The 1,153,433-nt window shown below is 44.3% G+C and overlaps 9 protein-coding genes, 5 long non-coding RNA genes and 2 pseudogenes across 63 annotated transcripts; 9 read left to right on the forward strand and 7 right to left on the reverse strand.

Moving 5' to 3' along the window:
• Nucleotides 1–221,570: 221,570 nt before the first annotated feature.
• On the reverse strand, nt 221,571–235,964 carry Tex36 (testis expressed 36). Of its 2 annotated transcripts, XR_015636586.1 has the most exons (5): nt 235,810–235,964; nt 229,173–229,304; nt 228,359–228,439; nt 226,839–226,938; nt 221,571–222,055 (listed from the first exon to the last, which is right to left on the reverse strand). XR_015636586.1 is itself a non-coding variant. In NM_001024288.1 (4 exon segments), coding segments are annotated over 4 exon segments (648 nt in total). In that variant the 5' UTR covers nt 235,861–235,927; the 3' UTR covers nt 221,571–221,671.
• Nucleotides 235,965–236,046: 82 nt separating this feature from the next.
• LOC120099946 (uncharacterized) lies at nt 236,047–236,498 on the forward strand. Its single transcript, XR_015652635.1, has 2 exons — nt 236,047–236,147; nt 236,248–236,498. It is a non-coding gene; the product is annotated as an uncharacterized LOC120099946 (long non-coding RNA).
• A 6,295-nt stretch (nt 236,499–242,793) lies between these two features.
• On the forward strand, nt 242,794–256,160 carry LOC103690347 (uncharacterized). Its single transcript, XR_015652637.1, has 2 exons — nt 242,794–242,877; nt 255,585–256,160. It is a non-coding gene; the product is annotated as an uncharacterized LOC103690347 (long non-coding RNA).
• On the reverse strand, nt 247,127–252,211 carry LOC102552907 (uncharacterized). The gene is made up of 3 exons (XR_015652636.1): nt 252,064–252,211; nt 251,838–251,981; nt 247,127–249,443 (listed from the first exon to the last, which is right to left on the reverse strand). It is a non-coding gene; the product is annotated as an uncharacterized LOC102552907 (long non-coding RNA).
• Nucleotides 256,161–272,313: 16,153 nt separating the features above from the next.
• Edrf1 (erythroid differentiation regulatory factor 1) lies at nt 272,314–309,972 on the forward strand. Of its 7 annotated transcripts, NM_001439682.1 has the most exon segments (26): nt 272,314–272,389; nt 272,543–273,211; nt 274,126–274,334; nt 275,698–275,764; nt 276,340–276,465; nt 278,627–278,751; nt 278,981–279,137; nt 281,618–281,719; nt 281,967–282,088; nt 282,736–282,847; nt 287,149–287,296; nt 287,372–287,480; nt 287,913–288,024; nt 288,676–288,942; nt 290,764–290,835; nt 291,133–291,283; nt 293,720–293,908; nt 294,236–294,436; nt 295,703–295,921; nt 297,408–297,631; nt 298,911–299,069; nt 299,218–299,367; nt 300,447–300,600; nt 303,147–303,262; nt 304,755–304,906; nt 308,301–309,972. In NM_001439682.1, coding segments are annotated over 25 exon segments (3,729 nt in total). In that variant the 5' UTR covers nt 272,314–272,389; nt 272,543–273,100; the 3' UTR covers nt 308,476–309,972.
• Nucleotides 309,973–311,413: 1,441 nt separating this feature from the next.
• On the reverse strand, nt 311,414–317,045 carry Mmp21 (matrix metallopeptidase 21). Its single transcript, NM_001106308.1, is given in 7 exon segments — nt 311,414–311,845; nt 312,027–312,199; nt 312,813–313,070; nt 313,882–314,023; nt 314,298–314,437; nt 315,426–315,957; nt 316,869–317,045. Coding segments are annotated over 7 exon segments (1,707 nt in total). The 5' UTR covers nt 317,031–317,045; the 3' UTR covers nt 311,414–311,545.
• A 4,997-nt stretch (nt 317,046–322,042) lies between these two features.
• Uros (uroporphyrinogen III synthase) lies at nt 322,043–344,319 on the reverse strand. Of its 2 annotated transcripts, none has more exons than XM_087561072.1 (10): nt 344,170–344,319; nt 337,276–337,365; nt 336,977–337,060; nt 335,910–336,006; nt 334,615–334,689; nt 333,121–333,195; nt 327,760–327,840; nt 327,185–327,270; nt 326,173–326,271; nt 322,043–323,675 (listed from the first exon to the last, which is right to left on the reverse strand). In XM_087561072.1, exons 2-10 carry the CDS (start codon nt 337,336–337,338, stop codon nt 323,538–323,540), a joined length of 798 nt encoding a protein of 265 aa, XP_087417198.1. In that variant the 5' UTR covers nt 337,339–337,365; nt 344,170–344,319; the 3' UTR covers nt 322,043–323,537.
• Nucleotides 343,750–356,148, forward strand: Bccip (BRCA2 and CDKN1A interacting protein). Its single transcript, NM_001108505.2, is given in 7 exon segments — nt 343,750–343,936; nt 349,148–349,222; nt 349,841–349,921; nt 352,088–352,177; nt 352,841–353,028; nt 354,007–354,181; nt 355,714–356,148. Coding segments are annotated over 7 exon segments (948 nt in total). The 5' UTR covers nt 343,750–343,768; the 3' UTR covers nt 355,885–356,148.
• Nucleotides 355,703–415,486, reverse strand: Dhx32 (DEAH-box helicase 32 (putative)). 6 transcript variants are annotated; one of them, NM_001130039.1, is given in 12 exon segments: nt 355,703–356,410; nt 357,148–357,329; nt 358,069–358,256; nt 359,496–359,645; nt 360,284–360,475; nt 369,340–369,498; nt 369,583–369,682; nt 371,346–371,591; nt 376,295–376,667; nt 382,443–382,636; nt 391,037–391,532; nt 408,583–408,788. In NM_001130039.1, coding segments are annotated over 11 exon segments (2,256 nt in total). In that variant the 5' UTR covers nt 391,340–391,532; nt 408,583–408,788; the 3' UTR covers nt 355,703–356,241.
• Nucleotides 408,856–527,295, forward strand: Fank1 (fibronectin type III and ankyrin repeat domains 1). Of its 2 annotated transcripts, none has more exons than XM_087561098.1 (11): nt 408,856–408,946; nt 488,628–488,805; nt 499,761–499,885; nt 506,002–506,083; nt 507,075–507,149; nt 507,785–507,850; nt 516,708–516,873; nt 525,665–525,808; nt 526,023–526,100; nt 526,176–526,240; nt 526,349–527,295. In XM_087561098.1, the coding sequence occupies exons 1-10, from the start codon at nt 408,934–408,936 to the stop codon at nt 526,212–526,214; spliced, it is 966 nt and encodes a 321-aa protein (XP_087417224.1). In that variant the 5' UTR covers nt 408,856–408,933; the 3' UTR covers nt 526,215–526,240; nt 526,349–527,295.
• Nucleotides 453,216–453,694, forward strand: LOC147996989 (peptidyl-prolyl cis-trans isomerase A pseudogene; annotated as a pseudogene).
• Nucleotides 527,296–528,774: 1,479 nt separating the features above from the next.
• Nucleotides 528,775–867,712, reverse strand: Adam12 (ADAM metallopeptidase domain 12). Of its 7 annotated transcripts, none has more exons than XM_087588431.1 (26): nt 867,599–867,712; nt 864,764–864,820; nt 864,465–864,587; nt 863,952–864,130; nt 802,513–802,610; nt 769,541–769,614; nt 657,404–657,482; nt 640,839–640,915; nt 625,696–625,882; nt 619,726–619,791; nt 612,185–612,256; nt 605,465–605,634; nt 602,662–602,746; nt 598,891–599,039; nt 577,975–578,152; nt 572,325–572,414; nt 570,545–570,740; nt 561,653–561,761; nt 561,347–561,545; nt 558,362–558,439; nt 554,894–555,002; nt 551,865–552,000; nt 551,132–551,240; nt 549,643–549,816; nt 535,563–535,693; nt 528,775–533,530 (listed from the first exon to the last, which is right to left on the reverse strand). In XM_087588431.1, exons 4-26 carry the CDS (start codon nt 863,977–863,979, stop codon nt 533,476–533,478), a joined length of 2,649 nt encoding a protein of 882 aa, XP_087444557.1. In that variant the 5' UTR covers nt 863,980–864,130; nt 864,465–864,587; nt 864,764–864,820; nt 867,599–867,712; the 3' UTR covers nt 528,775–533,475.
• LOC147996990 (uncharacterized) lies at nt 648,504–691,238 on the forward strand. Its single transcript, XR_015652639.1, has 8 exons — nt 648,504–648,562; nt 650,526–650,712; nt 663,920–664,049; nt 667,446–667,564; nt 667,886–667,999; nt 671,096–671,249; nt 687,327–687,465; nt 690,525–691,238. It is a non-coding gene; the product is annotated as an uncharacterized LOC147996990 (long non-coding RNA).
• Nmur1-ps1 (neuromedin U receptor 1, pseudogene 1) lies at nt 836,158–837,246 on the forward strand (annotated as a pseudogene).
• On the forward strand, nt 860,946–863,835 carry LOC134483951 (uncharacterized). The gene is made up of 2 exons (XR_015652638.1): nt 860,946–862,274; nt 863,461–863,835. It is a non-coding gene; the product is annotated as an uncharacterized LOC134483951 (long non-coding RNA).
• Nucleotides 867,713–907,023: 39,311 nt separating the features above from the next.
• On the reverse strand, nt 907,024–1,139,434 carry C1h10orf90 (similar to human chromosome 10 open reading frame 90). 30 transcript variants are annotated; one of them, XM_087658530.1, is made up of 11 exons: nt 1,138,339–1,138,993; nt 1,042,776–1,042,836; nt 1,029,812–1,029,922; nt 992,105–992,196; nt 982,850–983,966; nt 941,987–942,271; nt 938,977–939,155; nt 936,182–936,359; nt 911,406–911,469; nt 907,913–908,012; nt 907,024–907,826 (listed from the first exon to the last, which is right to left on the reverse strand). In XM_087658530.1, the coding sequence occupies exons 4-11, from the start codon at nt 992,183–992,185 to the stop codon at nt 907,788–907,790; spliced, it is 2,043 nt and encodes a 680-aa protein (XP_087514656.1). In that variant the 5' UTR covers nt 992,186–992,196; nt 1,029,812–1,029,922; nt 1,042,776–1,042,836; nt 1,138,339–1,138,993; the 3' UTR covers nt 907,024–907,787.
• Nucleotides 1,139,435–1,153,433: the final 13,999 nt, after the last annotated feature.

A 1,153,433-nucleotide genomic window follows, 5' to 3' on the forward strand; every position in this document is an offset into this window, starting at 1 on the left:
AGGGAAAGGGACGGCCTCTGCAAGGAGAGGTGACCCTGTGCCCTCAGGAAGGTGGTTTGCCTGACAGCATCATATAGACAAGCTTCCTTCTGAGAGCTTTTGTTCAGAATCTAAGGATGAACACTTCAGTCTGGGAGATCTGAACCCCGAGAATGGGGTCTGAACAGCATCCAGCAGATGGTAGATTTCTCAGAAACCCCACTTCAGTCAAGAACTGTGTGGCAGTACCAACCTGCCCAGAGCTCTGGAAAACTGAAATTGGGGTACACTGGCCTTGCCACCTGCTTCATGAAGCTTCATGAAGTCTCTGCTTTGGTGTCTGACTCCAGTCTGCATTGCAGAAGCAAAGCCTCTTCCACATCCACGCCTCTCACCATTGCATCTGACCTTGAATCAGCTGGAAAATGGCTCTGGTCTGCTCCCTTGCTTAGAGCATCTATGGTGAAGTTGAATTACAGTAAGGAGGAGCTGGCCACCAGTCTTGTGCTGAAGTCTTCCTACCACAGCAGACCCCCATGTGTCGGCGACAGGCAGCTGCCTCCCTGAGAGGCCAGTGAGGCTGTGAACGAATGCTTCCTGGGTCTCCACACAGCTCAAGGCCACCTACCAGGCTCTGCGTTAGAGACTGTAATGGTGGATAAGTGAAGCAGCAACGATTACAGTGTGTTATGGAGACTATCAGCCTTCTCAGCTGCACTGGTGACAACACAGGACACCCAGGGTGCTGAGTTGGCCTACTAATGAAAACAACTAGTAAGAATTTTGAAATATGTCATCAGGATGCTCTGAGCCTAAGGAGAGAATGGATGAAAACTAAACACATTACTTTTCTGTGACTGTGACCAAATATCTGACAAGAGGCGACCAAGGGAAATAAAAGCTTATTTGGCTCAGAGTTGGAGGGTCCAGTCCATTATTGTGGGGAAGGCTGGCAGCTGGAGTTCAAGGCAGCTCCTTGCATTGCATATGCAATCAGGGAGTAGAGGGTGAACAGGAAATAGGGCCCAGACTATCAAATGTGTCCCCAGTGTCCCACTTCCTACAGTGAGGTTCTGTCTCCTAAAGGTTCCACAGCCTTTGCAGACAGCAGCACAAACTGGGGACCAAGGGCTCAAACACATGAGCCTGGCAGGCGTATCTTATATTCTAACCATAACACCCCGATTTGGAGACAATGCTGCCACCTTTGCTTGTTTTGAACCTCCTAGAAGTTCATTTTTATAAATTCTTCAAGAAGGATCTGGATGTCAGTTTCCTCCCTTTCCCCTTTGGAACCATACTGACTTTATCTAGAACCCAGTGCTAGCTAAGCACAGTTTCCTTGCCTGAACCCTTAGGCCGGCCTCATTGGAGACTGTAGCAGCTCAGAGGTTTGTCCAATACTGGGTCCTACTCAACATTGGCCTTGTGGCCTCAAGGAACCCAGGCTTTCTTCCAATGATACCAATGCCTGTGACAGCCTGTACCAATGGCATCCGATGGTCAGCCACAGGAGAGAGTCTGGGCACGCTTTTCTGTGCTGGCCTGCCTGAAATAAAACTTGTGTCTTCCCAACAGTCATGACAGTGGCACTGCCCTTTCCCTGTGGAGACTGTACACTGGGGAAGGTTAACAACAAAATGTTCTCTCACTCAGCACGGAGTCCTGCCACCACTGGACAGGTGGCCGTGGGCTGCTCAAAAGCTGCTGAGGTGATTTTAGGAGGCCCAGAGGTTGGCACTAGCCACCACAGGTTTATGGAGAGGCAGGAATGTTCACGTGGAGTCCCCTGTGGTTTTTAGTTCCCAGAAGCTTTCTCCTACCACCTGAGGCCCAGAACCTTCTGCAGACATCGGCATTGAGTGAGCACCAATCCCACTGTTTTGCGTTCGTTAAGTTTGTTTGTGTAGCTATTTCCTCCTATTTGCAATAGTGACGCTTATTTTCTATTTGTGAATGACATGGAACTTTAAAACCAGTGCATTATTTTATAAAATGTAATCAATCACTGGAAAAATATTAATTAAGTAAAAGGCCAGAGGTATAGAAAACTCACCAAGGTTTGCAAAATACCGACTAAGATTGGTGGTGCAGACCTGAACTTGATTCCCAGTTCTGCCATTTCCTAATCACAGAGCCTATGCAGGCCACTTAATTATTGCTAATTACATGAGCTAAGAGGCGTGGGAGTCCTCCTTGAACTGTAAGATAATAGTCAGTGATTGCTTATTGTTAATGCTGCTGAGTGTGGCATTAAAATGCACGTCTCTATCATGCTGGTTACCGCTCTCCTTGTTACTATGACCACGATGAGTGGGCAAGGGGTGTGCAGAGAGCCCGGTGCCTGACAGAGAGGAGTCACCCTGGGAAGGAGGCTGGGTGGAGACCCAGCATTCAGATCGGGCAGGGAGAGGAGATGACAGGATTTCCCAGGCAAGAGCTTCAGGAAGCTTCAAAGGGGATTGTCGGTCTCTCAGCTGGCTAGGAGCACACGTTCAGGGACTCTGAGTGGAAGCCTTACAGATGTGAGCAGAGTCTTGGAAACACGTGGATAGTGTCACAGAGCCAAGTCTGAGGCCATTTCAGGACTGGATGTCCTTCTCTTCAGTGCCGGGATCATCATGTGCTATAGAAGGTGCATTCTAGGGAGGAGGGGAACTGCATATCTCAAGTTCATGCCTCTCCCCGCAGGCAGTACTCATCCGAAGTTCAGCTTTGCAAGTGCAGGGGACAAAGACCTTATGGCCACCCAGGGCAAGACTGTGGACTGCCCAGGTCCTGAATCCTGTGGCCTGGCACACAGCTCTGCAGTTGGATGCTGTCCTTCCCTTTAACCATGAGCTGTGCCAGAGCTCACTTCTTGCAGGTGTCCTCACATTTGGATCCACCCACCACCACCAGGCTGTTTCTGCAGAACTCGACCAATGACAAAAGGGGTCAGATGTATTCACAGTGGCCGTAGGCTGGGGATGGAGTGGGGATCCCAAGCTTGGCCCCATCTACCTTATCAAGTGGCCCCTGTGGTATCTTAGATGAGAAGCAACATGTTCCAGTCACCTTTAACTTGAAAGTTTGAACATCAGCCCCTGGCAGTATTTATACCACAGGTTGCTGCTAGAGTTTAAGGGTCAGAGTCTGGACTCTAGAAGCCTTAATGAGCGAACCAGGCTCAGCTCCCTGTCCCCAGGGTACCAGTTAAAGACAGGAAGAGTGGAAACAGAAAAGGAGATTTGTCCAGTGTGGTCATACTGAGAAGGGGACCAAATACAGAGGTTCAGAGATGCCCAATCCATCTACCCAGTCCTTATGCAGAGATGTCAAATCCATTCTTCCAGCCCTGGCATAAGGTTGGGATTTGAACCAAGGGCAAGAGGCATGCAAGGTGTGGACTGTCCACCTCGGACTAGCCATTGTCTCTGCTCCGGTCTCTCCTGCAAGGCAGTCTGACACGTTGTCAGAACTGTGTGAAATCTCTTCCTGGGAGATGAGCTTCCGTCTGGCTGGCACCAGGGCCCTAGCTTTTCCTTTCGCTTCCCCAGCATGGCTTCCTTGGAAAATTCCAATTACTTGGAGTCCTTTGTCTCAATAGTCTGATCAACAAAGGGAGGGGGCACAAATGTCATCTGAGGATGTAATAATGTGAAGAACAGAAGTAAAATGACCCTGTCTCCCAGGGTCAGAGCTCCAAGCCCACTCTGGAAATTTGTTCTTTTTGAACATTTTCTGTGTACAGGCGTAGTGGCAGGTACTAAAGGAAAGCTGAATAGAATTGAGATCCTGCCCCTTGAATGGTTTCTCTTTTAACATGGGGGACAAATGTGGAAGTAAAGAACATGAGAATGTATGTATGTATGTATGTATGTATGTATGTATGTATGTATGTATGTATGCATGTACATATGTAGGTGTGTTGTATGCATTTCTGCATGCATGCATGTCTGTGTGTGTGTTCATGCATCTATGTGTGTGGCAAAGGTGTGCAATACAGACAGGCAGGTAGCCGGAAAGGGCCCACTGAGGAGGAAGTGGGAGCTCGTGGATAGAGGGAGCAAAGACTTCCCAGACTGGGATGCCCTCCTGGGCTTTCCTCTTTTCCTCTTAAGTTTCTAGGCACAGATTTTCATAGTGGTGATGGAGATGCTGATGGTAGTGATGGCAGGTATCCAAGAGACTCCAAGGCGCAATGGTTGACAGAGTAGACATGGCAGGTGGGAGGTGAGGAGCTCAGAAGAAGAGAATGTCACAGGCAGAAGGTCGGGTAAGTTCAAAGGTCCAGAGGTCAGAAGGAGGTCCCTGGGATCCCAAAGGGAGATCCTACTGTGTGTAAGAAATGGCTACATACCTTGCCTCTTGGGTTGCAAACTCAAAGAGCAGCTCTTTGAGTTCTAAGAAATACATTTGGCTGGGATAATAAAGCCTGACCACAGCAAATGCTGGTGAGGGTTTCAAGGACCTGACTAAATTCTTGTATGCTCCTAGTGAGGATATGAAATGATACTCACTTCCAAAAACATTTTGGTACTTTCTTAAGATGTTAAACCCAGGGTCACCATATGACTGAGCCACCCTACTCTAGTATTTACCCTAAACAGATGAAAACATACCCTTACACAAAGGATCTATGCAACAGCTCTTAAAGGGTACATTTCCACCTGACTTACTTTCTCCTTTGTTCTACAGACTCTGAGATGAGTGGCCTCCTCTGTCATATGCCCTTCCCACCATGACATTCTATCTCACTATAGCCTCTAAAGCAACTGGGCCAACCGTGGGCTGACAAAACCTTGAGCAACAATAAACATGCATGCATTTTAAAGTACATTATTAATAGCTTTAGGCACGTAAACTCATTGGTTAACTTCTTCCAACGTTCTTTTCTGCCCCTTCATAGTACTTTCCCATCTCTGGACTGATCTACTTTCTGTAAATTTGGACAAGGGGAGATTCCATAGAACCATATATAGACAGACTCACCCAGTATGCTATTGGTCCTTTTCTGTCTTTCCCACAGTATGGTTATTCTGAGACTCATCTATGTTGCACCTATCATAGTGTTGAACAGTTGCCTCGTGTGAACATGTCATATCTCCTCCATAAATCACCTGATAGAGGGACATTTGTGGCTTTCTTCCTCCCTGGCCCCAGATTTTGGTTGTTACGAATGGAGTTGCTACTAGCATTTGTGTACGGCCTTTGTGTGAGCATATGTTTTCGTGTGTTTTGGGTAAATACCGGGGTGGAATGGCTAAGTCATATGGTAGGCCTATGTTTAACTTTTTAAGAAGCTGCCAAAATGTTTTCGAAAGGGAGTATCATTTTATATCCCAACTGACAGCATATGAGGGTGTATTTCAGGTCCCTGAAATCCTCACGGGTATTTGGTGTGGTCAGCCCTTTTTTATTGTAGCTGCTCTAGAGGATGTGGGGTGACACTGCATAGCGAGCCTTTATTTGCATCTCTCTCGTGTTGTCACAAGGCTAAGTACCTTTTTTAGTCCAGGACTTTCTTGGTAGAGTGTCTACTTAAATGTCTCTCTTTTTTTAGTTTGGGTCATGTGTATCCATTGCCTTGTTATAGAAGTTCCATGTGTATTCTAGATCCTGTCTTGCCTTAGATAAATTGACACAGTTTTTCCCCTTCCCTGCTTTTGGAGGGTTTCCTATGCTTCATATGGAAATTGAATTGTTCCAGTATCTTGTGTTGACAAGATTATCTTTCCCTCATTAGGCTGCCTTGGATCTCTTTACTAAAGAACAACAACAACAAATAAAACAACAACAACAGCAACAAAAACCCCTCCCCCCTCCAAAATACCCTAACCAAAACACTATCTATGTATCAGTTGTGTTCTGGCCTCTGATTTGTCCTGTTGGTCAGGTCACGCTGTCCTGGTGACTGGGGCTTTTTAAGTCTTGTAATCAGCTCCTGTGTGTCTTCCAAGCTCGTCTCTTAAGGTTGCTCTGACTCGCTTTGGCACCTTGTACTCCTATGGAGAGCTCAGAATCGAATTCCCAGCTCCTGCCTGCTTCCTGTGGGATGATGGCTCCAATCTCTTTGTTACTCACTCCAACAGGATGGTGAGCTAGTAAATGGTAGGTAGACTCATTCCTGTGTCTCTGTCCTCCTCTCTCTTCCTGCATGTTCTGCTTTCCCCGAAAGTCCCAGAGAAGTGTTTTTTTTTTTAAGATTTATTTATTATATATGAGTACACTGTCACTGTCTTCAGACACACCAGAAGAGGCCATCAGATCACATTATAGATGGTTGTGAGCCACCACGTGGTTGCTGGGAATTGAACTCAGGACCTCTGGAGGAGCAGTCAGTGCTCTTAACCCCTGAGCCATCTCTCCAATCCCTCAGGGAAGTGGCTGTGGTCCCTTTGAGCGAGTACCATATCAGATATTTACATTATTATTCACAACAGTAGCAAAATTGCAGTTATGAAGTAGCAACACAAATAATTTTAGGGTCACCACAACATGAGGAACTTTATTAAAGGGTCCCAGCGTTAGGAAGGTTGAGGACCACTGTCCTGGAGGAATACTTCTGACAATTAGCATTATTTTTGGTCTGGTCACAGCCTTTGGTGAGTAAGCCTTCATGGTTGAGCACCCCGCACTGATACCCTGGGACCAGGACTCATGGCTGTCATGGAGTCTGTGGAGTAATGACTTTAGTGGACTAGGTGAGCACTCTGCACGCTGGGAGTGACTTGGACCTCAGTCAGCAGGAACCAAGTAATATCTACTTTGTAAATAAGACCCGCATCGCACCTTTCTGTCTGCTGTGTATCCTCTGGTCACCACCCCAGGCTGTGAAGCAACGTGGTTCTTGTTCTTTTATTTTTCCCTCTGAAATGTCAGGGGCAGGCTCTGTATGACTAGATATGAGAAAGCCTTGCCAAACACACAGCCAGTGCGCAGACGCGGAGCTGACCCCGCGAACTACATCAGACTCCTCCGGTCAGGACCCGGATGAGAGGTTCGAGGTGTGGAGAGGATGTGATGGAGCACCACTGAAGAGCTGAGGGCCAGGCCATGTAGCATTCTGTGTCCTCGGCGCCTGATGCTATCGCTCATCCTGGAGTTGCCGGGATGACGGGCTAAGGAGTAAGTAAAAGCTGCTGTGCCCCATCCTTCCCACTTTGGTTTACCGCCAGCGTTACCCAGTCCCTCAGGTCTCTAACATCAACTTAGAGCCTTGGTTTGCCTTCCTGTCCCAAATCAACCTCAAACAACTCCAGTACTCACAATAAAGACCCCGATTCTCTGAAGTGGGTTCACTAATTTCACAAACCGGATGTGTCTTTCAGAGAGGCATCCTTCCTCCGTGCTAACCTTCAGTTCTCCATAGGAGAGCAGGGCCGTTGGGAGGAGTGGGAATAATCCCATGACCCTTGAGCAGAAGGTGCTGGAGGCTAGCCTGTGAGAAGAGCAGGGGACCCACCCTTTGCCACAGGGAAGGTGTCAAGGAGGGGCACCTTTTAAGTTGGGCCTGAAGCTCAAAGTCTGAAATCTTAGAAAAAAATTTATTTGATTAAATTAATTAAATTTATTTGATTTATTTTGTATGCATGTGTGGACATGCGTATGCACAGGCAGGCCTGCCATTGTGGGTGTGTGCAGGGCAGAAGACAAGCTTATTCTCTCCTCCCACCCAACATGGCAAATGCCCTTCCCTACTGGGCCTCTGACCTGCCAGAAGCCCCGAGTCTTTATCAGCTTGTGACAGCAGATACCAATAATAGTATACAGCCCTTCATAAAAGCTAGGCACGCGCACGGCGATGCATGGCAACTTCGTACTCAGTGCAGCCCAGGGTGCACACCTTACGTGTACTTTATATGTGTGTGTATTGTACAAGTGCAGTGTGTGTTCAGATCGCACCCACTTCACAGGTAAGAAGGCTGAGACTCAGGGAACAGCAAGGTCGCTGGCCAGCCATAAGCTTGAGCTAGTAAGTTGAAGAGCACAGCTACAAACCCAGGCAGTCTCATCTCATGACACCAGCAGATCAAAAACATCGAACGCGCTCCCGTTAAACACTGAATGGGAATATTTCACGACCTTCAGAATGGGCTCTGCTTTAATTTTTCTAAGAATCTTTCAATATTTAAGTTCAAGTGCACTGCAAGGGCATAGCTGGAATGTCCCTTCCACCCTCAAGAGAGTGTGCCGTGATGATTTTGAAGGCCCTGCCCTGCACATCCCCACCCCAGCCCCTGCGGCCTGTGCTGAGCACTGGCTGGCCACAGTGCTCTTTGCCCCTTCCTGCATTCAGGAAGCTAAATAAGACTTTACTGGGGACAATAGCACCCGTCAGTTATCTGTGCTTTAGTGTAAACAATAAAATTCTTATTATGTCCTCAGCATCCACAAAGCCGTTGCCATGGAAACTGTTTTCATGTCTGTATCTTTAATGAATAGGTAATGAAAGAAATGCTGCAGTTACAACTTCATTACTGGTTTAAGAAAAAGAAAACTGCGCGCGCGCGCACACACACACACACACACACACGGCTATAAATTTGAATTCTAGTCCTTGTCACGTTTTGGAGCAGGGAGAACATTGCACAGAGGTATGCTTGGGCTGCCATTTCGGACTGAATGAGTCAGAGGGAAGCACAAAGCACATTGCCGAGATTCTGCCCACCATGACAATGACTGAGGTGTCATCCTTTGGTCTCCCTGTGGTTTAATTACATCTGTCCAAAACAATTCCCTATACGGAAAAAGTATCACCCACGTTAGGGAGCGGAGAGGGGAGATTTCCACAGCATAGCTCACCTCAGGCATTCTGCGTTGGTTGATCTGTGCCATACATGAGAGTCTGCCCACAATGGCTGCCTTCTGCAAGACTTCCCCCTCACAACCAGGGTGACAGATAGGGATTAGGATTGCTTTAGAAGGATTGCTTTCATGCTCGTAAAAGCCTGCCTGATCATGGCATCTAATCACCATGAGAAATCAATTCTATGTCAATAGAAGTCCCCTAAAAATGACTGTTACAAGAATCATTTACACGGAGCTTTGACATCTCCCTCCTGACAGGCTGCTTAAAATATGCTCAGAGCTCCGAAGCTTTACCAGGCCTAGAACTCAGGAAAGGAAGAAAAGGTCAGGATACTCACCACCTGCAAAGTCACAGCCCTACCTTCTGGAACATTTCTTGCAGATAAAAGGCCACTGTTGGAGGTCACCCCTGCCCCCTAACTCCATGCCATTGAAGGCAGAGTTAAACAGGAAGTAAAGACTCCCATCTGTAGTTTGATCCTTAGAGAGCACAATTTAACTTCTTTATGCGGTGACATGTTTGTGGAGGTCAGTGGTTCTCTTCTTCCACACTGTTGGTGTGGGGTCTCCCCCTCTCTACTTCCCACCTGGCCACCATAGGGTGCTGGGGTTATAGACAGAACTATAACATTTGGTTTTATTGTATTATGGCATCCTGGGATGGAACTCTGACCATCCGGCTTGTAAAGCAAGGGCGTTTACTGGCAGAGTCATTTTGCTGACACCTAGAATTTAAAGCCACATCAGCATCCTGTCAGTCCTAGAGTCTACCCACTGTTGTCCAGGCCAAATTCCCCCGTGTTAGGAGCTAACCAGATGCTCCCACGCCAGGCCCTGTCATCTAGGGTTTATCAAGACCCCACAAACAGTGGTACCCCCCATCAGTTCTGGGGGTTGTATGCTCAGGAAATCCACAGGAAAAAGGGACATTGGAGAAAGTATGTAGATTACTTTCAAGTGCTCTTGAGGGGAAAATATCTATTTGTCTATAAAATGTATTATCTATTCATTAAAGCTCTTTCGCTAAAGAGCTTAGGAAGGAGGGTTTTTACTTTCCCCTTCAGCTATGAGTTCTTGTGGATCACTGAGCTACATTTCCTTAATGAAATTTCTAGAAGACAGGTACTGTTCTGTCACAGAGAATAACCCTGACCTTTGACGCTAACTTCAGACGGTGTCCTGGGAAATTCCTTTCTCCAGGCTTGGCCTCCTTCTGTGTTTATTGAGTCAGGTAAGAGGATGGAGGAACTTCCCGTGCTGATGTTTTATGACTTCTCAGCTTTTCTCCAAAGTCTAGCCTGGGCCTCAAGTATGTGAGGCCAGAGCCGACTTCCTGAGAGTCAGCTGTCCTAAGGTCATGCCTCAGTTATAGAAGCAGGGAGTCTGAAATCGAGTGTGAGCAGGCCTGAGTTGTGGTGAGGGCTGCACACTGTTGGCTTCTTGCTCATTTTATCTCTCTCATAGGGTCACATTGAGAGGGAACTGAGTAGTCATCAGGAAAGAGGTTTGTACATCAAAAGCGCTGTACCATACAGGGCACATTATGATGACAGCGATCACACACATCAGTGGGGCTAGCGTGATGGGTGGATCTTCAGAGAAGGCTATAGAAACTTCCCTGTGCATGTCACATTGTCCTTTGATGACTCAGAGTCTCATTGGCCAGTAAACAGTTCTGGCTACCCGGTCACCTAGTGTTTACTATTCTGTCAAGCCTGGGAAGTTGATGTATTGGTTTTCCTGGGTTCAGGAACAAAGCCTAACTATGTAGGTAACATGTGGGTGCATCCGACCCTAATGTTTTATGTGTATTTTTTTTTCGTGTATCCCAGTGTGTTCTATAGCACATGCATGGAGGTCAGAGAACCACTTGGGCAAATCAGTTCTCTTCTTCCACGTGAGCTTAGGGACTTCAGCTTATGTGGTCGGGCTTGGTGGCAAGAGCCTTGACCCCTGGAGTCCTCCCCCACCCCAGCCCATGACCAACCTTCTGACTTTGAGAAACAATGTTACCAATATACAACGTTCACACTTGACTGAGTCACCAAAAAAAATTGGAAAACTATTCATATTGTTTTAAGTGAGTCAGGATTTTGTTGCTGGCTGCAGTTCATCCATGGCTATCCTCAGCTATGTGTAGCTTGAGGGCTACAGGCTAGACATTCTTGAAAGCGACAGGCTTCACTATTTCATAGACCCGGAGACTACATGTACAGAGTCAGGGAGTCCATGGCCTCCTTTGGAGGAACTGCAGAGACTCTGTTCTTTGCCTTGCCAGTTTCTTTGCTTCTCTTCACCCAGCCATCTCTGGTAGTCCCTGGACTGCATGCGGACACACTATGCTCATCTATACCTCTCTTCTGCTGTGGCAGTCTTCTCTGTGCATTCAGTGTGACCTTGCCTGAAGCTGATTGCATCTGTGAGGAAAGCTATGCAATCTACTCTGTGCAGAGGACTCTATTCCCTCTACTATGTGCTCCACTGTAATAATTTACTTAACAGCACCCATCAACCTATGGTGCAAATATTTTTATTAATTTCAACTTCTAAACAGAAAGCCCAAGGCTCAGGGAGGCAAACCCATGCCGAAACTCGAACAGATGAGGCCATGCTGAAACCACGGCTTCCCAGACCCCAAGCTCTTCTTCATTTCCACAGACTTCTCAAGCTGGATTCAAGCATGTGTTCCTGGGATTCCTCTCAGTCTCACTAATAATTCTTTTATTTGGACAATGCTCTCATAGAGACTACTGTGAGGTCATCAGAGAAACTTTCCATGTATCCAAATGCTGCTTGTGATCCTGGTGCCTGTTATTGAATTGTGGCTAGGACCGTGCTGGGACTGGGACAGATTGCAAACCAAGAGTAGAGACAGTATATAAACATGTGTCTCTCCAAGAAGGCTGAGCCTGTCCTGGCAGGCAGACACCCGGGATCCTGCGAGCTGAAGTGAGAGGAGAGGTTTCTGCAGAGCAGGGTGGACCTGGGTTGTCAGTTGTGCAGGCATAGATGTCCTGGGCACAGCAGCCTTAGAAGTCTTATCTCAAGATGCTGCTTAGTTCAAGCATGGCATCTCTGTCACATTAAATCTGTGCTTGTAATTGGACTTTTTTTTATAGGTTTTATGGTTTTGTTTGTATTTAATCTTTAATTTTGCTTTGGTTTTTATAGATTGCATAAGAGCAACAAACAGAAGGAGGTTGCACCTAATTTATAGCTTGCCCATATCTGAGTATAATGAAAGGAATTAGCTCAGCATGTCAGGAATATGTTAGACAGGGAACAAAAACTTACCCTCCACCCTCTTGCCTCTGGACTCTACCCTTGCCAGATACCTGTAGAAGAGGGAAGTGTCTGATGTCTTCTAGTTTTGAGTGAGGCAAGGGACTCCACACTGGGTTTCACAGATAGTGAAAGCAAGAAGCCCATCACGGTTCCAGGACTCAAAGCTACAAGTTATAGAGAAACACTTCAAACTGGTGTGGAACTTAAATCACTCATTGGCACACAAAATAAGACACAGTCTGGGGGAGACTAATTAGCTTGGTTCAGATCTGGGATCCAGATACATGACCAGGACCTGGACTGTCTCTTCTCACTCTTCCCTGTACCTCATGAACAGTGATTCTGAGGCCAACTCTTGACTCAGGGCAAACAATAGCTACCAGCAGGTCACCAGATGTTGAACTTTTCCAGCAGGTGTTGAACTTTTTCCTTCATGTCCAGTAGAGATTTGGCAGCCTGGAGGAAGCCCATTAGCTCCAGCTGGACTTGAACCGACCTCTGGAGCATCCTTGGACTCAGAGCAAGAGGCAAGCTGAACTTGCTGGCTTGGTGTGTCAGGTATTTTACCCAGATCCAGAGACTGCAGAAGAGGCTACCAGGAGAACATGGTCAGGAGGTAGTGAAGGTGGCAAGCCCCCACAGAAGGAAAGTGAGCAGGGTGACTTAGACACAGTAAAGATATGCTGGGTGAAAAAATGCTTTCTGTGGCTGTGATAAATACCATAACCAAAAGCCACTTGGGAAGGAGGGGGCTTGCCATTCCTTACACTGTTATGTCATGGGCTATCATCCAGGACAGGAGCTCCAACAGAGCAGGAACCTGGAGGCAGGAACTGCAGCAGAGACCATGAGGATTGTTGCTTAGTGGTTTGCTTACATTCAGCCATCTTTTCCATAGTATCCAGGCCCACATGTCCCAAGGTGGCACCACCCATAGTGGGGTGGGCTCTTCCACATCAATCATTGTCTACAGGCCAATACGACGAGGTCTTTGCTCTATTGAGGGTCCTTCTTTCTAGATGACCATGCGTCAAGCTGACAGAGAAACATAGGCAGCACAGGAGACAAACTGTGGCTGAGTGGCCAGCTCTTACCTTTCTTGCCAAGTGACCTCTATCAAGTTGTCTAGCATTCCCACACTAGGGACCATGGCAATAGGATCTATATCAGAAGGTGGGTTTCTTTCTTGGTAGAAATTAAATGAAACAATACAGCAGCAGTCATTACCTCCTATCTGGGCAGATAGGACCCCAATATCAGCTCTGATTCACAGTAATTTCTAGCATGGATCCTCAAACAGAAACAATGATGAGGAGAACAAAGTCTGGGTTTGGGACTGCCCCCAAGCTTGATAAGGTCAAGAACTTGGATTTGTTTAAAATAAACACCTTGAAGTTACAAACTCTTAGTGATGGAGTTTGTGGAGAAATTATCACCTCCTGGATGTCTGGGATCAACATGTGACTACCTGTAGTCATTAATTTTTATTTTAATTTGGCACAACCGAGGGTCACCTGAGAGAAGGGTGTCTCAGTTGAAAGATTGCCTAGATCAGGTTGGCCTGTGGGCATGTCTGTGGGGGAACTATGTAGATTGTTGATTGTTAAGGCAGGGTTTAGCACACTTTGGGTGGTGCATCTCCTAGGCAAGTGGTTCTAGGTTGTGTGAGAAAGCTGGCTAAGCATTAGCCAGAGGGATCCAGTCAATAAACCACCATTCATTCATGCTTTCTGCTTGAGTTCCTGCCTTGATGTCTTTCATTGATGGGTTGTGACCTGTAAGCCAAAGAAATACTTTCTTCCCCCAAGTTGCTTTTGGTCAGAGTGTTTTAATCGCAGCAACAGAGAAGCAGACTGGAATAGCATCTGTATGACTGTGTGTGTACATACATGCATATGGATGTGAAACACATGTGAAACTGGGGGTTTTATGTGTTTGTCTGCCTGTGGGGTAGATAGACATGTATGTGACAGTGATGGTGGGTATGTGTGTACAGTGTGTGTGCATGTGTGTATGTGCATGTGTGTGTGTGTGTTGTAAGAGTGCTGTATGTGACACAGATGGTATGCATGTGTTGTAAGACTGTTGTGTGTTCCTATAGCCACAGGCTTTTCCACCCATGCCCTAGTTCCATAATAAAATTCAGAGGCTTAATATCACTACCAAATGCCTAGGCTATTGGCTCATTCCCCAACTAGCTCTTACTTATATAGCCTGTTTATTCTATTCTGCGTACACCCCACTGCTATTCCTCAGTTTCACATGTCTGACTTCATCAGAGTCCAGGGCGAATCTCCCTGAGTCTGACTAACTCCTAGAGTTTCTGTCTCTCTACCAGGACTCCCACCTTCTATTTTCTGCCTTTTTCTAATAGATCATCAGTTTTTCATTGACAGGTGCTTCCACACAGAAAACAAGAGATTCTCTCGATAGTTCCCAGATGAAGTTCATGGACGTTATGCAGCAAAATGGGGATAAGAGGCTATGGGGACCTATGGGAACAAGAACCTGTGACTTATAGACCCTGCTACCACCTATGACATGACTCAAGGCTCTGAGGTCTTGTTTGTTTCTTTGCAGAGGGTAGTGCTTTTACTGTTGACTGAATTCAAGAAGCAGGAAGACCCAAGTGTGTAATCTCCAGGGGCACTGGGAGAGAGAGTGATGTTCCTCAGACTGTGGAAACACAGGCACCAGCTCTATCTACTGATGAGGAAATAAAGCAAAGAGGGAGACTTACAGAGAGGCGCGCGCGCGCGCACACACACACACACACACACACACACACACACACACAAAACAAGAAGCAAGGTGATTAAGAACAAAGACCGGTTTGATAAAGTTTTCCATGGCCTTAAATGAGTTACCTAACCCCCACAGAATGGGCAAGACCCAAGTTGGAGAGACCCTGTGACACTGTTCTTTTTTCTCCTGGATTACTGGCCAGGCAAGCACACTTCTTTAGCAGGCAGATGGTGTGAGGAAAGGTGCTGGCCACTGTGGTCCTTATGCGTGTTGCCACTGATTGATGGCTTACACTGTAGACTGGGAAGATAACAGCCAGACCTGCAGCTTCTTCAGTTAATTCCTTTCAGCTCCCCCTCAGATTCTCAGACCTCTCGAGCAACCCCCTTACCAGATTCAGATGCAGTCAACAAACATATATTGTCTACCCACCTCTATAGTTACACAGTCAGCTCTCTGTGGTACATTTTATATCCCCTGCGGTTCATAGTGGTTCTTGCTATTGTCATTTTTCAAAAGAATAACAGAATGTTAGGGTATTTTCAATATTCTGACCAATATGCCTTCCAGAGAGCATACATAAGAAAGCTGGAGGGGACTATATCCATGTCTCATGAAATCATCTTCAGGCCAAAGAGAACTGCTAGGAACCAAGGTGGACAGTATGTAATGATGACAGTGGTGTCATGGCAGGAAGATGTGAGTCATAAATGCAGATCGGTCCAGTGACAGAGCTGCTAGATACAGGAAGCAAGACAAGCAGAACTAAAGTGGGAACAGAGGAATCTTCCAACAGAGTTGGAAGCTTCTCGTCTGGCCTTTGGATTCAAAGCTTGATCAGTACAGTTAAACAATTAGGCTTGGCTGACATTTATTCTATGCAGGAAGAGTGAGCACACATTCATGCCAAGGACACAATGACCATTCAAGATATTGGGAATGTAAAAGGTAGCAAAGAGATCTGACTATGTAACTGTGGAAGGGGATAGACAATCTATGCTTGTTTACTGCATCTGTGTCTGGTGATGTGGTTGCTTGAGAGGTTTGAGAAGCTGAGGGGACCATGCAGGTAAGGGCATAGAACAAGCTGTAAAGCATTCGGGAAGGATGAAACAATCCTTAATGTGTTCCCCGACCATGACAAAATTAAACTGTCACTCACTTACAGGGTGATCTCTGGGATGGCTCCAGGCATTTGGAAATTAAACAAGTCTTTTTTTTAAAATTTAATTGACATCTTTACATCTTTATCGCACATATTTGTTGTACAGGGTGCCATGTTGCATCTGGACACTTTCATACGAGTGTGCATTATACATTGAGCCCCTTCTCCGTGTGTTCCCAGGTTTCTCCTCCTGCCTCCTCCTGCTCCCATCAGCCCTGTCCATTCCTTTACACATCTTTGCTGCTACTGCCATGTTCTATAAACACGCGTGATTTTATCTATCTGTATGAAATCTAGGAATCCCTTATGGGAGAAAGCAAATCATATCTGCTTTTCCAAGCCTGGTTTAATTTGTTTAATATGATGAGCTCGCATCCATCTTCCTGCAAACGATGTAGCTTCTTGAAGGCTTACAAATGCCATTGTGCAAACATTCACGTCTTCTTTGTCCGTTCTGTTGCTAGATGAATATGTATAATTAACCCATAGATTAAGGAAGAAATTTTAAGAGACGTTAGAAAATACTTCGAAGTAAACAAAAACAAAACTATAACTTGTTAAAATTTGTGTTGTGCAGCTAAAGCACTGGCAAGAGACTGAGTGAAGGACTCCAGAAGCCTCCTGTGAGAAAAGAGGCAGGTCCAGGGCAGGAGAGAGGGCTCAGTGGGTCAAGGGCTTGTGTGCAAATGTGAGGGTCTGAGCTAGATCCTCCAGAACCCACATAAAGCCAGACATGGTAGTGCCCATCTGTAATGCCCACTCTCCCATCAACAGTGTGAGGCAGAGAGAGGATCCCTGTGAGTTCTCAGGTCAGACTGCCTGGCACATGGCGAATGAGATAGACGCTGTCTTCGACAAGGTGACAGAGGACAACACTCAGGTTGTTCTCTGACCTCCACACATGAGCCGTGTCAGCGTGTATGTTTGCATTCATGCATGAACATAAAGACAAAACCCCTTTATAACATTTTATAGACTCAAATCGGTATAAAGAAATACACACGTTCTAGAAATCCAAGGTTGTTTTAGTGTTTGAATATTAATCATTGAAATTTACATTAACAATAAACCCAAGTAACCGTCTCCATAGGAGTAGGAGAAAAGTACTGAACGAAATTAAACATGAGCTTTGGAACACTTCCAGAAACTAGAAGATGAACCAATTTCCTGAATGTTTATGTGAAGCCCTTGGTGCTGAGACAGCAACAGCAACTCTTTCTGATGAGTAGATCAAGGACGTCCACTGTCACCTCATCCTGGGGTCAGTAGATCGAGGTTGTCCACTGTCACCTCTGTCCTCATTATCTCCAAAATCCTAAAACTTTCGAAGAGCCCAAGGAAAGGCTTACAAACTGGGAAGAAAGACATGAAATCGATCATTTTTATTCTCAGAAGATATGGTTGCAAACACAGCAAATCCTGAAGGTTCTAGAAACTAGTGAGTAACTGTAGCAATATCTTCTCCAAGCAGGTCAGTATTCAAGAGCCGATGATAGTTTTATGTACTGGTAACAGAGGATTAGAAATTGGAATGCTTAAATACTACTTACTAGGACTGTGGAGATGGCTCAGCCTGTACAGTGTTTGCCCTGAAATCACAAGGGCCCTGGTTCGATCCTCAAAAACTATATTATCATCATCAACAACAACAACAACAACAACAACGCCGGGCAGGAGAAATGCACTTGTGAGCCACGTGTTGAGTGAGAAGGAGAGACAGGCACCTACCCCAGCCTAGTGGATGAGCTCCAGGCCAGTGAAAGGCTGGGTCATGAAGGAGTGACAGCTGAAGATGTCCCTTGGCCTCCAAAAGAGGTAACCCAAAACTAACCTTCAGAATGAGTTTATCAACACAGCCTCATGACCATGGGGGTGGTGGTTGGGCCTTGAAGTGGGAGGTCAGAGGCAGCAGTATGGAGATTGAAAGGGAGGGGAGACTTCCCTTTAAAACCCAGAGAGGAGTTTCATTAAGAGACAGCTTAAAGCGTAAGATAGTCACCACAGCCCATGTCTCTGTGTGTGTTTTGTTTTTTATTTTTTTGGGTGGGTGGGGGGTCGAAAAGAGAGGGGGAAGGTAGGATGAGCAAGAACGAGGGGGAGGGGAATGAGAGGGAGAGAGAGAGAACCAGTCTGGCCAGATCTCTAAGCCAGTTTAGGGGCTGGCATCAGCATGGTTTGTTGGGAGTGGAAGAACATTTGTTTATAGGTAGTAGCGGCTGGAGCCCAGAGGTCTGAGATAGAGAGTCCCAGGTAGAAACCCCATGGGCTAACATTTCTGGCTTTATGCGCATGTGCATGCGCATGCTCACTCACACCCCCCCCCCCCCCCCCGCTATATAGACTATGAAAGTAAAAGGCTACTTTAGGGCCACTCTGCCTTTCTCCTGAAAACATCTGCACTCTCTGTATGTTGCATGGCCTGCTGCAGCAGCTAGATCAGGATGAAGCCACATATATTATGAAGACTCTCTCATCCCTCTCTCTCCCACTCCTCTTTCCCACTCTGGTCTTCATTGCTGTTGTCCAGGGCAAGAGGGAGAAGATCGTACAGAATTGAGTACCCCACTTGCTTTCTGGCCAGGCTGCCCAACACACTTTTTCTTCTGACATACCGTGGCCACTCATCCAGGGCGAACCCATACAAGTTGCTGGGCGTCCTGTAGCCCTCGCTTTCCTGTCCTTGGCATTCTGCCTTTCCTTGAGTTCTGCTCCGCGTGGAGCTTCCAGATGCCACTTTCTTCTCTGCCAGAGATACCACCTCCCATGGCTCACCGAGTCTCCCCTTCTCGTGTGAACTAGGACCAATCACTTGGGTCATGTGACCTTGTGACAGTCTGGCATTGTGGCAATAGGTAACGTTCAGATTCCTAACACTCCCTTTGCTACCCACTTCCGTCGCCTCCCCCATTCATCCATGCTCTGTAAATGGAACTTGCAATACCACCGAGGACAACCATCATATCACACCCCATCTTTGCTCCCTGACATAAACACTTACCGTATCTGTCCATTTCCTTCTTCAGAGGCTTCCAATGCCTCTGGTTGGGAGGACACTGTGGGAAAATACAATGTCTACCAGGGCTCCAGGAACTGAACGTTCCAGGAAGTGGGAAATGGATCGAGCTTGAGTTTCTGCTTCTCATTCCCCTGCAGTGCCTGACCTCTCTGAGCCTCAATCTCCCCATCTGGTTATTGGGTGTCACAATATTAATGAGAGACAGTGAAGGAGCGTAACCTCTACTTTTGTTTCCCAATCAGAAATATGCTGACTCCCTTGTCCTTTGGGAAGCATCCCTGGAGAGCATTCTGTGACCGAGTTCTACTTACTGGCTGATGAAGGTATTGCTTAGACAATGTATTTTAAAAATTAATGTAGCAAGATAATAATACCTGGTATTGATATAGTCTTTGGTCTGTTATCTTAATTATGCTTTATGAAGCTACTATAAAAGTGTTAAGTAAGATTACTGCAAATTAATTAATATTTATTATACTCCTGGAAGCTAAGTAGTACCTTCATAAATCAGGTAGAGGGAACCAAAGACAATTCTCCCGGATTCTGTAGGAGCTGGTGCTGCTAACATGCAGCAAACATTAACCCTCAGCTGCCAGCCAGGGCCAGCAGAGCCATCAGGGACCATCCTGGGAGAGGTCCGGCAGGAGCTAAAAGGACTCACCCAGGACCTGGAGCCCCATGGAATGACGTGCAGCCGCTGAGTGTCTGTGAGGGAACAGCGGCTGCTTCCCCTCTGACTGCCTTGGCTTTCGCTGAGTCCCATTGCTGGCTTCCTGACCTGAACTTTGTCCGTAGTCCACACTCATTCTTTCTTGAGGAGTGAGAGAAGGAGTGGATGGGATGGGAGGAGATGGGGTGACGGGCTGGACCAGACACAGGCTTAGCTCTTGTGCATTTGGTTGCTATGCACTGAGCCATGTCTGCTCCTGCTTTGTTCCGTGGTGGCACTGTATTTTGATGTCTACATACACTGTGATTGACATGATCAAAAATAAACATGCTTTCGCATAGCCCCCTGTTGCTCCCCACCACTGACTTCCTCTTGTCTCACAAGCGATTGATGTTTGGTTCTCTGAGGAGCCTAGCCAAGTTCAACCAGTGCAGGAAAAGAGGAGTTGGCTATTTGTCTAGAAGCCTATTATAGGCTCGGAATAGGCTGTGTGTGTGTGTGTGTGTGTGTGTGTGTGTGTGTGTGTGTGTGTGTGTGTATAAGCCATATGTAAATATTTACATAGTACCATATGTACAAGCCATATTTCTAGAATGTATTTAGATGTTGGGATTTAACTACAATGTGGTGGTGGTGGTGGGGAATCTGACATTGAGTGAAACCTGGTTGGAGTCATGTTAGCAAACAGCTTATGCGCCACCTGCCTCAGTTTCCTCTTTTTAAAGGTAGTGCCACCTCTCCCTGCAACCCCACACCTAATTGTGTTCCCAGGCACACATATAGTAAACACATAGTAACACATAGAGCTTTGCACATAGTGACACTCTGCCTCAATCTGGTTCCTGCTTCTGGATTTCTGCAAGTGTAGATTTTCAGATTCTCACGAAGGATTATGGGTTAGGTACCATGCAAATAGAAAATTTGGAAGAATATAAAATTCATATTTTTGAGGTCACCCCATCGTTCCCATTTGGATGGCTATTGTTGAAAGAATTCAGAGTTAGGCCAAGTGTCAGCAGGGCTGAGGGGAAGCTAAAGTAGGGTGCATTGCTGGTAGAGGCCAAATGGGGCAGCTACGGTGGAAGACAATATGGAAGGTCCTCACAAAAGTAAAATACGAAGTTACTATATAACCAAGCAATAAACATATTTGGAATGTATTCCAAATGCTCTGTAAAACTATAGCATTAAAGAGACATCTACATAAATTCCATGACATAGCCAGTCAATATCCACCAATAGAATTACTGTTCAGGAAAACACACACTCTCTCTCTCTCTCTCTCTCTCTCTCTCTCTCTCTCTCTGTGTGTGTGTGTGTGTGCTTTCATGTGTGTGTATTTGCAAATGTGTGCCTGTGTATGCATGTGCATGTAGGGTGCATGTGTGTAGTCACATGTGAATGTGTGTTTGACCTGAGCGTGAATGCAACCTCAGTTCCTTCCCCTACCTTGGTTGGCCATGATGTTCCTCACTTCTACCTTTCTCCAGTTCATTTTCATTTTTTGGCGGGGGGTGGGGGAGGCTGGTGTTCACACCAATGCTGATCCTTCACACAGTCCTCCCCAATGACACATTTGGACACTTTAGAATACATTCCAAGTGCTTCTTTTCAATGATGTTATCACATGAAAGACATGTGACTCCGGGGAGCCTTGGGGAAGAGGAGGCAGAAGGAGTATAAAAGCTGGGAGGTGGGTTGGGGATTTAGCTCATTGGTAGAGCGCTTGCCTAGCAAGCGCAAGGCCCTGGGTTCGATCCCCAGCTCCAAAAAAAAAAAAAAAAAAAAAACAACAAGAGCTGGGAGGTGGGCTGGAGAGAGAGGCCCTCTGGATCAACTGGGCAAGGCTCCTCTGAACTCAGAAACAGAAGCAAGTACAGGGCCTGCATGGGTCTGCACAAGGTCCTCTGCATAAATATATATTTATACATAATATCTTATATATATTAGGTCTTAGCTTATTATTTGTACAGGACTCCTGAGCATGAGTGTGAGTGGGTCTCTGACTCTTGTGCTTGCTCTGGGGACTCTTTTTCTCTTGTTGGGTTGCCCTGTCCAATTTAATACGGTCATTTTTTGCTTCATCTTACTGAATTTTATGTTGCCATGTTTGATTGTTGTCTCTTAGAAGCCTGTTCTTTCCTTTTAAATTATTAATGCCATTTATCATATTCAGATGCCCTGGTAAAACTACAGCGTTAAAGAGACATCTACATAAATTCCATGACATAGCCAGTCAATATCCATAAATAGAATTACTGTTCATATAAATGGCGTATGTTAGGAAATATAAACTTATATCAAAAAATAAGATTTATGTGTGATCGGAGCTTAAAGTTCTTAATCGTTTTGTTGCACATAAAGTGTAAAAAGGGATTTATACTGTGACAAAATTGTGCTTTGATCATTTGAAATAGTTTGGTAGTGTGACAAAAAAATAGCTTGTTCTTTTCTAACGAAAGAGAGGGAGTGGGTCTGGAGGGAAGGGGAGGTCAGGAAGAAGTAGAAGGAGCAGAGGGAGGGGAAATGATAGTCAGGACATATTGTATTAGAAAGGAACGTCTTCAATAAAAGAAAAAAAAGAGAAAATGACAAAATTAAAAATAAAGAAAAACATGTGACTCCCAAGTAAACCCTGGTGAGTGTGAATGTAGGGTCTGCTGCTATCCAGTCGGGAAGGCTGCCCTGTGTAGCAGTTCACAGCGTGGCCTTGGGTTTGGACACGATGCCTAACTCTTGCAGGACTATCGTGTTAACATGGGAAGGGAGCTCACCTCTCTCAGCCTACCTTCTGGTCTGAACATGTGGGATCTTTCTCATCTCCAGCTCCCTGGGGGACGTGATTAGCTGATACACAGGAAGTGCTCAGCACCAGGCCCAGATTAAGGATGGCTGGAGCCTGGCACTGTGCCAGTATCTGTCTTACCCATCCTACTCATTGCCTCATCCCCAGCCCTGCGCTGAGGCTGGTAGAGGCAGGTGAGCAGGGAGGCGGGCTGACAAATGACGACCTGGGAGACCCCCTGCCAATCCCTGGGCCCTCTGGCTAAGCTCTGGTCTCTGGGATTTACTGGCTCCAGCCCCCTACCCTTCCCATCGCCACCCTATCCAGATCTTCTGCAGTTTCCTGTGGAGAAAGCATGCCATGTCTTGACCACGCCCCATGCCTGTCCAGGCTCACCCAGTGGCCTCAGTCTTGCCTCACCCTTTCTGTGCTCAGAGACCTCAGTCCAGGAAAAGGAGTCTATGATGTCTGGGTTCTCTGGCATTTTTAGACTCCCACACCAGCCTCTCTAATGGAAATCCTAGGCACTGCTGTGATCTGATTTAATAGCATTGGGGCTCCTAGTCTCAGAGAGAAGCTATTCCCATTTCAAAGCACATCTCAGACATTACTGTCCTGACACACACCTTGTAGGTATAGGCGCCCAGCAGCTGAGTTTGCATCCAATCTACCATTTTCTAGCTGTGCAGCCACTGACAAATTGCTGAACTTCTCTGTGCTGCATCTGTACAACATGACTATTAAAAGTGTCTCCGTCTCGGTGTTACCTTGATAATGGTATATCTGGGACAAGCCTACTGCGGTCAACAGGTCCCCAGACCTGATCACAACTGACGCCATAATGGAAGTGTCATCCGGGCACTGAAGTCCAGAACATAGGCAGCAATGCATGGCAACCTGAGAAGAAAGACCTAATCCATCAAAGCCGTAGCTCTGGGAAGGTCTCTGAGTGTACTAATCTTGCTTTTTTTTGGCTTCTGTAGTTCTGCTTCTGGCTAACTGTTCTTGTTAACCGAAATATGTCAACCTAGGATTTTTTTTTTTTTTTTTTTGTGTTTAAAAGCTAACCCTGAAAAGGGCTCAGGGCAATACTGGGATCCGGAACACCAGTGTGGTCACTGACAGAGAAAACCTTTCTATTGGCTTAAACTGCAGTCTGAGTGGCCTTCTCTGGTGGATTCCCCACACAATAATTCTCTTTTGTTTCCAGTGAATATTTTTCATTATAATCCTGTAACCGTTAGCCAGTTTTCCCATGTTTGCATATGTGTATGCATGTGGTGCATGTGGATGTATGTGTGTTTGTGTGTAGGTTCACATGCATGCACATGTGCATGTGGAGGGCAGAGGTTGACCTTGTCTTGAAGTTCCTGTGAAGATTTTATGTTTTTGATACAGGGTCTCTCACTGGCCTGGAGCTCAACAGCTGAGATCCCTGGGCTGCTGGACTGGAGAGGCTTAGGGATCTGTCTGCCTCCCTCTCTGTAGTGCTGGGACTTTAAGCCTGTACTACCATGTCCAGCGCTCGCTCTCTCTCTCTCTCTCTCTCTCTCTCTCTCTCTCTCTCTCTCTCTGTCTGTCTGTCTGTCTCTCTCTTCCTCCCTCCATCCCTCCCTCTCTCCCTTCTTTTCTTCCTTTGTTTATCTATCTATCTGTCTGTCTGTCTGTCTGTCTGTCTATCTATCTATCATCTATCTATTCATCTACACATTCATCTAATTATCTAAATATCTATATATCTTTATTTATTTGTGTGTGTGTATTTTGGGGATCAAATTCCAGTACTCATGCTTTTTTTTTTCCTTTTTTTTCGGAGCTGGGGACCGAACCCAGGCCCTTGCGCTTGCTAGGCAAGCGCCTTACCACTGAGCTTCAGTACTCATGCTTATAAAGCAAGCATTTTAGTTTCTGAGCTGTCTCCCCAGCATCGTCTGCATTTTCTCCTTGTTTTGTTTTGTTTTTGTTTTTGTTTTTCCCACCCAAGCCTCCTGGAAGTCACAGAGAAATCATTCAGTCCAACTCACTTCCTGCTCCCACCGCCTCTCCTGGCCTCATAGGTGCTGGAGCTGTTGGCCAAGTGAGCAGAGATGTTTCTCGGGCTCCCGTGAGACGGGAGGCAGTGTCATTGACTGTAGCTTTAGCTTTTGTGCTTCCGGCAGTGGCCATCTTCAGTCATGCAGCAAGCAGTGCTTGGATGTTTACTGTGAGCCTGGCCCAAGAAGTCAACATTCCGGGGGAATCTATGAAAGGCTTCCCCGCGCCTCTCCTCCACTCTGCCAACCATCCAAACCCAGCTCCGTAAAGAGTTTTTAGAGGGGAGAAGTCAGGGTGATGGTCCCATCGCCCCCTGTGCTCTCACTCTCCTACGTGTGAGAAGCACAGAGCTCAGGCCCCAGCAGGCTGTCTCCTGTTGGGCATTCTCCTGCATTTTCCAGCCTTGGGTATCAGGTTTGACTGCAGAGACCCCTCTCAAACTTGAAGTGAGCAGACTCCCGAGTCTTGGGAGGAGAGGTGGGTGGCGCATGGGTGGATTCTCCCTTCCAGTCCACGCAGAGATTTTCCACACTCCTTGGTTTCTGGAATTGGTGCAGCCACACTCTCCTTCACCTCTGGGTCTTTGTAGATTGTTTTCGTTTACTCTTGTTCCCCCCAGAGCCCGGGACAGTAGCAGAAACACAAATAAATTAATAACTTATTCATCCTTAATTTAGAGGTGGCCAATCAGAGCCCCCCCCCACACACACACTGCTTCCTCAGAATGGGATTTTATGCAAAATTCTACGAAACTCCAAATGGTTATTTGTAAAAACGTAGGGAGCCGTGTCATGAGAGCCACAGAGGGATATGGTTTTTATATTTTGGAAAAACCGAGGTGTATACAGAACGACTCCCTGTGGGAAAATTCCTAGACTACCAGTATTAAGCCAAGGTATATACCAAACATCGCCTCCCCAGTGAGCAGTAAAGTAAGATATGAGGGGGTGGCATTGGACCCCCATGCTTTTCAGGACTCTGGGAGAGGGGAAGAATCTCTCCCAAGCAGGTGAGACAGCAAACGCATTTGCAGCAATTCTGCCGCAACAAATTCATTTTCGGTTGTGAGATGGTGCACTGCAGACAGGGCCTCATCGGATCTATCATTAGGGTGCTAATGAGGAAACATCACACACCTATCACCTGAAAGCCGCAATCGAAAGCCTCACCGTACCTCAGGAAGGAGCTGGAAATGGAGTAATCAGCGTCAACAAAATCTATTGTTCCCAGAGTACAAAATTGAGGGATTATTTCTACTCAGAACCAAAAGGAAACCTGTTTACATTTGTCAGCAAAATGATCACATTTTATACCATTAACATTTGGCAAGACCGAGGATCATCCATTAGCTAATCTGCAGATGCCCTGACCACAGATTCAGGGAAAACAAAGAACTTGCCAGATCCGGGCTGCCTGGTCTGCATGGAGCCCAGGATGGGAGCTGACGCTGCTCCTGGGTTTCTGGCCAGGTGCCATGGGCAACAGGGAGTGGACGACCCAGAAGCTAGTGGGTGCTGGGAAAGATGTCACTGGAGTCATGTAATGTCGTGATGACCGCTAGCATGGTCAGATGTGTTTGGAGTAGCCAAATGGGCTACTTAGTGGATTTCTGTCCCAAGGATGGTGGCCCAGTGCTAGTGTATTTGGTTGAATGTTCTTTCTCAGTCCCTCTTTTCTTCTCTTTTGCCCATTCTCTTTTTCCTCCCTCTTCTTTTTCCCTATGAATTTTTTTGAGACAAATTCGAACAACATAGCCCGCAATGGCCTTGAATTGTCATTCCTTGTGCCTCAGCCATTTGGGATGGCAGATGAACAGGCACACCTGGATAAGAGTCTTTTCTTAAATCCCACCTACCCCAGGATAATGGCTGCATGAGAACCCAGGTCATTCTTGACCACAGCTTTCCCTGAGGATATAGATACTTTTCCCTGAGCTTTTTCATGTCAGTCTTTGGCAGGAGTTAACTTGCTCTAATCCTCAGGCTTCCTCCCTGCCTCAAAACAAGTTTCTCTTCAGAGCTACAGTTCACAGGAAGCAAGCCTCATCCTTGAAGCACACAGTCCTTGTGATGCTAAGAAACAAAACCTGGTTGTGAGGAGGCTGACCAAGTCAGGATTCAGTGTACAGAGGACAACTCTGCTGACTTTGGGGACAGCCAGCAGGTCCATGAATAGTTGCTGTACTAAGCACCATCAACCAGCCTTCTACTGTGTCTTCTCAAGTTGCTAGTTTTGTAAGTACGAATCTGCGGATTCATTCTGAAACATACCCATAGGATGTATTAAGTGACAAGTACCATCCAGAATCCTTCGTGACATGTAACAGGAGCACAGGTGCATTTATTGAAGGAACGAATGAGGAAATTCTGACCTCCCAAGAACCAACACACTGTCAAGCTGTCTTGGTCCTCAAGCTGTCCCACATCACAGAAACAGGACAACAGCAGATGCAAGCAGGTCCTTGGAGCAGAACTGCCTCAGATACTTGTTACATGCATAAAGATGGATTTGTGATGGTGGGGATTGAAAAACATCAATGTAAACTCCACTAAGTCAGCAAACAGGCCATCTCATGTGGGATGGGAGTAGCTTTCTATTGTTAGAGTTGAGCTAAACTCTAGCCAAAAATTTTTCAACCCGGAGGTCTACACAGATGTCCCTGGCCAGTGTGACCCTTAGTCATGCTGAATCACCAGGTAAATCTGCGGTCCAGACAACACACTGCCACTCTGCACCCTCTTTGTTTGCATGCATGTTACCTGTGGGTCAGAGTGTATGTGGGGGGGATGGATGTGTCCTCTTTTGGAAGCTAGACAGTGAAAGCTTCGAGAAGCTCCGTGACCTTCTCGTGTGTTGTTCTTTCTGCTTAGACCATCCCCACACCACTCTATCCTCATGCTCTGTAAGTGGGACCTCCACTCCACAACCTGTCTCTCATCTTGGAAGTCAACTTTTCAAAGAGGCAGCTACAGGTCACTCCACCCAAACTTGTCACAGGATTCACATCCTTCTCAGAGCTTAATCAGCATTCGTGGTCACGTCTTTATCTTTGTGTATCGTTCAGTACCTGTCCATCCCAGCAGCTCTCCACCACAGAGGAGAAGAGTCTCCATTTCCTGACATAACACAGTTCATTGTCCTCAGCCCTGGCCATGCTGCATATGAAGTCTTGTTTGGAAGTCCCAACCTAGCCTCTGTTGGCTCCAAGTCTCCTTTGATAGCTAGTCCCAAGTTGGATGGGGGAAATGAGGGACAGGGGACACCATATAGGGTTTGCTCTTTTGTGCTGGCTTTTACTGCTGGAGTTTCCCCAGCGGTAACTTATTTTCTACTCTTTCCCTGGCAGGTTATATGCCTTTTCCTTTGCCTTTCCCTTTTCTTTTTCCTTTCCTGCACTTTAAGAAGGTGTCACCATGGCAGCTGGAGGGATGGCTCAGCAGTTAGGAGCACTTGCTACTCTTGTAGAAGACTGGAGTTTGATTCCCAGCCCCCTTACCAGGCAGCTCACGATCACCTGTGACTCCGGCTTCAGGGGACCTGACATCCTCTTCCGGCCTCCTGGGGCATCCGAAAGCACATGCATGCGCCTGTAAACATGCAGACATACACGTACTCATAAAAAAGGAAAGTCTAAAACCAAGAAGGGTGACCATATCCCCTCATAGCTCAGAACCTAAGTTCTTCTGGGCCTGGTTCCGAGGGCCAACAGAGTGTGTCATAGTCATTAACAGCCATGTTCTTTGTCGAGGTTGTGGCTGCTATAGTCATGTCTCTGTCACTTCCCTGTCTCTTCCCCAGTGCTTGCTTATGTGTCTTATGTTAAGATTCTTCCTGTTAAAACAGTACCATTCTCTTTCCTGACTGAGCCCCTACAGATGTAACCACCGTGCTTAACGTCTTAACATCTCACGGTTAATGGTTACTGGCTGCATAGTGTGCATTAAACTGTTTCAAGTGTTTTCCATGAATCCGTCCGATTCTCCCAAGACTCTGAGGTAGGTACAACTATCACCCTCAAGTTACAAAAGGGGTTGGGAAAGATGGAGAAAGATCAGGAAAATTTGCCAAGACTGCTGTTAAACAGCAGGACTGTGACATTTCTGAATGGATTCGTGGACTATCTGGTTGAGGGACTAGAGCACACCAGTGTGTGACAGTCCATTTCCCTGGCCCACAGACTTTTGTTTGGTTAAATCTGGAGTCTCAATACTTTTTGTCTCTATGGTTGTGGGGTGTGTGTGGTGTGTGTGCAGATGGGCATGTGAATGAAGGCCAGAGGTCAATGTCAGGTATCTTCCTCAATCCTCCTCCTCCTTATATTTTAAGACAAGGTCTCTTACTGAACCTGGATCCACTGACTCAGCTAGACTGGCTGTCCAACAAGAGTCAGAAATCCTCTTATCTTTAATGTTGGGGTCACAGGTGCACATCACCTTCCCAGACTTCCACTTGGGTCCTGGAGATCCTCAATCTGGGGTCCTCATGTTTGCACAGCACACACTTAATGACTGGATCATCTCCCCAGTCCTTGAAGCCTGAATAGTTAGTTCTAAGTGCTACTCTTTATGAAGGGAACAAGAAAATCCCTGTCCCTAAATGTCAGTGTGGTCCCTGCTTTCACTCTAGGTGTCTCTACAGGGCAGGGGAGGAGTCCCTTAGATCGGCAGGGGAGGCAGTCGAGTGACATGACACTGATGTGTTCCCACTGGGCCAGTTCCTTACACATCACTGTGCTGTGCAAGACCCAGAAGGGCCACTGGGAAAGGCACCATTTTTCTGGGGCTATAATTTGGAGAAACGGGGCTTCAAAGTACCGGTGAGCATTCTGCTTTTCAGCAGAGCTCCGATTTTGGAGTAACAGTTATTACGAGTTACGCCGCGCTCTTTGTCTGGGGTACTCTGGGACAGAAGCAGTTTTCCTCTACTCTGCAAGATAATTACTTCAATTCCCCTCATTCACATGGATGTTTAATTTTATAACATTGCTACTGGGCCCAGAAAAAAAAGTCCCTCTAGAGCCCGTTATTAACATCCTGAAAATGGAAAGTGTAATCTCAGAACAAATAGCTAAAATAATATTTTGCCAGGGTTTTATTTTTCTGCATCAAGAAAGAGGAAGCTAGGCGATCGGTCATTGTCTGTCTCTCATTCCTTTTAAGGTTTGGTATGTTCAAGTAAAATGCTCCAGGAATAAGGCAGACAAACCACAGCCTTGAAGCTCAGTGACCATGCCCCTGACAATGTTAGCTATCTGTGGAGTGAGGCCTGCCTCCAAAGCCTAGTCAGTGACCATGCCCTTGGCGATGTTAGCTATCTACACGCCGAGGCCTGCCTCCAAAGCCTAGTCAGTGACCATGCCCTTGGCGATGTTAGCTATCTACATGCCGAGGCCTGCCTCCAAAGCCTAGCTTGCACCTTGGTGCACTTAGTGAATCCTGTGTGCTCGTGTGGTTCCTGGATGGCGTGCAGCCATCTTACCTTGCATATGTGGGCTCAGACTTCGGTATCTCCGTGACCTGTCAAGCGAAGCACTCTCTCCAGATGCTATACCCTTATTCAAAGCTAGGGTGGGCATTACATCATACTCTTCCACTTGCTGGAGCTTCTGGTCAGTCAATAGTTTAGGACCCATTTTCTCCGTTTTGGTGCTGAGAGGCCTTATCAACATTATCCCAGGACCTAGGTCAGCCTGCTTCTCATCACCTTGGAAGTAGAAAAGGGGACAGTGGCTGTCGCCTTTCCTCAGTTCCTGTGCTTCTGCATCGATCGGGTCAGTGCATTGTAAGGCATGGCACTGATGGGTGAATTTGTGCTGGGGCTTCCTGCGTCCCTATGTCACCCTGAGAGTGAACGTCTGGTGAGTGTTCCCACAGCTATAGTGACTCAGAGCACTTCAAGGACACACTTATCACATCACTGATCAGACTCAATCCTGCCTGGGAGGTTGTTTTCCAGTGACCAGTTACAACAATACCATTTTATGCCATGCAGTTGTTTCATAAGTCATCATAAGAAAGTGGTTTATAAGATATGAGTATTGTTTATTTGTACAGGAAGATCTAGCTTTGATGAATTAAAATTATAAGACAAAAATGCAATTTAAAGTAAACGGGTTAGAATGATGGCTAGGCAGATAAGAGTGCTGACTGTGCAAATATAAAGACCTGAGTTCAAATCCCACTCAGGCATGGCTGCTCATGCAGTATAATCCTGGGCACTGTGGCAGGGTGGGCTCAGCCATGAGGCTCCCTGGACAGGAGTTTCTGTTTCAAGGGAATACAGCAAGAGAATGATAGGGCAACTGACATTCTCCTCTATCTCCCATGCATGTACTTGTACATACGTGTGCCCATGCACACACCCTGTTAGGGTCCTATTGCTGTGAACAGACACCATGACCAATGTAAGTTTTAGAAAGGGTAACATTTAATTGGGGCTGGCTTACAGGTTCAGAGTCCATTATTAGCAAGGTGGGAGCATGGTAGCATCCAGTCAGGCATGGTGCAGGAGGAGCTGAGTTCTACATCTTTACCTGAAGGAACAGTCTGAGCATCCCCAGGCAGCTAGAAGGAGGGTCTCCAAGCCCACCCCCACGGTGACAGACTTCCTCCAACAAGGCCATACCTTCTAATAGTGCTGCTTCTTGGGCCAAGCATATGCAAACCATCACACACCCCCAACACACACTTGGCAAGAAAGAAATAATAACAACTTCAAATAAATTCACTAGCTTTTTGTGAATGTGTTCAACCCTGCAACGGTTACATTTAAGAGGGGAAGGCTGTGATCACATCTCAGTGGTAGTGGCTTGCTTAGCCAGTGTGAGGCCCCAAATTCAGTCCCTTGTGCCCCAGTACTGGTTGAGTACAACTTGAGAGTTGATGCTGACACTTACGGCATCTGGGGTCCATTTCTAGAAACCCTGGGTGGATTACTAGACCCATCCCGGGAGGTGAGGGAACCTTCCAAGGCTACAGGGAACTGGATGTTGAGGTAGCTCACGGACACAGAGATCTAGAGGAAGAGGCAGATGGAGCACGCCCCTGGGACAAGCGGCGAGTACCCACGCCCGTCATAATTACACGTGTGGTATAATGTACCCATTTGTCGGATGCCAGAGTTAGTACTGTGAGCTCCTTGCCCCCCACACCTCCTCCCTGCCTCCCCCTCTCCATCCCAAGCCTCCCCTGCAGGCACTTCAGGCTTTATTTCACATCCTCGCTGCGCTCCGCTCAGGCTCAGGTACTTAGACTCTCCCATTACCATCACTCTAGCTCTTTACTGCTTTTTTATTTGCTCTATCATTCCACAGTCCAGTTGGTCTTTGTGGCCAGGTAGACTATAAAATACCTTGATTACAAGTATAAGAGTCGGTGGCGGCGGGCTCAATCGGTAATGAGTGCAGTCTTCTGTGAGCAGCGTGTCCCGAGCTCTGAGAACCAAGGCACATTCCAGTCCTCTCTGTGAAGCACCTCTCCTCGCTCTTCTAGTTCCCTGCATAGGGAACAGCTCCCTTCGTGCTCACGATTCTTCTTTTAAATAATCAAACCCTTCCTACCCTTGCTTCTTAATTACCTCTTTTCTCTAAAGGTATTTTAATCTATTGCTATGCATTTAATATTATTTCTGTCTACATTAACTCTCATAAATATGAAATATGGATGGTCTCTGTGGAATACGTTCATTAACATGTCACCTTTTGCAATGTCTTCAGGGCACACCTTTCCAGGCTTGGTTCCCCTAGTGGGGAGGGATGTCGGCTCAATATAGTCCATGAGGTCAGCCTGTCTGTGGGTCACGCATTGTAACCTTGACCTCTCCGGGCCCTAGTTTTTCATTTTCTCTGTGGTATGGATGAGTGGCAGCTCCTTCCTCCTTCCTTGGGGTTCTTCTGAGGATGGCATGAGATGGCCATGTGAGTACCTGGCTCTAGTGGCTTTTATCATGTAGTGTGTGCCTCCCTCCCCCTTCTCTGAGCACGCTGTCTCTGGATTACAGCTCTGACCTTGCCTCATCCACTCAGCTTCTCCTCATCTCAGGAAAGAATGGTTCAACTGCCCCTTGCCACTTCCTGCTCTAAGAGCTAGCCCATGAATGTGAAATGGTTTGTCCTGAGCTGGTAGCCCCTCCTGTGGAAGTGAGTGTTGTTCCAAAAGTCTCCAGTTCTGCTTTTCTGTTTGACATAACAAGCCTTATTAGCTTAGGGTTTTACTGCTGTGGAAAGACACCATGACCACAGCAACTTTTATAAGGAAAACATTGGGGCTGGCTTACAATTAAGATGTTTAGCCCATTGTCATAATGGCATACACAGGCAGACATGGTGTTGAGATTTTACATCCAAATCAGCAGGTAACAGGAAGAGAGTGAGATTCTTGATCTGGCTTGAGCATCTGAGACCTCAAGCACCCCACCACCACCTCCCCCCATACACTTCCTCCAACAAGGCCACACCTACTCCAACGAGGCCACACCTCCTCATAGTCTCACCCTACTGACCAACGAGGGACATTTTAATTCAAACCACCACAGCCTAGAGCTGCATAAGCTAGCTTAGCTAGCCCACAAGCTTCCAGGAATCCAGCTGCCTCCACCTCTTGTCTTGTCATCACTAGCATGGTAGGTGCTTATTCTTACTTGGCTTAACACAGGTTCTGCGGATGTGAACTCAGGTCTGTACATCTCCCCGCCCCAATTTTGCCTTTAAGTTTATTTTCCAAAAACATATACATGGCTTCCATAAACACTTGCCAAATTCTGGAATGCACCAGCGCCAGAGTCAAGATTGATATTATAGCTTTTTTCTCTTTAAAACACACATATAACTTATAAATTGTGTGGCAGGCAAACCCAGAAGCATTCAATAAGCATTCTCAACTCTAATTCCTGAACCATGGGTGAATTTGGACACATTTTACAGATAAAGAAACTGAGGCTCACAGAGGCTCAGGCAGCTAGAAATTAAGTGTCGGCTGGCATGCAGTCGCAAGCTTGTCACCTCCTGCTGTCACAATCCTATCTTCTGAAAGCAGACTACATCTCTGGCCTCACTTGGTTCCTTGGGACCAGGGCATCCTGGCCTATCATTTCCCATAGCCACCTGCAGTCCTTGTGCCCAAGTTGAAGTCCGGATGTGCCAGTGGAAAGAAGCAGAATATCAATTACGTGAATGGGAGGATGAAGAATGTATCTTCTGGAACCATCTCCTTTGTGAGCTCCCGTCATGCTGATCACCAGCTCTCTAATGGCAGTGGCCCTTCTATAGCACATCAATCTTATTTTGCATAAAATTTGGGAATCATTTTTATCTGAGTGTATTCAATTTAAAGTACTAAAGTTGAGGTCCTTCGCTCTTCCACAGTATTTTTCTTTAAGACATCTTACCACTTTTTGAATAGAAGGAACTTGAGATGATGATGGATAGGTAACTCAGAGGTAGGACTTGAAGTCTGTCTAATATCCCTGAATTTATAATATACCTGCCCATTTCTAAATATTATTTGAGGTGACTCAGGAACAAATACACACACACACACACACACACACACACACACACACACACACACATGCACACTTGCCTGGGGAATGGCACCACCCACAGTGGACTAGGCCCTCCTACGTAACCCTCTTCCCAGGTGTGTCTAGGTTTGTTCCAAATTGCAAGAACTAAGCAGGATAGTATGACGAATTGTACTTCTCTAATTCAGAATAAATCATTCCTTCCCTGTATTTCTTCTTTTAGGGATTATTATAGAGATGAGAAAAGTAACTAATGAGGTGTTTAGATGTTCGCAGATACAGGTACCTCTGGGTTAGGGTGAATACAATGTCCAGTACATAACTCTATATAGGTTTGCTACCTAGGAGCCACAGGTTACGTCATGCTGCTAGGTGTGTAGTGGACTGTACTGCCTTGGCCTGTGTAAGTTTGCTCAATTGGTGTTCACGCCAAAGTGAAATCACCTGATAATATGTCTGTAAGAACATCCACCCCGCCCCATTACTAAGGGACACATGAACTATGTCATCAAATCCTCATAGCTGTTAGGACCTTGGTTCAAGATAGGATAATGACTCAATGCCCGTGAGAATGTACCAGATACCCCATCCTCTGCCAGCTCTGAGAAACACTGTCCTCAGGATTAGGTTACACGGCTGCACAAAACTCCACTTCCCATCTCCTTGCCTCGAAGCCCACCTCAGGAAGCTTCTTCCAGACCTGGCCTCTGGTCCAATTGCTCCCTCCCTCTTTCTGTTCATCGAGGTTAATCTACCCTGTCAGAACCTTTGCCTTCTTCCCACCCCTCTGTTCTGGCCATCTTCCCTCTTGTCACACTCCATGACCTATTTATTTGGTCCAAGAAATAGGGCCTCCTTTGGTGACAGGACACCTCTGAATAGCAAGGATCACCCACCTGTTGACTTTCATTAACCCAAACAGACCCGACTACCAACTTCCAACCATTCCTCCTTTTCCCAAGGCCACCAGCTCTTGCCATCACTTCTGAGAGTGACATGTTCCTTGTAATGACACACTGAGTATGTTTGACTGACTGAGTGACAGGAAGGTTGATGAATAACTGGTAGAAGCCAGGGGCAAGCCAGACAGCTGAAGGTCACAATCTCTAAGAGGCAGACATTGCTGAAGTGTGACCTCTTTCCTCCTTGGCAACTTGTGTACAAAAAGGCTGGGCTTTGAATATGCTACATAACCCAAGCTGCTTTCCAACCTGGATCCCATGAGGAAGGGGCATCCTGAAGATGTCTAGACACCCAGTGCCGTGCTCCTATAGCCACCTGAGCTTCTGTATGAGGGTACTGGCAATGTCCTTTTGCCCTGATGCCATGACCAAGGACATATCCTTCTAGCCAGTCCTTGACAGATGACCACCAAGCTTTGAGCAGAACCGAGCTTGACTTTCCATAGGCTCTCACTGCCCTGGGAGGCAAGAGGGGAATATTCCATGAGCTTCACACTTGGCTTCCTTAAAATGCCTGTTCAACAGACTGTTTGGATGGCAACATCACAAATCCATTTTGTGAAAAGCCAGTGATATTTGCACCCAAGAATTCAATAATGGGACATAAAATTCAGGGAAAGAGATAATCAAATTGTCTATCCAGAGTGGAGTTAAAATTGTCATAAACATTGATCCTTCATTGCAGGGGACAGGAATAATAAACAGTTACTGAAATTGCATAGCTGTGGAGATTTCATTCTCTAATTGTCAAGAAGCATTAAGTGTCAACCATTTATTTTGCAGCAGAGGAAGCAGGAACAGGCTTTGGTGCATTCCTTCACTGGAGGTTGTCCCTAATTGTCATGCATAGTTTGCAGCAAGGTTACTGGGAAAAATTGTTTGCATTTATTAATCAAAAGGAGTCAAAGACACACAAAGATATCATCAAGGCTCTCTTGTGCTTGGGGGAGGCTGACAGGGAACATTTCTGATGAAGTGTTTGCAGAGGGCTCACAATCTGCTCATAGCCCTTTTTCTTTGCAGGTGCAAAACCTTTCTATCGGAAACATCAAAGAAACAATTGAAAATTAAGCAGAGTAAACATCGAGATGCAGGTTTCAATCTTCCATTTTTTGAAGACAATGGGAGAGGTATAATTAATTTCCAGGCAATATTTGTGTTCTTTCAAAATTCATTTGTGCACATTAGCATCTCATTAGCTGTGTAGTAAGCACGCCTGCTCCTTTCCCCCTCTTTTTGGCACCTTTTGTTTTTGAAAAATTAGAAAGTTGAACTACTGCTAAGACGTCTTTTGCTCCAAAGCATCCAAGCATGGATAATTATCCTACGCTGCTTGTTTGATCAGTTGAATAAGTCAGAACTGCTTGGCTAAAGATGGGAAGTGGGAGAGAGGTTAAGGGGAAAAGAAGCGCTGTGTTATAATACTGAGGTTTTCAGAAGTACAATGGTCTGGATGAGAGCCGTCCCCCATGTCTCAGACATGTGAACTCCTGGTCGCTGTTTGGGAGGCTTAGGAGGTGTGACCTTGTCGGAGGAACTGTGTCTCTAGGGGTCTTTGAGGTTTAAAAGCTTGGGCCATCTTGAATTTGGTCTCCCATTTTGAATTTGTTCTCCTGGCTTCTTGCTTGTGGTTCGAGATGTGAGGTCTTGGCTTCAGCTCCAGCTGCCACATTTTCACCCTGTCGTGATGGACTTAACTTGCTGGAACTCTAAGCCCAAATAAACTCTTTCTCCTACAAATCGCCTTGGTCCTGGTATGCTATCACAGCAATAGAATCTGACGGATACAAGAAGCAAAATGGCTTTCCGACCTCTCTGCTACTGAGCAGTGTATTTTAATATTCTCATGGCAGGCCATCTTTAATATGCTGTTTTTCTCCACCCTTATTTCCTTTTTGTGTTGAGATTCCTTATTTTATTTTTATTTTATATGGTGCCTGAATGTGTGTATGTGTGCAGCACGTACATGTCTAGTGTCTGTGGAGGTCAAAAAGAGGACATCGGAACCCCTGGAACATGAGTTGTAGATGGATATGAGCCACCATGTGAGTCTTCTGCAAGAACAACCAATGCTCTTAACCACTGAGCCATGTCTATGGCCCCTCATTTAGTAGTAAGTGTTGTGTGTACACGCATATGTATGTGGGGGCACTTACCTGCATGTGAACGGAAGCCAGGGACTGACACGAAGATGTCTTCCTTAGATGCTTCTCCATCTTAGGTTTTGAGACAGGATCTCTTACTAGACCTAAAGCTTGCCTTCCTGGCTAACCTGGATGGCCAGGAGAGTATGTCTGTAGGATCCTCTCATCTGCGTCCTCAACCCCATTCCAGCACTGGTGTTATAGGCAGATGCAACAGGACCAGCTATTTCCTACTCTCCCATCACTACCTTCCTGGAGCAATGTATCCCCTGGATCCATGAACCAAAATAAAATCTCCATCTCTTAAATTGCATTGGATAGACATTTTGTCACAGCAACAAGACAAGTAACGAAGACACCTGTCATCACTTCTGACCACAGAGGACATTAACACAGATCACAGAAAGCTGGTTCTACCAAACTACAGAAAAACCTACAGAAGAGGAATTGTCTCTTCCTGCAGGACTCTCTTTGGGTGCGTGTGAGCTCTAAGTCACCCATGTGGCTTTTTGTTTTATTTTGTTTTGTTTTTGGGTAAGTCATTGTGTCCTGTGCTGGCCTAAGGGTGCTCAGATCCTAGGCTACTGACACGTTGGAATAGCTTAGACCGTCACTTGGACGTGCACCACCAGCTCCTCTTAAGCAAGTGACAGTTAAGGGAGATGCTGAAGGGATGTTTGTGCTGTCTTGGCAGCTGGGTTTGATGCCAGGGACCAGGCGGAAAGCACAACTTTGCAGCTGGAGAAGCTGGATCTCTACAATGCTCACAGCTGGGAGAGCAGCTACAGCCCAGGAAGCTTCCTAGACAACAGGATGTGTGTGCTTAGGAAAGGAGGAAGCCTTGGGAAGATTGGTTTATTTGCTAGGTCAATAATTTCAATGCCTCTTTTCAAAAATTCCTTCAGAGAGGAGAGTAGTCATTCCCCTCAGATGTGGAGTTAAAGGACATTTACTGAGAACCGCTGTTTTGCTTCAGAGAGCTTGAGGCCACATGCTGACCAAGGACAACCTCTCTTCTACGCAGAGCACAGGGAAGTGAACTGCAGTGGAAACTCAAAGCAGGCAGTGCCCTGATTCCCTTTGCCTGCTGAGACTGGAAAACTAGTCCATTCTGAAGGGATTGAATATTGCCTATTTGACTAAAGAACACAGTATTCTTTTCTTCTCCTTTTATGATTTACCATGGCTGGCTCTGTGACCAAAGGTGAAGATACTAATGCAGACAGTCATTTTACAGGAAATATTTAGTGAGTGGCTATGCAACAAGTCCTGAGCTCGGGTCTAAATGCAAAGATGAAAATACACAGCGCTTCATCTCGGGAGCCTCAGGAAAGAGGCAGATGCAGTCGGCAGGGAACATAGCTCCTTTATAAGCAGTCTAGACGTCTCCAGGAATGTGAGTGTACTCCCAGCTCAAAGGTGATTTGTGCCAATGTCTCCATCCCAGGGCACAGGGATGCACAGGCTGGACCATTTTGTCTTCACGGGGCACTGACACTCAGCATAGGACACGAGCATGAAGCTAACGAGGTCTGTCCTTAATGAGTGTGGCTAGTGCCACAACGCAAGGGATGAATGGGTCTTGCTGAATTCAAAACTGGGCCTCCAGTTTAGAATAATGCCTACTGTGTAGAGCACATTCAAAATCTAGTTACTTCAGAACAGGTCAGCTCAACGGGAGCCTAAATAGGTACACCAACCATAACCGGGAGAAACGGATGTTCGAAGACTGATATCAAAGAAAGAAATGGCCCTCAGAAATGCTGCAGTTCATCTTTGAGTTAAAGCTTTGAGCTAGCTGAGATTATCCCCTGACAAATCCACAAGTCAAAAGTACATCTCATGGCCTAACCTGCCTACCCTAGTCAATATTCTTTGACTATGAAGTGACTCCATGATCAAGGTAACTCTTAAAAGGAAAATATTAATCGGGGCTTGCTAACAGTTTTAAAGGGTTAGTCCTCGATCATTATGGTTAAAAGCAGACAGGCGTGGTAGTGGAGAATTAGCTGAGAGCTTTACATCCTTCTCTACATACAGAGAGAGAGAGAGAGAGAGAGAGAGAGAGAGAGAGAGAGAGAGAGAGAGAGAGAGGGTTTGCATATGTTTGGCCCAGGGAGTGGCACTATTAGAAAGTGTGGACTTGTTAGAGGAAGTGTGTCACTGTGGGGTGGGCTTGGAGACCCTCCTCCTAGCTCCTTCTAGGATGCTGAGTCTGTTCCTGGCTTCTTTCCGGCAAAGACGTAGAACTCAGCTCCTCCTGCACCATGCCTGCCTGGATGCTGCCCTGCTCCCACATTGATGATAATGGACTGAACCTCTGAACCTGTAAGCCAGCCCCAATTCAATGTTGTCCTTTGGTCACGGTGTCTGTTCACAGCAATAAGACCCTAACTAAGACAGAGAGAAACTGGTCTGAGTCTGATGTGGGCTTTTCCCAATGACACAGCTCCTCCAACAAGGCCACACCTCCTAATCCCTCTCAAACAGTTTTACTAATGGGGGAATCAAACACTCAAATGTATGAGCCTATGGGGCCGTTCTCATCCCATTACACTCACCAAGCATTCTAGTCCCACAACACAGTGCCTCAAGGCTATTGCTTACTTCAGCTCTCAATTGAGGGCCTGTGAGCTACATTGTTGCTACCTGCCACCCAGTGTGGAGAGCAACTAACTCCTCTGGAACATTGGCAGGCAGGAAAGATCAGAATCCAAAATTCAAAACATGACGTGTTATAATACAGAAATGTATATGCTACTGTAAGGTTGAGAAGAACATGTCAATTTCCTCATTGCTTGGGGATGTAGATACTGTTAGCCCGTTTTACAAGGAAGAAATCGAACTCCTACGCAGGCTACACAGGAAGAGGAGACAGTCATTAGCCAAACTGCACTGGTTGGTGACAGATCAATTCTAGTCTTGCCTTAGGACATTGTACCCAGTTATAAGGTCAAAAATTATTTTGTGAAGGTAGTTTGTTTGCTTGTTTTTTTGTTTGTTTTTGTTTTTGTTTTTGTTTTTGGATGGTGTTAACATTAAATGTGTCTTCTGAGTTAAGCAGACGACCATTCATCCTGTGGGAGGGCCACACATAATCAACAGACAGCCTTAAGTGGACAAGATTGATTGTTGCAGAATGCATTTATGCACTGAATATTCAAATACTGATTTCTATACCCAGAGATCTGGTTGCAGTCTGGATTCGGTCTTGTCATTGTTGTGAAGCATCTTCTGACTCAGTATTTTGTAAAACATTGTGCTCTATTACCTTCTGATTGGCTAAAAATGAAGGGATGATAGCTATGCAGGAGAGGAAAAGGTGGGATGTCGGGGCCCAGGGAGAGAGCAGGTCTCAGGTGAGAACCAGGAGTGTCACCATCACTGGTACATGAATGGAAATTGAGGTGCCAGGAGAGACTAAGATGTCAGGGAACAGGCACACGGCTGGCAGTAGGCCAGGCCAGCATGGCTGCCTTAGAATAGCGCTGAATCTGTCCAGCTATACTGCCTGAAGCTTTTTAATAAAACGAAGGTCTTGCTCATTATTCAGAGTAAGGGCGGGCATAGAGTGCTTACTTTTACAATGCTTGTTTTTGGGCAAGAAAGAATTCTACCAGCAGGCTGGCCGGGGCTGGAAACATAACTCTCCCCATGATTCCCTCATCAGATGTTTGTGTTTGCCAAGCTCCTGTCTGTCTCCCTACTCTACTTCTTGTGGTACCTGTATCTAGAGCCTCAGAGTGGAAATAGAATCCATGGTCACCAGAGATGCAGGACCTACGGTGGGATTGGCAAGTGGGTTAAAATGAAATCTTACCCAAGCTTTGGATGCTTAAAATTTGAAGTTCCAGGCTGGAGAGATGGCTCAGTGGTTAAGAACGCTGACTGCTCTTGCAGAGGTCCTGAGTTCAATTCCTAGCAACCACATGGTGGCTCACAACCGTCTGTCATGAGATCTGGTGACAGCTACAGTGTGCTCACATACATAAAATAAATAAGTAAATCCTTTTAAAACAATGTTTCAAATTCCAAGCTGATGACTGTGACAGGAAAGTGCCCCCCAGCTTTCCCAGTCTAGACCCGGGAAGCCATGGCCTATAGGCCTGCACCTTCTCACCAGGCCTGATCCTGAGGTGGCCAGAAAAGGGCTCTCATGGCACACAGCTGTCTGGAGGGTGTCCTCCAATTAGCAGCTTCAGCCCATCATGCACTATCAGGTCCAAAGAAGAACGCTTTTAAGTTGCAGTGTTTCTAATAAGAGAGATGAAAAAACAAGGATCTTTTTATTAAATGTTTGCATCATTAATAAACACAAGATAATCATGGCTTCTTATTGAACTAACTTTGCCATTTGGGTTCATGCACACTTCGCAGACACCCTCTTTTCTTGATGTGAAAAGACTTAATTACAAAATCACAATAGTGATTCTCGTCCGCGAGAAAATGAAGCTGGTGAAATTGCTTTTCTTCCCCCCCACCAATTCTTGTTGCTACAGAGAAACACAATAGAATATGACAGTTCTCTGAGACTATCCAATTGTTTTTGGAGGAAGTTTGGGAGATTACATGCAATTATCCAACAGCACATTTTCCCATGACCGTCCACGTTCAGGGATTGATTTTAAAACAAAAAGAAAGCCAAACCACAGAAGAAATGCAACTGTGAAAACGAGTCTCTGTGTTACCTCTGTCTGTGTTAAATGGCAGCCCAAGTCAGTCGTGCGTCTAGGTCAGAAATCTCCTGACTAAAGTGTGCAGCAGGAAGCAGACATCTCAACCCCTAGGTCGCTCTGTAGAGGTGCTGTCTATAAGACATGACACCTGCTTGCACCTCCTTTCTATGTCTGAACTAGTCCTTGTGCTTTTTTCCAGCATGGCCAGACAAGGGGAAGTATTAGGAGAGTGACATCTGGTGACTTAGAAGTAGGCAGCCCTGGAGGATGATGCCACCATCCTGGTCCCCAGGCTGCAGCAGTTACACATCTCACCGACAGGAACCAAGACCCAGCAATGCTACCAAAGGCCTCCCAGGCAATGCTCTATTTGATGGTGGAAACAGCAGTCTGGGGGACAGCACTCAATAGACTTCAGTGGGAGACGGGACCAGAGGTTGCATGATGTGGTAGTGAACCCTACTGTCCATGCTAAGCCTGTCAGAAGCAGGGAAGTCTCCAGCTCTGGCTGTCTGTCCTGTAGTCCTGGCCTTCAGCTCTTGTCTCCATTGGCTCATTGTAGTATCCTGTCCTAGAAGCCGTTGTGCTTGAATCGAAGTCTGCATGTCTGAAGCCTCTCAGCTCCTGCCCTCCCTTCTTGGCTATGCTAGGGCTCAGGGTCTTCCCTTCCCTACTTCCCAGGATTCCATCTCTGCACGGAAGTTTGGACGTCCACCCATTTGTCCTGACAGCTCCTTTTCAGCTGCTTCCGTAACATCTGCATCTCGTTAGAATCTTCCTCTGGCAGTCAAGGCCAGATCCTTTGGAATGATCACTGCTGGGATGCCTTCTGATTTGTGTCTATTCTGCCCCACCTTCCTGGCTGGACAACGCAAGCCCCAGAATCTGTGCCAATACCTGCTGGATTCTTTAAGTGGCCCCTCATTGCCACCAGCAATGACTGAATTCCTTTGACTTGGCTCTCACGTCATCCTAAGAATCAAGACAGCCTCCAGCTACTCTGGTATGCTACCCCATCTCAGATGAGTGTCCCTAGAGAGGTATTTTGAGAAAGAATTTTATCTGATCACTACAGGCAATGATCAAAGAAAACTAATTCCACTGTGTTTGTTACGACAACATCAGTAAAAGAAGTCAGGGACAGAGTCTCTGGAGGAGCATAAAGTATGCAATAAAAGGCGATGTATAATTAATGAACATCATGTCTCCACATAGTGTTCTCAGACCCAAAGAGAGTGGGTAGAGGCTGGGTGAGGAGGAAACAGAGAGAGAGGCCGAATGGTTTTTCCAAAGGAGACGATCATAGAAAAGAGAAAGGAACCCAGCATTGTGAATCGTGGCTGTGATGCAGTTGTCAGTTGACAACTCTATATCCAGTCTCCACTGGTCTGTCAGAGACAACCGCCTGGTGCGTCTGTGCTGTGGTTCACAACTCCAGAAATCTTAGCACCATCAAAGTCACATGGACGGGAAGCCTGTTGGACAGGAAGCCTGTTGGCTTGCATGCGGATAGCGTCGTGGTCTAGTCACACTGTTCTGTGTCCACGACAGTTCTGAAGCCACTTAATTCATGTATCTCTTTGAAAGGATTAGGTTACTGGTCAGGGGTGTGAATGGCATAGTAACACACACTGGCATGGCCTCGTCCCTCCTAAACAGTTACTCTAGTGATGGGGTTACAGCCGTGTTTCATTCTGACTCAAACACAGACCGAGTTTCCCATTCGGGTTGCTCACTATTTGCCATTTGTGACTGGAAAGCTTTATCTTTTTTTTTTAAGTCAGAAGAGGGTGTCAGATTCCCTGGAGTTGGAGCTGCAAGTGGCTGTGAGCTATCCACTGTGAGGACTAGGGACAGAAGCCAGGTCCCCTGCAAGAGCAGCAAATGCTCTCAACCACTGACACATCTCTACAGTTCCGGGAAGATCTGTTTGTTGGTTTTTTTTTAAGAGTTTATTTTTAAAAAATAAAATGTATCCTCAAAGTGAAATAAGCTGAATATATTTATCAGTTTCTCTCTTTCTCCCTCTCCCTTCCCTCCCCCTCCCCATCCATCCCTCTCCCCGTCTCCCTGCCCCTCTACCCCTTCCACCCCTCTTTCTCTCTCATGCTTTTGTTTTTTTCTTTTTTTGTTGTTGCTCTTTTGTGTTTTTCTTTCTTGCCTGGGTCTCAGGTAGTCTAGTCTAGCTTTAAGCTTACTGCTTAATGGAGGATGACCTTGAACTTCTGGTCCTCGGCTTCTGATTCCTGAGTGCTGCACTGATGAGCAGGTATTACCACACCCACTGTATAGAGGGCTGGGGATCAAAAAAAAAAAAAAAAGCACTGCTTCCTGCACACTAGGCAGGGACTCTACCCACTGAACCACATGCCCAGCCCCAGAATGGTTTATCTAAGTTATAAAAGAAGTAGGATTTCCTGAAGGAGCTGAGACTGAGCTGTCTCACTGGACTAGAAGAAGCCACAGCAAACACCAACTTCTGGTCACCCTCATGAAAGAAAGTTTTAGAAAACACACACGGTGAACTGCAGTCTGTGTTTGAGCTCTCTTTCATCGTTCTGTTTTGAAGCCCGTTCTAGGCAGACTAGAGCTAATGGAACCAGTTTCTTTTTGTTTCCCACATCCTCATTATTTCAACAATCCCCAGCCTGGGCTCATGAGCCACATTTGTGTCTGTTTATGTGGCTCTAACTTGTGTCCTTGGGAATTGGGGTTTTTATTTGTTCTCTTTTTCTCCACCAGAGTGAAAAATTTCTCAAGGGTAAGAAGCTATTTCTTCTCAGCCTAATAATCAAATGTACCTCTTAAGTGACTGATCATATCCAGGGCTGAGCCAGGAAAAGAGCTTCTAAAGCTCTATTGTGGGTCTCCTCCATGTCTTGGAGCTTACTCTCTGAGAGGTTCGTCTCCCGCGCTGTCTGTTACACCTCTGGAGTGTGTAAAGTGCTTCCTGTTATCTCACAGAATCCCACAGAAGCCCTGCAAGGCCGATCTGATCATCATGCCCTCTTTATAGTTGGGAAACAGAGCAGAGAGATGGAGAGGAGACTTAAGTGCTTTGCCAAGGTGACTTGAGTACAACATGCAGCCTTTGGGTAAGACTGGGCCTCTGCAGCAACCCTGGCTGCCCACCCTGGGGCTGCAGAAAGTTAATCATGGGCCAGGGAGTTGCTCATGCTACCTTTCCCCATGGAACTATTACGGATTCTCGCAGACAAGCAGTCATGGTCTTTTGTTGGGCATCCATTGTTGAGCCCATCAGTCTCCAGTGGTTAGTTCTAAACTCATGGCCACCTGTGTTAAACTCAGTAGGTCACAAAACCAAACAGTAAAGACACAAAAGTAGGTGTGGTGGTTTGAGTGAGATTATCCCCCATAGGCTCAGGTGTTTGAACGCTTGGTCCCCAGTTGGTGGCGCTGTGTACAGAGGTTTAGATGGTGGATCCCTGCTGGAAGAAGTACATCACTGAGTGTGGGCTTTGAGAGTTTACGGCCTTCTTCCACTTCCAGTTTCCTCTGTCTGCCTCGAGATTGTGGCTGCAAATGTGATCTCTCAGCTTATTATTTTGGCCATCTGCTGCCATGCCTCTTCCATAAGTTATTTTTGGCCACTTTTTTTTTTTAATCATTAAAAACAAAACCCTGCTAATACAGTAAGAAAGTGACTTGTAGGGAGGAGGAGGAGGGATCAATAAGGGTTGGGGAGGAGAGAAGAGAAGGCAAGAGATAAGAGTAATTGGAATGTGTTATAAATATGTATGAAATAGTCATAGAATCATTACAAAACTTCACATGCGTACATGTGTTTTGTGCCCCACAGAGCCTGCTGCAGACCACCCTGTATGCACAGGGGACCTTTGTGATTGAAGCACACCCAGAATCCTTGTGCAGGTGTCCCCTCTTCCTGCACACAACACTCCCATTCCACTTTTAACACGTGAGGCAGTAATGGAGTTGTTCTTCCCTTTGTTCCAAGACCCTTGACATAGGAAGGAAACATTATGTAAAGACAACTCTAGTATTGAGAAGAAAAAATAAATGTGGCTGTTTCCTGGATAAGAGAAAGCAGATGGGATGGGGTTAATGGGGCAATAGTATTAGGGAGTCCTGATAGTGGTAAACACTGCTGAGACACCTACAGGTCTTCTTGACATCAACAGAAGTGAGGCCATTAGATGCTGGGATGACATAATTTTATAAGCCCAATCTAATGCTTCAATATAAAAGTTTTAAACCAGAACAGAGAATAAACACTCTTCAAATATCCAAAAGCAGTCTCAAGAACTGAACAGGCCTCAAGCCAAACATAAGAATGTCAAGAAATTTTAAGGGGGAAGCATTTTAGTGCACATCTTTAATGCCTGTGCAACATTGAACATAGAAACTAATAATAACAGAGGTCAAGGTTTAGGATGTGGCTCAGTGGAGAGCCCTGGGTTCGATCCATAGTACAGCATAAACTGGCCATAGTCTATGTGACTGTAGACTCCAGCTTTTGGAGAGGAAGATAGAAGAATCAGAAGTTTGAAATCGTCCTTAGCTACATAGTACGTCTTAGTAGAGAGGGGACAGATGGGGAAAGGGGTCTTTGGAAGTAGGTGTGGTTATGGCTTGAATCATCTTCCAGAGTTTGTGTGTCTTAAATTCAATGCAGGACAGTGATGCTGGGAGGTGGGGCCTGTGAACGGTGTCTGTGTAGTAAAAGTTCCTCCCCTACAAATAGGTCAAGGGTTACTATTCCAGGAAAGGGTACATTGTCTTCTAGAGTCTATTTGTTAGCTTGGCTTCTCTTGCTATTCTTGGCAGTGCCCTTTGATCTTATTCTTTAGCAGCCTCTGGAGCCATAAGAAATGCATTTTTTTCTTTATAAATTACCCAGTCTGTGGTATTCTAGTACAGCAGCACAAAGCAGGCTAAGATAAGGTCAGGATGCCTCTGTGTTATCGAGTCTATCTATGGTTACATTTAGAAGGGAGGCATTCCATGGTTAGGAATACAAACAAAGACAGAAACTAAGATCCTTCCTGCCTGGTGTCCTGTCTTGCTTTGCCTGAGCAAACTTTCTATGACCTTAAAAAGACACATCTCAAAGCTAAGTGATTTGTGGTGAAAAAGACAAGATAGCATTTGACCCTATCCATTAAGGTCATAATCCTATCTTGTAAGGAATTCCAATACCGTGCCTGGCCCAGTTCCAAAAGATGAATGGCCATCTTCCATACCTATGCTCTGTAGTTGATGTAACTTTTCAATGTTGACTGTTCAGTTTTGTTCCTTCAGCTGTGATTACTATTTCTAATTTTCAAGTATTGAAACCAAAGCCTGATTTATCCAAGGTTACAGCTGGATGGTTCTGGGTTCTACCTCTCCTGGTGGGGTGCCTGGATGCCTCTAGGAAGAAAAGGTGAAGTCCAGAATGGGGGTCTACAGTCTGTAATTCCCTTTGGAATGTCAGATGCTGTTGCTACCAGGCTGGAAGGGCTAAGTGGAGTCCAGTATGAGCAGGATCCCAGTCTGGTTGGGAGCGAGTGTGTGTCAGAGGGAGGCCTTCTTCAAGAATCTCAGTGCTATGGATGTTTTAGGTGATGGTCTTCCCCGATGATTTCCAATGAACCAGCTCTTTGAGATGATCTTAGCTTGCTTGTATTTCTTTATTGGGGGTGAGTTTGAATGCATACACTTTATTTAGGGTGAACCAAGGATCCTATAATTTTGGAGAAGAGCACGAGAATATCCTTGAAGGGAAGGTCATTAGCTGAAGATGAAGGCTACTGAGATGCCTCATTACCATGGAGAGGCATTCTAGGCTCTAGGTATATGACTAACTGACTGCTTGTGACCTCTTGGTTGGTAGTCATGGTTACTTGCCCCAAGGCAGGCATGGAAACTAGGAGGGAATTAGCTCTACTCCTGATGGTCAGGAGGTTTGAGATTTTCAGGGTTTGAGCATGCTCTACCTCACCAGTCCTATGCTGACTCAGGTGGTACAGTCCATGTGCCCTACAGTTAAAGTTTGCTTTCCCATGTTCAAAAGGACATGGAATAGAAAAGTCTACGAAAACAAGTGAACAAGCCCACACCTCTTAAGAGAGGCTCTACACTGGCTAGGTGGCTTCATATTTTATAGCCATGACCTTATAACTTCTTCATGGGAAATTCCTAAGGGTACTTGCAATCTCCATAAATCTTCTGTACCAAAGAAGAGAAGCCATCTGGAAATTTGCTCAAAGTCAAGTGGCCAACAAGTCGAGCTGCCACCATCTGAACCCAGGTCAGAGGTCACTGTCATTTTCCACTGTTCCTCACCTGCCCTCCAAGTGTCAACTTACCAAGGAACATGGGCAGATAGAAATGTCACTGTACTTTGTCGGCCCCTGGAGGTGTCCTCGAGAAGAACTCTGCCTTTGAAATTTGAAAGAGATATTTATGAGATTAACTAAGCTAGGGAACTATTTAAGAAAGAAAAACGCTATTGACTGCTTAGCGGCTTGCTGTGTAAATCACCCTGGGACACAGGTTGTCTATGGCTCTAAAGAACAGAAGCCAGGCAACTAATGACAGGACACAGTAGCAGGCAGCAGGAGAGACCACAGTACAGATGCTGAGAAAATGCATCATGGGCTCAGTAGGTGCGACCTCCACGATTCCACTTTTTATAAACAGCACAATTGGTTAGAGCTTAGAGAAAAATCTAGGAGAGTCTTAGATTCTAACAGCTAACCACAATCATGTTATAGAAGCATACGCCACCTGGATTAACTTGCAGTGGACCTTAGTCCACAGGATATCAATGTATTGACTTTACAAATAGGTTTGGTGACAGAGGCAGTCCTTAGGTACCCTTCCTACAGCCAAATGAATATCCTCAATTGTTGACCATGACGCTTGCTCCTGCTTTTGTTACAGATTTTAAAGCTATAAATTTAAAATCTATGCACTTCTTTGTGTTTCAGGTTTATTGAAATTGAGCTCAGTCTCCACCCACACAGGAATGTAGTCCTGTAAATATGAATTCCAGACCCTCAGTTTGAGAAAGGAGTAAAAATACTGAGACTTTGTGTTCGGATGTATAGTAGGACAGTCACTGAGCTTCCTTATTTCCTTCGCTCATTTACAACTTCAAGGAAGGGGCACAGTAGCTGACAGGTGCTTTAGGGTTACTGTTTGGGGTCCAAGGGGAGATGCAGGCAGCAGGACATAGTGGAACTCGTTCCTTAAAAGCACTGCCTAAGGGATGGGGGAGTTTATTTGGTAAAGCATCTGTCATTATGCAAGCATTTGGTTTCATTGTAAAAGGCCACATATGGTGTGAGCATGTAACCCGGCACCGGGGAGATGGAGACAGGAAGGTCCCTGGAATCACTAGCCAGACAGTGGGGTATAATCAGAGAGCTCTGGGAAATTGAGGAGAGACCTTGTCCTACCTAACAAGGTGGATGTGCTCTAGAAAACAGCATCTAAGGCTGATCCCGGCTTCACATGTACGTACACACACGTGTACATGTACTTACACAACCACACTTAGGTAAAGTTGGCATATAATAAGCCATGCACGTTTGCAGTGTGTGATTTGGCAAACTTGGTTATACATACACACCCATGGATTCACCATTTAATATACTGAGTGGCCCTGTCACCAAGCTTCCTCTTGAGATTTCACAATATCCCTCTCCTGCCCTCTGGACCTCCTGAGGTTCGGGCTTTTCTTATCATTGTAGATTAGTAATCATTTGTGGAATTTCATACAATCAGGATAACATATGCAGTGTTTTGTCCATCTTTGTGTGTGTGTGTGTGTGTGTGTGTGTGTGTGTGTGTGTGTGTGTGCGTGTGTGCATGAGCATGCATGCCTATACTTGTTTGAGTGTAGGTGGGTACAAGTCTGCATGCAAACATGTGCACCGATATATGTGTATGTGTGTAGGCTGGCACTGGTTCGGCAATTGCTTTCTACTTTATTGACAAAGTGTCTCTTGCTGAATCCAGAACTCTCAGATTGGGCTGAGGTGGGAAGATCCTGCCTATATCCCTGGTGTGCTGTGACAACCCGAAGGCCACCATGTACTCCTCCTCCCATCTCTTCATTTTCCATGGAGATAGCTTCCAGCTCCTCTTACCCGCTTTGTACTAAATAGATATTTCCTGGCATTCTGCCGTCCTCCTTTCCTTGTGCCATTATCATATAGATTTCATCTGCGTGTTATAGATCCTACCATACAGCCTCATAACCACGTGGAGTCCTTCAGTTCTGCTCCGGCATCTCTCCAGCCCATGCTCATCCACCATGATATCAGTCATCACACCATAAGCTCAATAATATAGTCTTACTATTGTTTGTGCAATTCTCTTTTAAATCAATTAACAGAAGAAAACGAGAACAGATCTATTTATATTCTCTTGTAATTGCATTCTTTCATAATTACCTACCTAATTACCTGAACTAGTGCTTCGTATCTCTCCATATGGACTTGGGTTAGAGTCTCCTTATTTGCAACCTGAAGAACTTCTTGTAGCATTTCTTGGATGCAGATTCTTCTGCACTCTGCCCCAAGTAATGCATTGTACCAGTGCTATTGCTCCCTGGTAGACATGCACACTGCAGGGCTGGGCTGAAGAGCCTGAGGAGAGAGCTGCTGGAGTCCTCAAGTACCCAGGATCCCACTGAATTACCCAGATAAAGCAAAACCAGAAAAGCTGCCAACCGTTTTGCTGTTGTTGTTGTTGTTGTTGTTGTTGTTGTTGTTGTTGTTGTGCTTGCTCATTTTCCAGTGTTCTGACATGGTTGGTTTTTTTTTTTTTTTATTAACTTGAGTATTTCTTTTATACATTTCGAGTGTTATTCCCTTTCCCGGTTTCCGGGCAAACATCCCCCTCCCCCCTCCCCTTCCTTATGGGTGTTCCCCTCCCAACCCTCCCCCCATTGCCGCCCTCCCCCCCATAGTCTAGTTCACTGGGGGTTCAGTCTTAGCAGGACCCAGGGCTTCCCCTTCCACTGGTGCTCTTACTAGGATATTCATTGCTACCTATGAGGTCAGAGTCCAGGGTCAGTCCATGCATAGTCTTTAGGTAGTGGCTTAGTCCCTGGAAGCTCTGGTTGCTTGACATTGTTGTACTTTGGGGGTCTCGAGCCCCTTCAAGCTCTTCCAGTTCTTTCTCTGATTCCTTCAACGGGGGTCCTATTCTCAGTTCAGTGGTTTGCTGCTGGCATTCGCCTCTGTATTTGCTGTATTCTGGCTGTGTCTCTCAGGAGCGATCTACATCTGGCTCCTGTCGGTCTGCACTTCTTTGCTTCATCCATCTTGTCTAATTGGGTGGCTGTATATGTATGGGCCACATGTGGGGCAGGCTCTGAATGGGTGTTCCTTCAGTCTCTGTTTTAATCTTTGCCTCTCCCTTCCCTGCCAAGGGTATTCTTTTTCCTCATTTAAAGAAGGAGTGAAGCATTCACATTTTGATCATCCGTCTTGAGTTTCGTTTGTTCTAGGGATCTAGGGTAATTCAAGCATTTGGGCTAATAGCCACTTATCAATGAGTGCATACCATGTATGTCTTTCTGTGATTGGGTTAGCTCACTCAGGATGATATTTTCCAGTTCCAACCATTGCCTACGAATTTCATAAACTTGTTGTTTTTGATAGCTGAGTAATATTCCATTGTGTAGATATACCACATTTTCTGTATCCATTCCTCTGTTGAAGGGCATCTGGGTTCTTTCCAGTTTCTGGCTATTATAAATAAGGCTGCAATGAACATAGTGGAGCACGTGTCTCTTTTATATGTTGAGGCATCTTTTGGGTATATGCCCAAGAGAGGTATAGCTGGATCCTCAGGCAGTTCAATGTCCAATTTTCTGAGGAACTTCCAGACTGATTTCCAGAATGGTTTTACCAGTCTGCAATCCCACCAACAATGGAGGAGTGTTCCTCTTTCTCCACATCCTCGCCAGCATCTGCTGTCACCTGAGTTTTTGATCTTAGCCATTCTCACTGGTGTGAGGTGAAATCTCAGGGTTGTTTTGATTTGCATTTCCCTTATGACTAAAGATGTTGAACATTTCTTTAGGTGTTTCTCAGCCATTCGGCATTCCTCAGCTGTGAATTCTTTGTTTAGCTCTGAACCCCATTTTTTAATAGGGTTATTTGTTTCCCTGCGGTCTAACTTCTTGAGTTCTTTGTATATTTTGGATATAAGGCCTCTATCTGTTGTAGGATTGGTAAAGATCTTTCCCCAATCTGTTGGTTGCCGTTTTGTCCTAACCACAGTGTCCTTTGCCTTACAGGAGCTTTGCAGTTTTATGAGATCCCATTTGTCGATTCTTGATCTTAGAGCGTAAGCCATTGGTGTTTTGTTCAGGAAATTTTTTCCAGTGCCCATGTGTTCCAGATGCCTCCCTAGTTTTTCTTCTATTAGTTTGAGTGTGTCTGGTTTGATGTGGAGGTCCTTGATCCACTTGGACTTAAGCTTTGTACAGGGTGATAAGCATGGATCGATCTGCATTCTTCTACATGTTGACCTCCAGTTGAACCAGCACCATTTGCTGAAAATGCTATCTTTTTTCCATTTGATGGTTTTGGCTCCTTTGTCAAAAATCAAGTGACCATAGGTGTGTGGGTTCATTTCTGGGTCTTCAATTCTAATCCATTGGTCTATCTGTCTGTCTCTGTACCAATACCATGCAGTTTTTATCACTATTGCTCTGTAATACTGCTTGAGTTCAGGGATAGTGATTCCCCCTGAAGTCCTTTTATTGTTGAGGATAGCTTTAGCTATCCTGGGTTTTTTGTTATTCCAGATGAATTTGCAAATTGTTCTGTCTAACTCTTTGAAGAATTGGATTGGTATTTTGATGGGGATTGCATTGAATCTGTAGATTGCTTTTGGTAAAATGGCCATTTTTACTATATTAATCCTGCCAATCCATGAGCATGGGAGATCTTTCCATCTTCTGAGGTCTTCTTCAATTTCTTTCCTCAGTGTCTTGAAGTTCTTATTGTATAGATCTTTTACTTGCTTGGTTAAAGTCACACCGAGGTACTTTATATTATTTGGGTCTATTATGAAGGGTGTCGTTTCCCTAATTTCTTTCTCGGCTTGTTTCTCTTTTGTATAGAGGAAGGCAACTGATTTATTTGAGTTAATTTTATACCCAGCCACTTTGCTGAAGTTGTTTGTCAGCTTTAGTAGTTCTCTGGTGGAACTTTTGGGATCACTTAAATATACTATCATATCATCTGCAAATAGTGATATTTTGACCTCTTCTTTTCCGATCTGTATTCCCTTGATCTCCTTTTGTTGTCTGATTGCTCTGGCTAGAACTTCAAGAACTATATTGAATAAGTAGGGAGAGAGTGGGCAGCCTTGTCTAGTCCCTGATTTTAGTGGGATTGCTTCAAGTTTCTCTCCATTTAGTTTAATGTTAGCAACTGGTTTGCTGTATATGGCTTTTACTATGTTTAGGTATGGGCCTTGAATTCCTATTCTTTCCAGGACTTTTATCATGAAGGGGTGTTGAATTTTGTCAAATGCTTTCTCAGCATCTAATGAAATGATCATGTGGTTCTGTTCTTTCAGTTTGTTTATATAATGGATCACGTTGATGGTTTTCCGTATATTAAACCATCCCTGCATGCCTGGGATGAAGCCTACTTGATCATGGTGGATGATTGTTTTGATGTGCTCTTGAATTCGGTTTGCCAGAGTTTTGTTGAGTATTTTTGCGTCGATATTCATAAGGGAAATTGGTCTGAAGTTCTCTTTCTTTGTTGTGTCTTTGTGTGGTTTAGGTATAAGAGTAATTGTGGCTTCGTAGAAGGTATTCGGTAGTGCTCCATGTGTTTCAATTTTGTGGAATAGTTTGGATAATATTGGTATGAGGTCTTCTATGAAGGTTTGATAGAATTCTGCACTAAACCTGTCTGGACCTGGGCTCTTTTTGGTTGGGAGACCTTTAATGACTGCTTCTATTTCCTTAGGAGTTATGGGGTTGTTTAACTGGTTTATCTGTTCCTGATTTAACTTCGATACCTGGTATCTGTCTAGGAAATTGTCCATTTCCTGAAGATTTTCAAGTTTTGTTGAATATAGGTTTTTATAGTAAGATCTGATGATTTTTTGAATTTCCTCTGAATCTGTAGTTATGTCTCCCTTTTCATTTCTGATTTTGTTAATTTGGACGCACTCTCTGTGTCCTCTCGTTAGTCTGGCTAAGGGTTTATCTATCTTGTTGATTTTCTCAAAGAACCAACTTTTGGTTCTGTTGATTCTTTCTATGGTCCTTTTTGTTTCTACTTGGTTGATTTCAGCTCTGAGTTTGATTATTTCCTGCCTTCTACTCCTCCTGGGTGTATTTGCTTCTTTTTGTTCTAGAGCTTTTAGGTGTGCTGTCAAGCTGCTGACATATGCTCTTTCCTGTTTCTTTCTGCAGGCACTCAGCGCTATGAGTTTTCCTCTTAGCACAGCTTTCATTGTGTCCCATAAGTTTGGGTATGTTGTACCTTCATTTTCATTAAATTCTAAAAAGTTTTTAATTTCTTTCTTTATTTCTTCCTTGACCAGGTTATCATTGAGTAGAGCATTGTTCAATTTCCACGTATATGTGGGCATTCTTCCCTTATTGTTATTGAAGACCAGTTTTAGGCCGTGGTGGTCTGATAGCACGCATGGGATTATTTCTATCTTTCTGTACCTGTTGAGGCCCGTTTTTTGACCAATTATATGGTCAATTTTGGAGAAAGTACCATGAGGAGCTGAGAAGAAGGTATACTCTTTTGCTTTAGGATAGAATGTTCTATAAATATCCGTTAAGTCCATTTGGCTCATGACTTCTCTTAGTCTGTCGACATCACTGTTTAATTTCTGTTTCCATGATCTGTCCATTGATGAGAGTGGGGTGTTGAAATCTCCCACTATTATTGTGTGAGGTGCAATGTGTGTTTTGAGCTTTAGTAAGGTTTCTTTTACGTATGTAGGTGCCCTTGTATTTGGGGCATAGATATTTAGGATTGAGAGTTCATCTTGGTGGATTTTTCCTTTGATGAATATGAAGTGTCCTTCCTTATCTTTTTTGATGACTTTTAGTTGAAAATTGATTTTATTTGATATTAGAATGGCTACTCCAGCTTGCTTCTTCTGACCATTTGCTTGGAAAGTTGTTTTCAAGCCTTTCACTCTGAGGTAGTGTCTGTCTTTGTGTCTGAGGTGTGTTTCCTGTAGGCAGCAGAATGCAGGGTCCTCGTTGCGTATCCAGTTTGTTAATCTATGTCTTTTTATTGGGGAGTTGAGGCCATTGATGCTGAGAGATGTTAAGGAATAGTGATTATTGCTTCCCGTTATATTCATATTTGGAAGTGAGGTTATGTTTGTGTGCTTTCACTCTCTTTGTTTTGTTGCCAAGACGATTAGTTTCTTGCTTCTTCTAGGGTATAGCTTGCCTCCTTATGTTGGGCTTTACCATTTATTATCCTTTGTAGTGCTGGATTTGTAGAAAGATATTGTGTAAATTTGGTTTTGTCATGGAATATCTTGGTTTCTCCATCTATGTTAATTGAGAGTTTTGCAGGATACAGTAACCTGGGCTGGCATTTGTGTTCCCTTAGGGTCTGTATGACATCAGTCCAGGATCTTCTGGCCTTCATAGTTTCTGGCGAGAAGTCTGGTGTGATTCTGATAGGTCTGCCTTTATATGTTACTTGACCTTTTTCCCTTACTGCTTTTAATATTCTTTCTTTATTTTGTTCATTTGGTGTTTTAACTATTATGTGACGGGAGGATTTTCTTTTCTTGTCCAATCTATTTGGAGTTCTGTAGGCTTCTTGTATGTTTATGGGCATCTCTTTCTTTAGGCTAGGGAAGTTTTCTTCTATGATTTTGTTGAAGATATTTACTGGTCCTTTGAGCTGGGAGTCTTCACTCTCTTCTATACCTATTATCCTTAGGTTTGATCTTTTCACTGAGTCCTGAATTTCCTGTATGTTTTGGACCAGTAGCTTTTTCCGTTTTACATTATCTTTGACCATTGTGTCGATGATTTCTATGGAATCTTCTGCTCTTGAGATTCTCTCTTCTATCTCTTGTATTCTGTTGGTGATGCTTTATCTACAGCTCCTTGTCTCTTCCTTTGGTTTTCTATATCCAGGGTTGTTTCCATGTGTTCTTTCTTGATTGCTTCTATTTCCATTTTTAATTCCTTCAACTGTTTGATTGTGTTTTCCTGGAATTCTTTCATGGATTTTTGCGATTCTTTCATGGATTTTTGCAATTCCTCTCTGTAGGCTTCTACTTGTTTATTAATGTTTTCCTGTGTTTCCCTAAGGGAGTTCTTCATGTCTTTCTTGAAGTCCTCCAGCATCATGATCAAATATGATTTTGAAACTAGATCTTGCTTTTCTGGTGTGTTTGGATATTCCATGTTTGTTTTGGTGGGAGAATTGGGCTCCGATGATGCCACGTAGTCTTGGTTTCTCTTGCTTGGGTTCCTGTGCTTGCCTCTCGCCATCAGATTATCTCTAGTGTTACTTTGTTCTGCTATTTCTGACAGTGGCTAGACTGTCCTATAAGCCTGTGTGTCAGGAGTGCTGTAGACCTGTTTTCCTCTCTTTCAGTCAGTTATGGGGACAGAGTGTTCTGCTTTCGGGCGTGTAGTTTTTCCTCTCTACAGGTCTTCAGCTGTTCCTGTGGGCCTGTGTCTTGAATTCACCAGGCAGCTTTCTTGCAGCAGAAAAGTTGGTCTTACCTGTGGTCCCAAGGCTCAAGTTCGCTTGCGGGGTGCTGCCCACGGGCTCTTTGCGGCAGCAGCAACCAGGAAGACCTGTGCCGCCCCTTCCGGGAGCTTATGCAGCCTCAGGAGTGCCCACCTGACCAGGCGGTGAGGTCTCTTTCCCACGGGGTCTGGGAGCAGAGAGCTGCTGCGGGCCGGGATCCGCGGGTGTGGGACTTCCGGTAAACACAGGACGTGCCCGGTCCTAGAGGAATTCTGCCTCTGTGTGTCCCGATTTCACCAGGCAGCCTTCTTGCAACAGAAAATTTGGTCTTACCTGTGGTCCCGAGGCTCAAGTTTGCTCTCGGGGTGCTGCCCACGGGCTCTCTGCGGCGGCAGCAACCAGGAAGACCTGTGCCGCCCCTTCCGGGAGCTTCAGTGCACCAGGGTTCCAGATGGCCTTTGGTGTTTTCCTCTGGCGTCCGAGATGTATTTACAGAGAGCAGTCTCTTCTGGTTTCCCAGGCTTGTCTGCCACTCTGAAGGTTTAGCTCTCCCTCCCACGGGATTTGGGTGCAGAGAACTGTTTATCCGGTCTGTTTCCTTCAGGTTCCGGCGGTGTCTCAGGCAGGGGTCCTGCCGCTCCTGGGCCATCCCCCACGGGAGCCCCGAGGCCTTATACAGTTTCCTCTTGGGCCAGGGATGTGGGCAGGGGTGGGCAGTGTTGGTGGTCTCTTCTGCTCTGCAGCCTCAGGAGTGCCCACCTGACCAGGCGGTCGGGTCTCTCTCCCACGGTGTCTGGGAGCAGAGAGCTGCTGCAGGCCGGGATCCTTGGGTCTGACATGGTTGTTTTTAACTGTTCTGTCTAGGTCTGTGCTGTTGTTTTAGAGAGAGGATTTACAGAAAAGCCATAAGTACTATCTTACTGGGGCTTTGTTTTGTTTGATAAGTTAAGCCTGCAGTCATGCTCCTCATATTTTTCCTCTTTACAATTTTTAAAAAAATTTGACACATATATGTATTGCAGTGGTTCTGTCAACTTGATATGATCTAGATTAACCTGGGAGGTAGGCATCTGGTCATGCTTATGAGGCATTATGATAACTAAGTAAACTGAGATGGAAAGATTCATCCACTGTGGGTGGCACTATTCCCTAGGCTTGGAATTTGGACTGTTTAAAAGGAACAAATGAGAGAGCTCGTGCTGGTCTGCTTCTTGATCATGGATGCAATGTGACCATTGCCTCAAGCTCCTGTTGGTGACTTCCCTGCCACCATGGACTGTGGGCCAGACCAAACTCTTTCCCCCTTAAGTTGTGTCTGTCAATGTATTCTAACACACCAACAGGAAAGGGGAGTAAGGTGTAAATATCATGTGAAGAGAATACTCTTCTTCACACCTCTCTTGTTTCTGTGTCTTTCCTCCTCTACTTTCCTCAGTCCTCATGGTTAAGTTTACTTTTGCTTTCATATCACTCAGATCTTATCTTATGCAGCTGTATAAAACCCGGGAACTGCAAAGAAGAGAAAATATATTATATTTGCCGGAGGCATTTTGGAGACAGGGTCTCATGTAGTCTAGGCTGGGCTCAGAATCAAAACATAGACAGAGATGACCTTGAACTTCTAACTCCTAGTCCTTAATGCTATCTTTAAAGAGGAAGTCTTGGTCAACTCAGGTGTCATTCTTCAGGACTCCGACATCTTGTTTCCTGGAAAAAGCTTTCTCACTAGTCTAGAGCTCAGCTGGCCAGTGAGCCCCAGTGGAGGGAGACCTAAGTTTCATGAAGAATCATGAGAACAGACAGTGAGAATTGCAGTAGAAGAGGCTCAAAGGAAGGCTACACAGAATTTCCATGTGGAATTTAGGTCTAGTAGGAGAGTAACAGTGGCAATGAAGGGAAAGGCTAAGGAAGGTTAAGGAAGCTAAGGTGTCAGCCTGGAATAGGGTATTCTGTGAGCCAGGTAGGTTAATGAGGAAGAAGGCAGCTTAGGGTGAAACTTCAGAAGAACCCAGTGGACAGGCTGGAGGGTGGGACTGTGACTTTCTGGATATTTGCAGGAAATCGGAGTTTCGAGAAGATTACCCCAGTCTCTATGGATGTAGGTAAATCATGGCGGGAATGAGATGGGTGAAGCTGTCCAGCAGCGGCTATATAAATGGTCACACCAGGAAAGTGGCAATGTTTCTGGGGCCCTTAGCATCACAGCCCAGGTCCTGACATCCCCAACAAGTTAGGTTTGGCTACCTGTCCTCTGTAAGCCAATAAAATGGCCAGGTACTGGCGGAAAGCTGAGAAAAACGTATTCATGTGTCTACACTGGGATGACAAAAGGGGAGGTCCAAAGACCTCTCCCCCATCTCCATCTTCCAGTCTGCATAAGATGCTTAAGTTTAAATAGAAGGCAAGATGTTTGCATAACCTATCAGTGCTGGTCAAGGTACAGTCCCACTCACCATTAGCCCACCATTGTCTTGGCTCCCAGTCTCTCCTGCAAGGAATTGCTGACAAGTCAGAACTGTGTGAAAACTCTTCTTTGGCCAGTACCAGGGCCTCAGCTTTCTCTCTTCTCTTGGCATGAGAGTCCTGGGGAAATTCTGATTTCTTGAGGACCGCTGTTTCTGTGTGACAGCGGAGAGCGGTGCATAAGTGTCTTCAAAATGTCCTTATCTTGGCCATGATTGTTTCAGGAGCACCAGCCAGAGGAAGCAGCAGCAGCAGCAACAGCAGCAGCAGCAGCAGCATGTAGATGCTGAGAGGGATGCTGAAGCATCATCCCTATCATTAATAACTTAATACTTTAATTGTGTTGCCATGGTACAAGTTGTAAATATTGAAACTTGGGCAGTGTAGACTAAGATGGAGATCAGGCCTTCTCACAAAGAAAGATCTAGCTTGAAAAACATCAGACTGTTGATTCAAAACTACTTTCTTATTGTGCCTTTCCACAGTCCCCTGACGGAGGACAATGATGCCAGCCAGCCCTTGGGAAACAACAGACTTGATTCCAAGCAAACAGCTCAAAACCTGTGTCTTTGAACGACCAGCAACACTCCATGTATCCTGCCAAATAGGCATCGGGCTCTAAAAACCGTCATTCTCTAAAAGTCACTTTCATTTTCCCACCAGGCTAAGGATCTATGAAAAGGGAGAGGCCAGCTTCTTCAGAGATCATGGTGAGAAAAACTATGCAGGAGGGACAAACGCAGAGGAGCTAAGGGAGGTGACAGCTCAATAGATGTGACAAACAATTGTGCATTTCAAATGGCCAATCACAAGCTGAACAACCTGAAAACACCAGAGGTCCATTATGCTGGAAATAATGGTCTCTGGACAAGGGATACTTAATGGCTTGCAAATTTAGATACAAAGTAAATATTCGTCTACATTCAACTGGTAACTTTTGAGTTCTGGTTGTTTTAAACGGCAGGGAGAGCATTACCTGGAACAGTGGGGGCACTTTCAGAGAGAAAGAAGGAACAAATAATTCATCTTCCATTTTAATTTCACTACAATTGCGAAGAGAGTGGCAAGCTACAAATGTGAATGATACACGGAGGGTATCGTTTTTTACATTCCAGAGTATCTCCCTGTTTGGGAGGAATTGTTCTCTTACTGGAACTGCTCACAAAGCAACCTATTATATGGTGAGAGGGACCCTCCAGGCACCATTGAAATTAATATGAAAGGAACAATCCAGAATGCCAAGCACAGTGCATAAAACGCAGGTAGGTGGTGGAAGACAGATAAGCAGCCCGGGAGGGTTAACTCGCAGAATCGGAAGCTGCAGAAAGACGTGTTATGTAATTTACATTACAGCCAGTCACGATTTCAGAACCGGTAATGAAAAGCTCATAGAGTTAAAGATTGGATCCATAAAAGCCACAAAAAGCCATGCAACGCAAGAGGACCAAACGATGGGTAAACAAAACAGACAAAGGAAAAGGAGCAGAGAGCAGGAGGAGGAGGCTGGACCTGCTTTCACAGTCATCAGATCTCGCAACCCCACCTGCACGCTGCCTGTCGCAATGTGTCTCAAGGTGTGTTAGTCTAAAAGCAGGGTTTGGCAACCTTTGCGAACCTGGTATTTGGGGCCGGATTGTTCTTTGTTGCAGGTGACAGGAGTGGGGGTTGTTGGTACATTGTGGGATGCTTAAGGGCACCCCAGGCCTGAACCTACTGAATACCAATAGTACCCACAATCGTAACAACTAAAACTGCCTCTGTTGCTACCAAGCATTCCTATGGAAGGCAATCTGTCCCCTTTGCTTAAAGGGAAGCAATGACAGAAATGACTCCAGGGAGCTGGAGCTGTAATTATATGCATACCCTTTCTAAAGATTTTTAATTTTTTCTTGTGTGTGTGTGTGTGTGTGTGTGTGTGTGTGTGTTTTGTGTGAGGGTGTCTTATATGTGGATATGCCTGAGGAAGCCAGAGGAAGATGGCAAATCCTCTGTGGCTGAAGTTACGGGGAGCTATGAACTGCCATGTGGATGCTGGGAACTAATCACCAAGCCACTTCTCCATCCCTCATTTAAGAAGGACTAATTAATATAATGTTAACTTTGGCCAAAAAAAAATCCAAATTAATCTAGAGCAGTGCTGCAACCATTTAATACAGTTCCTCATGTTCTGGTGACCCCAATCATAGCATTGTTTTTGTTCTTACTTTGTAGTTGCAATTTTGCTACTGTAATGAATGGTAATGTAAATATCTGATATGTAAGATATTTGATATGCGACCTCAGGTTAAGAACTGCTGCCCGAGAGGGTAAAATAATAGTACATTAATATACATAACACATTGTAAGTATGTATATGTATATGTATATGTATATGTATATGTATATGTATATGTATATGTATATGTATATGTGTATGACATATACATATATGACATATATGTGTATGACATATACATATACATATACATATACATATACATATACATATACATATACATATACATATACATATACATATACATATACATATACATATGTATTCTAGAAAGCTCTCTGATGATTTTGGCTCCCAGTCTAAAACAACCAGGTAGGGTTTGGTCTCCTGTCCACTCATATATCAAGCAATGTTTTGTCACACACGAAAACCATACGCTAGGGCAATGACAACAATAGCTTAATTGCATGCTTCCCTTGGTGTCGTACAAAAAGAAAAGTGAGGTTTAAATCACAATGAAAGGGAAGAAGACAGGCAAATGAGAAGCAGGTAGATAAGACTAATGCCCTGGGGTCATTCGGGTGGTCATTTGGATGCCACAGGCATAAAGATTCTCTCAGAGTAGGCTACTCTCCAAGACTGCACACTAGCTGCATGGCCATCGCTGGGAATTGGACTCCTTTGCTAAGCAGAAATAGGATGAGAGCATTAATTCCATGAGGGCAGGAATGGTAGCTCAGTGATAAGCATCTTTGGATCTGGAACACCTGGCCTGGTGTCTGCTCTGCAGTAGTCAGTCAGCTAATGTTCCTTGAATGAATGAATGAATGAATGAATGAGGACAGAAATACTCACATTCAAGCCCATGGGCTACAGTGACAATGTCTTAACAAAGCTTCTCGTTATCTCTAGGCTGCAGGCATCTCCATGATTGGCCTGTAGTCAGTAGTCAGTGGTCAATGAATGTGGAACCCTGCATGGGACGATTCTGGCTGTGTTATTCAGGCAACAAAAGCCATCTAGTTCCTGCCCAGGCAAGCATACTGCATGAGTCCTTTGTCCAGACTGCAGAGCATGGTGTAAGGATCCTGTTTGCCTGCTCACAAGTGTCTCTGTTCTTCAGAACACTCCTCCACCAAGACCCAGATGAAGACATATTGTGGGGAAAGACGTCTACACATGTTTTACAGAGGATAACACCACTCAGTGCTCAGTGAATGAAGGCACATGCAGGTTTGGGTCTTCAACCCTGTCCCGTTCATAGGAAATTTCTGAAATAGCCACTCTTGTGTAGAATGTGACTTTGCTGCCATGCTGCAGTTTGGGCAAAGGCTATGCAAATGTAATCATATGAACCATTGAAGAGTTTGTTCTAGTCTTCAATGGCATTATCTGTCATTTTGAGACTTTTAACATCTCATTTCAAATGAAAAATCAAGTGTGGGTCAAAAAAGAAGAGTGGCTGGAGGAATGGGGAGACTGTAGTCCTGGGAGGAAACAAACTCTCTCAAAGATGAGGGCCCACGAGTGGCATGCTCCGTTACACATTAGGCTGGTGAAATGACAGTGCCCAGAAGCTACTGAGAATGGTAATGACAGGCAATAAAATACCCCTTTAAAAACTCCAGCAAAAGATCAAGGCAGTAGATTGTAGCAATGCTATAAAAACCAACCACTAGCAGATTAGCAGAGGCAGGGTGAGAAAACCCAACTGAAAATTACTCAATCATACCAAATGCTGCAGGGAACCGAGGCCAAGAAAGCAATTGAAACCAAACAGAAGCAAGGTGTGTTTGTGCCGTTCAGTGGTTCAAATGCCTTGCAGAGATGATTCAGGGTTTCCAGTCCCAATTTAAGTAGGGTTGTGGGGCAGGGTGGTGAATGAAACCTTTACTAGGAGAAAAAGTAACCCAGGATCTTTCTGTTCCCATCCCACCACCCCAAGTAGTCTTACCAGGAGAACCCAGGTCTCTCGTGAGGATTTCAAGATGCCCTCATAAAACACAACATACACTGTGCAAAATTGTTAAGCTTGATTCAACAACATATGTGACAGACCTCTTAAATTAATTGCATTCAATGTTTTCAGTTGTAGAAGATTTCTGACTCATACAGGCAGTAATTACCTTTAATGGTGTTCTTGGGTCTTTGATGATAAATTAGGCAACAGGGATAATTTGATAGCTAAGTTTGCAGTTAGTCACGGGTACCCTCAATGACCTATGTAAGTTACTTTTTTTTTTTTGCAAGGTCTAAAAATTACACAGGTTAATTGCATTAACGATTCCATACTGTTAGAACAGAGATATAGTTCTAAAAATAAACTAGCTTGGCTTTCTTTTAATAATTGCTTGTCTCTCCATGAAGTAGTGGCATTACACATGCTAGTTCTTTGGCTGTGAACGGGGAAGGCTCAGACTTTCACTGAGCTCACAGTGTGACCCACCACACCATCTTCTCAGTGGCCCTGTGTAGTGATACACCCTCGCATCCCACAATGGAGGGGAGGCAAGGCAGAGGTGATGTGGCTTCTCCAAAGAAGGGGAGACTTTATCTCATCAGTGACATGAGATACCTGTTGATGTGCTCTGGCTCAGTCAGCAGTTGGGAATGGCTGAGGGGATTCGAGCCAACCGATCCAAACAGGTCTCCCCTCATTACTAAGGAATTTGCCCAACCTTGGGGTTCTAGTGGAGCTGACTTCAGAGTCTAGAAAGGAATACCTGGCTCTGATCAGCCTCTCACAGCACGAAATGATACTGTTAAACCAAGAATCTCTTTCCTGGGTTTTGAAGACCCAGAAAGAGATATCGTGTTACTTAACGTGAGGTGAACGTGCCTGAGAAAGGAATGAGTGGACAGTGGTGGAGCTCGGGGGAGACACTGCCTCCTGAGCATTCCAACCAACCCCAAGTCAGCAATTGTTTTCATCAATTAAATTCTCCACAACATGAATTCTGTTAGTTTTTGTGGGGAAAAATGGCCCATGCTACCAGACAAAAGAACGAGTTAGGTTGAGTGAGCCCAGACCCTGTAAATTCAGGATTGAGAACAGTAGAGATGGGGTCACCCCCTGCCTGCCTCTATATGCTGTGGAACACACAATCACAGCACCCCGCTGAGAGGACCATGACAATTAGTCATTTAGCATGAAAATCTGGGAGTTCTCCATGCTAATGAGGTATCTAGATAGGCCGAGGGTTCAGCCACTGAGCTTCCCTTCCTGGGCACTCCTTCCTGCAAAAGGTATTCAATCCTTGGTTCACCATGAGTTAGACTTATGCATCCACATCCACCATCAGATAAAGCAGATTGAACAAGCAAGCACCATGTCTTCATCAAGGATTATTGCAGGGGAAACCTTCTCTCTTCCAGCCCTTTCATACTCTCAGCGCTCATTGGAAACCAAACTGAGTTTCCCCCCCATCCCAGGTTTATGGCTCATAGATACCCTGAGGGGAATTGTAGACCAGAAAGCCCAGTTCCTATCTCCCAGCTGTATGCCAGCCATACCTGGGTACACAGGAGACTAGGAACCATAACAATCGTCCCAGGCTCTGCTGCTTCCGACCTGGAAAAACACAGACTAAGGATTACCATTACGGACTGTACCTCTGTTCTGCCTCCCCTGAGCAGCTGATCTGAGGCGCTCCAGGCACACCAGTGGCAAGGCAGACAGTCAGTCCTGCAAGTTTTTCCAATATCCCTGTCTTGTTCCATGATCCCATCTAAGATAACCAAGCCATATTGGTTTATTCTTGAGGGCTTTTTTTGACTTTCCAGATGGTAGCAATTTCTCATATTTTCCCTTTTTGTGTTGGTCTTGACAGTTCTGAGGAGTTCTGGTCAGGTATTTTGTACAACATCTTTCAGGCTTGTCTTGCCTAACCCTTTTCTTACAGTTAGATTGAAAATATAGGTTTGTGGGAGGAAGACTAATGTCTTAGTTAGGGTTTTACTGCTGTGGACAGACACCATAACCAAAGCAACTCTTATAAGGACAACATTTAATTGGGGATAGCTTATAAGTTCAGAGGTTCAGTCCATTATCATCAAGACCAGAGCATGGTAGTGCCCAGGCAGGCATGACGCAAGGGGATCAGAGAGCTCAAGATCTTGTTCCGAAGGCAAGCAGGAGGAGACTGGCTTTCAGACAGCTAGGACGAGGGTCTTAAAGTCCATGCCCACAGTGACATACTTCCTCTAACAAGGCCACACCTACTACTACAAGGCCACACCTCCTAATAGTGCCACTCCCTGGGCCAAGCATATTCAAACCACCACAACTGGGTAGTAAGTGACCTTATCTCATTTTGTATCAAAGACACACAGTCAATCATTGTCATGGAATGCCCTCCTCTCTGTGACCCCCAGGGAGACACTATATGATCTTGGTGATGAAGGAAGGTGTGAACCTTGGAGAACTCTGAGGTAGCTTGGCAGGAGGATGCCAGAAAGAACCCAAGATGAAACACAGGCTTTAGGTGGGTTATTTGGAGTGGGTCTAGAGAAGCAGAGGTTTCCATGGCGATGTAAGCTGTTAGGAAGCAGGACAATTCTATGATTGGGTATCTCAATAAATCTCATCTGCAGGGGTGAGAGACTAGTACAAATCTCACTAAAACTAAAAGCATTCATGATAAAAAAAAAATGTGCACCTAAACAGCAAACCACTGTTATTGATCTATTTCCCATGACCACAACAAACTGCCAGAGCCCCACGAGGTACTTCTTGGGGTAAGAGGTTTGCTTAGCTCAACCTCTGAAGAACACAGTGCAGGCTCTGGTGAGTGCTCACCGGCCATGTTACCTATGGTGAGTGTATCATGGCAAGAGTGTTAGTGGGAAAGGGAGCAATCATGTGGGGTGCCAGAAAGCCACAAGTAGGGAAAGGCCTGGGCTTTCAAAACAGGAACTTTCAAAGAAGTTTGTTGTATAACTGACATCCCCAAAAGAACTTGATCCCTCTTATCAGTGGTTCCACCAATGGCTTCGTCATCTCCTCCTAGACAGACAGACAGACAGACAGACAGACAGACACACACACACACACACACACACACACACACACACACACACACACACATTATTAGTGTGATTTTTTCCCTCTTGTTTGCTGTCAGAACCCAGCCCAACAACCTACATGGAGAACCACTGTCTGAGCATGCTGAAATGCAAGAAAGTCTTCGGCCACCTGGCTATTTCACTTCTGTACAATATGAACTTACATTTGGAACTGAATGTTTTCTTCTTGTGTTTCTGCCTCCCGAAGAATAAATACAGCAAATCTCCAGCCACAGGCACACCAGTCCTTATTTCTCCCAATCTACCTACTTATAGATGCCTACAGCCCTCAGAACTTTACCCACAGGGAGGGGGAGAAGCTGTCCCTGGTGAAGAAGTAACCGTCATTCATGGCTGGTGAGAGGGGAACTGTAGCCATCCCAGCAGGAATGAAGATCTAAAGTCACCTGTGCCTCTCTTCCCCTGGGCTGTCAGACTATTGAAACAATGGCCCCAGGAATTGGAGTTTCCCCAGCAATCTCAGTGTCGGTCAGAGAGGAACTTGTCTCTGGAGAAGAGATGCCACTGAGTCCTGACCATTGTTAGACTACTTGGGAGGAGGTGATGACCCCAGGGGAAGGATGGATCAGTCATGGTGGGACCATGCCTGGACCAGGATTGCTCGGATGTACTTCTCAGTCTCTACTTAGACCCCAACCTTATGTCAGAACCGTACCTCAGACTGAGGAGTAGGCATCATCACTAAAGCTCTTTTTAGTGAGCTGCACTGCATGTCCTTGTGGTATTCACTCTGACTCTTTTTTAAGTACTTCTCAGGTGAACTGTATGAGTCAGACTTGGAAGAACCCCAGCCAGGTCTGGAATGTGGTCAGCGGCAGAGTCCTTGGGGAGCCCCATGGTATCTAGCACTCTGGCCTCTTCCCTAGGTGACTTGCTCCAGCACAAGCATGGAGAAGAATTTCAGGATGAGTCAGTGTGAAGAAGAGTTAAAGTTTATTAAGATAGAGAGTGGGGGGACCGCTCAAGGAAGGTCAGGCTTACCCGTTACTGCATAGACATGGACATGATTTGTATGGCTCTCTGCTAACATCGCTAAGGGTTATTAAGGGACTTTTCCTTTCTTTTCTTCATTTTGACAAGACAGAGTATAGGCTTTCAGGTGCCTTGGATAGGATTAAATCTGATCAAAACCAGGAGCCACAGGGCTGCACAGGGGCACGGGAATTCTCTATAAATGGGGTTTCTGGATTCCTACAGAATATCAGGCTTCTAGCTGGGAAGGGTTTGTCATTCGTGTTGGGATTCTTGATGCTGTGCTTGATGAGGCTTTAACTAGACGCCTGGGCATTCTCTCCTCTCTCTCTCTCTCTCTCTCTCTCTCTCTCTCTCTCTCTCTCTCTCTGTGTGTGTGTGTGTGTGTGTGTGTGTGTGTGTGTACGCGCACGCACAGGGAGACCTCTCTTTCTCTTCCATAGCCCTATAATTTCCATTTTTCTATCCTGCCTCAGTGGGACTCCAGGAACCTCTTCTTCCCCTGGCTTTCATAAAAGGGAAGCTGGGATGAGACACACACACCACGCACACACAAATAGCTATTACCTTCTCAACCAGGATTGGCTCCGTGTCTGGCTCTCTGGTTCAGTTGGGCCGTACTCCCTCTGTCATTTCTCCTCTTGGGCTTGAGCTTCAGGACACAAGAAGAGCTTCAGAAGGCTACCCTGGATGTCTTCGTTAGGGTTACTATTGCTGTGGGTGGCTTCACAATGGCACATGTGTTTGGAGACTTCCTGAGCAAGGCTTTATGTCCTAGCTCAACCAGTGATGTCTGTAGCCATGTGGTCCATAGCCTAGGATGGGGACACTGGTAGAATAAAGCACCCAAAATTCCCTCTTCAACCATTAGGTGACAAAGGACAATGACTTCCTTTATCAGCCCAAAGTGGATCAGCTGTTAGGAAAATGCAGCAGGGACTCAGAGTCTGAACTGTAAATGACAACCTTATCTTCGAATCCCTTGGATATTCCCGTAAGAACAGACTCAGAAAGATGTCTTATCTGTGCTAATAAACCAAATTCTACGGTTTTCCAGGCACTGTCTTCTGTATTGATCAAGAATCTACTGGAGCATTGGTTCGTGTGTCACCTTGGACCCAAGTGTGCATCTAGAGTATATAGAGTATATAGTATATAGCTATCTTTCTTGTTCTGACAAAAGTAGCTCAAAGAAGGAGGGTTCATTTTGGCTCACGGTTTGAGGGTACAGATCATCATGGAGGATGGGGGAGGTGGCAGGAGCCAGAAGCAGCTGGTCACATTGCATCCACAGTCAGGAAGCAGAGATCGATGAATGTTGCTGCTTGCCTTGCTTTCTCCCTTTGATTCAGTCCCTTACCTCAACACAGGGCATGGTGCCACTCACATTCAAGATAGGTCTTCCCACCACAGTTAAGCCCAGTGTAGAAACTCCGTCATAGACAAGCCTTGAGAGATTCAGCTCTAGCTAGCTGATTCTAGATCCTGTCAAGCTGACAATAGTTACCATCACAGGGAGCCTCAGGGCCCACCTTGCTCTCGAGGAGAACTAAGCTTAAAAGCCAAGTACTCCTCTGTGTATTCCCTTGAATGACTCACTCTCTCACACAACAGGAGCAGCTCACTGATAGATGGAGGGTGGACTTTCTGGCCCTGCTGGTGATTTGAAGAAAATGGGATGCCCTTTAAAAAAAAGGGGGGGGAAAAAGGCAGGAGCTTTTGTTCTGCACCAGTAAGATAGAGTTCTTTCATTCGGCAGTCAGCTTCTATAGCACAAGCATTCTCCTGTGTGGAAAATCAATAAAGACAATAAATGAGAGGCAATCCCATTGAGGGCTGCTTACTAAGTGATTAAATGTTTCAAAGCCCAAAGACTCACATGCTTCGGGGAGACAGATCGGAACGAACATATGTAAACGGAATTAATGCTCAAATAATTTTCTAGTTACTTAGCACAAATATGCGATTATTAGTACCACCAAAATTTATGTTTCAATATTTATCCCCATTTTTCTCAGGATGAAACCTTTAATCTACTTTTCTGACACAGTTTGAAAACAGACGTGAGAGTCTTTTTGAAACCGTCTTAAGCTTTTGTGGAGAGGCTTTGTGGATATTTGGTTTTGGGTAAGACGGGATGATCTCTGGGGTCCCCATCTGATAAGAGAGGCATGCGGTTTTACAAATTCAGAATTTGCTAGGAAATAGGATGGCTACATTTCCGGATTTGCTGCAAGGGCACTGAAACATAAACAGGATTTTCAGGGTGTTTACCAGAAAGGTCCTTTGAGTTATACGAGGCTCTTAGAGGAGGGTGCTGAGCATGTAAACAAAATATACTCGCCCAGATAGGGCACCCATGGTGAAAAAGGAACGATTGCACCAAATCTAGTTTGGGGTATTTATGAGGTTATTGGGGGTCATTTGCAAGAGCATAGGAGTGGGGTTCGGAGGAGCGTGGGGGTGATCCTCAAACAGCTGCAGCATTGAAAAGTCTCATGCCAGCATGCACCATGAGGATGTTTCCACAGCTGCATAGATATGTTTTCCTTTCAGTTATCCTACTTCTCATATCATATGTACTCTAGCACCTTTAGGCACCATATGAAGCTGGGGTAGAATTTCACATAAGGAGGAGGTGCAGAATTCTCAGCTGAGTCTGATGGCCTCCCCACCCTCTTCTATGAGGGAATGTCGACATCCCTTAAGGTTCTCTGGTGGGTAACCAAAGCTTATCTGATTAAGATGGTTATGCCACAATAATGGGACATGGTTAGAAGGACATGGTCGTTTCTCTGAGTACCCACCTTGGTCAGCTTTGCATCTAGCCAAATGGTGCTCACTTTTTGCTCCTTGAGGGAGCGTGAGGCCATCTTCTGGGTCAGTCTACATCCTGTCTCACTGCCTCCTGCAGGTTTTGTGTCCAGTGTACCACTCACTCTCAGTCACATTGCCATGGCCTGAAAACACTGAAAACAATGGTGTTTTGGACACTTCCCAAGATCTTTTCAACCTTGCATTGCTGTGTGACTTTTCTTGAAACAATGCCTACTTGCTCCAGATAGAGCATCATCAAAGAAAGGGTTCTATAAAAGTCCAGCTTGATGAACAAATGAGTATATTGGAGATAATTAGGGGAATGTGGGTTAAAAAGTTACCAGGACCAGGAAAGGCTTTTTGTATCAGCAAAACTTCTGTCCGACATGTGCCATAATTCATGAAAGGTGCATAATCGGAGCACTCTACATGACTGACAGGTAGCCTGGCAGGTCAGGGAGTCTCCTCCTCAGCCCTTACTGCCTTTATGACGTTGGAGGAGGGGTGTAAATCTTGTAATTTTCCGTGACTTCCTGAGACTTCTGAGTTACTTACTTTTAGAGTCCCACAGAGCCTCCTTCCAGGATGGAAATACTTTGTTTGGAGGATATTCCCTACAGTTACAGCATCTAGACAGGATGGAAATGTACAAGGCCAACTGCTTCACTGTCCTCACCTGTCACACTCCCCAGGAAAGGACAACACACATATTCAACAAGTTAGTGAATACAGAGAAATTGCTGGGCTTCTTTGACTGAGAAAGGAGACTTGGATTTGAATTCCAGCCATTTACTCTAGCTGGTCGAAAGTTGTTTGCCTTGAGCAAGGACATTTCTGGACTCCACCATTTATTTTTGTGGCTGTCATCATGATTTAGTTCTCTACTTGGTTCATTCTGAGCTTGGATTTGGCCCAAGAATGAAAATCAATGAAATAAACTTCTCACCTGAACAGACTTGGATGGTATAATTGATTCTTGAAGGGTTTAAATAGAGGACAGGCCTTTCATCCCATATCATGTGACTGACTATTGGGTGAATTTAACCTAAAATCTATTTGTTTTCTTTATCATAAGACTAAAAATGAGGATTTCTTTCCTAGGAGGGACTAGGAAAAGAGAGACCCTAAGTGTGGAAGGATGCTATGGGGTATAAGCAATAGCATTAGGAGCATCTCTGTCCCCAGATCCCATGCAGAAGATGCCTTCTGGTCCATTAGGTCTACACTTTGTAGCAGCATCATTATAGTCTCAAGGAAATTAACCAATCAAAATTCCCGCAAAGCTTAAGAGCAATAGCAGGACAACAAAACACAAATGATATGAGCAGGGATATGCAGAATTAAGGGGGAAAATGGAAGACAAAATAAACCCTATGGTTTGGATTGGAAGAATGTATCACCAATCTATTATAAACAAGAAGCACTGGCTTTGCAAAAACACAGATCACCAATGTCCTGAATGGAGAGAGAAGGAAAGTACAATCAACAAGAATACCCGTGAAAGCATCAAGTCTCCATCCAACTTAGAGAAATTGAGATCATGAAGCAGTTTGAATGAGAATGGACCCATAGGACTCTCTGTTTAACTGCTTGGTTCCCAGTTGAGAAGGATTGGGGGTGTGGCCTATTTGGAGAAAGTGCATCAGAGGTGGGGCAGGCGTTGAGGTTTCAAAAGCTCCTGCAATCCCCAGTGCACTCTTTGCCTCCTGCTTAGAGTTGAGAGCTCAGCTGTTGCTGCTGCCATATCTGTGATCTGCTATCATGGACGCTAACACTCTGGGGCCAGTAGCTCAAGTAAATGCTTTTTTTTCTTCCATAAGTTGCATTGGCCATGATGTTTTATAATAGGAAAGTAACTAATATGGATTGACACCAGGAAGTCATGTTGTAACAAGGGTGTTAATAGGCTTCCAAGCTCATTGCCTGACAAGGATGGACAAAGAATCAAATAACCTGGAAAGACAGAAGACCAAGCTGTAAGGAAAAAGAAAGTAACAGCTTTATCCATTTGTCCTGGGAATGGCCTGCAGACTAGGGATCTGCTAAAATGATTGCTTGAATAGTTTTAGGGCCCTTGGGTTCTTCCCTTTCCCATATTGGTCCTGTTTAGATACCCAAACTTGTGTCTTTCCACTTTTCTTCACCAAATGTCTTCCTGGGACAGGAAGACACTATCTCAGGGAACCCACTTTAACTTTATTTGTCTGTCTATGCTTCTGTAACTCTCCTTCAATATCTTAGGGAAATCTACTGAACCTTAGAAATACAGAAGGGGTTGGAGAGATGGCTCAGTGGTCAAAATCATTGTCTGTTTTTTAAAATAAGCAAAGTTTGATTTTCAGCACCCACATCAAGCCACTCACCACTGCCCATAACTCCAACAGGGGACTTGATGCCCTCTTCTGGCCTCATTGGGGATAGACATACACACACAAGCAGACACACTTGAAACCTTAAAAATTTAAAAAGGAACACTTCATGGTTGGAGGACAGGACAAGTGTCTGAGAAAGGTTAAGCTAGGAATTCAGCTGAGAGACATTTGATATCAACAAACCTTCATAAACTAGAAAGGGCATAATTGATATAAGGCTTCTTACATGGTCGCTTATATGTAATGACAGCACAAAAACAATCACAAATGTGCAAGGACTGAAGAGACGCATTGCCCTCAGATGTGGGACAGAAAAGGCTGCTTAAGTAGGGAAACCACTGAAAGAATCAGAGGTGAAATTTAATCTAAACAAGTAAAGCTACACTACTGGTAATTACATTATTAAAGGTAGAGTGTGAACGTCTTAGTCAGGGTTTCTATTCCTGCACAAACATCATGACCAAGAAGCAAGTCGAGGAAGAAAGGGTTTATTCCCCTTACACTTCCACATTGCTGTTCATCACCAAAGGAAATCAGGACTGGAACTCAAGCAGGTCAGGAAGCAGGAGCTGATGCAGAGGCCATGGAGGGATGTTACTTATTGGCTTGCTTCCTTGGCTTTCTTATAGAACCCAAGACCCCCAACCCAGGGATGGCACCACCCACAATGGGTTGGATCCCCCACTCCTAGATCACTAGTTGAGAAAATGCCTTACAGCTGGGTCTCATAGAGGCATCTGCTCAACTGAGGTTTCTTTCTCTGTGATAACTTCAGCTTGTGTCAAGTTGACACACAAAACCAGCCAATACAGTGAGTGGATGTGAAAAATCTAGAAAATTCTCATGACAAAGTTAAGAAAGCCAAAATAATATAACTTGTGGGCTGGAGAGATGGCGCAGCTGTGAGGAGCACTTGCTGCTTCTGCAGAGGAACTGACTGTATTTGGTTCCCAGCACCCACACCAGGGAGGGCCCAGCCACAGTGCCACAAAGCTGCTCATGTAGCCTCAGTCCTACACAAAGAGCGACAGCCACCAAGAACAGCCGAGAGTGGGAGGAATAGCCTTCCCTAGGGAAGAGCAAGCCAGTCGGTTGACTAATACTGTCTTAGTTGGGGTTTCATTGCTGTGAAGGTACAACATGACCAAGGTAACTCTCATAAAGGAAAACATTTAGTTGAGCGTGACTCACAGTTTCAGAGGTTCAGTCTAGTATCATTGTGGTCCAGATAGACATGGTACTGGAGGAGCTCAGATTTCTACATTTTGATCCAAAGGCAGCCAGGAAGAGACTCTTCCATAGGCACTGGGAAGGGGGAAGAGGATCTGAATCACACTGACCAAACTTGATGTATGTATGTGTATATATATATATATATATATATATATATATATATATATATATATATTCAAAGCCTCACCTCCACAGGCTTTGTTGGACCTCCAACTTCCTCCAACAAGGCTACACCTCCTCCAATAAGGCCACACCTCCTAATCATGTCACTTTCCTTGGGCCAAGAATATTCAAACCACCACAAATTCCCAAACAGTCAGCCCTGAAAATATATGTACACATAACATTTTACAGACTGAACAGGGTGTATTTATGTATTTAGAAATATATAAATACACCCTGCTTAATCTTGACCTCTCTATGGATACCAATCTCCCCCCTGTCTCTCTGTCTCTCTGTCTCTCTCTGTCTCTGTCTCTGTCTCTCTCTCTATATATATATATATATTCATATATATATATATATATATATGTAAAGAGGCCAAGAACTTGAAAGAAAAAGGGAGGATTTGCAGGATGCTTTATACGGAAGAAAATGAGGGAAATGATACAATTGCATTGTAATCTCAAAATAAAAAAATAAAGATGTAATAATAGTCTGGGATAGAAAAAATATACCTGTTAGATTAGAATATGTAACATTAATTAGAACAAATAGGTATAATGGAAATAAAAGCAATATAAGTGTCCTCGGGTAGCTCTTGTTTTGACTGGCAAGCGGGGTGATTCAGTCCAGTATTTAATGTTGCAAAGATGGCCATTAGTTGGAACTGAAACACACTAGACACTTTCCATCTACCTCTGGGTAAAAATCAGGAAGCGGAACACACAAAAGATATATTGAAGGGGAAAAGAAACAAGAAAAGACCAAGGAAGGAAAAAACTAAACCAAAAATATAAAACAAGATTATAAATTTGAAATGAAACGTTGCTGTTGTAAACATAAATACAGAGGCCACAAAAGTTAAGTTCAATTTGTTTTTAAGAAGAACTTACATAAGGGATTAGAAGCTAGATCCGGCTACATGCCTTGAGGCACAGACTTAGAAATTAGGACAAAGATATTGTCAATCTCTGTAATAGAAATTCCAAAGGGAGTTATATTATTGATGAATGAGCAAGGAGATTTAAAAAAAATCTGAGGAATGGATGTTCTGATAGATCCTAAATGAATCTGGGTAGACAAAAATAAAAAAAAAGCGGGTCTCTCATACAACACTTAGAAGGTTCTCTATATTGCTTTGAAATAGCAATTGTTGGCTCTGAGCATCCATCACAAGGGTGGGGTCTGGGTAAATGTCCTCACAGGTGGATTTTGTGCACAGAGTATCAGCGGCTTCATATAATGCTGGGGTCCTCAGATGGTCCTTATTATAGTCCCTGCCATCATGCTGTCTGTTCCCCCCAGGCTTCCTGAAGCCATTTGACTTTAGGGTTAGACACTTTCCCAACACATCAGGCAGCAGATGGAACGAAAGCCGTGATTGTGATATCAGTATTTGACAAACAAATTCTAGGAGACCATTGAACTTTTTAAAAAGCCACAGAGAAATGATACACCTCATGTCTTTTATTTGCTAAAGAATTTAACATTAAAATAAAGTAAAACTTTCAGGGAAAAGGATAAACCTTTAAAAACCCAAAATAATAAAGGGAGACAACTCACTTTTCTTAGGCGCTAATGACTTCCGTAAACTAAGGATACAGAAGGAAGTAGACAAAAACGACAAAAAGCCTGCTGGGTCTGCTAATTTGTTTTCAAGTGTCCATTGTAAAAAGTGAGTAACAGATACAACATGGTGAAGTCGGGCATTAAAAGTTAGTTTTCTTCTAACTACCACAATGCAATAAAGCTAAAGCAGCAGCAAAGGAAGGTAAACTCAACTTCATCTTCAGCTGTGGTACATGATCACACACCCCCTGTCTCTCCTGATGGCAGAGGTGTGTGTGAGTGTGTGTGTGTGTGCATGTGAGTGTGTGTGTGTGCGTGCATGTGTGTGTGTGGTGTATGTATGTGTGTGGTGTGTATGCATGTATGTGTGTGTAAGTATGTGTGTGTGAGAATGTGTGTGTGTGCATGTGTGTGTGGTGTGTAATGTGTATGTGTGTATGTGTGTGCATGTGTGTGAGTGTGTGTATGTATGTGTATGAGTGTGTGTGTGCATGTGAGTGTGTGTATGTGTGTGTGGTATGTATGTGTGTGTATGGTGTGTATGTGTGTGTGTGTGCATGTGTGTGAGTGTGTGTGTATGTGTGTGTGGTATGTATGTGTGTGTATGGTGTGTATGTGTGTGTGTGCATGTGTGTGAGTGTGTGTGTATGCGTGTGTGAGTGTGTGCGTGTGTGTGTGTGCATGTGTGTGAGTGTGTGTGTATGTGTGTGTGGTATGTATGTGTGTGTATGGTGTGTATGTGTGTGTGTGCATGTGTGTGAGTGTGTGTGTATGCGTGTGTGAGTGTGTGCGTGTGTGCATGTGTATGAGTGTGTGTATGTGTGTATATGTGGGTGTGTGCATGTATGTATGTGTTTGTGTGTGTGTGTGTGTGTGCCTTGTGCATGTGTGTGTGTGTGTGTGTGTGTGTGTGTTGAGGAGAGAGGTATCAAACCCACAAACGCACAGTAATAAGAATAAAAATATCAAAAGCAACCCAGACTGTATCCTGAAGTTCTCAGAGAGAAATGTTGTCTTTAAGTCTCTCACTATTAGTCATTAAAGAATTCAAATAGGCAGGAAGTAACTAACACAAATAACAACAAATAACCACAAACAGAAGAAGTAAGGAGCGAGTCAATAATGATAAACAGCAATGAATGGAGTAGCAAACAAAGCATGGCAGAATCAAATTGAGGGCTGTGTTTTAAAGAGGAAATAAAGAAACCCACAGTCAGTTCTTGTTAGATTGATCAAGAAATGTGTGAAATATAAAATTAGAAATAAAAATAGAAAAATAACCAAAAGGAGTTAAGAAAATTCAAAATGTTTTGCACAACCCAAGCTAGAACAAGGATGAAAAGCAACTGCCCTCCTTCCCAGTTTCCCTTGTCAAGGAGACAACTGTATGGGGATGGCAAGGGGGGTTGCATCCCTGATAAAAGGATAGTCAGGTGTATGAGTATGGTTTTCTCATAACCATGAGGGAAAAACAAGAGAGTCACAGACAGAGATTTTTAAGCCATGCATAGAATGAATACATATTAACTTTCTTGATACTGAAATAAGTCAACTTTGTGTGTGACTCTGTACCACCTTTATTCTAGGCTATTCTCAATAAAACTTATTTCTCACTGGAGAACTTTATTTTCATGATAAATCAATTCATTACCCTCATTTTAAAAAGGTAAAGCAAGGAAGTCCCTAAGGGCAGATCCAAGTGCTTACTAAACTGCTAGCCAAAGCAACATGACAAGAAAAACAAATATAAAAGTTAAAGGTAAGAGAAGTCAAATTATCATGACTGAAACCGTATTTGTCCTATTTGGCTTTTTGATGCAGAGATAAGCATCATGATCAAAAACAACTTGGGGAGAAAGGGTTTATTTCATTTGACAGTTTTCAGCCATCATCAAGGGAAGCCCAGGCAAGAACTCAAGGAAGAAGCTGGAAGTCGGGAACTGAAGAAGCTCCTTAATTGAGTTTCTTTCCTCTAGATGTATCTAGGTTTGTGTCAAGTTGACACAGATTAACTATGACAGTAAATGAATGAACTGAAAAATGCTACTAAAAGTTTACAGTGATAATGTGACTGGCTACAAAGGTGTGTTCAACACATAGAACACAGTACTCAAAATGAATTTACTCTAAGCATAATAATTAATTAGAAAGTCATTAGAAAGAAAAATTTTCACTCATAATGGCCATAAATTGTAAATAACTTAGAACACATTTGTGAAAATGAGACTTAAGTGTACAGCGAGTTTCCTGGTCTTCAAGGGTGATGAGAAATAGCATGTGAGCTCTTGCTACAAATCAAATCATGAAAGCAGTGCAGTGCCACGCCCACCTCGTCCAGCAAGGAAGATGCAACACTGTTGGATTCTTCTCAACAGCCTTTATTGCAGGACCACCTCATTGTTGATACGGGGACCCCGAGCAACAAAGGCACTAGCCTTATATACAAAACAGGCTATGGCTGTATATTTGTCCTCTAGGGATTGGTGGAGCATGAAATACCTCATTAGCATGAATATCACCCCGGCCTTGTAGATGCTGGAGGTATGCCAACACATGCGCTGTAAGGTTGTTTACCACAAACGACCACCGGATGTCAGCGCCATCTTTTTTTCTATATGTGCCGCTCCCTACAGTGCAGTCTTTACAGAAACAAAAGGCAGTGAAAGCATGGAGCTAAGCCACAATTAGACCAGAAAGAAAAATCCTGATGGTACGACGGTATTTGAGTTTTCTAGAGAAGTGATCTAGTAAACTAAATAGGATGGTTATAAATGTTTATTAGTATATATTGCAATGCAAAAACTGTTATAAAAAGCAATATTAACAAAAAATTGTGACATACAAATAAAGACACAGATATTTAAATAATATAGTGTATAATTATGGTATATATCAAGATGGGGAAGTATATGTTCAGTATACAGAAAATAGTAGTTCTGTTTAAAACCATGCAATATTTCAAAGCATATGTTCATGTATTGTGCCACAAAGAATTCCCAGTTTGCAAAGACAAAAACCATGGCTATCACCTTCTCTGATTATAGTTACATTAAGTTAGAAATTAATATTTTGTATGCTTTAAAACTCTGTTCTAGCCCAGCATCCTAGTGTGTGCCTTTAATCCCAGTACTCTGGAGGCAGAGGCAGGCAGATCTCTATGAGTTCAAGGATAACCTGGTCTTCAAAAAAAGTACCAGGACAGCCAGGGTTAAACAGAGAAACCCTGTCTCGAAAAAGAAACAATAACAACAAAACAAACAAACAAACAAATGAACAAACAAAAAATCCCAAAACTCTGTTCTAGATAATAAAGCTTAAAAAGAAAACAAAAAGTAAATTATAGAACTTTTAGAAATTGACACAAACTGAAGTACAGTTCATCAAAGTTCATGACATGAAACCAAAATAATATTGAGAGAGAACACTTCCTATCTCGTTTATTTACACAAAACAATGACTATTAAAATTGAACAGTTGTGGTGGTTTGAATGGCATATGCCCCATAGCATGGGCATTTGAATACTCTCTTCCCGCCCCAGCCCCAACTTTGTGGCTGTTTGGGGAGGCTTCTGGGATGAAGAAGGGCTGATAAACTTCTCTGTGGGAGTTAAGAGCACTTAAGGAGACATGACTACTAAATGCAATATGGGATTCTTGGTGGGATCTGGGGCAGAAACGGGGGGGCATTTGGTAGAAGTTGAAGGAATCTGAGCTGTGGTCTTTAGCGAATAACATTTCAGCACCAGTTGGCACCATATATAAGACGTTAATACTGGTAACGGTGGACACAGGGTATGTGGGGCCTCTTACATTTTTCAAATATAAAACATAACAAAACATAGTCTTTGAAAGAAATATATGCAGATTGGTGGCGGTGGGATTTAATCACGTAAGCCCAACTCCGTGGCCCACACTGCAAACAAATAAAGAAGCTTCCGAGAAAGCAGATATTACCACCATCCTCTCCAGTACTGGAATATGATAAACCCAACAGTCAAGACCTCCCCTGCCACTCTTCTTCCTCCCCCAGAAGCCTTGGTGCCTTGATAAACAAGTTTTAACAAAAGAACTCAGGACTCTTATGACATTTAGGTTTTTCCAGGGAATAAAAAGAGAAAAAGTTCAAGTGTTTTCAAACCTTTCTATGGATACGGTGTAATCCTGACAGGAAAAGGATAGAAAAAGGCACACACACAAACGTCATTTGTGAATATCCATGCAGAACCTGACGTATAGAGAAAGTCATGCCAGTGGTGTTGCAGTAAATCTTAAAAAAAGACAGAGAACCTTTTAACCCATGCTAGCGCCAGCACCCATGGGGTCCCATGGCAATGAGGGTTATTTTTATCTCAATGGCTCCATGCTGCCCCCAAGTACTCTCAGATCCAGACGACCCTCGAGCTGCCACGCTGGTCCCTAGAATTAGTTCCGGCACCCGTGGGGTCATATGGAACTAGCCACAATTTATCTCCAGTTAGTATCTCTCCCGGTGGCTCTCTTCTAGCCTCGAACTCTCTGGTTCCAGCTACCCAGTAAAATCAAGACTCAACAAACTGCAACCCAACAATCAGATGTATATGTTAAATTCTCAATCCACAATACCGCCACACAGTAAACTCACAACCAATTGGTAAGGATATTAAACCGCCCACCTAGATAAGATAAATGACCTATAGAAATCCCTAAGAATGTTTACGTCTGCCTCCATGTTGCCTTTCCCTTTCTTCTGCTTCTCTCTGGACTTGTAAAAGCTTTGCCCCCACCTTTTTTTTCCTGTCCAATCATGGCCTTGACCTAACTTGTGCCAGCCCTCAACTGCATATAGACATCAACCTACATAGTGGCACTGGGGCAGCAGGGGACAGCATGGTTCAACTGGGACTGCTGGGGTTAGCAGCCTCTTCCCTTGTAGTGTGAAACTGGCTTAGCATTTAGCAGTTTGCCTGGTGTGCTCTGGTTGACTGTCCGCCCATCACTGGGATAGCCCATTTACTTTACATATTTGTGCATGGTTCTGTTTTTAGCTGATAAACATATCTGTTGAGGATTGGAAGGGAACACTTCAAATTACATGGCAGGAGCTATGGCCATGAAGAGTAAATAGAATTTTCGTGTTTTGCTCCGTTATCTTGTTATTTAATTTTATAGTTAAAATATAAGAGGCATATTCATTAAAGCCAAATTTAAAAAATAAAACAATGGAAAGATGTTTGACTGGGGTTATATCTCTGCGGTATAATGTTTGGCTAACATGCACAGGCAAGACCATAGGGGCTAATCCCAGTACAGTTACTATCACGAGAGAGGTGAAGGGGAAATGTTTGTTGTGATGCTAAGAAGAGATAAAAAAGTGACAGCAGTATGTGTTGGTGGAGAACCAGGAGCTGTGGAACAGAGCTCGTTTTAATGAGATGGATCAGAAAGAACCACCTCTCCCTGGAGCATTGAGTCAGGATCCAAGTGTTACTAAGGCACCATTAAAGATCATTAAAATTAATAATAAGCCCTCATTACAAGCACCCCCTTTAAACATTTACTTTCTTATCAACAAGCAGTTAGGAGCTCAGGTAACCTGGTTCTTAGCTACCAAGCTGCTATCCCAGCTTCTCCGAGTGAAGAATGATAAGTCAACAACCAGCTGAACTCCCTCGTGCCAGCACCGACTGTTTTGAACACTGCACAGCCTCCTCAGGGAAGTTTATACTGAAACCATGGATATCTCGAGGAAGCCACACTGGAACTGCAGCTGCTTTCTGCTGAAGCACAACTCTAGTTCCAAAGGGCACTGCCTCAGCTACTCCCGTTGCAGCAGCTCATGCTGGCCTTTTTTGCCATGATAAACTCTAGGAGACCCTGCAGCCATTCCCACACAGGTCAGAAGGGCCAGTGTGCTGGTTAGCTTTTTGCCAACTGATGTAAACTGGAATCATCTGGAAAGAGGGTGCAGCAGGTGAGAAACTGACTCCATGAGATTGGCTGTAGGGGAAGCATTTTTCCTTGACTGTTACTTGATGGAGGAAGGGCCAGCTCACTGTGGGCGGTGCCACCCCTGGGCAGGTGGGCCTGGACTGTGTAAGTAGCTGAACGAGAACTTGGGAGTAAAGCAATAAGCAACACTTCCTCATGGCCTCTGCTTCAGTTCCTGCCTCAGGTCCCTTCCTTGACTTTGTTCATCAATGACCTCTAAACTGTAAGATGTGGTAAACCTTTCCCTCTCCCCGTTGCTTTTGGTCACGGTGTTTATCACAGTAACAGAGGAGCAAATTAGAATGGGAGCATTTCTCTTGGTTGTTCAAAGGTTTATGGTGGTTCAAACACACTCCTTCATTTGCTCATTGGAGTATGAAGAATGGTATCTCTTGTTTGCACACAGGACTGTGCAGGGGCACTTGCAAACACAGTTCTTTAGCTGAATGAGGAACTGACATGATTGTTGCAGACACCCTTGCCACACCCTCTTTTTTATCGATACAAACAGGCTTTTGACATGCTTTGTAAACCAACCCAGAGACACCCAACCCCTCCTGTGCTGACCCCTGATGCTGCAACATGACATCTACTCAAAGTTTGCCTGAAGAGGACTTTTCTTGCCTATTTTCAATATTTATCAGTAGTCAAGCAGGCCAAGCTGGTAACACAAAGGAAGGATGACAGACCCCAGCAGTAAGAGAGGGATAAAAATGAGAGGGTAGCTGAAGAGTTCAACCAGAGTGGCTGCAGCAGAGACAACAGAGGACAGATGCAACACAGACAATGGGTAGGGGTGGGGACTGGGGGCTGTGAGGAGCTGAAGGTGAGAAACTGTGCTCCCTGGAATAGTTCTGAGGAATGACGAAAGGCCCAAAGGTTTCAGGTGCTCTAGGCCAGTCAGCTATGACATGGGTCTCTGTCCACAGCTCAGCACATGGGCCCATGGCTCAGCACCCTGACACTTGAAGTCTGAACAAGCATTGTCAGTCTAGAGGCGCTGCCTATAGCTGCTTGCCGCTATCTGATGCCACTGCGTGGTATTGCCAGAAGCCAAGGATTACAACAGCTCCCAAGGGCTGGGGTGGTTAAAGCCCAGAGCAATAATCCTCCAACTTGAGTGCCCATAGCCGTAAGTCAGTGGCTTTTAAAGCCTGAAAAATAGGTCCTTAGGTCTCAGGGTGTGGTCATTAGTTTTACTTGCCAGCCTGACACAATTTAGAATTACCCAGAGAGTCTCATATTGGGTTGGCCTGTGGGGGACTACCTTAATTAAGTTATTGATATGAAAAGATCAGGCCAGCACCATTCCCCAGGCAGGAGATCTGGAATTAGGCAAGAGTGAAAAAAATCCCGCTGGGCACCAGAAAGTGCAAGAACACGTGTGCATTCATTGCTACCGCTCTTGGTGGTGGATGTGCTGGGACTGCCTGCTTGAAACTCCTGCCACAGTGACTTTCCTACGATGCCAAGCAGAACCTGAAGCTGAACAGATAAAACCTTTTGTCCCCTGTCTGCTTTCTCTCAAGGTATCTTATCGCCGAAACAGACATGAAAGTAGAACGTATGGTTTGAGCTGGAATGTGCTGGGTCCAGCCTCTAAGGCTTTGACACCCAGAAAGCTCAGGATTGCCGACAGTGGAAGAGCTTCTTCTCTTCCACCCATGGTTCCTATCCAAGAGTAGACCAAGAATCTCAGTGTTCTAGTAAGGATTGTCCTGACTCAGGACTGGGGAGAAATGCAAAGCAATTTCAGAACACCATGTAGAAATAGACCTAAGTGTATGTTGACATTGAACAGGCAATGAAAGTGGCATTTCCAGTTGATGGAAAAGTGATGGGTAACTCAGATGGCTAGCCATTTGGAAAATACAAAGTTAGTGCTCTGCTGATCTGTTTGCATGGAAATGGTAAATGTTTCAAAGGCTGGGGCATAAAAGTCTAAAACCATGAGAGCACCAGGAAAGGATTTGAGTGACATATAATCTTGGCACGTGGAAGGTGTCTTTGGTGTCTCTAGAAGGACAGGATAGGTAGAAATTATACAGAACTGGATTGTCGGGCTCCCTGACGACTTAACAATTTTGCAGAATATAAAAATGAAAAAGATAACAGATACATTGGGTGGAGAATTCTCACTGCACACAAGAGACAAAAAGTTCATGCCTCTACAACCCATAAGAAAAAGTGGAAATTCCCAAGATAAAGTTAAAAAAGAAATGATGGGGAGAGAAAGGCAAGGCCTTTACGGAGAACCATTCGGCAATTCACTCACACATCCGTGAGACACACACTCGGCCTTCGATGTCACATTCCTCAGAACGTGTGCTCCAGAGATACAAAAGCTCGAGTGTTGGCTATAATAAGAAAACTCTGGGGAAAAATCCAAAAATGCATATTAATAGACTATTTAATATGTTGTGGGTACATCCATACATGCAACAGAATATTATATGACTTAAAAATTAAACGGTAAGACTATGGATACTGATAAGGGGGTGGTCTAATAATTAAGTGAAAAGTTGTGCATGGGTTTATAAATTTGTTAAAATATGTATGTTGATAAAGATGCATGAAAAGATCTTGAAAGAATAGATGCTAAGCTGTTAAAAGAAAGCAAAATCTCTCTCTTTCTCTCTATGTATGTGTGTGTGTGAGTCTGTATTGTGTGAGTCTGTATGTGTGTGTATCTGTGTGTGTCTGTGTGTGTGTGTCTGTGTGTGTGTCTCTCTGTGTGTGTGTGTCTCTGTATGTGTGTGTGTCTCTGTGTGTGTGTGTGTGTGTGTGTGCACAACTCTCATTCATCAGGTGCCATCTACCTTGCTTTTGAGATGGATTCTTTTCATTGGCCCAGAATTTTTATAGGCTTGACTAGTTGACCATTGAACCGCAGGAATCTGCCTGCCTCCATTTCCCCAGGCTAGTATTACAGGGTGTGCCACCAGGCCTGGCTCTTTTCTAGGTGCCTTGTGGGTGACCAATTCATGTCCCATGCTTGTAAGGCCACCACTCCCATCATCTGAGCCATCCCCCAGGCCTCTGAGCTAATTCTTACATTTCTCCACAGCAGGATGTTGTATGGTTTGTGGTAAGCCATTAAGAAAAAAAAAGAATAATTAAAATTCAGAAGTGAATTGAAAATCCTTAAGCTCTTCCCCTCAACTCCTTATTCTGTATGACCAGAAAAATCCAAGTTTCTACACCAAGAACAGAAGAGGGCAGAGGGATCACTGACTGGATTCTGCCAACCAAGGTCACAGGAACACTCGGTGTTTAGCCGAGTGTCAATTCATTCTGAGGGAACTTTCAAATGCAGGATTAGGAGAAAAGCTCCAGGGTGGGAAAACCATCACAATCGGTTCCCTTTGTCCTCTCTCCGTGGGCTGATGGCAGCCTTAGCCAGGAACGAGTAGTGAATAAATAGTTTTGGACAGGAAGCGGCCACTGGGGTAGGAAATATGGCAGAGACAGTGTAGGGAAAAAACACTCCACTGTGGAGAGAGCCCTGTGGCCGTGGCACCATAGGGGTCACTGTGATGGGGGGAAAAGTGCACAGTTTGGTACTGGGAAATTTGGAGTTTGTTATCTCTCTAGTGCTTTGAGTTGAAAAACCAGATAATGGCTTTGAGTCTTATTTTCATTTGAAGGTGAGCTGAATGCTGTCCATGTCCCAGGGATTGTGTCAAAGGTTAGAGTTAAATACGGGTAAGGAATAGCTCAGTTGCAGACAGCAGGCTTGAGCACATTGTCGTTCTGCCACTTGAGTGTGCTATCTAACAGCAGGCAGTTGTGGGTCTGGAACTGTGCTCCTGAAGACAAAACAAAACAAAACAACAAAAAACTGAACCCCCCAAAACAACCCCCCCCCAAAAAATCCAGGCTTGTGGTTATCGGGTATAATGCAGGATGCCCAGGTAAATTTGAGTTTCAAAATAACGGTAACTAATTGATTTCACTAGAAGCACATCCTGGGCAGAGTGAGCGCACGCTAGTGCTGGTTTGTTGTTTGTTTTCCTCTTTTCACTATTTCACTATTGTTCACTCTACATTTCAATTTGATAAGCCCAGGCTTGAGTCTCCCCTGGTTGTTAGGACTCCTAGAACCCAGGAGCTGGGCCACTGGCCTTTGCTGTGTGACTTGGCAAAGGTCTCCAAGGCCCCGCATGAAGCATACTCTTTCCCTCCCATGCTGGTGACACACTAACTCTAGGTGTGATTCAGACTTCCAGAATGCCACTTAGTATCACCCCGCCCCCTCCCATCCTCTGAGTACTTTTTTCTGCTCCTGACTCACCAGGCAACAGAAAGAAAATTTTAGACTTATTTGAGGTATTAAAAAAAGAACAAACATAATTTAAGCCTGCCTTCCTCCCTTCCCTTCTCCCTTCCTCTCTTCCCTCTACTTCCTTCTTCCCTTCCTTTCTTCCTTCCTTCCTCCTTCCCTCCCTCCTCCTTCCTTCCTTCCCCCCCCCTCTTTCTCTCTGGGTGTGATAGGGTATTTATGTATATCGTGGTCTGTGTTTCCAGGTGTGTGTACACATGTGCTGTGTGCCTTTGGAGGCCAGAAGGCCACACTGGGCATCCTTCTCAATGGCTCTCCATCACATTTTCTTTGAGACAAGGTCTCTCACTGTTTGCCTTGCTTCCTCTTGCTGTGGTAAACTCCATGACCAAAAATAGCATGGGGAAGAAAGCGTTTATTTCAGCTGACAGCTTACAGTCCATCATGAAGGGAAGTCGGGGCAGGAACTTAAGCAGAAATCTTGGAAGCAGGCACTGAAACAGTGGCCATGGCTTGTATCGGTGGCTGCTACTGGCTTGCTCTCCATGTCTAGCTGAGCTTGACTTACGCTTGTCTTGTTTTCCCTTCTTAAATGCACGTGGATAGTCTGCTTGCACACAGGTTGTGTGCTATTCCTATACTACACCTGAGGAGGCCAGAAGAAGGCACCTGATCCCCTGGGGCTGGAGTTACAGGTGATTAGGAGACGTTATGTGGGTGCTGGGAATCAAACCCCAGTCCTCTGGAAGAGCAGCCAGTGTTCTTGACTGCTGAGCCCTCTCTGGCCTCATCAGCTTGCTTCCTTGTACACTCCAGGACCGCCTGCCCAGTGTGGTATTGCACACAGTGGGCTGGGCACTTGCATATCAAGAAAATGCCCCCACATGTCAATCCAATGGAAGCCATCTCTTTAAATGAGGTTTTCTCTTTCCAGATGACTCTAGTTTGTGTCAAGTTGATAAACAAAACAAAACATCCCCAAGTCAAATCAAACCACCACTACCACCACCACCACCACCACCACCACCTCCACCACCACCAGATCACTCACTGACCCTGAGCCCTCCATGGCTAGACAGAAAGCCTGTCTCTGCTTCTGCAGTGCTGGAGTTATAGACGTTTAGATGAGCCTGGCCTTTTACTGCGGAGCTGAACTGTAGAGCCGGGACTTTGCCAATGGAACCGTCGTTCCAGCTAATACCCACTTTAAAGAGGGAAATGAACTCAAATTCAGCTGAGCTTTTTCCTGCTGGGTTTTGAAAAGGAGGCTCTTTCCTAAACACTGGTTGCACCCTGTCATTTTTCCCACTTAACTCCTTCTTGCTCAACGTTTTAGTGGGCTTTGGTGGCCTGGGTGAAAAGAACACTGATTTGGTGTTTGCTAAAACAGGACAACGTCTGAAGAAGAAATGGTCCGCCCCAGACTGAAGCTATAGATGGCAGCTGTAGCACGTATCAGCAGTGGTGTCCTTTCTTTGAGAGAAAATCCAAATATTTTTATGGCATTCTTTGATAAAATTATACACTTGGATTGCAAAGACAGAATGTGAGTAGAAACCGCTTCGCATGTTGAACTGCAGCCACGGTTATCCCAGGGAGAGGATCAATTCCAGTTAAACAAAGAAATCAGCAGCAGAAAACACTTTGAAAAAGAAAGAGAGAAGAAAGGAAGCCAGAGTCTCTTTGAAAGAAAAGTGGAATTTTCAGTCTACCATATTCATTAAAGTTTGAAGCCACATCCCTTTAACGAGCAGCCCAAGGGTAGGGAAAATCGCCTTGAACAACTAAATTCCAGGGAGCGTTGGCACGGTCCCCACAACATGATGTGGGATGGCAATTGTATGGAGTTTCTCCCAGTGAATAGGAAGTGATCAAAGATAACACTGCCTGGGAAAGAATTAAAATAGTGTAACATTGCGTCGGAGCTCGAGCCAACGTCAATCATCACATGGGCGGATGCACAAGAGCCTTCAAAGCGAAGTATAGCTGCGCTGTGCTGTTCATGCTATAATGACTGGCTTCAGTGGGGCTCACATAAAAACGCAGAAGCCTGTGCCCACTCATCTGGCCAGAACCATGGAGCGCAAGCACAGCTCTTTAAATAGATCTCAGAGCCACAGCCTTCATTTACATCGTTTATTAAACACTGGACTACAGGAAGTGGATTAATTCATAAAACACCACACGACTCTGATCTAACAATGGAAATGCTGTCTGTGAGGAGACCAGTGACATTAGGGCACAATTGGGAAAAAATACAAAGCAAAAAGGACTTCCATAATTGCACGATCACCTTTCCCTCTGTGAAAGGACAGGGGGGAGAAAGGAGTACAGGAATTGAATTCTTCATTGTACAGAAAGGAGTTCCTGGCATATAATGCGAGGCAGAGCCATTTACTGGAAAAAGTGTTGGTTTATTTACATGCTAAACAGCACCACTTTCCAGCTCCCACCGGCAAGTAAGAGCTTAGCAAGGGGGAGAAAGGAAGAGGCCCCCTGTTTCAGGCAGAAATCCAACCAGGAGCCACCACCATTCTAAGCATCTTGACTGAATTGTGACAAAACAGAACACTCAGATTTTCTGCACATCTCCAGAGAGATCATCCCCACCCCCCAATAAGAATCATATCAGGAATAAATCAACTTTGCATCCAGAAGGAGACATTCGATATGGAGAAGCCATGGCTACAGCAGGACATCTCTGGAGCACAACTTTTCAACACACAGGGGAAGTAACATCTCACGCCCAGCAGAGGACTCGTGGACAAGGCCAGAGGCAGGACCCTGTGCACTTAAGAAAGAAAAGTGGAACAAAGGTGGATGAACCCAGCCAACAGTTGCTATGCAGTAAACAAGAGATCTGAATAAAGACATCAAAGGAGCCAAGGCATAGAAGGCTCCTACAATGGCAGCTGTTCCCAGCCAGTGCAAGAATGAAATGAGCAGACCTTGCTTGCAATGGTCACTGGTTCTGATGTAGTTGTCCACCTTAATCAAAGCACAGCCTTTTGCTTCCCTAGAAAGTTCTCTTTTACCTTTCTGCTTCAGAACTGCTGAGACTTGTGTAAGTCTGACAAGATAACAGGAGGGGGCTGCCAGGGAGCAAGAGATATCCAAGTATTATTTTAAGATAACCAGGTATTAACTCTCCCAGGCCATTGAAACTCTGGCCAGCTATTTCTAAACTGTATATGTTTATTTTATCCTAGAAATAATTTTAAGAGTAATTTTCTAAAACACACACACACACACACACAGAGAGAGAGAGAGAGAGAGAGAGAGAGAGAGAGAGAGAGAGAGAGATTTTGTTGTTGTTTCTTTAAAACAAAACAGAACGGCATCCATGGAGACAGCTCAGTGGGTAAGAATGTTTCCTGTGTGAGCCTGAGAACCTGAATTTAAGTCTCCACTGATGTGTTTATAAAAAGATAAAGACGGGGGCATATGTTCTATGGAGGTGTGGTGAGATATGGGGAAGGGGATGCATTTGTGGGCCCATGCTGAAGCATCCCCCCCCACCCTGACCAGCCACACAATTGTATAGTATAGAATAGAGTTTATTCAGGGCAAGGGAGATAGTAGTAGAGGGGGAGAGAGAGAGAGAGAGAGAGAGAGAGAGAGAGAGAGAGAGAGAGAGAGAGGAGTAGAGAAATAGAGGCCAGCCATGAGCACATGGAGAGAGGTGGGGGAAGGGAATGGGGAGAGAGTGAGGTCAGGAAGGCAAGAGCAAGAGAAAACAAAAGAACAAGAGAGAGAGGAGGGGCTACAAGTCCTTTTTATAGTGAGTCAGGTCTACCTGGCTGTTGCCAGGTAACTGTGGTGTGGAGTTTAGACAGAATGCTAACACCCAGCCCCCACAAACAAGCAGGTATAGCCCTGTGTGTCTGTGACCCTAGCAACTGGGGGCCAGACAGGGGTCGATTCTGGGAGCGCACTGGGCAATGAGATGAGCAAAGATAGTGATAGCTGTCTTAAGGCAACAGAAGAGGACACCAAATGTCCTTTGGCTTTTGAATGTGGCACACTATAAGACACACCACCACCACCACCACCACCACCACCACCACCACCACCAAAAACTAAATATGTGTGATTGGATGGCAGGCATGCCTATAGTCACAGCACAGAAGCCTGAGATAGAAGGATCATGATTCCAATGCTAGCCTGAACAATATACCATATAGGAGGTCAGCCTGGGCTACATCCCAAGACCCTGACTCAAAGATGAAGACTGGATAAAGAGAGAATTCACATAAGAACCGTCATGGATGTTGCTGGGGCTGCAGTTCGGGAGCAAAGCACTTGTTCAACATGGGCAAGCCCCTAGATTCAGCCCCCTCCACTGAGAAGACCAGACAGACATCAGCAATAGGACGGGGCGATGGCTGTATGCAGTAAAACTGCTTGCTGGCAAGCTTAAGGACCTGTGTTTGCTTCCTAGCACCCGTGGAAGAAAGTTGGCTGTGCCAGCCAGTCTAGCTTGATGGGGTGACCAGGACAAAGAGAGGTCCTGCCTCAAAAAACAGGGAGAATGCTAAGTAGAGATAGTACCCAAAGTTGCCCTCTTGCTGCCACCTGCAGGTGCACACACATGTGCATGAGTACATGTGCAAACATACAAGTCTGGGCTTGTGGAATATCTGTATCTTTTGCTCTCTTCACTTGATACTCCTGTGCTGATTTACCACCCTTCCGTTATTAGGAAGTCTGTTTCTATGGCCCTCAACAGCCACTGAGAATGAGTCCCCAGTATCCTGGCATGCAGGTACCCCAGGATGCCTAGGAATAAAGAGGCTGCAGATGCTTTCTATCTAATATGGGAGGCCTTTAATAGCTGTGAACAGCTAAGGGCCTAGGGCAGTCTCTCTCTGGAGGCAACCAGTGTGTTTGTTTAAGGGATGCAGGACTTTGGAACGAAGGTCTCTGGAGTTGGTAGAAATGATCTCAGGAAGGTTGAAGGGCTGGATCAGCCAGACCATCTGAGCAGACACTAAGGATGTCAGTGTTATAGCAGGATTCTGAGTCTGCTTTGCGTCCACTCAGCAGGACATCTCTACTGCTTTGAGATGCTGTTTTGGGCACCATAGTAAGCTTGGGAGGGTGTACTGGCTGGTTTTGTGTGTCAACTTGACACAAGCTGGAGTTACCACAGAAAAGGAGCCTCGGTTGTGGAAATGCCTTCATGAGACCCAGCTCTAAGACATTTTCTCAATTAGTGGTCAAGGTGGAAGGACCCAGCCTATAGTGGGTGGTGCCATCCCCAGGCCAGGGGTCTTAGGTTCTGTAAGAAAGAAAGCAGAGCAAGCCAAAGGAAGCAAGCTGGTAAGTAACATCCTTCCATGGCCTCTGCATCAGCTCCTGCTTCCTGACCTGCTTGAGTTCCAGTCCTGACTTCCTTTGGTGATAAACAGCAGTGTGGAAGTGTAAGCTGAATAAACCCTTTCCTCCCCAACTTGCTTCTTGGTCATGATGTTTGTGCAGGAGTAGAAGATAGAGGGTGAGGATAAACTGCTTTCCAACGTCCATCTGTGTTGTGATCCCCTGCCCCATTCCTTCCCCATCCCTCTTTTCTTCCTTCCTCTCTCCCCCTCTCTTCCTTCTCTCTCTCCCCTTCCTTCCTTCCCTCTCCCCCTCACTCCCCTTCTCTTTACCTCTCCTCTCCTCCCTTCCTCCCTTCTCCTCACTCTCATCTCTCCTCACCCCATGCTGTCTCGCCTAGTAAATGCAAGACAAGATCTCTGGGGGTCTGTGCTCTGTGATGAACAACATGGGAGTCATTCACATCTACCCCAGGTCAGAGCACGGCTACTTTGGAGTGGGTAGGACACAACCCATGCTTGGTTGTGGTTAATATCAGAGGTGTCCCCTGTGAGGTGTGAAATGATTCACAACCCCAAGGCAATCAGAGACCATGTCCATAGCTGCAGCTTGTTGGAGGGGTCCTTAGTGGGAGTCAAAGTAGAGAAGTCTGTTGTGTGCTGTCTTTCTGGATGTTTCCATGGAGGTCATATGGCCTAGGAAATATGTGTAATTGATGCTGTGACAGTGACATCTCAAAGGCTAGATGCCTGACAGGCAGGTGTTGGGAGAGGCCACAGGCTAGGGGAAGGTGTTTTGCAAGTTGGCCTATTCGTGAAGGTGTCTGTGTAGGATCTTACGTTTAGCTTCCTGCACACAGTGAAGGAACTGTGATCAGAACCCAGATCAACCCAGTGGAGGTATCGTATGTTCCCGAATTCAGTGGGTCTCCCCTTTCACAGGATTCATCCCTGGCCTGTTGTGTTTTGTTCTGGCTGGAATGTTTGTATTGATGAGGTCACCAGGTACCATCAGAGGGGTAGAAAGATACCTGGAAAAAAATAAACAGAAACTGGATTTGTTCCTACTAGTGAGTTTGTAAGACCTGTCCCTGACTGCACACAGATCTCAGACTTGATGATGTTCTAAAAAGTGTAAAAGAGAAAAGAAACACTTGAGAGAAGAATGACCCCATCATCCTGGATATAGAATTCATCTCTGAAACATTAAAGACCTAATTATTCCAATATTCTGAGCGCTGACGGACTATGAAAATAAAGTAATGGGTTATTGTATCGCTTCTAAAGGAGAACGTTTTATACCACCAGTTTGCCTATGGTAAGATCAAATTCTTTTTTCTCATTTTATACTTATAAAAGGCATCCCCATAAAGATAAACCTCATAGGATGGCCTGTCGAAGCTCAGGCTCCAAGAAGCCTTATCTGTGGGTCGTAGCTGACAAATGGTCCCCTGCTGGTGTTATTTCAGTCTGCATACAGACTTGTTATGGTCTTTATTAAGTAACAAGTGAGTTCAAAGTGGACAAGTGAGGCAGAGAAGGTGGTTGTTTGTGCTAGAATGTCTAGGACCTTTATTGTAATACGCTGAGGATGTCCAATGATTCATTACTTAATTATGCTAATTAATTGTGTTCGTGCCTGCATTCGGGTGTGTGTGTGTGTGTGTGTGTGTGTGTGTGCATGCGCACGTGCGTTCGTAGGCCAGAAGTTAATAGCCAATGTTTTCCTCAGTCACTCGCCACCTTATTTTTTGAGACTGTGGCACTGAACTTGGTGACACTTTTGAGACACCGTCCTTACTGAGCCTGGTGCTGACTGATTTGGCTAGACAAGCTGGTGATGAACTCCAGGGATCTCCTGTGTCCACGCCCCAACACAGCAAGTGCTGTGCTTGTAGACGTGTAAGCACACGTGCATGCCCCCCATCTATCTGTGCAGAGGGATGTGAACTCAGGCGCTCCTGCTTGCACAGAAGTGGCTTATCAATAGAGCCACCTGAAGAGCCCCAATATTTTTCATAACACAGATTACAGAAGAGGGGTTGGAGAGATGGCTCAGTGGTTACGAGCACTGCTGCTCTTGCAGGGGGCCTGAGTTTGACTCCCAGCTCACAACTGCCTGTAACTCTAGCTCCAGGGGATCCCTCACTCTCTCCTGGCCTCACGGGGAACCAGCATGCACATCAGACTGAGACACGTAGACTTTCTAAAAATTCTTTAAAAATTATAAGATGCTAAAATTTGGCAAAAGTTCCTCAACTGGTAGCTAATTTGCAGAAGAGCTTAAGAGGAGTGGTGTGATCTAGTCACAAGAAAATGGAACGTTACTGTTAATTTCTCATTGAAAAGCCACCGATGTCACATCAGAGGCTTCAGCCACAGGTGATGAGTGAAGGTCTGGACCATCCACGACTTCAAAATGGAGGGACCAAGATAACAAATGTCACCTTTTCATCTCCATTGTTCAACCAAAATAAACTTGGGTTTAATTTTGAAGGCAGGCGAATGTTCAGGCCCTTAATTCTGTGATTGTATTCTGAGTAATTGCCTTTATTTTCAATGCCTATTGTGTCTTTACTGCACTTCTTGTCACAATTTAATCCCTCTTTAAACTTAATTTAATGCCCAATTTAATCTCAATATGACAGCTAATAATTAAGAGAGCCCATGTTGTGTGGCTTAATGTTTGGTTGTGTTGGTCATGTGTATGTGTCATGTACGATACTGTTTCATACCATACAATTTAACGAGCAGCATCCCCTGTTATATTTATTTCTGAAGAAGAAAAATCAGCCCATAGCCATCATCTTTTCACAGTCAAAACACAGGTTTCCATGGAGTGTTGTGAACAGTTAAAGATAGGGAATGTGACAGCCACGTTTTAGTATCTAGTCCCTTTTAGTATTTATCTGCCCCATGTACAAAGGTTCACATCTATAGATTACAGGTCCCTCATCCTGTCTCTACCCCTCAACCCTGCACTTCAGTGCTGGGCTTATAGACACCCATGCCTGAGTTGAACATAGGTTCTGGGGCATGGAACTCAGGTTCTTACACCTGTGCAGATTCAGCCACCTCCCCCAGTCTTCCATGTTTTAGTAAATTTTTATTCCTGGAGGCAGCCTTTCTTGGCCACTCACTATGGCCCCTGCATGCCATGATGCACATGTGGAGGTCAGAGGTCAACTTGCAGGAGTCGGCTCTCTCTCTCCACCTTGTTGAAGAAGGGCTTCTCTTCTCTTTGCTACTCCAGACTAGCTGGGACTTAAGGCTTCTGGGCTTGTCTCCTGTTTCCACCAACCAACTTGTCTTTGGGGTGGTGGTATTACAGACACAAGCCAGCACATCCAGGCTGCGGGTAGGTGAGAAGAGTTTGAAGGCTATGCCCGCCCAGCATGCCACCTCTTTCCCTGAGGCAGCCCCGGGGTTCCCTCAAGTTGCCATCTTACTGTACTTGTTTTGTATGGTATCTCATTTAAATATTTATTGAGGACAAGGTCTGCCTGAGTGGAAGCAAGGGAGGGTGGGAATCTAGCCTTTGCAACAGCATCAAGGGAGAGCGGGAATCTGGTCTTTGCAACAGCATCAAGGGAGGGTGAGAATCTGGTCTTTCCAACAGCATCAAGGGAGGGTGGGAATCTAGCCTTTGCAACAGCATCAAGGGAGGGTGGGAATCTGGTCTTTCCAACAGTATACACAGCTAAAGAAAGCTCCCTTCATAGGTATTTGACTATCACACGAGTCAGGAAACACTCCAACTGGAGAAGGATAAAGAAAGGATTCCCACTGGTTTTAGACACAGAGATAGACAGCCACACCCTCCTATGCTCACCGTCTTTGCCACACCCCTTCCTAGCTTGCAGCCCCATACTGGAAATGACGGACTTTCTCCTGATTAACTTCAGATTCATGTCTTTCTGCACAGACATGTGACCATGAACCTATTTTTAGGTCTATATGTGAGGCTGGAATTTTAGTATCACCACACCCCAATGTTGCAGCCTCTTTTCCTTTACCAGGCTTTAGGCTCACCATTTCTTAGAATCTTCTTCTCTGTTATTTTTTTTTCTACTTAAAGTCAAATAAAACAAAATAAAATCAAAGTAGAACCACTAAAAAAGAAAACAATTATTCAGTATTACCCCCTAGAATCTGCTTTATGAAAATATTTTTAAAGCTATTAGTCATGTTGAAGTTCTAGTTTTCATTAATATATGTACTTTGTGCAAAATCAGCACCCTCTGCATTCCCAGTCTGGCTGTTATACACACAAATTAATGAATATACTTAAATGAATTTGATTAATATGCAGCAGCTTAAGACCTATTTTGTATTATTAGCTGAGAAATTTTTCCCCTTGAATGCTGCTAAATCAGAATGCTGCAAAATTGACTTGGGAAGGCACACAAATAACTATATATACACACACATATACACAATAAGCACACGCATATATACACATACATACATGCACACATACACACACATATATACACACATACACACATATATATCTATATACATACACAAACACATATGCACACATACATACACATACACATATACTCATATATACATACATATACACACATACGCATGCACACACACATATATGCACACATACAGGATCACATACATACACATCCATACACACATACACAAACTTCACACACATGCACACATACATGCATGTACACAATATACATCCATACACACATATACATGCACACACATACACATGCACACATACATACACAATACACATGCACACACATATGCATACACACAAATACACACACACATATACACATACATCTGCACACATACATACACCTGCACACACACACACACACACACACACACACACTGTGGTCAGAACAAATAATGTAAAGCTAAAATTTTTCATAATTACCATAATTTTCTCATTAAGAATATAGCAAACTGTCATGTCCACAAGACAGCCCCATACGTACATGAAGTTTTCCATCCTCTGCCTTCCTCAAAGACACACATGTAACAGCAGTGCCAGGAAGCATGCACAGTGGAAACCCCACTTCTGCACTTTTTTAGTGAATTTTGCAAAGTCCAAACAGCTTGAGTGTTGTATAAATTTATAGTTGTGCTTGCGCATTCGTGACCATGGCTTTCAGCAGGTTTTATCTGAGAGCTTTTACTTGGGACTGTAGAGAGCAAAGCCTCAAAACTAAAGGAAAATAAAATTGAAGTGCCTTTACAATTGAGTGATTTATACATTAAAGTATTTATTTTAAAACAAGATTAAAAACAGTGCGCTCCCAGAAGCACTCTCTCCCGATTGAAGCACTCAGATGGAAAATTTCATCCATTTCAAACTGATTTTTTGCCTGAACAGTTCGCACATATTTTCCTAAAACCTAGTCATATCAAGTGATTTATTTTGCTTTTACAACACTGTGCAAGAAGGCAGGATGACTCGAATGTTGAGGGGATAGAAGGTACTAGACCAATTAGGTGCTTGACTGTATTTTGAATTTTTATGCTTGCCCATGCTTACCCTCTAACCCTCTCCTCAGCAAGGTTTGCACTAGATGAGGATTTGTATATATTTATGTCATAAGAGTATTTGGCATAATTTGAAATGTAAGATGAATTTGATTTTGCTTAAAAATGTGTGTGTGTTTGTGTGTGTGTGTGTGTGTGTGTGTGTGTTTGACACATATGCACAGGCATGTTTGGATTTAAGTGTGTGTACGTTGTGCATGGATGTGTGGAGGGCAGTGGTTAACTCCAGGTGTCTTCCCAGTTGCTATTCATGTCATTTTTTTGAGACACGGTCTTCCACTGAGTTTGGAACTTGTCCATCTGGGCTCGGCTGGCTATCCAGGAAGCTCAGGGATCCTCCTGTCTCAGCTTCTCCAGAACTGGGATCACACACACACACACACACACACACACACACACACACACACACACACACACACGTTGCCATTCCTGGCTTTTTCTATGAATGCTAGAGATCTAGACTCATTACTCTTGCTCTTGTTATGTTTTTTTAATTTTATTCGAGTGTGAGTGTGTGTGTGTGTGTGTGTGTGTGTGTGTGTGTGTGTGTGTGTGTGTGTGTATGTGATGCATAGGTGCCAGAGAAGGTGTACAAGCCCATGGTGCCAGTGTGGAGGTCAGAGGACAAATTTTGGGAGTTGATTCTCTTCTTCTACCTTTCTTTTGAGGTGAGGTGTCTGCCACACTGTAAATTATAAGCTTACTGACCCACAAGCTTACTGGCAAGTCTCTGTCTCCTCCCATGTCTCTGTGGGGGTGTTAGAACCACAGATTCTCATCGCTGTATCCACAGATGTGCACAATCACATCTGGTTTTTCGTGTAGGTTTCCAAGATTGGACTGAGGTCATCGGGCTTGTAAATCAAAGGCTTTTTACCCACTGAGCCATCTTGGCAATCCCTATCAGAATGTGAGGAAATCCATCTCCCCCACGTTTCCAACAATAATCCAATACTGTGTGTAAAGACCACATACGTTTTGAATGTTCTTTTGGAGGACCTCGGCATCGTCTTGCCGCAATGTCACGCCACTGGTGTCACCGCACTGCTATTTAGGGCTTAGAGACCGTGGTGCTGTGCATCTGCTTGACATGGATCGATGCATCCTCAGCACAGCAGAGAGAGAAAAGAATCTTACAGTCTATCTGGACCATGGAGCTGCCAAATAGAGGGCAGGAGATGAGCAGGGAAGATGGAGGATAAGAAGGACAGAAATGCATGCTGGGAAACCTGGGTCCTAAGCTGACTGTGGCATACCAAAGGGCCAAGTGAGTGGTGAGTTCTGACCTGTCTGCTGTTTGCTTCACATTCCAAGGCATTCCACTTTCTCTGATAAATAATGCCTTTCTGGCAGGGGCTTCCCTGCTTGAAATGTCTATGGGAAAGTTTCATTGTCTTGCAATTTGGAAGGGAAATTTCCAGAAACTCATCTTGAATCTTGCTATTTCAGAAGGCTGGCTCAGTTCCGAGGCCTTTTCTGAAGTCCATCTAGTTCATAAATTGGCAAGGCATGACAGCAGGATGATTGCTGGGGTCAGGCGCAGGGAGGGACAGAACACCAGGTGTTACATTAACAAAGGTGGCACCAGTCCCTGGTTTAGTCATGTACTTTAAGAGTGTGGAAAATAGCTGTTCACAGTTAACACCAGAAGTGCTCATTAAACTGACTTTCTGTTGGGAATGAGGCCTCTGAAATGTCACAGGCTATCAAGTAGCTCAAATCCTATCAGGATTATGATACCCACTGAGTTGCAAGTTATAAGAAATGATACTTGAAATGAAGGCTTCGTGGGCAAATTAAAATAGTAATAATTTCAGCTAATGGAATGATATCTTTTTTTAAATCCCTTAATATCATTTGGCCAAAATTACATATTTGGAAAAAAATGAGCTACTCAAGAAGACTCCTTAATTGTACATAATGAGCCTGAAGGCATACTACAGATGCAATTCTGAGGCCTGGACACAGAGGAAGCCAGCTCTGATGATAACACTGTGTATTGGAAATACATTGTAGTCACAAACAGTCATAATGCGGAATGACTTCCCAGAAAGAGGAGATTGGAGAATGATGCGGCTTCCACGCTAAGCTCTGTAATATGGGCTGCTCTCAGGAGATGGCTGTTTCTCTGTGCGCAGACCTCTCGTGAAGCCCCTCAAACTATCCCAGTCTAATGGGGACATCTAATAGCTCATCACTTTGTAAACAATAAAGCTTATTTTCCTGAAACTCAGTTGAGTCAGTGGCTTTCTTTGTTTAGTTTAGGACAAGATACTATTGCTACAGTTGGTTCATGTTAGCTTACAGTCACCCACAGGCCAACAAAGGCTTTATAGGGCTTACAATGAAGAGAGAATTACTCTAACCACACTAGAATCCCTGGGTAAAACGACTAACATGGGACTGGAGTGTCGCTCTATGGTAGTGTGTGTGTGTGTGTGTGTGTGTGTGTGTGTGTGTGTGTGTGTGTGTGTGTGTGAACTGCTGGACACTCTATCCAGGGCCCCAATAAACTGTTGTTTATTTTTAACTTTTCCTGGTTGAACTACAGCATGCTGTCTGTTAGTCTGTCTTTCAACGCTTTTGCATTTGTTGTAGTTCAAGGATCATGGGATTCTGCATAGAGCCTCGTGGAGATGCACATGTGATCATGACAAATGACTAAAAGTCAGAACACCGACCTGGCCGGTCTGATTTATGGTCCAACGGGTAAAGGTGAAACTAGGTTTCTGTTGAATGCTCAAGCATGATCACTCAAGTCAATTGGTGAAGGCTCATGAAAAAGTAGGTGTTGTTCTTGATGTTGTTGTTGATCACAGGGATAAATTCTTGGAACCATTATGGGGCCCAGAGGAGCACAGCACTACTATGCTGATGGCCATTACACCCTGGGTACTCCCCAAACGCTATGCTTTCTTTTCCTGCCTTTGTGGCACAGGAGGTAAATACCACGTCCTCTACCAGGTGGATTTGATCATCCTGGTATGGACCTATTGTGAGGTCCGGCCTCACGAAGGTGTCCTTGACCCTCAACAAAGCTGGCTCCCTCTTGGTCTTTCCACTTTGCCATGTTCTAGGCCAGTTGCTTCATGAATAGGTGAACAGTGGACTCCTTGATGTTTGTAACTTCCTTCTGGGGTTATCTCATCCTTTCTGCAGGCTTCTTGGCAGCTGAGTCTGTCTCGCCCATCCGCCCTTCCTATTTAGCTGCAGTGGTTTTTTTTTCCTTACACCATCTGCAAAAACCTTGGGATCAGCTTCAAGGTTGCTTCTTCAGTTGCATCTAAGCCACATAGGAGCACAGCTGTGGGCTCCAGCTGGCCACAAACCAAGGTTGTCACTAGCTTGGATGTAATTCTTCCAAGGCAGCAACCAGAGGTGGGAGAACAAAACACCAGAAGACAGTTGCTCCTCCAGCCTGGATGACAAGTAGTATTTCCAGACAATGTCCAGACAAGTTCCAGACTCGTCTTTGCAGAGCACAGAGAACAGCCGCCATGTCCAACTCCAGGGAAGGCCTTACAAGCAAGCCTTAATACAGAGACAGGCAGGTATGGGAAGAAGGAGGCTCTGCTTGCCTTTATTCCTCCAGAGTTCCTGGATGACAACTGGTGCTGACTAGGCAGGATGGGCATAGATAATGTGGAGCAACACCATGATCATGGCAACTCATACAGAATAAACTTATTTGGAGCTGACGTACGGTTCAGAGGTTAGTCCGTTATCGTGGCAGGAAGCACAGTGGCATGCAGGCAGACATAGTGCTAGATAGATAGCTAGGGGTTCTACATCTGGATTGGCAAGCAGTAGGAAGAGAATGCTACACTGGGCCTGGCTTCAGCATCTGGGATCTCAAAGCCCGCCCCCCACTGACGCACTTCCTCCAACAGGACTGCACCTATTCCAACAAGGCCACACCTCCTAATAGTGCCACTCCCTGTGAGCATATGGGGGCCATTTTCTTTCAAACCACCACAGCAGGCATGTTCAATAGAGAGGAGGGATGATGCCCACAGGGTGCTCTTTCTTAGAGCCAGTGTACTGTGGAGACCAGTGCAAGGACTTTGACCGAGCAGAACATAGGTAGAGGTGACATTCATTTTATGACAATAGCAGTCTGCCTTCCCATGCCTCATTGTACTCTGAAGATAAGGTCCCAGTTGTCATTCCTACTGCCTTCACAGGAGCAAGAGCCTAAGGAAGACTGTCCTAGCCTTTTGTTTCCCAGGTGACCCCAGCGCAACCTTCCATTTTCACAGAGATGGGACAGAACAGGTCCTGGGCAAGACCTTGAAGATGTAGGATTTTATTTGACATTATGAGTTAGGGCTCCTCATCCATCCATGTCTCCTCTTCAGAGATGATTTACAACTACAAAATACTCTTTGGATTTCCTGGTTTTGTTGGGAGGATGCAGATCAAAAAAGAGGGACGCACAAATTCCATAGCCATATTTGGGGATGTCTAGAGAGCAGCAAGTGTCGCTCTGGATGCTGTGCTGGAGTCTGGGGATGAAAACTGAACATATTAACTTTTTCTTCACGAAGACCATTGTGGGTGGTCCTAGCTCTCAAAGTTACAGAATTATTGTTGTCATTGTTGTTGTTGTTGTTGTTATCTTATGCTTTGTCTGAGGATTCCCTCACACCCTTCTCTTACTGAGAAGAAAAACAGTAACGTTTTGGGGAGCAAGTGGCAGTGAATGCTAAGCAACAGGTCAGGACTGAGGAGACTGGGAAAAGCCCCCACTCTCTTCAACCAGTTTCTCCTAAATTTCGCAGGTGACATCACGCTAGAAGCATGTGAGTCTTCCTGTTTTTAGAAAATGCTGTAATGGGGCTGGGAGCACTTCTTCTCAGTGTATGTATCAACAAGATAATGATTTGAGATCTTGGGAGGAACACTTCATTATAAATGAAAGGCAATTTCCAGGCTGTAGGGAGAAGTCCTCCCAAGCCTCGCCGCCTCTGATTCATCATGTAATTTATTGTTATTTATTTGGATTCCCTCCACTGAGTGGTGAGCAAACGAGGTGATTTTTAATTCTCTTTTTCAATAAGCCAAGACTGGAAGAGATAAGTTCCTATGCACTCTAACCAACATGGTCCCCCTACAGTGTCCTTTAATTTGGAAGAAGATGAAGAATTATTGAAGAAGGGCCACCAAAAAAATTTTAATGCAAAAAATGACCCATTTGTTTCTGCCAGTGGTGTAAGATTTTCTCACGGTTATGTCCTCAAAACATGAATCTGTGATAGTTTAGGAGCTGAATACATAATTTAGTACTGCCCAAGGCAGCCTTAGCAAAGCAGATGTTTGTGAAAGATGCATGTTCTTTTTGGAGGGTTACACCGCCCTAATTCTGTCTGTTGCACCGGGCCTCTCTCTCCATGCTCACCCCACCCCACCCTTCTACAATGATGAACACCATGATGGACCTCTTAAAGGAACACCACCTGTTCCTTGTGCACAAAGCATGAAGTCTTCAGGGGGTCACCGGTTCCTGACAACATGAGGATCTTCTTTAACAGTGGTTCCCACCCTGTGGGTTGTGACCCCTTTGGGGGTCAAACAGTTGTTTCACAGGGACCACCTAAGGCCATCAGAAAACACAGAGATTTACTTTAGGATTCATAGTAGTAGCATAATTAAAGTTATTAAGTGACAATCAAAATAATGTTCTGGTTGGGGGTCACCACAACTGAAGGAATTGTATTAAGGAGATGCAGTATTAGGGAAGTTGAGAAACCATTGCTCTACAATGTCCCAGAACAGGATTAGATGCCTCTGTGCTGTATGACATGGTTCCCACAAGAAAGCCAGGTGAGGCTGGTGCTTTTGGAGTGATGATCGGGAGCTCAGGTATTTAAGTGGTCTGCTCAGGCTTCCTCTGAACATGCCTCACAGGGTTCTGCAGAAGATCTAAAGGCAGGGGTGGTTGAGCCTCAGAATTGAATCCGGCCTGAGCTACAGACTGTCACAGAAAACTGTCATCATTTATTCTGAAGCCAGTGTCTTCATGTTGAGCCTGGCCCTGTGAACCACTAGCCAGCTCACAGAACAGCCTAGTCTCTGCAGCACATGACTGTCTGATATTTGAAAATGTGTGTGAGTTTAATTTCCTGCCATCCTTTCTCTGTTTCGGTCATAATCAGCTTCGATTATTTTACCTTGATGCTTCTGGTGTTTTCTGTCACCCCTGTACTTTTGGCACAGGTTATCACCCTTGGCCTGAACTTACCCTCTCCCTTCCATCTCCTTTTATGCCTCGTTCATTCATCTAAGTCTTCAGTTGTCAACTTGGGTGTCCCTTCTATCTGGAGGTCTTCCTTGTACTCTGGGCTAGCCCACGCTGCCTTGTAGCTTTGCCCTCTCACAGTAGCTGTGTCTCAGGGTCTCATTGCTTGTTTGTCCTGCACTGTGCTCTAAGCTCCGGGGAGGGAGTCTTTGAGTTGGGATTGCTTACTGTGACATTCCAATGCCCTCCATAGTGCATGCACATGCTGTGTGCTCTATAAACATTTGCCAGATTACAAAGGAAAGACTGATATGGTGATTCATACCGGTACTGCCCAATGATAACATCCCATCTACACTTATTGGGAAATGGTCATACTGTGTATCTGGACCCATGGTTTTAAGTGACCAGTAATTAACAAAAGTATTTGGAATTCAACAAAATGCCCGTCTTTCCCAAATCTTAATAAAATCTAGCATGAAGAGCTATTGACATTTCCTTTTGTGACAGCCAGGAACCATAGGATGAGAAGGGACATTTTCCACAGGGACAAATAACACAGGAGCCCTTTTATGTTAGACCTGGGAAAGCTTGTTCTCCTGTTCTGCAAGTCAGTGTTTCCATTTCCTGCAAAGATTATGTCTCTAAGTCATAGGCTCAGTTAAAGCTTCACATTTTGATCCTTTCTTTTCTTTCAAAAGGAAAGAAAGCACACACACCCACTATACACATGCCCACAGTATGTACATGGCCTATTCATATAGAGCCCTGATAAAACTGAATTTTAAAACAAAACAAAACAAAACACATCCAATGCTGTCATTTTGCCTTAATCATTTCCTATGTTCCTCCTCACAAATTTTATTTTTTATGAATTTATTCAGTGTGACTGTGCATGGTGGGGCTGCGCAGGTGTCATGGACTTGCAGAGGTCAGAGGACATCTTTGTGGAGTCAGCACTGCTCTCATGCCTTCAGCTGGCCTTTAAGAATCAAACTCAGGTCATCAGCCTTGCGTGGTGAGAGCTTCACCCACCCAGCCGTCTTGCCACCAGCAGCGCTCTGCTCCACCCACTACACCACCGACTGACCTTCTTTTTATACACTTTAAAATAGAGTTTCTGGAGTATTGTTTAAAGAACAAGATGCCAGAAACCTTGTAAATGAGTTATCCTGGCAACTGGAGATACAGTTGTCTGTAACAAATGCACAGTGAAGGGCTATGGTGAGAGCTCTGACTACAACAAACGGATCTCAGTGGGAAGGACCATGTCAAACCAAAGGCAGGTAGACAGGGAGTATGTTTGTTTGGTTGTCATAAGGTATCCATACTTTAGAAGTGACTTATGAGCACGGGCAGGGTTGTATAGCAGCAGTGATAGCTGTGGCAAGTGATCTTCTACTCTCTGGACTTAAGCACCCAGAAGAGGCAAAGCTTTTACAGGAGGAAGACAAATGAGCCTCCGAAGAAGTTGACTCTCTAGAAGCAAGGAGGTTTATGACAGGGATGCTGGTAGACTGGATGATGTCTACACTGTGGGTGGGTAAAGGGGTGCTGGTATGTGCCCAGAGGCCAGGGAGCACTGATTAGCATGTTGGCAGCTCTAATGCAGAGAGTAAGGGGCCAGAGGAGGACATGTGGGGGCCAGGAAAGCTAAGGTGTTTGGAAATTCCCCTATCTGAACCACACTTGTGCGTCAGTATCAATGAAGTCAATTTCTCTGGACTCACTGGATGTCTTTGTCAAGCATCCCACTCCTCTTGGGGTTTATACACCATTTGAGATCTGTAGTATATCGTCCATATATTACATTTTGTCAGGTTTTGTGTGTGTGTGTGTGTGTGTGTGTGTGTGTGTGTGTGTGTGTTAATGTGTATAAGAAAAACAAGAAATCTGCCCAAAACAGAAACAACAAAACAAAACAAGCAAACCTGTTTTAAGTTAGAAGAGCTTCCCTGTTTGTCATCTCAGGGCTGGGGCACCATTTTCTTTCCCTCTCTGTCCCCTCTGTCCCCAGTGACACAGAACAGAGGGGGAATTCATACCAAAGTTTTTGCTTAAGAGCTGTGCGTACAGCTGCCACGAGACAACTTCTGCTTCCTGTCCAAGCAGCTAAGAAACTGTCTGAAAGGCCATATTAAGAACACTAAGATATTTTTTATTCTCTAGCATTTCTTGGGGGGGGGGGGGGAATCGGAGCTTACAATATCCGCCATGTTTGTGTCTTGCCCATTGCTTTCCAACCTGCCTGAGGCTTTCTTGTATGTACAGAAATGCCGGTTTCTGTCATAATGAAGGACTGTTATTTAATCACCTAGCACAGCTGAGGAAATTGTTTTAAAGTAAAAACACAAAATGTCTTGTTTCAACCACAAACTTCCCACAAGAACAGAAACCTTACTTCCTAAGTGGAACCAGGCCCTACTCCATTCTTTACCCAGCAGAAAAACATTACATGGCTTTTAGCTTTAATGGCCTTTTAGGCTTGTCGCCAAAGAAGTTCCAGAAAGATTCTGCTGGTCCTGATTTGCCCTCCCGGCCCAGTTCTTTTGAAAGCTGGGAGGGGAAGGGCTGGAGAGCCTCCAAGGCAAGCTCTATGAAATGAAGCTGGAGGCCAGAACCCACTCCACAACTGAGAGGCGAGGAAAAGGAGCCCCACCGTCACAATGAATCAGACCTAGCAGGCCTCAGATGACAGACACAGTTTAACTGATGGGGTGACTTGTGTACACGTGTAGCTGACATCGCAGGGTTCCATAGTAGGGCTGAGGGAATGACTGCCTGCCTGTGTGTGGAGAAGACATCCCGGGCTCTCTGCCCTTAAGCTGGTTTGTCTGTTTCTGTCCTCAATAAACACACGTGACCTTTTTATCTCTTAAAGATCTGAGCTTCAGGGCTAGGGATGCATCTTAGTTATTAGAATGCTTGCCTAGCATGCATGAAGTCCTGGGTTGGATCCTTAGCACCACATAGATTGGGCATGATGGCACACACCTGAGATCTCAGGACACTGGAGGTGGAGGCAGGAGGACCAAGAAGTTTTAAGGCTATCCTTGACTGTATAGCAAGTTTAAGGACAGCCTGGGCTACATGAAACCATGTCTCAAAAACAAACAAAAGAAACCTGAGATGTCTTCTCTCCCTCTCTCTCACACACACACTCTCTCTCTCTCTCTCCCTTCCTTCCTTTCTTCCTTTCTTTCTTTCAAGATCAATGTATCTATCATGTATACAATGTTCTCCTTGCATGTTTGCCTGATGGGCACCAGACCTCATCATAGATGATTAGAAGCCCCCATGTGGTGGCTGGGAATTGAACTCGGGACCTCTGGAAGGGTAGCCGGTGCTGTAAACCTCTGAGCCATCTCCCCAGCCCCAGGATGTTTTCTTACATCTCATCTCCAAGGCTGACTTTGTATCTAAAGCATGTCTTCAACTCTCCCTAGGAGCCTCCAAGCTATAGAGACTTTAGAAGAATCTAAGAATACATAAGCCAAGAGACCCATGGATATCCCAGAATGGCATCCACCATACTTGCTGGATGTTTCTTTCTCACTAGCCCTGGAGGCTCTGATGCCAACCTGAGCTGATGATACTTTTGTAACCACCCACCTGCTGCGATCACCTTACCCTGAGCTCCTAAGCTCTCTCACCCCTCCCCCTATTTAACGCCTACTCATTCATTCATTCATTCATTCATTCATTCATTCATTCATTCAGTGCCTGCTTCAAAGAGCTAGGAATTGCCCAGAAAGATCTAAGGCTAGGGCACATGGCCAGGAACAGTGCGGCTCTTTGTCTGAAGTCTAGGAAGGCTCCAGAAAGAGCCTCCTAGGAGGGGAGCAGAGCTACCATGGTAGTGAACAAAAAACGATCAGCAGGAGGCATGGGCTCGCATTAAGATTGGCAGAAGCTGGGCGTGTGTGCTCTGATTCGAATTGCCTTCGCTTGAAGCTTGAATTCTCTCCACTTCCTTCAGTCAGGTGGGTCCCCGAGGAAAAGGAAGAATGTCTTGTTGATGCTGGTGGCTGCGCCTCAGGCATTGCTTCCCCGCTGGCATACAGGTTAAATAAGCTTTTGAAACCGACAGAAATAAATAAAAACAATTGCTTTAGGGATGCGGGTTTCAGAGATTTGTTTATAAAGTACTTAAAGGGAAGAGTGCTCCCTAGTACCAGTGAGTATTTTGTTAGGATTTTTAACTGTGTCTAAATGCTCTGGGGTGCTCGTCTTGGAGTTACTAGAAGGTTCTAGTCTGATGGGAGTGTCTCAGCTCCAACCAGCTCTGCTCTCCTCAAGAGACCTGTTACTGTGATTGTTATCAAAGAAAAGATGGCAGTGAGAACCTGAAAACCCACAAGCTCCAGGACAAGCTCATGCCTCAGGTCCCCATCTGAGCAAATCTGAAACCTGCAGCCAGAAGATGCTCAGTTATTCATGTCCCCAGAGCAGTTCTTCTGGCCACATCGGTATTGCTCGGATGAAACAGAAAGGGAGCTGAGAAAAGACATCCTTCCAGAAACACCATGGAGCCAAAACCCCCAGCAGCTCGGGTCTTTTATATATAAGACAAGCCTATAAATCATCTTTACTGTACACATAAAATAACAATTAGTATAAGGTATTAAATGTTTATAAGCACAGACAATGCTTTTAACAATGTCCAATACAAGGGAGGATTTCGCCACCCAAAAGATCTCCCGATTGCTGTTCCTGGGGCCACGGCATTCACTCAGTGTCACCTCCAGGCATCCATGACAAACATCGATGGCAACTCTGTTGCACTGGAAACACTGGTTCTGTAGCCTGGGGAACGCTCCCACAGCGACTTCTCTGTCCCCTCCTCTCTCAGAAGTACATGAAAGACGGTGGGGAGCACCCGGAGAGTGTGCTCCCTCCCATCCCATGTGGGAGCTGTGCCAGCAAGTTCTACTGTAAGCTGGACTTGAGAAAAGTTGGAAGAGGCAGAGTTGGAAGACGATGGAAGCAAGGCAAAGAGAAAGGCAGCGGTCGCAGAGGCCTTCTCTTGGGCTACAGTAGCAGCTGGATCTCCACAGTCCTGTCGACGGCCTGGAAGGTTTCATCCAGGTGTCTTCCTTGAGTCATGACAGCGAGCTTTCTCACTGTTCTACAGCTTCTAAGACAAGAAAGGCCACCTGTGCTAAATCTTACTAAGCCAGGGGTTGTGTTGCCACCATTTTGGAGTGTTGATGACTTTTTCATGGAGGTCCCATATCAGCTATCCTATATATGAGATATTCAAGTTGAGATTCACAGCAGTAGACTCATAACGGTAGCAAAATTACAGTTATGGAATAGCAACACAAATAATTTTATGGTTGGGGGTCACCACGAAATGGAATTGTATTAAAGGGTTGCAGTGTTAGGAAGGTTGAGAACCACTGCACTAAGCCGTATGGGTCAGAAAGAGGTTGGCAGAAATCACTTTCCTAGGCCTGCTGGGAGTGCAGGAAGTGGAGGGAGGTGGTGCTGCAGTGGCCCTGAGTAGGGGGCTAGACCCCAGTTGAGGGGGATGACTACACTCAGGAAAGTAGCTGCCCTGTGCTGGATGCTACAGCAGAGAGAAAGACATCTTCTCTATGGGTGGATAAGGGTGGGCGGAGGTGGCTAAGGAAGCCAGCTTAATCCTACCTGAGTGAGGAGAGCATCCCCATGGGGCTATGACTAAATAGATACTTCGTGTTGTAGATACTGGAAGCCCAAGGAGAGAGCCACAGCTCCAGAAAACCACAGAGCTCAAGCCTTGTGGGTGTTAGTATGAGCAGGTGATTACATGTATGTATTATTATTATAATTTAATACATATATGTATATAAAACTATCACTTGCCTGCTCTCTATCTCCCTCTGTCTCCTCCCTCTTTCTCCCCGTGTGTGTGTGTGTGTGTGTGTGTGTGTGTGTGTGTGTAATGTGTTGTACGTGCATTTTCTAATACTGCTCAGCAAGAGGAACTGGAGGCCCTGTGTGATGGCTAGTTTTATGTCAACATGACACAACCTAAAGTCATTTGAGAGGAGGGAACCTCAATTAAGAAATGCCTCCATAAGATCAAGCTGTCGGGCCCTTTTAAATTAGTGATCAATGAGGGAATGCTCAGCCCATTGTGGATGGCACTATCCCTGGGCCGGTGGTTCTGGATCTTATAAGAAAGCAGGTTGAGCAAGCTATGGGAAGCAAGCCAGTAAGTAGAACTCCTCCATGGCCTCTGCATCAGCTCCTGCCCCTAGGATCCTGTATTGCTTGAGTTCCTGTCCTGACTTCTTTTGATGATGAACTGTGATGTGGAAGAGTAAGCCACATAAACCCTTTCTTCCCCAAGTCACTTCTAATCATGGTGTTTCATAGCAGCTATAGAAACCGTAACTAAGACACCCTGTGTGTATTGGTGTGAACACATCAGATATATATATATATATATATATATATATATATATATTACATATATTGATAAATAAATCTTACTATTACTTGGCATGAATACATGAGGACATGAATTCCCCTGTTCCGCCCATCAGGAGTACTTAGAAGTAGGGAGACCTCACAAACACCCAGCTGTGTCTCTTATTGAATATTCCTCTTTGCTAAAAGAAAGCATGGTTGATTCAGTGCCTGATCATAGAGAAAACCAGTTGGATGTGCAAATACTATTTGGGCTTCGAAGTATGAAAATGTCTAAAGGAGATAGAGAGATGGCTCAGAGGGTATGAGCCCTTGCTGCTCTTCCGGAGGATAGGAGTTCAGTACGGAACATCCATCTCAGGTGGCCCACAATCACCTGTAATTTCACCTCCAAGTGATCCCAAGCCTCTGGCCTATGGAGGAGGCATTTGCCTTAATGTTCACATGCCACCCCTAACAACACACACACACACACACACACACACACACACACACACACACACACACCTTAAAATAAAACTAATTTTAAAAAAGAAAAAGAAGAGGAAATGCCCTAAGAATGAATGCAACAGGCCCAAGAAACAGAAACCAAATTGACTCTTAGTGACTAAATCCAGTACAAGTACAAATTAAATCCTCACTACAATGGGTTATAACTCAGAGTAGACAGGAAACTAAGAGTCCAAGCCACATAAGGACACAAAATGTGATGGTGAGTGGGGTGCTGTGTAGTCTCAAAGCACCTTAAAACACTTACATACAGGTTATAAATAGAAATAGCTACAGTTGTAGAGCAGTCGGATTGAGACCGTGGGCCCCCTGAAGAGTAGAAGGGCACAGTGTCAGCTTTGTGGTTCACAGATGTGACAATGTATTGTAAATCTTCTCACCAGGGAATATTAACCCAAATAACTAGCCTGTGATCCTTACAGTGCCAAGGTCGCAGTAGTCAGGGAAAGACTGCAGATTAGAGAGAAATGAGAGCTACCACTTGTGCCTCTGAACCTGGCTCTTTGCTGTGAAGGACAGTGCTGGGATGGTTAAAAACGTGGGTGCAGTCTGCTGGTCAATGGGGGTATATCAAAGTTAACTTCCCAGTTGTGCCGCTAGGAATGCACCTTAACTTCGAACGCACAGTTCTTTCTGAAGATTCCTAGGAAGATGTCTTCATGTCAAACCCTTGTAGTTTTGTTTCTCTCTCTCTCTCTCTCTCTCTCTCTCTCTCTCTCTCTCTCTCTCTCTCTCTCTCTCTCCCTTCCCCTTTCTCTCCCCCCTCTCTCCCTCTCTTTCCCTCTCTTTCCCCATCCCTCCTCCCACTCTCTCCCTCTCTCTCCCTCTCCCTCCCCCCCTCTCATTTAAATAGTTGACCAATTACTTCTTTCTTTAGTGTACATTGATTTTTGAGATGAAATCAACTGTGGTCTATTCTGAATTCTACACAGCAATGGGAAGATGGACTTTGGAAACATTGGCAATATTTCACCATTCAAACCATTTCTGCCCATGTGCATTACTACACAATCTTCTTTGTTAATCATATTTTTCTCCCTTTTTATCGGGGTTTGCACATTACAGAAATATCTCATCTCCCTGAAGACAGTTCTTCAGTAGATGTAGCAATGTGGTTTTCAGTTACACAATGATACCGATTGTTTCACTGTAACATTATAACACTGTAGCATTATGAATGAAATATCACCTTGACTTAATAAACTTCTGCTGTAAGTCCTCATGAAACATATATGAAACATGTATGAATGGAAAGCATCAGGCTTCATACACAAAGGAAATAAAAACTTGGCAGGTTGCCAACTGGCGATGGCATAGGCCTTTAGTCCCAGCACTAGGGAGGCAGAGGCTGGTTCCTTTCTGAGTTCAAGGCCAGCCTGCCCTACATAGTGAGTTCCAGAATAGCCAGGGCCACACAGAGAAGCCCTGTCTTGAAAAACAAAACAAAACAGACCCCCTCTCCAAATCAACAACAAAACACTTGGCAGGCAAATTGGCTACTCATTTGTTTTGCTATTCATGCAAACCATTATTTCTGGGCGCTGGAGAGATGGATAATCACTTGCTGCATTTGCAGAAGGCCTAGGTCAGGTTCCCAGCACCCACATAGCCACTCACAACCACCTATGACTGCAAATCCAGAGGATCTGATGCTCTCTTCTGGCCGCTGCGGGCACAGCACACATGCAGTGCCTATATATACTGTGCAGGCGAACACTCACACACGTTAAAGAAAACTGTAGCATCACCCTGTCATTCTACAAAGGAGAAAGAGGCTTGTGCCCAAGTCTTCAGTGAGGTGCCAGTGCTGGCAACTGTGTCTGTGCTGGGTTTGTGTTGTTTCTCAGAACATTGCATTCTCCTCTTTCAGGTCGACCGACTTAATAGCTCTTAGTGCCGATTATTTCAGGGTTTTGTACCTGACAGGATCATACAAATGACACATTTCTGCCTCTTGCTTTGGAAACTCAACAAAGCCTTGTGCGTTTGCCTCCAAAACAGCTGAGTCACTAATGCGGAGTTTTTAGCCCATCCCAGGGGATGTTTAAATTCCTTGTTTATATATTTTGCTAAACCATGCATGTCTAAACTTCTCTTGTGAATGTATTCAGATTCCGCTTTCATTTCGTGTGAATTATCTATGTAGCTTTACTTTCTGCATGCGGTTGCTTGGCTTGCATGTACAGCTGTACGCCACATACATGCAGTGCCCACAGAGCCCAGGAGACAGCATCTGATTTCCCCCAGAGCAGGAGTTTGTGAGCCACCGTGTGGTGCTGAGACTAAAATCCCCATCCTTTGGAAGAGCAGCCAGCGCTGTTAACCACCGAGCGACCTATCCACCCTCTGCGTTTATCTCTGTAGTTTGGGTTTCTAGGAGCAACTGTGATCTGCAACTCCACATACACAGACTCCATGACGGGTATTTCAGTAAACGTTGATATTTTCATGTTGAAAATATTGAAGTCAAAAGTGTGCCAGACCTGGATGCATGCACTCTTTCTTACACAGATTCTATGTTGTATTAGGTATGGCAAGTTCTAGAAATGATTTGAAGTATACAGAAGGGTGCCTGCCAGTCACCTGAAAACACTGGGTTCCCTTAGCTTAGTCATCTGAAGAGTTTGATATGTGCTGCGCGTCCTGGAGCCAATCCCTGCAGGTAATGGAGGAGGCACTCTACATTTAAGAGTTTGCCATCCTGGTAGCATGTAAAGCTATAGGAATTTATTACGTACCCATAGCCTTTTATGCCCATCCTTAACAGTACTCAAGATGTAGTATATCTTAAGCTTTTTTTTTCTAGACTTCTGCCTATAAAGGAATTCACTTGCTCAGTCAACAAGAACTCAGTGAACTCCTACAGGCCAGGTAACATGGTTGACACTGGGGATGCAAAGAAAAAAAGTAACTACGTCAATCACATTCCTTTGTTCTCAGAGCCCCATGCTGACAGACAGACAGACACACTAAACACGGGGCTGACACACATGAACTCAGAGGAGGCCTGACAAAAAGTCAGCAAGAACAGATATGAGCAGGGAACTGCAGGTAGGGTGCTCGGTCGAGACTCCCCAGAGACTCCTCAGAGACAAACAAGGGTAGAACTGGGTTGAGGGGAGAGAAGTCTCTGCAGCTGGAGCACATTTGGCAGGTCATGATCCCAGAGGGCGGTGACCATCGTGGACCACAGTATCTTTGGCAAGCCACCTACCCAGACACTATTCCTGTAATTCCTGGGCTGGTCTTGCTGAGTGCAGGACACTGGGGCCAGGACACTGTCCCTGTCTGTGACAGCAGCCGGCTGAGGACACATGGGACCAGGATGAAAGCTTCCAACTGCTCCTGTCTCCCTCCAATGCCTCTGAACAAAGAACTGGCACCCAACCCTATGTCTTTTACGCATTAAAAATATTGGTTTCCAAATTTACCTTTCGTCTGCTGAGGCCAAATTTGTCTTCTGAACGTTTTAAAAAGACCCATCTTGTCTCAACCCTACTATTATTTTTCTGATCTATCACTTCCAGGCATCAAGCCAAGGCTGCAAAGGCCTCCTTGGGCCCTGGATGGTCAGCACAGACACAGGCTTTGTGAAGAGTCTGGATCTTACTTTTTCATTCAAGCTTTTGGTCCATCTAGGCTATATTTTCAGTGCACCAAAAGATCGGGTATTTTCTTTCCGACAGCTGCTGCGCTAACAAGGTTTATTTAAAAACCCACCTCTCCCACTGGATGAGTCTTCGCTGTGCATTGTTTTCATTTGCTGGCATCTGCTTTATGTTCTCTGTTCAGTCCTGCTGGTTCATTTGATGGCCAGGACTGGGTTGCTGGGTTCTTTTCCTTATCTCCTGCTCTTCTCCATAGCTTTCTGACTCTCGCATAGAAGCTTGAATATCATTCCATTAAGCTGAAAAACAACAAACAAACCATCACTGAGATTTTCATCACAATTAGATTAACAGATAGGAAGATGGATCAGCAGGTAAAGATGCCTGCTGCCAAGCCTGATGACCTGAATTAGATCCCTGGGGCACACATGCATGGTGCTAGAAGGAGAGAACTGACTCCTGTAAGTTGTCCTTTAATCTCCAGGTGTACTGTCTCACACACACACACACACACACAGACACACACACACAGACATAAACACACATATACACACATACACTCACATACACACACATACACACACTCACACATACACACACACTCACACTCACACATACACATACACTCACATATGCACACATACACACACTCACACATACACACAGATATACACACATACACACACTCACACATACACACTCACACACACAAACACACACACAGACATAAACACACATATACACACATACACTCACATATACACACATACACACACTCACACATACACACAGATATACACACATACACACACTCACACATACACAGACATAAACACACATATACACTCACATATACACACATACACACATAAACACACACACATAGACATAAACACACATATACACATATACACTCACATATACACACACACAGACATAAACACACATATACACACATACACTCACATATACACACATACACACACTCACACATACACACAGATATACACACATACACACACTCACACATACACACTCACACATACACACACTCACACACACATACACTCACACATGCACACATACACATACACACACACTCACATTCACACATACACACACTCAAACACTCACTCACATATACACACACACATACACACTCACACAAACATACATACACTCACACACACACTCACACATGCACTCTCACACACACACATTCACACACACACACACACACACACACACACACACACCACACCAAATGTAAAAAACAAATCCTACGTTTATTTTATCTTTTAAAATATTTTAAAGATTTTTTACATTGTGTGTACTTTATGTAGTGGACTCTTAATCACTGAGCCATCTCTCCATTATTTTATATTTCACTTTGAAGGATTGACATTTTATGATATTAAGTTCTAATCCAAGAAGACTACTGGCTAGGATCTGGTTTGATACTCTGCGTGTTTGGTTTTCCTCCTTATATCCCTCGTTCTTGGATCTTTTATTACAGTGAATGAGGTATAGGCTCTTGTCTCCTGTAACGTGTGGAATACCCCAATGGACTTAGATGCTTTAAAGTGTTTGTGAGAAGAAGTATCTACAAAGGTGTGAGCTGAATAAGCAGGGACGGCAGCCTAAGAGCAGCCAAGCTGGCTCACAAACGCTGGGGAACTGGTTTCTGGATCTGAAGCTGAGGCTACAGGAGAGGACCGCAGGGGAGGCTGAGTCTGTGGAGGACCTGGAAGCCTTGTGTTCAGCCACCTTAGGTATTATCGTGTCTATTTCAGTAACCTTTTAAAAGGGTCAGATTCCGTTGGGTTTCTAGGCATACAGCTGTAGCGTTTTTAAATGCAGATCATCCTGTCTCTTCCCATGTTTACAACAGTGACTTCACTTTCCTGGTACAGCGCTCTCCTGTAGTTGCTATAACAAAGGGTCCAGATAAATCGGCTAAAACAGCAGAAACTTATCAACCTACAGTTCTGGGGTTTGAAATCCAAGACCAAGGCATCAGCTGTTCGCAGCTGTGTCTTACTCAACCCTGAAGGTTAGATAAACACATCCAACATTAATAAATTTGTTTTCCCTGATAGAAGTGAATGTCCTAACTCCAAGTACCTGTGGATGTCACCTTATATGGAAATAGGTTCGTTGCAGAAGATTCTATTTGGCATCTTCTGAGGCTGGGAGGCATCTGTCCCAGAGCCTCCTTTACCTTGGGGTTTAGCCAGTAATCTTTAGTGTTTCTTGGCCTATAGAGGCAGCACTCCATCCTCAGCCTTCTTATTCATATCCCCCCTCCCTCCCTCCTTCCTTCTCTCTCTATCCTCCTCTCTCTCCCTTTTCCCCTCCCTCCCTCCCACCCTCCCTCTCCTGTGCATGTACAGGCCACAAAACATGTGTGATCAGAGAACAACTTTCAGGAGCCGTTTCTCTCCTTTCACAGTTTGTCTGGGGCTCAAATCCACATTGGCAGACTTGCCCAGCAAGCTCTTTCACCAGCTAAGTTACCCTACTAGCCCTCTGCTGAAACTTTTAAGGAATCTTCATACTGTTGTCTACAATGGCCTTCTCCATTTGTGTTCCCACCATCTGTGTACTGTGTTCCCTTTTCTCCACCCCCTCAATATCTCTGCCACTTACTACTAGCCATCTTGAAAGGCATGAGGCAACATCTCACTGTGACTTTGACAGCATCCCCGTGATGAGAAGCAATGCCACGCTGAACAAGACTTTTTATTTTGTTTATTGTCTATTTGCTGTACAGAACCTTTTCCAGTTAGACATGCTATTGCTTGACTATTATTATTATTATTTATTATTATTATTATCATCATTATTATTTAAAATATGCATGCATGTGAAAATCAGAGGACAACTTTGAAGTTGTCCATTTTTTTTCTTCTACTACAGAGGACCTGGGGATTTAGGTCCCAGGTCCTACCACAGGTCACAAGGCACCTTTACCCACTGAGCAAAAAATATTTATTTTTGTTTTTGTTGTCTGTGTGTTTGCTTTTGGTGTTATAGCAACGGCAACAATAACTGCTGAGCCCCATGTCCAAGAATGTTTTACCTACATTTCTAATAGTAATTCTTTGTTTTCAGGGTTGCACATAAACCTGCAATCTATTTTGTTTATTTTTGTGTGTGGCATAATAGTGTAGTTTAGTTCTTGGATTCACACTTTTACCAACACCATGCACTGGAGACCACTGTAAGAGAACGATGTCCTGAGTGAATGTGTACTACTGACATGGCCGTGGTCCTGTAAAGGATCTCAGTGCCTCAGACCCTGGTGAGTGGGTGAGGCTCACAGGGAGAGCAAAGCCTTCCCTGGGTTCAAATGCTGACAGCCAAAAATGTCCGCCATGGCTTTCTTCCCCGCCTCCGTGTTTACAGCCTGAAGACTGATCCTCTGTGGGGCCCCCTCCCACTGAGATTAACTGAATTTGTCTCCTTATTGCTGAACTGTGTATAAAAACTCTGCCCCCTTGGTGAGCTGTATATAAGAAACCCAGTGAGCTTCGGGGTGCTTCCACTTCTCCATCAGAGAGCCCGGACCACTCAAACCCAGCCGTGTCCATGTGCCTACTCTCTCTTCAGCATCTGTACTTTCTTCATCCTTCAGGAGTCCAGAACCAACCCATGCACAGACGCAGTAGACCATCTTTTCTCAAAGCCTGTGCTTGCAGTCTGCCTAAGATGGCTGACTGGACAGGCGTGCACAGGCTCATCTCTAGCTTTCTATTCTGTACCGCAGATATTCACGGTGAAAGGATCTTCTGTTGCCTTGGTGTTGCCTTCACTTTCCTAGTTGACCCAATGATTAGTGATGATTAGTTTGTGAGATTAACACTGTCATGCCAAGGTCTAAGTATGCTTCTATTCCCCCTTTTCACCGTTAGTATTTCCAGTGTTTCTGCCTTGCTTTTTCCCCCCATTTCTTGCAGGCAGCATGGAGGTCAGTTTGATGCTCAACCTGGTCTGATTCTGTCTCTTCTTATGGTTGCATGGCAACTCTGATTATATCGTAACTGGTATTCTTGATCCTGGTCCTTCTGTGCTTGTGTTTATTTCAAATCTTACTTACTTTTATTTATGTGTATAGGTGCGTGTCTGCTTGTATTATGTGTGCCACAAGCTTGCAGTGCCTCTGGAGGCCAGAGGAAGGCCCTGGATTTATTGGAGCTGTCAAGTGGGTATTTGGAACTCAATCTGGATCCTCTGCAAGAGCAGCAAGTGCTCTTAACTACCTTGCCATCTCTCCTGCACTTCTTATTCCTTTTTTAGTTGAAGCATCACGGGCTTCATTTTTCCATAGCTAACATAGAACTTCAACTAAATATCTCTATCCTATAAAGATCGTTGGGTTTTCCCCAGGACTCTTAATAGGGGGCATGTTTACAAATTGCTGTTTGGAATGAAGATACCAAGACATCTCTCACTGAAATGAACTGTTTCTGCTCTCATCTAGTAAGGAGAAACCACTTTTAAGGTGTTTTGGGTTACCTCCTAACTTTGATTTTGGTAAAGTTGAGAGTGTAAACAACACAAATGAAAAGGGAAATTGTTTTGGAAACGTGGTAGAAACTGCCCCAGGGTAGCTCAAGGAGATGGCGGCTTTACAACATCATTTTTCTACTCTGAACCACTGTCCATCTCTGCCCTCTGAGAGCTTCTCCATGTTAAAGTCGCACTTCTTCAATCAGTTCTAAGTCTCATACCTGTACATGTAGCTGCTGCTTTAAGTGGGTCCCCTGCTGCCATGATACGTTCTGGTTGTCATGGTTATAAAGGAAAACAGCTTTGCTGTATAGCCATCACAGATCATATAAATAATAACGTTGGTCATAATGACTCTCCCACAGCTTCCCTTGGGATTTCTACATAGACAATCACATACTGTGTTAGCCATGATAATGACCAACATTACAGCTTTAATTTTACAATGATTAGACCTGCAGCACGGTGCTGATCAACTATATGTAGAGGATTCCTGTCTTATTCAGGCCAAATATTTTTAGTGTAATTCTATTAACTAATAACTTGTTGCATTTGATTTTATATATACGTGTGTGTGTGTGTGTGTGTGTGTGTGTGCATAATTTTGATAAAGCTTTCTTTTGTATCTTTTTTTCTGCTAGTTATTTTCTTTGGTTAGGACATCTTGACATCTCCTGACAGGATTATGTGAGGATATCTAACTTTAATATGTTATGATAAACATCTACAGAGTTCCCAAATGCTGATGGTCTTCTCCTATTTCCCTCTCTTACATCCTTTTGATTGGCTGATATTTTTATTTTGCTTTCGTTTGTTTGTTTGTTTGTTTGTTTGTTTGTTTAATATTGAGAATGCTCTGTGGCTTCCCTATCCTTAACGCCATCTGTCTGGTTTTGAGACAAGAGACACACTCATCATTTCAAATGTGCATGGAAGACGCTCTAGTTTGTGCAAAACAAATATGAAATACATTTTGGTTGCACTGAAAAGTGTCAGATACACTAATAAATCCTTCTTGCAAAGAAGGCTTTGTGGTCCAGCAGGTCTAGGAAACACAGCTCTCTGTTGGAAAGTCACAATATCCCACTTAGGAAGGCTCTGAGAACTCCTGCAGGGTAGAATCTCATTGCTTCTATTCAGCCTTTCCCAAACCATCTCCGGCACTGGGCACCATCTTTGAAAGAAAGACAATATTTTCTTAAGCACACCATGGGTTGTCTTTAAAGAAATATCAGCCTTCTCAATGCTGTTCTGAGCACAGAAACAGCTCTTGCAAATTATTTATCATGGCAAAGATGAAGAAACAATAGGACAAGTCTCTGTAAATTACAGCTGAATGGAACTTTCGGCAGTCAGTCTGATGTGTGCAAAGATTCTCTTAACGGCATGAAACGCATTATTAGTATTACCTGGGAAGACAAGATAAAAAAAATGTACTACACAATCACAGCTACATCCAAACTAACCCAATGATGGAAAACAGAAAATAAGAATAGGAATCAATTTACCAAAATATCAAATAGTTATCTTGGGTAGTGCTTTGAAATTTATTTCTCCTTCTTATACTTTATAAGCAAGTCTGATTTTTCATATTTGGAGAGAAATGGCAGTATCGCCCAAAGCGAGCATGGAGGTGGGGGTCCGGCAGATGGAGCACTGTCAGGCGGAGGTAGAAGCGTCGGCCCCTGGTTACTTTCTTTTTCTAACGTCTGGAGCTGGCGATGCCCCTAGTGTGGCTTTGAGTGTGCACAGCCTCCATCACAGCACAACACTCGCTTCCACCCTTGCTCAGCAGACTGCTACACTCACTGTCTAGCCCGTTCCCTTCCTAACTCATCCCTCTACTTTCTCTCCTTTGGCCAGGGGCTCCTACAGAGATGGAAGCCATGACTGATGAACCGCCATGTCCTTCTGGGGATCATCACAGGCTTCATGCATGACTCATGCCAACAGGTATTGTTGGCTCGTGTTTTAAAATAGCCTAAGAAGTGCCATTCTTTTTAGGTGTCTGTCTAGAGCACCCTCCCCTGCTCAATACCAAATACAGAGTTTGTGGCCACATCTGACAGCCCCAGGAAGAATAAGCCTTAAGAGACCATTAGTGGCATCTCCAACTCTTGACCTATTTATCAATGCAATTACATAAGAGATTTAGAATTCCTAATCTTTTCTAACGTGAGGAACACTTTGTGACACAATTTCTAAAGACTGAAGGAGCTAAATCTTACTGCATAGGTTGAATCTATACCAAAACAGTGGGAGAGGGTTACTGGTGGGGGAGCATCTCCTGTCTTCAGCGTCCATGGTGTAATTCAGAACTCACTTGGAAACTACTCCACACTGGATTATTTGTGTTTTCTCTGTCAAGCAAGAAAAAGCTGAGTTGTCCTAAGATTCCGACAGAGTTTTGAGAAGTAGCAAGTTGACAGTGAGGAAAAAGTGAATCATAACCATTGTGACACCCTACGCTTTGGCTGCCCGTCAGCTCTGGGCTATGTGTGTGTCTCCATACTTTATTCTCGTAGCCCCACCCCCAGCCCAGATGATTTCTGCTGAAACAGATGATCGAGGTTAACTCCACACATGCAAACCTACAAGCCCCAAGTCTACGGAAGACCAGGAATTTGGGGACAGAGCCAACTTCCTCCAAAGCTGAACCATTTATATCAGCTGCACGGAAAAACTAGAAATTACTGTGTGGAATACATAGTACTCATCCAGAATGACGGCAAAAGGACAGCTCCCGTTGGCTGATCATCATCACACGCATCATTGTTTTACCACCTTGTTAAAGCTCAGGACATTACATAAAGGCAAAAGGTGGGAACTGTCGTGACCTTCAATCGGCTGCAGCACGAAGCTGCACCAGGCGCAGCTGCAGCAGGTCAGGGTTTGTAACCCACAGTGTCTAGCTCCATCCTCGGGAGAACGGTGGCAGTCTGTGGCCTCCTTTGGTCTGCTTGTCATCTCTTTTAGTCTGGTGCCCTCTCTGCTTTCCTCAGTATGAAGAGGACCTGACATTACGTGGGTGTCCTGCACCAGTAAAGCTACCCAGGTGTCTTGCAGTTAAATATATTCTCAAGCATCATTCCAAGACATCAGGGGCAAAAGTCTGGCTATCGACTCAGTATTTCTTCTGTTTTCCCATCCCCTTGTGCTTTGGATTGGCCTTTTGGTTTAATTAAGCATCTCTATCCTGTTGGATGGATGCTATTTCCTGCCATTCTTCCTGAATCCAACAAAGGATTCAGAAATGAAAATTAGTGAATTCTGTCAGGCACAGTGGGTTATGCCTGGAGCCAGAGCATCTGGAAGGTAGAGGTAGGAGGATCAGGTTAAAAGTCATCCTTGGCATGTAGTGAGTTTGAGGCCAGCCTGGACCTACTGAGAACCTGTTTCATAAAATAAAAAGAATGAAATGTCAAAGAAAAGAAGCAATCTCTGTGATATGTCTTTGCAATTGAGGCCACTGCCACCCTAGAAGCCAACAGTGCCTCTGATGAAGTACGACTATCCTAAGAAGATTCCAGCCCAAGAAGTGACACTCAGACTCACATTCTCCAAGAGCTTCTACTCCTGTCGTATTTATTAGTTGGCTCCAAATTACTTCAGTCAATAAAATTACCATTGTTGGTTCTCACCTTTCAGAAAATTTGTATGAGTTAAACACTTTGGCAATATTTATTTATTCTGCCATCTGTCTCACTAGCTACACATTCTCAACAGCCTGGCCCAGAAAGCTCCCCCAAAATCACCTGAGCATCATAAAATTAGTCCATGGCTGTCAGAGTAGCGCATGGAGAACACAGCTGCTGTCCTGCTGCCTGATTTAATGAGGTTTTGAAAGCATGGGGATGAGGATACTGTCCCTTGGTTACCATGGAAACAAAGGTGCTTAGAGCAGGTGTCAGCAGCATCAAAACCAAGAGGAATCAGCTGATGGCTCGTCATCTGGGGAGGCGTGGACCACGCCCTGGTGGCTACAGTACTGGATATTTGCTGCTCCTCAGGAACAGACCAAACTCTTTCCAGAATTTATTTTGAACATATTGTGTTGCCATATAAACTTTGTCAGCCTAGAGGATTTACATTTGACGATTTCAAAATTAGAAGTTTGAAGCACTTCTGTTCTTTCAAAACCCAATTAATTGGCGATCTGTTGTTTTGTATAAAAGGAAAGAAACAATATACCATCAACCCTGTACCACCTCCCTCCAATCTGGGGGAATGACTTACTCTTCTTCAACTTGCAACAAAGTATCTCACAGAGGATTTGAGAGTGGAAGTATTTATTTTTGGCTCCAAGTTTCAAAGCTGTTTCAATCTATCACGGGAAGTGGGGGAAGGGTGGGGGTACAGGAAGCTCAAAACACAAGCCGGAACCAGAAGGGGCTAGAACTTTGAAAGATCTGCCCCAATGCTTGCTCCCCATAGCCAGCCCTACCTCCTAATGTCTCCACACCCTCTCTTCACAGAGCCACCTACTGGTGTCCAAGTATTCAGACACACAAGCCTGTGATAGACATTTCACCATCAGATCATAACACTGGATATATTTGATTTTATTCAAACTTCTCAAGCAGAAAAGTTTAATATGCAGAATAGGGGACCCAGTGCTTCTGGCAAAATCTACCTTTTATAATGTCAAAGGCTTTTTATACAAAGCCAGCGTTTCTCCTAAATTATGTTATCTACATGATACAACACAATTTGTAAATGTTAGTCTAGTCGCGGCTTTGCGTGAGGTCTCAGATTCCACATCCTTTGGAAAGAATAAAGAAATCTTTAATATAAAAGTAAAGCTCTCCCCAGCCCAGCCCATCTTCCTGGAATTGCTTTCAGGTGAAATAGTGAGAGTGGAAGAAAGAACTGAACTGAAAACTTACCAAAGAATGGAAGCGAAGACTCGTCTTCAGAACTTCCAGTTTGAAGCTGAGTGGATGGCCTAGTGGATAAAACATAGATTCCTGGAACCCAGATGTGGTTATAGGCATGTGTAATCCACTCTCAAACAGAGAGACTAAAGACAGAAACAAAGTCATTCCCAGAAGCCCAAGAGCCAGCTAGTCTGCTGTAAAGAAACTGCAGAAAATGAGGTTGAAGGCAGGAAGCAATACCCAAGCAATACCCAATACTTTGACCTTTACATATATGTACACGTGTGTGCGTGCGTGCACATACAAACACACACACACACACGCACGCACGTGGCTGCACACCTACTTTATACACATATCATACACGAACAATTTAAAAAATCCAGATTAGCCCAAAACAAATAAACAAACACAAAATAAAACAAAAACCAAACAAATAAAGAAACAACCCTACCTGTTCGTTAGATGAGCCTGGAACTCTGGATCATCTCTGATTCCAGGGAGGGACAGGGAGAAGGCATTAGCCAATTAACTCGGAGGAAACAAGGCCACACATATGCTATTCATGTAGAAAAGGAGCAAAGTGTTCAGTTCTGCTTTTTGGCTGAACTGACACATACCCTTTGTTCTCTAAGAATGTGATGATTTAGGCCAAAAAAAAAAAAATCTGCTTTCTGAATAAGTCAGATAATTGCCTTACCTCCATTCTTAGTTGGAGTGGAAGAGGTTTGACTTCAAAAGGCAGGTGGTCAAATTAGAGACACGCTCCAACTTTATTTTAAGCTCTTTATTTGAAAAAGATATTTACTGCCTAATTAAACATCTGATGCAGTTTGGAAACAAGACAGAAGTGCAGGCACGCTGAACGTGTTTAGACATTAAGTGATGGGTAGAAAGATCTTTTTGAAATATGTGAAGGGCACATTTGATACACTCAGCTTTACCCAGAAGAGTCACCCAGTCACGTGCTCTTGTCGAGCAGACATTATAGTTTTCCTGTTTGAGGAGACAGAGCTTTGATCCCAGCCCGCAGGAGTTGTGTGCACAAAGTGATGCTTGTTACGCAGCTCTGTCGCTGTGTCAGCCTGTGTCAAGGCAGTCAGTACTCATGTCCTGCACTGTAAACAGACAGCAGGGGTCTGACGGCTGAAGCTCCATCAGGCATTATGTAGGAAGCGCTGTTGGTGCCAGCACATGTAATATCATGGACAGCCTGAGTCGGGGCATAATAAGGGATTATGTGAAAATACTAAAAGCAACAGTGCTGTCATTAGACTGACCTCCTATAATAGAACCCGAGCTGAGCTCTCCTATTCCGCTGTGTTTGCTGATTCACTTTGTAAACGTTCCCTCGTGTCTCGGGTAGTGCTTGTAACATAGAACAGCTTTCAATGCCCATGTGGATTGAGCATCCCAACCGTCTGCCAAAGTCTGTAACTTAAAGTGAGTTGTCTGCAGTCTTATCCTGAGGGGCCACAGCGCCAGCTCTGCTGTTTGGGGTAGTATGTGCACTGGAGGCTGCAGGGCAGAGCATAGTCAGAGGGCAGACACTGGGTTTAGGGGATCTGTCAAAGAAAGAGGTGACAGGGCTGTAAAGGAGTCAGAAGTTGTTGATTACTGGGCTTGGGGGCAAGGAAGAGGAAGCACTCGTGACCAAGACTATTTCGGGAAACCTTAGAAACATGCAGGCATTTCTGGAAGGGACCCCAGAGTCCTGCTAGCCTTTAAGGCTTGGTTCTTATGATTGTCCACACCGGGGGAACTTCCCTGAAACGGATTGGATGCTCAAGCCTTGCTAATCAGGCTCCGTCCTTCTGCCGCAGGAGGGGGTTCTTGAGTGCCTCCTGAATGCTGCCTACAGAGCCTTCAGCTGCAGGGTAGGCAGCAAAGACTTGTGGGAAGTAACAAATTCTGCCCTAGCCATGAGTAACTGTGGACAGTGGCCAAAGAGTTCAAACTGCTGTAGTTCTCTGTGATAATGATGTCTGGCCTTCCATGTGCCTGTCAACTCAACAGATAGAGATGGACAGCTGCTTTGCAAGTGTGGCTGTGAGTGCTGTGCATGCTCTGATGGTGAGTCCCTTAGGTGGGTCTAAGTGGGCCTGAGTACTCACTGGCCTGTTCCAACTTGGAGCTGGCAAGGCCTTCTGCCCTATGCATTTCAGTGGTACATTTAAAAAATTTATTATTATTATTATTATTATTATTATTATTATTATTATGCCTTGGAGTTCTGTAGTTGTCTCTGTCTCATCCTCCCAATTCTGCCTACTTGCTGGGAGGAAGCAGCAGCAGACAGTATGTAAATGAGCATATTGTAACACAGCTTGTAAATAACAATGTCACTTTATAAAGCAGCCTGTGGTTTTCTTAGTCATCATTGAGAGGATCCTGGCATCCTTGGGTTTTTTGTTTGTTCCTTTGGAGATTTTTGTGGTCATTTGATTTTCAGATAGGTTTTTCAATATGTAGTCCATGCTGGCCTTAAAGTCATGGCAATCCTCCTGTTTCAGCCTACCGAATGGCAGGGTCACAACCGTGAGCCACATTTTCCCTAACCTCGTGTGAGGGATGAAACCCAGGCCTCATTCATACCAGGCAAATGCCCTATCATGGACCACAGAGCTGATACCTGACCATCTGTGACCACCCAGTCTTTCTTTAGTCACCATGAACACTCTCACAAGGGAGGGCCAAAGACCTCCCTCCCAAAGTGGTTAGATTCCTCAGGGAAACATAATAGCACCACCCACCCCCTTCTCATCCTGCTTCCTGCTACTGTGGGAGCTGCCTGGCCTCAGGTCAAACTGTGCATCCACTCCTCTTTGTGCTCAGACAAAGAGGCCTTTTTTGGCCTGCTAGAGTTCCCTCCTGGTTTAGGCTCTCGGAAGCAAAGTATATACGAAGCTGGGGTGCAGTAGTCACTATCGGGTATGCAGGGAAGCATAAGAAAGGAGGGGGTGGTAAAGAAAGACTTCTCATCTCTACGCATGCCCCATAGCCACACTGACCCGGTCAAACTGAAGTCACTCCGGAACTATAGCTTCAGGAAAGGATGTGGCCGTCATTTTCCTCTACAGCCAGCCATAAAGATTCCTCTGGGAGGGGTGTCCTTCAGACACTGGGGCTGACAAATAGCCTTGGTCACCAGAGAGTGGTGGCTGGGGCTCTGAGGCACCTGAACAAACACTTTGGAGTAACCCTTATCTGCTATTGGCTTGTCCACTGAGGCCTCACACCCATCTGTCTAAGCTTCATCCATAGAATTTACTGCTCTGCTCCAGACAGCCATTCATCCTGACAGAGCTACGTCACTGTCTTTCTTATTCCCTTCATTTTCTAAAATAAAATTAAATTAAAATTAAAAAATAAATTTTATTTCATGTATTTATTGCTGGGGGTGGGGGTGGGGAGTGGGTGTATGCCTGTACCTCACCCAGGTTAGCCTTGAATTCAAGACCCTCCTGCTTCAGCCTCCCCAAGTACTCACTGTTTTTTTTGTCTAAAATATATTAAACATTATGCTTTCATCAGCTCTTTGACTTTACTTGCTGGAGATCCCCTCGTGTACAAAATTAGTGGGGCTTTTACATTCTTCTTCTGTTAACTTTCTAGTACCTGGCTTCTGGGATCTGCACTGAGGAGTCAGTCTCTCTCTCTCTCTCTCTCTCTCTCTCTCTCTCTCTCTCCACTCATGGAGACACAAAGACAGAGAAGAAACAAGGCAGGGAAGACAAAAAAGTCAATGGAGATTGCACACTACCAGGGACCCCTGAAGATCTTCATGTCTAGGACTGACCAGGAGTAGTTAAGACCCCTGGGCGTGTAACCACCAAGCCTGGTCCCTTGATTACACATGGTCCTAGTGTGCCACATCCCTGAAGCTCCTTAGCTGCCTGCTAGAAAGCGAAGCACAGCCTGAAGAGGCTAGAGTAGGCAGAGAGATGGCTTGTAGGGTGGAAACAGAGGCCAAAATAAAATCTCCTAGGAAAGAGGAACTAGTGAGGAAGTGCCTCCATTATATTGACTGGTGGCATGTCCATGGGGGCGTTTTCTTATTTACTAATTGATGCAGAGGAGCTCCGACCACTATGGACAAGGCCATGCTTAGGCAAGTGGCCCTGGGACTATAAGAAAGGTATCTTAGTTAGCCCTAGGGAACAAACCAGGAAATAGCACTCCTCCCTGGTTTGTGCTTGAGTTCCTGCCCTGACTTCCTTCAATGTAGACTGTGATGTGGAAGTGTAAGCCAAATAAACCATTTCCATCCCAAATTGCTTTGGTCATGGTATTGATTACAGTAACAGAAAGTAAATAGGACCCCCACACACACACACACAGGCTCCCAGCTCCAACCACAGAGAAAACTGAACACCCTGGGGAAGGAAGAAATTTGACCAACCCCACAAACAGCCTGGAGATGTCTCCCCTCCTCATTTCTCCAGTGCCAAGGAAACCTGCACCAGACTGTGTGTGGAGACTGCGAATGGAGCTCTGGAAGCCATCTCCAGGGACACTTTCCCTTATTCAATAGCAAGCCTAGGTCCCAGGGCCTAGTGTGACCCCAATCACCGAGAAAGAAACCGAGATATCAAAGGGCTAAGTCACTGGCTCAGGACCACACTCGTAGTATATGGCAGACAGAATGGAACCAGTCTAGCTACTGGGCCAGGATACAGCCCTGGACCTTCTAGCTCAGGCTTGCCCCCTTCCACACTGCTCTGGATCTTGTCCCTGTCCACATTTCCGTCTCCTCTCACTCAATCAGAACACAGAGACCCACATTTCCCCTCACCTCACAGCATGATTTCCACTGGGCCGTTTCCTTCTAAATTGCGCTACGCCATTCTTTTAAACAGATGCTTATGCAAAAGAGATGCACGAATAAACAAGTATGCACGGTCTGACAAGGAAAAATTCCCCACCAGTGTACTGCCTGCCTCTCTCAGAGAACCTACAAGACCTCAGGTGGTCACATCCCACTCTGTCTAAGGTCCTGAGATCTGGGTTGGGATCTCGTGCCCACCACTGCACAACTCCGAACGAATTGTTTCATGGTGTCTGATGACTCTTGGGCACATCATGGTTGGAGGATTACTGCCCCACATATACCAGGTAAGTGATCTTCTTACGAGCTGTCAGTCTTCAAATTAGACCTAGGGCTTGTGCCTTTGCAAACGTTCACACATACAAAGAAAAGAGTAAGTGTTATCTTTGGCATGAGAGAGCGCTTAGGTTTTCACCTGTCTTGGCTTGCTGCTTGATAATTCCCCCTTTTCATTCAGGCTGCTGTTGAAGTCGCCAAACAGAACAATAGCAGGAGCCTCGGAGGCGGAAGCCACAGATGCGTGCTCTGATGAGCTTCTGCTGACATCTTGGAGAGCGATGATCTGCTTCCTCCACTCCTACTTTTTGGAACAAGGAAACCTTATTTAGCAGGCAGCGCTGCTTCTCAGAGAAATGTGGATGAGCGCATGCTTTCCCCCCTTCTGTGAAAATGCTCAGTTTTTCACATTCCGGGTAATTAATAACTCCAGTACTTTCTGTTTATGTGCCAGTGTGGCATTTACACAGCCCTGCGTGTTCTTTAGCACATTTGACTTGAACAACACGACAGAAGTGGGCAGGATATCCAATGCATCACTCCTTCCACTGATACCTCATGGGGGCCCAGTGCCAGGCTGGGTGCCATGGGAACAGAGAAGAGAGTTTGGCAAGGATGCTGCTACTCTGAGGTCCCTCCTGGGCTTCCAGGGGAGATAAACCCCATGGAACAAGCTACAAAGCACCAAGTGATGTGACATGAGCTTACACTGTCCTTGAAGCGAAGAACCACGGTTATCAACTTATATCCTCGGTGCCAAGTAGAAGACCTGACAGGATTCCCAGGAACTAAATATCAGACAGCAAGGTCAGACAAATGCGTTGGACATTGAGAAACGAGTTAGAGATTGGAGGGTGCCATCTAGATTATTGCAGAATCCCTTGAAGGTGGACACACTGAACTCGATCCCATGAGCCAGTAGGACTTCATATGGTCTCTTTGGAAGGCTCGACGGGTCAAATGTAAATTCTTGGTGTTCTTGGAGAGTTGAGTGACATCTGAGCATGTCAATCTGTACAGACGACAGCTTGACAAAAGGCTTTCTCTACCGCAAAGACTCAGCCTCATTCCACGTTAACTCCAAGGCTGGGTCTCACTTGTTTTTACCTTGCCTGTTTTGTACTATAGTTTGGGTGCTGAATGCCCCCCCCTAAAGTCACCTGTTGAAGACTTGTCCCCCAGGATGGTACATTTGAGAGGTGGTGCTTCCCAGGCATCTTTGAGGGAATGCCATTGAAGGTGACTGCAATATCAGGCTTATCTTCTTTCTCGCTTTTCATTTGTTGACCTGATAGGTGGCCCCAGCAATGGCTGACTCGGTCTGGGACAGAACTTCCAAAACAGTGAGCTAAAGTTAAACATTTACTCTTTGTAAGGTAATTGTCAAAGGTATTAAGTTACAGTGAGAGAAATAACATACATTTCATTAAAATAAAGCAATACAGTCTTATTATAAATAATTTGGAGGCTGATGAGACAAATCAGTGGGAGAAAGCACTTGCCAGGTAAGCCTAACAGCTTGGGTCTCATCCCTGGAACCCAAGATGGACAGAGAAACAATTCACAAAAGTTGTTCTCTGACCTCTTTATACATGCTATCACAGATGCATGTTGTATATACACACACACACACACACACACACACACACACACACACACACACACAATACAACAAACTTAGATAAGTCAAAATGTGGCAAGTAGAAAAAGTGAAGGCTTATGGGAAAATCAACTTTAACTCCATTATCTACTGGCAGCCGTGATTGCTAGTTTGGACACATTTGCATATCTGTATATTTTTAATATCAACAAACATTAATACACCATTTGGAGTTCTTTTCCACTGTCATTAAAACATTCACAGAGGGAATAACTCTTTTTTTAGTGTGGCACAATGATGGAGTTTCTCGCTTAGTCTACAGGAAGCCCTGGGTTCTACTCGCAGTATTAAAAAGAGAAAAGAGACCAAACAAGATCTTTTTTAAAAGTTTAAAATGATACTGCTGGATTGTGCTATAGCTCCAATTTCCATCACGTTTGACATTCGGATTGTTCTAATCTTAGGTGAACCTAATTAAAGCTCAAAGGAGGATCTGAGAACGTTGACTGTGTGCTGGGTTGGGTTGGGATAGATTCCTGTGAAGGAAAGTCAGTGAACATGGCATCAAAAGTCTTAGATTTGCATGAACAAGTTGCCTTCCAGGCTGTCTTCTCCAGGTTAGAGACACGAGAACCTTTTCGTTTCATCCATTGCAGAACACATTATCCCTAAACAAGGGACTGGAAGTGAGCCGTCCTGCTGTCCCTCAGAGTTTTGTGAGCCATGGCTTAGCTGGCCCGTTTTTCCGCCCTGAGAAGGTAGAGCAGAGTTTGGTGGTAGTGTTAAGACAGCAACTAATGAGCGAGCCCACGTTTATGTCCCATATGCTCAGCACAGAGTCACCTGGGAAGCTAAACCCCCACGAACACTCTGGCTTCCTTGAGTGCTTTTGGGAGTTTGTCCCTGGGTCTCTGCCCCAGGATGGTCAGACTTCTCACAAAGCAGTTCATGGTAATGAGTGAGCCACGGGTTGCAGAGGCAGGAAGTAGAAGCTCCCAGTCTCACCAGGGCAAGTATAACTTCCCCCCAGACTCTGTAGACACAGAGCCTACCCAAGTTCAAGGGGAGGGGGTGAGACTTTTTCTTGATGGAAGAAGTGTCAAAAAGTGTGTGGCCACCTTTTACTTACCACATTGGTATTGGATATTATAAAACTCATTTGAAGCTGGGATATGGTGAGTCCGTACACTAATTCGAGACTTAAACTTACCCATTAGCTTTTGCTCATTTGAATAACGTGCCCCCACACACCCTGAGTCCTCCTGTTCTTTGGGTGTCATCCAAATCTGCTGCCACTGAGAGACGCTGGATAGACCATTCAAATTTGGAGCCCCTCTTCCTCTTCAGAGTCCAGGACATGGCCATTCTATAAGCCTGTGAGGGCTTGTCAGATGTTCCCATGAGGGACAGAATCTAAAGTGCTAATTTAACACCAGACCTGAGCCATAACCCTCAGCACATGCTTTTCTTCATCCTGTTTGTCCAAATCCTCCCTATAAGCTCTAAGAGGGCATAGTAAGGAGAAGCTGGGCTCTAGGTTGCCAGGGTCCTGAGGTAACTTCAACCAAGCAAAAAGCCAGGCCTGTCCTGTCTCTATTCAATGTCAGTTTAAAGCCACGAGTCCCTGGCACCTCTGCTCAAGGGCAAGAAGATGCTGCATGTGAGTGGGCAGCATGCCGAGCTATGTGGGAATGAGAACAAGCAGCCAGGGCCTCATGTGTGTCCTGCCGTGTTTGTTAAACAAACCGTTCCCAGCTGGGGAGCATGGAAACAGCTGTCAATCCTGCTCTTACAAGCCTGTGGTAACAGGAGACCTGCAGTCATTCATCCATCTCTGAGAGGCATTGCCTTTCTGACCTTCTGTTTTTTAAAGGCACACCACCATCAACACCACCACCAACACCGCCACCAATGCAGAGAAACAGAAGGTGCTGACATTATCTAGTGCCCATTTCTGATATGGAAATAAATGTTATTCTACAAAATGGGAGCTGCACACGGTCACTAGAAGAGTAAGTTCCGGTGTGGAGAACTGACTTCCTCCCCTTGTCTGAAAGGAACACTGCCCTGTCGTCATCAACACCAGTGACTCTTTCTCTCTTTGAGTGGAGGGGGGCTATGTCCATCCACCCACGTGTTCCCTTCCTGAATCCAGCCTCTCCCTGGCTGGTAGCTTCTTTGAGTGACACCTTGGATTACAGGAAGATGAAGCCACAGTCTCATCAGTCCTGAGAAGGCAGCCCAGCATGTTCCAGTAGACAATGGACTGGGAGGAATGACAGGCACATATCAGATGTGACAGAGAGGCAGAGAGCAGGTGACAGGAACTCAGAAGGCCAGGACCTCTTCAGTATCCCTGAACAATGTAATCTAGGTTTTGAAAGTATTCACTTCTGTGCTTGCCAATGGTGATAAAGTGTGTGCCTTGTTTACCTCAAGTAAACCACCTATCCATCTGTTCATCTGTCTGTCTGTGTACACACACACACACACACACACACACACACACACACACACACACACACACACATACACACACCAGAGAGGATGTTGAGTCTTCTCTTCCATCGCTTTCGACATTATTCTCTCGAAACAGTGTTTCTCCCTGACTCCAGAGTCTGTCAGCTTTTTGGTAGGTTAGCAGCCATAAGAGCCAGCAATCTTCCTGTGTCTGTCCAATGCCCCAAGTCCCGGCGCTACAGGCATATGCACCCACACCCCATTTTTATATATGTTCTAGGAGGTCCAAATTCTGGTCCCCTTGCTTATACATGCATCTTCCTCATCAACTATCTCCCCAGCCCCTGAGACTTTTAAATCCCTTCTTTTTGTATTGAGGTACTCAGGAATTTTTCAAGGACCCTAGTAACTAGGAATCAATTCTGTAAACTCATAAAGCTTAGACACCGGTTTAAATCCACAGCCCAAATCATTTTTTATGTCTCTCTGCAAAGACTAAAGCTGGACGGAGGCTTTCTGCCCTCTAGGCTGCTGCAAAGGCAGGTGCAGAGCCCAGGTGACTTGCAGGTGCACATGGGCTGGTGCCAGGTGCTGGGTAGCATCAAGGCCTTCCAAGCTGTTGCCTTTGGCTGGGTTATGCTTCCTGCCTCCCTATATTTTGTGTCGTTGAGTGTAGTTGCATAAGCATGGGCTTAGGAAGCTCCTTCATTGAACTTGATGGTCCACGAGCCAGGCATGAGGAGCTCTTTTTTATGGGCACTAATGGAGAAGCATCATACTGTTTGCATGCCTCACAAACTGGGCCTTCTGGTCACCCCCAGAACTTAATGTTCCCCATGAACAGGAGACCATGGCCAACACTTCTTCATCTAGCCCACTGCACTCCTGGACTCTGTGATGGGTGCTTACTCTTCATTGGGCTCTAGAGCCTTGGTTAAAGCATCTTCGACCCCAGGTTTGAAGGACTGTAGCATGCCTGAGCGGGTATGTGTCCTGAGGTGATGCAGCTCTTCTGTCAGTCTTTAAGGCTCTCCATAGCCAGAGCTGCCTACATAAGACATCTACCCTGTGAATGGTCTTGCAAGTTCTTCCTAAGTTGTGCAGAAGTATCAAGCCTGATAGTCTACATGTGGTGCTCTCAGAGTCATGAAGGCATCTCCCTCTTACTAACGCAGATCCCAGATAAGACACCTGCTTCCCATTAACACAGCTAGTTTCACAAATCCTTGTCTTAAGTCAGGTCCTGCCCAGTCTAGCGATTCTGGCACAGGTAACTTATGAATGACTTATAATGGAGCCCCAGGGGAATCAGAGACAGAGAAAGGGAGGGACCCCCAAGCAGAGTAAAATCCCAGTTGCATCCTCCTCTTCCCCAGTGGGGGTGGTCATGAGATGGCACATGGACCATGAATACCTCTTTAGCAATGAGACTAGCAGGGGGATCCCTCCTCCTGTGTCTCATCACAGTTCTGAGCCTTGAGAAATGTAGTCTCTCAGCTCTTTGGGCCCCAAGATTTAGAGTCCTCAGACATGCATCTGCAGGACCACAGTGCAGGAGTAGGCAGGAGACTTGGGACCAAGAAGCAGGGTGTCTAGGAGACTCTTCTGCTGTGTAAGGGGACAGGGAGGCAATGAGAGCTGGGAACCAGGGTTGAGTTGTACTTAGAGGCTCTGTGTCCTTTCTTCTCTCTCCCTTCTCCTTTCACTTCATTCGTTCCTTTCTCTGTCTGTCTGTCTGTCTGTCTGTCTGCCTGCCTGCCTGCCTGCCCGCCCATCTGTCCTTTTATGTATCTTAGGCTAGCCTGGAACTTTTGATTCTCCTGCCTCGGCCCTGTGAGTGATGGAATTGTGCTGCCATGCCATTCTCTAACAAATGCTGGCTGTTGCTCTCAGCGAGGGCCTGGCTCCTGCTTTCCCCTGTAGCACCGAGAGTGTAAGTCAGTACAAGGACCACAGCCACACTGAAACAAAGGGGCTCCACTGCCCAGTGCTAAGAGAACCTCTGCTGGTGGGTGGTGTCCATCAGCCCTTCTTTAAGTAAACATCATCTCACCCAAAAAAGGAAGGGACATTCAGTCACCTTTTCACCTCCCTGGGAAGACAGACAAGATCTTAAGAAGCAAGCTCAGGCAGCTGGGAAGTTAACTGAGAGGATGAGTCAGATCTCTGTGGCCAGAGCATGCATCCCTGCTTTGCAATGTGCTGATTTCTAGGGATGATTATGTTTTAGGAAAGCATTTAGCACTATGCTCATGGATTGTGGTCAAAATATCTAGAAAGGACATGTTGTTACCTTCTTGTTTCCTACTGCCTTCAACATACAGAAATAAACATTTTTCTCCAGGAAGGGAAAAAGGTGAGAGGAAAAAGGAGGCCACTGACAAATGAGACCACTGACTAATTTCCTAAGTGTTTACAACAAACGCAGTCTCGGCCGGAAACTTTGGAAGGCCGAAGGGGACTCTGACGTGGTGCATGGGTTGTGGGGGCACACATAAAAGACTTCTTAAACTCAAAAGGAAGAAAGGATAGCTGGGGAGGGGGAAAGACCGGGAATGCATATAAAGATATTATTCCCACAACTGTAGACTGCAGGGCTCAAGCCAGTCCTCCCACACAGGGAAGAACAAAGCTCTCGTTTTTTTAGCCACTGAAGACCATGAGAAGGGGGTGTTGGCAGAACTTCTTCATACTAAAGTGCAATTAAGTTATAAGGAGCTTTCAAAGAAGTTTCCACAGCACAGAACCTTCCTCCCCCATGAACAGGCCTCTGAGCGCTGTATGGAGTTAGAAGACAGAAAAACACGCATGCGCATCTCTTTACTGCATTCACTCACTCATACACTCACCCGTTCATTCACACATTCATTCGTTCATTCATCCATCCGTCCATCCATCAATTATTTATTGAATCACCCCCCACAGGTCAGGCGAAATGGTCTTATGGATCCTGAAGAAGTTAAAAAAAATCTCTGTGTGTTTGCTTTTCATTGCCGAAGCAAAATACCTGAGGCTATAAAACAGGAGAAAAAGTTATGGGGATCATGGTTTCAGCGCATGGTCGGCCGGCTCCGTTACGTTCATACCTGTGGTCAAGCAGAAATAGACAGTAGAAGACAGGGGTGGGGAAATCTGTTCACACTGGAGAAGGGGAGAAAGGCAGAGGGAAGACGAGAAGGAGGAGGAGGGGGAAGAAGAGGAGAGAGAGGGGGAAGGAGGGAGGGAGGGAGAGGAGGGGAGGGAGGGAGGGAGCTAGGATGAAGCTCTTCTTCGTTTTGTATACCGACTTCCTACAATCTTCAAGGGTCCATGCATATTTCTTGTCTCTACCACTCTACCGCCATCCCAACACATTCCTTGGTTAGGTCAGATCCAACCAAAGACTAGGACCTGGAATTAGGATTCCTTAGACAGTAGCCACCAATTTGACAAGAATTTTTTTTTAACATGCAACAGAAACACTGACTCTTGGGTCTCTTATTTTTTCTTCCCAGATGTGATCTACTGAACCTGGTCACATCTGTGTAGGCACTGAAGTCCTTTGAAGTATCAATTGCCTTCGTTATTCCAGAACAAAGATGAGATGGGCACACTTCTTACTTTGCCCAACTCCGAGCCAATAGGTTATGCAGCCTCCTGCCCACAGGGTCATCTGCAAAAGACTTAAGTGTGAGTAGGCCACCAGAGCCCTGACGGATGCCGTGTTCAGACGAGGCAAGCGTCCATCTTCTACTAGCTGTGCCTAGAAGTTCCCCTGCCTCACAGCGCTGGCTCTCCAAGGCTGCAGCTAGCTTTGTAAAAACCCTGTGGGTGCATGGGAACGCGTACTTCACAGCGGAGTCACCATGCAGTTTCTCCGAGAGGAAGAAAGAAAGCATCTTGTGGTGCTCTGTCAAGACTGCGGAGCCCAGGCACACAAGGAGATGCTGTTCCCGCTTCCTCACAAGCACAGGGAGGAAGTGCCATGCCTCGAGGAAGCATTGAAATGGTTGCTGCAGCAACCTGAGAGCTGGACAGGGCAAGTCCCATGGCCTAGCCCTCAGCCCATGAGTGAGAACAGCACTCTAGAAGGCAAGAGTGTGACTCCATGCTACTCTCTCTTTAGTTCCCGATGCTAAGTTAGGGGTGTGGGCTGGTCTCGGACGCACTCTCTTTTGTTGATCTCAGTTAGGAAACTATGTTCAAGGTCACCTAGTAGGTTTCTTGAAAGTTCACATTCCTGTCTGGTAGTTGGCTGGCTACCAGCTGAATGACCAGGATAACTGGCCACACATTTCTTACCTCCCAGTAGACTGGCTTGAGTCCCTTTACATGTGGGTGGCTTGGTTAGCAGGACAGGCAGTTGCCATGTGTAAGTACTTTCTCAAGCCCTCACTTGTGGGTTTACTAATGTCCCAGTGCTCAAAGGGAGGCCCGAGGTCAGCCTGGCAGGGACCTATCACAGTGAGTAGATAGAAGAGGTCAAATAAATTATGGTTGTTATTGTAATCTGCCACAAGCACCTCGCCCAAGGCACACAGTCAATGCATAGCAGATCCTCTGTGGTCCTTGGGGCTGACAGGCCTATGGCAAACACTGCCTCACATGCCCCTAATGTGTTCCAGACACACCAATCACTCCCTGCATGGCCTTGGAAACCGCCTGGTCCTCATCAGACCCTCAAGTTCCTCTGATCCCCGGAGCCTCCTGTCTCAGCAGCTAGATAGAAATAAATGTGCAAATGTATTTGTACAACCTTTAGGGAAACAATGTAAATGTCTCAGAAGCAAAATTGACTTTCAGGAAAAAAAAAAAAACCCGTGCATGTGCAATCCCTGGATGATCCCATGCCAGCATTTCTGTCTGGTGAAGTCACAGCTGGTAGTTCCCTGCCCTCCCAGCACAGCCTAGCAGCAATTTGCAGGGTGTCACTTGACTTGGGCTCCTAAAAAGCACCAAGGAGCCCCTTGGGGTGCCCAAATCTCAGCAAATGAGCTTTTGTCACGTCTACACAGTAGGATCAGCTCACCAGTCTTGCATCACATACCTGGAAAAGGGCAAAAATCTATTTTCCAAATCAGAGAGAGGGCGGAGAATGGGGAAAATGTGTTCTTTGTTATTGCAATTAGTCACGCTCTGGAATATCCTGGGGAAAGTCTGCTCTCCAGTTATTATTGACACACTGAAGTGGAGGAGGTTACAAAGAAACCTGTGGGCTCCGTTAATTAACCTTTTTGTTATTTTTATTTCCTTATGCATTTTCCTGACAGACCCAAAGATCACAAAGATAATGCCCTGGTAGAGCTGTGGGCATCCCTACGTCGACAAAGCCCAAGTCCTCTGCTTTCCAGACACAGGAGGATGGTGGATAGCCAACCTTTGGGGAAACAGTGTAAATGTGAATTATACAGAGGAGGGGGAGGGAGGTTATATGCCTCAGGGTCCTGTTGCTTATTAAGATGATCATTCCTCTATGTTCTACTAGCTTTAAAAACTGTTTGGATCCTTCTCCAGAAGGTCTTCCTAGATGGATTTCTCCCTCTGTATTAATGCATAGCCTTTCGAGCACCTCTAGTAAATCTAAGGTATTCTGCCCAGATCTCCACTGTAAGCATTTTCTAATTACGTGTGTGTGTGTGTGTATGTGTGTGTGTGTGTGTGTGTGTGTGTGTGTGTGTGTGTGTGTGTCTTCTTACACTATGTGACTTCTGAGGATCAAACTCAGGTTGTCAGGCTTGGTGACAGGTGCTAGTACCACTAAACCACCTGCCAATCACCCCTTCATCCCCTCCTTAGAACCAAAGCAATCATCATTTATACCGAGCCACTCACAGCTTCTGCGCTCATTGATAATTGCCACCAGCCACAGGGACTAAACATTCCCAAGGTTATGTGATCTTTTCCCCTCCCCCAGGAGCAGCTGGCAGCCAGTGATTGGCCAAGTTCATGACATCTCCCTCAACGTGGGGACAGTGTAAAAGGGCGGGCGCTGTGGGGATCAGACACCTCCACTATACCCCTCGGCTACATCCTTACTTCCATGAGGCTCTGCCTTCCATGAGGGACCCGCAGGAAGTTTTATTCTCATCTAAATGTCACTCACTACCTGGTCCTCTGGGGGGTGGGGGGTAATGGTGGTTGTGTGACCTGGAATACCTCTTCCCATCTTCCAGAGTTTTATGTATGAAACTGGGTGCTCTGAGGATGGTTTACTGTGTATAGTTTCTAAAGTCTAGAGGGATATAAAAGGAGCAACTCATCACTTAAAATTACCCGCAGTTTTCTGTTTGGTACAGGAAGAAGTCAACCACGTTCCCAGGGACAGACTACACATCTGTCTGGGTGTGGGGAAGGCATTTAAATATCACTGTTGTCCTGAAAGTAGAGTTCCCAGGCCTACATGGGATAGAGAAAGCGAGGCCACACTTTCCTTGAGCACAGTTTGTTGATCTTCAAGGATGTCTTCACTAGGTGTGATGGCTACTTTTGGCTGTCAACTTGACTACATCTGGAAATAACTAAAACCCTAAAGAGGAGGGCATGCCTGTGAGGGATTTTTTACCTAATTTGAAGTAGGAAGATCTATTTCTAATTTGGCTCTTCAGGCAGAAGACACATACTTTTGATGCAGACTTTTAGAGCTAGGAAGACCCACCTCTAATCTGGGCCACACCTTCTGCTGGAAACCTGAAAGACATGAAAAATAGAAGCTTCTTGCCTGCTTGGTCTCACCTTGCTAGTAAGTCCATTCCTTTACTGACATTAAAGTCTACATCTTCAAGATTCTAGTGTATACTGCAGACCAGCTAAGATGCCCAGCCTTGTGTGTGTGTGTGTGTGTGTGTGTGTGTGTGTGTGTGTGTGTATTGAGTGAGAGAGAGAGAGAGGGAGAGAGAGAGAGAGAGGGAGGGAGAGAGAGAGAGGAGAGAGAGAGAGAGAGAGAGAGAGAGAGAGAGAGAGAGAGAGAGAGAGAGAGACATGAGAACCTTAACTAGTACACTAGGTAAGGCGTTCCATATTAGACAAGACTACAAGGATGCTGTCAGGAGTCAAGTGTGTGTAATTCCGCTACCATGTCAAGGTCACTGTTGAGTGATGACTTATGTCCATTTGGGAGAGATTATGCTAGAGTGAGGGGCTCCCAAGAGCAGGGTCAATCTGGAGTTAGAGGAATATGATGAGAGCTGTCGCTCACTCCCTTGATGAGGTAGCTGGCCCTTTCAGAATGAGAACCCTAAGTAGAAAGCTGAGAAGAAGGACCCCAGGGAATTACATGGCCAATAGGCTCTACATGGTGGTTTCAGATGTAATTTATACAGTTACCTCATCCATACTGTGTCCCTGATGTCACCTCCATGCTGTGGGTCCATCACCATAGACTGGTCTCCACTATTCTTTGTAGGACTAAGGGGTGCTGAGTTCAGTTAGGATATATGAGGAGAAATCCAGCCATCTGAGGACCAGAGTGATGTAGGGCACTGACTCTGAAGTGATCTTGGACTCCAACACTGTGTTCAAGGGGAGGTCTCAGAGAATGTGGATTTGTTGACTGTTACAGGGCTAATTACTATGAATTTCCTCAATGTGGGGACAGTGCAGAAGGGCGCTGTGGGGATCAGACACCTCCACCATACCCCTTTGCTAAATCCTTATTTCTTTGAGGCTTCACCTTCCATGAGGGAGCCCCAGGAAGTTTTGTTCTCATCTAAATGTCACTCACTACCTGGTCTTCTGTGACCCTAACTCATTGCTTGACTGGCATTCACGTTGCCTGGGGCAATGTCACATCATGAAACCTGAGTATGAGGGTGAGAGAGAGAGAGAGAGAGAGAGAGAGAGAGAGAGAGAGAGAGAGAGATCTACTAGTGTTTCTAAGTGAATGTTCCCAAGGATCCAGATCTCCAAATCCATGCCTATGACCAGGCCCACCTGTTTACCCCTCACTACTAGGGAGTGACAGACACCTTCAACAGAACTTATGGCCATACTGAGTGGGTTTCCATGGGCCAAAGACACATTTCTGAGCAGCAATGCCCAGCAATGCCCAGCTCATGTGCACTGTGGTAAACAGAACACTAAGAGGCCCCTCCCTCACTAGCAGAATCTCTTCCTCTTGGATATGAACTGTCACTCCGGTAGTCCTGCCTTGCCCTGTGCATTTACAGCTGTGATTACAGTTACTGATCCGCTGCCCTTAAGACAAGATGTGATCCAGTGAGTGCCACAATCAGCCAAGTTTCCCCCAGCTGGTTGTAGAAAGAGAGACAGAGGTTCTAAGGCATGAACAGGATTCAGCGTGCTGCTGTTGGTTTAGGAGAGGGGAGAACTTGACACCAAGTCTGGAAAGGATCCTTTAGTGACCGAGAGCATGGGCTCAAAGGTGCATGGACTCCAGTCCTCCAACTGCAAGGGACCTACCTAGTTAATGCCAGAGACCTGAGTGAACTTGCAAGTAGGCTCCTCCTTGGGGTCTGTGGAGAAGAGCTGTGCCAACTGGCACCTTGATTGCAATCCTTAGACTCTCAGGATTACCCAGCTAAGCACAAGGGGCCTTTGGCCTAAGGAGCTGTCAAATAAGAAGTGGGAGCTATTTAAAGTCTCTAAACTTGAGGAAATCTGTTGCCCAGTAGTAGATGGATTTAATCTTTGAAAGCTCTATGCAGTGTGGAACACATAGGTTGATTCTACTTTTTACTTCCTATTGACTGTGTACATCCTCCGGGTAATGTTTTTTCAGCATCTAGGAGTTGGTTATTATCCTTGCAGAACTGTTCCAGATATTGGAGTCTGAGGACTTGGATTTGAAGACTCCATTCAGAATAGCTGCTCTTGGGGGAAATGCTTAAGTCACCTGCTCTTCAGTCATCTGCTGTATGAAGATCAAATCATGCTTCTACCCATTTTATGGGGTGTGTGTGTGTGTGTGTGTGTGTGTGTGTGTGTATCTGTGTGTGTATCTCTGTGTGTGTCTATCTGTGTGTGCATGTATATATGTGTATGTGTGTGTTTGTGTGTCTGTGTATAAGTGTCTGTGTATTTGTCACACACACACAAACACACACATATGTGCATGTTCATTTGAAGTGTCAGGTGTCTTTCTCAATCTCTCTCTATCCTATATTTTGAAACAGAGTCACTGAACCTGGAGATAGCTGGTTGCTACATTGGCTGACAAATGAGTCCAGGGATCCTCTTGTCTCTGCCTTTCCAGTCCTGGGATTGCAGGGCTACAATACTGCATCCTGCTTTTTATCATGGATTCTGAGGGACCGAACTCTGGTCCTCATGGCCAATGAGCATCTTACCAGCTGAACCATCTCCCCAGCCCTTACCACTGATTTTAGCTTATCCTTTGCGGCAAGGACACGTGTAGACTGATCGTGAACTCATGATTATCATCTAAGAGAAGATGAATATGGTTTCTTTATTCTCCTGCCTGGTGTTACAGGCTTGTGCCACCAAGCCCAGTTCACCACCATTCTAAAACTCTTATCAAATGCAGTTGTGAAACAGGGCACAAAACTGGGCTTGTTTTTTATACCGCTTGCCTGGCACAAGCCACAGGTGTCATCCTCCAAGAACAGTCATCGAGGACCACTTCCCACAAGCATGTCAAGGGCAGTCATCTGCGTGGAGGGTAAGGTCCTCTCTTTGGGTCTATGTTAAACTTTCATGGGAAGCCATCCACACGCTACACTAAGCTTCTGGGTAACAGAGTGCCTCCATGTACCATTGGAGCAGTTGTGATTCCGTGGAAGCTCAGCAGAGGCTCCAGGCTCTACTATTGTCTAGGAAGGAGCCTTCTCCAGAGAGCCTTTACCACCCAAAGACCTTTTGTGAGAAGAGGCTGTCAAAGCAGAAGCTGTGTTGTCATTCACTTTCTCCCTCAGATCCCCCCCACCCCCAACGTTGTCACATAGGACAAGCTCCTAATTAGCACTGAGGAGGGCTGTAAATTAAGAGAGAATCCATCATGCTCCACGGGAGGAAGCCACGAAGCCAGCTGAAGGCCCGGCTCAGGATGTAATTGCCTCCCTATATCAGTTTGTCCATATCTAGGTGCCAGTGTCCAGAACAATAATTCATGGGTGCCCCTTTGCAGGTTCCATGTTCTCTAATAGATGGCTGAAGTTTTCCAGCAAGCATTTGATTTTAAATGACAGTTATTTCTATTAATGGGTGGGCTCTGTCAGTTTCTTGACCCCGGGCGGGGAAGATGTCTCTCTGTTCAAATGGCAGTCGTCACTTCTGTGAAGTGGTGCATGCAAAGGAGGCAGCCAGCGCAGGGATCCTCGAGCAGGGCTGTCACTCAAGTTGACATCTCCATGTCGGAGCATTTTCTCCAAGTTTTCTCTATGTGACCTGCAAGTTAAAGATCAGAGGCTCCCTTAATCCAAGCCATCCACGTGTCAGTCATCCTTACCATGAAATGAAGGTTACAAGTAACCCAGAGCTACTATTTATACTTCCTGCCTGGCCCATCTTTCACCTGTCAATCTTTCTTTCTCCTTCTGGGTACAGGAAGGCCCTGCCCCAGGTAGATAGGGGTTTAGCCACTCCCACTGCTCACCTTTAGTGATGTTTTATGAAATAGCTATGTCCCCTGGCCTCCGGGCTTTTGCTACTGATGAAAGAAAAGGTTTTGTTTTCTTTCCCATTGTTTTCCTCTTTCCCTCCCTTACTTTCTTTTTTCTTTCCTTCCTTCCTGCTTTCTCTTCTTCCTTCCATCAACCCCTTCCCCTTTGTCCTTTCCTTATCCCCATCTCCTTTCTTCTCACATCTCCTCTTCCTCCACTCACATGGTCCTTGTCCTCGTCCTCATCCTCGTCCTTGTCCTCGTCCTCGTCCTCCTCTTCCTCCTCTTCCTCCTCCTCTCTCCTTTTTCTTCCCCTTCCTTTTCTTTCACCCCTCCTTCTTCACTCCTTACCCTTCCCTGATATCTCCCCATGAGGATTCAGAGGTGGCCATCTCTGCCCAGGACCTTCCTGTGGCCGCTTGGTAAACAATCCTTAAGCAGCTGCCAGCCTGAGCCCTAAGCAACCCCGCACCCTCTCCCACCCTAGCAGAGCTGCTTGCTTCAGAGGGATTCGTGTCTCTGACTGGGCCTTGCATTTTTCACTAGGACCAGCATCCCTTTTTCTACCAGGCACCTGTGTTTCCTTTCACTATCCCCCTGAGCATCTTTCTCAGCTCATGCCGTAAACATTCCATCCCATGTATGTATCCTGTTTACCTGATCAATATTCACAAGTGCTTGTGTGTTCCAGGCTCTAGAGAGGCCCTGTGACTAATGAGGCAGTCACATACCGGCTAGAAAGAGGTGAGAGGTCCACTAGGAAAAAGACACAGTAAATATCTAGCAACACTTATTTACCCCTGGTTGTGATGCGTATCACAGAGGAAGGGACTACGGCAATCAACACACACTTTTGTGTGCCCCATTTCTCAAGAGGCACCTCCCAGTAACAGCGATCGTTAAAGGCCACTCCTGGAGAGGGATGCTCTTGTTTTCAGCCCCTTCCCACCTGGGCACAGGTCCCCTACCCCAGGGTCTTCAGACTTCTTTTTAGATGTGCTATTTGCAGGGAGGCGGTGCAGAAGACTTAACGGTGTGGTGCAGGACCAGGGAGTTGGGGTCTGTTTGCAGCCTCATCTCAAGTGTTTTGTTCAGTCTCGAGCGTGTTCTCAAGTGTTTGGCTCTAAATGAGGTGTGAGTGCATTTTCTAGCCTCCTCTCCACGTGGGCACTGTGGTCCACCTGCACTCGATCGTCAGCTGTGACAGTCGGTTTTAAGAAAGGTTTGAGCACGCAGCTCAGAGGGACCTGCTCAGGACCAGAGCAGAATGATGAAAATCAAACCACAGATGTAGTAGCCTTTATCCATGCCACCAGACTCAGTTTACCAGTTTTGTCAAGCTAATTTCTTATGGGCAAAATGGGGGCAATGTTCAAAAGATATCATCCGGAGCTTTGCACATACAAATGTTGACCATTTCCCACAGATCATGATGGTTTGAAATTTCCTCATTGAGAATGTGACACCTACCACAGGCCCAGAGGAAACAGTGGTGAGTCTCTGCATCCGTGGAGCTGGAAAGATTCTCTGAGACAGGGCAAAGAGAGGAGAAAGTGAGCCTCCTCACTGACCAGTTGTCATGGAGAAAAGAGATGCTTGAGGGTAAACTGAGGCAGTCAGGCTGAGCCAGAGAGAGTGGTGTGGTGTCTTCCAATGAGGCTCTGGAAAGCTAAGACTCCGGTCAAAGTCATGAAGTTCCTTACCAGAATTTTTTTTTCTGGCCACTTCATAGAGTTAACACAAATGTGGGAGTTAGCTGAGGCCGTCATGGTGACCTGGGTGACTAGGTGTGGTGAGGGAATGACATATTTAATATGAAAGACTTGCTGCAAGAAAATAGGAGCTCTTTAAGAGCGAAAACTACTGTTAACTTTTCAACTATAACTGCTAGTGAAAGTCAGATAATTAAATGGGGAAGCCATGCACAAATGTCACATGCAGAGGTGATCAAAGGCGACTGCAGTCTCTGATAAAGATCAAGAGAGACAACTTGGATTTTTATAGCATTTTCTAACAAATGGCTAAAGTGGGGAGAAAAAAAAGAAAGAAAGAAAAACACAGTGGGTAATTTGATTTCTCAATATGCCTGCAGACTGCCCCAAGATGTTGCAGAGATCAGAGTCTAGCCGTGGCAACAAAATGCCACCCGGAATGGAATGTTCTTTGTTTTCATTATTATTTCAGGAGGGGTAATTTGTATTTCAGTCCATGTATCAAATCTGGAGGTCTATGTGCTAGTGTCAAGGGAGGTCGGTCAGCGCTGAGGCATACAGAGCTTGGGTCCCACAGGCTGGTCAAACAGCATCTCAGACTCTCCTATGGCAGAAGCAGCCCTGCTCACACAGATGTAGTACTGTGCAGCACCTTGTCTCACTACTGTCCCTGGTACTTTCCCAGAAACTTCCTATTTGAATTCCATCTGTGCGTGCAATCTATGTGCACACACGTGTGTGAGCTATTACTGTGCATAGCATATTGGTAGGCTGTTGTGCGTTGTTTAAGCTCTCAAAGTACCCTCCAAACACCCTTGTCTTGGGTCAGGCTGGCCCTTGGCTCTGCCACAAGGAGACAGGAAGAACAAGAAGCTATGGGTAGCTATGTCCTGTCACCTAGAGCAACCAGAAAGGTGAAACATTTCTAAAAAATATTCCTATTGCTCATCCCTGAGAAATGGAGAGCTGCAAGTTCATCCTTGGAGCGAAAGCTTTATTGGGAGCCCCAGAGGACAGCTTCAGCTTCCCCGGTTGCTTTCTGCCCTGGGTTCTAATTCCCCCATTTGATGCCCTAACCTCCGTTTGCTCTCTGACCGCAGCCATCTGCTGAGGCTGCACCCCCTTGTTTTGGTGTTTGTGTTGGCCACTTGCTATTTGCTCTTTACTTTCGCTTGTTAAATACTCAGTACCCTCCTTCAACAGGATAGCTGTCATAGATCATTCCCCAGCCCACACAGAACAACCAGATACATACCAACTACATACAAAAAATGAGATACTCGTCTCGATCTACACAAATGCCATAGACATTTGGCGGTCATAGATAAATAAGGCATCTCCGTGAGCATCTTCATTTTCCTTCTGGAATTTGGCACAAGGTAATCAGTGACACAAAGGATAAGATGTTTTTTCCTATTTCCTCATATTCCATCACCATTGTATTATTTACAGTTGCTTTTGTATAATTTACCAATTCATCTAGGTAGCCACCAAGAGGCATAATAATATACTTACTGTTTTACACAAACAATTATCCTTCAAAGGGAAGTTAGTAAACGGATTACGAATGAATCCAAGAATGTTTTGGCAGATATCCGTGGGGAGCTGCACCGGGATCAAATCCATGGTAACCAAGCAAGGTATTCTGGCTGGGGAATTGATGGCGTGTTTGAAAAGCTTAATAAACACTGAAATTGTTTATATTGTTTATCCCAGAAAGGCGGGTAGAGAAGTTTAATCAGATACCAAGCGGCTGGAAATTAAATGAAATAGATCAGCAATATAGTTCCTGTAATCAGGATATTTATTCCCAGCAGTGCATAGCTACAACAGAGAAGAATGCATAATCTCTAGTAAGATGTCCACCTCTTGCTGCTGTTGCCTGGACTCCTGTTGAGTGTGATCAGAGCTGGCTCCCCTCTGACTGCAGTCCTGGACGGGGCACCTGAGTGAGCTGAGATTCCCACTAAGTTCACCTTCCCCAAGTTCTTCTATGGGGCGTCTGTTCTCTGTTGTAAAAATGCTCCTTTTACTAAATGTCGCTCAGTCCTAAATGCCCCTTCTTTTTCTTTTTAAGTTTTGTTTGTTTGTTTGTTTGTTTGTTTGCTTGATGTATATGAGTACACCATAGCTGTCTTCAGACCCACCAGACGAGGGCATCGGATCCCATTACAGATGGTTGTGAGCCACCATGTGGTTGCTGGGATTTGAACTCAGGACCTCTGGAAGAGCTGTCAATGCTCTTAACCACTGAGCCATCTCTCCAGCCCCATATGTGGGTCGTGGAGACATCAGGCTCTGCAACAAGCACTTTTACCTTCTGGGCCATCTTGTGAGTCCCTACTCTTAGTTCTTAAGAGACATCACCACTGATTTCCACAGCAGCTGCCTCAGTTTACAATGGTTAGCATGTATTCTAAGTTCTTCAAGTTGTTGCCAGCACTTGCTGCTTTGCTCAGTGGGTGCGCTTGCCTTTTTTCCCCTGATACTCAGCAGTGGTGCATCTTAGCATGTGTGTCAGTTCTATATCATCTTTAAGAAATGATCTATTAAATAGTGACTGATGAGTGCTCAGACTTAAATAGGACAGCCATAGCAACCCTGTCCCCAGTGCCCAGTGAGTATCTCAGAAGAGGGAACAAAAAGAGTATAAGGAGGAGTTCAGTGGGATGCTATCTCCTGGACATGGCATGGCCATCCAACTCTTGGACTCTTAGCTTCTGTCTCTCTCTTTCTCTGCTTCCTTCCTGCTGTGAGCTGAGTGGCTCTGGTCCTTGATGCTTCTTGCTTCTGTGATGTCCTCCCTCAGCTCAGGCCTATAGCAATGGAACCTGCCAGCCATGGACTGAAACATCTGTGAACACGAACCAGGATCATTTTTGCTACACGTGTGTGCATTGTTTCTCTCGGGCATTTGCCGAAGCGGCAAGCCCAGGCCTGAGGAGCTTCCACGACTTTAGGAGAAAAGAAAGATTCTAGGATATGCTTTTTAAAAGCAATTTATTATGATAGATTTCACATGCCGTACAAGTCATCCATTTAAATAAGTCCAGTACATTACAATGTTAATTCTCTTAGTGTAGTGGGATGTGGGTAGCGTTAGACTTACCTTTTAACCCAGAGTAAAGTGCTGCCTGCTTGATTTTTTTCTTTAATGAGAGGTGCCCATCTGCCTACAGCTCTGCACAGTGTTCTGAAGATAGCCTTCTCTGCTGGTTGAATGTTAGGTAAGTTGTGTCAGAGCCCTGCACTCTGGACCTGCCATACACACCATCACAGCTAGAGGGAGCAAATGAGCACTGCGCGTCTACAGACCTGCCGGCTGCCTTCCTGGTGGTTGGGTTGCTGCTGCCAGCCAGGTGGATGGCCAGGTGCTCTTCTGGAGTTTCCTTTAAGAAGCTAATGGGGTCTCCAAATGTGCCCCTCCTTCACACGTTAACTACCAGTTATGTGGCATTACAGATTGTCAGTTAAGTATCTGTGTTGTGTTAATCGATTCATTCCTGTGGTTCAAACGTCAGTAGAAAACCTTGTCTCCCTTCCTACTCCATCCAAGAGCTGCTCATCCTTCTCAGCAGGAAACCAAGGTTAGTAACTTCCTTTTTGTTATTTCTTTAAGTGATGTCTTCTTTCTTGACTGACTCTCTCTCTCTCTCTCTCTCTCTCTCTCTGTGTGTGTGTGTGTGTGTGTGTGTGTGTGTGTGTGGCCAGAAGAGGGTACCAGATCCACCTGAGATGGAGGAGCAGGAGATTTTGAGCCACCTGACCTTGGTGCTGAGAACCAAACTCCAATTATCTGCAAGAACACAAGTGCTCTCAAGCACTGAACCATTTCTCTTGTTGTCACCTGCTTTCCTCCAAGACATAACAAAGCACTTACGATTCAATATGGATGTCCGTCTGCCTCCTGCTGCTGTGATCACAATGGTAGTGCATTCTTCTGCATTGTTCTGTGTCATGTTCTTCACTTAACAGTACATTGGGAGAGCTTTGTGATGGGGGTTTGATCAGCATAAATTACATGAAATCAAGCTCTGATGGGAGTAGTTTTTGCAGAGCTCTTAGCTCTTACTTGATGACTGGTGTATGAGTCATTTACAATCAGAGTCTGCAGAGTGTGCCGAAGTTCACAGCCTGAGTCACCAGGATCATTTAGGTGGGAATAGACCCTGTTTCCACCTGAACTATCCAGGCAATTATGCTTAGAGTAGATCTAAAAATACCTGGCCCTTCCCCATTTCCCATCAGGGATACACTTTGAATCCTGATTCCAACTTATTTTCAAAACCAGCATAGCTGTGTCATGGCTCCAATCGATTTATCCACATTTCAAATGCAAGATAGTGACTGAGGGGGAAGAAAAGAGAGAAATATAAATGGCTCGATGGGGGCCATTTTGTATTCTAGAACGAGACAGAACATTCTGATGAGCATCTGAAACATGGAACCCACTCAGAAATGCAAGATGGGGACAACCCAGTGTCAGTGGATCAGCTTCTCTATGGAAATTAGCGTTGTTTATCGAAGGTCAAAGAACTGTCCTTCAGAGGGTCACAGGTGGTTCAGGAAATGCAACTGGACTTGGAAAAATCACCTTGACAACGTAGCCGAGCCCGCCATAAGCAGATCGTGATTAACACCTGAACAGTGCACAGGATACATGGTAAAGATAGATAGGCTCTGTTCTGTTCTGGAGTGTGTGTGTGTGTGTGTGTGTGTGTGTGTGTGTGTGTGTGTGTGTGTGCAGATGAGCATGCGTGTGGAACCAAAGGTCAGCATTGTATGGTTTCCTCCCTGCTCTTTATTTTTGGAGGCCGAATCTCTCATTGAACCACCCAGCCAGTGGAGCTCATCTAGACTAGCTGGCCTGCCAAAACCTCTTGTCTCCACTTCCCAACCCTGGGATTATAGGTGTGCACTGATACAGTTGACTATTTTTTTTTATTAACTTGAGTATTTCTTATATACATTTCGAGTGTTATTCCCTTTCCTGGTTTCCGGGCAAACATCCCCCTAATCCCTCCTCCTCCCCTTCTTAATTGGTGTTCCCCTCCCCATCCTCCCCCCATTGCCGCCCTCCCCCCAACATCTAGTTCACTGGGGGTTCAGTCTTAGCAGGACCCAGAGCTTCCCCTTCCACTGGTGCTCTTACTAGGATATTCATTGCTACCTATGAGGTCAGAGTCCAGGGTCAGTCCATGTATAGTCTTTAGGTAGTGGCTTAGTCCCTGGAAGCTCTGGTTGGTTGGCATTGTTGTACATATGGGGTCTCGAGCCCCTTCAAGCTCTTCCACAGTTGACTATTTTTATGTGGGACCTGGGGATCTGAATTCAGTTCCTTGTGCTTATTGGGGAAACACTTCACAACTAAGTCAAATCCAGCAGCTGTTTTGTTTTCTTGTAAGACAACACCTATCGCACTCCAGGTTTTTCCTGCCTTTCGGCTCTTTAACTGGCAGAGAAAGCGAACCAATCAAGGCCCCTAGGCTGTATCACTTTCATCCGAGATGGACGGAAGTCTGTTTCTTTCTTCCGTCTTTCTGTGTATTTCTTCCATCATTCGCCTGGCAACCTCAAGAATCCACAGAATTTTAATATCTTCCCCAGATGTCCCACAATTGTGCCAACTCGGTATTTGAAAACCACCCTGTTTCATTTCCTAATCCCATTAAACAGATTTACGACTGCACATTTCCTCAAGAGCAAAACTTGCAGGGGACTTAGCCAGGGAGAGAGTGAGTTGAATCGCCGGAAAGTCTCTGGTGCAACACAACTCTTGAAGCTTAACGAACGGAGAGAGACTGCTTGGGTTTCCGTGTGGGCTTGGAGATGACTTCATTTGTGCAGCCACCTGCCTTAAAGCCCTGCCACGGCTTAAGCCCAGAGAACACTGGGGCTTTTGAGTGCATTGTTAGGGAGAAGGGTAACGTGGCAGGAGGCTGTTATTAATAACTAGTTGCCTTCCAAGCTAGAGAGTTAATCACTGCCATTAAGTAGTGATCGCACCAGGTGAGATGAGAACATTCCTGAAAGTTTGGAAGTCAAAAGGCTAATGGGCTGGCACAAAGGACGCTTGACAACAGCGCTGCCTTTCATTCCAGGTGTTTGTCTCCTTGCTTATGAGGGTTTTTCCCCCTAAATGGAAAGCCAAACAAAATAACTAGATACTCAGAGGCTGGCCCTTTTCTAGCTTTTATCTGTCCATCACGTCTGATTTATTTTTTTTCAATAAGTCTGTATAATTTTTGTAATTAGGAAAAGCAACTGACACTTTCTTGAAAACAAAAGAAAACAGTTTGTGTTTTCATTCTTGACTCTTGCTGAGCACTGACGTCTCTGGCGAGCGATGGGAGCTGGGGGTTCAAGGATGTTTATCCTTAAACAGTAGCAGATTCTTGCTTTCAATTTCTGACTTTAGGAAACCAGAAGACCTGTTCCAACTAAGATAGTGGAATCAGGGGGCTGGGGATTTAGCTCAGTGGTAGAGCGCTTGCCTAGGAAGCGCAAGGCCCTGGGTTCGGTCCCCAGCTCCGGAAAAAAAGAACCCCCCCCAAAAAAAGATAGTGGAATTAGAGAGAACAGAGGCTGAGGGACAAACAAACTGTCCTCCTCTCTGTCCATGCTCACTCTGCATTTGTCTTTCTCAGCGATGGGCTTCTCAGAAGCCATTGCCTCTGCTCTGCTGGAAACCAGTTGTGACTTTGAAGAGTCAGAGGAGTGATGCTAGGGTGAGAGTGGGGTGCTTCCTGGAGGGGTAAATTCTGGGAACCTTGCTCTAAGGCCTGGCCACACAACGTGGCTCTTTTAATCACCTGGAGAGCTTGACAAACCATGGATTTCTGGCTGCACCCACTAGAGTTTCTAATGTCACTATTTTGGAAACCAGTCAGGTGCTTCTGTTGTGCCACAGATCTAGAACTTTTTTTGGATCCTCCCCGTTTCCACCCCCCTGCATTGGCCAAAGCAACGCTTAAGCTGTGAGGACCCCCCTCTCGGCACCCCCTGGTGGGATCCAGCCCATCTCCTGTGAGATTTCACTTTCTGCCCTCCCTCATGCCAAGCAGTCTCTGACTTGAGGTGGTTGAGAGTGAGCCACCAAGGCTGTGAAATTTCAGCTGCAGACGTCTGTGTTCCTAAAATTCTGTATCCTCATTAAAAGCAGAATCCCAAAGGAATTTAGCTGTCATAAATCACCTCCCCATAAGGAACTAGAACATTCTCCTCTCTGGTAGGTCAGTCAGTGTCACACCTAAGCAAACATCCTCACAAAACTATTAGCTCTCTCACCCTAAGGGCACCTTTCTTCTTCTTCTTCTTCTTCTTCTTCTTCTTCTTCTTCTTCTTCTTCTTCTTCTTCTTCTTCTTCTTCTTCTTCTTCTTCTTCTTCTTCTTCTTCTTCTTCTTCTTCTTCCTCTTCTCCTCCTCCTCCCCCTTCCTCCCCCTTCTTTCCTCCTCCTCCTCTTACTCCTCCTCCTCCTCCACTTCCTCCCCCCTACTTCTCTCCTCCTTCTTCTTCAGCTTCCCCCTCCTACCTCTTTTTAAGAAAAAAGTATTAGGGACTGGAGAGATGGCTCAGTAGTTAAGAGCACTGGCTTTTCTGTTCCCAGCACCCATATGGCAGCTCATAACCATCTATAATTCTAGTTACAGGGGAATCCTAGGGGTCCTACACCCTCTTCTGGGCTCTGAGGGTACCAGGCACACACATGATACACAGACATGCATGCAGGCAAAACACCAATACATATAAAATAAAAATAAATCTTAAAAAACACATTAGTTTTTCACATGTGTCGTTGATCCCTCTGAAGTTATTTGTTGTGCCACACCCACTAACTCCCCACCTCATATTAAGGCGGCATATAAGCCCCAATTCTTGCCGCCTTTTTGGCAATACTTATGCTTCTGTATGTGGTGAAATCTGTGTCTCTCTGGCTAACTCGTCTTTCCTCTGATCAATTTGCAAACTCCAAATGCTGAACCCAAAACCATACTGGGAAGGTTTTCTTTCCAGGTACCAGGTATGACCACAGCCTGCTGGTGCACACAGGATATTATGTGAGGTCCCCAATGCTGCCTAGAACAGACTTACTGTGTCCTGGATCCTCAAAAATCATGCCCTACAGTGCAGTTGAAGCCTTGTCACAAATCTGAGTAGCAGGACTTTCTCCCTCTTCTCTGGGAATCTTTCATATCCTTCAAGAAGGTTGCCCTGTGCGCGTGGTTGATTCTCTTTCCCCCTGGAAGTGTTTCAGTGTGCCCAGTCGATAGCCCCAGCACTTTGCTCCAAATGTTTTGTCTGAATAATGAGCCAGTAGATTAAAACCCAAGTCTCTACCAAATTTAAAAGTATTGTGGGGCTGGTATTTACAGGGGCCCCTGGCTAGGAGAGCTCTGTCCTGGGTCCTGAATTTCCCAGCGTACTGCACAGCTTCACATCACAGGGAGAATGTTTTGGAAAGCACGCCAGTACTCTATCACTGGGGACCTGACAGGTAGTACGGCATCATGACACCTGCAACCCTAAATGTCCCCTCAGGGGATACACAGCTCAGGCCCAAGAGAACTCCCCTCGGAATCTCTTGCTCTGTCCCTCCAAACAAAAAGGAAGTGAGCCAAGGAAGACTAGAGAGCTGCCCTGCACAGGTAAGAAACAGGCAGGCAGCTGTGTGCAGACGTGCTTAGGTAAGATAAATGACTAATTGGTTACATGCAAATCTGTGCTTCTGCATTCGACAAACTGAACTCTTGCATCACTAAGTATCCTTCTTTGTAGCTCTAAAATCCCACTTCCTTCTGTGTCTCCATGGCCTAGATTGTGACTTGGAGAAACCAAAGAATCACAACAGTATTTGTCATGGCTGCATCTTGTATGTGAACATCCTACAACAGCTGAACAGTTCACGCTGCTCTCAGATTTGTACATACGTGGATCTAGATACAGGGCAAGTGAAGCCTGTGTCTGCTGTTATATTAGTCATGGTTCTCATTGTTGAAACAAAATATCTGACAAGAAGCTGCTAAGGGAAGGAAGCACCCCACTTTCACTCCGACGGAACTCCTCGGTCTCTTCAAAGTCACAGCGGGTTTCCAGGGGAGCACAGGTAGTGGCTTCTGAGAAACCCGATGCTTATGGTTTGAGGGCTACGGTCCATCGTGGTGAGGCTGCCAATCACATTCCATCACAGAATGGAGCAGAAAGTGAACAGGAAGTGTGCTGAGCTAGACCGTCCAGCCGGGTCCGTGAGACGGCTCAGTAGGTAAAGCACGCGGTGCTGAGATTGACAACTTCAGTTCCACCCTTGGACATGTATGGTGGAAGGAGGGAATCGACTCACACAGGTTGCCCTTTGGCCTTCACACACATTAAGTAATTAACAAATAATTATAATTTACAACCCTAAGGCACACCCCAGTGGCCTACCCCTCCTCTAGCAAGATTCTGCCTCTTACAAATTGTAGCACTTGGGGATCAAGGGGTCAAACGCGTGAGCTCATGTGGGACACATCACACTCAAGTCACAGCAGTGATGCATGGTCATCAAATGGTGGAAATGATAGTTTTTTTTCCCTCAAACTATTTAATAAAATTTAGCTAAAATTTTAAAATTAAATGAAGATTTCATCTTGAAAGTGTACTTAATTTTACTTTAATTTTAATTTTAACTTAGTGTTTTAGAGTTAATTTGGGGGCTGGATATGTAGCTTAGTGGCACAGCGTGCATGAGGTCCTGGGTTCAACACCCATCACATTAAAGCAAACAAAAAGCAACTCAACTTTAAAACATTGAAAGTCATGTGATTCAGGGACTTAATGCCATACTTACTTTAACTTTTTAAAAATGTAAGCTTGTTTCCTTTAAATACAACTGCATCCCATTTTTAATCTTTAAACCATTCCTTACCCAGAGAAAATATATGTCAAAATTATGGTAGAAATTAGTTTTAGGTGAAGCACAGAGTAAAGGAAATGGGTTGAAAAGAAGAAGAACCCCTTAAATAAGTGGGGTTTTTTGGAATTTTTAGAGCCAGAAACAACAGTCCTACGGAAGACAAGGTCCACAGGGAACATGCAAGTAAGACAGTAGAGACTCTCCATTTACCAAGGTTTTAATTACTGATCAAAATGAAGAACATTATTCTCATGAAATCTGTAACATGAAGGGGTCAGCTGAAGCCCTCACAGTACTCATGATGCGAAGATTTAATTAGTGATCAAAGCAAAGAGCTTGAGAAAGATGAGCGTTCCTAACAAGTGTGCGATTCAGCAGACACTGGGACCGGGCTAGGGCCTTAGAAGAGGAGAAGAGAGCTTTGATGAATTCATCAATTGCAATGGGAAAGGTGAGATCCCAGGAACTCTGCTCAACTCGGATGAGGCCCCAAATGGCTCTGGGCACACCCTGTAGACAGACTGAGGTTCTGTCCCTCACAGTCTGATTCAAATGAGCAAAGACAATCTCTCAACAGATACCTTGCAGGAAACTTACTCTTTCTCTTTATACTGTCAGTCTGCTAATGGAGAAAAGAACGGAAGAAGCCGGTATTTTCATTTGGAACATCCTAGGCATAGTTCATAGTCTGACTTGTTAGAACATGTAGTCCCAACTTGACACAGGGTGAGGCAGGCAAGCATAAAGGATACTTTTTGGATAAGAAAAAAAAAAGCAAAGAGGGAACATCTTAATTAAGCATACAGTAGATTTGACCTTAGAACCTCTCTTGGCAGACAACAAGAAAGGAAGCTAAGTTCAAATGATTAGAACAATTAAAATTCAGCAGGAGTTAAACAAATCAGCAGAAGACCCCATAAAAAGATGAATGGGTAAAACATGTAATTAATTTTTAATTTGAACTATCATGTTCACAGTTCTTTGATTTCTGTTCTTAGTCATGGAGTAATATTATCAAAAGCTCCCAAAGAGGGGAAAATGATATAAACGTGGGTGCTTGACTTCTAAAAAAGACTTGTCATTTTTAAGTGTGTGTGTGTGTGTGTCTGTGTGTCTGTGTGTCTGTGTGTCTGTCTCCCTGTCTGTCTGTCTGCGTAGGTGTCAAAGAGTCCAGAAGAGGGCATTTCATCCCCTGTGGCCAGTCTGACAGGTTGTTTTGGGTGTTGGGAACCCAGCTTGTATCTTCTGAGGAGCAGGGGACTTATTTTTAATCACTGGCCCATCTTTCTAGCCACTGTATTCTAACTTTTTTAAACATTCAAAAGTTGTTTTTAAATGTTAAAAAGAAGGGTGGACTGGGAAGGGAGCAAAGACTAGAATATAAAAAAATAAAAATAATTTTTTTTAAAAAAAAGAAAGAAATGAGCAAGTTGGAGGGGTCAAGGAAAACACAAAACAGACCCAAAGAGTCAACTAACCTGGGCCCGTGAGGGCTCACAGAGCCTGAGCCACCTACCAGGAAGCAGGCAGGAGCTGGACCTAGATGCTCTACACAGTTATAGCAAATGTGCAGCTTGGTCTTCACGTGGGTCCCCTAACAAGTGGAACAGAGGCTGGAGGCTGTCTCGGTCTCTGTTTCGTGCCATAGGATCCCCTTCCTCCTACCTGGACTGTCTGCCTGGGCCCCAGTGGGAGAGGGTGTGCCTAATCTTACTAGGACTAGATGCCCCAGGGTGGGGCTCGTCTTCTCTGAGAAGAAGGAGAAGGAGCAGTAGTGGAAGGGATTTGTAAGGATGGGACTGAGAAAAGCGAAGGGAGAGGGCTGTGATGGAGATGTAAAGTAAATAAAAAAGTAAAAATAAAGACATTTTAGGCCTTGGTGTACTAGGATGCTAATATAAAACTATAAGCAAAGTAAAATGGAGCATCTATAAACTCTAAAAACTGTTAAAAAGAAAGTCTTTAAAAGACTTATGTGGAATGTAGAGCATTCCAATAGTGGTAAAAAAAAATTAGACAAGGAAACAAAAAGAGCTAGTAAGCACAGAAAAGGCTGTCATAAAAAAAAATGGCTCCCAAGTTAGTCTCAATAGGGAATATTTTCTGTACAGCCTTGAAATCTTTAAAGTAAACATAAGAAATACAGATTTATGGCATAAGTTCACCATTTTTAAATTATGTATGTCTGTTTTATTATTCATTAATCTATCATGGAGCCACCAGTGAAATGCTCAGAAATAATTAAATTTGGTCATCTCTGAAATGTTTCCAATTTCCTCTTCTGTAAAAACTGTTGTCAAATGTATTTTAACATATTTTTATTTTTGAAACAGAGTCTTATTATGTAGCTCTAGCTTCCTGGAACTCATAAAGATGCACCAGTCTCTATGCCTTCCCAGTGCTTGGATCAAAAGCATGCATCACCGTACCTAGACTGCACATCCATTTAATATAGGTTTTTAATAGGTTTTTTTTTTTAGACAAGGTCGTGACTAGCCAAGCTGGCCTGGAACTAATCCTCGTGCTGCCCCTTCCCTAGTGCTGGAATCAGAGGCATAAGCCACCACCCCTTTTACATGTTTGGTTTTCTAACACGTTGTTTAAACATTTAAAAATTTGTTCCTAAGAAGGCACCACTCTTGAGATAGAAGAACTGGACATGGTATGTAGTAAGTTCTTGGTTTGATAAATATTGAGAAGCTGGATATGCAGTACAAAGGCCTCTTTCTTCATCTTGTCTAGGACCCTCTAAATCTTAGGAGACGTCCTTCATGGGCCCGGTGACAGACACTGAATCACTGAATACTGCAGTAAGTATGGAGGGCCTTGTGCTTGCCCATGAGCACCAGGAAAGCCTGGAATATTAATCATAGTATTGTCCCTTCAGAGGGAGGGATACATAACTTGCATCAGAAGGTCAGTAGCGGATGTGGTGAATAGCCCGGCGACCTCAGCGCTGTCTGTGTGGTAGGAGGCCACACTTGACCTTCCCAGACACTTACTCTTCCTTATCTCAATCAATTTACAGAATCCATCTTTCTGGAAGGGGTCACATGTACTTTAAAAAGAGTTTTGATGTACTCGTGCCCGATCTTTATTTAGCTTTCTTTGTTCCTCGAGGGTACTTAAGCAAGTTTTATTGTGCACATGGGATTGAGTTAATTATCATCAGGAAAGTTTTCACCAAATTGTGTTGTGCTTAAATATGCCTGAAATAAACTACTTGTTGTCAGACTCCCAAAGTTTGAACCAACACCAGCTACTTAGTTGTGCTGAACCAAGCTGCTCTCTTGCCTCCCACTGATGGTTATTCTGCTGGCTGTGGTGGTCACATCACCATAAGTGGTGCCTAATATGGGGCTATTTATCATTCATTGTGATGAAGTTTTCACTAAAAAGATCATTGGCTCTTACTACCTAAAGACTATACATGGACTGACCCTGGACTCTGACCTCATAGGTAGCATTGAATATCCTAGTAAGAGCACCAGTGGAAGGGGAAGCCCTTGGTCCTGCTAAGACTGAACCCCCAGTGAACTAGATTGTTGCGGGGAGGGCGGCAAGGGGGGGAGGATGGGGAGGGGAGCACCTATAAAGAAGGGGAAGGGAAAGGGGGATGTTTGGCCAGAAACCGGGAAAGGGAATAACACTCGAAATGTATATAAGAAATACTCAAGTTAATAAAAAAAAAAGGGAAAAAAAAAAGATCATTGGCTCTTGATTACTTAAAGTAGGAGCAGAGAACGTAAGATGTTTCTTATCATCAGGATGCAAAGGAATTAAGAAAAAGCAGTCTTTTAAGTCAAATATAGTAGTGTAATATCCTTGAGGAATCATAGTGTGGATCCCTGGTTGGAGGGTACCCATAGTCATAATAATATTTGTGTCCCCGAGATCATTTAACGGTTGACATGTATCTTTGCCCTTTTATGAACTGCAGAAATAGGGGCGTTCCAAGGACTAACTGAAGGTTTATATGCACTTCATGCAAAGCTAGGCCTTTTTAGTTTTTCCCCATGAAGCAGCCATTGATGCTAAGTCATCAGAGACCTATTATAGTTTTAAAGCCTGTGTAGATGGTCCTTAATCAATGACTTTAATTGGGAGGGGATTCTATTTTATATCTTGTATCATAACTATCAGGTAATATTGTTCCTGTGAAGCCAAGTATTTTCTCTCTTCTCACTTCTCTTGCTTTCAGCTCAGCTGCCAAGAAGCAGAAGAAATAGGGAGGGGCAGAGGACACACACTTCCCAACAGAACCCGGGTGCTGGAAGCGCTGTGCTTCAGTCATGATGTCATAGCTGGGATGAGCACTGCTTTCTCTGTAGGGAGGATTCCCCTGCCTGCAGAAGTGGATGGGACTGAGGACCATGGCAAACAGGAGGGAAGATGGAGACAACGGTGGGCAAGCAGCTCTTCTGCTTTTCCATTCTGTGTCACGTGTAGCAGACAGGATTGTCCCTAAACCCAGATCTACCCATGGTTCTCTCTGTTCAAGAACCTTCCACTTGGCCCCATCTCTCGGTGGTAAACACTGTACTGGCACCGGGTTGCAGGCCCTTAAATTTGGGATCCTGATCCCTCTGCAGCTTCTCACCACTTTCCTCACAAATGTTCAGAGGTTACCCTCCTTGTTTCGTGTACCCAGGGCTTTGAACACAGTTCCCTCTATCAAGAAGGTCATTCCTGTTGCCCCTGCACACCACTCCCTCCCTTCCTTTTCTCCATTTCTCTGACATTATCTCCTCTTGGTGCTCTCAGAGCACCAACTCAACACTGAACTCCTTCTCTGCTACTTGTAGCTTCTGGTATTTGTCCCCTGCCCCCTGAAGTTCCTGGAGGTGGAAGCAACCTGTTCAGTGCAACATTGCCAATGTCCCAGACATGGTACCAGCTTGTGCCATGTACTTGGAATATGTTTGTGAATGGATGCATAGAAGCATGGATGGATGCATGGCTGGATGAATGATGGCGGAATGAATGCATATACACACAGATAGGTGGATGAACAGATCAATGGTTGGCATCTTACTTTTCTACTGCTGTGATAAGACACCATGAACAAGGCGACTTATAAAAGAAAGCATTTAATTGGGTTTAGCATTCCAGAGGGTTAGAGTTCGTGATGACAGAGTGAAGGCATGGTGGCAGGGACAGCTGAGAACTCACATCTCAAACTGCAAGCAGAAGTCAGGGAGCACATGGTGAATGTCACAAATCACAAAGCTTTAACAAGGTCAGACTCCCAAATCCTTCTCAAACAATTCCACCAACTATGAGCTTATGGGGCCGTTTTCATTCAAACCACCACAGATGGGCAGGATGGTGCTTCTGTTTTCTTGCCTTAATTCACCAATTCCTGTTAGATCAGAGCCTACCCTTCATTCCAGTTTCAGCCTGAACCCATCTCTCAAGCCACAAACCAAGAACAGTCCTATGTCTCCGATAACTCAATAGGTAGTTATACATCACTCAGTACAGCTGACTTCTTATATCTTTGTCCTACCCCAATCCTGGGCCAATGTCTTAGCTCCTAAGTCCCTCAAGATTTCTGTTTCTTCAACTCCTCTATCCAGCCCAAGGTAGAGTCAAAATAGCACAAAGTTAGGAGACACTAGTGAGGTGCAATGAAGAAACACATGTGTGGTCACAGCATTTTATTCTGTAGACAATTTTACCATGTTCATGTGGTCTTTTGTAATTGCATTTCACTGAATTTCATGCTTGTCAGGTGCTGTCACCCTTTGGAATTTCTGATCAAGTGGCACATGTTTAGATATTCAAAGAACTCCAGTAGATGCTTCTGCAGGATAGAATGAGTGGTCCAATCTGACTCCTGGGATCTGTCTTTAATCATAGAATGAAACAAGGTAAACACATCCTACTCCCTTGAGAGAGAAACAGAAGGAATAGACTACTAGATAAACCAGTCTCCCTGTCCATGCAACCACCCTAAAACACTTGCCCCCTTGAAGGCAGATGGAATAAAAACATTTTCCCCCGGATAGCTTGAACTGACTCAGCAGGGAAACTATGAACACAGAGGTCCTCTTTATTTTCTTGCTGAATTTTCCATTCCCAATAGTCAAACAATGCACTGAGTGGAACGTTCCAGAGATCATGAGTTTTAAATTGCTTAGGATTCTGAGTAATGTGATGACTCCTTGTGCCGTCTGGCTCAGTCCTGCCTGGGATGTGACTCATCCGTTATCTGGACAATCCACTCTGCATATGTTACCTGCCTGTGAGTCACTTGGTGACTCTCTTGGCTATTAGACTGACTGTCACAGCATCACCAAGGGTGATGAAGTAACCCTTGTTCTGTTCAACCTGCCCCCAATGCCCAAGAGCAGTTGAGTGGCATTTTGGATCTGTCATAGAGCGAGGCCATGAGGCACTTCCTTTTAGTGAAATGTCCAAAGTGCAATATTTAACAGGGGGTCAAAGAGATGGCTCAGTGGTTAAGAATCTTGCTGTTCTTGCTGAGGACCCAAGTTTGGTTCTCAGCATCCACATCAGATGGCTAACAACCATCTGTAACTCCAGATCTCGGGGAGATCTGATACTCTCTATTGGCCTCTACGGACACTGCATGAGTACTTACATGCAGGCAAAATAGTCTTACATATAAAAAATAAAAACAACTATTTTTAAAAAGATATTTAATAAGGAGAGAGAGCTCATGCTAATCCCACTTTGTTATAGTGTGTTGTATTATTGCTCTGTGCCTAATTTACTAATTATACCCTATCATGGGCCTATGCATAGGGTCAACCATGATATATGTTAGATGTATATGTGTATGTGTGTGTATTACACGTGATATCTATTAGGTTCTGATGGAAACATGTATATTATATATAACATATTTAATAATATATGTATACACAGATACATATAGTATATATATATGTATATATATGTGTGTGTGTGTGTGTGTGTGTGTGTGTGTGTGTGTGTGTGTGTGTGTGTGATATACGTTAGGTTCTATGATGGTTGACCTTGACTGTCACTTGACAATATTTAGACTTGCTGAAGAGCTATCTATAATGACATTTCCAAAGAAATTTAACTGGACTGGGAAGACCCATCCCAGGTATGAGTGGAACTGGTACCTATGCTGGGGTCCTGGACTGAGTAGAAAGACCATAGAAATCTAAGCACCAGCACTCATCTCTCTGCTCCATGACCATGGACATAGTGTGACCAGATCCCTCACACTCCTGTCACCATGCCTTCCTGACCATCATGGACTATATCCCTCAAATGGTGAGCCTAAAACGAACCCCTCCTGCCTCAAATGCATGGGAAAGGTTTGGTGTGATTGTGCCGTGTCCTGTGCTCACCTCTGAACTGGGGCTAGTGACTGTGATGTCATTATGGTCTCACTTTGGCCATATTGGTATCCAACCCTGTCAGTAAACGTAGGGGAACAGTAAGAAGTAGGCAGCAGCAGAAGTCCAGGCCAAAGCAGGGCAGGAGGCTCCTAGACAGCCTGTTCTATCTGCTGTATGCTCTCTCTGCCACTGTATCCTTCCTCATCACGGTCCCCAAAGCAAGAGGATAGACAGCTACTAAGACTTCTGAGACAGGCTCCAGATAGCCCCTTTTCCTTTTATATTATTTCTCTCCAGTCTCTGCAGTGGAAGCTTGACTAGCTCAACTTGTAAGTTTTCACAGATATATAGACCCCCGTTGAAGGTCTGGATCTGGTTAGTTTTTATTTGCAAATTTCTTATGGTGATTTGAATGAAAAACAGGCTCTAGACAGTGGCACTATCAGGAGCTATGGCTCTGTTGAAGTAGGTGTGGCCTTGTTGGAGGAAATGTTCTACAAAGGATAATGGGCTTTGGGGTCTCAGAAGCTCAAGCCAGACCTAGCAGGTCACTGTTTCTTCCTGCTGCCTGCAGATCCAGATATAGAACTCGCAGCTACCTCTTGGGCACCATGTCTGTCTTCATGACACCAGGCTTCCCACCATGCTAACAATGGTGAAACCTCTGAAATGTAAGCCAGACTTGTGTTATTTCCTTAGACTGTGTTATTGTTTTTCAAATTTGTATTGATTCTTTGTGAATTTTATATCACGCATCCCACTCATCTCCCCATTTCTTTGTATCTAACCATCACCCTTGCAACATCTCCCTGAAAATAAAATAAAAAAATAAAAATAAAAAACATCAACAGCCATCTTATCACAGGAACTGTAGTGTGTCACAGTGTGTCCCACAGTATATACCCTTTGTCCACACATCTTTACTTACAAATGTTCATTGCATTGAGTCATTGGTCTGGTTTGAAGCCTCTGGATTCTGCAACACTATCAATCCTGGATCCTCACCAGGATTCCTCTTAGATATCCTATTGTTGCCCTGTGTCGTGGAGATCCTGTAGCTTTGACTCTGTAGGACCAGCCTCTTTGTGCACTCAAGCAATTCAAAAATGAGGTAGATGTTGGGGTGGGCAACTCAAAGCACTGGATCTGGGCCCAGATGGTAGCTCCACTAGTCTGCTCTCCCACACCCACACGACCAGGATGTGTTCTCCATCACTGCCCTGCTAGCTTATCTGGCAAGGGGCAATGCCAGTTCTCCTGCTCTCAAGCCCTTGAGGTTGGCTCCCCTGGGGCCAGCTCAGCTCAACTGTGCTTCCTGGGAGAGGTTCGGGGCCTGCTCTCCTGAGTGCTGCTGCCAGTGAGTGGTGAGGATAGCTGTCCCAGGATGCCCAGGATAGGGTTGGGGCCAGCTTTTCTAAGTGCTGAAGCTGATGAGGGGTGGGACCAGTTCTGTACAGCTCTCGAACATCGACATGGCCTCAGGTGGCAGCCCAGATTAGTGATGTCTGCATGACCTTTGGTGCTAACAGACCCCAGCTGCTGCAGGACCACTGACCCAGACATGGCCTTTGGGAGCAGCAGGGGCCAGGACCTCATCATGGCCTCAGATGGCATTGGTGGTTATACACCTCAGGCTACCACCCTCATGTCTCCAGTTCTGCATCTCTGCATTGCACTCATTCTTCTGCTTCTCTTTCTCTACCGTCTCTCCCTGAACTGTGCGTCTATCTTGGTGGTACCCAGGACATCTGGAGGGTAATGCACAGAGTCAAACCCCCTGGCTCAGAGCAGCTTAATTGAAATTCACATTCAACTCAAATTCTGGTCTGGCTCAGTGCGACTACCACAGATGATGAAGACAAATCCCTGGTCACACAAGGAAAGTGAGTGAGTAGCTTGTTCTGACACAGAAATAACATGTCAGCTAGAATTAAACGGTCTCCGGCTAACAGAACTAAATCCTCTGCTGTTCTCAGACTTGGGTTTACTTTTTTCCCAAGGTGGTAGGGACAGGACTAGAACATTCTCAGTAGCACAGGAGGGATTAGAACATTCTCAGAGGCACAGAAAGCCATTTCCACTTGTAGCCATCTTTGGCTCTAGGTTTCCTCAACTTCCTGTGGATCCATTTTCCCAAATCAAGGCAGACTCTAGTCTGCCACCCACTTCTTATTCCTCACCCTGTCCCACCAGGCTGCAGGCACTGCCAGCACTACCTTTAGAAATTCTTTGGTTAACAACTCCTACAAACCATGCTCTTTGTTCTCCACTGTGTCCCCAGTCATTATCTCCACGAGATTAGAGCAGCCTTTCAAAACCAGAGTGCCATGTGCTAGGTCCTCTCATCTAGACCTTCAACATCTTCCTGCCAGACAGAAACCACCATCTCTATGTTCCACCTTGGTCTACCACCCTACAATGAAGTCTCCATCTTTTAAAGTTCTTTTGGACACTGTCTCACTCCATAATCCAAGTTGACATCGAATTCACTAGCTTGCCTAAACTGGCCTCAAACTCACAACTTTCTTGCCTCAGGTTCCTGAGTGCTAGTGGTTACAGGCATGAACCACCATATCTGGACAGAATCCATTTCTCACTTCCTTCCGCCTCTAGCTCCCCATATGTTGTACCTTCCTACTCATGCCTCCTGCCTGCCTCCTGAACACCCCATACAGGTTTCTGCTTTTCAGTCTTGGCCAGCTGTTCATGCTTTTGTCTGATCCTTTCCCAAGTCATCACACAGAAGTATGGAAAATATTTTTCCTTATAAGATTTTATTTTTAGTTATGTGTATTTGTGTGTTTCTGTGTGTTTGTGTGTCCTAGCCAGAGCAATCAGATAACAAAAGGAGATCATAGGGATACAGACTGGAAAGGAAGAAGTCAAAATATCACTATTTGCAGACGATATGATTGTATACTTAAGTGATCCCAAAAGTTCCACCAGAGAACTACTAAACCTGATAAACAACTTCAGCAAAGTGGCTGGGTATAAAATTAACTCAAATAAATCAGTAGCCTTCCTCTACACAAAAGAGAAACAAGCTGAGAAAGAAATTAGGGAAATGACACCCTTCATAATAGTCCCAAGTAATATAAAGTACCTCGGTGTGACTTTAACCAAGCAAGTAAAAGATCTGTACAATAAGAACTTCAAGCCTCTGAAGAAAGAAATTGAAGAAGACCTCAGAAGATGGAAAGATCTCCCATGCTCATGGACTGGCAGGATTAATATAGTAAAAATGGCCATTTTACCAAAAGCAATCTACAGATTCAATGCAATCCCTGTCAAAATTCCAATCCAATTCTTTAGAGAGTTAGACAGAACAATTTGCAAATTCATCTGAAATAACAAAAAACCCAGGATAGCTAAAGCTATCCTCAACAATAAAAGGACTTCTGGGGGAATCACTATCCCTGAACTCAAGCAGTATTACAGAGTAATAGTGATAAAAACTGTATGGTATTGGTACAGAGACAGGCAGCTAGACCAGTGGAATAGAATTGAAGACCCAAAAATGAACTCACACACCTATAGTCACTTGATTTTTGACAAAGGAGCCAGAACCATCCAGTGGAAAAAAAGATAGCATTTTCAGCAAATGGTGCTAGTTCAACTGGAGGTCAGCATGTAGAAGAATGCAGATCGATCCATGCTTATCACCCTGTAAAAAGCTTAAGTCCAAGTGGATCAAAGACTTCCACATCAAACCAGATACACTCACACTAACAGAAGAAAAATTGGGGAAGAATCTCGAACACATGAGCACTGGAGAAATTTTCCTGAACAAAACACCAATGGCTTATGCTCTAAAATCAAGTATCGACAAATGGGATCTCATAAAACTACAAAGCTTCTGTAAGGCAAAGGACACTGTTGTTAGGACAAAACGGCAACCAACAGATTGGGAAAAGATCTTTACCAATCCTACAACAGATAGAGGCCTTATATCCAAAATATACAAAGAACTCAAGAAGTTAGACCGCAGGGAAACAAATAACCCTATTTAAAAATGAGGTTCAGAGCTAAACAAAGAATTCACAGCTGAGGAATGTCGAATGGCTGAGAAACACCTAAAGAAATGTTCAACATCTTTAGTCATCAGGGAAATGCAAATCAAAACAACCCTGAGATTTCACCTCACACCAGTGAGAATAGCTAAGATCAAAAGCTCTGGCAACAGCAGATGCTGGAGAGGATGTGGAGAAAGAGGAACACTCCTCCATTGTTGGTGGGATTGCAGATGGGTACAACCATTCTGGAAATCAGTCTGGAGATTCCTCAGAAAATTGGACATTGAACTACCTGAGGACCCAGCTATACCTCTCTTGGGCATATACCCAAAAGATGCTCCAACATATAACAAAGACACATGCTCCACTATGTTCATTGCAGCCTTATTTATAATAGCCAGAAGCTAGAAAGAACCCAGATGCCCTTCAACAGAGGAATGGATACAGAAAATGTGGTACATCTACACAATGGAATACTACTCAGCTATTAAAAACAATGACTTTATGAAATCCATAGGCAAATGGATGGAACTGGAAAATATCATCCTGAGTGAGGTAACCCAATCACAGAAAAACACACATGGTATGCACTCATTGATAAATGGATATCAGCCCAATTGCTCAAATTACCCTAGATGCATAGAACACATGAAACTCAAGAAGGATGACCAAAATGTGAATGCTTCACTCCTTCTTTAAAAGGGGAACAAGAATACCCTTAGGAGGGGATAGGGAGGCAAAGTTTAGAACAGAGGCTGAAGGAATGTCCATTTAGAGCCTGCCCCACATGTGGTCCATACATATACAGCCACGAAACTGGATGAAGCAAAGAAGTGCAGGCCGACAGGAACCGGATCTAGATCTCTCCTGAGAGACACAGCCAGAATACAGCAAATACATAGGGGAATGCCAGCAGCAAACCTCTGAACTGAGAATGGGACCCCCATTGAAAGAATCAGAGAAAGAACTGGAAGAGCTGAAGGGGCTTGAGACCCCATATGAAGAACAATGCCAAGCAACCAGAGCTTCCAGGGACTAAGCCATTACCCAAAGACTATACATGGACTGACCTTGGGCTCCAACTGCATAGTTAGCAATGAGTAGCCTAGCAAGGGCACCAGTGGAAGGGGAAGACCTTGGTCCTGCCAAGGCTGGACCCACAGTGGATGGGATTCTTGGGGTGAGGGCGGTAGTGGGGGGAGGGTGGGGAAGGGAACACCCATATAGAAGGGGAGGGGGAAGGGTTAGGGTGATGTTGGCCTGGAAACTGGGAAAGGGAATAACATTTGAAATGTAAATAAGAAGTACCCAATTTAATAAAGATGGGGGGGAAAGACTGCTGGAAGGAAAGGGGGGGGATTTGATTTCAGAGCCTAGAGTTTCTGAAGGCGATGCACGCAAGATGCTACAGCTCTGACAGCAAGGGTCAGCGTCACTGAAGCCTACTAGCAAGTGGCTGGGCAGGGGCCAGAAAGGACTCCATTTCCGCCTCTGCTAATCAACTCCCTGACCTGGCATGAACAGTTGGTTCATCCATGACCTATCCTAACCCTGTCCAGAGAACTCCAGACAGGTTTGGATTGCATTTCCCAGAGAAAGACCACTGACCAGAAAGGGTGGATTATAACCAAGGGACGAGGCAGAGTGTCCCAGGGGCATCTATGGAGCTGCCTGGACTGTGCTGTGTCTGCTCCAAGACAGACTCCCATGCTCCAAGTCTGAATCTCTCCCCTGTCTTCCCTTTTTCCCTTTCCCAGCCTCCTTCAGGCTCTTCTAGCAAACCAGCCGCAACCCCAACAGAGTGCTTAGGTTCCCAGGGGAGACTCGAAGCAGAAGGGAGGCAGGTGATGGAGAAAGTCTCATGAAGCGGCAAGGGGAGAAGATTGAGCTCCTGGCTTCTGGACAAATCATCACATTTGCACTAGTGATAAAGGAAACAAGTGTCCTGGGATTCCACAATTCCACCATCCCTGACTGGGTGGTAGGATGGGCACCGCCTCCCAGGGGCTCAATACTGCTAGATTAGCAAGATGACGGCTAACATGACCCGGCGTTGTTCTTGAGAAATAATTAGCTCCCGAAGTGGACCTGAGCTCCATGGAATGCAAGCCCATCTCTTTTTATGACATTTAAATTTGGAAGCTTAATTATCCACTGAGAAATTGTTGCTTTGGCACTTTCAGTCCATTTGGCTATATATTGACGTTATTAAAATGCTGTCCTGGTCTCTATGCAAATGGCCCTTTAAAAAATAATTTATCTCCTAGCAACCCGAAGTGAAGTCAGCACTGAAGAATGACATTGTAAGGAACCTTCAGATTTCTAATCCCACTAATTCCTAGGGCTGGTTCGTTGCTCATCAGAATGACCAAACGGCTCTGTTCTTACAGGTGCGTGCCGCTGGCTCACTCACTGAACAGAATCGGGTTTTGATGTGCAATGCTCTACACTCACATATGTGGGTGCACACGCATGTGAAGGCCCAAAATTGATGTCAGGTGTCTTGCTCCATCATTGTCCACTTGATTTATTGGACTGGTCTCCTGCTGAACTTGAGCATGCTGATTTCTGCCAGTTGAGCTAGCCAGCTTGCCCTGGGCATCCCACGGCTGTGCCACTTGTGCTGGAACTGCAGGTGCCCCCACATTTGTCTGCTTGGGGAGTGGCTCTAGAGATATGAAGTCCCGTCTTCCTATTTGTGTGGCTGTTGCTTTATTTACGGAACCATCTTCTCTGCTCTAAACTGACCTTTTAAGAAGCTCACGAAATAATCAAATTCACTCAGGTCTGGAGAGACAGTTGGTGCCTTTGACCTCCAGTTTGGACCTGCAAGCATGCATTCCGGCAGAACAAAAGAATCAAACTTTTGTGGATGTACTTTGCTTTCATCCATGGGCTCCTTACTTTGTTCTCTTTTCACTGGGTATTCATTATGTGCTAAAACATCTACCACTCAAAATATCATACGTATTCATTCACCTGTCTTCTTCATTCTCTAGATTGAAGAGCCTTTAGAGGCAAAGCTTGTCACTCATCAGCACTCTTAGTATGAACATACCTGTCTCAGGAAAGAAAACATTGGTCCACATTTTGTGTGATAAAGATATGAGAAAATATGGCCAGATTTCATGGGGGGAGGTCAAACGTAGTTATTCCAAGAAATTATCAGAGCCGTTCTCCTGTATGGCCAAGTCCACCTAAGCTCTCTAACTGCTTGAGGAATAGAGTCACCTGAAATACCCTCCTATTCTGAAGCTCCTGAATACCACCCAGCTGATGATACCATTGAGACCATGGGAGCTATCTTTTCTGTACTTAACAGGGTTACAAATCTTAGAATCTTGCATCTGAGTAAGGGATTCTTGCCAGAATCTAAGGGAGTAGATAGCAAAACTAATTTTGGTTGAGAGGTCACAAGGAATCCTATAAGAAATATCACTCTTCCACTATCGATAGGAGAAAACAGCAGCCTACAGAGTAGAAAAAGATTTTCATCAACCCAACATCTAATGGAGGGATAATTTACAAAATATATAAAGTACTTAAACTAGACATCAACAAACCAAATAATGCAATTAAAATGGGGTACAGATCCAAACACAATTTGCAGCAGAAGAATCTCAAATAGATGAGAAATACTTAAAGAAATGTTCAATATCCTTGGCCCCCAGGGAAGTGCAAAGCGAAATCAACCTGAGATTCTATAAAAAAAAAAAAAAAAAAAAAAGAATCAAACTTGAAGTTCTCTGTGTGCCTTTGAAATGCATGCCCACCCCCTTGTTGTGTAGGGAAGGTCATCTTCTCTTCTTCAGACCTTAGGCTGAGGGACTGGCAGAGACTGTAGCTCCCAGAATTGTAATTCCCAGTAACAGATGATGTAAGCCAAACAAGTGGTTAATCCCACATTAGGAAGAAGCAAGCCTGAGTTGGGGATGGGTGGCTTTCAGCTACGAATGACAGTCTGAGCTGTAGCCCTAGGAACTACACAATAGGAGAGTACCAACTCTCCAGGGTTGTCCTAGACCTCCCACACCTTCCATAGATAGAATATATATATATATATATATATGATTAAATGGATTATATATATATGATAAATGGATAGATGATAGATAGATAGATAGATAGATAGATAGATAGATAGATAGAATTTTAAAAAGAAAGCGAGTCTCCAATGTACTTAACTTTTCAAAGAAAAGAAAGTAAGGTAGCTAAATACACTAAGAGCTACAGATCCTGTTCTTAGGGATGACATAACTATGGAAGGAGCTCCGGGTGAGAGACAGGGATTGTCATTTTGGGCTTGCAGGGACCACAGAGAAGCAGCTGGCAGGACACAGGTAAAACAGGATTCTAGGAAAAAGAGCTAAGGAGCCTTCTTGGGTTTGGAGGAGCTCAACGGAAAGGTAGACTATTCAAGTAAAATGACACAGAGAGAAAGAGACTTCTATAGAGCTGGAAGTTTATTGTAAGACTAGGCTTATAGATAGATATTTTGTATGTAATTAAGAAAAGAAAAAATTACTTTGCTGAGCAAGCAGATTTTTACCTCAGTTTATGCCTCTCGTGTCTTTATTAGTATAAATATTACATAACTTAAACAGTTACACACAACAGTTAAGACCTGAGTTGCAGGGCTGGTGGTGTCCCATAGGGTACTATTCCATCCCACCTCTGCCATAGGCCATTTAGTGTTAGGCAGGAGGGGCCGTACATCTCTGCTTACCGTTCAGAAGCCCAGTTGTTGGCAGGTGCTCAAACATTCCCCTCCTGGCTGCTTCCAGTGTATCACAGCTTCCAGTGTTCCAGAGATCCAGATCTGGGGAAACTCCCTGCTTGGCCCTGAATAATATGTCACTCTGCCTTGTTGGTCCTAGTGGAAGCTCAGGCATATAAAGGCCTCATCCTGGTACTCCCTCATTAACTATTTGAATCCCAACAACATTTTAGGAGATACATTCAGACCTTCCAAAGAGTTAGCTTATTTTTGTATTAAAAACCATCTGTCAATTTTTAAAGTCCAAATATAATAGAATATGGTACCTGGCAAAAAATAACCAATGCAAATGTTCAAGTCATTGTTACTGCTTCACAGACGTAAATACTTAAGAAGGTTCTTTGCAGAGTTCAAAGTCATTCTTTGAAGCCCCATAGGCTGACCTCTTCTCGTCTAAGTGTGCCTGTGTTCCTAGACAAAGGTCCAATGGAGTCTGGGATCTGCCCAAGCCTGTGACTCATTGTGAGCAATAGATGTGGCAGAAATGACCACACGTGAACTGAGACCTCAAGAGGTCCCATAGCTACTATTCCAGTCTTCCTGGACTATTATATCACATAGCAAAACCCAAGTGGGACCTGGGACAGAAAGGACACCACGAGAGGCATCAACAGATACTCAGGATGGCCTTCCAGCCCCTCCAGAACAGCAGATTGGACACAAAGCTACTTCAGCAGGACCCATGAACAATTCAGGCAAGACCAGTAGGATTTCTCACTGAGCCAGCCCAGGTAGCTGAACTGTCATGAACAACAAGAACAAGGTATTTTTAATCCTCTTGGTTTCAGTATGTTTTGTATGAGATGCTGATATAAATAAGTTTTTCTGAAATGGAATAATTCTAAGCCAAAACTATGATCAGTATAAAAAAAAACCCCAAAACCAACCAAACAAAAAAACAACAAAAGAAACCCAAAAACAGAAAACAAAAAAACAAAAAGCAACTGTCAACTGCAATCATGTCTCTGCAGTTAGCTAGCATCAATCTGCTGACGGTTTACCTGCAAAGACTTCCACCCATGTGCATACACAAGTGCTCAGTTACAGAACTGCTCAAAAAGTTGCTCTCCTTCACAAACTAAATGTTTCTCTCCAGTTCTGTTCCCACAAGTCATTTTAATGAGCTGGATTTCTCCCCTCCTGTGGATTAGAGAGAAAAGGTTCCCGCATAGGACTGGCCTAAACTGTGCTGCACTGAGAAAGGACATGACATGGCATGAGGTGGGAGCCAGGGAGGAGGTCACTAGAGCTGGAGTGGGGAGGGTTTGCATCTGTGTTCCTTCCCTGAGGCCTGGCACTGAGGCTGCACACAGATGATTATCTTCTCTGGCGGAAATTGGCTTCATTTATGATTGTTTGTGAGGATTAAAACCTAAGTTAGCAAAGCTAAAACACTTATAACAGCACTGCCTGAAGCCCTCAGTAGATGCAAATAGCAGCCATAGATTCAAATGATCATTGCTGCCTCTCTACTTCTGATTAGAAAAAGGGTAAAGACTGCAGCTTGAACTACTGCAATAGTTATCGACATCCTCCATCCATCCCTCCATCCCCTCATTCCTCTGTCCCCCCATCTCTCCATCCCTCCATCCCTCCATCCTTTGAGATACACCCTCAGCACTCTTTTTAATCTTTAATTTTGAGATAGGTTCTCCTTATGTTTCCTAGGCTGGCTTTAAACTCATTCTGTAGTCCAAGCAGGCCTTGAACTTGTAACTAGCCCATCTCAGCCTCCCAAGTAGCTAGGATTGCAGACTTAGGCTACCAGGACCAGACTTATCATAAGACAGCCCAGTTCTCAAGCTACTCCTTGCCACTTAGTTCTATCTTTAATAACAAGGAAGCAGCAAGGCCCAGAAGGGAAGGTACCTCAGGCGACATGGATATGTTTTAAAGATCTCCTGTCGAGGGTGGTCAGTAATTGCTTAGACCCCTCACACTTCATGTGTGCATGCTGAGAAACCCCACCCACCAAGAGATACTCAGGTGTCTGCCCTGGTTAAGGTAATCAATCAATGGCAGGCTGGATGCCTTTGCTATCTGAGTACATGCACTGGAGAACCCCACTGAAGTTCTGTCTGGTTCTTCAGATGGTCCGATTTACTTAAGTCCATAGGAAACCCATGTTCCTATAGCAGAGCAAATCTTAGCCTTAACCTTGACCATGCACCTATGATTCACATGTATGGTTGCCACATTAAAGGGAAATACCTCTCAGATTCAGAGCATCAGGTAGCAAGCACATTCCTGCAGATCTTGTTTGCTCAGCTCATGCCAACTTAGCTGTCCTCAAACCAGCAACCGCTTGTTGTCATGAGAATCATTAAAGCCTAACAGAGAGGACAGATTTTTGCATTCACAAGTCAGCAAGATTTCCGAGATTCCGTTCCTGAGCAGGGCCAGGGCTCATCAACATTCTCACAAACTGACAGTTATAATTAAGTCCTAAGGAATGCGTGTCCCACACAATAGAGCTGTGAATTAGTGTTCCACAGTGAACCTGCTATTGTTTCTTTTGTTTACAAACATGTACACTGAGAGATGTGGATGATCTCCGAGCTAAGTAAACAGTGGTCCTCCAGCCTGCCCGAACACTGGTTGGTTTTTCTGGCTCCTGAACAAATGCTGAATTTTTGGAAGCTTGTGACTTGAGCATCCTAATCCCTAATGGGGAAAATTTTTTTGGTGGAGAGCTAGCAGAAGAGAAGCAACGATAGAGGTGACAGATAGTCTGTCCACATGAAGTCAGGTAGGCATCAGGCTGTCCCTAGATACCTCCATAGTCTTTAGAGGTGCTGATATCTTGATAATGATTTCCCTCTAAGTACAAATTCACAAGCACCATGCTTCTTTCCCTAAATGGATAAATATAGCTATTTAAATGGTGTGTTTTTGGTGTTTCTCCTGTGGAAATTTGGGAAGAAGATGAAGCATTGGCTGCCTAATCTTGTGGTCATGTGACACAGAAACACAGGGCTTTCCTCTCAAGCCAATCCTCTAATACAATTGCCTCTCATACCACCTACTTGAAGATGTCATCTGACCCCACAAGTTGAGGCTCAGTAGCCCCGAACTGTGCTTTATGGTAGCTATAAATTGGGAGTTCCACATCCCATCCTTTTGGGTATAATGCAGTGGTTACAGCAGGATTTTGGGAGAACTTTGGCTTAGCTTTACCCATTCATGACAAAGGCTGTTACTGGGGGTGTACATGTGCAGCTATACGGAAGAGAGGCACAGAGTGAGGCATGGGACGGGGCTGTAGAGCTTCCCTGTCTTCTAAGTACAGGTTCCTTCAGGGACATCCCAGCAGTCCAGGAGCTCTCACACGCATGTCCTTCTCAGGGTTTATTGGAAACTCTTTTAGGTCTACCTGATAGATAACATCATTGGCTGATCATTCAACTTTCCATCATCCCTGTCTCCCCAGGATAAAGAATGAGGCTGAAAGTGCCAGCCCTTAGCTTCTTCAGTTGCTGTGATAAAATACTTTGAGAAAAGCAATTCAGGGAAGAAAAGGTTTATTTTGGCTCATGGTTAAGGGTACAGTTCATTATGACGGCTGGAGCTTGAAGCAGCTGGCCACATCAAAACCACATATCAAGAAGCAGCTAAAGATAAACGCAGGCTGCTGCTCAGCTCACTTTCTCCACTTATACAGTCAAGGATCCCAGCCTAGGGAATGGTGCTCACAGTGGGCGGGTCCTGACACCTTACCACAATCAAGATAATGCCCCACAGACATTCCCAAAGGGCCATCTCCCGGGCAATTCTGGATTGTGTCCAACACTGCCACAGAGAGAGAGCAAGCCAGAATTATTTGGGAAAAAAATTGTAATTGGCAAACAACAGTAAAAGAAGCAGGGGAAAGGAAATTACAAAATTAGTAAGAAATAAACAGAATGAAAGAATAGGGAGATGCCACAAACTAACACCGTAAAAAAGTAAAGAAACATAAATACCTGACAAGGTTGACTGAAGGAGAGATAAAAGGAGAAAAAGAAAAGTCAGCCGCAGCACAAACTGTTATGTTTAAAACAGGATATACAATCCTAGAAACAACTGGGATTTTAAAAATCAAAAGAATGCATTGATGTAAAAACTGTTCAACAAAGCACAATGCTTAAAAGCATGTTAAATTGATAGTTTGTTGAAATATAAAGTACAAAGAATGGATTGGAAAGTCAAAACAGACCCCATACATCCGTGGATCAGAAAGAATGTTCCCAGGAAAGGAATCAGGCTCCACTACCTTGACAGGTGAGTTTTACCAGACCTTTGAATCACAAATAAATCACCCTTCTCCTAAGTAAACCCTTCTCCCTCCAAAATAAATAAAGAGGGAAAGTTCCAGGACTTGTGCAAATGTGGAATCAAAACCAAACAAAAACATTCTGGAAAATGAAGATGGCTGGCCAGTCTTCTGCACCAGTCTCCCAGCCGTTGTCTCCTCTTTTGTGTATCTCTGCCTTGCTTCCACAGAGACCTACTTGGGCTGTAGGATTATGTCACTGCCCTGGTGACAGTTCCCTGTCTGCTCCCCAAGTCCCTGCATGCTTTTTTTTTGCTCTCTCCTGTGCTGCTTCCTGTACAGCCCCCTTGCTGCGTACAGCACAGAGTGACCCTACCTCAGGGCCTCTGCCATGGCTATCATAGCTTATGCAATGCTTCCCTTCAGTTCCTCAGGTGTTGCTACTCCCCATTTCCATTCCCAAATTACTTTTCCACATAGTGAATAACATTGGCTGTAAATATTTATTGTGCACATATTGTCTTTGCATCTAGGATACAAACTTCATAAGTCGCTGACTTTATCTTGTCTCCTGATGAACTCCAAGGTCTTAGAAAAATACCTGACTCATTGTTGCTTCAAACTATTTGCTTAAAAAAAAGAGGAAATCTCACTTATAAAGGTAAATATCAAGATCTTGATTAAAACATTAGTGATCCAGATCCAATAATTACTTAAAAATACTAATAACAACAGCGTCATGAATGGGTAACATTTATCCCAGGAGTGCAAGGTAGGTTCAACACCAAACCAAACACAGCAACAAAACAGAGCACCTCATATTAATGGGCTTGTACAGGTTGAATAAAGCAGTCTCCCAACCCAGAAACCTGTGAAAACCTGATGCACAAAATGAACTTGACAGTTGTGATTAATGATGTTGACATGCAAGTGTGACCCTGGACCAATCAGGTGGGCTCAAGTTTCTCACAAAGATCCTTTTGAAAGAAGATTAGTATCAGAGAAGGAGACACAAGATCATATGCAGGGATGAGTTTGGAGGGGATGGGGAAAAAAGGAGAGGAGAGGAAGACTGAGCTTTGAGGATACTGAACTGCTGACTTTGAAGATGGTGAGGGTGACTATGAGCTGAGGAGTAAATGCTGGCAACTGTAGAAGCTGGAAAAGTCATGAAGATGGGATCTCCCACAACCTCCCAACGGGGCACAGCAGAACTGACTCTTGATTTTAAAACTTGTGACCTCCCATAACACTGGGAAATTAAGAGTTCCTAAGTCAGTGCTGATTGGCTAGAAGAGCAATGGGAAGCTGACAGGGTCAATAATGGTGTACTTTTGTGGAGGTCACAGCCTAGGTGGGACCTGCCCTTCTGTGACTGGGCAAACCTGCGCAATCCCGTATGTTATCAACACTAGAGGCACCAAAATGACAAAGGCTCGCTGGGCACTTTGAGAGTGATGTCACCCTATGCCAGTGACACCGAAGCCAGTGTTCTTTCTGTCTTTGTCCCTATCTGCTTTCGTTTTGCACATAGCTTAGTAGCCAATTCACAGTTCTCTCTAGGAAAGCACAGGTCATGGGAAGATTTGTCCTTAGGACTTGTGACAAGCCCACCTCTCCCCAAGCCAACAGAGGTCAGAACTGGTCAACTGTCACTGAACTGGCCTAACTTTTGTGTTGGGAAAATCAATTAAAAAAAAAAAACATGTTCAGGGAACTGGGGGTAGCCACCAGAAAGTCCCAGATGCCAGGAAAGCCAGAGGCTCCCAGGACCCATTGGGGATGAGATTAGCTGAAATGCCCAATAAAGGGGAGAGAGAACCTGTAGAGACCATATCCAGGGTTAGGCAAGGCCCCTGGTTAGGGGATGGAGCCACCCATTCGTCTCCAAATTTTTAACCCAGAGTTGCTCCTGACTAAAGGAAATGCAGGGAAAAAGTGTGGAGCAGAGACTGAAGAAAAGGCCATGCAGAGACTACCCCCCCCCTGGGCATGTACATCCCTATACAGATACCAAACCCAGACACTATTGCTGATGCCAAGATGTGCTTGCTGACAGGAGACTGATAGAGCTGCCTCCTGAGAGGCTCTTCTAGAGTCAGACAAATACAGAGGCAGATACTCACAGCCAACCAATGGATTGAGTCTGGGGACCCCAATGAAGGACTTAGGGAAAGGACTGAAGGAGCTGAAGGGGTTTGCAATCCCATAAGAACAACAACAATATCAGTCAACCAGACCCCCAGAGCTGGGACTAAACCACCAACCAAAGAGTACACATGGAGGGACCCATGGCACCAGCTGCATATGTAGCAGAGGATGGCCTTATCTGGCATCGATGGGAGGAGAGGCCCTTGGTCTAGTGAAGGCTTGATGCCACAGTATAGGAGAATGCCAGGGTGGTGAGGTGGGGGTGGGTAGGTGGGGGGAACACCTTCATAGTAGCAGGGGGGAGGGGAATGTGATAGGGGGTTTGCAGAGGGGAAACCAGGAAAGAGGATAACATTTGAAATGTAAATAAATAAAATATCCAGTAATTTAGAAAAAAAAGCATGACTATGCTCCTTGGCACTTCTTTTAACTCCATATTTTGCTGATCAGTAGATTTTGCTTAGAGATTCTTAGCAAACCCAATAGATGCATTATAGGAAATCAAATCCAGCCAGGAAGAGTAGCTGGGCACTGTTTCATTTTTAGGCATGCTCAGAATTGTATGAAAAAAAAACACACACACTTTACTTGGACTATTTTGGATCTTTGCTAGGAAATAATCCAACACCAAGCTGTCTTGGAAATTCTATCATCTCTGGAGTGCAACAATGCTTTCTTTGGTCCTGTGAATAAACCATCAACAAAACAGCTAAACGTGAAAGTAACCACAACCAATGTATTTTTCCAAAATGGAAAGATTCCCCCGTGGACCTTTCTTACCCATGTCCCCTCCCCTCTTCTTCTCCTTCTTAAAGAATCACTCACTAGAAGGTTAGAAGGGGTCATCCTCCTGAACTTTTCTTGTGAAAAATAATAAGGAAAATGTTGTCATGTTATAAAATATCGCCACATTAAAGATTTGGTGAATGGAAAAAAATACCACCCACAGTCCCAGCAAACAGAAACAGTGATTGGGAGACACCCACATCATGGCCCTTGAAAAGGTATCTTGATCTCTGTCTTCATGGGTAACCATGGAGATTCATCCCCATGTCCTTCAGGACGAGCTGAGGACAGCAGATGTGGACACCATACCTCCCTGGAGGAGCAGCATCCGGTTTCATATGAGCTCATTAGTCTGTTTCTGCCCCATTGTGCCCTCTCTGTTGGACATGTCCCTGTGTCCAACAACCTGATAAAAACTTTGTTGGTGAGTTTGTCCTCAGAGCATTTTGTTGTGCTTGTACAGATGCCCTTTGTGGTCCCACATTTTGGGACGGGCATTGACTGGAAGTCTTAGACATGTGAACCCCTCTGGTAGACTGTCCATTACTTCAGCTATTCGAACTATTAAAATTAAGGAAAAGGAGCCAGACCGGGGAGCACACAGAAACAATCTCAGCATTTAAGAGGTGGAGGCAGGAAGATCAGGAGTTCAAGGATACTCTTGGCTACAAAACAAATCTGAGATGAGCCTGCACTCCATGATATCCTGTCTCAATAGAAACAAAAATCAATAAGGAAAAGGAAAGAGTTCCCTTTTGAGCTCATAATCCATACTTGTAGTAGGTTTTTACAGCAGCCAAGTCCCTTCCCAGGGATACCAAGCAGTTCCCTGGGGTCCCAGCACAGTCCTCTCCATCACGGTCTTTGAGCTACAGACCTCAGCATGGTAACCCTCCCATGTTTAAGCTAACCGTGTGATGTTTCATTGGTTTATTAAGTGTGCACAAAGCCCATGTATATGAAGAAGGACAAAGACCTGATTGTCAATGTGAGCTGCTGAATCCACGGCCTGTTGCTATCCGGGTCTTCCCTAGAACTGCATCAACAGACGCCTGGCTCAGTGGCCTCTGCAAGCAGGAGCAGTTGCTAAGGAACACCATATATTCATGGAGTCCAAAAGCAATTACGCTTCAGCTTTCCTGTTTGGCCAGATGAGCTGGCATATGTGATTTTTATGGTTTGGATACGAGTTACCCTGAAAAGCCTTGTGTACTGTGAAGCCTTGGTCTTCATCTGGTGATGGGAGGTGACTCACCAGGATTCTGACCCAATCAATGAGCAAACTCATTTATGGATTCAGCTGATGATGTTTATTGGGAAGAGAGGGGATGGGGACAGGTCCCTAGAGACATGCCTGTGAAGGTATATTCACGTTCTCTCAGTCTCTCTCTCTATCCCACCCATTCCTGTCAGGGGCATATGTTCTCTCATCATAACCTAGGAATATGAGTCAGGACCACGGCTGAAACCTTTGAAACGGAGAACCACAGCAAGTCCTCCCTCGGGTTGTTTTTCTCAGGAACACTATCACAGAAATAAACAGCTGTCTGAGCAGCGCCGATTCTTGAGCTCTGTGGATGAGACAGAAGACTGGGAGACACAGAACCTCCTCGTGGTGTCTAAACACGATGCTATCTGCTAACTCCCACGTCCTGCTGTTTTGGGTTTTAGCATTCTGTCAATACCCACAGCTAAAGCAACTCTATGTGTTCTTCGTGTAAAGAAATTCTAGTTAGTGGTAGGTGATGAGGACAGGAGGGACATCCTGGGACTTGCCGGGGATGCATGACCAGAAGTGCTGCTGATATTAGGTTTTCACCTCAAAGATCCCCTCTCTCCCAATCTCTAAGCAGTATGGACCAAAAAATGGCTAGCTAAGGAAAATGATCTCCTATTTGTCTGAGGGGCAGGCACTGAAGAACAATGCAGATCTCTGTGTTTGTCCTTGTGGAGGATATTAGCTAGACATTAGCTGTAATGTGAATCATCCGGCTGAAATATTACCTGCATATGTTGGCACTCGCCAACTTGCCAGGTTGGTTTGGGGAGTGCTGGGAGAAGATGGTGATCACTGGAAAGTGAGCCACAACCCTGGGGTATTTGGAGCATGGCACGGACATAAGGCCTTCAGGGAAGAGGGGTGGGAGGCTGTCTGAAAACTCAGATCTGCTGGTGTGTGGGAGAGCAATGCTCTGGACATTCAAAGGCTGAGCAAGCCTGGATGTGATGTTTTCTTGGGGGAAGAGCAGCAGCTGACCTAAGGGAATCCGAGGTCTGTCCTTGTCCTTGCCCTTGTCCTTCTGCAGGAGACTTGAGGCATACATCCTAGAGCCATGTCACCAGTGGACAGTGACCAGACTCCTGCAAGACCAGGGCAGTGTTGAGGGCAGGAAGGTATTCACTGAGGCTGCTCCTCCATGCCTCTCACTGTGGCTCAGTTTGCTTACTCATCAAAGAGGAGGGTACGGGGGTTCCGAGTGGAGAGGTCAACACTGACATGGTGACAATTTCACTCTGGGGAATGGGGGCTAGCCCAGCACATGTCTCCTGCCTGGTATCTCTAGAAAGGGCTTGTGTCTTCATTGTGATATTTCAAGTGCCAATCATTTGTTCTAGGCAGGGCCCCAAAAGGTAGGAATGACTCCCATGTGGCCGAAAGAGAACAAAAGGAAACGGAGACCATATTTCGTGAGCAGTTTCTACCTCGGGTAAAGGCCCTGCCCTTCCACCACCCCGCCTCCGTCCAAGCTGGAGAAGACAGGTTTGTTGTTTAAAGATGAAGTCTCCCTGTGATACAGGCTGGCCTCAAACTCTGGCCTCTAGTGATTCCCTCCAGCTCAAACCTTGGCATAGCTGGGACTACAGGCACCAGGGTCACTACACCTGGCTCCAGGAAGGATCCCCATCTTTTTCTAGCACCCCCTCCCTCCTCACTTTCTTTTTTTTCATGTTATATCATTTATTCATATTTAAAAATATATTGCAGTCAACACAGAAATTTGTCTACAATCACAAAATCTTGGTATAACAAGAATGCAAAGAATGGAGATCTGATAAAACACTGGCTGTTACATAATGATTTTCTAGCATCATATGCTCAAAACTAATGTTTAGAAATACAAATATTATGTAGTAATCTCTTGACTGTGGATCTTATTGCAGAGGTACATTTTATAATAATAGTATTAATATATTTACTAGTTAATTTTAAGTGGAAATCCCTGTGGAATCATGACAAAGATATTTTCTTCTTGCAAAGGACTCTTATCAGTGCCTCTTTCATGTCTCTGTTCCTCAGGCTGTAGATGAAGGGGTTCAGCTCACTTTCATGCCTTCAGGAGCTGGGGAAACCACAATCAATTCCTCGTCCCCAGGATATACAACCTCATGATATACCCCAAACCAGGGCATCATGTGACTGAATGGTGTTTGAATCACTCATTCCACAAACACCTGTGAGTGCCAACTCTGTCCTGCTGCTATCACTAGGTGGGAAAGGGAAGAAAGGATGAGGAGAGGAGGAGGGAAAGGCCGAAGTGAGGCTTGGAGCAGGCTCAGCTGTTCCTCCAGGTCCTGAAGCTCTTGGTTATGTCAACTTGTTATAAAGAATGCTATCTCCCATGGGAAAAAGTAGCACTTTCATACTGTGGCAGTTTGACATAGAATGGCCCCCATACATTCATTTTTTTTAAATGCATAGATTCTATTCTAGAATGGTGAGCCCCAGTGAAATGCTTTCTTTTGTAAGTTGCCTTGGTCATACTGCTTCGCTGCAGCAATAGAAGAGTAACTAAGACAGAAGTTGGTTTGGGGGTTGAGGCTATTGCTATGATGAGTCTGACCCATGCTAGCCTTGGAAGGCCTTTGGAAGACTCTGGGACTTTGGACTAGGAAAATAGTTGAATGCTGTCAGCAGGGGTTAATGGCCCATCCTAGTAGGAGCTTGGAAGATGGTAGCGTTGGGGGCAGTGTGGACTATGGAGGCCCAGAGGTTTCAGAGAAACAACATTAGCAACTGAGCTAGTGATCATTCTTAGGTTTTTTGCAAACATTGTGGCTAATTTGTCTTCAACCAAGCAGGAGAGGATACTAGGGCTGCCAGGACTCTCAACCAAAAGGTAGAGTTGTGTCTCCACCCCACCCCGTCGCTCCCTGTTCCTTGGGTAGGTTCAGGAAAGCTGCAAGTGAATTGGAGGAGATGCAAGTGAGGTCTTTCTTACTGTGTACATGAATATTTACTTGATTGCATTAACACACAATAAAATCTCTAAATATCAAAAACAAGAAGTCAAAGAAATGAGTCATTGGGCAATAGAGAATGGGTCTAACCTTGACCTGCCTTTGCTTCAGTCCAGGTCTCTTCCAGATCCTTAAAAAGTATCTGCTGATGTCTGGTAAGACCAAGGTCCATGTGGGAGAATTGGTAAGTGGTGGAGAAAGCCAAGTGTTATAAATGCTGTGCTCTGTAAAACTCAACATGTTATGATATGGGGGAGGTGGAGGCTAGTAGTGTTCCAGTGAAACCAAATGCTAGAGTTTAATGAATATTGATAAAGCAGCAAGGTGGGTAATGTTGAGGAAGGTATGGCTTACAGTTGGATGTGAGATGGCCAAGCTGAATGGGCAAAGGGAAGAACATGGCTCTGGGAAGAAACATAAAACTCATCTGCTCAGGTTCTGATGGCTCTCGTGATGCCATCCCAATTGCCCAGGATCATACAAAAGGTGTTGTTTCCCTTTCCCCTGGTAAACTTTTCAACTTTGTCAGTAGTTTGCTTTTATGCTATCTTAGGGTTTCTACTGTTGTGATAAAACACCATGACCAAAAGAAACTTGGGGAAGGAAGGGTTTATTTCACCTTACAAATCATAGATCATACTCCTATCTCCGGGAGAAGTCAGGGCAGGAACTCAAGAGGGACCTGGAGGCAGGTGCAGAGACCATGGAGGCACACTGCTTACTGGATTGCTCCTTATGGCTTGTTTAGTCTGCTGCTTTATAGCACCAAAGATTAATGGTGGGATCATCCACAGTGAGCTGAGTCCTCCCACATCCACCATCGTTCAAGAAAATGTCACACAGGTTTTCCCACAGTTCGGCCTAGTGGGGACATTCTCAATTGAAGTTTCCTCTTCCCAAATGACTCTAGCTTGTGTCAAGCTGACAAAAAACAAACCAGCCAATATACTTACTTGTGAATGTAGTTAACACATACACAAACAAATTAGAATGGTTTCTAAGAAAACTTTCTAATAGTCTAGGGAAGGAGACCAGTATACCACCCTTGGGGTGGGTCAGGAGAGAGGAAATAGAAATAGCCTCTCAGCTCGGCCTGCCCCTCTCCAGGGTATTCTTGTTTTCTACTTTTTTGCTTTTTCATCTGCTAAAATAGGCCTTGACTGCTTGCTTAGTCTACTTGTGTCCTGGTGTGGTCATGAGGTCATATGGAGAGTGTAGGAGGATGCATTTCCACAACAGAAACACAGTCAGAGTCAGATTCTAGCTCTGCTGGACAAGGCAGTGTGTCTACTCCCTACTTCAAGTTCCCCCCTTAAGCATGAGATTGTTTAATTTTTCTTCCTGGGTTGGCTATAGAGTCTATAAGGTTAAGACCAGGTCTTATCTGGTTATTCTCGATTCAGCAAATGTTATAAGCTTCAATACTTTCTTTTAAATATACAAAGGAAAATAATTTATATGACTAAATGAAGGAATGAATGAATGAAATTCTCTGGGTCTGATTTGTCTATTTTTATTTTATAATGACAGAGTTTCTACCTACCTTTTTCCTAATTTATTTTAAAAAAAAGTCTGTGGATTTAAAAAAATAACATCTTGGCTGTCTGAGTTAGAATTTTACTGTTTTGAACAGGCACCATGACCATGGCAAGTCTTATAAGGACAACATTTAATTGGGGCTGGCTTACAGGTTCAGAGGTTCAGTCTGTTAGCATCAAGGCAGGAGCATGGCAGCATCCAGGCAGGCATGGTGCTGGAGGAGCTGAGAGTTCTACATCTTCATCTGAGACCGCTAGTGGAAGACTGACTTTCAGGCAGCTAGGATGAGGGAGAGTTTTAAGCCCATGCCCACCATACCACACCTACTTCAACAAGGCCACACTTCCTAATAGTGCCACTCCCTGGGCCAAGCATATACAAACCATCACATTGGCCAAGGAGATGGCTCAGTGGGCCAAAGCGTTTGCCACCAAGCCTAATGGCCGGAGTTTGATTCCTAGGACTTGTACGGTAGAAAGATAGAATTGACTCCTGACTTCTGTGATCTACACACACACACACACACACACACACACTGTACTACATTTGGAGTGTGTGAGTGTGTGTGTGTGTGTGTGTGTGTGTGTGTGTGTGTGTGTGTGTGTGTGTTTTCCCTTTATTCATCTACAAAGCCCTTACCACCTCCTGTTTTTGCATTGGGGCGTTTGCTAGGCTTGTGAACACTGCTAACTGGAAACAGCCTCAGATTATAACAGCACACTGAAATCAATTTATAGAATCCCATAGTTAAGAAAGGCAGAGACAGAATATCTTAACCAAGCAGCATGGTAGAATTTTTTCCCCTACAATGAACTATATTCAGAAATAACATGTCAATAGATTCTTAGGTTTTCAAACATCCCTACAAAAGCCTAAAGTCTGGACCACTTCCTTCCACCTGTCTGTCCAAACAAGTAATTATACTTTGTGTATTAAAGTCCTGTATCTTTGACCTATCCAGTGGTGGGGGGAGGCAGTTTAACCTTTAAACCGAGTCATGTATACCATTTTCCTCCTAGAAAGATGAATTTATGTTATCCTGTCAAATCAGTAGCAACCTGACCTTTAAAAACATCAGTGTTTCTGGGGGAAATATTATGGCTGGGATGCCTACCACGGTAAACAGTATTAGCTGCTCCTACCCAGCGCTGTGCTGTAGCTTATCAAAATGGGCGGTTGGAAGTCAGCGGGGACCAAGCGCTTCTGACACACTCTACAGGGTATGAAGAACAATGTAAAAGCACCGGAGTTGGCAGCTAGATTCCTCTATTACTGTTCCTAAGATAACAGCTAAGGTGAGTCATTTCCCACCCCCTCCTACTCCAAATTATTTCAAATTCTGAAGGGACCCTATTTATTTCATTGGTAGCTAGCAATTTACTTAGCTGAGGATCATTATATTTATGTGTCTGTGAAATCCTCACAATAATTACACATCGGAGTGCTCTCAGATGTGCTATGTATGTTCTCATTAGTCCTATGTTTGCAAGGATATTATCACTTTTTTTTTTGTAGCAACCTTCACGATGCACGGGTAAAATGCCTTACTAGATGTGAACTTTGGTCCTCATGGTTCCCTTCCATAGCAAATTTATGAAACAGCAGGACAGCCCGATTCGCATGCAAATGCTTATGGAACGCTGTGAAGTTGTCTTAATTTCTCTTCTCTCTCCATCACTTCAGTGCCTCGGCCCTGGAAGATATTGTATTGGACAGCAGGGAGAACAAACCTAGCTGAGATCTGAAATTACTAGAGGAGCTTACCAAAAAGTTCCATAATGGGAAATATTTATAAGGCAGGGTGCTTCCTTCTGAGCGATAAAGTCGTGCAAAGAGGAGCGGGAGGCAGTCTGTCATTTCCAGTGTTCTCAGGCAAGTGTCCCTGGTTGAGTTTCGGGTAATTCCAAGGCTGGTTGGTTTATCTGAAAGGTCTATTTTGTGGTTTTGAAGTCAGAGATTATGAAAGGGAACAGCCTGGTGGTTTTGCTCATTTCTGCCTTCCCATGTTTATTGCAGAAGAGCTCGCTATTATAGACACGGTGATTCTCGGAACAACTCTAACCTTGATAGCAAATAAAAAAAAAAAAAGGATTCTCTTAATCTCTTTCCCGAGCAATTCTTCTGAGATAACAGGATTATTTGTGTGTAGAAAAACATAGCAGAACGTTCAAGCCCAGCACCTGGAGGTTTGTAGTGCTCTGACGTATGTTAGATCTCTTCATGGTATAGGTCATTGACTATCCCATAGCACTCACTCAAATGGTAAGCCCCTCCCTTCCCCAGGAATGTGGATGGTACCTGTTCATATACACCTTCACCTCCTCAACACCCAATACAGTGCCTGGCACAGAGTAGGTGCTCTCAAGTCCTTACTGAATGCGGGTAATAGTTGATGCTATGTGTCAGCTTGGCAATCTGCGGTTACCAAGGAGAAGGGCCTCTGGGCACACCTGTGGTGATTACATAAGTGAAGTAGAAAGATTCACCCACTGTGGGAGGGGTCATTCTCCACTGAGATACAGAACTGAATAGAAACGTGAGCTGATCATGAGAACTCACATGTTAGTTCAGTTCTTTCTTCTGTTGACTGGATCTGATGTCAACAACTGCTTCAAGTTCCCGCCACCTTGATTTCCTCACATCATAGACTGTAACCTGGAGCTGTGAGACAAAACTTTCTCCCTAAAGTTGCTTTGCTCAGGGTATTTTATCACAGTAAGAGGAAAGGTACTGAATGACAATATGCCGCTGAGGGTGCCCTCTGAGCCAGCTGTCCCATCCATAACCCTAACTCATATTTGACATTCCTAATGCTAAGTCATATGTGTTTTCCATATTAGATTTAAATCAGAGGGAGAAGCCAAATTTCTTGACCATTTGGATATGATCACACTCCTTTATTCATGAAATAACATTTTATTCAGCATCTGCCATGGGCAGGGAACTGTGCCAGGCCCTGGAGCAGCCATGAAGAACAGGCATATGGATCAGGGTCCTTGAAGATCTCACAGTCTAATAGGAAAGGAGAAGAACCTTCTTTTATTGCAAACCCCTAGGAGATCACATAAAGAGATTTGAGGATAGAAAAATAGACTAGAAACACATTCACATTGATTGAAGGGAGAGGGGTGTGCACTTTCCCGTTCCTACTGATGTATGATCCACTGTCCAAAGCTTGCTCCCTTAAGAGGAGTTCTTATGGGTTTGTCGGTCTCTCTCTCCCCATGGTGACGTGTTGTGCTTAGGATACAAAGCCCACCCTGTAAAGGCTTAGATACTGTCTGATGTGCTTTTAGGAAGTCACTGGATCATGAGGGCTCTGACTTCATCAATAGAGGATAAATTCATGGATAGAGTCATAATTTAATGACATTATGAAGTGTGGAAACTAGAAAGTGAGGCCTGGTTGGAAGAAACAGGTCATGATGTAGGCAAGGAAGACACTGAACTGAAGGACTTAAGTCAATTGTTTTTCTTTCTCTTTCTCCCTCTCTCCCTCTTTCCCTCCTACTCTACCCTAGTGCATGTTCCATTCCTGATACTCAGACTCACGAGCAACGAAGTCAAATGACCAGACCATGTGCAGTGGTTTGAATAGAAATGGTCCCCACAGACTCATGTGCTTGAGTGCTTAACTCATGGGGAGTGGCACTATTAGGAGGGTTGGCCTTGTTTGAAGAAGTCTGCCACTGTTGGGGGTGGGCTTTGGGGTCTCCTATGTTGAAGCTATACTCAGTGTGACCAACAGTCCCCTCTGCTGCTTGCAGGTTGATAATAGAACTCTCGGCTCCTTTGCTAGCACTATGTCTGCCTGTATGCCACCATGTTTCCTGCCGTGAGAGTAATGAAATAAACCTCTGAAACTGTAAGTCATCCCCAAATTAAATGTTTTCCTTTATATGGATTGCCATGGTTATGTTGTCTCTTCACAACAATAAAGCCCTAAGACACTAGATTGAAACTTTGATAACCCTGAGCCAAACCCTTTTCTTCCTTCTTCCAAAACGCCTGTGCTGGGCATTCTGTCAGCAGTGCAGAGTAACCAATACCTGGTGCCTTCACTGAGGCTCTGCACTTGTTAAAACGCATCAAATCGCACATCAAATGGCATACTATTTATGCTGAAGGGAAAACAACATTGTAAAATAACCAAGCATACAGGGTGAAGACAAGAGCTGCTTGTGCCCATAGATGGGACTTAAGCTGGGACAAGCCAGCTAGAAGTGACCATACGATTGAGGGTTTGAGTCTCATTCTTGGGTGCTGGGGACTGGTGAAGAAAGGTGGGTTGGACCACCTCCGTCTCAACCTCTGTCTTCTGCAAACAGTGCCCCCTCTGCTGTGGATGCTGGGCACGCACTAAGGTAAGGCTCACACAGCCCTGCCCTGTTAGCTTTGCTCAGTGGGAGTGTAGAATATAAACAGTAAACACTTCTAACGAGTAAATGAATGGTATGTTAGAGGCAGTGCATGCTTAGAATAGAGATTTTTAAGAAGGAGGAGAGGGGGTTGGGGACATTCTCCGTGAAGCCATTGGCTGGCTGTGATGGTCTTGATAATCTGTTTTGCCAGTCTGGTGATGGAAATGGCTTTAATTGCATTTCCCTGATTGCTACTGAGCTGAGTGTCTCAGAAGATGTGTGGCCAAGATTGCTATCTGGTTCCCAACTGCTTTCCCTTTTCTCCAGTACAGCTTGATTGCACCTCTCAGCCTCTCTGCAGTTAGTTGTGTGGCCTGAGGGTTCCAACCAATGGATATTAATGGGAGTTCTACATACTTTCTTGGTCTAGCCTGTGGAAACCAACCCAGGACCATCCTCTTTCCCTTTTTCAACTACAAAGTTTCTTAATACAGCTTAACAATGTTTCGCGAGCCCCCAGCCAGGACCCCAAAGATGTGAAGTGCAGAATCTTATACTCCCCCTCAACAGCCGCCCTATTTATTTAAGCCATGAACTCGCTATTGGGTCTGTAACAGGACCTTATCTGTGCTGTGCTACTGCTGGGACCAATGACTTGACCAAAAGAAGCTTAAGGACATTAGACAAGAAGAGTTCCATCCTTTGGCAGAGGAGCCTTTCCCCCCCATAATACAATGCCCTCTAGTCTACAATTCCCTGTAGAACCATTGTTCCCTTCTGGAGCCTGGTGATCCCTGACTTCATATTTATCTGCTTCTGGTCTTCCAAATCCCTACCAGAAGTGGCTGTGAAGTTCTGCACTCCTAGAGCTACCTCACAAGCAGCCTCAGACTCTTCTACATGCCTCCCACACCGCAGTTCCCAAGTCCAGCAAACCACATAGCCACACACCTACTTCTCTCCGTGACTTTCCTTGTTGCTGCGGCAGAGTCACTGACAAAAGCCAATTTAAGTCTGGAAGGTTTTCTTTTCCCTCGCAGTTTGGAGAAATGCAGTCCATCGTAGTGGGAAGGCATGGTGACAGAAGTGGCTTGGTTCTGCCACTGACCACTAAGTCAAGAATAGGGACTTCTGGCATTCTTCTGAACCTGCCCTTCCCCCCGCTTTATTCAGTCTGGAACTTCAGCTCATCAAGTCTTCCTGCCCCGGCCCCATTCAGAGTCATCTTTCCCTCATAGTTAAACCTCTCTGGAAATGCCCACCTAGAAATGTATCTTCTAGGTGATTCTAAGCCAACCTAGTTAGCAATGGAGATTGGCGATCCCATCCTCCTAAGCGATGTAATGCGTTTTTCTTCTCTAAGGGCCCTTCACTGGGCTTAGTCTAAGGTGTTGATGCTTTTCTATTTACCCGTAAGACTCCTTCATATCCTTCTTACTAAAGACGTGGCCCATGGAGCAGCAGCATCGATTCACATATCCATCTGTGAATCCCATATGCACTGAGGTGGAGGCTGCACTGCCGCAAACGTCCCGAGACAATTCTTTTTTCCTAAGTTCCTTGAATTCACTCATTGTGCTACTTTCCAGGTATTTGAAATACTAATTTCATATTCGTACATAGATATAATACGTTCGAATCCAATCCACCCCCTTCCCTCCCCTCCAATTCCTGGACAGTATTTGTCAGCTGGGACTACATGCACAAAATGTACCATTATTTAAAAAAAAAAAGACAAAAACCAAAAAAACTCCAGGCTTAGTACAGTCTTCTTTGTCACTGAAGACATTGTTCTGTCTGAGGTCACGTGGCCATCATGCCGCTTTTCCTTCTAGAACATTTAGTTTTTCTCTTCGCCTGTTGCTCTTGCACCCGGAATCCAACTGTCAGGGATGAACTATGACGCTCTATTTTATTCTCTTACATGGATAATCGATAATCCTGACCTTCCCATTGGCTTCTCCACCCATCCTCCTTCGAGATGTAATGTGAGCCCAGTCCTGGCAAGTCTATCAAGTTTCCACACACAACTGGTTTATATCTCTGGCCACTTGATTTGACTTTTCCACCTGTGTAAACTCCGTTGACTATAGCTTGGGACCATCCTCCCACATCGTTAAGTGTCCCCAATGATGTAAATTTTAATGTCTGCCTATCTCTCCCTCTCATTTCATTCTGTTAGACAGTTACAATGTCCTCAGTTTTACTCCATTGTGAGAGACGCTGAAGTGAATATCCCTCACCCACTCTCTGCACATTGGTTTCCCAAAGGTAGATTCTTTGAGTGAAATTACTAAGTAAGAGTACTTGTGAGGCATTTGATGGACACTGTCAAATTGCCTTCTAGGGAGGTTACACTGATTTATATTCCCACCTAAATTCTGCACTAAATCTCTGCTGATTGCATCAGCAAAAAGAAATAAAGAAATAAAGGCACCCGATTGTTGTAATTCATGTGTCCTGATTACCACTGAAGGCATTTTTCCCTGCTTATTGGCCTTTTGTATTGACTTCCTTGGGCATGCGTATGAGACTTCCCTGTCTTAAATCCATTTTTTTTTTAGAGGGAGGAGATATTTATTGATGGACAAAGCTCTCTGTATGTGAAATTTGCAACTCTTGCTTTTGTTTGTTGCAGGATTTTTTTTTCTGGTTTTGTTTGCTTGCCTTTGCAGTCTGCCTTCTGCTTCTGCTGGTAGCAAAATCCAGATGCTTTCAGTGGCAATAGGGTCGCATCCAGCAGGGCTTTCTTTTAAAGAAATTTTATTACATTTTCATTTGTATTTACTGTTCTTGTATGTGCCCGTGTCATGCATGACACAGCGTGTGTGCAGGTCAAACCACAACTACACGGTGAGGTGATTCTCTCCTTCTGCCCTGTGGATCCTTGGTATAGAAGTCAGTTACCAGGCCTGGTGACAAGTAACTTCACTTGCTGAGCCATCTTGCTACTCCCTGGAATGCTTTCTTTAGTATCATGGCTTTTTGTTGTTGTTGTTGTTTTTTATTAATTTTTTTATTAACTTAAGTATTTCTTATTTACATTTCGAGTGTTATTCCCTTTGCCGGTTTCTGGGCCAACATCCCCCTAACCCCTCCTCCTCCCCTTCTTTATAGGTGTTCCCCTCCCCATCCTCCCCCCATTCCCACCCTCCCCCCAACAATCACATTCACTGGGGGTTCAGTCTTAGCAGGACCAAGGGCTTCCCCTTCCACTGGTGATCTTACTAGGATAGTCATTGCTACCTATGAGGTCAGAGTCCAGGGTCAGTCCATGTATAGTCTTTAGGTAGTGGCTTAGTCCCTGGAAGCTCTGGTTGCTTGGCATTGTTGTTCATATGGGGTCTCGAACCCCTTCAAGCTCTTCCAGTTCTTTCTCTGATTCCTTCAACGGGGGTCCTATTCTCAGTTCAGTGGTTTGCTGCTGGCATTCGCCTATGTATTTGCTGTATTCTGGCTGTGTCTCTCAGGAGCGATCTACATCCGGCTCCTGTCGGCCTGCACTTCTTTGCTTCACCCATCTTGTCTAATTGGATGGTGGTATATGTATGGGCCACATGTGGGGCAGGCTCTGAATGGGTGTTCCTTCAGTCTCTGTTTTAATCTTTGCCTCCCTATTCCCTGCCAAGGGTATTCTTGTTCCCCCTTTAAAGAAGGAGTGAAGCATTCACATTTTGATCATCCCCGTCTTGAGTTTCATGTGTTCTATGCATCTAGGGTAATTCAAGCATTTGGGCTAATGTCCACTTATCAATGAGTGCATACCATGTGTGTTTTTCTGTGATTGGGTTACCTCACTCAGGGTGATATTTTCCAGTTCCAACCATTTGCCTATGAATTTCATAAAGGCATTGTTTTTAATAGCTGAGTAATATTCCATTGTGTAGATGTACCACATTTTCTGTATCCATTCCTCTGTTGAAGGGCATCTGGGTTCTTTCCAGCTTCTGGCTATTATAAATAAGGCTGCTATGAACATAGTGGAGCACGTGTCTTTTTTATATGTTGGGGCATCTTTTGGGTATATGCCCAAGAGAGGTATAGCTGGGTCCTCAGGCAGTTCAATGTCCAATTTTCTGAGGAACCTCCAGACTGATTTCCAGAATGGTTATACCAGTCTGCAACCCCACCAACAATGGAGGAGTGTTCCTCTTTCTCCACATCCTCGCCAGCATCTGCTGTCACCTGAGTTTTTGATCTTAGCCATTCTCACTGGTGTGAGGTGAAATCTCAGGGTTGTTTTGATTTGCATTTCCCTTATGACTAAAGATGTTGAACATTTCTTTAGGTGTTTCTCAGCCATTCGGCATTCCTCAGCTGTGAATTCTTTGTTTAGCTCTGAACCCCACTTTTTTAATAGGGTTATTAGTCTTCCTGCGGTGTAACTTCTTGAGTTCTTTGTATATTTTGGATATAAGGCCTCTATCTGTTGTAGGATTGGTAAAGATCTTTTCCCAATCTTTTGGTTGCCGTTTTGTCCTAATCACAGTGTCCTTTGCCTTACAGAAGCTTTGCAGTTTTATGAGATCCCATTTGTCGATTCTTGATCTTAGAGCATAGGCCATTGGTGTTTTGTTCAGGAAATTTTTTCCAGTGCCCATGTGTTCGAGATGCTGCCCTAGTTTTTCTTCTATTAGTTTGAGTGTATCTGGTTTGATGTGGAGGTCCTTGATCCACTTGGACTTAAGCTTTGTACAGGGTGTATCATGTTTTTTTAAAAAGGAAAGAAAGAAAGAAAGAAAGAAAGAAAGAAAGAAAGAAAGGAAGGAAGGAAGAAAGAAAGGAAGAAAGAAAGATAGATGCCCTATTCTCACACACAGCTATTCCTCTATGCTTTTCTTTCTGTTCCTTTAGACCTTGTTTTTTTACTTTAATTCATTTCTTAATTTCACTCAGCTCTTAGATGGTACATTGTACCTCTCCCAACCTCGCCTGACTGGATCCCCTGTGACTCCCACAGAGCATCAGTTACATCTCTCGCTAGCACTTTACGCAGTGGACACGTCTTCCAGATACGCACGTCTGTCATAAAGAATCGTGTCCTGCTCCATCATGAAGCCCCATGGAGGTTGATGCTTTGCCTCTTCTCACTCCTATACTCCAGCATGCATCAGAGTGCAAGGCACCTCCCTCTTCTCACTCCTATACTCCAGGGTGCACCAGAGTGCAAGGCACCTGCCTCTGCACCTGTGCTCCCACGCAGAACACCTGAGGACTTCTGTTCCCACCAGCCCTTGCTATAGCTGTTTAGCTCGGCTAGGACACACATAGACAGAAGTGTATATACTCAGACACGTGAGAGCTAACATACAGTGTGCATACAGACACAAACATACACAGACATATGCTTGAGTAAACACAGGCATATATCGGTAAGCATATACGCGTGTATGTACAGATATAAGTATGTACACATATGTGTATAATCTTTTATGGTTGTACAGTGGCAGCCCAGCCACTCCTTGGTGAGTCTGCCTCCAGGCAGGGTTCTGCTGGTCACTGGCCACCCTGTCTTCCCACCTACAGTAGGTTTGGGGGCAATCTTCCTGGGCTTAGCAGCCACCAAGCATAGTACTTGAAAGAAATTGAATTTCTTGTACTTCTACTAATATAACTTGATGTTTTTTTATTTGTTTATGGTATTAGCTAAAACTGTCAGAACATGTGGGCCTTTTATGATCAGGAGAGAAAGAAAAAGGAAGAAAGAAAGAAAGAAAGAAAGAAAGAAAGAAAGAAAGAAAGAAAGAAAGGAAGGAAGGAAGTAAGTTGCATAAACCTTAAGTAAAAGATAGCAGCATTCTGCCTAAATTGTAAGTTTTTGCAACTAAAACTTGAAAGGCTGCCTGAATAATCTCCTAACATTCTTTCAAGGTTGCTTTTCCTCAGGGAACTCCTAGCAGACTGCAACAGCCCCTGGTCTAGCTAGCTCTGGCCTCACAGTGCACCAAGGCAATGAATCTAATGCTGGGGTCAGAAGCAAAGGTCACAGCCCTACAGGAAGAGACTGAGTGGGATAGCAATAGTTGCTGTGTATATGTCAGCTGCTAGCTATCAGGTAAGCCAGGACCAGTCCCAGCTCTGCCCCTGAACTGGGACCCTGACTTGAACTAGTTACTGTCCGTCTATGGTCTCATTGCTGCACTTTTCAATGGAGCTAACTGCTTAGCTCTACAACCCAGGAATCCAGATGGCTACCACAGTGACCCTTCAGGCAGTGTGTGTGTCCTGCCTTCCAGCCCGTGTTCCTCAGGCTGGAGAGAATGCAAATCAAGTGATGATTGCAATAAATTCTCACTTGTCTCTTCTGCATGAGAGCGCTAAGGGGATCACTTTGGAGGAGGTCCTGCTTTGGCCGAGTTGAATGGCATAGATCACAGAAAGAGAATAAGCCATAAAATACGATGAGCCCATCGCAGAGCAGAAGCCCCAAGACACGCAGTGCCAAAGGAGAGCAAAAGCTCCAAAGATGTGAGAGCAGCACTTGGGAAGCTGAGGCAGGAGATTCGCCAGGAGTGTGAGGCAAATCTAGGTCATATGGTGAGCTCCAGTTCCAGGCATGTTTGAGCTAGCAGTATGAGACTCTATCTCAAGAAGAGGAAGAGGAGGGGGAAGAAGGAGGAGAGTTGCGCCAACTATGGATGTCTGACAGAGGCTGAACAAGGGTTCAAAGTGTATGAGCACCGCTTCCTAGACATCTGCCATCCATCCTCATCCTAACACTGCATACTACCTCTGATATTCCCTAACATCAGAGTGGGCCACCGCCATGCCATCTGCTTCCAGAACTGACTTTAAGTTTAGAAGGTTTATTTGCAAGTGCGTGTGGGGGTGCATGGACGCATGCATGCGATTTCAGGTGCCCAGGGCCTAGAGAGGCCAGAGGTGTCAGATCCTGTGCCCACCCCTGCCACTCCTCCCCTCACCCTGCAATCTGGAGTAAAGGCAGTTGTGAGCCACCTAGTTGGTGCTGGGAACTGAACGTAGGTCCTCTACGAGAACAGTATGCGCTCCTAACTGCTGAGCTAGCTCCCTAGCCCTGTGGACTTTAATTTTAAGTCATCAGATGGAGACGTAATATTTCACTTTTTTGAAATCAAGGGTTGGGTATTTAGCTCAGTAAGGTTTTCTAATTACAAAAACAGCAAATGCTCATTTTTGAACATTAGAAGCTGCGGCATGGCTAAGAGAGCCCACAATAAGCACCTCACTGTGCAGAAGCCACAGGTCACTTTTGGTAGACTCTTCTCTGTGATTTCTATGTCATTTCTACAAACCCGATATTACCAAATGCATATATTATTCAATACCCTTCTGATTTCCACCTTGTCCCCAAGCATCCATTAGCTGCAGGCTCTAAGCTGTTGTAAATAACTCCACATGCAATATACGTCTTGGGCCCTAATTCTTTGACTCGGTATATTGTCTGTCCCCCAGGGAGTTCTTCATTTGTTCAGAAAATAGAAATTCTTAGAGGGCAACTAGTATAGGTTGTCACATTACCTTACAGAAATGTACTTACTGGTGCTGGCAAGATGGCTCATTTGGTAAAGAGCTTGCCTTGCAAGCATGAAGACACAAGTTCAAATCACAGACCTCATGGAAAAAAGTTCAAGTGTGGTACGGACAAACTTGTAATCCCTATGACTGAGAAGTAGAGACAAGCAGATTCCTGGGATCACTGGCCAACCAGCCTTGCTCACCTGGCTAGTTCCAGGCCCTGTCTCAACAAATAAGCAAACAAAATGAAAAACAAAAGCAAAACAACTGGTCAGCTACATGCCAGAGCAGGCTCCATGAGTGCAATTGGATAACCAAACTGGACGCGATTGAAAACTAAAAGCAGACTCCAAGTTGGTGGGTATGGACGTGATGGCAGATATGGAAAGAGTTAGGGGCGAAGTATGACAAAAGTTCATTGTGTGACCCGGTGGTAACGACTCACACCTTTACTTCCAGCACTTGGGGGCAGAGTCAGGCAGATTTCTGTCGCTTCACGGTCTACAGGGTGAGTTCCAGGACAGCCAGGGCCACACAGAGAAACCCTGTCACAAACAAACAAAAATTCATTGTATGACGTTTTCATAGATTTAAAAAAAGTCTTATTTTAAAAAGCAAAACCAAGACCAAAACCAAAGCAATACCCAAACTAGTAGATAGAAAGAAATACTCAAGATCAGGGCAGGAATTTAAAAAAATAAAAAGAAGTATGACACCTGAGGAATTGCATCCAAGGCTGACGGCACCTTGCATGAACACACACTTGCACATGCATACTCCTATGAACCTACACATATATGCATGTATACACACATGACCATGTACATATAGAAAGAAATGAGCCAATTCTGTCTGAAGTTAATCCAACTCAACCAATCCTCCCCAGCAGTGGGCATTTAAATTGTGACACTAAACTCTTGACTGACCCTGTGGTGGGCAGAAGGCCCCCTTGCTTCCATGGGCTCTCCTTGGACTACCAATGAAGCTGAGCATCTCTTCCTTGGGCTACCACCATTTGTAATCTGTCTTCTGTGGATTTCCTGTTCACTCTTTCTTCCCTTCTTCCATTGACTGCTCCCTGGTTGTCTCTGACATCAGGGAAGGTGTGTTGAGCTTCCGTTTGTTTGACACTGAGCGTGGAGGATGAGCATCAGGCAGAGATAGAGGGGGAACTCACAGCACCCTGGGTCCATGACTGCAAGAAGGCAAGTAGGCACTATTTCTTTCAGGTGTGAAAAAGTTTTTCTCGGACCATTTTGTATATGCGTAGTGCTGAAGACAGAGCTGGCCTTGTGCGTGCCAGGCAGATGCTACTGCTAAGCACAGTTCCCAGCTGAACAATCTCTCAAGGTCCACGTCAACAGTGCATCCACATCGCTGTAACCTGTACTCACAACTGTTTCATCCTGCAAGACGGAACTTCTGTCCCCATGGCAACAAAGCTCTCTATGTCACCCTCCTTACATGCTGCTGACCAGCCTTCTGCTGCCCATCCCTGTGGACTTGGCTGCTCCAGGAACCTGGTACATGTGGAGTCACACAGAGACCTTTTATCTGTGTACTTTACTTCACTTAACATGGTGTCCTCATGGTGTCCCATGTTAGAAGTGTCAGAACGCCCTTCCTTGTTAAGGCCGAGCAATAATCCTTTATGGCACAGAACACAGGTTACTTACCTGTCCACTTGTCAAAACTTCATAACGTTTTCTTACCTTTTGGTGATGGACGAAGTCACCATGCCAATGGCCTCGTGAGCATCGTCTGGGTATATATCTGAAAACCTCTCTTGGAATAAGCAGACTTGTGGAATCTCAGGGCAGTTGGGAGAAGCACCATGCCCTTTTCCCTGGCAGGTGTACCAGTTTCCATTCCCACAAACTGTGCACAAGGAGGTCATTGATGATGCTTTAGGAGGTAAAGGTGCTTGCTGGCAAGCCTCACAACCTGAGTTCAATTCTCAAAACCTACATGTTGGAAGAAGAGAACTGATGCCAAGAAGGTGTCCTCTGACCTCCACATATGCACCATATGTGCTCACACATGCACATACATGAACCCACACCCTCACACACCGGCACACCTACACACCAATGAACACAAAAAGATAGACTCGTGCACTAGCCCATCACGCAACCAGTCAACGAAGCTTCAATATGAACTCATCAATTTGATTGGGTCTCTAATCCACTCAGTCCTATGCATATGTTGAGAGACTGAGGTGTAGGCCCCTGCAGGATCTGATAAACAAGGCTGAAGTAAGTCTGGAAAGAAAAGCACTTTCTGTCCCTTCCAGTACTCGAAACCTTGCTCTGAATGTTGTATCAGCAAATATGTACCCAGGGATTTAGCAACACATTAAAGAAGAATTGGGTGTAAATTGTTTGGAATGGCTGTCTAGGCAGTATGAATCTACAATCAACTCTGTGCTTTGGGTCTGGAGGTCTGGGGATGGATTTGCTGGGATCATCTTGTTCTGAATGCAGAGTAGATGCACACATAAGAATCTACAGGATTAACACATGTGTGAAGTCAGAAGTTTTCTTTTTTGTTTTCTTTTGTATTTTGGGAGATTCTCATGTGGACCAGGCTACCAGTCTGCCTTGAACTCACAATGTAGCTAAGGCTAATCTTGAATTCCTGATCTTCCTGCCTCAGCCTCTTATGTGCTGGGATCAGAGATGTGTAACACCATGTCTGGCTCTGACACCATGTCTGATATCTTTCTTTTCTTACTGACAATTCCTTTTTTTAATTCACTTTACATTCTGATCTCTATCCCCTCTCACAGCTCTCCAAACAGTCCCTCCTACCATCCCTCTTCTCCTCAGAAAGAGTGGAGGCCCTCCACCTCAATACTGCCTCCCCCCCCCCATGCTGGCACATCAAACCTCTGTGGGACTAAGCAACTCTTCTCCCACTGAGGCTAGACAGCCGAGTTTGGGGAACAGACAGGCAGCAGCATTAGGGACAGCCCTGCTCTAGCTGTTTGAGATCCACATAAAGACTGAGTTGCACATCTGTTACATATGTGGGGAGGGGCCAGGTCCAGCCCATGAATGCTCTTTGGTTGGTGGTTTAGTCTCTGAAAGCCCCCAAGGGTCCAGGTTAATTGACACTGTTGGTATTCCTGTGGAGTTCCTATCCCCATCAGGGCCCTCAGTCCTTCCCCCAACTCTTCCATAAGAGTCCCCAAGCTTTATCCAGTGTTTGGCTATGGGTCTCTGCATCTGTCTGAATCAGTTGCTGGGTGAAGCCTCTCAAGAGGACAGACAGGTTAGGCTCCTGTCTGCAAGCATATCAAACTATCACTAATAGTGTCAGGAATTGGTGCTTGCCCATGGGATGAATCTCCAGTTGGACCAGTTATTGCTTGACCATTCCCTCAGTCTTTGCTCCATCCCTCATCCTTGCATTTCTTGTAGGCAGCATAAATTTGGTATCAAAAGTTTTCTGGGTGGGTTGGTGTCCCTATGGCTCCTGCCCAGCTACAGGCAGGAGATGGCCTCTTAAGGTTCCATATCCCCAATGCTGCGACTCTCAGCTAAACTACCCCCATTGATTCTTGAAAGCCTCCCCTATCTTAGGTCTCTGGCATGTCCTCAAGATATCCCCACCCTTCTATCCCTGCCAACTCTAGATTTCCATTCATTCTCATGGTCATCTGACCATCTACACTGTCTCTCCCCACACCTGATCCTGAGAGCCCCGCCTCATTCCTCTCCACATTCCCTCTCCCACCCAGTTCCCTCCCTCCATCTGTCTCCTATGACTCTTTTATTCCCACGTCTAAGTGAGATTCAAGCATCCTCGCTTGTTTAGCTTCTTTGGGTCTGTGGAGTATATCGTGGGTATCTTGTACTTTATGGCTAATAAGCGAATACATACCACGTTTGTTCTTTTGGGTCTAAGTTACTTCACTCAGGACAATATTCTTAAGTACTACCCATTTGCCTGCAAAAGTCATGATATCTTTGTTTCTAATAGCTGAATAGTATTCCAATGTGTAGATATATATTTTGTTTATCCATTCTTCAGTTGAGGGATACCTAGATTGTTTCCAGTTTCTGGCTATCACAAATAAAGCTGCTATAGACATAGTTAAGCAAGTGTCCCAGTGGTATAGTGGGGCATCTTTTGGGTATATGCCCAGGAGTGGTATACCTAGGCCTTGAGGTAGAACTATTCCAGATTCTCTGAAAAACCACCAAATTGATTTCCAAAGTGGCTGTAAAAGTTTGCACTCCCACCAGCAATAGAGGAGTGTTCCTCTTGCTCCACATCTCTGACAGAATGTGCTGTCACTTGAGTCTCTGATATTAGCCATTCTAATGGGTATAAGTGGAATCTCAGACTCACTTTGATTTGCATTTCCCTGATGACTAAGGACTTTGAACATTTCCTTAAGTGTTTCTTGACCATTTAAGATTCCTCTGTTGAAAATTCTTTGTTTCCCTCTGTAGCCCATTTTTTCCCATTGGGTTATTTGGGTTGTTATGTTTAACCTCCTGAGTTTTTTTTATAAATTTTGAATATCAGCCTTCTGTCAGATTTAGGGTTGGTGAAGATCCTTTCCCAATCTATAGGCAGGCATTTTGGCTGACAACAACTCTTACATCACTGCTTTTGGAATTTTCTCCAGTTCTTGTAGAGTCTCAGCAAACTATGCATGCCTAACTCCCTTCCCTTAACTGTACAATGTTAAGAACTCAAAGAGGCAAGTTCATCTCAGTGTTTATGGAAGCAAAACAGTGAATTGTTGAATATCCTGATCTTCTCCAAAGACCTCCCTGCAGTTCACTAATCATCCAATGGAAGCAAAGGCCAAGGATGTCTCTGTGAGCATGAGCAGAGCAAGTGGGACTCCATACTGGGTGAACTTGGCAAGCTGTTTAGGGTCTGAAATGGATAGATTTGGTTCTGAATACTTTCCTGTAAGAGATGGGTGGTGTAAGAGATGGGGTTGGCCACTACTACTCAGGCTGGGTAATAGACAGAGAAATTCATCTAGTCCTAGGGCCTCTCCCTGTTTCCCTTGCACCTTGTTCATGCAGGCTGAGCATGAGAAATGACTGTTCCCCAAATATTCATTAGGATAGAGTTCTGCAGTTGTTTTTTTAAAGGACATCAGGCAAACATTTTAGATGGTAATATCTTAGAATGTAGTAAGGGTCCCAGCTCTTCCACAGAGGCCATGTTGATCTTGGCCTCCCTTGTAGGATGCCAACTCAGCATCTACTAAGCTCTTCTGATGTGGGCCATCTGGGAGCATCCAAATCTCCTAGCAAATGGGACCCATTCAGTCCTGTTTCTAAACTCAGAGTTGCCATGGTACTAATACCAAGTAAACGCTCGGTAAAACTCAGGTAAGAGCAAAAGGACTTGAAAATAGTTTTGATATGTCAAGCTACTTGGCCCTTTACTCTAATGAGGTCAGAGGATGCTGAAGAGTTTGAGTGGAGGATAGAGTTGTCCACATTTATAGCAAAAATTTGAGTTCAGGTTTCTGTGATGTCTTCACTCAACTTAGTTTAGCACTCAGATACCCATTTCTACTTGCAGGTTGGAAGAACCGTACAGTCAAATTCTTGTGGCATTTTCTCTTTTAAAAATAAAAGTGGGGGCTTTGGCACAATTATAATCCCAGCTTTAGGTGGTGGGGATGAAGGGGATCTGAAGGCCATGGTCATTCTCAGCTACATAGCAAACTTGAGATCAGCCCAGGATATATAAGAAAGAGTGAGGCGGTGTCAAACTGGAAGGTTTAATAGAGCAGTTACTACAAAATGTTAAACTAGGACTGCTCGGTGATTAAGAGCACTGGCCATTCTTCAAGAGGACTCAGGTTCAATTACCAGCACCTACATGGCAGCTCACAACTGTCTGTAATGTTAGTTCTAGGCGATGAGATTCTCTCTTCTGGCCTCTGCAGGTAACAGGCTAGCAAGTGGTACACAGACTACAGGTGAAAATAAATTAAATTGAAAACATAAAAACTAAATTTAACAGCTCTGTTGAGGTATAATTTTCATAATGTACACATATATACATTATAAACATATCATATGCATACAACTTAATGTCACCCCATACTCAGTGCCATCCTAGAGGTACAGGGCTATTGGAGATTCCAGCACTTGACCCAAATACAGAATCATGTTGGCCACAGAGAACCTCTATGCATAACCCAGGCTTGTTTTCCCAACTACAGACATCTCCAGTGTGTGCTGTGCATGGCCTAGGCTTCTCAACTAGTTCCCTGCGGTCATGCTACGCCAGACACCGCTGTGTGCCTCCCCATCCTTTTCTGGAAGGAAGCACCACCCAGTGAAGTCTCTGACACACCCTCAAGGTCTGCATTACAGAGACACTTCATCCAGGTCGCTGCCCTTTCCAGCCAAGGATGATCAGTGTCAAGTATGAAGGCTAGGTTACATTGGTCCAACCTCGGGGCTAACTCTGAAAGGCCATTAGAGCCCAGAGCTTCTCTGGGTTAGCTAGGCCATCTCTGACCAACATCACATACTTCTTCACTACCCTCCTATCCCCACCCTTCACACAGGCTGGTCTCATAGCTTACCTGGCAACATTCTGCAACCTGGGCCTCCACCTCAGGCTGCCTCTGGGACATGAATCACAGTTGACTCTCTTCAGCTCTATAGTCTTCCGAGAGCCCTCTAGATCCAAATGAGGCACCCACCGGGTATAAACAGAGCAGCCATGACTTCCTGCTCTTTTCACAGGCACTGTGCTTACAAAGCTCTTCTTTCTGTCCTCACAGTCTTATCTGCTCACTTTTTACCCTAATGACATGGTGGAGTGTCAGCTCTATGCAAGAGTAAAGAGATAAGAAAGAAAACATCTTTCCCTTCCTATGCAAACCTGCAGCCCAGTGTAGCAGGCCAATGATGTCCACCCTCTTAAGTCTCCATGCAGAGGCCACAGAAGCCATGAAGTGGAGCAGAACATGTGGCAGTCAAGGAGGGAGGCAGCTATGTAGAATATGGAACTAGCAAGTGGAGAGCAATCAGCACAGTACGGCGGCCAAGCCATACAATCATACTCTATCAAGCATCGCTCTGCACACAGGGCAAGCCCCAGGAGATTCCATTGTTCTAAACCTGGTGGCAAGGGTAGGAAAAGCCCAGTGGACTCTGTTTCCCTCTAGGACCCCTCCCTTCTTCTGCCATCACTACCTGGGACCAGGCAGTTGAGCTGGGCAGACAGGCAGGGGTTGGAAGGAAGGAAGGAGGGCTGGAGAGTGGGGCTGGGGGTGCAGAATATAAAAGGCTTAAGGATGGGGTCAGATGCACGTCTTCAGAACATGTCTGGCTAGAAGAACAATGGACATCGGATGTGTTTTGAGATGTGACAAAGATGAAAATAGATCTTGGCTATTTATCAAATTAATCACCCTATAATCTCAAGACAAATGGGATTCCTAGGGCAATATTCAGCTGGTAATTTAATACCCAAGTTTTTCTGATCAATAAACCATTGGCCTGTTAGAATATTTAAGTCATGCTTAAAGTCATTCAGGAGGAAAAAAAACCTATTAACTTAAGTTCTTTGAAAGCATGCCTTTAATTTAAAATGTCATTTTCTATTTAAGCATTGCATTTTGCCTTACTCTAAAACAACCCTGATCTTAATTTTATTAAGAAAGATTAAAATGAATATTTGGTGTCAGAAATAACATAACGTATTGTCTTTTATTCAGCAAAAATTTGAGTGTTATGTGCTACCATGCTATGGAAGGAGAGAAGACAATATTCCCATTGTGTTCGCAAGACGTGATCCAGGTCTGTCTGAAGCTCTGGAGATAGGGTAAAACAGAGCCCTCGGGTCTGTGGGAGTGATCTTAGGGCCCTTTGAGTGCTCAGACGAGATAAGCAGCCTCCAGAACAGTGGTTCTCAGCCTCCCTAAATGCTTTTATACACTTCCTCATGTTGCGGTGCCTCAACCATAAAATTATTTTTGTTGCTACTAGATAATTGTAATTATGATTGAATTGGAATGCAAATATCTGTTTTCTAATAGTCTTAGGTGACCCCCGTGAAAGGGTCTTTAGACCCCCAAAGGGGTCAAGACTCACGGGTAGAGAAACAATGCCACAAGAAACTCTTTAAAGATTATTCAAAAGAAAATTAAAAGTCCTGTCCAGGGAAGAAATCTTGACCAGGAAAGATGGCCTGGTCAGCATCGAGATAGATAGCTTTACAATCAGGACTTGAATTTGACCCCCAGAACCTATATTTAAGATATCCTATCAGACCACCACAGATTAAAGCTGGATTTCAACAACAACAGAAAAGTAGAAAGCCTACAAACTCATGGAAACTGAACAACCCCCTACTGGATGACTACTGGGTCAAGGCAGAAATAAAGAAAGTAAAGACTTTCTAGAATTCAATGAAAATGAATACACAGCATACCCAAACTTAGGGGACATGACGACAGCAGTGCTAAGAGGAAAGTCATAGCACTTAGTGCCTTCAATAAGAAATTGGAGAGATCTTATTCTAGCAACTTAACAGCACACCTGAAAGCTCTAGAACGAAAGGAAGCAACACACCCAAGAGGAGTAGGTGGCAGGAAATAATCAAAGTGAGGGCTGAAATTAATAAAATAGAAACAAAGAGAGCAATGCAAAGAATGAATGAAACAAAAAGTTTGTTCTTTGAGAAAATCAACAAGATAGACAATCCGTATCCAAACTAACAAAAAGACATGGAGGGAATATCCAAATTAACAAAATCAGAAGATAGAAAGATCTTTCATGCTCATGATTTGGTAGGCTTAACGTACTAAAAACCCAAGATAGCTAACAACGATCTTTTTTAAGATTTATTACACACACACACACACACACACACACACACACACACACACACACACACACAGGGTAGCTCTCTTCAGACACACCAGAAGAGGGCATTGGATCCCATTACAGATGGTTGTTAGCCACCATGTGGTTACTGGGAATTGAACTCAGGATCTGGAAGAGCGGTCAGTGTGTAGCTGTCTCCCCGGCCCCAGCTAAAAACAATCTTATATAATATAAAAACTTTTAGATGTATCATCATCTCTGATTTCAAGCTGTAGTACAAAGTAACAGTAATAAAATACCACATGGTAATGGCATAAACACAGACAGGTTGATCAATGGAATCAAGTCAAAGACCCTGAAATAAATGCACACACCTATGGACTCTTGATTTTTGACAAAGAAGCCAAAATTATACAATGCAAAAAAAAAAAAGCATCTTCAACAAATGGTGCTGCTCTAACTGGATGTCTGCATGTAGAAGAATGCAAATAGATCCATATTTATCACCCTGCATAAAACTCAAGTCCAACTGGATCAAAGACCTCAACATAAAACCAGATACACCGAACCTGATAGAAGAGAAAGAGGGGAATAGCCTTAAATGAATTTCCACAGAGGACAACTTCCTGAACAGAACACTAGTAGCAAAGACATTAATTAAACTCCATTAATAAGTGGGACCTCATGAAACTGAAAAGCTTCTGTAAGGCAAAGGACATTGGTAATAGGACAAAACGGCAGCTCATGGAGTGAGAAAACATTTTCCCCAAGAAGACTAATATCTAAAATATATATTTAAAAAACTCGAGAAACTAGACACCAACAATCCAAATAAACCAATTTTAAAAGGAGTATAGATCTAAACCAAGAATCCTCAATGGAGGGATCTGTAATGGCCAAGAAGCACTTAAAGGAATGTTCAACATCCTTAGCGATCAAGGAAACACAAATCCAAATGACTCTGAGATCCCATCTTACCCCTGTCAGAATAGCTAAAGTCAAAACCACAAGTGACAGCTCACGCTGGAGAGGATGTGGAGCAAGGGAACACTCCTTCACTGCTGGTGGGAGTGTGAATTGGTACAGCCATTTTGGGAATCAGTATGGCAATTTCTCAGAAACTGAGAATTGATCTACCTCAGGACCCAGCTATACCAATCCTGGGCATATACCCAAAGGACTCTCCATCCTACCACAAGGACATTTGCTCAACTGTGTTCATAGCAGCTTTATTCATAATAGCCCAAAAACTAGAGACAATCTAGATATCTCTCATTGGTACATTTACACAGTAGAGTAATTACTCAGTTATTAAAAAAATAACATCGTGAAATTTGTAGTCAAATGGATGGAAGTAGAAAAAAAATCATCCTGAGTCAGGTAGCCCAGACCTAGAAAGACAAACATGATATGTACTCACTTATGGGTGGATATTAGCTGCAAAGATAATAATGGATGGATATCCACAGATCCAGAGAGGCTGAGTAACTAAGACCCAGAGAGGCTTGGGGTGGGAAGCAAGGAGCTCCCTGGGAAGGGGAAATAGCATAGATTTCACCTGTGGACTGAGGATGAGTGGGGTTGGGAACAGGAAGGATCATGTAGCAGGGGAGGGAAGGAGAAAATACTGGATTTGGGGGTTATCTCAGGAGGGTGAGGTAGAAACAGTGCAATGGAAACCATGGAGTCTATGATGGTGACCCAAGCAAAGACTTCTAGTAATGGGGGTCATGGAGCCTGAACTGGTCCTCTTCTATAACCAGGCAAGTCCTCAAGTGAAGGGACTGGGACACCAACCTGGCCACAAAACCTTCAACCTACAGACTATCCCACCTGTGGGCCTCTAGCCTGGTCATCATCGGAGACTCTATGCAGCAACTGAAGGGAAGAGATGCAGAGTTCCACAGACAAACATTAGGCGGAGCTCTGGGAGTCCTGTGGAGGAGGAGAAGGAAGGATCAGAGGAACCAGAAGAGTTAGGGACACCACAAGAACATCGCCTACTGAATCAATTCACCAGGATTCATGGGTCCTCACAGAAACTGGGAGCCTGTAGAGTTCTGATTGAGGTCCTCTGCATATATGCTATGGCCGAGCAGCTTGGTGTTTTTGTGGGATTCCTAAGAGTGGGAGTAGGGCTGTCTTTGACTCTTTCGCCTACTTGCGGGACCCCGTTCATCTTATGGGGTTGCCTTGCCCGGCCTTGATGTGATAGCATGTGCCTGGTCTTGTTGTATCTTGTTATACAGTCTTTAGTTGATGTCCATTGGAGACCTGCTCTTTTCTGAGGAGGGGTGTATCTCGGGGAAAGGGGAGGTGGGAAGGACTAGGAGGAGGGGAGGGAGGGGAAACTATAGTTGGGATGTAATATATGAAAGAAGAATTTAAAAAATGTTCCATGTGTCATTATGTGTCACACACGATGGCACACGCTTTTAATCCCAAGGCTGGTGGTTGAGTCAGATGAATCCCTAGGGCTTGCTCTCCAACTAGTCCAAAGTCCTTGATAGACTCCTGACCAATGACGGATCTCGTCTAAAAAAATCAGGTGGGGCTGGAGCTCAAATGATTAAGTAGTGTCCCCCTCCCATAAAAAAAAATCCTGTAGTATGTTGAGCTGGTAAGATGGCACAGAGATTCTATGTTCCTGCCACCAGGCCTGACGGTTTGAGTCAGGTCCCCGTGACCCACATGGAGAAAGAAGCGAGCCGACTCCTTTTGTTTGTCCTCCGACCCCATATACTCATGCTGTGGCGTGCATGGATGTGTTTGACTGTGTACATGCACACACATCACTCATTATATAAATAATGTAATAAAAAAGAAATAGGAAGAAATAGACAGTTTGTATGAAGAGCAATACCCACGCTAACCTCTGGCGTCCACTGCATCCACACACAGAAGAGACTGTCCAGGCTAACCCAAATGACTTTCTTGTCATAATTTACTGCCTGCCGAATTTAGTGCGTGTACACTCCTGGGTTAAATGTTATTCAAGTTATCGGTGCCTTAAAAAAGGTAATAATAAAATGTGTCTGAAACCACGCAACGATAAGAAACATTTGCCGTGTTGATAGGAAACAAAGCTGCAAGCGCTCTGTTTTACGAGCAAGAACGGGGGAACTGCCGGAATAAAAACATCTGAGGTTGTGCGCTGGTCTTGGGAGGAAGCAAGGCTTGTGAAAATTCCATTTGAAGTCACTGCGTAAGAGGCCTGCTCCGTGCAAGCAGCACAACCAGGAGTGTCTTGTCAGAAATGATTGCCGACCCGGCACCTCAGACACGGAAGCGTGGTTAATATCCCACTACATCTTACCTGTTACTGCGGCACCGGTATGGGCTGGTGGGCACTTAGGCAAATCTCCAGAGAAAACGGAAAGTGACTGCTTTGCTAGCAGCTTCCTTCTGGAGTCCTTCGGCCTGTGGACCTCGATGTCAACCCAGGAAGTGGGGTTGGAAGGCACCAGGCACTTTGTGTTTCTTCCTAGTGAAAATGTTTCAGGCAAAATAGATTGCACCTACCGGGCGCGATAAGGAACTGTGTAAGTACGCTATGAGGAATCTTCCAGAAAGTGTTAGAGAGGCTGTGCATTTGGAGTCAGCTGCTGAAGGAGACGTAGCATTTATCAACCATTGTTGCCTTCAATATCATTTTTACAAAACAGGAAGCTAGGCAAAAGGCAGCAATAGATATTCCTACTGTGTCTGCTGTGCCTTGTCCCAGGCGGACATTGCCCGGGAGATCCGAGCTCAGGCATGGTCATAGCCTTGGGAAAGGATGGACCAGTTTCTGATCGACAGTTTTACACCAGCTATGGGTTTTTGTGCTTTACCTTCATGATTTCGTTCTCTTGGAGAAAAATAAAATAAAATAAAATGTGATATCCATTTCATAGATGAGAAAGGCAGGCTTCAGAGAAAATAGGAAAGGGCCCAAAGTCACGTGATACATACCTAGCCTATTGTTTGCAGAGCTGTGACAAAATACATGACAAAGGCAACTTTGGGAGAGAGAATTTATTTTGACTCACAACTGAGGATGCTGTCCATCATGGTGGGGGAGGGCATGGTGGGAGGAGCCTGAGGTAGCGGCCACATTTCCTTCACAGTAAGGAAGTAGAGAGGTGAACACTGGCTCTCAGCTGCTCACGTTTTTGGTTTGTTTTTTTTTTTTTTTTCATTCAGTCTGGAACCCCAGCCCAAGGGATGGTGCTGTCCAAGTTAGGGTGGATCTTTCTACCTCAATCACCCTAAATCTAGAAACTCCCTCACTGACATGCCCAGAAGAGATTTAACTCCCAGGTGTTTCTAGATCGTAATAAGCGGACAACATTAGCCATCACACGGAAAACCTTAGCCACTAAAGTACAGCGTGGCTCTGGAGCTCCAAACTGGCCCAGAGAAAACTGCAGACTGTTTGAGCCAGACCTTGAGGTCCTTTGCTGTCTGTGTCGTAGCTGTACTAACCCTGACCCGCCTGCCTGAGTCAGTACAGATGTGTGGTCTGCAGGAAGTGCGCACTCTTCACTCTTACAGAACCTCATCCCGGCCCCACCCACTTCCAGGGTCCCACCCCCACTCAGCCTTCTTTCCCCAACCCCCACCTCTCCACCAGGGCGAGGCTCTCTGAGGTCTCTAAGAAACATGTTGAGAAAACAATTTGTAGTCAGAAAACCTAAAGTTCTGAGAAGCCTGAACGCTCATCTTCAGAGAACTGGAAGCAACGACTTGGAATTACCCAACAAATTAAGTTCATTTTAATATCAGAATGCAATTGGGAGAGAGGGTCTAGGGTGAAAGAAAAATAAGTGTAATTGCTTCTTTTCTCAGACTCACATATTGCTTTGTTCATTACGAAATAACGAAGCATTATTTGATCCCATTATTCTGTAAATGAGATTGAGGAAATCGTACATCTGCATTCTCACGGCAACGCAGAGTTGGGAAATGTTTATCCCACCAACATTTAAAAATAGCAGCTCCATCTTTCGCAGTAATGAAATTGTAGGTGTTTTCATTGCAAAAAATATATTTTATAACACACACAAATACAGCAGAGTTAAATTCAATGCTGGGGGAATGCTCTTGTGGTGGCTTTCCTCCAGGCTTGAGTTTTCTGCAATGGGTCAGACAAAACCTGTCTGTGAGCAGTGACAAATAGGACACAAAATCCACTGGTGAGTCGGGTCTGGTTTTTGTGTGTGTGTGTGTGTGTGTGTGTGTGTGTGTGTGTGTGTGTGTGTGTGTGAAAGCGGTTACATTTCCGAACCTTTCAGCATGTACACCTGCCCTCTTGTGGCACGTATCTGTATATTCACTGTTTTTAAGAATAAGACAAGGGTTATCCTAAGCAAAATTCCAAGTGCATCGCCACACTCCACCCACAGACGCTTGTCCCCAAACGGTCAACTTTTATTATATATTTTCTCTGCTGGGTGTGACGTCCCTCGCCCGAGGTGCTCATGTTTGGCAAAACTCCTGTACTAACCTGCCACTGTTCACTTCCCTCTGTACTCGGGCCTAAACTTAATGCTACCAAACCACCATTCTCTGAGTGAGAAAGTCAAGCAGAAAAAGGTTTACACGGGGCCCCAGGTAGAAGACTCAGAGCCAGGGCTTTGATCCATCTGAAGGCTGTTCATTCAGGCCACTCACTGAATGCCTTCATAAACTCAGACTAGGTCAGAATGGGTTTGTTTGGTTTCCATGGAGGCTAGGAAAGTGTGTGACTGTTCTGTCTCTCAACCATTTTCTTTCTAGAGAACATTATATACGCATTGGTTGTCGATTTTTCTACTTGATCTCTGCAGATGGACAATTCCTTAAATGTTATCTGAAAGGAGTGAATAGAGTGTGTGTGTGTCTGTGTGTGTGTGTGTCTGTCTGTCTGTCTGTCTCAGTATGAAGTCCAATAGTCAACCTCTGATCTCATTCTTGAAACTCCTGTTACCATTTTTAACAGGGTCTTACTGAATCTGGAGCTCCCTAGTTCATCTAGGCTGGACAGTCAGGGAGCCACAGAACCTAGCATTCTAGAGGCGTTGGGATCTTCATGCTTGTAAGCACTTTACTGACCTACTGACCGAGCCAACCCAGGGATACTTTTTCATTAAGGGCAGAAACTTTGGGCATCAGAAAGAGTCCATCATTCTGCAGAGGAGAGCCAAGGAATCCCAGGTACTTCATTGAAGACCTAGGGTTTTAATGCATTTGATTCACCCTGGAAGCCCAGAGTGAGGCTTTTGTTCTGAGTAGTAGTGTGTGTTCAAACCAGTGACTAGTTGCTTCATCAGTTGAATTTTTTTTTTAAAGTTTGAAATCATTGTAAAAATCAAAAATGTGGAAACAGGCCAGAAGGTCTCCTCCTGTCCTTCAGATCTGGCACCTCAGATCTGGGATGGTTGCACATTTGTCTTCCCCCACCGACAGGCGTTTAGCTGTACACAGTGTGCCTTGTAGCCTGCTCCTTTTCACTTAACGTTATCTTATACTTATCAGATCATGAGCGATTTGATCTGAGCGGCCAGTTGTGCACCGTTTTGAAAGATGACCATGGTGAGAAAGCTTCGAGAGTCATTTCTAAACCCAGCAGACTGAGGGACCAGGAAATTAAAATTTGTACTTACTGGTCTTTGACTTTCTCATAGATGGACACAGTCCTACCTTGTTTGAATGCACTATAAAAGCAAACTCGAAGGAACAAAGAAATGCCAGGAAGTAATTAGGAATCAGGTGAGGGCAGGGCAGACATTTATAAGGGGGTGGTGTTACTTGACCAGTGTGTGTGCATGTGTGTGTGTGTGTGTGTGTGTGTGTGTGTGTGTGTGTACTCTTGGAGTATGTAAATTGTCCTGCCTGTTTTTCATTTGGTATTGTCCAGAGGTTTAAAAACAAGCAACTGATCTTTTCATGGTCATTTAAGGGAAAGGATAAAGGAAGTTTAGTTTGCCACTAAGTGATTTTAAAATAAAAAACACAAAACAAAATGAGGCTGATTACCTTATGTAGCACTCGTGTGCTTGCAGCTTCTAATGTAAAGTAAGACTTGATAGAGAGGCAGGCAAAGCCTATTTCCAGCTTTGCAAGGTCTGTGGCATGAGCCACTGAAGGGACTCTGACCTTGTGACATCACAGACAGAATGTGTTCTGGCCATTTCTACAGCAAACCCACTGGGGTGGTTGTTCTTACTTGGAGGTCCTGAGGCAGTAGTGTGTGAGCTCTGGACACTGTGCCCTGTAAAATGCATTCCTTTGTATGCTCGGTTTAGAGCAAATGTGTTCTCTCCTCTACCTGTGATCACAGCTATTAAATAAATAACCGATGGGACTCTATCATCGTCAGAGGAACACAGCCCAAGTGAAAAGCTGTCATCTGTGCTGACACGTCTTAACTTACTGCTGTGGCTTTCGCTAGCAAAATGATAGGTGCTGTTTGCTGAGCTAGAAAACACCCATTTTGTTAAAAAAAAAAAAAAAAAACCAATACAACAACAAAAACCTGAAGGTTACAAATGCCCAGGTCTTCAGGTTCAGGTTTAGTGGTCAGCTATTCTGAAAATCCTCACCTATGCACTCATTAGTGCAGTGAGTTGTTGCTGGGGAGAAAGAGAAAAGGGAGAGAGAGAGAGAGAGAGAGAGAGAGAGAGAGAGAGAGAGAGAGAGCGATAAGCGCCATGGCAAGCTGAACACAAAATGTTTGGTAGGACCCTACCTTTCACACACTTGCAGTCTTGGAGGAAAACAAACCCTATACACACATCTAATGTCACCCATGTCATGGTCAGGACTGTGAGGAGTTCTGAGGAAGAACCCACATTATCTGTAAATGGAATGACCCAGCCATTTTCTCTAAGCAAGGCAGAAAGAGACCCACAGTCACAGCAGACCCAGACCCACCATCCACATAATTGACACTCCTCGCTTCCCTACAAACTAGCAGAAAATAGTGTTGGCACATTGGAACATCAGGGCTTGACATGTGGAAAATTTAACAGCAAAAAGTCTTGACAAGTGTACACCATCCCATTGTTCCTTCTATCAAGGAGTCCTGGAGAGATCAGCCAAGGCCTCATTGATATCTGTGTGTGCATACAAGCACATGTACGTTCACGTGGGGCGTGCACATGCATGAGTGGATGAGAGGACAATGTCAAGTGCTGTTATTCAAATGCTGTCCACTTTGTTTTGAGGCAGACTCTCTCTCTCATTGGCCTGGAGCTTGCTGGTTGTGCTAGCCTGGATAGCCAGCAATCCCTTGGGACTCACTTGCCTCCTCCTCGTCCTCAGGCAAGGATTCCAAGTGTGGACCACACCTGGCTTTTATGTAGGTTCTGAGCATCCAGTTCAGGTCCTTTGGCTTGCACAGCAAACATTTTACCAACTGAGCCATGCCCCAGCCTCTTGATTATCGTTAGTTTTTATCTTGTTCTGCTGGGGATTAAGCCTCCTGCACATTAGGCACGTGCTCTGTCAATGAGCTGCATCTCTAACCCATTCCTGTGTGTAGAACCTAAACCCTGTATCTAGTGCTCTGAAAAATACTTCTCATCTAACCCTTAATGCTAACAGGAAAGCCCTAGAAGTAAACAAGCCTTGGGAGCTGGCTCGTGATCACAAAGGTACTGTGTGAATGACTGGGGATCAAAGCTTCACTCCTCAACCAGTGAGCTAAAATCAGCCTTCATCACAGTCCCAGTCACACACATTCTAGAATGCTCTTTCAGTCATATCTGTGACAGTGCAAGTGTTGGGACTGGTGTCTGCAGTGCAGCAGAAGGGGGAGTGCAGAGTCCTCAGGCCTGAGGACCTGGTCCTATCACAGTGTCCCTGCGTCTCCTGGACAAGCCTGATGCTTCCTTTCATCCTGTTCTCTGGGCACCCAGGTCAACACCCACATCGTGTACACATCGTTTCCAGACTAAGAGATTCTACGCGCAGCCTAAACTCCTGGGATTCTTCAGGCGATTATTGACTATAATGTACAGATTCTCTAATGGAATGGCCAAGCAATATTCAATTTCCGTGTCTACGTTGAATTTCCAAACTAATTCAGGCATAAGACTTTTCTAAACTCTGCACTGGGATTCTGTAAGTGCACACATTGTGACCAATCGTATCTGCCCCTCTCTGTTCATCTCCTCCCTCCAGGCACATCCCTCTCACCTACTCCTAACATCTACAAAGGCTCTGGTTTTCTGGTGTGTTAAGAATACTTAGCATGAGGTCCTCCCTCGTAACTTTTGAGTGTGAGAAGTGCAGCATCATTGGCTGCAGGCACCGTGTTCCATAGAACGTCTCTGGAACCTATTCTTCTCGACCCAAATGTCTGACCTGTGGATGACTAACTCCCTGCTCTCTCCCTCCCTAGCACACAGTAACCATTAGGCTTGCCTTTGACTTTATGAATTTGACTATTTTAAGTATGTGGAAGCATCTAAGTCTACCTTCCTGAGTTATTTAGCACATGTTTTTAGAGTCTCTCCCTCCTCACCCCCAGGATTCTGTGTCACCATAGTTCCTCCTTCTCTGAGGCTGTACAGCGTACACTGTGGATCTCTCCATGGATCACCACATCTGCCTATTCAGCCGCTGTTTAGGCAGCCTCTGCTTCTCCAATTTCTACTGCTGTCACAAGCATGAGAGGGCAGTTTGGTTTTTTTTTTGGTTTTTGGTTTTTGGTTGGTTTTGGTTTTGGGGTTTTGTTTTGTTTGTTTTTGGGTTTGTTTTTTGTCTTGTTTTGGTGTTGTTTGTTTGTTTGTTTGTTTGTTTTGGTTTGGGTTTTTTTTTGATATTCTGATTTCAGTTCTTTTGAATCTTGTTTTCCTTCCAGCCTGGCTGGCCCTGGGGTCACCTGGGGAACTTTCTATTAAAAAACTGAGGCATCCCCACCTCCAGAATACCCCTAGTGAACTAGGGACCCAGGCACTAATGAATGCTAGCTAGGGTCCTCAGGACACTTGTAGAAAAGTCAGCTTCAGAGGTCTTAGCCCCTCAACCCCCATACACTTGGGACTGGAGAGCTGGCTCAGTGGTTAAGAGCACTTGCTGCTTTGCCAGAGGACTTAAGTTTGTTCCCCCTCTCCTACATGGGGCAGCTCACGACTGCTTATAGCTCCACCTCCAAGGGGTCTGAGGTCCTCTCCAGGCCTCCTGGGTCACCCACATGCAGACTTTCCCTTACGTTATAAGTTAAAATAAACCCCAAAGGAAACAACCTCTCCCCCAGCCTCGGCTCACTCATATTTCCATCTCCGTTGTCCTTCTGGGAAGTTTCTGTCGTTTTCTCCATCCCCTTTATCAACCTGCCAATCCTGTAAGGTCCCAGAGTACCTCAAATCCTTTACAAATCTAGACCCACTGCCGCTGGGCCTCCTCCAGCCTTGCCAGGGTTCCGCCTGGTGCTGAAGACCCACCCTATGTCCCTTTCCTCTCTTAACATCTTCTCATCCTGTGACACACACACCCCATGCTAACATGGTTTGAATGGGAACAGCTGGTCACACAGCAGCCTCAGTAAGAAGCACAGTGATGAGTACTGACATTCGATTCTCTTTCTCCTTCCTCTTCAGGCTGAACCACACAGCTATGAGATGGTGCCACCCACATCCAGGGTGGTCTGGAAACACAACATACCCCAAGATGTGTCTCTGGTAACTCTAAACCATCAAGGAGACAACAAAGATTAACCACCAGAGCTGCCACACCCAGCTGCATGCAAGACATGCTCTCAGCCTCCTTCAGGTGCATTGAACTGAACTCACCTGAAGCCCTCACTTGAAGCCCCCACCTGAAGCCCTCACCTGAAGCCCCCACCTGAAGTCCTCACCTGAAGCCCCCACCTGCTGCCCCCACCTGAAGTCCTCACCTGAAGCCCCCACCTGCTGCCCCCACCTGCTGCCTCCACCTGCTGTCCCTACCTGCTGTCCCCACCTGCTGCCCCCACTCGCTGCCCCCACCTGGCCCCTCCCCAGTTTTCCAGCAGTTTGTTCCTCTCAAGCAGGGGCCACAGCTACCTTGGATTGCCCAAGACAGAAAGCTTTGTGTTCCCCGCTGCAAGGTGGGGAAACCGTAGACCTCATTCTGTCTGCTAAATAATTCCATTATCCCTCTCTATTACACTATTAATTCTTCATTTTATCTATCATTAGGCTTTCAGTAAATAAATAAATGAAGCCAACACAACTGCTTATATCCATAAGTAATCAAAATGTATTTAGTGCCTTAGTAAGTAGCTTGTTTTTCTAATTTTCCCTTAATTAGCAGAGAAAGAATTAAAATCAATTCCTTATCCAGCAGATAAAAAATTAAACTCAGCTTTCTCCCTCATACATATCCAAATTTGAACGTACACAAGAAACACAAATTCATAATCATCCTGTAATATAATATGTATCCAATATTAAACGCATTGCTATGACATTTGTCTTCTCTCCCTGATCACAGCTTAATAAAATTATAATTATGACCTTTCAAAGCGTCCTCGCCTGATCCTCACTGATGTAGCATCCTTACCTTCAAATCTTGGCTCTTTCTAGGGGCAGCTACATCTCCCTGGCAGGTCATCTGGTCTGGATGAGGTCTGTTGTTGCTTACTCTTGTAGTGCAGAAGCCAGAGCAGTGCTAAACTCAAGTTAAGGCTCAAAATCCAGTCACCAGCCCCATCCTTAACCAGGAAGTTACTTGCAGTTGACACTTGCTGGGAAAGGGAAAATCAGTTTTCTCCAATGGAGTGTCCCTGGATATATCAACCATACTACAGAGTAGGAAGGCCTCATGCCCCAGGCCAACACAAAAGCACTCGGTGTGGGGGTGGGATATTTAGTTTGGGCATTTGTGTTGTCTTACTGACTTATTTTTTTAATTTGTCTGTTTTGATTTTCTTTTTTGTTGTTTTTGATGTTTTTTTCCTGTTTTGCTTTGAGAGAGAGAGCATGAAGTCAGGTAGGGAGATGGGATGGATCTGGAGGAGTTAGGAGAGGGGAAATGTGACCAAAATATATTCTGTGAGAGAAAAATGTTTAAATAAAAATAATTTTAACTAGTCACCAAATGCTTAAACACATTAGCATTTATACATGTGGTGTGGCTCTATGGTGGTTCTCAGAGAGGATGGGCCTTCAAAGGGGGCTTAGTACATGGTGGGGTTTTGAGTGGGAAATAGTAATGCTAAGTTAGAAACTAAGCTTTAAATCCGCTCACATTCGACTGCAAACAGCATCCGCTTTGATCTAGACTGTTTTAATTGGTCAAAGATATTCAACTCTTGATTGATGTGCTCCAGGAAAGCCAAATTCTTCCTTAAAAGACTGAGAAATTTCTGGGTATTTGGTGCTGTAAACTGTCTTGTTTGGGGGTTTGTTTGTTTGCTTTAAGACAGAGTGGGTCTCATGAAGCCCAGGCTGGCCTAGGACTTGCTATGATTCCAAGGATGACACTGATTTCCTAACCTCCGAGCACTATGATCACCAGCATGTGCCACCACGGCCAGTTAGTCCTTAGCGGAACAAGAACATGTCTCCTGTGGGGAGCTTCTCGCTACTCTTTTAGAACCTCATCAATATTTGCTAGAGGAGGATTGGGTACTCCGCTTCCAGCTGATGAGTGTCATGGGATCTCAGAAAAAGGTTCTAGCCATCGGAAGACTCTGTAATACTACATAACGGTGGTTTCTTTTCTAGCCAAAGGAATCGCTGCATTCTCCCCTAGAGAAAGCCGTTTCTGCCATAGGCGTCATCTAGGATCCTGCACGTGGCTGGGCTCCACGTGGGTGGTGAGCGGAGTTGCCCTTCCCCTTTGGGAGGAGGATTGTCCCTGGCGGATGCTGCTGGTGCTGTGAGCTCAGTGCCTGGGGAGGCAGAGGGCTGGCACTTATTTGAGCTTGAAGAGTAGACAGGACAAGGGCAGGATCCACACTTTTCTGCCTGTACTACCTGGCTCCAGAACTTGTGGATCTGTTTGACTTTGATTAGGAGACAGAATAATGAGGTAATTCCCGTTCCTCTGCAGAAATTACACGCTACGGTTAATTCAAGCGCTCTCACACAGCCTCGATGAAGGCTATGAGTCAGCTCTCTTCGTTACGTTTATTTGGTGAGTCAGGCTCTGGCAGGGGCCTGATTTGTTGTTTAATATTTTGGGGGGATTATTTTGGTATGCTGGAAACATGTTTGCTGAAATATGGGGTGTTAAACAAGATGTTTTCATTTGTTTTGATGGGTTCTCGAGAAGGCACTACTCCGCATTTCACACTTACCCAGCACTTTCCGTCCTCAACCAGCACTAGGATGAGCGCGGCGACTACCCTGTGTGTTTGTGAAGTGTGGGTCTGTCTCAACCAAAGGCAGCAGCTGGAAGGACCTCCAAGCCTCAGATCTCATGGCAGAGCCAAAGGGGTCTTCCCAAACCTTTAGCTCCCACTGTCATTTCCAACCAAAGATGATGGGCAGCCTCCAAGGACCCAAAGGAGTAAATTGATTATTCTCGCTTGTTATATGATGTTCTTAGGGTGTTACCATAACAGCATGGATCTTTCCCTGAACTCAGCAGAACATATGGGGAGACTATTTTTAGCCTAGCATTCCTCCCCCACACCCATCTTTCTCTCTAGAAGTCCTCAATATGGACCCATTATGTAGGGGGAGGAGGGTTGCACTGGGTAAATGTCTACTCCTTCTGACCTTCATGGCAGCAGTGACGTGTCTTACACTCTGAGAGCTGTGATAGGGGTTAACCTACATATGAGGATTGCTTCTAGAACACTGTCATATCAGCCTTAGTAAGAGACACAGAGCAAGGCCACACACTGAAGGATACCTTTGGCCAAAGGAAGCCACAAGATGCTCTAAATAAGAAATCACTAAGCAGGGGCTGGGGTGGCTTTGAGCACAAACATGAGGACCTGAGTTAAATCCCCAAAACCTACATTTAAAAAAAAAAAGCTGGGCATGGCAGGGTTCTTCTGTAACAGCAGTACTGTGTGAGTCAGGCAAGGACAATGGATCCACAGAGCTCATTGGCCAATCAGCCTAGCCAAAATAATGAGCTCTTTCTTCCATGCAGAACTCTGCCTTAAAACACAAGGTGGAAAGCCTGAGAGGAAAACATCTGAAGTGAACCTCCGGCCTTTCTTGGTTCTAGTCTCTACATGTATGCTCACACCTGTACACATACCTATCTGAACCTGTACATATAGCACACAGAGACACATTCGTGCTCACATGTGTGCATGCAATATGCCCATGTGCACGTACATATATCCATCAAAGCATGCCCATATACCACGCATAGAAACATGTGTATGAAAAAGGAAGCCACGAAAAAATTATGTTTACAATTGTAATCCTAAACGTCAGAATGAACCGCCGAGGACTGTAGGTCTCTGTTCAAATGTGGAAAGCATTTATGAGTGGATTCCATATAGAAATCCACCACTCTGTCCATTATCTGTGCTGCCCAAGGATCTCCAGACCCTGTTTTTGCAGATATGAGACTCAATGGCGATGCATACGCCTGCTACATGCACAGGAAGTAATGGGAGCTTCCCGGTATTGTTCTGGAACAAGGACCAGGCAGTATCTCTTCAGAAAGGGATGCTGAGCCATCGGTTGCCTTTTTAGTGCCTAAGTGATTTCTAGCGCGGCACAAATCTAAGGCTGATTCACTGAGGAGGAAGAAATCTATAAACACATGCATGTAATTGACTAGTAAGTCGGGGCTTCTGTAACTGACTGCTTGTTTATCCCTCCACTCAGAATGACCTTCTGAGACCAAGAGCCAACTACAGCAACTCAGTAGCATGGTGACAATTTGTGGGAGATTTTTATTTGTATAAAGTGGATTGTGTTTAGAATCTTCAGTTCTGCCTTCCCTTAAAGTCCAGTTATCCTCTAGTTCTTGGCTCACTGCATCAGGAATTGTGGGTAATCGGATGGTGTCATTTGCTTTACATAGGAGAGAATTAAGTGAAGAAAGAGTAGCTTTCAGGAGTGTTTCCACAGAGGACAAACATACCCCACAGTCATTAAATACCATACAATTGCGGATTTGGTTCCGAACACTTTTAGTAATGTGCATGTATGTGTGTGTGCACACATGTATGATTGTGTGTACTGGGCATGAACTTGGAGTTAAGTGTAGTGCAATTCTAAGATTTTCAGGCATTCAGGAACTGTATCTGCATTGAATGTCCCAAGAAACAGAACTAGACATCAAAGGAAGCTCCGGTGACATCACCCATGTTCCAGGCAATGAGCTGCAACAAAACCAGACACCCACCCACCCCCCCGAAACTGAGAACTAGGGAGTGTGCTTGCAAGGTACCCTCAGCAAAGAAACAGGAAGGATACTGTCACATTACCTGTTTATGATGCATAAATTGGGGTCTGCTAGTCCCTTTTGTTTCTTTGAACCCATTTGTAAGATTCTGCTTTGTGAACATGAAATGCTCTTAGCCCGCATTTCCTACAGTGTGGGAGGCAGTGAGTAGGTGGCCACCCTAGTGTAGCATCCAATTACACTGACCTATGCATTAAGAAAGTTCCTTCATTTTCTCTTCTATTTCAAGCCTGTTGACTTCAAGGAGAATGTCTCTCAGATCTGATGATGACGTATTTAACAGATTATCACCGCATCGAAAGTGCCTGGTTTTTCTAAAGCAGACAGAGCCCAGGTCAGGTCCACTGAAAATGTGTAAACCTGAGCATTCATGTAGTGAATTTGGGGAGAGTAGGACCAAGGGCATTTGATGACGTTTTTTATAGAGGTCCTCTGCCATGTCTGGTCCCCATCATTCTCTCTGCTAAGTGCTGAATTGGATCAAAGTCATTGGTGAAGTGAATGAACTATATGGGTACTTGGACTGGTGGTCAGAGTAGAATCCCAGGACGTATTAGTAAATAAGCTAGGAGCTCTTTGTCCCTGTGTGTTTGGTAGCTACACCCAGAGCCACCTGTCCTGTCTCTTACAATTGTCCCCACAACCCTGTCTCTGTGCTCGTATAATAGGTGTGAGAACATGCACACCGCTCACAAGGACCCTGACCAGCCAGGAACATAAACAAGGGTCAAAATGTGTTTTTGCTGCACCTGAGAAAGCACCGTGAGGGGAGGGGACTAGCAAAACATTAGTCATTAGCCTTAGTATCAGGCAGAATTAAACATTGCACCCATAAATAAAAGCCAGAGAGAGAGTATGTCTTGGTAATGGAGAGTGATCAAGGAAGACCCCTGGCATCAACTTCTGGTGCTACATGATTCCCATGCAACTGCCACACATACAACACATGCACACACAAATAGAGTACATTGTAAATACTAGTAAGAAATGACGTTAAATTATATGTGTATTTTATAGGAGAGCAACAAGAAACAAGAGTGGATAGTGCCTACTATGGTATTGTTAAGAGAGAGAGAAAGAATGTGTGAGAAAATCTATACATAGATCTGGGGGTGGGCACACAAAGTCAGTATAAGGCCAGCTCTCCTGGTGGAAGGACTACAGCCCATGGTGGGAGACTATAGTCCCTTATAGGGGAGGACTACAGCCAGAGTCTAAGGAACAGTGTTGTTGTGGCCACTATTCTTATTTTCTTAGAAAAACATCTCAGCATACATGTACTCAAAAATGCTTTAGAGAAAAATAAACTAGGACTATCAGAGATTATGCACAATTAAATAAATATAAAATCTAACTACATAAAAGCTACAATAAAAGTTGTGATTCTGGGTGCAACCAGTATAAACTTAGAAATAAAATTAAAGTATTACCAATGTTACTGTTAAAAGTAGACTGTCTAAGTTAGGGTTTTACTACTGTAAATGGACACCATGTCCAACACAACTCTAATAAAGGACAACATTTAATTGGGGCTGGCTTACAGGTTCAGAGGTTAAGTCCATTATCATTAAGGTGGGAGCATGGCAGCATCCAGGCAGACATAGAACTGGAAGAGCTGAGAGTTCCACCTCTTGTTCTGAAGGCAGCTAGGAAAAGACTGGCTTCCAGGCAGCTAGGACCAGGGTATTAAAGACCATGCCCACAGTGACACACCTACTCCAACAAGGCCACACCTCCTAATAGTGCCATTCCCTGGGCCAAGCATATACAAACCAACACATACATAGATCTACACAAAGCAGTGTGTAGAAATGATCCCAAGTTACAACTTTCCCAAATGATTCAATTGTTCTTGTAGAAAAATGAAAGGGGAAACAAGTGAAAAATTACTAGGCCTTAATTTTTATTTTTTTAAACTACTTTATTAAAAATACAGCTGGGGGAGTAAATATAAGATTTGTATGTGAAAATCACTAACTTTTTCCTAGCCATATCTAATTTAAAAAGTTCAACTTTTTAAAAAAGTAAAAAGAACAGTCAAAACCAAAACCTAGAAATATAGCGTGTTGTCTCTTGTATGTAGATGCTATGGAGACATAGGGGAATTTTAGGGAGATAGGATAGATTACAGGCAGTGTGAAGGGGACGTGGGGTATAATGGAGCAGAAAAGATTAGGTTGGGTGGGGGAATGGAAAGACAGGATGCAGGAGGGAGCACAGAGAAAGATAACTAAAGACCTTTGAAAATGGCATGTAGAAACCTGTTACTGTAAATCCTTAAAACTCACACACACACTCATGCACACACATGCACACATGCACACATGAAGTTTAAATGAAACCACCCTACAGCAGGGAGCAACCCTTCTCCTAGATAAGATAGGGCTGGAAATAGAGCAGAATCAAGGTGACTTTTTGCCACCTCTGCATTGCTTGGAATTTCAAAATCAAAATTTTATCATATATGAAGTACAAAACTTTTAAACACCCCCAAAAGTTAACATGACAATCTTAGCAGTTTATTTACATATGCAAATAGCTTCACATACCTTCTGAAGAATTTGAATATTTTCAACCTTTAAAAGTCACAAAAGCATTTCAGCAATTAGGGGGTGGTGTTGGATCAGAGACTTCATGAACGCCTGCTGGGATGACATCATGAGCCTCATCAAGAGCCTCTGGAAGGCTTGGGGTACCTGTGCGAGGGTGTGGAGAGACCACCTTTGTGTCAACAGCAAACTCTCCATTTGGCTGGTTCCCCAGAAACTTTGGACAGCTTTGGGTGGAAGCAATCCATCTCTCATCGTAACATCTTGGAAAACGCCGGAAAGATGAGACCACCACAGCTTTCTTATGTACATAGGATGTTTGGTTATTTGAAAAACCATCAAGATTGGATGGGATGTAGTCACAGGCCCAGAGATTGAAATTTCTAGAAATGTGTTGCTTTTGATCTGGGGTGCACTTCCTTCGCCCCAAGCCCTGGGGAAGAGAAACAAGATTAGGAGAAAGAGTTCACACAGTCCTGAGGATTTCAGTGAAACCAGCTAATGACGTGCATGTGTTTAAATGTATAGATAACATAACCATTATAAAAGCCAACTTGTTGAATTTCAAAAGTCAAAGGCATCCTGGCAGTGCCCTGTCACTATTCTCAGCTTCCTTTCCACCAAGGGGACTGGACTTAGTAGGGCAAGGAAGGTAAAACCAGAGGAAGTCCAGCCGGATATAACCTGTTAAGCACCCTCAATTCCTAGGGTTGCAGCACTCCTAGCTGCCTCTGAAGAACTAGCAGGTTGAATTCTTTTCCAACCCTGTGGTGTCTCCCAAAAGAAGCAGGGCCTCTGGTCTCTGTCCACAGGCTTGCTCGTTAACAGTCAGCAACCCACAGGTGAGCCTGAGAATCAGCCCATAATCAGAACTGAACATTTGGTTCATCACAATGGGCTGAAAACTAAGAAAGAAAGGGAATGTTGGCACAAAGGACTGAAAAGAGACAGACACCAGATTACACAGGCTCTATACCAATTCAGTGAGGCTGCCTGCTCACAAGGGCCCACCGACGAGGGGGCAACAGGGCCCTTGAGTAGGATGCTAGAAATCAGAATGAAAGATGGTCTACAAATGGCCACACCTGGCATGTCCCCCTACTTCAAGTCTGACTACCTGGAAAAGGTTGTATGTGCGTGTGTGTGTGTGTGTGTGTGTGTGTGTGTGTGTGTGTGTGTGTGCCAAAAGTACTCTAATCATACTTAAACTGAACATGTATAGACTTTCATTATCGGTATTCCCAATGTTAAAAACAAATCGCGCAACATTTACACTATATGGTAAGTAGACTAGAGGATTTGTATGGATAGTGTGCAAATGCTATGCCATTGTCTATAAGAGACAAGCATCTGCTGATTTTGGTATCAACAGGGGGACCCAGAACCAGTCCTTATAGATATTCAGGAATGACTGCTTTCACATATTGTAAAAGTAGGTAGAGCGCAGGGAAATCTCCAGATGCAGGGTAATGGCTCTTGATGTACAGTCTAGCCTGTGAGGCTAGGGCAGAAAATGAAGGGGAAGGGAGGCTCTGGAGGGACAATGAGACGACATTGGTCACGTTACATCTTTTTGAGAGGTTACCTGAAGATGCTCCAGCAAAACAAAATAAAAGTAAAAATTATATAGACAATATAGGGAAGAGCTGCAAGGAAAGTGGCCGGGAACAGAAGTCAAAATCTATGCTGAACATGGAAACTTAAGAGGAAGGAACAAGGGGCTGGGGGGTGGGGGGGGGGAATGGAGCAGGGAGAGAGGAAAAGGGAGAGTGGAGGGAAGTTGCAGGATTTTAAGCAGACCAGAGAAATCAACAGCAGAGCTGCAGATGGAAGTCCCCTTTAGGGCTCATCCAGAGACTGGGAAGGTGCCAGCCAGGGTTACCACCCTATGAGCCCCAGGAAGGAAGGAACGGAGGAAAGGCACTCAGGAAGGGGCCCCTTTGTCCCAGGGGAAGTCTGCAGGGTTTGTTTGTTTGGGGGTTTTGTGCGGGGGGGGGGGGGGTTGTTCTTTTTTTTTTTTCCTTATCCAGAGAGAAGTGTCTTCTTAGCACACATTTTAAACATTTGTATTGGAAGTTAACTATTAGTCAAAAAAAGTCAGTAAAAGTCAGAAATGCAAATAGAATAAGAAACCAATAGAGCGATATGGGAAGAAAGAGCAGAGAGAGAGAGAGAGAGAGAGAGAGAGAGAGAGAGAGAGAGAGAGAGAGAGAACATGGCAACATGGCAGGTACGAAGTAAAAAGTGAGTGGCTGGCGTAGAGCCGAAACTATCATAATAATGTGAATGGTTCAGAGTCCTATGTGGAGAAACAGTGACTCTTGGGTATTGTTTTTTGTTTTAATTGGGCTGCACCCTGCTTATAATGGAAGATAAACCCAAAGCAAAATGACTAAAGTTCATGAAGATACAAATAAGAGATCTATATCACTCCCCCTCCCACCAAGATTCAGGGACAGTTGAGGCAGAGAAAGTAGAAAGATTGTTAGAGCCAGAGGTCACGGACAACCAGAGGAAACTGTTCAGAACCGGACAGGACTATTACACTTAGAAACTCACAGCTGCTGTGGCTGCCTGTATAAGACCTGGACAAGACCAAGCCAGGTAACAGCTGAGCATGGAGTACAGAGGAACTCAGTAGCCCAGCCCTTTGCTGAGGAGTTATAGAGAGTTGATGACTTCTGAGAGGGGGAGAGTCTGTTTTCTTGGTGGGTATGGCCCATGGTAGGTGAAAAACTCCAGTGGGTGCTCCCACAGGTATGAGTAGTATACAAACCTTGGTGGGTTATAAAAAAAAAAGTGATGTTGGGAAGCAGAGGAAAGGTAGAAGGTGGAACTAGGAGGAGTTAGGAGAAAGAACGGGGTGAGTAGAATCAAAATACATTGTATGCATTTATGAAATGCTCAAAGAAATAATAAAAATATATTTTTAATTCAGGAAGATAAAAGAATGACACTTCCGTAGTGCAGCATGTTGCATGGCTAAAAGCAGCACAGAGGTTGAGGGACACTCCCAGTGGAAAGTGACAAAGCCATCAAGATAAAAATAACGCAATCAGGAATCTTTATGATACTAAACGATTTAAGGCAAAACCCAAAAAGTGTTGACATTTAAGAGTAACTCTCAGAAGCAGAAATTGACAGACCAAGACAAAGAGTAAGAAATATTTTACAACATAATTAGCAGTCCTCAGTCAATAATTTTGCAATTAAATGAGGGACTATATGATCTTTTAATCACTAATGAGATACTTCAAGATTAATCACATGCAAAAATAATCTCTATCACTCAAAAAGTCAAAATCACAGAGTGCCCTCTATAAAATTAATGGGACATCAAAATCAGACGAGAGCAACAAATTCATAACCTAACAAATTATGACCACATCAGAAATTCAAGGAATCTTCCAAAGAGCTCTCAGTTAAAAGGGAAATTAAAAATTAAATAAAGACTATTTGGAGGCAAATACTAATGAGACCCTAATTAGGTCTGATTAATACTGATTTTAATGATGTGTTTGCCTAAAATGTTACTTGTTCTTTTATTTGCTCATTCTGACTTACAATATTTTCCTAATAGTCACCTTCAAATATAAATGTTTGAGAAGTGTATTAACAAGGTTATACACTGGATATAAAAAGGAACCTCTACAGATTTCCCCAAAAATAAATTAACACCTTCAGAGAACTTACTCTGCTCAACTAATGGAAACAATATTAGAATTATTAATTAGGTCTGAACAATAATATCTCCCTGATAGCCAAAACAGCTCAAGAATATTTGTAGCTTTAATAATCTTATTAACGAAAATTACAAGTATTTGAATTCAACAGTCAACTGAAGCAAATTTAAAGAATAGACAAATAAGGGTACTTTGATATTATACCATTAAGTTTGAAATGGATAGATAAATTTTAGGCAAACGCATCATTAAACTCAGTGCAATAAGAAGCAGAAGTTTGGAAATTGAATAGACAGACTAATAATAGTCAAGATAAATTCAAAAGGCTTGATCTAAAAAAAAAATCTATCAAGCTTAAGTCATTTCATGGACAAAGTTATTTAGCCAGGGCCTCCTGGCTTGGGTCCCATGGGCAAGTTCTATCAAACTGTCATCAACCGAAAATCCAGATTAAGGTTATGTAAGCTATTCTAGAATACAGAGAAACATGGGAGACCTTCAGAACCTTGCTGGAGGTTCTTCTCACCTGCTGAGATGCTTGTGCTCAAGTCTGCTTGTGTCATTAACAAGATACACATTTGGGTGAGTCTACCCGATAGCCCCTGATAAGCAGTTAATCTACAGTGGTAGAGGTGGAAATAAGGATGGAAATTTTATTTGTAAGTTTATATGAATCTGTGTTGACTTTTTAAAAATGTTTACTTATTTACTTGTGTGTTTGTGTGTGTGTGTGTGTGTGTGTGTGTGTGTGTGTGTGTGTGTGTGTGTGTAGGTTCGAGGACCACTTGTGGAAGCTTGTTCCCTTTTCCCACTATGTCATTCCCACAGATCAAACTCAGGTCTCCAAGCTCAGCAACAAGCCCCCAGAGTCATCTCACTGTTTGGCTTCTGATGGGAGTATGTTTGCTACTGTAGCAACCTAGGAAACACATCACCCGGGCTAGGTAGCTGGCTCGGCAGTTAAAGAGTACTTGTTGCTCTTGCAGGGGACCTAGATTTGGTTCCCAGATCCCACATGAAGGCTCACAGTCATTTCTAACTCCAATTCCAGAGTACCCAACTCCTCCTGACCTCCATGAGTACCAAGCATTTGTCTCGAATGATGAGGTGCACAGACATACATGCAGGCAAAACATTCATACACGCAGTAAAATAAAAATAAGCATTGTATTATTTATACAAAAAAACTATTAAGCCATCCTCTTGGAGAGGGCAGGATGAATGTTTTGGGTTTCTATTCAATACTCTGCCAAAGGACAGAAGGTTTTTAGGTTAAGTTACTCAGTTTTACTTGGAACACGGTTGTATGGAGGGAAAGGTTTCTCTGGGCTCATCTCTAAACCAAGGATAAGAGTAATTAGCCCATAGGAGGGCTATGGGGCTCAAACAAGGTCACACAAAGCACTGGAGCATAGTCATGGTTTAATAAAGAGACGATGTTGCTAACAGCACCTTTGTCGTGTGGATCTTCAGGCTCGATAAGTGTTCTCGAAGCTCGCCTGACATACATTCTTCTGCCTGAGGTACACTAACCTGTAACGTCCAGTATAGAAGCCCCAGACCGCTAGTTACAGAGCACTTAAATGTGAGCAGTTTAAATTGAGATCAGTAGCAGATTTTTAAAAGACTTAATCTGAAAAGGAAAACGTAAAATAGCTGATTAATAATTTCTACGGAGCCGGTGAGATTCCTCCACGGGTAAATAAAGGCTCTTCTGACTGACCCTGGAGATCTAAGTTCCATCCCCAGGGCCTACATGGTGGAAGGAGAGAATCACTGCCTGCAAGTTGTCTTCTGACCTTCGCCCGTGCCCACACACGCACTTACATTACACATGTGTGTGTGCATATACACACACTTACACACATACACATACACAAACACACACACACAAAGTAAATGTAAAAATTAAATTGTTTTACAGCTTAAGAGTGGTTCAAACATGATCGTATATGAATTGCTCTATTATATTATTATATGTGGAATTGATAATCTGGAGGAACTATTATGTTAAATAAAATATGCAAATGCCTAGGGACTTATGAACAAATAAACCAATGGAAACTGAAAATATTCTAAGTTGAAAGTGTACCAGGAGTGGCCTTTGTGGGTTTAAACAGAGCACATGAAGATGAGGGCAGGGGGAAGTGGTCGCAGGGATAGGAGAGGAATCAGAGAGAAGGGATTGGGTTAAGTTTGATCAAAACACATTACATACATGTATGAAATTCTCAAGCAATTAAAAAAATGCAATTGAATTTTTTTAAAGAAAAAAAGATGTTTCTGGTCCGCCTGACCTTGCTTGACCACATACTACACTATAGAGCACTAAATTTGTCTAATGGCGTCTTGTATGACTAGCTGGAAGGTGTGACCCAACACCAATGACAGAGCCTCACAAGAAACAAAGACAGAAAATACTTTATACCTGGCAACAGCCCAAGAGGAGGGCGAAATTCTAAGTGTGAAGTTTTACTGAGTGTCACTTTCATAGCACCATAAAGTTGAAACTTTTTAAGTAGACCATCTGTTTTATTAATTTTACCTGGTTTTTAAATGTTACTGTCGCTACTGAAAGTTTGAAAATCGTGGTTGTGGCTTGTGTTTTATTTCTACATCCAATGCTATATTAAACTGTTAACAAGTTCTGTCAAAAACGTAAGTTCTCCAGTGTCAGGGAACTCGCCAATCCTAGAGCGACAAGTCCAGAAATCTCACCAGAGACAGTTTGGGAGGGGACACTTTTGTAACCATGGCCTGTGTGTGTGAAGGCAGAAGCCTGGTGCCAGCTTGAAAAACTCTATCCAACTCTGAGAGCTTCAAGAGGTGGCTTTTGTTTTGTGACTGTTCCTGAGTCTTGTGGAAGATGCCCGGTTGTTTCGACATTGCTCCAGTCTTGAGGAACACATGTGTCTCCATAATCTGTGCCCCATAGAAATCAAGAGAATGGTCCCCATGCTAGCCATATGGATGCTGCACCTCCCACATGCTAGGCAAGTGCTCTACCACTGAGCTTTACCTGAAGCCTTACTAGTTTGTAAAGAAGTACTCACAGAGTCAAAGTAGTATCCGGAGTTCTCAAAACAGTGGCGGTTGTCATGCACAGAGAAAGGGAAGTTTTTGTTTGCTGCTTGCTGGAGAATGAGGAGAGACATGAAAAGCACATGTCAGAACTGTGAAATGTCCTCAGAACTGGGGCACAGCGATAGGGAAGGGAGAGGCACTGGACAAAGGAAACTCTCAGTGTGGCGAATGAAGTCTATCAGCAGCACAGGAGTGAACAGCACAGGATATAGATGCGGGCATGGGCAGGGCTTCCAAACTATCCTATTACCAAACCTCTGAAATTGGAAAAAAAAAACAAAACATCTCTTTCAAAATGTCTTTGGAGGCAAGGATGCAAAAGTGCATATAGGCACAGAACAAAATGCTGGCAAGGACCTTTGACAGCATGGGGGCCAACCTCATCTGACTAATAAGGATGGCAGAAACCAAATCCTGGAAACCTGGCCTGATCCTAAAAATCTTAAGGCTGGGTTTCCAGAGGCCTGAAGCCTGAGTCAAGGCTTGCAGTGAGTGTGGTTGATATTGATATTAAAACCATCTGCCTCCTCCTTCACACCACAGAGGCTGGGGAGTTGCCCAGGAGCTGATGAGGGAGGCAGACCGTGGCTGTTAATGACTGAAGGTTACTGTGGAGAATCCCAGATCATTGTCTGGACAAGGAAGCAGCTGTAGTTGTAGAGGACGTGGGTCTATGACTGTGATCCTGGGTATAGCAGATAGACAGATGGGTTAGTCTTGTCAAAATGGCACCTCCTCAGAGAGCCCTGTAAATCCTATATCTGGGCCCCATACTCATCTTACCTTCTCTCGGATCTTGTAGATTGGTGGCAGCCTCTTCTCCACCTGCTCAGACAAGTATGGACAGTGGATTTCCTTCAGGGAAGTACTTGTGATGGATTCCGGTATTTTCTCGATCACACCAATGTGAGTGAACTGAAAACACAACATTTGTCTTGATTAAACCAGATACACCTGAATCTGGGTGCCAAATACGGGCTTCCTCTGTACACTAAAACAGTTTGGGCACTTTGTGCATGCTCAGGGAATGGTGGAACCCCACGTAACTTTGACGTATTCCTTCCAAATAAACATTGCAAGCCATAGGGGCCTCTTCCTATTCAAGGTCTTAGGGAGCCTGGACATATTTCCACATTCTTGCAAAGAGTTGACTGAACTGTGTGGTCTGAGGTCTTCCTCTGGCTGAGGAGCTCTGGTATGGGAGCCTAGCATCCAGCCCATATCCTAAGGATTGAGTCTACTCTCAGCCCTAGCAGTTGCCAAGCATGCTAGACTAACTGGCCAACAGGTTTTCAGGGATCTTCCCATCTCGGCTTCTGTCTTGCCACCACTGGGATTGCAGTGGTGTGTCACCATTCCCAGCTTTGTATGTGGGTTCTGGGGACCAAAGTCATGTCCTTACACTCTCAAGGCAAGTGTTTTACCAACTAAACCATCTCCTCACCCATGTCTTCCCTTTTGAAGTATAAAGACATTGGTTGACTCTGTAATCATCTCTCCATTCTCCCAAGTTAAGATACAACTGGACATTCAGGTGGCTTTTGATTGGCATCTATGCAAGAGTATGCTAAGCAGTTGGGTTGGGAGGGTGTATTATAAATTCCTATGCACTTTGTTGGTGTGATCTCCAGCCTGTGAAGAAGTTAAAGGACTCGACAGAGTGGGCAGAAGAATGAAACACAATGAAGTGTTGTTGAGAACAGGGTCATAAGGGTCTGTTTTATGTTTAGAAATCATGGTGCTGACCATGGCATGTTATCTGGTATGAATCAACTAAGATAGGACTGACACCAGACCTCAGAGGACTGTGAGTCAGCACAAAATAACCCTGAGAGGGATCAGGTATGTGATCGGTCATAAAACTCTGCCTGGCAGAGTGTCATTTTTAGGCGGGTTCTGTGTAAATGGGCCTTTATGTCAAAGGCCTGAGTCTTTGCCTTTTCCAAGCTGCCTGTGTATTTTTGTTTGTAAGCGCATGTGCCACTTGGCTGCATGTGGTCCGTAGGTACTAATGTGAGCCTGGGTGCCAGGAGCTCCCTACCTAGTATATGAAGTATGTCCTAATCAATTTACACCTTCCTGAATTCGCTTTGACCTTCCCAGGGGATGATGACCCTCCTCCTTTCCTGTATTAGAGTTCGAGACTCACCAATGTATAACCCAGCACCTCGGATGTGAAAAAGTAACCTGTGCACACCAAACAATATGAACTTACAAGAGCACAGTATGATAAAACAACTGCCACCAGATATGTCTTAGTGGCTACCCATGGGCTGAGAAGAAGGATGAAGCCAATGATAGCCAAACCACCAGGCAAACCCACCAGCCTTCGCGTGTGCAGATCCTTGTAAGGAGCTGCCCATAGGACTCAGTGAGTCTGTTCCTCATGAGACTCGTTATATATATATATATATATATATATATATATATATATATATATATATATATCTGATGTAAAAAAATAAATTAAAGAAAAATGTAGGGAAACAGCCAACTCTAGTGGCTCAAGCCTATAACCCACTACACAGGAGGCTGAGACAGGAAGATTGCAAGTTCAAGGCCTTCCTGGGCAACTCAGTAAGAGTCTGGGTCAAAATAAAGTTTTATTTTAAAAAGCGGGGGATAGACCTAGATGGTAGAGAGCTTTGCCTTGCATGGGTTCAGTTCTCAGTACCGCAAAACAAGTAGAGGGGATAACATTCTCCCAAAATCTTTACCCTACCCCTCACCCTTTAGCTCGTGAAGACTAGCATAACATCCTGATATGGATATACCACTCTATATATAGGTAGTTTGTACACATTGTATCACACAGATAATAAAAGAATTAAGATGTATTTGTAATTCTAGAAATGACATGTGGCCACGTACTATGATCGACGTCACTTCTGAACACTGAATACCTTTTTATTTACCACAAATTTTTCTTGCCCTCTTCCTCCCTCCTTGTTGCCTGCCCTACCACCCCAGATCACAACACTGAGTGAGCCCTCATGTGTTATATATAAAGGGAACTGATACTGCTTTACAGGAAATGGGCCTCACAGTCTGTGGTCTATGGAACCCACGGTCCACCAAGTAAGGATAGAATGACTGGCCAGTAAGCCTCGGGAATCTGCCTGTCTCCACCTCCCCAGTGCTTGGCTGCAAATAGGCACTACCAACCCATTTGCTTATGTGGGACGAGGGAAACAAACATGGACCCTCATTCTTCCGAGGCAAACACTTTGCTGACTGAGTTATCGCCTGAGGCCCTAAACAATCTTAATTGTTTACTTATCGTTACAGTGTGCATATGTAAAGTGCATGACTATGGAGGTCAGAGAACAACTTTGTGAAGTTGGCGGTCTTCTTCAACCTTGACAGGAGTCCAGGGATTGAACTGGAGTTGTCAGCCTGCATGGTAACTGCCTTCTCCTGCCGGTCCCTGAACAATCACTTTTAAAGTTGAATACAAAGAAGCGCAGTTGGGCTCCAAGGACTCTCTGTTCTCCCACCCAGCTAAGCTGCAACCCTCTTGGAAAAGCCTGGAGACCCGGCTGTTGGGGCGGCTGCTCTGATAGGAAGGACGGCTCGCATCAGCTCACAACTGACTAGAGTTCATTCGTATGCTGCAAGTCTGTGGACTAAATCGCTGTTTAAAAAAAATATGGTTCTAGCATTTTAATTTCACTCTTTTAAAATATATATTTAATGGCTATAGCATGGTGGCTGTGAAGTAAACCCTTCTGTTAGATAGTGCAACCGTGAAGTACAGCTTTTTAACTAGTTGGTGGGGAGATTTTCGCTGCCTTCCATCACTCGTCGGCTGAAATATTAAATAGGAAAGTGAAAGTAAGTAGGAGGGAAAGCCCTTTTCTGCCCAGCATCAGCCAGATTACAACCAGCGAGGTCAACTGCAAAATGACTGTCACCTCTAATGGGACAATTACTGTCCTCGCAGATGGGCTGGAGCTGACTCACAGCCAACCGTTTCTTTAATTTTCTCAACTCATCTAAAAGTTCCTTCCAGAAACTTAGGGATCAGCAGTATCCCTTTTACGATCTTAGGTGCCGACAGCAGAGGGGACTTTTGCCAGAGGCTCGAGTTTAGCTAAGGGTGTGGGTGAGCAGTGTCTCTCCTCCTCACTCCTGAGTGCCAGGCTGCCCTGCTGGGCCGATGGCTGGAGGGTGACATGATGTATCTACCCACCATCTGTGGGTTCTCGCTTTATCTGTTATAACAGAACCCGACTTCACCTGCAATGTCAAAGTAGTTCATAAAAAAAAAAGCAAACTCCCTAAGCTATAGTGGCTAGGTGAACTCACAAACCTACAAGGCCCCTGGGAAAAATATTGTTTTCTTCATGAAGGGGGCAGCCCGAGAAGACAGATACCTTCTGTGTTGTTTATTGTCCTTTGGCCTTCTTGTTTCCCTGCCTGGAGTATAAGTAGATTCTTTACAACGTGGAAAAGACTAACCCTGCAATGAAAATGGCTGAACAGAAGGCTGGAAAGAACCCAAGGTGCAGAGGCCCACCCCTAACCTGCCTGCTTCCAAACTTTAAGGAAAAACGTAAATCTGTGTCCGCCCCACATCCCACCATGCTGGTGACCAAAGCCTAAACTCAGGGCCTCGAACATGCAAGGTAAATATCGTACTAACAAGCTATCTCTCCAGCCCTGGAGCCAGCTTTTTAGTCAGTCAAACATCCATCCTAACTGATATTTAGATGACAGACACATAAAGGTATTTAATCTGGGAAACAGTTTTCTCACCATGAGCCATTACAAGAATGTGGCTGAGACAGGCAGAGGCAGGCAAATCTCTATGAGTTCAAAGCAGCCTGGGCTATAGAGTGAGTTTCAAGCCAGCCAGGGTTACATACAAAACCCTTTCTCAAAAATAAAATAAAATACAATAAAATTAAAATGTGGCTGACCCTGTTTCCAATTTGGCTTTGGCCCCAAGGGAACTCAGATTTTAATATGTTTCCCAGTCTTAGCATATTATTGTAACATATATTTATACTCAAACATACACTATTTTGCTTTATTAGACTTTTCTGTTTTATTGTACATTCCCTACATATTACCTTTGATCTTAATATAATAAGATAAAGGTGTGTGTGTGTGTGTTTGTGTGTGTGTGTGTATGTGTGTGGTGTGTATATGTGTCTGTATGAATGTGTGTATGTGTGTGTGCATGTGTGTGTATTGTGTATATGTGTGTATGTGTGTATATGTGTATATGTGTGTGTATGTGTGTATGCGTGTGTGGTATGTGTGTATCTGTGTATATGTGTGTATGTGTGTATGTGTGTATATGTGTGTATGTGTGTATGTGTGTATGTGTGTATATGTGTGTATGTGTGTATATGTGTGTGTATGTGTGTGTATGTGTGAGTGTGTGTGTGTGTGTGTGTGTGTGTGTGTGTGTGTGTGCGCGCGCACGCACGTGCACCTGTGTGTGTTTGAGGTACACATATACTATAGTTAGGAAGGGTTGACTGGACAGTCTGCTTACCTTTGTCCTTCTGAACGAATTATCTTGTTAGTCTCACAGCAGTTCTCTAATTTTGGTATATTTCATTTTACATTTTAAAAAGTCAAGATTAGACAAAGCTCGTTTGCCTTAGTCTGAGGTGATACTGAAGAGATCGAAATCAGTTTTGTAAATTCTGAAGACCCAAATTTCCCAACATCTCTTCCTCTTCTCTTTTTTCTTTTAAACAAATGAACCAAGAGTTCAGTATGGAGGCTAGAGCTATGACTAAATAAAGATCTTGGCTTTTGCCTTGCAAGCTTAAGAACCAGATTCCCAAAACCCATATAAAAGCCAGACTGGAGTGTCAGCCCGCCTGCCATCCCAGCACTCAAGAGGCAGAGATGGAGTCCTCAGAGCAAGATGACTGTTTAGACTAACCCAATCAGCCAGCTCTGGGCTCACGAGAGAGACATTACCTCAGTATATAAGGTAAAGAGTTATTGAGGTGGATGCTTGACATCATCCTCGGGTTCCCCCACAAACACACATGCACAGCACCTATCCACACACATAAACATGTTCATATACTACTCACATACACATGCAAAACACCCACAAATCCCCCCCATGTCATTGCCTTAAAGTTTTGAACACAAGTCTTTTCTCAGAGTCTGCCTCTCATTTTGAGAATAGAAGGCAACACAGGGGTGGGGGGCAGTTCCCCTTTGGTGAACAAGTTGTAGAAACTGGACATGGAAATCTGACAGGACATGAAATATGCATATTAAAGAACAGGTGAAAAATCCCTGGGCCAAGAGACAAATGTTTCTAGAAGACATTAGAATTTTTGACTGGTCTGTCTGTGATATCAACAAATAGGGGTCTTGCCAGGAGGAAAACTTGAGCCCAGGAGTCTGAAAGATGATCGAAAACAGACTGTTAGGCTAAAAGGCAAATGACTCCTGGGCTCTGTCCATTTCCTAGTCTGGTGACGGGATTTGTTGGGGATTTAAGAATACTTCAACAGGGCTGGAGAGATGGCTCAGCGGTTAAGAGCACCCAATTCTCTTTCAGAGGTCCTGAGTTCAATTCCCAGCAACCAGATGGTGGCTCACAACCATCTGTAATGGAATCTGATGCCCTCTTCTTCTGGTGTGTCCGGAATCCGATGCCCTCTTCTGTGTGACTGAGACAGCAACAGGGTACTTACATTAAAACAAACAAATAAATCTTTAAAAATAAGACTACTTCCTCAAATACTGAGTATGCCTCCTGCACTGGATCCTAGTCCAGGTACTGGTGGGCCACCACTTCAGAAAAATGACAAAGGCCCCATGGAACTTATGATCTAGGAAGCAGAGACAGCTCGCCATGTAGTGCGGGATGTAGTGTTAGAAGTCAGGTGCGCAGAAGTGGGCAAAGCAGAGCAGTTGCTACCCAGTGAGCGTCCTCAAGGGCCCACCCTGCGCTGAGCATTTCCTCCTTTCCCCCTTATTCCTCTTTCCTTCCCCCTTTCTTCCTTCCACCTTCTTCATTTTCCTCTGCCTTCCCTCTTCCCCTCTCTTCTTCCTTCATTCTTCATTGCCGCATTTCCACTCCCTTCTGTACCCCACACCTCCCTTCTTTTTCTCTGTCTTCCTCTTTCTTTTTTAGTTTTATTTTCTGAGTCTGTGTCTTGTTAAGTAGCCCAGATGTCCTAGAGCTTTAAATCCTCCTGCCTCAGCCTCCCAAGTACTTAGATTACAGGCTTGAACTGCCTCCCTCAAATTCACATACATTCATTCAATCCTCGAAAGAACTCTGAGCTTCCCTCTTGACAGATGATGAGAATAAGGCCAAGGGACTTTCAAAGGTCTTGCTACCAGAGGCAGCAGAAGGGAATCAGCTCAGATCTGTGCCCCCGACAAGAGCCACATCTTATAAGGAAGCTTCCAGGAACGCATTCTCCCTTACCCATCTTCCGTCCTTGTTCAAAGACGGGTTGAAACGCCTCCCTTTGGCCATTCTCTCCAAGGAACTGTATGTACTTAGCTGTCTGTGGTCTCACGAGCTTGTGACATCTATAGAGCTCCCCCAACCTCTGTCCCTGATCTTCTCAGTTGTTGCCCAGGCAGGGATGTGGAGAAAGCCCCCAACTGCCATGGAATGGAAGCTCATGTCACAATGGGCAGAGCCTTCTAAGCCCCAAGAGAAGGTGTTGCCACTTGTTCCTTCCATCAGGCTCCCCAAGCATGTGCAGAATTCTAACTGCCAGATTCTAACTGAAGAAATCCCCAAACCCAGCCTGAGAGGTGAGCACAAGAAGATGCTGGAAACAGGCAAACATTTTGCACCCTCCTGGATCCGGCATGTGCACTAATGTCCTCACGGCAACCATCTGTCTCGATCTAGTTTTCAGAAAACTAACCTGAGTCCTGCTCTGGAGCTGGCCTTATTCACATCAACAATGCTGCTGTACCAGGACCAAAGCAGCCTCTTTCTCCTTCCATGTGTCCTCTGTGTCCCAGCTCAGAACTAATCTCCTACGCCTGGGCTCACTCACCTGCCTGACGCAGCATGGACACCACAAGGAGAAAACATTTGGGCATCCCTGTGTATCAGATTCTATTCTAAACTAAACTCCTTTCCTTGTTTTCCCTTTATTTATTCTCCACTGGGTCACATCTTCAATAATAAGGTATCAGAGGGCAAAGCAACATTGTGGGTCCCCTCTAAAAGTCCTCAGCACTGCCACAGGCTGCCTGCCACTCTGAGGCTGCAAAGGCTGCTTCTGAAATCTGGACTCTGTCCCTGGGTCAAAACACAGACCTGCCTCTCTCCTGCTGAGCCATGTGCTTTCTGTGTGTCTCCTTTGTTGGATGCCACCCAGCCAATTCTCTTGGCTGTTCCACATGAACATGAGAGTGGACAGCCACAGGAGGACTCCTTTGCATTGAGAAATTGTGTCTTCATCTCCCACCTCCTCAAACTATCTCCTCTCTGATCTTAACGAGGGTTGCCATGTCAATGACAAGAGACCTTACCCTCTTGCCAGCACTGATAGTCTCTCAACATGAGTTTCTGGGTGTGACCTCTGAGGTACCACAGTCTTGTTGCAGCGGGGACACAGGAAGGTATCATCTGAGGCTGAGTACAGTGTGGCAGCTGTGTTGAAGTCTGGTCCTGGGATACTGGACTTCCCACCTGCTTGTCACCAGTTGATCAGTCCCAGCAGGCAGCTGTCATCTCCTGGTCTCTGTACGCAGTGTCTGACTCCAGCAGCACAGTACAGGATGAAAAGAAGGGGGTGGCAATGTGTTACACTGGCCCAATCCCAGCCCATGCCTGCCATGGTCTCAGTGGTCTAAGAAATGTCCCTGGCAGCCACCATTATAACACTTCCTCTCATGGCCCAGAACTGAAATATGTATAAAAGGCTCCAACAGGCCCACGCATAGCAAACACAGTGCCAACAGGTTTTGCCCTTCTTTCTCCCTTGCTGAACAGGTTACATTCCTAAGGCTAGCCCAAAGTCTATCTCCTTATTTGGCCAATGAGTCATTCCTGAGACAAAACAAGGGCCAGCCATCAAAATTCATTGTTTGGCTACAATGACTAACTTGTCCAATTAAGTCTTATCAGCTGACCCTAATACAGACTTTTTCTCCTTAAAAACCCATCCTACAAAAAACACTTGCTGCTACTGCTTGCTGTCTGTATGCCTTTGCCTGATCCACAGGCAGTGCCCTGACCTGCTTGCCCCTCTGGGGTACTAAATCTCCTTGAGCTGGTAATTGGTGTCAGGGTGTATTCCGTACCAACTCTGAGGGGCTCTCCAATGTGACCACACCTCTCTGTACAAGGGACAAGTCAGGCTTGGTGGTGTTGTAATGTTGTTTAGTTCAAAGTTCTATCAGAACAGAAGGGAAAGAACCAAGTCCCAGGTCAACCAGCTCTGCCACCCTGATCTTGAATTTGGACTTTCCCGAATCCTAACTGGGAGGGTGAGGGGTGCTGTCATTCTTTATAGTACAGGTGTGGCAGAAAAGGAAGATGCTTGCCACCTCTTCCTGAGCACTGTGGTCATGGGCCCAGGAAATGCTTGATAACTCAAAAGCACATGGGAAAGTTAAGAACAGACACAGTGCACACACTTCAGTGTTTGCTTAGTGTTTCCATGTTAGCCATTAAATGACTTCCACGTCATCCCTATGAGCTGTGCTGATGATTTTCTATTTATGCATGCCTAGCCCCCTACCAATTCATTCTCCATCCCACCCCACTGTGCACCCTGGGGTCCGATGTGTAAAAACTGTATAGCCTAGTCTCCAAATGTTTGTCTCTGGCTTAATTCATCCAGAAGGGAAACCCCGATGGAGGTGGGAAAGGCAGGAGGCATTAGGTGCAAGGAGGGGTGTGATGCTGTGATCTATGACACCCAGCCCTCTGGAAGAATAGCAACCTGACTTGTGGTGGGGTTTGCTAATGTCTGTGCTGTGAAAGCCTCTGTTGTGGTGGGTTTCAATCTACTAATATCACTGAACGCAAGATAAAGAAGAGTTGTATATGAGTCTCTAATAGACCTCTGAGTCAAAGCTGTTTCCAGGTTCCTTCCCTAGAAAGCCATGAATTGGAAGCAGCTAAGCAGTTCTACCAGCATCCACAGCTCTATCCCCACAGCCACCGCTCTCCCTGTAATGACTTCCTTTGGCTTCCAGGTGCATCAGGCCTCCTGCCACTGCTGCTCTGGGATCCGTATGCTTTCTTGTCTTCCTTCTAAGAGCTGCTGGGCCACAGCTCTTAGAAGAGACTTCAGTAAGTTGTATGTCTGCTCTCTCCCTTTCTCTCTCCTCTTTGTCTCTTTCTGGGTACACATGTGTGTGTGTGTGTGTGTGTGTGTGTGTGTGTGTGTGTGTGTGTGTGTATTCACATACAGAGGTTAGAGCTATCATTTGATCCCCTGTTTTTTGAGACAAGGTCTCTCAGAAACCTGAAGCTCACTGGTTTGGGTTGGACTACCGGCCAGAAAGTCTCTAGGCTTTGCCAGCCTCCCCTTCCCTGGTGCTGGAGTCACAAATAGATGCACAGCACACTACCTGACTTTTCCATGAGTGCTCTGCATCTGAACTCAGGTCCTTGTGCTTGCTCAAGGAGCTCACTGAGCTCTCGCCATCTCACTGCCCCCTCTGTCTTCCAGTGCACCATCATCATCAGTCTCCTTGGTGGGACATTAAAAGGAACCGAGACAAGTGTTAGTAACTACCTCCATTGGCAGGAAGGGAAGTGGCACCAGAGAGAAAGAAAGTGGCTCAGCGTGGTTGCACAGCCGATATGTAATAGAACCAATCACACTGAACCCAGATGTGCCGAAGCCACTTTCTATGGAAGCATCAAGCAGGAGAATTCAGTTGCAGTCCTCCACTTGCTAGACAGAAAGATTGTGATTCTGCAAACACATGTCTTTATAAACTGGTCAGTGTTGGTGCACACCTGCCATCCCAGCACTTGGGAGCCAGAGGCAGGCAGATCTCTATGAGTTCAAGGCCAGCCTGGTCTACAGAGCTAGTTCCAGGACAGCTAGGCCTACACAGAAAAACCCTGTCTCGAAAAACAAAACAAACAAGCAAACAAACAAAAGTATGTCTTTACTAAAGAAAAAAATGTATTCTTGTACAGATCTTACTGCAAAACCACTGTGGGCTCGTTCTGCTGTGCTCACCAACATCAGCTCTCATTAAACAGCAAACATGGTTTCGGCAACATATCCAAGGACCGCTGTCCCCTAACCACCGAGAAATCCACATTATTTTCATTGAACTGTCTTCAACATTTATAGCAAATGGTCTCACCCTGTGTGGTTTCTCACATGATAGCTTCGGTGGGCTCTGCTATTCAGAAAGTCTCCATCCAAAGCAGCCAAGAGTCTGTAGAAAGCCCGTGTGCTTATCTCTGCCATGGGTTTCTCCCTCTGGAGACTATTCCCTGTTTTAGAGGAGGGTTCGATCTTCTCCCTCCACCTCTGAAGTCTGGAATCACAAACATGTGCTACCATGCTCATCACTGTACACATTTTAAGAGCTTTCCAGAAAAGGTTTTGCTGGGGCCTATTGTGTGCCAAATGTGTGGTTATAGATGCTGTCGATGCCATCTTAGTTCCCATGAAGCTGGCTAACTGATGGAGAGACAGACCTTACCACATAGGTAGCTGGTCTCATAGTTATAACCATGAGACATACAGTCCCTGAAACGATCTGGCAGAGAAGCCTAGATGGATCTGGAAGGTGATAGGGTAATGAAGACTGACTTCTGTGAACTCAGGGAAGAGGGAGAAAACAGCCCTGGTAGATGGACAGCCTGATGGATGGAAGTCTGATGTCCAGAGGAATTCTCTCACCAAAGAACAGAACTCTTTTTTTGATAAGGGTAGCTTGAACACTTTGGAGAAGGCCATGAATGGGATGAAGAAGAGACTGACTGGGAGGACAAAGAGGCTGGTCATTCAGGTAGTTCTGAGAGCTACAAACAGGCACCTAGTCCTCTAAGACCCCAACCACCTGACCAAGATCAATGGGAGGCAGACATGTGAGACTAGGAGAGATGATTCAGTCTAAGTGCTTGTCTTACAAGGAGGAAACCAGAAATCAATTTCCAGAACCCACATTTTCAGAAGCTGTGAACTTTGGCATGGTTATGATCCCACCTCCTGGGAGATAGAAAAAAAAAAAAACAGATACCTGACTCTCCACACCCAGTGAAGAAACTTCAAGCTAGAGAGAGACCCCGACTCAAAATCCAGGAAGTAATGCCTAAAGAGTGGCACCCAAGGTTGTCCTCCAGCCTCCACACGCATGAACACACACATGCTTGAATACCTCCCACATACATGTGTGCATCCCCCACCCCCACACACGCACATGAACATTAGTGCATACAGAAAAGAATAGGCAACGGGAACAAAACAAGCTTCTAGCTTCCTGAGGGAAGGTATGTTTGTGTCTTTATGTGCAAGCATTTGTGTGTATGCACATGTTGGGGCGTGCATGTATGTATGTATATTGGTGTGCGCATGCGTGTGTCGGTACACATATGCGAGGGGAATAGAGGTCTACTTCTGGTGTCTTCTATCACTGTCCTTATTTTCTGAGACAGGATCTCTTGTTGAATCTGGAGCTTGCTATTTCAACTAGACTGCCTGGCCAGGAGTAAGTACCAAGTAGAATCCTGCATTCACCCCTTTCTCCCGCACTGAGGCTACTACCTGCATGGGCCATCACTCCCAACTTCTATGTGAATGCTGGGAATCTGAACTCAGGTCCTCATGCTTGTACAACACTTTACCCATGGAGCCATCCTCAAGCCTCAAACACATTTTCCCCCCAGGGAGAGAAAGAGCCCTTCCCTTAAGATGCCCAGGTCCCCACTTTGCCTTCCCTTAAGATGCCCAGGTCCCCACTTTGTTTCCATCTCCTCCTCTGATTCTCTGGCTCAGTGTTAGGTGGGATGAAAGAAAGCATCATTTTCCAGCTCACTTCACCTCTAGAAAGATGCTCGCTTGTTGTGCTGGTTGGTTAGTTTTTCGGTTGGTTGGCTTTGTTTAGATAAGGCATCGTGTATCCTAGGCTGACCTCAAACTCTCTCTATAGTTGAGGATGACTTTGAACTTCTAATCCTCCTGTCTCTTCCTTCCAAGTTCGAGGATTACAGGCATGTGCCTCTACAACAGCTGCTTTTGTCTCCACAGAACAAATGGATAGTTCTCCAAAAAAACCCAGGATAAATGACAGCGGTAATAACACGTGTGACTCAAAACGGAGCTCTAAGATGGGAAACAGCAGCCCTAGGATTTTGAAACAAATCAGCAAAATAAATATCTATTTTCAGCTAAAGGGAAAATAAACAGTGGCTTGGAACATGGCAAGAAGTTCATTCCCACCCCACAGAGGCACAGAGGGGGAAGCCCGGGAGGCAGGGTCTCTAAACAGAAGACTTTTAAAAAACCACCTGATCCTCTTCTTTCGTACTATAAAACATAATGGAGATTTCATCAAGTTGGCAGGAAATCGCGAGCTAATAAAAGAGCCTTGTTACAGAGATAATAAGACAAAGTCATAAAAGACAGACTTGGGCTGAATTCTGGCTCTCAGCCTCGCTCTGCAGCTCCGCAGGGACACGGGGTTCATCAACTGAGTTAATCGTGTGGATGACCACAAATTTGTCCTTTCTTGCCTTTGCTCTTTCTTCACATTCCAAGATATTTTTGCCCAAAGCATGAGCCTCAGATGGCAGACAGGAAGTAGATATGATGCTAGGACGTGTTGTGCCGGCTTCTGTACTTGAGCCACCTGCTGTCCTCCGGACACAAGGAAGAAGACCCAGACAGGGCACCCCATGCTGGGTCCCAATATGCCCTGTCAGCAAACTATCAGCTGTGGGGTTTGCCCTCCTTCCTTCTGGTGTTTTTGAGTGGGCTGTAGGCCTCCTACATCTATTGTGGAGATTGAACCAGCGACATTGAAATTACCCAGAGTTCATCAGAAATGCAGGTTCTCAGGCACTCTCTAGACTTCAATCAGAACCTGTGTCAAAAAAGGTCCCAGGGCTCAAATGATAATAATAATAAAATAATAATAATAATAATAATAATAATAATAATAATAATAATAATCTTCCTGGGTACCCAATGGGGATGTCAGAAAGCCAGTAGCACGCTTCCCCAAAGGGTCCCACAATGCATGCTGCTTCGTTGCACAATTACACAAGCATGCTGCAGTATGGCTGTGTTAATGTTTAATTTAGATTGCTGCCCCATTGATTCCACTGCGGCTCAAGCAAATGAGAGTTAGCCAGATTCATGGTTTTACCACAGCACGGTCCAGTCGTTCTGAGTGTACAAGAATGACCGCATCAGGGATGTGCGCCTAATTAAGCACTTAGTCGATAACCCACTCCCTCTGGGCTGAGGCATTTGCCTCATCCACTGAAGGAACGAGATCAAGCTGGGCAGTGAGCGTGGGTAATCCATGCAAGAAGAACTCCTTTAAGGTGAGGCTGGGTTGATTGGCATTCGGTATTTACAGCAGTGAGAACATGTGGTCCCTCCTCAGATGACTCCAATGTTCCTTTGTAAACGCAAGGTGAGGGCAGAGCCAAATGTACTGGAGATGTGGGGGGTGGGGAACTCGGCAGGGTGAGCATCTTTGCGCCCACCCCCAGCAGCTGGGATACTAGGGATCAGGCTCTGTCTTCGGTATGCACGGGACTCACTGCAGTATGGTTTTTAGGAAGTAATTTAATGTGTCTGTTTTTGGTGAGATAAGATCTCTCTGTTTTATCTCTACGCACAAGACACCTTATTGACTGCGCTGTCTTACGGGGTGGCCCATAATAGCATTGTTAGGGGGAATGTCAGTGAAGGCACTGGAGGGTGGAGAAACAAGAAATCAAATTTCTCACATGACAAAAGCTTGAATCTCTTCTGGGCTTTTGCTTCCACCGAATATGGTGAACGTTCTTTTCAGGCTGATTTCATCAGCCACCAAAATGCGTCTGTTCAGCCAAGCTAACCAGTAGCTATGCGTTTTAACAAATTCCCTACCCATCCCTCTCCTGAGAAGTCTGGACACTGCATACCGCCCCCACTCCCCAACGCTGTACCAGCCTCTTCCCAGAAAAATCATTTTTGTGTGGCAACCCCTGCGCCTAAGACTTTGTGTGGCATTTTTTTTTCATTCAGCCATCTGCTTGTGTAGAGACATCCACGAGTCTTCTTCCTTGGCTGGCATAATTAAGAGATTTCTCTCCTCTCCAGTGTGGTGTTACATTTACAACAATTTACATTCAAGTTACTTTATTCGCTCGCTCTCTTTCCTTTCTCTCTCTCTCTCTCTCTCTCTCTCTCTCTCTCTCTCTCTCTCTCTCTCTCCTTGCCCTTGCCCTCAAGGAATTGTGGGAATTCAAGTTAATAGGCTTTTAATGGTTCTGTGATAACTGTGATTATAAACTGTGAATCCGATCAGGGGAGCGTCCAAGTTCAGCAGGATCTCAGGCAAAGACACCACTGCTGCTTTTGATTCTCAGTGGAGATTAGTTTTGTGTTCAGACACCACTATGCTTAGGAGAAGAGGGGGTGGCGGTGGGGGGAGGCAGGAGAGGGAAAAAAATTAAAGGCGCCTCATTTGCTTTGCGATTGCTTTGATAACAATTTTAAAGCCTTTACACATTCTCTTTTTGATATGTTAGTGGTATTTAGAAACACATCCTGTTGCTAAAAATTAAATTTCAAAAGTCTACATGATTGTATATCCCGCTTCCTTTTGGAGGAGAAGATGCTGGGTTTATTTAAAACACATGCGGCATGTTGGACACACACTGCCTTCAACCTTTCGCTGCCAAATATTTAGAAATAAAATTTTACTGTGTTCTCTGAACATATAATTACCGCTTTGAGGCTAGTTAATGAAAATATACATTTCTTTGAAACATGTTGGTCCTACTAAATGAGTCTGTCCTTGCGGTCCGTGGATGAATCGATTGTGAGCCTCCTTGAAAAAAAAGAGGCGTTGATCATTGCTGCCAGATGCCTCAAGGAAGCCTGCCAAGCTGGGGCTAGAAACACAGCCTTAAGATAGTACCCACGTCATCACACCACCAACCAATTAGGGCCTCGGAGCAAATTAGCTCTCGTTCTCATTGGCCAGAGCAGCTGTGACTTTTGCCTGGACAACCCAGGGAATGTTCCAGCGAGTATCTCCTTTGGCCAGTTATTGCTGATATCTGGAAAGGCCACAAATAGTCAGCTCTCTGTTTAAAAAATAAAATAAAATAAAAATGTCTTGCTAAAGCACTTCAGCTCACTTTCCAGGAAAATCCCTATGGCCTAGAGATCAGGCTGCTGTGAGGGGAAATAATCCTCCTGTTTGGACTAGCTCCAAATGGCAAAGTCTCTAGAGAGATGGGCTTGCTCTCAGAAAGGGGTGTTCTGACCTGTAGCCTCTCCCTAGGGGACTCGGGATGAAAGCTGAGTCATGAGACAAAGATGCATGGCACCAACAGTGTCAGTCATCAGGGGCTCGGGGTGGGGGACAAGGGGGCTGGGGACACCCAAGGATGACCTCTGGCCTCCACATGAATGCACACACACATATGCATGTGCAACATCATCTGCACGCGCACACACACACACACACACATACACACACACACACACACACACACACACAATATACATACAAAAGAGGTGGGAACCAAATTCACCTCAGTGTTCATAGGGGTGCCTAGGACTGGAGAGACGGTTCAATGGATAATAGTGCTTGCTTGGGGTCATATGCATATGAACTTGAGTTTGAATCCCTAGCACCCACATACACAAAAATATGCTGGTCATACATGTCTGAAAGCCCAGCTTTGGAGGGGTTGTATATAGGTAGATCCCTGGGGCTAGCCTGGTTGAAAACATGAGCTTCTGGTTCAATGAGAGACCCTGTCTGAAAGAAACAAGGAAGAGAGGGATATAGGTAGATGTAAGATGTGGGAACCTGTGAGTACACACACTCACACATACACAAACACACACACACACACACACACACACACACACAAAATATTTGGACAAGCGGTGGAAAGGGCCAACTCCTAGAAGACAGGCTCATTTGTAATGAGCAACGAACACTACGCCCGGGAGCCTCATCTCTCAAGGTTGGTGCTTGGCATGTATGTATCTCAGAGCCACTCAGTGTTTAGTGGTGCTGCCAGCCCTGGTACCAGAACTAAGAATTAAGGACAACTGTTGACATCAAAGAGTGATGTGTTAGCAACAGTCTTCCAAAGCTGTAAGAACACCCGTAGTGAATGGTCCAGCAGTTCTGCCTGCACAAATGTACCCTAAGAAAACAGTCATGCGCTTGCACAGACTTTCCCCTACACTCATTATAGTATTTGCTATGGGGTGGGGATGGGCATAAGTTAAATGCAACGGAAAGCAGGGAAGTCAGTCCTGAAGGGTATGGAAGAATGGTACAGAAAAATGTACTTCAAGAGAAAGGTAGATACTTACATGAAGTGGTCTTTTTAAAACAACTATATGCACAGGCTAACAGAAATTACATAAACATTTTATAATTGTTCCTTTTTCCTGCATTGAGTTTTTTTCAAATTTCTATAATTAATATATATTGTCATTTGTGGTCGGAAGCAAAATTTAAGTTTTTTTTTTAAAAGAAAGCACAGCAAAGCCTGTAAGGTATAACTAATGCCTGCAGTCACTTAAGAGCCAGGCAAGAAAGGGACCAAGCTATAATGGGTGTCAGATCAGTGGTAGGGCTATCGCTGATGATATGTGAAGTGTTAAAGAGCCTCTGATCTCAAGAGCTCACAGCCTGAGGGGTGGGTCCACATTTTCATGGAACTATTGTCATTCACTCTTGTGGTCTGCACAGCAGTTCTCCCATCAGCCCCTAATTAAGCTTTGCACTATGGAAAGTGAAATTGCATAAAATGTCCTGTCTGCGGGGGCTTGATACTTGGCCCAGCACCTAACTTGGAAGAGGGAAGCCTTGGATTCTAACAGTGGAGAATAACAGAGCTGGGTTCCAGGAAAAATCCTGATAAGATCTCTAACCAGGAAGCCCAGACCTGCCAGATTCTTTTCATGTGTTCCCCTGAACACAACTGTGAAACTCCAAATTTTCATTTTCAGGCACCAGACCCCTAAAAAGGCAGATGGTGCCAACTCAAGATATGTATGTATACATCTCCCCTCCTGAGCTCTGAAAAGCCCAGAGATCTTTACTCTTTGAGTGTCCAGGAGTGATTGTTATGTAAATAGGCCACCTGGATGATTCCTCCTTAAAGGGGAGGTGCCAGGGACCAGATCTGAATTTAAGAAGGGAATTGTAGAGCTGGAGAGATGAGTGCTCTTCCAGAGGTCCTGAGTTCAAATCCCAGCAACCACATGGTGGCTCACAACCATCTGTAATGGGATCTGATGCCTTCTTCCGGTATGCTTGAAGACAGCTAGCTACAGTGTACTCATATGCATTAAATAAATAAATAAATGAATGAATGAAGGTAATCGTGGGAGTTAGAAGCAGAGGGCTTCAAAGCTGTAGAGAGGCCAAGGCTACAGAGACCACACCTGAGATCATCTTCCTCGTCCTTCCGGCAATAATCCCCACTGTCATTCTGCATTGTCGGGGTGGAGGTACCTGTACTCCCACTCCAACCCATCAGAGCATCATATTGTTCTGGGAAGAATGCAGGGTCTAGAACGAGCACATGAATCAAACCTGGATTTGAGCAGAGTGAGAACCCCTGTCCTCACCGACAGATTTTAATCAGAATTCACAGACTGGTGCTTCTGTTGCCTTCCCACCTTCGAGCCAATGAAGTTTCCTCGTCAAAAGAGAGTGAGGATTCAAAGGGGACTGGGAAAGAAAGGTGAGGCCTCGCTGACGATAAGTAGAGGGAGTCCTGGGGGTACAGGGGCCCCCTCCAGCGTCACAAAGCCCTAATAGGGGCCTGACTGAAGCCATCTAAGCTTAGGGACACTTGTTTCTCCTCCAATGTGACTTCCCCACCATTGTGTCTGTCCACCATTGCTGAGCACAGATCAGCTCTCAGCCTCTCCAGGGCTGGGTGGTGGATCTCAGTCCACAGGGACGATGTGTCCAGAAACCTGAGCTCCTGTGGGAGTGAGCAAGAGGCTTGGGGTTCCAGCTCCTTGGCCCCATTGAGACCTTCTACATATCTGAGTCTAACCCTAGCCTGCATACTCTGACTTGAACTTGATTCAATATACCTGGGGCCTCCGTGACATCTCCTCTTTCCCATTATTTGGGTTTTTCTTCCAGCTGGCACAGATAGGCTCAAATCTCCTCCCCCTGCTCGTCTGGAGACATTTCCCTGGTGTTCACAGCCTATGCTCATTCTTTTACTGTCAGGCCCCACTGAACCCTTTGGCGTGTGAGACCCATGTGCAGTGACAGGTTCTTCAGTTCAGGGTTCCAGTAACAAGCCAAAGATTAAGCTTTGCTGAGCCAGAGTGAAGAGTGAAGTGACATTCACACATCTTTGTGAGCCCTTTGTAATCGGCCCTATACAAGGTCATCCTGGAAAGCCAAGGACAATCCAAATACCTCCCGGCTCTCCTCAGTGATAGACAGAAGCAATGGTGCAAATAATGAAGCCAAATGGTGAGAAATCCAAAAGCCATTTGTATTTGGCCTTAAGAGAAGTTTCTGTGCTTGTTCTGAGCATGGGCGAACCTCCCTGGAAGATCAGTGCGCATACACTGGGAGAGGGCTGAGCAAAGCCCCAGATGCAGGCTGACCTCTGGGAGACATCTCTCAGTCAGCAGCAAGGGCAGCAGATGAAGAGGGCAGTTTTGAAGTTGTAATGGCAATATGGCAGGGTCTAGATTGGATTGAGATGGGAAGACCAACCCTCAAAGTGGGTGGCACCATTCCCTAGGTCCAGGTCCTAGTCTGAATCAAAAGGAGAAAGCACACTAAGTACTAGTGTTCACCTGTTTCCTCACTGTGGACACAATGTGACTAGCTGCCTTCTTCGCCTTCTGTCATTCCTTCCCTGGTGATGAAATCAGTCCTCAAACTATTCCTCAAAGCAATTCCCCCCTTTTGTTGGCTATTTTGTTGCAGCAATTAGAAAAGTAACCAATACATGGGTGGTTCTCCACCACCAGCACCACCTTTCCCTAGTCTTTCTCATCCTCCTTGCTCCTGGTTATAAGACTGAACCCTGCAAATACTGGGGCCCAGGATCCTCTGCCTTTTGGTTTCTAAATAGACTTGAAACCTGGGAGAGAAGAGGCAAAGTGAGAGAAAGGCTAGGATATTTTTTTCTCTACTTCCTGTTTGCTACGATACCATCTTTCTAGCTGTCTCTGTTTTCCTTTACTTCTTCCCTGGTTCTGGTTTTCACTCCGCTCTTGGGCCACTATTCCCTCCCTGTCCTTTAGTCCCAAGAATGGTGACAGAGCCTTACCATGCCCACGGTCTCCTAACCTGCCCATAGCTGTCCGAGTCATCGCTCCGTGAGAACATTTTCATGAAGCCATTTGGTCAAACTCTGTATTCTCCGTCTGCAGCTCCACAGAGTAGGTCTGCAACGGGGGCTGGAGATGTGGGAGTGATGGACAGGTACCTAGGGGCACTGCTCACAGAACAGCCCCTCACTAGCCACCTCTTACCAAAGCAATAGCCTACCTTTGTTGAGGGACCAGCCTGCCTGAATAGCCATACAGGGGCAGTGAAGTTCACCCACCTTGCTCTCAAGCCAGTATTGACCTTGCTGACCAACTCAGTGCCTCCGTGTGGTCATCCTGGATGACACAACTCTGCAGACAACTTCAGTAGGAAACAGTTTCCAGTTTGCAAAGGAGAAACACATTCAAGGGCCTCCTCTTCCATGCTGTTCCCTCAAGACTGGAACTGGGAATTTATCAGCTGCTCCTTTGGTTGATCAGTAGCTCAGCTGTTTTTTGACCCTTAGCCTAGTTTCCGGAATCATGATTCAGGTTCTTCTTGCTCTGTCTGACTCCTACGGGGTCACAGTCTTAGCTGTGCTTTCAGCACGGTCTGATTTTATTCTCTCTGTTGATGGACAAATAAGGTCATTTTTAATTTTTTTTTTTTTTTTTTTTTTTTGGAGCTGAGGACCGAACCCAGGGCCTTGCGCTTGCTAGGCAAGCGCTCTACCACTGAGCTAAATCCCCAACCCCATGTTTTGTTTTTAATACAAGGTCTCACGTATGTATCCCAGGCTGGCCTTCAGTTTACTAGGTTGCTGAGGGTGACCCTGAACTCCTGCTACCACCTCCTAAATACTAGGATTACAGGCATGTGTCAACTAGCTAAACCTGTCATTTCTGGTAGTTCTTAAACCTAGTTATTGTCTAGAATTTTCTATTCCTTTCTTACCATCATCTCTCCAGTTCCACATAACAAAGACATAAGTCAATCTCATGCAACCTGCCTCCCCAACTCCCCAAGTCCTGCCATATCTTGGAAGTCACCTGTTAGTCAGCTCAATGACTAACATGCATCCCTGGGTCCACACTGCCTCCCATTCAAGTCACTATTCACCCCGTGGTCTCTGCTGATGCTTCCATATCTCTTCAGTGGCCTCAGTGACACTGAGTAGTAGACACAGTCCTTAATGTAGAGCATGGCCCATGTCACCTCACACCATCAACCCTTGTACTCTTTGCTTCTTCCCCTCACCATGCTGTCTGCCACCACACAGCTGCTGCACAGTTCTCTGCTGGTCCCCAAAGCCCGCAGCACTCCCAAAGCTCCACTCCCAGTCATCCCTCAGATACCACAGATCAATTCTACTCCTCTGGACTAGGTCAGGTCCCCAGGTAAGTAGAGAAACTAGAACCTCCCTGTAGGACACCCATCATAGTTTGTAAGGAGACACGCACCCTCACCCCCAACCCCAGACAGTGATTTCTGTAAAGCAAGGACCATCCTTGGATTGGTGGCTACCATCACATCTCAGTGGCATGGTGTGTGGCAGCTTCTCAGTAGTTCTGAGTGAGTAATGCATTGTCCGTTGATAAAATGCCAGTGAGGCCCTTTAGTCAGCTACTCTGGAAGCTGGGGGAAAAGACCACAGGTCTAGCTTGGGTAACACAGTGAGTTCAAGTGACTTAGCAAGACCTTGTCTTGGGGTTAGAAAAGAAGAGAAATGGAGCCAGGTCCCTGACACAGTGGTAGAAGATCTGCCTAACTTGTGCAAGGTCCTGGGTCCCATCACCAGCATGAGTAAAACAGATACCTCAGAGAAAACTCATGTAAGCTAGCCATGCTATTTTCTCCTCACTCCTTAAGAAAGTTCTCCAAAATGGGAGTTCTCAAAGGTGTAGCCCAGTGGTTCTCAACCTCCCTAATGCTTTGACCCTTTAATACACTTCTCATGTTGTGGTGTCCCCCAACCGTAAAATTGTTCTCATTGCTACTTCATAACTGTTGTTTTGCTACTGTTATGAGTCATAATATACATATCTAATATGCAGGATATCTGATATGCGACCCCTATGAAGGGTTGAGACTCACAGGTTGAGAACTGCTGTTGTAGACCAACAAGAACTAAGTGAAGCAAGAGAAGCAGCAGCCATATGGCAAAGGGCAGTGGCTACATAAACCACAGGAGGTGTGTGGTAGGGGGTTGAGGGGGCAGCCCAGAAGGGTCAAGGAGCGAATGACAATCTACTACAGTGTGGCTAAGCACAGCTTCTACCCCTCTGCAGGAGAGCCAAAGACAGTGGGGGGGGGGGTCTCAAAGCTACCTCTGGGCCAGCATACTGCTTCTGTATGGGGAAGATGAGGCCTAGTACTCTGGCATGCCAACGCTGATGACTGCATATTGGCATGCACACTTGGAAGAACCAAGCTCTGGGCAGAACACTTTTCAGTCAACATATGTGCCTTGAGAGCCACACTCAACCCAGGGTCAGAGAAAGAATAAAAACACAGAACGAAGGTGATTTGAGACCATTGGGGGAAGTTCAAATTATGGAATCTATGTTGGGCTCTACTACGTCTGTTTCAGAGTCTGACTGTGGTGATAACATTGTCTAAACCTAAGTGAATGTCATTGTTCTTCAATGGCCATGCAGAAGTGTTCAGGATGGAGGCATGGTGATATGTGCTACTTTCAAATGCTCAACAAACAGGCTTAATAGATATGGGAGAGAGTGTATTCATAGACAGTGGGCTGGCTAGTTTTCTGCCGGCTTGACACAAGCTCAGGTCATCTGGAAAGAGGGAACCCTAATAGAGAAAATGCCTCTGGGCAAGCCTGTTAGGCATGGGTTTTGTTTTGTTTTGTTTCAATTAATGGTTGATGTAGGAGGACCCAGCCCACCGTGAGCAGATTGACCCTTGGGCAGGCAGTCCTGGGGTACATAAGGAAGAAGTCTAAGCAAACAGTCTGGAAATGGGTGTTTTGATGTCTCAATTATGTTAAATGTATTTACTTACTATTTTGGAGATTCCTCCGTGGTTTCTTCTTCAGCTCCTGCCTTGATCTCCCTTGATATGGGCCGTAAGCTGTAAAAATGAAGTAAACCCCTTCTTCCTCTTAGCTGCTCTGGGTCAGTGTTTATCACAGCAACTGAAAGCAAACTAAGACAGACAGAAAGCTGTCTGTCAGATGCAAAGAAATAAGCAGAAAAAGGAGAGGAAAACAGAGAGAGGGTGCACCTACCATGATGGTCACAGTAAAATGATCATGTGTGTGGTTTTCAGGTACCCATTATTCTTGCCTTAGGGTTTTTCTTGTAGATTGGTTATATCACAAAATAAAACCAGAAACAGGAGTTCTGTAAGATTCCTCAGCAGAGACACAGAGAACTAAAAATAAGAGCTGGAGGGGCGGGGGGCGTGGCTTGATGGATGGGGTGTGATTTGGAGAATGGGGGTGTGGCTCCGAGGCAGAACAAGAGTTCTTGCAGTGTGCCTGTGAAGTTCAGTCTTTAGTATTGCCCAAAGAAAAAAGAAAATCAAGAAAAATATTTCCTTGCAGTATTCTAAATAAAGTGATTTGTTCACTCAGAGTTCTATTCTCAGCTGTACAGTCTCCAAAATAGTAAGTAAATACATTTAACATAATTGAGACATCAAAATACTCATTTCCAGTAATCTTTTCTTAAGAAAGCCATTGAATGTGTTTTAAGCAACAAAGAAGTGATGTGGTGAACAACATCCAAAAGAAAGGAAGTCTTGGACTCCTGAGATGACTCAGTGGTTAAGAGTACCTGTCACTCTTGCAAAGGATTCAGGTCCAGCCCCCAGGACCCACATGCTGATTGGCAACTATATGTAACTCCAGTTCTAGAGGACCTAATGCCCTCTTCTGACCCCCATGGACACCGGGTGTTCATGTAGTATACGTACATATATACAGGCAAAAAATACACATAAAATAAAATAAATGTAAAAGAACAAATTTAGGGGGACATCTGGTAGAACAGAGAAGAGGCTGCGAGCCATACAGGGGAGCACCCACTGAAGCAGTAAGGGTGCATGACAGAATTCTGGGAGGGAGGTGGAGGAAACAAGACAATTCGAGAAGAGGAAAAGAGAAGCACCTTGTCTGGTTGACCTGAACTTGTTATTCTTAAACATGTAGCTAAATGTTGAGAGGCAAAAGACCGATGATACCCAGAGCCATCACATGAAAACTGATGCTGGAAAACTCCATCAAAATGGGGGATGGTTAAGAATTTTTTTGTTATCATAATAAACCATGTTTGGTACCAATGGTGGGTTGGGATTGGGCTGTGGGTAAAAGAAAAGATGTTGGCCAGAGTCACGTTCTTGCCTGACTAATATACCATGTCTAGACGTCAAGAGACAGTATTAAAAAAAAACTGTACAGATAAATCAAGAAATATCTTGCTGGGGAATGGTCCTTGGGAGGCAGAGGCAGGCAGATCTCTGTGAGTTCAAAGCCAGCCTGGTCTACCAAGTAAGTTCCAGGACAGCCAGGGCCACACAGAGAAGCCCTGCTCAACACCCCCACCACCACCACCAAAGAAAAAAAATGTGTGCTCAAAGGAAGGGAAAGCAGGCATCTATGTCAATGTGAGCATCTTCACAGGAGTCACAGAGTCCAAGTGTCAACTGGCAAGCAAATGGGTCCCCGAAATATGGTACATCTGCATGATGGAGTAATATTGAGCCTCATAAAGGGATGGGGAGCAGAAAAGAGGTCAGTAAAAGGCTGTGCAAGCATGGGCACCTACATGAAAAGCTGAGCACAGCAGCATATGTCTCTAACCCCGGTGCTAGTCAGGGGGAGATGGCTGGACCCTGGGAACTCATCAGGTTAGCTAAAACAGCAAGCTCCAGGTTCAGTGGATCTTTATCTCAGAAAATAAAGCCAAGAGTAATTAAGGTATTGGCCTTTGGGGGAGAGAGAGAGAGAGAGAGAGAGAGAGAGAGAGAGAGAGAGAGAGAGAGAGAGAGAAACACCCTAAGTGAAATAAACCAGTCATCAGAGGACATAGAATGTCGAGTTCCACTTCCCATGGGTCTCTGGTGTAGCCAAATCCAGAGAGACAGAAAGCAGAATTGGGAGTGGGATAGGGGAGCCGGAGAATTCATGTTTCGTGGGCAGAATTTTGGCTTGGGAAGATGAGAAAGTTCTAGAAATGGATGACAGCAGATCATTTCATGACGTTGTGGATGTACTTAATGCTGCTAAATTATCCACTAAAAATGACTAAGATGGCTTGAATGGCTTTTAAAAACAGGATGACATTTAAAAGCTGTGAGAGCAACTGGCGGGAGAAACACAGTGTCTGTGGTTCTGTAAGAGTTCCCCCTTTATATTAGCAGGACCTCTCAATTCAGCCAGAGCTCCCCATTTAAGCTAGTCTAGTAAGGACCTGGGATTGCAGGTGAGCCGCCATGCTGCCTGGCATTTCCCTGTGTGGTTAGGATGGGAGAGTGGGGGTGGGTGGTTGTGAACCCTCTGATCCTTAGACTTACAGAGCAAGCACTTTATTCACTGACCATTTCCAGCCCTATTTTACTTTTCATTTTATTTTATTTTATTTGTTGTTGGTTTTTGTTGTTTTTGTTTTTTGTTTTTATTTTTGTTCTTTTGAGACAGGGCTCTTTCTACATAACCCTGTCTATCCTAGAATTCACTCTGTAGACCAGGCTGGGCTCAAACTCAGAGATCTGCCTGCCTCTTGCCTCCCCAGTGCTAGGTTTAAAGCCATGTGCCCCCACACCTGGCTATTTTACTTTTTAAAATACTGTGTTGGAGCTGGGAGAGGGGTCAGTGGATAGGAGTGCTTGCTACACAAGCACCTGAGCCTGAGCCTGAGTTCAGATCCCAGCACACACGTAAAGTCAGCTATAATGGTGCGTGCCTGCAGCACCAGGGGCCTTGGAAGCAAAGTCAAAAGAATGGCTGGGGCTTGTCAGCTGCAGGCCTAACTCTGGATCAAACAGCGGGATAAAATGGAGGATGAGAGAGTAGAACTCCTGGTATTCTCTTCTAGCTCTTGCACACATGTATACACGGGCGTATATAGCATGTACGCATGCACGTGTGCACCCGCACACACACACACACACACACACACACACCAGAGTAGCACTAACATTTACACAGCACTTGCTATGTGCCCACCATGCTCGCAATGCATTACGTATGTGCTCATTTATTCGTTAACACCATGAGCAGAGTTGTCCCTGTGCTTAGTCATCCTGTGTTGCCACAGGTCACACAAATAAATGACTGCATTGAAAGTAAACAATATAAGCCAGGCAGTGGCGGTACAGGCCTTTAATCCTAGCAAGGGGGTGGGGTGGGGGTAAGGAACAGGAGAATCATTGAGTTTGAGGCCAGCCTGGTCTACAGAGTGAGTTCTAGGACAGTCAGGACTATCTAAAGAAACTCTGTCTCAAAAAAACAGACAGGTGAAATTTTAAAAAATCATAATAAAAATAAAAAGTAAAAAGAAGGCAAACAATTGACTTAAAAATGGGCTGCACTGAGCATCCTTGTGCGCATGCTCTGTGTGAGGCCATCACCTCATGTAAAGATAAAGTCTGACATTCACTTCATCGTTCCAGCATGAAAGCTAATACTCTAACACATCATGGACTTGAAGCACAGGAGAAAATATGTTTTCTACATATGCCTAATTTTAGCAGGTCCTCTGGTTTTTCTAGCCCGCCCTGATTTCTCCTCTCTTTTCCCCTGTGCAGTGACCCATAGAACCGGACTTGCGGACTGCGGGTGAGGACGAGGGTGAGGACGCGGGTGAGGACATTCTTTAGAGAAATCTCAGTCTGCAGCTGAGAAGACACATTGAAATCGCGGCAGTAGTGCAGATCCTGGCTTTAAATCACATTGCACCCCCTACTGGAACAGGCAGTGCTGTAAACCTCAGATGTCAGAAGCATTTCTGAAAATCTAGAATTATATTTCGTTATCGGCGGGAGAGCAGACCTTTTGACTCGTGGAAAATGCCCAACACTGAGTTACTTCGGGGACTGCTCTGTAAAACAAAGTCTCTTTAGAAGCCAAACTTAATCATGCAGTTAAATTAGCACACTCTATGACTGTTTATAAAAATAAAATGATTAAGCCCGAATACGCCAACCGAAGTGATAAAAATGTAAATGAGGAGGAACACGGGAATCAATACACATTATCAGTTGCTAAATCACTATTTAAAAACGGGATTCAAGCAGACAACTGGAAAATGACAGGAAGCATAAGCACGCGGGGTAATAAACAGAACAGAACCCGACATTAATTAAAGAACTCACCCAGTGAAATGTGGTCGTGTTTATATCCAAAGTAATAACCATTGTCACAGCTTAATTACAGCCTGAACGTCAAGGCACCAAGTATTCCTGTTTAGGCTTTTTGACGTTTTAAAGGACACTTGAACAAAAATTCTTCATTTTTTACAATGAAGTGTTCCAAGCAACAATTTTTTGAATATGTAGCAACATTTGTTATTGTACAACTGACAGGGATTTTACTTTAAATTACAGCTACAGTTTCTACTCTTCTAGATGAAAGTACTTTAGAATAGAAGCCTAAGTACATTACATTTTAATTTCTTGAAACCTATTACGCCATTTCACTTATTTTATGGGTATTTTGTTTGAAATTGATTTTATTTTTATATGTCAACTAAATTAGATGTCAACTAAATTAACTGGAGCATAAAATATGCTAGGGAGATATATTTACAAACATACACAGCAAAATAGTGCTCAGATTGCAAGATTCTGACTTAACTGACAGGCATGAAAGACCTCGCAGTGGTGGCCAAATCCGTCCACAGACCTCTCTGTATTTACATGAAAGCAATACCTGTCTGTATTTGCTTTGTCTGAGGCACTTGGTTACAATGACACAAGGCGACTGAGACGTCTTCCATTTCATTAGTGTATGCATACATACATGTGTTCACGTGCACAGTGAACATGTGTGTGTGTATGTCTGTGTGTATGATATGTGGTGTGTACGGTGTATTTGTGTGTGTGTATGGGTGTGTATGTGTGTGTGTGTGTGTGTGTATGTGTGGAGAGGTATGTGTGTAGAATATGGCGTGTGTGTGAGGGGATAGTATGGTGTTTATGTGTGGTGTGTGTGTGTAATATGTAATGTGAGGTTACGGTGTGTGTGTGTATATGTGTGTGTGTGTGTGTGTGTGTGTAATATGTAATGTGAGGTTAGGGTGTGTGTGTGTGTGTGTGCGTGTGTGTGTGCCTGTGTGTGTGCGTGCGCGCGCATGCACCAGAAGACAACCTCAGGAATCATTCTGCCTTCTGTTTTGTTTTTGAGGCATGGACTCTCATTGAATGTTATACTAAGCAAGTAATCTAAGCTGGCTGGCCAGTGAGCCCCAAGGATTCACCTGTCTCCTTTGTGCTAGGATTACAAGATCACCACCATGCTTGTTTACACACACACGAGTTCTGGGATCAACTCAGGTTTTGTACTTTCAAAATAAATAAATACTTTAGGCCGCGGTGGCAGTGTACACCTTTAATTCCAGCCCTTGGGAGACAGAGACAGTTAGTTTTCTGTTAGTTCAAGGCTAGCCTGGGCTACATAGAGAAACCCAGTCTCAAACAAATAATAATAAAGCCCTTTACCATCTGAGCTATCTCTCTGACACCTCCATTCTCATTTTAGTTCACTGCTCACGTGACTCCTTTTGAAATCTGTTGCCTGGGAGAGCTGGGATTGCTCCACTCTGTCAGTGAGTAGGAGAGCTTGCCCCAGTAGCACCCCTGCCTCTCCTCCCACACAGACCAGACTCCCAACTACTATACCTCACCTTCCTTTCACAACGGGGCTGGTATATCCCCTGCCTCCTTCTACCTGCTTAAAGTTTCCAAAGCCATAACGAGTGGTGTCCCCAAATGGTAGCCTGCCACTGCCTCACCCTGAGCCTGCTCAGGCCCCCTGCTTTATGCACCTCATTCTGACCAGGCATCCTTACTGCTCATTTTTCCACACTTCAGATCCAATGGATCCCCCAAACCCTAGTCATATGCCGCTCCTCTCCTCTCCCCATCCTTTTATGCCCCTCTGGTCTTGAGAAGGATTGTGTCAAGCCAGGGCTGCTCCACTGGTTGGACTAGCCTCATCTACCATGGCCATGAAGACCCTTGCTGGAAGCTTCTCACACAGAGGACATGGGTTTCTTAACCCTGCCACAGAGGTCTTTGCTGGCCTTCCTCTGCCTGCCTGTCCACTCCCTCACAGCCTACTCTGCTACTTGCATTCCAGCCTCACTTGTGGCCCTTCGCCCAGGGATGCCCCATTCAGCTTCTGGGACTTTGCTGAACACCCCCGAATACCCCACGCCCCATGCCTAGACTTCTCACTGTGTCCTCCTTCCTACCCCTGGTTGCATAACAACCTCCTTCCGACTGGGTCTTAGTCAGAGATCCTTAGTTAAAAGTTTTCTAGATAGTCTCACTGCCCTTTGGGTTTCCGATGCACATGCTGGTCCCAGAACCCAGTCTAAATGCACATTGGAAATATAAAATGATCACCTCTAGCCAGGGCCCAAAGGCCACTTGCCTGGGTTCCTATTCTTGCTCACGGGGAACCCAGAGGTAAAGATGGATTACCTCACCTGTAGTTCCAGAAATCCTTACTTCACAGCTGAAGTCTGGTTCCAGACCCTGTCTCTCGGGACACTTGGTGTATATCCCTGTGATGGTTGCTAATCTTGGTTGTCAACTTGACTACATCTGGAATCAACTAAAAGCAGCTGGGCATGCCTATAAGGGATTTTCTTAACTGGATCTTTTGAGGAGAGAAGACTCACCCTAAACCTGGGCCACAGTTATGGTGGCGGCCCACATAAAAGGACATGGAAGAAGGAAGCTTTTGCCTTTTGCTAACAGGCCCTAGATCTTACTGACAAGCTCATCCATCCTGATGCTGAGGCATTCCTTCATTAGAACGTACTTTTGGGGATTCCGACATAGGGCTTGTGAACTGAACAATCACAGACTCTCACTCTTTCTGTTGGGAGGCAGCCATTGCTAGATTAGCTGGACCACAGCCTGTGAGCCACTGAATAAACAGCCTTTTAATATACAGATTCATTCTATCCATTCTGATCCACTGAAGAACAATCGCCTACCTAGGGAGCAGCCCAGGGAGAATAAATGAGAGATTTTAGTCAGTAGTTCCTCAGGAGTGGCTGTTAGGAAGATGTATTTATCAAGGGGGGAAGTTGGTTTTTTAAGAACCTACACAATCTTAGGGAGCTCTGATAGTAGAGCATATGCTGTGTGAACCTCTGTGTGAAAGCATCCTCAAGCTTCGTGTTGGTTTCACAAAGTTTGTGTATCTGAAAAATAAGTTTTTATTGGTTTTTGGATATCAGGATTATCTCCTGGGGGTATGGTCAAGTAGAGTGAGGCGCATAGGCTGCCTTCTAGCAGTATCCTCTGGGCCGCTGTGAATCAAAGTTCAAAGAAGAGTTGACACTTTGCATTGACAAAGGTGAAACTATGACTGTTCTGGGGCTGTGGCAAAGGCTCAGCAGTTAAGAGAGCTGAGTCCTGATCCCCAGGACCCCACAGGGGATGCGGGGGTGGGGGGCTCACAACCACTTATAACTAACTCCAACCACAGGGAATCCCACAGCCTTTTTAGCTTCTGTAGACCACACACGTACACTAGATAGATAGATAGATAGATAGATAGATAGATAGATAGATAGATAGATAGATAGATAGATGGATGGACGGACGGACAGACAGACAGATAGATAGATGAACAGACATATCAATGACTAAATATGTTGTCCAAACTCATTGATAAACACAATGAATGGGATCAGTGAAGGAATATGAAACCCTGGACTCATCCCATACTGAAGACACATGATCCAGAATCATCAGCCTAGTCTCATAGACTAAGGAACATGCTCTTAGGACAACAGATCCCCCCACCCCTCACAATCTGCTCATGTTGAGGGTTCTTCAATAAATGTGTGCCCCCATCTCTAATGAAATCTTGTTCCTCTGAGGAAGCAAGTCAGTGTTCTGTTTCACTTACAAAGAGAAAGTGTTCTGCCCAAACTTGGCAATTTACAAAAAGGGAAAGCAAGGAGCTGGTGGAAGGGCTCAGGGGCTAAGAACACTGGCTGCTCTTCTAGAGGACCCAGTTTCAATTCCCAGTACTCACGTGGCAGCTCATAACTGTTTATAACGTTAATCCCAGGGATCCAACACCCTCTTCCAGTCTCCATATATGAAACTGTAGTGTACATTCATACCTGCAGGCAAAACACCTATACACAGAAAATAAAAATAAATGCATCTTTAAGAAGAAAGAGGATTGTAAAAGAATAAGAATTATCTTATTACTGAGCTAGAAAGAACTCTGAGGTATAGAACCTAACTATCTGCCTCCTGCCAGGACCCCTGTGCTGTGTGTTCTAGATACCTAGGTGACTCCCCTGTCCTCTGTGGCCACTCCCACCTCCAACATCACTGTTATTGCCCCACCCAGAGCCTGTCGGTCCCTCCCCAAGCCTCTCGCCCATCAGCCTTCCTAGCCAAATTTCTGTGCTGTGCTCATCATACCTTGTACCTTCCCGCTGTCAGTAACTGCTTTTCTGCCTCTTGTGCATGGATACCCACTACTGCCCTTATCCAGGACCTTGAACCAAAGCACGGACCTCAGATGTTAGGAGCCATGTCTTCCACTCAGAGCTACATGCAAGATAGAAGAACTCATTGACATGAACTAAGTTCATCATACCTCATGGTGCTAGTCAACCCCAACCCTTCTCTCAAAGCTGCTCAGGCTCAGGGCTGTCTTTACACACAGGTTTTCTAGGGCAACCCAAGACTCACTGATGACAGTGATTGACAGAACGGAAAAGCACGTCAGGAAGAAATGCATCTGGGAGGACAGAATCAACGCAATTGAGGGAGAAGAACCACCTTTCCGTAGTCTCCTAGAGGAGGAAGGAAGGTGGGGACACGGACGTGGATGGCCCATGTGAGGATAATTGAGGAAGCAGGTGAAGGTGATTGGGTGCATGATTGGGACTGGTTTTCTGTCTTCTCTCCTGAAGTTTGCGTTTGGAATGTGTTTGTGATGAAAAGATTTTAAGATGAAGGAGAAGTAAGGGAAGCCGAAATGCAGACCAAGAGGCTGTCAGGCAGAGGTGTGGGAGAAGGCCCCCAGGGTGGGTTTCTCTTCCGTTGGGCTCCCTGGCTTTCTGAGGCAGCACTCCCGCCCTCCAAACGCTCCACCGATACCACTGACAGATGCAGACTTCCATGTTTGGTGTTGCTACCTCAGACACTGCCTCAGGCTGCTCCATATCCTAGACCATTACCAAAGGGGAACCAAAGCCTTTGGGTTGGAGACTGTACCTCCTGTTGACCTAGCTGGTACCTCCCCTTACAATAAGACAAAGAATATCCCCCTAATGTCCCTTAAGTCACACTGATCAGGGCCTTGGCCTCCTTAAAGAAGAGTATGTTCAGGTCATGGACCCATCTTGGTAGAAATTTCTCTACTCTGGACACAGTCCTGGAGAGTGTAGAGCAGTTTAGATGGACAGACACCTAGAATAGTTACATTCTAAATGATGCCTTAGGGAGTCCTCCCTGATTTCGGGTGCTTCTCCTTTAAGTCACAGTGACAGGTGGTAAAATCTAATACGCTTTTTGCAGCCAAGTGTCCACACAAAGCACAGCTCTCTCCTGAAAGGGAAAAAGAGGCAGTTTATTCTGTGTCCGATATGAGTGAACATGTCCCAGCAATGGGGATTCAGGCTGCCCTAATAACATGTCCCTGTGTGGAACCCGTTACCTGAACTCCTGTTATCATAGAACGAATGACGTGAATCAAGGCATCTGCAGAAAATAATGGTGAGAGCATGGACTAATCAGGTCACAGCAAAGCAGGGAAAACTGATGTAGGTTTCCATGCTGTCATGTGATAATCTTAATTTTTTTAGTTAGTAGAAGTTAGTACACTGTTGATATATTCCAAAAGCTTTACCTGACTGTCAAAAGGACTTTAGGTCAGACATAGAGCTGGGTAATGGTTGGCTGCTCAAGGGACTAAAGATAACCCAAGATAATTGGGCTCTGGAACTGCAACATTTCAGCTATTCATAAGCAAGAAAACTCTAACCAGGCAGCCATGTGAAATCTTCAGCAGAGATGTGCCCCTCCTCCCAAGGAACATCCCACAAAATCTACAGAATACCATGTTGATTGAATACTCAAATACTCAGGTCTTCCTGGAACATTTTATCACACATTTGGCTCAACAAGCTAATAGACACGCAAGCCTGAGACAGCCCTAGTAAAGAACAAAAGTCAGTCTCTCTATCTGTGTGTGTGTCTGTGTGTGTGTTGGGGGGGTATGTCTGTGTCTGTGTCTGTGTCTGTATCTGTGTGGGGGTGTGTGTCTGTGTGGGTGTGTGTGTCTGTGTCTGTCTGTGCGTGTGTCTGTGTGTGTGTCTGTGTCTCTGTGTGTCTGTGCGTCTGTGTGTGTGTGTGTCTGTGTCTCTGTGTGTGTCTGTGTCTCTGTGTGTGTCTGTGTCTCTGTGTGTCTGTGTCTGTGTTCGGTGTGTGTGTCTGTGTCTGTCTGTGCGTGTGTCTGTGTGTGTGTCTGTGTCTCTGTGTGTCTGTGTGTCTGTGTGTGTGTGTCTGTGTCTCTGTGTGTGTCTGTGTCTCTGTGTGTGTCTGTGTTCGGTGTGTGTCTGTGTCTGTGTGTGTGTCTGTGTCTCTGTGTGTGTCTGTGTCTCTGTGTGTGTCTGTGTCTGTGTTCGGTGTGTGTGTCTGTGTGTGTCTGTGTGTGTGTCTGTGTGTGTGTCTGTGTCTCTGTGTGTCTGTGTGTCTGTGTGTGTGTGTCTGTGTCTGTGTGTGTGTCTGTGTCTCTGTGTGTGTCTGTGTCTCTGTGTGTCTGTGTCTGTGTTCGGTGTGTGTGTCTGTGTGTGTGTCTGTGTGTCTGTGTCTGTGTGTCTGTGTGTGTGTTCGTGTGTGTGTGTGTGTCTGTGTGTGTCTGTGTGTGTCTGTGTGTGTCTGTGTGTGTCTGTGTGTGTATGTCTGTGTGTGTGTATGTGTGTGTATGTCTATGTGTGTGTCTGTGTGTGTGTGTGTCTGTGTCTGTGTGTCTGTGTGGGTGTATGTGTCTGTGTCTGTGTGTGTCTGTGTGTCTGTGTGTGTGTCTGTGTGTCTGTGTGTGTGTCTGTGTGTGTCTGTGTCTGTGTGTCTGTGTGGGTGTATGTGTCTGTGTCTGTGTGTGTGTCTGTGTGTCTGTGTGTGTGTCTGTGTGTGTGTCTGTGTCTGTGTGTGTGTGTGTGTCTGTGTGTGTGTGTGTGTGTGTGTGTGTGTGTGAGTTTAGTATGTATCTTACCTACCTCCTGTTAAAGGGAGGCCATTTGTAATGTAGATGAGGTCAGTGCTCCTCTCCCAGTGTTGACAGACAAGGGGAAGATTCCAGGGAGAAATGCCACAGCGACGAATGAATATAAATGATGTTTTTCCACTCTGTGCTTGGAAAATGCCTTTTGTACGAGAATCTCAAAGCACTCCAGGAAGCAAGGCTTTGACGGACACTTTCAGCCAGGGTCACTGTGAATGGTCCGAGCTTCTGGAGTCACTTGTGATGAGAAAGAATAACTATCCAAGACTTTAAAATGCAATCTTGCCTTCTGGGTAGTAAACAAACGTGTGCAGATGGATAATGGCATCTGTGGATTCTGGCTCCATTTCCTGGAGAGAGAAAAATGTAAATAAATATGTAAGAAACTGTCATATGTGGATAACACCCACAGAGTAGGCAGCGGCTGCCATCCTGCATGGCGTTCATAAGCAATGGGTCTTGTCAGTGGGGTCCTCAGACTGTATGACCCTGAGAACAGAAACCACATCTCTTCAGTGCCTGAGGGAAGATAATCAGATGATGTTGTGATACAGCTAGAGAGGAGGCCCAGGCTGTGGAGGCCCAGGCTGTGGTCATTCTGTTGCTGTGCTCCCCTGCCCTGTTAGATGCTTCCTTGTAAATATCTAACAGCTAAAGGATTCAGTCAGGTCTGGAAAGCCTCACCCTTAACTGGGAAGGAGGGGAAGTGTCACAGCATGGCTGACTGGCACACTCATCCGGTGGTTCACTGGGCAATTTTTTTCTTATTCATCTATGTGCTGTGTAAATAACTGCTTTTGGGTTTCAGCCACCGATACGCTTGGAGAGCAGATGTTAGTGACTTTGAAACCATTCCCAGGATTCGTTTTGCGTATTGATCAGGCTTGGAGGCTAAAATTCAAATACTCTAAGAACACTCCTCTGTAGTAAGAATTCTGGAATTTTGGTTTCTTTAAAAAAAAACACAGAAATATTATGTTTTCATTTTAATCCCAGTGTAGGGATATGGGGCTGCTTGGTACTGTCTGCGGCAGCTGACTGTGATTTGCCTTGTGCTCTAGCAGAGGCACGGCTTTGCCAGCTGCCTGATTTCTGCGATTGTGTGACGTTTGGAATTCTGAGAACTTTTCAGAGGTCCCTGAGAAGTGTTGGTTGTTGCTCGTTCGGTGGGGTTGGTTAGTAAAGTCATGCACAAAGAAGAAACAAGAAGAAAGAAACCAGATTCAGGGATCTCTATCTCTCTCTCCCCCTTGATCCTTCTTTCTTTCCTATCCAGTGCTAGGGGTGAAACTTGGTGGGGGAACAAAGAACCCATAAAGTGGCAAAGACCAGCTACAAGCAAAGAAACAAGAAAGAAATTACATTTAGAGTTCTCTCTCTCTCTCTCTCTCTCTCTCTCTCTCTCTCTCTCTCTCTCTCTCTGAAGGGCAGGAGCGCTTGCTGTTCAAGCCTAAGGACCAGTGTTCAAACCTCAAGCATGCAGAGCTAGCTGGGTGTGGCTGCATATACTTGAAGCTCCAGCCATGCTGGGGGCAGGGGAAGAAGGACCACTGAGTTTACTAGATGCCAGCCTAACCCCAGATTCACTGGGAGACTCTGTCTCAAGAGAATAAGGCAGAGAATGACAGAACAGGACACCCAATGTCCTCCTCCAGGCTCCACATGTATACACAATCATTCTCCACCCCAACCCTGAGAGACAGAGGCAGAAAAAGAGACAGAGACAGGCAGAAACATAAACAGAGAGAGACAAGGACAGAGACAGAGACAGACAGACAGACAGACACACACACACACAGAGAGAGAGAGAGAGAGAGAGAGAGAGAGAGAGAGAGAGAGAGAGAACAGAGAAAAAGAGAGCGAGCTAGTGGAGACAGCTTGCCCTTACAAACATTTGTCTGTATTCTGAAAGCCCATGCTGAGAGCTTGCCGGAAAAAAAAGAATCCAAGTTCATGGAAGTCTAGGAAACAAACTCCTTCCAATGCGGGGGATTAGGGGGAGAAGGTTTCCAAATGCTCTGCTTAAGTGTTATTAATTTCAGAAGACAAATTAAATAATTATCAGTTCATAAATAAGGCATCAGGCAGTTGTGACCAAAGCCATCTTGCCATTACATCAGTGACTTGTGCATCCAGTCTTTTATTGTGCTTCAAAATTGTCTACTCTTGTCAAATTAAAGTGTGAAGCAAAGTATACCTCATTAACTTGCTAATTGTTCTTGACTTAAAGATAGCATTTAATTGCATTTAAAATAGTCTTTCCAAAGCCAGGCATGATGATGATGCATTCCTATAAATCCAGTACATGGCAGGCAGATGCAAGGGGATCAGGAATTCAAGGTAATCCTTGGCTATCTAGAAAGTTTGAGGCCAGTCTGGGCTATACGATACCATGTCTTTAAAATCCCAAATCAATAGAATAATCTTTACAAAAACATTAGCTTACAAACTTTTAAAATCATCCATCATTAAACATTTGTGGTGTGTGTGCGTGTGCGTGTGTGTGTGTGTGTGTGTGTGTGTGTGTGTGTACTATATTTATGCGTGTATGTACACATGAGAATGTGAGTCTATGCATGCATGCAGAGGACAAAGAAGAATGGTGGGTGCCCGGTTCTGCCATTTTCTGCCTTATTCCTTTGAGACAAGCTCTTTCATCAAGTCCTGAGCTAGCTTGATGGCCACTGAGCCCTTGATCCTCCCTCCTGTCTTTGCCCTCCTCAACACTGTGGTTCAAATTGAGCACATGCCCAGCCTGACTTTTTATGGAGGTACTGAGCCCAGAACCTAGGTCCTCATGTTCACATACCAGGTGACTCATCTCTCCAGGCCCAGTTGTTTATTTTCAAATGATTTTAGATGGCTGACCCATTTGATCTGTCTTAAACATAATTCGATGGCCCCAGACCTTACTGTATCAGTCTGCACTTTCTGTTGTAGCCGCAAACCACACGAAGTTTTCAACTGAGGCTTGGCTGCCTTTGTTTCCATATCCTTTGGAAGCCAGCGGCCCTTCTCATGGATCAGTCACACGGGACCGAGGTCTAAATTAGTCGCTTGTTTCACATGCAATGTGTTTTGTCATACATCAAGAAGAAAGGCTGCCAGACTGTTGTCATAGAACAAACTTAAAACCAGGATGAGTAACAGGAGGGGGTAAAAGACCTGCTGGCTGGTTAGCTGGCTCTGAAGAGAGGATCTTGCAAGTAGAAATGAGGTAAGCAGGTGGGTTGACAGCTGACAAGGAGATTAACCTAGGTGACCTGAATTGGTCAACTAATAGTATCAAAGGACACATTAAAGTATGAATAATTTTTCCCAATGCGGACAGTGTAACAGAGGGGTACATGGACCGGCTGCCTCCTCGACTGAGTGAATCCTCTTCCCTTAGCATCCAGACTACCTAAGCCAGAACTACTCTGTGCTGAGAACGCCCACTGTCACTAAGGATGCAGTTTGAGCTCTTTTTTCTTTTCTTTTCCCACTTATGCAAGTGTGTGTGATATGTGCCTGTTGGCATACATGTGGATGCATGTGTGAATGTACATGTGTACATGTGTGCCTACATGTAGATGGTCCCAAGCAACAATCATGTGTCTTCCTTGATTGCTCTTTACCTTACACACCGGCTCAGGGTCTCTTGCTGCACTGGGAGTTTGACATCTTGCCTACTCTCACTAGGTAGCTTACTCGAAGGATTCCGTCTCTTCTTCTTATGCAGTGGGATTACAGGCAAAGTAGCTTAGCTGCCTGGCTTTTATGTGGGCTCTGTGTCTCTAAACTCAGGTCCTCACACTTGTGTAGCAAGTATTTCACTCACTCAGAAAGCCCCCCAGTCAGACCGAGCTTTAATAAGCCGTGGGCTTATTTTGAGTAACATAGTCAGAGAACGTTGCAAGGATTTCCAAACGTCTGGCTTCAGAAGTGGTCCCTCGGTAGGTTGAAATTCTTTTGAAAACCAATCGTTGCTTGAGCATCCCCTTTATCTTGACTGGACAGGTGAAGTCTGTTGGGGAAACTTTCTCTAGGTAGCTTCCTAATGACAGCTACTCGTTATCGCCGACTAAATGAGAAAACGTGGAACATTCTGGGGCAAGAAAGGGGAAACCCACTTTCAAGCTAGACAACTCTCATTAGTGGTTTGTCACTGAGGACCTGTCACCTCTGTGTGGAATATGAGCTGCTTCAAGGTCATTCTTTACCCCATTACACACGTGCAAAGAAGGTCCCTGAGAAGCCTGATTTTGTCATTGAGTTTAACCTTGCCATCTGACAGCCTTCACTTGTGACAAGCAGTGTAGTGGTCACTGAAAATCAATGTCCTGCCTTGAGGAAAGCCTTGTTCTTCCCTACCTCAGGAATGCAACAGCTGGTCCTGTGATCTTGGTTGTTGTTGCTAAAACAAAGCAAACAACAGGAGTGTTTGTCACTGACCAAAGGCTTTCAGGACTAACAGTCTGGGTCCCGGATACAGATGACATGGACTAGTAAAACTCAAACACTGCATGGGCTATACTTACAGTACATGTTTGGTATACTCTCACACTACAAGTGTTTTCAGTGTTCATCTGAAATTTAGCTTTGACTTACTCTATTATTGGTTGCTGAGCAACCAGCCCTCATAAGCGATAAGCACTGTTTTCATTGAATATGGAGTGTCATTGGCTGGTAAGCCACTGACCAAGGAAGGACACACATTTGCCATATTTCTTCTTTTTAGGATGTATGGTTCTTCCTGCAACCTAGGAACTGCCTCTGGAGGTCGATGTCCTAAATTGTGGTTTATAGGCCAATGTGTTCTAGAATTAGCAATCTGACTAAAAATGTAGAGTTCTTGGGTTAACCCAGAGATATTGATTTCAAAACTGACAGTGGTTCGAGAGTCTGCTGTGTTAGCCAGCTATTATGAAACTAGCGTAGGCTGTGTAAGGAAACCCTAAGAAGCAACAAAAAACAATGAAACTCTACCGGCCTACAGTAGCAGTGTAACCTTTATAAAGACACCTGAGTAGTAGGTCTGAACACTTGCCCAACTTTGCTTCTAGTGAAGACTGCACGCCTTTCAACGGTGCAATTCTGTTTGTCTTTCTGGACCATGCCACTCTCTTTAAAGGAGGAGGAGGTGGGTTCTGATCATCTCAAACCCAACTTCCAGCTTCAACCACAGTCACGAGTCAGAAGCTCATGGCTTCTCGTGTTCAACAAGCAGAGAGTGAGGTCGGCCACCTGTAAGACCCCAGGTAAGCTGAGGCCCACGTTCTGAACGTTACCGAGTGTAAACAGTCTCAAAAAAAGTTGCAGAGCAATCCCAAGTGCACTGAATTTCCCCATCAGGCCCAACAGTACCAACCACTCCCACCTTCATGTAGTTCTCTTTCTATAAAGGTTTTATAGAGGATTCCTGATTCTATGTGAGAAAATATTGGACAAGCATGAGTCAGTTCCTCCAATTACAAGAGCATCCTGCAGGCAGTGGGGGCGTCATGGCAACGGACCTTTGATTTGAAGGGATCAAGGATCTGTAGGGTTACTATGGATGGGTTTTGATGATGGAATGCTGATGAAGAGACTGAGAACCACAGAGAACCTCAAGGGCCTGGAGCCTCAGACTGAAGGAAGAAGGGCCTAGGGAAAGTGGTCCTCAGAAGCCACCCTAGGCTGTCCTGAGGTTGGTGCATAAGAGTAACAGTGAGGACTGAGGGTGACTATCCTGGGATAGCAGGTGAGGGTGAGTCTTGAAATAGCAGCAGGTGTCAGGATAAAAGGTTATCTTCCAAAATAAATGAATAAACTATCAGTCTTTAAAAAAAAGAAAACAATGAAAAGCTAAAACGTTTACTTCCAAAATAATTTAGTGTTGCCTTTTCTGTAAGACTTCTCTGGGGGACTGGAAAAAAGATGGCTCAGTGGTTAAGAGCACCGACTGTTCTTCACATGTTCTACACATGGTGCCTCACAACCATCTGTAGTGGGATCTGATGCCCTCTTCTGGTGTGTCTGAAGACAGCAACAGTATACTCAAATATATAAAACAATCTTTTAAAAGTGGGTAGCAAACTTATACTATCTAAACAGTGTCTCGTGTTCAGTGGGGGTCTGGAGAGATGGCTCAGTGATAAGAGCACTTGCCTCTCTTAAGATAGACTTAGGTTCAGTTCTCAGCAACCACATGACTAACCACAGCCATTTGTAACTGCAGTTCCAGGAGATGTGACACCCACTTCTATCCTCTCGGAACGCCAGGCATGCACATGGTATGCATACATACATACATACATACATACACACACATAAAACATTAACACACATAAAAATAAATCTAAAAAAAGGAAACCTAGTGTTTAATGGGATACATTTGAAGGTACATAGAATTGTTTTTTTCCCCAAAACAATATAAAATTACCGAGTGTTACAAATAACTAAATACATTTTTTTAAAACTACTGGGTCTCACTGTGTGTATCTCTGGCCAACCAAGAAATCACTATATACCGGCGGCTGGTATTAAACTCAGAGGTCTGCCTGCCTCTGCTTCTAGAGTGCTGGGATTAAAAGTGTTACCACACCTGGCAACTAAATGAGTTTATTACTGGCTAGCATTTATTTCCCCAGGAGACTCCTGCATGCTGAGGGGAATTTTGCAAACTAAGAAGCTCTAGCTTACAAACTGTTTCAGCGCGGTACAAACTGTGCTTCAATACTGACTTCAATAACTGACGGCACTGGTGCTACACTACATTGGGGCTACTTTGTAAGACATTTTTAGCCTGGATTTTGAGTATTAAAATATTTTTGCGTGAACAACATTGCTTTTGTGTTCCAACATTTTGAAAGCATTTTTGAAACCCGACAGCACAAGTCAATTTTCCCTGCATTGCCTAGAGGCTTAAACAGCTCTGTCGGCAGGTGCAGAGCCTGCTGTTGGTAAAACAGAGGTGATCAGAGAGGACGGCAAGGGAGGCAGATACAAACATCTTCTTCTTGTGTGTGACAAATACAGGATAAGGCTGTAGAAGCATAAGGGAGTAAAGGGTGTGTGTGTGTGTGTGTGTGTGTGTGTGTGTGTGTGTGTAGAGAAAGTGGGGGAGGGGTGTCAGAAGGACTTATTAGAGTGACCTGCGATGAATCTACAAGAAGAGCAGGAATAAGCTAGGTAACTCGAGAAAGGGTATTCTAAGCAGAAGAGCACCAATGGTGCAGTGCACTCAGTAAGTCAGTCATCCATTCAACATGTGTATTCTAAGTAAAGAGGCCATGAGGCACTGAGTCAGGAAACGCAAGAGCCCAAAGCTGACGTGACTGTCCGGGGATGCATGGGTGACAAAGACCATCCCAAGGGGACATACGTCAGGCAAAGTCTGGCACAGTATGAAAAAGAGCATACATTCTTGTCTTAACGTTTGAATTATGGGAGGAGTGACCTGTTTCCTCACAACATTGGATTTCAATCACTTACATTAGAGGCAGTGATGATAACTTTTAAAAGCCTACAGCATGTGTTTGATTATGGGGGGAAAGCTCTTAGAGCTGGAGGAATGTATAAACTTTATGTAACCCAGATGTGCCTGGTTTCTCCAGGCCTCAGGGATCACTCTCCGCTCCCAGCTAAATTAGTCCCTGCCTGTGTGTGGCTTCCAGAAACCTAGCCCCTGGCCAGGCCTCCCTCCCAAAGTCCTGGGAGGCCTGATTGCCTTGGTTGAGCCCCTGGACTCCCATGAGCCCCTAGGTGTTGTCAGCCTCTTTTTCCGTATACCAAGTTCTCAGTTCTGCTTCATTCATTTCTGCCTTTTTGTAGGATATTAGTAACACATTTTCCTACTGAGCACCATTAAAAAGGGTCCAAATGTTAAACATCTCAAGAAAATATGTGCAATATTTGAGTCTTGAAGAAAAAACTCACTACTACCTCAGTAAATTCTTACTGATAGTTATATAATAAATGACAAAACCGTAAGATTATTAGACCTAACTTTTATTTGTAAAAGTGTTAATAAAATTAATTATTAAAAATGTTATATTATAGAAAAACATTAAAGGCTAAATGTAGAATCATTTCTTTCTTACATAGATCCTGTGCATTTAGAGATACAAAAACGACCAGAAATTTCCACTTCAGAAACAGACAGGTTTTAAAATTGGGATCATATTACTTCTTAAAGATTTGACTATCATTTAACATAATCATGTGCAATCTAGATTTTTAAAAATATTCTTGTAAAGTGAGTTAATGGATGTACAGGGTTTACTTTTAAGTACTCAAAGAAGTTTAATCTTTTTGTGTTAGTACATAAGTTTTATTCAGATCTCTATATTATTTTGTGTGTGCCTGTGTGTTCATGCCACAGGACATGTGATGGCCAGAGGCGAGCTTTCCAGAGTCAGTTTATTCTACAAAGGGTTCCGGGGATGACATGGACCTCAGGTCATCAGGTTTGTTTGACAGGAGCTTTTACCTGATGAGTGCTAACCTCTAATGTGATAAACTACCAAAGTGGCAAAAGAAATAAAAGACACAAACAAAAACTGGCTGTAAAATACAAAGTAGCTTTTAAAAAAAGTCACAAGACATGCTTTAAAGTAAAATATCTGCAAGAATATACACCCAAAATTAATTCACAAAAATGTCTTGTTTTACTTTGAAACAATTTGCAGACCTCATCTGTTTTCTCCAAGGAATCCTAAAGTTGCACTTACTGGGTTTTCAGAGCCTAAGAAAAAATTATAACTTGGCAAAGGCCAAAACACTTAAGACTAAAAACGTAATACCTCAGGGCTGGAGAGGTGGTTCAGCAATTAGAAGCTCTCTCTGCTCTTGCAGAGGACCCCCAGTTTAGAGCTCAGCACCCGCAGCCCACAGTTCCCAACTGCCTGTAAGTCCAGTTCCACGGGATCTGACGCCCTCTTCTGGCTTCTGCGGGCACTGCATGCACATACGCTGTCAAAACGCTCAAACATAAAAATTTCCTCCCAAACCTAATATCCGTCATAAAACAAAACCCTTTACCTCAAAAATATGTTTTTATGAGGAATGTGGCACACTCTGTCTGTTATTAGGTGCAGAGTGGAAATGTAGCTCCGAGTGCTTGCCTAGCCTACACGAAGCCCCGGGTTCCATCCTCAGGCAGGTATAAACCCAGACATTCGGGAGCGGGAGGCAGATTACGAAGTAGAAGGTCACTCTTCGCCACACAGCGAGTTCGAGGCCAGCTAGGGCTGCATAGGGCGCTGCCTAGAAAGTTATTAAATAGACTGATGAATTTTCTCTCCTTGCTGTTCAGAGCACTGGAGCGGCTTCAGGGAGAAACGCCAGCTCTTGGCCCTCCAGACCCATGGATCTGAAGGTGCTAAGACCCACAGAGGGTCCCCACGCGTGTGGAACTCGGAGAAGCCCCGAGAGCGACCGCCTGTGAGAGCCTTGACGCCACTGGCTTTGATTACGCGACTACGTGAGACCGCACCTCCCCACCGCAACCACCCCGACTTTGACTCAAGTCCTAATAACTGTTTGCCAACAAAGACCGGCCACGAGCGAGAGGGAGGAGCCCGGGAGTCGTGTATCGCGAGAAGTGGCTGCCCCATTGGTGTGACAGGCGCCGGCGTGCGGCAGCTCCAGCCCCGACCGCGAAGGAGGAGCTACAGCCGGAGGACGGGCTGGACCTTTGGGTAAATCTCGCGAGATTTGATCGCGTTACCTAGATCCCTTCCCGTCAGCCGCCGGAAGTGCGAGGCGCAGAGCGTCCGAGTCTCTCGCTCTGAGGTTCTCCTGCGGCTCTGGGCCCGCGTTCCTGTCGCCGACTCCAGGTCTCGCGCGTCTGGTCTCCTCCCCAGGGTCGGAAATGATGGGGGACCCCAAGGAAGCAGGAGCCGAGGCTTCTCCATCAGGGGCGGCCACCCGAGGAGGGCTCAGCCTCCTATCCCAGACGGAATCCGAGGAGCCTTCTGCACAGGTGAGAGTCATCGGCGGAGCGCGACCGGATTTCGGGGTTTGCGAGCCTAGGAGGGACATCGCGTAGCTTCTGGAACTTTCCTCCACGCTTCCTTGGCACCTCTTGTACAGACGGTATCGCCAGGCGTGCCTGTCGTCGGGTGTACAGGTGCTTGATTGCAGTGCATAACACACCTGACATCCCACTTGGGGCTAATTGACGGGCTCTAGAATGTGCCACAGCCCTCCGAAGGCAGAGGAAAGAGGGACAGTGCCGGGGGGGTCCTCTCCGAAACCTTGACTGACCTAATTCCTAATTTGCAAAGCCTAAAAAGGTTCTCGAAGAAGATTCGAATACTGAGTCCCGACTTTGAGCGTGCTCGAGAGTATGTAGTGTAGGCTATGGAGCCGATTTAGAATGTGTTAGGATGAGCTTACAGACCAGTCGCTGTATGTTTGATAAAATAACACGAGCCAATCTCTTCCTACAAATGACTTTGTACATTAAAATATTCTATTAGAACCGTACAGAAGTCTTGCTCGGTTTGCATGCAGTTAACAGGACACAATTAAGCACACTTGGTTTCTGATTCTACATTTTATATGACTGATCATAGTGGGTTGCGTCATGGCTGATGTGGAACTGGTTATGCAGACCAGTCAAGCTGGCCTTAGACCTTGCACTGTCCCTTGTCTGTCTGCCTCCACGGTGCTGGAAGCAGGTGTTTGCAACTACTGTGGCCAGACTTTTAAAAAGCAGGTTGATCCTTTTCATTTTTAAGTTACAAGAACTATAGCTAGGTGAGCACAATTTAAGCTTGTTTACGAAGTGTGAGAGCTGACGGGCAGCGGAGGCTCCTTGCAAATCCTGATTTGGTGGGTTCTTGCTTCATTCCTGGCAGTGTTCATTACAACTTCCTTCCTTACGTTAATTAGGGGTCAGCCTTATTTCTTGGAGGCAATGAAGTGAAAAGCCGAGCTGTGGTGAAATACTCTTCTGCCCCTCCTCGAACAGCATTTGCACGTCTCGAAGAAAAAACAGACTTGAAACTCCCACCTGCCAACTGGTTACGAGAGAGTGCCAAACTAGGGCCGGCAGGAACTACCATTCTTGGCAATAGTAAGAAAAGCAAGCCGTTTTCGAGGTAAATTTTAATCACTAGAGTTTCTTTCCCTCCCTCTCAACCCCTGCTTGAAGCTCTTAAAACTGCTTTGCAGTTCAGTTTGAGATGCGCATTAACTTGCTCAGATATTTGTAATAAGAGAATATGGTTGTCATTAAGTCCGTGGCACCGTAAGATACCGGAGTTACATGCTTTCTTCACATCTTCAGCATGTCACTAGAACATGTGTACATGCTAATCAACTGTTTTGGCCTTTGCTGTATGCAAATAGGGGGGTGGCATGTGAGGAGCAAGACTTAAGCCACTACTTTGGGGTGTTTATTAAATGATGATGGAGTATTTTAACAAGTTTGACATTTAAGACCCCACATGCTGGGTAACCTACACCCTTGACTCACACTGGAAATTCTATTGGTGGTTTTTAAAGTTGAGAGTATTTGAGAGTCTTATACTGTGTCTGTGTTCTTGTAGGCCATTAACTTTTTTTCCTCTTTCCCTGAATGAGACTTCAAACATTTTCATATAACTTACATAAAAAGAGCCACAAATACATTAATACCCTGTGAGCTAGTAGTTTAGAGATTATCCTGATGCCACAAAAGGTAATACCTGTTTACAAGTTGTTTGTAACATTTTTGATACTGTGAAAAGTCTGAAAATGACCATATAATTCTTCTATTTTAAAAATGGCTTAATTATATTAAATGTGGTGAGTTGGTTTCAGTAGTTATGTTGACTATATAAATACCGTGCTAGATTGTTTTCCTCCTGTATTTTTCACAACTTTTAAGATAGACACTATTAACTGTTTGCACATGAGGAATCAAGGTTAACCTAGTTACCCATAGCAAATAGAAAATCATACAAACATATGTGCCACCTACTGATGGGGAAATGGTGACATCAGTTGTTTTTCAAGATTATAGATTGCATGGAGGAACCTCATTGTAACTTGAAATGAGTTAGGTGCTTCCTTCCCAGTTTTTCATCTTCTCTTTATAGCTTAGTTGATTTTAGATATAATTTTATTATTGATGTTATATCTTTATATGTTTATATATATATTTATGTGTATGTCTATGTTAATTATATCTTTTCTCATTTTGTTTTTCTTATGTAAAAATAAAAGCTTGAACTCTTTTACATCAGAGAGGTTAAGGGTTTACACTAATCCTTTTCACAGTTCTTACTGTTTCACAAAGTTGAAGATGCATTTTTAAGATGAGCCTTATTTTATGTGCACCTAAGAAGGAATGAGAAGTAGGCAGCCAGATGGCAATATGCATCTTGATTTCCAAGTGGGAGATGTAGCCATGCATGCCCTAAAAGCAGTGTAACTTTATACTCTGCTCACCTTTCTACCTGTGGCGTCTTCTTTCCATAGTTTCGGCATGGCATATGACTTCATTGACTCGGTGGGAAATGATGTGGATGTTGTCTCTGACTCGGAAGTGAGTGTTATTCAGTGTGACTTTGGGGATATGCAGTGCTGGGCTGCGGCAGGTGGGGAGGGGTGTTAAACCATGTTTTGTTTTACAGTCCTGTTATCAGCAGTGCAATAAGGTGAAGTTATGTGATTATTTAACGCCTATGTTTGTTTTAAAAATGCTTTTTATCTCCTTTAAGAGGAGAGCACGATTCCAAAACAGTGGGAATGATAAAAAAAAATATGAATACTGTTGGTTGTATTTTAACAGTAATAATTGAAACATAATATGTTAGGAGTTATTCTGTATATATTACCAATTGAGAATTAAAAATTATATTCTAGTAGCTATTGATCCTTGACGAGTACAACCGTGCCTTCATTCCTATAAAAAGGAATCCTAGTGTAAAAGTGTTGGGCTGCACTTACATTGACAGTATAACTCAGAGTTTAAAGCTGTCTTCCATAAGATTATTCTTATGAAAAGTCTAGTTTATGTAACCTTAAAGAAATAAGGCTTATTAAGCCTCAAATTGAGTGAAGTTAAAATCTGTAAAATTCTGGGTTATACTAATGGGGCCTTCCTAAATTTTTTTTAAGAACATAAAAAAGCTCCTGAAGATTCCCTACAGCAAGTCTCATGTAAGCATGGCTGTCCACCGCATAGGAAGGACCCTCTTATTAGATGAACTGGATATTCAAGAACTCTTTATGAGGTCATCTCAGGTAATTAATTTGTGCAAAAATCATTTACAAAAGCACTTTTCTTACCACTTAAGGAGCTATGAAAGTATGATTTTGTTTTAAGAAAATGCCAAAGTAGGGCTAAGAGCACTTGGTGGGCAAGCATTAGGACGACCTGAGTATAAAAAGCAGAGTATAGTCTAGTCATGCAGGCCTATAACCCCATTACTGTGGGAAGCTGGGGATAGGATTGTTGGTGCATGCTAGCTTAGCAGGAACTGGGTGGAGAATGGCAAAAAACAAGACCCAACAAACCTGCACGCCTGGGCATCAAATACACATGCACACCTACATAATTCATATTTACACTTAAATGCCAAATTGGAATTGTAGCTGAGTGCTTCAGCACTAAAGAAATGAAGTGTTTCATCAAAGATTTAAAATCGTGAAAAGCTTTATTAAAGAAAAAACATCTGGTCATGGTTGATGGTGTGTAACCAACCTCAGGCTTAGGAGACAGAAGCAAGTGTGAATCTCTGAGTTCAAGGCCAGCCTGGTATATGTAGAGAGTTCCAGGATAGCTGGGACTATATATAGAGAGGGGCCACTTTTTTTTTTTTAAAAGAAAGAGAGAACAGTTTTAGGTGGATAATGTCTACATCTGAACCACATGCATGCCTAGTACCCATGGAGGCCAGAAGAGGGTGTTGGAGCCCAAAGATATTTGTGAGCCTGCACATAGGTACAGGGAACTAAACCCAGGTCCTCTGGAAGATCAGTCAGTGCTCTGAACAACTGAGCTATCTCTCCAGTGCCACCACCACCACCACCTTTTTTTTATTGATTTTTAAAACCAGGATTCTGTCTTATAAGAAAAGGATGCAGTCATTTTTTTTTTTAAAGGTTGTTAAATCTGAAATTAAAGGAACTAATTGGATTTTTGAAAAATCTTTTAATGTCTGTTACAGACATATTCTGGAAACATGGCTTGCCAAAATGTAAACAGTGTTAACGAGCTATTCCTATGAGTATAACTGATTACATTAGTAGATTTCTAGCTTCTCGAGCTGTTAGTCAACAGATGTTTTCCTCCAGGTGGCAAGGACAGTTTTGACTTCTCTAGGCGTACTTCATGTTTACACTTACCTCCATGGCTGCCAACAAGTAGTTGATGGTCCTGCCTGTCTATACTACCTTTTAAAAAATATTCCTACACAGGGTTGTTTTTGTTTGAACCTAGGACTTCATTTATGATAGACAAGCGTTCTGCCACTGAGCTATACCTACAAACACCTCTCTCTCCCCAGACAGGGTTTTACTAATTGCCCAGGCTGGCCTCCAACTCAATTTGTAGTTCACCCAGGTCTTAAACTTGTAATTCACCTGCTTCAGCCTCCAGGTAGTTGGGATGATAGACTTGCCCACCAGTCCTAACTTCTCCGATGGCTTGATAACGGAAATAAGGTACAGGAGATTAAATTCATAATAAAGATAGTTTTTCCTTGGAAAACAACGGTGTATTGTGTGTGTTCATGCACTTTGGCAGATCTTGGGGTGTGACAATGAACAAGTCACGGCCCTTGCTCCTTAGTTCAGTTTGATTGTTGAGACCTACATAGATACTTTGAATAAAGTGCAAAAGTAGGGCCTACCTCAGTCAGCTAGGAAGGTACTATAGGAAAGGATTTCCTCTGGAGGCCTGGCTTAGAAGAGAAAGGTAGGAGCTTCTTAGAAGAGGTATGAATTGGGTGCAAAAAAATGAAAGTGTTCTGTAGGTGCATGCTTATGAAACAGTCCGTAAAAATTAAAGAATATCCCCTTTTAGATGAGAGCATTGGATGAGTAAGAATTGGTATCATATCACAGTGATGAAACAGCAAGGAGAACATGAGGGACGTGAGGGTTATTCTGCTGTAGGTTCAGAAGTTCTACCCTATTAGCACAACTGCTTTGACCTGCTAGGGTGAGATTCTGCTTCCCTCATGGTGACCAAAAAGCAAAGAGACTAAGAAGGGACCAGGAACCCAGTGTACCCTCAAGGGCACACCTCCAGTGCCTTAACGTCTTTCCACTAAGCTCTACCTCCTAGAGGTTCCTCCATATCTTACAAACACCATTGACTGTGGGCTGAGCCTTCAACATACTGTGTTCGATACTCATTACATGTCTGCATATTTGTTCAGTAATGTCTCATGTTATTCAGACTGGTGATTGGACATGGTTGAAAGAGTTCTATCAAAGACTGATTGATCAGAAGTGGCAGAGGAAAAAGAAAAGCAAGGAGCACTGGTATCAGAAGGCTATTCTTTCCAAGTTCTTGTACTACAGGTATTTGACTACTGTTTATTTTAATCTTAAGAAAGATCAGATTCTGTCCTAAAATTTACAAACAACTTGAATAGGGTAAAATTAGCAATTCAAGTTTTCCTTTCTTAGCACTTATTTTACTTTGTTTCTTGCAGTCAAGATGTATATTTGGTTACAGAATCTATTTTATACAAATGGGTAGACTGTAATATAAATGTGATCACTTTTCCCTCCGTTTCTGATTGACCAGCATCAACGGTGATGGAGCTGCTCAGCCTGTTCCATCTCCTGCAGAACAACAAGAGTCAGCTAGTTCTGATCAGACACATGAGTCTGAAGGGGCTTCCTGGCCTGCTCCCTTTGAAATGCCGTCGTCAGTTTCTGAAGATCCCAGTGCTTCCAGTCAGGTTTGTTAGTCCTTGGATATAGATTCTGTGAACTAACTCAGGAAAATAGAACTGTATTTAAAAACAGATGATGAAGAGTGAGGAGTATTTTCTCAGCCTCATCTGAAAATTAGAGGAAAAAAAAGTGCATTTAGTTTTCCAGAGTAGAATTTCCAGGAGTTAACATGAATGATCATTTTTTTTTTTATTAAATAACACAAAATATTTTAAAGTCAGTCAACTGATTTTTTTTCTCTTTAAATTGAATACTGTTGAACGTAACAGTAGAGAGTGTTTTTAACTCTAGATGTGTACTAAGTACCTGTCATACCAAGTTGAGGTGATAGTTATGCCTATAGATTGTTCATTCTAAAATGGATGGTGTTCCCCCTGGAAAATAGAATTGGCCCCACATTAACATTATATGAAGATTTAAAATCTGTTTTATATGTATGGATGTTTTGCCCGTATGCACAGATCTGTGCACCACACGCATGCCTGGTTTGATAGATCCCCTGAAACTAGAGTTCCAGGCAGTTGTGAGCTGCCATATGAGGGGTGCTGGGAATTGAACCTAGGTCCTCTAGAGTAGCAGCATGTGTTCCTGACTGCTCAGCCATCTCTCCAGCCCATGTGAAGAAAGGATAGACTATTGTCTTATTTATCTCATCCTCTTGGCTTCTTATTTACATTATTGGTTTTTGAGATTTTAATTTATTTTTATCTTACGTATATGAGTGTTTGCCTGCATTTTTTTTTTTTTTTTGGTTCTTTTTTTTTTTCGGAGCTGGGGACCGAACCCAGGGCCTTGCGCTTCCTAGGTAAGCGCTCTACCACTGAGCTAAATCCCCAGCCCCTTGCCTGCATTTTTGAATAGTACCGTGTGCATGTCTGATGCCTACAGAGGCCACAAAAGTGTATTGGATTCCCTGGAGATAACTGACAGTTGGGACCTGCCATGTTCCCACTGGGAATTGAACCAGGGTTCTGTGGAAGAGAGCCAGTGTTCTTAACCATCATTTCAGCCCCTAGTTACTTGTTTTTAACTTACTGTGTCTTCCATAGGATGAAATAACACTGTAGATGCTAATTTGTGGCATTTTTATTTTTAGGAAAATACACTAAAATAAGCCCAAAGAAATAAAGCTTTTAGCTTGGTAAAATTTTTTTTTTTTTTGTCTTGCTGTGTATTTTCATGTACTGAACATGATTCAGCCAGATTGGTTCAGTCTTTACACATTATAATAGACTTGTAAAAAATTAACACATTTAACTTGCTTTTATAAAAAAAAAATGACTAACTTGGTTTTAATTTTAGAGAAGACATTCCATAAAAGTACATAAATGAATTTGAGGTGTTTGGGTTTATTTTTTCCCCAAGGATTTCTCTTGAAAGGAGGGAGGTGCATAATATTTAAGTCACTTAGTGGTTAGAGGAAGGAGTAGAGGTGTATCATTACTTTATGTGTTTTATTGCATGTGCTATCTGTAACAGGATTTCTTAAAACTCACATTACAGTGGCTAGAAGAGTGGCTGGAGGGTCTGCGTTCCATAACAGCACGCACATTGGGCAGCTGTTTTAACTCCAGCTCCAGGGGAGCCTTTATCTTCCTCTAAGTCAGTAGACTAAGATAGCTTCATGAAGGCATGTACGTGCACACATCCCAAGGCCAGAGGCAGAGGATTGATAGTTAAATGTCTCCTGGTGACAGCTGCCTGATGGCTGCAAAACTGCATGATATGCTGTGTTTACCCAAAATATGGGTATTTTTCTAAATGTATTCCAGACTCTGAGATACATTTAGAAAACAAAAGGATAGGGTACAAAGAGAGTCCCTGTCTCAAAAAAAGGAGGAGTTTTAATATTAAAAGATGGGAGGACATTGGATTATACAGAGAAGGAGGTAGATTTTTTTAATTTAATTTAATTCCATTTAAAAGATTTGGATTTTGGGTTGTTTAGTTTTGTTTGGTTGGTTTTTAGGACAGTGGTAGGGAGAATGGTGTTCGATAGACATTAATCTTTAAAAGCAGGTGTATGGCAGGCAGCAGGTTTTCACACTAATTGGAAAGTTTTCTCTGGGTCTCTAGGGTTTAGGATTCTGTGGAGTTCACACAGGCCATGCTCAGCTGCAGACTGGAAGTGAAGGTTGTTTTAAACTGGTGGAGGTACTAGGTGTTTCAGTTCAGTAGAGATGTGCTGGACTTCCAGAGAGTGGTAATCAAACTTACAAAACCAAGAAATGAAAGTGGATTCTTTGAAAGATCTTTAAATCTACCTCATTTAAGAGATAAATATGATTGGTTTGAAGCAGTTGTGGGAAATCATAGGTAAAGCAAGCTATACCCCATGAGTTATGAGCACCATGCATTGTACTGGCTAATTCATACAGGTAGATTGGGGTGTGTGTTCTTGTGTGTGGGTGATAACTCTGTAAGCATAGGTCAATTGTAAGCCGTGTTGGCAGCACAGTCACTCCTTATCTTGCACTTTCCACAGGGCAGAGAGCCTCTTGAGCCCTCATGCATAGTGGGGCATGTGGCCTCAGCACCCAAAGAGCAAAACCTTACTACTTTGTTCAATGACGGGGAGAACAGTCAGGTATGCTTTCCATGTGCCCATCTGAGACAACTGGCCCTGACCACTTCCTCATTGGAAAACTAGTCTCAGTTGGAACTGATAGGGGATATTTCCACTAGGTTTCAAAATTGCTTTGTAAACATCTCTCTGTCTTACAGCTCTTGGGAATTGACCTTGTCTCTGCTTCTTCTTTCCTGGTGTTTCTTTGGATCATGGGGGGAAATTGTCCATCTGCTGTTATTATAATCTTTCCTGTTTTAAATTAAAGGGTCTTAAAAATGATTTTGTCCGGAATATTCTGTGGACTTTTGAAGATATCCATATGCTAGTTGGTTCTAACATGCCTATATTTGGTGGAGGCAGATATCCAGCAGTTAGCCTACGTCTCAGGTAAACCACCTTAAAGTGCAATGTCTGATTAGCTCTTCTCTGACTGTTGGTTTCTCCTCTTTCCCTATTTTCTTCTCCTTCCTCCTGTCAAAGAGAATAGCCACAGAAAGAGAGAAAACAGATGCTGATAGCCCAGTAAACAGGTGTCCATTCTGATCCCTGATTAAAAGACTAGACCATATGTCTGTGGAACTGGCCTTGTCTTATGGTTGAGGCTACAACTACTGAAAATAGAAGAGTTTATTTAATTGCTTGAGGTGGTTGACCACCTTCCCCTTATGCAATTGTGAACATTTTCTTAATGCTCCATGCTTGTGAACCAATGGGAGTTGTGACTTGGGCATTATCATTTATATGGTCAGTGTTTCCTTAGGATGCAAGGAGCTCACAGTCGCATCATCATACCGTAATCTTCCATTTGTACTGAGAACTTATCAATGCCTGTTAGAAATGCAAAGTTTTTGAGAAGATTCTAGACATAACACAACTGTTGAGCTATGTGTCTGGGTCTTCATATTAGAAAACATCTATGGCAGTCTCTGTCTAGAGAGAAAAGACTAGGATATTTAAATGGGAAAATACATCTAAGATGATTCATTATGGGACATTTATTTAACCAAATAACACTAGAAATGTATATTTTTCAGGGATAACAACAAACCAATTAATGTGTTGACTGGAATTGACTATTGGTTGGACAACTTGATATGCAATGTACCAGAACTTGTGATGTGCTTCCATGTAAATGGGATTGTACAGGTAAGACACGGGGTGATGGCTCTAATTTTTCAAATGTAGAATGGTGCAGAGAGAATTTCACATTTTTAAGGCTTTAAATATGAAGATGTGTCTTTGGCTCCGAGATAGATGTGAATGAACTGAAATTTTAGTGTTTTTATGGTTAAGTTGGTTAAATCAAATTTTAGATTTTCAGGGGTCTTATTATAAGTAATTTTTTTGAGAAGGTCATAAATAGAGCCTGAAGCCTGTAATGTTAATATCAAGCACCTATGGTGATTAATTCAAAATAAGTGCACAGCGGACACATTCCTTTGTTTTTCAAAAAGCTACTCCATCTATACAAAGCTTTAAGAAAAATGCCACAGCAATAATTGCATCTGGCAAGATCGTGCTTTTCATCACCAAGTCTATTCCAGGGCTAAATGTCAGAATCACCTAAGGATTTTTAAACAACTGTATATTTGAATACCAGTGTTCTAGGACCAGTGAACCAACTTTAAAACTTCAAGAAGTTTTACACAATTCTAATTTTCAGCATTGCTTGAGAACCACTTATACTGTGACCCTAAGAGATAGCTGTAGTGAGGTTTTCACAGCAGGCAGAGGGCAGAAAGGGAAAGTATTACTAATAGGCATGGAGGAAGAGCAGGGGGAGTCCCAGCTCTAAGACAATGATACAGTTCCCTGAGATGAGGCATTGATTGGTTTCAGAATAATGCAGTCATAAAAAGTGTCTACTGAGTATTCTTTAGATGCAGTAGCTAGGTAGATTCTGTGTGTGATGGTTTGAATATGCTTGGCCCAGGGAGTGGCACTGTTAGGAGGTGTGGCTCTGTTGGAGTAAGCGTGGCACTGAGGGTATGGGCTTAAGACCCTTATCCTAGCTGCCTGGAAGTCAGTATTCTGCTAGCAAACTTCAGATGAAGATGTAAAACTCTCAGCCTCTCCTGAACTATGCCTGCCTGGATGCTGCCATGCTCCTGCCTTGATGATAATGGACTCAACCTCTGACCCTGTAAGCCAACCCCAATTAAATGTTCTTAGAAGAGTTGCCTTGGGGAGGCTGGAGAGATGGCTCAGCAGTTAAGAGCACTGTCTGCTCTTCCAGAGGTCCTGAGTTCAAATCCCAGCAACGACATGGTAGCTCACAACCATCTGTAATGGGATCTGATGCCTTCTTCTGGTGTGTCTGAAGACAACAATAGTGTGCTCCTATAAGTAGAACAAATCTTAGAGAGACAGAGACAGAGACAGAGAGAGAGAGAGAGAGAGATGCGCCTTGGTCATGGTGTCTGTTCACAGAAGTAAAACCGTAAGACACAAGTTGGTATCAGGGACTGGGATATTGCTGTGCTAGGCCTGACCTTGCTTTTGTTTGGAAGAATGTGGATTTTGGGACTTTGGATTTGGAATGCAGTAGAATGCTTTCAGTGGAGTTAGTGGGCCATCCTAAGTAGGAATAAGGAAGACTTTGTTTCTGAGGGTGATTTGAGCCTGACTCTAGAGGTTTCAGAGATGGCTTCTCAGCCTTTTGTCTAAGATCAAATGTAGAGGTTTCAGAGAAGAATTTTAGCATGTGATTGAGAGACTGTTTCTGTGATATTTTGGTGAAGATTGTGGCTGCTTTTTGCCCTTGTCTAAAGAGTCTGCCTGAGGTGAAGAGACTCAGATTAATTGCATTGACAAAGGAACTCTCAGAAACACCCAGCATAGACTTTGTTCTCTGGTAAAGTCTCCTGACAAGCATTTTGAACAAGAGTAGCAAGCTTAGAAAAAATATAAAATATGTGGTTTAACTATTAAAGGGGCACCAGGAAGTAGAATGGACTGAATCCTGTATTCTAGGAGATAGCATATTAAGGGAGTAGGGCTTTGGGGCAAGATCCTACCCAGCTAAATTTAGATCCAGGCATGGTGGTATATGCCTTTAATCCCAGCATTACAGGAGACAAAGCCAGGCAGATCTCTTGAGTTCATAGTCAGTCTACAGAGCAAGTTCCAGAAAAACCAAGCTTAATCAGAAAGGAAGTTGAAAAACAAAATGCTGGTAATAGAATAAGGGGGGACCATGCCTCAGCCCCCAAAAGCAGCAGAACCTGGCAGCTTCAGCCATGGGGCTCTGGCTTTAGAGTGAAAAATAAAAGGGACTACTGGGACAATTGATGATCGTTAACTGGAGTTACCAGATTAGTGGCGATTAAGAAAAAAACCAGCATCACTGAGGTGAAATCTTCTGGAAAGTGTTTTGTGAGCACAAAGAAGCTGTGTTCCAGAGAGAGCCAAAGTTGTAACTCATGCCGCAGCTATACTAGGTAATGTGTAAGAGTCACCCAGGTGGCACTGGGCTTGAAGGCATGAAGGCGTCTTGAAGAACAGCTGAGGTTTGAAGGCCATTGGAGAAGGTACAGTCCCAGTTGTAGTTTATGTAGTTTATGGCTCATGACTGAAGGAGTTATGCAAAGGATTTGAGACTTAGTACCATGAAGAGAGCCTATGAGAGGCTATTTGCAGCAGAAGACCCAAGTGTATTGGGGATGCCAGTACCATGGGATGATCACCAAGAACAGCAGAGGCAATGGAGTGGATCAACCTGAGCTTAGCAACTCTAGCTGTGCTACAGAGGGCAGAGCTGGAGAAGTGACACCAGCCTTTTGAAGGAGACCAGAAGATCGTATGTGGATCCCAGGCACTGGAACAAGAAGCTGTAACCTTGAAGTTGCCTTGAAGGCTCCAAGATGTTCCAGACACCAGAGCTGTGAGATATTTGTTGAAGAAAGCTGCTAACAGGGAATGGAACCAGCCCAGGAGAAAGAATTTTATTGCAGTTAACAAAGATGAAAAAGGAGTTGGAGCTCTGAAGACAGTTTATGGAGATGCAGAGTTTGGAGTTTGCTTAGCTGGTTTCCTGTCTTGCTTTGGGGATTACTGATTGGATGAATCTCGGAAGAGACACTGAACTTTGGACTTTTAACATTGTTGAGGCGCTATAGACTATGGGGACCTTTGAAGTTGGACTAAATGCATTTTGCATTATGCTATGTTTAGGTATGGCCCCCATAGACTCATATGCTTGAACAAACCTGTGGGGACCAGGGAGTGGAATATGATGGTTTGTATATACTTGGATCAGGGAGTGGCACTATTAGATGTGGCTTTGTTGAAGTAGGTGTGTCACTGTGAGGATGGGCTTTAACACCCTACACGTGGCTGCCTGGAAGTCAGTATTCTGCTAGCGGACTTCAGATGAAGATGTAGAACTCTTAGCTCCTCCTGCACCATGCCTACCTGGATTCTGCCATGTTCCTGCCTTGATGATAATGGACTGAACTCTGAACCTGTAAGCCAGCCCCAGCTAAATGTTGTTCTTATAAGAGTTGTCTTGGTCATGGTGTTTGTTCACAGAGGTAAAACCATAACTAAGATACTGGGGCTGGAGAAAAAGTTGGCATTTGATCTGAATAGGTGCTGATATGTTTCCTTACCAAAGACTCTATTATATAAAGTCACATGTTGTGGCGTTCCCACACAGAAGTGAAATTGAAGAGCATAGCACAGTGTGAGGTGCTGGAGAAGGAGATAACCATATTGAGGACTACAGTGTGGAAGGATGAGATATTAGGAATGATGTTTGATGTTAGGAATGTCTAGTCTTAAATCAGAAAACATTGTAAGAGCCGTTTAGGGCAGTTTGCACAGAACACAAACTGGAAAAATATGGAAGTACCTTAAAGGTAGTAATAGCTGGCTGGGTTTTAGCAGAGCACTTGCTTAAGGCTCTTAACATTATCCTCAGCAACACAAAAACAAAAATACACACACACTCACACACACACACACACCATCAATAGTAGGATCCATACAACTTTTCTTATTCTTGCCATTTCTACCCACTGTGCTCCATTCCTGAATAGAAAAATTCTGCAGGTCAAGGGAAAACATCTGGAGTGACACATGTATCTGGAGAAAGAAAGAGGCCAGAAATAATGTGTGTGTGTTTGTTTCTTAAGCTTGATGGGTAAAGTCCACCTTCATTTATCTTCCTAGTTGGAAACATCAGGTGAGAAGAGTGGTCTGTCCATGCTCTGGTAGGAACAGTGCATCTTTCCTGCGGTCACTCCTAGAAAATGACACTAGTGATCTCCTTTATTTGCAAGGGAAGGCCCTCAGCTCCCTTTGCCATTTCAAACAGGAAAAGGTTGAAAAACACTGGCTTAACTACATGCTGCATACATCCGTACTTAGGGCTTACCTGTTTAGTTTGTATAGTAAGTTGCTGCTGCCTCAGTGTCTCCTGAACTGCATTCGTTTGTGCTTTACAGAAATATGAGATGATAAAGACAGAAGAAATCCCCAATTTGGAAAACTCTAATTTTTCTACTAAAGTTATAAAAGACATTGCACAGAATATTTTATCGTTTCTTAAATCTAATTGTACCAAAGAAGGGCATACCTACTGGCTCTTTAAAGGTAAGTTAATGCTTGAATGTACAGTAGTGGTTTGGGTGAGGGCTGTAGCATGAGGTAGATTGTTTCTCTTTTCAGCAAGCGGCAGTGATATTGTGAAGCTCTATGACCTCACGACTCTGTGTGAAGAAACTGAAGACAAGTACCAGAATCCATTCACAATGCCAGTGGCTATCCTCTTATACAAGTGAGTCCTCACAGAACTCAGATGTCAGTCCAATATGGTGATAACTGGGAAGCTCAGGGAGAAGTATCACAGTTTCAGGCCCACCCGGGCCATGTAGCCAGACCCTGTCTAAAAACAAAAGTTTTCAGATAAGGAAATAGTTTCACTATCTAAGCTAAAACTTTGAAATACTTTTTCATGTTTATGTAGTTGGAGAATATATCTTAGGGTGGGGCTGACTTGGGGTTGGAGTGTGGTGGGCACAGAAATGCACACTTTTATATTAATAATGTTCAGCTTTGCTGTGTAAGCCCTTTGATAGTGGCTGATTGAGGAGCAGCACTGGGTGCTTCTTTGTGTCAGTTATTCCATTTGAAGGATACAGGATGAGCCTCCATTGTATCCTGCAGGAGAAGCTAAGTGAGTAGTGAAACTAACATGCTTTTGTTTCAGGGTGGCTTGTAACATGATGATGAAGAAAAATCAAAACAAGAAGCACTATGGAACTATTAGAACATTACTTCTCAACTGTGTTAAGTTGTTGGACAAAAGCAGACATCCTCAAGTAAGATTGCCATGTCTGATGAGTAAGCCAGTCCTGGACTACTGATAGAACATTATTTCAGTGGAACCTGGTCAGATCCTTTCTCCATACTGTGTCCCTCTGACTAATTATAGCTGAGGACAACTCTGTTCAGTGACAGGCACTCATGTAATCCTAGTAGAGTTGCGTTTTTCCTTTGCTTTATCACAATTAGAAAGTCTTTTAAATGATTTAGTACAGAAATGATGTTTATTAGGAAGGCTCAAGTTCCACTCTTAGATTTCCCCTCTAGCCATAGGTTTTATAGTAACTGTTAGTTGCCTATTAAAGATTAACAGTCGCAGTTTATAAAGAGACACTCACTTGGGATGAGAAGGAATTTGCTAGTCTTCTACTTAGGACACTTTACACATGAAAGCTTGCCTGCAGGGGCAGAGGAGGAGGGCTCAGTACACCTAATTTCTAGAAGGAAGAAGACAGTCTGGATCTCATAGAGCACACCCAGGGTATTTGTAGCTTTGACTGGGAACCGTCCTTTGTGTGGTATCAAGGAGAAAATAACTTCTCTTTAGACTTGCCCTAAAACCTTTTCAGTGTGGTGAGGCAGCTTCAGTCTTTACATGTGTTTCTTTCTTTTTTTTTTTTTTTTTTTTTTTCTCTTTTTAAAATAAGATTATTGCTTCAGCCAACTACATGCTTTCAGAGCTTTTCCAGTTGGATGAGCCTAAAAAGGAAGAAAGTTCAGACTCCCCTTTAAATGAGAATTCAGATGAAAGCTACAGTGAGGAGGAGGAGGAGGAGGAGATGGCGGACAGTGATGAGAATGGCTCCTACGGTACCAGCTCTGACCCAGCAGACGATAACAAGGCAGTGGCTATAATTAAATCTGTTGGAGAACTGTCAGTACCAGAAAAATACAAGTCAATTCATCAGATCAGAGTAAGCAAGCTTTATTTGAATTTATGTTGTTATCCTTGCAAAATTGGACGTTCTTATAACTCATGAGTTCTAGAACTTAATTTTAGGAGTACACAGTGAAGTAGAATTCCCTGGAATAACTGACCCATGTAAAAGTAAAGCCATGGTAAAAACATGTGCTAACCAGGAGTCCATATTTCACTTTTAATGAGGGGGATTCATTTCTGGTGACCAATGCAGAGCATTGGTCTTGTCTTTCCCCGGGCAGTGCTGTTTAGTGTTCGAGTATTGAGTATTGGTGGATTACTGTTCGTTTAGTGAGCATAGAGTCAGAGTTGAGAAGGGGATGGCCCTCTGATGTCCATGTGGAGAAAACTGGTGAATTACCACCGTGTTGCCAGTACTCGTTTCTGTGGTCTTGTGTCTGCTGCCTTGGTTGGGGTCAGGTGCACTTTAACAACCTCATCTCTTTTCGTCTGTCTTAGCATGAGCTACACTAAATGCTGTACTGTCCATCTGTTGGGAACAGTGGACTTTCCTGTACTCTTCCTCTTAGGTTTAGGTACAGGGTTTGAAAGCATACCTTTCTTTTACCCTAAATCATTGCTGGGTTTTTCTCGTCTGCTTTTCTTACTTCCACACTTTATATTTTTTCATAAAAGCATCAAAGTCAGTCAAGGTCCTATGCTGTTGCTTCTGCTTTTTCTGATGTATTTTTCCATGGAGGCCTTTTTCTAGGCTTGTGTGTTGACTAAATGGTGTCACTTCTTCCTTCAGGATCCCTGATCACTTCTGCAAAACTGTACTGTTTTTATTTCTCTCAGAGCCTGTCTGTACCTGATAGCCCTGTACTGTATGTTTTCCCTCTTCACTAGAGTGTAAGCCTCCATCTAGGACAAGTAATATGCTTACAAATAAGTCATTGACTGTCTGTCTAAATCTTAGTTTACATTTAGCTTGAGACCCACATTTTTCCAGTTAAATCAGTAATTACTACACTTCAGTGTGCTGGGGAAACTGCATTGTAACAGAGCCCTGGACTCACAGGACAGTTGAATGATTTAAGGATGGCATGGAGTGTTAAGATCCTCTGATTTTGTAACAGACATTCTTTATCAATGTCTGAGGCTCACAGAAGAATGTAGTCATCTTCCTGGGAATATGTCTTAGCTTTGCCTGGCCTGTGTGGAATGACTTAGAAGTCTTCACTCTTGGGTTCCTGATTCTCCATTCACTCACTCTTGTCTTCTGAGTGGGTTTTCCTGTAAAAACTAGTGATTCCAGCCTCTCCAGAATCAGCAAAATTAAATGCCCTTGCATTTAGTGCCTCTTAGTTGGAGGCTGTTAACAGGCTTTGTTTCTTAATTAAGCAAATAAATTTCAGAAAGTGAGAGGCCCTGGGCAATGGGTGGTACTTGTTGACCTACTACTAAACTGATGGTGTTACTATCAGTGTGCTACTGTAGCACTAATAAAGAGTGAGCTGATCTGTTTGTTTTGGTATGCATTTTCTAAAGCATTACTACTCTTGCACTTTCATTTTTATCAAATAGAATTAGAACCTTAAGTGTTGGGCTGCTCGGTCTTTTGGGTTTGTTTTGTTTTGTTTTGTTTTGTTTTTCCGGAGCTGGGGACCGAACCACTGAGCTAAATCCCCAACCCCCGCATGGTCTTTTGTTAAGCGCGACTTGACTAAGGCATTTGTATCAGATACCTCACCAAGTGCAATACAGAATGCATTTTTAAATTACTGCTTTGCAAAGTTGTAATAATTTGGGGAAATGAGAGCTGGTCTGTTGTAGTGGTAGCATGTTGCTGACTTGTCATTGTTTGTCTCTGAAGCCCAGTTGTGCATTTCCCGTTTGCCATGACACGGAAGAGCGCTGTCGACTCGTACTAAGCTATGTGTTGGAGGTAAGTCTAGGTTTGCTCCTCGTTGATCAGCAGTCTGTGCTTATTGGCAAGTAGCACGTGTTTGGTTTGTTGGTGTCTGAGTGATGCCCTGCTTTGATTTTAATTTCTTTATCTAAAGTGAAAACCAAATCATTTTTTTTCCAAATCCTTCAGATTACATGTAGTTTTAAATATCTGAGGAGAAATGCTGCTGTGTGTTTAGGTTTTGATTAACTACTAGTGAACAGGATGTAGCAAATGTTTTTCTTTTTAAGAAGGGAATAAAGGTGTGTATTTGTGTGTTTTTACTTTTTAAAGGGTTTAAAATCTGTAGATAGTAGCATCAAAAAAGAAAGTGACCTCCCAGCAGCTGACCCCAGCACTCCTATCCCCTTAAAATATGAAGATGAATCCACAAGGGGTGGTCCTGAGGGGCTGGAGAAGCAGATGGCCTTGTTCCTGGACAAAAGTAAGTTGGTTGATAAGCACATAATGTCTTCAGTAGAGTAACATACTAGCCTGCAGCTAGAAAGACTGGTGTCAAGGCTCTCACTAGAAGTGCTTGAGAAAAATGCAAAAAACAAAACTTTCCTTGAAAGGTGATTTTGAGATTTCCTAGTGAGAGCCTAAGAAACCTGCTTCTTCCTGTTTTCAACCTGGGGAAGCCCAAAAGAGTTTTATAGTTGCTGCCCTTGTAAAATATGGGGAGTCTTTTAAGAGCAAAGAATTAAGCAAAGAGAATCAGACCACTCACTGGCTCTGAGGGACATTGTCTCTATTCAGTTAAGCTGCCTTTTCTTCCTCAAACTGAAGACATTGACAGCAGCTTCCTTAGAGGCTCTTAGAAGATGTAAAGGGTGGTCTGGTGAGATGGCTCAGTGGTTAATAACACTGGCTGCTCTTCCAGAGGGTCTGAGTTCAATTCCACTTGGTGGCTCACAACCAACCATCTATAAAGGATCTGATGCCCTCTTCTAGCACAGAGTACCCTACACTTAAATAAGCACATAAGAAAGTTTTTCAAAGAAGATATACAGGGCTAGTAGGATAATGTGCTTAGAGCTTTGTACATTGTGAGCACCTACAAGAGATGGTGCCACAGTTGAATAAGCTAGAAATAGCTTTTAAAATTTCTAGAGGGTCCCTCTAGGTCACCTCTCTTAAAGGCAGTAGAAATACAAATCTTGTTTCTTACCTTAAAACAAATTTTTGTCCCTTTCCATTTATACTGTGATAATCGTTCGTTTAAATTTTTTGTTGTTTTGTTTTTCTGAGATTTTACTCATTTTTTTTTTACTTGATGTATCTAGTATTTTGCATACATGTCACTTTACCACATGCATGCAGTGTCCACAGGGATCAGAATAGGGCATTGGATCCTCTGTAACTGGAGTTACAGATGTGAGCCACCATGTGGGTGCTGAACAGAACCCAGGTCTTTTAGAAGAGCAGCCACTAAGCTATCATCTCTATTCCCCAGTTCTAGCCTTTTCATTTTGTTTTAATGATTTGAAAGTGGTGGTGGTGGTGGTGGAGGTAGTGGTAGTGGTGATGGTGGTGATGATTGTTTTGAAGTAAAACACATGTAGAGATGATAAGGGTGAAGGGGATAGATTTCTTTCTCTAGTACTTATGTGGTGCTCCTTGTGTGCAAGTCTCATTCTGCAAACAGGGAACTATACCAGGATTTCACTGGTGTCTAAAATGTCTTGTCTCTCTTCCCTGTTGAAAAACCCTACTCCAGTATGGACTTGGTGGCTCAGTTGTAGTCCTGTCACTTGGGAGGCTAAGGCAGGATTGCTGTAAGTTCAACTTGGGCTATAGAGTGAGACTCAAGAAAAGGGAAGATGGGGCTGAGAGACACAATTGTCCATAATTCAAGTTACTCATGTTCACATTCTCTGCAGTGCTGTCTCAGGTCAACAGTGCCTTTGCACTGAAACCAGACTTAATCCGCTTCTTTTGTGTTAGACAGCTCTCAGGACACACAGCTGTGAGCAAGACCTTCTCACAGTGCCTCACAGGCAGAGAATGTTTATGGCAACAGAAAAAAAGGTTGCAGACACAACCCAGGCCATCATAAGTCATAGCAACAAAGTACCTTGAAAATATTGTGTGGCATTAATTAAAAAGTGATCAGAGAGAGGGGAGAGAGAGAGAGAAGTTAAACCATGGGTTGGGAGTGTTCTTCTTGTCACAGTATTTGGATCCCATCAGTGTACTTAGAGTATTCTGGTGCAATTTACATTATCAAGGTACTCCTTTAACTTTGTGTCACTGTTTTATGTGTCTGGTACCATGATTAGTATAAAAATGATCATTTCACAGAATGAAGACAGTAATGAGGCTGGAGCTTGGTGGAATTTGGTTTTTGTATTGTGGTTTCATTAGCGACAGGGTTGCCATTCTGTACCCCTAGCTGGCCTCAAATGTAGACTCTTGAGAGCTGACCTTAGATATGGGTCACTATACCTGGCAACTTCAGTGTTCTTGATAGAGAAAATGGTAAAGTACAGTGAGGAATAGGGAAAGAGCACTCATAGGCCACAGGTAGGAAATGACTTTGGCTGATCAGTAGTGGGTGTGAGCCTGGAAGAAGACTGGGAAACAGCTTAGCATGTGAATAGAGAAGCTGGTCTGACATCTGGGGACAGACTCAGTTTTACAGTGTGTATACTGTTTGGTAGTGTGATGCAGAAATTAAAGACAGCTGGCAGGTGTCACTTTCCTGTTGAAAGTGACAGTGACTGACAGTAGGGAAACTGAAGACCTTAGAAGTCCCACCCAAACGTACCATGACGCTGCTGCTTTCTTCTCCTGCCATACATAGTACCTGAGTCAGGTTATTTTTTTATTTTCTTTTGAGACTTAAGTTCAGATAAAGTGTGATGTTTCTCTGTTACAGTGGGCTCCCTTCAGAAGGGCAATTGTTCTGGGCAGTCTGGAATGACCCCTGGTTCTTGGCAACATAAAATGAAACTTCAGCTAATTCTCAAGTCATCAAAAGCCTACTACATTTTGTCAGATGCTGCCATGAGTCTTCAGAAGTATGGAAGAGCATTGAGATACATTAAGCTAGCTCTGCAGAGCCATGGTAAGCCGCCATAACTGCGTAAGCCACCATAACTGCGCATGTCCACAAGGCCCTGGAGGGAGGGAAGCATTGAGTCATGGTGAACCTTCACTCCCCTTCCTTAAAAAGTTCAATTTTAAAACAACATCTTCCAGCCTGTTGTTTGTTTGTTTGTTTGTTTGTTTGTTTGTTTTGCAGTGTTGTAACAACTTGGTGTAAAGTATATGAAGCCCTGTGCCACCTGCAGTGGACAGTGGCTGTCACGGCACAGAGATTTCACATTTGCCATGCATATCAGTGCTAACGTAACATCCTTGTGGGCTCTCCCTCTCACCATTGTTCACACAGATACTTACTGCTGCCTCTGCACCAACATGCTCTCTGAAGTGCTGCTGTTTCTCTCTCAATACCTGACCCTCTGTGGTGACATCCAGCTCATGCTGGCCCAGAACGCAAACAACAGAGCAGCACACCTTGAGGAATTTAATTACCAAACAAAAGAAGACCAGGAGATCCTCCACAGTCTCCACAGAGAGTCCAGCTGCCAGGGTATGCCGACATCTTCCTTGTTCACAGTGGCATAATCCTTTCAGCTCAAGAAGGATGCTGCAAAAGTGTCGGGAACATTAGCCTTTTACTTATGTGTTTCATACCATTCTTTTTCAAGTTAAAAATTGACCATGGCTGAGTGTGGTTGTATATACCTTTAATCCCACCAGAGGGGGGGAAATAGGCAGGCAGATCTCTGAGTTTGAGGCCAGCCTGCTTTACATAGTGAGTTCAGGAAAGCCAGGAATACATGGTGAGACCCTGTCTCAAAAACAAGAGTTGATCCTATGTGTTTATATCAAATAGTTTTCAGATATTTTAACTAAGATCTGAATACAGTTGTGTTTCCTTTACTCTTGATGAGATTTTTGTGGGTACACATCTAGGCAACTCTGCAAGCCAGGGTTTTGGGGAGAAAGAAAAAAATGGTTGGGGAAAGTGAGTTAAGTACTTTATAAATAAGCCCAAGGAGCTAAGAGAAAGTTAGCTTATAGCCATATGCTTTTGGCATCTGTTCTAAATAGAGAGAGTGATTTAACTGCAGAAACACGCTCCTCAGCTTAGAGCAGCCAGGTGAACACACTCCAGTAGGGTGTAAGTATCAGTCTTGGATAATTAAAATTAATGTAGACTGTAGAAGGGAGAGATATGTCATTTCCTAGTATTTTTACCTTTCCGTTTCTCTTTCTAAAATAATTATTTAATAGCCACAGTGGAAAATCCTTAGAGAGTTTGCTTCTCTCTTCATAGATATTTCACTTAAAATACTTTGTGATGTTCCCCCATGCATTGATGTCACAGCAGGAGTAGCACATTTCCCCTAGGGGTTGGATGCAGTGTCATACTGAGTCTAGCATCACCCAGCAGCTTCTTTGGAGTCTTCGGTGACGTAAGCTTGGCATGTGTTCTGTTTCAGGAACTGGTCCCGTCAGTCCAAACAAAACATGTAGCAAAGCCACCTAAGTGCAGTAAAGACTTTAGACTGTACAGTAGCCGGGGACCTGGGTGGTAGGAAGAGCTGCTATTTATACACAGAAAGATACTAGTTTAATCAAGTACGAATATTTTAGGAAAATACCATTTTATTAACACATTTTACAGTGACACTTACAATTTTTGTTGAATTGATGGAGTTTACACTGTATTGCACTTTACTTTTGACTTAAAATGTCAGGCACTTATGGGTATTAAGGAGTAAGGGCTCATAACATCACATCACTTGTCCTGATAGTTCTTTTTTTTTTTTTTTTTTTTTTTTTTTTTTAGGATTTGCATGGGCAACAGATCTATCTACAGACTTAGAAAGTCAACTTTCAGTTAGTTGTAAATGTTATGAGGCTGCTAATGAAATCTTGCAATTTAGTGACTTAAAAAGTCAGAATCCAGAGCACTACGTACAAGTGTTGAAGAGAATGGGAAACATTAGAAATGAAATCGGTGTATTCTACATGAATCAGGCTGCTGCGCTGCAGGGTGAGCGAGTAGGTGAGTGTCTCCTATGGCCTTCTCTTCATTCCGGGTTGTACTGGAGAATCAGTTATACTGTTGTGGGTGGGGCAGAGAACTGGCCCCTGGTGATATGTAATTCTACTGAGAATCTTAAATAAAACTAGAGAAAACATTGTTTCCCCTTGGGATTCATTCTTTCCAGTATCTTCCATACTTTAGACTAATCAGTTCAGAAACAGCTTGGATAGCCAGCCTTGTGCCAGGCTTGTATTGGACATGCAGCATGATCTTCCACTTGGAAAATCTGCTACACATGCAGATCTCTGGGAAATGTGCTAAAAGGCGCGTACATGCAGTGCAGTGGATGGAGAAGCTGTCTGTCCTAGTTGTAAGGGATTGGAAGGCTTTGGGAAAGATGATACAGTTGCATAGGCAGTCCCTGAAAAGGACCTCTGGATGCAAAGATGAGGAAGGGAAGGCTCTGGAGCATGAGTGTGCAGAGCACAAGAGCTTGGGATGAGGGTAACAGTGGAAGACCACGTGGAGTTCAGGAAGCAGTGAGAAGAGGCTCAGGCTGCACCGGGTTAATTTGTGATACCATTGGACTGTGCATGTGGAAAGATCTAATTTAGTAGTTGATTATAAATGTGCTGAGCGCTATAAAGGGATGGTGCTCCTCATATTGAAAAGCATCCCCATAAGGGTGGTAGCTGAAGCCATTAGGGGGGCTGTTAGTGGAGAGAATGGGTGCTATGAGAAAGGAAGGAGCCTCGCTGGAACTGAGAGCCACAGATAAACTGAACTCATCTATGCCTGCTAAGTTGTGAACCATGCTTGACCCGGAAGCAGAGGATATAAATGATGCTCTAGAAAATTCATTGTTAGTGGGAGAGCCTGAGTGCATCTGGAGTTTGTCAGTGGGAGAGCATGTGGTATGTAGTAAGAATCCAGGAGAACTATATAAAATACAAACTATAGCCTCTTAAAACTCAGTTGGAACCGTGATGTGTGTTTGAAACTTTATAATGTAGTCTTTTGCTCAGGTGTTTTTACTTGGTTGGTTTTGAATGGCTGTGATTAAATGTGTTGGTCTGCTAGAATTACTAAGTACCTCAGATGGTAACTTAAATATTAGAATTTATACTTCTCAGTTGTGAGTACTTGAAGTCCAAGGTCAAGGCAACATCAGGGTTCGATTTTTCTCAGATTTCTTTTCTTGCCTTTCAGCCAGCCACCTTCCTACTGTGTTTTTACAAGGCCCTTTCTCTGTGTATACCTTTGATGTCTCTTCCAGAGTCATATTGGATCCTTAATGACCTCATTTAATTTTAATCACGTCTTCAAAGACCTGACCCTAAGTACTGTTACATTGTAAGCTAGTGGGGAGTTAGGACTTTACCCAGTGACTCCTGGAGACTGTGTTTCCCTATGTGACAGGCATCAGAGAGAGGGCCACAGTTGGCCCCATTGGGTTCACACTGATGTCTGCTTATGCGATTGTTTTCTTTCTTTCTTTGTGAAGTGAGCAAATCTGTGTCTGCTGCAGAGCAACAATTGTGGAAAAAAAGCTTTTCTTGTTTTGAAAAGGGGATTCACAACTTTGAGTCGATTGATGATGCTACAAATGCTGCCCTCCTGCTGTGCAACACAGGAAGACTCATGCGGGTCTGTGCACAGGCGCACTGTGGTGCAGAGGATGAGTTCAAACGGGAGTTCTCCCCAGAAGAGGGCTTGTATTACAGCAAGGTAAGGTGGTTGCCTTCATGTCAAGCCTCAGCTTCTCTCTCTCTCATCCATCCAACTCTTACTTGTTCCACTAAGTAAACTAAAAGTGATGACAGCATTGTGATGGCAAAGGAGCAGACAGCTCGTAGGAGCAGTAGGATGTTAGTGCTGAGGACGACCTGTGGAACTGTTGGGGGAAGGGTGTGTAGGTAAGCGGTGTTGATGTGGCTGGAGTTCAGGGTGCTAAAGATTGGCAAAGAGAGAGAGAGAAACTGCGAAAGTACCAGAAGATGCAGATGGAAGGCTGTGTGCCCAGCCAGCGTGGGAGATAGAAATGTGCATCCGAGAGTGAAAGTGAGAGCAGGTCAGTCTGGCAGAAGGCTCACGGCACAGATGACAAGTAAGGTCAGAGGTGACTACGTCCTTGAGGTATGAGCAAAGGTTAGGAAACTTGAACATGCAAATAACCTTTTAAAGTAAATGCGCTCGGTATATTTGTTTGTGATTACTTAAAGATTATAGTTTATATTACATTGAAAAATTGAAGATGGCCCAGAAGACATGGCTTAGCAACTGGAAATGCCTGGTGTTCTTCCAGAAAATCAGGTTAGGTCCCATGTACGATGATCTGAGTTCAGTCCCCTTAGCTCACATGGTTAAAACAAAACCAGCTCCTACGTGTTGTCTTTGACTTTAATACATGCATGTATACACAGTAAGTAAATAAAAACAAAAATTTTACAAAAAGACATGAACACTTAAATTATTAACTGTTTTGAAACTTTAAATTTAGCCTTCCATGGAAAATATACCAGGCGTATAGTGCATTTTAAAATAAAAATGACATAAAAACACGTGAGTCCACAACAGTTAATACTTACCCGAAATGTAGTAAGTATTGCTGGGTGACGGAGCTTAATGTGACTGTTGTGAGAATACTGTGGCCAGTACTTAAAGATGGAGGTGAAAGAATTAATTTTTACTCTACAATAATTTTTTGTAGTTTACTAGTTATACAAAGTAATTTTCTTTCAGAGTAGGGGGGTGGAGGGGAAGCAACAAAGTACATCCTCCTGCATCAGCCCGAGTCAGAAAGCAGCACAAAGGGCAGACCTTGCAGGGGCATTCTGTCTGCTTCAAAGTCGTCTCTTTACTAAATACTTACATTGACCGTCCTGTCTCCCATGGTGATGCTGTCCTTTACTTAATTCTCCCAGATTCCGTTGATGTCTAAGTGTTGAGAAACATGTCTCATTTCAGTGTGCTCCTGGCACACGTTTAACGCTTGCCATTTTCACAGGCCGTTGATTACTATTTGAAGGCTCTGAGGTCGCTGGGAACGAGAGACATGCACCCAGTTGTTTGGGATTCTGTGAACTGGGAATTGTCGACTACATACTTCACCATGGCGACTCTACAGCAAGATTATGCTCCATTATCCAGAAAAGCTCAGGAGCAGGTGATAAACTTTCTGGATTTTAAACTGAAGTCAATACTACTTATTCCTGTATTTAATATTGCACATCAGTCATCTTTAGCAAGCAGTATTTAACATGAAAACTCATATAAACTTATTCTTCTCCTTCCCCATTGAAATCTCTGGACAGATTGAGAAAGAAGTCAGTGAGGCTATGATGAAGTCCCTGAAGCACTGCGATGTTGACTCAGCAACTGCTCGGCAGCCCCTCTGTCAGTACCGCGCTGCAACCATCCATCACAGGCTGGCTTCCATGTACCACAGCTGTCTGAGGAACCAGGTGTGGCCATCCAGATTAAAGTCCTCGCTTCACTTATTTGAACGTATCCCTCCCTGTTAATGCTTTGGGTATATTTTACATGCCACCTCTTCCTGGTCGCCGATAGCTGCTTTAGGAGACCTTAGCACGGCAGTGCTTCCCCTTTCCGTCTGTGACATGGACTTTTCTCTCCTGTGAATGGTAGTGTCTCAGTGTAGAAATCAGATATTTCCTGGGTATGCTACTTAATGTTTGTTAGAAACATCGTTAAGCTTTGTTTAGTAGTACTTCTGTGTACATTTTAAAAGGCTTCTCAGGGCAGGAGTGAGAGAGTCAGCAACTTGTAACCATCTGTAATTCCGGATCCATGAGAATCCAGTGCCTCTGGTTGCTGCAGGCTTCTGCAGCCTTCTGCACTCATGTGCACATGCTCCTCTTCCACATTTACATAATTAAAACTTACAGTACAGCTCCCCCGTCTCTGTGAAACGGAAAGTGCACATGAACACATCTGGAAAGTATCAATGGAGCATGGGCACAGTTGAAAGAATGTGAGGGAAGCCCAGTGTGCCGGAGTGCTCTACAGAACCTTAGACTTCCCTACTGATGTGTTACGTTGTCTGAGACGTTCTCTCATGTTTAGGCCCTCTGTATTTTACAACTGAATGACTTGTATTTTTGATTTTGATTTGTTAAGAGCTCGATGGGAGGAGTTATACTGCCTTTCCTCTCCCACGGCTCACTGCCTGTCATTGAATGCCTTGTCTCTAATGCATGGAGCCCCTTGTTTGGTTGGTTGAATGTAGTCATTTTGTCCCTTGAGATTCTTGAGAGAAGGACCTGCTGCTGCGTCATTTCAGACTGGCCTAGAACTCACTGTGTAGGAGCTGGCTTAGGGAGAACTCACGGTTCCTCGTCTCCTGCTTCATCTTATTTATTATTTCCATAGCAGGTACTAATCGATATTTTAAATTAAGGAACTTAACTTATAACACTATAAAAAATAAAAATGAATGCATTTAGTGATGCAGGCAGAATTGAGTAATAATACTGACGCCCCAGCCTTTGGACTTTTTTTATTGTTATATTTTTATTTGTAGGTTGGTGATGAGCATCTTAGGAAGCAGCACCGAGTGCTGGCAGATCTCCACTACAGCAAAGCTGCAAAGCTCTTTCAACTTCTCAAAGATGCTCCTTGTGAACTGCTTAGAGTGCAGTTAGAAAGGGTGGCATTTGCAGAATTTCAGATGAGCAGTAAGTCTGACTTCTCAAATACGTTTGTTGGCTCTTTTCTGCATCATATTAAACGGAGGCCATGTTGTGTGTGACTCTTGGATATAAGCAGGACCATAAGTCTGAAAAGTTTTGGGTGGAGAAGCAGCAGCATGGGAACCATGGTCCTCAACCCTTTAAATATTGAACTGACAGTTGGGGACTTTGTTTGTGGGATGGATGCTGCTGTAGTACCTGCTTGAGCTCAGATGAGAAAATGGGGAAGTGTGACAAGAAGTGAGAGGACTTCATTGTATGTCATCTTCACAGCAGAGAATGAGTGAACATTCTGACCACATAATGCTTCCAGGGTTCCCACCCTGAGGTTCTAGCCCAAGACTCCCCTTGCCTGCAGTACTAGCTTTTGAGACCTCTTATATGGTAAGGCAGTTAATGTTTGAAATACACCAACTCATTTTATTTCATTTTGATTTTTTAATATTATAAATTTAAACTTTATAAAGTTTTAGATTTTGGAGCATGCCTGACATCTGATGTTGGAATTAAGGAAGCTCAGCCTGTAAAATCTGTAACCTACGTAAGAATGCAGAAACAAGATCTGAATTGTTTGTGACCCCAGGCAGTCTGATTAGAGATGTTAACGTGTACTTTAAATCTGTGTGACTTAGTTTGTGTGAGATACAGAGCCCTTGAGAATAAGAAACTGCAGGTTTATTGCCTGAACATAGGGACCCTAGGAGGACAGGAGAAATACTTCCTTTAGACTCATTTAGAAATGGATTCATTACCATTTTTAAAACTTCTATTTTTATTTTATTTTTATTTTCTGTCATTGTGTGCATGACAGGTGTATATGGGATGGATTAGACTCTGGGTAACCTTTCACTTGAATCTTCCAATTTTCTGATTTGTTGAATTCTTCATGATTAGCACACATTTATAAAAGAATAGAGAGACACTGGAGACAGAATTGGATTGGTGTAGTTAGTTGTCTTTGGAAAACAATTGGTGTGGTTAGTTGTCTTTGGAAAACATTTTAAGGGCAAATGAGATAGCTTATCAGGTAAAGTTACTTGTACCAAATCTGACGACCTGAGTTCTATTACTGGGACCTACAAGTTATCATCTGAGCTCCAAACATGTGTCATGACACAAATGTACCTCCCCACGCTTATAATAAAATGTTTGTAATAAAATGCTTTGAACCATTCTATTACCATGAATATCTTAGAAAAATAATGGAGATACTTAAGAGAAGGGGAGATAGCCAGCTTTGTGGGGTTTATCAGCAGTATTACTAAGTGTTGTCATTAGTGACACTACTTCATTTTAGTTTACCCTAGTGCATGGGGCTCCTGCTTACCTTCCTTATGTCTCTCTCTCTCTCTTGTCTGCTTCTTTCTCAAAGGAAGTTCACATAGTCAATGGCTTACCTTCTAGATGCCACATCTACACTGACACCTTTATTTGTCCATTGGCTTGCAAGGTAGTGGGCTATTTTGAAAGTTGTAGATTATACTGTAATGGAAGGAGGCCACCATTAACAGGTTGGGGAATTCCCATGCCCAGTTTCACCTCTGATGCTTCCTGCACACTTCAGAACTCTGACACTGTCTATGGGTTTTAGCAGTTTGCAAAAGGACTCAAAACTCACTATTCATACAGCAAAATCAGCTAAGGAAGAGCAGGAGTACCCCAGAAGCAAAGCTCACATTCTGTTCTCAGTGCAAGTAGTACTGATTCCACCTCATCCCAGTAATGATATATAACTGCCCGGTGACTACCACCCAGGAAGCTCTACCACACATGGAGTCCAGTGTGTTTATTTAGAATTTGGGTGCATGGTAGAACGTAGCCTCCAGTTTCTCTAGAAGATAAGCTATCATTCTGCAGCCCAGGGACTCCATAGAAATTGCATTGTTGTAAAGACCTATAGATGGCCTTGAGAGCTATAGAGACTGGTCAGGCCTTTCTGTGGGAATGAATCCTTTATTCACGTAGTGCACTACACACATTGAATGTGAACAGAGGAGTAGAGGTGTCTTGCAGTGGCTGAGAGATGTAGATGAGTGTAATACTCCCCTGATCTTCCTTTGAAAAAAGAGTGTGATACTTTACAGTAGGACAGCCAATATTGAGGACTAAATTGGCTCAACCAACTTCATACAACTAAATAATGGGATGACCTTTGAACCACAGGCTCTTGTCTATTGGTCCCTAAAGTATTGTAACCTAATACTTTAGATACCAGCTCCTATTCAGAGAGATTGTGTGTTTACCATGTAGAGCCGTTTATTCAGAGAGATTGTGTGTTTACCATGTAGAGCCGTACGCAGAGGCAAGTGAACATCACAACAGCCACTTTATAAACAGTTAAAGGTATTGTAGGGTAATGCTTTGGGTAGGCTGAGTGGGTTTTGTTTTTTTTCAACTAGTTAACAAGTTTGCTTTTGGTTTGTTAGGATTGTCACAAGTTGCCTTTATAGGGCTGAAAATCAGTAACATTAACATGGGATGGCTTCATAGGCTCATAGTTTAGGAATGATCATTTGTGTTTTTTATTTTAGGTCAGAATAGCAATGTTGGAAAGTTAAAAACATTATCTGGGGCACTTGATATCATGGTGAGAACTGAGCATGCTTTCCAGCTCATTCGGAAGGAGCTTGTAGAGGAATGTGACCAGGTAATTGGAGAAAACATTTTTATATATCTTATGCTAAATGGTAAATGTATGTAATAGGCATATGACACATTTTTATGAATGTATGTGTATATATACACCACTACCTTAAAATGTAATTAGTAATGTATTTTTATGTAATTAAAAGTCTTAGTCTGTTTGGGTGCTGTAACAAAATACCAGAGGCTGGGTAAGTTGTTACAAAAAAACTTTTGGCTCATAATTGTGATCCACATTAGCAGATTCAAGTAGATGGCACCATTGTCCTGGCAAAGGTTCTCTAACCATGTTGAGCATGGTGAAACGGAAAGGGAACAGGCCACATGTAGAATGGAACATAAGTAGCCTCTTTGTAATAACTCAGAAGACCAAGAGAGAATGAGGTCGTGTATTCTGCCGCCACTTGGCAGATCATGCCTGGGAGTACAGATGAGGTCGCCAGATTCCTGAAATCATATAGTAATAGAGCTAAGGAAGGCATACTTTATAAATACACTGGTGGGAATATCATGCAGACGAGTTAGAAAGCAGGGACATCTCTGTTTTAGGTAGACCTCAGCTGCTATCTGAGGGCATCCTTAATCTTTGGGTTGGCAGAAGCTAGGGTACTATTGGTACATTCCAAAAGGATTTACCTCATTATCACAAGGATGGATGTTAAGGTAGACAGTGAATGTCTTTGAAGGGCACTAAAGATAGCCCAAGATGATTTGACCTGCAGCTTTCCAGCTCTTCACAGTCATGGAAGTTCTAATCAGTCAGTAGCCTTGTAGAATCTTTAACACACATGCAGATCCCACACCCACTTACCCACCCCCTGGGAATTTAGTTTACACTTACCTGGTACACTGCAGAGACAGCATTGACAATGCTGGGGCCCAGTAGTCCAGTTACCTTCCTTCGTGTCCATGTCTCAAGTTCATCAGCTCACAGACACACACTACACAGGAGCCTCAAAGCACAGTAGCTGTGTTTGCATGGTTGCATTACTGACCCTGATCTTTAATGAGCCATAGTTATGAAGGGACCTGTTAGAAGTTTCAAAGCCTCACAAGGTTGTTTTTCTGGTTTAGAGGTGTCTTTGCCTTTGCTTTCCAAGAGCGGGGGAGGCTATGCTCTCAGTCCCAGCTGACTGCCCAGTTGTTTCACAAGCTCCACAGCATAATCCAGCATTTCTGCTGAGTGCCCCAGCCTCCTGCCACCCCTTACTTCCGTCCCTGGTGGGTCCTGGCTAGCCAGTACCTGTTTCCATGTTGCTTCTGTAGCCACCAGTCAGTGCTGGGAAGTCATGAAATTCCATGTAGGAGTCATTTCTTTTATGTCAGTATTTCTTAGGTGTGGGGCCTTCACTGTATCTTTATCAGGAAGCTTTTGGGTCTGCTTCTCTTTCTGATTCTATAGTCTGCTGGATTTGAAGAGGCTGCTTAGCCTTCACTGTATATGAAACACCGGAGGGGAGGGCAGCTTAGGTAAAGTAACATTGTGCTGTCTTTAGCCTAAGAATGATGAAGCTACACCGGCTGCTGATTCTTCACCTAATCTTAATCGAGAAGAAGTGATCAAACTCCTTAGTATATTTGAATCTCGCCTGTCATTCCTTCTCCTTCAATCCATCAAACTGATGTCATCATCTAAAAGGAAAATGAGGTAAATTACTTGTGTATTTATTGAGCCTTCTTTGCTAACTCTTCACCTATCAAAAGAACATGAGTTCCCTCTATTGGTGTAAAGAACAGGTTGTATTATTTATGTTATACATAGAAAATGTAAAAATTTTAAGTACTGTTCCTTGTTAGGTAAGACTCATGTCCACGTGCCTACTGCATATTCATAGGGTAAATACGATTTTGGAGACACAAGTAGCCCTTGAATGAAGACCCTAAGTTATTTGTAGTAACACTTATGTGCTATGATGGGATCCTGAGGGCCAGTTGCAGCATTAAAGATAGAGAGTAGAATGTTAGAGGATCTAAGGCTGGGACACTAGGGGGGGAGATGAACAGATGCACAGCCAGGCTTCCAGGCTCCTCTGCTGATATGTGCAGTGTGCTGTTTCACCAGAGCTGTTCTTTGGCATCATTAACTTGAAATTGAGTACCAAGTTCTACATCAGGAGCATGATAGAAACACAAGTGCAGTCTGGCCCATATTACAAAACATGGAAAACAGATAAAAGTAAGAGAAAATGCACCCACATACATCACTGGTACTAGTTAAATCTGTCTTACCATTTTATTTTGGGGTACAAGTAAAGTAATTTTTTGTTTAATGTTTTAATTTATATACAATGTGACTCAGTGTTATGAGCTTTGACAGCATTTATTTAGCATTCCAAAAGTTTCTGTCCACCACAACCATGATGCAACAAACTCCAGTTGCTTCTTGCTGATGTTAAGCAATCTGATCTTGTGCAGTTTCAAGGAGTTTTCTTTTAGTGCCTCTCATTAACAGTGGTCATTTCAAGCCCATGAGGTAGCACCTCACTGTCATCTCTGCCCAGCTAGCTGTTCTTTATTTCTTGCTTGTATGGATATTTGCTCAGAATTGTTGAAAACTGGACATCTGTTAAGATAGCAGAGGCTGGTTTGGTCTGAGAGGTTTCACCTGCCAGGTATTCCATTGAGTTCATTTTTATAACTTGAATAGAGCTGCAGTTAAGAATTTCTTCTTAAACTGCAACCTTCTATATAGCACAGGATCGAACTTCTAACAGTTGTAGATGCCTGCCCACAGCTAAAGTTCCACCTCAGATGTTTACTTCAGTCAGTTCTAGTCCAAAATGTTAAGTGGAAAAATTCCAGACTTCACAACTTCCGAGTGTTGTGCACCACACTGCCTGATGAAGTGTGTGCTGTCTCAGGATGTGCATCATTCCCTTGTCCAGCACATTCATACCACACACACTGTTAGGCTGCCTGTTCTAGTTGTTTAGGAGCTCGCTTGGTGATCAGCATGTGGTAGGACTGGTGGCCTGTATTCATGTAGCCTCTGTCTTACTTCATAATGGCCTCTGATCACAAGAGGGCAGCAATGCTGACAACTTGAATATGCCAGCTTTGACAGGGATAAAAGTTCTCAATAAAAAGAGAAAGAAAAACAATGCTAAGTCTTGCTAATCTTTGACTGTGTCTAGTATAAGCTCAGTTTTATCATGTGTTGGGGAAAATATACAATGGTTTCAGTATATGTAGGTTCAGAATCCACCAAGAGTGTTAGAAGGTAAGAGAGGGATGATTTAGAGTGAGGTAGGTCTGTGAAAGGTGGTTCCTAACATCTGCTGTGCTCCCGGCTTTGCCCTGTCTCTTCACACCACACCTCAGAGAGACCGACTGCATACATGCTGGCTACTGCCAACCACATGCTCTTGGTCTGTTTGGGAAGGGAGGACCAAGGGAGTCATGCCTTAGTTGTTTTGGGCATACCTCAGTCTTACACCCTGCTGAGTAACTTTCACCTGAGGAGAGCTTTATTTGAGGAAGTCTCGAGTATGCAGCAAGGTGTGTTGGTGTGCTCACCGCAGTTTAGTGCATGCATCCATCTTTGCGAAGAACCAAAAAGCAGAGTAAATAACACAGTGGAGAAGAGACTCTTAGCTTTTACTGCCTAAAAACTTAACTGCAGGTAGGTTTTGAAGGATTTACTGGTGTCCACAAGATGGCAGTATATACAGGATCCTGTGAGCTAGTTCAATGATTTTTCAGAGTAGTGGTTTGAGTGGTTGACAGGTAATAGTTTCAGTCTTTTGATATTTTAGCACAATAATTCTATGTATGACTTATGTAATTTTATTTCTGACCAGGTTATTAGTGTTGAAGAAATGTTTTTGAAACAGGATTTCTCTGTGTAGCCCTTAGATCCATCTGCTCCTGTCTCCTAAGTGCTGAGATTAAAGATGTGAGCCACCACACCTGGCTTGTTGAAGAAATTTTTAATCTAAAGTTTTCATGCAGGCCAAATGTCCTATGAGCCTATCTGTGCTTTCAGATTTATTATACAAAAGAAACGTGACACTGCAGGTTTGAAGCAGATCACTATGGTTACCGAGGTTTATTGTGTTTCATTCGTGTTTAGGTGAGAACAGCTGACAGGTTTATTGTTGAAAAAAGCTGACCTAGTTGAGTTGTTTAAGAGAAAAGGAAATCAGAGCATCACCTTAACAGAAAGGAACATTAGTAGTTTATTTTGATTGCTATTTTTTCCCCTTAGCCTGAGGCAAAATAAGAAAGTGGGCTTAATAACTGAAAAGCTTAACTTACTTAGGTTCCCAGAAATTAAAGTGAGCTGTAAGAAAAATTAGAATTCATTTTCTTGTTGAAAATTTTTATTTTCAGGCTGTTGAGTGTGCTTCATGGTATGACAACTGTGTAGGTGCTACAGGACACAATACACTTTGTTTTTATTAAGTTGCCGGGGACTTACTCCACTTTGGATTAAGTATTGAGCTGTTCTTATCATGCCCTTGAGCATTCACTGCTCTAGCTGAGTGGGGCCTCTTGACATTTCTCTAGAATTTGAGATGAAAAGCTATAAAACATCTGAGGATCATGGAGCCCTGTCCTGTAGTACAGAGAAGAAATTAGTTAACATCATGGATGGTCCTTAGTCAGATAACAGTAAGTATTTAGTTGAGTAAAATGGTAGATAAGGTAAACCAGTTAATTGTCTTAAGAGGAAAACCTTCTGTTTGACATGTGGAGACTGTAATAGTAACCAGCTCAGGGGTGACAGTAGGTTAAAGGCATGAGCTACACAAGGTGTAAGAAGTCGAGTCAGGAGTCTGTGAGCAGAGCTCAGCTGTCAGTTGTGATTGGCACTGCTGAGTAGAAGAATGGCCACACAGCCTCTCCATGCCTGATCAGCCCCACCTCCCACTCTGTGACGTATTCTTTGACCATGTTTCGTGGCTGCTCACTGCTTCTAAGGCAGGGGCCGTTCTTTGCTTTACTCAGCAGCCATAGGTAAGTCAGCTGCTCTAGGAAGTGCCTGCTGTGTGCAGCCCCACCTGCCCTCTCTTCCCTTCACCTGTCTGTTTTAACCTCAGCAGTAACACGGAAGATGATGCAGCCCTCCAGACCAACAAGCAGATTTACTCCCAGCTTTTGAGAGCAACTGCCAACAGAAACTCCACTCTGTTGGAGAGAATTGAAGTTGTCATCTGTCTGCTGGAGCAGCTTGCATCTGGTAGCAGTGGATCGAGTGGCAGTGCTGTCCCCTGACCTGAAGTTGTCTCGGAGGACTGTCTTGTCAGTGCCTTCCCATCCTGGAGCTGTTCTGTCCACTCGGTGCTGAGACTTATTAAATATAAGGAGATGCCATTTAATCAGGTCCACAGTGGGTACTCGCTTCCCGTGGCAGGCAGAGGATGTGGGGTGGTTTGGTTTCTTCCTGTAAAGGTGAGAAACCATAATGGAATCAAAAGCTTTCTGAATGTATTTCCTCGAGAAGTACTTGGTTCCTTAGTGATAACAGACCTCCTGTGATGTGCTTAGACTTGGAGATATTCTTGAAGGATATTAAAACACTTGGACATAAGATGAGATTATTTTAGATAAAATGTTACTCTGGCCAAGAGAACTCTTATTCAAGTGATTTCACGTTCAAATGGCGTGTAGAAACAGTACACATCTGTGTTTCCTTGTGAGTGACAGAAGTGTACCCTTTCCAAACTGTTGCACAGGAGGTTTCGAAGACTGAAAGTTGTGCAGGTCTCCTTTCAGTGCATGTTCTGAAAGGCCTCACTTTTCTTTGACTGTATGTGACATTGATAAAGACTAGGTACTATCACTTTCTCATTTTAAACTTGAAACTGTGAATAAGGTAAGAGAACTATTTTGAATAAATAAGCTATTTATTTAAAATACCTTGGTAGTTCCCACTTGCATTCTTCACACTGCTGTGATTTGATCTGCTTGCTTATGATTTCAAAACTTTACAAAGTACATAGATCCTAATGTTCAGGGCAAAGGTCTCTCACACATTCATGCTCCTTGAACATTCTGCTGTGCCTTGCTGCTCTGGAGATCTTGTCCAAAGCCTACTGCATGTGGGGCTGTAAGGCTGTAACTAATAGTTTGAAGGAGGTGCAGCATTTGCATCAGGCAGACTCTTCTGCTTGGGTGATACTCTGGTGTCTGGCCACTATTGCATCCCCTCCCGCACCAGCCCCATTTGCAGGCGTTTCTGTCACTGGAGCAAGCAGGTCTCCATTGTAGCAAGGCAGATTCTCTCACTATTTGTCTAGTTCCTTGTTTGGTTTACACTGTCATTGGAGCAAATTTGCATCTGTTTACAAGAATTAATCATTGCAGCCCTTAAAGCTTTGGTTAAACTGCAAAGCTTTGAGCCTGCTCATCAGTCCCATTTCAGGACTGCTGTGTCCTTTGCCTTGCATCGAGTGTACACAGTAACAGCCCTTTCTCCACGGGAGAACCCTCTGGCTGCTTCCACTGAAACATAGTACCTCTGGAGCAGATGAGCTCAACAGGATTTCCCCTGCTTCCCTAGAAACAAGCTGGGGTGTTAAGACTACTTGTCTTCAAGCCCCTCCCCTTAGCTGAATGGTGGAAAATGGATTTTAAGCAAGGAAGTAGAAATCCTAGCTCTTTCCCTTGTCATAGCAATAACATGAAAATTTCTGCAGGAGAAATAAAAGATACTTTTCAAATGTGTTGTAATAACTTGTGTTGGTTTTAATTAAAGTTTCCTGAAGTAAATGTGTTTTAGCTGTTCCTTTAGAAGACTCTGGCCTGATTACTCGGGTTTCTGAACCTTTTTCAGTTAGTTTCATTATTCATATATCATCATCATATATGACATTGACTCTTGTATGTTAAGAATTTAAGCCAGCGGGTGGTGGGAGGCAAAGGCAGGCAGATCTCTTGAGTTCAAGGCCAGCCTGGTCTAGAAAGAGAGTTCCAGGACAGCCAGGGTTACACAGAAAAGCACTGTCTTGAAAAAACAAAAATTCTTAAGCCATATTGTGTGGAAGTTAAAGGGTTAGCACCTGAGGTTGGGGATTTAGCTCAGTGGTAGAAGGCTTGCCTAGCAAGCGCAAGGCCCTGGGTTTGGTCCCCAGCTCAAAAAAAAAAAAAAAAAGGTTAGTGCCTGTCCTAGAGTAGGGACATTGCAGTTAGACAGCAGTTAGACAGCTAGCTTCCAGAGCTCTGTTGTGGCCTGGCCTGCAGGACAGAAATAAGGAAGTGTTCACTGCTCCGCAAGGACAACACAAATTACAGGTGACCAGAAAAATCATCTGCAGAGCCAGTTGTGGGAGGCCCTGTGCACAGACAAGGTGCATTCAACAGTGAGAGGCGGTCATCACAGGGTGCAGACATAAGGTTGTAGTTGCTGGGAATGCTTGTGGGCCCATCTGTTGTGTTACCCAGATACTTTGGGGGCCTTTGGTTCATGTCAAATGTTGCATGAGCTGTTGCTACCCTGCCTAAGCTCTGAACAGGCTGTGCTGCCAGCCCACACCCAGCTTCCCTTGAATCCACCGATGAAAGACACACACAGTTGCTTTTTTTTCAACTTGCCTTTTGAACACAGTTGCTGGGCACTACTGTCTCTGCCTGGAAAAGCTTGTTATCAATATTCTTATCTCTCTACCTCCCACCTGCCCTAAACTTAGTCTCTCAGTTACATCCCGGACTGCCAGCTTATAGGAGAAGCCATAGGTGGCTGCTTCACCTGAGACGTCACAAGTCTAGTCAACTTTTCTCCATTAGAAGCCTGGGGAACACCTCCCTCGCGCGTCTGTCTGCCTCTTCCTCCAGGGACCCAGAGGTTATGCCTATTCCTTCTGCCCAGCAATTGGCCCATGGCTTCTTTACTGACAGGTCAAGAACCAGTTGGGGGACCAGGATAACATCAGAACCACCCCTACAGTCAAATGTTAAACATGCCAGTGTGACATGTGTTTTGCAGTTAATTTCAATTCTGTGCCCTATCTCAGACCAGAACAAAGTTTTAAGTGCTCTCAGAACCATTTCTGTACCACACAGTGGTGGGACCCCTGGTTGCCACTACTGGGACTTGAATGGAGTTCATATGGCATCAAAAGAAAAAATGGGTATTCCCTAGGGTAAATTTTTTTGATGTTTCCTAAAAGAAGTTTCACCCAGCCTGGACCTTAAACCTACTTTTAAAGTTCAAGTAATGCGTGTTTGGTGTAGCTTGAAGCCATGTTTGTTTTAGCTACTAAAATTCTGGTTTGTTTTCTTTGCAAAGAAGGCTAACACTTTCTCTTAGAGCTGTTCCTGGGTCCTGGTCTTGATTTTCTTCTCTTTACATGTTCAGTGTAGAGGTATGAACGTCACAAACATCAAACCACTTCCCTGAAACAGATTGTTTTGGAAATAAGCCATTCAGAGGGAGCCGAGAGTCCTGCTGTTTGTCCTTGTCACTAACTACTTTCCAAAACGAGTTGCCTTTGAAAAAGAAGATGGCATTGTGTGCATAGGAGTAGTACGCGGAATCGAGGTTTCTGAATGGGTGGTTTTGAGGCATTATTGCTGGGAACACTTGGCTCATCTTCTTTGGATAAGAAGAAAGTGCTTGGTTTCGGTTGACATCAAATGCATATACCTGCAGAGTAAAGCAGACAGACACGTTGCTGAGGACTGTTGACTGTTAACCATCTGACTTTGCACTGAATTCTGTAGATGTGAAGTTCTAAGTGTTTCCAGCTGATGGTCTGCCATTGTCTCGTAGATCTGAAGGGATGAGGATATCTTTTAACTAAGAAGTTGGATGCAGTGGTACTTACTAGAGACTCCTTGAAGAAGTAAATTAGCTGCTGCCTCCGCTCATAGAAGGCCGTGTCCAAGGGACTGGGGATGCCAGGGAAGCCTTCTGAAATCAGTTTGGGGTAGCTCCTTCCTTGTTCATCTTGTGTGTGTGCCTGGTCATTCTCACTGTCATATCTCCAGTATTGGTTTCCTGAGAGTCAACCCAAAACAGTCAATGTGGTTTATTTATACCAGACTGTAAGAAATACGGCATGGGCCAGAGATGTAGCCCAGCACTCCTAAATTCCACCAAAATGAGACTTTGCCTGCCATCGTGTGAGAGCCTGGCATGCCACTTCGCTTCGTGTCCCTCCAAAGGGCAAATGCCAGTAGGTCCTAAGTCAACCCTGCATGGTCCTCTTCCATGATTCCAGAGAAACAGGACTTCCTCACTCAGCCATCTGCTCAGGCCTCCCGTGACTTCTCAATTTGACCCTAGTAATGGTTGCCCTGCCCATCACTGCTGCGTCGGAATGCTGGTTGCCTCTCTCAGTGAAAGCCCATGAACACCATGGAGTATCTTGAGTCTTAGTCTACAGATCATTCCTTCCATGTTAGAGGCACCTAACAAAGTTTATTCATTCGGTGACTACCAAGCCTTCCCAAGATGAGAGGATACAGCCCACCCAGAGCCTGCAGTCTGCCTAAGCAAATGGAAAAGCAATGGGTTACCCGAACATTACAATGGACTCCTAGGTAAGTGCTGGAAATATCCTAAGTAAAGTTCAATAAAAGAAATGGAACCACACCAGAAGCATTGTTACCTTTGAAAAAATACCGCTCATCTCTACCCCATGACCAGACATGGACGAAAGCATCTATTCTTTGCATGGGAATTCCACGCCAGCCAGTGAGGATTTGGAGGGGGTCCCCGTAGCGAGTCCTGTTGTTGCGGTTTTCGTAGAGCCAGTACCAGCTGTTGCGGAAGAAGTAGGTGTTGAACCTCACCCTCACCTCACCATATTGGTTCCTCTCCTTGCGAATCCAGTCAAACACTATATCAAATGATCCCTCACATGACCCTGAGGAGAGAAAAAAAAATGCAGCCATTTGTCATTGTAAGCATCAGCATTCATAATTGTCTGGAATGGAGATACCGCGTGGCTAGCACTTCCTCTTGGAATGCCTTAAAGCAAAGCATCACAGAGGCTGGGCAGGAGTAGGCTGAAGTTTAGGAAGCTGCACTAGGGCTCCCAGATGCAGTGTGGATGCAGTTCTACGGCCATACTAAGTGCACTGACTCCTGCCTCTCCACAGTCTATCTGCTTTCATGATCGGAAAGACGTTTGGTTCTGAGCACACAAGCAGCCATGTTTCTACTGCAGGATGACAATATGGCTGAAACAGGCCGTGGATGTCAGGAGTGGGAGCGCATTGGAACGGAACTGGAATGGGCTGTGAGGTTCTAGGAATGGAAGTGCTTGCTTTCCCTGTGGGGTATCTGTGCTATAACCAACCTTTTTCCTTCTTTTTTAAAGACTGGACTTTTAATTATATGTATGTGTGTGTGTGTACCCCACAGGGCCAAAGGTGTTGGATCCCCTGGAGCAGAAATTACAGGTGATTATGAGCCACTAGATGTGGGTGCTGGAAATTAAACCTCTGGAAGGCGCTCTTAACTGCCAAGCCATCTCTCTGCCCCACCATTTGTATTAAATGATGTCCTCTGTCCTCACCAGTGTGGGAGGAGAGGATGGGAAGGCACAAAAAAGATTGTTGCTCTTCCCCTGTGGGCCTATGTGGTCTAGTGTGATGATTTTAAAAGCCCACAGACAGAGTTTGAGGGCAGCTCTTCAGCCTTGCAACCTGCGTTCTGCTCTCGACCCATCTTACCATATAGTCTTTGAATTGCTTTTCTGTCTGACCAGTCCAACTCAAATGCAGGCTCCTGGGGAATGTAGTTTGGTTGCATTATGGATCCCACCCTGTAGGTGTGAGGCAATCCAAGGACGTGACCAATTTCATGGACAGCTACCTAGGAGGGGAACACAACACAACCACAGGTGTAGGACCAAACCTGCGTCTTTGATGTTGCTGGGCCCAATCACTGAATTATAGAGGCCGGGCCTGTGCCCTGGCCAGAGTTGTGTTTGTTCAGGAGAGAGAAACAGTGACTACTGGGGAACCACCACCAGAGATTACTAAACTTTCTACGTCTAGAAGGATGTGCACACACCACGGAAAAGCAGTGTTTCTGAACTTGGGCTGGTGTGCTTTGCATTCCCAACAGAGCGGCTGGAGCCTCTTACTTTGAGAAGGCTGATGCCCGTGTCACTGGAGAGAGGAGTAAAGTGCTCATCGTCATCAAAGTGGATCTCACCCAGGTGCCAGGCATGTGCAAACTCCTGTCCACTCCCGTCAAACACCCGTGGACAGCCCAGGTGCCGGCCTAGTGTGGGGAGAGGGGTGGGTAGCAGTGACTAATGGTGCCTATCTTGAGTCCCTCTCACAGCACAGACTCAGAGCTTCCTGGAGCTAGTGCAGCTACAGGCCCTGTAGAAGCTCCTTTGGGGAAGCAGACTGAGCTGCCTGGTGTCTGTAAACTGTGAGGCTATAAAGGTTAGAAACAAGCGGGACCTGTTGGCCAATGTCTTTAATTCCAGCACTAGGGAAGCAGAGGCCAATAGATCTTAGTTCTGAGCCAATCTGGTCTACAGAGGGAGTTCCAGGATAACCAGAGTGCTACACAGGAAAACCCTCATCTTGAAAAAAAAAAATGAACCACAAAAATAAAAACAAAACCAAAAGACTAGAAACATCTAGGTGCTAACTGTGCGCTCTCTCACTCTCTCTCTCTCTCTCTCTCTCTCTCTCTCTCTCTGTGTGTGTGTGTGTGTGTGAGTGTGTGTGTGTGTGTGTGTGTGTGTGTTGCCAGTGCTGATGAAGGAGCTGGGTCCCCTCGTTACTTTTATAACAAACTGTGCCTTATGTACCCTAGAATTAGGAAATTAACCCAGCGAGAGCAGCAAGGTAGATGGGAACACGTCTAGTCACAGATGGGCTGTGGAAAACAGGTTATTTGTCCTGTCTGCCAACAAGGAGGTAGTGGTGTCTTTATGTAAAGTCTTCTCACAGGTCAGTACACTGTACCTGCTGCTTCTCCATGTGACCAGGAAGACCGGTGTTGTGCTCCAGGCATGTGAACCCCAACATCTAAGACCTTAAAACCCACAGAGAGTAGAACCCTCCTTAGGTGTTCTCTCTAAAGAAGCCCAGCAGGTAGGGGTTGGAACCACACCACTCTGGGCAACAAGGCAATCAAACTGTGATTGGCCCAGCTTGCCCTAAGCATGATGCTGGGCGTGGGCCTTGGTGGAAGAATCAAAGGGTGGCTGCAGGGTAGGCAGGAAGGGATCCCCAGTCTGCACCCCTCTTACCTCTCCCAAAACCCAGCTTTATGTCCACCATGGTACCAGGGGCAGTGAGGTCCTCCCGGAAGTCCAGTGGCGTCACCTCGCTCCACATCCTGAAGGCCAGTCTAAAGATGTATCTCTGCTCATCCCCAGAGAGTTGGCTGCTGTAGGCATCTCCCACTAGTCTCCAGGTCAGTGTCTTCTTGGAGAAGACCCTGCTGGCCCCCGTGTCTGACCGGCCCTCCTGTTTCCCACCTGGCTTGGGCAGCAGCATTTGAAGAAAGCGCTTTTGTCGGGCCCTGGGCTGGAGACCTAGAGGGGTTGGCAGGGCTGGTGGAGTTGGCAGGGCATCCTGAAGGGGTAGTCGTGTGTCAGGGACGCCACAGCGTGGCTTATTCATAGCTGCCAGTGTAGGTGAGTCTAGTTTCCCGCTGGCTGGCAGTCTGTTTGCCTTCTGGAATCTACGCACAGCTTGAGCCAAGGTGAAGCCCACAGGGACTCCGGCTGACTCCTTTGGGCTGGACACCTCTGACCAGCCATATTTCAATAGGAAGTTCTGTGGGAAGGAAAATTCATAAGGTTGCTCCCTGCTGGGACTTTTCCTGTGCTGTGGTAGATGGGGAGCGGCAGGAAGTGTACAGAGTGAAGCTAGACATAAAAAGACTTTATCCAGGGACTACCAGAGTGAAGTCATGGGTGTGGGAATTGAAGCCAGCCAGGTGGCGGGACTGGGAGGGAAGGGGCAATGCCAGAGGTCAAGGCTGCAGGTGGAAACACGCTGTGTGGGCTAGCGGGCTTCTAGCATTCAGGGACAGGGAAGGCGGGGGCTATAGGAGTGCCCTTGGCATCAAAGGAAAGTTTGGCCCATTGCTTCTCACTGCCCTCCATACTAGGGGCACCCTGGAGCCAGAAGTTGAGGGGAAATCTTGATCCCCTGTCTGCTTGAGGTAAGTACCAGGCTTCAGAGCCATGACTGGAGAAAGGGAACCCTGGTCTGGTTGTGGCAGTGGATGGCACTCAGTAGCACTTTGCAGGGATCCTTGCCGGAGCTGTTCTTTCTCTGTATACACAGGCAATCAAGGGATGCCACCAGCCCAGTGCCTTAGACTCTGACAGCACCACCATGCTCACCTTCAAATGTCCAGTGATATGTGAAGCCACTCTCTGCAGGCCTGATCCTGCCTAGACATCAATGCTTCTAGGGTTAACATCAGATTAAGTAGGTGCAACTCAGTGGTGGAGGTGGTTGCCTAGCGTGCACAAGGCTCCAGGTTTCATTCCCAGCTCCACAAAGATTGCGCCAGGTTAATCAGACTCTGCCTCTGCACAGCTATCCTGACATGTTGTGCTCTGGCCTCTACGTGTGTGTGTGTGTGTGTGTGTGTGTGTGTGTGTGTGTGTGTGTGTGTGTGTGTGTAATGTATATGGGGTGTGTATGCAAATGCTGCTGCTCTGTGCATCTCTTACCTGAGCAGCATGGAGGTCGGCAATGGGCTTGGCCCGACTCAGGGGGGATGGCTCCAGGTCCGAACGGTCCCGGCTGTGGAAGAGCCTCTCAGGCTGGGCTGGCTGGGGTGTAACTAGCCAGCAGAGCAGCATTGTCAGACGCAAGTCAGAGACAGCAAGCATGGCTTCACTGGGACTCTGGTCCTCCTACCTTGTTGCATCCCTGTCTCCCCTCCTAAGGAGCAGGGCATGGCGGGGGGGGCCTTTTATAAGCAAGCAATCATTTTGTCACCCACCCCTGAAGTGTGCCTACTAGGAAGCTGCTTCTGAGGCCTAGGCGAGCTGCCTTTGAAGACCCCAGGGCCACTTTTCTCATGGATGTGACAATTCCTCTTCCTTTGGTCCTGGGTCACAGTACTTCTGAGTGGTGAAACTATGGATTGCTCTCCTGTGTTGACTTTAGTGGTTGAGTTTGCTCCTAAATGAACTGAGGGAGAAGCGCTGGATGCAGCCACCTGGGCTGCTGCAAGGCAGAGCCTACCCCTGACAACATGCCTTCTAGGACCCAGCCTATGGCTTTATAACCCTCAAAACCTTCACAACCTTCAGTCTGGTTTTAAAGTTTCCGTTTTTCTGGGTGGTCTGGGGTTTAGAGAAAATAATTTGTCTCTCAGACTTTAGTTTCTCTTTTTCCCTCCCTTATTGGTGGTTTTTCTTTATAAAAAAAAAAGGAGGAAGAAGAGGAGAAAGAGGAGGAGAAGAGAAGGAGGAGGAGGAAGAAGGAGAAGAACAAGAAGAACAAGAACAAGAAGAACAAGAAGAAGAAGAAGAACAAGAAAGAAGAAGGTGAAGGTGGTCTAGGGTAGACAAGATATCAGGAGGTAAAGGCACTTACTGCCGAACTGGATTACCTGGATTCAATCCCTAACCCCACATGTTTGGAGAGAACAAATTCCTGCAAGTTGCTCTCTGAACTCCATGAGCATATCCACTGCCCAAATAAATAGTAAATAATGCAATTTAAAAATTAGAATGTCTATTCAGCATATAGCAAAGTGAATCTTAGAACCAGTACAAGAAAAAGAGTTTTTCTGTGGTAGGCAGTACCATGCTGAATTTTCTTGCAGACATATGCATATGTCTATAAAGTGTATGCATATACATCGTACACATGTCACAACTCCATAGAAAGCCCTGAGTATCTGAGTGTCCCTGAGTACAGCTATTTATTGTGGAGTCCCAATCTGTGTCAGTGAGCCTATGTGAGGGTAAACTAGAGCCATTGAGGCCTGTGGCATACTACTCAGTCTGAAGGAGTAAAAGGAGGCAGCCCTCGGTCCCTGGAGTCTAGAGATGAACCTGGAATCTCATGGTCCCCATCTAAACCCAAGCCCCGCCTTGCCCAGCTCGAGGCCCCACTGGGACCAGTGCCATTCGGCACCAGAGGTGGAAGACCATACATGAGGCATGAATAGTATGGCAACATTCAGTAAATGCCCTCCCCACCAACCGTGAGGACCCTCCTGCTCTGCTGTCTGTCAGTGGGATTGGCTCTCCTTCAGCCTCCCTAGGAGCAGTGGCACCCCCTTTTCACCCTGTCTCTTCCACTTTCTTTCCAAACTGCCTCAGCTGGCTCCTCTTCCTCCTCCATCATCCCTGGGTCTGCCATAGTGAGTCCAGCATCCAGTTGCTCATGACCCTCGCTGTCAAATGTTCAGTCTTTTCTAGAGCCCCTAAACGGTCACTTCTGAAAATCCTGCCATTCTCTGGCAGGTTCCTCATTCTGCTTTAAGGTGGCCAGCAGCAGAGAAAGTCCACAGGTGACTCCTGCACTGGGTGCGTCTGTGATCACTGCTGACCTGGAATCCATGGCAACAGCCTCCAGCTGTCATGGGGCAATCGAAGAAAGATGAATTACAGTCTTGCTGGCAGCAGGGAGATCCAGTTTCTGTGGACCGATTGTCAGAGAACCACCAAAAGCCTGCTTATTGATTGGTTTTTTTTGGGGGGGGGGTGTAAAACAAATTCCTCATCCCAAGACCCCTCATCTAATCTATACGTTTCCTGAAGGAAAACACCACTCCCCCACCGTGTTGGTCCTTACTGTGCACTGTTTGCCACGCTCAATAATGCAAGACATGTCAGCTGTGCTGAGACCGTGTGCGACCAAAGTTGTGCAAAGGCTTTAAGCTCCTTCAGAAAAACAACTCTACTGATAACAAACAGAAACACTCATGTTTTCCTACAGTGATTTCTTAAAGATCAAAGTGCTTCTAGAAAACAACTATTCATTCCGACATCTACCCTAGATATAGTGAAAACCAACTATTTCATCTAATGTTTGCCCGAGATATGTTGATTCTATTAGGCTTCCTGCTACATCCAGCGGTGAAAAAAAATGGAAGTGAAGACCGGAATAGAGGGCTGGAGTGACGGCTTAGGAGTTGAGAGCACTAAGTGCTCTTAACTTCTAGAGGCCGTGGGCTCAATTCTCAATGCACCCACATGGCAGTTCACAGCTGTTTTTAACTCCAGTTCCAGGGGATCTGACACCCTTACACAGACATACATGTAGGCAAAGCACCAATGCACATGACATAAAAATCATTTTCCCCAAGGTTTCTCTATGTAGCCCTGACTGTCTTTGAACTCAGAGATCCGCCTGCCTCTGAAGCCCAAGTGCTGGAATTAAAGGCATGCGCACATGCCTGGCAAATTCTTTAAAAATGGAATAGAAACCTGTTCACTGAGTTCTCCGAGAGGGGAACTTGGTCCAGTGGTATAGTGTTCCACCAAACAAGGTTTTTCTACGGGAATTTAAATTTACATAATTTAATTAAATTTACATAATTTTTTGTCCTCACAGCTTTGCCTTAGCCAAAGTACAGGAATGAAGTGAATTTCTCTAGGATGTGTGTGTCCATGTGTGCATTTTATGTTTGGTGTGTGTGCGAAGATCAGAGGGCAACTTTGGGGGTATCACTTCTCTCTGTCAGTTTTGAGTGTTTCAAGAATCAAACTCAGGTTGCCAGGTTTGTGTGACAAGGGCCTTTACTCAGTGAGCCATTCGCTGGTCTACAAGTGGACTACTGAGGCCAGCTGGCACTGCTGACACAGTAGCCTGTGCTCGGGGTTCCTTTCCCACCTCTCCCACGGTCAGTCTGCTGTGGCTCAAGCTCCCTGTTTCTTGCGTGGTGGAATGAGATCGTGTCTGCCAGAAGGGAGCACCCAGTCAGTCAGAGGGAGCACTCAGTCAATACAGCTGCTGGCCCCTGCTACTGCACAAGTGGCACAGTGTTTTCAGGCACCTGAGCAGCGGGATGCGAAGGTGCTGCCAGCGTCCTTAGCACAGACTGCCATGCTTGTTCTTCCCCAAGAACAGTGCCCTCCACAGAAAAGGGTTCTTTGGGAATGGGGGGATTTGAAAGTTAACAGTGTAAATATGATTTTCTGGAGAGAGAGAGAGAGAGAGAGAGAGAGAGAGAGAGAGAGAGAGAGAGAGAGAGAGAGAGGCGCGCATGGGGAGGGGTGGGGAAGGGTGAGGGTGGGGCTGGTGCGCACAGACAAGCACTGGAGAAGCCAGGGGAATTAAACACACAGTTTATCTCTTCAATGAAATGAGGTGTTTAGCTGCTCTTCCTGAAAGGCCAGGAATGATGTAGGTTTGCAACTTGGTGATCCTTTGCTGTCTGATGAGACGGGCTCTGCCTGTATCTCCCACGATTTATGCTTTTACCTATCCCAGACCCCTTCCTCTAAATGGTTGAGTATTGCTTTTAGACCATAAAACCCATTCTTATGTTTTTGGTTATGAGCCTAGCCTTTAACGGCTGAGCCTTCTCTCCAACTCCATAAAACCTGTTCTTTTTTTTTTTTTTTTTTTTTTTTTTTTTTTCCGGAGCTGGGGACCGAACCCAGGGCCTTGCGCTTGCTAGGCAAGCGCTCTACCACTGAGCCAAATCCCCAACCCCATAAAACCTGTTCTAATGAGTGATGTCTCCTGTGCTTTACAACAACAGCCTACGTGACTTCCATGTTACCTTAGAGCCAGGCCAATCTTGTGCTATGCTTAAATATGGCTAAAGTAAAATGATCTGGGCCAGACTCTAGACATCCTGGTCCAGCACCGGCTACAATAAAATCCGTTTGAGCCTTCTCAGCTCACCCTGATTGTTTCCTCCCTGCCTGCTGTAAAGCCTGCAAGGGAATCACCATCACTTGCAAATCAGAGAGTCTACGATAGGTCCCAAGAGCTCACGCTACACCACCGCAGCACCTTTGCAGCTGCACTACCATCCATGTATGAAGCTCTTCTGTAGCTCATGTGGGCCTGACGCGAGTTCCCGATGGCACTCACATCCTTGTAAGCTCTTCCCTCCCCGTTAGCTGTATCACTTCATGGCCAGCAGCAGGGACAGAAACATGAATAGGAATAAGGGTCATATCTTAAAGTATATACACCCTTCCCCGATCCCTTCCCAGGGCACATCTCAGGGATTTGAGGACCTCATATTAGTCCTCCTCTCCCTCTCTCTCCCTGCCCCCACTTTGGTTTTTTGAGACAGGGTTTCTCTGTATGGCCCTGACTATCCTGGAACTCACAGAGATCTATCTACCTCTGCCTCTCAAGAGCTGGGATTAAAGGCTTGCACCACTGCCATGCCTACAGCTTTCTTCTTAAGCTTTATTATTAAGATTTATTTACTATGTATACAGCATTCTGCTTGCATGTACGCCTGCAGGCCAGAAGAGGGCACCAGATCCCACTACAGATGGTTGTGAGCCACCACGTAGTTGCTGGCAACTGAACTGAAGCCGTCTCTCCAGCCCAGCTTCCATCTCTTTTAAGATTTATTTTCTTGTAAAAACTATGTGTAGGGGCTGGGGATTTAGCTCAGTGGTAGAGCGCTTACCTAGGAAGCGCAAGGCCCTGGGTTCGGTCCCCAGCTCCGAAAAAAAAGAACCAAAAAAAAAAAAAAAAAAAAAAACTATGTGTATAGATCTCTGTTGGGGGGGGGGGGTTCCCTGGAGCTGTAGTTACAGGTGGCTGTGAGTTGCTTGACATGGGTGCTGGGAGCTGAACTTGGTCCTCTGAAAGAGTTCTGCTCATAACCATTCTGCTCATAACCTCTCTGGCTTACAGCCTTCAAAAAAAAAAAAAAAAAAAAAACAAAAACAAAAAACCAAAAAAACCCTTAACACTCATTCATTTATTTATTTATTTACCACCACACCATGTGTCAGAGTCAGGGAACCACCCGCGGGAGTCAGTTTTCTTTCTACCATGTGCATTCCAGAGACTGGATTTAGTTATAAAGTCGGCATCAAGCTCTTTGCTCCACCGAGGATCTGACAACTTGCCAGCCGTATGCCAAGCCTCTTAAGGATTCCATGAACATCTGGGGACTGAGAACCTACCATATCAAACTTTGAGGGACACACTCCAAACCATACCCGAACTGCAGCACTGAACCATGGCACTAGACCCTTCTTCCTCGACTGTTGGGATGATGTGAGGTGGCTCAGGGATTTCAGAGTTGCTCTGAGGATCAGATCACATGTGTAAAGCTTAGTGCATGAGGCTGGGCATGGTGTGCACTTAAGAGAAGATGCCTTCCAATGTAGACAGCTGCATGAGTACACAGCCGTCCTCCCCACCACCAGCCCACGGCTGCTGAGAGACAAATATCGATTTTCTTAACACAGCTCAAATCTAGTCCAGGATTGCCTAGTAGAAATCTAGTCTGGGAACACAGTTTTCAGAGCCTTTCTGCAGGGCTGACATTTCTAACACACACATCCACATGTATGCACACAGTCCAGAAGCAGCTGGCTTGATAGATAAGCTGCCATTATGTTTCAGAATGAGATAAAAATCTCGTAATTATCTGCATATTATCCACAGGGGACAAAAAGGCAGACCTTTAAGTCTTTTTTTTCCAAATATTTAGATATAGTGTATAATGTCTCACTATATAGTCCTGGCTCATGACTTAAGCTCCATTCTTAAGCTCATGACTGTCGTCTCCATTCCTGCAGTGCTGAGTTCATGAGTGGGCTACCATGCTTGGCCTAGTCTTATTTTTATTTTATTTTGTATGACGACTAAATCTACTTCACACATAGCGATTTGTCATTCTTAACAGGTCAGCATCAGCGAGACTATGACGTTCTGTTGCCCCAGAACACCGCTTTGCCCTGAGAACCACAGATGAAAACCGTGGGCCGGAGTGATGGCTCAGTGGTTGAGAGGACTTATTCTTTCAGAGGACCTGGGTTCAATTCCCAGTACCCAGATGGCTGCTCACAGCTGTCCCCAACTCACAGTTCTAGGGGATCTGCCACCCTTGCCTTGCTTCTCCAGGCACCAGGTATGCAGGTGGCACACAGATGTGCATGCAGACAAGACACCGGTACACATGAAAGAAACACAGTTTGTTAAAGAGTGGGCAGCAACCACAAGTCACCACGTGGTCCATTTCGTTTCCTTCTTTCTAGGCACAGGAAGTTCTCTCTCCCTGGGTCTAATGGCCAGTGAACCTGGCCTAGGTTCCAAGCTGGACTCAGTGGATGGTGGACGGCGACATGCTCACACACAGCTTCTCCAGAGCTCCTTTCTGAATTTGGGTTCATCTTCGGGCAGCAGTGAGCTGTCCCATGCACAGGGAAGGAGCTGGCTCTGCACAGACCTCAGCAGCAGCTGTTTGGCTTCAGCGCTTTCCTGATGCCTGCAGCCAGGGCTTGTGGTGTGGGGCTTTCGGCAGTGCAGCTCACCGGAAGGCCCTTGGCAGCCATAGCACGAGTTGTACTGGGGCCGATGGCTACAAACTGCAAGGGAGGAAGACACGAGAGACACAGCCTCAGCACCACAGCAAGGGCGGTGTGCAGATGTCATCTGGACACTTTCTGTTAGGAGTTCATTCTGGCGTGTTGTTGCACGTGAACAGCAGTGCCACCTAAGCAGCTTGAAGCTGGCTTCAGAGTCTGCACAATGATCAAGCTCTCACCACCACCTCGTGCCACAGGTGCACACATCCTTAGGGCTTGGGCAGATGTGAGGGTGAAACCCAGGGTGGATACTATCTTCCTCAGGGACTGCAGCTGCAGACAGATCTGCCCCAGTTTCAGGGGCTCTGTGTGGGAGCGGGTGGGGAGCATGGGGAGCCAAGGTGGGTCTGGATCCCCTAGCACACAGAACAGTCATAAGCTGGACGGCCAGGGTTCAAATCCCAGTAGCATAGGGCAGAGAGAGGCCTTTGGCATCCACTCTCTCTGCCTCTATTGTCTATCTTTAACTGGGCTGACCCGAGGCTGCTGAGGGATTACATAGTGGTCAGGGTGAACCACTTGGTCAATGCTGGACACAGATATATGCTCACTGACAGATATATGGCCTTTAGGCACACAGACAGACACCCCACAGGCTATGTGGTCACTGTGAGAAGGCAGGAAAGAAAGACAATGAAATGGCTTCCATTTCATTTGGTGGCAGGTGCCGTTAAGTTCTCCCTGCTTTGGCACAGCTCCTTTGTGGTATTTATATGTAAGTCAGCCATAAGCAGCAAGCACAGGCCAGCAGCTGCTCCTTAACCTTCTGTAGCCCCCTGTATTTTAAATAGTGCTGTAAAAATACTGGGTCTCAAAAGACTCCTACGGAGGAAGGAAGGCCACTGTCAAATCTTAGGCAGAGCTGACCAGGCATGAATGCCAAGTCACCCAATGCTTAGGTCTCAGGACTCTGTCCTCTGTGAGCCTCGAAGGTACCCATGGGCTGGCACTAATTCCCAGCGCCAAATGATGACTCCCTTTAATTTATATTGGCTTTCTGGCTCTGGAATAAGCCATAGTCCCTTACCACAATGTTAGCTCTGGAAAGTTTCTTTCCTGGCAGCTGCAGAGCCCAAGGTCCCAGTGGCATCTTTAACTACTTGTGCGTGGTGCACTAAACAGTGGCAGAATGATAACTGGGGGGGGTGCTAAGAACCCCTGGGTACCAGCAATGAATGGAACAGATTTAAGATGGGCACCTTCCCCGGCTGCTGCATGGGTCTGGGCAGTACTCGTGGCAAAACCCTAAGTGGGAATTCCCGGTGTCTATTTTCCTCCAACTTGGGTTTGTAGGGTGAGGACTGAGTAAGGTGAGAGCAGTACAAGTTCTCACTGTGGCATGGTCAGCCCGGTAAGTGCTAGGCACGTCCCCATCAGCAAGCTGCATGAGCACTCCACAGTTACCTGGTGACTCATCCACAGAGACACAAGAGCAGCATTTTTGCTGCTGCTAAACCTTCCCCGTGCCTAACGCTCACTGGACCTTGCTCAACACCCAGGGGCCATTTCTCTTCAATTCCGACTGCAGGAATCAGGTGCCTCCCCCACTCACAGTCATAAAAGTCGCCTTCTAGTAATGTGATATAGGTAATCCTGACAAGTGTTGAACCTCTCTCTGCTCAGTGTCCTCCCTGTAAGGAGGACAATCACCCCCATTCTGCTGGATCCCCACAACCAGACTAGCATAAGTATGACTGCAAGAAGTTTGACGACTGACCAGCAACTGCTAGGACCATAGCTAGTGTCACCATGGCCCACAGCCTGACATTCTCTTTGGGTACCAACCATGGACTCTTCCTTTTCAGCTCTATGGCCCTCCTTTTCAGTTACCCTGTGCCTAATATTCCACCCTGAAACCGGGAAAGTCTGGATGTCCAGGCGGCTCACACTTGTGAGACTGCAACTGTGATAAGCCAGCATGTTGGGGTCACCTGACTGAAGTGAGCCCTGGGGGTGGCGGGTGGAGGTGGGACCTACTGTCTCTGGGTTCCAGGCCACACTTTGTACCTTCTCCTCAGTCCCAGTGGAGTCTGGTCAAGGACAATTCTGTTCTGGTGGCTCAAGGGTTGTGTTAGTTGAAGGCTCCTAATAAATACAGTCCCTGAAAGTGTGCGTGTAAATCCTTTAGGTAAAAATGAAGAGACAGATATTTCTAGACCAGAGAACCATGTCAATGTGTTCAACAGGGGACAAAGAAGGGGAAGGCACTCATACCTACACCAAACCCTGCCAGAAGGGCCTCACTTGAGTCCTCAACTAACCAAAGACAATGCCATATGGGGAAGGCCAGATAGTTAGCTATCCAGGACAAAAACTTGGGGGTAACCATCCCCAAGTTAGACTAAGACTGGCCCAGCAGAGATGAGCAATGTGTGCAGAGCACCAGAGACGAGGCAGCGGCCCCTGGATTCTACAGTCACCTCACAGGTGTCCGACTCGGTGTGTAGATTCCAGGAGATGGTAAGGAGCAAAAGGCCAAGTCCACAGAATACCATACCTTGATCTGGTCGAAGCTGCCACCAGATAACGCCTGAATATACTCGAGGCTGTATTTAAGGCCGGAGGGGCTGAAGAATGTGATGCTGGCTGGGATGCCCTATGGGAAAGGAAAAGATGAGAGCTAGCCTTTGCCCGTAGACAGCGTTCCTCAGGTTTGCCCCTAGACAGCGTTCCTCAGGTCACCATCACCAACTGTCCAGCTCCAGCAGCCTGTAACAGCATGGTTCCTGGCTAGATGCCATTCTCAGCCCACCAAGGCACAGTTTGAAGGAATTGTTTATGAAGCGGGCTGAGGTTGGAGAGGCTGGCAGTTCTCACTGGTTGCTCTGCCTGCCCTCAGTCTGTTTGGCCAGAAGACAGAGACTCCCTGGAGCCCAGGCTCAGCAGTGGAGACACCTCAGCTCCTGGAGTTAGACAGCCCTGCTGGAATCAAGTCTTCTTGTTAGCATCTGTCACCTTCCACCCACTAGGGGGAGAGCAGACAACAACCAGACAGCCTACATAGTTTCTCTGCCCTTGGATGGTCCCAACAGGAACCCCAGAACAGGCATGAAGCTGTTCTAGGGAGAGCAAAAGGCTGTGACTTCTGGATGGAAATGGTGGAGGTAGTCATTAACTCAAGAAGCGCTCTCCACTCTCTGCCTCAGGTCTCACAATCCCAATCCAGATGCCATAGTGGGCTCTTCCCGGTGTGGGCTTAGCCTCTGCCCCATGCAATGGAGAACAAAGGCAGTAACAAGGCCACGGTGTGTCTTAAGCCTTTGTATATGGTAGATGTTACACAAACGGGTTTGTATGAACTCTCTCCTTTAATCCTTATTCAACTCTCACTGGATGGGTCTAGTCCTGTACCACAGGTACATAAAAATGGAGCTGCAGAAACACCATCTACTTAGTCACATGGCTGGAAATGACAGAACCCCAAGGGGAATCAACACCTCCAATCTCATGCCCCCAACTCCCTGGGGCCTGCCCTGCCAGGACTTGCTTCCCCTGGAAACCCTACGCACCTGATTTTCATAGTAGCTCTCCAGGCTCCCTTGGATTCCAGGGTGTGGAATTGTCTGATAGACGTGCATGCTTTCCATGGGAATCCCTGGGTACAATCAAAACCATGAGATAGGCTTCACTTTACAGGGAATGGGAATGGGGGTTCTGCACCTTCCTCAGTGTGGCTGATGGGGACGGGTCACCATACTTCTGAGAAACAGCTCCTCAGAAATGGAAAGCTCAACTAGGGGAGTAAAAGACCTTGCCCAGCCCTGTGTGACCTACAGAGTACCATGGAATCAATTCATGGTCAGGAAGGCTGAGTTACAAAGACAGGTCCAGAAAGCACAGCCTTCCCCAATACTTACACATGCTGTTGGTTCCCCTGTCTGTGTGAGTTTGCCCACACAGCTCTGACCCTGGCTGCTCCATAAATCCCACAGTCATGCTGGCAGCCAGGTTTAGGACAGCTCTCAAGAAAGGTTTAGCATCAGGAGACCCAGCTGCATCCCTGCCTTGTCTGTACATGGTCATGTCTGCCTCCTGGGCCTCAGGACATTCACCTTTGTGGGTGTCATTAGCTAATTCTAGTCACCTTTGTCTCTGAGCATTTTCGGAAGAGTGTCTCCTTTGATAGTTCCACAGGGAAAGAGAAGAGGCAGCTCTGAAGATGGCTCTGTGGACATAGAAGCAGACATTGTAAGATCTTTGTAAAAACTCAAAGGGTGACACTATGCACAGAGGCACAGGGTGCTCCCAGGAGGGCGAAGCTGGGGACCACAGGCTCAGCTTCACTGTAAGATCTCAGTTCTAACACCTGTCACCAGGAAGGACAAGTGCTGCACTGTGCTGACCTTAAAGGTTTCCATGAAGAACTGAGGGGGAAGGTCAGTGAAGAGCCTAGAAAACTAAGCTGCAGAAACAAGGTACCACTGTCCTACTTGCTGCGTGAACTGTCAGGGGGAGGATCACGGTTATTTAGAATGGAGGCCTTGTACTTAACCAAATAAGACTGATATCAGCATTGGGCAGAGATTTCCCAGCCCTGGAGGAGGGCTGGATTAGGACAGGCACAGGAGACAGCAAGGGACTGGCACCTTGGAGTGCCTCTGTAGCTACCTTCAACAAAGACAAGTTTCCTGCCTCCTATTCTACCAGCCATGCCAGTAGCTTCTTGACCGAGTGCCCAAAGGGCACAAAAGATGGAAGGCTGCTCCAGTGGCCCTGAATCTTACTGTGCCCACCACCCACCTCCATGTGTGGAGACCTGAGGCCATGTTCGACCCTGAGCACTTTGCATCTGACAGAGCAAACAGCATGTTGTAACAAAACCATTCAACCAAGGGCTTGTCAGATGCAAGAACCTTCCTCAATGGTGACCACGGAGCATTTTACTAAAACCATTTCTTCCACGGCAGATCACGGAATGTAATGGGCTGTGGGTTGTGCACGGACATCATGCATTTCCTATACCAAATGGTGCTTCTGAACACACCGCTGGCGACTGAGATCAGAAAGAATGAAACAGCTCTCCCCAGCTGGCACTCCTCTGGGAAGCAGTATGTGAGTGACAGGCATAGCTGAGGGCTACTGCGTTTGAAGTACAAGCAACAGTGACATGCTGGCGGATGTTTTATTCAAGCTGCTCTGTAAATATTGGTACCAACATAGAGGAGTGAACGGATTGGGAGGATGATTAACTATAGATCACAGGTGCCTGCTGAGTTCTCTTTCTAGTGTTGCAGGTACCACTTCTAGGCAAACATTTTCAAAGACGTGTTCAGCCGCTGTGCTCTCCACCCTAGCCTAGGAGTCTCTCCTGTGAGTGTTGCGGGTCGAAGGTACAAGGAGCTAGGGGCTAAAGCTCTTCCTACAGGAAGCCAAACAGTTCAACTTTCTGGCAATCTTCACCTCAAAGGCACCCGAAGAACGTGTGGATGATTCAGGAGTCTCCCCTTCACCTCTTCAGTCTGCCAGAGAAGACTGACAGAGAGCTGAAGTCTGAGGAGTACAGTGCTGCTGAGGAGGACCTGAGGCAGAGTCTCCACAGACAATGGAGCAGCCCCGGATGTAGGTAAGAACTGAGTTGTGCACTTTGACCTCGACTGAAGACCTCAGGGCCCTGAGGCTACCTGATGCATGGGAGCAGGAACTCTGTACACCCAGGAGGCCATTTCAAACAAAGGTAGGACAGTCCTCCTTGGCCTCTTCGTCTCTTTAAATATGACTGTCTTTGACGTTTACCTTGTAATTATTCTCTCCTTGAAAGACAGGTCCAGCGAGAGGACAACTGTCTAATGAGTGAGCAGATCAAATGGGTTAACAGCTTTAGATGCTCATAACAATGCTTGTCTCATAGTAAAGTAAAATAATGAGCAACAACGAGGAGCTGGCTTTGTGTCCAACACACACTGGACATAAAGGCTATAAATGTAGCTTTTAAAGTTGGGCCACAAAGTTTACTTCAAGAGAAACTCATTAATGCCTTGGTAAAAAACCAAGGTGAAGGCCCTCATTAGCAGCAGGTAATGAGGACTTCATTTGTACATTCTAATTGCAAATGGAAGATTTATTGGGCCTACGGACTTGCTGGTAATAAATTAAAACTAACAATGGCTTTGCAAAGAGTGCACCCCAGGGCTGGCATCAGGACGCAGTGGGTAAGGGTATTTGTGTCCAAGCCTGATGATCTGAGTTTGAACCCTAGAACCCACAGGTAGGAGAGAACCAATCCTGAGAGATAGGGCAATGAATGTCACTATCCACCCTGCCAGGCCTGGGCCAGTCAGCCAGAGCCCAGCCTGAGCACTCGCAAATGGTACTGGCCCACTGCCTGGTGCTTCCAACGCAAGGAAACCAGCCTGGTGGCCCTAGGCCTTCTATGAGCCATGGCTTCAGCACGTCTGTCTCCTTCCAAACAGATGCATCTAATTTGAGTATGCTTAAGACCTGCCCTGGGGACAGGTGGAAGCAAACTGTCCCATTTATATAACAGGCAATTATCCCTCATGGACGTAGCACTTGATTCTAAGAGAGCACCCCAATCTGTCCTTTACACATAGGCCTACATTTTTAAAAGACACGCTTCGGTGCTATATACAGCTGTATGCCAGGCCTTGCTAGCCCAGCACCTGTATCCTTATCATGCCCTTTACAATAGGCCAATGCATATGCACAGAGTGTTGCCCTGAGTTCTAGAAGCCATTCTACCAAGCTACTGACCCTCAGGAGGAACCTCCAGGAACAAATCTGTGACCCAGTTGGACAGAGGATAGGTCCCTTGGACACTCAGTATTTATCTAAAGTCGGGGGCAGTCTTGTGGGATCACGCCTTTCCTGTGGGTCTGCACTTATTGTGGGTTAGTTCAGAACTGAATTACAGTGTGGGACACCCAGCTGGTGTCTGAGGAGATGGAGAACTGGCTGTGGCTGTGAGGAAAAGCTGTTCAGTGCTAGTAGCGGTCGCCTCGCCACACCCAACGGCTCCCTACTCTTTTCACTGCTTAGTTCACCCATCTTCCCAAGCCTGGCTAAGTGGGAGCTCCCAGGAGGCATGAACACTGGAGGGTCCTGGTCCCCATACTCACAGACCTGAGACTGAACTCACTTGGTCTCCTGTGAAGTGGCAGAGACTGTGGAACTGGGAAACAGAGGTTCTGTCCATGCATCACGTGCCCAACAGGCCTCCTCATGCCGATGACCATGGGGTTCAAGAGAATGTACTTGGAAAACCACCCTGTGGCCAGAACTCCCTCTTTAGAGAAGAGTGATCAGAGGGGGGTCCTCTCAGGTATCTGCAAGCTGGAGGTCCCCCCAAAGTTCTGCTACAGCAGGGTCAGGTCCCTAGAATTCTTACCTCAGTGGGGTGCCCTCATAATCTGCCTGGCCAGCAGTCCTTGAAGGCATTGGACACAAATCAGGGTTCAGTCAGGTTTGCTGAAGGTAACAGGCAGGTCTGAGTCTGAATTCTAACCCTGTGACCTCACAGTGTACAGCCTTGGGCTCCAGAGTCTCAATACAGCACACTAAGAAACGACTTCCAGAGACAACAGGAGTCTCTCTTTGCCTGGCACAGGGGCACTGGCCATTAGTGATGGCTGAACTGTGAAATGTGCCCAGTGTGCCTGAGGAATTTTATTTAATCTGGATCACTGCGATTACCATCTTGGATGACACATTTGTCACTAACACGGCTCCTACCTTCCTTGACTGGCTGTGAGGACTGGCTTCTGAGCACACTGGGCACTTGTTAACACTTTTTTTCAGTGTCAGTGCTGAGCATTTAATTACCAGAAGGGTAAGTACTAACTTTTTCTTTTGGTGCTGGAGAATGAACGCAGGACCTCATGTGTACTGGAGACACTGTACTCTGACACAACACTGTACGTCCGCTTTGAAACCGCTTTAGAAAGACAACTGGTTTGTTACTAATATAGCAGAGACTTGAAGTGCTAGGGTGGGGGATACCCATAGGGGCCCCTATCTGCTCAGAGGAGGAGAGGGGGCATGGGAAAGGACTGTGGAGGGGGTGAGGAGGGGGCGGTGAGCAGCAGGTAAAGTGAATAAGTAAAAATAAATAGAAAGATGCTCTAGATTCGTTCCTGCCGCTATGACAAGCTCTCTGACAGAAACCGATCTAGGGAGGTTTATTAAGGTTGACAGGCTGCAGTCCATCACTGATGGAGGTAAGAATGGGAACTTGAACTGACCGTAGAGGAAAGCACCTTGCTGACTTGCTCACAGCCTTAGGTTTGGAAAGCTTTCTTCTGCAACCCAGGAGCACCCGACCTAGGAATGGTGCTGCCCACAGTGGGCTGGACTCTCCTACATCAATCACCAAACAAGACAATCCCCCAGAGACATAACCATAATCCAGTCTGATCTGGGTGATTCCTCAGTTGAGACTCCTCTAGGCTATGTCAAGTTGACCATCAAAGCTAACCAAAACATGTTGAAAACTGTGGAGAACCAGCAACTTGCTTGCAGAGGGGCTCTGCCATCCCCTGCTGAACCTGCTCGTGGCTCTGCCCAGGGTCTCTCTACAACCTAGGAAGCCTCAGTGCCAAATGCAGGGCTTTTTAAAGGAGCAGCTTTCAGAGGAACATTAAAATGTAAAAGCTAAAGAACCTTCTGGCAATAAGAGTATCTTAGTGCAGGAGAACCTCAGAAGACTTTAGCATACGAGTTTGCAAACCACAGAAGCAAACAGCACCCTGAGGAGCTACAGTTTATAACTAATGTACTTTGATTTATCCATCATTGTTTGAAAAGCATAAAAAGTCCCACCGGAAGTCCTTCTCTCTTCACCCATTTCATATGCTTAGGGAAAAGAAGATGCCCAACTCCTACAACTAACTACCTTTGAGGAAAGCCATAGCCATGCCCGCACTCTAGCCTGTCCTTCTCCCAGCCCAGCAGATCCCCAAGCAATTCTCCAGAAGGCTCAGTCAGCACATAACAGACCCAGTCAGAGGCCAGCACCAGAGTTTATCCTCTTGCCTGTTGTTCCCTGTTTCAACTGCAGGGTCTGGCAGTTCTGACAGAGACCTGCCTGCAAGGCTGGAAACACCTGGCCTGCGGACCTCGGGAGTGGGCCCAGATCTCCTCAGCTGATACTGAGCAGAATTCTACCTCAGTATGTGTGGGACACTGACAGCTGCAAGTACCTGTGTCTACAGCTGGATTAGACAAACAGGGAAGAGGGCGGGAGACATTACCTAGAGGGAATCTTCCTGTCCTCTCTCCAAAATCTGCCCTCTACAGATCTCTCCTCTGTGTTCTTCAGAAGCCCAGAACCCCATCAGCAGCTTGAGGTAAGTCACCGTCCAAATCCAAGCAGCCCTAGAGCCGCTCCACGTGCTGACCAAAGACAACCTTATGGGAAGTCAGTTCTTTTCCTGAGAGCGCTTTTGCAGGGGTGGGGGGGTGGCTTTCATCTGGGTCGGTCTTCACTTACTTGAGCAAATATATTCAGCGAGCTTTTCTGCATTTCCACTGCCGGCTCCTTCTGCATCCAGGCCAATTTTATTCACTGGAAAACGACAGAGGTGAATTCCTTTTTCAGTTACTGAAGCCCTTTCTTTCCTGCGCAATCTTTACAGTGCAAATGTCTATGCGCTGCTTTCCCACCCACGGCGAAGTGTCCCCTGGAAGCCAAGTAATAAGACTACAGCTCTCCTTTCAGAGAAGAGAGGGGTCTTTGTCTTAACTCACTTCTCTGAACCCCATTTATCTACATGAGCCCAAAACACCAGCCCCATAGGACTGTCTTAGGGCTCGTGTGATAATGAGGCCAACTGTTGGCATCTGCTTATCAGACGGTTAGCATTTGGAAGCTGCTAAGTTTTGCAAGCATCGCTTTAGAAAGCCCTCACTTCATCAGGGAGATGTGACCAGATTCCATCCAGAAATGGGTAATGGGCTGGCATGGCCAGACTGGAATGGAGAGGGCAGAGGAAAGGTTTCACAACAACCAAGGACCCATAGCACTATGGATACAGGTAGTTTAGGGAGGGTGCTGTCCCAGCCAGCCCCTCGCCCAGTGCGGTACTGGAACTCTCTATATAGACTAGGCTGGCCTCCCACTCACAGAGATCCTCCTGCCTGCCTCCTGAGTGCTGGGTGGGGTTAATGGTGTGTGCCACTCCACCCTCCAAGCTCCTCTTCTTTTTTTTTTTTTTAAAGATTTATTTATTTTATGTATGTGAGTACACTGTCGCTATCTTCAGACACACCAGAAGAGGGCATCAGATCCCATTACAGATGGTTGTGAGCCACCATGTGGTTGCTGGGATTTGAACTCAGGACCTCTGGAAGAGCAGTCAGTGCTCTTAACCACTGAGCCATCTCTCCAGCCCCCAAGCTCCTCTTCTTGAAGAGAAGCAGACAGATGAAGGCTCCTTGCCTTCTCCAGAAAGTGAATGAGTGGTTAATCTGCAGAGGATATAGATAAAGGCAGGGCCCACTCAGGACTGCCACCTGCACAGAGGAATGCACGACTCCCAGAGGAAAGAGGGCTGGTGGGCATTCCATTCAGGAGCTAAACAACCAGTACCTGTTACCACCAAGACAGCTTCCATGGGAACACCATGGGCTTTTTATTTATGGACTATTAGAAAGGTACTGAGCCTGAGGAAAAAGTCCTATGCAGGTGTAAACTCTGTTCAGGACAAGTGAGCCACGAAGCCTAGAGGCTCCAGGAAGTAAACTGAGGCAGGACAAACTACTGTCAGGCTGGCTGTTAGTGCAGTATGCACATGACACCCCCGCCCCTGTCTTACAGTTTCATTTCCCACCATTTCAGCTACTCTTGTCAACTATGGTCTGAAAAGACTAAACAGAGAGTCCTAAAAGTAAGTTGCACATAGGTTTCGGATTGTATGTGGTCTGAATATGAAACCCCATCCATCTAGGCGAGGATTCGAACCTTCATCTTTCTGTGACTCCTCACCTAGAGAAGCGGTGGCACTTCCAACCACGTACACAGACTTGGCATTCCATCTGTCTTTCAGAGACTTCTCCCAGGCTGCAAAACATGAAATCACATGTGAGCTATGCATACAAAGTGGCCAGCTAGATGTCACCGCTGTGGTTTGCTTCTTCCTTCTAAGGCCCCAGCAGGAGTATATGCAGTGTCCTGTGGCTCACAACACCTGGCACAGAGCAGACAGACGACATGTTCCAGCTAGTAATGGGAGTCACATCACGGTCTGGGTGTTACGACGCTTACTCCAAGGCCAGGCCACTGAGGGCAAGGAAGATCAAGGAGCTCACAGTGGTCAAGATGGCTGCATGAATCCAGGCCTATAGGACTCTAAAAGCCCAGTGCTAACCATCTCCCAGTTGCTTCCCCTCAGAAGAACTCTCTAAGCCTGTATTTTGATCGTAACATGAGGTTATAGTACTCTGTACACCCTAGACTGTATTTAGCCCTCACTCTAAAGTACAACATAAACTCCATTAGTGTCAGCTAAGGAGCCAGCCAGTCTGGAGCCTGGGTTCAGTATGTGGATAGGCTCACCACATACTGCTATAATGAAGAGGAAGGAACAGCCATGTTGAAGAGGGCCTGGAGGGGTGGGCATGAAACATTTCCCCGAGAATAAATTTTCTCATCATCCACTGAGTAAAGTGTCACTTACCCTACTTTTAGAGGAAGAAACTGGCAGGACATGTAAGTGAACATTGAGAAGGTAATGGAGGGCTAGTGAGATAGTTCAGCAGGCAAAGCTCCTTGCCGCCAAGCCTGACAGGCTGTGTTTGGTCCCTGGGACCCATGAAGTGGAAGGGGAGAACCAGCTTCCGTGGACTGTCCTCTCACATCTACACACACGTCATGCCATGTGCCCAATAAACAAGTACATAAATAATATTAGATATGATAAAGCAAATTAAATGGCAAGTGAAACTATGCTCTCAGTCATGTCTGTCTGGGGACTCGGAGGGCACCTGTGAGCTAGCAGCTCCCTCTGTACTCCAGTGTCTCAGAACGGAAACCGGAGCAGTAGCGTCTGGTAGACTCCAGAGCAGACTCAGTCTCACCTTCATTTTTTTTTAAAGATTTATTTATTATGTATTTATTTATTTATTTAGAGTACACTGTAGCTGTCTTCAGACACACCAGAAGACATCAGATCTCATTACAGATGGTTGTGAGCCACCATGTGGTTGCTGGGATTTGAACTCAGGACCTCTGGAAGAGCAGTCAGTGCTCTTAACCTCCAAGCCATCTCTCCAGCCCCTCACCTTCAGTTTTATTGTCCTTCTCCAAACACAGCTTCACTGCTTCCACTGCCCTGGGGCTGGTGAAAATGAGTCCTCCAAAGCCTTCAGGATGAGACAGCTGCACCAAAACCAACAGAGGCTTAGACCCCACCTCTCAAACGGCTACGACCCCAAAGTCCAAATGCATCGGCAAAGAAGTGGGCAACTGGTCCTGCTACCTGTTCATCCCTCCATCCACACGATACTTGTTTAGTGCAACTATGGGCCTGGAGCCACTCTAGGCTGTGGGTAAGTCCCTTTATTGTCACAGTTCTTCCCTCAAGAAGCTCCTTCTAGGACAGAGACTGACAACTGCAACCCAGGAGATGAGCAGAGTAGAGGGGCAACCTGACCCAGCATGGGTCATGTCAGTGGAGTAAGACGCAGGCAGGAGGGAAAAAGGGAAAACTAGATCTGTATTCATAATGTAACCAGATTATGAAGAAAGTAAGACCCCCAGCTGAAGCCTGAGCTTCAAGTACAATACTTTACTGAACACTTCTGAGCCAGGCCTGAGCTGCTGTGCACACCTAACTTTATTCGAGATGTCCACACTGAATCTTTGGTGTTTGTTTTTTCAGTACTGGGTACCAGACATTCATTGTGCACACTCAGCACACCCTCAGGCTGCCATCAATCTGCAACACTTTGTGACTTCACTGGGCCTGATTCCTGCAGCATCTGCTGAGCAGAGCAGTATGGCAGGCAGAAGCCCTGGGCTTACATTTGGCCCTGCCTTCCTGTCCAGGAGCCTGGCATGAGTCTATAGCAAAGCTCGCTCTAAAGTCAGGAGCATCTGCCTGGTGGTCTCAGCAGAGGCCAGAAGTGGTCCCTACCTCTGAGAGCCATCTTGGTGCTCTCCAGGGCCCTATCTCCCAGGGTCTGGGACCTCCTGACAAAAGAGACAGGAGCTTCGGAAGAGAAGCCTATAAGAAGGTGAACGTGCACTGCCTTTGTGATCATGTGTAACGGTAAAATGAGCTGAGTACCCTCACAGCCTGATACAGCAAGCATTCTACAGAGAGCAGGCCTTAGCATGGGCTTCTTACCTTTTCTGACAAACTGGGCAGAGACATAAATTCAAACGACAGAACAGGAATCAGCGTAGCTTCCAGGCCACACAACCGCAGCTCCTGTAAATGAAGAATGTCAATCTGGGTTGGCCAGGGCTGTCTTGAAAATAAGGGAAATGATATCACATTAACCACCAACCGTTACGTGGAACGGAGGGAGCACAGCACCACAGTAGCTATGCACCAAGTTCACCGAGTTTTAGCATCTCCACCCCACCCTCCATTAGAGAGGAGGTTCTAGTTCAGGGGTCAAGGAATAAGGCTCAGCCACTTACCTGGATATATGGATCCTGGCCGCTGTCATCATCCTTGGCATCTTTGAGTAAGAGAACCTTCATTGTGCCTGGCAGCTCTTATAAAAGGTCCTGCGACAGAGCGAGGAAATGGACCTTAATTAGATCTCAGACTGTTCCTCGGCAGTGTTGGAGGGATAGAGGCAAGAATGAGGCGATCGATTGCCTGTGCCGAGCTAAATGGGCTTGGTCTTGCTCAAGCCCCCTGTCACTGATAAGGCCGAAGGAGAGCGTGCTAGCAGCTGATACTACCTGGGAAGGCAAGTGAGAGCCATTAGTGAAACCCAGTGTCGGTGTCTGAGAGACATGGTGTGTTCTGTGTCACACCAGTAGCAAATAGAGAAAAAGACACCTTAATTTCAAGGTAGTAACTCAATGAGTAAGGAAGCAAATAAATATTTATTTCCTTTCCCGAAATAAACAAACGAAGCCACTCATAAGTGCTTTAGGAGATAGCTCTACTGGCTTTTCCACCTCTCAAGCCATGCTTATTAAATGTTAACCAAGTTTCTTGAGGTGATCTATCAACCTGGACATAATTTGTCAACATGTGCCACCCATAAAGACTTACAGAACTTATACCCTCTCTTCCTGTAATTTCATTTGTAAGAATAAGTGCAAGACGACAGTCAAAACTGTACACAGGGAGTGGCATAAAAATTTCATTCCAGCCTGTATGTGATGGCATACACCTTCAATCTCAGCACCTGGGAGGGACAGGCAGGTGAGGTCAGGCCACCTGAGTCAACATAGCAAGTTTCAGGCCAGCAAGGGCTACATAGTGAAACCCTGTCTCAACACAAACAAACAAAAGGCTTTCTTGGTCATCTCTGTAATTTTCAATAACTGGAAACAACATAAGTATCCGATGAGAGGCTGGTTAAGTACACTATGATGAAGGTTTTAGAAAAAAATCATTGAAATATTGACAAATAACCTAATTACATAGGTTGTCTAATCAAACATGTTACTTAAAAACATGCGAGAACACTTACATAAGTAGTTCGGTGTTATGTTCAAATAGATGAGAAAATACACACCAAAATATTAATAGTACTTATTTCTGAGTAGCTGGGAGTATGATTTTTCTTCCTTTCCATTTCCTTATTATCTAAAAGCCTTATGAGCATTATCTTCCTGGTTATATGAGAGACATTTTAAAAACCTCTCAGTAGTCTCACAATAAACACCAGGTAAGACCTGCAGAGTGATTCTACCTGAGACCCAATGGAAGAAGACACTCGGAAGCAAAAAAGAATGAGCTCTGGGAGGCATGGCTCAAACATATGTGGTCACACTGATGGCTGGGTGAGTCCATCCATGGAACATTAGGGAGTCTGGCTCGAAATGAATTGCTCTACACCTCAGCAGCCGAATCCAGCTAAGTAAGTAGGAATTAGGAAAGGATGTTTTAGTTACTGCTGCCGTCTGGGTGTCAGAGAAATGGGGGAGAGGGTAAAAAAACATAGTATGGTTCCTACCCCTTCCCGAGGCTCTCAGAATGTCTCGCCCGCTAACCAGGACCCTGTCCCCCTGTGGGATCACACCACACATCTTTGTGTCATTTCGGTTTTCCAAGCTTATGATAGTAGATCCTGTTTTTTTTAACTTTACTTTGTGCTCTGACTTGTATTTTGGAAATAAGATACCACACTGTAGTATAGCTCAGGCTGATTTGGGCTATGTGGCCCAGGTTGGCTTTGAGCTTAAGGTAATCCTCCTGTATCAGCCTCCAAAGTGCTAGTATTACGGGCATGTACTAGTGCGCCTCAGTAAGTGAAGCCTCTCATTGGATTGAAGAGAGCTCAAGAGATCTGTAAAGCACATCCTAGGTGTATCCGCGAGAGTGTTTCCAGGAAGGATTAAAGGGGGAACCTGCCTCAGAATGCACCCTCCTAGAGAGGCCTGGGAGGAGTAGGAGGCAAAGGAGAATGCCCACACCTCCGCTCTACAGTACCGAGCCTTAACTCCATCACGGTCTAACTTCCAAAACCATGCGCCAAAATGCATGACCACTTCCTCTAAGTTCTTCTCTTCTGTTCTTGAGCCACAGCTATGGAAAAGCAATCAATGGTTGGTTTCCACCTGTTTGCAAATGGTAACCCAAGTGTGCTAAGATATGAGCAAGTCCACCACTGACAGACTTTTGGGAAGAGAGACCACTCCAGATAACTTTGGGGAGCCCGACTCAATCAGTCCACAGGCATTACTAGAACAGCCCGGGGGGTTCCCCAAAGTAGGGACATTTTTCCTCTAGACCCAGCTTCAGCTTGAACAGAGCTTGCACGGCCCACTGGCCCGCCCTCCTGGTTGGTTTGTACAGTGGATTCCAATCTGCCCTGCCAACCCTACAGTTGTGCAAGGCAACTTCCATCAAATGCATCTCCTAGCACACACCTCTACTTGCCTGTCTCTTGGCTTCCGTGCTAGTGCATCTGCCAGTGGGAGCTCCAGGAATCTGGTACGAAATTTAGTGGCAAGTAAAGTTTAGCATATTCTGCTGAAGAATGAATTCTAGGCCCCACAATGCAAGCAACAAGAGTGGGGATTAAGAAGCCAAAATATGATGCTGTGGAAGACAGGTGATCCTGTAGCCTCCCTGTGCCTACTTATGTCAGCCTACTTATGTCCCTGTCAAGGCCCCAGGCTCTGGCATACAGAGGACAGTTTAGTAATGCTTAAAAAAATAATTAAGTCAATCTCTCACTTGCCTTTCTAGTTGTCGGACAGTGAGCCCAAATGTCCTGCGTCTGGACAGCTGGGAGCTGGAAGCTTCCTCGTGAGAGTAAAGCCTACAGGATTTACTTGAGGTTACTTGATAATTTCAGGTACTAACAAGTGCTGTGAGATAGTAACTAGGGTTCTGTCAGGAGTCATCTCTGCAGGTGCCAGGGAGACTGTTCTGGGAGGTTGATGTCTGAATCGAAATCTGAATGACAATAGCATAGGCCAGAGGAACAGACCCTGCTTTGCAAGCACCTGACTACTACCTGAATTGGACAGTAAGGAGACATGTTCAAGCATCAGGCAGAAATCCTGGGTGTCTCAGTGAAAGAACAGGTATGCTCAAGAAGGGCTTGGGATTTCTTTTAACCCAGAGCTTGGCCTTACTCCTAGGAGTTAAGTTTCCTACCTCTTTAAGGAAATGCAATCGCTTCCCCAGTCCCAAAGACACTGGGTAACTTTAAAGTGTTTTTTCTATGGTATGAACAAATACTCCTGGGAAAGAAGCTTTTAAAAAAGCCAGTGTTTGAAAGGCCACCAGCTGCAATGTACCCCAAAACTTTCTGGACTACCCCAACCTGGAATCCAGAAGCAACAAGTACTTCTTACAGACTGCCTTCCATGTACACTGTTCCCATGTCGTGACTCCATTGCCCTACCCCTATTATTCAGAGCCAATGCTAGTTCTATGTAGACAGTTTATTTTCCTTTCTCGAAATTTCATCATAAAAATGCTCTTGGCTGTCAGATCCGACTGCTGTCTTGTTGCTGGTAGTTACAGAATGCATCCTAGGACCTGGTCCTTTTCTGACTAGCACACATATAGATCAGCAAACCCTTTATTTCAGAGATTGCTTGCTCACAAAACATGCTGAGCACTGGACACAGAAACGTTAGTAAAGTCTGAAGTGACAGGACTGACAGGATATTCTAGTCCAAAGCTGAGAGCCTAGAACCCGGGGCACCAGGCAGCAGGAGGGCAGGGAGAGGATGGATTGCCCTCCTTTCTCCTTTGTTCTCTGCAGCCCCCAGATTAGACAGTGCCTGCGTGCTCTATGTTCTCTACTCAGCCTACACGTCCATATACATATCCCTGGCAGAAACCTCCATAGGCACACTGGGAAGGTATCTAACCAGCTCGCTGGGCATTTCGCCATCCAGCCAAGATGACAGATCAAATTGTCACCGTGGACTAAGCAGTTTACAATCCCCACCTAAGCCTGCAAAGCACCTATGATCCTCATTTAACGAGAAGGGAAACCATGGCTCTTAATTGCCCAAGGTCAGCAGAATAAATGATAGAAATGAAATCAGCATCCAGAGCTGAAGCTCGGGGCTCAGCCTCCTAACCACTGGCTTCCAGCTGACCTGTAAGACAAATTCTGTGCTAAAAAGGAAGAGTGAGCCAGAAGTTATCAATCCACTTCCTTAGGAAGGTCCCTGTGGTCAGTACAGCACAGGTGAGCCATCTACTTACAAGAGCTACTCTAGACTACACTCTGTCCATGGGCTTGACATCAGAAATTAATCTGAGGACACAAACAGGTCTTTGCTTTTTCCCCTGAGAAGCAATTGCTTCCCTGCGAAGCAATACAGGCTCCTGTGTGGGAAAAATTTTGCAAATTACAAAAATGTAATTATTCAAAAAATTAAAAGTAGTTAATTATATGATCATGCTATTGCACTTCTGGGCAGATCCCAAAAGAACAAAAGCAGAGACTTGAAGTATTTGTACACTCATGCTCAGAGGAGCACTGTCTAATAGGTAAAACCTACAAGCAAATCTAAGTGCCCACAGACGTAAGACTAAATATGAAGACCATGTGAGCAACAGGAACCACTCAGCCTTAGGGAAGAAATCATGATGCCTGAGTACTGTGACTACAGTCAAAGCCCTTTGTTAAATTATACAGATGACTGCCTGAGGCTATGAAAGGAACTGGTTCTTTTTGTGTATGTATGGGTACCTGTTGATGAAGGGTGCTGTCTTCTACTGCTCTTAATCTCATTTTTTAAGAACAGGTCTCTCACTGAACTTGAAGCTCACTGACTGGTTAGATTAGCTGGCCATCAACCCAGTGCTCAGGTTACAGTTGCAGCATGTGGGAGCTGGGAAATGCTGGTACATCAAGTATTTTACCCACTAAGCCTTCTCTTGGCCCAGTACTGGGGAACTGTTTAAAGAGTAGTTTTGCAAGGTATAAATAGTCAAAAGGATGGTGAGTGCGTGGCTGTGGAACAGTATGGATGAACTTAAGAACCAGGCACTCAAGTGTTAAGTTTGGCTATGTATTCTTTACCATAACAAACTATAAAGCCATGGGGGGTGGGGATGTTCAGGAGTCTCCATGCGATTCTATTGACATGTTTTAAATCTTTTTCTATTATTATGCCTTGGGATATTATTATACCTTGGGGTAGGTGTGCATGACAGACTATTATTAGCCGTGCAATAGATTATAGGAGTGTGTTTTTAGACAATTACAAAACCCAAGGCAGCCATTTTAAGCTACTTTATCAGAGGTGGAGTCCTGGTGTCACTACTGTCCACGATAGAGCCTGGTGGACAAGACACTCCCAAGACACTTGGATCCCACAGAATACCATTATGGGCTAGTGGGGTCCCCGATATCCTGACTATTTCCTATTGATGATCACTGGGGTTATTCGCACTTCCTAAAGTTCGCTGGACCAGCTTACTCTGGTTTGGGAATCAAACATACTTCATATGCTGTTGTTCTTTTAGAGAAAAAGGAAGACCACAGAGTTTATTGTCAGAAAGCTAATTTTTTCCCCTGCTTAATAATTTCGTTGTCAATAATCTTTACAAGGAGCTGCACACTGGTAGAACGAGGGATAAACCTGACTGGTAGACCTGATCTATCTGGCCTAGTTTTTAACCATTAGGGCACTTCTTGCGGAAATTCGGCTTCTTTTGAAATAGATCTGAAACGTTGGACAAGTACTTCGTTTAGCCACAAGTGGTGGCAGAGGTGGGGTACACTCATTAACTTGCCGCGATCTCCTTCTTTCTATTCTTTTTAAACAATTCTTTTAACGACGCCATGGGCTTGAAGTAGCAAAGGTCGTCAGGTCTACTGAAAACTTTGTTAGGGAGACGGCGCAGGGCTGGTCCGGTCTGGATCTGCGGACCTTCCGGCGCGGACTCCACCAGTGCCAGTGCGCCCGAGGTTGGCAGCTGCATCGGGATCCCGCCCCGCGGTGTCAGCGATCGCCAAGACCTGCGTGCACGCTCGCAAGCCTGTGTCCTAGTCCAGTCCTGGGCCCGACACCTACCTCGCGGGCTAAGAGGCAGGACAACCTGCACGCCGCGGGGCAGGAGTCTCACGGTCCAGACCGGGGCTGCTAAGTACCGATAACCGAGAGTGGCCTCTCGTCCAGCAGCCAGCGTTCCGGTGCTCCTACATTAGACCCTAGGAGCGTGTGCCAAGCGCCGGCGGAAGGAACGCAGACGGATGGGTTAAACCACTACACATAGAGGGGGAGACCCGAAGAGAATGAGGCGGATGGGAGGATGGAGAGAAGAAGAGAAGGCTAGACCATTGATGCTAAGGTGGAAGTATATATGGCAGATTACTCCAGTGGGACTCAACCAGGGCGCTTTCTTGTCGCGCCACCTCCGCGCCGAGCTTGTGTGTACCGTCCCCACTCCCCGCCCCCGGAGTCCGACCAGAGAGGGAGTCCGGAAGGACGGGGGCGGGACCCACGCAGGCGCAGTGTGACCGGCAACATGGCATCCAAGGCTAAGAAGCGAGCAGTGGGAAATGGGGTCCAGCGGCCGCTTGAAGCACCGAGCCAGCGGGAAGAGGAAGAAGAGGATGAATTGGAGGATGAGGAAGAAGACGATGAAGACAGTGAAGAAGAAGAAGACGATGAAGACGACGAAATCGTGGATGAGGTGAGAGGCACACGTGACCATATTTTTTGGCCAGATCTGAGAGGGAAACCATTCAGACAGCCGAAGCTGTGGGACCGTGATGGGAGATGTGGGGAGTTGTGATTTCCCTCCGCTGTGGTATAGGACACATCCATACCCAGGTTCCCACTGCCGGCTTTTCTACACACTCCTGTAGCCCTTCCCGGCTGAGTTATTCCCATCCCAGAAGCCCGCCAGCCGCACGCTTAACTTACCTTTAGTGGCGCAAGTTTAGTTAGACCTGCGAAGTTTAGTCTCTCCTCTTCCCTGCAGCAGCTCTCCACCTTCTACACACCCAAGCTCACCCTGGCCCGCTGTAGTTGATTAAACGCTACTTGCTTTGTCCTCTTGTACAGTTTTCAAATGCTCTTTAACCTGCAGTTTTCCCTTTATATACATCATAGCTAGACCGTATTGACTGCCAATCTGGGACAGCCAACCAGGTCAGACTGGTTTTATGGCCTCACGGAACTGATGTCCTTTCTTCAGATTTGTTTCTGTTTTGCAGACAGGGTTTCTCTATGTAACCCTGGCTATCCTGGGACTCGCTCTGTAGACCAGGCTGGCCTCGAACTCAGAGATCTCCTGCCTCTGCCTCCTGAGCCCTGGGATTGCTCAGACTTCTCATTACCTAGTTCCAGGTGTTGTAAGCACCTCTTTCTTGGTGAATAGTTAGGCATGAGTGATTGTTTAAGACAATTACTGTTCCAGAATTGACTCTCCAAAGCAGGGCTTGTAATTTATCCCCATTTCTGTTACAGTTTTCCAGTTCAGACCCAAAATTTGGGCGTTGACTTTAATTACTCCTCCTTTCTCACTCTGCCTCAGTCCATCAGTAAATTGTTAGCTTTTCTTTCAGTACCCAGACACACCTTATCATTGATCCTGAAGCTATTCTAGTCTATACCTCCATCATCTCTAGCCTTACTATAAAGCTCCTCCTCTTCCTATTCCAACTTTCCTTTTCCTCCTCTTCCTCTCCTTGTTCCTCCTCCTCCTCCTCTTCCTCCTCTTCCTCTACCTCTTACTCTTCCCTCTCTTTCTCTTCTTATTCAAAAGATGAAATTGGGGCTGGAGAGATGGCTCAGCAGCTAAGAGCACTGACTGCTCTTCCAGAGGTCCTGAGTTCAAATCCCAGCAACCACATGGTGGCTCACAACCATCTGTAAAGAGATCTGATGCCTTCTTCTGGTGTGTCTGAAGACAGCTACAGTGTACTTATATATAATAAATAAATAAATCTTTTAAAAAAAGATGAAATTAAGGTTGGGATAATCACAATGAAATCATATGCAACTTTAGTTTATTGTTTTTGCAGTGCTGATAATGGAGCCCAAGCCGATGTGCTTGCTAGGCTTTTTTGACCGAGCCACACTCCCACTCCCTCTAATAACCTTTCTGTCCTTGTCCCCTTGACCATCTGTATTCCATGTCCTGCCAGAGAGATCTGGTTGGCCTAGTCTAAGCTCCCTCTTTGAATGCACCAAGGGCTTCTTTTTCCTTTGTAGAAAAACCCCAACTCCTGTGATTGAAAGATGTGAGCCAGAGTGGCTGGCTCAGAAAAGAGTGAATGACTGGAACTCTGCACTGGAGTGAGCATGAGTTCGAGTGCGCATGCAAACATTGCATGCCAGGATTGTAGTACAGCATTGGGAATGAGGCTGTGGCCTGCATGTACAGCACGTCTTCCCTTCCAAGTCATTGCTTTGCTTTGGCTGCCTCGCTTTGGACACCATCTCAGAAATGTTTACTAGCTATTTTGCTACCTTAGGGTTTTTAGAAGTCACTGCTTACTTCCTCCTTTCATGCATGGGAAATCTAACAGATTGCCGCCGACTACAATCACCAGCTGGGGGAAGAACCTCAGATGAGGAGATTGCCTCCTGCACATTGGCCAGTGGGCCTGTCAGTGAGCATTTGCTTAATGAGTGATTGACGGGGGAGAGTCCAGCCCACTGTGAGCACTGGCCCCCATTGGCTTGAATGGTATAAGAAAATAAGCCAGTAAACAGTGTTCTCTGTGGTCTCTGCGTCTGTTCCTACCTTGAGCTCCTGTCCTGACTTACCTGGAAGTAGTTGCCTTTGGTTTTATTGTTTATGACGGCGATAGAAAAATAGAAAGAGGGGTTGGGGATTTAGCTCAGTGGTAGAGCGCTTGCCTAGCAAGCGCAAGGCCCTGGGTTCGGTCCCCAGCTCCGAAAAAAAGAAAAGGAAAAAAAAAATAGAAAGAATGCCATTGTTGATAACAGTGTAACAATATAAGCATCTGCATACTCTAAGTGGGAGTATACATTTGTGCATCTCTTGGGAGGGTAACTTGACAGTATTTATCAAAATTTAAAGTGCATGTAACTCAATAACTTGTAAGAATTTTTCCCCCAAATTGACAGTAATAATAATAATAACAATACTAATACTCCTAGACTCTGTGCATTTCATATTAACTCATTTAATTCTCATATCAGCCCCATGAATTTAGGAATTTACCACCATTTTATAAGTGAGACCACACAGGAAGTTAAGGGGGAATGTGTATATGTAGTTGTTACGTGAAGGAAAAAAGAAACAGGGTAGGGGGAAATTATCAAGTTGAGTGTGTGCTCTTTGGTGTGCAAGCTGACAGCAGCTTTAGGGGGATAGGGATTTGATACTAAGGCTAGGAAAAGCTTTCTCATTCAGACCGCAGCACTCAGTGTGGCTTTTCCCCCCCTTTTCTTCTTCTTTCTTTCTTTCTTTTTTTTTCCTTTTTTTTTTTTTTTTTAGAATTATTTTATTTTATATATATTACTACACTGTAGCTGTCTTTAGACACACCAGAAGAGGACATTGGGTCCCATTACTGATGGTTGTTAGCCTTCTTGTGGTTCCTGGGAATTGAATTCAGGATGTCTGGAAGAGCAGTCAGTGCTCTTAACCATTGAACCACGCCTCTTCAACCCCATCAGTGTAGCTTTTACCCCTCACATAGGCCTTTAAGTTTTGTGTGTATGTGTGTTTGCCTGTATATACATGTACTGTGTGTATGCCATGTACACAGAGGCTGGCCATAAGAAAGTGTTGGATCCCCTGGAGCTGGAGTTACAGACAGTTGTGAGCCTCCACGTAGGTGCTGAGACTCAAACCTGGGTCCTCAGGAAGAGCGAGCAGTGTTCTTAACTGCTGAGCCATCCAGCCTGACAAAGGAAATTCTTAGAGCTTTTAGGGCATGTCTGTGATCTGAAGTCCTTAGTGGGTATTTCTTCCTTTATTTAATCGAAGTCTTTCCTTCTCTGATACACTTATTCACCCACAATTCATCTCTCTTATGTAAAAACCCATGAAAATTATCTTGGAAAGTCACGGTCAACCTCAAATCTTTTCAGGAACAAAATGGAGCATCAGGAGTAAAGGGGTGTCATAGTTCAGATTCCGCAATGCCAACCTTAAAGGACAAAGCGAGGTAGCTAGCTTTTTCTCTTAGATTCTGTTGCAAGGTTCTTGCCAAAGCTGGTAGGGGACTTGGGGACATGTGCCTTCTTCTAGTCTCTGTTCCTTGTACCAGGAAACATCATTACCTCTTGTTCATGTCTTTTTAAAGAAAGCTTTTCTTCACTTTCTGATTTCCTAGTTTTAAGCTGTAACAGCATAGTGTATCTTTTTAATTGTATATGTATATTTACTTGTATGCACATGTGCCATGGCCATGTGTGTGCACATGTTTGCACATGTGTGCACATGTGTAGATGTCAGAGGGGAACTGCAGGAGTGAGTCAGGTCTGTCACTCTGCCATGTGGATCATGAGAAAAGAACTCTGCTCCCCACCTCCCAATGTTACCTAAGTAACTGCAATGTCAGGCTTTAAAATGGGTGGACTTAAGGCCAGGATAATGCTACAAGGATGCAATGCTAACTCAGAAGTTGGGGGGAGTGTTGCAAGAACTCAATTTTGAGGTCATCCTGTTCTTCACAGAGAGGCTCTTTCTCAAAGAAAAAGGGGATAAAAGGGTAAACACTGCCAAGTTTGCCACTTGTACAGATTACAAAGGCCATTCATACCATTTCCCCATGTGATGCAAAAGCCTGAAGGACCAAAATGCAGTGACCTGATTTAAATGCAGACACAGTCTCATCTAGATAACGCTGTCAGGCAGCCTCAAAAGAGAAATAATTATTCACCTGTCTCCACAGAGCATGCATAGAGAACAAGATCACTTCAAGTCCCCAGAGTTGCCTAGAGTTAAATTTACCCATCTGTGTGAGGCCAGGCTTTATTCACTTAGCAAATATTTACTAAGTAATAGCAGGTACCAAGCACTTGAAAGGAAAAGCCATGCCTAGAGGGACCAGCCTGTAATCCCAGCACTCAGGAGGCTGAGGCAGGGGGATGGGGAGTTCAAGGTAAAGCTGGATTACAATGTGAGTTTAAGGCTAACCAAGCGGCATAGCATGACCAGATAGATAGATAGATAGATAGATAGATAGATAGATAGATAGATAGATAGATAGATAAGCAGATGCGAAGGACTATGCTCTTGTGGAGCAGACACAGGAGACACAGAAAATAAATCTAAAATTTCAACTGTAATGTGTGTAGCCAGGAAATGGTGGCACCTTTAATCCCAGTACTCAGGAGGAAGAGGCAGGCAGATCTCTGAGAGTTTAAGACCAGTCTGGTTTACAGAGCTAGTTCCATAAGGACCAGGGCTACACCAAGAAACCCTGTCCTGAAAAACAAAACAAAATAAAAAAGCAACTGTATGTGCTATTAAAAGGGATGGGGAAGGCAGGAGATGGGACAGCAGGTAAAGGCACTTACTGCCACGCCTGACTACCTGAGGTCACCTCCCTGTACTGAGATGATGGAAAGAGAAACTGACTGCGGTAAATTGTCTCCTGACTTCATACAGGTACTGTGGCATATGAGCACATGTAAGATTCTCACTCTCTTCCCTTTTATGAAACATCTTGCAGTGTAGCCCAGGCTGCTCTCAAATTACTGATCTTCCTTCCTCTATCCCAAGTTGCTGGTTCACACCACATTAGAGTACATTTGATGTTTGTTTCAACCCCAACTCTGAGACATGCTCTGCAGATAACTAATAGAGGAACAGACCTAAAGGATGGGAACCTGGGCAAAAGAAAAATGTACAAAATGAAAATACTGCCTGTGTCGTCTGTAAGTCTGTGATGACCTGCTTCTCGTATTATTACAGGAAGTGAATATTGAATTTGAAGCTTATTCCATCTCAGATAATGATTATGGAGGAATTAAGAAGTTACTGCAACAGGTACCGTCTTTGCAGAACTTCCATGTATGTCTTCTGTCTCCTTTCCCAGGGTGAATGGCTGCTCGTGCTTTCCTCCCAGCTCCTGGTTACAATGCTGACCTTTGCTGCGTCCTGGAATGCATTCCTTTCCGTGTGGACACTGCTTGAGATTCTCATCTCTTTCTCATAATTCACATCTGAGCTTGGTGGGGTAAAAAACAAAAATGTTGTAAGGGAGGAGGAGTTGGGCTTCCAGTTCAGAGGGGATGCTGTCCCCTGCGGTAGGGAAGGCGGGGAAGGCAGGCAGTGGGGCCCGAGGCCATCGTCACACGGCATCAGCAGCTCAGAGGCAGAGCATCACACATTCCTACCAGTGCCGTGAAGGCCGCCTTGCTGTACTTTGCCTTTACGTCAAATAATATGGCTGTGTTTGTCTTCTTTCTATACCTATTTGCTAATACCACTGGCTGTGTCTTTTCTGGAGTTTATGTGACTCTGGACGTTTGTTTTCCTCCTGGGTTTACTTTACAGCTACCTTGGTCAGGTCACTACATTTCATTGTTTCTGTTTGAATAATGGAATCACAGTGTTATTAGAAATTGGCTTTGATCTTAATTTAAAATATTTTTCTCCTTTCAGCTTTTCCTAAAAGCCCCTGTGAACACTGCAGAGCTGGCCAATCTCCTGATTCAGCAGAACCACATCGGGAGTGTGATTAAGGTCAGAGGGGAGATGGGCTCTGTGGGTGCTTTGTCCTCCTTATCTCCAGCTGAAAGGAAGTATTATTGAGGACTGCCCAGAGGTTACCGCAGGAATCCAGGCATCAGCCCTGGTAGAGAGAAGGTGTCTGACTTAGAAGGTATTTGGGAGGTGAAATAAGGCACAGTGTAGTGTACTGGGTCCCTTGGGGATGTGGAGGGTAGGTCAAGGTTGACTAACAAGTTTGCTAGAGCGCTGAGGTTGGCACACATAGAAGGTAGGTAGGTAGGGCTGATGAGTGAATTATGGGTGCGCACTCGGCGTCTGGAGTGCGGGATGCTGAGCAGCAGCTGGAGTCACTCAAATGTCAGTCACTGATATCAGACGTCATCGGAATTGTCATGGGAGAGCAAAGGACAGATACCCTGGTAATGCCAGCCATGCTTCTCTGAGCAAAAGAAATGGCAGAGAGCTGCTAGGAATGGCTGCAGCGGGAGGGGAAAGCGGTAAGAGTTCATAAAAACAAGGAGTGGGGTACTTAAGGAAGCACTTGTTCAGTAGGGTCACAGGAAACGAGGACCCAGCCCCGAGACTGCTCTGCCACCTGTCCCCTGGGATTCTTCTGGTTTCCTGTTGTTCTATTATAAAAAGTTCCACAGCTTAGAATTGCAGCAGGCATCTGCTTGGTTTGTGGACCTGCCATTTGGACAGAGGTCAGATTCCCCTCAGTTCCTGCTTTGTTCTGTGAGCCAAGGAAGCTTGGAGTGGGGCATTACTGCATGGCTCCTGGCACTGTCGCTGGGTCATCTGAAGGATAGGACAACTCAGAAAGAGATGGTGGAAGACCAGGGCTGGTTCTTGAGCCACCTTCTCATTCTCACCTAGTTTTGTTGAACCTAAGACATCCTTGCCAACTGGGCAGTGGTAGCCCATTCCTTTAATCCCAGCACTTAGGGACAGAGGCTGGTAGATCTCTGAGTTTGAAGCCAGCCTGGTCTATGGAGCTATTTCCAGGACAGCCAGGGCTACACTAAGATACTCTGTCTCAAAAAAAAAAAAACAAAAAAACAAAAAAACAAAAAAACAAAAAAAAAACAAAAAAAAAAAACCAAGCAAACAAAAACATTTTGCCAAGAGCTGTAGAGGAGCATTAACAGCCCATGGTGCTGAGGCAGCTGTAACAGGTTCGAGGGCGCACCAGACCATTATAGACCCCATTGTCCTAGGTTCGAGGGCGCACCGGACCATCGTAGACCCCATCGTCCTCTGGGGTGGAAGGATCAGTTTCATCTCATCTCATTCATTCAACATGGATTCCTTGAGTACTTTCTGTGTGTCAGGCTGAGGGCAGAGTGCCGTGAGAAGGGAGTTTATGGCCTGGACAAGCAAACAGGCAGCATGTGAAGGAAGGGCTTTAGTAAACTGGCTAGGGGTTTAGTCTCCTAGTGGAGGAGCAGGCAGAACAGAGCTAGGGAGTTCAAGTTGGTTCACCATTGTCATTCCTTGCTGCTTGCTGTCTCCCTTTGCCCATGTGGTATATGTGTTTGCCATGTAAACCCAATTGTTTCTGTAATGGTCAGGAATTGCATTGTGTGAATGTGAATTTTAGGTGATAAAGTGTTAGAGGCTCCTGGAGATAGAAGAAATGGGCTGGCTCATGAATATCAACCTTACCCAGATTTAATAATATATTGAAATTCTGGTTTTAAAAAAATGTTTAGAATCTTCTTTTGAGACAGGGGAGCTCTGGCTGGCCTGGACTTCATAGAGATCCACCTGCTTAAGATTAAAAGCAAGGGTCAGGGTCACCATACCCAGATATACATGAGTCTTCTTTTTCCTTTTGGTTTTCAAGTCAGGGTTTCCCTGTGTAGTTCTGACTGTTGCTGTATGTGATTAACAGGCCTTGTCTCTAGGGAGCCCCAGGCCAGCCAGAACTACTCAGCGAAGCCCTGGCTCACAAAATGAAACTCAAAGCATCTTGTATGAAGCCGTGCAGCGCAGGATGATGTCATCCAGAATGTCTGGAGGCAGAGTGTTCTGAACGTTGACACACTGCACTCGGGACTCACTGCTCTGGTACCCGACCGCAGAAAAACAAGATTTGATTTTGAAAAGTGGAAAATTGGTGTTATACTTCTTTCCAGCCGAATAATGTAAAGTTGAAGTATTTTCCTCTTAAAACAGCAAACAGATGTTTCAGAAGACAGTGATGGTGAAGTGGATGAAGATGAGATCTTTGGCTTCATCAGCCTTTTAAATTTAAGTGAAAGAAAGGTTAGTTTCACTGCGTGGTATTCGGATCTGTGGTCAGGATGCAGTCTTCTGTGTCAGAGATGATGCTGTCAGGGCAAGCGCTCCTTCCTGCTCTGTCCTTCTCAGTGTGGAGCGGTCTTGACCGGAGTGATTTGTACCAGCTTAAAGCTGATTACTCTGGTGGCATGATCAGTAACATCGTAGTGCCTGGTGTTGGGATGGTGGTTCTGACGCAGGTTCTGTTGCAAGATTCTGCAGCCAGTCTCTTAGCTCCCAGTACAGTGTGCATACAGAGGGTTTATTCAGCAGCTTCCAAAGTTGAGAGTGGGACCTTAACATGGGCTTACGTTTTCTCATCTCTTTATTGACTTAGTAATGAGTTCTAATAAAAAATTATGTCAGCTGCCTATTCTCTGAGAATAAGATGCGGGCCGCAGTCCACCTTCAGTTTTCAAAGGAACTTTCCAGTTAGTTCCCAACTGTTTTTGTGAGGTGGAATAGAAGTGCTGTTCCAGTGTGTGTTAATTAGAAACTCGACTTACCACCAATCATGGGATGGTGATTAGGTGTAGTGATGGCCGGAGAATTCTTCAGCAGTCATACCGAAGAAGCGCTAGGATGTAAAGGCAGCGGGAGGGAACCCAGCTCTTGGGGCAGAGAGCAAGCCTTCTCTTTCCTTTCCAGGGGACTCAATGTGCTGAACAAATTAAAGAGTTGGTTCTAAGCTCCTGTGAGAAGAGCTGTGAGCAGAGCATGGTTGAACAGCTGGACAAGCTTTTGAATGACACCAGCAAGCCTGTGGGCCTTCTGCTGAGTGAAAGATTCATTAACGTTCCTCCACAGATTGCTCTGCCTATGCACCAGCAGCTTCAGTAAGCAGTTCTGGGCAGTGCCTCAGACGCTCATTCCTTACTCAGGTAGCATCGGAGGTGGAGTCTGCAGCAGTGTAGGTTGGGCTGCAGCAAGCTCTGATGGGGACGGTGGGGTGGAGTAGTGCGCAGGGGCTGCTCATTTCCAGCATCCGGCCCCTTGAGAAGTTTTGATTACTGGTGGCAGGAATTTTAATATTTTCAAACATTCAGGTGGTAGAGAAACTGGTGAATTTTCAAGCTTTTCACATTTGACTGACAGTTTGCACATTCACACATGCCTGTAATTTGAACAAAATGTTGAACAAATACTAAAAAAACCAGAGTCAAATTCTTACATTCTGGTTTGATTAGTGAAACCAAATCCTTAATACTGCCCCTACTTCTTGGCCTCCCTATGTTGTTGAATACAGGAGTTTGAAGTTACAAAAACATTTAAACATAGAACTACAAAGTTTAGAGAATTGAGTGAGGGAAGGATTGTGTCACCTGTGCTTTGATGCACAGGGTTGAAGTGTAGACAGTCATGCTAGCTGTGTCCCTTGTGTAGACAGGCATGCTCGCTGTGTCCCTTCTCCCAGCTACGTCTGTGAAGTTGCTGCAGTGTCAGAACTGGGTAGTCACATGCTCTAGTGCTGTGCGCCGTGCCTGTGTGCCTCTTAATTTGCAGTTAAACATTGATTGTTTAAAAAGTGCAGGTTCTTATTTATTTTTAAATTTGCACAAAACAGTGAATCTGAGTGAGTCTGAGATTATTTCTTAGTGGGTAAGTGTCTTTCTGAACTTAGATTATTCACTGTTTACAGCAAAAGCCCGTCTCATCGCAGCCTTGGGTACAGCCAGTAACGTGAGTTAGCCCAGAGGGTGCTGCATCAGTTTTCTGGGTCCAGATAGATGTAACCCAGTGGTGACCTGTGTGTGTGTGTCTGTGTCTGTGTCTGTGTCTGTGTCTGTGTCTGTGTCTGTCTGTCTGTCTTGTAGGAAAGAACTGGCTGAGGCACGAAGAACCAACAAGCCATGTGGCAAGTGCTGCTTCTACCTGCTGATTAGTAAGACATTTGTGGAGGCAGGAAAGTCTACTTCCAGAAAGAGGCGGGATGGCCTTCCACAGGAAGCACTGATGTTTGCAAATGCAGAGGAAGAGTTCTTCTATGAGGTAAGGATGCCCTGCTTCATCTCCATTAGCTCTAGTAGCTTTTCTTGAAAGTAAGACATCTTTAGGCTGGACCATGGTGCACATCTGTAATTGCAGCACTATGGGGAACAGAGGCAGGGGGATCTCTGAATTAGAAGCCAGCATGATCAACAGAGTAAGTTGCAGGACAGCCAGGGTTATACAGAGAAACAGTCTCAAGAAATTAAAAAAAACAAAACCAAAATCTTATCCTCTTGACTTAAGCCAAAGTCCTCTAGCCTACCCAGCTTTTTGTGGTCTCTGGCTGTTGGCTTACACACTATCTGGTACATCTTGCACACACAACAGCTTCCTATTACACTGTGTGTAGGTGGTGGGGTGAGGTGGGTACTGCCTGGGACTGGTTAGGCACTCAGAGCATGCTAACAGTGTGATGGTCAAGCCACATTTGCATGTTTCAGTTTTAAGTTTCGCCTGTGCACATGTGAGGGAGGTGATCATAGCTGCTCTGTGCCCTGAGGTCTGAGTGCTTCTCCCTCTAGCACTTGTTGTAGTGGTGGCTCATATCGTGATGGTGGGCAGCCAAGTCCTAGACAGTATTCTTACATTCTTTCTCTACTGCACTCTTCAAAAACCTCAGGGGTGACATTTTCTGAATTGGATGATACAGTTTTTAAGAATGTATATATTTGCCTGTCTGTGCGAGTGTGCACGCATGCTGTGATGTATGCCGTGACGTGCTTACGAGCACCATCTGCCCTGTAGAGGTGGGATCTCTGATTGCAGCTACTGTGCTGACAGGCCTCGTCAGCCCCAGGAGTGTGGGGGTTACAAATGCATCCCTGCATCCAGTTGTGTAGGTGGATTCTAGGGATAGATCGGCATGGTGGTCAGACGCGCAAAGCTAGGGTATTCACCCTTTGCGCTGTCTCTACTGACTGCAACAGTAGGGCAGCTCTGCCTTTGTTGCACAAGAAGTAAATAGCAAAAATAAGGTATGCAAGTTTGACAGTCTGGGATGGAATCACTGACACCCACATGAAACACTGGGACATGGTGGCACTTGCCTGTAACCCCAGCACAGACACAGGAGAATCCGGAGAGCTCACGAGTCAGTTTCTAGTTCAGTAGTGAACTCTGTACAAGTCAAGGAGGTCTGTGTAGGATTTCAGCATGGCCTAGCTATGCAAATGCCGTGTGGATACAGGGTTCCCAAGCTAAGGAAGTTCAGGCATATGAACAGCATTTGAGGACAGTTCTCAGTTCCACCTATCTGTCCCAATATTACCTTAACAACCAAGTGAGACCATGAAAATAACTTTGGAATTGGAAACAATGTCACCTCTGTCACTTGGATGCTTGTTCCAGCCTTGAAATGGTACCCTTTAGTTTATGGTCCTCCTGTGAGTTGACATGTGTTTGGTGTTTCAGGAGTACTCTGTTCTGAGTGTCCCCTCCACTTTTATCTACACATGCAGTGTTCTTTATTTGGGTAAGTGAGCTCTGCCTCTGTGTTGATTACATTTCCCTCTGTGTCTCCTCCTCTGCTGCAGAAGGCAGTCCTGAAGTTCAGCTACTCCGTTCAGGGAGAGAGCGACACTTGTCTGGGAGGCAGATGGTCCTTCGATGATGTTCCGATGAAGCCGTTGCGAACTGTGATGTTAATTCCAGATGACAAGATGAGTGAGATCATGGAAACCCTGAAAGACCATCTATCCATCTAGTCCATGTCCCCCGGACAGTGACAGGCTTGTTTATGTATAATTACCAAGAAACCCATTGAAGAGATACTGAAAAACTCATTATTTTATTCAGATTCAAGTCCTCTACAAAAAGTAGGGCTCTGTTCCACGTGTCTGTGACACATTTACAAAATGGTTTTTTCTTTATTTTGGTCAAATTATGATTGGTTAAAAATTTCCAATAAGAAAAGCGTGGAATAGTAATTTTAAGAACTTAATAAAAACTATTTTTTTATTTTAAAATCATACTTGAAGTGTTCATGTCCAGGACTGCCCTGGCTCCAGCAGCCCACCACCAGCCTCCCCTTGGTGTCTGTATTGCACTCTGTGTTGGAGAGGTCACTGGACTGTGCATCTCTGCTCAGTAGCATCTGGGCACTTGTCACACACATCCTGGTCCTTGTCCATAGCTGTGGTGGGTAGGTGGCCTGAGGCTTGTTGTAGGATGTCCTTGCTTTCACTAGGAGGCAGGTTACTGAAATAGTATTGTGGTACCAGCTGCATAAATCTGTGTATTTAAAACAAACAATACTATGAACACTGGGGAATGGCAGGCAGATGTGCAGGTCCACCCCAGCCCCAGGGAATATGCAGATCTGGTTTTTGTGTAGATAATACAGGCTCTGGTATTAGTGCGGTCAGACTCAATGCACTCCAAATGTTACTCCTCTAGTACAAGGCCACACAGTGGAAGTGTGCTATGCACCCTCATGAGAGGGATCAGAGGAGATACTTGGAAAGAGCTTTGGGTAGGCAACAAGGGGAGTCTTTGCCACCTAACTTCAACAAGCTTTACTCTGAATCCACCCGTGTAAGGTAAGCTGCAACCTTGAACGTGCGGTGCCTTTAGACTGAGTCTGGAGTCAGCTCTGAGAGTCTCCATCCCCAGTGTTGCCCTTCCTGTCCTTCCTACTTAGCAGCTACACAGAGATCTTTATTGGAGAGAGCCTTCCTCTTGCCTAAAGCTTCAATTGCTCTGCACTACACTAGGGTAAAAGGAGGTATACCTTCTGGAACTACCTGTCTCTTTACCCTCACCTTCCCTCCTCCTCTGCATCACCCCATCCCCCACTCCCAGCTCCAGCCATTCCTTAAGGCTGGCTAAGGCCATTGCTCTACACAGCCAGTGTCCTGGTGCCTTCGCTCTAGCAGTCTCATATCAGTGAGAGTGAAACAATCCTGTGTGTGATTTACTTCTACAGGAGTGAGTTAAAAAGGAAGCCCTTCCTTCTCCATTAGACTTACAGCTCAGGGGAGACTGCTGAGGTGACCCTGATGTAGTTGTTCTCAGATATGCTGAACTGATGGAAGAGGACCCACTCGGGCATCTTCTTGGTGATGGCGTAGCTGGATAAGGGGTGCAGCTGAGCAACCTGCTTATGTGTAAGCATTAAGTAGTTACCTGACCCGTCAACATCCCGGGCAATCTGAAAGGCAGGGTCAAGGAAAAAGAATAGATACACAAATGTGTTAAAAAAAAAAAACCCAAAGATTTTTATACAGAATAGCTAAAACTAAAATTTGTCACATGTCTCCTATTTTCAGATCATAGAAAACAAGGCACAATGACTGTTTTTAAACCTGAGCTGGTGATGGTGTCAGCTGTAGCACTTTAGTGCTGTTGTAAGGTAAACGTTTGGGTCATGAAATAAAATAGCATGTCATTGGCTCTGCTGTGAACTGTTCGTGCTCTCCAGGCCATCCATTCCTGATCTCCAGCTCTGTTCATTCATACTCTCCCCTCTTACGTAGATGAAGAAATCTGTTCTGAAATGCCATTTTTTTTTCCTCCACTAAGATTGGTACAGTGTTGCCCACTCAGATGTGAAGGACATTCCCACTTCTGTCATGGGCACTAATCAGGCTCCTTATGGAGATGAACAACTGAGGCAGGAGTACTTTTGGCTTGCTGGGCTCTCAGATCACTAGTAAACAGAAGAGAAGCTGTGGGGTCTAAAATTAACACAGGATTCTAGCTTGAGAAGTGTACTTAAATACCAAATCTTAAGTAACATCTGTTTAGTGTTATTTAAAAAGTTTAAGGTCAGCAAAACCATCACCGTAGGTGAGAGCGCTGGCTGACTTTCCCATTGCGTGTGGGGCTCACCCACCTGTCAGGGCAGCTCCGCCCCTGCTTACCTGCATGAAAGCTCTGCCCCTGCTTACCTGCATGAAGTACCCAGAAAGCAGTGCTTTCTTGATGTTCAGACCATTCTCCTGGGAGCCGAAGGCAGGCTCTGCATAGGGAAGCTCGATCCGCTTGATAATTTCTAAGAGTTCTGCTCGGATAACGTCTGCCATCCTGAGAGCAGAGCAGCTGAGGAAGCAGTTATGACACCATGTCTCCACACAGTCTGGAGGGAGAACAAAAGGCCACTCATGGTGAGCTAGACTTCTCTAGGCTCTAGCAAAGGCCATGGGAGTGAGTGGTAGGAAGGCTAGGATTAGGTTCACCAGGGGCTGTGAGATCAGCCACATCTGTAGCAGCTGCTGAAGGACTGTGAGCCCACCATACTAGACTGTTCATGTGAGACACACACTGCCATCACCTGTGGCTGTTGAGAGGCATCAGAGGCTGCATTAGTGTCTGCACTTCCTTCTCTGTACAGCAAGGACATATAGATAGATAGATAGATAGATAGATAGATAGATAGATAGATAGATAGATAGATAGATAGATAGATAGATAGATAGATAGATAGAGATATAGATATAGATAATCACGCTAGAGATCCAGAACTAAAGGGGAGCTGTCAGCATCTGTCCCTCTGATCATCCCACACTTCATTTAGTAAGAACCTGCCAGGCTGACTTGGGAGTTCATTATGTCACTTTTGCTCCTTGTCTACAACTTGGTTTTATAAATCCAGATGTGTCAGTTTGATTCAGTTTGAAGGTATTTTCTTGGCACCTGTGACTGTCTTAACTGAAGAATGCAAACAGCCCTGGCCCAGTGGACATCAGACCCTCATCTACCCTGTCCTGTCCACATATCCCACTCAGTAGCAAAAGTACACACTTGCTCAGACACCACCACCCAGCCTGGTGCTCAAAAGCTGATCACTTTTCCGTCTAGTTCACTAGAAATACTGACTCCCTGCCCTTGACATGGTCCTACTGCCTTGCAAACTGATCTCAATTTTTCTACATCATTTCAAATATTTTTCACACCATCTTCTGGAGCACAGGAAGTGGAGGCTGGTCTGTGGGAAGCAGAAGAGTCTCCTTTGGGGAAGCTGGCTGGTCCACTGCTAGCCCCTGCTATCTGTCCCCTGCCCCAGCAAAGGTACCAACAGCTTCCCCAGCAGTGGCCCCTTACCTAAGGCACCACGACAGCCACTGCAGTTCAGGTGCAGCCAGTCTGCTTCAGGCATGCCGCTTCTGACCCAGACCTGTGCTGTGACATGTTAGTTCTCTGAGTGGGTGGATGGCAGTGGCCTGTGGTGCATTTAGGGACCCAGTACCATTCTGTTTAAGTGGTTGGTGGGACTATCAGAGAGGGAGGCTAGCGAATAATAACTCAAGTATCAGAGCCTCATCTGGGGAAGGGAGAGGGACCGGGGAGGTAGTTTTGGGGAATCATGTTCACGTACGTTCATTGGCAGAGTTCAGAACCGTATCTTGGTAGGCGTTGTAGATGTTGATGAGTGTAAAGTGGTCACCTTCAGGGTGCAAGAACGTTTTCCAGCAAGTCACTGCAGCCTCCTCAGCACCATGAGGCACGTGCAAAAAGCAACTGGGAGCTTTAAGAAGCAAGAGGTCACAGTCAGCCATACGGAGAGCAGTCTTGGCCCAGTAGCATGCCCAGGGGCAGGACCCGTCTATGAACCCACTCCTGTCCTGGATCTCTGGATCAGTATGCTGTTCTTAATATTCTTGTTTGCTTGGAAGCCAAAGAACTTAAAAGTGAGTGGTCTTAATGCTCTCTCCTTTTTGAGCACGTTGTTTTGCCAATAGCAGTTAGCACCCTGCCCATAGTCCAGTGGAAACTATCGAAGTGTCAAGGGGCCCAGAGGGTCAGACACAAGCTTAGGACTATGTTCAGATGTAGCACAGCATTTAGTCCATGCTGCTGTCAAAGAATGTATGAAAATATAGGAGCCAGTACCAGTGAAGCTGGCAGGAAACGAAAGCACAGTTATCTGGGAAGCACTGCCTGTGACTACTGTTTGCTTGTTTTGCACTACAATAGTCCTGGCAGAAAGCCAAGCGTGGCCTTCTGTATTTTTGAATTAAGGTATTACAGACGTTCCCCCTTCTCAGTCTATTAAAACACTTCCTGTCATCTGTATAGATGAGCCAGCCACTGTCCCTTACATCTGTACTCCATTTAAACCTATTCCTGCTGTAGATTCACAGTACAAAGGTCTTTAAGGAATACCTGTTACCATGGCAGCAATGGTTAGCATTTCATCTACACAGTCAAATTCACAGGATGCTAAGATAGACTTTGAGAGCTGTGGATCCAGAGGAAATTCAGACATGATGATTCCAAATTCAGAGAGATTCCCATCATTGTCCAGGGCTGCCAGATAATCTAAATCTTCTAGTGCCTGCATCAGGCTTTCTGGAGCTAGGAAAGAGGAAAAAAAAGGTATTAGGTGAGGTGCATCAATAATCAGGTAGTGACTTTTCGTTCTCGCATAAAACAGGCATCCGAGGAACAGAATCTGTAAAGCAAGAATTGGTCAGACAACTAAGCCAGTAGCTTCTGTGAACTAACAGGGTACACCTTATGGCTATTTAGATAAGGGCCCCGGCAGAGTGGCAGGCTCCTCAGAGGGTAGACAGGAACTCACTGCATTTTGATGCAGTTCGGAGGGATCAAAGTTGAAGACTTGGGAATCTGAGAGCTCTCCTGACCGGGCAGCAATGCTCCAGTGGGTGTGAGTAGAGGGAACGTGGTGCTCGTACAACATCCGGTGCAGAGCCTGCTCTCACCAGCAAGCCAAGAACGCTTAACCATGTAAGCAGCTCTTGCACAAGCCTACAAAACCAGCTCTGAGTATACTTAAGGAACGACAAAATATTTATTGCTCAGTAAGGCAAAACACACATGGTCTAGAATCCAGTAAACAGGTCTGACAAGGAGAACAAGAGAAGAAGACAGAGTGGCCAAGAAGTCAGAGGGAAAAAAAACACCAGACACAGACACACGAGGTTACTGAGGTTACCGCAAACGTTCCCCATCCCTCATTTCTTAGGTAACATGGGCACTATTACCGGGAGTATTAATTATATCTGCTCAATTTCCACAAAGAAGTCTACTTAGTCTCTGTCCTTCTGGAACCACGTCTATTAAATACACTTCTTCACCTGTCTGCTAGGTATTCCAATAAAGGCTACACCAACTCCTGATGTGCTACCTGAAATTGAAGGGCTTCAGAGAGCCACTGACTGGCTTTTGTCAGTCTCAGTCCAGGAATGTGTGTGGTGTGTGGAAGGCTAGGCCCATAAGCCTAACCCAAGAAGTAACTGAACCTGCCTGTCCCTGAGTTTTTAAGTGGCTGACAGGAAAAAAAATGCCTCATTTGCTATATTTACACTTTGATCACCGAAGGTAACTCAAAATTTAAGGTACACTGAGAAACTCTACAACCTACTCACAGCTCTAATTTGATCAGATTTCCACTACAGTCGGAAGCCAGGCAAGCTTTTAGAAACCACCAGTGTGCTCTTGGCTACACCAATGCTGCCCTGCGCCTTCCTGGGGGAGGTGGGGGTGGGAGCAGAGCAACTGAGGCAAGAGACCAGGAAGAGAGGGTGGTGAGGGCCTGTTGAGCAACAACACTCCAGTGAAGTCACCTACTATTTCTGATTTTCCCCCATCAAAATTTACTAAGTTGGAATGGCTTTCTTTTTTCTTTCCCTGGGGACTTTGGGCCTCACCATAGTGGTAAACACACAACTTTGAGAATCTGTAGTTCCAAGAAGGAAACTGACAGGTTACTTAGAAAAGTAGTCCAAGAGGTCCATCAGAGAGCTGCGGGACCTGAAAGGGGACATCTGATGTGCCAGAGAAGGTGCAGGCAGTAGCGGCAGGAAGGAGCATGGTGGTGCTTAAACAGCGAGGGACTGGGAACACTAGCTGACATTATATAATTTCATCTCACTATATTCTCCTATAAGAAGAAGTTTTCACATACAGTTTCCCTTGGGGATGCTAGCAGAAGCCTCTTGTCTGGATAGGTAAGTACTTCCATGTACAGGACAAGATAGGAAGTCTTTTGGTAGGCAAGTCTCAAAACTGGAGTCAGGCCTTCTTCAGCCATGCTCTCTGGCCTGTCTTACCAGCCAGGGTGAAAGATTAGGGCTCTCTCTGTCACTTGACATGGAAAGGGAAACTCCACCCACTAGCAAGACATGGTAGAAGCCATGCATGAGCCTGGCTCTCAGATGATGGCTGTGTCAGAAATTTTAGGCGCTCAAGGTTAAGGCTCAGCTGAGCTTTGCTGGGCCCTGAGACCTCTCCTATACTATTTCAGTTCCTGCCTGTGGCACAGCAGAAAGTACAAGTGGACCATAGCCACAGGCCTCCCTTACACCTTTTCTCCTAGCAAGTCTATCAGCACCAGACCAGTTAGGTCCCAGAGAGAACCCGGTATGAAAGGAGCTCAGTGTGTCTCCACAAGGCTGTACCTGCTCACACTATTGGAGAGAAGACTGCTGGCCTTCCTCAGGTCACATCTGTCCGTGTTCCCCTGGATAAGGCACTGTGACTGCTAGCTCTTAAACAATGACACCTTTGACACCTTTGCAGTGTCTGAGAACAGGCTTCAGACAAACAAGACTCAGCATTGGAGTGAGATGGCATAGCATTGGCTATACCAAAACCACGGGGAAAAACAAACAACAAACAAGCAAACAGGCCAAAACAATGTATGGGGCTGGAGTAATAGCTCAATGGTTAAGAGCTCTGGCTGCTCCTCCAGAGACCCCTGGTTTAATTCCCAGCACCTACATGGTGGCTCACAACCATCTGTGACTACAATTCTAGTCCTCCTCCAGACTGTATACCTGGTACACAGACCTACATGAAGGCAAAACACCTATGCATATAAAAGTTATAAAGTTTTATAAATACCCAAGCTTTAAAATGGCTGCCCAGCAGGTGGGCCCATGTCCACCTATGTGTCATGGCTGTCACTTGTTTTCTTTTCAGGGTGATGCTCATCATCTACCCACTCTCAGTCCAACGTCAGCACTTTGTACTGCTGGCACCTCAGGCAGGTGCACACTCACCTGTCCCGATGCTGGTCCCTGCAGGGGTGGGTGGGGAAGAGTTTCTTGCAGGCATAGACAGGGCCTGGACTCAGACTGTGAGATGTGGCCTTGTGTTACTGACCTCCCAACTTGAGTTGCCACAGAGGAGGAAGTTCACATGTACACCAGCCTTTGCTGTACAAACTCTGCTCCCCAAGTTAATTGGCCAATAAAAGGCCGAAGCCTGTGAATGGGCAACAGAGAGGTTGGCGGGTTTTCAGTTACCTGGCTGGGGTCTCGGAGAGAGACAGGAGAAGAGAAGGAAGGGGACAGAAGAGAAGGAAGCTGCCCTGAGAGATGGGCCATGAGCATATATCCATGAGAAACAGCAAGTACTAAGGGCATGAGCCCAATCTAGGCGTACAGCTTGTAAATAAAACACCCGGGTTGTGTGTCTTTTATATGGACGAGGGCGAATATAAAAGTGTCATTTACACCTGACTGTCCCCACTGACCCAGTCACAGTGATGGCTCAGGGAGGGCTTCTTCTCACACCAAGTCAGACTTCCTTCTTTCGGAGTTTTATTTGTACCCAGACAAATGGGGACCTTTCCCGGGCTGTGTGTACATCACAAAGCTGAGGCAGAGAGCCGCGCAGATCCTGCTGTCCAGATGGGAGAGAGGAGGAAAGAAGGGGATGTGTTGTATGGAGAACCAAAAGACACAGAGGAGAACCAAACACCCAAGAGTCACTGAGGCACAGCTTGGATTTCAGGAGACCCCTCATTTCCTTACTCAGAATTCAGGCTCTGCTCTGCCAGTTTGGGCTGGATCACTGGCTCTTCCACAGAGAACTGTAATGCACGTGCTACCATCCGGTGTATTTTATAACAAGGAGTCATCTAAAGTGACACTGGAGCTGTGTCTGTGTGCCAGCACCTACTGCAAGTCACACACACAGTTTGGAAAGGTAAGGGACAAGTCAGTGCTGGTTGGTCATGTCGGGACTGGGCCTCACCTGCTGAGGTCACTGAAGGGAAGACTTTGCAGCAGGGAAGCAGTTGAAGATGTGCTTGTTTTGATAGTGTGCACTCTACATGCTTTGGGATTTTGGAAATGGGACTAAGAGCCTGGCTCTGACGAGGACCTGAGGGAACAGCTTCTCTGACAGTGTCACAGGCCACACTCCTAGAAACCTGGTGTGTGCGGGACCTTTTACAATATCCACAGCACTTTCACATCTGACTCTCTTTTGTCTGGCCCAGGCTGAGTGGCCGGCCAGCTGGTTCTGAATTTGTTTAATGAGCAACATTTTTCCAGAAGTCATGCTCTGCCAGCACAGCTGACGTGACTCTAAAAGGAGAAGGTCATTAGTATCTAGGAGCCCATCTCGGAGGCACTGTGGTGACATATCCTAATCACTGTGATCATTGTCTGTTTGAACATCCATGGCAAATGTCTTCCGAAGCCCAGGTAGGTAGCCTAGGAGTGGCTCAGACCTGCAATGCCAAGAGCTTAGTGAATCCCAGATACTTTTCTAAGGGATGAAAATACATATTAAAACTATTTCCAAAGCACTCCAATTGGTTTCCTCTTGGGAACTGTTCTTGGAATGTTCCTCTTCACATGCACACACACACACACACACACACTCATGCACTCACACAAGAATGCACACATCCCTCTCTGAAGATGGTGATGAATTCTGTGTGGCCTCTGCACCAATAACAGTACTGTGCAGCACCTAGCAGTCAGCAGAGGATGGCTCTGGCTCTGGGAAAATGCTTGCAGCAAAAGCCTGACAGCCTGAACGACCCCCTGGAACCTACATGGTGGAAGGAGAGAACTGACTGCTGCAAGTTACCCTCTGACCTCCACACATAAATGTAGTAAAAATAAATAACAACAACAAAATCCTAGCTATGGTCTATGCAGGTGCCATGATTAACAATCGCTTGGCTTTGAAGCTGTTCTGGAGGGGTGCAGCTGTGCAGACTGAGCCAAGCCAGCAGGCGCTGTCTCTCACTCCCTAGTCCACAGACACCATGTTTTCAATGTTTACAGACTTGCAGGCATCCTCACAAATGCCGCTGGGAGTGTGACTGATGACAGAAGCGCCAGGTTCACTGACTCAGGAATCTTCTAGTGAAAGGTGTGCGCCTGCGCCCTGATGGGCCACTGTAGAGCTGGATCCCTCTTCCCAGCTGGCCTCTGCAACGAGGAGTTCAGTCTCTGCCTGCACCTTGTGCTTTCTTCAGTACCTTGTCTTGTTGCATACACCAAGCTACAAGTCTGAGTTGAGTACAGTTTATTTTTCCCTCCCTCCCTCCCTTCTTCCCCACCTGCCTCTGGTTTCGGACTAGGCCTCCAGGTTCTCCTAGTAATCCCTCAGACCCTGCCCCAACCTCAACTTTCCAGCCCAGAGGCCAGGCTGTCCTTCCCCCCCAGCCTCCTCCCTATACAACCCAGAAATTTTGCCCCCTCTTTTTCTCTCTCTCTGCACCCTCCCCTTTCTCTCTTTTTTCCCCTTCCCTCTCCCCATGGTGACTCCCCTGGTCTAAGGCTTGGGGCCCCATGAACTCCCCCGAGAGCATCTTCCCAATAAACCTGCCTTTAATATATTCTAATCTGGCTTGAATTGGCTCATTTCACTGGCAGAGAAATAGCCTATCCTGACCTTGAACATCAATTCTCCTGCCTCCACTTCCACTTTTGTGGTTATGGACATGTCCCCATGCCGGACTCTCATTCTTCTTCTCAAATCTCTGAAATGCTGGTCAGCCCAAAACCAGTTTTATCTGCAACAAGTTAAAACAAATTCTGAATCAGAGCATAGAGATGACATTCAGCATAGTCTGGATGTTTTGCCTGGTTTCTCTCCAAATCCCTGTCCAGGTACCTCTACCTTCCAAGGACAGTAACAGTCTTAGCCGTCTGTTTCTGCCGAGGGACTCAGTTGGTCCTGAGCTTCCCGACTCAGATCAACAGTGGCTGTGACACTCAGATAGAGGTCAATCCTCATGCAGCCAAGGAAAAGGGAAAACAAAACAAACACAACAAAACAAAAACCCCTGGACTGTTTTTCTAAAGAGAGATCCATGCCAAGGGAATTCACTTAACTGCTGGTAGCCTAGTTAGTCATGCCAAGACCATTTCCACACGGTTCACAGATCCTGAAAAGGCCAGAGAGCTTGCTGTGTTCGGACATTTCAATTATAAGTTGAATTAAATGCATCAGCCACAAGCATCTTCTATATTTTTTTGTTCCAAAATGATGAGTCAGAGTTCATCACAGCTACATTTCCCCAAGCACAGCAGAAAACAGCTGCTTGCATTGTCAGGAGCCAAAAATAAATGGTATCTCTGACCTCTTTGTTCCCAGCTATCAGTTTGAAACCTCACTCGGTAAGCAGCAAACAGGAGCCACACAGGGATCAGGAAGCCCAGCATAGAGAACAGGGAGCCCAGAGCCCAGCCACCTGCTTCCTTCAAGGTATCTCTGGTATTTGATTTCTTCAGAACCCTCCTGCAAGCCTACTCTTACTTCTCCCCTCACATCTAGTCCATTAAACATCCCCTGTCCTGAGCAGAAAGATGCTGAGGGCACCAAGACAGGGGCAGTTGATGGGCAATGTTAATAGGTCAAGTGCACTTGGGACTAACACTGTAGCTTAGTGGTACAGTGCATGTCCAGCATGCATTCTCTGGGCCCATCCCTAACATCATGGAAACAGCCTGGTCTGGAATGTGTCTCAGTGGTAGGACACTCTCATAGGATGCTCAGGCTCTGGGATCAACCCCTAACAACAAAATGTAAAAGCAACAATGAAAACTTCTGAAGAGGAGGCTTCTGGGAGGATCACTGTAGCAGATCCACCTGTGGCAAACACCGACCCATGTGAAATTCAGGGACCGTCAGGTAGAAAGAAGGAAGTGGATGACACTCTCACCCCTAGATGTCATCCTCAGGGTAAGGACGAGGTGAAGGAGAGCATGCAGACAAGCCCGGGTCGCACAGCTCCCACTTTTAAACACTCCTACCTCAATGGCCTTCTTGCTGACTTACAAAATATGACAAAGGACGCAGACATCACAGGCAGATTGTTATTTACTTCTAGGGTAAACATCATGGAAAAGTTTAACCCACTGACCAAAAGTGTGGGAAAATTAAGTTCTTTTCACATAAATAGAAGCAGAAACTAAGGTACTGATTAAAGAACAGCCAAGACTTTAAGTTAGAGCCCTTGATACAGTGATCTGGACATTTACTTGCTTTTGGGAGGCTAAGCTCCAAGTCACAGAAGAAAGCAGGTGAGAGAAGAGGGACACTGCTCTGACAGCCTAGTGTCTCCCTGGCCATGGGCTAGGTCCCTATCAGCAGAGGGGCATGCTGGGTAGAGAAATGGGAAGTCCCCGCTATGCTCTTCCACTCATTACTTATAGGCACCTGCTGCTGGTGCTTGGCAAGGAACACCAAACAAAGAGCACTAGAGACACCACCCAGGAACCTTCAGGAGGAAAAGAAGGCAGAACAGTCAGACACGAGCTCCTGTCACGGCAGGCGCCACCTGCTCCATCTGTGTTACCCCATATCTAGTGACTCGGTTTCTCATCTGTAAAGTGGAGCAAAACCCAGCATCCAGTCACTGGGCTACTGTCTTAAGTGATTTAACACACCAGTAAACACATATAAATGACCAAGTGTTTAGAGAACAGGCGAGGGTTTAAACAAATAAGACAGACTATGCTGCTGGCAGACCTTCCTCACCAGCTGGCTATTGACAAGTACAGCTGCCACCATATCCCCGACACTGTACCTAGAGCTGAAGAAGGATTTAACCTCACCCTGCCACAGAGAAGATAAGCCAACTGCGAGTGCAGAGAAAGCCACAAGCTGGCTTCCTTTTGAGCAGGTAACACTGAGCTGCCTTGGGCATAGGTGGCTGTCCCTCAGGCACCAGTTGCTTGGCCTGACTTCACCGGCCTTTGTTTCCCTCAGCATTCCAGCAGCTCTGGGGACAGGAAAGCCAGGGCCAGTAGGCTCAGTAAACCCTGGAAAGAACTGCTCAGATTAGGATTCAAATGTCTCAGTCTTGCTTCAGGAATCTCCCCTCCCTTGTGTTTGACTTGAATTGCAAAGAAGTAAAATCGAGCGTGTTTTCCCCGGGTGCTAATATGATCCATGAGGAGGACTCCCAAGCCACTGGGAATGTATCTTTGACCTGTCCATCTTGCTCTTAGATAGCAGTGCTCCATTGTCCCTGTACTGCCCAGTTCTTCTGGTTCTAGTGTCCAAAACATAAGACACTCTCTTATGAAGTGTCTCTGTGGTCAGTAGCACTGAGCTCCAGGTTCAATAAGACTCTGTCTCAAAAATGAAGATAAGGAGTGATACAGGGGGCTGGAGAGATGGCTCGGTGGTTAAGACCACTGACTGCTCTTTCAGAGGTCCTGGGTTCAAATCCCGAAACCACATGGTAGCTCACAACCATTTGTAATGAGATCTGACGCCCTCTTCTGGTTTGTCTGAAGACAGCTACGGTGTACTCATATATAATAAATAAATAAATCTTTAAAAAAAAAGAGTGATATAGGAAAATACCTGATGTTGACCTTTGGCCCTTCTGCTGGCTAGTCTTATGTCAACTTGACACAAGCTAGAGTTCCCTCAAAGGAGGGAACCTCAATTGAGAAAATGCTCCCATAAGATCCAGCTGTAGGGAATTTTCTTAATTAAAGATTGATGGGTGAGGGCCAGCCCATTTGGGTGGGACGGTTCCTGGCCTGATGGTCCTGGATGCTATAAGAAAGCAGGCTGAGCAAGCCAGTGGGCAGCATCCCTCCATGGCCTCTGCATCAGCTCCTGCCTCCAGGTTGCTGCCCTGCTTCAGTTCCCATCCTGACTTCCTTCTGTGATTAACAGCGATCTGGAAAATCAAATAAACCCTTTCCTCCCCAGTTTGCTTTTGGTCATGGTGTTTCATCACAGCAATAGTAACCCCAAATAAGACAGCCTTCACAACACACACACACACACACACACACACACACACACACACACACACACACACACACACACACCCTAGGTTTTTGTCCTTTTAAATTTGAGATAATTTCCTCTTGGGAGTGTGACAGGGTCAGCCTAAGCGAACTCATGCTGGCTAACAGTGATAGGTGCTGGGTGCTCTCAGGAGCCATGGCAGGACTCGGAAGAAAACCAGAGGGTAAAGCTACCTGGCCTGTTCATGAAGTCGCAGCGGCCCAGGCCCGCGATGTCCACCCTCTTCATGAAGAGCACCATGCTGGTGAGGTTGGCTTCCTGCATTTCTGCTGGCTTAAGTGGCCTCATGTCTTTGGAGGCAAATTCTTCAGTGTACAGACAGAAAAGTTTTCCTTAAAAAAGTCAAGGGAAATGGCTTCAGTGTTGCTGTGGCATCCCTGATGGACTTCACGCTGCCACTGTGCCCACCACACTACCTGAGGGAGAAGACCCGAGGAGCTGCTTCCGGATCTCTGCTTGGCTTTGGCTGATGGGCTGCAGGACGAGGGAGTTGGCTCTGATTCGGGGATTGTATACCTTTAACAGAAACACAGCCTGTTAGCCCCTGGAAACTCAGGTGCAGTCCCCTGCCTCTACCCCCGGTGACTGCCCTGCAGCACGCCCCACAGAAATGCTGCCAGGCTCTTTTTCTTTATTGTCTATCACACATTATGAGACAGAAACTCCAGGGACTTGGCAGATGGATCTGCAAGGTGCCTGCTTCTACTGCGCTCTGTAGTGCAAGACCTCAGTATCACGTGACATCATACTCATGCTGGTGAGCGGGGATCCCCCTCCTGAGACAGACAGACAGACAGACAGACAGACAGACAGACACAGACACACAGACACACGAAAGGGTTTCCATTCAACAGAGCTGAACTGCTTTGCTGTTTTGTTCAGGCTCAGTGTTACTTCAGTGGGTTCATGCTTAGGACACACATAGGACTTTCTGGGTAGTACGCCTACTGCAAACACCATACAGGACTGACAGTTTCTCTTGCATGTGGCTCAGAAGGGCAACTGACAGCCTATGCTCTAGGAACAGAGAAGTAATTGAAGACTGATTCTAACAAGCTAGGTGTGGCAGTGCAAGCACTTGGAAGCTGAAGGCCAGCCAGGCTACAGGGCAAGATGCTGGCTCAAAACAGACTATCTACAACTTGTTTCAAAAGAACTTTGATACAAGTAATTCACATTAAGGTATTTCATTTACAATGATGTATTATCTTTAAATTATCATTACTGTTATTATTGTTTATTTTTTGAGATTTCTCTGTGTAGCCCTAGCTATTCTGGAACTTGCTCTGTTGACCAGACTGACCTCGAACTCAGAGACAGACAGACAGACAGACCGACCGACTGACCTACCTACCTACCTCTGTCTCCTGAGTGCTGGGATTAAAGGTGTGAGTTGTCACCGCACAGCTTTAATAATTTACTTTCTAAAAAATTTAGAATTATGGGGCTAAAGTGATGACTCACTGGTTAAAAGCCCTGGTTGCTCTTCCAGAGGACCCTTGGTTCAATTCCCAGCACACACATGGCAGCTCAGATCTGTCTGTAACTCCTGTTTTAGAGTATCTGACATTCTCACACAGACATACATGCTGGCAAAACACCAATGCACATAAAATAATAAATTATATAAAAAGAAAAAAAGTTGTCCAATTAGCAAATATTTTAAAAGCTAGTCAATTCACTTGAAACAATTTCCCTGAAGATGCTAATTACACTGATGAATGGACAAGCAGACACAATATATTAGAGAAGCTTTGGAAGCCAAGAAATGTACTGTGCTAGCAGCTTACCTAAAGGCACAAGGGGCACTGGGCTACTAAGTGGGAGGCCCTGATTTAATCCTCAGTTGAAAGGGAAAAGGAAGGAAGGGAAGGAAGGGGAGAAAGGAGGAAGGAGACGGACAGGCAGGCAGGTAGACAGGAGCCAATACCTTTATGCTGAAGTTTGGTATTTCCTCAAACCTCTGACCCTCAATTAATTTGTTTCCAGACTACCAATATGCTAATGAGATACAGCCAAGACTTTAACTGATGGCTGCAACTACTCCAAGCACATCTGACCCAATAAAGAGAACCCTGGGTCACAGTGCACCCTCACATTTTGGCTACTGGTGTAGAAGGAACCCAATACGTGGGTGTCAGTGATGGCTGGCCAACTCTGGCCCCAGGATGGTAATTACCTGTCTTCTTTCAAGACCAACATCAATAACAAATCTGACGGTGTGGCTCCAGATCAGAGACTCCCCGCAGCTGGTGGTCAGCACCACCCGTCTCTGAGACGCTTGGCACCTTTTCTCGGTTTCATCCACTGGCCTGAACAGGCTGCATTTCTCTTTGGGATACAAAGGAATGACCACCAGCTCTCCCACATCTGGGTTTAAGTTAGATCCTTCCTGACACACGATTTCATAGGTTTTTTCAATATCCTAAAGTGAAAAAATAAACATCTGAGAGAATAAATAACAGTTTCAGTAGAAAACCACCCTACAATTCTATAAAGTTTTGGGCAATGATACACACAAAGAAAGAAATGTCTAAGCTATGGCCTTAAATAAGGAGAAGGGCTGTAATCATCTTTTAGGCAACTTAAATGTTATTTCTACACAATTCATAGCCTTTAGTCCAGAATGGCTTTCCCTCTGAAAACACCCTGCCTACTTCTCTGCCTTCCTTCTCCTGTTCTCCCAGCTCGATGCCACTCCTCAGACACGTTACCATGGGCAGAGGAAGCAAACCCATCCTCACGTCACTGTTCTGAGCAACCAGCTAAGTGCTGCTCAACTGTACTTGATAAAGGAAAGCTTACCAGCTGGTGTGCGGGCTCATGGTGGGTTCCCAGGGCTCAGGGGCAGAGGCAGGAGGATTGCCATGAGGTCAAGGCCAGCCTGGACCACAAGTAGAACTTCATCTCAAAAAACTAAAATAAAACATAAAGGCACATACAAAAAAGCACGACCAGGAGCCTCGCTTGGGTCACCTTATACACCATTTGACCCATATGCTTCAAAGGGGTGGCAGAAAAGCTGTAAAGTGGGCAGGGGCGGCCACTGCCTCCGCTGCCTCGCATCTGCAGGCATTTAGAACAGTCCGATCAAGTTACATCACACATATGGGGAAAGAACAAATGCAATTACCCACAAGCAAACAGGAGCCCGAAGGGAAGGTGTTTTAGTTTGCACAGTTCTCAAATCCCAACTCATTTTTCCGAATAGATGTTACATAATCTGAATCCTTTTGAATAGTTGCGAACCTTTTCTATTTTTTAAAGTACAAGGCAAGCCACCAAATGGGAACTTCACCTGGCTTATCAGAATCGTCAGTTCACGAAAACCTCCAAACTGAAAACTTGGCCTCCTGTGATGTCTGTGGTTTTTAAGGCTCTATCCCCTTCTTCCTGTCTTTAGCTCATGGTGCCTTCCTTTCTACACCATTTGTAGAGCGGGTCTTGTCACCTGGACGGTTTTGGAGGCGGGATCTACCTTAAAGAGGGTTCAGGCAGCCAAGGCTGCTGGCAGCCAAGGTAGGCTGTTCCAGGAGGCCTGCTCTCAGGCTGCCCTCTCCAGCACATACACACTTTACTTTGACAATCTTTTCTTCTCAAACTAAGCAAGTAGCACTATATTGCACACAGTGAAACACTGGTCAACTAGAATAGCAGAGGAAATTATTTCTGGTGGCTCTTGGGAGATGGGGGCAGAAGGATTGGGAAGTTGGCTTCCTGTCTTAAAGATGAAATGAACGATCCAATCACGTGCTTCATTTTACCACACACTTTCTGAGGACAGCCTCAGGGGGGACACCCACATTCCTCCGGCTTCAGGCAGGCAGGCAGGCGTCAATAACTCTCAACAGATAATCGAGAAAAGGAAATTAGCTCTGGAAGTCCACTTCAGAGCAATTTCTTACCAATATAAACCTTCAAAATGCAGCAAAATAATTACTTCCTCTTAGAATATTGTTGAAAAAAAAATTTTGGCAACTATAGGGATAATGTTTATACACACTGTGTGAAGATGTGTCTCTGTCTTTCCTTGCCTGACTAAGGCACCCTCTGATTGAGGCCTATGGTCTACAGCAAAAAATAGAATAGAAGGCGGGGGCAAAGGCAGAGAGAAACTCTGGGAAAGGGTCAGGTGTGGGAAGATCTGCCGCCCAGAGGAGGCAAGCAGCCGTGTAGCAGACGTAGAATAGTATGAACAGGTCAGTGTAAGTCAGGGGTTGGGGTAAGCCTAGCATAAGGCCCAGGCGCAAATGCAGCAATAAGTCTCTGTCTTTATCCAGGAACTGGGACATAGAAGAGCCCTAATGGTTACAGGGAGCTGCGCTGGGTTTGGTTTGGTTTGGTTTTGCTTTGCTTTTTGAGATAAGGTCTCATCATGTAGCTCTGGCCGAACTCACAGAAATTTGCCTATTTCTAGTTATTTAATTTTTTTCACTGAATTTTGCCCTCCCCCTATACACACCATTTTTTTTTCAGGAGGAGAAATGAAAGAAACATTCTGCAGGGAAACGGTGGCAGAACGGATGCTATGTATGGTTCCTGCTTCTCAAGCAAAGTTCTGAAGCCAAGACAGGGTCTCAGAGACACACTCACTCACTCACTCACTCACTCACACTCACACACACACACACACACACACACACACACACACACTCTCTCTCTCTCTGTCTCTCTGTCTCTGTCTCTCTCTCTCCCCTTCCCCCTCCCCCTCTCTCCTCCTATCTATCCTGGGACTCACTCTGTGAAACAGGCATGGGGGTCCTGTCTGCCTCTCGAGGGCTGGAATTAGAGGTGCACTCCACCACAGTCAGCGCATTCCTTCAGTTCTTACTCAGTAAGTCTGCAGGACTCTGCTGTGACCACTTGCAAAGCTGTGAAGACCACAACAGCCACTGACAGAAGGTATCTGAGATCAGAGAAGCCCCATAGCCATGTAGAGCATTTCCCAGGAAACTCCAATCTTTGAACACCGGCCTGCTGGGCCCTTACAGTGATCTGGTTGGACTACACACTATGAACTTAACTTATTTCTTCTACGTAATTTATTTCATGTTTTGTTCTCAAGTTAAAGAAGGCTGGAAGCACTCAGGGTGTTCAGCCTGGTAAGTACCGAGTCACAGGGAAGGAAGCCTGTGCACTGTCATGGGTCAGCTCATAGCAGGTGTGGAGACAGATCTAACTGAGTGCACAGCTGACCCCCTAAACCACTGTTAGTGGCAATGTCTGCACTTTGAATTTCTTAAAAAGACAGCTCACCTATGCTTCTCCTCTATGGTACTGAGGGACCACAGCTTACCTACGCTTGCCCTCTATGGTACTGGAGGACCACAGCTCACCTATGCTTCTCCTCTATGGTACTGAAGGACCACAGCTCACCTATGCTTGCCCTCTATGGTACTGAGAGACCACAGCTTACCTACGCTTGCCCTCTATGGTACTGAGGGACCACAGCTCACCTATGCTTGTCCTCTATGGTACTGAGGGACCACAGCTCACCTATGCTTGCCCTCTATGGTACTGAGGGACCACAGCAGGCTTTCACTGTATGTAGAAACCAAGCAGCACGAGGCAAATAACAATCACCAGCTCTGAGCAGGGCTTTACGACAGGAGCGAGGCTGAGGAAGGCTCCTCGGTACCACAGTGGGAAGCTGGGAAGGCGGTAGCCAGGGAACAAGATCTAGATCCAGACCTGGAGCAGTCAGGATGGGAGCAGAGACAGAGCTGGCCTTCTGGCGAGTCTGCAGGGGCCAGCAGGGCTGGGGCAGCCGGGCAGGGCAGCTGCTGTGCCACTGGATGAGGAGTCCAGCACTGGCCAGGACACTGCAGCACGAGGGTGAGAGCTCCCTGCAGCTCTCATGACCATCCCTTCCATGTCTACTGCTTCTTAACAGAAAGGACACTTCTAAGTTCCGTGGACTGCTACGGCTCACCAGTTTAAAGGTCACCACGTCACTGATGTAAAGGTTCCATTACATTTACAAGAATCTCAAAGACTCTAAGACAACCTCTATGCCAAACCTGTTATGACCTTTAGTTTGGGATTTTTTTTTTTTTTTTTTTTTTTTTTTTTTTTTTTGGAGCTGGGGACCGAACCCAGGGCCTACCACTGAGCTAAATCCCCAACCCCTAGTTTGGGTTTTTTTTTTAAGACCGTTTCATTCTGAAGCCAAGGCTAGCTTCCACCTTCTGATTCTCTGATCTCACAGGTCAGCCTGGTGAGTCCCTGACTACAGGCCTGCCTACACTTGGCTGTTTTAAAATTTCTGATTTTAATCTCAAAAGATGACTGTTTGTCCTGTCGTCTCCATCTGGCAGTTTCAAATGTCCTAACATTACTGCTGCTCCTTCCTCAGGCTCTACTCTGCCCCTTAATCATTCTGTCACTTCCCCAAGGGCCTTTATAGACATTCTAAATCATGCAATAAATCACCACCATAGAAGATTAGTATTCAGAAGAATGTGTATCATCTACACAAACAACTGACAAATGTCCTTATGCAGATGACACTCTAAATTTCCCTAAGGAAACAGACAAAGTTTAAGTCTTATGACCTGTCCCAAGCTCCTTTGGTTCTGAGCCTGAATTGAGGTCATACCTCTGAGCGACCCCTCCTATCCCCCACTCCCACTGTCACCCTGACAGATCCATACCAAGGCAGGGGCTCATTCCTTTGTAGCTCAGCCTTTATCCCGCACTTTCTGGTTCCCGTTAATCACTAGAACTCCTGCACACCTGCCTCATACTGAGACCATGGAAACACCGGAGGCTGGGGTTGAACAGCCTGCTAGTCTTTAAGTCTGCTTCAGGTGCTGCTGAGAGGGCAGCAGAATGTGGTGTCCTCTGTGTCCACCGTGTCTCTGCGAGAGATGGCCAGCTTCCGTCAAGCTGGGCCCTGGATTCTCAAGATGCCACCCCATTCCTTCTCACTCCGGGAGACTGGCAAGGCTCTCACAGAGGTTTAGTCTATCCTATCTGTGATACAGCTTATGTGTAGAATGAGATGTGCTGTAGGGAATATTTGCAAGGTGGCTATACAATGGGAGCCACGAGTTGCCGATGGAAAAGTTTCCCAAAGGAAATGCCTTTTAACAACACTTGCTTGGGTTGGAATGCCACATAACTTACTTGTTCACAGGCCAGGAAGACCACGACGTCACCCTGCTCACCCGAGCGGTGGATTTCAAAGATAAGGCGTACGACAGACTCGAAGGGATCCTTCTGAGCCCCACTAAGGTACACCACCTCCACGGGGTGCTTATTTCTCACTTCTAGGAGAGGCACATTCCCATAGTAGGAACTGAGTCTGCTGATGAGGAAAGGTGAGCAGTTTATTATGAGCTTCAGCTCTGGCCTTGCCAGTAGCACATCTTTAAGGAGTCCAAGCAGCACGTCAGTCGCCAGGCTTCTCTCGTGGACATCGTCCAAGATGATGACACCATAGCTACCCAGGAAAGGATTGGACATCATTTCTCTTTGTAGCATGTCATCGGTACAGTACCTACACAGAAGACACATTCAACTTAAGAGAACTCTCATGAACACCATGTAAAGGACTCCCTAAAATACACTTGTATGCTCTGCCCTTGTTTGTGGCACTGGGTACATTTTTCTCTTAGAGCCAAGATTCCTTTGAGATGATAGAATCTAGGGCCACAGCACAGAACCCCACATAAACACATTTTAACTGTCCTTTGTACATGCTCAGTGAGTCCTCAAGGCTCACCGCAGAACCCCTGGTCAGAGGCCTCTCCTCACAGAGGTCTGTAACCAGTGATCACCACTACCACGTGCCCCGCTTTAATCACAAACATATACAAACTTCACTGGTACAAACAATGATAAATGCATTTAACATCTGCCTGCAGCTTTGTAAATTAAACACTATTACCATGGAACATCCTTGCTGGACAGTTACTCTCCTTCCTGTCACTGGTGGAACTCTGGGTGCTGCCATATACTTTACAAGGAAAGAACTCAGGGTTATGGTCCACTCACATTAAGACTCTCACTGAGGGTTGCTGGTGGCAACTGTGTCAGCAAACTAACATCATTAAGTTTGAAATGTTCCACAAGTAAGAGCAAATAGAAGTAGCTACACAGTTACCACCAGTGTGGAGTACCTGTGCCCAATAGCATGATGGGACAAGGGGATTATTAGTGGTTTTGTCTGTCTGAGATGTTGGCCTCAAACTCAAATCTTCCAGTTTCAGCCTCCTTCATTAGTAATTTAATAGATTCCCTACCCCCAGGAGCCTTCGAGCTATTAAAATTTGTTTAAAGGCCTCATGGTAATGATCCACTATCATAAAGCCTTCCTTCTGATCCCATTTGTATATGCATACAGATTACTGTTTGAAGAGAAAGTTCCACCTCTACCAGCACTTAGGGCTGAGGTCGTTGGATGCGTCTGCTGGCACTGCTGGCCCTTGGCTGACATTTAGCTTAAATTTGTGGACAGCTTCCACTCTGCCCCAAACTGACAGAGGTGGCTGTACCAGTCCAGGGACCATGTGAACACTTGCTTTTTTCCCTCTGAGGAAACCCTATTTACGGCTCACTTGGCTGGCTTTGCTCTCTATCCGCTTCATTGTGATAAGCTTCAGCTGTGAGAAGACTGTTATGTATACAGTGAAGCCCTCAGACAAACCAAACCTGATGGAACTGGGGACTCTGACCCTGTGGGGACCCTGACCTAGTGTTCAATACCTTTTCAAGGGAGGACAGAGAGTATGGAAGCAAGCATTTCCTTTTAGTTCTGAGTTTGGGCCCTGGGCCAATCAACACATTTCTCATTTAACCTTCAGAATAAATCCTAAGGGAAGATGTTGCCCCTCCTATTTATAAATGAAGAAAATGGCCAACAGTTTAAGGAGTATAGCCAGGGTCACAAAGCTAGCGTCAAGGTTTTATTTTTGTTTGTTTGTTTGTCTGTAGACAGGGTCTCACTATGTAGCCATGGCTTGCCTAGAACTTACAATGTAGCCCAGGTTAACCCCAAACTTCTTACTACACATAGGAATTAAAGGCACACACCACCATACCCAGCTCAGGGTTAAGATGTAAACCAAATGATTCATCACATTTGATGCTGTTATCAAATCAGAGACTACTTCCTGGGGCACCAGGGTTTGGATAGTAAGATTCGGTTCTTCCTTTCACTTTATGAGATCAAAGCTTCACTCTCTGCCTTCTGTTCATATAGACTCATTCTGTGTCTTACCAAGTGAGCAATATCAAATCGTGGACCATTCCTGGATGATCAAACCTAAGAGTGAAGTTTTTCTGAGTACAGTATTATTGCATTTCATGCAAGATGCGGACAAATGCATCTGAGATCTAGCTTTGCAGGAATCTCTGCCAAGGTTGACTAGGACACAGAGACCTAAGCTACTGTCGCTACTTCAAAGCAAATCAGGTTTCTGTCAGCTCCTTTCATGCCACAAATATGATCCTGTTCCTCTTCAGCTGAGTAACCATCTAGTTAGCACTTGGCTTCCTCAAAGCCATGCTTCCTATAAAGTAGAGGAGGCAAGAGTTATGTAAATATATCCAGCCTTGGTTCAAAGGAGAGAGATTGGTGGCCTATTTAAAACTCAGCTAAATTCAGCATGATGATGTAATATTTCTCTCTCTCTCTCTCTCTCTCTCTCTCTCTCTCTCTCCCTCCCTCCCTCTCTCTCTCCCTTCCTCCCTCCCCCCCTCAGTCTGTCTGTCTCTCTCTCCCCCTCCCTCTCTCTCCCCCTCCCCCCCTCCCTCTCTCCATCCTGTAAGCCTGGCTGGGCTAGAGCTCACTGTGTAGACTCCCCTGGCCTCAGAAATCCTGCCTCTGCCTCTGGCATTCTGGGATTAAAGGTGTACTCCACCAAGCTTGGCAAGATTCCTTTCTCATTTTCACATTAATAAGATTCCGTGTGAGCTTTAAAAATGTTGTCATGGTAACTACATAGATATGCTGTCCGTGTGATAGGTAATGTTACACAGTTAGCACTTTAAATTCTCAAGACTTGTAAGAGCCAAGAATAACATTAAAAAGTTGTATTAATATTTGTATCTTCTGAATTTTTTCTTCTTATTAAATCTTTTATATTGAGTATGACCCTAATGAAAATGTCAAACTCTTCAGTTCTGGAAACTGAAGAGGTTTAAGAGCTACACCCAATGCATAGCAGACCCGCTGCACAGGAGACCCGCTGCACAAGGGACCCACTGCACAGGAGACCTGCTGCATAAGAGACTGTAGCATATAGAGAAGAAAACACTTGCAGGCATGCAGTATTTAGGTGTCTACTATCTGGAAAGGCCAGATAAAAGCTTAAAGAACTAAATTGTTTTTTTTTTTAATATTATTAAAAAAGCAAAAGGCAGGCAGGCAATGTTATCTCTATCAGGTATCTGTGATATGCCCAGTAGGGTTGCAAAGAAAACAAAAATGGTAAAACTGAATACAGAACACTAGCTTCTCTAATTAGTAATGACCTTTAAAGTTTCTGACTGAAGGGCTGGCAAAGCAGCTCAGTGGTAGAGCACTTGCCCAGCATGTGTAAGGCCCTGGCCCACTAAGAAACATCTGTGGTTTAGATTGCCATTCAATCTAAGGGCACTCAAAGTCATGGCCAGCATCCATCTCCAGGAAAACCAACTGGTTCTGGTAAAAATTCTAAAGATTTAATTACCTTTAATTATAATCATAAACTAGCCACCACCCACACTATACTTCTGGCCTATCTACTCAGCCATTTACTCCTTACATAGCCCCTCTGAACAGCCACTGGTTTTTTTGGATGAGGAGACATGAGAACAGAGAGCTCTGGCTGGAAACCTATGCAGAGTTGCTGCTAGAAAGCTAGAGACACTGGCCGCATAGCCACAAGGCATCCTAGGCAGACAGCATTCTGGGAGGGAAGTGGAGTTAGTACTTCCTTTTACCGTAGGGGCTTTTAAATCTTTGGGCCACCTTCAGGCTCAGGCCCTTCCTGTGTCCTGCTGACAACTTCTGACAGAGAAGATAGGGAAAGACAGTCTGAGCAGCCGAGAGCAGAACCTGCAGTAGCCAGAACATTCCATCCACATGAGCTACAGCTTACCTCAAGCCTCAGGGCTCCCAGAGTCAGCACTAGCACAGAAACTCAGTCCTTCCTCTGCCTGACAAAGTCCAGTGTTCGAAATAAACTAAACTGACTAAAGTCAAGTCCAAACCATATAGATGTCTGAAAAGTATGTTCTGCTACACTCTTACAATGATAGTATATCCCAGGATAAGTACTTTCATGACTTTCTCAATAATAGTAACAACAACTTAAAGTTATGATTTCACACTCATTAACATAAAATGTTCCAGCTAAGAGTCCTTTCCGAAGGCTCTCGAAGTCTAGATGCAGTGACTGCAGAACTTAGTTGAAGCCATTATTCGATTAAAATAAAAAATGGAGGGGCGGGCGGTGTGGGGGAGGTGATGCAGGAGGACTAAGGGCTTTGGACTAGCCTTGGTTACAGAATGAGATTTTTCTCAACACCCCTCCAAAGTCAAAAATAGTGACTAAAAATGCTAAGCTTAAGCACTCTCCCTCCTCCTCATCCTGTTGTTTCTTTTGTCCTGTGTAACCAATCTCCAACTAGTTTGTGAGTTCCTAAGAGGCAGGGAAGGGGTGCTTTTCTTTTGTATATGTCCTGTATACAGTAGCAGTTTACAAGCACATATACACCCAATTGTGAACTTTTACAAAGGTAAAACAGCCTGAAGAACTTTATTTAGGTCAAGGCCTTACTGGCCTAAACATTCCAAATGGTTGGACACTTGCTTCAAACAGTGAGTCACAAGGGCGTTCTGAATGGCCTTCAAAGCACTCTCCCTCCTCCCACTGCCAAGTTAGGGAGCATCCTCTACAGGACAAGCATATCAGATGCAGGGATAGCAGTGTGCAGAATGCCATCCCTGCCCTGTAATTCTGAAGCAGTACTAATCAACCACACACCAACCAGCACGCCACGTGAGTGGGTTATTTATGAGTGTGCTGATATTCTGGTCCTGAGACCAGTATTTTCTGATCTCTTGAGCTCCTAGAGGGGAAGACAGTGTTCAGGGCACCTGAAGCCCGTGCAGTGGTCACCTCTGGCTGTCAGCAGCTTTGGCCACTCCTTGAAGAGTGGGATAGGCACAGGCACTGTTTATGAGGGAGCCAAAACACTACCCGGAGAAGCCCTAGCCTTGAGAAGTTACTTTTCCAGCTCTCCCCTTCAGCTCTCTCTGTATTTCTCCTTCCTGCTCTGAAGGCAGTCCTCGGAAGCCTACGATAAAAAGTTAACACAAATATCTGATAACATAACTTATTTCTTCCTCAAAGACAGCTCCCTCTACAAGGTCCGGGGAGCCCTCCTGGTGCAGGTGACTCTTGCACTGGGTTCTGAGTGACTACAAAGAATTGGCCAATCCCAGAAGAAAAAACAGACAGGACAAGTACAGTGAGGGGTGGAGTAAGAACTTCCATTTCTTTAAAAACTCAGTTATGTGAAGATGGTCCGCTTTAATCCCAGGTGTGGGATATGGGGCATCTTCAGACTGTTCGCAGCTGCTGACTGACTGTCTCGTGCTCTAGGAGGGGTTGATTTTTGCCAGCTGCAGATAGTTTATGTTTGGAATTCTGGGGACTCTTGAGAATGTGTAAATTCAAGAATCCCGAGAGGAATGGTGGAGGCTGCTGCTTTTGCTGATTGGAGACATTTGATGACTAAAACTGGACTTGCCCCTAGGAACTCGATGTCCCTGATCAGCAGAAATTAGTCTAAAGAGGTCTGTGCCCCATTTCCCCTCTAACCTGCTTTCTCTCCTAATGTTGAGTGTTGGAAGAGTGGTAGATAATGGGACACAATAAAGTAGCCAAAAAGTATGGCTACCGATGGGCAGACAGGTATAAGACATAAAGGTGTGGAAACATAGGTATCACACAGAGCCACAGGGGGCCACATGGTGGCACAGGGTCAATGACAATAGACTCACCAGGAGGTACAGCTCTCTTAAGTACACTATGGAAAGTCTTGGGTGAAACTAACAGGTTGTAATTTTCCCCCTGAGGATTATAATCACAGAAGTTTAGACAAGAGACTATGGAGGATACCAAGGAGGGAAAACAAGGGAGGGGGTATGTGCCAGGCTAGAGAGGGCAGTCATTACTCCAGGAGTGCTTGACGTGCAGAAGGCCAGGCCAACACTCTGAGGATTATAGAACCTAAGTCCAGAAAGAGGCTCCTAGGCTGTGGTGAAGTTCTACATACAAACCTCAGGATGGTTTCAGTGGTGCAGCAGTTCTCAAAAGGAATCACATAGCCAACTTCGTGACCAATATTAACATCCATCTCGTCGGCTACCCGCAGGGCCAGCTGCACTGCCGTCTGCTTGTGGACCTGTGTGCAAATCACGCCCCCGTGCTGATAATGGATGGAAAGGCAATATTCAGCACACCACTGAGGAACCTTTGACAGGGAAAAAGGACACAGGATCAGCCCTTGCTAGGAAAGACAGACAAGCCCACAACTCAGAGGAGTAGCGCTTTCTCACGGCTGGCTTCATGCTCTCTAAGAACTTTTCCTTTCACCTGTTAATTTAATTACCAGCAGACACTGCCAGGAACAGTATTAATCCTTACTTAGTAGAACTGTGAGCAATAGATACTATGACTTTCATCACTAATAAATGAAGTTAAGAGCATGCAGGTCATCATTAAACAGAAGCCATTACGTTCTGACTCACAGACTTTAGAAAGGCAGTTAAGGACATGAAAAAGACCTATGTCTCTGTACATTTTTTAGATTTGTTTAAGTGTGTGAGTATTTTGCTCCTGTATGTGCACCATATGCAGTGCCCTCAGAGCCCTCAGAGGCCAGAAGGAGGAGTTGGATGTCTGAGAACTAGAGTTATCCATGAAACAACCCAGACACTCTCCAAGTGCAGCAAGCACTCTTACGCAGTGAGCAGTCCCGTCAGCTCCAGCCTAGGCCATTTTTGAGAGACTCGTGTAATCACAATTTTTTTCTAGTAATAAGAAGGCCCCATCAAAACAACTTTGTATGATTTATTATGTTTTAAAGAATGTAATATTAAATAGCATTTAAATACAAAATAACAACCCAAAATTAAAGCATTTAAATTCATGCAATTATAATAATACCCAAATTGTCCCGCTCAACATGGCTTTACTAGTGAAAGCTAAAATATTTTGCCAATTTATTATCTGAATGTAATTAAAAATTAACCTAATGAGACAACCAACTTGTCTAGAGTCAATTTCAAGCAGAACTGCTCTTCAGCCATTTTTCAAAATCCTTTTATGTAAAATGTGTTATACAGCTGGAGTGTCGGCTCCAGAGTTAAAAGCACAGGCTGTGCTTGCAGAGGACCTGGGTCTGATTCCCACAGTGCTTTACAACTGTCTGTAGTTCCCTTCCAGGAGAAGCTGCTGCCCCTTCTGACCTCTGTGGGCACCAGACATGCATGTGGTGCAGAAACATGCACACAGGCACCGCACACAGACACAGACACACACATACACCCCACACCACCACCACCACACCACCACCACCACCACCACCACCACTACTACTACCACCCAATAATAATAAATAGGGGCTGGTTAAGAGCACTGACTGCTCTTCCAAAAGTCCTGAGTTCAATTCTCAGCAACCACATGGTGGCTCACAACCATCTGTAATGGGATCTGATGGCCTTTTTCTGGTGTGTCTGAGGACAGCTACTGTGTACTCACATACATAAAATTAATCTAAATACAATAAATAAAATTTAAAAATAAACATGTGTCATGGATCAACTGACTTTTAATCAAATTGATTTGTGCAAGAATTATGGAAGGTACCAAATTTATTTTGTATACTATAATCTTAAGGCACTGTTAATAAATTATGCTTTGGTACATGAATTTTGAGAAGTCCATGGGTGTTTTTATTTTTTTTTTTCAAGACAGGGTTTCTCTGGGTAGCCCTGGCTGTCCTGGAACTCATTCTGTAGAACAGTCTGGTTTTGAACTCACAGAGATCCGACTGCCTCTGCCTCTGCTCTGCCTCCTGGGTGCTGGGATTAAATGTGTACTTACAGGTGTACTGCCAGCCCGAGTATTTTAAAGACTGATCTGGGTAGTAAAAATTTGTTAATGTTTTTAGATTATCTTGAGGTTTGCTCCTGAGAGTGACTCATTATGGAATTGTTAGATTTCAGTTCTCATCCCCTCTGTTCCTGAGCACTGTAGACTGAGCTGTGAGAACAGAGATCCAGATTCTTCATCACCAAGTCATCCCAGTTAATATGTTAATCAAGCGAAACAATGTCTTGTGCTTTTCCAGAAATATTTAAAATGTCTGAGATACGAAATAGTTTATCTTTAATTGTTTCAAAATCACTGGCCTAAATATAAAATTCTGTTTCCTTCTTTCCTTGGTGTAATGGTTAAGACCTTCATGATCAACTTGATAGGACTTAAAAATCACCCCGGGGCATGTGTGTGAGGGCATTCCAGGAAGGCTGAGTGGAGGAGCGAAGACTCAAATGTGTGTAGAATATCACACTATAGATTGGAGTCCCAGAGTGAATAAAAAGGAAAAGAGGGGGACCAGGGTGCGCTTTACTCCATGCTTGCTGTGCTGCATGAGGACCTGCGTTCATGTCCAGCACTGATGCAAAGAGACTGTCTAATCCCAGCTCTGGAGGCAGAGGCAGACAGGTCCCAGGGCTCACTGGTCAGTCTAGCTGAATCAGCAAGCTCCAGTGATTGGGAAAGGTCGGTCCACAGGGCAGGGGGAGCACCCATGGAGGAGGGAGCACGCGCTTGCTTCACTCAGAGTGCAGATGTTTACTCAGCAACCAAACTCACAGCCCAGCAGAAACCACAGCTAATTACAGAGCCTGGAAGACGTGTCCAGTACATGCGGTAAGAACAGTCAGCCTTGTAACTGCAGGCTGCAACGTTCTCTCTCTGAGCAGAAAAGGGAGGAGTCCCGGTGTTAGAATGCCTACCCCCATTACCTCATTCCTCTAGACTAGCAGTTCTCAACATGTAGGTCGTGACCCCTTTGGGGGGAGTGTCAAACAACCCTTTCATAGGGGTCACCCTTGATAGAAAAAAAAAAAACCCAGATATTTACATTATGAATATAGTAGTAGCAAAGTTACAGTTATGAAGTAGCAATAAAGTAATTCTATGATTGGGGGTCACCACAACATGAGGAATTATATTACAAGGTCACAGCAATAGGAAGGTTGAGGACCACTGTCTATGCAAAACAGGGGCCATTGTGGTCAGTCCTTGGCAGATGCCAGGGACTGCTGAAAAGAGCAGGAGTCCCTGAAAAGAGCTAGAGAGATGGCTCAGTGATTAAGAGCATGGGCTGCTCTTCCATAGGTCCTGAGTTCAAGTCCCAGCACCCGCAGGGTGGCTCACAACCATCTGTAATGGATTCCCTTTTCTGGTGTGTCTGAAGACAGAGCACTCATATATATAAAATAAATAAAAAGCCAATAAAATATTTAAAATATTTCTTTAAAAAAAGGAGTCAGAAGAAGCTCGGAGTCTGGCCATTTCACAGTGTCATGGGACAGAGGGGCACTTTCCAAGACAGCCTGGTACTCTGCCCCTCTGCACTGCTGAACACTCTGCCTACTGCTATGCTGGAACGTTCCTCCAGGCGATCCCGGCTGGGGGCTTACTGTGGCCGTCTCACAATCACCTGCTGTTCAGGGCTCTCAGGACTCGCTGCAGTTTCTCTGTGCAAGTTCTTTCCCCGCCAGAACGCCCTACTTTGGGCAGACGAGGAGTCAAGTTGGGTCTGTGGGAACCACAGGCATGCAGCAAGCCCCATCTTTCCAAGGCTGCTGCTCTCTTTGGAGACGGTGACACTGAGACACTTTGACAGCAATGACACGACACGGAGAAAAAAGATAGGGAGCTGCTCCTTCACTTCCTGAGGAAGAAACTCTTCAAAGTAGCTTGTCTGGAGTTTGGCAGCAGACAACACCCATGTCCAGACGCATGGTCTACAAATTCCCACCAGCTGGAAATCAATCACTCAGAACCCATCCATCAAATTATCATATTTTCTCGACCCATTTCCTGTGAGTGGTTTTATGAATGTCAGACCTTCCAACTGCCTAAAAGGCCTCACAGCGAGCCAGCCTTCTACCTGCCCACAGCCTCGCCTGCTTCCAGGACTCCTGGGGCAGGAGCAAGGGTCAGAGTAGATGCCAGTAATGCTGTCTCCTGCCTTGAGGGCAACGAGAGGGGTGGGTAGCTCGACTTCCCACTGGCTCTGTGGCCGTCTCTTACTGACAGTACTCTCCCAGTACAGATTCAGGAGGGGAAACAAGAAGATCCCAGTCCCCATGCTTGACAGCATAACACATACAAGATCGCAGGCTATGGGACTCTGGGAGACTTAAGGTCAGCTGCTCGGATCTCTCAAAAGAACCCACCAGCCAAATTCAGTTCAGAATTCAGAGCAGCAGTATTGTGTATGGCCTTGTCATGGCCAATCTGGCCAGACGACTTCTACAACAGCAGCGCTGGTGTGGGAGCTGTCTTGTCCATTCCACCAACTGCCACAGACAGCTTATGCCCCATGGGTGCCTGCCTCAATTTACCCAACACATGGATACCAAAGCCAGTTCTTGGCAACTGAACCGTTTGACTCATGAGAGATTAGAGTAAAAGCTAGAAAAGACATTAGGTAGTTCTAGAAATGCTTCTCTTCCCTTCTGGCTTTCAGTAAGCCTATCCAGAGAAGTACTAGGAAAAGCTGCCTCAGACAGACGAGAAATTGTCTCTCTCTTTCCCAGGGCAGCTGCTGGTCTCTATAAACATCTGTACCAGAAGAGAAGGCAGTTTTAGATCTTTGGCTCTGAAGAGAGGTTTTTCTTTGAAAGACTTAAAACTGTGGGGAACAAGAAAGGAGTCTTGGAAACAAAACAGGTTACTTTCAGAATTTAAAAAAACAACAAATTAATATGCCTGCCTTCTCTTTATTTGAAAACAGTTTGATTTCTCTAAACCAGAAAGACACTGACTTCCTATTTAACCAAACAAAAATACAGCTTACTAATATGATTAAGAAGTTTAAAAAGGTGTTGTCCCAACACTTAGGCAGTGGAGGCAGGAGGATCAGAAGTTCAAGGTCATTCTTGGCTGTCTACATAGTAAATTTGGAACCAGGCTGGGATACTTTTAGAAGTTATCTCAAACAAACAAAACTTCAAAAGTGACAGAAGAAACCATAACTGTACCCAGTTATAACAACGGTTACAACATTTACAGCATATACAGCAATTCTTATTCCTAAGGGTGACAAATCCCTAAAAAAAGGAGAGGAGCAGCAAGTCTGAATTGAATGTACTGGGGGAGTAGACACACAAAGGGGGGTATAAACAGAGGGCCGTGTTGCTGGGAGAAGGATGTTATGGAAACTGGGAAGGTTACAGTGAGACCAGAGCTGAGTGGTTGGAGACAACTGTTATGAGTGCATCCTGACACAGGGAGATAAATATAAAGATGAACAAACAGAAACGCACACAAGTACCCAGAGACTGAGAAACACAGAGAAAGATGGAGGCAGAATGAAATGTGGACCCATGCAGGCAGATGAACCTGTGGGATATGTGTAAACCACACTCACTTCCTTCTCTCCCTGCTGGGAAGAGCCCGAAACATGAGCAGCCAACGGCCAACGGCACATTTGCCATCCAGGTCTCGGTTTCCAAACGCAGCCATCTGCCAAAGAAACTAGAAGAAAGACGCTTCCTGGGCTGGGACAGGGAATGTGCCAGAGGAGCCTGGAGCATCTTACTGTGAGAGCAGCAAGTACTTGAGAACCATGCAGGTAAGGGACAAGGACAGGACCCACTCTGAGGTGTTTCAAATTGCCACAGCAGAACAAACTGAGCCACACAGAGGTTTATTAATGATATCCCACAGAGAACCGAGTAAATGAACTATTTAAAAAAAAGAAAGCTAAGCCAGGTGCGGTGGCTCACACCAACCCCAGCATTTGGGAGGTTGAGGGGAGGGTTCAGGGTGAATGTGAGCTACAGAATGAGACCCAGTCTCAAAAAAAACTGCTTTATAAGGCTAAGCATTATTAGTACCATCTACCATATTAAGCACTATGGCACATGCCTTTAGTCCTAGATGCTAGGAAGCAGGAGGAGATCTGTGAGTTTGAGGTTAGACTCTATTTATTACGTTCCAGGGTAGCCAGAATCTCTCTAAGTAATCACATTCAACACCAGCAGCCCAGAGGAAGGCTTGCTGCTCCTCCTGACAGAAGCTGAGGGAGCTCCAGTGCACCTTCCTGCCACACCCCCTTGACACCTCAGATCAGAACTCACTGCACCCTGAAGATGCCATGGTCATGAGAGGCAGAGGAGAAGCCTCCACACTAAAGGAGTTCTGAATGACAGTGAGATGGAGCGCGGTCTGGATTCATCCGGAGGATGGTTTCAATGTTTTATGATATCACACCTAATGACTATGAAAACCCTGAAGCCAGGAAAAAGTGAGACACCAGCATTACACTCCCCTTTCTGGTCCTTATTGTTCTGCTGAGAGAAGGGCATCATGTCACCTCCTCTCTCCTCCCCTTGACAGAGTTTGTTCTGTAGCCCATGCTGGCCTGCAACTGCTCATCCTCCTCCCTGAGCCTTTCAAGTACTTCAATTATAGGTGTGCACTCCGCCTGGCTTTGTCAACCTATTCTCGTTTTTCTTGGAGACACGGTCTCCCTACAGAGTTCTGGTTGCCCTGGAACTCACTATAGAGCAGGCCTGACTCAACTGAGAGATCTGCCTGCCTCTGCTTCATGAGTGCTGGAATTAAAGGTGCGTGTTACCTTACTTCAGTTTAATCTTAAAAGATACAGACAGGGGCTAGAGAGATGGCTCAGGGGTACAGATAGCTTGCTGCTCTTTCAGAGGATCAGAGTTTGGTTCCCGTACTCACATCGGACTGCTCATAACCACCTATAATTTCAGCTCTTTTGGCCTCTAAGGGCACACGTCCACACAGACACAGACACAGACAGACAGACATGTATGTACCTGCGGGCATGTGTGTGCATGCACACACGTGCACACACACACACACACACTCTGAATCTTTAAAAGTTTTGGAGGGGTTGGGGATTTAGCTCAGTGGTAGAGCGCTTGCCTAGCAAGCGCAAGGCCCTGGGTTCGGTCCCCAGCTCCGAAAAAAAAAAGTTTTGGAACAAAAATGTGTGTGTTCACATGTGGGAGTGGGAGGAGGGGGAGAGAATGCAGAATCAAATTATCTTTGGGGAATCAGGAGACAGCTGTGAAAAATATCTATACTATTACTAAAATTTCTTAATCTGAAATAAACACAATAACATAAAAACAAGATTTAAAATAGATAACTTTAAAAATAAAGTTCCATTTGCCCACAGAAACCAGAAAGAAATCCACTTAGTTCTTATAATGAATTAAAGTAAATTGATATAAAAATAACTCATCATAGTGAATAACACTGGCAGTTATAAACCAGATAGAAACCATCAGTGCCCAGCCCTCCTTTCACCAAAGTGCATTTGAAGGGGTCGTGGAAGAGGCAGGCACAGTGTGAGTGTTCTTTTTCAACCTACTCAGGAGACTGCAACCTGAGCCAACACATTGTTCAAAGGCTTTCAGACCGCAGTTGTCATCTGAAAAACCTCTGTGCTCTTTCACCAGATAATCTCTGTGGTCTATTCTAACTGTTTCATCATAAGAATCTACAATGTAAAACACAGACTTCAGTTGAGTCAAAAGCTCAAGTTCAAACACAACAAACTGGACAGGAAGTATTCAGTAACTGTCTATCTTTGGCGCTCAGAGGCCACCCCCACTACAATTATACTTGCAAAAAAAGTCCCACCTTCTGCCTAATTCATAAACCCTCCTTGGCTCACATCAATACTGCAAACATTTATATTCCTAAATTTATCTTTTTAGTATGCTAGAAATCATCTAACTTAGGCCACAGGCATTTTTGGCAAGTGCTCTGCCATGAGGCCACAGTCCTACCTCCCTCCTTTAACTGACCGAATTCTTCCCTCTCTAGGCAGTCCAGGACCGCATATCTGCCCATTTTGTTATTTCTTATTGCAAGGCAAAGAAGGATTTCTGTGGGGCATGGTAAAACACATTTATCATGCCAGCACTGGCAGGTAGAAACAGGAAGATTAGGCATTCAAGGGCAGCCTGAGCTATGAGAGACCTTTTCTCCAAAATAAGCAAATGAAGTACAAGAGGAAAATAGATTTCCTGGGCATTTGTTTCCTGAACTCAGCCAGCTTCACACATAAGAACAGCCAGGTAGGAGGTGGCTCAGCAGTTAAGAGGGTGCTCTTCAGAAGGCCTGGGTTTCCTTTGAGGCACCCACATGGTGGCTCCCAAAGTCCTTAACTCCAGTTCTGGGGGATCTGGCACCCTCTTCTGGTCTCCTTGGGTACCCATACATACATGGTACACAGACATAATGTAGGCCAAACACTCATACACATAAAATAATTAAGAAAAACCTTTAAAAAGGGAGAAAAGGGCAAGAACAGTCAGGTGTTGATCACCCCCACTGGCATGTAAGCAAATATCAAGGGTAATCCTCTAAAACCTGATGGGGTGATGACTCTACTTCAACTTCTAAGACCTCTACAAAGGAAACCATCGGGATTGTTATTCTAGGATGACCTAGGTAAACTCCACCGTTTCCCAAGTCTAACAGCCAAGGTTCATTTGTAGCACCTGGGTTGCCAATGTTCTGTTTGGTTACAACACTTCACACATGCAAAACCTCAAGGCCACAGGCCTTTCCAGCAGCTCCTCACCTGAGAGCTCTTGCCGCACTTGGAGTCCCCTGACACGAGCACAACCTGATTTTGCAGCAGACTCTCCATGAAGGAGTACTTTTCTTTCCATATCGGAAGCTCCTCTCTCTCTTTCAGAAGTTTGTAATATCGCGATGAATACGGCAAGCCGTCAAAGGGGTTCAGCTCCAGATCCTCGCAGGCCAGGACCCCTTCTTCATCCCCATCGCTGGAATCTAGGGATTCGGGGAAATAGCGTTTTTCTGGGGAGGCGTTTGGATGCTCCAGTTCCTCTTCGTCCATTTCTTCCCGCAGTGAGCTCATGCTGTTCACATTCCACAGTCCAGTTCTCCGGTCAGCAGCCCATTGCAGAGAGGGTGTGAGGCCCGCTCACAAACTCAGCCAGGCTCCCAGGCCCAGTTCGGGATTTCAGCAAGTTAATTCCTCAAACCCGAGTCCCTCGGTGCTCGCTCACTTCAGCGCTCTTGGTCTGTTACATGGCGTTCAATAAACCACGCTAAAAACAAGCACATGAAAGATGAGTGTAAAATCAGGTAGTATACAAGAAGTTAAAAACAGAAACAGTAGACGCTCAAAGCAAACGGTCAGCCTTTTCTGTTCACTAGCTACTGTCCTCCCGGCTGCTGCTTGCTCCCAACCAGCTCTTACAGGATTGCGCAGCTTTGGAAAATGATCCTCAGAGCCTGGTGCTCTTTCCCTGACCTCTGCCCAGGCCTCTGCTTCACCGTAGCAGTGAATGGAAAGCAACAGGGAGTCTGATCGGAATTGTGAGGCTAATCAGTCACGTGGTCACCTAATCCCATGACAAAGAGCACGGACTTTATAAAGGGGAGAGCTGTGCCGGTCTGGAGAGTGGTCCCTAAACACTGGTAAAAGTTTCTCCTATTACCCAGCATGCCTTGGGTGTAAAGGACCATTTAAGAAACCTGACATTTTACTTTTGCTTATGCAGGCTTAAAAATGTCAGCGATCTAAGTGAATTTATTCTTTTTTCCCCCCATCTGTTGCTGATATGGCCTTTGTTTAATTAAATCACAAGTCTCCTGCTGTACTTTTTGAGATTCCTAGGTGTGAACCCCAGCAAGCCAGGGCCAAAATAATAAAAGATACCTTTTAATCTAAACAAAGAAAGCTTGCCTAGGGAAAGGTAAGATCCACACCAAGGACATATTCTTTACATGTCAAGTGAGACTTTTTTCTTTTCCATCTCTAATTACTAGAGATTAACAGGGAGAAATAAGCCAATTAGTGATGCTGGGGAAAGTCCCTTCTCATATTAGCCAGGTGGAAATTTAAAACAAACAACATGGAAAATGGAAGTTTAAAAACAAGTCATAAAACAAGACTAATGGCAGTAACCTCCCACAAACTCTTCACAGCACGGTGCCACCCAAAGCCTATAGCATTAGCCTTCAGCACTGTGCCACCTCAAGCTTCTGGGGCTAGCCTTCCACTGCTTCCTCGGCTGACCCTTATTAATAAGGAGGAAGAAAAGATCTGCCTGCTGGCCCAGTAGGTTCTGGGAAGCCAGTCCCTCAGGAAACATCTGTGGGTACCAGGCAGCAGACATACACATAGGGCAGAGGGTACTGACAGCTGGGGGGACTGGACACTTCCCAGCTCTGAGTAGGAGTCTGAAAAATGCATCCCATTTCCCAACTAAAATGGAATTACAATTTTGCATAAGCAAACACAGGGTTACAGCGTGTACACTCTTCCCTTCACAGCTCCTAGGGTGTGAGATGATTCCCCAGACAGCTGCAGGAAACAAGGCTTCTTGAGACACCAGACAGGCAAACTCTGACTTCAGGAGACCTAAGAGGCAGACCATGCTAAGGAGTGAAGGTTTAGCCTCCAGCTCACATTTTCTTCTGGTCTAATTAGGATCACATCTCAGCGTTCACCCTTGTAAGCCTTTTACGTTAAGCTGCTATTATACCACATCCCTGATTGCCTTAGGAACTACTTCTTACCGATTTTACTTTTTAAAACAAGCATAAGAGACTGGAGTGGTGGCTATCTTCCAGAGGACCTGGGACTGATTTCTAGAACCCACATGGCAGCTCCCAACCATCTGTAACTCAAGTTCCAGGGCTTTTGATGCCCTCTTCTGGCCCCCTTGGAAACTTCATTCATGTGGTATACAGACATACATGGAGACAAACACTCATACATAATTTTTTAATTGAAAAAGTAAATAAAAGTAAAAGGCACAGCGCAGCTGCCATGTTGTTTACTGAGTATGTTCCTGATCATTTCTGGTGTACACTTGATGTAATCAGTACTGTCTCACAGAGCTTGAGCCACATGCGTGTGGCCGGTCCTAAAGGCTTCGTGGTTGTGGAGCGATGCAATGGTTTGGTTGTCAAAATTATCTTGCTCTACTGTTAGTCCTCTTAGTAGACACTCATTACCAACCACTGCTCTGACCTAATTTCCTATTGCTACTAAGCAAAGCTTGGAATACATTGTCACTGCTGAACAGACGACCACTGGCTTCCGTGCAGCCCAGAGCTAAGGATGATGACATCTGGAGCCTGTAGCAGGGATTCTGTGACTCTCAGGCCCACCTACTTGATGTCCTCACTCACACTGTTGACAAATGCACTGATTTGACTCTCTTCTGTCCTATGGAACATGGTACTCAAGACAACCTAAATCTGCTGCTCCTGGTTTGCTCCTTACAGGTGGCTTTAAACACACTCTTCTTTGTTTGGAAGCTACGGCTGTCTTTGAACATGACAGGAGGGGTAGCCACTCTAACCTGCAGGGACAGACCTGTCTTCTGAGCAGTGCTCTTTCTAGACACCTGGGGCTCACCTGGTCACATGGCTGCACAACTTATGCTCCACACTTCACAGCTATGGTGGAACGGAAGATGGCCATTATGCCAACAGAAAGGAATCCAAACTGTGACAAGGAGACATTGGGAACTGAAGCTAAGTCACTCCCATGGTGGCCATCATGAAACACTCTAGCATTCTGAGATGGTCAGGCCACAGCAATGGATAAACAGCAAAAGTCTCCATATTGAGAGTGCTGGGGAAGGTGCCCGAGGCCTGCCAAGCATGCCTGAGTGTGGTGGTTTGCCCTAGAGTTACCTGTAATTGATGCTAATTCCACTGGAGACTGGAAGGAAGAGAAGAGACAGGAGGGAGAGGGAGGGAAGCCATGGCAGGTGACGTTAAGATTCCGCTCTGTGCATTTACAAGTTGTTATTAAAGTTCTTAAGGGATGGATTGTACTAGGCTTTGTATGTTTAGGTGGGCAATTAATTATATCTTATCAACTGGATCTAAGGTTATTGTGTTGTGTGTTCTTCATGTGTAGATTTAAGTGTAATGGAGTGTGGGGCAGCTGCTCTGGGCCACAGAGTTTGGATGTGTGTTTCTGGCATGGAAACCTGCCTTGGGAACTAGGTAGGCAGAGAGATTGCTGCCAGGCTCAGAGAGAGGCCTTTGGCAGTGTGATATGGGATGGAGCAGAGCGGGTGAGATGCTTTGCTGACTGAGAATTTAGATATCCAGCAGATATCGTGGGGCACTGCAGTGCCAGACCTAGAGGGATAAAAGACAGTAATACTTTTTTTATTTTTTATATTTTTACAACAACACCTGAGCCCTAAGCAACTGCTCTCAGTGGCCTGCTCAACCCAAGGAAGGAATCTTAGAGGGTGATGCAGCCATGCTACTCGGTGGGGTACTCGCAGCCTCGAGAGAACATATATTTTCTTAGCAACTCAGGATCATCATTACTGTAAGCTACCACAGCAGAACGTTGTCCTCATATTTTCTTGAGTAGAGAAGAGTCAAGACCAGACTGCTGCCCTGGAGCCCACTTGTCTCAGAGATTCAGTACCCCTGCAGCCCGTCATCTGACACTCACCTAGGGAAGTTCTCCTCCCTGCCCTTAGAAACCAGACAGGCTTGACTGAAAAATATTTGTAAAGCTTGGTCCACAAAGGGCTTCAGTGTAAACTGGTGAGTTTGAGGAGCCAAGCTATTAAGTTTCCAGACTCTGAAGCAGTCGGAGTGACTTCTTGTGACTGTGGCTTGTGTGTTGGATATGGACAGAGGAGTGGCTGACATCCAAATGGAGGCTGAATTTGAGGCCTGGTGATGTTCAGACACCTGGCTTCATTGAGCCTACATCTGTACAAAGCTATGTGAATCTACTTTTCCCTAGCAGTATTTAAAAATACACAAGTGACCTATGCCCTATATTAGCAAATTAATGCAGGAGGAAAAGAGACTAGGGAGGCTAAGGTAATAGCTCAGTTGGCGAGTACTTTTCTAGTATACACAGAGCCCTGAGTTCATGCCCCAGCACTGGAGAGGTGACGGCAGGAGAATCAGAAGCTTAAGGTCATCCTCAGCTACATGGTGAACTTCAGGCCAGCCTGTGATATGTGACACTCAGAAGAAAAGAAGGAAAGGAGGGAGCGAGGAAGAAGGAAGGGAGGGGGGTTGGGCAGTATATGTCACTCAGATAAAATTTAGCTAAACTGTTTCAGTACAGGCATTTTACTCTATGAAGTCTGAACCTGAAAGACTCCTTTTCAGAGTGACCCCACTGTATGTACTGTAACTGCAGCTTCTCTGGGTTGCCCTCTGAATTGGATCTGTAACAACTTGTAGATGGATAGCCACTAAACAACACCAAACATTTGTATGTAACAGCTTATTAAGCAAGAGTCAGAAGTTGAGAGCCATTCCTGGGTCATCTATATGCATGACCCAGGAATCTATATGCTCTGATAATTCTAGAAATACAGTACAGTTCACAGAAAGGCAAGGATGAAATCTCAGAGCCAGCATCTCTGCTTTCTCTGCGGTTACTTTGTTTCAAAGATCTGGTTCCTAATGTGTATTCTTCTGAGTTTGGGGCTTTCCCAACACAGTCCCAGGACCCTGCCCTTTTCCCTGGATAATAGGACCGTGGTTTCCTCTCACCTCCCATTTGTGTGTCCTTATGCCCTGCCTCTTGTACTCCAGTCGTATGTGATCAGCCATCTTCTCCTTCTCTGCCCCTTGGATACTGAATAAGTACCTCAGACTTTGCACGTCTGAGCCTCCGCTGCCAGCATGACCTCGTCACACACCTGGCTGCATCTCATGTAATTCCTTCAGTTGCGCAGACCAGAGTATCTCAAGTTATCCTTGACTCTGTCTCTCAGGCCAGTGGAGTAAAGCCAGACTTTATGTACCACACAAACACTCCACCACTGACCTACACTGCACCCTTGATTTTTTTTTTTATCTCAGATCCTCTGCTTGACCTTTCAAAAGATGCAGGCAGTGAGTAACCGTGCTTTTTCCCATTGAGCTCAACTGCTCCTATGAACAGTCCTTTTGACCTTAACTCACAAAGGGACAGCAGACACCAGCAGATCTGGGGAGTGGAGTCTGCAAGACACCTCAAAAGGTCTCACAGGGCCACCATCAGGTGCCTGATTACTGAAAGTCATGAGCATGCACTTTGCACAGCAAGAGGAAAAGGGACCCTGCAGCTATTAATGACAGACCTTGAACTCAGATTATCCCGGGGTTGGCCTGGTGGGCTCAGACTAACCTTCCGGTGCTGTAGTCAGAGGGAGATAGGGAAAACTACAAAGATCTGAGACTACTGATGTTGGAGGAAGTGTCTCCTAAGCCCAGAGACCATGGTGGTGACCCCTGACAGGAGTGTTTGATAGAGACCTGGTGCAGGTCTGCCTATCTTTCACCACTGCCTCATTCTTCCTCAGCCACAGGCTCCTTTACTGAGCCTCCGCCCTGTTCTTGCTCTTCTGGGCTGAAATGTTCCTCAGATAACCAATGCCTCACTCCCTTATTTTACAAAGGTTCACCAAGTGTCAGCTCAGGAAAGGATTTCCTGGCCACCTTCCCTCCACTCCACACCAACTTTCACCATCTGTACCTCCCCTCCATTTTGTTTGGTATAGGAGCCCTCCACCAGAAGGCAAGCTCCATGAAGCAGGGCCTGGCTCTCTACTTTGCATGCTGCAACAGAGCTCGGCACATATGAGGCATTCAGCAATTGTCCGTTAACTGGATGAGTGAGAAATTTTTATCAAGCTCCCCCTCATAAAGTCAGACCACGAGTCCTTAACAATTTCTCAAATTCCCTTAGGCCATCATGCATGGGATCTGTGACCACTTACCTGACCCCTGACGCATGCCTCCCTTGCAAGCTATCCTACATCCTTCCTGCACAGCTGGTTTTTTTGCCACATCACTGTTCGGAGTTCCAGATCCTTTGACACTGCTGAACAATGTCTAATCACCTCGTTAGCAAGACACCACGGTGACACTTTTTTCCTCTTTGACAATAGCATGTTATACACCCTTGCTTGGAAGGGGGAGTGAGCAAGTGGGCAAATTCATAAACTCAACAGTGTGCACTGCACCTAGATTTCACCAATGCAGCCTGAGGTGGGTTGTTCTTGGTCCCTTCAGGAGTTAGACAGACAGGAGAGGGCTGCCCTGAGATCCAGAAACCAGCAGGTATTACACTTCACAGTACTTCAAGGCCTCTGTGGCTGACAGCAGAGGCCACAGCCTCACATACAGGAGAGTTACCCGCTGCCCAGTCTTCACTTAGACTATTGCGGGAACTCTGCTCCTCGATAATCCCTGTGATCCTGAACCTCGAGTACAAACTGTAACTGAATAGACGGCCCATGCTATAACCTTCAGGAACTTTATGCCTTTAAAACATTTGACACCCTATACCACAGGGAGCACTCAGAACTCAACCGTCTTCTCATTCTCAGTGTCCGCACTTTCAGGTTTCTCTCTCATTCAGCCAACACTTGGCCTGACGCAGGCCTGCATGGTGGCCATGCTGGGACGGTGAGAACAGGCAGGCTGGCTTCTTTCCCGGGGGCCCCAGTGCAGCCAAGCCAGAGGGGGTGTCGAGATGGAAATTCTTTGTCTATGAAACCCTTCATCTTATTGCCAGGCAACTAAAAGAAGGAAAGCTGGTCCATGCAAAGGCCAGCAAACGTGGGCACTGAGGGATTTCAACAATGAGGGAGCCAGGACACAAGTGGCCTGACACACTGCCATACAAAGGCTGCTCACACACATGTGGGACAAGCTTACACTCCTTGGTCAACTTTAACATTCTCCGCCTTTGCTTAAGTTTTCCTCTTAACTTTGACAGTACATGAGTTTCTTCAAGACTATCTTCCCCTCACCTGCCCTTAGGTTTTTAAAGTTGCCCATGAGATCCAGCTCTGGAGAAACCAGGAAGAGGGAAGGTTAAGGCACACAGCACAATGCCTGCACATCGCAGGAGAAACCAGTAAACCCAATGTAACAACCAACCCCTAAGAATGATTACCAGCTAAGGAACGTCTCTCTTTCTTATGATCTTTATATTTATTTTATATGTATGAGTGTTTGGCCTCCTGCATGTTTATGCTTTGGAAGGAGTTGGAGCCCATGTAACTGGAATTAGGGATGGCTCTGAGCTGACATATGGACGCTGGAAACTGAACCTGAGTCCTCTGGAAGAGCAACAAGTGTTCCTAACCACTGACCCACCTATCCGGCCCCTGCTAAGGAACATTTCTTGACAAAATAACCTTTAAAATTATCTTCAAGTAGGTCTGACAGAACAGTTGGTCCCGATGCTGAGTTCACAGGACACACATAAAATATCTTACCTCTTTCAAGCTGTTCGTTTACATGATGCCCAGCTTCACATGTAGACGGTTTGCAAAATGTACTCACTTTTGTAAAAGTTTTGTAAAATTCTCTCCAGAATTTTAATCTCTCTGATGTTCCCTCAAGATCTATAGAGCAGTAAATCATTCATGACTCATGTGTGTGCACATAAGAGCAAATGACTAGACAGATCTTTTACAAGGCTTCTTAGTGTTTTCTGCCCATCCTCCCTTTATAACCTCAGAAACTTGGTTCTGACTCTGGGTATGCAGGTGCATAAAATCAATATACAAATCCAACATTTACTAATCATAAATCAGAAAGAAAGTCACGTTTAGAAAGATGTATGTCTGAATAAATGTTATATCTGCATATGTATTTGAACACCAGAAGAAACCCCTGAATCCCATAGGACTACAGTTACAGACAGTTGTGAGCTGCCATGTGGTTGCTGGGAATTGAATCCAGGTTTTCTGGAAGAGCAGCCAGTGCTCTTAACCACTGAGCCATCTCTCCAGCCCCCAGACATTCACTTTTAAAATAATTCTTTGGCGTGTGTATACAATTGCCATTTATTAAAGGCAAAGTTGCATACTAATGAGGTGAGTCTATTTTTGCACAAAGAATAAAATCTTGGCTGGATACACTGCTGGAGAAGAAGCCTCTTCAGTGAGTTTAAGGTTAACTGACATTTTGATTTTAGAATCATTAATTGCTGAGAATGTCAGTCCCTTTGTACAAATTCATAGTATAAGTGGCAGAAGCGTATTTGGGGTGCTTCAAAATTAGAAAATTCTTAGGCCAAATTTTATATAATTTTCCCCCTGAAATTTAAGTGAGCTATACAAAGAGCAGTTTTTAAACCAAGGATCCTAACACCCCAGAATCCAAAAGGCACAGTAATTTGAGGCAAGTTAAGGAAAGACAGCACAAAGCATCACTCTTGGTCGGAAATGTCTGGATGCACAGTAGGAACACCAAAGCCCAGGCCTGTGGAACCGGCTCAGTGGACCAAGAGCCTGTTGCTCAGGCACGAGGACATGGGTCCCATCCCTAGCATCCACGGAAAGCTGAGTGTGGAGGTGCGTATCTGTAATCTCACTGGGGGAAGAGGGGCAGAGATGGGAGGACCCTACACGTTTGCTGGCCAGTTTGGGCCAAGTTGGTGAGCCCCAGGTGCAGCTAGAAACCCTGTCACCAAATATAAGGTGAAGTCACTGAGGAAAACACTTGACAATGACCTCTGGCCTCTCCACTCACACACCCATGTGCTCAGACACTTCTACACAAACACGGTAACACATGGACACCAAACAAGCACCTGCCATAGTAGCACACAAGGGTTTGGAATCCTAGCCCAGTGTTGCAGGCAGAGCTTGTTGGCATTGGATTTTCTGCTGGCACAAAACAAAGTAAGTATGCTGAATGCTCAGGACCAAGGCTGCCATGAAGCTGCACAATACAACATAGAAAAGCAATGCCATCAACACCTAGATGCATTTGCCGTTAGATTTTGAATTAATCTGGGGTTGCTGTGTGTCCAGAAAACCTTTACTGTTGCCACATTTTTCGTGACTTCCACTTTCAGTTACAAGATGGGTTCTTAATAATCTTTAAAAGTTATTTTCTCATTTGGATGTTGCAAATTTCTACAAGATTCAAACACTGTTTCAAAAACAGGAACACTGATCTCAGGGATACCACAAGATGCTGGAGGAGTAATAGGTATTACACTGTCTTCTCATGGACGCAGGAGCCCATGTGACCAAGCTCTAAAACCCCTGCAAACACTGTGTGCTCCAATCGTGCCACCTCCCACGCTTATCCACCTCCCACTCCCTCTAACTTAGAAGTAGTTCCAGAGTTATCTTTGCAACTCCTGGAAAATAGATACAGGGCTGTGCGTGGGCAGTGTGATTGGCAAGCATTTGCTGAAGCAACAAGCAGTATACTTACGACTCACAAAAGAGAAGGAATGAAGACTGCAAATGAGTGCTAGCAGCTTTCAGGATAAAAGGCCATCTGCTTTTTGGAGCATGTGATCATGGGTCCAATATTCCACCACAATTTTATGCAAAGTGCTAATGTATGGCAAGCTGAGAAGCTGGCACCAGAGTGTAAATGAGCTCACTGCCTCTCCCACTGTAACCTTGACGGGAGGGCTGGAGCCAGCACCTGTCTGCAGACCACAGTCGGACAGCATGGTTCCACACACTGAGGTTGAACTGACAATGATGACGATGATAATTCTGCTGATTAGCGCTCACAGTGTGCTTACTTTATGCCAGATGCTAATAAGCACTTAAGTACTTTATATGGATTATTTCCTTTAAACCCTTAAGAACCCCATGAGGGTTTACTTTATTAGTCCCATTTTTTTCAAATGAGGAAATTTAAGCCTTCAGAGGCTTGGTTAATTTATCCAGCTTTTAGCATCTTGGCTGTGATACAGCGGGTGTTTGAAGTGAGGCAGTCCAGCCCCAGCTTGATCCTTGATAAATGTATGCTACCCACTGAGCCATACAACCACGCCATGTTCCAATTTCCTTAACGAACAGGAGGTTGCCTGGATGCAGCGGCTCCAGAACTCAGGAGGCAGTGGCAAGCAGATCTTTGTGAGTCTGAGGCCAGCCTGGTCTAGGACAGCCAGAACTACACAGTGAGACCCTGTCTCAAAAAAAAAAAAAAAAAAAAAAAAAAAAAAAAAAAAAAAAGAAAAGAAAAGAAATAGGGCTGGAGAGATGGCTCAGCGGTTAAGAGCACTGACTGCTCTTCCAGTAGTCCTGAGCTCAAATCCCAGAAGCCACATGGTGGCTCACAACCATCCATAATGAGAGCTGATGCCCTCTTCTGGTATGTTAAGACTGCCACAGTGTACTTATAAATAATAAATAAATAAATCTTTAAATAAATAAATCTTTAAATAAATAAATAAATAAAATAGGTTTCTATGGTATCTGTACAGGTTGAAGAAATACTTGACCCTGTGGGAGATGTTCAAATAGTGTCTAAATGGGGATGGGGAAAGATACTTTTGGCTAAGCCTGATTACCTGAGAACAGAATGCTGAAAGTTGTCCTCTGACCTCCACAAATGCATGCTGTTATGCACTACCTACCTACATGCATGCATATACGAATATACACAAATAATAAATGTAAATAAACTGATGTTTTAAATAAACTGATGTTTTTGAAGTAAACAGGTACAGGCCGGTTGGCAAGTCTTGTTTGTGTATTTGAAAGGTACAGTTCTAACAGCCCTCCCGAAGCTACATGTCAGATACTTAGCATGCACACTTTCTCAGCTACAGAATGTTTCCAATGATACAGTGGGGTCATGCTCCTGAGGTTCTCAGGAGGCTGAGTGTGGTGCCCAGGCCTGTAACCCCAGTGGGCCCAAGTCTGAGGCAAGACTGAAGTTCACGACAGGGCTGGGCTGCATAGCAAAGTTTGGTCTTTCTCTGTCTATGTTCTCATAGGCCCAGCCTTCTCTAACATGTATCATGTTTGGTTTCCAGTAGCCGATAAATATCTCTCTGGAAAAGATAAGGTAAAATTCAAAATTTATTTTTAAAATCTTATTTCTAGATTTCAAAAACACTGACATGGAGTTTTAATAAAGGAACCATCTTTAGGACTGGAGATGGCTCAGTAGCTAGAGCACTGGCTGTTCTTCCAGAGGACCGGGGTTCAGTTCCCAGCACGTATACGAATGCTCACCACTATCGGAAACCCTTGTTCCAGGGGAATCCAACACCCTCCTCTGGCATTAGGCACATGAGCGACCCAGACATGCACACAGGCAGATCATCCATAAAAATACAATTTAAAACTAATGTGAAAAATTCACCTGCTTTGGGAAAACCACCTAGAAAACCAGTCTTTATTGGGCATTGCTCTATATCAAATGTAGCTTGAATAATCAATTGCACAATTAATCAAAATTTCTTACAGTATTTATTTTGTATGGGGGCCATGAGGGCACTGGTATGGAGATCAGGAGTCAGCTCTCTCTCTACCACGTGGGTTCTGGGGGTTGGACTCAGTTTCATAGGCTGAGTCCTTAACCTGTGGGTCACAACCCCTTTGGTGGTCAAATGACCCTTTCAAAGGGGTTCCCTAAGACCATCAGAAAACACATATTTATATTAGGGTTCATAATAGTACCAAGATAGAGTTATGAGACAGCAACAAAAATAATATGGCTGGCTCAGAACATGAGCAACTACATTAAAGGGTCATAGCATTAGGAAGGTTGAGAATCAAAAACCAATACACTAAGCCATCTCACAGGTCCTATGGTGAATTTTTAAAAGTTACACAATTTAAATATTTTTAGACTTAGACTTTTTTGTTGTTTTTGTTTTGTTTTGTTTTGTTTTTGAGACAGAGTCTTTCTACATAATCCTGGCTGGCCTAGAACTTGATACATTAGCCTCACAACTTCCTGCCTCTGCCTCCCAAGTGCTGGGATTAAAGGTCATGCCACAGTACACAGCCAGAAAGACTTCTTAATATTTATACATGGAACCCCTCACAGTTTAGTGTGAAAGTAAATGGTCTGGTTACAAATTCTCACAACCAGACTGCTAGATGCTTTTTAATATTATTTTTTAATCGGTTTCGATTGTGTAATATTTTAAGGGCTCCTTAAAGCGGGATTAGTATAGCACACTAAAAGAGAGCTAGTCTGGCTTACTTCTGAGTGAACAGGTAGGACCCAGGTGAGTACAGCTGAGATCTAAGGAATGTACCACTTTCAGTCTTTCCAAGAAATATGACATTTATTTTACTTCTGAAATCTGCAATCAAACTTTTAGCCATCTTATTAAACTTTTTAAAAGTCATTTGTTTAATTTGGAAGACTGAGCCTAGGCTATCCTTTCCCTCCTGCCCTAAGCGCCTGAGTTCAGTGACCATGCTCTGGTTGTACCAGCCAAACACCAAACCCTAGTACCTATTCGAGGTGTCATCAGATCAACTTCTGACCTTACATTTTTCATGCATTACTGTCCTAAATGGAGACCCTGAATCCTACAAATACCATGCAGCTTTCTTTTCCTGTTGGCAAACTGTAGCCGTTCTGCATTCACTTTAAAAATGACCAGGAGCTGGTGGAGGGTGGAGGGTGGAGGGGTGGGGGTGCGGTGGGAGGATGGGTGGATTGGGGTGGGAAAACACAGTGATTTGAGAGCATGACCAGACCTGCACTCCTGGGATCTTCTCAAAGTCCCAGCTTACTTCTCTGGCTTGTCCTTTTCTTTGTCTGTTAGGGCTCTCCTACCACCATCCCACTCCATTGTAAAGTACATGTGCCCCAGGCTCCTGAATCCCTTTTTCTCACTAAAGTTCCTATGGAGAAAACAGTCCCAAACACCTGGTGCAGCTTCCTGGCTTCCGTAAATTTCTTTTAATGGTTGCAGCCCCAAATGTCTAACTATGGCTTATGGGAAACACAACACACATGCACTCATATTTCAACCTGAACTTTTTGTCAAATTCTTTACAAAGCTTGCTCCCTTCTTTTGAGTTCTAGACTTCAACAAATGGTAGGTAGGAGAGCCCACCTTCCCTCTCACGTCAGACATGAGAGGTGGCCTGGTTTCTCCTTCACCCTGTGTCACCAAGACCTCTGAGTTCTGCTCCTTCTGGTGGCTCACTCCTCCCGTGACACTGGCTCCACAATCACCGGCACCCACTCTTAAGTGACCTTGACTTCACACCTTAAACAAAACCAAAAGCCCCTCCCATTTTGTTTTTTGTCTCTAATTTTGACTTTCCACTAATCTTTTATCCTTTCCAAATGGAAAATGATCACATCACTGACCCAAATCTTTATTCCCTTTAAAGAAAGACTCAGTCCCTAGGCTCTTTGTAATCTTGTCCTAGCACCTGTAGCTCAAGTCTGTCTCTTCTATGCATGCGCTGTACACATTCAGCCAGCATCCATTACCGTGCACACTTGATTTCTGTTACCTCTGTCCGCTGCCCAAGTAATCCTCTGATGGGGAAGCCATCTTGCCCTCATGCCAACCCATCACCAAGGGCATTTCCTTGTCTCCATTTATGAGACAAGGACATTAGGGTAGCACATTAGGGTACACATTAATGTACCCTACATTAGGGTAGCTCACTGTTACTGTTCAGTAAGTGTTTACCCTATGCCAACATTTCCCTCTCCACTTAAAACTCCACAACTAAAGGTTTTTGTTTTACAACATGGAAGATATCAGTATCCTCATCTATTAACACATTATTACTACTAATCCTTGAAAGAGTCTCATGTAGCCTAGGCTGGCCTTGAACTCACTATGTCACCAAGAATGGCTTTCAATTGCTAATTCTCTTCCTCTCCCTCACCAGTGCTGGGGTTACCGTTGTGGGACACTGAATTCAGTTTATACTTGCTGGGAACTAAACCCAGGGATTAGTACAGGCTAAGTAGTCTACCAACTGAGTTATATCTCTAGTCTCTACAATTACACATAATTTATTCTGAATCTTGCTAAACTATACATGAGCCAACAGCAGCTCCTAGCTTTCCCAAAGAGGTGTGCCAAGAAATAAAGATTAATGAAAAGACTGGAAGCTGTCCTCTCCGTTACCATTCTATTCAAGCCAAAGCCCACCCCCTTACTAAAGGGGCAGGTTTATATAACAGAAAACAAAAGCTTGATCAGAGGCTCAAGATCCAAAAACAAAACGAGAGATAACTATTACAAGAAAAGTGCAGCTTTAGAACTAAGCACTCCATTGTAGAGTCCCTCTAGTGGGAGAGAAGTTCATTGAATGGGCATGAGGCTTCTTCCCCTGGAAGATGTGCTGGGAGACAGGAGAAACAGCCAGATACCGCAGCCACACCATGGATGAGAAAAAGCAAAGGGGCACGCATTTGGGGGAGCCCAGTGGTTTAAGTATAGTTTGCAACAGGTTTGGGCAAACAGAAGAGCAGATATGGAAGCAAGGTAATATTTTTTTTTTTTTTCAGAGCTGGGGACCGAACCCAAGGCCTTGTGCTTGCTAGGCAAGCGCTCTACCACTGAGCTAAATCCCCAGCCCCGGCAAGGTTATATTCTAACCTTTGACTGAGCCCCTTAATGAACTCAGAAAGTAACAGAGAGGTTAAAAAAAAAAGACCCAAACAATGCTAATGAAAATAAAAACAAAACTTCCTCAAAGTAAAATGGTTCTCCCAGTTATAGTGGGGGCAACAGACTGAATGCACATGATCAAGTGATGTAATGATCAAGTGATGTAATTTGGGTTGTTCTATTTGCCTAAATAAAGCTAACCTCTAACTGAGTTGTCTTAGTTTTCATTCTGAGAGTGGCCAGAGATCTAAGAAAAACAAAGGCTGCACTTTTTATGTCTTCCTGGCTACCTTGTTACTCCCTGCTAAGGCTACTTTCTTTGGTTTGCTACCTGGAGTTACATATCAGCTAAGAAATGATGTCATGGCTCTGTGTACAAAGAAACTTGGAAACTTAAAAACAAAGCAAACCCCTTACAGAGTGTCTTTTTGTTTTTCCTTTGATTACCAATAACATACTGAACATGACAGTCAAAGGAAAGACCTAAGAGCAGAAAGAACCCAAAGTGACAATAAAATCTTTATCCTTCATTTCCAAACCCTAACCCATGTTGTGGCCATGAGCATCTTTTCTGAGGGTAAAACACATCCCTACACGGAAGTTCCCATCCACTGAGTAAGTACACCATGCTAGGTGCTAGAGGGGAAATGTCGTGATGAGCACTGTCCTCTCTTGGACATTTTGGTGCCTTCCCCTCCCCACTTCCACCTCTTAGCCAGTTGTTTCTTTCAAAGGCTTGATATCCCCTAAAGATCTTGCTTTCGCAGTTAACTGCCTTTATGCACCGAGACTTTCTCAACACCCCCACTTCTAGGATTAGGCATCTTCTAAACCATCACAAGGTTACTCCAACAGTAATTCCCATTCCCGCTTCACCAATCTTGAAATCCACACGCAATCACCATGTTTAGTTTTTATTACCTTAACATGGAGATCTGCTGCTCTTCTTTAAGAAAAAAAAAAAAAAGGACTCTTCCCCCAATATCTAGGCTACTGTTTTTTAGACAGTTTTTAATCTCGTGTGTGTGTGTGTGTATGTGTGTGTGTGTGTGTGTGTGTGTGTGTGTGTGTGTGTATGTGTGTGTGTTTGAGTGATATGCCAGGCTTGTTTGTGACATTTGCCCTTCCACTATAACTATATCTTCTTGCATAGGAAAGCTCCATTGTGATTTTGTTTATGAGGACCAATATTTGGGAAATACTGTGTACAGAAGCACCCAGAATCTTACTCTGTCTCCTCCCTCCTCTAAGTTACAGGAACATTATGGGAAAGGTCTCAATATATTTACTTCCAACCTGAATTTCTGTTTGGTACTTTAGCTTAGGAAGTATGAGTTCTGCATAAATCACAGTGCTTGTTCACACCCATTCCTAAGCCTCCTTGCTTTGACAATCACCCTCACAAAGAGGGAAGCCTAATTTGGCAGCATATAATAAATGTCCATTTCCATCACAGAATAGATGCTTCTCGGATTCAACTAAGCTTTGAATGATTCCCTTGGGAAAGTAATTCTCCCTTAAGTCCTTGACAGCCACGCAGTAGAAATCTCTCTACTGGCAAAGATGAGTAATCACTTATATGACCCCAGTAGAGCTGGCTGGGCCTTCCATTTTTCTCTAGTCCTGTCTATGGCAGCAGCAGGGATTGATGGAGGGGCTTTAATCTCCAGACCTGAACGGTAAATCAATCCTACAATTTCCTCCGTCCCTCTGCACTGTCTCATTCCCTTCCTTATCTCTTCTCCATTTTTCTTCCTTCCGCCCCCCCCCCACCCTTTTCTCCTTAACTAACCTCGGCACTCTTTAGGGTGGTTTGAAAATTCTACAGCACACCAGATAAAAACTCCTCGTGACTTTTTTCCCCTCGCACCTTTCTTAAAGCAAAACCTGGATCAGGGTCTTTGAAATAGTATCCTACACAATTTGGCTGACTCAACGACCCCTCCCCAAATCAACACACACACACACACACACACACACACACACACACACACACACACACACACACACTAAACCAATTACCAAGATCCCATGCGGGGCCCATAGCCTGAAATATGATAGGTGACAGTGGGGATGAAAGAGCAGGACGAGGGGAGGAACTACCCAGGGTTTCAAGAGACAGACTTAGCCAATTATGGAGGCAGGAGCAGCTTTCTCACTGGAACCTTTTCGCACCCTCACCTAGGCCAACACCAACGGAGTTGGATATCCCACTCTGAAACGTGGTGCAAAGGACGAGTCCTGCAGGAGGAGCTGAGGTCACCCAATCTTAGGGTCATCCTAGCCTTGACCTGAGACAACATCCTGGTGCAGAGAACCCATCCTGGAAAAGAGCTGCCACTCGCAAAGGCCGGTCCGGGCCGTGACTTGGGGGCAATATCCAGGAGCAATGGAGCCTCACCCTGGAGAGACGGTACTGGCGGGCAAAAGCTGGGTCCACCAGCAGGAACAGGGTCTATCCTGACTCTCACCCGGGCATCTCCAGGGTCACCGGGACCCTGACCTGGACCGATGCCAGATGCAGGGGTAACCCTGACTCTAGTTGGGGTTACGGTGGTGCAATGGCCCGGTCCTCCGGCTGGAGCAGAGTCTGTTCTGACGCTCACTTGGGCGTCTCGGGTCATCCTAGACTTAACCCACCAGGGTCCAGAAGATCTCAGCCCGGAGCTCCGGTTCTCCTTCCGGAGCTGGGGGCGCCCTCACCCTCAGCTGTGCCTGATCGGGCGGGGCGGCAACAGGTGCGCGGCCTCCCTTCTCCCCGCCGCCTGCCCTGCCGTTACCTGCAGCGGCGGCCGCCGAGGCCTCTCAGAGCCCGGGCGGGAGCTTCCCGAGCCCGGCTGACGTTCGCGTGGTCCTTAAAGGAGCTGACAGCGCCTTCTCGAGCACGGGGCGCGGCTCTACTGAAGCCGCCGCGCTCCCCAATCCAGACCCCCGGCGCCACTCCCGCCCCGTGCGCCGCTCTGCGTTTCCACGTCACTTTTTGGTCCCTCCCTCTCGCCGTCCGCCTAGCCCCGCCCGCCCCTCTCCGTCCCCCGGTTGTCAGGGCAACCCAAGAGACGCCCGCCGAGGACAGGCGTTAGGAGGGCGGCGCCGCCAGGGCTGGGCCCGAGGGGCCCCGGGAGCAGCTGACCATGGAGCCCAAGAGTAAGCGGCGGGCTAGGGCCTGGGGTGCGAGCAGAGGCCGAGTCAGCTGGGCCAGGTCTCGAACCCGCGGCTCCTATTGAGCACTACTGCTGCTGCCCTCACTAGTAGTGGGCTTACTAATGGTGAATAGTGCTTTCTGCAAGGAGCCTGGGTCTTGTATTTATGCGATCTTGCCTCTTTGACCTTACCCCTAAAGTCCGTGGTATATATAATTCATGTGCTTCTGTCCAGCATATGATACATAACAAACGTTTCTCGTTCCTGTTCGTCTTTTAAATTTCCCTGTTCTTTGTTGCTTGGCTGTTCATGCGGGTACAAGTGTACACGTTCACACGTGTGCAGGTCTCATATAGGTGCACTCGCAAGTGTGCGCATGTTTGTGTGGAACCCAGAGGGCAAGCTCTGGTGTCATTTCTTGCCATCCACCTTGGTTTTTTAATTAAATTTTATTTTATTTTAGTGTGTACAGGTGTTCTGCCTACGTGTATGTCCGTGCACCACTCCTGTGCCTTGTGCCTGCCTCTACAGAGGCCAGAAGAGAGAACCAAATCCCCTTGAACTAGAGTTATATCGGTGTGAGTAAGCACGTCGGTACTGGGTTCTTTCGAAGAGCAATCAGTGTTCATGATATTTGAACCATGTCTTCAGACTCCCACCTTGGTTTTCAAGGCAGGGTGTCTCACTTACCTAGAGCTCTAATGAACTAGGCTAGGCAAACCGTCTAGCTAGAACCCTAGAGGTGATCCTGTCTCCAACTCCGTAGGGCTGGAACTGCAAACCACAGTACCACACTTTATTATTATTTTTTTAATGTAGGTTCTGGGCATCAAACTCAGCTCTCATACTTTCGGCAGCATTGTATGCACTTTTTGTTTTGTTTTTTAAATACTCTTGAGTTTTGTCTGTCTCCTGCAGCCCAGGCTGACCTTGAGTTCATGGCCAGCTTCTTGACCCAGCCTCCTTCCTGAACCAGTGGCTCAAAACCTTCATGCCTCAGCCTTCTGAAAGTGCTGAGGTTACAATATTATTTTCATTTTGTTTTGATTGAAACAGGGTCTTGCTATCTCTGTGGCTAGCTTGGAACTCACTGTATAGACCAGGCTGGCCTCAAATTCACAGTTTATGGAGTGAGTGCTGAAGGCATGGGCTACCATGATGGCTACAAAGTTGTATTTGATATATGGCTGAGGATGTGTGCTTTATAGCTGCTAGAACTGAGAGGTCCTGGACCTCACCTACCTGTTGGCTGTTGTTTTTCTCCAACCTTTCCAGGGACTTTGTCCTAGGCTCTCCTTTCCTCCTCCCCACCCGAACTATTTTATTGCCTCCTTTGTTCTTAAAACAAATACACTGTTTGACTTAGTGACTTGAAAGAGCTTAAACCTTGATATGATTCAGCTTGATACTAAAAAATAAATTGAATTGCCTTTTTTTGCATAATTTCAAAAATAAAATACTTAGACCAAATCCCATGTTCCATAGGGACACACACACACACACACACAAGCAAACCTCACAACCTCACTTTGTAATAACAGGAAAATTTAAAAGCTTTCTCCCTTTCTTTTAACTAACTTGCTGAATATAAAGCCTACAAGTTGGGAGTTACAGTTCCTTGGATTGGTAGGATTTTTATACAACATCATTTGTGTTCAAAACTCAAAAGATCATACACTTTATCTAACCTGCTGGAAAAAAAATGAACATTCAACAATGCTAGGAGTTTAGTCTTATTCCAAGTGGATGCCAGGTTGTGTGTGATCTTTCCTTAGAGAAATTCATTCATTCATTCATATATTCATTCTCATTCTCTCTCTCGTCTCATTTATCATGTATCCCAGGGTGGTCTCATATTCACTGTGTAACAAAGGATAGCTCTGAACTTCTGATCCTTCAGAATACTGTGGTTGTAGACCTTCCCCAACCCCATGTGGTGCTAAAGATGGACTATCTATTTGATGGCTTACAGAAAAGCCCTCCACCAGCATAGCTGCATCCTTAGCTATGAAATAATTATCTTCTAAAGATAACTTTATTTCTGTAAGTATGCAGTACTGTTTAAAAGTGTATACTGCAAACTTCAAAATCTTCAGCATTCAATGCTTTTATCTGTTCTCTTTTCTGGTTCCTACTGTGTTACACCCCCCTGTAGGAACTGGGGTTAAACACTCAGCACAGTGCCTCATGGGTCATCCCAAGAGTGCATCAACCCAGAGACCCACTCGAGAACTACTGAAACCTCCCATGGTCTGAAACTGGAGAGGGAAAGATAGACAGGCTTCCAGACCAAAGTATGAAGTAGTTGGCTTGCACAATAATATGGTTAAGAATGGGAAGAAGTGATTCCCATTACATTTCCCTAGTACATAGACCCTAAACTTGGAGAAGAAGGGGTCCAGGAGCAGAGCAAAAAAGATTAAGAAGCAGTCAGCAATCAGAGGAGACAAACTTGTTTGGGCAGAGGGAAAACAGGTGAATCTAGAAAACTGAACAGGGGCAAGATCAGGAAGGCCTTGGAAGCAGAATAAGATATGTTATCTGGGGAAGTGTGGTGGGGGTATCTTCTTAGTTAAGGACCTGAATTCCATTCTCCAGAACTCACGGGGGGTGGGGGGGGCGGTGACTGGCCTGTAATCCCAGCCTGAGAAAGCAGTGATGGGGTTCCCACAGCATGGTGACTAGCTGATTGGGCAAGTTCTGGGTTTGATTGAGAGCCTCTGTCTCAGAGAATAAGAGAGAAAATGATTGAAATTTGCAACATCAACTTTGGGCATCCATGGGCACATACGTGTACCCACATAGCATGTGTGATGAAATACAATTATGCATACTCCCCTACATGCAGTACACATAGACACATAGAAAAGTACTTTTTAAATCTGACACAGGGTCTCACTATGTACTCTTGGCTGGTCTGGAACTCACAGAGATCTATCTACCTCTGCTTCCGGAGTGCTGGGACCAAAGATGTGTGCTACCACACCTGGTTAATACTGTTATTATATCCATAACTGCAATTTTGCTCTGTCCCATCAGATTACACACCAAGTAGAAAATTACACACCAAGTTACTTATGCCCATATAACAATGAGATTTATTCCATTCACACATACTAAAGGGTATTTGTATTAATTTTGTATATCTCAGAAATCACCACGTTAGGAAATCTTTTGCAACCTAATAAACATCGTTTAGGATAGTTTCGAACCATGGTCGGTTAATAATGAAAGGGACAGTCAAATCTCTAATGTCTCTTTTAGTATCAGTATCTAAGACGGGAAAAAGTTGATTCTTTGAGAGGTAACAGAAGCATGATGGATATGATACTAACCGGTGCTAACTATAAATAATTTCAGTCATGGCATCAACAGTGTTATAGCAATGTCAGGTTGTTAGGCCGGGATTATGAAGCACACTCGAAGCCTGTGTATATAGTTCCTTCTGCCACTGAGGGGTTTCAATAACATGGGAGTAGTTTTATGTAGCGTTAGTAAGTTGATTAAGAGGAAGGATCCTCCTTAATTACTTTTAAGAATTAGTTGTATATCCAAGGGCAATGCTAAGGAACTACTAGAAACAACCCGTTAGTCCAATAATTTCCACAGCCTTAGCTTCCTATTACTTTTAGTAATGACCCCTGTTAGTTGAGTCGTTGAGTCATTAAAATCTAATAAACACAAACCTCTCAGACCCCACAGCTGGCTTAAACTCTGGCACTAAGCAAAGGATGGTGGGGGCTTCCACTGTGCTACAGAATAATAATGGCAAGGTAATGAGCCAAGAAATGACTCCCCCAGGGGAAGGGCAAATAAAATCAGCTCACGACCTTGGCTGCTCAGGGTGGCTTGGAGTCTTAGCTTGCTTGTACATTTACCTCTAATTACTTTCTTTGTAAACTAACTATCAGGCAGGTAACCTGTATACAAAAGTCACACGGGGAACAGATGCCTTTTTAAAAAGTCAATTAAACTGGTTATTGAGGTGCATGCTTTTGATCCCAGCACTGGGGAGACAAGTTAATATCTGTGAGTTCCAGACCAGCAAGACCAGATAGTGAGACCCTGTCCCAAAATAAACAAAAACGAAGTTCATTTAATTGCAGCAGTACCATCCCTTCCCTACTATGTAATCCCAGGAGTGGATTTGGGAGTCTATGGCACATTTAGAACAGACAGACAAGCCAGAGGAAACCGACAATCTAAATATAACCTGTGCATAATTATCAGTTGCAAACTGCATTTGTTTATTAAATGGAGCGAGATAAACCCCTCTCTCCAGCTTCCACTCCCTGTATACCCTGGGTCAATTACAAATTCTGTGTTCTGAGTATGTGTCAGGTGAATGACACAGAGGCTGTTTCATTTTCTCTCTCTCTCTCTGTGTGTGTGTGTGTGTGTGTGTGTGTAATATATTACATGAAAAGAACATTTATGTAATTATATATCTAATATATATTTTCTTTTCCTATACACATAAATGCATCCTGAAGTAGGCCAGGCTATAAGAGCCATGAATGTGACATAGGCCTGTAATCCCAACACTCGGGTTGGGAAGGGAAGAGGACCAAATGCTCAGGGTCATTTGGGTGACATGGTGAGTTCAAGACTCAGTCTCAAAAAGCAAAACAAACAAAAAATAAAAAACCCCAAAACAAAACAAACAAAACAAAACAAAACCCTCAAACTCTAACAGATGTAAAGGGGCTGGGCGTCATACACTAGGGGAATGACTCCTTTCTCCAAACCTGCTTGTCCACTTGTCTCTGCCATCTTGTAATCACTTCAGCCTGAAGTTGGAGTCATCTTGGATTCTTGTTACCACAGCAGCTCTCACACAGGCCCTTGTCACCAGCACGCCTGTCTATCCCTTGCAGGGTGGACCCAGGATGTGCTCCCTCCCTCCCTGCTGGCACCAGTACCATCCCCACCATGACTGTATGCTTTACTGTATGCTTTATTTCTGCAGTGCTTCCCCACTCCCCAAAGCCCTCTACGGTTCTGCTTATGGACTAGCTGCCCTCACATATCACACTTTGGATTGCAGATCTATTCTGCTTTTTCAGTTCTTCCCAACACAATAGATGCCCTTTGAGCCACCAGGAGAGTCCTCCCTCCTGTTCCAGTGGGAAGGTGCACTCAATTCTGTCTAGTCTCTGCTTAAGTTTCCCTCCTCGTCCACTCCTTCCCCCAATGTCTGACGTAGGGGTGCCACCTCCCTAATGCTTTTCCTGCCTCTGTACTTCCTGCTTTTCCTAGCAAGAATCACAGTTTAATTACTTCGTTAATTTAAAATCTACTTTTCTACTATGTTGAATAGGCTAAAGAGGACAGGACCCTGCTTGTCTATCATTTTGTCCCAGGGGCCTTAAACAAATATTTAAGGAATGGATGATATTGCTTAGTTTTATTTCCCCAAGGGTAATGTACTTACAAAAGAAGAGAGCTGTTTTACTCTACAGCAGGAGGGGCTGTGTTCCTGATAAAGTTCAAGTTCCTCTAGGGCAAAATTCCTTTAAGTCAGGTGCTTGTGAATGTCAGGTTGGTTACAAATACCTGGAGCATTCCACCATCCTGACTAACCTAAGTGGACGTTAAGAGTCTTGTTTTATCTGGTATGATCAAAGAAATAACTCATCGTCTTCTCTGGATGGAGGGACCACCAGGCCAGAAGACCTAACAAAACCCTAGAATTAGCATGGAGCGCTTGCTCATTCATTATCTGGGAGGCCGATGGGGATTCGAAAGTCATTTCTTACTTGAGTACAGGAATCATTTACCAAATCTGTGGTTATTTTTTTTTTCTTAAATACTCTTAGTCCCTAAATACCACCAATTATTTCAATTAGGTTACAATCCAAACCTTATTAAGAAGGAAATGATTGTATAAATCAAATTAAAAACGTTTTTTCAAAAACAATTTTAAAGCAACAGGTTTAAACAGCCCTATTTTAAAACGCCCCAATCAAAATACTGAGAATTAAAGCAGTCCTGACCTGTGATGTCCAGTCAGCCACAGAAAGGGACAGAGAGGCTCCGTGGTTGAAGGTGTATCCCCAGGAACATGGGTCACCCAGCTTGTCCCTGACAGCGTCTGCTTCCTGCTAATTTAGTTGTCCTTGGCCTCACTGGGCCAGGGAAACACTGTTACAACTTGTCTCCTTCGAAGCAGCCAACCAGATTCAAGGAGGGGCTCGTGCTTTCCAGCGGCTTCCAAGGAAGCCCCGAATGACTCAGTGAATTCAGGTGTGAGAACTCACTCAGTAAACAATGCTCTACAGACATAGGGTGTATGCGCATGGGTGAGAAGTCAGGAGCCGTAGGGCACTGCAGATCTTCTGGGAAGTTTTCCCTGAAACTAAGGGGCAAGCCTTTCTCAAGATCCAGGCTCCCATTCTCTTATTTGGGTCCCTGACCCCCTTACAGTTTAACAAGAACCCTGTTTTGTCATGTTCCTGGCACCTACCCACCCGTCCACCTGTTCCTCCTTTACAACCTCTCCTGGAGCTGCAGAAATGACTCTTGCCGAGTACCGAGTTCAGTACCAAGCATGGACTCAAAACCGGCTTGTTAATTCCACGAGGTTCCACAGCGCCCTCTTCTGTTCTCTACAGGCTCCTGTACACAGATTGTGAGTGCACTCAAATAGGTGAAGGCCTAACATTCGGATGAGATAAACATACATGTAAACAGACTGCTCATGGACAACATTCACATAAGATAAACATGCATGTAAACAGACAGCTCATGGATGCCTCACTTCTTAGGACCTTTCTGCTGCAGTTTATCTTAATCCCTGTCCTAAAGCTGATCTGTCCCCTTGGTACTGCTTGGTTTTGGTTTGTATTTTTGTCTCTAACATGCTATGGTCAGTTTCTTCTATGAGAAACATCCTTAAGATAGGGACACTCTCTAGACCTGGACTTTTGGATGTCTGACTGGCCTTGAACTCTGTATGTAGCCAAGGATGATCTTGAATTTCTCATCCTCCTGTCTCTGCTTCTCCAGTGCTAGATTACAGGCCTGTGCCACTGTGCCTTCTACTGTGGTAGGAGGAGAGAAACCCTCTCCAAAGTTGTCCTCTGACATCCATGTGTGTGCTATGACATGTGTGCTCTACTCTTTCCCCACACACACTATAAGTGTAAAAAGTGCCGTTATATATTGGTGATGTAGTTCAAAGATAGAACACTTGATTCCATGCCCAGAACTGTGGAAGGCAGACAAAACAGTAAAATGTCCTAACAGACATTGTCATCGAGAGATGACCTGCTTGAATTGTGTATTTGTGATTATTCAAATTTTCTGGTGAACAAAATCGGCCCACCTTAGAGTATTGCTTCCTGAGTGAATTGTTCCTCCTTGGGAGTCGATGTTAATAATTTTTTTTATTATTTTTTATTTATTTTTTGGTTTTTCAAGACAGGATTTTTCTGTGTATCCCTGGCTGTCCTGGGACTCACTATGTAGAGATCTGCCTGCGTCTGCCTCCCAAGTGCTGGGATTAAAGGTGTGGACCACCACTGCCTGGCTAAAGTCAATGTTTATTTTTTATTGACATGGGTGTCTACAATAGAATATACAAATCCTACAAATGCTATTGAGTTAAAAATTGAAAATCCATCATGCCCATGTGTGTTGGTCAGGTTTTTTTGTCAACTTACCACATGTTAGAACCATCTGGGGAAAGAAAATGTTAGTTGAGGAATGTCTCCATCAGATTGGCCCGTGGACAAGTCTATAGGGCAAGCTCTTGACTAATGATCCAGCCCACTGTGGCTAGTGCCACCTGGGGCAGGAGGGTCCTGGATGGTATAAGAAAGCAGGCTGAGGAGGGGTTGGGGATTTAACTCAGTGGTAGAGCGCTTGCCTAGCAAGTACAAGGCCCTGGGTTCAGTCCCCAGCTCCGGAAAAAAAAAAAAAAAGCAGGCTGAGCAAGCCATGAGGAGTAAGGCAGTAAGCAGCACTCCTCCATGGCCTCTGCTTCATTCCCTGCCCAGACTTTCTTCAGTGTGATGGACTGTGTTGTAGAAGTGTAAACAAAATGAGCTCTTTTCTCCCCCAGGTCCCTTTTGATCACCGTGCCTGTCACAGCAACAGAAAGCTAACTAATGCACCATGTGATCATTCAGCTTAAAAATGTTAATACAACTGCACCCTTAGGGTTATTGTCCAATGCCAGGCATTGTGGTTCAGAGGTGTCATTGCTGGTAGGTCGGTGGTCGATTACTTTTCTCTTTGGAAGCTTGCATGGTGCCTTCTGATACCACAAGAGCTAGTCCTTAGGGAGGGGGCTTCTGGCCCTGTGTCTGACGTGCTTGGTGCTTTCAGCAACCTGGGCTTACCTTCCACCTCTGCGGGGAGAGTCAAGGAGGAGCAACTGAGAGCAGTGGTAGTTCCCTGGACTGTTATGGGAGTCTCTTGGACAACCAGGACCAATACCTCAGGAGAGGGAGAGCTCCTTATGTCTGGTGGTAGGATTGTTGTTAGGTGGTTTTTGGCATCTGGAGGGATCATTTTGGCCAGATGAGAAAATTACATTTCAGCTATATAAGCATATTTATACATATAAATGTATTAGTTTTTGGTTTAGGTAGAGAGTTAATAGTATGGTTCCTTATGACCTTTTCAGACATCCTTACTGCTATTTACCCTCCCCCATCCTTGTTCTTGTTTCAAATTTATCACCCTCCTTACACCCTACAGAGCCCCCTTTCCCATTTCCTGATCAGATCACTTGTGCCCTCAATTTCCTCTGCTGCTCCCCCACCCCACCACAGCAATGATCTTTTACTTCCCTGATTTCAGTAGCTACTGCAAGCTACTCACATCTGACTTTTCGGAACTAGGAGCCTCTATTGGGAGAGAACAAGCCACATTTGTCTTTCTGGGTTCAGGATACCTTGCTCAGTAAACCTTTTTAGTTCCATCTGTTTACCTGGAAATTTGCTGATTTTTCCTTACAAGGGAATAATAATCTCTCATACTGCACATGGACCCCATTTTCATTATCCATCCGCTGGCTATCCGCTGGCTGAAGGATATTTTGTTTGTTTCCATTTCCCAGTGCACTGGTTTGGATAGGTTGGGCCCCCATAGTCTCATGGTTTTGAATGCTTGGCCCATAGAGGATGGTACTATTAGGAGGTGTGGCCTTATTGGAGGACGTGTGTCACTGTGGAGGCAGACTTTGAGGTCTCCTATGCTCAAGCTCCGCCCAGTGTGGAATTTCAGTCTCCCTCTGGCTGCCTTCAGGTCAAAATGTAGACCTCTTGCCTGCAAATGCTGTGATTTCCACCATGATGACAATGGACTGAACCTCTGAAACTGTAAGCCAGCCCCAGCTAAATGTTTGCTTTCCTAAGAGTTGTCTTGGTTATGGTGTCTCTTCCCAGCAATAGAACCAAAGGCACACTGCTATTGTGAATAGAGCAGCAATGAGTGAACACAGCTGAGCGAGTATCTGTGGAGTAGAGTGTTGAGTCCTCTGAGCACACACCAAGGAGTGGGATAGCTGCTCATTGAGTAGATATGAATTTAGCTTTTTAGGAATTCTCCGCATTGATTTCGGGAGTGGCTGTACCAGTGTGAAGGTTCCCTTTCCCCTAAACATTTCGGCTGGCGCATGCCTGGGAGTAGAGTGCCCTGCCAAATGGCAGGGTTTACCCAGGCACAGACATCTCTAGTAGCTACCACCTGTGCAGCAGGGCGTTGCACCGGCAGAGCATTGCACCAGCGGGGCCCTGGAGCACAGCTGCTCTCAGTGCTTGCTGGTGTTTGCTCCAGCTTTCTCCTCAAAGCAGATGTGTCTCATTATACTTCCCACACTAGCTAATGCTATTAAGTTTTTAAATGTATTTTTGTAGGCTACTTAAATGTATTTACACCAAGTGCCCATTCAAGCCTTTCATCCGTGTTTCCTTTTGGGTACCTCTTCCACAGAACTCCTTTCTTTGATGATGACTATTTGTAGGGTGAACTTCTGTTTTGTGGTAATTGGCCACACAGCACTGGAATCCAAGGATCTAGTGTGGTTTTGGTTTGGGCTGTGTGGTGTGTGCGGTGCTGAGCATCAGAACCACAGCCTCTTGCAGGCTTCTGCTCCCATTGTGCTGAGGCCCCACCACTACCTGTGGCTTTGCTTTGGGAGACCCAGCCTGCCAGCTTGGCTCCACCTGCCCGGGGTTCTCCATCTGCCACTATTTCCCCTGTTGGATTTCTTTTCCATCTTTTTAGACAGTGTTTTCTAGGTTTTTGGATAAGTGCTACAGTTACAAGGTTAAAAAACAAAACAAAATTATGAAGGAGTATTTAGTGGAAAGTTATTTGAATATGCATCCACTCCATTCCTATCTATTACCTTCTAACCTGACACACTTTAATATTAGGAATAAAAGCAGATTATTCGTGTTGCATTTCTTTCTCTGACCTGTGCCTGGATCTTTTCAGTTAATGTTACATTTTGGAGAGCTCTCTCTTTAATTCATAATGCGTCTTCTCATTGTTAGGAGAACAATGATATCCTGTTATAGGAGTTTATATTAATTCATTTAACCAGTCCACTACTGATGGAGACTCACTGCTAATTATTTGCAACTGAGCCAAAAATATGCACAGCCTGAGGTCCTGTGCTAGCCTGTTTGTATGTTAGCCTGCGGTTGAAGGAGGCTTGGCAGTCAAGAATGGGCAGGTGGAAGGCCCGAGGTGTATTGTCCAGGTGGACCTGATGTAGTCAACCACATGTGCCCTTATTAGAAGGGGAACAGAAGGGCAGGCCTGGCCAGAGCACTCACTGGGAGTGGGAGCAGGGGTTGGTATGTTGTGAGGACCTGAGCCAGGAAGTCTGGGGCCAGATACCAAACAGGCACTGAAGGCAGTCCCAAGGGCCTGCTAGAGGAGCCAGTCTTGGACTTGAACCCTCTAAGATGAGGGTTCTGTGACCTTCAGAACTTTAAGACTCTGTTGTTTTAACAGGTAACTGTTTGTGGTTACGGCCGCAGTAGGAGACCAGTGTGGCCATTTTACTTAAACTGAAAGTACCTCCTGATTCTGACATTTTGTGTTTGTGCATCTGTATCTATGGGGAAGAATTTAGGTGTGTAGCACTTCAAACTTGTTTTGGAATCATTAAATTGTTCTTTTAAAAAAACTTTTTTTAGATTTATGTGTATGAAAATTTTGCCTGCATGTATGTCTTTCCACCACATGTGTGGACCATGCCTACAGAGGTCAAAAGAGGGCATTAGATCCCCTGAGTTAGGGATAGTTGTGAATCACCATGTGGGTGCTGGGAATTGAACCTGGGTCCTCACCAGGTTCTCTAAACCCCTGAGTCACCTCTCTAGCCCCTAAATCATTCCTCTTAAGTCAGCTTTTCATCCTGTAAGGCACCTAGGACACCAACTTGGAACAAGAAGGTTACTGGTTCTGTTCTGGAAGTTCAATTTAGAATGGACTTGAGCCACTGCTTTTGATCTTCATGGGACCCCAGAATCCAACAGCAGGGAGTGCAGGGTGGCATGGACTGTTTACCCCATGACCAAGAGATATCAGAGGAAGAGGGGGTCTGGACTCTCACAGTCTCCTCACAGGTGTACCAAGAACGGCCTGAGACCCTCCCATAGCCCCCTCCTCCTAACCTGCACCTGCTTGCTGGGGACCAAGCCTTCAACACACAGGCAGTTAGGGGAACATGGACAGTCCAAACTCTAGCAGCAGTCTGCCGGGGTTACAACCATTGTCACTCCCAGTAGTGACAAGTGTAAGCTCCTCTCTCCCCACAGCCACTTGAACATAGTGGGTTATTTGTTTGGATTTTTGCTCCTTTGCTGGTGTTAAACTCCAATGTGTTTCCTTACCTGTAACTTATTTAACCCATCCTTCAGAGTTAGGAGCGGGTCCTTGACTCTGCTCTTGTCCTCAACATCTATCTTCATTTCCCTCCATCTCCTCACACTGCAGGATCTCTGTGTGATGAGAGAAGGAAGCAATCCCGAAAGGCATCTGTGTCCCAGCAGTTAGCAGACAGGGAATGTGGTATCAAATATGTTCTATCAGGTTCTGCTGAAAAGGTTTCCCTTGCTTTGGACCCGAATGCCACATTGTCAATCTGTAGAGACTGAAGACACGGCTGCTGCCAGTGTCCTGATCACTCTGGGTATTGACTCAGTGATGGTAAGACAGAGTCAGCAATCTCACAGCATCCTGCTCTACCCATCTATCCCCATTCCACGGGTACCAGAGATCTTTCTCATGGAGGTCAAGTGGAGCTTAGGCTTTGGGATGCCACTGGGGAAGACACGTGAGATAAAGCCTGTTGGTTCTGCCATTTTAAAGGACACCTGTGCCACAAACATGCTTCCAATGGAAATGGAGCAAGGCATCCAGATTGCCAACCTCCTTCCCTTAGTTTGGGGACCAGCATTACTGTTGCCAACTCATTAAGATAATCTTTTTTCCTTTTAAAGATGGATCCTACTGTGTACCTTTGGCTGGTCTACATCCATATGTAGATCAGGCTAGTCTAGGACTCCCAAGAGATCTGCCTGTCTCTGCCGTCTAAGTGTTGAGAATGAAGGCATTTGCCACTTCAACGGGTACTGTAGGCACTGTGTTGTACTGTATTGTATCGCATGTACTCTTCTTTCTACCATATTAACTGAAATCATTGGCAACTTGAACTTCTTGCCTTCTGTAGTCTGGCTTTTGGAAATTTAAATTGATGCAGGTGAAGACACCAATGAGATAAACATCTGGTTGGCATGTTTCTTCTATCTAACATGCTGTGACTTCAGTATGAACTAGTATTAGCCAGCTACTTTGATCCCCTTAAAAGATTCTAAGAGCTTTAAGTGAGGTGGCACATGTCTGTAGTCACAAATCTTGGCAAGTCAGCTATCCATTTACACTCTTGTCTCCTCAAACCCCACCCAAGTTTCAGAAAACACAAACTACAATGACTCGTGTATCTTGGGAATATAAGACAGTGACCCACTGACAATGAGCCCAATTACAATTTGTCTTTTTGGTTCTTGGAAAGGAAAGTAAAAGCAAACAGACAGACAACAAAGGGTTAGAGCTTCCTGACCAATGATTCTAGAGCCGTGCAAATGACTTGCTACTCTTTCATGATTACAAACGTCTGACTCAGAGGTCTCTCATCCTCTGTCATCTAAACTCAGTCCTCTGAGTGGTCTGCCAAAGAGCTGAGCATGTCCAAAGGCTTGGTGCCCTGTGAGCTTTCCTTACAGCCCCCAGAAAGTGTCAGTATGACTCAGGCTGGCTTGCCACAGCTCTTCTCTGCTGCCCCACTTCAGCTGGCATCTGTTTACTTTGAGTTTAATTAATTAATTTTAGATAAAGCAGATTAATCGTTACATTGCAATGATGCCAACAACACAGTTGGCAAGTCACAGAGGGCACAGGAATCAGGAAGCCTGACTCTGCATGTCAACATCCACTTCTCTCCAGTTGGGGTGGGTGGGTAAGAGGAGAGTCAGACCTACCTGTGGATCTCTGTGGATGAAGCGAGCTGTGTGCATGGTGCCTGCCATCAGGCCTGGCCTATGATGACTCTGCATGCTATGCCAGAGCAGTTGGCAGAACAAGATCAAGAAGAGAACAAATAGAATCAGATTTGAGTCAGGAAGCCCAAGCCGGGAAGTCTGACATCGCAGGGCTCGTGGGTGGTATGGGGCAAACCTGTCTTCTTCCTCAGGGTGGCAGCTAGGGTGGAATCTGTGCATCACTTTGGCCCTAGGACTGTCGCTTCTCTTAATACCTATGGCACTCTAGAATATGGATGTCCCTCCTGCCCTCCTGGAATTGATCAGAGCAAACTCCACTTTGGGGAGGGTGGTGGTTTCCAGTGTCATGCAAAGCAACCACATTACCTTACAGATTTGTGTTACTTTCCCCCTTCAGTTGCCAAAGCTCCCCATCAGCATCCTTTCCTGCTTCTCTTCCATTGTTTTTGGTCTCAGTGGTCTTGGGTTGCTATGTCTATGCCTGACGCCCAGTGGATTGTAAACTCCACCAGGCCAGAAGTCAAGTTTGCTAGACGTGCTCACAGGCAGGTGAGGCACAGGCACTTATCAGGGGACTTAGGAGGAAAGCGCAGAGAACTGGATAGAGACTCTCATGTGACACTGGGAAAAAGAGACCGACCAAGGCCGGGCAGGCTTTGTTCCCTTGATGTTTCTCTCTCTTCTCTCAGGACCTGATTCATTGTGGGCAAGTGTCTGTACCACTTAGCTATGACCCAGTTTCCAAAGTGGTCCTTCTCAATATATCAGTATTAACCATAAACACTCAATTCTCCTTAGCAAGAAAACTAAATACGAAAAATATTTTTCATCTGCACTTTGAAGACCCTGGAAGGATTTGGTTTCTGCCATCCTCTCTGCCTGCCCAGCCCTGGGGAGCAGTTTTCCTTCTGCTAGGCCCTAGGGGAGATGCAGTGAGCTTAGAGGCTTCTAGCTGGATAGTGTCCTTTCCTTCCCTGAACTGAGGTCTGTGAACTCAGGGCTGGCTTCCAAAGGTGTGTCTGCTGGCAGAGAGCTGTGTGCTTACACCAAGGAGACGATAGTTACCAAAGACCAGAAAAGACTGGGCAGACAGGTAGGTCTGGTTCCTCCACACTTGAGGTCAGCAGGGTGTGTGCCAACCTGGCTTGGTTTTAACTCCAGTGTCTGGCTATCAGTCCTGTTGTCTGACCAGCTTCCCAAGGCTGGACAGGCTGCTGCTCCACAGGTCTCCTGGAGAAGCAAGGACTCTCAACTCATGGATGGGTGTGAATTAGCCTTTAAAGGATGGTTTTTCAAACATTGCTAAGATGGTGACTATTGTACAGATATAAAATGATTACCCTTAATTTTCAACTTATTAATGAACTAACCAGGAAGGTTCTTACCCCTTCAAAGGAAAATCCAGAGAACAGGCACATCCGTGAATCAGAATGTGGAAATAAACTTGAAAATAATGCAGGCCAGGAGGGCCCTGGGTGGAGCTGGCCAATGTCTGTGCTTATGACCACTCACACGTGCTGCTATTGGTCCTAAACATTAAGTGGAACATGTGAGAAATGTGATTGGAAGCTAGACAAGTGTGAGCCAAGAGAAGCAGAGTGGTTCACAGTGAATGAACGGCTGCGCAGGCCTGCTCTGCAGTTTGTAACCCATGGTGTCTCTAGAGCATTCTGTACGCTAGCTTGACATTTTGTGGTGATTCCTACAAACTCAATTTGTCTCTTTAATCTCATCTGCTTCACTGCACTAGTGCATTCTTCCCGGTGATAGGAAAACTGAGAGGAATTCCCAAACAGGACTTCCGAGTGTGTAAAACAGGCCCCGACAGTGTTCTGTCACTCAAGGGAAGAAAGAAATCATTCTATAAAGAGAACATTTGTTACAGCTTAGGGACATAGCCTTCTGTGATGGCCTGGGCCAACCTCTTTTGATTATGTATATTGGTGTAAACCTATGTTGTAAAAGGACAGGTGTCATTGCTAACAGTCCCAAAGTAGAAGACACTTAACTGCCCATTCACAAAGCATAGACAAAATGTGGTATGGACAGTGGAGCATCATGCATCCATGTGAAATGGATGAAAGTTTTTTATACATATGTACACACTCGCACACACACACACATGCACACACACACACTTGAGATGGGGGTCTCATTATATAGCCTTGATTGAACTTGCTATATAGACCAGACAGGCTTCAAGCTCAGAAATTTGCCTATCTCTGCCTCTCAAGTGTTGGGATGGATGAACCTTTAAAGATACAAGGTGAAATAAGCCAATGAAAGTACAAACACTCTGTGATATTGGGGGCTGAGATGGGCCATCTCCAAATGTGGTCCACAGTATATGATGACATATCTTGCATTGAGGAAACTGAAGAAAGAAAGGAGGAAATCTTAGCTTCCCACCACCTTTCCCTGTAAGAGGTCTCCTGCTTCCAAGGACATGGAACAGGTTCTGCTGTCCTTAGCTTCTTACCCTGTGTGTACCATATTCAGTGAACACCACACTGTTCATTACACCATGTGTACCCCTTTGTCTTATGTTTTCTACAGCTATCCACTCCTCAAAAGGCCTAATATGAAAACATTCTGCTTCCACAACCCCAGAACTTAGACACTTGAGGCAAGGGCGTCAGGATTCAAGTCCAGCCTTATTTATATAGCAAGTTCAAGGTTGCCCTGAGTTGTATAAGATCCTGTCTCAGCGAGAGAAACCTAGCTTTATTGATACAGGCCTTCAGTATGTTATGTAGACTGCTGTGTAAACCTTGTATCCGATACATTTTCACGGTCTCCTTGTTTGTCTGCACTTTGTCCTGTGACTTTGAGTTTTTGGATGGGTAGAGGAAGATGATGTTTTTCTTACCATGGATATGATTCTGTGTAGTACATGAGGTACCACTGCTGGTGTGGGAAGCTTCACCACAGAACAGCTACCAGTTTGTGGGAGATGCTCCATTCCCCCTTAGAGACCAGTTGCAGCACTGAATCCTTTGACTGTACAACCAAGAAGAGTTTCAGAGTGAGGGAAGGTTAGTTTATTACATAGATGCAAGAGTTAGGACACAGTCTAAATAGAAGTGGAAGCATTTAGAGAGGGTCATTAGGAGACATCCCAAAGACAAAGGTATGGGTTCCTCAAGAGAATTGCTCCAGGGTGTTTGTGCAATGATGGCATATATGACCTGGTGGCTTGTAAGGTCCAAAGGAAGTGATTTACAATGAGGTTTAAAGATTAAGCAAAGTCTATTTAAAATTTTCACAACATATTTGTCTACTATTAAGATTAAGCAGAGTTAAAAAATTAAAGTTTACAAAGTGTCATTAAATAGGAACTGGCTTACTTGGTTTTGCTTGTGGGCTTTTTTGTTTGTTTTGTTTTGAGAAAGGGTCCTGGGTGGCCTAGAACTCACTATGTAGACGAGGCTGACCTCAATCTCATATAGTTAAAGGTGTGGCCACAATATCCTGTAGTTTACTTGTTCTTAAAGAATTTTCTTGTACAAATGAAACTGGGGTTGGGGTGATAATGGCCCAGTGGATCCAGGTTTGATTCTTTCCACTCACTTGAGTGGCTCAAATTCGTCTGGAACCCCAGTGCCACAGCATCTGAGACCCTCTTCTGCCTCCATGGGCACTGGGCACATGTGCGGTACAGACATTCACACAGACAAAACACGCATGCTTATAAAAATAAAATAAGCCGCTTTTCTCAGGTGTGTCGTTTGGACTCATAGATGAAAAGAGGTGAATGGGGTTAAAGGTCAATGGGGTTAAAGACTCTGGCTGCAGTTGGAGTCTGCTTTAATGTCCTTATTCAAGAAGTGCTTAGGAAGATAAGCCCTATCTCTGTGGGCAGTTTGATTTCGCCAGTGGTGTTAAAGTTTCTAGATTTTGGTCAGATACTCACAGGGCTTCTTTCCCTCTGTGCCCTGTCAGTCTTCTGCATCTCCTCTGTCTTGTCTCATTTATTGTCTCATTTAGTCACACTAAGGCAGTCAATAGGTCCTGGAATCTTGGAGATACAGATGAGTTCAGATAAAAGCAACAGAGTTTCATTCAGTTGTAGAAAATTACAAACCAGGAAATGCAGGGTCAGGCAGAGTGAACCAGAGTTCCCCAGGGGCAGAGTAGGCTGGAGCTCAGAGACACTGTGAGAGCAGGCAGCTTGCTGCTTCTTGAGGGGAGATGAGTGGAGTTAGAAATCAAATCAAAGGGAGTGCTAAGCCCATCAGCATGTCCAGGTCAGGAGTTAAAACTGGTCTGTCTGGTATTTTTAAAATCTTACTAGATTCTGGAAAATGTCTCTCTGGCAACAGTGTCCTTCCTGGTGTCTGTATGGCAATTCTCCACTTGTCTTAAATTTCTCAGGCTCAGAAAAGGATTCTTGGCTTCCTTTTTGGGCATCCTTTTTGACTTGAGAGACAGAGGGAAAGAACAAAGAAACCAGAGGACAGCCAGTCGTCGTGTTTCACCTTACTTCCTTGAGCAGTGGCCTCTAGCAATGAGCCTGCAGCTAAGCTAGCATCCTGGACACTCCAGCAGTGTGTCCTCCGGTCTCCACTCCCATCCACAGCCCAGGCACACCTCCCACCCCTGGCTTCTTACAGAAAGGTGTTGGGGGTGTGGACTCGGGTCCTTAAGTGAATACTCTTACCCATCACTGCCATTTTGACTCTTATCAGCATAGCTTTAGTTAGGAATGGTAAAGCTGAGAGAGGTGGTGGTTATGCAGTCAATTGCTCTGGATGGTAATGCAGTCAATGTCACATACTCATGGTACCTAAATTTAAGGAAATTCTTTGTGCATGCATGCGTCTATGTGTGGGGTATTTGTGTATGAGTGTGGGCAGCACACACCAGAGTGTTTGTGGCCTTAAGAGGATGACCTTGGCGTTAGTCTTCACCTTCTGCCTTGTTGGAAGCAGGCTTTCTCATTTGGCATTAACACTCCAGTTAACAATGTCCCTTGAACTTCCTGGGACTCTTCTCCCATCTTCTCCTCCCCTTGTGTCCCAGGGGGATGGGCCATTATGCCAGTTCTGGAAATTTTAACTCTGCTCCGTAACATCTGGGCTGTAAGCACTTTACCCACTGAGCCATCTCCTTATCCCACATGTTAGACATTTTAATATCATCTGAGCCCTGATTAAACACTCAGGGCTTCATATGCACCAACCACTCCTCAAAACATTCTTGGACAGAAAACATGCTGAGCTCTCAGGAAATTGAGGCTCAAAATACCACCGGGTCTTCCTCCCGGTGTCTTGTCCTCTCTGTATCCTGTTATGTTCCTCTCGACATGGGTAGAAGAAATTCCAGCGTCTGAGAAAAATAAAAGTGCAGCCTTTTAATGGAGACAGCTGAAGATCCCTAGAATAGTGAGTCCACTTAGAAGAGAGAGGTGAATGGGCGAGACAGGGACGGGATTTCCAGGCATGGTGTGAAACAGATCTTGAGAGTTAAATTTTAAATCTCAGCCTGTGGAAGATGATGAGTTGCTACAGGAAATCTTCATAAAAGCTGGCTGTCTGCAGCCCAGGGAAGCACTTAAAGTATGCTCCGGTGGGTGAAGGGTTCCTTTACCTCACTCCCCTTTGACCGGGTTGGGATGGAGAAAAAGACCCAGGGAGAAGGGAAGGAACCATGTGTGGCTGCCCTGGAGGGAAGGGGCCGCTCAGCTAGGCTACTGTAAACAGGAGCTGGGGTTTGCAGACAGCAGCTGTCTCTGAGGTGAGTCACAGATGTGAGCCCAGCCAACCAACCACGATGGCTACTAGAGAACTGTTTTCCCTTGTAGTTTTCTCTTTTATACTTGTGTCTGAGACAGTGAACAGATTTTTCTTTTAGTTTTATTTTATGTGTTTTGCCTGCATGTATGTCTGAGCACCATGTATGTGCCTGGTGCCTGCAGAGGTCAGAGGAGGGCACCAAATCTCATGGAACTGGAGTTCTATGTGGTTTTAAGCCACCATGTATGGGAGCTGGGAACCAAATCTGGATCTTCTGCAAAAACAGCTGTTTTTAACCCCAGCTGTCTCTTGAACGCTGAACTAAAACATCCACCAAAGTCAGGGTTTACTTCTGAAACTGTATCAATTTTTTTGTGAGTGCTTATTGCAGATTCCTTATTTGTGGTTGTAACAATCAGGGCATTCTGAAATTTGAAAGACTGACTAAGCTTGTTGTTCTTTTAAAAGTTAATTTATCGAGACAGGGTTTTATGTAGCCGAGGCTGGCCTTGAACTCCTGTAACCATGGTTGACCTTGAACTCCTGATCCTTCTGCCTCTAACTCCTGAGGGCTGAGATTTCCAACTGTGTGTGCAACAAAGTATTCATTACTGTATCACTACAATGTTATGATAAGAGTATAATCTTCTAATACTGTTATCAATACTGGTGCAAAATATTGGAACCTTGTGTTACAAAGGGGAAAATTTGGCTCAGGAAAGAGTGCCCCGCTCTTGCCTTCTGATTGGGCTTTTGGTTAATGGTTTTAACTCATTATGTTAGTTTTGTCTCTTTGCTGAGGGACACTGACAAACATAAGAAAGACATAGCCTCAAGCTCTAGCGACAAAGGTGACAGGATGTGCAGGAGAAACCATCTTCGGCCCTGTGCATTTTGCTTTGCCTTTTTTCTGAACCCTTCATAGGAAGAAAAGCTGGTAGTTTCTGGCCTTTTGAGTCCAGAACTGTGATGACATGTTAGTTCCACTTGACAAGTTTGGTGTGATGTTGGACTAAATGTTCCCTTCTAGCCGTTTTCACAAGATGTCCAGGTAAATTTATATAGCGTAGCACACTTCACTGACTTTATTAGGTAAGGGAGATTTTTTTTCATCTTTTTTTGAATATGTTTTTCTGTTTTAAAATCTCCAGTCAGCTGTTCTAGTGCATACCTATAATCCCAGTGTTTAGAAGGTGGAAGCAGTAAGATTTTAAGTTTAAGGCCAGCCTGGGTAACATAATAGGTCTCATTCTCAAAGACTCAAACCAAAGCAAAACATTGTAATGCCATCTCCTGGAGTCGCCTGGCAGTGTGCAAACAGTCTGGAGTGATTGCTTTTGGCAGAAGGCCAAGTAAACATCCCTGCCTCTCTGTGATATATAGGTAGAGTTGACACACTGTTAAAAACAATGACCATAAATAGAGGATGTGTCAGGCCTGGGCTTAGTTGAAAAGGAAAGGGCCCTGAGATCTGTTCCCAGGGTAGGTACATCATATGCAGACATGGTTGCTAGGAGCCAGAACTCCAATCTGTTAGCCCACTCGATGATGTAGAAGTAGGTGAGGATTGTGTTTAGAGAGACAGATTCCCTCCCTCTTCCCTTTCTCTTTCCTCCCATCTCTCCCCTTTTCCTTCCTCCTTCCCTCTCTCCCTCCTTTCCCCTTCTTCCCAATATCTCTCAACCCTCCCTCCCTCCCCCCTCCCTCCCTCCCCCCTCCCTCCCTCCCTTCCTTCCTTCCTATGAGCTTATATTATTTAAAAGTCAACTTCTAGTATATTAAAAATTGTATAATTTATAAAATCCCCCTAGGGAATGCTTAACATGCATATGGCTGTTTTGGGGGTGCTTTGGGATTTCTGAAGAGTATATGCTAATTCTGTTGGCCTTTTACTTACTTCATTCACTAAACAAACATTTCTATTAAACTTTCTTGCTTCCTCTCCCTTGATCTTGGCCATTCTTGGTCTCTTGCACAATTTTAGAATTGATTCATTAATTTTCACAAAGTTTGGGATTATGAAGGTCATTAAAGGTCAATTTTAAAGTGACTTCAGATTATTGCTCCATTTATGTTTTCCTTGTTGTTTTTCCAAGGGACAGGTTATTTTCCCTCGGTTAAAGTGTCCCATGCTTTGTCTGTTCAGTCCTGGGTTCTGCGTCCCAGTTCAAGCTATGAAATGGTAATATAATTTTACTTTAGGGTCTTAGGAATGAACAATGCTGATCAGGTTTTCCAATGGAGGCAGGAACAGTGAGAGCTGACAGAGGCAAGCTGACTTATCCAAAATAAAACAGGGGAAAGTTCTTTGTAGGCAACTCCACTGAATGTTGTGAAAGAAAGGGGCTATACAATAGGAATACATGACTGACAGGGGCCAGGAAACTGACAGAATACCAGGGTTTCACTCTAACTCTAGCCATCCTGGTGCTCACTATGTAGACCAGGCTAGCCTAAAACTCACATAGACCCACGTCTATGCTCCAAGTGCTGGGATCAAAGGCATGTGCTGCCATGACTGCTCCTTCCCCGACTTTTTGCCCACAGATGAATTCTTCTTTCCTGCCACTCTGTGTTTTGTGACTGGGCATGTGCGCTGTGGTCATAGCTCTGCACCTGTTGGTTCCATTTCACTGGTGTTCCACAGTGTGGTCTGTCCTGCCTGGATCATGTGTTTGGGTTATTCTGTTTGGGTCTGTTGTAAGCGATCCTTCTACAGACGTGTCGTTTTGGTACACACGCCATGATTCCACGGATTCACTCAAGTGATGGATGTATTTTATGAGGCTTGCTCTGTTTGGTCTTGGGACAGCCTCTCAGTTCTGTGTCTGTAGCAGCTCTGAGTGACACCCCAGCTGTTTTCTTCCCATTGTATCGGCTTCTTAAAGCCCTGGTCATTGTGGCTGGCACACAGTAGTATCTCCGAATGTTTGTAATTTCCTTACACCCAATCAGGCCAAACATGTTTCCCTATGTTCTCATGCCAGTCATTTGATTATGTTTCTCAGGGAAAGGATTGTTTATTGTTCTTGCCTAACTTTTCAATTGTGTTGCCTGGTGTCAGCTTTTTTAATTTTTTAATTTTTTATATTTTTTGGTGTACTCCAAGTTGTTTTACTGTTTATCTGGAACACGTGTCAAATATAAAGTAAAATTTAAAAGTAGTACCATCGAGTTGATTCGGCCTTCACTTTTCTTTTTATTGCACATCACACACCATTTATATAGAGCTGTTCGTCTGGCTCTCCACACTGACCCATTGGTTAGTTTATCTGGATTTTGTATGGTTCTAGAAACAAGCAAGCGTGATAAAACACAAGCCCTGCTCCAGACATGCTTATAATCTGAGGGAAGAGTCAGACAGTTAATGTTAATGGAGAAGGTACAGTTGGACGCTGGTGTTTACAGCTTTAGTCTGTTAGTCGCTCCTCTAAAGGGCTTCTTTTTCTGAAGTATGAAAACTTCCTGTAATTGAAAGGTATTTTGTTTGGTTGTGTTGCTTTTCCTTGCAGTTTAACATACACACTTATTCCAAGGCATGTATTGTGAGTCCACCTGTTTTGAGGGCTGGGACAAGCAGGGTGCTAAGGGAGTCCAGCCTTGGGCAGTAGGTGGCAGTGTTGGTCAAGCAAGTGAAGGCTTAAGATGTCTGGCTATTCCTAGGGAATGAACCAGGGCAGAATCCCTGCCCAGGATGAATAAAGAATGTGTGAGGGACGTGAGGAAAGAGCAGGGAAAAGACTAGGAAAGGTGGAAGAGGGCCAGCAGAAGGTTCTATTTATGCAAGCCTGGGCGCTCAGCTCTGAGCAGGCACCCACAATCTATTGTTCAGTCACCCAGCTTCCTCCTCTTAGGTACCCTTAACCTTTCTTTGCTAAACACAGAAGAGAAACTGCAAAGGTAGTTGGGATGGGACTCACCAGGGCTCCATCTCAGTCTGTTCTCACAATTTATGCTTCCAGTCGCCGGCAACAGCAGTTGGTTGTTGGCATTGCCAGTTATTGCCGCTTAGAAGAGTTGGCTCCTCGTGGGCAGGTACATTCATTGCCTGTGCCTATCTGAGCTGGCGTGTCTTTGGCTCTGCTCAGAGTTGGAGTCTGGCTGGGTTCAGACACAGCTGTCTGCATCCCTAGACCTGTCTGCCAGGGGATGTGAGTGACAGAGTTTTCTCCTGGTTTTGTTTGTTTGTTTTTGGTTTTCGTTTATTTGTGGTTCTTGTTTGCTTGTTTGTTTGAGATGTCTACATCAGCAGTCACACAAGGGCGGGCCATTTCTCCTTTGCAGAGAGCCACTGTGAGTTCCCTGGCAGTACAGCCCTCTTACTTGGCTCTGTTGACTGCAGCTTGTAATTGGGCACTCACTCGATCCCTAACTCTGTCTCACGGAGCTTTAGCTTCATGAAAGGCTGGGTGCCATGTCTGTGATCACATGGCCAGCACTGCTTAGCACTGAGCCCAACATCCCTTGATGCCCACCGGAAGGAGGAATAAAGGCCAACTGATGTTCTTCAGTTAACTTTCCGAGTCGCCAGGTGAAGAGCATTTATTTACACACCACCCTATCCGGAGCACACCCTGTCACTGTATTTAACATACCAACGAAAAGCAAAGACTTAAATCCTTCTTCAGGAGTAGAACAAGATCTGCGGTTTTGAAGCAATTTTTTAAAGTGTAAACTGCAAACATAAAATTGATTATGATGGTGAATTTATTGATAATGACAAAAAGTACAACTAATTAAGAATATAAAAACTAACAAATACCACAAATGTCACAAGATAAAAAAATGTTTTCTGATAGTCTGATACATTTGAACTGTTTGTTTTTTTGGCTGCCTGTCATTTGGAGTTTTGTCTAACACGTAGGTAACTTCTATGGCTAGGATAGGAAGGTGTTTTGTTTCCCCAGTAGTCTAGTTAGTAAACTTCTTTTCTTCAGTCTGCGATTGTTTGACTTCTTATGTAGTTTTCTCATGGTATTATATAAGGCCTGCACCTCTGCAGTTAATGAGGGCCTCTGCATCCCTTTGTCAGGAGCATGCTTGAGGGGAGGTTTTCACACCCTGGGGACGTGGGGACTGGTTCCCTGGCTCATCCCTTTACTTTCCATAATGTGCATGGAAACACAGTTATGGTAAGATACATAGAAATGCGGAATGGGATGCGCATTCTAATTATGAAGCCCATGCACCAGAGTCCAGAAGGCTGTAATTATGACCGAATAGCTCAACATTCTAAAATCAAAACCAGTCATTTCTGGATTCCATGATTGTTGTTCTTCCACTTTTTTTTTTAGGTATTTAGTGGAATTGAGTGATTTTTGAACTTTTTTTCCATAGCTGAAATTTAGAACATGCTTTTTACAGAAGCAAACTATATACATAGAAAAATGTGCACGTTTTATATTTTATGTGGTTTGGTGGATTTTTACAAATCGACCTGCCAATCATCTGCTCCAAATTCAGATTAACCTCAGAAGCCTCCTCAGGTTCAGTCCAGAGTCTACCTTCAACCAGCAAGACCAGCCAGTGATCACCTCCAATAGTGTGCATTGGTCTGCCACACTCTGAATGTTCTAGAAGCAGGTCAATGTGACATGTTCTTGTTCAGTTGCGGCTTCTCCCCAGCACTGGTGTTGGGCAATTCATCCCTGCCATTGTGCATAGCTGAAGAGTCTTCTCTCTGGATGCTAGCTAATTCCGTTGTGAGAACAGACCAGGATGTGGATGTCCGTGCACATCTGGGTAGTTTACAGTGTGGGCCTCTGATGAATACAGCTTTCACGAGCCTTTTAGTAAAATGTCTCTTAGTATATATTCCCACTGATAAGTTCCTAAAAGTATAATTATTGATGGGTGCAGTTTGCATGTAGCTATCTTTGGTTAGATAGTTCCAAAGAGTTGTTCAAAATTGCAGTTCATGCCTTCCTCAGAGAAGTGTGTAAACTTGGATCTCTCTGTATCATAATGGATACTTGGTATTTTGATCCATTAATGTTTGATTTGTGAAGCAAAGTCTCATGAAGTTCCGGCTGGCTTCAGACTTACTGTGTACCTGAGGGTGACCTTGAACTCATCATCTTCCTGTCTCTCTACCTCCCAAGTGCTGGGGTCACAGATGTGTTACCACCATTCCTGGTATTTCTGACTTTTAATGTAGACTTTTAAATACTTGTTTAGTCATATCTCACTACAGTTAATTTGTATTGCTTTTGATCGTGTGTGTGTGTGTGTGTGTGTGTGTGTGTGTGTGTGTGTGTGTGTGGTCTGTAGAGGGGGCATACATTTGGAGGGCAGAGGACAACTTTGTATTGAATTGGTTCTCTCTTTCCACTTTAAAACTTTTAAAATTTATTTTATGTGTTTGGGTGCTTTGCCTGCACGTATGTCTGTGTACCACATGTGTACCTAGTACCCATGGAGACTAGAAGAGAGGGCACCAATCTCCCGGAAGGAGTTACAGACAGCGTGCGCCCACCATATGGGTGCTGGGAATTTAATCAGGGTTCTCTGAGAAATCAGTAAGTGCTCTCTACCTCTGAGCCATTTCTCTAGCCTGCTTGTTCTCTTTCCATCTTCTGTGTGCTCTTGGAATTGAACTCAAGTTTCTCTGCTTTTGCAACAAGGGCTTCTACTCACTGAGCTGTCCTGCTGACCCTGTGTCCCAGATGATGTCATCAACAAATTCCCTTACCGTGTAGAGACTGCTCACAACTTCTGTGACTCTGGAGAGCCCTGTATTGTATTTTTTAAGTAGAACAGATTTTGTTTGCCTGAACATAGTGGTACATGTCTTTAATACCAGCAGGAGGCAGAGGCAGATGGATCTCTGAGTTTTAGGGCAGACTGGTCTATACATTGAGTTCTAGGACAGTTAGGGCTGACCTGTTTTAAAAAATAAAAGGACTTTGTTTTACAACATGGTTTGGTATTGTATAAGGTTTTAGAATCATTGTCAGATTAGGAAAACCTCCACCACTGGTTCTCATGTGGTGTTTCTTTTTCTTTTCTTTTTTCAAGACAGGGTCTTACTATGTAACCTTGGCTGCCCTGGAACTCACTATGTAGATCAGGCGAAGTGGGAAACAGAGATTTTCCAGTTTCTGCCTCCCAAGTGCTGCGATTAAAGGCATGCACTGACCCTAAAGATTCATAATTTATGTGTATGTTGTATATGTATATGTGCACTTAGGCATACACAAAGGCCAGAGAGTGTGTCAGATGTCCTGGAGATGGAGTTATAGGTGGCTTGTGAGCCACTTCCTGTGGGTGCTGGGAACCAAACTCAGGGCTTCTGGAGGAGGAGCAAATACTCTCAACCACTGAGCCATCGTCCCTGCTTCCTTACATCGTCCCTTCCATGTATGAGCTTTAAGACCTCAGGGTCTTTTTCATACATAGGATTCTTGTTGAATAGACACAGTCTATAGCACACAACTATAGAAAAATAAGAACCCAATCTTCCTAAACCCATGAAGTGGGGAATGGTTCTTCTATGTTACATAAGTGAACCAAGCTGGAGGAGCATACACAGGGATACCTTTTATATATATTAGGTATATTTTCCACAAGAAAGCAAAAGAAAACAACCTGCCAGTACTAGTGAGGCCAACACACTATTCACCACTGGGACGAAGGTCGAAGGGATGGGTAAGAGTGTGTGAAATGTCAAAGGACCTTTACAAGCACAACCAAAACTCAATTGGTAAGCCAGGGCTTTATAGATTTAAAACAAAACTTATAAGATTTGTTATCAACATAAACAAGCAAACTTCTTTTAATTAATTTAGTTTTTGAGACAGGGGCTCATTGTGTAGCCCTGGCTAGCCTGGAACCCACTATGTAAATCAGCCTGGCCTTGAACTCAAATGCTAAGGTGAAGGATGTGCACCATCATGTCCCCTCCCCCAAACAGTTCATTAAACCTTCAGACTGTCTACTTTTATTGACAGATACTCTAAAGACAGACTACAAAGGCTTAGTGAAGTCTCTCAGTTATCAGTGGTTTGGATGCTGGTTTGTATATGTCCTGAGACTAGGCATTTGAGAAAGTGTCAGTACTGTTGAAAGTAACTGTCAGGTTAGAAGACAGTATAGAACCCGGGAAGACAAAATAATGTCTTCAGGTCGGATTCAAATGACCGTGCCAGTGTGAACAGAGAATGAACAATCCTGGCGGGGGGCTGAAAAGTCTGGACCATCAAGTACTCACCAGTAGGAAGGAGCAAGCCCACTGCAGTGGCCAACTGGATTTCCCAGTAAAAGAAGGTAGGAGAAAGGGCTTGCTGAGCTGCATGGTTCCTCTACTGGGCGAGGAGAGCACACAGGGTTTAGAATATCAAAACGCAGCAGGAAATCAAGAACCTGCTTTGAATCTCCATGGCTCCAAGAAGACACAGGAGCCTGCTTTCAGGGTTTCAGAGACACAGTTGGAATGTTCTGAGCATCACAATAGAGAAACCTAGCAAATTCTGTTGTAACCAAGCAATTAAAGACAACATTATTGGTGATCATGACAGCATTTGTGCCACCTGACATAAGGCACACATCTGTATTTTCTCCTTGCCAAACCATGTTCAGTATGAACAAGACACAATCAGACAGACTTTCACTGTGACCCAGTCTGAAACAACTTGCCTGTACTCTTAGCCTTTGAAGGTCACAAAAGACAAGAAAAATGGGGCTATGCAGGACACAGGGACTGAAGAGACAAGACAGCTAGTAAGAGCTTTGGGATTCTTCAATGAATCTGGGATGAACTGAAGGAAAACACAAACGAAATTAAATCCCAGCCCACCAGAACACCAGCAGGGCAACTGGGGGAAATGTGAACATGAAGTAGCATCTCCTCAGGGATAGCTTTGCTGCTGAGATGAGATTGGCTTGTGCAGAGGCTGTCCTTAGAGATAGATGCTGCTGAATGCAGAGCTCTGACCTTGCATTTAATGGAAGTGATTTGATGACAAACTGTACACACACAGATTGAGAAAACAAATGTGCTGTCTTACAAAATTTAAAGTGATAAAAGAATTATCCATAGGCTTGAAATTGCGATACCGACACAGAGAAACTCCCAGGGCATTTCAGGTGTCTAGTGTGGCATCTAATCCCTGTAGTAGTTTATGCTACCGATCCTAATTTACTATTGTGTTACTGATAGTTCCCTAAGAGAAAATCTGTTAATATAATTCATAGCATCAAATCAAAACAAGAATGATGAGATGGCATTTGAGAAAAATCAAAACCCTTTCCCATTTTAGCACACTTTTAAATGAAGCGCAGGAGCACAGCTGCCTCCTACACATGGCAACTGCAAGTTTAGTTCTCAATGTCAGCATCCCAATTTGCAGAGCATGCCTTGAAGTATTTTTATTAAAGGCAGGCTCAAGAAATTATTCTTGCTGCCACTTATTCTATTTGGATGGTAGTAGCCAAAATAGATGAGAAGAAATTGAAATACAAATTTCAAAGTACAAGCTGTATTTTTCATTGTTTGGTGATGATGTGAATATTTAGCTGGAAGATGACAAGATAACGGATGGACATATATATATATGTATATATATATATGAATATGAAATGCTACTTTGAGTAAAAATCAACCTCCTTCTGCTCCTGAAACTGTAGAAAAGGAGGTATTTGACACAATACCTCTGTTTCAAACTACATATTGAACTCTAAAACAGATAGAACTACATAATGAGACCATTTCAAAAACAACAACAAAGAGAATGAAAATATGGCTGAGGGAGTGCACGATGGGTAGAACGCTTGTGATGCAGGCGTAGGGACCTGAATTTGGACTCCTAGCATCCATATACAAGTTGGTCATGACAGTTTGTGCCTGTAAGTCCAGTATTGTGGGGCAAAGGTGAGAGGATTGCAGAGCCTTGCTGTCCACTCAACCTAGCCTGTTGGTAAGTTGTAGGTTCAGGGAAAGACCCTGTTTCAGAGGCTAAAGTGGAGAGCAATAGAGAAAGATTCCTTATTTAAGAGCTTTTGTCTTTTGCATATGCCTATCCACATGTGCATGCAAAGAATACAAAAAGAAACATCATTTGATCATTTCAATAGAAGCAGAAATGGTGTGCTGAGAATTATCACTGAAATGCAGTTTAAAACTTTTAGGCTATAAGTAGGACCTTTGACTTGATATAAAACAATATGTCCCAGTTAAAACAGACATTTCAGTGGTTGTATGTTTTTAGAGCATCGTAGAGTTAGAAGAATAAAGACTGCATGCCAGAGCGATGATCCCATTGTTTTTTCTCAGTTCTTATGATTATTTTCAGAAAAGGTAGATATCTGATGACCATACACTACAGAAATGGAGGGCAAATGATTAGGAAGATAGTACCATAGTCCTGCCAGAAGTTAATAGGCAAACATTAAATAGTGCATTTTATACACATAACAGTCTGAGAACAATATTTTTATCCAACAACTTTTAATTTTTGAAGTCTATATGAAATCAGAGGGAACATTGGGAAAACTTCTAACAAAATATATGTCCTATATCAACAACAAATAATGTCATTGAAAGACACTGCAAAAGCCTTGAAAGTTAACAGGTAGGTAGACCAGTTCTCCCTGGCTAAGATACATGGGTAAAGTAGTTCCAATGTAAACAGTGGTGCACAGCTGTTGTCAACAGGTATGAAAACACTTAGGAAATTAGATCTCTATCTTACCCTGAACATAATAGTCAATTCCAAATGGGATTATGGATTTACACATGCACAGCAAAACTTAGCTACCTCTAGTGTTGGACCAGGATGTAACTTTTCCCACAGAGGCAAACAGCAGGTAAGGAGGTAATCACCAATCTTGTACAAGTTCCACCTTCGTTACATAGCTGACAAAAGCTTGGGTTCAGAACACTTAAAGAACTTCCAGAACTAGAATTTCAAAACAACCCCAGGGCTGGACAGATGGGTCAGTGATTAAGAGCACTGGGTATTTTTGTAAAGGTTTTTAGTTTGGCTCCCAGCACTTACATGATAGATCACAACCATATATAACCAGTTCTAGAGGCTCCAACACTCTCTTATGGCTTCCACAGGCACTGCCTGCACATGGGGCACATACATGAAGGTAAAACAATCACACACACAAAAATAACATACAGACACAAACCCAATTGGAAAAATTATAATGTATGAGAATGGACAGTATTCGGAAGACAACTTGTTACCAAATAATCACAGGAAGGCCATAATCTTTTTAGTAAACAGGGAATTAAAAATTGAATACACAATTAAGTAGCTTTTTACTTATTCATGATTGGCCATAATTAAAAAGCTCGGTCAAGATGAATTAGGGGCTACTGTTTACTTCTAGGGAAAGTTTAAATTAGTGTAATTACTTTGAGAAACAATTAAGTATTAGCACAGAAAGTTGAACATTGTGTCCTTTTATATCATTAGTCTGCATTCCAGTAAAACTGTTATATCTGGGTACTAGAAGGCCATGGATGTTCATAGCTGCCCTCTCCTTAGCACTAAAGACCTAGGAAGAGCTGTCTGTAGATTGTCAGAATGGTTGAGCATGTTATGGTGCACTCTCATGATGGGATATGTTACTGACACTCCTTGGCTTTGCATCAGCCCAGGTCATTCATATACTTAGTGCTTCTAACCTGTTGACCTCAGGGCTTAGTAACATGATACAGAATGGAGTTTAAGTTGTTTTCCTGGTGGCTGAATGGTTGACTGACAGTTGGGACTCTCTGTGCCCTGGACAGTGGACATGCCATGTAGCATACGTTTACCTTAAATGTTAAGTAAAATCTAAGGTGTGGTTTCCAGTGAAAGTATATGATATTTGCCTTACTATAAGTTGGAAAATCACAGGTCAGACTGTCTCCCACATGATGAAAAATTTAGAACTTGATATACCTTAGTATCACTGTTTAATGAAATAGCAAGTCTAGACAATGTAGTCTAGTTCCATTGTTGTGCTTTCCAGCCAAACTAAATGTGTGTGTTTTATATACAGTCACCTGAGCAGCATAGGGGCTGCAGAGACACTCAGTGGGTCAGATGTTTGCTGTACTCTCAGTTCAGATCCCCTGTGTCCACATAAAATGTATGTGCTTATGTGCCTGTAATGCCAGCTCTTGGGATGGTGGGCTGCTCAGAGATTGGATTGGCATAGGTCATCCTCTTGCCCCCTCAGTCTAGCCTAAAAATGACAAGCCTCAACTCCATCTCAAGAGGATGGCATGGAGGATGGTAGAGCAGAACACACTGCATCCTTCTCAGCCTACACACACACACACACACACACACACACACACACACACACACTCACACACACTCACACTCACACACTCACACACACACTCACACACACTCACACTCACACACTCACACACACACTCACACACACTCACACACACTCACACACACACTCACACACACTCACACACACTCACACACACTCACACACACTCACACACACACCCACACACACAGTCACACACACTCACACACACACTCACACACACACTCACACACACACTCACACACACACTCACACACACACTCACACACACACTCACACACACACACGAAGTAACAAAATAATGACCATGCTGTCTTTAAGTGAAGGGGAATGGGCCTCGCCACTGGTACATCAGCAGTGTCCCGGAAGCTGGTTTACAATACAGGCATGCCCAGCAGTAGTTGTATCACACATCTATCTATGTATCATGTATTTACGCTGCCTGTGCTTGTGATACCACAACAGCGTGGTACTTGTGAAGAGACAACAAAATGGTGAATAAGAAGTGTGTAAACAGCAGTGTCCAGAAGGTAAACTCAGACAGGACTCCCTAGACAAGTGCTAATAATCTCAGGGGAACATACATGCAGGAAGCCTGTGAGACCCACCTTGAAAGGCACCAGCAGTCACAAACAGAGATGTGAACACACCGAAAGGCATGGCTGCCTCTTAGAAAAAAATCCCTCCTCAGAAAAATGTCAGCTCTCCCCAAACCTATAAACATTTAATCAAAACTAAAATACATTTCAGTGTACACTGGCTGAAAATTCTCAGCCAGTCTGAGCTTGAAGAGGGGAACATTCTTTAAGGAATGGGATATAAAGTATGGAACTAGATCCTGAAGTTAGTAAGTAACTTAGTGTTTGAGTGGTTTTTCAGTGGGTGTTGTACTAAGGGGGTTTGTTGTGACATTCAGTATGGTGTCCCAGAAGATCCCAAGGCTTGGCAGCCTCTGCTCTCTCTCTGCTCCTCATCCTTGCCTCCCTCCCTCTTCCCCTTCCACATCTCAGTGGCCCTCAACTTATTTTCATGTTTCCTTCTGCCAAATCTACACATGAGAGAGACATTATTTGTCTGAGAGTTTTGTTTATTTAGCACAATAATTTCCAGCTACATTTTCCCATAAATGAAGACCTTCATCCATTGTAATGAATACAGTTCCATGTTTTATACGCACACTGTTTGGCAGTCCTGAGGAGAGCCTGGCAAATGTTGACATGCTGTCTCTAGAGGATGCCGACTCTGGCTGCTGTCTGTGTCTAACAGCAGTGGGGTCGCTGGATTCTGGAGAATTCTACCCCGAAGTTTTTGAGGAGCCTTCAGATGGGCTCTCACTGTATCACTAATTCACCTAATACGAATAGTATAAAGAGGTTCTTCGTGTGCCCTGGCCCCCTCCCCATCCCTCCTGTTCTCGTTTATTGGATGATAGCCATTCTGACTGAGGTGAGATGCAATCTCAAAGCAGTTTTGATTCGAATTTTTCTGATGGCTGAGGATGTTAAAATCCCTCTTATGTTATTTATTCGACATTTGCACTTCATTTGAAAAGCGTTTATTCAGTTTGTTTGTCTCGTTATTGATTGGGTTTTGTGTCTGTTCAGTGCTTAATTTCTTGAATTCTTTACACTGCATATTAAGCCCCTGTCAGATAAATAGCTGGTAAGGATTTCCTCCCCCTCTGCAGGCTGCCTCTGCCCTCCCCTCTGCAGGCTGCCTCTGCCCACCCCTCTGCAGGCTGCCTCTGCCCTCCCCTCTGCAGGCTGCCTCTGCCCACCCCTCTGCAGGCTGCCTCTGCCCTCCCCTCTGCAGGCTGCCTCTGCCCACCTCTCTGCAGGCTGCCTCTGCCCTCCCCTCTGCAGGCTGCCTCTGCCCACCCCTCTGCAGGCTGCCTCTGCCCACCCCTCTGCAGGCTGCCTCTGCCCACCCCTCTGCAGGCTGCCTCTGCCCTCCCCTCTGCAGGCTGCCTCTGCCCACCCCTCTGCAGGCTGCCTCTGCCCTCCCCTCTGCAGGCTGCCTCTGCCCTCCCCTCTGCAGGCTGCCTCTGCCCACCCCTCTGCAGGCTGCCTCTGCCCTCTGTTGTTTCTTCCATTGTACACCATCCATTTTGTCAATATCTGCTATTTCTGGAGCCTTATGCAGAAATTTGTTCCCTGTGCCTAAAGTTGGAAGTGTTTCCCCTTAGGTGTTTTTCCTCTGGTGGTTTCATAGTTTCAGGTCTTACATGAAGGACTTTATTCATTTTGAGTTGATTCTTTTGGTTGGGTAAGAGATACAGACCTAATTTAGTTCTTCTAGATGTAGATATTCAATTTTCCTGGCACCACTTATTGAAGAGGCTGTCTCTTTCACCCTCCAACCCCTCATGTATGACTTTGGCTTTGCTGAGAAAGTGGCATCATGGGCTTATTTCTGCTTTTCCTGGCCACAGGTCTGAGGAGTAGATACCTTTCTGCTTGGAGTGGCGAGATGCCTGGCTGGGTATTTTAGGGAGAAGCAATCTATCTTAGTTCATGGTTTCACAATCCATCCTGTCCATCATGGCAGGAGGGTCTAGTGTGGTGTTCACAGTGGCAGGAGTCTGTGGTGGAGGCTCTTCACGGCACAGTGGCCAGGAAGCAAGAGTGAAGTCGGAACCAGGGGCTGGGCCATAGCCTTTGAAGGCCTAACCCTAACTGACCTACTTTTGTCAGCTAGATGGGTGGCAAATACCTAAATATGGTTCTGTAGGGGACATTTCTGAGTCAAGGAGCTGTCATCATTATACTATTATTCTTAATTTGTTAGCTTATACATTAAGTAAGGTCATAATGGCCTTTCTACACAGGGAGTTCTGTATGTTGTTTAATCCGTGGCACAGTTTTGAGTAGATTATGATTCTTCCATGTTCTATGCAGAGAGGACAGCAACAGACCACGGAAAGGTTTCCATCTAAATCCATATGAGTGTCACTGAGGTCCCTGTGAGTGTCACTGAGGTCCCTGGGGTTACGTACCCACCAGGAAGGGTGAGGTTGGCTACCAGCAGGAGGATGGGTGACTTGGGCAGCTACATCACTAAGGAGCCTCACTCACACATGAGTTTTGCGTTGCTGGGTCTCAGTGTAGCTTGTAGACGGATATGCTTCTGAGGAACTTTATCTCTAGCTGAGCTTGTTGCTTATGTAACTTCTGAGGTGGACATACCTGTGAGTCTTGTTAGTTTCATTAGCTCTGTGAGATTCCTTCCTCCCTCCAGGAGAGAATGATCCAGTACAGGGAAATCGCCACACAGAGTTTCAAAATTCCCTCTTTATTGTGCACTTTTGCTCTCGATCTTTGGGGGATCTCCTGTGTTTTCATATGACATTTGGGACTGTCTTAGCATCTTGTGGACACTGTCCTGGTATTTTGAAGGGCACTACACTGATTTTGTAGCCCAATTTTGGTAGGTAACATGACAGTTTTAACAGTAGCATTTCTCTTTACCCATGAATACGGAAACTCTTTCCAACTTGTAGTGTCGGTTGCAGTCTCTTCAGTGCTCTGTGGAGGTCTTTGGAATCTTTAAGTTTATACCTAGGTGTTTTCTCTTTGAGGTCCCTATGGACAGGACGATGTCCTTCACTTCCTCTCCAGCAGGTTTGTTGTTATGCAGAAACTCTAGTCACTTTTATATGTCTGCTTTATATCCTGCTTCTGTATAGAAAGCATTAGTTCCAGGTCTTAGTATAGAGGACCCTCCCCCATCAGCAGACAGCAATGGCACCATCTCTCCCTTTTTATTCCATTTTATCTCATTTTTATTCCATTTCCTGTCCCCTTGCCTCCAACTGCCCCATCTCAGATCTCATTCACCATATTGGATGAGAGTGATGAGGTTGGGTGCTCTTGCCCTAGTCCTGATTTTATAGGAGACGATTTCAAGTTTCACCATTCAGAGTAGTGGGTGTTAGTCACATGCAGCCTTTTCTGTGTAGAAGGTAACCCCTCCTCCTAGTTTCTCCAATGCTTTTATCTTGCAGAGATGCTGAATTTTGTCAGAGCTTTCTAAACCCTGCGGAGACGGTCGGTTGGTCGTGTGATCTTGTCTTTGGTTCTATTGTGTGGTATGTGGCAGTTGTTGATTTGCATACACGAGCCATCCTTGCATTCTTGTGTGAAACTAACCTAGCCACAGTATGTGAACCTATGATGGATTTTTTAAAAATCCATGTTCACTGGGGGAATTGATCTATAGTTTTCCTTTTCATTGTATTCCTACTGGGTTTGGTATTAGGGTAGTACTGGATCCATAAGCGAGTTTAGCAGCATCTCTTTCCTTTCTATTCTATATAATAATTTGAGCAACATAAGAATTCCTTTTTAAAGGTCTAGTAAGAATTCAACACTGAATTCTTCCAATGCCAGATTTTTAAAAAATTGTCTGGAGACTTTGGTTCTGCTTCATTCTCATTGTTTATTATAGACATTTTACGCTTTTTATATAGTCTTGGTTCAGATTTGGTCATGTGTCTAGAAATATATACCATTTCTAGGCTTTCCAATTCATTGAAATATTTCAATCTATCAAAATGTTCCCTAATATTCCTCTGAATTTTAGCACTACTTACCCTATCACCGCTAACTTTTATTAATTTGAATTTTCTACTTTTTTCTTTCCTCATTTGGTAGTTAGTCTAAGGGCTTGCTGATCTTGTTTATCTTTTCAAAGGATCCTTTGTTCTGATCGTTCATGTTCCTTCAGTTTCTACTTCATTACTTTTCAGCTCTGGTCTTTTTCTTCCGTCCTACTAATGTGGGCTTTAGCTTGTTTTTATTTTTCCCAAGCCCTTATGGTACGCAATATTAGGCTTTTTTGAGGTCTTTCTGACTTTAAACGCAGGCGTTCATCACGGCAGACTTTCCTCTTAGAGCTGACGTTGTTGCACCTCACAGACTCTGGTTCCATCAGACAGCAGAAAGCTGCCCTTCCCCCACCTTGGTTAGTTTCCATGCTGTGATAAAAACACTATTATGCCTAGGGGCGTCTTACAGAAGGAAGAGTTTATTTTGACTCTTGGTAGATTCTGAACATGGCAGCAGGAAGCCGAGAGCACATCTTCAACAGCAAACACACAGCAAAGAGCAGACCAGAGTGGGGTGTGCGGACATGGCTCTTGTTTGTGTGGGGTTGACCGGCTACATCTACATACATGAGAGATACAGTGACATTAGGGTCCTCTGCTCCGTCACTCTGTGACATATTTCTCGAGAGAGGGTCTCTCACTGAACCTAGAGTGAGGCTGGTGGCCAGCAAGTGCCCATCAAGTCTCTGGTCTCTTTCTCTTCAGTGCTTGGATACAGGCACACGTATGGCTGTGCTTTTTACATACAGCTATAATTTGAACACAGGGCCTTATACCTGCCCAGCAAATGCTCTGAACTCTGCTTTGAGAGCTGTTCAACTCCACAGCTCTTTTTTTTTTTTTTTTTTTTTTTATTAACTTGAGTATTTCTTATATACATTTCGAGTGTTATTCCCTTTCCCGGTTTCCGGGCAAACATCCCCCTCCCCCCTCCCCTTCCTTATGGGTGTTCCCCTCCCAACCCTCCCACCATTGCCGCCCTCCCCCCATAGACTAGTTCACTGGGGGTTCAGTCTTAGCAGGACCCAGGGCTTCCCCTTCCACTGGTGCTCTTACTAGGATATTCATTGCTACCTATGGGGTCAGAGTCCAGGGTCAGTCCATGTATAGTCTTTAGGTAGTGGCTTAGTCCCTGAAAGCTCTGGTTGCTTGGCATTGTTGTACTTTTCTTAATAGCGTTGCTGTGCACAGTTTTAGGCTTGCTCTCTGATTGGCTGGAATTCCCTTTGCTTCTTGCATCAATAGCCGGACTCCGGGTCTCCTCAGGTATTTGATGGTCAAAGCACAGCTTGTACATCAAGGGCACCTGCTCTCCATCCACTGGCGATGACTCTGTAATGGTGACAGGAACTTTACTCTGCCTTTAAGTCAGTGTTTCATGGATATTCAAGTTTAACATCTGCCTCATATGCTCACATGACACACATTTTTCATTAATTCAATTACCAAATAATCTAAGAACCTGTTCATCTATCTTTGTAATTACTGCTTTTAGCTCTGGAAATTATATTATGGTTTGCCCTGTGGTGTTGGAATAATTTCTATTAGCTTCATTGTTCACTTAAGTCACCTTCATTTAACAGTCCATCCACTTTCTGTGTTTTATTAAATGAGTAAATAGAAATCTCTTGTAATCTAATGTAAGAATATGAAATAAAAAATTATGTGCTAGTCCCAAGCTACTAAGTTACAATTAAAATGATATATTTAACCCTTTTGGCTTTAAAAATATTCAAATATTGGAGTTTGAAAGAAGGCTCAGTGGTTAAGAACGTGTACTGTCCTTGCAGAGTACCCAGGCCAAGTTCTTTACACCCTGTCTGGGCAGTTCACAGCCGTCTGTAACTCTGGTCCAGCAGGTCCAATGCTTTCTTCAGAGCTCTGAGGGCACTGCCCTCACATGCAACTCCCATCTGTCAACACACGCACTTTTCATGACTCATAGAAAGCACATTACTGTCTTCCAGAGGCCAGATTCAGTTTCCAGCACCCAGGGCAGGTGGCTTGAGCCTGTACCCAGCTCCTGGGGGAATCTGATTCCTTCTTCTGGCCTCTGGGCAACTTCGTTCATGTGCACATACCCACACTTGGACACACACACACACACACACACACACACACACACACACACACAATTATAATATTTTTAAAAAGAACATGTTGTATGATACTGTTTATAGGCAATGGCCCAAAGAGGCAAATTCCTAAGAGACAATAAGTGGATTGATGGCTACGAGGGGCTGGGAAGTAATGAAAGCTGCTCCCAGGCAGGGAATGAGTACCTGTGGGCATGAAAACACATGGCAGCTTTATGGCGACAGTGACTGCGTACACTCATAGAAAGTGTACTATAGGGTCAATTGTCTTGTACTTTCTAGTGGGAAGCACCTCATTGTCCTTAGCCTCTTAAAATGAAATCCAATTTGACATTTAATACAAGAGAGCCGAGAACAATGTGTAACTCTTGCAGAACATGAAAAAGCGGCAGCACAGAGGACCAGGAAGGCAGCTCTCCCTGAGATGGCCCCACAACTAGCTAAGCTGCAGCACACATGTAGTGTTAAGGACTTGCTAATGTTTTATGCTGTGTCACAAACTATGGAGAATGAGCAATGCTGGTCCAAACTACCTGGAAGTTACTCTTCTGAAAAACATGGGTTGCATGTGAATCAGTGTCCCATGTGCATTAATGTCAGAGATCTAAAGAAAATTAAAGCTTTATTCTGTGTATCAAATGGGCCTTGTACCTCTGAGCTGCAGATAACATCTGGGAAGTGATTTGATAGTGTAGAATTTGGACCAATAGAAACATCTGTTCATAGTTCATTTACTTGTTTGTCACTTAATTTTATAGTCTTTACTAATTTTGATTGATCTCCATGAACTGATTTAAATAACTAAATCATGTTTGTCTTAAAAAATACTTAAAAATATAAGTGTATGCCTGTTTCTAGGTTTGTACAAGTGCATGCAGTGCCTGTGGAGGCCAGAAGAGGGCATCAGATCCACTGGATCTGGAGTCACAGGTCGCTGTGATGTGTCAGACATGAGTGCTGGGAACTGAACCTCAGACCTCAGTCTTCTGCAAGAGCAGTGTGTGGTCATGGCTGGGGGCCATCTCTGCAGCTCCCCTATTGCTCTTTTTTTTTTTTTTTTTTTTTTTGGTTCTTTTTTTCGGAGCTGGGGACCGAACCCAGGGCCTTGCGCTTCCTAGGCAAGCGCTCTACCACTGAGCTAAATCCCCAGCCCCGCCCCTATTGCTCTTATTGTCTCAGTAGTCTTCCAGGCACCATGCACACATTGCGACCATCAAGCAATTAGCCTGAATCCCTAAGATACCTGTTGTGTGAAACAACACAGCATTTATCTGTCTGCTATTACTTTTCTGATGATGGGAATGGAATCCAAGCCTGTGTATGCTAGATGTGGTAAGACTTTCCCACTTTCCCACTGTAACCTCTGAGAGGTAAACTCTCTTAAACTCTCTTCACAGTAAACTCTCTTCTTAAGCTCCCTTAACTGCTGAGCCATGTCCCTGGACCCTGCTCTTTATATATTTGATCTAGAATGATAAACTATGCATATTTTATTATAAATAATTAATAAAAAGAACTGTTCAGTTTTGTTATAGGATAGACAGGATACTTTGTTCATAGTTAAGTTTGTCTTATAGTATCTGTTATTGAAGCATTTTAACAAATCCTTTGTGTATTCTGTTTGGCATATTTGTAAACTGAGACCCTGATTTTGGGTGTGAAATATTTGTATTCACAGTATCTCTGTGAGTTCCTCATGGTGACCAGCCAGAGGGACAATAAATCAACAGTCATGAAGATGAAGTCATCTTGTCTTTCCATTGGACAGTACTATTTTCTGTTTGGAGAACATTCAGAGTCTGACTTGTCTTCTCTGTTGTCACATCCACATCCTATGTCTTCCTGGCTGTCCCTATTATTTCTGAAATGGTTATGCCTACCATTCAACCATGAGCTTTCTAGTTTCATCATTTCAAAGAATTTTGACAGCTTGAAGTGCCTGTCCATCTTTATTCCTTCAATGTCCTTCCTAATTTCAGTGACTTATTTTCATTGAGTTTGAATCTTTTAGTGATCATTAGCTGTAGAAAACCATAGAGCATTCATCTGAAATGAAGGCCTATGTGAGATCACCGCCAATGCCACTGTAATGGCGGAGCTCTGAAGCTCTGCAGTCCAACTCTCCTTTGAGCCTGAGTCCTGCACCGTCTGTGGGGGCTGTGTAGGAGTCTCTCAAAGCAGTCCTTTTCCCTGGTCACCGGGCTGTCCTGGAGGCAATTCTGCATGCTCTTTTATCTGGAACTGTCAGCCTTTGTGAGAACCAATGCCTCAGATACGATGTGCACAAGTGTGCGATTTCCTGCAAAACCTGTGATATTTTCAGAACTGCAATACTGTTTACTGAGTGCATTTCCAACACTTCAAGTTTGTTGTAGTGGGCATCAACAAGCACCAAATTCTCTGCTTAAAACTGAAAACTTTCAGAGGTTAGAAAGACCTCCATTGACTAGCTTCCAGCATGTCTTACACACATTGCTTCTCTGGGCAGTGTGGCCTGTCTGTTACCTCAAGATCTGGAGTAGACATGGATCTTCCTACTTCAAATTAAGCCGAAATTTCCCTCACTGAGAAACTTTTAAATTTTAGTTAATTTCAGATATAGTCAAATTGACAACCAAGACTAGCCATCACACCGCTCAACTACAGAACTGTGCTTAGGACTGACCATTCACTGTAGATGGAAGGACAAAGTACCTTGGGTCTGTGGGAAGGACACAGAGCTGTTTTCATAAGAGGCAAGGCTCCTTAGGGAGCCAGATGATATTCACATTCCTGGAGTAGCTGTGCCCTGGGTAGGTCAAAACAAGGACAAGGATCCACACCACAAGTATCAGACATTCAGACGAGATATACTTTTGTCTTTGGCTCTAAAATGTGGCTTATGATTATGCATTTACAGGGTCTTTCCTGGCTAGAGACTCTTTCTTCTTTGATCCTTGTTTATCTGTCTAGGTAAATGAGCTCTGTTAGCCAGTAACTGTTTGGAAGGTCCCCGTATTACTCAAGAGGATAATGACACTCCCAGAATTTTTGTAAGAATGTCCTTACATTTTTTTGAGATTTTATTTTTTATTTTATGTATATGGATGTTTTGTCTGCATGTATGTATGTATGTATGTATGTATGTATGTATGTATGTATGCATGGACATGTGGAAGCCAGAAGTGGGTGTCAGATTCCCTGGGACTAGAGTTAGAGACAGTTTTAAGCTGGTATGTGGGTCCTGGTAATAGATCCTGGGTCCTCTGGAAGAGCAGCCAGTGTTCTTAACTGCTGAGCCATTTCTCCCACCCTAAGAAGTTTTGAAGTGGTTGCTTAGTTGCTGTGAAGATTCTGAAACACCACTGTACTATGCTCTAAACAAGCTAGTTTATAGTATGCAGATGATATTTCAAAAGCTCAGATGATTTTTTGAAAAGCTTAGAGATGTTCTATGAGCCCTAACCCAAATCAGTATCACCCATGTTTGTAGCAGACTCTGGAGAGATGTTTCATATTAATAGTGTTCCCTTTGTCTTATAGAGTTCTATATGTCTTGGTGGAGAGCCTCTCATTATCTGATGTTGAGCTGAGCACACTGCCCAGTGCTGTGGCCCTTTGTCAGCTCCTCTGCTGCAGAATGGTTGTCTGCAGTTGTTTGCTATCTCCTTCCCTCAGTAACCCCATCCGCGTGGGCCTCACAGTTGGTAGAGTGTGACTCTCCTTGAGGAAATCCCAGCTCTGGTAGATTTGTTAAAGCTGCAGGAGCCATCTCTTCCCCAGAAATGTTAGCAGAAGATGCTGTGCTCCCTTTCCAGCAGCCAGTTTCAGACTTCATGATCCTGCTTTTTCTTTCTTTCTTTCTTTCTTTCTTTCTTTCTTTCTTTCTTTCTTTCTTTCTCTCTCTCTCTCTCTCTCCCTCCCTCCCTCCCCCCTCCCTCCCTCCCTTCCTTCTTTCCTTCCTTCCTTCCTTCCTTCCTTCCAATTTAAAGGAGAATGAACATGATCCATGTAGGCTCATATATTTGGATGCTTGGTTCCTGGTTGGTGGAGCTGTTTGGGAAGGATTAGGAGGTGTGGCCCTGCTGGAGGAGGTGTGTCACTGGGGGTGGGTTTTAAGGTTTCAGTAGCCCACACAAATCCCTGTTAGTTCTTTCTGCCTCATGCTTGAATCAGGACATGACCTCCCAGCTACTGCTTTATCCACCATGCCTGCCCTACCTGCTGCCATGTTCCCTACCTTGTGTTCACCCTCTGAAAATGTAAACTCACAAAACTCTTCTATAAGTTCCCTTCATTGGGGTGTCTCTTTACAACAGTAAACATGGTTCTAGATTCTTTTCTTTAAAAATGAGCTTTGATGGTTTCACACATGTAGAATATCTTATGATTGTATGTCCTCCATTACCCTTTCTTATCCCTCCATACTCTGCTGATTCTTCTTCCCAGCTAGTCCCCTGCTTATCCTCATGATGGTTTGTTTTGTATAAGTATGTGCAGACATCTACACCTACTGTGTTTCTCTCTCCCCCCCCTCTCCCTGTGTGTGTCTGTGTGTCTCTGTATATGTGTGTCTACATTGCAGTCCTCCACCCTCTAGCCCTTGCGTCTTTCTGATCTCTCTTCTGTGATGTTCCCTGGGTCTTAAAGGGTGATATAATTGCCTCGTTTTGGGCTGGGCACTCAACAGTAGCTTATTCTCAGAAGTTTGCTATGAGTCTCTGCTTTAACTGTCACCCTTTCTATAGAGAAGTTTCTCTGACCCAGGCTGAGAGCAGCAGTAACATATAGATGCAAATACCAAGGCCCTTTGGCAACATGTCCATTTAGCAAAGCATCAGCAGTGTATTTTCCCTAGGGCCTGTTACCTCCCAGCCACAGCCTTTTGTTTAATTGAAAATGTCATACATGCAAGTAACGTATTTTGACCAAATCTACCACTATTCTCTTGCCCTCCAACTCCTTCCCAATTCTCTCCCACTCTCCCTCCCAACTTCATGTGCTTTCTCTTTCCTTTTAAAACCCTCTGAGTGCACTTAGTGCTACTGTTTTCTTGGCAGACGCCCACGGCTTCTGGCTCTTCCTCTGATCTTTTTGCTTCCTCTTCCTCTGATTTCTGAGCCTTGAATGGGGAGGTTTATGAGTGATGTAAATGACCCATTTAGGGCTGGGTGCCTCAGAGTCTTTTATTCTCTGCATATTGACCAGTATTAATCACCATCTGTTGCAAAAAGAAGCTTCTCTGATGAGAGTCGAGAGACGCACAGATATATGGGTATAAAGATAAAAACTTAGGAGGCAGTTTATTACTCTGTCCATTTGGCAGAATACTCATGTTAGGTTCTCTCCCAGGGCCTGTGACCTAGTGAGCCATGGGATTTTGTCCCAGTTAGCAGTACAAGGCATGAATTTCTTTAAGGCTAATCAGAAAGTAATTGGTTATGCCCATGACATCTGTGCTGTGATAGTACCAGTGTACGTATCTTGTCAGGCCAGTTGATATTGTAGCATGCAGGGTTTGCAGCTGGGTAAGATGTCTGATTAACTTTCTCCCCTAGTAGCATGTACAATACTTTACGGCATTATGAAAACTAGCCGGAGGGAGAAAGCTTCCAGGTTAGTACCAGCTTGCTTTTTCTATGTTCTATGGGTCAAATCTGTAGGTTTCTTTAGCAATTCTGGTCTCTGTATCAAGTTCTGGAGGGGAATCAATCTGGAGGCAATGGCAGTAACTTATAATGTTGGAGGGGAAGCTCTGGAACTTTAGTGAGCAACAACTGGAAAAGAGGTTACCCATGGCTGGTACTAGGACTTATGTTTGGTAGCCTGTGGAGATAGGGACAGGCATTACCCCCCCACCCCACCCCCACCCCCACCCCCATTACAGGTTAACTATGTTATAAATAAACTTCTTTTATATGCGTATATATACATACACATATATGTATGCAGGCATTTTAAGTTTCTACAGCAGTAGCTTTTTATATTTTTATATTTTAAACAGGCCTATAGTGTTTTTGCAGACTCCACTGTCGCTTTTTACCACTTGTTGCAGCCCTAGTCAACCCCACCATGTACTTTGACATCACAGTTGTTGATGAGTCCTTGGGCTGCATCTCCTTGGAGCTGTTTGCAGACAAAGTTCCAAAGGCAGCAGAACGCTCGTGCTCTGAGCACTGGAGAGAAAGAATTTGGCTATAAGGCTCCTCCTTTCACAGAATTATTCCAGATTCACGTGCCAGGGTGGTGACTTCACACGCCATAATGGTCTGTCTATGGAGAGAAATTTGAGGGTGAGAACTTCATCCTGAAGCATAGGGGTCCTGGCATCTTGTTCATGGCAAATGCTGGACCAAGCACAAATGGTTTTTTATCTGCACTGCCAAGACTGAATGGCTGGATGGCAAGCATGTGGTCTTTGGGAAGGTGAGAGAAGCGGTGAGCATTGTGGAAGCCACAGAGTGTTTGGGTCCAGGAATGGCAAGACCAGCCATAAGATCACCATTTCCGACTATGGACAGCTCTAATTTCTTTTGACTTGTGGGCATTTTACCCATCGAATCTTTCTGTAGCTCAGGAGAGCGCCCTCACCCCATTTACTAGCAATACCCTGTAATCTCTGCTCTCACTGAAGTTCTTTGGGTTCCATATTTCCCTCATTTCCCTTCAAGTCTAGCTGGATTATGAAGATGATTATGAATAAAAACTAAGAACGGGGGGAAAAAGGCCTTTAGTGTTATCCCTCCTGCCTGCCCTCTCACCCCTGCTTCAGTTCACCCTTCCTGTTTAATCAGTCTCCTTCCCCCTCATGTCACCTATGTTCATTTTTTTTAAATAAAGGATTTTTTTAAGATTTATTTGTTTTACTTAGGAGTACACTGTCTTTATCTTCAGACACACCAAGAGAGGGCATCAGATCCCATTACAGATGGTTGTGAGTCACCATGTGTTTGCTGGGAATTGAACTCAGGACCTCTGGAAAATCAGCCAGTGCTCTTAACCTCTGAGCCATCTCTCCAGCCCCCGGCACCTATGTTCTATTGCCCTTGTGGCCATAGACCTACCATATGAGCAGCTATCCCACATGTTTACATATTCCCAACTTACCTTACTACAGAGGTAACTGCTCATCCATGTTCCTTGCTGCTCTATTCACAATAGCCAGAAAATGGAAACAGTCTAGGTATCCATCAACCAATTATGGGTAATGAAAATGTGGCACATGTATACAATTCAGCTGTAAAGAAAAATGAAATAATGAAATTCTCAGGCAAATGGATAGGGCTGGAAACAATCATTCTAAGTGAGGTAACCCAAACCCAGAAAGACAACGGTTGTATGTTCTCTCTCATATGTGGATACTAGACTTGAAAATTTAGATATGTGTATTGAAATTGAAGTGCCATAAAAGTCAGGAAACGTGTAAGGGGCCCTGGAGGTTTGTGTGTGTCCAGGAGGTAGTGATGTCCCAGGCACAGACTTCTGACCAGGTTTCTATGAAGCACCAAGGATGAGGCATGTGTTTCCCCCCATAGATTACACCTGGTGCCAGCCTTCCTTCTGCAACAGAGGGAAGCAGGGATCAGGACCTGCAGTCTGCATGTGTGACCATGCCCCAAGCTACACTAGGGAGGAGGCAGGGAGGGGAGAGAGGAATGGGAGACTCTGTGTGTGTGTGTGTGTGTGTGTGTGTGTGTGTGTGTGTGTGTGTGTGTCTCCTCTTTGGGAGGGGCTTGCTATTCTGGCCCTGGTGAGACCCTTAGACCAGGCACTGTTGGAGTCTGAGGGACTATCTAGGAATGTTCATACTTTGCTCTCTCTAGACTTTTATTCCCACCCTGATGCAGCAGGACAAGGCTCCTTTGGGGTGACCTCGTGTGTGGGAGGCCATGGACCCAGCTTTGTCATCAGTTGTTCTCTGGAGGCTCTGTCTAGAGGGTGGGCTACAGAGCAGGAAGATACCACAGCCATACAACCTTTTTATTCAAGCAACTCGGATTGTGAGCCCTAGAAAATAGAACAGCCTACCAAAGGTCAGACTGGGGTCTTCTCAGAAGATCAGATGGTGGGGTGCTAGCTTGTATCTTCCCACATCATGAGAGCCACGTCTAGATCCAGCCCAGCTCTGTGCAGAGCTCTGGAGTCAGAGACTCACCCTGGCTCTGCCCTGAGTCACTGCGTGGCCAGTCCCCTGTGTGGAGGTTCTGTATCTGTAGCAGGGTTGGAAAGAGCCCAGAATGAGATAGGCAGTAGATTAAAGCACTCTGCACAGCACCTGCTTATCAGTGCGGGCTTAAATAGTAGCCTTGTCATGACTGGCTCTGATTGTGGTAAAAAATCAGGAAGTTATTCCCATAGAGTAAGTTTAAAAAAGGAATTCATGCGTTTGTCTGAAATCTGAGAGAATTCTTGTAATTCATGCTTTTTCTTGTGCAAAACAATTTTTTTTTTTACTGAGGAGGGAGGGATAGGAGAAGGCAGTGTATGGGGGGCTGGGAGGGGAAGGGGGGCTGTGATTAGGGTGTAAAGTGAATAGATAAATCGAGAAAACAACAACAGCAGCATTGAGCAGTTGTGGTGGCACATCTCAGCACCTGGGAGGCACAGTAGGGGTGGGTCTCTGTGAGTTCAAGGCCAACCTGGTCTATAGTTCCTGCCAGTCAGGGCTAGATAAGGAGACCTTGTCTCAAAACAAAATAAAAGGAAACCCAAAACAAAACAAAAGAACATTTAGAGTCTCAAACCCCACAGCATTCACAAAATTTACTTAGTTTTCTTTGTGTCTTTTATGGTGAAAACACTTGAAATACTCAAATTTGCATCTTGGTTTTTAATGATGTTTTAACATAAATTCAGTTGTCTTCATGCTTGCTGGTACTTATCTCAAAAACAAATCAAGTTCTGCCCAGTTATTAAAAAACAAAACAAAAACAAAAACAAAACAAAACAAAACAAAATCCTCCACCACCACCACCACCACCACCACCACCACCACCACCACCACCACCACCACCACCACCAAAAAACCATTTACATGCTCTAAGGCCAGGACGAGAGGCAGTCTCCAGTCCAGGGATGAGCTAGAGGAGGTATTGAAGGGTCTGCAAGCTTCCTTCCCCGAGAACAGAGGCCTGGGACCCTGCACAGGGGTGGGGTGGTGGAAGGATGAGACGCATAGAAGCTCATTCTATCCAGTTACAGTTGAAAGGGAAAGTGTGGAGGGAAACAGTTGAAAATAATTTTGCTGTCTCGTGCCCACACGTGTGTGTTTTATGGAGCAAGGAAAGACATTTTATACAGACTTATCAGCTCCCAAAGCTTAACCCAGTAACCTTAAGGTGCTCTTTGGGGGGCGGGGTGGTAGCAAAGAGGTGGGGTTGGGGAATAGCAGGGATGAGGCCTGAATGTATTTGAAAGTGGATTCAAAGTGAAGTTTAGTGCCCACTTCACTTTAGAAGAGCCATGAACTGGAGATTTTTCTTAAAGATTATACAGGAAATATGATTTATTGGTGGTAGCCCTTGCCTGCCAGGGTCTCCATATTATAATGCAGGTTCCAGGAGGTAGGCTGAGGAGTCAGACTTACTGTCTTCTGTGAGCATGAATAATTCTGACATTTATCACTTCCCACTCAGAACAAGTTGGATTTTTTTTTTAAACTTTGAACCAAAGGTTTAGTTGGGATTGCAGGAAATGTGGCACAGATGCATGGAGGGTAACATATTTATTGCCTGTATTTACAGTAGCATAAAGGAATTAATCACAGTTATGGCTAGGCAATTTTACACAGATGTAAAGTCAAGGCTTCATAATAAGAGCAAGATCATGGGTCAGCTAAGTGTGTTTATTTCCCAGTGAGCTTGCTAAGGCTCCTTAGGAGGTTGTCTGAAGACCCAGGGGAAAGACAGTTTTAATTAATGGAACATGTGGACTCTATGAGGCTGTGGGTCCTTGAAGCCTGCAGTGAGTCTCCTGACTAGTGGTTGTTCTGGGACTTAAAAAGCATAGGTTAATTTACCATCTCAGCATCACACAAAAGGACTTGACCCCTGCCCTGTCCTGTATGACTGTTTTACACCTTGTTTCTTCATATCCGATTAACCTCACAACACATTGCTATTATTTTTTCCCTGGGGAATGCTGGGATTTGAATATGAAATTTCCTCATGGGCTAACAGATTTGGACATTTGGTCCTGTGCTTGTGGCACCATTTGGAGGTGGAGCCTTGTTGGGGAAGGGGTCCCTGGGAGTAGGCCTTGAGACTTTATAGTCTGGTGTGGTGGTTTGAACGGGAATGACTCCCATAGATTCATGTGTTTGAATGCTTGGCCCATAGGGAATGGCACTAAGGAAGCGTGGCCTTGTTGGAAGAATGAGGTGGCGGACTTTGAGGTCTCCTATGCTTAAGCTCTGCCCACTGTAGAATTCCAGTCTCCTGGCTGCTGTTAGGTCAAGTTGTAGAACTCTTGGCTCCTCCAGCACCAAGTCTGCCTGTACGTTCTCATGAATACCTCCATGATGATGATGGACTGAACCTCTGAAACTGTAAGCCAGTCCCAACTAAATGTTGTCCTTTATAAGAGTTGCCATGGTCATGGTGTCTCTTCACAGCAATGAAACCCTAACCAAGACATCCGGCCCTACTTCCTATTCCTTCTTTATTCTCTGAGTGCAGATGTTGCTTCCTTTTCCATTTCACTTCCTGTAATGATTGTAGTTGAAGGGTTCTGGTCATGAGCTCACCAGCTTCCTTCCTTCCTCTCTCTCTCTCTCTCTCTCTCTCTCTCTCTCTCTCTCTCTCTCTCTCTGTTTCTTGCTTGCTTTCTTTCTAACCTAAGAAGGCTCTTTAAACATTACTTATTTGTTTCTATATTTTTATACCCTAGCTACAGCTTCCCCTCCCTCCTCTCTTCCCAGTCCCTCTTCTTCACTTTCCCTATTCCCTTTCCCCAGTCCACTCTTGCTTCATTTCTCTTCAGAAAAGGGTAGGCCTTCCATGGATATCAACTGGCCTTGGAATAATCAAGTTGCAGTAAGGCTAGGTACCTCTTCTCCTATTAGTGCTAGATGAGGCAACCCAGTAAGAGGAAAGGGTCCCAAAGACAGGCAACAGAGACAGCTCCTGCCCCTACTGTTAGGAGTCCTACAAGAAGACCAAGCTACACAACTGTAACATATGTACAGAGGGCCTAGGTCAGTCCCGTGCAGGCTGGTGCCCTGGTTGGTGGTTCAGTTTCTGTGAATCCCCATGAGCCCAGTTAGTTGATTCTGTAGGTTTTCTTGTGGAGTCCTTGACCTCACTGGCTTCTATAATCCTTCCTTTCCCTATTCAGCAGGATTCCCCAAGCTCTGACTAATGTCTGGCTGTGGATCTCTTCATTTGTTTCCATCAGGTGCTGAGTGAAGCCTCTCTGATGACAATTGGTGAGGAACCAATCTATGAGTATAGCAGAGTATCATTAGGAATCATTTCATTGACCTTTTTTCTTTTTCCCAGTTACGTTTCGTTCTATCCTAGATCTCTGAGCTGTCCAACCCCTGGTTCCTGGACCTCCAGGCAGTTTCAGGGTGGTCTCCCTCTCATGGCATGGGTCTCAAGTTGGACCAGTCATTGGTTGGCCACTTCCATAATTGTTGAACCTTTACTCTTGTAGGCAGGAAAAATTGTAGATAGAAGGTCTTATGGCTGGGTTGGTGTCCCAATTCCTCCACTGGAAGCATTGCCTGGTTAAAGGTAATGGCTGATTCAGGCTCTGCATACCCCATTGCTAGGAGTCTTAGCTAGGGTCACCCCCATAGATAAATAGGAATTTCCATTGCCTTAGGTTTCTAGCTCATCCCAGAGATGTGCCCCTCCCTCATTCCAGTTGTCCCTCCTAGTATTCTCTCCCTTCATCCTCCCTGCACCTGATCTCTCCTGTTCCCATCCCTCATGCAGTTCCCATGATCTGGCCTCCCATGATGTCTATTCTATTTCTCCCTTCCAGAGAGGTTCATGCCTCCCCATCCCTGCCTTGAGCCACCCTTGTTACTTAGCCTCTCTGGGTCTGTGTATTAGAGCATGGTTATTCTTTACAGCTAATACTCACTTATAAGTGAGTACGTACCATGTTAGTCTCTCTGGGTCCTTTCTAGTTCCATCTATTTTCCTGCAAGTTTTATAAGGTCATTGTTTTTTAACAGCCGAGTAATACTAAATCGTGTAGCCGTACCACATTTTCTTTATCTATTCTTCGGTTGGGGGCATCTAGGTTGTTTCTAGTTTGGAGTTATTACAAATGAAGCTGCCGTGAACATAGTTCATCAAGTGGGGCTTCCTTTGGGTTATGTCCAGGAATGGTAAAGCTGAGTCTTTAGGTAGATCGAGTCCCAACTTTCTGAGAAACTGCCATATTGTCTTCCAAAGTGGCTGTAAAAGTTTGCACTCCCACCAGCAGTGGAGGAGTGCTTGATCCACATCCTCGTCAGCGCGAGCTGTCACTTGTGTTTTTAGTCTTAGTCATCCTGACAGGAATAAGGTGGAATCTCCGACTTGTTCTGATTTGCATTTCCCTGATGGCTAAGAATTGAACAATTCTTTAAGTGCTTCTTGGTCATTAGAGTTTCCTCTGTTGAGAATTCTCTTTATATCTGAACCCCATTTTTAAATTGGATTATTTGGTTTACTGACATCTACTTTCTTGAGTCCTTTATATATTTTGAATATCAGTCCTCTGATGTGGAGTTGGTGAAGATCTTTTCCATTTTGCAGGATGCTGTTTTCTTTTTAAAAATTATTTTATTCCCTTTTCTTTTCTCATGTTTACTTTTAGTATTTTTTTATTTACTTGTGTACCAATGCTGTCCCCTCCCTCCATCTTCCCCTTTTCCTCTGAGAGGGCAGCACCCCCCTTCCCCAGTACTCTCTCATCCTGGGGCATCAGGTCTCTACAGGATTAGATACATCCTCTCCCATTGAGGTCAGACATGGGCCTCGGACTAGCCTGTGTATGCTCTTTGGTTGGTGACTCAGTCTCTGGGAGCTCCCAGGGGTCCAGTTAGTTAATACTGTTGGTCTTTCTGTGTGGTTGCCATCTCCTTGAGGGTCTTCAATCCTTCTTTTAATTCTACTGTAGAGGGGTCCCCAACCTCTGTCCAATGTTTGTCTGTATGTATCTGTATCTGTCTGTCAGTTGCTGGGTGGAGCCTCTCAGAGGACTGCTATTCTAGGCTTCTGTCTGCAAGCACAGTATAACATTATTAATAGTGTGAGAGATTGGTGCCTGCCCATGGGATGAGTCTTAAAATGGGCCAGTCACTGGTCTGCTAGTCCTTTAATTTCTGCTCCATCTTTGTCCCTCCGTTTCTTTTAGACAGGGCAATTTTTGGTCAAAAGTTTTGTAAGTGTGTTGGTGTCCCCATCCTTCCATTGGTGGTCCTGTCTGGCTACTGGAAGTGGTCTCTTCAGGTTCCATATCCCCACTGTTGGGCATTTTGGCTAAGGTCACTGCTTTGACTCCTGCTAACCTCCCTCATCCCAGATCTCTGGGACTTCCTAGAGATCCCACCCCACCCCCACAGTTGCATATTTCCATTCATTCTCCTGACCCTCTGGGACTCTGTCCTGTTTCTCACTGTGCATGATCCTGACTCCCTATTTCCTTTGTCCTCCCCACTCCTCCCCACTCCTCCCCACTTCCCTCCCTTCCTCGGCCTCCCATGACTATTTTGTTTTTCCTTTTAAGTAGAGTTCAAGCATCCTCACTTGGGCCTTCCTTCTGTGGGGTGTATCATGGGTATTCTGACCATTAGGAATTAAGTTGCTATGAACATAGTGGAGTATGTGTGTGTCCTTGTCATATGGTGGAACATCTTTTGGGTATATGCCCAGGATTGGTATAGCTGAGACTTCAGGTAGAACTATTTCCAATTTTCTGAGAAACCACCAGATTGATTTCCAGGGTGGTTTTACAAGTTTCCAATCCCACCAGCAATGGAGGAATGGTCTCCTTTTGCCACATCCTTGCCAGCAAATGCTGTCACTTGAGTTTTTGATCTTTTGATCTTAGGCATTCTCATCAAAAGATCAGATTGTTGTAAGATAGGGTTGTTTTGATTTTCATTTCCATGATGACTAAGGATGCTGAACATCTCTTTAAGTGCTTTTTGTCCATTTGAGATTCCTCTGTTGAGAATTCTCTGTTTAGTTATGTACCCCATTTTTGATTGAATTATTTTGTTTTTGTTTGGAGTCTAACTTCTTGAGTTGTTTATATATTTTGGATATTAGCCCTTTGTTGGATGATGGGTTAGCGAAGATCTTTTCCTAATCTGTAGGCTGCAGTTTTGTCCTATTGACCGTGTCCTTTGTTTTACAGAAGCTTTTCAGTTTCATGGGGGTCCCATTTATTAATTCTTGACCTTAGCACCTGAGGCATTAATGTTCTGTTTAGGAATTATCTCCTGTGCCAATGTTTTCACTGGTGTTTCCCACTTTCTCTTCTATTAGATTCAGCATGTCTGATTTTACATTGAGGTCTTTAATTCATTTGTACTTGAGTTTTGTGTGGGGTGATAAATATGGTTCTATTTGCATTCTTCTACATGCAGACATCCAGTTAGTCTAACACCCATTTGTTGAAGATGTTCTCCCTGTTCCATTGTATGGTTTGGATTTTTTGTCAAAAAATCAAGTGTCTTATGTATGTGGGTTTATTTCTGGATCTTTGATTTAATGCCATTGATCTGCCTGTCTGTTTCTATACCAGTACTATGGAGTTGTTATTACTATTGTTCTGTGGTACAGCTTTAGGTCAGGGATGGTGATACCTCCAGAAGTCCTTTTACTGTTCAGGATCATTTTGGCTATCCTGGGTTTTTTGTTTTTCCATAGGATTTTCTATGACTTTGTTGAAGATGTTTTCTGTGTCTTTGAGCTGAGAATCTTCTTCTATTCCTCTTATTCTTAGGTTTGGTCTTTTCAAAGTGGCCCAGATTTCCTGGGTGTGTTGTGTCATTGATTTTTTTAGATATATTTTCTTTGACTGGCATATTGATCTTCTTTTTTTTTTTTTTTTTTTTTTTTTTTTTTTTCGGAGCTGGGGACCGAACCCAGGGCCTTGCGCTTCCTAGGCAAGCTCTCTACCACTGAGCTAAATCCCCAGCCCCCAGTTTGTGTTTTCTTTATTACTTCCACTTCCCTTTTCAGGTCTTGGACAGTTTTATTCATATCCCTCATCTGATTGATTGGATTTTCCTTATATTTATTTGCTTCCTCTTTAATGACTCTACCTGTTTGAATGCATTTTCCTGTATTTCCTTAAGGGATTTCTTCATGTCCTATTTGAAGGCCTCTATCATCTTTATAAGATTGGTTTTAAGACCTTCTTCTTGTGCTTCAGTTTCATTAGGCTATCCAGGGTTTGTTGTAATAGGATAGCTGGATAGCTGGGCTTGGGTGGTGCCTATTGCTCTGGGTTTGTTGGTTGTATTCTTCTGCTATCTTTTAGGCTTCTGGTTATCTCTGCTGTTGGCTGGATAATCCTAATGACAGCAGGACTACTTGGAAAAGTGGATTGAGCTGTGGAACAAACAATGTAGATCAGGGTGCCCTACTCTGTTGACTGTGCCTTAGACAGACCCTATGTGTCCCAATCATACTCAACTGAGGTGATGGCTGGTCCAACTAGGATGAGTAGTCAGGCAGGATCCCAAGCTGGTTAGTTTTGAGGCCCTCAAAGGTTTCCAGGGAGGGACAGGACACTCTTGGGGTCCCACAGGGCTCCTCCAGACCTGGGAACCTAGACAATAGGGCTCCAGGGATCCTGTGCACCACTCCTCTCTGCTGGCTGTCTCAGGCAGACCCTACTTTATTTCTTTTGAGTACCTCATACAGGAACACTATATCTCCATCACTGTCACCCCTCCTCCCCAACACTCCCCATGTCCTTTCCCCATCCTACATTCACAATTGTTTTATTATTGTTATGTATGTATGTATGTATGTATGTATGTATGTATGTATGTACGTACACACACATTTATATAACCTATGAAATTTGTTCAGCATTGTTTAGATGGACACGTCTCCTGGACTGACCACTTGGGATTAGCAACCTGTGTGGGAATTCTTCTCTGGAGGAGGACACTGCTTCTCCCTCTCTCAGCAGTCACTGAGCATCTATAGTTGATCTAGGGTGGGACCAAGTGGTCCCTGTGCTCACTGCCATGTCAACTGGTGCTGTCATTATATTGATCTTGTTCATGGATGTGTTTTACCTGTTATGTCTCACAAATTCAGGAAATAAAAACTGAATTCAGTAAAGAAACCTTTTATAATTAGAGGGAATTCATACCTGGTACTATAATCCTAGCTGACTACCTGTGGCTGAAAAGGATATGAAATTTTTAATTTATTTTTATTTTCATGGTTTTTTGAGACAGGGCTTCTCTGTATAGCCCTGGATATCCTGTAACTCACTTTGTAGACCAGGCTGGACTTGAACTCAGAAATCTACCTACTTTATGCCTCCCTGAGTGCTGGGATCAAAGGCATGTGCCACTACCGCTTGGGTGAGGATATGAACTCTTAAACCAGCCAGGCAGTTCCCTATTAGATGGTAGCTGGATCCTGTCATGAGACAGTGTTTTACTCTGTGAAAACACCAAGCTTTCTTCTAACAGCCATTATGTTCCCCTTAGTAGTGGGTGAAAGTTGCCACTGTCGAGGGTGTTTCTTGGCATTTAGTGGTCAGGCCTTTGAATTTTATTCCTTTTAGCCATCTAAACTGCATTGCAGCATCATATCCATGAGAATTTGCAGTCTCTGGATGATGTGACGCAGTACCCTTTATATATTAATTTGCCATCCTTGTCTCTCTCTTTGCTGAGGTGTCTATTTAGATCTTAACTTCTTAATTAGGCCATTGTGCTGTTGCTGAATTTTAATGAATTCTTTGTATGTTTGGGGTATGTCTTCTAGCAAAAATGTTTTGCACTTCTTAATCGGCAATGTGTCCATTTCACTCTTACTTCTGATGGGAATTTTTGCAGAGTTTATAGTTGTAGGCTGACAGCTATTTTCCTTTTGTTTAAGTGTATTCCTGCACAGTGCTCAGGTTCCTGTTGGCATCACTGGGAATCTTGGTGTCATCTGACAATCTTCTGTCAGTGCTACCTGCTTCCTCTCTGGTTGCTTGGGGAGCCTACCATTGCCTTTGGTGCTCTTCTGACTCATTTTGACATGTCTAGGCACATTTTACTTCCTAGGGTTATGTAGTGACCGAATGTGTGTTGTGATAGTGGGAATTGCCACAATTACATCAAGGACCTCATAGTCTAAAACCAATGGGAAAATGGTACAGCCCACCCCCACCCCAAGTCTCAGGGGTATGACAAAGCCCTCCCTTCTGGTCTCGGTGTGGGTGTTGAGAATGTGTGTAGAACATGTCCACCACAGCTTTCTCTCCTCAGATATTTATGACCAGAATCTACTGCTCCTCTAGAGACTGCTCCTACAGAGATTAGCCAAACCTGCCTCCTAGACACAGCTGCATACCATAAACCCACTTCCTTGCTTACCCGTATGTAATAAACCCATGTCCTTGTCCAACTGTATACAATAGCCCTGCCCTTCTATTCTGCTCTACATGACAAACATGCTGTGCTCTCAGGGTGCTGAGGTTTCTCAGAGAACCCAGTCCACCCAACTCCAGCTTTTCTCTGTGTGTATCTTTTCTTCATTCCCTTGCTATCCACGGTCAGGGCCATCCCTAAAAGTGTGCAAAGACATGACACTATTCATATCTTAATTAGCCATGACCTACTTTCCTTTGTCATCCTGTATGTCTTTCATTCTTATTAATCACCCTTTCCTGTCTGGCCCTGGGTTGATCTCAGCTCAGTCTTCTCAGGCAATTTCATAGTCTATGGTTTACATTTTTAGGTGGTGTTTTGTATCCTGGGTAAATTTTTCAGATATATAATTTTGTCCCCTCCCCATCCTCTCTTCTCCCCCTTTTCTCCTTTTCCTCTTCTTGTCTCCCTCCCCTGCCCTTCCTCATGTCTAGCCTGGGCTCCTCTCTAGCTCCTTGTAGAGCAATAGTTGACCCTGAACTCCTGTTCCTCCTGTCTCCACCTCCCAAGTGCTGGGGTCACAGGGTGTCACTACACTGTTCAATGTGGCATTATGTGCTCTTATGTTCTTATGTGGGCATATCTCTACCCCTTGAACCTGGTAACAGAAGAGAAATGTGATTCCTATTTGCTCAAATACATAGAGATCTCTTGAATATAGCTGGCAATATGCACCCAAATGAAAACGCTACACAAAGGCTTAGCTGTGCTTCCAGGTCTTTGCCATAAAATATTCAGTACCATGGTTGTATGACTATGTGAAGTGAAATGCACAATGTTGGCTCAAGTTTTGTCTATAGTAAATTACTGCATGGAGAATTTATTTCTAAAGATTGAGTTGAAGCTGCGCGGCCTCTTATACAAGTGTACACTGGTAGTCCATTAATCTAAAAAGACGTTGCAAAGCAGCGCCTCTGTGAAATGTCCACACTAAGTAACTCCTTGAATGGATTTCTCCTGGGTTATTGCTGGTACTCATCCCTGGGTAGGCACGTGATCAGGCATGAGAAAACTCTTAATCTCTTCATAATATCCTGTTAGAATCCTAGCACTCAGGAGGCAGAGGCATGAGGATTCCAAGATCAAGATCATCCTGGGCTCCTTAGCAAGACCCTGTCTCAAAATCCAAAATGAAACAAACACTATATCACTTGATTTTTTTTTCTTTTTTAAAAAACAATGGTGGGGATTGTTTTCATACCAGAAAAGAAAATGACAGTATTACCTTTTTGGGGGGTTGGCAGGGAAAGTGCTAAATAAGAAGGAGCTATTTTTTTTAAAGCTTTAATTTTTTTTTTTAAAGAAAAGTCACAAAGCATGCTCTCTAGAACTCCACTCAGTGCCTGGCAGCAGTTGCCTTCCTAGCTGAGTGAGGGTTTATCCCCTGTCTCACATGCCAGCTTATGTTTGTAAGACTAGTCTGCCGTTTGAGCTTTGAAAGGGGGCATGTGGTTACATGCTGCAGTTTGTAATACGCACCAAATGACTGATTCCAAGAGCGTCCCAAGGAGAAGTGTCCTGCACATTTTATGGACGTTAGGATGAGAAACACGGGGAGGAGTTGAGGATGGAGGTTGGAATGGGTAGGAGAGGGAAGCAATACCTGGTGGGGAGATTAAAAAAGATTTATTCATAGCTGAGCCGAGATCAAAGCTGTACACTTGTGCCGTGCAGAGGAGGGAAGTAAATCTGTTTTCCAGCGTTTTATACATGGTGGGGAGGCTTTCTGGAATGATCTAGTGGCTGCCTTTGGCTTCTGTCTGCAGAGCAGGTGTAGTTACTGCCTGCCACAAAGAGTGTGGACATGAATCTTGGCTGTGGAAGACTTACCTAGAGCCAAGCAGCAGATAAATATGACGGTGTTGCCGCAGTAGGAGCAGGGGATTTCTTATGCAGGACATTGTTCTGATGGATGCAAAGAACCATGGCCACTGTTGATAATTAATGCCTAATTTATGATCTTGGTTCTTTCTGTACTGGCTGTGAAAGGTTGTTCATTTTTTTGCATCTACCCCATAACCTGCTTAGAATGAGTGCGCTTGGGGAGATTATTGTACAGGTACAGAATTTGTTCTTATGTGGTAACTTCATCCAACACTTCTGTTTATCCTTTTGTTTTTATTGTGGATGTTTGTAGCAAGCTGTAAGAAGCAGGGGTCACCAAAGGAGCTCCTTTTGGAAGAGTCAGGGAAATGATACAGGCTGATACGAAGGCAGCCACATGAGTTCTCATTTCTCTAGAACAGTGGTATTGGCTCCTTTGAGGGTTGCATCTCAGATATCCTGCATATCAGATATTTATATTACAATTCACAACAGTAGCAAATTACAGTTATAAAGGAGCAATAAAATAATTTTATGATTGGGTCACAGCATTAGGAAGATTGAGAACCACTGCCCTAGAGCCTCTAGTGACTTTGGAGGTTGATTTTAATTTGGCCTGATGAAGATAATGGTGATGATGATGATGATGATGAGGAAGCGGAGGAGGAGGGTAGGTGAACCTTTCTCCAGAGCACTTAGCTGGACTATATTCTGTTGCTGGTACAATGATGGGATTTGTTTTTTGTTTAATCGTCACTGGGCAAGTTTCCAGAGTGCATTACTACCAGCAGAAATGGAAGAATAGTCCTTATTCATGATATGATGTCTTCATTGTTCTCTTTGGGCTTTTTCTTGAGGTGTGAATTCACACATCTTGTCTCTTTCCTTTCACTCCATTGGCCACACGGTGATAACTTTCATAAAGGCTGGAGCTGACCATCTCATCTGCCTTGTTCTCAGTACTCCACAGAGGCCCACCACATAATGACATTAAGAAGAGAGGACCAGAGAGCTGGCTTCGCTGGCAAACATGCTTGCCACAGTCTGAGTTCAATCTCCAGAACCCGTGTGAAAAGCCAGGTGCAGTGGCGTCACCGTGATGTGCAGCACCTTTATCAAGACGCGAGGCAGAAGCAGGAGGCGAGGCTGGAAGCTCTCAGGCCAGCTAGGCTGGAGAGAGGCCAGAGAAATGAGAGACTGCTCAACAAGGTGGAAGGCAGGGGCCAGTTCCCAGAAGTTTTTCTGGCCTCTACACATGTGCCATAACACATCGGTGCCCTACCTCCCCCACTAATGCTGTTTAAAAAGAAAGCAAGGGGTTGGGGATTTAGCTCAGTGGTAGAGCGCTTGCCTGGCAAACGCAAGGCCCTGGGTTCGGTCCCCAGCTCCGAAAAAAAGAAAAAGAAAAAAAAAAAAAGAAAGCAAAAGGACAGAGAATATGGACTGGAAGACCCAGAAGGAAGATGGCAGTGAAGGTGGCTCCAGACAGTGGCTGCTGATGCTTTCGGTTTGTACTACAAAGCCTGAGACCGTTTAGAAGAGTTTGGGGAGGTATAGAGGACTCCATTTTATTTATGTGGGTTATAGAGGCTCCTAATTGTGTGACTGATTTCTGTTACTTGATGGGTTGAGAGTTTGTAACAAGCTTCTTGGAAGACAATTTACTAGCTGCTTCCTAGCCCCAGAGCTTAGGAGACTGTTACATCTTGGAGAATGACTCACGTGGGCTCAGCTGAGGCTTTGAACTCTCATGATAGAGGAACATGTCTGCATGTTTCTTTTATTTTTATTTATTTATTTATTTTTTGTTAACTTGAGTATTTCTTATATACATTTCGAGTGTTATTCCCTTTCCCGGTTTCCGGGCAAACATCCCCCTCCCCCCTCCCCTTCCTTATGGGTGTTCCCCTCCCAACCCTCCCCCCATTGCCGCCCTCCCCCCATAGACTAGTTCACTGGGGGTTTAGTCTTAGCAGGACCCAGGGCTTCCCCTTCCACTGGTGCTCTTACTAGGATATTCATTGCTACCTATGGGGTCAGAGTCCAGGGTCAGTCCATGTATAGTCTTTAGGTAGTGGCTTAGTCCCTGGAAGCTCTGGTTGCTTGGCATTGTTGTACTTTTGGGGTCTCGAGCCCCTTCAAGCTCTTCCAGTTCTTTCTCTGATTCCTTCAATAGGGGACCTATTCTCAGTTCAGTGGTTTGCTGCTGGCATTCGCCTCTATATTTGCTGTATTCTGGCTGTGTCTCTCAGGAGCGATCTACATCCGGCTCCTGTCGGTCTGCACTTCTTTGCTTCATCCATCTTGTCTAATTGGGTGGCTGTATATGTATGGGCCACATGTGGGGCAGGCTCTGAATGGGTGTTCCTTCAGTCTCTGTTTTAATCTTTGCCTCTCCCTTCCCTGCCAAGGGTATTCTTTTTCCTCATTTAAAGAAGGAGTGAAGCATTCACATTTTGATCATCCGTCTTGAGTTTCGTTTGTTCTAGGGTTCTAGGGTAATTCAAGCATTTGGGCTAATAGCCACTTATCAATGAGTGCATACCATGTGTGTCTTTCTGTGATTGGGTTAGCTCACTCAGGATGATATTTTCCAGTTCCAACCATTTGCCTACGAATTTCATAAACTCGTTGTTTTTGATAGCTGAGTAATATTCCATTGTGTAGATGTACCACATTTTCTGTATCCATTCCTCTGTTGAAGGGCATCTGGGTTCTTTCCATTTTCTGGCTATTATAAATAAGGCTGCGATGAACATAGTGGAGCACGTGTCTCTTTTATATGTTGAGGCATCTTTTGGGTATATGCCCAAGAGAGGTATAGCTGGATCCTCAGGCAGTTCAATGTCCAATTTTCTGAGGAACCTCCAGACTGATTTCCAGAATGGTTGTACCAGTCTGCAATCCCACCAACAATGGAGGAGTGTTCCTCTTTCTCCACATCCTCGCCAGCATCTGCTGTCACCTGAGTTTTTGATCTTAGCCATTCTCACTGGTGTGAGGTGAAATCTCAGGGTTGTTTTGATTTGCATTTCCCTTATGACTAAAGATGTTGAACATTTCTTTAGGTGTTTCTCAGCCATTCGGCATTCCTCAGCTGTGAATTCTTTGTTTAGCTCTGAACCCCATTTTTTAATAGGGTTATTTGTTTCCCTGCGGTCTAACTTCTTGAGTTCTTTGTATATTCTGGATATAAGGCCTCTATCTGTTGTAGGATTGGTAAAGATCTTTTCCCAATCTGTTGGTTGCCGTTTTGTCCTAACCACAGTGTCCTTTGCCTTACAGAAGCTTTGCAGTTTTATGAGATCCCATTTGTCGATTCTTGATCTTAGAGCATAAGCCATTGGTGTTTTGTTCAGGAAATTATTTCCAGTACCCATGTGTTCCAGATGCTTCCCTAGTTTTTCTTCTATTAGTTTGAGTGTGTCTGGTTTGATGTGGAGGTCCTTGATCCACTTGGACTTAAGCTTTGTACAGGGTGATAAGCATGGATCGATCTGCATTCTTCTACATGTTGACCTCCAGTTGAACCAGCACCATTTGCTGAAAATGCTATCTTTTTTCCATTGGATGGTTTTGGCTCCTTTGTCAAAAATCAAGTGACCATAGGTGTGTGGGTTCATTTCTGGGTCTTCAATTCTATTCCATTGGTCTATCTGTCTGTCTCTGTACCAATACCATGCAGTTTTTATCACTATTGCTCTGTAATACTGCTTGAGTACAGGGATAGTGATTCCCCCTGAAGTCCTTTTATTGTTGAGGATAGCTTTAGCTATCCTGAGTTTTTTGTTATTCCAGATGAATTTGCAAATTGTTCTGTCTAACTCTTTGAAGAATTGGATTGGTATTTTGATGGGGATTGCATTGAATCTGTAGATTGCTTTTGGTAAAATGGCCATTTTTACTCTATTAATCCTGCCAATCCATGAGCATGGGAGATCTTTCCATCTTCTGAGGTCTTCTTCAATTTCTTTCCTCAGTGTCTTGAAGTTCTTATTGTACAGATCTTTTACTTGCTTGGTTAAAGTCACACCGAGGTACTTTATATTATTTGGGTCTATTATGAAGGGTGTCGTTTCCCTAATTTCTTTCTCGGCTTGTTTCTCTTTTGTATAGAGGAAGGCAACTGATTTATTTGAGTTAATTTTATACCCAGCCACTTTGCTGAAGTTGTTTATCAGCTTTAGTAGTTCTCTGGTGGAACTTTTGGGATCACTTAAATATACTATCATGTCATCTGCAAATAGTGATATTTTGACCTCTTCTTTTCCGATCTGTATCCCCTTGATCTCCTTTTGTTGTCTGATTGCTCTGGCTAGAACTTCAAGAACTATATTGAATAAGTAGGGAGAGAGTGGGCAGCCTTGTCTAGTCCCTGATTTTAGTGGGATTGCTTCAAGTTTCTCTCCATTTAGTTTAATGTTAGCAACTGGTTTGCTGTATATGGCTTTTACTATGTTTAGGTATGGGCCTTGAATTCCTATTCTTTCCAGGACTTTTATCATGAAGGGGTGTTGAATTTTGTCAAATGCTTTCTCAGCATCTAATGAAATGATCATCATGTGGTTCTGTTCTTTTTTTTTTTTTTTTTTTTAAATAAGAAGTATTTATTTATTTATTTATCTTTTTTTTTCCGGAGCTGGGGACCGAACCCAGGGCCTTGCGCTTGCTAGGCAAGCGCTCTACCACTGAGCTAAATCCCCAACCCCATTCATTTATTTTTAAGAAAAGCCCTGACAGAACGCTATGGGATGAGCAACCCCAAAGCTACAGTTGGCTGTGTTTTCTGTGGCCCTCTCCTGCTGGGCGTGTGCTCTGCCCTTCAGAGTAGTTTGCTCCCAAGTGAGGCTTCCGTGGAGAAGACTGTTCCAGATGTTAAGTGCTTATCAAACTGAGACAGCCTCTGGGACAGGGAGTGCAGCTTGTACGCTTTCCCTTTCAGCTCTAGGGCCCTGTCTGGTGCAGATCCATGATCTGTGTAACAGCCCTTGTTGTCCTCAGTTTAGAAACCAGGCTGGCCTCAAACTCAGAGATCTGCCTGCCTCTTCTTCCCGAGTGGTGGGATTAAAGGAGTGCGCTTCACACTCAGGCCTTGTCTGATTTCTTTATATAGTATTTCTAGTACAGTATCGAACAGAAGTTGTGAGAGTGGACGCTCTTGTGTGCCAAACAATAGAAGGATTTCAGTTTTCCCTCGTAGACTATGTTTGCTGCGAATTTTCATAGATGGCTTTGATGAGAAAGTTCCGTCCATACCTATTATATTGAAAGTTTCTTATCATAAAATGGCAAGCATTTTCCAAGGGCTTTTCTGTGTCTGTTGAGATGATTCTGTACTTTTACCATTTGTTCTGTTAATGTGATATAGCACACTTACTGCTTTGTATGTATTTTTTTATTTTTTTTATTTTTTTTATTTTTATTTTTTATTATTAACTTGAGTATTTCTTATATACATTTCAAGTGTTATTCCCTTTCCCGGTTTCCGGACAAACATCACCCTCCCCCCTCCCCTTCCTTATGGGTGTTCCCCTCCCAAACCTCCCCCCATTGCCACCCTCCCCGCATAGTCTAGTTCACTGGGGGTTCAGTCTTAGCAGGACCCAGGGCTTCCCCTTCCACTGGTGCTCTTACTAGGATATTCATTGCTACCTATGGGGACAGAGTCCAGGGTCAGTCCATGTATAGTCTTTAGGTAGTGGCTTAGTCCCTGGAAGCTCTGGTTGCTTGACATTGTTGTACTTTTGGGGTCTCGAGCACCTTCAAGCTCTTCCAGTTCTTTCTCTGATTCCTTCAACGGGGGACCTATTCTCAGTTCAGTGGTTTGCTGCTGGCATTCGCCTCTGTATTTGCTGTATTCTGGCTGTGTCTCTCAGGAGCGATCTACATCCGGCTCCTGTCGGTCTGCACTTCTTTGCTTCATCCATCTTGTCTAATTGGGTGGCTGTATATGTATGGGCCACATGTGGGGCAGGCTCTGAATGGGTGTTCCTTCAGTCTCTGTTTTAATCTTTGCCTCTCCCTTCCCTGCCAAGGGGATTCTTTTTCCTCATTTAAAGAAGGAGTGAAGCATTCACATTTTGATCATCCGTCTTGAGTTTCGTTTGTTCTAGGGATCTAGGGTAATTCAAGCATTTGGGCTAATAGCCACTTATCAATGAGTGCATACCATGTATGTCTTTCTGTGATTGGGTTAGCTCACTCAGGATGATATTTTCCAGTTCCAACCATTTGCCTACGAATTTCATAAAGTCGTTGTTTTTGATAGCTGAGTAATATTCCATTGTGTACATGTAACACATTTTCTGTATCCATTCCTCTGTTGAAGGGCATCTGGGTTGTTTCCAGTTTCTGGCTATTATAAATAAGGCTGCAATGAACATAGTGGAGCACGTGTCTCTTTTATATGTTGAGGCATCTTTTGGGTATATGCCCAAGAGAGGTATAGCTGGATCCTCAGGCAGTTCAATGTCCAATTTTCTGAGGAACCTCCAGACTGATTTCCAGAATGGTTGTACCAGTCTGCAATCCCACCAACAATGGAGGAGTGTTCCTCTTTCTCCACATCCTCGCCAGCATCTGCTGTCACCTGAGTTTTTGATCTTAGCCATTCTCACTGGTGTGAGGTGAAATCTCAGGGTTGTTTTGATTTGCATTTCCCTTATGACTAAAGATGTTGAACATTTCTTTAGGTGTTTCTCAGCCATTCGGCATTCCTCAGCTGTGAATTCTTTGTTTAGCTCTGAACCCCATTTTTTAATAGGGTTATTTGTTTCCCTGCGGTCTAACTTCTTGAGTTCTTTGTATATTTTGGCTATAAGGCCTCTATCTGTTGTAGGATTGGTAAAGATCTTTTCCCAATCTGTTGGTTGCCGTTTTGTCCTAACCACAGTGTCCTTTGCCTTACAGAAGCTTTGCAGTTTTATGAGATCCCATTTGTCGATTCTTGATCTTAGAGCATAAGCCATTGGTGTTTTGTTCAGGAAATTTTTTCCAGTGCCCATGTGTTCCAGATGCTTCCCTAGTTTTTCTTCTATTAGTTTGAGTGTATCAGGTTTGATGTGGAGGTCCTTGATCCACTTGGACTTAAGCTTTGTACAGGGTGATAAGGATGGATCGATCTGCATTCTTCTACATGTTGCCCTCCAGTTGAACCAGCACCATTTGCTGAAAATGCTATCTTTTTTCCATTGGATGGTTTTGGCTCCTTTGTCAAAAATCAAGTGACCATAGGTGTGTGGGTTCATTTCTGGGTCTTCAATTCTATTCCATTGGTCTATCTGTCTGTCTCTGTACCAATACCATGCAGTTTTTATCACTATTGCTCTGTAATACTGCTTGAGTTCAGGGATAGTGATTCCCCCTGAAGTCCTTTTATTGTTGAGGATAGCTTTAGCTATCCTGGGTTTTTTGTTATTCCAGATGAATTTGCAAATTGTTCTGTCTAGCTCTTTGAAGAATTGGATTGGTATTTTGATGGGGATTGCATTGAATCTGTAGATTGCTTTTGGTAAAATGGCCATTTTTACTCTATTAATCCTGCCAATCCATGAGCATGGGAGATCTTTCCATCTTCTGAGGTCTTCTTCAATTTCTTTCCTCAGTGTCTTGAAGTTCTTATTGTACAGATCTTTTACTTGCTTGGTTAAAGTCACACCGAGGTACTTTATATTATTTGGGTCTATTATGAAGGGTGTCGTTTCCCTAATTTCTTTCTCGGCTTGTTTCTCTTTTGTATAGAGGAAGGCAACTGATTTATTTGAGTTAATTTTATACCCAGCCACTTTGCTGAAGTTGTTTATCAGCTTTAGTAGTTCTCTGGTGGAACTTTTGGGATCACTTAAATATACTATCATGTCATCTGCAAATAGTGATATTTTGACCTCTTCTTTTCCGATCTGTATCCCCTTGATCTCCTTTTGTTGTCTGATTGCTCTGGCTAGAACTTCAAGAACTATATTGAATAAGTAGGGAGAGAGTGGGCAGCCTTGTCTAGTCCCTGATTTTAGTGGGATTGCTTCAAGTTTCTCTCCATTTAGTTTAATGTTAGCAACTGGTTTGCTGTATATGGCTTTTACTATGTTTAGGTATGGGCCTTGAATTCCTATTCTTTCCAGGACTTTTATCATGAAGGGGTGTTGAATTTTGTCAAATGCTTTCTCAGCATCTAATGAAATGATCATGTGGTTCTGTTCTTTCAGTTTGTTTATATAATGGATCACGTTGATGGTTTTCCGTATATTAAACCATCCCTGCATGCCTGGGATGAAGCCTACTTGATCATGGTGGATGATTGTTTTGATGTGCTCTTGAATTCGGTTTGCCAGAATTTTATTGAGTATTTTTGCGTCGATATTCATAAGGGAAATTGGTCTGAAGTTCTCTTTCTTTGTTGTGTCTTTGTGTGGTTTAGGTATAAGAGTAATTGTGGCTTCGTAGAAGGAATTCGGTAGGGCTCCATCTGTTTCAATTTTGTGGAATAGTTTGGATAATATTGGTATGAGGTCTTCTATGAAGGTTTGATAGAATTCTGCACTAAACCCGTCTGGACCTGGGCTCTTTTTGGTTGGGAGACCTTTAATGACTGCTTCTATTTCCTTAGGAGTTATGGGGTTGTTTAACTGGTTTATCTGTTCCTGATTTAACTTCGATACCTGGTATCTGTCTAGGAAATTGTCCATTTCCTGAAGATTTTCAAATTTTGTTGAATATAGGTTTTTATAGTAAGATCTGATGATTTTTTGAATTTCCTCTGAATCTGTAGTTATGTCTCCCTTTTCATTTCTGATTTTGTTAATTTGGACACACTCTCTGTGTCCTCTCGTTAGTCTGGCTAAGGGTTTATCTATCTTGTTGATTTTCTCAAAGAACCAACTTTTGGTTCTGTTGATTCTTTCTATGGTCCTTTTTGTTTCTACTTGGTTGATTTCAGCTCTGAGTTTGATTATTTCCTGCCTTCTACTCCTCCTGGGTGTATTTGCTTCTTTTTGTTCTAGAGCTTTTAGGTGTGCTGTCAAGCTGCTGACATATGCTCTTTCCTGTTTCTTTCTGCAGGCACTCAGCGCTATGAGTTTTCCTCTTAGCACAGCTTTCATTGTGTCCCATAAGTTTGAGTATGTTGTATCTTCATTTTCATTAAATTCTAAAAAGTTTTTCATTTCTTTCTTTATTTCTTCCTTGACCAGGTTATCATTGAGTAGAGCATTGTTCAATTTCCATGTATATGTGGGCATTCTTCCCTTATTGTTATTGAAGACCAGTTTTAGGCCGTGGTGGTCCAATAGCACGCATGGGATTATTTCTAACTTTCTGTACCTGTTGAGGCCCGTTTTTTGACCAATTATATGGTCAATTTTGGAGAAAGTACCATGAGGAGCTGAGAAGAAGGTATATCCTTTTGCTTTAGGATAGAATGTTCTATAAATATCCGTTAAGTCCATTTGGCTCATGACTTCTCTTAGTCTGTCGACATCACTGTTTAATTTCTGTTTCCATGATCTGTCCATTGATGAGAGTGGGGTGTTGAAATCTCCCACTATTATTGTGTGAGGTGCAATGTGTGTTTTGAGCTTTAGTAAGGTTTCTTTTATGTATGTAGGTGCCCTTGTATTTGGGGCATAGATATTTAGGATTGAGAGTTCATCTTGGTTGATTTTTCCTTTGATGAATATGAAGTGTCCTTCCTTATCTTTTTTGATGACTTTTAATTGAAAATTGATTTTATTTGATATTAGAATGGCTACTCCAGCTTGCTTCTTCTGACCATTTGCTTAGAAAGTTGTTTTCCAGCCTTTCACTCTGAGGTAGTGTCTGTCTTTGTCTCTGAGGTGTGTTTCCTGTAGGCAGCAGAATGCAGGGTCCTCGTTGCGTATCCAGTTTGTTAATCTATGTCTTTTTATTGGGGAGTTGAGGCCATTGATATTGAGAGATATTAAGGAATAGTGATTATTGCTTCCCGTTATATTCATATTTGGATGTGAGGTTATGTTTGTGTGCTTTCATTCTCTTTGTTTTGTTGCCAAGACGATTAGTTTCTTGCTTCTTCTAGGGTATAGCTTGCCTCCTTATGTTGGGCTTTACCATTTATTATCCTTTGTAGTGCTGGATTTGTAGAAAGATATTGTGTAAATTTGGTTTTGTCATGGAATATCTTGGTTTCTCCATCAATGTTAATTGAGAGTTTTGCTGGATACAGTAACCTGGGCTGGCATTTGTGTTCTCTTAGGGTCTGTATAACATCAGTCCAGGATCTTCTGGCCTTCATAGTTTTTGGCGAGAAGTCTGGTGTGATTCTGATAGGTCTGCCTTTATATGTTACTTGACCTTTTTCCCTTACTGCTTTTAATATTCTTTCTTTATTTTGTGCGTTTGCTGTTTTGACAATTATGTGACGGGAGGTGTTTCTTTTCTGGTCCAATCTATTTGGAGTTCTGTAGGCTTCTTGTATGTCTATGGGTATCTCTTTTTTTAGGTTAGGGAAGTTTTCTTCTATGATTTTGTTGAAGATATTTACTGGTCCTTTGAGCTGGGAGTCTTCACTCTCTTCTATACCTATTATCCTTAGGTTTGATCTTCTCATTGAGTCCTGGATTTCCTGTATGTTTTGGACCAGTAGCTTTTTCCGCTTTACATTATCTTTGACAGTCGAGTCAATGATTTCTATGGAATCTTCTGCTCCTGAGATTCTCTCTTCCATCTCTTGTATTCTGTTGGTGAAGCTTGTATCTACAGCTCCTTGTCTCTTCTTTTGGTTTTCTATATCCAGGGTTGTTTCCATGTGTTCTTTCTTGATTGCTTCTATTTCCATTTTTAATTCCTTCAACTGTTTGATTGTGTTTTCCTGGAATTCTTTCAGGGATTTTTGCGATTCCTCTCTGTAGGCTTTTACTTGTTTATTAATGTTTTCCTGTGTTTCCCTAAGTGTGTTCATGTGTTTCTTGAAGTCCTCCAGCATCATGATCAAATATGATTTTGAAACTAGATCTTGCTTTTCTGGTGTGTTTGGATATTCCATGTTTGTTTTGGTGGGAGAATTGGGCTCTGATGATGGCATGTAGTCTTGGTTTCTGTTGCTTGTGTTCCTGCGCTTGCCTCTCGCCATCAGATTATCTCTAGTGTTACTTTGTTCTGCTATTTCTGACAGTGGCTAGACTGTCCTATAAGCCTGTGTGTCAGGAGTGCTGTAGACCTGTTTTCCTCTCTTTCAGTCAGTTATGGGGACAGAGTGTTCTGCTTTCGGGCGTGTAGTTTTTCCTCTCTACAGGTCTTCAGCTGTTCCTGTGGGCCTGTGTCTTGAGTTCACCAGGCAGCTTTCTTGCAGCAGAAAATTTGGTCTTACCTGTGGTCCCGAGGCTCAGGTTTGCTCGTGGGGTGCTGCCCAGGGGCTCTCTGCAGCGGCAGCAACCAGGAAGACCTGTGCCGCCCCTTCCGGGAGCTTCAGTGCACCAGGGTTCCAGATGGTCTTTGGCTTTTTCCTCTGGCGTCCGAGATGTGTGTGCAGGGAGCAGTCTCTTCTGGTTTCCCAGGCTTGTCTGCCTCTCTGAAGGTTTAGCTCTCCCTCCCACGGGGTTTGGGTGTAGAGAACTGTTTATCCGGTCTGTTTCCCTCAGGTTCCGGCGGTGTCTCAGGCACAGGGGTCCTGCCGCTCCTGGGCCCTCCCCCACGGGAGCCCAGAGGCCTTATACAGTTTCCTCTTGGGCCAGGGATGTGGGCAGGGGTGAGCAGTGTTGGTGGTCTCTTCCGCTCTGCAGCCTCAGGAGTGCCCACCTGACCAGGCGGTTGGGTCTCTCTCTCACCGGGTCTGGGAGCAGAGAGCTGCTGCGGGCCGGAATCCGCGGGTGTGGGACTTCCGGTAAACACAGAACATGCCCGGTCCTAGAGAAATTCTGCTTCCGTGTGTCCCAAGCTCACCAGGCAGCTTTCTTGCAGCAGAAAATTTGGTCTTACCTGTGGTCCCGAGGCTCAGGTTCGCTCGTGGGGTGCTGCCCAGGGGCTCTCTGCAGCGGCAGCAACCAGGAAGACCTGTGCCGCCCCTTCCGGGAGCTTCAGTGCACCAGGGTTCCAGATGGTCTTTGGCTTTTTCCTCTGGCGTCCGAGATGTGTGTGCAGGGAGCAGTCTCTTCTGGTTTCCCAGGCTTGTCTGCCTCTCTGAAGGTTTAGCTCTCCCTCCCACGGGATTTGGGTGCAGAGAACTGTTTATCCGGTCTGTTTCCTTCAGGGTCCGGCGGTGTCTCTGGCAGGGGTCCTGCCGCTCCTGGGTCTTTTATTTTTAAAAGGGGTACCTGGCTATCCTGGTATTCAGCATGTAATCCAGACTAACATCAAACCCAAAGCCTTAACCTCCTGTGACATCAGGCTTGGATCTCTTGTGTCTTAGGGTTTTATTGCTGTAAAGAGATACCATGACAGAGACAACTCTCTAAAGGCATTTAGTTGGGACTGGGTTACAATTCCCGAGGTTTCGTCCACTATCATCATGGTGGGAAGTATGGCAGTATGCAGGCAGACATGGTCCTGGAGGAAACAGGAGGAGACTGGATGTGTTTTACACTGGTTGTAGCATAAGCCTCCAATGTTATACACTTCCTCTAACAAGGCCATGCCTCTTAATAGTGCCATTCCCCATGGTCAAACATTCAAACATATGAATCTCTGGGGGCCATACCTATTCAAACCACCATACTGTCATATTGAATGTTAGCGCTTGTGTATTTTTCATAACTACTGATAAATTATAAACAGACAATGTGCATGTGATGGGTCTGATGGCTGTGAGATAAAACGTGGTGTTTCTATTGTGTGTTCAAACTGCTCATTTGTCATGGTTAGATTACCTGCAAGCACATGTAGAGCAGAGCCTCCTATCAGATGAGCTGAAATCAAGCACACATTGAACAATGTGGGAGAGTGACCACCACCTGGATAGAAACGTCACTGAATCCTCCTGGGTTCAGAGAATCTGGCCTTGATGAGAACACTTGAAGACACTAGGAGTGTAGTTTGCCTAGGCACCCATTGGGTTATAGACACAAAGCAGGATACTGCCTCTGTCTTAGGCACTTTTTCACTGCGGTAGTAAAACTCCATGCCCAGGTGACTTACAGAAAAACGTATTCATTCGCACTTGTGGTTCTGATGGGATGCTTCAGAGAAGCATGTCAGCGGGTCACAGGTATGGCAGCCAGGGCAGGAAGCTGAGAGTTCTCATCCAACTACAAGCATGAAGTAGAGAGAGAAAATGCAAAGTGGCTTGAGGCTTTTCATCCCAAAGTCTTCCCACAGTGACACACCTCCTCCAGCAAGGCTGAACTCCTAAACCTCCACATTCCACCAAATGTGGACCAAGTGTTCAAATGCCCCAGACTATGGAGGACTTCCTCATTCAATGTAGCACAGCCTCCCTCTCTGACTGCCATGCCTGTGACCCACTGACACGCTTCTCTGAAGCATCCTGTCCAAACCATAAGTGCCTAAGACAGAGGCAGGCAGAATTCTTACCCATCTTAGCTTCTGGGTGAGGAACACCCACGCAGGGCCAGCAAAGAGCCACACTTCCTAATGCTAAAGCCAAGAGCACCTGCTGTAGTGGGCACACCTTTAATTTCCATAGTCAGGAGGCATGAGTAGGTGTATGTGTCTCTGGGAAGTCAAGGCTAACCTGGTCTATGAACTCAGTTCTAGGACAGCCAGGGCTTGTAGAAATGCCCTCTTCCTTTCCTTTCCTTTCCTTTCCTTTCCTTTTTTCCTTCCTTCCTTCCTTCCTTCCTTCCTTCCTTCCTTCCTTCCTTCCTTTTTAAATAAAAAGCTAAGGGCACTTGGGATGAAAATAAGAACAGATTAGACATACTGAATAGCCTCAGGTCGACTGTGTGTGCACGCCACCTGCAGATTCTGCTATACTAGCAGAAAAGTTTCTCCACCGCCTACTTGCATATTAGTCCTCTCATGTGTTCAGACCTTATGGAACCCCACTGTATAAAAATCCAGTGGAAGGCTTGGTGGAATTAAACTTACTTTATCTGTCCTATTTTTAAGGAAAACGAGAAGCCATTATCCCCACATGACTGTTCTGACACGTGAGCTACACTTTCATCCTTCAAACTCCTGCAAACATTTGTGATGCTTTTAAGATGCAGTTGTGGGGCTGGAGAGATGGCTAAGGGGTTAGAGCACTTGTCGCCCTTGCAGAGGACCTGGATTCAATCCGCAGCACCCACATGGTGGTGATAACCATCTGTAACTTCAGTCTGAGGGGATCCTACTCCCTTTTCTGACTTCTGCAGTCGCCAAGCACATACGTGGTGCATGTTTATAATACAGGCAACATGCTCACACATTAAATAAAAAGAGTAAATCTAATAAAAATTAAAAGATCCAACCTGTGGGAATGTTAGTGACCCCCATAGTGTGTTGATTTTGAATGTTTCTGATTAACAGTTGCTATAGTTGCATGACAATGTCATGAGGAATTGTCACACTGTTCATGTAACCTTCCCTCAGGGGGCTGGCATCCCGAGGCCAGGTCACAGATGTCCCTTGCCAGTGAGAGAGGGTTCTTGTGTAGTCAGGTGTATTATCTGGAGAAAAGTTAGGTGACATTTATGCTTCATGGTGTATGTATCTATATGACAAATGGGCTCCCCCCCTTTTATAAATCTTTATAATGCCCCATTTTTGGTGGCCCTAACCATGAAGATCAATTCCAGAGTTTGGATACTCAGCTCTAACTGTATCTTTGAACTGTGGCCTGCAGATTGTCGTGAGGATGCTTTAGGCCTGATAGTCGCTCAGTTACCTTGACTCTTCTCTTGTGATTGGCACATTTCTGTTATCTTAACTACACACTAACAAGTCCCTGTAAAACCTCAGGAGGTAAAGGCCTGGTGCCGCAGAGTGGTTTGCTTAAGCCGCCCTTTTCTATGTTTGGGCTGCAGTTTGTAAGTAATAGTTTTTATCCTGGGATTCTTGTGGCTCAGAGTGAGGTCTCCTGGCCTCTTCTGAGTGATCACAGGACTGCCTGGGAGCGTCATGATTTCATATTCACTATTTATCACTTGGCAAATGGCGCCAGAGACATAAGATTGTTTTACTTGTCCTGTTTTCAGGTGTGTTTTTATTACAGAGACCATTCATGGCACACGGCACGCATCAGTCACAATTGTCCTTTTGAGGGACATGTGGTTTGTGATTTCATCCTTTCAGTTTTTGGAAGACTTTTAAGAAAAGTTGGGGGGTTGGGGATTTAGCTCAGTGGTAGAGCGCTTGCCTAGGAAGCGCAAGGCCCTGGGTTCGGTCCCCAGCTCCAAAAAAAAAAAGAACCTAAAAAAAAAAAAAAAAAAAAAAGAAAAGTTGGAGAATCCCACCAATTGTATAAAGGAACCATAGGAATTGCGTGTGTGTTGCTTTTAATCTTGGAAGTTTTAGAAAAACTTTAAGCCCAAATTTGTGAGATAGGACTGTGAGTCTGGTTATCAAATATGAAACAAACAAAAAGCACATTTCAAAGATCCAATGCTTACACCAAAGCATTCTACATAAAAACAGGGCACTGAGATCGAAGGCTGTAGTTCAGTTGTTAAACTCTTTTATTATTTGTTTTTTTTAATGATATTCAATTGTGTGTTTGTGTGTATCCACGTGTCTGCCACATGTGTGTGGTGCCCACAGGGCCAAAGGCAGGCTATGGATCTCTCTGTAGTTGTAGATAGAGACAGTTGCAAGCCACGAAGTAGAGGGACTCAGAACCAAATTTGGGTCCCCTCAACATCTCTGCCTGCCTCCATCCTCTGAGCCACTTTTCCAGCCCCTCTGTTGCAGAATTCTTGCTTAACATGCACCACGCCTTGCACTCCACCCCTAACACCAAATGAGCTGGGCTGGATGGTACAAGCTGTATTAGTACTGGAAGGTAGAGGTGGGAGGGTTAGAAGTTCAGGGTCATCTTCAACCACAAAGCTAGTTTGAGGGCAGCCAGGGATGCACAAGACCCTAAGTAAATGAATGAAAGAATGAAGCATCCAGGTTGTGTGTGTGTGTGTGTGTGTGTGTGTGTGTGTGTGTGTGTGTATATATATATATATATATATGTGTGTGTGTGTGTGTGTGTGTGTGTGTGTATGTTGTTGGTGCATTTGCTCTGCAAAAGTTAGAGTTTATAAAACACTTCCTACAAGAGCATTTCTGGTAATAAAAGGGTAACACAAGTTTGAATACAAATAGTTTGGCTCAACAAAAGTGGGCTGGTCAGTATTTGAGTTTTTTAAATGTTAGTTTTTGATCCCTCAAGGCTCAGAGCACATTGCCCAGGAAAGGGTGGAAAGAATGTAAGAATGATGGGAAAAGCTATGAACTGCTGCCCTCTGCATACGATGTGGCAACCAATCCACGAACCCACAGCAGCACTATCTGCAAAAGTCTCTTGCCAGACCAACCAGCCAACGTTCTCGAATGGCTGGAGGCGTGAGCTCATGAAGGCCACTCCTAGCTGAAGAGCTATTGCCAAGTGAGAGCTTCTGGGGAGTCGTTTTCAGGGCTGTGGCCGGTGTAGGCCGCCCATGCCCCACCCCGGTAGACGGCCCTGCACCCATGGGTATGCAGGCAGCACTAACTGCACTTAGTGGGTTATAAAACAAAGTGAAGACAGCATGACGGTGAGAGGGAGAAGTAGGCCATTCTTCAGGGACAGGTTCCTGGGAGAGAGGACCAGCAGATAAGATAAGGAAGATAGGAAAACTGGGGTCACAAGGTCTCGCAGCAGCTATGACTTTATGTCAAGGAATATTACTAAGCCAGCATCTTATATACAGTTTGCCCAGGGAAATGGCAGAGAGTCAACAGGAAACTTTTATACAATAGAAAAAGTTAGCAGGAAGCTAATCAAGCAATGTTACACAAAGGGAACACAGGATATCTCTAATGTGCCACAGATCAAGGTCAGCAGCGGCATTAGGGCTGGTTTCTTAGTATCTGAAATCATAGCTCTCCCAAGGCCCTGGCCCTGGCCCAGGCCATTACTATACTTGCCATGGAAAGAGGTGGAACCTTCGCCCAGCCAGTGGATTAGCCCTCAGGACAGAGACACACGGCTGCAGTCATGGATGTATTGATACTTGCACTTCTAGCTTTGGTCTCAGACTTAGCTGGGCAAATTTTCAAGTGGAGGGACTTGTCCACATCCTGCAACTAAAGGTGGTTTACACTGAGATGTGGCAGCATCTGCCCTGTCACCTCATGGGTTTCATCCAGGAAACCTGCCACGGCAAGGAACTCCTGCCTCTGTCCCTGGGCTCCTGCTCAAGAGCACTTCTCCGTATAGTGACACCAGGTTCACTTGAATAATGGAACTGCCCACTCCTGAATCTGCATTTGACAGCTCTACCTCTGAAACAGCTGTGTTGACAAAGCTTCTCACAGAGCTTTGCCCTGTGCCCTGTACTCTCTCTGCTTCTATTTTTAGGGCAGCCTTTCTTGACTGCAGCCTCTCTCCATTTCTTAAGTCATTCATGAATGAAAACATAACTAACTGAATGAATGAATGAACGAATGAATGAATGAGTGAGTGAATGAATGAATGGAGGCCATGACTGTTCCTAAGGCGTTGAGGTTTTTATTGTAAATGTAAGGGAGAACACAGGCAGAAGTATCTGGGAGAGTCCAGACTAAACATGACCAGCGAACTGAACTGTGCCATGTGAGGAAGGGTGGGCAGGACACCAAGAGCACAGGAAACAAAGAGGCCAAAATGGCTGAGGTTATATTGGGGAGAACAGCTGGGAAAGAATAGTCTAGCCCCTGAGCTGGACAGATTAGGGTAGAGGGTGGGGTATACCAGCCAGAATGACTCTGTTATAGGTCCAGGTGATGCTGAGAGAGGCTGGCTGGACAAATAGGTAGTTCAGCCATTTGTCCCAGGCTCGGGACCTAATAGTTTGTAAACCACATATGAAATGTAATGTGCAACTTGAGAGCCCTTAGCTGTTTAGCTGGAAGTAAAGGACGTAGGATTGCTGGAGGTCATGGTCACTGAGTGAAACCAGCGGCATTTGGTGTGTGGTAAAGCCATGGAGATCAGGATTTGTTGTTTAACACACTAGTGTGGAAAGAGGAGAACATGTCTGTGTTTCTGACATAGCTTGTTCATGGCATAGTCCAGCTCCTTCTCTTGAACTAGTTTCCTATAGTCCGGCTGCTGCCCTGCTGGGTGCTGAGGATCGGCCTGCACTCCTCCTCCTGTGTATCCTGTAGTTTATTCAACCACCTGCTTGGCCTCCCTTGCCTCTTTTCTCTTTGGCCAACTTTTCTTGAATATCTTCAAATTCCATTGGGGTTCAAGTTAGTTAGTTCATGAGTTAAACCTGGTCATAAACGAATGATTTTAGGAAATCTAGAGGAGTCAGTAAACAGATTTCTCATCCCAGGGCTGAGTTTTACTCCTGCAGTATGAAGAGGGTTAGAGCCAGAGCGTCTGTTTTCCAACACTGTGTGACCTTGCCTGGTTATTTAGCTTCTCTGTGCTTTAGACTGCTGTTGGTGGAGACAGTAAAAATCTCTACTTTATACCTTTCTTTTGTTTTAAGCCCTCCCAGCTCCTGGCTGGATTTAACAGTGCCTGTGAGTAGGCGCTTGGTAAGTTTTGCTGGCGATGGCAGGTGGAGTTGGCAGCGGGCTAGGCTCCCCAGTTAGAGATCGGGGTCATGACAGGGACTCTTGATGGGGTTGTATGGTGTTAGCAGTGTGAGACCTGGGTGTCTACCTGAAGAGGGGCCTAGAAGAGGGATACAAAAAGGCTGGGATAGGACATATATCTCAGGCAGGTCATGGGGTGGTGCATCTTGCTAAATAAGTTTAGTGTGAAAGCAAAAATACAGTGGGTAATGCATTGATGGTTGGGTTAGCTTGGCTAGCAGTGGTCTTCTGGGTGAAACATGTACATGTATGTATACACATGTGCACGTGTGCATACTCACATGGAGTAAGTGCTGTCCCTGGGCACATGCCATTGCATCTAGGTCATTCCTAAAATAAGCACAATGATACAAACTCCCCAAGCTTCCGCCTTGTCTGAGCCCTGTGCAGGTAGGTCTGTAGCAATGGTGAGAAGTTGTGAGAGTCTGATTCTTATCAGGAGCCAGGGTGTGTGTGACCAGGTCTGGTGGCAGTGGACCTTGTATTTCCAGGTCAAGCTCACTTAGGGAGGTGTCTCATCATTTGTGTCTGCCATTGCTCAGTGGGCATGAGGGTCGAGAATCGGTAATAAATGTGGAGACAGCAACCTCACACCTGTGGATTCACCATGCGACATCTGCGTGGACCCTTATGAGATGTAAGATTAGTTTAGAATTGTTTGTGTTGATTTCTAGTGGGTTAGAAGTCACGTGTCTTTGAATTGGAAATCCGATTTGGCCTTTAGTTGTGGCAGGGGCTCTGGAACTGTCAGCCTTTGATGCATTCTGACATAACAGGGTTTGAAAGGCAAGCAAAGAGCTCAGCAGAGCCATTGGGTCAGGCTCACTTAGGGAGGGGTCTTGTCATTTGTGACCTCGGGAGTTACTGTACTGACCAGCCACACAGGACCAGGACAGAGGACAATGGCCTAAGCTGGCAGACCAATGTGGCCCCTCAGTTTCTCCCAGGTGTGCACATTCAAGAGATTACAGGCAGTAATGCCTCTGAACATATGTGACTATCTTGCTGTGCACATCTGAAGTTCTTTTCCTAAACAAATCTCATAGTAGTGCAAAAGAGACCACTTCCTGCCCTCACCTTGCCTCTGTCCCTTCATGTATATCCAGGTGGCGGACCTACTTCTTTCAATATTTTTAAATTATTATTTATATTTTTAGTAGATGGCATGTTTTGCCTGCATATATCGCTATGTTTGTGCAGTACCGAAGGAGGCCAGACGAGGGCATCATATCCCCTAGGAACTGGAATTACAGAAGGTTGTGGGTGCTTGGAATCAAACTCAGGTTCTCTGGAAAGAGCAGCCAGTGCTCTTGACAGCTGAGCCATCTCTCCAGCCTCGCTCGGTGGACTCCATAGCATGTGCTCATTAGTGATATACACTGCGGCTGCTTGCTACAACTTCCTGTTGATGGTCTAAAAACTTGCTTGTTCCTCTGGGAAACCATGCCACTGTCCGAGAGATGTTATCATTTATAAATAATGTTACTTAATTTGCACAAAACACATTAAAGTGAGTTTTTGAGTGTTTCAGAGCATATACATAAACTACCCTGAGCCAGTTTGTTGTGCTTTCCAAATATATAAATATTTGGAAAATAAAGTTAGAAAATAAAGCAACCTGGACCTCCCAGGTTGCTCTTTTCTGTGTCTTCAACTCACTGTCTTCCAGAGATGACCCTTCATATGACTTAGTGTCCTAGCATGGGCACGACAAGAGCAGGTCTGCCTTCTGTGGAGCCATACTGCAGGAGGTGTGGTGTGTTGAGAGAGCAGCTGGCCAGATGTGTGGAATGTTGGCAAAGGAAAATACACAATCATTTCTTGTGAAATAACTGACCAACACACCAGGGATGTGTACCGTAGTTACAAGGCACAGAGGTGCTTAAACCAGAGATTCAGAGATGGTAAATCTGAGGAGACACAAAGTATAGTAGGCAGACAAGGACAAAAGCAGAACAAAGCAAGACAAAACAAATGAGCACAGTGAAACACAGCAACCAACAAGTAACCCCGTGTGGTGATGACGTGGTTTACAGCCTATAGGGTTCCTTAGGCTTTTAAAACTCAGTGTTTCTTTATTTCTGACCTGAGGAAACCCTCTCAAAACATCTAGCATGGAAATCATTCATTTTATTTTATCTGTGTGTATTTGAGACAGGTTCTTTCTACATAGCCCCCACTGTCCTGGAACTTGCTATGTAGACCAGGCTGGTCTCAAACCACAGAGATCCACATGTGTCTCTGTCTCTCAGTGCTGGAATTAAAAGTGAGTGTTATCATGCCTGGCAAAACCATCCATTCTAAAGGCTGAATTTAACGTTGTAGACCTGGCAAATCATCCATCCATTCCCTTACCAAGGGCTCCCCTTTCCTCGTGAAAACTGCTCTGCTATGATGCAGTTCATGTCCTCATGTCTTTGTCTTCATCACTGTGGCAAAGATCACTACGATGAGTGACCTAGTGAGTAGGACACACATTTTACGTTTTACACACATTTACATCATGCAGCCCATAGTTGTCCTCAAACTCACCGTGGGACTGAAGGTGACCTTGACCTGGCTCTCCTGCCTCCACCTCATGAGTGCCGTGATTACATGTGTGGCACTCAAGTTTGGGCAATGTTGGGGATGGAGCCCTGGGCTCTATGCACACCAGGCAGGCACTCTGCCCTCCAAGCTACATCTCCACTGGCCACGTTTCTCTTCCCATATGCTTCCATAGTGCTCTCTGGCAAGGCTTTGGTTCCTACTTCTCCACAGCCAATGGCTGAGTGTGTCTCCTGATAGTGTCACTTGTAATCAAAACGAGGTCTCCTCAGTGTCTGACTGGACTCGGAGTGAGAGCTTGTTGCTGCTGATCTCTGTGACATCAGGTTGTGGGATGTTGTTCCATGTCCTCTTGGCTATTTGCTTGCTCCATTTGGCACACAGCTTATCTTTTACCTGGGTCACGACTAGCCTGTTCTTGTTTAAATAGTGCTAATCATATGGAATAGACATCAAGCCTTTGTTGTCTGTTATAAATAAAATATTAGACCAAATATGGTGTTCATGTCTTGGCTCTCTCTGTGACCCAGTTCACCAAAGGATGATAGCAGCTCATGGAGTCTCATTCTTAAAGATTCAACTATTTGCTGGGCCACAGTAACCTGCCTCCTGGAAGGGTCATGGTGAATCGTAGTAGCAGTAGACCAGTTTAGTTGCCTTCAGGAGTGTCAAGGCGCTTACGTGCAGGTGTTCACCTTTACCTGAGTGTTCAATGTGTGGGAGTCAGCTGGGTTACTGGCAGCTCTGACCTTCTGGAAACAGGGCCCTGAACTCCATATTTCTTTTTTCAGAAATCGTGCCACTCCTAAGGCCCCATCCTCCTGTTGTGGGCAAGGTGACTCATCACAGCATCGAACTGTACTGGGATCTGGAAAAGAGAGAGAAACGGCAAGGACCACAGGAGCAGTGGCTTAGGTTCTCCATTGAAGAGGAGGACCCCAAGATGCACAACTATGGTGTCATTTACACGTAGGTACAGGCGCAGCTGCTCACACTTCTTTCTTTCTTCACTGTAGAATGGTTTCCTAGGTCACCAAGAACCCTCTGGCACCTCTGAGGTTAAGGGCTGAATCCATGGACTCTTGGTATGAGCATTAGTGGGACACACATTTTACAGGGTATCATGCAGCCCATAGTTGTCCTCAAACTCACTATGGAGCTGAAGGTGACCTTGACCTGGCTCTCCTGCCTCCACCTTGTGAGTGCTGTGATTACATGTGTGGCACTCAAGTTAGTGCAATGTTGGGGATAGTGGGAACGAACCCCTATAACTGAGAGCTTCTTTGACTCCAGAAGTAGGCTAGTGTATTTGCCTATGGCAACAATGCAGAGCTGGATAGACAAGTTAGCAGGTTGATGTGAGCTGTGGTTCCCATCGGGCTGTTCTGTGTGTGGATGCCAGGTGAAGCACCTCTAGTCCACACCAGCTGACTGCTCTAATCTCGTCTGACCTAGCTGTCCTCTTCTCAACTCTTTCTACCCAGAATGGCCTCCATTTCAGCCTGGAGGCCGGGTGTGCCTCACATCAGGGCCTTGCTTGTTAGTCTCTCGAGCATTTTCTTCTGATTTAATTGGCCACATCCTTCCCAGGATATGAACCCTAAATGAAGTTCCCTCCTCCATACTCCCTTCTTGCTCTAAAGGCCACAAAGTTTGCCAGTCCACACGCCCTGCCTGCAGCCTTACCTCAGATCCCCATTGAGGCGCTCACAAGTGCCGCGCTGGGGCCCTCCCATGTGGTGGCTTGTTCTATTGGGTCTCCCCACCAATATTTGGCACAATGGGAGATGGGCCAGACTTCTGGCTTGTGCAGTACTCTGTCCCAGTTCCTAGACCACTGCTGGCAGGCTGCAGGCCCTTGCAGAGTTATGGCTTTTACACAAACAAAGTGCCACGGAAAGGGACTCCTTGTCTTCATGTTAGCACTGCTTTAACTTCCCTTGGCTGCTCAGCTCTTTGCAGTGTGGCCTCGCTTAGCCTTTGCGGTAGGTGCCACAAGGATTGGCACAGCAGAGCCTCCCCTACCGTTCACTGGTGCCCGGGACACAGTAGTGCAGTAAGTCACAGGCAGACAACGGCAATGACGCGGTCAGGATCTAGGATGCTTTGTCAGGTGCTTGTCTGGCCTTTCCTCCGGAGGCATTATACCCAAGTGCTGGTGTGGGGACGTGGGGACAGCCTGGATGGTGATGACGTGTATCTGGTCTCATGTCACACTGTCCCCTTCTTCCCTTCCCAGTGTTATTCTTCCCTCCACTCCACCCTTTAGTTGTTACCTAAGTGGTAACATCCTGATATTTGAGAAGCATTTCTCTGTATTCAAACAGAAATAGCATTATCTGAAATATAGTTACCATATGAAAATAATTTTGGACCCTGAATCCCTGACTCAGTTAGGTTTCTATTGTGATAAGGACCATGGTCAAAAGCAACTTGGGGAGGAAGAGGCTTACTTCAGCTCACAGTTCCACACCACAGTCCATCATGGGGGAAGTCAGAGCAGGAACCTGGAGGCAGGAGCTGTTGCAGAGGTCATGGAGGGGAGGGGTGCTGCTTACAGGCTCGCTCCTCATGCTTGCTCTTCTTGCTTTCTTACACTCTCAGGACCACCTACCTAGGACTAGCACCGCCCACAGTGGGCATGGGCTCTTCTACATCAATCATTGATCAAAAAAACCAAACCAAACCAAACCAAAACCAACCAAACAAAATGCCCCATAGACTTTCCCGTAGGATATCTGGTCAAACATGTTCTCAACTGACTTGAGCTTATGTCAAATTGACAGAAAATAGCCATGGTTTTTAAAAATCATGTCACATGGTCTATTGTGAAGTCAATTTCCTTCTAAATGCATATATACATAATATAAAATGTATTTTGGGGATGGAGAGATGGCTCAGCGGTTAAGAGCACTGACTGCTCTTCCAGAGGTCCCGAGTTCAAATCCCAGCAACCACATGGTGGCTCATAACCATCTGTAATGAGATCTGACGCTCTCTTCTGGTGTGTCTGAAGACAGCTACAGTGTACTTACATATAATAAATAAACAAATCTTTAAAAAATGTATTTTGTGTGTGTGTGTGTTTGTGTGTGTGTGTGTGTGTGTGTGTGTGTGTGTGTGTGTGTGTATGTGTGTGTGTTTGTGCAGGTATACGTACCCATGGTGGCCAGAGGAGCATGTTGAGTGCCCTGCTTTTTCATTTTAGCCCCTATTCCATTGAAACAAGTTCCTTCATTGACAGCCAGCTTGCCCTCTGGCAATGACTGCCTGCTCACTGGCCAGCAAACCCCAATTGTCCTCCTGTCTTTCCCTACCCCAATGCTGGCACTCCAGGTGTGTGGGGCCACAGCCAGCTTTCTAATGTAGGTGCTAGGGATCTGAACTCAGGTCCTGATGCTTTTATGACAAATGCTCTTTTTACTCACTGAACTGTCTTTCTCATCCTTAAATTATATTTTAAGTCTTTTTTTTAATGGAGGAAGAAAAAGACAGAGCCTTTAACTTGTCTGACTTGTGCATGGCCAGAGCCTGGGGAACTGTCCTGGCTATGTTCTTTTGCCACTTCTTGGCTTGCCTGCCCTCCCTCCCTTCTTTTTATACCAAGTGCCCAAGGTTTATTTAGAGAGACACCAGTCACACGCTCCAGCCTTCAGCTAACATAGGGTCTGCCTCATTCACCTTGACCCCAGAAACCTGGCTGTGGTCTGGCCAGAGAACAGTCTGGGTAGTGGTCTGCCATCCAGAGCTGGTGGCATCACCTGAACTGGCTCCAAGGGCTTTTTGGTGAAAGGTTTTATCCCTTGAAAAGTGTGCACTTGTATCTGCCCACTAGGTGGCAGGCTTGGACTGCAGCAGTCCTACCTCATTTGTCTCCTTCCGCACCTCATTCTATCATTAAAGCTGGCAGATGCCTTCCTTACTAAGATGGTTATCTAGTGCACACTGTGGCCTTGGGTGCTTCCTCCTGCCCTGGAAGTTTGGCTCTGGTCCATCAGCACACTGTAGTCTGCATCACTGGAGTGGTCTTTGGCTTGGGTTTCCCTTATAGTTCTCAGAAGTACAGTTACCTAGTTTTGTGGGTTTCCCCCTCTGCTCTCCTTCACAAGGCCAAGGCATTCTGCTCCATTTCTGTCTGTTTTCCTATGTGTCCTAGTCCCTGAACTGCCCAGGATTTGCTGGTGAGATGAGTCTCCTTGCTCTCTGCCTCTTCTTTCTACCCTGAAGACTGATTTTTTTCTCTCTCTCTCTCATTTGTAATATCATCCTAAGTGGGTCTTCTTTGCATGGAGGATGAAGGCCATGCTCCCTAGGGTGTTGTTTCATCATGTTCCACATGTGTGCACAAATGTGCATGTATACACATTTGTGTTGTCTGTCTCTTTGTATGGTATACATGATGCATGTGTGTGTGTGCAGCTTGCTCACAGCTGCTTGATTACCTCTTATTTCAGAGCATAAACTTTCTCTGATGTAGGGGCTTCCTGTGTTTTGAATATGCCTTGGCATCCTCTCTGTGTGGTTCTTGTTCTCCCCCATCACTCTGTCCCCTCGTCCTGCCAATGTAACATTCCCCATCATCTGAAAGGCTCCCTTGCTGTCTTCCTGTTGCCCTTCCTTGCTGTGACAGTTGCCACCCTCTTATGCTTTTTATCCACATCTTCTTCATATGTTACTGAGTGCCTATGACACTGCAAACACTGTTCCAAAAGCCAGAGATGTGACACTGGAGTCACATAGGAATTCCTCATATTGAGAACGCCTGATAAGTGAACATGCAAGTGAACATGCACAGGGTGTCAGGGTCCTAAGGAGGAAAGCATGGGGCAGGTTAGGGGTCTGGGACCTGGATTAAGGGCCTGAAGCAAGTGTGGGGTGGGACTTTCCAAGCCAAAGCAGTGCCAAACAGGGAAGGTCGTGGAGGATGTGGAGGAGTATTGGTGAGGTTGACAAGGTAGCAAGAGGTAACCAGGTGGCTGTGACTTACCCAGAGAGCACTGGCTTTTACTAGAAAGAGGTTGGGGGAAGCAAATAAAGTTGTTAATCCAGAAGAGGCAGGGTCTATACGGTCTATGATGGCCACTGTGACTGCCTGAGATGAGGCCGTGGGAGGAGGGGCAGTAGGCAGCAGAGAGGGTTAATCAGGAAGTTTGTGTGATAAATGAAGGGGGAGAGAGAGCAGGACAGTGTGTGAACTGGTTGAACACAGGATGCTTTTAATGGTAGATTTAAAGCATTTGCTAGTGGATCTAGGCTCAGGTCTGTGGTCCCAGGTGTTTGGGAGGCTGAGACAGGGGTGGGTGGTGGGTGGATGTGGGTTTCACTTGAGGCCAGGAGATGGGGACCAGCCTAGACAGAATTCCAAGGCTTTATCTCAAAATCCAAAACAGAATGCCTTAAAATTTGCCAGTGCATTAGACCTCTATTGAATGAATGTCAACAAGCAAGGGAGACTGTGTGTAGACTTGCATGTGTACATGAGCACTTACCACACACACTCTCACGGGCATGCCCACCCATCTCTTAGGGGACCAACCCTTCCCAAACCATAGTGAGGATGCTCACTTATCGATATAGTCTACCTCTTCCTAAGAATAACCTGATCCACCTTTATTTTCTGGATTATAATTTTCAGCCCATGTAGTATTTCAGGACATTTATTCTGCTTGTCTAGAGAGTTCACATTGTGGTGAGTGTATTTATGTTTTTTTAAAATTCAAATGTTTTTCTTTATGCCATCAGAACCATTTTTTATTATCTCATATTAGTGTATAACCGACTGTGTGTCCATCTGTCTGTCTCCCAGCTGGCCTGTGATGGCCCTGGCCTCTGCTCCATGGACTTTGGCGGGTGCAGTAGTGCGTCTGTTGGCTGGAAGCTGGCATGTAGGACCCTTCCTAGACTTTTTTCTCTCCATCACTGCCTGCCACTGTCCACGGGCTCCATCTTGCCATGAGGCCTCTCTACAGCAGGGAATTAGAGTTTTCCATGGTGGCTAACTCCCAACGGCACCAGTGTGAAAGTGACAGGCTTCTCATCCCCCAACCTCAGCGTCACCCAGCTCCCTTCCTGCCACCGTCCTCCCATCCCAGGGCACAGGGTTAGACCCTTGCCTGTGTGTCTGCACTGACGGATGGGCTGGCCTTGCCGACCGTGCACCTTCTTTGAGTGAAGAGGGGTGGCTTTACAAATAAAGGATACCAGAATGGAGCTGAATTTGCCAACAGAAGGCAGGGAACAGGGCCTGATGTTAGAGAGGTCTAATGCTCAGATTATTATTATTTTTGGCTCTGTTGGGTTTTGGTGCCTGAAGTAATTTGTGGTGCAAGTTACTAATTTCTCCTGGAATCTCAATGTTGGAGGAGCACCAAGGAGAAAGGGTTTTGGTAAACGTGGAGTTGGGTGATGTAGCTGGATCTCATTGGAGCATCTTTCCTCGAATGCCTGGATCTGACATACCCTGTGTACATTCTGCTTGAGCCTTTCATCCTGGGGCTGACCTTTGAACCTTACATTTCATTCTGACATTTCTTGTCTGTCATAGAAGTCAGAGAGACCTTCCTGGCAGTACACCATGCAACCCTCTCTTCTTCCACCCATCATTCCCCATGCAGGGGAATAAGCTCAGGAGGAAATCAGACTATAGACTCTGGATGGGATGGGGACAGGAAGGGCTTCACCCAGGGTCAGGGCAGCTCTGTTCTGTAGCCACCCCTCTAATGCCACACCTTGGAAAAGAGACTGATTTTTCTAGTGGGCTTTGGGGATGAATAAATGAGGCCTTGAGTAACAGCTGAGGACTGTATTTATTCTGCAGCCATGTGTGTCCAGGCAAGCTTCTCTCAGCCACGATACTGACTCCAGGAGATAAGGCCTGCAGGATGGTGAATGATTTAACTCAGTCTTGAACTCATCTGGGGCTGCCTGGCCCAACACCTTGCAACAAATGGGCATGGGATAAGTTTGAATTGTACAGAACTTAACTTGTGTGTAAATATTTAGGTTGGACACAAACATCCTTGTACAGTTTGCATAGTAATGTATGGCTTTGGCCTCTGCAGAAGCTCTGCTGAGGAGGAGAGAAAGGACAGCAAGCAGTGGTAAGCTTGCATGCATGGAGTCATGGGAAGTATACTGAAGGGAAAAAAGCAAGAGAGCAGTGAAGTGGAGAGAAAAAGAATTAGAGATAGTGTGATGCCTCATCCAAGGTCAAGCCTTTGAAGCACAAGCAAAGACAAACTTAGTTAGATACAGCATTGAAATAGGGACACTTGGGATCTACTCAAAGCCCAGGAAAGACTTCTGGTAGGAGAATGAAACTGAAAATTGAGGCATATTTTGAGCTACATGCCATCCTGTCCCCTTTGAAGGCTTGGTGTCTTAAAATGCGCACCAAAGCAGAGCCATCCCCTCCACTTTCCTCATAGCAGACACCTGGCATCTCCCTGCACCTTCTGGTTCCAGCATCCTCAGAGAGGGCCAGGGCAGGGCAGCCGGCCAGCCACTGCACTGTTTTCCAGTTCTCATTTCTAAGCTCCCGATTACAGAATTCAGACATCTTTCCCTAGAGTCATGGGATCTTCACTGCAAGCCTCTAGTCAACTTCTACCATAGAAACCTTCAACTCCTGTTGCCCACCAGCATTCCTCGGTGAACTTATTTATGATGTAAGATGTTAGAGTTGTTTTGTATTGTGGTGCCTGACTTCCTAGCTAAACTGATTTGCTTTGGAGCAGCGAACCATCATTGGCTTGACTTCAGAGCAGCGAACCATCATTGGCTTGACTTCGGAGCAGCGAACCATCATTGGCCTGTTCCCTGAAGTGTTTTGCTTGCTGTAGAGGCAATAGCTATCAGCGTCAGCCTTGAAGACTATTTGAAACTCACATGTGTGCAATAATCTTTTAAATGTGAAACTTTGTCGTCTGAATATGAATTTTATGGGTTAGTATGATTTTTCACTAAGCACAGTGTTATGTGAAACGTTTTTTTTTTTTTTTTTGTGGGGAGTATAAACAAATGTTTATTTATTCTAGATACCAATGACACACTACGGGAACAATTTTATTAAAAAGAAACTTGGTGAACCAGTGAGATCGTTGTTTTTTTTTTTTTTTTTCTAGGAGGGTGTGGGAGGGGTTGGGTATAGGCGCATGGAGGACTCGGAGGCAGTTGTGACAAAGGTACTGACTGACAAAAGCTGCAATCTTGAAGCTCTGAGAAACTTTTAGGCAGATCTGCAGGTCAGAGAGTCTCTACTTAGGCAGCTTAGGTGATGGGAAAGTTCCTTTGTCTTGTATCCAGGCTGTCAGGAAAATTCCTCCCCTAGCCTTCTGAATCTTACTCGTTTCAGGAACTTGCTAAGACTTGTGAGTTATTTGCTTCTAGAGACTCACGAGCCTTCCCCATTCCTTTCTGGATGGAATGTTTTAATTAGAAGGAAATTGCTACACCACACCTGGCTAGACCAGATGGGGCAAAGAGGTTACATGCCACAAAGGTATGGATCTGTGACCATACCAATAAACAAGGATCAGCATTCAAAGTCGCTTCCACCTGTTGTTACCTGCTGTTGGGAAATGCTGCCTAGGTGACCTGGCATGCAGGCAAGGCAAAAGCTACATGATGTAAAACTGAAAACCCTTGAATAAAAGTGAAGACCCAGAAATGAACCCACACACCTATGGTCACTTGATTTTTGACAAAGAAGCTAAAGCCATCCAGTGGGAAAAAGATACCATTTTCAACAAATGGTGCTGGTTCAACTGGAGGTCAGCATGTAGAAGAATGCAAATCAATCCATTCTTATCTCCCTGTACAAAGCTCAAGTCCAAGTGGATCAAGGACTTCCACATAAAACCAGATACACTGAAACTAATAGAAGAGAAAGTGGGGAAACATCTCGAACACATGGGCACTGGAGAAAATTTCCTGAACAAAACACCAATGACTTATGCTCTAAGATCAAGAATCAGCAAATAGAACCTCATAAAATTGCAAAGCTTCTGTAAGGCAAAAGACACTGTCAATAGGACAAAATGGCAACCAACAGATTGGAAAAAGATTTTTACCAATCCTACATCCTCTAGAGGGCTAATATCCAATGTATACAAAGAACTCAAGGAGTTAGACTCCAGAGAATCAAATAACCCTATTAAAAATGGGGTACAGAGCTAAACAGAGAATTCTCAACTGAGGAATATCGAATGGCCAAGAAGCACCTAAAGAAATGTTCAACTCCTCCATTGTTGGTGGGATTGCAGACTGGTACAACTATTCTGGAAATCAGTCTGGAGGTTCCTCAGAAAATTGGACATTGAACTGCCTGAGGATCCAGCTATACCTCTCTTGGGCATATACCCAAAAGATGCCCCAACATATAAAAAAGACACGTGCTCCACTATGTTCATCGCAGCCTTATTTATAATAGCCAGAAGCTGGAAAGAACCCAGATGCCCTTCAACAGAGGAATGGATACAGAAAATGTGGTACATCTACACAATGGAATATTACTCAGCTATCAAAAATAATGACTTTATGAAATTCGTAGGCAAATGGTTAGAACTGGAAAATATCATCCTGAGTGAGGTAACCCAATCACAGAAAAACACACATGGTATGCACTCATTGATAAGTGGCTATTAGCCCAAATGGTTGAATTACCCTAGATCCCTAGAACAAATGAAACTCAAGACGGATGATCAAAATGTGAATGCTTCACTCCTTCTTTAAAAGGGGAACAAGAATACCCTTGGCAGGGAATAGAGAGGCAAAAATTAAAACAGACACAGAAGGAACACCCATTCTGCCCCACATGTGGCCCATACATATACAGCCATCCAATTAGACAAGATGGATGAAGCAAAGAAGTGCAGGCCGACAGGAGCCGGATGTAGATCGCTCCTGAGAGACACAGCCAGAATACAGCAAATACAGAGGCGAATGCCAGCAGCAAACCACTGAACTGAGAATGGGACCCCCGTTGAAGGAATCAGAGAAAGAACTGGAAGAGCTTGAAGGAGCTCGGGACCCCTTATGAACAACAATGCCAAGCAACCAGAGCTTCCAGGGACTAAGCCACTACCTAAAGACTATACATGGACTGACCCTGGACTCTGACCTCATAGGTAGCAATGAATATTCTAGTAAGATCACCAGTGGAAGGGGAAGCCCTTGGTCCTACTAAGACTGAACCCCCAGTGAACGTGATTGTTGGGGGGAGGGCGGCAATGGGGGGAGGATGGGGAGGGGAACACCCATAAAGAAGGGGAGGGGGGTATTAGGGGGATGTTTGCCCGGAAACCGGGAAAGGGAATAACACTCGAAATGTAAATAAGAAATACTCAAGTTAATAAAAAAAAAAAAGAGAGAAATGTTCAACATCCTTACTCATCTGGGAAATGCAAATCAAAACAACCCTGAGATTCCACCTCACACCAGTCAGAATGGCTAAAATAAAAAAACTCAGGTGACAACAGATGCTGGCGAAGATGTGCAGAGAGAGGAACACTCCTCCATTGCTGGTGGGATTGCAAGCTGGTACAACCACTGTGAAAATCAGTCTGGCAGTTCCTCAGAAAATTGGACATAGTACTACCTGAGGACCCAGCTATACCAGTCCTGGGCATATACCCAAAAGATGCTCCAACATATAACAAGAACACATGCTCCACTATGTTTATAGCAGGCTTATTTATAATAGCCAGAAGCTAGAAAGAACCCAGATGTCCCTCAACAGAGGAATGGACAGAAAATGTGGTACATTTACGCAATGGAGTACTACTCAGGTATTAAAACAATGACTTTATGAAATTCTTAGGCAAATGGATGGATCTAGAAAATATCATCCTGAGTGAAGTAACCCAGTCACAAAAGAACATACACCGTATGTACTCACTGATAAGTGGATATTAGCTCAAAAGCTCAGAATACTCAAGATACAATTCATAGACCATATGAAGCTCAAGAAGAAGAAAAACCAAAGTGTGGATGCTTCTGTATTCCTTAGAAGGGGGAACAAATACTCAAGGGAGGAAAACGAAGATAAAGGTTGGAACAAAGACTGAAGGAAAGGTCATCCAGAGACTGCCCCACCTGGGGATCCATCCCATATACAGACACCAAACCCAGACAATATTGCAGATGCCAAGAAGTGCTTGCTGACAGGAGCCTGATATAGCTGTCTCCTGAGAGACTCTGCCAGAATCTGACAACTACAGAGGTTGCAGCCAACCATTGGACTGAGCCTGGGTCCCCAGTGGAGGAGTTAGGGAAAGGACTGAAGGAACTGAAGGGGTTTGAAACCCATAGGAAGAACAACAATATCAACCAGTCAGACCCCCACCACCACCAGAGCTCCCAGAGACTAAACCACCAACTAAAGAGTACACATGGAGGGACCCATGACTCCAGCTGCATATGTAGCAGAGGATGGCCTTGTTGGGCACCAATGGGAGGAGAGGCCCTTAGTCCTGGGAAGGTTCGATGCTTCAGTGTAGGGAAATGCCAAGGTGGGGTGGCAGGAGTGGGTGGGTGGGGGAGCACACTCACAGAAGCAGAGGGAGGGAAGATGGGATAGGGAGTTTGCAGAGGGGAAACTAGGAAAGGGGACAACATTTGAAATGTAAATAAATAAAATATCCAATAAAAAATACTCTTCAGGGGTTAAAAAAACAAAAAAAGCAAAAAAAAAACTGAAAACCCACTGTACACATGAAAAGATTTTCTTTGTGCTACCCTCCCCCAAGACAAAATCTCACCTGCATTGTTAGTGAGATTGTGGATACATATAAACCATTCCTCCCTCAGACACAACAGGCACACGTATCTTTAAATATTTTAATGTATTACTGTCAGGAAATGACATAAAGCTAGGAAAAGTCCAAGGTGGTCAAAGGCATCCATGTTTGTCTCCTTTCGTCCAGAGGCTACGCAACAAAGCATGTGGTTGAAGGCCTAGAACCAAGGACGCTGTACAGATTTCGACTGAAAGTCACCAGCCCCTCTGGAGAATACGAGTACAGCCCAGTCGTCTCGGTGGCTACGACCCGTGAGTACACACTGCTCTACGCTCACTTTTTAGAGACATGAAAAATGCAAAGCCGTTTGGAGGTAAAAGTTTACTGCTTTCTCTTAAGCCTCACTGGAAGCAGAAAGCACTCCATTTGTGTGGTCCGTGGTAATGTTGCTTACTACCGGGACCTCTTTACAGCATGGCATAAGGAGGGCCAGCTATGCTGTCCTGAATTGGCAGAGCTGGCTTGGTCCCAGGACTGTCCTGTCCGTGGGCATTTGGTGCAGGGTGGAAGTTACCTTTCTTAGGAAGTGGGCCAGCAGGGATGGGCTGAGTGTCGCCTCTTCCACCTGTCTACTCTACATGCCTTCCTTCCATGCATGTGTGCGTCCTGTCTGTCACATTCTTCTGGTTGTCTGGGGACTGAAACTGAAAAAAGACATGATCAATATTTCCCCAGTCACAGAGAGGTAGTGCTCCACAGAGGAAGCCATGGAGACTAGCCACATTACCTCTGACCACCTATGTTCTAAGGCCTGCCATCAGGCCCTCCATGTGACTGAAGATGATTCAGATTTTAAGCTACCCAACTGGTGCTTTGGTTGCAAGGATGGCAAGAGAAGCCTGGTTCTGGATGAATGGATGCTCTCTGGAAGAAAGCAAAGTTAGTTAAAGAGGGGGTGGCATGGTGGGGGTGGGGGTGGGGGCTTCATCGGCCATCCTAAGTGATGCTTAGCCAGCCATGAAACAGGGTGATTTCATGAAAGGCATACAGCAGTCAATTATACAGTTTAGGCAAGAGGCTCTGTTCCTTAATCTGGTGATGCCAAAAGCTTTGCTTTTACAGGGAAGATATTCAGTCTCCCAGAAGGGGGAGGGAATGGAAAAGGGGAGGGGGAAGAAGAGGGGAGAGTGGGCAGAATCTAGCATGAGCCCTTGGGGTACTGGAGGGCAAGGGTGGAGATGAGAATAGGCAGGGGAATTACAGGCACAGAGCCTGCCTTTGGAGGAACTCTCCTGGAGACACTGGGGCGGATGCTCTTGCAGGCAGCCGCTGCACTTCCTCCTGACTTCTTCCTGCTGCTCTGACCCCCACTCCCACCTCAGTCACTGCTCCTCTTTCTGCTCTCCCTGGACTACCCAGTCCCCTGTTCAGCCCACTGCACATGCTCCATGGGCACAGTTGGCTTAGGGCAGATTTCTTGTGAAGGTTTCTCCTTCCCCTGCACAGGCTCCTCCCATTTTGAGGCAGGCCCAGCACTTAATCCATTCCATTTTACATATTTGCTCTTCCTTTTACCCCCACCTACATTGTAGGCTCCCAGATGGAGGGGTGTTGGGTCAGCCATCTCTCCTGGCAGGACTGGGGTGTAGATGATTAAGATTCAGTGGCAGAAGTAGGAGCAGGAAGAGACACACTTCTGTGGAGTAGACTCCCTCTCATTTCTAGGGTGGGAACAGATCCATCTCTCACCAACTGGATGAGTCCACCCAAGCCTAGCTTGGTGCACACAGCTGGTTCTGCAATCATCTTTGATGGGCTCCAAGTGGCCTCCTATCCTCTGAGTAACACACCTAAGCCAGCCAGAGTTCACATAGAGGGTAAAGACCAGTCTGACCCTGCAGATAAGCTGACAAGGAACATGCCTGTGGCTAAGTGTGCTTCTCCTTGCCCTGCTTACTTCAGAGAAGCATCTGTAGATATCTGGCCTAGGAATTTGCCATTATAGCTCTATTGTTTTTGTAGATAATTAGATAAGATCTCTCAGGGGAGAGGGACATGTTGGTAGTGACTATGCATTCGAGTGTGCATATATGCATGTGTATATATGTGGTGTGTGGGTGTGTGTGTGTGTGTGTGTGCACGTGTGCGTGCACACATGCTCATGCTATAGCACTCCCAAACACTGCACCTCACTGTTTCTCTGCTAGGCTCTTGGGGCTGTGCTCCCTGGCGGGACTGGTGTCATCTTTGGTGGCGGCAGGTCTCTGATTCTACTGGGTGACTGTTGTTCCCTTATTGTCTTGTTCAGTGTGGACTCTCTTAAGGAGGCAGAGATGCTAAGCAGAGAATTGAGAATGCTCACATTATACAGAGCAAGCAAAAATGCTTCTGTGGGCTGATGCTTTGCATTCAGTTTGAGAGTGTTTTAATGAATTACAAAAGCCTGCACTTTGTTTGAATAAAGGATGCTCAGCCTTTTTTTTTTTCCTTCCCAGGTAAAGTACACGAGGCTCTTGCTTAAATGAAGCATGCAGTTTTAATCAGTCAGACCCTTGAAAAGAAAGAAAAACAGCTGCTACTTGTTAATTGGCAAATATCTTCTCCAATGAGTTCATGATTTATTTACTGCTTTTAATAAAGACCCAAATTCCACCAAGGAAGGTGTTGTCCCACGACACACTCATGTGCACATCTGCAGCTCAATAAACCCCAAGTAGAGTGAGATGGCTTCTCACAGTCCACCCTTCCCATCCCCTCCTAGGGGAGCCCAGAGTACACTGCATCTAACTCAGATGGGCACCCCTAGAGCATCCTCAGCATGATGTCTGCAGTCACACCACTTAGAGGAATCAGGGTATGGCCAGACTCAGCAAGGCCAAGGCTAGCCTGCCTTCTATTCAGCTGCACATTTTGAGGCCATTCTCCTGGGCCAGGCCTGTGGAATCTTGAAATGCTCTTGGCTGGAGGAGTGGAGTATGTTGCTCATCCTGGAATTTCCTCTCTCATCTCCATGACTCCTGCCTACAGAGGAAGTAGAAGTGGCAGACAAAGGCCTTTTTATTCTGTCCTATATTTGTCAATTGTAGTTCACAGGTTTTATTTTTAAATGATGATGATGATGATGATGATGATGATGATGATGATGTGTGTGTGTGTGTGTGTGTGTGTGTGTGTGTGTGTGTGTGTGATAGCACGCATGTAGAAGTTAGAAGACAACTTTATGGAGTTGTTTCTCTTTGTCTACCTTCAGGTGGGATTTGGGATGGCATTCAGATCCCCAGGCTTATGTCGCAAGTGCCTTTACCCTCGAGGCACACTGCCAGCCCACCTTAAGAGGTTTTCCTGGGCTGATCCACATGGCTCTAGTGAGATCCTCAGCTCATCACTGTCCTCCTGGGACAGTGTCTTGGAAGCTGGGAAGTACAGACTGAGCTAATGCTGAGAAGAACTCTCATAACTGATAAATGATTTTTTTGTTCTTTTTGCTGGGACTCAGCAAGTATGGTGTATGAGAAAGAGTGCTGCTCTCCTTTGTCTTATAGTGAGGAGGTCCCTTTGTTTTCAGAATCCCATGTGAAACTCCTCCAGCAGAATCAGGAATAGACACTACATTTACTTTAGCTGTGTCATAACACTTAGACATCTTTGTTGCATATAGCCCTCCAGCTCATAAGCGTGAAATGAGCTTGTTTTGTTTTCCAATATTTTTGTACAACAGCATTTTCTGGTTAGGATGTGCTAGGAAGTGCCTTCAGGCTAGGAGGCCTTATTGTGCACAGAGGTGGAATATAGTGAAATGAAGTACACTGTAGTGAGGTGGAGTGCAGTGAAGTGAGGTGGAGCACAGTGCAGTGAGGTGGAGGGCAGTGCAGTGAGGTGCACTGAAGTGAGGTGGAGTGTAGTGAGGTGGGAGCACAGTGCAGTGAGGTGGGAGCACAGTGTAGTGAGGTGGAGCACAGTGCAGTGAGGTGGAGGGCAGTGCAGTGAGGTGGAGTGCAGTACAGTGGGGTAGAGGCAGTGAGGTGGAGTGCAGTACAGTGGAGGGCAGTACAGTGGAGGGCAGTGCAGTGGAGGGCAGTGCAGTGGAGGGCAGTACAGTGGGGTAGAGGCAGTGCAGTGGAGGGCAGTGCAGTGGAGGGCAGTGCAGTGGAGGGCAGTGCAGTGGAGGGCAGATAGCCAGTGGAGGGCAGTGCAGTGGAGGGCAGTGCAGTGGAGGGCAGATAGCCAGTGGAGGGCAGTGCAGTGGAGGGCAGATAGCCAGTGGAGGGCAGTGCAGTGGAGGGCAGTGCAGTGGAGGGCAGTGCAGTGGAGGGCAGTGCAGTGGAGGGCAGTGCAGTGGAGGGCAGTGCAGTGGAGGGCAGATAGCCAGTGGAGGGCAGTGCAGTGGAGGGCAGTGCAGTGGAGGGCAGTGCAGTGGAGGGCAGTGCAGTGGAGGGCAGTGCAGTGGAGGGCAGTGCAGTGGAGGGCAGTGCAGTGGAGGGCAGTGCAGTGGAGGGCAGATAGCCAGTGGAGAAATGTGGGAATGCTACAGGTGCTTCCAGATCGTGCTTTGCATATCACAAGTCCCCAATCACTGAAGCTTTTGGGCATTCACTTTTATTTGACACTTGTTGGGAAGGGCAGGGTTCAGAATTACATTTGTTTTAGATTCTGTCCTTAAAAACATAGTAAGAATAGAAACAAACATCACATTGGTCAGATACCTCAAAGCTTATGAAATGTGAGACTTGACCATGAGCTCTGTTGCCGATCTTCCTAACTGGTGACCTTGGACAGCTTGGCATTGCTCAGACTTGATTTTGAGGAAATAAAATGAACTTTCCACACTGTCATGCTTGACTCTATGTGATTTGCTTTTGTGGCAGCTGAATCTGGAGAGACACAAAAATGGGCTCTTTTGTAGATAACAGGCTATTTATAGACACACTGCTACGTATAGGCTCCTCTCCCTTTATATAGGGAGGAAAGAGGGAAGGAGCACAGCCTACTTGGTTACGTAATACCCTGAACTGTAGAGGGCCACACAATGGTCTATCAGTGAGGCCACTTCAGTGTAGCTAGGGTCTTCAACCCAGCTAGGGCCAACACAGTTGACATACTGGCTATGGTCATGTCCTGAGTGCTGGCAGGCTGTTCTTTGGGTTACAGGGTGCTAAGCAGTACTCCAGGCTTCTCTGTTAGATTCCAGTAGCATCTCCGATGTTGGGACAGCAGAGGTCTTTAGACGTTGCCAATGCCCTCGGGAGTGTAAAGGCTTCCAGCGCTGAGCCCCTTCAGTGTTGCTCAACCTTCCTAATGCTGGCCCTTAACCCAGTTCCTCAGGTGGTGGTTTTTGTTGGTTATTCATAGCTGTGATTTTGTTGCTGTTATGAACCATCATATAAATATCTGATATGCAGGATATTTGACAGGCAACTCCCAAGACTCACAGGCTGAGAACCACTGCTTTGGTGAAATCCTTGGGCTAGGCAAGACCTTCCTCTGACAAACAGGACTAGCCAGGTTCTTGGCTTTGAAAGCTTATCACAGTACCTTGATTTGAATAAAACCCTTGTGCCTAGCAAAGTCTATGGGCTCCATTGATTGACCATCTTTTGATATTATTCAGATTAGGAACTGCAAACTGAGCTCAGGTGGGCATTGCAAGTGTGGGAGGGGTGCTGGACATGGTGGAATATGAGAGCATTAGGGAGTACCATACTAGACAGCAGTGGTATGTTGGGCATTCACCACCACATTCCTTATGCAACTTTAAGTTCAGCCATGCTGATTTGAAAGGCATGGGATGTGGGAGGAGTGAAACCACAGACTAGTGGTTGGAAGAGAGTGTCTTCCCATGGCCATCAGTGTGGAAGTTGAGCCCGGTGATTTGCCTCCCTGTCCCCCCCCTCAGATAGCATCCATACCCCTGTCACTGTGTCACTGCCAGCCACTGGCCCTCTCAATTTCCCACTGATCTTTTTGTCTTCTTAGGCTCGTTCCCCACTTGGAAGACTGCCATCTCCCTTTAAGGGTCTTCTCACATGCCCTCACCTCATTGGCTCTCAGACTTAGGGAGTTAAGGCAATTGTCCTTGTTTTTGAGATAGTTTAGCCACTGGGTAAAAGAAAACAGTATGCTGTGACAGTTGCTAGGGTTTCCTTGGTCACAGGAGACATTGGGAAGGAGGATCAGTGGTAAAACTCACAAAGTGATGCCTTACAACTTGAAGATGTCCTGGTTCTTTGGATCAGTCTGAAGTTTCTCTTAAAATGAGAGAAACAGGTCTTTTCCAGTGAAAGAAGTTGTAGAGTAGGCCATGTGTCCTACTGATAGGGACAACTCATGCTTTTGTGGAAGTGAAGGTGAACCCAGGCCTTGGAATGAAGAGTGAGATGGAACTCCCTACCCTGCGTTTGGATGACGGCTCTCTGTCTGCTTTCTCCAGGGGAGCCCATAAGTAGCGAACACTTTCATCGTGCAGTCAATGTGAACGATGAAGATCTCCTGCTTCGAATTTTGGAAGGAGGGTGAGAGAGCACAGTCAGCTTTTCTGTCTTTTTTCCAGTGCCCACTAGGTACACAGACAATACACGGCACAGCTTTGTTTCGTTTTCCTAAACAAATTCTCCACTATCTTCCAAAGCACCTCCTGCATTTACTCAGGTGCCCGGGATGGGGTAGTGAAGTCTAGTTAATAAGGAGTCCTAGAGACCCCTCTACATGATATGGTTTGTGATTGCTTAATGAAAACTATCAAAGGAAATTACAGGTCTGGGCATCACGCTTTACCCCAGAAGCAATTATTATCTTTTGATTATCTATCCCAGCATTTAATATAGGTCAGTTCAAAATGCCTGCCTAGAATAACTGGCGGCACTGGGAATAGGCAGACTAGCTGCCTTGGAGAGTAGAAAGTTGGTGTCGGACACTAGAGCTGAAGTGTGCGGGGATGGGCGTGTGGGTGCATGGCTGCCACAGGTGTGATGCCTGAAGCTGCCCTCCACAGAGAGATGTAATTTAGATTCTTTTGCAGCATGGTTTTGTGTACCTCAGAAGGCAATGGTTTCTGAGCTGGGGTTTGGTAAGATGATGAGAAGCTTCTACAGAATGCTGAGCTCCTTGGCTGATGATATAAGATGTATGTTCTTCCACGGGCAGCATCAGTTCATAGCCAGTAGAAAAGTGGGACGTCATGGGTAAAGCTCAGGTTCCAGCCATGCCTGCTCTTATGGTGAATCCGAGTTGGTGCCATAGAGGCTTTGCTGGTTGTAGCTTTTCCATGGAAAGGCACAACCAAGTTGAAGGGAGCTCCTGTTTCATGTGAAATTACAATTTTTTATATGAAAATTTGAACCTTTAAAACTATTAGGACATTGTAAGAGAAGAAAAATGTAGTGGCCCAAGAGAAACTGACATTTTGGTAAAATGAATCATTTCTGCTACCCACGGGCCCTGTAAAGTATGGTTAACTTCAGGATCTGTGCAACAAATGACAGTCTCTCCTCTGTTTTCCTTAAGCCATGTCATGGTTGATGTGCCCAACAAGTTTGGTTTTACTGCTCTCATGGTTGCTGCTCAGAAAGGCTACACCAGGTATGGCTCTCCCTAGTCATGAGTGAGGAGTAGGGCTTCTCCCTCCCTGCAGGGCTGTAGCCAGCACAGAGTAGCAGCTGCTTTCCCCTTTCCCAGACCATCCCATGCAATGGTTTCCATTCATGTTCTTGTGCTAGGCTAGACAGTTTGCAGGTGAGTTTGTATTTAGTCTCACACATGATGACTATGTCTTAGGGATAGTCATGATTAGATTTTTGAATTTCTTTAACCAAAGGTGAGTGAGGGGAACTTTGGGAGCAGACTTCCCCTTGAGGTTGCCATTGTCTGTTCCACTGGACTGGGTAGAAGTGCAGGTATCTTACTCTACAATCATATTTTAATTGCAACAATGCCATTTTGACAGATGATAGAAATGTGTTTAATTCTATATTAAAAACAGCTATTAAAATGATACAAGCTCTTTGTGCATTGTGGTCAGACAGGTCTGATGAGTGACTCCTGTGAGACTGAGACCCTGGTTTTGGTGGGGATCAGTGGGCTTCCTGTTCAACAGTGTGTGAATGGGCAGAGAGGAAGATGCTGCAGGATGTCTTGAGTGCCAGTTTACTACGTTTCATTGGGTTGCCATGTTCCCAAAGTCATTAGCTCACGCCTGTTAACTGTGTTCCCTCCAGACTTGTGAAGATCCTAATTTCCAATGGCACAGATGTGAATCTGAAGAACGGAAGTGGCAAGGACAGGTAGGAGGTGGGAGGGGCCTCTGAGAGTGGGCATGATTGCTGTTGTGTTACTAGACTACACTCAGGGTTTTTTGCCTTATGCAGTTTCTCCAGTTTACCATGAAAGTACCAAGAGGTGAGTGGGCCTCCTGGAAAGATGGGATGACGAAGGCTGACTTATTCATCTGTGGTTTTGTTCATCAGGTAAACCTGTCCAGCCTCCTCCAGCTCAGTAACCCATAGCTATTGAAATGGCACCACCAGGGGCTGGGGATTTAGCTCAGTGGTAGAGCGCTTACCTAGGAAGCACAAGGCCCTGGGTTCGGTCCCCAGCTCCGAAAAAAAAGAACCAAAAAAAAAAAAAAAAGAAATGGCACCACCAGCACTGGGCCAGGGGCTGGTGTTACATCCCAGCCTTCCTCTACCGCCCAAAGGCCAGGTTTTGTAAAGCAGTGCCTTGCTGTGGTTTCCACCACACCAGTTGGGGGGTTACAGGAAAAGGATGAAGAAGAGCTAGGTGCTCATGGACAGATGAAGGGACATTTTGAAATACTTCAGTACCAGCTGTTGTAGCAATTAGATTGAATTATTTCAGCAGAGTCAACATTTATTTGATGATGACTACATGCTAAGCACCATATTTAGTGCATGGCTCAAACAGGGAGACACACAATACCTTTCCTCAGTATGCTCATAAGGTACATGCAGTATAGAGGCCAAAGGATTGCACTCCACTCATAGACTCTGATCATGTGCCATATTTTGTGTGTGCACATGTGGGTGCACATCTGTATAGATGAGGATGTAAAAGCACACGAAGGCCTGAGTTAACTTAAGGAGTCTTAATCAGGAGACAGCCACCTTGCTTTTTGAAACAAGGTCTCTCATTGGCTGCAGACTTGCTGCTTCAGCTGGGATGGCTGGCTTGTCTGCAATTTCCAGAGAGCCTCTTGTCTCTACCTCCACCACCAATGATGAATAGGTGCATAGTTTTCTACATGAGTGTTAGAGATCTGAACTCAGGCCCTTCAGCTTGCACAGAGAGCACATTACCCACCAAGCCATCTCCATAACTCAAAATGTGGCTTTCTCCAGCCAGAAAGTCTATTTACTCCATCTGCAATGGCAGAGAACATTTAGACAACAATTTTAAAATTATTTTCTAAATGACTCTTTTTTTTTTTCGGAGCTGGCGACTGAACCCAGGGCCTTGCGCTTGCTAGGCAAGCGCTCTACCACTGAGCTAAATTCCCAACCCCCTAAATGACTCTTAAACCAGTTTGGGACTAAGTGATCAATTAGCCCAAGATTTTGAGAAGAATAATGCCAGTTTATAAAAGAAAAATGTAAGGAAAGTAGAAAACAGCAAGAACCAAAAGAGAGCTAGAAACTGGTTAATGGGAATATTTTCATGTTGCAAAATTGTAAGAGTTACCTCTTAAGAAAAATCTTCATGATAAACCAATGTCCTGTACATCAAAGGAAAGAGAAATAAAATTGGACAGTGGGAAGGGAAATAATGTCTATAGAAAGTGTTTGAAAATGACAAGGAAATGGTACTTTTGTGTTCCATAATAGATAATTGTGTTGGAATGGAGGCTTTTTAGAGAAACTCAAAGTCACCAGAGTCAACCAAGAAGTAGAAAATCTAAATGAACACTATCCATGTAAAAAGAGAGAAAAACGCGTTCACATATTCACTCCATGGACATTCTTGCATGGCTGTCTGACTGTGAGCTTCATATTTATTTGTATGTGTCAGTGCTAAGCTTGGAGTTCCTCCAGCAAAGACAGGCTGGAGAGCTGCATAGAACATCGGCATTGTTGTTGACATCTGAGCAGGGCTGGGGTGCAGCTCAGCGTTTGTGTAGATGTGCAAATCCCTGGGTTCAGTCCCCACTCACGGAAAAAAATGGCAGCAGGTTCATTGCATGTTTCAACAGGTTCATTGCGTGTTTGTAGGTATTTGTATTTATAACAAATACCTTTCCTCCCAGTCATAAAGGTAATTAGGAACGAAACATCCTTCCTTAATAGATTCAAAGTGAAGGGAGAAGTTGGTGCACTTGGCCCCTTGTTAGAGTCAGCACAGGTGTCAGCCATCAGAAGGACATATGGAGAAATGTCTCACAGGGGGATTTATTCAGCATAAAGCACAATGAAATGATACCTTCTGGGAGATGGCATCATCAGATTAAGTGAAATAAGCCAGCTTTTGACAAATGTTGCATGGTTTTTCATATTTGTGGACTCTCGGGTTAATACAGATACATACAGATCTGTTAATACAGATACATTTATGTATCTTCCTTACATGAAGGCAGGAGCAGGACAAAGCAGGAAAGAAAGGGGGACAGTGAAGCAGGTGGAGGGCATGTGTTGGAGTATGTGGTCCACATTCAGGATATGCTTGAGAGAATTTGCCCTTATGAAACCCAACACTATATATAATGACTATACAGGTGCTAGATAGCCTTATGTCAACCTGACAGAAGCTAAAGACATTTGAGAGGAGGCTTCAATTCAGAAAACGCCTCCATAAGATTGGACTATAGGCAAGCCTATAGGACTTTCCCCCCCTCTCTCCCCTTTGTGGGGTATTTCAGCTAATGTCATCCCTGTGGGGTCCTGGGAGGCTCTTGCTTTCCTGGCATCTGGGACTTTCTGGTTGTTACCCCCAGTTCTCCATCCACCACTGCTACACAGCTCTGTTCAATTTCCTGACGCTGTGTACGTTCCTCCACCTCCTCCCATACCTGATTCTGCCCCTCTTTTTCTCCTCCCTCTCTTCTCTTCCTCCCAAGTCCCTCTCACCCTCTACTTCCCTTGATTACTTTGTTCCCCCTTCTAAGTAGGACTGAAGCATCCATTCTTTGGTTTTCCTTCCTTTGAGCTTCATGTGGTCTGTGAGTTGTATTGTGGGTAATCCAAGCTTTTGTCTAATATCCACTTATCAGTGAGTACATACCATGTGTGTTCTTTTGTGACCGAGTTACCTTACTCAGGATGATATTTTCCAGTTCCATCCATTTGCCTAAGAGTTTCATGAAGTCATTGTTTTTTTGTTTTTTATTTTTTTTCTTTTTTTCAGAGCTGGGGACCGAACCCAGGGCCTTGCGCTTGCTAGGCAAGTGCTCTACCACTGAGCCAAATCCCCACCCCGTCATTGTTTTTAATAGCTGAGTAGTATTTCATTGTGCAAATGTACCACATTTTCTGTATTCATTCCTCTGTTGAAGGGCATCTGGGTTATTTCCAGCTTCTGGCTATTATAAATAAGGCTGCTATGAACATAGTGGAGCAAGTGTCTTTGTTTTATGTTGAAGCATCTTTTGGGTATATGCCCAGGAGTGGTATAGTTGAGTCATCAGGTAGTACTATGTCCAATTTTCTGAGGAACTGCCAGACTGATTTCTAGAGTGGTTGTACCAGCTTGCAATCCCACCAACAATGGAGGAGTGTTCTCCTTTCTCCACATCTTCACCAGCATCTGCTGTCACCTGAGTTTTTTGATCTTAGCCATTCTCACTGGTGTGAAGTGGAATTTCAGGGTTGTTTTGATTTGCATTTTCCTGATGACTAAGGATGTTGAACATTTCTTTAGATGCTTCTTAGCCATTCGATATTCCTTAGTTGAGAATTCTTTGTTTAGCTCTGTTCCTCATTTTTTTTTTTTTTTGGTTCTTTTTTTCGGAGCTGGGGACCGAACCCAGGGCCTTGCGCTTCCTAAGTAAGTGCTCTACCACTGAGCTAAATCCCCAGCCCCACTGTTCCTCATTTTTTAAAGTAGGTTTATTTGGTTCTCTGGAGTCTAACTTCTTGATTTCTTTGTATATATTGGATATTAGCCCTTTATCAGATGTAGGATTGGTAAAGATCTTTTCCCAATCTGTTGGTTGCCGTTTTTGTAGGACATTTTCTTAATTAGTGATTGATATGGGAGGGCCCAGTCCATTGTGGGAGGAGCTGTCCTTGAGCTGCTGGTCTTTGGTTCTACAAGAAGGTAGGCTTAGCAAGCCACAAGAAACAAGCTATTAAGCAGCATGCCTCCATGGCCTCTGCATCAGTTCCTGCCTCCAGGTTCCTGTCCTGCTTGAGTTCATGTTCTGGCTTCCTTCAGTGAAGAACTAGTGCAGAGGTGTAAGCCAAATAAACCCTTTTCCCTGCTTACTATTTGGTCACGGTGTTTTGTCACAGCAATAGAAACCCTAACTAACACATTGCAACATTTAAAAAAGTATCTTATGGCTAGACATATGGCCCAGTGAGTACATAGCTCAACTCCTAGCATCCAAGTAGAATGACAGCATGGGTGTGTGCACCTCTGATTCCTGTATGGTGTTGGAGGTATGTGAAGGCAGGAAGATGACGGGGAATTATTGGCTGTTAGCCTAGCTCCAGGTTCAGTGGGACACCCCTTCTCAAGGGAGTAAGGCAGATAGTGCTAGGGCAGGACTCCTGTGCATATACCACTTACAGACACTCAGCCTTCGGGCAGTGCCTGGCACAGAAATAGTAGGAAGTGTCAACACTTGTTATTTTGTTTATTTTGAGATCGAGTGTTTGTTGGTCTCACTGTGTTGCCCAAGCTGATCTGGAACTCACACTCCTTAGCCTCTGGAGGAGCTGGCATGATAGGTGTGTGTGGTCCTACCCAACGCCATACAAAACAGTTTATTTGTTTACTTGTTTTTATAAACATTTCAGACAGTTCTTCAATGTCATTTCTGAGAACTGGCAAATCCTTCTGAGTTTGCAAAGAGCTTGGGCTCAGGGTGCGTTGAGGAACACAGACAGCAGAAAGCATGGTGTCAAACCCTAGTCCCTCAAGGATATGTATGTCACCCTGGACAGCTAACTACCTCAGGAGGCTTGTCTGTGTAACCATGGGTTATTGTGGACAATAAATGGGTAAATACATGGCCATGTGTGACACAGGCCTGGTTCTTGGTGAATGTGCTTTATATTTTATTTCATGATTGGACAGTATTTTGGGAGATACAGGTGTGATACCTCCTGGCCTGTTGAACTCAAGAGAGACAACTGCCAAAGACTTGAAACTTCACAAGGAGGTTTCCTGATGTGGCTGTTACAAGATGATTTAAAAATAATGTAGTCTGAAGGTCTTTAATCTCATCACTTGGGGTGGCAGAGGCAGGAGAATCTTTGTGAGTTCTAGGCTAGCCAGGGATATATATTGAGACCGTTTTAAAGAAATATACTAACTGATTAATATCTAAGCATAGAGTAGACTAAATCCCAAGAGACAAGAAGCCTGACAGAAATATACATCCACAGAACTGTATCAAGAGGTCCAAAGATTTAAAAAGTCGAGCTAAATGCTGTACTTCAGAATGGCAAGACTGGGGCACCATTTCCAACTTTTCTCAAATTAGCATATAGATTGAATATAGTCTCAAATGGAATTATTCTTGGGAACCCATCAAAATGATTGTAATTTATCTGAGAGAACAAATAGACAGTAGTAGATACTAAAACTCTGTCAAAGACTATGGGGACAGATATTAAAATGCCTTAAGAGTTAAACTAATTAGAGAGGTGAGCACTGTATAAAAGATTGGAAACAGATAAACAGGATAGACAGAACCTAATATGGTGGTAGAGCAGGGGAGAAGGTTCTAGAAATAGGCTATTTGAAAAAAAAAAATCTCAGCAAACACCAAAGCTTTTGTCAAGTGAATGGAGAATTAAGTGTAAAAAATCACAAAGTACCGTTATGAAGCAGGGATGTGGTTGTCATCTGACTTTTAATGTCCATGACACAAAAGTGGGAAGGAACTAACCACAGAGAGAATGCAGAGTTAGTGGCTGTCTGAGGTAGCACTGAGGAATGTGCGGGGAGCAGAGCACCCACATGCACATGCTGACCAGGAAAAATTCACTGTGTGCAGAAATCAAGTCACACAAAGACGGTGTAGAAGAGACAGCATTAAGTGTTCACATGAAGTGCAATTAGTCTTACTGCATAAAATACCACTTATATATTTGGTAGTTAAAATGGTAAAAGTGGAGTAAAATGGACATTTTCAGACAGAATCACTAGATGCATGATATAATGCACACAATTTGGGAATACACATGGGCTAAGCCCTGACGGCTAGGGTCCTGCTCAGTGGTGAAATGTTTGCTGTGTGTCAGTGAAAATTTGAACATGTATTTTTCCCTTTTCATATGAGAACACACACACACGCACACACGCACGCACGCACGCACGCACGCACGCATGCACGCACGCACAGGGGGCTGTTAGGAGCTGGGAGGGAAAGAGAGGACATTGAGTATGTGCTAATACAAAGTACAGACAGGCCATGGCCACTCACAGGGATTCCATTCTAGGCCCAGGAAATGGCCAGAAGTGCAATGACAACTTTACAGTTGGGGCGTCTTAGGATGATAGAGGATTTGAGTAGTCCCCATGTCCTTGTGTGGCCACTGAGGGACTGCTCTCCTACTGAGGTGATCTTGTAAACGCTTATAGACGGAAGAGTAACACGGAGAGCATCTGTCCATGCTCCACCCAGCCTTAGCTGGTGCACGAGTTCGTCCTGTTGCCCTCCCCGTCCCCGTCCTCCTATGTGCTCCACAGTCACCTTCAGTGTGCTCACCATCCAGCTGCCATCACACACTTAGGGTTCATCTCCCCAGTTCTCTGGTGTCACAGCCACTCAGTCTCCCACTTGTCCTTTGATGTTAATTTGTGGTGGGGGTGGGGCAAGGCCTTGATGCAGTCTATGCTCCCACATTTGCCTAGTGCTTCTGCTTCTCTGGCTTCCTTTTCTTTATTGAGGACTTGGCTCCCTTTCAGTTCTCTCCTCCTCTATCCTTGGTGACCCTTCTCCTTCTCTCACTCTACTCTATCATTTTCTCCATTCTCCCTTCAGTCTCTCTCCCATTCTTCTTCCCTCCCTTTCCTCATAGCAGTGACATCTGAGTGAACTCCTAGCGTGCTGTGTTCTGGGTTTGTCTCTCTCATCTTCCCCAGGAGTAAGGTAGCATCTAGCTTGTTCACCCAACCCTGTATTTCCAGTAAAAATGTTTTCATGGTTAGGCTATAAGGGTTTGGCTATTATGGGGTGCCATCTTCTGTTGTGGTTTGCCCTGAAGTTATCTGTATTTTGATGCTAATTCCACTGTCCCTAGGACAGCTGCCTAGTCACTTACTTAGGAATCAGGTGACTTCACCAGAGCCTCCCCATTGAATTTGTAAAGTACCGGTGATGGTGATGGGCAGGTACAGGATAGAAGGAGGCCTGTCACTGGAGAAGGAAGGATGGGTGGGAGAGAAGTTTGAAGGAAGAGGAGGAGACTAGAAGAGGAAAGGAGGAGACAGGACAGAGATGGAGAGAGGGGAGAAGCCATGGCAGGTGATGTTAAGATTCTGCTCTGTGCATTTACAGGTTGTTATCAATGTTCCTAAGGGATGGATGGTACCAGGCTTTGTATGTTTAAGTGGGCAATTATATCTTACCAATTGGATCAAAGATTATTGTGTTGTGTGTTCTTTTTTGTGAAGGTTTGAGTGTAGGAAAGTGTGCGGCTGGGATGTGTTTCCGCCAAGATATCTAGCAGATATCTTGGGGCACCTCGGTGCGGACCTAGCGGGGTAAAAGACCAATCATTACTTTTTATTTTTATATTTTTACAACAACAATCTTCATTAGGAACCCTGAGAGCTTGTGCTGTTTCTTTGGCTCCACTGTGGAGGCCTATACAGGTGGTATATTCCAGGCTTAATTCTGATGGTGGTGGGGTTGCAAAATCTCTGTAAGGTTATATTTTCCTCATGGCAACCAGAAAATAAATCTATAGGGTAACTAATTCATATGCTGTGGCTACGTCAGTCCCCGCTAACATCTTAAAACTACCCAGGAGTGGTCCCTGCCCATGCCAGTTAACCAATTAGGAAGTGCACAAAGAATTTTATGATTCCATACTGGTGACAGTCCACAAGGAGGAACTTCCCAGCAGCTGGAATGGACCAACAAGCCTTTGCTCTCTAACGGAGAGTGGCAGTAAATGAGCTATCTTTCTGTTTTAGAGCAGGGAATTGGTTTAATAATGAATGCTGACAGTCTGACCCATAGTCTTTCATCACTCTGTTTTGAATATAACCTAGATTTGTGGGTATTTTAAGATCTAATAATTTATACTCACTTGTAGCCAATATTCAGTTTCAAAGCACCTTTATATTGTGTGTGTGTTCGTATGTACATGTGTTTGTATCTATCAGTGCTCATGTGCTTATGTACTCACATGGGGGTCAGAGGACAGCTTGCAGAGGTCTGTTCTTTCCTTTTACAATGTGGCCTCTGGGGTTGAACTTAGGTCATCATGCTTTACCTGCTGGGCCAGCTTGCCAGTCCCAGTACTTGTTTTTCAAAATCAAGACATTAACCATATACCATAAAATGCACTGCTTCAAAATTCAGTCACACAGTTGCTCACCCATTGCCAACATGGGGGCCAGTTTCATGACTCTAGCAATATACTAAATATACTCCCCCTGCTTAGCCTTAGACAGCTCCCAGCCTACTCTTCTGGCTTCCTCATTAGCCTCTCCTGGATGATGCATGTAAGTGGATCTTATGCTATGACTCTATACCTTTTATTGATCATATTGTTTTAAGATTTTTTTCACACTACAGACTTGACTTCCCTTTTATGACTGACTTGGCATTCCATCGAGTAGGTTTGCCACATTTTATCTCTCAGTTGGACATATGTACATTTTGGGTGGATAAAGAGTTTTTTTTTTCCACTCAAATGACAAGGTTTTGGTTTAATCTGGGTGGATGAAATGTGGACCCACGTCAGTGGCAAGACCTACAGTGGATTCTGCTTTTTCTGTATGTTGCAGTCTCATGCTTGCATGCTATGCGGGGCACCTGGATGTTGTCAAATACCTCCGAAAACATGGAGCTTCTTGGGATGCTAGAGACCTCGGAGGCTGCACAGCGCTGCACTGGGCTGCAGATGGAGGCCATTGCCCTGTGATTGACTGGATGATAAAGGACGGCTGTGAGGTATGGCCTCCTTGCTTCCTGGTTAACCCCACCACACTACTCAGAACTTGAAACCATCTTTTAGGATCTGGAGGCAGGCAGGCCACCAGACTGGCCTGGTTACTTAATCTGAGAAAAGTCAAGACAGGAGTCTTCAGCTCATGAGCTTGAAAGGCCTTGGAGGATCCTTGGGGAACTTTGGTGACAGCCAGGCTTCATCTCATCTGTGTCTGTGCTGCTGCTCTGTCCCCTCAGTCATTGCTGGTGTCTGTTCAGTTGGTTGCTGAAGCCTTGCTAAACATCTGCTACATGCTGGGGATGCAGAGTGTGCACCGGTCTAGCAGCTTTCAAAGTTAAGTTGTTTTTATTCTCTCTCTCTCTCTCTCTCTCTCTCTCTCTGTCTCTCTGCACATATGCGTGATGTATGTATATGTTTATATGGATGTGTACACATATGTACATGTGGAGGTCAGAGGTTGTTGTGTTGGATGTGATTACAGGTGGTGAGCCCTAGAAGGCTGAATCAATGACCTGGAACTCCAAGCCTGGGAAAGTCTCATTTCCCAGAAGATATCAGTAGATATGTCTTGTTCATCTTTGAGGCATGAGTGAGGGAAAGCAGGACTCCTACTATTGTAATCACACAGCTCATTTACCCCAAAGGAAAAATCCCAGGAATTAAGATAATTTCATTTGCCACATCTCTTGTTTCTTTATGCCCGAGAGACATTTGCAAGAAGTCAGAAGGCTGGTCTCAGTGAGAGCTCTATGTGGCAGGGTGGCCACAATGCCCCTGTATACTTTACTATGAGTCTGCAGTGATAACAAGCTGAGGGTTTCTGGGAAAGAACAGGGATTCTTAGGCAGGCAGTTTCTCTGATATAAATATTTAAGTTCTGGAATTTTGAAGTGTGGGTGTTCTGGGCTTCAGGTATTCAATCTTGTTACCTTCGGGTAACCAAGCATTTGGGTTAAATCCCACCTTCTACTGTAGCCCAGAAGCCATTTGTAGACAGCAGTTCTGCATACATGGGTCCTCTGGAGACAGCTATGTACAGAGCTGGCCAATGGGAATGAATGGTGGCAGCCCAGTCTCCATGTTGTTGCAGATTGATTACCTGGCATTTTGGAAGGTGCTGGGAAAGACTGAGAGCCAGACAGAACTACTATCCTCTTCCCAGGTGTAAGGGTTTCATGCTGAGGGGACATGTTTCCCTTAACAGGAACCATTTGATGGGATGGGTGACCTCAGGGAAAGGTGCTGGACCCATGAGGTGGGTTTGATCATTTCTAAATTAGGAATAGAAACACATACCCATACCCCATTCCCAGGACTAGACAGGATATGTGCGCAGATGCTTTGGAGGCTCCCTTGTTAAGGCAGGTGGTTGTTTTATTGTTTTTCAAACATTGCTCATAGTTGGCCATTTCTATGAGGAAGAGGGACAGGACAGAGAGGATCCATCCGTTTCATACATCTGAACAGTGTGAGCATCCCCAGACTCCTGCCAGTCCCCTGTTGGTTATTCCTTCGGATGCTCACAGTAGCCATGGATCACCTTCGCATCTTTGAGGAATGCATTCTGCAAAGTTCTCTCTCTCTCTCTCTCTCTCTCTCTCTCTCTCTCTCTCTCTCTCTCTCCCAGTGTGTGTGTGTGTGTGTGTGTGTGTGTGTGTGTGTGTGTGTGTGTCTGTGCATATGTATACCATACCCCCACGCTCTCTCATATCCATCCTTACTCTTCTTAGTTTGGTTGGGGATACCTTGGAATTGGTGCCAGTCGTGTATTTTTATTCCACATTTTTTCTTTTGGAAGAAGCCATTGGAAGAGTTGGTTATGAACCAGGTTTTGGACATTGGCTATCTCACGACTGGGCACACTGTGTTTTGGAGATAGCACTGGGCATGAATGCACCCAGTTAGTTTGTGATGGCTCTGGTCTCCCTGTCTGAGATGCAAGCCTTGTGAAGTACAAAGGTATATGCTCTTCTCATCATGCTCTTGTTCCAGGCACGATTTACAGCACTGTGAAGGATACATTAAATGAAAGAATTACTATTGAGCCAGGAGTGGTGGCTCACGCCTTTAAGTCCAACAGTAGAAAGGCAGGCAGATTTCTGGGAGTTCGAGGCTACTGCTCTACATAGCAAGGCCCCATCTCAAACTAAGAAAGAAAAAGAAAAGAGTAAACACTTAAAATTACAATCAGAGACTTGGGAGATGGCTCCCAGAGTACAGGGGTTTGATTCCTAGCACCCACATGGCGGCTTACAACAGTCTGTACTCAGTTCCAGAGGTTCTGGTAACATGGCACACAGACACAGCATGCAGGCAAAATACTCAAAACATACAAAAGCAAGTAAATCTTTTTTTTTTTAAATTTTTTTTTTTATTAACTTGAGTATTTCTTATATACATTTCGAGTGTTATTCCCTTTCCCGGTTTCCGGGCAAACATCCCCCTCCCCCCTCCCCTTCCTTATGGGTGCTCCCCTCCCAACCCTCCCCCCATTGCCACCCTCCCCGCCATAGTCTAGTTCACTGGGGGTTCAGTCTTAGCAGGACCCAGGGCTTCCCCTTCCACTGGTGCTCTTACTAGGATATTCATTGCTACCTATGGGTTCAGAGTCCAGGGTCAGTCCATGTATAGTCTTTAGGTAGTGGCTTAGTCCCTGGAAGCTCTGGTTGCTTGACATTGTTGTACTTTTGGGGTCTCGAGCCCCTTCAAGCTCTTCCAGTTCTTTCTCTGATTCCTTCAACGGGGGACCTATTCTCAGTTCAGTGGTTTGCTGCTGGCATTTGCCTCTGTATTTGCTGTATTCTGGCTGTGTCTCTCAGGAGCGATCTACATCCGGCTCCTGTCGGTCTGCACTCCTTTGCTTCATCCATCTTGTCTAATTGGGTGGCTGTATATGTATGGGCCACATGTGGGGCAGGCTCTGAATGGGTGTTCCTTCAGTCTCTGTTTTAATCTTTGCCTCTCCCTTCCCTGCCAAGGGGATTCTTTTTCCTCATTTAAAGAAGGAGTGAAGCATTCACATTTTGATCATCCGTCTTGAGTTTCGTTTGTTCTAGGGATCTAGGGTAATTCAAGCATTTGGGCTAATAGCCACTTATCAATGAGTGCATACCATGTATGTCTTTCTGTGATTGGGTTAGCTCACTCAGGATGATATTTTCCAGTTCCAACCATTTGCCTACGAATTTCATAAAGTCGTTGTTTTTGATAGCTGAGTAATATTCCATTGTGTACATGTAACACATTTTCTGTATCCATTCCTCTGTTGAAGGGCATCTGGGTTGTTTCCAGTTTCTGGCTATTATAAATAAGGCTGCAATGAACATAGTGGAGCACGTGTCTCTTTTATATGTTGAGGCATCTTTTGGGTATATGCCCAAGAGAGGTATAGCTGGATCCTCAGGCAGTTCAATGTCCAATTTTCTGAGGAACCTCCAGACTGATTTCCAGAATGGTTGTACCAGTCTGCAATCCCACCAACAATGGAGGAGTGTTCCTCTTTCTCCACATCCTCGCCAGCATCTGCTGTCACCTGAGTTTTTGATCTTAGCCATTCTCACTGGTGTGAGGTGAAATCTCAGGGTTGTTTTGATTTGCATTTCCCTTATGACTAAAGATGTTGAACATTTCTTTAGGTGTTTCTCAGCCATTCGGCATTCCTCAGCTGTGAATTCTTTGTTTAGCTCTGAACCCCATTTTTTAATAGGGTTATTTGTTTCCCTGCGGTCTAACTTCTTGAGTTCTTTGTATATTTTGGCTATAAGGCCTCTATCTGTTGTAGGATTGGTAAAGATCTTTTCCCAATCTGTTGGTTGCCGTTTTGTCCTAACCACAGTGTCCTTTGCCTTACAGAAGCTTTGCAGTTTTATGAGATCCCATTTGTCGATTCTTGATCTTAGAGCATAAGCCATTGGTGTTTTGTTCAGGAAATTTTTTCCAGTGCCCATGTGTTCCAGATGCTTCCCTAGTTTTTCTTCTATTAGTTTGAGTGTATCAGGTTTGATGTGGAGGTCCTTGATCCACTTGGACTTAAGCTTTGTACAGGGTGATAAGGATGGATCGATCTGCATTCTTCTACATGTTGCCCTCCAGTTGAACCAGCACCATTTGCTGAAAATGCTATCTTTTTTCCATTGGATGGTTTTGGCTCCTTTGTCAAAAATCAAGTGACCATAGGTGTGTGGGTTCATTTCTGGGTCTTCAATTCTATTCCATTGGTCTATCTGTCTGTCTCTGTACCAATACCATGCAGTTTTTATCACTATTGCTCTGTAATACTGCTTGAGTTCAGGGATAGTGATTCCCCCTGAAGTCCTTTTATTGTTGAGGATAGCTTTAGCTATCCTGGGTTTTTTGTTATTCCAGATGAATTTGCAAATTGTTCTGTCTAGCTCTTTGAAGAATTGGATTGGTATTTTGATGGGGATTGCATTGAATCTGTAGATTGCTTTTGGTAAAATGGCCATTTTTACTCTATTAATCCTGCCAATCCATGAGCATGGGAGATCTTTCCATCTTCTGAGGTCTTCTTCAATTTCTTTCCTCAGTGTCTTGAAGTTCTTATTGTACAGATCTTTTACTTGCTTGGTTAAAGTCACACCGAGGTACTTTATATTATTTGGGTCTATTATGAAGGGTGTCGTTTCCCTAATTTCTTTCTCGGCTTGTTTCTCTTTTGTATAGAGGAAGGCAACTGATTTATTTGAGTTAATTTTATACCCAGCCACTTTGCTGAAGTTGTTTATCAGCTTTAGTAGTTCTCTGGTGGAACTTTTGGGATCACTTAAATATACTATCATATCATCTGCAAATAGTGATATTTGACCTCTTCTTTTCCGATCTGTATCCCCTTGATCTCCTTTTGTTGTCTGATTGCTCTGGCTAGAACTTCAAGAACTATATTGAATAAGTAGGGAGAGAGTGGGCAGCCTTGTCTAGTCCCTGATTTTAGTGGGATTGCTTCAAGTTTCTCTCCATTTAGTTTAATGTTAGCAACTGGTTTGCTGTATATGGCTTTTACTATGTTTAGGTATGGGCCTTGAATTCCTATTCTTTCCAGGACTTTTATCATGAAGGGGTGTTGAATTTTGTCAAATGCTTTCTCAGCATCTAATGAAATGATCATGTGGTTCTGTTCTTTCAGTTTGTTTATATAATGGATCACGTTGATGGTTTTCCGTATATTAAACCATCCCTGCATGCCTGGGATGAAGCCTACTTGATCATGGTGGATGATTGTTTTGATGTGCTCTTTGAATTCGGTTTGCCAGAGTTTTGTTGAGTATTTTTGCGTCGATATTCATAAGGGAAATTGGTCTGAAGTTCTCTTTCTTTGTTGTGTCTTTGTGTGGTTTAGGTATAAGAGTAATTGTGGCTTCATAGAAGGTATTCGGTAGTGATCCATCTGTTTCAATTTTGTGGAATAGTTTGGATAATATTGGTATGAGGTCTTCTATGAAGGTTTGATAGAATTCTGCACTAAACCCGTCTGGACCTGGGCTCTTTTGGTTGGGAGACCTTTAATGACTGCTTCTATTTCCTTAGGAGTTATGGGGTTGTTTAACTGGTTTATCTGTTCCTGATTTAACTTTGGTACCTGGTATCTGTCTAGGAAATTGTCCATTTCCTGAAGATTTTCAAGTTTTGTTGAATATAGGTTTTTATAGTAAGATCTGATGATTTTTTGAATTTCCTCTGAATCTGTAGTTATGTCTCCCTTTTCATTTCTGATTTTGTTAATTTGGACACACTCTCTGTGTCCTCTCGTTAGTCTGGCTAAGGGTTTATCTATCTTGTTGATTTTCTCAAAGAACCAACTTTTGGTTCTGTTGATTCTTTCTATGGTCCTTTTTGTTTCTACTTGGTTGATTTCAGCTCTGAGTTTGATTATTTCCTGCCTTCTACTCCTCCTGGGTGTATTTGCTTCTTTTTGTTCTAGAGCTTTTAGGTGTGCTGTCAAGCTGCTGACATATGCTCTTTCCTGTTTCTTTCTGCAGGCACTCAGCGCTATGAGTTTTCCTCTTAGCACAGCTTTCATTGTGTCCCATAAGTTTGGGTATGTTGTACCTTCATTTTCATTAAATTTTAAAAAGTTTTTCATTTCTTTCTTTATTTCTTCCTTGACCAGGTTATCATTGAGTAGAGCATTGTTCAATTTCCACGTATATGTGGGCATTCTTCCCTTATTGTTATTGAAGACCAGTTTTAGGCCGTGGTGGTCCGATAGCACGCATGGGATTATTTCTATCTTTTTGTACCTGTTGAGGCCCGTTTTTTGACCAATTATATGGTCAATTTTGGAGAAAGTACCATGAGGAGCTGAGAAGAACGTATATCCTTTTGCTTTAGGATAGAATGTTCTATAAATATCCGTTAAGTCCATTTGGCTCATGACTTCTCTTAGTCTGTCGACATCACTGTTTAATTTCTGTTTCCATGATCTGTCCATTGATGAGAGTGGGGTGTTGAAATCTCCCACTATTATTGTGTGAGGTGCAATGTGTGTTTTGAGCTTTAGTAAGGTTTCTTTTACGTATGTAGGTGCCCTTGTATTTGGGGCATAGATATTTAGGATTGAGAGTTCATCTTGGTGGATTTTTCCTTTGATGAATATGAAGTGTCTTTCCTTATCTTTTTTGATGACTTTTAGTTGAAAATTGATTTTATTTGATATTAGAATGGCTACTCCAGCTTGCTTCTTCTGACCATTTGCTTGGAAAGTTGTTTTCCAGCCTTTCACTCTGAGGTAGTGTCTGTCTTTGTCTCTGAGGTGTGTTTCCTGTAGGCAGCAGAATGCAGGGTCCTCATTGCGTATCCAGTTTGTTAATCTATTTCTTTTTATTGGGGAGTTGAGGCCATTGATGTTGAGAGATATTAAGGAATAGTGATTATTGCTTCCCGTTATATTCATATTTGGATGTGAGGTTATGTTTGTGTGCTTTCACTCTCTTTGTTTTGTTGCCAAGACGATTAGTTTCTTGCTTCTTCTAGGGTATAGCTTGCCTCCTTATGTTGGGCTTTACCATTTATTATCCTTTGTAGTGCTGGATTTGTAGAAAGATATTGTGTAAATTTGGTTTTGTCATGGAATATCTTGGTTTCTCCATCTATGTTAATTGAGAGTTTTGCAGGATACAGTAACCTGGGCTGGCATTTGTGTTCTCTTAGGGTCTGTATGGCATCAGTCCAGGATCTTCTGGCCTTCATAGTTTCTGGCGAGAAGTCTGGTGTGATTCTGATAGGTCTGCCTTTATATGTTACTTGACCTTTTTCCCTTACTGCTTTTAATATTCTTTCTTTATTTTGTGCGTTTGGTGTTTTGACAATTATGTGACGGGAGGTGTTTCTTTTCTGGTCCAATCTATTTGGAGTTCTGTAGGCTTCTTGTATGTCTATGGGTATCTCTTTTTTTAGGTTAGAGAAGTTTTCTTCTATGATTTTGTTGAAGATATTTACTGGTCCTTTGAGCTGGGAGTCTTCACTCTCTTCTATACCTATTATCCTTAGGTTTGATCTTCTCATTGAGTCCTGGATTTCCTGTATGTTTTGGACCAGTAGCTTTTTCCGCTTTACATTATCTTTGACAGTTCAGTCAATGATTTCTATGGACTCTTCTGCTCCTGAGATTCTCTCTTCCATCTCTTGTATTCTGTTGGTGAAGCTTGTATCTACAGCTCCTTGTCTCTTCTTTTGGTTTTCTATATCCAGGGTTGTTTCCATGTGTTCTTTCTTGATTGCTTCTATTTCCATTTTTAATTCCTTCAACTGTTTGATTGTGTTTTCCTGTAATTCTTTCAGGGATTTTTGTGTCTCCTCTCTATGGGCTTCTACTTGTTTATTAATGTTTTCCTGTGTTCCCCTAAGGGAGTTCTTCACGTCTTTCTTGAAGTCCTCCAGCATCATGATCAAATATGATTTTGAAACTAGATCTTGCTTTTCTGGTGTGTTTGGATATTCCATGTTTGTTTTGGTGGGAGAATTGGGCTCCGATGATGCCATGTAGTCTTGGTTTCTGGTGCTTGTGTTCCTGCGCTTGCCTCTCGCCATCAGATTATCTCTAGTGTTACTTTGTTCTGCTATTTCTGACAGTGGCTAGACTGTCCTATAAGCCTGTGTGTCAGGAGTGCTGTAGACCTGTTTTCCTCTCTTTCAGTCAGTTATGGGGACAGAGTGTTCTGCTTTCGGGCGTGTAGTTTTTCCTCTCTACAGGTCTTCAGCTGTTCCTGTGGGCCTGTGTCTTGAGTTCACCAGGCAGCTTTCTTGCAGCAGAAAAGTTGGTCTTACCTGTGGTCCCGAGGCTCAAGTTCGCTCGTGGGGTGCTGCCCACGGGCTCTTTGCGGCAGCAGCAACCAGGAAGACCTGTGCCGCCCCTTCCGGGAGCTTATGCAGCCTCAGGAGTGCCCACCTGACCAGGCGGTGAGGTCTCTTTCCCACGGTGTCTGGGAGCAGAGAGCTGCTGTGGGCCGGGATCCGCGGGTGTCAGCAAGTAAATCTTTAAAAAGTTTAAAAAATACAGCTAAGGAGATCATGGGCCAGTGTGAGGAGGAGGTGTTGGTCCCTTCCTATCCCCACTTATTCCATTTAACAGACAGTATGGCAGTGAGGAGTGGGGTCTCTCAGGGAACCTCCTGAGAGACTCAGCCAATCCCCTCCCAGAACACAGACATGGATTCAGCCATCTCACCAAGGTCTAGGAAATGAGGACGTCTGGAGAAGTGCACACCCCTCTATGTCTTCCCAGTGAAGCCACAGGAAAATGGTGGGACTGAGGCAGGTGTCTCTTTGGCGACATAGGTAGATGTTGTGGACACTGGTTCAGGATGGACGCCACTCATGAGAGTCTCTGCTGTGACAGGAAGCCAGAAGGTGGCCTCACTCCTCATCGAGGCTGGGGCTGACGTGAACGTGAGGGACAAAGATGGAAAGACTCCTCTCATGGTACACCGTTCTCCCCGGGTCTCGGGTTTTGGTACCACTACTTGTGGCTTGGGAGTTGAGCAGCTTGTATCTGAGCCCTGGGTTTGCTTGTATAGTATCCCCTAGCCATTAATAAGTGGGGAAGGTGATTACAGTCTCTATGTGTTTGAGGCCCATGCTGGAGGGGAGCACAGCTGGAGGAGAGTCCTTCTCACACCAATTCTTCTGTTTCCAGGTCGCTGTCTTAAATAATCACGAACAGTTAGTTCAGCTACTTCTTGACAAAGGGGCAGATGCAACAGTGAAAAACGAGGTAATGATTACTGGGATCCTTAGAGAAGAGAGAAATGTATGAGAATTGTGCACTCTAATCTGTGATCAAATTAAGGAAGTTGTGTTTCTTTCCAGTTTGGCAAAGGTGTCCTAGAAATGGCCAGAGTTTTTGACAGACAGGTGAGGACTTCCCTCCTGGCTATCAAAACTGATTTTGTAGTTCTTTCAGATTCACAGAACCTGCCAAAACCTTGAAGAACAGCTACCTGTTGGTTGTGTTTTTTCTAGAATGTGCTTTCCTTACTAGAAGAAAGGAAAAAAAAGATGCCAAGGAAGTCCTCTGTCCACTGAACAGGGCAGACCTGATGGAGCGTCTGACGGACCGACCTGAGCGAAGAGCAAACTGCGACCACCGGGCTGAACTCATGACGTGTAGCATCTCTGAGGATGAGATGTTTATTTATTTAGTTGAAGATTCACAGTGACTTTTATGTAATGGGCAACTCTTCCCACATTGAAATACATCTTTTTACCTAAGCACGCTCACATGTGGTCTCGTCACTGGGTCTCCAAAGAACAGCAGTGTTTTCTTGCCCTGTGCCTGTGCAGTTAGACACCAAACCAAATATTTACGCACTGGTGCTACACAAATGAGTGCACACAGGTCTCCACTCCTGTCTCCTCCCACTCCAGCTGTCCTCGAGATGCTTCAGGCCTACTGGCCACCTTCTCCTCATGTGTTTCTTATTATCTCTCCCGCCCCACTGCAGGCCCGGCTGGTTGCCTCCTGCAGCGGGGCTCCTCCTAACACCCAGGAGTTTTCTCTTAGTCTCTTGGCCTCACATCAAAGCTCAGAATACATATCTGTGGACTGGTGCTGTTCTGTTCGCAGTGTTCAGTTGAAGGACAGTGCTGGGAGGGCAGGCCTATGAGTTCATGTGTTTGCACATGCTCACCTCTGTGGTGAAAGGACCCAGCCCCTGGACAGCTTCACCACTGATTGGTGTATTACATGTAGTTTTGAGAGCAGATACGATTTTGGCAGCAAATTGGATAGGTTGTAGACAAAGAAGGGTTAACCACCACAAAGTCTGTTAGTTAAGAGCCCAAAGATAGAAATGTGGGACGTTTTAGCTGGACCAAGATTAAACACCAGCAGGACCATGTACATTTTGTGTCTCTAGGGACAAACTGGTTCATTTAGCCTTCTAATAAAGCAGCTAGAAAAACCCTCATGGGAGTGGACTCTTTTTTTAAAAAAAAAGAAACAAAAACAAACAAACAAACAAACAAACACACAAACAAACAAACCAGGGAAGGCCCATGAAAAGGTAACCAAGGTTTCACAGTGGGAAAGCAGTAGAGAAAACAGCCACATACTGACTCAGATGTGGCCAGTTTTCAGCTCTGCTCTGCAGGCTTCAGAGAGCTCCCACCTGGGGACTTGATCTGTGGCTGTGTCTAATTCTGTATGTGGATGCTGCATGGGCATTTTACCTTCTGATAAGGGTTATCCTCTCATGCTTTGTTCATGACCAGCAGCGACATCCAGCTTACCATCCTCTCTGGGTCACCTCACATCCTCCTCAGCAGAGAGCTTGGTGACATTGTCCACTGTTGGGTCTGCATGCTCAAAGCCTACATGTATTTCTTGTTCCTTTTGTCTGATGATTAGAAGATGATTTATAGCCTGTTTACTCATGCCCCGCCCCCAGTAACTCATGGTTCTGTATATCAAACTCATTAAATTTCATGCTTTATTTTTACAAATTTATTTTTTATGCAAGGTTTTTGGTTTTTCTTTTAAAGACATTGAGATCACTCACTGTCACTCTTTCATTTAGTAATTTGTGTTCTAGTACAAGGGTTTCTTTTACTGAACATTTGAGTTCATAGATGCAGTGGGGTCACCTGCTAACTACCTTTGTGGGATTCCCCTTGAGACCCTCTGAACTGGATGGATATCAGAGGGGTGGATTTTAAGGACAACAGGCAAATGCTTCTAATGCTGGAAGTTTGAGAAACAGTTCATCACATACATCATTTCCAGAGTTACATTTGCTATTCTCTAGGTGGCTGAAGAATTCCTGTATTTCTAGGGCACACATTTTTTTAAATTATTATTCTTTGATTTTGAGAGGCGCTAGGGTAGATTTCAGATTCTGTGCATTCGGAGTGCCTGTTTGCTGTGTGTAGATTTGATTTGTCAGTCACACAGTGACATCACAAAACCTACTTGCTTTGTTTTGGATTGAGTAGTAAGGACAAAGATTTCTCTCTTTTTTTTTTTTGCTATAATTTGAGTATATATATTTTTTCTGCAGTTTTTTTATGAAGTTGGATGCTATTTTAAAAATATGTCAGTATTACATTTAGATTTTCATTGCTGCCAATCTGATACTTTTATGAGATTGATTACTTTTTGAACTTTTCTATAATAATATGAATTTTAAAATTGTTTTGGTAGTTTATGAAGTCACATTATTCCCCCTCTGTCTCCGCAGTGCTGTGTATTAACAGGCACTTTCTTCCCGCTCCATTCCCAGGATTGGCAGCACACATACCTTGGCCATTTCAACACTTCTTTTCAGTTGCCTGTGCAATGCTCCAAGATGCCCTTACTCTTATAAGTGAATGAGTACATAGGTATATTTTGCTGCACAAGACTTTCCCCTTAGTTATGTATCAATAACATTCTGGATAACACACTCAAAGTTTTTCTGTTTACTCTTTATTGGATATAATACTCTTAACAATGTCATTTTCTACTGAACTAGGAGGCTGTGTTTACCTGTAGATCCCTCCATATGAGAAATGCATACAAAAATAACAGCATGTAACATACAAATGTGAAAACATGAGCTAACCAAAGCGCTATCAATGGACAAAGCCCTGCAGAATGGCTGTGCCGGTTAACTGAGATGTTAACATTAATGAGAACGGAGCTAAGCAGCCTGTGGCCAGTTCAGGTTGTGTTGTTTGTTACCACAAACATTCAGATGACTGGCTATCCCAACCACTACCACGTTGCCCTGATGGGAGGGCTGCTCATTCTGTTTCTAGTCTCTCAGGAGATTTGTGTGCTTTCTGATCACTGCTTTAGGAAGTACCAACACACAGGCCAGCGAACGCAAACCAGCATCTGATTTGTTTGTGAAGAAGTTACCTGACATCGACTCTGTCTTTATTTAAATGTGCTAAATTAAGGGCTAAAATGTTACTTTCTTGGAGAATTACAGGTATCACAGAACATGCTCTTTGAAGGTGTAGAAAGGTAGGCAAGTGGTGGGGCTTTCAACTTGCAGGGGGCAAGTCATTTCCCAGTTGAAGATGACTCCTGAGTGTTAGGCCTCCTGGCAATCTCTGTCCACTACTGAGGGTCCTAACAACTCCACACTCAACACTCTCTTATCCCAGTGTGTCTTATATGAGAAGAGCTTGCCGTGGTTTGATAATAAACTATTACTAATGTAAGTGTGTATATGTGTGTATGTGTGTGAATGAAAGTATGCATGTATGTGTGTATGTTCTCCACAAAAGGCATGGAAACGGTACATTCATGTGTGTGCAGATGTCTCCTGCAAGGGTTCTCCAACTGCCCAGTGGCTCTGAGCATGGGGCTCACAGATCCCAGAGCATCGTCAGAGTTTAAAAGCACTGGGAAATTCAGGTTGCATCAAAAGCATTTTGTAATCAGTGCTAACTTGATTTTTTTTTATGGCCAACTTCACCTTGTAATTAGAGCGAGGCAGTGGGAGGGAGGGAGGTTACTGTGGTTGATATGCTGTGGAACAGATTCAAGGCTGGTGTGTGCTAGAGGTTGCTCTGTGCTGTGGCCCTGGAGAAGGTTGGACTGTACTGTTTAGGTGAATCTTGAAGAGTAGCAGTTACCACATTGACTTGAAGTAGTAACAAATGTAGAGATTTGGTTCTCTTGGACGAGAGAGGTTTCGGCATAGGGTCTGGTCAGAGTAAGGCACTTGTGATTGGCAAGGGAGGAAGGCAAACCGGTACCTGTGTTTTCCTGTGCCATTGGTGTAATGGAACCACTGCCAACTTGTGTGGAGGAGCTAGGAGTGGAGGGCTAGCTTCTAGTATGAGCGGGAGGAGGAGAAAAAAATGGCCTCTGTAATATCCTCTTCCACTTGTCATACTGCTCAAAAATCAGCTCTTGGGGCTTCTGGGAGTACTGATGTTTCTTAGTCTGAGTCATTTGTGTATGGCTTAGGCCATCTGAAAACTGTGGGGGAGGATCTGTAGACAAAGTGTCCCCTGGCTGGGGTCTGATATAAGAGGATTAAAACATGCCTCAGAGGAAAAGAGATTCAAGTGGCTGGGCACCCTACTGCCCAGCTGCTGTCCTCCCAGTTACTGGTGTGGTGTTGCTGGCTCAGAGTGCTCAGTAAACATCTGCTGAAGGCAGGAGGATTCTTAGGCCTTCTCATTGGCCCAGCTCCAGCCTCTTTGTAGCACCATGGGGATCACAGGCTCCTAAGAACATTCACACAGATCAGGGTTTGGCAGTTCTTAGTGCATTGATGGCTTGTATTGATTTGTTGGAGAACAATGACCCATAGCTTCAGCCTGAGAATTCCTAATAAAGTTAAGAAGGCATAAAAATGTCTCCTCAGAGACCAGTCAGGAGTATTTCTTCCCGTAGAATTTAATTTGTTGCTTGTGTGGTTTCTGTGATGTCATCCCACATGTGTAACCTGGAAACACTCACACAGAGTGCAAACTCGGCATGCATATTTTGAAATGGAAAACTGTACTGTTGCTTTCCATGTGCTGCTGGGAAAACAGACTTGGGACTATGGTAGGAGACCAGCTTTTAAGTGGAATGCCTGCAAGGTTTGCCTCCCACTTGCCTGTGAAGTGGGGTCACATAACCTATAACTATTCCTCAATGTAGGAAGGAAAGGAGAACATCCAGCCACACCCCATGTCTAGGCTCTTGACCTACTGGATTTTTTCAGGGCTGGTCTCCCAAGACTCAACCACTGCTAATCATACCTCTAGTGTGTATAAGCATAAGATAGACTGCAATTGGACTGTATTCACTTTGGTTTCTGTCATTTGAAGGATGGAGAAAGGGAGAGAGAACCTGCCCTGTATCAAAAGAGCCCAACACTAGTTACTGGTTCCCAATTTTGTTAAAATTGAAGTTACTGCTAAATATGCTTTAATTGATAACTACTATACCTTAGAGGTATTCCTTTAGTAACACTGTCTGTCCGGTAAGGGAATATCAGGATTAAATCTGTCCTTATTCAGAAATGTATGCATGGCTCTGTAAAAGCAAACAAGTAGGCAATGCACAGCTGGCAAGGTACCATCAGCATCCTTAGTGGCCACTCGGGAAATGGCAGAAGATCATGGCTCCAACTTCCTTTAAACTAAACTCTCTCTGGTCCGCTAAAACCAAAGTTCTTCTGTCATCTGTATGACAGAAGAAATATATGTTCTTAGCTTCCCCTTCACTCCCACCCTGAGGAGGGGCTCACATACTCCAGCTAAGGCTTTGCGTGTCTCCAAAGACAATGCTCACACAACTCTGTAAGGCTTTACAGTTGTGTATGTTTGGCCTTAATACAACTACCCAATGCCATATCAGTTAAAAAATTCTGTATGCATTTCAGTGGCAGCAACATTGTTTCTGTGCCAGGAAAAGAAGCATGTTCTAAGAGCTGTTCTTTTATGCATCAGTGATGTGGATTTATTTACTCTGTCATGAAGACCATGCTTCCCAACACTGAATACAGACTCAGATTCTAGAAAGTGAACCAGATTCTATGTCTGCATTTTCCTTCTGCTTCAAGGCACAGACCAGCCACTAATGTGACCCTTCCAAAGAAGCCTTGGTCTTAGAGCAGTCAGATGAGGTACAGAACTGCTGTCAGTTACCTTTTAATGTGAGAGCTAGGCATCCACCCATCTGGAGGCAGGGAAGGCCTCTGGCATTTTGCCTTACATAACTTTTAAAAATTATATCTTTCATGCCAATGGGTTGAGGCATCTTGAAGATCTGCTTCTAAAGGTAGCTTCCCAGTCAGACATTGACAGAATAAAGGTAAAGAGTTGCTTGACCAAGTTTGCCTTTCAGGAGCAAAGTCAGTATTAGGGAGTGGATTGCCTCGCCATCTTAGAATGGGTTAACAGGTTTGTTCAGAGTGAGAGAAAGACTGAGTGCCTATGCTGAAGAAATTAGGATGCCCTGAAGAGAACACATGGGTAACTTTGGGTTCTTTGTCCAGTGGCTACTAATACGGATACCAGACTTAGACTGTACCATGAGAATAGCATTCCATGTGGTTATAGCTTTTGCAAACATATGGATTCTGCCTAATTTTTAATAAGTTGAGCCTTGCAGTAAAAAAGGAGATTTCTATCTCCAGAGTTGATCGACTAGATCTGGTTACCAGTTCACATCTGAAAATGGTTATGGTCCCTTAGAAAGCCTCCTCTATCTGTCAGAACACAGGGTCATTGTATTACAGTCAAGAAGACAATGTGGTAATTTGCTTAACTCTAAATGGGCAGGAGACAGAGGTCTGCAGTGCCCAGGCAGTGGCTTCCTTGTAGAAATACCACTGTTCCCAATGTAAACAACGTGCCCACGCCAGCGAGCACTGTGCACAGGGCAGCCAGAGAGACGCTCCCGGCAGCTCCCAAAGCAAAGCCCCGGCAGCACCACAGCCGTCCTTGCTCTCCAGAGGTGCTCGTGGCTGCTCAGGTCAAGGTCAAATGTTTGTCCAGATTAGGGTTCCAGTCTCTATCCTGGTGTGGCCTCAAACCTTCTTTTCAGTACCCCAGGTTCTCTTCAAAGCTGCTGGTTAGAAACCAGAGCCTACCTGTTGTCTAGAACTTCAGGGTACAGGCCTGAAGGCACGCTGAGACCTTCCTGAAGCCCCTGGCTACAACCCAAGACAGGGATTCCAAAGAATAAAAAATAAAATAAAAGCCATTCCAGGTTCCACCTGGGGTGTCCTGAGCTGTGTGTCTGGTACCATAACACAGCCTTGGGACGTGGGGGAGCTGTTTTCCAATAAGTTCTCAAACAGAAAGTAAACATCTCATCTTGGGTCCCATCAAGCAGGATATTTCAAGTCCTCCAGAAAAACAAAAGCACGAGTTGCCTTCCTTCTGTAGAAAAGCCCCGTGATGGCACAAATGCCTGCTACGGCGCCCTGCGCGGTAATAGACACTCTGCATAAATTAATAACTTACAAGGACCTGAGCAAGTACACAAAGCACCACGGCACAGCACCGACGGATGGCAGGAGCTCCAAGTTCTGGAAATAATGGTGTTTTAAACACTTTAGAAATTCTGAAAGTTGGTACAAAACAACTCCGATGGAGTCGAAGATAGTGCAAACTTCTGTCTTCACTGCTGAGGACCGGTCTGGGCTGGCTTCTCACTTGATGTAGGCATTGTGGGAGAGTCTAGGTACTTGATGCTTAGGGGCAGGTCTGAGTCAAGAGCAAGCCAGAGAGGGGAAAACAGAATTCCAGTTAGACTTCGGAAGCTGTTTGGTTCCACATTCTGACCTTAGGAGAAGGCTGCCCTTGCACACTGGTGCATCTCCTAGGTTAGAGCCCACAGATCCCCCAACTGAGACTGGAGGCCAGGTTAGCTTACAGGGGTGGGTGTGGGAGGGTGGAGATGCTAACCATAGGAAGGACATTACTGCAGAACTCCCAGTGACCTACGACATTCTACTGCCCCAGTGGAGGCCAGAAGTGGCCATTTCTGATCCCTCTGGAGCCAGAGTTACAGATAGTGTGAGTCACCCAACATGAGTGCCGGACACTGAAGTCTGATCCCTCTGGAAGAACAGCAAATGCTCCTCAGCACTGAGCCAACCATCTCTCCAGTCTTAAATTCTGTGTGACATAGGTGAGTTCAGTTTTATCACCAAGGTTCATTTAGTTCTTGTCAGCATCTTGGTATGCAATCTACATAAAGTGCTGAGGGCATCGAGTGTTCGAAACCTGGCACGTGTTTATTCACACTTTTGTATATTTCCATTTTATTTTTAACCAGCTCCGACATGCCTAGTGGCTACAGGATCACAGTGCGCAGCTCAGGAGATGGGGAGCCAGGCTGCCATCAGTGGAGGTTAAGATGGGGTGCCACTTGGGGGCATTATGAAGAGGAATGCTCCCCTGACCGCCCCATCACTTCCATGAGGTGTTTAAATGTAGTAGATTATCAAAAGTAACCGAAATGCTATGCGGCTTTTTCCTGCATTTCTACAGTGGTGAACTAGACTGCTCTCCTAACCCTTTGACCAGCATTATCTCTGAGATTTATGAGGTAGTCATTTCTTTTCCTAGGCCAACATTCTTCCCAAGAGCCGTAATGAATCACTGATGTGTGCCTTCCCCTGCAGAGATAGGAATTACTGAGCATGCCGCCTGGCCACCAGTCAGTACCTTTGGTTCTCTGGTGCTCAAAGAGCTCATGGCCTGCTAAAGGGCATGCAAGTCAGACGAGTAGGCTGTGGGTTAAACAATCTGCTGACGGGCATGGTGGCTCACACTTATAATCCCAATACAAAGAAGGGTGAAGGACCAGGAGGTTCGGGTCAGCCTGGGCTACTAGGGAGACCAAGGCTCGGGGTATGCAGCTCTTGTCCAGCATTTTCTAACCTAAGAACCGAGAAAATCAAAATAACAAAAAGCCCACAAGGGTAATAAGAGGTGGAGCTGCAGCCTTTACTGATTTCCATGTTGTCAATGCTCCCAGCTACACCGGCAAACATGGAAGATGGGAGAGTACCCAGCGTGCCATGGATTCCACCTCAGAGATACCTGATGTGAGCAGCCTCAGCGGCAAGTCTCTCAGAGCAGTGTTTTGAGTCTTTATATCGCCCTGATTTAAATGCAACCTGGCATGCTATAATATTTAACACCGGCTAAGTTGCAAAGGCACGGGCCAGCTTCAGTCGCAGCTGTGGGTAACCTCTCCCCGTATGAGTAGAGCTTGGGCTGCCATCTGCCTCTTCACCTGTGGGGGAGGGCGGAGCTGATCCCAGCCAGAGATAGCCTGCACGGGTCACTCAGCCGTGGAGAAGCCCCTAGGGCTCCAGTTACTGAGCAGCTGCTTAGCCCTCATTTCTCCATAATCTCCCAACCTGGACTCACGCCTCAGCCCATGGACTAGGCGGAGAAAGACTTGGTGAAGATGGTGGAGGTCCAACCTTCATACAGATACAGTGTTTTCTTTAGTGCCTGTTGGAGAGCAGGCTGGGCCCTTGGCAGCAGCTCAGCTTTCCTGGGGCACCTACCTCCTGCTATGATCTCTCTGGTAAGTGAGCCATTGCTGAAAGCCCTGGGTGATGTGCACAGTTCTAGTTTGCAGTAACCACTTCCTGGTTATTTCTACACTTATCGCCCATCATTCTCATGTCAGGGGCAGGTAGGAAGCACGACTCAACTCCTGATACCTGCACACCAGTGTGGTTAGTCCAGCTACCCTATATTGTTAGATGATACCCACCTGATGGGGGCTGGGCGATGCCCAGATTCCTGCTGCCCTGGGGTCCTCACCAAGGCACCAGTGAGCCGAGAAGTCCTGCTCAATGGATCAGCAGGCAGAGGCTTCTGAGGAGGGCTGGGCTTGTGGGTGCCCTGCAACAGATAAAAGGTCACATGTGACTCCTCAGCTTTATGGCCAGAACTGGGCCCGGGGACCTAGCAGACATCTGGAAGGCAGTGCATGCTGCTACACAGCCCTGGTTTCATCTTGGGTGTGTAACCTGCCTACAATGTAAGGTAGGGCCTATCTTTAGCCTTCTTATGGAAAATTTTCTGTAACATTTAAAGCAATCACATAGGTACATTCAAATGTCAGTCATCTGACTCCACAGGTCTTAGGGGTATAGTGAACAGCTGGGTTCTATCCCAGAGGGTGGATATAAGTCTACCCATGGCTTCAGACAATTTCCAGTTTCTACATACTGGTACAATTGTGGATGCACAGGATCCACAAGACAGCTGCCTTTCTCTTAGTGTGAAGATCTGAAGAGAGAGAGCTGATTGCTTTGCAGAACATGCTGTAGTTCTTCCACCCAAATGCTTGTCAGAACTTGTGGGAAGGAGCCATGCAGTGGCTTGCAGGGCAGGTAAGGGTCTGTGAGGTGATGTGCCACTAGCCACGGGGGACAGAGTGAGAATTTGGGGGATATTTTATATTGAGTTACATACAAAAGCCTCTGATCTGGGACTCAAACAAGTCTACCTATCTAGAAAATGGAGTAAGCGATCTTAAATAAAATAACACATAAAATGTTCCCAGCATAGATAATTATTATACCAGCAGTTACTCCTGTGTCAGCTTTAAATGCTTGACAGAGATATGAGAAACCCCAAGCCTGCGTGGGGTGCCTTCCTAGCTGTCCCTGGAGAGCACCTGTCAGTGAGCATTGTTCACACTGTCCTGGGGCCCATGACAGGTCTGGTCAGCATGATGCTGTCCACTCTTGGCCTCAACACTGCAGGGAAAGGCCTCTGAGGGAACGGAGTTAGAACCTCCCACAGCTCAGGATAGTATGTCCTGGTAATTAATCGAGCACAGTCATGACTAGGCAGGGTAGGGCACACCTGTAGTGTCAGCCATTGAGGTTACACAGCAAAACACATTTGAAGAGTTACACAAGACCTGCACTATCTTAGGCAGACCATGTGTCCGTTAGCACTCAAATGTCACTTCAAACTCTTGTGTTTTCACAGCATTTGTACTAAGATCATGTCTCCTGAGCTGCAGAGTGCAGCTCAGAGGTTGCAACAGCAGATTCACTGTCAGCTCCCTGCAGAGCGAAGGGCCACTACAGAAGTGGACTAAACCACAGCAGCGTAGGAGATGTACCAAGAATGAACAATAGACAGATTGGGCTCAGAGAGCCGCTGGACAGGGGCCAGACAGACAGGTGACTGTCTGCATCAGATTTCATCAAAGGAAACACGAGAAGGCTCTAGAATATAGACAGACGCCTTAGGCATGAATAAAGACTACGCCTAGCTATGCACACTCGGGTCCTGAGCTTTTGAGCTTGTGACCATGTACAGCGATAACAGGACCTCCTAAGCCCCTCAACTCCCATCGGGGTGGTATGAGGACTGACACAGAAAAGCGCTTAGCCCAGGGCCTGGCATGCAGTCGCCCATGAGTAAGAGTTGCTGCTGTTTGATTGACAGTGAGGCCCGAGCAATGAACACACAGATCAAGCTCCATTTCTCATCATAGAACATAGAACTATGAGCACGATGTCCACGTGTGATATAAAACTGAAAGCACACGCTCAGTGGGAGGGGATCAGGTTATGCAATCGTTCCTTATAAAGCAATACTAATTTTGCTGTTAAATATGACTAATTACCCGGTCCCTGTAGTAAAGATAGCACCAGGGTTTTATTGCTGAGCAGACAAAGAGGCAAGGAATATGCCACAGTCTGTCTTAATGCATCTGGATCTATCCTGGCAACTTAGAAGGTAATTACAGCTTGTCTGAGATATCACCGATTTATGCTCGTAGTCTTGTTCATCATGCTCTCTCAGATGGCTCTCAGCTCTGGCATGCTCACCCCAGTGATCAGTCTCCAAACAGCCAAGATGCTGGTGGAAACTACTCATGCCCTGAGGAGAGCAATGGTCCCCCTCATCTGTGCTCTATTGCCATGGTCAGGTCATGGTATAGGTGGTTGCATATGAGGTGTGGTAAAATGGCTTTGGTAAAATGTAGCCTCCTCTGTAGGAGCTAACAAAGGACTCCAGGGGGCTTCTATTGGCATGGTTTTCTTTAGTCTGTATTCTCAACATCATTCCTTTTCCCTCATGTCCTGGAGAAAAGTCCTTCTCTGTCCCGTGTGGTCCTAGACCTCTGATTTCCACTTGTGTGCTAGCACTAACAATACACTGCAGAATTTCAGCACCCTCTCCCTCCCTCCCCTGCCTCTCTCAGCTTTGAGAGCAAACAGATAACAGGGTGATGGTCAAGGCACCAGGGCTATGTTTTGATTTTGGCGTGTTTGCTCTCAAAGCTGAAGGGATGTCTCTCTAGAGTGAGCCATGGAGGTATTCATCACAGTAGCTACCTGTACAGACAGTTGATTGCCCTGTCACATGACCCATTGATAAGTGACATGAAACCTAGGACACTAGTCTGTCTCAAGGCTACCAGAGACTCGAGCAGGAAAGGTCAGCTCTAGTCTGAGACCTCTGTAGCCATATCTTAAATTTAGAGGTGAAACACACTCAGGTTTCTGTTACTCTGTGATTCCTTGAGGGGGACAGCCAGTAGGGAACAATCAGCTCATAACACGACCAGTTTCTACCATCTAACGCTTATATCAGTTTATTTGCTACACTAGATGAGACTTTGGTGTGCCCAAGAGGAACACCCCATAGGACCTTCTGAATGGAGTAGCACCAATCTATAGCATCTGCAGACAGCAGTAAGGGAGCCTTACAGAGGACTGTGGAAGAGCCATGAGAGGAATATCATTGAAGAAAGATCTTGGGCATAAGGACAATGTAGAGAGCTTCGAGGTCCCGGGCCCCGGGGAAGGAACCGGTTTCCGCCTTCCCCTCATTAAGAAAAACAAGTCCAGTTTCTGCCATCTACTCATTGAGAAAAACAAGTCCTTGAGAAAAACAACAAGTCCTTATTTGGCTGTTCCTGCTTGGCCTGGTCGCTTCCACAAAGTACAACCTATCTGCTGTCCCCACGTAGCTTGCTAGGATTGGCTAGTGCTAGCTATTTAAGTGTGGTGCAGGGATTTCCCGGCGTCAGAAGATTGTATCAAGGTTCCTGAGTAAAACTGCTTGAAGAAGATCTTCACTGGTCGTGTCTTCCTTGCCGGTCGAGGTTGGGCGCGACAAGTGGTGGCCCGTCCGGGGAAGGAGATCAGAACTTCTCGAAGTCAGGGCAGCGCTGGAAAAGTTCCCAAGGTAAGGTGGGACGATAAGGACCGTGGGAAATTAGCGGCTATAAAGTTTCAGGGTAGTGAGCAAGAAAGTTCGCAGTAGTAGCGAACCGAAGGTAAAAACAGACAGCCTTGTAGTCGATGGATTTTTTCATCTTCCTTATTTTGTGGCTGCTTCTAAACCTCCTTTTTCATTTGGGAATCATTTTTGCCTATTACTGTGATAGGAAATTCGCAATCCCACCCGATTTTTCTGGCTCTTCAGGAGCTGTTTGAATCAAGAACGTTGAAGATGAAAAGGAGCACCATAGAGAGGTTTCTGAGTGAATGTAAAGCCATTGCACCCTGGTTCACAGTCTCGGGTAATCTTTCTGTTGGGACAAGCTAGGCGAAGACTTAGACCTTGCATGGTCCCAAGGAACCTTAAAACCAGGAGTTCGCCAAGTTTGGCATCTAGTGCGTTGTTGCTTGGAGGATCAGAGGTGCTGTCAGGAAGCATTAGAAAAGGGACGTGTGGCTCTTGAAATGCTCCAGGAAGATCGGAAAAGCAAGGAAGTAAGAAAGAAACAGATATGGAAAGATCAGATACAGACAGAGAGACAGAGGGGACGGATACTGAGGATGTGTTACAGGAATTAATAGAACAAGTCAGTCCTTGGTTTATAGCTAGTGGCGGTTTGAATATTCTGGATTGGAAAGGGAGATTGAGAAATTGGGAGAAAAATGGGCCAAGAAAGGCCCCAGTAAACAGAATTCAGAAGGATCACAGAAATTAAAAGCATGTACAAAGATAAAGATTTGGGGTAGTGGTGAGTAAGCCTTGTCAAAAGGAGGCAAGGTAATAATGGTAAAATGTTTTTGTGTATGTGTTCTTTTAGAGTTATGTTAAAATCTAAAGGGTTGGGGATTTAGCTCAGTGGTAGAGCGTTTGCCTAGGAGGCGCAAGGCCCTGGGTTCGGTCCCCAGCTCCGAAAAAAAAAATCTAAAGAAGCAAAGTTGATTCTCATAGATGCTTTTACTCTTTGGACCCTGACTAGAGACAGTTTACACCCTAGACAAGAGAGAATGGGGTTGAGAGAAACAGTCCTCCCGGACTCTCCACAGATGCTTTGGCAAAAGAAGGAAATGAGCTTAAGCCTTTTTGGAGCTCTCCTGGAGGCAGAAGGAGGTGGGAGACGTCTTGCCTCCTTGCTGGCTCCTCTTGGAGAAGTGCTTATTTCTGGTTCTGGGTCCTTTAGGATATCTGGGTCCCTTTGGTTGAACACCATCTAGTTCTTTTCCTCTATGTCTATTGTTTGTCTTTGGTGCACCAAGTTGTCCATGTATGTCAGTTTATGTCTGGGTTTTGCTTCTCGTTGCTTGAATGTTTTGTGTTTCATGTTTAAAAGGAAAAAAATGGTTAAAACTTTAAATGCTGGTTGATTCACCCATTGTTGTAGTTTTTTAAAGAAAGGAACAAATAAAAAGTTTCAATTGGCTTTTGGAGCCTGTATCTATAGCTAGAAGCCTAAGTCCACTAGGGAAGCTCCCAGGGGGCTGGCTAAATGTTTACACTAGCCGATCCTAAAGGCACCAGGAGCTTCACAGCTTCTATGGTAATGGAACTAACTGATGGCTATTTCTCTTAGACTGGGATTATTGGACTCAACAGGTGACTAGGTGTTTCTCTTAAAACGACAGCTAGAAAAGGTAAAAATGGTGATTGATTTAAATATTAAAGAGATGTGTAGCCACTTAGTTTTTGTTTCTGATTGGTTTTAAATGTATAATATACTCTACATGTCTTGGTTAAAGGTTACTGGTTTTTAAGTTATTGGGTATGGTTAAAAATTTATAACATTGGTAATATAAAGTTGACTTAAACCTCATAATAGAGTAATCTTAGGCAACACGTGGCATGAGTCAACCCAGGGAAACAGATCTAAATTGGAATAATATTTTAATATAATTCTTATCCTATAAACCAGACTTATAAAAACTTAGGGCAATGTCTCTTTGTTGAGGAATTAGAGCCTGCACCATCATCCATTCATATGCAAGAATTGGCAGTCAAACTTTAAAGCATGAGGAATGGACTTGGTGTTTTGGAGAGACTGGATTTTGGAGAACAGATGGTTTGTTGGAGGTTGAGTTTTGTTTTCCAAAGTTATGGTTGTGTTCTGGTGTTAAAGGGAAGCTTAAAGATTGTGGTTAAAGATTGCCAGTGTTACACTGGCTACAGTTTACAGTTTGATCACAGACAGGCTCAAGATTCTAACTCGCACATATTTGTAAAAAAAAAAAATTTAAACAGGTGAAGATTGTTACAAGATTTACAAATGGATAATGATGGCCTTTCTGCCGCTGACCGACATCAATGTCGGGCGGGCACGTTGAAAGGTTATGTGAAATGGAAAGATGTGATCACTGGCTTATGGCATGGGCCAGATCCTGTTCTGGCGTGGGGAAGAGGGTCTGTTTGTGTGTTTCCTCAGGACCAGCAAGATCCGTTGTGGGTCCCTGAAAGATTGACCAGGAGGTGCAACAAGAATGAAGATCCTGCTGTTGCTAACACTTCTTGGTGTGACCCAAATGCTGGTCAAAACGGAGCCCCAGTGGGGGATACTATCAGTGTTCCCGAGACCCATGCCGATACATCATGACCATTAAACCCACTCCTTTAATTTGTCTAAAGAGTTGTTAAGTTATCTTTTGGGTAATTGGACTGGAGAATTCGATTTCTTAATGGATCAGCTACGTGTAGCCATCGTGACCGTGAACTCCACACGTGTGGATGCTGGACTAGCTACGGGATTGTCATCTTGGATTGCTGCTGCTATGAATCATCTGAGGGAGTGGGTGGGTATGGGAGCCCTAGCTGGACTCTTGCTGCTGGTCTCCCTAGTGAGCCTGTGGTGTTTGTGCAGGTTGAGGTTCGTACAGAGGAGGCATGCGGCCATGGTCGTGCAGGCATTTGCAGTCATTGAGGCAGGACAGTCCCCCCCAGGTGTTGCTAACAGTCATATAAGATATATAGTCGCTCTTACTCTACTAGGCCCTGTTTCCCCTGGCATATTCCATCGTCCCTGAGCATATCGAGTGACCCTACTCAGTGACGGGCAACTTCCCTTCTCACCTAAGACACGGAGCCTTGAGGACGACAAGGTAATCCTATGACAGGTACACGAAGGGACGATCCTAAGACAGGGGGGGTCACCACGCTCAGTATATGCCAGTGTCGTCTGGGTGCCAATAAAACAAAAAGGGGGAACTGTAGAGAGCTGCGAGGTCCCGGGCCCCGGGCCCCGGGGAAGGAGCCGGTTTCCGCCTTCCCCTCATTAAGAAAAACAAGTCCAGTTTCTGCCATCTGCTCATTGAGAAAAACAAGTCCTTGAGAAAAACAAGTCCTTATTTGGCTGTTCCTGCTTGGCCTGGTCGCTTCCACAAAGTACAACCTATCCGCTGTCCCCACGTGGCTTGCTAGGATTGGCTAGTGCTAGCTATTTAAGTGTGGTGCAGGGATTTCCCGGGGTCAGAAGATTGTATCAAGGTTCCTGAGTAAAACTGCTTGAAGATCATCTTCGCTGGTTGTAGAGAGCGGCGTGGCGAAACAAAGATGGCGCTGACATCCAGCCTTGTCTGGATGTCGACAACTTACTGCGCATGTGCAGGCTTGTCCCCTTGCTAGGGCGGCCATACGATAATGAGATGTAGGGCTCCCTCTAGTGGTGAACAGCGGTACTGCACATGTGCGGTTTATGCACCAGGTGTCAGTTGACCGTTAGTATGCTAATGAGGTGACTCATTCTCCGCCAATCCCTGGAGGACAAGTAGTGGGGTGATCCATGCCCCACCAATCCTTGAGAGATAATTAGCATACTGTTGTCTATATAAGCCGAGCGATTTTGCTGCTCGGGGTCCCTGTTCAAGAGAGCTGTAACACTGAGAAGAGCTGTAACACTAAGAAGAGCTGTAACACAGTAAAGGCTTGCTCGCAGAAGAATCCTGTTGCCTCGCGTCTTTCTTACTGGCAGGACATTAGGCGCGCGACAGCTGGTCGTGTCCTCCTTGCCGGTCGAGGTTGGGCGCGACAGGACAAGACTTGGAAAGCTGGGGCAGGCCCACAAAGACACCATCCATCCCTCTTTCCCACTGTCAGCCTATGGTTTGTCCAGGGAATGAAGGCTGCTACATAGATTCTTCCTTCACATTGTATCTTCCCTAGTAGGGTGTATTGACAAATGGACTTCCCTTTCTAATATATACCAATATTTCTGATGAGCAAGGACCTAAGTCATCAGATTGCCAGGGCATGTTTGACCACACTAGTCAGAAGGGAGTGCATCTCTATCATTCCGAGCTGACTTTACTGCTTGGCACTGTTAGAGGGATGAGCTGAACCCTCTGGGTAAGTTGAATGTTACCTGCCTGTCCTAAAACTATGTTCTAAATTATCTATGGTATCATTTATATCCTGTGGAAGCATTTATGACAATTGGCTGTTGCTTCCCAGTAACAGCCCCATAGAGTCACTCATCACCCTGGTTGAAGGGGATAGAGAATGTGGGTCTCCTCTACTGTTCCTTCTGCTGCTTCTTAAGCAAAGCTCCATGTTTCTGCCTTTTCCTGGAAGAGCCTGTCCCAGACTGGCTGGTCTTGGTTTACAAATAGTTTAGGTTATATATGATATAGATACAAAGCATGTGATTACTATTATGCGTTGGTCAAAACATAGCTAAAAATCTATTTGCCCTCTACAGAAGACACACAGTTGTCATCCATGTAAGTGCTGTGATACCATAGGTGACTTCCTGCTCTGGCCATAGTGCTAACAGTGGCCTACCTTTTTTTTTTTTTTGGTTCTTTTTTTTTTTTTTCGGAGCTGGGGACCGAACCCAGGGCCTTGAGCTTCCTAGGTAAGCGCTCTACCACTGAGCTAAATCCCCAGCCCCAACAGTGGCCTACCTTATAAAGACAAAGTTGACTGTGGCTTTGTTGTGTTCAGGAAAACTGATGCATGCCTTCCGGACCAAATGGAAGGTTTACATAACACCAACGAACAGCAAAGGTGGCGAAGATGGGGATGGAAGATGGCCAGGGCAGCTGTCCTGCTGCTCTGACTATGGTTTCTAACACTTTCTACTGTAAATTCTCTTTTTTCCCTCTGCCTAATTTTCTTCCCTCCCCTCCCCTCCCTCCCCTCCCCTCCCCTCCCTTCCTTTCTCTTCCCTTCTTTACCCTCCCCCCTTTTTCATGTGAATGGCTCTATCACTGTGTATCTCTGGCTGTCCTGGAACTCTATGTAGACTCTATGTAGACCAGACTTGCCTTGAACTCACAGAGATCCACCCACTGCTGCCTAGGTGAGAGCCACTATACTTGACTAACCTTAAACTTTTGATCTTCCTGACTCTAACCTCCCAAGGGCATATATAAGGGTAGACTTACATCACCGTGCTACCTTTCTATGAACCCCAGGACCTCATGTCTGCTAGGTAAACACTCTACCAAATAAACCAAATCTCTAACCCCTGAACATCCATTTTAATGCTGCAAGTGAAGAATGTGGGCTTGAGCCCTTGACTTTCCTGAACTTCCCTTCTTTCCATGAAATATGAAGCCTACTGTGCTCTGTCTCCTCCGTTAGCTGGAGCTTATGGTAGCACCTTCTCTCAGCTCATAGGGGTAGAAAGAACTGCCAGGTACTCAGCTCTGTAGCACATGTCCTGTACTCGGTGCTTAGTGGGTATTTAAATGATTTTATAATCATTAAAAGCACAACACAGACTCCTTGTACCAAAACAATATACACACATGTGAGTGCGCGCGCGCACACACACACACCACACACACACACACACACACACACACACGCGCGCGCGCACGCACGTGTGCGTGCATCCATGTGCAATAAATGTAACAGTGGAAGTGAATTCTTCCATTGCTGTTTGCCTGAAATTTCCACAGTGTAGATACATGGTGCACAAACCAGGACTGATAATTCTCTCGGACATAGCAATATTTTCAAGAAAGGACCACAGTGCACTAACAATTAGTCTTCCCAGGTGATGGGTTCAATTTTTAAAAGTCTCTGTTTCTAATGCATGGGGAGCATGATCTCAGCTTAGTTCAGGTCTGTAACTCGCTGAGATTTTACTTACTAGCATTTCCCTGGAAACTGGTGCTTAAAGAAAAATGGATCCTTAAATCAAGTGTGCCCATGCATCAGTAGGCATCATTCACATGCCACTTTGTGGGACAGATGTTTAGCAAAGCAAATGGGCAAAGCTGGGCCAGTGGCACACAGGTGAGGCTCTGCTTGTTAGGAGAATGGCCACTGATGAACTGAAGGCAACACTCAAATCCTTTCAGGCCCTGAGCACATCTGACAGTGGAAAATCTGCCATGTCTTAGCTGTGTCTTCTGTGACACAGTTTTCTGTGAGCTGAGAAATGTATTTCTTTTCTGGGACACTGAGCGTCTTTTCTTTAAACTGTAAGTAGTCAATTAACCTGATAAGTGAGACTCCACTGAATGATGGATTTTAGCTGAGCTGTCCTGGGACCTCAAGAATCCTCCCAGCCATGAGCCTTGTTCTGCTCTCCTTCCCTCAGCGGGCACACTGTAAGTCCAGGGAAATGGCCCCTGATACATGTAAGCACATCTATGATCATAGCGTTCCTCCATGAAAAGAAGGAGATTGAGATCCACCCTACTGCCGCAAACCACAAACCCTGCCTCAGCAAGGCAGAAAGAGAACTAACCCCTGCAGGTTGTTCTCTGATCTCCATACATGTATACACAGGATGTGCCCATAGCATGTGCAAGTGGATACAAGCAGGTACAGCACAGAGACTTAGCATAGGATGAGAAGCCCACATTCCAGAGGTGCATTTGGTCAAGAGAATGAGTTGAGTTTATGGAGGAGGAAATGTTTTCAAGAAAGATGACACTTTCTTTAAATGTAAAGTTAGTCAACGTGCCCCATCCCTGGTGCATGATAAATTTGGACAAGCACAGCAGGGTTGGCCATGGAGGCACATGTGTGTCATGGTGTGTGGATGGTACCCATGGAGCTGTAAAGTGTCAGTGGATTCAATTCCTGCTGCCGAGCAAGAGTCACCTCTAGATACTGTTCACACCTGCATGGAATGGATTCCAGGTCTCTACGTGTGATGACAGAAAACTCACTTGTCTCTGAAAGTCTCCAGGCAGACACAGCTCAGAGTGAAGATGTGCAGTTTCCTGCTACTGGTGCTTCAAGGGGAAGAGTCCCTTAGTTTCACAAAACAGACTTTTGTGTGGCTGTTTTGAAGGAGCTGCTTCTGTGGGCAATGACTTCTGTGGGCAATGACAACTGTGGGATAAAACCATTGTGCGCAACTGCTCTTGGGTCATGCAGTCTATCAGTCCCAGTCTGGCACTGTACAGAGGTGGCACTGCTGAAATAGAGGACTAAGAAGCCACAGGATGAGGGAATTCACTGGGTTCCTGTAGGAATAATCCTTTTGTGTACCGTGTAAAGATTATCCTTTATTTTGCAGATTCCCTGTGGGAATATGGAGGACATGTGTGTAAGGCACTGAGTGGTGGTGCATGTCCTGAGGCTTACAGCTCCTGCTGTATTCTCAAGCAAGCCCATAACCTAGACATGTTTAGAATGTGCCTGCTGCCCTACAGCAAGGTAAACCAAGATAGTCCTCTTTTATATTTGTTTTTTTTTCTGGTCTATCAGCAGTCCATAAAAACAACTGAAGATATAATACAAGGTTCCTGACTGATAGTGAGTGGGAGAGGGAGTTTTGAGCATTCAGGAAAGGAGTGATTCACAAAAGATACATTGATGCAATATTAAAAACTAGAGTCCTGGATAGGTCAGAAATCAGAGTTTTAATAAAGGATAGAAATTCCTTTAAAAAGAAATGCCTACTATATGAGCAAAGAAGACTACCATATATATATATAGGCATCCAGAGACAGCACCAGATAATTCCCAGAACACACTCCTGAAGCAGAGCCATGGTGCTTGCCAGCATGAGCTCAGGAAGGCCAATTCTGGACTCCTTGTGCAGTAACCTGTTTATGGCCTGAAACTGGCTACCATATAAGTTTTTAGGACAAAGAAACCTGCTGAAAGTCAAACCTTTTTTCCCTATTGAGCTGCTAGATATAAAGTAGCTTGAGTTTTCAGCAATAAAAGAAATACGAAAGGATATGAGGCTGTGAGTGACAGGATGGAAAGACCTCAGCTTACCTTATTCCTTAGTACTTGCAACAAAAAAAATCACTAAGTAATTGATTGAAAACTGAAAATTAGGGAAAGAAAGACTACCTGATGGACTCTAGACTCAAGGAACTACTCAGAGATGGGCCCATCTGTGTACACATGGGTGCATGCCAGAGCCCTGTCCAGGATATATAAAAGAAACAACAAGAAAGTGAAATATGTAAATACATGCAATCTGGAAATAACTAAATGGCACCAAAGAAATAAAAACAAACTCAAGGAAAGCTGCCCCTCTGTAGCTACAAGCCTAGGAAGAGGGCTGTCCAGGAAACAAATACTTTGGCCATATATGATCTTATTCCAGCTTAACCACAGAGAAAACCACCCCTTCCCTAAAATAAGCGGCCACATTACTTTCCTGGAGCAGAGACTGTGGAAAGAAATTGGTGGACTTATCACTGTACAGTGCAGACAGAAGGGGAAGAACCTTTCCCACAAAATGTCAACCAAGAATTCTATACCTAGCCAAAATATCCTTCACAACGAAAGACATCTTTAGACAAAGGGATGCTAATACCATGCCAACAACAGGCTTGTTTCAAAGAATAATGAACAAAGTCTTGTCAGGCAGAAAGGAAAAGATGAGATGTGTAAGATCAGAAGAGAGCTGAAGGGATCAATATATGAGCACACATAATCAACTCCTCATTGGTTTTGAAAAGCCTTTGGCTAAGAGCAGAAATTCCATCTGAAGTGGCTCCTGGTGCCTACAAAGGCCACTTAAAATATGTGTATACATGTGTCCAAATGTATGTGTGCCACATGCAAGTCTGCAGAAGTCATGTGGGTTCTGGAAATTGAACCCAGGTCTTCTTTAAAAGCAGTAAGTGTTCTTAACCTCTGAGCCATTTTCCCAGCTCCAAAGGCCATGATTTTAAGATATCCATTATTTAAAAATGAGGGCAATGAGACCTAAAAGCTCAAGTTTCCACATTTTCCTGAAGCAATAAAATACTGGTACAAAGCTATGACGATCATGGATTGATTTCCAGTGAGGTGTTGTTTCCCCTCAAAGCAAATGTTGACCCTCAGAAGACAGTTCGCAGTATTTCAGAACATGATTATAAGTGTTATTATCAGTTGATAGGGGTCAGTGCTGTTTACCTTCCCACAAAGGCAAAAGGACTCCCCATATAACACTTACCTAGCCCAAAATCTCAAAATGTTGAGGAGACAACACTAGATAAATGAACTAAGAAAATATCAGATCAAAACAAAAACTGATGAACTCAGATACATTACCAGGAACTGATGTAACTATTAAGACAGAAAATGTCTTAATACTATGTTTTTATCTATCAAATAAGCAAAGCTTTGAAATATCAATCTCTATCTTTGTCATCTCGTCCTTGCTGGTGTCAATGGGAGACCCTAAATACATGCAATACTCTAACCAAACATTTAACTTACCCAGCCATTTAAAGGTTTGTGTGTTTTTCAATCTCATATTTCCCTTGAATCATCCCTAAAGGAATAAAGAACTCCAAAATCTATCTGTCTAGTTATTCCAAACAACTGTTTATAAAACAAAACCCACAGCTCTCAATATCTCACTTTCTCACAGGTTATCCCACATCCAAGCAGCATGCTGCAGTTAAGAAAAATTTTTATAGGCTCTGGAATGGCAAGGTATGGAGAAACGACTTTAAGGCAGAAACAGGCTGTAAAGCTATGTGCACAGAGAATAACCTCTATGTTAAAGATGTAATTATAAATATATAAAAACAATAATGGGAAAATAGAACAATAGCATTTAACAGTGATTGTTTCATTATTGAAGAAGTTGCCATCAGTATCCACTGCTGTTCTCAAAATGTTGTGGTTGAAAGCCCAGCTTCTTCAGCTGTGGGTCTTTAACTCACGTGCAGTAACCTGAAGCCGTTTCAAGGCCAAATGTGCACTGAATCTGTAGTGGCCTCGCAGCGCCTGCTTATGTCACCTCCCATGACTGCAGGTTTTGAACACACAACACCAACTGTCACACTATGTGCTACTGACAAATGCTGCCCAGAATGCCTCAGCTCAGATTTAATACTTCTATGTTTTCTGCTCACACAGAAACAAAGACTGTTAATATTTTCCTGTCATTTCCTATAAATATTCCTCAGGTAAAAAGTGCTCACAGTAGATGAGTTTTAAGTTCTGGTTTAGATGATACATTGTACTGATGTGGAAACAACTCTGAATATTTTAAAAATTGCTAATAATATTAAAGTGTCACATGACTGCTATACTATAGCACTGTATGTGGGCTATCTCAGTTAACCATTTGATTAACTGAATTCCGTTTCATAGTTGTTATGTTAGATAATTTGCCCAAGTTTACATGTTAGCGAGTAGAGGAGCCTGAATTTGAGCTGCATCCCACCCAGTCAGCATGAGAGTCATACCTGGGCCTGCCTGACTGCAGGATTGGCGGGCAGGGGCCTGGCAGGGCCACTGGGTGCACGTGGGGCCTGGTGGAGAGGCAGGAGCACTCGCTGAGGGGACTGAGGCTGAGGGACCACTCGAGCATTGAGGGGCCTGCTGATGTCGATATTCTGGCATTTCAGTGAGTGCCTGTCCTGCATGGTCAAAGCAGAGAATCAGCTCTGATGGCTTTCGCTAGCTACCCAAGGAAAGAGCAGCCCTAACTGGTCTGTGACCACCGTCTATGTGGGAATGGAAAGTCCAGGGTGTCCAGAGGAAGGACTGTATTTACTTATTTTTTACTTTAAAATTCTGAAATATGGAATAGAGAGATGTGTTTTTACATAGATTTAAAAAATCCCAAACATTGATAACTACAGTGGTGACAGTGGCATTCGGAAGGCTGAGGCAGGAGGACTTAAAATTAGAAGCTACTGTTTGCTATAGAGAAGATTCCAGCTCAATCAATTCTTCATCAGACTTGTTTAATTAACTAGTTGATGAAAGAAACTTGGAGTACCAAGTACGAAGACACAGGCTGGATCACAAAGTGTGAGCTTTACTGTGCACAAGGGTTCTGTGAGAACTACCTTCTCCAGAGGCAAGGGGCTCAACTCCAGACAAAGTCCCTTGTGTTTGGAGGAGGAACAGAACCCTTGCAACTGATCTGGTACTCCACACTCTCTATTGAGGTATGATTGTTACCCAGTTAACTGAATGTATTTAATGTTGCATAATTAAATAATCATATTCTTTTTGTTTGTTTGTTTTGTTTTCCAAGACAGGTTTCTCTGTGTAGCCCTGGCTGTCCTAGAATTCACTCTGTAGAGCAGTCTGGTCTTGAACTCAGATATCCGCCTCTCTTTGCCTCCCAGCTAAATGTTTTTAGTCTTTAACCAACATTTTGTTTTGCACCTGTGTTTTTGTGTTTTGAACTAAATATGCTCCTCATGTACTGAGATACAGGCATGTACTATAATGGAGTCAATATTTAAGACTTCTGTGCATAAGTGAAACACTGAGACATGGGGGAACCCTGGGATAGGGAAGGATAGGGAGTGGACATGGCCTCCACCGTTTTGGGCAAAACTGAGACTCAGTGGAAAGCTCACCTAGACATAGCTGGAGGCCCTGAAAAGGAATGAAAGGAGGGGCCTAGCAACAAGAGTTTGCTCTGGCTGTGTTCCCAGTGGGGCTGCTGAGAACTAGGTCTAGGTCAGTGCAGAGATGGATCATGGTTTATAATATCCACACACCCCGCCTGTGTGCAGACACCGACCGCCTTATCAGAATCTTCTGGGGACCCTGGAGGGTTACTCTGGGGCCTACTGCTAGGCCCTGTCTATTGCAGGGTAGTGGGGCTATGGTTGAACCAGAGGTGCCGACTAAGCACTTCACAGAGATGGCGGAGCCCTGTCTTCCCACGCAACCTCACCCCTTCCCAGCATACGAAGTTCTTGTACGACCTACCTTGGTGGTGTTGAAATGTGGGGGCCGGCTCATCAGTGGGCCTTTCCCGAGGATGTGGTGAGCCTGGCCAGGGCGAGGGCCACTGGGTGTCCGGGAAGTGTGTACACACCTGCAAGGCAGCGCAACAACTGCTGAGCAAGGGCTTGCCTTCCTCCTCGCCTTAACGTCTCACATCCTGTTCCTGCTGGTACTTAGACGGTCACTTATGTTAACTCCATGGGACCAATCTGCAGGGGGAAATGATCTAACGTGCCTATGAGATGGAAAAGGAACACTGATTCCTGTTCTCCAGCCACTGCTCTGTCAATCTAGTTAACTGGAAACTGTGGAAACTTAGCTTTGGGCACATGGGTTGTCTGCACGAAGCTGGCAGGTCAGCCATTGTGTCTCTGAGACATTTGGGCCCAAAGCTTTGCCATCTGAGGAACACATTCCAGCGTCCGCATGCCTTGTAAAAATTACTAATGCAAAGATTAGAGAAGGCCTATTCATGGAATTCACCAACACATGGCTTATTTCTGTGATGGACAGTGCATAGCCAGAAGAGAGAGTCAAAGAGACAGCTGGCCTGGCAGACATTTACAAAAACAAAAACAAACAAAAGAAACCTAAAGACCCAGTGTTACTCCCAGAAAACCTGCCCTGTCCTTTGCTGAGGACAGCACAGCTGGCACAGCAAGGGACAGTTTGTTGAATATGCTTTTAGCCATTGATTTTTGAAGAGATGACATACCTTAGTTTTTCCATAGTGTTTTTCTTATGTGTGAACAGCAGCCGCATCAACGTCTTCCTTTTGAGATATACCACAAATCCAGCAGCGAGCAGACACAGGACACTAACCAGGATCCCTACAGTCAAGCCCTGGTTATCTGAAACAAAACACATTTGGCTCAGGGGAGGAGGCTGTTTCAATAAAATATGGGAGACATTGAGCCGTGACATTTATGGCAGAGAGAGCTCTAAAGGAACAAACAGAACCAGAGCATGTAAATCCCTGAACAGCCTCCTAATAAATTAGTCCCTCTTCAAAGGTCATGCTTGAGCTCTGGTCTATGCCACCATTATCTCCCTGTGATGACTCTGGTACTTGCTAATGCAGAGACGTGGTCTGGCAGGTAGGACCCTGACTGGACAGATTCCCCTAGGCACAACCACAGCAGAGTGAACTCTTGAACCACACGAGGTACCAGGAGCCATCTTATCAGGATTGAAGGCTCCCAGAAAAGCCATCCACATGACTGGAAGAGCATCATAGCTGGTCTTCTGGTCAAACTCGATTTTTTTCAGGCTCTTAATAGGAGCCTTGGGCTTCCAGTAAAGTCCTGTTGTCCCACGACAAATCTAAGAACAATTTTCACTTCCTTACTTCAATCTGTAAGTCTTAAACTGATCCTGTATATACAATCGAAGCCCTGCCAGCCCTTGAATGGCACCTGAACACTCGCCTCAGGGTAGCTTGTTGCCATGAGAACAGTGCCACCTACTGAACTGTTCTAGCCAGTGACTCCGTCAGCATCACGACTCAACTGCCCAATCCGTAACCTGGGAGCTGCCACCCTCAGTAACTGTCATCTTGTCCTTCCCCACCTTGACTTCAGGCCTTGGAATAGGCAGTTGTCTGTGCTTGAAGTGTCTCACTTTGTAGAGCTCTCTGTTCTGAGACAGGGTCTCATAGAGCCCAGAGTAGCCTGAAATCTCCATGTAGCCTAGGAATGGCTTGAACTGATAATCCTCCTGCCTCCACCACCCCACTGCTAGGATGAAAGGCATGTATCGCCCTACTCCATGTCATACTGGGGATGAAATGTGGGGCTTCATGCATCCTAGGTGTGGTGGTTTGAATAGAAATGCGCCCCCCCCCCCCCATTGACTCATGTGTTTGAATGCTTGACCCATCAGGAGTGGCATTATTCGGAGGTGTGGCTTTGTTGGAATAGGTATTACCTTGTGGGAGGAAGTATGTTACTGTGGTGGCAGGTTTGAGGTCTCATATGCCCAACTTATGCCCTGTGTGGCTCACAGTCTCCTGCTGCCTGCAGATCAAGATGTAGAACTCTTAGCTCCTTCTCTAGCACCATGTCTGCCTGCACACCACCATGCTTCCTGCAAGTGACTATAATGGACTAAAACTCTGAAACTGTAAGCCAGTCCCAATTGAATGTTTGTCTTTATAAAAGCTGCTGTGGCCATGGTGTCTCTTCACATCACAGCAATAAAACCCTAACTAAGACACTAGGTAAGCACCTTGTTGCCTGAGCTCCAGCCCTAGTCCTTCTTGAAGATATCAAGGTCCAGGGGAGCCCTCTGACATTTCCATCCTGCTCTAAGCATGCATGGCTGCTCTCCTCCCATAGTACCTACCCTCTCTTCCCCTACAGCGGCACCTCTTATTCCCTGTGGAATCTCCTCAATTCCTCTCTAGGATCACATGTGGACAAATATGCATGGATTTTGGCTGAGTGGCTGAGCCGTGGTCAGGTTGGTGAACATCATCAGAGTGTGGGACAGTGAGGCAAGACGAAGATGATACCAATCCACACGCTGATGTGAAAGGGTGAAATTTCACAGGGCCCCAGCCCTAGATGAAGAACTACAAATAAGGAATGCTGGCAGTGGGAAAGTCAGTCCTCCACAGGAATGAGCCCCTAATTGAGTAGCTAATACCAAGTGGACAGCCCTGAAATCATTCATATATATATATATATATATATATATATATATATATATATATATATATATATACACACACACACACACACACACACACACACATATCGTTCTCTCTTTGCCCTCCCCCTCTCTCTATGTATAACTAACTCTTTTTTTAAATAAAGGACGTGATTTGAGAGTGAGTGGGGTAAACGATCCCTGGGAAGAGTTGAAAGAAGGAAAAGGAAGGAGGAAAATGATGTAATTATATTTTAATTTAAAAAAAGGTCTGTTTTTAGAACTACGTAAAGAGCAGATGGCAGAGTGCACACTAATTAGCATCCTATCTGCCCATAACCAACTGCTCAATGCAAACAGCTATGAACCCAACAATTGCTCTGACTGTTCTCTCTCCTGTGTGGTGTGTGTCTACACGTGTGGGTGCGTGTGGAAGGGAGAGGCCGACATCAGCTATCTTCCACCTTATTTTGGAGACAGCATCTCTCACTGAACTTAGAGATCCCCAATTTGGCTACATTAGTTAGCCAGCAAGTCCCGGGGATCTTCTCTCTTCCTTCCCTAGTTCTGGGATTACAAGTGTGTACCACCATGCTTAACTTCTTGTGTGGGTTCTACGGATGCACAGTCAAATGGCAAACACTTTACTGATGTTACCACCCTTAGCCCAGTGGTGGTAACCATCTTCTTTATTAAGAGGTAGCTGCCATATTTTTGCTGTTGTTCTTGCTTGTTCCCCTCCCCTATGCTATCACTCCTCTGATCAGAGTTTTAAAGTGCACTGAAGTGGCAACACACAAGAGCTACCCTTTGCAAAGTCCTTTGAAAAGACAGTGACATTCATACACATTTGGCAGTTCACCATGGAGAAAAGTGTCACAGGGAGAGAAAATGGCTAACTCAATACCTCAGCTGCATTGAACAGGACCCAGGACCAAAGGAAAAGGAATGCTGGGGAAGCCAATAACATCTAGAACCTGCAAACCTCAGGCCAGGGCAGAGGCACTCAGAGTCTCATTGTGGGGAAGCCTGCCCAGTAGCCATAGCTCCCAGCAGCCCAGCACCCACTTTCTGGGATGCTGGGGCCACACTTACCTGCTTGCCGGATGGGACCACTGTCTGTGCTTCCTCCAAAGCCAAACTTGTCACAGAAGGGAGGAGCCCAGTGGGCTTCACAATGGCAGTTCTTCCTGTTATTACATACCTTTGGGGCAGAAATGGAGAAAAACATCCAGAGGGGACAGGGTCAGGACACACAAAGGCAAGGGTACTTTAATAGATCCCCTCAGCAACACACATAGACCTTGAGAATCAGCTCCAAACAGCACCACCAGTGAGTCAGGTAGAGCTCAGAGCAGTAGCCTGCTTGTGCTGGGAGCTGCTGATGGGAGCCAGCTCCTGGAAAGCTGTGGATTTGGCTTTTTTTGTGTTAAGGAAGGACCCAGAATCAGACCACTGTGGCACAGACCTATCTCTTTCAGACAAGAGATTCAGGGAGGACTCTAGTAGGCTGGGATAGGGAAATAAGCCTATTGCTGGGCTTCTGATTTTCTGATGACTGAGGAAGTTCACAGGGGTCTGTTAATATTTCTGTGAGCCTACTCTTATCCCCAATGCCCACTCTTTTAGCCCCCTGGGGCCATTACGTGCCTCCTAGTCACAACACATAATAGGCAAAGACAGTAGAATTCTTACTTGTGAAGAAGATGACAGGAGAGGGTTCCTTTGCCCTTGCTGTTCCTGGATAATGCACCCTCTAGTGGGAGACCAGAGTTCCCATGGAGGGACCCAGGAACCTACTTGACAAGGGTCACCCATGGTGGTTCTTCTGCTTGGACTCACTATTGATGTTTACATAACTCACCCAACTGGATATGAACCAACTGACTTTGAGTGTGAAGACCACCTTTTTATCTTATATTTTAATATATTTATATAAATAAATATATTTATATTTATTATAAGTTATAAATATATATGTATATTTTATATATTATGTTCTTTTTTATTTTAATTTTTGAGACAGGGTCTTATATAACCAAGATTGGCCCTGAACTAGCTATGTGGGCAAGAATGATGTCAAATTTCTGATTCTTCTGCATCTACCTTCTGAGTCCTGGGAGATTCTAGGTCTGTCCCACCACACCCACTTTCTGAGGTACATAGGATCACACTTGGGACTTTGTACATGCTAGGTGAACACTCTACAAACAGAGTTAAAGTAGTGTATAGGTCTTGTTTTATGGGAAGTAGGCTGAGCTTTGGGAGCCTTAGATAAAGGCTCATCTGAGAAACTAGGGAGGGGCAGGACAGTGTAGGATGAATGGAGAGAGCTGCCCGCATCAAGGACCCAGATGGCTACGTGGTGTGTATACCTGCCTTCCACTTACATGCTGTAAGCCACAGATGATGAACTTCTGGGTGGTTCGTTGTATGGAAGTCAGTGGAACTAGTGAACTGACTCTAGGGCCTTGCAAAAAAACACTGGGGACAAATATATGCCTGAATATTGGGAGGCAAACAAGACATTGACAGTCTGTTGTCTTGTTTGTGGTGGCTCCCTGATCTCACTGGCTTCAAGTGAAGAATCCAATCACTTGTTCAGTGGTTTCAACCAAACCTGGGATGCACTTTCTAGGACACTCCCACTCATTAGGACTCTGTCTTTTACAGAGCACCTGTGATCACTAGGTTACAGATGTCTTTCTAAAGGTTTTAAGGGATGGACTAACCCAGTTCTTTTGTTTTAGTGACAAGGACAGGCTCATGTAGCAGGGATGGTGTGTCCACAATACCGTGGTCAAGAGCAAGTAGGAAATATAGCTCTTTAATGTTGGTGGTGCATCCTGCATACGTGGCGAACTATCCATGAGGCTCACACCCTGCCTGGTGTGGTCTTAGCTTAAGGCAGGAAACCCCTATCTAGATTCTATACTTGGAAGTACTGGTGGTGAGTCTGGTCTCATCATAGGGGTATTGGGGCCAAGCTACTTGTTATTAAAATGTCTTAGCTTCTTTTCTGATGTAATAAATTATTCTGAAAGAAAAGAAATGTAAAGGAGAAAGTTTATTTTGGCTCTCAGTTCCAAGACTATCATAATATGGAATCATGGTGATACTAGTTTGAAACAGGCAGTCACATCACATTCATAGTCAAGAATTTGGGAGCCATGAATGCTGTGCTCAGCTCACTTTTATTTTTGATACGGTTCAGGATTCCAGCCCAGGGAATGACACAGTGGGGAGGTCTTTCCACCTCAACTAACCTAGTAGTGATAATCTTCCACAGGCATCCTCAGAGGCTCATTTCCCAGGAGACTCTAGATCTCAGAAAGTTAATACTATTAATACTATTACACTAAGTCATAGCTGGCTGTTCTGGAAAATATGGTCCTTAGAGTTTGCCAACATGTATAAGAGACCTATAGATACCAGAGAGATAGAGGCCTCTGTTCTACTTTCTCTGGGCCAGCAAGGTTACTATGGACACACCCTCACTACCACATTGGCCTCATCAGTTAAAAAAAATGGGCCTGGCTAGTTCATCTATTGCCATTAGAAAGAAATCTATAATTCAATGAAGACATGAAGAGATTCCATTTGATACTGAGTCAGCTGAATACAACATCAACACTCCTGTCTGAGGCAGTCTGGCTATCTATCATGGTTACAGCGTGGAACTTTTACAAAGACCCCCATAATCCCAAGTGTCTAGATATTCTAAAAATACAATTTATAGCACAGTCTCTGTAGAAAAGGCTTCCGGGGGACAAATGAGCCACTGGTGTGGCTAATCAAGATTAATATCATCCCATTGGAAAAAAATTAACTGCATCAGGAAAAATAAATTATGTTTCGAACAATTAGAGTCCTTTTCTTCTTCCCTAAAGCTTCTCTGAACTCAGCAGCATGGGGTAGTCAAAACCCATGGCAAGGGCATTCAAGAACATGTGGTGGTGGATCTGAAGTCCTCCTTTTTATCCTTCTTGTAAGTTTCTCAGTGGAGCTGAGTTTGGGCTGTTGGGAGCCAGAGGGACAACCCTGCTTGAAATGCTAATGTGAGCCCTTTGTGAGGCAAGGTTAGCTCTGAAATTACTTTGAAGATGACAAAATTCTTTCTTTATATTGCAGAATGTTAATTCAAAAGATAATTACCTCTCAATCTGATTTTCTTTGTTAAATGAAAGTGACATTTCTCCTGCTACATAAAGGTCAGAGACAGTTAACACCTCTGAAAGAGAACATTGAGAAGGCACTCACTGACTACTGTAGTTTTAAGAAAGCCTGGCTAGCAGGGTCTGGAGAGATGGTTCGTCGGTTAAGAGCACTTGATGCTCTTGCACAGGTCCTGGGTTTGGTTTCTAGCATCTACACGGTAGCTCACAATCATCCCTAATTCCATTTCCAGGGAATCTGACCATCTCTCTGGTTTCTGTGGGTACCAGGCACACAAATACATACATGTAGGCAAAATATTCAAGCACATAAAATAAATACATCAGAAAATATAAAAACTCTTATCTGGCTGTGGGCAGGCTGAGAAGAAGGAACTGATCTACTCACCCCTCGGCCGTGGCACTGCATTGCACACTTATGAACGCCGAAGACACTGATATTCTGACATTGACGATTGAGGCAGATCTGTGAGAGACACAGTACAGACTCAGTACCTCTGCTCCCCTCCCTCACGCAGGCAAAGCAGGAGGTCTTAGAGTGGCTCAGTTAATAATGTATTTGCTGTGCAAACCTAAGGACCTGAGTTCAATCCCCAGAGCCAATGTTAAAAAACAAAACAAAACAAAACCGAAACAGGACCCCAAATCCAAAACCCCAAGTGTGGTGCTGTGTACTTATGGAGATAGGTGGATCTCTGGTGCTTGCTGGCTAGCCATCCTAACCTAGTTAAGTGAACCCTGGGTTCTAGTGAGAGAGCCTGTCTTAAAAAACAAGATGGCTATCACCAAAGGAGACCAAAAGTTCACCTCTGGCTTCCACAGGTCACAAACATATACACATATTTGCACATCCTCCATACATAGACATGAAAGAGAAAGCAAGGAAAACTTGGAGGAGGCTCTCATTTTAGACAGCATGGAAGGAGCAGGATAACTTCTATTGCTTGCACAGACACAGCTCCTGGGGTCAGACTCAACACTTTGTCCAATGTGAACAGTACTGAGTTCTTTATATTTAATGCCACTTAAGATAGTTCTAGTGGAAGTGAGAAATTATAACTGATTTTCTCACAAATTTTATTCAGGGCTTTGGGTCACTGCTGTCACAAGGAATCAGCAGAAAGCTCCCCAGGGTCCTGCTTATCCAGCCACTACAGAGGCTGCATTCAGATTTTCTGACTGGCCTAGGCCAATTGAAAATGGCTGCCTCTTAAGTAGTACTCAGTATCTTTCTCTCTTGAAACTTCATAGGTTAGTGGAGAGAAAGAAAGAAGAGTTCAAAGTTTAGTATACAGAGTGGTTTCATCAAGTATAGCCTTCCTGTGGGCAGGTGGCCATCTCATCCCAACAGTTCACAGAGGGCAGAGTGAGTACCCTTCAGAGAAAGCAGTAGTAGAGGTCAGGGAAGGGTGAGACTGGTGTATCTTTGTTGATAAAGATATCCCAGGGGGAGATGATTCTGTCAGTGAAGTGCTTGCCCTGCCATTAGGAGGGCCTGAGTTAGAGCCTCAGAACCCACATAAACAGTGGAGTAGGGTTGTGTGTGTTTGTGATCCTACAGCTGGGGAAGTGCAAACAGGAAGATCCATTGGGGCCTCACTGTCCAGCCAGTCTGGCCTACTTGGTAAGTTTCAGACAGGTGGGAGTGTCTGAAAGAAGAAAAAAGAAGTGGATGGCTCAGGAGGAACCATACCCAAGGCTGTCCTCTGGTCTCCACATGTATGTGCACACTTATGTATCTTCACACACAAGGGCACACACCTATATACATGTGAGGAAAAAGAAGCTTCAGGGAGAGCACTGAACACAGAAGGATTCTTCTGGGAGTGCCCTGTGTAGCCTTGATCCTATTAGCAAGGTCAGAGACACCTGCACATGCAGCAGCATTCTTGGGATTCCAGCATTTGAATACAGAGGCCTGGCTTCTCAGACCATAGTATACAAAATGGCTGTTATAATGTCAAGGCATGAGCAGACACTAATGTGCTTAAAGGAATCAGAAGAATGTGGAATCTTCCTCAAAGTGTCTGGGGCTGGAGAGATGGTGGCTGAGCATTTAAGAGCTCCACTCTTCTTCCAGAGGACTCACGTTTGATTCCCAGCACCCATGTGGTGGTTTATAACTGCCTAAAACTTCAGTCCTGGGGACCTAATGTCTTTTTCTGGCTTCTGGGGGTACCAGGCATGTATGTGGTGCATAGACACACATGTAAGCAAAACACTCATACACATTAAAAGAAAAAGAAAAATAATTTTAAGAAAGAAGAAAGAGTGTCTGTGGCTCAGGACACATGGGAGGCACATGTAGAGGGCATTTCTGCCTCCAGGGTTTTGTGAGGAAAACCTTGGGTTCTGTCCTTTTTTCACCATGACCTCTGAGAGGGACTTCATGATCCTGGGAAAAATGAGCCCTAAATATGCCAGATGGTTTATCATTTTTTCCCTTGAAACATTGAATTAATTTGCTATCATTTAATCTGATGGAAAATTTGATGAAAAGACAAGCAAAAGCAAAACAGAGAGTGGAGAGGGAGCTCAGTCTGTGGAGTATGTGCTGTGCAAGCAGGAGAACAGGACTCGGTCTCAAAGCGGGGGCAAAAGAAAGGAAGGAAAGAAAGAAATGCTTAAAGGAATGTAGTTAAGATTGTCCATGGGGCCCAGGAGAGTCCCTGCGCGCGCGCGCACACACACACACACACACACACACACACACACACACACACACGCACACACACACACACTGTGTGCATATGCTTACACACACACACAGAATCTATACACAAGTGTACACATATCCATGCACACCCACCCCACACACACCTTCACACATGCACACATATAAACCAGTGTGGTAGAACACAAAAACTCTGGTTTCTTTAAAATTTTTGAACTTTCTTTTAACTCTCAAGTCATTTCAGCCTTCCTCTTCCCTGTTCTCTCAAAGGATTCTCCTGTCTCTCGGCTCATCCCATCCCTTCCTCTGTCCCTCTTTTCTCTATAGAGTCTCTGAAGAGGCATCTGTCTTCCCATTTTGACCAGGTGAGAACAAGCTCCCTTGAGCTCTGGCATGTGTGTCCCCAGAGCAAGAGGCTCCACAGTTGTGTTTCTTTAGGAAGTCACTCACTGGCAGACAGCCCTCTTGAATCCCAGGGTAAAAACAACACTGTCCCCACATCTGCACCTCAATGTTCAGACTGGGACCTCAGCCTCACTGACTTTTTCTTCTAGGTACAAATATTTGGATCACAGAGTCCGAATTCCAAGTAGTTTTAGGAAGATCAGCTGACCGCATCCCCTAGTGCCTAAGCAGGATTTTGCAGTGGGCTGTGCTCCAGACTTACATTAAGACGCAAGTGGGAACTGGGGTTCTTACTTTTCCCTCTGCACACTTGGTTCCTGCAAGCACAAGCCCTGGGTCCGGCATGTCGTCACCCAAGTACACATGGGTCCCCCGGCACAGAATCCGGCCTCCTTCCTGCTGCGGGATATTTGTTTCTATGGAAACAGCATTGGTACCAATGACGGGTCGGCTGGCACCACCTTGACACTGGATTTTTCCACACTTGGCATCTCTGGAAGGGCAAGAATAGACAAGCTCAGAAGAAGGGCAGCAGTATGGAGCAGTGACCGCCATGTGAGCAGGCTTGGTGCCATTGTGGCCGGGGGTGTGGCCTCCTACCTCAGTTCACACTTGACGAAGGAGCTCTTGGAGTCTTTGCCACAGTTGCCGTAAGGATCTCCTGCAGAGTTGACTCTCTCAAAGCAGATGCCAGGAGCCGGTTTAGCACCTGGAACAGAAGCACAGTGGCACCTCCCTTGTCACTACTTCTGATTTTTTCTAAACAGCACTAGGCTGGGGCTGGGCTGGGGCTGGGGCTGGGGCTGGGGCTGGGGCTGGGGCTGGGGCTGGGGCTGGGGCTGGGGGTGGAAGGAGTATTCTATGTTTAGCAGCACAAAGTACCCAGCCAGCTCAGAAGTGGGCCAGTGCAATCCCGGAGGGATCTAAAGCTGGCATTCTCTCTCAGCCCCACTCAGAGGCCTACTCATTCCTCTGTGTTGTAGGCTTAGATGTGTGACCCAAGGTATGTGCAAACTCTCAAGAGATTAGCCTGGCTGTGCAATCCGGTCAGGTCAAGAGCAGGAAGGAGTTGGCTGGCTGGCTGTAGATGAGGGGAAGCTACTCTCTGTAGCAACATCCCACACAATTCCGGTGAGAAAAGGCAAACTAGGCAGGCTCCAAGGAGTAGTAATGACTAATGTATGTGTATGTGTGTGGAGGGGGGTGGGAGCGAGAGGAGAGGGAGGCAGAAATCCTTTGTTTTCAGTCCCACAGAGGTCCAAGTGTAAGCACTGGCTTTAATGAATGGTCATTTCTGTCTCTACAGGCCATAGCTTTGTAATCCCCAATAGTCACTGTGCATACAAGGAGATGTGGTGGTGGTGGTGGTGGAGCCAAGAAGTAGGCATTTTAACAAACACATCTTCTTGGCAGGGAAAGAGAAGACATGATTGAGGGCTGCAGAGCCAAAGCTTTAGAGGGCTTTTATACTTAACAGCCATAACAGTATCTTTTGGCAGCAGTGAGGGGGTCAGGAGAATAGGGCAGGTCAAACCATGCCTGGCTATGTGGTCTTGGCCTGCCTTCCCTTCCATATCAGCGTCTGGTTTGGATACTTCCTTTCACAGCACTCTCAATGACTAAGACGTGACTTTCCAAAGTCCAGAACTGCCCTGTGTCCTCTGCTCCCAACTCCATGGGGAGTCTCTGTTGGCCTTCCAAGGTGACAATGCAATCTAGGGTCCAATCAGACTTGGTCCATGGCCAGGGTTCCTTTCCCCCTTCTCAGTCACACCCATTGTTCCTTAACCTGTGCTGGACCCTTATCAGCTACTAGCAGAAAATGCTGCCTCATTCAACAGCAAAAGCACACACAACTCACCATTGCACCCTCTTCCCATGGGAGTGGGCCTGTGCCTGGCCTTGACCTCTGTACTAGCCGGCCCATTCCAGACCTTCTGCTTCTTCTGTTTTGAGACAGGGTCTCACTATATAGATCTGGATGTCCTGGAACTCACTATATAGACCAGGCTACTTTAGAACTCACAGAGATCCACCGGCCTGCCTCACATGTGCTGGGATTTGTGCCACCCTACTACACCTTTCTTTATGCCTTGTAAGCATTTGAGATAGGCCTCCCGGAGCTCCTTGCTCAGGTCCACCAGTCCAAGCCAGAACCAATGCCCTGGTGCAGAAAAAGACAAGCACTCGGCCTCTGCGGCATCTTCCTTTTCTACCACAGACTTCACCTCCTTCACTTGGTTCTGTGTCCACTGACCCTTTCCTGATGACTCGCTTGACTGAATATGATGCCAGCTGCTCCTCGCTTCTCTCTCAGATAGTGGCCATCTGGGCAACTCCCCCAGAGAGTCTGTGCACACTCAGGGGGATTTCCCTCCAACTGTGAGATACTGCAGAGAGGCACTAGATAGTGTTGACTCTTCTTATCCAAGGAAAGGAAAAAAAAATCCCAAAAGATGAATTTGAGAGAGGGGCTGGAGAGATAGTTGGGCTGTTAAAATTCTTCTCAGGAACAGAGTTCAGATTTTCAACCTCCCTGTACAAAGCCAGGCACAGTAACATGCACCTGTGATCTCAGTGCTAAGGAGGCAGAGGCAGGAGGATTCCTAGAGCTTGCTGGCTAGTCAGCTTAGCTGAGCTGTTAAACTCTCGGTTTAGGGAGTGTGTGTCTTAGAAAACAAAGATTGTGAATAACACTGGATATCTTGCTTGTGTGCACAAAAACGTATATATAAGCACACAAACACGCTACCCACCCCCTAATGTGATTTGTAAAGAGATGTCAGTTTCTGAGGTAAGAAGCTTCCTGTAATTTGGCCAATAAAGTGTTCTCTCCAGCACCTTGAACTATTCAGCATCCTGAGTGTAACTTTGTGTCTCTTCCAGGAGGTGATGAAGAACAGGAGACTCTATGTTACAGTTTGCTATTGATACATGCATAGCCAGGACATGTCTGTCCATGAGCACAGCAATGGCTTATGATGAGAAAAGGGAACTGCCGGGTAGATGGGAGCAAGGCATGGCTTCTTCTGCCATTGTAAACTGGGAGACAGGATAGAGCTGCCGGACTGCGGCACAGGCCGGATCTATGCCACAACCCTGTATCCTTTCTGTGTTCCTATCCATGGAGAGCATGATGGGATGTTTTACCCTCTTTGTCCTTCAGGAGCCTGGACTGGTCATTCCCATGGACAACCTTGAAGCTGCTCTTTTAACTGGGTGGTGGGAGGTGGGGCAGAAGGCAGGGAGGGAGTGAGCAGAGCTCTGTGGGAAATGCTGGTCGTCATCCAATCGCCTAGTGTTTCCTACTGTAGAGTCTCTGGGTTGTGAGGAGATGCGTCTCACAAGAAACAGGTATTTCAAGGCTAAAGATGAAGTTAAATCAAACTTACGATGATACACAGTTGAAACTGTGCGATTTTCATTCCTCATTTGACTATCTCCAATTTTAGGCTGTAGGCTGATGCTATGCAGGGTTCTGGGTTACTTTCTGGGACCAATATGCTCCCAGATAGAGCTCATGGGCACTTCTTAAAACTGCACCCTACCCACTCCCCCCCCCCCAGTGTAGCTCACCAGCCTCTTCCTTCTATGGAGTCACTTCCTTATATTGGAGAGCCAATACTGAGGGATTTCCCCTGATTATTTGAAGCGAACTCTGCTTTATTAGCAATGGGTTGCAGTGTAGAAGATATGAGATTGTTTGATGGCAGTGCCCAGTATTTCTATTATACTCCTGCTTCCAGGAACAGTACATTTTTCTTATAGAAAGCCCATTTTACATGGACAGGTATAATAGCCTGGAAATATCCTGGAGTCTGTAGACTTTCCAATGCAATGCCAGAGGGATGGATGCTAAGACCCTTTTCTGGCCAGAGCAGTCTATCTCAAGGTTATATGATAGGGTCAATGCTGGGTGCATGGTCGAAATCAGTCAGTATGTTTTATGGATCTAGGACTGCCGGATCCCTCAGGACGTTCTTCCATTTCTCCCTCCCCATGGAGGCTGGTCACGATCCTTTCTTCTTTTCCTCTATCTCTCATGAATCATGTATTTTATCATATTTTTTGTTTTGTTCTATTTTTTGGCCTACTGTCTACCAATAGCATTGCAGTCATGAAAAAATGAACATAAGGCTGCTGGGGCAGCCTCCTGTCTCTAACGCTCCCAGAGGCCACCATTTGTACTCTGCAATCTGTGGAGACATCTCAGAGTTGTGTTTGTAGCTGTGGATTTTCTCTTGTTCCTTGGCATCAAATGAAATGCCGCTGTGCCACCCTGCATAAGTCACACAAAGACCAAGGCTTTGCTTTTGGGATAAATTGCTGCTCACTCAGAGATGAAGCCCAAGTTATAAAAACTCAGAAGCAAGGGAATGAATTCCACCGTAAATGGAATGCAGCTTGACTTTCAAAGGACTCATCGCCAAAGGAAAGGCACAAAAGGAAACTGAGTTGCAAGCTGATGCTCTTAATCTCTCACTAGTCCATCAGGACAACGGCATGCTAGTGTTCTGCAAGGCTACTCTATGTCAGCTGCCAGCTGGTAATTCTCTTTGAAGCAGAATGGTCTAGAATTTGAAAAGCACAGGTCTTGTCTGTCCACTTGCAAGACACTGCAGAGGCAGACTTGTGGGCTCAAGTTCTGGGCTGTGTGTCTTCCTGGAGGTGAGAGATTGCACATCTATCTCAAGGGCAGAAAGGCAAGAGTTTCCTTATCGCTCCAGTGCTACATCCATTAAAGCCTTTGGGTTTTTATTAACAGAACATTCAGTGCTCAGACACTAGCAGGAGATAAAACAGCCTCTTGGAGGGAGTCTTGACACAGCTCGGCATTTTAATCGCAAGTGTTGGCTTCGAGTGCTAAGGCTCACACTGGCCACCGAGTCTGGAAGTTTTCAGTGTCATGATGTCCTTTGTAAAGGGACTGAAGATGATGGCGTTTTGAATGAAGCCCCAAGCTTACTCATCCTGGCCCTCTCCTTCAGCTGATCAGCATCTGCAAACAGCACTCTAGTTCAGGCTCCTTGGCTCTCCCCTCTCTCAACTCCTGTCACCTAAATCCATAGACAAAGGCATTGGCATAAGCAGATGGCATCTGCCCCTCTGTTCTCTCCAAGTTGGCCTTTGCCTTTGTCAGGAAATGAAGTCCAAATGAACAAATTCTATCATTTCCTTTTACAGAATGGGACAAGATCCTCCTGATTCCTCAACTATATACCTCTTGGCAAAATATCTTTTCTTCCTCTCTGTAACTGTCAGCTACTGTAGGTGATCAGTACATACAAGGCCCCGTGGATTTCAAGTAAACAAGCTCATTTAAACCAGCCTTGGAGATAAACACTGAATATTTATCAGCCCATAAAACCTACTTGGCCAGATGACATAGCATAAATCAAATGAGAGATTCTGGTGGGTGATAATATTGATAATTACATGTTTGGGGACCTCTCTAGTGACTCTTGGCACATGTCGATTACGTAACACACCTATGAGGTAAACTGACAAGTAACATTCACCATCACTAGGCCAGAGAGTTTGGCAAACAACACTGATGAAAGCAAAATCTGTAGCCTGAAGAGAAATCCCAGCTCTCTTTTAGCAGGAGTAAAGAGTCTTCCAGAATATTAAGACTGAACTGGGGATAAGAAGCTCAATGCAGATAACATTTATGTCTGGGATAACCAACATGTGGAATCTTGAGATGCTGGGCTAGGGAGACAGCTCAGCGGGTAAAGTGTTTGCAATGCAAGCAGGAGAACCTGGGTTCAGATCTCGAGCACCCATGTAAAAAGCCTCGCAGAACATGCCAGAGATCCCAGTAGTGGAAAGAGAGACAGGAAGGTCGCTGGAACTCCCTGGCTCTTGCTTTAGCTAAACCAGTGTTTGGGTTCATGAGAGACTGTCTCAGAAAATAAAGTAGAGAGTGACACTTGATGTTATCTTCTGTCCTCAACTTGTGCTCCAGTGTGCATGTGTGTATGTGTGCACACACACTCGCATGTGCACACACACACACAGATGTGGTAGAAAAAGAAAACTGTTCCAGTTAGCAGGAAGATCTTCAACACTATCAATAAAAATAGTTAGATTATAAAACAAGTAAGTGAACAAACCCACAGAAGGTATTCTGAAAATTCTTCACAGGGCCACTGAGGAGTTGCAGGCACATGTTTTGAATTTTCTATGGCTTTATTTTTAGGGAGACTTGGAAGCAGGAGTATTCTATTGAGATCTAATGCTGGACCAAGAAAAGCCCATCTCAAAAAGGGAATAGTTAGCTGGAAGGAAAAGCTTTATCCGGTCAGCTTTGGGTAGCCAGTTCTGAAGCATGAGTAACAGACATCCTAGATGTAACCAGAGAATTCAGTGTGACTCAACAACTTGGACAGGTCACTGGGTGTGAAGGGCATAGCTGTCCAAGCAACAACTCAAGGAGTTCTAGAATCCTGAGTGACCCTATTCCCTGGAGGTCTTCAATGGCCCTTACACAACATGGTCCAGATCTGGGCTCTGGCTGCTAAGTAGGAAGATGAGACACTGCAAATGCATCCTCCCCGAATCATGGAAAGTTCATTTGAACCAACCGGTACAGCACTATAATGCTCTCGGTCCAGCACATCTGGCTGGCTAGGGCCCAGCCCAGGAAGTCACCTCTGCCTCTGGGACTACATCCACCCAGGGCAGGGCTTAGGAGTAGTGGTAGAGAGGATGGGACATTGAGGGAGTTGCATCCTGAGCAAAGCATGCTGGGACCACAGGAAGTGTGTTCCTCTGGCGCAAGCAGGCTCTTGAGTCAGCATCTTCCACCCAACAGGATATCAGCAAATATTTAACAAACCATGAATGAAAGATGAGAAATCTCTGCTGCTGTCCAAGTCACGGCTTTGTACAGACAGAACTACCCGGACTTCCTGCCTTGGCCCTGCCACCCCTGGGTGATCTCTACCCCATCCTGGATGCTGGAAACACTTGTTGTCTCATCCAGATGACTACTGCAGGGCAGTTTCTCTCAGATTACTTCAATTTGGCCACTCTCCATCCCAATCCAAGCTGTCTCTCCTCTCTCCACCACATCTTACCCATTGTCCTGTCCTCTCAGAACCTTTCTTTCTACAAGTCCCAAAGGCGTGAGCATCTCTTGAGAGTACACTTACATGGCACTGATTAGAGTTACATAGGTGCTAAGCATCAGGACTGGGTCCTTCATGCACTCTACTACATAGAAGAGTATGGGTTACATTAATGTTAGGTGCATGGTGTGGTGAATGTTTGACTAGGAATGTCCCCTATAGACTCATGTGTATGGATGGTTGGCTCATAGGGAGTGTCATTATTAGGAGGTGTGGCCTTGTTGGAGGAAATGCAGTCACTGTTGGTGTGGGGTTTGAGGTCTCTTATGCTCAAGCTATATGTAGTGTGGCACACAGATACTTCTGCTGTCTGCAGATCAAGATGTAGAACTCTTAGCTCCTGTAGCACCATGTCTGCTTGCATGCTGTTTTGCTTCCCCACAGGATGATAATGGACTAAACATCTTGAAAACATAAGCCGGGACCAATTAAATGTTTTTCCTTATAAGAGTTACAGTAGTCATGGTGTCTCTGTCCACACCTCTCCCTACTCCCTGGCCCGCCCCTTGAATAGGCATATGATGCCAGAGATTGACATTGGCTGTCTTCCTCTGTCACTTCTTTTCCTTATTTTTGAGACAGGTTCTCTCATGTATAGGGCCTAGTGACTAGGTAGGATGGCTATAGTAAAACCTAGGGATCCCCTGTCTCTGTGTCTATAGGGCAGGGACTATAGTCTTATGCTGCCATGTCAGCTTTTCCGTGTGTGTGTGTGTGTGTGTGTGTGTGTGTGTGTGTGTGTGTGTGTAAATATATATCAGGACTCAGGTCTGCTTGCTTGGTCAGTACTTTACTGACTGAGCCATCTCCCAGCCCCATTGTTCTCAATTTCTGTCCATCTGTCTATCTGTTTCCCCTCCTTTTCTATTTATTTCCCCTTGATAAGTACCTGCCTTGGTCACCATGACAGCCAGCAGAGTTACATGGCACAATGGCTTGGGGACACTGTGCTGTTGTTCCATCTGAGCTCATTCTGGTGCAAGGGCCAGGTCTCATAGCACAGCTGGGCACCGAAAAGCTCCGAGGGCTGGGTGCGCTGGCCAAGGACAGCTCCCATAAAGGAAGCAGCAGACTGGCCACTGCAACTTTAGATGAGTGCTTCCTGCTGCAGAAGAGCTGGGCGTGGTGGTCCGTTAGAGATGTCTGAGGCCTGCTGTAGTCGCCCCTGTCCTAAAGTGACCTGGCTTGGTTAAAAGGTGTCTGAGAGCCATTCAAATTCTAGGACCATTTGATACCGGTATAATGAGTATCTTTCTAGTGCTTGTCACTAACAGTGGCACCTTGCCTTTGTCTTAATGATCTCAGGGGCATTAGATAAGAGGGCCAGCCAGCACTAAGCCTCTAAAGAGGAAGCATGAAAGACAAGGAGTCTCAGGGCTCTTCATTCTACATCTCCAGGTACCCCTACTTATGGGAGCTAGTGTGTCCATCCCATACCTTCTTCTTCCCCACAAAGCTCCAAGTGAGGAGGCATCTTTACTGGGCACTGAGGACTCTCCGGGTCTGGGCCTGGTACCCACGTGGCAGTTAAAACCAGACTTCTGTGTTTAGTCATCACTTTCTGCCTTGATTGACTCCCCTTTCCCTTTTGGAAACCAGAACCTTGCAGACAGTCTCTGGTTTCTCCAAGAGCTGGCTCAGCCCTAAGTCTCAGTCTGGCTGACCATAGTGGCCTTGCTGGCACTGGGGCCTCTGGCCAGGTCTGAGGTCATCTCCCAGCCTTAAGGAAGGCCTCAGCCAAGCACAGTGGAAAGAAAGAACACGCAGAAAACATTCCCAGCCGGGATCCTGAAAGCTGTAAATGGAGCAGATCCAGAATGGTTTCCAGGTAATGGGGTCCCTTCCTGGAGTCGTAAGATCTCCTAGTAATAAAGCCTCTGTGGGAGTGAGGCTTCCGGAATTGGGTGAGATCCACCAGGTAGTGAGGCCTGGGGTCTAGGAGACTCTGCAGTAGTGAGGCTCTGAAGCAGTAAGACTTCAGTGTCTAGGCTGCTCTAAGAGACCCTGGAGCTGACTTCAGAGTAGAGTCATGGAAGAAACATACATGAGGGAATTTTCTCCACCCCCACTCCCAAGCTTTAATCTATTATTTTTTTTTTAGAACCTTAATGAGACTTTAGATCAAGGCCTCATTTGCTCATGGGAGTTACACCTAGATGCTGGGTCATAGTGACCAAGTGACCAGGCTTAAATCTCAGCCGTGCCTCCCGTAGAAGCAGACCTCCTGTCTCAGCATTTGAGCTTCTTTGTGGAGCAGAATGGGCATGCATGGATGACTCCCCCAGGGAGCAAAGACGGACTAATGCACATAAGGCATCCTTCTCCAATGTCCCTCACAGAACTGGGAGAGGCCACCTACCTGGTCCCCAGAGTGTGACGCACTGCTGCTCATGGGTCTGGCAGATGCCATTGTAGCAGTAACCATCCACTCCCTGACACGGGTGCCCATCATGTAGGTACACATTGGCTGGGCAGTGAGGGGCGGTCCCTGTGCAGAATTCTGGGAGGTCGCAGGAGTTGCTGGAGCCCCTGCATGCAGTTCCTGGAGGCTTCAGCTGAAATGACAAGGTGGCTTATAGCACATGTACCGAGTAGAGAGAAGCATCCTTCTTCGGTAGCTCCCCTGGGGCAGAAGGCAGCAGGCCCCCTACTGCAGTCACATAAACAGACGGAGACCTCAAGGCCGCCCCTCTGATGAGAGAGAACTCTTTTAAAATGGCTTTACATGGTATACATTTGTGTTATGAGGCTTCAGGGGCAACTAAGAAGAGCTCATGAGGCAACAACAGGTAACACTATGGTTCTCAGGTTGCTGCCACCATCACAGGCTTTATGCTGACACTTGACCTGATCATTAGCATTTGCTGGGGAGGTAACAAAATCAGCAAGATCAGAATCTCAATAGCTGTGGCAAACTGTCATCTTATTAAAGAACTGGGACCCTCTGACTTCGTGGGGAAATATGGAGTTGGGGGCGGGGCTGGGACGGTAGGGGGAGGATGAGGATGAGGACCAGGAAGTGGTAGCAGCAGTAGAAGTGGCTACCAGTGAGGTCTGTTAGACTTCTGACCAGCAGCTCATCTTTTGCAGCTGAAGAAAATAAAAGTTCAGGGTGGATTGTCTGAGCTAAGTAGTCAAGGCCACTGAGTCCCCAGGCTTGCTTGGCCTGCATACTCTCAAAGGCTATGAGGTAGATTCACATGCCAACTCTTGGAAGGTCAGAAGTGTGGAAGGGATTGCTTGAAAGCTACAAAAGTAGATGATCGTTGGGCATCAGCACACATCCCTTCTTTCTTGTAATGTCTTGAGCCTTATTCAGTGTAGGCTCAGCTGCTCTCACCTTCCCTCATCCCCTTCCTGCATTAGTAACTGGGCACCTGGGGGTGCTAACTTCTTAAAACATTCTCCAGAACGTAGTGACCATCAGGAGAAGCCAAATACATATCACTGTAACGCACTTCTAAATGATGTGCTTGGGTGGGGCGGGTAACAGGGAGTCTCCTGCAATCTTTGTGCCAAGATCCGTTGCTTAAGTACCAAGGCATAAAAGTCTGTCCTGGGAGCTACTAATGCTCAGGCCTCTCCCCTGTTAGACATGCATTCCGAATAAACAGGGTCAATGGTGGGAAAGTCAGAATAGCCACAGCAGCATAAACCGCAAGTCGGGAAGCCACCACTCTGGCAGCTCAGGGTGGCCTGCACTTCCTGGTAGTTCAGACATCCTAGGAAGCACCAGCAAAGGTTCTCTGCTCCCTGCCAAATGCCAGACAATGGTGTCAGGCAGGTGAACCTGGCATAAAGCTGAGTGACAGAGGTAGGGTCGCATTCTCCTCCCGTTGTTCTCCTCATGGAGCTAGGACCCTCATTAGCCTAACTGCACATTAAGGTTGAGCTTGGGTTTCTCAGTCCTATTAGTTTTTAGCCCACAGACCATTTATCACAGAGAATTAGCAATTAAAAGGTGCATTTTTTTTTACCAGATCAGATGATTAACAGAACAGCTAGATGGTGCCGACTGGTGAAAGGGCAGCTTCTGAGGATGAGATGAACTCGGGGAACCAGCCCACCATTACTGCTCCGCTTGCACCAGACCGGAGCCGCCCAGACCAGTCGGCAGCCTTGGGCTAAGCTGAACTCACCTGACAGTCTTCGCAGCACTGCCCATGCGCACACACAGCATCTGGCTTCAGAGTACAGGTCGTGGCGTTGCAGCAGCGATTGGTACACTCCTGAGGAGGGGAATGGGATCCATTTGAGGGGTCATATGAAGAGGTGGCTCTCAGGATGCAAATGTCAACCCAAATGACAGCAAAGGCTAAGACTGCCCAGATCTCGAGCTGAAAACCTGCCCAGGACTGTTTTCCTTGGCACAAGAGCAAAGTGTCTGTTAAGTGTTTGTGAACCACCAGGTCTGGTGTCACCAGGACCACTCAAGTACCCTTCTCAGGAGGAGGCCTGGGGAAGCTGGGGGCTCTTCAAATCAGCAGCACATTGGAGTTTCCAGGGGATTCTTCCTGCAGGTATGTCGTAATGAGCTGTGCCAGAATGGCTGAAGGACTTGGAAATTGCTCATTTAGAAAAACATGCACAGATGTGACCTTCAAGAACGAACCCTTCTGATAGGGATGGGGTACAGCTCACTGGTACAGCACTTGTCTGGAATATTTGTTTAAAAAACTGGGGTGTGGTCTACTTTTGGTTTAGAGTATGCAGATGAACTGAGGAAAAATTCAGGCTAAGTCCCTCTGGCCTAGCCAGCTGGGCGAGGAAGAAACCCTTGTTTAGCAAAGGTAGGTGTTTGGCCTAGGGCATTCTGGGAAGAGGACTGAATGTCAGAATGAAACTGAAGAATGTTGGGGGTAAGAGTTCTCATTTTATTTTTCCCCATCCCTCCTCCTTCCCTCCCTCCTTTCCTTCCTCTCTTCCTCTACTTTTCTCTCTCCTTTTTTGCTTTCTCCTATACTATTAACCAGCCCCAAGGACTCATGAATGCAAGGCAAGCACTCTTCAAACTGGCCTGTATCATCAGCCTTCTTTCTTGTTTTTGGAGACAAGGTCTTTTTATGTGGTCCTGGCTGGCCTGGCACTGCCTTTGTGGGCAGGCTGGCTCCTAACCTGTGCTGGGCAGTCCTACTGCTTCTGCATCCTTGGTGTTGGGATTGTAGCTTAGGCCATCATATCTGGTTTGAGCATGCCTGTTTTAGGGTATCTAGATAGATAAAAAATGAGCTGTATCATGTACTCTGAAACAAGAGGGAGGAAGAAATCAATCTCCTTTAGTAGCCCGTGCACTGTGGGAGCACATGGCTTTCAGGCAAAGAGAGACGTGGATTGATACCCTCTGCCTGTTTTAACCATTTTGTTTAGTGAATCTCTGGAGTCTCTGTGTTTAGAGCATCTTGGTAGCTTGGAATCTGTGCGATTTCGAAGAAAATGTCACAGAATGCTTAGTACTACCCAAGTCCTCAACCTTCTCCTATTTGAGGTGCTCTGAAGAACTACCAGCCAGGTAGCATGAAATTTATCACATCCATGCCTAATAGTATAATAGGCTAATCCTTAAAACAATCTCTTGTGAATGAATTTATTAGTACCATAAATACAATTACTAAATTGGCCCGTGATTAGGGTAATTTAAGGCATCTCTTGATACCTGACCAGCATCCCATGTGGAGCGCCATGAACTGGTCTGTCAAGCAGTGTTTACATTTGCTCCTACCATGCATACTGCCAAAGTTGTTAAATTTTAAATCTGTTTGAGGACTTTATAAACATCCGGGACATGTAATGTATACAATAAGATAAAACTGCCAACCAGAAGTCAGTGCGGCAGCTTTCATGACAGTGAGGGGTTTTAGCTTATGGGGTTACGACTCTATACAAGTTTAGAAACTTTACCCCCTTAAGGATCCCATTAATTGCAACCTGGACCAGTGCCATGGAATGCGCGGGAGCACTGTTCAGCTTGCTGTGGTCTCAGTGACTTCCCTAATGTTGTATTAGCTGAGTCAGAGATTTCCTCGCAATACTGAGTTAAAACAGCCATCTGATATCTGAGACTGAAATCCTTGTAAGGCCTGCCCTTAAAATCCTGTCTGCCCTCAAATCACTAGAAATGTAAGCAGCAGATCCGACGGAAACGTATCCAAGTGGAAGGACTTCAAAGGGGGATCAATCACATGAAAGAAACAATGAAGTTTAAACAATGTGTGAGGGGTTGGCATCCTCAGTGGGGCTGTGTGTGTTCCCAGTCTTGCTGGTTGGAAGGGTGAGTTATCAGGACATCCTTCATGCCTTCTACCGGAAGGTAGCAGCAGTTTGTAACTACCCCAAATCTACTTCTGCTGTATTACCATAGTTCTCTGAAAGAGACGGATCCTTTTCTATTAATGTTTGCTCTTTTAGTAGTCAGCAGAGGAGCAGCAGAGTCCGTGAATGCCAGGTCCCCGAATCAGAAAGAATGATGAAACCATTACAGAACCTCGTGCAAAGACCAAACAGTTATTCCTGGGCTATGGGGAGCAGATGGGGAAATTTAGTCATCATGAGCTGGAGCAAAGCTACAGTACATTTTTCCAGTGGGCCTCAGTTGTGCGAGTGAGGGAGCACAGGTTTGTTCCAGCTGTGTGCTAGTGTACACTGCTCGGACCTGGCATTCCCTTGCTTCCTTGGTGGGACACGTCAAGTCCCTCCTTGGACCAGGGGATGCATGGTTTGGTCTGGTTAATAGGAGGAGTGTCTTCAGGGGCTGAGCACAGGGGACTAGAAGAAAGGACCCAGGCAATAGGTTTGCCCAAAAGTCTAGAGCAAAGAAGTTTGGTGTCCTTGTAAGCTTCAACTGGCAACTTGACACAGCTTAGAGTCATCTGAGAAGGGGGTCTCAATCAAGGGACTTGTGGGCAAGTCCTTGGGGGATCGTCTTGACTGTTAATTGACTTAGAATGGCCCAGCTCACTGTGGACAGTCCCAATTCATGGGCAGGTGGTTCTGGGCCGAAAAAGAAAGTTGTCTGAGCACTGGCCCGAGAGTAAGCTCTCCTTCATGGCTTCTGCTTCAAGTTCTGGCCTGACTTTCCTCTCTGACAGTGACCTGGAAATGTAAGCAGAGGAAGTGCTTCCTCCCTTGTGAATTCCTTTCAGTCAGAATGCTTTCTAGTAGCAACCAAACAAAAGTAGGACCCATGGCTAAGCACAGGTAACATCTGAACCTAGACAGAAAGCAGAAAGAGTCCACTAAAATAACACTACCACTCAAGGCAGAGGATTCACTGTGATGTTAACAGGGTTCTTGGGAGGAAGAACTTTAGACAAGGGAAAGGGGGCTTACTTAAAATATCAAGAAACCCCTTAATGGACAATGAGGACCCTAACCACAGGAATACCAAGTTGGGAACTACATGCAAGCAGAATTTGGCTCCTTTTAATGAGGAGTTTGTCACAATAAACTGAGGGAGGTCCCTGGAGAGAGATAAAGTGCTCAGCCATGGCCATAGAATTCCTTTGTGGAGATGATGGAGGAGCAACAGAACATGAGTAGCTACAATAGGAACTCAGGGTGCTGCCGGTGATGGGGGTGCTAGCAATGGTGGTGATAATGCTAAGGACGTTGGTGATGATGGTCAGGATGTAACCATAGCAATAGTGAGGGTGGTGGTAGGGACACTGGTGTGGCAGAGGTAGTGGGGGTGGTGGTGATGCAGCTATGTTGGGGGCAGTGATGGAAGCTGTGGAGATAGCAGTTGATGGTGGGATGGCTAGCAGTGATGATGATGATGATAATGATAATGGTGGTGGTGGTGGTGGTGGTGGTGGTGGTGGTGGTGGTGGTGGTGGTGATGGTGATGATGGTGGTGGTGGTGGTGGTGGTGGTGGTGGTGGTGATGTAGGGGGCCGTGATGACAGCTGTGGACACAGTGGCAGTGGTACATGGTATTGAAGCAGATGGGGTGAATGGCTGCCAATGGAGTCATTCCAAATATCATGATTCCATGAAGAGCCATCAGATTTATCCACATTAATAAATAATTATAAGGCACTCAGATCAAAGACAAACTATCTTAAGTCAGCATGGCCTCTCCTGAGACATGTGGGTAATTTAAACTAATTGGGTTGTTTCTTTAAGCAATTAACAAGGCCTCCAAGGGACTTTTCTCCTTCGCGCGTGCTATCCCATGATGGCTTCACTTTGCCCTCTGCTAATCCTGAAGCCATTCTCTAACGTTCTGTAATTAGGACTTGCTCCAAGCCGGCAACCGCTCCCTGCTCACTGTGAGCAAAATCAACCACTGCTGCAGATGCTGTGGACAAGGCCATTATCGCGGATAAGCTCTGAGTTTGTCAAGGACACAAAACTACCTTTATCTCCCCATCTGGTTGCCTACCGGCCCCACACACTGCACATTTTCTCTCAGTTCTTGTGAGAGAATAAGAACATTCCTGCTAGTGTGGAGCCTTCTCAGGGACCTGGAGACAAGCTAACATGAAGAGTCCATTATTCCTAGAATAAACGTGGACTATCTGATAGGCTCTGGCTTCCTGTCCCAGCTTTGTTCCCCCTCCCCTCCAACACTCTCCTTCCAAAGGAGCCCTCTGCGAAGCTTGCTTCCTGAGCCATCAGCAAGCCCACATGTGGACCTGGCTAACCCTCCCTCAGAGCTGTCTTCCACTCTGGCTTGCATAGGTTCTCAAGGAAGGAGCACCAGCCTACCTACTCTACAAACCCTTGGCTTTGGTTTACTCAGAATACAATCTCTGAGCTGTGTGGGGCACATGCTATGCTGGGAGGTGACAGTGTTCTCTTTGTTGTCCTTTCTCAAGACTATTTAGAGAGTGAAAAGTGACTTACATGTTTCACGTTGACCAGCTTCATCATGGGCCTATACTACTAAAGAACTCCCCAGAGAGTGGCTGGAAAGCAGGGTTCAATAAGCCTGGGGCAGGACACAAATGTTAGCTGCTTTTTCTTGATGCTTCTGAGAACTGACAGGTTGAATGGCCGGAGCCTATGGAGCCTCAGCTGTGCACACAGAAGAGATTTTAGAACAATCTCAGCTAGACAGAGCTCAGCTCCGCGCTGCTTCTCCATACTCTCCTTTCACAGCAGAGTTTGCAAAGAGAAAGGCATGGTACGCATGGGCTCTTAGAAGCCAGGCTCCAAGGGCTTTGCTTTCCAAGAGACTCTAAGGTAAATGCTTTTTATTGTTCTCATCCTCACGTCACTAAGAATGGGGCGTCCTTCAATAGAGAAGGCACTCACCTATTAAAACCAAGTGATACATGGCTAACATCCCAAAATGCCACTATCTGTGGGGAACTTTTTCAAGGTGGCCATATGGGACTTTTCCAGAAAGTCTCTATTATACCAATATTCTCACCACTAGCTCATTTCCTCCCTCCTTTTCTTGCCCCTCAGTGTGTGTGTATGTGTGTGTGTGTGTGTAGGCCAGAGGTCAACTTCAGGTGTCATCCTCAGGTTCTGTCCACTTTGTTGTTTTGGAATGAGGTCTTTCACCGGGGGCTCCAGGGCTCACTGATTAGATGAGGCTGAAGGGCTAGTGTGTTTTAGAGATCTGCCTACCTTTGCTGATCTCCAGTGCTGGGACTACCCTCACACAGCTTTTCCATGTCGATTTTTAGGAACTCAGCTCTCTTGGTTGCAGGGCAAGCCCTTTAACAAGTGAGCCATGTCTCCTGCTTCCTACCAGTTTTTAGTATGTTCATTATGCTGCCTGAGCTCTCTCATGCTCCCAGTCAGAGGCAATGGCAGGCACCATGGAGAGAGTCACCTTACCTCTGGCTCCCCGCAGTCACACTCTTCTCCGTCTTCCACATAGCCATTTCCACACTTCCGGCCCCCAAAGGCCTGCTTGACCTCTGGTAGGTTGAAGAGGCACATCCCCATCCCCTTCTCCAGGCTAGCCTCCAGGTCCTTCCTGCTGCAGCTGCTGAACACCATGGGGAACGGGAACCTGAGAAGGAAAGGCTCTAGTGAGTCACACAGGCACCTGTGGCCATCCCTGCTTTCAGGTGCTATGACCTAGGACACTGTGTAGTAATACACAGCTGCTCACAGCTATTTCAATGAAAAGGATTTGCTTAACCATGGTTAAATGAAGCACTGTCAGATAGTCCTGGCATCCATTCCGGTAGGGTGAGAAATAAGGGCTTTTAAAAAAAAAAGTTTATTTTTCCTTTTTTGCTTTTGTTTGTTTGTTTTTGGCAGTTTCACATCAGTAGCATTAGATATAGTTCTTTAGTTCTTCAGGGATGCTGTATTAATTACTTTTTGACAGCTGTGATAAAACACTGACCAAGGCAAACTATAAAGGAAATCCTTTAATTGAACTATAGTTTCAGAAGGTCAGAAGGGCATGATGGTGGGGTGAAGGTGTGGTGGTCACGAACAGCTGAGAGCTCACATCAGCATCCACAAACAGGAGGGAGAGGGAAGTGGGAGGGAGGAAGAGGAGAAGAAGGGAGAGGGGGACAGGGAGAGAAGGGGGGTACAAGATAGACTGGGAATGACAAGAGTGTTTTGAAACCTCAAAGTCTGCCTCCAGTGACATACCTCTTCCAAACGAGCCCACACCTTCATCCTTCCCGAACAGTTCCACCTATTGAGGACCAAGTATGCAAACTTATAAGCCTAGTAAGGCCATTCTCAATCAAACCACCATAGAGGTGATGCTGTAGGAGATGAAGTCTTAGGGCCTAGAATTTATAACAAAGACACATGTGGGGCAGTGGACCATGAGAGGAAGCCTGGTGAGATTGAGCTAGGGCTTGAAGGTACGGAGACCCAGAAGGAATGGTAGGAGCTTCACCTGCTCCCTACTCCAGGGCCCTGTCATGCAGCCACAGCACTCCATAGAAAGAATTGTGGTCATTTGTTACTTAGGGGCAGCACCCACAAGTCCTTCCTCATCTAGATGAGGCATCTCAGGCCGAGCCAATAGGAAGCACCTTCTGTCAGACCCACCCCACCCCACCCCAAAACTACATATAGGATCCTAACCAGAAGGAATAAAAGTGTGTAAGAATTACTCTGTCTCTGAGAGCATCTGTTACAAGAGCTGTAACACTGCCTGGGAAGAGAACACTCTCCTGAAGCTTTTGCCACCAGAAGCTCACTTGGACTTCGCTAGGTAGCCAGCTCAGCACAGTTTGCTTAGTGTAGCAGCAGCAGAGGCAGCGGCAGTGGCAGTGGCAGTGACAGCGGCGGCGGCAGCAGCAGCGGCTGTGGCAGCGGCGGTGGTGGTGGTGGCGGCAAGCAGCAGCAGCAGAGGGAACAGAGGCACTTCCCCCTCCCTGCTCATGTCCTTTTCCCTTCATTTGAACCCTTCCACCATGTTGGGCCAAAGGTCTCTGTGGATAGCTCTGGTACACAAACACATAGTAATACCTCTATTGGTACATACACAGAGGAAAATGGTATTCATGATGGTATGTATTGGCTCTATGTGTCCAGGGGACATATCGTCTGTCCCATTATAGATCAGGCTGATATTGACATACAACCCTATGAAGATCAAGCCATGGTCTTTCCCTGACACAGCTCTAAGAAAATGGAGGTAGTCCAGAAACATAGGTCTTGGCCTTATCTACAAATTCCAGGGCTACAATGGATGTGGTGTGGTCAGCCACAGAGCACTGGTCCCTCTCTGGGGTCTAGAAATGCTGCTCAGGCCCTTGGCACCTGATTGGACCTTGTGACTAATTCTTGGCAGTAGGCTGTGAGCAGGAGTGATGTTGGGTCTGTGGTGTTGAACTGACTATTCCTTCCTTAAGTCTTTCTTTCCCTTTCTCTGAAATGACCAGGAGATGGAAAAGCCTGATGAGGTATCTGGTCCTGATGCTCAGAAAGAAAACCTAGAGCCTCTCAGTACCCTCTGAGACTGAAGCACATTTCTTGAGAGCCATAGAGAACTGGGGACATCTTCCTAGAGCAGCCAGTGTTGTGGGTATGGTTTAGTGGGTGCCCCTACGGGTCATACATATACTAGAAGAGTAGCTCCAGTGATCTGTTGCTGAGAGGTCAGGGCCTTTCACAGGTGGTGTGTCTGAGAATGTGGGGTACCACCACCAGAAGGGTTGTAACCCTTGAGAAACCATGACTAGTTCCCACTAGAATGAGACATCAAAAGAACAAGCTTGGCCTCAGAATCATTCTTGCCACATGACTGCATCCTCTTGCAAGTCCTTTGCTACCGTGATGCCACCGTGATGCCTCTTGCCATGAGGACCCTACCAGGGTCATAGATATTGGCACCATGCCTTTGAACAAACTCTAAACTGTAAGCTGAACAAACCTCTTCTCTTTATCTACTATGCCCCAGCAACATTCTGCGATAGCAACAGAAAACAGACTAATATAGTTATCCCAACACAAAGTATGCCATTTTCTCTTAAAAATGCATTTACTGATCTCTTGAGGCATTCAAGATGATGAGGACTGGCCTGTTAGAAAGCCAGGTTTTATGACTTAGTGAGGAAGCAAGCCTATTGTCCAGCACATCCAGGCATACTTCCCCATGGAGATATTACAGGATGACATTATAATTGGATTTCAATCAATTGGCTGGGTCAACACAAGCAGCTACATCTCCCTAAATATGGCAGAGAAACTGCCACATCATGACTGAATTTGGCAATAGTTTTGGGTCCTGAGGGTTCATGCAGCCAAGCTGATGACACCATTCATTCTTCTGCACCTCCTCTCCCCCTCCCCTTCTTTCACTTTTAGGTTAATTGGAATATAATTCAAACCACAAAAAAAAAAAAAAACCAAAACCCAAAACCAAACCAAAACAAACAACAATAACAAAAACAATAACAAACCAAAAACAAACCAAAAAACCAAATGAAAGTGAGTCCTGGTCTCCCAGATAGGAAGATGAATGATGAACAGGGCTGTAACAATGTTCTCTTTGGAATCTTGTTTCCTTGGCAGACAGATTATTGCTGGTATCAAAATAATGCAGAAAAGTTCCCATGAACAACAGAGTGTAGCATTTTCAATTTAGAACAGCGTGGTGTGGAAGAGACCAGTACATTACTGAATGTGGTCCTCTGCAAAGGAGGCAGCTCAGCCAAGGACTAGGGCAGGCCTTCTCTTTTGTTTGAGACTGCACCTCCATGAGAACCCTGGGGCCTGAAGTTCATTCTCAGACATACACAGCTAGGTGCTGTGATGGCAGGCTGTGTCTAGCTCTCTCCAGAAGAGGCTATTCTCTGGAGAGTACCCAGGTTAATTAGAAAAGACTCCAGGGTAAGTTGATGGGAAGGTTTGGCAATGGGGAGATGGCTCAGTAAAGTGCTCATAATGCAAGTGTGAGGACCTCAGGTCAGACCCCCAGAACCCATATTCAGCAGTAGTGTGTGTCTATAATCCCATGATAAGAAGTGAGGCAAAGACAAGAGAAGCCACAGGAGCCTATGGATCAGGTAGCCTGATGTACTCAACAGGAAGCAAGTGGTCTGTCTCAAACAAGGTGGCAGATGAGGACCAGTTCTTAAGGGTGTCCTCTGACATGCCTGTATTGATACTTTTGGGTGTCTCTGTTGGACCTGCAAAACAGCACTGTCCTCCTGAGATAGCAGGTAAGGTTCTGATGAAGGTGCTGACTCAGGGTCTGTCACATACATCACAGAGCTGCCCTTACCCCAAAACCTAGCATGCTGGCCTTTATAGTCTTGCTTGATAAAACTCCCAGAGACTACTGGCTGTGGTCCTCAGCTCTTCCTCCACCAACCGGGGTCCTTTTGGCCTGTCTAGTACTCAAGGCCTTTCCTTTAGATCATTTTTCCTTTTCTTTGGTACTGGGGTGGTAACTAGGGCCTCAGGCATAGCAGGCAAGTGCTCTAATCTGGAGCCACTTGATAGATAGCCCTGATACCACCCTAACCCATGCTAGCTCTTTTGATAACAAAAAGGGATGGGGATGAGGGACATTTTCTGCCTCTAGACATTTTTTCCTGATTCATCTTTTTCTTTCTTTTCTTTTCTTTTTTTTTTTGTGATTCCTGACAGAGACCACCAACTATTTCATTCTGATAGACTATTCTTGAATCTTCTTTGGGCATTTAGAGGAAGGAAAACATCATACAGTGATTCTGAAAAGATTCCACACTGACAAGGTATCAGACTCCTTGTAGACTTTGGGGCAGAGAAATGCATAAAACACAAAACAGAGAGAGAGGCCAGGGCTCCTAGAGGTTTGTTCTGGTGGGTAGAGAGATGTGGGGATAAGGGAGCAAAGTAAGCCTGTTAGGAAGGAAGGCACTGAGAAGTATAAGCACAGTGGAAGCACACAGAGCTAATATGGAGGGTAGGCCACCCCTAAAGAGAACTCACTAAGAAGGGAGCAACTGGGCCTCTCCAAAGGGCAAGATAAAGACAGCATGGACGCACTCTGGGAAGAGCTCACTGTGGGCATGGGCTGCAGTTAGGTGGACATTTATCAGTAACAAAACAGATATGCATCCCCAGAAGCAGCCCCTTCTCCAGAAAAGGGTCCCTGGCCAGTCCTTGTCATTACAGGCAAGGACAAAGTCCTGATATGGCGAGAAGACACCAGAGTGTCCTTACCCACGTAGCTTTGCCAGTCTGCTTTACAAATACATTCTTTCATCTCTTCGGGTAGAAAAATGATAGGGACTGGCCTGCCAGAAGCCCAGAAGGTTTTGACTTTGTGGGCAAGCAGGCCTGTTGTATAGCACACCCAGGCTTATATCCCTATGGAGACATTCACAGGATCATACTATAATTGGCAGAGTCTTGATAGCACTTTCCTAAGAAACTCTAACCCAGATTTCCCAATGTTAGCAAACTACCTAGCCCTAAGCTACTAAGGTACTCAGTGGAGTAATGCTCAGGGCTAAGAAAGCACCAGAACTTAATGCTAATGGACCTTGACCTCTGCTCCCTGCACAAAGTTTAGTAATCTGAAGTTATTTCAAGTCTTGAAAGAGAAGGGGAAATCAACAGAACCCAAATATCAGATTGTTTTCATTACAATACTATTCTGATCTATACATAGCTGAATAATTTTTATACTTCAAAAGGTCACTGGATGCTTAGTGGCGAGAGCATATAGCCAAGCATTAGCATGAACAATGTGCCAAAGAACCCTGAGCCAGGCTTAGAATCTTCTCTCTGTGGCCTTAGGCATCTGCTGCAGGGCCTGTGGTGCGGCCACTGATGGATGCTGTCATCCCAGTTTCGCTACATCAGGGAGGCAACACTGAGAACACACAGCAAGGCAAAATACATCACTCTGTCTCCTAGACTGCTGCCCTAGAGTTTTCTATGATGGTGGAGCTCAGTAGGTCTGGATGATATCATCAAAACTCCCTGTTACCTGTTCGCCCATTTGAGAAGTAGTTTTTAAGAGACCATTATATGCTAAGCTACGGAGGGTCCCAAGAGGATTCAGATACTGTCTGAGTACCACCCACTGTCCCCAGGATTAGTCCCTGCCAACTCCTTGTCCATCTGACTGCTCAATGCGTCCTCATGTGTCTTTCAAACCATTTCTCTAAATCCTGTAGGATGCCCAGGACTTGGTTCTAGAACTGTCAGGCCCTTAGGCACATGGTTATTTGCGCACATATGTGGGGACAACAGGTTAATTATTTTTTCCTGTTATACAGTATTAGTGCTACAAGACTACAAATTCGTAAGGCTAGTTACTAAGTTAGATTTTGCTCTAACTGTTCATTCAAAACAATCCCAGGAGTGTCTGATTCCCATTTGCAAAGGGATGAGGGCTGACAGACACTGGGTTTGAATAAGTCTTTTGATTCCAAGTTCGTTGATTAAAAACTACCCTATTTCCTTCATTACTTAAGTCAGCATTGGATTACCTGTGATGAAAGCTGAAATGATCAGCATACACTTGATGCCCAAACTTAGATGCTGGGGACCAGCCCACATACACCCCAGTACATGCCCAGGCCAGTCTCTCAAAGTATGGCCTAGGAGTGGAAATGTCAATCCCTAACAGGGATGCAGATTCTAAGGCGCTGTACAGATTCACAGAGTGGGAGGGACACAGGGAAGACCCTGGCACTGGTGTGCTTCCAAGAGAGTGACTTATTTGATACAAAATGCATAAGACATAAAATTCGCACTTTTAGATTACACTGGCCTATGATCATGTCTGTGAGAGAGTATCTTGATTAATGATTCATGTGGGAAGTCTCAGCCCACTGTGGGCAGCACTATCCCTAGGCTGGTAGACCTGAGCCTTATGAGAAAGGTAGCTGGTCAGGAGCCAGTAATTACTGTTCCTTTGTGGTTTTTGTCTTGATTTCACTCAAATGATGGACCTGTAAGCATGAAATAAAACAAATTTCCTTTTCCTAAATTGCTTTTGGTCAAGAGTGTCTAATAACAGCAATGAAAAAACAAATGAGAACAACCTCCACCACTCAAACCCAGGCCTATTAAGTAGTCACTTCTGTTTACTGCATGGAGGGTGTACCATACACTATGTCCCCTTTTGTGGCTGGTTCTTTCCTGTAGCATAGAGCTTTAAGGTTCATCCATATTGTAGCATGTATCAGCCCAACATCCCTTTCTAGGGCTCAAAGATTCTTCCATGGTAAGATAGAACTGCATCTGGTTATCACTAGATGGGCCAAGAGATGTCTGTTCAAGTTTGAGAACTCCTTACCTAAGATTCGTGTCTTAAGGATACTGAGTGGGGCAACCCACACCTACTTGTATCATCTCCAACACTGTAGGCTCCTCAGAGTGCACCTTTTATGTGTTTTGCTTAGATACCATTCTCGTTTCATTTTCTGAGAAGTGCTTGTGCAGCATTTGGAAAACCTTAGCTTGGTTTTGGGCATAAACTCAAATTTCCCTAAGGTTCTGCCTATCTCTTTAAGACAAACCCAAATCAGGAATGTGTAAATACTAGAAACTGTAGTAACATTGGTGTGGTTAAGTACATTTGGGAGGCAGAAGCAGGTGGATCTCTGTGAGTTCAAGGCCAGCCTGGTCTACACGGTAAGTTTCAGGCAGGTCAAGGCTCCATGGAGAGACCCTGTTTCAAAAACCAAACAGAACTGCAGCGATCCATGGGTCCTTGCTCTGCACACAGACTAGGCAAGGCAGTGAACACGGAGATGCTTCCCTCCACTTGCTTCGCAGGGCAGCATCCCAATTCTGCCTTTCTCTCCTCACTTGTACTCTTGCTTTCTTACTCACTAGCCTATTTCCTGGTGCTACCATGAAGAGAGGACCAAATTGGGCTCTACAGTTTTTCATGACATCAAAAATCTGCTCAGCCCATTCATGGTTGCATTTAAGAACCCAAGTTTGTTGCTTCCATAGTCCTTGGCAAGCTCGCCACAGTACACCACTTAATACATTTAATAAACTATGCCCAACACACCAGAGCAGCAGCTAATTGAACTGACATATAGCAATGGCAGACTTGGGCAAAGCAATAAAAGTGGAGAATTACTCAGAAAAGAAGCCATTTCCCAAGCTCCTGTCCCTAAGCTCAAGAACACTTTAAAATAATTGCCCCTGAGACCCAGGAGAGAAAGCTGTGTTCATTTCTGTGCAGAGAATTTATCTCAGGCACCATCATGCCGCTATGGTTCCTGCTCAGATACGATCTCTTGTCAGACACATTCACCCTTTTCTCTACTATTTAACTGGCAGGGATACTTGGGGCAAACTTACTGCATTGAATGTGAGGTTAGACATAAAAAGAGAATGAAGTGGAAAGGGAGGTGATCTGTAGGGAAATAAAACCCTACTACTTAAAAAAAAAGAAAAAAGAGGAAGCCACTTAGGGCTTCCTATTAGACAGGCAGTCACGAATTCATATCCAGCTGTCCAGCTGTCTCTAAACTGCCAAGTAAAACATGATTAGGGACAACTTTTACTTTGAGAAACCTGTATTCAGAAAGGCCTTTTCATGTTCAAGCCTATTGTATATTTCAGGGTTGTAGACTTGGGGTGACTCATACTGAGACAATTTATCAACCCTGACAGAAGTCTGGAGTTATCTGCTTCATGAAAGCTCTCTGGGAACCCTTAGGAGACGACTACTTTTCCAGTAAAAATTAAGCCTCCAGGCCAAGCTTCTGGGAGGAGGTTGGATGCAGGAGCTGCAGGTTTCACGATTCCCTATGGCTCTGTTGCTTCCCTGTTAATTTGGTCCATTCTCTCAGTCCATTACTTCAGCTTGGAGCTGCAGCAGTGACGAAGAAAGAGAGAGGGATCTCCACAGGCCCTGAATGAGCACAGCTTACATACCATATGATTGTGTGATGGAGAAAGCTAGCTTTGAGAAAATGGGGGTGGGAAGCCATCCATGTTTATCTCTAAATTGACTGAAAAAAATACTAAAAGAAAACATAAATAGTGCCCAACATGATAGAGGACTGCATTTGTCCAATAATTAAAGCCAACCATTGGCAAGTGAGACCTCAAAACTTAAAAATCTTTTGCAAAAGCAAAGAAACAATCAAGTAAAGAGGAAGCCCACAGAATGGGAAAGAATCATTGTCAACTATACATCTGACAGAGAATTAATATCTAAAATATAGGAAGACCTCAGAAAACAAAGATTTGACCTCCTTACCCCAATCCATCCCAACAATTGGGCTATAGATCTGAACAAAGAGTTCTTAAAGGAAGAAATATCTCAAAGAATGTTTATGTCCTTAACAATTAGGGAACTACAAATCAAAACAACTTAGAGAATTCATCTCACCCTAGTCAGAAAGGTAACAATTAATAAAATAACCAACAATAAATGCTTTAGAATATGTGGGGAAAGAAGGACTCTCATTTACTGTTGGCGGGATTGCAAATGTGTTTAGCCACTCTGGAAATCAGTGTGGAGAACTCCCAAAAAGCTAAAAAGAAATCTACCATATGAGCCAGCCAAGTGGCATTCACATGTCCAAAGAACTCAACAACCTGCCTCATAGACAATCGTTCCGCCATGTTCACCGATGCTCTACTCACGAGAGCTAGGGCATGGAAGCAAACAAAATGTTCTTCAGCTGACAACTGGGTAACTGTAGTACACAGACACTATTCAGGCATTTAAAAAAAGGAATTAAAGCACAACCTCTGCAGGTGAATAGATGGAACTACAGAAGACCATATTGGATGAAGTAAGCCAGGCCCAGAAAGAAGAATCACATGCTTTCTCTTATCTATGTTCCTAGCTACATGACTTCAGATGGGAGTGTGCAACATGGAGTACTGAAGAAACAAGGCAAGTCTCTGTGTGTGTATGTGTGTGTGTGTGTGTGTGTGTGTGTGTGTGTGTGTGTGTGTGTAAATGTAGAGGGGGAATGGCAGGTTAACATTAGCAAGAGATTTGAAAAAGGAAATGGGTAAAATAGGGGTATTTTAGCATGAGAGAGGAAGAATGTCAATGAAAAAGGAGGTGGGGGAGGAGGTAACACTGAGATGCCTCAAAGCTTCGTAAAGGAATTATCATGTTATTACTTACCTAGAGCTGCACTCACAGAAACCTACGTGTACACATGTGCATATATAATTTAAATGAAGTTATCCCACTTGGGCTCTCAAAGCTTCCCACGATATCCGTACACTAACAAAATCCTCAATACCTTCCTTTCAAGTTGTTGGTCAGGGTAGTCCAAGGCTCCCCAAGCCATGTGGGCTTCTTCTGCTGCCCTTAATTGCCTCCCAGAGGTTGAAGGCAAGTTCCTACTGTTGAAGGCACTGTGCACTTCAGACCCCCTGCCCCCAATCCTACTTTTGACACAAGACCCAGAGGGCCCAAGCTGGATCTGACTTGAAAGCCTCCTCCCTAAAGACTAGCTTTCACAGTAATAGAAGATGCTGTTCACCTTGCAAAGGAGGGAGGCACCCACCGGTCTCCGCAGCTATGATGGCTATAAACTGCAATGGCCGGTGGTATAACCCCATGGCTGCTGTGATGGTGCTCACATCTTGGTGGTAACAGCTCTCTAATTGAACTTAAGGCCTGTTCAGCAAGGGCGGTATTGGTACTGGAAACCTAGCCAACTGTCTGGGGTTATCATGGTCATAGAACTAGAAGGGGAATCCACAACTACTACTCTATTAAACAAGTATATAATTCCTAACTGCATTCTAAATAGTCACCTGTATACCCACAGATAAGTGTAACTCTCACCTTTTATCAAAGACATTTCTCTTTGCAACAGATGGGAACTATTACAGAAGCCCATGACTGAGCACAATTGATCATAGGGCTCCAAGACCCATCACAACTCCTACATCCTGGGCTCAGGGAACATTTCAGAAGAGGGGGTTATAAGACTCAGAGGACCAGAAAATCATCTGTGAGATTGTGTCTCCTAGAAATGACAGGATTACATCCATGATACCTCAATCATGTGGCTGTCTGCCTAAGACCTGAACATAGCTGATAACAGTCAACAGACTAACACAAAAGGGAAATCTCAAGGGGATCCACCTCCAGACAAAGAACTATGGGCAACTAAGGAATGCTGAACATGGGAAAATAGTCTTCTCCAGGGAAGACCATGCATATCAAACACAAAACCCCAGACCAGAAATCCCAACAATCTCTACAACCGAACTCCAAATTCACATGTCCACTGAGAAGAAATGACATCGCCATAAAGGGTTACTCCACAGCTCCTGGAAAATAGTATGCTGGGAGCTTCTCACTGATTTTTTATTTGTAGATTGAGATGGAAGCCACAGCACAGCAGATCTGATATGTTCTTCCTCTGGGAGGTGTGGCATGGAGAGGTGGGGAGGAAGCAAACCGGGGTAAGGATGTCTGGGTACTTGTCAGTGCTACCTTGAGCCTCAGTGTTATATATACACACACACACATATACAGATATATATATATATAGATATAGATATAGATATATAGATATATAGATATAGATATATAGTGGGGTTCATCACCTCCCATTCTAAGACAACAGAACTTTAACCAAATCCCCCAAAGTTTTTAGGGGTTATCTCACAGTATCTTCCTAAGGCATCTTAGGGAAAGATGTCTGACTGCCTTGCTCATTCTTGGGCTTCATTCAGAAATGGTACAGAATCCATCATAACTGTGGCCAGAATACAACAACCTTGTAAAACTGCAGAGCCATATGAGGAAGAGTTACACACTATCCCTCAGTTTATTCCATACTGGGTAACAAAAAAGACTCTGGCTTCTAAAAGGCAAACAGGAACAGGACTCAGAAGCATAACCAACCAACCATCCAGCTAGCCAGCCAGCTAGCCAGCCAGCTAGCCAGCCAACCACAGACAAGGTATAAGAACATATTGTTTAGAAGGCAGCTACCAGCCTCCCATTGTTTTCAATTCCCTATGGCTTTCCCCACATTTCCCCTAGGACTCATCTTCCAGCAGCTAGATCCACACATTTTCCCATTGTTGTCCAGGCATGGTCACTGTGGGCCATGCTCACATAACATGCACAAATAGACTTTTAAGAAACAGCTCGGTCCTTTGAAATATGGAGCCTGTCCTATACTGTTCCCATGGAAGAACCAGCTTTGCATTCACTCCAACTTTTCTTCCCAGGTCAAGGTTAGGTCCTCCCACAGTGAGAAAGTACAGGAATTCACAATAGGGCTGGGTTTACCTCAGTCAGCTTTTAACCCCAGGTTCCAGGGCCATTGTCAGAAAAGCCTTCAGGTCTTTTGTAACTGTACCTTTGCCTAAAACCTTTTCCTATCCAGGCCCAGAACTGGTAACCAAGTCCACCCTTGAGTTGGGTTGCCTGGAGATGCTGGCACACATGGGCGATTGGCTTTACCTTCTGATAGGATTGCCACGTAACTTATGGGGGCTACCATGGTTCAGGGCCTCTCACTTCCTGCCTCCCCACACTTAACGAGCTTTGAAATCTGACAGTAACTACCATTTGCTTCATAAACCTCCTCCCTGATATCCCATGAGTCAAATTTGATCACTCTGGTTTTTAAGTTGAGGAAACTGGAGTTCAGAGAGGTGAGTCGCCTTACTGGGACTGAATGCAGGGTATTTGAACAGAAGTCTGCCATCTTCCTTCTCTAGGCCTGGGAGGACTGTCAGGAGCTTCTTCCTCCCAAACCCAGGTACAAGCCATGAGGCTCCTCAGACAGGACCTGGCACAAGAGGCTGTGTGGGAGTGGGGACATGAAAGTACTATTTGTAGAAAGTGGCAGTCACTTGAGTGCCTTGAGGCTTCTAGGAGACAGAGGAAGAAAGGTGAGTCCTGGGGTCCTTCCAATTCTAAAATGCATCTTGAAGCACGTGTGTGAAGGTCTTTGGTGTGGTGGAGAACAAGGGTCAGTACATCTAAGTTCAATTGTGGCTGAGTATGCACACATCTGAACCAGGTTGTGAGTCATTCTGTCCCTAATCAGCTTCCCACAGGGCATCCTGATCACTACAGATCAGGGGGAGACATGGACTGAGCCCATTCTGTCACCCAATGGTGTATGGGCTGGACACCAAGAACGCTGGCTCAGAGGATAGACCAGACCATGGGAATATCCTTATATTCATGCAAGAACAGCGGTGATGTGAACAGATGCTGACCCAGTGTGCGTGCCAGACAGGCTACTGAAGGTTAAGGAAGATGCAGGTTGGGGTGAAGGCTCCAGAATGTCCTCACCTTGGCAGGACATGACTGTGGTTAATCAAAAGCACCCGGGGCACAGAAGGAATCCATCTGCTGAACATTATTGTTCATGGAGCTAAACATGTGCACTCTGACTGATGCCCCTCCTCACTGGAACCTAATTAAAGTGGGGATCTAATTCCCCAGGAATTTGACGAGAGGGACACTTACTGAGCCATGGTGAGTTCAGTCATACACAGGAGGCTTCTGGATGCTGACAATGCCAGCTTCTCACTTCTACACAGAGAAGATGTTCCTTCCAGAAACATCTGAAAAGTCCTGAAAGCTGAGGACCCAGTGGCCTGGAACGTAGTGTTCAGATAGAAGGGACCTCTGCTCTCTCTTGGTTCAGCAGAGGCTCTGTGTCAGATGAGCAGCTTAACGCTTGGATAAATGGAAAGGCTTCTGTTGGTGGGGCTCTCCAGGGCGGGTGCTGACAGATAGGAACAGGTGCTGTGCTTAATGAGGGACGATTTATACGGCTCATGTAACAGACCCCTTTCTGCTGCTGTAGCAGACACACCTGCACATAACATGCTTCTCAGGAGAAAGGGGCTTCTCATCAGACCTGCTGGGTAAAGCAGTCATAACAGAACTCTGAAACCCCAGCTACGGCAAAAATTAGCACACACCCTGTCCTGGTCCCACTGGTCATCTCTTGCTTGGGCTCCCATGAGGGAGCCCAGGAACGGTGAGAGACCCTTTTTTTCATTCCCAAATCTGGAGAGCTTGAGGCACCAAAACTTGCAGGTACCTGGTGAAGGGCAGAGGACTGGGCTTGGAGCCAGGAGCTGGGGCCTGCGTCCTCCCTGACCTGCAGTCTTCTCATTCATCGGAAGGAGCCAAGTATGTGTGTGTTCTAAGGGCTGTGACAAGCAGCTTGAGAAAGACACCGGAGTTCTTAGTGGGGGTCACTGGGGTTTTGTCCATAAGTCCTAGAACTATCAGAGTGTGCATGCTTTTTGGCATACCTCCAGGAAAAGCCCCACTGGGAAGACCCCACATTTGCAAAGCAAATTTCTCTCTCCTCCTTGCTCTCCCGGGGAGTGCAGACAGCAACAGGCTTGGCCTTCTCATCCTGAGTATTTACTCAGCTCCCACCTTTAGTTTGTTTGCATGTTTTTAACTGGTTATATCAAGTCCATCCTTGTAAGTGAGATATGGTGCACACAAAAAAGGAAAATGTAGGTTGTACAAATGCTAAATTTGATAAAATTATGGTGGTCATACAGTTTTTCCTCTGGAGCATTAGTCATTAAAATAGGAAACAAATGATTGTGCAGTAATTGCCACTTATCTATTCATCTACGCATCCAATCATTATCTATCCATCACCCACCCATCCATCACCCACCCACCCATCTACCAACCTGTGTATCTATCTGTTCATCTAACTATCCACTCATTCCCCTATTCATCCAACCATCCACAGAGCTCCAACTCACCCATCCTTTCCCAATTAATCAGTCTCCTATTCATCCACTCAGCTACCCACCTATCCACCTACCCACTCACCCATCTACCCCACCCCTACCAACCCACTCCCCCCTTCTCGCTTACCCATCCATCCACGAATCAGTTTATATCCATGTGCTTACCCCTGACTCATCAATCCTCTCACCAATGCACCCATCCTGTCAATCCAGGAAATATTTAGCACTTCTAGTGCATGCTGGGTGCTATTCAGGGGCTGAGGATTCAGCAGTGAATAAAGCAAATGTCTGACCTTACAGAGCATGGTTCCTTCTGGATAGCAGAGTTGCAGAGAGCCCCAGAAGTTACCTTTGCCTTCATGTTAAAGTCTTTGTACCACTTTCTAGAAAGAGGAGCAAGCCACGTGGGGTTCATAAATGGGAGAAAATTGGGTCAGGGAGAAGGTTAGCTAGAATGATTTCCTCTGGATTAAAGAGGCCATGACAGGAAAGAGTTGTCTCCTGCAGTGATGTAATCTGAAGAAGTTTTGTAGATCTAACCATTTTCAAATGGGGCTATCTTCTGCCTCCTAGAAGTCGCATAGGGATACTTTGTCCTGAGAAGGGCCTTTGTCCTTACACAAAGTCCAAATATGGATGTGACTACTTTCATCTGGCAAAAATATCAGGAGGTGACTCAGCTTTAGATCCTTGGGCTTCTGCTTGGATGATACAGAATCTTGGCTTGTTAGACTTCTGAGCACCAGTTCCTCTAGTTACAAGGGGACATACTTGTGTCCTGTTCTCTGACCCAGGACAGCACAAGTGCCATCCATGGAGGTAGATGGTACACTTCCTGTGTCATCTCCCCTGGGTTGTATACTCAAGGAGTAGTGCTTATACAGTGTCCAGCCAGAGAAAAGGACATTCTGCTAAGCCCTGGACCTTATCATACAATATTTAAAGTCGGTCCTAACTGCAGACAACCCTTTTTATTTTCCAGTAAGCTATATCTCCTTACCTAGGCAGTAAACAGGAGCCTGCTGTACACTAATGAGGTCTTCCCAATGTGCTTATCCTCCCACCAGGCCATTTCCCTAAGCTAAAGTCAGGATGGAGCTGACTCAAGGATGCTGGCTGGATAATGAAATTGATTTGACCAGTCATATTTCATCTTCTTGGAGTCCTCTTTTATTACTAAGGCTCTCCCTCTCCCCTTTCCCTTGGATAAAGATTTCCCATTTATCCCAGCACTTTGAGGGAAAACAATGAAGATTTTTATGAAACTTTTCAGTGAGAGCCGCCCGCCCCCACAGCCCTGTCATCCTCAAATGAGATGATTCAGAGACATAAGTGCCTTCAACCCCATCATTGCAAATCCCTCATGTCCAGAGTGTTCTGTGATCTTACACAGCTGCTCAGAATTCAAAGGGGGTAGGTTCTGATGGGGCGTCCATTCTGTGTCGATGACTCTTGGGCTCTGGTACCTCTTATCAGCCTCCGGGCGCTTTCACAGGAAACCACTATTCATTCCATCCCCTTGACACGCATTTCTAGGCAAATCCTTCAAAGAGACATTCCGTAGCTTGAAATGAGCTGGAAATGCTCAGGGAGAGGACAGCCTCACTTCTGCGCAATCCCTCGAAGGCTCTCATGCTGACCTTTGCTCCCTGATGCAGTCTCAGCTGAACCCCTTTCAACTCTGACTCCCTGTACACAGGGAATTAAATTATTGGTCACTTTGCAGAAGATTTAAAGTGTGGTACCACGATTGGGCTTGAAGATTTCTCTATCTCTTAGAACAGTGGTTCTCAATCTGTAGGGCACAATCCCCACCATATCTCTTGCATACCAGATATTTACATCAGTGACTGATAACAGAAGCAAAACTATAATTATGAAGTAGGAACTAAATAATTTTATGGTTGAGGGGGCACCACAACATGAGGAACTGTATTAAAGGGTCACAGCATTAGGAAGGTTGAGAAGCACTGTCTTAGAGGGACTTACAAGTACCTACTGATGGATGCTGTGGTACCCAGGTCTATTTAGAGTAGGTAAGATGCTCAGAAGTGAGATACCCCTCACCCCATACCTACAGAATCTTCTATCAGAACTCTGCTGCTTTCAACTTGTCACCTCCAGATTCCTTGCCTGTCTTCCCACTACCATGAATGTTCTCTGAGTGTGCATGCATGTGTGTGTATCGGGACACAGAGGTCAACCCTGGGTACTTTCCTCAAACAGTGTCCAATGTTCTTTATAGTACCTTTCAATGAGCCTGGGCTTGCTGATTGGCCAGACTAGCAGGTTAGAAATCACCAGAATCTCCCTAGCACTATGCTCAGTTTTGTAAGAGAGTGCTGGGGACCTGAACTTACCTAGCATAGAATTACAGGTCTCCCTGTGCTCTGCTTTGTAACTGGGCTTTGTAGATCCAAGCTCAGGTCCTCAGTGCTTCTGCATCAAGTTTTTTACTGAGCCATCTCCCCAGCATATATTCATTATAATAAAAGGTTTGCATTATGACTTTTTCTGACATTTTCTTGGAACTCCCTATGTGGATCAGGCTGGCTTTGAACTGGGAGTTCCTCCTTCCTCTGCCTCCCAAGTGCTGATATGAAAGGCATGTGCCACCACTACCCCACTCATTATGACATTTTCATAAGTGTACATATTTTGATCATATTTACCCACATCATCTTCTACCCCTAGGATTTCCACTGTTCTTTCCTTGTCCCAAGTAGCCCTTCTTGGTCTTGAATGTTTTTTTTTTGTTGTTGTTGTTGTTGTTGTTTAGTGACCTGTGAGTTTCATTAGGGTGGCTTATAGGGGCATGGATGAAGGTTTGTTTATATCAAGGACATCTTATCAATAGATGCACCCCTAATGAAATGCCTTTCTCTTCCTTCATTGACTTTATTAACTACTTAGATAAAACCTCATGGAGGGGCGGAGTCCATGAGCCTCTTCTCATTCTATGTACAGGACGTTGCTGGATCTTACATGGTGCAGATGCTGTGCAGGCAATCACAGTTACTGTGAGTTCAAGAGTGAAAGAACCATCCATGCTCAGACATCAGCCATCTTTACCGTTCCCCAGCTTCCTTCTGCTCGTTCACTTCTTTATGCTTCTTATTCACTGGTGTCCCCTGAGCCTTGGAGGTGCTGATGTACATGGCCCATTTATGGCTGAGCACTAAATAGTCACTTAGCACTTTGACCAGTGATGAGACTCCAACCTGCAGGAGTCTTGTGAGCTGGTTTTCTCATCTGTTTCTAGCACAATGAAAGAAATCCCCCTTGGCTTCCCCATCACTTGGGGCTTTTTGATTAATTCACCCACTTGCTTGGGAAGTTGCTCTCCATCTGAGAAAATTAAAAACACTACTCTCAGGACAGGAATGTGGGATCATAATGGAAACCAAACAGATATGAGTCTGTCCTGTTGTGGGTGTATACTCAACATTCATCAAAGAGCACAATGTGTGGCCTATTCTGGTGCATTCCTCTCAGACAGCTTAAGTGCCCGGCTCTCAATAACACAATTTCTGCAAAAATTAGAGGAACCAGCAACTCTATTTTTGAATGTAAATCCTAATTTTTCCCACTGTAGCAAGTTATATTTACTATCATGCTAACTCTAAAAATGTTCTCAGTACTCCTCTCTCCTTATTCCCATGAACGTGCTCAAGGCAATTCCACACAATCTAGGAAGACCAAGATCTTCAAGGAGCAACTTAATAGATGGACGCTGCTGAGTTTAATCTCACATAAACCGCTAGACACCACCTACGTCAAAGAGTGATATCCAAGGCAGGTCTTAAATGCTTAGTCTCAAGACATAAAATACATGTCCTCATGGGCTCCTGAGAACTAATGAGGCAAGCAAGCTATAGGGAACCCCCGTCTAGCTGGAGCTGCTGTGTGCAAGGAAATCAGTACCCTGGTCTGCACAGGATTCTGTTCCGTGCTTGTATTTGCAGACCTTCCAGTCCCATTTGTCAGGGGTGAGTGTTGGGCCACGATTTTAGAGTTAGGATACAGGAATACCGTGTTAAGGGAAAACCATATTCTCTACAGGCTGTACCCTTTCTGTTATTTGTTTTATTTTGATTTTGAGTTCTTACTATCAAATCTATTATTAATCTCTCTTCAGGCTCAGACTTCAATTAACCAGTATTTTTGACACTAGCCACCCATGGGTCAATCAGCAGGGAGGAAAAAGTCAAGAGGAAGGCTGGTGTTTGGCTCAGGTTAAAACTGGCCACAGTAACCAGAAGTCCTACCTACTGATCAGTGGGAATTCTGAAAAAGATCCAACTTCTGTACTAGCTGTCTCTGTGAACTAAATGACACTAATACTCCTTTGTCTTTGGAGAGTGATTTATAATTTACAGAGGCGCATGATCTCATTCAACCCACTCCCCCTCCTCTCCCAGGGACCCCATGAGGCAAGGGAACCACCACTATGAGATAATGCTGGAGCAGCCTGGGAAATTCCACCTTAGGTGATGGATGATGGGGGATTGTCTGGGCCCCTTGGCTCTCCTCCTCACTATGGGCTTTTGTGATTAATTCATCCACTTGCTTAGGAAGTTGCTCTCCATCTGAGAAAATTAAAAACACCACTCTCTGGATAAGGACGTGGGATCATAAATGGAAACCAAACAGAAAAAAAATTTTTGCAAAAATACAAGCTCAGCAAAAGAGAAAACTCTGACATTGCTAATAAGGAATAAATCAAATAAAGGCTATTAGCAAGCCCCTGGTATCTGGGGAAGACTTCAGAATGTTTTGCTGAGCTCTTAACAATGTCATTTCTACCTGAGGTATTCAGATAGCTCTAGGGTAATTCGGCTTGCCCTGTTCAGCACTGCTGTGGACACCTGCCAGCCAGAAAGACCTCACACAAAACCCCCAGGAGTGCTAGAGAGCATGCCTGCAGATGTCTATAATCTTCAGGGCTGTAGGGTCTTCCTCAAACAGTGCTTTCTATTCAAGAGGATAAGTGGGTGGTTGGCTGGGAGGCAGAAAAGACATACAAATGGACTTAGGTATTTTGCTGACAAAGCTCAGAAAGGCCCAGGGCTTGCTCCCTTGCCTGTGGGCATGAGAACAATTGGGTCATGTGAACAATCAGGTCAGAACTGGGATGTCATCTGATTTCTTCTACCAACCCACAGGGACTCTATCTGGACTCTCTTCTTCCATTTTCTCTTATCAAAAGTTAAAAGGCACTAGCAACGTTAGCTTGGCAACACAGTTGCTTGGTCAGTGGGAACCTGTTTTGAGTGGGTGTATGATTTTGTGTTGAGACAAACTCATCTGTATCTTAGGTTGCATGCAGCCTGTGGGCCAAGGGTGGGCCATGCTTACAGCTCCCTGATAGTGTTGCTTTAAACTATTTTTACTTTCAGTCAGGTTCTTGGTTCCTGTCATCACTGAACAAGTCTTCCATGACTCCTCTGAATTATGCTTAAGGCAGAAGCATAATTCGAAAAGGTTGGCCCTGAAGAGTTTCAGTGCCAGTGAGCGTGACTCGAGGCAGCAGTGACTTGCCGTGATGCAGGGTACCTGAGCAGTGGCTGACATGAGGTGGCAATGCTTTAATATGGGGTGTGTGGTTCAGCCCAGACTTCATTGTTGTCTTAAAAACTATCTGGTAAAGAGCCCCTCTCCATGTTGTTTGCAAAGGCAAGACCACATTCTTCAGCAATCTTCCCCTCTTCTTGGACTTTAAAGCTCGTGAGTGTTATCCCTCACAGGATGGTGTTTCCTTAAACGCAAGGCTTCACAGAGCCATTATCCAGAGCCCAGCTAGGTCATTCGGTCAATACTTTTTTCTCCTACTGCTACAAATTCAGTAAGTGTACATAGCAGGCTTGACTGGAGAAACTCCATGACTGAAGCATCTACAGGGTCTTGAATTTTAATATAAGGGACAAGGGACCATACACAGTGTGTTCTTCTCTTTTCTAAGCTTACCTAAATCAGCCTGCCACTCTAGTTTGGGACAGACTCTCAGAATTGTCAGAGGACATCTGCATCTTGAAACTCTCCAGGGAACATCTGTGTCCATCTCACTCAAGGTATTCAACAGTGGGACTAGAAAGTCCTTTCATTCAAGTCCCGAAGGTCCAGTGAAGTAGTCTGTCAACATGGATACTGTAACACATCTTTACCTAACTGGAGTCGAGAGGCATCTTCTACCCAGCATGCTCCAGGAGGAGACCCTCTAGGACACATAACCCATTTCATTTCTGTAGGGTGGATTCTCAAGACCCTCAGAAGCCTGGCTCCTTTGGCCAATGTCAGCTGAAACGATGCTTGAATCAGAAACATGTGCTGAGACTGTGGCCAATTCGTGATTTCTAAATAACAGCATCGATCCCCACTGCTCCCCAGAGAAGAGGCCGGCCTTGTGCTCTGTGCCATTGGAGCTGGCTGTCCAGGGCTCCCAAGAGCACACAGTCCACTCTTGCTACTTGTGCATTGATTTTTTTTCAGGAAACCTCTATAGATTCTTCAGTCAGCCGACAACCGGGGACAGGGACGCACTATCCTCTCTTGCTAAGACGTCTCTCAGCGCATGATTCACGATGTGTACTGTTAACTCTTGGGCCACCAGAGCCTGGTACTTACCCTGTGGAAGGGTTCATGATGCAGCCTCCTTTCTCCGCAGCCATCCTGCAGCTGCAGCCCCTTTCCAGTGTGTCGTGATTCATCCCGAAGTTGTGGCCCAGCTCATGTGCCAAGGTCACTGCGGCACCAAGGGGGCTGTCTGAATGGTCCTCAAAGAAAAACACAAGAGCAGAGATTTACAGTTCATATCTGCTTGGCCTCTTCTCCACCATTTTCTCCACCTCCCCTTGGCATTTGTTCATCATTAACGCTTGGTTTAACTGAATTCCCCATAAAGGCCCAAATACAGAGCCTTGTTATTAACTTCGACTATGGGAAGTACTTTGGCCTATTTCATTAAGCCCATTTGGGGTTCGTCTTCTGAGGGCCATCTTATTATACATGAGGATTTTTGCTGATCTCCCTTCTTCAAAACACCATCGAGAGAGGCAAAATTTATTCTTAATGATAGAAAGAAAAGGCTGCCTGGTTAAGGGGATGTAAGCTGCTTTCAAATCAATCCTGAACGGCTAAACTTAATCCTGTTTCTTCCTTTGCCTGGTAGGGGATGACTCTGGGAAAGTTCTTGTCAACCTACGGAAACAGCTGATCATGTAACGTAATTTACTGGAAGGTTGATTGAATTAAGGTTACAATTCAGTTATGTGTCAGTCTTGCTGGCCCTTTAAGTTGACCTTGGACATAAAGAAGGCCCCGATTCTCTGATGGAGCTGCTGGGATTCACACTGACCTTTTGCCATCAGCGAGCACTTCTGGCCACCTCCAGCTTAACTGCTTAACATCCTTCTTGGATAGCTCGGCTCAAATAGATACTTAAACATAACTAAAAACACAGTCTTTTTTAAAACTTAATCTAAGATTGGTTAATTAGCTGATGTGGTTTATAGAAATTCTGCCAGTGAGGGCCATGGAATATCTTGCTTGAATTTTGGTTTGTGTTATCCAGGAACTCAAAACATGTCCGGAAGAGAGTATGATATGGTGTTTTAGAAAATCTCTTCTTTCCAGTCCTCTTGAGGACTCTGGGTAAAGGTATGTTTCTGTGAGAGCCAGCAGATGTTACAGGTCAAGGGCAGGGCTGTCACCAGATATTGTCTAGGACACAATAGCATGTATAGAAAGCAAGCTGTTCTTAGACTCAAGGGAATTCCTGATAAATTACTAATTTACACTTCACAGTTTCCTGTTGTAGAAGTATCACAAATTTTACCTTTCAGGAAATCAATTCTTAATAACATGCATTAGTGAGGAGAATATTGCCACAGTAACATATGGAGGACTGAGTTTCGTCAGCATGCTTGGCAAAAATAATTCAAGGAACTTGTTCCTTGAGAATATTCACCTGATGTCTTTTTTTATCTGCTTGGTGAATTATCAGTTTTATCTTTATTTTTTGAGTTGTCTTACATCATGCATAAATGACAATTTAGATTCTGTCTTAAGGATTACTAATAAATCCTTTATACCTGCTAACAATTAGGAAAACAAATCTTTTTGTGTGTTTGATACCATGCCCAAATTAACAATTATTATTATTAATATTATTATCATCATCATCATCATCATCATCATCATCATCATCATTATTATTTTAAATGTTAGTTAGGAACAAAGGCATGGCTTTAAATTACTAAAACTAATAGTTGACTTACCTTGAAAAAATGGGGGAGATGGTTTTAGAAACCATCATATTTTTAGCTCTATAAAGGTTGCCCCCTTCTTGTCAACCACTTTCTTTTTCTATACTGGGGGTCCTTGGTATGGTGAGGGTCACATGTAACACACATGAATCCAGCTCAGGATGCCGTAACAGAAAAGCAGTGTTAATGTTTTAGGTCTGAACAGGAAATATCTGGTTTTGTTGTCTCATGAATCCTACAGAAGTTAAAGCTGTTGTATGATGGTAACTTCCACCCTATTTGGTATTTCTCTGTGGGCTAAAAACTGTGTGTAAAGACATTCTCTGCCATCTAATTGGTAAAAACCAATTTTCTAAAAAAAGTTATTTTTTTAATTAAGTATGCAATGTTTGTGTCTTATGTGTGGGTTTGCCTACGTGACTGCAGTTGCTGTGGAACCCCCGAAGTGGGCACTGGGTCCCTTGGAGCTGGAGTTACAGGAGGTCAGGGGCTGCCTGCCTTGGGTTCTGAAAACCGAACCCATGTATGTCCTCTGGAAGAGCAGCATGATGAACTCTTCATTGCCGAGTCATTTCTCCAGCCCCCTTGACAATTAACTTTGGGCCTGACGTGACTCTCCTGACATGGCCCAAAGTAGCATTTATTCTCATGTTAATTTCACATATTTAAAACAAAATAGGTTTTTTTTTTCTTCTACATGATTTTAAGGAGGGGCTCTTAGTAATGACTTTTATGAGAACAAAGCAAGGGATACTGGCTGACAAATCCTTTATTTACCCTGTCAGGTGGGACATGGGATGTTTTAGCCCCTTGCAGGGGCAGGACCTGCTTTGCTTATGAAGGATTCCATTTTGGCTCTGAACTGTATTTGTGCCAGTTTTAAGTGGCAAAGTCAGTAGCGACTAACCATGGAACCATGAAACTGAAAATTACTCCCTCTTAAAACTTTACAATCTGTCCTATGAAAACATAGCTGCGATCTGACTTGAAATTAACCTGGCACCAGCAAAAACCCAAACTTTCCAGTGACTTCCACAGTGGAGATCACCGGCTGGGCTTCCATGTTCAAAGGAAACCTGAGAGGAGCCGGTTCAAGCCAGCAGATCCAGCGAGTGGGTGCAGGCCCTCCACATAGCCTGCCCACGCAGTGCATGCTTGCATAAATTACCTACCACTGCTCCCAGACGGGAGGAAAATGTTTACGTACCATCGCTAGAAAGATTAGATTAGGCAGTATGCAGAGAAAATAACACTCAGCAGAATGTAACTATTTCCCACCCTTTCCTACAACCCAACACTCAGGAAGCTCTGTGTGGAGGGTGGGGAGAAAGTCATGGCTTCTTGGGAGGGCAAGAGTGTATTTATTTAAAGGACACAGAGGGACAGGCTCCAAGGATATCCCTATCTGAGAGTTGGTACCATTCTAGGGACAGTCTGGTATGAGAATCCCTTCAGAAGGGCTAGAGTGGGAGGGAGCCCCCCCCACCCCCCGTCGGGCAGCAAGTCTAAGTTCTTTCCATTAAATGCATAAGAAATCTCCAACATGCTTCTCGTTGTACTTCCTTCTACAAACATATATAGCCCTGTATATGACAAAGTTAGCCCCGTGAAGCAATAAACCCAGGCTTCTGCCTTCCAAGAATAAGGTTATGATAAAGACAAATTGTCCTCTGGCCAGAAGGTATGTTAAGCATTTGCAATGGTACGTAGTGAAAAACCTCAAACTTCTGACTGGTGGGCGCAGGGGCAGAACCATCAAAAAATCACTTGAGTGGCAACATTTGGTGAGGCCACAGTCTATCCCTCCCATACCCCTTCCCCCCCAAGTTGAGCACAGAGGGCAACCCCCATGTCCTGGTTCACCCCAACATCAGGAAGCTTCCCTGGATTGAGATACTTTGACCAATAGTCCCTGTCGAGATTATTTCTGCACAGAAGGAGCCACTCTTCCACGTCTGCCTTCCTTGAAGACCATCTGTGTCTTCTAAACTGCCCCCCACATGTGGGAAAATAAATCATAAATACGGGTAGAATCTAGAGAGCATCAATGGCTTCGAGAGGTCTGACAGGAGTAGATTTCCTGGGGAAATCACTAGACGGGGAAGATAGCTCCCAGACATCTTTGGCTTACCATGACCACTCCTCCGGACTGTTCTGCAGTGCACATGCTCATGATGGGTGCCATGCCAATCGTGGTTCCTTGGAAATAAACCCCACTACAAAACAAAGGAAGGACTTCCTTTAATCTCACACATTGCGGGTCCATTTCTGAACATTTCAAGTCTTTTCTAGGCAGACCTGCCACAGAATGTTCAATGATGCAAACGGCCCCAGGAGGGGGTATCTACTTGAGACTTTTATCTTTTTCTCATTGCACTTTACTTTTCCAGTTGCAAGATGGTCCCATAATTCTTGCAGAGTTTTGCTGTCCAGACTCAGACAGTGGCCAGGTATTGCTTTGTATTTGTAAGCTGTAGCCTGCTTCTTGTAAGGAGCTGTTCCTTTGAAACAATGCCTGCTGATGGAAAGACTGAGAAGTCACCAGGAATCACTGTTTGCTAAAAGAAACATAGGAGACAGCTTGGGAGATTTTCTGTTGTAGCTAGAGTTTGCTTTCCTGTGTAACTCATCATCTCCAGACACGGAATCCTTCAAAGGGTTCTGCCAATATAGCTTTTGAGACTGAAATCGGCAGAAAAGCGATCACTTCTCCAGACCTAGTGCATAGCAAGTAAGCACCCACAAAGCCGCAGCATCGGGGAGGAAGCTTCCAGAAGGGAACTTCCAGAAGGCATTCTCCTATCTGGAATCAACCTAATCATAAAACTAGTTATACCGACTGACTGTCTCAGTGTGTTTGTTAATCCCAGCCTCAGGCATTACAATGTTACGCTGTATTTGTTGGATTCCTACAAAGTAATCAAGGCACTTCATCACGTTGCACTAGTCAGGCTAACAGACAATGCACTTAGAGTTTGAAAAGTCAAATATGGGGCTGAAGAGATGGCCCAAAGTTAACGTAAGAGCTGCCTTCTCTTCTAGACGACCTGGATTTGATTCTTAGCACACACAGGTCACAGCTCTCACAACTATCTGTAACTTTAGTCCTAGGGGATCCAACCTCCTCTTCTGGCCTCTGTGGGTATTAGGCACATGTGGTGCATAGGTACATGTAGACAAACACTTATACATGTAAATAAAATAAAATGAAATCTTCACAATGATTAATTGGACAGAGGTAGCAAGTATATAAATATTGTTTCTTCCATCCCTCTTCTGTTTCTTTTCTCTTTTCTTCTTTTTATCAATTGTCTGTCTGTCTGCTGTCTGTCTATCTAATCTAATCTAATCTAATCTAATCTAATCTAATCTAATCTATGGCACAAGAACTATCCCTTGTTATCCATGAAGGTTAAAGTTTGAATCTTCTGTGGGTACCACAACTCATACTCAATTCCTTGTATAAAATGGCATTGTGTTTGCATAGAACCTGTGTCTCCATACAATCCAATCTCTTGATTAGTTGTCCCTAATGCCATCTAAGTTGTCTATCAGTCATTACACTGAATTATTCAGACATGACAGGGATGCAAGTCTGCACATGCTCAGTAAAGATGTGCTGTTCTCTGAACATTTCCGGTTTGGGGTTAGTTGGATCCGTGGGTGTGGAGCCCTCAGATGTGGAGCGCCGACTCTGCACTCAGTCACAGCAGTAGGCTCTTCATTCAGCCTTTGTATTTACAGCTGCTCACATACACAGACCATATGAATGGTCACAACTATATATACAAGTAAATTAAGAAGGTTAAAGATGTTAACTTATTTCCAGATGTTTAAGTTGGACAGATTCCTTTAGTGGGGAAAAAAAAAACAAAAACAAAACATTCCAACTTAAAGTACATGAGATGTACTTTTAACAGTGCAGGACTGATCGGTGCATGAAATGGGAAGAAACCAGTCCCATCTACAGGGGCCCCAGGAGAAATGGTTAGAGTAAGTGATCAGGGGCCACTGACAGACTGAGGGTAGAGGGAGGCTTTTTCTAAAGAGAACACAGGGCAGAACCATCTTGTTCCCTTCTCATGAATGTTCAACAAATTAGATCTGACTGGCCAACGAACAGGGACCCTTGTGTCTGAAGGTTTTGCTTTGCTGATTTAAGTTACACGAGAACAAACAAATAATAGTATAAAGTACCTAAAGATTAAAATAAACATGTGGTGTTTCTGAAAACATCTGCTTCCTATGGATTCAGGCTAATATAGTGACATTCTCTTCTTTTAAATACAAAGGTGCCTGGAGTCACTCACCATATGCTGTGGGACAGTTGTACCTCCCCCTTCATTTCACATCCCCATAGCACTTGCTACTCTAATGCTTTCTATTTTTCTACTTTCTCTCAGCAGACATTCTTCAGAGCAAAAAAGGTTTAATACTGGTCACTGCTATGTTCAAAGGACCTACCTGGGTCCTAGCAGGTGACAAGTGGGTACTGATGGGGTGAAGATCACTAGGTCAAGATGATACTCACTGACCTGGAAAGCCAGAGAGAACTCTTCCAACAGAGGAGAAAGGCCCTAGGTGTTTCCCCAGGTACCTGACAATTTTCACTCACATGCTTTGCTTTCAGATCTTGTAAAAATATAGATTTTTCCCACTAATGATAGATTACTTGAGGCAATCTTATTGAGACTAATACCAGAAAAACTAGCATAGAGAAAAACACTCAGTTATGGATGGAAGAGTATGGGAGGGGACCATAAATAAAGAGTCCTGCAGGGGGACAGGAGACTTCCCCGATGGATGTGTGAAGCCAGGTAGGGATGTGTTTGGCCATGATGCAGGCTGGGAAGGAACCAGTATGCTGTGCAGACCCCAGAAAAGTATAAGCACATGGCACTGCATCTTTAATAGAGGAAGATGGCGCTGCTCACCTGATAAGCTGAGCGTTGTCGTGGGATTTGCGAGGTAGAAGCTTTAACTTTCTCCAGTCTAGAAACTCATGGAGGCTGGTGAATGGGTCCTGGCTTATAGAGCATTTGTCAATGTCATTCCACACTTCTACTCCCACCAGGACAATACGGATGTTCAGTGGTCTGTAAAACTAAGAGAATGGGCATCCTTGGAGGATCACATTGTCAGGAACTTAAAGAGAGAACTGAAACGGATTTCACCTTTGTAGTCCATTCTTGAAAGTCAGAAAACCACCTCCCTGTGCACCTTTGTTCCCATGGCAACAGAGTTTAAGAACTAGTCTTAGTACTCGATCCTAAGTGGAATGTTAACTGGACTCTGGAATGTTGACTAATTTGATGCTAAAGTTATCAACCATTTCTCCCCCGTCTGCCTGCGTGTACATAAAAACAACTTGCTATGATTTAAGTATGCCTGTAGATGTAGGCCGCCATTTAATATGCTGGAAATTAATATTTACTGCAAGAAAAAAACAAGATGAAGATCATTTAGATACTTCTGCCAACAATAATATTTTCGTTTCAAGTACAGTGGCCTGTCTATGAGATATTGAAAATGAATCTGAATTACTCAGTAAAGACTCAGCTTTGGCTGACACCGTCATGCTCCATCACCTATCAAATTAGTCGGTTTGGTGCCTTCAGAATAACAGAAGCATAGGTAAAACCTTCTACAGTAAATTTATGACCATGTTTTTCTTATCATATCAAAAAGTGAGATGGAAAGATCTGTCATGTGGAGATTTTTCTCACAGGAGCTTGAGAGAGAAAGCTTTGAGCAGACTCAAAGGGTGTTTTCTCTTTCATCCCCACATGTAGGGAGTTATGGCTTCAACCAAAGCCACCTTCCCCATCCACAGGAGGTGGGGGAAGAAAAAGTCTTCTAATTGTCAAAGGACGGTTTGTCTCATGTAAGCCTAGAGGGACAGCATGAGTTGCTAGCCAACATGAAATGCACATCGGTCCATCCTGGGCTTCATGCTGAGAGGCTTATAGGCCCATAGCTCAGTCTGCAATGCAACTGTACAGTTAAGAACTGATATCGTTCCTTTATAGTCAAGATGATGAGGCTAGGAAGGGCCATGTAAATTGTTCCAAATCGTCCTTGCTTCAAATGGAACAGCATACTGACAGGGAGAGGACTCTGTCGTCTTAAGTCACCTTGTTGCCCTATTAATCTCTTGATGCCAGTGACATACAAGTCCACATGCAACAAGAACGTCCCTTCCCCCTGCTTCTGAGACCCTAGATACACAGGAGAAAAGCATAACTTTATATAGCCCTCTCCAGAGGGAGGCAGATCCTCTAAATTTCTAGTAACATCTGTCCAGCAAGGAACAAAAATCCTAGCAGCTTTGCATTTGGAATTAAGCGCCATTCCAGCATGGTGAGCTGAAGTGCAAGGAACTCCCTAAGGCTGAGCGTCTGACCCCAGATTCTCAACCCCACGCAAGGAAGCTCATCGTTTTCCTTGCTGCTCCCCAGAGTCACAAGTGAACACTGGGTCAGCAGAAGAACTCAAAGAACCGAGCTAGGGCACAAATTATGTCACAGGCTATGCTGATTGCAGTGGTCCAAGCTGGGGTTAAACAGATAACGAAGACCATATGAAATTAATACATTAATAAGACAATTACATAAGCAAAATGCTGCCTGTTGGTATGTTTTTCATCAAGAAATCACACGACTTGTGCCTCTTTGCAGACTTCCAGCCTGAGTTTCCCAGAAGAACAGTTCCAGGATCATCCTGAATGATGCTTGCTCAAATCAGGGGCACCCCTCAAGATGACATTCCCAGCTGTGTCATATGCAAAGTTCACAATAACCAGAAAACAAATGTTCAATGTTGATATTCATGCCAACTTTTATTTAAGCGAGTCCCCAAGGGCCAGACATCCTGAGTGGCCTTGAGGGTTGTCTTCTGAGAAACAGACACTCTTTCTCAGTGTCTTCCCAGGAGTATCAAATGGAAACAGGAGCTCAGGCCTAACCCATCATCTTTCTCAGTACTAACTTAGCAACATACCAACCAGGGAGGTTGTTCCTACCCATGGAGAGGTTGTATTTCTCGGTGAGCCCCCTCAAACCACATCGTAGCCTAGATTTCAGGCTTAGTCAACTCCTCTCTAAGTTGGTACTGTTGGTTAACATTCATGGATGCTGTGCCTAAAGCAAGCCTGTATTCACTGTTTACTACCTTTACTGAATGTCCCTCCTTGGTTTGCCCACAGGTCATCTTGGTTCTTGTTAGTAAAGTTTAATGAGCACAAGGACAACTCTGGCTTGGTGCCAAGGTGCTATCTAAATCCTGATTTAGTCCACAAAGCAATTCTATGAGTTAGGAATTGTTACTGCTTTCATTTTAGTGTCAAGACGCCAAGGCTTGGAGGAACCAGGTAAATTATTCAGGATCATAACTGCATGACTGGGCTGGTACACAGAAAGGGTGACTCTGATGCCATGATTTGAATAATTAAAACTGCCACCCACATTGTGAGTACTGTGACTCCAGACTTCCAGAAAAGCTCACAGGCCTATGTAGGTCAAATGGAGCTTGGCAGCTGCCTGCCTGGTTCAGGGATCCCAGAATGTATGTAGACACAGTCAGAGACCCACATGAGTGATTGTCCTACATACGCAACAACCACGAATGTTTGCTGTCAGTTCTTGCTGTGTGCAGGAATGTGGCACAAGCAGAACAAATAAAGATTAGGATGGCCTCGCCCTGGCTCAGCTGCTCAGAGGTTAGCACAAGGGTTTAGGGCACAGGACATGCTACCATGAATCCAGTTAACTGATATGCTATCCCACTGAGCAATAGCACTAACAGGAAGTCCAGAGAATGCTGTGGTGGAGGGGGTCAAAGCTTTCTGGAATGGATAAGAGACAAGGGACGTAGCGCTCCCTAGGGTCTCAGGAGAGTTTGCATTTTTGAGGCGACTGGCTTGAGGGGACGAAAAGAGAGGGAGGTCACAAGAGTGAAGACTGCAGAAGTAATTCAGAGTCCTTCAGAGGATGGCTACTGAGGCTTGGAGCTGATGTCACAGCTTAAGAAGGCTGGGTTGGAGTGATGGCTTCAAGATGTGAAGCTTCAGTCCATAAACTTTGCTGTTCCTGCGCCACCAGTGTAATCCAGACCCAGGAAGAACGCCCCTTTTTTGCTAGAATCGTGAACATCAGGCAGTCATTCTGTTCCTGTTACCTAGGATTTCCTGACCCTGTTTGGGACTTCACCTTTGTCTCTGAGTCACTTCTCTGTCTTCCAGTCTGAAGCTTTCTCTTTCTCCCAGCCAGTACGACTAAATGGTTATTAATTTAGAATGCCCAAACTGAGCCAAGATGTCAGCAAATGAGGAAGTGGCCACTGAGACAGTCAATGAGTTTTGGGCTGAAACTCTCCCAAGAGTGTAGTTGCAAAACCAAAACTGGGAAGTCTGATGTTGCCTGGAGCCAATAGCTGTGGATAGAGTTGCCCAAGGAGTTTAGGTGTCCTCTCCAGGGTCTCTAGACCCTGTAGAAAGGTAAAGAGGAATGCCAGGGCTAAACATGTCTTTTTACTCAGCGAATTGGGTCAGCCCTCCTTTGTCCAGGAGCCTACTGGGTCTTCTAGAAGTAGCACAAACTATTAATAGACCCCTCCCCCATTTGCTCATTTTCAGTTTCATGAACTGAAGCAAGATAGAAGAACCTAGAATAGACCTAGATAGAACCATAAAGACAGGTAAGGGCAGAGGACCAGATTATCACTTCTTAGAATGGGCAATTCTAGTTAGATGTTGATGTAGCCCATCATCTCCTTTTACTTCTGAGGGTCAGAATAAGTGCTTTCCCTCTTTAGAGAAGAGGGGCTGGGGGCTATCAGATGACAGTCTGCCTTGGTATTGTTGGTGTGCTGGACTGTTCTCTTAACTACTTAATCTTTTCACTTTCTGTCACTCTGTCTTGGCTTTATGTCACCAAGTTTTGGCAAACTCTGGATGGATCTGGGCCAAGCCTCCCCTTGGGTCAATCAGAGTGGAATAGGAAAGATAAGATGCAGGAAGGATTATTATTTTTTTTCCGGAGCTGGGGACTGAACCCAGGGCCTTGCGCCTGCTAGGCAAGCGCTCTACCGCTGAGCTAAATCCCCAACCCAGGAAGGATTATTTTAAAGGTAGTTGCATGAGCAAACAAACCCTAGGGAATTCCAGCACCTCAGCCTGGTTGTGATCCTGCTTTTCCATTTTAGACGGGTCTCAGGTAACCCAGGTTAGCCCCCAACTCACTCTGTAGGTGAGAATGAGCTTAGACTTCTGATTTCCTGCCTCTACCTTCCAGGGGCTGGAAATACAGGCAAGCTCCACTGGGGTCAGCTTCTGTGGTGCCAGGGATAGGACTCAGTGCTTCATGCATGGAAGGCGGGTAATTAACCCACATCCTTAGTCACTATGACCCACGTTTAATTCCTGTGCAATGTTGACATATTTCCCAGCATCGATGCTTTACCACATTCCCCCTTTCCAAAAGACTGGTTCCCTAACTGGGATTCTCCTTCATCTTTCAACTTTAGGATACACAGTAATATGCAAAGAGTTACTACTAAAACATACTTAAAAACATGTGTGACTCCAGAGTTCAGTCTGCCTCCAGGGTCTGATGGAAGAACCGGGACCTTTGGCAGTCTAAATTCCCATTCAATCAGCTCCCGCTCTAGCTATGTGCATTCTGTTCACACACAAACACAAGCGTGCATGCACATACGCACACCAGCATGGATGAACATGTATATGTGCATACACAAACACATGCACACACCTGTATGTGGCCATGCACTGTGAGCACAAGGAGTTACCTACTGTACCTAGAAGGGGCAGGAGCAGACCAAGGCCTTGGCTGTTCTGAGTGCACTACTCACCCACGCTCCACCCTGCACAGTTACTGTTGCATTTGCAATAACCTCTGTCCCTATGCCAGGGACAATGAGTGGCTCTCACCTGTGACTCTAGAGACCTCTGCTCACAGTATCATTGAAGAGCTGTCACTTGGGTGCAGGAGGAAGGGTTTCTGTGTCTCTCTGCTATTGGTCTGCTGTGACTGCAAAAAAGGGACTACAAATCTGATGGCTTCTAAGTTCATGATGCATAGAATTTGGGACAGTATGGTCTATAAGCTCTTGTAGGGTATAGATAAATTTATGGAAGGGCATTTGCCTTCCTCCTTCTGAAAATGTTGAGAATGTGAGTTGAACAGAACAGGACTTCTTGGAAAGAAGGATGTAGCAAGGAGTCCTTCTAAAGTGCTCTGTCACAGAAGCCTGTCTGTGTGAGGAATGGCTATAGGCAGACCTTCCTTTTCATGTAGAGGTCATGGGTAGGAGATGCGTTCCTATGGAGAAGCTCAGCTTTGTCTCTTCTCTCCACTGGTGACATCTGCAGTGTAGACATGTACCAGGTGAATTCCTGGTTTTGTGTCTGGAGCTGCCAGCCACATAGATTATGAGCATCTCCAGGGGACATCTGAAAACACTTGTGTCCAAGTGCTTCCCTCACTTCTGCCAGCAAACAAGAAGTCAGACAAGTCTTTGGAAGCCCCTCCCCCTACTGCCCGTCAGGAGTGATAGGTAAGCCTTTGAGAGAAGCCCTGCCTCAGATGAGAGCCACCAGCCCCAAATAGTCCAGATTCTATTCGTCAGGAGGGCCACTGAGAAAGGATGCTTTAGACAGAACTCCCATTTCCTTGCCAGCAAGCTATAGAAAGAATCAGATTCCCGGAAATCATCTTGTGAAAATGGTGGTGGGGTCTCTCTCATTCCCAGTGAGAGTCTTCCAATAGCTGTTGTTCTTAGAGGAAGTGTTCTTCAAGGAGCTTCTGCAAATGGTTTGATTCATCAATCCTTGAGATGTGATTGGGTTGTGAAGATTCTGACATAATCAAATGGTTACTGCCTGGCTGGAGTAATCCTAGGGTGCTATTACTTGGAGGAAGGATCTAGTTTAAGGATTACACGGGTGTGTCCTTAAAAGATACAATGGGGGGCCACTCCTTGCCTCTCTCAGCTCCCTGGCCACCACAAGTTGAGCAATTGTGCTCCACCATACCCTCTCTGCCATGACGGTCCCCAGCCTTGGAGCCAGCAGACCTCAGACTGAAACTCCCAAAGCCATAAGTAAAAATAAAAGTGCCTTCCTCCACAGTTCTTCTTACAGGTATGTGTCCTATAGATGGAAGGAGGAGGGGGACTAATGTGACTGAGCCAGAAGTCAGCTTCTGGGTTCTGACAGTGGAGCTTGTGAAGTCCACCCTCTAGTCCACACTGGTGCATCATGAACTCCACATGGGAGAGCAGGGAAGAGGCCAGGCTATCAAATTCTTGAAGTTTCAATGCACTCTACCAGGATTCTGTCTAATGCATTGTCCAGAAATCTCTTAGGCTGGAACACTTCCTGGCAAGACAAGATCCTAGAGGAAGCTGAGTCCCCAAAGCCATCACCGTCCAGACCAGCTAGGACTGGAATCTCCTAAGTTGCCCAGGACTTGGAAAGTACCTGCTCAGAGGACTGGCCACTCAGAGGACAAGCACAGGCCCCAGGGGCAGCCTTTGGTCTTTTTTGCTCAGTCACAGGAGGTGTGTTTAATTTTCCCAACCTCATTTCCACACACTGGCGTCAGCTTCGAGGTTTAATCACCTGCAAAGGAACTCACCTTGTCCACGTGATTGGCGATCTCTATTAACCGCTGCTTCACTTTCTCCAGATCTTTTCCTTGCCTCTGAAACTTAACAATTTTAAATGCCAGCATTAATAATGGTAAGAATATCAATCAGAATTCCTCCTCCCAGATCCTGGGCTTTGGTGACACCCTGTACTCCTGGGGGGAGGGAGCTTCCAGTACATTTCAAGGGGCTCCCATTGTGCCAGGTAGTTTCTCCAGCTGGGGAGTCCCCGCAGTTGCCAAGACAGTAACGTCTGCAATTCTTCCAACTTCATAAGTGATGGAGGAAGGGACATATTTTGGCAAGATTAAACGAACAATGGTAGATTCTCCAAGGCCACTTTTAATACCATCTCCTTGATTGTAACTTCCTGAGATGCTTCCTTTTTTATTTGCTTTTAAACATTAAATATGAGAAGCTCATGCAACACGTCCAAGGAGAATGGGGAAAAGTTAACACATTCTTTCCCTTAAATTGGCCTTCCAGAATGGGGAGAGTTTTCTGAGAACTTGTCAAGCTGTTTTTGTCTTTGGATGTTGAATGTGTTTAGGAGAAAAATGTCACAAATTTATAGTATGTTAATAGAATGGTAAGAAACCATAGGGAAGATAATCTAATGAAAATGGAATAAAAAATGAATTGAAAGAGAAAACAACAGTGCAAAGCTATTATCACAAGAGGGAAGGATTTCTCTACCATGCTTGCATAGCATTCATTCGTTCGTTTGTTCATTCATTCATTCATTCATATTAAGGCATGTCCAACATTTCCCAAAATGTCAAAATGTAATTTAAAGCCATCTCTCATTCTTCCTAGACAATTCTCCTTACTTAGAGAGTTTAGCTACAGAGAAAAGCTGTGTTATTGGCCGGTTCACTTTGCAATTATTATGTTACACTAGATGCATCTTTTTTTTTTTTTTTTTTTTTTTTTTTTTTTTTTTTTTTTTTTTTTTCACATTTTTTTTTTATTAACTTGAGTATTTCTTATATACATTTCGAGTGTTATTCCCTTTCCCGGTTTCCGGGCAAACATCCCCCTCCCCCCTCCCCTTCCTTATGGGTGTTCCCCTCCCAACCCTCCCACCATTGCCGCCCTCCCCCCATAGACTAGTTCACTGGGGGTTCAGTCTTAGCAGGACCCAGGGCTTCCCCTTCCACTGGTGCTCTTACTAGGATATTCATTGCTACCTATGGGGTCAGAGTCCAGGGTCAGTCCATGTATAGTCTTTAGGTAGTGGCTTAGTCCCTGGAAGCTCTGGTTGCTTGGCATTGTTGTACTTTTGGGGTCTCGAGCCCCTTCAAACTCTTCCAGTTCTTTCTCTGATTCCTTCAATAGGGGACCTATTCTCAGTTCAGTGGTTTGCTGCTGGCATTCGCCTCTGTATTTGCTGTATTCTGGCTGTGTCTCTCAGGAGCGATCTACATCCGGCTCCTGTCGGTCTGCACTTCTTTGCTTCATCCATCTAGTCCAATTGGGTGGCTGTATATGTATGGGCCAAATGTGGGACAGGCTCTGAATGGGTGTTCCTTCAGTCTCTGTTTTAATCTTTGCCTCTCCCTTCCCTGCCAAGGGTATTCTTTTTCCTCATTTAAAGAAGGAGTGAAGCATTCACATTTTGATCATCCGTCTTGAGTTTCGTTTGTTCTAGGGATCTAGGGTAATTCAAGCATTTGGGCTAATAGCCACTTATCAATGAGTGCATACCATGTATGTCTTTCTGTGATTGGGTTAGTTCACTCAGGATGATATTTTCCAGTTCCAACCATTTGCCTACGAATTTCATAAACTCGTTGTTTTTGATAGCTGAGTAGTATTCCATTGTGTAGATGTACCACATTTTCTGTATCCATTCCTCTGTTGAAGGGCATCTGGGTTCTTTCCATTTTCTGGCTATTATAAATAAGGCTGCGATGAACATAGTGGAGCACGTGTCTCTTTTATATGTTGAGGCATCTTTTGGGTATATGCCCAAGAGAGGTATAGCTGGATCCTCAGGCAGTTCAATGTCCAATTTTCTGAGGAACCTCCAGACTGATTTCCAGAATGGTTTTACCAGTCTGCAATCCCACCAACAATGGAGGAGTGTTCCTCTTTCTCCACAACCTCGCCAGCATCTGATGTCACCTGAGTTTTTGATCTTAGCCAATCGCACTGGTGTGAGGTGAAATCTCAGGGTTGTTTTGATTTGCATTTCCCTTATGACTAAAGATGTTGAACATTTCTTTAGGTGTTTCTCAGCCATTCGGCATTCCTCAGCTGTGAATTCTTTGTTTAGCTCTGAACCCCATTTTTTAATAGGGTTATTTGTTTCCCTGCGGTCTAACTTCTTGAGTTCTTTGTATATTTTGGATATAAGGCCTCTATCTGTTGTAGGGTTGGTAAAGATCTTTTCCCAATCTGTTGGTTGCCGTTTTGTCCTAACCACAGTGTCCTTTGCCTTACAGAAGCTTTGCAGTTTTATGAGATCCCATTTGTCAATTCTTGATCTTAGAGCATAAGCCATTGGTGTTTTGTTCAGGAAATTTTTTCCAGTGCCCATGTGTTCCAGATGCTTCCCTAGTTTTTCTTCTATTAGTTTGAGTGTGTCTGGTTTGATGTGGAGGTCCTTGATCCACTTCGACTTAAGCTTTGTACAGGGTGATAAGCCTGGATCGATCTGCATTCTTCTACATGTTGACCTCCAGTTGAACCAGCACCATTTGCTGAAAATGCTATCTTTTTTCCATTGGATGGTTTTGGCTCCTTTGTCAAAAATCAAGTGACCATAGGTGTGTGGGTTCATTTCTGGGTCTTCAATTCTATTCCATTGGTCTATCTGTCTGTCTCTGTACCAATACCATGCAGTTTTTATCACTATTGCTCTGTAATACTGCTTGAGTTCAGGGATAGTGATTCCCCCTGAAGTCCTTTTATTGTTGAGGATAGCTTTAGCTATCCTGGGTTTTTTGTTATTCCAGATGAATTTGCAAATTGTTCTGTCTAACTCTTTGAAGAATTGGATTGGTATTTTGATGGGGATTGCATTGAATCTGTAGATTGCTTTTGGTAAAATGGCCATTTTTACTATATTAATCCTGCCAATCCATGAGCATGGGAGATCTTTCCATCTTCTGAGGTCTTCTTCAATTTCTTTCTTCAGTGTCTTGAAGTTCTTATTGTACAGATCTTTTACTTGCTTGGTTAAAGTCACACCGAGGTACTTTATATTATTTGGGTCTATTATGAAGGGTGTCGTTTCCCTAATTTCTTTCTCGGCTTGTTTCTCTTTTGTATAGAGGAAGGCAACTGATTTATTTGAGTTAATTTTATACCCAGCCACTTTGCTGAAGTTGTTTATCAGCTTTAGTAGTTCTCTGGTGGAACTTTTGGGATCACTTAAATATACTATCATATCATCTGCAAATAGTGATATTTTGACCTCTTCTTTTCCGATCTGTATCCCTTTGATCTCCTTTTGTTGTCTGATTGCTCTGGCTAGAACTTCAAGAACTATATTGAATAAGTAGGGAGAGAGTGGGCAGCCTTGTCTAGTCCCTGATTTTAGTGGGATTGCTTCAAGTTTCTCTCCATTTAGTTTAATGTTAGCAACTGGTTTGCTGTATATGGCTTTTACTATGTTTAGGTATGGGCCTTGAATTCCTATTCTTTCCAGGACTTTTATCATGAAGGGGTGTTGAATTTTGTCAAATGCTTTCTCAGCATCTAATGAAATGATCATGTGGTTCTGTTCTTTCAGTTTGTTTATATAATGGATCACGTTGATGGTTTTCCGTATATTAAACCATCCCTGCATGCCTGGGATGAAGCCTACTTGATCATGGTGGATGATTGTTTTGATGTGCTCTTGAATTCGGTTTGCCAGAATTTTATTGAGTATTTTTGCGTCGATATTCATAAGGGAAATTGGTCTGAAGTTCTCTTTCTTTGTTGTGTCTTTGTGTGGTTTAGGTATAAGAGTAATTGTAGATTCGTAGAAGGAATTCGGTAGGGCTCCATCTGTTTCAATTTTGTGGAATAGTTTGGATAATATTGGTATGAGGTCTTCTATGAAGGTTTGATAGAATTCTGCACTAAACCCATCTGGACCTGGGCTCTTTTTGGTTGGGAGACCTTTAATGACTGCTTCTATTTCCTTAGGAGTTATGGGGTTGTTTAACTGGTTTATCTGTTCCTGATTTAACTTTGATACCTGGTATCTGTCTAGGAAATTGTCCATTTCCTGAAGATTTTCAAATTTTGTTGAATATAGGTTTTTATAGTAAGATCTGATGATTTTTTGAATTTCCTCTGAATCTGTAGTTATGTCTCCCTTTTCATTTCTGATTTTGTTAATTTGGACGCACTCTCTGTGTCCTCTCGTTAGTCTGGCTAAGGGTTTATCTATCTTGTTGATTTTCTCAAAGAACCAACTTTTGGTTCTGTTGATTCTTTCTATGGTCCTTTTTGTTTCTACTTGGTTGATTTCAGCTCTGAGTTTGATTATTTCCTGCCTTCTACTCCTCCTGGGTGTATTTGCTTCTTTTTGTTCTAGAGCTTTTAGGTGTGCTGTCAAGCTGCTGACATATGCTCTTTCCTGTTTCTTTCTGCAGGCACTCAGCGCTATGAGTTTTCCTCTTAGCACAGCTTTCATTGTGTCCCATAAGTTTGAGTATGTTGTATCTTCATTTTCATTAAATTCTAAAAAGTTTTTAATTTCTTTCTTTATTTCTTCCTTGACCAGGTTATCATTGAGTAGAGCATTGTTCAATTTCCACGTATATGTGGGCGTTCTTCCCTTATTGTTATTGAAGACCAGTTTTAGGCCGTGGTGGTCCGATAGCACGCATGGGATTATTTCTATCTTTCTGTACCTGTTGAGGCCCGTTTTTTGACCAATTATATGGTCAATTTTGGAGAAAGTACCATGAGGAGCTGAGAAGAAGGTATATCCTTTTGCTTTAGGATAGAATGTTCTATAAATATCCGTTAAGTCCATTTGGCTCATGACTTCTCTTAGTCTGTCGACATCACTGTTTAATTTCTGTTTCCATGATCTGTCCATTGATGAGAGTGGGGTGTTGAAATCTCCCACTATTATTGTGTGAGGTGCAATGTGTGTTTTGAGCTTTAGTAAGGTTTCTTTTACGTATTTAGGTGCCCTTGTATTTGGGGCATAGATATTTAGGATTGAGAGTTCATCTTGGTGGATTTTTCCTTTGATGAATATGAAGTGTCCTTCCTTATCTTTTTTGATGACTTTTAGTTGGAAATTGATTTTATTTGATATTAGAATGGCTACTCCAGCTTGCTTCTTCTGACCATTTGCTTGGAAAGTTGTTTTCCAGCCTTTCACTCTGAGGTAGTGTCTGTCTTTGTCTCTGAGGTGTGTTTCCTGTAGGCAGCAGAATGCAGGGTCCTCGTTGCGTATCCAGTTTGTTAATCTATGTCTTTTTATTGGGGAGTTGAGGCCATTGATATTGAGAGATATTAAGGAATAGTGATTATTGTTTCCCTTTATATTCATATTTGGATGTGAGGTTATGTTTGTGTGCTTTCATTCTCTTTGTTTTGTTGCCAAGACGATTAGTTTCTTGCTTCTTCTAGGGTATAGCTTGCCTCCTTATGTTGGGCTTTACCATTTATTATCCTTTGTAGTGCTGGATTTGTAGAAAGATATTGTGTAAATTTGGTTTTGTCATGGAATATCTTGGTTTCTCCATCAATGTTAATTGAGAGTTTTGCTGGATACAGTAACCTGGGCTGGCATTTGTGTTCTCTTAGGGTCTGTATGACATCAGTCCAGGATCTTCTGGCCTTCATAGTTTCTGGCGAGAAGTCTGGTGTGATTCTGATAGGTCTCCCTTTATATGTTACTTGACCTTTTTCCCTTACTGCTTTTAATATTCTTTCTTTATTTTGTGCGTTTGGTGTTTTGACAATTATGTGACGGGAGGTGTTTCTTTTCTGGTCCAATCTATTTGGAGTTCTGTAGGCTTCTTGTATGCCTATGGGTATCTCTTTTTTTAGGTTAGGGAAGTTTTCTTCTATGATTTTGTTGAAGATATTTACTGGTCCTTTGAGCTGGGAGTCTTCACTCTCTTCTATACCTATTATCCTTAGGTTTGATCTTCTCATTGAGTCCTGGATTTCCTGTATGTTTTGGACCAGTAGCTTTTTCCGCTTTACATTATCTTTGACAGTTGAGTCAATGATTTCTATGGAATCTTCTGCTCCTGAGATTCTCTCTTCCATCTCTTGTATTCTGTTGGTGAAGCTTGTATCTACAGCTCCTTGTCTCTTCTTTTGGTTTTCTATATCCAGGGTTGTTTCCATGTGTTCTTTCTTGATTGCTTCTATTTCCATTTTTAATTCCTTCATCTGTTTGATTGTGTTTTCCTGGAATTCTTTCAGGGATTTTTGCCATTCCTCTCTGTAGGCCTCTACTTGTTTATTAATGATTTCCTGTGTTTCCCTAAGTGTGTTCATGTCTTTCTTGAAGTCCTCCAGCATCATGATCAAATATGATTTTGAAACTAGATCTTGCTTTTCTGGTGTGTTTGGATATTCCATGTTTGTTTTGGCGGGAGAGTTGGGCTCCGATGATGGCATGCAGTCTTGGTTTCTGTTGCTTGGGTTCCTGCGCTTGCCTCTCGCCATCAGATTATCTCTAGTGTTACTTTGTTCTGCTATTTCTGACAGTGGCTAGACTGACCTATAAGCCTGTGTGTCAGGAGTGCTGTAGACCTGTTTTCCTCTCTTTCAGTCAGTTATGGGGACAGTGTGTTCTGCTTTCCGGCGTGTAGTTTTTCCTCTCTACAGGTCTTCAGCTGTTCCTGTGGGCCTGTGTCTTGAGTTCACTAGGCAGCTTTCTTGCAGCAGAAAATTTGGTCTTACCTGTGGTCCCGAGGCTCAGGTTCGTTCGTGGGGTGCTGCCCACGGGCTCTCTGCAGCGGCAGCAACCAGGAAGACCTGTGCCGCCCCTTCCGGGAGCTTCAGTGCACCAGGGTTCCAGATGGTCTTTGGCTTTTTCCTCTGGCGTCTGAGATGTGTGTGCAGGGAGCAGTCTCTTCTGGTTTCCCAGGCTTGTCTGCCTCTCTGAAGGTTTAGCTCTCCCTCCCACGGGATTTGGGTGCAGAGAACTGTTTATCCGGTCAGTTTCTTTCAGGTTCCGGCGGTGTCTCAGGCGCAGAAGTCCTGCCGCTCCTGGGCCCTCCCCCACGGGAGCCCAGAGGCCTTATACAGTTTCCTCTTGGGCCAGGGATGTGGGCAGGGGTGAGCAGTGTTGGTGGTCTCTTCCGCTCTGCAGCCTCAGGAGTGCCCACCTGACCAGGCGGTTGGGTCTCTCTCTCACCGGGTCTGGGAGCAGAGACACTAGATGCATCTTAAATGGTCTATGCTTCCTCAGATCAAAAAGGCCATCTTTAAATTCTCATCTCCAGTGTTTGTAAGAAAACATCAACAATCGAGGTAAAGCTAGTCCTAACTGGCCAAGTACTTTCTTGCATTCTTTTTGAGACCAGCTGTACAGAGGAGTTTCACAGGTCCTTACCTCTCTGTTGTCTGCCACAATAACCAGTTCTACATACTTGGTCATCTTAAGGGTCTCTCTTTTATGCTGTCAAAAGAAAGTGAGAGTTTTAGTTTCCCTTAATCCTTCACAGAGACTCTAGAACATTGTGCATGTCTTTTACAAATAAGACAAATAAGACAACAATAACAATATTTAGAGGGGAGACTCTTGCTCTCTCTGGCTTTGTGGCTGTGTACCCTCTAGAAGTTGACTCCCAGACCCAGTGATCTTGTGAAGCCTCAAGGGGGTGATCTGGTTTCCACTTCCACATGGGAAACCTTAAAAAGGAGTTTATAACATTCTTGCTGTCTCATTGATTGCGAATTTAAAAGAAGTCATGGTTATTTTTAAACAAAACAAATGCATAAACATCTCCAAAGATCATTCTAGAACCAGGGCCAGCAAAGGCTTGCTGTTGTAGATCATACATGGGTGTGAAGACCTTGAAACGCTACACTGCAGCCCAGCCTGTCACTAGTGTTTCTTGAACTTTTATGGCCCATGTGCATCTGCTCCACGTTTTGAGGAAAGTAGAGAACACACTTTGTAGAGAAACTGTGATCCCTCTGGGAAATGCTGCATTCTTGTGTTCTTTCTGAGGAAGGGATGCTGGTGGCCAGTCTTTTAAGAACATAGCTTGAAGCCATAGAAGATGCTGATGAGCAGAAAGGCAAAGGGAGGTGCAGAGAGGCAAAATATAAAGGAGCAGGCAGAGATCAGGAAGAAACAGTATCTTTTAAAAGGTCTGGGAGATTACATGGGAGGGTTGATATATGCAAGAGTGGAGCAGCTGAATATGGAAACTGTGTATCAAGGTGCAGAGCAGAGCGCTCAGCAGTAGAGAGAGAGCTCCAAACAAGATGGCTTCCGAGGCAGGTTATAACATTTTAATCAAGCTTCCTCAGAAAGCATTTGCACTCTTCTGCAAATTACTGGGTGGATCCCAAAGGCATTTTTAGGGGAAATAAAACAATTCATGGAGGGTGGTCTCAAAAAACTCAAACACTGAAAACAAAAAAAGAAAAAAAGAAAGAAAGAAAGCCTTCTGTTTCTGCAATAACACACAGTTGAAGGAAGTGGGGGTTGGGCTTGTCTCTGGTTCTTCCCAACTGAAATTGCTGGTTTATGACTTAAGTCTCATACAGGGCTTAAGCTGAAAACTCAATGTTACAACCACTTGTCCAGACAAAAGCAAGAGGGATGAAGGCATGCTTTGAATCAGGTTTCCAGTCACATAATCCGGAGGGAAACATCTTTCATAAAACAAATCTCCAGCCGTCCAGGATCTTCCAAACAGATTTTTACAAGAAAAATGTTTGTATTATAGTGGTGTTCCTGCTTGCTGCCCAGCTGTGCTGATTCATGAATTTAGGTGTCCCTGAAGAAATCTGGAAACCTCATGGAGGAAGGAAAATAAAGTACCATGAAAGGTATAATTTCTCACGCTTTTACGGTGCTGCAAGGAGAAACTGTCAGGTTTGGTCACTGTATGCACAGGCAGGCTTCACCGTGCTAACTACAAACTCAGAAAGGCAAAAGTTAGCACCCCCAGTGTGTTCAAAATGAGACACTTCTGGAAATGAAGAGTCTTGTGCTTTCCCTTTACTTAGTGGACAAAGGAATAGAACTTTTCCAATCTTTCTCTTCTCACTTCTCTGATGTGTGTTTGTATCATGCTCCTGAAGGTAGGGGGGTGTGTGTGTGTGTGTGTGTGTGTGTGTGTGTGTGTGTGTGTGTGAGAGAGAGAGAGAGAGAGAGAGAGAGAGGATGAATGAATGCAGGAGCACGAGCACGAGCACGCGCGTGTGCGCGCGCGCACACACACGCACACACACACACACACACACACACACACACACACACACACACACCCATACAATGTAAGTGGAGACCAGAGGTTGATGGCAAGTGCCTTCCTTTAACCTTTTCTACCTTGATTTTTTTTTCTTTTTGAGACATCATTTCTCAGAGAACTGGGAGCTTTTCATTTCGGTTAGGTTGGCTTGCTAGTGAGTCCCTGGGATCCTCTGCTGGTGTTGGGATGACAGGTGCATGCTGCCCCATCTGGCTCTGTTATACATGGGTACTGGGGATCTGAACCCAGAGCAGGATGCAGTTTACTGACGGCACCATCTTTCCAGCTCCCAGGAGTCAACTTCTCTTTCTCTCCAACCCTCTCTCCCCCAGTAGACCCTGTTCAACCATGAACAAATCCAGCTAATCATGCAGACAAAAACATGGCTGTGGAAATGGAGAAATAAATTAATCTCTCATGAAAAACTCTTTGAGAGAGCTCTGGCTGCTTAGGCATTTACACTTCTCGGACTGCAGAGGGAGAAATCTACGAGCAGAGGACATTTCCAACTGGCCTTGGATCATCGTTTAGAAAACATACAATCCCAGATAATGAAAACAAACACATGAACACAATTTTCCTGTCTCTGCAGTTTTCGCAGAAATCCACATTTTCTCATGAATTTAGAGAATTGCAAGCTCAGAGAGAAGTTTAACCACATCGTAATGAAAAGCCACAGGGGAGTGGCCAGCTCCCTGCTGAAAGAGAGGCTTAAATTACCTCCATGGGATCTCTACCTATCTAGGCTGTCCAGTTTAAAAAAAAATACTTCATATTTGTGATATGGGCAGCAACATTAGAAACCACTTGGTTGACTGAATTTTCACCTTTGCAGGATTGTGAACAAAAGCTCGTTCCCAAACCTGAGGAAGGGGTAGAGTTGGGAACAAGGTACCCAAGAGGGAACTAGTTCTTGGACTTTTGATAGTCAACCCAGCAATGTTCCCAGAATCTGACTGTGCTCTGAAGAGCTTGCTGTGATCTCCGTTACAGAGAGCTTAACTTGAGCTAGCAAAGCAAGGAGAGACCAGGTACCAATGGGTTTCACAGCGATCCTGTCTCCCTAGGGCCAGACCTTTGGCAGAACATTTTCACATCCCACAGTGTCCTCTGGGAGCTTGCTGTGTGCTCTGTGATGGGTTAGGTACTGGATATATGGGGATGGACAAGACCAAGGCCACTTAACTGCTTTCACGAAGCAATTCCCTTCTCTGCTATTATGGTTTGATTTTCTTTTTAGCAGATTTAGCCTCTGTCTCTCTCGCAAAGCTTTCTGAAGTGGCCGCTAAAATCCTTTTCTATTCTTTCTGTAACCCAGGCTGGCCTCTAACTCACTATGGAGCCAAGGAGGATGATTTTGAACTTCTAATCTTCCTGCCTTTCCCTCTAGAGTACTAGGTTCGCAGGCACCCACCCCCATATTCAGTTTATGGGATGCCAGGGATACAACTTGAGGCCTTATGCAGAGGCCTCAAATGAACCCCAAGCTCTTGATTGGTGGCCCATGGGGAGGGAAGGCATCCAGGCATGGGAGCCGAGTACCAAGAAACTTTAGAATGGACTTAAAAATCCTCAGAGAGGAAATGATGACACCTTTACCTTCCAGAAGCAAATGGGGGCTTTCACCACAATATAATAGAGAGCCCTGTAAAAGTGACAAACAGGCCAGCTTTATGTGAGAGTTGGCATGAACACCCAAATATGAGCACCCAAATCAGATGGATTCGTGATGCTCAGTGAAGGGAAAAAAATGCAAACATCTGCAGAGAGGTTGAGGTAGTTAACATTTAGGAGGGGTCAGGGAAACACTGGAGAAGAGCAATGGTGCTTGGCACGCGTTGTAAACAAGATTAATTAGCTGCAGCTCCATTGATTGTTCTTTAAGTAGGGAATAAAGACAGCACAGGGAGGCAAATGCTGGACAGGAGCCTCTAATCTGTGTGCTGCCTGTTCATCACAGAGGTTCCCAACATGCTCTGGAACTCCCAAGTATTCTGCTTATTTGGAAATTAATTTTTGTATCATCTATATTATATGCCTCCAGTTTAGGATGTTTTCTTTCCCTCTGTAAGACCGTCACAAGGACTTTCAGAGCAACAGTGGGAGTTGAGGTGAATGGCACGGGCGTCCATGCCTTCCCTTTTCCACTTAAAGGTTTTGTTTACTCTCCCATATTAGCAAAACAGTGCCATTAGGCCGGGCTTCTAATTTCTCTCCATGCCAATGTGGCTGGAAATGACGGTGCTAATCATGGTTCTAGAGAGCTGTGGATGCTCAGAGAATTAAAATACGGTCAGCAAGTACAGACCAAGTTTGTACTTCTAAATGAAATGGGAGCACATTTGAGCATCATTTAAACTGTCAAGTTACAAATCATGCAATGTGGGTAACAGGCATTCGACCAGGTACTTGAAGCCAAGAGTCTGAAAACAAAATGCAAATGCTCTACTTGTTTATCATGGGTGAAGCTTGGCTCGGTCACATCCTGGCTGGGGTCTGGACTCAAAAGCAGGCACGTTTGAAGAGTGAAATAAACATGAGAGGGACTGTAGAGGCTGCCTCTCATTCTAGCTCTTAGGCCTGTCACTCAAGAGGGGTGGAGCAGCAGGGGAATGAGAAAGAAGCCTTTCCTGAACTGAGGTGGTGGTGGTGGTGGTGGTGGTGCTGCTGCTGCTGCTGCTGCTGCAAACATCTCCCTGCTCTGTGTGTGTGTGTGTGTGTGTGTGTGTGTGTGTGTGTGTGTGTGTACATGTATGTGCATATGTGTGCACGCATGCATGTGCATGTGTGGGCATACATGCATGAGTGTGTGCATGTGTGTACACACATGTGCTCATGTGTGTAGCTGTGTGTAGACCAGAAGGTAGTTTCAGGTGTTCTTCCTCAGGATGCCATTCATAGGTTGCTGCTTTTGTTGGTTGGTTGGTTGGCTAGTTTAGTTTAGTTTAGTTTTGATTTTGAGACAGAAATTTTCACTGAACTTGCCAAATAGTCTAGGTTGGCCAGGGATCTCCAGAGATCCTCTTGCCTCTACCTTCCCAGAGATGATATTCCAATACAGCATCAGTATGCCTAGTGATTTTTTCTCTTAGTTATTAATATAGGTCCTGGAGATCAAACTCAGGTCTACATACACATGCTTTACAGACTGAGAGATTTCTCTAGCCTCATTTTGTTGTTATTTTGAAATAGAATCTGAGGAACTGGCTGTGTAACAAGAATGCCAGTGAATTCCTCACCCCCTACCTCCATATTGTTGAGATCATGAGTTTGCTATCATTGCTGGCCTTCCTGGGTAATATTAAGGTCCTGGAATTCAGATAGGCTCCCCCGACCCCTATCCCTTAAACACCAATGGTGAAGTGGGCCCTGGAAGGGTTGAGCACTTCTGTCTATGGGAAGGCAGACAAAGACAAAGCTCTACTGTGACCTGTACCGCCCATGTGAATGGCAATCAGCAGGCATCATGGGGCAGTGTTGTTCCAAGGTATCATGGGAAATGTTGGCGAGGGGAATTAGCCTGTAGTATAGACTCTGTTGACAACTACAGTGCTACAGCAAAAAAGGCGTCAGGGCAGGAGGTCAGACAAGGCCGACTGCTCCACAGCCCTGGAGGGAAGGAACACACTGGCAACATGGCCCAGGGATAAACAAGACTTTGGTAAAGTCACTGGAGAAGACTTAGTGGCCTCTGCACATGCCAGTGGCTAAAGCATGTACTTCTTCTGTCCCCACTTCTGAGACCCCCACAGTGTGGGATGAGGAAAGCTCAGTGTGGAGAGTGAGAGGGGGTGGGGAACCCATGTTTGCTGTGTTGACCACCAGGGTCCCTTACCCTGGGCTTCCCATAGCTGTCTATGACTTTGACATCCTCTGACCCTGAGGATAGGACTTAACTCATCACAAGTTAACAGATCTGATGTTTACAATTGCTGTGAAGGTGCAGGGATTTGAGTTTGTAAAGATACTCTCCTCAGGACATCCCTACCTCCTGAGGAACGGGGCTCATTCCATCCCCACAATATCCTGTGGCAACCTCTTAACTCTCTTTCAGCTCTCAGCTCAAGAAACATGAACTTAGAATTCCCTCTTACCCTTCTTCCCCACATCTGAGAGGGTTCAGGGAAGACATCCTCCATGGTGAGGCTGGACTTGTTATGATGTGACCCACACAGCCCTTGGATGTTCTTCATGTTCTCAGCCGGGACGAGTTTGTATCTGTCAGTGGTGTTTTTCATCGGTTCTAAGATGTAGGTTTTATTTTCAAACACGATTAGTCCCCTGTTAAGAAGGTAATACAGATATTAATTTTTAAGAACAGTACCTCATTTATGGTAAAGATAAGAGTTTTTTTTTAAATTTACTCTTACTTATTTCTGTGTTGGTGTGTGTGTGTATTCATGCATTTGTGTGTGTGTGTGTGTGTGTGTGTGTGTGTGTGTGTGTGCATACCACATGTGTGGAAGGGCCTAAGGCACCCAAAGACAATGTTGGTTCCCAGAGCTGGAGTTACAGATGTGTATGAGGCACCAGGGATGGGTGCTGGGAATTGAGTTTTGGTCCCCTTGAGTGCTGTCAGTCACTGAAGCATCTCTCTAGCCCCCGTGATGCAGTTTTTAATGAAAGACAAAATAAAAGGGGAAATCCTGACTTATGTGTATTTTCAAGACTTAGGAGGAAAAGACATTTATATAGTTTGTGTTTGTGTCATTCACTTTTGAAATTGTTTGAAAACCAAGTTTGGGGATTTCAGTTGTTTGAAATATTTTTATAGTAAAGAACAGACTTTCATTGTGCCTCTCTGATTTTGGTTTTTGTTTTTGTAAATCTCAAAGATATATCACTGGGAAAGAGAGTCTGGCAAAAAGATCCAGTGTGACACTAGGGGCATGTGAATTAGCAGACACAGCCCAGAAAGGAAATCGTCCCTTCTCTTTAAAAACACAATTTCTGCTCTGAAATAATTTGTCCTGGTCAAACCTGTTTTCTAAATCTTTGAAGAGATTCAGATATAAAAATGGGGGAAGATTTATAATGCTTTTTAGAAACTTAATCTGTGGGAGATGAACATGTCAAAGAACCTATCTTGGAACTTGCTGTGGGCTGAAGGAATAATGTCCTCCCCCCACACCCGGCTCATGTGACCAGTGCTCCCCAGCCTGTGGTGCTCCCTAGCATGCTGTGCTCCCTAGCGTGCTGTGATCCCCAGATTGCGGTGCTATTCGGGAAGGTTGCAGAACCTTTAGGTGGCAGAGCCTTGCTGGAAGAAGTAGGTCAGGTGAGTGGGACTTGAGGCTTTAGAGCCCAACCCTACTTTCTGTCCATTCTCTTCCTGACTGTGGTGTAACATGGCCAGAAGGCTTTATCTAGCTCCTGCTGCCATGCTCTCCCAGCAGGCTGAATGTATCCCTTGCATTATAAGTCAATGCCAACCTTGTCTCCCTTAAATTACTTCATTAGGTATTTTCCCACACTAACAAGAAAAGTAATTAATAGAGTACGCCAAACATGTGGGCTAATCCTTGGGTATGTGTGGTGATAGCCTTAAGTCTGAGCTCAATTTTATCTTCTTGTGTGTGTATGTGGATGTACTCATATGGAGGCCAAAGGTCAATTTTATGAATCTTCTTTGATCACTTTACCCCTTATTCTTTGAGGCAGGATCTCTCAGTCAAACTCGGGGATGACCTATGGCCAGTCACACTTGCTCTGGGGACCACATGCATACACCTTCCAAGGCTGAAATTATAGCTGCTCTGTCCTTCAGGCATTTACTTGTATTCTGAGGATCTGAACTCCAGTCTTCTTGTTTGCATATCAAATGGGAAACCCTTTACGGAACCGAGGAACACTGTGGAAGTTGCCCCGTCCTGTAGCTGGGTAAGGGGATTCTGGTGCCCTGCAGCTCCAAGTTCAAGCTCCAGTTCTGACACTTCCTACCTATGTTTAGGCTCCTGTGTGTCCCAGACTTGCTCTCTTCCCTGGCACTATGTGGGTAACATTAACTTCCGGGCATAAGTGCTACATCACTCAGTGAGAATGTTCATCCCCACAGGTGACCAAGTTACTGTTTAAATGGTGGCATCTTTCTTCTTTGTGTAAGGACAGAGTCCCATATCAGGCTGCTGTCCACAGGTTATCCCAAAGACTGATCATTTCAGGAAAATCTCATACTTCGTGAATGTACCCTACCCACAGGAATGCTGGCTCTCTGTTGCTTCCTAATATCAAATGCTATGCTCATAAGATAAACACCCTTCTGGGAATGACAGTGACCAAAACAGAACCCTGTGAGCCAACAGTTAGGCTTGGAAATAAAAGGGTAGAGTTTGAAAATACATGGGCAAGGGAACTCTGGGTAAGGCCGTGGCTTAGAAGCCACATCCAAGCGAGTGATTGATTATGGTTAGGTAAAGAAAGAAAACAAGGCTCTCTCATAACTCCCTCATCAGTCCCCAGGATCCACTTGATCAACATCACAGCTAACTTTCTCTACCACGAGGCCAACACACTTCCTATACGTTGATCCTGGACTCACTGCTGTCACCGATGCAGAATCCAGACAACTCCAATAGTCCTCAGCAAACTGGGCTAAAAGCCCTCGCCCAGAAAATCTACAAAAGCTGTGATAATGGAGATTTTTATTGACTGGGCCCCAGAAGACTGCCACCAGGACCCCATTAATGTTCCAGTGGGAGTAGTGATACAGTGGGAGCTATGCACAAGCTCTAGGCAATGCTTTGGGCATTGTACAACAACCCCTGCTGAGGCGCTGGGAATTGAAGCTTGGCAGCCACACGGAGGCTACCCCGCTATCCTCGGGCTCACAGCACAGAGTTTTCTCATTAAGAAAACTTCATGGAGAGCTGGAGCTAGGAACTCCTGCAAGAAGAAAAGGACTGCTAAAAATCAACAAGGAGGAGAGCTCAGGGCAGAGCAAGGAAGGCAATGAAGCGATCTGCCCAGGGAGACAAAAACCAACATCCAGGCCACCGACTACAGTCTCTTAAATCTTTGCTGAGATCTCAGCCCCACTCCCTGCAATTACTTCTTATCTATATAATACCCCAGGCAGCATAGCAGAACAGCACCATCCCCATGCTCACGCTATTCTCCCTATTTCTTTTCTTTTTCCCCATCTCTTTTCTTCCCATTACACTGCCTAAAGCCCAAAGGCTGACCTGGTAGATGACATCATAGTCTATATCTTTATCCCACTCTGTCAGCTACCATTATCTCTTCAGTCCCTTCCCCTCCTTGCCTCTACTATCCCTACTCTTCCTCTACGTGTGCATTCTCTATGGATTCCCTCTATTCTGTTTTCTTTGGTTTTAAGAATATACTACAGCACAGGAAGCCTCTTTTCCAGTCTTGTCTGTTCAGTGTTCTGTGTCCCTTTTGAATCTGGGTTGGTTTCTCTTTCCCTAGATTTGGGGATTTTCTTCTGTGGTTGTTTTCTTCTGTGGAATAATTTCATCTTTCACTTGAAATTCTTCTCCCTCTTAGGTGTCCATAATTTGTCCATAATTTTTTCCTTGTTTGAGGTGCTCCCCTTTCTCTAGTTCCCATCTAGCAACATCATTGGGAACTACCCACTCTGACTTCTTGTCTCCATTTCTTTTCCTCCTACCCATACCTACAATTACTAACATATCAGTATAGACCGCACCACATGGGTTCCTTTACTCACTAAAACAATTGTTATTTAACAACTATCTGTTTTATAGACACCTGCCACTCACTCTACTCTGAGACTGGGTTAACTACTAGATAGTGCCTATTCCTGCAGCCAGTATCAACCCACAGGGAGGGACTAATGATCAATCCTGGTGCCTGCACCAGTTTGACAGAGCAGGGAAATTCATCCACCAGGACTCTGCTACAACCTCATCTCTCTTGAACCGTAAATCCCTCCACTGAAAGAAGAGATGTGATCTGATTTAAAATAAGAAGAAAAATCTTAGCCAACCATCTGACATCACATGAGCAGATCCAAATACAAAAACTGAAGTGATCTGAAAGATCAGGACTTCCCAACTCCCTCCTATACCGATTCATGTATAGTCTCAGTTTCTGATGAGAAGGACTTAGATAAAACCCAAGTCACGAAAGTCAAAGGAATGATTGTAATTTGTTCAAAGAGCTTGTAGGGGTTGCAAATATTTTCCCAGAGAGCACACACAAACATAATTAGGTAAGGAAGGCAACTCATGTTCTGGAAATAGAAAGTAAAGTGATATTGAAGTAAAGAAATCCTGAAGAAATTAGAGATGAAAAAGAAGATAAAAATGAACAGTTGAGTGTAAAGTCCCTCACCAGACTATGTCGCGAAGGAATAGCAAGGTTTGGAGTCAAAATACAACATATGGGTCAGCCTGTCAAGGCCAATGATAGATTGTAAAAGGTATGGGTGGAACATACACGGATGTGAGGACACCACAGACAGGAAAAAGTGACAAATTATGGACACCAAAGAAGGAAAAGAACTTCATGCAAAAGATGAAACTATTTCACAGAAGAAAATCCCCAAATCTGGGGAAAGAGAAGCTGACCCAGGAACAAGAGGGACAGCAGAACACTCAGTAGACAAGACAAGGAAAGAAGCTTCCTGTGTCACCTTACAGTTTGAAAACAGAGTGCACAGAACACAGGAAGTACACTGAAAGCTTCAAAAGAGAAGAGTCAGGCCACAAGGAAAGATAAGACCATCAGAACAATTGTTGACTTTTCAATCAAAACTGCAAAAGCACAAGGGCTTGGGATGAGGCATTTCAAAATCTGCAGGCTCGCAAGTGCCAACCCAGGTTAATATAGCCTGCAGAGCCATCTGTCATAAAGGGGGGGGGGGTGAAGCAAGCACTTTCCATGGTTAAGGCAGGCTAAAGTAATTCATGGCCATCAAATCGCTCCTACACAGAAAACTGCGGCGAACACTTGGGATTGAAGAGAAAGATAAAGACACTCAAAAGGCTAGTGGAGGAAAAAAATAAATGATGGGAAAGAGAAATAAATCAAAGGAGGACTACAACATCCTTATACACCATACAGTCAACAAGAATGACATGGTTACACACACCTGTCAGTAATGACGCTGTCTGTGGATAATCTCAACCCACCAATCAAGGGCTACAAGACAGAATTAGAGGACAGAATTCTTATTTTTCTCCTTCAAGAAATATACCTTAAGGCCACAAGTAAACATCACCTTGAAATGAATGGATGGAAAATAGTCTCCCAAGCAAACGGGTCCAAGAAGAAGCAGGTGTAGTCATCCTAACATCTGACAAAATAGGCTTGTAGCCAGGAGTTGTCGGAAGAGAGAAAGTCACTTCATACAGATCAAGAGAGCCATCCAAGAGAAAACACAATTTCAAGCATGTATGTCCCAAATGTAGGCTCATCCCACGTCATAAGAGAGATACCGCCAGATCTGCAGTCACAGATGAACGCCAACACAATAGGAGTGGGTGACTTTCAATGTCTTACTCTCACCCTTAGACACGCCAACCGGGCAAATATTAATAATTAAAAAAGAAGCAATGGAAGTATGTAACACAGCTATGTTTTAAAATCCTAATTTGCTGACTTGGCTAGACTCAAGTCCACATTGCTATTTGCGTTGACTCCAGTCATCTGGGGACTGAGAATGAAACATGGCACAATGCTCTAATCGCTTGAGAGAAGCCAACCGCCGAAAGTTTTTCTACTCAGTGGAAAGTTCTAGAAACTTTTGCTTGGTCATAAAAAATGTTCTCATATCTCCTTTTATCTTTTAAGTCATCCAAAGGCCAGATGTTGAGAAACAGGGGTGAAGGCCTTCCCTTTGCTCCACACAGCTGGCAGCCTATGATACGGCATAATTAAATAATTGCTTTGGACTATCTTGGGTATAATTAATCATTTAGCTGTAAAGACCTCTGGAAAGAACTGTCCAGGATTCAAGCACTCACGGTTTCTGAGATGTGGAAATGTGACGTTCTCACAGCCCTCCCTGGCCCCAAGTTAGATAAGGGAGACAATTTGTTTTAAGTTGGATGTCATAAACATTTGGTTATAAATGTCAAGTTGGAAGGCTCTCAGAGTAGGGAATTTAAGTCTAGCAGATTTGGAACATAGGTTTTTACCCGCTCCATACCCCAGGGAGGAAAGGCCTAAAGAAGACATGTCATAGTTTGGGAAAGATGGAGATTGTAGGTGTCCATTGAAATCTGCCTCATTATACCAATGAGTGTGGTGATCTTCATGCATCTCAAGTGCCAGTCATCATCTCCAGTGTCTGAGGTATCCAGGTGGCTCACAGAAGATCCAAAGAGCCAACACTGACCTGTGTATGTGAGGCTTGTGTTTTCCTGTGTACCCTTACCCACTTCTACCAGCTCTGCTTTGGGAGGAACGAGGCTCCCAGAACAATATTGAAGCTGGAAGGAGAAAAAAGACAGACCAGAGAGATGAGCGGCTGCCAAGAAAATCAACGGCCTTCCCTTAAGATCCCAAGTCTGGAGCCGAGGATGTCGCTCAGCTGGTGACCTGCTTGCCTAGCATGCACGAGGCCCTGGGTTCGTTTCCTTCTTAGCACCACACTGGCTAAGTATGGCGGCGACTAGCTGTAATCCTTGTACTTGAAAGATGGATGATGAAGCCACATTTCAGGGAGTCACAAGATTATACACACAATTTGAAGCCAGCATTTGACTACACCAGAGACCCAGTCAGAAACAACAAAACAAAACAAAACAAAACAAAACAAAGCCCCATAAAAGATGAAAACATTTAAAGTACTGTTCTATTTCCCTTGAACGGACATGAAGAAGAGTTTATCAAACTGGTAAATTGTCTTTGTGGGGTTTCATTGGGAAAGCACATGAGCTCTATATTCACTCAAAATTAGGGTTTTGCCCTAAAAAATTGAGACTTTCAGTCACTGAAACAAGGGACCACTTGGGCAATAATGCAGCTAAACGCTGCTGTTCTTACTATTTCGTCATTAGTCCCAGGCAAGCAGGAAAGTGGCTTGTGGATCCCGACTGCTGCAGGAAGACAGCAATGAGGACCAGTGAAGAAACTGACTATCCCTGCTAGCTCACTGCCCTGCTAGAAGCAGGGTCCCCTGAGGAAAAACTTTTGGTCTTTGTGTCAGGTTGTCAATCACAAGGTAGAAATGCAGTTGCCATGAGATTTCATTTCAGTCCCTTTTTCTGGAGGAGCTCATGGGTAAAAGTAATATCCTGCCTCATGGATGCGTGATGAGCTGCGAGGGCAGCAATATTAGCTAATATTAGCAATATTAGCATAGGCTGATTCTCAGAACCAGCTCCCATGGGCATATCTGACTCACAAGCAAAACAAGCAAGAGTATTCATCACCACTGCCGCCGTGACCACGTGCGACGGACTGAGTTAGGCACAAAGATGCCAGCCTGGGGCTGTTTCAAGTGGACTGTGCCACGAGTGTGAGATACATGACAGAGATGTTGAAGACAAAGCGATTCCAAAGCATTCAGAAACAGTTAGTTACAAGTTGAGTATCCTTAGATGGAAAGACCCAAATCTTAAATGTGAGATCAGAGACATGCTGGACCTAGGCATTAAAAACTATATTTATTTATTTTTAGTTTTATGTGCATGGATATTTTTGCCTGCATGTATATCTGCATGCAGTGCCTGCAAAACCAGAAGAGGGCTCCAGATCTCCCTGGAACTGGAGTTACAGATGGTTGTTAACCACCATGTAGGCACTGGGAACCGAACCTGGGTCCTCTGCCAGATCAACAAATGCTCTTAGCCACCGAGCCATCTTTCCAGCCTCCTGCTCCCCAGATTATTTTGAATATCGTGTCTTCAAGCCATCCTACATCATCAACAACAGTAGCAGCTGTTACTGTGAAGAGACAGCCTGAGACATGACCCCTTTTCAAGTAACAGCTTCATAGAGAAAGATTCTGTATATTACTAGGTTTAAACTGCAGTGGTTCTCAACCTTTGGGTCACAACCACAAAGGGTGTCAAACAACCCTGCCATGGGGGTCGCCTAAGACAATAAGAAATATCATATGTGTATTATGATTCATACCAGTAGGAAAAGTACAGTTATAAAGTCACAAATGAAAATAATTTTATGGCTGGGGATCACCACCACACTAGGAACTGTACTAAAGGCTTGCAGCATTAGGGAGATTGAGAACCGCTGGCTTAAAGCAGTTCATTAGGTTTTAGAATATTAGCTTTTACAAATGCTGCCTCTGCCTAATCTCAAATCAGTTCATCATTTCCCCCCAAGACAACGGGACCTATTAGTGGTCACTCCCTAACTTCCTCTGTCCACAAAACCCAGGTTCTTGAGTGGATTGTCCTTTCTAGCATGTAAGGAGATCCTGTGAAGCAGATGGCACAGGCCTGTTTCACCAGTGAAGCAGCAAGAGCCCGAGGACACTGTGGGGCTGAACAGAGATGTTTTAAGGGCTAAACTCCAGTCCCTCTGAATAGACCACTCCTAGAAAGAGCCTTTGAAGATGTAATTAAAACTCATCCCTTACAATGACATTGTTCTGAGAGCGGGCCCTAATTCTGGGGACAGGTCCTTACCAGAGACAGATGGTAACACTCGGGAAGAAGTGGAGATGGGGGCAGCAACTGTGGAACGACACATGCATAAGAAATGCCATATGTCAGCAGAGGCCCCTGGCAGCAAAAGGAGAGGAGCAGAGGGGCCATTTGGTTTCACAGCCCAGACAGTCAGATTTCATCAAACACGTTAACTCAGATTGTCAAATTATGGACGATAATGCTGCACGCACACAGCGGTGACCCTTCGATGGCTGTGCTTGTCTGGATTCCAATTATAAATTATTATTTTTGATTATGGTGGTTATGAGGGTTAGTCTTTATTGCCAATGTGCCTGGATTTCAAAGGCACACCTCAGGCTAGGAGACACACCTCAGGGTGTTCCAGACAGGTGTAACTGGGGGAGAGGTATCTACTCTAAATGTGGGTGGCACCATTCCATAGGCGGGGGGTCTAGGCTGAATATAAAGAATGAAAAGAGGAAGCCAGATGAATAGCAGCATTTCTCTCTCTTTGCTTCCTGATTATGGAGGCAGTGTGAACAGTTGCCTCATGCCCTTGCCTTTATGGCTCAGGCTGTCCTTGCTTGGCCTCATCCACCATGACGGACTTTAGTCTCAAACTGTGACCCCAAACTAATCCTTGTACCCTGAAGTTTCTTTGATCATGTATTTTGTCACAGCAGTGAGAAAATAATTCAGACAGTGGTAACCCTACAGTCCAGGGACAACACAGAATAAGTCTCCTTCATGGAAAGTACCGTGAAGACTATTTTTAAATAGTGTGGGGAAGGAAACCTCTTCTGCATCTAATATATGAAATCTGGTGTCACATATGACATATCAAGACAAAAGTTACAGGAGTGCAATAATATACATATTTATTTAATAGGCACAAATAAACCTCCTGTAGTGGTGTGAATATGCTTGGCCCACGGAGTGGCACTCTTTGGAGTAGTTGTGGCCTTGTTGGAGGAAGTGTGACTATGGAGGTGGGCTTTAAGACCCTCGTTCTAGGTACCAGGGAGTCAATCTTCTCCTGTTTGCCTTCAGAACTTTTTGTGGTACTCAGAATCAAACTTAGGGCTTCATGGATGCTTGGCAAGAGAGCTACCGTGGAGCTACCCTTCCAGCCCTTGATATTTAGTTGGATTTCAAAAAATCACTTTGTGTTGCCTCTCATATCAGAAGCTCCATTCTATGGCCAAGGACTACACAGAATGCATCAGGGATGTTCTCCATGCTGAAGGCTCTTACCACAGGGTGGGAAGATCCAGAGAAAAGAATGGACACACAGATACGGATAGGTATTTATGGAGGACCAAATGGTGCCGTACGAGCTGAGGTGAGTGAGCACATGCCATTCACATGGTTCAGGGTGAAGCTGCATTAGATGGAGGCTTCATGGAAAGGTGTCCCTCCGATTTGACCTTGACATGAGAGTGGACTTTGCAAAAACCAACTAAGTTGAGGCAGTGGGGAGACAGGGATAACAACAAGACACATGATGGGACATGCTTGGGAACATGCTTAGACATGCTTAGAGAACAGCATGGTGGAATAGGGCAGCTCCCTCAGGGAAGAGGGCATGGAGCTAAAGAAGAATTCTGGTCCAGGCCTGGGGGAGTCTTCAGTGGGTAAAATGCGTGTTACACAAACATGCAGACCTGAGTTCAGATGCTCAGTAGCATCTGAATGTGGCATTGCACATCTATACCCCAAGCACTGGGGACGTCGAGACAGGCCTGACCGAAAGCTGGTCTAGACGAACTGGAGAGCTCCAGGCTCTGTAAGAGATCTTGTCCCCAAACAGAGGATAGAGATCAATAGAAGGAAGCCGGTGCTCACCTCTGACCTCCACAAGTGCACATATGAGGGTGAGTCCATCTACTCACACCACACCACACCACACCACACTACACACACACACACACACACACACACACACACACACACACACACACACACAAAAACATGCATGCAAAAACATGTGCACACATGGTTTCTAGGTCTAAACTGTACAAGAGGAACAACTGTGTATCTATGGATTAAACAGCATTGGGTGCATTTTGTCCATCATTATGGGCAGCCAAGAGGCGCTTGTACAAGCCAATTCTCTTTGCAGATTGAGGGCGCCCAGCTGCTTCCATGCCCTAGGGTTTCCAAAACACACCACACTTAGCACAAAACCTACCTCTATTTTCTATCTTAATGTCTATCATGCTGGCGCTAGTATGGATAAATACAGTTCTTTATTTCCAACCCTGATCATTCTGTTGTCAGGGAGCTGTAGACTGGATACGGCGTTCTGCTTCTCTCATGGAAAGATAAAGTTGACAGCACGGGCCTGTGATTTCCCGGTTGATGAGTGCTCTGTGTTAGAGTGGCAAGGATATCTGGGAAGGGGGGGTGGGCAGGAGCACAGTCACAGTGACTGCATAGCATTCCTCAGCCGGTTCTGGAGTCTGCAGCTCGTGACAGGGAAAGAAAGGCTCTCCAGGAGTTGGGGATGGGAGGTGGGTGCGGATGCAGACACCGCTGTGTCTGGGTGACTGCTGTGTGGGGATTACCTGTGTCTTTATAGGAGTCTGTAGAGTTCAGGGAATAGACATTTAGTGGGCCGTGCAGGAAGGATGAAGTGTGTGGTAGCTGGCGTGGCAGGTACCTGGGGCAGCTTGCTCCCTTAGGAAGTGCTGTGTAGCTGTTTCCCTGGGTTGGGTATGATAACTGTTACCAGTGCTCCCTCGTGGAGAACGGGGAAGGATCATGGGTCTCACAGGTTTAGAGATGGAGAACAGGAGCCAGGCAGAGTGGCATATGCTCATAATCCTAGCACTAGGGAGGCACTGGCAGGAGGATTAGAAGTTCAAGCAAGCCTTGGCTACATAGCGAGTTCCAGGACAGCCTGGGCTAAGTGAGATCTTGTCTCAAGAAATAAAGTGGTAAAGCTAAATGAATCAAGGCAGGTAAGGAATAGGTTGTGGGTTAGGAAACTCTTCTGTAGTAGCTGTCTATGAGTTGCACAAAGGATTGCCCTGTGACGTCACCTATGTTCCCATGAGTAACCCCAACCCACGCATTGGTTTGACTTAGCAATTTACAGGAGTAGAAGCCCTTCTCAGGTCTATGGGTGTCTTCTCCATCTGGGGTACATACATATTTCTTTATATTCCCCCAGGAGAAGTCTCACATCAGAGTCTTACTCTGGGAACCCCCAGCCCAGTAGTTCAAGATAGTAATAGTCACTGGTCCATAAACTATTTTATCAAGTGTATCCACCTTGTTCTTGTTCTCCTTTAGACTTTGATGTCCTCACAGAGACCACCTGACAACTGATGTCCCCACTGATCAAGGATCTCAGTGTTGGTCCACCATGGCACACACAGCATCCCTGGCTTCCTTTTGTCCTTCTTGCTAATGCTCGCCATTGCTCTTGATGCTGCCAATCCTTTCCTATTATTTGCCTGTGTCAGCCTGGCCCAGGTATGGACACATAAGGTTTGGGCCAGAGCATCTATCCATGGGCCACTGTGACTCTGCCAGGGATGGGCAATGATCCAGTCAGCACAATTAAGATGCACGTGGGAGACGTTTGCTGAACTTGAAAGAGAGGTCCTCAAGCTTCCAGCCCCCTCAGGATATAAACTTACTAATGCCAGCAGCTTCTTTGTCATAAGAATATAATTCAATATGACAAAAACTAAACTGTGCTCATTATGATCGAAGTGCCAGTCCCCTGTACCAACAATTCACAGAGCCTGCAACGTGAGAGTGCTAGATTTGGGGCTTTCTGAGAGATGAGAAGTTTGGTTAAGGGCAAGAGGGCAGAGTCACAGGAAGGTTTCACAAAGGGAACGAACACCAGAGCTTCCTATCTTCACACGCACAGAGGGAAGTCACGTGAGTGTTTATCAAGACAGCGCCAAACAAAAGCCCAGAGATGAGCTCTCAGAAGTAAACACGTCATGTTAGCACCTTGATCCTAAACTCAGCCTCTCGGGCTGTGGGAAGTCTCAGTCACCCATTCTGTGGGATTTTGTGTGATTGTTCAATGTTAAACAGTATCTCAGGTTATATTTACAAATACACACACGCATGCACACACGCTAGCAATTAGTGAAAAAAGAGGCCATGGATTTGAAGGAGAGCATGTGTGTGGGGGGGGATTATGGGAAGGCTTAGAGGGAGGAATGGGAAGGAGAAATATTGTAATTAATTATAATCTCAAAATTAAAAGTAAAAGTTAAAAAAACAAATAAAATCTTTTTAAAATTTAAAAATGAGCAAACAAATAGGCAGACACTGTGTTAGAATAAACCAGCACAGAAGAAAGTCAAAGCTGGAGTTGGAGAGAAAATAAAGTCTACTCGAGATCCTAGGTCCCACCTTGCCTGAAGCCCTCTGAACCTTTCAATGGTCAGGGTTGGCCTTCCAGTTAAGTTGTTTGTCTTCAAGCCAGTTTGAAGATGTCTTTTTCCTCTTCACAGCCATTGACTTTAATCCAGGAGGATGGAGCTCAGGGTGAATGAGGTGTCCATGGTCCCACGGTTGGCTTGCTGCCTGATTACTGTGTTTCAACCAGTGGTCTCTAACTACCTACCATCAATGGCCTGTTCACCTTCACCACACTGACTACTTTTCTGGTTGCCGTGATCACACACCCCACGAGAAGCGATGTAAGAGAGGAAGGGTTTATTCTGGCTTGTGGTTTAGGGAATACTCCCATGGCGGGTGATTGGAATGGCTTAGAACTGGGTTGATTGGGGAGGAGAAGGGGAGGTCATTTGGAAGCAGTGGAGGTTTGTAAAGTTCAGCCTCCCCTACTCAGTGATTTGCTCCTTGCAGCTGGTCTGCCCCTCTAAAGACCCCACAACCTCCTGAAGAGCACCACCAACTGGGGACCAAAGCTCCAGCATATAAGCCTTTGCGAGACCTGTTCTATCCAAACCATGATGAGGTTTGCCCTCATTTTGTTACCAAGCTCTGCCAACCTATGTCTCTCCCACAATCGATACTGATTTCTATGAACCCTGGCTCCTGTACAGCTCAAACTCTCTTGTATCAGACCTTATCACCATGCTCTTCCTCCTGTCCCCTCTGATGTTAGTTTTCTTTGCCACCTCTCTTCTTCCCTTTCCAGCAAAGCCAGCCACATTGCTGCTCTGTTCCTGTGCTGTGTGCATGCTATTTCCTGCTTCCTTCGATATCTGTGCCCTACCTTCATTTTCCCATCTTGGACTACTTCCTCTCCTCCTGTCCTTTTCATCAGCTTCATTCTTCTTCATGATGGCTTCTGTCACCCACTCTTTGTCAACTGTGCTCTCCTAACAGGTGCTCTCCCAGCAACATAGTTTGTTTACTGTGGTATCCCCAGGGCCTAGAATAGCACTGGGGACAGGGTAGTGTCCCAGGAATCAATGAGTAACCAGAGAGAAGTGAATGAAAACAAGACACCGACTTCCTTTCTAGACCAAGCGATACGCTGAAGCTCAATGGTGCTCCATCAGTGCCATGCCAAAGATGTGTAAAGCAACGCAGTGTCTGTCTGTCTGTCTGTCTGTGTGTGCAGTGTCTGTCTGTCTGTCTGTCTGTCTGTCTCTCTCTCTCTGTGTGTGTGTGTGTTTGTATGTGTGGTAAGCTGTTGATCACATGTATATCGCATGTATTATGTCATTTGTGTATGTGTTGTATTGTTATGTGTCTGTAGGCTGTGGCATGTGTGTAATGTGTGTCTCGTTCTCCCCAAATCCTCACAGAACTCACAGAGATGGCAGTTACTGCAGACATATAAAACACAGTCCCACCCTGTCATTTAACATTTAAGCTGGTACATTTTCTAGGCCTTTCTCTCCGCCCTCCCACAGAGCCTCACGCTGGTGCTCTGGCCCAAGCTACTTGGGATTTGAGGATACAAGCTAACCTTTCACAACTCAATACGCAAATATAGTTTAAAAAAAGAAGCAAGACAAGGAGCTTTTCCAGTAGTGACTGGTTGACTTGGAAGGATGGCGGGGGATGGTGGGTTGGGGGGGGAGGGAGTAATTCCAGGGTGATAGAAGGTCATCATTTCCTACTCTAATCCACAGCTCATGAGGGAAAACCTGCCCAGATGGGCCTGTAGTCAACTTCACATGGTCAATGTTAAATTAGTGTTTATTCTTTCCCAGTGAGAGGCAGAGATTAAATCTGTTTTGATTAAGCAGGCTGCTATGATGTTAATGAGCAATGCCCTATCTCTTAGCACTTGGAGGTTTTAAGCATCAGGATTACAAACACAAAAGATCCTTCATGCAATGTCTGTATTCTTTTATTTTCTGGCAGTGTGGGAGACTGGATCTATGGGTTTGTGTAGCTTGGCATTTTTGTCCCTGAGCTGTGGCCTCAGCCCCAGACCATCTTTGGGTGCCCGAACTCAGTTCTGTGGTTCTCAGACCCCCACCCTAACGTCCCAGCTTGAGAATAGAATTTAAGTGGGGAGGGAATGAAGGAGAAGCTAAGATCCTGGGTCAGCTGTGTTGTTGCAAGTTGCTACACAGGCCTTGTGCCCCTTGCCCAGGCTGAGGAGCACCTGTGCTGTGAGTCCAGTGTCTTTTCTCAGGGCCTTCAAGTGAGTGCAGAGACAGGGGTGTGGTCTACTGCTGGTTAAATTAGAGCTTCCCATGGTCACATTCACTTACCTGAGACCAGAGCAAGTACTGAGGCTGACCACTGATGCAGCATCACCTTGCACATGTCCATGGTAGTAACAATGGTCCTGAAAGGAAGCAAGGAGAAATCAATCAATCAATCAATCAATCGTCAATCAATCATCAATCAATCAACACATCTTCCTCTGACTTAGAATCATCCAGATTCCCTTCTCTCCTTGCTTTAGCTATAGGGCGTGTTAAACTGTATTATACAGGCTGTCTTACTGTTCAATGCTAAGCCCAATGTGACTTGCCCAAGTTTGTGGTTAGAGTATCAGACCCACTTAGAGACTATCAGAAGGGTTTGGACATGCCTGGTCGGCCTCCACTCTCACATGTCTGCCACCCCCCAAGGAGACCCCTGATGCCTACTGTAGTACAAAACACAGCAGCAGAACAAATCACACTAGCACCCCTGGTCTACCGTCGTGTCATTCAGCTGAGGCAAGGATGGGGAATTTAAGCACTGTGAGATGCACTAAAGCCAGGCCTGAATGGATGGCTTAGGAAAACAGCAGAGCAGACAGGTTTGGTGAAGAATTAAAGAAGAGATCTCACAGAATCACCTACATACAGATCAGCAGGAAGGTCACTAAGGTAGGTCTTGGAAGAAACAAAAATATCTCTGTAGGATACCAATAGCATCCCCCCAAAAAACCTCAGCACAGATGCCTCTGGATGACAGATCTCTGTCCAGATTCAAGGTTAATTGTTCTGGTGTAAAAAGGCCGAGTCGCAGCTCCAATATAACAGTTGATTGGCAAGGAATGACTGCTCAAACCCAGCACTCCTCACCCAGGCCTCCAGAATGCCAGCAGCATACCAGCTCTTTGTAGGAAAGGGGCCACTCTTGTAAGTGACAATCAGGTTTCAGCCTACCTCTGACATGGCCATGTCACCTCACAGGTGCCTTACTCCTGGTGATCACAGTCACTCACAAAGACAACCTTAACTTTGCTAAGAAACATGACTGGGGTAGGAAAGATGGCTCACTGGCTGAGGAACATTTGCTGTTCAAGAAGAGGATGGGGGTTTGGTTCCCAGCACTGGCTCTGCACCTCACAACCATCTGTAATTCAGTTGCAGGGGATCAAATCTGACACCCCTTTCTAGCCTCCATGGTCCTGAGTACACATAAACACTCTCTCTCTCTCTCTCTCTCTCTCTCTCTCTCTCTCTCACACACACACACACACACACACACACACACACACACACACACACACACACACACACCAGCACCAGCACCACCACCCACCATCACTATTAAAAAACAAACAAACAAACAAACATCAGATGGGTTTAAGTAACAAAGGGAAACCCATGACAACATGAGAAATTCGCTAAGATAATCTCATCTCAAAAACATGAGGATAAAATTCTTGGGTCATCTGAGAGGCAAAGGATGAAGGGAGGTGGGAAGGCCACAGGGAGACAGGTTGTGCTGTTGGACTTTCTATTTTTTTGATTTTAGAGTCCTCTATATAGATTTAGGATGTTAATATTTTACCCGCATCATTGTACAAGAAATTCTCTGAATCTGACCACTATTGCCCAGAGTTTCTAGCTTTATAAATTAGAGTCTCTCCCGCCCCCTAAATTTACTGTAGTACTAAAGTCAGTTCTCTTTGAGGTCACGGGTACATGCCTTTTATTTTCTTCTATTTACATAGTCTTGAGTGTAGCTCTTTAATCTACCCGGATTTATTTACAACCTGGAGGTACAGGCTAGTCTACAAGCTCACGCCAGCCATTGGTCACCACCGCTCATCAGTGTCCTCTCAACACTCTGTCATGTGCTGTGTTTGTGACGTTTCTTGTTTCTGTGGTACCTGCTAGACACTTCAAAGAGAAAGGATTTCTTTCGACCCATAGTCCACTGTGTCAGGGAAGGCACAGTGGACTTCTTGGCAGTGGGAGAGGGATGCTGTTTGCTCCCCAGTGACAACAAAAGAATGGAGCGTGGCTTAGCCCTAGTGACCCACTTCCTACAACAATGTCTCCCCCCAGTAGTGCCACCAGTCGAGAACGTAGTGATCAAGCACGTGAGGCATTCAAACATAGCATATGGGACTACTCAGGGTATTCTGGCTCATCTCTGTTTTATAGTCCACCAAGGAGTGTTCAACTGTCCACTCCTAAGCCAGTTCCACTCTTTTAATTACAATTGTTTTACATGACAATCGGATATCCTGCGGAGCTAATTCTCTTTTACAATTAAGATTAAATTCCCATGCCACACATTTCACTATTTTAAAGCACACCATGTCAGCACTGTATGGTTGTTCTGTTTAAAGTACACAGAGTACCCGAAGTCCTCCGTCACTGAAATCCATAAGGATGCACGACGATCGCCACCATCTCATTCCAGAGCATTTTAATAGCCCCATAGAGACACCTGGAACCCAGTGGTCCCTCCTCATCACCCCTGGCAACCACTAGTCTCCCTTCTGTCCCTGTGGATTTGCTTTCTCTGTTCATTTTATATAAATGGAAGCCTGCGATACATGGCCCCGTGCCTGGCTTCTTTCATGCAGCATAATGTTTTCCAGGTTCCATCTCGAACTCTGTTTTCTTTTTCTTGCCGAAGAGTATTTCACTACACACGCTGAGGTCTGGACAGCTGGTGTCCAGAGGACAGGGCTGGAGAAGGAATTACCTACAGATGGAAAACGGCAGAGGCAGTGGCTGATGGAGGGAGCACACATGCTGACACAGGAGCATGGAGTGCCTAGTAATCTGTCTCTCTTCCACAAGACTGTCCTTTTCAATGAGCAGTAGCTTGGTCCAAGACAGCTAGAGGACTGAAAGGGGATGTGGTTGCTTGGCCAGCCACATTCAATATCTACTAGAACGTCAAGGAGGGGAGACACGGGTGGAAGTGCGCCTCTTTGCTGTCAGTGTAGATTTTGAATGACTCTGCTTTCTCCTTACTTTCATGTAAACATTTGCTCACATGAAGGATGCATGTAACTGGACTGAAATATCTCACGGTGTCAGGGGGATCTTGGTCCCCTCCCAGGCTGTGCTATATATATAGGCTGTTGGGATTCTAAGTAGCACTGAGTAGGACAGCATAGCAGCTGCTACTGGATCTAGGCTGCCAGATGAGTAGGATCACTAACCTTTGAGGTCCATCTTAACTAGTGTTTCCCTCATTTTGGGGGGAAGGGGTGAAAAGCCACATAGTGACAATAATTACTGACTTATGAAATTTGAAACCCATTTGTTCTCAGGCTCTGTTGTTAATGGATTATTTATCAAGTGTACTTTCTAATTAAATACACAGGAATACAAGCTCATTAAAGCACGGGCTGAGAACAAATTAGTATCAAATTAATTTCCAGTTCAATAACTTGAAATATTGCTTTTATGAAGCAGGGGAAGTGGAGTTTAGTGTTCATAAACCTGCCTTGAAGTCGACAACCCTACCCATCTTAGTTGTCGTGAGAGTTTGCAACTTATTTCTCAATTTACCTGCGTTAGATAGCTCCTGAGACCCTTGCTCACTCCTGACAGGGATTAATCTCTTAGACCACAGAGCACAGTCACTTGATTCTCCCAGATAATTCCAATTTCCTGAAATTCAGGTTTTTTCAACATGACTCACCCCATGTAAATGAACATGAGTTCATTTTGATGAAGCTATGAGTCACTGTCTAGATAACTTCATGACTCAGAAAGACATAGTTGGGCTCTCCATGTATTGGTTGAGAAATTGGATTGTAGCAGAGACACATTTTATGATCCTGCTGAGAACTTGACTCCTAAGGCAGGGTCAGAGGCAATGGGGTCTTTACAGGCCCTGACCAGAGCACAGCAAAGCCCACTTTGGGCCACAGGATACTGTGCACCTGTATCTGAAATCAGCTGGTCCCTATGCTTAGACTCATGCTCAGACCAATCAGATAGTCTAGGCTTATGAACACTTGACCCATAGTTTCTGGAGTTGCCACACAGCAGGGGACATGACGGGCAGCCAGTGTTCAGAGAAGATCTGGGCTCAACCCAGAGAACCCTGGATCTGCATTACCACAGTGGTCCTTGTTGGGTATCTGTGGCTATTGGTCTCTGTATTGCCATTCTCAGACCTCAACCCTCTCCTCTGATTGCCCCCGAAGCATCACACTGCACCACTTCCTGACTCTAAAGATGCCCTGAATGAGACCATGTCCTCCTTTGCTTCCTTCTGCTGATCCAATGCATTCTACTTCCCACAACAAAACCTCATGTGGAGGAGAGTCCTGAACATGCGCAACCACAAAATTACATCTCTCCCCGACAAAAGCTCTAACTGTGCATTTTATATACTTATTATTTAACCGAATGCATTTCCTCACTCCAGTAAAATACCGTTTTCCTTCTGTTTAATGCTATCAATCAAACCTAATGGTGGGTAACAGGAAGCTGGAGTAACAACTCTTGAACCTGAAAATTGGTAGCCCTCAACCCCATGCCCTGCGGGAAGTCAAATCAAACTTCTGCCACCATCGTCTCTGCGGACTAGGAGAAAGGGGATTTTATATGCCGAAGGGGTAGCAAAAGTGGCCTGACTTAAGAGATTTAAAAGGATTTTTAGAAGACAGAGTCTGGGAGGGTGTGCTAAGAGAATGGTGTTTTCAAGGTGCTCCCAAGGGCCTGGGCCACCGCTGCTATAGTCAGTACAGTGAGTCCTTTTGTTTCAATGCTTGTAGGCAAGATGTTTTAAGCTGGAAAGAAGCTGGGGCCATCTAAGGCCAACCTTGCTTTTCCAACTAGCTTCTTGCCCAAAGGATGTGGAAGCTGAGATTATGATTCTTAAACTGCCATTAAAGGTCACAGAGGTGGCTGGTGGCAGGGCAGAACTTCAAACCATGGCCTGTTCACTCCAGGCAGGCTCCCCACTATGCCCCTGCATCCTCATGAGCCTCTCCCTTCTCCAAAAAGCTTCCACCTACAATGGAAGCTTGTGCTCCACACTCTGCTGCAGGGGCTCACCCTGATGTCACTCATGGGATCACAGGAGAAAGGAATCACTTCCAAAGGAAGGAAAAAAAAACTACAGATGTGTGTGTGTGTGTGTGTGTGTGTGTGTGTGTGTGAGAGAGAGAGAGAGAGAGAGAGAGAGAGAGAGAGAGAGAGAGAGAGGGAGAGGGAGAGGGAGAGGGAGAGGGAGAGGGAGAATGTGAGTGTGGTGTGTTTGCTTGCCTGCCAGCCAGTCCACAGTTCATCAGACCAGGATTTTATTCTTTCATACAGAACATCAATCCTGGGATTGGGGATTTAGCTCAGTGGTAGAACACTTGCCTAGAAAGTGCAAGGCCCTGGGTTTGGTCCTCAGCTCCAGAAAAAAAAAAAAAGACAAAATAACAGAAAGACCAGAACATCAATCCCCAACAAGAGCATACACCTCAAACAAAGGGGATGACGACTTTGCAGCTTGTGTCACATCAGAGCTGTCTGCCCCCTGCTTAGCCCCAACTATGGATGTGCCCAGGAACATACATAACTGTAGAGAAGACAGTGGGCACACCCATCCTCCCTGAGCTGTCTCTGTTCCCCAGTTCTAACAAGAACCATGTCTGGTGACCGACTGCTCAGGCCTAACCTTGGGGGCCATTCCAGTTACTCGGCTGTGCTGGAATCTGGATGAATGGGTGACAGAATCGCACTACTGTTCATTGTGACCTCCTGAGAGGTCAAGCCCATCTGTGATTGTGATGTTGCCGAAATCAACCTGAGCTGCAAGTCTTGGGTGGAGACTTGTGAGAGTCTCAGTGCTTAATCTGTAAAATGGAATGGATTTTTTAATCCATTAAGTTTTTAGAGATCCAAGAAACATAGTGTGGAGAGGTAATCTGTGAGATGTAAGCTATTTTCCCAAATACTGAAACAAGCATGTGCTTAACTCAGCTGCACTGTATGATCGTTCCCACTACTGCTCTCCCAGGCTGACTTTTTGCACAGTGTGGTTTTATGGGATAAAGGAGAGAAACTGACCTGTTAGAGAGAAGGGAGCACCCTTGACTTGCACACCCTCAGTCATTTCTATGGTCCAGCTCCAAATCTTCTTTAGTGGTGAGGGGTTTTGTGTAGATACCATGAGGGAAGGGGACGTGGGGTGGGCAGAGTTAGCAGCCCTTCAGGACCAGCTGCTTCTGATGGAGCCTCGGAAGCCTTGAGAGTCCAGTTCCTGACTCATGTACCCACTCCAGCCGCAACCTATTCTCTTGTTGAGCCACCAGATTCACAGGATCTCAGGGCACAGCAGAGTAAAGGACTGTTGTAAGCAACTGTCATCTTGGTGGTGGCCTCACCTTGCCAAAGGCCTGACTGTTTGCATGCATGTCTGCATGGCTAGTGAAGCACTCCAGTTTAGGGGCACTGCAGCTGCTCTCCTAAGGCCTCTAGCTACTGGGCCTGAACTGAAGGTCACCTCCAAGAGTACCTACAAATGCTGACACCTTTCAAGTAAGGACACCACAGCATATAACTCCCTTAGTTTTCCACGAATCTTCCTTCTAGGTTGTATTCAGACTTCTCGCATTTTCTCCATCTCTTTATACCTGGTCTTTATCATAGAGACTGTCTATTCAACTTCCCTCATCTAGGCGGGCCACCACGTGCCTGGTCCTACCATAGCCTTTTCCATGCCCTCAGAGCCCCAACGTGCCCATGACACACCTTAAAGGGACATTTCAGTGACTTTCAAACATTATTTTACCACAATTTTGTTCCAAGTCACTCCAAGCTTGGTCACGTTTGCATTCTTCCCTCCACCACTGGACAAACGGTAGCAGTGTCCTGGAATGCTCTTCTTCTCCTGAACCTCCAGCTTTAAATTTTGGTCCATGTGTTCTATCTTCCTTTCAGCCTTCTCTGACACCTCAGACAAGATCAGGCCTTTCCTTCAGTACACTTAGCACAGATGTATGTCTTTACTAGAATCACACCAGTCCCCTCCTTTCTCTGTGGGTCTCCTCACCTGTATTTAGCCCTGCTGTATTCTCGGTGGTGGGTATAGTGTATGGCCCAAGCAGTTGTCCAGTCAACATGTGAACAACAGACAGTATGTTTTTACCAAACACTGCAGGCACTGAGAGAGCTGGCTGGCTACTCCAGTCCCCCCAGGGCTTCTGTGGGAATGTGAACTACCCACATGGCATGCCTATGGTCACCCACAGGCCATATTAGGAGTGACAGCATAAAAGATAATTCTTCCTTAGATGTAGCCAGTAAAGGACAAACTCAAATCTTGGAAAGGAGACATAGGAGACTGATTCCAGAGTTAAACCCAGCCACTGCTCTGAGTCAAGCCGCTTGCCCTAATTGTTGTTATATTAAAAACAACAAAAGCACTCCAGCCAAGTGGTTCTCACTCCACATGTAACTTTAAATTCAGGCTGACCCATTGAGGGATGATTATAAGGGGCAAGGAGACGAGACGAGTCAGCGAATTCCCTTTGTTTTCCAGTCTGAGTCAACAAGAATCAAACTCCCAAGGCCGCATCTGACTCCTCACCAGAAACAAGGCCTAGCTGCCGGACTCTAGTCAGGGAACCAGATCTTTGGCTCCACATCTTTGACATAGCATGGTCGATGCTTTAGTTGGTATGGCCAGAATGTCAGCATTTGAGGAGCCCCCTCCCCCACATGTTAGAACACTTGGTTACTAGCTGGTGAGGCTGTTTCAGAAGGCCGTGGAAGCTTAGGAAGCTTTCTAGCCGGCAGAAGTGAGTCACTAGGGGGTGGGCCTTAGGGGTATGACCCCATTTCTACAAGATCTTTCCCTCTGCTTCCTGTTCTTCGTGGACGTAGAGATAGATGGGAGGGGCTTTAGTCACGTGCTTCTATCACATTACTAGTGTCTGTGGATCATGGTGGACTGAGTCTGCAAACCATGAGCCCAAACAAATCCTTCCTTCCTTGTTTCTTGTCAGCTATGTGGGCATGGTATTGAGAAATGTAACAAGCCATAAAGGAGCTGGGACGGGGACAGATGGGTGAGAAGAGGACATGGTCTTTTTCTAAGGAGCAAGTGACTGTGCTGCTGCTCTGGAGTCCTGAGGGACTTTTAGTTGCTTCTTAAGTCTCTTCACCTGCTTAAGATAGATTCATCCAGTCAGCTGAAGATTAAACCATGGCATTAGCTTTTGAAAAGACCTTCTATCTAGTATATCTTAGAGGAACACTGGGCTGGGCAGAAGTGAAAACTCTAATAATTTCTACACCTTCATCCCTTTCTAGCCTATGGAGTCCTCCAAACACCTCCAGGGAGAGTGAGAAGGAAGGGAGCAGGCCCCTGGCCCTATAAACACATCAATAAAAATTCAGAGAAGCATGGAGCCCACAGAGATGATGACTATTAAAGTTCTTGAACCTTCCATCCCAGTTCTTTTCTAGGAGGTCTGGTTTTATATATAGCTTTTCGTTTTGTTTGCGATCCATGCCAGCTGAACTGGCAGCTCTTGGACCCTCTAGTACATGGTCCCAAGTTTGTACCCTTTTCTTATTTTGACCTGTTCTTCCTTCCTAGTACACGTGTGTGTGTGTGTGTGTGTGTGTGTGTGTGTGTGTGTGTGTGTGTGCATGATGTGTGTGAGTGTGTTGGGGACCAGTCAGGGAGATAGAAATGGAACATAAAGCTATAACTGTAGCTTTGTATCCTATGTATTTATGTATTCTAGATCAATACATGATAGAAGAGAATTCTTCATCATTGTGAAGTTGGAGGATTGGCCTTTCTAGGCTCTTCCATTGCTGTTTCTCTTTGGGACAACAGTTTATTGAGTGGAAATAGCTTGGGGATTATGTCTGAAATGTATTTTAAATAAGACAGACAAACATGGAGAGGATAGAGTTAGCCAGCCCAGTGTAAACTTAAGCACCATGCTGTTTATGAGGTTTACCCGTAGGTCCTACCTCTAACTTTTTTCCTGTTGTCCACATATTTATCAATGGCCCACTGCCTCCTTTGCTTGCTGCCCCATTCAGACACAACACAGATGAACGTGGGGCTTGTTGCTCTCTCTGCCTCTTCCTTTTAAGCAGTAACTGCTCCTAGGAGTTCTATTGTCCATTGTCCGGCTGTGACCATAGGAGAGGAAACCCCATTGGCGAAATGCTCCTCACCAGGTATCATCTGGCACCTCCATTATCTGTCCCTTTGGCCATTACACGGCAGTTTCTACCAGGAAACTCTCCATCGACTGCAACCCCTACTCGGAGCATGTCTTGTCGTCTGTCTACCAGACTTCTCTCTTGGTCCCCTGGTGCCTTTGGATGGCACAGACCTTGACCATCTTCCACGACTCCCAAACTTTCAATGTCTAAATCCACAACTCCTTACTATTATTAAAGGAGCTTTTCCCATCTGTGAAAACATATCAGATATCCTTCCCTTACTGAACCAGCTTCTCATAGTGGTTTGTACACACTTACATCACATATTTCATAGTAAATTATTTTTATTTTATTTCACTATATTGTAGTAAATTGTACAAAGTATTTTTATATGTGTTATTTTTAAATACCTCAACCCTTCAGTCTAATTTGTGGAGGTAAAAACTGGTAAATGAAACTTGCTAGAATGCTTTTGTCTAATTCTGCTCGTTAAACTAATGCAGCAACCAGTGAATAGTGCTTATGTTCTAATGAATGTATTTTATTCAACATTATTCTACCCCCACCCAACAGATGAATGAGAGGATGGATGGTTTGTGGATGGAGACACAGTATTGATCGGGTGAATCATTTCTTGAAAACTAGTATGCACAAGAGGCCATGGAAGGTTCTATAGAGTCTGAGAGGGGTATCAGAAACATCCCTACCTAGTCAAGCAGTTACAACCTGTACAGGAGACAGTGAATACTACAGCAGAAAGGTAACTGTAATACTCTGAATCTAAAGCTACTGATATAATAAGCCACTCTGTTAGAGCTATAAATATTGAGTTATCCTGTATTCCTTAAAAGGAAGTTGAAAACTGGATGCTGGGTCAGAATTAGAGATAACTTACTTGGGATATTCACAACTGTGTTCCTAAACAAGACCTGCCTACCACACCCACTTCACAAGTGCCTTTTTAATAGTTAGGTCACATTTCTTTCTGTCCAAACTGTTTAATATTCTCAGGACTGTTTATCCTTTATAGGCAGAACTCACTTATCAAAGTCATTTGGGCCTGACACTATGTTTTGTGGGCAAATTAAAAAAAAACACTATAATTTTGTTTTGGTTGTTTTGAGACAGAGTTTCATGTACTTCAGGTTGGATCCTGTGTGGCCTAGGCTGGTTTTGAAATCTTACCTCTTGCTACCACCACCTAAATGCTGGGATTACCAATATGTGCCACTATGTCCAAGTAAGAAAGGCATCATTTTTTATTTTATTTCTGCACATAATGTTTAAATTTTTCTTTTTTCTTTATTCAACAGTTTGACAGTATTTTATTGCAAATGCTGGCCTGGCCTATAATTAGAAAGGAGAAAGCTGTTGTTGTTCTCTCCTTCTGCTTTTCATTTTACCTCAGAAGCTAAACATGACTGTCCAAAGAAGACCCTCCATGGCCGGGCATCCCAGCTACCCTGGACCACACATAGCAGCTGTGATAGGGTAGGGAGCTACCGGAAAGACAGGGTTACATTTTTCCTTTACCTTATTTAATGTTAATCATTTCCGTTTTCATTCTTTAAATGTTTTGTGTATTGTGGGCATTTTGCCCGTGTGTGTGTGTGTGTGTGTGTGTGTGTGTGTGTGTACATCATGCATGCAGTTCTTGCAGAGCCCCTGGGACTGGAGTCACAGATGGTTGTTGGCCATGAGATGAGTGCTAGGAATAGAAGCTGGATCCTCTGCAAGAGCAACAACCACCCTTAACCACCGAGCTACCTCTCCAGCTCCCAAGAATCCTGCATTTTTAAGTTGCTGGTCACTGTTGTTCAAAGCTTTGCTGTGACTAAAATGATCTCTGTATAAAAGGTGTAGTTTCAATACTGTCTCTCATTCTTTCTGCTAATGTTTGCTCATGTATCTATTTATTTTTTTCAAATGGCCAGATTTTTAATAAACTGGTCCCCCCCAACACCACACGTTCCTTTCCATTAGCTTCTGTTCATTTCCTGGATCCTCATTTCCAGACACTGCCACCTACCCTTCTCACCCGGGCTGTGGGTGATCTCAGAGGTTTTCAGTGTCTCCCTTGATGACCTAAGTTGTGTCAGTGCCATTTTTGGAGAATTTTCTCTTGGGGAGAAATCGTGAAGTTTAAGGGTTATGGTGGTTTGGGGGTTGCTTTAAAATTATTAAACTGAGTAAAAAGAAGCTTTCAGCTTCTCACCCCTACTTTTAATAAATACATTTTAAGAAATCCTATAACTAGGGGTCGGGCTAAATCATCAACTGCAGGTGAACCTGTAAATTTAGAAGAAAGTCTTTTTACTTAATTTTTAAAAATATATTTTGAGAATGCCCAGTTAGTATGAGTAGTTGCACAGCTTTTTCAGTAGCCTTTTGTTTATTATTATTTATTTATGTGTGTGTATGTAGAGGCCAGAGGCCAGCCTAAGGGAATAAGTTCTCTCTTCCTACTGTGTGGCTTCTATGAATCGAAACAAAGTCATCAGGCTTGGCTGCAAAGGCCTTTATTCAACAGAGCTATCCACAGGCTCTCACCCAATTGGACTTATTTCTTTCTCATTACACAACACCCCCTGGGTCACCAATATGTCTCTCTCTCCCTTCCTCCATGCCCCTTTCTACTTCACTAGCTTGTCTGATGTCGGTACAACCACAACTGCTTTATTTCTATTCAGACCTACCCATTCTTTACTTGATTTCTTCCCATCTTATACTCAGATAAGATATGGATGTGGGATATGGGTCTTAACAAGTCTTTTCAACCCATTTACATACAATGGGATTTACGTGTTATGTTATTTTAATCTTATTTTTTCCTTGTATATTTACCCTCTTTCTTTTCTAGTCCTTTCCCTTTATCCTGCCCTGTACTGGGTTGAAACAAGATTTCCATTGATAGCCTGTTAGTTGGAAGAATACACTGTTTTCTGTTCTTTGGATGTTGATTCTGAAAATGTCCAGGTGCCTCATATTTTACTTATCAAAGTTAATCAGCATGCCTATTATTTTTAGTACAAGACAAACTCTTAAACCATTTCAAGTCTGTTTCTCTGTCTTGTTTGAGAACGCCCAAGCATAGTCCCTCCTAACTGTTATTTTAAATATTTATTTGGGGCAATTGTTTTGCTTGCTATTGCCTCTGACCTCCTACCCTGGGTGTTTGGTTTCCTTCTTGTTGAGCTGTTCTGTGCAGGGCACTCTGGCCTGGATGGCCTTTGTTAGGTTCTGGGAGTGGTAAGTTCAGGACTTGTTGAATATGCGTGGCTGTGCACTCCTGGCTTTGGAAAGTCATTTCAACACGGAGTTGAGGGTGCCAGTTACTGCCCCCTCCCTGTCGTTTTAAAAATTAATTATTCTACATATTTACATCCCAATGTTGACCCCTTCAGTTCCCCCTTCCAGAGTTCTTCACCCCATTCCTCCTCCCCATCGCCTCTGAGAAAGTATTCCCCCACTGGGGGCACCTCCTTTTCCTGGGGCATCAAAGTCTCTACCAGATTAGGCACTTCCCTCCCACTACACCCCTCCCACTGAGACCTGACAAGGCAATCCTCTGCTACATATGTGTGGAGTGAGGGGGTACAGGCCAGCCCATGTATGGTCTTTGGTTGGGGGCTCAGTCTCTGGGAGCTCCCAGGGGTCTGGTTAGTTAACACTGTCCCTAACTTCCACAGGGGTCCCAGGCTGACTTCAGTCTGATGGTTGTCTGTAAGTACCTGCATCTGTCTCAGTGGGCTGCTGGTAGAGCCTCTCACTCCCTGTAGTGTTAACTCCATCACTGCCGATGAGGTATCTTGTTGGTTCGGTTGCCCTCATTTGTTACAAACTGCTTTGTCTCTGGCAGTTTTAAGACATTCTCTTTGACATCCTGCAGGTTCTCTGTAAATCGCCCTAGAGTATTTCTGTTCTTCTGGGACTGGTAGATTTTTGTCAAGGTTCATATCTTCCTTCAATCTGGGGACACTGCTGTAACGTTCTATTTGATTACTGCTTCTTTACTACATGGAGTATTGGATTTTTGTGGAATTTCCATTAGATCTATCTTGTTCTTCAAATTTCCCCCTCTGGCTTTTCTCCCATCTCTGTTCTGGGGAGGACTTGTTTTCTCTCTTCTTTTGCCCAAGAGAGCTCCTTCACAGTGTTTTGGTCATTGTCTGGCTTGTGATTTTTGCCCTAGGATTCATGTTTAAAATTTTATTATCCTCCCTTCTTTTTGTATGGCCATCTCATACATTGGGGCTGTAGAAAATTCTCTAGGGAACACTCTAACCCTGGCTCCAGCCTGGGCTCAAGCAGACTTCCCTGGTTTGGGAGTACCTTTGAGGTCAATGTCTGACTGGGATACCAGCTTGATGATGATGATGACGATGATGACGACGACGACGATGATGATGGTGATGGTGGTGGTGGTGATGGTGGTGATGGTGATGGTGGTGGTGGTGAGATGGTGAGATGATGAGATGATGATGATGGTGGTGATATTCAGATTCTGGATATGGACCAACACATATCCAATGCATGTAATACATGCAAAAGGCTGCACGGGGTCGTGTGTGTGTGTGTGTGTGTGTGTGTGTGTGTGTGTGAGAGAGAGAGAGAGAGAGAGACAGAGAGAGAGAGACAGAGACAGAGACAGAGACAGAGAGACAGAGAGAGGGAGACAGAGACAGAGACAGAGACAGAGACAGAGATTCTTTCAACTCATGACACCTGGCAGACAATTCTTTCTTGCCTTCTGCAGGGCTAGGAGAGTTCTTCACAAGAAGCTTCCCTGGGAAGCCAACCTTCCTAACTGCAGACCTTCAGTTCTTCCTTCTCTACTCTAGTACCTGGCCTTCATATCCATTCTCAGTCACATTCATTCATTTTCTCTCTTTCCCTCCCAGCTCTGGGTCTTGAGAAGCCTTTTGGGGTCCCATGGCCCAAACTTAGAAGACAAAGCTCTAGCTAGCCCCACCCCCACATATAATTTTGTTAATTTTAGAGAGGGCCTCACTATAACCTTGGCTTGTCTAAAATTCACTATATAGCCTAGGTTAGCCTTGGGTTTGCTGTCATTCTCTTGTGTCCCAAGTACTTAGACTATAGGTGTCAGTCACTACACTTAGCTGATGCCTCTTGTACTGCTTTTTCTCTTGGATTCACTTCTAAGCTTGGCATTTCTAATCCTGTAGGTGCTTCTATTTTGTTTTGGATTTCTATGTCTTCTCAGGGCTGTGAGAGTTGGGGCAGTTCATCCTACCATGTTCCCAGATCAGTAAGTGTCCACTCTTAAGTGCCAAGTCCCAAAGATTGTCTGAGGAGAATGCTGGAGGCCTGACACAGAGAATGGAGGGGGTCCCAAGAGGAAGGGGGACTCCACTGGCTTGGTTTTTTTTAAACAAATGCATATGGCACATAGTTCTTTACAACGGGTAGCCTCTTCTTCCCTCTCAGGGCACTGACTATGTCCTCTGCTTTTAGAATCTCATGGAATTTACATACAGGGCTGCATGTGCACACAGATGCACAGTGTGTGCCAAAGTGGCACACAAATGAACCTGGGCCAAAGTAACAAATAAAAGCACAAACAATCTCGGAGGTGGCTCAGTGGGTAAAGGCGCTCTCTGCTAAGCTTGCTCATGTGAGTTCTGTCCCTGCAACCCAAATGATAGAATAGAACCAATTACCATAAACTGTCCCCTGATCACCATAGATATACACACATACGCACACACTCTAAATATTTTTAAAGTTCAAGTAGCAGAAAAGCTGGTTAGGAGGTAATAAATATCATATTGTGGTAATTCAATAATGAGTATTGTGCATTCTTTAACATAGTCACATAGTTCAACATAGTCACTTCCCCTTTACATTTCTTTCAAATGTTGCCAAGTTTCACGAAGCGAAACTCAGCTGTGGCAGGATTGCTTGCTAAGCCACCTCTAACTCTGGCTGAGCTTTCTAGCAGGTGAAATGGAAGCATATGGGTTCTTTGGGAAGTTGGTTGGATGGTGTTTTGCTGGAGCAAACATGTGAAAGAACATTTCATTAAAGTGGACACAGGCGTGGAAGGCTCAGGCAGACTCATGAAGGAACACTGTGCTGAAGCAGACACAGGAGAGAGGATGTTCCGCTAAGGCAAGCATGTGAAAGAACATGAAGAAAGATTCTTTGTAACAACATGTATGCATTGGTCTGCCTTGCATTTCGTAGTTGAGCTGCATTGTGGGGACACCATAGAGAGAAATGTAGCCCAAACTTCTGGTGGTGTGCTGTAGTTTCTTACAGCTTTCCTGGACTCTGGGTGATTGGATGCATGTACTGAGGCAGGACACATGCTGGTGCAAGGCACATGGAGGACACATGATGTTTAGAGGGTATAAATAGGACTCCATGAGAGACAGAGACAGAGCTTGGTTTGCTGGTACAGCTAGCTGTGCAACACCTGTGGGTCTCCCATCTTCGCTGATCTTTGATTCCCTGAGAGAGGCATGGCCAAGAACTTCTCTAGGTGTTCCTGCTGGTCCCTCCTGCTGACTTGTGCTGAGGCTGAGGCATGGCTGTCTCTGCTAGGTTGTGTCACCGCTGTTGCTAACTCGGCTCTACTGAACTGGACTGCTGGTGTACCTGTGAGGTGTCTGTGAGTGGATTGAGCTGCTGCTGCCTGCTGACCTATGAACTGAACTGCAGGTTTCCAGACAACACAGATGGGAGTTACGCCAAAGAACCTTTCTAAATAGGTCCATTTCCCTGTATCCTTCCTTTTCTACTACCTCTGGTGGGTGGTGGGCTACAAGGGAGGTTAAAGTGTTTAAGAATCATCATTAAAAGTAAGGCTTGAAAAAATTAAAATTACAGCAGGACTGCTTGCTAAACCATCTCTAATTCTGGCCAAGATTTCTGACAAATAACTTCCTCTTCCTTCTCCTCATCTTTTCCTCCTTGTTGTCTCCCTCCTCCTCCTCCCCCTCCCCCTCCTCATCCCCTCCTCCTCCTCCTCCTCCTCTTCCTCCTCCTCCCCCTTCTCTTCCAATTTTGCATTTAGGCAGAGATTCACTATGTAGTCCTGGATATATGGACCAGTTTGGTCTTGAACTCACCATGATTTATGATCCATGTGCCTCTGTCTCCCAAGGTGCTGAGGTTAAAAGTCAATGTCAGCTGGCTAAAACCTTTCTTAAAAAGCTGTTTTTGTTTTTGTTTTGGGGGAGCATCTCATTTCGTAGCCCAGGCTGTACTGGAATTCACTCTATAACCCACACTAGCCTCTAACCTTGGTGATCCTCCTGTCTCAGCTTCCTGAGAGCTAGAAGGTATGAACCTGGCTTCTCCAGGTTTTCTTGGGGCCTAGATTAAGAGTCGGGGATGTGCTTAGCTCAGAACAAACCAGCTACAAAAGTCTCAGCACAGATTCCACGTACAGAGTTCTGTTGGCCCAAACATGCAAGAATTACCGTGTAATTTCGAGTGAAGGAGACATCACTACCATCTTGCAGATAATGGGTCTCTGTGAAGCCATTGGCAATGAGTCCCCTGTAGAAACAGAAATGACATAAAAAGATGAGTGTGGCATGTATGGACAGACTGTCATGAATCTCTCAGGGGTGGGGATGAGACACCCCAGTGAGGCTCACAAAGGGCTTCACCTATTCAGGTTTCCAGGGAGAATTTAGAGGGGGCCCAAATAGGAGACAGTCTACAACAGATGTTTTGAGAAGATGTCCATGTGGTCTCTGTGAGGTCCCTTTCATTTTTCTTATTTCCTTCTTCTTAGGGGCAAAGTTTAGTTTTCACCATGTACCTGGATTGATAACCCCCAACACCATATCCCCATGACACATCATACCCCCCACCATATCCCATCACCCCCATACCCTGTTGAGGTTTGCTTTGTTGCTATGTACTGTAATGCTGAATACTGGTCTCCGAGGTCTGGTTGCCCACAGGAATGAGGGAGTCCTTATGTATACCAGATAAGGCTATGTGGCCTTGCTCTTTAATTTAAAACTATTGCTTGGATAAAGATGACAATAGCCTATAGCTGGGTAGGAGAGAGGTAGATGGGGTTTCAGTTCCTGGACTTGGGATATGAGGAGGACCATCATCAGAGAAGAGAGAAAGAGAAGGTGGAGGGGAGAAGACACTGTAGGGTCAGGGACCATGTGGGCTGGCCAGAGTGGGAGCAGCCCACATGGAAAATGGCAAACCCTATCTTGGGGTTACTGGCAGGGTGGTAGACATAATAACATAGAGGTTAGATATCTGTTCAGTTCTGGTGCTGTAAAGATTTATTATAAAAATAAAAAGTGTTGTGCCTTTTATCTGGGAACTAAATGATCTAAGGCAGGGTAGAAATCCCTGATTGACTTTAAATATTTTCCATTTAACACCCCAGCACAGTGCATACCATACTCCTTACCCAAAATCCTACACTTTATTACAGTTGCACAGCCAGATTTCTAAGTTAGGAAAACCCATCCTCAGATATCACATTGCTCCACAAACTAGAATCAGTGCTGAAGCCACTGGCTGGGAAAACAGCTTTGGATCCAAAGTTATTTTCCTCACAGGTGAGAGAGCCAGCTCGCGATATTGAAATTTCACAGGAGAGGGTGAAACAAGAAGGAACTTATTATAAGTGATACAGGTGTGAAAAAAAAACTGACTTGGACACACGGAAATCAGAATTTCCAAGATGAGATAAATTCAGGAACGCCTCTTGCGTCCCCAACTAAAGCTATGACAGTCACCAGGTCTTCAGTGAAGCCACAGCATAGGATAATTAGGTTTTTAAATGATCTCACAGCCTGAGATTAAAAGCATGGTTTCCTCCTGCTCAGTGCAATGCGGGAAAGATTTCCTATATACCTACTATGTGCTGGTTCTAGCTGCTGGGTCACAAAGATAACTATACCAGCCTCTGCTCTTGACAACGTCACAGCCTTGCATGGTGACAGAGGGAACTTCCTCAGAGTAGGGGAGCTGTGTTTGTGGGTGAACTGCTATGCATCAGATAGCACACCAGGAAAGCCCTGGAGAAGAATCTGGATACCACTGTACCATAACAGACAGAGGAGAATGAAGCTCATCAGACTGTGCAGGGGTGGTGGCGTCCTAGGCTGAGGATGACCACGACAGACTACTTGGAGATCTGGGATCAGGGAGTCAGCAAGGGAAGGAAACAGTCTGATTTTATCTGTCAGTGCAGTAGAGTCCAGAGTGGTTTCAAATTCTGAGTCACTGGATGTACAGTGGAGGAGCGGGAGGGATTGTGCCGTTGCTCTTCAGACCACTGGTTCTCCTAGGTGGGGTCAAGTGACAACAAGTGACCCAAGCCCAGCCAATCTTAGATTTCCTTTGTAGAACCTGGAGTACTGAGACTACCAAGCAGAGGCTTTCCGTCATGGTCTCAAGGCTCAGAGCATGCCTGCAGAGCTCTGCTTGGAGAAGATGCTGGAAGCAGACAAACCTGCTCTCTTGCGGTGATGAAAGGAGGAAGAGAGACGGTTCATTCGCTTGTGTGCTGAAGCATCTCTTCTCTCCAGTAAGTCCCTCTTTGGCGTGCGCTGGTTCCGCCTGAATTTGCAGCCAGCATTCTGGCAGGGACCTCAATTCAGAGGTAGGAATGCTGAGTGTGCAACAGAGAAGACTTTCTTCTCACACTCAGATTGCCTTGGTGTTCTTCCAGCCAAGTTCGCAATAATATCCCTGTTCAGGGCAATATTGCAGTTTTACACGGACTTCAATAGATTCAAGAAACACGCATGGCTATTTTAAGTCAGCTAGGTCACAGCAGTGGGTGGGTCTGAGATATGATGTATTTCTCCACGAGTATTTCAGGACGGTGCAGCAAAAGACAAAACACCAACGGTTGACAACTACACATGGATTCTCCTGAGCTCTCAAGAGTTTGCTCGCCTCCGGAGTTTTTAAAAACTATAGTTGAGAGGGCTTCCCTGGTGGCAGTGGGGTCTCAGGACAAAAGCCCATTCCCCCAAGTTCTCATCTCTTGGAAGCTGCACAGGCCTTTTGAGCAGGCCCACTCCCAGGGGTACAGCAGCTTTGCAGGCAGGACTGGTGCAGAGCAAATAGCAGGGAGCAAGCCAGCTGGGCAGATGGGGGAGGGGAGAATGAAGCCTTTGAGAGGCATTTGCAGGTTTTAATTGTCTTTGAAATGTCTTTGGATATACTCATGTACACAGTGGGGCTCCAGAGAGTTCTGAAATACCACAGCCGACTTCTTCAGGTCCTGGGATGGGTGGCCTAGGCAGGCAGCTCTGCCCCTCATGATGCCACTCTGCCTTTTACCTTGAGTAATTCTCCTCTGGTTCACCCTTCCTCAAGTCCCTGGATGATTCTAGAACATTCCACCAAGGGCTTTGCCATTTGCAATACCCTGCGTCTGGAATGTTCTTTGCATGTGTTTGTCAAGTGGCTGACTTCTTCAGACTCTCCTTCTCTTAGTGTAAATGCTGTCTCCCCAGGGGCCCCTCTCTGATGTGGACTCTGAAGCAGCCCCTTCACCATTACCCACTGCAGAGCCCTTTGGTTTCCTGTATAGCATTCCAATTTGGTTTATTTGATCTGTTTACACTCTGCCTCTCTTTGCTCTGGAGAATGTAAGCCATCGGGGCTGTTCACTTACCATGGTGTTCCCAGTGGTGCAGACCGCCCACACAGCCTTCTTCACAAGCTAGGAAATTTTTGCTGAGCACTTCCTTTTAAAACTTTTTTGAGATTATAATTTAATTATAATATTTCTCCTTAACCCTCTCTTTTCAATAAACCTTTCCATATACATCCCTTCTCTGCCCCGCTGCTGCTGCTTTCTGCAAAATCATGGTCTCGTTTCCACTAATTATTATTGCATGCATATATGCATATATACATCTACATATACATTCCTACATATAACCTGTCCATATGATGTTACTTATATGTCTGTTTCCAGGGCTGTTTGGCACTGGACAATCATTCGGTGTGCTCTTCCCTGGGGAAGGCCACCTCTCCTACTGCCAGCTTTCTTAAGTCACCTACAGTTCTTTGAATACTGTTGAGGCTTTCTGTCCTTTCCCCCTCCACTTTGGCATATTCGCTGGTGTTGCCTTTGCTCAGATGAGCAGTTGCGTTGGTGACACTCTGTGGGTGTGGCTTCTGACACTCCTAGGAAACACAATCTCACAGCAAACTCTATCATCCTTTCTAGATCTTAGAGTCTTTCCTCCCCATCGTCCACAAAGTTTCCTAAACCTTAGGTCCAGGAGTGTTTTACAGATGTATCAACTGAATTGGGCTCCACGACTCTGCATTTTGATTGGTTGCGGTCTCCATCTGTTGAATACTTCCTGTGAGTCAGGCTTCTGTTTGGCCTGTAGCATCTCATTTAACCTCTACAGAAGCTAGCAATAGGGGGTCTGTGCTCTGTTCTTTGTTCATTTATTTGTTTTCTGTCTCTTGAAAGAGGTCCAGCCTGGCTTTGAGCTCCAGATCCTGGTTAGATCTCTGACAGTACTGGCTTGGGCCAGTAAGCCCAGCTGTAGCTCTAGACACTGTTCTTAATCTAAATTTAAAGAAAAAACAAGGGGCTGGAGAGATGGCTCAGGGGCTGGAGAGATGGCTCAGCGGTTAAGAGCCCCGACTGCTCTTCCAGAGGTCCAGAGTTCAATTCCCAGCAACCACATGGTGGCTTACAATCATCTGTAATGGGATCCGATACCCTCTTCTGGTATGTCTGAAGACAGCTACAGTGTACTTGTATATGATAAATAAATAAATCTTTAAAAAAAAAAGAAAAAACAAAAACAGAGATACAAGAAGGTCAGGTGACTTGAGTAAAGTCTCACCATAGTTGGTACTTTCCAAAAAACAGTTTATTTATTTTTATTTTTATGTGTCTGAGTGGTTTTCCTGCATGTACGTCTATGCACCACACGCATGCCTGGAGCCTACAGATGGCAGAAGATGCCATCAAATCTCTTGGAGGCAGAGCACTGAATGGCTGTAAGACCACATGTGAGTGTTTGGAACCGAACCCTGGTCTCCTGCAAGAACAACGAATACTCTTAACCCCTGAGCCCTCCTTCCAGCTCTCACTTTGTGTTCTCGTGCCTTGTGGAGCCACCAGTCCTTCCAAGTTGGTCAGGTGATGTCTGCTGAGCACCTGTTGCAGGTACCATGTGAAACAGTGGAGAAAGGTGTAGCGCAGAATAAGGGCAAAGTAAATGTACAAATGCAAGAGTCAATCTGAGGGCAGCATAGCGGCTCTGTCCATTCATGGGACTCCCCCTCTCCTGAATCTCATTGCCCACGCCCCTCTCCAGTCCACTCGATGACACCAAGCAGGTGCTAGATCAGAGTGTTCTAAGATGCAGATCTACTGTAAAAGGGGCCAAAAGTCAAAGGCCCCTGGAGGAGACGAAGAGGGGCAGATGGACAATGGGTGAACTGGAAATATGACAGCAACCATCTTGTACTTTTACCCAAAGAGAAAATCAAATCTGATGGCTCTCCATCAGCAAATGGCAGCAGAAGGCAGATGCATAATTTCACGAGAACATTCCTTTCCTCTGCTTATTAGATTAGCCGACCTAACAAGGCACTCTCTTCCTCTCAACACCAGACAACGAGATGCATCTCAACCGTGCCAGGAGTGGATGCTGCTGGTTTCCATTTGCTTTGGTGTCATTAGCGATACCTAAATAGCTCACACTTAGCCAATAATTATTGTGCTGGACCCTGGAGGGAAAGCAGAGCTTGAGCCTCCCCGCCTGGGGAAGAGAGATTCAGAGTGATCACAGCTGTATGAGACACACCTAGAGCTCTGCCTGGAGCCAGGGAAACCATTTCCAAGCCTGCAGCTAGCCCAGGACGTGGTACCCAGAAGGATTTGGAAAGGTGAGGAGAAGAAACCAGCTACCTTTGAACAAATGTAGAGAAGAGCAGACACTGAGGACCCTCCAGCTGGGAGTGGCCACACAGTGAGAGGCGCAGAATACGGGGGCTGCAGGCTGGGGTTCTGGGCTTGGTGAGTGTGGTGGTACACGTAGCTCCTACATAGATGTGTGCATGTGTGCATGCATGTGTGTGCGTGTTTGCTGCTGAGATAGGTAGCTGGGAATGGATTTTGCAGGCTGTTACATGTCACTCTATTTGTTCTCTATAACACGTATGACACATGGTGGTGCCATGAGCGGACAGTAGCATTGGAACATTCCTCCACTCTGATGGCAACCTGGAAAGGACTTTGAGGGGAAGGAAGGAAACGGGAAGACTACAGAGGAGGCCAGTGTGAGTGTACAAAGGGGAACTCTATAATATCCAGGAGTCACACCCAGGAGGGGCCCTGTGCAATCCCAGATGCTGACAATGGAGCGGGTGGGAGGAGGCCACCTGGGATGGGACAGAGATTGGTGAGTTCAGTTCATTCACACTGAGTATGTGACTTGGAAGGACTTTTTCTTGGCTGTGCGTTTAGCAGCTGACTATGTGTGTGGCTTGTGGGATTGCTTGGAGCAGAGACACCAGGCAGTGTGGTGGGGGAGCAGCAGAACTCCACCCTTTCCATTTGAACACTGTACTTTCTGATTCCAAAATCTTTGGACACACATGGCTGAAAGTGGTCATTTAGACTTTTCGGTAAAATGTTATGATGTAGGTAAAGTTCTTATAAAATATGCATTTCTGAAAATGCTTGGATATTGAATCAAAACACAGACAACCTCCAAATGGATTTTTTGGGATCAATATTGAAATCACACCTCTCTGCGTTTGCCATTATGTAATCTAGTTATATAGTTTGAATGAGATGAATTCCATTAACGTGACCCATGCTAGGCTTACTCATTTTGGTCTCCGAGAGCCCCTCTCCTGTCCCCGCCTCAAGTGAACTTTTCTCTCGGGCTCTGCCAGGATTTGACTTCAGGACTTTTCCTTGTCCATGTTTCTTTCTTGTTTGCTTGTTTCTCCCACAGTGAGCTGGGACACGGGGCAGAAGCCACATCCCAGACTAGCCCAGTGCCTGGAACACGGTGAGGATAGAACACAACCTACAGACACTGTTATGGAAGAGCTACTTGATTCAAACTGATTAGACCAATGAATGTAAGTGGGCTTAAATGGGTGCCTGCACTCAGGTGCACACACCTGCACACAGATCATATATAATAACAACAACAAAGGCTATCCAGAGCTTGAAGGCTCTGCATAAATTTGGTAGATAAATTTGACTCCTTGGTATCAATTTCAAAACTGTTTAAATGAGGGGAAAGAGAAATGGCAGAGCAGCATCAATTACTTGGGCTATAAGAATTTATGGTTAATATGTAAAGCCCCCCCCCCAATTATTTCTTTGAAGAATACACATAGGGATGTGGGTTTAATCACCCACCCACGGAAGTGTCACAGGACAGCTCTCGCCTGTCAGTCACCCCAGAAGGCACTGTGGACGCTCTCTACACTTGAGTCATATGTGTGTGTAGACTTCGGTGACTGTCCTTCTGGAGACCCATCTGATTCTCAGGCAGAGCCTCTGACTGGAACCCATTTTCTGCTGCAGATTCATCAGAGACTATTATTCCACATTACAAAGTCATTTGTACGGAATCATGGGCTGTGATTTTCTCCTGCTAGAATGTGGAAACGCGGTTAAGATGACTGGACCGAGAGATGACGCCCCTAAAGCTTTAACACTGCGGCACACAACAACGATCATAGTTAACAACCAGCATCTGTGCTTGCCTACTGGCTATGATGGCCATCTTTTATCTAATATGATCTAGTCCTAAATTAGAGCTAGGCAAACTTAGAGTCAATATGAAGAAGCAGACCAGCACATGCCCTCATGGGCCCCCGGGGACTATAAAGGATGTGTTTTAGTTCATAGCCAAAGTCCTAGGCTGAGCAGAATCACTAATTCATTAATGTGATGTCTATGGAGGGCAGATAAGATACTGAAAAGCCAGTAAGTGGAGGTATAAAGTTAGAGGAGAGGGGCAGGTAGAAGCCTCAGTGGGAAGTGCCTGCCATGCCGGTGCAAGAGCCTGAGCTGAGATTCTCAGCACTCACAGACGAGCTGGGTATGGTTGTACCCATCTGTAACACAAGTACTGAGAGTCCAGGGTAGGTGGAGGCAGGCAGATCCCGCTGAGCTCACTGGCTGCCAGTCCAACCAATCAGTGAACCCTAGGCTGAGTGAAAGCCTACTTCTAAGGGTAAAGTGGAAAGCAAGAGTGGACGACATCCAGTGTCCACCCCTGGCCTTAATACAGATATGTGCACAAGAGCAGGTTCATCCATGTGCACATGTATATTCGAACACACTGCACATACACATGTAAAACCACACACACATATACATATATACATATGCATATATGTATATATGTATATATGTATATATGTATATATGTGTATATGTGTATGTGTGTGTATGTATGTATATATATATATATATATATATATATATATATATATTATCCCAAGTGGGAGAGAGGAGATGGAGGCGGACAGATAAGAGTTGGAAAATGAAAGCAGGGAGAGAATCTGAGAGGCTCCATCTTCCCCTCAACTCGCCTTTGCTGGTGTTTCTCAGAACTTGTTCCTTGTAAATACTGTTGTCCTCCATTGTTCCTGGAGGAGGTCAGTGTCACCTGATAACAGAAGTGCTGGGTTCTTCATTTGGGGGAAGGAAAGTGAAGCATTACCACTGCTCACTGGTACCCTCCTCATGACCTATCACAGTCATAGGTGTTGTCACTGTCCTGTCTACTTTCTTGACAGAGACTCTGGGGGATAAGGACTGTTCAGCCCTAGCTACAAGAAAACAGAACAGTCAGAAAGGTTAAGTGTTGTGTTCAGAGCCACATAGCAGAGCTCAGGGAGATGGGACTGGAGTGTTGGGTTCCAAAGACCATCCTTTCTAGCCACTGGTCCGCATAGCCTTCCTAGGAGGGAATGTCACCCCATAGTTCTCAAGGCCTGAAATAAAGCTCCTGTCAGCCACATCCCAGAAGTGTATCTGGTCCACTGGAGTGAACATATGGCCAAGGAGGCCCAGGATGCCTTTCTGCACTCAATTCGATTTAGTCACAAAATCCAGGCTCTTTTTAGTCTTAATTTCAGCAATACAATTATAAGTTCGGAATTTGGGGGATTCTATTTAGCACTGTCCATTTGTAAGAACAATACGGCACTCCATTCCTTCTCATTTGCTATTCTCCATTTACTAAAATGCTCAAAATATCAAAACATGTGATTTCTTTTCTGGAACAACAATAACAACAAAAACAACGATAATGCTCTCTTTGCCCAGATCTTTCTCTCTTAGTTTCTAGAAACTATTAGAAATAAAACTGTTGGTACATCATTTTGGAAGCTATATGGGACAATTAAGGTTTTTGTGCCAAATAATTTCTTAATATACTGCCTACAAATATAATTTGTAGGTAACAAATGTGCATTGCTGGATGAAAGCGTGGGCATCTGTACAGAGAGCTGACGCCACTACTGTCTTTGGGATGGCTCTCTTGAGCTCAGCTACTCTGAGATGCCACTGATATCAATGTCACCTCAGCAGAAGCCTCTCTCAAGTCACAGGACTTGCTTTAGTCACCTTTCCTGTTGCTGTGATAAAATATCCTGAATTTTCCAGAGAGAAAGGCTTTGCTTTGGCTTGCAGTTTGAGGATACACATCATAGCAGAGAAGGTGAGATGGAAAAGCTAGGGGCGGCTGGCCAAGCTGCATTCACAGTCAGCAAAGAGAGGCGATGCTGGTCTTTGGCTTGATTTTTTCCTGCATATCCAGTCTGGGGCCTCAGTCCACCATTAAAACAGGTCTTTCCACCCTAATTAACCTAGTTCCCCAACATTAAAGGCATGCCTGGAGGCTGACCTAATCTAGATAATTCCTCACAATCATGCCCAGAAGCTTTCTCCAGGGTGCTTTTAGGTCCCATCAAGCTGACAATCAGAATTAATGTCACTGGACTCATTTGTCAACTCTCTGTCTGGCCAAGATGTAGAAGCAGGTGAAAATGTCTTCTTTCTGATCCACAGTCCTCCCATGAAAGCCTTAAGTCCGTGGGCAACTGTCACTTGTTTGAAATGATCACATGTTATTTGAAAGTCTTGAATGTGGACTGTCTTCACTGTATGAGAATTGCCAAATTTAAGTAATGCAGTTGGGGGAGATGGGCTACAGATAGAATAGAACAGTTGGAAATGCAATTAACTATTTTCACAGATAAGTAAAGCCCTGTGGTCACTTCTCTGGGAAAAGATCATGAGGTCAGAGCTAGACTGCCTGCTTCCAGTGCTCTGTTGACCTGGACAAACAGTGGGTTTTCTCAGGCTTCAACAGTTTTCTTTAAAGAAAAAAAATTACTATTACCAATACCAGTAGCAGCAGGTGGCATTGGTCTAGGCTTCTACAAAGCCAAGTCATTGTATGCGCATTTTCAAATTTGTGTATTTTTCAAGCAGGATCTTGTGTATTCTAGGTCAGTGCCATAGAGAAGAATGATCATTAACTTCTCACCAGTGCAGACCACAGGTACATGCCACCATGCTTGGCTTAAGTAGTGCTGGGGGATCGAACCCAAGGCCTCACATATTCTAGGTAAGTTCTCTACCTGCTTAGCTGTGTCCCCTCCCTCACATGTTCAAATCTCGTGTTTGTAACACCCTTGGCAGATACTTTTTTTTTTTGAGATCAGAAGCCATGCAGAATAGTTAACAGCTTGCTCAGGGTCACACAGCTGGCACCCTGTAGGCAGTTGGATTTCAAAGTCCCTTTTGTTTTGTTGCTATGCAAATTACTGCCTTACAATGGCCTCTCTGCCCATCTCCCTGTAAATGAACAACTTCCACTTAATATGGTGAGATTGCCTTTGAAAGCAATTAGGGAAGATTTCTAGTTTGTGTTGACTTCTTACTGCAGGTTGAAGTTGAAAGGCACAGGAGGAACGTGTGAGTCTGAAGGACACTCATTCAGGTGTGGTCATTTGTGGCAGGACAGAAAGAGCTGACACCACTCATCGTAGAATGGGCCACTGTAAGTTCAGTCATGTAATTGGAAAGAGAATCAAGCATATCTAATATTGATAATAAACTGTAGGCTATGCATTTCAGACAACCTAGATATTGTCTGAAAACAACCCAATGGGTTTGATTCCAGAATCCAAGTTAACTCTTTTCCTTAAGGTTAAAAAATTGTGTGTGTGTGTGTGTGTGTGTGTGTGTGTGTGTGTGTGTGTGTGTGTGTAAGGGACGTATGTCCACATGAATGCAAGTTCCCACAGAGGAGAGAAGATCACCTTGAATTCCCAGGAGGGGAGCTGGTGCTAGAACACTGTAAGCCATCCAAGGTGGGTGCTGGAAAACAAAATCTGGCATTCTGAAGGGGCAGCATGCACTCTTGAACACAAAGTCCTTCAGAGTCAGCTTTTAAGTCATTTTTAATTGTGCATGGTACCCTGCTCCATGAGTGATATTTAGGAGCCTCTGCTCCCTGAGAACCCACACAGTTGATGGGATGGGCATGCCACAACCTGAGCTTAACTTGCTGCGGTCACACAACAAAGGCAGTATTTGACACCTTTTCCAGATGCAGGAGCAGTCTTAGAGATGTTAGAAAGTCTGTCCAAGGTCAACACAGCTACTCAGGAGTGAGAGCGCTAAGATAGCTGACACCCAGCCCTTGTAAGGACACATCTACTTGTAAGTGGAGAGAAACGTTTTCTTTCACTTCTACCCAACACCAGGCTTGGACGGTCATTTCAAGGAACAGTGTTCCAACTGAACAACTACATCTAACACGCAGGAGGGTTAGAGCTGAGGGACGAGCCTACTTAGCCTGCCTGGTGCTGTCAGAGATGAATGGGGTCACTCTGACATCTCTTGTCACTTATGAGGCCAGCTTTCAGTTCCCAAAGCGTTTCTGAGAGTGTCTGGGGAGGAACAGTGCCAAGGGATAACGATTTACACGTGAAGACAAATCTTCAAAATAGGCCATAAATACCACACAGAACCGCTTGGCCCCGCCTCCTCTTCTGTGGCCTTGGGTAAAGGCCTGACCCCATACTGGAGTGTTCTTATCTGCAGCAGGGGTGGTAGTATCTGCTTGTGAAGGTTTGATATTTCATATCATTCAATAAACACCTCTGGCCACACTGTATGTTTACAAAAGATAATTATTATTTTAATTATGTACCTGCAAGCTCCCCCTTCTGCCCACCCCTCTGAGGCCAGAAGAGGGCGTCAGATTTCTGAACTTGGAGTCATAGGCAGTCCTGAATTGCATTTTTCTGTGCATACTGGTGCCAAACTCAGATCTTCCTATAAGACCAGTACCTGCTCTTAACTGTTGGGCCATCCGTCGAGCCCCAACAAAGCTGGAGTGATTATCACTTGCTAGCCTGTGGCTCTCCTCATCCCATCTTCTGTTCCAGCTCACCCTTTTCTCTCATCCAATCTGCTAAGGGAGCCTTACATAGTCCCACACTCATTCTGGCACCATTATGTCCCTCCCTCCTCACCTTCTGAAGCCATGGTGATATTTTAAAAGGAACTCTCAAATCATGTCATTCCTCATACAGGGCACACTGCTTCTGACAGTCTCGTGGTTGGCCAGGCCACTTAGCTTTCTCTCTGGGGGCCTGTGTGGGTTCATTTGGTTCCCTAAAGCCTGTGTCCTCCTTGTCTTGATCTGCAGTGGACTTCTTTCTCCCTCTTCATGGCCATTCAGTAACCCTAACCCCACAAGTGTCCCCTTCTTGTATCGGAGTCTCCTGCCTGCTTCTCTCTCATTCTGTGTCTCCTATTTGCCCATCTTCTGGGCCCTGCACATTTCTTAGTTGCTTGGGGGTTTGTCTGAGATGTACAGCCCCATTGGGGCAAAGGTTGTCTGTTGCCTCAGTTCTCATATTAGTGCCTCCAAGTTAGAGTGTGCTCCGGGGACATGTGTTGGGTGAGTTGTGTGTTAGTTACTGCTACATGGCTGTGACTAAAATTCCTGCAGACAGCTGAAGGAGGTAGGGCTTAGGTTTGTTCATGGTTCCAGAGAGTTCGTATACTAGTATTTATAGAGTATCTCATAGTTTCTGTAATCAAACCCAAGTCAGATAAGACCTGACATCTTTAATTCAGTGTGTTACCCCCGGACTCATGCCCATTTTATTGGACAAAATGGCATACTGTTATTAGGCATGTAGGATGGAGAAGAGTCTTCACACTGGACAGAAAGGAGACTGGAGAAGCAGAGACAACATCCCCCTAAAGACCTGTCTCTAACTATCTACTTCCTCCAAACAGCCCTCACTGCCTCAAGCCTCCAAAATCTCTCAAATGCTCACAAGCAGCTGGGGAGTTAGGCTTAAGATAGCCTTGGGGAGAACGTCTCATGTGCAAGGCCAGCAAGTGGGAAGAGGACTCAGTAGAGAAAGTGCCTGACACACAGGCATGAGGACTTGGATCCCCAGCGCTCATGCTAAAGCTAGATATCATGGCACGGGGGGTGGAAACTGGGAGATTCCCAGATCTCACTGGCCGGCCAGCCTAGCCAGTCGGTGAGCTCCAGGTTCAGTGAGAGATGCTGTCCTAAAGTGAGTCAGAGATTGACAGATGAAGACACTGATATCTGGCCTCCATATGCATGTGTGGACACACATACAGGAGCATCTGCTTATATGTATAGATGTATAAACATGTACACATGCCACAAACACACACATGCACATTTACGATGAAGAATAAGAAAGATATATCAAATACAGTAACAGATAATATCAATATTGTTACTGCCTTCCTGGTTTGAGGAGGGAGTACAAGTTATCTGTACTCTAAAGTCAGTAACTATCCATCAATATCAACAAAAATCCTGAGGAGATAAGATACTCTGATCCTTAAAAATTCTATCATTTAGAACCTATTTGCTATTTAGTTCATGAATGTGTGTACATGTGTGTGTGTGTGTGTGTGTATGTGTGTGTGTACACGTGCATGCACATATATGTTTATATAACACATAAGTTATATATATTATATAGATATATTCAAGGAAATGTTTCTAAATTGCTAGCATTAATGAAACATTTAGCAAGTTGTTGGGAAGCCTCAAACCAACACACTTCCTTCCTTTGTTTGTTTGTAGATAGAATCTTATGAGGTAACTCTGGCTGGCATGGGGCTCAAACACCTTCTAATCCTTGGATACATAGTCTTGAACTTCAGAATGAGTGCGTCTGGTATACGTGTTCCTTCCACATACCAACTACCCTTGGAGAGAACTCAGGTCTGCCGATTGGGTAAGCATTTTCCCAGTAATCTGGATGCAGTTCAGCCCTGCTCTCCTCACCGGCACTGCATGAAGAGGAGCTTTTATTAATTGGTGCTCGGGGCTGAGGGGGAGTTTCTTGGCCTAGGCGGAAGCCAGCCAGCCAGCTCCCAGGCAGACATGCAGGCTGGCCAGCTGGGCTCTCTTAGACACTGACCTACATTGAACCAAGCTCACAGAATGTGTGTTAGATCAAATTTGTTCCTTTCTGCTTGCTCAAAGTGAGTTCTGCTCTGCAAATTTCCATGCTATTGCTGCCAGAGAGTGATACAAGACAGAAAAAGACCCCCTCCGTCCTAGAGATTTCTAAACCAGCCCACAGGACTGCTCATGGGCTCTTGCAGGGGCCACCAAGAAATGGCCCTGCAGTTTGAATAGACGGTTTCCTCTCTTCCTAAGACGGGGCCCCTGTGAATCAGAGTGTACAGAGCTGTCGTCAGTGGGGCACACATGCTTTCCTGCTCAGTTGAATTGGGACATCCTAGGAAAACCGGGGTGTCTGCCAGCAGCCAGCATGCACCGCTGCCTGCAAGAGAACTTACAAAAGGGAAGTCCGTGTCTCCAGGACAACGAAAGGATATAAAATATAAAACCGTAGAACAGAACAATAAATCCCACCTGAGTTCTGCTTGCTGGATTCTATCTTCACGGGGCGGGCTGTTCTGTCTTCCTTGCTTTAAAAGAAGCTACAGGAAGTACTTGTAATCCTCAAGGCCGGTGTATCCTCCTCTCTGTAATTGACCTCCAAGGACTGGGCTGATCTCTTAGTTTCTTCTCTTGTCTGTCTTGAACAGAGCTTTGCATTTAGGTCTCACATGGCCCAGAGCCCAGGACACAAACCATCAAAAGCCAGTCTAGTACCAATGGGCCATGGTTGGCTCTCTCTCCAGAATAAAGGCCCCATGATCAATTATTCCCACAGTGGGGCCTTTGACTTGCCTCCTTCTGTTAGATAGGCTCTCGGGAGCAGTCTCCCCAGTGTCTCCATTTCTCCTTCATTTCCGGTTATGTAGGTTACACGGGAATGTAGCTAATCCTAACAGCGAATTTTCTACAAGAACGTAAGGAGTGCAGTCAGAACAGTGAATGGAATGGTACATGTTCCTCTTGTTATGTGTAGGAGAGGGCAATATGAACGACAGTGTGAGTCAGAAATTGAAATCTGCAGTAACATGGCCTCAAACTGTAAAATTAGTTAAAAGCTGTAGAAGGGTGGAGAGTTGGCCCACATTTGATTCGCACAGTAGTTTCTTCTATTTGTGATGTCTCTGGAGTCATGTGCTGTGCTAACATTCTAATGCTGAAAGCGCCTTTACAAAAGGCTGGCAACTGAGGTGGTGACAGAGCATGTCACCAGGTACAGGAGTAGAATGTTCTCTCTCTCTCTCTCTCTCTCTCTCTCTCTCTCTCTCTCTCTCTCTCTCTCTCTGTGTGTGTGTGTGTGTGTGTGTGTGTGTGTGTGTGTGTGTGTGTGTGCAGTATGTGCATGTGCCTGGGCAGGCGTATGTGGAGATAGAAGGCCGATATCCTGACATCCAATGTCTTCTTTAGTCTCTTCCCTAACTGTTTTAAGACAGGGTCTCTCACTGAACCTGGAGCTCACAGACCGTGATCCTCTACGTTCACTCTATCAGTTGCCAGAGTTCCGGATACACACACCTTCACATTTTTATGTGGGACTTGGAGATCTGAACTCAGTAGGTCCCTACGGCTATGCATTAAGCACTTTACCCACTGAGCTATCTCCCAGCTCCAAATTTTCTTTTCACTGTAACTTTTCCCACTGATGTATCCCCGAAATATCTTGGGTGGGGGTGCTTACTCCATGTACTGACCCTAGAACGAGAGTTTTCTTGTCTAGATGGATGTTGGCCAGAAAAAGAAACCCATATAAACACACAAACAAGCAGCAAGCCAGCTGCATGCTTCCGATCTTTTTGCCTTCCCAGCCCTGGAAAATGCAGTGGTTCATTCGTTCCTCTTCCTCCTCCTCCTCCTCTTCCTCTTCTCCTCCTCCTCCTCCTCCCCCTCTCTCTTCAAAAAAAAAAAAAAAGAAAAGAAAGGAAAACAGAAAAATACTTCCTCTAAAGAACCTAGAAACTCAGATTCAGATGAGATTTGTGGTTTCATTTTCACACAACAATCTTGCATGCGAAGTTAGGAGCTGGGATGACATCATGTGTACCACTAAACACACACTCCAGAAAGACGTTCTTCATTAAGAGCTGAACGCTTTCCATGTGTCTGGGGGAGAAAGAACTAAATATGCTGAGCCGGGAGGGAGGCAGAGTTTAATGACTCAAAAATGTCATCTATAACGATCTGCCTCAGCAACCCTCCAGAGTTCCCTGAAAGGATTGCTCCAGTCACCTGAAGGCTGATTGAATCAATCAGCACTTCCCAAGGCCAGAAAACAGCGATGACCAAGTGCATTTCTGCACATTCAGATCTGGGGAGCTGAATCAGTGTGGAAAATGGATAAAGTACCACCAAATGCTCTTTCTTTTTCCCAGAAGCCTGGGTGTTTCCAAAACCAAAGAATCACATTTCAACCCCCTGTAGACAGAGAACTGTTTTACCCTGAACATCCAAATCTGGACCAGTTATTGGATGAGTCTGTGGAATTTGTGCTCATTTTGTTGGGTGTGACAGTGGCATTGTGGCTATGTAGCCATCTTAGGCTTTGGGATGGTTCCTCAGATAAAGTCCTTGTCTTGCAAGCACGGGGACCTGAGTTCTGGCTCTAGGACTCATCTATAAAGGGGAAAATATCAGAGCGTGGTGGCTTGTGCTTGTAGCCTCAGCACCACAGATGCAGAAACAGGAAGATTCCAGGGCTTGCTGGCCAGCCGGCCTGGCTTCTAACAGAGAGACACTCTATCTCAGGAGACAAGATGGTTTATACCGTGTTCTCTCCCTACCAGCTCCCCACCCCTGCTCTGTGTGTCTGTGTGTGCTTTGGGCAACTGTAATACACATTTTCTATACCAGTGAGCAGTAAGTCAACACATCTGGCCTGTTGTCCCCAGATCCTTGGCTGGCATTTCAGATTTGTTATTGACCACAGCCTATGTCACCTGGGAGCATCCCTTTTACTGTCCACTCTGGTCTCCGTGTCGACACAGCAGACTCAGAGCAACTTTAAAGATTTCTTATAATCAGTTTTTATTTATGTGCATGCATGTATGCCTCTGTGTGTGTGTGCATGTGTGTTTGTATGTGTGCTTATCTATATGCGCACCATGTATGTGCAGGTGCCCTCAAAGATCAGAAGAGGGTACCAGATCCCCTGGAGCTGGAGTTACAGGAAATTGTGATTCGCTCAGTGTGGGTGCTGGGAGCTGAACCTATGTCCTTGCCAGAGCAGTTCCCTTGGCCGTCCAGAGCTGTCCCCCCAGGATCTGCTCTCATATTCTCCAGTGTCCCTTTGCCCAATCTTATACAATGTTGAGATACAATTCACCTGCTTCATGATTCGCAGTGCTTTTCAGTATCTCCTTGCAGACCTGTGTGAGCATCACCCACAGTACTTCCCTCTCCCTGCTTTGCCCCGTACCCCTCACCCTCCACCCCTTGAGCCTTGCACTACCTTCCTTTTATTTTTTTTTTTCTGAAAATAACATATTTTTTAAAAGATAGGCTCTCTTCATGTTTTTGAAGCTAACATCATTTGGCATTGTCTGGCATTTCTTGTGCCTCCCCTGATGTTGTGTGTTCTCATCTCAGATAATGTCCTAAACATCATATGCCTTCTTTAGGGTGTCTCATTTGCAGGAGACTCCATGTCTTCCAGCCCTTCACTGATAGAAGTGTGATCAGCTCAGCAAGGGTGTGTGTGGCTGTTTCCCCCTCTGTTTTAGGGCATCTGTGAGTGCTAGCCTGGGGGCGGGGTTAGTCTGTTTGCTAAGAGAGACATAGCTTTTGTGTAGGTGTTGCTGCCTAGCTGCTATGTGGCTTATGCCCAGAAGATACACTCTTCCAAGACATGGCCTCTAATGGACCTGGGAATTCTTGCCATCTATGCAGCCAACCATCTGCCTATAGTTAATGGAGAACCTGACTGTTCATGATGCTGTGGAAGATGGTCCTGTTCTTCATGGATCTTGGGAAGTGGTTCTGGGACCCAGGGAAAAAGGACCCTGCTTGATAGAATGAAAAGCATCATCCTAAATTGCCCCAAGGCATTTTTGCGCTGTGTGGGAACGCTTTGTCCCTCCCTCCTTTCAGGTGATACAGCAGAGACTTCCTAGGACAGCCCAAGCTCTTTATACTGTTTTTTCCTATGCCTCGGGCCCTTTGACTTCCTCCCCAAAATATCCACAGCAAAATGCAGAGGCCATAGAGGGAAACAGATAGCAGGGAAGGCAGCTGCTGAGAATGGGCTATGGATGAGAAAGACAGGAGTCCAGGGGAATCGGTTTCTTGAGGTCAAAGCAGACCCAGTGAGTGCCTCACCACTCACCACCTCTGAGCAGGAAAGAGGAAGTCTACCCTTACAACTACTCAGAGCATTTCTGCTCAAAAGATCAGGAACTGGGAGGAAGGAGGCCCAGTCAGGGGGAGGCAAGACCACCTCAGGGGCGTATTCCTACAAGAATGGAACAAAACAATAGCCTCACAGAGATCCACAGCCAAGGCAAACAGAAGAGCACACACAGAAGGAGGTGGACTTGCACTGGTGAGGAGTCCTTTGTTAGGGGAATGCGGACAGCACTCAGAAGCCCAAGGGCCACACAGCCAGGTGCAGAGAACCATGGTTCCCCTAATCTTGGGCCTGTCTTCTCCCAGGGCAACTCTGCAAAATATTATTATTTAGTTGCAACAATAATAATGACTCAGAAAACAAAAACCAAAACAGGCCAGCTATTGGAACACCAACAAGAGCTTTCTAGGGGGTTTTATTTTAAACATATGTTTTCTAAGAGAGCAGGGAGGGCTGCCAGGAGTGCAGCACAGAGTGTGTTTCCCTCTCTCTGTGTACAGGGCTTGCTTTGGAAACTGTCTATAAGTGCCCCCAAGGTTTCTCTTGTCCAAATACTTGAGGATGGGACATGGAGTTCTGAGCTTAACCTAGTTATCTCATTGGAGGGGAGTGAGAAGAAAGAGCTAGGAATTACATGTCGATGGGCTGTGGAGGTTGGACAGAGGGGTCACTCATGCTCTCTAGTAACACAGAAGTGCTCACTTTCCATGATGCTTTGCAAAACCAGCCCAGCCGCCAGCCAGCCTGCTCTACAAGGTGTTGGTGGAAGGATAGGGAGCCCCTCTACACTTTCATTATGGAATTCCATGACCAAGTCTCAGGTGATGGAGCCCAATTGATATAGAAACACCAGAGGTGGGCAAGATAGTCTCTCCCTGTGTCTGCAAGGTCAGTGGACAAAACTGTGTCATGAAAACTGGCATTTGGTGTATAAGCACTCAGCAACGTGGCATCAGCAAATGTCTGTCCTGTCCCTTGTAACCACAGATGGCTTCCCACAATGGGTCACCATGGTCCCAGGTCCTGGGTCGCAGATCTGGGAGGCTCATAAAAAACAGACCGTGCATTGGGTTAGTTCAGCTAAGACCTCAAGCACACACAGCTGCAGACTGCTCTGAAGAAAAGAATGCCATTCAGGGGCCAAGGAGATGGCGGTGTTTGGAGTGCTTGCCACACACTCATGGAGACCTGAGTCTCCATGTAAAAGCCCAACGCATGGTGGGGTGTATCTGTAAACTCAGTGTGGGTGTGCATGGAGGGACCCTAGAATTTTGTAGTCAGCCAGCCTAGCAGAAACAGGAACAGATCCTAAAGGTAAGGTAGATTGTGGCAGAGCTTGACCTCGGCTTCTATGGGCACACACACCTGCACATACCTATACACACACTCATGTATCCACGACTTTCTTTGTCTCTAAAATAAAGAAAGGGGATGGTAGTGCAGCTACTTGGGAAGCTGAAGCAGGAGCATCAAGAGTTTAAGGCCAGCCATAGTCAATTACAGAGTAAATTCAAGGGCAGTCTGGGCAACCTAGGAAGATCCTATCTGAAACAGAAAACAAAACAGGAGATTTTTAAGGATGTATCTTAGCAGTTATTGAGCATGGGCTCTAGGTTCAACCTCCAGCTCAGCAGGAAAAAAAGGAAAGAATTGAACTGCAGAAGCATCCTGGATTTCTATGCATGCCAGGTCCTCCCCAGCCCCAGCCCCGTTGGCCTTTGCCTTTAGTGAGAGAGGTAAATGGTGCTCTCCACCCAAAGCTGAGTCAAACTTCTGGCTCTGCTAGACTTCAGGGTGGAATTAATTATCACCAGGCCTCTTAGGAGATTCATTTAAATGTGATATGAAATAGAGTTTACTGTCATTTTAAATAAAGACACTAGATGAAATTTAAGACATATGAAGAGTTAGAATACCAAACCAGAAACGGCAGGATGCTGCGAGGGTTTCCAGAGGGTTCTGAGTCATCTAGTGGGTTCTGCCATCAGAATGTGCAGCTGGCTGAGTTAAGGACAGTCTGTGTTATGTGTCCCACAGTGCAGCTCGAGCCTTTTGTTTCGGTTGTGAAGGAAGCATGGAAGTTTGTAAAGGAAATATGATGGTTTTCTCCCGGCCTAAACACAATGACCTTTTAACAATAAATGGGGATTAAAAACCTCAATTCAGAAGGGCTTTAAGAAAATCTCCTACTGTCCCCAACAGTATAGAAACTCGCAGTGTTAAGAGGTTGGGTGTTACTTTGGTAGGATGCTAAGAGACCAATTGTTGTCATGGTTTACTGCTGAGCCCCGGGAGAAGATTTAGAGAGAGAGGAAATCCTCAAGATGCCTCCTGTTCTTGCAGGAAAGGGTCTGTTTATTGAAGAATGTGACATCCTATTTGTAGAGAGCCACAGTGGAGTTATTTAAAAAATGTATAACATTAAAAAAAGAGAGTGCACATCGAGCGCACGCGCGCGCGCACACACACACACACACACACACACATGCACACACACATGCACACACACACACACGCACGCACTCTCAAGTGCACAATTGTGTGTACTTATTTCAGTATAGAGGTTAGTGAAGGACATTTTTCTGTCTAGGTGAAATGTCCTACTCTATAGAAAGGGTCTCTCACTGGACTTTGAGCGAGGCTGGAAGCCAGGTTCCAGCCATTTTTTTGTCTTCATCTTCCACAGCTCTGGGGCTGCAGGTGCAGCTGCGGCCATGCCTAGCTTTTGCGTGAACACAGTGAGCACTCTTACCCACCCCATGTCCCCAGTACCCCACTTACTTATGTCTTGTTGGGAGGCTGAGAGTGCTAAAGTACAGGATGAGAGGGAGGCGTGACTCTGCTATGCTGCACTTAGCATTCATTCATAGCTATGTGCTGCTGAAGTGCATTGTGGGCAACGTAGGCGGACATTTATAAAAGGAGCTGGATCGTGAGACTGTTCGAGGGAGCAGTGTTAAAAAATCGCTTTACCTAGGATGTAAGTAGAAGGCAACACCAGACTGTAAATACCAACGGGAAATAAATGCAGGGTCAAAGAATAAGAGAATGCATGCTGCTCATATATAGGACAATGGCAATCATAATTAAGGGACGATGGCAGTGGCCAATGTTGGCTGAGTTCCTGCTTCCTGCAATGAAGGATGTTTATCTTTCATAAGCACGGTCTTGTTTAACACTTACAGAGGCCTGAAGGGCCCATGATTCTGACCATTCTATAGAGGTCAGATGTGGCGAATTCCTGGCTTGTCTAGGATCACACAACAAAGAAATAAAAAACACAGGGATGCCCTGGGACTAATCAAGTCCCCTCCAAAGCCTACTGAAGACTGGAGACTGTAGTCAGGACAGAGTGGGCTTTTTGCTTTTTTGAGTTACTTATTTAAAACACAGAAGTAAGCAACTTTTTTTTCCTTTTTGTCATGTAAGAATGTGGGAAGGGAGCCCAGGGCAGAGCCAAGATACCAATCAGCAAATAAGTAATAACAAAGGATAAATAATAAAGTCAAGAGTTAGTCCATGCTTGATTGTAACACAGGGAAGAGGGAGAATCAGGCAGCTCCCAAATGTCCTACGCTGCAACAGCTTTAGCAGGAAAAAAAAAAGTTTGTGCTTGGGTGGGGCTATCTGGGCTGAAGCAATGCGTAGCTCGAGTGCTTACGGTTCAGACTTTCTTAATTGGTATGAAAACCAAAAGCCTTGATCAGGACTGGGCAAGCATTTGTGGTTCATTTGCAACTGTTATTGCTGTGAAAGTGGCAGTGTTAATATCTGGCTGGTCACAGAAGATAATGTCATTTAAACAACAATGGTCAGGCCAGGAATGCTGGGGCTCACCTGTAATCCTGGCACAAGGGAGGCAAAAGCAGAGGAGTCACTGAAAATTCAAGGCCAGCCTGGTCTCTATAGTGAGATCCTGCCTCAAAACACCTCCGAGTTTTTTTCTACAGAAATGGAATTTGCTTTTCTAAGTTTTATTGTACAGAGAATAAATATGTTTTTAAAGAATCAAGGAAAATGCATTTATCAGAGGAGCTTGGCTTATGATATGGTTCCATTACTAATCCATATAGTCATACTTATTTATGCATATTATTTCACATATATGCATATGTATGTATACACACATATAAATGTGTATGTGCATGTATTGTGCATATGTGGGTGATTGGGAATTGCCACGTGGGTGGTGGGTGCTGGACCCCAAACCTGGGTCCTCTGGAAGAGCAGCAAGTACTCTTAACTCCTGAGCCATCTCTCCAGCTCCTTCATCCACATTTTTATAAAATTAAATTAATTTTACATCTAAATTTAAACAATCATACATGCTTGAGAAAAAAAAAAAACACCACCAACAAAAAAATACCTGTCCTCCCCTTTGGTTTCTCTCAGGCCTCAGGAGAGGTTAGAGTATAATGACCATTGTTGAGAAGTGTCTTTAAGAGTGCTCTGTAACTGATGTTGGAAGGCATACAGTTTGTTAGAGTCTCTTTCCTATAAAGATGAATATGTAAAACCAACGCATTTCTCAGTGTGTGTGTGTAGACAACTGTATCTTCTTTGATATTGAAAGGAGTCCAAAGCAGCAACAGGCTTTAAATAGGAGGAAAACAGGTGAAGAACAACTCGATCAACAGAGGAAGTTCTACAGGGAATCTCTCAAAGGTGGAGCCTGGTGATACACATCTCTATCATTTGCAAACTAAAGAATGCAACAGGACGCTGTCAGTGTTAGCCATTCCTTCTAGGCTCTGCCCCAAAGTTACCTGGCAACAAGCAGGTAATTCCTGGCTTACTATTAAAGGGGCTGCTTGGCCCTGCCTCAGTTTTTACTCTCTTAACTCCCTGCCCCTTCTACCTATGTCCCCTCCCCTCTCTCTCCAAGTGTTCCTGGCTGCCCCCCCCCACCCATCTGCCTCTGTTTCTCTCTGTCTCTGTCTCTGCCTGCCTGTCTGTCTGTTTGTCTGCCTGCCTGCCTGCCTGTCTGCCTGTCTCTACTCCCTCAACTCCTCTTTCCATGATATAAATAAACTCTATTCCATACTATATCCATCTGGTACCTCAGGGAAAGGGATGCCTCAGCATGGGTCCAGGGGCACTCCCTTCCACCTCACGACACTACACTTCAACCAAACATATTCTGGCTTTTCCTTTTTTATAAAACACAATAGTCAGGGCCTCTTGAATGGTCCCGATCAATGCAACTGTGCCATTTATTTTATGAATGTGAATGGCCTGTAGAGGACTCTTCCCCATACTCTTGCTAAAGTTGTTTAAGTGTGGCTAAGAGCTCAGTAGGTTCTGTAGCTCCTATTTCCTTGATACTTCTCTACTTTGGCATCCACGTACTTAGTATCTGTCTTTCCATTCTGGCTTTTCCCCCATCATTTTTGTGGACAAGTCACTCCACAAATACAGCTAAATTGTATTAGCACTTTCATTACACATTGGACTCAAAAGGAGCTGGTCTTCTTTGTTAGGGTCAAAATAAGTTTCTAACTCCCACAAAGGTGGGACGACCAACTAGCAAAAGAAAGCAAAAGAAAGCAAAAGAAAAAGACAATTTTAGAGAAGGAGTTGGAGTAATCTAGAAATGTTTTGACTTTGTATAGAGAGATGGGTAGCGTCCTTTTTGTATAGAAAGATTCTGTGGAGTCATGAATACTTCCTCTGTATTTTGACTACGTCCAACATCATTCAGGGACTATGAGGCAGCTTGTTCATTATAACAGGAAACACTGAGTACCTCTTCAAGCCACACTGGATACTAAGGAAAGAGATGACTTATAGCATGACCCATGTTACCAAAGTCCTCTGGCTTTGTAGGGTAAGCAACATGAAAACAAATATAAATAAAGTCCAGATCTGGATAGCGGTTGATACATAGCATAAGAGGCCTGAGAGAGGAAATGTGGAGTGCAACCAGGCACATAGACTGGAGATGTTTGAGTGCACAAGCAAGACTTCCTAGATGTGACAACGGTGTGTGAGCATCTATGGTGATATGACCAAGAGATGTCACCATAACTTCAGGCATTTGAATACTTGGTCCCTAGTTGGTGGCATGATTTGAGGAAGGTTAGAGGGTGTTGCCCTGCTAGAGTAAGTATGATGCAGGGTATTTGACCACATTGTGAACCCCAAGATTGTGTTATTTATTGAAAAAAAAACCTATTTCTAGTTGTAGTGTGACTCAGCCCTTAGCACACACCTTAGTCCCTCTGGCTGGAATTCAGACACACACTTAGCACACACCTTTAATCCCAAACACTGAAAGTAAAGTTAGTTTGAAGAAGGAAACATACAAGTTTGAAAGTGATGTCTAATTGAGTGGCAGACCAAGTGATGGATCAGAGAAAAATGACAGAATAGGATATGCCCAACTCTCTTGAAAGGAGAGAGGAAAGAGAGACAACATAAGAGGGAGCAATGCACAGAGGGAGAAAGAGAGGAGAAGAGAGGGCAGTTTTAATGGGACAGTTGTATGAAGAGAACACAAGCTGGACACAGGTGAAGACAGAATGAACCATAGAATTAGAAAGAGCCAGAAGAGCCAGAAGATTAGAACAGATCGCCAAAGTGAATGTGAGGCCAGCCAGAGCAATTCAGTCAGAGGCCAAGAGAGAAGCCAGACTGAATCCGTCAGCTTGGAGAGGAGTTTGAGTCACAACAGCTGAATTTAACCAGCCAGCCAGAGTTCAGTAAGAAAGAGAAAGAGTGAACTTATTCAGCAGTAAATCTCAGAGGCTGAAAACATTCTAGGCCTAGATTAGATTGTATGGAGGATAGAAGCTTCCAGGAGTAGGCCTAGGTTAGCAGACTGAGGCAGCAAACCTCAAAGATAACAATTACATCAGGCGAATAAAAGTTATTTTTACATAAGTATGTCATTGGGGCAGGCTTTGAGAGAATATGTAGTCTTATCCTACTTCCTATTTACTCTTTCTGCTTCCTCATATGATCTCTCAGCTTCTTTCTCCTGCCTCCATGCCTACTGCTTACTGCCATGCCTCCACACTATGATAGACTTTTATACCTCAGAATTTAAACCCCAAAGACTCTTGGACATAGTGCTTTTTCTTATCACAGGGGCAGAGAGGTAAAAATGCAGTATTCCCAAGTCTTCCTGACTGCCTTCTTGATCAAGGAAAGAAGTTCTGCCGAGAGCTGGAGAGCTTCCTCAGTGATTAAGAGTGTGTGCTATTCTTCCATAAGATCCAAATCCAGTTCCCTGTATTCACAGTAGGAGGCTTACAATTGCCTAGAACTCCAGCTTCAGGGATCTGATGCCCTTTTCTGACCTTCACAGGCACCTGCACTCAAGTACAGAAACATACATACAATTGGAAATAATTGGAAATATAATGCAAATAAATCTCTCAAAGAAAAGTTCTACTTTGATTTATTTGAAATGTGTACAAAAGTTATTCTTCAAAGAAGAATATTCTTTAGGTCTCAAGGTCTATACACTGTGCATCTGAATCATACTGATAGAACACAGATGATGTGCTTGGAAAGAACACGTGATCTGGGATGGCTGCCTTGGCCTTGGCGCTCCATTAAACAATTCTTAAATCCCTTCCACAAGCACTGTCATTACCACAGTTGACACATAAAGACTGGTGTTTAGAGAGATGAAGAATGTTTTCAGGTCATCTTTCTCATAAGTGGCTGGGATGAATTTTAAATCTGACCTCTGTGGCTTCAGGGCTTCAGGTCTGTGCTATGCAAGGATTGTAGCTAGAAAACCATTCCAAATGTTTTCATCTTATCCTGGACCTGAGAGCCAGGCCCTGCAATTCAGGAGGGGATATAGATCTGCAGCTGACCTCAGGAACCAGTTTCTGGATTACTGGGCTCTTAGGTTCATAAACCCACGGCCTCAATCCCACTACATTCCAAAGGACTTGGGAAATAACACACTCTCTCTCTCTCTCTCTCTCTCTCTCTCTCTCTCTCTCTCTCTCTCTGTGTGTGTGTGTATGTATACTGCAATTAATATAATGTCATGAGACAAAAGATAGAAGAGAGGAGCTTAGCTATAAGGTAACAGAGGGCTCTTCTCAGTGGAAGAGGACCTGGGGCTCCAGGTTGCCTTCATCCTCTCTCTGATCTCTGTTAAGGGTCTTAAAGATCCCCATTTTTTTGAAAGAAAAAATATCCCAGGAGTTTTGTGGGTGTTAAGATGCCACCCATTGGACTGGGCAGAGATTTTAATTCCAGGTCCATTTCTCACAGCCCTAGGGCTACTTCTTGTATTAGTGAAAAAGGGATGATATGGTACCTGAAAGCTGGGCCCAAATGGGACCACTTCCCCTCCAGGAGTCACGGCTTTAGCGTACAAAAATTTGTTACAATGGTTTGGTATCAGGTGTGCATGTGTATGTATACATGTATATATGTGTACAGATATCTCTGTCTGCATGTGTGTGCATGTGCGTGCATGCATATGTATGTGCTCATGTGGGAATGTGTGCATGCATGTGTGTGTGTGCACATGAGCATGCATTTGTGTGCATTGTATGTTATTCATGTGTATATTTACATGTATGAGTAGCATTTAATATCCACCTCCATCCTGACGAAAGAGCAAATATGAAGCACTAAAGTGTTAAAGAAAAATATTTAGGAAATCCAAATGCGAAAAGATAAGTTTGATAAATATGAATCAATTATCCACCCCCCCAAAGATGAGTTTTAGATCTTGAATAAGTACAGTATTTGTTCCAGAAGGACTTAAGAGCAAACAGCCAATGCGCCTTATTTTCTTCATGTAGATATCCATGAAGTTTACATTTGATGTTATTAGTTCATCTCCCTGCTCAATTACACAGCCTTATCATACACAAAGAAGTTTCTTTAAAACATGCTAACGAGGAGTGAGTTTCTTACCTTTCTGGTTTTCAGTTCCCCATGTGGCTCTGTATTTCCACAGTGAGTATCATCATTGTTACAATTATACTAAATACCCTTAAATTATTCAACAACACACCAAGAACACTCTGGGACAGGGAGAAGGACATGAGCTTAGAAATATACAGATGGTGAAAAGTAGCTACAAAATACAGACTATGCTACATAGGAACCTTGATCATGGTTCTTTTTGTTATTTTGTCTTTTTTCCCCCTGGAGCTGAGGACTGAACCCAGGGCCTTGCGCTTGCTAAGCAAGTGCTCTACCACTGAGCTAAATCCCCCAACCCCTTCACCATGGTTCTTAATTCCTCAAAAATAATTCAAGCAGGGAGGCTACTGACATATGACATGGCACTCAGACCCTACTCCATCTGTTGTAGTTATTGATATATCACAGGTAATTATAGTAGTGTTTGGAAATCTATCTACTCACCCATGCCTTTAAGCATCCATTCACTTTTTCTCTCATTCTATCATCTACCTAGTCATGTTTCTAGCCTTCTACTCACCCATCTACCTAGCCACCATGTATCCAAACACTCATACTTTTATCCACCAGTCACCTATCTAACCACACTTTCCCCTGGTTTACCTGTCAGCCATCCATATATCTATACAGCTATCCCTTCTATTAACATTGACTATATGTATGACAAATATCAAGTACTCAGGTAGCAAAAGGCAGTGTGGTCAGTGAAGTGGTATGGAACGTGAAGGGACCCAAGTTCGCCCCTGGAACCCAGGTGAAGGAGAGAACTGACTGCAGCAAGTTGTCCTCTGACCTCCACATTTGTGTTATGGCTTGTGTTCCACACCCCTTGTATGCATGAACATACAATATATGCTACTAATAAAAGTTCCTTAGAAATACTGTAAATCTCTAGCAACAGCAGCAAAAGCAAATGAGATGATCAGAACAAAGAAAAATAGACTTAAGAAGAACCATGAAGGAGACATATAGTGGGATTCTCATCCCCATTTTTATTTGGCTAAAAAAGATTTGCCCAATTGACATTGCATTGCTTCATAGACCTTAAGCCAGCATTGGGCTGTCAGAATGGGCTCCAACTGCAGGTTCTCTGGGCTAATGAATGGGTTCAGGAGTCTGTCCTGACTTAAAGGCAGCCTGTGGGTCCCATGGATGAGGTATTTAGCCATTTCTACTGCTTTTAGTTGCATGACATGGTCAGTGACCATCAGTCTGTTCTGCACAACATCATTCTCTCAGATGATGGCAGAGTATATGTAGTCCTTTAGAAGTTATTAAGGGAGCTGGATAGATGGCTCAGCAGTTAAGAACACTTGCTGCTCATGCTGAAACTCAAGCTTCAGGCTACATCTAATGCCTCTAACCTTGGTGGTCACCTGAATTCATGTGCATATTCCCTCACACAGACATTCATATACACATGTACTCCCTGGTTTTGTGTGTCAACTTGACACAAGCTGGAGTTATCACAGAGAAAGGAGCCTCCCTTGAGGAAATGCCTCCATAAGATCCAACTGTAAGACATTTTCTTAATTAGTGATCAAGGGTAGGAGGGCCCATTGTAGGTGGTGCCATCCCTGGGCTTGTAGTCTTAGGTTCTAAAGCTGAGCAAGCCAGGGGAAGCAAGCTAGCAAGTAACATCCCTCCATGGCCTCTGCATCAGCTCCTGCTTCCTGACCTGCTTGAGTTCCAGTCCTGACTTCCTTTGGTGATGAACAGCAATGTGGAAGTGTAGCTGATTAAACCCTTTCCTCCCCAACTGCTTCTTGGTCATGATGGTTTATGCAGGAATAGAAACCCTGACTAAAGACAACACATAATTCAAAATAAGATACAACATAAAATAAAGTTATTTAAAACACATGATTAGGAGATCTAATCAAAATTGAAATAAAAAGTCACAAGGTGCTGAAAATTCATGCCAGTTTGTGTGGTGGCAACATGGCGGATGGCATACATAGGGAGTGGTGGTCTAGGGAATGTGTGGTTCATGGTGACTGGCAAGTTCCTTATTGCCAGGAATGTTTCTATTTCAAAACCAGAGGCATGGGTAGGGAGTGAAAGGTTGGGATTTAAATGTGATACTGTGGGTCTAGGATAGCCAAGAGCACTCAGGTATCTTCACTATTGAACACATAATAGGCAACCAATAAAAATGCCCACATGATGAAAATCATTTACATAATCTGGTGTAGGTGAGATTTCCTTCACACCAGACCTGAATTTATTCAACAGCATTCCCTATGCATCCCAAAATGCATCCACTTACTTAATGGGAAATGATTGAGTTCTTGATCTTCCAAAGCACCTTGGAATAGACAGAGGTGAAGTAAAAGGAATAAAAAAGTTAGATTTTACCTTTGGGTGGTTTGAAGTGTCAGTGGAATTGTGAGACTTAATACACAGTAGGGAAACTAAGCAAGACCATGCAAGGTCAATGCTAACCACAGTAGGGCAGAAACAACTTCCTCTGAGGTCAGTGGAGGTGAGCTTAATGGTACTTATGTGGTATCTCCTCTGTATGGGGGACTCCAAATTTGATATCTCAGGGTGTCATAGATGGACAGAATCTTAGGAAAGGCCAATCTACCAGAAACTGCTTTCACCATCTAGGTCTTGCCACCTATGGTGCTGAATCAATGCTTTTGTTCCTTCAAACAGCTCAGCCTTGAGATGACTTAGTCCAGACAAGTAAACTTTGCCTTCTGCCTTGTCATCTGTGCATTTGAGAAACAGGGAGCAGAGGTGATGAAATGGAGATGTGTGGGACAAGCATGAAGGCACCAGTTTTCTGAAGAAAGTAAGTCAGGGTTTGCCCTTCCAGTTAAATAGACCTCAGGCTTCTCCTTTCAAATGTCGATTTCTCTCGGCTCACCCAGACATTTCTTGGATGCCTTCCATGTTCCCACACATTAGCCTAGGTCCTCAGAACCTGATGGAGACAGAGAAAGGTGGGGTTCATCCCCCTCCCTTCCCCAGCATAGTGGCAGGCATCCCACAACAGCTTTTTCCCAGAGCCATACAACAAGCCCTTCGCATAAGTCATGAATGGATGGACTGCTGGAAAAATGAACACATGAGAGAATGTTTTGAAATCCAAACACAGGGATGTTATGGCCATTTCCATGTAACTGTAGAAGACTCTATTACTGAGTTCTGTGACTAACACTCAAAAACTTGGCACCACAAGGTTTCCTAAATCCACACTTAATAAATGATTGTATATTTGATATTCTTTCTTTACTTCATTACTGTCCTTATATTTTGCTTGGTTTTCTTCAAAAAGAGCATGAAATTTCTATTAGCATCAAGACTCATGAGCCAAGGAATCTGGACCTGTTCCTAGCAGCTCTGTACCAGAACCAGGGCCACGTATTAGGAAAGGTGCACATCTCGACTCCTTGCATGATCCATTCCAGATTCTCTTCTACCCAGGTCTTGGGTCTTCCTAGTTCTACTCCAGAGCACATCAAGGTTGAACGATCAGACGAAAACTGAAATCTCAAGGTCGTGCTGTAATGACCTTAGACTCGGTCTTCTGAGTATGGGGAGGTGGTGGGTTTGCTAAAGTACTGGCTGTACAGGCATGAAGATCTTAGTTTGATCCCCAGAACCCATCCATGTAAAAAGCCAGGCATGGTAGCACACATCTGTAACCCCAAGATGGAGATCAATGGATCCCTAGGGTTCCCTGGTTAATGTGCCTAAGAACCTAAGGCCAGTGACAGATCCTGGCTCAAAAACCAAACTGGAAAGCTCCTGAGTGATGACACTGGAGGCTGATGCCTGGCCTCCATACCTTTGCTCACCTGTGTACACACAACCCCATCCTACCTTGATTTTCTTAAATTGCCATCCACCAAATGAACACACTGACCCACCACAGGTTTCAGTCTCTTGAATACTACACAGAAGTTGCTTCATGGTTTAAAATGCTGCAAAGCTTATTACTGTTATGGCCCAGGTTTTACACTTGAACACTTGTTATTAGGTTGGTCCTCTAATGCTCATTTATTTAGATTTAAGTGTCCCAGTTGTTCTTAACCACTAAGCCACCTATCAAACTCACATTGTTAGGTTTGTAAGGCAAGCCTCACTTTTCTAAGCCTCGAAGTCAGTCTCTCTCTCTCTCTCTCTCTCTCTCTCTCTCTCTCTCTCTCTCTCCCTCCCTCCCTCCCTCCCTCCCTCCCTCCCTCCCTCCCTCCCTCCTTCTTTCTCCCTCCCTCCCTCCCTGTTCTGAGCTTATCACTTTCCTAGATTGTCTCATTCAAGAGTCATGATTTTGTTCAACAAAACCCAGTCCTCGCTTATTCTTGTGGGTAAGGATTGCTGTGGGGATGTGGCTTTTTTTATCCTCTAGATCATAAAACAGACTTTGATTGTAAAAAAAAAAAGAGGCACCAATGTAGATCAAGCATCCCTAACCTTAAAATCAAGCTGGCCCAAAAATCTGAATCTCTGAGCACTGAACTAACAACACAGGAAGAAACTCAAACACCCAGCCTCGTGTCAAGATGTGTGGGCTCTAAACACATGGTATAAAGTTACTTTATGCTCTGCTCATGAGGGATATATGGAACATAAATGGTTTTGTGTTTAGATCTGGATGTCACTCCCAAATATGTGCACAATATGTGCAAGTTAATAAAAATTGATAAAGGTTCACCACTTCTTGAACACTTTTGATATTTTGAAGACATTTTTGAATGATGTCACACAATGAAAGGGTACGAACTTATTGTCAGACTTATAAACTGAAATTTAGTTTAAAATGTCAGGCTGTCCCCTGATATCCCAGTGAAATGACCATTAGTAGCCCTACAGAGGCAGGTGACAGCTTCCTCTTTCCAACGAATGTACGGTTGGGCAGCTGCTGAACACGCAGGAATCACAAAAACTGGGACAAGCAGACGTCAAGAAGGGCAAGGGCTGTGGGATAGGCTCAGGTGTCAGATGATAGACAGTGGAGCAGACCAGTGGCAGAGATGGAGGCTTAAAGGAGCAGAATGCCCAGGGCATAGACATGAGATGACTTTCTCAACAAGTAAGCCATGCAATGCATTTACCTATCTTGCTTTCCTTTGAACTTCAAAGAAGCCCTGGTAAACATGTTCTTTATACTAGGTGTGTGGAGAATGAGGCACAGTGAGTAAACATACTTTCCCAGATGTACAGTGAGCTGTTGTGAATAAATCAATCCCTTATCTTAGGTTTGAGAGTAAGTAGTTTTCCTCGGGCACTGCTGGCTTTGTTCCACCTATTCTCATTCAGTGGGTAACAGTGATTTCTCCCTTCCTCTATTCTAATGCTTAAGTGATAGTTACGTGGAGAAATATTTGCATATGGGTGCAAAGATTTTTATACTTTTTATATGAGTTCATGTAATTTTTATACGTCTTTTATACTATATAGATACTACAGATAATAGTTTCTGAGAAAGCAGCGATTTGTGGAATCGTGGTCTTAACCTGGTTTTTATTGTTTTATTTCTACTTTCCTTTGCTTTTTATCACTGTGATAAACATTATAACCAAAAACCATTTTGAGGAGGAGAGCATTTAGTTCATCATACAACTTACAGTGCACAATGGAGAAAGCCAGGGCAGGAACTTGAGGCAAGAGCCTGGAGAGAGGCGCTGGACCAGAGGCCATGGAGAAGTGTGGTTTATTGGATTACTTGGCTTGGCTTTCTCAGCCAGGTTTCTCATGGAATTCAGCACTACCTACCAAAGGGTGCTACTACCTGCACTAGGCTATGCCCCTCTGTATTAATCATTAATCAAGAGAATACCCTATAGGGTTCCTTATGAACCAATCTTGGGGAGGCAGTTTCTTAATGAAGATTTTTTCTCTTCCTAGGTTTGTCTCCAGTTGATTAAAAACAGCCAGCATACCCACCATGGACCACATCCCCATGGAAATCTATGATACCCAGCTGTACTAGCACATCCTAGAAATCGAAGTATAGTGTCACACTATTGCTCAGACATGATATATGTGGACACTCTCCATCCATACTCACTGAGTGAAGTCTCTGTAGGTCACTGCCTGTCATCCAGAGTTACTATGGTATACCAGGCATTCTGCTAGGCGACTGAAAGGAATCCACACAGACCTAGCTTTGCTGTCCAGTGTTTAAAACACTTCAATTTCTTAGCTCATGTCTCAGGGGTCTTCCTTGCTCAAGGAATCTTCCATGTATGGAATTTTCTTCAGCTTGGTCCTTCTTATCTTTGGAATCATTCTATCACCCACCCACCTATCATCCATCCATTGTTCACTCATTACTTATTCATCTGTTGTTCATGCATGCATGCATAAACACATCCATCATCTACCTGTCCATGTAGCAATCCATCAACCATTCACCTCTCAATCTATTCGTGTTCACTTACCACCCATGGATGCCTCTCTTTATCATCCGGCCGCCATCCATTCCTCTACACATGCCACTATGAGCACTGTGAGCTCTAGTTCTTAGATATGCTTTCAAGAGGTCTTCAGCACAGAACAGGCAAATGTGATGAGAGGCCTAGAGATTTGACTCTGAGTAAAGTACCTGCTGTGAAAACATGACCTGAGTTTGGATACCTAGAACCTATATAAAGTCAGTCGGGGAACTAGACATCTGTAATACAGTGCTCTTTTGGTGAGAGAATAGGCAGAGACACAGAGACAGGAGAGTCTCTGGAAGCTTGCAGCTCAACTAGCCCGAAATATACAACAGCATACAACAAATAGATTCTGTTTCAAGTAAGGTAGAAAGCAAGGACCAATATCTAAGATTATCTTCTGGCTGCCATATATATGCCGTGGCAAGCATATGACCATACTCACAAACATATGAATGCACATGCACAGATACACTCATGCCACAGTCATACACACACATACATGAATACACATGTATAGTACATACATCACACACCTATATTATGATGGCTGAGGAAGGAGCCCTGGACCTACTCAAGGAATTACAAAGCCCCCCTCCCAGATGGCACAGAGAAGGATCACAACGAAGGAGAGGGGCTCAATAAGTAAGAAAAGCAAGCAGCAGGTTCGTTTTTTTTTTAATTATTGGTTATTTTATTTACATTTCAAATGTTGTCCTCTTCCAGATTTCCCCTCTGCAAAGCCCCTATCCTCTTCCCCCTCCCCTCTGCCTCTATGAGGGTGCTCCCCCACCCCCACCTCCCCGCCTCGCCACCCTAGCATCCACCTACGCTGGGGCATTGACCTCTCCTCCCATTGATGCCCGATAAGGCAGTCCTCAAGCAGCAGGTTCTAACAATGGGAAGAGCACATGGGAAGAACAGGAGAAGGAAAGAGGACGTGCTATTCAAGGACTGGAGCAGTCCCTCAGCATGAGATGTGGGGGCATATATCACACAGTAGGGTGACAACTGAGGCAGGAAGAACAAGTTAGATTAAGAGTAGAGAAGCCGCTGAGGCTGAAGCCAACCACTTCCAGATCTGAAGTGTAAGCCAAATAAACCCTTTCCTCCCCAGTTTGCTTTAATTGCAGCAATTGGGGTTCATTGCAGCAACAGAAACCTTAACTAGGACATGGGGTTTATGAAAAGATCCCATCTAAGCACAAAAGTCTGTGGCATTCTACGAAATACACCAAAGATTCATTTCAGCATGTGACTGTCTGTTCCAGAAGAAGCTGGATCATGGTGGGTCTAGAGCTGTGTGTCCAACCAGGCAATTCTGCACAAGGGCAGAGCCATTTGTCCAACCTTTGAGGGTAGGAAGCAATACACATGGTGGTACACATCTGAAATCCTAGTATTTGAAAGGCTGAAGTTCCAGGCTAACCTGGGCTATATACCAAGATCCTTCCTCAAAACTAAAATTCAAAGAAAACACTCCAATGTAGGTAAATGAATATCAACATGTGCCATGAGTACGACTAGGCATGCAGTCTCAGGAAACACAGCACGGGAAACAGAGTATGACAACTGTGTTTGTTTCACATGCAAAGCCCATAGTCTGTCAGCAATGGAGGAGAAAATCTATTTGAGTCCTGGCACTGGTGAGGTGGATTTGAGAAGTGCACCTTCTGGGCTCACTTATGCACTTAAAACAAAACAAAACAAAACAAAACAAAACAAAACAAAACACTGGGTGCTTGAAAGAAATTTGATGGTAATACCAGGAAGCATGAAGAGTCTTCTAATAGACAAACAAGGACAATGACCTTAGACACATCGTTTACATGTGAGTAAGCCCAGGCAATAGAGGGGTTTAATTGGAAATGGGGTGAGGGACGTATCCCAAAATACTTAGGGATCAGTATATCTCTTCCTGGTCAATCTACATTCATGAAGCAGTGAACATTGGTCCATGAGCACCCCAGGTGCTTATCAGGAGAAGCTAATAAAGCAAAGTGACTCCAAATATAGTATGTTAAGTGAGGAAATGCTACAGCCAGTCTTGGAGTGACCCAGTTTTAAAGGATCTAATGTCCTTCACACTCTGGGACTTTGCCAGAAGTCACAGACACCTAATAAGAAGCTCAGACGCTTTGGAGAAAAGGAAACAAAAAAGCTTCCTGGTGGACTGAGAGGAGTCTGGAGAGGGACACTTTCAGCTTTGGGAGGCAGAGACAGGACTGCAATGGAGGGTCAGCCTAGCTGGGAAGCTGAGCCCGTCACTGGCCAACATGTATTTAAGGATGCAGATCTCACACATGGAGAAAAATTCCCCAATTCTCAGAGGCACCCCGAGCCTGTGCCCCTGGATTACTTTCATTTTATTGTGATTTAATTTTTCATTTGCAGCATTTTTATTAGGTTTGTCCTTTGAGTTTCATACATGTATGCACATTCTCTATGCTATAACCCTACCTCTTTAATCTCTCTCCATCACTATCAAGTCTCTCCTCCATACAAGTCCCTCATTCACATTCGCTTTTTGTTGAGACCAGCTAGGTTTAACAGGATCTGCTGTGTGAACACTGGTTTTGAACTACCCATTGGATCCTGATTGGCTTACCCATGTGCACACTTCTGAAGAAAATGACTGCTCCTCCACCAGAATCCACTAGGTACAAATAGTTCAGCAGAAGGGTTCCATGAATCACTTCCAATCCACCTATGTTTGACGGTTGACAGATCCAGTCTTGTGCAGGCCCAGTGCAGGCAGCCGCAGTGGTTATGGCTTCATGACTGCAGTGCCTGTACCACACTCAGGAGACAGCATCTCACAGTCTCCCTGCCCTCCAGTTCGTACATTCTTTCTGCTCCCATCTTCCACGGTGATTCCTGAGCCTCAGGGACAATGGTGGTATAAATGGCTGGTTTGGGACTCAACACTCAGCCAAGACTTATTCTTAGCACCTCAAGCAGCCACTCATCTCTACATTCATGGCTTGCAAAGAGAAGCTGTGACTAAGGCTAGAAGTTGTATTCATCTATGGGTATAATGACAAACACTTGGAAAGCAGACCATTACTGTGTCTCTATCATAATTAAAATGGATGCATTGAAGTGTTTCATGCAAATGTAAAAACAAAGTCTAAAGTCAGCTCTGTGCACTTCTTCCAGCCAAATTAACAAGTGAAACGTAAAATGAGTCCTGAGTCCCTGTATCTCCACAAGCAATATTAACTCAACCTTGTAGACGATGTTAAAACAAGATAGTTCACCTCAAATGCCAGCGTAGGAAAGTTGATATTTATTCATCCATTTTATTCATCTGTGTTTTGACTCTGAGGATGCCTTTGTGTCCTGGTTTAAGGTTTGAGCATACTGTTTAATGTCAGATGTCTGAACAGGGGAAGCAGGCTCATGTGCACCTCCAATTACATCAGGAAGCAGTCTTTGAACACCTACGTTGATGAGGACGGAGATGACAAACATGAATTGGAAGCTGAGGCGGGATTAAAAGATTAGTTGTGGGTCAGACGTCAGTATTGTTCTCATTTATAAGTGGGGTCCCAGACAATGAACAGCAATCCATAAGTGGTTACCAAGGGCTAGGAAAGTAGGGCTGGGAAGACCTTGATGGAACAACACAGAAGCTCAGTTAGATACAAGAATAGGTCAAGATATTTAATATAGGACATGGTGCTGGCTAATAACAAAGTATATTTTTGATAACTGCTGAGAGATCTCACACACACACACACACGGGTGTGAAGGATTATAGGCATTAAGGTGTTCATTTAGACATTTCACAACAATATACATTTAAAAACAATATGCACATGTCACACACACATATATAATTTCTATTTGTCAATGAAAATACATTTTAAAAATCACCGCTAATTATGTGTTAATTGTATCTCTCATCAAACTCTCAGGGAATACTTTTTCTTTCTTACCACTCTATTTAGCTTTAAGCTCCTGGGAACTGATATTTCAAAGAGCCACCAAACTGTCAGGCACAAATTAAGCAAAACCCAAGACCAGAGTGAGAAGCTTGTCATGATTCATGCATGCATGCCTTGAAAGGCAGCCAGGGTGCCTTCTAACAAGCTTGCCTAGGGCTCACTGGGCTGAGTGGAGCAGGGTCGGGGAGGGAGGCTTGATGGTGTAAATAGAAGCCAGCCATTCATGTGTTGTCCGGGTCAGCTTTAGTCCTCCACTAACAGCATGGAGTCTCTGTGACAAGGCAGTCAGGCTAAGACACCCAGTGCCTGTTCTTTTGTAGACTCTCATCCTAGGGGTGCTATTTGATTTGATTTACTGTTTGCTTTTGATTAGTGACCCCATTCAGTGCAATTAAAGGTTAACTTGTAGAAGACTGATAAGCCACAAGTGATTCTGTTGGCTAGAGATGATAAACCTTGAAGTTTCAGTTTTATTGGCCTGAAGGACATTAACCACTTTTGTGTCTAAGTCAGCATTCTTATTTTATCATTTTTATTTTTTCTTTCAGCCATTATCAGCTTGGCCAAGGCCCTAATTAATGTGATGTCTAAACCTTTGATAGGTGTTCACTGCACGTGTGAGAGTCATATCTTTAACTTTCCGGACTTTCTGCTTTGATATAAATTACTTCCATTTGGTCAATGAGTGTATATACATTTACTGAGCAGAACGGCCCTTGGAGCCCTTTCAGGGGAAGTATTGTAGGAGGGTGGGTGTGGGGGAATTCAGGGCAACAGTTCCGGTTCTTAGAATGCTGGAAAGCAACTTGGTCAGCTGTAATGCTCTGGACACGCAGAGCAGACATGGGGAAATGTCACAATCTCAGTCACAAGACCGAGCAGAAGGACAGGAGCAGAAGAGAGGTTTTCATTCATCCAGTCAGGATTCTGTGCAACATGTGGAGGTGTAGAGGACATGGGTAGGGGTCCTTGGGGAGCAGTTATGACTTCTCCCTGACAGGGAGGAGGGAGAGACGGAAGTCAGGAGCTTAAAGCAGAATCTAAGAAGTCAGAGGGGGACCATGAACAGTGTCAGGGATGGGCCATACATTTATGCGATGGGTTGATAGTACATGTCAGGAACAGAGGTGAGCCTGGGGAAGGATTTGGGGTGTGGCGTGCAGACCCTGGCTCACAATATAAGGGATCTACACATCATTAGTGTTCAAGAAATAGTTAAGGAACTTGGGCATTTGATCATTCACTTTGAAAGTATACATTTAGTATAGAGAGATAGCCAGGTGGATTAGAACACTTGCTTTGAAAGCAGGAATAACAGAGTTCAGATCCTATCACTGACAAAAGTTGGGCACAGTCTTTGTAGACCTGTAACCCACTCTCTCTATGTCCCCAACCCACCCTAATACAGAGCAGGGTGGAGATAGGAGAATCGTGGTGGGCGGATCTCTAGCGGAATAACCTGAGCTGTAGGTTCAGTAGGAGACCACGTCTCAAAGAAAGGAAGCAAAGGACAATAGCGGGGATACCTGATACCCTCTTTTAGCTTCTGCACACTGGGACAGATCACACGCATGTACACGCGGGCACACGCGCGCGCGCGCGCACACACACACACACACACACACACACACACACAGTTCCCACTTCTTAACACAAGCATTGTGTTTTTAAAGTAAATACATTTTCATCGCCCACTTAGGCATGGATCTAGGTATAGAGCTGTGGTAGTGAACAAATGAGACAGCTGTCTATGGTATTTTGGAGGATTTTATGACAAATACTAGAATACAAGAAGAAGCACTGATGATAAACAGAGGAGATGGTACAGGAGGGTTGCCACTTCATGAACCTTCTCCAACGAAGTCATATATGACTAGAGACCATGGGAACCAGGTCACTTGTGAGGACACCTCAGACCCTTGTGATAGCTCTGAGCAATGAAGGCACTGAAGACTTTGAGCAGAGGTTGGTGTGAGAAGATCCAGACTTCACAGAGACTCCATCATCACTCATGAGAGATGCCTGATGGTCCAGGCAAGTGGATGATGGTGACTTGGAGAAGGGAGTTTGATGAACTAGAGGATTTTATCTGAGATCAAAGACGGTATGGTGCCAGAAGATGCATTCAAGTGTAAATCCTGAAAATGTAAAAAATGATCCTAAGAACTCACTGATGGTGTGGGGAGGTCTTTCTGTTATGGAGATGGAAATGTTAAGGGGCTTCATAAGATTAGGGTCTTGAGAATCTCCTTACTCAATTTGTAGATTGAGGGGTGAAAAGGAGGCAGGACGAGGCTGCTCGGGCAGAGTATGTAGAAGCTAGGCCCTAAAGCACTCCACATTATAGAGTCATGAAGGGAAAAGAAGACTAGTGGGGTTCTAGAGAACAATCAATACGGTGGGGGTGGGGGTGGATCAGGAAGCCATAGGATGAGAGTGTCTCTGAAGTGTAGTGAAGGGAGGTCACAGCCCAGTTTAGGCTTCAATGTCATCAGTGCACAAATAAGAGCTGTTCTGGAAAAATGTGAAAAGGAAGCATGACAGGAAAGGAATGATACAGGGTGGTCCAGGGACTGACTGGCTAAGAACTAGAGTGATATATGGGTGCACATGAAGGGCCGGAAGGCCCGCTTGTGACATTCAGGGACTTCAGAGAAGCTCTGTGCTGCTGGAAGTAGTTGAGGACAAAGCCTGAACCTCTGCCAGAAATTAAGGGTGTGGAGAGAGGACAGTTGGAGCGATGCCCTTGTGAGGGTGAAGGATGGGTTCTGGGCACAGTGGGGGGATGGCTTTGTACTGCTACAGAGTTTAACTCACAGGACCAGAGCAAAGAGGATAATATCTGGGGAGAGAGGTACCAGCCAGGTGTGTTTTATGGAGGGAGGGGAGACAGTGGAACTAGGAAGCGTGGTGGGAACCCATGAGATTCTCTTGAGATAAATAAAGGATGGTTAGAGAGTGTCTAGATGGTTGGCAGTGTCTAGAAAGAGAGAAGGCAAGAGGCATACAGAAACTAATGAGTACATGGATGTCCCCCCGACCTTGGAAGGTTAGTGTGAAAGGCAGGAAGTAGAAAGAAGCATAGTGAGGTAGTGTAGGTAGGCACCTGTGGGGGTAGGAAGAACATGGCATGGTAGGGGGAGCAAGTCAACTTCATGAGCTTAAGTGATGTAGAGGTGGATAGACATCTTGAAAGCTCTGAGTCTCTACCAGGTTTAAGATAACCTCCAAATCACAGACTGGAAGGGGGAACAGAGTTTCTGTATCCTAATAACTATCCATTATCGAATGTAGATCTCTCCTGAGAGACGCAGCCAGAATACGGCAAATACACAGGCGATCATGGGTTACCGATGATCCCACCATGCTTCCTAGTTCCACTGTCTCCCCTCCCTTTATAAAACACACCTGGCTGGTGCCTCTCTCCCCAGACATCGTCCTCTTTGCTCTGGTTCTCTGAGCTAACCTCTGTAGCAGTACGTTTATTCAGAATGAGCATCATTGGAGCTGAATAGATGGCCCAACCGATAAGAGCACTTGCCACACAATCACAAGAAACAGAATTTAGTTCTTATCATGCATATAGAAAAGGACCCGATTCCCTCTTTGGCTACCTGGACATGCATAGGTGTGTGCACCTGCAAGTGTACATACATACAAACATTCTCTCTCTCTCTCTCTCTCTCTCTCTCTCTCTCTCTCTCTCTCTCACACACACACACACACACACACACACACACACACACACACACATCTCTAACCCCCCAAACAAATAACAAAATGAGCATTCTCCAAATCATGAGAAGCAATGATGCAGGCAAGGCCTCCCTTGAATCAGGATGGTGGCCTTGACAAACTGACCTCCTCAGACTCCTCAGATGGCTCTTTGCCCCTCCCTGGTAGGTCCCACTCATGAGTCTGCAAGCACATTATGGAGAGGTAAGGCACTGCTGCCTGGTACTACATGATTTCCCATATCCACAGACACTTTTTAAAAGACTTAATCTCAGCTGTGGCAAAGGAGGAGTCGCACTATCTGGAGAGAAGTCTAATGGAGTGTCAGATGACAAAATTTATGCGCCAGGGGAAGAGGGAAGGTGCACAAGCCAGTTAGTTCTTCCTCTCTCCCACATGTGAGAGTCGTTCCTAGCCCCTGAAAGGAGCCCTCAGAAGAGACCAGATGTAATGGGGGATCACTAACTCTTGAGGCAAAAGATTGGGCATCTGCTTAGTGGAAGGCAAATGGTGGGGTTGGGGCAAGCACAACCCCTGGCTGAATGCAAATCCTGTCACTTTTATGTCTGGGCCTGAAGTCAGTGGTCTCTTCACATCCTACCACAGGCTGTGGGTACTGTGTGTCTGCCTGGCTTTCATCGTGGGGTCTACTACCTGGCATCCATCCTTGCAAAGCAAATGAGCAACCCATTGGAAACAAACTCAGTCCCGTCTCAAGGTATGTCTGGGCTTCAACCTGACAATATGCCCTTTCAATTCTATTTTTCTTTAAACCTCACCAAATTTCATGTGTATTTATGAATATACGGTTACTGCCAAATTCCTGGCAATTTATTCATATTCAAAACTCCCAGCTGTGGTGAGAGGAGGGTACATTTTTCAAGATGGAAAGAAATTATTTTCCCAATATATCAAAAATATGTCCCAGTTTTATGGCCACATATCTGATATCAAAGTGTGAGGAAGGAAGAGGAGGAGGTATGGGGATATAGTTTTCTTTGGGGGGAGGCTGACCTTTCTATGGTCACTGGGCCATAGGTATGAAGGGAGTAATAGAGTAGAGTACTCACACTTGCTTACAAGGTAACTCTCTTAGCAGGTCATGGCCCTTCAGACTAACAAGATAGAGGTTTGGTTAGGGCGATTAATCTGGAAGATTCTTGCTAAGCGTAAAGGAAAGTGATTGGACACAGGTAACAAGGATGAGCATGCTCAGGGGTGGTGGTCCCCCAACCTAATGCCGCAGAGAGAAGCAGAGCTAAAGCTCATCCCCAGACCCATATGGTAGAGGGCATGAACTGACTCTCACCAGGTAAGTTGTCCTCTGGTTTCTACCTGTGCTCTGTAGCACACACGTGTGCTCCCCACAGCCCCAAACTACCTTTTTTGAAAAAAAGATTATTTAAAGGGGACTGGAACAATGGCTCAGTGGTGAAGAGCACTGGTTACTCTTCCAGAGGGCCTGGGTTCGATTCCCTGTACCCACATGGTGACTTTCAACTGTCTGTAACTCTGGAATTCAACATCCTCTTCTGGTCTTGGTACCAGGAATGCATGTGCACAGGCATTTACGAAAGAAAAACACCTAAGATAATAAGATATAAGATAATTATAATTATATAATAAAATTACATATATTATATAAAATTTATATAATAAAAGCTCAAAAGATTCTTAAACCAACACAACAAAGAACCAGAATTCTGGAGTTATAAGGCTCAGTGTGGCGCCTTGCTCCATCACTCTATGTGAGGTCTTAGACCTCTCATAGCCATAGCATCTGATATCATGAGGCCTCCATATGACATCACTACATGTCAGCGCTGCCGAGGTGGGGGATGTAAAACAATGCCTGCAGGGGCCAAAGAGGCAGCTCAGCAGGTAAGGGTACCTGACTGCTTTTCCAGAGAAAACAAAGTTTGATGACCAGCACCCAGATGGCAGCTTATAACTGTCTGGAACTCCAGTCCCAGAGAATTCAGCCCTTCTGGGGCACTGCACGCAAGTAATGAAAATAGACACAAATGCAGGCAAAACAACCATATAGATAAATGAAACATTCAAAAATATTTTTAAGAGACAATGCCTGCAAAGACCTGAGTAGAGAAGCCAAGTATGCATTCCACCACATCAGCGCTCACAGCAAGGGTGATGTCATGCACAACAATGCTTTATGTGCTTAGACATCAGAGGAGAAAAGGATCTTAGTAGGCCAGAGCCCTCCAGAAGAAGAGAGTCTAGCAAGTCTTTGAGGTGGGTCTTGGAGAGCTGCTAGTTCTTAGATGGTAGAGGATTCTTAAGGTAACAGAGATGCCTTGGACGTAGACACAGATGTTAAAAATGTTCATGAGATTTAAAACAGTATAGAGATCAGTCTGGGCAGTAACAGGCTTTCCTATGAGGAATAAGAGGAGGTCAGACTGGAAAGGTAAGTACCCAGCTAGGAAAGATATGGGAGCTCAGGGAGTTAGCACATTGCTTTCATGGGCAAGGCTTTTGAGAAAAAACTGTATCTGAGAGATGCCCAATGTATTGGCTGGTTTTGTGACAATGTGACACAATTGAGAATCATCAGAGAGGAAGGAACCTCAGTTGAGGAAGCGTCTCTGTGAGATCCATCTGTAAGGCATTTTCTCAGTTCATGATCGATCTGGAAGGGCCCAGCCCACTGTGGGTGGTACCACTCTGGGCTGCTGGTCCTGGGTTCTATAAGAAAGCAAGTTGAGGAAGCCAGGGGGAAGCAAGCCAGTAAGTAACATCCCTCCATGGCTTCTGCATCAGCTCCTGCCTCCAGGATCCTTTCCTGATTACCTTCAATACTAAACATGGATATGAAAGTGTAAGCCAAATGAGCCCCTTTTCTCCCCAACTTGTTTTATGCCTATGGTCTATCATCACGACAATAGAAATCCTAGCTAAGACACCACAATGGTGGATTTTATGAGAGGAGTTATGATCTTCACAAAGAAAACTAGCTCCTAGCTTGGGTCTGTGACTGTGACTTTTGTTAGAAATATAGTCTTTAGAGATGTAGGCGAGCTAAGATGTGGCTCATACTGGGGCAGGGCCCAACTTTCCTTTAACATAGGCACCCAGAAATGAAAACCATATGAAGTCACAGAAGGGAGGCAGGGATGATGGGCACATGACAATGAAGACAGAGTGGAGTAATGCAAGCAAAGAAGTACCTAGAAATGCCAGAGGCCACCAGCAGCTGGTATAAGCCAGAGAGGTTCTACGTCAGTATCTCCAGACTCAGCCCTGCTGGAAATCCCAAGTTCTTGACTGGACTTCAAACTTTCAGAACTGAAGAGTTAAGTATGTGCTCATTTGTGTTCTCTCTGTCTTCCTCATTCATATTCTCTCTCTCTCTCTCTCTCTCTCTCTCTCTCTCTCTCTCTCTCTCTCTCTCTCTCTCCCCCTCCCTCCCTTCCCCCCTCTGTGTGTGTGTGTGCGTACGTGCATGTGAATATATGCAGAGACCAGAGTCAAACCTTGAGTAGCTTCTCCACTATTTAATTTGTTTTTCTGAGATACATTTTCATTTTTTACCTGGAACTGGCTGTTTAGGTTAGCTTGTGATCCCCAGTTATCTCTGCCATACCCCTCTTCCCCAACTAACCAGTGCTAAAATTATGGGCATATTTATGTCTTAGAAATCATTTTATGTATGTATGGGCCTAGAAATCATTTTATTTACTGGGTCACCTGCCCAGCCCAAACTCCAGTAGTGTTCAGTATGTTGATATGCCAGATTCCAGAAATGACTGAGCATGACATGGGCCAAGGAAGAGTAGTATGAGGACTTGGATGTCCGAAACAGGTTTCTACTTATAGTTCTATTGCTATGACAAAGTATCCTGATACAAAGCAACATAGAATATGACCAATTCTAGGCTGTAGTCCATTATTGAGGGCAAGCTGAGGCAAGAACTCAAGGCAGCTCGTCACATAATATGGTCTACAGTCAAGACCAGAGAAAAAGGAATGTACCCACACTGCTTGTTTGCTTGCTGTACTGGGCTTAGTGTCCGGCTAGTTTCTTTACACTTATACAAGAGGCCCAGTCCACAAAATAGTGCAGTCCACTTTCAGAGTGGGTCTTCCCATTCCATTTAACAATCAAGGTAATCCTTCCCCCACCCCCACACATGCCAACAGGACAATTCCATCTCCTCATCCTCCATCATCCTCAGCTGATGATCTGATGGAGCATCTTAAATGATCCCAGTTTATGTTATTAAAACTAACCAACACACCAGATAAAATCTCAGTGACAATGGACAGAGTTGAGAAACTGTCCTCTGAGGAAAGCAATGAGATTTGAAGGAAAGGCCAGGAAGATGAGAAAAATAGTAAGGTCAAGTGGCCTCTAAAGGATGCCTTTTCATGAAAAGAGCAGCTGTGTCCAGAGACTCTGAACAGGACATTGGGTGGAGGCCATTTTGCCAAAGAATGGATAGCTAGCTGTATCTGTAATGGTAGGATTCATTCAGGGAGAAAGAGGAGCTTCAATCCACAGGATACAAGCACTAGAGGCCAAGAACCCCAGACTTCATCTCTGGTGCATTCTGGAGACACAGAAGATTGGAAAATCAAAAGTTTGCAGACATCTTGGCTGGAAGGTTCTTTCAGTGGCAGGAGACCCAACCCCACGAGGGCAATGTGCCACAAGCCTTCCACGTGGGTTAGAGCTGTGGGTACCTGAGGAAAGCTTTTTCTTCAACTCGAGATCTCTAGAAATATAAACAAGGCACGCCATAATTGTTGGTTAATTTGTTCCCAGTGAATTGGTTCCAGATTTGGGCTTTTCCCATTATTACCACTCTTACCTCTTCTAGTGCACCCTGAAGTTCATCAAACTATAATTTTGCATATGCCTAATGACTACCCAATGACATTAGAGACTCTGGAAAGGTTCCTTTCTCATTTTGAGATATCCCACCCCATAATCCAAGGGCCTGGAAACCCCAAAGTGCTCTAGTTCTTCTTCATGCCTCCCTCCCTGTCTCCCTTCAACCAGAAGAAAAATAAAGTCCACTTCCCAGTCAGAATAATTGCCACAGTGGAAAAGAGATATTTTTAAAAACTTTCTCCCCAAATTACAGATCTGAGATAATGACAAGAGTAAAATTGTAGTTTCAAGCCTGAAGCAAAATCTGTCAACGAAAAACACAAGCCACTCACAGCATGCAATTTTCTTGGGGCCAAGAGGCATGAAATGCACTTTGCTACAATGGAAGTCTCATCATCGCTAACTGTCTCAGGACTCAAGTGGCTTCAGGTTGTACAAGGTCCCCAAATTACCCCAGGTTCACAGAATTCTGCCTTTAACTTCTATTAAAGTTCAAATTGAGATCTGATCCTCAGACCGCTGCAGAGAAAATCCTGTCTCTATTTGAGACACTTGCCTTCATTTGCCTTTGGTGGGGTAGGTAGGCTACAGAACACACTGACTCTAAATTCGCACAGGCTTCCTCTTACAAAATCATCTTTCATGGAAGTTAAGGTTGTCAAAACCACACCATGTTTATTAAGTGAAGAAAAACAGATGCGTAGTAATAATGACAGGGCAAGACTTGATACCAAGGCAGGATCCATGTAGAACTTCCATTCCAAAATTCAAGCTATTTTTTCACCTTGAAACTGATCAAGAATGTGGGTTTTACTTAACTTATAGGCATCATATTAGTGACTTTTCTTTTAAAAGAAGGAACTACAAAGCATTTTTATTTGATATGCATATTAATAAGTCATATGCCTCCCTCCAAGCATCTAATATTCAGAAGGACTACAGTGTGAGGGAGAAAAATACCTTGGTTCAATTGTAACAAAAATAATATTTAAGGTAAATACTGCAACAGACGTTTTAACTTTATTTCATAAAATCGAGTAGGGTGGAATTCCTATGGAATGTAGGTGCCTTGGCCAAGAAAAATTATGTTTTACAGATTTCAGACGTCCTTTTTGAGCAAATATAGAAACGTAAACACCAGGAAACACAGAAGTTGGTGAGAAAACAATGGTTTAGGAATAAACTCTATCCAAGCACCTAATACCACTTCACCTAGGAGCCATCCATCTTCAGACAAGAAATCTTGTCTTGCAAACACACCCCAAGTACCCTTTACTTATTTGACTTATTTGACATGATCTGACTAAATATCTTTTGAGGTAAAAATTTCCTTCCTATTCCCAAATTCCTCAGAAACTTCTGGGCAGATTTTTTAAAAAGATGTTTCATAACTGTGGGCAGTAGGAGGGTGTGACCCATAGAAACCGCACCATTGCCCCAGCTTTCCTTCGGGAAGTCTCACTGTTAGAAGGACCTTACTGTCTACAGAAGTTCATTTCTGGAAAATTACAGGAAGTCAAATTGTGTGTGTGTGTGTGTGTGTGTGTGTGTGTGTGTGTGTGTGTGTGTGTGTGTGTGTGTGACCCAGTCCATTTTTAGTCTCTTCAGATGTCTTCAGTCCACTCAGAAATCCACCCAAGAGCTAAAGGACTCCTATAACAAATTCTCCTCTGTAGCAACAGTCAACACCAGAGACCAAGTGACTGCCACGCTCCAGCTACCATTCCCTCCATAATTCTCCATGGAAGAGCCACCTTTCAACACGGAAGTAGATCATGGCGGATCCCTATCCTTGGTGAATGGATACGCTAGGGAAATCTTTCTGGAGAAAGATTTTCTTTACTAAATAATTGAGAAAGGCACGAGAGAAAGCACAACTTCCTTTAAAAAGTTAAGACATTTAATATTTTGATATTGCACATTGGTGTGATACCCAAAAGTGCAGTCAATAGCTGTGACTGAGAGATGAAAATCAAACAGAATCACTATGAGCCTCCACAGAGTCCACGTGACTTCCCGATGCTATACCAGCCAATGTTAGCAATGCTGTGCGTGCCTGTTTATATGGAATAACTTACTGTTGGCAAAGTTACTTGGGTTGGGTACTATTCTACTGGAACTCACAGGCCTGCTTCGTGTGCTGTCTTCATAGATGCAAGTCCTCTGGGAACACTGTCACTCTTCAAGTCTTAGTCAATGGTCAGATCGGAGGGTCCTCACTTGGGCTCTGTTGGGGGAAGGTAGCTACCTTTCCCATGGTGCCCTGTGCACCATGCAAGTTAGCACTCGGTTCCTCAGGTAACTGGTCCCTTCCTAACAGGATTAGCCAGAGAACTCATGGTACCTGGTGCAGATGTTAATATGACAGCTCTCTCTTCATAAAGTATAAGGGATTTGAGATGAGGGTAGAGCATTAAAGCATCCACAGGTCCCTTTGGCTGTTCAGCACCTTCATGAAGTCTGTGTTGCTTCTAGAGGAAGAGAGCAACTCTCACCACTCCACTTCCACCTCATCCCATGGTAATAAGCTCTGTCCCTAGACTTAATGGGAACTAAGATAACACCAAGATAGCAGAATACACAGATAACTTCCAAACTTAATGCCACAAACCAATCTTCAAAACAGGGAGTAAGCTAGCAAATGAAAAAGACAACTCTCAGAAGAAGAAAGAGACATGAAAACGTGCTCACTATTAGAGCCATCAGGGAAACCAGTGTAAATTAGAACTGCTTTTAGATTTTTTTCTTACCTGGGTTAGAATGGCCATCATTAAAAAACAAATGACAATCAAAACCAAATAACAAACGCTGGAGAGGTTGTGGGGGAGACAATGCCTTTATCTGCTACCAGTGAGAGGGTAACCTGGTGCAGTCACTGGAGAAATCAGTATGGAGGATTCTTGAAAAATTAAACATCGAACTACCATCTGGCCCAGCTATGCCACTTCTGAGCATATTCCCAGAGGACTGTGAGTCCTACCACAGAGAGACCTGCACGTTGTGTTCATTGTTTCATGAGTCACAATAGTAAGGAAACCAAGCCACCCTAGATGTTCATCAATAAGTGAGTAGTATATAATGGATATTTCCAGAAAATTGGCTAGACCTGGAAATTATTTTTCTATCAAGTGACAAATGTGTTGTGCTTTTATAGGCTCACAGCCTTTGTCATAACATCCAAATGACAAGCATCAAGGCCGTTGTAGATAATGTGTGAACATACCAGCATGACTTTGTTCCAATAAAATTTTTATTCACAGCAACAGGTGGCTCTGGCTAAGAGGCGTTTGTTTACTGACGATTTGACTAGAGTGAAGCCTGATGTGGACAGGCACACAAACCTCCTGTGGCCTCTGTGGACATAGAGTGCTGGAGTCAGCAGTAGAGGGCTATTGTAGCCTGAGCTTGTGTGATAAAAAGTGCCTAGGTAACATGGATGCTGTTGGCCATGGATTGCACTTTGGAAGCACACAGTTAAGACTGAAAACACTAGACAGAGCTACAGGGCAGGCTCACAGGATCCATGAGAAGTGCTAAACCATGACCCTTATGGAGTCCAGACTCAAGGAGGGATCTGTTTGGCTGATTCTGTACACTTCGTACCCACTGTGGCATTTGGCATGCTTAACTATACATCCATAAAATATCAATTCGGCATAGAGGCTCAATAAACACTTGCTAAATGATTCTTGGGGACACAAGCCCTCAAGGATGGAAATGATTTCTTATACATCTGACTTATAGGCTCTTTGAGAAAAAAAACTCTTGTATTGAAGATTCTAAATATGTGCTCATTGACTGTCCTTGAAGATGGCCTACTGAACAAGATCCTGTTTTTATACCCATGCCATGAGTATACTGGTCTCAATGGTCTCTCTTTCCTTTCCTTTCCCAGTTTGCTGGTGACACAGCCTCACTTCTTGTGGATTAGATAGGCCTGATCCTATCTTCCATCACAGGCATGGGGCAGGACAGCCAAATTAGGCCCAAAGAATGTTGATTTTCTAGTCACAGAGCTGCCTCAGTGGCAAGTCATTTGGAAGCCTCCCTGTCTTGTCCTTGCATTTACCAGGCTTCCAGGTGATAATGGATAAGTCTGGGGTGTGTTTAAGGTCTTTCTGGACCATGGTAGTCAGCCAGAGAGAGGGGGCCCTGATGGTGTTCTAAGCCCCTTGTCTGGCCACACCTGAAACAAAATATTTCTTTTCCTTATAGTGGGTTGCATTAAATTTTTTGTCACTTGACACCAAAAATAATTCACATTTTTATATGATTATATACTTTATTTTCTAAAAGTTTTGTTGTTTTATTGAAACTAGATTCTTTTTTTCTTATAATATATCCTGATCTTAGTTTCCCCTCCCACTACTCCCCCCAGTTCCTACTCATATCTTTCTTCTCCAAATCTACTCCCTTTCTGTCTCTCATTAGAAAAGAATAGACTCGGGTAAGAGAGATGTCTCAGTGGTTAAGAGCACTGGGCTACTCTTTCAAAGGTCCTGAGTTCAATTCCCAGCAACCACATGGTGGCTCACAACCATCCATAATGAGTTCTGATGCCCTCTTCTGGCATGCAGGTATATAAGCAAATAAAGCATTCATATACATAATAAATAAAATAAATACATTCTAGAGAGAAAAGAACAGGTTTCTAAGAAATAACCAAGCATGATAAGATAAGATATAATAAGCAAAATGATCAAAGTTGTATATGACAATGCAATAGGAGAAAAAAAGGGTCCCAAGCACAGGCATAAGAGTCAGAGATGCAGTTATTCTTATAGTCAGGAGTCCCATAGGTGCTAGGACAATGATAGCATAGAACTTGTGGGAGTAGCCAACCAATGTCTGACTCTACCCAAGGCCTACTCCGTGAGAAGAAACCCACACCTGACACCATTTGGGTAAGGAAGAACCAGAGACGTAGGGAAAAACCAGTATCATTGGTCTAAAAAATTATCAATAAAATGATTCTTAATGATGTGTTTCTATACTCATAGATAAGTGCCCTATCCAATCATCATTAGAGAGGCTTTCTCTGACAGCAAGTGGGAACAGATAACAGAGACCCAGAGTCAGACATTATGCAGAGAGAGAGAGAGAGAGAGAGAGAGAGAGAGAGAGAGAGAGAGAGAATTGGAGATCTCCATCAAATACCTCCTCTCAGAGCTCAGATAATTCTACAGAAGAAGAGGTAGAAAGAGTGTAAGAGTCAGAAGGGACAGAAGCCATCATGAGAGCAAGGTCCTCTGAGTCAACTAAGCAACAAAGCATATGAGTTCACAGAGCATGAAGCAGCAAGTGCAGGGCCTGCATAGGTCTGTACCAGGTCGTCTGCATCTGTGTTAGAGCTATTAGTTTAGTATCTTTGTGGGGCGGCTGATGGTAAGAATTCACTTTTTAGCATACCCAGTTTTATGTTGAGGTCCTTGATCCACTTGGACTTGAGTTTTAAGCAGGATTTATTTGCATTCTTCTACATATAGACATCCAGTTCAACCAGCACCATTTGTTGACGCTATCCTCCCACCCCATTGTATAGTTTTGGCTTCTTTATCAAAAATCAAGTGTCCCTAGGTGTGTGGGTTTGTTTTTGCATCTTTGACTCAATTTCATTGAGCAACATGTCTGTTTCTGTACTAACACCATGCAGTTTTTATTATTATTGCTCTGTAGTGCAGCTTGATGTCTAGGATGGTGATTCCTCCTGAAGTTCTTTTAATATTCAGGGTTATTTTGCTCTCTTGGGTTTCTGTTTTTCCATATGAAGTTGAGAATTGCTCATTCAAGGTCTATAAAAGTTGGGTTGAAATTTAGATAGGGATTGCATTGAATCTGTAGATTGCCATTTTTACTACACTAATCCTACCTATACCATGGAATATCTTTCCATCCTCTGAAATCCTCTTTAATTTCTTTCTTCAGGGACTTGAAAATCTAGTCATACAGACCTTTCATTTGTTTGTTTGGAGTTACACCAAAATATTTTATATTATTCATGGCTATTAGAAAGTGAGAAATATACTTGAACACATTGATACAGGAGACAATGTCCTGAACAGGACACCAAGGGCTCAGGCTCTAAGATCAACAATTGATAAATGGGACCTCATGAAACTGAAAAGCTTCTGTAAGGCAAAGAACACTGTAAATAGGAAAAATGGCAGCCTATAGATTAGGAAAGGATCTTCACCAACCCTAAATCTGACAAAGTTACGCAAAATTTATAAAAAATACTCAAGAAGTTAGACACCAACAACTTAAATAATCCAACTTAAAAATGGGCTACAGAGCTAAATGGAATTTTTAACAGAGGAGTCTCAAATAGCCAAGGAGAACTTAAAGAAATATTTGAAGTCCTTAATCATCAGGGAAGTGGAAATCACAAACAATTCTGAGATTCTAACACTGGTCAGAATGGTCAAGATCAAAAACTCAAGTGACAGCAGATGATGGTAAGGATGTGGAGCAAGAGGAATACTTCTCCATTGCTTGTGGGAGTACAAACTTTTACAACCACTTTGGAAATCAATTTGGCAGTTTCTTAGAAAACTGGGAATAGTTCTACCTCAAGACCCAGCTATACCCCTCTTGCTTATATACCCAAAAGATTCTTTACCATCCCCAAAAGGCACTTGTTCAACTATGTTTATATTAGCTTTATTTGTATAGCCAGAAACTGAAAACAACTCAGATATTCCTCAACTGCAGAATGGATAAAGAAAATGTGGTACACCTACTCTATGGAATAATATTCAGCTATTTGCAGGCAAATGGATGGATATCACCCTGAGGGAGGTAACCCAGTCCCCAAAGGAAATGCATGGGATGTACTCACTTATAAGAAGATATTAGCCATAAAATACAGGTGCCATGCTACAATCCACAGACCCAAAGAAGCTAACCAGGAAGGAAGACACAAGCAAGGGTGCTTGAATCTCACTTAGAAGACAAATAAAATAGTCGTAAGAGGCAGAAGGAGGGAGGGGACTGAGTGGGAGAGAAGATTGGGAGAGGATCAGGGGGTTCAGGATCAGTTGTGGGGAGGGACAGAATGGATGGCCAGATGGCCATGAGAATGAGTGGAAAGCTGACGGGGGCTAGATGGATGTTCAGGGCATCTCTAGGATGTAACAGAGACCTGGGATAAGAGAGGTGCCCAAGAATCAGTCTGAGTAACCTTAGCTATGCTTTACAGCATTGGAGAATATGAAACCTGAAAAGGCCACCTCCTATAGCCAGGTAGGAACCCCAGTGGAGTGATAGGGACACCAACCTACACACAGTATCTTTGACCCAAAATTTATCCTGTCTACAAAAAATACAGGGATGGGGAATGGGGCAGAAACTGAAGGAACGGCCAAGCAATAACCAGCCCAACCTGAGACCAAGCACCAATCCCAGACACTATTAATGATACTCCGTTATGCTTGCAGACAAAAGTCAAGCATGCCTCTCTTCTGAGAGGCTCCACCTAGCAGCTGACTCAGATGAATGCAGACACCTACAGAAAAACAGTGGATGCAGCTTGGGAACTCCTGCAGAAGAATAGGAGAAAGGATTGCAGGCCCCAAAGGGGATAGGAACTCCACAGGAAGACAAACAAAGTCAACTAACCTAAACCCTTGGTGCTCTCAGAGACTGAATCACCAACCAAAGAACACACACAGGCTAGACCTAGGCCTCTTTGCACATATGTAGCAGATGTGCCGCTTAGTCTTCGTGTGGGTCCTGAACAACTGGAGCAGGGGCTATCCCAAAAGCTGTTGCTTGTCCATGGGCTATGTTCTTCTAGCTGGGTTGCCTTGTCCGGTCTCAGTGGGAGAGGATGTGCCCAGTCCTACAGAGACTTGATATGCCAGGGTGGGAGGATACCCAAGGGGGCCTCACCCTCTCAGAGGAGAAGGGGGTGTATAGGGGAACAATTGTGGAAGGGGGTGACTGGGAGAGGGCAGTACATAGAATGTAAAATGAATAAATAAAAAACGAAGTTAAAACAAAACAAACAAAAAATCCAAAGAATTCACTTTCTATAGAAAAAAAATAGTTAGGATGGTAAGTTCATTTTCCCAACGTTTAACTTGATTAATCACAACAACCCATTTTAGTAGGATGGCAAAAGACTTCATCCAACGTTGATGACAGAGGTAAAGCTGAAATGGAAGAGATCTATCAAGCCTACAAACCTGTCACCCCTTCTTTAAGTTCAAAAGTCAGTATGTGTATGTCAAATACGATCTATCTTTCTCATAGAACAATTTTCCCAGGCAGACTGGCTTCCCCCACACAGGTGTAGCGCCTCCCACCATGTTTTACAGACAGAGAGCCAAAGCCCAGGCTGAGAGAGTTCACCTCAGAGTCTGAACCTTCCCATAACTCTCCACACTTCACAAGTTCTTTCAGTAGGCCTGGGGCATGCCTTATACAATCATCTGAGACCAGCTGACCAGTATCACTGGCAGAATTCTTTTGATTGTTTTTGAGTTAATATCTTCTAAAATTTGAGATGGTCTGGTTACCAGATGATCAGAGTTTTAGACAAAACAGCGTCGGTACTGGAGTCGGTTCTTCTAAAGCATGCTGGTTCATATGCTCATCCACATTAAAGCACGCACACATCATAGTCTAAAAATTATGGTGAGAAAATGGTATTATGGCTCTCCCACAAACATCTCATGTATCTGGGGGAAATGCCTATCTTTCTCAGCGGCATCTAAACAAACCAAGTCTGGACTAAGCTCAAATTAAGCCTACTGTTGTGATCTCTGCTGCCCAAAGCGGTTAAGCTTTCATTTCTGGGAGAAAATAGACTGTAAGAAAGCACCTCCATTATGTAACATAAAAACAACTTGCCCATAAAACTTATACACAGACATGGACTTCTTTCTTATCCTTGTAAAGTGTTGGCTAATACACAAAGATGCTGACCCACCAAATCCTCCCAAAAGCAGCATCCCATTAAGTTCTGTGTGAAGGGACACTTCCCTGCCTAGCTTAGAGACACATTAATCCACTTTTGAAAACATTTTCAAACATAAGCATTAAAGGAAAAGTCAACTCCTTCACACTCAGCTATGGAATTGTGTAAATCATAACATCACATGCGTAAGGAGACACACAGTCTCCTCTTTCCAAGACACGTGCATTCAAATCATGTGTGATTCACCACGCCGCCTGCTTGCTGTCAGGAGGGGACCCTTCTCCATTACAGTACGTTTATGTGTGTCTGCTAAGACTAAACACAGACAATTATCGGGTCATCTGCTAGATTGCAACATTCGAGGAAAGAAACACATGAGAGTCATGCCTTGACTTCTAAGTGTGCTTCGATGGGGGATTTAACTTTTCCTGACTTTGCAATTCTCTGCAGACAGAAAGCAAAGGGTGAAGAACAGACTGGAAATCCCTTAGATGAACATTCTGTGGTCTGTAAATGGGGAACAAGAGCACAGAGAGGGAGGGGACTGGCAGAATTTATCGCTCCCTGTTTCCAAACATGTTAGCAGAGTTGATGTCCTTTTGACTTTAGAAACAATGAAACCCAAGAGTGTGGTACTGGCACATACCTTGTCCCTCTAATTGGACTTAATTCCACTTAACAAGTAGGAGATCATGCCTGGTACTGGAAACCAAGCCAGCTACCCAAAGCTAGTAAAGCCATGGGTCTTGTAGGAGAACCTGCAGCCTCTGCCCTACTAAGCCAGTATAATCCTAACCTACATTCTAAATATTTGTCCTCATCCCCGCAGATCAGTTCAGTTTTCAGCCTTTATCAATGAGAGTTCTTTTGGTAACTGAAGGATACCACTACATAAAACCACAACTAATCAAAAATGCAGACGTGTGGAGCTCAGTCTTAACTGATATATTTACCATGCAACTCCTGTACCTAAGACTCGGGGATTATTTCGGAAGTGTGTGTGTGTGTGTGTGTGTGTGTGTGAAATGAGTGTTAGAGCTAGAGGAAAAGAATTTGATGAGATCATATCTTCTAGAATTGCCAAAGAAGCTACATACATAATTGCTTGAACATGATCTGGACAAAGAAGATACCAATAGATATGGTAACAGTGTATGGGTGAAAGTTCAGAAAGCCTCATTATTCTAGACAAAGAGCTACAGGCAACTACGGAGTGCTGAGGGCAGGAGAAATAGGTTCCTCCAGGGAAGAACACATCGATTAGTAATCCAGTTCCAAAATGGTGAGAGCAGACTGCATGTATGTCTGTGTGTGTTTGTGTGCATGTATACATATGATGTGTGTAGATATGTATATAAATATACTTATGTGCCGTATAATTTAGGTGCACCATTTGTGGAGGTCAGAAATAGGATTCCCTGTAGCCTGAGTTAAAGGTGCTTGTGAGTTACCTGTCATGGGTGCTGAGAAGAAACTTGGGTCTTCTAGAGGAACAGCCTTTACTTTTGGGGACTGAGGCATCTCTCCAGTCCTAGAAGAGTGTTATAACCGAGTTCTGATTATCTCCTATGAAACTACATTAAAATAGTCATTCACTGAAGAGAAACTTCTCAAAAGTCCTCAGTGTGTGTCCATGTGCTTTAATGCTCTTCTCTCTGTTTCTGAGGGGAACTCGCCCAGCAGCTGCTTCCTGAAGCACAGTCACTCTCACGGCTGACATTTCACAAAATCCTTGGCGTTTACATTACTGTGGACTCCTCACTGATACCAGGAAGGATAATAGTTGTGTCTGTTTATTTAAACTGTTACTCAGACAGTGGTGTTCTCCCAGATCTTGCTCCACTCATCTCCTTATCAGCATCCCTTAGGAATCACAGATTAAATTCCATAATTAATTGTTGATAAGATTATGAAAATATACAGAAACCCTTATGCGCTTTAATGTCCATAACAAGAAGTGGAAAATAGCAGACAGCTAGCGTTCCAAGAGAACAGATTTTAGTGGATTCGATTTTCCCCCTTGATAATGTATGCTAACTGGTTATTATTCACAGAGTTGCATTTTTACATAGTGCTTCTTGATAAGAGACTCATGCTGTTCTGGAGAACTCCATACTTCCATTGGTTGGCTGAGAAAAGAGAAGGAGATCCTGGGAAATTTGGAGACGCTGCCCTTGACATTCCTGATTTTAAATCAGTGGTTTTCAACTGCAGTTGATTTCTGGTCCCTGTGTGTGTGGTGGGGGGTATTGGGGAGGACACTGGCAATATCTGGAGACACTTTGTTTTTCACAATCTGGATGATGGACTGTTGGTAGAGGCCAGGGATGCTGCTACCATCCTGTGGTGGCCATGGCAACCTATGGTTAGACTACCCATGGTGGTGCTCAGGCTGAAGCAACTGTGTGTACATCACAAGCACTCAGTCTTGCTCAGATGGCTGTTCTTGAAGCTCAGGTGCAATGACATTCAAGAGCAAATGTCCAAAGTGCAGGACAGACATGCCACACCACCATTTGTCTGTATGTAAAGAGAAATAGATGGAATTAGGTTTTCTATTTGCTATTTGATGCTAGATGATTGACCATTTGGATAAGTAGATATTCTTCTGTGGGACCAAACTGACACTACAAAATATGGGCAGAAGAGAACAAAGGCTCTCAGCAGGGAGAGACAGCAAAGCCAATACCATCTGAGGTACTTGGTTCAAAGGTCCTTATTGCAAGGAAAGGCTATGAAAGGCTCAGTGGCAACATGCCCTCTCCTGATTTATCTCCCACAGAAATTCCTGGTGGGCAGGTTGGAAGAGAGTGGAAATTCTCTTCTCTCAATGCCCCCACCCCCGACTTTCTCAGTGATCATGTCTTCTTGTCTCTACAAATGGAGCTTTCTCTCAATTATGCTACTACTTCTTGTCACAGGAATACTCTCTAAAAATCATCCAGTGACAGAACATTTCTTTTCGAGGATTAATGGAACTTTTCTATTACTTATTATACTGCTGTCAGAATTGCAGCTGGTGAGAGAGCAATGCAAACCAGAATTGTAGAGGCAGGAAGAGGCTGTCAAGTCACGGTGGGGAATTTGGGCAGAGAACCAGTAGCTATCAGCCTAGAGGCACATTGTTCATCCATTAATTGCTTCTCAAGCATACTTCCAGAAAATGTAGATGGTTCAGGCCTCGCTAAAGATGGGTGACAGATATACAGCTTATGAAATCTTTATTGTACGGTACCTTTCGGTATATATTCTTGTGACACTGCTGTAAAATCTGCTGGATATATAAACTGTTTCGAATAGATGAAAATGTGTAACAATGGACCAACACAATGCCACTCCTTCCTGCTCTTAAGGACTGGTTTTTAAACTTTATAAACACATGGCTAAGAGAAAATAAACCCTGGTGTCCTGTTGTCATGGGAAAATGTGCCAGGATCCACTCTAATATCTGTAACAAGAGTCTCTGTCACACCTTAACAGTGAAACACATAGCAATCCTACTGGACAAGCTGTAGAGCATGAAATGGTGACAACATAGCACCACAGTCACCCGTCTACACCAGCTGTGCTCTGCCAGCAGCTGCTCAACAGGTCTTTGGGAAGGTTGGTAAAGGAAACATCTGGTGACACTCATGCAGGTTACAAGACACAGGGGATTCCAGGAAGAGATCATTAAAAACATATTTGGGGGTAGCCTAGGGAGATGGTTCAGTGGATAAAGTGCATAGCTTATTTTATCTTCTGGATCCCCAGAATCCAAGTCAGTGCCCAGGAGAAATGCCAGCTACCTGCAATCCCAACACGCAGATGCAGATACAAGGCAGGCCTGGGTAAGCTAGCTAGCTAGACTGCACATACATATGCACCCAGATAGATGCAAATGCATGTGCATGTGTACACATACACCCACTTACACACACACACACACACACACACACACACACATCATAGGCATACAGCATACAGTGTTATATTTTGTTATGGCAATTTCAAACAATTTATTGTTCTTATTTAGTGAGTAATTTTCCCAGTCTCTCCATATTACTTTTTTTTTTTTTTATTAACTTGAGTATTTCTTATATATATTTCGAGTGTTATTCCCTTTCCCGGTTTCCGGGCATCCATATTACTTTTTATATGTATTCTTTCACAATCACACACACACACACACACACACACACACACTCACTCACACACACACATCATAGGCATACAGCATACAGTGTTATATTTTGTTATAGCAATTTCAAACAATTTATTGTTCTTATTTAGTGAGTAATTTTCCCAGTCTCTCCATATTACTTTTTATATGTATTCTTTCACAATCACACACACACACACACACACACACACACACACACACACACACACACACAGAGAGAGAGAGAGAGAGAGAGAGAGAGAGAGAGAGAGACTGAGAGATTTGTCATATTCCGTACCCACCAAACTCCTTCTTCCCAACAAATCGCTCTTACTCATGCCTTTTGCTTCTGTGCCCTCTGCACTTTATTAGGAGCATGGCTGTGGGGTTATTTACTTGAGCAAGGCCAATTTAACAGTGGCTACCCCACTGAGGAATATGATGCCCCACATACTGTAGACCGCACATGTAGGACATAGAGAGATCAAGTGGAACTGAGCTTGGAGCTTTCTCCCTGTCAACTGGCTTTCATAGTGCTGGAAAGGTGCTATATGCAGGCTTCTGGGGGCAGAAACTCACCAACAAACTTACTCAGCTATGAACTCTCTAAGTTACAATACCAACCACCCAGGCAAGATGTGCCAACTGGTGAAAAAGTGGCGTGAATGTTATTGGGATAACCAACTACTTTCTGATTGGATTGGAGGCCTGCTCCACAGGAAAAAATCTATTTCTGGAACTGCAAGACTGGTCCAAAGCTCTTGGGTTGGGAGGTCATACATGCTATGGTAGGAACCTACTACTATTACTTTGTTAAAATGCATTATCGGGGGCTGGAGAGATGGCTCAGAAGTTAAGAGCACTGACTGCTTTTCCAGAGGCCCTGAGTTCAATTCCCAGCAACCACATGGTGGCTCATAACCATCTGTAATGAGATCTAGTGACCTCTTCTGGCCTGTAAGCATATGTGTAGGCAGAACATGTATACATAATAAATAAAAAAGCTTTAAAAAATAAATGCACATTACCAAATGTAGCTTTTGGTTTACAGTAAGACTCAGTATACTAGAATGAGTTGGTTTATGCTATGATTAGTGTTTCTCTAAGCCTTGGTTTGAGAAGCTTGTTTGCAAAATGCTTGGAATGAGTGAGCACTGAGTTCCTCAATCTTCACCATTAGGTCTTTCACTGTGGTGGTTTGACTATGCTTAGCCCAGGGAGTGCACTCGTAGGAAGGGTGGCCTTGTTGGAGGAAGAGTGTCACTGTGGGGGTGGACTTTCAGACCCTCCTCCTAGTCACATGGAAGCCAGTCTTCTCCTGTTTGCCTTTGGAACAAGATATAGAACTCTTGGCTCCTCCGGCACCATGCCTGCCTGGATGCTGCCATGCTCCCCACCACGATGATAATGGACTGAACCTCTAAAACTAAGTCAGCCCCAATTAAATGTCCTTTATAAGAGACACCTTGGTCATGGTGTCTCTTCACAGCAATGAAAACCCTCACCAAGACACCCACTGAACTTAGAGCTCACTGATTGGCTAGACTCACTATGCATGAAGCCCCAGGGATCCTTTTGTTCCCCAACCCCAGAGAGGTCATGTGAAGGCTGGGGATCTAGACTCAGGCTCTCATGCTTTTTCAGCAAATGCTTTACTGACTAAGGCTTTTCTCTTCTTTCTGTTTTTTTTTTTTTTAAATAGGCTTGAATCAATTCACTCTCTTCCTGTGTATATGCAGAAGGTAGGGCTGCTGTGGGGTTCTACGGTCTCTCATGTCAGCCTTGCTTTGCTAATCTAATTTCATCATTTTCAGTGACTGACTGAAGTACCCTCTTCAACACCAGCACTCAGATCCTTCAGAGCTTAATTGAGAGCAGCTTAATGACAGTTATGTTGATTTTTCTCAATTTTGTTGTAAATGTAGGGACAGGATTATTTCTTTGTGTGATCACTAAACAGAAGAAATAGGTGTTTGGAACTTGAGGTCAGTTTCCCCATCAGCCTCTTGATAGATTCCACATATACAGCATGAGAGTGAGCTTACGGCATTATTGAGATGTAATTCATATACCACAAACCTCCCCCTTCTACGCTGGACAAGCCAGTGTTTTTTACTATAGTCACAGAGTTGTGGGAGAATTTTTTAAGTTAAAAACGGTTCATCTTATTGTATATGCATGAGTATTTTGCCCACATATACACATCTGTGTATAATGTATGTGTTCAGTACCCATGGAGGTCAAAAGAGGGCATTGGATCCCCTGAAACTGGAGTTATCGATGGCTGTGGGTGCTGAGAATCAAACCTGCGTCCCCTGAAACAGCAGTTAGTGCCCTTATCCTCTGAGCCCTCTCTCCCACCCCAAACTTCTTCAGCATCACCTCCAGCCTCATGCTTTCACTCTTCAAAGCTCACCAAGCCTTACAGAATTCATGTTTGGCTTAGCCATTTTCCCCTGTGGTATCCAACACAGGGTGGAACAGGTAATGGATTCTCAACAAACACTTGGAAGAAAACGCTCATTATTTTGTAGAGTAACTAAGCTCAGAAATCTACTCAATATAAAATTATTAAGGGTATTGTTCAGGGTCTTAGCTAGGGTTTTACTGCTGTGAACAGACATCATGACCAAGGCAAGTCTTATAAGAACATTTAATTGGGGCTGGCTTACAGGTTCAGAGGTTCAATCTATTATCATCAAAGTGGGAGCATGGTAGCATCCAGGCAGGCATGGTGCAGAAGGAACTGAAAGTTCTACATCTTCATATGAAGGCTACTAGTGGAAGATTGACTTCTAGGCAGCTAGGGTGAGGGTCTTAAGCCCTTGCCCACAGTGATACACCTACTCCAACAAGACCACACTTCCTAATAGTGCCACTCCCTGGGCCAAAAATATACAAACCATCACACTGAATTGTTAGGGTGCTTGTCTAGCATGCATGAAGCCCTGGATTTGATTCCCACCATCCCATTAACCAGGTATAATCCCAGCACTTGGGAGGTGGAGGCAGAAGGACAAAAATTCCAAAGTCATCCTCAGCTATAGAGTGGGTACAAGGTTAGACCATGTCTATAAAAAATTATGTCTGGCAGTATTTTTTAAATGATAAAATGTTACAGGTTATATGTTTTCACCTGACCATACCATCTTGGAGAGTGTGGTGTGGACATTCTTTGTTCTTTGAAAAGAACACACTTCATTTTACCCAGTTTTACACTATAGGTTTCAGAGATAATAGGCCATCCTGAGCTAGAGAGTGAGGCTGTCTCAAAACCAAATCCCTAAACATTACTGATTCTAAAGTGATTGTCTGCACAGGCAGGAAAGACAAGCTAATAATCAATTTAGTACTTGTGCCACACACAATTTTGCAGCATGATATGCTAGAATTTTCCAACTCATTGAGATGAATAAGCCACCTACTGAAACACACCGACGTTTTCTCTAGGGTAGTTGCGGAATAATTGCTGGGTATAGAAATATGAACAGGCCTAAATTACCAACCAGTTTAAACTAGATATTTGTTCTTATGCTTGCTTCTCCATGTGACTAAAGCTAATTGTTGTTGTGATTAATAATCCATATTCTTATAAGCCCCCAGTCAGGTACAGAGCATTTGAACTGGAGCAGGGTACAAGGAGGGCCTTTCAACTGTACTCCTGAAAGCCCCCTGTGGATGCACTAGAATGAGCTCTCACCTTGGTTACCCCTTAAAGGGGCCACCTCCTGTCTCGACTCTGCATAGACAAACTGCAGGCAAGTCAGAGAAGGTTCCTCTTTCAAAACTCAAGGTTTTTGGACCAATGTGTATCTCGAGCTTAACAAGGTTCCATCACCACTCTTAAGACAGGAACACGATAGAAAGAAAAGCCCAATGTTATCATGTGATCTACTGATCCCTTTGCAAAGACCAGAAACAACTGGCATAGTCACCAAGAAGATGTTGGGTACATGATTAGGGCCCACTCTACACATGACATCCCACATAGAAGCGTACCGCTGGTAGGAAAGACTGCCCCTGTGGTAGATGGCTGAGGCCTCCCAGCCCTCCCCTCTGAGCTCTGTGTCTCCATCACCACCACCCCCCTTCTTTGTGTAGGGAAAGATAAAAACTCCTGCCTGTAGGTTGTTATAAAGTGTTATCCCGGGATGCGATTTATGGTTACTTTCAGTGGTTCCTGACTTAAGCAGGTACAACACAAGCATATTACGATGTTTGCTGCCATCATCACCAGAGCAGACATGTTCATATGTTCACAGAAAGGATGGGGGAGACTGGGCACTGGCTGTTTCTGAGAGAAGGTTTTGGAGTCAAACAAGTAATTCACTCATTCACCACATCTTTAAAAATTGTTTTAAAATGTACTCCCTCCCCCCATGGGGTGTGTGTGTGTGTGTGTGTGTGTGTGTGTGTGTGTGTGTGTGTGTGTATGTGTGTGTGTGCGCGCGCGCGTGTGTGTGTTCTTATATGCAGTGGAAGAGGATTATCATCAGACTCAGTGGATCAGCCACTATGTGGCTCTCAGGTATTGAACTCAGGTTATCAGGCTCTAGCACAGATGCCTTTCCCCACAGAGCCATCTGCAGCACAGCCGTGTATTTTGGTACTCTCGGAACTTGTGTGCCTTTGTTGTTGTAAACAAAACAAAAACACACTCCCTAAACCAAAACCAAACAGCACTGTGTTTTTCTGAAATGAAGAAATAGGGTCCCCAATAGGAGCAAATGTTTTGAAGTTGAACATCTGTGGGGTTCCACTGTGACTTAATTCAACTTAGAATTGAACTCTGAACTCCCCCTCCCCTCCTGGTGCAGATGGTCCCGTGACACATCATTTTTGGTACTGGAATAGCCAACTCTGTGACCCTGGGCCCCACCAATAGCCATTAGGTTTTTAACCTGATGATTGCCTGGGTCCAGCTCTGTTCTGCTAGCCTCCCAGGCTCCCATACTTCTCTCTGTGTCTTTCGGACTGTCACCTGCCTTTGTCAGGTAGTTTTTCTCCATTTTCTCTGAACCCCCAATCTCCTCAGGACATGGCTCATATGTTTGCGGTTTGTTTCAGACACACCTATCTGGTCAGGCCAGTTAAAACTGTACCTGAACTTTCTGCTTACATCTATGGCTTTCTGAATGACCTCGTGGCACTAAGTTACCACTCACACTAGGCTACTTAGCACCGATTCAGCTCTGCCACCGATAGTTTTGGGCTATAGGACCTAAAGTAGTGTCCTTTTCTGTTCCTGGGCACACAGGGGTGGCGAGATAGGAAGCAGGTAAAAGGGGTGTGCCTCTCTTCCTGACTCCTTTTATTATTTCTTTATCTCTCCCATGTAGGGGTTTGAGCATCAGGGAGATTGTTCAGAACCTTGCCTGGAGAAGCCTGCTGCTTATCCCAGTGTCCCTTGAATCACATGATGGGACACTGAGTTCTTACAATTTGGAGAAACACCATCCTCGGTGAATGGGGGGAGGAACATATTTGAAGGGTCCAGTAGAAAATGGCATCCACCAGAATGCTAGAGGTAGAGCTCGAGCAAAGAGAAGATTCAACTTCAAAGAGAGCTTCAAATCCATGATGGAAAGGAGGCAGATTTTCAAAAAACAGAAAGAGCACCAGAGGTAGCAGCAAAGTGCCTTTGACTCACTAGGGCCCAACCTATGTTCATGGTACAAAAGTGCATGTGTGTAGGCTGAGTGCCGTGCTGTCTGCTAACATATCAATGTTGTGACAGGTGAGAGCTCATGAGTTGGCCTCACCTTCTGGCCAAAGCCCTCAGGTTTATACACTCTGGGGACACCTGTGTTATTGTCTTAGATGTGACCCCACCCAAAGGAAGCAGCCAAAACCGCATCCCCACATCAGCTGCCTTGGGACCTTGGCTAGTTGCTTTGTGTGCTCGCTTTTGCATGCAGCATTAACATTATCTGCTTACAGCCTACTTCTTCTAAAAGAGCTTGAGTGGGCTAGGAGGCCAACTCAGCTGGCAAAGTGCTTGCTGTGCAGAGCACTGGGATCAGCGATAGATCACCAGAGGCCACACTGAAAATGGCCATGGTAGCTCATGATTATCATCCCCGTGAGAAAAGCAGAGAGAAGAGCATTCCTAGGGCTTGCTGCCAGCCAACTCTACTTGGTGAGCCGCAGGCCAGTCAGAGTCCTTGTCTCAAAGGAGCTAGATGGAACTACTGAAGATAACATTCTAGCTTTTTCTCTGGCCTCCATACACATCTGCACACAGCTGCACACACAAACAAATGCACTTGTACACAGGTGTACCCCACATGTACGAATACACACATATAAGCATGCATCCCACAAAAACAAAATAAAACAAAATAAAAATTATTTGAGCGATTACAAGTGAGGGACTAGGAATTAGACAGACTCCCTGCTAGACAGACAGATAGAGACTGGAGTCATGGCTTAGTAAGTGAACTTCCAAGATGACCGGCTTCCTTCTTACTCTCTTGATAGGACACAAAAGCCTGGCAGCTTAAAACAAAAGCCTTGTACATTTTTTCCTCCAGTCATTAGGGCCCCTGCTGATGGACTGGCTCAACAAGTTCCAAACAGGATTATGACATGCTCATAACAGTTGTGGGCAAATCAACTATCCTGTGTGTCTACATTGACCAACTCTAGATTTAGGGAAGAAGAAACTTAAAAACCAAACCAAACCAAAATATCCAGCCGTTGAGAAAAGACTGGATTGTTTGGCTTCCCAAGTCCTCCCTCTGCTTTGGGGAGGGTCTTTTCCTCTGTGCATGTGTGTCCCATTGCCCCCGGTAAAAGCCTTTGTCCAACTGCTGATTCTGAGTACTCTTGTTTGCTGGGTTTGAGGTTTCTCTGCTGCTGTGCTTTGTGTCTGAGAGTTTTCATACCTCTAGACACAAGGATGGTGACATCCCCAGATTGGCACACTATATCCAGAACAAGCTTGCTGGCCTTGCTCCTCTTAAAGTCTCAGTCTTGGCTCAGGCCTAGGACATGGAGATCTCCTCTATGAAGGCCAGGAAGACAGTGCCTAGTAAGGACAACCCCAGCCCTCCCTGCATCATGCATGTCCCTCTGGACTTAAAAGAACTCCCACAAAGACTTAAGCCACCCCTAGACAGGCACAGGTCAGCTTAGAGGGAAAGAGTGGGGGTGGGGGAACACCGCCATTTGTTTCCCAACTGTTAAGAAGCTTTAAGCTCAAAAGCTCTCAGTTTCACCTCTAACAGTTTCGCCTCTAACAAGATGTATTCCATCAGTGCCTTCTCCATAAATCACCCTCCCTCAGGATAGACCTTTTGTTCCAGGTTCATGGAGCTGTTGGGCCTGAGTAACTCCAGGAAGAGGAGGACACTCTGAGGCTATAAATCTGTTCCCACCACTTTAAAATGTGTCACACAGCCTCCAGTGTATCTGCAGACCTGTCCTTTATTAATGATGCCCATGCTTTTGGCCACTGGGAATGCTGCACATATATCACAAAGGCTTGGTGGGTCAGGGAGGTAGCCTGTTTCTTGGATGGAATTCAGCCAGGATGCTAGGGTAATCCCAGCAGAAGGCTAAAGGATGCTATGTCAGAGCTAAACAGAACATTCCATATTATGAAAGATGAGCCTAGAGATACTCAAGAGGCTTTGGGTGCCTCTCCCAGATACACGGCTAGTCTCTAGCCCTTGGTGCCTCTTTCCTATGATGGTCAAAGGTTCCATAGGACAGAAGTCAGTTCCTGTTTCTCCTTGTAGTGGCACTCAGTATTCAAGAGTCTAGGCTTCTAGGAAACAAATCCTGGCACCTAGGAAGCTTTATGTAGCGGGTGACCCTGGGTGAGCACATCATACAGCTGAGAATGCTGGCAGAAGGTGGATTCACTTTATAACAACTAGCAAAGATTGAGCTTTATTTCCCAAATGAGTGGCCTAGAAATATGTGACCTATTAAAGAAAAGGAATCAAACTTTACTCAGAAGTGAGAAAAGTAATCATGGGTCCCATGGATTCCTACAAAGAAGAAACACAAATACCCTAATTCTATGAATTTGACACAGGAAATGTGACACTTGTTTGTGTCACATGCTCTTATCTGTATAAATCATGATTTGCAATAGGAAAAAATGATAAAATCTGTAATATGAAATATGACAAACTTTAAATAGCCCAAGTCCATGAAATTGTCACTGGAAAGTGGAAATGTCATCTAAAATTCACACTCTAAATGATATTGCCAGGACGAGCATTATAATATTTAAATAGTTTAGAAATACTTAATTTTTAAAAAAGTATGCCTGGTGTGTCTGTGTGCATGAGAAAGCGTGTCCATGGAGTCCAGAAGAGGGCGCTGGATCCGAGGAGGCTGGAGTTACTGGCAGTTGTGAGCTGCCTGGTTGGAGCTAGAAACCGAGCTCTCCGAAGCACACAATGCCCTCTCATCTATCTACTGGGCATCTCTGCGGCCCTCTGAGTCCACACTCTTAAAAAAAAACATGTAAACTACAATGTTTTATAATAGGAAAAATGAAAACTTTTCGTGTTTTTTGGTGTTCATTAAACTGGACTAGGAACAGCAATGATGTTGCAACATGATCATTAATTATCATTGTCCAAAGCTAACCTTTATATGTCATTATTTGGTACCTGTACTCTATATGTTTAGGTGGTCCCCACAGACACTGGGATACTTTTGAGAGCAAATGAAGACACTGTTATAATGCTTGCCCTGGCAATATTGGATCATCTCAAGAGAGCCTGGACAGAAAGGACAGTCGCCCAACGTCATCTACCTACCTATGCCACCACTCACCAGGGTACTATTTTTGCCCCCATTTTACAGATGGGCAAGTGGAGGCTTGGGTCAAGGTCACAGAACTAGGAAATAGGAGAGGCTGTAGGGCTTACAATGGGTTGAAAAGCATTCAGTTTTCGAGGTAGAATCTAAACTAATTAGGGATATGCTGTGGGTACCTTCGAGACTCCTCCTCTCTCGGCCTGTGAGATGGAGGGTTTAGAGGAGAACGTGTTCCCACTCTGAGAGAGCTAAGAAACAGGTTGTGGGAAGGGTTTCAGGAAGACCACTGGGCAATGGAGGCTGCGTCATTCACTGTCCATCCCCAAAAGCATGGGATTGGTGGCTGCTCTCTGTCGTCCTGGTTCAAAGGCGACTCCCTTATCCAGTGTGATTGACATAAAGTGAACCCAGAACGAATCCTCAGAGGCAACGCGCACCATTCTGTGCCATTTCTCACAGGGCTTTTGGAGGGAAAGGTATCCTCTGGACTGAGATCTGTACAGGTGTTTGGGGACTAAGAATAAAAGCCCGTGGGTTAGACCTTTGCGACAGAGGCGTTCATCAATGACCCCACTCAGCTGCCCAGCTGCTTCGTGCCTCACCTTGTGCCTGGTCTCCTCAACCCTGCAAGGTAGGGTCACCCCAATTTCCAGGTAAAGGAGATGAGATGCAGGTGCTCAGCCGGGCCTGGGAATGTTGGTCATGAGTCCACGTGGCTCAAGCTGTTTAGAGGAGGCTCATGAATGCAAAAGAATACAAACGTACATCAACTGTTGATACAGGGTGAAAGACTGATTACTGTGGACGGACCAGACTTGTGTGACCTTTGGGATCGCAGCTTGGGGTGTTTATTGCAGGAATGTCCTGGTGACCTGGTTTGGGAGGCTTAGCTCTGAATGACCTGTCCTGTAGCAGCCACATCACTTCAGTCCTTAGACCATTCCTCTTCATAGCCAGTCAGAGCAGGGCACACTTGCTAATCTGGACATGAGTTGATCTCCTTAGCTCCTTAGTACCAGTAATCTTTAACCTCATCTTCATTTTAAAGATGGGCAGAGCTGTAAAATGTCCACATTTTATGGGGGAAAATGGGTGCCCGTTAAAGCCAATCGTGTTATTGCAACACTGTAACATCTTAGTGGATACCCATAGCTTAACAACCTTAGGCCAAGACAATAGTACAGCAGGGAAATAGATATGCTGCAATTGCCTACAAGGCAGCGTTTCTCTCAGGGTACCAGCTAACCTGTCGATATGACAGGCACATACATTCATTTCACCTGGATAATGTTTTGAAAATAGTTTTTCTTTCTGTTATTATCAGATAACACTGAGCAAATGAAAAAGAAGTGTGTTTATAGATAACATAAGAATTGGATCATTCCTAGAAACTGACCTTGAATGTACTCATCAGAATGAGGACTCTGGCAGTCAGAGTTACCTGTTCCAAAGCTACCAAGGCTCTGTTTGTGGAGCAGCTCTGAAGCCTTATCCACAGCTAGCTTGTGACAGAGGAGCGTTCCACCCAGACTCGAGTGGTAGCATGCAGACCACCTTTGGCAACGATAAGCCCTTCTCAGGCATTTCCTGTTTCTCACAGAAAGTTAGTCTCTAACTATGGTCAGCGCCTTGTGTGAGAAGATTGCACATCTCCAGAAGGCCAGATAGATCTAGACACTGGCAAGCCATACTCTAAAACCTTCCCTTGAGGTAAAGATGAGATCTCTCCATGCAGCAGTGACACTTAGATGCTCACACAACCCCTTGGAAAGAAACTCATTAAAAATATATGCAGAGCATAAATGTTCCCAAGTCCTGCCAAGCTTCCTGTGGTTCTCACTGAGGAAACATAGAGTGGTCCAATGAGGCCTGGGTACTAAGATGCTCATCTCTGTACAATGTATCTTCTAAACAGACGGCTTACCCAGACGCCCAGGAAAAGGAGGAAAGACTCCAACTGATGGCATTATTTGATGGACTCTTTCTCAGGCATTGACGAAGTAGAGTTTAGAGCACCATGCAGAAACATTTTAAAAGAGGACACAGTTGTGATGACATCATGATGGGACATTCTCATGCCTAAGAGATCTGTGGAGATGTGGAGATGCTGAGGCTGCTCCAAAGTGAGGGATTACGGATGGTTTTGACATGTACCAGTTACCCACGCATTTTGTAATGTCTTTACATGTGGACACAGTTAACATGCTTGTAATCAACTCTCCAGGCCTTTCCTTTCTCAGTGAAGAAGAGAGAACTTGGCCAGCAGATGCTATCAACTATAACCAACACAGAAATGGTGGGAGGAGGAGAGGCAGATCTAAAATTCAAGAGAACTGGAATCCTGCTTATCCCTGGAAGTCAGACCATCTTCATTCTCCCCACAGAACAAGCAGGTACTATGTTAAAGCTTAGATCCAAGGCTGTGTGGTTGAAACTGGCAGCACCTTCCAATTTCTTGAGGTGGCATTCCTGTGAGTCACCGACTGTCATAGACCCTTAGAACCAAATATCCCCAGAAACCATCTTGTCCAGGGCCACCTATGGTCCATCTGAAGTTCCTAACCTAGATGGCTATTGCTGGGGATTCTTGGCAGTGCAGTGCAGCCCCTTTAAGCAGGGTTACTGCTCACGTGTTACATGGAACATGAGCTCTGGTACTCTCAGTCAAAGAGCTCATGGACACATTTCAGGCTGTTACAGAGAACTTGTGTTTAGAAAGAGGCCAGGTCCAAGTGTCTCTGTAGCACAGAACTCTCCCTCATGAGACCTTATTCTGCTTGGGGAGATCAGCTTTTGGGACCGTCCACAGAATGAGTTGGCAGGTTGAACATGACTCTGTTTCCAGATGTTTTCTGCTCAGGCCTTATAGCTTCTCTGTGAGGGTGGTTTTCACCTGAATAGCGGTGACAAGGCCAGTGCCCACCCCAGGGACATTGCTGGAAGAAGATAGCGCAGAGCCTCTGATCTAGGTGAACGGCAACCACAGGGCTGTCTCTTGCACCCAGCAGGAGAGCAGCTTGCCAGGCTTTCCAGAAGCCATGCAACCTGACCCATGAGTAACAGACAACACACACCAAGTATTCATTAGTAGATCTGATAGTCACCCCAGCCCATAGAGTCCCCCAATGATTCCATATAGGGCCCTTGTCCTCATTTCTGGCTTATTTTCTAAGTATAAGGAGGTCAGAGATGATGGTGTTCAAGAGACATTGGTGATGGCGGGTGGGGCGGTGTGCCTGCAACTTCACACTCTCCTCGCATCAGTGGTGCCATGTCTGTATGCACCCCCAGCACCCATTCGTTCCTTTCTGTATCTCTGTAGAGACCTCAGACGTCATTGGATACACACCCCAACCCTTTAGAAATGAGATTTCCTGGAGGAGATTCCCCTTCCTTTCACTTGGGCTGAGGGAAAGTGCTTTTGTCAGCCGCTTTGTCATCCCGACTAATTGTCCCTGGGTTCCTCAGAGGGTTAGAAAGCCCAGCTTTCTGCCAACTGCTCTGCCACAAACACTTTGCCTTATTCAAACAGAAAAGACTCTGCATTTGCTCCACCATTTCCCTTTCCATTTATGGTTTGTGAGTTTTCACGAATGCATCCAGATAGGATGCAGTGCGGGGGTGGGGTGGGTGCTGTGCTTATAATAAAGCAGAGCTCTAAATAACTGGGTGCAGTTTAATCTCAATTCTTGCTCTCTTAATAAGTCTAAAGAACAGTACACTGACTGAGGTTCAAATTTGATTCCAAAGAGGCATGCTGTTTTTTCCCCTCTTTCAGCTTCTGCCTGTCACATTTTTTTTCTCCTGCTCACTCTCATCAGCTGAGGGAAAGGCTGAGACAAGCACTAATTGGGGCTGGGTGCTGCTTCTCCGAGGAGCTTGTCTTGGTGTCCAGCCTGTGCTGTACACATCACAGGCAGTAAAATGACGAATGGCCTTCTACATGGAGTGACCTTGGTTGGATGGGCTGAGAGTCTATGAGGTATCTATCTATAATTTGGGGGACAAGGACAATGGTTCTGTCAGTCAAATGCTTGCTATGGAAGCATGAGGACCTGCCCTGTGTGAGGCCAATGTTGATGTGTCTATCCCTGTTCTCCAGCAGCTAGTGCCTTTACAGCATTCCTTGGGGATAGGGTTCAATTTTATACATGGGAATGGCAACTTCCTCAAAGCCAGACGTCAGCCCAGGGCCAAGCAGATCACAGAGCAGGGGTTGGATTCCAACCTTAGCAACATATTCTCACAGTGTCTCATTGGCCCACACTCCAAGTATGGCCACAGGGCTCCAAACACCCAGACCCCTTGGTGCTTATGAGGAAGGGCAACACATGGTGGGTCTTTAGTGGAACTGTCCAGGGCTCCTGTAACACATAGAACTCTGATGTGGAGAAGCCTGAGGCCTGCCTGGGGTGCCTGGGGTACTTTCCTCCTCCTCTTCTTTCCAGTGGCCTTTACAGGTCAGGGAAGTCCCATGTTCAGCTCTTCCATGGGAGAGACAGCTCTGTAGGCTCAGGCTGGATTGTGCCCAAGAGTAAAACCTATTAAAAGAGAAAAGACACACCTGGAAGTGTGTCCAACATCTGACCACATTCTTTCACAGAGACCCTGTCTAGCTTCCTAGAGCCGGGAGCAACTTATATACTGATCCAAATGGAGCTTTTGTGGAAAAGTAGGTGGCCAGTGGGGAGAAGGAGGAGATGTGTGGACGCAGCCTCCTCACTCTCAGGAAGGCTGAGGGGACACAGTACCCACCACCATACCCCACAATTGTGAGGCTCCTTTGCATCCTCCCACAACACCACAGCCTTTAGTTTTTTGACTTTCCTGGAGAACAACAGCATGTAGCCCCCTGAGCTCCTCTGCTTCCTGCTTTTCCTGTCTCATTCACCCTGGCTCTGAACACCCACAGTGCCATTCTCACAAGGACAACCCCAGGCGGGCATCACAGCAGGAGAGACCAGTTATAGGGGCTGCACTGCATCGAGTAGCACCAAACCGGAATGATGCTGTCAGCTGCGTTTTCCACACTGATAAGTTCAGATGGGCAGCCATTACACATAAAGCTAATATGAACACAGTGGAGCAAGTGCCCTTTGGGGAGGGTAGAGAATCTTTTGGGTAGATACTCAAGAATGGTATAGCTGGGTCTTGAGGTAGAACCAATTTTCTGAGAAACTACCAAATTGATTTCCAAAGTGGTTGTAAAAGTTTGTACTCCCACAAACGTTAACATGGCAATGCCCCCCAGAAGAGGGTACATGTGCCAGGGTTCGATGCCCATTTTTTGGAGTTTCAGAATTCTGTGGGGTTTTCAGAGCCATTTCTTAGTGGCTGTGGTGTGAGTGCTTCCCTGAAGTGATGATCATTCCAGACTATTTTGTCCATCTTGTCCATACCTCCTGGGAAAGGTGGATGAGACTGGAACTCATCCGTTAAAGAATCATTTATGTGTTACACAACCCATTACAGAGCATGGGGTGAAAGAGAAATAATGAGAAAGGAATCTGACTGCTTGGAAACTATGATCTGTCAGTCATAGTGTCAAACCCAAGTGAGCGTTAGAGGTTTCTTCAATTTTACAGGTGAATAAATGAATGAACTGAGGGAGAGAGAGTTTCCCAAGGTCACACAACAAATTAGCGTGAGATCAGGACAGAGAGCTTCCCAAGGTCACACAACAAATTAGTGTGAGATCAGGACAAAGCGATCTGTGACCTTGTATGGCCTTGCCCAAAGCTTTGGAATATTGGCTTGCTTTCAAGCCTCAGTGGGAAGTCAGACTTCCTTGCATAGTTGGAGGCAGCTAGGTTGAATATGTAACACATGGAATATTAGCAAGAATGTACTTGGACTAGATAATGAGGGGAGACCAAAGCATGTACCAAAGCCAAGTTGCCTGGTGCTATCCATCAGCAATGATGCCATCAATTCTTTCAGCATATACCAGGTTCAGCCTTTATCACCAAAGACTTCAAGCAAATGACCAGGAATAACACTACTGTCTGACCTCCTTGCACTGTTGCAGTATGGTATAGCTACTACTTCCTTACTGCCCCAATAGAATGTGGAAAACGGCTGCACAGGAATCTCCACCCACCAGTCAGATGGACCAAAGTTGCAACCTTGCAGAACGCAATGGATGTGCAATGGAGGTTACCCAGTAACATGAAATGCATACCTGGGGTTCAGCCCTGGCGGTCCTGGAAGGCGTCAGAGAGACATCCTGCTGAAGACAGCTGTGGAGCTGGCACAGACAGCCCAGGCAGGTGGGGACCATATTCTCTACACATGTCACAGATGGTTTAAAGATGACGGCTCCATGAAGAAACAGGAGCTGTACCATTCTCAGGCCGGTGCTATTTCACCCTCTATGTCTGCCTGGGTAAGCTCTCCATGATGCAGGCAGGACTATGGGGAAGGACGCAGAGTTAAAGGGACAGTAACAGGAGTAAGAGGACAAGGTGGGCTTGGAGGGCCTAGTGAGTGCAGTGCTTATCTGTCAGGGTGTCCTCTCTACAGACCACTCAGTCAACAGTAAAGGCCTCTTGCCCATCAGGTAGCTGCACCATCACAAACCCTTCTGTCCTTAGCCCAAGACTGGGATGACATGGAGGAGAGGCTCTAGGGTTTTGAATACAGTGGCTGAGTTTCTGGTTGTGCCCTAACCAATCAAATAACCTTACTCTCTCTCCCTTTAAACAGAGACTGATAACTCTACCCATGCCCAAAGCTATTTGAAGATTAAATGAGATCACTGAGGAGACCCTGGCGTATTAGAATGTCTAAGTAAGGAAAAAGGAGAGCCCATACTTGCTGAGGGGTCACCAGGGTCTAGACTGTTTCTCGGGTACCAGGACAGAGAGACAATAAAGCTAACTCGATTGCTGAGGGAAGCGGGCTAATGGGAGAACTGTGAGACATTCCTGTAGGGACAACTGTCGGGCAATGTGTCTCTACCTGCTCTGCTACTTTGCTTAGTCTCTAGAAATCACTCTGATTTTACAGCTGTGTCAACAGCGACCTTCTTATGAAGATAAATGTGCTTCACTATCACAAAAGGTAATTGCCATCACCAACACCGTGATTTCTGTCACTTTCCCCACCTACCACCATTGCCATGGTTACCACTATTATCACCATTGCGATCACCATCATCATGACTGTCACCATGACAATTAGCACTACCACTATAGTGTCAGAATTACTGTCGTCACCACCACCATTATCACCACTGCCACCATTAGTAATTAATCATACCTAATACAACCGCTGTTTCCAACATCGCCATCTACCATCATTGTTTCCATAATCCCCACCATTATCTTCATCAGTGTTATTATCTCCACCATCACCACCATTATATCTATTATCACTGCCATTGTTGCTATTACCTCTATTACTGCTATCACTGCCATAACTATTACCACTGCAGTTGCCATCATTCCCATAATCCCTACCATCATCACCATAGCCACCATCTCCATCACTATCATCTACATCACTCTCTCCACCATTGCCTCCATCATCATCTTTCTTGTCTCTGTCATCACCACCGCCTCCACCACTGCTTCCACCACCACCACAATCGTCTTTGACACCTTCAAGCTCCTTCTTAATCCCTTTGCTCAGCTCCCTCATGGGCTGTCCATCTGCCTTTTAGGTGACATGCTATCTATACAGAGAGCTCTTTCCTATTCAGAGCATGGGCCAGCAGCATCTCCCCTTCACAGAGGTTCCTACAAAGCAGGGAGTCTCTGGCTTCCTCTGGACCACTGATTCACAATGTACATGTCAGTCACATCCCCAGTGACTTTCAGTTGGATCTGAGCTTGAGAACCACTAGCCTGTATAAATAATAAGACAGGACTCAGGAAGGCACTGACTGAGGGAAGGTGGCTGGTGTTGACAGAGCTCTATCATCTTTGTCTGCCCACTCCTGCTTTCTTCCTAGGGACCTGCTGAATAATCCTGATGCCACCACGGTGCCAGGAAAACAAAGCGACAGAAACCAAAATATTACAATACTTTCACGGGGGCTGCAAGAGCTAAAGGAGGGTTGGGGTGAGAAGAAAGTAGATATTGGTAGTCACCGTTTGTTTCCAGGACTGTTTCCTTCGTGCTGCTCCAAAGCTGTGTGCCCCTGGGGAAGAACTGGCAGGACACATGGGCATGGGATCCCAGGTCTGATTGAGTGAATGACCTCAAGAGAGGCTGAGGACTGTCACAGGCATTCTTGGCTCTGACTTGAAAAGCAGAAAGATGGATATATAACATCTGAGTAGATTGGAGTCCCTATACCCTCAGAACTTCCCAGGTTCCAAATGCTGCTGACGAAAGCAAGCTAATATTGTTTGAAAGTTTACAAAGTCCCAAATATGCCTGCTGCATGGCAGCCAATGGCTGGTATTAACCAAAGCTTAACACTTGCAACCTGAGGGATTTTGCCTCATTAGAGCGTACCTTAAGATGATATTTTTCTATTCAACTATTAAATGCTTGGGTCCAAGAAATCATTCCTCACAAAACTAAGCAGCAGTAGCAGCAGCTATAGAAACAGAAGCAAAACAGATTGTCAAGAGAGAACTTCGAACATCCCTCAGATAGAAGTATTTCATTTTAATGAAATCCTAAGATATTTAGTTGTTTTTTTAAGCATATGTTTTTGAAATACTTAAATAGAAAACATCCTCTTCCTAAGTCTATGGCCTATTAGAGTGAAACCAGATCACTGGGAATCCTGTTTCCAGTGGGGTGTCTTTTACTCTGAGAATGCAGTTCCTACACTGCTACTAAATGAAGTGCTTGCACATAGGAGTCCTTCCCCATGACTCTCGGGGGACTTTACATTCATCCTTCCGCCTGGAAATTGCTATCTACAAAAAAGCTGAGTGAATCACACCATTTCCCATCATGCTCATGCTCCTTCTTTTCTCTGTATTAACATGGTGTTGGCCTTCCAACTGTATGATAAATCAGAATGCTGGAAGACTCACTCTCCCAGAGCAAAGTACTTAGGAAAAGGGATAAGAAGGGAAAACCAAAGGACTGTGCGCCACGTGGGACTGTCAGAGCAGTGGAGGGTAGAATGTGCACAGGTCTGGGGATGCCGCAAGCTTTGAGGCAATTGGTACTTGTCTGAAGAGGAGGTGGGTTTCAGGCGGTTTTGATGCAGGTTTATGTGCTTTATGTGAACTATGAAGTACCCTCCCTGCCCCGGGTATCTCAACATTCAAAGGGGAGGAAGGAGTATTTACTGGTTATTGAACACTTATGAGCTAAATGAGGAAAGCCCTGTCCTGCGTGTCTGAGAAAATTCACCATGTGTTGGAAAGGAGCTCTCTGCATTGCAGCAAGCAACCCCTAATGTACAGGAAAAGATGGTGAGGTAAGTGACAACTGCCATCTCCACAGCCTACTTGGTATTTTACAGCTCTATGGTCCACAACTCATATCACAGAAGCTTCTATAAAGGAAATGAAACAGGAAGTGATTAAGGAAGGGCAATATCTCACCATTCACATATGTATGTCACAGACATAAATACATTCTTGTATTACTATAGAGAAACTTAGGACTAAGGTTCAGTTCCCAGCACCCACATCAAGTGATCACAACTGCCTGTAATTCCAGCTCCAGGAATTTAATAATCTCTCTGGATCTGTGGGTAACATACATACATGCACAGGTATGCACACACACACACACACACACACACACACACACACACAGAGAGAGAGAGAGAGAGAGAGAGAGAGAGAGAGAGAGAGAGAGAGAGAGAGAGACTGACTTAGAAATAACAACATAATAGTTTTCTTCCTGGGACAGTCACAAAAGGTAGCGTTACACATTAGGCAGAACCCAGGAGCAGGAATTCCTGGACTCTACACTGAGGAAACCACCAGTCTCAAAATTGCTATGTCATAGAAAAGTGACAGGAAGGAAGTCTGCCAAAAAGGGACCAAGCTGTGAATCATTTCCTTTTGCTCTTTTTCTTCCATGTCTTGTATAAATAGCTCAGTTCCATTTACAATTTTGTACAGTAATAGCACATAGGATTATATTACATATGTCAATAAAAGCCAAAAAACATTATTTATGCAGTCACAGGAGTGCAGTGATTACTTTTTCTCTGCTTAGAAATTCACACTCAAACATACAAAATCAGGCAACATCTGGTAATACCTGTCAGGGAAGGGGGTTAGGGTATATGTCTCATGGATATAGACATCACTCTCCTCAGGTCAACTAGTCTAGGCCAGTGCTCATCTAGCACCTCCTAGTCTGATGAACCCTAGCTCTTAGGTTCCACACAAAATGAGGACCATTTGGTATTTTCTCTGATTGGCATGTTATCCTAACACCATGCCCTCCAGTTTCATCCATATTGTTCCAAGTAACAGGATTTCCTTTTTTGAAGCTGAATAATGTTACAACATGTACACACACACACACACACACACACACACACACACACACACACACACACAAAGAGAGAGAGAGAGACAGAGACAGAGACAGAGAGAGAGAGAGAGAGAGAGAGAGAGAGAGAGAGATTGATTGAGAGATCTTTTTATCAATCCATAGTTGGCAGATACTAGCTAGGGTTGGCCCACCCTGATTCCCTGATTACTACAATGAACATAGATTGCGGATGTCTCTCTGAGGTTCCAATTCCATTTCTTTTGGATATACACCCAGATATGGGATTTCAGAATCAATAGCCATTCTGTTTTCTCAATTGATGAAACTTTCATGATCTCTTCTAGGTCTAGGTGACATTTTAGTTTCTGTTATCACCTGTGATTCAGGAGCCTCTCCAGACCTGTCTGGAGCATGTTTTAGATCACAGGACTCATCCTGGTAGGAGCGGGGGTGTGTAGTACCAGAGGTATGAATGGAGTTACGGATGCTTCCTACATTGACATTCTTCAGCTTCTAGCCAGCAGCAAAATCCCCTGGGGTGCTTGTTAACACCAGACTGCTGACCTGCAACCCCAGCATTCTTGGGTGAGGGCCAAGGATGGGCACATCTAAGAAGTTGCTAGGTGCTGCCAACACTATTGACCTAGAGTAGCACTTGGTGGCCCATTGTCCTTTTACTCCCCCAGGAAGCCTGGCCTGGCTAGGAGTACAAAGATAGCCCTGTGGGCAGTGACTGGCTCCAAATGTGCTGGTGTTCTTAAGTCCTAGTGGTGGGACAGCCAAAACACAATAGATGCCTGCTCTAGTTTTTGGGAGAAACAGAGGAGACCAGTGAATAATTCATAAACACACATTAGGATGCAATTGTAAATTATGAAACATGTCTAATGGGAAACAAAGGAAGTCCTGAGAGGGAACAAGGGATTGGCTGTACCTAGTTCAGACAGGTGGTCAGTTGTGCTCTCTCAGCATTTAGCCTGAGCCTTAGAGGGTGAGAAGGAACACACAATGGTGGGAAAGTAGAATTTTTCCAGGCAGGGAGAAGAATGCATGAGAGCCTGCAGCAAAAACTATATATTCAAGAGCTAAAAGAATTGAAGCCAGAAATCCATGAGTGAAGGGCCTTGTAGAGGTTGAAGATGGAGGCTGAGAGCAGGGAGCACTGGCCTGGAGGTCATGCCATGAGCATCTGCCATATTCTGAAAGCTCCACGGAGCCCCTGAAGAGCTTTACTCACTGCTGTCATTGCTACTATGTGACCACTGGGTATTAAACCTTGCAGGGCTTGCTCAATTGGGTTCACCAAAATCCCTGTCAATTAAATTTAGAGTGGCCTCAGAATACTATTCAGAGCTAATAAGTACACAACCAAATCAGGATCCATATAAATCCATGATGCTAGCTAGAATTCTCACATGTGCCACAACATAGATGACCGTGAACAGACACGGTCAGTGAGAGAAGCCAGATATAAAAGGACCCATACTCTATGGTTCTATTTATAGGAACAAAAATAGACAAATTCAGGCTGGGAAGGGGATGGCTTAGTATGCAAAGAGCTTGTGCAACTATAAGGTCTTGGGTTCAGATCACTGGTATACAACTAAAACACTGGGCATGACAGTGTGTGCCTGCAATCCCAGCACCTGGAGGTTGGAAATAGGAGGACTGGAGGTGCTAGCTGGATATTTAGTCTAACCAATCAGTGAGCGTCGAGTTTTGTGAGAGAGCCTGTCTCAAAAAATAAGGTAGCAGAGCTAGAGATATGGTTCAGTGGTGAAGAACACCATCTGCTCTCCCAGAGAAAGCAAGTTCAATTCCTAGTACCCACATGACAACTCAGAACCATCTATAACTCTAGTTCCAAGGGAGCCAATGCCTTCTTCTAGAGTCTGAAAGTACTAGGCAGAGAAATACATGCAGTTAATATATCCATACATTTAATATAAAAATAAATAAATCCTTTCTTAAAATAAGGTAGAGAGTGATAGAGGAAGATACCCAACATTGACCTATGGCCTTCACATGTGCATGTCTTGTGTATGTGTGTGTGTGTGTGTGTGTGTAAGTGTATGTGTGCATTTATATATATATATGACATATACATATGCATGTGTGTGTGTACATCACACTGAAATAAATGAAAATAAAATAGTGAAATCCATAGTTACACACTGATGAGGGCCTAACAGAGCTTTGGAGGGATGGAAATAGTGACTTGAAAGTAACTTACTTTGGGGGTTCTTTTGGTGGTTTTGGAAGGAGGTAGAAAGAAATACTAGTAAATTGGATTGCAGTAGTAGTTATAATACACTGTGAATATACCAAATCACACTGAGCTTGTATACTTTAAAATAGCTATTTTTTATGTGCTATCAATTATGCCTCAATCAGAAAAATCACAACCATAGTGGGTTCTTATAAAAACATCATTTAGCCAATGTTTTCCTCTAGTCTCTTAGATCACATGACTAGCAGTGAGACTGTTGGAATCTGTCTTGGGCTCCAGCTTTTTTCCATTGCCAGCATGATGCTAATATTCAGTGGAGTTATTTTGAAGACGAACCAATGCCATGTACCCATGCTCAACACTGGCTAGCCTGGGAGGCCTCTGGAGGGCACTGTAACTTCAGTGTGAATGAAGCTTGAATGGTGTCTTTGTGACCCAAGGGGTATGTAGTCAGGGCGCAAATTTGATGTGTGTTGTGCATAGTGTCCCCATCTAGAAAATGGGAACATGCTTGGACAGTACTTGCATGGCCATGGCCATTGCTAGAATACTGGAGATGTGTGTGTGTGTGTGTGTGTGTGTGTGTGTGTGTGTGTGTGTGCTTGCACACACAGAACTAAGAGGAGGGGGTATTAGTAGGAACATTACTAACTATCTTATTGCTACATTCTCTGGGGTCTTAGTGGTTAAACGACTTATAAACACCCTTTGGAATTCTCCATGGAAAAGAAAAAGTTCATGAGGGGAAATCAAAGTTTATTTGTTTCTGTTTTTCCAATCCAATCAGTGTCTCCTGACACATACATTTGGAATCTCAGGCTGATTTTACTCCATTATACAAGTTGGTCTCTGCTTGTTTCAATTTACGCTTGCAAAGCTATGTTTGGAGGAAATAAAAGATGCATACAAATCAGATTTTTACAATTCTGATAATATTTTCCCATTGTTCTATATGATACGCTTAGAGTCAATTTATCTTCATTTATGACTTGTTTTCAATTGGCAACTGTTCCTAACACTTTAGTTTTAAGCCTTGTTTTCTCCACAGACTTTGTCAAGTTGTAAAAACATATTCTAAAATGCCCTTGATGTTTTCGGAAAGAACTCCCCTTACCTATTTTGTAAACACTGGCTTTGATGCCTAAGGATTTTTACAAAGCAGGAGAGTAAGTTATATTTCTGGGTCAGTAGTAAACACTAAATGTTCTTACTTGCTTTCCATTGAAATTCCCCAAAGACTTTCAAAATCGAGGCAAAATGAGGCAAATTTAAGCACAATGTAAGCAGTTCTTGTGGCACAGGGGAGTGGGGGCTTGCTTCCCCTCCATGAGATCCTGCAAACACAGCAGTTAGTGAAGCAAGCCTCTGCCTGTCCACGGTGGGTCTCAGCAAAGCGTCTGACCCAAGCTGTGTGAACCTGCTTAATAAAGAGCGAGTTTGCTTTCTTTGAGTTGGAACAGGTATGGAATTTCTACACAAATAACAAACAAAGCCATGGCTGGAACCCCAGGCTCCTCAGGATGCCAAAGTCTCTGTGCTGGGGCAGAAATAGGTAGACACATAATTTAACTGTGGACTTTGACATGGAAAAGAACAGTACACAGTGGTGCCACGTACATGCCTCTTTTTTCTATCACAAGATGCAGTAGACTCTCAAGATCTCATGCAACTTTCTTCTCCTTGTGGAAGCTCCCAATGCCAGGGATGGAACCTAATCAAGGCCGTGTAGAGGGAGGCATAGCCAACCCTTGTGGGAAATTGCCCTCTACCCATGTATACTCACTTCATAACTTTACCTCTTCCTTCCTTTTTCCCCTCTAGACATATTCATCACATCTGTATGTCCAGAGCGTCTGAGATGGCTACAGGACACTGCAAGGAGCATACTCATATTATGTTATCACTCATCCATGCTCAAGCAATAGGGACAATATTGTAAGAATCCCACCTAGAGTGGCCTAGCCATCAAATCTTTTTGCTAGGTTTCTTCTGCTTAATTCCTGGATGATTCTGCAGCAGGCAAATGAAATGACTAGTAATAAGTGTGTAATTGAAACCAGATTGGGCATTTATTGATTCTTACTTTGTGTTCACTCAGCTCACACATCTTCCAAACTTCTCTTAGCACTCTGGGAGGCAGGGACTAATAATGTTAATCTCCATGTAGACTCAATGAAAGCAACTTCTAGTGGTGTGTGTGTGTGTGTGTGTGTGTGTGTGTGTTGGGAGCATGATATAGGGGTAGCTTGAGGAATTCATATTGACTTCATTGAATGAGTAAACCATACATTCTTAAATTTCTGGGTTTTGCTTTTTTACCCCTTTTCTTCCTTTTGTTTATGCATTGAGACATGGTCTCATGTAGTCTAAAATGTCCTTTATCTCCAAATGTAGTCAATGATGACCTTGACCTCTGAATCCTCTTGCCTCTACCTAAGTCCTGACATTACAGCCATGTACCAACCACTACATCTGGTTTAATGAAGTGCTAGAAATTGAAGCCAGGGCTTTGCACATGCTAGGCAAGCACTCTTTCAACTGAGCTCCATCCTTCATCACTAATGCTGGCTATTTGAAAATGAAAACACCTACAATAAAACATGCCTTATTTCTCAGAGACATGTAAATATCTAAGCATTTTGGTGAAGTTCCCGGATGGGAGATGGTGCTGACATCTCTATCCTTAGTCTAGCTTGCAGCTTGGAGGGAAAAGGGCCTTTGACAGAGTTACGATGGTAATGGCGTTCTTGCAGGGAAACAAGTATGACTCTAGTGACTGACTGCAACAAGTTTCTCAAATCCTACATTGACTAGTTGAGCAAAAATTCATAGTACTATTCAGATCTGGTGGTGAGCTGGGAGTAGAAAATTCCTGTTGCTTAAATTCTCGTCATTTCCAGACTGCCTACTCATGTTTTGGTTATTCTGTGGTGATTCAAAGATAAGTGTTCAGCCATAAAATAGTGGGCTAGATTGTCTTGAGTACTTAGAAACGAAGGCTAAGATATCTAAACAATTCATCAAATGTGTCTCTGATGCATAGTATTGTGTATGCCTCTAGTCCAGCATTGGTAGTAATCATGAGACATCTGTAGCACAGCCTGTACCTTCATCTGGCCCGAACAACACGCTGAGAGATAAGACCACTAGTAAAAGACATCTGGGGAACAAACATGAGTCATTGGCTCCTTACCATACTGCCTATATTGGAGGTAACAAACACAGCCTGCTGATAAGAGGTTGTGAGGGAGGGCAAGGGATGCTCTTCGAAGTGGAAGAACAGGCCTGGAAAGTTTCTGGAAATCTTTGACTAAGTATGTGTTGGGGAATCATGGTAACTGCCATAGGAAGATTATACTCTTAGCTAAACAGTGGGGCCCTAAATCTGCTCCTCTAGCAGGTTAAGTGCAGCTTAAAATCTACGCAGCTTTTACTGATATCTATTATTGTATGTGTCTGACATTGAGGACCCCATAAAGAGCTCCCAAGTAGCTTGTATACCATTAGTACCTTCAATCTTAGTAATAGGGACAATGAAAAGCACACACTATGACAAAGCTGCATGGGACAAGAGAAGGGGAAAACTCCACTTGAATTGGGATAAGACAGGAGGCTTAGAAACAACACGAAAAGCTCTGGAGAAGGTGGTCTCAGGCTGTACGCTTGAGACTATATAGATGGCAATGCACCAAGTGAAGGAAAGGATGGGTGTCTAATCTTGATTGTCTACTTGACTGGACTGAGAAACTTACATTAATAGACTAGCCTCTGAGCATGTCTGTGAGGGTGTTTCCAGCCGTGTTTCCTTCGATCAGGAGGACACTGAGTCATTGCTGGATTCAGGATCTGAACAGACTATTTAGAACAGCGGTTCTCAACCTTCCCTATACTGTGACCCTTGAATACAGTTCCTTATGTTGTGGTGACCCCAATCCTAAAACTATTTAATTGCTAGTTTGTAACTAAATTTTGCTACTGTTGGGAATCAAAGTGTAAATATTTGACATGCAGCACATCTGATATGTGACCCCTGAGGGGGTTGAGACCCACAGGTTGAGAAGCCCTGACTGAGTGGAACTGCTGAAAACAAAGCTCATAGCATTCATTGGCAATGCGCCACTGTAGAATATATTTTGGCCCCAGATCCTTCCTGCTCCATCTCTTTTACTCTTGCTATCATGAGGTAAGCAAGTTGGCCACATTCATCCACCACAATGAGCTGCCTCAGCACAGGCCTAGAAGCAAAACAATCAACTGACCATGGACTAAAACTCCTGAAAGCACAAGTCAGAAGCAAATCTTTCCTCCCTTAACCTTTTTCTAAGGACTTTGGTCATGGTGATAAAAATCCCATCACTAACACAGGTGGAACTAGACAAGAGAGCATTGAGGGCAGAGACATGGAGGTGTTGGCTGTGGAGGAGAAGCCAGCAATGCATGATAAGGAGTGGAGGAAGCCTGCAATATAGGATGAGGAGTGTTGAGGAGGTGCTAAGCAGGAGTGAACACAAAAAGAAAGAAGAAAGTGGGATTGTAACATAGAGTCCTACCATGGAGACACCTAGAAACACTAGGGCATCCCCTCCTGGGATAGTATCAACTGTCGACCTGACAGACCTAGAAATCACCCAAGAGACAAGCCTCCAGGCACACCTATAAGGGGTTGTTCAGATTAGGTTAGCCTCTAAGCATGTCTTGATTTGGCTAATTAGGATACAAAAAACCACTATGAAGGATGGCAGCACATACCCGAGGCTTGGGTCCTGTAGTGCCTAAAAGAAGTGAGATAGTGGAGTATGGGCATTCATTGCTTTCTGCTTCCTGATTGTGGAAGCAGTATAATCAGATGCCTCAAGGTGCTGTCATGACTTCCTGTTTTGATGGGCTATACTCTTTAACTGTAATCTGAAGTAAATCCATCCTTTTTCCTTAGAGAGCTTTGGGCATTTTTATCTCAGAATAGGAAAAGTGCCTAATATAGCTCCCAGCAATGGGGATCAACTAGTGGTGTCCTAGGGTTTCTATTGATGCTATGAAACACCATGACCAGAAAAGCAAGTTGGAGAGGAAAGGGTTTATTTGGCCTACATTTCACATTGCTGTTCATCATCAAAGGAAATCAGGACAGAAACTTAAGCAGGGCTGGAACCTGGAGACAAGACTGACACAGAGGCCAAGGAGGGGTGTTGCTTACTGGCTTCGCTCCACATACCTTGTTTACCCTTCTTTCTTATAGAACCCAGGACCATCAGCCCAGAGATAGTACCGCCCACAATGAGCTGAGCTCTTCTCCATTGATCACTAATTGAGAAAATGCCTTACAGCTTGATCTCACAGAAGCATTCCCTCAACTAAGGCTCCTTCTTCTCTGCATCAAGTTGACACAAAACCAGCCAAGTAGAAAGGGTGAGTGGGCACAGCACTGTTGAGCACTAAACTATGTTTTGGAAAGAGCACCAAGTTGGTAGTAGCAAAAAAAAAAAAAAAAAAAAATTGAGGAGTGGATGAGTTGGGAGATTGCTCTAACATCTTTGTAAGATAAATTGGTGGCCAGAAATTTCTGGAAAATTATTGAGTTGACTGTTGAAACAACCCATGTGTGAATCCATGTGAACGTGGAGGAGGATTAGAAGGAATAACAGCATGTCCTAGAGAGTCTGAAAGAAGGAACGTGGGAACTCAAACCAAATGTAGACAATGAAAGGCATTTCTGTTGGCCCAAGAAGAAGGGCAAGTGAACATTTGGGAATAACCACCACCCACAGGGGCCTGGAGCTCAGGCTAGCAAGCCTGAATTAGAAGATGATGGACCGTTACCGGGCAATGGGTAGCATGGCAGTGACAATTCCTTTTGGAACTTTACAGCAGTAGGAGATAGATGTCAGAGCACTCCCATGGAATGCAGACAGAAAGGCTGAGAACCAGTTACACAACTCTTCATTCACACTTAGAGAAGCCTGTAGAGAGATTCTGTAGCTGTATAGGTTGAGGACATTGGGGAAGAGATCACCATGAAGTCCTGTACAGATCTCTTCAAGAGGAGGATAGAACTAGGGGTCAAGAAGGCAATGGGCTGAGAAGAAAGCATAAGACAGGTCCCTTCCTTGTGGGAAAGAAAAGGGTGTAGAAGGGAGGCACAGGACTGGGCAAGGAATGGCTTAGGAACACAACACCACAGCCTAGGTGTTTATGCACACTGATGTCAAGGTGAAAGAGAAAGTTCTGACTAAACTGGAAGAGAGCTAGGCTGAGTGGATGAATCAAAGGCAGGCAGAAGGAGTTACTTTTTAAAGTCTGGAGAGATCAAGGTATATTTACCAATGTAAAGGAAGTAATGAATACATAGGAAGGGACGGGGCAAAACAGTATAGATAAAGAAGGTGACGGGGGGGGGTCCAAAACCTGGTGTTCTGAAAGAAAAGTGGGATCTAAAGTGGACTGAATGGCTCTAGAGACAGAAAGGTCATCTTTCTCAGACACTGGAAATACCATGAAGGACATCTTCAGAGGTACTCATCTGCTGACTTGATATTCTGGGTAATTGTCTTTTTCAAATTTGTTTTAAAGCATCTCTGATTTCATAGCTCTAGTCTCAAAAAACGATGGCCGCAGACCATGAGGGTAAACCACCAATACCCAGGTACCCACTCAGTTCCATGCATACAAGTTAGTCCTCCATAGCAAAGAAGAGATGTCACTTGACATTTAAATGAAAATGGTTTTGAAATTGCATAAAACCACTTCATGTTGGAAAATAACTCCAATTATCCTTCTTAAAAAGATCTGAAAGTGTTTCACAAGAAAGGCTTTTTCAGTGACAGCCTTAAAGCCTCTGACGCAAATCACTTCAGTAATGCACTAAGTCAGCGGGCAAGGAAGCTTACAGAATCGAGTGCGTGCTTTACTTAAACATCGTCGCTTCTGGAGTTAGTGTGGGGATGGTACGTATAAAGCACTGCTGTTTAATATTAACTCTTCCCTCCCTCTTCCCTAGACAAAACAGTGTTGCATCCACTCAAGTGCAATGTTAACAAAGCAAGAGAAAAAAAAAAAACCCAGCTTCTCAGTGACGTGAACCACTGACCAAAGTCACTCATGTACACACAAAGGGTGATAATGTGGAAACCCTCACCACTTCACAACCGTTGTGACAAGTTTAGGAGAGAGCCTGCCATGGGTGATGTCTGGGTATTCCTAATGCCTGACTGGGTCCTGGGAATCTTGTGCTTTTTTGGCCCCATGTTAGGAGGAGGAATGGCTGACAGCCCATAGCAGCCGGGGAATAAAGTGAATCACTTGAGACAGGGCTGGGTGCCAATCTTGAGAGTAAGTCACCAACTAGGAAATCCTGCTGTTATCTATTTTTCAATACTAGTAAAAATGTCAGCCATGGACCAATGATCATGTGACTCTAAAAATACCCCTAGAGTCAGCATGGTAACCATGAGCAGACAATATGCTCGATGTAAGTGGGGAGTGGGGTGGGGAGGGGCATAACTCCGTATCTTATGTGTAGGCCTTTGCTAAAGTACCAGGAGTACACAATTATGTTTTTTAGAATCATGTGACTAGGGTGGTAATGACCCTGAGGCATGCTGTTTGAGCTCAGGAGCTGGAGGATTGATCAGTGTGGAAGAGTATCTGCAAGCTGAGGGCTGGTAGTTGGCCTGATGGAGAACTTCAGGAGAGAGTATCATAGGGGGCTTTGGGTTCTCTACCCTCCACTTGTGGATGGCCGTCTTCATGACCTACAGTACTTGGGACGTGTGCTTCCTTCCAGACTTCCGCATCCTCACCCAAGTGTGAGGAAGAGATCGGTGCTCTTATACATCCCTCATACTCTTTGGCTATTTTCCTCCTTGGTGTCATCAAATAAATGCCAAGAAACCTCAGTGAGGAATGGCTTATCTGGATGACAGTTCAAGGTGTTTATTCGATCAGGGAGGAGAAGACGTGGTAGCTGGAGTGGAAGGTCCTTGGTCACTTCCTATGCCCAGTCAGGAGCAAAGAGTGAACAGAGGCAGGGCTGGGATATAAAACCTACAGGTCCTTACTCAGGGGCCCACTTTCTTCTGTGAGTCTCTACCCCATTAGAGGTTCCACAAGCTTCCCAGACAGCATGATGGCTGGGGACTACTGTGGGGACATTTCACATTCAAACCATAGTACCGGCTTACCAGAAAAAAAAGGTCACTGTTATATTTTGGATATAAGATGGGCCCAAAGATCGTGTGATAAAGGCTTGAAAGTAACTAGATCATGAGGGCTCTGACTTTGTTAATGGATTAAGTCACCAAGGGAGTCATGATTTGGTGGCATTATTGAGACATGGGGAGGCCTAGTTGGAAGTAGGTAAATGAGACATTTTTGAACTGGTCTCTGCTTCTTGGCTATGATTAAGATGAGGTGAGAAGTCTTGCTCTATCATGCCCTGTCACCATGATGCCCTATCTTACCACTTCAGATGATAGCAATGGTGCCAGCCTACCATGGAGTGATACCTCTGAAATCATGGAACAAAGTAAACGATTTCTCTGTTAAACAGTCACTGTCAGGTATTAGGTGCAGAGATAAAAGTCTAATGAATGAAGCCACCATTTGCACATACATTCCAGGATGAATATGTCTGCTACATACTTGTCTACAAAGAGGGCCTGAACAACTGAGCTTGGGAGTAAACAAAACCAACAAAGTACCCAAACCACCATCAACTTGATAGCATTTAGCATAGTACCCAACACAGAGTAAATGACTATTTCCGTCTGCAGTGGTTTATGCTGATGACCAAAGTGACAGGCTCTAGAGTCACCTTGAAGACAAATCCTTGGGCATATCTTTGAGGAATTTTCAACATTGGGTTAATCGAGATGGAAAGACACACTCTAAGTATGAGTAGTGCCATTCCATTGGCTGGAGTCTCAGACTAAATAAGGGAAATCAAACTGAGCAACGACATCCACCTCCCTCTGCTTCCTGGGGACGAGATGCTCCCAGATGTTCCCTGCTGCCATGAACTCTACTTCGAACGATGAACCAAAATCAACCCTTCTGTCTTCAGTTGGCTCTTGTCTGCTCTTTTATCATAGTAATAAGGAAGATGCTGTAACACTCATATGCTAGAGATGCACAGGGTTCCCTCCTATGGGTCCTCTGCAATGCAGGCTTCACCCTTCTGAGGAAGCTCAACTCTTGCATGAGTACTGTAATAGCTGATCCTTCCTTGGTTTCCCTATCCGTTGCTTCCATTCACAGGTCTGGTCAATCAGAAAGCGTTTTTGCCCTGACAGGCTCACTAGCAATCAAAGACACTTAGTAAATTTCTCTTATGTACATATGCATGTGTTTGCATGAGTATATGTATGTATAGAATCAAGAGAAAACCCTTAGCTGTCACTTCTCAGTTATTAACTACCATTTATTTTTCAGTTAATTACCCTCATGGTCCTTGAACTTGTAAAGCGGCTTAGGCCAGAAAGCCTCAGGAAACAACATGCTTCCTTCTTCCCAGCCCTGGATTAAAATTAATACCACCCTGGCTGTTTCTTCAAAAATGTGGGGTCTGGGGATCCTTATGCTTGCAAGGCAAGCACTTGACTAAATTATCTCTCTAGTCTCACTTGGGTGTTTCTGAGGCAAAGACTATACCCTTAATATTACCCATCAATACAATCTTCTTGCTGTCAATGTTTTGCAAGTATCTGCCTATTTCAATTCTAGAACTTTCATGGTACACCCAACTATCCCTATTACAGTTGGAGAAATTGAGGGATATGAAATCCAATATTCTTCCCTGCACTACACTGTTTGACTTTCTCCCTAGTCTTGTCTTCTCAGGTTAAAATGTTCTTATACTCTTGATGCTGCCTAGTTCTGGATGATATATTTTTACTCTGTAATTAACTCACCTTCTAAAATCAAGCCACACTCACCCATCAACAGGGTCAAATGTAAGCACTTCCTTTCCTACAATAAACTGGAAACAGAATTGTCCAAGTGGGAGTCAGTAGCGGATGAATGGAGAGAGCATGTGGGTCTCCAAGAGCAAACAGAGGGCTCATTCACCTACTGGAGAGCCTTAGGAAGCCATGCTAAGCACTCTGCCTTTGCCTTTGATACAAAGGTAAATCCAGAGTGCTCCAAGTGCAATTTTGAATTCACGGCTTCATTGATTAAGCATTTTTGAGTCAAAAGTACTTTGCTAGTACACAAGACACAGACGCAGTTGTATGGACTGGTCACTGTTGGAACACAACTCATCATCTACTCCCAGGCTGGGAGTCTGTCTGGGGCAGAACTGCATCTTGATATTCATGCTGGCTGGCCACTCTCAGACACCAGGGAGGAGAAAGTGAACAAGCAAATCCCAGCATTTGACCCGAGTCTGCCTTTTGCTGGGCTCTTTACAGTCTTTTGATGTTGTAGTTTCCTGCAGAGTAATCACAGATTGTATAAACAGGGGATCTTGGTCTGGGCTCCAGAGGCCTTACAGGGTGTCCCTGGGAGCTGCTGTTCACCAAGGCTCACCTTCACTGAAGTAAACCAACATTTAAGAGGTAAGAGTGAGAACAAACAGCTTTCCCTAGAATCAACCACAGGGGGTGAAGCAGACTGACTCTTCTGTTCACATGTTTACTGGGAGACCAGCAAGGGTAAGGTATGTGTGCATGCATGTGTCCAAACTAATCATATGTCCAATAATAAAAGTCTTTGTGGAATGAATGTTCAAGACACTTTTGCTCTTTTTTATTAGATCAAGTTTTTCTAAAACAAAAGGTTTTAAAAGAACTTTAAATTCTTCAGAGCTTTTACCCTTAACATTTTCTACCTCTCTTTCCCCCTTCTTCCTTATCTTCCTTCCTTATTAAGAAAATATAGAATAGAAAATTAAATGATTGACTCCTATAGGGTAAACCCCTTGCTTAGATGAAGTCGTTACTGATGTATTCTTACTAACTGAAACTTTATCGACAGAATTGTAGATTAATACTCAGTTGTCACGAGCTATCTCTGGGTGGGGAGAGATGAGATCACTCAGCAAGGTAAAGGTGCTTGCCACCAAACCTGACATGTGGCTTTAACCCTGAGACTCTCTTATGTGATTGGCACTTCTGCCTCCTGAAACCCCACCCCTTTCCCTGGGACATTTCTGGGGAACAACTTTATCCATGCTGAGATGTGAGTTGGCAGATCTTGCAATCGAGGCCTGGTCATAGCTGCTTTCTTGAGACAGGGCAGGACCATTCTGATGCCATTATAGAAATATATGACAGAACAACTGTGCACTCTGATTGAACATAAATCTGCTCTGAGCTCCCTTTCCCTCTAGGCTCCCTCTTGGAACTTCCCCTCACAGGAAATGTTGTTTTGTCAATTTTTTAAGTCAAGAAAAGAGAAAAGGAGGGCGTGGGGGTGATACATACATTATGCTTTGAGTCACCACAGTTTCCTCAACATTAGGTTAGGCCATGCTTTTACAACTGGTCTTTATCAAAGGGTTTTCATCTGCTTGCCAACGTGTCCTCTGTCCTCATGACTCATGGTGGGGACTCGTTCCTTTCAGCCTAATCTATACTAGTTTATCGTTTCTCTTGTTCCCAGGGGCGTTCCTGGAGGGGAGGGGTAGCGCTGGAACCCAATGACTCAGCCACAAAGGAATTACCAGATTGCTCTTTTGTGTGAAGAAAAGCAGTTAGTGGCTCTGTTCATGAGTGAGCCTGCTTGGAGATTACAATGAGGCATCTGCTTCTTGTATTGCAGAGCACAGCAGGATAGAGAAACGTCTTGCCCCTAGACAGGTCTTCTGATAGATAGCTCTTGGATTCACTTGGGCTGATAACATCCCTTGGGGGTGGGAATGACAGGGTCTCCTCACACATCATCCCACTTGCACTGTGGGGGCTCCCTCATAGCAGGGCACGGTGAAGAGGAGTGGAGGGCCTGGGATAAACCGTGATAAGACATAGTTCCTGTCTGGCCTGAGCTTGCATGGGCTCTGTGAGAGAAGCCTCTGAAAGGAATGGCAGGTCCTGAGGATCCCTAGTTCTCTTCCCTGGAGAGTTCCCATCCTGTTCCTGGAGACAGGGTGTCCTTGAGTCCTCACCAGCTCGTCTGCCTCAGGTTGTGTTAGGCAGATATTCAAACCAGTTCTTGGCCCTGGCCCAGGTCCCTTCTAGGCAGTGCAGCCTACCTCCCACCCTGCCTCCTTTTCATGGGCTTTCATCTTTAGAATGGGTAAAAAACTGGACTGTGCAGGTCACTGGTTAGAGTCTGTATCCAGTGCTATCACATATCAATTGCCTCAGTTGGTCCTGTGTCCTGTGAAGAACAGGGACAGCTGTCATATGCACTGCACAGTGCTGATGCAAGGGAAAAGCAGAGAGAGTGGACAGAAGTGCAGCTGAGCACATTCCTAGGCTCCATCGTGGCTGGGTGTTTTCCTTAGCATCAGCTGCAGCTCAGGCACCTTCTGAAGCCCTGCCCTAGGGATGCTATTCTTCCCTTCTGCCCTCTCTGTGAACAAAGTAACAGAGCCCAACTGGCGTGATTCTGCCGGGCAGCACTGGTCTGACTTTCCCAGCGTCCTCCAGGGCTGCAGTCCACACTGCCCTGGGATTCCCATGGAGCAGCTATGGCAGCCACACTCTTTAGGGGTAAAGGTCCTCAGCTGCTTTGCAATCATGTTCCCAGGCTACCATCAAGCTACTTGACACACTGCCATCTCTGGGGAGTACTCCCTCCTTTCTGGAAGGATTTCTTGACATGCTCAGAAACTTCTAACACAGCCTTAAAAGTGTGCCAACAAGAAAAAACTGTAACCAGACACATTTTCTCCACTTTGACTTGGGCTCTCCACGAGACAGATTTGTGGGTTAGAGTGTCACTTGCTCTTGTTAGGAGCTCCTAGTGGCATCAGGAGGAGGCACACTCTGAGTGCCTTGGTCAGTCTGGGACATTTCTAAGATCCTATACTAGCTCTTGTTTCATTCCATAGGACCCTCAATGTGGCTTTTATTGGCTGATAGCTCTCAGGCAAGTACTGGGTGGTGGCTGGGGCAGGTTCCTTCTCCTGGAAGTACTGAGACTGTATTGGTGGCTAGAAGCTGGCTTGGGCTTGCTTGTGGATGTGAGATGTTGAATACATATTTATTGAGACAGGGTTTCTCTGTGTAGCCTCGATGTAGAACAGGTTGGCCTTGCATTTACAGAGGTCCAAGTGCTGGGAGAAAAGGCATGGACCACCATGCCCAGCCTGGTACGTTTTATCCTAAGGAGTTGAAGCAGGTTGGTGACAACTTTGGATTATGCTCTGAGTTAAATTCATGCTTGCTCTCAGCCCAGCTTCCTCTTGCGCCAACAACACACAGGTGGCTTCAAAATGCAGCCTTTTTTGTGCCAGAGAGAACTGGTGAAGCCCATAGAGGTTCTTTCCAAATTGACAGACATCAGTGGTCACAGTATGCAGTTTTAGAAAGCAAAGGGTACAGGTTTCTAGGAACACTTACATTTAAATCCCAACAGAAAGTGGGGCTGTCTTTGGTAACTGACTCTGCATTTACAAATACCCAAATATATTTGCCTCCAATGCATGGAAAACCTCTTATCATCAAGGAGTCCCTGAATAAGCACATGTCCTATGAGGCTGACTCCTAATATCACAATCTGACAGTAAGATAACAAAGATAACAAGGAGGCTGAAACTGGTCTATAAGGCCTCTGAACCAAAGTGGCAGATATCCCTTTATCTGAGACCTTGGCCAGGCAGTATGGTATGGTGGGGTGGGGTGGGGATGGAGGTGAGAATTGGTGCAGGAGGGATGGGAGCACCTGACAGAGCATTTACATTCTTCAAGAAAGGGTCCAGTCTCCTACCTCTTCTAGCTGGAGGCCATGCTTGATTCTCCACAGTGTTTTCACCCTACTCACTTCAGATCATCTGGGAACTCTGAGAAAAACTGAAGTTCAGGAAAAAGTAGATGAATTGACTTCTCTACTTAGGAATCCTAGTTCTGAGCATTCAGCTGACTGTAGTGAGAATTTTGGAGTTTTGCTTTCTTTGAAAAACATAGAAATAAGAATATGTTTTCATTTTAATCCCAGGTTTGGGATATGGGGCTACTTTCTATTGTCTACAGCAGCTGACTATGATTTGCCTACTGCTCCAGCAGGAACATGATTTCGCCAGTGGCAAGGCACATAGTTCCTGCAATTGATTGGAATTCTGGGAACTTTTCAGAGGGTATATAAAACACTAGGTCTCTGAGAGGCAGGGTGTGTGGTTGGTTGTTTGCTGTTGGTTGTACTCAGTTGTAATTTGTTAAGTAGCCATGTGCAAAAAAGAAACAACAATGAAAAGAAATTAGATATCCTGGTGGTAAACATCAAACTTGCCCCAAGGAACTCAACACCCATAACCAACAGGAAGTAGTCTAATGATAACATTGCCCCTTTCCCCTCTATCCTTTCCCTCTCCTCTCTTGTGTTAGATGGTAAGAAGGGTGGAAGAAAAAAGAATCCAGAAAATAGTAAAGACAGCTACAGCTGACAAGTGTACAGGCCTACTGGGCTAGCGGAATGCTACCTTAGCACAAGATCAAGAGCTTGTGAACAAAAGGAGAAACACCAATGCAGAGACCACCGTCTGTGAAGTAGAATGCAGAGTCCAGAGTTTAGCAGAGTGTTAAACTCAGCAAACCTGGGTTTAATATTGGAAGCCCCTGATTTCATTTTTCACTTTCACCTAATGGTGTGAACTTGGGCAGGTTTCTCCCTACTCTTCAAATCCCCATCTGTACAAGGAACTCCTAAATACAATGATAATTGAGGCTCCTGTTTTCATGCTCCACAGTGTGCTTAGATCTGTCCTGGACACTAGGCATACAGCCAGGAGCCAGACTAATTGTGGGCTCACATTGCAGGAGGCCTCTCCTTTTAATGACCTCCTTTAGGTAAAGTCTGCAATTCTGGGAACTGTGTCTTTGATCTGTAACAGCCCAGTTCAGAAAGCAGAGATTAGGCTAGTGAAAAGTAGAGTAAATGGGGGTTTTCTCAATTACCCTGGAGAGGCTCAAAAGGATGGGGATGCTGTGGGGGAAGAAAGATAGTTAAAATGATGTGGTGGGTGGAAAGATAGTTAATATTAACATTGCAAAAGTCTACTGGCATGGTCACTGGGGTGGGAGAATTGTACTAATAATGACCATGAAGAGAGACTTCTGTGGTTTTCCAAGGCCCTGCTCTTACAGTTGCCCCTATGCTTGGACTCGGAAGCCCTTACCCATAGCTGCATCCTGCAGGGTCCATGATGCTGCTCCTCCTTTTAACCACACTAGAAGAACAATGTCTGCAGTATCCTTCAAAGCCAAGGGCCTGGCAGCAAGGTGGTCTTCTGAGTTCATAATAAGAATGGAACTCAGGACCTCTGGATGAGCAGTCAGTGCTCTTAACTGCTGAGCCATTGCTCTAGCTCCAGACTGATAATGTTTTAATATTCAGTCTCCAAATGTTGGAAAGAATTGATATATAGGTCATCTTCATCTTCTAAGATCTAAGTAAAAACTTGTCATTTTTTCTTAGAAAGTAAAGTTTACATCACTCTAGTGTGTGTGTGTGTGTGTGTGTGTGTGTGTGTGTGTGTGTGTGTGTGTGTGTGTGTAGGTCAGTGGATAGCCACCAGTGTCATTTCCCAGTCATTATCCACTTTTTTTGGAGACAGGTTGCCTGGAGCTCACAAAGTGGGTTAGGATGGCTGGCTAGAGAGTCCTGGGGACTGGCCTGTCCCTACCTCCCCAGCAATGGGATTGCATACATGTACCACCATATCTGGCTTTTTTTCTCTGGGTTCTGGGGATCAAACTCACATCCTTGTGCTTGTGTAGCAAGTAATTTGCTGACTTAGCTATTTCCCCAACACCTATAGAACTTTTTGAAAAGTCATGTGTCAGAACACAATCCAAAAAAATGGAGTCATGTGAGAATTCTGAGGACTTGTGAAAACACGCCAATGAAACAAGTGTCTGATGACCTCAGTTTCTCCAAAACACAAAATGATTCTTGGAATGTGTTTTCATGCTCCTCCCAGGTGTGGTGGGAGGAGTGAGTTTACTTCAGCTGTTATTCATGTGCCTTTCTATGCAAACATGGTTTCACCACATATGTGGCCTGTCCTTGTGATTGAACACCTCAGTCATGTGATTCTTCTTAACCATCAGGGTATTGATTGCCTGATGTTGGCTACTGCCTGCAACTTTAGCTCACCTGATTTTTAGGCCCATTCTCCGAGATTCACACTGCCCACTAGAGTGGCAGCTGTCATGGAAAAATCAGGATTAGCGGCTCACACCTGTTCTCCCAGCACCTGGAAGACTGAAAGAAGTTGATCAATCTTCTTTTAAATTGTTAAACCAATGATGATTGGTTTAAAGCCAGTTTAGGCTACACGGTAAGACCTTATCTCAAGCCCCATTAAGTCATTGGAGATGTAGAATGAACTTTATTTTTCTAGATATAACTGATCGGTTACTGGATACATTTAAGAAAATGAAGAAAATGTGTATCCCATAATACAGATTATAGTCAAATATAATGCAATGTTATATAATACAGGAACATATAGATTATGAGTATATTTGATGTATGCCATGTAAGTATTGAAGTTACAAATACACTCTATGAATTCCCACTCTTTTTATTTGTGTTTTTTTCATAATCTCCTTTTATAAAAGTTTCCTTGCCAAAGATTATAGAAGAAAAGATGTCAATCCATCAAAAATATTCAGCAACTCTTGTCTTTGGCAGCAAAAAGCATTTTACTTAAACTCTATCCAACAGCAATGTCCTCTGAATGTTCATCTGGATTCCTATCTATGAAGGTCAGTAGGGAAGGAAAGACGGACAAGCTCAAAGACAACAGAATTGGCCTTTGTGAACAAAAATCTTGTTAAGATTTGCTACCCCGGTTGGGGATTTAGCTCAGTGGTAGAGCGCTTGCCTAGCAAGCGCAAGGCCCTGGGTTCGATCCTCAGCTCCGGGGGTAAAAAAAAAAAAAAAAAAAAAGAAAGAAAGCAAAAAAGATTTGCTACCCTAAACTGGAGTTTTATCCTTGTGACTCATAGGACATGCATGGAAGAGTGTGGAAAAATAAACTCTAAAGTCAAAAGCACACACCTCAGTCATGTGCTTAAGAACAGAACAAGCATCCTGGGTACTCGAGCCCCATGTCCATCATCATCTTCTTGTTTTATTCAACAGTCTCCAGGAGGCCAGGAGGCCATGAAGCCCTTCAGCCTTCACACAAGGCCATCTATGTCTTAGGTTGAGGGCCCCTGTTTTCCTTGGGGTGCTGTCTACCCTGCATCCTCCCTACAGCCTGGGGATTCCACTTGTCTGAATGCTGAACAGGAGCATTCTTGTAGCACAATTTTCCTAGACTAATTTGTTTATGTGTTTAACTTTCCCAAGGAAATAAGCAAGTCTGCCTCCTTAGGATCATCCCATGATTCCAGGGAGCAAGCTCGAAGCTCGGGTTCCTTGGTTTACTATAAAATACACCAGAAGGAGAACATGGGCTCACTTGGGAACCCGTTAATTGGTTACATTACTTAAATGTGATACATTCTCCTTGTTTCTCTCAGTGATCAGTATGTGTCTGCTTATTTATCCAAGTCATATATTCTTTCCAGAGAGAGGAGAATGAATTCTGGTGCTCAAAGTTCCTAGGGCTATAGATCTCATTCAGAATGGCCATGGGAGAAAGCAGGCATCTGAAGAAATGACTAATTTCCTAAATATAAAGATTATGTTATGATCTGGTGTTAAAGCACAAAGCTTTTGAATAAGGTGCTTATAGAATGGAGAGTGTGTGGTGGTTTGAATGAGAATGGCCTCATGGGCTCTGAGGCTTCACAGGTTCAGATATTTGAAGGTTTGGTTCTCAGCTTGTGAAACTGTTTAGGAAGGATTAGAAGGTGTGTCCTTATTGGAGGAAGCATGTCACTAGGGGTGGGGTGTACGGTTTAAATACTCCTCGCCATGTCCAGTTCCTCTCTCTGCCTCCTGCTTATGGATCAGGATGAAAGTGTTGAGCTACAGTGCCATGCCTGCCTTCCTGCTGCCATGCTGCCTGCCAATTTTTGGCCATGGACTCACTCTATGAAACTGTAAGCAAGCCCCCAATTAAATGCTTTTTCTTAGAAGTTGCCTAGGTAATGCTGTCTCTTCCCAACAATAGAAAAAAATAACTAGGACAGAAGGGGGGATGCAATCAAGTCACAATAATTAAGACAATAAACTGGATCCAAAATTTAGAGAAAGTTTAAATATATTTCTATAGCCCCTATAGTAAATTTTTATTTTTTTAATATGTTTTAACCAACCTCCTAACATCCTATCTATTCTATTGATACAAATACAGAATCCTGCATTCATTACTTTTGTTATTACAGGGACTAAATACTTGACAAGATAACTTAAGGAAGGGGGGTTATTTTTGGCTCAGCTTAAGGAGACTGCTCTATCATGGCAGGGAAGGCACGGTGGCTGGAGTGGAGGACATCTGGCCACTGCATCAGGAAGCAGAGAAAGAAGGCCACATTCTCACTTTGCTTTCTCTTTATCCTCACACTCTAGCCTAGTGGGTGATGGTACCCACATTCATGGTGGATCTACCCTGCTAGGTCAAACTTTTCTGGACTCGTTCATTTTCATGCATGTGCCCAGAGGTGTGTTTCTATGGTGATTCTAAATCCAAGTTGAGGTGAGAGAGGAAGGAAGGAAATATCTGCCAACTGTTAATTCTGGAGAGTTCATATTAGAGACTCATTATTCATTTTTTAGGGATGATAACCATTATTTTTACTGCTTCATGTATAAGAATCTTAGGATGAGATGATGGGATGTCAGGATGGAGAGCCCGACAAAAACTGTGCATTATTGGACAAGAATTACCAGCTGGAGGGCACACAATCAGCCCCAAGCCAGGCAACAGGCAGCCTGGACCCTCAGGACTCACTTCAACACATAGTCCATGGGAAACTTTGAATTCTCCCATTCTTGATGCCAGTTTGAAGTGAAGACCGGGAGTCAGATGAGGTGGATCAAGGTAGAGTGGATGAAGGAGGACAACAGACAAAGCTGGCTGACATCAGGAGAAGGATGGAACCAAAAAGGCAAGGAGCAGGCCTCATCCCAGGACTTGAACTTTAGGGAAGTCAGAGGCAGGAAAGCTTCAGATGAGACCTCCAACTATATGGAAACTACAGCTTGTCTCTAAACTCTACCATGAAAATTAGTGCTATTTTTCATCTAAACAAAATCTAGAAATGACCTCTGGGCATTCCTGTGGGAGATTATCTTGATTATGTCAAGAATGATGTGGGAAGACCTGTCTTAATTGTGGCTAGGCCCATTCCCTGGGCAGGCAATCTTGGCCTGTATGAAATGGAGGAAGTGAGCCGAGCTGGTGCATGCATTCCTTGCTCTCTGCTTCTGGTGGTGAATGCTACACAAACAGCTACTTCAAGCTCCCACTGCCCCATCATGACAGGTTGTACCTTGACCTGTGCACTAAAATGAACCCTTTCTCCCTTGAGATGCTTTTATAATCAGATCAAAACACTAGCATCTCAGTCCTCTCCTGCACTGGGAGTCAGAAGTTCCTCTAGAGTGAGCTAGCACTGCACGTGGTGACACACTGCCAATGAGAATAGGTTGGAGGCCAGCCTGGGTTACACAGAAAGACCGTCTCAGAAAACCAAGAGAATGAACTGGATACAGATCAGCTCTTGTGAGGTACAGTACAGCTACATCTTTGTTTGCCAGTTGGGACAGTGGCTTCACCAAGATGAATGCTCTTCCTAGAATTAAGTAAAGATTCAATAAATTCTATATTGCATAATGTCCATGAAAGAACATTGAAAGTAAATCTTCTGTTTGATGATAAAAACATACTGGGATCTCAGATTCTGGATATTTAAATAGTGGTGAAATAAATATATATACATATATTTACATGTTATAATTTTATATATAGTAGTTTTTAGCATTTGGGAGTGTGTAATCTGGTGGTAAGAGATATATCCACAATGTTGGAACCACCACTACCCTCTATTTCCAGGACATTTTTAACCTCCACACCCAAGGCTTAGTTGCCATTAAACTCCTGCTTCCTCCTCCCTGTCCCTGTCAGTCCCCTTCCATTTTCATTTCTATTTATCTATCTTAGGTACTTCATTATTCTGGTTCATTTTAGCTGTCAACTAGATCCTCTGGGGACAGAATCTCAATCAAGCAACTGCCTAGATAAAATTGGTTGTGAGGATGTCTATGGGAGATTGTCCTGATTGTTAACTGATGTGGGCTGCACATTCCTGATGACCCTGAATTATAAGAGTGCAAGCCTACCTCCTAGCCAGCAAGCAGCATCTTCCGTGGTTCTTAACACACTTCTTTGGCTGTAAAGTAAGTTTCTTAGCCAGAGGATACACTGTGTGGAATAGCAACCAAACAACACGGATATATTCCTTTCTCTCTTAAACAAATTTTAGCTCAATTAAAATGAGCTTAAATGTAAAAGCTAAGAGAGAGTTTACTGTAAACTCTGAAGGAATTTGATCTAGTAAGAAAATGGCTGAGGTTGATGTAGCTGTGAATGTAATGTGACCTGCTTCAAGTTCCTGTCTCGGTTTCCTGGCTATCATTGAGTGTGATCTGGAACTGTAACCTAAAATAATCATTTCTTCCCTAAGTTGCTTTTGGTCAGCAAGTTTTATCACATCAACAGAGAAGAAACTAGACCATTCATACATAAACTTACACTCTTGGTTGTCTTTTGTCCCTGGCTTATTTTGCTTAACTCAATAGCTTCTCTGCTGAAGCCTGTGTCTGAGTGACATTTTTTCTTAAGTCGGGAAAAAAAATCTTCATCTTCTCGGGATCTATAACTACATGCTGTTTATCCACCTTGCTGATGACCATGTAAGTTGTTTTCCCCCTCTGTCTACTGTGACTAATATGACTATAAACACCAGTATGCTAACAAATGTTCAAGCCCCTGGCAAAACACAGCCATATCACAAAGACTTTATAGTAATAAAAACTAGTCTATTGGTTATCAAGGACATTAGAGCTTTTCACATCACTGATTAAGTAGGAATTGGTAGCATCAATGAGAGGGGCTGAGAAGAAATGAAGAAAACAGCTGTATCTAATTGCCGGGTTCAAGTTATTCAACACACACACACACACACACACACACACAAGGGAGACCTGTTATTCAACACACACACACACACACACACACACACACACACACACACACACACACACACACACACACACACACACACACAAGGGAGACCAGTCCAGTAATAGGCAAGGGCTCCAGTTCCATTCAGGATAATGCCTTCGAAGTAAACATTCTAAACAGAATCACCTACCCTTGTGCTCTCCCCATGGCAGCCTGGGAACCTGCTGAATCAATGGCCGCAAACTTATTAAAATTACACTAAGGCTTCAAGCTCTCCTGCATATTAATTTTGATGTCTTAAGTGGCTGATGAATTTTAGTGACACCCATGAACAGAAGTGCCATGGTTGCTCTGTAGAGGAAAGTCAGAAAAAAAGTCAAGAAGATGTTGCCATAAGCCAGCCAGCTCGTGCAGTACCTGACAACTATCCAGCCATGCTTTAGGGCCAGGACCAGTATAGTAACATCCACAGATTGCCCTGGTTCCCCTCAGTGTCCAGAGATGGATCACTCTCTGAAGACAAGATTACTATTCTCATTTATTTGGGATTCAGCTTCAGGGACAGAGATAGAGTTCCACCCTGCAGGATTCTCATTGGCAAACGTGTGTGGTCTAGGAGTTGAGGGACTAAAGTGATTCAAGCATCCTTTGCAGGTCCTCATCTCCTATGGAACCTGATTAAGGATGCTACATTCCCTGGTTGCAACAAAAAGAGATACTGTTTGGACAAGGCTGATCTTAACCCACTTAGACACTTACATGTTAAGTCAGATTGGTGAACAAAACATTCTAAAAATGGTATTCTGACCTTTTCCAGTATCTGACTGCACAACTTCAAATAAAAAGAGAAACTCAAAGGAATTCAGCTCATATCAGGAAATAAAATTTAGCCCAATTAAAATGCTCTTAAATGTTAAGGCTGCGAAACTGCTAGCAAAATCTGACGAGTTTGGTCTAGTTAGAAGATGTTTCAATTGGTATAGCTTGTGTCAATTCATAGCTAAGGCTCTATTCCCAGAACTATCTACTGGCCTTCCAGTCAACCAATGCAATGTGTTCCAGTGGCCCTCTATAACCTCCTGATTCTCTGAGGCACAAGGTAGGGTGAGCTGAACAGATGTAGTCTAACCTCATAGGAGACAACATTCACTGGGGCAACTGGAAAATGCTACATCAGGAACCTCAGACTAGAAGCACATTATAGGTGGATATTTTCCTGCAAATCCAAGCTCTGAACAACAGAATTATCCATGAAGATGGCTGTGCTTGTTGTGTTTGCTAAACACTTGGCTCAGGGTTAATGCTAGTGGCCTCGAAACAATCTCCTGGGCTTCATTCAGGGAAGAGAGCCTGCCTGAGCTTCGAGGTATCAACTGTGTGGGTGTGTGTGGATGAGGTGGAATGTGGAAGAGGTGTTACAGGAAGTCTGCATGCCTGGAGGCTCTGTCTGTTATACAAGCTCTGGCTTAGAAGCCAAATGGAGTGGGCATTGCCTTTGGTATAATGTCTGCCCCCTGCTTGGGATCTACCCACCTTAGGTTTATATTACTCTATACTGTCAGTTGTATAAATCCAGAAATTGCAAAGAAAAGCCTTGTTCAGCTCACCATCGTCCTCCATGGGCCATATTAGCACCAGGTTCCATGCAGCCTAGGTATCTTACAAGACTATGCCAGCCATATTCCACATTTTTATGTCTTTGATTGCCACTCCAGGCAGAACTGCTCAGTATGTTTTGGGGCTCTTAATCTGATTAAAGCAGCGTCCGAGACCTTCCTGTGTTAGAATCGTCTACCCCTGGGATCGTCTGTCCCATTAGCCCAACTGTTCAACCGTTCAGATTCAGTCCATTCTGCCTCAAGAGTGTTTTCTAACAACTGTCTTCTGTCCTCTCATACTCACTTGGTTCATCCTCTTTCCCTGAATAACAACAGTCACGCTCACTCTTCATACCCTTCAATACCATCTCTCCATACAGCCAGAATTAGTTGACTCATATCATGTCACCGTCCCATTCACAGTCCTGTCTTTCATGGTGCTCCACCATGAGAAAATTCTAGGTCCTCGAATGAGCAGAAGACCCTTAGAAGCTTATCTCTCCTGCCTCTTTCTTTACCATCTACTCTTTAGCCCAGCGAAATCCTTGTCTCTGAGATGTCCCTTCCTCACTACTCTGAACCTTTGCATTGCCTTTCCTTCTCTCTTGAACCTTCTACCACCTGTCCACTTTACCTGCTTCATGCCGATTTATAGATCTTGAATGACGCCTACTCGAATATCTTGGATGACATTCAATTATACATTTGCCCTTTTTCCTAAGGCCAGGATGGTGTCCCATGCCATCCCATTCCTTGGGTAAAAGCACAACTGGTTTTTATCTATTGCTTTTGACATGGTCTGTCTAGTGTTGGGCTCCTTGGCTTGTCTGTAAAAGGCCAGGCCTTTACTTCATTCACTGTTGTATCTCCAGGGCCCACTGCCACGTCAGACCATTCTTTCATCTCCAATGCCCAAAGTCACATCAGGTGTCAATCAAATATTAACAAGTAAATGATGAGAAAAGCAAGTGAGTGAACAGATATCAACTCTACATTAACAAAATGCTAATCAGGCTTTGTCAACAGAATAAGGGAAGCAGAGAGGTGGAGCCATGGATCACAGTAGTTTTGTTCTGCATTTAGTCAGTACTTAGAATCAACAAGGAAATATAGATCCCATGACACTACGGGTGGGTCACATTTCTCTGAGAAAAAGTGAATGATCCACACACAGAGGTTTTACAACTGCAGTAAAGGCTATGATGTTAAAATATCTTTCTTACAAGAACTCAAAGGATGACTCCTGATAATCCAGAATTGAGATGTATGGCTGTTACCTGAGCTTTGGGAAGAGAACAGATCTAAACCATTTTTCATTCATCCACAAAGTCTAAAGCAGAGCACAGAAAGAAGCCGGTATGATAAAACATTGAGCATCACAGGCATGTCAGGGAAACCATACTGAATCCATTTACACCGAGCATCAGAGGTAACACGAGCAGTAATCTTTCAACACTGCTATTCACAGACCTAGACCCTACTACACAGACCAAGATATTGGGGCAGACCTTAAACAGATTGCTGTAGAAACAACAGCTGGGTTTTAAAGCTCATCTCCTGGAGTTGCTTACTATACCCTGTAGGACATGTTGTCAACCTCCTAGTGACTCATGTCTGATGGCTGCAGGCTGTTCAGATTCCGTCATTCACTAGTATTTATTATAAGGGTTAATTTAGTGCCTATGATCAGTAGGCTATGTGGAAGATGGTGGTGGGACATTCATGACCCTCCCTCTGACCTTAAGTCATCTCTTCTTGGTAGGGAGAAAAGAACTACTGTTCAACAGCAGGAACATAAATGCAGGATCCATTGGCTCTCAAATGCCCTGTAGGACTGTAAAGGATATAGGGTCTGGATATGGCCAGGCCACAGTCACTATAAGAAAGTGACCTCCCTTCTCTAGGGCTTGCTACTGCCTTCCACATGCTCTGTGGAAGTCATCCTTATCAGCAGCTATGTAGCCTTGAAGGTTCCTGTTGAGTCAGCAGTCTCATTCACAAGATTATTGGCCAATTTTCCTGAACTTGCAGGGGCTTTTTTGACACTGTTAACTCAAGCACAGGACTTTACATTTATCTCTATTTAATCTCATCTTGTTAGTTTTGGCCCATTGATCCAAAGTGCAAAGATCCCTGTAATCCAGATCCTGCCCTGTCAGGCACGCTTATCCCCTCAGCTTTGTGCTGCCAGGAGATGTGTTTTGGGCACCCCATTATGTCTTTATAGCAACAACTGCCAAAACCATAGGCCAGGGTGAAACTAAATGCACGTTGCCCCAAGGCAAACAGAAGCAGCTTCTCCAGCAACCCATCATAGTCCAGGTCAGCATGAATGATGGTCTAACATCTGCTACATGGTCACTTAGCCAAGTCTTAATCTGCCAAACGCAATCTCCACACTAGCCACACTTCTCTCATTTGTATCATGCAGCCTGAGGAATGATCTAAAATAAACACACTTATAAATATGTCTGAAAAAGCCAAAATCAATTATGCTTTTAACTATTTACCTAAAAGGTACACATAATGCCATGTATGGATATACATATATTGTTTTAATAAACTTTTCATTTGAGCTGATAGTACTCCTTCTAAGAGCCAAAGTCAACCGAACAAAAACCCCAACAGACATGAGAAGCTCTCACTGAGTAATTGGTCATGGCTGTCCAAGAGACTCTTCAAACATACAGCATGCTGCTGTTGTCTTTGGTTATCCCCCAGAAGTGGAAGGTAAGTCCCTATTGCTAAAGACACCAGGCATTCTAGAAACAGTGCCCAGAGACCCCTGAGTGGGGAATGCCTTTCTTTAAGGGTTAGTTTGCATGATATCAGAAGATACCATGTAAGCTCCCAAAGTTGGGAACCAACCAACCAACATCTATGACATCTATGGAATAACCTATAAACAACCAATGCATTGTGATAACACTACAGGTAAAATTGTGGTACACACAGCTAGGTGGTAACCAATAGCTCTCTGCTTGGTCTTAATATCCACTCAACAAGAGGGAAACATACCTGGTTTTGGAAACCTAGCCAACTACTCAGACCTAGTGAAGTCATGGCTACTAGAGAAGACTCTATAACCACCATTTTACTAAACCAGCATAATCCCTAACAATAGTCTATAAGCACTGTCCTTATACTTATAGGTAAGTGCAGTTTTCATCCCTCATCAAGGAGACTTCTCTTTGAAACTGAAGGAGACCACTATAGAAAGCCACAACCATCAAAATGCAGAGTTGTGGAACCCAGTCCCAGTGGATACATCTACAAAACGATCCCCATACCTAAGGCTCAGGGAAGACTGCCGAAGAAGGGATGGAGGGATTGTAAGATCCAAATGATCAGGGAGTTTGCTGTGAGATTGACCCTCTTAGTCACATCAGCAGTCACCCGCAAAATGTCTCATCAGCTTAGCTGCCAAATGAGAGCTGAACAAGGGTGACACCAACGGATGTGCCAAAGTGAATGAGGCCCATGAGTCCTCCACCCTACGCAAAACACTATAGACAACCGAGGAAAGCTGAGAGTGGGAGAGGTGCTATTCCCCAGGGAAGAAAGGGCACGCCTAATGATCGTCCTATGTCAAACAGTCAGCCTTGAAAACATACATGCAAGTAGCTTTATATGGACTGAGCAAGTTTTATTTAGGGACACACACACACACACACACACACACACACACACACACACACACACACGGGGGTACGGGGGGGTAACAACAAATGAAAAAAAGGCCATGGATTTGAAGGAGAGTGGGAAGGCATATATGGGGAGGTTTAGAGGGAGGAAAGGGAAGGGAGAAATGTTACTATGTTATAATCCCCCAAATTAAAACAAACATCCTCCTAGATATTTATTCCCACCATGGAACAGTGTTTAAACACCCACTCTGCTCTTGTTTTGGAGCAAAGTACTAATTAGACTTGCCTTTTAGAGACGTCTGGAATTGTTCCAGGTAGGATAAAAATCAATAGTGACATTCTTTGCGCTCAGAGAGTCCCCAAGTATAAATTTAGTTTTTCATGGATTTCCCACAGCAACCACCTTTGAGCAGTGGTGGAACAAGACGTACAAACCGAAGGTTCCCTGGGGCGGAGAGATGTGTTGAATGGGGTCTAGTGCTCTCACTTAAAAAAATTGGAAAATAAAATGGATGTCTAAGCTGGCCAGCATGTCCCATAAAGCATTTTGATCAAAGATGCAGTTTCTGCGACACTGAGGAATGGCTGGGGAATCTATAGGGATGCAGGGGAGTTACAGCAGCTAAAATCTGGTCCCTGCTGTCCCATAGACAGACGGCAACGTCCTGATAGATGCTGCTCCAGGGAAACTTAATGTTTCTTTAAACATTCAATTATGGTTACACAAACACATATTTTAAGCCACTAGCAGATCTTTGCACAAATTAGGGATGCTAGAAGGCAAATCAAACAGATCCCCTGAAAGGAGTATTTCATAAGAATCCAGCTTTGTTCTGTGAAGAGCTGTCTTACCAGGCAGGGGTTTGGGGAGGATAATGAGGGGCTCTGCCAGCATCAGACTAGATGACACTTCTTGTGACTGAAGGGACCAAGGCCACTCTTAGTTCAGCTTTAATTGCTGAGCATGGTTTTAATTATACTAGATCTCAGGATAGCCAGGGGTTTGTTGCTCAAAAGGTAGACAAGTTTTGCTCTCTGAGAGTTGCCTGAGGCTGTTCAAAGGTCTTTTAAAAAATGGTCCTGAGTGGTAGGTCCTTTAATGACTGGGCACATGCTGTCCTTCCTCTTTTGAAACGTTCCTAGTTTTCGCACTTTTAAAATAAAGTTCCTTCCTAAGCTATAACATGCTACTTTGTTATTGAAAAACAGTAAAGCCTTCTTTAGCCCCTGTATTCAGAACTATGTGGTACATATATCATTTTAAAATGAAAACTGTAGGCCATGCATACGACTTCTTAACATGATATTTACAATGGGTACCTCATAGAATTTCTTTTGCAACAGTAAAGTTCGTCATCATTTTATGCATCTTCTACCAATTTAGTTCTGAGGAAGAGACTCAGCAGTGAACGACTTTGAACCTGGGGCTAATTCCTAGCTGTAACAGTCTCGATATCAGATTGGTCAAGCCCTCTACTGTCCTGGGTGTTAATATTTAAATGACCTGTTCTCTTTTCTTACGGCTTCATTTGACTAAACTTTCTAAATTGGATCTCCTGAGCCGAAGGCTATGGAAATTAAAATTTAATTAAAAGGTGCATGATTAATTACCTGTTGTGTCTTATGGCATGAGGAGAATCCTAACACCTTTCTTTACTCACAGAACTGTACAGTCACAAATGTGTGCGTATTCACCGCTTCAACTTTAGTAGACATATAACCTTCTATTTTTTTAAAGGTTGCACTGAATATTTGGGCAAAAACATCATTAAAAGAGCAATACCAGAATGTCTGAGTTATGAAAACATTACTTTTAACAGACTGTGATCTTTAAAACTGGCACAGGTGGGGACCGAGGAAAAGATGAGTGGGGAGTATTTACTTAGGATGCCCACAGCCCTGGGTTTGATTAGCAGCATTGCAAAATTAAAGTCAGTACAACAGGTACAAGGAAACCAAAGCTACAGTATCTCAGAGGGATAACTATATGTTCACCATGTATTTCAAATTGAAATTCATTATTATAGGACTGGAGAGATGACCCAGTATTTTTTATTACGGTTTTGTTTTGTTTGTAATTTGGCCAGGGCTGGCCTAAAAATTTCCTATACAGTCCATTCTAGCCTTGAACTTGTGGCGAATCTTCTACCTCAGCTTCCTAAGTGCTGAGATTACAATTTTACCACTGTGCCCAGATATTCCAGATACTTTAAAAAAAGATTCATTTATTTATTTTTATTTTATAAATATGGGTGCTTTGGCTGCACGCAGGCCTGTGTAGCTTGGGAGTGCAGAGCCCAGGGAGGCTAGAAGAGAGCACTGGATGCCTTGGAATTGGGGTAACAGACAGTTATGAGCTGTCATGTGGGTGCTGGGAACAGAACACGGGTCTTGCACCAAGTGCTCTTAACCTCTGGGTCATCTCTCCAGTCCTACAATCCATATACTATAAAAATATAAACAAAGACATTAGGAAGAACAAAAGGAAGAGATTGAGAAAAAAAGCATTTCATGTTTCTAACTTTTCTAATTCTAAGGTTATTTTGGGAAAGGCCTAAGGGATTGGACAGGAATAAATTAGGGCACCTTTGAGATGATTTTCCACACAAATTATCCTTTGTCTGGTTGTCAGCATGCATTACACTATCTCCAGTAACAGAGGGTAAATCACTTCCAGAGGGAGCCATGAACAGAGCAATTAAGCCACTTTACAAACCTAGAGGACCAGATGGGGCCAAGACAGCATTTTCTGTGGAAGGGCATATCAATAATGATGCTAACTGAAGCAGTGGTCCAGGGTTGTACAAAGACTGCTGTGTCAACGAGAGACATCCCAGCAAAGCCATGTTTATAAGGCGAATATCCACCTTTGTACTTGCCCTGCCACCCAGGGTTTGTATGGTGGTTTATTTTGTTGTTAGTCTTTGTTTCGCTTCTCCCTTCGGTCTTCTATGTTCTGTTGTAGAACAGACTCTTTGCAGTAAAAACAAACAAGGATTTCGTAAGATCTTTCCACTCTTCTACCTGCAAGTCTGAGACCAACTGCAAGATCAGGATCACAGCCTTCCCTGTGCTGGGCAACTTGTTCCTCCATTGGCCAGGTACCCAGAGCATGTGCAGCACAGACATTTCTAGGCCCCGCTGCCAATCATCGCAACCCATGGAGGACACGTGACCCCACGGCTATCTTTATGAGATTTTTGTTTGCTTTTCTGTGCCTTTCAGAGAGCGTCTAGAGTACCAGCTACTTTTCTCACTGCTGTGACCAAACATTTGACAAGAAGCCTCTTCAGGGAAGGTTTACTTTGATGTACAGTTTGAAAACATGGTCCACCCTGATGAAGGTTGGTGGTAGGAGTATAAGTTTGCTGGTCACATGGCATCCATGGACAGGAGGTGACAGTGGACAAGTGAGATGAAACAGGTTATGAAGTCTCAGGGCCAACGCTAGTGACCTATCTTTTTGAGAGAAGCCCCACCCTTTAAAGGCTTTACAGCCTTCCAAACCAGCGCTACCATTTGAGAAGCAAATGTTTAAACACCTGAGCCCACAGAGGACATTTCGTATTCTAAACACATTCTCCAGTTACCTCCATGAAGATATTTTTGAAACCATATACATGTAGCAATGCAAAAACAAAGGTGATTTCCCACAATATTTTTAATGGACAAATATAGAAGGGCTGGGAGATTGTTCAGTGCTATAGTTCTTGCTACAGAAACATGATGACTTAAATTCCGACTCCCCAGCACCCACATAAAAGCCACTGGGAAAAAGACAAGGGATCCTAGAGGCTTTCCCAGGAATAACATAGTGTTTAGCTCCAGGCTCAGTGAGAGATCCTGACTCAAAAGAAACAGTGGGGAAAGCAATGGAGGAAGTGACTGTCTGTCTGTCTTACATATGTAAGACACAGGTGCGTACTTACACCTGCACATGCACACACACCAATTACATTGTCCAGAAAGATCTTCAAACTGTCTACTTTCTGAAGCAGCCACATAAAAGCAAGATAATATTCTGTTCAGAACTCTTGAGTATTCAACCCATGTGCCCAAATCTCAATCTCTATTTTCACGTTATCAGGATACAAAAACAAACAAACAAACAAACAAACAAACAAAACAAAACAAAACAAAAAAACTAAACTGTGTCATCTCTTTACTGTTTTTCAAGCTTTTGATCCACTTGGTGTGAAGACTAGCAAAAAACACCACGTGGCAGGTTGCAGATCCCAGCGGGCAGGCTGTGTCATTTTATGTATACTGATTTACAGCACTTTGTGGTCTTACATGCTACATGTCAGGACAGGCGGGCTCTTCCATCGATTGTCTCAGCGCCACAAACTCAAGCTCTGATCCAATAAAGCACATGGTTTGCTCATATCGAGATTGATCCTGGTTTCTGCAACTGCATGTGCCTGGTGGTTATCGTTCTTCCTCTGTCAGTCCCAACCCCCACCCCCAGGGCACCCTCATTCTTCAGAGTGAGGAAGAGAGGCTGGTTCTCCTGCAAAGGGAAAATTGCTGCTTTATACTAGGTGGGACTTGACAAATAGAGTTAATTTTTTATATACAGGCTGCTTATTAGCTAAAGTAAGAATTAAATACATGAAAGAAGTCCTTTGTGACTGTGGTTCTTGTGGGAGTGTCAGGGGGTAAAGGAGACACCATTTCTCCTGAGAAGCCATACATGAAACATAACATACCTATGCTCTCAGAAACAAACAAACAAATAAACAAAAACAAAAACCCAGTGTACTGTTTTCTGGGAATTTATAAATTTCTCCGTTAAAGAGCCAAATCTTTGAATGAAAGCATAAGATGGATTTTACTCCACTAGAGCAAAGCTGGTGAGATTGAATACATCTTGACAGTGGTATAAAAGATAGAGCAGATTTTAGTGGACACTGCCCTAACTTTCTCTGCCACTCTGTAACCAAGAATGGCACTGACTTACTCATTCCTCTCCAAGCTGAGGATCAGTTCTCGGCTCTCCAGCTGCAGCTGCACAGTCAGCACATCTGGGTGATCCTGAAAAATGAACAGGAAAGATTAGCTGAAAAGCCATTGGCTTTGCCTTGCCAACATCTGGATGCTCTTCATCAGTATATTCAGTGGGGAGGAAAAGGGGGCATGTGGAGATTGATTGGGAGAGGGAGGGGACTGGAGGGGCATAGGAGACAGATGATAGGTAGATAGGTAGGTAGGTAGGTAGAGAGAGAGAGAGAGAGAGAGAGAGAGAGAGAGAGAGACAGACAGACAGACAGACAGACAGACAGACAGACAGACAGACAGACAGATTGATAATTTTATTCTTGGGGAATTTCTTTAACTCCAAGTACTGAAGACCAGAGTGACAGAGATAGAAAATGGGACCCCTGGCTATGATATGGCCATTCTACTCTTCCCCTTTAGCGATTCTTCCTCTGAACCCTTCCACATTATCATAGCTCCATCCACCCCATCCATCCACCCTTTCTTTGATCTTCCCCAGTTGTACCAAGAGCATCGTTATTCATCGTGTGCTTGTGGCAGAAGTCTCTTACATTATCCTTCAGGTTCCAAGGCTTTCACCCCCTCTACTGAACCCAGGAACAGTCCTACAGAGCTGTTCTCTACAGCACCTGCTCCCATAGCTCCTTCCCATCCCCCTCTCCATCTCAACCCACAGACACCTCTCCTCAATACATGGCTTCCTCCTGTGAATCCTTCTAATCCAGGTTCTCTTGGGTCTGCCTTTGCTTTCGTCCCATCTATTCTCCAGCAGTGGAAGGACACTTAAAACTTCAATCTTGCAATGCGCCTGTGCTCGTTTCCCGCTGCACCGAGAGGATACCACTTTTGAACTTGGCCTGTGGCTCCCAATGTTCTCTCCCCTGCATGCCTCCACATGCTTTTCACATGCCTACACTGCCCTCCCCCCTCCTGACCTGGCTCTAGTTCCTCACCTTGCCTGCTTTTGGAATATAAAACTTAACTTGCTGCCCTGAGAATTTACACATGCTTGCTTCTCTATCCGCAATGCTTTTCCTGACTGTCTACTGGAATCAGCTTCAAAGAAGTGTCACATCAACCTCCTGCTGTTCTGTCCTTTCCCCATGAAAGGAAGGACAACATACTACTTGTATTCTGTATATTGGCTTGCACATCTTTCTAGGCACCAGAGGGCTAAGCAAATAACAGGTGGAGAGTGAAGGCAGGAGTCTACCCATGCTAGGGAAATGGCTCTGCAGACATCTTCCTCTTGCTCCCCAGCCCTACCTTCCGTGCTTCCCTCCCCTAATCCTTATACCAAACCTCAGTGTAGACAGCCTAGTCCTGGGGATGGTGCTGCCCACATTTAGGGTTGATCTCTCTACCTCCGTGAACCTAATGTAGACAAACTCTCACAAGTATGCCTGTGCTCAGACACTTGTCTCCAAAGTGATTCTACATCCTATCAAGTTGAAAACCAGTACAAACCACAACACTATACTAGTTGGGAGCTGGGTGTTACAAGAAATATCCGGTGGAGAAAGAGAATGGAGGGATCTTCCATTCCAATCCACTCACTACACTGGACACTTTTGTTTAAAAGCACGCTTGCATCCATTTTCCTAATTGTTATTGACTGGAGACCATAATGCACACCATTCTTTTTCTTACGATGATATATTGACTGATTTACCTAATGGAACTAAATCCTTTGTTGGATGTGCAAAGAGCTGTATTTGTTAAACCAGTCAATCAAACTCTTATCAATAAGCCAAAGATATCTAGGCGGTCGCTATAATTCTATCTTTTAAACCGGAAGAAGAACCTCTAAACAAATGTGTGAAGTCCATCAACATACTTTTTAAAAATAGAACAATCATAGGTTATCTACTACGCAGAAAATATAGACTATTACCAGAATTATAGGAAGCCCTTTTTCTAGTGTGCTTTTCTGCTGCTTTGATAAACACTGTTACCAAAAGAAACTGGGAGGAGAGGGCTGATTTGTCTTAGGGGGAAGCCAAGGCAGGAACTGAGGCAGACTCTGGAGGAATGCTGCTCCCTGTATCATCTGTCCTGGCTTGTTCAGTTACATTTATTGTACAGTCCAGTTCTACATGTGTAGGGATGACACTGCCCAAAGTAGGTTGATGCTATCTTTTGTATGGCTGTGCTTCAAACTTTTCTGCAATCCTTTTCTTAAAAGGATGCCTACCTTGTTGGGCTAGGACCTACTCATATGTTATGGATTAAGCCTGAAACTCCTTCATGGGTTTATGTGTTGAATGTTTGCTTGATTCCCAGTTAGTAGTGCTTTGTGACACTTTGAGGAAGTTGGGCCTACTGGTGGAGATGGGTCACTTAGGGAAGTCTCTTGAAGGATTTTCCCTAGTCCCTGATTCTGGCTTCAGTTTCTGTTTCCAGAAGAGCCTCTGCTGATGTGTTTCTGCCTCCATAAACTGATGCACCACTCATGTCTTCCCTGCCACAGTGAACTAGAAACACGAGTCAAAATTAATCATTTCTTTCCTAAGGTGTTCTGTGAAATATTTTGGTCAAAGTCAAGAAAAGATCACTACTGCATCTTGTGACCTCAGTTTACCTGAGTAGCCTCTTTAAAGTGTACACATACACACACACACACACACACACACACACACACACACACACACACACACGCTGAATTTTCAGTGACTTAGAAAAATTTGACCCTGACCTTGAAGCTGAAGCCCTGTGCAGTGGCTTGGCACAGGCTTAGCAGGAGCAGAGAATCGCCCTCAATAGCCATGTCCATTCCCATCACAGCTTTGAGGTCATCTTTTCCAAGGAGCCCACTCAGAGCCAAAGCCATCCATCTACACCATCGTGCTGGAAGGTCAGAGGGATCTCATTTTTCAGGCATAACAACAGTATTAAAATACTGCATTGAAGGGAGCTGGGGAATAACTAGGTCCCTCTCCAGCACTAAATAAATGCTTCAGACTGCAGCTCTGGCATTCATGGGGCACAAGGGAGGCATTTATTGCTATGAATATTTAGAGGCATCTTGATTACCACTTTAATATTAGCATGTTAGCTCTATAGCCAGCAAGATCTGCACACCGTGGAACATGGGGAAGACAAAACTGAAGTAAAAGCAGGCTAGCACAGTGAGGAATTAAGGCACTGCGGCACCATCACGGGAGGTCCCTGGCTTGGGGCCTGCTAGTTATTACATAAGTGATAGTGAGTTTTATGTATGAGTTGGTGATCTTTTTTTTTTTTTTGCAATGGAAAATTGATATTAGCAACCCATGTGTCCAACTGTGAGCAGAAAGCACAAATTCTTCACAGTAAATGCTGCTTTTGGTGGACTCATAAGGGGCTGGGATTGTAGACTAGGGGTAGAGTACTTGTCTAACACATGTAAGGTCCTGAGTTGGATATCTAGCACTGCCAATATGTGCACACATGCACAATCACACGTATGTGCACACTCACACACATAGGTACACAAACATATGAAATAAAGATTTTGCCTTCACTTTCCATCATTTATATTTGGAAATCTCTCACTTCATTCCGAGGCCTAAGACATGTTACAGATTTTCTGCTCATTTCTCTCTTGGAGGAATATATGTATATGCTATAGAAAGCATATTCCATCGTCCTCTGGCCCAGGTAGGGCTTTGGTTCCTCTTAACATGGACAGCCCCTCCCCCATTCCAGTTCTTGATCCTTTAAAGTTCCTAATCATGGAATTAACTTTTTTGTAGCCATAGCCAGCATTCTAAGCTCTAATGTTGAAATGTTTTCCCTGGGTTCTCTGAGTAGCCTAACCATTGGCTGTTGGCCATTAGCCACAGGCCTGGTCATGAGCACCTATGTGCTCTTGGCTGCATCCTGCTTCCTGTAGCATGTATCATCTCTGGTGGTACATTATTCATTTGTGTTTTCACTTATTTATTTACTTATCCCAGGAAAACAGAACCTCTGTGAAGGCAGGCATGTATAAGCCTCATCGTATATGCTTCCTGTACCACGCGCAGGAACCTAGAGTCACACATCAGTAAAGGAGGGAGGAGGGAGGCCATGTGGGTTACCAAAGGAACACTTTACTTGTGGAGGAGACTTCAAGACAGTAAAGTTCCTCTCATGAGGCATGGGAGGATTGTGGACTCCTTTCTTAGCCACACATTGTCCCTCAGAAACATACAGAACATCACTAGGGCCTCACCAGGCTGCCCACCTCAGCCAAAAGTCTGACATCCATGAAGGATCCAGGAGGCTGTACATGGGCTACATACAGTCAGTGAGTCCTGAGAATGGACATGTAGTCTGTTCCTCTGGGGATAGGAGAGAGGAAGAGTTTGCTCCAGCTAAGTAATGTCCCTCCTGCTTTCTTCTCCCTTCCCTTTGTGATGTTGGGAAAGGAACCCAGCATGACAGGAAGGCACTCTGCTGCCCAGCCACACCTGCAGCCCCAAGGGAGCTGAATGGTTAATTTATATATGGTACTGGATAAAATGAACACCAAGATGCCTTTCTAGTCTCTCAATAGCCAGGCGAAGACTCTGGGCCCTCCTGGCCAATTCCTGTGCACCTCACAGTGATTAAGACATCAAAACAAGAAAGGGAGCTTCTGTCTAGGGCCACAAGAAAGGAAGTCAAGGAACTTAGGATTTATGTGCATTCACATAAGATTCAAGGTGAAGAGTGGAAGGTATGTTGGGGAGCATAGAAACCCTGGGTCCACCAGCATGGGGTGCTGCTGGAGAGAGCCTGGCATAGGGATTTCATGAAGTTCTTGTCCTCAGAGGCCTGCTTCCTAATGGCTTTGGATTCTGGAACTTTCACAGAAATGGTAGCTAGAGTAACAAGACTGAGAAACTTGGGAACAATTTAGTAACATGGTAGCCCATACACAAGACCATGTGCTGATCTGGGGACAGGACTGTATGATGACCTGGTGGCTTGAAAACAAGGCTGTGTGGTCAGATAATGGCTTCAGCAATGTTCATTTTAATGACATGACAGAATCCCATAGTGATAGGTAGCCAGGATATGAGAGTGAGTTGCCTTGAGCCTATAGAAGTCTGCTTCCAACTGGGTCTAGCTGATGACATCCCAGAAGTCTATGAGAGCAGGTCCTTGGTCTTCTGTCCTCTCACCACCTTCTGCCTTTAGACATCTCATTAAGCAGTATGGAGAGACAGACTTAACCACCAAAGTGGCCATCTGTCCATGGCTCAGGAACACGTGAGGACAAAGTCAACACTGGAACCTTCTTATCAGCCTATGATACTCCTGCAGTCCAAACCCACAGTCAAAGCACCTAGAGGCACACAGGAGGGCCCAGCCTCTTGATAACCCTGTAAATGAGGGTTCATCATTAGAAGTATCATCATGTGCAGAAGGCCTGATTTGGTGTCAGGATCCAAACCCAGGTTAGGGACCTCAAACTTCCTCCATCAGAGGAAGATGGCTGAGCATTAGTCTGCATTCTCGGAGTACCCTAGATGGAAAGGTAGGACCGCAGAATGGCTGCACCATCTCCAACCATAAAGCTGTAATAACAAAACAAAGAACTAGACACCCGCGGATCCCGGCCTGCAGCAGCTCTCTGCTCCCAAACCCCGTGGGAGAGAGACCTCACCGCCTGGTCAGGTGGGCACTCCTGAGGCTGCAGAGCAGAGGAGACCACCAACACTGCCCACCCCTGCCCACATCCCTGGCCCAAGAGGCAACTGTATAAGGCCTCTGGGTTCCCGTAGGGGAGGGCCCAGGAGCGGCAGGACCCCTGCGCCTGAGACACCGCCGGAACCTGAAGGAAACAGACCGGATAAACAGTTCTCTGCACCCAAATCCCGTGGGAGGGAGAGCTGAACCTTCAGAGAGGCGGGCGCGCCTGGGAGGCCAGAAGAGACTGCACTCTGCGCACGTCCAGACGCCAGAGGAAAACACCAAACGCCATCTGGAACCCTGGTGCAAGGAGGCTCCCGGAAAGAGCGGCGCAGATCTTCCCGGTTGCTGCCGCCACGGAGAAGACTTAGGCAGTACCCCACGAGCAAACTTGAGCCTTGGAACCACAGGTAGGACCAACTTTTCCCCTGCAAGAAACCTGCCTGGTGAACTCAAGACACAGGCCCACAGGAACAGCTGAAGACCTGTAGAGAGGAAAAACTACACGCCCGAAAGCAGAACACTCTGTCCCCATAACTGGCTGAAAGAAAACAGGAAAACAGGTCTACAGCACTCCTGACACACAGGCTTATAGGACAGTCTAGCCACGGTCAGAAATAGCAGAACAAAGTAACACTAGAGATAATCTGATGGCGAGAGGCAAGCGCAGGAACCCAAGCAACAGAAACCAAGACTACATGGCATCATCGGAGCCCAATTCTCCCACCAAAATAAACATGGAATATCCAAACACACCAGAAAAGCAAGATCTAGTTTCAAAATCGTATTTGATCATGATGCTGGAGGACTTCAAGAAAGACGTGGAGAACTCCCTTAGAGAACAAGTAGAAGCCTACAGAGAGGAATCGCAAAAATGCCTGAAAGAATTCCAGGAAAACATAAATAAACAAGTAGAAACCCATAGAGAGGAGACACAAAAATCCCTGAAAGAATTCCAGGAAAACACAATCAAACAGTTGAAGGAATTAAAAATGGAAATAGAAGCAATCAAGAAAGAACACATGGAAACAACCCTGGACATAGAAAATCAAAAGAAAAGACAAGGAGCTGTAGATACAAGCTTCACCAACAGAATACAAGAGATGGAAGAGAGAATCTCGGGAGCAGAAGATTCCATAGAAATCATTGACTCAACTGTCAAAGATAATGTAAAGCAGAAAAAGCTACTGGTCCAAAACATACAGGAAATCCAGGACTCAATGAGAAGATCAAACCTAAGGATAATAGGTATAGAAGAGAGTGAAGACTCCCAGCTCAAAGGACCAGTAAATATCTTCAACAAAATCATAGAAGAAAACTTCCCTAACCTAAAAAAAGAGATACCCATAGGCATACAAGAAGCCTACAGAACTCCAAATAGATTGGACCAGAAAAGAAACACCTCCTGTCACATAATAGTCAAAACACCAAACGCACAAAATAAAGAAAGAATATTAAAAGCAGTAAGGGAAAAAAGTCAAGTAACATATAAAGGCAGACCTATCAGAATCACACCAGACTTTTCGCCAGAAACTATGAAGGCCAGAAGATCCTGGACAGATGTCATACAGACCCTAAGAGAACACAAATGCCAGCCCAGGTTACTGTATCCTGCAAAACTCTCAATTAACATAGATGGAGAAACCAAGATATTCCATGACAAAACCAAATTTACACAATATCTTTCTACAAATCCAGCAATACAAAGGATAATAAAGGGTAAAGCCCAACATAAGGAGGCAAGCTATACCCTAGAAGAAGCAAGAAACTAATCGTCTTGGCAACAAAACAAAGAGAAGAAAAGCACACAAACATAACCTCACATCCAAATATGAATATAACAGGAAGCAATAATCACTATTCCTTAATATCTCTCAATATCAATGGCCTCAACTCCCCAATAAAAAGACATAGATTAACAAACTGGATACGCAATGAGGACCCTGCATTCTGCTGCCTACAGGAAACACACCTCAGAGACAAAGACAGACACTACCTCAGAGTGAAAGGCTTTCCAAGCAAAGGGTCAGAAGAAGCAAGCTGGAGTAGCCATTCTAATATCAAATAAAATCAATTTTCAATTAAAAGTCATCAAAAAAGTAAGGAAGGACACTTCATATTCATCAAAGGAAAAATCCACCAAGATGAACTCTCAATCCTCATCTTCGGTTGGTTTATATACAAGTGTGCAATTTCTAGGCTTGAAAGTAAAATGATGCTATCTGGTGCTGGATAGAGGAGCCTTATTTTTTATTATGGCAGCTTGCTATTTTTGTAACATGGTGATTTGGTTGAACACAATAAAGTACAGTAGTAACTGATCTCCCCTTCTTCCTGGATGAGTGAGGAGATGATTAAATGTTGATGTCAGCATCCTTGAGCATATTCAGATGAGCTTCTGCTTCTGTTGAAAAGGATGCTGTGTTTGATTGTGGTCCGAAGCTTTGAAGCACTACTTGGCATCTCCTTCCTTGGAGGTCTCACTGTTTAAACATAACAGATTTGATAGCTTGTTGGTAAGGTGAGGTCCAGCTTGTCTCCACTAGGTCATCTTCATGTGAATCCGGTGGTTATACGGTTTTGTTTTAGGGATATTTCATTTTTTTAATAACGGTTTTAGCTGACATTCATGGAGAGAATGAATCCTTAGAACTGTGCCACTAGTGAAAGGAAATCCTGTCTAGAGTATGTTTCTTTACAAAGCTGTGTCACACCATCCTTTGGGCCCTCTGCTGGAAAAGTAGAATCAAGTCTCAAATAATGCCTTTTAAATTGTATCCTCTAGTATTATAGATGTAGGTCAGTACTGTATCATACCTCTGTGGATGTAAAATAGCTTGTACCTGCTTTATGATACATAGTAGTGACCGTGCTTTATCAAAGCTGTTTTTAATGATGTTGCTCAGAATGTTTTCTTTCCAGATGATGATTGAGAAGCTAATTTAAAAAAAAATGGTGCCAGGTACCACAAGAGTAACAGAACTGTGCTGTTCTCTCGGGTTTTGTTTTTTTACTTTTTTTTTTTTAATGGAGTGTGCTGGATGTCTCTACAGTTTTGTTCAGATGACTGCAGAACCTGGAAAAGCTGTTGCTGCTGTTGATGCATAACACACTGCTATTATTGGTCTTTTTATATAAATATAAATATATATATATACAGATATATAATTTGAATTTTTGGAAACTTTAGCTGTGCTGTCAACTTTGGAAAAAAGTATCCCTGTTTACTGTGTTGAGTTGGCACTGTACAGAAATTAACAGCCATATTGGTCTAGAAATGTTGAACTTAAGTTTTTTCCATTTGTACAGGGGTAACGCACTGTATTAAATATGTAAGGTCTTGTCTACGTGGGTTTGATTACAAAAACTAATAAAGTATTCTCTAAATTTAAAAAAAAGGCAAAACAAAGAACTACTTCATGCTCTCTTGAAAATCATGGGTGTTTTCATTTAAGAAATGACACAGTTGGGTGGGACTTTAGCTAGATGGCTGTCCTTAGACCAATTGTTAAACAAACCATAAACCCTCAGTTCCATCACTAGGAAGATGAAGATAACCTCTTTCCTTCCTACACACCATTCCAGGAAACCAGGAATAACTCAACCCAGATGATAGATGGGGCTGTGAAGGTGATTAAGAGAAAGGGCACTGAGATGGGGAGGTTATCCTGGAATGTTTAGATGGGAAGTAGTTAATGTAGTCACAATATGTGTGTGCATTCAAATATGTGTTTATGAGTGTGAGTTACAGGCATTCAGGTATTTGTGAAAATGTGTACATGTGTGGGTAAAAGCTTGGTGTAGTTTCTAAGGTGCCATTCTCCTTGGTTTTTGAGATAGGATCTCTTTGTTGGCCTGGAACTCATTGATCAGACTGGGCTACCTGGAAAGAAAGCCTATAAGGACCCCCACATTTTTGCCTCCCCAGCACTGAAATTATAAGTATATACCACTACAAATGCCTTTGCAGAGGAATTGATTTACTGAGATGGTTGAGGTAGGAAGTGCCCACTGGGGGTAGCTCCATTCCCTGGGCTAGGATCTAAGACTGCATAAAGGGATCCAGTGAGCTGAGCACAAGTATTCATTGTTCTCTTCTCCACAGCAGAAAAATATGCTGAGCTGTGGAGACAGCTGTGACTTCCCAGGGGAACTAGGCAGCAAACTCAGATCTCCTGCTACTGACGCATCTCTCCAGCCTGGCCTTGCTCACTTCAAAGATGGACAAAGCATAGACTTTGGCCTAATGCCACAAAGAATAAACTCCACCATACCTCCAAGGAGCAGAGTAGATCCTGCCTTGGTGTCTCCCATACTGTAGGCTGCCTAAACTGCCTTCTTTATCTTGTTGGGATTTGAAGTCAAGCCTCACCCAGCTCACTGGATTTCAGACCAGTCAGCTGGGAGATAAGAAACAGAGGTTCTTTTTAAGCCACCCAAGCCAAGGCTATTTTTTACAGAAACATTCAAACCCGACATAATTGAAAGGATTGCCATGGGATCGGAGTGGTAAAATGCCTATTTACAAACCATCCTGCTTGATGAAATGGAAATGCATCTTCCTTATAGAAACCCAACTGCAAATGGAATTTCAGCTTCCCAGCATGACAACAACGAGACACCATCTCTCTTACTATTTACTGCAGTTTATCCAGCCGAAGCTCCTTTTTTAAAAAAAGCTCTTTGTATTAAGTCTAAACAGCTATCATAAACTGTTTTTCTTTAAATTTTTAGAAAGCAATGTTATATGTTTATTAATTGAGGGCCTATTTATGAGTCTGGCTCCAGGCCAGTCCTGAATTGATGGCAGGAAACAAATTAGCTTTCTCCTTTCTTCCACATGGCAAGACGATTTTCAGTAATCTGTTCTGTGAACATCATCATAGAAGCAGACAGAAGCAAATGAAAACCCAGTGTGGATACAGCACAGCATACATCTCTAAACTTCACCTTGGTTCTAAATAGCTTCCTATGGTGTGCTTACTGATATAATCATGGTATTGAAAATATTACAGTCTAGCCCAGGATTGCTTTCTGGAATGGCTTTACACAAACACAGCATGTACTGTGTGTATGAACCAGAAAGCTTGGGTTCCTACTCAAAGTTCATTTATCTAACTAATTTGATGTCTGGAAACATTCACATTCTGCTTTGTTTTCCCCTCAGCAACACCATTTCAAAACTGTCACTCAGAGGAAGTTAATAGCTCAAGTTGCTAGTTTGTTTGCACGCAAGCTGTCTTCTAGAGAGAATGTACCTCTCTCATGTTGACCGAGAGCCATTTACCAAGCATCACTGCAATTGCTTTCAAATAAACATTAGCAGAATATAAGAAGCCCTTTAAAGAGAACTGCTATTGATCACGGTACCACTGCCAAGTTGCTGTGGACTCAGCAAAGCTAAGTGCAAACAACTTCTATTACAAACAGGATTACAGCTAATTGCTGAGTTTTTGTAAATCTATTCTAACTGTGCAACAACAACAACAGAAAAAAAATCACACTCTAAGATTCATACAGACCATGTGAAGAGAACTCATATGTCATGTCACTCAGACATGCAGTAGGACTGTCAATCAGCTTTGTCCTTTGCTTGCCTGTCATAAACCACTGAGTCAGAAGAGAAGAGGAACCAGAAGAGGAGGAGAGGGGGTACAGGCTGGTACTAGCAGAGGAGAAGCTCTTAAAGGAGGATGAGATAGATGTGGGGAATAGATCCAGTCCCAGGCTTGACCATGAGAACTTAAGATTCAGGATGGCATGGGGTTAAGCTTCTCTAGGTAGTTCTAGAGAAATCTCCACATGGCCTCTCATTTCCCTAGGTTGAATGACCTTCCAGGTTTCATAGGCAGAGATTTTCAGCTATAACCCAGCTGAGTCCTGGGACAGAGAAGCCCTTCCATGACACCTTTCACTGAATGAAAAGTAGGATTCAACTCCTCCTCTTAAAACATTGACTGACCCTCAAAGGCTAGTGATATCTATGGAGACTTGGTTCTTTGTGTATAAGGTACTCTCCTTTTAGGCCTTTATGTCCTCTTCCTCTCCTGGGCCTGACATGTGCCCTGAATGCTCTATCCTATGTGTCTCTCACCAGCAACCCCAAATGCTTCAGTGTTTAAAACTCATCCAAACATCCCCAAGGCCATGTCTCATCCTGTGGCCCCTTCTTGGTCTTATATCCACCTTCCTTTGGGGCCATATAAGTGCTATCTCTTGCACCATCCTCCTCTTGGCTCTATATTGGGTTGGGTTCTGTGATTTTTTCCCCTTGTGGTCTACCTGCAACTCTCTGCTTCTGTATGGTCCTCACCCTACCCCACCCTTAGGGGTACCCTCTTTCAGGCATCCAATGTGGCCATGCTTCAACCTGTGACTGGGTTATATCCTGATAAAGTGAGTTGAGAATGTTGTAAAATGAAGATGAGTTTAGTACACATGACCTGCTGCCTTTCTTTGTTGCTGTGTTGAAATAGCCCAACTAAAGCAACTTAAAGGATAAAGGGCTTGCTTTGGCTGGCAGTTAGAAGTTATATCATGGAGGGAAAGTCACAGCAGAGGAACTGGAGGCAGTTGATTCCATTGCACAGACAAGAGCAGAGAGCATTGAATGTTTATCCTCAGTGCACCCATTCCTTTTATATAGACCCAGATCCTAGTCCAGGGACTGGTACTGTCCATCACCCCAGGCCTGGTCCCTTCACCATCCTAAACACTATCTGAACCTATGAAGTTATTGACCCAAAGTCAAACAATATTGTATCATATAATCAAAATGGCTACAAGAGATGGTTTTGAATGTTCTATAACAAAGAAATGTCAAAACTTGGGGTGATAAAGCATGTGCTCTAATATCTTAGGGTGATTATCACATAGTGGGCTATATAGAAATATACTAAAAAATACTGGGTTTATTTCCTATACTGAAATATGCATCATGCACAGTAAGCATGTACAAAGATTAGTTAACTAAAAGTAAAGTTTAGGTACCAGAGAGATGGCTCAGGAGTAAAGGTCCTTGCCACATCAGCCCAACAACCTGAGTTTGGTTCCCAGAAACCACATAAAGATAAGAAAATAGAATGGACTGATTCTGAACTCCATGCATGCACTGTAACATATATGCTCATATACATATGTATCACATACACACATGATACAATAAACAATAAATAAGATAACATTAATTTTTTCTGGCCCCCTGTACCCTTCACAGATGTGGAAGATCAATCTGACTGCTTCTCACCCTCTCAGCTGCTTTGACACTTTCTACCTGGCCTGGGGATACTTGTGTTCATGGCTGCATTCTTACTGGCTAAGGGGCGCTTTGACATTTCAGCCAACTTAAAAAATCTATCCACAAGACTCAGGCCATGCTCTCTTGCGTAGAAAAATGTGAGATCTGAGTTAAGGATGGAATCTAGTGCACTGGGTCATGGGGTTTTAGTCCTGATGCTGGAGGGCAGAAAGGAAGCAAGAGGGAGAAGGAATGGGAGAAGGGAAAAAAGAAGGGAGGAAACTAGAAGAAAGTCATCAGAGGTGAGAGAGTTCCATCTCCAGCAAAATAATATATAACTGATCTTAGGCTTTTGGGATTTATGCCATCTATCCATTATGAAATATCTATTTCATCTTCAAATGTCCCCATGGTAGATTTCTACACCATGGTCTACCTTGATGCCAATCTTGATTTTTTTCCTACAAAGTTCAGAGTCATTAAATATCTCAGATTGGAAATAAGGCTATATGTGGTGGCTGATACTGTGAGTGGCCAGTTTGAACTGGACCCTAGGATAGAAGTAAGACAGCAGTGACGATGTCACCATGAGGACTCTAGGACATGGGACCAACATGATACAAGCTGGGTGGAGATGGGTGGTAGACAGAGACCAGAGCCATGGCTGCGTGTGTCTTCGCTTTCAGAGGAATGTCAGGATGTCCAGGGTTTGCTTGCCATTCTCTGGGAAGAGTGACCTCATTCCTATGAATGGCCATACAAAAATCCCATAATATTAAACACTCAACTTAACTGGATGACGAAGCTAAACAATGTTGAATTAATGACAGGAAAAAAGAGGGTAAGAAGAGTCAGCTGACAGATGGATTAAGCATGTGTATGCATAATTTATAATGAGCCAATAAGGTTTGTAACTAATGGAAACCAAGATTCCATTATCTCCTAGAGATAGAATGTGCGTTGAAAAAATCTTTTCTTTGTAAGAATCCAAATTTCCAGATGACTTCCTCAGATATTCTGTTTAAGGAAAAGTATGCGTGTCTGCTTCCCTGATCTTTGAAGAAGAGCCTCACCTACACATTGTGCTGTGTACAGAAACTGCTAATCAACCATCCAGCTCAAATCAAAGATTCTCCTGCCAATTCCATGAGGGTGAAGAGGTGCAGAAGACACACCAGCCCCCTCACAGGACACAGAGCTCATCTTTTCATGACAAACTCTTCCTCTCCCCAAATTAATCAGGGCCATGGTGAGGTTCCATCACATAATGCCAGAGTAACCTCATCATTTCCATTTGATGTAAACTCCATTTTCTTATCTGTGAACATGGGCCACCAGCTGGATGGTTGAAGGCGCGGTTCTCACCACTCTTAGGTCCAGCCTGGCACGCACCAGCACTCTCTGGGGCTCTCAGTGAAGGCTACACCAGGAGCCATGTGTACTGGCCTGGTCTTCCCCCCTGTTGTCTTTTAACTTTCCAGTGTAGAGTTTACAGCAAGTGATAGGACCTTATCATAAAATACACAAAACCAAGTTCTTATCTCTCTTCTCCTGGCCGATCTGAGAGGAATCACTCATAAGAACCACACTCAAACTGTGATTGAAGTTATCTGAATAAGAAAGGGAGATGAAAACACTGTGGCAGGTACAGGATTTCCTACCTTCCCAGCAAGAGCCTACACTACCCTGCTCCCATTCTGCCTGCACAGGTATTCAATTTTTCACCTAAGAATGAAGCGGTTTAAACCAAAACAAAGAAAACAAATAATGGAGAGTGGACAGGCAATGAGAAAACATGTGGTGAGATAAAGTACTGAACAGCAGAGACAGACACAAATTCATACACACACACACATACTCATGCATGCACATATATAAGCACACAAAACCACATTCACACATGTACAAGCATACTATACACATGCATGTATATACATATGTACATATCACACATATATTCATTCACATGCATGCACACATATATATATATGCTTATAAACATATACATGTACACATATACCCATATATATGTATGCGTTGCATACATATGAACAGATTCACACACACATACAAATGCACACACATATATACATACATATCCACACACATAGACATGCATGAACATATACATGTAAATGGATGCATATATAAATGTAAGGATATGCACATGCATGCACACATATATTCATATTCACTCATGTGTGGGCAAACACACATACATGAAAGCACACATATACATGCAAACATCCATGCTTACACACACACACACTCTCTCTCTCTCTCTCTCTCTCTCTCTCTCTCTCTCTCTCTCTCTCTCTCCATAGAGGTGAATACTGGATCTACATATTTTCCCTTCTTCTACTCATCAAGTCCCAGCAACTGAGGTCTTGAAGGGATGTGCCCAGAGAAGAGCAGACTGATGCCCTTCCCTATGTGAGAATTGCTGGGAATCAAGTTCAGGCTGAAAACACTTTTATGTTTATGTACAGTGCCCTGTATGTAAAGTCATTGTCCCCTTCCCTGGAACCATCTGTTAAGCCACACACTTCCATTCCTTCAACTGTTTTCTCTGCAGTCTAGTGACTATCTGAGCACCAGTCTACACTGGCTCTGGAAGCCAATCAGGTACATGAGTTCTCCTTACAATGTAGCAATGCTTGTTCTGATATGAGCCACCTAATTTAGAGTCCAGGAAACCCCTTTGCCCTTTGACCTGTGGAGTCTATAAATTCAGTCCTGGTGAGCACAACCACAGCTGCTGTGACCCACTGTCACTGAAAGCTCTACCTCACAGGAACTGCTATTGTTTCAGATTCTCCCCACCCAAGACCTGCTCAGGGCTTTTTATTGAGCCGCAGACCTTGTCACTTTACCTACAGATTTATCCTGTAAGTTGTGACCCTCGGGTTCAAACTATTGAGAGCTTTTAATGCTGCGATTCCTCCAGCCAACCTGGTAGCCGCCCAGGGCCATGCCAGATTTATTAAAGTATGAAACGCCAGTGTTGGTAGGAAGCCAGGAAACAGGAATTTTCATGTGCAGCTGGTAGAAGTGTGAACGGGCTCAGCCTTCCACGAGGCAATCTGGAAATTGTTATCCTATTCCTTAGAAATGCACACGGCTTTGAGTCAACAATCCCACTCTTAAGAATCCATCTAGAGAAGATAACCCAAAGCATGCAGAAATAAAACTGCAAGCTGCTTCGCCTGCTTCATGGTGAACAGTTGAGACATGCCTTTATGTACCCTCCCACCCAGGAGATGCTAACAAAAGTGAACGGGAACTAAGGTCTGATGCTCATTGCTTTAAATAGATGGTTGGAGGATGAACATGACCACTAGCCGTTTAAAACCCCTTCTCTCCCTGAAAACAGCTAGAGAGTATGGAAGGGGCATTTAAAATGGTTTGAAAGCAATGGAGAATTTATACGGTAATAAAGGCCCATAGGTCTTGAACTGATGGTAAGCCCAGAATTTGAGGATGACTGTTCTGCTGAAGGCATCTTTAGAACTTAGAAGAGGTAGCTGAGAGGCTAAAAGCTTGGTAATTTTTTCAACAGACTTACAGGGCTGAGGAACCAGAACTAGATAAGTGAGCAGCTAAGAAATGGTAAGGATGACACCCATCCCAACACCGCTTCTCACCCTCCACAGGCCCAAATGCTGGGCTGGGTTCTCAAAATCCTATACCCTATGACAGGAATTTCTCTTCCATTTTCACACAGTTCTAAACTTCCTGCCTAGAGAATGGTGCTGCTTACAGTAGATTGGGTCTTTCTACATCAATTAATTTAATGTACACAATCCCCCACCATCCGTCACCACAGGCTAACCCAATGTGAACAATCCTTCACTGAAACAATCTTTTGGATTCTGGGTTGTCTCAAGTTGGTAACTAAAGCTAACGGCCCTAGTGCTGGCTATCCTACAAAGCAGGGACAGGCCCTCTCTCACTTCTGTAGAGAGTGATCCAGCCCAAATGTTAGCAGCGCCATATTGGATGAACTCCAGCTTCAGTTTCCTTCTTAAATAGCCGTGTTCAACCAGATGGTCTATAACTCTGTGAGTGCTAAGAGTAAGCCAGCTTTCGCAGCTTCCATTCTTGTTATTTTATTTACAGATGCAAACAGATGTGTTATGTACTTTCGAAGACCACCTTTGAGTAGTGGAAGAATGTGCCAAGCTCTAAGGACACTCAACAGATGTCAGGGTTAATGGACTTACATTAATGGCATGATATGCCCTTGATCTGAAAGAGATTCATCTTCAGGTCTCACAGAAAGAGACAATGTGAGTATATCAGTGGGAGAGAAAAAACAAAACAAAACCAAAAACAAAAAACCTTTGCATGCCTAAGTTAGATGTGAAAATCCTTAGGAGGTAGGGTGAAAACCATGGATGGCAGAGTGATGGTGATTGTAGCTGACTGGTGGATTTATTAGAGGAAGGGGTATGTTTACATGAGGTCACAGCTTGAAGGGTGTGGCTAGTTGGCGAGAGCCTCGAGGACAATCATCAAGGTTGTACTGAATTCTGAGCCAAGGAAAGGCATGGAGTGTTATGAGTCCCCTGAGAAATACACAGAAGACGAGCACCATATTGTCTACTCTCCTCCCAACAAAATGTAGACACTGTGGCTTGTAAGCGCCTCTGTGTTCCCAAGACACAGTTAACACTTACCTCCTAAACTCAGAGTTTGTTCTCCGTGATGGAGGGCTAATCACTTAATCCTTTTCAAATGCAAGAAACATGTATGGGTAGCATGCATCATGACCATGGGACAGCTTGAGCCACTTAAAGAGAAATTCTCAGTTCCAAATCGTGTACAAAAACATCCTGAGCTTATCTAAAGTTTCAACATTCTCTGGAGAAGCAACAATCTGTATTGTGTTCTCCACAGGGATTCCTGGGGCTGTCCAACTCCGATGCTTTAGTCAAATAATCATTTGGCTAAATTCTCTTATTGCTCCTCAAACTCTCTGTTCACTCCCACTAGGCTTTGACCATTCCACACTGTCCATTTGAAGTGACTGTGTTTGGTGCCAAACTCTGCAAGTGAGCCCTTCAGCCTTTAGACCTTCCTCCTCTTACTGACTCCTCCCTGCGGCGATCCCAGATGCAGTTTCAGGCTCTGTTCCTTTTGTGAGTGAGCTCAAGGAGTTTGGACTGTAAGTGAAGAATCAGCATTCTTTTTTTTTTTAAAGAAAAATAATTGGTCTTTTATGATATTTTGAATATGATAAATTGGTTTCAGCAAAACAAATGATCATGAGAAGAAAGAGCACAGAGAGATGGAAAGAATTCAACCCTTGCATGAGGACGCTTAGATAATGCATAGGAGGGGTTCTGAGATACAGAACAGGGGAAGGGAAGGAGGGGGCTAGGAGCCTAAAGTGATCGCCATAAACATCAGACAAGATGATTTATACTCACTTCTCCAAAACGAAACTCCATCATGCTGAATTATAGCCCACTGCTGGAAAACAACATTTAGAGGTAGAGGAACCAGGCTCCTAGACTCTCACGGATCCCATCCTCACATATGAGCCTGAATCATTTGCATTTTTTGCTCTTAACACAGTAAATCCCTTCTTACATTTAATCTCTACTACTTGGGCACAGAGCTATTGATGCCAGAAAAAGAGGTGGCTTCTAGAGGGAAACAGAGGAATGTGGGTGTGGATCAGCCTGGACATGAAGGAGAGAAGACTGTAAGCTAAGAATAGGTCGAAGCAAGAATCTGGGTGTCTACAAGCATACCTACCCTGGGAAAATAAGACCCAAAGCATCAACACAATCCTTTTGGTGTTTGGTGTGTTAACACACGAGGAATTAATGCTTATGTTATTTGTTTTTGAGGCAGAGTCTTGTGTACCCCAGGCTGGCCTTAAACTTACCATGTAGCTGAGGACTATTTCCTGACTGTGAGACCACTGTCAAGGTGACCTATCACAGTGACCAATGTGTGAATGGGCAAGAATCTCAGGATGAAGGTACACTAAAATTCTCTCACTGTAGTGATTAGAATTGACAGTAGTCTGTAGGTAAATCATCTTGAAAGTTCAGAAGTCTCACTCAGCCACACTTTCTCCAATGATGAAGCTGCCATGCACTGAGGCATTCATTCTTTAGGATGCATCAAACACTTTTTTTTGCTTAGAAATATATTCAAGAGTGAATTCCTATTGCACATAGCAAATACATGCTGAGTTTTCAAAGAAATGTCCAAACTGTTTCCCAAAGTGACATTCCCACTTGGAACATATAGGAACGATAGCTGTATTCACCCCCATTAACATGCTGCACACCGATATCTAAAGTATTATTATTACATATTAAGCTATTGTCTAGCAGATATCTCCACTGAGAACCTGTTTAGTTTATCTCTCCTTTTAATTTCACAAATTTCATGAAAGATTTATAAAGAAATCATTTGAGAGTAAAGATTACTGGGAGCAGAATTATAGCCAGGCTGGCCTGTTTTCATTGTGGATTATCCTATTTATTTTCAGTCAAATTTGTTATGTTGAATCTGTTATAATTAATAATATCAGGCATTGTGATGATTTGAATCGGAATGGCCCCCATAAGCTCATATATTTGAATGGTTGATCTTTAGGGAGTGGCACTACTTGAGAAAGATTAGGAGGTGTGGCCTTGTTGGGAAAATATGTCATTGGGGTTAGGCTTTGAGGTTTCAGAAGCCCAGGCCAAGTCCAGTGGCTCTCTCTTTCTTCCTGCTTCCTTTGGATCCAGATATAGAACTCTCAGCTACCATGTGTGCCTGCACTCTGCCATGCTTCCCACCATGAGGAAAGCCAGGCCCAATTAGGTTCTTTTTATTTTTTTTTTAATAAAAATTGCCATGGTCATGGTGTCTCTTCACAGTAATGCAACACTAAGACAGAATTGATCTTAATCAAAGTTTGCATCTATCTACCTATCTAGATCTATGCCTATATGTGTGTATATCTATCCATTCTTTTACTTCATTTCTATTCGTGTCTATCAAATTTCTTTAGCTATTGTCATATATTTCACTCTCTATATACATAAATACACACATATGTGTATGTATATATCATGTATTATAAAACACACACAGGAAAATTTGGTTTCTTAATTTTATCCCCAAATTTTGTGTTAAAGTTGTTAATGTAACTTTTACTACACTGATTGGAAGATTTGGGACTCAATCAACCATCTTGCTTATTTTCTTGTCTATTGGGACTTTATTCCTCCCTCCCTCCCTCCCTCCCTTCCTTCCTTCCTTCTTTATCTAAGATAGTTTCTCATTTTATAAACCAGGCTGGCTTCAAACTCATGAAGATCTGCCTGTCTCTGCCTAGATTGCTGGGATTAAAGCTAAGACCTTTCCATTTTGTGAAAAATGTCATATTCATCATATTTTTGAATAGCTTCTTATATATAAGAATGGCTACATTATCCGCTTGGTGCTTATATGAGAGCTTAAAATAAGCATGGGGAGACTTATTACAGTGCATCTTCTGTTAGCATCTTTACTGCTTCCAACAAGCAACACAATTACAACATTTTAACCGCCTTTTTCTTCCTTCCCAGGGCTCATATATCTCCTTTCCATATGTTGCAAACCTCTAAGCATCTTGTTATTGTTGTTTTAAAGCAAATCCCTAAGCATCTTGTTATTTTGTTTTAAAGCATCAATGGGATTGCATTCGCCAGCATATTGACTTCCCATGTTCTTCCTGTTGTCCTGTGCACCCATCTGGAATCACTTTTGCTCAACCTGAAAACGTTCTTCTCATAGTTTGTACAGTTGACTCTATTGCAGAGGAAGCTTAATCCCCTTATTTGTTCACTAAAGATCTTTATTTCTCCTTATTTTAAGAGATTTCTTCTTTTATCTTGTTATGTATATATGTATGTTTATGTGATTTTATGTCTGCAACATATGTGCAGGTACCCATCAAGGCCAGAAGAGGATATAGTAGGAACCCCTGGAATTGGAGTTCTCAGATGGTTGTGAGACTGGGAACTGAAGCCAGGCCCTCTGCGAGAACACCAGGCACTCTTAACCTCTCCTGTGTCTCCTTAATTCGCATCTGTGCAGCCCTCTCCCTCACTTCTGTATCCATCTTTTCACTATGGATTCTAGGTTGTCTCTCCTACTTTCTGTCCTTTCCTGTTTTCCAGTTTTTTCTAGTAAGCGTATTTCTACTGAAATGTCAAACATCTCTCCTAAGCGTGCTCCTCCCAAAGTCTTTCTCTGAATATTTTAAAGCCTTCCTCCTGGACTTAGATTTCTCTCTGTCTGATTGCCATGATCTCAGATGAGCTTTTCTTTGTGTCAGATCTCACTGAAGTTCACTAAACTCAAAAGTCTGAGCTGTTTTCCCATCTCCTCTGAAAATCTCCCAGCTACTAACTTTTTAGATAAGGCTTCTGCCCCAGTCTCTCATCTTTATATCAGCCCAGACCCATTTATGTTACAGTTTTCACACATGTCTTCTATGCTATGTTCATTCTTATTTTTCTTTTCTATTTCATTGTTTGTTCTTTGATCTGTTTTGAGCTCATTGTATCTAATTTTTCCATTTCAATAGTTATACATTACATTCATTTTTCAGACATAAAATGTTCCTAAGTTTCTAAGTTACTATCGAGACTGCATATTTTCCTCCATTTCAATTTTTACCAAGCAATCCTAATTATTTGCATTCCAAATAATTTTAAGATCTTTATCCAGTTTTTACACATACACACACACTCATACACACATACATATACCATTAAATTTAGGTTCCACATATAGGAGAAAACCACGATCATTTTTCTGTCTGGCTAATTTTGTTTAACATAATTTTTCGTTCTGCTCATTTTTGTATGATATAATGGCTTCATTTTCCTTACAGCCATGTATAATTCCATTGAGTATATCTTCCACATTTTTTATCTGCTTATTTGTTGATATATCCAGGCTGATTCCAGTCCTTTGCTATTGTATAACGATAAACATCAATTATATTAACATCTCTGGTCTTTGTATACATGCACAGCAGTTTGCTGGGTCTTAGGTAAGTCTATCCTCATTTTAAAGGAGCCTCCATATTGACTTTATTGCCATTTGTGACACATGTGAGAAATTTCTTGCTGTACAAGAACTGAGCTGGGTCAGGGCTAGGTTGCATCTTTGTGAGACTCAGTCTTCCTTCAGTCAGTCAGTGCTGGCTTCTGAGAGCTATATGCCCAGATGATTGATTAAAAGTCTAGAAACGTTCTGTCTTTTCAACCCCAGGAGATTGGAAAAGTGACTCTGTCCTCGAATATCAGAAGCTCACTTTTTAGGTCTCTTGACCACACAGCTTTGAAGTGTGTCAGTGGGAGAGACCAGTTGCCTACTTGTAGCAAGCTCTTTCTTCTATCTGGACCTTTTTTCTCCTGCCACCAGGGGAGGCAGATATTGATATTGGATGTTGTTCTTCATGGGCTGGTCACTTGGTATTTTTGAGATGGGGTCCATCACTGACCTGGAATTCACTGATTCTGCCAGGGTTGATGGAATACAGCTGGGGGTATGAGAAAATCACATGAAAGGGATGCAGAGAGCTCAGATGCAAGGCAAACAATACCTGCATCACGATGTTAACCCGGAGCTGTGATCTACCATCGTGACCATCATGAGTACCATTACACTGGCTTTCAGGGCAGGCTTTGCAACTGCAGGACAGGCCACATGTCTCCTCTCTTGGGATGGAAAGTTCAGTTGGGAAATCAGACATTTAACCAGGATACAAACAGGATAAAGAAAGGTGAGACAGAATGTCAGGGATCAAAAGAGAAACCAGAGCCATGGACTGGGCACTGGGTAGCTGTATGCTTCAGTGAGGCAGTAGGGAAGGAAAGGAGAGTGGTTGACAATGATTTGAAGTATCGTTTTTACCTTGTGATAGATGGGACAATGGTGGACATGATCACAGGCAAAGTTAAAAACTGATTCGTTCAGGAGACAAATTCCAGGGCCCTTCTGAACCAAAAGCAAAGTATGAGGTAAAAAATCAAGTATGGAAGAGGAGAGTGTAAAAGAGACCTAATTCTCAGGAGAGGGCAAAGAGCAAGCAACTGGGGTTCCTGGGGGCAGAATATGGCTTGATCTGGCTCTGAAGGGAGGTCCCAAAAAGAGGGAAAAGGGCAGGGTAAGCCTTTGGGCTGCAGGACAAGCCCAGCTGCTGGTTGGGCCCTGAATTACAGAACTCTTTCTCACTGGGGACCAATGTGGGGATCACCATTTATTCATAAATGGAACATGACTGAACCAACCCAGGGAGACATCATGGGCATTTCAAGGAAAAAGATTTACCTAAGAGCCTATTGACTCTATTTCTAATGCTGGTCTTTTCAAACCGTCTCAAAAATACAGTTCCCAAATGTCACTTGCCTGCTCTTAAGCTTTCAGTGGCTTTCAATTTCCTTCTAAATGAAATTCCAACTCTACAGCATGGTGCCCAGACCATGAATGCTTCATCTGAAAATGCTGCACTCACTTGGGACTCAAATACTGAGACTATCTTATATATAGCAGGAATAATAATCACTATAAAATAAACAGAGATCCGGAAAGAGCCCAGTGGGTAAAGTACTGCTCTGGGAGAATTAGGAACAGAGTTTGACACCCAGAACCCATGGGTTTTGTTTTTGTTTTTGTTTTGTTTAATGTCAAGTATGGTGAAACACATTTGTAATCACAGTGCTGGTGGGACAATCCCTGGGGCTGGATAGCCAGCCAGTTTACCCCAGGTGGCAAGATCCAGGCCAGACCAGTGAAATACCCTGTCTCTACAACAACAACAACAACAACAACAACAGAAACAACAACAACAACAGACACAACAACAACAACAACAAAAATGGTGCTTATGACTGAGAAATGGCTCCTGAGCTAAATTCTCTGACTCTACACACACACATGCACATCTGCACATCCACCTGTACACACATACAAACACTCCCATACACATTGAACACACCCATAGACAGCACAAAAATAAGATCGATAAACAAGCAGAGTTACTCAATGTCACTCAATGCACAGTTTCCCCAGAGCCTGCTACAGTGCTCACTGAGTGAGGGCAGGAGAGAGCAGGGCTCTGTGGCTACTACTCTGGCTGCACAGAAGCAAGGATGTGTATGTAAGTGAATGTCCTCATTCGAACCTGTAACAGAGAGCAGAGAGATTCGGAGGCCCTGCTCCAGTCTTAGCTGCTTCAAATAAAATGGCTAAATTAATTTGTTGTCATAGCTCGAGGAATTCCTTGCAAGGAGTTGCCTCTGAGGTTAATGAGCATAATAGGCCAATTTCAAGTGAGCTGACATTTGGGGAATTTGAAGATATGGGCCTGTGCAACTGGTAAGGTTTCACTGAGAAAAAAAAAATGTATACGTGTTACCTTTAGGCATGTGGGCCTAACTAAAGGCATGTCTTTTTTACCACTTCTGGATGATTATTTTATAGGAAGACATCTTTAAAGTGTCTCCAACTCATTTCCTGTCTTGCCAGCTTTGTCTGCCAGCCTTTTCCTCATGCCTGCTGGGGCCAAAGGCTTGCCTCTGGTTCCTGCCTATCGCTAGCATTTGATGTTTCCTCTGTGTCTGCAGAATACCTTCCTGTCTGTCTCCACAGTCAGCAACTCTTAACCCCATCTGGGCAATTGGCCAACATGCCATGAAAATCAGAATATGCTATGCATTTGACCCTGGAAACTCCAGGATGTCCAGAGTGTGTTCCCAATCTGGGCGTTTCCCACAGCAGCTTCCAGACTGAACCAGTCTGGGCTCAACACCTGCCAACAAACCAGCAGGCTGGAAATGGAGCCTCTGGGACTCCAAGGAGGTGGACCTCAAAACATTGTCCCTCTCTCCTCCTTTAAGACTGTGAATGAGGCTAGTGGTCTAGAGGACAGAAGTTCCTCTAGCAGTCAAAGGCATGAACACAACAGGATACTGTTGGATCCTTTGAGCATGATGACTTACACCCTGGCAGACAGAGCCTGGTGGACTGCAGTTCCCAGAGAGCCAATGCACATATACATGGCCTACTTATAATGTGCCAGTGTCAAAAAACCACTAAAGCCAGTCCTGGCAAGCAAATACATCCCATCAGCTGAATCTGCAGGACCAAAGACAATGTGCCCCAACAGTCTTGTTTTGAACTACAAAGGAAAGTGCTGGAAGTCAAAGGAGCTATGACAGAATTATCTTCCCAAGGTGGTCTTTAGTTCTTTCCTATTTTTTGTGCTGTGAGAGGAGGTGGCAGTCACAAAGGTCTCGTCTGAGCAAGCAGCACAGCAGTGCTGAAATGCCAACCAGATGAACACACCAAAAGAACATGGAGAAAAAAACATTGGACCATCTTCAATTGGCACGTTTTCCCCTTAAAAGTTTTTGTAATAGAATTCCTCTGGAACCTGGTTACTAGGCAGGGCCAACTCCCCCAGAAATGCTTCCCACCTTCTGCCATACCCTTAATTGTATAGCACTCAATTTGCATGCTTGTCCATGGACATGCCCAGAGAGGTGTAATAACATCTATTGGGTGGAAAATATAAAGAAACTCTTACAGGCCTCGTCTTCCAAACACATTTGTCTGATGACAAAGCCATTTTAAGAGATGTGCAGTGCACCTCATTATTATCATTTGTGTCTTTAAGGAAAACCACTAAGGACATGGAGTCTGTGGAGACTGATTTGCAGCTGCTTCTGTGAGTAAGATCATCCAGATAGGTTGTGGGTCGCTGAGGTTTGGGGAAGGCTAAAGAAAGTGTCTCCCTCTATGTGGTTTTATAGAATCCATCAGCCATGCTAGGTTTTCCAGTGTGGCTGGTTTAGCTTCACCCATCTCCTGCCAATAACTCTACCCGCTCTTTCCTCTGTAAGTTGTTCAGTCCCACAAACCCACTATCTCTCCAGGAGCTTTGATGGAATCGAATTTTGTTTTGTCATTGGGATCTTACGCAGGGAGTAGCTGTTTAGTAGTTCTCTCAGGAAGAAAAACTCTTGTTAGGTAAGGTCAAGGAACTGAGCCAGGAATTGTTCCCATGGAGACAAGTAATCCTTCCCCGCCATGACCCATAGACCTGGCCTCCTTAGCTCTGGTTCTCACTGGCTCTGTTTTGCGTTCGTGACCAAGCCTTTAAATTATGTGTGGGGGAAATTAGTGGGTCAAGCAAAAGGAAGACCCGCAGCAGCTCTGCTGAGGGAAAACGATGAGAAATTGGTTATGCCAGCTCTATACAGTCTTCCTGTTTGCCTCTTTTAGAAAAAGGTCAACTAAATTTCAAGTAATTAGCAGAAAGGCCGTGCAGAGGCCCAGGTCAGCTCGGGAAAGGCAAGTGCCAGAACCAGGTCAAATGCTGAGAACTGGGAGTTAACGTTGATGAACAGCTTGTTCAAGCGGAAAACTTAATGATTATATTTCAATCTCAAGAACTGATGGCTAGAAACAGACCTCTACAGGTACAGCGAAACAAAAAACAGACACTCCCACACCGTTTCTACAAGTGGTACACCTCAGTCACATCCTAGCATTTGAGATTTGCTGTTTTAAAATCTACCAAGAATGTATACTTGTTCGCAGGTATGCACACATGTGTGTGAGCTCTCTCTCTCTCTCTCTCTCTCTCTCTCTCTCTCTTTCTCTCTCTCTCTCTCTTTCACACACACACACACACACACACACACACACACGCACGCATGCACGCACGCACACATACACACACACAACTATCTGTCGCTAGGAAACAGGGGAACCACTTAAAAGAAATTTCAGTGGTCAAAGCAGGATCAGTTTGAACAACAAAATAAGCCAAAGTACTGGATCACCATCTGAAATATATGATAAATATCTATGAAATCCATATTGTCATAAACAAATGATCCAATACAGAGAAAAATAGAGGGAAAAATCCACAACTCTCCCAAGCATAAGACTTTAAGGCCATCTAAAGACCTCAGGTTGTCCCCCATGGACAGGCAGCATCCCCTCTCCTCCTTAGAAGCAGGAATGTAGAGACTTCCTAGTACTGGATAACAGGGAAAAGAAAGGACTTGACCATGGGGGAAGGCTGAATGAACAATGGTCAGCACTAGCATTATGCCATTCTCAGGTATGGGCTTGGTAGGATGGAGAAGAGTGAGACTTTCTCGTGGTCTTTGCTGCTAAGCCCTGTCCTACCCAGAGCAAAGCATCAGACAATCACAGCTGAGGCACAGTCTAGATTATAAGTCCTCTGATCTGTCCTGAAGGCTGTCAAGGTCATCCAAAACAAGAAAAGTCTCAGAAAAGACTCCATGTAAGAGAAATCTTGGGAGAAATGAGGCTAAGAAAAGGAAGACTTCAAAAAAGGCTTCTGGGAAGAAATCAGAATGTTAGGGAGGGAACTAAGGAAGTTTGAATCAGATTAGGTTTAGTCATCAATGACCTACTGATGTGGTTTAATAGCTGTGCTTAGAGGAGATATCAGATGTTAACTAGAGGGGACTTGGGCATGATACATAAAGAAATTCTGGAATTTCTCTTCATCGTTGGTAAATCTAAAACTGTTCAGATATGAACATTTGGAAATCTATGAAAAACAATCTTTGGGCTTAATAAATATTATAATCAACCTTTTTCTTACTGATCCAAACCTCCAATGGGCATACTGTAATACACACATGCTATGTGAGGAAAATTGCATTTCTTTTTATCTGTGGAGTCCAAGGTGCAAGCTCAATGAGACGTTCGACTGCCTCCAAAAGGGCAAAGCTTAAGGCAGTGATGAAAACTCAGATATTTCAATACATGTAGCTCCCCCACAAAAAGAAATCCTTCAATGTAACCCATAAATTTCAAATTTCTTTGCATTAAATTTTCCTTGTTAGGGAGGGATACACTTTTAATTTTAAATAATTATTTTTTCTCTTTATTCAGACTATCATGACAATCTAGCAGAAAGAATGAACATATACCATGAAGAGCTCATGATGGATGTTCATGGGGATGTATCAAAAAGTCAGGACATCAGCAGCACATGAAACCCATGTAAAACAAAATATTTTCACATGAGCCACATGGTTTGAACAAATAATGTGCCCGGCAAGCTCAGGTTCTTGGACACTCGGTCCCTAGGTGGTGGCATTGTTTGAGGATGTTATAGAACCTTTAGGGGGCAGGACCTTGTGGAGGAAGAACATCATTGGGGGTGGGCTTTGAGGGTTTATAGTCTCATCCCACTTTCCGTTCTCTCTCTGTTTTCTGGGTGTGGTTGACAATGGGACCTCCCAGCTCCCTGCTCCTACTGCCAAGCCTCCCCCACCACTATGAATTTACCTTTTGAGGTCAAAACCAAAATAAACCTTTTCTTCCTTCAGTCACTTTGGCCATGTTGTCTCATCACAGTGACAAAGAGTAAGGAATACATGGACCTTCTACACTGACAAGAGCTGCAGTCATCCAATGATTCTGTGTATAAGGTATTCTTCCTGGTACTGGGGACCAAATCCCAAGGCCTCAGAGATGTTAGCCCAGCTCCATCCCCATTGTAGATGTCACTTTAACATGATTTGCTGGACTTGCCTACGGATACTCTTGGACACTCTTGTGGTAGATTTGAAAGAGGCTTGTCTCTTTTTAAAAAGGAAGAGTAAGAACACTTTCCAAAAAGTAAACTCGAATGTTTGGTTGCACAGAAACACCTTTGCTGCTCTCATACCTGTTGACCAAGTAACTGTGAAGTACAATGCTCACTGACTCAGTGTTGGGAACCCTTTGGGGAACCAAGGAGACAGATTGCTGGTACTTAAAATTACCAAAGTTCCACTAATGTTTGTCAAACCACTTTTGGGAAAATCAGCTCTTCAGCTGAATTTTGAGCCCCACATCCTTTTTAGAGTTCATGTGTTCTTTTAAATAACCTCAAACTTTCTATTCCAATAAAAGCTCTCAGGCTGAGAAAGGATGTGGATACAGACAGTATCATTCATTAATTGTTGTAAACATGTCATATCAACATGAAAATGAATGGCAGGGGAAACTGAGCATGGATTCCATGAGACTGATTTGTTTGTGCTGCCTCTGCAAATTTTCAGTAATTCTCAGTCCATTGTAAACTAAGTTAACCTTGAAAGTCACAGGATACTGAGTATTTGTTCCAACTTATCACAGTCTGTGAGCTTCCCCAGAGGAGGCTTCCCTTTTCCTTGTATCTCAGATCCCACAGTGAAAGTCAATAAACAACTCTAGGAAGTCGTCCTCTGACCTTCACACTTATGCCTTCCCTCCCCCCATCTCTTCTAAACACATGTGCGCACGCTCGCGAATACACACACACACACATATGCACGCACATACACACACGCACGTGCACACACACATGCACACACACATTTAAACATGAAAAGAAAAGGCTTTTGAGATCTAAAACAAGGCTTTCAAAAGAGAGCAAGTCAGAGTTGAGAGAAGTGGGAGAAGGACAGCATGCACTGGCTTCAGAGGACACTTGAGACCAGAAAGGCAGTTCTGATGAGGAATTAGAAACTGCTACCCACAAGGGAAGGAGGGCATGCGAGAAGAGGGGGCAGAGAATGTGAGCCACCCTTCTCAGATGACTGGTTATGAAGGGATGGTTAAGAACGGCCACTTGACAAAAGAGCTGGGCTCAGTTTTCTGGGCTTGGGAAACGTTAAGTTTATCTGTTTGAGCAGAATCTGCCTCTACTGTTGTAATGAGTCACTGCTGGATATTTGAGACCTAACATCTGCTAAGGGACGTTCTGGGCCCCTCTTTAATCCTTTGACCTCTTATTTTTCATTTCATGTGCAATTTCCATAATTTCATTGCAATGTGAGGAAGCTAGAAATTGGACATTTCCTGGAGCATTCAAAGGCTGAGTTCCACTGAGACCATCTCATGCTCAATCAATGTGACATGTTCCCTGAGCCTCAGCTTGATGTTTCTAAAACGTGACATTGGAGATGGGTCCCCAAAGACACTTTAAACTCCCAGTATCACCTTGCATCTGTACAGTAATGTCCTAACCCCAGAGTATTCTGGAAGTCATTGTTCTATCTCAGTCTAAAAATGCCCCCAAGACAAGGGAGCATGCTAACACAATGCTATGTTACAGTAATGTCAACCAGCACACCAACAGAAGGCAGGAAGCTCCCTAAGTCCAGCAAGGCCCTATCCCCATTCAATCCCACTCCACCCTCCCTAACACACTCTTTCAAATCAGCAGCAGCAGCAACAGCTAACAAGGGAGAAAGACGGAAACAAGGAGGGAGTCCCCAGCTACACCTCTGTCTAAGTCACTGGTCTCATTGACCAGCCGTACATTCTCATTAAAACCCTCCAAAGGCATTTATAAATTTATTCTTTTATACTCTTATACATGCTCTCTCAGTGATCCTCCTCATTTCTTGTAGTAGTTATCAGCTGTCCTAAGGCTCTGACGCTTTAATACAGTTCCTCATGTTGTGCTGACCGCCAACCATAAAAGTATTTTTTTGCTACTTCATAACTATAATTTTGTAACTGTTATGAATCATAGTGCAAATATGTGATATACAGAATATCTGATATGCAACCTGTGAAAGGTCATTCGACTTTTCAAGGGGTCATAACCCACAGGTTGAGAATCACTGTTCTCGTGTCTCCTCCCCTCTCACTCCAAATCCCTTCTTTCCAAGTCTTTCGACTTCCATGCCCCTTTGTGTGTGATCTGCTACATTTAATTAGAGGTGGCTGCATGAACAGTTTACTTTAGCTCATCCCCCTGATGCTTCTACTTCTGGGACGAAATCCCACAGGAGTTAAGGACTGTATTGAACAGTGCTTCCTAGTTTCTGGTGGTACAGACCATCTTATAGAAAAGGAGCTTGGTCAGAAATGATGTACCACTTTCTCCTTATATATGCCTCATGGTACATGCCCACTGGCCAATAAATACAAAAGATGAAGCCAAGGCCAGAAGCCAGAATAAAACTGACCTGACTGTCACTTGTGGTCATGCACCATCGATGTGACAGTTCACTGTACTAGTTCACATAAGATACATAAACACAGTATAGCCAGCCAGACCTGCACTTCTAATGAACCACACTGTGGCATGAAGACCTTTGTAGGACATGTATGTCTCAAATATTATATAGAATATATTTATACTAAAAAAAATCCCATTCTCACTGTTGATCTAAAATTCAAATCTAAATAGATATTCCATAGTCATAAACACTGATTTTGGCAAGTATACTTCTGAGAAAACTCTTTATCATGTTTTTCACCACCCAGAAACCTACTGTGTATGTGTGGAGGGTGTAGAGTTAAGAGACAACTTGAAAGAATTTCTCTTTTCACCATGTGGATCCTGGAGACTGAAGTCAGATTATCAGGTTTGGCAGCAAGCCTCTTTACCCACTGAGCCACTCTGCTAATCCAGTGCCTATAAATATTTTAGTATCCATAGTATCTTTGTTAAGTAGTATATTTCTCTTCTGCATCTATTATTTCCTAACATGATTGACCAATAGCATGATGGGAGTATTTTTTTTCACTATCTGGTTTTTCTCCTAGGAAACAGCATCAGTGAGTGCCAACATACTTCCTTGTCCTCCAATATACACAATTTGGGACCACCTCTATAAAACAGATTTTTTCCTCTAAGTGCAGATCGGGTACTTGGCTCCTTTAGCCAAACCACTAACCTCTCCTAAAACAGCTTCAAATGCATGCTTTCCAGGAGATAAATGAAGGATATAAATCATCCCATCTGTCCTATACAGAGGGGCCCAGTGACCATTCTGGGATGCTACATGGGATTTCTACAGTCTGATGCTTTTTTTGTTTTAAAGTCTGTTTTCTATCATGAAAAACGATCTAAAAATTCAACAGGACAAAACCATCAGTGCGATCTCTCCTAAGGACTCAGGTTTCTATGGATTTCATCATCTTCTGTTGCTGTGCATTCTGAAACCTAAGAAAGTCACGTCTGCTTGGCAGATGAAACTCACCAAAGTGTCAACCTGCAAAATTCCTATTGTTTATGTGACATCACAAAAGGTGCAAATCAAACATGTTGAAAGTAAACAAGGTTTAGGCTGTACTAAAACTCATCATGAATTTTTGTTGTATAAAGGCACTTTTGTTAATAATTGATTGGAAAAACCAAAATGTTGATTAAATTGACATAAGTACAAAAATAGTTACTATTCAAGTAAGCTGGATGCAGAAGTTATGTGTCTTGTAATCTTTGGCATTTGGTTGGAAAATTATTTTCCAGTGCTAGGAATTGAACCCAGGACGTCGTGTAGACTAAATGAATGTTCCACCACTAAGCTACATTCTCGGCAGCCCCTCAGATAATTTTTGAAAGAGGTATTACTGCTGTATAAATATACTATTGTATGCATGTAAATGTTTGCTTAAATGTATGTGTGCTCACCATCTGTATGACGGGTGTCCATAGAAGCCAGAAGGAAATGTCAGATCCCCACAATTGGAGTCGCACATGGTTGTGAGGCACCAGACATGAGTGTTAGGAACAGAACCCAAGTACTCTGTAAGAGCACCAAGGGGTCTTAACTAATGAGTCATCTCTCCACTCTATTCCCAAGTTAATCTCAGTAGATGCTACCATTGCTGAGCTTCTCGTTAGAGCTGCGCCACCAAAACTGAACTCATTTTAACTCCCATAAGAACAGAGCTCTTGTTTCAAAGGGACTAAGTTTATGCTGAAATGGGTAAAGGCAAGTCATGAACGGAATACGAGTTTGGTCAACACTAGTTTGAAACTTCTGCTACCTCAAAGCTGAGGATATAAAAAAAAAAAGGAAGGAAGGGAGGGAGGGAGGAAGGAAGGGAGGGAGGGAGAGAGAAGGAAGGAAAGGAAGGAAAGAAAGGAAAGGAAGGAAAGGAAGGAAAGGAAGGAAAGGAAGGAAAGGAAGGAAGGAAGGAAGGAAGGAAGGAAGGAAGGAAGAAAGAAAGAAAGAAAGAAAGAAAGAAAGAAAGAAAGAAAGAAAGAAAGAAAAAGTAAACGAACATCTGACCTTGGCTGGGATGCTCTGTCCTGGGCTCCCAGGGTCCTTTGTCAGAAGGGAGGCTTTGGCCACTTCATAAGCTCCTCTCTGGTCCCACAAACTCACTCCTGAATCAAAAGAAAAGCAGCTGGGTTTTCATTCTGGTGGAGGAATTTGGCATCAGAAGCTTATTACAAAAATGACACAGTGAAAATACTTGGAAGTTGAGTGAGCCCAGGGAAATGCTAGAATTCATTAAATCACCATAGGCATTAAGAATGAATAAATTCTCTGTCAATCTCAAAGTTAAAATATTGTACCTTAAAGACAACAAATTGAATTTTTCTGTAATCCATGTTGGATTATTAGTTCAGGCAAAGTATATAATTCAACCCTTAAATTAGCAACCAGAGTGCACATGCAGTGACTTTTTAAAAATGATAAATTAGTGGTACACTTAAGATCAACTCTATTAAAAGTCCCAAGGCCTTAGCTGTATTAAGACTAAATCCATTTACTTAAGTCTCAGTGAATCTGTTAGACACAATGCCAAGTCTCCTCTGGGCACTTAGGAAGTTTAATTTTGTATGCTTGGGTGATTCTATAGATAAAATTAATTTGCCAGTTCAAACTGACTAGACTGGTTTATTCACTTATTTATTTTTAAATAAAGTAATGTGAAAAGCTCTCTGATGCACTTGTTTCTTGGAGTCTTGTCTGAGGCGGCTGTCAGGCCACAGGTTCAATTCTGCCCCATTTCCATAAGCAAACCCGATGGAAAGAATAACATTTTCTCTTCTGGAGGGTGTATCGTTTCCATAGCCAGCATGGTGATTTCTCTGGACTTGTTCACCTATGAGGTCACACGCTTGCTATTCGGGGGGCTCACAGCATGGGCCTGGAGGTGAGGGGTGGGACCAGATTCCCCCACGTGTTATTCCCATTTCCTCAGCCAGAATTCATGATTTTCAGACCTGAGTCATAATCGCACAGTTTCAAGTTACTAAAGACTTCATATTTATGGGGCACAAACGGTATTGAAATTTTAATCCTAGACATTTTACAATTCCCTTAATACTTCTAAATCCACACCGTTTTATCATTCTCGAAGTGGAAGTCTGCAGTTATAGTCAGGTTACAAAAGGATTACTACTGGAACGTTAACTGTCTCCTGTAGCCTTTCCAGAACAATCTCAAGCTGGTCTCAAGCTTTCTAAACTCCCGATTGTTGAGTAGCAGAGGGTGAAAAGTCAGGAACATGCCCAGAGGCAGAGAAATGTACTGGGAACCTCAGCCATCTTGGAAAGAAGGAGAGAGGAACCTGGGCACATGTCAGGTAGGGGGCGGGCAAAGTGTTGGGATGGCTACTATTCATGACTGCTGTCCAGAGGTAGGAGACAAGCGTGTCTAAGAGGGAGTTTATAATTGGGTTAGCTGAGGTGGGAAGGCCCGCCCTATAGTCAATGACACCTTCCTATGGCTGCAACTCCAAATGCAATAAAAAGAAAGCAGTGAGCTAAGCAACAACGTTCAACTTTGGCTTCGTTACTGTGGCTGCAATAGGACCAGGAGCCTCAGACTCCTGATTCCATGTCTTTCATGCCATGATGGACTATTCTCTTGAGCTGTAGGCTCAAAAGGTTGTTTTTGTCAAGTATTTGATCCCAGCAAGAAAAGAAACTACTACCATGACCAGACAACACAAATGCTCAGAGATGAATCTGTGTGTCAGAGGTGACGTCTGAACATATCAGGGTAGCACAAGCTAGAGAGAAGGAAAGGGGCTGTCTGGATGGAAGACACCAGAAATCCACCTTGCTGCAGTGCATCACGCTGACAACCTGCATCCCTGTGCCTTCATCTGGTGCCTCCAAAAGGCTCACAGGGTGTGCGTCAAGGGCTTGCCGACAATGACTCCTGGTCCCATCGTCATCCAGATGCTTCCATTCAGAAAGCTCCTTCTGTCTACTTAGGTCAGCACTTCCTACTGTCACCTGAGGCTAGTGTTTTCCCTCTGCCGGTTGGAAACCCTGGACTCTTAAATACACTCCACCCCAGGAGACCCGGCAGTGTTGGTTCTACCTAAGTCTAACAAATGGACATGGAGGGAACTGCCCTATGACGGACAGACTTGGCAGAGAGACACTAGTATGAACAGGAGCAGAGAAACCACCCCACGTACAGACACTACCTGAGATGCTACTACCACCTGTGTAAACTTCTGCGCCTGACTCCTAGTGATGTCCTCTAAGATTGACTATGATACCTATCTCTGTATGGAGAAAATGAGTTTGAATAGCATGTGAAACATAAATGGGCAGGGATGACTCAGCCCATAAAGTGCCTGCCATGCAAGAGTGGGGCATGTGACGTCAGACTGCCAGCACCCATGTGAAGGTAAGGGATGGCGGGGCGAGGCAGGCAGACACAAACGGATCCTTGCAGCTCCCTGGCAAAGCAGTCTAGACGATCAAGTTCTGGACTCAGCAAGGAAACAATAACATCTCAACAACAAAAATAACAATAGTTTAGAAAAAATAGAGGAAGGAACTCCCACTGAAGTGGCAACTTAAGGGTTCTTTGGAGAGTCAGTTGTGCTGGAAGGTGTCTTACTGGAGAGTTTTCCTGAAGCAGACACAAGCGAAAAGATGCTTTGCTAAAGCAGACATGTGCAGAAATGTTTCACTGAAGTGGACACAGGTGAAAGGATGTTTTGCTAAAGCGAGTGTGCGAAAGGATGTGTGATGAAGGATTCTTTGATAATGACACACATGTATTGGCTCCTCTTACATGTATTGTTGATGTCAGCTGACACAGACTCACATTGAGTTTTGCTAAGCTGAGGCAAGACCCATGAAGGACATGTGATGTTTGGAGGGAGTATAAATAGAACACAACAGACAGTGAAGGAGGCTTGTTTGCTTGCATAGCTAGCTCTGCAATGCCTCTTAGTCTCTAGTCTTTGCTGATCTCCACTTCCTTGAAAGAGGCATGACGAAGAACTTCTCCTGGCATCCCTGCTGGTCCTGGTCCTCCTGCCGACTCATGCAGAGGCCTGGCTATTGCCCCAATACCACTGAACTGGACTGCTGGCATATCATGGAGTGTTTGCAAGTGGATGGAGCTGGTGCTGCTGACCTGTGAACTGAACTGCTGATTTCCTGACAATGCAAGTGGGATTTGCGCTAAAGAACAATTTCTAAACAGGCCCACCTCCCCCATATCCTAAGTTTTTTCCCCCAATACCTCTGATGGGTGGTGGACTAGAAGGGAGGTTTTTTAAGAATCATCATTAAAAATAGGGTTTGAAATATCAATAGCAACACTCAATATTGACCTCTGGCTTCTATCATGCACACAATCACACACACACACACACACACACACACACACACACACTTTATACAAATATAAGCAAATTTTTGTGTTTATTCATGAATCCCATCTCCAAAATATCTAGTAATACATATGCATATGCAAATATTCTAGAATCTAGACAAAACATTTTGGATTAACTTCCAGTCCCAAGCATGACCAAAAGAGGCACTGAGCCTGTAAGGCTGGTTCAGAAAGCAGCACGTGTGCCACAAAAGGAGACTGAGGGAGGGGCTCTGCAGTCTGCATTCTCTGCATCAAGTTTGAATCTATCCTGAAAATTTGACGTCACCTCAAGAAAGAGACAATAACAAGGAAAAACTGGTGAGTGGAGTGTCTGAAGGTGAGACTCTTGAGGGAGAAGCCAAGAGAACGCTCTTGGGATGTTGGTGACTTTGGGAAATACATGAGTTGAGACCTGCAGATGAAAACTCTTCTGACCCAGTGGCCAGGAAGATCACATCGGCCAAGAAAAGTGAAGGGTATCTTCTTTGTGTGACAAGTTGAGTGTGACCAGCCTAGGAAATAGTCACACAAAGTACAGCTCAGCTGTAGCTGGTCTTAAGGTTTTGTCCTGGGAACCTCAGTGACAACTGGGTGCTTTGCCTGGGACCTTCATGAGACCCACACTTCACAGTGAGTTCTGATCCATTTAGGTATCTCCTGCAGATTCATCACAGTCTGCAAAGTACTTATGAGAGAGCTTGTAGGGTACTTAAAGTAGGTTAAGGTCCTTTGAAGGTACTAACCATTGTGAACCACCAGCACCACTGGAAATCATGCCAAGTGACTGTGGCCACTGTAGTGTTCTTTGAAGTCAGGTCATACTATCCTGAAGGTAGACACAGGCATCTGAGGTCCTTGTCATATAAGTGCACTAGCTTTGAGTTAAATTATCAGAACAAGTCAATTTATTAAAAGAAGTTGATGGTAAAGCCACTTGTTCTGGAGTCTGATAAACTGGACAGAGGAAGAGATCTAACACTGGTGTCATCTATTCCCCACGACCCAAGCCTAGCAAGAGGAAGACAGACTATTTCCCCATATGTTCTCAGTCATGGCATAGAAAGATCTGGAAGTCTTCCCAAGAGGCTTGAGATATTTGAGGCATGGTCTTTGCATGTTCTAACGTCCATCTGAGCTGCTGTCTTAGATAGAAGGAAATGGTGCATTGTCCCCTAATCAAGTCATTACCACATGCTCTCTCAGGAGAGATACTTTGATGTTGGGAGCATAAGGAAGGTCTGTGGGTGGGGAATTTGGATTTGATCATCCTGAGATCCAAGAAACCAAATGGAAAGAACCTTCTTGGCCTTTGAGGCCAGTTCCTCAGGCATTCTTAGTGGCCGAGAACACCAGTTATTGGATTTCCTGTGGGCCAAATGGGCCCTACATTAAACACCCTCCCCTTTCACCTACATTTTTTCCAGGCTCTGACTCCAAAATAAGGCTCTCTTTTGGCTCCAAAGTTCTTCACAAAGAAACTTTATTTCTAGATATTCCTAGGAGAATCTGAAGGCAGACTGGGCCAATGCCTGTGAGACATTTTGCAAGGCTCTGGAGAAGTTGCATAACTGTACTATCTGCTGAGTAGAGTGTTTATTATCTATGTACAGGAATAATGGAGCCATCTCGGGGCTTTTTAATTGGTTGCACAATATCCCCTCCACAGGATCTGTGGTCAGAAGGCTGTTTCTTATGAGCTTTGCTTATGTATTTATGCACTAGTATTTCTTTTAGATGATACAAATAAAATTTTTACTTGTGCGGCATGGGCAGACAGGATGAATTATGCACAGCTGTGAGATATCAGGATGTATTTTATGCAGCTATCTTGTTGACAAACCGTAAAAGGAGGTCTTGAATGATGCATACATCCAGAAAATATGACCTTATAAAATGCACAGTTTGTATACAGTTTGTTTTTTATAATCTGTATTTGGGCATCGACAAAACTCACTGTTATCTAAAGAAGAAATGTGGGCAGCTCATACGGGGGAAAAGATTCCAAATTCTTTGATCCTGGGTAAACCTAACACACCATTTGCTGTGTGGAAAAAGAGTAAGTACATAACAGCCTCATCATGAAAAATGGACTCTCATACCCCCTGTGTGTGTGTGTGTGTGTGTGTGTGTGTGTGTCTGTGTCTGTGTCTGTGTGTATGTGTCTGTCTGTCTGTCTCTCTCTCTGTGTGTGTGTGTGTGTGTGTGTGTGTGTGTGTGTGTGTGTGTACTCTGCTTGCCTTTTCCTCAGTTTCTGCCATTTTTCAGACCTGATTAAGGGCAGTCAAAAAGGATGTTATAAACTATAGACCCATCATCTCCTTAGACAGGAGTCCTTTCAATGATGGCTTTGAATGTCATAGAAAAGATGACAAAGAATACATCCCCCAAAATGGCCCACCTGCCACAACCAAAGTCACCCAGAGCATGGTTTCTGCTTGAACCATACCTGCTCTGGCTTAGCCCAATCCCTCCTTTCCCTAGATTACTAAGTGGAGCACCATGACATGCCAAATCAAGACCATGGCATCCTAGTGACTAAGATTCCACCTCCCCAGAGATGGGGACTGATAACATAGCTGTAGGGTACACTGTCATGGAGCTACTGAGCTAGCTCCAAACTGTCCTTTATGTGCCACTTTATTGCTACCCTCTAAGGCAATGGTTCTCAGGCTTCCTAATGCTATAACCCTTTAATACAGTTTCTCATGCTGTGGTGACCTCCTAATCATAACATTATTTTTGTTGCTACTTCATAATTATAATTTTGCTAATGTTACACATCATAATATAAATATCTGTGTTTTCTGATGGTCTTAGGGGACCCTCCATGAAAAGATCATTCAACCCACAAAGGGTTGCAACCCACAGGATGAGAACCATTGCTCTGAGGGATGGAATGTTCACAGCACCATTCTCTTTCCTGTTGGCATCCCATAGGACTAAGCAATCACAAATGAGGCCATGCAGAAGAGGATCTTCAGAAACCCACACTGTGTGAATTTGGTGTAGGACACAAGGACCTAAGCATCTAGAGTTTATGCTGTTTTTTGTGTAACTACTTCTATGAACATCAGAAGTCATATTAAAAATTAAAAAATGTCAAGGTTCAGTTGCCAGTGAGAAGACAAACTGGTGAGGATATTAAGACAAGAGGAAGCAAAGCATCACCCACTGAGTTCTTCATAGGAAAATTCCCACAAACGCGCAACAGGGAACTAAGAAAGGAGACTCAGGTGGAGGAACTGTAGTGCACATTAGAAAAGTCTAATGAAAAAAAAAAGTTGAAGAAGTCATCTTAAGCTGAAAAGAAGCCAAGGTCAAGGCCTTGGAAATTCATTTAGCATTTTATTAGCTCTGAATACCAAAGACCTACATCAAATCAGGCAGAAGCCATCTCAGGGTTTCCTGTTTTAGATTCCTGGGGTGGTGGTGTGCCCATTAACACAAAGATACTCTTTGTTCAGACTTACATCTTCAAACTTAGCCAAGAACACAGCAGCATCCTTTCATCCCATCTGCACCTTCTCCACATGAAAATTAGCAGTTCAACTTTAAACACACACACACACACACACACACACACACACACACACACACACCTTAAAGATCCTCAAAAGAGTCAAAGGCAGATGAATCTGAAAAGAGCAGCTTTGCAGTGGAGGAAACTGACAAGCTCTGCCCAGCCCAGTGATCAAGGCCAACATCAGCAGGGATGCACCGTGTAGGTGGAAGATGCCCTTGATATGACATGGTATGATATGACAGCATATTGCATGAGCCATCTTCCTCCTCAAAATCTGTACTTTGGGATTGGGGAGATAGCTCAGTAGGTAAAGTGCTTGCCATGCAAGCACAGTGATGTAAGTTTGATTCCCCAGAACTCAAGTAAAAATACTAGAGGTAGTGTCTCCTGGTTGTAATCCCAACTTAGGGGTAGTAGAAAAAGAATCCCTAGAGTAGAGCAGATAGTCATCTAGCCTAACCAGGCCAGTGAGAGGCCCTGTCTCAAAAAGCAAGGTTGAGCCTAAAGATACAGTATAGCTGTTAAAAGCACTTGCAAATACCTGTGCTAGCACCCTGTCTTAGTCAGGGTTTCTATTCCTGCACAAACATCATGACCAAGAAGCAAGTTGGGGAGGAAAGGGTTTATTCAGCTTACACTTCCACATTGCTGTTCATCACCAAAGGAAGTCAGGACTGGAACTCAAGCAGGTCAGGAAGCAGGAGCTGATGCAGAGGCCATGGAGGGATGTTACTTACTGGCTTGCTTCCCCTGGCTTGCTCAGCTTGCTGTGTTTTAGAACCCAAGACTACCAGCCCAGGGATGGTACCACCCACAATAGGCTGGTCCCCCCACCCTCCTTGATCACTAGTAGAGAAAATGCCTTACAGCTGGGTCTCATGGAGGCATTTCCTCAACTAAGGCTCCTTTCTCTGTGATAACATAAGCTTGTATCAAGTTGACACATAAAACCAGCCAGTACACACCCACATAACAGCTCACAGTCATCTGTAACTCTAGTTCTGGAACTTATGACTCCCTCTTCTGATCTTCATAGGCACTGCACACACATGATGCATGTACATACATGCAGACAAAACATCCATACAGCAAAATACCCATACAAACACAATAAACATAAGTAAGAACACAAGGTAGACGAATCTTAAGAAATGACCCACATACATATCCACAAGTATACACACACACACACACACACACACACACACACACACACACACACCATACATAACAATCTCATCATAAGATGCATCCCCCAAAGATGCATCCTACAATGTTACTGACCAAGACTCTTCAAAACTGCCAAATGTCATAAAACGCCAGAACAATCTGAAATACTCTACCTCAGGCAGAAAGAACCCAAGGAGGTATGCCAGCTAAATGCACTCGGGTTCCTGCATGAGCTCAGAGACAGGAAAAACACACTGGGTAAAAGTCAAAGAAGCATGAATAAGGTCAAACTTAACTTGAAGTTATGGTGGTATAATTATCCTTGTATGTGAATTGCAACAAATATGCATATGACAATAATGTAAGAAGTAAGGGGGGAGATAGGAGTAACTGTGGGGTAACTAGGAAGCATTCGTATGAGCTTCTTAATGTTTCTGTGAATATAAAATCTGTTATAAAATATAGCCCAATCATAAAACATTTTACAATCTAATCTGATTCTTTCAGGAATAATTTTCTGGAGGAACTCTGTATATATAAAGAAGGCTTGGACATAGGCAGGCAGACATCACTGGGGCTCCAAATCCCAGCCAGCTGGAATATTTGCTGGTCACTTCTCCTACAGCACTGACGTGGGATCAGAAGGAGGAGGAGATCTTGATGCTGTAGTTAAGCACAGGGGTTCACTGGCCAGGCTCTCCAGAGTTTGAGAAAGCAGATGGGAATTGGAAGCCCCTTCCAGGTACTCCAGGACCCACTAGAGACTAGAAAAACAAGAGGCTGAACATAAGACAAACTTATTTGTCTTCATTTAGCCTATGAGATAGTAAAGAAGTGACGGGAGACTTGCCACTTGATTTGGGACTGTGGAGGTGTGACTGACACAGGATATATTTACAAAACGGTGCTGAAACAGAATCCAGGCACAGGTGAGAAATGCCTGCATGCACCTTTGACCTGGGATGTAGCTCAGAGGTTGAGTGCTTGCTAGCATGTACAGCCCCCCGCCCCCAGCACTGTCAAAACCAGAAGAGATGCCACATATATATTACCTTGGGGAAGAAATCTGAACTTCCTGAGGCTCAAATCCTTTTTGAATCACTTGGGGCTGAGGACCATCATCCACCAAGAAGACTCGCAGTGGTCACAGATTGAGAAGGGGACCTGGATGCCCTGAGGTCATGGGTGTGGAAGAGGACCCGGATGCCCTTCTGTTTGTCAGATTGCTCTTTCAGATCAATGTTTGGAAAGAAGCCAAATGCTCCTGCTGGTTTGTTTGAGCCACTGGCACTAGGAATTCATTATGTTTCTCTTCTTTATGTTCATACAGACCTGATTTTTCTGTAATCAGCACATATTATTTTTATTATGGAGAAAAAACAAATGGAAAAATATCTATCATCTGGTCTTCTGATGACAAGCCCCACAATTCTCCTGGCACCACCAGGCACAGCCTCGAGCAGGGAGAAGACAAAGCCCATTTAGATACAAGAGCAATCAAGTTCTGTGGAGCAGTCACAGTTCTGCAGAGATGTTTTGGATGTCAGTTTGAAATGCAGGAAAAGATAGCTATTGCTTCCAGTAAAGGTTGCAGATGGATTCAGGCCCATACCCACATTGTCTCCACTGCACATAAATGCAGCTTGCTGGGCCTCATAGGCTTCCCGTGGGTGAGAAGGCAAAGAATACACAGCACTAACTTCTAACTTTCTAGCTTTGGCTGATCAGTGGAGGCTCATACAAGCTCCATTTGACAAATGGTTGGGCTAGAGGAGCGTATAGATTTTTCTCGTAGTTGCACAGAAATGAATATCAGGATTAACTGAAAAAGCAGAGCTGACTCCATTTCAAATGCCATCCTTGCATTGTCTCTCGGAAGAAGGGAAGCTGTTCACTTGTAAGCATTGTGGAGGTGGGGGAGGGTGTGGAACAAAGGATGTCAGAACTCTTCAGAACCTTCTTTGTAAGAAGTAACACAGTGAGAAAAATGGAACTACGCATCAAAATTGCTAGCCCAGAAAGGGTTTTTAGACATTAATAGCATAAGGACACGAGTAGGTATTTGGAGATTCTAGTGTACTCCACTGTAAGGCTTTAAAACAGTGGCTCTCAACCTTCCTAATGCTGTGACCCTTTAATATAATTCCTCATGTTCTGGTGGCCCCACCCCCACAAAACTCTTTTCATTGCTACTTCATAACTGTACTGTTGCTACTGTTATGAATCATAATGTAAATACCTGTGGTTTTTGATGGTCTTAGGTGACCCATGTGAAAGGATTGTACAACTCCCAAGAAGGTCACAACACACTGTTTAAGAAATACTACAGTTAATGAATTATGCAGTAATAAGGAAGTCACTATGTAGCTACAAGAAGTTCTATCTCTAAGACTGTTTAACACCTTCACTCCATAGAAGGATATTCCCTAATATCCTTCCTCCAAGTAAGAATGCCCCTAACATCTTTGCTAGAGTTTAAGAAATCTTAGATTTCTTCCATCTAAGAGTGGTCAATAACATCCTCCCTCCAACTAAGAGTGCTCCCCAACAAGCCTGAACCATCTAAGGGTGCTTTAATATCCCTTCTCTACCATGTGGTATTTTACACCACGTTTGCCAAACCCAAGCCTGTTTCAGGAAAATCTAAGGATGTCATATTTGTCTTCTCTGACAAGATCTTGTCTTCTACTCTTTAAAAATATGATACTAGATTGTGTGTGTGTGTGTGTGTGTGTGTGTTCATACTTGTGCAGGAAGGTGATCGTGCATATGTGCACATGTGTAATGAGACCTTAGGTCAACTACAGATGCTGTTCCACAAGGGTCATTTTGCTTTTTGAGGTAGGTCTCTCATTGGCCTGGGGTTCAGTCAGTCAACTAGCCTGACTCTGGGGCCTTAGAGGTCTGATTGAGGTTATAAGCCTCTCTGGTGCCAGGATTACAAGTATTGCCTTCATCCTGGCATTTTTAACATAGGTTCTAGCTATTGAAACCACCAGGTCCTTATGCTTTTGTGCTGTAGTAGTTGCTATGAAAGAACACCATGACCAAGGCAGAGTGTAGAAGGGTTTATTTTGGCTTTTGTTTCCAGAGGAAGCATTCATAATCACATGGCAAGAGGAATAGTAAAGCTGGCTGAGCATATTTTATCTGCACGTAGGAAGCAGAGAGAGGGAGCATCCACAATGGCATGACAACAGGAGTGGTAAGCTGGCTGAGCATATCTTATCTGCATATAGGAAGCAAAGAGAGGGAACAGAAAGTGGGGAGAAAGTTACAAATGCCTCAACTGATGTACTTCTTCCAGCAAGGATCCCGCCCCCAAAGGTTCCAAAAAAAAAACGGTTCCACCAACTGGAGATCAAGTGTGCATACAATGATCCTGTGAGGGACATTCTCATTCAAACCACCACACATGACCATCACTTTACTTGTCTGCCTTCTTCTCCTGACCATCTCCCCACGAAGAACTCCTATTTCTGAAGCTGATGAACCCCAAAAGAGTATTCTTCCCATTTGTCCACCTCACCCAAGCACAGTATGAATTATCTCCTGGGCATGCTCAATTCGGTCTTCTCAGCAGTGTGGCCTCCTGTCCAACATGCTTAAAAATAAGAAGGGTTTTGTCTCCATCCTTCAGTCACGTTAGCACCATCATCATCCACTACTTCCCCTAAGCTACATGAGTGGGTGACCTCTTTATCACACTCTTTGTTTTTCAAGTCAACTAATCCAGTTGAGTGTTTGGCTTTTGTTTTCTTTCTGACCTCTAAAGCCACTATTACTTAAGTAGACACTGCCATTGTCCAGTTTAAAAATCCACCAAATAATGCAGTCTTTGGTCTAAATGGGCTTTAGTCCTCTGAGAAGCTAGCCCTGACATCAGAGCCCAGCATCAAATACTAGGACAGGGTAGCTGACAATGCCTGAAACTGGCTTGAGGCACATGCAGGTTCTCCTTCTAACTTTAAAAGAAAAAGACATTAGATAAGAGAAAAATGCCTGCCAGGGGTTTGGTCATTTTTTTGTTTGTTTGTCTGTTTGTTTTTTTAGGAGAATAGTCAGTAAGGGGCTAATTGTGTTCTTGGAACAGAAAGCCCATCAGTGTGGTTAAAAGGGGATAAGCTGTGATCATAGAAAGGAGAGACAGGTCATGGCCAGCCTTTTGAGGCCAAGTTTGAATTTTGGGTGTGGAGACATAAGCAGCATAAAGCTGACTCACGCTGGAAACATTTTCCACCTAGCAGCAACCCGTCTGAAGCATTGATGGTAGCTCCTGTTAGGATGCAGATGCAGTAAATGCACACTAATGACAATCCATGCAGCGGTGGCTATGCTGTCCACTCTGGCCAGGAAACACTCAATAAAATAAAATGCTCTGCCAAGCTCGGCAAGCTGGAGAGGTCATCTCCAGCATGTGCCACCTTCCTTATTCTGTTGGCAGTACCTTTTGATATCCACCATGTCTTTCTTTGGGTTTCTCCTTCCCCATGTGGAGAAGACTGTGTTCACAAACCTTTGTAGTAGCCCCTCCCCAAACCTCCTCAGAGCAGCTACCATACTTTGGTACCCCTCCCCTCGGCCTCAATTTCTCTCCAGCCCTTCATCTTGTTCATTCCTTCATTCGCTTATGACACAAACTTATTTTAGCTATTTACCCTTTTGTCTGTCTCTACCTCCTCACATTTAATCAAAACTGGGCATACCCAAGGGTATGGCTGGGTTTTGACTGTCAAGTTCCCTGCTATATTCCCAGGCATAGACAAATATTCATGCAGAGAAACACTATGGAACAAATCAAAACTCTCCATGGCTGGCTGTTGATGGCGATGATATAGGTGTGGGGGTCTAAAGCTTGACACTCCACTTCACTGCTTTAACAAATGGTGGCAATGTTCGCTCCCTTGCAGGATGATACACAGAACACAATCCACATGAGCCTTGTTTATGAGCCAAAGTTCCAATTTACTTATTTTTAATGAGAAAGAAGTGCTGTGTCAACCCTAGTCCTCATATGAAACATTTGGCTCATTATCTGCCCAGCAGGAAGGCTTCCTTCAGGAGCCAAATTAAGATCAGAGCAGGCAAGTAAAGGTCCATAACAGAAACCATCATCACGGGAGCCAGAGCTTGCTTTCTCTGTTTAAGAGGGTCCACCTGCTATGCTGGCCAAGGGTACACTAAGCCCCAAAGAGCGGGGCAGAAAATACAGAGCATTTCAAGTTCATTTTCTATAAACCGCTTGACTTCACTAAGGCCAGCCCTCATATAATCATTAACCCATGATGGAGTTTGGACTTTTGATACCATTTAAAATACTTCTTTTTCTTCATGAGAAAAATACACTTCAAGTTTCAGCATAAGTAATGGTTTTAGAGACATATCCCATAAATTCCTGTGGAGAGATATCTTTTGAATTAAGAAAGGCAATGAGAGAGAGACACGTCTCCCTCTCCCTTCCAACCTCTGAAAACCACTTACTTCTAGAGACTCTTATGGTTTCCTTGGGATGACCTAGGAATGGGCAAGAAACAAATGCAGCTTGGAAGGAGGGCTTGAAGCACTGTGGGCGACTTAAGGATGAGACAGTCTGGATGTGCGTGTAAAATGATTTTGGTTTGCTAGCTGTTGGTTCTGACTGTTAACTTTGAGAAAATAATAATTTAGAGAGTGAATTAGAACAACTCAAACTATTACAACATAGAATTCCAGTCCTGAGTTCAGAGAACTCCTAATTTATTCAATTTGGCAAGTATCTGTTAGACATATGGCTTGACCTAGGAGCATTTTTTAACAGCGCCGACTGGCGCGTACTCAGTTTTAGAACTAAACAGCATGATTTGATAGCTCCAAATAATTGCTTAACTTTAAATTAAGTTTTCCTAAATGCAAATAAAATTGCTTAATTTAGAAGCTTTTAAACTTTTAAGCTTTTGGAGATTTTTTTTTCCCCTATCATAATACCTACTCTTATTCTAATCTTTTTACAGAGAAGACAGTGCTGGCCCTGTCCTAGGATGGCTACTATGTCCAGTCAGAACATGAAGACCAAAGAACTGAGAATCAATGCCTTGGTTTAAAGTAAATACTACTGGCCCAAGAGGAAACTGTATAAGGCCTCTGGGCTCCCGTGGGGGAGGGCCCAGGAGCGGCAGGACCCCTGCCTGAGACACCGCCGGAACCTGAAAGAAACAGACCGGATAAACAGTTCTCTACACCCAAATCCCGTGGGAGGGAGAGCTAAACCTTCAGAGAGGCAGACAAGCCTGGGAAACCAGAAGAGACTGCTCCCTGCACACACATCTCGGGCGCCAGAGGAAAAAGCAAAAGACCATCTGGAACCCTGGTGCACTGAAGCTCCCAGAAGGGGCGGCACAGGTCTTCCTGGTTGCTGCCGCTGCAGAGAGCCCGTGGGCAGCACCCCACGAGCGAACTTGAGCCTCAGGACCACAGGTAAGACCAAATTTTCTGCTGCAAGAAAGCTGCCTGGTGAACTCAAGACACAGGCCCACAGAAACAGCTGAAGACCTGTAGAGAGGAAAAACTACACGCCCGAAAGCAGAACACTCTGTCCCCATAACTGACTGAAAGAGAGGAAAGCAGGTCTACAGCACTCCTGACACACAGGCTTATAGGACAGTCTAGCCACTGTCAGAAATAGCAGAACAAAGTAACACTAGAGATAATCTGATGGCGAGAGGCAAGCGCAGGAACCCAAGCAACAGAAACCAAGACTACATGGCACCATCGGAGCCCAATTCTCCCATCAAAACAAACATGGAATATCCAAACACACCAGAAAAGCAAGATCTATTTTCAAAATCATATTTGATCATGATGCTGGAGGACTTCAAGAAAGACATGAAGAACTCCCTTAGAGAACAAGTAGAAGCCTACAGAGAGGAATCGCAAAAATGCCTGAAAGAATCGCAAAAATCCCTGAAAGAATTCCAGGAAAACATAAATAAACAAGTAGAAGCCCATAGAGAGGAGACACAAAAATCCCTGAAAGAATTCCAGGAAAACATAAATAAACAAGTAGAAGCCCATAGAGAGGAGACACAAAAATCCCTGAAAGAATTCCAGGAAAACACAATCAAACAGTTGAAGGAATTAAAAATGGAAATAGAAGCAATCAAGAAAGAACACATGGAAACAACCCTGGATATAGAAAACCAAAAGAAGAGACAAGGAGCTGTAGATACAAGCTTCACCAACAGAATACAAGAGATGGAAGAGAGAATCTCAGGAGCAGAAGATTCCATAGAAATCATTGACTCAACTGTCAAAGATAATGTAAAGCGGAAAAAGCTACTGGTCCAAAACATACAGGAAATCCAGGACTCAATGAGAAGATCAAACCTAAGGATAATAGGTATAGAAGAGAGTGAAGACGCCCAGCTCAAAGGACCAGTAAATATCTTCAACAAAATCATAGAAGAAAACTTCCCTAACCTAAAAAAAGAGATACCCATAGACATACAAGAAGCCTACAGAACTCCAAATAGATTGGACCAGAAAAGAAACACCTCCCGTCACATAATTGTCAAAACACCAAACGCACAAAATAAAGAAAGAATATTAAAAGCAGTAAGGGAAAAAGGTCAAGTAACATATAAAGGGAGACCTATCAGAATCACACCAGACTTCTCGCCAGAAACTATGAAGGCCAGAAGATCCTGGACTGATGTCATACAGACCCTAAGAGAACACAAATGCCAGCCCAGGTTACTGTATCCAGCAAAACTATCAATTAACATTGATGGAGAAACCAAGATATTCCATGACAAAACCAAATTTACACAATATCTTTCTACAAATCCAGCACTACAAAGGATAATAAATGGTAAAGCCCAACATAAGAAGGCAAGCTATACCCTAGAAGAAGCAAGAAACTAATCGTCTTGGCAACAAAACAAAGAGAATGAAAGCACACAAACATAACCTCACATCCAATTATGAATATAAAGGGAAACAATAATCACTATTCCTTAATATCTCTCAATATCAATGGCCTCAACTCCCCAATAAAAAGACATAGATTAACAAACTGGATACGCAACGAGAACCCTGCATTCTGCTGCCTACAGGAAACACACCTCAGAGACAAAGACAGACACTACCTCAGAGTGAAAGGCTGGAAAACAACTTTCCAAGCAAATGGTCAGAAGAAGCAAGCTGGAGTAGCCATTCTAATATCAAATAAAATGAATTTCCAACTAAAAGTCATCGAAAAAGATAAGGAAGGACACTTCATATTCATCAAAGGAAAAATCCACCAAGATGAACTCTCAATCCTAAATATCTATGCCCCAAATACAAGGGCACCTACATACGTAAAAGAAACCTTACTAAAGCTCAAAACACACATTGCACCTCACACAATAATAGTGGGAGATTTCAACACCCCACTCTCATCAATGGACAGATCATGGAAACAAAAATTAAACAGTGATGTCGACAGACTAAGAGAAGTCATGAGCCAAATGGACTTAACGGATATTTATAGAACATTCTATCCTAAAGCAAAAGGATATACCTTCTTCTCAGCTCCTCATGGTACTTTCTCCAAAATTGACCATATAATTGGTCAAAAAACGGGCCTCAACAGGTACAGAAAGATAGAAATAATCCCATGCGTGCTATCGGACCACCACGGTCTAAAACTGGTCTTCAATAACAATAAGGGAAGAATGCCCACATATACGTGGAAATTGACCAATGCTCTACTCAATGATAACCTGGTCAAGGAAGAAATAAAGAAAGAAATTAAAAACTTTTTAGAATTTAATGAAAATGAAGATACAACATACTCAAACTTATGGGACACAATGAAAGCTGTGCTAAGAGGAAAACTCATAGCGCTGAGTGCCTGCAGAAAGAAACAGGAAAGAGCATATGTCAGCAGCTTGACAGCACACCTAAAAGCTCTAGAACAAAAAGAAGCAAATACACCCAGGAGGAGTAGAAGGCAGGAAATAATCAAACTCAGAGCTGAAATCAACCAAGTAGAAACAAAAAGGACCATAGAAAGAATCAACAGAACCAAAAGTTGGTTCTTTGAGAAAATCAACAAGATAGATAAACCCTTAGCCAGACTAACGAGAGGACACAGAGAGTGTGTCCAAATTAACAAAATCAGAAATGAAAAGGGAGACATAACTACAGATTCAGAGGAAATTCAAAAAATCATCAGATCTTACTATAAAAACCTATATTCAACAAAATTTGAAAATCTTCAGGAAATGGACAATTTCCTAGACAGATACCAGGTATCGAAGTTAAATCAGGAACAGATAAACCAGTTAAACAACCCCATAACTCCTAAGGAAATAGAAGCAGTCATTAAAGGTCTCCCAACCAAAAAGAGCCCAGGTCCAGACGGGTTTAGTGCAGAATTCTATCAAACCTTCATAGAAGACCTCATACCAATATTATCCAAACTATTCCACAAAATTGAAACAGATGGAGCCCTACCGAATTCCTTCTACGAAGCCACAATTACTCTTATACCTAAACCACACAAAGACACAACAAAGAAAGAGAACTTCAGACCAATTTCCCTTATGAATATCGACGCAAAAATACTCAATAAAATTCTGGCAAACCGAATTCAAGAGCACATCAAAACAATCATCCACCATGATCAAGTAGGCTTCATCCCAGGCATGCAGGGATGGTTTAATATACGGAAAACCATCAACGTGATCCATTATATAAACAAACTGAAAGAACAGAACCACATGATCATTTCATTAGATGCTGAGAAAGCATTTGACAAAATTCAACACCCCTTCATGATAAAAGTCCTGGAAAGAATAGGAATTCAAGGCCCATACCTAAACATAGTAAAAGCCATATACAGCAAACCAGTTGCTAACATTAAACTAAATGGAGAGAAACTTGAAGCAATCCCACTAAAATCAGGGACTAGACAAGGCTGCCCACTCTCTCCCTACTTATTCAATATAGTTCTTGAAGTTCTAGCCAGAGCAATCTGACAACAAAAGGAGATCAAAGGGATACAGATCGGAAAAGAAGAAGTCAAAATATCACTATTTGCAGATGATATGATAGTATATTTAAGTGATCCCAAAAGTTCCACCAGAGAACTACTAAAGCTGATAAACAACTTCAGCAAAGTGGCTGGGTATAAAATTAACTCAAATAAATCAGTTGCCTTCCTCTATACAAAAGAGAAACAAGCCGAGAAAGAAATTAGGGAAACGACACCCTTCATAATAGACCCAAATAATATAAAGTACCTCAGTGTGACTTTAACCAAGCAAGTAAAAGATCTGTACAATAAGAACTTCAAGACACTGAGGAAAGAAATTGAAGAAGACCTCAGAAGATGGAAAGATCTCCCATGCTCATGGATTGGCAGGATTAATATAGTAAAAATGGCCATTTTACCAAAAGCAATCTACAGATTCAATGCAATCCCCATCAAAATACCAATCCAATTCTTCAAAGAGTTAGACAGAACAATTTGCAAATTCATCTGGAATAACAAAAAACCCAGGATGGCTAAAGCTATCCTCAACAATAAAAGGACTTCAGGGGGAATCACTATCCCTGAACTCAAGCAGTATTACAGAGCAATAGTGATAAAAACTGCATGGTATTGGTACAGAGACAGACAGATAGACCAATGGAATAGAATTGAAGACCCAGAAATGAACCCACACACCTATGGTCACTTGATTTTTGACAAAGGAGCCAAAACCATCCAATGGAAAAAAGATAGCATTTTCAGCAAATGGTGCTGGTTCAACTGGAGGTCAACATGTAGAAGAATGCAGATCGATCCATGCTTATCACCCTGTACAAAGCTTAAGTCCAAGTGGATCAAGGACCTCCACATCAAACCTGATACACTCAAACTAATATAAGAAAAACTAGGGAAGCATCTGGAACACATGGGCACTGGAAAAAATTTCCTGAACAAAACACCAATGGCTTATGCTCTAAGATCAAGAATCGACAAATGGGATCTCATAAAACTGCAAAAGCTTCTGTAAGGCAAAGGACACTGTGGTTAGGACAAAACGGCAACCAACAGATTGGGAAAAGATCTTTACCAATCCTACAACAGATAGAGGCCTTATAGCCAAAATATACAAAGAACTCAAGAAGTTAGACCGCAGGGAAACAAATAACCCTATTAAAAAATGGGGTTCAGAGCTAAACAAAGAATTCACAGCTGAGGAATGCCGAATGGCTGAGAAACACCTAAAGAAATGTTCAACATCTTTAGTCATAAGGGAAATGCAAATCAAAACAACCCTGAGATTTCACCTCACACCAGTGAGAATGGCTAAGATCAAAAACTCAGGTGACAGCAGATGCTGGCGAGGATGTGGAGAAAGAGGAACACTCCTCCATTGTTGGTGGGATTGCAGACTGGTAAAACCATTCTGGAAATCAGTCTGGAGGTTCCTCAGAAAATTGGACATTGAACTGCCTGAGGATCCAGCTATACCTCTCTTGGGCATGTACCCAAAAGATGCTCCAACATATAAAAGAGACATGTGCTCCACTATGTTCATCGCAGCCTTATTTACAATAGCCAGAAACTGGAAAGAACCCAGATGCCCTTCAACAGAGGAATGGATACAGAAAATATGGTACATCTACACAATGGAATTTTACTCAGCTATCAAAAACAACGAGTTTATGAAATTCGTAGGCAAATGGTTGGAACTGGAAAATATCATCCTGAGTGAACTAACCCAATCACAGAACGACATACATGGTATGCACTCATTGATAAGTGGCTATTAGCCCAAATGCTTGAATTACCCTAGATCCCTAGAACAAATGAAACTCGAGACGGATGATCAAAATGTGAATGCTTCACTCCTTCTTTAAATGAGGAAAAAGAATACCCTTGGCAGGGAAGGGAGAGGCAAAGATTAAAACAGAGACTGAAGGAACACCCATTCAGAGCCTGCCCCACATGTGGCCCATACATATACAGCCACCCAATTAGACAAGATGGATGAAGCAAAGAAGTGCAGACCGACAGGAGCCGGATGTAGATCGCTCCTGAGAGACACAGCCAGAATACAGCAAATACAGAGGCGAATGCCAGCAGCAAACCACTGAACTGAGAATAGGTCCCCCGTTGAAGGAATCAGAGAAAGAACTGGAAGAGCTTGAAGGGGCTCGAGACCCCAAAAGTACAACAATGTCAGGCAACCAGAGCTTCCAGGGACTAAGCCACTACCTAAAGACTATACATGGACTGACCCTGGACTCTGACCCCATAGATAGCAATGAATATCCTAGTAAGAGCACCAGTGGAAGGGGAAGCCCTGGGTCCTGCTAAGACTGAACCCCCAGTGAACTAGTCTATGGGGGGAGGGCGGCAATGGGGGGAGGGTTGGGAGGGGAACACCCATAAGGAAGGGGAGGGGGGAGGGGGATGTTTGCCCGGAAACCGGGAAAGGGAATAACACTCGAAATGTATATAAGAAATACTCAAGTTAATAAAAAAAAAATTAAAAAAAGTAAATACTAATAGTTTACCAGTTGCTCTAAATACATCTTTTATTCTCCATCCATAGGCATTAATATGTCAGCCTGGCTCCCTGCCTTGGGACAGGGTAGCTGTCAATGCCTCCAGCCCACTCACTCTTTTCCATGAGCAAAAATTATAGGAACAATACGTGCTTGTCAATTATTATTAGGGTAAACAACTGGAACCATGTAAGGAGGTAAAATCTCCCATGGCCGCCCTTCACTAGCACTGGGGAAGCAGCTGGAAGGATTGTATGTGGCTAGGGGTGCCTTATTTCCGTTGGTGGGCTTGACCAGGGTGCCCCAGATATCTAACCTCAAAAAGTAAGGTGAATGGTTTCTGAGGAATGGTACCCAACGCTGACCTCTAGCCTCCATGTATATGTGCACATCCTCACTGCACCCCCTCCAAATGTGTGCACCTGTACTTGCACACACATAAGCATACCTGTGCACGCACACAGAAATCAAATCAAATCACAGTGTTTAAAAGGTTAGCACTGGAACTGAGAGATGGCTTGCAAGTAAAGGAACTTTCCAGGAAAGCCTGACAACCTGAGTTCGATCCCCAGAATCCACATAATGATGGAAAGAGAGAACTGACTGCATAGACTCACTGACCTCCATATGCACATCACGACATAAATGCCCCCACACAGTGTGTTTTCTCTCTCTCTCTCTCTCTCTCTCTCTCTCTCTCTCTCTCTCCTTCTTTCCCCTCTTTCCTCTCCCTCACACCACCACCACCACCACCACCACCACCACCACAACAACAACAACAACAATTTTTGAAAATTTTAAAGTTAGCATTGCAGGGCAAGGAAGGAGAAGCCTCTCCTGAGCCTGTCTTCTGAGTGTCCCTCCCTCGAGTCCCATTCATTTCTGCCTATGGGAAGTAGTGTATTTGTCAGTGGACACTAGAGGTAAACGTACTCTGAGTAGATGAGCATCCCAACCATGGCTGAGATGTCACCAAAAGCTTTCATGGGAGAGTTCTGACATCAAGGGACTAGAGAGGAGGATTAAGACTGCTTAGATAGCAAATGTGTAGTGAGGGACTCCCTCTCTACAGTGCCCCTTATGTCTCCTCTCTGCCCACCAGAAGGGAAATGAAGGAGATGAATATATATCCGGAGAGCTGAGACCAATCAGTAATAGCATGTTCTTTGTCTGCCTTCAAACCCCGTTCTAATAGAATGTTCCTTGTTCTACAAGATGGCTGGACTGATTTCTTCTGCCTCTGTCTCACAGACATACCCAAGCTCACAATCCTTCATCTCTGGTGGGGGTGAGGCCTTGATGACAGTCACTGTTTGAGAGTGAACAGTGAAGTTGGATCCAGGTCAAGTGACCAGATTTAGAAAATTAAAACATAAGAGCTCAGCTAAACCCGAACTTTTGGAAAACAATGACTAATTTTTTATTATCAGTACAGTCTGTGCAACTTACACTTCATTTATCCATGTGTGTGTGTGTGTGTGTGTGTGTGTGTGTGTGTGTCTATGTACGTTTTGTGTTTCCATGATGTCTTCTATTTTGCCTGACAACCCCAGATCCAGGTTTCCTTGAATAGTTAGCAGGCCTACAAGGAAGAAAACTGCATTCAAGAACATGTTCTAATTTTAAAATGTAAAGCTAACATGAGAATGGCTCAAATATATCCATTAATTCACAACACAGATAGACATCTTTTCTATGACACAAAATTCAAGACTGAATACCATGGTGACGTATTTAAAGGGGGCAGAGGTGATGAACAGACCTCTAGGCAATCAGAGGTATTTATACCCAACTGCTGGAAGACACAGTCTACACACACCCAAGTGTTTCATTCAGGGCTCACGCGAGTCCATCTGTCACCAGAACACATGTTTGGCACAGACAGAAAGCCAAGAGAAGTCTAACAAATATTTCAAAACAGAATTTATATCTTTCTAACACATGGTTTATATACGGATGTCATACCTAGCAAGCTTTGCAGTTCTCAAATAATATCCTGGCTAAGGCACAAATGAGGTCTGCAGCCGACCGCAATACCGAGATTATTTGCTTTTAAAATACGTTAAAGAAAGCGGAGTTTATGAGGGGGCTCCTGCCAGAGTTGCCTGCTTCAGTACGCAATTGTTATAAAGTTTGGGACAAGAATCCAAATGTATCCGCCATAAGCCAAATATTTGCATAACTCCTTATTCAAAGGGGAAGCACTCCTGGAAAAACACGAGTGTAGATCACCATTGTCAAGGGTGGCACTCACATGTTAGCAAACTTCAGAAGTGCCTTCTACCTGCTGCAATTCAAGTATCTCCACCATCTAGGAAAACTATATGTCAAATCTATAGGCTGCACCGGTTGGCTTCTCCATGTATGTGCGTACTCTGGGAGGCGGCCTGCTCCTAAGTTGTTCTCCTATAGGGCATTTCCAGATGAAAATTCAAAGTACCCAAACATAGTTATTTCTTCCTCAGCATCGAAAAGCCACGTATTTTCAGGGTTTGTTTCTTTCTTGTTCTTTCCTCCTACTACGGGATAGCGTGTAGACACAGGCCCAGTTTATTAGACAGCAGGCGATATTTGCCACTGGCTGGCCAACGATGTTCTTGTAAATATTTCAATCCCCTCCTTGTTCCCAGGAAGAAAATGGAAAAACTGAAACAGCTACAAGCAGGCAGGGTCTATGCACTGGCACAGACTCTAATTCCACTTTTACAGTGCGTCCTCGAGATCACTGTTCATGAGAACTGTGGGGTGGGGAGCAGAGAAATTGTCACATTGATTTTTCTGTGGAAATCATGCAATTTATATTCTTCAACTTGACTATATCAGCACAAATCAGAGCCACATGGAGGGAACACTCATCTTGAATCCCAGACATTTCCTAGAGTCAGCCAGGCCTAGGAGGCCATCCTTAAAGTTAGAAGAGGGGAATTTAGCCCAAAGGAAAACAAGAACCACCTGAGGTTAGTCACAGGAAGACTCAGTCTATCTGACATTGTCACCACTGATTGTAAAAGTTCTAGCCAGAGTGTCCACCTCAACTCATATCCTCAAGACTTTCTCTGGGGGTCTGGGTGCATTGCTCTTGCTATGAAAGCAATCTGGTATGGATGAACCTGCATATGCTGTCTTACACAGGTATGTAAAGATACTGCTGTAGGTAGGATCTGTTCACCTAGTCTATACAGAGTAGAGCAGTGAGATTCAGGAAATTGGCCCTTCCTGGACCTCGCATTGCCAGCAGTCAACTCAAACATAGGCCTTCCGGGCCAGGGAGATGGCTCCATCATTAAAGTCCTTGCCCTGTAAGCATGAGGACATGAGTTCCATCTCCAGAACCACATGGGAAAAACCAGTTGGGTATAGGGGCATGCACTAGTAATCCCGATGCTGGGGAAATGGAAATGGGTAGATCTCTTGGGCTTCCCTGACCTTCAGCCTACTAGACAAGTTCTAGGCCATGGAGAGACCCTGTCTCAAACACACACACACACACACACACACACACACACACACACACACACACACACACACACACAGACACGTACATACGTACACACATACACATGCTAGGGGAAGAATCTAAGTCTTCCACCTTCTTTGCTCCCATTACTCCTGAATAGAGTTGTTGTGGTCGTCAATCCCACTCTTGGTTCTGTGTGTTTTCCTCTCTCACCTGCAAAGGCACCTCTGCTCATGCAGGTGGCAGGGCTCCTGTCTGTCTGTATATTTCCTACCGTCTCCTGTTTCACATCAGCTGCTGGGGTAAATACGTGGGCTAGGAGGAAGGGTGGTAGTCAGGACTTCACAGGAGCCAAGGGCTGGCAGAGAGCACTGAAGAATAACTACCAGGGGTCCAGAACCTTCCTGTTCTTCCCCAAGGTAGCCTGGTAACCTGGGGCACTGACCCTTTGCTTTGTCTCCTGACTCACAGTGTTGGCTTTCCTCCTGCCCTACCTCACCAGGCAGAGTCTGGTCATGACTAGCTCCTGCTAGCTTTGCCCTGTCCCAGCCACAATGGAGTTAAATCAATAGGGCATGCTTTCACAGAAACGTCAGCTCTCAGTCTCAGTAGATGTCACCAAGCACTCTCACAACACCTCACACATCCCCATCTGAGGCTCACACAAGAAACTTAGCTGGTTAAGTACTAAAATTCTTCCCATCATGTGGTCAATGCATCAGTGTACTGATGTGACCTGGATATGGGGTGGTAAGAAAAACCATGCTTTTCTCTGACCTCTGAACTTTTGGACACAGCACCTTGGACCTATCACATGCTGAATAAATGCATTGAATGGATGTGAAAGAGAAGGGGTTCTCACACTGAATGCATGAAAATTACCTCTATACAGGCAAGGAGCCCAACATCCAAGAACAAAATGTAAATGTTCATTGGCGGGATGATATATTCAGGTCTGCACTGTTTTCCCAGCATTACCATCTCTGACAACTTCCATGGGTTTTTTAGGCTGGCTTCATGTACGTCCATATACTCCAGAGTCTAGAGCTGAGCCAATTCTAGCCTTTAGACCCAACCCAAGCAGTAGGCCATGATGATAATTCAGTTCTCAGTAGACTCTGATCCTATATTTTTTATCTCTGTGGGTCAGCCTTGGAAAACATTTAAAAAACCTGGGACTCAGCCTTGTCAGCATACACCTTAGAGCCAAACCCACCTGACTAGTGGGTCATAAGATGCTCTTAAGCAGTACAAAACCAAAACCCTAAAGTCAGGGAGGGGACAAGTTACTTCCCTTCCAGTTCCTTGACAGCCTTATAATTAGGGCAGAGTCCATTTGGCATAACATGCTGATGACCTCCCCAGCCACTAGCCACCCACTCTTTCTCACAAAGGGCTCTGGTTCCGGACACCAGCAGACACGATAATCTGGCCAGAATTTAATAACATTGTTTAGCTTTCCTCTGATTTATTTTTCTAGCATTTACATCAAGAGATCCTGGCCTTCTGCTTTCAACACATGAGGGCCATTTTTTTCTTAAATAAATTTATGCAAAAGGGGAAAATTAAGATCAGTAGAAGAAAAGGTATCTAATACTAGCACCCGTGATGCATGCCTACTAAAAACTCCATGAAAGTGGTTCTCAGGTTGCACTGGGATTCTGAGTACTGCATGGACTGCTCAGTCTGTGGCTGGCCATGCTGATAAATGTTTAATTACTTAAGGAGCTAGATAACAAGCTCTCACCACCATGATAGACATGCAATGCTGATTCTGGCTGGGATCAAGCTGCGTGTGTTAATAATGAATGTCTAGTGAATGGTTTGAGTGCAAGTCATATTGTAGATCAGACAACCTGGCCACTGAACTAGTGCCCTTTGGCTACTACCCTAAACCTGAAGGACAGAGGATGCTCTTGCTGTGGTTGTTTCCCACTATGACTGGAGCAGCTCCTGTTCACCCTGCTGGAGCACATCTTCTTCCATGTATGAAGCACTGAAGTATCTTCTACCAAACAGTTCAGATATCCAAGGGCAATGACCACCTATCTGTATGTGAAAGCCAGATGTGAACTCTATGTCCATATACTCAGAACCCCATGAGATCATTTTGAAATCTGACAGATTGTTCTGAGCATCTGGTCCTGCCCATTGACAATCAAAGGTTACAAGGTCAGTGATGATAGAGTTCAGAATCCAAGAAGGAAGACAACTGTGTCAGATAAATATGGCAGAATGCCTAGAGACAATGCTGATCACAGCCCCAATAGCCTTGAGAAAGGAACCAGGAGAAGGGGTGAGAGGAGGAGTTCAGAGAGGTTTTCCCAGGGACAAGGATTGTAAGCACAAGGAAAAGTAGGTAGGGTGGCATCTGGAGCTAAGAAAGCAGATTGCATAAGGAGAAACTCAGTGAGTAAACACAGCAAACATTGCACCCACTTGTTTCTTTCCCTGTTTTATTTGCAGTACCCTTCACCTATTTATGAAAGCCAAGCAGTTTGAGGATTCCCAAGAGCAAAATTTCAAAAAGACAGGTTTATAACTCCAGTATACTAACTCCTCTCTGTAAATGAGCAAAGCTAACTGAATCCAGGTCCAGCCTTCTGGCACCTGTACCTTCTGGGAGGCTTCATGATGAAACCTCTTGCGTCCTTAAAAATAAAAGAATACTCTTTTCTGTAACCACCCAGGTGCTCTGCCATAAACAATTGTGGGTGTCATACTCCCAGAGTGAATTCTATCCTGTAATTCCGCTAGATGTTGTGTCTTAGTTTATGCTCTGGTTAGCTTTAATTGCTAGCTTGGCATAATCCAGACCCTCCTGAGAAGAAAGACTCTATTGAAGAGTTACCTAGATTATTTTTGTCCATGGGCTCTCTGTGTGGATTGTCTTGATTGTTAATTGATGTGGAAGGTGTCAGTCCACTATAGGCAGCTTCATTCCCTGTGCAGGGGATTCTGAGCTATACAAGAAAGCTAGCTAAGCATGAGTCTGGAAACAAGCCAATAAGCAGTGTTCCTTCATGGTTTCTTGGTTTGAGTTCCTTCTTGAGTCCCAGCCCTGACTTCTAGCATGGCAGGGAAGTCAAGGCAGCAGGAGCTTGAAGCAGCTGGCCACACTGCATCAGCAGTTAGGGAGCAGAGAACAACTGAATGAATGCTCTTGGCTCAGCTGATGCCTTCAGCCTTTCATTCAAGCTAGTCCTCAAGGCCAGGGAAAGGTGCTATTCTATTTATCACCTCAGCTAGCATCTTCACATCTCAATTAATCTCACCTAGATAATCCCTTGCTAGTCCCTGGAGACTTGTCTCCTAGGTGATTCCACATCATGTCAAATGGACAACCAGCACTAACCACCACACCTTCCTAGCCAATCCTTTACCATATGAAAAAGACAGTGGATTTGTAGATTGTCACTGGTATCCTTGGGGATCCAAGAAGTGATTTTTATTATGAAAAAGTTCAAGACTATATCCTTGGTTGATGCCAGATTAAGATCATTGGCCTCTGCCCTTCACAAGAATCAACTTCCAAAGAACTAGCATAAGGCAGGATTCAGCAGAAAGACCCATAGGATCTGGCACACAGTAGGCCCACAGTGAACATCAGTGAGGGAATGGGAAAGCCTAGTGATTGTAGGATTGGGTGGATTTCCCGTTTCTGCTAGATTTCTAAAGTCCTGTCACTTCTTTATTATGTACCCACTACAGGCAGTTATAGTGCAAATGTCTTTGGAATTATAACTGAAGTTTGATTTTTTTTCAAGACATGGTTTCTCTATGTAGCCTTGACTGTCTCTGAACTCACTCTGTAGACAATGCTGGCCTCAACCTCAGAGATCCACCTGCCTTACTTCTTGAGTGCTGGGGTCAAAGGCCGCTACCAGCCAGCTTGAGGTTTGAATTATTAACATAAAGAATGTTCAATGCACATGACACTGTGTTACATAAGAACATTTTCATAACTATATACTGTGTATGAGCATAGCCTCCCCTTCACTTTCTGCTTCACCCTTCTCTGATTGGCTTTTCAGAGTGGCTATTCAAAACTAAAGTAAAAGCAGACTTGAAAAGGGAAAGATAGATGAAAATAGACCATTTTCTAGAGAATGTTACAGGCTTGTATAGGGCAAGAATTTGTGAAAATTCGGCTAAGTTTTTAACAACTACTCAGATTTCAATCAATAAAATTCGAAGTCAATGCTCATGACATTTTAGGGGAGTGTCACATAAGGCAAATGGAAGTTTTCCCACATATTTATTATATATCTATACATATATATACATATATATATATTATATAGTCATAGAGATTAGAGTGGGTCACAGACAATCCATGATGTGAGAGCTCTGATGCCAACTTTTAAGTGCAATTCTTTACAACAAAAGGAAAGTATTTAAAGATAGAACACTTCTAAAAGTTCTGTCTAAAGAGTTTATTCATCAGGGTAGTGCGTTGTGACACATAACTTTAATCCTCGCACTTGGTGTTAGGGAGTGGAGGCAGAGGGTCATCTGTGAGTTTGAGGTCCTCCAGGACTAAATAGAGAAACCTTGTCTAAAGAAATGAAAATGACAGGGCTGGAGAGATGGCTCAGCGGTTAAGAGCACTGGCTGCTCTTCCAGAGGTCCTGAGTTCAATTCCCAGCACCTACATGATGGCCACATGGTGGCTTACAACCATCTATAATGGGATCTGGTGCCCTCTTCTGGCCTGCAGGCATACATTCAGTAGAATGCTTTATAGATTACCAAGAAAGCTGGACACAGATGAACTAAAGGCAGTGTAGTCATGATCGCTAGATACGTTCTCCATACCCTCACCTGCAGGTGAGTCTAGCACGACTCCTCATGGAAGGACCTCCTTTTCATAACAGATGGAGATAAGAACAGAATTCCATAAGGGGTCAAATTATAGAGAACAAGTGATTAGGGGTGCTCAGCCCCAGTTGATGTGCCCCCCCGCTACCACAAGTCATACCATAAGGCTCTTGGAACATTACCTAAGAGGAGGCAGAGGACTGCAGGAGCCAGAGGCCCAGGAAATCACCTGCAAGGTTATGTCTTCTATATATAAGGGGAAGCTGTAGCCATGAAATCTCAAACACATGATCCTCTAAACAAGGCGTAAGCAATGGCAATACTAAGTGACCCGCCAACATAGATGGGAGAAATCTCACAAGCTCATGCCTAGACAAAGAACTACAGCCAATTAATGGCCACTGAAAAGTGGGGAATTAGTTTTCCCCAAGGACAAGACCCCTGCAACATTACTCAGTTATAAGTGGTCAGCCTGTAACACATATGCATACAATTCAAGCAGAGTGTCTTATATATTTGGTTGTGTGTGTGTGTGTGTGTGTGTGTGTGTGTGTGTGTGTGTGTGTGTGTATCAATGATCACTAAAGAAAAATAAGCCATGAGTTGGAGAGGAAGGGTAATATGTGGGAGGAGTTGAAGACAGACAGGCAGACAGATACTTACACACACACACACACACACACACACACACACACACACACACACACGTGAAATCCCTTTATTTTTAATGCAAGTGTAACAAATTCAAATACATTATATCTTGACAGAGTTGAATAGTTGAATATGTCCCCTAAAGTGTAAGAATTCTCTGATATAATCAAACTTGTTTTTCTATCAATGGCAAGTTACATCAATATAGCAATTAATATTTGCATCAATAAGCCGAAGAGGAAGGTGAGAGAAAGGAGATTGAGCCTGGCTTCCAAAACCAGTTTGGATAAGTCATATAATTCAATATTCAGACTGATTATTTCTAAAAGAGCGACCTGAAAGCTAGAAATAGAATCCTCCTTAAAATAATGAGTTTGCCCCTCAAGTCAGCAGTCAGTTCTCCGGTCAGCGGTGGGGTCCTGGAGCCTTCAAACAGTGGCTGGAGCTGAAGGATGCCTGCTATTTGCATACAGTTTTCAACCTATGATGTATCTTTGATTCACTGTAATAAAGCAATAAAAAAAGAACCCTGAGAAATAAATGTAAGAAAAGAGAAATTATTTATAGGTGCTACAATTAGTTACCTAGGAAACCCAGAAAAAGTCAGCTGAATCTCTTCTAAAAAGAAACATGATATTTTAATAGACAAACCAGTCTCCAAATGTACATGTGTAAATCAATACAAAAAATGCCATTACTAAAATAAAACTGAAAATTGGATCCCATTTACAATGACAAGGGAAGAAAAACAACCAAGGGTGAAAAACCACCTAAAATGTACAGTGGGAGATAGATGATAATGCTATTCATGGCTTACAAAAGGGTAGTGCCATAATATGTAAATAGCCCTTAATAAATCAACTGTAGGGAGACAAATCCCTCAATTATAAAGTGACCAAGAAATAAGAACTGACAATCTAAAAATCAAGAATCTCAAATTGATTTTTTAAAAATAGAAAATCAACTATATTACCAAATTTTAAAAAAAAAATTCCATTAACTTTTCCACCTGCTGACTTCATGTTTTTATGTGAACAAACACCCATTAGTCAAATATATCTTCATCCCCCCACTCCTCAACCTTGCAAAGAAGAGACAATAGTATATAACAAGAATGGCTTTGGGAGAAAGCCTTGGGCAATTTAGATGATCCCTAATGGATCTATCTACTGCACACAGGGTTATACCACGTGTGGAGACTCAGAACTCTGTCCTCTCCTGCCACTTTATGAGATCCAGAAATTACTTGGGACATCAGGCCTGTACATAAGCACCTCTACCACTGAGCCATCCTTCTGGTCTTTGCGCGCGCGCGCGCGCGCGTGTGGGTGTGTGTGTGTGTGTGTGTGTGTGTGTGTGTGTGTAAGAGAGGGGGGCGGTCTCATTGTATCAGGAGCTCACCAACTAGCTAGACTCACTGACTAGTGAGACCACAAGATGCTCCTGTCTTGGGCCTTCCCGGCACTGAGATTGTAAGTGCATGCTATTGTAAGCCTACTGTTTCCTTGGGTGCCAGGGATCTGAACGCAGGTGCTGTGGAGCGAGCCCTTCAGCCAATGAACCATCTCTCTGTGCCCTTTTAAATTAGAAATGAAAATATTGCAATCTAGGGAACTCACAAAGAAAATATGATGATATTTGCAAACAATAATACAATCAGTAAAGAGTGTTCAGTGTGACAGGCTGGAAGACACAGCCTTTGGGGACAGATTGAAACATGTGGCCACATTTCACAAGGTTTCTTCGTCCTCTCTGAACTCATGGGAATTCTAACCCAATCCTGCGCACATTCGCTGTGATTTATTTCAGACTCAAAAGCTTCTACGGGGCATATTCAAGGAAGCACAGCAAGTTCTGCAGGGACAAGACAACACACTGAATTCTTACAGATATTAGACTTGTTAAGCAGTGATGGGGACAGATCAATAGAAGCCAATGGAAGTATTCAAACCACCCAAATATGTGTAAAAACTTAGTACAGTAGCAAGCTATTTCCCATCGCTAATGAAATAATGAACACAACTGGGTAGAAATCAGTAGCTCATTTTTATATCAAAATATGTGCTATATGGATGCATAGTTTAAGTGGAACCAGAAAACCAACTATAAAGTCCCTTAAAGTACAACAGCTCCATGTGACCTTTCTGTGATGCCATGTTCCTTCCTGTCCCTTGGTTGTTAAAGGTGCCCATTCTAATCCCAGTGGAATCCACTAAAATACAACAGTAAAACCAGAGAATACAGTGGACCAACCCTAATGGTACTCAATTAAAAATAAAAAGCCAGCAAATGTAAGAAAAACAACCAAATAGAATAATGAGATTAGTGCTCCCATGAGGCTTGGATGTAGAGGGTAGGGTGCTTGCTGGCTATGTACAAAGCCCTGGGTTCAATCCAGAACCAACATAAGCTGCCTGTGTTTGATGGTGCACACCTATAATCTCAGCACTAAGGAGGCAGAGACAAAAACGTTCAGAAGTTCAAGGCCATCCTTAGTTACATGGCAAGTTTGATGCAAACAAAGGATATGAGGGCTTGTTTAAAAAGAAAACCACTAAAAACCTATCCCACTATGAATAATCAGATTAAATATAATTGGATTAATCTTCTCTTTAAAAGTCAAAGACACTCAAAATGAATTAAAAGACAAAGCCTACTATATGATGTTTTCAACAAATTCACCACGTACATGCATATACAATATATGGGAGGGGTGATCCTTAAAGTGGGACTCCATGCTACACAGGCACACACTTATCACAGGAAACGACAGGTGGCTGCACATATATCAGAGTAGACTTCAGATAACAATCATTTCCACATCTGGAGAGATGGCTCAGTGGTTAAGAGTACTTGCTATTCTTTCAGAGGTCCTGAGTTCAGTCCCTACCAACCATATTAGGTAGCTCACTACTGCCTACGTTACACCAACTCAAGAGGATCCAATACCCTTTTCTAGTCTCCATGGATACTGCAATCATATGACACATAGACACATCTTCACATTCCCCACATAGACACACACAGAACTCCAAGGGTGATGTAATGCCTTCTTCTGGCCTTCATGGGCACTGTACTCACAGACATAGAAACACACACAGAGACACATATACACATAATTTAAAAAAACCATAATAGTAATAACTATACTGCTATTAATAATAATAATAGACCATTGACAGACATAGAGGAAATTTCGTGCCGATGTATGTGTAACCTTAAAGAATTTTCAAAGAGAACAACTTTATAACTTCAATCTAGGGTTTTAGTTTTCTTTTAATAATTGAGGAGAAAGATGGGTAAGCTCTTCCAAGATCATGCCACTTACAGGACACTGCCCTCCCAACAGCTATAGAAGAAACATTGCTTTCAAATGCTTATAGAATATTCACTCCCACATGCTATTAACTCAGGTATAAGAGCAGTCCCAACAGAGTGCATCCTCCATAAACACATGACATTGGAAACAAACAACCAAAGACATCTTTTACATTTTTCAAAGATGTGTTAATTTGTACATATCCTTTTAAGGACCAAGGAGGTAAAAGCATGAGTCATGCATCTGGTGGCCTAAGTTCAATCCCTATAACACACGGATGACACACAGGCACACATCCTTACTCCAGGACTCTAACAGAGAGAGATGGAACATAGAGTCAGAGCAATCTCCTGGAAACATGGGGGTTAGCTAGCCTAAAGTACATACCATGGTGCAAACCATAAAAGAAAACCTGCCTCCACAAGGTGAGACAAGATCTGCACGTGTACATGTACACACACACACACACATACACATACACACACACACATACACACACACACACACACACACACACTCACAGAGAGAGGAGAGAGAGGAAAACATGCATGCACACTCATGCTCACCTGCACACATGCACACATTCAAGCCTATGCTGGTTAGTGAAAACTATGACAAAATTATTAAACTCTAACAAGATGAGAGAAAAATAGAATAATATGATCTACAGTTACAGGAACTAAAGGGTTCATCATCATTATGCATTGTACAGGCATTCAGTATGAAAAATATATGCCAACAGGAATATCTCAGAAGGCAGTCAGGACTTCCCCTGCAGAAAGCATAGCTCCTCCCTGCCTCAATTTTTCCTTCTTTCCTGGACAGCTCTCCCCAAATGCTTCAATGAGCCTCCTGTTCTGCAATGACAGTGAGCTCAAGGAGCACCCTGAGGATCTGAACCTTAGTGACCAGGCCCTGAGGCTGAAGTACTTGGGGCCACAGCAGCCTCGAGGTGTCTGATCTGCTGGTGCTCCTGGTGGGCTTGCCCCTGGAACTTTGAGTTGCAGCACAATTGCCCGTTCCAGCTGGGCGCAGGTGGCTGTTACTTCCAGATACTGCTCTTTGAGACTTTCTGCCTGACTTCAGTGCTCAATGTCACAGCCCTGAGTGTGGAGCGTTGTGTGGCCATGGTGCACCCACTCCAAGCCAAGTCTGTGATGACATGGGCCCATGTGCATCACATGTTGGGAGCCATCTTGGACTTCACTATTCTCTTCTCTCTGCCCAACAATAGCCTACATGGCCTCAATCAACTCTATGTTCCCTGCCTGGGGTCTGGTGCCGGAATCAGTTATGTGTATGCTAATGTGTTCCCAGGTCTTCTACACGTTGGTAGTACAGACGACCATACTGCTCTTCTTCTGTCTGCCAATGGTCACCATCAGTGTGCTGTACCTGCTCCTTGGGCTGAGGCTGCAGAGGGAGAGGATGTTGTTCCAAGAGGAGGTCAAGGGCAGGATATCTGCAGCAGCCCGGAAGGTCTCCCACAGAAGTATTCAGCTTCGAGACAGGGAACAGGAACAGGTGACCAAGATGCTAATTGCGCTGGTTATAGTATTTGGCACCTGCTGGGTTCCATTCCATGCTGAATGTCTCATGTGAAGTGTGGTGTCCCATTGGACTGACGGCCTGCGCCTGGCCTTCCAGTCTGTGGACCTTGCTTCTGGTGTCTTCTTGTACCTCAGCTCGGCAGCTAACCCGGTACTCTACAGCCCCATGTCCACTCGCTTCTGAGAGTCCTTCCAGCAAACCGTGGGCCTTGGGACACAGTGCTGTCATCGCCACCAACCCTGTCATGACTCCCATAACCATATCAGGTTGACCACAGGCAGCACTCTGTGTGACAGGAACATCAGGGATGGACCCCTGACTGAGAACAGGGATTCAGGGTGTCAGCAAGAGACAGACCCCTCCTAAATAAAATCCTGTGTCCTCACCCACAGGGTCAGAGGGCCTCAGACAGTCTAGGGGCTGCTGGGATAAGCTTAGAAAGGGATTTCTGCCCTGCCACATATTTGAGTGTTGAGGGAAACAGCAAGAAAAAGAGGATTGAACCCCAGTTATCAAAGACTTGTATTGAAGGCCAGAAAAGGTGACTCTGAAATTAAGAAAGCCTGTTGCTCCTCCAGAGGACCTGAGTTCAGGTCCCAGCACCCACATGGCAGCTTACAACCACCTGTAGCTCCAGCTCTAGGCCCTCTGACACTCTCTCATGGCTTCTGAAGGCATCTACCACATGCACATGGCGCATGGCACACACCCATATATTAAAAAGATCCACAGTGATGGACTGGAGTGGTTAAGAACACTGACTGCTCTTCCAGAGGTCCTGAGTTCAAATCCCACAACCACATGGTGGCTCACAACTATCTGTAATGAGATCAGATGCTCTCTTCTGGTGTGTCTGAAGGTAGCTATAGTGTACTTATATATAATAAATACATACATAAATCTTTTAAAAAAGACCCACATTGAACCAGACATATGCTGTATGTTCCTCCAAACCCATCACAGTTACCTAGGGCTCAGCCATTATTCCCCCGGGGACCCCTCCTTCCTCTCAAGTTCATATATGCTTCCATTGGAAACCTACCTGTCATTCTAGTAACTTCTGAACTTTCATAGACTCTGACTAATTGCCCCTCTCCAGCCCTTGCACTATATTTAAGACTCTTTTCCCACCATGACATTTCCTGGCTCTCCTTCTGCACTGAGATCTGGGCCTGATCAAGCTACCAGGTGGCAGGAGTTCCTGGGGATCCAGGGGACCTCCATCTGATCTCTACCTTTGTCACCATGTTGCTTTGTGGCAACAAGAAAATCACCTTGGCTCTCTAAGAGGCCTTGGTTCCTTGCTCGTCCATGTCACCTTTTGAAGGAACTTTTCTGTTTTTATCTGTGTGTACAACAAAGCCAACCAATGGCTTCCGCTTATTTCCATCACTCCCAGACCCTGCTTTCTCTCTGACCTTCTCATGGTCCTGCTCCAAGCTGTCAAGGGCAGGTCCTTTGCTTGTCCTGAAACAGATAGGGCCAACCTATGAGCAGTACACTCCTGGCAGCCCACAGACAGGCTGACCTGGCTGCCCCAGGTGAACACATGCTAGATCCTGTTATCCAGCGGACATATCTGGAAGAAGAAGCAGGAGCTAATGTGAGGACCAGAAGTGGCTGTGCAGAGACAGTGTGTTGATTAGTCTTTGTCAGCTTGACAGAAACTAGAGTCACCTGAGAGAAGGAACATCAGCCAAGGATTTACATCCATGATACTGACCTGTGGACACGTATGTGGGACATTTTTATGATTCATAACTGATGTCACAGGACCCAACCCACAGTGGGTGGTGCCACTTCTGGGAAGGTGGTCCCAGGTTGTCTAAGAAAACAAGCTAAGCGAGCTATGGGGAGCAAGCAAAGCAGTGAACCAGATTCCCCTGTGCTTCTGCTCCAGTTCCTGCCTCCAGTTCCTGCCTTAGTTCCCTTTGATGATGGCCTATAACCTGAATAACCCTTTCCTCACCAAAAAAAAAAGAATATCTCAGAAAATGTAGACTTAGAATTGAAAGTTACAAATTTTCCACACTGTCCTAAAATGAGAAAAGGCTGTATAGATTTAACTCTCTCAAAAAACCTAATAATAATAATAAGCCCTTTCCCCAACACATGTATGAGTGTACATTCTCTCTCTCTCTCTCTCTCTCTCTCTCTCTCTCTCTCTCTCTCTCTCTCTCTCTTTCTGTCTGTCTCTTTCTCTGTCTCTGTCTCTCTCTCACATTCTCTCTCTCTCACATTCTCTCTCTCTCTCTCTCTCTCTCTCTCACACACACACACACACACACACACACACACACACACACACACACAGATTATTACCCTGATGAATCCTAGCAGATGTTTAAGAGAGAAATAACAATGTCTTACTGTAACTCTTTCATAAAATACAAGAGGAAGTAAAACCCTCACAACTCTTATTAAGAGGCCAGTATAACCTGACTAACCCAACCAGGCAAGAATATAGCAATGAAAGTCTTATGAATGTAGAAATAAAATCCTTAATAAAATATAAAGAGTTCAAAGGCAGATCTCCCTGGATATGCATAAATGTGGATGTGTGTGTGCATATGTGTATCTTGATATGTATATGAAACAAATGAACATGCTAATTTGCAGACTCTAAATAAATATTGAAGATCATATTCCCAGGCCTAAAACTAATGAGGCCACCCAATGGCTGTGTACATTAAAGCTCTCTAAAACCTCAAAGCTCACTGTTCCTTTGATAACCCACTTCCATATTCCATAATCTCAGCTTGTTTTCTATTTCTATAAAGGACAGATGGTAAACACTGAGAGAATTATAAAGATAAATGGCGTACCACCTTAGGACATGTTCTTTTAAAATTACTGAGAATTTGTCAACAGCCATATTTCAAGCTAAGTTTCCAAACTTACATACGAGAACAGTTTCCCGAGGCCACTGAAGGCGTCCAACATGGCCATAAATAAAAGGATGGCCAATAAACATGAGAGGAAGCAAGGTAATACTCAGGATTTGCAAATTAGTCTGGTGGAGTTCTCTATTGAATTTGGTGGCTGCTGAAGTTGCACTGTTTACAAAGAGCATTTTGCCTCTAGAATGAATTTTTACTCATTTGAATCAAAGTTACTGCGAACACCCAGCATTGTGGAGAGGGAATAAAAGGGAGGAAGGGGAACACACAGTTGTTCATCATTGCTGGATCACTAACCCAATCTCAAACCCAAGTTACAGTGTGTGTACAGCTTCCCATGCTGCTGGCAACTCGAGGCACAGACTGTGCCAGTAGAGGAAACATGGGACATATCATCATTTTGTTTACCCGATAGTTGGGGCAAAATAGTGTTTTAGATCAATGATATTAGAAATATTACATTTGCCATACCAAACGTGAGGACACATGCATTTCTTCTAAACAATTGCCAAATGTGCTTGTATCTGTTTACCTGAATGGTCAGATAAGGGCAAAACTGTAGGAAAGAGTAGCTCTTTAGTTGATCCACATTTGTTGAAAGTGGGGAAAGCCCAATAGATGGGGTCACTCACTCACTGCGTCACTGCTATTTATCTGGCCACTGAGCCGTGTTGGGCACCAGGGACCCAGAGGGAACACAATTCTCAGGAAAAATCAATGTGTCATAGCTCCCCTCCCTTCTTGCTGGTGAGAACATCCATCTCTGCTACCATTGCTATTTGTGCTGACATCAGACTCCAGTATCTTCAGATTCTAACATAAAAAGGCCAGCAACCCCTTCACCTTCTACCAACAGATTCAGACTGCTTTGTGGTCTCGGAAGCGTCCAGCCTCTCAGGTGCAGATGACTGTGGTTAAACTATCCATCCCCTATTATTTGTAAACAAGTCTAGTAAACCCCTGAAGAATACGTATGTGGTCTACTAATTCTATTCCCCTAGAGAGCCCTGCTTAATCCATCTGGGATGGATTTTCAGTTTAAGAGTAGGAGTGAGAAGAATGATCTGGGGACAGAGGCAAGGAAGACACAACTATAAACACCACAGTTCAGTTGGGGAATGAAAGGCAGGAAGAAAACTGCTTTAGAGACAGGATGTAATTACCCATCCTGCTACCTGAGAACAGGAGGTCTGTCTGTCAAAGACAGGTCCAAAGGTAACACTCATTTTCTATCTGACTCACTGTGTCAGACAGCTTAAGACCTTAAAGACCTGGCTCCCTGTTACACCTTTGTATAGTCAACCACTGCCTTAGGAATGGACTAGACTGGCCTCATAAGTCTCTTCTAACTCACAGATTCTAGGAATCACATCATGATTAGATTATGTCCCTTCTGGTTTCTTGGAAGCAGACCCCCCCTCACCCCCACTCCCTATTCTCTACGGCCTCTCAACAGTTGCTGAGAACATTTCTTTGGGAAATAAGGACTTCTTGGAAGCATCATCTCTCAGGCAAGCACTTTAAACAACTGAATTCTGCACGGTGATATAAAATTTGGAAACAGATCCTTTCTGGTTAAGACTGCTGATGAGGACCCAGCCCTGGCAATACATTGACTGCTGCCTGCAAGAGAAGCCACATCAGGATACCAAGGGAGTCATGGCTAGCTCTCGTTCTTGAGAGTAAAAGTGGGTGCTGATGTGAAATAAGTGGTATTCCCAGATATGTACATTATAACTTTTATCAATATTCTATCTGTCATGGGTGAAAATTGTCAGGCTGCATCTTGCATCAATTCACGAGAATAAATAGAGTCAGGAATTGAGCTTGTCATGCAATATGTTTCCCTGTAAAGAAAACACAGTTAAGCTGATAAACTTTTATGGTTCTTTAGTATAGAAACAAAGGGTTTCTATAAATCCCAAAAATGAATTCCTAATGTCAGGACCCACAAGCTAAGTCCTGGGACCCTCCAAGTAAAAGATTCAAGTCTTCTTGTACCTCGATGTCCTTCTAGAAACAAAGTAGCTGAGTCCTTCGAGGGTACCCCAGGGTCATCAGAAGTGGAAGCTGGGAAAAATCTGGGATTTAAAAGGGTGCATAAAGATTGCGGCTCCTCCCCTGTCAGCCTAGTGGGCTCTGAAATCAACCATCAAACTGCATTTGACTCTGCCAGTTAAGCAGCTGCAGTAGCTAAGTCAGATCCCAAGTTCTCCATGCTTAAGCTTCTCCATGTGTATAACGGATGCCATAAGGCTACACACTTTGAGGGACTGTGGGCTCATTCTAACGTGCTTCTTCCTTCAGAGGGTTGATCCCAGCACTCACTGAATGTAAGGGAAACTGCCAGCCGCACCACAATTGCTGTGACCAGCTGAAGTCCCCCTCTGCCTTCCAAGTTAGCAGAGGAATTCACGCTTGCAGTGGCAGCTGCATTTCCTACCAGGCCCAAGACCCTGTGCATCTTAAACTTCCAGCCTTGGCCTGCCAGTAGGGAGGGAGTTGGCCGTGGCTCCTGCCTCCCTGGGGTGGGCTAGTGAAGGATGAGGGAGCCCCATTCTCAGAACAGGACTGGCTCATTGAAATAACACAAACAAAAACTTTAATTCTCTCCTACAAGGTAAAGGCAGTCAACTTTTAGAAACACTGCTGTTCTATAGGAACAAAATCTTTACTTTAGCTTTGTTTCTTAAAAGGAGCTTGGAGGTGGAATCAGATGTGTTGGACTAAGTCTGAGTGGAGGTTTTCTCCCAATAATTTATTTTTTTATTCACTTTACATCCCAATAGCATGTTCCCAACCTCTCCTCCCAGTCCTGTCCTTACAGATCCCTCCTCAGAGAAGAGAGGATGTGTCTAATCCGGCTGGGACTAGATGTCTTGGGGTGAGGTAGCACCCAAGGAAGGCTTCCCCTTCTCTGAGTGGATATTTGTAAAAAGCTACTTAAAGCCGAGGTGGCAGGAACTGACAAGGGGAGAACAGTTCGGATAAGAACCATCTCTGTAGCAGGCAGTATACTCAACTGACTGCCTTTCTGGATGGGAAAGTAACACCAACATTTGGTCTTTGGGTTGAATTTCTTCAAGTTTTAGAATGTTTAAAATTGTTTAAATCTGTAGAATTCTGAACAGCAAAGTTCCAGAGCCTCAGATGAGCTGCACCCTGGATGTCCTGTGTTCTGATGTGATTGGTACGAGAGCTGGGAGGCTGTGAGCTGTTTTGTTCACAAAAGCATGAAAGATTCTTATCTAAACAACAGCTTCTATCCATATCCATCCAAAATCTTGATGAGCATTTTAAACTCTATCTACTCCCCCATTCTACTCTTAACCCTCCTCCTCTCTTGAGTCCTTTCTCAAGAGCCGACTGGGAACTGAAGGCTTGCAAAATCCATGGCCCTGCCTTGGTCTACCTTGGTTCTTCCCCTTTCAATATTTCTTCTGCCCAACCCATGATATTCCCACAGTGGTATAGAAGGAAATGAATCTTTGTCCTTTTAGCTGTAAGTCTACAAGATCAGAAGCAGCAGAGCTTGGTGGCACACATCTTTAACCCTAGCACTCAGGAGGTAGAGACTGGCAAATCTCTGTGAGTTTGAGGCCAGCCTGCTCTACATAGTGAGTGTCAGGACAGCCAAAGCTATATAAAGAGACTAGGATAAATTGACTAGGCTATATAGCTATATAAAGAGACTAGGATAAACCCTTCCTGGGTTATAGAGAGGTGACCCTAATTCTAAGCCCAACAGCATAAACACTGGAACATGAGATCTAAGATAGAAGGAAAGAAAAATGTCCCTGCACCTTTGATGCCCCCATTTTGTATTTTGGGAATAACACTGACAACCATCCATTAGAGTTAGGATGGGATGGTAGCTCGTAGAACCTAAAACTTATGCCTTCTGTGGTGGGGGTGGCATGGGGGGGATAAACTTAAGCAGCGAGTAGTGGTACCCATGCTTCTCTGTACAATTTAAAGGGAATGTCTACACTTCCTTAACTTAGTGCTTACCATAGCCCAGGAAGCGGGCTACATTTTCATTCTGTAGTGGTGAAAAATCTATAAGTAAAAGATTTCCTAGATTCTTTGGAGTCTCACAGATATAGAAGTCATTTCTCCATGTCCAGATTTTGGCTCTTAATTCAAGCCACCTGTCATTGTCATAACTATAGTGGGAGAATTCCCAGTACCCTTGACCCTCTCCATCTACCCAGGTATGACACCGGAGGAGACAGATAAAATACAGGTCCTTATGTCATGTCCTTGGTGTCCTTGGGAGATAAATCTACATTTAGGAGGTGTCATATCTGTCTGAATGCAACAGTCTCAGCTTTCTTTTCTAACTATGTCTCATCTCATCCCTCCTCCCAACCTCTTAGCAAATTGCCTTCTTCTTTGATCCATTGTAACCCGTGGCTTGGACTTGAGCTGTGCAGAGAAGAAAAGTACAATGAAGAGCTTCTTCTAAAGGCAAGCAGAGTTGAGAAGCAGGCAAAAGACTGTGAAATTCATGAGGACCAACTGGCAGAGGGAAATAAGAGAGGAACAGAACTTCCCATGAATTAATGATGCTCAAGGAACACGAGTTCTCCTATGAAGAGGTGGCCAAAAAACTCAAGTTAATGAGTCATCAAAATCTTGGTGTCATTTAGGTGATTGGTCTCCATTTCCTAGATAAGTGAGTAGAGAAATGTATTTATGTAGAATCACAGACTCCATTCCAAAAGTTGCAAAGATATCCAGATGAGTGTCTGCACCACCGTCATGCTCCGTCATACAAACCTCCCCTTATCAAAATCAATAAGTGTGGAAAAATCTAGTGTGTGCTCCCAGAAGGTGCAGGCAAGAGGAATTCTGTTGACACCTCTGCTGGCAGAGAGGCAACTTCCGGAGTTCATGTCTGACCAGTTCCCCAGCTGTTCTTGTTTCGCCTCTGCCAGCAGAAGATGGGAACAGCTGATGTCCTCACCCAAAGCTTAGCTTGGCCCCATCATTTGCACATCCAGCCCTGCAGCTGCCAAGGCAGAGAATGACCTGCCAGTGGGAGAACAGCTGCCTGATTTCCTGATGAATGTCCTGAGGCCTGGAAGCTGAGACCCAGTCCCTCTGGAATGGGTTCAGTTTCTTTTCAGCACATCCCTAGGATTCATGTATGCCACATGCCCTGAGGTGAGAGCCTGCGTCTGGTTTTCACACCACAGTATCCTCCCAACTCCTAGCCCAACTCTTGGATCACAGTGTGCAGGAAGGAAATGTGTTGATTCATATGCAGCCTTCTGGCTTGGAAAACATGGTGACACAAAAGAGAACTTGCCACTGAAACACATACAAATGCTAAACGTGACACCCACACATTGGAGGACCCAGCTAACTGAACTTGAGAGGAAGGGAAGAGAATTAGAGGGAATTCAAGGAATTCTAAGCAAAGGCATTCAGGTACTCCAACACTTTGGAAACCAGGAGGTCTAGTAGATACTGGCCCAACTCCAAGGGTTTATGTGACAGAAGAATGACTTGAACACAGAGGAGATTGACAGCTAAAACCCCTGACTAAAATCAGGGCCTGGATTAGGGGTTTAGTCCTGGGTACAGTGCTTACCTAGTATATGAGGCCTGGCTTTCATCCCTGGCACCACAATCTCCCCATTAAAAACAAAAATCTAAACAGATCCTTGAAGGGTTGTCCTTGCAAAGTTAGGAGGGTTATAAAAACATCAAGTTCCTCAAGGAATCTTCAATCTCTCAAGTCACTTATTTTCACCCCCAAATCTGGTAAATATCAGACGTTAGGTCCAAAGCAGACTCAGAAAATACCAGTGCCACTGATGATGTCCTGACTGACAGTCTAGGCTCAGCTCAAGCTGCATGCTGACCAGGTAAAGAGAAGGATTGCCATCTAAAGCCAGCATTGCTCTGAGGCCTTCTAAAGCAGGTTTCTGTTTGTCAGCTTTAGGATTGCTTCCCTTATCCACCCTGTAGAGCCAACCACCTCCTCCAATGAGCATGGAGTTTCTGGTTGACACAAGCAAGCCTGCAACAGATCTAAGTCTCCACACTAGTTCTCAGGCTATTCTGGCCCATACCCGACTTCCTGATACTCTAACTTCCAAGCTGTTCAAGCTCACATGCCTCCCTTAAAACAGACAGAGATTTCCTACCTTTTCCCTGTCTTCTCTGCCCCTAGGGAGACATCAATGGCAGTTTGATCCCCAATAAACCTTTTTTCAACCTACAAAGTGGTCTAGTTCTCTAGCTTCACTGTGTCCTCGCTTACACTAGAGACTCAGAACTTAACATCTTTGCCACTTGGGTGTTCAGAACAAGTGTGTGAAAGTTCCAAGTTGGGAAGAATAGTGTGCAAGAATGGCTTCAGACAAGTGAAGACCCAGGCACTTGTCAGTCTTAAACAATCCCTGCTCTCCAAGAGAGATCCTAAACTTATAGCATGGCTCATAGTGTACAGGGCTTCCATGGAAAAGGGGTTGGAATGGAAAAGCAGAAGGCTCTGACAGAGATGATCTGTGATAATAAAGAAAAGTAAAATTTTACTCTAAGCTCTTGAGATTCTAGGAATTGGCAAATAGAAGAATCTGGAAGGGATGACTATATATCTATAGACAGGAAGAAATAAAAGGCAACCTCAACGAAAGGTAACAAACATATCTAGTAAGTTTGAAGAACAAAATGCAGCTTTCACAAGTGAACATTAAAAGACATCAGAAAATATAAAGAGAGTCAATAGGTAGTCCAACAGTAAATTAGGCACAGCTAAAAGGAGAATTGATAAGATCAAATTTAGTCTTGGAGACATTATCTGTAAAAGAAGAAAAGCAAAGAAAGACCAAGGCATAAACAGAAGCTATAAACAGGACCACTGACTAACAAGGTTCAATGACATAAAAGAGTTTCAGAGCAGGTAATAAAGGACAAGGGTAATGATTAATCATCTTTATAACGAACTGGATTCAAGAAACTCAGGCAATTCAGGCCTGGTGGTACAGGTCTAAATCCCATCTACCTGGGCAATTGAGGAAGGAAGATCACAAGTTCAATATCTATCTGAGCTATGGAGTGAGTTCAAGGTCAGGTTGATCAACTTAATAAGACTCTGCCTTATTAAGCCAATGATGGCTTGTGATATAAAGTGACAGTGCAGGTGTGAGTATGTTTAAGGCCCTGGGCTCAATCCCAAGTACCACAAAAGGACAAAGGAGGAGGAAGAAACATAGGTGAAGGAAAAGAAAGAAAGAGAAAAAGGAAGAGGATGGAGAGAAAGACAGTGGGGATGATAGTGACATAAATGAGAAATAAAAAGTATTCCATTTTAGGCATATGCAAAAACAAACTTATTAAATGGCAATAAGACTATAGAAATGTGCACACACATATAAAATTACAGACAATGAAAAATTATTCTATCTAGAGAAATAGGCCAATTTAGATCTAACAAATAATTGTTACTCTAAAAAGACACCAATGGAATCTTACGAAGGCTGGGCCATACCCGCGGTCTCTATCTGCTTGGGGGAAACAACTGTCTGTCTAGAATTCAACACGGAGGTAAACTGATGAGAGAGTTACAATGGACATCTCTGGGGACAGCAAATACAGTTTGTTCATCAGAGACTCTTGAGTGGGAGACAACTTTAACAAGGACTGAGGCAAACCCAGCAGCAGGGAGGTCTGCATGTAGGATTTAGTTATACTACATGAGCCAATCTAAGTGCTGGCTGACAAAACCAGACCAGAGTCTCCAATGGCCCCACTGCATTGTGTTTAAGTTAAAGACAGACAGACAGACAGACAGACAGACAGACAGAGACTACTTCGTGTATATAGGTGTCCTTGTAGGACAGAAGAAGGCATCAGATTCTCTAGAATTGGAATAACAGGTGGCTTTCAGTTTCCTGACATGGGATCTAGAAATTAATCCTGGGTTTTCTGTGTGAAAATCAAGTGCTCTTCAAGCCTTTTGCATCTCTATAGCTCTCCCATGCCCAGCAATGTTTGAAGAATACATTAGTTACTCTTCCTTGTTGCTGTGGCAAAACACTTGGTAAAGGCAACTTAGGGGAGGGGTGGCCCTTCGGGCTCACAGTCTGCTGTGTCAGGGAAGCTGTGGTGATAGGACTAGCCCAGGGTTGTGAGAGAGGGAGGCCAATGTCTCTCACATCTCAAGGAGCAAAGATGGGTGAATCCTGGTGCTAAGCTTCCTGCTTTCCTTCCCTCTATTTAACCATGGTCCCCAGCCTGTGGGACAGTGCCATCCACTTTAGTGATTCTTTCTTCCTCAGTTAGCACTCTCTGGGTACACCTCACATGGGTGATTCTCCTAGATCAGTGGTAATCAACCTGTGGGTCACAACCCCTTCAAAGGTTGAATGACCCTTCACATCAGTTACCTGCCAGATATCCTGTGTGTCAGATATCCCAGATATCAGATATTGACATTAGGATCCATAACAGTAGCAAAATTGCAGTTATGAAGTAGCAATGACTGTAACTTTATGGTTGAGGTCGTCCCAACATGAGGAACTGTATTGGAGAGTCACACTATTAGGAAGGTTGCAAACCACTATCCTACAAGATTCCAAATCCTGTGTTAACAATGATGATCAACTATAAAAAGTAGCATATGTTTTAAAAGAGCAGAACTGAATTAACAAACAACAGTGATAATGAAAACTCAGAAGCACAGTGGGAAGCATCAACCCACGCTTAGCCTGTGCCACTGTCTGAGAGGAGGCCAAGGCTCTCTCCAAACTCTGTTAGTGAAATTCAAACGGGATGAACCGAACAGTAGCAGTCAAAGTGTGGAAACAGACTAGAACTTAGAGCATCCAATCTCACAGATCTAAAAGGTGTAAATAGTCCTTTAGCCGTACAGTTGGGAGACAGGGAAGAAAGAAAACAGGCATCTAAAAGGGCAAAAGCTAAGTTAATTTTATTAAAATGAGAGGAAGAAGGGGAGAAGAAGAGGGAGGAAGAAGAGGAGGGGGAGGGGAAGGGATGTGTGCTGCCTGTTCCTATTTACCCTGCAATGGAGGAGGCACTGACCTATCTGAGGAGAAAGGGGAATAACAGGAAGAATTGTGATAATTCCCAGAGGGATTCTATAGAATACACATTCTACTAATGTTAATAAACATTAAGCAAGATCACCGAGTTCAAAACCAATACCCCAACAATAAGTTAAAGGAAACATCAGAGCAATAAGAAAGGTCTATTCACAATAAAACAGGAATAGCCAGAGCTAGTAGTAGAAACTGAGCCACAGACACAGGTATTAGTAGACGTCTACTTCTTTGTTGTTTGTTTTCTGTATTAAAGATCTCGAGGCTAGAGAGATGGTTCAGCAATTAGGAGTGTTTGCGACTCTTCCAGAAGTTCCAAGCATCCACATCAGGCTCCATGCTCCATGGATCCAAGGTCTCTTCTACCCTCTGTGGGTACCCTGCACTCATGTGGCGAGATACGTTCAAGGACACATAAATAAAAAAAAAACTATAAACAAAACAAACAAGAGTTAAGAGATCTAAACTATTAACAACTAAAAGTGCTTGGAGCATCAAGACAGAGCTCCTGTAAAACTCTGTAAAGACTCTCAGGAGAAAGTCATTTAAAGCATCCTGAATACCAGCAAAGAGAACAAGTATGTAGAAACGCTTATGTTTATGATCACAGCCTTGAGGTCATAAGAATGCTCCTTCTCTGCCAAATTAATTGAGATCTTGGGATGCGAAGTTACGAAGGCCTTCAGCAAGATTCTAATAGCTGTACAAAAACACTAAAACAATCAAGGTATTTTGAAAGGAAAGGAAAAAAGAGAATGGGAGAGACTTAGTCTTCTAAGAACTTAGTATGGGCTGGATACTTTACACTCCTTTGTGGCATCTTCCGGACATAGGCACAAGTAGACACACCACTTCATAGAGAAGACAACCAAGGAAGAAAGGATTATACCATCTGTCTGAATGGAAGAGGAAACAGAAAACATGTAGGACTTGGCAGATGGGGAGGAGGGCTGTGAGAGGCAGTCTTCTGAACCTATATGGTTAGTGCACTCATGAGCACACAAGCGCCTATGGTTACTAAGACCAAGGCAGCCAGAGAACCAGAGAAGATGTGGCAGATGATCCCTGGGCCCTAGCCCTGACTGAGGAACTACCGGCAGTTGGGAGCTCTGAGGGTATTGAGGGCCACTCTTTCTGGAGGATTCGCATGCTCCAGTGAATGATCCCACACCTAGGCACAATCAGGCAGCACTAACTGGATCTAGTGGGGTATCAAGAAAAACAAAAGACATCAAATTGGTAGGGAAATGTGTTGGAGGGAAGTTGGATGAGAAAATCGGGGAGGATGAGGGTATTTATTGTATACATTTATACAATTCTTAGGAAAAGAGTTGGGGTTTTTTTAATTTTATATTTTGCCTGAGGTTTGGGACTCCAGCCATCTCAGTTCTCCAAGCCCTAAGAGGTTTCCTATGGGGTAGGATTTTCAGGGGAGTCCAGCTAGCTGACTTTATCACATATCTCTGTGTGATATATGTGAGACATATGTGATATATGTATAATATAACAGAGATGTGTATCTCTAATGATGTCCTTCTTCCAGGAACATTATCAAAGCAACAAGACTTCTTGCCAACCTGGAAACTTAAAAGACTTCCCTGGAAACCGTGAAAGAGCCCCGGGATGTCTCTGTGTTGACCAGAGTAAGAAGCATGCGTGCACAGACGCACTCACACACGCACGCACGCACGCACCAGATACATGAATGGCTGCTCCTCTCCCATCACAGATTACTGCTGCTATCAGCCTCATAAGAAGAAACTTCTTTTTGTAATGGATAGTGTATAATGGAAACCCATAACCACTGCAGAAGCTCCTGAGAACAGGTATCTGTTGCTGTGGCAACCATGGCCTGATGCTTAGCTAGAAATGGACATCTATATCATTCCCTCCAAGGCTCAGGGAACACTGTGGAGAAGGTTATCAGAATAAGGTGCTAAGATTCTGGTAGGTTGACCAAGGCAGGCCCCACACATCCAAGGTAATTAGGGACTTTTTAAGAAGAGGCGGAGGCGGAGGCGGAGGCGGAGGCGGAGGCGGAGGCGGAGGCGGAGGCGGAGGCGGAGGCGGAGGCGGAGGCGGAGGCGGAGGCGGAGGCGGAGGCGGAGGCGGAGGCGGAGGCGGAGGCGGAGGCGGAGGCGGAGGCGGAGGCGGAGGCGGAGGCGGAAAACTCAAAGTTGGGTAGGTAAGGGTGGATCTGAGAGTATTTGGGAGAGGGAGATAAATATAACCAAAATATATTATATAAAATTCTTAAGGAATTACTAAAAGCACTATTTAAAAGGAGAAAGGAAGGGAGGGATGCTCAATGCCAGAGAAGGGTAAGATGGGTACACAGTAGCATCCTCACAGTTGATATATTCCCTCTGTGGGTGTGGTAGGAAGCTCTCAATTCAACAAGTAAACAAAGGGCCAGGGGCCTGAGAGAGCAGAAACTTAGAAGATTCTCAGAAGTCCTTCCTCAGCTTTGCGGCAGGGCGGACAGCTCGAAGAGGAGCTCTGTGGCCAGCAGAACTGAGCCCCAGAAAACAAATTTAGCTTTTGGGAGAGGCTGGGGACCATCGAGCTGGAGGTCTGAAGCTGCTGCTCTCCTGAGCTGGCAGGAGTGGCAGGGGTGGGCGTTAGTGATGTTGCACTTTTGAGTCATCCTGGCTCTTGTAAGTCACCCCTATATTCTGTTAGTGACCTCAGTAAAAACTCATCAGTTACTCCCACCTCCGAAAAAGGAAGGACAGAAGAAATGAAAGCAACACCTGACTCCAATTCTCCCGCTCTGCAGTAAAACCACAGAAATTGTTGGACAAGTGATTGTTCTGGGGGGGGGAGGGGGAGACAAGAATTGTGCATAATTTTCAGTTTATGTTTGTTTTCATGTTTTCAGGTCATTTCTTAAGTTTCCTGTCACCTTATTTGCTATGTGATATGAATGAAGAAAAATAAATAATATGAAAGAATGAAAAGAGATAAATAACAATGACCTTCTGAGAGAAAAGGCACAGACAAAACGGGTCCGAGGTTCTCTCGAGGTGGTGAAAATGTCAGTCAAGAGGTGAAAATGTTCCACAACCAGCTTGTCAAGATGTAAAAGCTACAAAATAGCAAATATGCCTAATTTTGTGTTATCAAAACCCTCCAAGTAGGAATTTTTTTTCCCTTTGTGGAGCCAATTTGAAAAGCAATTTAACAAAGTATATTAAAGTGGAAAATGAACGTGCTCTACAACTCGCAATTCACTCATAATAGGTCCCCCAGAGCTCACGCTTACACATACAGAGACAGGACGGGGATCCACCACTGCGATGTAAAAAGCTGGAGAATGCAGGTATTTGCCAACAGAGGCGAGCACAAATTTAAAGCCTAGTCGTTCATTTAAAAAGAAAGAACCAAGTATAAATGCCAGCATGAATAAATCTTAAAAACACATTAATTTAAAAATTAAAAAAGAAAAAAAAAACACAGAAACAAAACCCTGAAGGTTGCAAATGTTGCAGTCTGCAGTAAGGTACCATTAAGCCTAACATTTAAATCCAAAATTACATCAGAAACTAATTAAGAGAAATGTATATTTAAGATCCATCAACTACTCGGAAAGGAAGAAGGCTGAATGGGTGGAGAACAGGTGTGTGGTTACACACATATCTTTAATATTTTAGACCTTTAAAGTTTAGATGTTCTGAATCATGTATAATAAAATCTAGAGGGTAAGAAATAAAAATATGTGACTTATTCTGGGTCCTTTTTCCAACCTTAAATTCTTTTTCAATAATCCTTTTCTTACTGTACCAGATTATACTGAAATTGACTGAAGAAAGCTATAGTAGGTTGAAAAGTTTACTTGCTGCTACGGTTTGAATGTGAAGTATCCCAGTGCTTCCTGTGTTTGAATGCTTAGGCTGTGGCAGTCTGGGGAGGTACTGAGCCTTTGATATGGGTCCTAAATGGCCGACAGGACTGGAGGGATGGATCTCAAGACTCACAAGTCAACCTAACTCTTTGTTGTCTGAATTCACTAAGATATGATTTTTTTATGCCCCAAGTTCATGCCACCCATACCTTCCTGCATGATGTTCCCTCGGAGCCATGAGCTGAATAAGCTCCTCCTCCTTCAAGTTGTTGTCAGGCACTCTGTCATAGAGTCATCTGGAGTCACTAGCATACTTGGTAATCTCATTTCAGGGGTATATCTGTTCCATTAACCAGAGAACAGACCTTTAAAACACAGGCTGGCTGGAGAGATGGCTCAGTGGTTAAAAGAAGAGGGTTCCATTGCTAGCACCCAGACTGGGCAGCTCACATCAGAAATCAGACACCCTCTTCTGGTCTCCAAGGAAACCTGTACTCATATGACACAGATTCGGGTACAAAGGTGTCTCTCTCTGTCTCTCTGTCTCTGTGTGTGTGTGTGTGTGTGTGTGTGTGTGTGTGTGTGTGTGTATACATATACATATACATATATAAATATAAATGAGACAGGTTCAAAATCCTGATGCAAGCTCCAAGAATATTACCTGGATATTAAGGATTCAAAACAAACAAGTAAAATCAGGTTCTCAGATCACATCCCAGCTGGAGTGAACACAGACTGCTCCTCCTCGCCGCCCCCCCCCCCCACACACAGCCGAAATCATCTCCTGGCTTGAATGTCAAATGACATAGGAAAGTTTTGTGTTCACATGCAGGACGGTGCTTACCGCACTCTACTCAGGGAGCCATGCCCAGGGATGCCAGCATCCACAGCAGGCCACATAAAGGGCTCTGAAAGCCAAAGCATCAGCGGCAGAAGGCAGAAGGCCCAGGTACCTAAGGAGGCTGACCAAATTTTAAAACAGCTGCCAGGAAGTTGAGCTCTTAATGTATAGCCTTGGGATGGCATAAAAGCTTAAAGAATCAAATGTGTGTGTGTGTGTGTGTGTGTGTGTGTGTGTGTGTGTGTGTGTGTGTGTGAGAATTATTCAGCTTCTCCTCCTCACCTGTCAATTGAAGGAAAGGCATATTGAACATTAAATAAAGTCCAAGGAAACAGAATGAAAAATGACTTGCAGAAAGTAGGAAGGTGGAAACAGCAGTCTGTTCAGGAAGCACAGGACTTGCGCACACATTTGAGTTGGAAAGCAGTCTATCTGGCCTGCATTGCCAATTCCGTCTAAAATCAGATGACTTCCAACTGCCATGAGCATTGTCTTATGCCAAAGGTGGAGTACACAGATTACGGGATGTGTACCAGGGCTGGGGCATGGCCTACTTCCCCTCATGAAATGGCATGGAGATGGCCTTGCATCTGTGGCATCCTCCGAAGTCCTGGTGCCCTGTGCTGTGGGAAGAGGCGGGAACAGGACAGGCTGCAGGACTCTCTCCCTAGCCCTGCTTGAGATCTTGGCACTGTGCCTGGCTATAGTACACTCAGTGATTTCTGGTATCTGCATGCCGACACAAAAACTCTGGCTTTGCTAAACTACTAGCTGCACAAGTCTAATAAAACAGCTACGTGGGACACAGAAATAAGCTCCCCCAAACTTTATTTAGATTGTGTCTCCCTCACCTCACGGTCCTGATATCCAAAGTTATCTAATGCTGCTGTGTGGGGTGCAGGCTGAGGGCTGTGGGGCTGCCTGTGTGTGCCTCCCAACACATTCAGAAATGCTTCTGGAAACTATCTTTGGAAATCAGAGACACGGCAGGAACAACAGAGCTTTAAGGGGCTCCCGGAATACACTCTTATAAAAAAAATATTTTTGCAACTATAATGAGCTCATTACAGCACCATTTAGGGCAGGAAGAAATCTACTTAGCTTCTTTAGACGATGGCGCTTCCGTCCTTGAAAATATTTTTGTGTGCGCAATTCCCACAGCTGCAACATTTGTCTAATTAGGTATATGTTCACTTTGAGTTTTCGTAGATTTTTTTTTGAAAAAAAGTTTTAAAACATTTTAAAATGGCTTTAATGTTTGTTTCCACAAGGAAGGAAGAGAAGGAGCCAAGTGACGGTGGGAGAAGAAAATGTCAATTGTTGTAAGAAAGGCATGGCTGGCTTCCAGTTGGCACGGCAGAGTCACAGGTGCTTACCCGTGTCCCCTCTTGAAACCACAGTGAAGCACTGGCTTTTCTAACAACGACGACAAGGACAACAACAACAAGGAAACCCAGAGGAAAGAAAGAGTAACAAACAATAGTAAGAAAAGGGGGCCAGGCTGTAGGCACAGCTCAGGGTAAGAGTGTGCTGCCCTGGGTCCTGTTCTGCCCTGAGTTGAATGAAAACCATCCCTGTAGTCTTGGGCATTGGGCCCCCCAGTTGGTGGAGCTGTTGTGTTGGCCAAGGAGGTGAGGCCTTGCTGGGGGATATATGTTACTGGGGGTAGGATTTAAGAGTTTAAAGGCTCCCGCCATTTCTAGTTTGCTGTCTCTGCATCATGCTTGTAGTTCAAGATGTAAGCCCCCAGCGTCCTGATCCTGCCACCATGCCTGGTGCCTTTGCTCCACCATCATAGATTCTAATCTGCTAGGACTACGAGCCCCAGTGAGCTATTTCTTCTATATGTTGCCTTGGTCATAGTGTTTTACCATAGTAATAGGAAAGGAGTGAATATACATCTACAGTACCACTCCAGAGAGAAAAGAAGAGAAGGGGAGGAAGGGAGAGAGGGAGGGAAGAAAGGAGAGAGGGAGGAAGGGAGAGAGATAGGTTGGGAGGAAAGAGGGGGTGCACAGGAGTGCTAGCTCCATGGAAAAGAAGAATGCCATGGTACCATGGCTCTGGGAAATGGGAATTCGAAGCACTAAGTTTCTTGCAAAGCTGGGATGGTGGCTGCCTGTCTCCCCAATCCCAGGACACAAGAATGAATCCAGGAGGCACCTCAGCAGGGAACTGCTGAGCTCAAGAACACTTCACCCCCTGCCAGATCACATAGAGGAAAGGTCACAAAGTACTGAATTGAAAACAGAAAGACTAAGTAAAAACAAGGCCATGAGGCCATGATCTCCTCTTTAGCCCTGTTCTGTTGAACACCCAGGGCTCTCAGACCTGGGGCTGGGCTAAAATCCTCAGTAGGAGACAGGAGAATTCCTTTTTGGAAAAAGAAAACAAAACAAAACAAAAACCTGACCAGCCCAAAGGAAAACAATACACATGTTAGAAACAATGATCTATGGAGATAACCTCAATCAAATGTCTTCCCCTGTTGGCAAGTTTACCTGTGGAAGCACATAGAACTTCCAACCAGCTCAGAATCCCAGGATTAAGTGGCAACAGTGAACCAGAAATAGGATGTTTGAACAAAGTCAGAGATTCTACTAGAGGGGCAAAAGAATCTCAAATTTCACAGTGACCCTGAGGTGAGCAAGTATCTATGAACCAATAATGTATTCAGAGCTAACAGAAACTTTCTACACATGACAAGTAGACATGGCCAGTATAGTGAGAAGACGACAATTTGTAAAAGGGCAGTAAACACATCTTCAAAGTGAATGGAGGGGCTAGAAAATATAAGGAAATGCCCCACAAACAGAATAAAGTGTAGAGGTGGAAAATGACCGGGAAGACGAAGCAGCAGCTGAAGAAACAGTGTAAGAGAGTAAAGTGAAGAGTTCGCATGAAAATTCAACCTGACAGTTACACTGAGTGCCCAATGTGATCACTGAAAAGACCGCTGCTAACGCACATTTACAGAAAACATAAAGATTACAGTTACAAAGAGAAGATGGGAACTTTCAGAAAGAAAGTATATTTAAAAGATGAACAATGAGTATGCTGCTAATTTCTCATGTTCCCAGGCAGCAGTGGGCAGAGAGACAATAAGGAAATTCCTTATTGAATACAAAGGACACGTGACTCCTAACAAACTAGCAATCGAAGATGGAATGGGGAACATGCAAGGACAGAAAGACTAGAATGCTGACCATGCATGCATATATATACAGGTATATGCACACATATAGGTACTGTATCTTATCCGTACACACAGGGGTGTGTGTGTTTGCTCACGTGCACACTGATGCATGCACATAAATGAGTGTGAACGAGAGAGGAGTGGGAGAAAGGGAGAGGAAGAGAGCAGAAAAGGAGGAGGGAAGGGGGACAGAAGGAGTGGGAAGGAAGAAGGGAGGGAGAGCGTCATTTCTATGGGGAGAAATGTGCTCAGCTTCTTTAGATTACTTAGCCTCAGTTCCTCCAAAAAAATGAAAAAAATGTTTCCACAAGGAAAGAATAGAAGCCAAATAGAGCCAAATGACAATGGAAGGGATGAAATGTTTGCATGTTAAGTATGATTTTATACACATAGACACCCACCTCTGTGTGTGTGTGTGTGTGCACATGCATGTGCGTGTGTGCATGCATGTGTATGAAGGGTACAGCTGACACAAGCTTTCCTATTAAACTCTGGCTTATTTTTTCTTTTTTGAGGAGCCTGTGTGCACAGCTACACATGTCTTCCAGAGTCCTGTGCAGCTAACCATGTCCTGGGTCATAAGCTGTCAATGAGATCTGCTAAATGCTTATAAAAATATTATTTTCCTTTAAAAAAAAAAGAGGGAATTGTAGGCCTTCAGCCTTTGCCTTTTTAGTTCCACTGCTGCCTAGAATGCAGGTAAGAGAATAGGGGTGCATCAGCCAGCGTGAGACAAGGCCGAAAAGGTAAGAGTGGACATCAGCATCTAAGGATGACAGATGCTGAGGAAGTGCAATGTTCCTGACTGACTCAGATGCACGGAGGATGTGTGTGGTGTTCCTGACTGACTCATGCAGAGGATGAGTATCCCTGACTAGATCACTGGCCTGCAACACCTGTGAAATCACTCCTACACAGTTCACTTCACAGTGGCTTTCCATGTTAAAAAAACACACACAAAACAAAAAACACAAGGACAACAACAAAAACTCTGCCACGATTGTGTTTCCTGTTGTTTGTAACTAAAGGCAGCCTTCGTGCATTCGCAAGTCATCCAAGAACTATCTTGGGCTGGAGAGATGGCTCAGTGGTTAAGATCACTAACTGTTCTAGTAGATTCAGGCTCAGTACCAGGCATCTACAGGAGCACTCTCTAGATTCTAGATTCTAGGATTCATCTCTAGAATCCAGTTCCAGGGGATCTTGTTCCCTCTTTTGGCCTCCACAGGCGTAAGGCATGCAGGCTCGTAGGGTAGACACACACACAAGCAAAATACCCATACACATAAAATACTTTTCAAAATGTGAATCACCCAGATACTCTTTCTCAGAAGTTTCTGGAATGTGCATATCATAAAAACACAAAAACTAAGAAAGAAAGGAAGAAAGAAAACGTTATTTGCTCAGACGTGAGGCCATACAGGATGTGAGAGAACTTTCCAGGCTCCTGAAGTAATTGCTGAGGCAGTCACGTTCCTAAAGAAGAACCAGTCTGAGGGGCCAGGGAGCTCGCTCAATCTAGAAATTGCTTGCTGTGGAAACATGAGGACCTGAGTTCAATTTCCCAAAAAAATCACACAAAAAGTCAGGCTTGGCGGGGTACACACTTATAATCCCAAGGCTAAGAGGCAGAGAAATGGGTAGCTCCCCAGGGCTTACCAGTCAGCCAGCCACATGTACTTGATGAATTCCAGCCAGTGACCATCTCTGGCTGTTTATAAAAGGTGGGTGGGACCTAAGGAATGACACTAGAGATTGTCACCTGTCCTCTACCTGCTTCTGCACACCCATAAACCCTCATACACATCCATGAACAGAGAGTAACAGGAGAGTTCTGGGAAAGGCAATTCCCAGGGTCTGGTTGAGGATGGACAGCAACCACACTGGCTGCTGGGCTGGAGAGAACACCATGTGAAGACAAGAAGAACACCACGTGTACAACTCACGAGCTGCTGGGATACAAGTGAACTTCTGCTGAGGGACATGCTGATGGCAGCCTGGCTGGGAAGGTGCACTGAAACAGAAGGAAGGAGCTGGGGAGATCGGAATATACCCATGTTGTGAAAGGGAGACTCGGGGATGAAGTGTCAGCAAGAGGCATCCGGAGGAAGCAACAGATGTCGTTCTTGCAGCAGGGGAGATTGCTGGGGGTGCGGGGCTTGGGATCTGGGACTCTGTTTCAGACTTGTTTGTGCTGAGCCGTGCTGGAGCTCGGAGCAATGAACGAGGCTACAGTCAAACTCAAGATATGCTCAGCCCTCGACAAGTAATGATTCCCATCATCTGCCAAAATGAGCAAATGCTTCGTGTGCTTTAAACATCCTCGATGACGAGACTTGGGGAATGGACTGAGAATCTAAGTGTAAACACACCATGGACTTGGAATATTAATATTAATATTAGACAATACTTAAACCACTACAAGCATGCTAGCCTGCTTTGCTGAAGATGTCTCCCCCATCCTAAGGCAAGACTCTGTCTACAGAGGCTACAGCCTCCCTCCCAGTGAAGGAACTCCCCGCTATTAGCTTTATTTAATAAACAATGGCCTCTAAAATATATCAGCTGTGCCCGGACTTCTGTTTGTGTGTGTGGAGCATATGCCAAGTTCACGGCCAACTCAGGCATACTTTGAACCTCACAGGTTTACATGTTTCTAAGTGCACTTGCTGAACAACCTTCCAAGGAATCAGTTTGTACAGAACTCTCTCAAAAACACCTTAGACTGCGGTTTTCATCTGCAGGTCCCAGAGTTCGCTAAATAGGCTTCGGTGTTGTATCCTTTTTCACTGATGTGCAACCGTCTAATTCAATCACCAATTTGCCAGGTTGATCTATTTTGCTGTGTCGGTATTTATGGGAGCTAGAATTTGGTTACGTTATGGTAAGACATGCTGGAGGGTCGAGGGTGACAGTGACAATTAAGAAATAAAATGTTTCATGTTGGAAACAGTTGATGAAGGAGGGCTAGCTAGTTGTCGGAAACTAAACGCCTGATTACCTAGAATCACGGAAATGAGAGTTGGAGGTCAGGGCGAATCATTCATTGGTGAACAGCGCCCCTAGTGGCTAAAGGGGGCCGGCAGCGAGGGTGACCGGGGAAGCTCCGGAATTTTAAAAAGGCACCTGCTGTGAGTTCTCATTATAGGAACAGGGTCCACAGGTGCCCCGGCTTTAGGAAGATTCAACTCCGGAAAATACAAGTCTGTAAAAACTCCTTTAGTGTATACACTTTCGTTAAACTCTGAAGTGGGTTCTCGTGCTACACAAGGTCTTGGTGTAAGCCCTTATTTGCTAACGATGAGCAAGAGAGGAGTTCTGTTAAAGTTTGATCCTTACTGACAATTAGGGAGGGAAGCCAGAAATCTCCAGATGAAACAAAAAAAGAATAAAGAGCGCCGCGGGTACACCTGTGATGGGGGCGGGGCGCGTCCTCTGCGTCTCCCGGCTGTGTCAGAGTGGGGGGTGGAAAGGAAACTTCGTGGGGAGTTGACTCCGAAGCTGGTGAAGGAACTCACTACCCCACTGGATCAGTAAAACGACCCCGCGCACACCCTCCCAGGAGACACGTGTAACTGTCAAGACACTAAGAGCCTTAGGAGCAAATGTCACTCCAAGAGGCGAGGCTATGCCTTTTCATTCAGACACTAGCAGCTTCAAGGCCCGCGAGCAAAACGTCTTCTTCCCCTGTGCCACCCCAACCCCCGGAGTGGGCACCTGGCAGGGGTAACCAGTGTCGGAGCGCCGGGAGCCTGAGCGGGGATGGAGGAGGGGTTCCTCAGATGCGCCCTGGTGCGTCTCCTCTCCTTGCCGCTGTGGCACTTGCGGAGACCCCGGCTTGTCGCGAGGTGGCTGAGATGGGACGCGCAGGCAGCCGCCTGTGTGGGTGACTTACCTCGGGCTGCACGGGGCGCCAGCAGGGCCCCAGCCAGGGCCAGCAGGAGGGCGCGGGCGGGGGGCGCGCGCCGCGCCGGGCGCTCTGCCATTGTCGCCGGCCTGGCGTGCAGCTGCTTCAGGGGCCCCGCGACCAGCGCTGCAGCATCCCACGCGGGCGCCGAGCCGGTGGACGTCCTACTGCCCCGAGTCTGCCACGACCCCCTCGCGCAGCGCCCGGGTCGCGGAGCAGCAAGTCTAGCCTTTCATTTTTCAAAAAAAAACTTTCTCCCCTCCCCGAGTGTGTGCGTGCGCGCGCGCGCTACTCTGGCACGAGCCGCCCTTGACCGTTGCAATAAATGAGCAGCCTGTCCGAGTTGGCGCCGGGGACCAGCGATCTGAGGGCGGGTCTGTGCAATGGATCCGCGGCCAGCAGTCGCCGTTCTCATTACCACGGAACAAATTAGCGTCTCCCCCGCACCCCGCCCGCCTGCGGCGTCCCGCGGGTCCTAGAGACCGCTCTGGGGTCCCCCACCGCCCGGGTCCTATCCACTCTCCGGGGTGGCTAGATGCAGGATGCCCCCAGACCCCTTGTGTGGGACGCCGCGTAGACCCGGCTTCGTGGCGCAAAGGCGCGAGAACGCACACTTCCCAGCCTCAGGATGATGTGGCCACGGGGCCCTGGGCGCCGGCAGCCAAGAGCACACGCGGCGCCGGGGTCCAGCTTTCCAGACTGAGGCTGGAAAGGATGACTGGGCTGCTAGCTGCTGGCTAGCTGGGTATCGGCGGGACCTGAGGAACAGGTCTGGGATGTGGTCCACAACCAGGCAGCCTGTGGCTGCCGCGTCCCAAACCACCAAACTAGTACCTCACACCTAAGGAATAAGATTGCATTTATAGTAGCAGACACTTGGGCACAGCGTTTTTTGGTGTGGTGCTCTGTTTTTGAGACTGATAGATTGGCCAAAGTTTCCTTTCAGTTGTCTAGACCCAGGAAAAGGGTCCAGATACATTCCAAACTTCACCAGTCTTATGCTTGGCTGGTTAGAGATGCAAATTGCAGCCTGGCTTGTTGATTAGTGCTCTTAATCCTAACATTTGATGGGCCGAGACAGGAGAGTTACTGCAAGTTTGAGGCTAACAAGGGGCTACACAGTGAGTTCTGGGCCAATCTGGACTACAAAGTGAGGTTCTGCCTCAACAACAAAAAAAGATGGTGGGCAAGGCCTGACTGGAGAGAAGTATCAGTTGCCAGGCATTCTCCTACATCTGTGGAATGAGCTGTTCTTCAGGAGCACAGCTAGGCAAGCACCAGTAAGAGAATGGAGGGCCTCATCTCAGGGTTGTAGTTGTGTCCTCTCTCTGCCTTCTCCTCATCAACCCCTCAGATTTCCTAAAAGGACTCTGGGTTCCTTAGAACCAAGTAAGAAGCAGCAGGGGCCAGACAGACAGAGCAGCAACACATCTGGAGAATAACAGCCACTGTGGTCCCTAACATGGGAATTTCTTAGAACTTGTAAGGGTTCAAGACCTCCATCCAGGCCAATGAATTCAGAACCCATCTTGGACCTGGCAGTTTTCAAAGCCTCAGTTGATAACACTGCGGCTGAACAGAGATTCTGTTCTGATCCTACGACTTGCCCTCTTCTGGAATAGGTCCACGGTAAGAGGAGAGTGGGATTGGGGAAGGCTGGGTTCTTGACCACCTCCCTGGAAAGTAGCCTTACCAGCTGCCTCTCACCAGCAGTGGTCTGCAGCAGTCTCTCACTTCAAAAGAATGACATAGGACCTTAAAAGTGAGAGGCTTCATACTAGAGTCAGAACAGGTACCCTTTGAAGTCATCCCAGCTGGTAGCCACCCTTGCTTGTACATCGTCCTGGTGTTTAGTCAATCAGAATTAACAGTGTTCCATTAGGGGCTTGAGAAATCAAGCTGTAGAGAAATGTCTCTCACCTTCAAAGGCTCGTCTATCTTTTTGTTCTTTTCTGGGCAGGGTCTCTCTATGTAGCCCCACTGTTGTCCTAGAACCCACTGTGCAGACCACACTGACTTTAAACTCACCAGGACGTGCCTACTTCTGTCTTCCTTGTGCCACCACCCACAACGGGCAGGCTTTTCAGTCTTAGAGAACAAGCCAGTAAACCGCCATGATTGGGCAGTGTGTGCCCGATAACCCAGTCAACAGCAGCCAGGTTTGCTTGCTTATCACATTATAATGTATGACATATGGTCTTCACGTGATGTGTGATAAAGGCTATCACCTACATCATTTCCCTTTAATGTATAGACAAACAAAATACAGCACACAGAGGAGCTAAGTGGCTTTCCAATAGCCATACAGTCACGAGCCCAGCTTCAGACCTGTCTTAGGAGCAGTGTATGTTTGACCCTGAGATGAAACCTGGCCTCTTAGCGTCTGCTAAGTCACGCCTCTAAGGAGGAACTGAACTGAGGCCCTGGTGCAGGGTCTTCCCACCCACGTGCTCCTCCAGGGTGCTCAGTAAAGATGTTGGGGATTCTGTATCCGGGCTCTGCTGGGGGAGAGAGGTCCAAAAGGACAAGCTCAGAGAGTTCTGAGCTTAGTTAATTCCAAGACTGCTGAGAGAGATGTGTGAGAGAGACGAAAAGCAAAAGGCTTGGGAATGATTTCCTTCGAGGTCACCAGGACAGAATGGCTTTAGGATGGGCATAGCTGTTAGCCCAAACCACGGATAAAGAAATGGTTTATTCATACATTCTAGGGCTTTCTATGCTCTCTTAATATCCGCTTCTCTTCCATATTTATTACTCAGCTACTGCTCTTTACTGTACAAAATAATAATAATAAACTTATTTTTTTTAAGCGTAGAAATTGCAAAGCTGTCTTCAAGAGGCCAAATGTGCCCCAAGACTATCTTTGGTGTTTGACTGAATGAAACCAAACAGCCACTTGCAGAAAAAAAGAAAGAAAACACCAGCCAGGAGCCCTGTCTTCCCAGCCTTCCGATTCGCTGTGGCTGTGAAGCTTGGGCCTAGCTACCACTCCATAAAAACTTCACGTCCGTCAACCGCAGGCAGCTAGGCAGAGAGCAAAGCTGGCGTCCGGCAGATGGTCTGCCTTTGGATGGGAATTCTGCCTCCTCGTTCACAGGAAATGAAAGCCGACATGGCATTCAATACTGGATTGTTAGGTAATGGTGTGAGGTCAGAGGCCAGGATCTGCTCATTAAAATTTCAGATAGATGGCTGCTTGTCCCTTCCTTTCTAGAAGAATTGACCTTTGCAGTACTGTTTCCTGTGTGCTATTTTTGTGTAACAGCCTGGGCATTCACAATGAACAGGGGGGCACTTATTTCTTACCCAAGCTTGTGTTTAGCTCTATTCCCATTGAGTACGAGCAGAGGAAACACAGAGGCAAATTTTCCTCGGCTGAGATTTTGCAGGCAGCCTCTCCAGTGTGGGCAGCTTGACCTATTGATGGAACTTGAGACAGCTCACAAAACAGCTTTTCTCTCTCCCAGCACAGTTCCCAGGGCTTGCTGCAAAAGTAAACAAACACAATGGCCCCACGATGGAGATTCTTGGAAATCTTGTTAATTCCATCTCTTAAACTGAAATTCCTGCTCCCTCTCAGCCTGGAGTAAATGCCATCCATTTTCCTGTGTTTCTTGTCTTAAGAGTTTCTCCTTTCTAGAACCCAGGGCTTCACCTCCATAGAATCCTGCTCCCTGGCCCCCCACCCCAGTCTCCTCCAACCTTCCAGAGTCAACTACCATACAGATTCAATACTTAAGGAAGATGAGGATGGAGGGACACTCATGGAGGCTTAGTCAAAGTAGGCAGAAGGAAAGGCACCCAGTTTGTGTATGTTACCTTCCCGTTGGACTGCCCCATGGAGTCTTCACATGGGAGGAATGTTAGTGCTGAGAAAGCCTTGAAACTCCCATTGCAGCGGCTGGTGGAGGGAAGGGAGGGAGTAGAAAACACATGGGATTTCTACAAAAAAAAAAAAAAAGATTGACTTACATGAATGATCCAAGGGTTCAGTGAAACTCATTCCTTAATTCATGGTGAGTAGAACAGCCATTTGGCCTTGATGACATGCTCGACTGAAGTGTGTGAGTCCCAAGTCCTTAATTCAAGTCACTCAGCCTGAGGGAATCCTGTCCCACCTCTGTGAGGATGCCCAAGCAGCATCATGGAGAAGGACTGAGGTCAGGAACCAGGAGCTGAGTGTGATATGAAGGAAGTATTCAGAAAATGGCTCTTCAAGTCTGTCAAGCCTTCAGGTGACAGTGGCTCCAGACAGGTATTTAAGCACAACCTTAGGAAAGACCCAAAGTCCAGCCTCAGCTAAGCTACCTTCAAATTCCTAACATACATAATGCAACCTGAGATAATAACTTTTGTTTTGCACCAACAATTTTTTTTTTCTTTTTCGGGAAGAAGGGGTAGGTGGTAACGGGTTATACCACAATAACAAGCACACATCTACAGAAGCAAATACCCGTGTCTGTATTGGTTTGTAGCTCCCAGGACTTCTGACTGTGTTTCCTCCAAGGGCACCTGCCTTGTTCTGAGCATTGAATATGGGTTCCTATGTACCTCAAGTTCTACAAGCTCCTGAAGACCAGGAGAGATGGAGACTATCGGGGCTAAGGAAAACTTGAAAGTGTTTTGGGAATAAATTAGGGTCACCAGACGGTTTTCTTGTGGGGGAAGAGGTGGGATCTCCTTTGCAGTAACTGCAGTGAAGACCAAGCCTTATGCACGGGATGAAATTCTTTCCTCACCTCATCTATCTGGTGGCAAATTAGAAGGATTGCTTCTCATTTTCTGCTCTTGAAACTAGAAAATAACTGGACGCAGGCCTCCATCCCATGCCTTGATTCAGTTCCCACTCCGCCCTTACTGTTTTAGGCAAATCAACCCCCAATTTCTTTAACGTGCCTCTTGAGTCCAGTTCTTAAGCTTCTCAATCAGGTTTGTTGCTGTCCTCTGGGCCTGCTCCAGAGTCCTGATTTCTCTCAAACAAGAAGGCCAAATATGGTCCCAGAGCTCCTAGAAGTGTCTGTGCAAGGCTAATGGAGGCTGGGGACTGCCTTGTATGCTGGGATCTCTGAAGTGGAGACCACTAACTCCTCTGTAGCCTAGTTTCCACTTTGGAAGTGGAAAGTGGAAAGCAACACAGATAGATCTAGGGACACTGTTTCTCTGATGGCCCTCAGATTGTCCCCTGCCTGGCTTTGTTTCTGGTTTCTCTCCATTCTGCATTCTGCTAGACATGCTTATCTAGGGCGCCTTCCTCCCATTAACCCTTACATAAACTCAGGCAGACAAGACACCCAGACACCCAGTGTTGCAATTCTTGTCCATAGTACTAGCATTCAGGAGGCTGAGATAGGAGATTTTTATGAATTTGATGCTAGTCTCAGACAGGCAGGCAGGCACGCAGACAGGCAGACAGACAGACAAGATAGCCAGAGGTTCTATTGGCCAAGTGTTCTTCCTCTAACATTCCAGTGTGGGATCTTGAAATAAATAACCATCTCTGCCAACTGCAGATGTAGCAGGACCCTATACCATGGCTCTACCACTTCCAATGCCAATGAAGAGCTGGCAGAGTTTCAGGGTCCTTGCTGCCTTCAGAATTAGCTCAGACCTCTCTCGGAGAGCACATACATTCTCTGGGATTAGCAAACAGCCCAGCTGGTTTCTTCCACCCTACCACAGCCTTTCATTCCACAAGGCCACTCACATCTCTAAAACATTGACCATACTATGGTTTCCCATACACCCACTCAAGGCTACCCTCCCAGGCCCTAGGCAGTACCAGTTTCTCTGGGACGTCTTTCTATGCTCTGAGCTGATGAAGACTTCCTTTTTCTGTCCCCTGTTCCATGTCCCTGTTCACCTGAGGCTGCCCACTAACCACGGTCATCAGGACTTTGCACACCTGTCTGCCACACAGGACGTGTGTCAGCACCTGTCTGGATCACTGTATTATAGGACCATGCCTCACACAGAGCTGACACAGAGAAGGACGTCAGTTTCTAGTTGTACGCTTGTTTGAGTCACTGTAACTCCATGTTTCTTCATGAATCTTTACAAATGTTCTGTATAATTTTCTGATCCAAATTGAACAGGGGGGGCTCTCTGGAAGTATATCTATTGCCGTGGTCCAAGAAGATAAGTGGACAATATTTCATCCCTCCCAAGTCACTGTCCCAATAGCCATCCTAATTATTCCAGTTAGGGCCCATTACCATCGCAAATCAAGTTAGACCTGATTTCCATCGAGTGGCAATCTGTGTGTGTTTTATATTCTAAACCCCCTGATTTTTTTTTAACTAACTCCATTACTTCTGGTAATATTTTTAAAACAAAATGAAACTCTCTGAAGGCTCCAAACAATCTCCAACCACGTTTCGTTCTAGTAATCAGACAATGGGTAAGATTGTGGTTACTTGAGGATATTGCCAACAATGGAAAAATTAGAAGAGAGCCTGAGTCAGAATAATTTGAAACCAGAAATGTGTGTTGGTAATAACTCGGAAAGTCACATGGCAGAGTCTCAGAGACAAAATCAAATTTGAATTTTTTTTAAAAGTCATAGCCTCATATATTAGACAGGCCCTTCCGCCTGGTAAGATGCCAAGACATCTTACAAAATCTAGTGTTGAGAAATCAGAATCCTCCGCCATAAGGAAAATCCTGTGTCTCTTAGGGATGAGATGTAGAGAGAGCTGTGCGCCTTATGGAAAAATGATCTGCAGTGGGCAGGAAGCAGTGACGTCATTAAAGAAGAGACCGTTAAAGGAAGGTAACTGCCATCCCTGCGTCTTAAGCTGCGTGGGCGCTTTTCCATCACCCGGAATGAGGCGTGGATCACCCTAGGTGGGGGCTGGTGTGAGAGCCGGAGTCCACATCCAATCCCACTAGGCTGAAATGCCAACAGCATGATTCAATAGTGTGGTTTTGCTGTGCAAACCCAGCAGCTTACTCACCTGTCTGGAGCCTGAAAGGGGACGCTTATTCAGCCCAGCAGAAGCCACACTCCAGACTCCCTCTCACTGTTATATCAGCAGCCGCTTGGTCCTACCATCCCTGGGGCAGAAAGCACATGTGACCAGGATCCGAACCTAGGGCACCTGGTGTCACCTGACCCACAAAGTGGCCCTTTGGCCCTTCTCAGAACAGGCCTCTGGAGTCTAAACAGGAAGCACACATAACTGAACCCTGCTTCCGGCTTCTCCATTTTATGGCAGTTGACCTATTTTTATGGCCCTTTTTCCTGACCTACTTTTAAGTCCTGTTTTTGAGAGTGACACAGAACTCTCTTGTATCTTAGCAAAAAAAAAAGTGGGGGGAGGGTGCAGGGAGGGGGAGTAAGGGAGTAGAGAAGTGGAGGAGGAAACTCACACAGCATCCCCGGACAAACAGAAGAAATCAGAGCTGCACCAACGTTACAACAATGGGGCATTTGGTTTTTATCCCAGAAAATATAACCAAGAACTTGTCAGGAATACCTCAAAATTATTAATGGTCAAAATTGTGCACACATATTTGTGCACATGAATTTGTGTGTGTGTGTGTGTGTGTGTGTGTGTGTGTGTGTGTGTGTGTGTGTACAAGCACATAGAGAGAGACAGAAAACAGAGAGACAGAGAGACAGAGAGGGGATGGGGGAGAGAGATAGGGAAAGAGAAATAGATAGACTTATTAACTGTTTATTTTCTAAAATGTTCCTGCGGGATAATGCCAATGTTGGTAGAAGCCTCCTTTGCAAACAGAAGCCAGGCAGCTCCTGTGTCTCTGCTTAGGGACGCTTTAGCCAGAGGCTGACTGTCTGAACTGTTATCCCATGGACTGAAAATTACATATCTGTTTTACAAGAGAGATTTATGCTCTGGACAGCAAATGGCCAGACATCCATTTCCCAAGTACTAGTTAAAAGCTTCCCCAACAATAATGCCATGATAATGGCAATTATCACTTAATAAGTATTTATCATCGCCCAAAACACTTTGCATATGTTATTAATAAGCATATCTATTTGCTCTGAGAGGCAAAGATGTGGCTTGTGTTCCAATGTTGCAGATGAAATCCTAAGACTCGATAGTATCAAGGTATTCCAGACCCCCAGTCAGTAAATAAAAGCTGAAAATGGTGCCTAAACCCAAATGTGCCTCACTGGAGAATGCTCTGTGTGTGTGTGTGTGTGTGTGTGTGTGTGTGTGTGTGTGTGTGTGTGTGTGCTTGTGAGCTTGTGTAGATCTGAGGATAATTATAAGCGTTGTTATTCCCCAGGCCTCACCTACCTTGTTTTGAAAGAAGGTCTCTCTTTGGGATCTGGGGCTCTGTAGGCCCTAAAGATCGTCCTGTCTCTGCCTCCCCAGCTCTGGGATTACAGGCATATACCAACATGTTTTTTTTTTTTTAACTCGGGTGCTGAGAGTCTAACTTGAGTCCTCATAACTGTTTCAGCAAGAACCTTACTAACTGACCATCTCCTCGGTCCCTAATCCTACCATCTTACTTTCCCTGGACCAAACTCCTCCAAATAGAAGTGGGTCCTACTGAAAATCACACTTGAACCTGGCTCGTCCCATGAGAGATCACTGCTTGTTCTCCTGTTCTTTCTCCTCCCTCTTAGAAAACAGACGCGCTCTTTAACATCGATCAGCTCAGAATGGAGGGACACAGAAGGCAATGTCACGTTCATGATGAGATCCCAGAACAGGACGTCAGTGGAAAATACGAAACAGAAATGAAATCTGAAGTCTAGCTGATAATGATGTAGTAATGTTGGTTTGCTTTTTAACAAATGTACCGTGTCATTTTAGGTATAGACAACAGGAGAAACCAGGTGGCAGACTCAAAGCTTCCTGCACCTCTCTATGACTTCTTTGTTTTGTTATGTTTTTGAGATGGGGGTCTCTCTCTGTAGTCCAGACTGCCTGGGCTCACAACAATCGTCTTGCCACAGCTTCCTAAATGCTGGGGTTACAGACATGAGCCTTCTTTATATGACTTCTCTTAACTCAGATGTTGTTCTAAGAGATAGATGGGAAAGGAAGAAGAAAACGAGTTCTCCTACAAGTTCTGAGTATCTACACAACAGAGATCAAGAGCCACATCGTGTATCATTGACTGCAGGCTGGACAGACAGTACAGCAGTGTTGCCCAGTCACCCACCAGGACTTTAGGGTGAACATGCCTAATTCAAAGCGCTAGGGACTGAGAACTTGTCTCAGTAAAGTGCTGGTCTTGCAAGCACAAAGACCCGAGTTCCATCCCCAGAGCCCACCTGCTCTGCTGAAACTTGTACTTGAGGCCTGGATCATCCTGTGGGATATGCTTATAGTCCTGGGGGCTATACACTTATAGACACTGGGAATCAGAGACAAAAGGTTCCCTGAAGTCCCCTGAGCAACCAGACTAAACTTTTTGGCAAGTTCCAATGATAGAGGGTTCCTGAGAAATGACACCCAAGGTTACCCTAGGGCCAACACACACACACACACACACACACAAACACACACACACACACACACATCTTTTTTTTTATCTTTATTAACTTGAGTATTTCTTATTTACATTTCTCTCTTTTTTTTTTCTTTTTTCTTTTTTTTCGGAGCTGGGGACCGAACCCAGGGCCTTGAGCTTCCTAGGCAAGTGCTCTACCACTGAGCTAAATCCCCAACCCCCTTATTTACATTTTGATTGTTATTCTCCTTCCCAGTTTCCCAGCCAACATCCCCCTAACCCCTCCCCCTCCTCATCTATATGAGTATTCCCCTCCCCATCCTCCCCCCATTACCACCCTCCCCCCAACAATCATGTTCAATGGGGGTTCAGTCTTGGCAGGACCAAGGGCTTCCCCTTCCACTGGTGCTCTTGCTAGGCTATTCATTGCTACCTATGAGGTTGGAGCCCAGGGTCAGTCCATGTATAGTCTTTGGGTAGTGGCTTAGTCCCTGGAAGCTCTGGTTGTTTAGCATTGTTGTTCATATAAGGTCTCTAGCCCCTTCAAGCTCTTCCAGTCCTTTCTCTGATTCCTTCAACCGGGGGTCCCGTTCTCAGTTCAGTGGATTGCTGCTGGCATTCACCTATGTATTTGCTGTATTCTGGGACACACACACATCTTAATCAAGAAGATCCAAAAGTAGGATTGAAATCGGGAATAAAAACTTATTATTAAACATTCTCAAAAGCTAGGAAGAAAAAAGATTGTGTACATGAAATATGCCACTATTTATCCAATAAATCATGGTTAGAGTATATGAACATGAGCACAGAATTGCACTATTCTATTTTGAAAGGACCATTCATAATTCTTAAGTATTTCTGACAAGTTTTTGGTTACATTTTCTGTGACAAAAAGCAAATGAGGATAAACTATGCTTATTTTTTGTTATTCCACGGAAGAGAGATAGTCAGGACTGAGAGGAAAGGGGTGGAGTGTTGGCCTTCTCCAAATACACTCAATATGTAGGTCTAGTGTTTCAGTCACAAAATATTTTCTTTCAAGACTTTTATTTTTACTTTATGTGTATGAATGTGTGCCTATGTGTATGTATGTGCACCGTATGTATAAAAGGCCAAAGAAATCAGAAACGAGAGTTACAGACAATTGTAAGCATCATGTTGAGGCTGAGAAGCTAACTTGGATCCTCAGGAAACAATGGTCAAGGTTCTTAACAGCTGAGCCATCACTCTGGTCTCAACACAAATGTATTTTTATTTAATAGCAAAGTAAATATAAACTTTTTAAAAAAATCAGCCCTAGAAGTCAAAAGCAAAATGAAATAAATAAACTTGGTTATTGATTGATTAGCTGTGTAAGTTCAAAGAGAGAATTATCCCATCTGATCCTGGGGACTTTGAAGCATGAATTTGATTATGCATATTTAGGAAAATATCCGAGAGAGAGAGAGAGAGAGAGAGAGAGAGAGAGAGAGAGAGAGAGAGAGAGAGAGAGAGAGAAAACATACAAAAACAAACCAACCACGTGAGCATTTTTAATTGTCTTGTGGCTGCCTGTATGTTTAGTGTGGTGGTCTGAGATTTAAGATTGATAAACTCCAGAAAAACACCCATTTCAGCTGAGAGCATTCACATAGACAGAGTCAACATATCTTATTTGAGAATAAAATGACTCACATTTCAGCTTTTACACTAAAGGTTCTAGAAGCATAAGACATCCCACCCATAGGAAATGTTTCTAGGGCCTGCATTGTGGTCTCTATACACCATTTTCCCTGAAGTGCTGTCACAGCCCCTTGAAGAGCCTACTGATGCCAGAGGTGGCCCAAGAAGCACTTAGAGCCATGGCCGATCTTGGTTGTCAGCTTGACTGTGTCTGGAGTCCACAAAGCTATCCTCAACAATAAAAGGACTTCAAGGGGAATCACTATCCCTGAACTCAAGCAGTATTACAGAGCAATAGTGATAAAAACTGCATGGTATTGGTACAGAGACAGACAGATAGACCAATGGAATAGAATTGAAGACCCAGAAATGAACCCACACACCTATGGTCACTTGATTTTTGACAAAGGAGCCAAAACCATCCAATGGAAAAAAGATAGCATTTTCAGCAAATGGTGCTGGTTCAACTGGAGGGCAACATGTAGAAGAATGCAGATCGATCCATGCTTATCACCCTGTACAAAGCTTAAGTCCAAGTGGATCAAGGACCTCCACATCAAACCAGACACACTCAAACTAATAGAAGAAAAACTAGGGAAGCATCTGGAACACATGGGCACTGGAAAAAATTTCCTGAACAAAACACCAATGGCTTATGCTCTAAGATCAAGAATCAACAAATGGGATCTCATAAAACTGCAAAGCTTCTATAAGGCAAAGGACACTGTGGTTAGGACAAAACGGCAACCAACAGATTGGGAAAAGATCTTTACCAATCCTACAACAGATAGAGGCCTTATATCCAAAATATACAAAGAACTCAAGAAGTTAGACCGCAGGGAAACAAATAACCCTATTAAAAAATGGGGTTCAGAGCTAAACAAAGAATTCACAGCTGAGGAATGCCGAATGGCTGAGAAAAACCTAAAGAAATGTTCAACATCTTTAGTCATAAGGGAAATGCAAATCAAAACAACCCTGAGATTCCACCTCACACCAGTCAGAATGGCTAAGATCAAAAACTCAGGTGACAGCAGATGCTGGCGAGGATGTGGAGAAAGAGGAACACTCCTCCATTGTTGGTGGGATTGCAGACTGGTAAAACCATTCTGGAAATCAGTCTGGAGTCTCCTCAGAAAATTGGACATTGAACTGCCTGAGGATCCAGCTATACCTCTCTTGGGCATGTACCCAAAAGATGCTCCAACATATAAAAGAGACATGTGCTCCACTATGTTCATCGCAGCCTTATTTATAATAGCCAGAAACTGGAAAGAACCCAGATGCCCTTCAACAGAGGAATGGATACAGAAAATGTGGTACATCTACACAATGGAATATTACTCAGCTATCAAAAACAACGAGTTTATGAAATTCGTAGGCAAATGGTTGGAACTGGAAAATATCATCCTGAGTGAGCTAACCCAATCACAGAAAGACATATATGGTATGCACTCATTGATAAGTGGCTATTAGCCCAAATGCTTGAATTACCCTAGATGCCTAGGTATGAAACTCAAGACGGATGATCAAAATGTGAATGCTTCACTCCTTCTTTAAATGAGGAAAAAGAATACCCTTGGCAGGGAAGGGAGAGGCAAAGATTAAAACAGAGACTGAAGGAACACCCATTCAAAGCCTGCCCCACATGTGGCCCATACATATACAGCCACCCAATTAGACAAGATGGATGAAGCAAAGAAGTGCAGACCGACAGGAGCCGGATGTAGATCGCTCCTGAGAGACACAGCCAGAATACAGCAAATACAGAGGCGAATGCCAGCAGCAAACCACTGAAGTGAGAATAGGTCCCCCGTTGAAGGAATCAGAGAAAGAACTGGAAGAGCTTGAAGGGGCTCGAGACCCCAAAAGTACAACAATGTCAAGCAACCAGAGCTTCCAGGGACTAAGCCACTACCTAAAGACTATACATGGACTGACCCTGGACTCTGACCCCATAGGTAGCAATGAATATCCTAGTAAGAGCACCAGTGGAAGGGGAAGCCCTGGGTCCTGCTAAGACTGAACCCCCAGTGAACTAGAATATGGGGGGAGGGCAGCAATGGGGGGAGGGTTGGGAGGGGAACACCCATAAGGAAGGGGAGGGGGGAGGGGGATGTTTGCCCGGAAACCGGGAAAGGGAATAACACTCGAAATGTATATAAGAAATACTCAAGTTAATAAAAAAAAAAAAAAAAAAAAAAAAAAAAAAAAAAAAAAAAAAAAAAAACCAAGCCACTGAGGGAACCCTGTGAGGGGTTTTCCTGATTAGATTGTTTGAAAGAGGATGTCCCACTCTAAATGTGGGAACACCTTCAGGTGGCAGACCAGGAAAAGGGACATAGAAGGAAAGCATTGTCCTTCGTCTGCTTGTGTCCACTCTTGCAGGCAAGCTCATCTACTCTGTGGCTGTGGCACTCCCTCAACAACAGCAGATCCAGTTTCTTACAGATTCCAACACAGACTGGAGATCAACAGCTCTCCAAAAATCCTCTAGGATGCCAGGGACTGTAGAGACATTCATCCTTGTGGACCGAAGGACAATAGATTCTTGGCCTTTCCAGTGTGAGATGGCCATTGTGGGAATATCCAAACTGATTCCTGTCTTTAAAAATCCTGTGTGTGTGTGTGTGTGTGTGTGTGTGTGTGTGTGTGTGTGTGTGTGTGTGTGTGTGAGTGTGTGTGTGTGTAAAGTCTATCATGTCTGTTCCTTTAGGGAACACCAACCAATACATAAACCCTACAATATCTTGTCATACTAAAAGGAAAAAAAGTTCATCAAAGGTCACGAGAGTCAGGTCAGAAAGATCCAGAAGCTAACATGACTAAGCTCCCATTAGGCAAGAGTGGAACAATTGGAGCAATGACAACTTGGAAACACACTGTGTGAATGGTTTGCATTCATGAATCCATTAGGACAGGGAGAATCTGAATAAGCATCCTCTTGGATGGTCAGGACACCGGGGAACCAAGTCATTATTTCGAAATGGGGCTAATAAAGAAACAGAGGAAGCATTTATCTTGGCTCTCCTGGGTGAGCCCTACATCAGGGTATGCAAATAGTTGGTGCTAAAATAGACTCTTTTCCTAGAAGTAGGCCAGACAACAGAGGACAGCAAGTGTGCACATGTGCACGAGTCTTCGGGGTTGGAGGAGTTTGCCAGTTTGTAAGATACGGGTATGAAACCATACATCCAAGAAGAGTCTCCCAGGTACAAACCTTGGCTTGACCAGTGTGATCTAGAGTAGGTTGTCAGCTCTCTGCCTTAGTTTCCCCAAATGTGGTGCACCCTTACACACAGCTGACCAGAGGCTGTGTCTCTTGACAGCATGCAGCACTGAATGGAAACCCAGCAAAGACCCATGTTCAAACACACCTCGGAAGATATGCTGGCTAAGTTTGGACTGTGGGAAGTGAGGACAGTGTTATTCGTTGTGGGGCTACAGGCCAGGACAAGCCTCATTTGGGACATTGTTAGAGACAAATTCTCTGGCCATCCCTGCTGCAGTAATGTTTTCAGAGTGTTCTCTGGGGCTAGGCCCCAGGGTGCTATTTAAGAAAGCATGCCAGGTGTTTATAAAGCATCTGAGCTGATACAGGAGCTAAGAACATTCTGGTCCTTTCCCTTTCCCACCTCCAGTACTGAGGATGAACTCTGATCTCTGGCATGCTAGACAGGGCTCTACCTCAAAGCTATGGCCCAAGCCCAGTTTAATACTGCTGCGCACAAAATTGAATACAGAACCAACAGTCGTGGTCAGAAACCCGTTTTGTGTGAATGAGTGAACCACAGGGAACCCTTATATCTTAAAGTATAAAAACCTACTAATATTTCATTTTTTCCAAAGAAGGTCCCCCCTCACTTTTAATAATAGCATGATTTTCAAGCATGCTGAAAAGTAGGGTGAAAATTGGGTACTTAACCTCGTCAATCCGGTGTAGTAGTTGTTAAATTTTTTTGGTTATATTTGCTAAATTGTGTTTTGAATTCTTTTACTATCTTATTATGAGAATTGTTAAATATCCAGAAAGAGAGAGTGTGATGTGCAAGAGAAGAGGGACCCAAAGAAGCAGAAAGAATTTTCTAAAATAACAATTTGCAGAGTGCAAACCTTGCTGGGCTCCTGGCATGCATGACTTGTAAAACTCTTTCATGAGGGGAATGGAGAGGGCGAATACCCACGTGGTATTTGATATTAAGAAATTGTTAATTTTTAAAGGCATGTTCCAGGACCCCTGTTATGATTTAAGAGGCCTTTTAGCAGCATAAACACTTCTGTGTGAAAAAGTTATCAAAGTCAAGGCTTGTTTCTGAAGGATCCAGGAGTGAGAGGTGGGCTACAGCTGAAATAAGAGTGGGTGTGACTTTATAGTTATGGAGGCAGGTGGTGGGTGTGAGGAGGGTTTGTTACACCTCTTTCTTTTCTTGACATTTCGGTGTTTTCATAAGATGGCAAAAAAAGGAAAAAGAAAAAAGAAAACCATAATCGCAGATAATATAGCAAAAGGTTCAGAAGACCTAGATTGGATTGGTTGGAAAAGATCTTGTGTTTCCTTCCCTTTTCTGTATGCTTGAAAATTATGCTGTAATTTAAAATGACAAAAAAAAATAACTCCCATAAAAGTGTTTGCTTTGGCTGTTGTTAAATTTCCCTACAAAGAGAGTAGATGAGGTGACCTCAGTCGTGATTAGCCCTGTTATTACCGACACGAACCTGCAGGCAGTGAGGTCTAGGGAGGCAGGTCTCAGGGTCACAGCCCTGAGAGGACCACTGCTCCTTTGGCTTCTGGTCTGATTTGGTGTTCTTCCTACCCTGGCCTTGCAAGGAGTTTAAGAATGAAACTCTGGGGGCTGGAGACATGGCTCAGTGGTTAAAAGCATATACTCCTCTTTCAGAAGATTGAAGTTGAGTTCCCAGAACTCAAATGGGCAGCTAACGACAGCCTCTAACTCCAGATCCAGGGGATCTGTTGACCTGGCATCTTCTTCTGGCCTCTTAGGGTACCTACACCCCTGGGGTGCATACGCACACACGTACACAAAAGTAAAAATAAACCTTTAAAAAAAGTTACAACTTTAAAAAAAGTAGTCTGGGGCCATTAATCATGTGAGAAAGCCAACCTTGTATGTGAGGTCTTAGATTCCAGCCCCTGCACCAGGAAAAAAGAGACAGACAAACAAACAGGCAACACTTTAACCTATCATATTGTTTATAATCTCCATAAGCTGGAGTCTCTCCTAAGTGTTTTAAAGGTTGAGTGATAATGTTCTATTCATAAATTGGCTTCTTACTTTAAGATATTTTTTTATTGATCTACACCAACCACACGGTAGCTGCATGCGTGTTAACTACACAGCTTCACAAGAATTACATATGAGATCCAGCCACCCAGATAATTACCAAGATCACAAGAGAAACATGCTTTCACCACCTCCATCCCTTGCCCTAACTGCAAAACTTCAGCAGTGAGCGATACCTCCCATAGCCTCGGGCTTTCAAATGGTAAGTCCCCATTGGTGACGCTGTGTGGGGAGGTTTAGCTGGCACAGCCTTGCTGGGAAAAGCACAGCACAGTGAGTAGGCCTCTTCTAGCTTTCACTCTCTGCCATGTGCTTGAGGTTGAAGATATGAGCATTCAGCCTCTGCCTCTGCCACAGTACCTTCTCCTTGCTGCCATGCCTCCCCGTCATGATAGACTCTTATCCCACTGGAACCATAGCCAGAATCAACTTTCCCTTCTACAGAGTAGCCTTGGTCATGGCATTTATCATAACAACAGAAAAGTAATTTATACATCTTGCAAACAGTAGCCCATGCTAACTTCTGCCACATAGATCCAAACGGCACCATGCCGGGTGGTCTCTTATGACTCCCTGTGAGAGTGACATGCACACAATGATATATGTATAGACACGTGTGTTGCATCCATTCTTGGCTCCTGTCTTAGTTAGGGTTTTACTGTTGTGAACAGACACCATGACCAAGGCAACTCTTACAAGGACAGCATTTAATCGGGGCTGGTTTACAGGTTTAGAGGTTCAGTTCATTATCATCAAGGTGGGAGCATGGCAGCATCCAGGCAGGCATGGTACAGGAGGAGCTGAGAGTTCTACATCTTCATTTGAAGGTTGCTAGGAGAAGACTGGCTTCCAGGCAGCTAGAATAAGGGTCTTAAAACCCAGGCCCACAGCGAAACTTCCTGCAAGAAGGTCATACTTCCAAATAGTGCCACTCCTTGGACCAAGCATATTCAAACCAGCACAGCTACTCTGAAGATATATCTGCAATTAACAGTCCTCTAAGCATCTCCTAAGTTCCCGTGCTTGAGCACGAACTTGGGAGTAGACCTATTGGGCTATTGGCTGTTAGGATTGATATTGTTGGTCTCCATCAGTTTTCCACCAGAGTATCTCCAGTTTGGTTGTACCAGCTGCCACCTAACCAGTGCAAAGTCCCAGGAGCTTCCTACTCACAGGGGCAGTTATGGCTGACACTGTTTTAGCTATTCCAATATTCCTATCTTGGAAATTTGATGATGCTCTGAGTTCTACTGAATTCATCTTGCCTCCTCCAGCTCCCCTGGCCTTTCTTCCCTAGCTCAGCTATGGTTCTTATCACTTGTAGCAGAAGCCTTTGTTTCCTGTTTACCATCTTCCAGTCTAAATCTCTCCAGGACAGGGGCAGTGCTATTCATCCTGTGATTCCCTTGTTCACCAAACAGCCTGGCTCAAGCAGTGCTCCGTGAGACTAATAAATGGACATTCAGTCAATAATCAATGTTTTAAAGAGCTTAAAACCGACTTACCTGGAAGGACTTGGTACAGTTTCTAAGTGACAACACTCTGCTCATGTGTACCTGTGTTCATAGCTGTAATGCACAGGAGAATTTGGTCTGGAATTCTGAGACCCTCCCAAACACTAGGAAATATACAAAGAAGGCTAGCTGTCAGGAGGAGTGCCCTGCATGGCATCTATGCTTAGAGCCAATGCTGGTCTGCTTTGAAGTATCCGTCTCGTCCCCTCTGCTCACCATTTTGCCACGATCACAGCAAATCCTACCTACTTAGTTTTTCACCACTTGCCAAGACCAAGAGCATCCCTGGTGAAGGCTTGATGGATGTGCATGCTCTGCTCTGCCTCAGGATTTCCCCAGCAGTGACCTCCTAGTCCAAGTGCACGTGCCAAGAGGAGAATCATCCCGGAGAAGCTATTTTGAATTTCTCTAATAGACATGTCTACAAAAAGATTGACATCTGTGTAATGGGGGATTGAGAATTCACTGCCAGGTTAAAATAACCACAGTATCTATGTAGATAATTGTAGCCGCCAGCAATTAAACTGAAAAGCCCATCTTTCAGGCAAATATTTGGCTTTCGCTGAACTTCTGCAAAATGATTACGCCGGTGGACAGACATCTGCAGCCTGGGTTGTGAGCGATTTATGAGTGTTTCTTGATGCAGAGGCTGCTACAGAATAAAAACCAAAAAACCAAAAAAAAAAAAAAAACCCAAAACAAAACAACAACAACAAAAACCAAACAAACAAAACATGGAGTGCTGAAAGAATATGCTGGAGGGACATACCAGGGACTTTCAATATTACCAGGCCCTTTTAAAGAATCTCTCTCTCTCTCTCTCTCTCTCTCTCTCTCTCTCTCTCTCTCTCTCTCTCTCTCTGTGTGTGTGTGTGTGTGTGTGTGTGTGTGTGCATGCATGTATGCTTATATGTGTGAATGCAGGTGCTCACGGTACATGAATGGATGTCAGAGGATAAATGAGTGTCAGTTCTCTCTTTCCATTTTATCTGAGATGATCTTATTCACAGCTGCAACCCTCAGACTAGCTCCCCCACCAGCCTCCAGGGATTACTGTCTGTGCTTCCCATCTCTCCGTGGGAATGCTGGGATCACCAACATGAGTTACTGCATCTGGCTTTATGTGGGTGTTGGGGATCTGAACTTGGGTCCCTTCACTTGTGTGGCAAGTTCTTTATCTACTGAGCCACTTCCGCCTTCCCCACTGGGGTCATATCAGCTAGAGTACAGATACATACATTATTGGTGCATGTTTCTGCACTGGTCTAGCTCCTCGATGAGTTTCCTAAGCTTGTTCCTAGACCTTTTACCTTTAAGTTGTCCCTATCATGATCACATGTGTACTACTGAACAAACACCCCTAGCTTCTGTCCCTGACCCCTAGCAGCATGGCTCTCATCTCCTTGTTCTCCAAGCTGTATACCAGGGAACCTTGGAGGAGCCTGATGGTAGTCTAACAATGAGCTGTATGCTCAGTGTTTTTATGTTTACTCTATACACATGGAGTGGAGAGACAGCTGGGGTGAAGGAGAACGGAGTAAATAGGGCTAAAGACACTTGGGGTAAGGGGGATTGAAAACGGAGTGATCCAAAGAGCTGGGTGTAAGTCCCGAGTGCTGGGCTTTAGAGAACTGAAAGGGAGCACTGGACTTCTCATCGGTTTATCTGTCCTCTCAGAAGCTCTGGCCCTCGAAGCAAACCCTTAGCCTAGGAGAAGTTCTATGCAGAAGGCTGCCACATGCCTGCACAGCCCCATCCAAAACCTACAGGAGCAGGACACGAAGGGAGCAGGTTAGATATCCAAGAAGGAAACACAGGCCTACTGTGGGCGCCATTCAGGAGCAACGTTGCTGAGCAGTTCTTCCTGTCTGCTCAGCCATTTCCTGTCCTGCAGTAAAGGAAAGCTTGCATTCACAGGAAGCCTAAGCCAGCAAAGGCAGCTTCCTGTTTCCAAGGCCAAACTGGACCACCCAAAACTGAAGCCCATGTCAATTACTCAGCAAAGTTTGGTCAACATGGGATTGCCAATAAAGGCTCATTTGTTTATTTTAAATCCTTGTAAGCCAATTGACAGTGCCTGAATTCATAAGCACAGGCATGGGTGAAGAAGTTTGCACAGGTGACATTATTTAATAAAGTTACTATTAGGGACATGTTGGGACGATGTAACCAAGTCAAGGAAGCCCCCCCACCTCCTGAAATAGTGACATGAAGTCATACTAATCAAGAGGGAAAAGAAACAAGATTTAAACAATAGTGTGTGTGTGTGTGTGTGTGTGTGTGTGCATCGCCATTCTTCCTCCCTCCCCCTCCCCACTCTCTTCTCCTCCCTTCTTCTCTTGCTCCCTCCAGCTGTATAAATGTCTATAAAAGTCATAGAAAAGCAGAAAAATATTTACAGTTGTTATTTTGGGTTGACAAAATTTTGAGCAACTTTTGTTTCATATTAAAATTTTCTACAGTGACAAAGTTTTTTTAAAAAATATATATATTTTGTTTAGCTTTTACTGTACACTAAGTCAATCAGAAACTGAATGGCTTAAAATGAGAGACATCAGTTGGGTATAGTATCACAACACACCTTTAGTCCCAGTACTGGGAAGACAGAGGCAGGTGGATTTCTGTGTGTTTGAGGGTAGCCTGGTCTACAGAGGGAGTTTCAGGACAACCAGAGTTACATAAAGAAACCCTGTCTTGAAAAACAGAAGCAAACAAACAAAATGAGAAACATCGTTTTCAGGGTTGAGTGGGTCATTACAGCTGCACTTTGAGTCTAAGGTGGCTTGGTACCACTCGTGGTTAGTTGGCAGTCAGGCTGGTAGGAGTGAGACCACGATCACCTTTTGGGTAAGTGGCTGGTCACTAAATCTAAGGACTTGATCTGGGATGGATGTCTATATTTCTCTGGGCCAGCCCAGACCCTAGTGCTCCCAGTGGTCTTGGAATGCAAATAAGCAGGAGAAGCAAGCAAGTCATGAGGTGACTTCCCTTTGCATCTACCTGCATCCCATTTTCTCATAGCCATCATCCAGAGATAATCTCATGGCTAACAAGGAAAGATGGGCAGAGTGCAAGACACTACATCTTCATCAGAGGTGCCATCACTTACCCACAGAGCACAAGGGTGGGAAGATATAGTTATGTAGAATAGCAGGCATGAGGCATTTGGATTCATGAAAAAGAAAGTTCATTCTGAAGAGCAAAACAACACTTTTTTCTTTTTCTTTTTCTTTTCTTTTCCTCCTCCTCTTCCTTCTCCTCCTCCTCTTCTTCTTCTCCTCTTTGTTACATTTGGAATCGTGTAGTAAATATGTAGGAGTGTCTAAGAAAATGGGATGTAAGGAGCCTCAGTAGCCTAGACAGCTAGGTGACAGGGACACTTTCCCTTGCTAAAACTGGTTCATTTTCAATGGCATCTTAAAATATATTAAGACTTAACTGTTTGCTGTTGGTGGGAGTTGGGTCTGTGTTAGAAACTTGTTCTGTTGTTGCAACATCACCCCTGAAGCAAGGGAGGAAGAAAGGGTTTATTGTCTCACAGTTTGAGTTGGTGAGGAAGAACATGGCTGAGAAGTGTGAGGCAGCTGGTCACATTGCATCCACAGACAGGAGGCAGAGAGAGAGATGAATGCTTTCTTCATTTTACTTACTCTGTGACCCCAGTACACTAGACAGTGCCACCACAGTTAGCATTAACTCATTCAGCCTAGTTTAGAAATTCTCCATAGACAGATCATAAGGGTGCCAGAGGTTTGTTTCCACAGAGATTCCGAATCCTGTCAAGTTGACAGACAAGATTAATTCTTACAGGCCCTTTGACCCAGATTGTTGGCCTTGCATAGAGGGGAAGGGAGCCATGGGCCAGTGACTCATGTTCTGCAATTGACACTGGTGAGGAGACAGAGACCACAGGGACCCAAAGCACAGGAGTTGGATTCTGCCAACAACATCAAATGCAGTCCAGGGCAGGTCCACCCCTGGACTGCAGAAGGAAATGTAGGCTTGCTCTCTTGGCACCAGAATTTTCACCTAGGGAAGCCAGTCCAGTCTTTTGAACAATGGCACAATACTGTTTGTTTTCTTTCTTTCTTTCTTTCTTTCTTTCTTTCTTTCTTTCTTTCTTTCTTTCTTTCTTTCTCTCTTTCTTGGATATTTTACTTATTTACATTTCAAATATTATCCCCTTTCTTGGTTTCCCCTCTGGAAACACCCTATCCCATCCTCCCTCTCTCTGCTTCTATGAGGGTGCTCCCCTACCCATCCACCCACTCCTGCCTTCCAGCCCTGGCATTCCTCTACACTGGGGCATCGAGTCTTGGCAGAACCAAGGGCTTCTCCACCCATTGATGTCCTACAAGGCCATCCTCTGCCACATATGGGGCTGGAGCCATGGGTCCTTCCATGTGTACTCTTTGGTGTTTAGTCCCTGGGAGCTCTGGGGGGGCGGGGGTCCTGGTTAGTTGATATTGTAGTTCTTCCTATGGGTTGCAAACTCCTTCAGTTCCTTCAGTCCTTTCTCTAACTCCTCCACTGTGGACCCCGTGCTCAGTCCACGATGTCTTTGAGCATCGGCCTCTGTATTGTCCGGCTCTAGCAAAGCCTCTTAGGAGACAACTATATCAGGCTCCTGTCAGCAGGCACTTCTTGGCATCAGCCATAGTGTCTGGGCTTAGTGGCTGTATATGGGCTGGGTCCCCAGGTGGGGGAGTCTCTGGATGGTCTTACCTTCAGTCTCTGCCCCACATCTTGTCTCTGTATTTCCTCCCATGAGTATTTTGTTCCCCCTTCTAAGAAGGTACGAAACATCCACACTTTGGTCTTCCATCTTCTTGAGCTTAATGTGGTCTGTGAATTGTATCTTGGGTATTTTGAACTTTTGGACTAATATCCACTTATCAGTGAGTGCGTATCATGTGTGTTTGTTGATTACCTCACTCAGGATGACATTTTCTAATTCCATTCATTTGTCTATGAATTTCAGGAAGTCGTTGTTTTTAATAGCTGAATGGTCCCCCATTGTGTAAATGTACCACATTTTCTGTATCCACTCCTCTGTAGAAGGGCATCTGGGTTCTTTCCAGCTTCTGGCTATTATAAATAAGGCTGCTATGAACATAGTGGAGCACGTGTCCTTGTTATATGTTAGAGTACGTTTTGGGTATATGCCAAAGAGTGGTATAGTTGGGTCCTCAGATAGTACTATGTCCAGTTTTCTGAGGAACTGCCAGACTGATTTCCAGAATGGTTGTACCAGTTTATAATCCCACCAACAATGGAGGAGTGTTCCTCTTTCTCCATATCCTCACAGCATCTGTTGTCACCTGAGTTTTTGATCTTGGCCATTCTGACTGGTGTGAGGTGGAATCTCAGGGTTTATTTATTTATTTACATTTCAAATATTATCCCCTTTCTTGGTTTCCCCAAAACCAAGGTTGATTTGCATTTCCCTGGTGACTAAGGATATTTCTTTAGGTGCTTCTCAGCCATTTGGTATTCCTCAGTTGACAATTTTTTGTTTAGTTCTGTATCCCGTTTTTTAATAGGGTTATTTGGATCTCTGGAGTATAACTTCTTGAGTTCTTTGTATATGTCAGATATTAGCCCTCTATCAGATGTAGGGTCGGTAAAGGTCTTGTCCCAATCTGTTGGTTGCCAATTTGTCCTATTGACAGTGTTCCTTGCCTTACAGAAATGTTGCAATTTTATGAGGTCCCATTTGTTGATTGCTGAATTTAGAGCATAAGCCATTGGTGTTCTGTTCAGGAAAATTTCCCTTGTGCCAATGTGTTCAAGCGTCTTCCCACTTTCTCCTCTATTAGTTTCAGTGTATCTGGTTTTACGTGGAAGTCCTTGATCCACTTGGACTTGAGCTTTGTACAAGGTGATAAGAATGGTTTGATTTGCATTCTTCTACATGCTGACCGCCAGCACCATTTGTTAAAAATGCTGTCTTTTTTTCCACTGGATGGTTTTAGCTCCGTTGTCAAAGATCAAGTGACCATAGGTGTGTGGGTTCATCTTTGGGTCTTCAATTCTATTCCACTAATCTACCTACCTGTCTCTGTACCAATATCATGGAGTTTTTATCATCATTGCTCAGTAGTACAGCTTGAGGTCAGGGATGGTGATTCCCAGAGAAGTTCTTTTATGGTTGAGAATAGTTTTTGATCTTCTGGGCTTTCTGTTATTCAAAATTAATTTGCAAATTGCTCTTTCTAACTCTATGAAAAATTGAGTTGGAATTTTGATAGAGATTTCATTGAATCTGTAGATTGCTTTGAGCAAGATGGCCATTTTTAATCCTGCCAATCCATGAGCATGGGAGATCTTTCCATCTTCTGAGATCTTCTTCAATTTCTTTCTTCAGAGGCTTGAAGTTCTTGTCAATGAAATACAATCTTTTAAATGAAGATATAGATCTTTCATTTGCTTGGTTAGAGTCACACCAAGGTATTTTGTATTATTTGTGACTATTGTGAAGGGTGTCATTTCCCTAATCTCTTTTCAGCCTGTTTATCCTTTGAGTAGAGAAAGGCTACTGATTTGTTTGAGTTAATTATGTATCCAGCCACTTTGCTGAAGTTGCTTATCAGGTTAAGTAGTTCTCTGGTGAAATTTTTGGGGTCACCTAAGTATACTATCATATTATCTGCAAATACTGATATTTTGACTTCTTTCTTTCCAATTTGTATCCCTTTGACCTCTTTTTGTTGTCTAATTGCTCTGGCTAGAACTTCAAGTACTATACTGAAAAGGTTGGGAGAGAATGGGCAGCCATGTCTAATTCCTGATTTGAGTGGGATTGCTTGAAGTTTCTCTCCATTTAGTTTGATGTTGGCTGTATATTGGTTTGCTGTATATTGCTTTTACTATGTTTAGGTATGGGCCTTGAATTCCTGATCTTTCCAAGACTTTTATCATGATGGGGTGTTGAATTTTGTCAAATGCTTTCTCAGCATATAATAAAATGATCATGTGGGTTTTTTTCCTTTGAGTACGTTCATATAGTGGATTCCTTTGATGGATTTCTGTATATTGAACCATCCCTGCATCCCTGGGATGAAGCCTACTTGCTCATGATGGATCATGGTTTCAATGCGTTTTTGGATTTGGTTTGTGAGAATTTGAGTATTTGAGAAGGTCTGAGAGAATTCTTCATTAAACCCATCTGTTGCTGGGCTTTTTTTTTTTTTTTTTTTTTTTTTTTTGGTTGGGAGACTTAATGACTGCTTCTATTTCTTTAGGAGTTATGGGACTGTTTAGATGTTTTATCTGATCCTGATTTAACTTTATACCTGGTATCTATCTAGAAAATTGTCCATTTCCTCCAAATTTTTCAGTTTTGTCGAGTATGGGCTTTTGTAGTAGGATCTGATGATTTTTTGGATTTCCTTGGTTTCTGTTGTTATGTCTCCTTTTTCATTTCTGATTTTCTTAATTTGGATACTGTCTCTGTGCCCTCTGGTTAGTCTGGCTAAGGGTTTATCTATCTTGTTGATTTTCTCAAAGAACCAGCTCCTGGTTTTGTTGATTTTTTTTTTTGTATAATCCTTTTGGCTTCTACTTGATTGATATCAGCCCTGAGTTTGATTATTTCCTGCCTTCTAATCTTCTTGAGTGTATTTGCTTCTTTCCGTTCTAGTGCTTTCAGATGTGCTGTCAAGCTGCTAGTGTATGTTCTTTCCAGTTTCTTTTTGGAGGCATTCAGAGCTATGTGTTTTCCTCTTAGCACTGCTTTCATTGTGTCCTGTAAGTTGGGTATGTTGTGCCTTCATTTTCATTAAAGTCTAAAATGTCTTTAATTTCTTTCTTGATCAAGTTATTATTGAGTAAAACATTGTTCAGTTTCCATGTGTATGTGGGCTTTCTGTTGCCTTTGTTGTTGTTGAAGACCAGCCTTAGTCCGTGGTGATCTGATCAGATGCATGGGATTATTTCAATCTTCTTGTATCTGTTGAGGCCCGTTTTCTGACTGATTATATGGTCAATTTTGAAGAAGGTACCTTGAGGTGCTGAGAAGAAGGTATATTCTTTTGTTTTAGGATGAAATGTTCTATTAATATCTGTCAAATCCATTTGGTTTATAACTTCTGTTAGTTTCACTGTCTCTCTGTTTAGTTTCTGTTTCCATGATCTGTTCATTGATGAGACTGGGGTATTGAAGTCTCCCACTATTATTGTGTGAGGTGCAATGTGTGCGTTGAGCTTTAGTAAAGTTTCTTTTATGGGTGTGGGTTCCCTTGCATTTGGAGCATAGATCTTCAGAATTGAGAGTTCATCTTGGTAGTTTTGCCTCTGATGAGTATGAAGTGTCCTTCCTTATCTTTTTTGATAATTTTTGGTTGAAAGTGGATTTTATTTGATATTAGAATGACCTCTCCAGCTTGTTTCTTGGGACCATTTGCTTGGAATTTTTTTTCCAGATTTTTATTCTGAGGAAGTGTCTGTCTTTGTTACTGATGTGCTTTTCCTCTATGCAGCAAAATGTTGGGTCCTGTTTACATATACAGTCTGTTAGTCTGTGCTTTTTTATTGGGGGAACTGAGTCCATTGATGCTAAGAGATATTAAGGAATAGTGATTCTTTCCTGTTATTTTCATTATTAGATGTGGAATTATGTTTGTGTGGCCATCTTCTTTGGGTTTTGTTGCAAGAAGACTACTGCTTTTTCTAGGGTGTGATTTTCCTCCTTGTGTTGGAGTTTTCCATCTATTATCCTTTGTAAGGCTGGATTTGTGTAAAGATATTGTGTAAATTTGGTTTTGTCATGGAATATCTTGTTTTCTCCATCTATCTTAATTGAGAGTTTTTCTGGATATAGTAGTCTGGGCTGGCATTTGTTCTCTCAGGGTCTGTATGACATCTGCCCAGGATCTTCTGGCTCTTAAAGTCTCTGATGAAAACTCTGGTGTAATTGTGATAGGTCTGCCTTTATATGTAACTTGACTTTTTTCCCTTACTGCTTTTAATATTTTTTCTTAGTTTAGTTCCTTTAGTGTTTTGATTATTATGTGACAGGAGGAATTTCTTTTCTGGTCTAGTCTATTTGGAGTTCTGTAGGCTCCTTATATGTTCATGGGCATCTCTTTCTTTAGGTTAGGGAAGTTTTCTTCTATAATTTTGTTGAAGACATTTACTGGCCCTTTAAGATCAGAATCTTTGCTCTCTTCTATACCTATTATCCTTAGGTTTGGTCTTCTCATTGTGTCCTGGATTTCCTGGATGTTTTGGGTTAGGAACTTTCTGCATTTTGCATTTTCTTTGACTGTTGTGTCAATGTTTTCTGTCCCTGAAATTCTCTCTTTTATCTCTTGTATTCTGTTGGTGATGCTTGCACCTATAACTCCTGATCTCTTTCCTAGGTATTCTATCTCCTGGTTTGTCTCCTTTTGTGATTTCTTTATTGTTTCCATTTCCATTTTTAGATCCTGGATGGTTTTGTTCAATTCCTTCACCTGTTTGCTTGGTTTTTCCTGTAATTCTTTACGGGATTTTTGTGTTGCATCTTTAAGGGCTTCTACCTGTTTACCTGTGTTCTCCTGTATTTAGAGGGGTTATTTATGTCCTTTTTTATTGGATATTTTAAGCATTTACATTTCAAATGTTATCCCCTTTCTCCCCTCTCCTGACCTCCCTCCTCCCTCCCTTTGCTTCTATGAAGAAGTTATTTATTTTCTTCTTAAAGTCCTTTATCATCATGAGATGTAATTTTAAACCCAAATCTTGCTTTTCCAGTGTGTTGGGGTGTCCAGGACTTACTGTAGTAGGAGAACTGTGTTCTGATGATGCCAAGTCACCTTGGTTTATGTTGCTTAGGTTCTTGTGCTTGCCTCTCACTATCTGGTTATCTCTGGTGTTAGTTGGTTTTGCTGTCTATGACTGGAGCCTATCCCTTCTGTGAGCCTGCGAACTTAGGAGTGACAACACTCCTGGGAGACAGGCTCTCTCTGGTTAGGATTTGGGTCTGGAGAGCTATGCCACAGAGTTAACTCTGTGGTGCAGATAGAGACAGGAAAGATCCTGTCCCTGCAATACCAATTTCAATTTGTGAGGTTGTACCCTGTGACAATCCATAAATTACTGAAGTAAACAATAGGATTATGGTTCAAATTTTTTTTCAAAAAATACCCTGAAGGCATATAGAAAACCCTGCCTGTGTACCTAGTACCATGGTTGTTCATATTCGAACAACAAACTCTATTTATTATTGTGTTGTTGTTTTGTTTTGTTTTGTTTAGAGACAGGATCTTCTCACAATGTGAATCAGGCTTTGACCTTAAAGTAATCTTCTTTCCCTTCCCATCTGCTGGGATTATAGGCATAAGCTACCATGTCCAGCCTTGGTGGTTTTTTTTTTTTTTCCTGTTTTTACTTTTTATCATTGATTTCTTTTTGCTTTTATAGAACAGACCTGGACAGCTTTCCAGGCCAATAGATTTTTTTTCCTTATTCCTTAAGAAAAGAGAATTTTAATTATACGGTAGAAATACTTGCGTAAAGTTCTCGCAGGGTCACTCAGTGTTTGGGAACCTGCCAAGGGCCAATAATCAAGTGCTAGAGGAGCTGATGGGTAGTTAGGATCCTGGAGATTAGGGTGGCCCTTCTGGCAGGAAGGGGGCATAAGTTAGGGCACACTGGTTCCAGCATTCCAACTATGGCTGCTCCCCAACCAGAGCAGAGGCAGGACAGGCTTATCATCCCAGAAGTAATTGGAGAGCAGCTTTCAAAAAACTTTCAAAAAGTTGTCCTCTTCTCTGGGTTTGGCAGTTTCCTTCAGTGGAAGGAAACTGAAAAATGACTGAAGACTTCCCTCTGAATGATGTGGCCAATCATCATGACAGACAAGAACGAGCAGCTTCCAACACCAGAAAGCACAATGGTCCCTACAATGTCCTGTAGGGACTACACAATCCCTGATGCCTTCACACAAATATGGAGATGATTCTAACCTTCTATTACCACCTATCACAGATGGAAATTGGCTGATACAGAAAATGCACATTTCATTATCACCAACTCATAAGCAAGCCTTCTCAGACTGACAGAAGAAGTCCACATGCCAACTGCACACAATGGACTCCAAGCCACAGGGTGCTTTGTTCTCTGGGTTTTCTTTTAAAACTTAAATTCTCAGCAGCTGTTTCAATGGGCAAGAGACAGTTGGACTGGGATCTTTTTTCATCCCCTGAGACCCAGCAAACACAAATGCCCTTCTGCCAGCTCTCTGAGCAGTCCCACTGAGCCCATTCTTCCAGGATGACCAGTTTGCCCCTGGCGTCCATTCTTTCTAGCTCTTTCCCACACTGCAGATAGGGACAACATGGGCCCTCTCGGCTCACATTTATTCCAGGACTACACATCCAGAAATAATTAGACAATTCCTACTTTGGAGTCCAGATTGGGGGTTGAGCCATGTTATGCAGCCCTCTAGCTTGATCTGCACCTTCTAATCCAACCCTAATTCCACCTGGGCACTCTGTCTGCTGCCCTTTAAGACATCAAAGCACAGCTGCTCTTTCCAACATAATGGTTGTCTTTGTTATTCCCGCACGACTGGAATCTCTAAAATGTCACTTCCTGGCAGATCTCATTTGGTACAAGAGAAACTGATTTGAAAGTTAATAAGTGCATTTAGAGTTTGGTTCCCAGGGAGCTTGTCTTTTTGCCCTCTGTGGGCTCACCTCTGAGGGTTGACACCATGGCATGATATGTGGAGATGGCTTGCAAATCCTGGCAAGGTTTTGCCAGTTTAAATCTTTCCTATCTGAATTTAGGGAGGGAGACATCACTGGGGCCTTTCTACTGCTATGATTCTGCATTTGGCATTGAGGATATCCCTATTTTTAATGCTTTTCTTTTCATGCAGCTGCTATGGTTACAAGAACCTCCCTTCTCCCTTAGATTCGAAGCAACCAACTTCATCACGTCTTGGACTGCCTTCCACCACCACCCCAGGACTATGTGATCAGGTTGATTTTGTGCCTTGTGTTCATAGACTCCATCCGCTCAAGAATGACAGCCTGGCCCCCACGTGCACCAGGGCAGAAAGCTGGCTGGCATATCACCCTTTGAGGTCATTTATTGTTGTAACAGAAAACAATTTTGTATACACAACTTCTGCTGAACTCATCCTAGACCCACCTGTGCTCCTATGCTCATGACTCAAGGTGACCATTGTCACTCATACCTCTACCCCTAAAGGACACTAATCTTGAGAAGCTTGGAAGCAATCATTGGGGATGACATGGGTTTTGAGTAGTTGAACTGTGCATGAAGCCACGAGTATTCCATGGTTCCACGGTTCGAGGCCAGTGGCCACTCCTCCTCAAATGACTTTTCTGGATGGTTCTCATGATCACAGTGCTAGTGACTCCAGCTCACTGTCAACTGACCTCTTCTGTGTTTTTCATGGTCCAGGTATGATGGCCTATGAGCCTCCCTTGGAGTTCTTGTCTCAGGCTTAGCTCAAGGGTCAGGTAGGTTTGTCTTATAACCCAACCTGGTCCTTGTGACAGCTTCTAGGAATATGAATCCAGGATTCTTTCAGAGCTGCATAAAGGCTTGATTCAACAGAAGCCAGTCACTAGTCATAGTGGGTGAGTGAGAAGTCTCTATTCAGCTCCTTGCTTCCTGCCTGAGGCCACCTTACTAGGTGGGGAACCCTTGGGCCATGATGCTCAGAGCCCAAGGATTTTCAGTGGCCACAGAACTTACTGACAGGTGAGGTGAACCCAGCTCACAAGAAAAGTGGTCCTACACTTGGCTTCACTAAACCATTTTAGGATGGCTCCCTCCACATACCCCTACAGTATATCACTGATTGGACTGTGGGCAGCCCTTCAGGAGTGCAAGTAGACACTGTTTCTCTAAAGGGGGATGGCAATTGTCACAACCTTTCAGTCATTCCTTAAGACATTTGGCTTAGTCATAATTTCCTGTCTCAAAAATCTCATGAGCACATTTTGCACACAATCCTCCTTTAAAAGTTTAGAATAGTTTTCAGTCTATAGGCCTAGAAATATGGTTATGAGTACAAAACAGGTGTAAAAATTCAAATGTTACATATGAGTTCTTAAATTGGCTTCAAAAGAGTTGTATCATCTCGTTATCTAGCTGATAATTTGAATGTTACTGTACAATGTTGAAAGGCTTCACAATGGGGTTTACTCCCTCAACTAACATGAGTCATTTTTTGTATCTAATTACAAAGGCAGACAGTTTAGAAAAATACAAAGTGGGAAAAGAGAATAAAATACCTTATAAAAAGGTAGTAGGTATTATGACTGGGAGAGTGAAATTTCTACAAATTACTCCCAAATAATTAAGAAATATAATGTATATAATTTACACAGCACAGAGATTATTACATGTGTATCTCACTGCTTATATGTAAATGTGGGGCCTGGGGAGGTGGCTTCTCTGTTCAGAGCAAGTACTACTTTTTCAGAGGGGCAACTTCCTTTCATAGCACCCATGCCTGCTAGTTCTCAAATGTCTTTTGCTGTAGCTCTAAGGGATTTGAGACCCCCTCTGGCTTTCCTGGACACTTCCAGTCACATCCCCACAAATGAACATTAATAGTAAATCTGAAAAAGACTCAAATATATATATGTCTTATATGTTACATAGAATTTAAGTATGCTATGGATTTATATGCAAAAAAACTATGTACATAGTATGCAAATAGTTTTATATAGTCATGAAAGATGAACTCTGTATGCATAGACAGTGAAAGATAAAGCATATGTAGCAGGATAACAATTGGTTGAATTATTCTCGTTTTCCATTTTATTAAAAGTAGATTTCTTTTCTCATACAATACATCCCCGACTGGGGTTTCCCCTCCTTCTCCTCCTCCCAATTCCCACCCCACCCCTGTAGATACACTCCCTTTCTGTTTCTCATTAGAAAAGACCAAGTTTTTAAGAGATAGCAACAACCAAACAAGACAAAATAAATTATAATAAGGTGAAGAAAAAAATCTATCATATCAAAGTTGGACATGGCATCTCAACAGAAAGAGTCAATGAGCAGGCAAAAAGCACTCATTCTTATTCTTAGGGATCCCATAAAAATATTAAGCTAAAAGCTATAATAGACCTGGTAAAGACCCATGTAGGCCCTGTGCTTGCTGTTTAGTCTCTGTTATTTTATATGCACTTTGCTTAGTTGATTTGGATGATTTTATTCTCCTGGCATCCTCCATCCCCAGCTGTCCTACCACAGCAGGCCCTGAATATTCTAACGGCCAAAGCCACAAGAAAGACCTTAAAACCAACTATATGAAGAGAAAAATATCCTTAAAGAAGAAATAAGTAAGTCTCTTAAATAAATCCAAGGAAACACAGACAGTGGAAGAAGATGAACAAAACTGTTCAGGACCCGAAAATAGAATCAATACAGAAAACAAAAACTGAGGGAATTCTGGAAATGAAAAATTTAGAAACTACAGAGTCAAGTTTCATCAACAGAATACAAGAGATGGAAGAGAGACTCTTAGGCACTGAAAATATGATAGATGACATGGATCAGTCAAAGTATATGGTAAATATAAAATTTCCTGACCTAAAACATTCAGGAAATCTGAAACATCATAAAAACATCAAACCTAAGACCTAATAATAATAGGAATAGAGGAAAGAGAAGAACCCCAGCTCAAAGGCCCAGAAAATATTTTCAACAAAATCATAGAAGAAAAATTTCCTAACCTAAAGAAGATGCCTATAAAGGTACAAGAAACACATAAGACACCAAATAGGTTGTATCACAAAAGAAAATCTTCCTATCACATAATAATCAGCACACTAAACATACAAAACAAAGAAAGAATATTAAAAGCTTCAAGGGAAAAAAACCAAGTAACAAATAAGAAAAAATAGTTAGAATTATACCTGAGTTCTCAATGGACACTCTAAAGGCCAGAAGGGCCTGGACAGGTGTTCTGAAGACTCTGTGAGACCACAGGTGTCAGCCCACACTACCATTCACAGAAAAAGTTTCAATCGCCACAGATGGAGAAAATAAGATATTCCATGACAAACCCAAATTTAAGACATATCTATCTACAAATCCAGGCCTATAGAAGGGGTGAGAAGGAAAAGTCCAACCAATGAAGGTTAGCTATATTCATGAAAACACAGGGAATAAATAATCTCAGACCAGCAAGGTCAAAAGAAGAGAAGCAAACACCACTACCACCACCACCACCAACAACAACAAGGACAGCAATGACACCAACAACACCAACATAATACCAGGGACTAACAATCATTCGTCATTGATTGATATAATATAAATGGATTCAATTCCCCCAATAAAAAACACACAGACTACCAGAATGGATAAAGAATTACAAAACAAACAAACAAAACCCAGGATCCATTCTTTGACTGCATCCAAGAAACTTACCTCAACATCAAGGATAAACATCACCTCAGGGTAAAGGATATTCCAAGCAAATGGACCTAAGAAACAAGCTGGTATAGCCATTTTAAATTTAACAAAATAGACTTCAAACCAAAACTAATCAAAAGAAATATGGAAGGACAATACATAATTATCAAAGAAAAAATCCACCAAGATGACATTTTGATTCTTAACATCTATTCCCCAAACACAAGGGTACCCACGTTTCTAAAAAAAAAAGGGGGGGTTGGGGATATAGCTCAGTGGTAGAGCGTTTGCCTAGGAAGCACAAGGCCCTGGGTTCGGTCCCCAGCTCCGAAAAAAAAAAAAGCAATATACAGCTTAAATTACATATTGATCCTTACATGGTAATACTTCCTCACTCACCAATGGGACAGGCCATACACACAAAAACTAAACAGAGAAATGCTGGACCTAACAGACATTATAAGCTGAAATTATTCTTGTAAGCCCACAAATGAGATATTTCATGAAAATAAAAAATAACACATCCATTTTTAAAACTATTTTTTAAAAAATGTATGTATGAGAGTTTGCCATGTATGTGCCTGGTGCCTACAGAAATCAGAAGAAGACAACAGATTCCCTGGGATTAGAGTTAAAGATTGTTGTGAGCTACCCTGTGAGTGCTGGGAACCAACCATGGGTCATCTGGAAGAAGAGTCCATGATCTTAAACAGGGAGCTATCTTTATAGCCCCTATTTCCGTGGTTTTGTATGAAACACATCATTTTCTACCATTTATTTATTTAACATTCTCAGCATCAGCAGATGGCTTTGCAACATCATCCTAATATAAATACATTGCTGTGACCTTTGCCCATAATCCCATGGATATAAACAATTTCCTTCCTGAAGATCTTTTAAGTTGTTTCTAATTTTTCACAGTAAAAATAACATTTCCTTACATGTCCCTGGCAACACATCTTCAGTCACATCACGATGGATATCCTTCCTGGGAGTTGTGGGTTGCCGTTTAGCCCAGTATGAGAGGCCAAAAACAGACTGCAGAGCAGCCTGCTTGGGTTTCAGCCCTCTGGCTTCCCATGGTGCTCTTCACTGTTGCCAGAAACAGAGCCTGGCTCACAGCAGCTCTGGTGAGGCTGTGGGTTCAGTCCAAGCTTGGGGGACCTCAGGGCCTGCATTTACAGGACACATAGCTGGTTCTGAAGGGTCTATGGACTACCATCTGCATGCCTCTTCTACAATCATTCCCTAGATCCTTCTCCCTTTGCCAACAGCTACTCTGTCCTGCTCTGAACTCCAGTTCTTTACTCAGCTTTTGGAAGCCTGGGATTCACTGTGGTATACCCTCTGCCCAACACTCTACACCAGCTTCCCTCCACAGTGAGTGTAGGCCAGAGAAGACGTAAGAGATAGAGAGCTGGGAAGAAGACAGGTTGTGTAAAATAGCCTTGCAGCATGAGGTCCTGAGTTTAAGCCCCAAACCCCATAGACAAAAGCTAGGCATGGTGATGCCTGAGTCCACCCTGTGGATAATACCAGCTCTGGGAAGTCAGAGAAAGACAGATCTCTGGGGCTCACTGGACAGCCAACAAAGCTAAATCAACAAATTTCGGGATGATTAGAAACTAGCTCAAAAAATCAAGGTGGATGACACCTAAGGAATGGCATCAGAGCTTGACCTCTGGCCTACATATGTACACACACACCACACCACACACACACACACACACACACACACACACACACACACACTACAAAAAATGGAGGGTCCATGTCTTGATAGTTTTATATGTTTCCTTATTTAATTTCCAAAATTGGTGGTATGTAGTAGTTTTGTCTGTTTGTCATCTAGTTTTGCTTCTTCTGTGAAGGGGCTGGTCAGGTTCTATTTCTGCTAGGATTTTTTTTAATAGAACTATAATATCAAGACTTTATAGAAGAGTTAACCCTGTATGGTGATTACTTTTGGTTGACAACTTGACTACATCTGGAATTAACCAAAACTCAATCAACTGGATAAACCTGTGAAGTTTAATTATTTTTTATTTATTTTCCTTTCCTATATTACATCCTGACCACAGTTTCCCCTCCCTCCTCTCCTCCTAGTCCCTCCCTATTTCCTCCCCACCCTCACCCCAGATCCATTCTTCCTCCACTTCCCTTCAGAAAAGAGCAGACCTCCCAGGGTTATCAACCAAACATGGCATATCAAGTTGCAATAAGACTAGGCACATCCTCTCATATTAAGGCTGGGTGAGGCAACCCAGGCAAAAGAGTCAGAGATGGCTGCCACTTCCACTGATAGGAATCACATGAATATGGAAATGCACAACCATAACATATATTCAGAGGACTTAGGTCAGACCCACACAGGTTCCCTGATTGTTGGTTTGGTCTCTGTGAACCCCTATGAATCCTGGTTAGTTGATTCTGTGGGTCATTTTCTTGTGGTGTCCTTGGCCCCTCTGGCTCTGACAATCCTTCCTTCCTGAGAGGTTTTTCTTAAATCATTTGAAGTGGGAAGGTCCACCTTTAATCTGAGCTGCATCTTTTGCTGGCAGCCTACTTAAAGGATACGTGGAAAAGTAAGTTTCTACCCTTTGCTTGCTTGGTCTCACTGGTAAGTCCATTCCTTCACTGGCATTAGAGCCTACTTCATGCTGAAGACAAGCTGAGACATCCAGCCTGTTGGGTTGAATAACTCCTGGATTCTCTGACTAACTCTTGGTAGACAACCATTGGTGGACTAGCTGAACCACAGACCGTATGCCACTCTAAGTAAAGTCGTGTGTGTGTGTGTGTGTGTGTGTGTGTGTGTGTGTGTGTGTATTCATGTATTCTCTCAGTTCTGTTCCTCTAGAGAACTCTGACCAATAAACACACTCTGTGTCACATAGCTTTAAAATATTTGTTTCAATTTCATTTACCTTCTTAATTTTGTTTACAATGCCCTTTGATATTTAGCAGTATGTCTGTTGGCCCATTCTTCCTGTTAAAAAGAGTTTAGATGAGATAATTTCAGAAAAAGAATTTATCACAGTTCAGAGACTGGGAAGTTCTTCAAGGCTCCATCAGATTAGGTGTCTGGGAATGGATTTTGCGTTCTGCTTCAGAGATGCCGCCCCTTGCCATCATCCTGTGATGGGAAAAACTAACAGCTTCCTCTGACCTCTTCCAACAGGCCATTAATCCTATTCCTGAGAACCCCAAGGTTCTGTTGTCTCTTAAAAGCTCTACCTCGTTTATTTTAAAGATGTATTATTTTTGTTTATGTGTGTGCCTGTATCAGTTTATGTGCACCACATGTGTACTGGTGTTCTCAGAAGCCAGAAGAGGGTGGCAGATCCCCTGGAGCTGAAATCACAGGGCAGGCTGGTCTGAGTCATTTGATGTAGGACTAGAGAGATGGCTCAGGGGCTAGGAGTGTGCTGTGCTTGTTCACTATTGCCCTGGCAACAAAATGTATCAAGCATTTTGGGAACTGGACAGCTCCAGAGCACAGCAAGCTATTAATCAGACCTGAATTCATTCCCTTGTCCCCAGTCTCTCCTTTCCTCCCTTCCTCCCACCTCCTTTCCTTCTCTCCCAGTGTCTCTCTTTCCCTTCTACCATAGATAGCTCTGTTTGTAAAAGTACTGCTGTATACTAAGTCTGCTTTCCATATTCTTTATTGTTGTCTGATATCTTTTGTTTATTCTTTGATAATTTCCTATATGTATACAATGACTCCCAACCCTCCTTCTCCCCTGAATTTCCCAAAACGTTTTTCTCCCATGTTCAAGTCCTACCTCTTGCCTTTTTATTTGTTTGTTTGTTTGGTTGGTTGGTTGGTTGGTTGGTTTTGTTTGGGGGGGGTTGTTTGGTTCATTTTTGTTGTTGTTGTTTTTATTTGTTTGTAATCCACTAAGTCCAGTTAATATCACCTACTGGACTATTGATCAACCTCACTGACTTGTACTGGTCTTCTTGGACAGGTCACCATAGATACCATGCCTTCGTTGGATACAATGGTCATGCCATTTCCAAAAGACAACATTTCACAGCTTTCCTCCTCATTGTCAAGCTCTCTGGTCTTTCCACCATCTATTCTTCCTTCAGTGATCCCTGAGCCTGGAGTGGTGGAGGGGGCACTTCCTTCTGTATTCTTATGGGTTGTATATTGTCTATGAACCACTTCCTGGTTTACACTGCACTCACTGATCAGGTGTGTCTACGCATACCTTGCACAGGGCATCACATAAGCATTCAAACCGTAGGGCTTGTTCATATGAAAACCAATGGGAGTGCTTTATGGTCTGAGTGACTTGCAAATCATTTGCAAAGCTGACAATGGAAATTCCAGAAACAATATTTTAAATTGTACCTTAGTGCCTCATGTGTGAGCTGCCCCTCCTAGGACAATGTACCCTGCCTAGGAGAGGAGATGATTTTTCTCTAGAGCTTAGAGTCTGTGACAGATCAAAGCTCAGTAAGCATCTTCTCTGAACAGATTCCAAGATTTAGACTATAGTGCACCTTTCAAATATTGGCAACTTCTTAAACCCTTGCTACTGATAATGCAATGTTGGTGTGCTAAACAGTTGGTCTAACAGGAAACTGGTATGCACAGGCTCAACTCTCGAGCAGATTGTCTTGCATGCTCAGGCATGAGCATTGACCTAAGGGGATCCTTTGTGGGACCTCACCGTAGACCCCGGGTTTGAGCTCTCACATCGGAAAGGGAGTCAAAGGGGGGGTGGTGGTAATTCTAACGACATGCACCATGCCATGTCTCTGTGCTTTCTCAGCTTTCAGAACAGAACTTGGCTTTCAGGACAGAATCACTGACTCTTGACTGTGTGGTTGCAAACTTTCCTGTTCATTACAAATCAACATCTGTAGACTTGTCTCTTCCCACTGACAACAAGAAAAAGGCAACATGAGATTTTCAATGAAGTGCCTGGAGAAAACCAATGTGTGCATTGCATAGATTATGGCATGAATAATTCATTTTAGGTGAAGTGAATATTTGATGGTCTATTAATAATATATGCATTTAGAGGAAAGAATGTATTCGGTAGAAGAAAGAGAAATCTATGAACATTGAGTCTTCACAATATAGTGCCCTTGTGACCTATAGTTGAAACCTTGTGTTGAAAGTTCTTTCACCAATATAGTTTGAACCACTCAGAATTTGGGAATTCAGTTATTGATCATTGTTCTATTCCTCCTTTCTTATCCACTGTCTACTCAGCTCATGATTTCCACATAGCCAGTCCCAAGGTATCTACCGTGAAGAGTGAGCCTGAGTCATGTGAAAGGCATCGATTGACATGTACATCTAAGAAGCTTTCCTTACCTTTCAATGGGACCCAAAGTTGGCAATTTCTTATTAGAATTTGAAAAGTATGGTGTTTGTTCCCCTGCCTTTGATTTTGGGTAGAAAAGTTAAGCAATGTTGGCTTTGAGCAAAGTTGGCCTTCTCAGATAAAATTCAATGTAAGGAAGAGTCATGATAAGCAGTTGATGATGCCACAGTTAACTAAACCCTCATGGTAGGTGGTATCAAAGTGAAGGTGCTTTGGCACCTATAGGTGCTAGTGTCTAGGGAGAATCATGATGTAACCTTTCCCCTGGATGCTTTGGTCTAGTTGAAGCATTGCATCATGTATAATCCCTATGTCATAATAAATATAGTTTATTCTTTCATATTCTGGGATACCTTACACATCACTGTAAGAATGCAAGCTATGAAGGCAGATGTTTCCTAAGTTTATTTACTTGAGGAGATGAAGTATATTGCTCCATAATTTAGGTCTTTTGGGGACATCAGTGAAATTATTTAAGACTTTAGAGAAATTCCCCAAAATATCAGTGTCTTCTGTCTTATGCATACTTACCATCTTCCAGAGTGGAGAGGGTACTGCAGAGAGCTCACAGTTCTGAAAGGAGAGAAACATGGCTCCAACCTTTGGCCCAGCTTTCCAGCATGAACCTCCCCTGCTTCATGCGCAAAGGGCCTGGCTACCCCAAGGGAGAACCAAACACAAGGTGGCACCAACCCAGTATTAGTGGCCCCCATCTTGGCAAGGAAAGGGGGCAGAAATAGAACATGAAAAACCAAATGTGAGCCTCGGTAGACTGCTCACCTCAAACAGATGGAGTCTGGGGCTTCTTGATTCCAAAGAGATGAGACCCTGATTGAGTCATGGGTCTCTCGACTCCATGTCGGTATGGATGCTTCAAAAATATTCAGGAAAGTAACTATCACTTACTTGCATGTATTAAAGCAGCTATGGTCAAAAGAAACGTGGGATGCACAGGGCTGGCAGGTGGCATGTAGTTAGCCTTAACAAAACACTTTCTCAAGCTATTCTTGCTAAGAACACCATGTGGCAGGTACCCTGGGGACAGTGGGGACAGTGAATTTTCATTCAGGGCCTGTGCTTTGTTTAGGAAGTTTCACTCAACCAGTCGGAAGCCCCTTCATGAGCTGCCAATGGAGGCAGGAGAAGAAATTGCTCTCAAGGGCTAATGAGAAGCAGGCTTGGAACACCCAGATCCAAAGAAAATGTGTTACCAAATTCTTGTCACTCTTCCCCATATCTACTCCACCAGCTAAGACATACTGGCAGCTACACGCCCCAGTTTAATCCATGTAAAAATATTTATTCATTATAGTTAGGATCAGCATTGCTAATGAGATGTCACAGCTTATATCCACTCCCTCTCCCCCCCAAAACACCCCGCCAAAAACATTCTGAGTTACTTTGTCATTTTAACAAACATCTTGACTGAAAGCGAGGCTAAGATTACAGCTGAATTATGTCATCTTACAATAATTAAATCGAGCCTAAGTAGCCTTCAGGTATATTTTCAAACAGAAATAAAACTCTCGTGTATTCCGAGAGGTTTGTAATGTGAAGCACAGGCAAGGTCACGTGGACTCTTTCGTCATAAATCTCCTTGGTGTCTGTGTAATCATATCATGTCCGGAGAAGCGGCCATGGCTAGTACAAAGATGGAGGTTGAGCTCCGAATGAATCCTCAGTAGTGGGAGTGGTCAGCCTTTCCTCTCTGGGCAGGTAAGACCATAGCCGGCCACTTCTGACCATAGGGGATCACCTGTCCTCCACCGTCAGCATGGCTGATAGCTGCATGATTTCCACGATGTCATTTGCAGTTGCCGCACCACTTCAGCACGCCAGGGAGAACCAAACAAGGCTCACAACAAAGGGAAATGCTTTGAGTGTCTTTAAAGTACACTTATCTCTACGCAATTCATTGGTGGGGGCTGTTTAATAAAAGAATTTCCAGGAATTCATTTCTCTTTCCTATTCAGACAGATCTTTTCTGTATTAGTCAGGGTTCTAGAAAGGAATAGCATTTATAGAATATATAGAATATGATTATATGATGTGTCATACACACAAATATATAGCATATATACTGATATATATGTATATATATAATTTATAAAGAGATTTACTGGAATGTCTGGATGTGGTCCAACTAGTCCAACAATGGTTTTCTACCAACAGAAGAGCCAAGAATCTAGTAGTTGTTCAGTCCATGAAGCTGAATGTCTCAGCTGGTCTTCAGTATATGCCCAGATCCCAAGAAAGTAGGCTGCAATGCCAGAGAAGGAATCAACTTGCCAGAGAGTGTAAGCAAACAGATAAAGGAAAGGCAAGCATCCTACGTCTATGTATTTATATAGGCTGCCACAAAAAGTGTGGCCCAAATTAAGGTCAATCTTCCCACCTCAAAAAATCTGGACTAAAGGTGTATCTTCCCACCTCAAAGATCCAGGTTAGAAATGAGTCTTACCACATCAAATACTAATGATTCCATTTAAAAAAACAAAAAACACAAAACAAAAAACAAACTCCTACAAGTTTGTCCAGTCATTTGGGTTTTAGCTAATTCCAGACATAGTCAAGTTCACAACCATGAATGACCATCATATTTCCCCTCTTTCCAGCTGTGTGTGTGTGTGCCTGTGTGTGCGTGAGAGAGAGAGGTGTGTGTGTGCCTGTGTGTGTGAGCATGTGTGAGCATGTGTGAGCATGTGTGTGTGTGTGTGTGTGAGAGAGAGAGGGGTGTACGTGTGTATGTGTGTGTGTGTGTGAGTGTGTGTGTGTGTGTGTGTGTGTGTGTGTGTGTATGAAGCCAGGGGTTGACAATGAGTCTCTTCAATTGTTCTCTACCTTAGTTTTGGAGGCAGGGTCTCTCACCAAGCTCATGGTTTTGGCTGGACTGACTGGTCAGAGAGGCCCAGAGATCCTCCATCTCTGTCCCAGCACTGGGATTGCAGGGCTCAGCTTTTGCCTGTGGGAAGCACTCAGGTCCAACCATTGCCTGTCAAGCAGTTTACTGAGTGAGGAATCGCCTTCCTACCCCCTTTCATGAATTTGAAGTTTTCATTCATTTGTCTAGTACTGCTACATTCTTTTGAGATGCTCTGAGTAAGTCAGTTCTTTCCTTCTCAGGGTCTAAGGCACTTAGATCTGGAAGAAACACTACTACTTGATGTCACCTTTCTGGCTGCACCATGGCAGGACAAGTGCCATTCAGGATGTGTCCAGGAACCTTTTCAGAGGTGCAAGAGAACAAACTGGAATTTCAGTGTCTTCTCCCTCCTTTTGTGGACATTCCAGATGCATACGTCAGACAAGCACTTCAGATCACATCTTCAATTGAGACACCAACTGCAACTTTAAGGAAAGATCTGGACTTTTGGAAAAGCTTGGAAAGTTGTCATTGCTATAGTCCATATGACTTGTAGACAGAGAGATCTGCTTTGGAGGAGGATCCTGGCCCTCTAAAACAAGCCACGGGATGTTAACGAGGGAACCTCGAAAAATCTCCAGGAGCTGTTGCATAGCCTGCTCTTCCAGGATGAGCCAGCCCTGTTCAAACTGTACAGGGCAAGGTGAGAGAGGGAAAGAGAGAGGGAGAGGGAGGGGAAAAGGAAGGAGGAGGGGGAGGAGAGAGGGGAGAGGGAGGAGGGGGAAGAGGGGAAGGGGGAGAGGGGAGGGGAGGAGGAGAGGAGGGAAGGGAGGAGAGGGGGGAAGGGGAAAAGGGGAGAGAGGAGAGAGAGAGAGAGAGAGAGAGAGAGAGAGAGAGAGAGAGAGAGAGAGAGAGAGAGAGACCCTAGAGGAACTTCCAAAGTGATTCAGTCCCAGGAATGGGCTGCTTCTGCCAGGGATGGCAGATTTCAAAGGTTTCTACAGGGCTACACATTTGTGGGCAATTTTGATGAAAGCACAAATTCAAGGAACCTTATCATGTGGAACCATCTGCTGATGGACACACTCTAATCACTTAGCAGCTCACTTCCTTTGAGAGTGCACACAGTGCATTCCTGTCCACCCATAGAAGACATTTTTTCTACCACATTCTTAGTTGCTTGACCCAGAACTCTCATGTACCAATGATTAGATCACCCTCCCAGGGCAGACACATCCTGCCCCTCCTCTTTCTTATTGCTCTGCATCCACTGTGCCTCATACCCAGACTGTGGGTCATCAGATACACTCAGAGGTCAGGTCCGTTGCATGGGTTTTTTTTTTTTTTTTTTGCCAGTACATGTTTAAAAGCAAGGACTCTGTGAGACCAAGAATTATCCACTCTCTCATGATTGGCTGTCTCATGGGCACTTCTTTCAGAGTTTTGTTCCTCAGAGCAAGTATTTGCTGACTCACCCAGGGGAGCTGACAACTTCCAGGAAGTTGGGTTGGCAACAGACGCTGACTGAAGAGCCAAGACAATTGTTTTCCCATTATTCCATTACCAGCTGGCAGGCAGGATGCATAACCCAAAAAGGAATGGCTCCTTCCACATGACATCATGGGGACCACCGGGAGATGGCCCAGTTCTCTTACCACCTGGTCATCTCTAAGGATTACAAATGTTGCCTGGTCCAGATTCAGGAATCTTTCCTCAGAAACCCCTCAGCCCTCTGCAGGCTGCATCTCTGAAAAGCTCTCTCCATTCTGGACCCAAGACATCCTCAGATGCAAATGAACCACTGTCAGAGAAGAAATTGTTGAAGTTATGACGGCAAAGTCTAGTTCGAATTCTAAATCCCCACAGACTCTTTCTTGAGGCCTGAGTTTAAGAAAACTACTCAGTAACTGGGGGCCAGTTACTGAGGGGAGGGAAGAAATGGCTGATTTAATTCTGTAGGCCTTGATTTCTATACTGATCATAACATTATATATTTCGGTTGTTACTACATGACAGAAGAGAAACTCAGTGTCTGATTCATTTGTCAGCATTAAAATAATTTCTGCAGTAAGAAAATAAGCTCAACAGGAAAACAAATGTTGGTTTTTCTGCCTTGTCCTATGCCAACCGGATCAAAGGAAATATTACCTGACACCAGATGTCATTCCCTCTGAGGTTCCCCTCTCTGGGACCTAAGTTAAAAACTGCCCTTGAAGACATCCTTCAATGCTACTTAATATGTGGTTGGTTCTTCCTCCTTTACAGATGAGGACCCAGCAGCAGGTTTGCAGTGAAGGTGAGTGTTTTATGAACTCTTAAAAATTGGCTCCATCTAGCACTCTCTCTTTAAAATGTTAGATGACACAAAGCCCCCTCCTTAAGTATCACTGAACAGTCTGGAAACAGCTGGGCCCTGAATTTAGATGCATGGGGAAAGCTTCAGAAATACCCTGGAGAAACTAAAGAAAAGGACAGATGCCTCAGAGTCTTCTTCCAAGAGAGCCTGTCCTTAACTATCGAAGAATTGACTTAAAGTGTGTCTTTCTTCACAAAGCTACTGAGCTGTACACAGGATTTCATTGGAGTACCTATAAGAAGCCCAAACAAGACTTTAAAAAGCAAACACAACTTTGCTGAGCTGCTCTGAGTCCCAAGGTGACAGGCACATGGAGGGGATGTGGAAGTTGACAAGACGCCAGGAGCTTGGGAAGTGGTTGCAGGATGATCAGGAGTTCAAGGCCAGCTTCTGCTACACAGAGAGTTCAGAACTAGCCTGGGCTACACGAAGCTGTATCTCAGAAAACCTAAAACCAACCAAACCAAGCTTTTTCAAACCCGTTTGCATTTATTTCCTTATTCACTGTGTTTATTTGTGGGGGCAAGCGCATGCCATGGTGCACATGAGGAAATCCGGAGGACAGTGTGAAGTTAACTCTCTCTCTCCTTCTACTCTGTGAGTCCTGGGGATCAAAATCAGATTGTCAGGCCTTGGGAAAGTAACCCTATACCCAAGGAGTTGCCTTCCCAGCTCCCATCCAAACTTGATGAAACTTCCTGCCTACAGGACTGACCAGCTGCAGTAAAGCTAAGCATACAACAGCCTTTTGAAGCATCTCACTGCTAAGCCCTCTCAACCAACTCATGGCCCATGTGCTTCTCCTCCCACCTCTGTGCATGCCAGGAAACACTCATGGTGTGTTTGCTTTGGGCCAAGCATTCTTCCACACACTCCACTCCGGTCCACTTAATTTCCATAGCAACCGCATGAAGAAGGCCCTATACTTACTTGCATCTGGCCGTTAAGGAAACTGAGGCAAGGCTAAACAACAACTGTGCCAGGTCGTTACTGTATTTTCTCCTTTCAGCCCCGTTTCCACCCTTTTTTTGTCTGCTCAGTTAAAATGGATCCTAGCCCTTTGGAGAGTCTTCCTTAGGTGGCTGGACAATGCTAAACTTTGTCAGTAGGGGGCGCTGGAGAGATACATCTCAGCAAGGTCCTGGCCAGGCCCTGAAAGCATACATTTCCCCTCAACCCGCCCCCTCCCCCAAACCCCTTTACTGCTGCTGTAGCAGAGGGACTCAACCTTGTACATCCACAGGGCAGGTTTCTGGCAAACTTCAGAGGATGGACTTCCAGCAAGTTCTATGGGTGTGGCAGTATAAAACGTTTTCTGTCATCTGCTGAGCCACACTCTGATTCTTCCAGCTCAGCTTCTTTATTTCTGTGGCTACTTGGGCTTTCCAGAGCTCCCTCTACTTCTTATTAGACAAGTCTCTATATGGTTAATACTTCAGTACATTACGCATTCTCGGATTACCATGTGGTTTCTCTCCTGGCTGGATGTTGACGGGCATCTGTGTCCAGGGCCACAGAGCAGAAATAGTAGTGGCACTCCAGAGCTTCTGCTCCTGAGGGTTCTGTCAGGTTGCTTCCTTTGAACAGGGCAGACAAAATGAAGCTCAGGTGTAGAGTCTAGTGGGTGGGGACAGTTCGCCAATGGCATGGGAAAAGCATACCAAATTATGTTGGGTCCCTATGGCCTATGGTATTTGTTGTTCGGTTGGTTAGGTTTTTTCCCAAGACAGGGTTTTTCTATGTAGCCCTGGCTGTCCTAGAACTCACTCTATAGACCAGGCTGGCCTTGAACTCAGAGATCTGTCCACCTCTGCTTCCCAGTGCTGGGATTAAAGGCGTGTAACATTATTGCCTGGCTTTTATCTGTCTGTTTTTAATGCCACTCTGTATCCAGTGCCAGAGAGGCTGGGACAGTTTAAGACTTTTGGAACTCAAAGGCAGGTAAGCCTATTTGGCAAGTTCCAGGTCAAATAAGACATCCTGTCTCAAGAAATATTTTTTTAAATGGATAGTGCCTGAATTCTGATGCCTAAGATTGTCCTCTGGCCTCCTCAAGTAAACACACATGTACCCCCCACATGCCTGCATCTGAACACGTGAGCACACATATTTGTATATACACACAGAGACAGATATCTACAAATAAAGCAATAAAGGAACAAAAAGAGAAAGCGATGGTGTTGGCTCTGCTGAAGTGCAGAGAGGACAGTGCCAAGACAGAGACCTCGGGGAGACATTTTAAATTAGATAAATACAAAAAAAAAGATGTGCACCAGAAAGAGGGAACAGGGGTGTCACCAGGGCTCCTGCACCACTCTACATCTTCACTGGAGACATCTCTACTTCTTTGCACCAACTCAGAGAAGTGACATTCCCCACTGGGCATTTGGAGCACAAGGACTTTCATGGTGGCCAGAGGCAGAGGTGAAGAAGACACAGTGTCACTGTGGGGTTGTAGTGGGTATTGCCATTATCTATCAGAATAAAGGAGAGAGAAATGCTTGCATTTCAAACAACTGCTTTTATTTCCACGTTTGTTGCAAAAACTAATTTGTTCTTAACTCCACAAATACATATTTAGGAGGAGAGCTTGAAAGAATAGATAAAAGTGGGTACCGCTGGGCCATTTGGTCAAGATGACTTCCTGTGTGTGGCTGGTGAAGACCCTGCCATCTTTACTCAGTCTCCTGGCTCCCACTGAAACAGGTACCGCGGCTAACAAAGGCAGGCACTGCGGGTAGGGCAGGAGGGAGGCAGAGGGCTCTCCTGCTTGTTCTGTGTTCTGCCTATCCATCAGTCCACTTCAAATCAGCCTCTGGCACTCCAGGACGTGTATTCAAAATGAACTTTGACTTTAGATTTTTCAGAACTGGCAGCCATTGGGATTGGAAGTTAAAACATGAGAGATTTTTTGCTTCTTACATTTTTGGAAAAGAAAAAACATTGCCCCCCACCCCGAAAAACAAAAACAAAAAACAAGCGTCCAAGCACACTTGAATATATAAAGCTTTCCTGCTCGGGTGGAAATGGTCGGTTCCAAGGGGTCGAAGTCCCAGCAATGGACTGCTGATCTGCGGCTTGCAGTTCTAAGGCTTTTGTTTGGAACATTCAGAAAGTGACGTTTCCTTTGTGGGAAAAAAAAAAAATCAGAAGTAAAGTGAAAGTTTCTTTCATGTGTGAAGATAGCATTAAATTTAATGGTTCATCCAGCGTCATCATCAGAAGTGTTCCCAGATTCAGGCTGGGCTAGCAGAGCCGCCTGGGATCAAACTGCATTCCTTTGAAGGAGCTGGTCCAGTAATTGCTGTAGAAGCAAGGGAAACAAAGATGTCAAGTTCATCGTTCACCTGGGTACCGCCCACCTCGGACCTGCGCCAGCCAGCTAGCTACCTTTTTGAAGACCTCTGCTCGGAGCCTGTTACTCTGTAAGATCACTCTTTTCTTCTGCTCTTCTTTTTTCTTTCTAACTTCCGGCAAGTTATTATAGATTCTGAAACAGACAGAGGACATGGTGATGGCAGGCGCTGCTGGTGTGAGAGGGCAGCCCGGCTCGTCGGCAGGAAGGAGCCCACAGGTAGGGTCCTTCCGGCCTACTGGCACTGAAAGATGCCAACTGAAGAACTTCTCCCCTGCCTTCACAGGGCAGGGAACCCTGTGGAAGAGGAGGTGGAGCCACGGGATGGAGGACACCAGGAGAACAGGCTCTCTAAGTCAACTGAGCTAAGCTCACATAAACTCACAGACTGAGGCAGCATGCCCTGGGCCTGCACGGATCTGCACCAGATCCTCTGCATACATGTTATAGCTTTCAGTTTAGTATTTCTGAGACTCCTGAGTCTGTGACCGTGTTGGTCTCTGATTCTAGTGCCTTCTTTGGGGCTCTTTTCCTTCTGTTGGTTTGCTTTATTCACCTTTGATGTGATAGCTTAAAAAAACAATATATTTTACTTTGTCAAGAAAGAATAAAGGAAAAAAATAAAACAAAACAATTATATTTATAAACCTAATTAAACTCATAGTGGCCCTGAAAAAGAAAGAAAACTTCTTTGAGGTCCCAGGACACAGTCACGCTGGGGTCAGCATCTCAAGGATACTTCCTGGGCACTGCAGCAGTCACGATGGGAGGCCAGGCATTTGTGTGGATGTCACTTCTCATCCTGCATTTGCAGTAATAGTGATTTTATATACGGGGGGGGGGGGGCTACTTGTAAAAGGGGGGCTGTTTGACCCAGTGGCTTGCCATTCTGAATGTCAATGTTTACTACATATTCCCATTTTTGCCATCCAATTTTTGACTACCTGTGACTTGACAAGGGGGCGACAGATGAATGGCAGCGGCAAGAAGCATAGACTGGAAAATAATGCTTACTTCTCTTAGCATTCAGCATGTCTGATTAAACTGTTTTTAAATACATTCCAGACTCACGTGTTTTGTCCTTGTCCCATGTAAAATTATGAGTTTCAGAGTTAATGGAGGGGTCTAAGGGACCCTTGTCTGGAAGGTTGTTTTCTTCTCAACACAAACTGTTTAGGTACTGATGTTAACTGGTTTTCCTCCAACACAATGGATTCCCTAGATCCTGAGCCTAAGGGTTGCTAAGCTGTACAAGGCATTCAGTTCAAATATCTCTTTTTCATTTTCTCTCATGTATGAAGTCAGATGAAACACGTTCGAGATTTTTCTGCCCTTGGAAGCATGAGTGCAAAGTATAAAAGGACAATGACAATATCAGTAGGTGGCATGAGCATCAGGCTAGTCACTCTCAATGCTCATACTTAAGGGGAAGAAATACCCAAGGGGACTTGTCATACAACAAGGAACGTAAGTCCCAGCAAGATGAAGAAATTTGGGTAGAGCCCCTCAGTTGGCTAATGGTGGGCCAGCATTGGGACCTCAAGCTAAATGCTACTTACTGTGAAACAACTACATGGCACACAGCTACTCATGGAATCCTGCAGAGGCCTGCGCCCTGACGGAACCTTGTACACTGTGGGTATTAGTAAGGGTTATGTTAATGTATGATAAAGCAGTACACCTTTAGGGAGCTGGTCCCACAGCCTTCCAGTGGGCAGTTCCTGAGATCCAAAGACCATCTTTCCTGGAGCTGACCATCCAACTCAACTGGAAGGTTGAAACAAAAGCTTCTGTGGCCCACCTCTGGCCCTGCACTGTTTCCTCAGACGAGATACTCTGATATATAATAGTTTGCCTCCACGAGGACACTGCACAGGCAGTCAAAAACAAGAAACCTGCATCTTGAGCAAGCTCACGGACGGTGCCAGGGGGAAAGGCACATACAGCACAACACTGAATGGCTGAAGACCGGGCGCCCATTTAATGTACAAGCAGGAAGCTTTTAAGGGGAGGGGGAAGGGGACCAACTATGAGCATTCTAGCAGATGGGTCTGGGGCCAAGGGAAGCAGAGCTGGCTAATTGGTCTTGAGGGAACTTTAGCTTTTCCTCTTTTGCTTGATTTGAATAAAAATATAACCAACATAATCCATGACAAGGGACACAAAGAAAAGGCATTTTCAGGTGACTGTGGAAAGCTGGGGAGAGCCCAGCCAGGCATGTTCCACAGAGCAAAGAGATCCAATTGCTTGGTCCTCCTGAGGAGACCAGTTAAGGGCAACCACAGGCTGTGAATCTAACTTCAGCGAGCTTCCTGGTCCTCCTCAAACACCAGCTTCTCCTTTAGAGATTTGCCAGGACAGAGCCTGTCTACTTACTATTGCTTCTTTAAAGTCCATTATTTAAATTGCTTGGTTGACGAGGTCTTGTAATAGCAGTTTTAGGTTTGGGGACCAATGAGGAAGGTTTTGTTGTTGGTGTTGGTAGGGTTTCCCACTAAATTGAATAGAACACTTTTGTTGCAAGGCCTATACAACTTTTCACTTATCAAACAGCAAGCCTTCAAGTGCAGGGACCGTTTGTAAGCCGGTTAGAATGCTGAGCGCCATGTCATTAATGGTGTGTCCCTATTCTTATTTTCTTACTTTCAAAGAGGTTCCCTGTAGGTATCCAAAGTTACTTAATTATCCTGGAAACAACATAATCACAGTAAAAGCAGAGATTTAAGGTCTGGAATGGGGGCAAAATTATTCTTCGTATTTCATTGGTGTCTCTGAGTGCACTATCAATTTGATTTAATTACTATAATCTCTCTCAGGGCTAGGGTACTTTATTACAGCTTAATGACATTTTATGTGTGTGAACATGGCCAACCCTGCTGAGCTTTTGTGTCCTGGTTAAGAAGCCAGGTCCCAGGGAAGAATGGTAGCCTTTGTGTGCCCCAGGGTGCTAAGAGTTAGTGGGAGTTTTGAATAGTGACTGGCCAGGCAAAGCAGGGAGAACCCTGGCGATCTCTGCCAAGACTGCCAGAGACAGACTTGCCAGAAACACCACTTTGTGGCCCCTCCGAGGCCCCTCTGGCTCCCATGCTCTGCCGGCTTCCAGCTTGGAAGCTTTTCCTCAGGACTGCCACAGTCAACGTCCTCCAGAAAAAAAAAATGGGTTCTCTCCTCCTCATAAAATTACTTTTAAAGGTGCAGCCACACATGGCTCCTGCCCAGAGCCACGAGGCAAATGCACCAAAGAGTTCCAGTTCAGAATCTGCTGATCACTTAGGGACCAATTATGGGCCCACTCCTGAATCCAAGACCCACCACTTTCCTAAGTTTGGTCCAAGAGCAGCATAAACATTCCGAGGCACAATTCGACAACTTTGCTCACCTCAGCCAGGTTTTTCAGATCAGCAGCCAAGAAGACCCAGCCCTTAAATATAGGTCTCGAAGCCCTGGCCCAAGGGACAGCATCTGGGCTCTTCAAGCCTCCTGACCCCCTCTCCAGCAATTTCCATACATCCCACAACAGTCAAGTACCTTTTAGATCTCATATGCATCTCCTTCTCTGAAATGCATCTTTCTTTGGGTTTGAACAAGTTATCTGGAAGAAAGGGAAAGAGGATTAATTTCAGGAAATACAGAATAACACAATGTATGGAGCAGAGCTGAGGGAGAGCCAGAGCACTCTCTGTGGTTGCTCACCCTCCGCCAAGCTATACCCTGAGAGGAATAGTGTGGGATTCCAATTGACCAGCCAGTAGCTGTTCTCAGCAAGAGTTAAAGAGAAGGAAAGCACAATGCCAGAATCTTTTAGTTGTCAACTTGACATAATCACTGGGAAAGAAAGTCTTCATGAGGGATTGTGTGGCCTGTGGACATGTCTGTGAAGGGGCTCTCCTGATTGCTAATTGGCATAGGAAGGCCTATACTGGAGGAGGCTGGTGTCGTTTCATGGCTGGGTCCTGAACATGTAAGAGCACTGGCTGCTCTTGCAGAGGACTCAGATTCAGCTCCCAGCACCTACATGGTGGCTCACAGCTATTTGTAACTCCAATTTCCAGGGATCTGATATTTTATTCTGGCCTCTGTGGGTACCATGCATACATGTGGGAAATAGAAAAAAAAAAGTCTAGCTAAGTACCATACATACAAGCAAGCAAGGGTTCCTGAATTTATTCTCTGTCTGCTCTTGACTTTGGCTTCCCCCAATAATGAGTGAAATTTGGAATTGAAAGCCTAATATGCTCTTTCCTCCCTTACATCACCTCTTGATAGGATATTTTATTACAGCATATGAACTGCTGCACAGACAGCTGCCTCACCAATCGCTCCTTTTAGAAGTCATGTCTTGGTGAAGGAAGTAACAGGTGTGAGACTACTGTTCTAGAAAAAACCCCTACACCAGGTTCAGAGGGTTCTAAAGACAAGGAGACTTCCCAAACACCCCTGGAATAAATATTCTGAAAGGGAAGGTCTGGCTCCTGCCTGCAGTCCTTCGGCAAGGAAACTCAGAGATTCTACCTCTCAATATGAAGGCCCTCTTAGACCTGCCAACACCTAGAGAAGCCAGGGGACAAGTCACATATGCTAGGGCCCTTTGACTAAAAAAAGTACACTAGAGTAGGCATGATGAAATCATGAGATTGTTTTCTGTGGGTCTTTATTTTTTTTAAGTTAAATACATGTAATGGTTAGCTTCAATTATCAACTGGGCAAAACTTAGTATCACCTGGGAAGAATGCCTCAGTGAGGGACTGTTTACATTGGGTTAGCCTTTGGGCTTGTCTGTGGTGGGTTATATTATGTTAACTGTTGTGGGAAGACCCAGTCCACTGTGGGTGGCGCTATTCCCTCTGCAGGGGATTCTGAATTGTATGGGAGTGGAGAAATCCAACTGAGCAGAAACAGAACAAACAAGCTGTGATATGAGTAGCTGTTTGAAATTCCTGCTTTGGTTTCCCCATAGTGATGAACTGCAAGGTAGAATAAACCCTGCTCCCCCTCAAGTTGCTGTTTGTCAGGGTAGTTTATTACAACAATAAAAATACAAGTAGAACAGTGTGTGTGTGTGTGTGTGTGTGTGTGTGTGTGTGTTGTGCATATGTGTGACATATACATAATACACATACATAATCTTAATCTTTAATAATACCTTACAATGGTATATCTAAAAAATACTTTCTACCGTTTACAAGATCTGAAAAGGCATTGACTTTAGAATACCTACAAGCCTCTCAGCCTTGGTTGAGCCAAGGGTGTGGTTCTCCTACAGTATATATCTGAGCAGCTGTCCTGCTTTCTGGAAAGTCTAGACAATGGGTTTACTGTCTTCACTCAGCATAAGGAGTCAGGCTTCCGTGGAGGTACAGGGAAACAGGGCTATTAAGGAACGCCTTCCCCTCTGGATAATAAAACATAGTCACTGGTTCACAGAGGGGAATATATCTTTGTGGATAAGCTTGCATTAAGTCATTAAAGAAAAGACTATTTTTATGATTGCAAGTGCAGTTTGTAATGATCCACCCTGCCCCATGACATGGTGCTTGAGAGGGGAAAGACTCCAGGGTTCAGAAAGGTAGGGACTGTGAGGAAAGAAGACATCACACATGATGAAATGAGGTACATGTCCTCCTGGTGCCCAACCCTAGCTTCCCCCTCCCCCCTTCTCCCCCAAACAGGGCTCCTGGAACTTCCCAGAAGGAACCTACAGAGTTCCAGCTCCATCTGTCTGGATCCTGGTCATTGTGCATATTCAAATATGTGCTTATTTGAAGACTGCCTTCAGAGAGGGAGAGAAACCTTAAGCAGAGTCTCAAACCCAATTTTGGATTAGCATTCTTTAGGAGCTACTGGAGGCCAGGGTAGAGCCAGTGTAGACAGACACACAGGCACAATGTCCTGGGGTGGCGGGGGTGGGGATGGGGAGGGGAGGGATAAAAGCAGTATAAACAACACTTGTCTGTTTCTTCAGAGCACCTGATACCACAGTTAAGCTTCGGGTCTATTTCCAGAGGAAACAAAAGGAACTGTGAGCCACCTGACACTTCCAGCCCTCTGTTTTATGAACTGTTTTTAGCCTGCTGTGAGAGCAGGAGGTGGGATGCTGGACCCAGCAGTCCTCAATAGGTACAAAACAAGCAAGTCTATATTGAAGAAGGCTCAAGGTTGATGTGCTCACCCTGACTGGGGCGGGGGGGGGGTGCTGCTGCTGCTATGGATTTTGAGTCTGCTTAATATCACCAAGCCCTTCTGATAAATGGAATATGTGCTGGGGCCTCTTGGCTATGAGAAGAGAAGGCAGGGGGTACACATCCCTGGAGGGAGTGAAGGAAATGAAGCATTCAGAGTGGCTCCAAGGTCACTACTCCACCTGCCTTGAGTGGCGTTTTAGTTTCACGTTTGTTGCTGTCATAAAATAGCCTGACCAAAGCAAACTTAGAGGAGAAGGGGCTAACTGGCTTAGACACATCTAGATAAAGTCCTCACTTAGACTCTCTTCCACAAGTGACTTTTAGCTATAGTAAGTTGACAAATTATTCTACCGATGGCATTTTACCTTTGGCAATCTGAGGGGAGATGGCCAGAACAGGGGTGTGAGGGTGGGGTTGGGGTTGGGGTGACTTTGGGTATCTGAGTGGTCACAATGATTCTGTCTGTCATTTTATCACAGAAACTTCCTTCCGTGATCTCAATCTTCATCTCAACCCTGCGTCATGTTCATGATGTTTGGCGCTTTAGAGCTGGTGTTCATTAGTTTCCTAAGGGTGAGTTTTACCTGCTCAGCTTCGCTGTGTATGAGTGAGAGGCAGGACTGGGTTCCAGTCCCCATTAGCCTAGTGGCATCTACCTGTACTCTGGATCACCAATACATTGCCACTAACTGGTAGTTATAGGATCTTTTTGAGAACTATAAACAAGGATTCTACCACTTCTCCTGAGATCAATCTCAAATTCATTTCCCACACACTCTTTCCTTTTATAACTCTTCAAGGCTTTGGTGTGACTCATAGGGGAGTCATTTAATGCGATGTATTATGATACATATACATGTCTCCCGTATGCTCATGTGTTTGAATACTTGGTGGTACTTTTGGAGGTGGGGCCTTGCTGGAGGAAATAGAATGCTAGAGGGCTGGCCATGAGGCTTAGCCTCACTTCCTGTTGGATCTCTACTCCCCAGTCCACCCAGATAAAGCAAATCACCTCTCTTTCTTACCACCACAGCTGTGAGCCAATTCTGCTGACATGAGTCCCCGACCATGATGGTCTGTATCCTCCAACTGAGGGCAGGATAAACCCTTCCTCTCTTACACCGATTTGTCAGCTGTGTAGATTCGTCGGCTGTTTAGTCTCAGCATTGAGAAGCCCCTTCTATATGTGCTTTGCTCAAAGATATAGGAAATCCCATGCGCTCATTCCTGCTTAAAGAAATTCTACTTTTATAAAACTGAGAGACTGGTGAGAATCACTTTCAACTCCTTCTGGATCTTTTATGGATTTTCTTAGATCTGTATATATTCTGACTTCTTTGGAAGAAAAAGACTACAACTATAATTACTCTATTATCGCTGAAATGGAGGGAGCTTTTCTTTAATAACATTATCAAGGTAAGCTGCATTCTGGAAAACACACACCCCCACACACACCAGGCTCTCCTTTTGACTTCATTTGGCAAGGCCAGGCTTCCTTAAGCCCTTGCCTGTTTCAAAGTCAATAAGCAATGAGGTACCAAGTCCTCCAAGCTTCTGAGACGGCTCTTGTAAAATCCAATTCCCCAAATCCCATTAATCTGTATAAACACAGGAAGGTATTTATTGCAATTTCTACAACAATTGTGTGTGAGCCCATATGGGGACAGGTGGCCTCAGCATGCAGCCTCTTGTCAGTGTCATATCACCAGGAAGCAGCCAGGACCACCCTGATGCCAGTACAGCTGGTTGCTTGGGGACTCCAGCTCTTCCCCTCCTGCAAAGCTTTACAACTCCCATGGGCTGGCAAAGCTTCAGCCTCCCTCTGCAGTCATCTATGTGATAATCAACTCTTCAAGATCCATCTCAACAACGAAGTCCCAGGAGTCTTTCCTTGGTCACCCGGGCTCTTAAAAGAATGTTTTAGACGTTTGCTTTTCCTAAGGAACACGAAAACCAAATTCTGCCTTTTGGAACACAGCAGAACCAATAAGCTGCCCTGTGAAGGGGACACTTGGTCTGCACCTCCTTAAGTCTTCTATAAAAAAGCATTAAGGACTGGCCTTTTCATGAAGAGTGAAAACTCTATTTACCTATATTCTTAGATCACAGGGCTGGTCATTGAATGATTTCAGATAAGCATCTGGCTAGAGTCATCACACCATGGTTTCTGAGATTCAGTTAAGCTCTACCACATTCATCATGTCTACCCACCTCACCACTGTGGAACCGCTAGTTCATCTTCAGTAGGCAATAGTGGGCTGACTTAGCCTGGGCTAATGAGAACTTCTGAAATTAACCACACAAAAGCTTAATGAAGATTAGTGTTGACTCTGGATTTCTGTGATGGGAAATTCCTGTGCTGGGTTTTCTAAAGTATCTCACGTCTCTAACACGCTGTCCTGCTTATATGGAATCCTGTCCCTGCTGACTGCTACACTTGGTGACCACCTTGGTCTAGGAGTGTGAGGGGTAGATGGAAGCCCAAAAGAGGCTGTAGTGACTGAGAAAGCAAGGCTGTGCACCCACTCCCATGCCAACACGTGAGAGAGTTTGAAAGGGCAGTACAGTTCTCTGTCCCTTCTAGACAAAAGAAAAATCCAAGGGGTTCTCCAGAAACACATGTGAGGAATTAGATGGCAAAGCGGTTCTGGGGTGTTGGGGGTGTATGGAAATCATTCTGTCTACAGAGAGTCACCCTCAAGCTGAGAGCAGGGCTACATCTCAGGAGTCAGATGAGAGGACAGGTGGAAGGGAATGAAGGACGGAGTTGTAGGGTCCTTTGGGAAGGGTGACTGAAAGGGACCACCGTGACTGAGGCACTGAGGCCAGAAACATTCCCTTGCTCAAAGACCTTGCTGCTGAAGCCACATATAAGGAACATTGATTAAAAAAATATTTGTTTTTGGAGAGAAATAGGTTCTCTATGTGCTTCATAGCTCCCCTGTTCTAGTGCTGGGACCATGAGCACCGTCATTGTCATCCTTGTCCTGAATCATAGAGGTCCTCTCTGATAGGATTTTAGACTTGACTTACAGCTGTCTGCCTGCCTCCTTTCCCCAAAGTGGCACAAGCTTCCAAGACCAGGAGGGTCTCTTTTCTATCCATTTATACTGCTCAGGTCAGCACCTCTCCCCCTCCCTGCCCACACTCTGCCCCTCCAACCAGAAGACATGAGATGCCCCAGACTAAAACTTATTGCCTAACCCCAGCAAGGGACAAAGAGATCAAGTAATCCTCATCAGTTCCTTCTAAAAGTCAGAGGGATTACCAAAGAGGACTAGCCTAAAGAGTGCCAAGGACACAGGGGCCCATGAGTCACATTTATAGAAATCCCATTAACTAGTGTTGGCAACAACGGAGGCCGCTGAACTAAATCAGATCACTGCTTTCCTCGAAGCCCCACAGTAACCCCCAAAGGGCATCTACTTCCAAAGAAACCTATATGGTTGTTTTCCCCCTTGAGCTTCCACAATGTCCACTTGGAAGATGGGCTGCTTCACTGGGCCTTAAAATTTAACAAGCCCTAATTCTTAATGATCTAACTCAACAAAACAGGGAATCCTACATAAAGATAATATAAGCGTGCATAAGTTAAATATCATGTTTTCATGATGCACACAGTGTCATTTGTTTGTCTTTGTGGGTCTCATAGCTAAGTCTAACTTGTGCCAAGTTGACAAAAACTTACTAGCACACCTATATTTGAGGACTCCTGTTACTGTGACAGAAGGTAGCGTGAAGGATGAGAAACAAGCCAAGTCCTCCTGTGAGCTTCCCCGCCTTGAGACAGGAATGCCAGGCCAGGGATGCCTAACTGAATTGGCCCTTACAATGAGGAACAAAACACTTAAAATATGGACATCTTAGATGCTGCATGGATCCTAATCATTCAGGGAGTTTGCTGTGGTTGACCTGAAATGCCACTCTGAGATAGCGTGAGAGCTAAATATTGATCCAGGCTGCAGATGCAATCCAGCTACCTCCAGTTCTACCACCAGGTCCCCACCCCCGGCATAATGGTCGCACCCCTAAACTGAGGAACCTGTCCTTCCTGGAGCTTTTCTTCTTTTTTCTTTTTTCTTTTCTTTTTTTTTTTTTTTCGGAGCTGGGGACCGAACCCAGGGCCTTGTGCTTGCTAGGCAAGCGCTCTACCACTGAGCTAAATCCCCAACCCCTGGAGCTTTTCTTCTCAGCTATTTGATCACAGGAATGAGGAAAGGAACAGACACACCAGCATTCAACGTTCCATTTGCTGAATCTAGGAGCTGTGTGCTTTGTGTGACCATGGAAGTTTTCCATGCCATGGTAGCACAGCATCAAGGGTCCACGTGAATGGAAAACGGCATCTTGGCCATCCATTCTTCAAGTTCCTGGTCATTTTGTCAGCTAGAGTTCTGCTCTGTCTAGCAGGCTTCTCTGTCTTTTCTGTGCTTATTTTATAGCACAGCATCTTTGAAGCACTTTCCAAGGCCTGGGACAGCACAGAAGGCTTCATGCTGGGCACCATTATAGAGAGCCCAGGAGCCAGCATGGACAGAGTTCTAGGCCACCTTCCAGAATGAGGCAAAGCCAGTCACAGATAGAAACAGGCCCCACACTGTCGGCTGCCCAGACAGTCCCTAGGGCTCTGGCCCTCACTTCCAGGCATTGGTGGACCAAAGCGTCACCCGGGCAGACGATAGGAATGCTTCCTCATCATCCTAAATTTCCAAGGAAAAACAGAAAACTGCAGCTGCAGTTGAGGCTGCTTTAGTAACTACAATGGGTATACACAAACAACAAAAAAATCACAGAATAATATTTTCAGAGTAGACTTTTGAAACCAAACAAGGGTAAAGATGTTTAGGAGAATAAGGTGAAATTAATTTAAATACTTTATTGCAGGATCTGTAAGTGCCTTTGATATCCCTGGGCGTTATGAACTTCTGAGAGGAAACAGGATGCATAGCACAAACATTTGTCAAAATAACTCTAAGAGGCCTGGGTCCTGCTCTGAAACTGTAGGTAGCCCTGGACTAGAGGACACTGAGAACGAAGAAAGCCAGCTACAGGACACTAACCATTAAAGTTAATCTGCATTTTCCAAAATTACCCATTGGATGGGATTGAATCTTCACCAATAGAATAAAGTCTGTCTCGGTATGGTGACACACCTGTTATCCCAGCACTGAAGAAGCTGGAGCAGGAGGAATGCCATGAGTTCAATGCCAGCCTGGGCCTCAGAGTACTGCCAGGTCAGTCAAAGCTACATAGCAAAACCCTTTTTGCTGCTGCTGCTAGTAATAATAACAATTATTACTACTAATAATTACATAATTAAATTAGTATTAGTATTATTAGTATTATTAGTATTATGACACAATTTGGCATACTTCATGTAAAATCTAATTTTCCCCAACCACTTAATTTCTGATGATAAACATCTCTGAGTATTAATAATTGCTTAGGCCAAAAGTTATGGCTTGTTCTCTGACTTGCTATCCCTTTTATTCTAACCTGAGTTCAGCTGCATGGTTTCTATCAGTCTCCTCAGTATTCTGGAGCAAATCTCCCATGCCCCTGACAATTTCCCAGAATTCTCTCTATCCTTGCCTAATGTCCCATCTCCTATTTTCTGCCTCACCTCATTGGCTGTATGTTTTTTTGTTTTTTGTTTTTTTGTTTTTTGTTTTGACCGTGATGCTTATAAGAGATTTTCTCTACAACTTACATTTTCTGGAATATTTACAGGTTCTGGTCTTTCGTCCCTCCAAACACGCTTGTGTTTCAGACCCTGGATCCATCATGAATAATGCTATTTCCAACACTACTGCAAGACAGATCAAGTACCAAGAGAGGTTCCTTATCTGTGGCTTCCTCAGTAGGAGAACGACAGGCCAGAAAAACCGCTCCAGCCTCTGCTGCCATTATAGACAAGGGCTGTTGTAATCTCTGGTAACACCACCCTTAACTAACTGTTACATAGACTTACTTCACTGTGCTGTCCCTGGATCCAGAGGACAGTTCCTGTACACCTAATCACAGAGAAGACTACCTCTAACTCCGGAGCCAGTTTGTAAAGCTTGGAAGAGGTGTCTATCACATGTGCACACATCAACACAAAGCAAGAAAAATGAAAATCCAAGGAAGTGCACCCTTAGAAGAAGGCAACCATTGTTCAGGAGCTGACAACAAAGGCTCAGAGATCTAATGAAATCCCTTGAAAAATAATGGAAGGAATTACACTGTAGTTTAACAGAACACAAAGAACCAGTGCAGTGAAAGTAGGAAAACAACAAATGAACAAAATCAAGAGTTTACCAGGTTGAAATGTTGTTTTAAAAGAGGGGAGATCTGTAATTCTGAAGCTAAAGACTACCATAAATGAAATGAAAAATGTAATAGGCTTATCAAACAGAAGAATCTGAACCCCAAAATGTGTTATTTAAAACTATCTAGAACTCATAGAAATAAATAAAATCATAGAAATATAATAAATGGAAGAGAATAGAGAAAGTCCACACGCTTTAGGAGACAGCATTTAAACACCTAAAACGTCACATCCCAGGATTCTAAGAAGAGAAAGCCAAGTGGGCAGAGAGTTTATTTAAAGAAACAAAACTAAAGCTCAAATTACCCAAGATACAATCCACAGACCACATGAAGCTCAAGAGGAAGGACGACCAAAGTGCAGATGCTTCCTTCAGTCCTTCTTAGAAGGAGGAACAAAAATATTCATAGAAGGTGATATGGGACAAAGTTTGGAAAACAGACTGAAGGAATGACCATTCAGAGACTGCCCCACCTGGGGATCCAGGCCATATATATATATATTCACCAAATCCAGACAATATTGCTGATGCCAAGAAGTACATGCAGACAGGAGCCTGATATAGCTGTCTTCTGAGAGGCTCTGCCAGGGCATGACAAATACAGAGGCAGATGCTCACAGTCAATCATTGAACTGAGAATGGGGTCCCCATTGGAGGAGTTAGAGAAAGGACTGAAGGAGCTGAGGGGTTTGCAACCCCATAAGAACAATACCAACCAACCAGTGTTCCTAGGGACTAAACCACTACCTAAAGAGGACACAAGGACATACCCAGGGCTCTAGCTGCATATGTAACAGAGGATGGCCTTATTGGGCACCAATGGGAGGAGAAGCCATTGGTCCTGCCAAGGCTCAATGCTGCATTGTAGGGGAATGTCGAGGTGGGGAGGAGGGAAGGGGTGGAGTAGGTGGGGGAACACCTTCATAGAAGAAGGGGGAGGGTGGATGATTAGGGGGTTTATGGACAGGAAACTGGGAAAGGGGATAACATTTGAAATGTAAATTTAAAAAATCCAATTAAAAAAAGAAAGAAAGCTAAAAGTCTGAGGAAAGATATAAACACCTATGTAAAGGAATCTCAAAGGCTTCCAGTCAGACTCAACTCCCCAAACCAAAAATAAAATCTTGGAAGTAGACAGAGAAAGAAGAAGATTCTTACATATTCTAAAACTCAATTGCCAAAAAAAGGCAATGGGATGATATACTTTAAAGGCTAAAAGAGAAGTTTCAGCAAAAATGCTACCTCTCCAAAAAAACAAAACAAAACCAAACAGACAAAAACAACAAAAACTTGCTAACCCCATATACTTCACTGGACAAAGAAGTCCAGAAATAAATATGTAAATGCTTTCCTTGAATAAGTTCACTCATCCTGCTTTGCCAGAAATGGTGAAGGCTATTCTTCAAGCAGTAACAAAAAGCTTCAAACTAGTGATGGGAAAAGACATGATATGAGAATCACTAAGAAAGTACATAAGCAGCAGAAATCAGCATATTCTAATGCTATGATGTTGCAGTGAAATTGATTCATAGCTCTCATAGATTAAGAGAAAGAGTTCATTAAAACATAGCTAAGTTAAGGAAAATGCAATATAAAATGTGTAAATTACACACACACACACATACACACACACACACACACACACACACACCCTGGTAGTGATAAAGTAAAAATATTAGCCGAGTGGTAGTGGCTCATGCCTTTAATCTCAGCACTCAGGAGGCAAAGGCAGGCAGATCTCTGTGAGTTCCTGGCCAGCCTGGTCTACAGAGTGAGTTCCTGGACAGCCATAGCTACAAAGAAAACCCTGTCCATATAAATGTAGCTGGAGAGCTTTTCTTTAGGGAGGAAGGGTTGGTTATTTCTGAGACATATCAATCTTCCCACCCCGTATCCCAAGGACTGAGATAATACCAGGGGCCCTTAAGCTTCATAAATACATAGTTTTTACATTCATGTAAAGTTGAATTAATATTAGCTTAAGCAGCTTGTTTAATAATGTAAGACTTGGGTAACTACATTGAAAGCCAATCTGTATATGTGAGAAATAATGGAAGGGGAATCAATGGTGGCTATACCCACACTCAGAGACGCTGATCTTGCCATTGATAGAAACTAACAGGGAGACCCACAACTGGACAACATGCAGAGACTAAGAGTGCACATCTCCAAATGGGACAACTCTGTATCTCACCTCTCCCAGGCATCCATGGAAAAGAGCGGGGAGGAAGATGGTCAGAGCCAGAGGTAGAGAATGACTTTAAGGAAACAGCATTTTGCAGACCCAACAAGGCAGATGTGCGCATGAATTTATAGCAATTGTAACAGCATGCTTAAGACCTGTACAAGCGGGATCTCATAAAACTGCAAAGCTTCTGTAAGGCAAAGGACACTGTGGTTAGGACAAAACGACAACCAACAGATTGGGAAAAGATCTTTACCAATCCTATAACAGATAGAGGCCTTATAGCCAAAATATACAAAGAACTCAAGAAGTTAGACCGCAGGGAAACAAATAACCCTATTAAAAAATGGGGTTCAGAGCTGAACAAAGAATTCACAGCTGAGGAATGCCGAATGGCTGAGAAACACCTAAAGAAATGTTCAACATCTTTAGTCATAAGGGAAATGCAAATCAAAACAACCCTGAGATTTCACCTCACACCAGTGAGAATGGCTAAGATCAAAAACTCAGGTGACAGCAGATGCTGGCGAGGATGTGGAGAAAGAGGAACACTCCTCCATTGTTGGTGGGATTGCAGACTGGTAAAACCATTCTGGAAATCAGTCTGGAGGTTCCTCAGAAAATTGGACATTGAACTGCCTGAGGATCCAGCCATACCTCTCTTGGGCATATACCCAAAAGATGCCTCAACATATAAAAGAGACACGTGCTCCACTATGTTCATCGCAGCCTTATTTATAATAGCCAGAAACTGGAAAGAACCCAGATGCCCTTCAACAGAGGAATGGATACAGAAAATGTGGTACATCTACACAATGGAATATTACTCAGCTATCAAAAACAACGAGTTTATGAAATTCGTAGGCAAATGGTTGGAACTGGAAAATATCATCCTGAGTGAGCTAACCCAATCACAGAAAGACATACATGGTATGCACTCATTGATAAGTGGCTATTAGCCCAAATGCTTGAATTACCCTAGATGCCTAGAACAAATGAAACTCAAGACGGATGATCAAAATGTGAATGCTTCACTCCTTCTTTAAATGAGGAAAAAGAATACCCTTGGCAGGGAAGGGAGAGGCAAAGATTAAAACAGAGACTGAAGGAACACCCATTCAGAGCCTGCCCCACAGGTGGCCCATACATATACAGCCACCCAATTAGACAAGATGGATGAAGCAAAGAAGTGCAGACCGACAGGAGCCGGATGTAGATCGCTCCTGAGAGACACAGCCAGAATACAGCAAATACAGAGGCGAATGCCAGCAGCAAACCACTGAACTGAGAATAGGTCCCCCGTTGAAGGAATCAGAGAAAGAACTGGAAGAGCTTGAAGGTGCTCGAGACCCCAAAAGTACAACAATGTCAAGCAACCAGAGCTTCCAGGGACTAAGCCACTACCTAAAGACTATACATGGACTGACCCTGGACTCTCTCCCCATAGGTAGCAATGAATATCCTAGTAAGAGCACCAGTGGAAGGGGAAGCCCTGGGTCCTGCTAAGACTGAACCCCCAGTGAACTAGACTATGCGGGGAGGGTGGCAATGGGGGGAGGTTTGGGAGGGGAACACCCACAAGGAAGGGGAGGGGGGAGGGTGATGTCTGTCCGGAAACCGGGAAAGGGAATAACACTTGAAATGTATATAAGAAATACTCAAGATAATTAAAAAAATAAAATAAAATAAAAAAAAAGAATCTATAAAAAAAACAAACAAAAAAAAAAAAAAAAAAAAGACCTGTACAAGCCCAAGCCAGGAGAGGAGGACCCAAGAAACTACCACTAGCTAATGAGCTATTGGCATTTGCTTGCCTCTTGGAAAGGGAAAGCTAATTACTCCAATGAAGTGACATTTGGCATCGTAACTACACTCCAAGGCAGGCCCCACACCCAGTAGTAGTCAGCCAATACAAACTGAAACTTGATGGGTTTAAAAGACACACAGGCAGAGACACAGAGGAAGATGCAGACAGACAGACAGACAGACAGACAGACAGACAGACAGACACACACACACACACACACACAGAGGTTGGATGTGTAGGCACTGGGAGGAGGATGAAAATGATCATTATGAATTTCTTCAAGAATAGATGGAAATGTTATTTAAAAACAAAAAAAAGAGTCAAATCCTATAGCGAGAATGTTGGTTTCTTTAAAATACAAATATGAATATGTCTTTGTTTCAATCCAGGTGTAGGATATGGGGCTGCTTCATTGTTCACAGTAACTATCTGTTGCTCAGGCTCTGGCAGGGGCATAATTTTGCCAGCTGAAGACAGTTTACTCTTCAGAGGGTATAAAAATGCCAGAGCCCCACGAGAGGGGCAGCAGCAGCTGCTGCTGCTAGTGGTGGTGGTTTCTGGTTTCTGGTTTCTGGTTTCTGGTTTCTGGTTTCTGGTTTCTGGTTGCTGGTTGCTGGTTGCTGGTTGCTGGTTGCTGGTTGCTGGTTGCTGGTTGCTGGTTGCTGGTTTCTGGTTGCTGTTTTCTGGTTTCTGGTTTCTGGTTGCTGGTTTCTGGTTGCTGGTTTCTGGTTGCTGGTTGCTGGTTGCTGGTTGCTGGTTTCTGGTTGCTGGTTGCTGGTTGCTGGTTGCTAGCTTCTGGCTGTTGGTTGCTGGTTGCTGGTTGCTGGTTGCTGGCTTCTGGCTTCTGGCTTCTGGCTGTTGGTTGGAGTCACCCTGACTACTAAGATTGGGTTTGCTCCAAAGAATTCAATGCCCCTCCCTAATCAGCAGAAAGTAGTCTATTGAAATTGATACTCTCTTCCCTTAATCCTTTATCCTTCTTTCTCTCCTACCTAGTGTTGGGAGATTGGAATTGATTAGGGTGGAGTAGGTTGGTAGAGGAAAAAGAGCCCAATAAAGTAGCCAAAATGTACGGTGACAAAATCTATCACCACAAAACCATCAACACAGGAGACCGCAAGGGAGGAAAATCTGAGGAACTATAAAAATAGGAAATAAGAAACTAAAAAATGATAGTAGGAAGGTCTTACTTTTCACCAGTTATCTGGAATGTAAATATAAATCATCTACCAGATGACGAGCAGAAGCTGCAGAGACAGTTCAGTGGTTAAGAGTTCTGACTACCTTTTCAAAGGACCAGAATTTAACTTCTAGCACCCACATGGCAGCTCACACGGACATATAACTCTAGTCCCAGGGGATCTAACTCCCTCGCCCTGCCTTTGTAAGCACTGCATGTACATGACACATGCACACATGCAAGCACATTGCCCAGGCACATAAGAAGGGGGGAAGAAGTCACACAGTGAATGCATGGATTAAATAAGCCAGGTGTAGTGGCACAGGTCTGTGATCCTAACACATGGGTAGTAGTATCAGGAGGATTTCTCTATTCCTAAGAGAATAAAATAGATGTAAATATAAATAAACAAACAAACAAATAAATAAATAAAAATAAGACAGATTTGTAAGCTGCCTATGAGAACTTGCTGTGGCTTTAATGGTGCATAGACTGGAAGGATTTCAATGTAGAAGATGCTTCATGTAAAAAAGGGTGCAGGAGAGGTTCTCCTTAGACTAGGCAAAGAGACCAAGCTAAACATGGGCAGAGAGACAAGATGGTTTACGTAATGATGTGATATAGGGAAATACTACTAAAGATCAGGAGGTAATTCATGATGAGTGTAAAATAATTACACACACACACATGTGTGCACTCAACATTGGAATACCCCAATGTACCAAGTAAATAATAGAGTGACAATATATAAGAGTCATACAATAGCAGGACTATACAAGGTATCACTTTTAACAGTGGATTCTGTCAAAGGACAGAAAAATCAGTGCAGGAACATTCAACCATTCAACTTTAGCTACCCTTTAAATAAAATGGGCCGAACAGACATACATATAACATTCTACCACCAACCATCCATATCTATATTCTTCTCTAAGGCCATGGAGTACCTGCTTTGGGTACCAGATTATATGATCAGACACAGGCATGCCTCATCAGGTCTGAGACTACAGCCATAGTACTATAAAGTGAAGTCAACTGTAAGAAAGTCCACAAATACATGGAGCTTAAATAAGATGTTCCAGCACAATCAATGAGCTCAAGAAGAGAGCAAAGGAGAATAAATATCACAAGACAGAGCTGCAGACCAGTACACACAGGATTTGGCAGAAACAACCCTGAGAGGGAAAGTTCACATGCCTACACCCATGAAGATTTCAAAAGATGTAACATTATACACAAGGAATCAGATAAAGAAGACTAGACTACGGCCAAAGTTAGTAGACAGGGAAATGGCAACAATCAAAGCAGAAACAAGTGAAATAAAGATTAGAAAAATAACACAAAGCATTAAGATAATGAAAGGTTGGAATTGGGGGCTGACCAGATTGCTCAGCAGTTTAACAGGGCTTGCCAGAAGCCTGATGACCTGAATTCCATTGCTAGAACCTATGTACAGGTAGTAGGAAAGAAAACAGATTCCCCAAAGTTGTCATTTTACCCTGGCATGCTTTCAAAGGCAAAGGCAAAAGCAGGTAAGTTACACACACACACACACACACACACACACACACACACACACACACACACACACACACACGCACACACACACACAAACACACACACACGGCAGGGGATACTCATTTTAAAAATATGTTGGATTTGAGATAAAGAAAATTGACAAACCTTTAAACTAAAAAAGAAAACGCTCAAAGGAATGAAATCAGAAATTAGGGGAGACATTGCAACTGATACCACAGACATACAAAGGACCAGGAGAGACAATTGTGTATAATTATATCTACAAAATGGATAACCTCAAAGGAGGGCATAAATTCCTGGGAAAATAAGTCAAGAAGAAAAAGGAAAGGGAGCACAGACTAATAGCAAGTGAAGATGTTCAAGAAGAAATGTAAAACAAAACAAAACAAAGACAGATGCCATCAAGGGGAAGCACAGGGTCCCCACTGTTGACTTTTACTTCACTTGTTTAGCAAAGAAATCGAACGGAAGCCTTCCTGGAACTTCCAGACAACAGAAGAGAGAGTACTTTCCAATTAATTTTAAGTGGTTGTGTTACCTTAGTGTCCAATCTAGACAAATTTAATACAGATCAACATGCTATGATGGCCTGAAAGATGAGTAAGCAGAACTCAGTATCACCCAGTGATTTAAAGCTTGTTCACCTGTCAAGTAGAATATTTCCCTGGTGTGTGTGTGTGTGTGTGTGTGTGTGTGTGTGTGTGTATGAGTGTGGTGTGTGTGGTACGTATATGTGTGTGTGTGTGTGGTGTGTATGGTACGTATATGTGTGTGTGTGTGTGGTGTGTGTGGTATGTATATGTGTGTGTGTGGTGTGTATGTGTGTGTGTATGAGTGTGGTATGTGTGTGGTATGTATATGTGTGTGTGTGTGGCGTGTGTATGTGTGTGTGGTGTGTATGTGTGTGTGGTGTTATTTGTGGAGTATGTATTTGTGTGCATGGTGTATATGTGTGTGTGGTATGATGCACACAAACCAAAGAGAAAAAACAAATTTCAATATCCTATCATAATAGACAAAATGAAACGCAATGAAAATATGAAGAAAAAAAGAATATACTTCAGCATAATGAGGGGCAGAGGTGACAAACCAAGTGAAGATTACACCCAACATCACACACTTGAAAGTTTCCCTACTAAGGTCAGGAACTGGACAAGGCTGCCCACCCATGCCACTTCTGTTGACTGTAGAGTTAGATATGAGCAGTTAGATAGGAAGAACAACTGGCATCCAGAAGTGAGATTATCTTTAGATGAAGAGGACACAATTTTATCATGCAGTACCTGCTAAAGATGGCCGCTAAAGTTGCTGGACTAAGGAAGGGAATCTGCACATAATCACTATTGTTTCCATATGTTATCAATGAAATGGATGGAAAAGCAATCAAGAAGGTTTCCCATACAAAGAACTTCACCCAAAATGAAATTAGAAATAAATTTAAGCAGGCTAGGAAAGGTTCATACTATAAAATACTGAAGATGGAATTGGAAAAGAAATTAATAAATGGAAAAAGAACCCCCTGTCAATAATTTGAAGAACATTGTTGAAATACTCACACTATTCAAAATAATCTACACATCCAATGCATTACCTACACAATTCCCAACATGATATTTTATCACAGAAACAGGAAAAATGCTGAAATTCACACGGAGTGACAAAAGCCTCTTAAGAAAAGGAACATACTAGAGGCACCATGCTACCTGCATGGCTCTGACGTTAAGGCAGACATACAGACCACAGAACAGAGAGAACACAGAAATAGCTTCATATTTTGTTCAACTGATCTTTGACAAAATCATTGAAAATACACAGTGGACAAAAGGTCAGTCCTTTTGATCAATGGTGTTGATATATGTAGAAGAATAAGACTGGACCCTTAGACCATATTCAAAATGGAGCAAAGACTTAAACACAGGAATTAACCACCTTTTAGAATAAAACCACCTTAAGAAAACATATGGAAAAGGCTCCAAGACACTGCTGCAAACAAAGCATTTTGGATTATGACTCTCAAAGCACAAGACACAACTTTAGTTGGAGGATTCTAATTAAAATGCTTTGTGAAGCCAAGAGAAAAATCAACCAAGAGATAACCTATAAGACAAGAGAAGATTTCTGCAGGCCATACATTTGATAAAAAGTAAATTTATAAAGCATATTAGAAAACCAATCCAATAACATCAAGAAAAGAACTTGACTAGGAAAATGTGCAACTATCCATTTCACAAATGGTCATCAGATATGAAAAATGCTCAAAATTGCTACTGCAGGATATTTGATCCCCCGCACCCCAGACTGTGGACTAGAAAAACCTTGTTGTGGTATTGCTCAGCTCCAGGCCACACCTTTAACCAAAGAACTTTCTGTAAATAAGAGCTATATAACGTCAACAATAGGTCAAGAGGTAGAACAAGCAACCAGTTGCCAGGGAGTGAACAGGAGGAAAAGAAAAAATGAGGGTCTTTGAGTTGAAGAGGATTCAAGACAGTGTGGTGGAATGGGGAGCTGGGTGCTTTCTCTGCCTAGTTCAGTGAGCAGGCTTTCACCCCAGCATCTGATTCCTCAATCTTCACTGGTAAAACTGAATGGCTGGGATTTTAAAATAAAATAAACCCACAATACATACAACTATAAACTCTATGACGATACAAACTGAGCCCACAGTAAGATACCACTGCATCTCTGCTATGGAAAAAATTACTCCCAGAACTTTTGGAGAAGGGTAATGAAGAGGGACCTACCTTTACACACTTATGATAGGAATGGGTTACTTAAAACCTAAAAAGAGCTGTCTGTCTGAAGTGTGGCACTCACACTGCACGGTGTCTTGTTCCTTGCATTTTGAAGGAAACCACACCAGTATGTTGAAGAGGCACTTGCACTCCTGTGTCCATTGCTATATCACTTATAACAACAGCATATAAAAATAAATAAATAATGGTACATGTATAACATAACGTATCTATTTATGATGTTTGTAACAGTGATGTATAGTGAGCAGAGGCCTCCAGTGAAAGTGAGACTCATATAGATGGGGAGATAACTTAGGTTTGTTGTTGTTTATTTATTTACTGGAGGATTTAAAGTCTCCGATCTATTTTTATTTACTTTTTGGTTTTTGAAAAAGAGAAATAGTCAAGACAATATGGATGACCCTTGTATTAAAAGGCATAGATAGACAGGCAGAGAAAGACAAACATTGCAGGATTTCATGTAGGCGTTCACAGAAGCACTGACTAGAGTGAAGGTTTCCCAGGGCTAGGGAAGGATGGGGGATAAGGATAAGGGGATAAAGTTTGGGTTATTTAAATGGAGGAATGTTCTGAAGACTTGCTTTACATCAAGATGACCAGAGAGTAACTGGAAGCATTTGACTTCAAGATGGCTAAGACAATGGTTCTAACCCTCATAGCCATCTGGCTATTTTGCAGCATGCTTCTTTATGAAGAGGCAGTGCCCATAATAAGTTTGTATAGTTTTCATCCACTAAGCTAGAGAAAAACTAAAACAAAATATATGTGCTCTTAAATACGTTTACATGCAAATTGCATACCTTGCCCTCAAGCTGCTGAAACCAATTGCTAGTCAAATAGTAATTTTATCAGTGTTTGCCTGGATTCTAGGATTCTAGGTTTTTGGCTTGATTTTTTGGTTTTTGTTTTGTTATGATTAAGGAATGAAAAACTATGCAATATTGATGAACTTTATAAACTATTTCCTTAGAGTTTCTGCAGTTTATTATTTAAGTGTCTCATAAGACATGAAGGAAGTCATTCGGAAAGCAAAACCCAGGACATTGGGCAAATTACTCAAAATGCCCTTCTCCCCACCATCTGCAGACCAGAGATCCTACTTTTTATTATTGTGGTTGGAAATGATCTCATCCTGTGTGTAAGTCTAATTGTAGCCGATAGATGAGAAGCGGTCTTTTCTTCCTACTCCTCCTATGAAACGCAAGCTTCCTAAAAACAGGAAGGAATGCTGTAGGCTAACCCATCGCAGTGTCTGAAGTCTGCCTGTGAAAGGCTCTGAACCAGAAGTCCTCAAGTAGCTCACGCTTCTTCCTGTTTTCTCTGTGAGCTGATAAAGAAAATTTTACTTTCCTCTGATAAGCACATTTTAAAATTCCTCTGTGGTTAATACTGGGAGAGCTGACCACAAATATTTCTTTCAGCATTTTATGGGAAAACATTCAGGAGATCAGATGAGGCAGAAGTGAGGGTGCCGAGGCCCTGCTGGGCTAGCTGCAGGAGCTGTGGTGACCATGGCTGCTGTTATCACTTATCTACTGAGTCACATCTTCCTCTGGGTGTTCTGAGAATGCAAAGCAATGTTAATACTGGCTTCAGCCAAGAACTGTGACTACCATCTGGGAAAGGAAACTTGCAAGTGCCTTCTAGAGAATTCCGTCCCTCTACTGGTCCGTGATTTGAAAGGCTCTGACTTGGCTCACCTTGGGAGGTGTGGATAATGCAATTCAGATGAAATCCATCTGATCCGTGAGATACAGCAGGAAGGTGTGCCATGTGGTCACCCATGATTCTGGTCTGGGGACAGTTCCCCAGGACCCCAACAGGTAGAAGATTTGTAAGTAAATAAGAACCCCAATTTTGCCAACAGCAATGGGGGCATTGAGGAAAGAGAGACTTACGGAAGCAAATGCTCCTGGTGGATTTTCTGCATGACTAAGGGTCAGATACATAACTTAAATAGAAATAGATGTGGAAGGAGGCCACGACGAGAGGACAGAGAAAGGAGATAAAGTAGTAGCCACCCCATGTGGCTGTGTCAGCTCCCTGCCAGGTTGAGGCTTAACGCCAAGATAACAGTAAGGACACATGTTTAAGAAAGAGCAGGGTGGAGAAGCAAAGGCCTCCATACACCCATCAAGGTAAAGAGAGTCTAGGGGTAACTGTTTGAAATGGCTGGACGTGAGGTCAGGAAGGGTACCATATCAAATGTCTTGTCATCTCTTCAGGAGTTAAGATAGGAAGTGAGATTAACTAGGGAGCCAGAGGCGGAGATGGGCTGAGAGGGATCTGGAAAGAATGGGGATATAACCCAGGGAGAACCTGAGACTCCAGTGGAAGATGCTCAAGACCAAGTTTGAAGAGCTGCAGTGAGCACAGGATGAGGTCCCTAATGTGGAGAGCGGCAAGGGCTGCCTGCCCGCCCACCTGGTGTACACGCAAACCCCGCTAAATGTGGGTGCCCATGTGGCTGTACTTGACGCTTCCCCCATGCATTCAGGCTAGTCTGCTTTGGCTTCCGTCTGAAGGGAAGGAGCAGCAGCTAATTCCCAAACACTCAACTCTTGGGGTATGGTTAGCTTTTGTATATGGCTCGGTCCAACCATGATCCTGTACATGGCTCAGTCCACACATGCTCCTGAAGAGCTGATGCTTGCCTACAGCTCCAGGTGACTCTAGTAACAAGAGTGCTGACCGGGAAAGAAGACAGAAGCCCACAGGTCAGGGTATTTGTCGTCTCAGCTTTTCTCACACAGCTAAATAACTGCCATATGTTACTTATTCTATTCCACCTAAGAACCTTTCTACAAGCCTACACACCAGGACCTTCCCTAGCCTCTGCCTGTACTGTTTCTGGCCTGAAGCTACTCTCCACAGGAAACTTCCCCATCATCTGACCTCTGCAGAAGACCAAACTTACACTTTTTAAACTCCTCTCCTCCCGTCATTTTTTCCTGATTTCTGGCTCTCTCATCTCCTTTAACCTCATCTCCATAGTTAGACTAAGGGTCTCCAGGTACTTCTTATTCCTGCACTTTCCTCCCCGCTTGCCTTGTTCCAGAACCCACCTGCTCAATTTCCATTCACCTCCATGCAGTGGGAAACTCCCCGATCAGGAGCTGGGGACTGGAGCCAGGAATTCATAAAGCTACTTCATATACTCTCTGTCACCTCAACTGCTCATAAAACTTTCCCTGCCCTTCAGACAGAGACCCTTAGCCCTAATTAGCACTTACACCCACATATGCACACACGCATGCACATGCACACACACACACCATCATCTGTCCCTGAGACTCCAAGACTGCTTTGAACTCAGACAACATGAAACAGCTGGCCCCAGGTCCCTCTCGTCATTGCTCCTGCAAATCGAGGGACCTGCCTCTCCCAGCCTTGTCAACAGCCAGAGCTCCCACCTGAAACACTCAGGTCTGTCCTTGAGCCAAGACTGCTTGGCCGGTTCCTGATCAGAGGCAGTTACCCCAGCACGGAAAAGCAAACCTGAACCTTCCTTCCACCAGACGTCTCAATGCTGCAGCCGGGGCTCATTCGCACACATGATTTATGATCTAATTTAGCATGTAAGGAAACATCTGCATTTTGCTTTTATCATCTTGCCAGCAGACAGGCTGAAGACAAGATGTGTACTGTAGACTTGTTTAATGGGGCCTTAAACATTCCCTCTCACTAGCCTGAGCTTATACAAGGCTCTAGTTTCAAGAATTGTCTGATCTGACCTAACACAAACAAACATGGAAATAAAGCTCTCCTCAACACATCCATACCACAGGGAGAGTTGGAATGGTCATAAAATCTCTGCTGATCAAGTCTTCCAAAGAGCATTCTAGTGGCCAGGACTGTCTTTGGATTGGGGGAATAGAAAGGTGACTTGGTTATTTAATACTATGCATCCAGACTGGGTCCCTTTTATTGTTATATACAATTTTAAAATGTTCGTTACAGCCCATGAGCTTGGAAGGATATTTGCTTTGGGGAAAACATCACAGTTGGCTGACGTTTCAAGCAGTGTTGCATGCGTGCCCCCCACATACACAAAAGATACATTCAAGTCCATTCCCCAAACTGTGACTGTGGCCTTCTTTTGACCCTGTCATTGGAAACATGGTCCTTGCAAATATAATCAAATTAGTATGTGGTCATAATGGATGGGTGGACTTTAGCTTTAAATGGAGAGAGAAAATTTGGATTCAAGATCATACAGATAGGAAGAAGGTCATGTGAAGACAAAGGCAGAGACTTACAGGGGTCATTCACCAGCCAAGGAGCACCAGCTGGAGCACCAGCCAAGGGATGATCAGAAGCCACCAGAGCTGGGAGAGATGTGGCATGCATGCTTTACTCTGAGTCCAGAAAAGACTGGCCCTGCAGGCACCTCGATTTTGACCCCTGATCTCCAGAACTCTGAAATAATGCATGTCCATCATCTTAAGCCAGCATGCATGTAGCGATTTCTTACAGTATGACAAGAAAGTAACGTGGGCATGCAAAGGCCATACCTGCTCCGATACTGTTGCCATTGCTGTGGCATAGCTAGGTCTACGCCAGGAAAGGGGGAGCACAGTATGACACCTGCTACAGTGTGGGTCTGTAGCGTCCTCCTGTGTGTGAAATGCTCAGCCCCCAGCTTGGAGCGGCAGAAAGGTAGCAGATACTTTAAGAGATGGGGTAAAGTGGGCATTCTCGGGTCACGGGAGGTGTGCCCTTGAAGGAGACTGAGAGACCCTGGTCTCTTCTTCCTTCTCTCACTTGCTTCCTGGTTGCCATGAGAGGAGCACCTTTGTTCCACTTTGCACATGAAGCAATGGTGCTAACTAATCATCCTGAAACTTCAAAATCCGAGCCTAAACCAAACCCGTTCTCTGTAGAAGTTGATTTGTCTTGGGTTCCCTATGGCCACCTGTCTCTGCTTCTTCTTACACAAACCAAAGGCTGAAAATGGAGATCGCCCAATGCTAGCTTATCTGTGCCTGCATCTATATTGTGCTTATCTGTTGACACCAGTGTCGCTAGCCTAACTCTTGACCAAGTGACAACTTTCGTACCCAGCATGAGTGAAGGTGCCAAGGGGATACTCCCACTGTGGCTAGCATGTGGTCTTCACCATGCCTTAGGTCACCTGTGCCTGAGAAACAGTCCCCTAGGGAATACACCTAGATCAAGTCTGTGTCCACACCTAGCTTGAAATGCTAGCTAGACACACAGTGTGATGGGCTAGTCCTTGACACATCTGTCTGGTTGGCTTCCATTTCTCATCATTCTGGAATGTGACAGGTAACTTGCCAGATCCCTTAAATGAAAACAAGGCATTCGACTGTGCTCTTGCTGGCGTCTCTAGAAAGCTCTCCTAAAGTGCTCTGGATGCAGGAAGGAGCTGGTCTACCCAGAAGAGAGTCTAATAGGAACCGATTACAGATGGCCTCTTCTCTCTCTCCTGCTTCCCCCACATCTTGAGACCTTGGTAAACTTTGCTAAACTGCACTTTATTTAATATGCTATTTTCCCCAGAGGACTTCTACTCAGAATCATACTCATGATCTCACATCCTAGGGGCCAAAACATTTTCCTAGGAAGAGAGATCTCATTCCTGTATTTACAGTCATAAAACAGAGGCTTCTCTGAGTCCCCGGATTTTAAGATTTGAGTTGGCAGGCCCTACAACAAGTGTTCTGATGGCCCCAGTCTTTGCCTTCATCTCTTATTAGTCTGCTAGTTCAGGGTCCTGTTTATGAGGGTCCATGGAAATAAAAAAACTGAGGTCATTTGCTCACAGTGATATTCCCAGCTTCCAACATGGGGCTGGGCCCAGAAAAGGTTCCCGCTAACTCCTTCTCCTATGAGTGAGTGAGTGAGTGAGTGAGTGAGTGAGTGAGTGAGTAGAGGTCGTTTTGACCCTGGCCTCACTGTGCTGGACAAGCTAGCCTGCTTTCCTCTGAGCTCACAACAGGAAGAGGTCTCCAGATGACGAATGTTGATGCAGACAAGCTGGAGTCAACTTCTTGCCCCAGGTCTGTTTTGCAATCTATAAAGGGCAAGGGAGATTGCTTGCAAGGCTCCGTTAGGAGCCAAGAATTTGAACTCACTATCCTGGCTCCTACGGTGGTGTGGCTCCTTTCCCAGCTACAATGGTGAATTTGTGTCCCAAGTTATTTCTGTAGTTGCATGCCCATATGCTCAACATGAGCTGACTCCCAGAGCCGGCTTCAGGATGCTGAGGTCTGTGCATGCCAGTGGTGTAATTTGGGATCACCATCCCTTCAGCGAAGGCTCCAGACCTGAGGATGTTTGTCCCCAGTCTGTCCAGGTCTCCTGAGCCACCTACAACTTACCACTAAGAGGATGGGGAATGGTGAACTGCTTCTTGTTGGCGCGGACAGGAAGTAGGCTTTGCTTCTGCCCCAGGCTCTCCTTTTGTTGGGTTTTCCTTTGCTGTACCATGTGCTTAAGCTTTTGCAGCCGTTCTTGTGAGCGAGAAATGAACTGAGGTCTATGGACTTCCAGGGCTTCCTAATTGGAACAAAGAACAGACTTTGTTTTTAAAGAGAAGGGAGACTTTGCTCAATGGGAGACAATCAGGAGCACAAGGCTCTGAGGCAAAAGCCACAGTGCAAATCCAACCCCTGTCCCCAAGACCGTGTATAAAGACAGTATGGGCACATTGATGACAAGATACTGGAGGTCAGTACTGGACAGCAGCACAGAGCACACTGTATCAGGACCAAGAAATAACTAGCACTGAAGCCACTGGGTACAAATGGCCAACATTTATTTGTGGATTCATGCTGCTAAGCTACTCACTGATGAGGAACCCAAATTTCAGGGTTCTGTAATTCCATAGTCCAAGAGACATGGGTAGGACTAAAAGGCAGGTACTAGATAGAAATTAGCATACTCATCCCAGCTGGGGGTAGAGTCTTAAGAAGCACAGGCATTGTCCTCCTGTTGTGGAAAATGGTGCTTCTCAGAGGCCTATCTATAAAGAGAACTGCTTCTCCTGGGTAGATAGAGGCAGAAGGCGTTGCTATACAGAGTGGTTTTGTGAGTGTCTCCTTGTACAAAGAAACATGTGCAGGGCTGTAGTGATATTTTAGAATTTTGGAGATGTAAGAATGTGCTTTTGTTTTAATCCAAGGTGTAGAGATGTAGGGCTGGTTTTGATTCTCCATAGCAGCTGACTATGATTTGCTTCATGCTCTAACAGAGGTGTGAGTTCATCAGCCGCAGATAGTTTCTGCAACTGTATGTTTATTCTGGAAACTTCTCATAGGGTATATAAATGCTAGAGCCCCAGTAAGTGGGATTGGCTGTGACTTGTTAGTAGTTGTTCTCAAAGAAGAAATCAGATTCAAGAATCTCTATCTCTCTGTGTCCCCTATATCCTTTCTCTCCTGCCTAGAGATAGGGGCTCGAATCAGGTAGCAGCAGGATAAGCGGTAGTGACCCACAAGGTAGCAAAGACCAGCCACACAGGGCTGCCATGGTAGACATTGGGGAAGCCACTTATACCCACCCTTTTTATGAATCCCTGCATTGATTCTGAAAACTGCTGTATTTAAAACAGACAGATGTAAACAATGAGACTCAGGGTAGCTTAATAAACAATGTGCTGACTCCCAGCAGTTTAAGTTCACACTTACACCGTGATACCATTCATTCTCCCACCTTCCTATTCCTTGAATGTCTTTGCTTAAATTTGTTCTAGTCATAGGAGTACTGGTGGCAGCCATTCCCACTTCTTCTAGTAGGCCCTACTGAATCCTTAAGGTCAACCAGAGCATCACAGTACCTCACAGACTGCCTTGTGCACGAACGGGTCCCACCTGGCTGTCTCCATGTTAGGCAGTAGAGCAGTGGTTCTCAAACTTCCTAATGCTCCCTTTATTACAATTTCTCATGCTGTGGTGACCACCAGCCATAAAACGATTTTCACTGCTACTTCACAATTATAATGTTGCTGCTATTATGAATCATAATGTAATTATCTGTATTTTCTGATGGTCTTAGGCCACCCCTGTGAAAGGTCTGTTCGATTTCCAAAGGGGTCATAACTCACAGGTTGAGAAGCATTGCTGTAGAGACACATGCTGCATTTCATCAATTTAGCTCTCACAGGCATCATCCTGGGTCTGCCTACGGCCGGTGCTCAGAGGACAGGCTTGCTGGGTATGCTTCCAGGTTAGACGTGTCCTATTCCCTTCCCTACTCACTAGGGGCTCAGGAAGAACACAGCATGAGCTCCATCTGCATCATGCATGGACCTCTGGCTGCTGCACTGAGAAAGGAGTCTGTTTGCTGTTAGCTACTGAGCAAGTGACTCGCCAGTCACTAACTGTGCTGAAGCTTCAGGGAAAGGTCAAAGCTGAAGACAAAGTCCCCGAGGATGGATACCTTTGCTGGTCCAAGCGTGGCTGCAGTATTTCTGCTCATGCATCTGGGAACATCTTGATGTTTGGTTTGTGGGGACACCCTAGATGTTTTGCACCAGTTCATCGAGGTCCAAGGATGCAGCAGTGAGTCAATGGAACTTTCTTTACACTTGTAGGGAGTTGTACCCCATAGCAAATGTCTTCCCAGAAAGTGTATTTAACTACACAGTGTGCTAGGAGCAGCAACTTTCTCTGAGGTCATCCACTATGTTAAATGCTATAACTTTGATCAATATATGCACATTACTTCCATAACCAGAGAAGCAGCTAAAAAATATCTTCCATGTTCTTCAGCTCATGGACATACAACTTGAGAAGCTTCCTGAATTGTTCAAAGGCTGTGTACTCTCATCTGACTATGGGATGTCCAGAGGCTCTCATCTGATAGAGATCTTTTGAAAATTCAAATGTGATATGACCCCATGTGACCTCTGGGAACCCTTTCATTGCTGTGGTCATTGATTGACATTGTACGACCAACCAACAATCCTTATTCTTACCTGGTGGAGTCGGGTGTCATTGTTTCCATGAGGCAAATAACAGAGATGTTTTAGAAAATGTTAGGGAAAGGCCAGAGTGACATAGAGAGAAAGACTGGGTCACGGGCAGAAGTGAGATCAGGTGCATGCCACACTCCCCAAGAGAGACCTCCCCTCAGCTGGAGTTAAGCCAGGATGGGGATGTGTAAGAGGTATTACCTGCAAGGTCATAGAACTTGCCATCAGAGGCTCAAAACTGTCTTCCAATGGGCCAGAGCTCTGTGGTCCCGCTCGGGTTGCTGGAGAGGGGGTTGCTGGTGAGGGCTCAGGTGTGACAGTGGGGTCTTCATGCTTCTCACAATCCTTTAGTTTTACAACCAAGTCACAGCACGTGTAATCTAGGAAAGCAGACCCGTAATACATTTAGAAGGCACTCAGTGGCTCTCCTGCCTGACTGACACAGGAGGAAGACACACAAGACAATTTAGAATATAGAAATACCAGTGAGTTATTAATGGGCCTTGTTAAGCTGATGAGACCCAGCTTCATCACAGACCTTCCCAGCTGCCCCAGTCACTGCGGCAGTTATCCTGAGTCCGTGACTGGCTAGTTAGGCCATGGAGGTGTTCCTTAGATTACAGTGTTCAGAATGCCTTTGCTCAAAATGAAAGAAGACTTTTCTAGTCTGGATCTCATATTAAGTGTGTCCTGTGTAATTATTACAGTTCGCTTGTTTCAAGACAGCATATTAATCTGTCTTGTGTTTGCCGCACTAATGATATAATGACTGGGGATGGTGTTCAATTATGTATCCCCTCCCCTTCATTTTCCAGAGTCCACCACTAGCCTCACCACTCTCTCAAAGCTGGCAGAGCCCTTTCCTGGGGCCATTTTAGTTTCCCTTTGTAGAAAGGGTAAAAAATTAATTGATCCCTTAGCACCGCAGATAGGGGCCAATCCTGGGGTTAAAAGAATAGCATTAGTAACTGTTCCAGGCCACCTCCTGACCAAGCCTTGGTCTGGAATGCAGGGTAGATCTTCCCATTACTCTTAGCTCACTCTTGCCCTCTGACCTCTACTCCCTGCTGTACCTTCTCCGCTCCAGCCCCACCTAACTCCTCCTTTGTCCTAGTCCAGCATCTTCCTGCTCTATGTGGCCTCTGATGTCTATTAAGTGCTTTTGGTTCTGGTGAATCCCCACCTCCAGGATGAGTCCTAACGACCAGGGCACCTCCTTGCCTCCCTGCCTCCCACATTCTGCAGCATGGTCATGAGTTGGATTGTAGGAGCCTGTCTTCACCTCCCTGCAGCATCTGATGCTTGTTCCCCAAGTATCCACAACACCATGTATAGAGCCTAGAAGCGGATGATTCTGGGAGACTCAAGGTGGCTATGAGGAGGCTCTCCTGGTCACAAGAGACAGTTCATCCAAGCCCCTGGTATCATTTCATTCTTTACAATTGTAGCCTCTCTGACTGGATCCTTTCCCTACTCAGGTCCCTTCAGCCCCTAGGTAACCCAGCCTCCCTCGACTCCTCCTCCACTTCATACCACATGATTTTCTGCCAATACCACACTACTTAGAGGTGCTTAGATCAGCCTCCCAGCCTTCAGGCACCTTCTAAAGATTCCTTTATTGTTCCACGTTCTCTTCAGGCCTATCTAGTAGCTCAGGCTAGCTCAGGTCTAGCCACCAGCCAGCACGCTCTTCCTCCAAAGTTAATGCCAGTCTCTACCACCCTGTTTGCATGTCTCCACGTGAACCCCTTTCCCCCACTCCCCGCTCCAGCTCACAGAGGAACTAGTGTTTTCGAATCTCTTTCCTCCTTTATCCTTATGTGAATATGGTAACCTCGGGGCTAGTTCTAGCAGGATGACTCCTCACTGCTCATGGTATCTGCTCCAAGATCCAAAATCTCTTCACCCAGACCTCTCCTGCCTTAAAGACCTGCTCTCTCCTCCCTGACAGTCCCAGCCTGGTCCCTTCCCTGTCTGTCCACATACTGCTCCTAGGCCATCGCCTGGAATGTAAACCCATTGAGATTCTCTCTTACAAAGTCTTGGCCCTGCCTGCAGTTCAGACTCCTGCCATGGGTGTAGAGGGAAATCTGATTTAAACAATGGGACCCTTGGAGAATCACATGTCCCTGGGCCCCTTGCAATTCTCCATAGTAGCCAAGACCCTCCTGGAACTCTTCACTTTGTGTACCTTTCCCTTCATCCTTGGATTTTTTTTTCCTGTGCTATGATTTTTAAATCTCTAACGGCATTGGCATCTCAAGCGCCAGCTCAGATCATTTTGGACAAAAATGTCTGCTCAGACCTCCCAGAGTGTGGGTCATCCTCAGGCTCCTCATTGTTCACTGTTATTTATAACAGACCTGTGCCTCCTGCACCTCTCCAAGAGTACTGACCAGTTTACAGCTGGTGCTTAACAATTGCTTCTGCAATCAGTTGGCAGTTAAAAACATAAGAACCAACTCCCAGTAATATTACTTTTGCCAATTACCATAGTCATTCTAATTTTTATCACCCCAAATCATGTGATCCTGTATGTGTCTTTCTGTCCCTTTCTAAGTTCTTTCAAAAACGTGTTCAGGGTGATAGAAAGTCCAGTTTCTCTCACTTATACTACTAGTCACCAGAGGCTATTCTCTGTTGTGTCATTCTTTTCATACAGAATTGTTCACTACGGTATTTAGGAGTGGTCAGCAGCTTGACCTGCAGGGATCTGATGCCTATGTCCAACTTGGCTATTTCTATTTCCTCTGTAGGAAATGGTGATGGGGTCCTGCCTATGAATACTAGGGCCCACGCTGCTCATTTAAAATGTTGTCTGTGTGTCAGGGACTGCATCCTTTAGCTATTATTCCTGCCAGCCAGTTAGTGTGAGCTTGGTCACCCCAGAGACATGATACCTTCAGGGTAGCTGCACTAGCACCACAGACCTTCCCAAACTGAGGCTGTTCTGCCCTATGGGTAGCCTCCTGGGTCTTGACTGGCACTAGCCATGGTTGTAGTTAATCTGGGGGCCTCATGATCTGTATAGCACTGCCTTTTGTTTGTGGAGTATAACTTACCCACAGAGTCTACTTGTTGTTCCTGATTTTTCTTTTTCCTCTGACACCTCCATAAAGCCAGCTTGTGCGAACTATTCCAGAAAGGCACTGAGCTATCTTCTTTATGCACATTAAGAAAATGCCCAGGGACTACCACCCTTGCTCCTTACCTTTGGGGAACTGTGTTTCTATCTGAATAGCATCATCTTCCTGCAGAGAGGCACACACAGTTTGTAAAGGGCAAAAAAACCCAGACAGAGGGACTTTGGGTGTCATGAAGTATGAGTGTTGCCTCTTGTGGGACTCAGAAAGGATGTTAGGCTGACCATCATTGCTTGGTAAACTGTCCCCATCAGGAGGGAAGTGTTTAATGGGCTTCTGTCCCACTGGGAAAGCAGAAAGAGTCCTTTGTGCTTGGTGCTGCTGCTTCTTGCTCCGAGAAAGTACTTTTGTTTCTATTAAAAATAAAATGAGAGTTAACTCACATTATTAGATGAGCCCACCTCTTGAGTGCTTGATGCCTTACCCCTTTGCTCTTCTGGCTGGTGGGCTACAACAGGGCTACCGAGAAGAGTGGGTAGCAGTTGATACAGTTACAACTCTCATATGTGGTCATCATCCCTGACCCTGAACTATAGGTCAGGTGCTATATTTTTATATATTGTTACCATGAGTTTGGCTTCATTTGTATACATTGTTACCATATATTTAGCTACAAAGGAACTACTCCCAGTGGTGGTCTTCAGAAGTAGTACCATCTTCCCTACGACGCTCACCAGCATGGGGATGGACCATAGTGAAGGTGGGCTTAACTGTTAGCACCTGAGTTCAAATCCTACCTCTACCACTTAAATTTTCATAGCCTCATCTATAAAATCTAGGTGGTGTAATAATACAATGAGTGACTATTAGCTATTAGTAATTTACCATATTATTGGGTTTTACATAACAAATATAGAACTAGAATATATGCTACAGAATTATTCAATTAGATCTAATGTACCAAATAACATTTATGTAAACATTAATATTAAAATATTATCATGTAAAATATTAAAATAATGTACCAAATAATATGATTTATGTAAGAAGAAAATAACAATGCTTAGAGCATTTTATAGGCACTAAGCATTAGGTTGTTCCTAATAGTACAGAGCCGCTGATATCAAGCTGCAGGTTATAGCAAGGGCAGGGGCGAGAGGCAGAGGATCGTGCCCTTGCCAAGCTCTGATGAGTAGCTCCACAGCTGTCTCTACAGTATTACATCTAATTCCCCAGAGACCTATGTCCACCAGTCAAGGCCAGTGAAGGAAGCTGTATACATCTGTGCTCTGCAGCAGCTCAAAGAGGCAGGTGTTCTGAGGTACACTCACCAAAGGTTACTTTGCATTCAATACGTCTAGAGAGATACTATGGTGAGGGAAATGGCAGGGTCAGAGGTAGGAATGGAAATGTAGACTCTTTCTGCTCCCTGTTTAATAGGCTTGGATATAAAAAAAAAAAACCCTAAACTTTCTTTCATAATATTCTATAAGTTATTATTTTTTTAAATCCCTGTTTTAAGTAAAGTCATGACTCTTCTGGAGTTAACATCAGCCAATGCTGAGGTCCCTGAAAGGAAATGGCTCCACTGGAGGTGCAAGCCTCTAAACGTTTATGCATTCTGTCAGAGGAAAATGCTGGATACCACTGGAGTCGTGAGAGGAGATTCGCACTGTTTTCTTGAGTACGTCCTATACGGGAGAGCATGGGTCCGTGACACCTACTCTGAGCATGTCACTGGTAAGATGTCAACAGCTTCTATAGCTGGCTTTCCCCTTGTATATCTGAGAGCAACTGGATGTGGGTTAAGCTAGGCCATGCCGTCCAATGTGAGAAGCAGCAGGATTAGAACATGGGCACCCCTAAAATCACCTTTTTGACTTTGGGGTCTAGCCCAGAGGAATTAAGTTGGAGACTTTCTCTTCCTGCTCACTATGAGAGTGAATTTGTATTCCCTGTGCTTTTAAAGCAAAACACAGGAAAAGTTCCTACTGGTCCCAAGCTGAATGTGGGGCAGCTGCTGGACTTTGCTTATGAAGTGGAGACATCACCACGTACAATAAAGCTGTATTTTGCTAAATTGTATGGAAACAGGCTTATAAACCTTTACTCCGAAAAAATCACCAATTATGCTTAATTATAAAATACTGTAGAGCAGAAAAATGGCCTATAACAGTCAACCTTCCTACATGGCTTCCTTTCATTAGAGATGCTGAGAAAAAAGAGATACAAAAACCCACTAATTATCAGGGATACAATCTCTGCCGGCTAACAGAGATTATCTGCACCTAAGCTTATTTCAATCAATGTATTTAGTATAGATTTATGGAGTTTAGTGGGCCAATATTCCCACCAATCTAATATCTGTCATTTGCCAGCCCTCGTCTCCTTTTCTGGTTACCTGCCTAATTGTAGTAATATGATAGGTGTGAGTTTAAATGCTTTGCGACTTGAAAGGGAAGCAATCCTAGAGAGTAGAATAGAGTTCCTATAGTGGGTAACTTATTGGGCGTGTATCTTTTGGGATTTCTATGGGTATCTTGCTGATAGTGTTTCTTTTGTGAGTTTGGAAATATGAGCTTGAAAGCCATGGCAGTGAGAAGGGCTCCTAAAAATAATTCTATGTTGAGGGAGTGGAGGAAAGGAATGGGTACACTGGAAAAATGAAAGGAGATTTACGAGCTGTTTTCTCAAGTGTCTACTCTGCAAGAAAGAATAAGCCCATCCCATGGGCCTACACAGGGATAGGCAGACAGTGTGACGGCTTCTTAGTTCCATACACTGGGGGGGGGGGGGGGGGGGGACTTTGGGTTGTTCATTCATGGCCTGTATTCATTTTCTCAAGGTTGTGTCTAAAATACACAACAGAAACAACCAATGGAAGGAAGGATTCGTTGTTGTCGTTGTTGTTGCTGTTGTTGTTTTGTGGATTGAGGGTGATAGATCCTCTCACAGTGGGAAAGCATCATGCTGGGAGTGGTTTGGTGTTAGACCAGAGGCGCTTGTGGAGCAACTTCCTCATTTTCTCCCGCCCAGGAAGTAAAGAGAATTCCGGCCAAAACCCAAACAACCTGCCCAGCCGCTATGGTCCTATATATTTCAGCAAGGGTTTATGTCCTAAAGTTTCCACAACCTGCCCAAACAGCGCTCCCAAGCCGGGACTGATTGTTCTGAGGTAGGATCCGGTCTGGGACATTTTACACCCTCACCCAGACACTACTGAGCTGATACTTTACTACTGCAGGCTCTGCTCTGGTTAAAGAAGCGTGAAAAGGCAGCGTCTATGCCAGATTTTGTGATTTTTGTCTCCTTCCCGAGTCTGTACATGGAGAGGGTTTGGCACTGCACATTTTTTCCTAACAGGAACATGTCAGATTCTTTACATGGTGTTGCTTGATACATTAGGGCTCCGTTCTCTAGCAAACTTTCCTGCCCTGGAATTTGATTGAGGTAGATACTAGAAAGCAAACAGACACCAACGGAAGATTCTGCCCAGGAGTTACAAAATACAAACAAACAAACAAACAAACAAACATATCCTTGGCTGGGAAGATCATTGGGCCATCATGTATTATCCACTACACTTATATGGTTTTAATACCAAAATTCTGTATACCATACATAAAAACACTGTCCTGACACTGTGCCTATTGTGTGAAGGCTTCCAGAAGAGAGTTTAGTAGAGTGGCAAGGCCAGAAGTTAGTAGCAAATCAGGTCCCAAACATACATGGCTAGCACCAATGAGACCATGCTGGGCTACTGCATGGTCAGGCATGCCAGCTAGTGGTTGTGGGTTTGGCAGAGTGTGCTACTCCACATTTCTGGATCCCGACCTATCTATGTACAGCAGCAGATCTTAAGACAGATGGAGCAGGGAACCAGGAAGCAAACCAGAGCCTCCGAAAGGAGAAGCCTGGTATAAATGGGGTAGCAAGGACCTTGGCAATACAGGATCCAGATCAGCCAAGAAGGGGCCTATGCAGGCCAGGCTGGGGCACTACCAGGTTACACAGGAGAACAAGGTGGGCATTTCTCTGGATACTTGACCTCCAGTGGCAGTAATATGCCACCATTCATGCTGACTTGATAAAGTCACTTTCCAGTTTCTTTCCCAGTCTCCAGGAGATGTATAGATTTCAGAGCTGCAATGACTGAGGGACTTGGTATCACAGCAGACAGCAACAACAAAGTTCTGAGTGACTACTCACAAAGACAGACACAGCACTAGGATTCTGTCAGCTGGATGCCAAAGGCAGAACATTAAATCCAGAAAGAGTGGACACGAGGGCTCATAAGGGGCAGCTACACAGTCCACAGTGCAGACCAGGCTATCACATGTAGAACTCATGTTGCCTTCACTGCTATGTGAACTAGATTAAACTATGCCAGGATGTTGAGAGACCAGAGAAGTGATTTAAGCTCTCTAGAACAGTCATCCTGGTAGACAAAGACCATATTAAGGGCTGACATCACAGCTTCCCACCTCCTTAAAACAGATTATATAGATTCTTTTTTTTTTTTTTTTGGTTCTTTTTTTCGGAGCTGGGGACCGAACCCAGGGCCTTGCGCTTCCTAGGTAAGCGCTCTACCACTGAGCTAAATCCCCAGCCCCATTATATAGATTCTTAATCTACTAAGGAGCCTCCTAATGAAAGCAGGACCCTGTGTCAGCATAAGCCACAAGTTTCCTCCACATTTGCATCTAGTAGTCTCCTCAAAGGCCAGACTATTGTTCAACTGCCTTCATCTTTAAAATACAGTAGCTGAAATTTGTGACACTGTCTCTGGATCACTAGCATAAACATCAGTTTCTAAACCGATGGGGTGTGTCTCGGGATGTCCTAAGGATTCTAAGGGCTATCCCTGTTACTCTTTTTTTTTTTTTTTTTTTTTTTTGGTTCTTTTTTTCGGAGCTGGGGACCGAACCCAGGGCCTTGCGCTTCCTAGGCAAGCGCTCTACCACTGTATCCCTGTTACTCTTAGTGGCCCCTGACCACCTTTGACCCTCCACCCTGCTGCCTTCACAACTCTTCTGTGTACATTCAATGGACAAATTTGGTTCACTAAACCTCATAATGACAGCATCTAAACTGAGAACCAGGGAAGTAAACCTGTTAAGAGTGGGCTCTCACCCAGGTAGACACTCATTGTAAATGCAGACATAGGTCCTGCAGGGAGGACTCAGGCTTTCTCAGCAGTAGCAGAACAGGAGAAGGGTCTGCTGTATAGAAGAGAAAGCAGGAGGGGCAGGCTTCTACATGAGTCATGCTAATGCCTCCAAGGAGGAAGGAAAATACAGGAAGGATGGTGGCTTTCTAAGTGTCCAATTTCCCCAGCAGGTATGGCTCACTTTTATTCTTTTCCTTTCTGCCTTCAATTGCAATGCAGGGAGAATCAAAGAAAGTAGAGCCAGCCTGCAGTCATTGAGAAACAGTGAGGAAACAAAACATAAAATGGGCTCTTTCTACAAGCATGGCTGGTGGGAAATCCCTCTCTTTTCTTCTACCTCAGGCTTCATGCTTTGATGTGTGATGCAGGGTCTCCTTGTGTGGAGATGGGCATCTTTGTGGTAGTATCACACCCCACCCACTGCAGACTTCTCTTTAAAATTAGGCATTAATTGCTTCAGTATATTTCTGCTCATCTCTACAGAGTGCATGACATCCTAACGACAAGGGAGGGAGAAAGGGAAAAGGGTGAAGAGGCAGAAAGGACATGGGGTAAATAGCTCCCTCCTGCTGGAGAGGCAGGGGGTTCCTCCTGCTAGATCTTCACATTGATTTATGCTGCAGGAGCAGAGTCTCTGTCACTGAGGTGGCTCAGGGGATAAAGTATTTGCCATGCAAGACTGACAACAGGGGCTAGGACCTCCAGATTCATGCAAATGTTGGTTGGGTTGAGCAGACAGCCTGAAATTCTAACATTTTCAGTGGCCAACATGAGGGTTCTCTTCAGCAAGTTGACTCACTAGACAGGCTGAGATGAGAGGATCTGGATTCAATGAAAGACCATGCCTCAGTATGCAAAGTGGAGAGTGGATGAACCAACTTCTAGATTCTACATACATCCAAGAGTACCTACATACAAGTCAATCTGCACATGTAACATGAAGATACACATGTATACATATGAGAAAGAGGGGATGCTGCAAAAGCTGGAGAATGTGCAGAGGTAGGTGAAGAACATTAGAGTACTTATGCTGCTGAAACCGAAGCTTCCTGGTGATGTCAGCCCTTCCCTAGACAGTGAGCAGCTTTCTACTGACTACACAGATATCAGCAGCTTTTCTTTCTGAAGGAGTAGAGAAAGGGAGGAGGAACTGATGACCAGAAAAGGAAGGCTTGTAAAAAGTAGCTATAGTCACTGACTGAGGAAAGAGGCTGGGCAGAGAGAGCCGCTGGGCTGATTTCATTATGGTGTTTGAATATGAACATGCAAGTCTACATAAGCAGTAACACTGAAAAAAGAGGAAAGAAAAAAAAAAGCCTCATGTGTTCATTGGTGTTATTTTAAGGTTAAGCTCCACACAATGTGGAGAACTGTTAATGCAATTCTCACTTCCTGTAAGACTTGTGCATACAATCACAGCAAAGCAATAATGCCTATTTCCCCCCAGACAGAAACCAGAAAGGATGCTTCTTTTCCCAATATATCATAATTCTAGAGGTTTGGGATATTAATAATAAAATGTCTACACAAACAAAATGTATACAGAGGCAGAAGTAACAATCTACACTCACACATACATGTGCATACCTATCCTCCACAACAGGAGCACTTTACTACATTGCAAGCACCATCACCAAGACACACAAGTTTGTCGGGTTCTGTGTCCCCCTCAGATATCTCTAGAATATCTATTTTTCCACAGTCCTCACCCAGAAGCACGACTCCTCTGATTGGGAAGCATTATAGGAAACACACATTTCAAATATTTCTCAGAACTTAGTCACATCTAAAGAGATATTTTTATTTCTCACTGAAATCTTTTTCCATTAAACTAGCTTTTCCTAAGCTAAAAATGTCACAAATGCTGACTGTCAAAATTTACAAAAGTATTTTGAAATTAAAATACTGGGCTGTGAGTATGGCTTAGAAGTAGAGTATCTGAAGCTCTGGATTCTACCTCTTGAACTATTATAAGAAAGTTCTGAAATCTGACATTTTGAGCCTCTCTGACAAACAATGCCTACAGTGACTATCTGAGGCAGGTAGAGCTCCTTTTGTGGGCATTAGTGTATCTTAGTCATCCCAAAAGGGAGGAAAGGTGGCATAGTGGAGGAAATATTGGACTAAAGCAAGACTGAAAAACAGCAGGGCAAACCCAAACTTTACATCTCCATTAAAAGTGCTCTTCAGATCTCCAACTCCTTTCAGCTTTGTTAATTGCAACACACTTCTTTCTCTTCTGCTGTTTCCATACCTAGTCTGTAGCTTTTCTCAGCAGGTATCCCACAATTCTGGCATCTCCAAAATCTCAGGGACCCCAATGAAATCCATGCTTGACTTTCATAGTTTCATGCAGGGATACCCCTGGCACATGCCTAGCCTCAATGGCTTTTCCTCTTTTCCTTGAAGGAGCTTCCAGAACCCCTTTCTTGTATCCTTGACTCTAAAGCCAGAGCCATGTGGCTGACCTGCCAAGTTCTGCTGCTTGATGGGACTGGAACTTGGTCCCCTCATTCAAATACATTTTCATTAGCTTTCTGTTTCCAAGATTTTCCTTCATTATTTAAGCTTTTCTTAATTAATTTTCACAAACAGAAAGCTTAGCTGAGTTGAGTTTTGTTTCTAAGGTTACTACTTCCTTTTTTCCATTTAGCATCACGTTTTTCTTTAAAAGTTTTATTGCCTTGAGCCCAGGACTTAGTTCCATTACATTTCCTGGTGCTCTTTTCCTCCTAATTTTGTACATCTTATATTTTCCCTTGCTCAGACTGCTCCTTTTCATTATAGAGCTGCATAAGAATGGTTACTAATGATCTAAGAGACACAGTCAATACTAGACTGTCTTGAAATTTCCTCTGCCAATACCATTCATCCAAAATGCTTCAGTTTTGCCTCAGGTAGATAGGGGCAAAAAGCAGTCACACTTTTTGCTAAATATCACAAGATCAGTCTCTAAGCCAATTAATAATATACTTCTTTGCAACCTCTTGAGTCAGGATGTCATAATCTACATTACTCTTGGCACCATCACTTTCCGTATTTCTTGCTATTATGGTCCATTAAGCCCTAATTAAAGCATTCAACTGTTTTCCTAATCCAAAGTCCCAAATAAAAGGCCCAGCCAGACCTATCACAGTTATACCCTGCTCCCTAATAGCAATTTCTATTTTAGTCAGTGTTCTATTACTGTGAAGAGACACCATGACCATGACAACTCTTACAAAAGAAATCATTCATATTGGGGCTTTCTTACAATTTCAGAGGTTTAGTCCATTATATTTATGGCAGAGAGCATGGCAAGACACAGGATACAAGACACCCAGGATGATTACATCCACCCCAGCCCTCTCCTCCTACCACTAAGAACTTGACACCTACTACAAGCATCTTTCATGACCAATGATTGTCAACTCCACTCCATCTCTGAAGTAAACCTTCAGTGTAGTCAATTGCTAGGAGGCTCATCTCATACAAACATCTATAACTGAGGAGCATTCCAAGTCTCTTCTGGCCTCAGGGGACTCTTTGGCCACCTCAGAAGCTGACATTTGCCTATATGATTCTGGTATTAGGAATATAAGTAGTCTTCAGGGAGCTATGAACGTCTATTCACAAGTGATTCACCTCACTTGGGATTTCATTTGCCAAAGGCTTACATCAAAGATGAAAGACATACATTCCTTCTAAGTATGCACAAGAAGTTGAGAATGTGCAGGGATGGTCTTGAAGGCTCTGTATCCATCTAGCTTCTTGGATTGTCCTTCTTTTCATCCACTCATCGGCCACATGTTTGTACAGGATATGTAAAAAGATGCAAGCAGAAAGGAATCTCACAGATGAACCCACAAACTTTACATATGTAAATATACCTGTGTGCATGCAGATGTAGACACAGAAAAGCAGAGTTGGCATCTTAGAAATCTAGCATAGGACAGAATTGAGAGTGTAATTATAAGTCTATTTATTACAGATCTGGCTCCAAATGTCAGTCTTATCAATAAATAAAATGGACTAAACTCACCTTTTAAAGGAAAATGAGCATTTGGTATGACTTGAAAAGCAAATAGCCTTTGACAATGGTTTAATAAAGCAACATGGGAACTTGTGTCCACTTAGTGGTTCCCCAGTGGGAGCTTCACTCTGGTGGCTTATAAGACACTCCACCAATTTCACAAGCATTACTGCCTAGTTGTTCTTATCTACAGACTTAAAATAAACCCAGGGCAAGTAGCGCAGACCCAACGCTGAGGTATCAGCACAGTGGGGAAGACAGTCTTTTTTGTAGAATGGAAGGAGGTCATTTGGATCTGCACTGGGCAGAGTGTAGTAGATCCACAGAATAGTCCATCTCACCTATAGCACTGAGATGTTGTCAAAGAGTACTAGGCATCCCAAATCACCAAACCACAAATAAATCAGATAAGGATTAGCCATGTGATAGAACCTGCTATTTGTGACTGGAGATTGTCCTCCCAGTGACCAAGAGATGTAAAGGCCCCACAGAAAGCCAAAAGGTACCAAACACAAAGATACCTCCAAGAACACTAAGCCTTCCCAGAAACCTAGCAGAACATAGATGAAACCTCTTGAAGACATCTGGGCCTTACTCCCACCCAGTTACAGCTATGCTTAGATTTAAGGTCTTGATGGTCCACATACAGCAAGACCTGGATGTTGCTACCAGGAATCTCCTTGTGTTTAGAACAACATTCACAGCAAGGCCTACATATTGTTTCTGAATATCCACATGTCACTGGTGAACATAAGCCCCTGTCACACCCTGCTGCCTCCTGCATTAGCAAAACCATGGCTCTTGTTTAGATGCTGTTTTCTGGCAATAGTTTGAACACATCCCCTATTTTCTACTTTTATGGAAACAAGAAACAAATGGGCAAATGAATGCACAAGACTTAACAATAGTAAGGAGAAAAGGGACCTCAGTTAGCATGGAGCCAGAGGGAACCTTCAGCCTCACTTCAAGGTCATGGGACTTGAGACAGAAACTGCCCAGTTTTGTGCTGCATGATGAAGAGAATAATCAGGACTAGAAATATCATGCTAAATATACATGACCAAGATGGGGCCTAAACCTGTGAGATATAAAACAAAGAATTTTATAATTCTGTTGGTGGTTCTGATGATAGACTTTACCTCCTATGACAGTTTTCAACTAAGAACTTATTATTCACAGCAGTCTGAGGAGCTGGGGTTAGGAAAGATATAAGAAAAAGATACCCGTTTATCATGCTATCCTTTTGCTCCCTCCCACCCCTTCCCCTTTTTTTCCTTCTAATAGTAGGACCTCTTTTCCCCCACTCAAGAAGGGTAACAATACTTCTAATGACCCTACATCAGAAAAGGAAGCATATTCCAAGGTTAGAGGATCCCCATAGAAAAAGCTCTGACCTTCTTGGTATTGTCTGGGGTGAACAGAATTACTTCCGGAGCAGCTGGAAGGGTTTCCAGATTAGGATCCCGCTAGCTTTCCAATTCTATCACGTGGTTCACATGCCTCAACCACATCAACCCAACCCAGCTGGAAGCATGTTCTCTACACGCAGCCTCTCCTAAGAATGTTCTGCTCTTTGAAGGCTATTTTTGACAATCGAAATTGGAGATGTTCCCACGGGCCTCCATGGAAAAGCACATAGTGTGTGAAAATAGCAACTAGGAATGAATCAAGCCTCAGAAGGAGGCTGAGTCAGCAAGGCTGGCTGGCTCCCTCTGCCTTTCTCTTCTGCGACTTTCAGACATGAACACTTAACACTCTGACATATTCATCTCTTCCCCAAAGGACTGTAATGTACAATGACATGAACAGGTGGTGTCTCACCAAAGTTCTGCTTCCTGGTCCCTCCCATAGCATGGAGAATTTAAGTTATTTATTTCTCTCCAATAAAATGATTCTGCAGGAAACAGAACAGTCTATGGACTTCACTCAAGAGACTGCTTAGGCTGGGAAAACTAGAAATGTGTTTAACTGGTTCTTAAAAGCTACTGTCTTGTGAAAGTATTTACCATATGCCCCAGAGAAGTAAGAAATTTCTTTGTGAAAATTGTGTGTGTGTGTGTGTGTGTGTGTGTGTGTGTGTGTGTGTGTGTGTGTAATCATGAGGAAATTCACTGAAAAGTACCCCTGCCCCAGTCAATGCTTAATATACAAGTCCAAGAGGCTGGAGAGAATGGCTCAGAAGTTAAGAGCACAGGGGTCCTGAGTTCAATTCTCAGTAATCACACGGTGGCTCACAACCATCTCTAATGGGATCTGAGGCCCTCTTTAGTCACACAGGTGTATATAGAGTACTCATATACATAAATAAACCTTTAAAATGTATGTTTTTAAACACATACACATACATACATACATACACACACACACACACACACACACACACACACACACACACACACACACACACCTACCTGAAGAAGGGAAAGACATCACCAATCTTTTATCCTTGATGATAGCTAATGATGGGTAAGGTGTGGGGTTTGTTGAGTCCTGGCATTTTAAAACACTCAGCTCCCACACACTGACCCTGTTTTATATAAAACTAGTTCTACTAGCAGTAAGCCACATGCAGTCTGGAAAGAAGTAAGAGTTTCTCCCCTTATACCATATTCGACCTTACATTGGTGCAAATATTCAGGCAAGATCAGGTTCTTGTGGATAGAAAACAGCTCATTAGTTTTCCTTGAGTCTTTAAGCCCAGGACATCATTTAAGCTCAGAACTTCTCTGGGGATAGCATCTATGTTCTACGCCTGGGCCCACCCTATTGCTGCAGTACTCAGACTTGTCCATATTCATTGCCTCTCTTGACACCTTCCAAGGGCATCTGAGGTCTCACAGTGGAATGACCATAGATCCCCTTTCAAAAAGTGAGTTTTTAGGCAAATAGGTCCTCAGGGCACACTGGTGCTTGCTGGTTTATAAAAAACATATTTAAGTGGTCATTATTCATACACATTGTTAGTAGCTTGGGAAAAAGACCTAGGATATAAGAGAAGCTTTTAGACTTTTTTTTTTTAATCCCGTTTTTATTAGTTGAAACTTAGATTTAAAAAAAAAAAAGTTCATTTGTGAAAGATTCAGAAAAGTCCTGAACAGAGCAGTATTTCAAGTAAAGTCATTTCTCAGAAATTATAAAATGACTGTCTCTGTGCTTGGTGAGCTACCAGATATAGCATAAACATACATGTAACATCACAGTTACTAAAACACCCGGGAAATCCCATGGGGCTCAGTGTTTCAGCCAGTCCTCTGGTGGGCAGAGAGAAGTCACCAGCCACCAGGAACCAATCACACTCAGCCTGCTGACATAACCCCTCAGTACAACCTTTATTTACTGTGACCCAAGAGCTCTCAGAATGGCTGAGCCTGTAACATACTTCATTTCAGGACATGAAAATGCTAGCAACAGCTTGGAATGCATCACTAGAGTGCTAGTAGCCATTTTCACCCTGGTTTTGCCATCCATCAACTATATGTCTATGAACAAACCACCCACCCATCCAGTCTCAAGGTGTTCAACTATTTTGTAACCATTCAACAACTTACCAACACACACACATGCACACACACATGCACACACACATGCACACACACATTCTACTGTGCGAAGTGTGATCTGTGATTTGAGACACTATTACTTATGATTAATAGTTAAGACTACAATAAAAGAATCTTTACTTGCCAATGGCCATCTACCAAAGGAAATCATTAATGAACACCAGTTTCATTGTTCAATGAATTCTGACATTGCAGAAGGACACCAATATGTCTATGTCTCTAGAATAGCACTCTCCCACTCAACCACCTTCCTGAGTGTAAGCAGCTGTGTGAGAGGGGCCCAGCTATACAGTCCTCTCCCCACTGGCTTCTGTCTTATCATCACTGCATCCTCATCACTAGAAACAGTTGAGAAAGAGCTATGTGCAGGAGCCAAAGGAGACTCAGGATTTTAAGTGTATTTGCAATGCAAAGTCAGAATAAAGAGAGGACAATAACTGTTTCTTCCCTTCTATAGAGACAGTTTCCTTTTGGTGAACATGCTTTAATCCCCCATACCTCTAAAGTGTCCTGAATGCTTTAGTCAGATATTTGCACCAGACTAGGGAAAAGGATTACAGGGTGTATAGTGATGGGGCCCAACTTTCTATACCTCACAGGAGCGATAGAGCACTTCAGCAATTCAAGGTTGAGGTGTACAAGACATTTGGACCTTTGGATTACAAGGTGGCAGATACTGAGGGAAGTTCTGGGTCTGTGCATGTGAATGGCCCTCCTGGTGTGTCGCCTACAGAGCTGGGGCCCAGACAACAGGGTCAGAAACAAATTACCAATTAGACTAATTTCTCAGCAAAGTCTGGTCACTAGGGTAAGTGTAGGATCCCAGTGTTTTGTCTGAAACTGCGGGAAAGAATATACTATGAGATAAATTCAACCAGAAGGCACAAGCCTTCCCATCAAGTACAGAGAAGCCTTTCCTGTCTAGATGTGGGAGGCCAAGAGCTGGGCCAGAGAAAGGACCTCTGAAATCTCAAAGGCTCTTAAGCTTTGGTCCATCCTACCTCACATGGAAGGCTGACTTGAGCACAGATACCCACTCAAGAACGCAGCATGTGATGTACACCATGTCACGGCTGCCCTCTGGCCACAGGCAGCTGCTATTTATACACTTGGGGATTAGCCTTTTTCTCCACAAACACGCCTTTCTCCCATTAGTGCTAATGGCAGTCATGTGGCTGAACCAAAGCCATTTCATCTCCCAGATAGTCTAAAAATACCCTACAGAGAGGAAAACATATGTATTGTTTTTATTTGGGATTTTAAAAGCAAAACAGAAAGGAAAGGAAATTCAACCCCTTCCTGGTGGTGATACTAGAGTAGTTACAGGTCTGTGCAGGTTTATGCACTGGGCAATGTGTAAGGTGCAAGCGGATTACAAGTTACTTTCACATTGCTGTGCCTAGATTCTTGATCAGATGCTACTTAAATGAGGGAGGACTTGGCTCACAGTTTGAGGGCAGCGTCCATCATGGTTGAGAAGGCAAAGTAGCTTCCTTGCTCACTTTTAGCACATCAGAAAGCAGGGACGTGCTAGGGAAGTAGAGCCAGGCTATGAACCTCAAGACCCATCCCCAAGAGGGCCTACTTCCTTCAGCTAATCCTTGGCTCCTCATGGTTCCACACTCTTTCCAAACAGTGCCACCATCTGGGGACCAAGTATTCTCACACACTCAGACTTAAACCAGCAGCCTAAGAACCTCCTTATCCCTGACAAACACTGCCCATTTTCCTTGAATGACTGGGATACTGACATGCTCTGCCTGGTGTGTTGACAAGAAATGATTCCTGCCTGCTGGCTCAGAGGATGAGCATTGTTCCAGAAAAGTCCATTGCAGAGAAAATTTCTAAAAAAGGTAATTGTATTTTCTTAATGACTCTGTTACTTACTTGTAACCACAAGAATGAGAGGGAAATGCTAGTTGGATATGAGAAAATCATACTTCAAATACAAAGATGCTTCTCAAGATATAAATGGATATTAGCCAAAAGAAAAAGTGCAGAATACCCCAAGATACAGTCCACGGAATTCAAAAAGGTCAACAAGCTGAAGGGCCCACTTGGGAAGGAGAAGAAAGCAACCACAAGGGGAGGAAGGGACAGGGAGGGAGAGAGGATGGAGGTGGGGAGAGAGGAGAACATGATCTGGTATTGGGTGGGAGGAAAGGACTGAAGCTCTGAGGGACAGCAGAAAGAATGGAAACAGGCAATTGGGAGGAAGGAGGTTGGGAGGACCCTCCAGAATATGTCAGAGACATAGGAAGTGAAAGACTCTCAGGACTCAAAGGAGGGAGGGGGTAAATGAAATGGCCTACAGTGGGGAGAGGGAACTTGTTGAGTCCACATCCAGCAAAAAGACAGGTCATCAAGTGAGAGATGGGGTTGCTATCCCACAGTCAAAACTCTGACCCATAATTCTTCCTGTCTGAAGAAATGCAGGAATAGAAATGGAGAAAAGCCTGAGGAAAAGAAAGTCCAGCAACAGGTCCAAAGTGGGATCTAGCTCAAGGAGAGTCCCCAAGACCTGACACCATTACTGAGACTATGGGGCATTAACAAAATGGGACCTATCATGACTGCCCTCCAAAAGACACAACAAGCAGCTGAGTCAGATGCAGATATGTGCACCCAACTAATGAACAGAAGCTGCTCGCCCCTCTGCTGGTTGAATTAGGAAAAAGCTGAAGGAAGCTGGGGAGGAGGTCAACCCTGTAGGAGGACCAGTAGTCTCAATTAACCTGTCCACCCCCAGATCTCTCAAACACTGGATCACCAACCAGGCAGCATACACCAGCTGAGATGAGGCCCCCAACACATATACAGCAGAGGACTCCTGGGTCTGGGTTCAGTCAGGGAAGATGAACCTAACCCTCAAGAGACTGGAGGCCCCAGGAAGTTTAGAGGTTTGGTGGGATGGTGGGGTGGGGACATCCTCATGGAGAGGGGTTGGGGGAAGAGGTATGGGATGTGGAATATGAGGGTGGGCTGGGAGGGGAATAAAATCTGGAGTGTAAAAATAAAAAATAAATTAAAAATTGATCTATGGTTAAGGAAAAAGCTGTAATAAAATGCTAATCAAATCGTGATTAAATGTTAATCAAATACTAATATCATCATTTGCCACACCCAAAGTATCACTGAAAATCAGGACTTAAAATGAACTCTGTACTCAGTCCCAAATGGATGTCGCCATCAAATTCCTCTCTCGTCAGAGACCAGGGAAACCTTCAGAAAAGAAGGTGGAAAGAGGATAAGAGCCAGAGAGGATGGAGGACACCAAGAAAACAAAGCCTCTAAATCAACGCAAACAAACCTCATATCAACTTGCCAAGAGCGAGCAGCATGCACAGGGCCTGCACCCGCCTACGCTTATGGCTTCAGTCTAGTGTTTTCATGGGATTCCATGGAGTGTGAACCAGTGGCCTCTGACTCTTGGACCTTTTCCTTCTGTTAGCTTGTTCTGTCCAACTATAATGTGATAGTGTTTATGTTAGAAAACGAATGAATGAATTAAATAAAAACCTAGCTACTAGGGTAAAGGTTAACAATGGAACTGCCATTTGTACCTGCTGTGAGATGGAAAAATCAGTTTTCTCTAATGGCAGGACACTAGGAACATCATCTTTTTATTGAGTTATAGTTTGTGTTTTGTTTTTTGTTTTGTTTTGTTTTGTTTTTTTTGCTTCTGTTTGGGCGTTTTATTTTATTTTCTTGGTTTGGACGGGTTTTGTTGTATTGGGCTTTTGTTGGTTTTGAGAAAGAAAGTTGGATGGGTAGGAAGTGGGAAAGGATGTGGAAGCACTTGGGGAGAAGAAGAATATGATCAAAATATATTTAATTTTTTAAAATAATAAAACATTTAATAAGAGAAAAATACTTTTATATTACAGGGGTTTAAAGCTATTATTTCAAGAATATTCACAGGAATTTTGACTTTTTTAAGTTTATGTGAATAAATTATAATTTTCCTGGAATAATTTCAGAATGGCACTTCAATTTTCCCACTTAAAAAACTAGAATGTTCTATTTAAATGAGCACATGAACTTGGTCTAACCCCCAGATAATTTTTCTTCATAAGATTTATTTCTTCGTGATAACCTCTTGTTCAGAAATATAATTGCATGTGTAGAAATATTTGGCCTTAAAAACTATATTATCCCATAATTTTAATATCAACTAATTAAATTCATCTTCACAAATATTAAAAATTACATGAAATAAAATAAAATAAAATGAATTTCCGGTCAGCTCTGTCTCCAACAGGATGATGGGCTTTGGATGTGGCAAGCTTGTCTGCCTTCTCTTGTCTCTGACTCTCTAATCTTCCATGTGGCTCTATGTTACTCTCTGGGATTCTTTCCCTGTTGCTTGGATTTGAAAGTTTCTTTAAACATGAGCAATGCTTGGGAATTCACAAATATAACTTGTCTCTGCCTACAAAGGTTGTTCCCAGGGACTAGGGACCACAGAGTAATCTGTCCAGCATCTCATTTGTTTAAAAATGGTGAAGGCATCAAAAAGATCATCCACTATCATCAAGTATGCTTCATCCCAGAGATGCAGGGAAGGCTCAGCATACATAAATCCATAGTTATAATCCACCATACAGGCAAATTGAAACACAAAAACACACAATCATACTTCATTAGATGTAAAAAAAAAAGGCCTTTGACAAAAATCTAACACCCTCCTTCATGATAAAATCCTGAGGAGACTAGAGATACTAGGGATGTAACTCCACATAATAAAGACAGTTTACACCAAGCACATAGTTAACACAAAAATAAGTGGGGAGAAATTCAAAGCAATTCCACGAAAATAAGGAACAAGATAAAGTTGCCCACTCTGCATACCTATTCAATACAGTACTTGAAGTCTTAACTAGAACAAGAAGATAACTGAAAGAGATAAAGGAGTTAAAATTGGAAGGGAAGAAGTCTCAGTATTATTTGTGGATGATATGGTACTGTACATAAGTAAACTAAAAAATTCCATGGGAAAACACAGTAGGTAAACATTTTCAGCAAATCTGAACACAAAAGTAATTCACGAAAATCAACTGACTGGAAAGAAATCAGGGAAACAACACTTCTTATAAAAGCCTCAAATAATATAGAAATGAAAGACCTGTATGATAAAAGTTTCGGGTTATTGAAGAGAGAAATTAAAGAAGATATTAGAAGATGGAAAGATCTCCCATATTCCTGGATCAATAGGATTAACATGGTAAAAATGGTCATTCTACCCAAAGCAATCTGCAGATTAAATGCAATTCTTACCAAAGTTCCAACACAATTCTGCACAGATTTTGAACGAACAATTTTGCTTCATATGAAAATCCCTAAAACCTAGAATAGCTAAAACACTCCTGAATAATGGAAGAACTCCTGGATGTCTCATTACTACCAATTTCAAGTTGTTTTGCCAAGCTGCAGTAATAAAAACAGCATGGCACTGGCACAAAAACAGACACATTGATCAATGGAATCCAATTAAGATCCAGACACAAATACTTACACACACACACACACACACACACACTCACACACAAATGCACACACACACATGTACACATACACATGTGCGTGTGCCAGAAACAAACACTTAAAAAAAGACAGCATCTTCAACGAATGATGTATCTGGTTTTAATGTAGAGGTCTTTGATGTGCTCGGACTTGAGTTTTGTGCTAGGTGATATATATTGATCTATTTGCATTCTTCTACATGTAAATGGTTCTGGTTAGACTGGATGTAGAAGAATGCAAATAGATCAATATATCACCCAACACAAAACTCAAGTCCAAGCAGATCAAAGACCTCCACATAAAACCAGATACCCTAAATCGGATAGAAAGAAAAGTGGGGAATAGTCTTGAGCTCATTGGCATAGGAAGATTTTCTAAATAGAACACTAATAGCATTGGCTCTAAAATCAACAACTAATGAATGGGACTTCGTGAAACTGAAAAGCTTCGGCATTGCAAAGGACACCTTCCTTTAGACAATGTGGCAGCCTACAAATTAGAAAATAAAAAAAAAGAACATTAACTACACATTAGAGTGCTAATTTCCAAAATATATAAGGAATTAAAAAAACTAAATATCAAGAAAATAAGTGACCTGATTTTAAGATGGGGTACAGATCTAAACAGTAAGTTCTAAAAGAGGAAGTTCAAATGGCTGAGAAACACTTAATGGTTCAACATCCTAATCATCAGGGAAACGCAAATCAAAACTACTTAGAGACTTCCATTTTCACTCATCGGAATGCCTGAGATCAATAAAAGGTGACAGCACATGCTGGTAAGGATGGGGAGCAAGGGGAACACTCATCCGTTAAGGGTGGGAGTGCAAATTCGTATGGCCATTATGGAAATCAGTATAGTGGTTCCTCAAAAAGATGGGAATCGATCTATCTCAAGATCTAGCTATAACACTCTTGGGCATATACCCAAAGGCTGCTTCATCTGACCAAAGAGACACTTGCCTGACCATGTTCATTGCTGCTCTATTCATAATAGCCAGAAGCTGGAAACAGCCTAGATGTCCCTCAACAGATGAATGGATAAAGAAAATGTAGTACATTTATATAATAGACTATTACTCAGTCATTTAAAATCATGACATCATGAAATTCCACAAATAAATGGACAGAACTAGGAAAAAAATCATCTTGAATGAGGTATTCCAGACCCAAAAAGACAAACATGGCAGGTATTCACTATGCGTAGGTATTAGCTGTGAAGTTGATCATACTATATATAATAAGCCACAATCCATAGAACCACAGAGGTTAAGTACAGAGTAAGGGACTAGGGAGCACAGATAGATCTTATTAGATAGGAGAAGTAGGATACATAGTGGAATGGATGGAGAAAGGCGACTAGAATGGAGAGATCAAGACAGGGGAGAGGAGATGGGGGAAAGGAGGAAAAGGAAGGGAATATGTGGAGAGACAGCTAAAGTTAGGGGCTATTTGAGGAGTAGTATGGAAACCTAATCCAGTAGAAGCTTCCTAAAGCAAGTACATATATGAGAAAGATCTAAATGAAATCACCAAATAATGGAGGGATAGAGGTCCCCAACTGTCTCTTGTCACTAAATGAAGCTTCCAGTTCTGGAATCGGGTTACATCTATTTGAGTTATTGGCCAAAGGGTGTTCAGTGGAATCTCCAAACAACCAAAGCTATAGTTTGCTCTCCACAAACTGATGGCAAGGCCTCACACTGCTGAAACAACACCTATAGGATATGCCTACAAAAACCTTCACAGCTATGTTCTAGTGTCTTTGGTACAGGAAAGCACTATGGTGTTTTGTGTAGGAATGTTCCGCCACAGTGTCATGTGTTTGAATGCTTGTCATATAGAGAATGACACTATTAGGAAGAGGTGTGTTTGTTGGAGAAAGCATGCCACTGTGGGAGTGGGCTTTTGAGCTAGTCATACCCAGTGTGGCTCATAGTTCACTTCTGCGGCCTACAGATCAAGATGTAGAACTCTCAGCTACCTCTCCAGCACTATATATGCCTGCATGCCACCATGTTCCCTGCTGTGATGATAATGGACTAAACCTCTGAACTCAATCTAACACAGCCCAAGGAAATGTTTTCCTTTATAAAGGTTGCTGTAGTCATGGTGTCCCTTCATAGCAATAGAAACCCTAAGCACTCTACACCCTACTAAAAGAGAAATGCAAGCAAGTCAGCCACAAATGCTTTGATCTACAATGCTGTCCTGACTACAAAATATGCTAGGGTAATGGTGGCAACAAAACTTATTGGAGAAACTTCAGCAAAAACAGGGTTTGTGCTTTGTAGAGCATCCCTGCAGCACACATTGTAAATGACCCTCTCTGGTCTCGGTCCCAAACCGAGGAAAGGAAGAGCACATGTAGTTAACTAGTTTGCTCTTTGTCAGGGTTTGTCTTTATTTTTTTTTTCTTTTTTTCTTTTTTCCGGAGCTGGGGACCGAACCCAGGGCCTTGCGCATGCTAGGCAAGCACTCTACCGCTGAGCTAAATCCCCAACCCAGGGTTTGTCTTTAATCTGCATCAGAATGTCTCTGAGCTGCTGATCCTCACAAGGATGTTATTCAGCCCAAGGACGCTGGTCTAAATACCTTATTTATGAATTAGCACCTGTGTCCTCCTCTGACTTTCATAGAGACATTTTATATTTTGACTTCTTGTGTTGCAGTTATCTGAGACCAATCAAATTTTTTAAAACTTCTTTGCATGTAACCTAGCTATGTGTAAGATTGAAGTAGAAAATTGAGTGGGGTCATAACTATCCCAGATAGCCTTCCATCCCACCTGTGGTAATTCACAAACTTCTCTCACCATTACCTGTAACTCTGCCTGCCCCTTGAGGCTCAGGGGTTCCCTTTGGCCCTTTCTGCCTAATTAGCCTTGATTGTGCCCCTTAAACATACCAGTTCCGACCTTGCCCCCTGTCAGGGACTCATTACTAGGGTCCCTTGTATCAAGAGCTCATGCTGTCACAGAGGACTCCTTTTTACTCTAAAGGCCTTGGATGAAGTAAGAATGTCAGTTTCTTACAGAAACCTCCCCAAGGGGCTGGAGAGATGGCTCAGGATCACTGACTGCTCTTCCAGAGGTCCTGAGTTCAATTCCTAGCAACCACATGGTGGCTCACAACCATCTGTCATAGGATCTGATGTCCTCTTCTGGTGTGTCTGAAGACAGCTACAGTGTACTTAATAAATAAAACAAACAAATAAATCCCTAAAAAAAAAAAAGAAAGAAAGAAAGAAACCTCCCCAGGCATCCTGTACAAAGGATCCACTGATGACTCAACCCAATCCCATCAGCTAACTTGGGGTGCTCTAGAAGTTCTTGCTACTGCTCAAGGTTCAGCACAGTTGAAGTGTCCAGGCCTGTTTATGTCGAGTACCCTAAGAAGCAAGCTCCATGAGAGGAAAGAACTTGCTCCTGATCCCAGCAACCAGTATCTAGCTAATACTGTGCCCCCACCACCTCCCAGGTGACTCACACACAACCCGCCCGATGCCCTGTGTCTTAAGTAAGGGTGCTTACTGCCTGAGGAACCATAAAACATCCCGAGAATTCATTTGTTGATGCATTAATAGATAAAGATCAAGAGACAGAATATCACTCCCAAAGAATCAATGGAGGAATCTGACAGTTTATGTTGGGAAAAACCTCAATAATTCTGAGATATTTGAGTGTGCCCTTCGTTCAGGCTTCTTGCTCTGTACCAGGGAGATGGTGGTCAGCCAAAACATCCACTGCCCCCCGGAATTAAAGTGCTGGGAAATTTGTGATGGAGACTGAATGCCTCAAGCCTGGAGATAAGTCCATCTCTCTTAGCAGGAGAAAACATGCTCTTCTAAGAGAGAATCCACTCTGTTTCCATCACTTCAGAAAGAGAAAACGAAGGTTTAAGTTTATATCCCAATTGGCTGAGATTTTCCTCTCCTTTCCGTCCTTTCCTCATGTACTCTGCACCTAGGACGATAAAGGGAGCCTCTGTATCAGCAGGTGTTGTGCATGCTTTAAGCTGCAAAGAACTTGGGAAAGTGGCATTGTATGTGCCCCAGTCCAGGGACATTTAGAACCCTGTGCATGAGCCCACCTCATGTTCACCCTTTGTCTAAGTGATTAAGCCTGCCCTCCTCCACTCCGATACTTGGATATAAAACAGCTGGCAGTTGTGATCAAGCCCACTTCATGTCTCTCTCTGCATGCTACCTCACAAAGCATAGATGCTTAGAAAGTAGTAAAAAGGCAGGTGGGTAGAAGACCTGGGATAGAGATGCTACGATCTTGATGCCCCAGTAACCAAGACTAAGACTGCTTGTTCCCTAACTTGCTGGAATGGCTACTGTGGCTTTTCCCTGGATTTGAAATGGCTCGTTTCTGGTTTCTGACACCATCACCATCCTAGCCATGGAAGACGAATTTCCAGAAACAGGAGGTGAGCTTTGCAGGCTGACTGCAGGACAGCAACAAACCCAGGCATGTCCTTAGGGAGAAAGGGAACTGAGATGAACACACATTGACATTACTGTAGGTAAAAAGAAAATGTGGGCATTTTCTCAGGGGAGCTTCATCTTCTAGAAGAGGAGTCACAGAGCAGGCCTGGCTTGAGGGGTACCCTTCATTGTAGGTATCCTGCATCTGTGACATCAGGTACTCAGAGCTGACCCAGCATGCAACATTTTAGAAATTCATACATTTCTAAAGAAAGTTTTTTTTTAAGAAAACATTTCTGGCAGACCATGCAATGCAAAGGTAATAGATGAATAAGTAACATTTGGATGAGGCTATGATTATTAAATAACTCTGTTCATTACATATGTTGTATCTGTACATGCATGAGCATGCGTCTAGAGGCCAGAGGTCAACTGAGATCACTTTATATTTTTAAATATGTGCATGCATTCTTGGGTGCTTATATAGGTCCACAGAGAGCATCCGGTCCCTGGAGAGCAGGAGTTTCAGGCACTGCCCAGTGTAGGTGCTGGGAACTGAATTCCAGTCTTCTGCAAGGGTGGCAAGTACTACTAACTTTTGAGCCATCTCTTCAGCCCTCACTGGAGATGTGTGTTAATGCTATTTAAGGTGGTATCTCTTACTGGGACCTGGGGCCTACAGATACAGCCAGGCTGGAGATCTGCTTTTCTCCACAAGCTACATCCTAGGACGACTAGCATATATCACCATGCTTGTTTACTTTTTACATGGGCACTAGAGATCAAATTCATGGCCATGAGGCAAGCCCCTTATTAGCTGAGCTATCTCCTTAAGCTAAATACATCTTTCTAAAAGCCAGACAGATAGGCACATGCTTAGCAGGTTCTGAACCAGGCATGCAGCTGGGACCCACGCAGCATGGCTGAAAGCATTTCTCAGTCAGCAGGCGGAGCTGGGGAAATACATAGCTGCACACTTGATATTCTAATCCTCAGAGTTTTCTGACTTGCACTCTAATTTCTTTGGTTGAAGAACTAATTTAAGTCAGCTGTAGAGACTCCAACTTGTGAGCGTTGCCGTTTCATAATGTAATTAACGATTCACATCCAATTACATCATGTTAAAAATCCTTTCTTAATCCTGTCTCTGTTAATCCAGGACCTGAGGCCTCCTGTGTGGACTGGATCAATGCTCAGGAGAGAAGCAGAAAGCTCATTTGCAAGCACCAGTTGGAAAACACGTGCGTGATTTGGGAGGGTGATTTGACATCATGGGATGCATTTTTGTAAGGGAATACTAAGAATGGAGGAATATAAGGGGATCAGACACAACAGGTTTCACGGCAAGAGGATGCAAATATCTAAATTTCTCCTCGGGCCTGCAAGGGTCTCGAATGAGGCCCGAAGTCATCACTTAGTATAATATAACCCCACCCTCCCCACCCTGGTTCAATCCTGCCCCTATTTTACAGCCATCAAGGCCCAAGGCACCCAAGGACTTGCTCTGTTTGCTGCATTTTCATGCACTATGTGTGGATCTTCTATTCCCTGAGTTGTCTGTCTGTGATTCTCATTGCAACTGGTTGCTGGTAGTTAGCAAGTCTTCCTCTCCCCTCTGTGAAGGCTGGAATAGAGAAAGCTACATTATTTTTGCCAGCATCGCCAAGCACGATAGCTCATTTATTCAAAAGAACTGTAAAACGTGTTATTTCTGTGTCCCAGGTTTACTTGTACACATGTCAGTTTCCTCTGGATACATCATTATTTTGAATGATCAAAACCACCCCAACTCTTAAAGTCAAAGGAACTATACAAAACTAAGGGAAGAGACAAGGTCAAGATTATCCAGGGGTGTCTGTTCACTTGGTACAGGCTAACGACCATGGTCTCTGTGGGGTCACAAAAAGTTAGCACACTAAAGACTCATAGTCTACCAAGGAAAATTTATCCATTCAGGTGGCTGATTAATATGTGGAATGCAGGGCTGGAGAGACGGTTTAGCAGTTAAGAGCCCTGACTGTTCTTTCAGAGATCTTGAGTTCGATTCCCAGCAACCACATGGATCCAACCAGGATCTGATGTCCTCTTCCAGTGTGTCTGAAGAGAGCAATAGTATACTCACATATATAAAGTAAATAAATTTAAAAAAAGATGTGGAACACAAGGCAGTTTCCAAAGTAGAAAATATATACAGCCATTAAACAGAAAATTCAGTCCTATTTATGAGTTTAAATTATATAAAAACTTGTCAATCACTTTATAAAAATAGAAATATACATAAATTATATATATATGCAATTCCAGAGAAATTATAGGGTGACAGAAAGTCCAAGGTCAGATGTTCATAGCACTGCAATATCTTACCTAGTGTTGGGAAGTTTAAACTTGCCCTCTGAGGGTTTGCAGCTGAACCAAGCAAAACCTTGAGGCTACTCCTTAATTGAATTTGTTCAGAAACCATACTTTGAAGTATGTTTCTGAACCTCAACAGAAGCAAATGATAAAATCTAAAGTCTTAGCAATGTTCAAATAATTTACCCCCAAATTCTCCAACCAGGAATGTGGCTTATGAACCTGAGTGGACATCTGGCCAAAGTTTCACACACAGATATAATTTGAATATTATTTTAAATGCTGAAAAACACAGAGATCAAGCTGGATTCCCAACATTAGAGACATAGTTATAACGTTGATATGTCCATATCGGGAGATTATTAGATAGCTGTGGAGGTTTGAATGAGAAATACCTCCCACTAGGATTGGAAATATGCATAAATGCATATTCCAAATATAGTACTTAGTTTAAGGAAACTGCAAGGTTTCAAAACAAACAAACAAACAAACACACACCCCTGGAGAATAAATACAGGTGCTGTGGTGGCTGCTTCCAACTTCACCTACAAACTCTGGTTTAAAGCAAAACAGAGGAAGAAGAAAAACTCCAGAGGCAAGATCTGCATAAAGTGCTGTTCATAAATTCATTAGTGCAGGTTGTGTGTCCAGAACCCACAGCTTACTTAGTATGAACAGCCACAAGCTGAAGAATTCACAGAAGAGGAGTCCTGTGAAGTAAGCATGCAGGTCTCCCCAAAGGAAATTATCCTCATCCCAAGAATTTCCAATGAATATGAGCTTATAATTGTGTGTGTGTGTGTGTGTGTGTGTGTGTGTATGTGTGTGTGTGCAAGCATGCATGCCCACGCTCTTGAACTGCTGACTTGAATTCACACACACACACACACACACACACACACACACACACACACACATCAAATATTAATATTAACATATAGGATAGAAAAATGAACACTATGTTTAAAGTATATAAAAGTTGAAGGTATATAAAAGAGATTAAAATTATGGATGAGGAATAAGAGTTTACAATAACAGCCAGGTTGATCCTAAAAGGACTAAAAGTTCTAGAAATAAAAAGTACACTATATGGAATTTTAAAACTCTTACAACTTCAGAAACATCTAAGAGCAAAACAGTGGAATAAAATATAAAACTATAATTTTACTGAACACAGAGTCAGATGTAGCCAATGTAAAAGACAGGTTAGGAGAGATGAGCATAGAAGACCACAGAAAGCACATCTGGAACCCAAAAAAGAGACAACAGAGGAAACAGGGGAGAAATCTGAAGTCTGAGAATATCACACAATAAATACAAAACCCATCAGGTTCAGGAAATGAATCGGGAACATCAACCAACAAGACACCTACATTTAAATCCACCATGAAATATAACACATCAAACACATCACAGAAGCAGCTTCAATGTGGCCCAGAGGAAAAGCCCAAAGGTATGATAGTTAGAGTACAGATAGCTTCTCCATGGCAACAGATGAAGCCAAACACGGGGTTAGGGATTTAGCTCAGTGGTAGAGCGCTTGCCTAGCAAGCGCAAGGCCCTGGGTTCGGTCCCCAGCTCCGAAAAAAGAAAAGAAAAAAAAAATCAAAAAACAAAAAACAGATGAAGCCAAACACAAGAAGAGTAAAGTCTTCAAGGGCTGAGCAGAAATCACTGTCGGCACAGGGTGGTATTCCTCACCAGATAGTTCACATTTATGGACTATCCACATTGTAGGACCAGCATCTTCCCTCAACCTCATGCAGTCTGGAACAGTTTAGCACCAAAGCTCCCCAGTGCACGCACGCTTTAGGAAGATAACAGGTCTGACATGCACGATGGAAAGGAACCAGAGACACGGCAAACAGGGCACAGGCAGACATTATAAAAGTAACAGACTGTTAGCATCAGAAACAGAGCAGGTAGACCTGATTTGAGAGCTGTGCTGTGGTTCTGTGTTTCTGCCTTTCTACCTGGGGAAGCTACATTGTTGTGAGATGAGTGGGGGGGGGGGGGGGTGACTACGACACCTATTAACCTTTGACTTTGTTGCATTCACTGGAGACAATTTCTATTTCCATGTGGTCACTAAACAAAAAATAAAGAGAACTGCCTTCAACTATCAGATAAAAAAGCAAATTGAGAAAAAAAATCCATTCAACACATGGCCATGAAGGAGATAAAAAGACAGAAGTGAGAAACCAAGAAAACTTAGATAATATGACAGAGATAAATAAATGGATACAAATCAATAATGAGGAAAGCCATAAGTGGTCTCATCTTTCTGTTTAAACATTTGGAAATGGCACATTATATTTTGAGAAAGAAGTAGACTCAGTCTTATCCTTTCTTTATCTTTTCATAAAGACAATGAAAATAAAGTGATGTCTAAGAGCCTAGGCAGAAATACTTTGAACATTAAGCATCATAGAAGCAAGTCATCTTTGGGAGTTGGATTCTGAAATATTTATAAATGCATATATTTGGGGGGATGAGACCCAAGTCTAAACAGGAGATTCACCTATGTTTCACATACATGCTGTGTACATGGCCCAAAGGTAATTTAAGACAGCATTTTAAGTATTTTTTCACCCAAAAAACTCCATGGGGAAAGATTTTCCTCTTGTGTTGTATCACATATTTAAATATAGTTAGGCTATGCGGCACATTTTAGATTTTGGATTAGAGACGCTCAACCAAGTAGAAAACTGGCAAATAGAAAATATCAATAGAATAAAAATATGGATCTGAGGGAAAATAAAAATAGCATAGTGTTAAATGTCTCTGTAGACTGATACAAAGAAAAGGCAAACCATTATTATGAGAGATGAATTAAGGACATTATTGAAGACCCAACATACAAGAAATACTGTAAACATCTTTATGTGAATCACACAAATGACTTGGATGAAGTGGCAGGTTCTCTCAAGACACAAATTCCCATAAAAAGGTTTAAGAGGTAGAACTCCTGGCTAATTGACAAAAAGTATCCTGGGTATTTTTTATGACAACCTGACATAGGCTGGATGCATTTGGGAAGAGAAAATTTCAACTGAGAAAAGGACCCAACCTGGCTTGCAAGGTGAGCCTGTAGTGCATTTTCTTGATTCATGATTGGATATGGGAGGACCCAGATCACGGTGAGTGGTCTAATGGTCTAAGGGCTAATGGTGTTGGGTATTATAAGTACACAGACCGAGTAAGCCATGGCTATAAGCAGTATTCATCTCTGGATTCTGCTTCATTCCTGCCTTGAATTTCTACCCTGACTTCCTTGGATGATGGGCTTAAGCTATGAGATGAAATAAATTTATCTTCCTCTCCAAGCTGCATTGGGTCATGATGTTTTATCACAGCAATAGAAACCTAACTATGTCAATGCACACGAAAAAAAAAAAACAAAAAACAAAAAAAACAACTGTATTTGTAATGAAAACCTTCCCTCAAACTGATGTTCAGGCCAAGAGAGAGTCTCTGGTGAGCTCAGTCCAGCACTCAGAGCCAGAGGAGAGAATAGCTTCCAACTCATTTTCTAAAAGTTAATGTTTCCATGATACCTAAGCAAACACACTAGTGTCTCACAAAATAGATCCCCAAATATTAGCAACTGAAATTTAGCAATATTATTTTTATGATGTAATATATCATAACCAAATAGCAATCCCAAGTTAGCATGAAAATCATTGCAGTTCCCCAGGTTCATAAAATAAATACGGGAAACTCTATTGTTATGCAAATAAGGCTGTGAAAGAACTTGTCAATACTTAATGCCCAGGCGAATCAAGCGTCTTCATCAAGTTAATAATAGGAACAAAAAAATTAGACTGAATGAAAACCAAACAAGGGACTTACATAGACATTTCTCTAAAAGACTACAAATGGTCAATAGGTGCACACACACACACACTATTCAGCCATTAGAAAACCTTTAAAGAACTGTAAACCAAAACCACAATGAGATAGCTCTTCATACTAATTAGGATGGATATTTAGCATAAACACAGAACAAGTATGAATAATGGTATACAGAAATGAGGACCTTTGTACTTTACAGTAGGAATGCCAAGTAGTACAGTTGCCATGGAAACAGTAGGACAGTTCCTCAAAACATACAAATAGAAATGACATATAATTCAGCAATCTCACTTCTTGGTACATACCCCCAAACAGTGAGAGCAGAGCATCAAAGTAACATTTATACATGCCTGTTCATGGGGCAAGATTAATCAAAACAGACTAAAGGTAAACAAAATCCAAGTGTTCATCAACAGATGGAAGGATGTAATATTCATGGAAGGGGACTGACAAATGTTACACTATGGAGAAAACCTAAGGGCGTTGTGTGCAAGTAAACGCACCATTTGCTAAGGAACAGGTGGTGTATGTCTCCACTCACATCAAGTCCCCAGAGGAGTTAATGCAGAGACAGAAAGTGGACTGTGCTTACCAGGGGATGGAGTGTCCATTTTAATGGAGACAGAGCTTTGTTTATAAGATAGCAAGAGTTCTTTGGATGGGTGTGGTGACAGTTGCCAAACATCATTAATTTATATCGCGCCATGGAACTGCTCACTTAAAAACTAGTAAAATATCTTTCGATAAAGGGGGAAATATAAACAGTCTTTTATATAGATGTAGACAGTCTTTTATAGACGGAGTCTACATTTTAAAACATCCTTATACTTAACAGAGAATAAGATAAAGATGCTATCTCTCAGTACCTCTCTTTATATCCTACTTGCGATGATGCCTTGTGCAATAAGTCAAGAAAAACATGGTCATGCATAGAGGATGGCATTCCAGAGCTTTTCCCCATCTCACATCTCCTATATTATTTTCACTCCCTATTCTGCAACATAAATTGCCTGAGCATTGGAGGAATGGAACAAATAAATGTCTTGTTTAAGGCTGGGCCCTCATGTATAAAACCTCCTAAGTCATCTATACAACACTGCTGTACTTGATAAGACCTAAGAAAACCCCCAAATTAAAGATCATTCTATAGAAGTCAATTATGTATGTATTGAGAAATGGATTGTTTAAAACTCAATATAATTACTTAATAGTGGCATTCATAATATGAAGAAAAAAAGGATCTATTGTATCCACACTGAAAATTACAAAATACTGATGGAGCACATTAAGGGCAAATGTGAGGAAACAAGACCCTACATAATGGAAGAACACAGGTTTGCTTCCATTTATCTGGACATTGATCCTTGACCTGCAGGGGTGAGGGTGGGAGAACACTGTTTCAGAGGTGACAGAAATACTTCATGTCTCTGTGTCATTGCTTTTAGTTGCATCGAAAGTTCTGTGATTTTTTTTAAAAAACTATTTCACTTCATGTGTTTTTCCATTTATGGAAAGAATGATTTAGCTTCTAAAATCAGTCTAGAAATTTTGATTTTCTCTAGTTCTTCGTTCATAATTTTAATTATCTGTTTTATATACCTTTAAATATAATACTTATTTTATAATGTTTTATCTTTTCCTTTATCAGGATACCTACATAAACATATACATAAAATGTCTGTAAGTAAACAATGTCTAAAAACATTGTTTGAGACAGTACAGAAATAGACTGGGAGGGCTGGCTTAAAGTATAAAGTGAATGTTAGACAGGGTCTGGTGGCACTTTGGCTGAATCCTACAGTGGCTGGACCTCTCCATGTCACTGGGGCACACTAAGAATAGCTGAAAGGATACCCCATCCTTCCCATACATAGATGGGAGCTTTTGTGACTCACATAGTATTCATGTGGCATGAAATTCCTGCAAGGAAACACCTGTGTAAACCAGGGAAATCCTTGCATAAACAAGAATTCCATACAGGGCTGGTACTGCCAGCCTGTTCTGAAATAACAGATTTCTCATCCATGGTCCCCACAGATAAGTGGTATCCAGAGTGTAGGAACAAATAGGTTCCTGTATTACACCCCACAGGAAATTCATCTGAAAGGATTACAGATTTAAATAAAGAATGTGGACTACAGAAACTTTTCTAAACCTGTAGGGGAGAAGAAAAAGGGTAGGTGATGGTGGCAACAAAGAGTCTGAATGTGGAAAATTACCAGAAGCAGGCATGATGACTAAAGGTAAGATGGCATCCTGGGAGAAATCCTGGAACAGAAAAGGCACATTAATGAGGACTCTTGGACCCTGAGCCTCGCTTGCCACTTAGCTGATATTACTGATAGGACTAGCCTTGATGTCTCAGTCTAGATCTGTGATTGTGCACAGGGGTCAACTTTATTCCCTGGGACATTTTGGGTGTATCCCTTAGTGGGTCAAGGAGAATTGCTGCTGGTATCTATGAGCGAAGACCAGGAAAGCTCCTAACAGTGCTTATGAGCAACCAAATATCCCCATGTCTAGGTTGAGAAGCTGCTAGCCAAGTGTAGTGTGTGTGTGTGTGTGTGTGTGTGTGTGTGTGTGTGTGTGTGTGTGTGTGAGATACAACTGAACCCTGAAGGAACTAGAAGCTCAGTCGAGGCTCCTTGGAAACTTTCCTTGCTATCTTGTGATTCTGCTCATCTGAAGTTACTTAAAAGTTGGAAGCTTTAACAGCTGTAGACTTTTGTCATGAATATCATTTCCCCTTATTAAAATGCTCAGAGAACATTCTAATGCTGATGCGTTCTGTTTGAGGATGCTTAGTGAAGTTGGAGTTCGTGTGGCAACAGGACTGTGTTGGGTCCTGGAAATCTATTCCCATAAACATTACGGTTCTGTTTATCATCTTCTCACCAAAGTCCTAGGAATCTTGCTAAGAAATTCCATGGCTCTTTTAAAGGATGTTCGTCAACACACTGTTCTAAAAGTCTTAAAATAAAAAGTAATCAATTTAGCAATAGGATGCTTGGTTTTCAAGGTAAAGTATACTCATACAGTAGAAGGCTTTGCAATAATTAGATGTTTAACAGGGACAACACAAATGGACAATCCAGGTGCATGATGTCTTTTTGTTGTTGGTGGTGGTGTTATTTAAAAAAATGGAGAAGAGGGGAAAGGAAGTGTATGCAGAGAAAGAAAAGTTTAGTGCATGAATAGTAGAATTCATATAACCTGCGGGAGGACTTACTGGAGTATTAGGGTTAAGATCAATTTTCATGTTTCTATTTTTATTTCAATCTTAATTTTTATAATTCATGTTTTACTTTTTCAATAAGGAATAAAATGGTAAAATTAAAAAAAAGAGAGGGGCTGAACCATTTAAATATTTTTCTAAGCAACTATTTCACAGAATGCTAAACCTAGAAGAAACCATAGCCAAAGAGCCACAACCCAACCAAGTTTTAAAGATGCTCAAAGTGGGCATGGACACAGCATATCATGTCAGCATGATGTCCCTCTCACACTGACCTTCCAAATGCACCTCATTTTGGCATTTGGCAGGCAACCCCTCCAAATTCTATGGCTGGCGTCAGCTGCTCTGACACGCACAGCTTCATGGGCTATAGTTTCAGCACTGAAGAGGTTCACTTAGACTTACATGCACAAGAGCCTTCGTGCTGACTCAGGAGTACTAGAGAAAACTCACATGCTCACAATCTCCATAGGCCATCTGAACAAAAACATCCAAGCATGGTTTATCCAGGCAAGAATTCTCAAGCTTCTATCCTCCTCATTTCACGAACATCCCAGAGCCAGATTCCACTTCATTTAACTGCCAGTTTGGTCCTTGGAGTAAGGAACTATATAATCTCTACCTTGTCCAACTCATGTATTTATACATGCAAAAGATAGGACAGAGCCAGGAGGAGTATGTTCTGTGCAAAGAGCTGTCATTATGAGTTTCTATGTATTTGTAAGAGCTGGACTTCAAAGTTGGCTCGGGAATTTTTAGCAACTTTTGAAATTTTGTTGTGGCACTGTCTAAGGCTGAGAAACCCCGAGTTGCTCAGAAGATTCACAGCTTTGAGAAGTGGAGAGTACTGAGGGTTTTCTTTTCCTCAGGGGACCCATGTGAATAATGCCATAAAATGACTGATGGTTACACACTTCATGAAGGTTTTGGAGCACACCAAGGAGCATAGGGAAGCTGGGTTTGGTAGCACGTCTGTGATCCTAACACTAGAGAGGCAGAGGCCAGAAGCATCACAGCCAGTTCCAGGACTCCCAGAGATACATAATGAGGTTCTGTCTCAAGAAAACCAAAACCAGCCAGGCAGCCAGTCAGCCAACCAAATGATAAACCCAGGTCAACGGGAGATCCAAAAATGAGGTCCATGAATGCAAATCTTACAACTCAGAGAAAATGGTTACAAAAACCCTAGTTTTGGTAGCATTTGTATTCAATTTCTGTTTCCATGGACAATCTCCTAGAGGCTAGTACATAAAGCTCCTCCTATAGTTATGACTGGAGACATTCTCACAGGCCATGTGTTACAACAATCAGAGTAGGCAGGTAGACATTTCATGGGGAAGAGTCTAATCCTAACTGTGGTAACAAGGGTTGTGTCCATTGCAAAAAGAAACACTGCTACTACACATGTCTGCCCTCTAGGACACCTCAACCTTGAAGATCCTATGATAGCCCCTAGGAATCAAGACACATAGAAGAGAGAAACCCATCTCCCAAATGTCTCAAACAAGACGACGTTAGTTTGGAGGCCTTGATTCTTGATTGGTGTTGGATGGTCCTAGATGTGATATCCTTCCTGGATCAGAACAAACAATTCTCTACATTCTCCAAAAACAGCCTCGCACTGTGCACTACAATGTCCCAGCTGTGGAGTAGGGTCCTTACCAACACAGATGACTCTACCATGATGTGCTTTACTGGGTAACGAAATATTTGATAACAGTGTAAGAAGCATTTCTACATTTGACAGCGAACTCTTCTGAAGTCAGAGTTTAAAGGGGTTTGAGTCTATTTTATCATCTTCCCTTGTCTTCTGCTCTCCAAAGTTGGTGAGTCACACCAGAGAGGGTCACATCTTATCCAAAGGTCTCAGATTTTTTTCTCTGAGGTTATTGGGGAGGAAGAAAAACTTGACTAAGACACAGGACTGAAATATATATATATATATATATATATATATATATATATATATATATTTCTCACATTTTTCATTTTCCATTTTTCAGGTCATCTGTACCAAAACACCTTTCCTTACATAACTCATCACAGTACCACTTTCTCCTTCCAGGACTGTGTTTAATCTGATTCCCAGCAAACAGCTCAGACCAAAGACTAATGATAACTACAAAGTGTTACTGAGTCCCTCTGTGAGTTCATGTGAGTAGCTTGATACACATGAATCACTTATGAACAATGTGGTGAATAATTAGACAAATGGACTGAAATGCAGTGGGTCTTCTATAGACAGCCCATGGACCCTCTGCTTGTGGTCCTCATGCTATCTATGACTCATTCATGTCTAGACAGCTGCTCTACAGTTCTCTAATTTAAAAATGCAGACCATTATCTGGTCAGTCTTCAGTCCTTGAATCCATCTTTCTTTATGAATCCCTGACAAACCTGAACAAATGGAGCATTAGTAATGACTTTCTCCCTGACATTGTAGAGCCATAGCCCATTCATATAATGGAGGGTATGACTCATACAACAAAGAAGTGGGGGAGAAGTGGGTCTTGATTTCTAGAGCTGACTTGGGTGATGAAAAGGGGCAAATTTGGGTTCTTATAGATAATGAAGAAGTCTATTATTAACCTGGAAGTGACTCCACCTCATTAAGACTTATCAGTAATGAAACAAACAAAATTTAAAACCTTCCCATCTTTGTGAAAACCATCTACATCTTTGTGCAGCAATGCTTAATCAAATGATACCTCTTCTTCAACATTCATTTAAAAAGATGTCCCATGATAATATTTGACTCTTCTGACTGGCTTCTCAGGGGAATCACAGTTTGCAAAGCCTCACTTCCCAGTTTTCAAACCAATTGTGGATTCTGTAGTTTTGACAACCTACCTTTTGATGGTGAATCTTACATGACTCCCCCCTTCCTTGGTTAGAGAATGTTGGGTCCAGGTGTGAGGAGTGGTTGTACAAGGAAGAAGACACAGGGCACTTGAGTGGCCCTGATGTCACATCAGTTGCTTTATTGGCTCATCAGAGTATCTTGACCTCCATGTAACAACCAAACCCTGAATATCTGCTCTAAGCCCCATGATGCTCTGCAGGGTCAAGACAGTGACTCACAGGGTTGTCACCTTTTCAGAGTGTGCAGCCTAGAGGAAAAGAGCTGCTATGGAGTAAAGAGGTCACTTTAAAAGACTGTAGCCTACACACCCGAGTTTTGTTTCAGAACTGTGCAATCAGAGAGCAGCAGAGTGCCTGGAACCAGGACTGACAAAGCAAAGAAATGAGAACAGGCTGTCCAGATGGAATTCTGGTATGGAGATACCAGAAGGTGCTAGAGCTTAGCAGGTGTCCCAATCACTAGTGACAATGGTGACTGGCACAAAGTGACAGACTTTGTTGCTGACAATAAAAGGGGACTCTGGGCTAGTGGGCATGATGAATAGTTTAGGAAATAGGAAAAGAGCAAGAGGCAGTTTGTCAGGCTTTGGTCAGAAGATATGAGGCAGTCCTAGAGTCAATGGTGGGAAGGGGTAGAGGGCATGAATGTACCTCCCTTGCTTGGGAATCACTCCATTCAATTCTGAGAATTACTCTGATAATTTTTCTGACAGCTACAATGACAGAAAACCCCTCCCTCAGTGAAAGAAGAATTTAAGTGATCATCTGGTTGACCTCTCCTACTGAACTGATTAGGCCTTACCTGACAAGTAACCTAAGATTCTAAAAAGATTAGCCTCTAGTATGGGTGGCACACTTATATTTTAATCATCAATATTCTTAAATATTTCATTTAAAGTGTATTAAAAAGTTAAAAAAAACATGTCTCTGGGTCTCAACACTGCAACAACACCTTCACCACTTCCCCCAGTACAAGTTCATTCTCACAATTGCCCAATGTGCTCCTGAGTGAGCAGAGGTTAACTAGGAAAGAATAGTTCACTGCTATCTTCCCATGGGTGAGAAGATGACAGTCTAGATCTCATTCGCAATCCTGTCCTAGGAGAACTCAGGAAGACTCCTAACTCCTAATGAGGTGAGGTGGAAAGTGGCAGGGTGAACAGCTCTTACATGCACTGCCTGGCACTCTCTGGGGAGATATCCCTCGTTCGTCCACCTTAGAGAACTAACCAGCAAGCTCCTCATTAAAGGTCACATCTACTCCCTGGGATACAAAGACCCAGCCTCCTCCAACTCAGAGCAACACTGAAGAGACATTCCCAATCCTGAGGTGGCTGTGACCTTTGTTTTATCTGTACAAGAGAACCTTCCCTATCTGCTCATCCCTTCTTCATCTTTCTTCAATCCATGATCATTCTCACAAGAACACCTTAGGATATAGGCTATCCATTGATCTCAACCTCAGAGTCTTAGTCCAAGAACACAGGATGCAATACTGTTCTAGATCAAAGGTTACACATTATAGGCAGGCTAAGTCTGGCATACCATTTGCCTTTATACATAAAGCTTTATTGGCAACAGCCATATAAGTCTATGCCGTGCAATGCTTTCCCACCAGAATAGCAGAACGGAGTAAATGCCATACAAAGCATGTGTCCTGTAAAGATGAGCACACTTTCCTTTGTAAGAAGACAGGGGAGGGGAGAGGGAGGGAGTGGAGGAGAGAGGAGAGGGGTTGAGGAGGGGTATAAAAAGAAGGGGAAGAGAGTGTAGATGAGGGAAGAAGAGAAGGAATGAGACAGGAGAGAGAGGGGGAGAAAAAAGAAAAGGAAGGTAGAGGGCAGTGCAGGAAAAAAATGCAAAGGAAGGGAAAAAGAAAAGATTGATTCATCTAATACTAGATTATTGGGGGGAGGGTGATACATTTGCAAAATAGGATTTCTTCCCATGCCTTCTGAGCCCTGTAGGAATAAGTCCTCTGGGATGAGAGAGCTGAGTTCAGGAGGCATCTTCTCATCAGGTAAGCCTGATGTGTAAATGAAATGAAGCCAAATCACTATGCACACCCCATACCTAGAAACATAACAAGATTTGGTATCCATGCAGTGGCCTGGCGGGGGCTCATTCCTTCCAGCCACTCAGACTAATGCTTTTAGAGCTGTGGTTCTCAACCTTCCTAATGTTACAACCCTTTAATACAGTTCCTTATGTTGTGGAGATTCCCAACCATAAAATTATTTTGTTGCTACTTCTTAACTGTAATTTTGCTATTGTTACAAATTGCAGTATAAATATTTGATATGCAAGATATCCAGTATGCATCCTCCAAAGGTTAAGAACCAAGGCTTTAGAGCATGTACGCTGTCTGTGGGTCTACCACAGAGCAGGGCATCATATTCCTTAGTCTTTTCTCCAATAGCATCTAACATCATCTCTCGCTTTGTATCTACGTGGATGTCTCAGGAAGGAAAAGAGATTCAGAGATGGATCATAGAAACAAAACAAGCTAAGCAATAGTTAATATATCAGAATCAATAATGAATCAATCACACACAGAGGTCAGAATCATTTAGATCAATATTAAAACTCCTGCAGAGTGACACAGAGACCCAGATGAGTTATGGAAGGAGCTCCAAGCTTTAACTAACATCAATAACTAACCTTACCAAATATCATCAGAAATCCATTTATAGCACACTGTGCCATCACACCAGAAATGCTTCTGAGCTGTCTCCAAATACCACTTTCTATGGTGACAGTGGGGGACAGACTGGGTACCTCAACACTCTGACCATTCTTCCCAGGGTTATCACTGGCAAGGATGCAACAGGAACCACAAACACAGCCCTAGCACTTAATGGATACACAGACTTAGGTAAGTCATTTTATCTTCAAGCCTTGTTTGTCTTGTCTACAAGACAGGCAGAACTGGTATTTTCCCTACAAAGTTGTTTAGATGATTTAAAATAATGGACATAAGACATGACCTGGCACTGGGCATTTTAACAACATATAACACGATTATTCCTCAAGCTGACTCTGAGCATGGGGTGACAACGTGGTGAAAGTTTCCCTCACAGCAGAGGCAGAGTTTTGTACAATGTTCACCTCTGCTGTACCGGCAGGATGCTCACTAACAGTAAAGACAAAACATCAAGGACCAAGAAGGTTGGCAAACAGAGAATCAATTCTTAACCTCACTCCCAAAGGAGAAGTGACTACCCATATGTTTGCAGAGTTTTCTCCCAGGGGACAGAACCTATCTGTTTTCCATGATGTGACTGCGTGTATCCCATCTCCCCCCCCTACCTTAGGAGTCTTCCTGGGTACTTATCTTCAAAGCTTACTTGGGAATACCATCTAGAGAAGCTTACTTGGGAATACCATCTAGAGAACTTCCTATCCAATGAGCTAATGACTATAGCTAAAATTGTCTTGACTCTATCTATGGACTTTGCCATGCAGCACCTACAAAGGCAGCTGGGTTTCAGCAAAGTGAGGCCAGAGGGGATCCTCCTTGGGTAGGATTCAGATAAAAGGAGTTAGCTTCATACCATAAGAAGGATGAATCCCATTAAGTATATGTAGCCACAGGAAGCTATCAAGAATGCCTTAGATGCAATGTCAGTTGCTGACCGGAAATGCACGGGTCCTCTTAATGAGCATGGCCATGGTCTGAGAGTACTTGTGTTAAGGCTAACAGGCTCTGTGAGGGTGGCAGATGAGCTTGCAAATGCTCCCCTCGATGATGATGTACCCCGTACCAGAATAGACTGTGATCTTTAGAGAGTCAATTACGCTTATAAACTTCAGGCAGGAATTCGGTGGCATGGACAGAGATGCTTTCTCATTATCCAACAAGAAATGTAAACCCATTGAAAATTAGTATAGATATACATGAGTGAGAGTGTATGCAAACCAGGTAGCTGTGTGTCTGTGTGCACATGTGCACATTAGAGGTACATGTCTCAAACAATAAATTACCCCCTATTCTAATGGAGCACAGCTTTCTAAAAGACATGGCTCTCAGCTTCCTTTGGGCCTTAGTGTTTGCATATCTCCCCAATCTTTGATGTTTTCTATCGTGTTGAATGTTAGGATAGAAACTGTCGAGGCTCACATGATATGTCTTCTGTTCAAAAATCTGGGGCTAATAGAGGATAGTAAATAAACCTAAGCTTGAAGACATTTAAGAGCACTAATTACTGAGTGAAGAAAAAGAGCTTGGAGTGGCTGTGTCACCGTCCACATTCATTGAGCTAGAAAATAGGAAATGATGTTGAGGGTTCTTCCAGCCTCTGTGGCTTTCTTCAAATGATAAGATTCGGTACTGTGATTTAGAGTCAGGCTCTAAACACATTTACAGTCTCTATAATACATGACTATTGTGAGGGACGTCAGCCCCACAGGAGGCAGAACTAACCTCCACCAACCCGCCCAGGAACAACCAGCTTCTTTTCAAAGCCACAGGGAAGCCACTCTGCCCTGAGATGAGTTTGTGATCGAACCCAGGGCCTTGCGCCTGCTAGGCAAGCGCTCTACCGCTGAGCTAAATCCCCAACCCACCTGGTTATTTTTTAAAGAGCTTTTGGTGAGATCTTTTAAAAATTTCCAAGTGATTATTCTATACTTTGAAACAGAGCCTCTAGTCATGCTTGCCATAGAATGCAGCCTCTCTATTTCTGGAATCATCATCAATAAGGAGGATGAGGCGTTCGAAGTGTTCAGCTTGAGCGCTTGCCTTAAATACGAAAGTGGCATTTATCTTTCGAACACAGAATGACTGCTTGCATTTTCCTGAATGCAGTGAGTCTGTTGATGCAGGCGTTTCAATAGTTTAATCAATCCAAAAGCTATATTGAATTGACGCTAAAGATCTCTGAACATCCAATATATCTACACTTGTTAGAATTAATTACATCATTTAACGCTTCCACATGCATTATAGTTTTTAAGTGTTTTACAGTCATTTTTATTTAATTAATAAATGCTAAATGGATAAGAAACTCATGCTGTAAAATTATTATGCATATGCTGCCTTTTCAGTTTTACTATTATTTCTTTTAAATATTTTCCCCAAGTGGAAAGTCCATGACTCATAAACCAGTCACTCTCACAGAAAGTACAACTGAAACAGAGACAGAGAAATCTGGGCTGCTTCCCTCTCTCCAAGACAGACTCGTTTCCTCTCCTGAAAGCCAAAGGGTCTCTGGGAAGCCCACCTGGGAAATTCTGTCTGGCCCTGAAATAGCAGAAATAGCAAAAAGGCCCAGCCAGGAAGGATGCTGCAGACACAACCCAGGACACATGATTCCTTTTGCCGATGATTGGTAAAGAACATTCCAACTTCCCCATTAGAAAACATGCTGTACTTACAATACTCCCACACACTCTCACACACACACACGCACACACACACACACACACACACACACGCGTGCACACACACACACACACACACACACACACACACACACACACACAGAGAGAGAGCATTATACAACTCAGATATAGTTTTTAAATGTTGGTGCTAACACACTTATCAATGATAGGATTAAAAAGTAAAAACCTCAGAATTCTAGAACTCTCAATATTTAGTCGGTGGACCCCTGAGGAGTTAAAAACAGAGTATGGGTGTGGGTGTTGTTTTATTCTACTTACCCTGTTTTGGAATGTGGGGTGAGCATGCTCTGTTCTGTTCCAGCTGCTCTGGGAACCACTGCTTGCTATGGATTGCCTGTATGACCTGGCACTATTGTTGGGAGAGGGATCATGAGTGAAGGTTTCTTATTATCTACAAATGTGTTATTTGAGAACACTTGTCTGAGAATATTTGTTTACTCAGACGTCAGTGCTAACTTATGAGCTGCTGACTTGAGACAGAGATAACCTAATGCTCAATGGGAATGATCTACTGGGATGAGCAGAAGAAATTCAATGGCACTCTCTTAGCTAGACACGGATATTGGGCACCCTCCTGCAGGCTACTCACCAGCCCTGTAACTCCATCCGGGAATATGGATGGAGAGTTGGTTAGAATGGCTGCTATTGGTACATGTTGCATGGTCCTCTTTCTCCTTGTGTACTGGGACCTGGTTTCTTCCCACATCTGCAAATTTGACATTTTCCAGTGGAGGGGAGCCAGTCTGAGGGCATGTGCCACTCCCCAAATGTACTGGCACCAATGCTGGGCTCTCCTTCCAGTGACCTTCTTGTGGCTGGCCCCATTGTGAGCCTAGGAGGTCCTGTTTTCCCTCAGAGAGTTCCTGTGATAGAGCTCTGCTGATTGGCTCTCCATTAGCTGGGCTGTCTACTCCATCTGCTGTTAACTGGTGGGAACTACAGCGGAGGCTGAGAGACAGGACAGACCTGTGCATTTTGGGGCTAGCAATTTGAGGTTGCTCAAGGGGGACAGAAAGAGACTTGTCCAAATAGTAAATGGCACTGGGACACTGTTGAGACACCCGGAGGTGGACACAAGAACTAAATACCAGTGGGACTTTTCTTGATGGTGAATTGTCGGAAGAAAAACTGTCCTCATTATCATCCGCATGGGTGACCCAGTAGTCCTGCCTTGCACACAGCCTTGAGTGAGCCTGAGTAACCTTCAGCCCCTCCACAGAGCCATTGCTGGGGAACTCTGTATAGCTGTAGGGTCTATTGTGTTGACATAGATGGGCACCACTAGCCAGAACTGGGGGGTCTTGGAACCCAGCATCCTTGGTCCCGCACTTGGAACACAGTGGGTCCCTAAAAGTGTCCCATACCAAGTTGCTGGCTGGAGGACCCACACGTCGGGCAGTAATGGTGATAGAAGAGAAGCCACTGCGGGGACCTTTGCCTAGATTGTCCCCTGTAGACAGTGGTTCTATCTCCAGTCCTTGCTCATCTGATGGAGCCAAAATTCCTAATCCATCAGGAGATAAAGCAAATGGCCTGTGCTTGCTCACTCCACCGGGCCTAGCTGAAGCTGGCTTTGGAGGACACAGCTGAGGCTGGGCGATTGCTTGTGACAACACAGCTCCATTTTCCATCGATTTCTTTTCATCAATCAGCCGGGAAATGACGACAGGTGATATCATTCTTGTGTTCTGTGATGCCAGTGTCTCCTAGAAAGTAGATAAAAAGTCTCAATTATTCTAGCAGTTCGTGGGAATACAGGTAGTGAACTCTTACAGGTCACGGGGATGCTGGAGAAGGAGCACTTGTACTTCTCATTAAGGCCTTTAAGGTACTTCTTGATGCCAAACCTGAGCATCCTGGAGGGATGGAGACCTAGGTATGTTTGTGAGGAAGTGATGTTCTGGATGTTAGGAAAAATCTAATGTCCAAGTTCACTTTCCGAGACTAGCCAATCAGTCGGCTTCTCTTTCCAGAATGGGATGTACCAAGATGGATATATACCAGTATACAGAGTAGAGCTGTAGCTCAATGCTTCTCTGTGAGGAGCATTTGTCCACATTTTAAATGATCAAGGAATTCCATGCTTCCTAATTAGCAGTTCTTAAGTCCTTATGCAAATCACCATTGTGTAGAATAAGTCTAACGGATAAAGAACAAAAGGGAGAATCCTTGTGTTTTCCTGTATGTGTTATGAGTGCTGCAGAAGGCTGACCCCAGCCCAGCACTTAGTGTGACCACAGCCCAGTACTTAGTGTGTCAGAGCCCTCTGGAACTTGTGTACAAAATTGCTCAGACTCTGAAATAATGATAAAAACCACAGGCTTGGAAGCCAAAGGGCATCAAGAGCAGATCTCAAACCCCAGCACATCTGAGAATCACCTAGAAAGTTGTGAACACAGGTTCCCCTGGCAGGTCTGAAATTCTGAGTGTAGGGTATTGAGGACTTTGCCCACATGCATACACCAGTGGTCCTGATGGAAGTGACTTAGAGAGCACGAACAGAGTCACGGCTGGTCTGCTGCCATCGTAATAAACAGCACCTATAAGGAGTGCGCCTAGGTACCATGAAAGAAAGATTAGGGTTTGCCTTTTCCAAGATGTAAGAGAACAAGGGGAGGATTTGCATTTCCTTTATGGCAGATTTAACATTCATTAAATAGTTAAATAATATTCTCTTCTATCTGGACACATGACTCTGCATATGACCCGGTGATGACACAAGCTAGAGTCGATTGGGAAAAGGGACTCTCGATTGAGTAAATGCCTCCATAAGACTGGCCTATAGGCACATCTGTAGTACCCACTTTCTTGGTTGATGATTGGGATGGAAGAACCCAGCCCACTGTGGGAGACGCAATCCCTGGGCTGGTTCTCCTGGGTGCAGCTGGAAAACAGGCTGAGCATGTCATAAGGAGCAGGCCAGTAAGCAGCATTCTGTGTAGAGCAGCCTGGCCTTGAACTTGGAGATCTGCCTGCCTCTGCCATCCAAACGCTGGGATTAAATGGATATGCAACCATGCCCGGCCCCCTCAGTTTCTATGCCTTTGTTTACTTTGTAAAAATATGTGAGAAGTCGCAAATTTCAAAAGAATTTGAAGGGTGGTGAATGGGGAGTCCATTTCAAACTTCCTTCAGTGTTTAAAAGCAAAATATTTTCAACTCTTAGACAACACTTCAAGCATCTCTTCCAATTCAAGGTCATTCCAAAGTTTAAGGTCAACCTGGAGGAGTCTCCAGCTGCAAGTGGAGATGTCATCTTAGCACCTCTGATGCTACAGTACAGAACAATAATTACCTGTAGTTTGCAAGACCCAGAAGCCCGTGCCTCCACCTTATACAAATCAGTAGAGAAGCTAGGGGACTGAAGACAGGTTAGAGGAAGTCAGTGCTTTCATAGTGTCTGTTTCTATCAGGCTTCCCGTGTCTCTGTGGCACTCTCCTACTCCACGCTTCTCCCTGTAGCACTCCCATGGCTACGATTTGCATACAAGAAAATGACAGTGCACCTGGAGCCCATTTGACAGTACACAGTCCCTCCCATCCTCGTTAAATTTAGTTCCGATAATAATTGTTCCTGTGTACCCCGCAATGGGTGTAATCATACCCAGTGGGAATTCCTTTGACAATTGATCTTTGAAGGAAAAAAAATAAAAAACCCAACTTGGAACCTGCAGTGTTGCTCTTACTCCGTAGGGCAGTGTTTCCTCAAATTTGGACCAGTGACAACCTATGCTTAAAAATCTCATAGAGTGGGAGTAGATAGCTGAACACCTTAATCTCCAGGCTTAAGTTGAGTCAGGACCTGTTGGGATGAGGTCTAGAGTCTGTATTTGTAACCAGCCCCTTGTCCTTGACATAGACATAGAGGAAAGAGGGTGAACTGATTTAGGACATGAAATACATCCTGAGTCATGGTTCTTTAGAGGCCCCAGACCTCAGAGAAGCTTTGATTTGCATGGCTATAATCCAAGAAAAAGATTGAAATTGAGTCTGTTAAAAGGCACCCCCTTCCTGGTACTGGTATTGCCAATGTTAAAGAGTTCCCAATCTTGGGCTCAGGATCCTGTAAGAGTCTGGTTCTTGGAATCAGCATGACTGTATAGCTAGGAGTAAAGAGCTGTCAGTTCTGCTTAGAGCTCATACAGAAAAGACCCTGATACTGGCAGTGACTGTCTGGTTCCTCCAGGCAGAGCTCAGAAACATATTTGCTGAGGGCTTCCTTGGGGGCACAGGCCTTGGGCATCATCCCAATAGATCCTAGAGGCCCCGGGGAGCCTGGATAAAGAGTCAGCTGCCATTTCACTACCTGAGGCCTGGAAAGTGTGACTGTGATTCTTGATTCCATCAAAAGGAAGAAGAGAGGGTGACAATGAGATGTGTGAATATGAACTTCTTTCTCAAGCTCTTGTTATTCAGGGTGACACTGTTCCTGGCTGAATCCATGATGGTCAGAACCATGCCCAGGAAAAAACGGATTCTCTTCACCAGCAAGGTATGAAGAACAAAGAGAGGTACCGGTGTGATGGTGTCTCTCGAAGTGAGCCTTGTTTTAGTTTCCTTTCTGCTGCCGTGATAAAATACCCTGACAAAAGTAACAGAAAGGAAAGAAAGAAGGAAGGAAGGAAGGAAGGGATAGAGGAGGGAGGGAAGGATAGGAAGGAGAGGGGAAGGATGGGAAGGAGAGGGGAAGGAGGGAAGGAAGGAAGGAAGTGTAGGTGGGTGTATTTAGCTCACAGTTCAAGGTATAGTTCATCATGGAAGGAAAGAGCAGCAGCAGCAGCAGCAGCTAAAAGAAGCTCATCACACTGTGAACACACACACACACACACACACACACACACACACACACACACACACACACACACACACACAAAGACCCCAGGTCTTACCAGTGAAATGGTGCTACGTGTAAGATAAGTCCCACATCAGTTAACTTCAGAGAAACCCACCCTCCCAGATTTTCCCTAAGTCCCATCTCCCAGGTGATTCTGGATTTTGTCGAGTCAACAATAAACACTAATAATTATAATCATTTGTATAAATTACACTTCCCGTAAATCAGCAGAGATTTGTAGATGATCAATGTGATCAAAGCAGCAGAAGCGTCTCAGTGAACTTGCCTATCACTGCTTTTGGTGTTGTCTATAACTACAGCTATAGGCAAGCCATCTGCTTAGCGAGTCAGATGACAAATATTTATTGGACATTTATCTACATGCCAGGTGCATATTGAGTATTATAAACCCTTGTCTGCTGGAATTCACTGCCTGGGGACAATATCCAAATGATCAGAACAATCGTTAGATTGAGGGTTGACAAAAGATCCCCAAAATAACTTAGAGAAATTAAAAAGGAAACAAAGGACTTTTCACCCTTTAACATATATTCCAATACTCCTGGAAGGCAAGTTTTATTTATCAAATCTAGTTTTTCTCACTGAGACAAATAGATAATCAAATATAATATACAACCCAGGGCTGGGGAGATGGCTTGGTTGGTGAAGTGCTTCTGCACAAGCATAGGAACTTGAATTTAGATCCGCAGTACCCACATAAAAAGCAGGACATGACAGCATGTGCCTATAAGGCAGGATCAAGATGGCCTTATCTCCAAAAATGAGTTTGAAACCAATCAACAAAGACACTGAGTCAACCTCTGGCCTCTATATACACAGGTGAATACAGAGACACAGACACAGACACAGACACAGACAGACACAGACACACAGACACAGACACACACACACAGACACACACAGACACACACACACACACCACACCACACCACACCAAGAGGAGACAAATTATAAAAGCACAGTTTGTCTCAAATCAAACTACTTTAGGGTGACACCCACCTCTGCCTTTTAACTAAAGGTTATCTAAAGGTGGCTTTGAACAGAGATTTCTTTCATTCTTTCATGTAAAATAAAGTTAAAAGATGTAAGACCTGATTTGAAAGGATTTAGAAAACCATCAGTTTTGAAAGTGATCCATGCTCAAGATGAGTGAGAGCTGGGCTGGGTTTGAGTCTGGCTTTGGCATCCCCTGACCACTGTCCTCCAAGAAAACACTTTTCAATCCCTTGTACATAGATGCTGCTGTTGGTTTCTGTTAAGTGTTTTAAGATATGGACTTATTTTAAGCGTTTCCAGCATGCTTCTGTAGAGCTGGTAACTGTTTTCAGAGTTTCATGCTTCTTACAGACAGCATTTGCTTTGCACTTACGCCGTAAGGCATATGACTAAGAAGGGCATCATTTCCTAAGTTGAAACAAGAGGCAGGTAAGTGTCAGATCCTCAAAGCAATCCCACCCTGAGCCACTGAGGTGAAAATGGCTTTCTTCCTGCAGCAATTTATATCTGCAAAGGAAGAAGCACGCAGCATGATCTGTCTCTGAAATATGTATTTTCCCCTCCTGGGTAAGACAATTCTTTCCTTTGCCAGTATAACTCTACAACCTATGACTGTACTTTCCAGATTGGAATCTGTCTCCTCACAGACACCCTCTGCCCACTGCATACCTGCTCACTTCCACAGAGCAGACCTAGAAGCATCATTGCTGAGTAATCTATCAACCTCATGCTGCCGTGCCCTGGATACAGGAGCAATTCAGACCTGCATTTACTTCTGCAGAGAAGCAACGGGGACCCGGGGCTTCAACACATGGGGAATGCAGGGACACAGGGTTTCAACACATAGGAAATGTGAGCCTTGCTTGCTCCTTATCTCAAAGCCATCGTCTTTCTGCACAGTCACTGATGACCTGAGAGGGCTCAGGCGTGCAACCCAGCAGTGAAAACCTGGCTAGAATCGACCTTTCCCCTGTGTTTTTATTGTGGTTAACAGATAAGAGTTGCCATCTCACCCACTCTGAGTGTACATTTCCTGTGTCAAGTGTGTTCTCTGATGCCATGCAGCCCTCAGCATCCATTTCCAGAACTCATCTCATAAAACTAAAATTCTGCTCCCATTAAATAAAAAGTCCCCACTCCCTCCTCCTCACAGCCACTGGAAACCAGCAAGAATCAATGCTTTTAAATAGGGGGAAGGCGGTTAGTAAATCGCACTGTGTGCAATTGCCTCTTATAATCTGCAGAGTTTAAAAATAAAAATTATAAATCTCTTAAATGACGCAGGATTTGCTCACATTGGAACAGTCCATGAAAGAAGAAAGCCGTGAAAGCTGATGTGCATTGTTAATGCATATTTTTTAAACACAGGGGAAATAAAGAAAGGATAATCAATAAAGGAAAAAAATCAATGTTTTTATGTATTCCTGTATTTTCCCAAGTTTCTTTCTTTTGTATGCCCATTTGTTTGTGTACAGATGTGCCAACACACACACACACACACACACACACACACACACACACACACACACGACAGGTTGACAGCAGGTGTCCTTCTCTGTTGCTCTCTGAGTTGAGACTACTTCTGAACTGAACATGGAACTCAGCAGTCTAGGCAAAGTAGCTAGACAATAAATTTCTTTTGCTCCATTCCCCTGATGCTGGGCTTACAGCTGTACACCACTGTGCTTGGCTTTTGTGCGGATGCTAGGGATCTAAAACTCAAGTCCCTGTGTTTACGAAGTCTATACTTCACTGGTTGAGTCAGCTCCCAGCCTCCGGTTTCCTAAATTTCAATATGATATTCTCATTAATTTTAGTATCGGGAAAACTTAAATATATATATTTAGAAGAAGTGAGCATGTCCCATGTTTTACTCTTAAACAATCACTTGGCAGAAGAGGCACAGCCCTGATGTATTTTGGGAGGGAAGTGATGAGAGAGGCTGAATATTAGGGCACTAATCCAGGTGAGGAATCTGGTGGAATGCTTCAACTCTTGACAGTGACCTCATAACACATACAGAACAAGTTTTCAAAGCTCCCGGTTAGGAGGAAAGGCTAAAAGTCACACTATGGATTAGATTAAATGGATCCAGGCAATTCCAGAACAGATGTTAAGAAGGTATGATTTGCAAGAGTTGACTCAGCCACAGAAAGTGACTGTGCTCAGGTTCTCTCTCTCTCTCTCTCCCTCCCTCCCCCCACCCCGTGTATGTGTGTTCTCTTGTTCTCACCCTCACTCTGTATGTGTGTGTGTGTGTGTTGGGGGGGATTTGACTGCATGATCCCAAAGTTCAGTATCATTCTTAATGACCAAACTATTTAGTATTAACATCGATAGGACAATGCTGGAAATTTCTAGCTCCATGTGAAGAACAGAAGGGAACTATGGTCCACTCGAACATTTTCCTCCTTTCTACAATGCTGGTAATGGAACCCAGGGCCACATGTGTGCTGTGCAAATACTCTAAGATTATGCTGTATCTCTTGCCCTAAAAATCTTTCTTTTGAACGTAATAATTGCCCTAAAAATCTTTCTTTTGAACGTAATAAATTAATTTCAGCAGCACTCCCATCATTCCAGAACTCTACTCTTCCTTCCTCAGCCTCTCCTCCAGCCTCCATTCCCAGTGACCATAGTTCCTCCTGCTTATGCCACACTCCCTTCCTACTCTGCTCCCAGGAAACAAATCAAGTACACCAATGCATGTTAAACTCTTGTCACAGTATGCCCCTCTAGAACAGTCTTTGAATGCCAATGACTACATCTCACATCTCAGGGTCCAGAATAGCACCTTCACTGGTTAGTTTTTTGGCAAAGTGACACAAGCTAGACTCCTCTGAGAAGTGGGAATCTTAATTGAGAAAATGCCATCACATTGGCTTATGGATATATCTTTCTTGATTGATGTGGGAGGGCCCAGCCCACTATGGGCAGTGCCAATCCTTATGCAGGTAGGCCTGGACTGTATAAGAAAGTTAACTGAATAAACCAGAGAGCAAGCCAGTAAGTAACATTCATCCATGGATTCTGATTCAGTTCTTGCCTATAAGTTCCCACATTGAGCTCCTGTCCTGGCTTCTCTTGATGGTGAATTTAACCTTTAAGTCAAACCAACCCTTTCCTTCCCAAGATGATTGTGTCAAAGCAATAGAAGCCCAACTGGAATAGCAACCTTTACCTTGGGAGACTGGTATTAGGAACCCCTCCTTGGATGAGCTGTAGATCTTTACTAAATGGAGAGTTAAATCAAAGCTATACATTTTTGAGAGAGAGAGAAAAAAGACATGTTTATCATTTAAACCTATTATAAGATGTTAATAAGACATAGTAGGTAAGCTCTTCTGAGTCAGTCCTCCAGAATAGAGAAGGAAACAAGAGCTCTGGGGCCTGGCAGCTTAAGTGCTTTAATGTTTGCATGTGTGTGATGCATGGCTCTGCATCAAAGCTTCATTTGGGCGTTTACACAGAGTTAAATATCAGGACTCCCTGATTATTCTGGGCCAACAGAATAATCGAAATGAGTCAGTTAGACAGAACCTAGGGGGTATAATCTAGCAATGCTAACCACCCTGTGCAGAGTTCTTTAACCTCTAGTCTGAATCGTTTCATTATACAAATTTGACTTCTAATTTTTTGCGTCTATTTCACACTACTGACACGTTTTTCCCATTTAAAACAACCTGTTATATTTCAAAGCATTTCCTTCTGACCGTCACAATGATACATGGCATGATATTCTGATTCCCCTCTCTTTAAAATTGAGGTAGACCATCATACTTTCCTCTGAAACTTACAAATTGTCGGTGATTATCGAAGAGTTACTTTAAAATGCACATATAGACTCTATACTGTCCTATAAAATCCTTAATCACTTGTGGCTGAATTTTTCTGGTTCATTAATTCATCATTTCACTAAAGAAAACAAACCACAACAATTGGGTTTTACAGTCTAGCACCTTCGGCTGACTAGAAGGCACAAATGTGTGTTACCTTGGAGAAGTCCAGCTTCCTCTCTGTAACACCAGACTGGAGGTTTTTAAGGGCGATTTGATCATTTGTACTATAGCGCATGTGCAGAGATCCTAGACAAAAGGAGATGACACGGCTACTTTTAGTATACTGAAGGAGAAAGAAGAATGAATGCTAACCTCAATTTAATATAAAATTTAATGCTCCCCCATCCATGTGAGATACCAGCCAACAGCAATTCTGGTATATTCCAAGCCATGACAAAACCTGTGTCCCTCTTTCTTTGTTCCAGTCACTCCTGCTCTTGGATCTCATTAATTTTTGAGTCTGTTACTCAATACAGTAGAATCCTTTCCCCATACAGCTGTTTCTATCTTTTACATTCTAGAAGTGGTTGACCAGATATGGCCTTAATCATGTTTCCATTGTCCCAGGTTTAGGCTCAGAGAGAAAGAAAGCCATATTCTACTTCTCTCAGCACCTCTGTAATCACAGCATGAATACAAGCCTGACTTTCAACCAGTTCTCAATGCCACCACAACTACAGGAACAGTAGGCACTGAGGCACTGGCTGTTTTTGAGAGCGTGAAGGTACTTTGGGTGTAAGAACGGAAAGACATCTAAGGCTGTGGTCAGGCCCAAATGTAGATGAGGATAGACACACGGACAGGAGAAGCTTCTCTTGTCTTAAGCTTCCTGATGAATCGATGCTTAACACAGCATCTGACTCCTACAATCCAAGTAAAGGTGCTTTTGGGGAAAGCATCTTTCAATGAAAGCAAGGAGCATTTTAAAGTTGATCTGGGTCCTGAGGTGGGACTGAGACAAACTTAGCTGCAGACCCATAGAGACAGCAACCCCAAAATCTCTTACAGTAATATTGCCAGGATTCCTACAGAAATGTGAATCAAATATGGTTGGACCTGGTTAGAGGAGTCTGCAAACATAGCCAGAGTCCTAGACTCTTCAAACCAGGGGCAAAACTTTGTCTCCCTATGACTACACTCTACAGAATGCAATTTTTAAAAACACTACCACAGAGTGTTTTTAACCTCTGGTCCTAGAGGTTAGAAATGTCAAAAACAGACTCCCTGAATTTAACATCCTATGTCAGAATTATAGAATATGATGCAATCAGGGTGGAGGTGGGGACTTGATCTCCAACTCTAGTACCATGAAAAGATTTCCTCTTTCTTTGTTTGGATAAAGATAAAAAAGTATTTGGGGGGGTGGGGTGGGAGTGGGGTAGATCACATACTATAGTACTATTAAGTCTAGCAGATTTGTGAAGGGGTCAGGATTTAACCTTGGGCCTTTTTTTTAGGGGAGCAGGATAAATGATTTTATTCAAAGAGCAGTGTGGACATGAGAAAAAAAGGATGACAGAAAGCAAGGGAGGGGACCTTGGGGGCTTTCAAGGTTCACCTCTAACCCAACCAAAGCCTACCTCCATTATGGTCTGTCTCTGAGTGACAATGGACCTGCATCCCATCCTGACTTGGACTGTGGTTCCATCTATGACTGTCACTGGTGACAGAGGGTCATTCAAGGTGACATACAGTTTACTTTCTGTGAAGCACTAATGTCAGACCTGAAGGGCACAGTGGGTGCCTGCGCAGTGCTTCAGGGTGAGGCGGATGACGACAGAAGTCACATGGCCTGCCTGTGTAGCATGGTGTGGGGATGAGAACTTTAAAATACACACAGTCTTGGAGACCAGATGGGTTTTCGTCTGCTCTAGTTTGGCCCTAGCTGACCTACAGTGAATCAGCTGTGGACCCCGCCTTTGTCCATAAATGAAGAAAATGATGCCTCCTGCAGAAACACAGGCCTTGCCTTCACATCTCTGGGAGATCCTCATTAAAGCACTTGGGCAAAGATACCAGGTAAATATTCAATAAACGGCAGAGGATGTTATTATTTTAGCACAAGTCAAGGAAGTTCTTCGCTAAAGTTCAGCATCACTGATGTGGTGGCACTAATGGGTCAGGTAGCCGCTAAAATTGGACCACAGAGTCCCAGGGCTGGAGTCACAACTCTGGGTACATGGGTGGCTTTGAGCACATTACTCAGCATATCTGGGCTCCTCCCCATGTGATGGAGGATATGGAGGTGGTTACTTCACAGGGTTACTGGAAATTTTTCGTGATACTACTGGGAGTGAATAGCTTTGTTTCTGCAGGGGGATGGGAAGGCTGCTGGGATTGGGGAGCATGAGGGGTTCAGTAACTATGAGCTTCCTATGCCTGCTGTAACAAAAGGCCACAAGACAAATGCATCCTCTAGAGATGTCAATCTAACACTGAGCTAAAAGTCAAATTAGCAGCCAAGCATTGCTTTCTAAAGATGCTAGTGGGGAATCATTGTCCTTGACTTTTTCCTTGCTCTAGATACTATTCATATTCTTTAACCTGTGTCTACCTCACTCCAGCCTCTGCCCTTGTTGCTGTTCCTTCTCCTTGACTCTGCCCTATTGTTTCCCTTGAGCAAGGATTCCTGGACCAGAGCCCACCTGGACAATCCAAGGTAACGTCTTCATATCAAGGATGTATCTGAATATGTGCATATTTGAGGGTTTTGTATTTCTTGCACCACAGTAGGTGAGGGGGAGATTCAGGTAGATAGAATGTAGAACCTTGAAATATTCATATGTTGTCTATGTAACAACACAGGAAAATGCTTATAATGACACATAATAGAAAAGAGTCAAAAGCCTAATTAATACAGTGTGTGAGACAATCTATAAAGACAGTAAAGTGGCTGTGTGGAGAAAAGGCTTGGGTGAAAAGAACTGGCCTAGGTTGTGAGGCCTGAGCAACTGAGGATAACTGCCCAATTAGGCTTTGTGTCTGAAGACCCACAGCTGAGGTATCAATCATAGTCATATAGCTGCAACCTTGTTTGGCCTCACTGTTTCTGTTCCCTCCATCTCTAAAGTCAGCGTACATGGCTGATGCTATTGAGTCCTCATAGCATCAGCCGTTGCTGGATTGCTACTCTATTCCTTTGCTGTCTGGAACTTGCGGTCAACAGTACAGAGCTTCCTTCTCCCCTGAACATCATTCTCCACAATGGACTAGCACCACCATAACTATTTATGAAAGACCATGGCAGAACATTAACCAAAGGCCAAACTTTACCTTGAACAACATCCTCACTCAGGTCCCCTCCACTGAATACCCTCCACTTGCCTTTGGATCATCTTTTAAGAATGGTTTAACCTTGAATGCTTTTAACTGTCTCAGGGCTTTGATTCTTGGGGAAAAGGGTGGTAATGGCTAACCACCCCTCAAGGCTATCCTACTGCAGAGTTTCTCCAAGCATGCCCCTCAAGCAGCAGGGCCAGCATTGGAGGAACTGATAAGGGAATATCTGTTCTAGTAATGCCACCAGCCAACACCCCTCCCCCCAGACCTACCAAGTAAGAATCCTACACAAGAGTTTAGATATCCATCCATGCTTCAGCCAGTTTTTCAGCACATGAGGCATCACAAGTCCAACATGGTCTTAGACTAGTAACACCCATTATGGATCTGATGACCCAGAAGGAAACTATGGTACTTTAATTCAAAAACTACCCTTCAACTTTCAAGGATCTGTGCCTCACATGTATGCATGGGGACCAAATGAGGCTTCACTTAATATAAAACTAGCAGTGACATGAGTGCTATATTTATGATGCAGCTAATTACAACCTTCCAGTGACCCACAGTCATCATTGCTAGTGCATGGCATTTAATGGTCTGGTTGTTTGTCTATTCACTAACTCACTAGCTTACACTGAGGGATGCTCTCCTGAGTCTGTTGGAATAATCAGAGTTGTATCTCAACTCAGCCTGAGCCACATACCCAAAGCTATTCTACTCCCTGATCTCTCTCCAAGACGCCACAGCAGGCTGCTCCAGTACCAACAAACTGAGCCATCCTGCCAAAGAGACAGGCCCTATGCTGAGCAGCCAGAGGTGGGAGGGATTCCCCGCTCTCCAGTGGATGTCAAGGCAATGTCATGGATTTGCTATCACAGGCCTCCAAGAGACACAAGAAGCTCTTTCAGTTGAGGGGGCCAGGAAAAGTTGAATGGTCTCACCAGATATGGCATGCATTAGTAACTTTTCTCATTGCTGTGGCAAAATGTCTGACAAAGGGAACTTAAGGAAGGTTCGTTCTGGTTCGTAGTCTGTGGTTACAGTCTGTCATGGTGAATCAGGGAGAGTGGCTCAAGCTGGGGAAGCAGCTGGTGACACTGAGACCTGGTGTCCACTGTAGGAAAACAGGTTAATGCTGGTGGCTCAGCTCACTTTCTTCTTTGCCCCTTTTTATTAAGTCTAGTACTTCAGGCCATGGGGATGGTGCTATCCACCCATGCTCAGGAAGTCTTCCCAGATCAGATAAACCTCTCACAGACACATCCGAAGGTACACACCTAGGTGATTCTGCATTAGGTCAAGATGACTTTGAGGATTATCATAGGAGAATTTAAACATAAAGGGGTGGGGGGAGAAAGTAGCACAAGCAAGCAGAAGACAAAAGCAAGACAGAAAGCAGAGCAAGGTAGAGAATAAAGACAAGGGGCTACTCATGCATTGATACCTACAGAATAATAAATTCCTACACATTGTCTAACTCGACTCACGCTGTCCCTACAAACAGCAGACAAGCACCATTGTGTATTGCCTAATGAACCAATCCATCAATGCCACTTGCAAACAGGGGAGTGTGTGGGCCCTGGGTGTGTGCCTGAGTGCACCCTCTCCATCTAAGGCATGGTGGCAGAGGAGAGGTGCGGAAAGGTGAGGAGAGGAGAGGTGCACTCAGATGCCTCATTCTGTACTGGTTGATGTTGTAGAAGAACATTTGTAATCTGACAGGAGTCAAGGCCTGCTCTTGATTGCTACTGCTTCCTTAACAGCAGTTGTTTGAAGACACATTTCATAGAGAAAAATGACTTTTCAGATTTAGGCTCCACTGTCTCTGTGGGATTTCACCTCAGTTGAGCCTCTAGAGATTTCCATTTTGGACTTCTAGAACATTGTGTTCTTCTGTCTACCTTTCTGATGGCTCCTGCACACCTCTGCTTCCCCTTAATAAATCCAGGTGGAACAATCTAGCCAAAGGATTTAGGGACCCTCTATGTATTAACACCTTAATGGTACTAAAATGATACTTTAAAAGCTTACAGCTCAGCTCTTCCAAGTCATTCCCAATACACTCTTTCTCAAAAGGGGGTCAGTTAATTTCCCTAGAGTTCACCATTCCATCCATCTTTTCTATGTCCTTAATGAGTGCTCACACCGCCCCTATCTACAGTACAAACAAAAACGTTACCCTCTTCATCCTGCCTTCTCTCACCCCCTGGATCCTCCCAAAAGGCAAAGCTGGCTTTGTGTGAAAGCTCCTCCCCTTCAATATACTTTACCTATGCTTCCTGATCTTAGCAAGCTCACACCTGGGCCAGGGACCATAAATTATACCTCCTTGCAAGCTTGACTAAGTCCCCTTAACACCACCAGCAGTGACCATATAGAGAGACTCCATGGCTCCTCTTGTTAAAATAGCGTTTTTCTTCACAATAAAGCTTAGAAAATATAACACTGGAATGCACATATGAGCACCCAGAGGTTCAACTACTTCACATCCTGGATGTGGGTACCTTCAACTTCTTCACAACTTTGATCTGATAACAGCCTTTTCTTGGGAACCCTTTATCTCTGACACAATTCAAAGTCACTTCCTCTCAGAAGGATTCTCTGAGTCGCTCCTATCTTTAGCTACCCATCTCAGACATCTCTATTTCCCACAGCCATCTCTCTCATGGGTTTATGCCTCTAAATCCCTTTGCCCTTATAAAGGTAGCAGCCATTGAGTCTAGAGACAGCCCTAACCCAGTATGATCTTCCCTTATCATAACCACATCCTCAAAGACCATGTTGTTCAATAACATCACATTCAGACCACCAAGGATATGGTCTGAAACATCTTTTAGGAGAACCACATCAACTCATAGCCCTATCCCAGACAATATTATAACATGTGCTTCTTTCTCTCAACTGCTATCTCATCTTTTTCCCTGAGAACTTGGTACCTAGGATGTCTGGTCAGTTGAAGACATTAAGGATATACAAGACAAACATTCATACTCTGATATCTGTGAGGGGAAAGCAAGAACACATACCTTCCCCAGACAGTTTAATCATGTCCCACTGATGTTTCAAAGCCATCTTACTTCATTTCAAAGACCATCTACGAACAAAGATGTGCCTTGCTAAATCAAGGAACATGGCCAGTTTGCCTCTGTAGCTACTCTCAGAACGAGTCAGACTCCCAACCTTCCGCCCTGATCTGGCTGATGAAATCATTGGAATGTTTACCTAGCAACCAGGTGGTGGATAACTACCTGAAGGCCACTTCTTGTCATCACTAATTTGGGGTTAACATCTGAGATTCATTTGACAAGTTTGATGAGTTTGATGAATTTCAGGAGAATTATTTAAAAGCTTCCTGTAAGGAACAGTTAGACAGGAGAAGGAAAATTAACAATAACAACAAAAACAACAACAATAGTAATAAAACATCAAAAATTCCTTAAGTACCACCTGGAGTCAGAAGATTTCTTTCCAACCTGTCTCTACTTTCTACTATTTCACTTGCTTTGACTATATTGTTTCCTTACTGAACAGCAAGTGAGTTGGTATAAAAGTTCCTCAGGAGGACTGCAAAGGTGTCTCAGAGGTTAAGAGTATGCACTGCTCTTGTAGAAGACATAAGCTGGGTTCCCAGCACCCATCCCAGAAGGATCACAACCATTGGTTAGATACAGAGTGTCCAATATCCTCTTCTGGAGTCTGTGGACACCTACACTCACACATACACAGACCTACACAGTTACACGATTTAAAAAAAAGTTTTTTAATTTCTTAGGACTAAATATACCCAGATAACATCACAACATTGAAAAATTTAATCTGCTTACTGCTAATTTTTAAAGCTGGTGTCTAGTTCAATTTCAGCAATATGGCATTCCTTCAATTGCAATAGCTAGTATGGTTGGCTTTTATACAATCAAACTATCTTCGACCCTAAAATATGAAGAACATTAGCTTGTGACTTATGTGTGACTCAGTTTGAAGTGGCTTCTACAGTTATTTCCCCTTATCTAGAGAGGGAAGTAGTTCAGATGATATCATCTACATATTATGCTTTCCCTATACTGGGAAACCTATGACAAAGTACAATTTAAAAATCAAGCAGAATACTAGATTGACAACAGTAACCAATCAGGGACAATTACAATTATATGCTATAATAAGACTCTGTGTGTGTGTGTGTGTGTGTGTGTGTGTGTGTGTGTGTGTGTGTGTGTGTGTTTTCAAAGATGCAGGTGAAGTCCAGAAGACAGGCACCATTGTCTATCCTTGGGCACCATTCACACTGCATTGTGAGACAGGGCTCGCTCACTGACCTAGAACTCACCAAGTAAACTAAGGTGACCAACCAATAAACCCCAGGGATCTGCCTGCTTCTGCTCTCTCAGTGTTAGCATTACAAGTATGCATCGTCACTGGTGTGGTGTGCTGTGTGTCTGTGTGTTGTATGTGCCCGTTTGTGTATTAGTGCACATGACAGTGTGTGTCATCGGGAGGCCAGAGGAGGGTGTCAGGTGTTCTCTATTACTCTCTACCTTATTCCTTTGAGGCAGGTAGACTAGATCCTGTCATTTTTTGGCTAGACTGGCAGCTGACAAGCCCCAGCAATCCTCTTATCTACATGCTCCTTAGGGCTAGAATTACAGGCATGCATGGGACAACACCCAACCTGTTATAGGGGTGTCAGGATCTGAACTCTAGGTCTGGCACTGCTCAATCGGAGCTCATATCCACTGAGTCAGCTCTGCAGCCCTCACTCTGGATTTCTTTTGAGATCTAAGTTCTGAGGAAATCAAACTCAGGGCCACACACTCGTGCTGCAGCTGCTTTACTCACTGAGCCATCTCCGCAGCATGTGTAACACAACTTATACCAGGCGACTTGTTTGCTTTTGAAATTTCCCATTTGCTCTCTGACTATGGTTCGTTACAGGAAACAAAGCACAGTCAGTGAAACTACAGGTATGGGAGATGGTTGTGGTCAACTGCACAGTGATGTGCTGTTTTTAGCCATGGTGGAGGCCAATGACACACTGGAGAAATGACTGAACGAAATAGCCCCTAGGCTGAGATGGCCCTGGCACACATGAATCACTACTCAAGCATGAGAGGCAGTAGCCAAGACCAAAGGGGAGATATGGCCAGCTGCATAACTCAGAACCGTCAATGAAACAGATCATTTGGGATGCTGACAGATTTATGTTCTGGGATGAGGCACCCACAGCGTGGTCATTATCCGGATGAGCAGTGCCTTTATAAGCAGTTAGGCAAAGTGAATGCCACTGGCTGACCCCAAGGTGTGTCACCATAGGGTCACAATGGCTGAACTGGACTGTAGGCTGACTCTGAGGCAGATGTTGGCTAGACACTGTCCACATAATTTGCCAATTATGGAGTAAAATAGACACAGTCTTAGAGCCTGTGAGTTTTTCAGTCCCAGAGAATGTAATTGCACAAGACCCCCAGAGTATGAGGCACTGGTCCTCTGAAACATGATGCAGTGATCTGTGGCAGGGATGAGTCTCTTCTAGGGTGACAGCATAAAGGTAGTATCCTCAACTGTGAAGATCACCCAACATGGTAAGGCATATACAAATTCCACATTCATGGTGCTGGTATACATAGCATAAGCCCCACCACCATCCAGCCTTAGTGCATTCCATGTTCACTAAGGCCTCAAGTAAAGTATCAGAGAACACAGGCACACAGCACTCAGAAGTCCCTATGTTTGAAGAGTCATGGCCTAATGGTGTGTGTGTGTAAGAGAGAGAGAGAGAGAGAGAGAGAGAGACAGAGAGACAGAGAGACAGAGAGACAGAGAGACAGAGAGACAGAGAGAGACAGAGAAGACTTAAAAATGTTGTAAACATACATAATGTAACAATTTACACTCCTGCTACTTTTAGGCATGTGATTTGGTGGCACTGAGAACAGTCATGTTGCTAATGCCGTCTGGCTCCCAGAACTTCTCATCTTGCAGAACGGAAATCATCCTTACTTTCAACTCCTTGCTGCCATTCCATTCCTCTTTATGAGTTCCCCAACAGTAGGGACAGCATCTGAGTTCAACATATAAGCATTATTTGTGACTGGCATATTTCACATTATATAACATCCTCAGGGTTATACATGTGTTGGAACTCCCCATCCTTTTGAAAGATGAGTAGCATCCATCATACAGACAGATGTCATTCTGCCTAGTGGTTTATCTGCTAGCTGGCACTTGGGGTGCCTCTGCATTTTAGCTGCTGTGAGTAATGTTCAATACAGTGGATGCACAAATATCTAAGTTTTGGCTTCTCATCCATGCTTGCAGGTTCCCCATTGTTTCAGTCTGTGGCTCCAACTTGATCTTATGCAATTCCTTCTTAGTTCCACAGCAGCTCTTTCTCATGTAGAGACCAGGGGACAATCGAGTGCTACTCCTCAGACCTTAGCTAGCCTTAGTTTCTGACAGTGTCATTGGCCTGTACCTCACCAACTAGGCTGGGCTGGCTGGCTAGCCAGCCCAAGGCAATCACCTGCCTTTGCCCCCACCCCCCAGCATTGGGGTTACATCATGTATACAACTGTGCCCAGTGGCTTTTTTATTTGTTTGTTTTTTTTTTATTGGTTCTTGGGGTTTAAACCAAAGTTTTCCAATCTCCCCAGCCTTGCAGTATCTTCTTGAGAAAGTATGTATGGGAAAAAGACAGATTCATAGATCATTTTAGCAGCCACGTGAAAGCCTCCATATATTTTTTTGGATGGTTATCTTTTCCTCCTAGGCTACTGCCTGTATAGAGTTAGGGGGAAATGGGGAGTAGGATCTTGGTTTGAGACCATCATGGTGGTGATAGATGGCTACAACTGAACACAAGCATTCAGTGTTTTGTGGCCCCCATGCATTCAAAGAGATGAAAGGAAAGGGGAGAGCATTCTCATCTTGTGAGTAGGCTACAGAGCAAGTGGCCAATCTTGCTCAGGCAACCCAGGTCCAGGCATGGGGATCAAACTTCCTGCCATTCCTTAGCAACCTAAGCAGAGAGCCAGAATCTGTGTAGTAGGAACACTTCATGAAAGAGAAAAGATGAAGTCTTTTTCCTCTGGCCTCATGAGGACACAGCATGGTCATACGGGAAGAGGCCCCAGTAGGCAGCAAGGACACAAGATTCAAACCCACTCAGTTGCAGCCTAAGCAGGTTGACATCTCTCAAGGGCTCAATGCCCTATCTCTTCTTGGGCTACAGAGCAATGTCCTGTTCTCTCTTGGTGTCCTATCCAGCCATGGCTGGGACATTAAGTGTTGAGGGCACATGAGCTAAGGTGTATGGAAGAGGGTGGCAATCTCCACTTGAGTTTTTTCCTCTCATGAAGAAGAAGCTGGTGTGCATCAGGCTTCTTACATCCACTTTCTTCCCCATCAAGCTTGCTGAACACAAATCATCACTATACCATATTGAAGTCATTTGGCCATTCAATTTCAGGGGAAGCCATTACCCAGGCTGTACTGGCAAAAACTGGGTACAATAGTGAGCAAGAAGAGGAAGCCCCCTCTCTAATTTAGGTGACATCCAGTCTGTAATAGGATCCCAGTTGTCCAGGTCATTAGGCACAGGCATGCAGCTTTCTAAAGGACGAGCAAGGGTGATTAGATTCTAGTTCAAGGCTAGAGGATGTCCAAACTCCAGGACAGAAAATAGGACATTTTCTTCACAAGATGACCCATGGTGACCTAAACCCAGCTACCAAGCAAGCACTCCAGTAACATCAGAAGAACTGGTCAACTCAGGTTCATTAGAGAAACAAGATGCAAACATATTCTCATAAGGTGTCATGGTGGAGCAACGCGACACTTGTGTATGGGACTGCTGACTTCATGTCGACAGTCTGTTTAGCTGAATTGGCCATAACTGCAAGCCTGGAGCCCACAGAGATGATTACAGGCTCCGCCAAGAGCTGGACAAATGAGGCTGGCGCAGCGTCTGAAAGCCCCAAGTGGTAAATCTCTCATTAGAAGAGCCATTAACTGCACACAGCACATCAGGTGGCTGGGGTAGGGAGTGGGGAGAGGCACCATCCCTGGGCTGGATCTGAGAGCACAAGACCAGAGGAAAAGCCCAGGCTTGCAGAGGCCTGCCCACACTCCTGCCATTAGCTGACTCCCTGCTTAGAAGGCGAAGTAGCTTCTACAGGACTCACTAACAGCTTATCCGCTATGCTGACCAATTAGAATGGGGCTGCTCTCACCTGGAAGGCTTTCCCCTAGAGTTCTTGGGCTTTTCATCTCAGTTGAATGCAACCGCCAGCTCTCAGTATTCCTTGTGCTATATCCTCTCCTTCTGCTTAGGACAAACCTCCCAATGGGTCAAGAATCACAGAAACTGACCCTAGAGGTAAGAAGCATAAAAGAATTCAGAGCCTCTAGAAACATCTTCACAGCCACTCCTACCTCAAGACAAAGAAGGAAATAGCAGACCAGAAATGGGCAGGGCTTCCCCAAAACACCTCAGCCAGGAAACAGTAGAATCAGCCTTATTCAGTCAAGTTTCCATCTTGAACAGGACAGGCATAGCTCGGTGACTTCAGGAAACCTCTATCATCTCCCAAAGAAGTCCCAGACCAATGAGCAATTACTATGTATTCCTGTTACCCTAATCCCCATTACACATTAATCTGCTTTTGCTCTCTGGTTAACCTATTCTGGACACTACTTTGACGGAATGATGGGAGGTGTGGCTTCCTTTGGCTTCTTTCACTTAGCATCATTTATACAGCTCCCTCGTGTTGTACATACACTAGGACTCTATGCATTTTCATAGAAGACTAATTCTCTGTTAAATGGAAAGACTGCTTGTGAGCTGATAGTCATTCATCAGCTGGTGGGCATTTAGGCTGACCTAGTCTACCATAAACATTTGTGTACAGGTTTTCATGCAGATGTCTGCCCTTGTGCACTGAAATGCTAAGGTATATGGTAATTCCATATTTACCTGTTGAAGAATTGCCAAACCAATTATTTTCCAAAGCATCTGGATCATCTTGTGTCATAAGTGACAGCATAGGCAGGTTACATGTTTGGTTTTGTTGTTTTTCCATCCTTTCTAACACTTGCTATTGTCTGTCATATTTTTCCTTATATCTCCCAAGTACATGCGAACTGGTATCCCATTGTGGTTACACTGCTTTGATGGATAACAACATTGAGCATCTTTTCATGAGCTTAATGGCCTTTTTACACCCTGTTCCCCCCTATTCCTGGGAGGAGAAATGACATGACAGCAGTAAGGTTCCCAGACTCCCATAAGGCAGTGTCTCTTATCCATGGATGGTCAAACATGGAGCTGTTATCATCAGTGAGGCTGAGGGAATACCACAGAGGGAATGCCTCTAACTGGGAAGCTTCTGAACTTTTCAATCTAGACAAGTCACCTTACTTCCTTGTACCTCAGTGTCCCTATCTACAAAGAAAACATTGCGGTTTCTATTTTACTGGATTATTACTGAGAAAAGAGCCTTCGCCTACTGCCTGCTTGTGGAAGCAGCAAATGACTTTCATTTCCTTACCTCCACAGCAAGCATTAGTGCAGCATTCAGTACGGACAGGACCCTGGCCTGGATACCGGGGTCACAGTGATGGACACGGCAGGCAAAAAACATCTCTGCCCTCCTGAAATTTATGTGAGGCCTAACATTCTCAAAAACCTTAATGAAGCTAGTTGTTATTACATTCAACTTTCTTACTCTTGATTGCAAAATAAGTAGCAGTTCATCAGAAAGCAAAGGACAAGACAAAGGGAGTCTCACTAATGAACTTGAACTTTAGTGAGAGACAAAGCGTTAGCTTCAGGAATTGCAGCTCTCTGCCTGATCCAGGTGTGGCCTTTCCTTTCTCACTGAGACTGAAAGGAGAGGGCCAGAGAAGCCACTGGCAATAGGTCCACTAGGGATCAGGGATGTGAAAAGGCGCAGAATGAGGTGGGGGAAGTGGGAGAAGGAAGGTGGGAGGAGGAGGAGGAGGAGGTGGGTGAGGGGAGAGGGATTAAGGGGGAAGGGAGGAGAGGGAGTGGGGGGGTGGATTTAGCACCTCCAGATACCTAGACAAAGGATCCCTGAAACACTTTTCAAGCTAGAAGTGATTTAGAGAATCAAATGGTAAAATCATAAGATCACAAAAAAAAAAAAAATCAAATAAAAAGGGTGCATGGGAGCAAAGAGCAAAGAAAGTGGCTCAAGATGCTTGGGATGTACAGCAGGGCTAGGTGGGGAGCGTGGACATGGAGGAAGGTAAATGGGGCCTTGGGAGTTTCAGCAGGGCTAGGTGGGGGTTTGGGACATTCAAGGCATGACTAAGTGAAGCTGCTACTAAAGGAAGAAAAGCTAGTAACCCAAAGAATGCCTCTAGGACAGGAAGCCAATGAGGTTCCAAGGCCACACTGCTCTGCTCAGAGGTCAACAAAGACACGAAGAGCCAGCATTCACTACTAGTTCCACTTAGGGCCACTCCCAGAACCTTCTCCAGGTTCCCTTACCTGCCCAGCAATTCTGACCTAACCAGGTACTTGGACGCCAGATCCTTCCCTAACATTCTTTTGGGAGAGCCTTTCCACATGAACTGCATGATTTCCAGCATCCTGTGGAATTATCTGCAGTCTGATGACTTTAATTTCCATGTGTGTGTGGGAGAGTGGGACTGTGACATAGGGGCATGTCACTCATGGCTAGTCAAGGTCATAAATAAGGCTGTCTTTGCAGAAAGATGGATGGGAAACAACCATGGATTTGTCCTACCAAATGCTAAGCTCTCTAAAAGCTATGGGAAAGGCAATATACTACTAGAGAAAGAACAAAACCAAACTGGCAGCAAAGAACAGCAGCAAAAGAACATAAAAGATGACCTCAGACATATGGAAATGCAGAAAATAATAAGTGGGATAGCATATTAGTAGATATTGACAATTAAAACAAAATTAATGGTAGTAAATGATGACTGAGCAACCAGTTATTTTGAAAACCCACATAAACCTTATTGCTTACAAACCCACCAATCAACTAGAGCTAACCTAAAATCAGGTAAAAGTAAACATCTTGTTTTTAAAGCCAGGAATGGTGATGCATGTCTGATACCTCAACACTCAGGAGGTAAAGAAGGAAGGTCAAAAGTTCAAGGCCGCCCTTGGCTATGTGGCAAGTCTTATGTCATCCTTACCTACATGAAAGCCTGTCTTAAAATTAAAAACGGGGGCTGGAGAGATGGCTCAGTGGATAAGAGCATTGATTGCTCTTCTAGAGGTCCTGAGTTCAATTCCCAGCAACCACATGGTGGCTCACAACCATCTGTAATGAGATCTGATGCCCTCTTCTGGTGCATCTGAAGACAACTGCAGTGTACTTATATATAATAAATAAATAAATCTTTAAAAAAAATTAAAAACATATTTTAAAAATATAGAATTTGTCACCCTGGGTGGGAAAAGGCATCTTTAGAAAGTTTTCAATGAAAATACCATTAAATATAAGTTGAGTAAATCCAAACTATTTTAGTAAACTATTTTAATAGTTGCTGATTACTACTTGCTCTAAAACAAACTCTCACTCAACAAGACTGTGGAGAGAGAGGCTAAGTCATAGATTAGGAAAACAGTATCGAAAGGCATGTAACAGACAAAAGTTTAACACCAAAATTAATTTTTAAATCTTCTGAAAATGAATCTGGGGAAAAGTGACGAAATAAAAACAGGCCTTTCTCAACGGAGATGTGGTCCTCAGGCAACATCTAAGGAGAGGCAGCATCTATAGGCTCTGTAGTGCTACCACCCTTCTCTTCCATGACAGGGGCTCTTGGTGTGGTATAAAATCTTTTCCTTAATAAGGTTTCTTTTGAAAAACTAGCCTTTGGTGCTTTATTTTTTTTTATTTCATTGATTTCAAATGTCATTATTTTGATTTGCTTTTGTGACCCATGCCCATGTTTGTACCTCAAGTTTATTCATTTTTCACTATTTGGCAGTCATATATCTCAAATCGATTTATAAATTCTCATGTTGAAAACACTTTGCCTCCCCACTCTAAGCATCATTATTTCCTGTTACCACTAAGGAGGGAAACGATACTGGCTAAGGCCAAGGATGCCTCTAATTATCGTGTGATACGAAGGGCAGCTAGCTATAACAGGGGATTATTTGGCCCAGAATGTCAATAGTTCCCAAGGTAGGATCCCTGACACAGACACAAAATTAAGAGATTTGCAAAGACAATCCTACAATTCTTAAATAGGACTGACCCCTCTCCACCAAGTAAACTTCCTTATAGGCACAGAATGGTCCCAGCAGACAGACTTACCTTAACCATTTCCTCTCACACTTCACAGACATCAATTTGAGAGAAGTCACAGATGAGCAGTTTTTAGAATGCAGCATGGCAGAAGCCTTTGTAAACTAGGAGTTCGTGAAACTGTCTCATAAAAGGCTCAGAAAGCAACAGCAATAAAGTAGAAAAGGGGGGTACACTGAACTTCAATAAATTATTATATCTTCTGTTCACAAGGAGACGTCATAAGAAAATGAAAAGCCTGCTACATACAGGAAATATTCTAACAAAGGAGATATAGTTGGGATATTTAATTGACAGGGTCATTCAAAGTATTAACAAAAGTATAAATAGCCCAACACAAAATAGAGTTACCAAACATCTGTTTGTCTTCCCTAGGTTGGCAAAAACTTTGCTTTTCCTGGCTGTTTCTAGGCAGCTAAGAGTGACATACAAACTCAGGCCACTCCACATAGGGCATCGAACCACTAGGTTCTCTACAATTTGGCTATGGAGGAGAAATGGACTGCCAACCCTTCCCAAGTGTGCTTGCAGAATTCTGGACCATGTCTAGCTCCCTTCTGTCTCTATTCACTCAAGCCTCTCATTCCCTACCTTAACCCATGGCTTAATATCTGTATGGTGAGTTATTCTATTACAACCCTTGTGTTACTTACTATGCTTGTCAACTTGACACCAGCTAGAATCATCCGAGAAGTGAGAATCTCAATTGAGGAGATGCCCTCATCCTACTGGCCTGTAGGCAAGCATGTAATGCATTTTCTTGATGAAGGGCCTAGTCTACTCCAAGTAGTGCCATCTCTTGGCAGGTGGTGGGGAGTATTTAAGAAAGCAAACTGAGCAAGCTGTGGGATAAAACCATTAAACAGCATTCCTTTGTGATTCCTGCCTCAGTTCCTGCCTCCAAGTTCCTGCCTCCAGTTTCTACCTTGGCTTCACCTGATGATGGGCTGTAACCTGTAAGCCAATAATAAACCCTTCCCTCCCCCATATTGCTTTCATTCGTGGTATTTATCACAGAAACAGAAGCCTAAACAGACTAAAACAGCCTTGCAGGGAGTCTTCAATGCTCAGTCTGCATCTTCATCATAAACATGATTTTCCCTGAAGGCAAAGAGGCTTGGATCTGAGGCTACCCTCCCAGAGTTAGCAATTCCAATTGTATCTTTATTCCTTTCCCCATCACTTCTTGGCTCTAGAAAACTTACTAGAAAGCAACTTAGATTCTATTGCTGTTAAGAGACACCATGACCATGGCAACTCTTATAAGAGGTCTAGTCCATTATCATCATGGTGGGAAGGATGGCGGTATGCAGGCAGACATGGTGCTGGAGAGGGAGCTGGGAATTCTACATCTTGATTCACAAGCAGCAGAAGGACCGAGACCTCAAAGCCTGTCCCAACAGCAACACACTCCAGAAAGACCATACCTACTCCAACAACATCACGCCTAAGAGTGTCACTCACCATGGGTCATTCCTAGTCAAACCAGCACATTCCATTCCTGGTTCCCATAGGCTTGTAGACATACCATAATGCAGAAATGCATTCAGTCCAGCTTCAAACATCCCCATATTCTACCACAGTCTCAACAGTGTTTAAAAGTCCAAAAGTTCAAAGTCTCTTCTGAGATTCATACAAGCTCTTAACTGTAATCTTCAATAAAATCAATATGAAAAAGAAGGTCACATACTTTCAACATACAATGGCACAGACAAGGCCACACCCCCTCATAGGGCCACTCTCTATGGGCCTAGCATTCAAAGCACCACAGCTACAGCAAAAACTATTCTCTCTCTCTCTCTCTCTCTCTCTCTCTCTCTCTCTCTCTGACTTAGCCTTAGCATGAGTATTTTCCTGGGCCCGCTTAAAAAACGAGTCACCTCAGATGGACTCCCAGTAAGTGAAGTCTGGATTCACCCTCCTGTGAATGAGCATGAAGCAAGTGCTTCTGACAGATTAACCTCACCTAACTCCGGACTGTGGAAGTCTGGGGTTCACACTTACCTTCATGCATAATGGATTTAATCTCCTCCAAGTCAGCCTACACTGACTTTAGCTCTGCACACAAAAGGCCAAAGTGACAGCTTTTCTAAGTCCATAGTCTAAGTCAACCCAAGGAACCCTATCATTTAATGATCAGTTCGGATGCGTCCAAGGAGCCTTTGTCCCAACACCAAATAATCCAGTCCTTCCATGTGTTTGTCCCCCAATCCCATTGCATTCATTGCAGTGGCTACACAGTTACTTTTCTGGGTACTTTGGCCAAGAGTTACTCAACCTGGGTTTGTGGAGGGAAGGCTAGCAGGAGTGAGTTGAACACAGCAAGGCTTGCTACCGGCTGACTTCAGCATCCTGACCCTGTCAGTGCCTCTCTTCCTCTGTAAATGAGAAAACGACTCCCACTCCTTTCTGGAGTTGATTACTGCCTGGAAAGTTCTTAGCACAAGTGCCTGCCACACAGCAGAAGCTAAGAAGCGGCTGCTGCCAATAGGGATAAGAGCTAATTAAATGTTTGCTGAGCTGGGCTGAGTGACAAGCTCTGGGTCTCCAGCGAGGGACTCAATCCAGAGTGTTCAGATGGCATCTTTCCTATGAGACGCAGACCCTGTGGGCGCTGGAACAAGTTTGCAGCAGAAGCTTCATAAAGAAATGAAGGCGGCAAGCAGGAACCCACTGTGAGAGGCACAAACGTGCTGTCTCTCTCTTTCCCTTTACCCTCCTAAAGAATGGCTAGGCCTTGCCAGCTTGAGGCTGATGTTGCCTGTTTTGCCCTTTTTTCCAGAGGAGATATAAACAAAGATAGGTCACTGATGAAAGACTGAATCAGTGGTTCTCAAGCTGTGGGTAGAGACCCTTTTGGGGTCGAATGATCCTTGCATGATGTTCCAATATCAGATATCCTGCATATCAGATATCTACACTATGATTCACAACAGTAGCAACATTACAGTTACAAAGTAGCAACTAAATTAATTTTATGTTTGGAGGTCACCCCAGCAGGAGGAACTATAGGAAAGGGTTGAAGCAATAAGAAGGTTGAGAACTACTGGGCTAGAAAATGATCGCCCAAGTCCAATTTAGTGAACCAATTAGTCTACTGGACTGAGTTATGGAGAACTCAGAGGTTACTTACAGAAGTGTGGGTGCCCCCAAAGCAAGCACAACATCAGAATGTTACACCCCGGCATGGATGATGTCTTAGTTACCTTTCTATTGCTGTGATAAAACACTATGACCAAGACAACCCGTAGAAGAGTTTGTTTGGCCTTATGGTTGCAGAAGTTTAAAATCCATGGTGGTAGGAGTGAAGGTATGGTCCACATAGCATATGCGTTAACACAAAATCCGAAAACATGTTTGCTTTTCTTTCTCTTGGACTATCCGGTTGGAAGGATAATATGGAGGGATCGTAGCTATTTCCTAAATAGGTGACAGTCGGACTTGCTCATCAGCGTTAGCCAGCAGCCCTTTCCCTCCTGAACTTTCTCAGTAGAGAACACAGGTTGAATATCAGGAAACTCATAAAGCCCATACAAACCAGGGCTGTCCTTAAAAATCTGCCACAAGAGGCATTAGTGCTTGGATCCTTGCCAGGGGCAGCTCTTACTCAGGAACGAGCTGAGCCAGGCACTGCGGGTCCCAGAGCAGGAAACAAAGGAGCTGGAAGAACCTCGGCTTGAGCCCTTTGTTTGCTCCAGCTCTGTTTAAAGCCGTGGGATAACAGGAGGACCCTAGTCAATAGAAGTGCCTAACCTGTGCACACTGCCCATTTCCCAGAGGGCTCTCCAGTGAGCACTGCGAGGCTCCTCCTCACACCAAACAACACAGAAGAGTACCCACCGGCCAGCCACACTCACTCTCAGCTCTTGATGCTGCTCAAAGACCTCAGGGAAGGGTCGGTGTGCCCTGCTTCTCTGAGTGTGTAAGCACTGTGAAGGAGCTGGCCTGCACTGTTCTGTCCTTAGTCCTTAATTCTGTAGGACCCCATTTTAAAGAAAGGGAGACAGGTATTGCAGTATGCAAAGTGCAGTGCTTAGAACTAGAGCTAGGAGGAGCAAGGGTTAAAGGTTACAGAGCACCCATAGATATCCCTGTATCTCAAAACAAACAAATAGCAAAACACCTGAAAAAGCTACTTTAAGATCAGGTATAAACCTCCAATCTCAGCACTAGAGAGGCAGAGGCTGGGTAAGGCTAGCCTGGTCTACAGACCAAGTTCCAGCCCAGCTCTTGCTTCATAGTGAAACTCTGTCTCAATAAGAAAGTAAAACAAACAAAGCTTAAACTATCAATTAAATTTGTAAGTGGAAGCTCAGACTCCGAGAAATAAATTGAAGCCAGACCTAGTGTCTCCAAAAGTGTGCACAGCCCCACCAAGCTATGCTGGCTTCACAGAAACCTTCATCCTGTTCTCTCAACTTGAGACCAACACCTCAGACCAGGGAGTGAAGCCACAGCTAAGTGTTCACCAAGCAGAGAGTTCTTGAGTCATTCATTCACAACCCCGTCTGACTCTGATTTAAAACAAACAAACAAACAAACAAACAAACAAAGTCACCCACTCCAAGTCACCTGAAAATCCCTCAGGTTACAGGATGGGCCAGGTTCAGAGCCTGGGGGTGGTTGCTCAAGGTCTTTGTGTCTCTCTCAGAACATCCAGCCTCTGAGGGAAGGATCAGGCAATCCCACCACTCCCTAGAACCACAAGTACACCTGAGATTAAACACACACAGGAAGGTAAAAATCCAGAGGCCTGAAAGCAAGGTCATGCTTATCTTCTCTCCCCATTCAGATAACAGGTAATTGCTTTTTTATCACTTGCACGTGGAATTTGAAAGTTAAAAGGCAGGGCGACTTGATATCACACTTGAAGCTGTGCAGCACACAGATCCTCAAGGGCCACTTCTTCTGAGGACCCTGAGTCAAGTCTCCCAGATTCACTAACACACTTTAATGAGGAAAACAGCCAAGGCCTGACAAAGTGTCAGTCCGTCCAACGGGAAGACTTCCTAGAGCTGATAGCACATGTGGAAAAGAAGTTGTAAACTGTCATCAGTGGTCCCAAGGTAGCCTTTACCTAAGGAGAGATATTTGGGGGGAGAGGGGTGCATCCCAAGGAAAGAGAATGCCGTTGCTTAGAACCCGGAAAACCCCTCAGCCCCAACACCATGGGTTACCTGGCCCATGAAAAAAGAGTATCTTCCACAGATGGAGGTTCTGACAGCAGTAACCAGAGTAAAGAACCTCCTCAGGTGTCAGCCCTGTGTAGCACATGCACTCACTCACCAAGGCACGCAGGCACGCAGGCACGCAGGCACGCAGGCACGCAGGCACGCAGGCACGCAGGCACGCAGGCACGCAGGCACGCAGGCACGCAGGCACGCAGGCACGCAGGCACGCAGGCACGCAGGCACGCAGGCACGCACCCAGGCACGCAGGCACGCAGGCACGCAGGCACGCAGGCACGCACGCACCCACGCACGCACGCACGCAGGCACGCAGGCACGCACCCACGCACGCACCCACGCACGCACGCACGCACGCACCCAGGCACGCATGCACGCACGCACGAGCCCAGAGGCCTCTGATCCCAGCTTCACAGGCCTTTCTCCTGCAAGATTTAGAGCCTCAGATACCCCATTGCTTTCAAGTTTCCCTACGGCTTGGCTCAACAGATGCAAACTCCTTCTTGTCTTACAGTTCTTTGATTCCCCCAGTGCAGATTGTAATCTTTCATCTGGACTTGATTCCCCAGGCTTTGGTGTGCTGCTGAAAAGAAAAAAATCACCGTTGATCGTGTTTATTGAATGTTGTTGTGGGTTGAACCATGTTCCTTCAAAATCCCTGTGTTCAAATACTAGCCCCAGCATGTCAGAGTGTGACCCCATGTGGGGAGAGGACCTTTAAAGACATAATCAAGTTAAAATGAGGTCTTGGGGCAGGGTGGTTCCTAATCGAATCTGACTAGTGTGTAAGTGGAAAACCGGAGGCAGAAACACACATGGAAAATGTCAAGTAGAGGTGCAGGCCGAAGGGGCTGGACGTGTAGCTCGGGTTGGTGGAGCTGTTGCCTGGCACGAAGCCCTCAGCTTGATCCCCAGCAGTGTAGAATCCAGGTGTGGGGCACACGGCCATGATCCCAGCACTCAGAAGACAGAGAAAGGGTGATCAGAAAGTTTGGGTGTATTAAAAGTCATTCTTGCCCATTTTATGAGTTTAAAACCAGTTTGGGACACATAAACTCTGCCTCCAAAACAAAGTGATATGAGTAGAGATGAGGTGTTGTTTCTATAAGACAAGGGACCCCGAAGATCACTTAGCAACCACGGGAAGCTGGAGGAAGCCTGAGGCAGATTCCTGGAAGGAACCAACCTTGCCATCACCTTGATGGTGGGTATCTGGAAGGTTCCATGGGCGAGTTTGCCCGAGTCTGTCTCAGCCTCCTCGCTGTTGTGGAAGTTTCTCACAGCATCTCTGAGAAGTGTACACTTGGCACCTGTGGTCATAGGTCCTCATCTCCTTTTCTCATTTAACTATATGACATTTCAGGAAGCTGTGGCCCAGAGAAGCAAACAAATGGATCCAGTGCCTCCTCCAGCCCCCAAGGAAAGGGGTGAGATTTTAACCCAAGTAGCTATACCTGGAAGTCCATACTGAGACCCTTGCCTTTGGCCTCCGCTTATTCTAGACTTGAAGGAGTTTTCCTCTAGAGTAACCAAAAGCAAAGCCATCTGCTGTGTGGGGAAGCCCCAAAGCCAAAGCATTATGAAACATTTAACACGATGGTGGGAGGCACCATGCCAGCTGAGACACTGCCAGAAACTGGTCCTTTGCTGATGGGCAAGAGACTCTTGGCTACAGGAAACTGAGCCTGGAGTTAAAGTAGCTTTGAAGTTGATTAAACCTCCAAGGTTCCACGGAGTACGAGGCTGGAGGAGGCCCCCATAGTCCAGACGCTGAATAGAACAGTACTCAGGAACTGTCTGCCCTGATGGATTGTGGGGGCATTTGGGAAGGGTTTTTCACATTGGAATTCTTAGAAATCCTATTTTCGTTAGGAATTGTGCATTTAGCAGGGAAAACAGACCTGCGGTGAATAGAATAACATATGCCTGCCAGGTCTGTTCTGTAGTAGAGAGGCTGATGTATGTGTGTGTGTGTGTGTGTGTGTGTGTGTGTGTGTGTGTGTGTTTGTGTACTATGTAAGGATTCTTATTTGCTCATGGGAGCCTCTTTAATCATACTTTAGGGGAAGACAAAGGTCTCATTCAAAGCAGTCACCTCCAGCAAGTGCGCTTATTTAAAATTCAAGGGGACGTTAATAAATACACACATCTTGTGTTTCCTTCTCTTCTACTCACCAGGCTAAATAGTACGAAGGTCAATCCACCCCAAAACTGGAATACCCACAAAATGGCTAAACTCCGAGAAAAAATAATGAAAATAAAACAAAATAAATATAATGCTTCCCCCCCCCCCGGTGATTTCTATGCAAAAGACAACATTTCTAAGAGCAACATATTCTAAAAGTCTATGAGTTAATTTTTCCACTTGTTAAGCCTGTTAAGACTTATGGGTTTGGGGGGAACTCATTATAAACAATGAGACTCAGTGTAGTAAATTGTGAAAATAAACAAGATATAAGAAGCAGGGAAGTGAGACCATAGAACTGTCAGAGAATGGGAGGTGGGCTACAGAGATGCTCAGCAGCTAAGGGAGCCTGCAGCTTTTTCACAGGCTCTGAGTTCAATTCCCAACTCAGGAATCCTCAAGGGTGTGTAACTCCAAATCCCGAAGATCTCATGCCCTGCTCTGGCCTCTACATGAATATACACATATGTGGGAACATATGCACATATGCATACATTAAAAAATAAAATTTTGGAAATAAAGTGGAACTCATTGACCCAGAGTCAAACCAATCTACAAGGGACAATAACTGTGAAGAACAGTGGCAGTGAACAAGGAAATACCAGGAGAAAACAAATTAACACTAGCAACAAAAAGCCAGCCTAACTGGAAACACATCTGAAATGAAATATGCACGACCTATATTTAAAGTGTGGTAAAATCATACGGGAGGAAATGAAAAGAAACCAAACAGGGGAGGTGTGACACGTTCCTGGATACAAAGGGAACTGCTGTAAATTCATTCTGCCCAGATTAACTTATAGAATCTATATTTGGTCTGCAAATTGACAAATTTGTGAATGTATGTGGGAAAGAGAACACATGGGGGGGGGGGTCAGGGTTGTTTTAAAGACGTACAGAGATGGCTACACCAAAGCTGACTTCACAGTGATATCAGAGAAAACAAGCCCAGGAGGAGGTAGACAGATCAGGGAAATTAAAAAGGGAGCATTTATTTTAAAGACTTAGTTTGTGGTGGGAATGGATGGGTGGGAGGGGGAGCACCCTCACAGAAGCAGAGGGAGAGGGGATGGGATGGGGGGTTCTGAGGGGGAGGGAACCAGGGAAGGGGATAACATTTGAAATGTAAATAAAGAAAATATCCAATAAAAGAAAGAGAGAGAGAGAGAGAGAGAGAGAGAGAGAGAGAGAGAGAGAGAGATCTCAAGCCAGAGAACAGAGCAGCACAGAAAGTAGTAATCTGCTTAGGAATAAGATCATGCTGTAGTCTACACTTATTTATTTTTAATTTTTATCTTATGTGTATGAGTGCTTTGCCTGTGTGTGTCTGTGCACCATGTGTGTGCCTGGTGCCTGCAGAGCTCAGAAGAGGGAGTCAGACTCCCTGGAAATGAAGTTTTAGGTGTGAAGTTTGCTGTGTGATTTGAAGCTGGGATTTGAACCTGGGCCCTCTGCCAGATCAGCTAGCACTCTAAACTGCTTAGTCATTTCTCCAGCCACTTGTCCATTTTAGATGGTTAAAAATACAAAAATAAGGATGCGAAAAAGAACTTGCAATGACAGAAGTGTTTGTTCCTGGGCTTCTTTGTTTGTAGTGATGGTTGGGGCCTTGAATGCCCCACCTTAGCCCTGAAGAGCATACAAATAATCCTAGAGTCTATAAAAGATTAAAATTGGATTATGAAGTAATGAGGCACTTTCATTTAACAAATGGTATTGCATGAGAAATTATAAACTGAACAGTAGATTGGAATAAAATAGTAAAATCTGAAGCATGAGAGTAACTTTTATAACTCTTATAAGAAAAAAAATGCCTTAGAAAAAGGTGAATAAGGCCCTGCAGTATGATACGGAATGATGAAAGGATGCCCAGAGCTGTTTACCAATTAGAGATTTACAGTGAGGAACATGGTAGAGTAAGGCTGGTCTATCAGAAGACACCAAGTGAGAAAAGTACAACGCACAGATTGGGGCTGTCACAAATCCTATATCTGATTAGGGGTTCATAGCCAGTGTGTGTAAAGATCTCCCAACTCAACAATCAGATGGTTAGCAAGCCATTTTATTAGATACAGCGAGGGAGATTCTGTATCTGTACTGACAAAGATCCACGCCATAAATGAAAGCCACAGTGCAGCAGGGCCTAGAGGTATATGCACATAATCTGAATACTAGAAAGATAGAGGCAGAGGGATCACCAGGAGTTCAGAAGGCCAGCCTGGGATACCAGAGTATAAAAACAAACAAACACACGGAGATGCCACCATCTCCTGTTGGGCTCGTTCCTAAAGTACCAGGTGTTGGTAGGATGTAGGGAAATGGGAACCGTGTGCATTGCAGAAGGAACACAGGTGGTGCAAATGGGGTGGCATCGGGGTTGCCAGGCTCTCAGAGATGCTCAAAAAGCACTCTTACCAGTACTGTCTACACAGCACAAGACTGGAGCCAACCCACAGTCTATGAGCAAGGATGTGTAAGCCAACTGCTGTGCCTGCATGCAAGAGAGTGCCATTTAAGCACAGAAAGGGATGGAGTACTCACTACCTGCTACACTGTAGGTAAACCTCAAAAACAAGATGCTGGAGACTAGGAGACTGCTGCCCAACACAGGAAGTCAGATGATGACTCCCCCTTATACAGGGCACCCAGACTAGGTGAATCCCAGGAGAAGAGAAGCGAGGTCATCATTTTCAGGGACTGGTGGATAGGGAATGACTGCTTATGGATGCAAAGTTTGCTTTGGGGATAATGAGAATCTTCTGGATCTAGACAGAAGCAGAAGGTGCAGAACACTGCATGACAAACTGCTTAAGATAATGTTACATGAACCTCACCTCGGTATGCAAAGACAATTTGTTTTTTTCCCATACCCTCCATGGCCACAGCATGCTAACACACATTTATGCACATAAGCACAAAGACATATACACAAATGCCATGTGCACACACTCAAATATGACATGTGCACACACACAAGCATAGGGTGCCCACTTATACCATATATTAGTAGTCAGGGTTCTCGAGTCCCAGAACTTATGGAATGCCTTCTATATATTAAGGGAATCTATAATAATGACTTACAGTCTGCAGTCCAACTAACCCAACAATGGGCAGCTGTGAATGGGAAGTCTGAGAATCTAGTAGTTGCTCAATCCCAGGAGGCTAGCTGTTTCAGCTGGGCTTCTGTAGAAGCTGGAATCCTGAAGAAGTAGGTTCCAACATATGTACTGGCAAGTAAGTGCAAGCAGTCGAAGAGATAGCCTTCCTTCTTCCATTGTCCTTATGTAGGCTTCCAGCAGAAGGTGTGGCCCAGATTAAAGGTGCTATACAGCATCACACCTGGATTTGTAATTTGCTCTGTCCCAGGCCAGCCTTGAACTCAAGATTTGCTTGCTTCAAGTCTCCTGGGATTAAAGGTGTGGGCTACCTTGCCAGGGCCTAAGCTTTTCATGGCCAAAATGCCTCAAGATCTCCATGTCATTCAAGATCCAGGTCAGAAACCCGAGGCTTCCAACCTCAAGATTTGGATCACAGGTGTGCCCTCCATTCCTGGATTGTAGTTCATTCCAGATATAGTCAAGTTAACAACCAGGAGTAGCTATCACATAGCACATCCATGCAGAACACACAGCACAAGTGTGTACATATATTCAAATGCCCCACACAGTACAATATGCATGCCAATACCACACATGTGCACCTTCACACAAGTACTCAAGTTCCAGGGGACCCAATCCTCTCTTCTGACCTCCAAAGTATCAGACACCCACATGGTGCACAGATGTACAAGTAGACAAAACACCATAGACATAAAATTAAAATAAACCTTTAAAATGCACATTCCTTGTGACCATTGGCTTCACTTAAATAATCCCACACAAGTCTTAAGGTCCTTAGCTACATGTGGTCACTGGTGGTTTATTTGTTTACAAAGTGAAACTTTTAAAAAAAATTGTTGGTGTTTATATAAATTTATCTAAAATTTCAAAACATCATCTTCACCACCACCACCACCACCACCACCACCACCACCACCACCATCATCATCATCACCATCACCATCACCATCATACATTTGACTTCAGTTTCCCTTCCCTCCTCTCCTCTCAGTCCCCTACTTGCCCTCAATCTGGCAATGTGTGTCGTTGGTTATGTTGAGGTTATGTTGAGAGCCCCAGAGAAGAAACTAAATAACCAATTTGTCTCTAATTGCCCTTGAACACTTTTTTACACCTCCCATAAATTCTATAGACATGATTTGTATCAACAACTGCACAGGCAATAAAAATGTACACGTATATTAATTTACAGTATGATGTATGGTGTGTGGCTTCACAAAGTGGATATAAGCAAGTCAAGCCACTCACATGCTACACTGCTCAGCCTTCAGCAGGGCTGGTCTGTAACTCTTCAAACTTGCAAGCGCTGAGTGGTGACAGATAGCCAAGCATCTCTCTAGCTCTGTGCTCTTGTCTGAGAAACTGGATGATTGTCATACCTGCCTCAGAGGGTTATGGAGAGAACACAGTGAGTCCTTTCAGATAAAGCACTTAACATCAGAGCTGGCAAGTCTTAAGCATCTGCAAGTGTGGGATGCTGTTAGGCACTCAACGGTTGATATTTGGAAAGGAGAAGTAAGTAACTGAAATTTTCTATAATTGCAGATGAGGAGGGCAGTGCAGTTGTAGGCAGGGATACCATGGGGCAAAATTTGAGGGAATGCTGGGTCCACTTTGCTATCACTCTCTGACCTTACAGAAGCTAGAAACCAACCCCATCCCTGAGACCAGGACCAGGGCTCACCCCTGATACTGAAAGCTAATGTTTTCCCTTGGTGGACAGATTCATCTTCTGCACACTCCTGCTATCTCCATTACCACATATGCTTACCAGTTCCCAGTGTTTGTTCCCTGGAAAATAAACTGTTGGAAAGAAAAATCAATTTTCATTAGCGATGCCATTACTTTCAGGAAAATCCTTTCTCAAATAAAAGTAGAAAGGACATTCTGAAAACTGATATCAATTTGACCTTCCTTGAAGGACTCAGTATGCTGCTGCCTGGAGCCTCCTCCCTGACATCTTACAGAGACCGTGTTCCAAGGTCATAGGAAGACAAGTCAGTGTCATGGAGGTGTCACAGATGTGACAGGCAGCTGGGGCTTTGCCAACCAGGACAGTCCCTTGACTAGGGGCAGTGCTTCTCAATTCAGCCAAAGTCTGGGGTTTTCAAATCTGGTTTTTAAACTCTCTTGGGGCTGGGGAGATTGCTCCATGATTAAGAACACTTGTTGCTCTCCCAGGGGACCTGGGTTCTGTTGCCAACACCTGCGTTATGGTTTACCACCATCTATAATTCCAGTTTCAGGGGATCCAGGACCCAGTTCTGACTTCCACAGGCACCAGGCACACATATAAACATACATGCAAGTAAAACACTTGGATACATAAAATAAATAATTCTGAAACAAAATGTTAAAAAAACACCTCTCCATCTGAATTTTCTGAGAAAATGTCTTTAAGCTCAATTAAATATTTCTGGCCCTGGAGGGGCCCAGAAGTTATGCTACTTACGTAACATATCTTTGCCGTTTGAAATGGTGCGTGGGTGTGTGTGTCTTGGAAAAGCTATCAGTTGGGACTTTGAGTGATGGCCAGTCCATGCTGCAATGGGAGGTGGTTTCCTTACCTCTGATACCTGGCTGTCCTCCCTACCTCAAATGTTGGTCCTGATGAGGGTCAGCACTTGAAAACACATCAACACATCAGAAACAGACACCACAGGACACATTCTCCAGTCAGGAAGCTCATGCTAGGGAGTTATTTCACTTTTGCTAAAAACACACAACAGAATGTGTGGCACTGAGTCTCCTCTTGGTCAGCAGAACTCTCCAAAGTAGAGTAAAGAGTAATGGTGTTAGGCAGAAGAAAACTATAAAGCCAGGACAACATTGATTTCTTCTGAGTGAGGTGAGTGAATAATTGTATAATTCACACCTGAGAGAGTTACTTTGAAACCCATTCCATCCCAGTGGCATGGTGATCCTGCCTGGCTTATTGATCTCCACCAGGCACCACCAGTGGGGTGGGGGCCTATGCATATCTGGTGGGTTTTTTTTCACAGAAGTGGGGTGAAAGATGCTAAAGCCACTCTTAAGATGGAGTTACTCTCCTTGGTATGAGTACAATGATTTTAAACATGACCATCACTTTTAAAAGAAAGAAATACTGACCCATGTGTACTATCCTTACAAGAGAATAAGGGACATCTTGTTTAGAAGGCTGTGTCTAACACTCCACTCCTGTGCTAGGGATGCCTAAAACTTTAGCTCTGTCCCTTGTCTCTCAATCTCATTAATTCCCTCTCCTCTAATGGCAGATATCTGTCCTGTAGAGCTCCTGGAAGAGGTAAAACTGAATTCAATTGGTCCTTCTGTTGTGAAGGCCAATGCTTGAATCCAGCATATCTTAGAATATGAATATGTGAAAAAGAACTGTGCTCTCCATGAAGACTGTTGTCTCTCCTGTCACTGTTCCCCCAAACAATGCACTGTATCAAGTATTCACAGACCTTGGATACCACATGGGGTGTCAAGTACAATGTGTTTGGGCTAGAGACAAATGCTTCACCTGTTTCTCTTAGGGATTTGAGCATTCTGGACATGGACATCCTCATGACCGTGTGTGTGTGTGTGTGTGTGTGTGTGTGTGTGTGTGTGTGAATACCACAGCACAAAACAAATAAACAAACAAACTTCTCCCCTTCCTTGCAGTTCAGTATACAAATTGAAAAGGCCATTACCCCACCCTTCTTGATTAATAAGTCTCTGTTACCATAGTTAATTCTTATTACACCTTTGTGTTATGCTAAAGAAAATGTCCTGGGGACATGAAAACATGAAGCTTTACTTTTAAGAGTCGTGGTAAAGAAACTTTCCAATTATTTGTTTATTCTGACCAATACAGCTATTTCAGGCTCAACCCTAACGGTTGCCCAAGATCTATGGGTGGCTGTGAAGCTTGGGGGAAAGGGCTAACACAACATTTAAGTAAAACTCTTACTTTATTTGAATATTGACCTCTCTCCATTTCTCTCATAGACAAATCCATTCTTAGAAGATCCTAAGTTTAAGTATGAGGATGACCCAACATTACATTCCAACACTGAGCACAGGATGCCCCTTTTCCTCCCCTCCAGGGTGGAAGTTGGTATGGTGACTTCTTTATAATAGCGTGGTTTATAGGGGAATTCATAGGAGTTTCAGAACCAACAAAATCTGATTGGTGAGCAGAATGTCTCTGTTCCAAGTGTTCCCTAATTATCTGTCTTCTTCCTGTGACCAAATACCCAACACAAAGCAATTTAAGGGGAGAAAGGTTTGCTTTGGCTTGTACTTTGAGAGTACAGCCATCATGGAAAGGACAACACAATAGAAGGAACATGGTTGGGGAGCAGGAGTGTGGAGCTGCTTGCTTATGCCTGGGGAGATCAAGAGACAGACAGGGGGCTGGGGATTTAGCTCAGTGGTAGAGCGCTTACCTAGGAAGCGCAAGGCCCTGGGTTCGGTCCCCAGCTCCGAAAAAAAGAACCAAAAAAAAAAAAAAAAAAAAAAAAGAGAGACAGACAGAACAGGAAAGGCTGAGAACCTGTGAACCTCAGGGCCTGCCATTCAAGACACCTATTTTTTTTCCAGTTAGAATCCAGCTTCTAAAACAGTGCCACCAGGTGGAGACTAATGTTCCAACACATGAGCCTGTGAGGGTCATTTCATATCCAAACCATGCCACATATCTGTGCTCATTTGTGAAAGCTCACTGGCTGGCTGTGTTGGGTTCCCTTCTTCTTGCCTAGGAAAGTATGTTTCAAGAAAGTGTATTTAACAAAAACATCAGAGACTTAGAAGACATATTTTTTAAAGAACCAAGATGGCTCTAATGACTTTAAGTCATTGCTTTGCACCCCTAAAGATGGAACAGCATGCTTTTTAACCCCCCCAAATATAGTCAATATTTAGTACATATACATACATATGTACATGTGTGTGTATATATATATACATACATACATATATACACATTATATGCTCTATTATATATCATATTAGAAGGAGACTCAGAAAGGAAAAAAGAAAGCATACAAGCTAGAGGACCCATGAGATAGATACAATCCCTGGTTTTGCCTTTTGCCTCCTGTATCACAGATCTGGAGCTGCACAAACAGTAGCCTGAAAATGCTGAAGGGTGGAGATTATTTTTAAAGTCTCCCAAAGCCTGCTCCAGCAATCAGCGGAGATTTGCACGCACTAGATAGAAAGCTTTGAAAGGACAAGCACAGCCCTATTACCATGGAGACCTCATGCTCATACCACTGGCAGCATGGTATAGCAGAAAGCCAGGCCAAGCAGAGAACTAGAACTTTTACCCCTGCCAACAATGTGGCCAACCCAGGCATGAGTTAAAAGCATTTGAAGAACATGAACTTCCACTGTCACTAGGCATGAATGAGGTACCCTGCTCCTCCTCTCTGGGGTGGTACCCAAGGTGGCCATATGGAGATTTAACACTTTCACATTTGCTAGAAGTAACAAGGCCATCTCACTGCAGTGAAATATGAGCTATATCAACAAGTTATTCCAGCCAGGGGAATATCAGAGAAGTTTCAATGGGCAGATAGCACAATGATAACTCTTATTGACCACCATAATGAAAAGCCCCCTTAGGAACTACAGAACTCAAGTGGAAAGCCTAAATTTCTACCTACCTCTGACAGATATAAGGTAGCACCTCACTTTTCCCAGCCAAACACAGTCAAAAGAAATAAATTTCAGAAAGGGGGAGTTTAAATAAGGCTTAGCATGTCATACCAAGATGAAAATTTCCAGATTTTAATTGAAAAGAAAAAAAAAAAAAAAACAGTTGCCATTACAAGAACCAATCTCAAGCTAAAGGGAAAAAGAAAAAGTGAGTCAATAGATTTTGGCCAATACAGAAGTAAAAAATACACTGGAATTATCTGAAAACTTTGTTAAAGTCTCCATGATAAAAAAAATTATGACAATCAGTACTAAGCACACTTGAAGTAAATTCGGAACTGGCTTAGTAAAAAACATAGAAATTCTTATCAAAGAAATTTAAATTACAAGAAGACCAAAGGAAAACATTGACTCAAAAGGTACAATAAGGAAACCAAAATGTTCAGAGGGGAGCAGATAGAGGAAGGAGTCATTAATATAGAATGTAGAACAATTTGAACTACCATAACTGAACAACAGAATGGGGGGGGCATCAAAAAACAAAATTGAACAATGGTTTGAGACCTATAAGCTTCTAATAAAAGATCCATCACACATAGCAGTGTTGCCCTAGAAGATGAAACAGTAAGGAAAAGTACTTACAGAAATAAAGACTTGAAGCATCTCAAATTTTACATGAGACATAAACCTACAATATAAAATTGGAGTGGGGGGTAATCCAATGATTATAAAGGACACACACACACACACACACAAACACACACACACACACAAACACACACACACACACACACACCCCAAAAGCGTCATAATTAACTTCTGAAAGGTAAAGGCAAAAAGAAAAAATCTTACAGGCATCAGGTGAAGATGTATCTCACCTATGGGGAAAATTTCTGACCAAAAGTCCTGGCAACCATAAGGTAACATGAATTTTCCAAAGAAAAGATTTGTCAAATCCAGACTCTCAAACACAATACAAATATCACTCAGAAGTTGAAGTAGCATCAAGAAATTCTTATAAGAGAAAGAAACTAAAACCAAAAGAATGGTGACCATCAGACACAAAGAGGGGTCATACGATGATGATAGCCATATGTACATACTGACATCTAGAATAATCATTCATGTAGAGAGCGGCGCGGCGAAACAAAGATGGCGCCGACATCCAGCCTTGTCTAGATGTCGACAACTTACTGCGCATGTGCAGGCTTGTCCCCTTGCTAGGGCGGCCATACGATAATGAGATGTAGGGCGTCCTCCAGTGGTGAACAACGGTACTGCACATGTGCGGTTTTTTGCACCAGGTGTCAGTTGACCGTTAATATGCTAATGAGGGGCGGTACCATGCTAATGGGGTGATTCATTCTCCACCAATCCCTGGAGGACAAGTAGTGGGGTGATAGTGGGGTGATCCATGCCCCACCAATCCCTGAGAGATAATTAGCATACTGTTGTGTATATAAGGCGAGAGACTTTGCTGCTCAGTGTCCCTGTTCAAGAGAGCTGTAACACAGTAAAGGCTTGTTCGCAGAAGAATCCTGTTGCCGCGCGTCGTTTCTTGCTGGCGGGACATTGGGCGCGCGACACATTCAAAAAGCCATATAAAGCCATTCAAAAATACTTAAGTATAGTATATTTTGAAATGTTAAAGAAACTGACTAGAATGAAAATTTAAAAATAGGGTTGATGAAGATGACTCAGGGGTTAAGAGTGCTTGCAGCCCTTTTTAAGGACTTGAATGTAGTTCCCAACACACATCAGGTATCTCTCACACACTTGTAATTTCAACTCTAGAGTATCCTATACTTCAGGCACATATACTCATATATGTATACTCACACCCCCAAAACATAAGCATATTTTAAAATAAAATAAATCTTTAAAGTAAAACAAATTAAAAACAGAATTGAAAAGATGCTTGATGTCAGTCATTATAGATCAGTAATTATATTTAATATAAATGATCTAAATGCACAAATTAGATCTTAGAATTTGGCAGAATGTATTATAGAGAGTGACCCAATGGTTTGCTGCCTACAAGAAACTCATTTGATTTTAAAAACAGCTGACATTTTGTAGAGCTGGTATTTTTAATACAACAATAAAATTGACAAACTTCTAAAAAATTAGAAAAGAAAAAGAAACAGTGTCAAAATAATCAGAAACAAGGCATAGTATACTTATATCCCAATGGATGTTAGAATGACAATTAGAGAATGCTATAGACAATTCTTCAAACATGAAGCATGCGTATAGGCCCAACAGATGCCCAAAAGACAACTAGAGAATATTATAAACTCTACACATAAAACCTTGACAAACTGAGACAAAACAGTCAACTCCTTTGGGAAACAAATTACCACAACTTGTTTAATGTCAAATACATAGTTGACTATCCTTATAGGCATCCAAGGAATTTCAAAGCTCATAATTTATCCTTTTAAATAAACATCTCCATGATCTCATTGAAAAGTTCTACCAAACACTTAAAATCTTGCTAAATCAATTCTAAATAATTTCATCAAACAGTAGTACACATCTCTCCCATTTTATTTATCTACTATTATTACTCTGAAATACCCAAACCAGAAAGATGCATAAGACCAAATGCTACTTCCCAATCTCTGATAAATACAGCAAAAAGACTCTTCAGGAATTGTTAGCAAATGGAATTCAGTAATATATTAAAAGACAATTGTGACAAAGTTGGGTTTATAACAGAAGCATAGGCTTTATGCCTATATTAAAAACTCAGTGTAACCTAGTATAGTCAAGGCTAAAAATAATCTCATTATTCAAATAATGGAGAAAAAAACTATTTCACAAATGGAATGCTCCTTTACGAAGACACTATTATCGGAAAAAAAATCTACAAATTGCTTAAAACAACCAATGAGTAACATTATGCATAATGAAAAACTAAACATTCCCTGATCAGGAATAAGGGGTGTCTTTTTCTCCTATTCTTATTCAAGATAATATGGGAATTTCTCACAATGTAGTAGGGAAAGAAAATGAAAGGAATGTATCTTGAAAAATAAATAGGGCTAAGGATATGACCCAGTGATAGGATACATGCACGGCTTGTTTTGATCCCCAGCACAGAAAGGAAGGGAGAGGGAGAGAAAGAAGAGATCCTACATTAGGATGACATGACTTTCCATGAACTCACAAAACATCTTCCAGAAATAATGAGTGAATTCAGTAATGTTGTAAGACAAAAATCAGCATACAAAAACTAATTCTATTTTTGTATATTGGAATGAACTCAAGGCCCCCCAAAAATTCAATAGCATTTACAGTTGCTCAAAAGAATATAATTCTCCAGTCAAAATCTAACAAAACATACAATGTTATGTATGTGTACTGAAAATTATACCCCTAGACACTTCTCTCACAGAAATAAAGATATGAATACACAAAAGACCTGCGTCTGAGTATTTACAGCAGCTGAATTTGCAAGGGCAGAAACCTTGAAGCAGTCCAGACATCTTGCAATGTGAACAAACTGTGGTGCATCCAATTGTGGAGCCCACTCTACAATAAACAAGAAGTAACTATACCATGACCCAGATGAATTCCTTTAAAGAAGATGCTGGATGATGAAGCTACTCCAAGCAGCTATGGGATCTATGATTTCACCCTTCTAACATTCTCTCTCTTTTTTTTTTCTTTTCTTTTTTTCGGAGCTGGGGACCGAACCCAGGGCCTTGTGCTTGCTAGGCAAGCGCTCTACCACTGAGCTAAATCCCCAACCCCACTGAGCTAAATCCCCAACCCCTCTAACATTCTTAACATGGAGAACAGATAGGCATTCATCTGGCATTAGCGACCTGGGGACAACAGGAGGGGGTCTGCACTGCATGAGTTTATAAGGTCAATAGGAGAGGGTGCTACCTGCGATGTGAATATTCTGTCCCGACTGTATCCATGTCTATATTCAGGTTATGAAACTATTATGTTTCTTTGTAAGATATTATGGTGACAGAAGGGGTATGGTAGATAAACAGTACATGAGATCTTGTGTATCAGCTCTAAAATTGCATGTGAGCCTACATTGGTCTTAAATGTTTAAACAGTTTAATTAAACCAAGTACCAATGCTACTACTGTCCTTTAACCAGAATTAATATGCCTTTCCTCTGTGCTTTCTCCTCAGGGCATCAGGTTGAGAAACAGAAGATGAGTCAGCTTTAGAATCAGACAGTTTGGAGCTTAAGTCTTCTTTGCGCTTTGTAAACCAGATGCAAAATGCAGAGCATGCCATTATCCCTTGCAAAGAGGAATAAATAAATCTACTTCAAAAAATCATCCCAAGGTTAGAGAGAATGTTTTCAAAGTGTGCATAGGGGCCTAAAGAATAACAAACACTTTTGTAACAAGTAACTGCTACCCCTGCCTCCATGTGGACTCTGTCCACTGCTTGTGGCACCTTGGACAATGGTATTTACGTTTCTTTATACAGAATTGGATGTTTTTAAAGCAATGTTCTAGGCTTTATTCACCTGCTTTTCCTCTAGGGTCGTCTTTTACCGACTAGCTGTCTCAGAAATGCATGCTGGACTGAATTCATGGGATAAAGTAGCCATGAACTGGTATCTATCACTCTCTCTCTCTCTCTCTCTCTCTCTCTCTCTTCTCTCTCTCTCTCTCTCTCTCTCTCTCTCTCTCTCTCTCTCTGTGTGTGTGTGTGTGTGTGTGTGTGTGTGTGTGTGTGTGGTGTGTGTCTAATTTGATCTGAGGCTAGAGTGAGCCAAATCTGGAAACCCTGGCTGGCAAGACACTCTGAAAATGCAGTCATCCCATTTCCCTGCAGTCTAAAGATGCCACCCACTAGCCTTTTCTTCTCTGCTTGTCATACAACTCACAGCTTGACCATAAGTGTGGAAGTAGCATGTCTCCATGGAGACCAGGGATGGAGGAAGACCTGACGCTCCTATTGCACCACCAGAGTACATTATTCAGTCTCTGTAAGCCTCTGTTTCCTTGTGTGTATGATGAGGATGAACTCGGTATCTATATCTTAACTAAATTAATGCATTTGTCCATTCATTCATTTCTTTGCAGGGGACACACACATGCTGTGGTGCACATGTGGAAGTCGGAAGATGACTTTTAGGAGTCATTTCTCTTTTTCCACCTGTGTGTCCCAGGAATTGAACTTAAGTCATCAGACTTGGCAGCAAATAGTCTTTTCAGGCTATTGTGACAACTAAATAACACAAAACAATAAGACACTTAGCATACCACTGTAGTGTGCTAAGTAGGAGAGATTTTTCAATCAGTTTTTGTGGGTCAAATGGACATATGCCTGGGATCTGGGATAAACCCTGACCCTGCCTCACACCGTCAACACGAATCAATTACAGAATCCTGATGGTCCCACAGAAGAAATGTCAGATGCTAATACCTCTGGAAGAAAATAGAAAGGGGGGAGAATATTGTCATCACTACAGGTAAGTTACAGATTTCTTTTAAAGAATACAAAAAAAAGATGTGGGCTTTAATTTTTTTTTTTTGATTTATTTATTTATTTATTTATTATATATAAGTACACTGTAGCTGTCTTCAGATACACCAGAAGAGGGCATCAGAACTCTTTACAGATGGTTGTGAGCCACCATGTGGTTGCTGGGAATTGAACTCATGACCTCTGGAAGAGCAGTCGGGTGCTCTTAACCGCTGAGCCATCTCTCCAGCCCTTTAAAATTTTTTTTTTTTGATGTGGGCTTTAAAAGATAAATGAAACCTCAGGAAAAAAAATCACAACCATATTCATCAAAAGACACCATTAAGACAGAAAAAGTCTAGTCTTAGATGGAGAAAGGGTATCCATAATACATATATCTCTAGCCATGAATATCTTAAGAATGCCTTCAGATAAATAAACAAAAGGGAGAACACACAGTTTTAAAACCTGGCTAAAGGTTTCAGAGAGACTTCTAGCCAGCAAAGTAACAGATGTTGAGCATTGCCAGTCACCTGTGCAACTAGAGCAAAGAAACAGAGCAGAAGAGCTCAGATTAAAGTATTGAGCAGTCTCCAGCTTTAGAGAGAGTGAGGGCAACTCCGGCTCCATTGCTGCAGCTGAGAAGGTAGACATAGGACAGCCACTTCGGGAAATTATCCACACAGCAACGCCCTCCATACTTACCCTAGGATCAGTCATCCTACTTCCAGGCATATATCCAAGAGGAGTGGACTAACACGTCTACAGATGATGCACTCAGGAATGGTTTTGTCAGCTTTGCTCATCACATCTAAACTGTGGAAATAAGCCAAATGCTGAGCAACAGTAGAACAAAGAAATAGCAAGGGGAGATAGATAGATAGATAGATAGATAGATAGATAGATAGATAGACAGACAGACAGACAGACATAAGAATTAGATACATATATAGACTCATATAGTAGAATATTATACCTCATGAACAAGAATACTAAACCATGGAAACATAGTAGGAGGACAAGGTTAAACCCTGGACGTCGTGTAAAGCAAGTGAATTCAGATGCCAGAGCACATTATTTTGGTTCTATCAAGTTCAAGGGGCAAAAATAGTTTTGTGTCATAGGAAAAAAAAAAAGAACCAGGACAACCTTGGGGAATAATAATGGGCCAGGGAAGGACATAAAGGGGCAGAGATCGCTGTACATATTCACTCTTGGTTTTGGTGGTTGCTATAGGGTGTGCACTTGTGGTTCTGTGTACACATTTGTATATGCATCACCCACATTGCGGTACCTCATTAGACATAACAGAAATCCATTAAGTGCCATTCAGGACATGCAGTGATCGCGGGGAAAGTTAGTGATCTATCATTTCTGTTAATTTTGTCAGCACAATGATGGATTCCTCTTCCAGCGCATTCCTCATTCCCAATTTTCCCCAGCAATGCTGCAGAGACAACACAATACATTTTAAGCTAAAAATAACATCTGCTTTCCCCTTTGTCTCAGAAAACATGCATGAAAGCCACAGACACTTTTGCTTCAAATGACTTCTCCCGCTGATGATACCTGTGTTAGATATTCCACAGACTGTGTGGTACAGTCGGACCAGCATCATACTGAAAGGGAAAGAAACATAAGAATGGCAGATAATCAGGAGACAAAGGAGGCATGCACTCGCCTCCCCTGAGAATGTTTAAAATGCGCAAAAGCCTCCCCCGGACGTCTCATGACCTCACAGAAGGCAATTTGAATGCAATGCACCGAAGTTGCTGCTTCTCTTGAGATGTGTGTATGGGAGAACTTAACCTTAGAACCAGGCAATTAAATAAGGAAGGCTGGGACAGCTAGGTAGTTGGTCCTACTGGAATCCTGGATACTTCAACCTCTCACTAAATCGCAATTTGACTTTGGGCAAACTTTGCCTGTTTACAAAATGAGTTGATGGGTTTGCAGGGGAAGGAGGAAGAGAAGGAGCTGGGATAGTATTAGGTGTAGTGGCATCTGGGCACCAAATCCAGACTAGAAAATGAACTGGGAAGCCAGGCCCAGTGACACACACTGGTAATTCCACCGTTCAGGAGGCGGAGGGAATAGGATTTTCATGAGTTCAAGTCCAACCTGGTACATAGCGTGAGACTCTGAGAAAAGAAAAAAAAATAATAATAAAGAGAGTGAAGAGAAAGAAGTAGGGAACTAGGACAGATGATTTATCAATCTTTTCATAGGTCGTTTAAAATAAAACTAATGGGGAGCAGCAGAATAGCTAGCTCGGGGGATAAAAGCACTTACTGTCAACACTTAGGACCTGAGTTCGAGCCCCTAAACCCCAGGATTTATATGATAGAATGAGAAGAGTAACTCCTGCAAGTTGTCCTGTGACCTCTGAATGTGTGCAATGGCACACACACATATATGCACACACACAAGCACACACACATGAGCGCGAGCACACACACACACACACACACACACACACACACACACACACACACAAATTTAATAGGGGTGGATAGGCAGGTGCAGCAGTGAGCTGAGATTCCACAAAGGGAGCCATTCTGTGATGCTGTCTATTCCCTTCAAGTTCAAAATAGAGCCCAGACGGTTCCTCCCCATGGTTATCAGACCTGGACATTTGTGGATGCTTTCCTAGCTGCAAACTCAAGAAATGATCCTTGAAATTATATTACCAAGAGAAATTTTCCTTCATTGCTTATTTTGATATAATTTCAATAAATGTATAGAATGTGAAATTATTTCCTCATTTCATCCCAGTTCTAAAAATGAAATTCAATTTATGAGCCAGTCTGTGGAACTCCAACAGAGCACAGCCGCAACGTGCCAGCAGCCTATTGCTAGCTGGAGGACCAGGCTTCCAGGAAATGGAAGAAATAACCCTTTAGGGATGGGATATTCTTCAAGTTCATTCCCAGGGTTTTGGGGTCAGCATTCTCAGATGCTAATGGCAACTTGGTGTATTCCTTAGAGGTCTGAAAAGAAGAAGCTGGGTTGGTAAAAGCCCATGAGCATCTGTGTGCAACCCACCGTAACCCCAGACAACCCAGGGAGGAATCATAACTCTGAGTCCAAGTGACAGAGTTACACCTGGGGGCCTCTATGAGGGCTCTACTTAGAAAAGAGGGCTACTTCTAGGAGATATGTTCAAATGATCATCTCAGGTGATAAAACTGTTATGACTCTTTTGACAATCAGCTAAGCTTGGCGATGGACACATATAATGCCAGCAGCTCAGGAGGCTGGGTCAGGTAGATGGTGACTTCAAAGCCTTTCTGGACTACAGAGTGAATTCAAAGCTACCCCGGGCAGCTCAGCAAGATCCTGACTCATAATAAAACACAAAAGGGAGTGTTTGCAGTGAAAGCTAGCCTGGCACGCAGGAGGTCCCTGGATGGCTAGCACAAAGTGGAATGAAATCATATGATATTTAAGACTTATGGGAGTATCATGCATAGAGAAGTGTACAGGCACCCCACCCAGCATGATGCTACCAAAATAGGAACACCTGAACCTCTCCTGAGTTATATCTTCCCCTAACCAAACCCCACCCTGAACTCGTTTATACTTCCCATCCTCTACTGTATATGCAGCTCTTAGCAATACCAGGCAGAGAACCCACTTTTGAGAGTTATCCCCAAACCTCCCAACATACAGTAGTGGCACATTGCCTAGTACACACAGATTCTAGTTCAGTCCACAGCACCATAAGAAAACAAACAAAAGCACAACCAGGTAATATGGCTCAGCCTTGTAATCCCAGCCCTCAGAAGGCTGAGGCAGAAGAGTCATGAGTCCAAGGACAGCCTGAGGTATACACCAAGTCCCTAAGTTAAGAAACAAGGAAACCCAGACTCTTTCTTCTCTCCTCATCCCTTATAAGCCCAAGACTAACAGCATGTCCCAGCTGTCCCCAGGTGTCTGGTATCCCTCCTCACCCTCATGCTGACATCAGAAATCCACCCCTCCTCATTCCTGGTAGGAATGCATCTGCTGCTGTGTTGTCACCTTCTTGTGGTTCTACTCCGTCTTCATTCACCTTAACTACAAATATCCCAGACCAGGCTGCTGTCACCTTATGTTTGTGTTACCTGCCTTACCAGCCCCATACTAGAAAGGTGAAAGCAGCCTCCAGACTCAATAGGAGAGCATCTTTTAAATCAGAAACATGAACCTTATCAGTCCCCTCTTTCTCCCTTAAAACCCTCCTGTGGCTCTCACTGCCTTCAAGATGAAATCCAATCCCTAAAGCATGTCATGTAACACACTCTGCAATCCTATCCCTGCCTCCTTGGGCAGGTGCATCCCCTGAGACTACTCCACCAAAGAGCTGTGAAACCCCGCAGCCTGGCCGCATGCCTCGTCCCCTCTCCAATTCTTCTATATGCTTTCTCTCCCTACTTCCCAAGCCCAGCCAGTAATGGCGACTGGTCCTTCAAGACTGTCCAGCTATCCTGGTGTGCATTTCTTGAGCCTTTTCCATACAAGAGAGCCAGTCTTCACTGTGAAGTCCCAGGGATGTAGAATCATGTAGGTGACGTAACAGTGGACATATATTTAAAGACGTTTTCAGAGAAGATGGAGGAGGGAAGACCCATCCTGAGTGCAGGTGACACATTCCATCGACTGGGGTCCTGCACTGAGTTAAAAGGGGAAAGGGGAAAGCTACATAAATGCTGGCACTCTCACTTTCTCTGCTTTCTGTTCCACCAAGATATGAGAGGTGACAGCATCCTGCCATAGACATGCCTGTCACCAGGCCTTTCCCCTATAATAATTGACACTCCCATCCAACTCTGAACCAATATGAATCCTTGAATTGATTTCCCTGGTATTTGATAACACTGGTGAAAGTATTACTCCATCTGAACCAGGGGTGAGGGGCTGGCTCCACGGCCCACATCATCACTTATGTGACACACGCCCACTGACTGGTACTCACCTTATCTCTCCTCTTCCCACAAGATGGACAGCTAATGAGGAGGGCTGCTCATATACCTCATGTCCCCAGGACCCAGCTCAGTTTACCCCTGGCAGTGATGGGAGAATGTGTGTGAATTGCATCAGGCCTCCTGGACGATATACGGGCAATTTGTCACTAGAGACTCTAAAGGGCCCTGACCTCATTATGTGAATTATTAAGGAAATGGAACTTGGACTGTGTGGCTTTTCCACATCACTGAAGTTCACTCCTTTGAGCTAAAATACCCACACTTAGTAATTTATATGGAAAGTTTTTTTTAAGTCTATGATGGCTGAATTAGCCAGAATTCTCTGGTACACTGGATGGGCTATTGTCACACACACACAAAAATTGTTCCCTGAAAAACATGTGACTGCTTGCCTCACCCCAAGATCTTAAAAATGAACCAAAGTTCATGATTCTCCCTGGAGATCAATGAGTTTATTGAGCTTTCTTGCAGAGTGTGAGTGAGGGGTTACTGAGAAGAGTGTGGGTGACCCCCCAAGCAGCCATATTGGAAGGTCTGCATCCAGCATGGCTGGATGATGGTTTCCAATGATTGCATAGGTGCGGTTCCTCCCCTGAGTCTTCTAGTCTGTTCTCTTACCCATCACAGAGCCCACGAGGCCACATGCATGTAGGATAGAATTGCGTGCAAGTGATAAGAAGAGTGGCTAGATGCTGGAAAGGGTGTAACGACTATCCGACAGTCCCCACCTACTCCCTCTAGTAGAGAATGTCAGTAGCCCACATGATAGACTCTCAGAATTAGGCACAGAGGATCATGGTAGCAGTTTGGCTCAGAGAATAACACATTATAGAAGGAGTTTATAACCACCGTTTCCTCATAGGTCAGTGCCCTATCCTCCTATTGCTCTCACTGGAAGGGCACTCCTGACTAGGTGCTCTCTGGAATTTTTAAGATAAGCATTGAGGACATTTCCCTATTTCCTCAGTTCTCATTAGAATCTGCCTCCTCACAGGACCCACCAGAGGTTTGTCCCCTCAGGGCCCATGTGCAGCTTCCTTTTATAAAATCAAATTTTTTTCCTTAACACTTTCAGGCGGTTATAAAATGCATTTTGATTTCTCTCTACCTCTACTCTTCCAAATCCCCTTCCCCACACGTCTCTTGCCCCTGCTCATGTCTCCATGTTTTATTCTGTAATCTACCAAGGCCGTCTGTATGATCTCAAGTTTGGAACTACCGGCTGGAGCTCAGTGAACAGCTGAGGACAATGATTCTCTCTGTTCCAGAGCCATTCAACAGTCGATAGTTCGGTTGGGAAAGTGTCTCACTTTTAGAGACACTTGATTTCCTTTCTGTAGATGGCATTCACCCTTCTTCATTCATCACTTCTCAGACAACCAAAGGTCAAGGGCTTACGGCTTACCTCTCACTGTGCTGCTCAAGCTACCACTAAACACAGCTCTGAAAGCAGCTGGAAAAGCCACTACAGCAGCTCAAGGACAGGACCATTCTTATCCTCCCTAACCTTGTTCCTCTCCTGCCTGCTGCCCAGGGCCAGTCTCTTGCAATTGCTGCTACTGATTTGTGTTGGTAAAATGATCTACAAGGAAACCAGGGCCCTTGGAACATCTTGGCTATGTCTAAGACCATGGGCTGGAGAGACACTTCACAGGGAAAGTACTTTCTATGGAAGCGTGAGGTCCTGAGGTCAGATCCCCAGCATTCAGAGTGATGTGTACTGTATCACTAGGGGATGGAGACAGGTGGATCTGGTGGCTTCAACAAGTCCAGCCAAATGAGCAAGATCCAGGTTCAATGAGAGATCCTGGATGTTGTTTTGTTTTGTTTTGTTTTGTTTTGTTTTTTGGGTTTTTTTTTGCATTTTAAAAATAGGTGGAGAATGAATTGAGGAAAACATCTAGTATCAATTTCTGGCCTCCACACATACACAAATATACTCACTCATACAGACATACATGCACATACATGGTCATACATGCATATATATACATACACAAAAACACCATCAACAGCAAACAGAAACTACAAAAATAAATCTAAACCAATCAACCCAGAGATCTTCCTTGTCATTAGGGGATTTGATGCACTTTCTTTTGTTGTCACAGAATATCCAAGTCTAGGAAATTTATAAAGAACAGAAGCTGACTTGTGCTCATGGTTTGAGGCTGGGGCATCCCAGGTAGGGACATTGGGATGCTTCAACTCTTGACATAGGATGAAGGAGAAGAGTCATGCTTCTGGAGAAAACATAGAGGTGTGCCTTGCCTCACAGTGGCCTGCTCTTGTGGAGTTAAGTATAGTCATTTGTATGTGGGGACTCATCAGTGAGAAAGGTCCCACCTCACACCCCAATATGTCTCTGTAGGCTCTGTGGACCAATATCGTCACACTGAGAAAGTGAACTTCAGAGAACTCCAACGCCAACTCAGGACATTTTACACGACTTTTCCCAGAGCTGTTCCTCTCAGTAAGCGAGTCAGGAATGTATTTCTAAGCACTTGCTAACATTAGTCAAACTCACGATGCTTGGTGGAAATTCTACTAGAATCAGACCCTCAGGAGTAAGCCACATCTCATTATTTATAACGGGTAATGTAAAGTTAGACACCTTGGAGAAATGCACAGCATTTGGCCTTTTAGAGGCCTGGTTCTGCCCGGGGATATGTCTCAGTGGTAGAGCAGCATTTGCCTAGAATATGCAAGGTCCTGAGTTCCATCCCCAGCTATGAAAAAAAAAAGTTTTAATTAAAATCTGAGTCCTTTTCTTATTTTTCCCAGAGCCTGTCAGCTGGGAAGGCTGTGCCGCATGGAGATGCTGCTTTTTCAATGTATACTATTCGCTGCTTGCAGTCAGTACGCTATCTCAGTGGAGTCACCCGCGGTTTCCCTGACCATTTTCAGTTTGTTCTTAGAGCAAAGTTACATAGCAAAGAGAATATTTCCCTCTTTTGTCGTATGGTCCCCACTGTCCAGAGAATGTTACTGTTAAAATAAAATAAGCGAGCCTCCCCTGATTTTTTACTAAGGGAAGATTCCACTAACGATGAAGACACACTAGCGATTTCAGCATTTGACTTACAATGGGGGGGGGGGAACCGAAATGAATTTTCCCCTTTACCTCATTGGCAAACTATCTGTCACTGTGTTGAATGCTCGAAGCACAGTGACAAATGGCAAAAGATAAGCTGCCACCACACTGAGCACAGGCTGGAGAGACACAGCCATGAGGCCCTCCCCAACAGCAAACCTTGCTCTCCTGCCCCACCTGACTCCCAGTAGCCATCAATGCCCCTGAAGGGCACGGATCCCAAACCAGAGAGACCTAACTCATGATCATCACTAAAAAACATACCTCTGCATTGAGTAGGAAGCCCTTCAGACTGTGAGGGATCAAAGTCACCCCCAGATGGGCTTCTCTATCAGGGGTCAGTGGTATATATTGCCTCAAAAGGTCAGAGAATAAGCACCATTGGCATTATGGGTCATATTATCTCTGTTGCAAGGATCCAACTTTTTCAAGGTGGCAAGAGAGGGGACAGCACAATATGTAAATAGGTGGGTGTGGCTTGTGAGCAGTAAGTAGATAGACTTGATAAGGGAAGTATATAATAATGGGTGTGGCTTTAGGGTGCTATGTAAATTGTGACTATATCTGGTGGGTGATAAGCAAGTAGGTGGGTAGCATGCAAACAAGTGGGTGTGGCTCACCAGCAACGTATAAATATGTGGATATGAATCTGGGGGAATGCATTATTGAGTGGCCCATGGCTATGTTCCTCTCAATTTTATTACTGTATGTTGAGGTGTAAATCTGATATAATTTTCATATGCCACATCCCCAAAACATTTAAACAAATAGAAGATATCCTTACTCTAGAGGTCTCATACACCAGGCAGTTTGGTTTCCTACGACGGTATGTAGAGGTCTCAGACATTCCCTCAAGCCACCTGGGATAAATGGAACTCCCACAGGAAATACCAGACAAAAGCAATAAGCAGTCCCCACTTCCTGTCATGGACTTTTACCCTGGCCTTGGGCAAAGATGTGTTCCCTGTGGATTAGAAATCACCTCTTAGCCTTTCCAATAAAGTCAAGAGCAAAGTGGGGGTGGGGGGGGGGGAAGAAGAACCTACGTGCACACCGTAAAGTACAGAAGCAGCTGGAAAAATAATCTGAGACGGTTTTGGAGAACGAACCTCTGAAAGATGTACTAGGACTGTCCCAGCTCCCACATGAGGGCCTTCACCCTCTAATTAATCTTAATGGCAGTGTTGCCTGCCTCTGCTTGTAGTGTCCTGATGAAAATTCACCTCGAGTTTCATTCGGGCCTGCACAAGGCTCACATACCTCAGGACACGGTAACTCCATGGTGATGAAATTGCCTCCCAGCGAGCTGGCTGGGGTTCTGCAGCTTAGAGGCTGGTGTGGGAGTGAAATTGCACTCAATTACATTTTATCACTGCTGCACAAGTTTCGGGCGAATTCATTAAAATTCGCTCCCAGAGTTGGGCTGTGGAACTGTGGAATTTTGGTAACCCGGATGCCGATGAGGAAGGGATATTTTTGCTGTCTGTACCAGAGGAGCATGACATGTCAACAGCCCAGGGAGGCTTAGGTGTGACCAAGGATGTCACTTCTTGGAAGCACAGCTGCTGTTTAAACAAGGGGTCCTCAGAGAAACAGCACTCATGGTCCATATGGAGCCAAAGGCAGGAAGGGAAGCCAGGGGAGCAGACTGGGAGGCACAGATGTGTGGGTGCTGAAGCCAGCCAGCTCTGCCCTCCTCCCCCCAACCCCAGGTGGCCTGCTAAGCACCCATCAACACCTGCTGATGGAACTGCTCTGTGCAGAAAGCAGAGATGCAAATTTGAAAGTTGAGAAAGAACCCCCATTACTGGGAGCTAAACTGGGGAGGTGAAAGCTATGACCAGTAAGTTCTACTGATCAACAAACAGGAAGTGCTATGGCCTGACACAGCCTCTACACTAAAGCCTCATGTTTGGCAGCTGAAGAGCTGGTCAGGCCACCCTTTAGGAGAGGTGCTGACTACTTCTGGCCCCTCTGCCCCAGCAGGCCAGGCTGCCCAGAGGAAGCTTATAGGCTCAGCAGCTGCTGTCCAGCATTGATCCACGGGACTCTGTTGGCACACTCCCAAAGAACCCTGATGAGATAGCCAAACATCCCTCCTCTGGGTGCCAGCTCACACCAGCATCTGGCAGCTTCCTTGATCCACAGGGATTTGTCTGGCCAGCTCTATTCCCACTCATAGCCAGCATGGGAGTAAAGTCCACAAGCTGGCCCCCTGCCCAAGGGTCAGCATCCCACGCATAACTAATACTATGTATGTCTTACGGTTTTCATGCTGTGAAGAGACACCATGACCAAGGCAACTCTTATAAGAACATTTAATTGGGGCTGGCTTACAGAGGTTCAGTCCATTATCATCAAGGCAGGAAGCAAGGCAGCATCCAGGCAAGCATGGTGCTGGAGGAGCAAAGAGTTCTATATCTTCACCCAAAGAAAGCCAGGAGAAGACTGTCTTCTAGGCAGCTAGGAGGAGGGTCTCAAATCCCACCCCCACAGAAGGCCACACCTCCTAATATTGCTGATCCCTGGGCCAAGCGTATTCCTCCATGAAGACTCCAGGTCTGTGGGGAAATGCGGCCTCCTAGCTACCAAGGCAATGTGAAAAAGTTGCTGTGTGCATTAAGTTTGAGATGGGATAGTCTCAGATACGCCAGAGAGAGGTGTCTACTGCTCAGGGCTCTCGTGCTCTCCAAGGTAGCACTAAGTATCCTTTGTGGTGTGGAAATTGCCTTGCCTTCAATGGCACAAAGTCATGTGTATAGAGAATTCAGTGTCCTGTTCCTGGGACAGAACATTTGGATTTCTGAAGCCACAGTCGGTTTCCATGGACATTGTCTGCAGTGTTAAGGAGGATACTTGTTGGCATTCCTTCTAGGCTCTGCCCAACAGCTATTGCTAGGTAAACCTAGCTTGCTGTAAAAGAGACTGTTTGGGTCCTTTTCACTCTCTGTGCCCCTTCCCTCTGTCTCTAACCCCCTTCACTCTCCCTAACCCCTTTCTCCCTCTCCCCATTCCCCCTTCATCTTCTCTCTCCATGTGTTCCTGGCTGTCTGCTTCTCCCTCTTCTCCTTCTTCTCCTCCTTCTTCGCCTTCTCCTCCTCCTCCTCTCCCCCCAACCTCTCCTCAACTTCCCTTCCAATGCCCCCAAGTAAACTCTATTCTATACTACGCCTGGCTTATGGCTGGTACCTCAGGGGAAGAGATGCCTCAGCATGGGCCCACCAAAGCATTCACCTCACCTCACCATACCACACTCTATAAAACTTATCCTTGTCTTTATAAAACACATCGATACTGCTATAATGACCACTAGGTGCTCATAGCCTACTGGGGTGGGGGACATCACACAATGAAGTCTACAGAGCCCAGGAACCCACCTTTCAGAAGCACCCCTCTTTTGTGACTTACTGATGCCCATCAGTCAATGCAAGACTATATTTACCCTGTCTACAGGAACTGAGATGCCTAGGCATTGGAGGGATGGTGTCACTCTACCAGGTCCGTTTGCAGTGGCACTCTGTGGCCAGCTCACACAGCCTTTAAAGACAAGTATCTTTAAGGCTCCCACCTCTGAGTTGTAGGGTATTGAGTTGACGTCTGGACACTGGCCACAGTGGAGAGTTTGTGACACAGGAAATGCAAACATCACAAGCCAGAGCCAGGCCACTTGTTGCAAAAGCACAGGGAAGCAGGACCTGGCTCTACGAGTGAGCCCTGCAGTGGCTTTACTAGGTCTCACCTTTGAACATAAGTAGCCATGTATAAGGCCAGATGTGCATTGGAGCAGGAAAAGTCTGACCATCTGAAGCTGTTTTTCCAGGTGTAAGAGAGAGAGACAGGTATTGGGGCTCAGGACACACCCTCTCAAAACACAGCTGTGGGGGACCAGAATATACCACCCCAAAATAGACCAGAGTAAATCTCAAACTAGTTATTCTGAGAAAGCACAAGCTCAGACGCAGATCTGAAAAGCTGACTTCTTTTTTGTAAAACAAATTTTCATCTATAAAGAAAACCCAATGACTTTGCAGTAGTGAAGGGCTGGACATAAGGGAGAGGCTGTTTGGGGATAAATGTGACCAGCAGATGTTGGGAGAGTTTATCTGCAGAGCAAGATGGGGTTCCTTCACTGTGAGCCTTCCTTCTCCCTCCTCACAGCTCAGCTCCATTACCCCGGCACTCCTCAGAAGTTCTGAGAGTCATACACTCATGAGACGATTCGGTCATCTGACTCCCGTGTTCATGTAAGTAATTAAAACTGGGTTTTCTCTTGTTCATCTGTCTTTTGCCAATTCAATTTGTAGTCCAGCCAACGCATCCAGAAGGGCAGAAGGAAGCCATTTCCCTCTCCCCAGCACAATTGCAGTTGCCTCCTTAGATGCTGCCATGGGGATTACATGAGATTATCCATGTGGAAACATGTCGGCCAGCACATGGCATGGAGCCCAGTCCGCATCAGTGACTACGACGAGCGAATAGTGAACCCCCTGCTGGGATGCTGCTGAGAACCCTGTGAGCTGCACACAGATGGACCATAGCTCAGGGCATCCTGCATCCGGGCTTTGCTTATTTGGTCCTCAGACCAGAGAAGTTGACCACAAAGGCCCAAGGAAAATACTGTTTACTCTTTAACTGACACTTCCCAGGGACCAACCAGGTGACAGGTCTCCCAAACTGAGTCCTATGGACAGCTGGTCCCAGTGTATTCTCTGAGCATCTGAAGTGAGGAGCTTAACACCCATCCCTAGACTCCACCCACTAGATGCCAGTGGTTTCTACATGTCACCAGGCCTCCAGTAGTGATAACCCAAGATGTCTCCAGATATTACAAAAGTCTCAAACTTGGTATATTTAAGAACCATCTCACAGACAGCCATTTGCTCAATGGGCTGTCCCACAGCAGAACATCTGAACCATGACCTCAGGGGCTTATAGGCTCTAAAACAATTTGGAAAAGTCCAATCCAGAGTGGCGCTCTTTCCTGGGTGAGCATTTGGGATCAGTGAGCTTGGTATCTTAATAGGCAGTAGCTCACCAGACTTGGATGAACACAGAGGAACACTCCTAGGTGAGTCACCTTGAGCGTCTTCCTTAAGGTTATCCTAAAAGTCAGCAAGGGTGATCCACCATGAAGCAGCCATAGGGACAGAGCTCTCCAGGATACAATCCTCTGTGTATACCAAGAGTCAACGTTGGGGACATTCAAGGAGCTGATAGCCTAACCTTCAAGAACCACAGTCTTGTCTGGACAGAGCTCAGAGAGGTACCATTCATGTTTGTGTCACAGGCTCACTGTTGTAATCCAGTCTGTGGGGTGAATACATCCTTCTTTGCTTATAAAGAACAGTGGTCCCCTAGGTGACTTTTTAAAGGTCACATGTTAGTAGTAAACCAGAAGAAGGACTGATAGAAATCATGATATCTGACATCCATGTTTTAAGTTCATCAAGTTTAATAAATGTCTCTATACAGTGACTGTCAGGTGATAGAGCTGGAAATCAGAGCGCATGCTCCAGATATCTCCCCAAACTACATGGATTTCCCCCAAGAAAAGAGTTCATAGGTAAATGGGCAGAGCACACCCGTTTCACACACTTGCACCAACCCTTACCTTGAACTCTACTTCAGTATGCTTCCATGCCTCCAGGACCACATGCTCTCCCAGTGCTTGCCTTTGACAGAAGGAAAAGAGGTTGCCTTCAGGAGCCTGGAGACAGTGGCTGATTGAAACCATAGCAACCCCCTGCTCTCTCCTGAGCAGCATGCCTGCTCAGTGCCCTTTGCTCACCTCAGCTTCCCCGAGGCAACCATTTAAAATATTAAAATCAAAACCCCTTTGTGTTGACTCATGATAAGTTTATGAGTAGGACTCTAGAGCAAACTTGAATTTATGTGTCAAAATTCACACACCAACCCATTTGCCTTCAACCTCTCTTGCTAAGAGAAGACATACTTGTAGCCTGCACCATTCTCTGCTACTACACTACAGCCAACCTCCTCCTTAACCTACGTCCATAATAGCTGATGAAGGCTCTGTATTTAAGAGAGGGACACAAGACTCAACCTCAAGGTTTTGCAAAGCTGGAATGGAGAAGTCAGCTGAAGATGTCTTTCATTTGCATTTGAGTCCCCCTAGACACTAAGGCTTAGAGACTCATTCAAAGAGTTAGTAAGAAGCACTCCGTTCCTTTTGGATATAAGATTGGGGGTCCCTGTATTTTTGCTTTGGGTCAGTGTTGCTGCCTGTGCCTCGTGTGGCACCTCTCACGTCCCCACCATGTTGATTCTCAATCTTCACTGACAGAATATAGAATCCTTCATTCTAAAGGTCTCTAGCTCTTCCCAGGGGTCACCTGACTAGGCCAGGTCTGCCAGATAAGGCACCTTCTGATTAAACTCAGTCTGGGGAACGAGTCATCTGGCTATCATAACAGATAACACCGAACCACACTCACAGGCTTGGCCCACATTTAAAAGACATATATATGGTGCCTGTCAGTTTCTTAGAATTCTACCTCTAAAGAGCAGAAGGAAAAATAAAACAGATGGGGACAGGGGTGTTTAGAAACTGAGAGTTGGGGAAGCAAGGGACCCAGCTGTTTTAGTGACTTATTTCACAACAGGAGACAAGTTAATGTACCTGGGCAAGAGAACAAAGAGTATGGGATGAAAAGTCAAGGTGAGGAAGTTGAACAAGTGAGAGGCTGGGCGGAGCTTTGATGAGGAGGTGGGTGGGGATTGCCTGGGGCATGAGTGGAGTAAAAATGACAATGTCTAGCAGGGTGATGGTATTCCACTCAAACTGGGCTCTGAAAGAAGGGAGTGAAGAAGGCCTGGCAGCAGGAGAGATGATGGCTCAGTCAACGGAGACAGCTAGATCCTTGAATCCAATCAACCAATCATCTAACTATATTGTTGAGCCCTAGGTACTAGTGAGAGATCCTGTCTACAGAGAGGAATGACACCTGAGGGCTCGGGCTCACCTGTACTCACATATGAACACACACACACACACACACACACACACACACACACACACACACACAAGCCTTCCAGCCGTAGTAGATCCAGAGGGGACCAAGGACACCTCGTCTAATTTCAAGTATGATTACTGGGGAAAGGGATTGACAAGAGACAGTTGTGTGGAGCAGATACAGGTTTGTGGCTTCCTGGAACTTAAAGTCAGAAAGAACAAAGTGGCATCTCCTGCTGGGATCCCACAGGATGCTAGCTAGCTTTCTCTGTCACAACTCAAACCTCCCAAACAGCTATCCCTGTGGGAAGCAAGAGAGACCTACCTCATGACCTACCATGCACAGCTCACCCCAAGCCCATGCTGGGCTTTGTGATGAGTACCAAGTCTGTGTCAAACTGATGTTCAAATCTTACAGGAGGGTACCCCCTGATCTGGTCGAAGCTTAACAAATGTCCCAGAACAATGGGGGTACAAACCAAGAATGCATCTGGTCAGAACGGTTTTAAAGATGCTTGGAAGCTCAACAGGCAGGGGACAGCAGGAGCAAACAGAAGGGTGTGTCTTGAGAAAATGAAAGAGAAGTTCACAGAGGTGTGACAATTTATCTCACAGAACAACCTGCTGGGCAGCTCCGCAGACAGATGGTAATGAGTGCTCTAAGAGTTCTGCCAACCAAAACCACACTGAAAGTGGTTCTAGCCCTTCTCCTCATTAGAGCCAGCTCTTAGCATGAGAAATCAATTTAGAACAAATCCTACAACTCCTGAAGCTTCTCTGAGGCAGAGAGAGAGAGAGAGAGAGAGAGAGAGAGAGAGAGAGAGAGAGAGAGAGAATGGAGCTGGGGACACAGCCAGTAAGTATCTGCAAGACCCTATGTTCCCTGTCCTCAACATTGCAGGGAGAGGGAACAATAAGTATGTATCGCCTTCAAGCTTTCTTGAAAACCAAAATACAATAGAAAAGCAGGGAGAAAAGAAACATGATAGTTCTTTTTAGCTGGGGACCCAGCATGTTGCGTGGATGGCTTTAGTCAATGATTTATTGTAATCTTTTAAAACCACGGGCAACTGTGTGCATCTAAAAAAAAAAAAAAAAAACCTCTTTAAAAATTAAATAAAGCCGGGAACTCACCAGGAGGGCTGGTGTTTCTCCCCTGCTTCTCCACACTCACTAGACTCTCCCACTTTAGAGTAGACACAGCTGTTACCATCATTCTTTTTAATTCTCCTGCCCAGCACACTTTATGCCTGCAGTCTCAGGAACCCCCTAGGACAGGCATTTTATTATAGTCACTGCTGATCAGCAGAGAGATACCCAACTCTCAACAGCACAGCTCACAGGGAACCTCGGGTACAGTCTTGCTTGCCTTGAACTTCCTGGGCCCGCTTCTTTAAGTTTCCGGATGTGGATGTGTTTAAATGGACCCCAAGAAGTTAATATATTATTACCCAGTTAGTGCAGCTTTATTTCGTGGTAACATGATATAGCGCTCAATGATTTTTAAGCAATAAAAGAAGTGACTTTAAAACTTAATTAGGAAAATTTAGAGACTATCTAAGGTTCTTAGCGAATTTCTGAAAACGGGAATGGCGCACTAATATTCACAAGATTTATCTCAGGGAAATCCCAGAAAGGGTTTTTTGAGCTCTTGCAAATCACTCTCAAGGGTACTGTGTCTTACAGACTCGCTGAAGCTATTTTGCTGAGAAGTTAGACAAGAAGTTAGACAAGAAAGACGCCAGGGTTCCTAGGAGAAGCAAATCCTGTACTACAGTTCCCCGACTGGGTCCCCTGTTAGTATCCTCCCCCCACCCCACCCCCTGCTACATTAACCTCCTTGTCATACTTCCAGACTCTCTCTGAGTCTTTCAAATTAATGTGATCTCATTTAAAAGAGAGAGAGAAAAAAATAAGTGAAACTATTTGAGTCCTAATAGAATCTTTTCCAGAACACATTTTCTCAGCGCTGCCCTCCGCAATGGGGTGGCCTCCAATGCATTTTGATTCCTTCCTTCTGCATAACCCCGTCCTTGGCCCACAGCTTTATCCATTTCTATTAAAATACATGCACTCACCAGCAGAAGATTGCCAAGAGAATAAATGTTGGGTTTGGCACTCCCTCCTCCTGGAGACGTCACAGGCAGAAATAAGGAGTCATTAGAAGCAGCAGCCAGAGCTGGGTACAGTCAGCCACAGGGCAGTCCCTGCAAAGTCCTTCCTGAACACTGTAAGTGGTTGCTTTTCAAAGGCAAAAACTCCACCTTCTTGCCCACCGAGGGGCTTCATGATCTATTTCCAAACCGAGGCATAGGTGAGACTCCCCAGGACCAGGGAAAGCAGGCTCAGAGATAATGTGGTCCCACTCACCGAGGATGCTGTAGTTTGGAACCTAGGCAGCCAGGCCGGTCCTGCGCGTGCTAGGGACCCACAGCCACCTGCTGTTCTGCCTCCAGGAAGCTGCTGGGTTGTCCCAAGCCTGGGAGGAGGCTAAGGCAGCAGACAACCTATGAACAATGAATGAGAAGGTTCTCACCTCTCCTCATTAGCATTCCATTTAAATTACTGAAGTAAGGCTTTCATTTCTCTTCCCAGCTTCAAAGGAGAAGCGGCTACCCTTAGGGGATAGCCAGAGTGAGTTGGGAGGAGGGGCCTAGGGAAGACCCTACCTGACCTGACTCTCTGCAACTCTGGAGCAATTCGCTACGAGGGAGGAACTGTCCAGGGAACCTAGGACTTCAGTGAAGCAAACCTTAACCTCTGGCCTCTAGCTACCAAAGACAAACCACACAGTGGGTGTGGTGCCTGCAGATAGGGTCTGAGTACTTGAAAGAAAGCCAGCACGTGCGTCTGGGCCCCTGGGAGCAAATCCCTGCTGGTGATGCCGGCCGACGGGCAAACCAGCAAACTTCTCAGGAATGTCCGAACCTGGCATCTTCGCCCCACATTGAGTGTTTCTGTAGCCCCTGCTTCAGAAATACACATTCATTTGAAGGGGCCTAAACATACGAGGCCTCCTTAGTCAAGCCTTTCACAGCTGTTGTGCAAATGTTCAGCCTGTAGGGGGAGACAGAGAGCACCTTACCCTGCACTGAACCCAGAAGTTCTCTTGGTTCCCTGCCTGCTCCTAGGCTTGACGTCAGACATTGTATGTGATATCAGCTGTTGTTCCAAAGTCTTTAACCTCGTGTTTTTGACCTTAATAAATGGTTCATTATGAATGTTTGTTCAAATTGTTTCTCATGCTGACAGAAAGAGTGAGGAGAAATAAACAAATCCAGCCCAGCTCTTTTGGGAGCACCAGGCTCTTCAGTGGTATTGGTATTGAAAGACAGTCTGGGTAGCAAAAAATGTGTTCTTTTCCTTGCTCCAAATTAAACGTTAATAAGCAGAAACTTAAACCTTAAGAATCGATACAATAGAAGAACCAAAGGCATATTTTATACTCTCAAAGAAAATAACTCAAAAAGCAAGACTCCATATTCAGAAGAAATTTTTAAAATAAAAGGTAGACTAAATAAAAGTTTGAGTGTTTTTTTTTTTTTTTGGTTCTTTTTTTTCGGAGCTGGGGACCGAACCCAGGGCCTTGTGCTTCCTAGGTAAGCGCTCTACCACTGAGCTAAATCCCCAGCCCCTTGAGTGTTTTTTTTAAGTAAGAAAATATATACTGTAAGGCAAACTAAAATATAAACTAAAAACTGTCAGAAATGTATTAAACAGTGACGTGTTAGATAAAAGACTACATACATGCACAAAGAATCTTTAGAATAGAAAAATGCAGAGGCTGGGAAGATAGCTCAGTGGTTAAGAGTGTTTGCTGCTCTTGCAGAGGACCCACGTTTAGTTCCCAGTTCACAAGCACCTGTAACTCCAGCTCCAGGAGCTCTAGCGCCCTCTTCTGGACTCTATGGGCTCCTGCACTTATGGGCACATACCCATAAACAGACACACACACACACACACACACACACACACACACACACACACACACACACATTATGCACACAAATGAAAATAAAATAAATCTTTAAAAATTGAAAATAAGTGAAATAGATTAGTAAGTCAGAAGGAATGATGGAATTTTTAAAGCGATGTGTGAAGTAGGTTTACTGCAGGGAGTGTAATTGTGGCATCCACAACAGATTCCACTCTGGGTAGTGAGACCGGGAAAGCATTCCCTCTGAGCTCAAGTCAAGAATGAGTGTAAGATACCTTCTGCAACATAAAAATGCTTTCAGCAATGAGAATTTCATTTCTTCCGTCCTATCTTCTTTCCCTTTAGCTTACTTTTCCCTCCTATTTTATCAGCAAATAATAATAATAATAATAATAATAATAATAATAATAAATTGTACCATTACAAATTAGGAACTGCCAATAAAAATATGTCATTGAGAATATGAAAATAAATCCATACTGAAGAAAAGGTGTTTATGGTGCATACTTTCAACAAAGAATACGTAACTTGAATCTATAGATAACATCTATGTGTTAATATCACTTTTAAAAGAAAAATGCATGTAGCCCAGGCTAGCCTCAAACTTGTTAGGTAGCCAAGGTTGGTTTGGAACTTTTGATCCTCCTATTTCCACCCCCCTGGGCACTAAGATTATTGTGCAGCACATACCTGACTCAAACAATCTATTTTTAAATGAAGCTGAACACAGTTCTCTCAAAAGGGAATATCCTAATGGCTAGTAAAAAGAAACATGCTGATCCTTGTTAATCATGAGGGAAAGGATAATTAAAACCCCAGGAGAAGCCACCACGAGCCGTCAGAATGGCTAATATGAAAGTACTGGGAGGATGCCAAGTGCTGACAGGGATGCAGACACTCAATGGTGTGCTGGTGAGCTATGTGCTACCCATGTCAGTTTATCAAACTGTGGGTCCTCTGTCCCAGCAACTCACTCTTGGCTATCTGCAGGAGAATTCCATAGTGGATCCACTGAGAATAACCCAAAACTGGAAAGCTTTCTGATGGTCAGCAACAATAGAACCTATAAATAAACTATACATTTCACACAAGTAAATAACACTTAGCAAGGAGCATAATCGATATGATGTTCAATATTGTCAATGAGACAAGATCTAGAATTGCCCTAGAGACAAGCCTTTGGGCACATCAGTGAGGCTGTTTCTAGATGGGGTTAATTAGGGTGGGGAGACTTACAGGAACCATGGTCAGTACCAGACAGAGCCTGGGGGCCTGGACTGAGTAAAAATGAGAGTTAGCTGAACACCAGCAGTCTCCCTATGGATACACTGACTGTGGATTCCAGTGACTGTTGTGCCCTCAAACTGTGAGCCAAAGTAGACCTTTGTTTTATTAGTTAATTTTTCCCTGTGTGTTGTCACGGCAATGAGGTAGGTGATCGGTACAATGAGCTACAATAATACAAGCACATCTAAGTCATTGTGCCCAATGAAAAGAGCCCTAATAATTTGGAGGAATGGAAAAAAAACAAAAACAAACAAACAAAAACCAAAAAATAAGAGAGAGAGAGAAAAGAACCGAATATCTTTGATCCCAGTGATATAGGACACAAAACATTTCAACAGGAAGGCAAGGCTATGTTGGGGGTGGGTGCAATGGAGAAATAGACAGATGGACAGAGAATACCACACACACACACACACACACACACACACACACACACACACACACAGAAACAGAGAGAGAGAGAGAGAGAGACAGACAGACAGACAGACAGACAGATAGAGACAGAGAAACATGAGCATGCATGTTTCAAGAATGTCTGTGTCATAGTAACAGTGGTTTTACCCTTGAAGATTCATGAAACTATACGCATAGGATAGGTGCATTGCTCCATATAGATAACACACTTCAGTTAAGAACGCTGGCTCCGCTCTACGCAGAAGCGGTTAGAACCACCCATCCCAGTCCAAACAGCACACTTCATATCCTTTCTTAGTGGACTCAGCAGCCACCAGGTCAGACTTATCAACTGCTTACAGACAGGTGTTTCAGGGAGATTTTATTCTAGAAGGGTTTTGCAAATCTTTATTTCTTGATACAATTTTACACTGAGCAAATTTCATCACACTCTGCTCATATCAAAGATCCTTTGAAACCTTTAAGAGTTTAGTGTGCATATTATTCCCTGCTAAAGACAAGACAGAAAGGAGACGAAAGAGATCTCTCAAGAACAGTCTTCTGAAATGGGTGCCACTATGTCTTTACATTATATTGCAAATCATTTCGCTTATAAATAAACGTTGGTGAAGTGACAAGAGCTGGACATTGTTATCAGTGTTCTTCATGCTTGGAATGACCCCATAATGTGGGGATTGTCACCTCCGTATTATGGAGACTGTCCATCTTCCCTACAGAATGAATGGGACACAAGCCCGTGATGCCTGCCTTGTGCTCTCATGATGCTACCTGGGAATGGCCTTGGCCCACAGTGGAGCTGTGGACGCATTACTCTATCAACTTGTTCTTCCTAGTCTATAGGGGATTTGCTGGGGGCAGACACCTGATTCTTTTGAATGAGTCAATTTCATGGTCAGTGTGAAAGCTGGCACATGAGAGACGTGGGCACAGTAGAGACAAACCTCCAGGGGAAAGAAGACACAGGTTCCTCCTGCTGTGGTCCTGAGAAGCCCTGGCTGGCTCTCTGCTGACTTGGATATCCAACCCATCCTGGGGTCCCGTGAGGTTTGTATCTTATCTATTAAATCCATTTTTCCACAAGTTAATTTGGATTGGTTTAACCTGACCATGATAGGAGTTTGGGAATTTCACTAGGACAAGAGCTGTGCCCCGTGCTCCTGATAAAAGAGTAAGGTGGACATGCGTGTACAGTGTGTATGCACTGTGTTCCAGAGAATGATCAGCGAATTGTGTGAATGTGCATACGCCCACATATTCAATTGGGCATGCATGCACGTCCACGTATACATGTATAGGAGGATCATGTGAGCCTGTGTCTATGCATGTGCCCATGTTTCCTGAACAGATTCCCATCCTCTCTCTGTCCTCTAAGCATGTCCCCCTCTGCCCGCCACCTAGCTGTTAGTGACATTGCCTGTGTTCTCCCATGTTCCCAGCATCATGACTGACATTTACATTTGTAACAGGAGGCACCAATTGACTGTACAAGGCAAAGCTACAGGTGTCTAACCAGAGAGTGCAGGCACAGCTTGTCTCAACCACAACCCATTTAGACTTACTGCTGTGCAGAGTGGAAAGCTAGGGAAACACACTGTGTCTCCTATTTCTTGCTTAGCCAAGGCCTGGGCTACACAGACTTCTCACAGTGGCTCTCTTTACAGTGAAGGGCAAGCAGAAATGTTTGTGCAGGGCCTTTCTTCTGAAGAACTCAAAGGACCTGGAAGGAGATGTGAGGAGAGAGCAGGAATCCCAGCTGGAGAGTTCACTTGACCAGCGCGTGTGTGTTGGGAAGAGGGGGACCAGCAGCAGGACCCTCTGCTCTACGCTAGAAATATACCCTCACTGGGGTAACCAGGCCCTGCATCTGGGGCCCTCCCAGGAGGGTGGCTTATACACCGCTGACTGTGCTCTTGCTGGCGGACACACTAAGGGTCCCTGCTGACCCTAAGCTAGTGGTTGTCAACCTTCCCAATATCCCAACCCTTTAACACAGTTGCTCGTGTGGTGGTGACCCCAACCACACAATTATTTATTTTCTTTGCTACTTCATAACTGTAATTTTGCTACAGTTATGAATCATAATGTGAATATCTGATAGATAGTATATCTAATGAGCTACCCCTGTGAAAGGGTCTTTGACCTTCCCCACAAGGGGTTTCAACCCACACATTGAGAACCTTTGTTCTTACGGCCTAAGCCTTCTGCTAGACTCATCCACAGGGTGATCCTGGCTGTCTGACTTCTCCTTTCTTAGGGCAACGCTCTGCCTTTGCCTTGTCGCTGGCTGGTCAGCTTCCCCACAGACACAAGCTAGCCAATAACTCTCGATAGCTAGTGTCAAACATGGATGCACTGCGCAGGTATCATGAGTCACTATGAAAAACTTGTCAAACGCTTCTTCATGACGTGAAGAAGTTCCCTATACTTAGGATAGGAGAGCAAAACATTTAAAAATATACTTCCCAGCCTGCTTTGGTGCTGGATGCAGCCACAGGACAGAGGCAAGGGCATCACATGTACCCTGAGGACTGAGCAGCAAACTGTAGCAGGAAACACAGAGGCTTCCTTGATGCTTCACAGTGGCAGCATCCTGGTCACAGGGGGTGATAGAGGGTGAAGTTGACAACCGTGCAGTCCCCTTCTGTTTGCAGCACGGAAGGGACAAGAGGAGATAAACAACAGTGTCTCAACTGCTGTAGAAACACCACGGACCTAGCATCTGAAGCAGATCCTTTACCTAGGCATTCTGAAGGGCTATAACCAGGAGCAATTCCTAGAATAAGCCCGTAGACTGCTCCAATGGCTTCCAGTGACACTTTAATGAAACCTCCGAACCCACAGCATCAGACCCTTTGCTCTGAAACTAAGAACTGTATCTAATGTCACACTTCAGTGTAACCTGTGATAAGTGCATCCAGAGAGAACACAACTATTTCTCCTGTTCCCTTGGGCCTGTCCCCTGTACCTACACGATTGATTTGAGGTGTCCAATGACCTTTTTTACTCCACTCCCTTGGTTTCCTTTAGGCTTCCTCCCAGTCCATATGAAATCTAAGACCACTCATGAAACCTGTGCCCAAGCATGCAAGCCATGTGGATACACACGGCTACATCCGCTTGGAGCACCTGCCATGGTCTTGGATAAAAGAGAAACAACCATCTTCAGGAATGATGTAACTATGGAAACTGTCATGCCCACTCTCTCATGTTTATCTCTTCATTTTCTTCTTGTGTGCAGACTTCTTTTCTGTTTTTGAAATATCATAAAAATGATAGAATATAGAAATGTTAGCAGTCTTCCATTCTGACTCCAATCATCTTCAAGATTCAGCTGGAAACCTTGAAACCAACAGATCTTTCACAACAGAAGAGTGTACACCACTCCAGGTTAAGAAGGAATGGGTGGCACCCTGAAATTACAGAACAAGAAACTACTTCCCCAAATGGTTCAACATCATTCTACACAATAGTCTGAGCATTGGTTGACCTGATTGGCATTTGTGGCTGACTAAGTCTCAGCTTTGAAAGCTGTTTTAACTTTTGTTCAGGGATGCTCCTGTCACTGGGAGCCAGTAGAACCCTTCCTGGTGGGAAAAACTACCTCCAGGTAACACATGTTATTGAGAGGTAGGTCCTGTGTTTATAAAAAGACCAGGATACATTTGGTAGAGTGAGGTGGGATGGATTCCTTGACAGTCCTATGCTGAGGCATCCCTTCTCCCTGAGGTACCAGCCATACACACATATACATATATATGGGTACAGTATAGAATAGAGTTTATTTAGGGTATGGGAAGGGGAGTTGAGAAGGGAGTAGAGACAGAGAAAGACACAGAGATTGAGAGAGGGGGCATGGAGACAGAGAGAGGGAGAGAGAGAGGGTGAGGGAGAGGGAGAGGGAGAAAAGGAGAAGGCTGGCCAGGAATAAGTAGAGAGAGGAGGGGAGGGAGAATGGGAGACAGAGAGGCAGGAGAGGGGGTCAGGGAGAGAAAAGAGTCAGAGAGAGGGGGGGGGTAGAAGGAGTGAGGAGGGGCAAACAATCCCTTTTATAGCAAGCCAGGCCTACCTGGCTATTGCCAGGTAACTGTTCGGTGGAGCCTAGAAGGAATGCTAACAGTAGGGCGACTAGTCTGGTGTGCTAAAATGAAGTGCAGAACACTGTGTGTATGCATCTGGGTCCATATATACAAAACCTGCAGCTTGAGAAAAAGCTCACAAGTGGCCCACCCAATCTCGAGGTAATTTTCTTTTATCTCTAAAGCATTCCAAGAGAAAAATGATTATGAATTCTAATGCAGGGCTCAAAAGCCTCCCATCCTCAAACATCATCACTTTCTACCTGGGATTTTCTATTGGGAACAGAGTCTCAGTTGTCTAAAAGATCCTTATCCAATGTAATATTTCAAGTTTAAAAGTTCTGGATTTATATTCTAAAATTGCATTCTGTTTCATATTTATGAGGGCAATTGTTATCATCTCTGTTCAAAGAATCATCTCAGCATTTTCTGCCCAGCGTGGTAGGTAGCTTCTCTTATCATTTGGATGGAGTCATGCTCTGACAGAGCCTGGGATGGTGGGGGCCACCTTCCAAAGCCAGCTAGACTCAGCTCACCATGGCTGGTTGGAGTTTCTCTGTTAAACTTTGCCAGCCCTTCCAGTGCTAAAGGGGCACTAGGGACACTGTTTCAGGACAAGCTGTCCATTCTACCCAGTTTTCTGGTCCCCAAAATCTCACTGAAGGGGTAATCAGAGATCCACGTAAGTCAGTACTCCTCTCCAAAGAAAGAAACAAACAACAGCCAGCATGTTGATCTTCTGAGCTGCCCCACCTGCCCAGTGAGCATCACCATTTTGGTTGGGGACCAGATAAAAAAGCAGAGACATGTAGACACACCCACTAGCACATGGAAAATACCAAGCAAAGCCAGCCTGGATATCCCCATCTAGGGCAGACATCCATCATAGATGCTGGCACAATGTTCCTCTTCTATGGTATTCAACAGCTCAAGGGACAGAAATTCCAGCTACTCAGGCAAGAATGATGATGGCAGGAATCCAGATAATTCTTGTATCCTTGAGGGTAAGATTTGCTCTCGGATCAAAATTAGAAGGGGATTGGGGTGTGGGGGAGGGGGATTGGGTGATCAGCGCAGAAAACAGAAGGCAGCAGAAACAGAGAAACAGTGGGTCAGGTTCATGAACAAGTCAAGTGGAAAAAATATCAAAGGGCACCTTATTGTATTAACGTGGGGGTTTGATGAAACCTCAGGAGGGGCAGACCATGACCAGAACAGCACCCTTGCAGTGCCAGGCTGAGGCAGTTGAATCTTGTGCCCTAAGCTATTGTCTGATGCTTGAGGGTCTGCTGATGACATCCTCAGCTGCATCAGTATGACCCAGGAGCTAGACAGAAATGTAAATTCTCAAATGATCCCTCGATTGCTCAGACCTACACATCAGATGTCCCTCAGTGGTTCCAGAACCCAGTGATTCTGATGTCTTCTAAAGTTTAAGATACTTCTACCCCCCACCAACCCCTGCCCCCAGAGCCACTGATCTCCGTGCAGAAAAGCAAGTTGTTATCAGCATCAGGGCAATTTTTTTTTCAGGTACAAAAATATATGAATGGCAATTCAGTTTAAGTAGTTTTATGTCCCACTTCTACAGCTTTAAAGATCTCTGCTGCATTTTTAAATATCTAGTCTTCATTATTCTAGGAATGGCTGTGCCAGAATATTTACCTCATAGAAACATCCATCACAGAGCAAGCGATGGGAAACCATGCCAATGGGATGGGAAGAGGGCTCAGTGTGTAAAGTGCTTGCTGTGCAAGCATAGGATCTTAGTTTGGATTCCTAGCACCCACAAAAAGCAAGGTACAGCTGCATGTCTATAACCCCAACAGTGAGGGGCAGAGCAGGAGAATCCTCAGAGGCTTGCAAGCCAGCCAGTTTGGCTGAAATGTCTCAATGAGAGACTCTGTCTCACAACACAAAGGAGGACACACACACACACACACACACACACACACACACACACACACACACACACGTAGGGGGGAGGGTAGAAAGAGGTGTGTGGAAGCTGTCTTAAGGATTAAGTCCCAAAAGTCTCTTTCCATGCTGTAGCTTCTTTCAGTTGCAGCTCATGACACCTTGGCCTCACTAAGTACAAGAGTGTCTGAGGGGCTGGGGCTGTGGAGCCCAAGTCTCTCATGTGAAAGAAATGTCGTCTCACTCTGAAGCATCATGATGCCATTTTGTGAGGCGCCTGGAGGTTTGCTCCATGCGAGTTGCACAGTAACAAATGAGAGGCCCCGTCAGTAATTGCTGGTCACACCTCAGAATGGGAATGGCCGTTAGCATTCTTTGCTTTCCTGAAGGCATTACACTTCAGGCTACTTCTTAAAACCCACCTACAGAATGCTTTCTTAATCGGGTCCCTCAATCACCCAAAGTTCAGAGAGGGGTGTCAAATGTGGAAGGTCAGAGATTTCAGGGGCTTTCACCTCCCCAGCATAAAGCAGACTGGGCAGTAGCTGAAGTAATGAGAAAATGGTTAGATTGCAATATATGTGCTTACCCCACCCATTTGAAGGAATTGCTTCTCAGTGGACCTCAGGATAGGACCTAGGGGGCCAAGGGTTCTGAGATGCCTGCATTTAAAAGGACCTCACATAGTTTCTGTTCCAACATGGAGACAGAGAGACAGACAATTGAGCCCATCTATCTGGAAATAACCCAATGGTGATGCAACCAAGCCCTCTAGGACTTTCTTCAGTCAAGTTGACCATATGCATTACCCATCAGGCATTTTGTGGACCATTGATAAATCGTTTGTAATGTTGATTTTATACCTGTTATTCCACATTATGGAGCTGTGAGATGACTATGGAGGCCTCAGTCATTTCATAAACTCTATGAAAACTAGGCTGGCTCAAGCATGGCCCCTGCAGGATACAATCTAAAAGCTCCTGTGAAGTGCAGTTCAAAGTGACAGGCACCCACTCACTCCATAGGCATGGGATGAAATGAGGTGCCAAGAAGAAGACTAGAGTGCTTTCAGGGGGAAGGGAAGGCATGGCAAGAGGAGGTAAGTCCTCAGAGCCTAGGGAGCAAGAGGAGGCAAGGTGAAAAGGGGTGTGTCTACAGAGCCTCTTGCATTCACAGCCCACAAGCATCAGGACGCCAGGGAAGGGTCACTCAGATCTGTCAGGACTAATATGGTTTCCTCAGGAGTATCATCTATTTATTTGCTTGCTTGCTTAGTTAGTTAGTTAGTTAGTTAGTTAGTTAGTTAGTTAGTTATCTAGCTAGCTAGTTAGTTTACTAGGAATTGAACCCAGGGTCCTGTACATACTAGACAAGTGCTGGCCCCCATCTTTCTTCCTTCTTATTTTGAGAGCAGGTCTTGTTTAGTTACTTACACTGACCCCATACTCATTCCACAGCTGAGGCTGGGTTTGTACATGTGAGCTTCCTGAGTCAGGCTCCAAAGCAGCCAGGATTTCAGACCTGTGCCTCCAGGCCTGGCTACAAGGGTACGTTATTTCAAGTTTGCTCCCTTATATATGTCTTCTCTGCAAACATTGCGATCTCAAAGTCTTGGGTTAGTAGTACATATTTTCAAATACTATACGAGGCAAGGAGTAGGAGAGTTGTCCTCTCTATGCCCCAGGAAACACATGCCCAAGGGAAGTCTAGTCAGCACCAGGAAGTGAAGGCAAACCCAGGGTTTGCCACAACTAGTGACAAACCACTAGGTGTGGTCTAGAGCTACTAAGCAAAAAGCATCCACACTTTCATGGCTAGTCAGTCATCCACCTCCAGAAGACTGGGCTGAGTGCATAGCATGAATGAAGCACAATGCACATCCTTGTGCTGGCTACAAGAGGCTATGTAGCCCATTCCCAAGTGATAGGAGCAGCTCTAAGACAGAGTGGTTAGAGTTCCTCACCTGCTGAGGAACTAAAAAGAATCACAAAGAGAGGTAAGTCATGTATGGTTCCATTACACACACACACACACACACACACACACACACACAGACACACACATATACACAAACACACACACAGACACACACAGAGACACACAGAGACACACACACAGACACACACATATACACAAACACACACAGACACACACACATATACACAGACACACAGACACACACACACGTACACACATACGTACACACACATATACACAGACACACAGACACACAGACACACAGAGACACACACACAGACACACACATATACACAAACACACACACAGACACACACACAGACACACACACATACGTACACACACATATACACAGACACACAGACACACACACACACACAGACACACAGAGACACACACACAGACACACACACATACGTACACACACATATACACAGACACACAGACACACACACACACACACACACACACGTATGCAACAGCAGCAATAAGCTATGGTTAGCAAGTTGTGAAGATGAGGACTAAGACTGTATAGCCACTGGACTGAGAAGCTTGTTACATATATAGACAAACATTTCTGTGTGCTCACATGCACACAGCTGCATCTGTGTGGAGGGCACAAATATGCATGAATGTGCAGAGGCCAAAGGATAGCCTCAGTCGTCTCTCCTCAAGTATCATTTCGTTTACAGTTTTGATGTTGTTACTGTTCTTTTGTTGTTTGTTTGTTTTGGCCAGATTCTCTCACTGCCTTGGAGATTTCTTATTTTTCAAGGCTGGGTGACAGCAGACACCAGGAACCTGCTTGGCTCTGTCTCTGTTGTACCGGGATTACCAGTATGCACCAGGGTTTTCAGTTTCTGGAGGATCAAATTCATGCCCTTGTGCTTAAGCAGCAAGCAAGCACTTTACCCAGTGAGCCACCTCCCCAGCCTTTGAAAACATCTCCGAACTTCACCAATGCTTCCCAGCAGCTGGATGATGCTGAGGACAGAGTCCCAGGAGCCTCAGAACAAGAGCATCCTAGACAACAAGTCCACCAGAGCCAAGGCTCCGAGAAAGGTTGTCTCTGAGTTCCACATGGCCAGAAGGTTATTGACAGATGGAGAAAGCACAAGGATGGAGTTTCACAAGGTGTGTGAAAGTCTTATGGGAAGAATAGGTGTCTGGACCATTTCCCTCATGAAACAGGGGAGGACCTGTAGAGATGAAGGTGGAGGACCAGAGGTGTGAACAGGTTCATGAAAACAATATTCTGAGTGTTTTAGGGGCAGGACCCTGGACTGTGAGAAGGAGGCCTGGTACCCCAGGTAGAGGCAATAGAGCTAGGAAGAAGCAGCTGGGTGCTGTGAAGTGCTTGTTTCCAGGAGTGATTTTGAAGGACGATTTCAACTTCCATGCTTGGCTGAAGCATTGAGCATTCTGAGAGAAGAGCATGTCCTATGTGTGCACTTCGATTGTTTCAAGGGAGATTTTCTCTCATGGGCTGTCTTAGTTTGGGCTTTATTGCTGTGAAGAGACACTGTGACCAAGGCAACTCTCACAAAGGAAAACATTTATTTGGGGCTTGCTTACAGTTTCAGAGGTTTAGTCTGTTATCATCATGGTGGGAATCATGGCAGTGTCCAAGCAGACCTGGTACTGGGGAAAGAGCTGAGAATTCTGTATCTTGATATACAGGCAGCAAAGCAGACTGTGTACCAAAATGGGTGTAGCTTGAGCATAGGAGACCTAAAAGCCCACTCTAACAGTGACATACTTCCTCCAATAAGACCATACCTAGCCCATCAAAGACACACTTCCTAATAGTGCCATTCCCTATGAGCCAAGCAGCCAAACATATGAGTATGTTCAAACCACCACACGGGTTCATAAAATTTCACTTGAAAGACAGGTTTGAAAGCTATTAGGAAAAGTGCTCGTCACACAAGCATGGAGACCTGAGTTTAGATCTCCAGAACCTATATAAAAAAGCCAGGCACTTTAGCCCTATTGTCACCAGGGAAGTGTCATTCAGTAACTGATGGGAGCAGATGCAGAGACCCTCAGGCAAACCTAGGCAGAGTTAGGGGAACTCCATAGAAGAGGAGGAAGAGGACTGTAGGACCCAGAGGCATCGGAGACACCAGGAGAACACAGCACACAGAATCAATTAAGCAAAGCTCACAGGGACTCATAGAGACTGAAGCAGCAATCCCAGAACCTGCACTAGGTCCTCTGCATATGCCTATGGGTGTGTAGCTTGGTGGGTTTGTGGGACTTCTAGGAGTGGAAATGGGGTGTCTCTGGCTCTTCTGCTTGCTTATGGGACCCTTTTCTTCCTACTGGGTTGCCTTGTCCTGTTGTCTTGATATGAGGATTCGTGAATAGTCTCATATGCTGTGTTTAGTTGACATCCCTGGGAGGCCTGCTCTTTTTTTGAATGGTAACAGAGAGGAGTGGATCTGGGGAAGAGGGGATATTTGGGGTGTGGCAGGGAGGAGTAAAATGGGGAAATAAAGATAAGATATAATGTATAAAAGAAGAATAAAACAAGCAAAGAGGTCAGGCAATTGAATCCCAGAGCTAGGAACACGTACACAGGAAAGTCCCTGGGACCAGTTGGCCAGTCAATATAGCTAAATCAGTGACTTTCAGACTCTGTCTGGAAGACTGTCTAAAAATAAGATGTGAAGTAAATAAGAAAGACACCTGACATCAACCTCTGACCTCCACACACAAGTGCACATACATGTTCACCTGCACATACACATGTACACTTGAATATCCTATGCACAAAATAATAAAATTTAAGTGATTCATATTAAATGATGTTAGAATTCTGTCCCATCCCTTAAGTATATCACAGGAAATGGGATACAAGAAGATTGACTTTCCCCCTATGAAATTTAAGCATATACCAGAGCTGTAGTCAGAGGCCAGTTCTGCTCCCAAACTAGTGATGCTGATCTTAGAGGCTCTGGAAACCCTAGGACATGGGGGGGGGGGGGGGAGTAGAAGTTGGTCACCAGGAGCAGGTCTTTGAGGGTGTGTAGTCTTTAGCTCCTTCCTCTTACTCTCTTGCTTTTGAATACAAGGAGACAAAGTCACCTCTCCTATCACACACTCCCAGCACCATAATGCTCTGCTTAGGTGCATGGTGCTAAAGGACTATGAACTAAATCCTTTTCAATTGTGAGCTGAAATAAAACCCTTTTTCCTTTCAAGTTGTTCTTTTGGACGTTTTGATCACAGCTATGCAAATGAGTGAGTAGATGTTCTTTAACCCAGAGGTAAATTTTTCGGAGACCCAAATTATGCAGGGAATGCTGGCACCATTGAAGAGAGCCCACTGAAGGCCTCATTAAGGTGCCCAGACTCTCTGGCCTTGTCCTTGACAGTGGAATAGTGGAATGTGGCCCTCTTTGTCAGTCCACCTGCTCTCACAGTTATTAGCTCAGTTGCAAGAATGTGGATACTTTGGAAACTCAAGCAGCTCCTTAGACAACCACACCACATTGCAGAAAGGGGTGGGGAAATCTCTAATTGATATCCGTGAAGATGGCCTCTGCTCCACGGAACTTGATAGATTGGGTTCTTCTCCAGAGACCCAGAATGTGTTTATATAGCCTTTGGATGGCTGCCACCCCTCCTGACAGTCCCATCTTTTATCTCCCCTGATATTGACAGCATCAGAAAAGAGGATCTAAATTATTTAGCTTACAGGCTTCCTGGTTTCAGTGTTCAAGTTACTGAAAGGGTGTGCTGCACAGAAGAGGTTTTTCGGGCACCTCTCAACTGGAGTAAGAGTAGGGTACCTGAAGTATGATCAGTCTGGGGAAGGAGGAGACCTGGCCTCTGCCTCCAGGTCTGATGTGGATGCAACTGAGCAAGCTTCAGTTGTCCTGGGGCCCTGTGTCCCATCTTGTACCTTAGGGATTGTATAGATATCTATATTAGTAAATGTGAGACCAACTGTTCAAATGAAATTATACAGGTTAGTCTAAAACTACATATGGGAGCAAAAGTTCAGGGCTGGGGGTGGGGGAGCATCTGGGAGGCCTCAGACTAACCAACCTCTCAACCTCCAAACACACAGTTCTCGTGATTTCTACGTGTGGTGCCTCCTACACTCCATACACAGTGGGTTGTACCTGTTCAGCAGGGGGGTGGGGCAAATAAACACAACCCTTACCACATAGCGCATACAAAAATTAACTTGAAATAGATTATGTCCTTGACTAGAAAAGCTGCTAACTATAACACTTAAAAAATACAATCTAGGGAGGAATCTTTGGATCTGGGAGGGGGAGGGGCAGACATGTTGTTCATCAGAACATCAAAAACTAACAACCAGAGGAAAGATTAATTGAATTAAATGAGTGTTTTCTGTACCTCAAAAGACTAGTAAAGAAAATGAAGAGCAAGCCCCAAACCAGACCAGGATGATGCTTGCCTTCCACAGGTCGGGCAAAGGATGTGTTTGCACTGCAAAAGTTTCCTGTAATTCAGTGAGATGACAATTAACTAGATACTAAGAAATGAGCCAAGGACTTAACTAAGTGATGCTAAACAGTGATGGGTGACTTATAAATGAGAGGGTCATGGGACTCCCACAGGGAAATGTCATTAGTCACTGATTGAAATGACCCAAAGGAGAAGTGCTGACAGTATCAAGTGTAGGTGATCTTAAGAGAGCCAAACTTTCAGACATTGCTGTTAGAGGTACAAAATAACATGTGTCACTCTGAAAAACTGTTTTGAGTGTTTTTATAAGGTCAAACACATATTAATCACAGATAACCCAGTATCTACTTCTAGGGATGTACCCATCCACCCATCACTTTCCCCAAAATATAGTGCACATAAGGAATTATATGAGAAAGTACATAACTCTGTTAGACAAAATAATGGTACATCTATGTAATGAAATATTATGCTGCAATGAAAATGAATGGCACTTTGAGGGCAGAAAAAAACAGCGTGTTCATGTGCCTGGAGATGGGAGACCATGCAGTGTGCTTGAGTAAGAGAGTAGACTCAGATGTGGGGAGGGGTACATGCCTTTAATCCCAGAACTTGGGAGGCAAAAGCAGGTTTGAGGCCAGCCTGGTCTACAGAACTAGTTCTGGGATAGCTAGGGCTATACAGAGAAACCACAAAGAGAAAGAAAAAGAGGGAGAAGGAAAGGGAGTGTTTGTGTGTGTGTGTGTGTGTGTGTGTGTGTATGTGTGTGTGTGTGTGTGTGTGTGTGACAGAGAGAGAGAGAGAGAGAGAGAGAGAGAGAGAGAGAGAGAGAGAGAGAGAGAGAGAGAGAACCCTTGGGCACAGAGGCTAGAGAGGAAGCTAAGAAAGGAAAGAACTGGAGAAGAGGCAGGGAAGGTACCCCTGGTGCCATGGCAACCTTTTCTAAAGATGAGGAAGGCAAGGAATGCCCAACCTGACCAGATTTGCATTTTTAAAAGACAAAAGCTGGTCAGGTGCTGGGAAGATTTTAAGCTATAAGGAAGCAAGAGTGGAAGTTGACAAACCTCCTGGGAGAAGAGACAGTGGAAGCTGGGGAGGGTGGGACTGTAGAAGATGTGTGTGTGGAATTGCTGTGGACAAGCACCAGTGTTTCTGCGAAACTCCCAATGCCTGAGAGTTGAGTAGGGTGCTCCACTGGCCCCAGAAAGTTTCTCTTTTGTTTTCATCTGGGACTCTGTCACCTGGCACACAGATAATGTGTGATGATCCCCACCAGGTTTGATCAGTTCTCACCAGTGTCATCCAACACATTGCTACTGACACTGAAATAACCTGAGAAACACTGGGAGGAGAAAGGGCATTCCTACTGAGCTGACTCGGAACAATAATCCCAGTCTTGAAGGAAAGTTAGAGGGATATGGGCAGACAAGAGAAATGGGAAGACTGTTCCTGAGATGAAGGCTTCTTGTTTTCAGAAAGCCATTGTGAGGAGAAACAGCAGGAAGGCAAGGGGGCGGGGCTATAAATAGGAAAAAAACATGGGGGTGGGGGTGGCTATAAAATATCCAAACCAGCCATCAATTTAGAAAACTCCTAGCTTTAGGAGCCCTTCCCACCCTAAAGGGATAAAGCTGTCATTTTCTATGGATTGGTCTTCCTGTCTTTCCCAGACGTTCAATTCTTTTTTTTTAATTTTTTTAAAGGTTTATTTATTTTATGCGTACACTGTAGCTGTCTTCTTGAACACCAGAAGAGGGCATTGGATCTTATTACAAATGGTTGTGAGCCACCATGTGGTTGCTGGGACTTGAACTCAGGACCTCTGGAAGAATAGTCAATGTTCTTTTTTTTTTTTTAAATTATCTTAGGTTTTCTTTCTCTCTCTCTCTTTTTTAAAAAAGATTTATTTATTTACTTATTTATTTCTTGTGAGTACACTGTCGCTGTCTTCGGGCAGACCAGAAGAGGGCATCGGTTCCCCATACAGATGGTTGTGAGCCACCATGTGGTTGCTGGGAATTGAACTCAGGACCTCTGGAAGAGCAGTCAGCGCTTTTAACCACTGAGCCATCTCTCCAGCCCAACAGTCAATGTTCTTAAGCACTGAGCCATCTCTCCAGCCCCCCAGACATTCAATTTTTTGTCTGTACCAGAAATGAATTCAGTAAGAACTAACAGCACCCAGTTACAACTATCTCAGCCAAGAACCCACCTGACCATGTCTGTTTACTCTTCTTTCCAAAGTATCAGAAGGGGCCTAATCATGTGCCTCAGGGGTACCCAGGTACTCCATTTCCATGGCATTTCCTTTACACACACACACACACACACACACACACACACACACACACACACACCCCACACACTCACACACATACACAAACACACACACACACACACACACACACACACACACACACACACACACTGCTCTAGTAAACATATCAACAAAAATGAAGGGCAGCAGTTGTCAGTATTAATGGTCAACATGACAGACACAGAAACACGCAGGATGCAAACTCTTCTGGGCATGCCTGTGAGGGAAGACTCACCCTAAATGTGGGTGACACCATCCCGTGGGTGTGGGTCCTGAATAAAAAGGAAACAAGCTGAGTGTCACTATTAATCTCTCTGCCTCCTGATTGTGGATGTAATGCAACCAGCTGCCTCACGCTCCTGCCACCAAGATTTTCCCACCCTAATGGACTGTACCCTCAAGCAGTGAGCAGGAATGAGCCATCCCTTCCTTAAGACTTCTTGGTCAGATGCTTTGTCCCAGCTATTTACATAATAACTAACGCCGGCAGGTGATACAACTCAACCTCCCCTTGTTGTAAACAGTCCGGACCCACCTCCTCCCAAGATTTCTCAGTGTATCCTTGTGCTCCTGGTCCACAGTCAGCAGTCAGTGGCAGAGCTGCTCCCATCCACATCCTGCTAAATTCTCGGCACACCCACTGCTTCTCAGCAGCTCTACTGCCAAATGATAGCACTTGCACTGGGAACCTTCAGTCCTAGTGTCAGTGTGTGGCAAACAGGTCCATAATTACATCTGCTGTGCTCTTCTTGGGAGAGGGACAGAAAAAACAAATGTCCCAATAAGATATCCCACCCCCTCTCTATCTCTCGCCCTCCCTTCTTCCCTCCCTCCCTCCCTCCCTTCCTCCCTCCCCCTTGTGCATCCGTGCATGTGTACATCTAATAGTCTGGCCACATGGAAACTAATATCTTTGAGTGCCAAATTCATTGGAAGTAGATATTTACAAAAAAAATCCACCTTGTTTTCCGGCCACACCATCAACAAGTTATTGTTTAAACATCCATCACACCGGTCTGGTGTTGCTCCCTCTGCCTGCTCTTTTCTTGTATCTCACACATTCTCTGGGCCAGGTAACTAAGTCACTCTGAGCACACGGTTCCACTTGTGCTTGGCATATGAGCTGGCTTTCCGAGGGGAGTGTGAAGCAGCCCACAGATGTGCTTATCCGACAGCGGCATGTCTAGGGGGATCTAAACAGGATGTCAAAATGAAGTGAAATTATTGAGTTTACTAGGATATGACTTTGACATTAGGATGGGGAAGAGGAGGTTAAAAACTGGAGTAGTCAAACCTACCCTCCCTCCTCCAATTCTGCCCCTCACACCTTCCACCATTTCCTCCCCACTTTTCCTCCATCCATCCCTTTATTTCCTCTTTCTGTCCTAGTTATTTGCTGGCTCCTTGTATCTCTCAGTCAGTCATCTTGGCTGTTTCCTAAGCTAACTGTCGTACATTCACGCTGGCTAACTTTTTATTGGTATTTTGCTGACAATGAGTTAGAAACTTGAGACATGTCTATTATTATTATTATTATTATTATTATTATTATTATTATTATTATTATTATTGCTGTTGTTGCTGTGTGTATCTGGGGAAGGGTACAAGCATGTGTGTACATGTGTGTGAACATCGGTGTGGTCAGACAACAGCCTCAAGTACCATCTTCAGGAATGTTGTCCAGCTTTAGACAAGGTCTCTCACTGCGTCTAAACCAACACTGATTGTAGTTAAGAGCCCCAGGGACTCACCCCCACTTACCCAAAACTTGGATTACAAGCGTGGGCTGCCATACTTGGTATTTTCATGTAGGTTCTGGGGCTGGAACTCAGGTGTTCTACTAGTGCAGCAAGCATTTTTGCCAACAGAGCCACCTCTCTAGACCAGTAACTTGAAGACATTTCTCCTACTGGGACCCTTAGCTTCAGCTTAATCTCCTCCATACAGACTTTTTCTTGGGGGAGGAGTCACCTGTGCCGGCAGCAGATCTCTTTATGCTCTTCAGAGACAACCATGTTGGAGCCATTGGTGCTCCACCGAGCTGGAAATGCTCTCGGAGCTGTTGAATGGATGGAAAGGTAGGCCATCCTGGACACAAACAGGAAGCAAGAGTGCTGCAGGCACTCCTCTGAGATGTAAGCATGGAGTCCCTCTTCTGCTGGTCCCTAAGCTTTGCAGGCTGGCTTCCAAGTGCTTCACCAGGAGCTGCACAGACAATTAGGTGGATTAGACTAACTGGTAACGGGGGATTTGGACACTAATCCCCTTCCGGTTGTTAATATTAATTAAAGTGCTTTTCCCTCTCCTTATGTAACAAATACTAACCATTTCATTAAAGGGAAGAAGAGAAAATACCACAGAGCAGGGAAGTAGCTGACTTATTTTTTCCCATGTAGGAGGCTCTGTGTTGTCATTCCTGAAACACACACTTTGTGATCCGCGGGAGATGCCAGGAGGAGGAAGGGAGAATTTAATGAGCCTGACTTTTTAAATTCAAAGACACAATTGCCTGTCTTTCTCTATAGTAAATTTACTTCTGACCACCATGGGCAAATTATTTGGATTAAGTCAGGCGGGGCTCAGTGGTGTGAACAGTCCCCTGCGAAGGGCCTCTCTGCACGTGAACATGTGCATACAGGGAGTCACTTTCCTCACGGCCAAGGCTGTCTAGAGTATCCAGCTGACAGTTCATGAGGAGCACAGCTTCCCAAGCCCTGTGAGTTTCTGTTGCCCTGGGAGATGCTAGCCTCCTCTCCTCTGAGGGTCAGGCAGACGGACTCCTGTCTCAGGTTGCTCTGGGCAGAGGCAAAAGTACTCATGAGCAAACAGCCAGAGCATTTGCTACACACATGCCAATGGCCATGGAATGTGTCTGAGTTCCACTATGTGCCAGAGGCAGGAGACAGAAGAGGTGAGCCACCCCCACCCCTAGACCATTTCTGTTCACCTCCAGGCTCTGAAGTTCAAATGAGGAAAACCATACCTGGCTTCTTTTCTGCTCAAACCAGAGGATTTATAAGACACCATAGGCTCCAATGCATCACAAGACACAGTGTGTGCATTGTGTATGTGTGTGTGTGTTTGTCTCACCAGGCAGAGTATGTTCATATATGTATGAATATGAAGGTGTTAGTGTGTACATGTGTGTTTCCCCAGGTATGTGTATGTTGTATGCATGTGTATGTATATATATGTTTTGTAGAATGTACATGCTCATACATATGTGTGCCCCTAGGTATGGGTGTCTGTCAGTATATGTGTGCATTTTGTGAATATTGTGCTTCCTCAGGTATACACAAGTAAATCTATAGAAATGTGCATATATGTATGGAGGAGGTCTAGGTATATATGTGTATTCATTTTCACATGCGTTGTGCATAGGTGTATGTGTGTGTTTTCTCAGTCATATCTGTGTATTCAAATGTGCACATCCATTGGGGTACTTCTATGTATATGTGCATTTGTAGTCATATAAACTTGCATATCATATGTGCATAGATGTACATTATGTGTTTTCAGCAGTCATATAAATTCATACCCTTGTATGTGTCTTTTCAACCATATGTATGTACATATATACAGATACATGTGTTGGTATACGGGGTATATGTGCATATATATGCCACTACATACATGTATAAATGCACATGTGTATGCATGTGTGTGTATGTGCTTATTTACCCAAGCATATGTGTACATACAGATGTGTACATATGTTTGTGGGGGTATGTGTGTGTGTATGTTCTTCACCACAGTTTAAATGCAGTTTCTTGCCTTAATTAAGAGACATTAGGGACAAAAGTGGGCTGTGTCTGCTTTAACTTAATCTCCCAAAGCATCTACGTGACACCAAATGGCCAGTTTTCAAGTTTTGTGTCATTTTGGTACATTTGTCCACTAACATTGCATTTTCTGTGTGGCTCTTTTGGTCTTAATAAAAATATTCTTATGGATCTGTGTGGAATGTGGGAGCCAGTGAATTAAATTCCATGTAGGAGGCTCGCTGTGCTCTGCCTTCTGCCTGGATTCGGAAAAACCAGCAAGACACCTTCTTGAGAAGGATTAGGTCACGAAGCTTAGAGGCATATGCTGAGATTGTATGGCACCTTAGCATGACATGGCATGACATGATATGCCTCATATGATATGACATGATATACTCTGGGAGCAGGGAAGGAGAGGATGTTGTCGTAATCTATAGCTTGGCCTCTTGTTCTATAACTATCTCAATGTGTGTGCTCCCTGGGACAAAATGTTGGCAAGGGCCTTTCAGTATGCAAAGCCAGGAAATTCAAGTAGCCATCTCTGTGGCTGTGTGAGCATCGTCTCTCAAGCCACCTTCCACTCTCCAGAGTACAGCTGGCCTTGCAAAGGGGTGTAGGACACCAATCCTGGAAAAGGGTCCTCTCAAGTCTCTACTCACAGGTCAGTGTTCTGAAGAGCCATGTCTAATCAGAGGTGGGTGCTGAAGTCCTTATCACTTTCTCCTGGGCTTTGAGTACAACAGGGGTGTGGACTTCTCTGCCTATAAATCCCCCCCCTTAACCATGGGTATCTGGTGTGCAGTGGCCCTGCCTTGCACTGAGCCTTCTGAGGGTCATGTAACCTTCTTGCTGTCTATGCAAGGCATAGGTTCACAGACACCACCAGTAAAGGGGGAGATGCCCTCAAGGTCACTACTTGGGTGTAGTTCAGTCAACAGGAACCTTAGGCAATGAGGGAAACATTTGCTATGTGGCACAGAGGCTGTGTTCGGCAGCAGGTAAGATGGGAAGGGAGTTTGATGCTGGAGATTACAGTAAGCCGAATAGATCTACCCATGCTGGCCAGCAGTAATTGGAGCAGAGAAAGCTCCAGAGAAGAAACAGGTCTAGTGCTTGTCTTACTTGGACTCTCACAAGGCCTGTATGTCCACACACTCCCAGGTGAAGCCTGAGCTCTATACAGGAACAGGGGTTTGAAGAAGCCATGTGGCCATCTTGTGGTTACCTGAGCCTGTCCTGCTACCCAGCTGACCTTCAGCACCTCTATAAAATTGGCCCACAGGAAAAATATCAGACCTGCACATCCTTGGACCCCAGCTAAGAGCTGTTCACTCTTCAGAAACCCTAAAAAGGAAAGGGCTTCCAGTGAGTGAGCTCATTCATTTGCTTATGCTGTTTGGATCACTTTCTTCCTTGTTTCCTGTCTCAGACTTAATCTTTAAATGAAAGGCAAAAATATGAACTCACATATGTTCGCTTTTTCAAAGGAGAATGCAAATTGCCACATCAGGGGGTCCTCCTTCAGGCTGCTTGTCAGCCTGCCACTAAAGATGGGAGATACTGTACAAACCTCAGAATGCATGTGTAGGAGATGGTCTTCCCCTCTATAGCCTAGCAAAGATCATGAGAGCGGGGCTTATTTATCCCTGCAAGCATTTCTTAACATCCCAAGGGTCAAGGGATCTTACTGAGGCAGCGGGTTATCTGCATTTTCCCTTGAGTTCCACCAACCAGGCCTTTCTGCGCCTGAGCAGATGCTCATTAATGAGAGCTGACAGCTTACTTAGGTAGATCAGGCATATTTTCATAATGGGTCACTAGCTGTGTGTGCGTTGTTTTCTATTAATGGATCTTTGGATTTGGTCACAGGATTTCTGCATCAGTGTTAAGTACTTCACCCCAATACACCCCCTTGAACTGGTAGCACGTCAGGAGAGCTCATACAACAGCCAATAGTACAAACTCTACTTGTACACATTAGTAGAAATTGATTTCAACTAAAGGTGGCGTTATGTCTTCAATAATTTATGACTTAATGGCCTTCTCTTAGAGTCTTCTATATCCTAAGCTAGACTCAAAGTTACTATGTAGCTAAAGGTGACTTTGAACTTCTGATACTCCTGCTCCCACTTCCCCAGTGCTGAGATGGGAGGCATGTGACACCACACCTGGTTTATGTGGTACTGGGATAGGACCCTGTACTCTGTGCCTGCTAGGCAAACACTCTACTAACTCAAAGGGCTTCCATAGCCCTTTGGTGATTATTTTAAACCTTATCATGAGGATAGCAAAAATACTTTATGATGCAAATGGTTTCATGCTAATTTAAAAACCAGAACATGGACCAAAAGTCATATATGTGAACAACTGTATACATCCTCTGTGCTGGCTTTCATATTGCTGTTACCAAAGGCCTGATATAAATTTAGAAACAGAAAAGATTCATTTAGCTCATGGCTCCAAAGGTTTTAGTACATGGTGGAGAGGGGGAATAGAGGAGAATAGGTCACCATGGTACCCAGGAAGGGGAAGGGAGAGAGAGAGAGAGAGAGAGAGAGAGAGAGAGAGAGAGAGAAAAGAAGGTGGATTCTAAGTTTCTCCTTGCTCCCCTTATATACCATCCATCTGCTGACCTTATACTAATACAGTCCATCCTCAGGGTAGGACTTCCACTCCTAGTTAACCTGCTCTAGAAACACCCAATGGTGACAATGGCTAATATCCTAAGCATGTCCCAACCTAATCAAGTAGACAATTGAAGTCAACACTCTATAAGATGCATACACATCAGCATGACAAGACCAAGGTTGAGAGGAGCCAGAGCATGGTTCTCAGACTCTGACCTCTTTTCCCAAACACTGTACAAGCCCAGGGCTCTCCTTTGAAAAACACGTGGCTCATGTGATGCTATGGCCCAACGCCTGATAAGCCACAGAATGAGATGCTGTTACCTTTTGAGACAGCTATGGAGAATGTGGACGAATAGGTGTGTGCCTTGGCTATCTGCCCAGCCCTGTGTAGGAAGAAGCTGTGTAGTGGCCCATCAAGGACATAAAGGAAAAGGTAAGAGATGGATGAAGCTTCTGCCTTCAGGAGAAAATGATGTGTTAGTTATTTTTTTATTACTGTGAAGAGAAACCATGACCAAAGCAACTTATAGAAGAAAGACTTTATAGGGAGTCCACAGTTCCAGGGGCTAGAGTCCATGACTATCACGGCAGGGAGCATGGCAGCCAGCAGGCAAGCCTGGTGTTAGACTAGTAGCTGAAAGTTCACATATTTTCCACAAGCACAAGGTAGATAGGAAACTAAGTGGAAATAGCATGGGTTTTTAAAACCTCAAAACCCACCCTCAATGATGCACTTTCTCCAACAAGGCCACACCTCCTAATCCTTCTCAAATAGTTCTACCAGCTGGGGACTAAGTATTCAAACATGTGGGTCCATGAGAGCTATTCTCGTTAAAACTACTATGGATAGCTTCCAAGGTTTCCAACAGGTTCCTGAGGACATCTGCACTTAAAGAGTGAGTCTGCCACTCTTTAAGGCCTGCCACAAGGAGTATCATTGCTTTCCTTCATATCCATCCAAACTTGAGGAATCATCAGCGCATACGATTAAGAAACCCATAAGCCCAAGAGAGGAAGAACATTCAGTATCCTCTAAAGGTGGTTTCCCCTGAAACAGAACTCCAGAAGGATACATACTAAAAACCTCAAAGTAACAAAACAAGAGCAACAACAACAACAACAACAAACTGAAATAACAACCAACCAACAGATGAATTATAAAACAGTTTAAGGGATGGAAAGGCTTTCTCAAGCTGAAGAATGATCAGTAAATTTTGAAACCGTACCTGTAAGCTGAAAAGGTGATCATCACTGTGACCAAAATTAGTGCCCTCGCAAGGACAAGAGAGACCAGCATGTGAGTGATGTCCCACTCTACCTCAGAATTCAGGCACTCACCCATAGGACATGATGCAGTTGCCAAAAAAGAAAAGTGCTCATATGTTGCTGTATTGAGATTCTGAATAAAGAAAATGGTTGTGTCATCCAAAACACAAAATGATATTAATAAGATGAATAATATCACCCTGGTAGGTTATTATCAGTAGGATAAATGATTCTATTTTTAAATAATTATGCAAGAAAACAATTACAGCCCTTTAGCATGGTTCCCACTGCTTCTGGATTCGCTACACATTGGTTGTGACATATTGTGGTTAACTGATTACTTTAAATGTTCCAATAGACCTGCATCCTACATACTTTCAGAATAAGCCTAAAACAGACACCAGCAACATTTGCTATGTCTCACTCTTCCCATGGATTCCTACAGTAACCAACCCATTCCCACCATAATAATGCTAATTCATTCATGAAAACCCTACTTCCCAACATTGTGCTACTGAACATTAAGTTTCTGACCCATTGATACTATGGGATATATTGGATACTATGGGATACTTACAATACCCACAATCCTTAAATTCCATAGATGCTACTTGCTTAACATCACCAAGATGTTGCTTGCACTGAGCGGTGTATAGTAACAGTAGAAAAGGCAGATTCCCTTGATCATGACACAAGACTGAATGACCAAATTCCATGGTGGCCATTTTATTCTTCACTGCTACAAACCTAAATGGCTAAACACCTTTCATCAACATTCCTGATGAAGCAAGGAAAATTCCTAATAGGATAACACAGGTGCCCTTGAGTGTCTATCCCACTACAGTCTCATGTGACAGAATGGGATGCTTCACTGGCCATGGCACATCTATGTCTTTATGAAAACCATCTGCACAGCTGCCAGTGGTTGACGGCACAAACCTGACTTTCCACGAAACATTGTTAAAACATTGTTTTACCTTGAAAGAATGGTTGACAAACCATGATTTCTCAGATTTCTCTTTTTCAAAAACAAAGCGAACCTGTCATTTTCAAGAAAACAGCTGAAAAATCCCAGTTGTCAACACCCACATTTGAACTTTCAAGTCAACTTCAAATTTTGAAAGCTTGGGTATGCTACGTGGAGCCTTACAGATTCTCAATAATTAGAGGGCTTGGGGGAATACGTTTACTGATATTAGTGAATTCAGTTTTGTTTTGTAAAATAAAATGCAGCAATAAGTTCAAGATCCATGTAACCACATATGTTCTGAATTACCAAAGCAGGACATTATAAAATCATACTTGGGTAGAAGAACTCATTTAGAGTGTGCAATCTACCAGTGTGTTTTAAGGTAGAAACGTGAGAAAGATTCATCACCATGGTTTCACAGTCATTAAAAGCCATTCTCATGTCACAGCAAGTCAAATAAGCCAGTCATCAAATGACAGACTGTGGGATTCCACTTGGAGGCAGCATAGAGACAGTAAGTAGAATGGTGGTCAAGGGTTGCAGAGGGTGATAGTGAAGTGTTTAATAGAGAAAATATTAGTTTTATAAGCTAGAAAGAGGTCCAGACATGAGTGGTCATGATAATTCCCCAACACTACATACATGGTCTTCACATCTACTGTACACTTAAAATTTCTGAAGGTGGTAAGTTTACCTTGGGTTTACTTTAACACACACACACACACACACACACACACACACACACACACACACACACACACTTCAATAAGAGAACACTTCTTGCCAAGTTTGGGGTGTGGTTCAAAACGAGAACTCTTATGGCTCTCTAGAAAACTCTTACGCCGTTTCCTCCAGCAACAACCTTAAGCAACATCTGGTTTTCCTCACTGAATTCAGTCTAGACATCAGATTGTAACCAATGCAGGCAGAAAGCACAAATGAGGGACTAGGGAAATGTGTCAGTCGATAAAGTGCCTGAGGTACAAGCAGGACAACCTGAGTTCAGAACCCCCAGAGTCCACAATGAAAAATGAATCTCTGGGTATGGCAGTGTCCACTTGTAACCCCAGGGCTGCGTGGCAGAGACCAGTGTATCCGAGGTTCACTGGCCAGCCAGCTTAGGCAAATCCATGAAGGCCAGGATTCAGGCAGTGACTTGGTCTCAAAAAGTAATAGGGAAGGGAGAAATGGAGGAAGACAGAATGTCAGCCTCTGCCTCAACATATATCTACATACTTGCATGCACACATTCATGAATATGTACATATACCATACACAGACCTAAAAAAATAAACAAAGAGGAAAAAAAAAAAACCAAAACAGAAGCCACTATGAGAATCTGGATTTCCATTAACCCAGGCATTTAAAAAAGTTTGTGAAAACACAAAACAAGGCCAGGCTTCTTACAATCTCTGTCTTAACAAATATAGAATTTTTAAATTAAAATATTTTTGTGTCTTCATGAATAAGTTTATCTTCTTATTATAAATAATAGTAAGTGCATACTTTAAGTAAACTATGAAATTAGTTTTGGTTTTGGTTTAATTTTTGTTTGTTTTTGCATAGCCTTGGCTGTTCTGGTACTAGCTCTGTAGACTAGGCTGGCCTGGAACTCATGGAGATTTGCCTGCCTCTGCCTCTGCCTCTGCCTCTGCCTCTGCCTCTGCCTCTGCCTCTGCCTCTGCCTCTGCCTCTGCCTCTGCCTCTGCCTCTGCCTCTGCCTCTGCCTCTGCCTCTGCCTCTGCCTCTGCCTCTGCCTCTGCCTCTGCCTCCTGAAAGCTGGGATTAACGGCATGCACCACCACCACCTAGAAATTAGTATTTTAATTTCTAGGTTTTAATTTCTGGTTCAGTAAGTGGACAGATACAGACTACATGAACAAAACTCTAACGAGGTGTCTCAGTGGGGAAGAGCACTTGCAGCATAAGCGTTAAGGCCCAAGTTTAAATTCTCAGCACCCATACAGAAAGGCTGCACATGTTAATAGTCCCAACATTGGTTGGGACAGAGCCAGAATTTCTGGGGCTTTCTGGCTGCCATTCTAGCTCTGGGTTCAGTGAAAGCCCTTATTTCAAAGGACAAAAGCAGAGAGTTATTAGGGCATTATATCCAGTGTCTTCCTTGGGACTCCACACGAGTGTACCTATAGACATACACACACGCACATGCATAATGATAGATATGCATATGCAAAATAGATATGCACCTATACACTAAAAAAATGTATAGAAACCCTAACCAAAACCCCAAAAAACTACTGGTTTAATGTTTTTGGTCTCCAACTCTTTCAAGTTGTGTGGCCTTGTACAAGAGGTTTAATCCTTGACAACCTTAGTTTCTTCATGTTGAAAATAGGGTCATGAGGAGATAGTATGTCTATCACATGTGGTGCTATACCTAGTCCATGCTAAGTGCTCAGTAATGTCAGATCTTGTTATTTAGCTAGGACTTACTTGTGGGGTGCCTCATAGCTAGCAGTGTCCCATGTTCAGGGGAGGTAACTGCAAACAAAGTCACACAGACACACAGACACACACACACACACACACACACACACACACACACACACACTTGCATGTACTCACACAAGCATATGCACATGTGCACATGCATACACATACCAGCTTACAATTTCTCATTTTGCCAGAGGCAGAATGCATCCGTGTGTGACAATGGAAATCTATGTGGGTGGTAACCTGGGATGGACTAGGGCGATGTCACAGAGCAAGGCAAGTGGATAAGTATGCCTAAAGCAGGCAGCATGTGATTGAACAGAAGGGGTCAGGGTCAAGCAGGGAGGCTACACAGGATGGCCTGAGCAGCCCACATGGCTTGACCTGAGCACAGGGAGTGGTTCATGCCTAGTGAGGAGAGGAGCACAATGCTTAAAAAGCATGCTGGGCTTTGCATCCTGCTTCTATCAGTTCTACGGACATGCTGACACACAAGGGACCATTTTCCTAGGCTCACTTGCCTTGACTTTCCACAGTATCCACTCAAAGGGAATCCCAGATGTTGTAGAATATTTGATCACACTGTAAACTCTCAAGATAGTGTTATTTACTGGAAAAACCTGCTTCTAGTTGTGGTATGCCTCAGCCCTAGGACACACCTTTAATCCAAGAGCTTTCTGTTTATTGTAAACAGGATTAAATAAAGTTAGCTATATGTCAAGAGGTAGATCAAACAACTGGTAGAGAGAGAGTGAACATAGGGAAAAAAACCATAGAGGGTAAGAGGAAGTCAGGAGGATGGATAGAGAGGTGCACAGGAAGTGGAAGGGAGGGACGTTGAGTTTGAGGGGTTTTGAGACAGCATGGAGAAGCAGAGCCTCTTTTTCCTTTTGAGACACTGGATGTGCAGGAAGGTCAGCTGGGTATTTTCTCTGCTTCTCTGAGCTAGCAGCCTTTCACCCCAGCATCTGGTTACAAGCCCTTCTGCACCCCTCACTGGCTAGTCAGTCCCCTGCTGACTAAGAAATGGAGGCAGAACAACACCTGCCCGAGTTCTCTTCCCTTCCCTTGAACCTGTGAACCTAGCTAGACCAGAGATCTCTGTGGAAAACCTCCAGCACGGAGGCCCACACATTCTGAAACATGTGATAAAACACCTGGAATGTGTCCTTTGTTTTCTACATGATTCTGGTTCAGAACTCCCTTAGACATGGGGGCCCTCAGGAGGCCAGCATGGCCATCCTCTCCCCTGCTTCTCTGCTATCTTCCAGGACCAGGAAGAACTCCTGACTCCTAGTACTCACCAAATACTGCATGAATAAATGAATGAAGACTGGGTTTCATTGTAATTCTCCCCACATGCTAAATGAAAGGCTTTGAAACTTTTTAGAATGGAAATTAATTGTCTCCTCTAGTCATTATTTTAGTCCGTAGCCTATAATCAAATCTTCACTCACCCAGAGTTGACAAATGAAATGCAGACACACAGCAAGGGAGCAATGAGGAGCTCCCTTAGACCCTGAAATCATTGCCCTCAAATTCTTACAACCAGAAGTCCAGGGGGACCCTGTGTTCTGTTTTCATCCTGATTCTTCATCTCTGTTTTATATTTGCTCATATTCTATTTTAGTATTACTATTTGATGGATGCATAATTCTCATATAGTATAATTTTCCTAGTGGAAAGGTGTATGCTAATGCACTTTAGACTACCCACAGAGTTCTTCTCTTGGTTTTGAATGATTTCGCAACTCCAAAAGACACCACACACCCAATGGCAGTCACTCCCATTGTCTCCATCCCTCTATCCATGAAGGCATCCACAGATCCATGTTATATGTGGACTGCCATTTTCATTTCTCTTCAGGAGAAGTTCTGGGTTACATTGTGGCTTCTGGAATTTCCACGTCATTTTCCAGAGCAGCAGCACCAGTTAACATCCCTACTTGCACTAGGATTTCTTCATGCCCTCTTTGCACATATTATTGTCTATATTTTCTATGACACCATGGTATTTGCTCTTAAACATCCCAAGGAGAGAGGTTTCACTGAAAATGGCTTTAGTCAGTTTTCGTCCAACACTACCCCCATCCACAGGACTTGTCCATAGCTCCTGACAAGTTTTAGAGTTTACCCCTGTCGCCAAGGACCAAGCAATGTCTTAGAATGGAGACAAATTATACAAAGGACTCCTAAATGCTCTGGAGCTACTTTCTCCGGTGTGGAGACCATACATCACAGTATTTGCCCTTCCTCCATTACAATAGTCACATTTCAATGCTGAGAGTTACATGTGTATACATATATGATGTCTTCCACATTGAACCCAGGTTCAGATACTAGAATGTTCTGCTAGGACAGCAGCAGGCACTATGTACCACTAGCCTGTGAGAATAGCTGTGTCTCTAGAGCCCTCCATTTAAGTTACCTAGCCCACACACCATTCCTCACCATGGCCAATTTTGCCAATCACTTAATGGAGTTCAGTGTTTTTAAGGACAGCAGACAAAAGGGAGATGGTTGAGTGTAATGTGGAAATGTGCTGTCTTCTCATTGGTGTGGCATTTTAAGTATTCTCTTCATTGTTCAAGTCCAACTCCCCAAGCCTCAATGTCTGGGATGAAGATTATTAAATATTCCTAGCAATTTTTTCCTGAAGGTTCTTCTATGAAGGGCTCCAACATTTGCACATTCTAAAAAAAAAAAGAATCTGCTGCATAAAGTGCTATTAATAATTAGCAGTCAGTTAACATTTTCCACTTCCAGCATGTTAGAAATGTTAACTGAGCCATTTATGGGAGAAATGTGTGCCCTTGCAGCGGCAATGCATGTCACATACAGAAGTGGAGACAGCCTTGGATTCTGGGGCTGGAAGTCATGCAGCATACAAAATGCGGGATTTTACACACCATTGATTATTATTATTCAGACTCCATTCATTTACACCTTGAAATGAAAGCAAGAGCTCTAAGTATCTGTATGTAAGATATCAGTGGTCATTAGACCTGTCTCTAGAATTCAATTTCACCATTTGTCACAAACTCGAGGACGGTCCAAGGACCAAAGCTACCAGTGACCATTTTAATTCAGTGTCACAAAAGTTTGCAGTTACCAATCAAAATCTAAGACAAAACAAAAGCCGTATTAAAAACTTTTAAAGTTAAACCCCACTTCCTCTACGTTAATGCAGTTAAGTGTGCTAGGTCTGGTTTTAAAGTGCCAGCCAGTAACTTCTCCATCGGGGTAGACTGATGTCACAAGTGAGCACCAAGTGTTTATTAGTAGATACCAGGGAACTCCTCCCTTTGGATGAGAGCTTCAGGGACCACAGGAGCCAATGTTTCAATGTTTCCTACATGAAGAGAGCATGAAGTAACCCAGGACATGACTGGCTATGATGCACTAATCCTCACTGCTCACTTGAGAGACATAGGCAAACTGCCTGGCTCTCCTCAAAGGAAATAGACACCAGTGGAAATTGATGTCAGGCTCCAACCTTCCACACGAAGGGAGCCTTTTAGCCTCCTTAAGTTAGGATGGGGATCCCAGTGCAGCATCAGAATGTCAGAAAATATCAGTGACACTGGTTACAAAGAGTGAAAAGAAGCTAAAGAGCAAAGGTAACAGTGTGGGGTGAGGTCACTCCATAAATCCCCTGGACTCATGCTGCCCACTTCCAAGGAGGCAAGGCTGGAATTTCATCCTTGTCAAACAGAGAAAGCCACCAACGTTGAACAAAGTTACCCAAGGTCACCAGGGTAAGACAGACACCAAGGTAGAGCTGACACCATCAAAAACACTTTTAAAATCTAGTTAGCACCTTCAAAGGATACACAATATCAAGACCATATCCCAAGGGTTCAAGAAAAAGGCATAAGAAACCCCACAAGCCTTTCTGCTCTAGCTGGGAGCCGAGCAAGGTAGTTACCTCTTCCCTTTGTATAGACTGAGGAGGAGGATCTAGGGAAGCTAGGTAAGAGTCCCTATCCTTAGTGCAACTCATAGGCCAGGACTAATCTCCATTATGATTTTAACCACTAAGCTTGAAGTTTCAACACAAGAAAAATCCAGCAGACTTGAGGAGTGGTCCTGGCTTGGAGAATCACTGCAAGCTGACCCAAAGGGCCTCCTCCTTCTAAAACAGTGGTTCTCAATCTTCCTAGGGTTGTGACCCTTTAATACAGTTCCTCATGTTGTGGTGACCCCCAGCCATAAAATTATTTTTCACTGCTACCTTATAACTGTGATTTTGCTACTGTTAAAATTGTAATGTAAATATTTTTGGAGGTAGAAGTTTGTCACAAGGGTCACAACTCACAGGTTGAGAGCCCCTGTTAAGAGGACTGACTGGCTCAGATCTTGGGTTCCTACCTATTAGTTGACAGCATCTGACCTTATCTGGGAAGGGCAGTCACTGAAATACTCTGATTGATGCCGATTACCAGACTCAGCTGTGTATCCACCTGACCTGTCTAACAAGGTGCTCCATGTCCAGAGAGGACCAGTTCACTCCTTGTGGCTTTGTGTATTCACTGGGCGCCACTTTAGTTCTTGGTTTGCCTGAGGCCATGTGATCCAGAATGGTCTTCCTGAACTGTCTAGGGCCCAAGCTGGTGCAATGAGTTTTTCTCCAGGTGTCTTGTCCAGCAGGTAAGGAGCGCAAGTTCAATCGCAGTGAGACACAAGCCTTCCTGGAAACTAGAAGTGAGGAGCCCCACCCCCCAGCTTCTCCCATATTGCTCACTGGCTAGCATCCCTTTGACTAAAGCAAGCCATACCACCCAGCCCAGGGTCATTGGATGAACATTCAACAGTGCACCCACAAGGGTTCAACACACTGGAAGATATGTCTGCAGTTCCAGATGTTGCCAAAGATGTGAGGTCCTAGGTACCCCAAACCAGAGAGCATATCTCTGAATGGGATAGCGATTGACATATGGTGCCTCAAGCCAAGTTCTACTGAATAATAAGATTTTATACCATGATGCCTTTGAAGCAAGGTTATAAAAAATATACAATTTAAGATTTTGTTCATACTTTTAATTTCCACATATTTCTTAATCAAACCCCTGTATTTTATTCCCTTAAGTTTTCTTGCAGCTGTTTGGCAAATGTCTCCTCAGGTCCTAGGATGTAGAAAGCATGGCAGAGAACAAGAGCCTAGTCAGAGTTGTGATCTCTAGCCCACTGGGAGAGAGAAACTCTGTGCCCAGATGTTGTAATGCTTGCCATAAAACAGGGGGAAAGGCATTACAGGAATAGACGGACAAAGAAAAGTCTAAACAGATCAAGACTGGGCTTTGCCAATGTCCCATGGTGCCTCACTCCTTAGTTCATAGGATTCCCAAGAAATTTCCACTTGAGTCCAATTTGGCCAGGTAACAGGGCCTTCCCATTAGCCCACTATCCTTATCGGTATCCAAGATCTTCACATCCAGGGGAGGAAACTTCTAATTGGTTGGTCCTGTTGATCAGAAGAACATCCCCTAAGATTGCCTGAATATTGGATTGACCATTATCAGGGCACGAATGAGTATTGTTTCTCCTAGACGGTTGGCCAGCAATACACTATGCATTGTTCACTGCTGAAGGCTGGGGATCTGTAGTATTTGCTGCTCTTGCCTGAGCAGGCAGATTTGCCAGTTTCAAGCGTTTCTGTCCTGGGGATGGCAAAGCCAAGCATCCAAATCTGCTGGCCCTACAGTCAAACCAATGCCTTTTGCACCCAATAGCCTAGTACTTAACTGCCAATCATGGTCCATTTCTGCAGTGGACTCTTTTCATCAAGCAGCAGCTAAGCATGCTCTCTTACCATCCTAGGGGCATGGTTTTGGGGTTCACTTGAAGAGTTTGATGACCATGGGGCAAGAGGAGAGGAAAAATACTACATCTACTAGTCATTCAAGCACCTACCCCCTCCCCACCCCATGCCATATCTCCTAGAAAGCCTAGCAGCATCCAGTGAGCATCTATTCCTAATGGGAGATACCTGTGCGCTAAGTCTCAGAATGATTTTCACTACCCATATGGGAGAAGGCACAATGAGGATTGTGAGACAGGAATGCAGATTCAGGAACATTCGCAGTGGGGGAAATGGTAACCTCTTGTCCATCTTTACTCTGGAGGTCAGATGTGGGGCTAAGTGTGCCTCATCTTTCTGATCTTAACAATTCATCTCCTTAATTAATAGCCATTCAGGATTAAAGTTGAGCTCATGGCGATTCAGGCCACTTCAGGAGCAAAACCTTTTGATCCTTGCTCTTTGCTTGTCTCCTTCTAACTGAATTTCAGGCAGAAAGACAAATAATAGCAGGTCTTTCTTCCTGGATCCTGTGACCCTCAGGACCCCAGCAACACAGAACCTGGAGACTGATGCTTGATCTTTCTTCTACTCCACATACCTCTCCTTTTGATCCAGACCTATTGAATCTGACTTGAAAGTAATGTTAATAAAAGGCAAACCCTCCTGATTTGCACCTATACTAAATGGCTTTTTCAAATTCTTCAATTCGTTCCCTCTTTCTTATAACCCAAAGAAACAGAAAATAAAAAACCACTGCACCTAATTAGATGCTGCAAGCTCCTGTGTGGACGCCGGGCTCATTTTCTTCCTGCTTTCTCTTCACTTTCCCCCAAATAATTACTAACCAACTAAGAAAATCTGTGCTCTAATTTAATATCCAGGCCTACAAAATAAGACCAGTGATTGCCTTACAATCCTTTCCCCCAGGGCACCAGAAAGGAGAACGTGGTTCTATTTGCAAATTGGCAAAACTAAGCATCTCATGGCAAGACACCTCCATGGGTCTAACACACCTGGGAAGAGATGCTATAAATTCCTGCTTGAAATTACTGACTCGCACTCTCCTAAATGAAGCATGTTGAGGTTAGACCACTCCAACCCAGAACCAGTTTCATAGCAGCTGTCTATATTCAATTGACTATTCAGTCTTTAGTTACACACACGCACGCACGCACGCACGCACGCACGCACGCACGCACGCACGCACGCACGCACGCACGCATACCCTCAACTAAGTGTAGGCAAAGTGTTCGCTAACTCTATGCCTCATTTACTAGGATGACTTCCCAGGTCCTTCCTAGAACAAGGCACTTTTATATTAGAACCTATGTTCTTGCCTTTCTCTGGTCACCTCCTTCAGACTCCTTCAGATAAGACTTAGCAGATTGATTTACTTCTCCAACACACAATTCATCTCTATAGCAAAAACCATCTGCTGCCATGGGCTTTGAGTACAGGTGTGTGTGCGTGCGTGCGTGCGTGCGTGCGTGCGTGCGTGCGTGTGTGTGTGTATGAGAGAGAGAGAGAGAGAGAGAGAGAGAGAGAGAGAGAGAGAATGAGAATTGAGATCATCACTCACAGAATCCATAAGCAATAAATGTTAGCATATGCCAATTTTTATTCACAGCTGGCTGTGGGCCATGGCTTGATGCTTAATATTTATTGAGTGCCCATAATAGACGAGGGCCCTCTTACCCTCTTGTGGGACATCCTTCTGTAAGGACAGAGAGTGCTTCCCCAAGGGAATAAACCTCCCTCACTATGCTGCTTGGAAGGAAATTGTACAGCTAGATGTAATCCTATTACCATATTTCATCAATTTGAAGGTGCCTTTCAATCTTGTAATGTTAGATTGATGCATTATTATTATTATTATTATTATTATTATTATTATTATTATTTGGACCAAAGAATGAAAGACATTGTCATTATTTGTGAAGGACTATGCACTGTGGGACATGTCCCAATAGGAGAGGTGTGACAAAATGCAAATCAATGAGCTAAGCTATTTCTCTCTGGCTTTGCCCCCTGACAGTGATGTGGAAACTCTGAACTATTGACACTGACCACTGACTCTTCTCACTGAAGAATTTGGGTCAGAGACCTCCTCCAACTCCCCAGAAACCACTGTTACATAGAATTGCCTCTGTTCTCAAGAGATTCTTCCTCTCACCCAACCATATTGTGGAATATTTTAATTTTCACTTGCCTGAGTCTCTGTGTTCTTGAATGTGAGCTAAGCCTCTCCTTCCTTATTTGAAATTCATGCATTTGCTTAATGCTACCTATCCTGTTTCCTTTCATATGTCAAATGACCCCGACTCCTTGTTATTGCTACAGGACTTATACATCCAAAGAGGGACTGGGTCTCGAGTGTATAACCGGGAAGTTTTATGAAGGGAACACAACTGGGGAGTCACTACGCTGATGAATAAAAGGGGGGTGAGACCTTCATGCCTGTCTGCTTTAGGCTCACTGCCAAGCTAAGCAATCCCACTTTCCTCAGAAGCCCAGCCTCACTTTGACTTCTTGGGGAGAGTCATAGGGAAGGTGCATGAAGTAAGTGTCTCTTGGCATTCTGTAGCCCTCAGGAGTATGCAGCAGTACCCAGTTCCTGACCAGCCATTTGTGTTTCCTTCCTGGACTTTCCCATTCATGCCTGTTCTGAGTCCTGCTGTCTTAGGCATTCTCATACCTGTCTCTCTCGGGAGAGAAGTGCTGCTCCTGCTGGGATTATATGGAGGAATGTGATCGCCTGATGACACAGTCTTATGTGTTCAGTTCAGTACTAACCACTCCACATGAGCTGACCTGCTCCACTCTTATAGCTACACTTGACTGTGTCTACCTGTGGTCCATGCTGTGCTTGCCTGATAACGAATAATCTTGAGGATGTTTTCCTTTGTTTCTTGCTCATTGTTTATCCACCCTGGTGGGTGACCTGCTCGAGTCTTAAGCCTTTATAAAAAGTTCTCTGTAACAGGGTATGGTAGCTTACACCTGTAATCCCAGGACTAAGACAGGATGTTCAACATGAGTTCAAGGCCAGCCTCAGGTGCTTAGTATGCTCCAGGCCAGACATAGCTACAGTGTGAGAACTTGTCTCAAAAAAAAAAAAAATGAAAAACTTCCAATAAATAAAAACTGCATTATTTTTCATGCTGATTTAGAAACTCCTTAGATATTATGCATATTGTCTATAATTTATTTGCATTGTCTATGCACATATTTTACATATTCAATTATATATAACTATATTTGATATATCATTCAATTATTTCATAAATCATATAAATGAAATTATAATGAAATAAAATATACAAGTGAAATATAATAGCTAGTAAACAAATTACCCAATGCTTGCTTTTAAAAAAACCTTTTATTACATTTATTTATTTTATGTAGGAAGGGATACATGCCATAGCTCACATATGGAAATCAAATAACAACTGGATTCTCTTCTATCATGTGGGATCTGGGAACCAAACTCAGGTATCAAACCTAGTGCCAAGTGCCTTTACCCAAAGCTGCACCATTTCACTGACCTGATTTCCTTTTCTTACATAGTATATTTTGATGAGCAAGAACCCTCAATTTGATTTAATCTTAAAATTATCCAACTCTATAACTTTTATAATTATGGTTGTTTTATATTATCCCCACTCCATAATTATAAAAAATATTTATCACATCTTCCAAAATCTAATTTTAGAGTATTTATTGTTTTTGACAATTTCATTCATATATACATCATAATCATATCTATTCCATATCTCCCTCTCACTCTTCCCCATGATACCTCCTACTACATTAATATCCTCTTCTCTTTTTTTTTATAACTCACTGAGTACAATTAATGCTGTCTCATTTACCTGAGTGTGGCCAACCTATCCTCCAAAGGAAAATGAGCCTCCCTCCCTAGCAGCTATCTCTCCCCAGCAGCTAAAGGCAATAGTTCTTTAGCTAAGACAAGCAAGGCATGCAGAATGGAATCCTGGATAAATATCTAAAATTTCAAGACTGTCATCCCCATTGTGGTTCCTTATTGATCTTTGGATGACCATGCTGTGGCCACCTCTGGGCTTGATCTTCTGTTATTGCATGAGCTCTACACTGTCTCGATTGCTTTAACTCAATTGTGTAAAACTCTATTAAGTGTCACTCATGCGAGGACCTACCATACTCTCCTGGTCAACAGAACACAGTCCATTAAAAAAAAGAAAATGAATTTTACATTAATCCAACAACTTCATTTATCTATCTTGACTGTTATTCTTCAGCATGTTTCCTTCTCCCTTAAAATTCTGAACATCTATTTTCCCTCTCAGAAGACAGAAGGAGAAAGAAGAGGAGGAGAAGGAAGAGGCAGAGATGGAGGGGAGGGAGACTGGAAGGGGAGACACGAAAAAGACAGAGGAAGAAATGACAGTGCCAAGAATTATTCTTCTTCCAGAGTAGAAGAAAAGAAAGGAAAATTAGTACATCCAAGAGCATTTAGAGAGAAAGAAGCTGGAAAAAAAAGAGTTAAAAATTAACCACTCTATTTTATTTTATTTTATATTTTATTTTATTTTATTTTATTTTTTGCAGTTTCCTCGGTTTGAAATGTATAGAAGTTGTTGTGGTTTTTAAAATGCTGTATAATGTGGTGGAAGAAGCCCTTCGGCTGGACTCACCAAGGAATCTGTCTCCCCGCTCTAACCACAGCAGGAAACCAGCCACAGGAAAGCCTGGTGTAAGGAAAGTTTATTGGTGGGAAGGGAGGGAAAAAGGGTAGAAGCAGAGAAAAGAGGAAAGTGAGGGAGAGCAAGAGGAGAGAGGAAGTGAGCAAGAGGTGAGCCAGATTGTGTAAGGAGGAGAGACGATGGAGGGAAGGGGGGGAAGAAGGGAAGATGAGGGGGGGAAGGGGGAAGGGGAGGAAAGGGAGAAAGGGGAGGGAAGGAGAGATGGCAGGAGGGAGGGAGGGAATGAGAGAGAGAGAGAGAGAGAGAGAGAGAGAGAGAGAGAGAGAGAGCGCTTCTTATATGCTTGTCTTCTTGCTATCTGCCTCATACCTGGTGGGCATGATGCAAGCTGTTGCTAGGTAGCTGTTGGGTGGAGCCTAGAGGGATTGGTAACAGAAGTGAAGCCCCATTACTTGAACAAAGGCCATACTGGCCGCCGCTACTCCAGATAGGCCACCTGCCTGTAGACTGCCCGACTTTTTCAGTGACTACCTACCCTACCCCCAGTCACCTCTTCCATCCTCATAATCATATCCTGGACCTCAACTCCCATAGAAGCCCCTATTCAACCAGAGATCAAACGGACCACCAAAACTCCAGGTAGGCTGCCCACCAGCAGACCAGCCTTAGTCTCTCCATGCCCACCCACCCTACTCCCAACTACCCGTCTTCTCCTTATCACTAGATCCCAGCTGCCCACTCTGACAGAGACTCCGCCTGCCCAAGGACTTCCCCCACTCTCTCAGTGCACACCTACCTTTCTCCAAAGCATGGTCCGCAAATCCAGCAGAGGCCCACTGCTCTAGCAGAGGCCATACTGCCCTCCAGAGCTCCAGACAGGCTGAAACCCAGAGATCCCCTTTCTCAGTCCCCCACTCCATCCCCCACACACATACTCTATCCCCAATTCCCGTCTGGAGACCCTTTGTTTAAGCACAGGGCACTCCAGCCATATTTCCAGAGTGGAAACAGAAACCAAGGAATAAAACACCCACCCAACAAAGACAAACTCAGAAATTGACACCCAGACCTATAATCGGCACAAACCCAGATGCCTAGATGCCAGTGTAAGAGCACAATCAACAACAGTCAGCACAATCTGTCACCACCAGAAACCAGCAATCCCACTACAGCAAGCCCTGAATATTTCAAAACAGCTGAAGCACAAGTAAACGACCTTAAGAGCAACCTTATGAAGATGATGGAGATCCTTAAAGAAGAAATTAATAAATCCATTAAAGAAAGACAAGAAAAAAATACACAGTTGAGGGAAACAAATGAAACTGTTCGAGACCTGAAAACAGAAATAGAAGCAATAAAGGAGGGAACTCTGGAAGTGAAAAATCCAGAGAGGTGGACAGGAACTACAGACACAAGCATCACCAACTAGAATTCAAGAGACAGAAGAAAGAATCTCAGGTATTGAATATACAATAGAAGAATTAGATAAGACAGAAGAAATAGATACATAGGTCAAATCTAAAATTTTCCTGGCAGAATAAAAGCCGGGCTAAGAGAAAAAAAATCAGACTACTAAATGTCCACATTAAAAAATTGGAGACATCTTATACTAGCTACTTAACAGGCACACCTGAAAACCCTAAAACAACAAAAACAAAAACAAAGACAAAGACAAACCAAACCAAAACAAAACAACAACAACAACAACAACAACAACAACAAAAACAACAACAACAAAGGAAAAAAGAAAAAAGAAAAGAATACCCAAGAGCACCAAAAAGAAGTAGATGGCAGGAATCAGGACTGAAATCAATATAATAGAAACAGAAAGAACAATACACAGATTCAAGGAAACAAAGAGTCTGTTCTTTGAGAAAATCAACAAGATAGACAAACCCTTATGCAAACTAACAAGAGGCAGAAAGAGAATATCCAAATTAACAAAATCAGAAATTTAAAGGGAGGTATGACAACAGATATCAAGGGAATTCAAAGAACAGTCCGGGCATAATTTTAAACAAACAAATAAACAAATAAACCTGTACTCCCAAAATTGAAAAATCTAAAATAAATAGATAATTTTCTCAACAGGTACCACTTATCAAAATTAAATCAAGCTCAGATAACCAGAGTAAATAAACCTATAGTCCCCAAGAAAATAGAAGCAGACATTAAAATTCTCTCAACTAAAAACTTCTTAGGGCCACAAGGTTTTTGTGCAGAATTGTATCAGACTTTCAAAGATGACCTAACTCCAATACTCCTCAAATTTTTTCACAAAATAGAAGCAGAAGGAAAATTGTAAATTCATCTTATGAGACCATAGTTACCATGATACACAGAATAGAAAGATTCAACAAAGAAAGAGAATTACAGACCAATTCCCCTTATGAACATAGATGCAAAAATACTCAAGAAAATACTGGCAAACCAAATCCAAGAACATATCAAAAAATCATCGGCCATGACCAAGTAGGCTTCATCCTAGAGATGGAGGGACGGTTAAACATATGAACACCTGTCAGTGTAATACATCATATAAACAAGCTGAAAGACAAAAAAACACATGGTCATCTCACTAGATGTTGGAAAAGCCTTTGACAAAACTTAACACTCCTTCATGATAAAAGTCTTTGAGAGATTAGAGATATAAGGAACAAACCTAAATATAATAAAGGCAATTTATGAAAAGCCTAGAGCCAACATCAAATTAAATGAAGAGAAACTCAAAGCAATTCCACTAAAATCAGGACAAGGCTGTCCACTCTCTCCATGTCTATTGAGCAACAAGACAACTGAAGGAGATGAAGGGACTACAAATTGGAAAAGAAATCAACGTATCATTATTTGTAGATGATATAATAGGATATATAAGCAACTGAAAAAATTCTACCAAGGAACTCCTTTAGCTCATAATACCTTCAGCAATGTGGCTGGATAGAAGATTTGCTAAAAAAAAAAAAAACAAAACAGTAGCCCCCCATACATAAATGACAAAAATGTTGAGAAAGAAATCTGAAGAAATCTGGAAAACAATACTATACTCCACACTGGCCACAAAAATAGAAAATACCTAGGGTAACCCTAACCAAGCAAGTGAAAAACTTCTATGACAAAAATTTCAAGTCTTTGAGGAAAGAAATTGAAGAAGATGGAAAGATCTCCTATAGTCATGGATCATAGAATTAACATAATAGGAATGGACATCCTACCATAGCAATCTACAGATTCATTGCACTCCCCATCAAATGTCAACAAATTCATTACAGACCTTGAAAGAACAATACTCAACTTCATATGGAAAACCAAAAAACCCAGGATAGGCAAAGCAATCCTGAACAATAAAAGAACTTACAAATACCTGATTTCAAGCTGTACCACAGAGCTATCGTAATAAAAACTGCATTATAGGGGCGTAAAACAGACAAGTTAATCATGTGAATTGAACCAAAGACCCAGAAATAAATTAACATGTCTACAAACAGCTGATTTTTGATAGAGGCCAAAAATAATCAATGGAAAAAGAAAACATCGTCAATAAATAGTCCTGTTCTAACTATATGTCTACATGTAGAAGAATGCAAATAGATCCATATTTATCACCCTGCACAAAACTTAAGTCCAAGTGTATCAGAACCTCTACATAAAACCAGATACACTGAACCTGATAGACGAGAAAGTGGGGAATAGCCCTAAATGAATTTCCACAGAGGACAACTTCCTGAACAGAACACCAATAATGTAGGCACAAAGATTGACAATTAATAAATGGGACCTCATGAAACTGAAAAGCTTCTGTAAGGCAATGCACACTGTCGATAGAACAAAGCAGCAGCCTACAGGATGGGAAAGGATTGTCACAAACCCCACATCTGAAAGAGGGCTACTATCCAAAGTATATAAAGAACTCTAGAAACTAGACATCAACAAACCAAATAATCCAATTTAAAAATGAGGTACAGATCTAAACAGAATTCTCAAAAAGGAATCTCAAATGGACAAGAAACATTTAAAGACATGTTTAACATCCTGAGCCATTAGGGAAATGCAAATCAAAATGACTCTGAGAGTCCACCTTACAAGAGACATCTCATGCTGGTAAGGATGTGGAGCAAGAGGAACATTCCTCCATTGCCTGTGGGAGTGAAACCTTCTACAACCACTATGGAAATCAATATACTGCTTCTTCAGACAACTGGGAATCAATCTACTTCAAAACCCAGCTATATCATTCCTGGGCACATATCCAAAGGACAGTCCATCTTACCACAAGGACACTTGCTCAGCTATGTTCATAGTGGCTTTATTCATAAGGTCCCCAGAAACTGGAAACAGCCTAGATTTCCCTCAGCCAAAGAATGGATAAAGAAAATGTGGTATATTTACACAATTGAGTTATTACTCTGCTGTTACAAAATTTACAGGAAAATGGATAAAACAAGATGCCTGAGTTAGGCAACCCAGGCCCAGAAAGACAAATATAATAAGAGGATACTAATTGTTAACAAAAGGACAACATACTACGATCCACAGACTCAGGGGCTCTAAGGGAAACTCATGGATCTCCTTGGAACGGGGAGATAAAATACATTTTGAGGATGGACTGGGGGTGATGGCAGAGGGAGGGATGAAGGGAGAGAGTACAGGAAGAGATGACTGGAATAGGCAGGCATTTAGGAAGTGATAGGGGAACAGTACAGTGAAAACTTCCTGGAACCTGTAAGTGTGACTCTTTGGAGAACTACTAGTAATTGAGGAATATAGAGACTGAACTGGTCATCATCTTATGTACCCAGCCACAAAACATTCAAACCAAACCTATCCTACCTGCAAGATGTCTTATGGTAATGATGGCTCAGAGCTTGTGAGAGTGACCAACCAATGACTGGTCTAAGTTGAAGCCTAAGCCATGAGAGGGAGCCCAAATCCAACAGGGCTTGGATGGCCAGAAAGTGGGAGCCGGATAGCTAAGAGACCTAGGCTAGAACCAAACACAACAAACAACAACAACAACAACAACAACAACAACAACAACAACAACTACAACAACAAGTCAATGAAATGATTCCTGACAGTATTCTGCTATATTCATAGATTGGTCCCTAGCTCAGTTGTCATCAAAGAGGCTTCTTCCAATAGCTGATGAAAGCAGGTACAGCAACCCACTCAAACGTTAGACAGAGCCTGGAAAACCCTACAGAAAAGGGGGAAGAAGGATTGTGGGAGCCAGAGGGATCAAGGACACCAGGAGAATACACCCCACAGAGTCAACTAAGCAGTGCTCATGGGGGGTCACAGAGGCTGAAGAGGCAATCACAGGGTCTACATGTGTCTGCACTAGGTCCTCTGCATATATACTGTGGTTGTTTAGCTTGGGTGTTTGTAGGACTCCTGACAGCGTCTCTGAGTTTTGCCTGTTCTTGGGACCCTTTATCTCATAGTAGGTTGCCTTATCCGGCTTTGATATGAGGGTTGTGCCTATTCTTAACTGCATTTTGTTATTTTGTATCCAGTTGACAGCACTGGAAGGCCTGTTCTTTCTTAAAGAGAAATGGAGGACAAGTGGGATCTGGAAGAGGAGTGGGGACTGGGAGGAGTAAAGGGAGAGGGGGTTGCACTCTGAATGTAATGTATAAGAGAAGAGTAAACAAAAAGGAAACAGAAAAATAATAAAAAGAGACAATATTTAAAAGCATATAGAAGTAAAACAAAAAAGAAAAAAGAGACCTCTCTTCTCAATTTCAGTGTATCGAAGGGAGCTAGGATCTGTCTTCCTAATGAACTTGATGAATGTAGAGAATCCATATCTCACCCTGGTTCTGATTCCACACACAGTCAGCCATTGCTTTCTAATTTTTCATGGCTTTGTGATTCTTTTGCAACCTCGTAATTTCCATTAAAAATGAAATATAGTAGCTGATGGAATAAATTACCAGAATTTATGTAATCCTTTCATTACTCTTGTATTTTAGGTTGCTTCGGGCTCTTTGTAGAATAGATTTAACAGAGCACCAAGTATGGTTTTTCCCTCTACTGAGTTTTTTTTTATTTACCTCTTCTTCCCAGTGGATATTTACCAGTTTAGATGGCCAGTGGTAATATTCAGCTTAGGAAGAAAGAGAGAGAGAAGGAAGGAGGGAGAGGGAAGAGGGAGGGGAAAGCGATAGGGAAAGGGGAGAAGAGAAGGGGAGGTGGGTACATGGATATCTAGAGACCAGAAGTTGTCAGGCATCAGTATCTATGATGCTTCACTTTACTTTTTTGAGGCGGGGTCTCTCACCGAACCTGAACCTTGCTGACTCAGCAAGCTCTCAGGGTCCTCCTGTCTCTATTGCCCCAGTTCTAGGATTCCAGTTATACCCGATTATACACAGCTTCTTACATGGATGATGGGATTCAAACTCGGGTTTTTGTGCTTACAGAGCAAGGACATTACTGAATAAATCATCTTCCAGGCCCTCTGCTTCAATATATTAATTGTGAATTAATTTACATTTTAATGAGATTAAAGATTTCTTGGTGCATTTTCCAGTTGCGTCTCCTCGTCATTTGTGCCTGATAGAGCGACTTCTTAATGGTTTCCCTATCGATCATAAGGCACCTTTTGGACGGAACTCAGAGTTGGTTGTCTTCAATTAGAATTTTGGCACCCTCTGGGTCAAGGGCTACACAGATTATACTCCTGTTGCGCAGGTGGCATGCGACTAGCACCCGGCATGTGCTTAATCAACATTTGCAGAGTGAAAACAGCCTGATCGTTCCTCATACTTTCCATATATTGTCCCCATCTGTGTCTGTGCATGGACAACTGATAAACATTGTTTGTTGTGATAATGATGACATATGGTATATTTATTTTCAGTGACATCTGTTATAAATAAGACTCCCTAATTTGTTCATTTTAGCTCAACAATCTTACAGAGTTTTTTTCCCCTAAAGCTGTTCCACTTATTTTTGATATTAGTAAAAAATCCCATTAGGTGTGATGGCTCATGTCCATCACAGCACCTACGAGTCAGAGACGGGAGGATGGGATGTCTAAACTACATAATGAGGTCCAGAGTAGCCTGGGCTACAGCATTTTTAAAACAAACCAATATCCCTATGTGATTAATGCACATAAATATGGAAACTTTAGATAGAATTTCCTTGCCTTGACTTTATCTCATCTGTATCATTCTAGTTTGCTTTCTGTGTTTATTGCTGTGGTAGACACCATGACCAAAAAAGTAAGTTGGGGGAGGGAAAGGTTTATTTTATCTTACACTTTGTGTTTCATTATCGAGGGAAACCAAATCAGGAAGTCAAGGCAGATGCTAAAGCAGTAACCATGGAGGAGCACTACCTATCGGCTTGCTCCCAGACTCATGTTCAGACACCTTTCTTAGGCAGTCCAGACCCTCCTGCTCAGGAATGACACTGCCCATGGTGGGCTGAGCCCTGCTATGTAAATTATCAAGAAAATGCCTCCACAGATGTGCCACAGAGTAATCTGATAGAGGCAGTTTCAGTTGAGATTCCCTGTTCCAAGGTGTATCAAGTTGACAACACATATACACACATGGGGGCGGTGAGGGGGCTATTACACTTTGCTATAGATGGAGGGCAGTTATCTCTCCTTTCATCAATACTGAAGGAATGGCATTCTCTATACTTCTTACCATGCTGCTCTGTCTCCTTACTGGCTCACCCCAGGTTAGCTCACATCCTCCTAGCCTAGCCCTCCCATGGGTTGGCTGTAGGGTTCCTCCCTCATCTCCACCTCGACCTTGCCCCCATCACTTGTATTGAAGTGGGTGTTCCTGGCTCTCTCTTCCACTGGCTCCCATCCCTTCACCCTGAATGTCTTCTACCTCTATCCAAGGCTGAGACATTACGAACCCCAGTCATGTGGATAAAAGAAAATTCCTGAACTAAACCCCAGGCTCCTCCACTACTAGAGCTCAGTTGATGCAATCTTATCAGAAAGAAGACCAGCTCCAGTTTTCTGCTCTTCAAACCCCTTACCCAGTGGCTAGTTCCTCTCAAGAAGTTTGTTGCCACACGGCAGTAGTTTTCAGCCAGCAGTGCGTCCTCTGTAGTGTCATCTTCAGGAGTCCAGGGACCATTGTCTTCCTATCTGGAGAATGGAAGCACTAGTGGTTCTAGGGGGCAGAAGCCAGCCATGGAACTAACATGTTACTCCTAGGACAGCTACCACCACAAAGAAAAGTCTGATCCCCAAGCAGTGCTGAGAGCAAGAAACCTTGCTCCCCTCAATCCTTCCCAGGGACTTCAGCCCCTCACTGACCCTGTCCACCCTATTTCCTGGAAGCCTGAATAAATAGTAGAGAGAGGTTTAATTGGGGTTGGCCACAATGTTCCCATCACAGTCAAAAGCTCCATTTCTGCCAGCACCAATATGCTGTCGTATTAAAGAAAAAAAGAGGAAGAGAACTAGGAAGAAGGGGGAGGAGGAGGAGGGGGGAGGAGGAGGGGGAGGAGGAGGAGGAGAAGAAGGCACTCCTACCATGCAAAGAAATTTGAATAGCCCTTCAGATTTGTACTAGATGTGAAATTATTTCATTTTCATGGGCAATCACATATTTTCACACATACCCCTCATTCCACAAACTAGGTACCAATAGTTAAAGGCTTGGCATGTAGTATTAACAATATAGTTTGATTCCCAAGTGTTCTATGTAACTTTTCTCCAGGGAAGGTGTGGAAGCATCATACCCTCAAAGCTGGGGCTACACCTGCCTGTCAGCAGCCTGGAGATTTACTAAAAAAAAAAAAAAGCTTACAATGGATGTCACTGTAGACATCATGCCCTTTCTGCTCAGCACTTTCCTGAAGCCTGATGACCTTGGATCTCCCAATCCCATGTTCCTGTGCTTACTCCACCCTTGTTTACCAACTTTAGACTAGCCTCTAAGCTGTCCTTGATTCTTCTGCATGGATCTGGCCCATATGCCCTTCCTAAGTTTCTACTTATTCATTGAGGTCTCGAGATAGCCCTATATTCAAGAGGTCTTCCCCAACCTCCTAATGAGGGACTGCACCCCCTTCATTCTACCCATACATATCATTTTATTTTACTTTGTAGAGCCTACCTCCTCTAACCATAGTTCTCTGCCCAACCCCTACCCTAAATAGAACAACAGCTTTCTGAGCTGGGTCTTTGATTCAAAGCTATCTTCCCAACTGCAGAATGGAATCTAGTACATAGTGGATAATTATTAAATGTCTTTTGAATGAACCACCCCATCATCATATCCCTATAACATGAAGAGATGGGGAACTTGACCAATAAACTCAACAGAAATACTCTGAAGTTTCACTAGGGGTTTCCCCTGCACACTGGCAAGTGCCAGCCTGGAGGATGATTACAAGATAATACGACCTGGTCTCTTTTTTGTCTTGTTTTCTATTAAGAGGCCTCATCAGAACCTGCCTCTGGCTAACCTATACCGGTGGGATTTGCAGAGCTCATAGAATTGCTAAGAAGACTGAAAACAGATTTGGCACCTGGCAGGAGCTAAGTGGGCTCCGGGGAACCGCACGGCTCGGTTAGAATGGCTTTACTGCCAAGCAGACAGGCAGGAGGAGATGGGGCCAAATGGCTCCATCCTTATGCTCATCCTCCTTAGGCTAATCATTCCAGGGTCAAAGGCCCAGAAAAGGACATCCAGGGGTCACCTTGTGGACCTGTTCCAAAAAAAACAGCAAGAAGAGGAAAGATCTAGCAGAAATATTTGGCTAAAGATTCCTTCAACTTCCACGAGCAGGCATCCAAATATGTTCCAGGCAGGGCTATAGGCCATGGGTCAAGGAATCCACAGGAAGAATATTACATACTTATGGGAAACAGTGATGGGGTTCTGACTACCCAGAAACTAACAGAGACCTTCTTTGTCCTTACCCTCCAACCGCTAGCTGCTCATTCCTGATAAATCTCAACAGGAGAAACCCAGTATGAGGTTCTAAGGGATCCTGAGAGGAGTGCCTGGTAGAACCCAAAATTCTCCACAAGCTTCACTCCTAGATGTGCCCTAAGAAGACACTTGGTCATTTTTCCCATAGCCCAAAGGCTGGCCTAGCACAACATTGTTTAACAAGTGGCCCAGGAGTTGTGAAACCAGAGCTATGCCTTCCAACATGTTCACTTGATACTCTCCTGCAAACACTTGTCATGCAAAAGCCACCACACTGGCTTGCAGAGCTTAAGCAAATGTGCCCATCAGTACACTGGGGACTCAGTAAAGGAAACAGCTCACCTCAGAGTCAAGTATATTTTAATAAATATAACTAGACTTCAGTATGCTGTTCAACTAGTATCCATCTGTACATCCTTGTGAAACTGTTTGCAGGAGAGAGTAAGAAGATGAACTTCCTTCTCGTATTTTTTTGGTTCCAAATGCTCACGAGAAACTCAGTTAACTTACCTCAAGTTGACCTTTTCTAAAAGATATCAAAGCCTCAAAAATGGAATGGGTAGGCAAGCAACCTGGAAATCCTCATGCGAATCAAAATCCATTCACATTGTTTCTTAACAGAAAGCTATTAGAGAATGTTAAGTCTCTTGCCAAGATGTGGAATGGCTCAGAGACCTCTGTCCATTGAAGCCAAAGTCTCATGGAAGGTGGCCTCAACCTTAGCAACACTGTCCGTCCTTCGTAGGAGGCAAATCCTGAAACCAGATTGCTGCTTTATACCTTGTTTCTACTGCCTGGTGGGATCATTTTCCTCCTAGACCCCCAGTTTTCCTGACAAGTAAGGAGGGAAACAGGTCATCCTATGGAAAATTGCCGACTACCAACCTCCATTAAATTCAAGGGTGCTGGACGCTTGAAGTCAGTTCAGGAAACCCTGAGCCTCAGCTTGCTTTGGGTGCGAAAGGCTGGTTACCATGATGACGGACCGTCTCTTGGTTTCACACATGTTCTTCCAACTTAAGAAGCCTTAACTGCGCCTTTGATTTCACAATTAAAACGGACCAGTAGGGAGAAGCAATGATTGATCTCTGAACTATTGTGCTGATCTTCTGAAGTGCTGCAGTAGGCCTGAAGCAGAAGCCCTGCATCACAGGGATCAATAAGCTGAGCTATATCGGTGCAACTGCTGCAGGCTTCCTGGGTAGAAGGGTGCTGGCAATTAAAATGCTTTACTGGGAGCATGTAACCTTGATTTGTAAGTGAAAGGGTAGCTGTCCTTGGGGCTGTCAAAACTTCTCAATTCTTCTGGCTGTCTGCAAGTGCAGTTCCATCTCACAGATGCCTGGGTGCTGTGATAAAGGCCATTCTGCTACAGATAAGGAAGGCTCAGAAGTTTGGCAGGGCCACATAGGAGAGTGCAGATTAAAAAAGAAATAATGGGAAAAGAAGCAGTTTAAACCCCTAAGGTATAGTCCCACTGTCCCATGCCTAGGGGGTTACTGGAAGACCTTTGCTATGGTCCACATTGATGGGACACCAATGCAATGGCATTGGCTAACAGCTCTGGAAGAAGGCATCTTCTTCTTATCTCGGTTATTCTATGCTTCCAACACAGAACTTGCTCCAGAATGATTTGATTTGATTTGTTTGTTTGTTTGTTTGCTTGCTTGCTTGCTTGATTGATTGATTGACTGACGACTGTTTTAAAGCTGATCTCTAGAGAGATCAGCTGTTAGGGGAAAAACATCTCTCCTTTTTCACTTTGACCTCTTGTCAGTTCGAGGTAGAGAGTAGGAGGTTTCTCTGCTGGACACTGCCCATTTCGTGTCAGGAGTGAATATAGCTGATTCATTTAGCAAGATACTGAATACGGGGCAAGCTCATTCTCTTTCTCATAAACAAAATGTATGTCTTAAGGAAATGCATGGAATGACCTCCAATCTAGAGAGCGTAAGTCTGTTCCTATTGTGAAGGTGGGTTACTCTGTGTGACTGGTGGAAACTTCTTTGTCTGTCAGAGAGGAGTCATGGTTTTCATTCCTGGATGGGCCCACTCATCTACTCTGTGGCTCAAGGATTTCTTATTGGTCAAAGCTGATAAGAAAATTTCTGTGAAGGTCACTTTGCCCTTGATATTCCTGAGACCTCCAGATGTCCATTTACTGTAGAAAATTCAAAATGCCAAAGTGTGTGTCTTGTTTACTTATGTATTTTCAAGCCCCTACACAACATTGGTATCCATTAAATGTTGGATGGGTGTGTGGATAAGTGGATAGGCATTTGGGTAGAGAGATGGATGGACATATAGAAAGGTAGGTAGGAGGGTGGGTGGGATTAGGAGACTAGATACTGTGTTGATCATTACTTTGTGGGTTCTTTATTTGTGTGGAATTTTAGGACTCCTGCTCAGGCCTTTCTGTGTATTCTGATTGTGACTGGAAATCTAAGCAGAGACCAGAATATGGTGGCAACCTCACTGCGTGCCAGGCTCAAGCAAGTAGGTGCTTCCCACTGGTTCAGTCTTTTAGCAGTCAGAGAAGTTCAGTGAGTAATTTCAATCTTCTTTGGTTAGTGGACAATTCTGGTGGTAGCTGGCATCCTGTCTTGGTCATCTCTGCTGTCATGATGTTCACCTGCTCCTAAAGCGTCTTAGAGGCCACATTCACCTGTGACCTCTACCACTCTCCCTTGACTTCCACTGGAAGAGGTCATCTGGTCACCCATGGCATCACAGGGGAGCTGGTCTCTGAGTTATTCGTGTTCCTTCTAACTCCATGCTCCTTTGTATCTACCCCAGCTGTGTAGCAGTCACTTGCTCTGCCCTGTGGCCCACCTGAGCCTCAAAGACACCTATGAATGGCCCTTCTGGAAGCGTCTGAGATCTTGAGCTAGAGAGATAGATCAGCTGGTAAAGTAGTTCCCAGGCAATCATGGGCACCTGAAATCAGCTCTTAGAACCTAGGTTTAAAAAAGCCACAGATGGCAGTACACACTTATAATCTTAGCAGTAACAAAGGATAAATGAGAGGTTCCCTAGGACTCACTGCTAGCCAGTCTAGTTTATTTAGCAAATTCTAATCCAATGAGAGACTCTGTCTCAAAAAATATATAAAGTATAATAAATAACAAAATAAAAGTATAGCTCCTGTGAATGACACCTAGTGTTGACCTTTGGCCTCCATAAACAAATGCACACACATGGCCTCCACAAGAACATGTAAGTACACACACACACATACACACACACACACACACACACACACACACACACATTATATACATGTATCACAGGAATATCTGGGGTCTTAAATGAATTCCTTGTGACACTGCCAGTGGACAAATTAAAATTCCAAACACAGCCAGTGTTCTATACAATTACGTTCTCCTTGGGACTGGAAGGCAGAGCAGCCTTTAAAAGTAGCATTTAGGGCCCTAACTGCTCATGAATGATGAATGCCGATGACTGCAGCATTAATCTCCCATCGTTGACCTCTTCCCGCTTTAATTGTAAAGGGTGAAAACTTTTATGACAGTGGCTTCTTAAGAACCAGCTTTGTCTTTTGGTAAGGGAACAAGAAGCCCAGCTTATCCCAGTTAATAGGGTGACACAGGCAGATGTCCCTTGACAAGGATTTCTCAGGAACAGTGGCTGATAGACACATCCTAATGAAGGAAAGCAGCTGGCCAGGAACTGTTCCTTTGGCACCATTGAGTGGCCCCTGGTTCATCCAGCAATACATCTCAATTATCAAGAAAATGCCTGTGCAGAGACAAATGGAGGGTGTGGAGAGCAAGAGCGGGGATGGACCTTCCAGCTGTCTGACAGATGTGGACCTCTAAAGAGATCAACTTCTAATGCCAAGACTTGAAAGGGGGAAAGTTTTCAAAGTGACTTTAAATTCTGCCCATTTAAATTTTTAGTTAAATTTAATGGGGGAAAGATGCTCACGGGAGGTTTGAGATGAGATGGGCTTGCAAGTGCTATGGCAGCCCAGACTTTGTATTCTGTGTGGATACAGCCACCCTCTCCATTAGTAAGTCCATAACCACACTTAGTATTCAGTAGAGACAGGAGCCAGGAGCCCTATAAAGCACTGTCCAGGGACAGGGCCAAGTGGAGCAGGGCTTGATAAATGTTGGCTGCTGGGAAAGTTAAACATGCTGGAGGTCTCCAGTCCCCAAGAGTCATCCCATGAACTTCCCAGACAAGCTTTGCTTTTTTATCCTCTAACCTAAGATTTCTTCATTCCCTCACCCTCTCCTCTTCTCTCTCTCTCTCTCTCTCTCTCTCTCTCTCTCTCTCTCTCTCTCTCGTGTGTTGCATGTGCACCCCTATGTGTTTGTATGTATAAGTATGCACATGTCAGTGCATGTGTGCAGACCAGAGGACACTCTTAAGTGTTGGTGCGAGACTTCCACTTTATTTGAGACTTAGAGAATGCTATTTATTTATTATTTGCTACTGCATACTCCAGGCTTACTGGCTTATGAGTTTCTGGGGACTGTCCTGTCTCTGCCACCCACCTCATCACAGGCACACTGGGCTCACAGACACGTACTGAAACCTCCAGCACTACGTGGGTTCTGAGAACCTGAACTCAGGTCCTCACTTTCAAAGCTACTTCGTCATCTCCCCAGATTGCAACTTCTCTTTTATCTTTCAAACATTCTTTAGAGAGTTATCCTAAATCGGAACATGTGACACTGAACACATTTCTTCCCTCTCAAGATGCAGACAATACAACCATCCACTGCCTACATTTGCACCATACACAAGGCCCTATGACAGAGTGACCTTGTTTAGTGTCCCTGCCTGCAGGGCTATTGCTCCATTTTAACAGGCAGGTAGAAGACATTTTTCTCCCTATGGTGCAATGGCACCAATGGAACACAGCCTGCCACTCCATGTTCCCACAGAAGTCAACATAACAGCACAGCCCAAGTCCTGCCAGGTTCTGAATTCCAATGCTGCTGGCGAAGAGGACAGAGGACAGGAGTAACAATGATGTGGTCACTCAATGAGGTGAGAGGTTAGGGACGGGAACAAAGGAGAAAGGAGAGAATGAGTGTCATGAGTGTCTTTGATATGATGCTCTGAGTTAAGTTTTGATATGGAGCAGAGTGATCCTGGAGCTGGGATGGTGGAAACCAGGATTGTGGAGAACAGTGTGGAGGGAGGGAAGAGAGAAAGAAAAAGAACTGTTCTTTTCATGTTCTTTTCATGTCTCTCTGATGGGTCCTCTGCAAGATAGTATCTCCAAGGCCACACCAAGCCTGGTCTGATTCTGGTGCCTCCTACAAACCTTCAGTTTTATCCCCCCGACCCCCCATAATCCTCCTATGTTAAACCAACTGCCCTGCTACAGTCTATCTAGCAAGTTGTCTTTCCCCTCTGGCCCCTCCTCAACTGTCCATCTGTCTCTCTCCCTCCCTCTAAACTCTTAGCTTCTCCAAAGGACACCACAAACCAAATGTTCCAGTAAAGAAGACAATAGCAGAAAACACCCACAAGCACCTGTCAGTTTTGACAGGTGAAGAGACTGACCTCAAACAATGTAAAAGCCAGTAATTACAATGACTCAGGACCATCTAGGAAACACACCGAAAAGCTACAATGAGTCTCTCGACCATCAGTGGCTAAGGTCTTCATATCGCTAAAAGCAAGGACATTATCTTTTGACCCAAACTCTAACTGGTATTCACAGTGCACAGCCTAAAACCCACTTGCATTCATGGTGCTCCAGGAGGGAAGTGGTCCTCCCGTACACTGCCTATCTTCAAACATGACTCCCCACCTCCAAACACACCCCAGGAAACCCCTATTGCTCTTTAATTATGCTCACAGATTACCTCCTAAATCTCACAAAAAGAACAAATCAAACTTAAGCACATAAGAAGCATCATGGAAAGCCACATTCAGAGTTGAGTGGGGAGTTGGACTCATGCCAGTGTGGGTAAGCGGGAATAGAAGAGACTGTAGGCTGCATATCATTAATGCAAAGCTATCAGAGGCCAGAAAAGGGAAAGAAATTTAAAAGCAAGGTTATCATAGATGATGGCTCTGTCCATCTTGCAGATAAAAGCCAGAGCACATCTCCACCATGTCTACAAGGCTCCCTCCATCCCACCTTCAAGGCAGCCATCTGCCCATGAAGAGAGAAGCATTATATAGAGCTCTGGGTCGGGGCATTGAGATGGCACATGTCTGCTTCTCCCTCTGGACAGCCAGGCCTGTTGTGCACTGGGCTGGACTGGTGGGAGGGAAGCCTAAGCAAGTCTGACTCTTGGTCAGTTATGAGTACATGGGCAAAAACACACCTGGGAACAGCTGTATTGGATAGGGGACAAGTGGGTATTTATTCCCCTGAGGAGGTATCCAGGGTTTCTAGGACAAGGTTTGTATGGCTGGGTACCATTGGCTAGGACAGGGGTGTCAGAAGATGCTTCATCTGCATAGTCAGGAGTGGCGGGTGGTGGATCTTAAAAGGTCAAACAAGGAGTGAAACCTAATAACTGCTCATGTAATGAATTTTTACTAGGGTTGATGGTGGGGGAGCTGACTTTATGGTGCCAGTTTTGGAGTGGGAGGGAGCCAATTCCTGTCATCCTCACCTCAAGTATATGGGGTTGAAGCTCTCCTTGGCCCTTCCTCCATAATCCTGGGCCATCACGGGTCCTACACACATTCAGGAAAATATACAATAAAGTGAGTTGGGTTTTAGGAAGTGGCATACAGGTCCATAAGGGAGTGATGATATGTCTTGGTCAAATGAACCGCCTGCGATGATAACCTCTAAGGTCCTTGGGGGCTGCAGGCAAACTATGGGGCATCTCCATATTCAAAGGAAAAAAGCATTTCTTATCAAATGGCCTATTCTTTCCTTACAGTATAGTAATGAGCAGTTTGCGTACCATGCCATTGGACTGCCGTGCTCTTCAGGCAAGAGGCCCGCCTGGGGCAATGCTTACTGACCCCTTTAGTCCGAGCCCCTCCACTCCATCTGTTTCATGCACTGGCTTCTCATAAGGGCATGCTTTAAGAGGGAGTGCATTTAAAAATGACATATACCGCTTTAGGGAAAGGCAGCCCTCTGTGATCCAAGCTCACTCCCAAATGGTCAAGGTAGTTTTAAGAAAACAGAAACTTCACAGTAGAATCTTAAAACACAACTTGGGAGCTTTTCTCTCTAAACAGAAATCAGAGGCAAGGTTCAAATACTAGCTAGAAGAATGTTCCAGATGGTTTTTTTTTTTAATGTTTTCCTTTTCTATTTGAGCCTTTCTTTTTTTTTTTTTTTATTATTAACTTGAGTATTTCTTATATACATTTCGAGTGTTATTCCCTTTCCCGGTATCTGGGCAAACATCCCCCTCCCCCTCCCCTTCCTTATGGGTGTCCCCCTCCCAACCCTCCCCCCATTGCCGCCCTCCCCCCACCAGTCTAGTTCACTGGGGGTTCAGTCTTAGCAGGACCCAGGGCTTCCCCTTCCACTGGTGCTCTTACTAGGATATTCATTGCTACCTATGAGGTCAGAGTCCAGGGTCAGTCCATGTATAGTCTTTAGGTAGTGGCTTAGTCCCTGGAAGCTCTGGTTGCTTGGCATTGTTGTACATATGGGGTCTCGAGCCCCTTCAAGCTCTTCCAGTTCTTTCTCTGATTCCTTCAACGGGGGACCTATTCTCAGTTCAGTGGTTTGCTGCTGGCATTCGCCTCTCTATTTGCTGTATTCTGGCTGTGTCTCTCAGGAGCGATCTACATCCGGCTCCTGTCGGTCTGCACTTCTTTGCTTCATCCATCTTGTCTAATTGGGTGGCTGTATATGTATGGGCCACATGTGGGGCCGGCTCTGAATGGGTGTTACTTCAGTCTCTGTTTTAATCTTTGCCTCTCTCTTCCCTGCCAAGGGTATTCTTGTTCCCCTTTTAAAGAAGGAGTGAAGCATTCACATTTTGATCATCCGTCTTGACTTTCATTTGTTCTAGGCATCTAGGGTAATTCGAGCATTTGCACTAATAGCCACTTATCAATGAGTGCATACCATGTATGTCTTTCTGTGATTGGGTTAGCTCACTCAGGATGATGTTTTCCAGTTCCAACCATTTGCCTACGAATTTCATAAACTCGTTGTTTTTGATAGCTGAGTAATATTCCATTGTGTAGATGTACCACATTTTCTGTATCCATTCCTCTGTTGAAGGGCATCTGGGTTCTTTCCAGCTTCTGGCTATTATAAATAAGGCTGCAATGAACATAGTGGAGCACGTGTCTTTTTTATATGTTGGGGCATCTTTTGGGTATATGCCCAAGAGAGGTATAGCTGGATCCTCAGGCAGTTCAATGTCCAATTTTCTGAGGATCCTCCAGACTGATGTCCAGAATGGTTGTACCAGTTTGCAATCCCACCAACAATGGAGGAGTGTTCCTCTTTCTCCACATCCTCACCAGCATCTGTTGTCCCCTGAGTTTTTGATCATAGCCATTCTCACTGGTGTGAGGTGAAATCTCAGGGTTGTTTTGATTTGCATTTCCCTTATGACTAAAGATGTTGAACATTTCTTTAGGTGTTTCTCAGCCATTTGGCATTCCTCAGCTGTGAATTCTTTGTTTAGCTCTGAACCCCATTTTTTAATAGGGTTATTTGTTTCCCTGCGGTCTAACTTCTTGAGTTCTTTGTATATTTTGGATATAAGGCCTCTATCTGTTGTAGGATTGGTAAAGATCTTTTCCCAATCTGTTGGTTGCCGTTTTGTCCTAACCACAGTGTCCTTTGCCTTACAGAAGCTTTGCAGTTTTATGAGATCCCATTTGTCGATTCTTGATCTTAGAGCGTAAGCCACTGGTGTTTTGTTTAGGAAATTTTTTCCAGTGCCCATGTGTTCCAGATGCTTCCCTAGTTTTTCTTCTATTAGTTTGAGTGTGTCTGGTTTGATGTGGAGGTCCTTGATCCACTTGGACTTAAGCTTTGTACAGGGTGATAAGCATGGATCGATCTGCATTCTTCTACATGTTGACCTCCAGTTGAACCAGCACCATATGCTGAAAATGCTATCTTTTTTCCATTGGATGGTTTTGGCTCCTTTGTCAAAAATCAAGTCACCATAGGTGTGTGGGTTCATTTCTGGGTCTTCAATTCTATTCCATTGGTCTATCTGTCTGTCTCTGTACCAATACCATGCAGTTTTTATCACTATTGCTCTGTAATACTGCTTGAGTTCAGGGATAGTGATTCCCCCTGAAGTCCTTTTATTGTTGAGGATAGCTTTAGCTATCCTGGGTTTTTTGTTATTCCAGATGAATTTGCAAGTTGTTCTGTCTAACTCTTTGAAGAATTGGATTGGTATTTTGATGGGGATTGCATTGAATCTGTAGATTGCTTTTGGTAAAATGGCCATTTTTACTATATTAATCCTGCCAATCCATGAGCATGGGAGATCTTTCCATCTTCTGAGGTCTTCTTCAATTTCCTTCTTCAGTGTCTTGAAGTTCTTATTGTACAGATCTTTTACTTGCTTTGTTAAAGTCACACCGAGGTACTTTATATTATTTGGGTCTATTATGAAGGGTGTCGTTTCCCTAATTTCTTTCTCGGCTTGTTTCTCTTTTGTATAGAGGAAGGCAACTGATTTATTTGAGTTAATTTTATACCCAGCCACTTTGCTGAAGTTGTTTATCAGCTTTAGTAGTTCTCTGGTGGAACTTTTGGGATCACTTAAATATACTATCATATCATCTGCAAATAGTGATATTTTGACTTCTTCTTTTCCGATCTGTATCCCCTTGACCTCCTTTTGTTGTCTGATTGCTCTGGCTAGAACTTCAAGAGCTATATTGAATAAGTAGGGAGAGAGTGGGCAGCCTTGTCTAGTCCCTGATTTTAGTGGGATTACTTCAAGTTTCTCTCCATTTAGTTTAATGTTAGCAACTGGTTTGCTGTATATGGCTTTTACTATGTTCAGGTATGGGCCTTGAATTCCTATTCTTTCCAGGACTTTTATCATGAAGGGGTGTTGAATTTTGTCAAATGCTTTCTCAGCGTCTAATGAAATGATCATGTGGTTTTGTTCTTTCAGTTTGTTTATATAATGGATCACGTTGATGGTTTTCCGTATATTAAACCATCCCTGCATGCCTGGGATGAAGCCTACTAGGTCATGGTGGATGATTGTTTTGATGTGCTCTTGGATTCGGTTTGCCAGAATTTTGTTGAGTATTTTTGCGTCGATATTCATAAGGGAAATTGGTCTGAAGTTCTCTTTCTTTGTTGTGTCTTTGTGTGGTTTAGGTATAAGAGTAATTGGGGCTTCGTAGAAGGAATTCGGTAGTGATCCATCTGTTTCAATTTTGTGGAATAGTTTGGATAATATTGGTATGAGGTCTTCTATGAAGGTTTGATAGAATTCTGCACTAAACCCGTCTGGACCTGGGCTCTTTTTGGTTGGGAGACCTTTAATGACTGCTTCTATTTCCTTAGGAGTTATGGGGTTGTTTAACTGGTTTATCTGTTCCTGATTTAACTTTGGTACCTGGTATCTGTCTAGGAAATTGTCCATTTCCTGAAGATTTTAAAGTTTTGTTGAATATAGGTTTTTATAGTAAGATCTGATGATTTTTTGAGTTTCCTCTGAATCTGTTGTTATGTCTCCCTTTTCATTTCTGATTTTGTTAATTTGGACGCACTCTCTGTGTCCTCTCGTTAGTCTGGCTAAGGGTTTATCTATCTTGTTGATTTTCTCAAAGAACCAACTTTTGGTTCTGTTGATTCTTTCTATGGTCCTTTTTGTTTCTACTTGGTTGATTTCAGCTCTGAGTTTGATTATTTCCTGCCTTCTACTCCTCCTGGGTGTATTTGCTTCTTTTTGTTCTAGAGCTTTTAGGTGTGCTGTCAAGCTGCTGACATATGCTCTTTCCTGTTTCTTTCTGCAGGCACTCAGCGCTATGAGTTTTCCTCTTAGCACAGCTTTCATTGTGTCCCATAAGTTTGGGTATGTTGTACCTTTATTTTCATTAAATTCTAAAAAGTTTTTAATTTCTTTCTTTATTTCTTCCTTGACCAGGTTATCATTGAGTAGAGCATTGTTCAATTTCCACGTATATGTGGGCATTCTTCCTTGATTGTTATTGAAGACCAGTTTTAGGCCGTGGTCGTCTGATAGCATGCATGGGATTATTTCTATCTTTCTGTACCTGTTGAGGCCCATTTTTTGACCAATTATATGGTCAGTTTTGGAGAAAGTACCATGAGGAGCTGAGAAGAAGGTATATCCTTTTGCTTTAGGATAGAATGTTCTATAAATATCCGTTAAGTCCATTTGGCTCATGACTTCTCTTAGTCTGTCTACATCTCTGTTTAATTTCTGTTTCCATGATCTGTCCATTGATGAGAGTGGGGTGTTGAAATCTCCCACTATTATTGTGTGAGGTGCAATGTGTGTTTTGAGCTTTAGTAAGGTTTCTTTTACGTATGTAGGTGCCCTTGTATTTGGGGCATAGATATTTAGGATTGAGAGTTCATCTTGATGGATTTTTCCTTTGATGAATATGAAGTGTCCTTCCTTATCTTTTTTGATGACTTTTAGTTGAAAATTGATTTTATTTGATATTAGAATGGCTACTCCAGCTTGCTTCTTCTGACCATTTGCTTGGAAAGTTGTTTTCCAGCCTTTCACTCTGAGGTAGTGTCTGTCTTTGTCTCTGAGGTGTGTTTCCTGTAGGTAGCAGAATGCAGGGTCCTAGTTGCGTATCCAGTTTGTTAATCTATTTCTTTTTATTGGGGAGTTGAGGCCATTGATGTTGAGAGATATTAAGGAATAGTGATTATTGCTTCCCGTTATATTCATATTTGGATGTGAGGTTATGTTTGTGTGCTTTCATTCTCTTTGTTTTGTTGCCAAGATGATTAGTTTCTTGCTTCTTCTAGGGTATAGCTTGCCTTCTTATGTTGGGCTTTACCATTTATTATCCTTTGTAGTGCTGGGTTTGTAGAAAGATATTGTGTAAATTTGGTTTTGTCATGGAATATCTTGGTTTCTCCATCTATGTTAATTGAGAGTTTTGCAGGATACAGTAACCTGGGCTGGCATTTGTGTTCTCTTAGGGTCTGTATGACATCAGTCCAGGATCTTCTGGCCTTCATAGTTTCTGGCGAGAAGTCTGGTGTGATTCTGATAGGTCTGCCTTTATATGTTACTTGACCTTTTTCCCTTACTGCTTTTAATATTCTTTCTTTATTTTGTGCGTTTGGTGTTTTGACTATTATGTGACGGGATGTGTTTCTTTTCTGGTCCAATCTATTTGGAGTTCTGTAGGCTTCTTGTATGTCTATGGGTATCTTTTTTTTTAGGTTAGGGAAGTTTTCTTCTATGATTTTGTTGAAGATATTTACTGGTCCTTTGAGCTGGGAGTCTTCACTCTCTTCTATACCTATTATCCTTAGGTTTGATCTTCTCATTGAGTCCTGGATTTCCTGTATGTTTTGGACCAGTAGCTTTTTCCGCTTTACATTATCTTTGACAGTTGAGTCAATGATTTCTATGGAATCTTCTGCTCCTGAGATTCTCTCTTCCATCTCTTGTATTCTGTTGGTGAAGCTTGTATCTACAGCTCCTTGTCTCTTCTTTTGGTTTTCTATATCCAGGGTTGTTTCCATGTGTTCTTTCTTGATTGCTTCTATTTCCATTTTTAATTCCTTCAACTGTTTGATTGTGTTATCCTGGAATTCTTTCAGGGATTTTTGCGATTCCTCTCTGTAGGCTTCTACTTGTTCTCTAAGGGAGTTCTTCACGTCTTTCTTGAAGTCCTCCAGCATCATGATCAAATATGATTTTGAAACCAGATCTTGCTTTTCTGGTGTGTTTGGATATTCCATGTTTGTTTTGGTGGGAGAATTGGGCTCCGATGATGGCATGTAGTCTTGGTTTCTGTTGCTTGGGTTCCTGCGCTTGCCTCTCGCCATCAGCTTATCTCTAGTGTTACTTTGTTCTGCTATTTCTGACAGTGGCTAGACTGTCCTATAAGCCTGTGTGTCAGGCGTGCTGTAGACCTGTTTTCCTCTCTTTCAGTCAGTTATGGGGACAGAGTGTTATAATCATAACGTTTCCTCGTATCCCCAAGACAGACATACAACATAAGGCCAAGGTTTTCTTAAAGAAGAATGGCACCTTTGAACAGGAAGCTAGTCTCCCTCTTCCCTGTCTCCTGCCCAAACAGGGGAATACAGTCTACCTCTGGACAGGTGAAGCCACTAGGGCGTATGTTTGGATGCTACAAAGGAACACAACTTCTTATGCTCCTTCTGTAGACAAGTTCTCTCTTAGCCAGCCTCTGGGCTCTCTGCAGAATCCATATCCCTCACCATTTTCCACTTGACACCATTCGCCTGCAAAGGGAGAGGGACTTGGGTCTACACTGGAGAGAGGATGCAGGCAGAAAGGTGATTTCCACCGAGGCAGCTTGCTGGTGTTCTTACCTAGATGTAAATGAGCAAGGAGGACACAGGACAAGCTGAGGGTTTGGGTTCATCTGCAGCTCACTTTACTGGGAGTCTTAGGCCCCAACAGCTCTATCACAGTTCGACTGCCCCATAAATATTTTTTGTTCTAACAAGGTGGATACAACTGTGACTGTTACATTAAATATCACAATGGGGATCAAATGCCTCCCATGTGTTGCTTTAAGATTATGTTGCATTTATTCATGCAAAAATTCTCACATTAAATGGCCACCTGGGTAAATATATATATACATATATATACATAATATATATATGTATATATATGTTAGTATGGATCTGTATATAAATATGGATTTATATATGTATATATAATATGCATATATAATTTATATATAAATTATATACGTTTAATAGTATATAAATTATATATTATACAATATGAATAGATTTTATGCATTTAAAAAATATACATATGCCCTGCTTTAGTTCATGACCAACTCTATTCCCTCTATGTATTATTAAAAACATTTCACTCAAATAAGCAGTTTCTGTCCAGTAGAGTCTGTGTGGATTTGGAGGTATGTCTCCTTGTGCAGCTTCACCCTGATAACACACAGTCCTGGAAAGGGTACGTGATTTTTAGTAATCATTTGTGTTTTTTTTCTCTGTCCGTTGTCAGGTGCCTTGTCAAGCTCTCCCATAGCCCCAAAGCACCTATGGCCTATGGCCTGAGGAAGAGATGGCTAAGACACCCTTTATTAAACACTATTCTGCATGACTCCTCTATACAATAAAATGGCAGTCCCTAGACTAGCAACTGTTACCCTTCTAGTTCTTAAAACTACAGCAGCAAATTCTACGTACTTGTCACCTTTCTAGATGCTGTGACAAAATAACTAACCAAATCTTAAAAAGAAGAAGGCTTACTTTGGCTCCTGATTTAAGAAAGGCTGCAGTCCGTCATGACAGGGGAGTGGGGGTTGGTGGGAGTGTGAGTCATTTGGTCACATTGACCATGATCAGGAAGCAGAAAGCAGAAAGGAAGTAAAGATTGCACTTTAAAATCTCAAACCTGTCCCCAGTGACCCACTTGCTCCAGCAAGCCTTCTCCAACTAAAGATTCCACAGCCTTTCCAGATAGTGCCACCAGCTGGGGACCAAGTGTGCAACCCATGATCTCATAGGGGACATTTTTACATTCTAGCCACAATATTCTAGAAGACTTCAAGTAGGGATTTTTGGCAATGATCTTCATAGCAGCTCTTGTGCTCTGACCTTGCACTTATAGGTTCAGAAGTTGGGGGTTCTGGGTGGGACTTAGTGATGTTTTCCTGAAGGGTACAGATACCCTTCCTCTGAAGAAACAACCCAGAAAGCTGCCTGACACTCAGGACATTAACGCTCATAAGAAGCACCTCCCTAGCATCTGTGTCAAGGCAGGATTTATGTGCTTCAGAGAGAACATGGATTGAAATGTCAGGTAGAAAGCAGGCACGTAAACAGCACTTGGGAAACTGTGGCAAGAAGACTATCATGAGTTCAGGGTCAGCCTGCACTACATGTGAGTTCTAGGTAATCCTGGGCTACTGAATGAGAGCCTGCCTCAAGACAACAGCAATAACAATAACAACGACGACGACGACGACGACGACGACGATGACAAGCCTTTTTTTTTTAACAAAAGGGAAAGAAAGAAACTATAGAGAAAAATATCATCCTTGTAAGAACAAAAATCAGTGGCTCTCATGAACTGGCTACCTCATGTCCACCCTCAATCCCCACTCTTGTTAAGGCTCCATATGGCCACATACATCTCTGTCTTCCCAAAGCAGCAGCAAGCTTTGGTGAGGTTCAGAGGAAACACTGAAACCTCTAACCGTGACTCTGCTTGACACAAATCTGGGGCTGGGACTCAGAGGTGAGCTCTGCATAGTACGAGATCTTACCAGTTATTCTTATAATCAGGTTTTGTACTAGCTGATAAAGGTTGAGATGAAGCTACAGAGAGAAAGTCTCACAGAGCAGAGGGAATGGCTCACCACACTATTTATAGGGGACTGTGGCAAAACAGGAGGGCAAGGCCCAGACAGCTAGTCGGTGGAATTCAGGAAGGGACACAGGCATCATTATTCTTCATGGCAGAACAGATAGGGTTGTCGCACAGCCCTGGGAGACAGGGATGTGTCCTTTCCAGTAAATGGCCCACCTAATAGATACAATAAGCTCCCCTGTGTCTCTTTGGGGGAAGCAGCAGCAGATTTTTCTTTGAAGTGGCCAGAAAAGCAGGAGCACCTCCCCGGCTTACTACACAGAACAAGGCGAACACTGCACAGACGAAGTGCCCAGCAGGCCTGAAGCAACCCGTGTCCCTGCTGACAAAGGGGGCCGGTGACAGCCAGGTACCTCTTAATAAGCATTCGAGAGAGTCCTAGAGAAACTCAAAAGCAGATGTTTTCCATACCAGACTCTAAACCACCACCCATGATCTCATTCCCTCTCTGCTCATCCCTGAAACTTGGGAGGGTTCCTTAGTAAGATCCCTTTCCACAGAAATGTCTCCAAGCAGCTGCCCCGTATCAATCCTGCTATTCAGTCTACTTTGAGACATCAGTCCAACTTGAGGACATAGCAAGGAGGAAAGGGAGGTCCATGGTCCTCAATTCCCATAAGATTGAAGGCAGGACTATCAATGGACACAGTGAACCAGGAGATACTGCACAGCCATAATCGTAGACAAACAAAATTCCCTGGAGAGCCAAACAGGAGCGGTGAGGCAGAGAAGGCATCTGTGCAGAGAGAGAGAGAGAGAGAGAGAGAGAGAGAGAGAGAGAGAGAGAGAGAGAGAGATACAGTCAGAGAGACAGAGACAGACAGAGACAGAGGCATAGAGAGAGACAGAGGCAGAGAGAGAGACAGAGGCAGAGAGAGAGACAGACGGTGGTGGAAAGTATAATGGTCATATGGTGATGAGATTGGATAATAATTTAGAAGCACAAATGAGGGGTCAGGAGTTCATTTTATCCTCTAAGAACTGATACAAGTTTTACCCAAGGAAGTTGTGTTAAGTTGAAGATGTTCTTGTAAGCTATTCAATGTTATGAGTTCTCCTAGTGGTCAGAGAATCATCCATGAGTAGACAGGTGTTGAGGAAGAATGAACAAAATGGCTTCTATGTAGAATAAACAAGCTTCACACTCAACTACAGCAAGAAGGACCTTGTGATAGACAAGGGTAGGGAAGGCCAACAGGTCCACTTCTGGGCCTTCTGTTCCTGCTCATAGAGAAAGAAGCTGAATTCGCCTATAGTGTTCTCTGGAAAAGAGCTGCTGCTGGCATTCTAGTTATAGAGAAGTGGCACAGTACTCTTCAAAGCAGAAGCAAGGGTTGGTATGCAGTGTGGATTACTGTGCCATTCGTACCCCGAAGTTAAAACCATCGTTAGAAAGATGGCAAAGCTCCGCTCTTCTGAAAGCTCAACAAAGAATCGGTTATTCTCCTTGTGTAAGTGAACTATAAAGACTTGATCCCTCTCATCCATCACAGACCCACCCTTTAAAAACTGCCAGTTGTAAAGGCCGGCCCTAATTGATCAGGAGGGAGAAAATTCATGTCACCACCCACTCCTTTCCTTCCTAAGCCACCAGAATCAATGATGGGAAGCCCAGGTGACCTTCATCTGTGCTTTTGCTTACATTGTTGCTAACCTGTTTCCCAGGTGTGAGCCAGCCAGGCGCCCCAAGAGCCCCTTCCTAACACCTGCAGTCTTGCCTGCAGACATGTCCCAGGGCAGTGAGTGAGTGGTGAAGGGGCTCTTCTAGATCATATAGAGTTGGACTTTGAAAGAGACTTTCCACCATTTCCTGATTTGAAAAGCAGATGTTAATTCGGGTAGAAAGAGTCATCTTTCTCACATTTTTCTCCCTTCGTGCTCAGATCCTATTAATCATAGGAAACTCAAATTTTACTGAGGCGAACAGATTCTCAAGGCCTTGCCAAGAAGGCAATTTAACCATAAGGCTTCAACTATCCATCCTCACAGGATGGAATTTCGAATGACTGAATGGTTACATAGTGCTAATGGGGACACAGAAATAAAGGTCCCAAGCTATGTTCACTTGAGTTTTCCTGCCTGAGCATGAGGCCTTTGCTATCAAATGGCTCATAACCCTGATCAAGTTTTTATAGCAGGAGCTACCCCCTCAATACTGAGCTTTAGAGCAGCCCCACAGACGCTAAAAATCTTATCCCCTACTCCCTCCTGATCCAAGAAATGAGGAAATAACAGGTCCTTTCTTAAGGTGAAATTCAGTTGATGGCTATGTCTACCATTGGCATGAGAGATGTCTCAACTAGAAAAGCACAGTGGAGAAGACTGCTCTTCCCACCTACCCATGCGGGCTCCATTGGGTTCACAGCCCTACACACTTCCCAACTCCCATTTCTTCCTGCACGAATCTCAGCTGCTTTCCTGGTGTTCCCTCCCATCAACCTGTGCAAGAAAGTAATCCTGGCCAACAAGATAGAGTACCAAGTATGGTCCCTTGCCACCCAGTCTGACAATATAAATTTGATCTCCAGAATCCATGTTGTGGAAGGACAGAACCAACTCTTCGAGCTGTCCTCTGACCTTTACTCTTACACCATTACAATCATGCCTCTCCACACATACACAGATGAGTTAAAAAATACATAAATATTTTTTAAAAAATTTGTAACCCTGCCTTAAGCACTACATCAATCTGTTCCCATTTCCTAGGCATTTAGAGCAGATGTCACACCAGTTTTTGCATCAAGTATTCCAACTCTGTAAATTCAACATATGTGACCTTTGAGTTTAGTCTCGTCCATGCCACTCTCCAGCCCATACACTTAAACAATTCACTTCATAATCCCTTTTTACAGACTCCATCCCAAAGGAAATTATGAAGAGATGAGAAATTCACAAACCAGTTCATTTTGACTTAGACGTTACTTAACTTTTACACGTTGAACCTGATTGTAAATTATATCCTGTAACATTTTGTGACTTCAAAATCAGATATATTACTAGTATAAAGACACCTAAGGATGATTGTTTCTAAGAAACACAAACTCACTCTTTGGTGGCTACTCTCATTTTTTTCATAAAAGCCAACTTTGCATCAGACTGACCGTGGTAGTTTGATTGAGAGATCTCCCTGTAGGTTCATGTACTTGAACACCTGGTCCCAGTAGGTGGCGCTGTTTGAGGAGGTTCTGGCACAGAAGTACATTGCTGGGGGTGGGCTTTGAGAGTTCATAGACCATTCCACTTACAGTTCACTCTCTCTGTCTCGTGACTGTGGTTAAAGATGTGATTCCTCCGCCTCCTGCTCTGGCTGCTCATGTCTCTCCCACTGTTATGAACTCTAACCTTCTGGAACCATATGCCAAAACAAATTATTTCTTCTGAAGACACCTTTGGTCACATGGCGCTTTATCACAGAGACAAAAAGCGAAATTACTTTCTATGGTTCATGACAAGACCATAGCCATAACTAAGCAGCAGTCTCTACAAAGAGCTCCTTAGGCTGCACAGCCAGTATTTCTTAGCTGAGTTTCCTACTTCTACTGATGCACCCGGAATGTCTTGGGCACATTTTCAAATCCCTATCTGAAGCCAGCACAGACTGGTTTCTCTGGAGCAGCATTCTCTATGGAAAGCCTAATTAGCTCGTCCTGAGCTGACCCATTTCTGAGATATAGTACCGCATGTTCACACTTCAGCTACCCAGTGTGATTGCTCTCACAGCCACCAGGGCTGTCCTGGGAACAATGCATTACTCTACTCAATGTTCCCAAACTCCCCAGAGCTGCCAATGGCCAACTCTGCTTCCTGGGCTGGCATTTGCTGTCCAGGCAGAATCATCCATCAACAGAGTCACGTTCTCACCCCGGGCAGCTTCTTGGCTACATTTTTATATGATCCTAAACTAAATATCTGCCATTATTAAAGAACAACCTGTAAGCGATGCTTTGGGGGCTTCCAGAGAGGATTAAGTATGAAGGCTTCCTTCTAATAACATTTTTGACTTGAGTTGACTATGTTGGTTGAGAAAGAAATTCAGGTGCCTAATATCTTTGGTATAGTCACGAAGTAGTAGATAGTGGAAAGAAACGATATATATGGGGGAAGAAGGTAGACAGGCAGATATGGCAAAACAACCACACATATATTATAGATGCATACATACTTACACAAGCACATACCTACTTTGCATCTACAGCTATTCATGTGGCAAGCTTATGAATTAAGATGAAAATGAGGATTCAGAAGCATAATTTTCAACATTAAAACATTCTTTTAGAATTTGTTTTTGCTTGAGTCTCTGAATTGAATATTTTATTAACCCAATAGTCTTATTATTCAGGACCATCAAAACATTTGACCTAAATCCATATGATTTCTACCAGGAAGGAGGTGGGAGTGAGCTCTCTTCACATAATTTACATTAACAAACTTCATAAACGTTATGAACTGTAACCGTCTCACCTCCTGTTTTTACAATGAGGTGACTATGAGTTTAGTCCTCATAAAAATGATTTATGAACACACAGCTGTCATTCCTATATTTGAGCTACACCCACCACATTCGGAAAATGTTGCCCATTGTCCCTGTTCCTCAGTCCTGGTAGAATCTGACTCTGTCCTGACCTGACTCTATACATACAGTTGTGGTGGCCCATGCTCACCATGGGATCCAGGGATGGCACTTGGGGTGATCAGTGACCCTGTTTTGTTGGCTTTTCAGAGATTGCCAGTCTAAAAGCCTGAACGCTTGACATTCCAATCAGCCTCTTAGCTTCTTAGCCCTTCACATTCGGATAGGAAGTGGGTTCCAGATACATTTCATCATTACTAAGGCAGAGGAAGGGAGGTGGGGATGGGACTCTGAGAAGCTCAGTCTTTACCTGCTCTTGAAAGAGTTTTATTTATTTCCAAGGCAAAGTCATCTTTGGGAGATGAAGAAGAGCCAACTGTTCACCTGGAAAATGACAGAAGCTTTTCCGGTTCTATTTTTAATTGCCTGACCAGTAATGTACATGAAGGATAGGAAGATGGCTCAGTGGGTAAGGCATGTGCTTTACAATCTGGCACCCTGAGCTGGATCCTCAGACTACATGTTCAGTTGAGCATGGCTGAAAGCATCTATCATCCCCTGTCCTTTCCTGAGGTTGGAAAGCAGAGACAGGAAAATTCCAAGAATGCCCAGGCCAATTAGCTTAGCACACACAGCAGTGATCCTGGCTCAAATAAGGTGGGAGGTGAGGACTGATGCCCAAGGTCGTTCTCTGCCCTCTGCACATGCACTGTGGCACATGCATGCCTATACTCACACACACAAACACATGAAACACATGTATGTACATATCACACATACACACATACAGAGGGAGAGAGAGAGACAGAGAGGGAGAGACAGACAGAAAGAGACAGGGAGAATGCATTCTTTGTTTTTTTGTTTTTTTTTTTTTTTTTTTTTTTCTGGAGCTGAGGACCGAACCCAGGGCCTTGAGCTTGCTAGGCAAGCGCTCTACCATTGAGCTAAATCCCCAACCCCGAGAATGCATTCTTCTAAAAACTAGAAACATCCCTGGGACCTGTCCTTTCCCCCAGTAGAGAACCAGGGGATGCTATGAATACATCTCCATTATCTCTCAAGTTAGTACTGACCACGAAATAAAGCGTGGGTCTGATGACTTCAAAGTGCCCAAGAGGGAAGGAAGGGAGAGAGGGAGGGCGTGAGGAATGAAGGGGGTGTGAAACCAGCCAACATTGATTCTGGGTGGACTTTGTTAGTAGATCAAAGAACCACCTCCCAGTGCTGGGTGGATGCTAAATCTGAACATTCAATACATATTGGTAAATCGATTAACTGAGCAATTAAATTTCAAGAATTAGCTTTTAAAGTCCAATGAAAATAAGATTAATGTCCACAAAAGGGTTCTATTGTCTGTAAGTGTATTATCACACCGATTTTCTCCTCCAGGAGCAAATGGCTGAAATCTTGCTTGTCTTTGTGAAAACAGTTGCTGTGGGTGACATTGTAGACCCTGGTTATGATGACAGTGAGACTTCAAGAAGTAGACCCAACTTTATTTGACATTGCAGCAGGGTGTAATCCTCTATAAAGTTCACTATCAGGAACCATGCATTGAGTTACACAAAACACACACACACACACACACACACACACACACACACACACACACACACACACACTAAAATCTAATACTGGACCTGGGATATGACTGAGATACTAACACAATAGGGCCTGAGTTCAGATCCTAGCACTCCCATAAAAGGCAAGCAAGGTAGCACATGCCTATAGTCTCTGCTGGGGAGATAGAAACAAGACCATTCTAGCCAGATTAGCAAGCTCCAGGTCCAGTAGAAAGTGATTTAGGTATGCCTGACACTGACCCCTTGCTTCTATATGTTTATATAGAACATACACACAGACACAAACATACATGAGCATGTACCCACGAACACATAAACCTCATGCTTTATGTAAGTTTACTCTTTTTATTGGACTGTATTTATAGCTAGCACTGGTTGCATGATGTGGGTTGCAGATTGGACACACCTGCTCCAGATTATCTCATACAGATAACTGTGCAGGTCTGTCCATGTCTCCTCATCATCCCTTGGCATATGCTATGGCCTTGTCCACAGGAGAAGTGGTGAACTCTGACAGCCCTGTTGTATGCAACCATGAATTGAGAGGCTGCTTACTCATGGAGCTCAAGTCTGGCTCCTGTTCTGAACCTTAGATCAGCTCAGCCCAAGTTTGACTTACTTCTTATTGGGACTCTCTTCACTCTTAGCATTTGGATTCCACCCATATGGGACTGCAGCAGAAGAAGATGCAGCCAAAAGCTGCTTCTGACCCAAGCTTTAGTTTGAACTACTCAGACGCTGCAGGGACAGAGATGAATGGGGCTGCGCTGAACTCCAGAGAAGGCCGTGGCAACCACCTACCTTTCCACTCCCGTACCACTCAGTCTCTTTGCCAGCCACCAACATGACTGTTGGTCATAGAAATATTGACAACCACGATATATCATACATGACCATCATCAGACTCAACTCTTAACCACATCAGTCAATGAATTCTCAGAATGGTTGGAAAGGTGTTGGTGCTGCCCCACAATGACAGCTGGGATAGCCAATGCAATAGTAAAGGAACAGACCAAAGTCATGCAACTAGGATGTGAGAGAGGCAACAAAATACCAGTCTCCACAGTTTTCATCCAGTGTGCTCCAAATATCATCATCACCACCATCATCATTACCATCATCATCACCATTATCATCACCACCAGCATCACTGTTACCATGATCAGCATTTACCACTATGACCACCACCGCCATAATCATCACCATTATGGCCATAATCATATTGCTACCTCTACCATCATTATCATCATCGCTACCAGCATGATTACATGCTAGTATTTGACAAGCAGACTTGATCTGGAAATACTTACATATCCACTATACTTCTTTCTGGTCTACTCTCAAACTTAGTGTAGACATGTCATAGGAAATGCAGGCTAACACATGAATTTTTTCAGGAAGAGAAAAAAATTGCCCTGATTGTCATTTTGAAAACCAATGTAAACACGAAGGTCAATGGTACCAGCAATCCAAACAGCCAGGTGGATCTGGATGCTCCTGGGAGGTAGAAGGATGAAGCAGGACCTGCCTAGGGCTTAGAGCTGCTTCTCTCCTGTGAGGCTCTTTTAAGGAGACTGCTCTACATGCTTCTAAGTGTACCTCCCCCCTCTAACAAGTCACTGCAGTTTGGGGTGTGACCTCACAGGTATGACCTTTATTTATTTACTCTGATACGTTTTCAATCAAGAGGCTCAGAGCTACTGTGAACTAGCCAACACGTAAGTGTACTAGTTTGGATTGAGGATGGCTTCTCTGTCCGTGAGATCCCAGATGTCCCAGCAGATGAGTCACTCAGTGACTAGGTCTGTTTATAAATTCCCTGCTTCTCCTAAGTAGCTCTGGCCACTGGGGATCCAAGGATTACCAATGGCAGGTGAACCTGGAACTGCTTTAGTGAGCCTAACCCCAGAGCTCAACTCACCCACAGTGTTCTGGAAAGTTTTAGTTTTGGCCCTACTTTCTACAGGCCAATCATAACCAGAACAACCCTTTCACTGTGATGAAGATAGTATCAAAAGGGCCCTGCATATGTCATGGTCATCTCAGTAGATCACCAGGTCACACTCTGATCTTTTTCATCCCCTGACAGTAAACACTTATACCCACTACAGAGTCTTTTCATGTGCTTACGAGTTTAACATACTTTCTAGGCCTTCTTATGTATCACAGTTCATGCAACCTGTCCTCGTGAGTATCCGCTGACATTAACTTCAAAACCAGGTAAGGATCATGATTTGTATACTCTCACAGACCACTCTTTTCCTTCGGAACATGTGCCTTGCTTTGTAAATACATTGGAACGCATGGAGCTATACCTGACCATTTCTCAACTGTAGTCCATGAGAGAATAAAATACATTGTATCCTGTTTGCCAACAGATCCCTTGCTTCCAATATAGGGCTAAACACATTATAGCCCTCAACTACAAGTGGTCCAGGGAGGAGATAGAGGAATAAATGAGCATGGAAATAAATAAAAACAGAACCTCCTATTTCAGGAGCACAGCACACAGCACTCCACATTCTACTAGCTTAACTTCTTAGAGACCTCACCCATCAGGAGGTCCAGCCACGCTTTCGTCAACATTTCCATCTGCCTCTGCCTCTGCCTCTTAAATTGAGTACTCCCTACCTCTCAGTCATTCTCCTCTCTGACCTTTTGCTCTCCACAAACCCACCCGGGGGAGTCATCCAGTATTCCCCACTCACTTTTCAGTTTGTCAATCTCACTGAGCTACCAGCCCACATCCCAGAATTTCTCTTGCTCTGCCCTTCAGTGGCCAATGCTGCCAACTCTATTGGATGGCTTCTACCAGCTGCTCCTGTTGGCTACCCTTCCTGAGCATCTCACCATCCCATATCCATGTCTCCCACAGCCTTGATGAAAACCTCTGCAGTGGCCTCTTACTCACACCCCAGCTGCTTCCTCCCTCTACTCCATCACCTCTGACATTTCCATGAAGCAATTCTAGCTCTGTGCTTCCTGAGCTTCCAACTTTTGGGGTTTTTTCCCAATAGATTAAAAATGTAGTAAAGGCCATTTGTTTTCATGAGCTTTTCCCGAGTAGAGTAGTTCATAACATCAAAATGTCAGAAGTATGTGAATTAGCCAACATCCCAGAACAGCTCTGTAGGTCACAGCACAGTGTGTACAATGAAACCTAGGCATCTGTTACGGTTATAACAGTGCCTGTGATCCTGGCTACATTCAGCTCATCTACATACTACAGCATATCACAAGCAGCCTCAAATGCTCAGCTAATCTGAATATGTCTTGTTAAAGGATCATTCTTAACAAACTTGAATTTTTTAAACAAACTTAGTCTTGCATAGAGTTAAGATCTGAGCTTTGTCATAGTTGTTATCACCTCTGAGTAGCCCCTGATGGCTGCTTGTATCACAGACAACATTGATGAGCTCTGCTTTAACTATGTAAGACATACAATGTACTTATCAGTGTGTGCGGCATTTCCTCCCCCATAAAAAGTAATTGCTCATCAGTCAATTCTTTGTTTACATCTATGTTGCAAAATCTACAACAGATCAGGTCCATAGAATGCCCCCTCAAAATACAAGCAGAACTGTGAGCAAGCGAACATGCAGAGATGTCCGTGGTCCACATTGAATGCAGCAGGAAACACATCATATGTCCAGTACTGCTGCTGTTCAGTTAAAAGCCCTAGTACTTGAAAATGCTATTCCAAATAATGGTAAAACCATACAAAATTACAACTCCTTTGATTTCTCAGATTCTAAGTAATTTTCTGTGCTTCCTACAGATGGTACCCAAACAGATCTTCTGAGAGTGGATAATTGCAGGCCCACTAAGCACTAAGCCAGAAACAACTCCCAGTCTAGTTCATACACTCACTGCATCCTTGCACTCTAGGACCCCATTATCCCTTTCTGTGGCTAGAATGCTGTGTCCACAGATGTGAAATGCATTTGACTAAAACTCAGTGACAATTCCTGAGTTTTGCAAAACATTAAAACCAACAAGTCAGACACTGAAACTCATACTCCCGGGAAGAAGAGGGTAGAAAAAACTAGTTGGGAATCTCTAGTCTAGATATAACCCAGCTGCCTACATTGTGTCTTGATCACTTTTCTCTTTGATGTGACACAATGCCTGAGAAAGTTAACTTAGGGGATGAAAGACTTATCTTGGCTCACAGTTCAAGGGGATACAGTCCATCATGGTGAGGAAGACAAAAACAGCAGGATCGTGAGGTGGTTGAACACATTACATCTGCAATCACAAAGCAGACAGGGATAGTACTGTATAGGAAGAAAGGCAGGCTTCACTGCCAAAGTGGTGGCTGCCTCCACATAAATGTGGGGGGCACACATGCATGGAAGTACTCTTGCATGAGGACCTAATTGAAGACTGCCTGAGAGCCTAAAGATTGGTGACACAGACCATGCCAGCCAATCAGGAATGCCACTTGGAAAACATGCTTACTTGGGACCAGTGGAGGGTGGAGGGTATAAAGGGAGCCCCGAGAATTAATAGACAAGTTGCTGCAGTGTTCTTACCTGCTCTCCAAGTCTGAGCCATTGATTCTTCACCACCTCATCTCCAACCTCCAAGGGCAAGCACGGTCAGACGGTGGGCAGATCAGGGTGCAAGGGTGCAACAGGGTTCTCTGTTCCCTTTCATTAATTCATTTACCAGGATCTTCAGCCCATGCAATGGTGTCATCCATAGTCTGGGTGGCTCTACTCTATTCTCTTAAACCCTTTTGGAAACACTCATCTATAAACATATTTATGGTATTTGTATAGAGTGGTTCAACTGAACCCAGTGTGTACAACTAAACCCAGTCAAGTTGCCAGAGGTGATTTGTCATCAGAGTAAAGGAAAGAATATCCCAAGTCTACTTGTAGTTCCAAAAAACCTAAGACCAAAGGGGTAGGTTTGAGGCTGGGTCTTATCTTTAGCATAATAATGGATGTTGTTAGAGATGAAGATCATCTCTTTCTAGCACTAAAGTATCATTTCTTGGGAATACAGAAAGTTCCACTAGGGGGCAGGCAGTACATGGGGTGGGGTAGCTGAGTCATCTTGGACCACCATTTAGCAAGGGCACTCAGATGCATGATTAATCTTTACCGGTAATACATATTTGTTTTCAATCTTCTGAAGTCTTTTTGCAACAGTAATTAATGTCAGACAGTGTATTTTCTGGTTAATGCAACCCCGGCACCTATAATAGCTCAAATCTGCGTTTTCTCTCTCCACCATGACTCCGTCTCCATGCTCCGTCTCTTCGTGTTTACTTCTGCTTTAGCTTTTCCTAATCTAAAATAAATCAGCATGAAAAGCATTAGATTTTTTCATTTAGAGTCTCAATTGACTTTTATTACTGAGATAATTCCCCTTATCTGATTGCAAATGGGGGATTGTTCCCTTGTTAGGATCTGAAGGAAGTTGGTGAGGTTCAGCCTCTCCTTGTGTTTCCCTCATTCTTGTTTGCAAAGGTGGAAACTGGTAGTGCTCTGACTTGAGAAGGTGTCAAATCAGGGGGTAATCTCCATCACCCCTCCTCTTGGAGGCACATTAGAGTCTTCAGTCTCATCTCCAGCTGCTTATTGAGAAGCTGTCTGCAAAGAACACAGTTCTGTCTTCTCACCAGGGACAACAGCTCCAGTCTGTTTGCGGTAAAAATGACAGCAGCCAAGAACAGAGCCACTGACTAGAACATTCTATAGAAGTACCAGGTATGGTAGGTAGAATCATTCCAAAATGTAGGCATGTTGATAACCCTGCTAGGTTGATAACCCTAACAAGGTCAAGTTTAACTAAACTTCTGAATTCAGGTGATGTCCCCTGATTCCTTAAGTATTCCTTCCAGCATGTTCCAACACGCTATCATGTTTGTTATTGTATCCTATGAAGTGATGGCTCTAGGGATAGAATCTTTTTCTTGTACCAAGAGGAAACTTTTCTCCCAGTAATCATTTAGTACCACTTCCTGCTTTCTCCAGTGACTGCCCCCTCCAGTCTTGCAGGGGGAACTACTTGAGAATCAAGTACAGCAAAGTCACTTTGACTTTGGAATACGTCAGAAAGTTCTGCGAGTTCAATAGCCCTCTACAGTCTATGACAAGAAACTCAGCTGTTACTGCTTTTCTTCATTCAAAGCAAGGAAGATAAAAATCAAAATTCCAGAGAAAGAGATGGGCAATTTTAAGCCCTTCACTGATCTGCCTGCCCCAAGCTACTCTTCTGGCCTGAGGGGCAGAGATTGACATCATAGGTGAGTAGCTGCTTGAGTGGTGTTTTTTGTTTTTGTTTTGTGTGTGTAAAAACAAGATTTACAGAAAGCAATCTAAACAGAGCCCTTTTCATGCCTGACTTTCAAGCTTTTTGAGAATTAAGGGGAGAGATACCTTCTACTTATTGAAGGAGGCGCAATTTGATCCTTAATGGCTTTCTCACACAAAAATGATCACAGCTGTGTTCCAGAGGGCTTATCAAGACCTGAGCAGTGCTAAATGCTTCTGAGGAATTATATGATTTCCATAGCAACCCTAGAAGAAAGGGTCTACCATAACTCCATCTTCACGGCAAGGAAGAGTAATTCTTAACATTGTTGTTTGTAACAGTCTCTGCAATAGTGTGGTCAACAGTGAAGTACTCTTGAGTTCCTACTGTGCTCCAAACTTCATCTTGAGCTCCTTCCACTTGTAACAGTATTGTAGTCCACGGCAGCACTACTTGAAGGCATCATGTTAAAAATCTATGTATTTTTAAAATTCATGTATGAAGAAGCCACAATGCATTGGTGAGCTCTCTGAAGCAACAGATAGTGTAGAAAGCAAAAGCCGATGGGCAGTTTCAGAATTATTTCAGGGCAGGCTAAAAGGCAAACTTGCCTACATCAGGACTCAAACATCCAGCCTTCTGGTGTCTCAAAAGAGAAGGATTGATCTGACGATGATGATAAGACATTGCCCTGGAAACTTGGAGTGATGGTTCATCTTGACTGTCAACTTGACTAGATGGAAAAGCTCCTGAGAGATTTGTAAAGCACCCTTCTGGGCGGGTCTATGAGAGCATTTCCAGGGATGATTAAATCATGAGGGCTCTGACCTACTAAACAGTTTAATCTACTGTTGAATATAAAATATGAGTAGATTGTCAGGTAGTGGGGAACTGATTGGAGGAAGTGGGTCACAGGAGATGTATCCTTATGGGCTATCTCCTGCCTTTGGCTTCTGCTCATCACTCTTCTTTGCTTTCTGGTCCTGATGTGAGTCTCTGTCATGCTCTCTCCACGATCAACCAAGACTTCTGAAACCTTAACTAAGCAAATGTTCTCTTTCTTGCCTCCTTTCAGCTATGCATTTTGTCATGGTAATGATAAAATGAACATACTTGGGGTCAGGAGGTAGCTCACTAGGAAAGTGCCTGCACTTGAGTATAAGGACCTGACTTTGTGTCCTCAGGACTCAAATCAAAAGTTGTATTATGCATTTGGAATCCCAGGGCTGGGTGGTGGAGGAGGGTCTTGGAGCTTGTTAGTAAGCCAGTTTGGCTGAATCAAGAATTTCTTTGTTCTGTGAGAGACTACTGTATCTCAAAGATAGGGTAGAGAGCCTGCACAATAGTTCAGCCGCTGAAGGAACTTGCCACCAAGCTTGATGAACTGAGTTCAAGCTCCAGAACCCACATCATAGAAGGTGAGAACTGACTACTAAAAGTTGCCCTCTGGTCTTGACATGCGCGCACAAGCACACACACACACACACACACACACACACACACACACACACAAAAGTAACATTTGTTATGGCATAAATCACTATAGACTGCAAGATTTCTACTGTTAGTAATTTCTAGAAAGCAAGTGGGAGGTTACCAGGCACCTGGGGAGTGGGAGTGGGGATTTGAAAACACAAGGCAGGAAACTTCACAATGTGGTACTGGTTTTACCACCGACTGCATCTGCCCAAAAAAAATGAACTATGCTCTATTTAAAATCCATGAATATTGAGGTATGCAAATTTTATTTTTAATAAGGATGAGCTTTTATTTTTTTCCAAAAAAAATCATATCCTGAATAAGCTCCTATTTAGCTCAGGGTTGAATTCAACCAGCATGTCTAATAAGAAATAAACCCAGTCAGTAGGTTGCCCTTGTGTATCTCACCACCCACTGGAAAAACCTGCAACAGAGGATTAAGACATGTGCTTAGAGTTCATGTACCTTAAGCAGAAGGGAGTGCATGGTCAGCTTTGTGAGTGTGGGACCTGTGTGTTTACCCAAGGGTATATACACAGAAGTTCCATGATGGCTTAATGCTACCATCTCAAATGATTTCTTATGGTGGTAAAATATACATAGCATAAAACTCACCATTTCAAAAGTGTGTGTTTGTGTGTGTGTGTGTGTGTGTGTGTGTGTGTGTGTATGCCCGTGGAGGCCAGAGGTCAACTTTAAATGCTTCCCTCAATCATCTTCTTCAATATGCTTTGAGACAGGCTCTCTCACTGAACCTTGAGCTCATCTGTTTGGCTAAGTCTGGCTAGGTTCAGGGATCTATCTGTTTGTGGCCCTTCACCATAGCACACAAAGAGGTTTTGTATGGATCCTGGAGATCTGAACTCAGGTACCCAAGCTAACACAACCAAGCATTCTACCAACTAAACCATCTCTCCAGCTCCATTGCCACCATTTTTAAAGGTTATTAAGATTCCCCATGATGACATTCAGCCATTACCACTGCTACGGTTTGAATAAGAAATGTCCCCCATAAGCTCATGTATTTGAATACCTGCACTTGGTGGTAGGGCTGTTGGGGAAGTATACAGGAACTTTAGGAGGTGGAGCCTTGCTGGAGGAAGTATATCACAGGTGGGGAGGGTTAGTGAGAATTTATGGCTTCAAACCACCTCTCCTCTCTCTCTCTCTCTCTCTCTCTCTCTCTCTCTCTCTCTCTGTTTGTCTCTCTGTCTCTGTCTCTGTCTCTCCCCCTCCCTCCCTTCCTCTCCCTCTCCCCCTCCCCTCCTGGCATCATAGCACAGTTTTCCCCACCATGCTGTCCTTCTAGAACTGTAAGCTGAAATAAACTTTCTTCTCTAAGTTACTTTTTGTGAATTGTCACAGAAAGAGAAAAATAACCGATAGAGCCACTATCAGTCACCAGAATGTTTTCTTCCCCAAAAGGAAGCTGTGTACCCTCTAGCTAATCCCCCACATTGCCAACCTTCTAGCCTCTATTCTCCTTTATGCTTATGTGACTTTGGCTATGCCGGCTGTTGGTTAACAGAGACAGAAAGTCTGACTAACATGCTTACATTACTTCCCTGGGTTGAGACATGCTGAAATGACAGTAGAGACGGAAGGAAAGCTAGGAAAACCCAAGCCACCTCTGCAGTCCTTGAGTACTACCAAGCAAGCCAGGGGCAGTGAATACTGGCAGAACATGACCATATTCAAGGACGGGAATAACAGTCGAGTTGGTTCTTGCACAGGACCATTATTCTTGGAAGAAGGAAGCACATGTTCTCATAGATGAGCTGGGACATAATTTCCATCTTGCTGATTCCACATGGGAGCTAATATTGTAATTCATATTTTACAACAGTGTCAAAAAATTATACAGCCCAATACAAGCAGCCATTATTCTGAGACTGCCTTCCTATTTGTACTGCTGATTCCCTAGCACAGTTGTATACATGAGAAAGCCAACAATGTTTGCCACATCCCAGGGACCATGTCTTTCCCGTATACCCATGGAACCCTTTCTGCATACCCTTCAACCAAGATGCAACCCTTCTGCATGCCTGACCTGGCTTGTCACCACTCAACAAGCTGAGTCACTCATGGACTGGAGAACAATGCCAGGCAGAGGACAGAGCAGGGTACTGAGAAGCCAGTGGGCAGGGCAAAGTGCAGAGAGGCTGGTGGCACCTAGAATGAATCAATGAAAAGATAAACACATTTGCAGCTAAACTCACAGTTTTCATGAACTTCCTGTAAGCACCTGTTAGAACTTCCTGTAAGCATCTGGGCCCCTGTTCAGGGCCCCACCCAGTCCCTTGCTCTTGGCTTCAGGCTGCTTAAGCACAGAGCAGCTTTTTGCCTTCCATACAAAGCAGCAAGCTGTTTGTTATATGCTTTGAAAAACTATCCTGTCCATTTTCCTTCAGCTCTATTTGCTTCTTAGACACATTGTCATTTCCAAATTGTGGGTTTTGCGGAAGCTATTCAATTTTTGTGTTGTCTTCTTGAGACAGAGATGTGAATTGGACTTGAGATTATTTCACTGTTTCAGAATCCTATTAACAAAAAGGGTAATCCAACAGGCAACTTCCGCTTTGTAGCTTCACTTGGGCAAACTAGAGATGGTACTCAACTGTCCATCATCCTGCTGTCTGTCTGCTCATCACCAAAAAGCCTGGGTGTGCAAGGGAGTCAACTGTGAGCACTGAGTCAGAGAAGACATCGTCTATGCAGTAACTGTCACTTTCCCTGGCTTCCCATTTGCACCCAAAATGCATTTAATGAGCTTTTGTCCATCATTTATTTATGGCAGATTCCTAAAGTATCTCTATTCAAGGCTGATCTGGTGTCAGGACTAAGTACAATGCTCTGGAGAGCAAACGTGAACGCCCTTCCTCATGAGGCTCTCAAATAGACTCCAACCTACACCCAAAACCTCCGTTATTTTTTCTGTCTATACAAATAATTAAGAATTAGTCAGAAAGCAAAGAAACTCAGGCAGCCAATAAGATTCCTATTGTCTGTGTGAATCAACGCCTTGCATACTTACCTTTTCTTGAGTGTGAACAGTAGCTATGGACAGAGCAGCCTCCAACTCCAAAGGCTGAGCTCTCTTACATTAGAAAATGGATCCACTGGCGATGTTGAGACTACTAATTGGTTGTCATTGAATCAATCAAAATGGAGACTATGTCAGGTGGGCATGACTTAACAGGTAAAGTGTAAATAAGTCAAGAGAGATTCAATACAGAAAGATTGCCCAGATGGCCTGCAAAGGGAAAACAGGGGACTAAAGACATCTCTCTCTATGATGACCTAGGTCGGGTTCCCATTATCCACATGGTGACTGACTCCCAACTGCCTTTAACTCTAGTTCTAGGGAATATGATGGTCTCTTCTGGCCTCTGAGAGCTCCTACATGCATGTGGTGGTGCACATATTCTAACTCAGATACATACACATAAGTAAATATAAACATAAATAAACAAATAATTCTCGAAGGACAAACTAGTCTTCTCTCTGGTTAGAGCCATAGGACAAGGCCCTAGAGATAGCATCTGGTAGTTGATCTTCGGCTGTTACCCACAAGGAAATGGAACCTCTGGTTCTGGCAACAAGAAACTAAACTTCTTTAATTACCAATAACCTTAGATGTGGTCCCTAAGCATCTGATACGAGGCTGACACCTATTCAGAATAGTGAGGGCTTCTCTGTGCAGAGGACCCATCTAACTCACACTAGGATTGGTTGTCTGCACAACTGTCAGATATGATCTGCTACACAGCAATCCAAAACAAGTACAGACGATGCTTGCCAGGGTGTGTTCCTGTCTCTGAAGAGCCAGTCCAAGCAGAAGATGTCTTCTGTGAGGCACTCTGCTGATGTAATTCTGGCCCTAAGAAAGAAAGCTGGATGCTTCAGTCATCAGTGTAGGGTGACCACAGGAAAATAACCCACTTTCCCTAAATTGGAACACCCTGACTGGTCACCCTGTGCGCTGCTATTTAGGGAATGTATACGCTTGGCAAGTGATTATATATTCCATTAACTGTAAACGTGAATCCATTACCCCTTGCACCTTTCTTCCCCTCTCCCCTTTTCCCTCCTTCTGAGGCTCTCATGATACATGTACTAGACTCTTAACATTGTCAGACCCATCGCTTAGACTCTGCTCTCTGTCTCCTGTATGTAGTCTCTCACTCATCTCTCCCTTGCTCCCTCTAATTTTTCTCTCTCACCCTGCCTTCTGTGGTATTAAGACTATAGCAGATCACACCCAGTAAAGTTTCTAGTTCATTTCCTTTTGTTCCTTCCATGATCATTCTGCATAGCTTTTTTCATAGATCATCTCTTTATCTCTCCAACATGATGATGGCTCTCTTTAAATCTAAGGACTTTAAGGTGAAAACAATACACTTACAAGATTGATGACAGCCTTTGTAAGAGTCCATGTTTGCTAGTTCCATCATTTCAATGATCACCTCTATTAACCAGCATTTATCTTGCTCATGAGTCAGACTTTTGGATTTTTTGAATGTCTAATAATCTCTGACTGGGTGCTAGGTATTGTAAATGTTGCATTATCCATTGCTAATTTTTTGTAGTATTGTAAAGAACATTGAACTTTGTTTTGCTAGCCAATTAAACTACTTAAATAACAACTTGGTTCTTTCAGGCTGTTTTTATATTGTAATGAAATGAGCCTGAGGCTTGAGTATGAAGACTACTTTAGACACATTTCAAAGGGATGACCTTTAGGGGTTCTACTAAGTTTCTCCCAAACTCAACAAGGTCTCTGTCTTCCAGATGGTTGAAGACCCAAGTGGACAATGGCACTTTGAGAGTGTTGGGAACCATTCCTCTCAGAGCTCCATCAGGAGCTGCTCTTTCCTGGCCAGTCACTCTACATTCCAGCAAAGTACAAGTGGGTTTTGAGTCAGACACAAGGAGACCTGAAGTCTATTTCTATGTTGTCTCCCTCTTGTCAGGAACTGTGACCTTAAATTCTAGCTATAATTTCAGTCTCCTTAACTGAGAGAGACTGCTGGGCTCTTTTTAGGTTCCCCTGACCTGAATAACTATTTAGAAGTTAAGTCTTTTTGCCAGAAACATCTTCTTCTTCCCAAGTTTTAGCTCATGCTTCACTCTTCCTACTGAACCTTAAAATTTTCCCAGACTTACAAGAGGCACATGGCCAAATGTCTCCATCTCTGAACAGCCTTTTTGGGTTCCCTGCACTCATACTTTTGTGTACATGTTGATCGGCTCCCCCACCAGAGGATAAGCAAGCATAGGAGCCAGACTGTATGACTGTGTTCCCAGGTGTTCCTGGTTCACAGGGGGTTCTGGTTAAATATTTTATTTTATTGTTTTATCTGACAACCATAAAAGAAAGTCATATATAAATTTATTCATGCTAAAGATGCTGACACAATTTCAAGCTTTGTGTTGTAAGAATTCTGTACTTTTGTGATTATTTTGTTTCATATAAATAGACTTTATAAAGTATGTCTTCCCCACTAGTATTTTCCTTTCTTAATGAGGTTCAGCTATTTTTATTTTATGTGTCTGAATGTTCACCTACATGTATAACATGTAAAGGTGTGAATCGGATGTGTGCAGTGCTCAAGAAGGCCAGGCCAGGGCGGGCGTCAGACCCCCAGACTTGCACTTACTGATAGTTGTGAACTGCCACGAGAGTGCTGGAAACTGAACCCACATCTTTTGTAAGAGCAGCAAAAGCTCTTAACTACTGAGCCATCTCTCCAACCTCCCTCATTAGCATTTGCAAAAGACATCTTTATCATGTAGAGAATAAAGCCTCATAAGCCAAAATCAATAATATTAAGTACCTGGAATCTTACAATGTTCCACATGGAATTTAAGCTGTATACCATATTGAACTTGTCCAGCTTTCCCACAATTGTAATTATAGTCTTGTGATCCACTGTTCAGCTACCAGAAGATATGTTTATATGAGTTATTAGTATTGGTTATTTAATTTTATTATCTTTATTTATGTATTTATTGTATGGGTGGGGAGTGTACATGCCACAAAACACATGTGAAGGTCAGAGAACAATTTGCAGGAGTCAGTTCTCTTCTTCCATCATGTGCGCCCCAGGGATCAAACACAAGTAGTCAGGTTGCCAGCAATGGCCTTTATCTACTGAGCCATCTTACCAACCCTGGTGTTTATATTTTAATGTAGAAGATAGATAGATAGATAGATAGATAGATAGATAGATAGATAGATAGAGAGAAAGTTATTAAGATCATCCTACACAGCACCTTAAGTAAGGATTAGCAATTTCAATGCACAAATAAAACCTAGCCTGCCACAAAACTACCACATTCACTATTAGAAATAATTTGTTGATCTCTATGCTAAACCTATGAGAGCTATCTAGAATTCTAGATGGACTGCTTTAGTAGGATCAGCATATGATAGAATTTGGCTTCCTTTTCATATATCATAAACATTATAGCTTTTGACTACTATTACCTACTTGGAAAACAAACTTCTAAAAATCTATATTAAGGCCATCCACAGACTGGCCTGGGGAATCCATCCCATATGCAGCCACCAAACCCAATCACTATTGCTGATGCCAAGAAGTGCTTGCTGACAGGAGCCTGATATGGATGTGTCCTGAGAGGCTCTGCCAGAGCCTTACTGATAGAGATTAAGATGCTTCCAGCTAGCTATCAGATTGAGCATGGGGACTCCAATGGAGGAATTAGAGAAAGGACTGAAGGAGCTAAAGGGGTTTGCAACTCCATAGGAAGACCAACAATAGCAACCAATCTGACCACCCGCCCCAGCTCCCAGGGACTAAACCACCAACCAAAGAGTACACATGGGGGGAGGGGGAACCCATGGCTCCAACTGCATATACAGCAGGAGATGGCATTGTCTGGCAACAATAGGATGAGAAGCCCTTGGTCCTGTGAAGGCTCTTTTCCCCAGTGTAGGGGAATGCCAGAGTGTTGAGGTGGGAGTAGGTGGGTGGGTGGGAGATCATCCTCAAAGAAGCAGGGGGAAAGAGTATGGGAGAGAGGGGAATCAGGAAAGGAGATAACATTTGAAATGTAAATATAAAAAAAAGAAAAACTATCTAATATTTTCTGTTGTTTGGTAGCTATTTTACAGCAAGCCAGCCTGAGTGTGGCTTCTACAGGAAGCCACACTTCATTTCCTGTGCTTTCTACAGGAGTAGAAACTGGGACAGCAAAGTTAGAAGGATGGAAGTTCCAGGCAAACAGGAGGCAAAGAATCAGGTCTGGAGCAGGAAGGTAGGGGGAGACCCTGACCTGTCCTTTAACATCAGAGCTTAATGGCTTTCCCTATCTATGAGGACTTTTGGGTCACCTCTCCAGCAGTTGGTGTCAGGACGGGAACCTTGCCTCTTTCTTTTCTCCTCCTGAGCACCACATGAGAAACACAGACCTCAGAGTAGGGCATCATGAGGTCATAGTGTTCCTATCTGCACTAGCTGTGTCCCTGTGACACTTGCATCAACTCTCTGAGTCGCTCAGAATTTTCTCTTTGGAAAAAAGTGGGGCTCATGTGTCTCACACAGCTGTGGCGAGGATGAATGAGGCTTTTCAGGGATCAGCGACACCAGACTCCATTGTTCTATCTCTGCCTCCACTGAGCTACACAGAGAGAGAGAGAAAAAGAGAGAGAGAGAGAGAGAGAGAGAGAGAGAGAGAGAAGGGAGAGAGGGATGGAGGGAGGGAGAGAGAGAGGAGGGAGGGAGAGAGAGAGAGAAGGGAGAGAGGGATGGAGGGAGGGAGAGAGAGAGAGAGGAGGGAGGGAGGGAGGGAGGGAGGGAGAGAGAGAGGAGGGAGGGAGAGAGAGAGAAGGGAGAGAGGGATGGAGGGAGGGAGAGAGAGAGAGGAGGGAGGGAGGGAGGGAGAAGGGAGAGAGGGATGGAGGGAGGGAGAGAGAGAGAGAGAGAGAGAGAGAGAGAGAGAGAGAGAGATCCTGGCCTGGCCCCCCCATACACACAGTCTTTGCACACCAGTCCTTCCAGTGGAGTGAGTGGTTTATACTGGTGAATTTGTTTCCATTGGGGTTCTATGGAGACAAGATGGCTTCATGTTTAAAACATGGACTTCCCAGGACTAGAGGTGCAGCTCAGCAGTTCTAGGTTTAATTCCCCCACTACACGTGGACAAATTCAACAGCCCATAGATTTCGGAACTAGCCATGGACAGTGACAGAAGGAAAGATCTGGAGTGAAGAGAAAACAGAATGATCACCTTGAGTCCCAGTACCATCCACTTGCCTTTCCTTAGCCTGCTGGACCTGGACTGCTCAGGCCTACATTACAGCAGGGTCTCCAAATGCTATTCCAGCCAAACACTGCTCTAAGGCCAGGTCTTGAGGAAGAAAACCAGGATTCAGAAGAGTTTGACTTGGCTCAAAGTCAAAGCTGGCTTGTCAGCTGGGCTAGATTTGGGGTGATAGTGCCATGTGCTTTTTTGATAACCACAAGAAGAAAGCATTTATTTCTCCACCTTTTGGTCTTTTGTGACCTCTTCATTCCATGGATCAAGTCATTATGAAACCTGAGCACTTAATGTTTGAGTGCTTTTATTTCTAGGACCTCAAGACAGAACCCAGTCACTTGAAAGCCTTCACCACAGTCCATAGTAGAGGCACTAGGGAGAGTTTAACAGGTGAAGTGTTTGCCTTGAAAGCATGAGGACCTGAGTTGGAAGCTGGGCATTATAATGTGTGATTATAATTCTCATAATGGGGAGTTAGGAACAAATGGATCCCCAAGGCTCACTGGTCTAGCCTACTTGGTAAGTCCCAGCCTAGTAAGATGTGTCCAAAACCAAAATAGATGGCTAAAGAGAAATGACGACTCACCTGTGGCCTTCACAAGCATATGTACACATATAGGCATTCCCATGTGACATGAACATGCATGCATGTATACATACATACATACATACATACATACATACATACATACACACAGAGACAGAAGACAGAGACAGACAAAGATGGGTGGGTTGGGGGTCGTGTGGACAGAGCAGACTTTCTTAGCCCTTGTGCATCACCAGAACCAAATGGGCAGGTATTTACTTCTGTCCACTATAAAGCAATTAGGAAAAGCTGTAAAACTATCTTTTTTTATTGTACATCTAGCAACACAGGCCTGTGATCCCTGATAGAGGGAAAGTGAAAGAGAAGAACTTCACAATTTTCCCTACATGAGGTAGCTTTCAGATTGTGCCACTAGGAATGGAGACTTAGGAGAGCCAGAGTTCTCACTTAGCACAGGAGACATAGGCAGGACTCAGGTGGCAATGACTCAAGTCATTGACAGAATTCATGAAGAGTAGGGACTGTAAGAAAAAAGATCGTCAGCTGGTCGCAGGGGACCCCCCCAAGGTTTCTGACCTACATCTGCTTGAGAGAAAACTGAAAGCAAGAAAAAAGAAATTCCAGAAAGGGGCAGGTCAGGTCTTTTTCAGACCTCAACTAGGTGGAAAGAATTCATATTCTCACCAGTAGGCAGGTCTTATCACATCAGGGAAGTCCAACTCCTCAGAAAGGCTGTTTCTTAACAGTGGGGTTAAGTATGCCCTAGAATAGGACTTATTCCCCTTAATACTATGGGCATTTTAGGCCGGTGTGTTCTCCATTTGAAGGGAGGGAGGTGTGCTGTATATTGTAAGAAATTAACATCATTTGTGCTTGAGAAAGAACTCAGTAAAGTGCATGCCTTGAGAACCAAAGTTTGATCCCCAGAACCTATATACAAAAGTTGGAGTTGTGGTATGCTCTTAAAATCTCAGAGTTCAAGATACTGAGACAGGTAAGTAAGTTTCTGGGGCTTTCCAGCAAAGCCCAGGCAATGGTTTACAGGAGAAAGAGAGAGAGAGAGAGAGAGAGAGAGAGAGAGAGAGAGAGAGAGAGAGATCCTGCCTCAAAAAAACCAAGGTAAACCAAAGTTGACTTCTGGATCCCATACACATTGACACGTGTGTATGTAAGCATGCACATACAACTTCATACGTATACAGAGATGCTGGCATCATCTATGAACTTCACTCATTAGAATCAGTGGCATCCTCCTCCAAGCTGCCATCACCAAAGTTGTCAAACATTACCAAAGAGCAAAGCCATGGCATTTGAGTACCACTGCTCTGCACCAGAGCCTCCTTCCGACCTCTCACAGATCTCATCACTAAACCCCAGCAGGAAGAAGCTGTCAGTAAGCACCGTAATCTACCATCCAACACTCCTTACTGGAATAGAACAAAATTAAACATTCAACAACGCAAAAGTCACAATAGCCAAATTCCAATCGAAAAACTGATGTGTAACGAAAGGAAATACAATTCAAATCCAGGAGGCAAATCAATCAGGAGAGAGAGAGAGAGAGAGAGAGAGAGAGAGAGAGAGAGAGAGAGAGAGAGAGAGAGAGAGAGAGGTGAAAAATAACAGAGAGGGAATGAACACCACCCACAGCAGCCTGGAACCCACTGTGACTGTTTGCCTCATGTACTTGGGAAGATAGAACACTGTGAACCAGAGAGAAATGGGAGGTGTAAGAAGCCACCTAGAAATTGTTTGTTTGTTATTTGGTGTTGGTGCTTTGATAGTGACCCAGGCCTACTGAGTCACAGTGGTCTTAACTGGGTCACATGTATTGAGGGACTTTCAGACTTCACTATGATCCTTCTGGGTATCCAGAGCCAAGCATTTCTGGCAAAAGTCTATAATAATAATAATAATAATAATAATAATAATAATAATAGTAAAAGTAATAAAGATAATTAGAAAATGGAGATGCAGATGGCAAAAGAAATCCCTTGCTCATTTTCTACCCAATCACGGTCAAAGCCCAGGTTAACAGGAAGACCTTGAGCTGACGATGTAGGGAGAGAAGGTACTGGGTTGAGTCCAATGGCAGCCTGGATGTTATTTGGTCTCTCGAGTATGTTAGGCTTGAGAAATAGAGCACCAAGGTTTGTTTTCCCCTACTCCCTTCTACCTAAACAGTACTGACAAACCCCGGTGTGAATCTCTGTAATAGCTCAATGACTTTGGACTATTTTAAATTCTGAGATGTTTACTACTGAACTTTGATAATGGAAAAGAATCAGCCTGAGATAAACACAGGAGCCCTGAAAGATATCTGTCTCTGATAATGGTGCCAGGCACGAGCAGCTATCTCTTCGGAAAGTAAACACGTGAAATCTGATGAAAAGATCACACACAGAATAAATGCAAGTCTGGGCAGCAGACAGATGCGATGTGTCTGCCAGACCAGAAACGATGCCTGACTTGTGGGCCTCCTGTGTACACCTCTGCCACCTCCAGCCGTGTCTCCCAGCTCTGGACTTAAGCACAGCTTAAAATTCAGAAGGTCAGGAGACCAGTATCCCATTTGTTGTTTTCAAACTTGACCTGCCCTTGAGCCCCGGAAGTGGGCCCAGTACGGACCATGTCTCCTATAGATTCAGTTAATGCTAACCACCTGGTTGGATGATTAGCTGGGGCGTGGCCTGGGGTTTCTTTAACGCACGTGGCTAGGCTGTTGGCTGTCAGTGGTAGCAAACGATTCAGTCACAGACACAGATAGTTGTGGCAATCATATACGACGTTTTTTGCACAATCTCCTGCTGAACACCGTTTCACATTACTTTCGGTGTGACTACGATAATGAAGGAGTGCGGAAGTCTTATTTATCAAAAACTGGAATGCGAGACAGGGTATTCACTAGGAAAAGTTTAAAACAGAGCCTTGAGCACTACTGTAAAATGCATGATGAGATTTTTCCCTCTCTCTGGGGGTCTGGAAAATAGCTGCAATGAAAATTCTGCAATGATAAAGTTCTGTCCCCATTACTTGTGAGTAATAACATCTCTGGTTTCTTTCAATTATTTTATAATTGTACACCTTTTGCTCTGTCTGATTGGGCAATGAATTAATGAATAAGGACTACTACTGAATTTAATTAACACCAATTTTTCCCATGGCCTTTACATACATCTGTTGCTAACCTGGAAATTTCTTCTCCCAGAGCTGGAACTGGAAGAAACCAGCCTTGAACCCTGCAAAACCTGTTCCTCCCAGTCAGGCTGGCTTTCCTACTGCCAAGTGTGGGTAACTAAAGGTCTCAAGTACTTGCCAGAACTTAGGGGAGGGCTTACCTAATAACAACATCAACATTCAAACCTTTTCGTAAAGCATTAGCAATGTGCATGGTACAATCATCCATAGAGATGGGTAAGTGAGCTCTCTGGGAGTCAATTACAGTGTCATCCATAATTTATTCCAGGTACAGTGAAGAGCTGGTCAGATTTCACGTGTGTCTACTTTCTGAAAAGATAACTGCTACCCAGAGTAGAATGCACATATTTTTCAGGATGATGTGTTTACCTCTAGTTGACATTTTCAAACTAAAAAATCCTTCCAATTTTCCAAAAAAAAAAAAGTAGTTGTATGGGCTTGAAAACTAAACTCATATTTAAAACAATAAAAGACCGTTCTGGAATCTTGCTATTTCAACTTGATCAAGACAGTCATGAACTCTCCTGTTAAACACACAGGCAGACAAACAGGCATTTCTTCCTAGGGACAGCTAAGTTCAAACTCACAGAGCTAAGAGCGCTGGGATCACCGAGCACCCTGCAGTTCCCGGGCACGCATACCAGCGACCCAACTCTGAAATCATTGAGCCGATTTTTGTTGTCAATTCTATGTCATTACTTTCACCTGGTATGTTATTCCCTCCAACACCCTGCAAAAGCTGAAATAAACTAAAAGATTTTTTTAAGTGTTTTATGAGATACAAACAAATTAAATTTCTTAGACCACAGTAGGTACATGGCCAGGGGTTTGGCCACACAGAGTCCATCAGTATGTGGTCTATCTCCGAGCTCAGGGCGCACCTGCCCTCCCAACCTTGTCGTGCCCCAGCTGTACCTCATATCCGCTCACTGGCTGCTCAGTCACCTTCAGGCCGGGACACATGTGGATGAAACAAACTTTGGCTCTTCTCTGGGAAGGAAGCCAGTTCCTCTTCACCAAGTCCGTGACCATCACATGGTTTTTCAGGCTGGTACTAAATGCAGTTATCTGAAAGGTGGGACGCACAGCGTCCACTTCCCCCGGAGGGTTTGCAGGCATTCCGGAGCCCCGTGCGATGCTGGGAAACCTTGTGCCTTCAGCAAGCCAGCCTGGCAGACACAATTTTCTTTGTTTGATGCAGGAATTGAGTGCAGCAGGAGGAGTTTGGGACCAGCCCCAGTGCAGGTCTGTGTGTCTTCCAACTTCATACAGTTGCTCCAAAATCTTAGCTATAGGGGCTCACGCTATGGTTGTGGAAACCCCTTGGGTGACCTTTAAATGTCATGAGAAAACTTCCCTTCCAGCAGCAGCCTGGCCAACTCCAGCCTCCCGCCTGGGCTCTCAGGTCTTGTTGTCTTCTCTGATTTCAAAGAGACACGTTTCATTCTCACTTGTTTTCTACTTGCCTTTAAGTTCCAGACTCTGTATTCGCCTGGTTACCAAAAGGTTAGATGTGTGTTTCCATCTCCAGACCCTCGAATCCAAATAAATTATTTACAGAGCTCTGTACAAAGGAGCCAGGAGGGATAATTGCTGCTTTTTAGAATGTCTGCCTTTGCTTGCCAGGGGCCTGAAAGGAACAAATACAGACTGCCTCCCGGCACAAAGAGTGGCCTCAGCCCTGCAAGAGATAAGAGCGCATTCAGGGAAAAAGAAACTCACAGAAGTGACAGCTTCAGGTGAGCATGGGGACAAGACGTGCTGTGCCTGAGAGGACAGTGGCTCAGGTAAAGGTTCCCATCCAGAGTCAACCATGGAAGTCCTCTCACACCCTGAATCTCAGTTTCCCCAAGAAAAACACTGAGATAGAAAAGCCCTTACTACCAGCCCTCCCCAGGTTATGAGGATCAGGAGAGCTGCACAATGTCACAGGAAAGAGCTGCACATGCCAAAGTTGTGGCATGGTCCCTGTTAAGAGACATTTGCACATCTTCTGCTCAGATGATTTTGCACAGCTCTCGCTCCACAGCAGGACCTAATAGTGCCCTGCTTATGAAGGTTTACTTTATGCAAAAAGTTATTAGTTTCTGAATGTCAGGTTGCTTAGAGTACAGACCCAAGGAGTATTCCTTGCTATTTTCATTTCCTGTGTTGGGGCTGCTTTCTGCACATCTGTGCAAGACTGATGACAAGACACAGAACTCTTCTTGCAGGGGACATTTGCCTGGATGACGATGTGAAAACTTTAACTCACTTGTATCACAAGTCAGGGAAGGCCTTGGTGACTTTCGCAGAAGCAGAAATTAATGTCAGCTAAACCCCTGCCAGTCCCTGCTGTGCACAGGGGCCCTGTAAGTCATAGTTATTGGTTAGAACCTGGTTGATGGTATTTTTAGACTCCTGTTACTGGCAGCAAGAGTTGAATGTTGAAACTGAGAATTGGAGCCTGGGAGGAAGTGACTTGAGGTCATTCTGAATAATATTCACACCTAAGTGTGAAAACAGTGCATGCAGGCTAAATACCAGCCACAGGATGTAGTCTCCCGTTCATCTGTGACTGGTTCTCCTAAAACTGTCCATTGGAACACAAACCCCAGCTGGTAACAGACTTTATTTACACTATAACTCCCCAGAGACCTGAGTTTAGAAGCCCTGGGATAAAGGCAGCCAGGGAAGAGATTCGAAAAATAAAATAATTAAAATTTATACAAGACCTCGACAAAGGAAGGAATCTGCAAACCTGGTTTGGGTTCTGAAGGTCTAATCCTGTGCCTCCCCAAAGTCTCCATTTGAACCAATGCTTCTGTCCTGCCCAGCAGGTCCTGCAGGTCTGAGAACAATCAAGACTTTTCTTCTAGAACCACAACATACTGAATGATACTGAGCCACGTAGAAGCTACCAGAACTACCTGTCCAGAAGTTCCAAAAACAGCCAAGAGAAGTTTACTTAGGGTTAACGGGTTCTTATGGAGACCAGCTGTCACAGGCGTCACCCAAGCTCATGAGCTCACAGGGACTGTGAGTGACTCCTCCCTCTCCACTGAGTACAATAGTGGCTGGTCACAGAACGTGGTTGTAATGGAGTCAAATAAAAGGCTCAAAGATTCTTGGCCAGGATGACTGACCAGGCATCTTGAGATTGTTAGATCCAACCTCTCAGTGTATGGAGTCAGAAAGGAAGACCAGAGAGCAGGGATGTTGGATGAGAGGCGAAAGTTCTGGAACATCTATTGACAGTTGGGAGATGAGTTTGCACGGATGCTCTAACAAGTACGTCAGCTGGACCAAGGCTCCTCTGTTCCAGCATCAGTTCTCTTTGTCGGCAGCACCCCTGGCTGCTCTGATGGTCTTAGACTTAAGAATGGATGGATTCGGACCATTGCCAACATAGATCAGCAAAGAGTAACTCTACCCACTTGAGGCAGGGTCTCTCCAGGAAAGAGTGCCTCTGCCTGATTATGTCTCTGACAGAAGAGCTGACTCACAGCCTTTTGTTTGACCTTGGAATACTGTCCCACACAACTTATAGATATCTTCTGTCTTAAAACATATCAGCTCCCTGTGACCCTCACAGAATTAGCTCTATGGCCTCAGATGACCTGCAAAACTGTCCTTGATTTAATTTCCCCATTTACCCAAGGACAGACATTATTAAACAGCACTAGAGTGGAGGCCAGAGACAAGGCTCCCCCAGTTCTTTTCAGAGACCTTCACTTAGGTAAACCTAGGATTCTTGACTTCCACAGAAAAGAATTTCATGTTAAATGAATATGGGTTAGAATTGGAGTTGTCAAGCAGAGACTATAATGTGGACTGAAGTGCCAGGTTAATAGGAACTTGTGGGAAGGACATAGTACACACCTAAGTTGATATGGGCTTTTCAATAGAGAGTCATACCTGACGTTGTAGCAGTGGTCATATGTATTATTTTGGAAAGTCTGAAGTTTCTAAGTTCTGAGGTTGCTAAGAAACCCCCTCTCCCCATTTTTGGTTGACAAGATAGAATTACATTCTGATAGAGTGACATTTGTTATGAGACTCCTAGGAAATTAGGGCTGGAGAGATGGCTCGGTGCTTAGAAGCACTGGCTGCTCTTCTAGAGGACCCAGGTTCAATTCCCAACACCCACATGGCAAATCACAGCCATCTGTAACTCCAGACCCAGGGGATCCAGTGCCCTCTGGCCTCCGAGGAAACAGCACTCACCTGGTACATGTCCATAGGTGCAAACAAAACACCTATATACATAAAGTGAAATATAAATATTTTTAAAAAATTATTTCTAGAAAAATTATAGGTTTATATCTGGGAAAGGAGATAGGTCATGCCTAGTCATATACATTTAGGCCATTTTTACATTCTTATTTGAAATATCTATAGGGAAAGAAAGAAAATGGTGTTATCTCTATGTAGGCGACTTCATGGCAAATTTTGTTAATGGAAATAATCTCTGACTCTCAGCTGGTGAAAGGCTTCAGCCACTCTCCGGAGCAAGTCATCCTGTCTCTCTCTCAGTCCCCTTATGTCCCCTGCCTTTTCTATTGCTGCAGCAGCAATGCCTTTCCTCTTCCATGGCTGCTGTGAAGGCTGGAAGCACAGGGATAAACCAAGTGCTTGGGTCAAAGGCTGGCTCTGGGGACTCCAGAGATAGCTGCCTTCGACACCCCAAAGGGCGAAGACTGAAACCAAGAGGTAGCCAGGCATGTCCACACCTGAGAAGGAAAGCTGCTAAAGAGGCAGAAACTCGAGCTGGGGAGCAAGCTCAGTCAATCCCACATAAGTTGAACAACCTGAGTTAGATCCCAAGAATTCAGATAAGAAATGCTGGGCATAATAGCTTGAGTTTGTAATGCCAGAATTGGGGCAGTAGAAATAGGAAGATCCCTAGTACTTGGCTGGGCTAGCCTGCGTAAGCAGTTCCACACTGGTGAGGTGGACAGCAACTCAGGAACACCTCATAGACTAAACCCTGGCCTGCACACACATTCCACATGCATGTGCCTATATGTGAACAGGTACCTCCCACACATAGACACATGTGCGCACACACATGTGTACACACACATACTTTCTAAGAAGAAAAGCAGGAGCCCATCATGTGGTTCCAGGACTCAGTGGTGACCCAAACTGAGGCCATTTGATTTCCTCACCTGGGAAATAGAACTAGAGTCCCCCTGAGCAGGCTGTTATTCTGATTCCATTTTTAATTCCTATACTAAACAGATAGAATAAGAAATTACCAGACACAATCTCTTCCAAAGGACAGAGAGCCGACTGGGGTCAAATCTGCTGGGGATTCTGCTGTGTCCCTCTCCCATCTCACAACAGGAGCATCAGGATATTATAGATGTGCACTACCATACCTGGTCTTACACATGTTCTGGGAATCTAAACTCAAGTTCCCTATACTTGTGTGCCAATTGTGGCAAAAAGCATCAGTGTCAGCCGGTGCATGCCACCACAGTGGTGCACAGTGATCAAGGATAGGAATGCTTTTGAGGTTTACCAGAGCTCCCCCTACTGGGAGCCTTCCCCTCACCCTTAACCCCAAACCAACTCATAGGCTCCATGAAGGCTGGCCTGTCTCTTACCTCACAGAATGACCAACATAATTCTCTAAATGTTGATATGCCTAGTTTCACCTAACTCTTATGTTCAAGCCCTAACCCTTAATTTTATGTTCCTTGGAGATGAAGACTAAAGGAGATAATTAGAGTTAAATAATGCCATGAGAGGGGCATTTCCTGGTAAGATTAGAGATCTTTTGAAAATAGAAGTAGGCAGAGCACAGCAGCAAAGATCACAGAAGGTCAAGAGTTATAGGTCAAGAGTTATATCACTTGTCACTGAAACACTCATTGTGTTGTTTCCCTGATCTCAGACATCAGCTTCCAACACTGAGAAATTCTCACACATCACTTAAGCCACTAAGTCTGATTCTTTATGACAATACAAGCTGACTGAGACAAATCCTGGAGAACCTTTAATAATGAGTTCTTGTGAGAGGCCTGAAACAGGCACTTGACCCACATGAGACCAATCCAGGTCTATCCTGGACAGCCAAGGTCCGGGAGTTTCATGGGTATGGATAACTGGGAGTAACATGAACGCTTTAGGCCCTACTAGTACAGGTAGCAGCTGTCCCTGAGAAGCTGTGACTAGAGACAGGCACAGCCAGGTAACTCTTTGTGGAACCCTCTGAGTACAATGAGGGACTCTGGTACGTCTGTAGTGCTTCCACTCTTAGGTAGTAGCATTTGGCTTCTGTGTTCTCTGACTTGTAATCAACAGAGTTTGTGTTCATCTTTGAAAACCCATTTGTGTACTACAGATACAACACAGTTCTACACCAGACACCAGAGAAGCAGAGGTGAGAGGCAAATCTCACTTCCACAAGAGTCCATTGCTCAGCAGTAGAACAACTCTTGACAAGAATTACTCTGAACACAAAGAGGTCTTCTATGAGAATTTGTACTCCTGTGTTGGGACTCCGAGGAACCCTCACAGAATCTGGGACATAGCATGGAACCTAGAAGGGTAACTGGACTGCAATTGAAGCCCAGGACTAGAATTCCATGGATAAGCCAAATATAGGACATTTCTCATTATCCTGCCTCAAACACTTTGTCCTCAAATATTCACGAAGGGGAGAACAAGACCCAAGATGTCAAGATACAACTGTTTGTGCTACTTATCATAGGAAACAACATGGACTTTCTCTCTCTCTCTCTCTCTCTCTCTCTCTCTCTCTCTCTCTCTGTATATGTGTGTGTGTGTGTGTGTGTGTGTGTGTGTATTCACATATATGGAGGTCTCAGGTAGCAGTCTTTGACTTCCACTTTGTTTACAACTGGGTCTCTTGTTGGGTTCTGCATATACCAGGCTAGCTGGCCTTCAAGCTTTTGGGTATTCTCCTGTCTCCATTTCCTGTCTTGCTCCAGGAACACTGGCCTTACAGATGTGCACTACCATACCTGACTTTACATGGGTTCTGGGGATTTGAACTGAGGTCCTGACACTTATGTGCCGAGTACTTTATCCATCGAGCTGTCTCCCTAGCCCTTCCTCTTTTTTTCCTTAAAGCAAACAAGTCACGAACTATGAAAGTTAGACCGGTTTTGCTAATGACCTATAGAAGTTTCAATCACATTTTTCTTAATTGGTTCCTAAAGTGACTGAAACTGCCATTGTTGGCTATTGCTATCCTATGACACCAAAGTCACATCGATGAGCCCCAAACATGTTTACAGTTGAGACAGATGGGGAATGAGGCTCTTATTCTCCTTATCCTGGATGTGATATACAGGGTTGCCTAGAATATGCATTGAAGTATTTAAATGATGAATTATTCAAAAGGGGGAACTGCGGGTACCTGGTGCCAGAAATTCATGCTGGTGAATTCCTAATCTCTGGTGGGATTACTGTTCAACTGTGAAAGACATCCTAATTATGTAGCTTCAGAGCTGATTTCCTGCAAGGCCTGTGCTGATCTAAAAGGCATTAGGCTACAATAAAAATAGATGAGTGTGGGTTTCTGAATTCGCAACCAAGTCTTCCTTTTGGAGGAGAGTGACATTTTATCTATGGATGCTTTACTCATCAGGAGGGAACTGAAGTTTCCCCTGGCACAAGGGCTGACTGCTGCATCCTTCAACAAAAACAGATGTGTGAGAGCCACAGAGGACCACTGCAAACCCACCTACCCTTCTGTTATCGACTACTTGATGCATGTTAGAACACAAGAGATGGATTGAGAGTGCTGTGTCCATTAAATAAACTCACTGGTTCCGAGCAAGGTGTGGGTGGAGCCATTGCTTTGTTCTCTCATCATATGGGTTGACTAGACATGTGTTTATGCTTTCCCAAGAAGAATCAGCAACAGAAACCCTGGGCTCTTTAACATAAGAGAAAGAAAATGTCAGTTTGATTAAGTCCATCTGTTGCTACATATTTGAGCTGAGTGATCGCCTCAATGAACTGAAAAAGAGTCTTTCAGTCATCAGGTATGATGGTTAATATTAATTGTACACATGAAAGAAGCTAGAATCATCTGGGAGACTAGCTTCTGATCATGCCTGTTAGGAGTTACCTTGATTGTATTCATCGAGATGGATGGAAAGACTAGTCCACTATGAGTGTCGCCATTCTCTAGCTGAGATCCTAGATAGTATATGTGGGAAAAGGGAGCTGAGCAGCAGCACGCATCCATCTCTGCTGCCTCGGTGTCAATTTTATGACACCAAGCAGCTTCAAGATCCTGCTGCTTTGACTCCCCACCATGATGGATCATAAACCCTTGAGATATGACTCAGAATAACCGCTCTCCACATGACGTAGCTTTTGTCAGCAAAGAAAAGAAATAAGGCATTGTTCAGTAGATGTAGGAAATAAAAGATGATATATAGGTCTTTCCTTCTGATTGAAGCACCCACTCTGGACATGTTGCTGAGGCCCCTAAGACTCCAGAAGCTCCAGAAGAAAGTCATGAGACTCATAGGCTGGTCCACAGGGATGTATAAGCAGTACGCAACTGCTGGGCCAGGAGAGTAGACTCTCTTGTAGAGCTGCCTATAGGATGTGCTGGGAGCTCCGGGGCTACAGTCACTCGCCATACTGGGTGGGCTGTTCATGATGTGGATACTACTGAGTGACCTGTATTCCTGTAAGTAACTTCTCATCTGTGCTCTGTTAGTAACCCAAATGAACTCACTGGTTCCAAGACAGAACCAGTGGGTGGAGTCATTTCTTGCTTCTGTCATCACATGGGGGTGACTAAACATCTGTTTGTGTCTTCCCAAGAGAAGGCAGCAACAAAAAGAGATGATGGTTTTATATACCATTTTCTCTATTGTGAAAAGAAACTCTCTCCTACTTCTTTTGGGAGTGTTTGGGAAATCATGATAATTTGATGTTTGGAAAGTGGCAAACATGGGGCGGGGTCAGGGTGGAGGAAGAACAACAGGAATACCAACAATATTGGCATGTTCATCTCCATCACTCACTTGCCCCTACTTCTGCAAACAATGAAGAATCACCCACTGGGTGTTCAATGCTGTGCCAACCGCTCTGATTAAATATTCAAAGCCACTTCTAATGTTGCTGAGAACCAAAGCAACCCGCAGTTAAGGGGGAAATCATATTTCTCTCCTTCAGATCCACTGAGAGGAGAGTTATTTGAAGACAACGCATGGTGTTTTCCTATTTTCCTTCCAGTGTCTCTAATGGATCTTAAAAAAGAAAAGCCATGATTTTGGAAATTGCCTTTGATTTTAGAGAGTAGATCTCAACAAGCAGGAGGAGGGAAGGTTGCAGCTGATATTTTCCGGAAATATCAAACTCAATTTCCTGTCTACTTCCTAGAGTGATTTAACGCAACAAGAAACCTTAGTTGGCTCCCACCTTCTGCTCCCTACCATGCAGGAGCCATGCCTTCTTCCACTGGTGCACACAAGGAGACTTCTGGTTCCAGCCTGGCTAGAGGAGCAAAGGACAGAGACCTAGCACTGTGGTCTTAGAGTGGACATGCCACTTGTTCCAAACAACCCCATACAAACATATCTACCATCTCTCTCAGCTGTGTTTTCTGATGCAATTAAATGAATTTTTCAATGAGTCGATATAAACTTGTTTCTAAAATACAATACTTATCAGCCAAATCCCTAGGTGCATTTTAAACTTAGCCTCCCCATTTTCATGAATAAAGTTTTACTGACTCACAGTCACTATGAGCCTTAAGTACTGACTCCACCTCATGTAACAGGTCAGAACAGCTGAGCTGAAGTGTGGGCTGGTGGGCACCTGGTAGATGAAGCCAGGCTCTTTGGCCAATGTGTGTACATATTTCCTGATTGCTGTGAGGGAATAAAATGACTTTCTATATACCCCTACCTCTCAGCTAGCCCATCTCCCATGCCAGCAAGTCTTACAGTTGTGAAGAACCTCCTTGACCCCTCAAAGGACTTACATTTTTAGTGCCAAGGTCAATAACCCAGGTGTTTTTTCAAGATGATAGTTACAGGGAAAGATGTGACTCAATGGGTCATGCTCCTATATCAATAGTGGCAATTGAAGTGAACAGAATTTTGACTTCCCGATACTCCCATGAACTCATACCAACACTAGCTACCTGACAAAACAAACAAACAAAAGTTTAACAGACCATTCTTAAAATGAGAAACACAAATGATTAATATCTTTAAAACTATCTCACATGCTTTAACATCAAGGAAATGCCAATCAAAACTGTCTTCAGCAACCCAGTCATGGTTGCTATCATTAAAAAAAAAAGCAACAAATGATGAAGATTTGTGGGAAGTAGAGCCCTTATTCACTGTGCATGTACGCTGGTTCAGTCACTATGGAAATAAGTATGGAATTTTCTCAAAAAACTAAAAATAGAACTATCAAGTGACTCAGGTCTACTAATTTTGAGTCTATACCCCCCAAAAACTCTATATCCTACCACAAAATTCCTGGTACAACACATTGTTGCTGTTCCATTGACAATAGCAAGGGGATGGAAATGACGAGTGGATAATAAGGTATGGCTCAGACACACAAGGGAATTTTACTCAGCTGTAAAGAAAAATGGACTTTTTAAAACTACATGAAAGAACACAGATGTAGAAATCCTTATATCAAGTGAGTAACTCAGACTCAGAAGGACAAATGCCATTCATCTCTCTTATGTGTATCCTAGCATCTAATTTTTAAATGTGTGTATAATCGTGGGTGTGCAGGGGTGTGAGCATGAAATACGTCATGAGACTAGAAAGGGGACCATGAGAGGGGGAAAGGTATCAAGGAAGAGGAAATATGACATGTGATAGGAAATCATAAGGGGACAGGGGGAAGAACTGGGGTGAGAAGAGAAGCAAGACAAATTGTTTTGAAAATGTTATAATAAAACATTTGTAGCTAGGTATGACTTTTAACTACTTTTAACATCAGATCTAGAGGCAGAGGCAGGCAGAACTCTGTGAGTTCAAGGCCAGCCTGGTCTACATAGTGAGTTTCAGCATAACCAAGGCTATGTAAATAAATCCTGTCTCAAAAACAAGAACAATAAAAACAAATCAATTTGCCTGCTAAGTAAAATATGAAGAAACCAAAAGGATGAGTCATTAATCATGAAGAAGATGGCATGGCCCCTCCTCAATAATTCAAGGAAGGCTAACTTGCATCTGGACTTGACCAATCACTCTCCTATCTAGATGCTTGCTTCTCTGCTCATACTCTTGGTTGACCTCAATGCCATCTTCCCAAAGCAACCTTCCCTGGCAACTCCTTTACCCAACTTGTGTTTTCTGAATGTTAGCCAGTTCTTACCCTAGCAGGTATATTCATGGCTGTTTTCTAGTGTCTCCACTGTTAGCAATTTCCATACCCTCCATCCTCCACTTTATCCTAAAACATCTCCTAACCACCTTTTTCATTGTCAAACACGATGAAGAACACATTCTAGTAGGATATCAAGAACACAGGTTCTGAGAGGGATGTTCCCCTAAGCAAAGGAATCATAGAGTTTAGACAGTCTTAGTCGTGTTGGGAAATGAATGGTATTTACAGGATCTGGTCGCTGAGGCAGTAAAGTGTGTATGTGAAAGTGAATGTGGCAGCTGCCAATCTCTTCAAACCGATTTCCTTCCTGCTCTGTGTAGGTGCTTGGTTGCAGGGCTATTGGGAGATGGGGTTTGATGGCTTACAGAGCATAGGTCTGAGTCAGACTTCAAAAGCTGATTGTGGGAGCTTGTAGATGGCATGCTAGGAGCTCTTGAAGTGACTATCAATTACTCTCCTTGCTTGCTTTGATCACTGGCTTCAGGACCCTGGTCCCCAGCTCCCTTGTATTATTGAAATATGCTTCTGAGGTCAACTGAAGCTGTTGAGCATTCTCCAGAGAACTCGACTGAACCCAATTCCAAGTCCTTGCTATGTCCTACCTCTACCCCACCACCAGTGAATGATCCAGTTCATTCTTGACCCAGTTCATCAATAGTCCCCCAGCATTTTGGGGGTGCCGCTTTTCCAACACAATTTGCACCGGGAACCAAGCTGTCACTCCATGGGCATTTGCGGGGATACTTTGCACCTAAACAATCACAAGGATTCTCCCTTGTGAGACACCAGGCTTCTGATTAACTGATGGGATAAAGTTCAGCAGAGCTCACCACTCTCCCTAGCAGATTCCATTTCTCTGCTGTGTTTGTGGTGATCTCATACCCAACCAGGAAACCTATAGTGCACTGTAGTGTGATGGCTGAGCCCCTGGAAGATAAGGCCACCTAGAAGAATTGGTTCCTTTCCCACTTGCCATGTGCAGTCATGTTTACCATGTAAGCAGCATCTGCTCTCCTGTGTTTGCCCCAGGTTCTCAGCCCAGTGTCTCTGATGGTGTATTCCCAGCCAGCTTGGTCACCAAGGGGAAGTGGGCCTCAGATTCAATTTCTCCTCCCTGGCCATGGCTCACAAAGCATTTCTTTCTCTGGTTTCAACGGTGCTTTCTCTGCCCGGGCTTCTGTTTCCCTGATCCAGGTCTGCCTGTACCTCAGCCACAGGTCTGCCTGTACCTCACCTTGCAGTTAAAATTCAAATCAGACTGCAGCCCTGTTTTTAAGTGAAGGAGACAACCAGGTGCTAGAGAGCTGGGATGAGCTGAGAAATGCAGGGCCAGACCGCCCTGCTCACAGAGCCTGGGAGATGACATCTGAAACCTTTAGCTAGTTTGAAGTGGAGAATACATATTGTCAGCCACCAGCAGAGATGGTCTTCTCTCTTAAGCTAAACTTTTCTGCAAACATCCTCAGACATCACCAAAAGCTTGTCTCTTAAGAGACTCTTAAGTAAGAACGAGTTGACAGTCAGGATTAATCATCACAGTGACCTTTGGTCTCTTAATTTCCATTTGTCTCTAGAATATTATTTTTCTCCCCTCTTATAGCTAAGGGTGTGTTTGTGTGTTATATATAAGAGTGTAGGTTCATGTTACTGCGCATGTGTGGAGGTCAGAGGGCAAGTCCATCCAATATGTGGGTCAGACTCAGGTCGTCGGGCATGACAGTCAGTGCCTTTATCTGCTGCCTCATCTCTCTTGTCGATTCTAGGCTGTTGCTTTGTAGTTGTCATACAACATAAACATACATAAAACATACTTTGTATGCAGTCACTAACCATCTTTCCATTTTCAAACACCATTTCTATCTACTCATGCCTATCAGCAAGAGAAAGATGATGGCAGAAAGAGATAAGAAGGTGGGTATATTTACTCAGGGCAACGGAAAAGGCTAAGCACCACAAGGTCAACCGTGTCCGTTACTCTCAGTGGATCCTCAGTTACCACATCATGCTGTATACTGGATAGCTTAGAGTCGTCAGAGAGGAAGGAGCCTCAGTTGAGGAAATGCCTCCATGAGATACAAGTGTAAGGCATTTTCTCAATTAGGGCTCAATTCGGGAGGGCTCAACTCACGGCAGGTAGTGCCATCCCTGGGCTGGTGTCCTGAGTTCTGTAAGAAAGCAGACTGAGCGAGTCATGGGGAAAAGGCCAGTAAGCAGCTTCTCTTCATGACCTCCGCATCAGCTCCTGCCTCCAGACTCCAGCTCTGCTTGAGTTCCTGTCCTAATTTTCTCCAATGGTGGGCTATGATCTGGAAGTATAAGCTGAATAAACTCTTTCCTCCCCAGATTGCTTTTTGGCCATGGTATATCATATTATATTATACTATACTATATTATATTATATTATATTATATTATATTATGTTATATTATATTATATTATAGCAATAGAAACCCTAACCAAGAAACCTCTGTATAATACCCTACCTGTCTCCCTCTTGGTAGACACAAGGACATATTTATATCTTGTATCTCAGCCCATTGTGTCCATGGAGTGTTTCCCAGACTGGGATCTTTAATCTGATGAATAGACTCCCAGTCAGGTTTATTTCCTCTTGTCTTGTCCTGTGGTTGTTCTATCAGTCAAGTCATTATAAAACAAACCACCAGGCTAAGAGTAGTAGGTCTTTCTCCAATGTGTACACCCTGGCTTCCTTTACCTTGCTATTGCTCCTCGTTTCTTTCAAGGGTTACATGAATGTGCACATGTGTTGAATGAGAACAACATAACAGCCTCCTAAGAAGCAGCTACCATTTGCAGAAACTACAATTGCCTGATCACCTTGTAAGCTTGTAGACAAGACAGGCTTAATTGTGAAGTTCAAGGCCTCCTCACCAAACACAGCAGACATCCTCCCGTGTAACTCACTAAGTCAAGGATATTGTAGTTTGGGTCATCCTTGAAATACACGGAAGGTTTTCCATTGCTTTTATAAAAAAGAGACTTAGAGTAAATTTCTTTCTATAGTGAAGATCAATTTCTGATGGAAATGTTCATTATGTACAACAGCAGCACCAAGTTTTATTTGTACCGTTTTTCTTTTTGTTTGGTGTTTTACTTTTTTGGATTTGTTTTTTATTTTTGGTTGGTTTGTTTTGTTTTGATACAGTGTAAATCTGTAGCCCAGACCACCCCAGAATTTGATTCATAGGTCAGACCGGCCTGAAACTTTCTATGTAGCACAGGCTGCCTGCAAACTCTGTACATAGTTTGAGGCTATGTACAGGCTGGCCTGGAACTCATGGCAATCCTTCTGTCTCAGTTTCTAACATAATAATAATATAGGCACGAACCACCATCCCTGCTTTTTGGATGTTGTTGTTGTTGTTGTTGTTATTGTTTTGCACTGTTTTCCTAAGCAAGTTGAGAGCAGTTAGCCTCTCCGTAGGAGTGGCCATTAAGTCATACAGAGGCAGATTATCACAGTTAATTGGATAAAGGACGGAGGTTTGGCTCAAGTGTAGTTAAATTCTTTCAAAGAAGCTTTGTAAATCGGGACAAAGAGACTGAGTCAATTAGTTCCAGGATACTGATCAGGATACTGACGCCCACTGAGTCCTGTCACTGCACAGAACCATGTACACTGGGATAAGGAGCAATTAGGTATTTCCCTCATCTTTCTTAATACTAGAAGCCTCCCCAGACAGACAGCTTCACTCCCTCTGCTCCCTCTGCTACTTCCTCACTTTCCAGCTATCTGTGAAAAACCTCCAGAGAAGGCCTCAGGGACACACAGCCAAGTACATTCTGAGAAGACACCTGAATCTTCATGGTAGGGATTTCCAAGGCTTAGTGCACTTTATGCCTTAGTTTAAAACTAACAGAATTTGCAAGTTGAAAAGAACTTTATGCTGAAAGACTACATGGTGGTTGGAATATGCTTGGCCTATAGGGAGTGATACTATTAGGAGGCGTGGCCTTGTTGGGGGAAGTGTGTCACTGTGGGGGTGGGCTTTGAGATCCTCTTCCTAGCTGCCTGCAAGACAGTCTCTACTGGTTGTCTTTGTACAAAGATTCAGAACTCTCAACTCCATGTCTGCCTGCACACTGCCATGCTTCCTGCCATGATGATAATGGACTGAATCTCTGAAACTGTAAGCCAGCTCCAATTAAATGTTTGCCTTTATAAGGGTTGCTTTGGCCATGATATCTCTTCACAGCAGTGGAAACCCTGACTAACACAGACCATATAACCAGATTTTCAAGACAATCCAGGACACCAATAATCTGTTTAGTTTACAACCAATCTAATCTAATATTTGCTTCAGAAAGGATTCCCTTTCCTTCTTTTGGTATCAGTAGATAAAGGCAGATGCAGGAAACACCCTCTCCCTCTCTCTCCTGTTCCCCCTCCCCTCCCCTCCTCTCCTTCCTCCTCCTTTCCCTCATGTTAAACAAATACTCAGGCTAAGCTACATTTCATATTCTAGCTTTTGGAAGAATCTCCAGGAGTTTAGAGTAAAGGTCACATGTTCCTGGGACTCTTGCATTGCAGGTGACAGAAGTTGATTATAGCAGGGACATATTAGTTACTTAACTCCCTACCATGGCACAGTGTGTGACAAGAAGAGACTTAAAGGTGAAAGGATTTGTTTTGTCTCACTGCTTGAGTG

Source organism: Rattus norvegicus, chromosome 1 (genome assembly GCF_021556685.1).
Source record: "Rattus norvegicus strain SHRSP/BbbUtx chromosome 1, alternate assembly SHRSP_T2T, whole genome shotgun sequence".
In the NCBI taxonomy this organism is placed as follows: Eukaryota; Metazoa; Chordata; class Mammalia; order Rodentia; family Muridae; genus Rattus; species Rattus norvegicus.

Coding starts and splice junctions, on each gene's coding strand:
- Edrf1 (XM_087561053.1), top strand. CDS start 273,101: ATGATGGGGGACCCCAAGGAAGCAGGAGCCGAGGCTTCTCCATCAGGG. Junction 281,720..281,966: donor ATGACGGGGAGAACAGTCAG/GTATGCTTTCCA, acceptor TTTAAATTAAAG/GGTCTTAAAAATGATTTTGT. Junction 287,481..287,912: donor GTGGCTATCCTCTTATACAA/GTGAGTCCTCAC, acceptor CTTTTGTTTCAG/GGTGGCTTGTAACATGATGA.
- Uros (XM_087561072.1), bottom strand. CDS start 337,338: ATGAAGGTTCTCTTACTCAAAGATGCCAAGGATGATGACAGCGGCCAG. Junction 337,061..337,275: donor GCCAGGATCCATATATCCAG/GTAAGTGGCTGA, acceptor CTTCATTTACAG/GAGCTGCGGTTGTGTGGCCT. Junction 336,007..336,976: donor TGCCCAGTTTGTCAGAAAAG/GTAAGAAGCCCA, acceptor GTTTTGGTGCAG/CTGTCTCATCCTGAAGGCTT.
- Dhx32 (XM_087572954.1), bottom strand. CDS start 391,339: ATGAGCTCACTGCGGGAAGAAATGGACGAAGAGGAACTGGAGCATCCA. Junction 376,668..382,442: donor ACCACTGAAACCATCCTGAG/GTTTGTATGTAG, acceptor TCTTCTGTGTAG/GTACTGTACCGATGACATGC. Junction 371,592..376,294: donor TCTTCCTGGCCTGTGAACAA/GTAAGTTATGTG, acceptor TTTTCACTTTAG/GATATTGAAAAAACCTATGA.
- Fank1 (XM_087561098.1), top strand. Junction 488,806..499,760: donor AACTATGGTGTCATTTACAC/GTAGGTACAGGC, acceptor CCTTTCGTCCAG/AGGCTACGCAACAAAGCATG. Junction 507,150..507,784: donor GCTCAGAAAGGCTACACCAG/GTATGGCTCTCC, acceptor TGTTCCCTCCAG/ACTTGTGAAGATCCTAATTT.
- Adam12 (XM_087588420.1), bottom strand. CDS start 863,979: ATGGGAATAGAGCTAAACACAAGCTTGG. Junction 769,615..802,512: donor GACAGAGCATCCCAGCCAAG/GTCAGATGTTCG, acceptor TTCATTTTTCAG/GATCACCCAGATGTGCTGAC. Junction 533,531..535,562: donor CATCGCCCAGCCCCCATCAG/GTGGGTATCATC, acceptor CTCTTGACTCAG/ACCTGCCCCTAAGCATCAAG.
- C1h10orf90 (XM_087651198.1), bottom strand. CDS start 1,138,542: ATGCCTGCAAACCCTCCGGGGGAAGTGGACGCTGTGCGTCCCACCTTT. Junction 983,967..1,138,338: donor AGCCAGTGAGCGGATATGAG/GTACAGCTGGGG, acceptor TCTACTTTCTAG/GAGACACTGGCATCACAGAA. Junction 936,360..938,976: donor CAAGTTCTATGACCTTGCAG/GTAATACCTCTT, acceptor TGTTCCAATTAG/GAAGCCCTGGAAGTCCATAG.